Source organism: Macaca thibetana, chromosome 11 (assembly GCF_024542745.1).
Source record: "Macaca thibetana thibetana isolate TM-01 chromosome 11, ASM2454274v1, whole genome shotgun sequence".
Taxonomy (NCBI): domain Eukaryota; kingdom Metazoa; phylum Chordata; class Mammalia; order Primates; family Cercopithecidae; genus Macaca; species Macaca thibetana.
Genome location: NC_065588.1, coordinates 118752121 through 119893001, shown reverse-complemented (window position 1 = coordinate 119893001; position 1140881 = coordinate 118752121). Strand labels below are relative to the sequence as shown.

Genomic DNA, 1140881 nt, shown 5'->3' with positions numbered 1-1140881 from the left:
CTCACTGCAACCTCCACCTCCCGGGTTCAAGCTATTCTCCTGCCTCAGCCTCCCGAGTAGCTGGGATTACAGGCATGTGCCACCACGCCTGGCTAATTTTGTAGTTTTAGTAAGGACGGGGTTTCTCCATGTTGGTCAGGCTGGTCTAGAACTCCCGACCTAGGTGATCTGCCTGCCTGGGCCACCCAAAGTGCTGGGATTACAGTTTTTATTTTGTTTTCTGGGTTGGTTTTCTTTGTTTTGTTTTGTTTTGTTTTGTTTTGTTTTGTTTTTGAGACAGGGTCTTGTTCTGTCACCCAGGCCTGGAGTACAGTGGTGCAGTCAGAGCCCACTGCATCCTCAAACTCCTGGGTTCAAGTGATCCTCATCAGCCTCCTAAGTAGCTGAGACTACAAGTGGACACCACTATGCTTGGCTAGTTAAAAAAAAAAAAAAATCTTTTTATAGAAACAGGGTCTCGTTATGTTGCCCAAGCTGCTCTCAGACTCCTGGCCTCAGTGATCCTCCTGGCCTCAGTGATCCTCCTGCCTCAGCCTCCCAAAGCACTGGGATTACAGGCGTGAGCCAACATGTATGGCCATCTTTTATTTTATTTTATTTTTAAATTTTATTTACTTTTTATTTTTGAGACAGAGTCTTGCTCTTGTCACCCAGGCTGGAGTCCAATGGCACGATCTCGGCTCGCTGCAGCCTCCATCTCCCAGGTTCAAGCAATTTTCCTGCCTCAGCCTCCCGAGTAGCTGGGATTACAGGCATGCACCACCACACCTGGCTAATTTTTTTTGTATTTTTAGTAGAGACAGGGTTTCACCTTGTCAGCCAGGCTGGTCTCAAGCTCCTGATTTCAGGTGATCCACCCGCCTCAGCCTCCCAAAGTGCTGGGATTACAGGCGTGAGCCATGGTGCCTGGCCTATCTCTTATTTTAGAGAACTTTCTCTGTTTATTATTTAGGTTGACATAATCAATCCTCACAACAGAGTTGTGGGGACTGTTATCACTACTTTATAGAGGTGGAAACTGAGGCACAAGACACTAGCTCCAAACCAAACCGCTGATAAATAGGAGAGCCAGTGTCTGAGCTGGAGCTTACCCTGTGAATCACTGTGCTGTGTCATCTTTCGTCAGATAAAAGCATGTAAGAGGCCGGGCGCGGTGGCTCACCCCTGTAATCCCGGCACTTTGGGAGGCCGAGGTGGGTAGATCACTTGAGGTCAGGAGTTTGAGACTAGCCTGGTCAACATAGTGAAACCCCATCTCTACTAAAAACACAAAAATTAGCCAGGCGAGATAGCACATTTCTGTTGCCTCAAGCTACTTGGGAAGCTCAGGTGGGAAGATCACTTGAGCCTAGGAGGCAGAGGTTGCAGAAGGCCAAGACTGCACCACTCCACTCCAGCCTGGGCAACAAAGTGAGAGTCCAAATCAAAAACAAAAAAAGAATGTAAGACACACATAGGAATTGTAAAAAAGTGCCATAAAGGTAATACATGGTGGGTCAGGCATGCAGGGAAATGAACGTATCGGGTGGGTGGGAGGTGGAGGCTGTCACTGGGTGGTCAGAGAAAGGGAGGCCTCTGTGAAGAGGTGACGTTTGGGCTGAGGCCTGAAAAATGAGGTGCACCAGCCATGGGGAGGTGAGAAGGAAGGGACTAATGGGTAAGGAAGAGGCTTCAAGGTGGGAGTGAGCTCAGGGGGAATCAAGGAATATCAAGCAGGCACCGGGGAGGGTGGAGGGAGTGAGTGGAGGGCGTAGAGGATGAGGCTGGGGATGAGGCTGGGGCCCACTGAGATCTCAGTTTCATCCTCAGCAGAAGCGGTGGATGATTTCCACAGAGGAGTAAGGTGGGCTCACCTGCCAGTCTCATTTGCCCACCCAGGCATGTCAGAGCGGGAGCGGCAGGTGATGAAGAAGCTGAAGGAGGTGGTGGACAAACAACGCGATGAGATCCGTGCCAAGGACAGGGAGCTGGGCCTGAAAAATGAGGACGTCGAGGCTGTGAGTGACATACCCCTGACCTGTGTCCACCCTCCCAGCCAGTAGGTGCCAGCCAGAGACCAGACCCTCCACTCAGCAGGTCCCTTCTCTCTCCCTTGCTATCATTCTTAGGGCTCCGTGGGGTGTGGATCCTGCTCATGGCTTGGCGGGCCCAGCCTGGAAACAGCAAGACTTCACTGGCAGAGCAGGAGGGAACGTGGCACTGCCCAGTGAGCAGGCTCCTCCTGCCTCCTGGGAAGGTCCCGAGGCCTTGGCAGCCTTAGCTGTGACCCCAAGGCCTCCTCCAGCCCCCCAACTTCATGCCTCTCTGGGAGCAGACTTAGCAGGGTCCAGCATGCTCCAGGAACCCATACAGTGTTTCTGTGTAAATCAGAGAAAAATGCCCCTTTCTGAAGTCATGTTACTTCCATCTGTTGGGAAATGTTCGTAATGTATTAATTCTAGCAAGACACGCTTCCATTTGCCATAAAATTGTCATAGTAAATACACAAATTGCCCATCTCTAGCATCATCAGTTATAAGAATATGAACAACTTTCAAAGAAAGATGTCTGCAATATAAATGGCACACCTAAGGATGGTTTGCCATTGTGCAGTGCACAACCTGAGCTACTGCAGGTAGCAGCCCTGCACAATGGTCTCCCTTTTTGTACAGTTACAGCAGCAGCAGACACGGCTGATGAAGATCAACCATGACCTTCGGCACCGGGTCACGGTGGTGGAGGCCCAGGGGAAAGCCCTGATCGAACAGAAGGTGGAGCTGGAGGCAGACCTGCAGACCAAGGAGCAAGAGATGGGCAGTCTGCGAGCAGAGCTGGGGAAGTTGCGAGAGAGGCTGCAGGGGGAGCACAGCCAGAATGGGGAGGAGGAGCCTGAGGTGAGCAGGAAGCTGGATGCAGAGGTGGTAGTGGAGGGTAAGTCTGGGGGTTGGCTCAAGGCAGGCAGGGTTGCCTTGTTTTCCCCTTTATACTTAAGAAAATGGCCAGCCTGGGCAACATAGGAAGACCCCAGTTCTCTACAAACATTTTTTTTAAATTAGCCCATGCGTGGTGGTGCACACCTGTAGTACCAGCTGCCTGAGAGGCTTAGGCAGGAGTTCAAGGCTGCAGTGAGCCATGATTGCACCACTGCACTCCAGCCTGGGTAACAGAGCCAGACCTGTCTCAAAAAAAGAAAAAAGAGAGAAAGAGAGAGAGAAAACAAGAGGCTCAGAGAGTCAAGCTACTGGCCTGAAGACACACAGCTGAGGGGCTGGAACCCCAGACTCTGCATTCTCCCACCTCAGTGGTGGTTATTAGGCACCTGCCATTTATTTATTTATTCATACCAATGATTATTGACCATGTAGCCTGCCCAGAGGATAAAATAGCGAGCAAAATACAGACATGATCCCTGTCCACATGGAGCTTACAGTTTAGTGTGGGAGGCAGACATTAGTTAGTCCAGACCTTAGTCAGTACCACACAGTACCATATGACCCAGCAATTCCACTCCTAGGCACATATCCAAAAGAATTGAGAACAGGTGTTCAAACTTTTACATGAAGGCCAGGTGCAGTCGCCTGCACTTGTAATCCCAGCCCTTTGAGCGGCTAAGGCAAAGGGATCAAGAAGATCACTTGAGGCCAGGAGCTGAAGACCGGCCTGGGCAACATAATGAGACCCCATCTCTACAAAAAATTCTTTAAAAATTAAAAACTTGGCTGGACACGGTGGGTCATGCCTGTAATTCCAGCACTTTGGGAGGTCGAGGTGGGTAGATCACAAAGGTCAGCAGTTCGAGACCAGCCTGGCCAATATGGTGAAACCCCATCTCTACTAAAAATACAAAAAAATTAGCCAGGCGTGGTGGCCCATGCCTGTAGTCCCAGCTACTCGGGAGGCTGAGGCGGGAGAATTGCTTGAATCCGGGAGGCGGAGGTTGCAGTGAGCCGAGATCGCGCCACTGCACTCCAGCCTGGGTGACAGAGCAAGACTCTGTCTCAAAAAAAAAAAAAAAAAAAAAACTTGGGCCGGGTGTGGTGGCTTACACCTGTAATCCCAGCACTTTGGGAGGCCAAGACGGGCAGATCACTTGAGGTCAGGAGTTTGAGACCAGCGTGGCCAACGTGGTGAAACCCCATATCTACTAAAAATACAAAAATTAGCTGGGTATGGTGGTGGGCATCTGTAATCCCAGCTACCTGGGAGGCTGAGACAGGAGAATCCCTTGAACCTGGGAGGCGGAGGTTGCAGTGAGCTGAGATTGCACCACTGCACTCCAGCCTGGGCAACAGAGTGAGTCAGACTCCATCTCAAAAAAAAGAAAAACTTAAGTGTGGTGGCACCTGTAGTTCCAGTTACTTGGGAAGATGAGGCAGGAGGATCACTTGATCCCAGGAGTTGGAGGCTGCAGTGAGCCATGATTGAGCCACTGCACTCCAGCCTGGGCAACACAGTAAGACCCTGTAGCAGCACTATTCACAGTCGCCAAAAGGTGGAAAAAACCCACACGTCCATCAGCGGATGAATGGGTGAACAGTCTGTCCATACGGGGGGATACGATTCAGCCCTAAGGAGGAATGCAGCCCGGGCCACGCGGTAGTGTGGATGAGCCATGAAAACATCATGCGGAGTGAAAGAAACCAGGCCCAAAAGGCGAGCGTGCTACTCAATTTGCATGAAATGTCCCAGAACAGGCAAATCCATAGAGCCAGAAAGTAGATGGGTATCCGAATGGGGCTGGGGGAGGGAGGAATGGGGAGCGACACTGATGGGCATGGGGTTCCCTTTGGAGGTGATGGAAATGATCTGGAATTAGAGATTGGTGATGGTTGCACAACACTGCACGTTACTGTCCGCGTGGCCAGAGCTGTCCATCACAGCCACAGCTAACATCCAGGTAGGCCCAGGGCTGCGAGGTGGGCGCTAGGGGTGTCTGATCCTTAAATGTGCCCCCAGACTGTGCCAGGAACACAGAGGGTGAGATCCTTCATCGTAGCAGAGGTGGGGAGGCGGGGTTTCAGGGAAGAGCTGTTCCTGAAGCTGGGCGTCGGTGTTAACAACGCTAAGACTTTGACAGGTAGAAATGTGGAAAATGGAGATGCTGTTTCACAAAAGTAGAGTGAACTTTAGGGACACACTGAGGCTTGTGGTTTCTCCCAGAAGATATTTATGAGCTGTTGAAAGTTTGCAGACGTAGGCCGGGCGCGGTGGCTCACGCCTGTAATCCCAGCACTTTGGGAGGCTGAGGCAGGCGAATCATGAGGCCAGGTGATAGAGACCATCCTGACTAACACAGTGAAACCCCGTCTGTACTAAAAAATACAAAAAACTTAGCCGGGCGTGGTGGCGGGCGCCTGTAGTCCCAGCTACTCGGGAGACTGAGGCAGGAGAATGGCGTGAACCCGGGAGGCGGAGCTTGCAGTGAGCCGAGATCACGCCACAGCACTCCAGCCTGGGCGACAGAGCAAAACTCCATCTCAAAAAAAAGAAAAAAGAAAAAAAAGAAAGTTTGCAGACCCTGCACTAGTAACCTGAGTTATAGGTAGGGGAGGTAGGACAGACAAGCTCACAGTCAGGTGGGTTCAAGTCCCAGTACAGTCATTAAGTATCCTGCCAGGTTTGCTGTAGGACAGGACAGGCATCTGGGATTTACATGAGGAAGGTCAGGGAGAGAAGTCTTAAAAGGGAGTAGTTGCCAGGCATGATGGCTCACACCTGTAATCCCAGCACTTTGAGAGGCTGAGGTGGGTGGATCACTTGAGCCCTGGAGTTCGAGACCAGCCTGGCCAACGTGGTGAAACCCCATCTCTACTAAAAATACAAAAATTAGCCGGGTGTGGTGGTGCGTGTCTGTAGTCCCAACTACTTTGGGGAGCTGGGACAAGAGAATTGCTTGAACCCGGGATGTGGAGGTTGTGGTGAGCTGAGATCAAGCCACTGCACTCCAGCCTGGGCGACGGGTGAGACTCTGTCTCAAAAAAATAAAAATAAAAAAGGAGCGGTTAAGGGCTGCTTTTGTCTAAAAATGACATAAGCCTAAGTTAAAATGGTTTTAAGAGTTGGGAGGCCAAGGCAGGCAGATTTCCTGAGCTCAGGAGTTCAAGACAAGCCTGGCTAACATGCCAAAACCCCATCTCTACTAAAATACAAAAAATTAGCCAGGCGTGGTGGCGCGCACCTGTAGTCCCAGCTACTCGGGAGGCTGAGGCAGAAGAATTGCTTGAACCCAGGAGGCAGACGTTGCTGTTAGCTGAGATCGCGCCACTGCACTCCAGCCTGGGCGACAGAGCGAGATTCTGTCTCAAAAAAAAAAAAAAGGCTGGGCGTGGTGGCTCACGCCTGTAATCCCAGCACTTTGGGAGGCCAAGGCAGGTGGATAACCTGAGGTCAAGAGTTCAAGACCAGCCTGGCCAACATGGCAAAACCCCCATCTCTACTAAAAATACAAAAGTTAGCTGGGCATGGTGGTGCGTGCCTGTAATCCCAGCTACTGCGGGGGGCTGAGGCAGGAGGATCGCTTGAACTCGGGAGGTGGAGGTTGCTGTGAGCTGAGATTGTGCCACTGCTCTCCAGCCTGGGAAAGAGAGCGAGACTCTGTCGCAAAAAAAAAAAAAAAAATGGGGCCAGGTGCAGTGGCTCACACCTGTAATCCCAGCACTTTGGGAGGCAGGCGGATCACGAGGTCAGGAGATTGAGACCATCCTGGCTAACATGGTGAAACCCTGTCTCTACTAAAAATGCAAAAAAATTATCCGGGCGTGGTGGTGGGCACCTGTAGTCCCAGCTTCTCGGTAGGCTGAGGCAGGAGAATGGCGTGAACCCAGGAGGCGGAGTTTGAGTGAGCTGAGATAGCCCCACTGCACTCCAGCCTGGGCAACAGAGTGAGACTCCATTTTTTTTTTTTTTAAAGAAAAGGTTTAAGAGGGAAAAAAGGAATTTATTGACCACGTAACTAAAAGCTCTGAGTTAGAGGTGCCTTCAGGTACGGCTGGCTCCAGGTGCTCACGAGCTGCTCTTGGGAATGTGGCTCTGACCTTCTCAGGTCCTGCTTTCCTCTGTGCTGTTGTCATTCTCAGCCAGGCTCTTTGCCTTACAGTCGCCACTAGTATTTGACCAGCATAGCAACCCCAGTCAAAAGAAATGGCCTCTTGCCCTGGAGTCCCAGCAAAAGCCTCAGGGAATCCTCATTGGCCCATCACTGAAGCAACTGTTGTGGCCAGAGACCTAGAATATGCATGTTTATTCCTGAGTCACATGGCTGCGACCCAAGCCACATGGACTAAATGTGGGAGGGAAGTCTTTCTCCAGAAGAAAACGGCGGTGACTTAGCGCAAAGACCTGAGGGAAGGATAAAGGCCAGGCAGAGACAACAGCTGTGGTCTGCAGTGCTGGGGAGTCAGCACCCAGGGACCACACAGAGCTCTGAGCAGCGGGGGTGCGGGTCCTTCGCAGGGGTTCAGCAGGCTGGCGACACACTCAGCTGTTACACTGGAGGACAGGGAAGGAGCTTGTGGATGGTTGTCAGGAGCCCTTTGCAGTAACCCAGGTGAGAAGGTGAGGGCTGAACTCAATCTGTGGCAGTAGGAAGGAGGCCGGTGCCAAAGACATAACCTCCAGGCCCAGCGTGGGGCGGTCACCACCTCTGCCCTGCCCCCTGCTCCTAGTGTGCCCCTTCCAACCTTCAGGCCCCACAAGAGCTCAGGCCAGTCTCCTGGCCAGGCAGGCCCTGGGCCAAACCCAGGTCTCAAGAACATCAGGACTCCCAGCCCTGTTCCAGGACTCTTTAGCAACAAGGGACGTTTCACACCTTGGCCTGACTGCCTGTCAGTTTCAGCTTCCCTGTCTGGCAGCCAACGGGGCAGGGGAGAAATGAGGGAGTAAAATCAGGCTGCGGTAATGTGAACCCACAGGGCTGCTTTGCAGTGCGCTTTCGCAGGCTCGGGGCAGCTTTGCTGGGTTCACATCCATCCCTTGCAGCTGTGTGAGTTCAGGATGCTTGTCAGTCACACAGGAGGCTACAGGTTGCAGTGAGTGGCTTCTCCACTTGCTGCTATGTGACCTGGGCCTGTCCATCTCTTTGGTGGTCAGTTTCACCATCTGACAAAGGAGGGGAATGAGCTTGACTCATAGGTTCGCTGTTTCGCGCAGCTGGGAGAGAGGACTATGAGATCAGAGGAGGGTTTGGCGAAGTCAAGAGGCAGAGACAGGGCTGGGCGCAGTGGCTCACACCTGTAATCCCAGCACTTGGGAAGGCCGAGGCAGTTGGATCACCTGAGGTCAGGAGTTCAAGACCAGCCTGAGCAACATGATGAAACCCCTGTCTCTACTAAATATACAAAAAAATCCGGGCATGGTGGTGGGTGCCTGTAATCCCAGCTACTCGGGGAGGCAGAGGCAGGAGAATCGCTTGAACCCGGGAGGTGGAGGTTGCATTGAGCCAAGATCAAGCCACTGCACTTCAGCCTGGACGACAGAGAAAGACTTCATCTCAAAAAAAAAAAAAAAGGCCAGGTCAGGACAGATCTCGAAGGCATCAGGCCGGATCCTGTGGCTGGGTAGCGTGTCCCAGGGTGGACTGTGGACAGGCCATTCCGGGCAGGGGGAACAGTGAGCCAGGCTGGAGAACGTGCAGCACGTGGCTGGGGTCGGGGTTTGTCCCAGGGCAGGATTTGGAGGACGTGAGAGCTATAGAGGGTTGCAGAGCTAGAAAGGAATCTCTCTCATCGTTGCCACGCAATTCTTTCTGAGCTGTGGCAGTCATTGCCGTGTGATCACCAGGAGACAAGGCTCTTTCTATTTTTATAACTTCCTTATTGAGATGTAATTCATATGCCACGCACTTTAGCTCTTGTGTGCTCATCACCACTGTCTAGAACATTCCCTTCATCCCCATCAGAAACCCCTGCTCCTGCGGTAGCGGCCTCCTCCCCTCCCCCAGCCCCTGGCCACCATCAGGCTGTTTCCCTCTGTGTATTCACCTGTTCAGGACATGGCATCAGTGGGATCCTACAACATGTGGTCCTGCCTGGCTTCTTTCACTTAGCATGTTTTCTCATTAATCGAGGTCCTCATATCTCAACTCAAGGTTTCCTGCCTTTCACAGACTATATATATATATATATATATATATATATATATTTTTTTTTTTTTTTTTTTTTTTTTGGTGACAGGGGCTCACTCCATCACCCAGGCTGGAGTACAGTGGCACAATCTCGGCTCACTGCAGCCTCCACCTCCCGGGTTCAAGCCATTCTCCTTCCTCAGCCTCCCGAATAGCTGGGATTACAGGTGTGCGCCACCACACCCAGCTCATTTTTGTGTATTTTTAGTAGATACAGGGTTTTACCATGTTGCCCGGGCTGGTCTCGAACTCCTGACCTCTAATGATCCGCCCACTTCAGCTTCTCAATGTGCTGGGATTACAGGCGTGAGCCACCGTGCCTGGCCACATGTTTTGATTTCGTAACAGGTTTTGTGTTTGTTTTGTAAAGTGCGGGCTGCCTGCATTGGGAAAGCAGACAGGCGTATGCTGGCTGAAAGGCAGGCAGAATTTATGTATTGAATTTATGCTAGGCCTGGAGGTGCCAAGTGTGACCAGAGCACAGTCGTTCCCCATTGCTGGGCCAGGGGCTGGGCCAGGGGCTGCTCAGAAGTACCGTGAAGGGGCTGCCGTGGGAGGGCAGGGTGCTTTGAGGCACGCAGGCAGCGAGGAGCATTCCCAAGGCCTCGGGATGGAGGCCCTGGCCCAGGATGCTGCCTCCCTAAGGCCTCTGGGCAGTCCTATGACTTGTTAATTGGTCTCTTGGGCCTTCCTGGGAAGCAGCTGAGGCCTCAGGGTATCTCCCTGAAGGTGTGCCCAAAGTGCCTCCAGGGATCAGCAGACACCCCACAGAACAGGCCCCGGCTTATCTCAGCTAACTCTAGCCGACTCCTGGTCCCTCATGGAGTAAGCCTAGGAGGACCAGGGCCGATGGGGTTCGATTGCCATCTTGGAAAGAGCCTCCTTGGTCTCTCTCGGTCTGAATCGGATAGTCCTGGGCTGCCCGCGGCACTGCGGTCACTGCCTGGTGGCCTCTGGAGAAGCTGGAGCCCAGGGCTGTCCTTCTGCCTGTGCTTTTAGGTGATAGTATTAGAAGTCAGGCCGGGCACGGTGGCTCATGCCTGTAATCCCAGCACTTTGGGAGACCGAAGCGGGTGGATCACCTGAGGTCAGGAGTTTGAGACCAGCCTGGCCAACATGGCGAAACCCCGTCTCTACTAAAAATACAAAATTAGCCAGGCATGGTGGCGCATGCCTGTCATCCCAGCTACTTGGGAGACTGAGGCAGGAGAATCGCTTGAACTGGGAGGCAGAGGTTGCGGTGAGCTGAGATCGCGCCACTGCACTCCAGCCTGGACAACGAGCGAAACTCCATCTCAAAAAAAACCAAAAAACAAAAAAACAGAGTCAGGACTTTGGGGCCAGACACAATGGCTCACACCTATAATCCCAGCACTTCAGGAGGCTGAGCCAGGAGGATTGGTTGAGCCCAGGAGTCCGAAACCAGCCTGGGCAACAAAGTGAGACCCCATCTCTAATGAAATAAAAATAAAATAAATAAGAAAAAAGAGAGCAAGGACTTTGCATACCTTGCTGGGATTTCCCCAAACTCTAAAAGAATCAGGCCATTCCTCCCCAGAAATGAACTGTCCCTTCTCCAGAAAAAAAGAACTCAGGTTCTAAGGAAGCCCTAGTAGGTTTTCTAAGGAAAACCTAATAGGAGTGAGCAGGAAATTCCAGTGGCTTTGAAAGTGTGTGTTCACAGAAATCCCCGGGTACCTGGGTGGGAAGGGCCCTTGGAAATATTTCTGGGCTATCAAGGGCTAGATGGGGAGATGAAAGCCCAGACAGAGGGGCGGGTGGCTTTGCCCAGAGGCCTCTCGAGAGGTGAGGGTTTGGGAGTTCCCTTGAAGGGCTTTGCTCTTTCCCCAGGGTGTGGGGACGGCTGTCAGATGGTCCCTCCCAGAGACACAGGAGAGGCGAGGCCCTGGCCTGCTATGAAAGGCAGGATCCAAGCTGTCTAGGGAGGAAGGGGCTGGAGGAAACTTAGGGTTCAGGTCCACAGCGGGGGCCACTGCTGCCTGTGGGGTCCAGGCAGGAGAAGGAGAAAGGGGATGGAAAAGGGAGCAGCTGCTGCTCAGAAACAGCCTGGCCGTTGCCAGTGGGGCCCGATCTTCCAGTGCACTTGCCACAGGAAGCCCAAAACACAAACTTCAAGATGAAATCTGATCTGAAAGAGTTGGCAGCTAATTCAACAGAGTTTTAGAACACTCTGAGGGCCAAACAAAATGTGGGCCAGCAGCACTGGGATGTTCTAAGGACTTAGTTTGCAACCTCTGGTCTATACCACTAATGCCTAGAGTTCCTGGTGAACTCCTACACATTCTTCAAGACTCCATGCATAGAGACCACATCTGATTAACATCTTCCCTGATCCTCTCCAGTTAGATTTGGTGTCTGTGCACCTTTTTTTTTTTTCTTTTTTTTCTTTTTTCTTTTTTTTTGAGACAGAGTCTAACTCTGTCGCCCAGGCTGGAGTGCAATGGCACCATGTCAGCTCACTGCAACCTCCGTCTCCTGGGTTCAAGCAATTCTCCTGACTCAGCCTCCCGAGTAGCTGGGATTACAGGTGCCCGCCACCACGCCTGACTAATTTTTGTATTTTTTAGTAGAAACGGGGTTTCATCATGTTGGGCAGACTGGTCTCGATCTCCTGACTTTGTGATTCACCCACCTCAGCTTCCCAAAGTGCTGGGATTACAGGCGTGAGCCACCACGCCTGGTGGTGCACCTCTTTTATTAGGCCACTTTGTAAGTTTGTTTGTTTCTTTCTTCTTTTTTTTTTCTTGAGACAGTTTTGCTCTTGTCGCCCAGGCTGGAGTGCAATGGCATGACCTTGGCTCACTGCAACCTCCACCTCCTGGGTTCAAGCGATTCTGCTGCCTCAGCTTCCCAAGTAGCTGGCATTACAGATGCCCACTAGCACACCTGGCTCTTTTTTTTTTTTTTTTGAGACAAAGTCTCACTCTGTCGCCAACGCTGGAGTGCAGTGGCACGATCTTGGCTCACTGCAACTTCAGCCTCCCAGGTTCAAGTGATTCTCCTGCCTCAACCTCCAGAGTAGCTGGGACTACAGGCTTGCACCACCACGCCCGGCTAATTTTTGTATTTATTTAGTAAAGACGGGGTTTCACCATATTGGCCAGGCTGGTCTTGAACTCCTGACCTCGTGATCTGCCTGCCTCGGCCTCCCAAAGTGCTGAGATTGCAGGCATGAGTCACCGCGCCCGGCTGCCCAGCTAATTTTTGTATTTTCAGTTGGGACAGTGTTTCACCATGTTGTCCAGGCTGGTCTCGAACTCCTGACTTCAGGTGATCCGCCCGCCTCAGCCTCCCAAAGTACTGGGATTGCAGGTGTTGAGCCACCGCACCTGGCCATAAGTTCCTATTTATGTGTTTCTTCAGTTCAGCCCCATCTGTCTGACTCTGTTCCCAGGGCTGAGCTTTGTGGCTGGCAAGGCACAAAGTTAGCGCTCAGTAAGTGTTGGCTAACTAGATGTCCAGGGTTGCTCCTTGGTGAAGCTGGGCCAGGGAAAGAGGAGAACTGGTGCGGTTGAATGCCGGCCGCGTATCCGTCGCCTGCTCTATGTGGTCTTGGGTGGAGACATGGAGTGTATGGCTGCCGGGTGGTTCCAGAGCATCCCTGGAGGCGCTGCAGAGGAGATCGGACGTTGAAGATGTCCTCTGAGGACACAGCCCGCCTAAATTGTGGTATCAGCAGATGCCTAGAATACTTTCTTTGGAAATTAAATCCTCCAACATTTCCTCCCCTTGTTCTTGGGTGGGAAGAGGCCCCTCAGCTGCCCACAGCTTGCGACGGCGGCGTGGGCCAGATTTCAGCTTCCCGCTGCGTGGAGGCCCCTCTTCTGCTGCCCCGTGCTGACTCCGACCCCAAGGCTGGGCAGCGTCAGCCTGCTGCCCCAACCTGGGCCTGCTGCGTGGCTCTGCTGTCACCTGAAGTGCCCCAGCAGTGGGTGGTGTCTCCTTTCACGCGTCCTTTCCCAGAACAGCCGGTTCCAGCCTCCCCCAGGGTGTGAAGCTTCTCGGCTCTGCCTTCTGGAATCCCTCAGCCTCCTGTCCAGGGCACATCCAGGCTGGAGTTAGTCCCCTTCTCCCTGTGCTGCTATGGGTTTTTTTTTGTTTGTTTTGTTTTTTTTTTTTGAGACAGGGTCTCACTTCGTTGGAGACACTGCCTTAAGTGCAGTGGCACAATCTCGGCTCACTGCAGCCTCCACTTCCTGGGCTCAGGCGATCCTCATGCCTCAGCCTCCTATGTAACTGGGACTACAGGGGCAAGCCACCATGCCCAGCTAATTTTCTTTCTTTTCTTTTTTGTAGACATGAGGTCTTGCTATGTTGCCCAGGCTGGTCTGAAACTCCTGGGCTCTAGTGATCCTCCTGCCTCAGCCTCCCAAAGTGCTAGAATTAACAAGTGTGAGCCGTGGTGCCAGGCCTGTGGAGTTTTTCTTGAGGTGGGGAGGGACGTCTATTTCCCTCTCCCTTTCCCCGTTCTGGAGCTTTTTCACTGCTGTCCTGACCTCTGTCCACTCCTGGTTGGTCACGGGACATTGGTGGCTCAGGAGTGTTGGGGATGCTCCATTACCTTGAAAGTGTGGGCCACCTGTAGATTGACTGGCTGACTTGCAAAAGCTTCCTTGTGATTAAAAAAAAAAAAAAAAAGGAAAATAACTGTTGGCAAGAAGGTAGAGAAATTGGAACCCTTGTGCATTGCTGTAAAATAGAGCAGCTGCTGTGGGAAACGGTTGAGAGTTCCTCAGCCAGTTACACACAGACTTAGCCTATGACCCAGCAGTCCCACTCCCAGGTAAACACCCAGAAGAACTCAAAAGAGGTGTCCACACTGATACAGTTCTGAGCATTGCTCTTCACATTAGCCAAAGAGTGGAAACCGCCCAGATGTCCATCAGCTGCAGAACGGATAAACACACTGGCACGTCTGTACAGTGGAATGTGGTTCAGCCATCAAAAGGAGTGAAGTGAGCCGGGCGCGGTGGCTCACGCCTGTAATCCCAGACTTTGGGAGGCCGAGGCGGGCGAATCACGAGGTCAGGAGATTGAGACCATCCTGGCTAACACGGTGAAACCCCGTCTCTACTAAAAATACAAAAAATTAGCTGGGCGTGGTGGCAGGTGCCTGTAGTCCCAGCTACTCGGGAGGCTGAGGCAGGAGAATGGCGTGAACCTGGGAGGCGGATCTTGCAGTGAGCTGAGATCCGGCCGCTGCACTCCATCCAGCCTGTGGAACAGAGCGAGACTCCATCTCAAAAAAAAAAAAAAAAAAAAGGCGTGAAGTGAGCCAGCGCGGTGGCTCACCCCTGTAATCCCAGCACTTTGGGAGGCTGAGGCGGGTGGATCCCCTGAGGTTGGGAGTTCAAGACTAGCCTGACCAACATGGTGAAACCCTGTCTCTACAAAAATACAAAAATTAGCCCAGGCGTGGTGGCAGGTGCTTGTAATCCCAGCTACTCAGGAGGCTGAGGCGGAAGAATCGCTTGAACCCGGGAGGCACAGGTTGGAGTGAGCTGAGATCGTGCCATTGCACTCCAGCCTGGGTGACAGAGTGAGATGCCATCTCACAGAAAAAAAAAAAAAGAGTGAAGTGCTGGTGTGTGCTGCAACATGAATGAACCTTGGAAACACCACGCTAAGTGAAAGGAACCAGGCACAAAAGGCCACTTAGTGTATGATTCTGTTTCTGGGAAGTGTCCACGGTAGGCAGTCCATAGAAAGCACACTGGCATCTGCCAGGGGCTCAGGATAGGGACGTAGAGAGTGACTGCTTCATAAGTACAGGCTTTCAGCCGGGCGCGGCGGCTCACGCCTGTAACTCCAGCACTTTGGGAGGCCAAGGCGGGCGGATCACAAGGTCAGGAGTTCAAGACTAGTCTGGCTAACATGGTGAAACCCTGTCTCTACTAAAAATACAAAAATTAGCCAGGCATAATGGCAGGCGCCTGTAAACCCAGCTACTCGGGAGGCTGAGGTAGGAGGATGGCTTGAACCCGGGAGGTGGAGTTTGCCGAGCTGAGATCGTGCCTCTGCACTCCAGCCTGGGTGACAGAGTGAGATTCCACCTCAAAAAAAAAATTTGCCCGGTGTGGCGTTCACACCTGTAATCCCAGCTACTTGGGAGGCTGAGGCACAAGAATCGCTTGAACCCAAGAGGTGGAGGTTGCAGTGAGCTGAGATCATGCCACTGCACTCCAGCCTGGGTGACAGAGTGAAACTCCATTTCAGAAAAAAATAAAATAAAATAATAATAAGTACTGGTTTTCCTTTTGGTGTGAAGAAAATGTCCTAGAACTGGACAGAGGTGGTGGTCGTGTGACATGTGAGTATACTAAATGCCACCTCCAAATTGTTCACTTTAAAAGGTTCAAATGGTAAATTGTAGATTATGTATATTTTACCACATTTTTTAAAAAGGCTCCCTTGCTGTGCAAGGTGGTGAGAGGGTGGGTGTGGGTGTGACCTGGGGCAGGTGACTTGGCATGATGCTGGGATCCGCCTGTCACCCGCGTCACAGAGAAATGGCCGAGTGTGCACCCCCGTCGGGCTTCCACTGAACTCCAGATACCCAAAGCCACTGGGGAGGAAAGGACTTAACCAGAAGGCCCGTAACAACAGGGAAACTGGATATGACTTCACTGTCAAATGAAAAAGGAATGGAGAATTGTGTGTGGGCTGAGATTCCAGCCACTCTGGCCAAATTAGCAATGGTCTTAGTAAGGAAATGAAAGGAGGCCTGGAAGGGGAAGCAGCAGATGTACGAGGGTGGGGGCAGGGGAGGTGTGACAGCTCCTCCCTGGATGCCTTGTCATGTTTGTAATGAAACCCCAAGTCAAGTGGGGAGGTGCGGGGTCCGTGGGTTCGGCTATTGGGAAGGCGAACAATGAACAGGTGGCCGCTGGTTTCCGCCTCCAGAGGGAAACTGTACAGAACGTGAGCGGGGGCCGCCCGCGAGTGCTGAAAATAGCGCCCTCCGCAGGCTGCTGGCGCCCGGGGAGGGGGAGAATTCGGGTTCCTTCAGGATAGAGAGTGGGTGTCGGCAGTGGCTGCCAAGAATTCATTAGCAGCATCTCTGCCTCCTCCAGACAGAGCCGGTTGGAGAGGAGAGCATCTCCGACGCAGAGAAGGTGGCTCTGGAGCTCAAGGACCCCAACCGCCCCCGGTTCACCCTGCAGGAGCTGCGGGATGTGCTGCACGAGAGGAACGAGCTCAAGTCCAAGCTGTTCTTGCTGCAGGAGGAGCTGGCTTACTACAAGAGGCAAGTGTCCCTGGGGCTGGATGGCCCAAGCTGGCTCCTGACTGAGGTTAGCCAGAGTTTCTGTACAGTTACCTTCTTACCCCCTGGAAGATAAGCATTTCATCAGTGTCTTTTTTGGGTACCCTCTCTGGCCTAAAGAACTTACATACAAGCTCACGACCCCTTTCTGAAACTCTTGGGCCCAGGCCAGGCACCGGGGCTCACACCTTTAATTCCAGTATTTCGGGAGGCCGAGGCGGAAAGATTGCTTGAGCCCAGGTATTCGAGACGAGCCTGGGCAACAAAGCGAGACCTCATCTCTTTTTTAGATGAATGAATGAATGAACCTGGCCCCAGTGTGACTGTCTTTGTGACCCTTTTCACCTCCTACATTATCCTGTTCACTCTCATGCTTGCTTTATTGTTGGTTTCCACATGAGACCACAAGCAACATGAGACCAGAAGTCTTACTTATCTTGTCCATGGCTAAGTTCCCAGTACTTAGAATGGAGCTTGGCACATAGTAGGTGCACAACAAATATCTGTTGAATAGAAAGCTGGAAGGAAGGACCCATGCACCAGAGGTGGTCCCTGCTCCAGTGGGGAAGATCAGAGATGCATAAGGAATATAATACCACACATTTTTATTGAAAGGTTTACTGACTGTACACTGGATGTTCAAAGATGGGAGAGGCTGGGCGTGGTGGCTCACGCCTGTCATCCCAGCACTTTGCAAGGCCGAGGCAGGTGGATCACTTGAACCCAGGAGCTCAAAACCAGCCTGGGCAACATAGTGGGACCCCCATCTGTACGCAAAAATTTTGAAAAATTAGCCAGGTGTGGTGGCTCACCCTGTAGTCCCAGCCACTTGGGAGGCTGAAGCAGGAGGATCATTTCAGTCCAGGGTCAAAGCTGCAGTGAGCTATGTTTGTACCACTGCACTCCAGCCTGGGCAACAGAATGAGACTCTGTCTCAAAAAAAAAAAAGATGGGAGAGTGGGAGAGATCTGGTTTGTAGATGGGGTGGAAATCGGAAGGCCTCCTGGAGGAGGCAGCATTTGAACTGGGCCTTCCTGGAGGGATAGGGTAGTATTTAGATACGGGAGATGTTGAGGGGTGACGGGTATATTCTGGGTAGAAGAAACCACAGAGGTGTAGAGACAGGGAAGCCTGTGTAAAGACAGGAAACGGGGAGTGGTTCTATTTGGCTGGACTCTTCAGAATAAACTGGAAATACAGATGCAGGTCCCCTAAAAAACGTGCACCCTCTCAGACCATCAGACAGTTCTCTTTTGGAATGTTCCAGTTCTCAAGGAACTTTTGACTCTTTTATCTCATGCCTCTCATCTCCTTCCAGTGAAGAAATGGAAGAGGAAAATCGAATACCCCAACCCCCACCCATCGCCCACCCGAGGACGTCCCCCCAGCCGGAGTCGGGCATCAAGCGACTGTAAGTGATGCGCTGCTGGCATCTGCGCTCGGCTGACCTGGCGGTTCACGTGTCCTTTGACTTTTCCTCCTTGGCACCTGCTCCCAGGGCCAGCCTTGTCACTAACCACATCCTGCTGAGACGTCTGGCCTGGCCTCCGACTTTGAGTTCATCTCCCTTCCCGAATGCTGAGTTCCTCCTGGGGGTCTCTGGGCAGAGAGGTTTGGGGAGGGCGGGAGGTGAGAGGAGAGAGGCTTGGGCCAGTGGCTGATACTCAGGAGCTTGCTTGAGTGTGTTTCTGGGGGTGGGGTGCATCTCTGGGCCTTTGAGGACAGGAAATAAGGGTAGGGAGGTAGAGGGTGGTTTGTGCATCTTAAGCTTGAGACCTCAGCTCTTGAGATGTCAAGTGGCCCTGGGTCCACCCAGTCTGTGCAGTTCTCTGATGACTCATCTATGTAGCCCTCTGTCCAATAAGCATGGGTTACTGCATAATGCATGCAGAGTCAGGCCTTCAGGAGAACCCCCCCAAAAGAGAGTGACCTCGTCCCTGCCCTCAACTAGACTTTAAGCTACTTCAGTGGTTCTTGGCATCAACTGATTCCTTTGAGGTTCTGATAAAACCTCCTGAAATTTCCCCCAGAGAAATCTGTAAAATTTGTGTCAATTTCAGGAGGTTCATGGACCCCCAAAGCTCTTCAGATACAGGGTTAACACCTCTGGTCTCATTAGACAGTATCTACTAAGAAGCTAACACGCGCTGGGTCCTGTTCCCACAGAGTATCTCCCTGAGCCCTCAGCATGCTGTTGTGGCCATCATCATTCCCATTTTATAGTTAAGGAAATGGAGGCGCCGGCCTAGGGTCATTCAGCTAAGAAGAGGCAGAGCCAGGGCTCAAACCCGGGTAGCCTGGCTCCAGAGCCCACGCTGTGAGCTCTTTGCAAGACAGCCTTGTGCCCGCGGTGTTGGAGCTGCCTTCTCTCCCCTGAGAGGGTCTTCCAGGCTCTGGGCCTGCCTTCCAGTTCTTCTATCCAAGGCTTAGTACAGAAGAGGCTTCAGTTCTTTCCTCCAAAACCCAGAAGAAACTTTGTGAAAACAGGGCGTGTGGGTTGGAAAGCCAGATGGATTGTGTAGGGAGAGGCAGCGGAGTGTTACCCATATGCCCCAAATCCAGTTATGTTTGGAAATTTTTGGTTAGTTCTTGCCCTGTGAGTTGACAATGCAGAACCGTGCAGGTTTGTCACTGCTGGGCCCTCTCCTCTCAGAAATTGGTGCCCTTGGGGCTGGGTGCAGTGGCTCACACCTGTAATCTCAGCACTTTGGGAGGCAGAGGTGGGAGGATCACTTGAGTTCAGGAGTTCAAGACCAACCTGGGCAACACAGTGAAACTACCTCTCTACAAGAAGTACAAAAATTAGCTGGGTATGGTGGCATGCACTTGTGGTCGCAGCTACTCAGGAGACTGAAGTGGCAGGATTGCTTGATCCCAGGAGGTCGAGGCTTCAGTGAGCCAAGATTGTACTACTACACTCCAACTAGGGTGACAGAGTCACAAAAAAAAAAAAAAAAAAAAAAAAAAGGATAAGAAAAGAGAGAGTGATAAAAAAGAAAGAAAGAAAATGATGCCTTGCCCTTGGGCATGGCAGCTCACATCTGTAATCCCAGCACTCTGAGAGGCCAAGGCAGGAGGATCACTTGAGGCCAGGAGTTTGAGACCAACCTGGGCCACATAGTGAGACCCTGTCTCTACAAAAAAATTTTAAATTGGCCCGATATTCCTAGAGAGTACAGGCTGGTGCATGACTCCCTTCCAGCTTCATTCAGGCTGCTTAGGAGTTTGGCCCCAGGTCCCTGATGCGTTGGGGAGGGAGTGTGGCCGCAGTTCTGGTTAGAGATAAACATTTCCTAGGGAAGAAGCATGGCGCCAGAAAAGCTTCCTCTAGATCCCAACACCATTTAGCTCATGGATTCAGTAGTAACCTTCCATTTGCAATTGAAACTCAACTCAAAGTAACCTAAGAAAACGAATTTGGAGGCCAGGCGCGGTGGCTCACGCCTGTAATCCCAGCACTTTGGGAGGCCGAGGTAAGTGGATCACGAAGTCAGGAGTTCAAGACCAACCTGACCAACATGGTGAAACCCCATTTCTACTAAAACTACAAAAATTAGCTGGGCGTGGTTGGGCATGGTGGTCGCACGCCTGTAGTCCCAGCTACTCAGGAGGCTGAGGCAGGAAAATTGCTTGAACCCGGGAGGCGGAGGTTGCAGTGAGCTGAGATTGTGCCATTGCACTCCAGCCTGAGCGACAGAGCGAGACTCCGTCTCAAAAACAGAAAACAAAACAAATTGGGGGCCAGGCTCGGTGGCTCACGCCTGTAATCCCAGCAATTTGGGAGGCTGAGGCGAGTGGATCAACTGAGGTCGGGAGTTCGAGACCAGCCTGACCAATATGAAGAAACCCCATCTCCACTAAAAATACAAAAATTACCCAGGCATGGTGGCATGCGCCTGTAATCCCAGCTACTTGGGAGGCTGAGGCAGGAGAATCACTTGAACCTGGGAGACGGAGGTTGCAGTGAGCCAAGATCGTGCCACTGCACTCCAGCTTGGGCAACAAGAGTGAAACTCCGTCTCAAAAGAAAAAAGAAAAAAAAAAAACAAATTTGACTAAGGAACTAAAAGTTCCAACTTGCCACAGCGTGGGGCTCAGCTGGATCCAGGCCTTGTTTCCTCTACCCCTGACTTGGTTTTCCTCTGTGGGCACCATTCTTGGGTGTCCTTTCCAGCCTGAGGATGACAGCATGGCAGCCCTTGGCTCAAGTTTCAATTTTTTTTTTTTCTTTTTTTTGAGATGGAGTCTCACTCCATTGCTGAGGCTGGAGTGCAGTGGCACAATCTCAGCTCACTGCAGCCTCTGCCTCCCGGGTTCAAGCAGTTCTCTTCTGCCTCAGCCTCCCAAGTAGCTGGGACTACAGGCATCTCCCTCTACGTCCGGCTAATTTTTGTAATTTTAGTAGAGACGGGGTTTCTGCATGTTGGCCAGGCTGGTCTCTCGAACTCCTGACCTCAGGTGATCCACCCGCCTCGGCCTCCCTGAGTGCTGGGATTACAGGAACGAGCCACCATGCCCAGACAGGTTTCATTCTCTTCCGTCTGAAACTCCAGTGCAGATTCTCTGTTTCCAAGAGTTCCATCGGTCACAGAAATGAGTCCCATTGGCTCCAGCTGGGTCACATGACTGTCCCTAACCCAATCACAGGACAGCACGTTGATTGTCCAGGTCTGTGACTCCTTCTCACCCCTGAGGCTCAGAGCACTTTTCCTCCATCCAGTTCATGTGGCCTGAAAGTAGGGGAAGGGACAGGTCCCCAAGTAAGATCAGAGTGCTAGATAGACACTCCTTGGGCGGAGGTAGCCTCACCTTGGGAGGAGGAAGCCCCTTCAGTCTTGATTCTGTGCAGTACTTAGTGCCAGGAAAAGTTTCTCATCTAGTGCTTGTTAGGAAATGGGACTGGCTTTGCTTAAACTCTGACTCACTCGCCAGCCCCACTCCTATGTGAGAAGGAGCAGACTCTATCTTGTAGGCTTTGATAGCTACAACTTTGAGTTTCAGGCCTGGAGAAACTGCAAGAAGCTTCATGAGCCCAGATAGTCTCTGCATGGGCTGAGGGAGGGGGAGACCAAGAGGCTTCTGTTCTGCATCGTTCAGCCATTTGTTCCCAGGTCGTTAAGAATTAGCCTTTCAGGTCAGGCCTGGTGGCTCACACCTGTAATCCCAGCACTGTGGGAGGCTGAGGCAGGTGGATCACAAGGTCAGGAGTTTGAGACCAGTGTGGCCAACATGGTGAAACCCCCATCTCTACTAAAAGTACAAAAAAATTAGCCAGGTGTGGTGGCGGGTGCCTGTAATCCCAGCTACTCAGGAGACTGAGGCAGGAAAATTGCTTGAACTCCAGAGGAGGAGGTTGCAGTGAGCCGAGATCACACCACTGCATTCGAGCCTGGACAACAGAGCGAGACCCCATCTCAAAAAAAAAAAAAAGACTCAGCCTTTCTAGCACCTTCACTTTCACTTCCAATGTGCAGGATTCAGAGCCTCCAGCACCCACGGTCAGATGTAATTCTAAAAATTCCTTCCAGAGCCGAGTTTTTCTAACTGTAATTTTCTACTCTGGGCCTCTTTCTCTAAACAGACAATTCAATTGGCTTTGCAAATTTTGTATTGGGTGAAATCCAGAGGAAAGTCATCAGAATTAGCCAGCGAATCTTTCCACTAGTTCTTCTGCCCACAACTGAATAGGCTGTGGTGTCTGTCCTTCTTTTCCAGATTGTTCCAGAAAGGACCCTGGGGCCCTGTTTTCAGAACTCTTCCCCACTTAGGTTGGCTTCTGGTTGCTCAGGAAAATGTGGGGCTCTGAGCCTGGCATGGACAGCAGCTGGAATCAGGGAGCCCGAGAGAAAGACAAGAGAATGAGACCAGAACCTCCCAGCCACAGGGTGCGGGTGACCAGTCCCGTGGCAGCCCCACTTGCTGGGGGATAACTGGGAGAGCAATCTGGCACAAAGGGCTTTTGACCAGTGCAGGCCGGACACTGGTCGCCTTTGTCCACCTCTACTGCTGGCTGGAAGCTATACCAGTGTGGCCTGTGAGCCCAGAGGCTGGGAGGAGCCTGGGCAGGGACAGATCTTCCCTGGGCTGGGGCGGGGAATGACAGTTTCTGAGGCGGTTCTGAGCATCCTCCCATCCTTCATTCCTCCTGCACCCACCTGGTCTGCCGGGTCTCTTCTGCCCTTCCTCCAGGGAGTATGAGCCACGCGGTCGCTCAGGGCGGCTCTTCAGCTCTGCTCCACACTGTTAACTTACTTATCCCACCCCTCCTCCTGCAGCAATTCATAGCAGCCAAGGAGGGTTCAGGGGCCTCGGCAGCTTACAGCACTTGAACTAAGGTATCTTCCATCCTGTTGGGGACCCAGAGCTGAGATAATTACCCCTATTTCTCAGATGAGGGAACTGAGGCCCAGAGAAGCCCACTGACCTCATTTAGATCAAACTGTTGGGAAGGCTGTCTTCAGATTTGAACCCATGTCTTTTCTGCTCCCACACCACCCCCCACCGTTTTCCCGCTCTCCTCCCCGAGTCCCTGGTGGTGGCCCCTTGTCTGCACAGTGCACCATGAGTCACAGGCGTCAGACTTCACATTTCTAGACTGAACCGGACAAGGGAACCAGAAACTCCTGCTGCCAGTCAAAACAGTGTGCCCCGAAGATGTTCTAAGAATAGTTTGTGATTGAGCAGCTGCTGGCCAGAGAGGCCAGGCTGGCACTGCCCAGGAAGGTCACGAGGGAGTGCTGGAGTGACTTCAGCCTCGTCCCCAGTGAACACCAGGCACCAGTGCCCCCCTTTGTGTGGTCCCTGTCTCTCAGTCATGGTCCCATCGACGCACACACAGCTGCCTTTTGCAGGGCAGGGGCCAGGGGCTGATTGGGAGATAAGACGACAGGTGGGGGTAGAGGGGGCCGGAGAAGCAAGGGATGAGAACTGGCCTCGAGGACCGGAAAGGTTGGCTTTGGAGTGGGTGGCCACCCAGGTGTCCAAGGGTAGCAATGACAGTGCATTCTATCCCTGTCCTCCCACCCACCACCCCCCTCGCTCCAGCCCAGGAATAGCTTCTTCACAGCCGCCCATTACACTGCCTGAAATGCCACTGGTAGAACTTCATTTGGTTTGAGTCTTCCAAAAATATTTGGCGGGGAGTGGGGAGTTAAAACCAGCTACAGGGTATTCAAGACAAACTTCGGGCCAAAACAAGTCAATCTTTTTATGGAAACTGCTGTACCTCTAGAGGAGGTGGCTTCTGCAGGGCAGCCCCTGGAATAGTAAGGGAAGGGGCTGCCCACTCAGTGAGTCCAGCAAGACACAGACAGGGCTGGGCGTGGTGGCTCATGCCTGTAATCCCAACACTTTGGGAGGCCGAGGTCGGGGGATCGCTTGAGGCCAGGAGTTTGAGATGAGCCTGGGCAACATAGCAAGACCCTATCTCTACAAAAAAAAATTTTTTAATTGGCTGGGTGCAGTGACACACACTTGTAGTCCCAGCTACTAAGGAAGCTGAAGCAGGAAGATCACTTGAGCCCAGGAGGTCGACGCTGCAGTGAGCCCAGATTGCGCCACTGCACTCCAGCTGAGCAACAAAGCGAGACCTGTCTCTAAAATAAAAAAAAAAAAAAAAAAAAAGACACACAGATGGAGTAACTCCGTCCGAACACTCCAGGTGTCCCAGGCCCCCAAGCATCGGTCACCCCCTGACAGGGCCCTAAACGAAGTCCATCATTCCTGGTGGTAAACATCTGTCAAGGCAAAATGTCCCCCGTATTTGAGGCCACTTCCCACACAATGACTGTATCTTTGTGGGCACCCTCTTTGGGTGTCGTGGCAAAGGTGGTTACAAAATGGTGTGGTTTGGAGCCCCTGGAAAGCTAACTGTGCCCAGTAGCCTGGCCTCTGGGGCCCATTCACTTAGCAGAAGGCATCTCATCTTCTCCATGTCATCCTGAGAAACCATCCAGGAGGTTCTGCAAAGACACCAACTCCTGGCCAGGCACGGTGGCTCACCCCAGCGCTTTGGGAGGCCAAGGCGGGTGGATGACTTGATGCCAGGAGTTCAAGACCAGCCTGGCCAACAGGGGGAAACCCCGTCTCTACTAAAAATACAAAAATTAGCCCAGCAGGGTGGCACATGCCTGTAGTCCCAGCCACTCGGGAGGCTGAGGCAGGAGAATCACTTGAACCCAGGAGGTGGAGGTTGCAGTGAGCAGAGATTGTGCCACTGCACTCCAGCCTGGATGACAAAGCGAGACTCTGTCTCAAAAAAAAAAAAAGAAAGAAAGAAAAGAAAAGACACCAATTCCCAGCTACCCTGTGAAGCACATCAAAGGTGATCCAAACACCTAGAGCATCTCCAAACCTCATTTGAGATAATTATTTTACCTTTATCCAACCAACCTTTTTTTTTTTTTTTTTTTTTTTTTGAGACGGAGTCTCGCTCCGTCGCCCAGGCTGGAGTGCTGTGGCATGATCTCGGCTCACTGCAAGCTCCGCCTCCCGGGTTCACACCATTCTCCTGCCTCAGCCTCCCGAGTAGCTGGGACTACAGGCGCCCACCACCTCGCCCGGCTGGTTTTTTTGTATTTTTTAGTAGAGACGGGGTTTCACTGTGTTAGCCAGGATGGTCTCGATCTCCTGACCTCGTGATCCGCCCGTCTCGGCCTCCCAAAGTGCTGGGATTACAGGCTTGAGCCCCCGTGCCCGGCCCCAACCAACTTTTTTTTAAAAAGTATAGCTTTTCAAAACAAGCTTTAGTGGCATGGTTGGAGTTTCGTCTTCATTTCCTCTGCCCAGCTGAGGAACAGATGAGCATTTATTTACTGTGGGCTTGGACCAGAATATCTGATGATTCTGCAGGCTCTGCCTGAGCCCTTGTCCTGCCTGGCCCCTCTCTGCCTCACGGTCTCTCCTGGTTCTCGCCTGGCACTTAGGGTCATGGTGCCTGCAGCTCATCGCAGTTCAGGAGGACACTGAAAGGCCCCCTTGCCAGGGCATCACCACCACCTCCCAAAGCGTGTTTTGCCTTCTTCGTTCCCCACACACAGTCCTGCATTTTAGCCCTGGGGAGCCACTCTGTCGTCCCTTGCTGGCTGTCATATACTGCATCAGTTTCTAGAGCTGCTGTAACAAAGTACTGCAGACTCGGGGGCTCAACGACAGTCAGGTATTGCCTCCCACTTCCGGAGGCCAGAAGGCCATGATGAAGGCGTCAGCAGGGCTAGCTCCTTCTGCGGACTATAAGGGAGAATCTGCCCCACACCTCTCTCCATTTCTGGTGGCTGCTGGCCGTCATTGGCGGTCCTCGGCCTGCAGAAGCCTCACCTCAATATCCACTTCCACCTTCCTCACGTGCTATCTCTGTCCAGATGTCCCCCTTTTATAAGAATACCAGTCATATTGGATTAGAACCCACCCTACTCCAGGATAACCTCATCTTAACTAGTTACATTTGTAAGGGCTCTATTTCTTTTTTTTTTTTTTTTTTTTTTAGATGGAGTTTTGCTCTTGTTGCCCAGGCTGGAGTGCAATGGTGTGATCTCAGCTCACCACAACTTCCACCTCCCAGGTTCAAGCAGTTCTTCTGCCTCAGCCTCCTGAGTAGCAGGGATTACAGGCGTGTGCCACCATACCCAGCTAATTTTGTATTTTTAGTAGAGACGGGGTTTCTCCATGTTGATCTGGTTGGTCTTGCACTCCCAACCTCGAAAAAATTTTTTTTAGAAATAGCCAGGTACGATGGCTCACACCTGTAATCCCAGACTTTGGGAGGCTGAGACAGGCAGATCACCTGAGGTCAGGAGTTCAAGACCAGCCTGGCCAACATGGTAACACCCTGTCTCTACTAAAAATACAAAAATTAGCTGGGCCTGGTGGCAAACGCCTGTAATCCCTAGCCACTTGGGAGGCTAAGGCAGGAGAATCGCTTGAACCCGGGAGGAGGAGGTTGCAGTGAGCTGAGATTGCACCACCACACTCCAGCCTGGATGAGGCAGTGAGATTCCATCTCATAAAAAAAAAAAAGAAAGAAAATTTAAGTGAATTTAGAGACAGGGGACACAATTCAACCCCTATCTTAGACCCTAATCAAACCCTTCCACTGGTGTCTGTGGAGTGTTTCTTTTTCATGCCTCCCCTGTTTTTATCTTCTCTGTGTCTATCTGTACTTCTCTAACCAGGATCTTTACAGCCATAATGCCCATGGTAGCAGCTGGACTGATAATAGATGACCCCACACTGCAGCCTGTCCGACGACTTGTTTCCCTTGTAGGCACTGTGTGTGTGTTTGGGTTTTGTTTGAGCTATGCCCTTGGAATGTCTGCTTCGGCTACTGCTGGGGCTGACCTGTCTCCCCTGGCCACTTAAGCTGCATGGCCACCACCTGTGTGCCCCATTTGAAGTGGATGTTGAGTGTGATTTCAGCTGTGCCATGGCTGTGCTCGGTCTACTCGAGCGAAGCCTCAGAATTCTCGGCTCTGTCACCGATAATTCTTTTTGTCTCTTCTGTTTCTGTTCTAAAACCACCTTGCCCATGATCCAGTAAAGAAGGTCCTTTAAGTGACGGGTCAGTAATCAACGCCCACTGCGGTCCCCGAGTGACACTAACCCTGTGTTTTTGATGTTCACCCTGTAGCTTTCTAAACTGCTTTGTTTTCCAAGCCATCTTGAAGTCAGCCATTTGATCTTGTTTTAAAAAGAAATGCAGAGGAGGGGACCAGTGTTTTGATTCTGTCTGTCGGAAGTGCTAAGTGGCCTTCCTGCTTACCTGAGTCAGGGAGAGGTGAAGCATAATCGTGATGTGTTGCTGCTGTATTTTTGGCCAGCTAATTGCCTGGATTACCCTATGGAAAGAGCTCACAAATAACCCGGTGTGAGAATCGTGCCTTCATTCACCAGCACACTCACCTGTCATAGAGAAAAGGCATCTTAGTTGCTAGGGAGAGTTTCATCAGATACACTTGGCTTGCCGTAGCTTTGCAATGAAAGATCCGTTTATTTCTGGTAGAAAGTGATTGTAGGATCCAGTAACCACAGAAGAGTGAAATCATTTTCACCCAGATGTGATTAAAACTAAACTCTACAGGCTGCAACATTAGCAACCAGCAAACAGAGGGAATCAAAAATAGTTTATCCGAAGCTTTGATTTCACAGTGGCTTTGTTCCTATTCTTGCCTCCCAGGAAACATAACATAGCTATTATATGATATCTCTTACCAAGTTCAGAGCCATCATTCACATAGTGGCAAACGCCTGTAATCCCAGGCGTTGGTGACGGCCGGGCTCAACAGCTCATGCCTGTAATCACAGCAGTTTGGGAGGCCGAGGCAGGTGGATCATTTGAGGTCAGAGTTTGACACCAGCCTGACCAACATGGTGAAACTCATCTCTACTAAAAATACAAAAAAATTAGCTGGGGCGGTGGTGTGCACCTGTAATCCCAGCTGCTTGGGAGGCTGTGGCAGGAGAATCGCTTGAACTCGGGAGGCAATGGTTACAGTGAACTGAGATCAAGCCACTGCACCGCAGCCTGGACGACAAAGCGAGACTCTATCTCAAAAAAAAAAAAAAAGAGTAGAACTTGGTGACAACAGAAGGAATCTTAGTAGAGCCTGGTAGTACAAAGGACAGTTTTAGGAAGAGCTTTTGGGAATTCCTCAAGGTAGGCCAATTTCAGGTTCACTGACCAGGGTCCTAGTTCGTTTACATGACCTCAAACCAGACCTTGTTTTAAATGGACTACTTTGGCCACGCACAGTGGCTCACGCCTGTAATCCCAGCACTTTGGGAGGCCGAGGCAGGTGGATCACCTGAGGTCAGGAGTTTGAGACGACCCTGGCCAGCATGGCGAAACCCCATCTCTACTAAAAATATAAAAACTTAGCCAGGTGTGGTGGCAGGTGCTTGTAATCCCAGCTACTCAGGATGCTGAGGCAAGAGAATCGCTTGAACCGGGGAGGCGGAGGTGGCAGTGAGCCGAGATCGCACCATTGCACTCCAGCCTGGGCAAAGAGAGCGAAACCCCATCTCAAAAAAAATAAAATAAAATAAATGGACTACCTTGCAAGGTTTTTGCTTGTGACTTTTTTGTCTTTTGTTTTTCTTTCTTTATTTTTTCTACAGTAACAAACTCAAGTGTGCTTGTGACTTCTGCCTTTATCTTTCAGGCATCTGAAAGTTCCTGATGGCTCTCTCTGATCAAAATGCAACAGTCACAGCTCTTTTAAAAAGACCTATTGGTCTACCTCAGTTAAAGTCTGAGGCCAGACTCACTGTGGCTCTGTAGCTGGTTACAGTGATACAGTCTAAAGGCTTTTACCATTAAATCCATTTTTGAAAGTGCAAATTGATGTTTCCCAAATTTTGTATCAGAGAACCATGCATACCATGTTTTACATATATACACACACACACACACACACACACACACATATATATATATATATTTTTTTTTTTTTAGACAGAGTCTCGTTCTGTTGCCCAGGCTGGAGTGCAGTGGCGTGATCTTGTCTCACTGGAACCTCCGCCTCCCAGATTCAAGTGATTCTCCTGCCTCAGCCTCCCAGGTAGCTAGAATTACAGGCATGAGCCACCACGCCTGAATAATTTTTGTATTTTTAGTAGAGACAGGGTTTTACCATGTTGGCCAGGCTGGTCTCGAACTCCTGACCTCAAGTGATCTGCCTGCCTCAACCTCCCAAAGTGCTGGGATTACAGGCGTGAGCCACTGTGCCCAGCCCATAATATATTTTTTATTGTCTCATTTTTCTTAAATACCTCCTTTAGCCTCATCCTGAGCAGTAATGTCCATGAAATCTGGGCCACAGTTTCCTGACATTAAACAAATACAGAACTATTTAAATTAGAAATACTCATCTGTTTACAACAGAATCATCTTATATTCCACATGGCTTTCAAGTTTTCTCTGCGTCATTACGGTAATTAAAGAAACCCATGATTTGTTTCAGTAGCTTTTGATTTCCACTGGTAACGGGATAAATCCTCCGTAGCGGCTAAGGTGGAAGACACCTCACACATCACATCAACATGCATGCCTTGACCATACCGTGTGACCTCCAAGGTACCGTGTCCAAATGACACGCAGAATACCCCGCTGCTTTCTTAGAATAACTTTGACCTGCACCCCCGACTGTGTCTTTCACACCTTGAATTGATTTGCTCTCTTCTGAGTTTGCTGCTGTTTGTCTCCGGCACTGCAAAAACTGTGACGTGCACAGCAAAGGGTCAGTTCTCATTTCTGTGTTTGCTTTCCCTTCCAAAGGTTTAGCTTCTTCTCCCGAGATAAGAAGCGCCTGGCCAACACGCAGAGAAACGTGCACATCCAGGAGTCCTTTGGACAGTGGGCAAACACCCACCGTGATGACGGTTACACAGAGCAAGGACAGGAAGCCCTGCAGCACCTGTGACCTTGGCCCATCTCCACCCTCCAACCTGGACTGCCCGCCACCAGCGCCTGCAACCGAACTGCAGCCCAGGGTCGCTGCTGCCTCAAGCCTTTCAGTGCAGATGCACCCGGAAAACTGACCCCTCAAACAGACTGTCTGATTTGAGGATGGACATTGAAAAACTGACGCCAAACTCTAAAGAAATGTTTATTTATACCTAGGGCTATCACTGTTTCTAATAGATGACTCTGATTCCATAGGATATATATTTAATAATCCCACAGACAGAGGCCAGACTTCTGCGTTAATTTCAGTAACACAAGCTTCTTTAAGCCAAATACATCACTTGCCACTATCACTGCTGTTTGACTTGCTTTGTATAAAATGCTATGTGTAGAGGTGTTATTATCACAGGTGACATAGTTCAGCAGGAGGCATGGAAGGGCTAGATCTTCATTAGTTACATTCATGAAATTGTGATGGCAACGTCTTAAACAGAATGTATCCATCAGGCAGACAAGGGGTCTGAAGTCACAGGCTCAGTCGCCCAACTCAGACACAAAGCCACAGACAATATGGATGATGGTCCTCCTACGCAGAAACTGGAGACAACTTTGCAGGCGCCCTGGCTGCATTCCTGATAATGCCTAGAGCATGTAGCAATGTTCAAGGCAGGTGCCTTGGAATCTGCTGTGAGTTATGCAGTACTAACCAAACAAAGTTGCTAAGGATGAGATGTTGCAACATTTCTTGTGTGCCTTTTTTTTCCTGACATCTTTTTTTTCCTTTTAGGATTCATTAAGTCATATACTTAGTCCCCTGCAAAGAAGACAAACGTCCCAGAGCAGATTGAAAGTGGAGCGTGGGATCCTAGGCAATGCAGGAGGGCAGGTGGGGGAGCTGTAGCAGAACAAGGGTGCTAGGTGGGAAGCTGACTTGGGGACCACACGTCTGACTGACTCACAGGGCTACAGCAGCAGACGGAGAGCCAGATGCTCTGCTGCAACTGGTGAGTTGGAGGCTTGCCCACATAACACTGTCTTTCTCTCCACCTGCCAAGCATCCAGGGCACAGGGCTGGGTGCTCATAGATTGAGCGAGGTAGCATCTCCTACCAGCACTCAAGTTGATCAGGGCCACATTCTAAATATTCTACTGAAGTTTGCTAAGAAACCATCAGTGAGGCCGGGCACAGTGGCTCACGCCTGTAATCCCAACACTTTGGGAGGCCAAGGTGGGTGGGTCACTTGAGGTCTGGAGTTCAAGACCAGCCTGGCCAACATGGTGAAACCCCATCTCTACAAAAATACAAAAAACTTAGCCAGGTGTGGTGGCGCACGCCTATAATCCCAGCTTACTCAGGAGGCTGAGACAGGAGAATCCCTTGAACCTAGGAGTCAGAGGTTGCAGTGAGCTTAGATCGTGCCATTGCACTCCAGCCTGGGCGACAGCGAGACTTCATCTAAAAAAAAAAAAAAAAAAGAAAGAAACCATCAGGTGAATCTGCAGAATCTAGAATGGACTCTGCTTCCAGATTGCTGAAAAAAACAAAAAAACAGATCAGACAGGGTAATTATTGCTGCGTTAGAGCAGTAGTTTTCAAATCTGAGTGCCCATTAGAATTATTAGAATTTATTCTCAAAGAATATAGAAGTAGGTATACTGATAAATTCCTCTCCCACCCCTGGCCACCTTTGTTGCCTTTCCAACAGGTAACCAAAATTGCCAGTTTCTTGGTTATCTTTCCTAAACACTAAATGTCCCCCTTTTTTTTTTTTTTTTGATATAGAGTCTTGCTCTGTCACCCAAGACAGAGTACAGTGGCACCATCTCCGCTCGCTGCAATCTGCGCCTCTTGAGTTCAAGCAATTCTCATGCCTCAGCCTCCCAAGTAGCTGGGACTACATGTGTGTGCCACCATACCTGACTAATTTTTCTATTTTTAGTAGAGACGGGGTTTCACCATGTTGGCTAGGCTGGTCTCGCGGTCTCAAACTCCTGACCTCAAGTGATCCACCTGCCTTGGCCTCTTGAAGTGCTGGGATTACAGATGTGAGCCACTGTGGCTGGCCTTTTTTTTTTTGGACACAGGGTCTTGCTCTATCACCCAGGCTGGAGTACAGTGGCGCTATCATAGCTCATTGCAGCTAAGCAATCCTCCCACCTCAGCCTCCCAAGTAGCTGGTACTACTGATGTGCACCACCATGCCCAGCTAATTATTTTTTTAGAGACAAAGTCTTAACTTTGTTGCCCAAGCTGGTCTCAAACTCCTGGGCTCAAGTGATCCTCACACCCCAGACTCCCAAAGTGCTGGGAATTCAGGTGTGAGCCACCGTGCCCAGCCAAATGTCACTTTTTTGGTAAGTCAGCAGATCCAGCTCTTGAGCAAATCAGAGGTTAGATAATCGAGACAAAGGAAAAATCAATCCATCAGAAAGTTTATACATGCAATTATGTAAAAAATAAGAACAAAAAGCACATATATATGTATATGTGTGTATACCTTCTTTCCTTTTCTCTTAAGGGACAGGGTCTTATTATGTCACCAAGGCTGGTCCCAAACTCCTGGCCTCAAGCAATCCTCCTGCCTCAGCCTCCCGAGTAGATGGGACCACAGACATGAGCCACCATACCTGGACCTTCTTTTTATTTAAATAGTAGCATAATATATACATGCTGTTCTGTGCTTTTCTTTTTTCCACTTGAAATATCCTAGAGAGGGCCAGGTGAGTGGGTCACACCTATAATCCCCGCATTTTGGGAGGTCAAGTAGGGAGGATCAATTGAGCCCAGGAGTTTAAGACTAACCTAGGTGACATAGCAATAACCCATCTCTACAAAACATTAATTAAAAAAATAGGTGGGTGTGGTGGTACACACCTGTGATCTCAGCTACTTGGGAGGCTAAGACAGGAGGATCCCTTCAGCCCAGGAGTTCAAGGCTGCAGTGAGCTGTAATGACACCACTGCACTCCAGCCTGGTAGACAGAGTGAGACCCTGCCTCAAAAAAGAAAAAATTTCTAGCAATAACTCCATATAAGTACATAAGACAGTGGCTCTCATGGCCAGGAGTGGTGGTTCATACTATAATCCTAGCACTTTGGGAGGCTGAGGCGGGTGGATCATGAGGTCAGGAGTTTGAGACCAGCCTGGCCAACATAGAGAAATCCCATCTCTACTAAAAATACAAAAATTAGCTGGGCATGGGGGCATGTGCCTGTTGTCCCAGCTACTCAGGAAGCTGAGGCAGGAGAATCGCTTGAACCCAGGAGGCGGAGGTTGCAGTGAGCTGAGATCGTGCCATTGCACTCCAGCCTGGGCAACAGAGTGAGAATTCATCTCACAAAAAAAAAAAAAAAAAAAAAAGGCCAGGCGCGGTGGCTCACGCCTGTAATCCCAGCACTTTGGGAGGCTGAGGCTGGCGGATCACAAGGTCAGGAGATAGAGACCATCCTGGCTAACACAGTGAAACCCCGTCTCTACAAAAATTACACACATACACACAAAAAAATTAGCCAGGCGAGGTAGCGGGCACCTGTAGTCCCAGCTACTCGGGAGGCTGAGGCAGAATTGCTTGAACCCGGGAGGCGGAGCTTGCAGTGAGCCGAGATTGCGCCACTGCACTCCAGCCTGGGCGACAGAGCGAGACTCCGTCTCAAAAAAAAAAATAAAAAAGACAGTGGCTCTCAACCACGGATGACTGAGCCCCCCAGGGGACATTTGGCAGTCTGGAGACATTTTTGGTTGTCACAACTGGAGGGGGAGAGGATACTGTCATCTGTGGGTGAACACCAAGGAAGGTGCTAATGAACATCCTGCAATGCCCTGGTCTACCATATGGAGGTGATATTTATTAATGTTTATCTAGGCCCCACTGATGGACAGGTAGCTTCCTTCCAATCTTTACTCTCAAAAAGTGTCGCACACTGTCACACACACAAAGGTCTACAGAATAAACTAGAAGCAGAATTGCTAGGTCAAAGAGTACTTGCTTCTGTCATGTTCATGGAGACTGCCAAAGCCCCTACCATGGAAGCTGTACCATTGTTTTTCTTTCAAAGTCACCACAGCCCATAGAACACTAAGCCCAAATGTACAGTGTTGGAGTCTGAGTGTGCATGTTTTTTGTTTTGAGACAGGGTCTCACTCTGTCACCCGGGTTGGAGTGCAGTGGCACAATCTCAGCTCACTGCAACCTCCACTTCCTGGGCTCAAGCAATTCTCCAGCCTCAGCCTCCTGAGTAGGTGGGACTATGGGCACGCACCACCAACACCCGGCTAATTTTTGTTTTTCTTATTTTTTTTTTTTTTTTTTTTTGAGATGGAGTCTGGCTCTGTTGCCCAGGCTGGAGTGCAGTGGCCGGATCTCAGCTCACTGCAAGCTCCGCCTCCCGGGTTTATGCCATTCTCCTGCGTCAGCCTCCCGAGTAGCTGGGACTACAGGCGCCTGCCACCTCGCCTGGCTAGTTTTTTGTATTTTTAGTAGAGACGGGGTTTCACCGTGTTAGCCAGGATGGTCTCGATCTCCTGACCTCGTGATCTGCCCGTCTCGGCCTCCCAAAGTGCTGGGATTACAGGCTTGAGCCACCGCGCCCGGCCAATTTTTGTTTTTCATAAAGACAGGTTTTCACTACATTGCCCAGACTGGTCTTGAAGTGCTGAGCTCCAAGCGATACACCTGCCATGGCCTCCCAAAGTGCTGGGATTACAGCCATGAGCCATCACGCCCAGCCTGAGTGTGCATGTTTTGTTTTTTTCTTTTTTTTTTTTTTTGAGACAGAGTTTTGCTCTGTCACCAGGCTGGAGTGCAGTGGCATGGCCTTGGCTCACTGCAACCTCCGCCTCCCGGGTTCAAGCCATTCTCCTGCCTCAGCCTCCTGAGTAGCTGGGATTACAGGCTCCCGCCACCACACCCGGCTAAGTTTTGTATTTTTAGTAGATGGGATTTTACCATGTTGGCCAGGATGGTCTCTAACTCCTGGCCTCAGGTGATCCACCTGCCTCAGCCTCCCAAAGTGCTGGGATTACAGCTGTGAGCCATCATGCCCAGCCGAGTGTGCATGTTTTCAATCTCTCCCTGTTCTGATGCTCAGAGTTGACAACTACACAAACACTGCAACTGGCTTTGCTTTTTGTCCTGATAGTATCTCACAAGGCTTCCCTGATGCAGGCAGTCTTACTTTCTAGACAACCTACCAACCCTCGTCCACAACACACTTCTGGGGCCATAATAAGGGAACACTTTGTAAATGAAATGTGAGTGAAATCAGAAAGGTTTCCTGCAAGGTTGTTTTCTGAGACTTGGGAAATAATAAAAGTCTGTACCGGAAATTCACGAAGGGCCTATTTTTCTAAAACTGTTCTAACAGCTGACAACAATTTTAAGCCACAGCAGGTTGGTCCAGTTCCTGCGTAATATCATGAGAGATTCATACTCCTATGTGAAGACCTAGCAATGGTACTAAATCATTTATTTTGCATTAAATATCTTGAATTTTCACAATATGAACTTTCAAAGACAGCCATGTATCAAAATGCTAAATGTTACTTTTTTGAAAATCATCTGAACAGTATGGTACTTGCTCAAAGTCCTCAGAAGTTAAGGTCAGCAGATGCAGCTCTCAAGCATACCAGAGACTAGATAATCAAGAGAGAAAGGAAAAATCAATCCATCAGAACTGGTTGTAATTCTTTCATTGATCCCGACCACTCCTTATTCTTCATTTTCATTTCACCACCACTTCTGTCGAACTTTATCTTTTCCAAGGGCTGGAAGGCTGCCATAGATCACAGCCCAGCAACTTTGGTTTTTAATTTTAAATGTCAGCCAGAAAAAGAAGAAAGGCAGTCGGCATTTTAAGTGAGAGTGGAGGTACATTTGTTCAAGAATACTGACCTGGCTGTGCAGACTGCCTTCTGGTATTAGGGCTCTGGACATTCTCCTTGGATTCACTTTTCTATCCCATTTTTATTTCAATTCAGCAAACCCTTGGGCTATGGATATAAAGATAAAAAGGATCCAATTTATTCTGACCAGTTTAGTGTTCCTCCTCTCAGGAGTCTCAGAGGAGTGTGATTACATCATAACCTCTTTTTGCCACGTACTCAAGATGATCATTTCAAATAGATGGGAGAAAATCAAATTCTCTACTGCCAAATTAAATGTGAATACTAGCGCCTTACAAATGCCCTTCTGGCCAGGTGCAGTGGCTTATGCCTGTAGTCCTAGCACTTTGAGAGGCTGAGGCAGGTAGATCATTTGAGGTCAAGAGTTGGAGACCAGGCCAGGCGCGGTGGCTCACACCTGTAATCCCAGCACTTTGGGAGGCCGAAGCAGGTGGATCACCTGAGGTCAGGAGTTCGAGAACAGTCTAACATGGTGAAACGTCATCTCTACTAAAAATACAAAAATTAGCTAGGCATGGTGGCATGCGCCTGTAATCCCAGCTACTTGGGAGGCTGAGGCAGAAGAATCACTTGAACTGGGAGGCAGAAGTTGCAGTGAGCCAAGATCACGCCATTGCACTCCAGCCTGGGGAACTAGAGTGAAACTGTCTCAAAAAAAAAAAAAAAAGAGTTGGAGATCAGCCTGACCAACATGGTGAAACCCTGTCTCTACTAAAAATACAAAAATCAGCCGGGCATGGCAGCACATGCCTGTAATCCCAACTACTGGGGAGGCTGAGGCAGGAGGATCACTTGAACCCAGGAAGTGGAGGTTGCAGTGAGCCAAGATCACGCCACTGCACTCCAGCTCTGGCAACAGAGTGCGACTCTGTCTCAAAAAAAAAAAAAGAAAAGAAAAAAAAAAGAAGGCTGGGCGCGGTGGCTCACGCCTGTAATCCCAGCACTTTGGGAGGCCGAGGCGGGCGGATCACAAGGTCAGGAGATCGAGACCACAATGAAACCCCGTCTCTACTAAAAATACAAAAAATTAGCCGGGCGCGGTGGCGGACGCCTGTAGTCCCAGCTACTCAGGAGGCTGAGGCAGGAGAATGGCATGAACCCGGGAGGCGGAGCTTGGAGTGAGCCGAGATCACCCCACTGCACTCCAACCTGGGGGACAGAGCGAGACTCCGTCTCAAAAAAAAAAAAAAGAAAAAAAAAGAAAAGAAATTGTACAGATGCCAGTAACGACAAAATTGCTTCTTGATCCTGTTAAATAACATGTCCTTAGAACTATGTGAGGAAGATGACAAATTCATATCAGCTTGAACCAAAGTTCCAGACTGGAAAGAAAACTATTCCAAACCCCATGATCATCAAGAAGTTTTATTCAACCATTAGACTCGAGCTGCATTGAAAGACAATCCCCCTCCACTCATTTCCAGTGTATCTTCACTTTGGGGTCTGCTGTTGGGCCTCTACTTGCCTCTTTCCTTCTTCTCCCTCCCTTTGACCCTGTCCTCTCTGAAGTCCCTCTCTCTCTCCCAGTCACTGTCGGGCCACAACCTTGTGGGCTCTCTTTCTTGCCATCTCTTCTCTCGGCCCCTGTCATGGTCTCGATCCCTTGTCCTTGAGTCCCAGTGTCTTTCTCGGGATCGAGATCGCTCCCGCCTTTCCCGTTTTGCCTCTCTATAGAGGTCGTTTTTAACAACTGGCAAGTTAATAGGTTTTCGAAAAGGCCGGTCCCGTCCCCCAAATCTCAGTTGTCCAGACTCCTTTTTTCCCCCCAGACCGCCTCCAAGTCGCCGAGGGATCCACCCTTTGAGAGTCCTTTCCAGCTCGTAGTCCACAAATATCTCATGCTGGTCAATAACCAGGCCATCGGCATCTCGGTAAGCTTTGATCACAGCACGCTCCTCCTTGTATTCGATGAAGGCGTAGCCCTTTGAAAAGCCTGTGACCAAGTCCCTGACCAGCCGAAGCCGCCGGATGTCACCATAGCGGGAAAAGACTTCCTTTAATTTGTCCTCCTTGGTCTGCAAGTTTAGTCTGGCCACAAACAGGGTGAGGAGGGGATCTCCTATGACACCTTTGTTGGGGACATATCGTGCCAGCATTGCCCTCCAGACCGCGCGGTCATGTGGGTCTTCATCAGTGCCATCGATGCTGCCCGCTTTGAGTGGATCATACTCCTTGGCGATGGGCATCCAATCATTCATGTTCTAAGAATAAGAGCAAGCATGGATGGAGCATCTACTCCAAGCCACTCATTCAACCCTTACAACCCCATGAAATGGATACTATCATTCAACCCTTCTTGAAGACAGGAAAGGAAGGGAACACCCACAGAGGCTAAGTCCTCCCCGCTAGTAAGTGGGGGAGACAGCATCAAAGCCAGGCAGTTGTGCTCCAGAGAAGCCCTTACCCACTCCTGCAAATGCCCTCTTGGGAAGCAGAGGGAGGCGTGCTTGGGTTTCATCCACATATGCATCATCTGGCTCAGCCACGGGAGGGCACTTACCAACTATGAATACATTACAATGTGGCCGCGTGGATCAAAACCAGACTTCCCTTTCAGAACCTTAAAAATGATCATAGGAAAACTAGCCCAGGAACTGCTGGTGGAAAATGGCATTTTAAAAACTCTACTACCAAGAATTTCAAACAAATGCCAACATAGAGAATCATATAATAACCCTCCACAAACTCACCTGGCTCAACTAGAACCACCATGCACATGTGGCCAGAATAAGCTGCCCCCAGATAATTCTGAAACAAATTCTAGATATCGCATCATTCATGTGGAAATTTTTTACTACGCATCATTAAAAGATACAGACCTTTTAAAAACTACAAGAGAAAATGGGGATTTGGATGCACCATTTTGCAGTAAACAGACAACAAAACTAAGGCTACAGTGACCAGCAGCGAGTTATTTGGTTCAAAAGGAACACAGGATTTCTTCTCAGCTCCCTGGCTGATAATCCGTTTCGCCTGGGAGCATGAGAATTTACTGCAATGGTAATTTTTTGCCCAGGAAGCGCACTGCAGTTGTCATGCCTTCTGATACATAATTAATTCATGTGAATCTTTGCTGGAATAATAAAATGCTTACTAACATTTCAGACCCAGCTAATGCTTATGTGACCAACCTGCAAAGCTGTAGAGCCAATGCTGAAATATGTTACTTAAAAACCTTGGCTGGCCGGGCACAGTGGCTCAGGCCTATAATCCCAGCACTTGGGCAGGCTGAGGCGGGTGGATCACCTGAGGTCAGGAGTTCAAGACCAGCCTGACCAACATGGAGAAACCCCATCTCAACTAAAACTACAAAATTAGCTGGGCATGGTTGCAGGCGCCTGTAATCCCAGCTACTCGGGAGGCTGAGGCAGAAGAATTGCTTGAACCGGGTTGGTGGAGGTTGTGGTGAGCCAAGATTGCACCATTGCACTCCAGCCTGGGCAACAAGAGCAAAATTCCATCTCAAAAAATAAAAATAGGCCGGGCGCGGTGGCTCAAGCCTGTAATCCCAGCACTTTGGGAGGCCGAGACGGGTGGATCACGAGGTCAGAAGATGGAGACCATCCTGGCTAACACGGTGAAACCCCGTCTCTACTAAAAAATACAAAAAACTAGCCGGGCGAGGTGGCGGGCGCCTGTAGTCCCAGCTACTCGGGAGGCTGAGGCAGGAGAATGGCGTGAACCCGGGAGGCGGGGCTTGCAGTGAGCTGAGATCCGGCCACTGCACTCCAGCCTGGGCGACAGAGCAAGACTCCGTCTCAAAAAAAAAAAAAATTAAAAAAAATAAAATAAAATAAAATAAAATAAAAATAAAAATAAAAACAAAAACAGCCAGGCGAGGTGGTGGGCGCCTGTAGTCCCAACTACTCAGGAGGTTGAGGCAGGAGAATGGCTTGAACCCAAAAGACGGAGACGGAGGTTGCAGTGAGCGGAGATTGCACCACTGCACTCCATCCTGGGCAACAAAGCAAGGCTCTGTCTCAAAAAACAAAAACAAAAACAAAAACAAAATCAAAAAACAACCACTAAAAACCAGGTCTTTCCGGCCAGGCACAGTGGCTCACGCCTGTAATTCCAGCACTTTGAGAGGCCGAGGAGGGAGGATCACGAACGAGGTCAGGAGACCGAGACCATCCTGGCTAACACGGAAAAACCCCGTCTCTACTAAAAATACAAAAAAATTAGCCGGGCGTGGTGGTGGGCACCTGTAGTCCCAGGTATTTGGGAGGCTGAGGCAGGAGAATGGCGTGAACGCGGGAGGCGGAGCTTGCAGTGAGCCGAGATCGCACCACTGCACTCCAGCCTGGGCGACAGAGTGAGACTCCGTCTCAAAAAAAAAAAAAAAAACAAACCAGCTCGTTCCTGGAAGAAGTTCCAAAAGTTAAGAGAAAAAAAAGGCCGGGCGCGGTGGCTCAAGCCTGTAATCCCAGCACTTTGGGAGGCCGAGACGGGCGGATCACGAGGTCAGGAGATCAAGACCATCCTGGCTAACACGGTGAAACCCCGTCTCTACTAAAAAATACAAAAAAACTAGCCGCGTGAGGTGGCGGGCGCCTGTAGTCCCAGCTACTCAGGAGGCTGAGGCAGGAGAATGGCGTAAACCCAGGAGGCGGAGCTTGCAGTGAGCTGAGATCGCGCCACTGCACTCCAGCCTGGGCGACAGAGCGAGACTCCGTCTCAAAAAAAAAAAAAAAAAAGAGAAAAAAAAATGGCGGGCACAGTAGCTCACACCTGTAATCCCAGCAATTTGGGAGGCCAAGGAGGGCAGATCACGAGGTCAGGAGTTTGAGACCATTCTGGTCAAGGAGTTTGAGACCAGTCTGGACAACATGGTGAAACCCTGTCTCTACTAAAAATACAAAAATTAGCCAGGCACGGTGACATGCGCCTGCAGTCCCAGCTACTTAGGAGGTTGAGGCAGGAGAATGGCGTAAACCCAGGAGGTGGAGGTTGCAGTGAGCCAAGGTCACATAATCGCACTTGAGACTGGACGACAGAGTGAGAGTCTGTCTCAAAAAAAAAAAAAGAAGAAGAAGAAAGAAAAAAAAAAAACTTGGCCTGGCGCAGTGGCTCGCAACTGTAATCCCAATACTTTAGGAGGCCAAGGTGGGAGGATCACTTGAGCTCAGGAGTTGGACACCAGACTGGGCAACATATCAAGACCTCATCTCTACTAAAATTCAAAAATATCAGCCAGGCATGGTGATGCACGCCTGTAGTCCCAGCTACTAGTGGGGCTGAGACAGGAGGATGGCTTGAGCCTTGGAACTTGAGGCGGCAGTGAGCCTTGATCATGCCACTGTACTCCAGTGTGGGTAACAGAGTGAGACCCTGTCTCAAAAAAAAACAAAAACAAAAAACCAGGTTTCTGTGAAATATGTGCAGTAGTTCTCATCCCTAACAGCATTTTTCTGTAATATTTATTAAAATATCTATAACATTTTTCCTCTTACTCAAATTTTCCTCAAGGATCTTTCTGCTTTATTTCTTCCTCAGTTGATGGGTTATATAGGGGAGTGATTACTTACAGGTGCACTGTGAGGTTTTTTTCCTCAGTAAAAAAGCCAAACACCTACAGAATAAAATCCAAAATCAATGGCACTGCACTCAAGACCTCTGACCCTAGACCAGGCAGGGTGGCTCACGCCTGTAATCCCAGCACTTTAGGAGGCCAAGATGGGAGGATCACTTGAGGTCAGGAGTTCAAGACTAGCCTGGCCAACATGGTGAAACCCCTATCTACTAAAAATACAAAAAATTAGCTGGCATGGTGGTGCACACCTGTAGTCCCAGCTACTTGAGAGGCTGAGGTAGGAGAATCACTTGAACCCAGGAGGTGAAGGTTGCAGTGAGCCGAGATCATGCCACTGCACTCCAGCCTGGGCAACAGAGTGAGACTCCCGTCTCAGAAGAAACAAAAAAAAAGATCTCTGACCCTCACTTAGCCTCTCCCATCATAAAACGTATTCTACTTTTTTCCTGATCCCTTCAACAGGAACAAAGCCTGTTTGTAAACTACCCAGGCTTGCTCCTCCTTCCTTGAATGTGCCCTAATTCCCCAGCCCCATGACCTTCCCAGTACATTTTTTCTTTTTTTTTGGCCTAAACCGTTAGTGCAAACATCTCAGGATGATTTCCTCTCCTGGGAATATCCTCTCCCTGCCTATCTCCCCCATACGCACTTGCAGGAATTCTCCTGGGCCTGTCAAGTCCAGCTTCAGCTCCCTCCATCATGAAGCAATTGTGTCTCTCCCACAGCTCACTGAACCTTTTAAAGTCCTGATCATGCTTTGCCCAACACACAGTACTCTTCAGGCTGGTGGCTCCAGATCCTAGGATGCTTTCTGATAAATGCTAGGGAACTGAACCAACTCCAATCAAAAATCATAGAACTGGCCCAGCGCAGTGGCTCACGCCTGTAATCCCAGCACTTTGGGAGGCCAAGGTGGGTGGATCACCAGACATCAGGAGTTCGAGACCAGCCTGGTCAACATGGTGAAACCCTATCTCTACAAAAAATACAAAAATTAGCCGGGCGGTAGTGGCATGCACCTGTTATCCCAGCTACTCTGGAGGCTGAGGCATGAGGATTGCTTGAACCCAGGAGACGGAGGTTGTGGTGAACAGGGATGGCGCCACCGCGCTCCAGCCTGGCAACAAAGCAAGACTCTCTCTAAAAAAAAAAAAAAAAAAAATTCATAGAACTGACCCAGCGCGGTGGCTCTTGCCTATAATCCCAGCACCTTGGGAGGCCAAGGCGGGTGGGATCACGAGGTCAGGAGCTCAAGACCAGCCTCGGCAACATAGCAAAACCCCATCTCTACTAAAACTACAAAAATTAGCTGGGTGTGGTGGCGGGTGCCTGTAATCCCAGCTACTTGGGAGGCTGAGGCAGGAGAATCACCTGAAACCGGGAGTCAGAGGTTGCAGTGAGCTGAGATTATGCCACTACACTCCAGCCTGGGCAACACAGCAATACTCCGTCTCAAAAAAAAAAACAAAAAGAACTTTTTTCAGTCCAAATCAGGCAAACCTGATCGTTGAGAAATGAGAAGCAGGACATGACACTGTTTACCACCACATGGTAAAAGGAGGGCAATATGTCTGTCATCATCAAGAAGCAACTGTGCAGAGGCTGCCTCTCTGCTGTCAGTAAAAGAATGAGAAACAGATGGAGTGACAGAAGGAGCACAGGATGAGAGGGAGACAATTTCAGTCCTGGTCTCGGCTCTGGCTCTAACTCAATTTGTGTCTTCTCTCATGGCTGGAATTTCTCCATGTGAAAAAAAGAAGAGGCTGGGCGTGGTGGCTCATGCCTGTAATCCCATCACTTTGGGAGGCCAAAACAGGAGGATCCCTTGAGCCCAGGAGTTCAAGACTAACCTGGGCAACACGGGAAACATGGTGAGACCCTGTCTCTATTTAAAAAACAAAACAAAAAAAAGGCCGGGTGCAGCAGCTCACACCTGTAATCCCAGCACTTTGGGAAGCAGAGGTGGTCAGACTGTCCGAGGTCGGGAGTTCGAGACCCGCCTGACCAATATGGAGTAACCCCGTCTCTACTAAAAATACAAAATTAGCCAGGCGTGGTGGTGCATGCCTGTAATCCCCGCTACTCGGGAGGCTGAGGCAGGAGAATCGCTTGAATTTTTTTTTGAGACAGGGTCTTGCTGTTGCCCAAACTGGAGTACAGTGGCACAGTCATGGCTCACTGCAGCCTCAACCTCCTGAGCTCAAGCAATCTTCCCACCCCAGCCTCGTGAGTACCTGGAATTACTCACTATGCGCCACCATACCCAGCTAACTTTTTTTTTTTTTTTTTTTAAGAGATGGGGTCTCACTATATTGCATAAGCTGGTCTTGAACTCCTGGGCTCAAGCTATCCTCCTGCCTCAGCCTCCCAAAGTGCTGGGATTACAGGTGTGAGTCGCCGAACCCAGCCTGTACTAACCTCTTACCTCCTCTCACTTCTCAACAATACCAGGACTTAGGTACTATATTATTATTGCCTTTTCAGATGTGAAAGGTCAGACACAAAAAGGCAGCCTTTGCCCGAAATCCTAAAGCTAAGAAGTAGCCCAGTGGAGGAGTTAGAACCATGGGCAGTGTGGACTCCAGAGCTAAAGCTCTTAATCAATTTCCTCTGATGTTTTTCATAAAATATAAGGTTTTGGAGATAAAGATGGGAAAAAGAAAACACACAAACCAGTATTCTGGGTGTCTGAGGCTGAGACCCACCCCTCCTCTCCTGAAGGAAAAGAACCCCTCCCCATTCAACCTTAAAAAGTCACAAGGGGGCCGGGCGAGGTGGCTCACGCCTGTAATCCCAGCACTTTGGGAGGCCGAGACGGGTGAATCACGAGGTCAGGAGATCCAGACCATCCTGGCTAACACGGTGAAACCCCGTCTCTACTAAAAATACAAAAAAACTAGCTGGGCGTGGTGGCGGTTGCCTGTAGTCCCAGCTACTCGGGAGGCTGAGGCAGGAGAATGGCATAAACCCGGGAGGCGGAGTTTGCAGTGAGCCGAGATCCGACCACTGCACTCCAGCCTGGGTGACAGAGCCAGACTCCATCTCAAAAAAAAAAAAAAAGTCACAAGGGGCCTGGTGTGGTGGCTCATGCCAGTAATCTTAGCACTTTGGGAGGCCAAGATGGGCGGATCATTTGAAGTCAGGAGTCACAAAGATCTACCAAATAAAACTGATATTACTGTACACAAAGCTCCTATTCAAAGCTTTAAGACTTCTTCAAATTAAAATGGAAGAGAATTACAAAGGGATAAGCATGGATTTTGTTCTCTCTCTCATCTGCATGCTTCTATAGATATTAATAGCTGGTTTCACTGTTTCTCATTAATCTTTCTAGGTGCACTTCCTCCCGGGCAGCATTAGGTTGAGATTTCCTACAACAGTCTCTTTCGATTTTTACATTCTCTTTTTTACTTTATTTATTTATTTATTTAGAGACAAAGTCTCGCTCTGTCACCCAGGCTGGAGTGCAATGGCCAATCTCGGCTCACTACAACATCTGCCTCCTGGGTTCAAGTGATTCTCCTGCCTCAGCCTTCCCAGTAGCTGGCATTACAGGTGCCCGCCACCACACCCAGCTAATTTTTGTATTTTTAGTAGAGATAGGATTTCACCATGTTGGACACGCTGATCTCAAACTCCTGACCTCAGATGACCAGCCTGCCTCAGCCTCCCAAAGTGCTGGGATTACAGGTGTGAAGTACCAAGCCCGGCCTCATTCTCTCATTTTATTCATACACGGGAGGATATCAGAAATGAATGGTGGGGGCCAGGCGCGGTGGCTCATGCCTGTAATCCCAGCACTTTGGAAGGCTGAGGCGAGTGGATCATTTGAGGTCAGTAAATTTTAAGCTTCAGGTTTCTTATTGTGAAATGTAGCTAAATGTCATTTCACTAGGTTTTTGTGAAGATTAGGTCATATGGTGTCCACAAAAATGCTTTACAATTATAAATTATTATACAAACTTAGAAAAATTTTGACCAGGCACGCGGTGGCTCACGCCTGTAATACCAGCACTTTGAGAGGCCGAGGCTGGAGGATCGCTTGAGCCCAGAAATTCGAGACCAGTCTGGGCAACAAAGTGAAACTCCGTTTCAATCAGTCAATCAATCAATCAATTCTCCAGGCGTGGGGTCGCGCCTGTGGTCCCAGATACTCGGGAGGCTGAGGCGGGAGGACCGCTTGACCCGAGATGTTGACGCTGCAGTGAGCCAAGATCGCGCCACCACGCTCCAGCCTGGACGACTCCCTGTCTCTGGGGAAAAACAAAAAACAAATTAAGCCTCTTCCTGGGTCTTCGGGGTAAGACCCTGCCCCTCCTGGCCAGGTGCAGTGGTTCACGCCTATAATCCCAGCACTTAGGGAGGCCGAGGCGGGCGGATCACGAGGTCAGGAGATCGAGACCATCCTGCCCAACGTGGTAAAACCCCGTCTCCACTAAAATACAAAAAATTAGCCGGGCGTGGTGGTGCACGCCTGTAGTCCCAGCTACTCGGAAGGCTGAGGCAGTGGGATCGCTTGAACCCAGGAAGCGGAGGTTGCAGTGAGCACAGATAGCGGCACTGCACTCCAGCCTGGGCGGCAGAGCACGACTATCTCAAAAAAACGTTGCCCCTCCTGTCCTGTGGAAAGCAAAACTGAAGGCGGGACCCACAGAGCCCTCCAGGACATGCGCAGTGGGCCTCGGAGGCAAACACGTGTTTCTGTGGAAAAGCCTATCCTTCCCATGCAGCCTCCAGCTTGGCCGCCGGCCCTGAGGCCGCTCCCCCGCCCCTCTCCTTCTGTGGGGGTCGCAGGGAGTAAGGGGCCATCCTTCCAACCCAGCTCTCGTGCCCACTCCCCGCAACGCAACCCAGAATGTCGTCCCCTTTGCCAGGTTCCAACATGGCGCCCCACACAAGCGCGAGCACAGCGTCTGGGCTGCACTCTCTCTTCCTTCTCTCCAGCTTGGGGCCCGCTCCCTCCTAGCCGCTTCCACTCACCTCAGCAAAGCTCGGGCTCCCTTCCTGCGGAGACAGACGAGTGGCTGCAGGTGACGGCGGATTCCCCGCGCCGGCCTCGGCCCGACCTTTACATTGGTAGCAGCAGATTCGCCGCCAACGCCCGTTTCCTGTTTGTTTTACTTTTAAAGTTTTATTCACGTGCGTCGAGGGTGTTATCTCCAAAGACAATAAGCTTTATTTTTTAAAAAAAAATTTTAAGAGAAAAATTGCTAATTCAACAACTAAGTTGAAAGAAAGACTATCGAATATGCAGTTACCTGGGACATTTTACTTTATTATTTATTTATTTTTATTTATTATTTTTTCTTGAGACGGAGACTCCCTCTGTCGCCCAGGCTAGAGTGCAGTGGTGCGAACTCGGCTCCCTGCAACTTCCGCCTCCCGGGTTCAAGCGATTTTCCTGCCTTAGCCTCCCGAGTAGCTGGGATTACAGGCGCCCGCCACCACGCCCGGCTATTTTTTGTATTTTTAGTAGAGACGGGGTTTCGCCATGTTGGCCAAACTGGTCTCGAACTCCTGACCTCAAGTGATCCGCCTGCCTCAGCCTCCCAAAGTGCTGGAATTACAGGTGTGAGCCATCGCGCCCGGCCCCAATTTCTTTAAAAAAAAAAAAGGCCGGGCGCCGTGGCTCAAGCCTGTAATCTCAGCACTTTGGGAGGCCGAGACGGGCGGATCACGAGGTCAGGAGATCGAGACCATCCTGGCTAACACAGTGAAACCCCGTCTCTACTAAAAAATACAAAAAACGAGCCGGGCGATGTGGCGGGCGCCTGTAGTCCCAGCTACTCGGGAGGCTGAGGCAGGAGAATGGTGTAAACCCGGGAGGCGGAGCTTGCAGTGAGCTGAGATCCGGCCACTGCATTCCAGCCTGGGCGACTGAGTGAGACTCCGTCTCAAAAAAAAAAAAAAAAAAAAAAGGCCAGGCGCGGTGGCTCACGCCTATAATTCCAGCACTTTGGGAGGCCAAGTCGGGCGGATCATGAGGTCAGGAGACCGAGACCATCCTGGCTAAAACGGTGAAACCCCGGCGTGGTGGCCGGCGCCTGTAGTCCCAGTTACTTGGGCGGCTGAGGCAGGAGAATGGCGTGAATCCGGGAGGCGGAGCTTGCAGTGAGCCCAGATCATGCCACTGCACTGCAGCCTGGGTGGCAGAGCGAGACTCCATCTCAAAAAAAAAAAAAAAAAGCAACATCTATAGTTTAAAATTTCATGTTTGAAAATGTATGCTAGCCATTGTCGGGAGGCCATCTGCAGTTTCAGCTACTAAGGAGGCTGAGCCATGAGGCTTGAGGCCAGGAGTTCAAGTTCAGCCTGTCAGCCTGGGCAGCAGAGCAAGACCCCTATGTTTGTTTGTTTGTGATTTTTTTTTGTTTGTGTTTTGTTTTGTTTTGTTTTAGTTTCACTCTTGTTGCCCAGACTGGAGTGCAATGGTGCAATCTTGGCTGACTGCAACCTCCACCTCCCAAGTTCAAGCGATTCTCCTGACTCAGCCTCACGAGTTGCTGGGATGACACGCATGCGCCACCACGCCCGGCTAATTTTGTATTTTTAGTAGAGACGGGGTTTCTCCATGTTGGTCAGGCTGGTCTTGAACTCCCAACCTCAGGTGATCCACCTGCCTCGGCCTCCCAAAGTGCTGGGATTACCGGCGTGAGCCACCATGCCCTGCCGACCCCTATGTTTTTAAACACACACACACGCACACACGAGTTGTATGTACAGTACATGCAATGGAATACTATTTCTCCTTAAAAAGGAATGAAATTCTTGGCCGGGCGCGGTGGCTCAAGCCTGTAATCCCAGCACTTTGGGAGGCCGAGATGGGCGGATCACGAGGTCAGGAGATCGAGACCATCCTGGCTAACACGGTGAAACCCCGTCTCTACTAAGAAATACAAAAAATAGCCGGGCGAGGTGGCAGCGCCTGTAGTCCCAGCTACTCCGGAGGCTGAGGCCGGAGAATGGCGTGAACCCGGGAGGCGGAGCTTGCAGTGAGCTGAGATCCGGCCACTGCACTCCAGCCTGGGCTACACAGCGAGACTCCGTCTCAAAAAAAAAAAAAAAAAAAAAAAAAAAAAAGGCCGGGCGCAGTGGCTCAAGCCTGTAATCCCAGCACTTTGGGAGGCCGAGATGGGCGGATCACGAGGTCAGGAGTCGAGACCATCCTGGCTAACACGGTGAAACCCCGTCTCTACTAAAAAATACAAAAAACTAGCCGGGCGAGGTGGCGGGCGCCTGTAGTCCCAGCTACTCCGGAGGCTGAGGCAGGAGAATGGCGTGAACCCGGGAGGCGGAGCTTGCAGTGAGCTGAGATCCGGCCACTGCACTCCAGCCTGGGCGGCAGAGTGAGACTCCGTCTCAAAAAAAAAAAAAAAAAAAAAAAGGAATGAAATTCTAATTGCTACAACATCATGGATGAACCTAGTTCATGGATGAACCATGCTAAGTGAAAGAAGCATAAGGACAAATACCATATGGTTCCATTTATATGAGGGACCTAGGGTAGTCAAATTCATGGTTGGAAAGTACAATAGTGGTTATCAGGGGCTGCTGTGGGTGTTAGGAGAATGGCGAGTTATTGTTTAACAGATACAGAGGTTCAATTTGAGATGAACAAGAAGTTCTGGAAATAGATAGTACAGATGGTTTCACAATAATGTGAATCTACTTAATGTTATTTAATAGTTAAAACAAACCGGCCGGGCGAGGTGGCTAAGGCCTATAATTGGGAGACCAAGTTGGGAGGATCACGAGGTCAGGAGATCAAGACCAGCCTGGCCAACATAGTGAAACCCCATCTCTACTAAAAATACAAAAATTAGCTGCGTGTGGTGGCAGGCGCCTGTAGTCCCAGCTACTTGGGAGGCTGAGGCAGGAGAATAGCTTGAACCTGGGAGTCAGAGGTTGCAGTGAGCCAAGATTGTGTCACTGCACTCCAGCCTAGGCAACACAGCAAAAACCTATCTCAAAAAAAAAAAAAAAAAAAAAAAAAAAAAGTACCAGGCGCAGTGTCTTACACCCATAATCTCAGCACTTTGGGAGGCCAAGGAAGGCAGATTGCCTGAGGCCAGGAGTTCAAGACCAGCCATGCCAACATGGTGAAGCCCCGTCTCTACTAAAAATACAAAAATTAGCCAGGGGTTGTGGTGCACACCCTTAATCCTAGCTAATCGGGAGGCTGAGGCACAAGAATCCCTTGAACCTGGGAGGCAGAGGTTGCAGTCAGCCAAGATCAGGCCACTGCACTCCAGCCTGGGCAACAGAGTGAGACTATGACTCAAAAAAAAAAAAAAAAGTGAAAACGAAGCCAAGTGCCATGGCTCATGCCTGTAATCCTAACACTCTGGGAGGCTCAGGTGGGTGGATCACTTGAGCCCGGGAGTTCGAGGCTGCAATGAGCTAAGAGCATACCACTTTACTCCAGCCCGACAGAGGGAGACCCGGTATTGGAAAAAAAAAAAAAAAAAAAAAAAAAAAAGGCTGGGCGTGGTGGTCCAAGCCTGTAATCCCAGCACTTTAGGAGGCTGAGGTGGTTGGATCACGAAGTCAGGAGTTCAAGACTAGCCTCACCAACTTGGTGAAACCCCGTCTCTACTAAAAATACAAAAATTAGCCAGGTGTGGTAGCACGTGCCTGTAATCCCAGCTACTCAGGAGGCTGAGGCAGGAGAATCACTTGAACCCAGGAGGCGTTGCAGTGAGCCAACATCGCGCCACTGCACTCCAGCCTGGGCGACAGAGCAAACTCCGTCTCAAAAAATAAATAAGTAAATGAAAATGAAGTCAAAAAGGTAAATTTCATGTTACATACACATTAAAATGTCTGTGTACCCTGGTAGCAATGAGCACAACCTAGCTCCAAGATCTCGGTTTCTGGTATCATTCTCCAATGAAAGTAACCAGTGCTCCTTGGAGAAATAGCTGACTGTAGAACTGGGATAAAAAATGCACAAGAAGGCCAGGTACAGTGGCTCATGCCTATAATCCCAGCACTTCGGGAGGCTGAGGCGGGTGGATCACTGGAGCTCAGGAGTTCAAGACCAGCCTGGGCAACATGGTGAAACCCCGTCTCTACAAAAAGTACAAAATTAGCCAGGCCTGTTGGTGCACGCCTGTACTCCCAGCATCTCAGGAGGCTAAGGTGGGAGGATCGCTTGAGCCCAGGAGCTTGAGGCTGCAGTGAGCAAAGAGAGTGCCATTGCACTCCAGCTGGAGTGAGACCCTGTCTCAAAAAAATAAAAAATAAAAAATAAAAAATTCGTCCAATCATGGTAGCTCACACCTGTAATCCCAGCTACTCACGAGGCTGAGGCAGGAGAATCGCTTGAACCTGGGAGGCAGAGGTAGCAGTGAGCAGAGATTGCGTCACTGCACTCCAGCCTGGGCAACAGAGTGAGACTCTGTCTCAAAAAATAATAATAATAAAATAAATATCAGACCAGGCACAGTGGCTCACACCTGTAATCCCTGCACTTTGGGAAGCCAAGGCGTGTGGATCACGTGAGGTCAGGAGTTCGAGACCAGCCTGGCCAACATGATGAAACCCCGTCTCTACTAAAAATACAAAAAATTAGCCGGGCATGGTGGAGGGCGCCTGTAATCCCAGCTACTCGGGAGGCTGAGGCAGGAGAATCACTTGAACCCGGAAGGCGGAGGTTGCAGTGAGCTAAGATCACGCCATTGCACTCCAGCCTAGGTAACAAGTGCAAAACTCTGTCTCTAAATAAATAAATAAACGTCCACCAGTCCCTACTGATATAAATAAGTGATTGAATAAATAAAGTGAGGAGAAGAGGCAAATCTCCCACGCAGAATTGCAAATAACTTATGGAGATAACTCCGCTCCCCAGAAAGTAGAGCATGCCTAGGCAACATAGTAAGAACTCATTTCTACAAAAAAAAAAAAAAAAAAATTAGACCAGGCACGGTGGCTCACGCCAAAGCAGGAGGATCACTTGAGTGCAGGCATTCGAGACCAGCCTGGGAAACTTAGCAAGATCCCGTGTCTACAAAAACCTTAAAGTTTTAAATAAATAAATACAAGCTTAGTTTCTCAGTTGTACCAGCCTCATTTCCAGCACTTAATAGCCTCATGTGGCTAGTGGCTACTATATATATATTTTGGAGACAGTCTCACTCTCTCACCCAGGCTAGAGTACAGTGACACGATCTTGGCTCACTACAACCTCTGCCTCCCATGTTCAAGCAATTCTCCTGCCTCAGCCTCTCACACTCAGCTAATTTTTGTATTTTTAGCAAAGACTGGGTTTCACCATGTTGGCCAGACTGGTCTCAAACTCCTGACCTCAGGTGATCCACCCACCTCAGCCTCCCAAAGTGCTGGTATTACAGGCATGAGCCACCGTGCCCAGTTATCCTTTTTTTTTGAGACGAGCTCTTTATCTGTTATCCAGGCTGGGGTTCAGTGGCACAATCATGGCTCACTGCAGCCTCAACCTCCCAGACTCAAGTGACCCTCTTGCCTCAGTCTCCCAAGTAGCTGGGACTATAGGCTCATGCCACCACACCCAATTAATTTTTTTTAGTAGAGGGAAGGTCTCACTATGTTTCCCAGCTGGTCCTCCAACTCCTGAGCTCAAGCCATTGTCCTACCTAGGTTCCCAAAGTGCTGGATTACAGGCATAAGCCACTTTTTTTTTTTGAGACACAGTCTTGCTCAGTCACCCAAGCTGGAGTACAGCAGCATAGTGGCCAGATCTTAGCTCACTGTGACCTCTAACTCAACTATAGGCATGTGCCACCATACCTAGCTAATATTTTTTTTTTTTGACAACAGAAGGAGTCTCCTTCTGTCGCCCAGGCTGGAGTGCAGTGGCGCAATCTGGGCTCACTACAAGCTCCGCCTCCTGGGTTCACGCCATTCTCCTGCCTCAGCCTCCCGAGTAGCTGGGACTACAGACGCCCGCCACCACGCCCAGCTAATTTTTCGCATTTTTAGTAGAGACGGGGTTTCACCATGTTAGCCAGATGGTCTTGATCTGCTGACCTCGTGATCCGCCTGCCTCGGCCTCCCAAAGTGCTGGGATTACAGGCGTGAGCCACCGCGCCCGGCCTAATATTTGTCATTTTTGTAGAGATTGCATCTCACTATGTTTTGTAGAGATTGCATCTCATCTCACTATGAGGCAGGAGAATGACGTGAACCCAGGAGACGGAGCTTGCAGTGAGCCGAGATCATGCTACTGCACTCCAGCCTGGGCAACAGAGTGAGACTCCATCTCAAAAAAAAAAAAAAAAAATATATATATATATATATACACACACATATATATATATATACACATATATATAAAATCCAGGCGTGGTGCCACGTGTCAGTAGTTCCAGCTACTCGGGAGAGTGACGCAAGAGAATTACTTGAGCCCGGAAGGTCGAGATTATAGTGAGCTGAGATTGTATCACTACACCCCAGCCTTGGTGTCTCAAAACAACAACAAAAAAGAAATGCAAGGATTTTTTTTTCTTTTCTTTTTTTTGTTTTTGAGACAGACTGTCATTCTGTCATCCAGGCTAGAGTGCAGTGGCGCAATCTCAGCTCACTACAACCTCCGCCTCCAGGGTTCAAGCGATTCTCCTGTCTCAGCCTCCCAACTAGCTGGGATTACAGGCGCACCTGGCTAATTTTTGTATTTTTAGTAGAGACAGGATTTTGCCATGTTGGCCGGGCTGGTCTTGAACTCCTGACCACAGGTAATCTGCCCACCTTGGCTTCCCAAAGTGCTGGGATTACAAGCATGAGCCACCACACCCAGACGAATGTCAAGTTTGTTTTTTTTTTTTTTTTTTTTTTTTTTGAGACGAAGTCTTATTCTGTCACTCAGGCTAGAGTGTAGTGGCACGATCTCAGCTCACTGCAACCTCTGCCTCCGGGTTCAAGCAATTCCCCTGCCTCAGCCTCCTGAGTAGCTGGGATTACAGGTGCCCGCCACCATGCCTGGCTAATTTTTGTATTTTCAGTAGAGACGGAGTTTCACCATCTTGGCCAGGCTGGTCTCGAACTCCTGACCTTATGATCCACCCGCCTCGGCCTCCAAAATGCTCGGATTGAAGGCATGAGCCACCACACCCAGATGAAATTCAAGATGTATTTTTATACTTACAGCTCATCTCAATTAGGACTCACTACATTTCAAGTGCTTGGCAGTGACATGCTGGTGGCTACTGTAATAGGTCTAGAAGGTTACATCAAACTGTTAACAGTAGTTGCTTGGGGATCATGGTGACATTGTGGAGGAAGACCTCTTGCAGCAGGAAGAGCCGCAGACAAAACTCCTCAGACACCAGATTAAAGAAGGAAGAGGTTTTTTATTCGGCCAGGAGCGTCGGCAGGCTCGCGTCTTAAGAGCCAAGCTCCCCGACAAAGAAATCCTCGGCCTTTTTAAAGTCTTACAATTTTAAGGGGTCCACGTGAAAGGGTCGTCATAAATCGAGCAAGCGTGGGAAATGTGACTGGGCCTACATGCATCAGCTAACAGAACAAAAAGTTTTACAATGCTTTTTTTCATACGGTGTCTGGAATTTACAGGTAACACAAGTAGTTTAGGTCAGGGGTTGATATTATTATTATTACTTTTTTTTAACTCCTAGGGCCAGGTGGTGGTGCCAAGGTTGTCTGGCTATTTATCTTACTTTTGTTTCTTTCTCTCTTTGCTCCTGTCTTGTGAACTAGGCAAGGTGGGGAGAGGAGGGCAACAGTAGTAGAGGTCTCCTTCCTTACTCTCACTTCTAATTATACTACTTAGTAACATTTCACACCTTTTTTTTTTTTTTTTTTTTTTTTGAGACGGAGTCTCGCTCTGTCGCCCAGGCTGGAGTGCAGTGGCCGGATCTCAGCTCACTGCAAGCTCCGCCTCCCGGGTTTACGCCATTCTCCTGCCTCAGCCTTCCCGAGTAGCTGGGACTACAAGCGCCCGCCACCGCGCCCGGCTAGTTTTCTGTATTTTTTAGTAGAGATGGGGTTTCACCGTGTTCGCCAGGATGGTCTCAATCTCCTGACCTCGTGATCCGCCCATCTCAGCCTCCCAAAGTGCTGGGATTACAGGCTTGAGCCACCGCGCCCGGCCATTTCACACTTTTTACAATAAGCATGTATTCATGTTTTTTCTTCTTTTCTTTCTTCTTTTTTTTTTTTCTCTTGAAACCGAGTCTCCCCTCTGTAGCCCAAGCTGGAATGCAGTGGTATAATCATGGCTCACTATAGCCTCAACCTCCTAGGCTCAAGTGACCCTCCCACTTCAGCCTCTCCAGCAGCTGGGACGGTAGGCACCTGCCACCTCATGTGACTAATATTTGCATTTTTTGTAGACACAGTGTCTCACTATATTGCCCAGGCTAGACTCAAACCCCTGGACTCAAGTGATCCTCCCGCCTCCTTTAGGCCTCCTAAAGTGCTGTGATTACAGGTGTGAGGCATAGACCCCAATTTGTCTCTTGTGTTAGTTGGGTCCTCCAGTAAGCAGAGAGTCAGGCCCAGTTAGTAATGCAAGGGTCAGGGCTACATAGGGCTAGGGTTAGTGGAGGCTTATGACCTGTGACTCACAAAGAGTGGTGAAGCAGGGTTGGGCAGGGAAAGCCCTGGACTCTGATGCCATCTGACATCTGAGAATAGAAACGGGAGAAATCAGTCAGGAAACAAGGGCCTCAGACTACAGCACAGGCTTGACTAACCCAAGGGGTTACTCCAAGGTAAAGATCGCCGATAGAGTTGTCCCTTGTTGGGCAGAAATGGCCCGGTCCTGGCATCCCTGCTGGGCTTAGTCATGGACAGAGGGCTGCCTGTGAAAATGGTGTTCCCAGCAGGATGGAAGGTGCTGCAGCTGGAGGAGGCAACTGTACTCCTTGCACTCACTCGCAAGCTCTTTCTAAATATTTTTTAAAAATATTTATGTATTTATTTATTTTTATTTTATTTTATTTTTCTATTTGGAGTCTCGTTCTGTCACCCAGGCTGGAGTGCCGTGGCGCAATCTCAGCTTACTGCAATCTCTGCCTCCCAGGTTCAAGTGATTCTCCTGCTTCATCCTCCCGAGTAGCTGGGACTACAGGTGTCCGCCACCATGCCTGGCTAATTCTTTTTTTTTTTTTTTTTTTTTTTTTTTTTTGAGATGGAGTCTCGCACTGTCACCCAGGCTAGAGTGCAGTGGCGGGATCTCAGCTCACTGCAAGCTCCGCCTCCCGGGTTCACGCCATTCTCCTGCCTCAGCCTCCCGAGTAGCTGAGACTACAGGCACCCGCCACCTCGCCCGGCTAGCTTTTTGTATTTTTTAGTAGAGACGGGGTTTCACTCTGTTAGCCAGGATGGTCTCGATCTCCTGACCTCGTGATCCGCCCATCTCGGCCTCCCAAAGTGCTGGGATTACAGGCTTGAGCCACTGCGCCTGGCCAATTCTTTTGTATTTTTAGTAGAGAGGGGTTTTGCCATGTTTCCCAGGCTGGTCTCGAACTCCTGACCTCAGGTAATCCTCCTGCCTTGGCCTACCAAAATGCTGGGATTACAGGCGTGAGCTACCACGCCCAGCCATATTTTTTTAACTATGGTAAGAAAAACACATAACATAAAATGTATAATCTTAATCATTTCTAAGTGTACAGTTCAGTAGTGTTAAGTATATTTACATTATTGTGCAACCCATCTCCAGAACTCTTTCATCTTGCAAAGCTGAAACTCTCTCCCCGTTAAACACCTCCCTTTTCCCCCACCCTAGCCCCGGCACCCAACAGTCTACCTTCTGTCTCTATGTCTCATATACGACATGATTCCACATGTGACTTCCTATATGCGTATGACTTCCTGTACACAGAATCACGTAGTATTTGTCTTTTTGTGACTGGCTTCTTTCACTCAGAGTAACGTCTTCAAGGTTTATCTATGTTGTAGTGTGTGTCAGCATTTCCTTCCTTTTTTTTTTTTTTTTTTTTTTTTTTTTTTTTTTTTTGAGACGGAGTCTCGCTCTGTCGCCAGGGCTGGAGCGCAGTGGCCGGATCTCAGCTCACTGCAAGCTCCGCCTCCCGGGTTCACGCCATTCTCCTGCCTCAGCCTCCTGTGTAGCTGGGACTACAGGCGCCCGCCACCTCGCCCGGCTAGTTTTTTGTATTTTTTTAGTAGAGACGGGGTTTCACCGTGTTCGCCAGGATGGTCTCGATCTCCTGACCTCGTGATCCGCCCGTCTCGGCCTCCCAAAGTGCTGGGATTACAGGCTTGAGCCACCGCGCCCGGCCATTTCCTTCCTTTTTAAGCTGAATCATATCCACTGTATAGACAGACCACATTCTCCATTGATCCACTGATAAATACTTGGGTTACTTCCACCTCTTGGCTATTGTGAGTAGCGCTGTTATGAACCTGAGTGCCCAAATATCTCTTTAAGATCCTGTTTTCAATTCTTCTGAGTACACACCCAGAAGGGGAATTTCTGGATCACATAGAATTCTACATTTATTTATTTATTTGTTTGTTTATTTAGAGATGGAGTCTTGCTCTGTCATCTAGGCTGGAGTGCAGTGTTGCCATCTCAGCTCACTGCAACCTCTGCCTGCTGGGTTCAAGCAATTCTCCTGCCTCAGTCTCCAACCACGCCTGGCTACTTTTAATTATTTGAGGACCCTCCATAGTGTTTTTCATAGCAGCTTCACCATTTTACATTCCCACCAGCAGCGCTCCAGCAGTTCATTTCTCCACATCCTCACCAAAGCTTTTTTTTTCTTTCTTTCTTTCTTTCTTTAAATAATAGGCATCCTAGGCCAGACGCAGTGGCTCACGCCTGTAATCTCAACACTTTGGGAGGCCGAGGTGGGTGGATCATTTGAGGTCAGGAGTTTGAGACCAGCTTGACTAACATGGAATAACCCTGTCTCTACTGAAAATACAAAAATTAGCCGGGCGTGGTGGTGTGTGCCTGTAATCCCAGCTACTCGGGAGACTGAAGCAGGAAAACTGCTTGAATCCAGGAGGCAGAGGTTTCGGTGAGCCGAGATCATGCCACTGCACTCCAACCTGGGCGATAACAGCAAAACTCTGTCTCAAAAAAAATAGTAATAGCTACCCTAAGGGTTGTGAGGTGATATCTTTTTTTTTTTTTTTTTTTTTTTTTTTTTTTTTTTTTTTTTTTGAGACAGAGTCTCGCTCTGTCGCCCAGGCTGGAGTGCAGTGGCCGGATCTCAGCTCACTGCAAGCTCCGCCTCCCGGGTTCACACGATTCTCCTGCCTCAGCCTCCCGAGTAGCTGGGACTACAGGCGCCCGCCACCTCGCCCGGCTAGTTTTTTGTATTTTTTTAGTAGAGACGGGGTTTCACCGTGTTAGCCAGGATGGTCTCGATCTCCCGACCTTGTGATCCGCCCGTCTCGGCCTCCCAAAGTGCTGGGATTACAGGCTTGAGCCACCGCGCCCGGCCTTTTTTTTTTTTTTTTTTTTTTTTTTTTTTTTTTTTTTTTGACGGAGTGTTGCTCTGTCACCCTGGCTGAAGTACAATGGCTCGATCTCGGCTTACTGCAACCTCCACCTCCTGGGTTCAAGTGATTCTCCTGCCTCAGCCTCCCAGGTAGCTGGGATTACAGGCGTGTGCGACCACACCTGGCTAATTTTTCATGTCTTTAGTAGAGACAAGGTTTCACCATGTTGGCCAGGCTGGTCTTGAACTCCTGGGCTGATCTTGAACTCCTGGGCTCAAGCGATCCTCCTGCCTTGGCCTCCCAAAGTGCTGGGATTCCAGGCGTGAGCCACCGCGCCCGGCCCCTGTTAGTCTCTTGAAAGGCAATCAGATAGGTGCATCTCCAGGACTGCTAACTCTATATAGCTAAACATTTATTATAAAACATTTTACAAACCAAGCAGGAGATGTGGAGGGCACTAGGGAAGGCAGATCTTTCTACAGAAGTTTCACACTAACAGAATCTCAAAGGAACATTTAGTGTTCACTGGCTGGCCCTGGGCCAAGCTCATTTCATTCCCTTAACAGCTCTGTAAGGAGGCGGTTGTTGCATTCCAGTGGTGCAGCAAGGGCTGACTTGGAGGGGAGGGTGGAGAACTTCAGTTATAATGCCCTCCCACCCACCACGCTGAATAAACAAATCACAGGTTTTTTTTTTTACTGTTGCCTTATGCAAACACAGACTCAAAACAGTGCCCTGGGCACCACCCTTCCTGCAGCTAGATTCCTTCCCCTAAACTGCTCCAGATAAAATCATTGACTGAGCATCCCAGGCATTTAAACTAGGCTGGGAAATCTCCAAAATCCTTGTTGTTTCCACGTATGATTTAAGAATAACAAGACCTGGGCCGGGCGCGGTGGCTCAAGCCTGTAATCCCAGCACTTTGGGAGGCCGAGACGGGCGGATCACGAGGTCAGGAGATCGAGACCATCCTGGCTAACACGGTGAAACCCCGTCTCTACTAAAAATACAAGAAAATTAGCCGGGCGAGGTGGCGGCGCCTGTAGTCCCAGCTACTCGGGAGGCTGAGGCAGGAGAATGGCGTAAACCCGGGAGGCGGAGCTTGCAGTGAGCCGAGATCGCGCCACTGCACTCCAGCCTGGGCGACAGAGCGAGACTCCGTCTCAAAAAAAAAAAAAAAAAAAAAAAAAAAAAAAAAAGAATTTCCAGAACACTCTTCCCCTGAGATTTTTTTTTTTTTTTTTTTTTTTTTTTGAGACGGAGTCTCGCTCACTGCAAGCTCCGCCTCCCGGGTTCACGCCATTCTCCTGCCTCAGCCTCCCGAGTAGCTGGGACTACAGGCGCCCGCCACCTCGCCCGGCTAGTTTTTTGTATTTTTTAGTAGAGACGGGGTTTCACCGTGTTAGCCAGGATGGTCTTGATCTCCTGACCTCGTGATCCGCCCGTCTCGGCCTCCCAAAGTGCTAAGATTACAGGCTTGAGCCACCGCGCCCGGCTTCCCCTGAGATTTAAGACAGGTATGCCGCAGTATGCGATGGAACTCCCCTCCTCCCTGCCCTGCCCCACCTTTGAGCGGAAAACTAAAGAGGGACTAAAAAGGCAACATGACAGAAGGTCATGCTGTATTTTTGGTTAAACAAAGGAAAAAGTAAAATGGAAAAAAAAAAAAAAAAGCAGATGGGTGGGTCATGCAATACAAATGGAACAGTAAATGTTTTCGGGGCGAATGTCCACAAATAGGACGTTTCCAATGGCAAATAGCTGGTGGTTGTGTTTGGTACACCAAGCAGAGTAAGTCTTTTCTTTTCTTTTTTTTTTCTTTTTTTTTTTTTTGAGACAGAGTTTTGCTGTTGTTGCCAGGCTGGAGTGCAGTGGTGCGATCTCGGCTCACTGCAACCTCCACCTCCTGAGTTCAAGCGATTCTCCTGCCTCAGCCTCCTGAGTAGCTGGGACTTCAGGCGCCTGCCACCATGACCAGCTAATTTTTTGTATTTTTAGTAGAAACGGGGTTCACCGTGTTAGCCAAGATGGTCTTGATCTCCTGGCCTTGTGATCTGCCCACCTTAACCTCCCAAAGTACTGGGATTATGGACGTGAGCCACCGCACCCGGCCAAATTTTTGTATTTTTAATAGAGATAGGGTTTTGCCATGTTGACCAGGCTGGTCTGGAACTTTTGACCTCAAGTGATCCATCTGCCTCAGCCTCCCAAAGTGCTGGGATTACAGATGTGAGCCACAACGCCCGGCCCCTTCTTTTTTTATATATATAAAAATATATATATTTATTAAAATACAAACAGGGACTCACTATGTTGCCCAGGCTGGTCTTGAACTCCTGGGTTCAAGCAGTCCTCCTGCCTTGGCCTCTGAAAGTTCTGGGATTATAAGATGTGAGTCACTGCACCTGCACCTGGCCCAGACACTGTTCTAAATGCTTACCGGGGGCAGTGGCCCATGCCTGTAATCACAGCACTTTGAGAGGCCGAGGCAAGCGAATCTCCTGAAGTCAGGAGTTCGAGACCAGCCTGGCCAACACTGTGAAACCCTCGTCTCAACTAAAAATACCAAAATTTGCTGGGCGTGGTGGCATGCACCTGTAATCCCAGCTACTCAGGAGGCTGAGGCAGGAGAATCACTTGAATTTGGGAGGTGGAGGTTGCAGTGAGCCGAGATTGTGCCACTGCACTCCAGCCAGGGTGACAGAGGGAGATCCTGTCTCAAAAAAAAAAAAAAAAAAAAAAAAAAAACCACGAAGAAGTACGTTCTATTCTTATCCCAATTTTATAGTTGGGAGACTTGAGCTTGGGAGCAGGGGATTAATTTGCTTACAAGAAGGAGAGTGAAGATTTGTGCTCTGGCTCTAGAAGCCAGACTCTCTTCTTTCTGTTTCTAAAATTTGAGACAGGGATTTTGGCTTGTGTTGTCATTGCTTTTGGTGTTTTAGACATGAAGTCCTTGCCCATGCCTACGTCCTGAATGGTATCGCCTAGAAACAACAGGTGCTGGAGAGGATGTGGAGAAACAGGAACACTTTTACACTGTTGCTGGGACTACAAACCAGTTCAACCATTGTGGAAAACAGTGTAGCGACTCCTCAAGGACCGAGAACTAGAAATATCATTTGACCCAGTCATCCCATTACTGGGTATATATCCAAAGGATTATAAATCATGCTGCTATAAAGACATGCACACGTATGTTTATTGAGGCACTATTCACAATAGCAAAGACTTGGAATCAACCCAATGTCCATCAGTGACAGACTGGATTAAGAAAATGTGGCACATATACGCCATGGAATACTAGGCAGCCATAAAAAAGGATGAGTTCGTGTTCTTTGTAGGGACATGGATGCAGCTGGAAACCATCATTGTCAGCAAACTATCGCAAGAACAGAAAACCAAACACCACATGCTCTCACTCATAGGTGGGAATTGAACAATGAGAACACTTGGACACAGGGTGGGGAACATCACACACCGGGGCCTGTTGTGGGGTGCGGGGAGGGGGAATGGATAGCATTAGGAGATATAACTAATGTAAATGACGAGTTAATGGGTGCAGCACACCAACATGGCACATGTATACATATGTAACAAACCTGCACATTGTGCACATGTACCCTAGAACTTAAAGTATAATTTAAAACATTTAAAAATAATAATAAAAAAAACCATTTGAGACAGGGTCTCGCTCTGTCACCCAGGCTGGAGTGCAGTGGCTTGATCTTGGCTCACTGAAGCCTTGACCTCCTGGGCTCCAGTGATCCAAGTGATCCTCCCACCTCAGCCTCCCGAGTAGCTGGGACCACAGCCACATACCACTATGCCTGGCTAATTTTTTGTATTTTTTGTAGAGACGGTTTTTTGCCATGTTGCCAAGGCTGGTCTCGAACTACTATGCTCAGGCGATCTGCCTGCCTCGGTCTCCCAAAGTGCTTGGACTACAGGCATGAGCCATTGTACCCAGCCAAAGTCAGCCTCCTGAACACTCTGCTATCACTCACTGGTTTTCACACTTGAGCATGCACTAGAATCACCTACGGGGCTTTAAAACACAGATGCTGGAGCCCTCCCTCAATGTTTCTGAATCAGTGGGTCGAGAATTCGCATTTCTAAAAAGTTTCCAAGTGATGCTCATGGGGCTGACCCTGGGACCACACTTTAAAACTTCTGCTATCAGCCAGACACAGCGGCTCACATCTGTAACCCTAGCACATTGGGAGGCTGAGGCAGGAGGATTGCTTGGGGCCAGGAGTGGGAGACCAGCCCGGGCAACATAGGGAGATGTTGCCTCTACAAAAAAAATTTTTTTTTTTTTTTTGAGATGGAGTTTCAAAGGCTCTTGTTGCCCAGGATGGAGTGCAATGGCATGATCTTGGCTCACTGCAACCTCTGCCTCCCCGGTTCAAATGATTCTCCCGCCTCAGCCTCCCGAGTAGCTGGGAATACAGGCATGCACCACCACACCCAGCTGATTTTGTATTTTTAGTAGAGACAGGATTTCACCATGTTGACCAGGCTGGTTTCGAACTCCCGACCTCAGGTGATCCACCCGCCTCGGCCTCCCAAAGTGCTGGGATTAGAGGCGTGAGCCACGGTGCCCAGCTTACAAAAAATTTTTGAAAAATTAGCCAGGCATGGTGACAGGCACTCGTAGTCCTAGCTCCTCGGCAGTCTGAGGCAGGAGAGCTCTTGAACCCTGGAGCTCAAGGCTGCAGTGAGCTATGTTCATGTCACTGCGCTCCAACCAGAGTGACCGAGCAAGATCCTGTCTCTGGGGGAAATAAGAAAAGAACCTCTGCTATAACTTGTAATTGTTTTCATAATTTCCCAGTGGAGAGAGAAGGGCCATCATTACCTATCAACAGATTGTCCAATTCTATGAGGGATCTAAGAGTTAGGTTTCTTAACACTTTGTAATAGTAGCCAACATCCATTGATGCTTATAGTATCCTACACACTTTAATGCATTGTATTATACAATCCTTACATCAGTCTTGCGAAACAGATATTTTTATTTTTCCCAGTGTACAGTGAGGAAACTGGGTTTGGAGAGATTAGGAAATTCGGTTGAGTTTGTGAATCAGCAAGTATGTAGCAATTAGGAGGTTCAAAGCAAAGACTGCTTAACTCTACAGCCTTATAGGACATTTCAGCCTTTGAACATAGTAGACGCTCAATACAATAATCATTAATGAATAAACAGATTCTTTGTTTTTTGTTTGTTTTGTTTTGTTTTGTTTTGTGACAGTCTTAATCTGTTGCCCAGGCTGGAGTGCAGTGGTGCAGTCAAGGCTCACTGCAGACTCGACCTCCTTGTCTCAAGAGATCCTCTGGCTTCAGACTCCCAAGTAGCCAGGACTACAGGTATGTGTCACCACGCCTGGCTAATTTTCGTGGTTTTGTTTTGTTTTGATTTGTTTTGTAGAGATGGGGTTTCCCCATGTTGCCTAAGCTGGTCTCGAACTCCTGTACTCAAGTGATCCTCCTGCCTTGGCTTCCTGCAGCACTGGGATTACAGACAGGAGCTACTTTGCCTGGCCCAGAAGGAACTTTTTTTTTTAAGACAGAGTCCCGCTCTGTCACCCAGGCTGGAGTGCAACGGCGCGATATCGGCTCACTACAACCTCCACCTCCCAGGTTCAAGTGATTCTCCTGCCTCAGCCTCCTGAGTACCTGGGATTATAGGCGCCCGCCACCACGCCCTGCTAATTTTTGTATTTTTAGTAGAGATGAGGGCTTCACCATGTTGGTCAGGCTGGTCTCAAACTCCTGAGCTCATGATCCGCCTGCCTCAGCCTCCCAAAATGCTGGGATTACAGGCATGAGCCACCTCACTGGGCCCAGAAGGAACTTTTGACGTGGACAATTCCAGCAGTGAAGAGTGGGAGCAGTGAAAGTTAAAGGAAACTTTTTTTTTTTGAGACGGAGTCTAGCCCTGTCGCCTAGGCTGGAGTGCAATGGTGCGACCTCAGCTCACTGTAACCTCTGCCTCCCAAGTTCAAACGATTCTCCTGGCCCAACCTCCAGAGTAGCTGGGATTATAAGCACGCACCACCACCCCAGCTATTTTTTTGTGTCTTTAGTAGAGACGGAGTTTCACCATGTTGGCCCAGCTGGTCTCAAACTCCTGACCTCGTGATCTGCCCAGCTTGGCCTCCCAAAGTGCTGCGATTACAGGCATGAGCCACCGTGCCCGACTATTTGTTTAGAGATAGTCTCGCTCTGTCACCCAGGCTGGAGTGCGGTGGTTCCATCACGGCTCACTGCACCCTCGGCCTCCCAGGCTCAAGGAATTCTCCCACCTTGGCCTCCCAAATGGATGGAACCACCGGTGCACACCACCACGCTTGCCTAATTGTTTAATTATTTATACAGACAAGATCTCACTATGTTGCCCAAGCTGGTCTTGAACTCCTGGGTTGAAACGATCCTCCCACCTCAACTTCCCAAAATGCTGGGATAACAGGCGTAGGCCACCCTGCCCAACCTCAACTTTTTACCTTCGTGTGTACTCATGTGACCTCCACCAAGAGTAAGATATAGTACATTTTTTGAGCTTCCGTACAGCTGAACACATGGAGGTTCCTGGAGCGCGGTGCCCGGGGGAGGGTGTGGGAGCTCTGCCCCCTCCCTGCATTCCTCACTTTCATCTGTATCCTCTGAAACCTCCTTTATCATAAACGGGCGAGCATATGATGCCTTGGAAGTCTCATATTTCAAATCTTCTTTGGATTGCAAATTGCTTGAGTGTTCGTAGACTAAATCCTGGGCGAATACGCCGAGTTCCTCGAGCGGGCTTACCAATGCAGACTGTAGCACTGGTTGGGTCTTTGATTTGTCTGAAAAGTTAGGGCAGTGAGAAGCCCAGCTGGGATGAGGGAGTTTCATGTTGAGTTTAGAAGCACATGACTGAAAGTCAGAAAACAAACCCACCAAAGCTGTGAGAGACAGCTATGAAACCATAGAAGCCATCTGTGGACTCATGTCTAGATTATTGAAGATAAACTGTTTAATCAAATTCATACGTCTTTATTTTACGGTTCTTTTTTTTTTTTTTTTCTGAGACTGAGTCTTGCTCTGTCAGCCAGGCTAGAGTGCAGTGGCATGATCTCGGCTCACTGCAACCTCCCCTTCCAGGTTCAAGTGATTCTTGCACCTCAACTTCCCAAGTAACTGGGATTATAGGTGCTTAGCACAAGCCCTGCTAATTTTTGTATTTTTGATAAAGACAGAATTTTACCATGTTGGCCAGGCTGGTCTCAAACTCCTGGCCTCAAGCAATCCACCCACCTCAGCCTCCCAAAGTGCTGGGATTACAGGTATTAGCCACTACACCCAGCTTTATTTTACTTACTTATTTATTTATTTATTTAAATTTTTTTTTCTTGAGACTGAGTCTTGCTGTGTTGCTCAGGCTAGAGTGCAGTGGCATGATCATGGCTCACTGCAGCCTAGAACTGGGTCTCAAGTGATTCTCCCACCCCAGCTTCCCAAGTAGCTGGGACCACAAGTATGCACTATCACACCCAGCTAATTTTTTTTTTTTTTTTTTTTTTTTTTGGTAGAGATGGGATCTCATTTTGTTGACTAGGCTGGTCTGGAACTCCTGGTCTCAAATAATCCTCCCAAAGTGCTGTGGGATTACAGGCATGAGCCACCAGGCCGCTCAAAATTAACATCTCTTGGCCAGGCACAGTGGCTCACATGCAACCAATCTCCAGAACTTTCTGATCTTGCAAAACTGAAACTCTACTCCCATTAAACAACAACTCTCCATTCTCCGTCACCATGTTGGCCAGGCTGGTCTCGAACTCCTGACCTCAAGTGATCTGCCCACTTACATCTCCCAAAGTGTTGGGATTACAGGTGTGAGCCACAGCACCTGGCTCCTTTTTTATTTTTTGTAGAGAGAGTTCTCACTGTGTTGCCCAGACTGGTCTCCAACTCCTGGCCACTGTGATGGCCCTTTAGATGCACTCTGAGTTAATTTTTTGTGTATAGTGAACTACATTGGTTGAAAAGACTGTCCTTGCCCCATTGAATGATCTTAGCTCCCTTATTGAAAATCATCTGCCAATATATGCAAGCATTTATTTATCAGCTCTCTATTTTATTTTCCATTCTTTGTTATGGTTGAATACTATTCTATTGGATGGACATACCCTCTCTTTTTTTTTTTTTTTTTGAGACGGAGTCTTGCTCTGTCGCCCAGGCTGGAGTGCAGTGCAGTGGCGCAATCTCGGCTCACTGCAAGCTCCGCCTCCCGGGTTCACGCCATTCTCCTGCCTCAGCCTCCCGAGTAGCTGGGACTACAGGCGCCCGCCACTGCGCCCGGCTAATTTTTTTTCTATTTTTAGTAGAGACGGGGTTTCACCATGGTCTCGATCTCCTGACCTTGTGATCTGCCCGCCTCAGCCTCCCAAAGTGCTGGGATTACAGGCGTGAGCCACCGCGCCCGGCCGACATACCCTCTCTTACGTATGGCAGGCCTAATGTTTCATCTCAGTATTTAACCACTGGATGTTGTCACTCTGTGATTTGTGGGCTTCTAGGCCCTTGTCCAGGAGCTTTGTTTTGATTATTACAATATTGGTGGTGGGGCACAGTGGCTCATTCCTGTAATCCTAGCACTTTGGGAGGCCAAAGTGGGAGGATTGCTTGAGGCCAGGATTTTGAGACCAGCCGGGGCAACAGAACGAGGCCTTGTCTCTTAAAAAAAAAAAAATTAGCCATGTATGGTGGCAAGCACCTGTAGTCCCAGCTACTCGGGAGGCTGAGGTGGGAGGATCACCTAAGCCCAGGAGTTCGAGGCTGCAGTGAACTGTGATCATGCCACTGCACTCCAGCTGGGGTGACAGAGCAAGTCCTCATCTCTTACGAAAAAATAGGCTGGGCACGGTGGCTCACACCTGTAATCCCAGCACTTTGGGAGGGTGAGGCGGGCAGATCACCTGAGGTCAGGAGTTCAAGACCAGCCTGGCCAACATGGTGAAACCCTGTCTCTACTAAAAATACAAAACTTAGTTGGGTGTGGTGGCTCATGCCTGTAATCCCAGCTACTTGCAAGGCTGAGGCAGGAGAATTGCTTGAATCCAGGAGGCAGAGGTTGCAATGAGCCAAGATCATGCCACTGCACTCCAGCCTGGGCTACAAGAGCGAAACTCTGTCTCAAAAAAAAAAAAAAAGAAGAAGAAGAAGAAAGGCCAAGCACGGTGGCTCATGCCTGTAATCCCAGCACTTTGGGAGGCCGAGGCTGGTGGATCACCCTGAGGTCAGGAGTTCAAGACCAGCCTGGGCAACATGATAAAATTCCATCTCTACTAAAAATACAAAAAATTAGCCATGCATGGTGGCGCACACCTGTAATCCCAGCACTTTGGGAGACCCAGGTGGGAGGATTGCCTGAGCTCAAGAGTTCACAACCAGCCTGGGCAACACGGTGAAACCCCATCTCTACTAAAATACAAAAAATTAGCCAGGCGTGGTGGCATGTGCTGGGACTATAACTGGCGCAGTAGTCCCAGCTACTCGGGAGGCTGAGGTAGGAGAATTGCTTGAACCTGGGAGGTGGAGGTTGCAGTGAGCCGAGATTGTGCCACTGCACTCCAGCCTGGGCAACAGAGCAAGACTCCGTCTCAAAAAAAAAAAATAAATAAAACTAAAAATAAATAAATAAGGAAAATAAAAACGGCCCTCTGAAAATAGTATGTTTTGTTAATTTGCTTTGCTTTAGTTGGTTGGTTTAATCCGTGTACATTCTCCATTGAGATTCTAGTACCTCAGTGTGGAGAAAATGGACACACCCATCACAAGGAAAGCTGCCAATACATTCCTAGGAAAGATAAGCCCTGTTGCTGAGCTTTCTGCCTGAGACTATCACAAACCTCCAATGGAACCTAAAATAACTTGAGATTTGTTGTGCTTTTGTTTTGAAACATGGTCTCACTCTGTCACCATGGTCTTACTCCGTCACAGGCACCACTCTGTGGTGCGATCTTGGCTCGCTGGAGCCTCAACATCCTGGGCTCAAGCGATCCTCCCACCTCAGCCTCCCGAGTACCTGCCACTACAGGCATGAACCACCGTGTCCACCTAATTTTGTTTACTTTTTGTAGAGATAGGGTCTCACTATGATGCCCAGGCTAGTCTCGAATTCCTGGGCTCAAGCAATCCTCCTGCCTCAGCCTCCTAAAGTGTAGAGATTAAGGCATGAGCCACAGCGAATAACTCAAGTTTCTAAGCCACACTGCTAATATTCTCAGTAATATGGATTCTGCATATGTGTCAAATGCTTTGTGATTTTCAGACAGGGGTTTCTCTCTTGTTAATTACGCCTGCTTCTCTCACCCAAGTAGCAAGGTGTCTCCAACACCAGCAATTCCTCCCCAGCTCTGTGGAAGAAAGAATGAAGGATCACAATCACATCTGTAAGTGCTTCCTAAGTGTGTGAGGTGTCACACACATTATCTCATAAGTTCATGTTCCTCGCAGCAACCCTGCCACCTGGGTCCCGCTATTGTCCCCATTTTACAGAAGAGGAGACTGAGGCTTGGAGACGTTAAGTAACTTGCCAAGGTGGCAGCGCCGGTTACGTGGAGGAGCCGAGGACCCAGCGAAGTGAGCAGGGTAGGAATTCCCCATTTTATTGAGAGTCACAGAAGTCAGATGCCCCAGGCCCTAATGATAATTTGCTGGGAGTTTTCCAGATCCTCAAGCCTTGGGGACTCTGTCGCGCTGCCCACAACAGCTGCTTTCTGTTTGGCCGCAGGTTCCAGAAAACTCCCTCAAAGAGAGACCCGAATCTTCCATCACGTACGATGCAAATTCTACGGCTGGAAAGCACGAGAGTAGAAAGGAAAAAGTTGCTTTCTTTTTGCTCTGCTCTCGATTGCGCGGTGGAAACTCGGTCTCCACGGGAACGCGCCTCCCGGCAGCGGTCGCCAGGGGCGGGGCTCAGGGCGGCTCCTCCCCCGGGCTGCAACTGTTCCCAGGCTGGGGGGATTGCCCTCACCCCTGAACTTTCCTCTTCTCGGACGCCCTCCTTTTCTGTTGTCCCTTTGCGCCCCAAACCACAACCTGGAGCGCACTCGCCCGCGCGGCCTGCCAGGGACGGTGCGCCAGGGGCGCAGGCCCTAGAGTCGCGTGCGCGGCCCCTTTTTCCCCTTCCCCCCCGCCCCCCCCGGGCCCACCCCCGGGCCGCGCTGATTGGGCAGGTAGGGACTCTGCCCAGCGGAAAGTTTTGGGTGCCGGGAGGAAGTTCAACCTTTGGGAGACTCCAAGAGAGCAGCTCCGGGGTCGGCGGGGGTCTGGGTGGCCATGGAGGAGCCCCCTGTGCGAGAAGAGGAAGAGGAAGAGGACGATGAGAGGGACGAGACTGAGGACGAGGAGAGGGACGAGGCTGGGCCCGAAGGGGCGCTGGGCAAGAGCCCCTTCCAGCTGACCACCGAGGACGTGTATGACATCTCCTACCTGTTGGGCCGCGAACTTATGGCCCTGGGCAGCGACCCCCGGGTGACGCAGCTGCAGTTCAAAGTCGTCCGCGTCCTGGAGATGCTGGAGGCGCTGGTGAATGAGGGCAGCCTGGCGCTGGAGGAGCTGAAGATGGAGAGGGACAACCTCAGGAAGGAGGTGGAGGGGCTGCGGAGACAGGACCCTCCGACCAGCGGGGAGGTGAGTGTTGGGCCCAGAGCGCCTGCGGGGCGTAGGAGGGCGCCTACTAGCAGGAAGACACCTTCTCTTTTCTTTTCTTTTTTCTTTTCTTTGCCTTTCCTTTCTTTTCTTTTCCTTTTTTTTTTTAAAGAGATGGGATCTCGCTGTGTTGCCCAGGCTGGTCTCAAACTCCTGGCTTCAAGTGATCCTCCATCCTCAGCCTCCTAGAGTACTGGGTTTACAGGTGGGAGCCACCCTGCGGGGCCAGAATCTGTATTTCTAACGAGTTCCCAGTTAATGCTGATGCTGGTGGCCCCGGGTCCAGTTTGAGAACCTTTGACCTAGAGCAACAAACACAATTTTTTTTTTTTTGATACAGGGTCTTGCTCTATTGCCCAGGCTAGAGTACAGTGGTGCAAACATGGCTCACTTACAGCCTTGGCCTCCTAGGCTCAAGCAATTCTCCTGCCTCAGCCTTGTGAGTAGCTGGGAGTACAGGCATGTGCCACCATGCCTGGCTAACTGTTTTGATGTTTTGTAGAGATGGGGGTCTCACCGTTACCCAGGCTGGTCTCAAACTCCTGAGCTCAGGGAATCCTCCCGCCTTGGCCTCCCAAAGTGCTGGGATTGTGGATGTGAACCACCACACTTGGGCAAGAAACACATTTTACCTAAAGAGAAATTAGTGCATATGACCACAAAAAGACATAGACAAGAAGATTCCGAGCAGCTTTAGTCTCAACTGCTGAACTGGAAACAATCTAAATGCAACCCAGTTTGAGTTTTGAAATTGTGATATATGGAATACTGTGCAACAGAAAAAGAACAGGGTGCTGATACACATAGCAGTGTGAATGAATCTCACAGATGTTACATTGAGAGAAAGAAGCCAGGCACAAAAGAGAAACTACTGTAGATTTTTTTTTTTTTTCGAGTCAGAGTCTTGCTCTGTTGCCCAGGTGTAGTAGTGCAGTCACGTGACCTCGACTCACTGCAACCTCCACCTCCTGGGTTCAAGCGATTCTCCTGCCTCAGCCTCCTGAGCAGCTGGGATTACAGGCGCTTGCCACCATGCCTGGCTAATTTTTTTTTTTTTTCTTTTTTAGTAGAGACGGGGTTTCGCCATTTTGGCCAGGCTGACCTCAAACTCCTGGCCTCAAGTGGCCCACCCACCTCAGCCTTCCAAAGTGCTGGGATTACAGGCGTGAGCCACCGTACCCGGCCTAGGTTTTTAAAATTCTTGTCGAAACTCATTAATGTTATGACCTACTAGCAGGTCTCCAGCCACAGTTAAAAAAAAAAAAAAAAAAAAGCTGCTGTAAGTGGACGATGTCTTTTTTAATCCTCACACTATTACTGTTTTACAAAAATGAGGCACAGAACAATTAAGTAATTTGCCTAAGGACTTAACGGCAAGTAAGAGGTGAAGTCAAGATCTTCATTCAGAGATGCTAGTCCTAAATACTCCATCCTAAAATGCAGACATTTGACCTTACTTGTTGTACTAACATTTGATGAGTGACTGCAGTGACTGATGCTAGGCTCTGGGGCTATGGAGATAAAGTAGACAAGGTGCCTGCCCTCAAGAAGCTCACATCTAGTGGGAGAGGCCAGACACACAGTCCTAGAACCAGGACACAAGTATACAAACCGGGCCAGGCGCAGTGGCTCACACCTGTAATCCCAGCACTTTGGGGGGCCGAGGCAGGCAGATCACTTGAGGCCAGGAGTTCGGGACCAGCCTGAGCAACATGGTGAAACCCTGCCTCTACTAAAAATACAAAATTAGCTGGACCTGGTGGCACACGCCTGTAATCCCAGCTGCTCAGAGGCTGAGGCACGAGAATCACTTGAACCCAGGAGGTGGAGGTTGCAGTGAGCCGAGATCGTGCCACTGGACTCCATCCAGGGCGACAGAGCAAGACTGTCTCAAAAACAAACAAACAAACAAACAAAAACCAAGTATACAAACCAAGGCTGGGCGCGGTGGCTCACGCCTGTAATCCCATCACTTTGGGAGGCCGAGGCAGGCAGATCAGGAGGTCAAGAGATCGAGACCATCCTGGCCAACATACTCCGCGTCTACTAAAAATACAAAAATTAGCTGGGCATGGTGGCACGCGCCCATATTCCCAGCTACTCGGGAGGCTGAGGCAAGAGAATTGCTTGAACCTGGGAGGGGGAGGTTGCATTGAGCTGAGATCATGCCACTGCATTCCAGCCTGGCAACAGAGCAAGACGATTTTGTCTTAAAAAAAAAAAAAAAAAATACAAACCAAGAAGTAAGCCTGGAAAGAACAGGAACAAGTCACTGAAATTCACAGGGAAGTGTGAAGTTTCCCAGTAGCTTCCCTGGTAACTTTTTTTTCTTCTTATTATTAATTGTTATTATTATTTGCCTCATACCTTCTCTGACCCCGGTAGTTTATTTCACCTATTCCTAAGTGATGGTGACAATTGTATTTCTAGATAATATTCTACTTTAGTATCTGTCAAGTGACATGGTTAAGTGTGATGACTTGTAGCCTGGCTTTTGAGAGTCAAGGAAAGTTGAGTGACTTGCACAGGATTGCTCAGCCACATTCTGTGTTATTTTTGCCTCCATCTCCGGGCACAAGAATATGGAGGAAGTCCCATTATGAGCTAAGAATAGTGTGGTGTGCACAGGGGCTGGGTACTTTCCCATATGGGGCAAAGTGGACAAGTTTCATCAGGCGGCAGATGAGATGGCATATTTTCTTCCCAAACTGCAGCCTTAAGAACTGGGGTAGGGAAAAATGCATGAATCAAGAAAATGAATGTTTAGTGCCACTAGATAGTTCACAAAAATATGCCTTGTTTTTTCCTTTGTATGTTTTGAGACAGGGTCTCACTTTGTCACCCAGGCTGGCATGCAGTGGTTTGAACACTGCTCACTGCAGCTTCAGCCTCCCTGGGCTCAGGTCTCCCACCTCAGCCTCCCTAGTAGCTGAGACCATAAGCGTACGCCACTATGGCCACCTAATTTTTGTATTTTTTCTAGAGATGAGGTTTTCCCATGTTGTCCAGGCTGGTCTCAAACTCCTGGGCTCAAACGATCCACCCGCCCTAGCCTCCCAAAGTTCTGCGATTACAGGAGTGGGCCACTATTCCTGACCTCTTTTTGGTTTTTTAAATTGTAGCAAAGCTGGGTGCGGTGGCTCATGCCTGTAATCCCAGCACTTTGGGAGGCCGAAGTGGGCATAGGTCACCTGAGGTCAGAGTTCGAGACCAACCTGGCCAACATGGTGAAATCCTATTTCTACTAAAAATACAAAAAATTTGCTGGGCGTAGTGGCAGGCATCTGTAATCCCAGCTACTAGGGAGGCTGAGGCAGAAGAATTGCTTAAATCTGGGAGACAGAGGTTGCAGTGAGCTGAGATCATGCCACTGCACTCCAGCCTGGGCAACAGAGCAAGACTGTCTCAAAAGAAAAAAATAAAATAAAATAAATTGTAGTAAATACAAGTAACATAAAATTTACCATCTTAACTTTTTTTTTTTTTGGAGATGGAGTTTTGCTGTGTCGCCCAGGCTGGAGTGCGGTGGTGGGATCTCAGCTCACTACAAGCTCTGCCTCCCAGGTTCACACCATTCTCCTGCCTCAGCCTCCTGAGTAGCTGGGACTACAGGTGCTCGCCACCACGCCCAGCTAACTTTTTTGTATTTTTTTAGTAGAGACGGGGTTTCACCGTGTTAGCCAGGATGGTCTCGATCTCCTGACCTTGTGATCCGCCCGCCTCGGCCTCCCAAAGTGCTGGGATTACACAGGTGTGAGCCACTGCGCCCGGCCCATCTTAACTATTTTTAAGTGTACAGTTCAGCTGCATGAAGTCCATTCACACTGTTGTGCAGCCATCACCACCATCCGTCTCCAGAACTCTCTTCAGTTTGCAAAAGTGAAACTCTAACGTGTTAAGTAACAACTTCTCCTTCCCCTCCCCCAGCCCCCAGTAACTACTTTTCTACTTTCTGTCCCTCTGAATCTACCTGTTGTAGGTTGTTCATATCAGTGAAATCATGTACTTGTCTTAAGTGCCTGGCTTATTTCACTCAGCATAATGTCCTCAAGATTGATTCATGTTGTGGCACATGTCAGAATTTCCTTGCCTTTGAAGGCCGAATAATACTCTGTTGGAGGCATATACCATACTTTGTTTATTCATTTGTTGATGGACACTTGTTTATCTATTCATTTGTTGATGGACACTTGGGTTGCTACTACTACCCCTTGGCTGCTGTAAATAGTGCTGCTGTGGTGAGAGGCCAAGGCGGGCGGATCACATGAAGCCAGGAGTTTGAGACCAGCCTGGACAACATAGTGAAACCCCATCTCTACTAAAAATACAAAATTAGCCAGGCATGGTGGCACACACTTGTAATCCCAGCTACTCAGGAGACTGAGGCAGGAGAATCGTTTGAACCCAGGAGGCGGAGGTTGCAGTGAGACAAGATCATGCCACTGCACTCCAGCCTGAGTGACAGAGCAAGACTCCGTCTCAAAAAATAAATAAATAAATAAATAGTGCTGCTATGAACATGGGTGTGCAAATATCTCTTCAGGCCCTGCCTTCAGTGCTCCGGAAACATACACAGAATTGGAATTGCTGGATCAAATCGTAATTCTATTTTTAATTTTTAAAAGAATGGCCATGCTGCAGGCACGGTGGCTCACGCCTGTAATCCCAGCACTTTGGGAGGCCGAGGTGGGCGAATCACCTGAGGTCAGGAGTTTGAAACCAACCTCGCCAACAAGGCAAAACCCTGTCTCTAATAAAAATACAAAAATTAGCCAGGCATGATAGCGGGCACCTATAATCCCAACGACTCAGGCAGGAGAATCGCTTGAACCTGGGAGGCAGAAGTTGCAGGGAGCCAAGATTGTGCCATTGCACTCCAGCCTGGGCAACAGAGACTCCATCTAAAACATATATATATAAAAAATAATAATAATAATTTAATTATATAGAGTTGCTTGCAAAGGTTGCATCTTTTCTTCCAGGTGAACCTGAGCCCAAACAAAATGGTGGTTGACTTGACAGATCCCAACCGACCCCGCTTCACTCTGCAGGAGCTAAGGGACGTGCTGCAGGAACGCAACAAACTCAAGTCGCAGCTCCTGGTGGTGCAGGAAGAGCTGCAGTGCTACAAGAGGTGGGCTGTACTGCCTGGAGGGTCCTGCACCCAGAATTCCTTGCTAGGTTACATATTTGTTTTTTGGGTTTTGTTTTTTGTGTTTTTTTGAGATGGAGTCTCACTCTGTCGCCCAGGCTGGAGTGCAGTGGTGCGATCTCGGCTCACTGCAACTTCTGCCTCCCGGGTTCAAGTGATTCTCCTGCCTCAGCCTCCCGAGTAGCTAGACTACAGGTGCCCGCCACCATACCTGGCTAATTTTTTGTATTTTTAGTAGAGACGGGGTTTCACCATGGTCTCGATTTCCTGACCTCATGATCTGGCCGCCTCGGCCTCCCAAAGTGCTGGGATTACAGGAGGAAAGCCACCGTGCCCAGCCCGTATTTGTTGTTATATGTTCATTCAACCAATTCATTGAAGATCTAATATGTGTCAGACACTGTGCCAGGCCCAGGGGCACCGCAGTGAACAAAACGAAGAGAGTGGAAATCCTTGCTAGTCCAGTGCCAGAGACAAGCAATCAACAAGGAAACCCAAAATAAACACGTGGGGATGGTGGCAGGTACTCTGAAGGAGACACAAGACGATGTGGCCAGCAGTGACGTGGGAGGGGCAGGGCCTGTCTTAGAGGGGTGGTCAGGACAGACCTCTCTCGGCAAAGATGAAAAGGAGGAAGCCCTGTAAAGATTTGATGGCACAAAAATGGAGCGGGAAGTGCAAAGACCCTGCGGTGGGAACCAGCTTGGCTAATTTAAACGGGCCTAAGAAGGCAAAACCAGGAAAGCCAGGGGGAAGATGGTTGGAAAGAAACTAGGAGTGTATGCCTAGTTTCTGCCTAGTCTTCCTGTTGGCTGCAGGAAGGAGCTTTCACTTTATTAATTTATTTTTTTATTATTATTATGGTTTTTTTTTTTTTGAGACAGAGTCTTGCTCTGTCGCCCAGGCTGGAGTGCAGTGGTGCAATCTCAGCTCACTGCAACCTCCGTCTCCGGGGTTCAAGCGATTCTCCTGCCTCAGCCTCCGGAGTAGCTGAGACTACAGATGCCCACCACCACGCACGGCTAATTTTTTGTATTTTTAGTAGAGATGGGGTTTCACCATGTTGGCCAGACTGGTTTTGAACTCCTGGCCTCAAGTGATTCACCTGTCTCAGTCTCCCAAAGTGCTGGGATTACAGGCATGAGCCATCCCGCCTGGCCGAGCTTTCACTTTATTGTGAGTGTAATGAGAAGTCATTGGAAGGTTTTGTTTTGTTTTGTTTTGTTGAGACAGAATCTTGCTCTATTGCCCAGGCTGGGATGCAGGGGTGCAGTAACAGCTCACTGCAACCTCGACCTGCTGGGTTCAACCAATCCTCTCACCTTGGCATCCCGAGTAGCTGGGAACACAGGCATGTGCCACAATGCCCAGCTAATTAACCTTTTTTTTTCAGAGACGAGGTCTTGCTATGTTGCTCAGGCTGGTCTCGATCTCTTGAGCTTAAGTGATCCTCCCACCGTGGCCTCCCAAAGTGACGGGATTTCAGGTGTGATCCACTGCACCTGGCCACTGGAAAGTGTTTGTTTGTTTTGAGACAGAGTCTCACTCTGTCACTGAGGGTGGAGCACAGTAGCACAGTGACATGATCACGGCTCACCGTAGCCTTGACCTCCCCAAACTCAGGTGATCCTCCCACCTCAGCCACCCAAGTAGTTGGGACCACAGGTACATGCCACCATGCCCAGCTAATTTTTGTATTTTTTGTAGAGACAGGGTCTCACCATGTTGCCCAGGCTAGTGTCAAACTCTTGGGCTCAAGTGATCCACCTGCCTCAGCCTCCCCAAAGTGCTGGGATTACAGGTGTGAACCACCGCACCTCGCCATTAGAAAGTTTTGATCAAGAGAATGACAAGAGGCCAGTCTCCATTAAAAATACAAAAATCAGCTGGGCATGGTGGCACATGCCTGTAGTCCCAGCTACTCGGTAGGCTGAGGCAGGAGAATCACTGGAACCTGGGAGGCAGAAGTTGCAATGAGCCAAGATTGTGCCTCTGCACTCCAACCTAGGTGACAGAGCGAGACTCTGTCTCAAAAAAAAAAAAAAGCAAAAAAACAGTTGGGCGCGGTGGCTCACCCTTGTAATCCCAGCACTTTGGGTGGCCGAGGCAGGCAGATCACAAGGTCAGGAGTTCGAGACCAGCCTGGCCAACATGGTGAAACCCCGTCTTTACTAAAAAATACAAAACTTAGCCAGGCATGGTGGCAGGTACCTGTAATCCCAGCTACTCGGGAAGCTGAGGCAGGAGAATCACTTGAAACCAGAAGGTGGAGGTTGCAGTGAGCTGAGATTGTGCCACTGCACTGCAGCCTGGGTGAAAGAGCAAAAACTCTGTCTCAAAAACAAAATGAAACAAAAACAAAACCAAAAAAGCCTGGTGCAGTGTTACATCCCAGCACTTAGGGAGCCTGAAGCGGGAGGATCACTTGAGCCCAGGGGTTCGAGGCCAGCCTGGGCAACATAGCAAGACCCTGTCTCTAAAGAAAAATTAAAAAAACAATAATAAGGAAAGTTAAAAAAGACTGCAGTGGTACCACATACAGAATAGATTGTAGGACAAGCAAGAGAGGCTGTAAAAAAGCTGTTGCCATAATCACATTGGGACTCGTAGCTGTTTCCATTTGTGTTATTTCCCAAAATGTTTTCCTTTACATAGGTATTTTTTGAAAAGGGGGCTCTATAGTCAAATAATCCTGAGAAACACCGAGTTAAACAAAGCATGTTTTCTTATAGGTAGAGGAAGGAAAAGCCAGAGAAATACAAATGTCACGTTAGCTAGTATTTATTGATACTCACCATGTGCCAGGCACTCTGCTAAATGTATCCCAAACATCATTTCAATTAGTTCTCACAGCAAGACTGTGAGTAGAGGTGATGTTATCACTATGGTGAGCTGAGGACCAGAGAGGTGGGCACCTGCTTAAACGGTGGTGGCAACAGCGGTGATGTGACCTCAGACAGTGTGACATCAGAGCCTGTGCTTTTAATTAGCACGCCGCATTTAGATCACGACAGCTTGAATTAAGGACGTACCCTGATCAAAAATGAAACAAAGCCCAAGTGATACGATTCTTTACATTCCTTAAATGTAGCATCTTTAAGAGAGCAGAGATACAGCAGAAGCATTGTTAGAAGCCAAATTTATTGTCTCTCTTTTGCTAAGGCTGGAACCGTGTTCATGGAAAGATCTTTGTCTCATTTAATAAGTAGTTCAGGCACAGGTAGTTAAAAAGAGAAACTGCCAAGCTGCTGGTGTCATGAGCAGCTTGTTAGTGGGCAAAACCACACACTTTCTAGTTTTGAATTCTCAGAGAACAAGAGACGTACGCTTTCCATCTGGCACAGGCCAAGAGAGGCGGGATTCGGCTTTGTCTCTAGTGTTAGATATTCTGGGGAAGCCAGCATGCCAACTGAGATGTTCTCATGGCAACTGCATCCATTCGAAGGTACAAACTCATACAGATAATATACTGGTAATAAATTGTGATTACAGCTGGGCAAGGTGGCTCACACCTGTAATCCCAGCACTTTGGGAGGCCGAGGTGGGCAGATTGCCTGAGGTCAGGAGGTCGTAATCAGCCTGGGCAACATGGTGAAACTCCGTCTCTATTAAAAATACAAAAATTATTAGCCAGGCGTGGTGGCGCACGCCTGTAGTCCCAGCTGTTCGGGAGGCTGAGGCAGGAGAACTGCTTGTACCCAGGAGGCATAGGTTGCGTTGAGCCAAGATGTGTCACTGCACTCCAGCCTGGGCGACAGAGCGAGACTCTATCTCAAAAAAAAAAAAAAAAAAAGGCCGGGTGTGGTGGCTCACGCCTGTAATCCCAGCACTTTGGGAGGCCGAGGTGGGCGGATCACAAGGTCAGGAGATCGAGACCATGGTGAAACCCCGTCTCTACTAAAAATAGAAAAAATTAGCCAGGCGCAGGGGCGGGCGCCTGTAGTCCCAGCTACTCGGGAGGCTGAGGCAGGAGAATGGCGTGAACCCGGGAGGCGGAGCTTGCAGTGAGCCGAGATTGCGCCACTGCACTCCAGCCTGGGCAACGGAGCGAGACTCCGTATCAAAAAAAAAAAAAAAAAAAAATTGTAATTCCAGGGAAATATGGTAAGTTGCTTCCAAAGAGAGCCACAGCAGTATTTCCCACCTTGCGTACCTTTTGCCCTTTTGCAGTGAGACTTTGCCACTCCTTTCATCAAGAGGTGGATTCTGTGTTCCCTCTCTTTGCATGTAGGCTGGCTCTGTGACTTGCTTTGACTGCGAGAAGTGGAAGTGACGCTTCTGGGGTTAAGGTGGTAAGAGGCCTTGCTTCTGTTTCTGTGCTCTTAGAATGCTGCCTTGAGACCACCATTCTGTGAGGAAGCTCAAGGTGGAGTCCCATGGAGAGGTCATGTGAAGGAGAACCAGGGCGCACCTGCTGACAGCTCCAGCTGTGCACAGCCCTCTGCCGATGCCCCACTGAACACAGCCAAGTGAGAAGCTCAGGCTAGCAGGAGGACCACAGAGCCAACCATAAGAAGCCAGGCACAGCAGTGTGCACCTATAGTCTCAGTGCCTATAGTCTCAGCTACTTGGGAGGCTGAGGCAGGAGAATCCCACGAGACCAGGAATTTGAGGCTTCAGTGCCTGTGAATAGCAGCTGCACTCCAGCCTTGGAAACACAGTAAGACCTGATCTAAAAAAAAAAAAAAAAAAGCCAATTATAAGAAAGGGTCATCATTGGAGATTATGTTACGGTTGTTTTTAGTCACCAAGTTTAATTTATGTAATAATAGATCATGGAAAAATGGAAATTTTAGATGATGCTTCTTGTTAAACCACTATTATAATAAGTATCTATAATAAAATATCGGCTGGGCGGGCAGCTCACACTTGTAATCCCAACACTTTGGGAGGCCAAAGAGGGTGGATCACTTGAGGTCAGGAGTTCAGTCAACACCAGCCTGGCCAACATGGCAAAACTCTGTCAATACTAAAAATACAAAAATTAGCTGGGTGTGGTGGCGCACACCTGTAACTCCAGCTACTCAAAAGGCTGAGGCACAAGAATCACTTGAACCCAGGCGGTGGGGGTTGTAGTGAGCAGAGATTTTGCCACTGCACTCCAGCTTGGGCGGTAGAGTGAGACTCTGTCTCAAAAATAAAATAAAATTAGAATAGAAATAATATAATATTTTATAATTACAAAAATTTAGGCCGGGTGCGGTGGCTCATGCCTGTAATCCCAACACTTTGGGAGTCTGAGGCAGGAGGAACACTTGAGCCCAGGAGTTTAAGACGAGCCTGGGTGATGGATCAAGACCCTGTCTCAAAAAATTTCTAGGCCGGGTGCGGTGGCTCACGCCTGTAATCCCAGCACTTTGGGAGGCCGAGGCGGGCGGATCACAAGGTCAGGAGATCGAGACCACGGTGAAACCCCGTCTCTACTAAAAATACAAAAAATTAGCCGGGCGCGGTGGCGGGCGCCTGTAGTCCCAGCTACTCGGGAGGCTGAGGCAGGAGAATGGCGTGAACCCGGGAGGCGGAGCTTGCAGTGAGCCGAGATCGCGCCACTGCACTCCAGCCTGGGCGACAGAGCGAGACTCCGTCTCGAAAAAAAAAAAAAAAAAAATGTCTTTAAAATTATTGATATTAAGTAATGAGTGGGCGCAGTGGCTCATACCTGTAATCCCAGCACTTTGGGAGGCCAAGGCAGGCAGATTGCCTGAGGTCAGGAGTTCAAGACCTGTCTGGTCAACATGGTGAAACCTCGTCTCTACTAAATATACAAAAAAATTAGCCAGGCATGGTGGTGTGTGCCTGTAATCCCAGCTACTCAGGAGGCTGAGGCAGGGAAATTGCTTGAACCAGGGAGGTGGAGGTTGCAGTGAGCTAAGATCGCACCACTGCACTCCAGCCTGGATGACAGAGCAAGACGCCATCTCAAAAAAAAAAAAAGTAAATCATAAGAGCCTACTCTTTGCAAAACTCTTTTGTGAAGAAGGAGGGCAAAGTATGAATCCTGCCCTTTCACTCTCACGCTGAAAGAGGTATCTTTGTCAGCTCAAGTTGCCACGAAATACACAGTGAGCCACTGAGCCCCGCCAGGAATTTTTATTAACGACACACAATTCAGCCAGGCACGAGGGCTCACACCTGTAATCCCAGCACTTTGGGAGGCCCAGGCGGGCAGATCACTCGAGGTCAGGAGTTCAAGACCAGCCTGGCCAACATGGTCAAACCCTGTCTCTACTAAAAATACAAAAAATTAGCTGGGCGTGGTGGCAGATGACTGTAGTCCCAGCTACTCGGGAGGCTGAGGCAGGAGAATGGCGTGAACCCGGGAGGCGGAGCTTGCAGTGAGCAGAGATCGCGCCACTGCACTCCAGCCTGGGCAACAGAGCGAGACTCCGTCTCAAATAAATAAATAAATGAAAATTTAAAAATTAAGTAAAAAAATAAAAATACACAATTCGGTCCACAGCAAGGGGACAACACCATGGGGATAAATTTACCAGTGGGCACTGCAACCAAACGCCTAAGTGGATGTGACGAGTTGTACTGTGCCATAATTGAAATGTTTCATTTTGGTCAGGCTTCTTATGGTTGCAAGTGACAGAAGTCCAATTTAAACTAGCTTAAACACAAAAGGAAATTTTTTGGTAACATAATTGGGAAGGATTTGGGTGCAGTGACTGGCTCATGCCTGTAATTCCAGCACTTTGGGAGGCTGAGACAGATGGATCACTTGAGGTCAAGAGTTTGAGACCAGCCTGGGCAACATGGTGAAGCCCATCTCTACTAAAAATACAAAAATTAGCCAGGTGTGGTGGGCGCCTGTAGTCCTAGCTACTCAGGAGGCTGAAGCCAAAAGTTCAAGACCAGCTTAGGCAACACAGCGAGTCTCCGTCTCTACAAAAAATTAAAAAATTAGCTGGGCATGGTGGCGCATGACTGTGATACTGGCTGCTTGGGAGACTGAGGTGGGAGGATTACCGGAACCCAGGAATTCAAGGTTACAGTGGGCTGTGATCATGCCACTGCACTATAGCCTGAGTTACAGAGAGACTCTTAAAAAAAAAAGAAAGAAAAAAAAAAGGAAGGCCGGGCACAGTGCCTCATGCCTGAATCCCAGCACTTCAGGAGGCTGAGTCGAGCAGATCGCTTGAGGTGAGGAGTTCGACACCAGCCCGACCAACATGGTGAAACCCCGTCTCTACTAAAAATATAAAAATTAGCCAGACATGGTGGCATATGCCTGTAATCTCAGCTGCTCAGGAAGCTGAGGCACGAGAATCGCTTGAGCCTGGGAGGCAGAGGTTGCAGTGAGCCAAGATTGTGCCACTGCACTCCAGCATGGGTGATGGAGCAAGACTCCATCTCAAAAAAACAAGAAAAGAAAAGAAAAAAAAAAAGAAACATTGCAATGGTTGGAATCAGGGACTTGGTGCCTCTTTCTCTCCTCTTTGCCTTTCTTTGCTCGTGGCCTCATTATTTTGCATTACAGACAAGCCTCCTCTGAATCTTAGGAAACAGACTTCTGGCAGTCCCAGTGGAGTAAGAGAAAACGTCCTTCTTCTAAATTCTGTACATCAAGTCCAGGGAAATACTCTGGCCCTCCTCAGGCCAGATCTCAATATTCCCTGACTGCAGTATCAATCAGTATAAATCTAGCTCTTGCCAGGCACAGTGGCTCACGCCTGTAATCCCAGCACTTTGGGAGGCCAAGGTGGGTGGATCACCTGAGGTTGGGAGTTTGAGACCAGCCTGACCAACATGAAGAAACCCCATCTCTACTAAAAATAAAAAATTAGCCGGGCATGGTGGTGCACACCTGTAATCCCAGCTACTTGGGAGGCTGAGGCAGGAGAATCGTTTGAATCCAGGAGGAGGAGGTTATGGTGAGTCGAGATCACGCCACTGCACTCCAGCCTGGGCAACAAGAGTGAAACTCTGTCTCAAAAAAAAAAAAAATCTAACTCTTATCACCATCTGACTTACAATTTGTACTTTTATTTTACTTGTTTCTTTATTGACTGTTTCCTTCTCCCACTGGAATATAGATTACTTGAGAGAAGATATTTTGTCTATTTTATTTAGAGACAAAATAGTTCAGAGACAAAATATGTATTAACCACAGTAGGTAGCTTAATAAATATTTGTTGAATGTTAATCACTATGTATTATCTTACATAATCTCTCAATCCTTTGAGGTAGGTACTATTATTAGACTCATTTTATAGATTAGGAAACCAAGGCTTAAGTTAGAGAATTTATACACAATCATGTTCCTAGAAAACCGAGAAGCTTGCAGCAGTAGCCAATGCAATTAGGTAAGAGAAAGAAATAAGAGGCATCACATTGGAAAGGTAGAGGAAAGATTCTAATTTTTTTTTTTTTTTTTTTTTTTTTTTTTGAGACGGAGTCTCGCTCTGTAGCCCAGGCTGGAGTGCAGTGGCCGGATCTCAGCTCACTGCAAGCTCCGCCTCCCGGGTTCACGCCATTCTCCAGCCTCAGCCTCCCGAGTAGCTGGGACTACAGGCGCTGCCACCTCGCCCGGCTATTATTTGTATTTCTTAGTAGTGACGGGGTTTCACCGTGTTAGCCAGGATGGTCTCGATCTCCTGACCTCGTGATCCACCCATCTCGGCCTCCCAAAGTGCTGGGATTACAGGCTTGAGCCACCGCGCCCGGCCAAGATTCTAATTTTAAACAGAATTTCTCTGACTCTAGTTCTTTCAACCATAATATTACTATCATCATCATCATTAAGACCCTTTATTTTCAGAGCTGCACAGATAAGAGATCTGTAATAAAAGCCAGGCTCAGTGGTTCATGCCTGTAATCCCAGCACTTTGGAAGGTTGAGACAGATGGATCACTTGAGGTCAAGAGTTTGAGACCAGCCTGGGCAACATGGTGAAGCCCATCTCTACTAAAAATACAAAAATTAGCCGGGCATGGTGGTGGGCCCCTGTAGTCCTAGCTACTCAGGAGGCTGAAGCAGAAGAATTGCTTGAACCCGGGAGGCGGAGGTTGCAGTGAGCTGAGATGGTGCCACTGCCCTCCAGCCTGTGCAACAGAGCAACACTCCAACTCAAAAAAAAAAAAGGTCTGTAATAAAATAATCCATTTATTTTTTTGCCCCATTTCCCAGTGGCCTGATTCCACCAAGAGAAGGCCCAGGAGGAAGAAGAGAAAAAGATGCTGTGGTTACTAGGGCCAACAATGCTGGCAGGAACAAGGAGGAGAAGACAATCATAAAAAAGCTGTAAGTGTCACCTTGCTGCCCCCCGGTCCTGCTGAATAATAACTCAAGGAAGTAGTTGGGGGCAAGAAGAGGCTGGCCAGCTGCCCAGGGCAGGTGGGGAGCTGCCTCCACTCGCCCGGTTGTGGTGCTGCAGCTCATGGGAAAACTCAGTGCCAGTGTATTATAATGATATCTGCCAGGCAGTAGCCTAGGCACTTGGCATATATTCATCGAATCATCACAGTGACCCTACAAGGTAGATACTATTTTACAGGTGGAGAAATAGCTACTGAGAGGTAAGGTAATTTGCCCAAGGTCGCACAGATGATAAATAGTGAAGTCAGGAACCCAAGGAAATCTGGCTTCTACACGCTACTGCCTCCCTGTGATGTTTGACCAGGCTGGGTGCATGGCTCACACCTGTAATCTCAACAGAGATTACAGGAGGCTGAGGCAAGAGGATCACTTGAAGCCAGGAGTTTGAGACTAGCCTGGACAACAAAGTGAGACCCCATGTCAACCAAAAAGAATTTTTTTTTTTTTTTTTGAGACGGAGTCTCGTCCTGTCGCCTAGGCTGGAGTGCAGTGGCACAATCTCAGCTCACTGCAACCTCCATCTCCCGGGTTCAAGCAATTCTCCTGCCTCAGCCTACTGAGTAGCTGGGATTACAGGCATGCACCACTATGCCTGGCTAATTTTTGTATTTTTAGTAGAGACGGGGTTTCACCATGTTAGTCTGGCTGGTCTCGAACTCCTCGTGACCAATCTGCTTCAGCCTCCCAAAGTGCTGGTATTACAGGCATGAGCCACTGAGCCTGGCCAAATTTATTTATTTATTTATTTATTTATTTATTTTAAATTAGCTGGTATCATTTGTCAGTCTTTTGGCTGAGATCAAGTGAAGTTAGCTGGGTGTGGTGTCCTGCACCTGTGGTCCCAGCTACTCAGGAGGATGAGACTGGAGGATTACTTAAGCCCAGGAGTTCAAGGCTACAGTAAGGTATTATCACTATTATCACATCACTGCACTCCAGCCTGGGTAGCAGAGCGTGACTCTATCTCAAAAAAAAAAAAAAAAAAAAAGGAAAAAAAGAAGGAAGGAAGGAAGGAGAGAGAGAGAGAGAAAGAGAGAAAGAGAAAGAGAGAAAGAGAAGAGAGAGAAAAGAAAGAAAAGAAACAAAAAAGAAAAGAAAGAAAACAAAAATGATAATAACGAGGTGATTATTGTGAAGGTTGCAGTGAGCCAAGATCGTGCCATTGCACTCCAGCCTGGGGGACAGAGTGAGACTTGAAAAAAAAAAAGGAATAACCCAGGCCTTCTTTCTCAGGGACAGGACCTTGAGGATCTTGGGAGGGAGCAGGGGGCAGAGGGCAAAGGGCAGGAGCACAGGGGAGAACACCTCTGGCCCAGCAGCAGCAGCAGCAGCTCCGGAAAGAACCAAAGGAAGAGGCAGCCAGGCATGTAGCTTCCGGAGAGCAAAGTCATGGTTCTTCCTCTGGGGGCAGTGGTTCATGTGAGCTCAGTATGGTGGGCAAGGAAATAGCAGTTTTCTTCCCAATATTACTCAGAGGCTGTTGGTTTGAGGAGATAAAGCAGGACTGGGGAAAGGAAAAGATAATTCCCTATACCTTAAGATTCACCATAGCTAAGCCAGGTGCAGTGGCTTACACCTGTAATCCCACCACTTCAGAAGGCCGAGATGGCTGGATCATTTAAGGTCAGGAGTTTGAGACCAGCCTGGCCACCATGGTGAAACCCTGACACTACTAAAAAATACAAAAATTAGCTGGGTGGTAGTGGCATGCACCTGTAATCCCAGCTACTCAGGAGGCTGAAGCAGGAGAATCACTTGAGCTTGGGAGGGGGAGGTTGAGGTGAGCCAAGATGGTGCCACTGCACTCCAGTCTGAGCGACAGTGAGACCCTGTCTCAAAAAAAAAAAAAAAAAAAAAAGATTCACCATAGCTCCCACTTAGTGAGCATTTCTATGTGCCAGACACTGAGCTGAGTAAACATCTACTCAGGAGGTCCGTTTTACAGATGGGCAAACTGAGAGAGAAGATCAGTGACTTGCAAAGGTTACACAGCGGGTTGGTGGTGGTGAAACTCAGACCTGAAGCCGCATCTATTTACCTCCTAAGTTCATTCGCCCTTAACCTTGGGCTACATGGAATCTTCAGCAGGAAAAACCCCTTTCCAGAATGTTTCCTGCTGCACACAGTGATGCCCAGGAAATGGAATCAAGAGTCAAACTCGGCCGGGCGCGGTGGCTCACGCCTGTAAACCTAGCACTTCGGGAGGCTGAGGTGGGAGGATCCCCTGAGGTCAGGAGTTCGAGACCAGCCTGGCCAACATGGTGAAGCCCTGTCTCTACTAAAAATGCAAAAATTAGCCAGGCCTGGTGGCAGATGCCTGTAATCCCAGCTACTCGGGAGGCTGAGGCGGGAGAATCGCCTCAGCCCAGGAGGCAGAGGTTGCAATTGAACTGAGATTGCACCACTGCACTCCAGCCTAGGCAACAAAACAAGACTCTCTCAAAAAAATAAAAATAGGCTGGGCACGGTGGCTTACACCTGTAATCCCAACACTTTGGGAGGCCAAGGCAGGTGGATCACCAGGTCAAGAGATCGAGACCATCCTGGCCAACATGGTGAAACCCCATCTCTACTAAAAATACAAAAATTAGCTGGGTGTGGTGGCACATGCCTGTAGTCCCAGTTACTTGGTAGGCTGAGGCAGGAGAATCGCTTGAACCTGGGGGGCAGAGGTTGCAGTGGGCCGAGATTGCACCACTGCACTCCAGCCTGGGCAACAGAGTGAGACTCTGTCTCAAAAAAATAAATAAATAGATAAAAATAAATAAATAAATAAATAAAAATACAAAATTAGCCAGGTGTGGTGGTGGCCTCTGTAGTAATTCCAGCTACTCAGAAGGCTGAAGTAGAATAATCACTTGAACCTGGGAGGAGGAGGTTGCAGTGAGTTGAGATCTCACCCCCGCACTCCAGCCTGGGTGATAGAGCAAGACTCCATTTCAAAAAAAAAAAAGAAAAGAAAAAGGGGAGTCAATGTCGTCTTGCTAACCAGAATAGAACAGGAGCAACAGGCAGTTTCAGCCTGGCTGTGGGGAATGCCCGAGGACCTCTCCCTGTCCCACTTGGGACCACTCCTCTTGAATGAGCCCATGTCCCAGCATTGGAACATGCTATGCACTTTCCTCTGAATACTTCCCTCATGTCTGTGCACCGGGGTTGATCCCATAGTTCTTCAGATGCTGCCTCTTATACCAAGAGTGAGGTGCCTGTGTAAAATTCAGATTCTCAGAAATCAAGTAATCCCAGCACTTTGGGAGGCCAAGGTGGGTGGATCACCTGAGGTCAGGAGTTCGAGACCAGCCTGGCCAACATGGAGAAACCCCGTCTCAAATAAAAATACAAAATTAACCAGGCGTGGTGGCGGGCGTCTGTAATCCCAGCTCCTCAGGAGGCTGAGGCAGGAGAATTGCTTGAACCCCGGTAGGCGGAGGTTGCGGTGGGCCGAGATCTTGCCATTACACTTGAGCCTGGGCAACCAGAGTGAAACTCTGTCTTAAAAAAAAAAAAAAAAAAAGTTTTCAGAACAGAAGACCATGGTGACTGGAACAGGGAAGAGAATGAAGGCAAGATTGGAGAGGTGGGAGGGGCTGGGTCACCCAGGGCCACCTGGATTCTGGTGCTGACTGTGGGTTTTATTCTGGGTGCATTGGGAAGAGACATTGGATGGTTTTAAGCTGGAGAGTAACATGACAGTATTTACATATAAAAAGCTCACTCTGATTGCCTTGTGGAGAAGGGTTGGGAGACAGGGTCAAAGCAAGGCCAAGGTGGGTGTTTCTCTTTTCTTTTTTTTTTTTTTTTTTTTTTTGAGATGGGGTCTCACTCTGTCACCCAGGCTGGAGTGTGGCGGCTCGATCTCAGCTCACTGCAACCTCCGCCTCCCAGGTTCAAGTGATCCTCCCACCTCAGCTTCCCGAGTAGCTGGGACCACAGGTGTTCACCACCACACCCAGCTAATTTTTGTATTTTTGGTAAAGATGGGGTTTCTCCATGTTTCTCAGGCTGGTCTGGAACTCCTGAGCTCAAGCGATCCGCCCGCCTCAGCCTCCCAAAGCGCTAGGATTATGGGCATAAGTCACTGCACCCAGCTTAGTGGAAGTGTTTCTTCCACAAGGAAGGGTCTTCTGAGGTAAGATCATGAAAGAGCACCTCCACCCAGGTGTCAGACCTGAAGGTATTCATTTAGGACGTTCATTGGCTATCTCGTTGCAAATCAGGCTTCCAGAAGGCATAAACTGCTGGTTTCTTTCAGCGTCCTTCTACGGGAGCTTAGGACACCTAAGTGGAGTTTGAGCCTGATAGGGCAAAAGTGAAGTGTGTGTTCTGTGCATGAGCTAGCCTGAGGACATGTGGCTAGTGGCCAATGAACGTGAGGCCACCCTTTCAGGTTCAGATAAACTTAATGAGCTACTAGAATGAATGAGTGAATGAATGAATGAATGAGTGGTTTTTTTGTTTTGTTTTGTTTTTTTGAGACAGAGTCTCACTCTGTCGCCCAGGCTGGAGTGCAGTGGCGTGATCTCGGCTCACTGCAAGCTCCGCCTCCCGGGTTCACGCCATTCTCCCGCCTCAGCCTCCTGAGGCAGCTGGAACTACAGGTGCCCACCACCACGCCCGGCTAATTTTTTGTATTTTTAGTAGAGACGGGGTTTCACCGTGTGAGCCAGGATGGTCTCGATCTCCTGACCTTGTGATCTACCCGCCTCCACCTCCCAAAGTGCTGGGATTATAGGTGTGAGCCACCGCACCCGGTTTTTTTTTTTTTTTTTTTTGAGATAGGGTCTTGCTGTGTTGCCCAGGCTGGAGTGCTGTGGCGCAATCTCGGCTCACTGCAACCTCTGCCTCCCGGGTTCATGCGGTTCTCCTGCCTCAGCCTCCTGAGTAGCTGGGATTACAGGTGTGCGCCACTGTGCCCGGCTAGTTATTTTTTTTTTTTAGAGATGGGGGTCTCACTATGCTGCCCAGGCATGTCTCAGACTCCTGGGATCAAGTGATCCTCATCTCTTGCCTCAGGCTCCCAGAGTGATAGGATTACAGGCGTGAGCCACAACGCCTGGCCTAGACATATTTTTGAGTCAACAGTTGCAAGAGCTACTTAGAAACTTTACAGGGGGTTCTGCACCCCTTGCTTTGTACCTTCTGCTCGCCCTGACCCCTCTCTCTCCACACCAGGTTCTTTTTTCGATCGGGGAAACAGACCTAGATGTAAGGCCACAACTAAGGCTATGGCTCTGATTCTGGATGACAACCTTCCAAGATGCCTGGCAAAGCCACCTCTCTGTGCCACACAGACACACTGGGCCTGCGTATTCATTTCCCCTTCAAAGCAGACTGAGGAGGGAGGAGACAAGGTTCTCTTGGCATCACTTTCTCCCTGACTGCGGAACTAGACACCTTTGAAGATTTGGCCTGGGCCAGTGAAGCAGAAATCAAGAAAAACAGAAGGGATGTGTGGGGGTTGGGGCCCACTTCCTGCTCCTACGTCAACCCCCAGGGCCTCCTGCGTGCAGATGCATGTCCTATTCATCTGCTCCCAGGGATGACCCTGGCCTTCAATGTTTAGCAGAAAGGAGAAAAGAAAGCAGGAAAATGTGCTATGGATATTCCAGTGGTGACTTCACTGATATTTAGTGAATATTTGATTTAGCCAACATGCCTTTCTTTATGTGATTTTGTATTAAAGTAAAATGACTTTTATACTTTCTATAGCTTATCCAGAGTGGTCTCTTAGTTATGATGGTATACATGGTGGTGTATATGTGTATATGTCACATATATACATTTCATTGTATAATGAATCAATTGCATTCATTGAATCTAAGCAATAAACCATTATTTGGTGTCGCTATGAAGGGAAAGATTGCTGCAAACTAAAATGCTAAGAAGCTATTGATTTTAGGACTCATCGTGATTTCAGAGGTGTTAAGATGTGAACAAAATGCATTTAGGAATCAATGAAACAGAGAGTGGGTGTCTGCACTTTGCAAAGGAATTAATGAGGCTACCGCACCCATTCTGTGAGCCTGTCCTCTTAGTAAATAACAGTGGCTTACTCAGTGTGTTTCACCTGCTCTGTGGCTTATCTCGTTCGTTCCTTATAACCTGGGTAGATGGGAACCGGTACTGGTGCACCAGTTTATAGATTTTTTTTTTTTTTTTTGAGATGGAGTCTCTCTCTGTTGCCCAGGCTGGAGTGCAGTGGCATGATCTCAGCTCACTGCAAGCTCCACCTCCCGGGTTCACGCCATTCTCCTGCCTCAGCCTCCCAAGTAGCTGGGACTACAGGCTCCTGCCACCACACCCGGCTAATTTTTTGTATTTTTTAGTAGAGACGGGGTTTCACCATGTTAGCCAGGATGGTCTCGATCTCCTGACCTCGTGATCCGCCCACCTCGGCCTCCCAAAGTGCTGGGATTACAGGCTTGAGCCACCGTTCCTGGCTTTTTTTTTGAGGCGGGGCACAGAGTCTTGCTCTATCGCCCAGGCTGGAGTGCAGTGGCACCATCTGGGTTCACTTCAACCTCTGCCTCCCAGATTCAAGCGATTCTCCTGCCTCAGCCTCCCAACTAGCTGGGACTACAGGCATGTGCCACCACACTGGGTTGACTTTTGTATTTTTAGTAGAGACGGGGTTTCACCATATTGATCAGTCTGGTCTCGAACTCCTGACCTCATGATCTGCCCACCTCGGCCTCCCAAAATGCTGGGATTACAGGCGTGAGCCACTACGTCCGGCCAGTTTATAGGTTTAGAAACAAACTCTGGCTGCTGAGCTAGGAAGCAGCTTGCACAGGAGGCAAATGCAGGCCTGTTTCCAAGGCCCGGGCTGGGAGCTGCCAAGCTCTATGGGTCCAGAGTCACTGGCAAGTCTTAATATTAATAATTTAATATTAATAATTTACTGTATACCTTGCTGCATCATTCTAAATACCTTTCTGATGCTGTCTCACATACCTTTGTGGGATGGGGATCACTATTGTCCTTGGGGTCCTCCCAAGGGGGTTAAGGCATAATGGGTGAAAAGACTTGTCCAAGGTCCTCAGCTAGAAAGTGGTAGAAGCGGGACTTCAGCCCAGATACAAAGTCCACACCCAGGCTTCAAGCACTCTGCCTTCCAGGAAGAGTTGGCAGTGTTTAAGAGTCTAGTCCAGAACACTGTTTCGACAGTATCGTTAGATCAGGGCTCCTGATCCCCAGAACCCCGTGTAACACTGCAACCCTGGCCAGGGATAGTGGTTCAAGCCTGTTATTCCAGCACTTTGGGAGGCCAAGGTGAGAGAATTGCTTGAGCCCAGGAGTTCGAGACCAGCCTGGGCAACATAGTAACACCCTGTCTTTACAAAAAAATAAAAAATTAGCCAGGCATGGTGGTGAGCACCTGTAGTCCCAGGTACTGGGGAGGCTGAGGCGGGAAGATGAATTGAGCCCGGGAGTTTAAGGCTGCAGTGAGTTATGATCACACCACTGCACTCCAGCCTGGGTGACAGAGTGAGACCCTGTCTCCAAATATATAAATGCTCCCCTGCCTCCCTGTGGGGATAAATAGGGTGGGAGAACCCACTCTGAAAGAAATGCTGGGTTAAGATGGCACGGGTGACTCTGGTACCCCAGGAGACTAAAAAAAGTTATGGTGAGAAATGCTTGGAGTGCAACTCTTGGTAAAATCTGATGCTGGCAGGTGGGCATTCTGGAAAATAAGTCCTGGAGGGTGATTCTCCCAGAGACGGGCCTAGCTTGACCACAGATAACAGAGTTGTGACGTCAGTTGAGCTCTGGCGGTTCTCACACTGCAGGATTCCAACTACAAACCTAGCCTGGGGAGGAACAGGCTTAGAAGTAGGTTTTCGCTGGGTGCAGTGGCTCACGCGTGTAATCCTAGCACTTTGGGAGGCTGAGGTGGGTGGATCACAAGGTCAGGAATCCAAGACCAGCCTGGCCAAGATGGTGAAACCCCGTCTCTACTAAAAATACAAAAATTAGCTATTCGGGAGGCTAAGGCAGGAGAATTGCTTGAACCTGGACGGCAGAGGTTGCAGTGAACTGAGATCACACCACTGCACTCCAGCCTGGGCAACAGAGTGAGACTCCATCTCAAAAAAAAAAAAAAAAAAAAAAAGAAGTAGATTTTCAAGCCAAGCCTCAGAAGGCACAGGAAGTAGTTGCTGTAGCAATCATCTTTTATTTTATTTACTTATTTGAGACGGAGTCTCGCTCTGTCGCCCAGGCTGGAGTGCAGTGGCACGGTATCAGCTCCTGACCTCATGATCCGCCTGCCTCGCCCTCCCAAAGTGGTGGGATTACAGGCGTGAGCCACTGTGCCCTGCCAGCAGTCATCTATTACAATGAACAAATAAGGCCGGGCGCAGTGGCTCACATCTGTAATCCTAGCACTTTGGGAGGTGGGCAGATCACGAGGTCAGGAGACCAGGCTGGCCAACATGGTGAAACCTCATCTCTACTAAAAGTACAAAAATTAGCTGAGTGTGGTGGTGCACACCTGTAATCCTAGCTACTCAGGAGGCTGAGGCAGGAGAATTGCTTGAACCCGGGAGGTGGAGGTTTCAGTGAGCTGAGATTGTGCCTCTGCACTCCAGCCTGGGCAACAGACAGACCAAGACTCCATCTCAAACAAAAAAAAGAAAAAAAAGAACAAATAGGTCAGGCACAGGGGCTCACGCATGCCTGTAATCACAGCCCTGTGGGAAGGTGAGACGTGAGAATCACTTGAGGCCAGGAGTTTGAGACTAGCTTGGGCAACATAATGAGACCCTATCTCTACAAAAAATAAAATGAACAAAGAAATATAGCAACTACATATCAGAACTTGGAGGCACTTATTAGCTATTAGTCCTGAGCACTTGTAAACACTGAATAGAAGCTAGCCAAATTTTTAATTCTAATAATAGCTAATACTGATTACTGAAGATTGTCTATGTGCAAGGCACTGTTCCAAGTGCTTTTTTGTATTAACTCATTAAATCCTCACAATCACCCCGTACAAGTATTATTAATAGTATTTATTTATTTATTTATTGAGATGCAGTCTCGCTCTGTCACCCAGGCTGGAGTGCAGTGGCGCAATCTCGGCTCACTTCAAGCTCCACCTCCTCGGTTCATGCCATTCTCCTGCCTCAGCCTCCCGAGTAGCTGGGACTACAGGCACCCGCCACTACGCCTGGCTAATTTTTTTTTTTTTGTATTTTTAGTAGAGATGGGGTTTCACTGTGTTAGCCAGGATGGTCTCGATCTCCTGACCTCATGATCCGCCCACCTCAGCCTCCCAAAGTCCTGGGATTACAGGCATGAGCCACCGCGCCTGGCCCCGTACAAGTATTATTACCATCTCCATGTTACAGGGAGGGAAACTGATGCACAAGGAGACTACGTACCTGCCCGAGTTACACAGCAGTGCATTGGAAGCGGACGTTCTGTTCCAGCGGCCACATGCCCCCTCCAAGGTGAGGCTATAATACTGATGCCTGAATCTTTGGGGGAGAAGGCAAGTCAAGTGGGCAGAGATTATCCCTATTTGACAGACAAGTTTCAGAGAGGGGAACTGACTTGACCAATGTCACACAGCTGACAAACACTTAAAACTGATGCTGGAACTGTATCTCTTGTATCTAAACCAAGGGCTCTACTCACCGTTCCAATCTGCCACCAGTGCCCAAGCATGGAGGGGACAGGGATCTGGGCTGGTAATAGGGACTTCTAACACAAGACAGGTGCAGTGATGATTCAGAGCGTCCTGAGAATCATCAAGTCTAGTAAATTATAAGTCACAATGACAATTACATCAGCTAAAATTTATGATGCTTACTATGTGCCAGGCACTGTTCTAAGGCTCAAAAGGCATTAACTTTTAAGCTGGGCGTAGTTGTTCATGCCTGTAATCCCAGCATTTTGGGAGGCCAAGGCAGGTGGATCACTTAAGGTCAGGAGTTTGAGACCAGCCTGGCCAACATGGTGAAACCGACTCTACTGTGGCCGGGTACAGTGGCTCACGCCTGTAATCCTAGCAGTTTGGGAGGCCAAGGCGGGCAGATCACTTGAGGTCAGAAGTTCGAAACCAGCCTGGTCAACATGGTGAAAGACCATCTCTACTAAAAATACAAAAAAATTAGCTGGGTATGGTGGCAGGCACCTATAATCCCAGCTACTTGGGAGGCTGAGGCAGAATCACTTGAACCTGGGAGGTGAAGGTTGCAGTGAGCCCAGATCGTGCCACTGCATTCCAGCCTGGGCGACAGTGAAATTCCATCTCAAAAAAAGAGAAAACGCTGGGTGTGGTGGCGCATGCCTGTAATCCCAGATATTCAGCGAGGCACGAGAATCGCTTGAACCCAGGAGGTTGCAGTGAACTGAGATTGCCCCACTGAACTCCAGCCTAGGTAACAGAGTGAGACTGTCTCCAAAAAAAAAAGCATTACCTTTTAATCTTCACATACCCTATGGTCCCCAGTATACAGATGAGGAAACCAAAGAACTCAAGAGTTCTAGAAAACATGCTCAAAATCACATCAGTACGCTTTTCTGGTTCCCCAGGAGGACACTTACCAAAGCTTAGACTCATGTTGGTGTGACACAGTCAAATTGTAAAAACAGAAAGACACACAGGTGGCCTTGCCTGGCAATAAATATTTTAATTTTTGTTTCATTTTTATGATGACAAATAATTTTCAAGTTTATTTCCTTGTTTAAATACAAAGCTAAACCACAAATAGGTATAATCGACATTGTGTCTCACATTTACACTCCTGTCGGATCCTCTTCCAATTTGCTGACCACTGACCAGGCTGGCGGGGATGGGAGGGAAGACTTTCTTAGGTAGCACCGTCGTGAGGCCCGAGGTGGGGTAGGGGGGAATCAAAGACTAGGACGGGCTCTCATACCTGTCTCCATTCACATTTACCTGGGACCAAGGTGGGCAGGAGACACCAGGTCATGGCTCCTGAGCCCTGGCCCCCTGGACTGAAGGGACAGAGAGTGAGAATCAGTTCTGTGAAGGACGGGAGGAGGCAGCCACCTACTCCTCCTGCCTTCACAGTTAAGGTGAAAACCTTAGCCCTATCTGTGATTCCTGGGGGCCGCCGGGCCCTGCATGCTCCCCTGCACCCCTGGGTGCCTTTCTGAGGCTGGCAGCAGTGGCTGGGATCGGGGTCCTGGGCTCCTAGGCTCACACCTCAGCTCACAGTTGCGTCCTTGCAGGAGGATGCCGGGTGTCTGACAAACACAAGGCCTCGACAGCAGGTCTGCAACCTTCAACCCCAGCAGGATGAGGGGAAATGGGGGTGGATGTTAGATAAGTAATTTCTGGTCCCACTACAAAACTTTATTTTTGATTAGAGTACCATTCTCAATCTCTTCTACAAAAAGCAAAAAAAAGCAAAAGAAAAAGAAAAAAAAAAGCAGCCACTTCACTCACTTCAAGACCTATATACATGTAAGTTGTTTTCTGTGGTTTTTTTTTTTTAATTTTTATTTTTTTTAATTTTTATTATTTTTTTTAAAATAAATTCAGTGTTCACATTTCTATAAAGAATTAACCCAGTTTCAGGAGACCCTGCCCCCGCAGGGCAGGTAAGCAACACTCTCCCTGCCCACATCTAGTTCGATTTCGCGCCCTGATGCTTCAAGGTGCCCAGAAAAGCGGCAGCTTGTGGAAGAGGAAATCTATGCCCGGCCCAGGCTCGGGGCCCAGGGCTCAGTAAGCTTTCGAGAAAGCAGAGGGGAAGACTAGTTTACTGCAAAACCTTTTTAAAAAATATTCATACACTTCAGTGAGCGCCTGTCGAGGCGTTAGGGGAACAAGAGCTTGGAAACATCCCGTCCAGGCCACTGGGAGGCAGCGTCTTCCTCACACCCCGTCCCTGGATGTCAGGGGTGCAGGGGGAAGGTCCCGGCTCTTCCACTGGAGAAAGGAGACTCACCTGGCTTCCTAGTTCATGTTTGACTCTTTCCTCTAAAACCTGTGCTGAGTCTTTGACTGCATGCACGGGAAGCACAAACGTTCGGCTTGTATGCAAAAAAAGTACAAAAACAACTAGAATATAAAAGTTTTGGTAATATAAGGCCATCTGTTCAAGTCCACCTTGGAAACCTGTAACAGATATTTAAATACTACAGTGAAAAGGCATCTTAATATACTTTTTAAAAACATCTGAAGTAATCCGCTAAGATTAAGTAAGTGTGTAAAAAAAAAAAATTCAATTCCCTTTGAGGGCACTTTGTCCTTTGCAGAAGGGAAGGTGGGGCGGGGAGGGTGTGGGGTCAGCCGGTTAATGCTTCAGCCACGGGTGAGCTTCAATGGAAGCCTTGCTGCGGTCCCCATAGTCATACAGGAGCTCCTCCCCAGCCGCGATGTCTCGGGAGGCGATGAGGATGAGGTGAGGTACGCCGTCAATGTCGTGCAGTTTGGTTTGGCAGTTCCCACATTTGCTATGATTGATCAGTCTTCCTAGGCGATTTGTCTCTCTAGTTGCATCCACGCTGGAGGGGAGGGAGGGCCAGAGAGGATTAAATTGATAAGGAGGCTTTTTAACCCGGAGAGAGTCACACTTGTGCTCAGCTCTGGCGGGATGCTGATTTAAAGCCACGTGTTTTGGAAAGATTCAATTCATAAAGCTATTTTCTTTTTCCTTTTTAGAGGGGGTCTTGCTGTGTCACCCAGGCTGGAGAGCAGCGGCGCGATCACGGCTCACTGCAGCCTCCTCCACCTCCCAGGCTCAAGTCATCTTCCTACCTCAGCCTCCCCAGTATCTTTGACCACAGGTACATGCCACAACATCAGGCTAATTTTTAGTTGTTTTTGTAGAGACAAGGTCTCCCTACATTGCCCAGGCTGGTATCCAACTCCTGGGCTCAAGTGATCCTCTGGCCTTGGCCTCCTGAGTTTTTGAGATTACAAGCATGAGCCACCAGGTCTGTTTTTTTTTGAGAGGGAGTCTCGTCACTCTGCCGCCCAGGCTGGAGGGCAGTGGCGTGATCTCGGCTCACTGCAACCTCTGCCTCCCAGGTTCAAGCGTTTCTCCTGCCTCAGCCTCCCAAGTAGCTGGGACTACAGGCATGCACCACCACACCCAGCTAATTTTTGTATTTTTAGTAGAGACGAGGTTTTTTTTTTTTTTGAGACAGAGTCTCTCTCTATCGCCCAGGCTGGAGTGCAGTGGCATGATCTTGGCTCACTGCAACCTCCACCTCCCAGCTTCAAGAGATTCTCCTGTCAAGAGATTCTCCTGTCTCATCCTCCCGAGTAGCTAGGACTATAGGTGCACACCAATATGCCCAGCTAATTTTTGTATTTTTAGCAGAAACAGTTTCACCATGTTGGTCAGGCTGGTCTTGAACTCCTGACCTCAGGTAATCTGCCCGCCTTGGCCTCCCAAAGTGGTGAGACAACAGGTGTGAGGCACCACACACGGCCAGAATTTTTTTTTTTTTTTTTTTTTTTTTTGAGACGGAGTCTTGCTCTGTCGCCCAAGCTGGAGTGCAGTGGCGCGATCCTGGCTCACTGCAAGCTCCGCCTCCTGGGTTCACGCCATTCTCCTGCCCCAGCCTCCCGAGTAGCTGGGACTACAGGCGCCCGCCACTGCGCCCGGCTCATTTTTTTTGTATTTTTAGTAGAGACGGGGTTTCACTGTGGTCTCGATCTCCTGACCTTGTGATCCGCCCGCCTCGGCCTCCCAAAGTGCTGGGATTACAGGCGTGAGCCACCGCGCCCGGCCCAGAATTTTTTTTAAATGTATTTTTTGAGACAGAGTCTCGCTCTGTCACCCAGGCTAGAGTGCAGTGGGGCGATCACGGCTCATTGTAACCTCAACCTCCTAGGCTCAAGTGATCATCGTACCTCAGCCTCCTGAGTTGCTAGGACTACAGGTGTTCACCACCAAAGCTGGCTAATTTTTAAAAATTTCTAAAATTTTTGTAGAGGCAGGATATATCCCTATGTTGCCCAAGTCTCAAACTCCTGGGTTCTATCAATCTTTCCTGCCTCAGCCTCCAAAAGTATTGGGATTACAGGCATCAGCCACTGCACCTGGCCCAATTCACAAGGCTATTTTTTTTTTTCCTGAGACAGAGTCTTGCTCTGTCACCTAAGGTGGAGTGCAGTGGCGTGATCTCAGCTCATCGCAACCTCTGCCTCCCGGGTTAAGGCAATTCTCCTGCCTCAGCCTCCTGAGTCACTGGGATTAGAAGCGTGCGCCACCGCGCCAGGCTAATTTTTTTGTATTTTTAGTAGAGACGGAGTTTCGCCATGTGGGTCTCAAACTCCTGACCTCATGATGCATCCAGCTCAGCCACCCAAAGGGCTGGGATTACAGGCATGAGCACCCACGCCTGGCCCACAAAGCTATTTTTGAGAGCCTGCACAGGACCTGGGTGGGGGGATGGGGTGGGACCCAAAGGGCTCTTTATGGAGGCACAGGAGGAAATGGTAGAGTTTCCCAAAACAAATACATGGATTAAAAAAATCAACCCCGCCAGGTGTGGTGGCTCGCGCCTGTAATCCCAGCACTTTGGGAGGCTGAGGCAGGTGGATTACCTGAGGTCTGGATTTCGAAACCAGCCTGGCCAGCATGGTGAAATCCTGTCTGTGCTAAAAATACAAAATTAGCTGGGCGTGGTGGTGCTTGCCTGTAATCCCAGTTACTCGGGAGGCTGAGGCAGGAGAATCGCTTGAACTTGGGAAGTGGAGGTTGCAGTGAGCGAAGATTGCGCCACTGCACTCCAGCCTGGATAACAAGAGTGAAACTCCATCTCAAAAAAAAAAAAAAAAAAAAAAAAAATCAACTCCGCTGGTCATAGCCAGGAAAAAGCAATTAGTGATTTCCAGAGCTGCTCTGGCCAAATGCCCTGAAGGAGAGCCAGGTGAGCTGCTTAACAGGTTTTCATGTGACTAGTCCACTTCTCCCCTTTGTTGGATGAGATAACATCCAGGACAGCTCCAATTCCAAAGATTAAAAATGGATGGCCGGGCGCGGTGGCTCAAGCCTGTAATCCCAGCACTTTGGGAGGCCGAGACGGGCGGATCACGAGGTCAGGAGATCGAGACCATCCTGGCTGACACGGTGAAACCCCGTCTCTACTAAAAAAATACAAAAAACTAGCCGGGCGAGGTGGCGGGCGCCTGTAATCCCAGCTACTCGGGAGGCTGAGGCAGGAGAATGGCGTGAACCCGGGAGGCGGAGCTTGCAGTGAGCTGAGATCCGGCCACTGCACTCCAGCCTGGGCGGCAGAGCGAGACTCCGTCTCAAAAAAAAAAAAAAAAAAAAAAAAAAAAAAAAAAAAGGGAAGCTGGGGGCCAGGCACGGTGGCTCATGCCTGTGATCCCAGCACTTTGGGAGACTAAGGCGGGTGGATCACAAGGTTGAGAGATTGAGACTATTCTGGCTAACACAGTGAAACTCTATCTCTATTAAAAATACAAAAAATTAGCCGGGCATGGTGGCATGTGTGTGTAGTCCCAGCTACTCAAGAGGCTGAGGCAGGAGAATCACTTGAACTGGGGAGGCAGAGGTTGCAGTGAGCCAAGATTGTGCCACTGCACTCCAGCCTGGGCGACAGAGTGAGACTCCGTCTCGAGGGAAGCAGGGTCCAGGCGCAGTGGCTCACACCTGTAATGCCAGCACTTTGGGAGGCTGAGGCGGGCGGACCATCTGAGGTCAGACCAGCCTGGCCAACATAACGAAACCCCGTCTCTACTAAAAAAAAATACAAAAACTAGCTGGGCGTGGTGACACATACCTGTAATCCCAGCTCTGTGGGAGGCTGAGGCAGAAGAATCCCTTGAACCCGGGAGGAGGAGGTTGCAGTGAGCCAAGATTGTGCCACTGCACTCCAGCCTGGGCGACAGATTGAGACTCAAAAAAAAAAAAAAAAAAAAAAAAAAAGAGAGAAGCAGGGGATAGCTGCATCACAGCTTTGAAAAAAGGCAATAACAGGCCAGGCACAGTGGCTCACGCCTGTAATCCTAGCACTTTGGAAGACCAAGGCAGGTGGATCGTCTGAGGTCGTTCAAGACCAGCTTGGCCAATGTGGCAAAAGTCCATCTCTACTAAAAATGCAAAAAAAAAAAAAAAATTAGCCGGGCTACTCCAGAGGCTGAGGCAGGAGAATTCCTTGAGACCAAGAGGAGGTTGCAGTGAGCTGAGATCACGCCACTGCACTCCAGGCTAGGCAACAGAGCAAGACTCTGTCTCAAAAAAAAAAGTCAACAAGAACAAAACCAGAAGACTGGCCACCAAACAGAATCAGGAGTTCCTGGCCCTTTGGCCTTTCCTCACTGCCCAGAGGATAGAAAAGCCACTCAAAGCAACAGTGGACTCACCAATAGGTTTTGCTCAGATACTGAAAATAGTACATGTAACAGCCCGTGGAAGGGTCCTGTGCGTACAGAGCCTCCCGTTTCTTGGCATCGGTGATCTCGATGAGGTCCCCGTGGTATTCCACCACAAAGTCACCTCGGGAGAACTGCTTGGTGGCAATCACACCCCTGCCTTTGCCATCGATGAGGTCAATCTGTCAGGAAGTGATAAGAGTGTGTGTTGGTTCATAATAGCAATGGATGCCACTGTCCACAGCAGGTCTCCGGGGAGCTGGGGGCTTACCCCAATCTTTAACAGCTGTACTGAGCTATGCTATAAAATTCACTTGCTTTACACGTACAGGTTGATGGGTTTTATGAAGTGTATACACCTGTGCAACCGTCACTACAGGCCAGCTCTAGAACATTTCCCTCACTCCACAAACGTGATTCCTTGGTGCTCATCTGCAAAGCAGTTATATCAGAGCTCGTGAGAGATCTGCTAGGTGGAGACTGCCCCATTTTGTAGATGAGGAAACTGAGGCTTAAAGAGGCACAGCCACGTGTCTGAGGCCACACAGCTAGGCAGTGACACAGCTCAAATCCACACACTTGGTTTCTCTGTCTAGGGGCTGTGCGCTATGCCTTCTTAGGCGAACAGCAGGCCCAGTGGTCTGGGTCTCTGCCTCGTTCCACAATTTCTCTCCTGTGTCTCCTCACTCTATTCTACATGGAGTTGGATGGGGTTGCTCTTAGGGGCCCAGGACTTAAGCTGGAATCTCCCCTAGGTGGTGGGTGGAAGTGGAAGCTTTCTGAGCCCTGAGCCCTAGTCTAGGCCCATCTGAGCCTCCCTGTAGAGAGTTCTCCTCTTGCCCAAACTCAGTATGTTTGAAATACAGTAAGAGAAAAGCACAGTTCTTGGGCATTTTCATTATCTAGGAAAACAGAGTTTAAAAAATGTATTAGTTTCTCCTTTTAAAAGTTTTCCTGGGCATCAGCTACATATTGTATAATCCCATTTATATGAAGTATACAGAAGATCAATTCCACTGAGACAGAAAGCAGCTGAGTGGCTGTCAGGGGCTGGGCAGGGGACAGGCGGGGATGGTGGGCAGTGCTAAGTAATGGGTAAGGGTTTCCGTTTGGGAGGATGAAAAAATTCTGAAATTAGACAGGGATGATGGTTGCATTGCACTGTGAATGTACAAAAAGTCACTGAATTTTTTAACCACAATTTCTAAGAAAAGTTTCCCCTGGATAACATTTATATACAAAGTCCATTTATGTTTCCTTCATAAGACATTTCCTTAACAAGTTTTAGTATTTGGCTCTTTGACAACCTAAGAGAGTCTCTGCCTGGTCACCATGGCCATTAGAGGGTTAAAGCCACACGGTGGCCACTCTCAGCCACGGGACCAGGGAAGGTGAGCTCTTCCAGCTCCAGCTACGATGCAGCAAGCAAGCAGCCCCTTACCTTCATCCCTTCTTCCTTCCCACTCTCAATCAATTCATCTATTCTTTTCCTTTCTTCAGACTGGGTGGAGAGAAAGAAAAGCAGCATCAGTATCCTCTCCCAGGCCCGTCGTGGGTAGCTTCATGGTCTTGAGCCCTGACTGCCCCAGGCCATGCCCACAGGGCCACAGTCGGCCTCATTTGGCGTCACTGGGGATGACGGGTCCCCACTGATGGCAAAGCTCCCAAGTATCCCTCCTTTTCTCATCACCCATCTGTTGTGGAAGATCTGTCACCGAGGTTCAACTGGATCAGAAGGGAAACAGTAAGGACCCAAGAACAGAATGGGGCTTGTAGATATGTTCTGTTGCCCATGCAGCATGTTAAAAAATGTTCAACTTGCCCACACCTGAAAATCAGGCCTCTGACTTCATAGAAAATCAGGTACAGTGAGCCAGGTGTGGTGGCTCACGCCTGTAATCTCAACACTTTGGGAGGCCAAGGCAGGTGGATCGTAAGGTCAGGAGTTCGAGACCAGCCTGGCAAATATGGTAAAACCCTGTCTCTATTAAAGATATAAAAATTAGGCCGGGCGCGGTGGCTCAAGCCTGTAATCCCAGCACTTTGGGAGGCCGAGACGGGCGGATCACGAGGCCAGGAGATCGAGAGACGATCCCGGCTAACACGGTGAAACCCCGTCTCTACTAAAAAATACAAAAAAACTAGCCGGGCGAGGTGGCGAGCGCCTGTAGTCCCAGCTACTCGGGAGGCTGAGGCAGGAGAACGGCGTAAACCCGGGAGGCGGAGCTTGCAGTGAGCTGAGATCCGGCCACTGCACTCCAGCCTGGGTGACAGAGCAAGACTCCGTCTCAAAAAAAAAAAAAAAAAAAAAAAAAATATAAAAATTAGCCAGATGTGGTGGCAGGAGCCTGTAGTCCCAGTTACTAGGGAGGCTGAGGCAAGAGAATCACTTGAACCTGGGAGGCAGAGGTTGCAGTGAGCTGAGATTGTGCCACTGTACTCCAGGCCAGGTGACAGAGCAAGACTCCGTCTCAAAAAAAAAAAAAGAAAAAAAAAAATCGGGTACAGCAGATCAGAGGCTGTGCCCTTTGGATGGGACACACGTGGTCCACATCCCTCTGGTCTGATGGCGCGTACTGCTATCAAAATGTTTAGGATCTCTGAGGTTCACCTGTATGGAGGCCACCACCATGGATGGGAAGAGGGCCTCCAATCCTGAGGGTCAACACAGCCCTGAACAGAGAACAGGAAGGGGCACCCCGGGATCCACCTCTCCTCTAAGGCCACCCCTCCTGCACCTACCTCCATCCCTATCCCTGGGTTCTACTGCTCTGCCATTGCACAGATACTATGGAGCAAAAGCGAACCAAATGAAGACAGACCAGAAGCTCCAAACCAGTGTGGCTCACCCCAAACCAGCATGTCTTGCTGGCACAGACTTTCACCAAACCAGATGGCACATGTCAGGAGCCTGACACCAACTGCTGAGCTCAACCCATTCCCCCTACACAGAGGCCCAAACCAGCTTGCAGCTTTTCCAGGCACTCAGTCCACACCTGCAACGTGCCAGGCCCTGCAGTCTGTGCTGGGAACAATTGTGAATGAGTAACCTCAAGGACAGTCCCAAATCCTGCCACCTCCTCTCCATCTCCATTCCCACTGCGGCCCTGCGGCCCAGCCACGGCCCCGCCCCCTCGCTAGTCACCAGGCTTCCACTCTGACCCCAGAGAACACTCAGTTCTCCACAGGGCAGCCAGAGGGGTCTTTTAAAATGTAAATGAGGCCAGGTGCATGGCTCTCTCCTATAATCCTAACACATCAGGAGGACCAGGAGGAAGGATCGCTTAAGGACAGGAGTTAGAGACCAGCCTAAGCAACAGATCCAGACCCTGTCCCTACAAAAAATAAATAAGCTGGGTGTGGAGGCACACACCTTTGGTCCCAGCTACTCTAGAGGCTGAAGAAGGAGGATTGCTGGAGCCCAGGAGGCTGAGGCTGCAGTGAGCCATGATTGCACCACTGCACTCCAGCCTGGGCAACAGAGTGAGACCCTGTCTTAAAAAAACAGAAAACGTGACCAGGATGGTGGCTCACGTCTGCTATCCCAGCACTTTGGGAGGCTGAGGTGGGCGGATCACTTGAGGTTAGGAGTTTGAGACCAGCCTGGCCAACGTGGAGAAACCCCGTCTCTACCAAAAACACAAAAATTGGTTGGGCATGGTGGTGCGTGCCTGTAATCCCAGCTACTCCGGAGGCTGAGGCAGGAGAATCGTTTGAACCCAGGAGGTGGAGTTTGCAGTAGGCCAAGATCGCACTACTGCACTCCAGCCTGGGAGACAGAGCAAGACTCCGTCTCAAAAAGAAAGAAACAAACAAAAACCAAAAAACCTTCCCATAAACTTACTTAATAGTAACATACCTAACAAAACCTCACATATCAATATTAACCTTTCACATAAATGGACTAAATTTTCCACTTAAAACATATGGAAGATAATGGTCAAGAAGGTCAAAAAAAAAAAAAAAAAGATACACGTCTGTAATCCCAGCACTTTGAGAGGCCGAGCAGGTGGATCACGAAGTCAGGAGATCGAGACCATCCTGACTAACACGGTGAAACCGCGTTTCTACTAAAAATACAAAAAATTGGCCAGGCATGGTGGGGGAAGCCTGGAGTCCCAGCTCTCCTCCTGTGGCCACGCCATTCTCCTGCCTCAGCCTCCCGAGTAGCTGGGACCACAGGCGCCCACCACCATGCCCAGCTAATTTTTTGTATTTTTAGTAGAAATGGGGTTTCACCGTGTTAGCCAGGATGGTCTCCATCTCCTGACCTCATGATCCGCCCACCTCAGCCTCCCAAAGTGCTGGGATTACAGGTGTGAGCCCCCATGCCTGGCCTTTTTAATTATCTTTTAAGATGGGGTCTCACGGCTGGGCTCAGTGGCTCACGCCTATAATCCCAGCACTTTGGGAGGCTGAGGTGGGTGGATCACAAGGTCAGGCGTTTGAGACCAGCCTGGCCAACATAGTGAAACATCATCTCTACTGAAAATACAAAAAATTAGCTGGGCATGGTGGTGCGCGCCTGTAATCCCAGGTACTTGGGAGACTGAGGCAGGAGAATCATTTGAACCTGGGAGGTGGAGGTTGCAGTGAGCCGAGATCGTGCCATTGCACTCCAGGCCAGGTGACAATGTGAAACTCTGTCTCAAAAACCAACCAACCAACCAAAAAAGATGGGGTCTCACGATGTTGCCCAGGTTGGTGCTGAACTCCTGCTTTCAAGTAATCCTCCCACCTCAGCCTCCCAAGTAGCTGGTGTCTTTTTTGTTGTTAATTACTCCCCATTTGAAAATAAGCCCCATGAGTCCCAGGGGCTGGTCTAGTTTACTGTGGAATCTCCTGGTCTAGAACAGTGCACACAGCAGGCCCTCAAAGCAACACCACCGCCATCACACACCCCACCGCCTTGCTGCGTGACCCATTCATTACAACCGTGCAGCGAGGGCTGAGCAGTACCGGGGCCCATGGAAAAGGGAGTGATCAGAGAAAGACCGCAGTAGTGGAATGGGGGTTTTTCTGCTGGGACCGAACACGGCAGGTAGGAGATGCACAGAGGGAAGCTGGGACCAGGCCAGATGCCCCAGCACAAAGCCAGGGAGGCTGAGTCTCCCAAAGGCCTGGAGTTTGGGGCCTGCAAACAACCAGCCCTGGGCTTCCTAAAGGGAATTCTGGCAGGAGCCCACAGATGGGCCTAGAGGCGGATGGAGTGGGAGCAATACGAGGTCGGAACTAGGGCTGGTGAGAAGCACCTGTGACAAGGAAGGAGGGGACCTTTCCGAGTGGAATCAGCAGGCTGCTTGCACATCTGGCCCTGGGGTCAAGCTGGGCATGAGGAAGCCCAGGCACTGCCAAGAGGCATGGTCCCTGCCCTGCTGCTGGCTGCCACCCCACCCGCAGCCAGGCTGGCCAGCCAAGGGGCCCCAGCAGTGAAGCACTCGGCGGGTAGGGCATCTCTCCAAGGCCCACCTTGTGTCCAAACCCAGCAGCCCTGATCCCACCCGGTTGCCCAGGACCCACGCCCTGGCGCTAGGCCCGCCCTGGCTGCTGTCTTCAGCCTCAGTGGAAGTATACAAGAGGCTCTGAACTGCAGTTTCGCCCCAGACCATCTGGCCAACAACAGGCTCTATTATGCCCCACCCTCCTGGACTCACAGCCTGGGCCCAACATGGCAGTCAGGTCAGGACTGACCCCACCCTTCAGATGAGCCCCAGCTATCCCGTTCTTGAGCTTTATCTGTGCAGTCAGAAAATACTCCACCCTAACCAGCTCCAGCCACGTCATCCCGGCCAGCTACGGCCTCCCTGCCCTGGCCAGCAACAGCTTGCATGGCTGCACTCAGCAGAGCCAACACAAACAGTCGGGGGCACAGCACGGCTCCTGGTCCAGGAACAGGGCAAGCTTTCTTGTGTTTGCAGACCGTACTTTAGGGAAGCAAGTGCGTCCTTTCCTTCTGCTCATCTGCTGCAAGATTTAGCAGACCTGCATCCTGTCCCATTGCAGCCTTCACTCTGCCCAGCACAAACTCTTGCTTCTTATTAAAAAGGCCAACTCAGCTCCCCCTACCCTAAAGTCCACAGCAGCCCTTGATGGGCGCTCAGTAGAGGCCCTCTGTGTGGGAACGCCACAGCTCCAACCCTGGCTGGGAGGTGTCTGGGATTCTGTGGCCTGGCACCACCTCACCCTTTGCAGTGTTGTCCTTTTTTTTTTTTTTTAAAAGACGGAACCTCGCTCAGCCACCCAGGCTGGAGTGCAGTGGCGTGATCTCGGCTCACTGCAACCACCATCTTCAGGGTTCAAGTGATTCTCCTGTCTCAGCCTCCCAAGTAGCTGGGATTACAGGCACCTGCCATCACGCCAGGCTAATTTTTGTATTTTAGTAGAGACAGGGTTTCACCATGTTGGCCAGGCTGGTCTCGAACTCCTGACTTCAGGTGATCCTCCCACCTGGGCCTCCCAAAGTGCTAGGACTACAGGCATGAGCCACCACGCCTGGCCCAGTGCTGTCTTTAAGAGAGACTTAGCAGGCCAGGCGTCGTGGCTCACGTTTGTGATCCCAGCACTTTGGGAGGCTCAGGTGGGCAGATCACCCTACGTCGGGAGTTCGAGACCAGCCTGACCAACATGGACAAATCCGGTCTCTACTAAAAGAAAAAAAATACAAAATTAGCCAGGTGTGGCGGCAAACACCTATAGTCCCAGCTACTCAGGAGGCTGAGACAGGAGAATCGCTTGAACCCAATAGGTGGAGCTTGTGGTGAGTCGAGATCATGCCACTGCACTCCAGCCTGGGCAACAAGAGCAAAACACCATCTCAAAAAAAAAAAAGTGACCTAGCACAGTCTCCCACTGCCGCTCATTCTCGGCTGAAAGACATTGCCTTTTTCAGGCAATAAAACCAAAGCTGCTCTCTGTGGGGAAGAAAATTGACTTTTTTTTTTTTTTTTTTTTTTTTTAAATGAAGCTTCATCAATTAAAAGAAAAAGAGAATACTAGACCACTGTGTATCTGAACATTTAACATCAAGAACACTGAAGGAGTCTGCATGAGGGTTGAAATGCTGAAACTGCCAAAGCCGGGGTCCCCACCTCTGTGTAGGATGCAATCTTGAGTGCCTCTCCCAACCTGGTGGTCACTGTGGGGGTGAAGGAGAGCGGAGGGGCAGCCCCAGGTGTCCCTGAGGGGGAAGAGCAGAGGGACCTGCCACGCCCTGGGTTTCCTTCACAGAAAAGCAATAACCACACCTCACTGCAGCAAATATTGACTGCCTGCTGCATAGCTCAGCCCTCTGCAAAAAGGCAGCAGAGGCCCGCACAGGCCAGCCGGCCTGCCAGCCGGTGCTGCTCACTGGTCTGCAGGCTCCTAGCATGGCAGTAGCATGGGAAAGACCAGACAGGAGTGACAACACTGAGGAAGCAGTGGTGGCGATAGTAACAGTTAGCTGGCACTTACTGAGTGTCAAGCATGGTTCTGAAGGTTCCTCTTGCACCCGCACATTTACTGAATGCTCACCACAGTCCTAGCAGGTACTACGTTATTGTACCATTTTACAGACTGGAGAGCCAAGGCATGGACAGGGTAAGTGACTGGCCCGAGGCTACGCAACCAGCAAGTGGCTCCAAGCCACTGCTCTTTACCATCCTGGGCCACAACATGGAAACTTCCAGCAAACAGATAAGAAAAGCCTCTGAAAGAACAGGCAGGCTTTCCCACAGTCCCAGGCTCCCAATGGCTCTGCCAACAAGTCCTGGAAAATCCACCTTCACAGTTGCGCCAGGCTTTCCCTGCCACATGCCACAAGTCACAAGGTTCCTTCACACAAGTATCTTAACCAAGCCCTGCAGTGACCCTATCAGAAAGGCAGGACAAGCTTTGTGAGGATCCCCGATAGATCCAGGAGAAAACCAAGTCCAGAGGGCCAAGAGACTTGCCTCAAGCTGACGAAAACAAAGCTCAGGACACACACACACACATGCCAAGCACTGCCCAGTGGGCCACCCTGCCCCTCCACGAACTGGAATTTAAAGCACGCAACTACCTGCAGCTCGGCTTTGCTCTTCCTGGAGCTCCTTCGGACAGGGTAGAAATCCGTAAGTTTGCGGTTCTGTTGCGTTTTTCCTTGAGCTCTGGGTAAGGGGAACAGGAGAAAATAAATATCAGGACTGAAAACCTAGAGGCACACAGCTCCTTAGGAGAAGGCACACACCAAGGAGGCACACAGCTCCTTGGAGATGATGTCACTTAAACACCTTTGTCCACTGGAGCCTGTGGGTCACTCAGTTCACCTGCCCATGAGGGCCTCAGAGGAGTTTCAAAGACAGGCTGCTGGCTGGGCGCAGTGGCTCATGCCTGTAAGCCCAATGCTCTGGGAGGCTGAGGCGGGAGGATCACTTGAGCCCAGGAGTTCGAGACCAACCCAGGCAACACAGCAAAACCCCGTCTCTGAAAAAAGGAAAGAAATTAGCCAGGCATAGTGGTGCACACCTATGGTCCCAATTGCTCGGGAGGCTGAAGTAGGAGGATCACTTAGTCCCAAGAGATTGAGGCTGCAGTGAGTTACTGCACTCCAGCCTAGGTGATAGAATGAGACCACATCTCAAAAAACACAAGTCAGGTATGGTGGCTCACACCTGTAATCCCAGCACTTTGGGAGGCTGAGGCAGGCAAATCACGAGGTCAGGAGTTTGAGACCAGCCTGACCAACATGGTGAAACCCCGTCTCCAATAAAAATACAAAAATAAGCAGGGCGTGGTGGCACGCACCTGTAATCCCAGCTACTCAGGAGGCTGAGGCAGGAGAATTGCTTGAACACAGGAGGTGGAGTTTGCAGTGAGCCGAGATTGCACTACTGCACTCCAACCTGGGCGACAGAGACTCTGTCTCAAAAAAAACAAAACAAAACAACAACAAAAAAACACCAACCACCAAAAAAACAAACAAAAAAATAAATTTAAAAAAGAAGGGCTGGCCGGGCGCGGTGGCTCAAGCCTGTAATCCCAGCACTCTGGGAAGCCGAGGCGGGCGGATCACGAGGTCAGGAGATCGAGACCATCCTGGCTAACACGGTGAAACCCCGTCTCTACTAAAAAAAAATACAAAAAACTAGCCGGGCGAGGTGGCGGGCGCCTGTAGTCCCAGCTATTCGGGAGGCTGAGGCAGGAGAATGGCGTAAACCCGGGAGGCGGAGCTTGCAGTGAGCTGAGATCCGGCCACTGCACTCCAGCCCGGGCGACAGAGCGAGACTCCGTCTCAAAAAAAATAAATAAATAAAAAATAAAATAAAATAAAATAAAATAAATAAAAAAGAAGGGCTGCTTATGCTGGGGTGGGTGAGGAGGGGAGGAAGGAGAGGCTCTTGAACTCTGGACCCATGCCAGATCCAGAAACTGACAAACAGTGGCATCCCTGCTGATGACTCGGGGCATCTGAGTCTTTGACGTAAGAGAGGCTGAGAGGTGGCCACTGTACCCCCACGGGCACCTGAGCAGGCTTCCCTGGGGTCAGAGGAACCAAACTGCTCCATGTTAGGAAGAGGACTGAAGGGGACACTTACTTTTTTCGGGGGGCCTGTTTGCCCTTGATGGGCTTTTTCAGGGCTTGCTTGGTGATGGCTGCATTGGTGGAATCACAAGATGAGGGTGGAGTTTTTGGAGGTTCTGCTGCTTCAGATTTTTGGTTTGGAAAAGGTGCCAGGGGACCTCTCCTGGCGTCTTTGATCTTCTGTTCCTCGGACTTCATGGCGCTCCGTACTGCATTCCCAGCATTTCTTTTCTCTGCAGGCGGAGGTGGAGGAAAGACAGGGGTTTACTCTGTACTCTGTCTCTCAATTTCTAGACCACCAGCTGCATTCTAAGACAGGCTTTGAGAAGAGAGGATCCTGGGTTTGTCAGGCAGGAGTGCCCTTGGCCTGCTAAGCCCCGTGTCCGCTATGGGCTATGATGGGAGGAGTGCCTAGCTCCAGCTCGATTTTTTGACCAAGACACTGGACAGAGGTTTTAGACTTCTGTGTCTTGACGTGGGAGATAGAGAGCCTGTGAGGCAGAGGCACCAGAGACAGAGATGCTGGCAAGGGCGCTCGATCAATAACTTTCAGGAATCAGGCTGCAGACTCAGATCAAAAGCTCCATTCCTGAAGGCTGGGACAGCATTAAGGGACAGGACTAAGGTGACAAAGCAGAAACTTCCCCAAGAGCTGCCCGGCACCCTTCATTTCAGACTCTAAAGAAAAAGAAGGCCCCCTTCTAGTGGGGTTGAAGCCCCAGGTTCACAGCAGTTCTCAGCATGGTGCCCCAGCAGACTGGCCTGGGTATCAGGAGACACACGGCAATGATCTGTCACTTAAAACACTTGTGGAGTGCCAGTGTTGGAAAACTGCTTACATTTTTAAAACATGTTTTCCTTTTAAAAAACTAAGTAAATAGGCTCGACACGGTGGCTCATGCCTGTAATCCCAGCACTTTGGGAGGCCAAGGTGGGTGGATCACCTGAGGTCGGGAGTTCGAGACCAGCCTGGCCAACATGGTAAAACCCCATCTCCACTAAAAATATAAAAATTAGCCAGGCGTACTGGCAGGGACTTGTAATCCCAGCTACTCAGGAGGCTGAGGCAGGAGAACTTCTTGAACCTGGGAGGCGGATGTTGCAGTGAGCCAAGCGTATTGCACTCCAGCCTGGGCGACAGAGTGAGAGTCTGTCTCAAAAAAAAAAGAAAAAAAAATTAAGTAAATAGTGCACTGCTCACAGATGTAAAATGGTGCAGCCGCTTTAGAAACAGTTTGGCATCTTCCCAAAAAGTTAAACATAGAGTTACCATATGACCCAGCAATTTCACTCCTAGGCATCTATTCCAGAGAATTAAAAACATATGTCCCCCAAAAAATCTATGCAGGAATATAACAGCTTATTTGGAATAGCCAAAAAGTGAAAACAACCCAAATGTCCATCAACAGATGAATAAACAAAATGTGGCCTATCCATACAAAGGAATATTATCCAGCCATAAAAAGGAATGAAGGGCTGGGCAGGGTGGCTCCCCGGAGGTCAGGAGTTCGAGACCAGCCTGGCCAACATGGTAAGACCCCCATCTCTACGAAAAATATAAAAATATGAGCCAGGCGTGGTGGTGCGCACCTATAATCCCAGCTACTTGGGAGGCTGAGGCAGGAGAATCACTTGAATCTGGGAGGCGGAGGTTGCAGTGAGCCAAGACTGCACCACTACCCTCTAGCCTGGGCGACAGAGAGAGACTCCTTCTCAAAAATAAAAAAAAGGATTGAAGCACTGATACTTATTACACCATGGATAGACCTTGAAAATATGATGCTCAGTGAAAGAAGCCAGACACAAAAGCCACGTATTTTGTGATTCCATCCATATGAAATGTCCAGAACAGGCAAATCCACAAAGACAGAAAGTACTTTAATGGTTGCCTTGGACTAGAAGGATAGGGGAATCGAAGGTGACGCCTAATGGGTACCTTTCTGGGGTGATGGAAACGTTCTGGAAGTAGACCGTGGTAATGGTTCCACAACTCTGTGAATATACTAAAAACCACTGACTCATATGCTTTAAAACGAACATTATGATATATTAACTATATCTAGATTAACAAAACAGAAAAATAAATAAATACACTAGGCCGGGTGCAGTGACTCTGGCCTGTAATCCCAGCACTTTGGGAGGCCAACACAGGTAGGCCACCTGAGGTCAGGAGTTCAAGACCAGCCTGGCCAACATGGTGAAACCCCATCTCTACTAAAAATAGAAAAAATTAGCCGAGCCGGGCGCGGTGGCTCAAGCCTGTAATCCCAGCACTTTGGGAGGCCGAGACGGGCGGATCACGAGGTCAGGAGATCAAGACCATCCTGGCTAACCCGGTGAAACCCCGTCTCTACTAAAAAATACAAAAAACTAGCCGGGTGAGGCGGCGGGTGCCTGTAGTCCCAGCTACTTGGGAGGCTGAGGCAGGAGAATGGCGTGAACCCGGGAGGCGGAGCTTGCAGTGAGCTGAGATCCGGCCACTGCACTCCAGCCTGGGCGACAGAGCGAGACTCCGTCTCAAACAAAGAAAAAAAAAAAAAAAAAAGAAAAGAAAAAATTAGCCGAGCGTGGTGGCGGATGCCTGTAATCTCAGCTACTTGGGAGGCTGAGGCAGGATAATTGCTGGAACCCGGGACATGGAGGTTTGCAGTGAGCCAAGATCGCACCACTGCACTCCAGACTGCAACAGAGCGAGACTCTGTCTCAAACAAACAAACAAAAAAACCCATTAAAACCATCCAGATCGGCCGGGCGCGGTGGCTCAAGCCTGTAATCCCAGCACTTTGGGAGGCCGAGACGGGCGGATCACGAGGTCAGGAGATCGAGACCATCCTGGGTAACACAGTGAAACCCCGTCTCTACTAAAAATACAAAAACTTAGCCGGGCGAGGTGGCAGGCGCCTGTAGTCCCAGCTACTCGGGAGGCTGAGGCAGGAGAATGGCGTGAACCCGGGAGGCGGAGCTTGCAGTGAGCTGAGATCCGGCCACTGCACTCCAGCCTGGGTGACAGAGCGAGACTCTGTCTCAAAAATAAAAAAAATAAAAAAATAAAAAAACCCCATCCAGATCTTTCTTCCTCCTCTACATGCCTTCCTGGGTAAAATCAGAGAGAATTAAAGCCAGGACATCAGGCCCAGGAGTGTGTGGTGCCCGTGAACATCATATGTCACTCAGTCTGTATCACAGCAGAATCATGGACAAGAAGAGCCTGGACCTTGGGGTCTCCAGAGTCCAGCTTACCTAAATTCTTTATATTTTTAAATTAGAGATGGGGTTTCTCTCTGTTGCCCAGGCTGGAGTGCAGTGGCATGATCATAGCTCACTGCAGCTTTAAACTCCTGGGCTCTAGGAATTCTTGTGCCTTAGCCTCCCAAGCAGCTGGGACTACAGATGCATGCCACCATGCCAGGCAAATTTTTTTTATTTTCATTTTTGTAGAGACGAGGCCTCACTATGTTGCCCAGGCTGGTCTCAAACTCCTGGGCTCAAGTGATCCTCCTGCCTTGGCCTACCAAAGTGCTGGAATTACAAGCCTGAGCCACCATGCCCAGACTCTGACCCAAGATTCTAATCATGGCCATTTAGTAAAACTATGGAGCCAAATACACTAGCTTGTATACCAGGCCACCATTTGGTACAAGGTATAGACTGCCATATATATATATATATATATATATATATATATTTTTTTTTTTTTTTTTTTTTTTTTTTTTTTTTGAGACGGAGTCTTGCTCCATTGCCCAGGCTGGAGTGCAATGGCACGATCTCGGCTCACTGCAAGCTCTGCCTCCCGGGTTCACGCCATTCTCCTGCCTCAGCCTCCCGAGTAGCTGGGACTACAGGCGCCTGCCCCCACGCCCGGCTAATGTTTTGTATTTTTAGTAGAGACGGGGTTTCACCGTGTTAGCCAAGATGGTCTCGATCTCCTGACCTCGTGATCTGCCCGCCTCGGCCTCCCAAAGTGCTGGGATTACAGGCGTGAGCCACCGCGCCCAGCCAAGACTGCCCTATTTTAAAGGACTAGAGTCTGGGCAAGTACCATTTATAGATAGTGCCTCTCCCCAATCCTATGGGCAAGAATTCTAAGTGCCGCAGGTCCAGGGATGAGCTGGCAGTCCGGGGGTGAAAAGCTGGCACACGGAGCCCATCACAAAGCCCTTTGGCATCCATGCTGCAACCACCCTTCAAAACAGTCCTGTGTGAGGTCAGACTCCTCTCTCCCCATTTACAGATGAGAGAACGGAGGCTCAGAAGAGAGCAGCAACCTATCTAAGTCTCCTTCTTTCGGGTGGCAAACTTAAGATTGGAACCCAAGTCATTTGAAGATCAAATAAAACAATATTGCCCTGTGTACCAGGGAAATCAAGCCCAGGGTGAGCTCCTGTCCCCAGTTCAGGGCTTGCCCAGCCCTGGTTCTCAGATCCGGCCCCAGAGGTCACGCCAAATCATCATTTATGACACTTTCTGTTAGCGAACACAAGGCTTCCTTGTATGGAGCTGCTGGCAGCCAGAGGCTTTGCTTCTTTCAGACAAGTTTTAATTAGAAGAGAGCATGGTGAATTGGGGAAAGCTGACACTCCCCACTGCAGCTTTGAAAGGGAATATTTGGATTAGAGCAAGATGTCTAAGAGGTTTCAGTTTGTTTTGCAAGGCCAGACAGTCTTCATTAACCCTGTATTTTCCTGTTCAACATTTTAACTCCAAATCTCATTGCATAAAATACTGCTTCAGAGACTAACACGGAACGCTTGAGTGGCAAGAAACTTTAGAAATGGGGTCAAGACAGCTAGGCGCGGTGGCTCATGCCTGTAATCCCAGCATTTTGGGAGGCCAAGGCGGGTGGATCAACTGAGGTCAGGAATTCAAGACCAGTCTGGCCAACATGGTGAAATCCCGTCTCTACCAAAAATACAAAAATTAGGTGGGCATGGTGGTGGCCGCTTGTAATCCCAGCTACTCAGGAGGCTGAGGCAGGAGAATCGCTTGAGTCCAGGAGGTGGAGGTTGCAGTGAGCTGAGATCGTGCCACTGCACTCCAGCCTGGGGGACAAGAGCAGAAATCCATCTCAAAAAAAGAAAAAGAAATGGGGTCAAGGCTAACTCATAAAAGGGAAGGAAGTCAGTTCCCTGCATGAACACATCAGTTAGGTCTGCAATCGCCTGGTCTATACAACCTGAATTCATGACTTCTGCACTTTCAGCGCTTGTGAGCCTCTCTAATTGTGGGTCAGGTATGTTATTTTTGCAACTAGGCAAGACAGTCAAGCTTGAAGGACATGCTAACTCTTGTGAAAGCAGGGAGAACCTGTCAGACCAACAGGGCACACACCCTGGGACAAGCCACTCTTTTAGCAGCAAGACAGAACATGGCTCAAACCTCCCAAACCTGAGACTGAAACGGCTGGATAAATATATATGTGCATTCTCGCAGAAGAGAGAGGCTTCCGCAACCCGACCAGCTGGGATCAGAACGAGGCCATTTCAAAAGCTTACCTTCTCGTTTCCTGTAGATTCCAGCTAATGGTTTCCCCTGGCATTTGACTTCGTGATGTGTAACTGAGTTCTCTTCCTGAAGGGGGAAACGCATTCCAGAGCATTTGTTCGGGCTCATGTAGGAATAGATCTTTGACTGCCCGGTAAACACATTCTCCTAAAAAGACAAAAGCATATTCTGAAAGAGGCTTGAAGAAGAAGATCCTAGAGCATTCACGAGGAGGAGGAATACAAAAGATGAAAATCAGACAACACCGTTTTTCAAAAACTGGGCTATCAGGGGATGCCAGCCCCCGTTGTCTCAGGAGAGCACTGGCAGGTTTAGAATCCCAGGTCCAGTGAAACGTTTCCTGAACGCGCTGGTCTCTAATTCGCTAAGGGGACAGCTGGCCAGCAGGAGAGCCGGCTGCAACCAAGGTCTATATAGGAAGAAGACAGCCTACCCGCAACAGGGAGGTCAAAAGGACCCGGGCATGTGAAGAGCTAGGCTATCTTTAGGAGTTCATTCCCCTGGCAGGAGCCGCAGGGACTCAGCACAGAAACAGGCCCCGGGGAACCTGATTAACCACTTGGTGCTGAGGGCGGCTGGAGGGCCTGTCAGTACAGCCAGAGCCCCATGCGTGCCCGAGCCTGACCCCTCTCAAATCACTGCAGCCCCGCAGCCTCCCAGGGCTGCGACGGAAGGACTTCTCTCAGCGTGACTGGGGAAGCTGGGAAGAGCAGGAGCCACAACCAGCGCATTCAGGGCGGCCACTCTGTCGCAGGCCGCACCTGGGCGTGAGAGAGAGGACGGGGCGGTGGGGCGGTTCAGGTCACTGCGGGCGTCTCTGGGCGTGGGGCCGGCCCCTCCTCTGAGTAAGCAGACGGAGGAGGGCGTCCCCAGAAGCAAAGCGGGGCCCTGGCCGCCTCGGGGACCATTCAACACCAAGGCGGCGAGACCCGTGACCTCTCCGAGGGGCCCGGGCAGGCCGCGCACAGCCTGGAACGGCGGCCACCTCCGGGGAAGTAGGCTCTCGGGCTGCGGAGACGCCATGAAGGCGCAGTCAAACTTTTCCGAGGTCAAACACCGCCAGGCTCATGGCGGAGCCGTGTGGGCGCCACTCCCAGCCAGGCGGCAGCAAAGGAAGTGGCCCGGCCGGGCGCTCCGGGGCGGCGCGGGCAGGGACCCGGGATCGCCCATGTGCTCGCGGCCCCGGCCCGGCCGGCGCGCCGCAGGGGTGCGGGGAGGGTGCCTGCTTACCCCGTCGGTGCGGGGCCTCCCCGGGCCCCTCCGCTCCACCATCTCCGGGCCCGGGGCCGTCGCTGCCACCGCCGACGCCGCCGCCGCCGCCTCCACCGCGCGGGGCTTGGACATCTTCCTGCCTGGAGAGGGGGACCCGGGGGAAGCGGGGGAGGGGGCGCTCAGGGCGCGGCGGGGCGGGGAGCGGGGCCGCCCGGGCCGGGCGCCGCGACGGCGCCTCCCGCCGCAGCCATATTTCGAGGCCCCGGCGCTGGTGAGCCGCCGGCGCCGCCGGGAGGGCCGGGCCGGAGCCCGCGTCGCCCTCCCGCCGCCCGGCCCGGCCGGGCCCCGCGCGCCGCCCGCCCCCCGCGCGGCCGGGCCCGACACACCCACCTGCAGCCCGGCCAGGCCCATGGCGGCGCGCCCCGCGCCATCGCCGCCGCCGTCGCGGCCCGGCCACCACCGCTGCCGCTGCCGCTGCTGCTGCTGCTGCCGCCGCCACCAGCGCCGCCGCGGCGCCCCGGGGAAGGGCCGGCGGCGCCCCACGGCGCCCCCTTCCCCCATGGCCGGTGAGGCAGGGCCCGGCACCCGCGCACCGCGGCAGCCCCGAGCGGCCCGGGGCGAGGCACGCAGGGAAGGAGGCGCAGGCGGCGCGTCCTCCGCAGCCCGCCCGCCCGCTCGCAGCCGCCCACCGTCCGGCGCCCGGCCCTGGGAGGGGGCTGGCAGGGGCGGCGCCGCCAGGCCGCTCCGGAGGGCGGGCGGGCGGGCGAGCTCAGCGAATCCCGGCTCGGGCGCGCCCCCTCGCGCGCAGCCTCAGCCACTCGCGGAGGAAGGGGTGGGAAACACTGTCATGACAGCCCAGGCTCCCGCCCGCCCGCCCGCCCGCCAGCCCGCCCGGCTCCTTTTTCCGCTGGCTCCGCGGATATTTTGGGAGCCCGGTCTGTGCCAGGCGAAATCAGCAGCGGTGAACGCGCCAGGCCAGGCCCTCGGGTGTGCCCGGCGCTGTGCCCACCGAGAGTTTTACAGGCATTGAATCCTCCCCGCACGCCCACGGGGGCAGGTCCTGTCGGCATCCCAGCTTACAATGGTGACACCGTGACTCAAGGGAAGTGCTGGGGTTTGTCCCAGGCCACAAAACTAGGAAGTGATGGGGCCAGGTGTCAAACCCAGAAGGGCTGTACTTGACCGGTAGGAAGCCCTGGGGAGACATAGCCAGGGGTTATAATGATCGGTTTCCTGGGCGAGTCTTTTGCCGCTATCTCATTGAAACCTCACAGCAGCCCTGCAAAGGTAGACACCATTATTATCTCATTTCAACAGATGGAGAAAGTGAGGAGCTTGGCCAAGTTCTCAGAACTAGATGGGTTTCCAGCCCCGGCCAGCTGACCCCAAGGCCTGCCCTCCCAGCCACTACCCTTCCTGGTTACAGAGGAGGAAATGGAGGTTGGGAGGAGCAAATGGTCTTACAGAAGGGTTTAACAAGTCACCTTGTTCTCCTATCCCGCCGTGAGAAAATGCCCCATAGGCAGATGAGGTTCCTGTCACTCTGGTGGCTGTTTCAGCATAGCTCACTGCCCTGCACCATTATGCTGTGGCCATTAAGGATTGAGGGCCCATAGCCAGATTCACTGCATTTGTGCAAAGTCATAGATGCAAACAAGACACTTCAAGGCATCCAGCTTCTGCAGCCTGGGCCATGGCCTGGGAGTCAGGGGCTGGACTTATTTCCCTGCATCTGCCCAGAGGTGTTTTGTGACCATTGCCAAGTCACTTCCCCAGTCTGGGCCTCAGTGTCCTCATGGGTAAAAACCAAGAACCTTGAATTCCATAATCCACCGGAGCACCTTCCAACATCCACAGATATACAAATGGCTGTTTGTAGCCATCCCCCCACCTGGCCTCCCTCGCCTCCCATTAGAACAGATAAGACTGAGTAGGATTAGGTGGTGACAGGTCACTGCTCAGACAATTTGGAATTCCTCCCAAATCAGCTCATGCTTTAGCATCCTTCAAGGCAGGGTCCCCCAGCCCAACCACTAACTCCAGTGGGCTAGGTACTCTGCCCATGCCCTCTGCAGAGCCTACTACAGTTGAATATCCAAAAGATTCCCAGAGGGTGAAAGAGAATTCGAAAGTGACACTCTCATAACCAGGTTGAGCCATTTGAAAGTGTTTTCCACTTCTGCAAGGCAGAGAAGTTTTGCAGCTTAATTACCATGAGAATAATGGTTTTGGAGCAGGAAGCACCCACATAGATCATCTTGTCCATTTCATATACTAGTATACCGAGCCGCACCCCACACCCCACTCATGGTCGTAGCTTTCTCTGCATTTGAGCCCCCAATTGCAGGGGACAAATTACAAGCCTAGCACCTATTCCTCTCAATTCTGCAGCTCCAGTACCTAGAAGATGTAAACACAAATCATTCAATGTAAGTTTCAAACAGTCCTTTCTCTGCAAGTTTATACATATATAACAAATATACTGGCTGGGCGTGGTGGCTCACACCTGTAATCCCAGCACTTTGGGAGGCCAAGGTGGGCAAATCACCTGAGGTCAGGAGTTTGAGACCAGCCTGGCCAACATGGCGAAACCCCATTTCTACTAAAAATACAAAAATTAGCTTGGCATGGTTGTGCATGCCTGTAATCCCAGCTACTTGGGAGGCTCAGGCAGGAGAATCACTTGAACCCGGGAGGCAGAGGTTGCAGTGAGCCAAGATCATGCCACTGCACTCTATCCTGGGTGACAGAGTGAGATTCTGTCTCCCAAAAAAAAAAAAGTCTATTTTTGGAGACCCCCCCCAACCAGGTGCTAAGGGATAATGAACTGGAGATGGCAAAATGAGGAGGTCTACCAACTAAGAGACCATTCAACAATGGCAGTAGAAATAGCAAAAGGTAGGTGGACTGACCCCTGAGACTAATATATTGGAATTGTAAATATTTGCATGATTATAAAACTTCAAAATGAGTGAGGCATTGCCTGGCATCTGAACAGTTTGTTTTTGTGGCCCAGCAGGGCTCTCAAAGTGAATTGCAAGTTCAAAGCCCAATTTTCTAGAAGAAAAAGACTGTTCATTTGAAGTGCTATAAATGATTTGGTATTTACAATCTAAATATTGGCCAGGCATGGTGGCTTATGCCTGTAATCCCAGCACTTTGGGAGGCCAAGGCTGGCGTATAACCTGAGGTCGGGAATTCAAGACCAGCCTGGCCAACATGGCGAAACCCCGTCTCTACTAAAAATACAAAAATTAGCTGGGTGTGGTGACAGGTGCCTGTAATCCCAGCTACTTGGGATGCTGAGGCACAAGAATCACTTGAACACAGGAGAGGGAGGGTGCAGTGAGCTGAAATCACTCCACTGCACTCCAGCCTGGGCAACATAGAGTGAGCCTCTGTCTCAAGAAAAAAAATAATAATCTAGATCTAAATATCCAATTTAATAGCTTGCAAGGGCAATAAAGCCTAAGAAACAGGCAACTAATTTTGGGGTCAAGTGAGACAGTGAGAATCAATAACTAATAATTACATAGGTGATTTGTAAGCTGACCACGGGAGGAGCTGACAAACATTATCTTCGCTTTGGGTAAGTAAGGGAGGTTGTGTGGCACAAGCAAAGACCCAGCCAAGCTAGAGTCTAGACAGCAAGTTTGGACTTCAGGCTTCCTCCTCTAAAAAATGAGAATAACAATTTGTAAAGATGAATTGAGTTAATAAAGTGCCTGGCCCTCAGTGATAATTATTATTATTATTATTTGTTGTTGTTGTTGTTTGTTTTTTTGAGATGGAGTCTCGCTCTGTTGCCCAGGCTGGAGTACAGTGACGCGATCTCGGCTCACTGCAAGCTCTGCCTCCCCGGTTCAAGCAATTCTCCCTGCCTCAGCCTCCCAAGTAGCTGGGATTACAGATATGCGCTGCCATGCCCGGCTAATTTTGTATTTTTAGTAGAGACGGGGTTTCTCCATGTTGGTCAGGCTGGTCTCGAACTCCCGACCTCAGGTGATCCAACTGCCTCCGCCTCCCAAAGTGTTTGGATTACAGGTGTGAGCCACCGTGCCCGGCCATAATTATTATTTAGCCATATTTTAAGTATTTCAATGATAGATGGTTAGTTTTCTTCATAGATTCATTAATGCACTACTTTTAAAACAAGTAGTTAAATGATTGTACTGTAATGAGAAAAATGAACCCAGGAAGCATAGTTTTATTAAAATTTGTCAGATAAATTAGTCAGATAATGTTAAGTATACTTTTAGATGCTTAACACTTTTCTAAGGAAAAATATTAGTCTTAATTTTCTCCATGAGTTGGGTGATGAAGCTCTAAAACCTGAAGTTTACTATGCCTCATTTTTTCATCAGGCTCTGGGGAAGTCTTAATCCAAAAGACCCTCTAGGGATGCTGGGAGAATAAATGATGCAACTGATTTCAGGGCCTGAAAACAAAGGGACCCAATATATATTTGTTGAATGAATCATTATTTTATTCATTGTTATTGCTATAGGGAGCATACTGCACTAAAGCAAATTCCTACTAACACTTGATGCCTTGGAATTTTTAGAAAAATATAATACCCCAACTGATTTTTTAAAAAAACTAATTCTACTCAACTTTCACGCTCAAGTTTTTGGCCCTTTAGCGTGAAGGAGACGCAGTGGCTGGAAATGACCAAGCGGTTGGAGAGCTCTTTGCCGCATACCTGGGAGGCACTGGCCTGACAGCCAACTAAGTATGCAAAGGATTTCAGGCAGGACATTGCCTCCCAGGGCTGTACAAGCCCACCCAAGCCATCTACCGAGGGGCGAAGTCCTGACCAGATGCGGGGCGAACGACCGCGCCAGCGAGGTGCCATGAACCCGTTTCACCCCAAAGTGGGCCAGCAGGGCCCGGCCCTCGCTCCGGCGGCGCAGAGCTGACTCAGGACGTGGGGAAGGAGGAAAGGCGCCTGCCGCGGTGTCCACCCTGACGCACACCCCAACATGCAGGTTATCGATCTGCGCCTTCGCCTCGGGATCACCTCCTTTCCCAAAAAGAGAGAGCCCCAAAGTGGGCGAAGCCTCACTCCCACCCCCGCCCCACTTCTATCAATAACACCTATTCCCTGGAGGTGCCCTGCGCTTTAGTTTCCAAAGAGCTGTGACATATGGATCTGCTGCCCTGGAGAGGCAGGCCCGCAGGTGCTCACTTCATAGAGGGGAAACAGAAGCACGGCAGCGGGAGGGGTTTCTGGGGGCATCTGGAGCCTCAGGGGGGGCCGGCGGGTTCCGAAGCAGCACCCCTACACCCCCCACGCGGGTCCCCAAGCTCGCCCCGAACCACCCGAGGAGGACGCCTCCCCGCAAACGCTGCCGCCACCCCGGCCACCCCTCCAGCACGACCCCCGACCCAGCCGCCCCGGCGCTGGCCACTTGGGCAAATACCTCTAGCCATGACCCCACTCTGTCACCGCCTGGGATCTCCCGGGAAACCCAGCTTTCGAAAAAAGTTGCAACAACTGCAGCCAACTGCTCCGCAGGGCTCCAGCTGTTCGCCCCGATTGGCGCCGCCGCCCGCCTCTCCGCAGGTTGCCTGTCGTGATAGGCGAACTCGGAGGGAGGCCACGCCCTTCTCCCGCCTCTTAGGCGGCGGGGCGGGTCCAGCCGTCGCACTAACTACAAACGCTTTCCCGACAGGTCCCGGGGGAGGAGGTGGGGGGGGGGGGGGTTTAAATTTGACCGTCGCCCGACGTTGATTGGCTGCGATGGAAGACACCCGATCTGCCATTGGGACGCCCTAGACTCCTCCCCCTCCCGCTGCTAAAGCTCCGCCTCTGGAGCGTGAGTCGCCAGTCAGGAGCCCCGGGCTCAGAGCCGACCGGATCCGGGACTTCCGGTTCTCCGCGGGCTTGACCGGAACCCGACCTTTGACCCCTGATACCTCCTAATGAGCTGGGAAGCCTGAGTCTCCCTGCAGTTTAGCAACTCCAGCACACCGACCCCTCTGGCAGTTTGATCCTTTCTTTCTCAGGTTTGAAAGGTTTAGGCCGGGCGAGGTGGTTCACGCCTGTAATCTCAGCACTTTTGGAGGCCGAGGTGGGAGGATCACCTGAGGTCCGTAGTTCGAGACCAGCCTGACCAACATGGAGAAACCCAGTCTCTACTAAAAATACAAAATTAGCCTGGCGTGGTGGCGCATGCATGTAATCCCAGCTACTCAGGAGGCTGAGGCAAGAGAATAACTTGAACCCAGGAGGCAGAGGTTACGGTGAGCGGAGAGGTGAGCCGAGATCACAACATTGCACTCTAGCCTGGGCAACAAGAGTGAAACACTGTCTCAAAAAAAAAAAAAAAAAAAAAAAAAAAAAAGGTTTATTGAATATTCCAGTATTCAAAACCCACAGGCACAACTCCTACCAAGTAACTGGGTCAGTAGAGGTCCTTCCAGGACCGCAAAGATCCTAATGCTTCACACCCACCCATTTTACCGATGGGGCAATAGAGGAAGTGGGTCACCTATGCACTGCCCAAGGTCACCCATCAATGTAATTGCAGGGCCTGGATCAGTCTCTCCACTGTTCAAACACTAAATGGCTACCTTAACCCCAGGGAAGCAAATATTCGCTGCTCCCCTCTGGGTGAGGGGGCTCAGTCAGTATGTTCCCAGAGGATCAGGTGTCCTGGAGTGTCTTTGCTTTGGACTCAGGGAAGGTGTCCAGTTACTACTGCTCTTCCCTGGGGCTCCTCCCAGGGGTGTGGGATGAAGTCACTAATCCGTTCTGTCTCTTTGGTAGCTGAAAAGATTTTGGAGACCCAATCATTGCCCAAGGACCCTGCCAAAGCACCAGGAAAATAGGAAAGGAAAATAAAATGATATATGTGAAAGCACTGGGAAAGGTAGAAAAGGACACTTTTGTCACAAAGTCACTGTGTCACTTGGCACATCAGTTCAGCTCTCTGGCCTTCCATTTCCCTAGCTGTCAAATGGAGGAGCTGGTGCTGTAATCTCCAACGTGCCTTACAGCTTCCATAAATATGTAGAGGTGTGGAGGCGGAGGCAGGCGGATCACCAGGTCAGGAGATTGAGACCATCCTGACTAACACGGTGAAACCCCATCTCTACTAAAAATGCCAAAAAAAAATTAGCTGGGGGTGGGTGGCAGGCATCTGTAGTCCCAGCTACTTGGGAGGCTGAGGCAGGAGAATGGCATGAACCTGGGACGCGGAGCTTGCAGTGAGCCGAGATTGCACCACTGCACTCCAGCCTGGGCAACAGAGTGAGACTCCATCTCAAAAAAAAAAAAAAAAAAAAAAAGATCATTTTATTTATTTATTTTTATTTTTCTTGAGACGAAGCCTCTCTCTGTCGTCCTAGGCTGGAGTGCAGTGGTTCGATCTCGGCTCACTACAACATCTACCTCCTGGGCTCAAGCAATTCTGCCTCAGCATCCCGATAGCTGGAATTATAGGCGCCCACCACCATGCCTGGCTAATTTTTGTTGGCCAGGCTGGATTCGAACTCCTGACCTCAATTGATCTGACGGCCTCAGTCTCCCAGAGTGCTGGGATTACAGGCGTGACCCACTGCGCTCAGCTCAATTTTTTTATTATTATTATTATTTTACTTTAAGTTCTAGGGTACATGTGCACAACGTGCAGGTTTGTTACATATGTATACATGTGCCATGTTGGTGTGCTGCACCCATTAACTCGTCATTTACATTAGGTATATCTCCTAATGCTATCCCTCCCCCTCCCCAATTTTTTTATTTTTAATAGAGATAGTGTTTCACCATGTTGGCCAGGCTAGTCTCAAACTCCTGGCATCATGTGATCTGCCCGCCTCAGCCTTCCAAAGTGCTAGGATTATAGGCGTGAGCCCACCACCCCCAGCCTAAAAGATTATTTTATTTTATTTTATTTATTTATTTATTGAGACAGAGTCTCATTCTGTCATCCAGGCTAGAGTGCACGGCACATTCTCGGCTCACTGCAACCTCCACCTCCTGGGCTCAAGCAATTCTCCTGCCTCTGCCTCCCAAGTAGTTGGGATTACAAGAGTATGCCAATCATGCCTACTTTTTTTTTTTTTTGAGACGGAGTCTCGCTCTGTCACCCATGTCACCCAGGCTGGAGTGCAATGGCATGATCTCGGCTCACTGCAACCTCTGCCTCCTAAGTTCAAGCAATTCTCCTGCCTCAGCCTCCCGAGTAGCTGGGATTATAGGCATGTGCCAAAACACCCGGCTATTTTTTTGTATTTTTAGTACAGACGAGGTTTCACCATGTTTCCCAGGCTAGTCTTGAACTCCTGACCTCAAGTGATCTGCCCGCCTCAGCCTCCCAAAGTGCTTGGCTTACAGGCATGAGCCACTGCACCCGGCCATATTTTTATATTTTTAGTAGAAAAGGGGTTTCACCACGTTGGCCAGGCTGGTCTTGAATTCCTGACCTCAAATGATCTACCTGCCTTGGCTTCCCAAAGTGTTGGGATTACAGGTGTGAGCCACCACACCCATCCAAAAGATTATTTTATTTATTTATTTATTTATTGAGACAGAGTTTCGCTCTTGTTGCCCAGGCTGGAGTGCAATGGTATGATCTCGGCTTACCGCGACCTCCACCTCCCAGGTTCAAGCGATTCTCCTGCCTCAACCTCCCGGAGTAGCTAGGATTACAGGCATGTGCACCACGATGCCCGGCTAATTTTATATTTTTAGTAGAGACAAGGTTTATCCATGTTGGTCAGGCTGGTCTCAAACTCCTGACCTCAGCTGATCAGTCTGCCTTGGCCTCCCAAAGTGCTGGGATTACAGGCATGAGCCACTGCACCCGGCCTATTTATTTATTTTTTGAGACAGAGTCTCGCTCTGTCGCCCAGGTTGGAGTAAAGTGGCAGGATCTTGGCTTACCACAACCTGTGCCTCCCGGGTTCAAGAGATTCTCCTGCCTTAGCCTCCCAGATAGCTGGGATTACAGGCGCCCGCCACCACACCCAGCTAATCTTTGTATTTTTAGCAGAGATGGGGTTTTGCCATGTTGGCCAGGCTGGTCTCAAACTCCTGACCTCAAGTGATCTGCCTACCTTGGCCTTCCAAATTGCTAGGATTACAGGCATGAGCCACCACATCCAGCCCAAAAGATCATTTTATTTTTTTTTTTATTTATTTTTATTTTTTATTTTTTTTGAGACGGAGTCTCGCTCTGTCGCCCAGCCCAGGCTGGAGTGCAGTGGCGCGATCTCGGCTCACTGCAAGCTCCGCCTCCCGGGTTCACGCCATTCTCCTGCCTCAGCCTCCCGAGTAGCTGGGACTACAGGCGCCCACAACCGCGCCCGGCTAATTTTTTGTAATTTTTAGTAGAGACGGGGTTTCACCGTGGTCTCGATCTCCTGACCTTGTGATCCGCCCGCCTCGGCCTCCCAAAGTGCTGGGATTACAGGCGTGAGCCACCGCGCCCGGCCAAGATCATTTTAAATAGTGATTAATGCTATAAGGAAAAAAGGCAGGCCAGGCCCAGTGGCTCATGCCTATAATCCCAGCACTTTGGGAGTCCATGGCAGGTGTATCCCTTGATCTCATGAGTTTGAGACCAGCCTGGGTAATATCCACTTTTCTACCCTGTTCGTAATACAGGGCAGCAAACCATAATTCCCAGTTCTCAGTTAATGTTAGATTCTTCCAATGAGAGCGGATACAAGAAGCCTGGGAGGCAGGAGGAAGAGAGGGGACTTATTCTTGCCTGTTTGCTTGCTACTCCTAGCATGTTCCCTCAGTAATAACACTGCATCTGGCAGTAGCATTTGGTTCAGTCTCCAGGTTATTTGCACACTCCCAGAAACAGTCTCCTTGTGCTCCCATGGAGGCACCAACGGCAGACCCCTCCTCAGAGTTTTAAGTCCCAACTAGGCCGGGCGCGGTGGCTCAAGCCTGTAATCCCAGCACTTTGGGAGGCCGAGACGGGCGGATCACGAGGTCAGGAGATCGAGACCATCCTGGCTAACACGGTGAAACCCCGTCTCTACTAAAAAATACAAAAAACTAGCCGGGCGAGGTGGCGGGTGCCTGTAGTCCCAGCTACTCGGGAGGCTGAGGCAGGAGAATGGCGTAAACCCGGGAGGCGGAGCTTGCAGTGAGCTGAGATCCGGCCACTGCACTCCAGCCTGGACCACAAAGCGAGACTCCGTCTCAAAAAAAAAAAAAAAAAAAAAAAAAAAGTCCCAACTAGGCAGGGCTCTGGGAGGCCCAGCACCAATCTGGTCGTGCCTCTTTCTTTTTTTCTTTCCATCTTTATTTATTTTTTGTTTGTTTGTTTGTTTTGAGACAGAGTCTCACTCTGTCACCTGGGCTGGAGTGCAGTGGCACAATCTCAGCTCACTGCAGCCTCTGCCTTCTGGGTTCAAACGATTCTCCTGCCTCAGCCTCCCACATAGCTGGAATTACCAGCATGCACCACCACACCAAGCTAATTTTTTGTATTTTTAGTAGAGACAGGGTTTTGCATGTTGGTCAGGCTGGTCTCAAACTCCTGACCTCAAGTGATACGCCCACCTCGGCCTTTGAAAGTGCTGGGATTACAGGCATGAACCATGGCGCCTGGCTATGTGTGTCTTTCTTAGAGGGGTGAGAACGAGCTCTCTGGGGCTCTTCCTCCGATTTTGCTAGCGCTGCTAACCCCAACTTGTTTTTTTGGGGTTTTTTTTTATCTCCAGCTTTGGAGGTGGTAGCTGTTTCCTCTAGTTGCTATTTACATTACCTCGGTGTTCCCTTTCTGTCTTCTCAGTCCTCTGTCGCCTGTTTAATGAATTTCCTATTTTAACTTCTCTCTGTTTTCCTAACTGGATGCCAACTTACAGAAAGGCCCTAGTAAGACTTAGATTTTTACTCCAGTCCAATGGGAAGCCACTAAATGGTTTTAAGCAAAGGGTAGATTGATAGATTGTAAATCTGAATAGTAATTTATTGCAAAGAGTACATAAATTATAATTATCGACACTGGGCATGGTGGCTCATGCCTCTAACCCCAGCACTTTGGGAGGCCCAGGCAGGAATATGACTTGAGGTTGGGAGTTTGAGACCAGCATGGCCAACATGGTGAAACCCAGTCTCTACAAAAAACACAAAAAAATTAGCAGAGTATGGTGGTGCACACCTGTAATCCCAGCTACTTAGGATGCTGAGGCAGGAGAATCGCTTGAACCTGGGTGGCAGAGGTTGCAGCGAGCTGAGATTACACCACTGCGCCCCAGCCTGAACAAAGTGAGACTCAAAAAATATATATGGCCAGGCATGGTGGCTCACGCCTATAATCCCAGCACTTTGGGAGGCAGAGGCAGGTGGATCACCTCAGGTCAGGAGTTCAAGAACAGCCTGATCAACATGGAGAAAACTTGTCTCTACTGAAAATACAAAATTAGCCAGGCATGGTGGCGCATGCATGTAATCTCAGCTACGCGGGAGGCTGAGGCAGGAGAATTGCTTGAACCCGGGAGGCGGAGGTTGCAGTGAGGTAAGATCGTGCCGTTGCACTCCAGCCTGGGCAACAAGAGCAAAACTCCATCTCAAAAAAAAAAAAAAAAAAAAAAAAAAAAATATATATATATATATATATATATGAGATACAGGATGTGCAAATATATATAAATATATGGAACTATCTTTCTTTTTTCCTTTTTTTTTTTTTTTTTTTTGAGATGGAGTCTCACTCTGTCACCAGGCTGGAGGGCAATGGCACGATCTCAGCTCACATTGCAACCTCCGTCTCCTGGGTTCAAGTGATTCTCCTGCCTCACCCTCCCGAGTAGCTGAGATGATAACTGCACTCCACCATGCCCAGCTAATTTTTGTATTTTTAGTAGAGATGAGGATTCACCATGTTGGCCAGGATGGTCTCTATCTCTTGATCTCGTGATCCGCCCGCCTCAGCCTCCCAAAGTGTTGGGATTACAGGTGTCAGGCACTGCGCCTGCCTCTTTTTTTTTTTTTTTTTTTGAGACAGAGTCTCACTCAGTTGCCCAGGCTGGAGTGCAGTGGCATGATCTCGGCTCACTGCAAGCTCCGCTTCCCGGGTTCATGCCATTCTCCTGCCTCAGCCTCCCGAGTAACTGGGACTACAGGCACCCGCCACTACGCTTGGCTAATTTTTTTGTGTTTTTACTAGAGATGAGGTTTCACTGTGTTAGCCAGGATGGTCTCGATCTCCTGACCTCGTGATCCACCCGTCTCGGCCTCCCAAAGTGCTGGGATTACAGACATGAGCCACCGCGCCCGGCTTTTTTTTTTGTCTTAATAGAGACCAGGTTTCACTACGTTGCCAAGGTTGGTCTTGAACTGGCTTCAAGCACTTCTCCAACCTCCTTTAGGCCCGAGCCACCATGCCTGGCCTAAAATTTCCTTTCTCTATATACACACATATATTAATATGTATAATGTATGTACAATATGCCAGGTACTATGCCTCACGCCTGTCATTGCAGCACTTTGGGGGGCCGAGGCGGGCAGATCACCTGAGGTCAGGAGTTCAAGACCAGCCTGGCCAACGTGGTGAAACCCCCGTCTCTACTAAAAATACACAAATTAGCCAGGCAGTAGAGACAAATTAGCCAGGCCCGTAATCCCAACTACTCGGGAGGCTGAGGCAGGAGAATCACTTGAACCCAGGAGGCAGAGGTTGCAGTGAGCCAAGATCGCGCCATTGTACTCCAGCTTGGGCAACGGAGGGAGATTCTGTCTCAAAAAAAAAAGACACAAAAGACAGGGTCTCAGCCGGGTGCGGTAGCTCACGCCTATTATCCTAGCCCTTTGGGAGGCCGAGGTGGGCAGATCACTTGAGGTCAGGAGTTCAAGACTAGCCTGTCCAACATGGTGAAACCCTGTCTCTACTAAAAATACAAAAATTAGGGCCGGGCATGGTGGCTCACATCTGTAATCTCAGCACTTTGAGAGGGTGAGGCGGGTAGATCACCTCAGATCAGAAGTTCAAGATCACCCTGGTAGCCGGGCGCGGTGGCTCAAGCCTGTAATCCCAGCACTTTGGGAGGCCGAGACGGGCGGATCACAAGGTCAGGAGATCGAGACCATCCTGGCTAACACGGTGAAACCCCGTCTCTACTAAAAAATACAAAAAACTAGCCGGGCGAGGTGGCGGGCGCCTGTGGTCCCAGCTACTCCGGAGGCTGAGGCAGGAGAATGGCGTAAACCCGGGAGGCGGAGCTTGCAGTGAGCTGAGATCCGGCCACTGCACTCCAGCCTGGGAGACAGAGCCAGACTCAGTCTCAAAAAAAAAAAAAAAAAAAAAAAAAAGATCACCCTGGTAAACATGGCGAAACCCTTTCTGTACTAAAAACACAAAAAAATTGGCTGGGCATGGTGGCTCACGCCTGTAATCCCAGCACTGAGGTGGGCGGATCACGAGGTCAGGAGATTGAGACCATCCTGGCTAACATGGTGAAACCCGGTCTCTACTAAAAAATACAAAAAAAATAGCCAGGCGTGGTGGCGGGCACCTGTAGTCCCAGCTACTCGGGAGGCTGAGGCAGGAGAATGGCATGAACCCAGGAGGCGGAGCTTGCAGGGAGCTGAGATTGTGCCACTGCACTCCAACCCGGGCAACAGAGTGAAGACTCCGTCTCAAAAAAAAAAAACAAACAATTAGCCAGACATGGTGGCACTCGCTTGTAATACCAGCTACATGGGAGGCTGAGGCAGGCTGATCACTTGAACCCCAGTGAGCTGCCATCATACCACTGCACTTCAGCCTGGGTGACAAAAGTTTGAGACTCCATCTCAAAAAAAAAAAAAAGACAGGGTCATGTTATGTTGCTTGTCTTGAACTCTTGGATTCAAGCCGACTCCCACATTGGCCTCTCGAAGTGCTACAATTGCAAGTGTGAGCTACTGCATTCAACCCCAAATAACTTTTATGCACAATGAGGCTTTTTGCTTCTCTGTCAAATGGATATAGCTACTTTTCTCCCCACATTTTATCTTTTTTTTTTTTTTTTTTTTTTTTTTTTTTTTTAGACGGAGTCTCGCTCTGTCGCCCAGGCTGGAGTGCAGTGGCGCGATCTCGGCTCACTGCAAGCTCCGCCTCCCGGGTTCATGCCATTCTCCTGCCTCAGCCTCCTGAGTAGCTGGGACTACAGGCGCCCACAACTGCGCCCGGCTAATTTTTTGTATTTTTAGTAGAGACGGGGTTTCACCGTGGTCTCGATCTCCTGACCTTGTGATCCGCCCGCCTCGGCCTCCCAAAGTGCTGGGATTACAGGCGTGAGCCACCGCGCCCGGCCCTCTCCCCACATTTTATCTTAAAGGAAAGGTATTATTAAACTAGTTGTACAACATATTGGGAATTCCTTACAGTTTTAACAATTATCAGGCCGGGGCCAGGCACAGCGGCTCATGCCTGTAATCCCAGCACTTTGGGAGGCCGAGGAGGGTGGATCACCTGAGGTCTGGAGTTCAAGACCAGCCTGACCAACATGGAGAAACCCCGTCTCTACTAAAAAATACAAAAAAAATTAGCTGGGCATGGTGGCAGGCGCCTGTAGTCCCAGCTACTCAGGAGGCTGAGGCAGGAGAATGGCGTGAACCCGGGAGGCGGAGCTTGCAGTGAGCCTAGATCTGCCACTGCACTCCAGCCTGGGCACAGAGGGAGATTCCATCTCAAAACAAACAAACAAACAAAATAAAACAAAGAAAAAAAACAACTATCAGGCCGGGCGCCATAGCTCACACCTGTAATCTCAGCACTTTGGGAGGCCAAAGTGGGCAGATCACCTGAGTTAAGGAGTTCGAAACCAGCCTGACCAACATGGGGAAACCCTGTCTCTACTAAAAATACCAGCTACTCAGGAGGCTGAGGCAGGAGAATCACTTGAACCCGGGAAGAGGAGGTTGTGGTGAGCCAGGATCGCATCATTGCACTCCAGTCTGGGCAACAAGAGCGAAACTCCGTCTCTAAAAAAAAAAATTATTTTATGTCTGTCTGTGGTGGCTCACGCCTATAATCCCACCATTTTGAGAGGCCAAGGCAGGTGGATCATTTGAGGTCAGGAGTTTAAGACCAGCCTGGCTAACATGGTGAAACCCCGTCTCTACTAAAAATACAAAAATTAGCAGAGCATGGTGGTGCACACCTGTAGTCCCAGCTACTTGCGGGTCTGACACAGGAGAATCGCTTGAACCCAGAAGGCAGAGGTTGCAGTGAGCCGAGATCATGCCACTTCACTCTAGCCTGGGCAACAGAGCGAGATGCTGTCTCAAAATAAACACAAATAAATGAAATAAAAATTATCATTTTATTATAAAATCACATGGAAAATGTATTTATTGATGAGCAAGGGCAGGTTGTTTTTGTTTTTTTGTTTTTGAGACAGGGTCTCAAATGTTACCCAGGCTGTGGTGCGGGGGTGCCATCACAGGTCACTGCAGCCTCAACCTCCCAAGCTCAAGCGATCTTCCCACCTCAGCGTACCGAGTGGCTGGGGTGACAGGCGTACACCACCACACCTGGCTATTTTTTGCAGTTTTTGTAGAGACAGGGTCTTGCCATGTTGCCCAAGCTGGTCTCTAAGTCCTGGTCTCAAATGATCTGCCCGCCTCCACCTCCCAGCATTCTGGGATTACAGGTATGAGCCATGGCACCCGGCCCAGAATGTGGTTTTTCTTAATTTTTTCCTGTGTGGGCTTTTTTTTTTCTTTTTTTAGTCTTAAATAGGTGAGTTTGAAGGAATGAATGAATATCATCATTTTGGTTCTGGGAGATGTTCTTAATAGATGTATGATTTGCTGGTTACTGTAACCAAATACTGCAAACTAAGTGGCTTAAGCCACAGAAATGTATTGTCATACAGTTCTGGGGGCCAGAAGTTCGAAATCAAAGTGTTGGCGGGTTGGTTCCTCCTGAATGCTGTGAGCAGTGGTCTCTCTCATGCCTCTCCCGTAGCTTCTGGTGGTGAGCAGACAATCGGACGTTCCCTGGCTTGTAGAAGGTAGAAGTAGCACCCAGATCTGTGCCTGCATCTTCACAGTGTTCTCCCTCTACAAGGACACTGTTATGTTGGATTAAGGCCAATGACCTCATTTTAGCGTGATTAGATCTGTAAAAACATCTCCAAATAAGGTCTCATTCTGAGGTACTGGGGGTTAGAGCAGGACTTCAACATATGAAATTGTGGGGGACATAATGCAACCCACAGCAAGAGTGTTATTAAAAAAATAATTTAGGTGTTTTTTTTTTTTTTTTTTTTTTGGAGACAGAGCGTTGTTCTTGTTGCCCAGGCTGGAGTGCAGTGGCGCAATCTCTGCTCACTGCAACCTCCGCCTCCTGGGTTCAAGTGATTCTCCTGCCTCAGCCTCCTGAGTAGCTGGGATTACAGGCATGTGCCACCACACCCAGGTAATTTTGTATTTTTAGTAGAGACGGGATTTCTCCACGTTGGTCAGGCTGGTCTTGAACTCCGGACCTCAGGTGATCCACTGGCCTCAGCCTCCCAAACTGCTGTGATTACAGGCGTGAGCTACAGCGCGCAGCCTAATTTAGGTATTTTAAGGTCAGGTGTGGTGGTTCATACCTGTAATACCAGTGCTTTGGGAGGCTAAAGTGGGAGGATCACTTGAGGCCAGGAATTCAAGATCAGCCTGGGTAACATAGGGAGGCCTTGTCTCCATAAAAAATTTACAAATTTGAACAGGCACAGTCTCATGCCTGTAATCCCAAAGTTTTGGGAGGCCGAGGTGGGTAGATCACTTGACGTCAGAAGCTCGAGACCAGACTGGCCAACATGGTGAAACCCCATCTCTATTAAAAATACAAAAATTAGCCGGGTGTAGCTGCGCACACCTGTAATTCCAGCTACTTGGGACACTGAGGCAGGAGAATTGCCTGAACCTGGGAGGCAGAGGTTGAAGTGAGCCGAGATCGCGCTACCGCACTCCAGCCTGGGTGACGGAGTGAGACACTGTCAAAAAAAAAAAATTAGCCAGGCATGGTGGCAGGCACCTGTAATCCGATACTCAGGAGGCTGAGGCAGGAGAATCACTTGAGCCCAGGAGACGGAGGTTGCAGTGTGCTGAGATCATGCCACTGCACTCCAGAATGGGTGACAGAGTGAAACTCAGTCTCAGAAAGAAAAAAAACAAGTTTACAAATTAGTCCGATATGGTGGCACATGCCTGTAGTCCCAGTTACTCGGGAGGCTGGGGTTGAAAGGATTGCTTGAGCCCCTGAGTTCAAGGCTGCAGTGAGCCATGATCTCACCACTTATTCCAGCCTGGGTGACAGAGCAAGACCCTGTCACAAAAAACAAAACAAAATGTTTAGATATTTTAAATGTGACTTAAGGGAAAGTTTACAAACATTAACAGCAATGTTTCCATTATAAAAACATAAAAATCGTCCTTGGGTTTTTTTTTTTTTTTTGAGACAGTCTTGCTCTGTTGCCTGGTGGCATGATCTCGGCCTATTGCAACCTCCGCCTCCCAGGTTCAAGCGATTTTGTGATCCCAGCTACTCTTGCCTCAGCCACCCGAGTAGCTGAGATCACATGTGCATGCCACTACACCTGGCTAATATTTGTATTTTTAGTATGTACAGATGGGGTTTCACCATATTGGCCAGGCTGGTCTCCTTTTTTTTTTTTTTTTTTTTGAGGCAGGGTGTCGAGTAGTTGGGACTACAGGTGCTATGATTGTGCCACTGCGCTCCAGCTCAGCCTGGGCAACAGACAACAGACAGTGGGAATGCCTACTTTCTTGGGACAACTTGAGTTCGTATCAGTCCATACTCAAAAAAGGTAGATAATTGGGGCCAGTAAAAACCTTTAAAGCTTAAATTGATAATTGAAGCTTTCAGCATTGTAATTCAGTTAGTATCTGTATTGTTCCGGATTGTTTTGGATTGTAAACAAGGGAAACTCAACTAAATCTGATTCAAGAAAATAAGGGAAGGTATTGATTATTTATTTATTATTTTTTCAAGATTTCAGGATTTCACTCTGTCACCCAGGCTGGAGTTCACGCAGTGGCACAAAGATGGTTCACTGCAGCATCGACCTCCTGGACTCAAGGGATTCTGTGTCTCAGCCTCCCGAGTAGCTGGGACCATACATGTGTGCCACCATGCCCAGCCAATTTTCTTGATTTTATTTTTGTAGAGATGGGGTCTCACTATGTTGCCCAGGCTGGTCTCAAATTCCTGGCCTCAAGGAATCCTCCTGTCTTGGCCTCCCAAAGTGTTGGGATTACCAGCATGAGTCACTGCACTCAGCCCCTGGCCTGTTTTTTGTTTTTTGTTTTTTTTTGAGACTGAGTCTTCCTCTGTCACCTAGGCTGGAGTGCAGTGGTGCGATCTCAGCTCACTGCAACTTCTGCCTCCGGGTTCAAGCAATTCTCCTGCCTCAGCCTCCTGAGCAGCTGGGATTACAGGAGCCTGCCACCATGCCCAGCTAATTTTTTTGTGTGGGTTTTTTTTTTTTTTTTTTTTTTGAGACAGAGTCTCGCTCTGCAGCCCAGGCTGGAGTGCAGTGGCTGGATCTCAGCTCACTGCAAGCTCCGCCTCCCGGGTTCACGCCATTCTCCTGCCTCAGCCTCCCGAGTAGCTGGGACTACAGGCGCCCGCCACCTCGCCCGGCTAGTTTTTTGTATTTTTTTTAGTAGAGATGGGGTTTCTTTTTTTTTTTTTTTTTTTTTTTTTTTGAGACGGAGTCTCACGCTGTCGCCCAGGCTGGAGTGCAGTGGCGCGATCTCGGCTCACTGCAAGCTCCGCCTCCCGGGTTCCCGCCATTCTCCTGCCTCAGCCTCCTGAGTAGCTGGGACTACAGGCGCCCGCCACCGCGCCCGGCTAATTTTTTGTATTTTTAGTAGAGACGGGGTTTCACTGTGGTCTCGATCTCCTGACCTTGTGATCCGCCCGCCTCGGCCTCCCAAAGTGCTGGGATTACAGGCTTGAGCCACCGCGCCCGGCGAGATGGGGTTTCAACGTGTCAGCCAGGATGGTCTCGATCTCCTGACCTCGTGATCCGCCCGTCTCGGCCTCCCAAAGTGCTGGGATTACAGGCTTGAGCCACCGCGCCCGGCCTTGTGTGGGATTTTAGTAGAGACGGGGTTTCGCCATGTTGGCCAGGCTGGTCTTGAACTCCTAACGCCAGGTGATCCACCTGCCTTGTCCTCCCAAAGTGGTGGGATTACAGGAGTGAGCCACCGTGCCTGGGCTGTATTGACTCTCTCTTTTTTTTTTTTAAGACCAAGTCTCCTTCTGTAGCCCAGGCTGGAGTGCAGTGGCACAACCCTGGCTCATGGCAGCTTCCGCCTCCGGGGTTCAAGTGATTCTCCTGCCTCACCCTCCCGAGTAGCTGGGATTACAGGTGCCTGCCGCCACACCCGGCTCTTTTTTTTTTTTTTTTTAAGATGGAGTCTCACTCTGTCACCCAGGCTGGAGTGCAGTGGCATGATCTCAGCTCACTGCAACTTCTGCCTCCAGGGTTCAAGTGATTCTCCCGCCTCAGCCTCCTGAGTAGCTGGGATTACAGGAGCCTGCCACCACCATGTCCAGCTAATTTTTTTGTGTGGGTTTGTTAGTAGAAACGGGGTTTTGCCATGTTGGCCAGGCTGGTCTGGAACTCCTAACCTCAGGTGACCCACCTGCCTTGGCCTCCCAAAGTAGTGGGATTACAGGAGTGAGCCACTGTGCCTGGCCTGTATTGACTCTCTCTCTTTCTTCTTTTCTTTTTTCTTTTTTTTTTTGTTTGAGACTGAGTCTCCCTCTGTAGCCCAGGCTGGAGTGCGGTGGCACGATCTCGGCTCACAGCAGCTTCCGCCTCCTGGGTTCAAGTGATTCTCCTGCCTCACCCTCCCAAGTAGCTGGGATTACAAGTGCCCGCCACCACGCCCGGCTTTTTTTGTTTTGTTTTGTTTTGAAATGGAGTCTCACTATGTCACCCAGGCTGGAGTGCAGTGGCGCAATCTAGGTTCACTGCAACCTCTACCCCGCCGGGTTCAAGGGATTCTCCTGCCTTAGCCTCCCGGGTAGCTGGGATTACAGGTGCCTGCCATCGCGCCTGGCTAATTTTTGTATTTTTAGTAAGGACGGGGTTTCATCATCTTGGCCAAGTTAGTCTTGAACTTCTGACCTCGTGATCCACCCGCCTCAGCCTCCCAAAGCACTGGGATTACAGGCGTGAGCCACTGCGCCCAGCCAATTTTTTGTATTTTTAGTAGAGACGGGGTTTCACCGTGTTGGCTAGGCTGGTCTTGAATTCCCGACCTCAGGTGATCCACCCACCTTGGCCTCCCAAAGTGCTGGGATTACAGGCATGAGCCACTGCGCCCAGCCCAGCCTGTATTGACTCGTTTTCTTTTTTTTTTTTTTTTTTGTATTGACTCGTATATCAAAAAAGTTAAGGCTGAGCATGGTGTTCCTACCCATAATCCCAGCACTTTCGGAGGCCAAAGCGGGAGGATCACTTGAGTTCAGGAGTTCGAGACCAGCCTAGGCAACATGGTGAGACTTTGTCTCTATAAAAAGAAAACCAGGGCCAAGCGCGGTGGCTCCCACCTGTAATCCCAGCACTTTGGGAGGCCGAGGCGGGTGGATCACCTGAGGTTGGGAGTTCGAGACCAGCCTGATCAAAAAGGTGAAACCCCATCTCTACTAAAAACACAAAAATTAGCCAGGCATAATGGCAGGTGCCTGTAGTCCCAGCTACTTGGGAGGCTGAGACAGAGAATTGATTAAACCCAGGAGGCAAAGGTTGCAGTGAGCTGAGATCATGCCACTGCACTTCAATCTGAGCAAAGGAGTAAGACTCCATCTCAAAAAAAAAAAAAAAAAAAGAAAAAAAGAAAACCGAAAAACCAAAAAAGCTCAGGGCTAGAAATCGCTTCAGGTTTGACAGGGTCCCAGGACTCAGCAGATGTCATCAGAATCCAGTGCCTCCCCATCCCACCTAAGTCTTTGCCCTGCTGTTCTTGGGGTTGACCTCATTATCAGCATGGCCTCCTGCCCCACAGGGCCTCTGCCCCAGCTTCCCAACACTGTCTTAGCAACATCAGAGGCAAGTGAGTATCTTTTTCCTGGTATTTTCAATGCAAAGCACTAGAATTGTGACTCACCGGCCTGGCACTAAATCGATCACTATGGCCTGGCTGTGGATCCAGTATTCTAATCAGCTAGACCTGGCTTGCACGCTCAATTCTGGAGTGATGTGTATGAGACATGGTTAGCGCTCTCCAAACCACATGGACTTTGAGAGAGGGAGATAAAACTAAGATGAGGCTCTCTGAAGAAAGAACCATAGACTCTGGGCAGTCAAAAACAGTAACTGTCTACCACGGTGTTTGCCATCTTGAATAATCCAATAGATGGCTTTAGCCACACACTGGTGCTCTCTGCTGCATTAGACATTGCTGGTGCTAGTGTCTCTGAATTAGAGAGTGACCTTATGGGGGCTGTGATTGCTCCTGGTGTCTCAGGGGAGGATTTGGCATGATAAGGCTAGTTCAGCAAGTGTGCAGAAAACTGCAAACTGGGTATAGCTGATGCTATTGGACAGAAGTGCAGCTGCCGGGGTGAAGAAGTGTTGCTGGGATGACTACTCCCTTGCATCCATGATATAATCTCTCCTTGATTCTGCTTTGACCTCTCTGATTGACCTTTCTCAGGCTCACTGGATGCTCACTTTTTTTTTGAGGAGTCTCGCTCTGTCACCAGGCTGGAGTGCAGTGGTGTGATCTTGGCTAACTGCAATCTCCACCTCCTGGGTTGAAGTGATTATCCTACCTCAGCCTCCTGAGTAGATGGGATTACAGGCACATGTCACCACACCCAGCCGATTTTTGTTATTTTTAGTAAAGATGGGATTTCACCAGGTTGGACAGGATGTTTTCTTTTTTTTTTTTTTTTTTTTGAGACGGAGTCTCGCTCTGTCGCCCGGGCTGGAGTGCAGTGGCGTGATCTCAGCTCACTGCAAGCTCCACCTCCCGGGTTCACGCCATTCTCCTGCCTCAGCCTCCCGAGTAGCTGGGACTACAGGCGCCCACAACCGCGCCCGGCTAATTTTTTGTATTTTTAGTAGAGACGGGGTTTCACCGTGGTCTCGATCTCCTGACCTTGTGATCCGCCCGCCTCGGCCTCCCAAAGTGCTGGGATTACAGGCGTGAGCCACCGCGCCCGGCCAGGACAGGATGTTTTCAATCTCTTGATCTCATGATCCTCCTGTCTTGGCCTCCCAAAGTGCTGGGACACAGGCGTGAGCCACCGCACCCGGCCTGGTGCTCACTTTTTTTTTTTTCTTGTTGTTGAGACAGAGCCTTGCTCTGTTGCCCAGGTTGGAGTGCAATGGCGCCATCTCCACTCACCGTAACTTCCGCCATCTGTGTTCAAGCGATTCTCTTGCCTCAGCCTCCCAAGTAGCTGGGATTACAGGCACGTGCCACCACGCCCGGCTAATTTTTTGTATTTTTTAGTAGAGACAGGGTTTCACCATGTTGGCCAGGCTGGTCTCGAACTCCTGACCTTGTGATCCACCCACCTTGGCCTCCAAAAGTGCTGGGATTACAGATATGAGCCACTGCACCTGGCCTGGTTCTCACTTCTTAGACACAGAACCTCAGCTCTGCTTCTGGCTCTCCTCTCTGCATTCTCTCCTAGTTTTGTTTTGTTTTTTTTTTTTGAGACGGAGTCTTGCTCTGTCGCCCAGGCTGGGGTGCAGTGGCCGGATCTCAGCTCACTGCAAGCTCCACCTCCCGGGTTTACGCCATTCTCCTGCCTCAGCCTCCTGAGTAGCTGGGACTACAGGTGCCCGCCACCTTGCCCGGCTAGTTTTTTGTATTTTTTAGTAGAGATGGGGTTTCACCGTGTTAGCCAGGATGGTCTCGATCTCCTGACCTCGTGATCCACCCGTCTCGGCCTCCCAAAGTGCTGGGATTACAGGCTTGAGCCACCGCGCCCGGCCTCTCCTAGTTTTTTTTTTTTTTTTTTTTTTTTTTTCTGGAGACGGAGTCTCGCTCTGTCACCCAGGCTGGAGTGCAGCGGCCGGATCTTGGCTCACTGCAAGCTCCGTCTCCCGGGTTCACGCCATTCTCCTGCCTCAGCCTCCCAAGTAGCTGGGACTACAGGCGCCCGCCACCTCGCCCGGCTAGTTTTTTGTATTTTTTAGTAGAGACGGGGTTTCACTGTGTTAGCCAGGATGGTCTCGATCTCCTGACCTCGTGATCCGCCCGTCTCAGCCTCCCAAAGTGCTGGGATTACAGGCTTGAGCCACCGCGCCCGGCCTCCTAGTTTTTTTTTTTTAGACAAAGTCTCACTCTGTTGCCCAGGCTGGAGTGCAGTGGCATGATCTCAGCTCATTGCAATCTCCACCTCCTGGGTTCAAGTGATTCTCCTACCGTAGCCTCCCAAGTAGTTGGGATTACAGGTGCCCACCACCACACCTGGCTAATTCTTGTATTTTCAGTAGAGACAGGGTTTCACCATGTTGGCAAGGCTGGTCTTGAACTCCTGACCTCAGGTGATCCACGCACCTTTGCCTCCCAAAGTGCCTGGATTACAGGTGTGAACCACCGTGCCTAGCCTCTCCTAGTATAGTTTTATCTCATCTCACATTAATCTCCATCTGGATCCCCAAGCGGTAGAGTTCAGTTGCTTCCTAAGTATCTCCACTTGGATGTCCCAAAAGTCCCTCACCCTCAAAATTCCTTATGATTTACTTTGGTGGCGTCCAGTGAACAACACTTCCCACTAGTCATACCCTTGTGTTGCCTTTCCTGAGTCGAATTTGGCTGCCTTGTTGACCAATGGAACGTGGTGTAACATCACTGTCAGTTGCAAGCCTAAGAATTTTTTTTTTTTTTTTCCAGAGTTTTGCCAGACACAGTGGCTCATGCCTGTACTACCAGCACTTTGGGAGGCTGAGGCAGGTGGATCACCTAAGGTCAGGAGTTTGAGACCAGCCTGGCCAATATGGTGAAACTCCATGTCTACTAAAAATACAAAACTAGCTGGGTGTGGTGGCACACTCCTGTAGTCCCAGCTACTCGGGAGGCTGAGACAGGAGAATTGCTTGAACCTGGGAAGCAGAGGCTGCAGTGAGCCAAGATCGCACCATTGCACTCCAGCCTGGGTGAGATAGAGTGAGACCCCGTCTCAATAAAATAAATAAATAAATAAATAAATAAATAAGGAAGGCCCGGTGCAGTGGCTCACGCCTGTAATCCCAGCACTTTGGGAGGCTGAGGCGGGCAGGTCACCTGAGTTTGAGACCAGTCTGGCTAACGTGGTGAAACCCTGCTTCTACTAAATATACAAAAAATTAGCCGGGCGTCATGGTGGGCACCCGTAATCCCAGCTACTCGGTAGGCTGAGGCAGGAGAATCGCTTGAATCTGGGAGGCGGAGGTTGCAGTGAGCTGAGATCATGCCATTGCAAACTGGCTTGGGCAACAAGAGCAAAACTCTGTCTCAAAAAAAAAAAAATAAAAAAAAATAGAGTTTCACTTTGTTACCCAGCCTGGAGTGCAGTGGCACGATTATTGCTCACTGTAGCCTCAAACTTCTTGGCAATCAAGTGATTCTCCTACCTCAGCCTCCTGAGTAGCTGGGACTAGGTATCACACTTGGCTAATTAAAAGTTTTTTGTCGAGGCTGGGCGTGGTGGCTCATGCCTGTAATCCCAGCACTTTGGGAGGCCAAGACGGGCGGATCACAAGGTAGACGGCAACCATCCTGGCTGACATGGTGAAACCCCGTCTTAACTAAAAATATAAAAAATTAGCCGGGCGTGGTGGTGGGCGTCTGTAGTCCCAGCTACTCGGGAGGCTGAGGCAGGAGAATGGCGTGAACCCAGGAGGCAGAGCTTGCAGTTAGCGGAGATCGTGCCACTCTGTACTCCAGCCTGGGCAACAGAGCGACACTCTGTCTCAAAACAAAAACAAAAATAAAATAAGTTTTTTGTCGAGATGAGGTTGTATTTTGTTACCCAGTCTGGTCTCAAACTCCTGGCTGGCTGAGATCCCCGTTTCAGCCTCCTGAAGTGTTGGGATTAGAGGCGTGAGCCGCCACACCTGGCCTGTGCCTAAAATTTGTTTTTTGTTTGTTTGTTTTTTAGACGGATTCTCGCTCTGTCGCCCAGGCTGGAGTGCAATGGCACGATCTAGGCTCACTGCAACTTCCGCCTCCTGGGTTCAAGCGATTCTCCTGCCTCAGCCTCCCGAGTAGCTGGGATTACAGGTGCCCACCACCACGCCCGGCTACATTTTGTATTTTTAGCAGAGATGGGGTTTCACCATGTTGGCCAGGCTGGTCTGGAACTCCTGACCTCAGGTGGTCCGCCCACCTCGGCCTCCCAAAGTGCTGGGATTACAGGCGTGAGCCACTGCGCCCGGTCTAAAATATTTTTGTCTTTTGGCCGGGCGCGGTGGCTCACGCCTGTAATCCCAGCACTTTGGGAGGCCGAGGCGGGCGGATCACAAGGTCAGGAGATCGAGACCACGGTGAAACCCCGTCTCTACTAAAAATACAAAAAATTAGCCGGGCGCGGTGGCGGGCGCCTGTAGTCCCAGCTACTCAGGAGGCTGAGGCAGGAGAATGGCGTAAACCCAGGAGGCGGAGCTTGCAGTGAGCCGAGATCGCGCCACTGCACTCCAGCCTGGGCGAAGAGCGAGACTCCGTCTCAAAAAAAAAATATATATATATTTTTGTCTTTTATAGGTTTTTTTCCTATGTGTGAGAGGATTAAATGAAATAATGTGATTAGTAAAGCGATTAGTCATCACTTTCAAAATATTTATAAACGTATACATAAATATATAATACATATTTATGTGTACAAACACTAAAGTTTCCTATTCTTTCTGTGCCTACTTTTTCCTTTCATTCCCCGAATACTGTGTCTAGAAGAGTTCACACTGTAACCTCCAACTGTTCCAGCTACTTGGTTTGCTTTCAGCACAAGGCTTGTAGGATGCGCAGCCAGTAGGGGGCAAGAATCACCCAGGCGTGCTTATTACCCAAGCAACGGAGTCAAACAGCACTTTCAGAATGACTTTACAAAAGGGTTACTAACAAGGTAATATGTTTATTGCGTTAGGTAGCTTAATAAAAACGAAAAGATGAAAACAAGGAAGTGAGAAGCGGTGGGGACAGCCCTACACTTCAGTATTCATTAACTGGGAGCCCCGGTGTGTTGGGCTTGCGGGTAAGCGAGAAGACAGGCGTGGGATGCCCGAGCTCACACGCCTTAGGCTCTGATTCTAGCCGTGGACACGCCGAAGGCTCCCGGTTACTTGAGGTTTCACTGCCAAAAAAGTGCTTTGAGCGAGCCTAACAAGCAAGGAATATGTAAACATTTTGTTTCTAGGACTAACTAGGTAACGAAGAGATTTTCCAAGTGACAGAAACGCTGCTAGGTAACTTCCTGGGCCGTAGCTGCCCACCCTAACAGGTTCTGAAAATAGCTCCAGGCCCTTCTTAGCCTGAGTTTGAAAGCAGGCGCGGGGCGCATGCGCGCAGCCCTCCGGCCGACCTCCCGGTAGCCCTGGTACGGGGACCTTCTTCCCGACAGGCCGCGGGGAAAAAAGGGCGGAGAAACAGAATTACCGCGAGCTCTCCGTGAGCGCCGGCGGAAACAGTAGTCATGTGACTCTCCTAGGTGGCCTTCGCCTTCCCCCCTCCCCCTTCTCGGAAACCCCCCTCACCCCTCGCCCACCCCAGAGCCGCGGTAATGGACCGTTTGGGTTCCGGAATTCTCTTGGATCCAACAACTGGTACCGGGCCGAGGAGAGCCGGCGGAGTCCGTGTTTGGCGGCGAAAGCTGGGGGGTGGTCAAGATGGGGGGGAAATCATCTTCTTTCACCTAGGAGGGAGGCGGGGCGGAGAGAGGCGCAGAGAAGCGGGTGGGGGAGGAGGGAGGAAGTCACGTGAAGGCGCTGCGTGCGCGCGGCGCCTCATCCGTTGCCCCTCCCCCGCCCCTCCCGGCGGGGCGGGGGGGCTGGGGGAGGGGCGTCAAGATGGCGGCGGGGAGGTAGGCAGAGCCGGACGCCGCTGCTGCCGCCGCCACCGCCGCCTCCGCTCCAGTCGCCTCCGGTCCTTCAAACTCGCACCTCCCAGGAGGAGCTGTCCTGGCGCCGGGTCCCGCGGGGAAAGTAAGTCCTTCCCTTGGCCCTTTTCTCCTTCCACACTCCCCCTCCCGGACAGCCTCCCACTCCCACCCTCCTCGGGGGGCCGTGCGGGGCCAGTCTGGGGGGACAGACACCTCTCCCCGGCTTGGGGCCTCCCTCGCCGCTCGCCGCCCCCCGCGGCCGCGCGCTCCGGGGCCCTCGGGGCTTGGTCCCGGCGGCGGCGCCGTTGTACCCGCTTCCTCCGCTCGTCAGCGCAGGGCCCTGCTGTCGCCGCTCATGGGGCTTTCGGGCTCCGGGGAGCCCCGCTGTCCCGGGCCGGAGGCACCCCCCCTTGGACCGCGGGGCAGGGTCCGTGCACGCTGACTCCACTGCCTTCGCCCCTTTGGCTTCCGCCTCACAACCCGGGGGCTGCCGGTCCGGGACCCGCGGGGAAAGTAAGGTTCAGATCCTTCCCAAGTCCTCTTTCCTGCCCCAGCATTGCTCCCGGCTCTGGGCGAGGGAGGGAGGCAGGCGACAGGGTCGTCCTTCCTAAATCTGAACCCCACAGTGGCGGTCTCGTGCATGCCCCACTCTTGGGGCGGTAGGGAAGCCGCGGTGGACACGTGCAGGCTCCTTTCACGCCTCTCTCGGCGACTCGCGTAGTTCTGCCTCGGCGGGCGAGCTCACCTCCCAGACCGTCTCTAAGAATACACACGGAGGGAAACGGCAGTTGGGAATTTGCTTACTTTGAGAGCGTTTGGCATAACGATTATCCAGAGTTCCCCCAAAGCTGTGGATACCGGTGGTTTCTCAGAAGTGGCTTGGGTTCGGTTTAACCGCTGAGGAGATTTGGATGTTCCTAAACCCTTCTGATTGTTTCCTTACCCTGGCATCTAGCTCCTCCCCTTCCCACCCTTGCTTTGTGCTTCTGTTTGGTTAATGTTTGCGGACCACTAACTTGATCCTCGCACAGAGAAGCTTTTTTCATGTGAGTGCTCCGTTTACTGTGGGAGGCTTTTGTTTTGGGGAGTCGCTGGTTGAGAAACGTGGGAAAAGAACGGGCCAGAAAATGAGAGACAAATAAAGCAACGTTTTTATCCATTGAATTTCGCAGCCAATTGTAAGTGCACCCGGAAGTTTGTACTGAACACGTGTTGAGAGAAGATTATAAACTGGTCCCCTTTGACCTTTGAAAGTTGGCTATTATCATTTTATGTTGAGTTAAATGTTTCATATATTTCAGACAGCCAGAATTAGGCATGGAATATGGCTTCTAAAGAGTCAGCCAGGAGGGTACAGAGAGCTGTCAAATCCAGAGTGCCCCAGCAGGAATTGACTTAACACTTGCAGACAATTCTGTGAGCTGACAGTACAGAGGGATTCTATTTTCCACCATATTTTCTAGCAATCAGAATTGGTTTTCATAAGCGTGGGGAAAGCTATCATCGTTGCACAGAAAATAGCAGAATTTCCTACTGGTGACTTGAGTGGGACATTAATTTTGCAAGAAAGGGAACATTTTCTCTCATCTTCTAGAGAAGTTGTTTCCAAAATTTTTCCTATGGGAGATGACTTTACTTTTTTCCTCTGGCTTCTACATTTTATATTCTATTCCAACTTTGTTCCATATAATTGGCTTTATAATATTTATGTTATTTTTAAATTTTTGAGACAGGGTCCCCCTCTGTTGCTCAAGCTGGAGTACAGTGACGCGGTCATAGCTCACTGCAGCTTGAACTCTTGGGCTCAAGCGATCGTCCCACTTCAGCCTCCGGAGTAGCTGGGACTACAGATGTGCACCACTACAGCAGCTGATTTGTAAAATTTTTTTGTAGAGAGGCAGGGGTCTCACCATGTTGGGAGGCAGCTACTGGCCTCAAGCAATCCTCAGGCCTCCGCTTCCCGAAGTGGTGGGATTGCAGTCATGAGCCATTGTGCCTGGCCCCTTCAGAATCTTTTTTTTTTTTTTGAGACAGGGTCTCACTTTGTTACCCAGACTGGAAGGCAGTGGTACGAACTCGGCTCACCGCAACCTCTGCCTCCCGGGTTCAAGCGATTTTCCTGCCTCAGTCTCCCTAGTAGCTGGGATTGCAGGCATGCACCACCACACCTGGCTAATTTTTTTTATATATTTGGCAGAAAGGAGTTTCACTCTGTTGGCCAGGCTGGTCTCACACTAGTGACCTCAAGTGATCCTCTCACCTCTGTCTCCCAGAGTGCTAGGATTACAGCCGTGAGCCACCGCCCTTGGCCCCCCATCAGAATCTTTCTTTTTTTTTTGAGGTGGAGTCTCGCTGTGTTGCCCAGGCTGGAGTGCAGTGTCACAACCTTGGCTCACTGCAGCCTCCGCCTCCGGGGTTTAAGCGATTCTCCTGCCTCAGCCTCCCGAGTAGCTGGGACTACAGGCGCGTGCCACCATGCCCGGCTAATTTTCGTATTTTTAGTAGAGACGGGGTTTCACCATATTGGCCAGGCTGGTCTCAAACTCCTGAGCTGGTGATCCACCTGCCTTGGCCTCCCAAAGTGCTGGGATTACAAGTGTGAGCCACCGCACCCGGCCTCACAATCTTAAATAAAACTTAACTTTAGTTGCTAAAGGGGAGAGACTGAGTAAGTGGCCTACTATTCATTCATTCATTGAATGTGGTTATATGTCAGGCAATTTTGTAATTTTTTTTCGGACTGCCTCGCTCTGTCACCAGGGTGGAGTGCAGCAGGGTGATCTCAGCTCCCTGCAACCTCCCACTCCCTGGTTCAAGCGATTCTCCTGCCTCAACCTCCCAAGTAGCTGGGATTACAGGTACATGCCACCACACCCAGTTACTTTTTATATTTTTATTTGTTTATTTATGTATTTTTTGAGATGGAATTTTGCTTTTGTTGCCCAGACTGGAGTGCAATGGCGTGATCTCGACTCACCGCAACCTCCGCCTCCTGGGTTCAAGCGATTCTCCTGCCTCAGCCTCCTGAGTAGCTGGGATTACAGGCATGAGCCACCATGCCTGGCTGATTTTCTGTTTTTAGTAGAGACGGGGTTTCTGCACCTTGGTCAAGCTGTTCTTGAATTCCCGACCTGAGGTGATCCACCCACCTCAGCCTCCCAGAGTGGGATTACAGGCGTGAGCCACCACACCCAGCCTTCTTTTTTTTTTTTTTTTTTTTTTTTTGGAGACGGAGTCTCGCTCTGTCGCCCAGGCTGGAGTGCAGTGGCGCGATCTCGGCTCACTGCAAGCTCCGCCTCCCAGGTTCACGCCATTCTCCTGCCTCAGCCTCCCGAGTAGCTGGGACTACAGGCGCCCACCACCTCGCCCGGCTAATTTTTTTTTGTATTTTTTTAGTAGAGACAGGGTTTCACCGTGTTAGCCAGTATGGTCTCGATCTCCTGACCTCGTGATCCGCCCGTCTTGGCCTCCCAAAGTGCTGGGATTACAGGCTTGAGCCACCGTGCCCGGCCTACACCCAGCCTTCTTAAAAATTTTTTATTTTTTATTTTTTTGAGACAGAGTCTTGTTCTGTCGCCCAGGCTGGAGTGCAGTGGTGTGATCTCTGCTCACTGCAACCTCCGCCACCCAGGTTCAAGCTGTTCTCCTGCCTTAGCCCCCAAAGTAGCTGGGATTACAGGTGTGTGCCACCACTGGCTAAGTTTTGTTTTGTTTTTTTTTGTTTTTTTTTTTGAGACAGTCTCACTCTGTTGTCCAGGCTGGAGTGCAGTGGCACTATCTCAGCTCACTGCAAGCTCCGCCTTCCGGGTTCACACCATTCTCCCGCCTCAGCCTCCTGAGTAGCTGGGACTACAGACGCCTGCCACCACGCCTGGCTAATTTTTTGTATGTTTAGTAGAGACAGGGTTTCACAATGTTAGCCAGGATGGTCTCGATCTCCTGACCTCGTGATCCACCTGACTTGGCCTCCCAAAGTGCTGGGATTACAGGCGTGAGCCACCGCACCCGGCCTAATTTTTGTATTTTTAGTGGAGACGAGGTTTTCACATTTTGGCCAGGATGGTTTCAATCTCTTGACCTTGTGATCTGCCTGCTTCAGCCTCCCAAAGTGCTGGGATTATAGGTGTGAGTCTCTGCGCCCGGCCAATTTTTGTATTTTTAATAGGGACGGAACTTCACCATGATGGCCAGGATGGTCTCGATCTGATCTGGTGGTCTGTCCACCTTGGCCTCCCAAAGTGCTGAGATTATAGGCGTGAGCCACTGTGCTCAGCCTGTGTGTTTTTAAGTGCCTTGCTGAAAGTACTATTTAAAAATGGGCAGCGTGCAGATTCATTTTTTGCTTTAAAAAGTGGTTTGCCTCGACCGAGCTCAGTGGTGCATGCCTGTAATCCCAGTACTTTGGGGGGCTAAGACTGGTGGATCACGAGGGCAGGAGATCCAGACCATCCTGGCTAACAACCCCTGTCTATTAAAAATGCAAAAAGTTAGATGGGTGTGGTGACCCACGCCTGTAATCCCAGCTACTCCGGAGGCTGAGGCAGAAGAATTACTTGAACCCGAGAGGCAGAGGTTGCAGTGAGCCGAGATTGGGCCACTGCACTCCAGCTTTGGTGACACAGCGAGACTCTGTCTCAAAAGAAAAAAAAAAGTGGTTTGTCTCAAAGAGTTTAGCTACAGATATGTTTGGGCATTTCTTAGCATCTAAATTGAGCTTTGATTTGTAACTTACCACCTGTGAAGATGGAGAACACTCAGGACTAGACTTACTGAGTAACCGCACATTCCATGAGGCTCTGTAGGTTCCCATGCTTTGCCTTTTTTTTTTTTTTTGAGACGGTGTTTCTCTCTTGTCACCCAGGCTGGAGTGCAATGGCGCAACCTTGGCTCACCTGCAACCTCCGCATCCCAGGTTCAAGGAATTCTCCTGCCTCAGCCTCCCAAGTAGCTGGGATTAACAGGCGCCCACCACTATGCCTGGCTAATTTTTTTTGTATTTTCAGTAGAGACGGGGTTTCACCATGTTGGCCAGGCTGGTCTCGAACTCCTGACCTCAGGTGACCAACTGGCTTGGCCTCCCAAACTGCTGGGATTACAGGCTTGAGCCACCATGCCTGGCCAAAGATAATTTTTAGAGTAATTACTTTTGCATTAAACACCAATTAATAACTGTCTAAAATGATGTAGTCCTAAAGTTTTTGCAGTTATCTTTGTTTTTATATGCTGATTGACAGATCCAGTTTGTTGTGGCTTGAACTCACCAAGTAATAAGACAGCCTTAGAGATTCCACTGAAATTTCCTTAAATGGAAAGGATGGGCTCTTGAAGATCAGGAATTCTCTTTTACAAATAAGATATGGTATGAAACATATCAAATTAACTTATTTATTGGGAGGCAATATATAGATTAGAGCAATACATAGATTAAATATTTTTATGGCATCCCGCAGTAAGAAATGTGGTTTATTTGTGACCTAGTGTATATATATACACATATAAATATATATATATATATTTCTTGAGACAGAGTCTCGCTCTGTTGCCCAGTCTGGAGTACAGGAGTGCAATCTTGGCTCACCGCAACCTCCGCCTCCTGGGTTCAAGTGATTCTCCCACCTCAGCATTTCAAGTAACTGGGATTACAGGTGTGCCACCACGCCCAGCTAATTTTTTTGTGTATTTAGTAAAGACGTGTATGTATATGTTAACCAGTATATGTGTTGGCCAGGCCGGTCTCGAACTCCTGGCTTCAAGTGATCTCGTCTTGGCCTCCTAAAGTGCTGGGATTACAGGAGTGAGCCACTGCACTCAGCCTATACTGAGATATTTTAAAATGCTGATACAGTAGACTGGGTGCAGTGGCTCATGCCTGTAATCCCGACACTTTGGGAGGCCGAGGCGGGCTGATCACGAGGTCGGGAGATCGAGACTATCCTGGCTAACCCAGTGAAACCCTGTCTCTACTAAAAATACAAAAAAATTAGCTGGGCATGGTGGCGGGCACCTATAGTCTTGGCTACTTAGCAGGCTAAGGCGGGAGACTCACTTGAACCTGGGAAGCAGAGCTTGCAGTGAGCCAAGATCTCGCTACTGCACTCCAGCCTGGGTGACAGAGCGAGACTCTGTCTCAAAAAAAACAAAACAAAACACTAAATTGATTTAACAACCTAATGTGTTGTGATCAGTAGTTTGAAAAGTACTGGAACAGGGTTGGGAGTACAGGATCTTGGAGTGACTGTGGTGTCAGACCTTCTGAATTTGTAGTTCTATTCCAAGCTCACTTTGTTGTTACTTTGTTGTATTTCATTTTTTTAAGCCTTAGTTTCTTAACTGTGACAAAGGGATAATGGGTTAGCATTTGATACTCATGGTTATCTTGAGGGTTAAAAGAAAAAAGTCCAACCATACATGGGTTGAGCATCCCTAATCTGAATATTCAAAATCTGAGATGTTCAAAATCTGAAACTTTCAGCACTGACGTGATGCCACAAGTGGGAGATTCCACTCTTGACCTCACATGAGTGATCACAGTCCAAAATGCAGTCAACACTTTGTTTACGTTTTAAGGTATTGTATAAAATTATCTTCAGGCTATGTGTATCAGGTGTATATGAAACATTAGTGTATTTTGTGTTTAGACTTGGGTTCCATCTCTAAGATACCTCATTATGTATGTGCAGGTATTCCAAAATACAAAAAACCCTGGGTCACTTCTGGTTCCAAGTTTCAGATACGGGAAACTCAGCCTGTAGTGAGAATCAAGACAGTTGATCGTCTGAATTTCACTAGTGATAATCAAGAAAGTTGTTTAATTCCCCCCAACTCAATTATTTGTGTATTGCTTTTGTAAGGGACTTTTGTGGCTTTGTGGATAATTTGCACATTCCTTTGTAAGTATCTTCTTCCTGCAGGTTTTGCAGTGGGGTACTTGACCAAGCAAGGTCCTGTGAAGGGCAGGTGTTGAAAAGTACAGGTTGCATTCTTTGTTGTTTTTGTTTTGTTTGTTTGTTTTTGAGATGGAGTCTCGCTCTTTCACCAGGTTGGAGTGCAGTGGTGCGACCTCAGCTCACTGTAACCTCCACCTTCCGGGTTCAGGCGATTCTCCTGCCTCAGCCTCCTGAGTAGCTGGGACTACAGGCACCCGCGACCATGCCCAGCTAGTTTTTGTATTTTTAGTAGACATGGAGTTTCATCATGTTGGCCAGGATGGTCTCAATCTCTTGACCTCGTGATCTGCCTGCCTCAGCCTCCCAAAGTGCTAGGATTACAGGCGTGAGCCACCATGCCTGGCTGTTTGTTGTTTTGAGATGGAGTCCCGCTCTGTCGCCCGGGCTGGAGTGCAGTGGCGCAATCTCAGCTCACTGCAACCTTCGCCCCCTGGGTTCTGGTGATTCTCCTGCCTCAGCCTCTTATTACAGGCGTGCGCCACTATGCCTGGCTACTTTTTGTATTTTTAGTAGAGATGGGATTTCACCCCATGTTGACAGGCTGGTCAGGTCTTGAACTCCTGACCTCAGGTGATCTGCCCATCTCAGCCTCCCAAAGTGCTGGGATTACAGGCGTGAGCCACCGTGCCCAGACCAGATTACATTCTTTTTTTTTTTTTTTTTGAGACAGAGTCTCGCTCTGTCCCCCTGGCTGGAGTGCAGTGGCGCGATCTCGGCTCACTGCAAGCTCTGTCTCCCAGGATCATGCCATTCTCCTGCCTCAGCCTCCTGAGTAGCTGGGACTACAGATGCTGTGCCTGGCTAATTTTTTGTATTTTTAGTAGAGATGGGGTTTCACCGTGGTCTTGATCTCCTGACTTTGTGATCCGCCCGCCTCGGCCTCCCAAAGTGCTGGGATTACAGGCGTGAGCCACCGTGCCCAGCCTAGATTACATTCTTTTAGGTAAAGGAAATTCTTGTAAACTAACTTATTGGTAACAGCTGTTTCTTTCTCCTGATGATCTTAAGTATCTACTGCACACAGTAGACACTTAATATATGTTGATGAACTGCATCTCTAACTGGATCATTATCCTAAAATTCTTTTTTTTTGTTGTTATTTGGAGACAGAGTATCACTTTTGCTGCCCAGGCTGGAGTGCAGTGTCACGGTCTCAGCTCTCTGCAACCTCCGCCTCCCAGGTTTAAGTGATTCTTCTGCCTCAGCCTCCCAAGTAGCTGCTATTACAGGCATCCGCCACCACACCCGGCTAATTTTGTATTTCTAGTAGAGATGGGGTTTCTCCATTTGGTCAGGCTGGTCTCGAACTCCTGACCTCAGGTGATCTGCCCACCTCGGCCTCCAAAGTGCTGGGATTACAGGCGTGAGCCACTGTGCCCGACCCCATTATCTTAAAATTCTTAAACTAAATGTCAGTCATATCACAGCTGCATAAAAACAGATAAAGCTGAATCTTGAATCAGACATGCTTAGCACTCTAAGGAGAAAAAAATCCTTTTTGTTATTAGCTAAGGTGAAGATATTTGCTAAGTGATACTATCTGTGCACATTTAAAAATGTCCACCAGTTTGTTCTAGATTTAATAACTGATTGGTCAAGTTGGATGTGTAGCAGTAACAGTTCTAGATAAAAAGGGACTAGTATTTTATATAATTAATATGGGCAGGGCACTGTGGCTCATGCTTGTAATCCCAGCACCGTGGGAGGCTGAGGCGGATGGATCACTTGAGGTCAAGAGTTTGAGACCAGCCTGGCCAACATGGTAAAACCCGTCTCTACTAAAAATACAAAAATATTAGCTGGGCGTGGTGGCACATGCCTGTAATACCAGCTACTCTGGAGTCTGAGGCAGGAGAATCGCTTGAACCCAGCCGGGCATATTCAAGGTTGCAGTGAGCCGAGATGGTGCCATTGCACTCCAGCTTGGGTGATAGAACGAGACTCCATCTCAAAAAAACAAACAAAAAAACCCAAAGACTAGTATGAAAGTTAATTATTTAATGGATTGCTAACAAAGTTTGTATTCTGGGGAATAAAGTGCTGAATCAGTGATGTGGGAGTAAACATCTTTTTTGGATGAAATACTAATATATATAAAAATGATAGTAGCTAGCTAGTAGTTAACATTTACTTACTCCTGGTATTATCACATTTACTTGACACAGCAATCCTATGAAGGAAGTTCTATTTGTATTATTTTAAGATGAGGAAACTGAGTCAGAGAGGTTCTCACTTGACCATATCATACTACTAGTGGGCAGTACAGCCAGTATTTGAACCTAGGTATTTTGTCCAACTCCATAATCTCCTCAGCCACTGTGGTGTGCTACCGCTGTTGTGGACATATCCCTCATGTCTGCTCAGAGCTGTAGAGATTCGTTGCAGGTCTGAGCAAGAGGAACCTTGTCCCCCTGGTAACTTTCTGTGTTGGTTTTCTGAATGGGAAATGTATCCTTTCATTCTTCTGGTTGGCTATTGTTTCTCAGTATTCTCTTCCTGCCAAAACTAGCTCTTAGTTTTTCTCTACTGCTGTGGCTTTGTGTCTTATTTATCATAGAAGTTTTCAGAGGTGTACTATTTTGAAATAGGTCATGTTTTCAAATGCATTTGTTTATTTTTCATTTTTGGGGCACAGGGTCTCACTCTGTCACCCAGCCTGGAATGCAGTGCCATGAACATGCCTCACTGCAGCTTCAACCTACTAGGCTCAAGGGATCCTCTTGTCTCAGCCTTCCAAGTAGCTGGGGCCACAGCCACATGTCACTGCGCCCAGCTAATTTTTCGAGGTTTGTTTTTAGTTATTTTTTTGAGACGGAGTCTCGCTCTGTCACCCAGGCTGGAGTGCAGTGGTATGATCTTGGCTCACTGCAACCTCCGCCTCCCCGGTTCAAGCGATTCTCCTGCCTCAGCCTCCTGAAATGCTGGGATTACAGGCGCCCACCACCATGCCTGGCTATTTTTTGTACCTTTAGAGGAGATGGGGTTTTACCACGTTGGCCAGGATGGTCTCAAACTCATGACTTCAGGTGAGCCACCGCGCCCAGCATTTTTAAATTTTTATTATTTTTTATTTATTTTTAAGAAACAGGGTCTCATCTGGGCTTGGTGGCTTATGCCTGTAATCCCAGCACTTTGGGAGGCTGAGGCGGGTGGATCACGAGGTCAGTAGATCGAGACCATCCTGGCCAACATGGTGAAACCCTGTCTCTACTAGAAGTACAAAAATTAGCTGGGCGTGGTAGTGTGGGCCTGTAGTCCCAGCCACTTGGGAGGGTGAGGCAGGAGAATTGTTTGAACCTGGGAGGCAGAGGGTGCAGTGAGCTGAGATCGCGCCACTGCACTCCAGCCTGGGCGACAGAGCAAGACTCTGTCTCAAAAAAAAAGAAAAAGAAACAGGGTCTCCCTTTGTTGCCCAGACTGGTTTCAAACTTCTGGACTGAAGTGATCCTCCTTCCTTAGCCTCCCAAAGTGCTCAGATTATAGGTGTGAGTCACCACACCCAGCTTTCAGATGTATTTATGATAAAAATTGAACTCTTTTTTTGTCCATTGTTTGAGAGAGAGAGACCTTCTGTGGTTAGTAACTTGGGTTTGTTAGACTGCTCCATGGTAAATGTCATCTGAGGTCTGTGAACTCCTTTGTAGACACACTAGCACAGTTCTCTTGTACCTCACAGTATTTAACATTTATATTGTGCTTTGTGGCTTCAGAGTGAAAATGTTTTTCCTCTTGTGAACAGGTCTTATTGGTAGAATGAGGAGGAGATTGGCTAATATGTTTTTTTTTTTTTTGAGGCGGAGTCTTCACTCTGTCGCCCAGGCTGGAGTGCAGTGGCACCATCTCGGCTCACTGCAAGCTCCGCCTCCCAGGTTCGCACCATTCTCCTGCCTCAGCCTCCCGAGTAGGTGGGACTACAGGCGCCCGCCACCGCGCCTGGCTAATTTTTTGTATTTTAGTAGAGACGGGGTTTCACCGTGTTAGCCAGGATGGTCTCGATCTCCTGACCTCGTGATCCGCCCGCCTCGGCCTCCCAAAGTGCAGGGATTACAGGCGTGAGCCACCGCGCCCGGCCGGCTAATATGTTTTTAAGGGCTCTCAGCTTGAGCACCAAAATTCTGTGAGTCTGTAATAGTTTCAGAGTGGAAATATGATTAAATACTAAGAGTTTTTGCCTAATGGAGTTAGAGAATGGGATAGATGTTCTCTCTCTATCCCTTTTTCCTCCTTCACCCTGCAAAAAAAGAACAAATAGAGAATTTGTGCCTGTTTGGCTGAGAAATGATCCCTGGTATTCCATTTATGTATAAGATGTATATTAAGATTAAAATCTCTTTCATTAATAGCTTGTAAAAGACAGTGTCTTTTACAGACATTGTTATTCCCAGGTCATTCATCAGATTAGAGGGTCTTAAAGTGTTGTTTATTTTAATTGACCAGTAAAAATTGTCTATATGGTGTATAACATTTTCATATATATACATATACATTTTGGAATGGCTAAGTCAAATTGTGATTCCTACGAGTGAGTTATAAGCTGGTCACTGATAGTTATTTATAACCATTGCTATCTTTCTTACATGAACATCAAAAAGTTTCTCAGTACAATTTTTTTGTACTTAAATGGTCATTGTTAAGAAAACATATTTCAGAAAGCTCTCATAAACTAATACTTTGCAGTGAATATGCATTTCATTGATTAATGGCATCTCTACACTTTTGAATATTATTAGATAGGGCTTGTTGTGTAGTTCATAGACTGATGGATCCCGTGGCCTGCAGGGGCTCTGTGTCTGTAGTTTTGGAAGTCACTGGATTAAAACAATGTACTTCTGTTTCAAATATAAATAAATTGTTTCCAGTTTTTATTTTAAAGAGATGACATTTTGATAGTCTCCAGAGTTCTATTAATCTGGGTCAAGATTATCTGTAGCCGGTGGGCCAAGACCGTATTTTGGTCTTAATGAAGTATTTTATGATTGAAAATGTTAAAAGCATTGATTTAGAGCTCTAGGTACTTGTTCGTATTATGCAGTAGGATAATTTGTAAAAGTACGGTCAAATGCGTGTATATTAGAAAAATTAGTTAACTTGGTCTTTTTGAATCATAAGTCATCAGGCAAACAACTTTATTTGAAATCTATATTGGGACATTTCTCCTGTTTCTTCTGTCATTTAGTTCATGTTATTTATATCTTGCTGTCTAATACTTTATCCCCCCTCCAATTTTAATTTCAATCTGGCGTTTATTCTGAAATAATGAAATATCGTAGTTTACCAACATCAGCTTCATCTACTCATTGGAAAGAAAACTTCATGGACTTTGGGAGTTTGATCTATCTAGTTTCTCATCTTCTACCACTCCCTGCGTGAGTGAACTTCAGTAGATAATTTAAGTTTTCTGATTCTCAGTTTCAGTTCTTAAATTATATTACCGATCTCACTCAGGGTTGTTTTGGGCTTGAGTATGATAATGTTTATGAAGAATTTAACACCGTGCTAGGCTTGTTTCCTTCCTTCCTCACTCCCTGCCCAAAATGGTTTTCTTCCTTAGGTTACTTTTCCTTTTTCTGGAAAATTCTGGAGAAATCTCCTTTGGGAGGCTGGGCGTGGTGGCGCACACCTGTTATCCTAGCACTTTGGTGGCCGAGGCGGGCGGACTGCTTGAGCCCAGGAGTTTGAGACCAGCCTGGGCAACACAATGAAACCCCATCTCTACTAAAATACAAAAAATTAGCCGGGCGTGGTGGCGGGCGGCTGTAGTCCAGTTACTCAGGAGGCTGAGGCAGGAGAATTGCTTGGACCTGGAAGGCGGAGTTTGCAGTGAGCACCGCTGCACTCCAGCCTGGGAAACAGAGCGAGACTCTGTCTCCAGAAAATCTCCTTTGGGGTATCTGTTCTTCCTCCCACCCTTTTACACAGTGGTCTGCCCTCAGTTTCATTCTGGATATCTGGTTTTCACCTCAAACTCACTCATGTTTCCATTAGAACATGTGTCTAGGCCGGGCGCGGTGGCTCAAGCCTGTAATCCCAGCACTTTGGGAGGCCGAGACGGGTGGATCACGAGGTCAGGAGATGGAGACCATCCTGGCTAACACGGTGAAACCCCGTCTCTACTAAAAAAAATACAAAAAAACTAGCCGGGCGAGGTGGCGGGCGCCTGTAGTCCCAGCTACTTGGGAGGCTGAGGCAGGAGAATGGCGTGAACCTGGGAGGCGGAGCTGGCAGTGAGCTGAGATCCTGCCACTGCACTCCAGCCTGGGCGACAGAGCGAGACTCTGTCTCAAAAAAAAAAAAAAAAAAGAACATGTGTCTAAATGATACACAAACGTAGGTGCCATAGACACAGTACAGGATTTCTTTGTTAAATGCTTTCACCTGAAACAGTTATTACATGCTAGAAGTCATGCTCAGGCCAGGCACAGTGGCTCACGGCATGTAATCCCAGCACTTAGGGAGGCCAAGGTGGGTGGTTCACCTGAGGTCAGGAGTTTGAGACCAGCCTGGCCAACATCGTGAAACCCTGTCTTTACTAAAAAATACAGGCAGGGCGCGGTGGCTCACGCCTGTAATCCCAGCACTTTGGGAGGCCGAGGCAGGTGGATCACGAGGTCAGGAGATCGAGACCGTCCTGGCTAACACGGTGAAACCCCGTCTCTACTAAAAAATACAAAAAAAAAAAACTAGCCGGGCGAGGTGGCGGGCGCCTGTAGTCCCAGCTACTCGGGAGGCTGAGGCAGGAGAATGGCGTGAACCCAGGAGGCGGAGCTTGCAGGGAGCAGAGATCGCGCCACTGCACCCTAGCTTGGGCGACAGAGCAAGACTCCGTCTCAAAAAAAAAAAAAAAAATTAACCAGGCGTGTTGGTGGGCACTACTTGGGAGGGTGAGGCAGGAGCATCAGCCCAGGAGGCAGAGGTTGCAGTGAGCGGAGACCGTGCGGTTGTACTCCCCCTTGGGCAACAAGAGCGAAACTGCGTAGTCATGCTCATCGTGCTCTTGGCTACTGCCATTTTTGTAGGACATCACAAAACACTGACATTTAATTTTATCACAGAGCAAATGGGCTAGCTGAAAATCAGTATATTTATGTAACGTGAAATTAGTTTTCTGAGAAGAGTACAGATTCTTCATAAGTATGTTTGTATATATAAATTGGTTATTTCAGAGAAATTAATGAGAAAAGTTAAAATTTAGAAAGCTCTTTTTCCCCCCTATAAAATGGGGAAAAATCCGTGGCAGCAGAAGACTTTAGTTTGGCCCCTGAGATTATAGTTGGAAAAACCTCCAAACTAAAATGTCTACTTTAAATTGGCTTTAGTCCCCCCCAACCCCCTGCCCCCCTCAAACTCCATAGAATTCATCCTTCAAGTCTTCCAGGCTCAACGTTTATTTTTTTTCTCTTGGCTTAGCTCTAACCATTCATCAGCTCATACTTTTTCTCTGGCGTGCTTCATATTCTCGCTTCCATTTTGAGTATTTAAGCTAAATCTGATGGATTTAGCTCCCTAAGTATCTTGGATTCCATTTCCCCTTCTCTCTGCCCCATACAGTTATAATACATCTCTCTCATGGTCAGCTGTGGCAGTTTCCCAAGATGTCTTTCTACTCCGGGTCTTGTTCTGCCCCCTCTTAGTTTGTTTCCACATTGCTGTTGACAAATCTTTCTCTTTTTTTCTTTCTTTACTGAGTTGGGCGGGGGGGTCTTACTGTAGCCCAGGCTGGAGTGCAGTGGTGCCATCACAGCTCCCTGCAGTCTCCAACTCCTGGGCTCAGGTTCCTTCCAAGTGGCTGGGACTACAGGCCTGCGCCACCACACTTGGCTAATTAAAAAAAATTTTGTGTAGATATGGGGTCTCCAGGCAGGTCTTGAACTCCTGGCCTCAAGCTAACCTCCTGCACCTCCACTTTGGTGCTGGGATTACAGACTTGAGCCACAGTGCCCAGATGAGTAATCTTTCTAAGTCACAAATCTACTGTGTCAAGTAGTCTTCAATCAGAAAACTTGTTAGTAATCCCTGTTTCCCACAGGAGCAAGTGGACTCTCCACCGTGGTGTACAAAGCTGTAGGTGATACTTCATCTCTTGCCATTTCCTGCCTGAGACCCATACTTCTGTTCTGAGCTTCCATATCATAGCCATGTTGAATTATCTCCAGAGGTTTTCTCTTTTCTTTTCTTTTTTCTTTTTTTTTTTTTTTGAGATGCCGTCTCGCTCTGTCACCCAGGCTGGAGTGCAGTGGCACAATCTTGGGTCACTGCAACCTCCACCTCTTGGTTCAAGCGATTTTTCCTGCCTCAGCCTCCAGAGAAGCTGGGATTACAGGCACCCGCCAGTACGTGTGGCTAATTTTTGTATTTTTGGTAGAGGCAAGGTTTCACCATTTTGGCCAGGCTGGTCTCAAACTTCTGAACTCAGGTGATCCACCTGGCTTGGGCTCCCAATGTGCTGGGATTACAGGTGTGAGTTACTGCACCTGGCCTCCAGCCATAGTTTTTGTTTTTGTTTTTGTTTTTTTTGAGACGGAGTCTGGTTCTGTTGCCCAGGCCGGAGTGCAATGGCGCGATCTCGGCTCACTGCAAGCTCCACCTCCTGGGTTCACACCATTCTCCTGCCTCAGCCTCCCGAGTGCCTGGGACTACAGGCGCCTGCCATCACGCCTGGCTAATTTTTGTATTTTTAGTAGAGACAGGGTTTCACCATGTTAGCTAGGATGGTCTCGATCTCCTGACCTTGTGATCCGCCTGCCTCAGCCTCCTGAAGTGCTGGGATTACAGGCGTGAGCCATGTGCCCTGCCGCCTCCAGCCATAGTTTTTAAAGCATGTCAAATTCTTTCATGCCTCCATGTTTTGAATGCATAGTCCAGAGGATCCTGGTCTACCTGATAATTCCCTGAGGCTCTGCTGCTTTGTCATCTTTATCTCTGCTTCCACAAAGTTCATTATTTCCTTCTCTGTTCCCGTAGCCTTTTGTAGACATATACTCGTGCTATGATTTATGTACTTCTCTATCCTTTCTATTTTTGCGTGAGCTTGGGATCCAAGACTATTTCTTTTTATCCTCTTTGCCTGACACATGGCAGGTTCTTCATTAATATTGAATGAATGGGTCTAGTAGAGATTGTTGGATTGTTTAGAGGGGAGTTAATATTTGTCACTTTTGTTTTTTATGTTAATATTTAATATTTCATTTTAAAGATGGTGGAACCAGGGCAAGATTTACTGCTTGCTGCTTTGAGTGAGAGTGGAATTAGTCCAAATGACCTCTTTGATATTGATGGTGGAGATGCAGGGCTTGCAACTCCAATGCCTACCCCGTCAGTTCAGCAGGTAAGAGTTTTCCAAAGCCTCTCTTTCTTGGTGATTTCCGCTTACAGTACTTTTTTTTTTTTTTTTTTTTTTTTTTTGAGATAGTCTCACTCTGTGGCCCAGACTGGAGTGCAGTGGTATAGTCATGGCTCACTGAAGTCTCAACCTCCCAGGCTCAAGCAGTCCTTCTGCCTCAGCCCCTTAAGCGGCTGGGTCTATAGGCACGCGCCACCATGCCCAGCTAATTTTTTGTCTTTTTTGTAGAGACAGCATTTGCCATGTTGCCCCAGGCTGGTCTTGAACTCCTGAGCTCAAGCATTTGCCCACCTCAGCCTCCCAAAGTGTTGGGATTACAGGTGCGAGCCAAGCTCGGCCCAATTTTAAATATACTTGTGAAGCCTTAATTTTAGATACATGTGTTAATTTTTTTTTTTTTTTTTTTGAGACAGAGTCTTGCTCTGTTGCCCTGGCTGGAGTGCAGTGGCGCCATCTCGGCTCACTGCAACCTCTGCCTCCTGGGTTCAAAATTCTCTTGCCTCAGCCTCCTGAGTAGTTGGGATTACAGGCGTGGGCCACCACGCCTGGCTAATTTTTGTATTTTCAGTAGAGATGGGGTTTCACCATGTTGTTCAGGCTGGTCTCGAACTCCTGACCTTGTGATCCGCCTGCCTCAGCCTCCCAAAGTGCTGGGATTACAGGTGTGAGCCACTGTGCCCGGCTGAATGTTATTTTTATGTTGAGTATTCACTTTGATTTATGAGGCAAAAAATAACACTATTTTCTGCTTTGATATTATTATAAATGTACAGACAGTGTAAGAGATGTTTAGTGTTCTTGTGGGAGTATCTTTAATTTCCTTAATAGTAGTTTAATTATTTAGGGATATTCTTCTGTGACTTCACCATATACATTCTCTGAAAGCAAAAATGTAAGATTCTGGCAGGGCACGGTGTCTCATGCCAGTAATCCCAGCACTTAGGGAGGCTGAGACTGAAGGATTGCTTGAGCCCAGGAGTTTGAGACCAGCCTGGGCAACGTAGCGAGACCTTGTCTCTATAAAAAGTTAAATAAGGCCGGGCGCGGTGGCTCAAGCCTGAATCCCAGCACTTTGGGAGGCTGAGACGGGGGCGGATCACGAGGTCAGAAGATCGAGACCATCCTGGCTAACACGGTGAAACTCTGTCTCTACTAAAAAATACAAAAAACTAGCCGGGCGAGGTGGCGGGCGCCTGTAGTCCCAGCTACTCGGGAGGCTGAGGCAGGAGAATGGCGTAAACCCAGGAGGTGGAGCTTGCAGTGAGCTGAGATCGCGCCACTGCACTCCAGCCTGGGCGACAGAGCCAGACTCCATCTCAAAAAAAAAAAAAAGTTAAATAAAATTAGCTGGCTGTAGGTGTGTGTGCTTGATGTCCCAGCTACCCAGGAGGCTGAGGTGGGAGGATCACTTGAGCTCAGGAGTTTGAGGCTATTGTGAGTTGTTACCGTGCCACTGTACTTTAGCCTGGGTGACAGAGCAAGACCTTGTTTCTGAAAAATAAAAAAATAGACTGGTCCGAGTGCAGTGTTGTTTATAGCTAATTGATCACAGCCAATTACAGATTTCTTTGTTTCTCCTCTACTCCCACCTGACTAACCTTAAAAAAAAAAAAAAAAGACTAAAAAATTTTTTTTTGTTGTTTTTGAGACAGAGTCTCACTCTGTCACCCAGATTGGAGTGCAGTGGCACGATCTTGGCTTACTGCAACCTCCAACTCTCAGATTCAAGCAATTCTCCTGCCTCAGCTTCCCGAGTAGCTGGGATTACAGGCGCCTGCCGCCACGCCTGGCTAATGTTTTTATGTTTTTGTTTTATTTATATATTTATTTTTTGAAATTGAGTCTCCCTCTGTTGCCTAGGCCGGAATGCAGTGGCGCGATCTCCACTCACTGCAAGCTCTGCCTCCCAGGTTCATGCCATTCTCCTGCCTCAGCCTCCTGAGTAGCTGGGACTACAGGTGCCCACCACTACACTTGGCTGATTTTTTGTATTTTTAGTAGATACGGGATTTCACTGTGTCAGCCAGGATGGTCTCGATCTCCTGACCTTGTGATCTACCTGCCTTGGCCTCCCAAAGTGCTGGGATTACAGGCGTGAGCCACCATGCCTGGCCAAGCCCAGCTGATTCTTGTATTTTAGTAGAAATGGGGTTTCTCTCTGTTGGCCAGGCTAGTCTCAAACTCCTGACCTCATGATCCGCTTGCCTCAGCCTCCCAAAGTGCTGGGATTACAGGCATGAGCCACCACACCCAGCCTACAAAAATGTTTTTTTTTTTTTTTTGAGACGGAGTCTCGCTCTGTCGCCCAGGCTGGAGTGCTGGTGCGATCTCGGCTCACTGCAAGCTCCGCCTCTCGGGTTTACGCAATTCTCCTAGTAGCTGGGACTACAGGCGCCCACCACCACGCCCAGCTAGTTTTTTGTATTTTGTTTTGTTTTGTTTTGTTTTTTTTGAGACGGAGTCTCACTGTGTCGCCCAGGCTGGAGTGCAGTGGCCAGATCTCGGCTCACTGCAAGCTCCGCCTCCCGGGTTCACGCCATTCTCCTGCCTCAGCCTCCCAAGTAGCTGGGACTACAGGCGCCTGCCACCTCGCCCGGCTAGTTTTTTGTATTTTTAGTAGAGACGGGGTTTCACCGTGTTAGCCAGGATGGTCTTGATCTCCTGACCTCGTGATCCGCCCGTCTTGGCCTCCCAAAGTGCTGGGATTACAGGCTTGAGCCACCGCGCCCGGCCACAAAAATGTTTTTAAAACGGGATTGTTAGTATAGTTTTGTGGAGATCTTGTGCTTGCAGAGATTGTTACATTGTATCTGCTGTTAGTGATTTCACCTCCGTTTGAATGTTAAGCTTGATATTTTTTAATAAATGCAAATCTTGTCCTTGAAACAGAATTTACTGCTGTCCTTTATATTTTGTCTGATGTTGTTTTCTCTCCAGTCAGTGCCACTTAGTGCATTAGAACTAGGTTTGGAGACCGAAGCAGCAGTTCCTGTTAAACAAGAACCAGAGACTGTACCTACTCCAGCACTATTAAATGTGAGGGTAAGAATTATTTAGATTTGTCCTTACTTCTAAAATAGTTTAGAACTGTAGTGAGAAAACATGGCCAGGTGTGGTGGTTCGCACCTGTAATCTCAGCACTTTGAGAGGCTGAGGTAGGAGGATTGCTTGAGCCAAAGAATTCAAGACCAGCTTGAGCAAAATGGCAAGACCCCATCTCTATAAAAGAAGAAACGGGCTGCGCATGGTGGTTCATACCTATAATCCTGGCACTTTGGGAGGCCAAGGTGGATGGATCACTTGAGGTCAGGAGTTCAAGACCAGCCTGGCCAACATGGTGAAACCCCATCTCTATCTCTACTAAAAATACAAAAATTAACTGGGTGTGGTGGTGCACACCTATAGTCATAGCTACTTGGGAGGCTGAGGCAGGAGAATCTCATGAACCCGGGAAGTGGAGGTTGCAGTGAGCCGAGACCAAACCACTGCACTCTAGCCTGGGTGACAGAGCAAGACTTCATAGCAAAAAATAAAAAAAAGAGGTTGGGTGCAGTGGCTCACGCCTGTAATCCCAACACTTTTGGAGGCTGGGGCGGGTGGATCACAAGGTCAGGAGATGGAGACCATCCTGGCTAACATGGTGAAACCCCGTCTCTACTAAAAATACAAAAAATTAGCTGGGCGTGGTGGCGGGCGCCTATAGTCCCAGCTACTCGGGAGGCTGAGGCAGGAGAATGGTGTGAACCTGGGAGGCGGAGCTTACAGTGAGCTGAAATGGAGCCACTGCACTCCAGGCTGGACGACAGAGCGAGACTGTCTCAAAAAAAAAAAAAAAGCATAATTAATAAAAAAAAAAACCTTTTAGTGTGAAATAGTTTTCTCTCTCTCGTTCTACTTTTTGCCACTTTCCCAATATCCTACCCTTACCTCCTATTTTGTGACACATTTCTTTCATTCTTGTTTCAATTTTTTTTTTTTTTTTTTTTTTTTTTGAGATGGAGTCTCGCTTTGTTGCCCAGGCTGGAGTGCAGTACCGCCATCTCGGCTCACTGCAACCTTTGCCTCCCGGGTTCAAGCAATTCTTCTGCTTCAGCTTCCCGAGTCACTGGGACTGTAAGTGCCCACCACCATGCCGTGGCTAATTTTTGTATCTTTAATAGAGACAGGGTTTTACCATGTTGGCCAGGCTGGTCTTGAACTCCAGACCTCAGGTAATGTGCCCGCCTCAGTGTTCCAAAGTTCTGGGATTACAGGTGTGAGCCACCGCTCCCAGCCCCACAAAGATATTTTTTTTTTTTTTTTTTTGAGACGGAGTCTTGCTCTGTCACCCAGGCTGGAGTGCAGTGGCTGGATCTCACCTCACTGCAAGCTCCGCCTCCCGGGTTTATGCCAGTCTCCTGCCTCAGCCTCCCGAGTAGCTGGGACTACAGGCGCCCGCCACCTCGCCCGACTAGTTTTTTTTTGTTTGTTTTTTTTTTTTTTTTTTTTTTTTTTTTTTGAGACGGAGTCTCACTCTGTCCCCCTTGCTGGAGTGCAGTGGCCGGATCTCAGCTCACTGCAAGCACCGCCTCCCGGGTTCAGGCCATTCTCCTGCCTCAGCCTCCCGAGTAGCTGGGACTACAGGCGCCCGCCACCTCGCCCGGCTAGTTTTTTTGTATTTTTTAGTAGAGACGGGGTTTCACTGTGTTAGCCAGGATGGTCTCGATCTCCTGACCTCGTGATCCACCCGTCTCGGCCTCCCAAAGTGCTGGGATTACAGGTCTGAGCCACCGCGCCCGGCCGCCCGACTAGTTTTTTGTATTTTTTTTTTCAGTAGAGACGGGGTTTCACCGTGTTAGCCAGGATGGTCTCGATCTCCCCACCTCATGATTCGCCCATCTCAGCCTCCCAAAGTGCTGGGATTACAGGCTTGAGCCACCGCGCCCGGCCAATATATTTTTAAAAACAGATTTGTATGTGAAGATATATAGCATGTTCGTTGATGACAAGTCAAAATACTGAAAACAAAATTGTAAATAGCAGACTCTTTATTAAAGACTCATTATTAAAGGAGTCATGGAGAAATAGCAAGTAGTGTTGAGGAGGAAAAAGGTGAAAATGTCATCAATCAAGGCATTGGAAACTTTGTTACTAGTCTTTTGGGGAGGTTGGGGTGGGAGGGCGTCTTGCTATTTTGCCAAGGCTGATCTTAAAATCAAGTGAGCCTCCTGTGTCACCCTCCCAAGGAGCTGGAAATGCAGGTGCACACCACTGTGCCTGGCTTAGTTGTATTATTTTCAGTTTGTGTGGGATAGTTCTATTTTATGCTTGCCATCCCTGACAGTTTTAGAAAGGGTTATATTACTACTGTATCTTCTTTTCATCAAAGTTGTGCATTTTAACTTGGTAATTTGTAGCTAATCAAATCAGAAATGAAGTACCAATATTTAGGCAAGACTGGGCACAGTGGCTCACGCCTGTAATCCCAGCACTTTAGGAGGTTGAGGTAGGATAATGGCTTGAGCCCAGGAGTTTGAGACCAACCTGAGCAACATAGTGAGACTCTTACCTCTAAAAAAAATTTGACACGCATGGTGGCTTGCACCTGTAGTCCCAGCTACATGAGAGGTTGAGGTGCAAGAATCACTTGAACCTGCTTGGGCAAGGCTGCAGTGAGCTATGATCACACTTCAGCCTGGGTGACAGAATGAGACTATGTTTCAAAGAAAGAAGCAATGATAAAAGTACATTTTAGATTTTTAGTTGTTCTTCCAGGTTTATGGATATAAGCTTCATTAGAGAATAAAGCATTTTTCAGTGGTGTATTATTTTTCGTTTTCTGTCTAGCAGCAGCCTCCATCTACTACAACATTTGTGCTGAATCAAATAAATCATCTTCCACCCTTGGGATCTACCATTGTAATGACTAAAACACCACCTGTAACAACCAACAGGCAAACCATCACTTTAACTAAGTTTATCCAGACTACTGCAAGCACACGCCCGTCAGTCTCAGCACCAACAGTACGAAATGCCATGACTTGTGCACCTTCAAAAGACCAAGTTCAGCTGAAGGATCTACTGAAAAATAATAGTCTTAATGAACTCATGAAACTAAAGCCACCTGCTAATATTGCTCAGCCAGTAGCAACAGCAGCTAGTAAGTCCGTTTTCAATAGTATCAACTTTCTCCCTTTGGTAAGCTATGTCAGCGTGTTTGTTAAACCATTTGCTTGAGTTTTTAAAGAACTGGGCATTAAAGGGTGTTTATCTGCATTGTTTTGCATACTTACAGTCTTTAACACAATTCAAGGGAAGCAAAAGTTTAGATGTCTTGGGTAGAATGTTTAGCTTTGAAATGAAATTTCTGGGATTATCAGGTAGCTAGCTACATTAGCAACATGAAATCTTACCAATTTTATATATTATAGGTAGTCAGTTAACATCTTTCTTAATCCTTTACAAATCAGTGCATCATACACTTTATTTACCTATGACTCATCTGTGGATCTTGTTTGAAAGCAGAATCTGATTCTCAGTAGAGCCCACAATTCTACATTTCTTTTTTCTTTTTTTGAGGTGGACTTTCAGTCTGTCACTCAGACTGGAGTGCAGTGGTGCAGTCTCCGCTCACTGCAACCTCCATCTCATGGGTTCAGGCCATTCTCCTGCCTCCACCTCCCGAGTAGCTGGGATTACAGGAGCATGCCACCACGCCCAGCTAATTTTTGTATTTTTGCTGGAGACGGGGTTTCACTGTGTTGGCCAGGTTGGTCTCAAACTCCTGAGCTCAGGCAGTCTGCCCACCTTAGCCTCCCAAAGTGGTGTTGGGATTACAAGCGTGAGCTACCACGCCCGGCCTGCTTGTGTTTTTCTGAAATAGAGGGCTAAGAGCATTCTAAAAGAATGGGTGATCCCAGCACTTTGGGAGGCTGAGATGGATGGATCACGAGGTCAGGAGATCGAGACCATCCTGGCGAACACAGTGAAACCCCATCTCTACTAAAACTACAAAAAACTAGCCGGGCGAGGTGGTGGGTGCCTGTAGTCCTAGCTACTCGGGAGGCTGAGGCAGGAGAATGGTGTAAACCTGGGAGACGGAGCTTGCAGTGAACTGAGATCCGGCCACTGCACTCCAGCCTGGGCGACATAGCGAGACTCCGTCTCAAAAAAAAAAAAAAAAAAAAAAAGAATGGGTGATAAGTGTTGATAGGAAGATGTAGAACTTTGTCTTAAGTGACAGATGTAATAAAAATTTTTTTCAGATCATCTGGTTTTTATGTTTGGGTCCATACCATTGTGTCCTTGTGGTTGTAGTTTTTTGTTTTTTGGTTTTTGTTTTTTGGTTTTCCTTTCAAGGTCATTGTCCTGAACTGACTGCAACCTGGCAGTGAGATGCAAGTTGGGAAATCATTTTAGCTGTCTTAGGGCTGATTCCATTTTCTGCTGTGGAGTGCAGCGCTGTGACCTTGACCTGGCTGAGGTGCAGGGCAGCTTCTGGAATCACTTGCAAGGGATTTGGGGATGGTCGACAGTTGGAGGAAGATGCTTCTCGTTAGGGTCTTTGGATTTAATGAGGAAGCCTGCTTCTTGTATGAGTGGCTTCCTCACATCAGCATATGCCATCGTAATAACTTAAAGGAGTGGATGTATGCTATTGTGAGGGAAGAATTTAGAGACCAAAACAGAAAACAGGATGGATTTGGAGCTGGTTGAACAAGATACCTAGTACAGTAAATTCTCCCATATTTAAGGTAGTGATTTTTAAAAGACAAATGCAGGCATTTATAAGGCTGCACAGCAAGACTGTCCTTGTATGGAAGCCTGAGAAACTGTCAAGCTAGATCAGGACTAAGAAACAAAGATGGGCTGGGCACGGTGGCTCATGCCTGTAATCCCAGCATGTTTGGAGCCCGAGGTGGGTGGATCATGAGGTCAGGGGTTCAAGACCAGGCTGGCCAAGATGGTGAAACCCCGTCTCTATTAAAAATACAAAAATTAGCTGGGCATGGTGACAGGCGTCTGTAATCTCAGCTACTTGGGAGGCTGAGGCAGGGAATTGCTTGAACCCAGGAGGCAGAGGTTGCAGTGAGCTGAGATGGCGCCACTGTACTCCCGCCTGGGCAACAGAGCAAGACTCTGTCTCAAAAAAAAAAAAAAAAAAGATGGTAAGTGAATGCTGAAGATAAAGTTTTTTGTTGCAGGAGGTGGTCCTCTTTTTACTGAAGGGGAAAAACATTGAAAAAATGGAACTGCAGAAAGCAAGGGTGTTGCATGTTCTACCTCTTTTCTGGGTGGTTATTACCCCTTTGGATTTCTAACCTGTCACTTTCTCTGGTCTTTAAACTAGGAGCTGATCACTGGCCCTTTCACAATTATAATAAACAAATCATGCCCCCAAATATCATCTCTGTTCTAGTCTCCTTGTTTTGTTAATACTTTATTTTTATTTTTATTTTTTTTTGTGAGACGGAGTCTCATTCCATCGCCCAGGCTGGAGTGCAATGACATGATCGGCTCACTGTAACCTCTGCCTCTTTTTTTTTTTTTTTTTTTTTTTTTTTTGAGACGGAGTCTCGCTATGTCGCCCAGGCTGGAGTGCAGTGGCCGGATCTCAGCTCACTGCAAGCTCCACCTCCCGGGTTTACGCCATTCTCCTGCCTCAGCCTCCCGAGTAGCTGGGACTACAGGCGCCCGCCGCCTCGCCCGGCTAGTTTTTTTTTTATTTTTTAGTAGAGACGGGGTTTCACCGGGTTAGCCAGGATGGTCTCGATCTGCTGACCTCGTGATCCACCCGTCTCGGCCTCCCAAAGTGCTGGGATTACAGGCTTGAGCCACCGTGCCTGGCCAACCTCTGCCTCTTGAGTTAAAGTGATTCTCCTGCATCAGCCTCGCGAATAGCTGGGATTACAGGCGTGAGCCAGCAAGCCTGGCTATTTTTAGTAGAGATGGGGTTTCACCACGTTGGCCATGCTGGTCTTGAACTCCTGACCTCAAGTGATCAGCCCACCTTGGCCTCCCAAAGTTCTGGGATTACAGGCATGAGCCACCGCACCTGTCCCGTGAATACTTGAATTAGTTGTACTCGTTTTAGAGTCCAAGTGATAGTCCTCCCAAATACTCTTCATCTTTTGCTAGAATAGATGAAATGCTGATCAGCCCTCCTGGTGTTAGCACTCTCTTCCCTAAAGGCAGTGATTTCCACACCTCTATCTCAAGAATTCCCGGTACTGTGAGGACTTCAGGGATCCTTGGAGGCTGAAGGGTGGTTCCAGGGGTTCTGGACTGGATATCCCCACCCCTATTCAGTCAAGCAGCTCTGATGATTGATAAGTGGATTTTGAGATTTTATTGCTATATTTAAAAGAGTTTGAAAACCAGTGGTATAGAAGAAGAAAGTTCATTGTTTGGATCTTTACTCTGGGAGCAGGAGGAAGTAAGGAGTTCCAAAATTGATTTTTCTTCTTCTAGAAATAATTATTTTGCCTTGAAAATTAGCAAGAACCACCAGATCACATGAAATTGATTCCTTTTGGGTGATAATCCCAGGTTTTGGGTTTCTTTGGTTTTCTTTTCTTTCTTTTTTTGAGATGGAGTCTTGCTCTGTCATCCAGGCTGGAGTGCTGTGGTGTGATCTCGGCTCAGTGCAGGCTCTGCCTCATAGTTTCACGCCATTCTCCTGCCTCAGCCTCCCGAGTAGCTGGGACTACAGGCACCTGCCACCACGCCCGGCTAATTTTTTTTTGTATTTTGATTTTTTAATATTTATTTGATTATTAATTTTTTGAGACAGAGTTTTGCTCTTGTTGCCCAGACTGGAGTACAGTGGCGCAATCTCCTGCTCACTGCAGCCTCCGCCTCCTGAGTTCAAGCAGTTCTGTGCCTCAGCCTCCCGAGTAGCTGGGATTATGAGCATGTGCCACCATGCCTGGCTAATTTTGTATTTTTAGTAGAGACGGGGTTTCTCCATGTTGGTCAGGCTGGTCTTGAACTCCCAACCTCAGGTGATCCACCACCTCGGCCTCCCAAAGTGCTGGGATTACAGGCGTGAGCCACTTCTCCTAGCCCCCTTTTTTTTTTTTTTTGAGATGGAGTCTCGCTTTGTCGCCCAGGCTAGAGTCCAGTGGCACTGTCTCAGCTCACTGCAAGCTCTGCCTCCTGGGTTCACGCCATTCTCCTGCCTCAGCCTCCTGAGTAGCTAGGACTACAGGCGCCCGCCACCACGCCCAGCTTGTTTCTGTATTTTTAGTAGAGAGTGGGTTTCACTATTTTCGCCAGGCTGGTCTTGAACTCTTGACCTTGTTATCCACCCGCCTCAGTGTCCCAAAGTGCTGGGATTACAGGCGTGAGCCGCTGCACCGGCCTTAAACTTCTGGATTTTTAAATAATGGGAAAATAAGTTCAGAATTTTCTTCTAAATGTAAATTGACTTTTTCCTCCTTAGCTGATGTAAGCAATGGTACAGTAAAGAAAGAATCTTCTAATAAAGAAGGAGCTAGAATGTGGATAAACGACGTGAAAATGAGGAGTTTTTCCCCAACCATGGTGAGTTTCAAATACCTGTGTCTTTATTTTTGTGTAGTATGAGAGTGTACTCAACTAAAAGTGTTCTATATGGAACAACCCTCAGAAAGCTGTTTTTGGGTTGGGGAGAAGCTATACAGGCGTGGAAACTAATGGCTGCACTTAAACCTTGCTGGAATAATATAGATACTAACCAGGGTGGTTAAAACTTGCAGATTTGATGGAGTGTGGCACTGACACGCAGTACTGATATCTTATTGTTAAAAATCTCATCTGAGCAGACAAAAAGACAATGTGGGGTTAACCAAAAGTAATTGATAACTGTTCATTTTAGGATCGAACTTGAATAGATAGCTCATAATGCACTGACAGATCATATAATGATGTGGTATCTGTAATTCTTTTTTTTTGAGACAGAATCTCATTCTTATCGCACAGGCTGGAGTGCAGTGGTGCTGTCCTGGCTCACTGCAACCTCCGCCTCCCAGGTTCAAGCGATTCTCCCACCTCAGCCTTTCGAGTAGCTGGGATTACAGGCGTGTGCCACCACGCCTGGCTAATTTTTGTGTTTTTGGTAGAAATGGGGTCTCACTATGTTGGCCAGGTGGTCTCGAACTCCTGACCTCAGGTTATCCGCCCGCCTCAGCCTCCGAAAGTGCTGAGATTACAGGCGTGAGCCACTGCACTTGACCTGGTTATAATTTTTTTTTTTTTTTTTATGAGACGGAGTCTGGCTCTGTGGCCCAGGCTGGAGTGCAGTGGCCGGATCTCAGCTCATTGCAAGCTCCGCCTCCCGGGTTTACGCCATTCTCCTGCCTCAGCCTCCCGAGTAGCTGGGACTACAGGCGCCCGCCACCTCGCCCGGCTATTTTTTTGTATTTTTTAGTAGAGACGGAGTTTCACCGTGTTAGCCAGGATGGTCTCGATCTCCAGACTTCGTGATCTGCCTGTCACGGCCTCCGAAAGTGCTGGGACTACAGGCTTGAGCCACCACGCCCGGTCTATAATTCTTAACATTTTGAAAATGCTCGGCTGGGCACGGTGGCTCACGCCTGTAATCCCAGCACTTTGGGAGGCCGAGGCAGGCGCATCATGAGGTCAGGAGATCAAGACCATCCTGGCTAACATGGTGAAACCCCATCTCTACTAAAAAAATACAAAAAAAATTAGCTAGGCGTGGTGGCGGGTGCCTGTAGTCCCAGCTACTCGGGAGGCTGAAGCAGGAGAATGGCGTGAACCCGGTAGGCGGAGCATGCAGTGAGCCAAGACCGAGCCACTGCACTCCAGCCCGAGAGACAGAGCAAGACTCCGTCTCAAGAAAAAAAAAGAAAACGCTGTATGCTTTGGCTCAGTTGATTCCATACGTTTATGTAATAAATTATCCATGTATAACATTGTTAATATGTAGTAGGTTTCTACACGAAGTATATTTATTACATGATTCTACTTTCAATAAACAAAATTTGACAACCATCTGGATTAAGTAGTAATAATGAAAAGTACATCAAAAGATACAGTGTACTCACAATAAAGGTTAAGAATTTGGAGGAACAGGTGACCTTCATGAACTCTAGTGGCTTGGTGGACTTTATGGAGGAGTAATGGAACTTGGGTTTTGAGTATGACGAGTCTTTGAGGTGGAATTTTAGGAAGGGAGCTAAAGGATTAATAGGCACAGAGGAGGTAGTGACTATGTGCTTTGGTGAAAATAAGCCAGGAAGCTTAGCTTGTAGAAAGAAATGGGAAAAGTCGGTCTGGGCTCCATGGAGGGTCCTGAATTGAGGTTTTTTTGTTGTTGTTGTTGTTGTTTGTTTTGATTTGTTTTGAGATAGAGTCTTGCTTTCTTGCCCAGGCTGGAGTGTAGTGGTGTGATCTTGGCTCACTGCAACCTCCGCCTCCCAGATTCAAGCGATTCTTCTGCCTCAGCCTCCTGAGTAGCTGGGATTACAGGTGCCCGCCACCAGGCCTGGCTAATTTTTGTATTTTTAGTAGAGACAGGGTTTTACCACATTAGCCAGACTGGTCTCGAATGCCTGACCTCAAGTGGTCCCTCCATCTCAGCCTCTCAAAGTGCTGGGAGGCCAAGGAGCCCTGTGCTGAATTGAGTTTGAAGGACTTTGGACATAGTCTAGCACCACTGAGCCGTAGAGATGTTAGTGATTTGAGAGAAGTTGGGGTGCAGACTCAGTAAGGGGATAGGGAAGACAGATTTGGGATGAGTAGGAGAAGGCAAAAGAGATATGTTGGAAAGTTGGTTATCGTAAAGGGGAAGTAAAAAGGGGTGTACTAGAGACCTCGCAGAGGGGATTGGAAAAGGGAGAGGGGAAAGGGAAAAAAGAGATGACTGTACAATAACGATACCAAAATAATTTTGGAACTTGGTTCTGGAATATGGAATTGGAGACAGTACAGCACACTGTAGCTGAGGTTTTGAATGGGGACCAGGAGAACAATAGTGCCACTGGCAGTACCCAGTTTACTTAGTGATTGTCTACCAACAGCACTTGGAAGGTGATTTTTGGAAACTAAGAATGCATATTTCTTCAAGAAATGTTTTATGTGGTTTTCACCATTTCCATTTCAGTCCATTATATGCTATAAGTTTTTTATTGGCCTAGCAGTTAAGTAACATCTCAGAGAGACTGCAGACTGATAGCCCATGAACCAAACTAGTTGACAAATATGCGTGTGTGTGTGTGTGTGTGTGTGTGTGTGTGGTTTTTGTTTTTGTTTTTTTTTTTGTTTGTTTTTTTTTTTTTTTTTTTTTTTTTTTTTTGAGACGGAGTCTCGCTCTGCCGCCCAGGCTGGAGTGCAGTGGCCAGATCTCAGCTCACTGCAAGCTCCGCCTCCCGGGTTCACGCCATTCTCCTGCCTCAGCCTCCCAAGTAGTTGGGACTACAGGCGCCCGCCACCGCGCCCGGCTAGTTTTCTGTATTTTTTAGTAGAGACGGGGTTTCACCGTGTTAGCCAGGATGGTCTCGATCTCCTGACCTCGTGATCCGCCCGTCTCGGCCTCCCAAAGTGCTAGGATTACAGGCTTGAGCCACCGCGCCCGGCCGTGTGTGTGTTTTAAGATGGTGTCTTGCTGTGTCACCCAGGCTGGAGGGCAATGGCACGATCTCAGCTCACTGCAACCTCTGCCTCCCAGGTTCAAGTGATTGTCCTGCCTCAGCCTCCTGAGCAGCTGGGATTACAGGCAGCCCCCCTACTTCCTCCCTGCCATACCCAGATAATTTTTGTATTTTTTATTTTATTTATGTATTTATTTTTAGATGGAGTCTCACTCTTATCACACAGGCTGGAGTGCATTGGTGCAGTCCTGGCTCGCTGCATCCTCCGCTTCCCGGGTTCAAGCAGTTCTCTGCCTCAGCCTCCCAAGTAGCTGGGATTACAGGCGCCTGCCACTACGCCCTGCTAATTTTTTTTTTTTTGGATTTTTTAGTAGAGACAGGGTTTCACCATGTTGGCCAGGCTGGTCTTAAATTCCTGACCTTGTGATTCACTCGCCACGGCCTCCTAAAGTGCTGAGATTTCAGGCGTGAGGCACCGCCTGGCCCTTATGTTTTAGTAGAGATGGGGTTTTGCCATGTTGGCCAGGCTGGTCTTGAACTCCTGACCTCAGGTGATCCGCCCGCCTCTGCCGCCCAAGTGCTGGGATTATAGGCGTGAGCCACCATGCCCGGGCAAAGATTTCCCAGGTACCATGGTCTCCCTCATCTGAGTTATCTGTTTGACCTGAATTTGATGTCAGTTGCCATCTCACATGCACCTGGCTTCAAGGTGTTTGTTTGTTCCCTGGATATAGTGGTCCTTCAGTATTACCAACTTATCCTTCAGTTATTCAGTTATCATCAATTTTATGATGATTTTAAAAAACTTTAGGTAGAAGAATAAAGGATGGAGGGAGAAAGGAGGCCGTTTATCTTAGCATAGAATACATTTCTATTTTATAAGCGAGGACAGGGTTAGATGGTTGGGGTGGAGAGGACCCAGAATTTAGGTAATTTGCCTAAATTAAAAACAGACTACACAGTTATAACAGCAGAATTGGGATTCAAATCTATTCCTTTGGCCAGTCCTATTTTGCCTCAAATTTCTGAAATTGAGTTTTATTTTAGCATAATTTCTGAGAACATTCCAAGTTCTTAGATTTTATCTAAAGACTCCATAGGTTAATGTTGATTGGATGGTTATGTCTCACCTCTTTTCCATTTCACATTTATTATCTATTTGCAACCATAGTCTGCTCTAGATTCTGAGGTAAATGAAAAAAGAGCCTGTCCTTAACTTTTAATGCTGTCTTGATCTTGCCTTAATTTGTCTTAACCTGTAGGTTTTTGTTCTCCTCTTCCCTTGGCATACTGAGTTTCCCAACAGTTTCTTTATATTCTTCCCTGGACAAGTGCATGCTGATAAACAATTGCCTAAGGATTGTACTGGTAATGAAAAGTGGCTTGTTCCGGATCTTCCTTTATTCCTTTATGATCCTGTAGAGGAAGAATCGGGAAGCATAACAGTGGTGACCATTCACTTGGTTTGCCGAGGACAGTCTGGGTTTCCTTCTGTTTTCTCAGTGTAATCCTCAGTAGCTCCCCAACTCAAATGTGCCAGGGTTTGGAGAATAAATTATATGGCCATCTTATATATGATCATGATTGCACCTGTGGCGACACAGAAGTCTGAAGTAAATTTTTCTGTTCTTCATAAGAGCCTTTAAAATAAACTCCAGTCTTCTGGGGTTTTGGTTTTAGGATATGCGAGAAAGCAGACAAATAGAAGTGAACTGAGAAGAAGGTGGGATGTGAGACTGAGAGGTCCTGCTTGTGGTGATGCAGGGTCCTTTGGAGCCCATCCACCTTTGCTAGGGTTCACTCCAGTTCTGCACTAGGAAGAGCCAGGCACACTGCTTGCTCTTTCTCCTGGAACTAGACTGAAGGTGAAGTCTGAGTGCAGAGAGAGTTCTGGGCATCAAGGAGGGATGGTAGGCAGAATTGAAGGGGAAAGCAGCTTGACATGATGGTGGCCAGAAGGACATGGAGTCTTGTGGTGACCCATTTGTGGGGAAGAGATAGAGTAGGCCCTCATTGTCTGTGCTTATTATTGGAGAAGCAGGAAAGCCACAAAGTGTGGCCCAGATTTTAGGGAGTATTAAGGTGGCGGGTCATGTTTCCATGATGGAAAATCGTAGGTGTTCCTACAAGAGAGTTTTTCTGTGTGTTGGCTGGGCATCTGGTCCCTGGATTTGATTGATTGTACTCTTTCTGTGTTACAGAAGGTTCCTGTTGTAAAAGAAGATGATGAACCAGAGGAAGAAGACGAAGAAGAAATGGGTCATGCAGAAACATATGCAGAATACATGCCAATAAAATGTATGTCTTCGGGATTTGTCAGTTACTTATGTCAAAGTTTTACTGTGGTTTCTTTGCTGCTTTTTGTTTTGTTTGGTTTTTTTTTTTTTTTTTTTTTTTTTTTTTTTTTTTTTGAGACGGAGTCTCGCTCTGTCGCCCAGGCTGGAGTGCAGTGGCGCGATCTCGGCTCACTGCAAGCTCCGCCTCCCGGGTTCACGCCATTCTCCTGCCTCAGCCTCCTGAGTAGCTGGGACTACAGGCGCCCGCCACCGCGCCCGGCTAATTTTTTGTATTTTTAGTAGAGACGGGGTTTCACCGTGGTCTCGATCTCCTGACCTTGTGATCCGCCCGCCTCGGCCTCCCAAAGTGCTGGGATTACAGGCGTGAGCCACCGCGCCCGGCCTGTTTTGTTTTTTTCCATATAAATTTAGAATCTTTTTAGGTCAGAGTCTTAAAACCAAAACTAAAGAAGCTTGGATTTTAATTTAAGTTAATTTTGTTCGTAGGAGTAGTGATTATAAAAATCAAAGGTAATTGTAAAGATATATAAAGCTAAGATACATATTTAATACAACTTGTCTAAAATTGTTAAAACATTGAAATTATAAAAATAATTGTGCTATTTGAATTCCATAGTTTTTAATTAACTTTGTTTCTCCCTTTTGTATAACCATGATTCTTTTTTTTTTAGCAGCCACTATATGAAGTTGAAAATTAGGTTTTTAGTATTTGCATAAAATTTTCACTTTTTCATTATAGGAAACAAATCTGTATCTAGAATTTGTCTTTCGTGTAGTCTTGGTTTCTATAAAAAGCCACTAATAATACCATTTGAATTGATCTACAATTCTCTTTTTATGAACTACTCATAGAATCCAAGATTCCATCCTTTTCTGGTCACCTATAATGAATTTTAGGGGTCCTATCTGAACTTCTTTTTATTCCAATAATCATTTTGCAAAAGGATTGAAAGAGTTTATGGCCCTTTAAGCCAGAGGGCAGCAAACTCAATCTGGACCAATCCCTCTTTTATAGTAAATAAAGTTTTATCATAACAGGCATGATTATTGGTTTACATATTATCTATGGCTGCGTTGACACTACAACAGCAATGTTAAGTAGTTGTACAAGAGAGAGGATGGCCTAAAATGGCAAAATCATTCTCAGACCCTTTACAGAAAAAGTTCCCTGATCATTATTTTAATGTATTCATGTTGTACATTTTGGGGACTTGGTTGTTTAATTTTATAGCCAAGTTTGTCTTTCAAATACGTTTCAAAGTAAAATATATTATTGTTTTTAAGGTGGGGTCTGGCTTTTTACTCAGTCTGGAGTGCAGTGGCATGCTCTTGCCTCACTGCAACCTCTGCCTCCCAGGATCCCTCCTGGATTCAAGCAATTCTCATTCCTCAGTCTCCTGAGTAGCTAGGATTACAGGCATGCACCACCATACCTGGCTGAGTTTTGTATTTTTAGTAGAGATGGGGTTTCACCATGTTGGCCAGGCTGGTCTCGAATGCCTGACCTCAGGAGATCCACCCACCTTGGCTTCCCAAAGTGCTGGGATTACAGACGTGAGCCACCACACCCAGCCAGGCAGTGGCGCAATCTTAGCTCACTGCAGCCTCAGCCTTCAAGGCTCAAGCAATCTTCCCGCCTCAGCCTCCTGAGTAGCTCAGACCACAAGTCCCACCACCATGCCCAGCTAATTTTTGGATTTTAATTGTAGAGATGAAGGTCTCACTATGTTGGGGAGGCTGGTCTTAAACTCTTGGCCTGAAATGATACTCCTGCTTTCGCCTCCCAAAGTGCTGAGATTATAAGCATGAGCCTTCGTGCCTAGCCTCAAAGTATAATTATATTGCAAACTTTTGTTTTACTGAGTGAGGGACTGAAGTAACAGAACTCCTTAATCTGGCATTATGTTCTGTTACTACTAGAGAGCCTGCTGGTATGAACCAAGTTGGTGTTTTTTTAGATCTTTTTAAATCAGCAAATCTCTATTTTATTTTATTTATTATTTAAGTTTATTTATTTATTTTTTGAGACAGAGGCTCACTCCACTCAGGCTGGAGTGCAGTGGCGCAGTCTTGGCTCATTGCAACCTCCGTCTCCTGGGTTCAAGCAATTCTCGTTCCTCAGCCTCCTGAGTAGCTGGAATTACAGGCGTGTGCCAACATGTCCAGCTAATTTTTGTATTTTTAGTAGAGACAGGGTTTTGCTATGTTGGCCAGGCTGGTCTTGAACGCCTGACCTCAAGTGATCCCTCGGCCTCCTAAAGTGCTAGGATTACACGCGTGAGCCACCCACCTGGCCCAAATCTCTATTTTAACCATATGTAGTTGATAAATTATTTTAGTCAAATATAGATACTACTTTATCGTCAGTGACTTTTTATAGAAGCCCAGAGTGAATACTTTTTATTTTCTTTGTCATAAGAAAAACAATAAAATATCTTATAATGAAACTAGAAATGTTATTACTTAGAATAATTAAAATATTTTGTTTTTACATTTTTGTTTAGTAAAAATTGGCTTGCGTCATCCGGATGCTGTAGTGGAAACTAGCTCTTTATCCAGTGTTACTCCTCCTGATGTTTGGTACAAAACATCCATTTCTGAGGAAACCATTGATAATGGCTGGTTATCAGCATTGCAGCTTGAGGCAATTACATATGCAGCCCAGGTAAGCAGTAATATTTCATAATTAATACAATAATTATTTTATCCTATTCCATATAACATAGTTGTTTTAATCTAAAGGTAACTTTTCCTTGTATGAAAACCCTGTAAATTGATTTTTATGAAAGTTTAGTGTGTTGGAAAATTAAATTTAGAAGTATAGAAGAGATACAGGTAGTACATTTCCAGTGGAAATGGCAAATGTTATAACTTTCTTGGAATTTACTGAGAGTATCTATTAAAATTAAAAATATGGGCCGGGCACGGTGGCTTACGCCTGTAATCCCAGCACTTTGTGAGGCTGAGGCGGGCGGATCACGAGGTCAGGAGACGAGACCATCCTGGCTAACACAGTGAAACCCCGTCTCTACTAAAAATACAAAAAAATTAGCAGGACGTGGTGGCGGGCGCCTGTAGTCCCAGCTACTCGGGAGGCTGAGGCAGGAGAATGGCTTGAACCTTGGAGGCGGAGCTTGCAGTGAGCTGAGATGGCGCCACAGCACTCCAGCCTAGGCAACAGAGCGAGACTCTGTCTCAAAAAAAAAAAAAAAAAGAAAGTATATCGACCAGGCACAGTGGCTCATTTCTGCAATCCCAGCACTTTGGGAGGCTGAGCTGGGTGCTTGAGCCCAGGAGTTCAGGACCAGTCTGGGTAACATGGTGAAACATCATGTCTACTAAAAATACAAAAAATTAGCTGAGTGTAGTGGCATGCGCCTATAGTCCCAGTTTCTCGGGAGGCTGAGGTAGGGGAATCACCTCAGCCAGGGAAGTCGAGGCTGCAGTAAGCTGTGATCTTGTCACTCTAGCCTGGGTGATGGGAACAAGACCCTGTCTCAAAAAGAAAAAAAAAAATTACATATATGTATATGTGTGTGTGTGTATATATACCCATTCCTAGGAGTGTGTTCCCTAGAACTGTAGATAAGAACATATGCAGAATGATATTTGTTGTACCTTTGGTCCCCCCAGCTGGAAAAGATTTGAGCATCCACATTGTTGGGGGGTGATTGCATAAACTGTGATATTATTGGACTGTGGGGTGTTGTGTGGGCTTTTAAAATGATGTGAGGTAGAGTTAAACAGTTGTCTTGAAGTGATTTCAGTCATATTCCATATCTGTAAAATAAGTAATGACCAAAATAGCCATTTATCCTCCATATTTTGTGTGATACAAAACTTTTAATTTGGCTGGGCGTGGTGGCTCACGCCTGTAATCCCAGCATTTTTTTTTTTTTTTTTTTTTTTTTTTTGAGACGGAATCTCGCTGTGTCACCCAGGCTGGAGTGCAGTGGTGCAATCTAGGCTCACTGAAGCCTCCGCCTCGCACACCTGGCTAATTTTTTCTACTTTTAGTGGAGATGGGGTTTCACCATGTTAGCCAGGATGGTCTCGATTTCCTGACCTCATGATCCACCCACCTCAGCCTCCCAAAGTGCTGGGATTACAGGCGTGAGCCACGGTGCCCGGCCCAGTCCCAGCAGTTTGGGAGGCCGAGTCAGTTGGGTCATCCTGAGGTCAGGAGTTTGAGACCAGCCTGGCCAGCGTGGTGAAACCCTGTCTCTACCAAAAATACAAAAATTAGCCAGGCATGGTGGTGCACACCTGTAATCCCAGCTACTCGGGAACCTAAGGAGAGTCGCTTAAATCCAGGATGTGGAGGTTGCAGTGAGCTGAGACTGTCTCAAAAACAAACAAACAAACCACTGGCCGGGTGTGGTGGCTCACGCCTATAATCCCAGCACTTTGGAAGGCTGAGGCGGGTGGGTCAGGAGTTTGAGAACAGCCTGGCCAACATGGTGAAACCCCGTCTCTACTTAAAATACAAAACTAGCCATGCGTGGTAGCACACACCTGTAATCCCAGCTACTTGGGAGGCTGAGGCAGGAGAATCGCTTGAACTCAGGAGGCGGAGGTTGCGGTGAGCCGAAATTGTGCCATTGCACTCCAGCCTGGGCAACAAGAGCGAAACTCTGCCTCCAAAAAAAAAACTTTCTATTTGATTCTGCAAGTGTTGATGAGGGGAGTAGGCGGGCTCACCAGTTGGTTAACTTTAGTTACCTGATGCATGGGAGAGTAGCAGGAAATAATATACAGTAAATATGTAGAAAGTATCCACATTAAGCTGAGCGTGGTGGCTCACGCTTGTAATCCCAGCACTTTGGGAGGCCGAGGCGTGCGCATCATGAGGTCAGGAAATCGAGACCATCCTGGTCAACACAGTGAAACCCATCTACTAAAGATACAAAAAATTAACTGGACGTGGTGGCGCCTGCCTGTCATCCCAGATACTCGGGAGGCTGAGGCAGCAAAATAGCTTCAGTAGGGAGTCGGAGGTTGCAGTGAGCCAAGATTATGCCATTGCACTTCAGCCTGGTGACATAGCGAGACTTCATCTCAAAAAAAGAAAAGAAAAAAGAAAGTATCCACATTAAAAGCCAAAACTTTGAAATTTGGCCGGGCGTGGTGGCTCACGCCTGTAATCCCAGCACTTTGGGAGGCTGAGGCGGGCGGATCACGAGGTCAGGAGATCGAGACCATCCTAGCTAACGTGGTGAAACCCCGTCTCTACTAAAAATACAAAAAATTAGCCGGGCGTGGTGGCAGGTGCCTGTAGCCCCAGCTACTCAGGAGGCTGAGGCAGGAGAATGGCGTGAACCCGGGAGGCGGAGCTTGCAGTGAGCCGAGATTGTGCCACTGCACTCCAGCCTGGGCGACAGAGCACGACTCCGTCTCAAAAAAAAAAAGAAATCCAAAACTGTATGAAATTTATGTAAAAACAAAGTCACAAAATATATATACGAAACAAAAAACAGATAACATCAATATACTTCTATTCCTAAAAACAGTGTATGAAAGATTGATCACCAAAATATCTGAAGGATTATATTAATTACCAGCTTTTTGTTTTTCAGCAACATGAAACTTTCCTACCTAATGGAGATCGTGCTGGCTTCTTAATAGGTGATGGTGCTGGTGTAGGAAAAGGAAGGACGATAGCAGGAATCATCTATGAAAATTATTTGTTGAGTAGAAAACGAGCATTGTGGTAAGTGTTTAAAAACTTACCTCTGGGCTGGGCGTGGCCGATCACAAGGTCAGGAGATGGAGACCATCCTGGCTAACAACGATGAAACTCCATCTCTACTAAAAATACAAAAAATTAGCCAAGCGTCGTGGTTGGTGCCTGTAGTCCCAGCTCCTCAGGAGGCTGAGGCAGGAGAATGGCGTGAATCCGGGAGGCAGAGTTTGCAGTGAGCCGAGATCTCGCCACTGCACTCCAGCCTGGGTGACAGTGAGACACCATCTCAAAAAGAAAAAAGAAAAAAAAAAAAACTGGCTGTGGAAGCTTTTGTTAGTGAATAATTACTTTAGCATGTGGGGATGGGATCCCCCTTCCCATCAAGACAGAGTCTTTGTCACCCAGACTGGAGTGCTGTGGCACATTCCTGGCTCACTGCAGCCTCTACCACTGGGGCTCAAGCAATTCTCCTGCCTCAGCCTCCTGAGTAGCTGGGACTACAGGCGTACACTACCATGCTTGGCTAATTTTTTGTAGATATGGGCTCTTGTTGTGTTGCCCAGGCTGGTCTTGAACTCCTGGGCTCAGGCGGTCCTCCTGCCTCAGGCTCCCAAAGTGCTGGGATTATGGTTGTGAGCCACTGCACTCAGTGGGATTGGTTTCAATGAGTAAGTGTATTTTTCTTTCTTTTTTTTTTTTTTTGAAGTGTCACGACCTGGCTTTATTAATTTCTGAATTCTAGAATGGTATAATTTGTATTTAATTTGTGCTTTTTAATATTTTGGCAGGTTTAGTGTTTCAAATGACTTAAAGTATGATGCTGAAAGAGATTTAAGGGATATTGGAGCAAAAAACATTTTGGTTCATTCATTAAATAAGGTATGAAATCTTTTTATTCAGTTGGTCATTCAATAAATATTGACTCATCTGTGAGATGAGAATAATAATAGCTATCTATATAAGGGGAAACTTTTTGGAAAACTTTGATGTTACTCCACAAAAAGCATAGTGAGCGCTAGCCACTATTGTTGGTTTGTGGATTCCTGTGTGCTAAACACTGACGCAGTAGCCACTCATCACATGTGGCTATTGAGCAGTGTAAATGACCAATCCACATTGAGATGTGCTCTAAGTGTACAGTGCACACCAGTCGATTCTCTCAGTGTTCAGTGTTACTTGTGTCTGTCTTCTATAGTTTATATGTCATAAAGGTGCAGTGTAGACAGTTGGGATACCTTGCACTATAGGTCTCCAAATCCTATGTGATGTAGATAGTTATGGCTTGGGCAGACCGGTTTCAGTATTTTTACAGCTAATGGACTTGAGTTACCCATACCTCTGCTCATGTGAAAACAGTTCTGTAAGGTGAAAGACAACATGTACCAGTGTGTTTTAGAATGTTAAGGTTCAGTTAGCAAATCTTTATTGACTTACTCTGCATGCACCAATTGTTGGTGTTATAAGGTTAAAATAGACTTATAGGGTTCCTGGAAGGGCCTCCCTAGTAGCCCTTTGAAAATAAGTAACTGCACCTCTACTTCCCATGCGAGTCCTAAGTTGAATTCAGTGTTGCCCTAAACTGGCTTGTTAGGGTGGGTTTTTACTGGGTGGATTTGTGGCTGTAAAATACTGTGTCTTGAATGACTGTGTATAGTTCAGAACTAAAAGGATGTAACTGGCATCTAGAATTTTTTTTTTTTATTTCAGAGTAGTATTAGAAGGGCGCATTAACAACTACTCATAATTCTTATGTATCAGAAATTAATCACGGTGTTTTGCATATAGTAAGTGCACAATAAATGTAAGTTGTGACTTTTTTTTTCTTATAGGGGAGTTTGTCTGGTTTTTAATGTTTTTTCGTGGTAATAAAGTTTTTAAGACTTTGAAAACTGGATTTTTTTTTTTTTAAAGATCTCAGCTCTGTCTCCCAGACTGAAGTGCAGTGGCGCAATCTCGGCTCACTGCAACCTCTGTCTCCCAGGCTCAAGCAATTCTCCCACCTCAGCCTCTGGCGTAGCTGGGACTACAGACATGCGCCATGATGCCTGGCTAATTTTTGTATTTTTTGCAGAGATGGGGTTTCACTATATTCGCCAGGCTGTTCTTGAACTCCTGAGCTCAAGCGATCCACCCACCTTGACCTCCCAAAGTGTTGGTATTACAGGCGTGAGCCACTGTGCCCTACCAAAAACTGGATTTTTGTACTATAAAGTTGTGTGTTTGTGTTATATACATCTATACAAAGAAATTTGTGTCTCCTTGTACTTTTGTGTTTTCTGAATCCTGTCATGGGCCTAACGAGTTCCAGCTTGTGAATGTTTAGTTGGGATAAGTGTTTCAGAGAGAAAGGTATGCTAATTAACTAAATTATTTTCTTTTCTTTTTTAGTTTAAATATGGAAAAATTTCTTCCAAACATAATGGGAGTGTGAAAAAGGGTGTTATTTTTGCTACTTACTCTTCACTTATTGGTGAAAGCCAGTCTGGCGGCAAGTACAAAACTAGGTTAAAACAACTTCTGCATTGGTGTGGTGATGACTTCGATGGAGTGGTATCCTTTATGGCAAATATTTTTCTATTTTTTAATGATAACAAAATTGTAAAAGGGTAGACTTTTGGGAAACAGGAATCTTGAGATTAAACGAACTGCTGGAGTGTAAACTTCAATGATTACCTAGAGTACAAAGGGATTGGAAAGTTGATTCGGTTTTTTACCTGTCAGATAGGAAACTAACCTCCTGGTTTGGAAAAATGTTAATAGATATGAGGAATACTGAATATTGTATTCCACTTTTGAGGATTAACATTGCATATTTACATAGCAGAATACCCGAGAAGATTCAGAGAAAGAAAACTGTTAGAACTTAGTGGTCCCAAACTTGTTCACAGTATGTCTTTTAACTGTCCTGCATGAGGAACGTCACTTTTTGAAATGCTGATTAAGTTGGTTACCAATCATGCTTCTGCTGATATAAGTTACCAAATAACAACTTCTTGCTGCAGTGGGTTCTTTTCTCTGTTTTAATTTAGAAGCAAATTGCTGGTTTAGATAAATTCCAAATTCAGTGAATGTCTTTGAGGCTAGAGAGGGAGGAGGATGTAACTGGGGAAAGGCCCATAGGACTTCCTGTGTATTTGTAGTCATAAAGTAGACAATCAGAAGGCCTCAGGGAAATAAAAGTTAACTCTTCTTGAAAGACTGGAGATACTTAATACTGACGTGGTACATTCCTTAATTCATTCCATTTAGATAGTGTTTGATGAGTGTCATAAAGCCAAAAACTTATGTCCTGTTGGTTCTTCAAAGCCAACCAAGACAGGCTTAGCAGTTTTAGAGCTTCAGAACAAATTGCCAAAAGCCAGAGTTGTTTATGCTAGTGCAACTGGTGAGTAGTTATTTATTTAAAAATATATATTGTAGGTTATTGTTTCAACTATAATATATTTCATTTGTGGGATTTTCAGGTGCTTCTGAACCACGCAACATGGCCTATATGAACCGTCTTGGCATATGGGGTGAGGGTACTCCATTTAGAGAATTCAGTGATTTTATTCAAGCAGTAGAACGGAGGTAATGCAGTTTACGGTATATACTGTTTTCAGTAGCAATCTAAGAAATGTGTTATTCCTAAAGCCCGTTCTCTGTATGTTAAAATTCTACTTTATTGGTAGTTACTGTATGTTTTAATTTTATTCAGAGGAGTTGGTGCCATGGAAATAGTTGCTATGGATATGAAGCTTAGAGGAATGTACATTGCTCGACAGCTGAGCTTTACTGGAGTGACCTTCAAAATTGAGGAAGTTCTTCTTTCTCAGAGCTATGTTAAAATGTATAACAAAGCCGTCAAGCTGGTGAGGAATTTTTCTTCTTTCCTAGTGTTTATTTAATGTATCTGATAATGTTTCTGTTAGTTTTGGTGATTGTGATGCCTCCTGCCCGTGGGAATGTATTTCTGCTATAAAACAACAGATGAAGCCAGGCGCTGTGGCTCATGCCTGTAATCCCAGCACTTGGGAGGCTGAGGCGAGCGGATCACCTGAGGTCAAGAGTTCGAGACCAGCCTGGCCTACATATTGAAACCTCATCTCTACTAAAAGTACGGAAAAAAATTAGCCAGGCATGGTGGCACGCGCCTGTAGTGCCAACTACTTGGGGAGGCTGAGGCAGGAGAATTGCTTGAACTCAGGAGGCGGAGGTTGCAGTGAACCAAGATTGTGCCACTGCACTCCAGCTTGGGTAACAGAGGGAGACTCCATCGCAAAACAAAAACAAAAACAAAACAAAACAAACCAGATGAGTTACCAGATGATAGGCTGTTTAACCAATGTGGTTTTTTGTTTTTTGTTTTTTGTTTTTGAGGCAGGGTCTTACTCTGTCACCCAGACTGGAGTACAGTGGTGTGATCTTGGCTTACTGCAGCCTCTACCAACCAGGTTCAAGGAGTCCTCCCAACACTGCCTCCTGAGTAGCAGGGACTGCAGGCACGTGCCACCGTGCCTGGCTAATTTTTGTATTTTTTGGCAGAGATGAGGTTTTACAGTGTTGCCCAGCCGGATCTGGGCTCAAGTGATTCACCTGCCTTAGCCTCCCAAAGTGCTGGGATTACAGGCCTCAGCCACTGCGCCTGGTCTAACCAATGTTCTTTTTTTTTTTTTTTTTTTTTTTTTTTGAGACGGAGTCTTGCTCTGTCGCCCAAGCTGGAGTGCAGTGGCGCGATCCTGGCTCACTGCAAGCTCCGCCTCCTGGGTTCACGGCATTCTCCTGCCCCAGCCTCCCGAGTAGCTGGGACTACAGGCGCCCGCCACTGCGCCCGGCTCATTTTTTGTATTTTTAGTAGAGACAGGGTTTCACAGTGGTCTCGATCTCCTGACCTTGTGATCCGCCCGCCTCGGCCTCCCAAAGTGCTGGGATTACAGGCGTGAGCCACCGCGCCCGGCCCCAATGTTCTTATATTTCAGATTTTCTATGTTTTCATTTTGTTAAGGTAATTCATAAGTTAGAGCCATTTATTTCAGTTGCGTAGTTCTTAAAATCACATTATTTTGTAAAATAACTGCATTAGGTAATAAGAAACTTGAGACAACTGTGTGAGTATCCTGAGAAATAGATTCCCAAGTTACTAAAGATGATTTATTAAATTAATATTAAATGGTCTTGCACTTAACATTATTTTGATTTAATTGGTATTTTTAAATAACTAGACTCAAAGATGAAGTGTCTAAAATGTTGATTGTGTATCTTCAGTGGGTCATCGCCAGAGAGCGGTTTCAGCAAGCTGCAGATCTGATTGATGCCGAGCAACGAATGAAGAAGTCCATGTGGGGTCAGTTCTGGTCTGCTCACCAGAGGTTCTTCAAATACTTATGCATAGCATCCAAAGTTAAAAGGGTTGTGCAACTAGCTCGAGAGGAAATCAAGAATGGAAAAGTAAGTAGAAGAACACAGTAAGAGATTTATTGGTTTTGGGTTATGTTGTTTAGTCTTTGTGGGTGCTGAGGTTTTCTGCTTGTAAAATCAGGTTTTCCTAAAGGATAGTCGAACTTTTAAAAAACACATTTCCTAAAATTATAAAAGCAATGCCTGTTTAGAGAATTTAGAGAGTTCAGAAAAGTATAACAAAGTAAACATCACTATAATTGGTCATCCATAGCTGGTAGCACTGGTAGCATATGGATGTGTATTGCATTAAGGTTTTTTCTTTTTGGTGAATGTTTATCTACTTAAAGGATAAGATACTATAAACTCTACAAGGGCAGGTGCTTCACTCTTGCTTACTACTGTCTGTAATCCTGTCTCCTGCCTCAATTTTTGACATATAACCTGTCTCAAATATATAGAAGAAATAAGTAAAACAAATGTGTGTTTTATAATAATGGGGACATTCTTGTTTGAAATCTTTGTTTAGCTAAATATTTAAAATATGTCTTGGTAAGAAACCACAAACATTATTTGTAATTAACATGTTTTCTTTTTTCTCCAGTGTGTTGTAATTGGTCTACAGTCTACAGGAGAAGCTAGAACATTAGAAGCTTTGGAAGAGGGCGGGGGAGAATTGAATGATTTTGTTTCAACTGCCAAGTAATGTTTTTGTTTTTCTTTTTGAGTTCTTAGATTAGTTCCAATGTGGGCATTGCCTGGAGACAAAACTTTTGATTCACCTGCATCATCTTTGAGTTTTCTTGATCTGAGTTTTCTGCTTTTCTGTGACGGTGTATCTGTTGGAAAACAATACCAGAAATCTTATAATCCTAAAATGTTAAGCGTTTTGCCAATATTACATAGAGTATGTGAACTAACAGAAGGGCTTGGTTTTGTCTGTCTTGTACATCTTGGAGATCTGTGACAGCTTGGTTTAGTTTCAGTTTTAGTGTTCTGTATTTGAAATTACCATTATCTACAGGAACAGTAACTGTAGTTCGTCCTAATGTAACGAAGTCTACTTTATAAGTTGACTGAGCGTGGTGCCTCACACCTGTAAGCTCAGCACTTTAGGAGGCCGAGGTGGGCGCATCATTTAAGGTTGGTAGTTCGAGACCAGCCTGGCCAAAATGATGAAACCCCATCTCTAGTAAAAGTACAAAAATTAGCTGGGCATGGTGGCACATGCCCTGTAGTCCCACCTACCTGGGAGGCTGAGACAGGAGAATCCCTTGAACCTGGGAGGTGGAGGTTGCAGTGAGCACCACTCCACTCCACTCTGGGCAGCAGAGTGAGACCCTGTCTCAAAAATAAAAAAAAAAAGAAAGTCTACTATAAAGTTGAAAATAAGCATGAGATCTTCAGAAATAGATTTTAAAATGTTTTAGGCATTGTTTTTAGTTTGCCTAACCTCCAGATTCAAACTCTGGTAGTAAATTGAGCAAAATAAACTTCCTGCTCTATTATTTTGTGCCTCGGGATGCATTCAAATGCTTCTTTTATAAGCAATACATGAGGCTCATCCCCTGTAATCCAAGTACTTTGGGAGGCTGAGTCGGGTGAATCACCAGACGTCAGGAGTTTGAGACCAGCTTGGCCAACACGGTGAAACCCCGTCCTACTAAAAATACAGAAATTAGCCAGGCATGGTGGCGGACACCTGAGAGGCTGAGGCAGGAGAATTGCTTGAACCCAGGATGTGGAGGTTTCAGTAAGCCGAGATTGGACCATTGCACTCCAGCCGGGGGTGACAAAGACGCTGTCTCAAAAAAAAAAAAAAAGAAAAAAGCAAGACATATGCCTGCTAATCTATATTTTTCTGTACATGATTACCTAGAACTGTCGTGTCTGGAACGGCAGCCTCTCATCACATGTGGCTATTGAGCAGTTGAAATGACCGGTCCATATTGAGATGTTTTTGTATGTGTGTACTGAGCCAGGTTTCAAAGACTCCTTAAGAAAAAATAATGTAAAATATATGTGTTGACATGGTACATTGAGTTAAATAACATGTATTATTAAAGTTAGTTCCACCAGTTTTATTTATTTTTACTTTTTTAATGTAAGCGATCAGAAAATGTAATAATTGTGTATGTGGTTTGGTTTGCGTTCTTATTTAGTTGGACAGCCTTGGGCTAGAAAATTAAAATTTATTTGAGCTTGTTTATCAATATTTTGTAAAACTGAGCAAGGTATATTTCAATATATTTAATAAGACTTTACGTATAATTACTTTGTCAACTGAAGCAGTAATTGTTGCTGTTTCTCTCCTACAGAGGTGTGTTGCAGTCACTCATTGAAAAACATTTTCCTGCTCCAGACAGGAAAAAACTTTATAGTTTGCTAGGAATCGATTTGACAGCTCCAAGTAACAACAGTTCACCAAGAGATAGTCCTTGTAAAGAAAATAAAATAAAGAAGCGGAAAGGTGAGTACTTTAAAAAAGGAAAAATAGGTAATCCCAGCACTTTGGGAGGCTGAGGCGGGCAGATCACAAGGTCAGGAGATTGAGACCATTCTGGCTAACACGGTGAAACCCCGTCTCTACTAAAAATACAAAAAATTAGCCGGGCGTCATGGTGGGCGCCTGTAGTCCCAGCTGCTCGGGAGGCTGAGGCAAGAGAATGGCGTGAACCTGGGAGGCAGAGTTTGCAGTGAACCGAGATTGCGCCACTGCACTCCAGCCTGGGTGACAGAGCAAGACTCCGTCTCAAAAAAAAAAAAAAAAAAAAAGAATAGTTGATGTCGAAAATACCACAAACATAAGCATTTGAAAGTGGCTATATTTTGGGAATGAACTGCCTTCCATGAATTCACAAATGATTCCAAATTTTCACTGTCACTTGTACAATTTTGAATGCACAAGTTATCCCCGTTTTAAATTAGGAATTGAGCAATTCACTGGTGGTTGGCTGTGTGTTAAGCACTTGGCTATATACATTCTACCATATAACCTGGCAGAGGTCCATATGAAATTAGATCTTATTTTTCCAGTTTTATAGATAGAGGTCACTAAAGCACAGAAAGATTTAAAGGTTAAAGAGTTTTCCTAGGTTGACAGAGATAGTTAATGATGCATGGGAACTAAAACCTGTGTCTTTGTATATTGTGAAACCTGTTTTTTAATATATAGAGAGCTGGGTGTTTCAGTAGTCTTCTTTAAAAGAGCCCTTTTTTTTTTTTTTTTTTTTTTGGTGACAGGGTCCCCGTCACCTGAGCTGGAGTGCAGTGGCACCATCTTGGCTCACTGCAACTCTGCCTCCTGGGTTCAAGGAGCTGGGATTACAGGGATGCACCACCGTGCCCTGCTAATTTTTGTATTTTTAGTAGAGACAGGGTTTCCCCATGTTAGCCAGGCTGGTCTTGAACTCCTGAGCTTAAGCAGTGTGCCTGCCTGGGCCTCCCAAAGTGCTGGGATTACAGGTGTGAGCCATCCCACCTAGCCCTGTTTGGATTTTAGAAGTTGACTTCTTGCTGGGCACGGTGGCTCACGCCTGTAATTCCAGCTCTTTGGGAGGTTGAGGCAGGTGGCTCACCTGAGGTCAGGAGTTCAAGGCCAGCCTGGCCAATATGGCGAAACCCCATCACTACTTAAAATACAAAACTTAGCCAGGCCTGGTGGCAGGGTGCTTCATAATCCCAGCTACACGGGAGGCTGAGATATTAGAATCACTTGAACTCGGCGGGTGGAGGTTGCAGTGAGCCAAGATTATGCCACTGCACTTTAGCCTGGGAGACAGAGTGAGACACTGGGAAAAAAATTATCTGGTCATGGTGGCATGTGCCTGTAGTCCCGGGTATTTGAGAGGCTGAGGTGGGAGGATCACATGAGCCAGGGAAGTTGAGGCTGCAGTGAGCTATGATTGTGACACTGCACTCCAGGCTGGGCAACAGAGTGAGGCCCTATCTCCAAAAATAAAAAAGTTTTATAAATTGATTTTCTGTTGATTTTCTAAGTATTCTGTGTCTATAAACCTATAATTATTAGGCCTCTTCTCAAATCCGATACACAAATTGTGACTATGCCAGAGTTGCTGCTTTTACTCTGTTGTCCTGAATTTGTTTTGAAACTGGTACACTTGAAGGCAGTCTTGACTTAGTACTTCTGTATCCAGTCTCTTCTTCAGAATAAATGTTTATAACCTTATTTTTTATGGGAGTCCAAAAGGTTGCACTGACTTGTGAATTCTGTTTGTTCTTTGACTTACATAAATACTTTTCCTCTGCACTTTTCATTTGAATTAATTCATGAACTAAATATGATGTACTGGATCTTAAGAAACATTGAATTTGGGCTGACCCTCTTGTTTGTGACTGGGGGTAGGTGAAGAAATAACTCGAGAAGCCAAAAAAGCACGAAAAGTAGGTGGCCTTACTGGTAGCAGTTCTGATGACAGTGGAAGTGAATCTGATGCCTCTGATAATGAAGAAAGTGACTATGAGAGCTCTAAAAACATGAGTTCTGGAGATGATGACGATTTCAACCCATTTAGAGATGAGTCTAGTGAGGATGATGAAAATGGTAAGTTCAGTATATTAAATATGCACTAAGGCATAATTAATATTTCAGTGTATTTGAAAATGGGATATGAAACCTTTTCTTCTATACAGTACAAATGATCACACAGATTCTAATCTTTGCTTGGTGGAGAGCTCCAGGCTTATCTACCTTCTGGAGGTTTCAGCCTCATATATGTGATAAGATAACCTCAATTTTGTGCAGTTATTTTTAACTTGAAAACGTGGATTTGTACCCTATGGTGTATGGATGACTAATGTAGGTAGTGATCAATTATCAGTTAACACTATAAAAAATTTCATCATGCCTGTAATGCCAGCAATTTGGAAGGCTGAGGTGGGCGGATCACCTGAGGCTGGGAGTTCGAGACCAGCCTAATCAACATGGAGAAACCCTGTCTCTACTAAAAATACAAAATTAGCCGGGTGTGGTGGCACATGCCTGTAATCCCAGCTACTCGGAGGCTGAGGCAGGATAATCACTTGAACCTGGGATGTGGAGGTTGCAGTGAGCCGAGATTGCGCTATTGCACTCCAGCCTGGGCAACAAGAGTGAAACTCTGTCTCAAAAAAGAAAAAATTTCAAAGACTGTTTCCTTTGAAGATTCTGTACTTGTTTTAACAAGTGATTTGACATATATCTTTCCTTAACACTCAGATCCCTGGTTAATCAGAAAAGACCACAAGAAAAACAAAGAGAAAAAAAAGAAGAAAAGTATAGATCCAGATTCTATTCAAAGTGCCTTATTAGCATCAGGTCTTGGATCAAAACGACCTAGTTTTTCATCTACACCAGTTATCTCACCTGCTCCTAACAGTACACCAGGTATCCATATAGAAACTTCCTTTTTGAAATACTCTTTTAAACAAAAATATTTAAACTTTGTACTAAGTTTTAACAAATGTTCTTTACCTAGCTAACAGTACCACCAACAGTAACAATAGCCTTATAACAAGTCAGGATGCTGTGGAAAGGGCTCAGCAGATGAAGAAAGACCTGCTTGATAAGTTAGAAAAATTAGCTGAAGACCTCCCCCCTAATACCCTGGATGAACTTATTGATGAACTTGGTGGCCCTGAGAACGTTGCTGAGGTAAATAGGCCTGTATCTCTTGGTGACATTTTTGCCATTTGAACCCCTGTAAAATGAGTTGCATTTATAGTATTATCACATAATAATCTAAATTTCTTAGATCATAGAATTCTTGTTCTACTTTTGTTGCCATCCTGCACCCAATGAACTGCTGCCTCCAGTATCTGAGTGTCTGTCCCAAGCCACTGGTCCTAGTTACTGCACTTGTCACGCATCTTTTGTGATCGTGGCCATGTGTCAAGCTTTTTCCAGGGACTATGTTACAGTGTTCTGTATCCTTCAGTGCCTGGTGCAGCACAGCCCGTGCTCTTATCTCCCAAGTGTCTTTAAGGAGAGAGGCACTGAGTCCATCCATCGCAATCAGATACCTTCATTGTAATGACATTGTTTGGCTTCTCAGATGACCGGCCGCAAGGGACGGGTTGTGAGCAACGATGATGGAAGCATATCTTATGAGTCAAGATCTGAACTTGATGTGCCTGTGGAAATACTAAACATCACAGAAAAACAACGATTTATGGATGGAGATAAGGTATGTTTTACCTAGGATGCTTCTCAGTGAAAAGAACAATTCCCGTATATTTAGATTAAGCTTCAGAAGAGTTTTTTTCCTTTTAATATAAGTTATGTCCATTGAGTATTGTCATTCTGTATTTTTTAGTAATTGTACATACTGAATATTGTATGTGTTTTTATTATTTTGTCATTAAATATAATAAATATTGGCCAGGTGCAGTGGCTCAGGCCTGTAATCCCAGCATTTTGGGAGGCCAGGGCGGGTAGATCATTTGAGCTCTGGAGTTTGAGACCAGTCTGGGTAGCATGGTGAAACCCTGTCTCTACTGAAAATACAAAAAATTAGCTGGGTGTGGTAGTGCATGCCTGTAGTCCCAGCTGCTCAGAAGGCAGAGGTGGGAGGATAGCTTAACCCTTGGTGGCGCAGGTTGCAGTGAGCCGAGATCGCACCATTACACTCCAGCCTGGGCAACAGAGCTATTACGCATAGTTTTTTAGTAATTTCCCTTACTCACTGAATATTTTACATGTTTTTATTATTTTATCATTGAATGTAATAAATATTGTGTATAATGCATAGAATTAGATATGGCTCTTGAGTGCTTTGGAGGCTTTTGAAATATTTAATCATGATGTAAAACACTTCGTTCACGCCGGGCATGGTGGCTTATGCCTGTAATCCCAGCACTTTGGGAGGCCAAGACGAGCGGATCATGAGGTCAGGAGTTCAAGTCCAGCCTGGCAAACATGGTGAAACCCCACCTCTACTAAAAATACAAAAATTGGTCGGGCATGGTGGCAGGTGCCCGTAGTCCCAGCTACTCAGGAGGCTGAGGCAGCAGAATAGCTTGAACCTGGGAAGCGGAGGTTGCAGTGAGCCAAGACTGCACCATTGCACTCCAACCTGGGCAACTGTCTCAAAAAAAAAAAAAAAAAGTTCTCTTAGTTCGTCTTGGTGTTGTGACATCTAATGTCATTGTAGTGTCATTCTGATTTTGAGTCTAAAATATTTATGTGTGTCCATATTACTAGTAACTTTGGTTTCACTGTGTATTTTATTGCTGTATTATTTTATATTAAGATGATTTACTGTAAATGGCTTATAGATTACATTCTCATATCCAACCATTGTAGAGATTTTGGGTGCCTCCAGAGACTCCTTTTTTTTTTTTTTTTTGAGACAGAGTCTCACTCTGTTGCCCAAGCTAGAGTGCAGTGCAGTGGCGTGATCTCAACTCTGTTACCTCTGCCTCCTGGGTCAAAGTGATTCTCGTGCCTCAGCCTCCCGAGTAGCTGGGACTATAGGCACGCGCCTCCATGCCTGGCTAATTTTTGTATTTTTTGACAGAGACAGGTTTCACCATATTGACAAGGCTTCTCTTGAACTCCTGACCTCAAGTGATGTGCCCACCTCTGCCTCCCAAAATGCCGAGATTATAGGCGTGAGCTACTGTGCTGACCCAGAGACTCTTTCTGTAGACTTTTTGTTTGTTTGAGAAGGACCATCACTTTGTCCCCCAGGCTGGAATGCAGTGGTGCAATCTCGGCTCATTGCCACCTCCACCTCCCGGGTTCAAGCAGTTCTCTGCTGCAGCCTCCTAAGTAGCTGGGAATACAGGCACACACCACCACACCTGGCTAATTTTTGTGTATTTAATAGAGACAGGGTTTTGCCATGTTGGCCAGGCTGGTCTTGAACTCCTGACCTCAAACGATCCATTCACTTCAACCTCTCAAAAGTGGTAGGATTACAAGAGTTTGAGACCAGCCTGGGCAACATAGTGGGACCCCTGCTCCCCCCGTACAGGGAAAATAGTCACATGGTGGTACATGCCCACAGTCCCAGCTACTGGGAGGCTGAGGTGAAAGGATCGCTTGAGCTTGAGAGGTGAAAACTGTAGAGAGCTATGATTGCACCACTGCACTCCAGCTTTGTGACAGAGTGAGACCCTGTCTCAAAAAATACATATATACAAAAAGCTAATGATACATATTTTCAAGATCGTAGGTACAGGTATTAGTTATTTTATGTAATTGCTTCATTAATCTACACCCTTATGCATTAGGAATTACATTAGTTGGAATTAGTTTTGGTTGCTAAATAACAGAAAATACAAAGTCTGTTAAGTATTGGTTTCAATAAGAGAGAAGATTATTTCTCTCATGGACACATTTGGGTAGGTGGAGCAGGGCTTGTATGCCCCCTTGAAGCCCAGGCACCTTCCGTGTTGTTCATTAAATTACGTGGGCCTCCATTTCCAAGTTACCTTTGTATTCCAAGATACCTGCTTCAGACTCTGTCACTACCTCTACATTTTACCTAAAAGAGAGGAGACAAGGGGATGAGAAGGGCATGTCGCCTGCTTTTAAGGACATTTCCTGTGCATCATACATTTTACCTACACCTTGCTGACTGGAGAATGTTCACACTTAGCTGTAAGGGAGACTGGGAAATAAAATTGGGAGTCTTATTGTTGAGAAAGAAGGAGAGTGTAAGCAGTCTGCTGAAGGACTTCATTTAAGGCACTGGCCTACTTGTTCTTACGCAAAGGTGACTTTATTTTTCTTATATTTGACACAGAATATTGCTATCATCTCAGAAGCTGCCAGCTCAGGTATTTCATTACAAGCAGATAGGAGAGCTAAAAATCAAAGACGAAGAGTTCATATGACTTTAGAATTACCCTGGAGCGCTGATAGAGCAATTCAACAATTCGGTAAGTTCCTACAACTGGATTTCACTTAATTATCCAGCTAGGAATCATTGGGTAAATTTGTGCATATCAAAACCTAGGTTTAGGCCAGGCACAGTGGCTAATGCCTGTAATCCCAATATTTTGGGAGGCCACGGTGGGAGGATAACTTGAGTCCAGGAGTTTGAGACCAACCTGGGCAACATAGTGAGACCCTGTCTCTACCAAAAGAAAAGAAAAACAGCTGAGAGCAGTGACTTGTGCCTGTAACCCCAGCACTTTAGGAGGCCAAAGTGAGTGCATCACTTGAGGTAATAGTTTGAGACCAGCCTGGTCAACATGATGAAACCGAGCCTCTACTAAAATTACAAACACAAAAATTAACTGGGTGTGTTGGCACGCACCTGTACTCCCAGCTACTCAGAAGGCTGAGGCAGAGAATCGCTTGAACCTGGGAGGCGCAGGCTGCAGTGAGCTGAGATCACGCCATTGCACTCCAGCCTGGGCAACATGGGGAGATTGCATCTCAAAAAAAAAAAAAAAAGAAAAGAGAAGAAAAATTGGCTGGATGTGGTGGCATGTGCCTGTAGTCCCAGCTACTCAGGAGGCTGAGGTGGGAGGATTACTTGAGTTCAAGGTTGCGGTGAGATATGATTTCACCGCTGCACTCCAACCTGAGTGACAAAGTGTGACTTTGTCTCAAAAAACAAAAACAGGCTGGGCGCAGTGACTCACGCCTGTAATCCCAGCACTTTGGCAGGCTGAGGTGGGCGGATTACCTGAGGTCAGGAGTTCGCGACCAGCGTGACCAACATGGAGAAACCCTGTCTCTACTAAAAATACAAAATTAGCCGGGTGTGGTGGCTTATGCCTGTAACCTCAGCTACTCGGGAGGCTGAGGCAGGAGAATCGCTTGAACCCAGGAGGCAGAGGTCGCAGTGAGCTGAGATCGAGCCATTGCACTCCAGCCTCAGCAACAAGAGCGAAACTCTAACAACAACAACAACAACAACAAATCCTGTTTAATGTCTTTTTTTTTTTTTTGAGATGGAGTCTCGCTTTGTCGCCCAGGCTGGAGTGCAGTGGCGCAATCTCGGCTCACTGCAAGCTCCGCCTCCTGGGTTCACGCTATTCTCCTGCCTCAGCCTCCTGAGTAGCTGGGAATACAGGCACCCACCACCACGCCCGGCTAATTGTTTGTATTTTTTTTTTTTTTTTTTTTTTTTTTTTTTGAGACGGAGTCTCGCTCTGTCGCCCAGGCTGGAGTGCAGTGGCCGGATCTCAGCTCACTGCAAGCTCTGCCTCCCGGGTTCACGCCATTCTCCTGCCTCAGCCTCCTGAGTAGCTGGGACTACAGGCGCCCACCACCTCGCCCGGCTAGTTTTTTGTATTTTTTTTAGTAGAGACGGGGTTTCACCGTGTTAGCCAGGATGGTCTCGATCTCCCGACCTCGTGATCCGCCCGTCTCGGCCTCCCAAAGTGCTGGGATTACAGGCTTGAGCCACCGCGCCCGGCCATTGTTTGTATTTTTTAGTAGAGAGAGGGTTTCACCATGCTGGCCAGGATGGTCTCGATCTTCTGACCTTGTGATCTGCTCACCTCCGCCTCCCAAAGTGCTGGGATTACAGGCTTGAGCCACCGTGCCCGGCCAATGTCTTATATCTTATAACTCGAAATCTCAGATCTTGTATTTAAGGAGTGTTATATGTACCTTATAGTATATGATGCATTATGAATTCATTTTTTGCCTGTTTACAAGTTGTAAAAAATATATATATGGTGGGAATTTGTGGGGTTCCAAGAACAGGGCTCCTCAAGGAGTGTCCTTATAAAATTTAAGGATGTATTAGGTCCATATCAGAAGCTGCTACTTCCATATGCTTTTCCAACCTCAGTAGCTTCACCAAAGGCACACAGCTCCTCCCTCCATCTTCATGTTCTTGTGACCAATGATTTGAAAAACAGTTGTGGGAAAATCCAGAGTAACTGTGTATCAGTAACATGTGGTTAAGCAAAATTGGGATAGCAATGCTAATACTTCTATCATTAAGCAGTTTTATGTGTGTTTTGGTAATTTAACATTATCTGTAATTTTTCTTGTTTAGTGGTTTCCCAATACCAGTTTAGTATTAAATGCTAGGAATACATCTCAGAATATTCTATTCAGCGAACAAAATCAATGATCTTTAAAAAAAAATTTCGTTGCAGGACGAACTCATAGATCAAACCAAGTGACTGCTCCTGAATATGTCTTTCTGATTTCTGAACTGGCAGGAGAACAAAGATTTGCATCTATTGTTGCTAAAAGACTTGAGAGTTTGGTGAGTTTTGGAGTTGTGTGGCTGTGTGTAAAAGATGATCTGTTGTACCTGTTTTTTGGTAAAAGGTTACCTGTGCCTTGACTGAAATTTTTGTTTTAATAGGGGGCACTTACACATGGCGATAGAAGAGCAACAGAATCTAGGGATCTGAGCAGGTTCAACTTTGATAATAAGGTACATTTCAACTTTCAGTATCTCTGAAAACTTGTGATAGTGTATGGTAGCTGTAGGGAACGTGAAAGAAAGGTAGTTACTGTCTAAAACAAAACTGCCTCTCATATGCATTTGCTTTAAAATCATGACTTCCTGTAAGACAGAATTTCACGGCCGGGCGCGGTGGCTCAAGCCTGTAATCCCAGCACTTTGGGAGGCCAAGACGGGCGGATCACGAGGTCAGGAGATCGAGACCATCCTGGCTAACACGGTGAAACCCCGTCTCTACTAAGAAATACAAAAAAATATCCGGGCGAGGTGGCGGGCGCCTGTAGTCCCAGCTACTCGGGAGGCTGAGGCCGGAGAATGGCGTGAACCCGGGAGGCGGAGCTTGCAGTGAGCTGAGATCCAGCCACTGCACTCCAGCCTGGGCTACAGAGCGAGACTCCGTCTCAAAAAAAAAAAAAAAAAAAAAAAAAAAAAAAAAAAGACAGAATTTCACATGTAAGTTAGATCACATGTTAAGTATCAGTACAGCAATGTGGTTGTCTTTATTCCTTTTGGAAAACAAGAACAAATGAGAATGAATTAACTGTGAGTTCTCAGAAGTAAAGGAAGTAGGCCGGGCGCGGTGGCTCAAGCCTGTAATCCCAGCACTTTGGGAGGCCGAGACGGGCGGATCACGAGGTCAGGAGATCGAAACCATCCTGGCTAACACGGTGAAACCCCGTCTCTATTAAGAAATACAAAAAACTAGCCGGGCGAGGTGGCGGGCGCCTGTAGTCCCAGCTACTCGGGAGGCTGAGGCCGGAGAATGGCGTGAACCCGGGAGGCGGAGCTTGCAGTGAGCTGAGATCCGGCCACGGCACTCCAGCCTGGGCGACAGAGCGAGACTCCGTCTCAAAAAAAAAAAAAAAAAAGTAAAGGAAGTTAATTTTTCTCACGTTTGCTATGTATAGAGACATGAATTAGGCAGTATAAAATATATATAAAGGCCAGGCGCAATGGCTCATGCCTGTAATCCCAGCGCTTTGGGAGGCCCAGGTGGGTGGATTACCTGAGGTCAGGCGTTCGAGACCAGCCTGGCCAATATGGTGCAACCACATCTGTACTAAAAAAATAAAATAAAATAAAAAATACAAAAATTAGGCCGGAATCGGTTGCTCACACCTGTAATCTGACCACTTTGGGAGGCCAAGGCAGGTGGATCACCTGAGGGTCAGGAGTTCGAGACCAGCCTGACCAACACAGTGAAACCCTATCTCTGTTAAAAATACAGCAAATTAGCTGGGCGTGGTGGCACTCACCTGCAGTCCCAGCTACTTAGGAGGCAGAGGTTGCAGTGAGCCAAGATCATGCCACTGCACTCCAGCCTGGGCAGTAGGGCAAAACTGTGTCTCAAAAAATTATATAAAAATTAGTTGGGTGTGGCTGGGCACAGTGGCTCACGCCTGTAATCCCAGCACTTTGGGAGACCAAGGTGGGCGGATCACGAGGTCAAGAGATCGAGACCATCCTGGCCAACATGGTGAAACCCTGTCTCTACTAAAAATAGAAAAATTAGCTGGGCGTGGTGACTCAAGCCTGTAGTCCTAGCTACTCAGGAGGCTGAGGCAGGAAAATCACTTCAACCCGGGATACAGAGGTTGCAGTGAGCCGAGTTTATACCACTGCACTCTAGCCTGTCGACAGAGCAAGACTCCGTGTCAAAGGAAAAAAAAAATTGGGCATGGTGGCCACGGGCACCTGTAGTCCCAGCTTCTTGGGAGGCTGAGGCAGAGAACCGCTTGAACCCGGGAGGCAGAGGTTGCAGTGAGTGGAGATCGTGACATTACACTCCAGCCTGGGTGATGAGCAAAACTCTTGTCTCCAAAAGAAGAAAAATAAGTATAAAGATAATTGAGAATTGCTTTTTTGAATCTTTGGTACAATAATAGTTTGTGGTTTTTGGGGGGTTTTGTTGAGAGAGAGTTTTTTGCTCTTGTCGCGCAGGCTGGAGCACAATGACGCCATCTTGGCTCACTACAGCCTCCACCTCCCAGGTTCAAGCGATTCTCCTGTCTCAGCCTTCCGAGTAGCTGGGATTACAGGTGTCTGCCACCACACCCAGCTAATTTTTTGTAGTAGAGATGGAGTTTCACCATGTTAGTCAGGTTGATCTTGAACTCCCAACCTCAGGGGATCCACCCGCCTCAACCTCCCAAAGTGCTGGGATTACAGGCATGAGCCACCGTGCCCAGCCAATAGTTTTTATAGTATTTAGGTGGTAATGTGATTGAAGAGTATCCAAATGCTGAAAGTGGTTAAAGGTTTTGATTTTTTTTGCAGTATGGAAGAAATGCTTTAGAAATTGTCATGAAATCCATTGTAAACTTGGATTCTCCTATGGTATCACCACCTCCAGACTATCCTGGAGAATTTTTTAAAGGTAAGTTTTAAAAATATTCATAACAACGACAATGATTATTGACAAAGATGTACTCAAACCTGTTGTAACGTTTGCTGTTATATTAGTTTTTTTCTTTGGATATAAATTGTATAAAACTTTGAAATTAATGGTTACTAGGACACATAAGTATCTTGTATTAAACAGATTTATTAAAGCAAATTTTATTCAAATGAAGGTGCTCTTACTGTTGATATAGTGAAAGCATGTTTGTCTAATAATAGATTTAAAAGAGGAAAGTCGTTTTAGTACATTAAGTAAAATCACTTTGCCAAATAGCCTTTTTTTTTTTTTTAAGACCGAGTCTCGCTCTGTCGCCTGGCTGGAGTGCAGTGGTGTGATCTCGGCTCACTGCAACCTCCAACTCCCTGGTTCAAGCCATTCTCCTGCCTCAACCTCCCGGGTAGCTAAGATTACAGGCACAAGCCACCATGCCCAGCTAATTTTTGTATTTTTAGTAGAGACAGGGTTGCACTATGTTGGCCAGGATGGTCTTGATCTCCTGACCTCGTGATCTGTCCGCCTCAGCCTCCCAAAGTGCTGGGATTACAGGCATGAGCTACCGTGCCCAGCCCCAAATAACTTTTAAAATTCAATTTAAAGTTGAAAAAGTACCTAGGTAAGTAATCTTTGAGGATTGATTGGTAGGGGTGGGAGGTTTGAATGAAACAAAATTGGCCATGAATTCACAGTTGTTTAAACTGGGTGATGGATACATGTGGCATAGCCTTTTTTCGTTCGTGTATTTGGAAGTGTCTTTTTTTTTTCTTCTTTTTTTGAGACAAGGTCTCGCACTGTCACCTGGGCTGGAGTGCAATGGCATGATCTTGGCTCATACAACCTCCGCCATCAGGTTCAAAGGATTCTCCTGCCTGAACCTCCCGAGTAGCTGGGATTACAGGTGCCTGCCACTATACCTGGCTAATTTTTCTATTTTCAATAGAGATGGGGTTTCACCATGTTGACCAGGTTGGTCTTGAAATCCTGGCCTCATGTGATCCTCCCACCTCAGCCTCTCACAGTGCTGGGATTATAGACGTGAGCCAACGCACTCAGATGGAGTTAGCATTTTTCACTAGAAAGTCCTTTTGGTATATTAACACATACTGATATGTGTTGTTAACAGTTCATATTGGCATACCAGTTAGGGGTGTTCATCAGTACTCTCGGCTTTCCACAAAAGCAGTTAAGTCTTAACCCTATACCTTCACTCCTTTTGACATCAGCAGTGTCAGAAACAACTCCCTGGGCTGGGGGCGGTGATTCATGCCTGTAATCCCAGCACTTTGGGAGGCTGAAGTGTGAGGATTGCTTGAGCCTAGGAGGTGGAGGCTGTAGTGAACTGTGATGGCACCACTGCATTCCAGCCTGGGTGACAGAGACCCTGTCTCAGGGAGAAAAAAAAAAAGACTCCTTGATTTATTTCTAACTTCTTAAAATTACAGGTTATGGCTAGGCGCAGTGGCTCACACCTGTAATCTCAGCACTTTGGGAGGCCAAGGCAGGTGGATCATTTAAGCTCAGGAGATCAAGACAAGCCTGGGCAACATGGAGAAACCCCTTCTCTAAAAAAATTACAAAAAAATTAGCCGGGCACAGTGGTGCACGCCTATAGTCCCAGCTCCTCAGGAAGCTGAGGTGAGAGGATCCCTTGAGCCTGGGAGGCAGAGGTTGCAGTAAGGCAAGATGATGCCATTGCACTCCAGCCTGGGCGACATAGTCAGACCCTGTCTCAAAAAATATATAGATAGATGGATAGATAGATAGATAACTTGTTTATTATAAGTAATGACAATAATGTTGCAGCCTGGTACAGTGGCTCACACCTGTAATCTCAGCACTTTGGGAGGCTGAGCTGGGTGGATCTCCAGGTTAGGAGTTTGAGACCAGCCTGGCCAGCATGGCGAAACCCTGTCTCTACTAAAAATACAAAAATTAGCCTGTAGTCCCAGCTACTCGGGAGGCTGAGGCAGGAGAATTGCTTGAACCCGTGAGGCAGAGGTTGCAGTGAGCTGAGATCGCATCCTGCGCTCCAGCCTGCGTGACAGAGTGAGACTCAAAAAAAAAGAAAAGAATCTTAACATGTATAATGAAGAGAGTTAATGTGGTCCCCTTAACCCTCCTTCCATTCTCACCTTCTTAGGTCACAGATGACAGTGTGAACAGGGGCAATTCTCTCCACATTTTCTCCATGTTTATATAAATATCAAGGTTTTTTTTTTTAATGGCATGATGTTACTTGCAACATCCTTTTCTCACTTAGTGGTACATTGTAGATATCCCTTGTAATTTATGAGTCAGAGTTGATCCTGTTCTTACAGATGTTCGACAAGGACTGATAGGAGTTGGTCTGATAAATGTAGAAGATCGCTCGGGAATTCTTACTCTCGATAAAGGTACTACTATTAACTGTGTAGCACATAACTGTTGCTATAGTATTAAAGTCCATTATGACGTATGCTTTTGAGCCAAAGGGGAAGCTTCATGTTCTGAAAACATTCTGGGTGGTTTTGGCTGCTGTGGGGCTTGAACCCGCGAGGCAGAGGTTGCAGTGAGCCAAGATTGCACCACTGCAGTACAGCCTGGGCAACAGTAGAGCGAGACTCCGTCTAAAAAAAAAATTGTTTGGGCATGATGGCTCATGCCTGTAATACCATTACTTTGGGAGGCCAAGGCAGGCAGATCACAAGGTCAGGAGTCCAAGACTATCCTGGCTAAGATGGTGGAAACCCATTTCTACTAAAAATACAAAAATTAGACAGGCGTGGTGGCAGACATCTGTAATCCCAGCTACTCGGGAGGCTGAGGCAGGACAAGTTGAATCTGGGATGGGGAGGTTGCAGTGAGCCAAGATTGCACCACTGCACTCCAGCCTGGGCAACAGCAGAGCAAGACTCCGTCTCAAAAAACAAAACAAAACAAAAAATTACTGAAGTCAGGGGTGGAGCCTAGACATTTGTAATTTCCCAAAGCTCCCAGACATTCTAATTGTGCCGCTACAGTTGAGAATTCAGTGTTGGAGAGCTTTCTTATGTACTGAATTGTGTTTATGCTTTCCATAAGTGAGACTGAAGATGCAAAAATTCAGTTTGACAAACCTCTTTTGAGCATATCCTGCAGTGGTGCTAATTCCTAGAGAGAGAAATGGGCAGATTACAGCCTTGTGAGGACAGTGTAAGAGTTAAGAAGGAAGACTTTTAGAAGAGAAAGTGGGACTCTAACTAAGCCTAGATGAATAAAAAAATTTTATTTTATGAAAACATTCATCTTTTGTCTTTACAGATTATAACAACATAGGGAAATTCTTAAATAGAATTTTAGGCATGGAGGTACATCAGCAGAACGCATTATTTCAGTATTTTGCGGACACACTTACTGCAGTTGTTCAAAATGCCAAAAAAAATGGAAGATACGATATGGGAATCTTAGGTAAGTAGGGAAAATATCCTTCCCAACGCCCCCAGGGAAAATGTGGAGTGGAGAAATTCTTTAAATGTGTGTACCTGATAAAAATGTTCTTTTTACATTTATATGTTTCTTTCTGTTGTTCAAGATCTTGGTTCTGGAGATGAAAAGGTGAGGAAGAGTGATGTTAAAAAGTTTCTGACTCCAGGGTATTCAACCTCTGGCCACGTAGAATTATACACAGTAAGTTTAGAAAATGTTGTGCATGTGGAATTATCGTCTTCCCATGAGATGCATTTACAGAAATGAGTTTAAATTTTGTTGTTTCTCTTACAGATTAGTGTAGAGAGGGGAATGTCATGGGAGGAAGCTACCAAGATTTGGGCTGAGCTGACAGGACCAGACGATGGCTTTTACTTGTCATTGCAAGTACGACTTTTCCTTTAAATGCTATTCAGATATATAATACTTTTTAATGGCCAATATTGTAATTGTCTCTTCACTTTGTACCTGTTTCCCAGTTGTGTTTAGCTTTCTCTGTTTTGGTAATTTATCGTTGTAATTGTGGGTTTGTCCATTTGTATCACGTTTTTACTTAATGCATTTTAAAGGATGTTATTAGATGTGAGTTTAGAATTTTATATTTTCTTTTTTTCTTTTTATTTTGAGACAGAGTTTCGCTCTTTGTTGCCCAGGCTGGAGTGCAATGGTGCGATCTCGGCTCACTGCATCCTCTGCCTCCCGAGTAGCTGAAATTAGAGGCATGTGCCACTAGGCCTGGCTGATTTTGTATTTTTAGTAGAGACAGGGTTTCTTCATGTTGATCAGGCTGATCTCGAACTCCCGACCTCAGGTGATCTGCCTGCCTCAGCCTTCCAAAGTGCTGGGATTACAGGTGTGAGCCACATCACCCTTCCTAATTTTTGTATTTTTAGTAGAGGCGAAGTTTCGCCATGTTGGCTGGGCTGGTCTCGATCTCCTGCCTCAGATGATCTGCCTGCCTTGGCCTCCCAAAGTGCTGGAATTATGGGTGTGAGCCACCACGCCTGGCTAAATTGTTAACATTTTCTTTAGTATTGTTTTTATTTTTTTTATTTTTATTTTTTTAAAAGACGGAGTCTTGCTCTGTCGCCCAGGCTGGAGTCCAGTGGCGCAATCTCAGCTCACTGCAAGCTCCGCCTCCCAGGTTCACGCCATTCTCCTGCCTCAGCCTCCCAAGTAGCTGGGACTATAGGCGCCCACCACCACACCCGGCTAATTATTTTTTACATTTTTAGTAGAGATGGGGTTTCACCATCTTAGCCAAGATGGTCTCAATCTCCTTACCTCGTGATTTGCCCACCTCAGCCTCCCAAAGTGCTGGGATTACAGGCGTGAGCCACCGCACCCGGCCAACATTTTCTTAAATTAAGCATTTTTCATAAGACAGAGACTTGCTTTAGTCTTAATAATGCTTTATATCTTGAAGACTCATTTTTCAGTTAGTAAAACAGCTGCATTATTTCAGTTATGATTTGTCTCTGTGGACAGAACTAAGGGGTGTGTGTGTGCACACATAACTATACATATATGTATAGATACTTAACAGTATCTTGAGTTTCATACTGACTTACTTTAGACAACATAGTTTTTATTTCACCAGTTCTCTAAGATATTTGGGGTTGTTTTGTTTTTGTTTTTTGAGACAGAGTTTCAGTCTGTCACCCAGGCTGGAGTGCAGTGGCGTGATTTTGGCTCACCGCAACCTCCGCCTCCCAAGTTCAAGCGATTCTTCTGCTACAGCCTCCTGAGTAGCTGAGACTACAGGCGTGTGCCACCACGCCCAGCTAAGTTTTTTAGTTTTAGTGGAGACGAGGTTTCACTGTGTTAGCCAGGATGGCCTTGATCTCCTGACCTCATGATCCCCCCGCCTCCACCTCCCAAAGTGCTGGGATTACAGGCGTGAGCCACCGCACCAGGCCCCTTCATTCCTTCTTTTTTTTTTTTTTTTTTTTTTTTAGACGGAGTCTCGCTCTGTCACCCAGCCCAGGCTGGAGTGCAGTGGCGGATCTCGGCTCACTGCAAGCTCCGCCTCCCGGGTTCACGCCATTCTCCTGCCTCAGCCTCCCGAGTAGCTGGGACTACAGGCGCCCACAACCGCACCCGGCTAATTTTTTTGTAATTTTTAGTAGAGACGGGGTTTCACTGTGGTCTCGATCTCCTGACCTTGTGATCCGCCCGCCTCGGCCTCCCAAAGTGCTGGGATTACAGGCGTGAGCCACTGCGCCCGGCCCCTTCATTCCTTCTTAAACTTACTTCAGTTTAGAAGCGCCAGGCTAGATTTATTCCACAGGCCTAAGCTGTTGATCCTTGATCTAGAGAAAAGCTCTCAAAGGATCTGGCTCCTAGTTGAGTTGGGGTTTTCTGGTTTGGTTTTGTTTTTTGTAATGGGATCTCCTCCCACTGTCACCCAGGCTGATATGCAGTGGCGTGCGTGATCACGGCTCACTGCAGCTTCAACCTCCTGGGCTCAGACAGTCCTCTCACTTCATCTTCCTGAGTAGCTGGGACCACAGGTACACTCCACCACACTTGGCTAGTTTTTTTTTTTTTTTTAAATGCAGTTGATATCTCACTGTGTTGTCCAGGCTGGTCTCAAACTCATAGGCTTAAATGATGCTCCCACCTCGGCCTCCCAAAGTACTGGATTACAGTTGTCAGCTACTGTGCCTTGGTGGTTTTGGGGTTTTTGAAATACTGATTGAACTGTAGGTTGATTTGCATGTCATTATAAGAAACGATACAGATAAACATCTTGCATACTTTTACCAGTTCCCCCAGTGGTAATATTTTTCAAAACTGTATTGTGATATCACAACCAAGATGTTGACATTGGTAGAATTCACGTATTTTACTTGGCTTTCCCCCATAGGTGCCATTTTGATTGGTCCACATAGGGTGTTGGTTATTGTTTTCAGGACAGTCTCGAACTCCTCCTGGGCTTGATCCATCCTCTCACCTTGACCACCTGAATGGCTGGGATTACAGGCATGCACCACTGCATCTGGCTCTTGGTTATTAGTTTTAATTTGAAATTATTGCCAGAATATCGCTGTTGGTAGATTGTGATGAAAGTCATGATCCCCAGCTTCCCTTAGGTTGAAGAATGTGGTAATACTGGTCCTTCATTCTCTGCGTGGCAACAGGTGGCTGGGCATGAGGAGTGGTGGCCCTAGAGACCTCATTCCTGGTCTTTGTTTGCCTTTGAACCTTCACTGCATTAGGCCACCATAGTTTTCAGTGTGTGTAACCTGTGCTGCCATTAGGAAGTCAGTGTCAGAATCGCTTTCCACTGTTCTGTGATGATGTATAATTAACCTGACACTGTCAAGACAGAGCCCATTCTTAAGTGTCTAAACACTATCCTGTAAGTATAGGTTTGGATGTTTCCTGTCAGCTGATAAATAATTTTAAATATAATCTTCACCTTAACCATTGTTTTATGACTTTACAGTAATTATATAAACAATGTTTCAATTCGTTGGAAAAAGTAAGAGACCAAGGGTCTTTAATATTCATGAAGAAGAAAGTAAAAGATTATGTTTTTTATTATAAGAATTAATATAGGCCGGGCGCGGTGGCTCAAGCCTGTAATCCCAGCACTTTGGGAGGCCGAGGCGGGTGGATCACGAGGTCAGGAGATCGAGACTATCCTGGCTAACATGGTGAAACCCCGTCTCTACTAAAAATACAAAAAAAAAAACTAGCCGGGCGTGGTGGCGGGCGCCTGTAGTCTCAGCTACTTGGGAGGCTGAGGCGGGAGAATGGCGTGAACCCGGGAGGCGGAGCTTGCAGTGAGCTGAGATCACGCCACTGCACTCCAGCCTGGGAGACACAGCGAGACTCCATCTCAAAAAAAAAAAAAAAAAAAAGAATTAATATAAAAAGTTAATAGCCCCACAAACAATGATTTATTGTGTTAGAGGGCTGGGAAAATGGTTTTACTTTGTAACTTTTCTTTTTCCTTCCGTGTTGCTCCAGAAATGATTGTTTAGAAGCTGTTCAGTCTTCATTATGGAAGAAATGAATTTTCCAGTTTTTCCTTGAGTTAAATGGAGTCTTAAGAGTAACTCCTTCCTCTTAAAGTTTCTCTCATAAATCCAACTTTAAAAAGTTAAAAGTAGGCCAAGCATGGTGGCTCATGCCTATAATCCTAACACTTTGGGAGACCGAGGCGGGCAGATCACCTGAGGTCGGGAGTTCGAGACCAGCCTGGCCAACATGGAAAAACCCTGTCTCTACTGAAAATACAAAATTAGCTGGGCATGGTGGCGGGTACCTGTAGTCCCAGCTACTTGGGAGGCTGAGGCAGGAGAATCGCCTTGAACCCGGGAGGCGGAGCTTGCAGTGAGCCAAGATCGTGCCACTATACTCTAGACTGGTGACAGAGCGAGGCTCTGTCTCAAAAAAAAAAAAAAAAGTTAAAAATACATACCTGGGGCCGGGCGCGGTGGCTCACGCCTGTAATCCCAGCACTTTGGGAGGCCGAGGCGGGCGGATCACAAGGTCAGGAGATCGAGACCACGGTGAAACCCCGTCTCTACTAAAAATACAAAAAATTAGTCGGGCGTGGTGGCGGGCGCCTGTAGTCCCAGCTACTCGGGAGGCTGAGGCAGGAGAATGGCGTGAACCCGGGAGGCGGAGCTTGCAGTGAGCCGAGATCGCGCCACTGCACTCCAGCCTGGGAGACACAGCGAGACTCCGTCTCAAAAAAAAAAAAAAAAAAAAATATACATACCTGGATTCCAACATTTCTCTAATGCTTCCCTTTCTTCCATTTTTACCTCCATATATGTGGACAATTTGTTCAACATTTTTGCTTTCTGCTGCCATAGCTTTGCTGTTTACAGAACACTTTATCAGGTGATCTCTCACTTTGCCCTTCAAAACCCTGTGACATCAGGAAAGGCAGTACTGGCAGAGAGACAAGTGCAGAGCACTGGGGCTATCCAAGGCCTTAGCTTGGAGAGGCTTGAATTCTATTGTTAACCTGAAAGGAGAGTAATATTTATTTCTCCATTTTACTGAGAGATGTTTAAAAACATACAGCAGAGCTAAAAGAACTTTCTCTGAAGACCCCTAATGCCTACTACCTGGATTCTACTGTTAACATTTTATTACACTTGGTTTTTCTTATCTCTCTGAGGCTACTTGACTGGGATTCCAGGTACAGGAAATAAAAGAAGCAAAATGATCTGTATTGGACATTTGTGCATTAAAGCTAATTCCACATAGTTTTCTGAAGATAACTTTGGTCTTTAACTTTTGTTTTAGCCGGAATTAAGGTCCAATAACTGCCCTTTGGGTGTGGCCGTGTTAGTCTTTTAAACAAGCAGTTTTGGTGTTTTTTGAAGTTACCTATCTATGTACTTACTTAGTGTTACAGTCTCAAGTGATTATATATGCTGACGTGATGATACAAAAACATGTCTTAAAGTGTGTGTTGTAAAATCTTTATATTTTGCCATTTTCTTTAAACAGATAAGGAACAACAAGAAAACTGCCATCTTAGTTAAAGAAGTGAATCCTAAAAAGAAACTTTTCTTAGTTTATCGACCAAATACTGGGAAACAGCTCAAATTAGAAATTTATGCTGATCTAAAAAAGAAATATAAGAAGGTATTTTCTCATTTGTACTTTATATTATATAAGAACACTTATTTTGGGCCAGGCGTAGTGGCTCATACCTGTAATCCCAGCACTTTGGGAGGCCGGGGCGGGCAGATCATCTAAGGTTGGGAGTTTGAGACCAGCCTGACCAACATGGAGAAACTCCGTCTCTACTGAAAATGCAACATATTAGCCCGGGATGGTGATGCATACCTGTAATCGCAGCTACTCGGGAGGCCGAAGTAGGAGAATCGCTTGAACCCAGGAGGCGGAGGTTGCAGTGAGCCAAGGTGGAGCCATTGCAGTCCAGCCTGAGCAACAAGAGTGAAACTTCATCTCAAAAAAAAAAAAGAATACTTATTTTGGCTGGGCACGGTGGCTCATGCCTGTGATCCTAGCACTTTGGGAGGCCGAGGCAGTTGGATCACCGGAGGTCAGGATTTCGAGACCAGCCTGGCCAACATGGTAAAACCTCGTCTCTACTAAAGATACAAAAGATAATGAGGTGTGGTGGCGCACGCCTGTACTCCCAGCTACTCAGGAGGCTGAGGCAGGAGAATCGCTTAAACCTGGGACATGGAGGCCATAGTAAGCCGAGATTGTTCCGCTGCACTCCAGCCAGCGTGACAGAGCAAGACTCCGTCTCAAAAAAAAAAAAAAAAACAAAAAACTTATTTTATAATATATTGAAATTGTTTAAGATAGTTTTTCTAGGTATGAAATTATATTTTCCTTTTTTTTTTTTTTTTTTTTTAAATGAGGTCTCACTATGTTGCAAAGGCTGGACTGGTCTGGTCTCATGGGCTCAAGCAATTCTTTCACCTCTGCCCCCCAAAGTTCTAGAATTAACAGGTGTCAGCCACCGCACCCAGCCTGGTTTAAGAAAAATGTCAACTTTTGTAATGCTGATATCACAGTCTTAATGTTAGCAGCCTTAAGAAACTTCTAGGGTGCCTCCTTCTGTTGCCCAGGCTGGAGTGTAGTAGCGCAATCTTGGCTCACTGTAACCTTCGCCTCACGGGTTCAAGTGATTCTTGTGCGTCAGCTTCCCAAGTAGCTGGGATTACAGGCATGTGCTACACACCTGGCTAATTTTTTTTCTGTATGTTTAGTAGAGACGGAGTTTTGCCATGTTAGCCAGTCTGGTCTTGAACTCCTGGCCTTAAGTGATCACCCGCCTTGGTCTCCCAGAGTGCTGGGATTATAGGCATGAACCACCGTGCCCAGCCTAAAATGATTATTTGAAATAGCTTACCTCTTCAGTAAAGGAAGCTTCCCGTGCTAATCACAAAAGTTAGAATGTTTAAAGGCCTTCTCACTACCTCTTAGTTTTATTGTGAGGATGCCTCTATGTTTATATTTTGCAATGATTTATAGAAAACAGTAAGCGACCATTTTTCCTAACATTTACTATTAGGTTTTATTTTATTAATATTACCTTATATTATTATTTGTAGCCATTCTGATTTGAAAACAAAGTTAAGTAGTTATTTGAAAAATGTATTGTATAAGAGGAACCAGCATGACGGAACTTTTGAAATGGCATTCAGATTCAGTTAATGGCAACGGTAAGGCTTTTTGTGTAGAGATTATTTTAAATTGGTTGCCTCTTAGAATTATAGACGAGACTAGGTAACCAGTTTATTTAAAGCAATACTGTTTTCAGTGAAATTTTTCTCGTTTTTACAGGTCGTCTCAGATGATGCCCTGATGCACTGGTTAGATCAGTATAATTCATCTGCAGATACTTGTACTCATGCTTATTGGTTAGTATTTTCATGTTTCCTACCATGTTTTCCAAATTTTAATTGAGATTTAAATACACCTTCACTCTTTACCAGTATGTCCTCATGAATTAACTAACAGATTAAGTATTGTCAGGCGTGGTGTGTTCCATCAGGGATATTTACTGGATGGTTGTAGATTGTGTACTGTTTATGAAACTGTTTAGTTTATGTACCTCCTTACTCTTCACTGATGCTTTCTGATTTCCAGCCAAACTGCTCTCTGGCAGCGTGACTTTAACAGTCATCCTTCATGTTAGAACTTGCTTTTTCATGGCCGGGCGCGGTGGCTCACGCCTGTAATCCCAGCACTTTGGGAGGCTGAGGTGGGCGGATCACCTGAGGTCAGGAGTTCAAGACCATCCTGGCCAACATGGTGAAACCCCATCTTTACTAAAAATACAAAACAATTAGCCAGTGTGGTGGCGGGCGCCTGTAATCCAAGCTACTTGGGAGGCTGAGGCAGGAGAATTGCTTGAACCCAGAAGGTGGAAGTTGCAGTGAGTCAAAATTGCGCTATTGCCTCTAGCCTGGGTGACAGAGCGAGACTCCATTTAAAAAAAAAAAAAAAATCCCAGCATTTTGGGAGGTTGAGGCGGGCGGATCACTAAGGTTGGGTGTTCGGGACCAGCCTGACCAACATGGAGAAACCCCGTCTCTACTTAAAAAAAAAAAAAAAAAAAAAAAATTAGCCGGCTGTGGTGGCACATGCCTGTAATCCCAGCTACTCAGGAGGCCGAGGCAGGAGAATCGCTTGAACCCGGGAGGCAGGGGTTGCGGTGAACTGAGATCGCGCCATTGTACTATAGCCTGGGCAACAAGAGCAAAACTCTGTCTCAAAAAAAAAAAAAAAAACACTTTTTCGCCCTCCTTCTGTCACTCTCCGTGTTTTTTTTGTTTGGTTGGTTATTTCAAAGGACAGTCTCATTATATCACCTAGGCTGGAGAACAATGCAGCCAGTCATAACTCACTGCAGCCTCAAACCCCTCCCATCTCGGCCTCCTGAGTAGCTGGGCTCTTTTCTTTCTTCCTTTCTTTTTTAAAAAAGCTTTACTGGTGTCCCAGATCTAGGGAATGTCTAAGAAACCAGGGAGATGCCCAAAGTTAACAGCACAGCACACGCAAACTTTTGTTGTTGAGTCTTGGAGTGCTTCTTGCTGTGCCCCCTCACCCCTTAGCTTGCAGTGTTCACTTTGTGACCTCGTATACTCTCATATCTGCAAATCATAGTTTTCTCCCTCATTAAGTAGTTAATGCTCTTGCGGTATCTGACCCACTTCATGAAAAGGAATATAAAGTGTAAATGAATTTTAGCTTGAGGGGTTTTTTTGTTTGTTTTTTTGATGGTTTGGGCTCCTTCTGTAGGTGCATAAGTTGGCTTTGATGTGAGTAGTGCTTTTGGTTTTCATTATGAGAGTAAATTAGTGCCACTGAAAATTAGAAAAAGTCTGTAAGATAAAATGTTTTAAAAGGTAGGCCAGCTAGGTGCCATTGGCTTGCCGGTAGTCCTGGCACCTGGAGAGGTCAAGATGGATCACATGAGGCCAGGAGTTTAAGACCAGCCCGGCCAACATGGTGAAACCACATATCTACTAAAAATACAAAAATTAGCAGGGCATGGTGGCAGACGCCTGTAATCCCAGCTGCTTGGGAGGCTGAGGCACGAGAATTGCTTGATCCTGGGAGGCAGAAGTTGCAGTGAACTGAGATCGTGGCACTGCACCCCTGCCTGGGTGACAGCGAGACTCAATCTCAAAATAAAAAAAAAGTTTTGCCAGGCGCGGTGGCTCACGCCTGTAATCCCAGCACTTTGGGAGGCCGAGGCGGGCGGATCACAAGGTCAGAAGATCGAGACCACGGTGAAACCCCGTCTCTACTAAAAATACAAAAAATTAGCCGGGCGCGGTTGTGGGCGCCTGTAGTCCCAGCTACTCGGGAGGCTGAGGCAGGAGAATAGCGTGAACCCGGGAGGCGGAGCTTGCAGTGAGCCGAGATCGCGCCACTGCACTCCAGCCTGGGCTGGGCGACAGAGCGAGACTCCGTCTCAAAAAAAAAAAAAAAAAAAAAAAAAAAAGTTTTAAAAGTTAACCTACAAACTTTTTTTTTTTTTTTTTTTTGGAGGTGGGGTCCTTGCTCTGTCTCCCAGGCTGGAGTACAGTGGCACGATCTTGGCTCACTGCAACCTCTGCCTCCCAGGTTCAAGCAGTTCTCCTGCCTCAGCCTCCTGAGTAGCTGGGACTACAGGCGCCCGCCACCATGCCCAACTAATTTTTGTATTTTTAGTAGAGACAGGGTTTCATTTCACCATGTTGGCCAAGCTGGTCTCGAACTCCTGACTTTGTGATCTGCCCACCACGGCCTCCCAAAGTGCTGGGATTACAGGCATAAGCCACTGCGCCTGCCCCTAACATTTTCTAAAACATTTCCTCTGGGGACAGTGCAGTGGCTCCTAGCACTTTGGGAGATCACGATGAGAGGATTGCTTGAGGCCAGGAGTTTGAGACCAACTTCCTCAACACAGCGAGACTCCATCTCTACAAAAAAATTAACTTAAAAAACAACAAACATTTGCTTTGAGTTACAGTAAGAAAAGTGTCCTATACATGTACGTTTAACACTGTGTGTATTAGATTCATCTTGAATTAGTACTAACCAGAAGGACATCTTTATTGATGAATTCTGAAAATAATTTTAACCATAAAACATTGGTGGTATTTCTCCCTTTTTCTCATTTCTTCTTAAACTTACATGTAGCCTCTCCCTCCCCTCCCACCCCTTTCCGTCCCCCCTCTAGATTGCTGAGTCCTTCCCACTAATGTGATTTAGAACCAGTGTATCAGTAGTTTCATAATACAGAAATAACTGGCAGGATCTTTCCCCCCGGCCCTTCTTTTATTTTCACAGGTGTTGCTTGTTTTTTCATGGCAGGATGTCTCAGGATCTTTTTTTCTTTTTTAAACAGAGGGCTTGAGTGCAATGGCACCATCTTGGCTCACTGCAACCTCCACCTCCCAGGTTCAAGCGATTCTCGTGCCTCCACCACCTGAGTAGCTGGGATTACAGGCATGTGCCACCACACCCGGCTTTTTTTTGTTGTTTTTTTTGTTGTTGTTGTTGAGACAGAGTCTCCTCTGTTGCCCAGCATGGAGAGCAGTGGCACTATCTCCGCTCACTGCAAGCTCTGCCTCCCGGGTTTACGCCATTCTCCTGCCTCAGCCTCCCGAGTAGCTGGGACTACAGGTGCCTGCCACCAAGCCTGGCTAATGTTTTGATATTCTTAGTAGAGACCAGGTTTCACCATGTTAGCCAGGATGGTTTTGATCTCCTGACCTCGTGATCCGCCCACCTTGTCCTCCCAAAGTGCTGGGATTATAGGCATGAGCCACAGTGCCCAGCCCACACCTGGCTAGTTTTTGTATTTTCAGTAGAAATGTGGTTTCTCCATGTTGGCCAGGCTGGTCTCAAACTCCTGGCCTCAAGCTATCTGCAGGCCTCAGCTTCCCAAAAGTGCTGGGGTTACAGGCATGAGCCACCATGCCTAATTATGTTAAACTTTTTGTAGAGATAGAGCCTGGCCATGTTGCACAGGCTGGTCTCAAACCCCTGAAGTCAAACAATACTCCCCCCTCAGCCTCCCAAAGAGCTGTGACTACAGGCATGAGCCATCATGCCCGGCTAGGCTAGCAAGATAATTTTATAAACTAGCAATACTACAGTAAAATAATGGATGTTAAAATAACTAAAATGCTTCAACAGATAGCAAACACAATAAATTCAACCCTTTTTATGGGGAGGCAGGCCCCTGAAAAAATTGTGGTTTTAAAAAACAGCCCTGAGGCTGGGCGCAGTGGCTCAAGCCTGTAATCCCAGCACTTTGGGAGGCCGAGACGGGTGGATCACGAGGTCAGGAGATCGAGACCATCCTGGCTAACCTGGTGAAACCCCGTCTCTGCTAAAAAAATACAAAAAACTAGCCAGGCGAGGTGGCGGGCGCCTGTAGTCCCAGCTACTCAGGAGGCTGAGGCAGGAGAATGGCGTAAACCCGGGAGGCGGAGCTTGCAGTGAGCTGAGATCCAGCCACTGCACTCCAGCCTGGGCGACAGAGTGAAACTCCACCTCAAAACAAACAAACAAACAAAAAAATCAGCACTGATACCTTAAATTGGAAATGATAACCCAGTAGGCCAACAGAATTATAATCTAAGAAATAGTAAAGGCAAATACTGCTAAAACATTGTTTATTTGAAACTTGCGGCCAGGAGCGGTGGCTCACGCCTCTAATCCCAACCCTTTGGGAAGCCAAGGGCGGATCACCAGAGGTCAGGAGTTTGAGACCAGCCGGCCCAACATGGCAAAACCCCGTCTCTACTAAAAATACAAGAAAAAAAGAAATTCCCAACTACTTGGGAGGCTGAGGCAGGAGAATCACTTGAACCTGGGAGGCGGAGGTTGCAATGAGCCAAGATCGTGCCACTGCACTCCAGTGTGGGCAACAAGAGTGAAACTCCGTCTCAAAAAAACAAAAAGAAAAGAAATTTGAGTTGACCTTGTAAACCTTTCAGAAACGTGTGTCTGTGTGCATATATAGACACTCACATATGTGTATTTCTTTCCCACTTTTCTTAGGCGCGGCAATTGCAAAAAAGCAAGCTTGGGGTTAGTTTGTGAAATAGGTCTTCGTTGCCGTACATACTATGTATTATGTGGTTCAGTGCTGAGTGTCTGGACAAAAGTTGAGGGTGTTCTAGCATCTGTCAGTGGCACAAACGTGAAGATGCAGATTGTGCGGCTAAGAACGGAAGATGGGCAACGGATTGTAGGTGAGTCTAATTTTTGTTTTGGTTTGAGTTGCAGGAAAAAATCAGATCTGACTTTTTTCTCATTGCTAATATCTTAGCTGTGTTCTACATGCATTTAACATCTCCTCCAGTAGTGGGTATGGGACCCGTTTTATATTTCTTACAAGGTCGAACAGAAGTTAAGCCTTCAAACAGACATTGTTGGTTCTGGTTAAAGTTATGATATGGTCATCTCTTTGATGCTGCTCTCAGCCGCTCCTGCTCTCCTTCTCTACTCTTGGTGGCTGTGCAGGCTCCCTGGTGTGAAGACTGTTCAGTCTCTTGCCCAGGAGTTCTCCATTGAGCTAGCTTAAGACTCTGGAACTCAAAAGCCACTGTGCACAGAGGATGGCTTGGTGTCCTGCAGGGAGCAAGGGCAGACTAGGCCAGCTGTTCCCACTGTGTGCTCAACTACAGGTATCCAGGAAGCAGGCCAGCAATTGAACTCTGTTTGCTTATCTTGGTTTCACTTACAGCAGCCTTCTTCTACCACGAGTTGCATATCAGCAGTTCATGGGCCAAAATCAGTCCGTGGATTTTTTTTTTTTTTGGACACTTGAGTGTTTTGGGATTTTTGTAGGTTTTCATTTGAATTAATTTTTTTTTTTTTTTTTTTTTTTTTTTTTTTTTTTTTGAGACTGAGTCTTACTGTGTTGCCCAGGCTGGAGAGCAGTGGCGTGCTCCTGGCTCACCGTATCCTCCACCTCCTGAGTAGCTGGGATTATAGGCATGCACCACCACACCCGGCTAATTTTTGTATTTTTTTAGTAGAGGTGGTTTTTCACCATGTTGGCCAAGCTAGTCTCGAACTCCTGACCTCAAGTGATCCGCCCACCTTGGCTTCCCAAAGTGCTGGGGTTATAGGCGCGAGCCACTGCGCCTGGCCTCATTTGAATTAATTGCCAACATTTAAAAAAGAGGTTTGATTTAAAAGTCTAGATTTCCAGTTCCAAAAGCAGCCCATCAGCTGGACATGGTGGTTCACACTTGTAATCCCAGCACTTTGGGAGCCTGAGGCAGGAGGATTGCTTTAGCCCAGGAGTTTGAGACCAGCCTAGGCAACACAGTGAGACCTTGTCTCTATTAAAAAAAAAAATTAGGGCTGGGCATGGTGGTTTATGCCTATAATCCCAGCACTTCAGGGGGCCGAGGCAGGTGGATCACGAAGTCAAAGAGATCAAGACCATCCTGGCCAACATGTTGAAACCTTGTCTCTACTAAAAATACAAAAATTAGCCAGGCATGGTGGCACGCACCTGTAGTCCCAGCTACTTGGGAGACTGAGGCAGGAGAATCACTTGATTGGGGAGGTGGAGGTTGCAATGAGCCAAGATTGTGCCACTGCACTCCAGCCTGGAGACAGAGCGAGACTGTCTCAAAAATACATATATATGCATGCAATTTATCGGGAACATTGAGCCTTCAATCCCACATGCAGGACTTTTAAGTTCCCTTAACCAGCACCCAGAGAGTATCCTTTCCAGTTTGCTAGTATCTACTCTTCAAAGTTTACCTATTTCAGTTAGCATTTGAATTTACAGCTTTTTTTCTGTAGTCTTTTTGGTGCATTAGTACATGACAGAAGTGACATTTGCATGTTTGTGGAGCTTAAAAAGATAATACATAGAATAATAGATATTCTTGACCTCCTATTAAAAAGGGAATAATAGATTTTGTAGATTTTGTGGGGTTTTTTTTTTTTTTTTTTTTTTTGAGACGGAGTCTTGCTGTGTTGCCCAGGCCGGAGTGCAGTGGCACGATCTCGGCTCACTGCAACCTCCGCCTCCCGGGTTCACGCCATTCTCCTGCCTCAGCCTCCTGAGAATAATAGATATTCTTGACCTCCTATTCCTCCAACAAGATGGCATTACACTAAACACATGCATATGCTTGGGTATTTGTGGGAAATGCGGTTGAAGAATCAGACTACATCTCAATGGCCATTTCATTTATTAGGTAGTCGTTTAATTTTTGTGTGAACTTCTTGTTCATTACGCTTAATATTATGCCTCATTTGGAATCTGCTGTGAAGCTATACAGCGTGGTTTCTTCTGGACACAACTTTATAAATTCTTGTTACAAATTACAGGTTTGATCATTCCGGCAAATTGTGTGTCTCCTCTTGTAAATCTCCTATCAACTTCAGACCAGTCTCAACAGCTTGCGGTCCAACAGAAACAGCTATGGCAACAGCATCACCCTCAGAGCATCACCAACTTGAGCAACGCATAAAGAACAGATAGGTTTCAACATGGATGGATCTGAAATGCTGTTGAAGCATATCATTTGCATAAAAATCAGGGACAGTTTCCAAAGAATTATATATTTTTTTCAGTTGTGCTCTCTCTAGTTAGTTTTTTTGGAAGTAAGGACAAACCTGGAATAGATAGCAAAACTGAAAATCAGCAGTGCTGATGGTGGTACATATGTCTTTCCTTTTGCTTCTCCCCTGGTACTTCCCGTCTGCTTTTACTTTGGGTGAGCAGAGCGGGATGTGTGCGTGCGTGTGTGTCAGTCTGTTTGTGAGTGTGTTAAAGGCTACAGACCACAGTTGGTTTAAAATGCTTGGAACTTCCCAAACTGGCTTTACTTTATGTTTATACAGTGCTCAGGGTTAACGCAGTACATCCATGCCATTGCTGTGGGAGGTATCCCCGGATGCATGTGTTTTGAGTCTATAAATATAGAAAATATATATTGGTTTCTTTTTCCAGCTTAATAGGTTTATTAAAGCATGAAATGAAAGGTTGCATATCATGCATTCAGGTTATTTTCTAATTTTTGTTCTGACAGTGCATGTCTTTGAAAGCATGCGTAAACAAGATTAACACAGAAGTTGAGTAACAGAGAGAAACATTTGTTAGATGTACAGCATTGGTTATTGCATTTTTATAGTGTTTATACCTGGGTGTTGCTTCAAATCCTGCAGACCCCTCCTGCCCCTTCTCCCTGCCCTAGGTTTCTGGTCAAGGTAATGAGTACATACATTTTTCTGTGATAAAACTCTTAAAAGTTAATTTTAATGTATTAATAGTATTCCTAATGTGTGCTGCAGAAATGGCTGTAAGCCTCTTAAATTTACATTTTCAACTTAAAGGTAGTTTTAGAAAGAAGTACAAATTGGCTTTCATCTTGCAAACAATCGTTTTTTACTTTATCTTAATTTGCTTTTTCACTCATAAAAAGGAAACCATACTTGAGTTGTAGACAATGAGGAAACACTTGAGGCTTCTGCTGTATGTTTTTTTGTTACTGTTATTGTTGTTACTCAGTAACTTGAATATTGTTTAATGTGTTGTAAGACATTGTAGAGTTTATCTCAAGCTGTTAAAAATGGTAATGTACAAATGTGAATAGACACTTATCTATATAATATGGGTAAGTTTTGTTTCACCTATAATAGATGTTTATAAGAACAAGTGAGGGGACAGTTGGTCTTTTTATTTCCTTTTCTTTCTTTTTCTTTCTTTCTTTTTCTTTTTTTTTCTTTTTTCTTTTTTCTTTTTTTTCTTTTCTTTTTTTTTTTTTTGCTTACACAGGTTGCACTATTGAAAAATCGAGATTGTATAAACCTGGTAAAAAGCTGCAAGATGCCAAAATCTTGTAGATGTCAAATAAAAAGTTATTATACTAACAAGAAGTGGACTCTTGTTTAGGCCCTCACTGGTGACCTTCAGAAGTAGTCTGTGACGGGGACTCAGCAGAACTTGTGTGTTGCCTCAGCATTCCAGGTAGCCTTATAGTTTGGCTTAAAACTTATCCCTAAAATTTGAGATGGCGTTGAGGGAAGGGGTGTAATGATAGTACTTCTGAGTGTTTTTTAAGTTGAATTGTTTGCTGTGTTAACTTTTTAAACTTCTTGCAGAATTGGGTGAGATGTGTGTTAAAACTGACAAACCTGGCTGAAAGCTTAGGGTGTTCATCCTCTTGTGTCTCCTTTAGCCTGAGTTTGGTTATGTCAAGCTTACCGTAAGTTTTCTTAGGATTTATTTATTCTTGGTGCCTAAAAGAATAAATTGAAAGTACTTTCTGTTCTTTGGCACATTTTGCCCAGTGGATGCAACTTCTATCCTCAGTCCAGTTCATATATCTCAGGCAGTGATCCATTTTATATCAGCCAGTTTTCCTTGTTAGGGCCACTAGACCCGGCTTGCAGCCAAGAGCAGCACTGTCCCCACCTTCAGCAGAACTTCTCAGCTCATGTGTGTGTTTTTAAAGCAGTAGTCAGCTTCCATCAGCAATGGAAGTGTCGCCCACTCCAGCAGAGGTACAGTCGCTGGACCTGAGGAAGGGAAGCATTACAAACCCTCCAGTGAGACAGAATGGCAGAGTTGGGAAGGATCTTCTCTCATAGGCTGTTGACCCAGCTCCTCTTTCTGTGTGTGAGGGCATCTTCGTTTTTTATGGCATTTTCAAAGCAGCATATGAGGATTCTTAGCATGCAGCTAATTGACAACCCCCATGGCCCATGATGTAATGTTTGCTCTGAACTAGCCATCTTGATACATAGGAGTGTATGTATATTAGGTTCTTTGTAGAACAGCTTTTTTTTGTTGTTTTTTTCATTTAAAAGGCCTCTGAAAGCCCTCTCAAAACGGACCTCAAAAAGGCAACCAGTGTTGAATGGATGGGAGCTGGGGCGATGCATGCCCAGGCTGGTCATGGTGTGTGCAGCACCCAGAGAGTTGCACCCACTCCTTCTTCAGGTGGATATCCGACCTTTACACTGTGGTCTTACAAAAGTCAGCAAGTTCGGTTTGGCTGCCCTGTGAAACTTCGGCATTCGAGGTCCTCTTCTGTTAAAACCCAACTCTTGGCTGGGCGCGGTGGCTCATGCCTGTAATCCCAGCACTTGGGGAGGCCGAGACTGGCAGATCACTCGAGGCTAGGAGTTCGAGACCAGCCTGGCCAACATCGCGAAACTCCATCTCTATCAATAAATACAAAAAATTAGCCACTAACTTCTGTAAAATAGGTCCATTCATTGCAGGATCTCAGTGTCACACCTGACTTCAGAGGCCTTGTTTAACCCCTGTCCTCTTTGCCTCTGCAATGCCTTTTTCTTCTTTTTAGCAATATGGCTCTGAGCACAAAGGTTTGATTGGAAATCATGTTCGGGTTTTCAGAGTTTACAGTGTCGGTTGTACTGAAAACCACTTTCAGAGTCTAAAGCAGCTCAGATGTTATCTCTGGGGGAATTAATGTTCCCCTAATTTAGCAACCTCCATACCACAAGGTCTCTATCTGTAGTTACTGGGATTATCCAGATACACTATCAATGATACAAATTCATAGATGTATTAATGCATTTCTTTAAACATGACTTGATTAAGAAGCAGATATGTTAAGCAGTTTTCTTTTTCTGCTGCTAAATTGCAGTTAGACACTTCAGTATCTTCTCTACATGTGTATATAAATTAGTAAGAACCTGCATTCAAAGCAATGTAGTAGTGTGTGTATGTATCTATATATATTTATTCTAACTCAGCACTTCAGAAGCCTTTTTGAGTTACAACAATATTTTAGTTTGCTTCATCTGTAGAGGTAAAAGTTCTGTATTACCAAGCTCCAGAGGAATATGATATTTTACAGGCACAATTTTCTGGCTGTAGCCCCTGCGGCATTCATTTGCTGGCCTCCATGGGATGCTGTTAGAACAATTGTTAGCCGGCAAGAGAAGAAAGGGTACCAGGACAGCATTTACAGTTGTAGAATGGGAGCCTTCTTCCCTCTCCCCTCCACTTTCATTTTAGCATGAGAGAAAAAAACAATAGATTGGAAATGATTGTTGCATCTCACTTCATGAAAGTAGGGGCGTAAGTTCCTTCTGGATCCTTTTCTTGACAAGCAGTCAAGAGGAAGGTCCCCATACACATGTCCCTGTGTGATACTTGGTAGTTTCTGAGAATGGTGCTACATAAGCGTTGCTGTTAGGCTGGGATCCTATTAACGAATGTTCGGTTAGTTGAGGCTTCCCAGTGGCAAAGGCAGACACCGTGGAGATGGACATTTACTGACTGCCCTTCTTTGTGGCCTCGGTCTCCCTGGCTGATGCCACACCTGTGCGTACTGCGCTGGGCCCACTTTGCTGCAGAAACACAACGAGCGTTTCATGTCGGCTACAGCTGAGAGCGAAAACTGCAAAAAAAAAAGTCTCATTGGATGCCAGTTGTCTGATACAAATGCAGTGTCTTTTAAGTGACAGAAACACACCTAAATACCTGCAACTCAAGCTCGCTAGCATTTTTTTTCTGAGTACTTGAGATAAAATCCAAAACCCACCCTCTAATTTTATGCTGTATTTATATATATGTACATAAATGTATATATATAGAAATGTCGAGTTCTTCTGGATTCTGAATGTAAATAATTCTTGTAAATTGGGACTCCGCCCACCTGTTTCTCCCTTTTCCCTCTTCCCTTCAGCTCTATTTATTCTTTTCTTGACTTTCCCATATGGGGCATCTTACGACTTTTTTTGTTTTTTGTTTTTTGTTTTTCATTTAGAAAAGTATGGAAAACTTTTCATTTAGAAAAGTATTTGTTCCTGTATTTTAGTATTCAGTTTTGCATCTTTGCTGTAGAATTGCTGTTTTGTGTTACTGTTTTTTACTATGTCTCATTGTGTTTTGCATTTTTATTGTGTGCAATGCATTATACTGGGGGGATGCACTTGAGCGCCTTTTCTGACGCTGACATTGTGTGGCTGCTCGTGCTCCTTTATGTTGTTCTTTGGAAGCTGTAGTGACCTGATGTTTTCACATTGTAAAAAATGCTTCCTGAGACTTCTTTAAAGCTCCTCTAACTTCTTCAGTGCATTTGGGATCAAACTTAGCTCTTAGATCAGCAAACCTGACTTGCTCCTACTTTTGCAGTTTTTCAGGCCTTACCATATTTCTTATCTCTGGCTTCCCACCTGATAGGAAAATCTTGCAGATTTGAAACAGTGGTTTCTGGCCTGCTGCTGCAGCAAATTCCCTATGTTTATTTAAGAAGTTGGGCCTATACTTTTAGCCTACGAATAATGAGTGATACTTGCAATGAACACAGGTAGCCTGCTGCTGTTTATAACCTGTTGAGGATATTTATAGCAGGCAGGAGGCAGACCTAGGGTGTTATTGACAGGTGACTTTAGAGAATGTACATCGGCGGGGCGCGGTGGCTCACGCCTGTAATCCCAGCACTTTGGGAGGCCGACGAGGGTGAAGCACGAGGTCAGGAGATCGAGACCATCCTGGCTAACATGGTGAAACCCTGTCTCTACTAAAAATACAAAAAAAAAATTAGCCAGGCGTAGTGGCGGGCGCCTGTAGTCCCAGCTACTCGGGAGGCTGAGGCAGGAGAAAGGCGTGAACCCGGGAGGCGGAGTTTGCAGTGAGCTGAGATGGCATCACTGCACTCTAGCCTAGGCAACAGAGCTAGACTCTGTCTCAAAAAAAAAAAAGTGTGCATTAAGGAACAATTGTCCTCCAAAAGAGAGCCAAGCAACTGCTGTGGAGCCTCCTAGGCTGACTCTGCTGGAGGGTGAGAGGCAGGTGCCCACTGCAGCGCTGGCCCCTGGGGTCCCCGGAGCGGCTGTGCTCTCCACCCTTGTATCGGCGAGTGGATCTTGACTGCATCAGCCATAAGCCTAGAAGCAGAGCTGGATCGAGGTGTTTTTAATAATTGGAGTTGGGAAGACCCGGATGACTCATGAAAATGGTGGTGTTTGGCACCCGGGAGGCAGACATTGGGTATTTGTTCACAATTTTGCACCTGTAAGAGCATGTTCCTTTATAGCTTTCAGGAAGGATTGCCGTGAGCGTCTTTGGGGCCTTTCATTCATGTACAAGTTTCATTCATTACTATTCAACTTGGTAGACTTGGTGAAAATGTAAAAGCATTCCATATTTGGATCAGTCTTGGGAACTAAATTTGTCGTGAATTGGGGCCTGTCACAGATTGCCTCCAGTGTGCATCCACCACTCAGACCCTCCTTGCTCAGTCTCCCTCTGGAGCCCATGGAGAAGCCGTGCTGTGGTTGGCAGTGCGGCCATCTGCGCTGCAGCAACATGGCAGGGTGCAGTCCAGCAAGACTGCCCTTTAGTGCAAGGCTAAGCTAGGAAAAGAAGCCCAAAAAAGCAGGTTCTTTTTGGTACTTGTAATTCAGGCATCCTCCAGAGTGAAGGCCACTCTACAGGCCCCTGGTGAGAACCTGCCTGGCTTTTCCACTGTGGGCCCCTAACCAGTACCCTGCCCTTGCGGCCCATTTGTGCCTGGGCAGATGTTTCTGGCCAGCAGACACTGAAGACCTTTTTGCTCTGACAGTATTTATGGCACTGAAGAGGATAAAGAAGCTTGAGCCTCTTTCTGACTCCCACTTTATGGGGCAGAGAGAGCTTTTTTTCTACGTAGCACATTGCAGTCTCACCGCTATCAGAAAAATATCCTGTTCATGGTTTATACTGAATTTGCAAACTACTGATAGGAGTTTTCAATAACCACTTGTATCTTCCATCATCCATGAGAGGTGGGAAGAGGTACACTGTATCTCTGCAATAAAACTTTTGCCAGGTTCTACCTCCTCTGAGCAAAGGATACTTTTCTATGTAGGCATAGATCATTCTCCTTTACTAATCTGACATGGTGCATCTGGAGACGTCTGATGGAATCCAAAGACAACTTGAAACAAAGGTGGATGTCAGCTCTTGGTTTGTTTTCATTTCGTTCTCTTTTAAATCTCCCTTTTGTTATTGCTTCTGTTGTAGCGTGTCCATCAGTGTGTGAAGGGTACGCCCTGTTCTAACGATACTGCGTTGCTGCATCCAGCCTTTCGTGGGAGCGCAGTACGAAGTGTCCGGCATTGATTATCCTGACCACTTTTGATATGTAACTGAGAAATTTGTCTCATGCAATAAAAATGTACTGGCTGCATTTTAGCAAGGTTTACTCTTGCAAGTAAAAACGATCAACCGTGAAGCATAAGAAATTCTGTATTTAGTTTCTTTTGTTGTGGTGGTTTTTGTTTTGTTTTTTGTTTTTGTAAGATTCTCAATAAATTAAATACAAGTCACTGGTTGTGCTTCCTTTGGGCGCTGTCTTCACAGATCTCATGAACATCTTCATAGTGTCTTTTAAAAAGTGTAAGTGCTGTCACCGTGCCTTTGCAGATGGCACAGGCACTGAGTCAGGGAGCCAACCAGGGTGGGGCGGTGCCCAGCCCAGGTGCAGTGTGTGGGCCCGGAGTGGGCTGCTGTCTCGGGGTGGGCTGCTGTCTCGGGGTGGGCTGCTGTCTCGGGGTGGGCTGCTGTCTCGGAGTGGGCTGCTGTCTCGGAGTGGGCTGCTGTCTCGGAGTGGGCTGCTGTCTCGGACTGCTGCGGAAGGTGGTGGGAGGGGGAGAAAGGTCTGGGATGCCAGTGGGAATCTTGAGCAGCGTTTAGTGCATGGCTTGTCTGGGAGTTTTTCTGTGATGTTTGAAATACTTGGGAGAAGGATATTCAATTTTTAGCTTGAAATGCATAAGGGTATTCAATCAAATTTGTAAATGGCATTAATGGTTAGGGGGGATTTAACCTCCCGAATATATGAGATAATTGAGCATTACTTGAGGAACAAGTCAAAAGGAGGGAGTGTTTTAACTAAAATTTGACTCAGTATTTTTGAGTTTGAAAACTGAAACAGGCTTTTAAATGTATAACCTTAATAAATTGGTTATGGCCAGGCACAGTGACTCACACCTGTAATCCCAGCACTTTGGGAGGCCGAGGCGGGCGGATCACCTGAGGTCAGGAGTTCGAGACCAGCCTGGCCAATGTGGTGAAACCTCGTCTCTTCTGAAAGTTAGCTGGCGAGGTGGCAGACGCCTGTAATCCCAGCTACTTGGGAGGCTGAGGCAGGAGAAACTTGAACCTGGGAGGCAGAGGTGGCAGTGAGCCGAGATTGCGCCATTGCATTCCAGCCTGGGCAACGATAGCAGAACTCCATCTCAAAAAAAAAAAATAGGCCGGGCGCGGTGGCTCAAGCCTGTAATCCCAGCACCTTGGGAGGCCGAGACGGGTGGATCACAAGGTCAGGAGATCGAGACCATCCTGGCTAAACCGGTGAAACCCCGTCTCTACTAAAAAATACAAAAAACTAGCTGGGCGAGGTGACGGGCGCGTGTAGTCCCAGCTACTTGGGAGGCTGAGGCAGGAGAATGGCGTGAACCTGGGAGGCGGAGCTTGCAGTGAGCTGAGATCCGGCCACTGCACTCCAGCCCGGGCGACAGAGCAAGACTCCGTCTCAAAAAAAAAAAAAAAAAAAATTGGGTATTGAATTTGTTTTGAGGGGAGGGGTTTTTATTGTTTTTGTTTGTGTTCTGTTTTGAGAGAGTTCAAGTGATTCTCTGCCTCAGCCTCCTGAGTAGCTGGGATTATAGGCACGTGCCACCATGCCTGGCTAATTTTTGTATTTTTAGTAGAGGTGGGGATTCATTCACCATGTTGGCCAGGCTGGTCTCAAACTCCTGACCTCAGGTGATCCACCTGCCTCGGCCTCCCAAAGTGCTGGGATTACAGGTGTGAGCCATCACGCTTGGCTGTTTTTTGTTTTTGTTTTTGAGACAAGAGTCTCACTCTGTTGCCCAGGCTGGAGTGCTGTGGTGTGATCTCGGCTCACTGCAACCTCTGTCTCCTAAGTTCAAGGGATTCTCCTGCCTCAGCCTCTCAAGTATCTGGGATTACAGGCGCCTGCCACCATGCCCAGCTAATATTTGTATTTTTAGTGGAGGTGGGGTTTCGCCATGTTGGCCAGGCTGATGTTGAACTGTTGGCCTCAAGTGATCCACCTGCCTTGGCCCCCCAAAGTGCTGGGATTACATGTGTCAGCCAATGCACCCTGCTGGGTATTAATTTGAATAAGAAATAATGGCCGCTTGTGGTGGCTCATGCCTGTAATCCCAGCACTTTGGGAGGCCAAGGTGGGTGGATCACTTGAGGCCAGGAGTTTGAGACCAGCCTGGCCAACACGGCGAAACCCTGCTTCTACAAAAAATAATAAAAAATCACCTGGGCATGGTGCCATGTGCCTGTAGTCCCAGCTACTTGGGAAGCTGAGGGGCAGGATTGCCTGAGTCGGGGAGGTGGAGGCTACGGTGAGCCATGATTGCACCACTGCACTCCAGCCTGGGTGACAGAGTAAGACCCTGTCTTAGAGGGTAAAAGATGAAAGCGAACTTTGGATCATGCCTCCGCCAGCCCCCTTGTGTTTTTCTGTTAAAATTCCAGGCTGCTTTGACCTTCCTTCCCTCAGGGTTTTGTTCTCCCCCAGTCTCGTTTTTGCTTCACCTTGGGTTGGCCTGGCCCTGTTGACATTTGAGCCAAGTCATTCTTTGCAGTGGAGGGATCCTGGGCGCTGCTGGATGTTGAGCAGCATCCCTGGCCTCCAGCCGCAGATGCCAGGAGCACACATCCCCACATTTGTAACAAGCCAAAATCTCTCCAGACTGGCAAATGTCCCCTGGGGGGCAAAATCAATCCTGGTTGAAAATCACTGCTCTAGGCAAATCAGTCATAGAGGAGAAAGCTGGTTGTGTGTGTGTACATGTGCATGTGTGCTTTTTACATAGAACAAGTCTTACGAACAAAGGGCACCACCCCCAAGATACAGAAAATACAAATGTTAACTGGCTGGGGGTTTGGAGTATGTACAATACAATTTCCATAAGTATGAATATTTATCAGCTAGTCATTTGAGAGCATGATGTAAAGAAGCCATCTGTGGAGGCCTTTATGAGAGAGAAGAGGCTAAAAGAAATGTGCAGAATGTTTATTTTTAGAGTCCAATTCTCAGTAAGTTGGCTCTGTCCTCTAAAGCTGCCCACTCTGGGTGGTAAGTGCCTTACTGGGTTGAGGGGCAAGGGACACTATTGGGTCCGAATCATCTTTTTTTTTTTTTTTTTGAGACGGAGTTTCACTCTTGTCACCCAGGCTGGAGTGCGGTGGCGCCATCTCGGCTCACTGCAACCTCTGCCTCCCAGGTTCAAGCGATTCTCCTGCCTCAGCCTCCCGAGTACCTGGGATTACAGGGTCCTGCCACCACGCCTGGCTAATTTTTGTATTTTTAGTAGAGACAGGGTTTCTCCACGTTGGCCAGGCTGGTCTTGAACTCCTGACCTCACAATCCTCCCACCTCAACCTCCCAAAGTGCTGGGATTACAGGTGTGAGCCACCGTGCCCAGCCACAGTGATATTTCCTAATTAAAAGATGATGATGGCGGGGCAAGGTGGCTCATGCCTGTAATCCCAGCACTTCGGGAGGTCGAAGCGGGCGGATCACCTGAGGTCAGGCGTTCAAGACCAGCCTGCCCAACATGGCAAAACCCCATCTCTACTAAAAATACAAAAAATTGGCCAGGCGAGGTGGCTCAAGCCTGTAATCCCAGCACTTTGGGAGGCCGAGACGGGCGGATCACGAGGTCAGGAGATCGAGACCATCCTGGCTAACACAGTGAAACCCCGTCTCTACTAAAAATACAAAAACTTAGCCGGGCGAGGTGGCAGGCGCCTGTAGTCCCAGCTACTCGGGAGGCTGAGGCAAGAGAATGGCGTGAACCCGGGAGGCGGAGCTTGCAGTGAGCTGAGATCCGGCCACTGCACTCTAGCCTGGGTGACAGAGCGAGACTCCGTCTCAAAAAAAAAAAAAAAAAAAAAAAAAAAAAAAAAAAAAAAAAAAAAAAATTAGCTGAGCGTGGTGGCAGGCACCTATAATCCTGGGTACTCAGGAGGCTGAGGCAGGAGAATTGATTGAACCCGGGAGGCAGAGGTTGCAGTGAGCTGAGAACACGCCACTGCACTCCAGCCTGGGTGACAAAGCAAGACTCCATCTCAAAAAAAAAAAAAAAAAATCACAGTGTCATGCAAAGGTAAGATGGGCTAGATGCCTGTTAAATACTTCATGTTACTTTTTTTTTTTTTTTTTTTTTTTTTTTTTTTGAGACAGTCTCACTCTATTTTTAGTAAAGACAGGATTTCACCATCTTGGCCAGGTTGGTCTCGAACTCCTGATGTCGTGATCCGCCCACCTCAGCTTCCCAAAGTGCTGGGATTATAGGCGTGAGCCAGTGCGCCCCACCCAAACCATATTAATTGTAGGTAATTCAACAGCATGAACCTGTAAGTCATGTTTTGTGAAGATACCTACTGGTGGTAGGAACAAGAGGCCCCACAGTCTCTTCCACCTCTACTCCTGGATACAGGTAAATTATGCAAAGCTCTCAATTTCTGCACTGATGCCAGATTTCTGTTTAGCTTTCTGTTCCCACAGTTTGTACTTTCTGTGTGTGTCTTATTTGGAGGTACTGATATGAAGATAGGTTTATTATGTCCTCAAATGTCCCATTTTTTTTTCCCCCTGCCTATGGGGAAATAGACTTAAGAAACAAATTTGTGGACAGGCACAGTGGCTCACGCCTGTAATCCCAACACTGGGAGACCGAGGCGGGCCTCATGTGTGAGGTCAGGAGTTCGGGACCAGCCTGGCCAACATGGTGAAACTCTGTCTCTACTAAAAATACAAAAATTAGTCGGGTGTGGTGGTGGGCGCCTGTAAATTCCAGCTACTTGGGAGGCTGAGGCAGAAGAATCACTTGAACCCGGGAGGTGGAGTTGCGATGAGGGAAGATAGTGCCATTTTCAGCCTGGGCACCAAGAGCAAAACTCCAGCTCAAAAAAAAAAGCCTGGTGTGGTGGCTCACGCCTGTAATCCCAGCACTTTGGGAGGCCAAGGCGGGTGGATCACCTGAGGTCGGGAGTTTGAGACCAGCCTGACCAACATGGAGAAAACTGTCTCTACTAAAAATACAAAATTAGCTGGGCAATGTGGCACACATGCCTGTAATCCCAGCTACACGGGAGGCTGAGGCAGGAGAATCATTTGAGCCTGGGAGGCAGAGGTTGTGGTGAGCTGAGATCGCACCATTGCACTCCAGCCTGGCAATAAGAGCGAAACTCCATCTCAAAAAAAAAAAAAAGAAACTTGTGTGGACTAAAACAGGAGCTGGCCAACTATGGTCGGTCCGTGGGTCAAGTCCAGCCTGCCACCTGTTTTTCATTGGCCTTGTAAGCTGAGAATGGTTTTGAGAACATTTTTAAATGGTTGGAAAAAATAAAAAGAATTATTTTCTAACATGTGAGAAATATGTGAAATTCAAATTTCAGTGTCCATAAATAAAGTTTTATTGGAACACAGCCATGCCCATTCTCTTCTGTATTGTCTCTGGCAGCGTTAGAGCTGCAACAGCACCGTTGCATAGTTACAGAGCCTATATGGCCTACAAAGCCTGAAGTATTAATATTTGCTATCCAACCCTTTATGTAAAAGGCTTGTCAGCTCCTGGTCTAAAAACAAGAATAACGGGCTGGGCACGGTGGCTCACGCCTGTAATCCTAGCATTTTGGGAGGGCAAGGCGGGTGGATTGCCTGAGCTCAGGAGTTCGATACCATCCTGGGCAACACGGTGAAACCCTGTCTCTACTAAAATACAAAAAATTGACTGGGCATGGCGGCATGCGCCCGTAATCCCAGCTACTTGGGAGGCTGAAACAGGAGAATCAGTTGAACCTGATAGGTGGAGATGGCAGTGAGCCGAAATCGTGCCACTGTACTCCAGCCTGGGCGACAGAGCAAGACTCCATCTCAAAACAAACAAACAAAAAAACAATAAATGGCAGAAACAAAACTGAAAATTAGGGCCGGAAGTGCTGGCTCCTGCCTGTTATCCCAGCGCTGTGGGAGGGCAAGGTGGGTGAATTGCTTGAGACCAGGAGTTCGAGATCAGCCTGGGCAACATAGGAAGACCCCCCCCCATCTCTACAAAAAATAAAAATTAACGGGGCATGGTGGCTTACACCTGTGGTCCCAGCTACTCGGGAGGCTGAGGTGGGAGGATCTTGGGAGCTCGGGAAGTCAAAAAATAATAAGTAAATTTTGGAGTAGACCCCTGGTCATAGCCCAGATTGATAGAAGGAATGGTTGTATGTCCCGAATGCACAGACCACGCTGGAATCAGCAACCGCGACGTCTTAGTCGTGACGCTTCACCCACCTGTTTGTTAGGTTGTCAAATGAGGGGTCTGGCCACCTACATGACTAGTTTCTTACATCAGTGGTCTTCAAGCCTTTTTGGTCACATACTCCAGATTAAAAAGATTTCTAGGCCAGGCACAGTGGCTCACACCTATAATCTCAGCACTTTGGGAGGCTGAGCTGGGAAGATCTCAAGCCCAGGAGTTCAAGACCAGCCTAGGCAACATGGCAAGACCCCATCTCTACAAAAAATGCAAAAATTAGTTGGGCGTGGTGGTGCACGCCTGTAGCCCCAGCTACCTGGGAGGCTGGGGTGGGAGGATTTCTTGAGCCTGGGAGGCTGGGGCTGCAGTGAGCCGAGATAGTGCCACTGCACTCCAGCCTGGGTGACAGAGTGAAGGACACTGGAAAAAAGTTTCCAGTGCATACCTCCACCTCTAGTATTGCTTATTAATTTACTTGTAAGCTATAGTGGCTGCTGTCCTGATATGTATGCTGTATATCCCACATAAATAGGAGCTCTAATATTCCCTCCTGTGGGTCACCATTCTCACCACCTGGGGTAGGCACAGTTCTCAATGGAGCGGATTGCTTCAGAAAGTTTTTCAGTGTTGGAATCAGTTCCAGAATAAGGGCTTTCTCTATGGCCATATTTCCCTGAACGTCCTTGGTCTCAGCTGATCTTGGAAACTAAGCAAGGTGAGGCTTCTTTAGTACTTGGATGGCAGACCACCTCGGGATACTAGGTGCCGTAGGCTATACCTAAATCTTACAATACTGGGGGGGGGGGAGATATTTTTTAAAAAATAAAGGTTGACCTGGCACAATAGCTCACAGCTGTAACCCCAGCACTTTGGGAGGCCGAGGCAGGCAGATCACTTGAGGTCAGGAGTTTGAGACCAGCTGGCCAACATGGTGAAACCCCGTCTCTACTAAAACTACAAAAAAAAAAAAAAAAAAAAAAAGCCAGGTGTGGTGGGCGGCTTTAATCCCAGCTACTCAGGAGGCTGAAGCAGGAGAATTACTTGAACCCGGGAGGCAGAGGTTGCAGTGAGCTGAGATCGCACCATTGCACTCCAGCCTGGGTGACAAAGCCAAGACTCCATCTCAAAAAAATAAATAATAAAAATAAAAACCTCCTTTCTAGGCTAGTTGGTTGGTTGTTTGACATGGGGTCTCATGTGTTGCACAGGCTGGAGTGCAGTGGCGTGACCTTGGCTCACTGCAACCTCTACCTCCCGGGTTCAAGCGATCCTCCTGCCTCACTCTCAAGTAGCTGTGATTACAGGCACGCGCCACCACACTCGGCTAATTTTTGTATTTTTGGTAGAGACGGGGTTTTGCTATGTTGCTCAGGCTGGTCTCAAACTCCTGACCTCAAGTGATTTGCGTGCCTTGGCCTCCCAAAGTGCTGAGATTACAGGCATGAGCCACTGTGCCTGGCCAAGTGCTGGTGTTTTGTGTTAGAGAAAATGGCGCACGTGTTACCTGTCTTCTTACTATGTGAAGTGTTGAGAGAATCCTTAGTGATCCATCCTATCAAACCTCCCTGATCTTACAGATGAAACTAAGGCCTAGGGATGTCAAGCAAGTTCTTTAAGGCCTAGAGAAGGTTTTATGGCAGATCTGAAGCTAAAGTTTGTGTCTCCTGATGTTCCTCATGCTACACTCATTCCCTGGGCTTCCCCTCCTCTCTGCATTTACCTGCTTGCTCCCTGGAAAGCCACTCTGTGAAATACCCATTGAACCAGTAAAGAACCATTCTAGGCAAGTCACAATGGCTCATGTCTGTTATCCCAGCACTTTGGGAGGCAGACGCCAAAGGATTGCTTGAGCCCAGAGGTTCAAGACCAGTCTGGGCAACATGGTGAAATTTCACCTCCACTAAAAATACAAAAAGGCAGGCGTGGTGGCTCACGCCAGCAATTCCAGCACTTTGGGAAGCTGAGGTGGGCGGATCACTTGAGGTCAGGAGTTCAAGACCAGCCTGACCAACATGGAGAAATCCTGTCTCTACTAAAAATACAAAAATTATGGCCGGGCGCGGTGGCTCAAGCCTGTAATCCCAGCACTTTGGGAGGCCAAGGCGGGTGGATCACGAGGTCAGGAGATCGAGACTATCCTGGCTAACATGGTGAAACCCCGTCTCTACTAAAAATACAAAAAAAAACTAGCCGGGCATGGTGGCGGGCGCCTGTAGTCCCAGTTACTTGGGAGGCTGAGGCGGGAGAATGGCGTGAACCCGGGAGGCGGAGCTTGCAGGGAGGCGGAGCTTGCAGTGAGCCGAGATCCGGCCACTGCACTCCAGCCTGGGAGACACAGCGAGACTCCGTCTCAAAAAAAAAAAAAAAAAAAATGAGCGTGGTGGTGCGTGCCTGTAGTCCCAGCTACTCGGGAGGCTGAGGCAGGAGAATCACTTGAACCCAGGAGGCAGAGGTTGCAGTGAGCTGAGATCGCACCACTGCTCTCCAGCCTAGCGACAGAGCAAGACTTGTCTCAAAAAATAAATAAAAATAAAGACATTACATTGAAAACTATAGAACATTGTTGACGTTAAAAAAATTAAATAAGACCTAAAATATAGAAGGAGATCCTGTGGGCCGGGCGCGGTGGCTCAAGCCTGTAATCCCAGCACTTTGGGAGGCCGAGGCGGGTGGATCACGAGGTCAGGAGATTGAGACTATCCTGGCTAACATGGTGAAACCCCGTCTCTACTAAAAATACAAAAAAAAACTAGCCGGGCGTGGTGGCGGGCGCCTGTAGTCTCAGCTACTTGGGAAGCTGAGGCAGGAGAATGGCGTGAACCCGGGAGGCAGAGCTTGCAGTGAGCCGAGATCACGCCACTGCACTCCAGCCTGGGAGACACAGCGAGACTCCGTCTCAAAAAAAAAAAAAAAAAAAAAAAAAAAAAAGAAGGAGATCCTGTGTTCATGGATTGGAAGACAATATTGCAATTAAAATAGCAATACTCCTGAATAGATACACAGATTTAATACAAGCTCATCAAAATTCCAATTGTGTGTGTGTGTGTGTGTGTGTGTTTTTTTTTTCCCCCAGGAAGGGACAAGCTGATCCTAAAACTCATACGGAAATAAATGCAAGTAACCCAAAATAGCCAAAAGCAGTCTTGAAAAAGAAGAACAAAGTTGGGAGAGTCATACTTCCCGATTTCAAAACTTACTATAAAACTACAGAAATCAAGGCAGTGTGGTACTAGAATAGGGATAAACAAGTTGAACAGTGGGATATAATCGAGAGGCTGGAAATAAACCTTCACACTCATCATCAATTGATTTCCAACAAGGGTATCAAGACAATTCTGTGAAGGAAAGGAATAGTTTTTTCAACAAAATTGCTGAGAGAAGTTCAAGACTAGCCTGGCCAAGATGGTGAAACCCCGTCTCTACTAAAAAAAATACAAAAAATTGGCCGGGCATGGTGGCAGGCACCATGTAATCCCAGCTACTTGAGAGGCCGAGGCTGAGGCAAAGAATTGCTTGAACCCAGGAGGCAGAGGTTGCAGTGAGCCGAGATCGTGCCACTGCACTGCAGCCTGGGCGACAGAGTGAGACTCCATCTCAAAAAAAAAAAAAAAAAGATGTGCTGATATCCACATGTAAAGAATGAATTTGCATCCATCTCACACCATATACAAAAAATAACTAAAAATGCTTTGGGAGGCTGAGGCAGGCCAATCACCCGAGGTCAGGCATTCAAGACCAGCCTGGCCAACATGGTGAAACCCCATCTCTACAAAAATACAAAAATTAGCCAGGCACAATTACAGTGCCTGTAATCCCAGCTACTTGGGAAGCTGAGGTGGGAGAATCGCTTGAACCCAGAAGGCAGAGGCTGTAGTGAGCCAAGATCATGCCATTGTGCTCCAGCCTGGGCAACAGGGCAAGACTGTCTTAAAAACAAAACTAGGCCGGGCGCGGTGGCTCAAGCCTGTAATCCTAGCACTTTGGGAGGCCGAGACGGGCGGATCACGAGGTCAGGAGATCGAGACCATCCTGGCTAACATGGTGAAACCCCGTCTCTACTAAAAAATACAAAAAACTAGCCGGGCGAGGTGGCGGGCACCTGTAGTCCCAGCTACTCGGGAGGCTGAGGCAGGAGAATGGCATAAACCCAGGAGGCGGAGCTTGCAGTGAGCTGAGATCCGGCCACTGCACTCCAGCCTGGGCCACAAAGCGAGACTCCGTCTCAAAAAAAAAAAAAAAAAAAAAAAAAAAAACAAAACTAGAGGCTGGGCGTGTTGGCTCACGCTTGTAATCCCAGCACTTTGGGAGGCCAGTCAGGTGGATCACAAGGTCAAGAGATGGAGACCATCCTGGCCAACATGGTGAAACGCCATCTCTACTAAAAAAAAATACAAGGGCCGGGTGCGGTGGCTCAAGCCTGTAATCCCAGCACTTTGGGAGGCCGAGACGGGCGGATCACGAGGTCAGGAGTTCGAGACCATCCTGGCTAACACGGTGAAACCCCATCTCTACTAAAAAATACAAAAAAAAAACTAGCCGGGCGAGGTGGCAGGCGCCTGTAGTCCCGGCTACTCGGGAGGCTGAGGCAGGAGAATGGCGTAAAAACCCGGGAGGCAGAGCTTGCAGTGAGCTGAGATCCGGCCACTGCACTCCAGCCTGGGCAACACAGCGAGACTCCGTCTCAAACAAACAAAAAAAAAAAATACAAAAAATTGGCCGGGTGTGGTGGCGGACGCCTGTAGTCCTAGCTACTTGGGAGGCTGAGGCAGGAGAATGGCGTGAACCCGGAAGGCGGAGCTTGCAGTGAGCCAAGATCACGCCACTGCACTCCAGCCTGGGCGATAGAGTGAGACTCTGTCTCAAAAAAAAAAAAAAAAAAAACAAAACAAAACTAGGGGCCGAGCACGGTGGCTTATGCCTGTAATCCCAGCACTTTGGGAGGCCAGGGTGGGTGGATAACCTGAGGTCGGGAGTTCAAAACCAGCCTGACCAACATAGAGAAACCCCGTCTTTACTAAAAATACAAAATTAGCCGGGCATGGTGGTGTATGCCTGTAATCCCAGTTACTAGGGAAGCTGAGGCAGGAGAATCGCTTGAATGAACCTGGGAGGCAGAGGTTGCGGTGAGCTGAGACTGTGCCATTGCACTGCAGCCTAGTCAACAAGAGTGAAAATCTCTCAAAAAAAAAAACTAGGCTGGGCATGGTGGCACACGTCTGTAATACAGCACTTTGGGAGGCTAAGGTGGGCGGATCACAAGGTCAGGTGATTGAGACCATCCTGGCTAACACGGTGAAACCCCATCTCTACTAAAAATTCAAAAAATTCACCGAGTGTGGTGGCGGGCGCCTGTAGTCCCAGCTACTCAGGAGGCTGAGGCAGGAGAATGGCTTGAACCCTGGAGGCGGAGGTTGCAGTGAGCTGAGATTGCACCACTGCACTCCAGCCTGGGCAACAGAGCAAGACTCTGTCTCAAAATAAAAGAACAAAAACTATATAAAACTCTTCAAATAAAATGGGTGAGGCTGGGTGGGTGGCTTGTAATCACAGCACTTTGGGAGCCCGAGGTGGGGGATCACCTGAGGTCAGGAGTTCGAGACCAGCCTGGCCAACATGGTGAAACCCCATCTCTACTAAAAATACAAAAATTAGCCAGGTGTGGTGGTGCATGCCTGTAATCCCAGCTACTCGGGACGCTGAAGCAAGAGAATCACTTGAACCTGGAGGTGGGGGTTGCTGTAAGCCGAGATTGTACCACTGCACTCCAGCCTGGGCGACAGAATGAGAGTTTGTCTCAAAAAAAAGAGTTCAAGACCAGCCTGGGCAACGGAAGGAGCCCCTGTTCCTACAAAAAAAAAAAAAAAAAAAATTCTAGAGTCATGCATTTGTTCATACCATGGAATATTCAGCCCTGAAGAGGAAGGAAATGCTGGAATGCTACCTACTACAACATGGATGAACCCTGAAACACTGTGTATGGCAAGTGGAAGAAGCCAGACACAAAAGGCCATATAACGTACCATGCTGTTTACATGAAATGTCCTGAATAGGAAATCCAAGTAAATTAGTCATTGCCTAAAGCTGGAGAGAATGAGGAATGAGAAGTGACTACTACTGGGTATGAAGTTTCTTTTTATTTTATTTAATTAATTTATTTTTTTTGAGACGGGGTCTTGCTCCATCACCCAGGCTGGAGTGCAGTGGCATGATCTTGGCTCACTGCAACCTCAGGAGGTTGAGGCAGGAGAATGGCGTGAACCCGGGAAGCGGAGCCTGCAGTGAGCTGAGATCCTGCCACTGCACTCCAGCCTGGGTGACAGATCGAGACTTTGCCTTTAAATAAATAAGTAAATATCAAATGAGTGGGCTGGGAGTGGTGGCTCACACCTGTAATCCCAGCATGGTGGGAGGCCAAGGCGGGTGGATCACCTGAGGTCAGCAGTTCGAGACCAGCCTGGCTAACATGGTGAAACCCCATCTCTACCCAAAATACCAAAATTAGCCAGGCATGGTAGTGGGCGCTTGTAATCCCAGCTACTGGAGAGGCTGAGGCAGGAGAATCGCTTGAACCTGGGAGGTGGAGGTTGCAGTGAGCCAGGATTGTGCCATTGCACTTCAGTCTGGGCAACAAGAGCAAGACTCCATCTCAAAAAAATAAAAATAAAAATAAAAAAATAAAACAGGGTGATGATAATGTTCTGCCTTGGCCCCCCAAAGTGCTGGGATTACGTGTGTGAGCCAATGCACCCTGCTGGGTATTAATTTGAATAAGAAATAATGGCCGCTTGTGGTGGCTCACGCCTGTAATCCCAGCACTTTGGGAGGCCGAGGCGAGCGGATCACGAGGTCAGGAGATCAAGACCATCCTGGCTAACATGGTGAAATCCCGTCTCCACAAAAAATCCAAAAACAAAAAAATTAGCTGAGTGTGGTGGCGGGCGGGAGGAGGCTGAGGTGGGAGAATGGCATGAACCCGGGAGGCAGAGCTTGCAGTGAGCCGAGATGGCACCCCTGCACTCCAGCCTGGGCAGCAGAGCAAGACTCCGTCTCAAAAAAAAAAAAAAGTTCTAGAGTTAGATAGTGCATTAGAGTTGCACAACTCTGTGAATACGCTAAAAATCACTGAATTACATACTTTTTCAGGGGATTAGGGGACAGAGTCTCACTGTCACCCAGGCTGGAGTGCAGTGTCCTGATCTTGGCTCACTGCAGCCTCGACCTCCCCAAAGTTAGGTGATCCTCCTACCTCAGTAGCTGGGACTACAGGTTAGCCTCCACTTTTGGCTAATGTTTAGTAGAGATGTGGTCTTGTTATGTTTCCTAGGCTGGTCTCAGACTCCTGGGCTCAAGAGATCTGCCCACCTCAGCCTCACGAAGTGCTGGGATTACAGGCGTGCACCATCGCGCCTGGCTTTTTTTTTTTTTTTTGGTATTTTAGTAGAGACGGGGTTTTTCTTTTTTTTTTTTTTTTTTTTTTTTTTTTTTGAGACTGAGTCTGGCTCTGTCGCCCAGGCTGGAGTGCAGTGGCCGGATCTCAGCTCACTGCAAGCTCCGCCTCCCGGGTTTACGCCATTCTCCTGCCTCAGCCTCCCGAGTAGCTGGGACTACAGGCGCCCGCCACCGCGCCCGGCTAGTTTTTTGTATTTTTTAGTAGAGACGGGGTTTCACCGTGTTAGCCAGGATGGTCTCGATCTCCTGACCTTGTGATCCGCCCGTCTCAGCCTCCCAAAGTGCTGGGATTACAGGCTTGAGCCACCGTGCCCGGCTGTAGAGACGGGGTTTCACCATGTTGGTCAGGATGGTCTTGATCTCCTGACCTTGTGATCCGCCCACCTCGGCCTCCCGAAGTGTTGGGATTACAGGTGTGAGCCACCATGTCTGGCCGAGTTGTATATAGATATATATTTTTTGAGACGGAGTCTCGCTCTGTCACCCAGGCTGGAGTGCAGTGGCGCTCTCTCAGCTCACTGCAAGCTCCGCCTCCCCGGTTCAAGTGATTCTCCTGCCTCAGCCTCCTGAGTAGCTGGGACTACAGGCACCTGCCACCACGCCCGGCTAACTTTTCTGTATTTTTAGTAGAGATGGGGTTTCATCGTGTTAGCCAGGATGGTCTCGATCTCCTGACCTCATGATCCGACCACCTCTGTCTCCCAAAGTGCTGGGATTACAGGCGTGAGCCACGGCACCCGGCCTCTAAGTTGTATACTTTTAAAGGGTGAATTTTATGCTAAGTGAATAATATCTCAATTAGAATAAAAAATGGAAACATGTGGCCGGGCGCGGTGGCTCAAGCCTGTAATCCCAGCACTTTGGGAGGCCGAGACGGGCGGATCACGAGGTCAGGAGATCAAGACCATCCTGGCTAACACGGTGAAACCCTCTCTCTACTAAAAAATACAAAAAACTAGCCGGGCGAAGAGGCGGGCACCTGTAGTCCCAGCTACTCGGGAGGCTGAGGCAGGAGAATGGCGTAAACCCGGGAGGCGGAGCTTGCAGTGAGCTGAGATCCGGCCACTGCACTCCAGCCTGGGCGACAGAGCGAGACTCCGTCTCAAAAAAAAAAAAAAAAAAAAAAATGGAAACATGTTTTTCTTTTCTTTCGGTTTTTTTTTTTTTTTGAGACACAGTTTTGTTCTATCGCCCAGGCTGGAGCAGTGGTGCCATTACAGGTCAGTGAAACCTCTGCTTTCTGGGCTCCAGTGATCCTCCCACCGCAGCACCTCAGCCTCCAGAGTAGCTGGGACCATGGGTGCATGTCACTATGCCCTAGCTAATTTTTGTATTTTTAGTAGAGATGGGTGCTTTCTATGTTGCCCATGCTGGTCTTGAACCCCTGGGCTCAACTGATCTGCCTGCCTTGACCTTCTGTAGTACTGGGATTACAGAAGTGAGCCATCGCGCCCAGCTGAAACATTTTTTTTTTCTTTGAGATGGAGTCTCGCCCTGTCACCCAGGTTTGAGTGCAGTGGCTCGATCTCGGCTCACTGCAACCTCCACCTCCTGGATTCAAGCAATTCTACCTCAGCCTCTTGAATAGCTGGGACTAAGTCACGCGCCACCACACCCACCTAATTTTTGTATTTTTAGTTAAGATGGGGTTTCACCATGTTGGCCTGGCTAGTCTCAATCTCCTGACCTCAGGTGATCCGCCTGCCTTGGTCTCCCAAAGTGCTGGAATTACAGGAGTGAGCTGAAACTTTTTTTTTTTTTTTTTTTCCTGAGGCAGAATCTTGCTCTGTCACCCAGGCTGGAGTGCAAGTGGCAGGATCTCAGCTCACTGCAACCTCCTTAACCCCGGGTTCAAGCGATTCTCTTGTCTCAACCTTCCAAGTAGCTGGGATTACAGGTGCCCACCACCACGCCCGGCTAATTTTTTCTATTTTTATTATTTTTATATTTTTGAAACGGAATCTCGCTCTCTCACCCAGACTGGAGTGCAGTGGTGCGATCTGGGCTCACTGCAAGCTCCGCCTCCCGGGTTCACTCCCTTCTCCTGCCTCAGCCTCCCGAGTAGCTGGGACTACAGGCACCTGCCACCACGCCCGGCTAGTTTTTTTGTATTTTTAGTAGAGATGGAGTTTCATCATGTTAGCCAGGATGGTCTTGATCTCCTGACCTCATGATCCACCCGCCTCAGCCTCTCAAAGTGCTGGGATTACAGACGTGAGCCACCTCGCTCAGCCAACAGTTTTTAAATGATGTCATGGACTTAGAGTCAGGAGTGGGGACAATGGAAAAAACACAACACTATTGGCTGACACCTGTAATCTCAGTGCTTTGAGGTAGAGGTGGAGGCAGGAGGATCACTTGAGCCCAGTAGTTCGAAGCTACAGTAAGCTGTGATCAAGCCACTGCACTCCAGCCTGGGTGACAGAGGGAGACAATGTGGAAATAGATTGGTTCAGAGTACTCATAGAAGGGACTGGGCCTGCCAGTGAGATCTGGATTCTTGCCCCGAGGAAATGGAGGCCTAGTCAAACAGTCAGTGGGTGGGGGAGTCAGAGTCAGTACCCGGTGTGTACGCCTCAGGAGCCCTCTGCTAGTAGCTGCAGCCCTGCACTGTTCAATATGGTGACCCCTAGCTGTGGTGGCTACTGAGCGCTGAAACGTCGCTACTCTGAATTAAAATGTGCTGTAAGTATAAAACACACACTGGATTGCGAAGACTTAGTATAAGAGAATGTAAAGTGTCTTATTAATAATTCCCTTTAATTCATTATATAGTGAAATCACGCTGTTCTGGAGCTATTGTTAAATAAAACATGTTAAAATCAATTTCACCGGTGTTTTTTTACTTTCTCAAATGTGACTACTGAAAAATTGAAAATTACTTATGTGGCTGGCATGCTATTTCCATTGGACAGTGCTGCTCTAGAGGACTAGGCGCCTGGGACCAGCCACATGGGTGGCATTAATTTATTCATGGAATAAGGTTTCACTGAGCATCCTTCGCTAGTGCTGGTCTACAGCTGATCTCAAGGGTGGGGGTTAAGCTGGGGAGGGGGTGTCGTCGCCTGCACCTTTGGTCCTAAAGGAGAAGGCAGGCCTGGGTGGGCATCCCTAGGTGGGTGCTTTTGTTACCAGATCCGGAGCTGATGCTTGCACGGCTGTGTCTAATTAAATCTGCAAACCATGGCGATTAAAAACAACAGAAAGGGGTGGGCATCTTATGTATTTTAACGAGTTTACTACTTCGGCAGAACTCCAAAATTAAAAAAAAAAAAAAAATAGAAAAAGAAAAAAAAGAGAACAAACCCACAACCTTTAGGTTATTCATCTAATCCAAATCCAAAATACACTCGATGATTACATTTCAATCAGATCCGAAGATGGGCTGGGGGTGGGGTCGAAGGAAGATTTAAATTGCCCCGTAAACTCCAGGGGGTAGAAACTTTGCCAAGTTCAGTTCTTGTATCCTCAGCGCTTGGAACAGTGAGTGGCGCATAGTAGGTGCTTCCCTTAAATACTGGAGTGAGTCTACGCACGAAATTGTGCGATTCAGGGGTGAGTTTTCCGGGAAGGGGGATGAGGGGTGGAGAAGGCCTCTAGCTTTTGTCAGTGTCACAGGAGTCTTGGATCCCCAAAGGGTTAAAAACCACTTCATAAAGACAGGGACATGAAATTTATTTGAAATCAATGTCAAGCATCAGTTATTCGAATCCTGGGGCTTGGCCAGACCCGGGCGTCTGGAATGATCTACGTGCTTAAATACACCACTCGCCACCATTTTCTCCAGGTAATTTTCCATCCCTGCCCCCACCGTTAAGGGGAAGAAAGTGCTCCTCGGATCCCGGCCGCCCTGGCCTCCTGCAGCTGCCGCGGGGGCGGCCCCCAGTGCACCCCTGGAGCGCCCGGCGCGGGGCGGCCGCCCGGACGCGCGCGGGCCTCAGGCGCCGCCGGGACCCCAGCCCCCCAAACTTTGGCAAGTTGCGGGCGCCGAGCGCACCCGGAGGCGCGGGGCGCGGCCGCAGGCGGAGCCGCCCCCTGACGCCGGGCCGCCCCCTCCCGGCCCCGGCCGCCCCGCCGGCTCCGCGGAAAGTTTGCGGCCGCCCCTGCGCCGCGCCCGGGGCCTGGGTGAGACTGCGGCGGCGGCAGGGCGCGGACGGCCATATTTGCCGGCGCGGCCCGAGCCGCCGACAACAAAAAGTGCGCGGGCGCTCGGCGGGCGCTCGGACGGGCGCGGGGCTGCCACGCTGCCGCCCGGCCTCGCCGCCGCCGCCGCCGCCCTCGCGGCCTGGCCCCGCCGCGCCCGGCGCGCCCGCCGCCCGGGGGGATGTCTTACAAACCGAACTTGGCCGCGCACATGCCCGCCGCCGCCCTCAACGCCGGTGAGTGAGCCGCGTGCGACGCGCCCCGAGCGCCGCCAAGTTGGGGGTCCGCGCGCCCAGCCCCGGCCGGGGGATGCCGTGAGCGCCCGCCGAGGCCGGGGGCGGGGGGCTCAGGGTCCCGGCCCGGGGCAGCGCTGCCGCCGCCATGATTTCCGAGCCCGCGCCGCCAAAGTTCGCTGGTGCGCCCCGCACGCCGAGGGCCTTGGCTGGGGGTGCGGGGCGGGCGGCCTGGGGTGACCCCCGCGCCGGCGGCTGCGGATCGCAGGGAGCGCGGCGGGCGAGGGCGAGGGCGGGGGAGGCTTGTTCTCGTCTCCTTTTTCCTCCCGCTTCTGGGCGGCTCGGCGAGGGCCCCTGCCGGCGGGAGTCGGGAGCGGCCCGGGCCGCGCCGGGAGCGGGGCGCGGGGCCCCGCCGCCCTGGGGAGCGGGGTCGTGGAGCGGCCCGGGCGGGAGACGCTGCGGGCAGGGCCAGGCCCCGCGCGGGCCGGCGCGGGCGGAGGGCTGCGGGGCTGCCGCGGGCCCTGAGGTCGCGGGGCCGCCGGGACTGGGACCGGGATGGGGTCGCCGGTGGGCAGCGGACTCGGAGGCCGGGGGGCCTCGGCCGGGCGCGTGGGAGCAGGGACTGCCCCATGCGGTCACGCGGGGATCCCCGTAAGGTGTGCGCGGAGTGAACGAAGTTGGCGCAGTCCTGGGGCTGCTAGGGCCCGCGCGCGGGCGTGGGGGCAGGGGGTCACGCGGACGCCCCATCTGGGAGCCCCCAGGGCTGATCCGGGAAGGCCCTCGATGCAGAAGCCGGGAGGGGCTCCCCTCGACCTTCCTGGGGCTGCGGCGGCAGCCGGGCGCTCCCAGGAAACTCCTCCAGAAGTTGTCAGGCAGCTTCGGGCTGAGCCCAGGGGACCGAGGGAGCCATGGGGAGTGGGCGCAACATTGAGGGATTGGTAGGTGCCGGGCTTTGTGACCTCACTGGGGCCCCTCTTCTCTGACACTTGGTCGGAAACAGACTTCCCAAAAGGCGGTTGTGTTGCGGGGCGTGGGGGGTAAGGACTCGGAGGGAAAGGAGTGGCCCCGTTGGTCACCGGTGCCACGCTGGCTCTCCTGCTCGAGTTTTGGGCCTTGTTTGCAAACGTTGACTTCATAAACCTCCCACATCCGAAGTAGGACCCATAAAAACGATATTTAAAAAAACCTTGGACACTGAGGTGTAGGGGCAGGAAAGGGTTAATCGTCAGGGTGCTGAGGGAGAGTTGAATTGCTCACTTGTGGGCTCGGAGTCCCAAAGAGCAAACAGCCACTGTTTTCTTCTCAAACATTCTCACCTCCTCTGGGGTCCGCAGACCTTACAAAGACGGGCTTTGTTGCCAGGTAGGACTGCCAGCAGCGTTCTTCCTCTGGCCTGTGGGGAGGGCAGGGGCTGGTGTTGCCAGCCTGGGCAAGGCTGACAGCTCAGGCTTGACCTGGTGTCATTGGGGCCGGGGCCTTAAACTGGGACCTTCAGGGTTTGGGGTCACAGGGATAGCGGCACTCACGGGGACCCCTGAAGTCCTGTTCTGAGCTGGCTGCACCTGTATTCAGCTTTTCTTCTCTTTCTCCTGTGGAGAATTGCAGGAGTGCCGAGATCCCCAGATCTGGGCTTTTTGGTGCCCCTCCCTCTCCCCCATGGACCCTTTTGCAGAACCCCAGCTCCCCTCCTGCCATTTGCATCCAAGATGGACTCTCCGCTGCTGCCGCTGCTCCTCCGGCTTCCTTGTCATCATCCCTCACGCCCTGCAGCCCTGCCTCCTGCTCACGGGTTGCCAAGCCGCGGCCTGGCCGGTGGTGGCAGTGGCGGAGTTAGACAAAGCCCCTGCCTCCCCCGCCCCAGAGCCCCCCAGGCGCCCCAAGTGGCGGGAAGGCCGCCAGCTCCCCAGGCCCCGGCGCTCTTTGTCTGGCGTGGGGGCGGGGAGCCGCGCCTGGCCCCAGGAGCTTCCTGGCCTCTGCCAACCCCTCGCTCCTGCACACTGCGCTCATTGTCTGAGATGCGCCGAGACGGCCTGCGCTGACGTGGTCCCTGTGTCCCGGTCCCTGTGTCTGCAGGAAGGAGTGACCATGAGTGGAACTCGGGGCATTTCCGCCATCTCTCTCCAGGACTAGACACCCCCCACCCAACCCTGAACAAGGGACTGGCCTGGACAGAGCATTGGAGTCACCGAGCTATTGCTCCTCGTCCCCCCAGCCAAAATGGGACAATTTCTCATTCCTCCTTCCTCTCAGCCCCGCAAAACCTAACCCCAGTATCATCAAATAGTAGGGTCTGGAGCCTGTAGACCTTCTCTTGGGAAGCACTGCCTCTAACAAATGGAGAAACTGAGGACTGGAGGGCGGGGGGCCTGTCTGAGGTCACACAGCCAGGAGTGGCACAGCTGGGGCTGGCGCCAAGTCCAGTGGGGAGGACAGAAAAGGAGAGGTGAGGAGCAGTGGGCAAAGCAGTTGGGGAAGAGGACGGGGGCACACCGAGTTGATTCGAGGGTGCGTGGGAAGTGGCTAGCGCCCCTCCTGCCAGGCTGCTGGGATCTTGCAAACGCCCAGGGTGCTGTGCTCTATGGTCCCTCCCAGAGACTGGCCCTTGAGGCCAGAGAGGTGTAGCTACCAGGATCGAAACCCAGGTCTCTGCCAGCAGAGCCTGTGTTCCCCATGCCATGCTTGCTGCCACATCAGAAGCTCAGGAAACTGGGGTTTGGCTGATGTGGTGAGGGGGCGCTGGGGGACATCGCCCTGCCCAATTCCTGCAGTGGCCGTGGACGTGCCGGATATCGCGGGCGTAGTGCTTCCCCATCCCAAGCCGCCCATCCCTGTAGCACACGTGTCTCGTCATCCCCATGTGGGAGGCATGGAAACTGAGGCTCGGAGTGGCATGGTGCTCTGCCCAGTTCAGGATCCAAGTCCACGTTTCCAGGTCCAGCCCAAGCTGGAGCATAACCCTGGGCTGCAGTGGTGGCATCCAGGGCTGGCCTGAGACTCAGGGAGACAACTCGGGACTGTCCCCGCTCCCGGATGCTCCCGGACAGAGGGGCAGGTGCTGAGGGAGCTGGCTCCCTGCATGGAGGGGCAGGTGCTATGCTGTGTGCCCTGGGGCAACTCCCTCAGGTCCATGTCTCTAAATAGAGGGGCCTGGAGCCAGGGTTCTCCAGGGCTCCTCCCGGCTCCCCCAGCCTGAGGCCCTGAACTTCCTTCCTCCTCTGCCCCTCCCCTCACCCACACCAAGTGAGCAGCTGGTGGGTTTGGCCAGCCTGGCACCAGCTGTCCATCCCTGAGGCCAAGTCTGCAGCGCCCGCTGTGTGTGTGAGAGAGAGACCGTGTGGCTCTGGGGGCGGCAGGCGGGCAGCTGCCGAGGAGGACTAGGTAAATTCTCCATGGTTACCGCTGTTTGTCATTCTGCAGGATATCCTTTACCCGCTAATGGCCACTGGGACGCCATTGCGGGGCCGCGTGCTCCCAGCCTCAGACTCCCCTCCCAGATCCAGGAGGCTGCGTTCTGGGCTGGGCCCTGCTTGGTCACTGACTGCAGCCCTGGACAGGCCCCAATGTTGCATCCCATATGTGGGGCCTCAACCCTCCTCTCTTGGAATGCAGAGCCGTTGGGACATAGACTGCCAAGAGTCTGGTCCCCTCTTTGGGGAGGGGGAGACAGGCACAGAGAGGTTGAGGGGCTTTATCTGGGGCACACAGAGGCCGTGGTGTTCTCTAGATTCCTAATTTGATGTCCAGCATGCCTGTCTCCAGCCAGGGTTGGGTCTCAAATACTCTAAGGCCTTCCCATCTTCCCCGTCATTGAGCACAGCAGAGATTTCGGTGCATAGGACAAAAAGGCTTGGAAGCTCCGCTGGTTTGGACCAGCCTCCATGGCAGTGGGCTCTTGTGGTATGATGTGGCCTCTAGGTTCTCAGCCTCTGGGGCCAGGACACAGGGAGAGGGGATGGGCAGGGATGAGGCCAGGAGTGGCAGTAATTTTATCTTTGGGAGCAGCCCTGCTGCTTGGAAGGTTCTGGTTGGACAGGACGGAGCTCTGTGAGGACCAGCAGCTGCTACAGAGCTGGGGATGGCCGAGTGCCTTGTAGCTACATTTCATTATGCGTCTTCTACACTGGTCAGACTAGAGGTGGAGAGCAGGGTTCTCTATCCTGCTACAGTTGGTGGTGTGGGTCCTGGGCAAGGGCCATTGCAGGACCTGGAGTCCTTGCCTTGGTACAACTGGCTGAGCTGACTCCTGGCCTCTCTCTCCCCACCCCACAGCTGGGAGTGTCCACTCTCCTTCCACCAGCATGGCGTCTTCACAGTACCGCCAGCTGCTCAGTGACTACGGGCCACCATCCCTAGGCTACACCCAGGTATGGCAATGGGGGTGATGGCATGGTGGGAGGGCTGGGGGGAGACATGCTCCCCACCATCAGAGGAGAGAAGCTGGTGGAAGAGACGAAGGAGCAGAAAGTATGGGACAGAGCTTTCTCAGCCCAAGGCCCTGACTGGGCTCCGGCTCAGAACACATCAGAATGGAGGGCACTGGGGACTGTGTTTCGCAGGGACGTGTGAGGTGGAGCGGACAGGAGAGCACCAGGAAGGGGCAGCAGCCCGAGCTGCGCTGCGGCCCCCACCCCACGCGCTCCTCTGGTGGGTCTCCTCACTTCTCTTTCCTGGGCAAGTGAGGCCTGGCCTTGACCCTGGCTCTCCAAGCTGGGACAGAAAACGGCCGGTTCCCACTTGCTCTCCACGGGCGTGGGCCCAGCAGAGAGGAGGTGGCCTTGTCTCGAGAGCCAAGGTGCCTCTTGTCGAGGGCCAGTGTTTGAGAGTGTGGCCCAGGCGAGGCCGCTGCCTGGTTCCACCACTTTCCAGACTGTGACCCCCACTTGGTAACTGCCCAAGACCTGGGCTCCTCATCAGCCCAAGGGTGATCCTAGTACCCCCAGCCCAGGCTGGGGAACAGCAGGAATGGGGTAGCCACCATGTCAGCTGCACCCCACATCTCCAAGGGATGAGCCGCCCTGTCGAAGGTCCCAGCGGGAAGATGCTCTCCCTGGCTGGGCCCCAGTGCCAGTGTTCTGAGGTCGCCACGGAGCCTGTTCCTTGCCGAGTGGGCGGCTCCCCAGCCATGCCCCGCCAAGCCGTCCTGCCCCAGAAGGAGAAGCAGGTGCGGGCCGGTGAGCGGGACCAGCTGAAGAAGCGGTGGCTGTGGGAGGCCAGGCAGAGGCGCAGCCGGGAGTGGCAGTGCCACATTCTGGCCATGCGATGGCGGCGCCGAGACAGGCAGGAGGCCCATGAGGCCTGGAGGCAGTGCCGTGGGGAGGCAGAGCAGCTGGACCAAGATGAGGACAGGAGGACAGAGCGCAAGGCCAGGGGACAGAGGCGGCGGTGGAGGAGGGAGGAGGCGAGGACCTTGCCCAGGGAGCTGGTGCAGCTCTGGGAGGAGGCAGCCAAGGGGAGGTGGTCTGGGCTTGCGGGCTTGCCGGGAGCCCAGCCTCGCTGATCCGGGTGCTTGCTGTGGGGCTCCCAGTGGTGGTGGGAGGAAAGGGTTTCTGGGGGGTGGGCCCTGTGGGTGGGAGGATGAGAGAAGGGAATGCATTCCAGGCTCTGGCGGGGCCATGGCCGATGGCTGTGGTCCTGGTGGCCCAGGTGTGGCCTCTGTCTCCCCACTGGCTTGGAGGCTTGGCACCTGCGATGTGCCCTCCTACTCATCTGCATCCTGGGAAATGCTGTTTGGACTCTTTTGTGCCAAGATGAGCTGGTTCCCCTGTTTTGTTCATTGGAGATGATACACTTGCTTCCTGGAGGCGACTGGGTGGTCTTCCTGAGTGTGTGAGGATAGGAGGGTGAGGACCATCCCCCTAACCTGTAGTTGTCCCCTAGAATGGGACGTGCCTTGGCCCAGCTGAGGTGGCTACCCCAGGAGTCTAAGGCTGGACTGCGTTCCCTCCTCTGACCGGCCCAGGGGCCTCTCCACCCACCTGCCTGTGGCCTTGGGGTCAGGCTGCTGAACCCCTTTTTTTTTTTTTTGGAGATGTTGAGATGGAGTCTTGCTCTGTCGCCCAGGCTGGAGTGCAGTGGAGCGATGTTGGCTCACTGCAACCTCTGCCTCATGGGTCCGGTCCAAGCAGTTCTCCTGCCTCAGCCTCCTGAGTAACTGGGACTACAGGTTCCCACCAACATGCCCAGCTAATTTTGCTGAACCAATTTCTTTCTGATTCTAGGGAACTGGGAACAGCCAAGTGCCCCAAAGCAAATACGCGGAGCTGCTGGCCATCATTGAAGAGCTGGGGAAGGAGATCAGACCCACGTACGCGGGGAGCAAGAGTGCCATGGAGAGACTGAAGCGCGGTGAGCCCGGCCCCGCTGCCCTGCCGTGACCACAGGCTAGGCCTTTAACTCTGGAAAGACTTTTGGGGAAAACGTGGGAGGGCGGGCTGGGGATGGGGCTCCTTCATCGGAGCTCCTGTCTTGTTACAGAGTTGCTGTCTGCTATGGAGGCCTCAGGCAGGCGGTGGGTCTGGTGGCGAGGGGCCTGGGGGGCCGGATGCCTTCAGAGGGGTCTTCCGGGAAGGGCAGCCCAGCCAGGGAGCTCTTCTTACCCTGTGTGCTGCCAGGGGGTCTGCTGGCTTTCAAGGGTGTGTTCAAACCACCCCCCCACCCCCCCCTCCGCCCTGGCCGCCACCACTCTCCCTCCTGCCTCCTGCCTGGTCTGCTTCTGTTGGCCGACACTGGTCCTAGGGAAGCCAGGCTCAGGGTTCTTTGGTGTCTGCACTGCCCTCTGCTGTCACCTCTTTGGAGCGAGACCCAAGGAAGTGTGTGGGTCTGGGGCGGGAGGCTGAGAGCACTTTGTTCTTTAATGACTGGAGAAGGAGGGCAGGCAGGAGATGACAGAGCACAAGGGAACTCATGTTAAGGTGTGACTGCCCGGCTGATTTTGAAAGGAGGTTAAATAGATTGCTATCTCCTGAAATAAAAAGGGAATGGAGGGAGAGCAGGATTTCTATTTTAGAAGGCGATAGTGCAGCGGAGCCATAGCCCATGAACTCATTCAAGATGAGGGGAGACTGGTGCTTTTTTTTTTTTTTTTTTTGGGAGACGGAGTTTTACTCTTGTTGCCCAGGCTGCAATGCAATGGTGCAATCTTGGCTCACCGCAACCTCCACCCGGGTTCAAGCGATTCTCTTGCCTCAGCCTACTAAGTAGCTGGGATTACAGGCATGTGCCACCAGGCCCAGCTAATTTTTTGTATTTTCAGTAGAGATGGGGTTTCTCCATGTTGTCAGGCTGGTCTTGAACTCCCAACCTCAGGTGATCTGCCTGCCTTGGCCACTCAAAGTGCTGGCATTACAGGCGTGAGCCACTGTGCCTGGCCCGGGACTTGGGGTTCTTAAAAAGGCTGGAGAAGCGACCTGGGAGGGGAACATTTTTTTTTTTTTTGAGATGGAGTCTTGCTGTGTCACCCAGGCTGGAGTGCAGTGGCGCAGTCTCGGCTCACTGCAGCCTCCGCCTCCCGGGTTCAAGCGATTCTCCTGCCTCAGCCTCCCAAGTAGCTGGGAGTACAGACGTGCGCCACTATGCCCAGCTAGTTTTTGTATTTTTAGTAGAGACCAGGTTTTACCATGTTGGTTGGCCAGGATGGTCTCAATTTCTTGACCTTATGATCTATCCACCTCGGCCTCCCAAAGTGCTGGAATTACAGGCGTGAGCCACCATGCCTGGCCTGGGAGAGGAACATTCTTTGGTTGTAAATCTGTAGGAAATATGGGGGCTGTAGTTGAAGTCATGACCCCAGTGACATGAGGGCCAGTTGAGGACAGGCTGCTGCCAGGAGCGGGGTTGCTCTGGAGTTCATGCAGCCTTTGTGAAGAGGTTGACGGATCTCAAAGCTAGGTTGGGACCAGCAGGGTTAGAGGATGTGATTGAAGAGGGCCTGGGGAAGGGATGCAGAACCCAACCCTGGTCTCGCCCAGAGAGTTGGGTGGTCCCAGGGCCGCTCTCTGGTAGCAGGGGTGCTGGTTACCCGAATGGAAATTCCTGGGAAGATGCTGGGTCCCAAAGTCCAACAGGTGATTTGCAGTTGCCCATAAAAGGCACTGCTTCAAGTCAGCAAATGCGTACTAGCTGCCAGTCTTGCAGTAACAAGGAAGACCCAGTGCCTCCCCTTGGCCAACAGCCAAGCCCAAGCTGACCAAGCTCATGTCACAGCAGGGTGAAAACGTCATAGAGGGGTCAGGGAGTTAGGAGCGTAGGAGCGTTGTAGGTTGGTTGGCAACTGCAGCCCACGAGCCAAGAGCCAAGAATAGTGTGTTTTTCTTTTTTTTTTTGAGACGGAGTCTTGCTCTGTCACCCAGGCTGGAATGCAGTCGTGCGATCTCGGCTCACTGCAACCCCTGCCTCCTGGGTTCAAGCAATTCTCCTGCCTCAGCCTCCTGAGTAGCTGGGATTATAGGTGCTCACCACCACGCCCAGCTAATTTTTGTATTTTTAGTAGAGATGGGGTTTTACCATGTTGGCCAGGCTGGTCTCAAACTCCTGACCTCAAGTGGCCAACCGCCCTTGCCTCTGAAAGTGCTGGGATTACAGGTGTGAGCCACCGTGACAGGCATCGTTCTTAATGGTTGAAAAAAATAATGATTTTGAGACGTGTGAAAGTTATGTGAAATTCAGACTTAAGTGTTCATAAATAAAGGTTTGTGGGGCTAGGTGTGGTGGTGCACGCCTATAATCCAGCAGTTTGGGAGGCTGAAGCCAGGAGCTCGAGTTCAGCCTGAACAACATAGTGAGACTCTACAAATAATAATAAAACAGCCAGGCATGGTGGTGTGTGCCTATAGTCCCAGCTTCTCCAGAGGCTGAGGTGGGAGGTGATCAGGTGATCTGATCCTGGGAGGTTGAGGCTGCAGTGAACTGTGATTGTGGCCACTGCACTCCATCCTGGGTGACAGCAAGATGCTGTCTCAAAAAACATTTGAGTGTAGTAGTTGTGACACTGTGTAGCCTGCAAAGCCCAAAATATTTGCTGTCTGGTCCTCACACAAAACATTCTCCAAGGCTCTGAGTTAGATTCTAAGATTTGTGGGGCGATGATGTGGGATGTCATTCCCAGTGGCCTCTGGGAGTCATGGATTAGAAGGAACAGAATCCTCAGTGTCTATTAAAAGATCATATTTTATGAAGTTCAGTAGAGGCAGAAAGAAAAAAAGGTAACCACCAAACCATAGAGACAAAAGATTGGGGAAGATTCATTGGGCAGAAGGTAGCTGCAGAGTCTTGTGGGGATGTCCCCGTGGACCCAGGGTCCTGCATGGGCAGCAGTCAGTCCTCTGCGCCCTCATGTGTGTAGCTGGAGCCATTCTCTTGCTTACTTACGCTGGTCAAGCCCTTTCTAGAATTCAGACTGAAGAAGCCAGAGAAAAATCTCAACAGTGGGTCAAGCAAAAGAATTTGGGTGGAGACACGTCTTTTATTCAACAGTGTCATAGAAGGACAGCTTGCTGGTGCCACCTTGAATGCAGGAAAAAATGTTTAGAGAGACATGAAGAGTTGTGGTGAGGAGGTAAGGGCTTTAGGGGGATGGGACTGTTAGCATCCTTCAGGGTTGCTTGGATATAGGTTCCTCCAGTTCCCTTTCTGTCTGAGTTTTTTGTGGACAGGCCGTGGAAGGATGGATCCTCTTCCTGTTCCAGAATGGGCTCTACTGGCTGGTCCTGTGCACCGGCTGATCTCAGGTCTCTGCCTCTCTTTCAGGCATCATTCACGCTAGAGGACTGGTTCGGGAGTGCTTAGCAGAAACTGAACGGAATGCCAGATCCTAGCTGCCTTGTTGGTTTTGAAGGATTTCCATCTTTTTACAAGATGAGAAGTTACAGTTCATCTCCCCTGTTCAGATGAAACCCTTGTTTTCAAAATGGTTACAGTTTGTTTTTTCCTCCCATGGTTCACTTGGCTCTGAACCTACAGTCTCAAAGATTGAGAAAAGATTTTGCTGTTAATTAGGATTTGCATTTTAAGTAGTTAGGAACTGCCCAGGTTTTTTTGTTTTTTTTAGCATTGATTTAAAAGATGCACGTAAAGTTATCTTACAGCAAACTGTAGTTTGCCTCCAAGACACCATTGTCTCCCTTTAATCTTCTCTTTTGAATGCATTTGTTACCCATGGTGTTCTTTGTTCCTTTTCATAAGCTAACACCGCTCTAGGGATTTTGTTTTTAATGCATATTGACAGCACCCTTTACTTAGTAGCTGGCTCCCATTTGCCATACAGTGTAGGTTCTGCTTAATGTAACTTCTTTTTTGCTTAAGCATTTGCATGACTATTAGTGCTTCAAAGTCAATTTTTAAAAATGCACAAGTTATAAATACAGAAGAAAGAGCAACCCACCAAACCTAACAAGGACCCCCGAACATTTTCATACTAAGACTGTAAGTAGATCTCAGTTCCGCGTTTATTGTAAGTTGATAAAAACATCTGGAAGAAAATGACTAAAACTGTTTGCATCTTTGTATGTATTTATTACTTGATGTAATAAAGCTTATTTTCATTAACAATTTGTATTAAAATGTGGGTTCCTTGAATTCTTTTTTTTTTTTTTTTGAGACGGAGTCTCACTGTCACCCAGGCTAGAGTGCAGTGGCCGGATCTCAGCTCACTGCAAGCTCCGCCTCCCGGGTTTACGCCATTCTCCTGCCTCAGTCTCCCGAGTAGCTGGGACTACAGGCGCCCGCCACCTCGCCCGGCTAGTTTTTTGTATTTTTTAATAGAGACGGGGTTTCACCAGGTTAGCCAGGATGGTCTCAATCTCCTGACCTCGTGATCCGCCTGTCTTGGCCTCCCAAAGTGCTGGGATTACAGGCTTGAGCCACCGCGCCCGGCCGGGTTCCTTGAATTCTTACGTGGTTTTATTTTTTTGAGACAGGGTCTTGTTTTGCCACCCAGGCTGGAGTGCAGTAATGTAATCTTGGCTCATCACAGCCTCAACCACCTTCAAGCAATCCTCCCACTTCAGCCTCCCTAGTGGCTGGAACTACAGGTGTGTGCCACTACGCCTGAATAATTTTTAAAATACTTTTTGTATTGAATGAGTGGGTGTGTGGGGGCAAAAAAATTTTTTTTTTGTAGACGTGAGGTCTCACTATGTTGCCTAGGTTGGATCCTGGGCTCAAGTGATCCTTCCACCTTAGCCTCTCAAAGTACTGGGATTATAGGTGTGAACCACCATGCCTCATCTAAAGAAGTGCTGTTTTAAATAATCTCTCATGAAAGTGTTTGAAATGCTTGTTCCCCGGTGCCGTAAAGAAATAGCACTTGAACATTCATTTACTTAGCAAGGCCAGTTTTACTTCTTGCTGAAAGGCTACGCTCGCCAGTTTTGCCATGAGAGTACACCGAACAAAGAGACCGGGTCATTTATAACCTGAGGCGTCCACCCTACGGCTGTGTCTGGTTTCCACTGGCTGGAACGGGACCTCACATTCTCTATTTGTCCTCATTGGCTAGCAACTTAGAACTTTTTAAAAGAGGCAAAGGCAGAGGAGAACAAAGGAAGGAGGAAGTAACTTGTGGAATGGTGAGAAAGGTAAAAACACTTTTAAATAAGGAAGAGGAACAGGCTATGACCTAATGCTTGCTTGGACCAGTATAAGCATGCCAGGCAAATATTTAGGCTACACTGTGGGAGCTAAGAACATAAAGTACATTGATTTGTTTACCACGGCTAGCAGATAATTAAGAATGTTAGCATAGGTCTTTGAATAAATTTTGCTTCTAAGAGAAGTTACTATTTATTCCAAATTAAATGGGGAGGAAAGTCTTTGGAGAGGAACCTCTACTTTACTTTTTACAAGAGGTAGGAGATACCTGTTCAAAGTATATTTTCCCACCTGACCCGGAAACATTTTGGTGATGACATCATTAGCACAGTTGGCTGGGGAAAGAATGTGTTTGCTAAGTCGGAGGTAGGGATAAAGTGAAGTTGCATTATCGGTATATTTTAAATGCAGCAGCAAATGTAAGTGTATGCTAGGAAAAAAAAATACCAGAAGCAGTTTTTTCTTAAAAATTATTTTTTTTTTTAGATGGAGTCTCCCTCTGTTGCCTACGCTAGAGTGCAGTGGCTTGATGTTGGTTCACTGCAATCTCTGCCTCCCAGGTTCAAGCGATTCTCCCAGCTTAGCCTCTGGAGTAGCTGGGATTACAGGAGCGTGCCACCACTCCCAGCTAATTTTTGTATTTTTAGTAGAGAGGGGATCTTACCATGTTGGTCAGGCTGGTCTCGAACTCCTGACCTCAGGTGACCCACCTGCCTTGGCCTCCCAAAGTGCTGGGATTATAGGCATGAGCCACCCTGCCCAGCCAGGAGCAATATTATTGAGTTGGCCTATTGCCCCATGGTTAGGCCATTCTCAGTTCATAGGTGCTTATCCTGTGAGCTTTTGCTGGGTGCTAGAGGAATCTTTTTCATAAAGTGCGGCCCCTAAATTCAAGCTACTTCATAAGGTGCTCACTGGAAGAATCATCTGCTTTGGTGCCAGGGAAAAAATGGGCCACACTGGATGTGTTGAGAATCTACCTGGTGGTCTCTGACAATGCCTCTCAAAGGGATTTTAATTCTTACTCTGTATCTTAGGCCCTAAATGCCTGTAATGAGAATTTGCTTTGCTGAGCAGTAGACAAAGACAAATGAGACTTGTCTTTGATGCAGGCATCAGGCAAATTCTCAGCTGTGACAAGGCAGAAGGCCGGCAGGAACAGGCTCTAGGGAAATGGGTGCTGTGTCCCCTTCCTGCATGTGGCAGAAAGTTGCAAAGGTATGAGAGAGGAGACAAATGGGAAACACTGTCCCTCATCTCCAGCTCCAAATTTCCCTTCCTACTATTACTGATTTCTTAGGTGTCATTCTAGAGACTTTATTTTCTAAAGGCAGTTTGGGCTGGGGAAGGGTCTTGTACACTCGCAACAGGAGGTGTGAAATGAGCCCTGCATTGAATGTGTAAGCGTCCAAAGCAGTCACTGAGGTGAGAAGAGCCTTCATTGGCAGCCTCAAAGTGAAAGGTGTGCTTGAATGTATGCACTGGACATGCGGCCTAGGCTGCTGGACAGACTGCAGAACTGAAGCAGGCCCTGCAACTGGCAATCTCACAATGGCCTTCTCACCTCCCAGTATTTTTCCCTATTTGTTTTCTAGGTGGACTCCAGAAGAGTTCTAACAAGCCAAGTTATTAAGCATGGCTTTAAAAAAAACAAAACCAACAAAACTCTAAGGTCAAATCCAGCTTGAGTAATGTAAATTTATAAGCAATCAGATTCTGGAACCTCACCTTTACAAATCTTGCAAATGAACACGCAGGGAATGTATTTCTACATCAGAGGCACAACTGGGCATCATGCAGCCTAGAAGCTAATGGAGCACATGGACAAGGAACGGAGCCTTTAACTCTTCCAACCATCTTGTTTTCTTTTTTTTTTTTGAGACAAGAATCTTGCTCTGTCACTCACGCTGGAGTGCAGTGGTGCAATCTCAGCTCACTGCAACCTCCGCCTCCTGGATGCAAGCAATTCTCCTGCCTCAGCCTCCCGAGTAGCTGGGATTACAGGCACGTGCCACCATGCCTGGCTAATTTTTGTATTTTTAGTAGAGACAGGGTTTCACCATGTTGGTCAGGCTGGTCTCGAACTCCTGACCTCGTGATCCACCCCGCCTCGGCCTCCCAAAGTGCTGGGATTACAGGCATGAGCCACTGCGCCCGGCCCTTGTTTTCTCTTTTACTGTCTTGAGCTGACATCGGGATAACTGATGTTTAAGTGTCACTGGGCAGCAGCTTCCCAGCAGATGAGAAGTTGCCACCAAATGCTATTAATGTTTGACTCAATTCTCCAGTTCTCCATAAAAACTGACTTTACTAATTAAAAAAAAAATTTATTATTACAAAACAGATACAATCACACAAAGGTACAACTTGAAATAGGGGTACACCCTTCTAACTACCACCCAGGTGAAGAAATAGAACTTTGTCAGGCACCCCAGAGCCCCTCCAAGTGCCTCATCACAGTGACAACTCCTTTCTTCCCTCTAGAAGTAGCCATTATCCTTGTAGAGTACTGACTCTGTGTTTCTTTATGGTTTTATCTTATTTTTTAAGAGACAGGGTCTTGTTGTGTCACACAAGAACAAGTGGACAGGTGGAGTGCAGTGGTGTTCATAGCTCAGTGCAATCTTGAGCTCCTGGGCTCAGGTGATCTTCCTGCCTTAGCCTCCCAAAGTGCTGGGATTACAGGCGTGTGTCATTGTGCTCAACCTAGTTTTATTTATTTACTTTTTTTGAGACGGAGTCTTGCTCTGTCACCCAGGTGTTGCCCAGGCTGGAGTGCAGTGGCGCAATCTCAGCTCACTGCAACCTCCGCCTCCCAGGTTCAAGCAATTCTCCTGCCTCAGTCTCCCAAGTAGCTGGGATTACAGGCACCCACCACCATGCCTGGCTAAGTTTTTGTATTTTTAGTAGAGACGGGGTTTCACCATGTTGGCCAGGCTGTTCTCAAACTGCTGACCTCAGGTGATCTGCCCGCCTCGGCCTCCCAAAGTGCTGGGATTACAGGTGTGAGGCACTGTCCACCGTGCCTGCCGAGTTTTATTCTTGAGTCGTGCATGTCTCTGTTCACTATAGTTTAGTGCACCATTTAAATAACTTTGTTGTCTTTTAAGTTCATCAAAAATATTTCTTTTGAAGCACTGTAATAATGCTGGTGATGGAACTCACCGCCATTATTCCCTGGGAGCTTCTGGCAGATTCTGTCAGTTGTAATCTGTAATTCTTTTCTCAGTGGACCTTTTTACTTGACTCCCACAGTTCTTTCAGTAGCTTCTTTTTTTCCAGGGTCTCCTTTGCTCTTTTTTTCCTTTCTTGTTTTTTCTTCGCTGCTTCTTGTTTTTCTTTGTGAACAGGACTGTTTTCACCATTGTAGAAAACATCTACTTTCTCTTGTAGGATTTTCCGAGCTAGCTTTCTGTTCTGATCAACTGATCTTGTCTGATGGCACTGTAAGAGATAATATTTTATAATGTGAAAACCACAGGATGTTACAAAACAGACAGGACCTCAGAAGTCATTAAATTCAACCTGTTCGCTTATTTATTTATTTATTGAGACAGAGTTTCGTTCTTGTCACCCAGGCTAGAGTGCAATGGAGTGATCTTGGCTCACTGCAACCTCCGCCTCCTGGGTCCAAGCGATTCTCTTGCCTCAGTCTCTCAAGTAGCTGGGATTACAGGCGCATGCCACCATGCCCAGTTAATTTTTGTATTTTTAGTAGAGATGAGGTTTCACCATGTTGGTCAGGCTGGTCACGACAACCTGTTCGCTTTTTTTTTTTTTTTTTTTTTTTTTTTTTTTTTTTGAGACGGAGTCTCGCTGTGTCTCCCAGGCTGGAGTGCAGTGGCGTGATCTCGGCTCACTGCAAGCTCCGCCTCCCGGGTTCACGCCATTCTCCCGCCTCAGCCTCCCAAGTAGCTGAGACTACAGGCGCCCGCCACCACGCCTGGCTAGTTTTTTTTTTTTGTATTTTTAGTAGAGACGGGGTTTCACCATGTTAGCCAGGATAGTCTCGATCTCCTGACCTCGTGATCCACCCGCCTCGGCCTCCCAAAGTGCTGGGATTACAGGCTTGAGCCACCGCGCCCGGCCCTGTTCGCTTTATAGAGAGGGACAAACCTGGAAGGCAAAGCCCCTTATCAGGAGTCCCCATGAGTCAGTAGCAGTGAAGACCAGCCCCTTTCCTGCCTCTGCCCCGTGTCTCACACCCTTGCTGTATTATGTGGCTTTCACTGTGATTGTTTTAATCTTAGGAGTGCTATTTTGTTTAGAAGCAACAGTGGCCTTCAAATAACTTAAAGTCCCAAAATAATGATAAAAATATCAACTATGTATCTAGCTTGTGGCCAGTGAACAACCACTTTGTGTGCACCATTCATAAGCATAAAGTTCTGTCTGAAGGAAGAAAATAGCATCTTTATTATTAGTCAACCATAACTCATTCACTATGTAATGCCTTAGTTTTTTTTTTTTTTTTTTTTTTTTTTTTTTTTTTGAGACGGAGTCTCGCTCTGTCGCCCAGGCTGGAGTGCAGTGGCCGGATCTCAGCTCACTGCAAGCTCCGCCTCCCGGGTTCCCGCCATTCTCCTGCCTCAGCCTCCCGAGTAGCTGGGACTACAGGCGCCTGCCACCTCGCCCGGCTAAGTTTTTTTTTTTTGTATTTTTAGTAGAGACGGGGTTTCACTGTGTTAGCCAGGATGGTCTCGATCTCCTGACCTCGTGATCCGCCCGTCTCGGCCTCCCAAAGTGCTGGGATTACAGGCTTGAGCCACCGCGCCCGGCCTAATGCCTTAGTTATTACAGGTGAGTGCCTTGCAAAGCTGTTTGATAAAAGATACATCCCAAGCCAGGCATAGTGGCTCACACCTATAATCCCAATGCTTTGGGGGCTGAAATGGGAGGATCACTTGAGGGCTGGAGTTTGAGACCAGCATGGGCAACATAGCAAGACCCCCCATCTCCACCAAAAATGTAAAAATTGGGTGACCGGACACGGTGGCTCATGCCTGTAATCCTAGCACTCTGGGAGGCCAAGATGGGCGGATCACTTGAGGTCAGGAGTTCGGAACCAGCCTGGCCAACATGGTGAAACCCCGTCTCTAGTAAAAATACAAAAAAATTAGCTGGGCGTGGTGATGGGCACCTGTAATCCCAGCTACTCGGGAGGCTGAGGCAGGAGAATTGCTTGAACCCAGGAGGCGGAGGTTGCAGTGAGCTGAGATTGCGCCACTGTACTCCAGACTGGGCAATAGAGCAAGACTGTCTCAAAAAAAAACAAAACAAAAAACACTGAGTGTGGTGGTGCATGCCTTCAGTCCCAGCTACTCAGGAGGCTGAGGCGGGAGGATTGCTCGAGCCCAGGTGTCTGAGGCTACACTGAGCCATGATTGTACCACTGTACTCCAGCCTGGCTGACAAAGCAAGACCCTGTCTCTTAAAAAAAAAAAAAAAATTATGAAATTACGGTGAAAGAATAATACTGAAAGCAAGTTTGGAATGAGTTATGTAAAATAGGTTAAACAAAAATTAACTCTCATGTTTCAGAATTTTGTTACTCATGAATGACACTTTTCAAGGAGGAAAAGTGATTGAGGTTTTACATGATATGCTCGTGGCTCAAAAACCTAGCTGTGAAGTGCAGCTGTTAGGTACATGGACTTGGGGTATGGTTTGAACTACTAAGTGGCAGGACCTTGGGCAGGTCACTTAGCCTCTCTGTGTCCCAGATTCCACACCTGTACTGTGATGGAAATAATGAACATGGAGTTATGAGGACTGCAGAGTTAATGCTGCTTAGAACAGTTCCTCCCACACGTTTCCATGGTCTGTAAGTATCTGCTGCCAGTATCAGTATACATGAAACACTTGCCTTGGCTATCTCTTTTCTGTGCTGCTTCCAGTCCATGAGGCAGATGGACTGGGAGCCCCTCTGATCAGGCTTGTCTTTTTTTTTTTTAAGAGGGAATCTTGTCTGTTGCCCAGGCTGGTGTGCAGTAGCGTGATCTCAGCTCACTGCAATGTCTGCCTCCAGGGTTCAAGCGACTCTCCTGCATCAGCCTCCTGAGTAGCTGGGATTACAGGCACGCGCCACCACGCCCGGCTAATATTTGTATTTTTAGTAGAGATGGGGTTTTGCCATGTTGACCAGACTGGTCTTGAACTCCTGACCTCAGGTAATCCACCCACCTCGGCCTCTCAAAGTGCTGGGTTTATAGGTGTGAGCCACCGTGCCTGGCCCGAGACTTGTTTTTTTATGTAAAGAAGGAAGACTCCCATAGGCAGCTGTGCACAGCATTTTTTCTTCTGAGGTTGGAAAATGCCTGGCCTCCATGATCTCACCCTCAGTCCTCTCTGTCCAGAAGGGGAGGTATCACTGACATTTACCAAAGGGGACAGAGAGGCATGGAGGACGTGGCCACGCTAACGTTAACCAGCCAGGACAGCTAAGGGCTGGGACCCCTAGCCGACAACCCAGGCCTGCTTGCTGCCTCCTCAGGGACTTGGAGCCCACAGCAATGCTGGGGATCTCGGCAGCCTTCCTGAAGTGGGAATGGATTTGAAAGAACCATGCTGCCCGGGCGCCTGCCTTTATCAGCCACTGCTTAGCTTTGTCAAGATGTTGCTTCCGGGGCAGCAGCCAAGCACCAGTGCTGCCTGCCAAATTCAAGGATGGCAGCCATACCCTGGCTCCAAAAGATCCTGGAAGCAGGCTTCCCAGGCTGTTGTAGGTGGTTCTGCCTTAGGGAGGAATGGCTCAGGGATGGGACGAGATCTGCAGTGCCCTCTACTGCCTGGCTGGTAGAGGGTGGCCCGAGCCAGAAAGAGAATGCCCTTCAGCTGATCCCATTCAGACTTGGGAGAAATCTCTGGAGGCTGTGAGACCCTTGGGCGGGGCCTCTCCCCTCAGCGGCCTTCTGTTGTCTACCTTTACAACGATGCCCGAGGGGATGTGCTTCAGCACCACACAGTTGCTGGTTTTGTTAGTTGCCTGGCCCCCTGGACCGTGTCCTTTCACAAACTGCTCTTCGAGCTCATTCTCATCCAAGGAAAGCAGTGCAGGGTAGTCCTTCTTGCCTGCCATCTGGACCAGAGTGACAGCTATTCCTGGGGATAACAACGTCAGCTTCTCCCAAAGCCGGAGTCCCCATGGCGCCCGGCATATTCGGGTCAGTGATGTAGGAAAATGAAATAAACCCGTGGTGCTCTTGAGGAACATGGCTCTGCTGGCTGAGGACCTGGGTTAGATGAATAAGGAGGAGAGCTTTCAGAAAGAGGCATCTGCCCTCAAGATTGTGCTTCAGATTTGAAGACAGCTTTTTATAAAGCAATTCAAATGATGACCCATCTGTTACCAAGGGAATTTAGGAAATGGGTGGAGACACATTATTCAGCAAGACACCTCTCTCCTCACCCTTGCACTGTCTGCCATGTTACCAGGACATGCCCTGCCAGCTAATACATATTTTCTTGCAATAGACCAAAAATATCTTCTAAGCACCCAGGGGTGCTGTTTTCTCAGGAAGGAGAGGTTTTGAGTGTGAAATTCAGGCCGGGCGTGGTGGCTCACGCCTGTAATCCAAGCACTTTGGGAGGCTGAGGCAGGTGGATCACAAGGTCAGGAGTTTAAGACCAGCTTGGCCAAGATGGTGACACTCTATCTCTACTAAAAGTACAAAAATTAGCCAGGCTTGGTGGTGGGTACCTGTAATCCCAGCTGCTCGGGAGGCTGAGGCAGAGCCACTGCACTCCAGCCTGGGCAACAGAGCGAGACACTGTCTCAAAAAAAAAAAAAAAAAAAAAAAAAAAGAAATTCAAAGGAACGGGACTATAATTTGATACAGATAAATAGTGCATCAAGCAAGAATTAGCATCTGGGTCAAGTGCCAGTATTTAAATGTTTGAGAATCTCTGAAATCAAAATGTAAAGATGACAGTATGAGAGTCTATTTTATTTTTTGAGATGGAATCTTGCTCTGTTGCCCAGGCTGGAGTGTGATGGCATGATCTTGGCTCAATGCAACCTCCGCCTCCCAGGTTCAAGTGATTCTCCTGCCTCAGCCTCTCGAGTAGCTGGGATTACAGGTGCATGCCACCATGCCCGGCTAATTTTTGTATTTTTAGTAGAGGTAGGGATTCATTCACCATGTTGGCCAGGCTGGTCTTGAATTCCTGACCTCAGGTGATCTGCCCGCCTCGGCCTCCCAAAGTGCTGGGATTACAAGCATGAGCCACCCCCAACCCCGGCTGAGAGTCTATTTTATAGCTGAGCTTAAACAGTCTGACATAGTAAACATCACTATCAATCAATGTCATGATTGTTGTTTTTTGTTTCCAGTTTCATGGATTTGAATGTGAACATCTGTTCCCCTGGACACACTGCCAATAATGTGGTCCAACTGGTACTCATTGTTGGAACTACCAAGTCAATTAATTTTTTTTTTTTTTGAGACAGAGTCCCACTCTGTCGCCCAGGTTGTACTGCAGTGGCGTGATCACAGCTTTCTGCAGCCTTGACCTCCCCAGGGTCAGGTGATTCTCTCATCTCAGGCTCCATAGTACGTGAGACTACAGGCACACCCCACCACAGCTGGGTAATTATTTTTTGTAGAGATGGGGTTTCGCCATGTTGCCCAGGCTGGTCTTGAACTCCCTAAGCTCAAGTAATCCACCTGCCTCAGCCTCCCAAAATGCTGGGATTACAGGCGTGAGCCACTGCATCCAGCCAGTCAACTCACTTTTAATAAGGTCCTTGTTAGGTATAGTGAGGGACATGAGATGAAAAAGAGCTAGACTGTCTTCATGGAGCTTACAGGTTAGTTAGAAAAGATATTAAAAGACAGATGAGATGGGCCTAGACTCCCCACCTACATCTTTCTCCCATGCTGGATGCTCCCTGCCCTCGAACATCGGACTCCACGTTCTTCAGTTTTGGGACTCGGACTGGCTCTCCTTGCTCCTCAGCTTGCAAACAGCCTATGTTGGGACCTTGCGATCATAATTTATTTGCAGGGGAGCTCCTGGGATCATGGCAAACAGGAGGCAGGACTAGATTGCAGCTTCAGACAGAGCAGCATGCAGAGGCTTACATTGTGAATTTTAGCTCCAGATCAACTGCAAGAACAAGCCAGCAATCCTGAGAGGGCTCACAGACCCTGTGAAGGAAGCAGATTGCTCCTGCAGGGCCTGGGAGACCCCCAAATACTGTGAGTGCCCCAACTGTGGAAGTGGGAAAGGGAGACCCTCCTCTCCAAAACACACCCCCGCACTGGAGAGGCTGAAGGTCTGTTTGCAGAAGAAATTTCTGACTTTACCTGGAGCTAAGTCAGACTCAGGCGAGCGAAATACAGGGGAAGAGGAAGCAGCAGAAAGGCAGTGGGAGCTTGCTGGGTCCCCAGGCAGCCCATTCCTGCCTGACACCACAGGGATCCGGAGGGAGGCTGGCCAGAGGAGCAGGGGGTAAAACTCCACAGGGAGAAGGAATTCAAAATTTCTAGTCGAACTCTAATAATTTAAACAGGGCAAGAAGGCTCCTGGCCAGAACTCAGGGAAGGGCACGAATCCGGCATGCAGACTTCACAGGTGGGGCAAGAACTGCAGCCCTTTTCTTTTGCAGCTGGGAGGCGAACAGCCTCGGGCAAATTTTCAGGCCAGTCTCACCCTCTGCCTGGAAACAGACTCAGGGCAGTTGTTGGGGGACACGGTGGGAGTAAGACCGGCCCTTCGGTTTGTGTGGGAACTGGGTAAGGCCTGTGACTGCTGGCTTTCCTCCACTTCCCCCTGACAACCTGCATGACTCAGCAGAGGCAGCCACAACTCTACTAGGTACAGAACTCCAGTGACCTGGGAATCTCACCCCCATTCCCTACAGCAGCCTCAGCAAGACCTGCCCTAGGAGAGTCTGAGCTCAGACACGCCTAGCTCCACCCCCACCTGATAGTCCTTCCCTATCCACCCTGGCAGGAAGACAAAGGGCAAATAATCTTGGGAGTTCTAGGGCTCCGCCCACTGCTGGTTCCTCCCCTAACACAGCTGATACTTTCTTTTTTTTTTTTTTTGAGACGGAGTCTTGCTCTGTCGCCCAGGCTGGAGTGCTGTGGCCGGATCTCAGCTCACTGCAAGCTCCGCCTCCCGGGTTCCCGCCATTCTCCTGCCTCAGCCTCCCGAGTAGCTGGGACTACAGGCGCCCGCCACCTCGCCCGGCTAGTTTTTTGTATTTTTTAGTAGAGACGGGGTTTCACCGTGTTAGCCAGGATGGTCTCGATCTCCTGACCTTGTGATCCGCCCGTCTCGGCCTCCCAAAGTGCTGGGATTACAGGCTTGAGCCACCGCGCCCGGCCGACAGCTGATGCTTTCTGAAAAGCACCACCTCCTGGCAGGAGGCCAACCAGAAAAAAAAATAGACCATTAAACCACCAAAGCTAAGGACCTTCATGGAGTCCATTGTACCCTCGGCCACCTCTACCGAACAGGCACTGGTATCCATGGATGAGAGACCCATAGACGGTTCACATCACCGGACTCTGCAGATAACCTCCAGTACCAGCCCAGAACTGGGAAGACTCGCTGGGTGGCTAGACCCAGAAGAGAGACAACAATCACTGCAAGTAAGTTGGCTCATAGGAAGCCACATCCATAGGAAAAGGGACAGAGTACTACACGAAGAGAACACCCCATGGGACAAAAGAATCGGAACAGCCTTCAGCCCTAGGCCTTCCCTCTGACAGAGCTTACCCAAATGAGAAGGATCCAGAAACAAACACTCGTAATATGACAAAACAAGACTCTTCAACACTCCCCAAAAAATGCACTAGTTCACCAGCAATGGATCCAAACCAAGAAGAAATCCCTGATTTACCTGAAAAAGAATTCAGGAGGTTAGTTATTAATCAGGGAAGGACCAGAGAAAGGTGAAGCCCAATGTAAGGAAATCCAAAAAATGATACAAGAAGTGAAGGGAGAAATCATTCAGGGAAATAGATAAAGAAAAAACAATAAAAAATTCAGGAAACTTTGGACACACCTTTAGAAATGCGAAATGCTCTGGAAAGTCTCAGCAATAGAATTCAACAAGTAGAAGAAAGAAATTCAGAGCTCGAAGACAAGGTCTTCAAATTAACCCAATCCAACAAAGACAAAGAAAAAAGGGTAAGAAAATATGAACAAAGCCTCTAAGAAGTCTGGGATTATGTTAAACGACCAAACCTAAGAATAATTGGTGTTCCTGAGGAAGAAGAGAATTCTAAAAGCTTGGAAAACATATTTGGGGGAATAATCGAGGAAAACTTCCCCGGCCTCACTAGAGACTTAGACAGCCAAATACAAGAAGCACAAAGGACACCTGGGAAATTCATCGCAAAAAGATCTTCACCTAGGCACATTGTCATCAGGTTATCCAAAGTTAAAATGAAGGAAAGATTTTTAAGACCTGTGAGGCAGAAGCACCAGGTAACCTATAAAGGAAAACTTATCAGATTAACAGCAGATTTCTCAGGAGAAACCCTACAAGCTAGAAGGGATTGGGGCCCTATGTTCAGCCTCCTCAAACAAAACAACTATCAGCCAAGAATTTTGTATCCAGTGAAAAAGTAAGTATCACTTATGAAGAAAAGATAGTCATTTTCAGACAAACAAATGCTGAGAGAATTCGCCATTACCAAGCCACCACTACAAGAACTGCTAAAAGGAGCTCTAAATCTTGAAACAAATCCTGGAAACACATCAAAACAGAACCTCTTTAAAGCATAAATCACACAGGACCTATAAAACAAAAATACAAGTTAAAAAGCAAAACCAAAAAACCAAAAAACCCCTAAAGTACACAGGCAACAAAGAGCACGATGAATGCAATGGTACCTCACATTTCAATACTGACATTGAATGTGAATGGCCTAAACACTGCACTTCAAAGATACAGAACCGCAGAATGGATAAGAACTCACCAACCATCTGCTGCCCTCAGAAGACTCACCTAACACATAAGGACTCACATAAACTTAAAGGGGTGGAAAAAGGCATTTCATGCAAATAGACACCAAAAACAAGCAGGGGTAGCTATTCTTATATCAGACAAAACAAACTTTAAAGCAACAGCAGTTAAAAGAGACAAAGAGGGACATTAGATAAATAATGGTAATAAGGCCTTGTCACAGGAAAATATCACAATCCTAAACATATATGAACCTAACACTGGAGCTCCCAAATTTATAAAACAATTACTAACAGACCTAAGAAATGAGATAGACAGCAGCACAATAATAGTGCGGGACTTCAATACTCCACTGACAGCACTAGACAGGTCATCAAAATGAAAAGTCAACAAAGAATGGATTTAAACTATACCCTGGAACAAACGGACTTAATAGATATATATAGAACATTTCATCCAACAACCGCAGAATATGCACTTTATTCAACAGTACATGGAACTTTCTCCAAGACAGATCATATGACAGGCCGTAAAATGAGCCTTAATAAATTTAACAAAATTGAAATTATATCAAGCACTCTCTAAGAGCACAGTGGAATAAAACTGGAAATCAACTTCAAAAGGAACCTTCAAAACCATGCAAATAAATTAGCTGGGTGTAGTGGCAGGCACCTGTAATCCCAGCTACTTGGGAGACTGAGGGAGAATTGCTTGAACCTGGGAGGCGGAGGTTGCAGTGAGCCGAGATTGTGCCATTGCACTCCAGCAAGGGCGACAAGAGCAAAACTCCATTTCAGGCCGGGCGCGGTGGCTCACGCCTGTAATCCCAGCACTTTGGGAGGCCGAGACGGGCGGATCACGAGGTCAGGAGATCGAGACCATCCTGGCTAACACGGTGAAACCCCGTCTCTACTAAAAAAATACAAAAAACTAGCCGGGCGCGGTGGCGGGCGCCTGTAGTCCCAACTACTCGGGAGGCTGAGGCAGGAGAATGGCGTGAACCCGGGAGGCGGAGCTTGCAGTGAGCTGAGATCCGGCCACTGCACTCCAGCCTGGGCGGCAGAGCGAGACTCCGTCTCAAAAAAAAAAAAAAAAAAAAAAAAAAAAAACTCCATTTCAAAACAAACAAAGCACCAAAAAAAACCCCACAAACAAAAAATGCAAATACATGTAAATCAAATAACCTGCTCCTGAATGAGCATTAGGTCAAAAACGAAATCAAGATGGAAATTAAAAAATGTTTCAAATTGAGGCTGGGTGCAGTGGCTCAGCACTTTGGGAGGCTGAGGTGAGTGGATCACCTGAGGTCGGGAGTTCGAGACCAGCCTGACCAACAAGGTGAAACCCCGTCTCTACTGAAAATACAAAATTAGCTGGGTGTGGTGGCGCATGCCTGTAATCCCAGCTACTCGGGAGGCTGAGGCAGGAGAACCCCTTGAACCCGGGAGGCGGAGATTGCAGTGAGCTGAGATCACCCCACTGCACTCCAGCCTGGGTGACAGCGAGACTCCATCTCAAACAAAACAAAATAAAACAAAACAAGCAAAATAACCCATCTATGACAAACCCACAGCCAACATAATACTCAACGGGGAAAAGTTGAAACTGTTCCCCCTGAGAATTGGAACAAGACAAGGATTCCCACTCTCATCACTTCTCTTCAATACAGTATGGAAGTCCTAGCTAGAGCAATCATACAAGAGAAAGAAAGAAAGGGCATCCACATCCACAAAGAGGAAGTCAAACTGTCACTGTTTGCTAATGATATGATCGTTTACCTTGAAAACCCTAAGGACTCCTCCAGAAAGCTCCTAGAACTGATAAAAGAATTCAGCAAAGTTTCTGGATACAAGATTAACGTACACAAATCAGTAGCTTTTCTTTTTTTTTTTTTTTTTTTTTTTTTTTTTGAGACGGAGTCTTGCTCTGCCGCCCAGGCTGGGGTGCAGTGGCCGGATCTCAGCTCACTGCAAGCTCCGCCTCCCAGGTTTACGCCATTCTCCTGCCTCAGCCTCCCGAGTAGCTGGGACTACAGGCGCCCGCCACCTCGCCCGGCTAGTTTTTTTTGTATATTTTAGTAGAGACGGGGTTTCACCGTGTTAGCCAGGATGGTCTCGATCTCCTGACCTCGTGATCCGCCCGTCTCGGCCTCCCAAAGTGCTGGGATTACAGGCTTGAGCCACCGCGCCCGGCCATCAGTAGCTTTTCTATACACCAACAGCGACCAAGTGGAGAATCAAATCAAGAACAAGAACTCAACCCCTTTTACAATAGCTGCAACAAACAAACAAAACAAAACAAAACAAAACAAAACAAAAACTTAGGAATATACCTAACAAAGGAGTCGAAAGACCTCTACAAGGAAAACTACAAAACTGAGGAAAGGAATCATAGACAACACAAACAAATGGAAACACATCCCATGCTCATGGATGGGTGTAATCAGTATTGTGAAAATGACCATACTGCCAAAAGCAATCTACAAATTCAACACAATCCCCATCAAAATACCACCACCATCATTCTTCACAGAATTAGAAAAAAAAAATTCTAAAATTTATATGGAACCAAAAAACAGCCCACATAGCCAAGGCAAGACTAAGCAGAAAGTACAAATCTGGAGGTATCACATTACCTGATTTCAAACTATACTATAAGGCCATAGTCACCAAAACAGCATGGTACTGGTATAAAAATAGGCACGTAGACCAATGGAACAGAATAGAGAATCCAGAAATAAACCCAAATATTTACAGCCAATTGATCTTCAACAAACCAAACAAAAACATAAGGTGCAGAAAGGACACCCTTTTCAACAAATGCTGGGATAACTGGCGAGCCACCTGTAGAGGAATGAAACTGGATCCTGATCTCTCACCTTATATAAAAATCAACTTGGCCAGGCGCAGTGGCTCATGCCTGTAATCCCAGCACTTTGGGAGGCCAAGGTGGGTGGATCACGAAGTCAGGAGATCGAGACCATCCTGGTTAACATGGTGAAACCCCATCTCTACTAAAAATGCAAAAAGTAAAAAGAAAAATAAAAAAATTAGCCGGGCGTGGTGGCAGGCACCTGTAGTCCCAGCTACTCGGGAGGCTGAGGCAGGAGAATGGTGTGACCCCAGGAAGCAGAGCTTGCAGTGAGCTGAGATCGCACCACTGCACTCCAGCCTGGGTGACAGAAAAAGACTCCATCTCAAAAAAACAAAAAACAAACAAACAAAAAAAACACAAAACACCAACTCAAGATGAATTAAGGACTTAAACCTAAGACCTGAAATTATAAAAATTCTAGAACGTTGGAAAAACCCTTCTAGATAATGGCTCAGGAAAAGATTTCATGACCAAGAACCCAAAAGCAAATGCAATAAAAACATAAAAACAAAGATAAATAGCTCAGACCTAATTAAACTAAAGAGCTTTTTGCATGGCAAAATAAAAGGCAGAGTAAACAGATAACCCAAAGAGTGGGATAAAATCTTCACAATCTATACATCTGACAAAGGACTAATACCCAGAATCTATAATGAACTCAGTAAGAAAAAAACAATTCCGGCCGGGTATGGTGGCTCACGTCTGTAATCCCAGCACTTTGGGAGGTCGAGGTGGGCGGATCACGAGGTCAAGAGATCGAGACCATCCTGGCTAACACAGTGAAACCCCGTCTCTACTGAAAATACAAAAAAATTAGCAGGCGTAGTGGCGGGCACCTGTAGTCCCAGCTACTTGGGAGGCTGAGGCAGGAGAATGGTGTGAACCTGGGAGGCAGAGCTTGCAGTGAGCCGAGATCGCGCCACTGCACTCCAGCCTGGGCAACAAAGTGAGACTCTGTCTCAAAAAAAAAAAAAAAAAAAAAAAATCCCATCACAAATTCGGCTAAGGATACGAACAGACAATTCTCAAAAGAAGATATACAAATGGTCAACAAACATATGAAAAAATGCTTAACATCACTAATGATCAGGGAAATGCAAGTCAAAACCACAATGCAATACCACCTTACTCCTGCAAGAACTGCCATAATCAAAAAATCAAAAACCAGTAGATGTTGGCGTGGATGAGGTGAACAGGGAACACTTCTACACTGCTGTTGGGAATGTAAACTAGTACAGTCACTATGGAAAACAGTGTGGAGATTCCTTAAAGAACCAAAAGGAGAACTACCATTTGATCCATCAATCCTGGGTATCTACACAGAGGAAAAGAAATCATTATTTGAAAAATTGCAGCACAATTCACAATTGCAAAATCGTGGAACCAACCCAAATGCCCATCAATCAAAAAGTAGATAAAGAAACTGGTATTATATACAATTGAATACTACACAGTCATAAAAAGGAATGAATTAACAGCATTTGCAGTGACCTGCATGAGACTGGAGACTATTATTCTAAGTAAAGTAATTCAGGAATGGAAAACCAAATACTGTATGTCCCCGCTGATATGTGGGAGCTAAGCTGTGAGGATGCAAAGGCATAAAAATGATACAATGAGGCCAGGCATGGTGGCTCATACCTGTAATCCCAGCACTTTGGGAGGCCGAGATGGGCGGATCACAAGGTCAGGAGTTCGAGACCAGCCTAACATGGTGAAACCCTATCTCTACTAAAAATACAAAAATTAGCTGGGTGTGGTGGCACGCACCTGTAATCCCAGCTACTTGGGAGGCTGAAGCAGGAGAATCGCTTGAATCCGTGAAGCGGAGGTTGCAGTGAGCTGAGATTGCACCATTGCACTCCAGCCTGGGTAACAGAGGGAGACTCCATCTCCAAAAAAAAAAAAAAAAAAAAAAAAAAAAAAAAAAAAAAAAAAAAAAAAAAATCTAGAAAGGGCTTTGTTGATTCTTTTTTTTTTTTTTTTTTTTTTGAGACGGAGTCTCACGCTGTTGCCCAGGCTGGAGTGCAGTGGCGCGATCTCGGCTCACTGCAAGCTCCGCCTCCCGGGTTCCCGCCATTCTCCTGCCTCAGCCTCCTGAGTAGCTGGGACTACAGGCGCCCGCCACCGCGCCCGGCTAATTTTTTGTATTTTTAGTAGAGACGGGGTTTCACTGTGGTCTCGATCTCCTGACCTTGTGATCCGCCCGCCTCGGCTTCCCAAAGTGCTGGGATTACAGGCTTGAGCCACCGCGCCCAGCCTTGTTGATTCTTTTCAAGGCCTGAGACTGATCTGTAGTAAAATCTCTGTCACCCAGGCAGATTATGGGAACTGCAAAAGTACCACTTGGTTAGAGCATCTTTATTGAAGATTACGTAGGCACTAAATACAGATGTGCTTTTTTTTTTTTTTTTTTTGAGATGGAGTTTCGCTCTTGCTGCCCAGCCTGGAGTGCGATGGCGCGATCTTGGCTCACCGCAACCTCCGCCTCCTGGGTTCAAGTGATTCTCCTGCCTCAGCCTCCCGAGTAGCTGAGACTACAGGCATGTGCCACCACACCTGGCTAATTTTGTATTTTTAGTAGAGACAGGGTTTCTCCATGTTGGTCAGACTGGTCTTGAACTCCCGACCTGAGGTGATCCACCCGCCTCGGCCTCCCGAAGTGCTGGGATTACAGGAGTGAGCCACACCCCACCTGGCCTGTGCCGCTCTTATTAAACAACTGCCTCATATAAGGCTCTAAATAGCTTCTTTTACTATTTGAAACTTCATGAACTGTAGTCATTGCAACTGGCGTCTAATCTAGGTGGGAGCCAGCTTCTAAGGTAACGGGACATCCAGCAGATTACTCCACAGGTTTGCTCCTAGCCCGTCCACCTCTTCCTCGGTCAACTTCCCTGAGCCTGCTGCTGTCTCCTGAGCCCACTGTGAGATCCAGATAGATACCCACTGAGGAGGAAGTGGGGTGGAGACACGGGATCAGGCATTGCTTTCTTGTAAATATGTGCATTTCCTGTTACTTTACATGTAAGATTCTGGGTTAGTAACCAGTACAGTGATACTGACATGACACTGGTCACACCTTTAGAATGACAGTATGATATCCTTCATCTCTACTTCTGCTATTTCTTTTTTATTTTTTATTTTGAGATGGAGTCTTGCTCTGTCGCCAGGCTGGAGTACAGTGGCGTGATCTTGGCTCACTGCAACCTCCACCTCCCAGGTTCAAGCGATTCTCCTGCCTCAGCCTCCCGAGTAGCTGGGACTACAGGCACAAGCCACCACACCCAGATCATTTTTGTATTTTTAGTAGAGATGGGGTTTCACCATGTTGGCCAGGGTGGTCTTGATCTCTTGACCTCATGATCTGCCCGCCTTGGCCTCCCAAAGTGCTGCGATTACAGATGGGAGCCACTGCGCCCGGCCTACTTCTGCTATTTCTATGGGAAATAAATATAATGCCAATGCTGGTTTTTAGTTCCATGACTAACATTATGATCTAAGTCAATGTGTTGTCAGTCCCAGCGAGTGATAATTAAGATGGTACTGCCTACATCTGTGTAGTGTAAAAAAAGAAAAGCACAGCCCGGGCAACATAGTGAGACCCCGCCTCTACAAAAAATTAAAAAATTAGCTGGGTGTGGTGGTTTGAGCCTGTAGTCCCAAGTAGTGGGAGGGAGGCTGAGGCTGCAGTGAGCCATGATAATGCCATTGCATTCAGCCTGAATGACAGTGAGACCCTGTCTCAAAAACAAAACAAGCCGGGCATGGTGGCTCACGCCTGTAATCCCAGCACTTTGGGAAGCTGAGGCAGGCAGATTGCCTGAGCTCAGGAGTTTGTGATCAGCCTGGGCAACTCAGTGAAACCCTGTCTCTACTAAAATACAAAAAATTAGCCAGGTGTGGCAGCGCACGCCTTCCAGCTACTCAGGAGGCTGAGGCAGGAGAATTGCTTGAACCTGGGAAGCAGTGGTTGCAGTGAGTCGAGATCACGCCACCGCACTACAGCCTGGGTGACAGAGTGAGACTCCGTCTCAAAACCAACAACAACAAAAAAAACACAAAGAAAAGCAAAAAAAGCTTTTTGAGATGGAGTCTTGCTCTGTCACCGGGCTGGAGTGCAGTGGCACGATCTCAGCTCACTGCAACCTCCGCCTCCCGGGTTCACACCATTCTCCTGTCTCAGCCTCCCGAGTAGCTGGGCCGACAGGTGAACACCACCACGCCAGGCAAATTTTTTGTATTTTTTTTTTTTTTTTAAGTAGAGATGGGGTTTCACCGTGTTAGCTAGGATGGTGTTGATCTCCTGTCCTCGAGATCCGCCCGCCTCGGCCTCCCAAAGTGCTGGGATTACAGGCATGAGCCACCGTGCCTAGCCAAAAAAAAAAATTTGTTTTAAAAGATGATATTGGCAAGGTGCTCCATGACTGTGAAGGGATATACTTTGAAATGGAGTGTGCCAAGAAAAGTGGTGCTTTAAAAACTGGTTTTGTTTAATGTGTATGAAATGTGTATAAAATCAAATACCTTAGAAAAAGATAAATGATAAACCCAGGCACTTTCTCTGAACTCTCTACGACAAAGAATTGCCTTACCTACGAACAACTGAGTAGACTAAGTCAATGTCCAAAACTTATCTTTCCTTATTCCTGTTTTCAATCCACAAAACAAAATTCATTTGTGTATCAGGCAGCCTGTAGTCCCGGATTCAATTCATTATGGAACATGAGCCCCGCATCTCTCTCATCCGCTAGCTGGTAAATCTGACCAGGCAGGACAGTACTGGCACATACCAGTGCAGTGAAAAAGAGAGGAAGTGATTCCAAGGCAAGGCGAGACTCCCAGACAAAGAATGGAAAGGAGAGTGCTTTTTATCAGCTCCTTTGTCATCAGTCCACTGTTTGAATCTCTACCTTTCTGTCCTAGTTCAGAGCTGCCAGACACACTGGAAGGTCTCCCACCCAACTGGAGTTCAAGAAGGTCCCCGGTGTTCAGTTACTGGCTGCTTTGTCTAACAGTTGATTCCAATAGCCAATCAGACAATTCTAGACACTTTTAGTATCTCCTGGAGCTTTGGCCCTACTCCAATGACTGCTAAAAATGACAAACACACCCATGGTTCCACTTCCCCAAAGGTCAAAAAAATACGAATTGGATTTCAGTTTTTGTGATACAGAGTAATCCAAAGTCTTTAGGGAACAATAAAAGCAGCTCAAATTATAGTTCATTGTGACATGAAAAAAGAGAAAAAGGAAAATGGTACAGAGAAGTGCTAGTAAGAGGAAACCAGCAGTCATGACAGCTCTGCCCCAGTTCCTTTCTTCAAATGTGAGCTTCAGTGTAGGGCTGGCGCTCTACCCCGACTCCCTAGGCTCTACTTTTACTTTGATGATGGCTTCTGCACTAAATGGCTGATCACAGTTAAGGTGAAAGCTCCTTTTGTTGCCTGAGTCCCTTCCAACTTGGTTAAGTTCAGAGATAACAGGTCTAAGGAATTTACAAAAGGGAACATTAATTTGTGCAAGAATATTTTAAACATCTATTGAGTGTCAGGCATGGGCTTCAGGGAGCCTGAAGAGTCTGTAGCATAAAAGTGAAATGAAGACGTGCACAAACAGGATACGTGCCACATTTGAGGATGGATAACATACTACAGAGCAGTGGTTCTCAAACTTTCTATGTCCCTCATCCTCCTGGAGAGCTTGCTGTCAGGATTTGAAACCTATGCGCTACTGAGTGGCCTTCTTCATGACTGGATGTGGTCAGCACACCCCTCCTCCAGCTTCCACATTCAACTCAAACCAAGACAGACTATCTGCAGGGATGGCATGTTCAACTCTACAACAAGGCCTGTGGCTGGAGCAAACAATTACAGATGAAAACTAGAAGATAATAGCTTACAGTCCCAGCTACTTGGGAGGCTGAGGTGGGAGGATTGCTTGAGCCCAGAAGCTGTCTCCAGCCTGTGCAACACGGGGAGACCTCATCTCTAAAAAACAAAATAGGCCAGGCATGGTGGTTCGTGCCTTGTAATCCCAGCACTTTGGGAGGCTGAAGCAGGTGGATCACCTGAGGTCAGGAGTTCGAGACCACCCTGGCCAACATGGTGAAACCCCGTCTCTACTAAAAATACAAAAAATTAGCTGGGGGTGGTAGTGGGCACCTGTAGTCCCAGCTACTTGGGAGGACTGAGGCAGGACAACTGCTTGAACCCGGGAGGCAGACGTTGTAGTGAGCCGAGATTGCGCCATTGCACTCCAGCCTGGGCAAAGACTGAAGGAGCAAAACTCCGTCTCAAAAACAAACAAACAAAAACAGTAAAATAAAAAATACACTAAAAATAATAATAATAATAAAAAAATAATGCTGGGTATGGTGGCTTACGCCTGATCCCAGCATATTGGGAGGCTGAGGTGGGATGATCCCATGAAGCTGGGAGTTCATGATCAGCTTGGGCAACATAGTAAGACTCCATATCTTTTATTTAAAAAAAAAGGAGCTTGCAGTGAGCTGAGATCCAGCCACTGCACTCCAGCCTGGGCGACAGAGCGAGACTCTGTCTCAAAAAAAAAAAAAAAAAAAAAAAAAAAAAAAAAAAAAAAAAAGGCCGGGCGCGGTGGCTCAAGCCTGTAATCCCAGCACTTTGGGAGGCCAAGATGGGCGGATCACAAGGTCAGGAGATCGAGACCATCCTGGCTAACATGGTGAAACCCCGTCTCTACTAAAAATACAAAAAACTAGCCGGGCGAGGTGGCGGGCGCCTGTAGTCCCAGCTACTCGGGAGGCTGAGGCAGGAGAATGGCGTAAACCCGGGAAGCGGAGCTTGCAGTGAGCTGAGATCCAGCCACTGCACTCCAGCCTGGGCGACAGAGCGAGACTCTGTCTCAAAAAAAAAATAAATAAATAAATAAAAAATAAAAAAAACCCCACAAAAATAAAAGCCTAGATGTAGGAAGTGATGCTGTGTCATCAACAGCTCTCAGTTTGGAGAGAAGTAAAGAGTATGGTAATGCCTTTCGTTTCGTGTCTCTGAAAAGAATAAAGGATATTTGAGGCTAGGCGTGGTGGCTCATGCCTGTAATCCTAGCACTTTGGGAGGCCAAGGTGGGCAGATTACCTGAGGTCAGGAGTTCAAGACCAGTCTGGCCAACATAGTAAAATCCCATCTCTACTAAAAATACAAAAAATAAACTGGGTGCTGTGGTGTGCTGAGCTGAGGCAGGAGAACTGCTTGAACTCGGGAGGCAGAGGTTGTGGTGAGCCAAGATCACGCCACTGCACTCCAGCCTGGGCTGCAGAGCAAGACTTTGTCTCAAAAAAAAAAAAAAAAAAAAAAAAAAATAAAATAAAGGATATTTAATCTATTTTCAGGAAAGCATGAGATGTCAATCTCTGGACCTGCCTTCTGGACGCCATTTATCTAAAATTCACTGTTTGTTTTTTTTTTTTTTTGGAAGGTAAAGTACTAGTTTACCTTAGCTACTACTTTCATGGTATATCAACCTTGCAGAAACTTCATTAAAACAGAAGGAACAGGTGCGGAGACTAACTGAAACAGGGTGCTTTAGGAAGATTGTTAAAGTGCTCACCAGCCAGTCTCACAATGCAAACTTTAATGTGCATACAAATCACCTGGGAGTCTTGTGACTTGTGATGCTCGTTCATTAGGTCTGGGACGAGACCTGAGGCTCTGGATTTCTTTTTTTTTTTTTAGACGGAGTCTCACTCTGTCGCCCTGACTGGAGTGCACTGACGTGATCTCAGCTCACTGCAACCTCTGCCTCCTGGGTTCAAGCAATTCTCCTGCCTTGGCCTCTCGAGTAGCTGCGCTACCATGCCCGGCTAATTTTTGTATTTTTAGTAGAGACAGGGATTTGCCATGTTGGCCAGGCTGGTCTCAAACTCCTCACCTCAGGGGATCCACCTGCCTCGGCCTCCCAAAGTGCTAGGATTACAGGCGTGAGCCACTGTGCACAGCTGAAGCTCTGCATTTTTTTTTTTTTTTTTTTTTGAGACAGAGTCTTGCTTTGTCTCCAAGGCTAGAGCGCAATGGCACAATCTCGGCTCACTGCAACCTCTGCCTCCTGGGTTCTAGCAATTCTTCTGCCTCAGCATCCCAAGTAGCTGCGCTTCAGTTGCCCACCACCACGTCCAGCTTTTTTTTTTTTTTTTTTTTATTTTTAATAGAGATGGGGTTTCACCATGTTGGTCAGTGTGGTCTCAAACTCCTGACCTCAGGTGATTCACAAGCCTCAGCCTCCCAAAGTGCTAGGATTACAGACGTGAGCCACCGTGCCCAGCGAGGCTCTGCATTTCTAACCAGCTCACAGATGAGGCTGTCCAGGCCCCACACCCCGTGGCAAGGCTAAGTGCTTTACACAAGGGTACTGCCTGTATTCTGGCACATATGGCTTGATGAGAGCCCTGGGATCATGATGGCAATGGTGAAGGCTGAAAAGGTGTAAAGGAGTGTTATGGGAGGGCAAGGAAATCATCCCAAGAAAAGGATTAAACAAATACTGATTTGAGCTAGCAGAGATGGTGACATGGAAACAAGGAGATTGGGAAACTGGGTCATATGGGTGAAAAAAAGCATGAAAAATGTCAACTCTATTGTGTTAATGTTCTAGAACAGTGTTGTCCAATAGAAACTAATGCTACTGGGCTGGGCGCGGTAGCGCATGCCTGTAATCCCAGCACTTTGGGAGGCAGAGGTGGGCGGATCATGAGGTCAGGAGATAGAGACCATCCTGGCTAACACGGTGAAACCCCGTCTCTACCAAAAACACAAAAAATTAGCTGGGTGTGGTGGCACGTAGTTGTAGTCCCAGCTACTCGGGAGGCTGAGACAGGAGAATCTCTTGAACTTCGGAGGCGGAGGTTGCGGTGAGCTGAGATCACGCCTTTGCACTCTAGCCTAGTGACAGAGTAAGACTCTGTCTCCAAAAAACAAAAAACAAAAAACAAAACTAATGCTACCCACATGTGAAATTCTAAATTTTCTAGCAGTTACATTAGAAATAAGAAAGTGATGAAATTTATATTTTATTTAACCCAATATATCAAAAACATTATTTCAACAAGTGATCAATATTTTGAGACAAGGTCTGGCTCCATCATCCAGGCTGGAGTATAGTGGTGCCATCTCAGCTCACTGCAATCTATGCCTTCCAGGCTCTAGCCATCCTCTCACCTCAGCCTCCTGAGTAGCTGGAACTACAGGAATGTACCACCATGCCTGGCTAATTTTTTGATTTTTTGTAGAGACGAGGTTTCACCATGTTGCTGTGGCTGGTCTGGAACTCAAGCTCAAGCGATCTGCCTACCTCAGTCTTCCAAAGTGTTGGGATTACAGGCATGAGCCACTGCACCCAGCCAATATTTTTAAATTGAGATATTCTTTTTTCCCCCTAAATATGAAGGCTTCAAAATCTAGGGTATAGTCATACTTACAGACCATCTCAGTTTGGACCACATGTGCTCACTAGCCACATGTGCTGGTGGCTACTTTATGGGACAATGTAGCTCTAGAATCTTGCTACCCAAAGTGTCGTCCACAGAGTAGGGGCAAAAGCACCACGTGGAGGATGGTCAGGAATGAAGATTTCAGGCCCTGCTCTGACCTACCAAATGAGAACCTGCAGCTTAACAAGATCCTCAGGTGATGCAGAGGCACATAAAATTTGACAAGCATTGTTCCAGAACACAGGAATCAGCAAGTTCTTCTGATTGCTAGGACAGACACTTTTAAAAGCTTTTCTTTTTCTTTTCTAAAAAAGTAGAGATGGGGTTTCATCATGTTGCCCAGGCTGGTCTCAAACTCCTGAGCTCAAGCAATCTGCTTGCCTCGGTCTCACAAAGTGCTGGGATTACAGTCGTGAGCCACCATGCCCAGCCTGTTTCTTATTTATATAACATTTAAGAAACTGAGACAAGAATTCAGGAGGGCTGATTACCTGCTTATTCCATCTTGTTTCTTCCTTAAGAAGGAGATGAAACTGTAGGTCTCATAACAATGACCTAATTAACAGTTAAGGGCCAAACAACATTGAGCTTAAACAGACCAACGTGCAATGTTGCCGCTTTGAAAAGACAAAACAGCCAGCAGGTGGTGCCAGAAGCTAAGTGAGGGGAAAATGATTTTCTGAGAAACGCTTAATGATAATTCATGTTTCAAAAACGTGTTTTGGGGCTGGGTGTGGTGGCTCATGCCTGTAATCCTAACACTTTGGGAGGCTGAGGAGGGTAGACTGCCTGAGCTCAGGAGTTCCAGACTAGCCTGGGCAACACAGTGAAACCCCCTCTATTAAAATACAAAAAATTAGCCAGGCGTGGAGGTGCACACCTGTAGTCCCAGCTACTTGGGAGGCTGTGGCAGAATAATGGATTGAACCCTGGAGGCGGAGGTTGCAGTGGGCTGAGGTCACTGCACTCCACCCTGGGTGACAGAGTGAGACTCCATCTCAAAAAAAAGTGTTTTGGTGCCCTCTGTAAAATGGTAGTTAAAAAGAAAGTAGCCTTTCTCTGTCTTTCACATCCTCCTGTTAGCTCATCCTCCTGCTGTAGGTGCCTGAGATCCTTAAGGGCTGAAACCTCTCAAATAGAACTAGTGAGTACTGCTGGTCAGGTTTGAAACAGACCATGCCATTTCCTAGAGTTGGGGTTTTACACTGAAGGTAAAGCGCCCTTCACTCACAGTAAGTGCAGATAGTTACTTCTCAAACAAGGAAAACATAATAGAGTGAGCAGGAAATGCAGAGCTGTTGTCTTTGATTTTGGGGGACGGGAGGAAAAGGAGACTAGGTCTGGCCTAAATTTAACAGGCTTAATGCTTGAATGCTTAATGCTGCAGAATGCAAGAGCTAGCTAACGAAGAGGAAAACATTCCCTTCACATAATCCCAATATCTTGTTTATTTTTATTTTATTTTTGAGCTGGAGTTTCGCTCGTCACCCAGGCTAGAGTGCAATGGCGTGATCTTGGCTCACTGCAACCTCTGCCTCCCGGGTTCAAGTGATTCTCCTGTCTCAGCCTCCTGAGTATCTGGGATTACAGGCACCTGACATCACACCCAGCTAATTTTGTATTTTTAGTACAGACGGGGTTTCACCAAGTTGGCCAGGCTGGTCTCAAACTCCTGATGTCAGGTGAGGTGCCTGCCTTGGCCTCCGGTAGTGCTGGGATTACAGGCGTGAGCCACAGTGCCTGGCCCTGTTTATTTTTTTTTAAGCAGAAAACTTTGAATCCACATAATTACACCTGTCCTATTTGTGTGTATCGTATTTCTTCTATTTTTTTTTTTAGCCAGAGTCTCACTCTGTTGCCCAGCCTGGAGTGCAGTGGCACAATCTCGGTTCACTGAAACCTCCACCTTCCAGATTCAAGCAATTCTCCTGCCTCAGCCTCCCAAGTAGTTGGGACTACAGGCACACGCTGCCATGCTTGGCTAATTTTTTGTATTTTTAGTAGAGATGGGGATTCACCGTGTTGCCTAGGCTGGTGTTGAACTCCTGAACTCACGTGATCTGCCTGCCTCAGCCTCCCAAAGTGCTGGAAGTGTGAGCAACTGCACCCAGCCTCATATCTGTTCTATTTATGGCATCTGACAGGAACTTTATAATTTATCAACTATACTATTAAAACAGAAACACATTGAAAAAGCAGCAACACCACCACTGTATATTTTCTTCTAAAAGTCTCAAAGCCTGTATTTCTATTAATGATGCCTTGTGTTTGTTTAGGACTTAAAGATACCGAAACCAAAGCACTTTCTTCTTCTATTTTTTATTTTTTTTGAGACAGGGTCTCCCTCTGTCACCTAAGTGGAGTGCAGTGGAGTAAAAATGGCTCAGTGCAGCCTTGTCCTCCTGGGCTCAAGCAAGCTTCTTCACCTCAGCCTCCCCAGTAGCTGAGGCCACAGGTGTGTACCACCATACCTGGCTAGTTTTTAATTTTCTGTAGAGATGGGGTCTTGCCATGTTGCCCAGGCAGGTCTCGAACTCATGGGCTCAAGCAATCCTCCTGCCTTAGCCTCCCAAAGTGATGGGATTACAGGTGTGAGCCACCACGTCCAGCTGCAAAGCACTTTCAGATACATTATTGTATTTAATACAAATAAAGAAAATAAGAGATGCACATTTCCTGATTATCTCAGGAAGACCTATCTTGGAAGACCATTAGGTTTTCAATTTTTGAAACTAAATTATCCTTTCTACACCTTGTTTCGTTACCTTTCATAGTATCTCCAGATCTTTTTCCAGTTCCTTAGGCAATGTTAGCTCCTTTTCCTTAACTTTTTCTGTTTTAAATTTTATTTATTTATTTTTTTGAGGCAGAGTCTCACTCTGTTGCCCAGGTTGGAGTGCAGTGGCACGATCCTGGGTCACTACAACCTTTGCCTCCCGGGTTCCAGCGATTCTCCTGTCTCAGCCTCCCAAGTAGCTGGGATTATAGGCACCAGCCACCACGCCCAGCTAATTTTTGTATTTTTAGTAGAGACAGGATTTCACCATGTTGGCCAGGCTGGTCTCCAACTCCTGACCTCAAGTGATCCGCCTGCCTCGGCCTCCCAAAGTGCTGGGAGTATAAGCATGAGCCACGACGCACGGCCAACTTTCTCTTTTTAAAAAGACTAGTCAAGTACAGTAGAGAAGAGGGAAAGAGTATTCTGTGACTGTGAACAATTAAGATAACTCACTACTAGGCTGGGCGCGGTGGCTCACGCCTGTAATCCCAGCACTTTGGGAGGCCGAGGCGAGCGGCTCACGAGGTCAGGAGATCGAGACCATCCTAGCTAACATGGTGAAACCCTGTCTCTACTAAAAATACAAAATAAATAAATAAATAACCGGGCGTGGTGGTGGGCGCCTGTAGTCTCAGCTACTAGGGAGGCTGAGGCAGGAGAATGACGTGAACCTGGGGGGTGGAGCTTGCAGTGAGCGGAGAGTGCGCCACTGGACTCCAGCCTGGGCGAGAGAACGAGACATCGTCTCACCAAAAAAAAAAAGGTAACTCACATTCTGTATTTGACCACTCCTCTCATTTTTTCTTTTGTCCCAAAAAGGTCTTACTGCCGAGGAGTGTGAGCTCTGTGGCCAATAGACCTGCATTCAATGTCTCAATGCCACAATTTACTTACTGGGCAACTTTGGCTCTATTTCCTCATCTGTAAAATGGAGATACTACTACCTAGAGTGAGAACAAAATCATACATGTTGCCATAAATGTAAAGTACTTAGTGCTCACTAAATGGGAGCATGTCAGATCTCTCAACTACAAGGCTGAGGAACTTCAGAATGACATACCACATACGCTGTGATCTTATGACACAAACCCAGTCTGGGATCTGATTATTTCATGGGCCTTTGTTTTAGAGCTTAGGGTGAAAAGGCATCTAGAACAGTGGCTTGTAAATTATTTTACTTGGTATGGTCCAATTTAAGAAGTACTTGATAAGCCATGACATTACTGAAAACATGTTATTTGGTGGGGTCATAATTCTCGTCTATGAAATCAGGTACTAAGGAGATCACTGTGATGCCAAAAATATAGCCTGACTTCCCAGCAGGCTCGCACTGAAAGATAAAACCATCTTCAATGAAGCAAGTCCTGGTTTAAACATAAAATATATTTTGGAATTATGTAATATAATTTAAAAAATCACGAAAAACAGGATAATATCAAATTTACCCTTTAAAAATTGCCAGGCGTGGTGCCTCATGCCTGTAATCCCAGCACTTTGGGTGGCCGAGGCAGGAGGATGACCTGAGGTCAGGTGTTCGAGACCAGCCTGGCCAATACGGCAAAACCCCGTCTGTACTAAAAATACAAAAAATTAGCTGGATGTGGTGGCGGGCACCGGTATTCCCAGCTACTCCGGAGGCTGAAGCAGAAGAATCGCTTGAACCCGGGAGGCAGAGGTTAAAGTGAGCCAAGATCACGCCATTGCCCTCCAGCCTGGGTGACAGACTGAGACCCTGTCCCTACCCCCCCTAAAAAAATAAAAAAAAGTAAAAAATAAAAATTGGTAGGTATACTTAGGAAGCTCAAATGAGATGGAAGGCCTCCTGGCAAATCTGTCATTCCAAGGGCAAATCCATCTCCTGGGTCGTGGAGGCCTAAGTGATAGTGCCAGGGAAGTTCCTTTACTGTGAGCCAGAACTCCTGGAGGGAAATCGAGGAGCTGGAAGGACCTTAAAGGTTAACTAGGCTGAAGAATGTGGCCTGCACAGTGCGCATGAAATGGGCTGGGGACCCACGGGAAGGAGAGCGGGTTCCCTTAGGTCCTTCAAAAGTAGGGCAGGGTGGCTGGCGCCTGTGATCCCAGCACTTTGGGAGGCCGAGGAAGGAGGATTGCTTGAGGCCAGGAGTTCAAGAACACCCTGGGCAACATGGTGAGACACCCCCCCCCCAACGTCTATTTAAAAAAACAAATATCTCCGCAGAAGCCTAGCGAGGGAAGTGCTGACCCCTACTACGTGCCAGGCCTGAAACAGCACCTGATGCGTGCTCACAGCTCCACTCAGCTAAGTACATGAGGATCCTTCCGTTTTGCCTTGGGCCTCCGTGGAACCGTTTTTTCCAGGACGGTAGTCTCTCCTCTCCCCTGCCCTAAGTGCTTGAACAGCCCCAGGGCCGACCTACAGCACCTAGCGTAAACCAGGTCTCGAGAAAACTGAGCTAGGGTGTCAGCGCCGGCCCCACCCCACCGCCAGCGCGGCCTCAGGTAAACTGGCTGCGCCACTTGGGGTCGCAAGACGGGAAAACCCCAGGCGTCCCGGCTCCCAGTCCTCTCTCCGGAGCCCTTGACAGTCGTCGGCAGCCGTAGGGTTACCTGACTTCTCCGCAGACACTTACCTGGTCTCAGGACCCGACTAGTGCCCTCAACGTTCTACAGGAACCCGAATCGCCGCAGCAGAGGACTCGCAATCGCGATCCCTGATCTGCGCACGCGCCGTACTCTGATCGCGGTTTCCCTCATCTACCAGAGGCTCATGTTTACTCACTGCGCATGCGACAAACTGAAGCTTCTTTCCCTCGCGGCAGCGGCTGGCTTCCAGAGAGCCAATCAGAGAAGAGGGTTTCACAGCAACCCCACTCCCTTGTCACACCCCCGGGGTTGGACATCTCTGGTTGGAGCTGCGCGAGGGGGAAGGGCGAGGTGGACGCGCGCACCACCTTTGGCTGTCTCCGCCTCCTTCCGGGCAGCCAATCACCGGCGAGACGCCGGGCGCGCGCGCGCGCGCTCTCTCGAGTAACGGTCGCGAGAGGCCGCTCTCCTGACCCTGACATCGGCAGCGGGAGCGGCGGCCAGGTAAGCGGCCGCCAGCCTGCAGGGAGCTGTAGGCCGCTGGGGACAGGGGACGAGACTTAGGAGACACCGTCTTAGCGGCCCCCTGAGTGTGGTGATGGGCTGGGGTGTGAGGAGACGGTGGCCGATGAACTTGACCCCACCGCAGCCCTTCGCGGTGTGGGCGCTCTGCCCGGCCGCGGTGCGCCTTTTCTAGACCCGGCGCCCTTGAGTGACACTCGCGCGGCCCAATAGCGGAGCGCCCTTCCCGAGGGGCGGGGGGTTTGTGGTTTTATTTATTTATTTATTTATTTTATTTCCTCCCGTTTTTTGCCAAGGTGTCCCGGCTTCCTTTTGGGATCGCGGTTGTAGTTGAAGGAGCGGTGGCTTTTCTCCGTCCTCCCTGCTTTCCGTAGCTTAGGCGACTGCATGAATTCTCCCTCTCCTTCCCACTTTGACCCCATGGCGGCCACCAGCCATTGCGGGCTGGCTGTGAGCCCCAGAATGTCAGGATCTGGTCTCATCCCTATCTGAAATCTCTTTCTCTCCCCCAAGCCTCCAGGCAAGGCGGAGCGCCCAGTTAACTTTCATGTTTCATAACCGCCAATCGTTCCTTTTGCCCAGCTCCCTTTTTTTGCTAGGGGGTGGGGACACCAAAAGCGTCATATCTTGTTGCTGAGAAATGTAAAAGCTCTGCTCTTATATTCATTCTGTATCAAAATAAAAAAATTTTTTTTGCATTGTATATGTGGGTGTTTAAGGATTTTTCCCTCTTACTTCCCTGCCCTCCCCATAGCACCTCCACTCCAATAGAGAAGCATCCTTGAATTTGTAGTGGTTTTCCATCTGGATCTGCATCCGGATCCGGATTACCTCAGCAGGGGAAATAATAGATGGGGTTGCAGGTCCATCTCCCTGGAGAGCTTGTGTTTTCCTGGCATAACAGCACGGTGATTGGAATCCAGGTATTTCTCTTGCCAGTTGGAAGGGGCAGTCCTTGACTGTTTCAGTGCCCCATTTGTCGTGGGTGATGGGCTGAGCCACTGGGGAAAAGTCAATTTAGTTAGGTCCGGTTACCCTTTGCATTCACTCCTGTCCCTGAAGGAAATGGTCCCTGTTTTTGTGTAATGCTTTATAGAAGCAGGACCTAAAAGTGGGAATCTAGCGGAAGCGGAATACTAGACAGTATTCCTGTTGCACTCTCTAAGCTTTTCAGTTTGTGAGCAGCTGAGTTTTTTTTCCCTTTATTTCTCCTTTTTCTTCTTGCTCCCTTGCTCTTTTATAAATGCATGAATTCCCCAGGAAGGAGGCATCTTGTTTGACCTGTTACAGCCAATTTGCCAATGTATATACCCAGCTTCAGTGAAATTTTAGTTGGCCTGGCAAATAATTTTTTTATTTAGTATTTTTATTTTTATTTTTTAGGAGATGGAGTCTTGCTCTGTTGCCCAAGCTGGAATGCAGTGGCAGGATCATAGCTCACTGCAGACTTGAACTCCTGGGCTCAAGTGATCCACCTCAGCCTCCAGAGTAGCTGGGACATGCTCCCAGTAGCAGCAGGCAGGCTCCAGTGTGTCCAGCTGGTTTATTTTCTAAGAATAGCTGCACAGAGACAAAAGACCATATATATAGTTCAAAATGTACTTCCACACAATGGGGAAGCTATGGTTGTTAACAGTTTAATTGGCTCTTTTTAAAACAAATATTAAGTAGTTCAAGGCCGGGCGCGGTGGCTCAAGCCTGTAATCCCAGCACTTTAGGAGGCCGAGACGGGCGGATCACGAGGTCAGGAGATCGAGACCATCCTGGCCGACACGGTGAAACCCCGTCTCTACTAAAAAATACAGAAAACTAGCCGGGCGAGGTGGCGGGCGCCTGTAGTCCCAGCTACTCGGGAGGCTGAGGCAGGAGAATGGCGTGAACCCGGGAGGCGGAGCTTGCAGTGAGCTGAGATCCGGCCACTACACTCCAGCCTGGGCGGCAGAGCGAGACTCCGTCTCAAAAAAAAAAAAAAAAAAAAAAAAAAAAAATTAAGAAGTTCAGTTCTTCTAGTCTCTGTATAAGTCAACAAACATATATACTTGGTAGAATTTATTAAACAAATGAATAAGGCATGCAAGTATTCCAATTGTTACATAATAGAATTGTATCTAGAACCTTCATTGTAAAGCCTGGCAAAATGGTTTGCACTGTAATCCCCCCTGCTCGGAAGGCTGAGCGCTTGAGGCCAGGACTTGTAGACCAGCCTGGGCAATGTAGCAAGATGCTGTCTCTAAAAAACAGAACGTTGATTATTAAACATATAAAAATCTGAAATATTACCTGAAAAAGGTGATGCTACTTTTGCAAATAATCCTTGATGTAGATTTTTAATTGAGATACATAATACATAATTCATATACTATAAAATTCAGCCTTTTAAAAGTGTACAATTCAGTGGTTTTTAGTTCACAAGGTTGTCCAGCCATCATCACTAATTCCGGAATTTTTTATCACCCCAAAGGAAACTCCATACCAACTGCACTCACTCACATTCTCTCCTTCCTCCAGCTCCTGGCAGCCATTTGTCTATAAATTTGCCAATTCAAGATATTTCATATCAATGAAATCATATAGTCTGTGGTCTTTTGTGATTGGCTTTTTTTACTTAGCATAGTAGCTTTAGTGTTCATCTGTGTTGTAGCATATGTCTTTTTATGGCTGAATCCTAGCCTGTTCTATGGATATGCTTCATTCGTTTATCCGTTTAGCCACTGATGGACATTTGGGTGGTTTCTACATTTTGATTATTATGAATACTGTTGCTATCCTTAATGGAGATCTGCATGAAAGAAGTTAAGGTTTCCAAAGTTATGTAAAAGCAGTTGCTAGGTTTAGTGGCTTTTTATAGTAGTTTCTTTTCCCCCATTCATTTTCAGACTCTCTTGGAAGTTTAGGATATTTCACAGTTCTGAATGTTAGCCACTGAAAATGCCAGTAGACGATGAAGCCTCTGAAGATGACACGGATTCACTTTCCTCAAACAGTCCAAGAACCTTTATTTTCAAATAAGAGAATATAACAATTTCTTTACACTATGGAAGAGTTTGACTTGGTGAAAACCTTACACAAAACTTCATCTTCTGTAGAATCTGATAAAAATTCTCTGCATTCTCTTGGACTGAACTTAAATACTGATAGGTAAGAATGGGATTTTAGAAAATGTAACAAATCAGAATAACCTTATTTGCATACATTTACCAGTTTATCCAAATAGTGTCAGAGTTACTGATTTGAATTATTATTATTATTTTTTAACCTGTCAAGAATGTTCAGGGAGGCTGGGCGCGGTAACTCATGCCTGTAATCCCAGCACCTTGGGAGGCTGAGGCGGGTGGATCACCTGAGACCAGGAGTTGGAGACGAGCCTGGCTAACATGGTGAAACCTGGTCTCTACTAAAAATACAAAAATTAGCCAGGTGTGGTGGCGTGTGCCTGTAGTTCCAGCTACTCGGGAGGCTGAGGCAGGAGAATTGCTGGAACCTGGGAGGCAGAGGTTGCAATGAGCCAAGATTGCACCACTGCACTCCAACCTGGGCAACAGAGCAAGACTCCGTCTTAAAAACAAACAAACAAAAAAGAGGCTAGGCGCAGTGGCTCACGCCTGTAGTCCCAGCACTTTGGGAGGCCAAGGTGGGCGGGTCACAAGGTCAGGAGATCGAGACCATCCTGGCTAACATGGTGAAACCCCATCTCTACTAAAAATACAAAAAAAAAAAAAAATTAGCTGGGCGTGGTGGTGGGAGCCTGTAGTCCCAGCTACTCGGCAGGCTGAGGCAGGAGGATGGCGTGATCCTGGGAGGCGGAGCTTGCAGTGAACTGAGATGGCGCCACTGCACTCCAGCCTGGGCAACAGAGTGAGACTCCGTCTCAAAAAAAAAAAAAAAAAAAAAAAAGAAAGAATGTTCAAGGACAGTTGTTTAAGTCAGGAGTAGGTTTAGTATTTTCATGTTTTTCATTTCTCCCAGAGATACGTACTTTTGCATGGAAAGCATTCTGAAAAAGAACTTGTTTTGCATGTTTTACTTTCCTTTACACTTTTTTGTTTGTTTTTGTAAATTACAAGCATATCTTTAACATTTAGTTGCCTAAATATTATTTCTACATTTTTAAATAATTGAGACAAATGATGTTTTATGTTGCAGAAATACTTCACCAATGTGGGAAGCAGCAATTAAAGTTGAGTATTAGGAAGTTAAGACAAAACCAGACTCTAAGTAGACAAAATAGTGGACTAAATAGATGTTATCAAAGTGTGTTTTATGCATTTTATTTATTTTTTTTAAATGCATTTTATTTTTTTTTTTATTTTTTTTTGAGACAGAGTCTCGCTCTGTTACCCAGGCCTGAGTGCAGTGGCTCTATCTCAGCTCGCTGCAAGCTCCGCCTCCCGGGTTCATGCCATTCTCCTGCCTCAGCCTCTCGAGTAGCTGGGACTACAGGCGCCCGCCACCTTGCCTGGCTAATTTTTTGTATTTTTAGTAGAGACGGGGTTTCACTGTGTTGGCCAGGATGGTCTCGATCTCCTGACCTCGTGATCCGCCCGTCTCGGCCTCCCAAAGTGCTGGGATTACTGGCTTGAGCAACCGCGCCCGGCGCATTTTATTTTTAAGCTATCCTATGATTGGTTTGTTTTTATTTTTTAATGGTCTTAACACAGATCATGGTTTGTTTTTCATCAGCCTGTTTACTTTCAATTTGCACATAGTCTGACAAGCTTGGTTATTGGGTTTCTAAATTTATAGTAGTGTAGAAACAGCAAAGAGGCAAGGACTGTTAAGAGAGGAGAGCATCTATAAACAGCATGTAGAAGAAAGGAAAACAGCGGTTTTGGGGCCTTACTGGTAAAGGGGCAAGGAACTTTTTTTTTTTTTTTTTTTTTTTTTTTTTTTGAGACGGAGTCTCGCTCTGTCGCCCAGGCTGGAGTGCAGTGGCGTGATCTCGGCTCACTGCAAGCTCCGCCTCCCAGGTTCACGCCATTCTCCTGCCTCAGCCTCCCGAGTAGCTGGGACTACAGGCGCCCACAACCGCGCCCGGCTAATTTTTTGTATTTTTAGTAGAGACGGGGTTTCACCGTGGTCTCGATCTCCTGACCTTGTGATCCGCCCGCCTCGGCCTCCCAAAGTGCTGGGATTACAGGCGTGAGCCACCGCGCCCGGCCCGGGGCAAGGAACTTTAAACACAGTAGGTCTTGAAGAAATTGTGTATTATAATTATAAATAAATACATTACTTAAAAAATTGTTAATTCTCTGCCCTTTTCAGGAGGAATTTAAGGCCGCTTACATGGGTATATAAAACAATGGGGATGGGGAGTTGTAAAAAACAGAGGAATATGTGAAGTAAAACGAGAAAGTTTTTTTTTTTTTTTTTTTTTTTGAGACGGAGTCTGGCTCTGTCGCCCAGGCTGGAGTGCAGTGGCTGGATCTCAGCTCACTGCAAGCTCCGCCTCCCGGGTTTGCGCCATTCTCCTGCCTCAGCCTCCCGAGTAGCTGCGACTACAGGCGCCCGCCACCTCGCCCGGCTATTTTTTTGTATTTTTTAGTAGAGACGGGGTTTCACTGTGTTAGCCAGGATGGTCTCGATCTCCTGACCTCGTGTTCCGCCCGTCTCGGCCTCCCAAAGTGCTGGGATTACAGGCTTGAGCCACCGCGCCCGGCCGAGAAAGTACATTTTAAAAGGCACGGGGAATAGTCCTACAGTAATCTATATGCACTTGCTGAAAGTTGGCCTCGCATTTTGGTTCTTGCATTACTTGGTGGTCCCTTTGAAGTACACTTCTAGAAGAAATTCCTGTGAGAACAGTGTTTGATTTGGGTGGAGGAAGCTGTGCCTTGCTAGTGAAAATTAGGCAATTAAACTTGTCTCCCTTTTCATTGTGACTGGCAGGTAAATTGGCCACATTTAAACTCGATTATTACAGCTATGTAAAACCCTTTACTGATAACATATGTTCTTCCCTTTCAATTTTTTTTTTTTTTTTTTTTTGAGACGGGAGTCTTGCTCTGTCGCTAGGCTGGAGTGCAGTGGCACGATCTCAGCTCACTGCAGTCTGCGCCTCCTGGGTTCAAGCGATTCCCCTGCCTCAGCCTCCTGATTACTGGGACTGCAGGCGTGCACCACCACACCCGGCTAATTTTTTGTATTTTAGTAGAGATGGGGTTTCACCATGTTGGCCAGGATGGTCTCGATTTCCTGAGCTTGTGATCCGCCCACCTCGGCCTCCCAAACTGCTGGGATTACAGGCGTGAGCCACTGCGCCTGGCCTCCTTTGAATTTTTAGTAATATTTTCACTGGTCCTAACTATTATTTTACTGTTATTTTTATTTATTTATTTATTTATTTATTTATTTTTTTTTTGAGACGGAGTCTTGTTCTGTAGCCTGGGCTGGAGTGCAGTGGCCGGATCTCAGCTCACTGCAAGCTCCGCCTCCCGGGTTTACGCCATTCTCCTGCCTCAGCCTCCTGAGTAGCTGGGACTACAGGCGCCCGCCACCTCGCCCGGCTCGTTTTTTGTATTTTTAGTAGAGACGGGGTTTCACGGTGTTAGCCAGGATGGTCTCGATCTCCTGACCTCGTGATCCGCCCGTCTCGGCCTCCCAAAGTGCTGGGATTACAGGCTTGAGCCACCGCGCCCGGCCTATTTATTTATTTTTAAAACAAACTCTTTGTGAAAGAAAGGAGGATATCAAGCAGTAAATAAATGAAAATGATCTTTTTGTGACTAGATTTTAAGTACATTTTAATGACCTGAAATATATTGTGTGTTTATAAAACAAATCCAAAATAACTTACTTGAAGTTTGGAAAAGCAGTACTCCTGGAAAGAATCAGTGCTGTTTTACACACTGAGTAGGCTAAGTAAGTCCTGAATACTTGCTGCTAATTTGCTTGGCACAACTTTTATTCAGAGATAGTGCCGAGATAGGCATCAGCTTATCATACCAAATTATGGGTATCCAGTGAACAAGATTTGACTGTCATTTGGGGCAGTGGAGAAAGAATCCCCACTGCACAATGAAGGGCTGTTCTTAAAGTTGGGGGAAATAATCCTCTGGAATAGGGGAGATCAGAGAAGCTGGAAATTAATCTTATTGTTTAGCACAGACTTTTTTTATTTTCTGCTGATCCTTTGGAGTGTTCTCTCACTTCTGGAGAAGGTCTTTCTGTTGTGTTCTTAAAAAGAATACAGTGCGGTCTTTTTACTGCCCTTTTCCTTTTGTGAACCAACTTGTGATCAGATTTTCAACAAATGAGGTGCCATTAGAAGGATTAAATATCAGTGGTTTTGTACTGCTCTGCTAAATCTTGAACTGCTGAATTATTCAACACTTTGATAGAGTGAAGAAAACCATTTGAATTATTTATGTTTCAACAGAAGTAGTCCCCACCTTAGTACAAATGGGGTATCCTCTTTCTCAGGGAAGACCAGACCATCTGTAATTCAAGGTACAGTTGAAGTCCTAACTTCTTTAATGCAAGAGCTACAAAACAGTGGAAAGACTGATTCGGAACTTTGGAAAAGCTGTGAGGTATCTAATTTTGTTTTATTTTTGTAATTTTAAGATAATTATATTAAAACATACCTCTACTAAACTCTAAATTATTAGAAATTTATGTCCTGAAGAGCATGACACTTTTAAGTTAATGCTAAAGTGGTCAAGTATATTAATTTAGGAATGATATTGAATGAATGGGAAAAAGGTGATCAAAAGTATTTTTTAACAATATATTACTGATTAGACATTCTAATTTGTATATTAAATATGAACTAAAACATTGTCTTCATTCAGAGACCTGAGAATCCCAAAATTATTAAAATTGTTACTAATTGTAATGTTGTCAGTAACTTATATGGAATTGTCATCATTTTAAAAAACCTAAATCTACTTTGAAATATTTTCAATGTTCTAATTATAAATTGAAGCTTCTATTTAGTACCTTACCATATTCAGCTGTGATACATTCCATTATATTGTTTTCAGATCAGTGGTTCTTTCTTTGGCTCATAGGTTAAACTGTGATATAAAAATGTGACAGTTAAAAGAATACTTACATGGCCGAGCACAGTGGCTCACGCCTATAATCCTTTCACTTTAGGCGGCCAAGGTGGGAGGTTTGGTTGAGGCCAGGAGTTTGAGACTAGCCTGGGCAAGATAGCAAGACCCTGTCTCTGCAAATATAAATACATACATAAATTAGCTGGGCATGGTGGCATGGGATCTGTAGTCGTAGCTACTTGGGAGGCTGATGTGGGAGGATCACTTGAACCCAGGAGGTCAGGGTTGCAGTGAGCTATGATCACAGCACTACACTGCAGCCTAGGTGACAGACTGAGACCCTGTCTCTCTCTATATATAAAAATAGAGAACCTGTAATCCCAGCACTTAAGGAGGCGGAGGTAGATAGCTTGAGCCCAGGAGTTTGTGACCTGCTTGGGCAACATAACTAGACCCCCTCAGTAAAAAAAAAAACACAAAAAACCTTACATATAAATTTTGTTTCATAGAATAATGCTCAAGATAGACTTTCTTAAGGCTGATTTGATAGTTTTTAATAGAAATGTATAAACCATTATTAATTCTTAGAAAGCACTAGATCTTATTTTAAACATTAATTATACTTTTAAAAGCATAATTTGTGTTATTTTTTAGCAAGTAGAGTAAGCGAAATGAAAGATTACCTGGTTTAAGAATTCAATAGCAGCAACTGCTAAGTATAATTATTTATATCCATTATCCATAATTATTGGAATTATAAGAAAGTATTACTATATGCTTAAAAAAATTGAGTTTTCAGTTTTTATACTTTATGCTTGTTTGCATATAATAATCAGTATGTACTAATGTGAAAGACCTTTAAAAATGCCCATACAAATGCAATTAAAAATGGAATGTTTTATTAAATATATTAAATGTTTCCCCTAATGTATCTACTCATTAGCTTTTTGTTTGTTTGTTTTTGAGACAGAGTCTCGCTCTGTTGCCCAGGCTGGAGTGCCATGGTGCGATCTTGGCTCATAGCAACCACTGTCTCCCAGGTTCAAGTGATTCTCCTGCCTCAGTCTCTCGAGTAGCGGAGATCACAGGCGAGTGCCACCATGCCCACCTAATTTTTATATTTTTAGTAGAGAAGGGGTTTTGCCATGTTGGCCAGGCTGGTCTCGAACTCCTGACCTGAGGTAATCTTCCTACCTTGGCTTCCCAAAGTGCTGGGATTACAGGCATAAGCCACCATGGCTGGCCCTCATTAGCTTTTGATACCTGAATTAACATGCTTTAGGACAAAGGAGGCATTGCCATAATGTAGTTTAACTTCTGGAAAATTTGTGTTTAACTAGAAATTGTTACTTTTAACAATTTGAAATCAACATTTTTTTTTGACATCAGCATCTTAAGTCAGAATCAGAATATATTCCCCTCCATACCTCTCCCCTCCCTTCCCTCCCATCTCCCTCCTCCTTCCTTCCCTCCCTCCCTTCCTCCCTTCTCTTTGTTTCTTTTTCTCCTCTTTCATTCTCTCTCTTTTTTATTTTTTTTAAATAGGGTCTCACTCTGTCACCCAGGCTGGAGTGCAGTGGCACAACCTCTGTTCACTGCATCTTCAACTTCTTGGGCTCAAGCCATCCTCCCACGTCAGCCTCCCAAGTAGATGGGACTACAGGTGCATACCACCATGCCCAGCTAATTTTTGTATTTTTTGTTGAGACAAGGTTTTGCTATGTTGCCCAGGTTAGTCTTGAACTCGTGAACTCAAATGATCCACCCACCTTGGCCTCCCAAAGTGCTGGAATTACAGGCATGAGTCACTGTGCCCAGCCTCTGAGCTCTCTTTTTATAACAGCTTTCAAAATAACATCAATTTATATTATCCTAAAATGAAATTCATAGGTAAAATAACCCACCTGTACCCACTTTAAAAAATCAGTAACATGTATTTGGATATATCCATGTGAGGCACATGTTCATTAGAAGACATAATGAAGTAGTCATGTTTACCTGTATGTAGACTCACTGTGAATTCAGCAGCTGAACACAGATCGATGTAGCTATGGTGTGTTGATGATCCAGGTATTGTATACAGCACCTCCACTGGTAACATGCTTTTCTGAAAGGGTGACGAACTTCTCATGAGATTTTGAAACAAGTTTGTTTTGATGTTATGAATAATGTGCAAAATATTTATTGTTTTGTAATATAAAATGGACACAGGACAATTCTTCGTCGTGGGGGACTGCCCTATGATCTGCATGCCTGGACCCTGCCCACTAAATGCCAGTGATGTCCCCCCAGCTTTGTCATGACTGTGACCTTACAGATTTCCAACATGGAGTTGCTTCCCCATTGAGATCACTGCATCATATTTAAATTTAAAACTTAGGCCTGTAATCGCAGCACTTCAGGAGACTGAGGCAGATGGATCAGTTGAGGTCAGGAGTTCGAGAACAGCCTGGCCAACATGGTAAAACCGTGTCTCTACTGAAAAAAATAAAAATTAGCCAAACATGGTGACACATGCCTGTCATCTCAGCTACTTGGGAGGCTGAGGCACGAGAATTGCTTGAACTCGGGAGGCGGAGGTTGCAGTGAGCCCAGATCATGCCACTGCGCTCCAGCTTGGGCGAGAGAGCGAGAGACCCCGTCTCAAAAAATAAATAAATAAAACTTAATCCTCTTAGCCACCTATGAGATGTTGTTATTCCCATTTTATAAAGTAGGAAACTGAGGTACAAATAAATTTGTCCAGGACCCCACAAGTTTTTAGTGGAGAGCTTGGAGTTAGAGTGGGGCAGGGGTAGGAGACAGAGTTCACAAAGTGAACAATTAAGAGACTTTCTGATGTGGCAAATGCTATGAAGGAAATACATAGGATGATAAGAAAGAAAGGAACTGTTAGGATGGTTTGAGAAGATGACAGTTAGGCTGAAATTGCAGGGTGGGAAGACAGCAGTCAGGGTGGGAAGACAGTAGTCAGGGTGGGAAGACAGCAGTCAGGATGGGAAGACAGCTGCCATGGTGAGAGCTGAGCAAGAGCTTGCCAGGTGGCGGGCACAGCAGGTGCTCAGCTGTGAGGTGGGAGACAATTGTGGCACGCTCAAGAACAGGTGTGCAGCCAGCAAGGGACAGAGGGCTGGGATGAAGTGGGGAGGTGCGCAGGAGCCAGACAGTGCAGAGCCATCTAAGGAGAGCTTAGGAGTGGAAAGATGCTGAAAGGCTTTACACAGGCAGGTAGTTTTCATAGCCACTTCCTGCTGTTGTGTATTGCTGCATATGGTCTGTGGCTGAAAGTCTCCCAGCCTTGAGGCTGAATGTAGCCTTCTGTAGAACTCCCTGCTCCCTTGGTGTGACGTGCTGGCATACTCCAGCTATGAGAGTGCTGATGGCTCTTGGGATTCGGGATGGATCATGACCTAAAAAGTGCTCTTTTACACTGGAGGAATAGTTCTGTGAAATGTTAAGTCAAAAAATTATTTTTAACTAACATATTTTATAATTTAATAGACCAGGTGGTTACAGCTATTCAATTTGGTGGAAAAACAATGCCAAGAACAGATAGTTGCCCAGCAGGAGCAGTTCCACAACCAAATTCAAGTAAGTTGTTATTTACATTGATTCCTTTTTTATATACATATACATATACATACACAACACATATAGAAATGGAGTCTCACTCTTGTCGCCCAGGTTGGAGTGCAGTGGCATGATCTCAGCTTGCTACAACCTCTGCCTCCTGGGTTCAAGCCATTCTCCTGCCTCAGCATCCCGAGTAGGTGAGATTACAGGCACCCCGCCAACACGCCTGGCTAATTTAGCTATTTTTAGTAGAGACAGGGTTTTGCCATGTTTACCAGGCTGCTCTCGAACTCCTGACCTCAGGTAATCCACCCGCCTCGGCCTCCTGCCTGGCACTTTTTAAATTTTATTTTTATTTTTTTTTTTTGAGATGAAGTCTCACTCTGTTGCCCAGGCTGGAGTGCAATGGCACGGTCTTGGCTCACTGCAACCTCCACCTCCCAGGTTCAAGCAATTCTCTTGCCCCAGCCTCCTGAGTAGCTGGGAATACAGGTGTGTGCCACCATAACTTGCTAATTTTTGTATTTTTATTAGAGACAGGGTTTCATCATGTTGGCCAGGCTGATCTTGAACTCCTGACCTCGTGATCTGCCTGCCTCGGCCTCCCAAAGTGCTGGGATTACAGGCATGAGCCACCACGCCCAGCGTCCTTTTTTATATTTGTAAGAAAAAACAATATGTTATATCAATTTTTTTTTTTTGAGACAAGGTCTCACTCTGTCACCCAGGCTGGCGTGCAGTGACACGATTTTAGCTGACTGCAACCTCTACCTCCTGGATTCAAGAAATTCTCCTGCCTCAGTCTCCTGAGTAGCTGGAATTACAGATGTGCACCACCATGTCTGGCTAATTTTTAGTAGAGTCAGAGTTTCACCATGTTGGCCAGGCTGGTCTTGAGCTCCTGACCTTGTGATCTGCCCACCTTGCCCTCCCAAAGTGTTGGGATTGCAGGCGTGAGCCACCGTGCCTGGCCACCAGCCTCAATTTTGTTTATAAACTAAAGATAAAGCATCACATTTTTTTAGAATGATATTTCATCATATTTTGAAACATGATATTCTTGTAACAGTCATAAAAATATGATGTTTAATATACTTTCTTACCCAAATCTAACTTTTTATTTCCAGCATATACAGGAGGAGATAAAAAATTTAGTCAAATTACAGACTAGTAGTGCTTCCTGTGAAGGAAATTCTTCAAACAAACAAGTATCTTCGGAAAGTCAAATGGGTTTTTTTTCTGAAAGCAGTGAGAGAAATGAATCTGTTATCCATTATCCTGAATCCACAGAACCTGAAATACAGCAAGAAATGTCCACGTCACAACCAGATTGCAATGTGGATAGTAGCTCAGTAAGCAGTGGATATGGCACCTTTTGTATCTCAGATTTAAATCCGTACAAATCTAACGACCCTAAGGAGTTCATGGAGCACGTAGATGTTCCCAAAGGACAGTATGTAGCACCTGCGGTGCCAGCCGATTCACTTGTAGATGGTGTGAAAAATGAGAGTTTTTATATACAGACTCCTGAAGAGTGCTGTGCGTCTTTAAAGGAAGATGTATCCATTTTTCCTGGTGAATTTGAACATAATTTTCTTGGTGAAAATAAGGTTTCTGAAGTATACAGTGGGAAAACAAATAGGTAAGTAGAATTTCCATCATTCGAAGGGAGTTTATTACATTTAGAATCTAGTAAATAAAGTTCCTTTTAATGGACTATAATAGAATGGGATGTATTTGAACATTTATCAGTTTGTTGCCTGTAGAAAATTGAAATAAACAAATCACACCACACTATATTCTTTTTTTTTTTTTTTTTTTTTTTTTTTTTTTTTTTTTTGAGACGCAGTCTCGCTCTGTTGCCCAGGCTGGAGTGCAGTGGCCGGATCTCAGCTCACTGCAAGCTCTGCCTCCCGGGTTTACGCCATTCTCCTGCCTCACCCTCCCGAGTAGCTGGGACTACAGGCGCCTGCCACCTCGCCCGGCTCATTTTTGTATTTTTTAGTAGAGACGGGGTTTCACTGTGTTAGCCAGGATGGTCTCGATCTCCTGACCTCGTGATCCACCCGTCTCAGCCTCCCAAAGTGCTGGGATTACAGGCTTGAGCCACCGCGCCTGGCCCACACCACACTAGATTCTAATGACACTGACTTTCTTCCCATCTGTAATGTTGTAAGATTGCTAAACTCTTGAGGTCGGAAACTTTGCCAGAAAATAGAAAAGATATTTTTAGCAGACAGGACTGTATCAATAGTGGAAGTTTGTCACACATGTTCATGTAATTTGAATAATTTTTTTTTTTTAAAGGTGGGGGTCTTACTTTGTTGTCCAAGCTGGTGTGCAGTGGTGCAATTATAGCTCACTGCAGCCTAGAATTCCTGGGCTCAAGTGATCCTCCTGAGTAGCTAGGACTATGAGTGCATGCTATGTTATCATGTCTAGCTGAAACTGAAAATTATATACGGGGTTACCCAATTTTATGTTTTTTTTTTTTTTTTGAGATGGAGTCTTGCTCTGTCTCCCAGGCTGGAGTGTAGTGGCGCAGTCTCAACTCACTGCAACCTCTGCCTCCCTGGTTCAAGTGATACTCCTGCCTTAAGCCTCCTGAGTAGCTGGGACTACAGGTGCGGGCCACCACACCTGCTAGTTTTTGTATTTTTAGTAGAGACATAGTTCCACTATGTTGGGCAGGCTGGTCTGTGTCCTGACCTCAGGTGATCTGCCCACCTCGGCCTCCCAAAGTGCTGGGATTACGGTGTAAGCCACTGCGCCTGGCCCCAGTTTTATGTTTTTTATTTTATTTTTTCTAGTCTGTATCCTGCTGAATGTTTTTGTTTGTTTCTTTTGTTTTGTTTTTATTTATTTATTTTTTAAGACGGAGTCTCACTTTGTCACTCAGGCTGGAGTGCAGTGGTACGATTGTAGCTCACTGCAACCTCTACCTCCTAGGTTCGTGTGATTTTCCTGCCTCAGCCTCCTGAGTAGCTGGGACTACAGGCATGTACCACCACGTCCAGCTAATTTTTGTATTTTTAGTAGAGACCGGGTTTTCCCGTGTTGGCCAGGCTGGTCTCGAACTCCTGACCTCAAGTGATCTGCCCACCTTGGCCTCCCAAAGTGCTGGGATTATAGGTGTGAACCACTGTGCCCGACCTGAATTTTTTTATGTATAAGAAGAATTTTTATAAATTTAATGACATTTCATGACAAAGGAGGCTTTTTGGTAAACTGGCTGAATGTTTGTAAAACAATCCTTAAAACTTTCATAATTTATCCCAAATTTTTAGTTTCATATCCCTGAATTGTGTCATCTAAAGCAACACAAATCTTATGTATGTTCAAGTATAATGATTGGTTTATGCCAACAAATACACTTTCATTGTAGAGATACATTTAGCACTTGGAAAGGCAAATGTGGTGGTTTTTGTTCTAGTCTATGGCTACAGACTTTGTGTATTATTATTTTTTTTTCTTTTTTTTTTTTGAGACGGAGTCTCGCTCTGTCACCCAGGCTGGAGTGCAGTGGCCGGATCTCAGCTGACTGCAAGCTCTGCCTCCTGAGTTTATGCCATTCTCCTGCCTCAGCCTCCCAAGTAGGTGGGACTACAGGCGCCCGCCACCACGCCCGGCTAGTTTTTTGTATTTTTTAGTAGAGATGGGGTTTCACCGTGTTAGCCAGGATGGTCTCGATCTCCTGACCTCGTGATCCGTCCGTCTCGGCCTCCCAAAGTGCTGGGATTACAGGCTTGAGCCACCGCGCCCAGCCGACTTTGTGTATTATTAGTCACTGTTAGTATTTTTTTTTTTTTTGAGACGGAGTCTCACTCTGTTGCCCAGGCTGGAGTACAGTGGTGTGATCTCAGCTCACTGCAAGCTCTGCCTCCCGGGTTCACGCCATTCTCCTGCCTCAGCCTCCTGAGTAGCTTTTAGTAGAGACGGGGTTTCACCGTGTTAGCCAGGATGGTCTCGATCTCCTGACCTCATGATCCACCCGCCTCAGCCTCCCAAAGTGCTAGGATTACAGACGTGAGCCACTGCGTCCGGCCAGTCACTGTTAGTCTTTTTGTTTACTTTGCCTTTGATAATAAGAAATTGAAAAAGTGATGTAGGTGAATTAATAAAAATTCATTATCTTACCACTATTAGAAAAAACAACTGACTGGGCAAGTGGCTCACACTTGTAATCCCAGCACTTTGGGAGACTGAGACGTGTGGATCACTTGAGCCCAGGAGTTCGAGATCAGCCTGGGCAACATGGCAAGACCTTGTCTCTACAAAAAAAAAAATAGAAAAAATTAGCTGGGTATGGTGGTGCCCACCTGTGGTCCCAGCTACTCAGGAGGCTGAGGTGGGAGGATCACCTGAGCTGAGGAAGGTCAGGCTGCAGTGAGCTGTGATTGCACGACTGCCACTGCATTCTAGCCTGGGTGTTAGAGAGGGTCTCTATTTAAAAAAAAAAAAGAAAAACAACTGAAAGCAACTGGTGGTTAGCTTTATATATGAAGTACAGTATCTAAAGAAGTAATTTTGGAACCCAGTGTGGTGGCTCATGCCTGTCATCCCATTACTTTGGGAGACTGAGGCAGGCAGAGGTCAGGAGTTTGAGACCAGTCTGACCAACATGGTGAAACCCCATCTCTAGTAAAAATACAAAAATTAGCTGGGTGTGGTGGTGTGTCTGTATTCCTAGCTATTCAGTCAGGAGACTGAGGCACGAGAATTGCTTGAACCTAGAAGATGGAGGTTGCAGTGAGCTGAGATTGCGCCACTGTACTCCAGCCTGGGTGACATAGCAAGACTCTGTCTCAAAACCAAAAAAATGTAATTTTGGTTTTCTCTTCTTAAATAGTAATGCTGTAACATCATGGGCACAAAAACTGAAGCAGAACCAACCAAAGAGAGCACATGTAGAAGATGGAGGTTTAAGATCTCAACAAGGAAATGCGCAAAGCAAGAAGACACCAATTGAGAAAGTAGGTGACAAATCGCTTTCCCTGCGGGCTCCAGTACTGATGATTGTGTGGGTTTAGTACATGCTCATAAACAAAATTCTCATGCCCTTTCTTTTATATTGTTAATTTGTTCATTTATACATTTTTTTTTTTTTGAGATGGAGTTTCACTCTTGTGGCCCAGGCTGGAGTGCAATGGCGTGATCTCGGCTAACTTCAACTTCCGCCTCCCCGGTTGAAGCGATTCTCCTGTCTCATCTCCCTGAGTACCTGGGATTACAGGCGTGCGCCACCATGCCTGGCCAAGTTTTGTATTTTTAGTAGAGACGGGGTTTCACCATGTTGGCCAGGCTGGTCTTGAACTCCTGACCTCAGGTGATCCACCCACCTTGGCCTCCCAAAGTGCAGGGATTACAGGCATGAGCCACTGTGCCCAGCCCGTTTATACATCTTTCTTTTGGTGTTTCAGAGGATTAGAAATAATGATTTGCTGTAAGTGTTTCTTCTTTAGTAGGCTGGAAATCAAGGCTAATAAAGGATAAAATATTATGAAAATGAATCATTTGCAAAGGTCCTATTTCTCTTTGTACTGCAAATGTTTACATTTAGCCAGAGAGTAACCCATTTAATTGTTTAAAATAAACTTTTTTTTAATTTTAATTTTTTATTTTTTATTATTATTATTTTTTGAGACGGAGTCTTGCTCTGTCCCCCAGGCTGGAGTGCAGTGGTGTGATCTCGGCTCACTGTAAGCTCTGCCTCCCGGGTTCACGCCATTCTCCTGCCTCAGCCTCCTGGGTAGCTGTGATTACAGGCAGGTGCCACCATGCCCAACTAATTTTTTTTTTTTTTTTGAGACGGAGTCTCGCTCTGTCCCCCAGGCTGGAGTGCAGTGGCGCGATCTCGGCTCACTGCAAGCTCCGCCTCCTGGGTTCATGCCATTCTCCTGCCTCAGCCTCCCGAGTAGCTGGGACGACAGGCGCCTGCCACCGCGCCCTGCTAATTTTTTGTATATTTAGTAGAGACAGGGTTTCACCGTGGTCTCGATCTCCTGACCTTGTGATTTTCCCGCCTCGGCCTCCCATAGTGCTGGGATTACAGGCGTGAGCCACCGCGCCGGCCCCCGACTGATTTTTTTTGTATTTTTAGTAAAGACGGGGTTTCACCATGTTGGCCAGGCTGGTCTAGAACTCCTGATCTCAGGTGATCCACCCGCCTCAGCCTCCCAAATGCTGGGATTACAGGCATGAGCTACCAGTTAGTTCTATTTTAGAAAAGCCATTTAGCACTGTGTTCTGTTTTAGAAAAGTAATTTAGTACTGAATTGGTAGGTCTATTTTAGAAAAGCCCTTTAGTTTAGAACTGTGTTGGTAGTTCTATTCTGTTGACTCTCTGTGCCATCAAGGATGGTGTATCCTTGTTCGGTATGATAGCAGAAAAACATTTGGAGATGGGTAAATTTTGCTTTTTCTCATTGGGATAGATTGGTATAAAGGGAGAATGTTTTCATACACAGTAGTTTCTTTTCTTCTGTTTTTGCTAAGATTATAGGTCTTCTTGTGCAGACTTCTGCTTCTGATAAACTTTGGCCTTGTGGTTATGTACTCGGTGGGTTCACCGATGTTCTCGCTGTCCTTTGTGATTGTAGCTCAGTATATGCCATGTAGCCCCATGGTTCTGCCTTTGCTGCACATTAGACTCACCTGAGGAGATTTAAAACTCTACTTCTCCTGGCTTCCAAGCCTAGGTGCTAACCTGTGTTTTGGGACTTTAATCAGGTGATGCTAATGTGCGGTAGAGTCTAGGAGCCGCTGGTTAATTAGGCCACTGCCTAATTTTCCTTCTCTATTCAGTGGAGAATCAGACCAGCTGCCCATGGTCTGGCCCTGCCTTTGAAATACTCTTCTGCTCACATCTTCTACCTCTTGCGATCATAGGGCAGAAAGTGGAAGCAGTGAGGAGGCAGTGATTCCCTCTGAGTCTTTCTTTGATCAGCTCCTGGACAAGTTTTAGTTTTCCTTTTTTTGGGTAATTGAAATATTCAGTATTAAATTACTAGGGGAAATCAAGTTTCTTTGATATTTCTGAACCCTAAATGATTTTGAACTCATGGTAGTTGTTGAATCAGAGATGCCCCCGACCCCCGAAATGCACTTCTTACGTGATTCTGGATTCACAAAAGTTAGAACTGGCCAGGTGCGGTGGCTCATGCCTGTAATCCCAGCACTTTGGGAGGCCGAGGCGGGTGGATCATGAGATCAGGAGATCGAGACCATCCTGGCTAACATGGTGAAACCCTGTCTCTACTAAAAATACAAAAAATTAGCCGGGCGTGTGGTGGGCGCCTGTAATCCCAGCTGCTCGGGAGGCTGAGGCAGGAGAATGGTGTGAACCCAGGAGGCGGAGCTTGCAGTGAGCCGAGATCGCACCACTGCACTCCAGCCTGGGTGACAGAGCGAGACTCGGTCTCAAAAAAAAAAAAAAGTTAGAACTTTCCTCTTCATTTAGTTATTTTTCTTCTCTCATTGGTTTCAGTTTCAGTCTAAAGCAGAGAATGCTTGTTATCCGGATTCTCTTATCCAATTTTCTTTTTATTCAATGGTAGTTTATTTTGGGTAAATAGCACCTTTGAAGTAATTTTGAAATTGCATATTGTTTAGCAGAAGGGTTTTCCAGGGCTTGAGTTGCTCTTTGTTTCCTTGGTCCTTTGTCTTGGACAGACTCGACTTTCCCATTTCACAGGCTGAGGGGCTGCGGTGGTGGTTTTTCAGATGGGCTAATATGGTTACTAAAACTCATTAAGGTCCTTGTGCTAAGCTTAGGCCGGCTTCTTGGGCTAAGAGGGTTTATTTTTAGAAGGGCTTTTCACTGCACCCTACTTTTACTTTTAATTAAAAGCTAGGCCTGTTTTCTTCAATGGATGCCTTGTTTCCCTGGAAGAGTGCAGCAGGCAGCTCTGTAAGGTAAGCCCCTGCCAGCCCACTGTGTGTGTGCAGCAGCCGAGTGCACTGAATTTGCATCTCAGAATCCAGACGAGGACAAAATATCTTGCTTGGGATTGTTTGACTTGGACTTTTACTTTTCCAGTCACCTTCTTGATTTTTTTTTTTTTTTTTTTGACGGAGTCTCGCTCTGTCACCCAGGCTGGAGTGCAGTGGGGTGATCTCGACTCACTGCAAGTTCCACCTCCCGGGTTCACGCCATTCTCCTGTCTCAGCCTCCCAAGTAGCTGGAACTACAGGCACCCACCATCACGACTGGCTAATTTTTTGTATTTTTAGTGGGGATGGGGTTTCACCCTGTTAGCCAGGATGGTCTTGATCTGCTGACCTTGTGATCTGCCCACCTCAGCCTCCCAAAGTGTTGGGATTACAGGCGTGAGCCACCGCACCCGGCCTTCTCTTGGTCTCAAGTAGTGAGACAAATTGAAACAGGTGGAATTTCTTCCTTGATGAGAAAGAAAATAAGTGGTGCCTTATAAGGCTGATGTGTTAATCCCCCTTCTTGGTAGGTAGTGTTATCTCAGTGTGATTTTACTTTGGCGGTGGGTTCATGGATGGTTACATACTCTTTACAGGAATTAAAAGTTTGATGAAGGACCTGATAAGATAAATTCCGATAGGAATATTCTCATCACATGTCTCTGGAAACATTTCTTGTGACGGTATCAGAGATGTTGTGAGGATTGATTTGCTCAGAATTTTTACTAGGATTGATAAGTAAGCAGGGACTAGTAACCAATTGTTTGTATATAGGAAGTCTAGGCCGGGCGCGGTGGCTCCCGCCTGTAATCCCAGCACTTTGGGAGGCCGAGGCGGGCGGATCACGAGGTCAGGAGATTGAGACCATCCTGGCTAACACGGTGAAAACCTGTCTCTACTAAAAATACAAAAAATTAGCCGGGTGTGGTGGTGCGTGCCTGTAGTCCCAGCTACTCGGAGGCTGAGGCAGGAGAATGGCGTGAACCCGGGAGGCGGAGCTTGCAGTGAGCCGAGAGCGCGCCACTGCACTCCAGCCTGGGCGACAAAGCGAGACTCCGTCTCAAAAAAAAAAAAAAAAAATAGAAAGTCTACTACTTAAGGCTCATATTATTGATTTATGATTTTTAGAGTTAATCTGATTTATTGTAATTATAATGATAAAAATGAATTGTTAGAGCTTTTAAATTAATTTTTATACTAAATGACTTTAATTCTAGGCACCTCAAATTTGTTTTGGAAGTAAATGGCAAATTATAAATACATTTTAGGTCTGAACTCACGAAATAATGCCTGCCCCCATTTTTCTCCTTCTAGCTCCACAGAGAACTGAAATAAACTTTTGTAAATTACACAGGCAAAAAAAAAAATATTTGACAGTGAATTCCTATTAGTTAGCATTCTTGTAACCATGGGGAAACCAGGCTTTTTTCTTTTTTTGTGACAGAGTCTTGCTCTGTTGCCCAGGCTAGAGTGCAGTGGCCCAATCTCAGCTCACTGCGACCTCTGCCTCCCGGGTTCAAGTGATTCTCGTGCCTCAGCCTCCGGAGTAGCTGGGCTTATAGGCACCCACTACTGTGCCCAGCTAATTTTTGTATTTTTAGTAGAGATGGGGGTTTCATCATCTTGACCAGACTGGTTTCGAACTTTTGACCTCGTGATCCACCCGCCTCGGCCTCCCAAAGTGCTGGGATTACAGGCGTGAACTACCGCACCTGGCCCAGGCTTTCTTCTTTGTGAACCCTTTGAAGGTTTCTCTACGCTTGGTTTGATGCCTGGCTTTCATTCCTTGGGTCAGCAGATGGTGCCTAATGACTTTTAGCTGTCAACCAGTGGTTTTCTTTCTTGTAGTCTGATTTTGCTGCTGCTACACATCCTCGTGCTTTTTACCTCAGTAAACCAGATGAAACTCCAAATGCTTGGATGTCTGATTCAGGAACAGGTATGATACTTAAATTTTTATTTTTTTAACCTAAGCTACACTCAGAGGAAGGTACTTAGTTTTTTAGAGCATTATTTTTAGAAAACAACTTGCCTACATGTCTCCTTCTAGGATGATACTGTATAGTAGTATGGTTTTGTAAATATGTTATGTGTTGTGGTGTTCTCTGGTAGCAGCCTTACTTTTGTTTGTTTTGTTTTTTGAGACGGGGTCTCACTCTGTTGCCCAGGCTGGGGTGCAGTGGTGTGATCACAGCTCACTGCAGCCTCAACCTCCTGGGCTTAAGTGATCCTCCCACCTCAGCTTCCCAAGAATAGCTGGGACAACAGGCGGCACCACCATCCCAGCTACTTTTTGTATTTTTTTGTAGAGACAGGGTTTCGCCGTGTTGCCTCAGCTGGTTGTGAACTCCTGGGTGCAAGCAATCCACCTGCCTCAGTTTCTCAAAGTGCTGGGATTACAGACTTCAGCCACCACGCCCAACCACCTTTCTTGTCTTAATTTATGTTACAAGATCTGTAAAGAGAATGAAGTACTTTTGCAGTTGTTTTGAACAGCTATAAAAATTATCAATCTTTTTTGGGTAGTTCAAAATGAATTAAATTCAAACCCTCTGAGCCATCCTTTACACTCCATGGTGAGCTTATTCCAATCTAATTGCTTTATATACAGACTTTTTTCCCCGCCCCCCATATCCCACATCCAGTTCATCAGGATGAATTAGCTTTGCCTTACAAAACTTTCTAGAATCCCACCACTTCTCACCACCTCCACGGCTTCCAGCCTAAGAGTGGCCTCTCATCTATCACCTGGGTTGCTGCTGTCTTCTTAACTAGCCTCCCCACTTCCACTCTTGCACGCTTCAGTCTGTTCTCAACATAGTAGAAAAAGTGATCCTCTGAAAAGTTAAGTCACATCGTGTGACTCCTCCGCTCCAAACCCTGTTGTTCAGAGTCCTTACAGGGGCCCACAGGGCCTAACAACCTAGCCCTGTTACCTCTTTGACCTCACTTTATACTGAGTTGTTCCTTGAATTACAGTGGGGTTATGTCCTGATAAACTCACCATAAATTGAAAATATCATAAGTTGAAAATGGGCTGGGTAGGCCGGGCGCGGTGGCTCAAGCCTGTAATCCCAGCACTTTGGGAGGCCGAGACGGGTGGATCACGAGGTCAGGAGATCAAGACCATCCTGACGAACACGGTGAAACCCCGTCTCTACTAAAAAATACAAAAAACTAGCCGGGCGAGATGGCGGGCGCCTGTAATCCCAGTTACTTGGGAGGCTGAGGCAGGAGAATGGCGTAAACCCCGGAGGCGGAGCTTGCAGTGAGCTGAGATCCGGCCACTGCACTCCAGCCCGGGCGACAGAGCGAGACTCCGTCTCAAAAAAAAAAAAAAAAAAAAAAAGAAAATGGGCTGGGCACAGTGGCTCATGCCTGTAATCCCAGCACTTTGAGAGGCCAAGGTGTGAGGATTGCTTGAGGCCGTGAGGTTGAGACCAGCTTGAGCAACAAGTTGAGACCTCATCTCTACAAAAGAGTTAAAACATTAGCCAGGGGTGGTGATGCACCTGTAGTGCTAGCTACTTGGAAAGCTGAGATGGGAAGATTGCTTGAGTCTGGGAGGTCAAGGCTGCAGTGAGCCATGATCACACCACTGCACTCCAGCCTGGGCAACACCAAGACCTTGTCTCAAGGAAAAAAAAAAAGTGAAAATGCGTTTAGTACACCTAGCTTATTAAAGATCATAACTTAGCCTAGTGTACATTAAATGTGCTCAGAACGCTTACATTAGCCTACAGTTGGGCAAAGTTATCTAACACAAAGTATTTTATAATAAAGTATTGACTATTTCATATACTTTATTGAATACTGAGAGTGAAAACAGAATGGTCATACGGGTACTCAAAGTATGGTTTCTACTGACTGCATATTGCTTTTGCACCATGATAAAGTAAAAAAAAAAAAAAATGAGTTGAACCATTGCAGGTTAGCGATTGTACCCTGTCCCTTTCTTTCTTTTTTTTTTTTTTTGAGACAGAGTTTTGCTCTTGTTGCCTGGGCTGGAGTGCGATGGCGTAATCCCGGCTCACTGCAACCTCTGCCTCCCGGGTTCAAACAATTCTCCTGCCTCAGCCTTTAGCCTCCCAAGTAGCTGGGATTACAGGCACGTACCACCACACCCAGTTCATTTTGTATTTTTAGTAGAGACGGAGTTTGTCCATGTGGTCAGGCTGGTCTTGAACTCCTGACCTCAGGCAATCTGCCCGTGTCAGCCTCCCAGAGTGCTGGGATTACAGGCATGAGCCACTGCGCCCGGCTGTGCTCTGTCTGTTTCTTTGATGAGAAGGGAGACTGTCTGCTCAAATGTCCCAGATATGTTTTAGGACTTTTGCATTGGCTGTTTTCCATACTTGAAATGTTCTTCTCCCTGTGTGAGGGAGCTCCCTCATACATGGCTGAAATGGCTGATGCCCTCTTAATTATCCTCTCAGTAGCCAACCCTGTTCACCTGATTCAAAACTAGTGCCTGCCTACCCCACCCCCCACTACATATCCCCTTTATCCTGTTTTAAAATCTCATCAGAGTGCTTACCATCTATATACTGCATGATTTACTTACTTTTCTTGTCTCACTCCTCCTGCCACCCCAGCCTGGCACTATAGGTGGTCAATAAACATTTGAATTACTGAATTATTTACATTGATTCTATATGTCTATACTACTCACAAAGAAATTGTCAGCTGGGTGTGGTGGCTCACACCTGTGATCCCAGCACTTTGGGAAGCCAAGGTGGGCAGATCACTTGACCCCAAGAGGTTGAGACCATCCTGGGCAACATAGCAAAACTTCGTCTGTACACAAAATACAAAAATTAGCTGGGTGTGGTGGTGTGAGCTTATAGTCCCAGCTACTTGGGAGGCTGAAGGGGAATGATGGTTTGAGCTTGGTAGGTTGGGGCTGTAGTGAGCTGTGATTGTACCACTGTACTCCAGCCTGGGAGACAGATCGAGGCCCTGTCTCAAAAAAAAAAAAAAAAAAGAAAGAAATTGTCTATTTTAAAATATATTTTAAGGTTGGACCTGGTAGCTCACAACTGTAATCCTAGCACTTTGGGAGGCCGAGGAGGGTGGATTGCTTGAGCTCTGGAGTTCGAGACCAGCCTGGGTAACATGGCAAAACCCTGTCTCTACTAAAAGTACAAAAAAATTTAGCAGGGCTTGGTGGTGTGTGCCTGTAGTCCCAGCTTCTTGTGGGGCTAAGGCAGGAGGATGTCTTGAACCTGGAAGGTTGAGACTCCAGTGAGCTGGACTGGGAGCAGTGGCCCATGGCTATAATCCCAGCACTTTGGGAGGTCGAGGCAGGAGAATCAGTTGAGATCAGGAGTTCGAGACCAGCCTGGCCAATATGGTGAAGCCCCATCTCTACTAAAAATACAAAAATTAGTCTGGGCATGGTGGCTTACACCTGTTATCCCAGCACTTTGGGAGGCCTAGGTGGGCAGATCACTTGAGTCAGGAGTTTGAGACCAGTCTGGCCAAAATGGCAAAACCTTGTCTCTGCTAAAAATACAAAAATTAGCTGGGTGTGGTGGTGCATGCCTGTAACCTCAGCTACTCAGGAGGTTGAGGCAGGAGAATCACTTGAACCTGGGAGGGCGGAGGTTGTAGTGAGCCGAGCTCGCACCATTGTACTCCAGCCTGGGCAACAGAGGGAGACTGTCTCAAAAAAAAAAAAAAAAAAAAAAAAAAAAAAAGAAAAAGAAAAAACAAACCAAAAATTAGCTGGTTGTGGTGGCGCAGCACACCTGTAATTCCAACTGCTCAGGAGGCTGAGGCAGGAGAATCACTTGAACTCGGGAGGCGGAGGTTGCAATAAGCCGAGATCACTCCATTCCATCTTGGGCAACAGATCGAGACTCTGTCTTGAAAAAAGAGACCACAGTAGACTGAGATGGCACCACTGCACTCCAACCTGGGTGACAGAGTGAGACCCTTTCTCAAATAAAAAATAAAAAAATATATTTTATTATTTTAATTTTTTTTTTTTTTTTTTTGTTGAGACAGAGTCTCGCTTTGTCGCCCAGGCTGGGGTGCAGTGGCCAGATCTCAGCTCACTGCAAGCTCCGCCTCCCGGGTTTACGCCATTCTCCTGCCTCAGCCTCCCGAGTAGCTGGGACTACAGGCGCCCGCCACCTCGCCCGGCTAGTTTTTTGTATTTTTTAGTAGAGACGGGGTTTCACCATGTTAGCCAGGATGGTCTTGATCTCCTGACCTCGTGATCCGCCCATCTCGGCCTCCCAAAGTGCTGGGATTACAGGCTTGAGCCACCGCGCCCGGCCTTTTTTTTTTTTTTGAGACAGAGTTTCGCTCTTGTAGCCCAGGCTGGAGTGCAGTGGCACGATCTTGGCTCATTGCAACCTCTGCCTCCTGGATTCAAGCAATTCTCCTGCCTCAGCCTTGCAAGTAGCTAGGATTACAGGCATGAGCCACCACACCCAACTAAGTTTTGTATTTTTAGTAGAGACAGGGTTTCACCATGTTGGCCAGGCTGGTCTTTTTTTTTTTTTTTTTTTTGAGACGGAGTCTCACGCTGTTGCCCAGGCTGGAGTGCAGTGGCGCAATCTCGGCTCACTGCAAGCTCCGCCTCCCGGGTTTACGCCATTCTCCTGCCTCAGCCTCCCGAGTAGCTGGGACTACAGGCGCCCGCCACCTCGCCCGGCTAGTTTTTTGTATTTTTTAGTAGAGACGGGGTTTCACCATGTTAGCCAGGATGGTCTCGATCTCCTGACCTCGTGATCCGCCCGTCTCGGCCTCCCAAAGTGCTGGGATTACAGGCTTGAGCCACCGCGCCCGGCCAATTTTTTTTTGAGACAGGGTCTCACTCTGTCACTCAGGCTGGAGTACAGTGGCATTTTCTCAGCTCATTACAACCTCTGTCTCCTGGGTTCAAGCGATTGTCATGCCTCAGCCTCCCAAGTAGCTGGGATTACAGTGTGTGCCACCACACCTGGCTGATTTTTGGATTTTTAGTAGAGACGGGGTTTCACCATGTTGGCCAGGCTGGTCTCAAACTCCTGACGTTAGGTAATCCTCCTGCCTCAGCTTCCCAAAGTGCTGGGATTACAGGTGTGAGCTACTGCGCCTGGCCAAAAATATATATTTTAAATTGTACCAGCTCATCTTGACTTTTTTTTTTTTTTTTTTTGAGATGGAGTCTGGCTCTGTCGCCCAGGCTGGAGTGCAGTGGCCGGATCTCAGCTCACTGCAAGCTCCGCCTCCTGGGGTTTACGCCATTCTCCTGCCTCAGCCTCCCGAGTAGCTGGGACTATAAGCGCCCGCCACCTCGCCCGGCTAGTTTTTTGTATATTTTAGTAGAGATGGGGTTTCACTGTGTTAGCCAGGATGGTCTCGATCTCCTGACCTAGTGATTCGCCCATCTCGGCCTCCCAAAGTGCTGGGATTACAGGCTTAAGCCATCGTGCCTGACCTTGACTTTTTATATTTCAGTTTTAAACATTCGCATCCAGTTAGGACTCTTACATAATACAGAATTTAGATAACTTTTTTTCCATCAAGATTCAAATTACTTTAACTCAAAATTAGTTTCTTCCCATATTTAATTTTCTTTAGATAGAAATGTTATTCTAGAAAGCATTTTTGTTTTTTCCTCACTCTTTTCTATTCTGTGTATTTGTGCACATCAGGATTGACTTACTGGAAACTAGAGGAAAAGGATACACACCACTCTTTGCCTGAAACTTTAGAGAAGACGTTCGTATCATTGTCTTCCACAGATGTGTCACCAAACCAGGTAATTTAAAAACCTGTGGGCTGGGCGCTGTGGCTCACGCCTTAATCCCAGCGCTTTGGGAGGCTGAGGTGGGCGGATCATCTGTGGTCAGGAGTTCAAGACCAGCCTGGCTAACATGGTGAAACCTTGTTTGTTCTAAAAATACAAAAAAATTATCCAGATGTGGTGGCGCACGCCTGTTAATCCCAGCTACTTGGGAGGCTGAGGCAGGAGAATCACTTGAACCTGGGAGGCGGAGGTTGTAGTGAACTGAGATTGTGCCATTGCACTCCAGCTTGGACAACGAGAGTAAAACTCCATCTCAAAGAAAGAAAAAATTGTGTGTGTTTGTGTTTTATAATTGTTGCCAAGTACTCAAGTATAAATTTTATTTTTCAACTTCTAAAATACTGGAAAAAGTATGGGCTTTAGAATCATACTCACTTGTTTTCAAATTCAGTCTGTCATTTTTTCCTTATGTAATCTTAGCAATGCTTCTTAAAAGTGGAATTGAAGGCTTGGTGCCATGACTGAAACCTGTAATCCCAGCACTTTGGTAAGCCAAGGCGGGCGGATCACCTGAGGTTGGGAGTTCAAGACCAGCCTGGTCAACATGGTGAAACCTCATCTCTACTAAAAATACAAAAATTAGCTGGACATGGTGGCATGTACTTGTAATCCCAGCTACTCAGGTGGCTGAGGCAGGAGAATCACTTGAACCCAGGAGGTGGAGATTGCAGTGAGCCAAGGTGGTGCCACTGCACTCTAGCCTGGGTGACAGAGCGAGACTCCGTCTCAGCAAAAACAACAACAGAAAAAAGTGGAATTAAAAATTTCATATGTACATATTTCACCTTTGTAGTTTTTCTTTTTTTTTTCTTTGAGATGGAGTCTTGCTCTGTCGCCCAGGCTGGAGTGTAGTGGTGTGATCTCTGCTCACTGCAACCTCCGCCTCCCGGGTTCAAGCGATTCTCCCGCCTCAACCTCCTGAGTAGCTGGGATTACAGGCACCTGTCATTATGCCCAGCTGAGTTTTGTATTTGTATAGAGACGGGGTTTCACCATGTTGGCCAGGCTGCTCTCAAAACTCCTGACCTCAGGTGATCTGCCTGCCTTGGCCTCCCAAACTGCTGGGATTACAGGCGTGAGCTACTGCACCCGGCCTCCTGTATTTTGATCAGGTAATGAAGGAGTAGCTGGGGAAAAGGAGAGATACTATTAAACTAACCAAGAGGCATAAAAATGTATGACATGTACAGAGAGACAGATGGGGCAATGTACTTGTACGCATCAGAGTCTCAGTGACAGAAACTAACTGTCTGAAAGGACAGTTCTATACTGCATAAAAGGAACAAAAAGACACAGGTCAACACAGAGAAATGAAGTATGAGGGAGGTAAGATTGTAGGGGGCAAGGCAGGCTTAGTAGGCTTTGCAGTTGCAGGGTTCATTCACAGTGTTAACTTGATCTTGAACATCAGTAAGTGGATCCTGCATTTTATTGACTGTACAGTATTGTCAGCTTCAACATTTCCCATTTCATGTTCTACCAAGGAACATTTATAAATTAGACTGATACAATGCTTTTTTTTTTTTTTTTTTTTTTTTTACCACTTTAGAATTTATATTTTGTTCTTATGGAAAGAGTCTTTAGACTTAAACATAGATTTTTATTATGTATCAGTAACTTTTTTTTTTTTTTTTTTTAATAGAGATGGGATTTTTGCTGTGTTGCCTAGGCTGGTCTCAAACTCCTAGGCTCAAGTGATTCCCTGGCCTTGGTCTCCCAAAGGGCTGGGATTACAGCTGTGAGTCACTGTGCCCCTGGCCTATTATATACCTTTTTTTTTTTTGAGACGGAGTCTTGCTCTGTCGCCAGGCTGGAGTGCAATGGTGTGATCTTGGGTCACTGCAACCTCCACCTCCTGGGTTCAAGCGATTTTCCTGCCTTAGCCTCCTAAGTAGCTGGGACTACAGGCATGTGCTGCCATGCCCAGCTAATTTTTTTCTGTTTTTAGTAGAGACAAGGTTCCATCATGTTGGCCAAGATGGTCTCGATCTCCTGACCTTGTGACTCACCTGCGTCAGCCTCCCAAAGTGCCGGGATTACAGGTGTGAGCCACTGTGCCTGGCTTATTATATAACTCTTATGCATACTTTAAAAAGGAAGACATAAGTGAAATAAAAGTGGCTAAAATTCTTTCCTTCTCAGAGGGTTATCTCTTCTCTTCTCTTTCTCTCTTTCTTCGTGGTCTCACTCTGTTGCCCGGCTGGAGTATAGCAACTTGATCATAAATCACTGCAGACTCAACCTCCTGGGCTCAGGCGATCCTCTTGCCTCAGTCTCCTGCGTAGCTGATACTACAGTCACGTGTAACCACACCTGGCTCATTTTTTTTTTTTTTTTTTTTTTAGTAGAGGCAAAGTCTCTCTATGTTGCCCAGGCTGGTCTCTTGAACTCCTGGACTCAAGCAATCCTCCTGCCTCAGCCTCCCAAAGTGCTGGGACAAGAGCATCAGTGATTCTACATTTCTTTAAAAAGAATGGAAAGGCCTTTCTGCTTTTTACCTGGCTTAGTAGCATGTAGAACTAGCCTGCTTTGGACTCCCATGTGGAATATGTTGCTAAACGTGTCTGATTCACCCTTCTCTTAAATATTGGTCCTCAGGAGCTTCATTGTAGTGTGTCGGTTTGTCTTCCAAGCTGCTGATACCTATTTGGCCAATTTTGAGCTCATAAGCAGGGAATGACAGTCTATCACAACCACAACTTGGCCCGAAGCAATTATAAGATGCCATTAATTACAAGAGTCATCCCTACTTTAGAGATGTTAATGTGACAAGAACATAAAAGTGGTGAAAAGTAGTACTTTTCTATTCCCATGAGCTTTGAATAGAATAACCCCAACTATTCCCCCAGGCCACCAGGCTGTGGCCATAGCCAGAGTAATGCTACTTTTCACAGGCTTCAGGTCTTGAAAAGGCTTCTTTAGGTTGTTGGCATGTAAGGAATGAATTCTACAGCAGGATTATGGGAATTGTGGTACTTTTTTGAGGCAGAGTCTTGCTCTGTTTCATAGGCTGGAATGCAGTGGTGCGATCTCGGCTCACTGCATCCTCTGCCTCCTGGGTTCAAGCGATTCTCTTGCTTCAGCCTCCCAAGTAGCTGGGATTACAGGCACGCGCCGCCACACCCGGCTAATTTTTGTGTTTTTAGTAGAGATGAGGTTTCACCATATTTGCCAGGCTGGTGTCAAACTTCTGACCTCAAGTGATCCACCCGCCTTGGCCTCCCGAAGTGCTGGGATTACAGGTGTGAGCCACCACAGTATATTTTAAAGGTTTAGATTTAACAAATTAATGCCTTTAATGCACACACTCACAAGGTAGTTATAAGGTTTTAAAAATATATATTCGTGGTGCTCTGCAGCCTATGTAGGGTCTAGAAATGGGACATACATTTAAAGCTACATGATTAATGTATTCTTTCAGTGTTTTCAGTGTATCTATTGTTGAATCTGTAATCTCATTTGCGACAATGTTCACAGTTTAAATTTGAGGCCCAGGGTTAATTGGTTCTCCTCTCACACCCTATAATATGTCCCACCTTGAAATAATTTAAGCCCAAAGTTTTAATGTTTAGAGCCTAGACCTCTCTGCAACATTTTTAGTGTAGTGAAGCCCTGATTTCAGTTTTTCGAAATTAGGGTCCTATCTTCTGTTTTTTGAGATAGCGTCTTGGTCTGTCATTCAGGCTAGAGTGAAGGAGTGCAGTGGCATGATCCTGGCTCACTGCAACCTCTGCCTCCTGGGTTCAAGTGATCGTCCCATTTCAGTCTCCTGTGTCACTGGGATTACAGGCCTGTGCCACCACTCTGAACCATTTTTTGTATTTTTAGTAGAGACAGGGTTTCACCATATCAGCCAGACTGGTCTCGAACTCCCGACCTCAGGCGATCTGCCTGCCTCAGCCTCCCAAAGTGCTGGGATTACAGGCATGAGCCACCGTGTCTAGCCTAGGGTCATATCTTCTTATTTTACTAATGAATAAAGGGACTTATTTTCACTTGATCTTAGCCAAAAGGCTGAGAAGTGATGGGGGGGACTTATTTTCATTGGGTCACTTTGTGACACCTAGTTTTGGTTGGCCAACTCTTTAAACAAACATGCTTGTAACTACATAGATAAGGAACTCCACCTCTTGGTGCATTTTACTTCAGGCATATGAAATTAATTTGGCCAAAAGTTTTCTCATCCTTCTGTTATTCATTATGAAGTATTTTCTTTTCTTTTTTTCTTTTCTTTTTTTTTTTTGAGACGGAGTCTCACTCTGTCGCCCAGGCTGGATGGAGTGCAGTGGCGCGATCTTGGCTCACTGCAAGCTCTGCCTCCCAGGTTCACGCCACTCCCCTGCCTCAGCCTCCCAAGTAGCTGGGACTACAGGCACTCACCACCACGCCCAGCTAATGTTTTGTATTTTTAGTAGAGATGGGGTTTCACCGTGTTAGCCAGGATGGTCTCGATCTCTTGACCTTGTGATCTGCCCACCTTGGCCTCCCAAAGTGCTGGGATTACAGGCATGAGCCACCACACCTGGCCTTCTTTTTTTTGAGACCGAGTTTCGCTCTTGTTGCCCAGGCTGGAGTGCAATGGCGTGATCTTGGCTCGCTGCACCCTCCACCTTCCAGGTTCAAGCAATTCTCCTGTCTCGGCCTCCCTTGTAGCTGGGATTACAGTCATGCACCACCTTGCCTGGCTAATTTTGTATTTTTAGTAGAGACGGGGTTTCTCCATGTTGGCTAGGCTGATCACCTCAAGTGATTGCCCGCCCTGGCCTTCTGAAGTGCTGGGATTTACAGGCATGAGCCACCGTGCCCAGCCTATGAAGTATTTTCTTACCTCAAAACTTGGTTGTTGGCTAGGCGTGGTGGCCCATGCCTGTAATCCCAGCACTTTGGGAAGCTAAGGTGGGAGAATTGCTTGAGCTCAGGAGTTTGAGACTAGCCTGGGCAACATGGCAAGACCCTGTCTCTACAAAAAAAATACAAAAATTAGCTGGGTGTGGTGGCGCACTTGTGTAGTCCCAGCAACTTAGGAGGCTGAGGCAGGAAGATCACCTTAGCCTGGGAGATTGAGGCTGCAGTGAACCGTGATCACACCACTGCACTCCAGCCTGGGCAACAGGGTGAGACGCTGTGTCAAAGAAACTCAAAAAATTGGTTCTTATTTTGAGTGGGAGAACTACTAAGAATTTCATTATTTGGAAGTATTCATAAGCTGCTAAATAATTAACATTCACATTATCCCCTTAGTGTCTTAAATAGTTAGGAGATCCAAACATCTTTCCATTTGGAGGTAGACTCATCATACTAGATAATGACTTGCAAGCTTGTATTACAAATCTGACAGTCTCCATTTTCAATTTGCTTAAAGTCTTTCAAAAATCTTTTTATGGTGCTTATTTTGATATCATTAATTTGTTTCATTATTGATAACACCATTTAATTTTGTTTCATATCTTTAAGTCTAATACTAGTAATGAGATGAAGCTACCGTCACTGAAGGATATTTATTATAAAAAACAAAGGGAAAACAAGCAGTTACCTGAGAGGAATCTCACTTCTGCTTCCAACCCAAATCATCCACCAGAGGTAAAGTTGTCCACATTCTGCCGAGCGAACATGAACAATGCTTCCTGACTCTTAACTTTTACCTCAAGCTTCATTTTCCCTAGGAGATCTAAAGCCTACTCACTTGAAAACAAGCAAAACAAAGCTGAGTTCTGAGGGTAAGACTTCCTTGTTGTCTTGTTTCTAGGTTCTGACTCTAGATCCTACGTTACACATGAAGCCAAAGCAGCAGATTTCAGGGATTCAACCGCATGGCCTTCCGAATGCCCTTGATGACAGAATATCCTTTTCCCCGGACTCTGTTCTAGAGCCTAGTATGTCTAGTCCCTCTGACATAGACTCATTTTCACAAGCAAGTAATGTCACTTCTCAGTTACCTGGATTTCCAAAATATCCCTCACACACAAAAGCTTCTCCGGTGGACTCTTGGAAAAATCAGACATTCCAAAACGAAAGTAGGACCAGTTCCACGTTTCCGTCAGTATATACCATTACTAGTAATGATATCTCGGTCAACACTGTAGATGAAGAAAACACTGTCATGGTCGCTTCGGCCTCAGTCAGTCAGTCCCAGCTTCCAGGTACAGCCAACAGTGTCCCAGAATGCATTTCATTGACTTCCTTGGAAGATCCTGTGATATTGTCTAAGTATGTATTTCAGTGAATGGCTTGTAATGTTAATAGATTTTCTGTGATGTCTGATTGAAAATGATCTTTATTGAACTTCAGTATTGCATAAATTCTTAGAGATTTAGCATTTTTAAGATGGAGCATATAAAAACTCACTCGATTGTCAACTTTTTGTGTATTAATCTATATATTTTGTAGTATGCAAAGGAAATATGCTATATTTTTGCCCATGAGAATCATTGTGTTCTTGGTTTCTTCTTGTGGGATGGAGACTGAGGATAGCTTTCCTAATATATATTTTTTATTCTCAACGAATAAGGATTAGGCAGAACCTGAAGGAAAAGCATGCTCGACACATTGCGGATCTTCGAGCTTATTATGAATCAGAAATAAATAGTTTGAAACAGAAGCTGGAGGCAAAAGAAATCTCTGCAGTTGAAGATTGGAAGATAACCAATCAAATTCTTGTGGACAGGTAAAATTTATAATTTAGCTGTGAAGTTTTCTCCACCTTGGATGTGTTATTTTCACAGAAGTATAATGTGAGAAAACACATTGAAAACATATACTTTGGATTTGAAATTTTAACAGTCATGTTTGCCTAAGTATTTTTGAAGCTATGAACCCCCCTCTTATAATACACTAATAACTGACATGGAGCCATTTGTTTCACGTGGGCAAAATACTGAAACAGTTTAGTGAATTTTGTATATGCAGAGTAATGTCATTGATGGGAGGAATAGTACTATGGACTTCCTAATAAGTCTATGGCTTATGTCCTGTGGCAATTCTCAACCTTTTTAATAGGCCCATTAAAATACTGTAGTTCCCATTCCAAAAAAACCCACAAAGAAATACAGGGGAGAATGACCTTATATTCAGGATAGCTTCACACTTAAACATTAGAATCACTTAGAAAATTTGATGCTTTCACTAGTATTAGTAATAGAGTCCTTGCAACATACTTTACAGTTAAACGGGACTTGGTCAGGCATGGTGGCTCATGTCTGTAACCCAGCACTTTGGGAGGCAGAGGCAGGCAGATGTCTTGAGCTCAGGAGTTCAAGACCAACCGGGGCAACATAATGGAACCCTGTCTCTACAAAAAATTAAAACATTAGCTGGGCATGATGGCGTGTACCTGTGGTCCCACTTACTGGGGAGGCTGAGGTGAGAGGATTGCTTGAGCTCAGGAGGTCGAGGCTGCGGTGAACTGAGGTTGTGCCACTGCACTCCAGCCTGGGTGACAGAGCGACACCCTGTCTCTAAATAAATAAACAGGACTTAAATAGATTGAAAATTGATGCAGGTCTAACTGATAGCAAGGAGTTCTCTAAGGAGAAAAGACAAAGCTCACTTCAAAGAGCTTAGGAGGGAACTAACATCTTCCATCTGGTTAACAGTTTAACTTTCAAAGTTATGGGAAAACTAGCCTTTATACTGTAAGTAGTTTTGGTTGCTGGCAGTTAACATGGCTGTCTTATTCTTGAATGTTTCTATAGCTTTCATTTTGCATTTGGTGGTGTGGGGGTACGATGGTAGGAAAAAGTAATTTGAAAAAGAGCCAAACCAAAAGAAAAGAGACAGGTTTAGGTTTTTTAGGACAAAAACAGTAGATAGCAGGTTATGGAAGTTGGGTTTTTTGTTATTGTTTTTGTTTAGAAGGCAAAGATGAGGCTGAGTGTGGTGGCTCACACCTGTAATCCCAGCACTTTGGGAGGCAGAGGCAGGCAGATCGCTTGAGGTCAGGAGTTCAAGACCAGCCTAGACAACATATTGAAACCCTGTCTCTACTGAATATACAAAAAGTAGCTGGATGTGGTGGTGCTCACCTGTAATCCCAGATACTCAGGAGACTGAGGCAGGAGAATCGCTTGAACCCAGGAGGCGGAGGTTGCAGTGAGCCGAGATTGTGTCACTGCATTCCAGCCTGGGTGACAGAGTGAGACTCAGTTTCAAAAAAAAAAAAAAAAAAAAACAAAGATGACTGCAGTTACTTCCTGTAGGAAAACAAGTATGAAAGAAGCCCACCAGTGAACTTTTGAAGGTTAAACACAGAGTCCTAAAGAAGATACCTAGAGTAACTTATAGCCAGTTAAAATATTTTTATGACTAGAAGATGTTTGAGCTTGGAGAGCAATGAGCAAATATAGGTGGAGCAAATTGGAAGCCAGGGTTTTAAGTAAATGGCTGTGTTATAGCAGTTAACAGTGGCAGGCTTGGTTACTGGAGTAGATGTAATCACTGTGTGAAATGAATAGCAGTACATTATTTTCTCCTCTTCCCAAAAAAGATTTGATCTGGCTTATGGTTTAAAAAAAAAAAAAAGCTGTGTTACAGAGGACAGTAGAAACAAAATAAATGGCAGTCATTTAGAACTGGAGAAATGATTCCCCCAAGATAAAAACTATTGTTGGCCGGGTACGGTGGCTCAAGCCTGTAATCCCAGCACTTTGGGAGGCCGAGATGGGCGGATCACGACGTCAGGAGATCGAGACCATCCTGGCTAACACGTTGAAACCCCATCTCTACTAAAAAGAATACAAAAAACTAGCCAGGAGTCGTGGCGGGTGCCTGTAGTCCCAGCTACTCGGGAGGCTGAGGCAGGAGAATGGCGTGAACCCAGGAGGCGGAGCTTGCAGTGAGCTGAGATCCGGCCACTGCACTCCAGCCTGGGCGACAGAGCCAGACTCCGTCTCAAAAAAAACAAAAAAAAACCCCCAAAACAACAACAACAACAAAAAAACCATTGTTATCAGCATATACACTGATTGTTTTTCAAACTTAAAATTGCAAATTGGAGAATTTCCCTGGTGTTACAAATGCAGCCATTAGCCAGCTGTGATATCAGATTACTATGTCACGGATGTGGAACTTGGGACAGTGATCCCCTGGCACATTAGAATCCATAGTACTGAAAAAAGTCAAATACAATTAACACACTTAACTATTTGAGTGATTTTTTTTTTTTTTTTAAAGAATAGTCTTATCAGTATTTCATGTCTGAGCCGCATTAATGCACAGTGGTTAGGAGCATGAACTCCGAGTGCCCAGCTTACGCTCCCAGTGTGACTGCTTACAACCTGTGTGACTTTCAGTGAGGAACTGAACTGTTTTTGTTTTCTCAACTGTAAAATGGGACCAATGATAATCTGTTTTTTCTTTCTTTTTTTTTTTTTTTTGAGACGGAATCTCTCTTTGTCGCCCAGGCTGGAGTGCAGTGGCTTGATCTCGGCTTACTGCAAGCTCCGCCTCCCAGGTTCACGTCATTCTCCTGCCTCAGCCTCATGAGTAGCTGGGACTACAGGCGCCCACCACCATGCCCAGCTAATTTTTTGTATTTTAGTAGAGACAGGGTGTCACCGTGTTAGCCAGGATGGTCTCGATCTCCTGACCTCGTGATCCACCCGCCCCGGCCTCCCAAAGTGCTGGGATTACAGGCGTGAGCCACCACGCCCAGCTGGGACCAATGATAATCTTAATGGACAGAATTGTGAGGATAAATGGAACGTGCTTAAAGACCTGGTGTATAGTCAGTGCTAAATAAATAAAGCTTTTATTATTCATACTGTGTTAGACACTGAGTCAAAATGGTAACTGAATTCTATGTATTTTGTTATTTTGAGGGTCTGTGATAATTAACTTTACAAAGGAAGTTAATTATAAGAATAGTTATATTCATGCTAAATTTGAAATAGTACAGAAGGACATATGAAAAGTAAATTGGATCGCTTGAGTCCAGGAGTTTGAGACCAGCCTGGGCAACAAAGTGAGATCCCATCTCCACAAAAAATCAAGTTAGCTATATGTGGTGGTGCATATTCAAGAGGCTGAGGCAGGAGACTTGCTTGAGCCCAGAAGGTTGAGGCTGTAGTGAACCGTGATTGCACCACTGTACTTGAGCCTGGGTTACAGAGTGAGATCCTGTCTCCAAAAAAAAAAAAAAAGTAAATCTCCCTACCCCAACCTCTAGTCCCAAATCCCAAATTTAATTTTTTGCATTTTTCCAGAAATCATAATGCATACGTGTAGATACAGATTTTTTTCATAACTAAACCAGGCTATTTTATGTACATCTTTTTTTTTATATTTTAAAAAATAATTTTAGGCTTTTTTTTTTTTTCGAGACAGGTTCTCACTCTGTCACTCAGGCTGGAGTGCAGTGGCGTGATCTCAGCCCATTGCAACCTCAGCCTCCCAGGTTCAAGCCACCCTCCCACCTCAGCCTCCTGAGTAGCTGAGACTGCAGGCATGTGCCACAATGCCCAGCTATGTTTTGTATTTTTAGTAGAGATGGGGTTTCACCATGTTGGTCAGGCTGATCTCGAACTCCTGGCCTCAGGTGATCTGCCTGCCTCAGCCTCCCAAAGTGTTGATATTACAGGTGTGAGCCACGGTGCCTGGCCAATTTTAGTCTTTTCTCTACGTACTATATTATTAGATTCATTGGATATATTCTACTAAAATGGCATCCTGAGTCTTAGCTAACACTGGAGAATTTGTCTTATGTTATATATTAGATAATTGGTTAGATTTATGTAATATTTTAAAGGTAATAATTTTATCTTCTAATTGAAACTAAATTTATGGTTTTTAGATGTGGCCAATTAGATAGTGCTTTGCATGAAGCTACTAGTCGCGTGAGAACACTTGAAAATAAGAATAACTTACTGGAAATTGAAGTGGTAAGTACTCTTTTTTTGGTGGGGAGTTCTGGTAAGACAAATGAATTATTTCATGATAACATCAGTTATGTTTCTTGTCTTTTTAAGGAAGGCTTATGAAGCTTATATTTTTAGTGCTGTTGGCTTCATATAATACTATAAACTTTACCTTTTTTTTTTTTTTTTTTTTTTTTTGAGACGGAGTCTCGCTCTGTCGTCCAGGCTGGAGTGCAGTGGCGCAATCTTGGCTCACTGCAAGCTCCACCTCCCAGGTTCACGCCATTCTCAATTGCCTTAGCGTCCTAAGTAGCTGGGACTGCAGGAGTCTGCCACCACGCCCGGCTAATTTTTTGTATTTTTTAGTAGAGACGGGGTTTCACCGTGTTAGCCAGGATGGTCTCGATCTCCTGACCTTGTGATCCTCCTGCCTCAGCTTCCCAAGTGCTGGGATTACGGGCGTGAGCCACCGTGCCTTTTTTTTTTTTTTTTTTGAGATGGAGTCTCACTCTGTCACCCAGACTGGAGTGCAGTTGTGCGATTTTGGCTCACTGCAACCTTTGCCTCCCAGTTTCAAGTGATTCTCCTGCCTCAGTGTCCCTAGTAGCTGGGACTACAGATGCATGCCACTGCGCCGGGCTAATTTTTGTATTTTTAGTAGAGACGGGGTTTCGCCATGTGAGTCAGGCTGGTCTCTAACACCTGACCTTGTGATCCACCCGCCTCGGCCTCCCAAAGTGCTGGGATTATAGGTGTGAGCCACTGCACCTGGCCTAAACTTTACCCTTTTAAAACTTACCTTTGGCCAGGTGTGGTGGCTCATGTTAGTAATCCTAGCACTTTGGGAGACTGAGGTAAGAGGATTGCTTGAGCCCAGGAGTTCGAGACCAGCCTGGGTAACATACAGAGACCTCTGTCTCTACAAATTAGCCGGGCATGGTGGTGCACAGCTGTCGTCCCAGCTACTTGGGAGACTGAGGCAGGAGGATGACTTAATCCCAGGAAGTTGAGGCTGCAGTGACCATGATTGTGCCACAGCACTGTAGCCTGGGCAAGAGAGCACGACCCTGTCTCAAAAATTGTTTTTTAAATTTTTTGCGATATAATTTGCATACCATAAAACTTACCCTTTTAAAGTATACAATTCCACGAATTTTAGTATATTTAGAGTTGGGCATCCACCATAATCAATTTTAGGACATTTTCCTCAAAAAAAAAAAAAAAAATCCCCACCCCTTAGCCGTCACCCCCCCTCATTCTGTCCTTCCACACCCGGGCAACCACTACTCAGTTTTCTTTCTCTGTGCATTTGCCTTTTCTGAACATTGATATAAATGAAATCCTAGACTGACCTTTCGTGTCTGACTTCTTCACTTAGTATAATATTTTCAAGGTTCATCCATGTTGTAACATATCAGTATTCATTCCTTTTTATGGCTGAATATGTTTCATTCTGTGAATAATACCCCATTTTTGTTTACATTCATCAGGTAATGTTTAGATTATATACTTTCTTGCTATTTAAATTATATTGCTATGAGTGTTTGTCTACAAGATTTTATGTGCCACATAAGTTTTTAGTTTACTTGGGTATATAACTAGAAGTGCATAAACTTTTTATGCTAAAATTACTTTTTACCCCCACGCATTACCAAGTTTTATTTTTTTACACATAACTTTTTTTCTTTCTGAACAAAGACCTTTGTTATTCGCTTTTGTAAGGCAATCTTTGTGTATTACCTTTGTGTAAGGCAGTCTTTTTAAGGGTCAAAAGTTTCTCAAAGTCTGTTTACAAGTTTTATTTTTAATATCTATTAGAAGATGAAATGCATAATAGCTATCACAGAGTAGTGTATATATGTATGAGATACATATAACCTTATGAACAAAATTTTGGTGGAAAACGTCTGTTTTGGTTTTCTGTTGAGACAGAGTCTCGCCCTTGTTGCCCAGGCTGGAGTGCAATGGTGTGATCTTGGCTCACTGCAACCTCCGCCTCCCTGGTTCAAGGGATTCTCCTGCCTCAGCCTCCTGAATAGCTGGGATTACAGATGCCCACCACCAAGCCCAGCTAATTTTTGTATTTTTAGTAGAGACAGGTTTTCGCTATTTTGGCCAGGCTGGTCTCGAACTCCTGACCTCAGGTGATCTGCCCACTTCAGCCTTCCCAAGTGCTGGGGTTACAGGCACCCAGCCTATTTTGTTTCATATGTTGTTTTTATCTTTGCCTGTTTTTTTGGAGACAGGGTCTCACTTCGTCGCCCAGGCTAGAGTGCTGTGGAGCCATCATGGCTCCACTTGAGTCTCAACCTCTCGGGCTCAAGTGATCCTTCCACCTCAGCCTCCTGAGTAGTTGGGACTATAGGCACGCACCACCACACCCAACTGATTTTTAAAATTTTTTGTCAAGACAGGCTATGTGGCCCAGGCTGGTCTTAAACTCCTGGGCTCTAGCAGTCCTCCCAAAGTGCTGGGATTTCCGCTGTGAGCCACAGTGCCTGGCCTGTTTGCTTTTTTAGTTCCTCTCCTCCGAAGCTTCATGATATTAGGGACTATTGTCTTTTTTGTTAATCTTAACATTTCTAGCAACCTAGTGCCTGGCACCTAGTGGGTATTCCGGAAATGATTGTTGAATGAATATTAACATATCAGATGGGTTTTGAATTTCCTGTATTTTCATAGTGAGAGGGTATGAAATGTTTTTCTCCTCCCTAAATGTTGATGTTGGGCAACAAAGTCCAGCTATGCTTTCAAAATAATTTCCCTAATAGCAGTGGTTATTTTTTCCTTATTAAAGTGAACTGTAGGAGCTATTAGGTGAGTCCTAGAATCAAAGTGCCATAGATGGTAGTTTCCTGTATACCGTATGATAATGTCAGGGGCTGGTATTCCAGTAGAACTATTCTTTCTGGACTCTCCATCTCAGAATACAACAAAATAGATTTATTTATTTCCATTTCTATGTTTTGTTCATTTTTTAATGCCCATAATTTATTAGCTCTTATTGAGGCATCTATTTTTTCATAAATTTTGGGCTGGGCATGGTAGCTCATGCCTGTAATCCCAGCACTTTGGGAGGCTGAGACCTGTAGATTACTTGAGGTCAGGCTTTTGAGACCAGCCTGGCCAACATAGTGAAACCCTGTCTCTACCAAAAATACAAAAAATTAGCCAGGAGTGGTGGTGGGCACCTGTAATCCCAGCTCTCGGGAGACTGAGGCAGGAGAATTGTTTGAACCCAGAAGGTGGAGGTTGCAGTAGGCCAAGATTGCGCCATTGTACTCCAGTTTGGGCAACAGAGCGAGACTCCCATCTCAAAAAAAGAAAAAAAAATGTTTGTCTTTGTTTTGTAGAATGATTTGAGAGAACGCTTCAGTGCAGCCAGCAGTGCTTCCAAACTTTTGCAGGAACGAATTGAGGAAATGAGAACAAGCAGTAAAGAAAAAGACAATACCATCATTCGACTAAAATCTAGACTGCAAGATTTAGAAGAAGCATTTGAGAATGCTTACAAACTCTCAGATGATAAAGAAGCTGAACTAAAACAAGAGAACAAAATGTTTCAAGATGTAAGTAATGAATAATAGTAACTTAATGATGTGATTGGCTAAAAGTAATTTAGGTATTATACTCTTACAAGTGATTATGACTTTCTAGGCTTATTTTATTATTTATTGATTTATTTTGAAACAGAGTCTCACTCTGACACCCAGGCTGGAGTGCAGTGGCACAAGCTCAACTCACTGCAGCTTTGACCTTCTGGGCTCAAGTGATCCTCTCACCTCAGCTTCCCAAGTAGCTAGAATTACAGGTGCCTACCACTGCGCCCAGATAATTTTTGTATTGTTAGTAGAGTTGGGGTTTCCCCATGTTGGCCAGGCTGGTCTCGAACTCCTGACCTCAGGTGATTCACCTGCCTCGGCCTCCAAAAGTGCTGGGATTATAGGCATGAGCCACCGCACCTGGCCTTTATTTTAGTTTTACATAACTTTGCAGCAACTGTGAATATGTACCTTCCTAATGGAGCCAATTGGGTCTTGCCTTGCAGCAAGAAGTCAGATACTTAGAACGATGGCATCACTCCCAGATCTTTTCTGTTTCTAGCAGGTCAACTTAAAAAAAAAAAAAAAAGCCTGTGTCTGCATCAGGTCAACTTTCAAGCTATCTTAACATCTGTGTGTCTGGCAGGATAAAATGCTATGAACCAGATTTAGAGCAGGTTTGATTATATTTTTTCACTTTGGTATAATTTCACTTAAAATTTGGATTTGTATAACAGTGAAACTAGATTAGGTTTCAGGTTGCTTATTTTTTTGTAAATTTTTCTTTCTTTTTGTTCTTAGAGACAGGGTCTCGCCATGTTGTCCAGGCTGGCCTCAAGCCCCTGGGCTCAAGCAGTCTCCTCTCAGCCTTCTGAGTAGCTGGGTCTACAGGTGTGTGCCACTGTACCTGGCTTCTAAATTTTTCTTAACGTCCCTTTTCAGGATATTATGATACATAAGTAATCTGGAAGTATTTAGGCTGTTGAAGTTTTCTATCTAATTGCTTTAGATTTGCATCTCATGAAAAACAGCAGTCTTCCCTACTTACCTCTTAGTATCCTACCCTAGAGGCTGTTACTTTCAGCTCTTTTAGCTATTTCTTCTAGCATTTTCCTCCATGTTTACAAATAATATTCTTATATTGCTCTCTCATTTTTTTCCATCAGTTTCAGACACACTGACTTTCTCCTCTGCAGGGTCACAGTGTGGCTTTCTTACACCATTTGCTGCAACACAGACACTTCTGCTCCTTCCCATGTGATTCATGTTTGTGTGTTTGTGTGTGTGTGTGTGTATATATATGTGTGTGTGTGTGTGTGTGTGTGTATATATATATTTTTTGAGATAGAATCCCTCTCTGTCGCCCAGGCTGGAGTGCAGTGGCATGATTTTGGCTCACTGCAACTTCTGCCTCCCAGGTTCAAGCAATTCTCCCTCAACCCCCTGAGTAGCTGGGACTACAGGCGCACGCCACCAGCTAATTTTTGTATTTCAGTAGAGACATGGTTTCACCATGCTGGCCAGGCTGGTCTCGATCTCTTGACCTCTTGATTTGCCCGCCTCGGCCTCCCAAAGTGCTGAGATTATAGGCGTGAAGCAGTATTTTTTTCTTTTAGTAATTTGTAAAATAATGGTGCGATTTATAATCAGTGGTGTCTTAAAATGGAAATTATATATCATTTATTACATCTGTATAAATATTGTTCACAGTTAAGCTGTGGTAGCATACTGTAATTACATATTACGTTTCCCTTCCTTTTCTTTTCTTTCTTTTTTTTTTTTTTTTTTGAGACAGGGTCTCACTCTGTTGCCCAGGCTGGAGTGCAGTGGTGCGATCACAGCTCACTGAAGCCTCAACCTCCCTGGGCTCAGGTGATTCTTCCACCTTGGCTTCCCAAGTTGCTAGGACCACAGGCACATGCCACTATGCCTGGACAATTATTTAACTTTTTTTTTTTTTTTTTTTTGAGATGGAGTCTTGCCTGGTTGCCCAGGCTGGAGTACAATGGCATGATCTCGACTCACTGCAACTTGTGCCTCCCAGGTTCAAGTGATGCCCCTGCCTCAGCCTCCTGAGTACCTGGGATTACAGGTGCACACCACCATACTTGGCTAATTTTTGTATCATTGGTAAAGACAGGGTTTTGCCATGTTGCTCAGGCTGGTCTCAAACTCGTGGGCTCACGCATTCCTCCCGCCTCAGCCTCTCAAAGTGCAGGGATTACAGGCATGTGCCACTGCACCCAGCCTTTTTCTCATCAAGCTTTTACCTCCTAGTTTTAGCTTCCATTGAGGAGTCTCGCCTCAAAGAAGCACATACTGTGGTGTTTTTTTTCTAATTTTGTATTCCTTCCGCATTTGACTGAAAGGAGCTTCCCTCTTTCCTTGACTTATCTATTATTTGCCTTTAGAGACAAGTCCTTGCTTTGTAGTCCAGGCTGGAGTAAACAATCCTTCTGCCTTAGCCTCCTGAGTAGCTAGGATCCTTCTACTAAAGCGCATGTCCTTTACTTTGTTATATCAGTAAATAAGATTGATGGATTCTTATTTTACTCAGTGAATTACAGTTCTTTACCACGATTATTTTGATACTCATGGTGTCCCAAGTTTGGCCAGTGGGACACACATCAGGCTGGTCCCGTATCTTTTTGACATGCTTTTGTCATTCTTTGAGCATGTCCATATTTCCTGGCACAGCACTGTGTTCCAGGCTCATCTTGTACTTTTCAAAGCCCCAGCCTAGAATCAGTCATTTTTTCTGTTGAGTTGTGGTTCTTTTTCATGGAAAATGGTATTCAGACCTTAAGATCTGCTACTAGGCCGAGTGTGATGGCTCACACCTATGATCCCAGCACTTTGGGTGGCTGAGGCGGGCAGATCACCTGAGGTCAGGAGTTTGAGACCAGCCTGGCCAATGTGGTGAAACCCTCACTTCTACTAAAAGTACAAAACATTAGCTAGGCATGGTGGTGCATGCCTGTAGTCCCAGCTACTCGGGGTGCTGAGGCAGGAGAATCACTTGAACTGGTACTAAGTATATTCATTGCTACTGGGATGTCATTGTTTCTTTCTTTTTTTCTTTTTTTTTTTTTGAGACAAAGTTTCTTGTTGCCCAGGCTAGAGTGCAATGGCGCAATCTTGGCTCACCGCAACCTTCGCCTCCCAGGTTCAAGCGATTCTTCTGCCTCAGCCTCCTAAATAGCTGGGATTTCAGGCTTGCACTACTATGCCCAGATAATTTTGTATTTTTAGTAGAGACGGGGTTTCTCCATGTTGGTCAGGCTGGTCTCGAACTCCCGACCTCAAGTAATCTGCCTGCCTCAGCCTCCCAAAGTGCTGAGATTACAGGCGTTAGCCACCGCGCACAGCCTGGGATGTCATTGTTTCTAATTATTCACAAACCCACCACAATTACGTTTGAGTAGCGATGAAGCAGCAAAGGATAGCTAGAATGCGTTGTTTTTAGCTGAAATTGTATTAATGTAGCCAGTGATACACTGACTTTGCATTTATCGTATCTAACACTTCAAGCATACAGAAAAGTATAGAGAATAATATAACGAATACCGTTCTAGTCTTCTCTAGATAGAATGAAACACTGTCTTCTATTCCTCTCTTTTCCACTCTAGAGGTACCCACTTTGTTAAATATGCTGTGTTATCCTCATGCAGTTCTTTTTGCTTCTACTACATGTGCATGTGTTTGTAAACAATGTTTAGTAATGTTTTACGTGTTCTTGAGCTATGTATGAATTGTATTGCATTGCATATATCCTGCCGCAACCTGTTTTTTTCCCTTTCAACATTGTTTCTGAGATTTGCCATGTTGACACATTCAGCTTTTATTGATTCGTTTCAATTTAAACATTTACATTTGAAATATTTTAGGTACATAAAAAGATATAAAGAATAATGTAACATACGTATGAATTCACCACCCATCTTAAGAAATAAAATACTACAAATGCGGTTGACATCCCCTGTGTACCCTTTTCTGATCAATTCTGTCTTCCTGGGAGTAACTGATCTAAATTGTGTAAATATCATTCCCTTGTCTTTGTATGGTCATATGTGTGTGTATGTATCCTTAATTAGTATTACTTCTTTGGCATATCTTGAAACTTTTGTAAATGCTATCAGTACTGGGCCGGGCGCGGTAACTCACACCTGTAATCCCAGCACTTCGGGAGGCCAAGGCAAGTGGATCACGAGGTCAGGAGATTGAGACTCAGGAGGCTGAGGCAGGAGAATGATGTGAACCTGGGAGGCAGAGCTTGCAGTGAGCCGAGATTGCGCCTCTGCACTCCAGCCTGGGTGACAGAATGAGACTCCGTCTCAAAAAAAAAAAAAAAATAATGCTGTTAATACTGTCTTTACTGTTTTTTTTTTTCCCCCCCACCGTGTTAGTCAGGATGATCTCGATCTCCTGACCTCGCGATGCACCCACCTTGGCCTCCCGAAGTGCTGGGATTACAGACCTGAGCCACCGTGCCTGGCCTTAATACCATCTTTACTGTTTTGCAACTTTTTTCACTTGCGAGATTTGCCTAACTGAATACATGTAGTAGTAGCACAACTTCATTTGTGTTCGTTCCTGTGTCGTCCATCATGTGGCTCTTCCACAGTATATTTATCCACTTTCCTTTTGCCAGTTTGTCACTGCTGTTAGGAGCAACACTACTATGAACATTTCTACTATGTGGCTCCCTATGCCAATGTGTGCAAGCACCTCTAGGGTATTGTTCTAGCTGCCATAGCTCTAAAACTCATAACCTCAAATCTTGACATATTCTGCTCATGAACTCTGTTGTTTAGGAGCTTGTACTGGGCCCAGCAGGGACAGCCTGCCTGCTCTGCAGTATCTAGGACCTCAGCTAGAAACTTAAGGACTGGGTGTTGGAATCTTCTGAAGGGCGTGTTCCGTCATGAATGGTGGCTGTCAGCTAAGGCCATAGTTCCTCTCTGTGTGGTTAGGTTGGGTTTCTTTGCAACATGATGGCTTACTACTAAAGACAAGTGTCCTGAAAGAGCATCCCAGCAGCTACATTGCCTTTTATGACCTTGCCTTGGAAACTGTACAGCATCACTTGTACCACATTCTATTTTTTTGAGACAGGGTCTTACTCTGTCATTCAAGCTGGAGTGCAGTGGCTTGATTACAGTTTACTGGAGCCTTGACGTTCTGGGCTCAAGTAATCCTCCTGCCTCACCCCTCTGAGTAGCTAGGACTATAGGCGTATGTCACCACACCTGGCTAATTATTTACTTTTATGTTTACTATTTCTTTTCTTTTCTTTTCTTTTCTTTTATTGAGATGGAGTTTTGCTCTTGTTGTCCATGCAGGAGTGCAGTGGCGCTATCTCGGCTCACTGCAACCTCTGCCTCCCAGGTTCAAGGGATTCCCCTGCCTCAGCCTCCTGCGTGGCTGGGAGTACAGGTGCGCACCACCATGCCTGGCTAATTTTTTGTATTTTAGTAGGAGACGGGTTTTCACAATGTTGACCAGAATGGTCTCGATCTCCTGATCTCAGGTGATCCGCCCACCTCAGCCTCCCAAAGTGCTGGGATTATAGGCATGAGCCACTGTGCCCAGCCTCTATTCTATTTTTTAAACAATCCCAAAATCCTGCATAGGTTCAAGGGGAGGGAAAATGGATATCATCTCTTAATGGAACACAGCAAGGTTCTGCAAGAGCTTATGGGACTGGAAATATTGCTGTGGCTGTTACTGGGAAATATAGCCTGTTATAATAGTCTCTTTCTCTGAATGCAGTGACTGGGACATAGAATATGAGCTTTGTTATCTTTTTTAGATATTGCTAAATTGCTCTCTGAAATGGTTGTACCAGTTTATTTTCCTGCCAGTATTGTATGATAATTCTTATTTTTCTAGATTATGTCCAGTGCTTGGTATTGTCAAGCCTTTTAATTTTTCAAGTGTGATTAAGAGGAAATGGTTATACGCATTGCATCCATCTTCTTTTGGCCTGTGGCTTGCTTTTCACTTTATTTGTGGTATTTTTATGGGATACAAGTTTTGGGTGTTTTTTGTTTGTTTTTGAGATGGAGTCTTGCTCTTGTTGTCCTGGCTGGAGTGCAATAGTGCAATCTTGGTTCACTGCAACCTCTGCCTCCTGGCTTCAAGCAATCTCCTGCCTCAACCTCCCAAATAGCTGGGATTACAGGCACCCATCACCACGCCTGGCTAATTTTTTTTTGTATTTTGAGTAGAAACGGAGTTTCACCATGTTGGCCAGGCTGGTCTTGAACTCCTGACCTCAGGTGATTCTCCCGCCTCAGTCTGCCAAAGTGTTGGGATTACAGGCGCAAGCCACTGCATCCAGCCCAGAATTACCTCTTATATAATATATGGTATGAGTAGGAATGGAACTTGATCCTTCCTGCCCCCGATGATTAACCAGTTGTCCCAGAATCTTTTTTTTTTTTTTTTTTTTTTTGAGACGGAGTCTCGCTGTGTCCCCCAGGCTGGAGAGCAGTGGCGTGATCTCGGCTCACTGCAAGCTCCGCCTCCCGGGTTCACGCCATTCTCCCGCCTCAGCCTCCCAAGTAGCTGAGACTACAGGCGCCCGCCACCACGCCGGGCTAGTTTTTTATATTTTTAGTAGAGACGTGGTTTCACCATGTTAGCCAGGATAGTCTCGATCTCCTGACCTCGTGATCCACCCGCCTCGGCCTCCCAAAGTGCTGGGATTACAGGCTTGAGCCACCGCGCCCGGCCCCAGAATCATTTTTTAATAGATTATCCTTCCCTTATGGGCTTCTGTTGTACGTTATATTTCCTTCTCGTGTAAATCTGTTTTGAGGCTCTGAGCTGTTCCATTGGTCTGTCTCTGAATTGGAACCACATCATGTTAATTATTAGTATTTTATAACAGGTGTTGATTTTTGGTGTCATTTCCTTATCTCGTTTTTTTGCTCTTGTAAAAATTATTTTGCCTATTCTTGACTTTGTTTTGTTTCATACAAGTAATACCGTCAGTATGTCACTCTGCTTTTGGTTGGAATTGCACTGAATTTACAGATTTATTTGGAGACAGCTGAGACTTGAAATACTGATTCTTGGCCGAGCGCGGTGGCTCAAGCCTGTAATCCTAGCACTTTGGGAGGCCGAGATGGGCGGATCACGAGGTCAGGAGATCGAGACCATCCTGGCTAACATAGTGAAACCCCGTCTCTACTAAAAAAAAAAAGATACAAAAAACTAGCCGGGCGAGGTGGCGGGCGCCTGTAGTCCCAGCTACTCGGGAGGCTGAGGCAGGAGAATGGCGTAAACCCAGGAGGCGGAGCTTGCAGTGAGCTGAGATCCGGCCACTGCACTCCAGCCTGGGCGACAGAGCGAGACTCCATCTCAAAAAAAAAAAAAAAAAAAAAAAGAAATACTGATTCTTCCCATATGTGAACGTGGTTTAAATCTCAAGTATTTGCTGGGCGCGGTGGCTCACGCCTGTAATCCCAGCACTTTGGGAGGCCGAGGCGGGCGGATCACAAGGTCAGGAGATCGAGACCATCCTGGCTAACACGGTGAAACCCTGTCTCTACTAAAAATGCAAAAAATTAGCCGGGCGTGGCGGCGGGCGCCTGTAGTCCCAGCTACTTGGGAGGCTGAGGCAGGAGAATGGCGTGAACCCGGGAGGCGGAGCTTGCAGTGAGCCGAGATCGCGCCATTGCACTCCAGCCTGGGCGACTAAGTGAGACTCTGTCTCAAAAAAAAAAAAAATCTCAAGTATTTTTCTTTTTTAAAAATTAAGGCCTTTTACATCCTTTGTTCGTTTTTTTTTCTCGAAGTATATCGTATTCTAGTATTTATGTATTTCTAAATAATGTACTGATGTTGTTCTTTCTTTTTTTTGAGACGGAGTTTTGCTCTTATATTGCACATGCTGGAGTGCAATGGCACAATCTCGGCACACCGCAGCCTCTGCCTCCTGGGTTCAAGCGATTCTCCTGCCTCAGCCTACCAAGTAGCTGGGATTATAGGTGTGCACCACCACGCCTGGCTAGTTTTTTGTATTTTTAGTGGAAACAGGGTTTCACCATGTTAGCCATTGCTGGTCTCGGACTCCTGACCTCAGGTGATCCGCCCACCTCAGCCTCCTAAGGTGCTGGGAATTACAGGAGTAAGCCACCGCGCCTGGCCTCTTTCTTTCTTTTTTGACACGGAGTCTTGTTCTGTTGCCCAGGCTGGAGGGCAGTGACATGATCTTGGCTCACTGCAACCTCCACTTCCTAGGTTCAAACGATTTTCTTGCCTCAGCCTCCTGAGTAGCTGGGGTTATAGGCGCATGCCACCATGCCTAGCTAATTTTTGCATTTTTAGTAGAGACAGGGTTTCACCATATTGGCCAGGCTGGCCTCGAACTCCTGACCTCAGGTGATCCACCTGCCTCGGCCTCCCGAAGGACTGGGATTACAGGTATAAGCCCCTGCGGCCAGCTTGATATTATTATTTCTGGAATTTTACATATTATCTGTAATTGTGGTGGATGAAGATCTAGGTCCTAGCTGAAGATGAAGATCCAGATCCTGATTGTGATTCTGGGTATATGTTTTCTTCAGATTTGAAGGCTTTGTTTTATTGCCTATGACATGATCGATTCTTTTCCTTTCTCTCCCTTCCCATGGCTTTCAAAGTTTCAAGCCTGCAGAAAAATTGTAAGAATGATACAATGAAAACCCTTGTATATTCTTCACCTAGATTTACCAGTTGTATCTTACAGCATTGCTTTGTCTCCATAGAGATACAAACTTTTTTCTTTTGCTGAACTATATTTGAGAGTAAATTAGACACTATGATAATTTACCCTTAAATACCTCAACAGGTATCTCTGAAGAATAGAGACATTCTGTATAATCTCAATGTACTTTTCATCCTCAGGAAACTTAACATTGATATAATACTAGTATCTAAATACATTGTCTATATTCAAATGTTGCCAGTTGTCTAAATAATATCCTTTATAGATGTTTTTGTTTTTTACTTTTTAATCCAGAATCCAATCGAGGATCACACACTGCATTTATTGTTATTATTTTTTTGAGACAGGGTCTCACTCTGTCACCCAGGCTGGAGTACAGTAGGCATATTCATAGCTCACTGCAGCCTCAACCTCCAGGGCTAAAGTGATCATCTTACCTCAGCCTCTCGGATAGCTGAGACTACAGGCACTACAGGCTATCACACCTGGCTGATTTTATTTTTTTGTAGAGATGAGGTCTCACTATGTTGCCCTTGCTGGTCTCCAACTCCTGAGCTCAAGTGATACTCCTGCACTGGCCTCCCAAAGTGCTGGAATTACAGGCATGAGCCAACGTGCCTGGCCCACATTGCATTTAATAATCATGTTTCTCATTCCTTTTGAATGTGGTTCTTTTTTTCTCTTTCTGGAAGTTTTTTAGGATCATCTTTTTATCCTTGGTATGCCGAAATTTTCTAACAATATTTTTTGTTTTGTTTTGTTTTTTTAGTTTCTAGTAACTCTTTTTCTGATTGATCATTTTTAGTAGCTTTTTGTTCCTGTTTTGAGACTAATGTTTTTTTTTTTGAGAATATTATGGCTTCCATTAGACAGTTTCTGTAGTGTTCATTATTCTGAGTTAACCTTTTTTTTTTTTTTTTTTTGAGATGGAGTCTTGCTCTGTTGCCCAGGCTGGAGTGTAGTGGCAGGATCTCGGCTCACTGCAAGCTCTGCCTCCCAGGTTCATGCCATTCTCCTGCCTCAGCCTCCCGAGTAGGTGAGACTACAGGCACCTGCAGCCACCCCTGGCTAATTTTTTTGTATTTTTAGTAGAGACAGGGTTTCACCATGTTGGCCAGGATGGTCTCGATCTCCTGACCTCGTGATCCACCTGCCTTGGCCTCCCAAAGTGCTGGTATTACAGGCGTGAGCCACTGCGCCCGGACTTAACCTTTTGTTTTGATTTGAAGTATGTTTCATATTTAGTGTATTTTTCCAAGTGTTGGTTCTTTTGCAGGCTCACATTTAAGGGGCACTACTAGGCTGGGTGTGGTGGCTCACGCCTATAATCTCAGCGCTTTGGGAGGCTGAGATGGGCGAATCACTTGAGGCCAGGAATTTGAGACCAGCCTGGCCAACATGGCGAAACCCTGTCTCTACTGAAAATAGAAAAATTAGCTGGGTGTGGTGGTCCACATCTGTAATCCCAGCTACTCAGGAGGCCTGAAGCATGAGAATTGCTTGAACCCAAGAAGTGGAGGTTGCAGTGAGTTGAGATCACACCACTGCACTCCAGCCTGGGTGACAGAGTGAGACTCTCTCAAAAGATAAAATATAAATTAAATAAATAAAAGTGAAGCAGTATAAAAAGCTATTGAAAGACTCTGAGTGCATGGATGGGACTTAGTTCTTGGTAGCCTTCATTTTCAGGCAATTGTAGAGTCACGTGCCAGCCATTTTGTTAGGGGACCTCCAGATGTGAATGTTTAGAGGTTTTTTTCTGGGGTTGTTCAGTTTTCCTAAAGACAGATCTTACAGTCTCTTGCCTGGGACCTATCAGTCAGACTCTGGCAGTGAAGGAGCGGGAAGTCAGCCTTTTTAAAAAGAAAAAAATTGTTTATTGATATATTTGTTTTAGAGACAGGTCTCACCTTGTCACCTAGACTGGAGTGCAGTGGTGTGATCATAGTTCACTGCATCTTCAACCCCCTGGGCTCGAGGAATCTTCCTGCCTCAGCCTCCTGAGTAGCTGGGACTATAGGCACATGCCACCAGGACTGGCTAATTTTTAAATTTTTTGTAGAGATGGCGTCTTGCTATATTGCGCAGGCTGGTCTCCAATTCTTGGGCTCAAGTGATATTCCTTGGCCTCTCGAAGTGCTAGGGTTATAGGTGTGACCTGCCCTGGGTGTTTTTGAAGTCTTTTACTTAGTCATTTTCTCTTTATCCTCTGCCTCCCACTCCATTATTATCCTTGGATTTCCAAAGTTCCATTTCTCTCCCTATTCATTTTCTCCTGCTGTCCTGCCACCTGGGTGAACAGTCTACTGGTGTATGGGATGTGTCCTGGGCTCTGACTACATAAGGAATTTCAATCGGTTCTCTGTGGTCAGCCCTGTGCCTAAACCCTGTACATCTCTAAACCTGGGTTTCAAGGTGGGCACCTCTCACAGTGATGCCAACATCAGCCTACTTTTCATCAGCATTCCCGGATTCAGGCACTTGGGGTTGTATCTCCCTCCACCCTGCTAAAGCACTTTATTTCTTTTTCTTTTCTGTTTTTTTTTCTGAGACAGAGTCTTGCTCTGTCACCCAGGCTGGAGTGCAGTGGCACTATCTCGGTTCACTGTAAGCTCTGCCTCCCAAGTTCAAGCAATTTTCCTGCCTCAGCCTCCCGAGTAGCTGGGACTACAGGTGTATGCCACCACAGCTGGCTAATTTTTGTATTTTTAGTAGAGACGGGGTTTCGCCATGTTGGCCAGGCTGGTCTTGAACTCCTGGCCTCAGGTGATCCACCCACCTCAGCCTCCCAAAGTGCTGGAATTACAGGCGTGAGCCACTGTGCGCGGTCAGCACTCTGTTTTCTTTTCAATCTTCTAAGACTTTTATTGAAATCTCTCACCTGTTACTGTCACCTCTTTTGTTTTCTCTTTAATTTCTTCATTGTTAGTTTAGTGGACTCTCAGGGTGAAAAAGAGAAAATTCTATTTTTCATTTGTTGTCTTTAACTAGAAATCTCACATATGTATTCTTATATTTTTATTTATTTATTTATTTATTTATTTATTTATTTATTGAGACAGAGTCTCACTCTGTCACCCAGGCTGGAGTGCAGTGGCGCGATCTCGGCTCACTGCAAGCTCCACCTCCCGGGTTCACGCCATTCTCCTGCCTCGGCCTCCTGAGTAGCTGGGACTACAGGTGCCTGCCACCATGCCCGGCTAATTTTTTGTATTTTTAGTAGAGATGGGGTTTCAGCATGTTAACCAGGATGGTCTCGATCTCCTGACCCTGTGATTCGGCCGCCTTGGCCTCCCAAAGTGCTGGGATTACAGGCATGAGTCGCCACACCTGGTCTATTTTTATTTTTTAAAATATTTTTGGGCCAGGCACGGTGGCTCATGCCTGTAATCCCAGCATTTTGGGAGGCCAAGACGGGCAGATCACCTGAGGTCAGGAGTTCGAGACCAGCCTGACCAACATGGAGAAACCCTGTCTCTACTAAAAATACAAAATTAGTCAGGCGTGGTGGCACATGCCTGTAATTCCAGCTACTTGGGAGGCTGAGGCAGGAGAATCGCTTGAACTCGGAAGGCGAAGGTCATAATGAGCCGAGATCATGCTACTGCATGCCAGCCTGGGTGACAGAGTGGGACTCCATCTCAAAAGAAAAAAGAAAAAAACAACAAAAAATATTTTTGGTAGAGATGGAGTTTCACCATATTGGCCAGGCTGGTCTCGAACTCCTGACCTCAAGTGATCCTCCTGCTTTGGCCTCCCAAAGTGCTGGGATTACAGGTGTCAGCCACCGCACCCAGCCTCTTATTTATTTTTGAGACAGGGTGTTGCTCTGTCACCCAGGCTAGAGTGCAGTAGTGCCCTCTCGGCTCACTACAATCTCCGCCTCCTGGGTTCAAGCAATTCTCCCACCTCCGCCACCCAAGTAGCTGGAATTACAGGCATGTGCCACCACGCCTGACTAATTTTGTATTTTTACAAAATTAGGCAGGATTAGTCTGCCAGGATTACAGGCAGGCGCCACTGCACCCAGCTAATCTTTTTATATTTTTAATAGAGACAAGGTTTCGATATGTTGGCCAGGCTGGTCTTGAACTCCTCAGCTCAAGTGATCCGCCCACCTTGGCCTCCCAAAGAGCTGGGATTGCAGGCGTGAGCCTCTGTGCCCAGCCTCACATATATATATTTTTAAATAAAGACTTTGGCATTGTGCTTTTACTGTGTAGAACTAACTTAGCAAAAAGTAACATACAATAGGCCAGGTGTGGAGGCTCACACCTATAATCCCAGCACTTTGGGAGGCCAAGGCAGGTGGATCTCTTGAGGTCAGGAGTTCGAGACAAGCCTGGCCAACATAATCAGATGCCGTCTCTACTAAAAATACAAAAATTAGCTGAGCATGGTGGCACATGCATGTAATTCCAGCTACTCAGGAGGCTGAGGTGGGAGAATTGCTTGAATCTGGGAGGTGGAGGTTGCAGTGAGCTGAGATCTTGCCACTGCATTTCAGGCTGGGTGACGGAGCAAGACTCCAGCTCAAAAAAAAAAAAAAAAGGCTGAACACAGTGGTTCACACCTGTAATCCCAGCACTTTGGGAGGCTGAGGTGGGCGAATATGAGGTCAAGAGATCAAGACCATCCTGGCCAACATGATGAAAACCCCGTCTCTACTAAAAATACACAAATTAGCTGGGCCTGGTGGCGGGCGCCTATAATCTCAGCTACTCGGGAGGCTGAGGCAGGAGAATTGCTTGAACCAGGGAGGCAGAGGTTGCAGTGAGCCACTGCACATCAGCCTGGCGACAGAGCAAGACTCCATCTAAAAAAATAAATAAATAAAACATAAAAGTAATAGTTCCAAAAAGAGCAATGCAAATTTTAGTCTTTTAAAATACTTAAATGGTATTGATATTTTATTTTGAGACAGGGTCGCAGTGGTGCAATCTCACTGCAAGCCTCACTGCAAGCTCACTGCAGTCTCAACCTCCCAGGCTCAAGTGAGCCTCCTGAATCTATAAGCATGTATCTCCATGTTCAGCTATTTTTATTTTAAGATGGAGTCTCTCTTTGTCCCCCAGGTTAGAATGCAGTGGCACGATCATAGCTCACTGTAGCCTTGAACTCTTGAACTTTCAGGCTCAAGCAATCCTTCCTCCTCAGCCTCCCAAAGTGCTAGGATTACAGGCGTGAGCCACCGAGCCCAGCTCTTTTTTTTTTGAAGAGGCAAGGTCTTGCTCTGTTCCCTAGGCTGATCTCCAGCTCCTGGCCTCAAGTGATCTTCCCTCCTCAGCCTCCCAAAGTGTTGGGATTATGGGTATGAGCCACTGCATCCACCTTTATTTAAATATTATTTGATATTTAAATAATATTTGATAATTAAATAATATCAAATGTATAGAAACCATTCCAGAAATTGAGAATTGTCCCATTCCCTTTACATTGAATCACCAGTTCTCTATTGACCTTTCTCTTTCATGACATTGGCATTTTTGAAGGCTATAGGCAGTTATTTTGTAGACTACCTCAGTTGGTAGAATAACGTTGAATTTTGTGGTATTTTTTTTTCCTTGTAGCTTTTAGGAGAGTATGAGTCCCTTGGAAAAGAACACAGGAGAGTAAAGGTAAGGGGTAATGGTTTATGTTCTAGATTTCATGCAGATTTCATGCAGAGGTAGAAACACTGGATTGGAAATCAAGGGATCTGACTCTTCCTCTTCCTTGCACTCCTTCATGCACCCTCCATAGCTGTTGGAACTAGAACCTTGCTCATCCTGTTTCAGTATCCTTATTTTCAAATACCTGCCCCATTTAACTGACAAGTTTGTTAGATTCATTCATCTAACAAATATTTATTGAATGGCTATTGCATTTGAAATGAAATTGTTCAAAAAAGTATAAGGTACCATACAGATGCAAATTATTATTTAATACTGTTTGTTTTGTGACACCCAGGTTGGAGTGCGGTGGTGTGATCTCAGCTCACCACAACCTCTGCCTCCTGGGTTCAAGCAATTCTTCTGCCTTAGCCTCCCAAGTAGCTGGGATTACAGGTGTGCGCCACCATGCCCAGCTAATTTTTATATTTTTAGTAGAGATGGGATTTCACCACATTGGCCAGGCTGGTCTCCAATTCCTGACCTCAAGTGATCCACCCGTGTCAGCCTCCCTGAGTACTGGGATTACAGGCATGAGCCACTGTACCCAGACATTTAATACTGATTAAATATCAAGCTTTGATTTTCACTGCATTAGCTTTTGGTAGGGTTGAGTTTATCGATTATGTTTGAATTCTTTATGAAAGCTCTCTTTGGAGACTACGTATTTGCATTCAGTAAAACCCTTCGACGATGGTGTAAGTGGGGCCCAGGTATTTCTGTTGCACAGAATGGAGAGTTGTGGTTATTGAAGCTTAGCAAAAAGGCCTGCATAGCTTGGCAGTCAAACCGTTCTGAGGGTTCAGGAGCAGATCCCATGATATCTAATCTCATTGAAAATATTTGTTTTACCATCCTTCTAAGGTTTTAGTCAAGTTATTTTAACACTGGTTTGTTTCTAATTAAGCAAAGTATAATGGGCTGTATCTGTTACCCAGGGCACTTACACAGAGTGACTTGTATAGGCCGGTGCTTTCCTCTCATTTGTTTTCCTTGAACTGTTCGTCCTGGCTGTATGGTTTATGCCCTACTTGCTGAGTATGTTTTGTAGCTAGTCGGTTTAGCCTTAGATTCATTTTCTTTTATGCATTTTAAAATGATACATCTGAATATTTGTCTTCAGTTATCTGAATTTCTCCTTTATTTCCATAGGATGCATTAAATACAACTGAGAACAAATTACTTGATGCATATACTCAGATTTCTGATTTGAAAAGGTAAAATGTATTATCTTACTAATGTACACATACCTCAATTGTTCTTTTATGTGTCTGTATTGAACATGATGAGAAGGAATTTTTTCTTGAGGATTTTTTGTTGTTGTTGTTGTTTGAGATGGAGTCTCGCTCTGTCACCCAGGCTGTAGTGCAGTGGCCGGATCTCAGCTCACTGCAAGCTTCGCCTCCCAGGTTTACGCCATTCTCCTGCCTCAGCCTCCCAAGTAGCTGGGACTACAGGCACCCGCCACCACGCCCGGCTAATTTTTTTGTATTTTAGTAGAGACGGGGTTTCACCGTGTTAGCCAGGATGGTCTCGATCTCCTGACCTCGTGATCCACCCGTCTCAGCCTCCCACAGTGCTGGGATTACAGGCTTGAGCCACCGCGCCCGGCCTCTTGAGGATTTTTAAGCAGTTTGAGAACTAGTTTTATCTTAATTTTCCCTTGACATGGAAATACATTTCATTTTAGCCAAACAAGATTTCCTCTCTCTCTCTCTCTCTCTTTTTTTTTTTTTTTTTTTTTTTTTTTAAAGAGACAGGGTCTCAATATGTTGCCTAGGTTGACTGTGAATTCCTGGGCTCAAGCAATCTTCCTGAATAGTTGGGACTACAAGTGCTCATCATCATGGCTGGCTGATTTTTGTTGTTGTTGTCGTTGACAGTCTTACTCTGTCATTCAGGCTGGAGTGCAGTGGCACAATCTCGGCTCACTGCAACCTCCTTCTCTTGGGTTCAAGCAATTCTCCTGCCTCAGCCTCCTGAGTAGCTGGGACTATAGGAGTGTGCCACCACACCCAGCTAATTTTTTGTATTTTTGATAGAGACAGGGTTTTGCCATATTGGCCAGGCTGGTCTTGAACTCCTGACCTCAAGTGATCCGCCTGCCTCGGCTTGCCAGATTGCTGGGATTATAGGTGTAAGCCATGGAGCCTAGCAAGCCTGGCTGATTTTTAAAAACTTTTTTTAGAAGTAGGGTTTTGCTGTGTTGCCCTGGCTGGTCTCAGTCTCTCGGCCTCAAGTGATCCTCTCGCTTCATCCACACAAAGTGCTGGGATTACAGGCATGCATTACTGCACCTGGTTTCAAACAAGATGTTTTAAGTGATTAAAAGGTATTGGTGGTTGTGCCTCATAGGTGGATATTTTCCTAAACATTATGTATTTTTTTCAGCATAGGTTAAAATCCAAATGATATTTAACCCCTGGAAAGAACTTTTAAGAAGCAGCTTAGTTCACGGAATTATGTTTGTGCTTCAAAAAGAAAACAGCATTAACACCAAAATTATGGTCATCTACTTTCAGAAAGACCTGGTTGGAGACTGTATTAATGATCTGATTTGTTTAATTAGGTAGGGACAGAATCGTAAATGGTATCTATTGCAAATGATTAGAAATATCCGAACTGGGTTGGGTGCAGTGGCTCACGCCTGTAATCTCAGCACTTTGGGAGGCTGAGGTGGGAAAATTACCTGAGGTTGGGAGTTCAAGACCAGCCTGGCCAACATGGCAAAACCCTTTCTCTACTAAAAATACAAAAATTAGCTGGGCATGGTGGTGCACGCCTGTAATCCCTGCTACTCAGGAGGGTGAGGCAGGAGAATCGCTTGAACTCTGGAGACGGAGGTTGCAGTGAGCCAAGATTACGCCACTGTACTCCAGCCTGGGTGACAGAGCAAGACTGTCTCCCCCCTACTGCCCCCGCCCCCCAAAAAAATGAAAGATAGAAAAGAGAAATATTTAAACTGGTTCAAAAGCAAATTTTATGTTTGTATTTGGATATAAGTAATATCCCTTATTTAGAAATTCTACTGCAGTCTTAAGTTCTCATAGAGAAGAACAGAAATGCTGTCTAGGTTTCTCATCTGCCTCTCTTCTGTGATTCATTCAGTTCTACTGATAACTTTCTTATCAGATTGGTATAAAACATCAGCCTTGTTAGAGCTATTATTTCTCAAACCTTCCTTGCATCAGAGTAGGTAAGAATTCGAGTTTGAAAGGTAAAATGAAGTCATACACAGAGCTTAAAAGAACAAGCCAGGCATGGCAGCGTGCACCTGTACTCCCAGCTACTTGGGAGACTGAGGCAAGAGCATCTCTTAAGCACAGGGATTTGAGGCTGCAGCAAGCAATGATCATGCCACTGCACTCCAGCCTGGGTGACAGAGTGAGACCTCATCTCTTAAAGGGGGGAAGAAAGAACAGCATGAATGCCAGGATATCTTTAAAATAGTCAGTTGGCCAGAGTAGTTATTTCCTGTTGGTAAACTTGAAAATAGGCTTTTATTTTGAACATGGCACAAATCAGGTGAAATACCTGTAGGTTGTTTGCAATATTTTAGCCTTGGCTTCTTTTAAAAATTAGAAAGGTTTTTTTTTTTTATTTTTCATTTTTTTTTTTAAAGCTCTGTTTTTGGAAGTTAAGCCTGCTTCCTCGTTTGTGAAAGTGCTACCTATTGTATGCATGGTTATATACATATTAGGATTAAACACATTAGAATGCAGTTTATTTGACAATTTAATTTTATTTTTATTTATAAGTGTTATGTTTTGATCTGTAGTCAAATTTATATAACTTGTGATATTAAGTCCATTTGTTACTTTTTATTCAGTTGTATGGGAAATGTTCCTTTGTAGAGTTTTAATGTATTTGTTTTTCTATTTTTCTATTTATAGTCACTGATTTTTGTTTAGCTTTTGTTTTATTTTTTTTTCTTTTTTGAGACAGAGTCTTGCTCTGTCGCCCAGGCTGGAGTGAAGTGGCGAGATAATGGCTCCCTGCAACCTCCACCTCCCGGGTTCAAGCTGATTCTCCTGCCTTGGTCTCCCGAGTAACTAGGATTACAGGCGAATGCCACCACACCTGGCTGATGTTGTATTTTTAGTAGAGATGGGGGTTTCACCGTGCTGGCCAGGCTGGTCTTGAACTCCTGACTTCAGATGATCCACCCACCTCGGCCTACCAAAGTGTTGGGATTACAGGTGTGAGCCACCGCACCTGGCCTATTTAGCTTTTTAAATAATGGTGATGTTTTACTATGAAAAAGGTTTATGGACTTGCAACTCTTTTTTTTTTTTTGAGACAGAGTCTCACTCTGTTGCCAGGCTGGTGTGATCTTGGCTCACTGCAACCTCCACCTCCCGGGTTCAAGTGATTCTCCTGCTTCAGCCCCCCGAGTAGCTGGGACTACAGGTGCGCACCAACCACCATGCCCAGCTAATTTTTGTATTTTTAGTAGAGACGGGGTTTCACCACCTTGAACAGGATGGTCTCTATCTCTTGACCTTGTGATCCACCTGTGTCGGCCTCCCAAAGTGCTGGGATTACAGGGGTGAGCCACCGTTCCCAGCCATAGACTTGCAACTCTTTTACCACCCATTTTTTAGGAAGACCTGTTATATAAACTGTGGTTGAGCTATATTTTAAATTTGTTGAAATGTACTTAATTTATCTTTATTGCTTTTGAATTAGAATGATTTCAAAACTTGAAGCTCAGGTCAAGCAAGTAGAACATGAAAATATGTTAAGCCTTCGTCACAATTCTAGAATTCATGTGAGACCCTCGCGTGCCAAGTAAGTTATTTCATTTACTCTCTGTAAAGCTAGAAATAGGTGCATGCTTTTATTAAGATGAGAAGCTCATCTGTCTAAATCATAAGAAAGTCAGGGTTAAATGTCATTACAGAACTTAGATGTGTTAAATTAATTACTGAACATTGTAAACCCCCTTATGCAGAGGCATTTGCTAAAATGAGGAAATATAGTAGGATCAAATTGGGATCCTTGGAATGTATTTTGTTCTTTGCCCAGCTGTGTGACCTTAGGCAAGTCACTTACCGTTTTTGGAATTCATTTTTATTATCTGTAAAAATAAGGACAAGAGGCTAGAACATCTCAAAAGGTCTTTTAGCCCTAAAATTTTAGACATTTTATTCCCAAGTTATGGAAGGAACTATGAAGATCGATCTTCATTAGGTTGTATGGGTTTTCTTTCTAGTTTTTTAGTTCTTTCAGAATTAGCTTGGCTGTAATCTCAGCATTGTCTTGGTGATACCCTTAAAGAATACATTATTTTTATATTAGAACTGGCTTTTATTATGATTTTGGTGTAAATGAAGAATATTAATAAGTAAATAATAACTTTATAATAACATTTATCAGAAAAATGATTTTAAATTGTAATTTGTGACCCAAGTTGTAATTGTCAAATGAGGAGCTCTTTCTAGGGCTGGGCACAGTGGTTCATGTCTGTAATTCCAGCATTTTGGAAAGCCAAGGTGAGAGGATCGCTAGAGACCAGGAGTTCCAGACCAGTCTGGACAACATGGCGAGAGACCATCTCTATAAAATAAAATAAATTTTAAGAGAAGCTTTTTCTAAGTCTTTGTTAATTAATTTTAGTAGAACATGGAAAATTCTTCTTTTTTTTTTTTTTTTTAAAGAAAAGATGTAAGTAACAAATTGAACATTTGAGAGAGATAAAAGAGAGAGCTTCGGGTTGGGGGCCAGGGAAGACCTTTCTTTGGAGGAGGCTCATAAGCAGAGGAGTCACCTCTGCATAGAGTTGCTGGAGCAGAAGGTGTGGGGTGAGGGATAGGCGGGGTGGGGTGTCTAGGAGGTGGTTCATGCAGAGAAATTGCCTTGCTAAGTCCTCAGGTAGGAAAGAGCTTAGCATGTTTGAAGAACCTAAGGGAGGTTAGTGTGGCTTGAATATTTCCAGCAAGAGGCAAAATCGCCCTAGATGAAATCAGAGATTGAACATTTATAGCTTTCTAAGCCATGGTTAAGAGTTGGATCTTGCCCTAAGTCCATTGGGAAGCCTTTGAAGGTTTTTATGTGGAGAGAGATGGTGTTAGCTGGGTGGTGGTCACAGAAATAGACAAAAGAGAATCTTCGGGAGAGATTCTAGAGGTAGGATCTATAGGATGTGGTTGTGGATTGGATGGCAAGGTAAGAAAGGGAGGTGTTGGAATAATTCCTTGGTTTCTGTCTCGAACAACTAAAGGTACCTAGTTCATATGTTGAACTTAGGGAAGAGATCAGAATTTCCATCTTGAATATTTTTCATATTGATTCCAAGTAGAAATCAAATAGGCAATTATAAATGAGTTTGGAGCTCAAAAATAAGTTTTAGGATGGAGTGATAAATTTTGGAGTCGTGCTGGGCACGGTGGCTCACGTCTGTAATCCCAGCACTTTGGGAGGCTGAGGCAGGCAGATCACGAGGTCAGGAGATCGAGACCATCCTGGCTAACATGGTGAAACCCCGTCTCTACAAAAAATACAAAAAATTAGCCAGGCGTGGTGGCGGCCGCCTGTAGTCCCAGCCACTTGGGAGGCTGAGGCAGGAGAATGGTGTGAACCCGGGAGACGAAGCTTACAGTGAGTCGAGATCACGCCACTGCACTCCAGCCTGGGCGACAGAGTGAGACTCCGTCTCAAAAAAAAAAAAAAAAAAAAAAAAAAAAAAAATTGGAGTCATCTCTTTCTAGATGGTGCCTAAAGTTGTAGAATGGATGCCAACTGAGTGTGTTTAGTGAGAAGCAGGCCTGGGGCAAGAACTCTGACACTGGTGTTGGATAGGGAGAGCTGGCAAAGGAACCCGAGAAAGCGCTGCCAAAAAGCTAGAGGAAAACAAGCAGCTACCGGTATTGAGTGCAAAACCCAACCTGTGTTTTCCCCGTGCTCTCACACCAGCACAACAATAGACTCAGAAGACTTTTGTGACCCAGAATGTGTGGTATTTCTCCTCACCAGCAAGCGAGCAATCAGTTCTTCATGGCACCCAGCTGGGTGGCCTGCCATTCATCTCTGATACTATCTACCCAGAGATAGGGTCAGATCCCATAAGCTGAGGGCTCAGTCCCCAAGACTACCCCATTTCAGACACCATTTGCAAGTCCAGGCCTCCAGAACGTCTAACCAACTGGCTTCAAGTTGAGGTTCCCATAACCCTCTCTTTGGGTTTGATTAATTTGCCAGAGTGGCTTGTATAACTCAGAGAAACATGTTTACCAATTTATTACAGATGGTATTTTAAAGGATACAAAAAAACAGCCAGTTGAAGAGATACAGAGTAAGGTCTGGAGGATCTCCAGCACAGGAGTTTCTTTCCCTGTAGAGATGGGGTGTGCCACGCCCACCAGCGCGTGGATGAGCTCTTGTTCAGCTCTCCAGAAGCTCTGGAGCCCTGTCCTCTTGGGCGTTTTATGGAGGCTTCGTTGGATAGGCCTGATTGAAGCTTGGACAGCTGTGTTGAAATGTGATTGGACAGAAAGGATGTGATCTAAACCTAGCAAGGCCTGTCTGTTCAGATCCTTCTTGGCCTCTTTGTGCAGCATTCCTTCCTCCAGAGGATGAAGCAGGACCCTCTGATTTGAATGAGAGTCTTATGACGCATAATCAGATTAGAGTCCTACCCTGGTAAGGTAAAAGGAAGACAGGAGAAGGTTAGATATTCTGTTGACTGCAACAAGGGATATGGAAGTTATGAGCCAGGAATTGTGGACGAAAACTGATGTATAATATATGTCATAATCTCACATTGCTGCTTGAGAGATCAAGGTGAAGACTGCAAGGTCTTTGCAAGCTGGAGGCTAATGCTTAGTGAACAGTTTGGATAGAGTGATTATCAGTAGAAGCCCATTCAGAGTGTACTCAAGAGTGAATGCAGGCTGGGCGTGGTGGCTCACACCTGTAATCCCAGAACTTTGGGAGGCTGAGGTGGGTGGATCACCTGAGGTCAGGAGTTCGAGACCAGCCTGGCCAATATGGCAAAACCTCATCTCTACTAAAAATACAAAAATTAACTGGGTGTGGTGGCACGCACCCGTAGTCCCAGCTACTCAGGAGGCTGAGGCAGGAGAATCGCTTGAACCTGGGAGGCAGACATTCCAGTGAGCCAAGATTGCACCACTGCATTCCAGCCTGGGTGAGAAAGTGAGACTCTGTCCCAAAAAAAAAAAAAAAAAAAAAAAAAAAAGAAAACTGTATGACATTCAAATTTTGGTGTCCACAAATAAAATTTTTATGGAACGCAAGCTTATTCACTTACATATCGTCTTTGGCTGCTTTTGTGCAACAGCAAAGTGAAGTAGTTGCAACAGACACTGGCCCATAAAACCTCAAGTGTTTACTATCTGGCCCTTTACAGAGAGAATTTGCTGATCCTCAGCTAGATAGTCAACATGGATTAATCTTAAGGACATAATATAGAACAACAAAAAACGAGTTGCAGAAGAAATAGGATACTATTTATATTGACTTTAGAATGTGAAGCAATTTTTTATTTCTTATGGGTTCATGCAAATGTAGTAAAAGTATGAAAACTTGCATGGGAATGCTGAACACAAATTTAGAATAAATGTTTGCTTTTGGGAGGGAAAGAATGAGATTAGAGAGGTGCACAGGGGCTTTAGTTGTCTTTATAGTGTTCTACTCTTAATTTAAAGAATATATAACCAAGATTTTATAAAGCTGGATGGTTGGTGCATGAGTATTACCTGTATGTCTATGTGTGCTTGAGATATTATATATATATACACACACACACATATATATGTGTATATATATGTGTATATATATACGTGTGTGTGTATGTGTATATATATACATATATATGTGTGTGTGTATATATATATAAATTTTCTTTTTTTTTTTGAGATGGAGTCTTGCTCTGTCACCCAGGCTGCAGTGCAGTGGCACAATCTCGGCTCCCCGTAACCTCTACTTCCCATGTTCAAGCGATTCTCCTGCCTCAGCCTCCTGAGTAACTGGGATTACAGGTGCCCGCTACCATGTCCAGTTAATTTTTATATTTTTAGTAGAGATGGGGTTTTGCCATGTCGGCCAGGCTGGTCTCAAACTCCTGACCTCAAGTGATCTGCCCACCTCAGCCTCCCAAAGTACTGAGATTATAGGCGTGAGCCATAGTTCCTGGCTGATATTTTATTTTATTTTTGAGACAAAGTCTTGCTCTGTCGCCCAGGCTGGAGTGCAATGGCGCAGTCTTGGCTCACTGCAACCTTTGCCTCCTGAGTTCAAACGATTCTCCCACCTCAGCCTCCCGAGTAGCTGGGACTACAGGCATGCGCCACCATGCCCGCTAAATTTTGTATTTTTAGTAGAGATGGGGTTTTACCTTGTTGGCCAGGCTGGTCTCGAACTCCTGACCTCAAGTGATCCGCCTGCCTTGGCTTCCCAAAGTGCTGGGATTACAGGTGTGAGCCACTGTACCTGGCTCTGGCTGATATATTTTTAAAATGAACAGGAACGAATAAAGGAAAAGTATCCAGAAGATGAAAGAACCCTTTTTTTTTTTTTTTTTTTTTTTTGAGACGGAGTCTCGCTCTGTCGCCCAGGCTGGAGTGCAGTGGCGCGATCTCGGCTCACTGCAAGCTCTGCCTCCCGGGTTCTGGCCATTCTCCTGCCTCAGCCTCCCAAGTAGTTGGGACTACAGGCACCCGCCACCTCGCCTGGCTAGTTTTTTTGTATTTTTTAGTAGAGACGGGGTTTCACTGTGTTAGCCAGGATGGTCTCGATCTTCTGACCTCGTGATCCGCCTGTCTCGGCCTCCCAAAGTGCTGGGATTACAGGCTTGAGCCACCACGCCCAGCCCTGAAAGAACTCTTACAAATCAATAAGAAAAGGATAACTTTCTTAACAAAAAATGGTAAAAGAATATAACAAGCAGTTAATAGAACCGTGATGGCTAATAAAAATGAGAACATGTTAATTGTCATGAAAATGCACATTAAAACGATAAGATACAATTCACACCGTCGGACAGGTCAGACTTAAAATTGGATCACTTTAACGTTTGGCAAAAGATATGGAGAAACAGGAACTCTCAAAGTAATGAATGACAGTGGATACATCTTGTCTAGAGAGTGATTTGGCAACATCCAGAGAGGTTGAAGATGTGCACGCCCCAGATCCCACAGTTCCGTGTTAAGATGTTTGCCTTAGGGGCATTTTCACACGTGTTAATTTTAGCATTATCGAAAGGCTGCATATTAAAAGCCACATTTCCACTGCAGGGAGAAAGGACAAATATATTCATACTATTGGTAAATGATTAAAATGAATAGAGCTTATATGTACTAACACAGATAAATTTCAAACATAACATTGAACAGAGAAAGCATTAAAGGCCAGGTGTGGTGGCTCACGCCTATAATTTCAGCATTTTGGGAGGCCAAGGTGGGGAAATCGCTTGAGCCCAGGAGTTTGAGACCAGCCTGGGCAACATGGCAAAACCCCATCTCTACAAAAAATACAAAAAGTTAGTGGTCGGATGTGGTGGCTCACGCCTGTAATCCTAGCACTTTGGTAGGCTGAGGCAGGTGGATCATGAGGTCAGGAGTTTAAGATCAGCCTTACCAACATGGTGAAACCCTGTCTCTACTAAAAATACAAAAAAATTAGCCGGGTGTGGTGGCATGCACCTGTAATCCCAGCTACTCGCGGGGCTGAGGCAGGAGAATTGCTTGAACCTGGGAGGTAGCACTGCACTCTAGCCTGGGTGACAGAGCGAGACTCTGTCTTAAAAAAAAAAGCTGGGTGTGGTGGTTGGTGGTTCCAGCTGCTTGGGAGGCTGAGGTGGGAGAATCGCTTGAGCCTGAGGGTCGAGGCTATACTGAGCCATGATCATGCCACTGCACTTCAGCCTGGGGGACAGGGTAAAACCCTGTCTCAAAAAAACCAAAAGACATTTAAAAATGTTTATTAATACATTATGCCTTCTGTGTAATTAAAAAAAATACAACTATATACATAAAACTTGGTCTTCTAATTAAATACAAATTTGGCAAGATTGGGCTGGGCGCCGTGGCTCACTCCTGTAATCCCAGCACTTTGGGAGGCCGAGGTGGGCAGATCACTTGAGGTCAGGAGTTTGGCCAACATGATGAAACCCCATCACTACTAAAAATACAAAACTTAGCTGGGCACAGTGGTGGGCCCCTATAATCCCAGCTACTCTGGAGGCTGAGGCAGGAGAATTGCTTGAACCCGGTAGGCAGAGGTTGCAGGGAGCCGAGATCACACCACTGCACTCCAGCCTGGGTGAAAGAGCAAGACTCCGTCTCAAGAAAAAAAAAAAAAATTGGCAAGATCTCAGCATTTATTAAAACTGAGAATGGGTGAGTAGATGCTTGTTATTGTATTCTTTGTAATTTTCCAAGAATGTTTGAAATAGTTTTTTTTTTTTTTTTTTTTTAGATGGAGTCTTGCTCTGTTGCCCAGGCTGGAGTGCAGTGGAACGATCTTGGCTCACTGCAAACTCCACCTCCTGGGTTCACGCCATTCTCCTGCCTCATCCTCCCAAGTAGCTGGGACTACACGTGCCCACCACCACGCCCAGCTAATTTTTTTTTGTATTTTTAGTAGAGATGGGGTTTCACTGTGTTAGCCAGGATGGTCTTGATCTCTTGACCTTGTGATCTGCCCACCTTGGCCTCCCAAAGTGCTAGGATTACAGGCATGAGCCAACGCGCCCGGCCCTGAAATAGTTCTTAATTTAAAAACTGGGCCGGGCGGGTAATCCCAGCACTTTGGGAGGCCGAGGTGGGCGGATCATGAGGTCAGGAGATTGAGACCATCCTGGCTAACACGGTGAAACCCTGTCTCTACTAAAAACACAAAAAATTAGCTGGGCATGGTGGCAGGCGCCTGTAGTCCCAGCTACTTGGGAGGCTGAAGCAGGAGAATGGTGTGAACCCAGGAGGCGGAGCTTGCAGTGAGCCGAGATCGCGCCACTGCACTCCAGCCTGGGCAACAGAGCGAGACTCCGTCTCAAAAAAAAAAAAAAAAAAGAGGGAAAGAGTGACTGGAATTGAAGTGAATGTAGATAAAAGAGACAGCTCTAAAATGTTTGGTCGTGAAAGGGGACAGAGAGAAGACAAGCGTTGTTTCATGGTTTCTGGTGTTTCTTTGAAGTTTGACTCAAAAGTTTCACCTGTCAACGAAGGTGGGATGGGAGGTTTGAGGAGGGTGGAAAGGGTGTGAGATAGTCATGTTTGGAGAATTGAAGTTTGTTGGTTACAGAAAGTCACGTTGCCAGGCGGTTTGGGGTGTCCGCCTGAGGTGTTGATGAGTCTGCCCAGCTGGTGGCTTTTTTCCAGCAAAGCTCAGTGATAGGAGTTTAGACCCTGAAGCACAGCCTTTGTAGTCAGCCAGTCCTCAGATTTTGCTGCCAGTCAGGTGTGGCGAAAGGTGAGCAAGAAAGCATGAGTGTGGACTCCAGGGTAGATCAAGAGGACCTAGTCAGGCTAGGAGGGGTTGATAAACGGAAAGTGGAGAGGCCAAGGATTGTAGGTCACGTTGCTGATGCTTGAGGGCTGGAGGCAGAATAGGGGCGGAGTCTTTGGAGTATTGGTTTCTTAAGGGGAGTGTGTTCTCTGGTTATAACAAAAGCCAGCAACTACCCTCTGAGGTTGCTAGCTGAGGAGTAGAGGGTCACCTCACTGAAGAGAGCGGTCAGGAAGTTGCCTAGTATGAAAACAGGAAGAGGTGTGGAGAAAACAAGGCAGGCTGCAAATTCTGGGGAACGACTGGGGGTTAACAGGATGGTGGGAACCTCAGATGAGCTGGGAGAGCGATAGTCTAGAACTGCGCTGTTCAGTACAGTCCTGCCAACAGCCACTATTACTATTTAAATCAATCATGTCAAGCTAAAATGAGCAACAGAGACTGACTCTCCAAAGAAATTTATTTGGAAATGTTGGGGGTTTGCAATCTGAAGGATGCATGCTGTGGTGAACCATAAGCATGTCCAAAGGGGTTGGGACACAGGAAACTTTAAAAGACAAAGGGCAGTCCACAGTCCACTAAGCTATTTGAAAACCAAGACCCCTGGTTACAGGAGCATATTGCAGGCATTAGCATTAGCTCAATGGTGGAGGCATTCCTTGTTAGGGATGTTTCCTTGTACAAACAGCTTATTATCTGGAATACTGTGGTTCTGAGGAATTCAGAATAGTTCCCATAATCAGCATCTGTGTGAGAGGGCTGCTACTGTGGTTCTGAGGAATTCAGAATAGTTCCCATAATCAGCATCTGTGTGAGAGGGCTGCTCCTTTGTGCCTCCCAGCTCCATTTTGTGGGAGTTTGACCTTAGTGACTCCATTTTGATACTGAAAACTTACTTTATTAAAATTAAGATATTATAATTGGTTCTTCAGTCTCACCAGCTACATTTCAGGTGTTCAGTAGTGACACCTGACTTGTGACTGCTGCATTGGACAGTGCAGGTAGCGTTTCTGGTTTTGCAGAAGACTCTGTTGGACAGTGCTGGTCTGAAGGGAACAAGAAGGGCAGCCCTGCTTCATTCAACGCCTTACCCTCAGCTACAGTAGGGGCACAGAGCGTAAAGGGTGTGAAATGCCTGAGAGACAGTGAGGGGAGTATTCAGAGCCACAAGTACCTGAATCTTGACTGAGATTCAGGAGTAACAGAAACCTAGAAGAACAGTTAAGTTGAATCATAAAACTGTAAAATAAATTGTATCTAAAATATAGATTGTTACATGTGGTTTTAAAATTACTGTACAAATGTGTAAATACTGTTTGAGAGAAGATTGTTTATACGCACATGCAGTCTGAATTGAAGTGCAGACCTTTATAATGCCTGTTTTCATTCTAATAGCACACTAGCAACTTCAGACGTCAGCAGGCGGAAGTGGCTGATTCCAGGTGCAGAGTATTCCATCTTTACTGGCCAGCCTCTGGACACCCAGGACAGTAACACGGATAACCAGCTGGAGGAGACCTGTAGCACTGGGTGAGATAACTTTGCTAAAGATTCTATTTAGGGATGTTATGTTTTCTTAGAGATTTCAATTGCTTTTAAATGTTCAGGAAGCCATCTCTTTGGTTGTTTAATATCTTAATTTTGAGAAGATGACTTTTTATTTTACTTTGAAAGGCTACTACTTTTAGAATATTTTACTTCCATGAGCTCTGCTGAGCTTCCCCACCTGTGCTCAGTGGCACAGTATGGGTTTGTGATTAGGATAGGATGTCAATCCTCAGGCCAAACACGGTGGCTCACACCTGTAATCCCAACACTTTGGGAGGGCAATGTGGAGGATCGCTTGAGCCCAGGAGTTCGAGACCAGCCTGGGCAGCATGACAAAATCCCACCTCTACAAAAAATAAATATATTAGCCGGGCGTGGTGACATGTGCCTGTAGTTTTAGCTACTTGGGAGGCTGAGGTGGGAGGATTACCTGAGCCTGGGGAGCTCAAGGCTACAGTGAGCTATGATTGCGCCACTGCACTCCAGCCTGGGTGACAGAGTGAGACCTCGTCTAAAAACAAACAAAAGATGTAGATCCTCTCCTGCTTCAGATGGCTCTGGCCAGCCTGAGCCCGGAGCCTGCCTGAGCAGCCTCAGCCGCTTACTCCAGGGTACTGTGCAGATGCTGTTCGTCTAAGTGTAAGATGTTAGAAGGATGGGAAAGCACTGTATGCAGGTTTAATTTATTTGCATTGCAAAGCATGCTCATTGTGGAGTATAATTGTCAACTCTGTTATTCCCCTAACAACCCCAGTAAAGTGTGTGTTTTAGCTTGGACTGTTGTAACAAGTTACCACAGACTGGGTGGCATAAACAACACACATTTCTTTCTTTACCTCTGAAGGCTGGAAGTACAAGATTAGGGTGCGGAGTGTTTGGTGAGGGCCCTCTTCCTGGTTATGTCCTCACGTGTCCTTTCCTTGGTGTGTGTGCACAGAGAGAGCGCTCCTGCCTCTTTCCCTTTTTCATAAGGGCATTAATCCCATCATGGGAGCTTCATCCTCATGACCTCACCCAATCCTAATTACCTCGTAAAGGCCCCACCTCCAGATACCATCACATTGAAGATTAGGGCTTCAATGTGTATGTTTGGTGTGGGGGTGGAGGGCAAGACACAGACGTTCAGTCCATAGCACTATATGTCTTAAAATTATTGTTTAAGGCACCATTCACCTCTGGAAAAGGATTCTTCACGTGGAAGTTCATCAACAAGCTTGTTGATAAAAAAGCAAAGAGAGACTTCAGACACACCGATCATGAGAGCTTTACAAGAACTTGATGAAGGAAAAATATTTAAAAATTGGGGGACACAGACAGAGAAAGAGGACACTTCCAATAGTGAGTATTTCCTGGTTTGAGTATTTCCTTGTTGAGATAGATAGGATATAGATATCTTTCCCCATTTATATTACCTTCGTTAAAATTAAAATCTTTAGGTAATGAAATTAGAAGTTTTAACTCTGTAAACTTGCTATTTTACTGCTACTTCAGCCCCATTTCATAGAGAATTGAATGTCCTAGTTAATAATTTATCACAGTTCTGGCGTAACATGTACCTTCAAAGCCAATTGCATCTTACATTCTGATTATGAAAAAGGTTTACATGGCATTTTTTTTTTTTTTTGAGACAGAGTCTCACTCTTTTGCCCAGGCTGGAGTGCAGTGTGCAATCTCGGCTCACTGCAAACTCCACCTCCTGCATTCAACTGATCCTCCTGCCTCAGCCTCTCAAGTACCTAGAATTACAGGTGCCCTCCACTACCCTTGGCTAATTGTAATATTTTTAATAGAGATGGAGTTTCACCATGTTGGCCAGGTTGGTCTCAAACTCCTGGGTTCAAGTGGTCCACCCGCCTTGGCCTCCCAAAGTGTTGTGATTACAGGCGTGAACCACTTTTCCCGGCCTTACATGGCATTTCTAAGGATATTTGAAAAATTCCTGTCAGTCTGTCTTACTTGCACACATCAGAAAGCTGTGGTAGGCATTTGGTATTCATGAAGTGAGATACAACATTTCCTCTTCTTTCTTGGTTACTGAGCATCTGTAGATAAGGCAAGCAGTGTCTTTAATACTGTGTTTCTTCACAGGTCCAGGTCACCAATATGTTTCTCTCCTTTTCCTCTATGTTTGCTTGCTCAGACCCCTTAGTCATCCTGCCAGTGTCTTTGGGGTTACATCTCCCAAGCAGTGTCTCTTAGTAAATAAATTAATAACCTGCTTTCTAAAAATAACCCTCTTGAAAATCACCTTGAATGCCGATTGTAAACAGGGAACCAGAATGAATTCATTATAAACTCCCATATTTTTCTTCATCGAACATTTTTTATCATTATAATGCGGTGCATTTGCAAATAGTAATTATAACCTAGCTGATGAGAATAAATGCTTTGAACAGAACCTAAGCTGTGTGGCTTGGTGTGTAACCATGTGTAACCACCTGTTAATAAAGGTGGATAACTGAAGCTGAGGCTTGTTTTGATTTGTTTTTTGTTTTGCTTTTTTTTGGTCTGCTGTAGTAAATCCTCGGCAAACTGAAACTTCAGTTAATGCAAGTCGTTCTCCAGAAAAGTGTGCCCAACAGAGACAAAAGAGACTTAATTCAGCCTCACAGAGATCATCATCTTTACCACCTTCAAGTCGTAAATCAAGTACTCCAAGTAAGAATTAGATGTGTACATACATCTCTTGGGTTCAAAAGCGTGACTTCTGAGCTGTGCTCACTGCTTACCCATTTCCGGTTTCTCTTGTATCCTCAGCACCTAGTAGAGTACTCTGGGCAGAGGACCCCTAAATAAGATCTTGTTCATAAATAAAATTGTCTGATCGCACAGATACTACAAATGTAAATGAAGAAATCTGTTTATTAACGTGAGATTTTTTTGTGCCCAGTAAATTGTTTACAACTAATACTAATAATTTGTGTCCACTAAATTGTTTGCAACTAATACTTAAAAATATTGCAGAGTTTTTAAGATCGTAGATAACTATCCAGATAATTCAATCAAATTAATCCAAGCTAGTCTGCAAATATACTTCTTATGTATTTGATCTCAAGTACTCAGCATTAGTCACCACTTTTCTTTAGCCAATTAATTACAGGTTTGGTTTTAAAGTTGAACCATTGAATTTCTGTCCTGATTTTCCATTTTCACACCAGCTGAGGAGATTCTTATTACTGTGTTATAGGAATGTTCAGTAGTGTACTGCTGTTTCCATCTTATTTCCAGTCGACTTCTAAAATCCTGAAAAACCAGTTTTGAGTCAGAGTGCTGAAAGTACTGTCTGATATACTACAGTGTTACAGTAGTTACCTCTAGGTATTAGGATTATGAGTGGTTTTATTTTTTTGTACACTCTTATTTCTCTTTCAAAGTTTTATGTTGAAATTATATTCCTTTCAAAATTAGAAAAAAAATACTGAAAAAGAAACTTATGCTGATACATATAGAAGGAAAAGAATATTTCCTCTTCATTTTCTTCTATAGCAAAAAGAGAGATTATGCTAACACCAGTGACTGTGGCTTATAGTCCAAAGCGATCCCCTAAAGAAAACTTGTCCCCAGGATTTAGTCATCTGCTTAGCAAAAATGAGAGCAGTCCAATTCGGTAAGTTCTCTAAAATTGTAAAATAAAGTTTACTATATTAGTGATTTTTTCCCAAATGTTGACTTATGTCTCTAGCTATCACTAATTTTTCAGTTGCCAGTGGGAACTCTGTGGATTTCATTTAAATCATAAGGGAATATCATACTACAACTAAAGTACTGCAGTACAATGAACACAGTTTTTAACTGTAAACTTGCTATTACTAGATTTTAAATATCACCTCAGCACCCCTTTCAGCTTTTGTATGTAGAATGATAGATAGTTCTTTGTTTTCCTGAAAAGGTTTATGATACAGGAAAACTTTTGGGCCATTTGTACAGGAAAGTGGGCTTTACTGGTATGGCCCTGGCACCAAATGCATGTTTACCTGTGCTGCTGAGAATTTGTCCCCTCCGAAGTGCAGGCAGCTGTGTGTGCTGTTGATGGGGAGGGATGTTGCTTCTTGGTTCTAGACCCAACTCTGTCAGGCTCTTGCAGAGATGAGTTAAGCACATTGAACCTCAGTTTCTTCTTCTATAAAACGGGGATAATAATAACTACCCTGCTTATTTCATAAGGTTTTTATAAAGATCAAATGACATAATGTACGGGTAAGTGTTTTAAGTCTTTAATATGTAAATACAATTTTGTTAGAAAATAGAAATTAAATTTCAGTTTTAGACAATTATATAACCAGCTTTCTTTTAAGAAAATACATAAATATGTGAGTTAGCTGGATGCCAGCTCATCTTTGTAGTGGAGATAGGGAAAATCAGTTAACATTTTTTTCTCACAAGTAACTTGCTTCATTCAATAGATTTGATATACTTTTGGATGATTTAGATACTGTTCCTGTGTCTACATTACAACGTACCAATCCAAGAAAGCAACTCCAGTTTCTTCCTCTAGATGACTCGGAAGGTATCTTTTCCTAAAAAATATTAGTTATGGTTTTAGTCATTCATTTTTTGAGATTCTGGTATCTCTCAGTGTTCTAAATATTATAATATCCTGCACTTAAATATTTTCCTACTCAAGGGCCTCTGAAACTAAGCACTCATGATGCTACGTGTTGTTATGTCAATGTTGTTATCCTCATTGATAAGTTGGGAAACTGAGGTACAGGGAATGTTGATGTTTAACTACCAGGGCCACACTATTCAGTTATTCTCTTTATTTTTATTCTCTATATGCCGCTTAGGCTTTGGGTAACTTTTTTTTCTCATTTATATTCTAAATTTGGAATAAAGCTATAAGACAATGTATGTGAAGTCACTTGGGTAGGCCCTCAAAACGTTACCTGTTTAGTGTTGGTGTATGTCCACTAAATGTAATGTATTATTTAGTTTTTAAACTTTTTTTTGCTTTAAGTTTACTTAAAATTCATTTATGTTTACATGAAGTTTGCTTAAGTTCATTAAGGGAAGTTGCAAAGATTGTCAAACAGAGGGCAAAGCTTTCAGAATTCTTTGGAGAAAAAAGCACTGAGTAAATATGATTGATTATTGTATCTCTTTTCATTACTTTTTTGGGCCATCTAGCAGCTATATCCAGAAAGTGAAATTGGGCAACATATTTAATATATATGCAACCTACACAAAAAATTGATAAGAAATATAAGCGATTTCTCTCCTCTCTGACAGAAAAAACATATTCTGAGAAAGCCACCGATAACCATGTTAATCATAGCTCTTGCCCTGAACCGGTGCCAAATGGAATGAAGAAAGTATCTGTGAGAACAGCCTGGGAGAAGAATAAATCAGTTAGCTATGAACAGTGTAAGCCGGTTTCAGTCACTCCACAGGGGAATGATTTTGAATATACAGCAAAAATTAGGACCCTAGCTGAAACAGAACGATTTTTTGATGAACTTACAAAAGAAAAGGACCAGGTAAAAACAAACAAATATTTTTAAAAATTGTTTTCTGAACTTAATGCTTATGTCTAAGGAGAAGGGAATTATTGAGTCAAACTGTTCAGGAAATTACACCGGGATAACATACCAGAGCTGTGCTAGCAACGGATTTGAGCCATGTGGTCGCTACTAATTGACAGAGGGAAATTAAGTTGAGATGAAATGGATAAGGAAATACTAAGCCAAAATCTTTTCTTTCCATTCTGTGTGATAAACTTCCCTGCCAGTAATTTAAACATTTTTTTTCGTGTGTTAACAGATTGAGGCAGCACTAAGCAGGATGCCTTCTCCTGGAGGACGAATCACTTTACAGACAAGATTAAATCAGGTGAAATGTCTTAGCTTGAATCTACTTTAGAGGCTTGATGCCAGTCAGTGTTCCATTTATCTAAGAGGGGTTTAAAAAATCATGGCACAGTGAAAATTAGACACACTGAAGCAGCAGTCAAAACTTTTAGCTTTTACAGGAAGTGTTTGATTATAGCAATTTTATAACTGCAAGCTAGCTTTCAGGAATAAAAATTGATTTTACCTTTAGACTTAGAGAAGAAGGTGTTCATGCCCTTGTATTTTCAAGAAACTAACTTGAGAGCAAATGGCAATATGCTTTTCAACAGATTTTACATTAAGTTAGTGCTCACAGATTGCCTCTCTTTTTGTTTGATTTCTCTCCTCAGATCTGTAATTTATTTCTGAACTCCTTTCCGTTAGCAAGCAGATAAAATGGTTACACTTTGGAAACTGAATAGCTGTAGAGGTTTAAAAAGTGAGCTGTGGGCCAGGCGCAGGGGCTCATGCCTGTAATCCCAGCACTTTGGGAGGCTGAGGCGGGTGTATCACCTGAGTTCAGGAATTCCAGCCACTGCGCCCAGCCCCCAACTTCTTTTCTTCTGACTTTGTCTTTTTGTTCTGATAAATTTTAGTCAGTAATTTATAGGCCGGGCATGGTGGCTCATGCCTGTAATCCCAGCACTTTGGGAGGCCAAGGTAGGCTGATCACCTGAGGTCAGGAGTTTGAGACCAGCCTGGCCAACATGGTGAAACCTCATCTCTACTAAAAGTACAAAATTTAGCCGGGTGTGGTGGGGGGCGCCTGTAATTCCAGCTACTCAGGAGGCTGAGGCAGGAGAATTGCTCGAACCTGGAAGGCGGACATTGCTGTGAGCCAAGATCGCGCCACTGCACTCCAGCCTGGGTAACAGAGTAAGACACAGTCTCCAAAAAAAAAAAAAAGTCCTTCAACTGAATTTTTCATGTTATAAAAAGTCCTTCTATAACATCCTTTTAAATTAACCTACAATATTCCATCAGCAGTAACATATTTAACCAATAATCTTTTATTAGAAATTTGGGTTGCTTCTAATTTTGGATAATCGTAAATAAGGCTACAATAAAGTTCTTAAACATATCTCTTTGCACATGTAAGTATTGCCTTAGGAATCATTCCCAGAAGTAAAAATGCCAGGACCAAAGAAATGCAAATTTCTAAGGCTTTGGATATATGTCAAGTTGTAACCCAGGGTATTTGAGACAATTTCTACTCCCACCTGCAGTGTATGAAGATAAGCTCTTCCCCATCCTGAAACCTGTATTTTTCTGGGGGAAAATAAAAACAACAACAAAAACCTGCCATGGCCTGGTGTGATGGCTCATGCCTGTAATCCCAGCATTTTGGGAGGCCGAGGTGGGCAGATCACGAGGTTAGGAGTTTGAGACCACCCTGGCCAACATGGCAAAACCCCATCTCTACTAAAAATACAAAAAATTAGCCAGGCGTGGTAGCACACGCCTGCAGTCCCAGCTACTCGGGAGACTGAGACATGAGAATCGCTTGAACCCGGGTGGTGGAGGTTGCAGTGAGCTGAGATCGTGCCACTGCACTCAGCCTGGGTGACAGAGCAAGACTCCATCTCCGAAAAAGAATAATAATAATAAAAAAATACCCGCCAATGTGATCGTTTTTTAAAAGGTGTGAGGTTGTCTTGGCTAATCTTTATTTATTTATTTATTTTTTTTTGAGGCAGAGTCTCGCTCTGTCGCCCAGGCTGGAGTGCAGTGGCCGGATCTCAGCTCACTGCAAGCTCCGCCTCCCGGGTTTACGCCATTCTCCTGCCTCGGCCTCCGGAGTAGCTGGGACTACAGGCGCCCGCCACCTCGCCCGGCTAGTTTTTTGTATTTTTTAGTAGAGACGGGGTTTCACTGTGTTAGCCAGGATGGTCTCGATCTCCTGACCTCGTGATCCGCCCGTCTCGGCCTCCCAAAGTGCTGGGATTACAGGCTTGAGCCACCGCGCCCGGCTCTTTATTTATTTTGGAGAGGAGTCTCGCTGTGCTGCCAGGCTGGAGCGCAGTTGCCAATCTCAGCTCACTGCAACCGCCAACAACCTGGTTCAACTGTTTCTCCTGCCTCAGCCTCCCGAGTAGCTGGGATTACAGGCACATGGGCCCAGCCTAATTGAAAGATATTTTGAGGCTGAGCACAGTGTCCCATGCCTGTAATCTCAGCACTTTGGGAGGCCAAGGCGGGCAGATCACTTGAGGTCAGGCATGGCCAGCCTGGCCAACGTGGTGAAACCCTGTCTCTATTAAAAATACAAAAAAATTAGCCGGTTGTGGTGGTGTGCTTGTAATCTCAGCTACTTGGAGGCTGAGGCAGGAGGTTCACTTGAACCCAAGAGTTGGAGGCTGCAGTGAGCTGAGATCGCATCACTGCACTCCAGTCTGGGTGACAGAGTGAGACTGTGTCTCGAAAAACAAAATTTTTGAGATAGAGTTTGATTTTCTTCTTAGGTTTCTTTTTTAATTTTTTTGAGACAGGGTCTCATTCTGTCACTCAGGCTAGAGTGCATTGGCACAGTCATAGCTCACTGTAGTCTTGACCTCTGAGGCTCAAGCAATCCTCTCACCTCAGCCCCTTCAGTAGCTAGGACAGCAGGCATGCACCACCACACCTGGCTAATTTTTAAAATTTTTTTGTAGAGGCAGGGGCTTGCAGTGTTGCCCAGGCTGGTCTTGAACTCCTGGCCATAAGTAATTCTACCATGTTGGTCTCCTAAAGTGCTGGGATTACAGGTGTGAGCTACCATGCTTTGCCTTGTTTTTCTTTTAAAAAATGGTACGTGGCTGGGTGTGGTGGCTCATGCCTGTAATCCCAGCACTTTGGGAGGCTGAGGTGGACAGATTAGATCACCTGCAGTCAGGAGTTCAAGACCAACTTGGCCAATATGGCGAAACACTGTCTCTACTAAAAATATAAAAATTAGCCAGGTATGGTGGTGGGCACCTGTAATCCCAGCTACTTGTGAGGCTGAGGCAGGAGAATCGCTTGAACGCAGGAGGCAGAGGTTACAGTGAGTTGAGATTGTGCCACTGCACCCCAGCCTGGGCAACAGAGTGAGACTCTGTCTCCCAAAAAAAAAAAAAAAGTGAAAAAGTGGTATGCATATATATGTATGCAGAAAAAATAGGAAAGAGAACAGTTTTTTTTTTTTTTTGCTTGTTTATCTTCAAAGTTTTCTGTATTCTAGGTGTTCTATAATGAATCCTTTTATAATTAAAGAAAAACATTTTAAGTTTTATTTCAGGACACCATTGGAATTAATACTGAATAAATTAAAATGAGGCTAGTGTGGTGGCTTATGCGTATAATCCCAGCACTTTGGGAGGCCGAGGTGGGTGGATCACTTGAGGCCTAGAGTTCAAGACCAACCTGGGTGACATAATAAGACCTTGTCTCTGCAAAAAAAAAAATGTTTAAAATCAGCCAGGTGTGGTGGTAGTTTCAGATACTCAAGAGGCTAAGGTGGAAGGATTGCTTGAGTCCAGGAGTTTGAGGCTGCAGTAAGCTATGCTTGTGCCACTGCAGTTCAGCTTTGGGTGACAGAGCAAGACCCTGTCTCAACAAAAACACAGTAGTATCTATAATGATATATAGTTCAGGTATTATTTAACAGTAATATTGTTTATTTTAAAATAGCAATTGTTAATTCGTTGTGAAATCTATTTTTTTTTAGAAAAGTATAAAAGCATCCTTCAGTGTTCTTTCTTTTTTTCGGTTTTTTAAGACGGAGTCTCACTCTGTCGCCCAGGCTGGAGTGCAGTGGCCGGATCTCAGCTCACTGCAAGCTCCGCCTGCCGGGTTTACACCATTCTCCTGCCTCAGCCTCCCAAGTAGCTGGGACTACAGGCGCCCGCCACCTCGCCCGGCTAATTTTTTGTATTTTTTAGTAGAGACGGGGTTTCACCGTGTTAGCCAGGATGGTCTTGATTTCCTGACCTTGTGATCCGCCCATCTCGGCCTCCCAAAGTGCTGGGATTACAGGCTTGAGCCACCACGCCCAGCCTTTTTTTCCTTTTTAACTTAGAAATTTTGGTGAGAAGAAAGTTATTTGATCTATGTATGTGTGGGATGCAGCACTGATCAAATGTGTCCATTTCTTCTGGTGAAATGTGTGAAGCACCTCCTAGGTTCCTCTTGTACTGTTCTCACTTCAGAGCCAAAGATTTATCCCCTTCCAGTCGGTTGTATTGCTATTACTAGAATTTCCGTATACCTCAATGTGTCAAACATATTGAGAATATTTTAAAGTGCAGCAGTTATTTGGAATAGTTGAAAAGCTAATTTATATTGTTCAGTTTAAAAGAAATTGTAAGATGATTTGTGTAGAAAGCAAAATAATTGTAATTTTAGTGTTTATACTTGCTCTTTTGCCAAAAGAAAGGTCAGTTTGGTGGTGATTATAGAACTTGATAGAGAATTCTAATTAAACTTTTCCCATTGTTTTTACCTAGGAAGCCTTGGAAGATCGTTTGGAAAGGATTAATCGAGAACTGGGTTCAGTTCGCATGACGCTAAAGAAATTCCATGTTTTGCGTACCTCTGCAAATCTTTGAGATTTGTAGCCATTAAATTTTGAGACATTTTTGTTTGCACTAATGTATAATTATGCAGTCAGAAAAGGCAAACTATTTTGTACTGTTTATAAGCCTTCAAACAGTAGTTTTACAATCATGCTATTCTTACACTTGCTATTTTATACTTCAAATGGCCACATATTTTCAAGATATTTTTGTTATGCTCAGGAATCTCTTGTATATTTTACTATTTAAAAAGCATTATTTTTAAATAGTATGTGTCTCCAATTTATATCAAGAATAAGGAAATATAAGCAGGGGAAGCAGCTTGTTTCTAAACAAATAGTGTTATCCTTTTACAATTAACTTTACACACCAATTTTATAAACTTGTTCTACATTGTAAATACAATTCATTTTTTAAAACAATAAAGCTTAATAGCTTCCATAATGATAGATTAGTACATGCTGAATACATAAACAATTACAGTGTACCTTGGATTTCAGTTGTGTTGAGGGTTTTAAAAAAATGATAATACAATTCCTATTTGAAACATGTCTTAGAGTGAGTATCAGAATAGTACTAATGGACTCTTGGAAAGCTTTGAAAACTACATGAATATAACTCATTTTCTTTAAACTTTATTGTTTATAATAGAAAAATGAGAGGGATTGTAATTCTCTAATTTTATCTTTCTAAAAAAGTTAAACAATTGGAGAGCCCTCTGTGGAGGGCTCTCAGAGTAGCTCTCTGCCCATTGTTCTGAATTAACTTGTGTCCCACCCTGGACGATAAATGGACAGATAAACCCTTTGAAATACAAGCCACCACCCCATGAGGGATTAAGAGGGCAACCTGGTTTTCTTAGTGTGCGTGGCTTCAGCTGTCCTTCATAGTTGTCATCTGGACATGTTCACCCCTTTCCACTCCTTCACCCTGGCCAAAAAGAAAAATATTTCCATTGTAGGTGCTGTAAGAACACTAGACTTTAGATCATCATAATCTACTGTATTTGTTAATGGACAGGGAGTGTGTCTGGATGAAGCCTGGTGCCTTCCCCTTGGCCTTGCAGAGGGCTCCAGCCCACTGCCTCTGTGGTAGCCGCTGGCTCTCAGGATTAGCACGTGGGCAGGAAGCTCTCCTCTGATCCAGGAGCATTGCAGGTTTGTGTTGGGACTACTGGTTAAGTTGGAGCTGTGTAACCACTCACTTCTTTGTAGCCAGTCAGAACGCAGTGCCCCACATATTCTAGCTCGGTACATGTTGATAAACAGTCTCATCCAAACTTTCAAAGTGGATTTGTACTGAACATGCTCAGGTTTTAAATTTTGGTTTGCTTTTGAGCTTTTCCTCCTTACGTGGCTCTTAATAAGTAGTTAGAATGAACCAAGCCATCACAGTTATTCCAAGCAGGCTCTCAAATGACCTTTGAGCACCCTTCACCTGGCTGGTCCCCAGGCCAGGGGTCTACAGCCCTGCTCCCTTCTCAGCAAGGAGGGTGGCCTGTCTGACAGTGCAGTTGAACCTTTGCTCCCTACTCCTGCAACTTTTGAAGACTTCAGGCTAATCAAAATTACTTACAATTAGAATCAAGTGCCTTTATTCTTTTTTTTTTTTTTTTTGAGACAGAGTTTCACCCTTGTTGCCCAGGCTAGGGTGCAATGGCATGATCTCAGCTTACTGCCACCTCTGCCTCCTGGGTTCAAGGGATTCTCCTGCCTCAGCCTCCTGGGTAGCGGGGATCACAGGCATCTATCACCACGCCCGGCTGATTTCGTATGTGAATATGTGTGAGTGTGTGTCTTGTGTGTGTGTATGTGTGTGTATATATATATTTCTTTCTTTTTTTTTTTTTTTTTTTTTTTTTTTTTAGTAGAGATGGTGTTTCACCACGTTGGCCAGGCTGGTCTCAAACTCCTGAACTCATGTGATCCGCCTGCCTCGGCCCCCCAAAGTGCTGGGATTACAGGCGGGAGCCACCACACCCGGCCTATTCTTGGTATTCTTTATTCTTGGTTTTCAGCCTTTAAAAAAAAATTTAGTCTTGGTAAATAAAATGTTCATTTTAATCAAGCTCCAGTACAGCTTGTGTCAAGATCTAGTAAGACCCCCTTTAATGTGTTCCTGGATATGACATTAAAAACTAACTTGAAAATTGTTAGGATATTTCCTTGTTCCCTACTTTTATTGTAAAGTCTACTATATTCTTAAGAATAAAAAAATGCCATTTCAGAAGAGATGATAGTTTTATCTTGCCAAGGAATTATCTTCTTAGTAGCCTATATTGGCTTATTCCAAAAAGCGTTAAGCTCCATCAAAACATCTTCTGTGCCTCTCTCTCAGAAAGCATATGCTTTGATATTTGAAGTGTATAATAGATTGGAACTATCAGTCACTTATTTTTTAAAAAATTATTCTTTTTTTCTTCATAGCTGTGAAGAGGGAAACCAAGGAAAATTCTTTCTGCTATCTTTCTCTTTGGTAATGCTTGTCTTATGAACACTCAACTGAAAAAACAGTCCACCTAAAAGTAGGAAAGATGGCAATTCTAAATAGCAGCTATTATCCCGGGGGTAAACTATTTTTGTTGTTGGCTTCGGGCTGTGCTGCAAGTATTAATAGTTTAAAAAAAAAAAAAACCCTAAGCAAATCTGCCACTTCTGGGAAGTGCCTTTTAAAATCAAATAGAAAGTGAACTCTCTCCTGATGTCTGGATCTGCCCCCTTCCTTTCCCTTTCTAAACCTCTGTTTGCAGGAGCTACTCCTGAGGTATGGAAGTGGCCTTTGTGACCAAAGGACTTTTCCAACTGAAGCAACAGATATAGCTAAAATGGCCGTGCTAGGGCTGTGCAGAGCTGGGCTTGGGACAAGAGAGGAGAGACTTGGAGCCAGAGAGACTTGGGTCACATCCTGGCACAGGCCTGCCTTCCTCAGCTATAAGATGAAATAAGAAAACTCTTTTCATTTTTTTTGAGACGGAGTCTCGCTCTGTCACCAAGGCTGGAATGCAGTGGTGCAATCTCGGCTCACTGCAAGCTCCGCCTCCCGGGTTCATGCCATTCTCCTGCCTCAGCCTCCTGAGTAACTGGGACTACAGGTGGCCACCACCACGCCCAGCTAATTTTTTGTATTTTCAGTAGAGATGGGGTTTCACTGTGTTAGCCAGGATGGTCTCGATCTCCTGACCTCGTGATCTGCCTGCCTCGGCCTCCCAAAGTGTTGGGATTATAGGCGTGAGCCACTGCGACCGGCCGAAAACTCCGTTCATTAAGGGAGATTTTGTAAAGTGCCTGGTGCTTAGTAAGTGCTCAAGAAATACTACATTTCAGATTCATTGAGTTAAGTAGGCTTTTGAGGTAGCATACTTTTTTTTTTTTTTTTTTTTTTTTGAGATGGAGTCTACTAGCTCTGTTGTCCAGGCTGGAGTGCAGTAGCGTGGTACTGGCTCACTGCAACCTCTGTCTCCTGGGTTCAAGCTATTCTCCTGCCTCAGCCTCCCGTGTAGCTGGGATTATAGGTGCGTACCATGCCTGGCTAATTTTTGTATTTTCAGTAGAGACGGGGTTCTCACCATGTTGGCCAGCCTGGTCTTGAACTCCTGACCCCAAATGATCCTCCTGCCTTGGCCTCCCAAAGTGTTGGAATTACAGGCATGAGCCACTGTGCCCAGCCTTGAGGTAGCACACTTGAAATAAAAAAGTAGATTATGTCCCAAGCAGTTGACCTGAAAACTGCCTTGGACTGACATTTGTTAGTTCTCTTCACCCTTTGCAAAAAACATGAGTTTTTTGGAGTTTAAATTGAGCTTCCTTCTGGTGTGTTTGGTTTTTTAACCACCAAAAATTTAACAAATTTGATAACCTGTCAAGTGTAAGTTCAGAAAGCACTTTGGTCTTATTGGTGACTTGGGGGTTATTTGATAATATAAATATAGGCTGTTTTTCTAAAAGTTATTGCCAGTATCCTCCAAATAATTGCCCCTTCAAATGTTTCATCTAAAGGTGATGGCCTGTGGGCAGAACCACGCGCGGGAAGTGCCTGCCAGTGGGCGTTAGGAGATGTATGGGGGGCCTGTGATAGCCAATCAAAAACTGTCCCCTTCTAACCCAGAAAAGCCACATGCTTTGCTGGACGCTGCTTGAAATCTGAACTCTGCACCTAAATATGTGGTAAAATTAGACACTTTTGTCACTTTAATTTTTAGATTATCTCAGAAGTTTTCACTAGATTTCAATGTGCCACTTGTGCTATGAGTATTTAAGAAGCTTTAAAAAATAAATGCATACCCGTAGCCTTTTAGGATTCAGACAGGTAGATTATATTTACCTGTCATGGGGGATCATGTATGGTTGACAGTTGCAGGTTTGATTAAATCCACTATATTGCACAAATTTAGCTGGAAATAATTTCCCGCCCTGCCAAGAGCTCTATGGTAGTTTGATAATAAACTACTACCCCAGTATTAGAAACTGTGTTACTAAGTCTTTTCTGCCTGATTTGTGCTTTATTTCCATAGACCTCTCAGATATGTGAGGAATCAAGCCATAAATGTGCATTTGCTGGACATTATATACCGTGTCATCTCTATGACTACAGATTTCAAGGATAATTTTTACATCTAACAATTTCACTGTAACAGTGACTGATAATGTGAAAAATGTGCTTTATACAGTGCTGCTGGTGGATAGACAAGTGCTTGCTGCAGTTGTTTCTGAATCTAGACAGATGCTGGCGTCGTGAAGCTGTAAGCTCTGCGGGAGCAGGGACCATCTCTTTCTTGCACTACGGGCACTCAATAAATACTCGTGGCTGTGAACTGGCGTGTGGCCTTCGTGTGTTTATTTATGCTAGTTGGCTGCGGGAGCGGGTTGTTGGTGATTTTAAGTCGCAGGCATAGAGAAGTCCTTGAGTTACGGGTTAAGGGGCGTCCATCCAGGAGTACAGTTCCCGCTGGGGCTCTGTGGGCTCCGCAGATCTTTCTGGATGGATCCTAGGGCACCTCTTGATGGAGGGAAGGAGCTGAGGCGTTCTAAGTGATGATGGGACGCCTTGGTCCTCCTCTGCCTAGTCATGGTCAGGGGCACCTGGAGGCGAGTCGGAACGATGGCCTTCCTGGCCCGTTCGGCTGGGTTCTGCCGTGACCACAGGAGGTGAGCAGCCGTCAGGGGCTCGGCCTCCCCGGCTCCATCTGGAGTCATCTAGGCCGCCTTAATTTTAGCTTGTCCTCTCCAGGGGAGCACCGCCGGTTCCTCAGCCTTATAAGGCGATAAGAAGGGATGGGTCGCCCATCACTAAGTTTTAGGTGTGCCCTCTTTAGTTCCATGACTTCAGATTTTGCCAAACAAGTCCACCCTGGCTCAACCTAACAAACACCTCATGTTTTTAAGGAATGTCACCAGACGCCCCCCCACCGGGGGCTCTTCCCATTGGAGAGCCCTGTCGTGCCAGATCATCGGGATTAAGCTGTTCGTGATCCTCTTCCAGCTACTCCCTGAGGTGGGAACCGGGGCGGCTGCGGTCCCGGCTCTGCCGTTCCTTGGGCCGTGGCCCGGGCGTCCTGAGGGGAGAGCGCGGACCCGGCGAGTGGCGAGCACCGCGTGCGGGGCTGGGCTTCGGTGAGCGGCCCGCTGCGCTCTGCCCTCCCTGGTTTGCCATTTCGCTCCTAAGAAACTTCATTTTTTAAAATGAGGCTGTTTTAAGAGTCACAGTGGCCGCAAGTCGGCAGGTTCCCGCCTCCAAGTGCGCTTGGCTGCTGCGGACGGTGGGCGAGGACCCTGAGGCGGGGATCCGCGCCGCCGCCCCCGAGTGCAGTCCCGGGGTGTGAGGACACGGGCGAGCTGGGGAGGAGCGGGGGCGCCGCGGCGGGGCTGAGGAACCAGGCGGGCTGCCTGAGTCGGAGAGGTTTCTTCCGGCGGAGGCGGCGGGGCCGGGCCGGGACTCCGCAGGGACGCGCCCCCGCCGCCGCCGCCGCCGCCGCCGCCGCCGTCGCTCCCCCGCGCGGCCTGAGGAGGCGCCGCTGCCACTGAGGGAATGCGAGCCCGGCCCGGCGCGCGCGGGCAGCAGCGGCTGCTGGGGTGCGCGGGGCACGGCGCCGCCGCGGCGTAGAGCTGTCCAGGCGGCCCCGGCCGCCCGCCCGCCCGGCGTTTCCTCCTCAGCCCGCGGCCGCCGCAGCGAGAGCCGCCCGCCAGCACGTGCGCCGCCGCCGCCCGCCTGCGACGCCCGGGAGCAATGCCCGCCGGGGCCCTGCCGCTCGCCCGGGTCCAGCAGGCGGCGGGGGCGCGCGGGGCGCAGCCGGCCGGGCCGGGGCCGCGGGGCGGGCGCTCCCCGTGAGGCAGCGTGAGGTGGCGGCGGCCCACCCGGGGCCGAAGAGGACGGAGCCCGCGGCCGCGCTGAGCGGGGTGAGTGCGTCCAGGCGGCCGCTCCGCAGGCCCGTGGCTAGTCCCGCAGTGCCGGGCGCGGGCCGGGGACCTGGGGATCTGGGGCGGCGGCTCCCAGAGAGGCCCCGGCCCGCCCGCCCTCGAGCCGCCGGGGCTGGAGGAGGGAGCGGAGACCCCGGCAGGGAGGAGGGTGTGGCGTGCGGGAACCCCGCTCGGGAGATGGCCTCAGTGAGTCGCCGGCCCCGGATTCGTGCCCGAAACGCTGATTTCCGAATTTCCGTCGGTCGCGGCCGCGTGGGGGACCCCCGCCAGGGACAAGTGTCATAGCGGTCGGGGGGCAGGCGTGGGCAGTGCCGGTGCCAGGGCGAGGAAGGGGCTGTCGGCAGGAAACAGAGGTGAGCCCCCTGGCCCGCCGCCTCTGCTTCCCGCCTCCAGCTCAACGTCCCCAGGCCCGGGCCGTGACCTCTGCGTGTCGGGGGCCCAGGGTTGGGGTGTGGCCCGTTTCCATCCTCAGTGCCCCCTTCCTGTTGTTATGGGGGTGCCGCCTCTGTCTTCTTCACACCCCGAATCCTTTCTTATCCGTGGGAAGGCTGATCGGGGGGGCTTGGGGAGAGGGAAAGTTCAGTGTCCCCCGCCCCAGTGTGCACTGACTCCCCGCAAGAAATCCCAAACGACCAGTCCAGGTGAACATAGTGCGTGCGGTGCAAATGTCATTTCAAGGCAAGTCCTCCAGGCTTGTCCCCTTTCCACCGACTTGCTCCTGCAGGCATCCTGCACTCCTCTCCCTCCCTCTGAAGTGTGGGCTGGGCGCCTCTGCAAACACCCTGGCCTACCTGCCTCCCCCACCCAGAATCTGGATTCTTCAAAGGAGACCTCACTGCAACATCTGTCTTTGTTCACGACCAGCTCTCTCCCCGGCCCCCATCTGGGAGTGACCAGAGCTGCTGATAGACCCCCCACTTCTGGAGGGAAGGCAGTAAGTGCTCCCCTTCATCTGAATCTTCTCTGACACCCATCCCCCAGACTCCTCTCTGCTCTGAACTCCCACTGCCTGCTATCTGTATCTCCTGTGTAACTCTTATCGACGTCTGCCTTATTTTATAGTTACTTTTCCATCTGCCTTATCTCCCCTGCTGGACGGTGAGCTCCAGGGCTGGAGTTGATTCATCTCTGGTCCCCTGCTCTGGTCAGTACCCTGCGTGCAGTCAGTGTCTCCGTGGAGCAGAAGGCCCTTCCAAGGCTTGCCTCTGGAACCCTAGCTTTTCTGGTTCCTGGACTGTTGCTGTTAAATTATTTTTCTTCCGTGAAGAGACTGTATTCTGTGGTTGGAATGGACTTCCAGCCCTCTCCCACTGCAGAGACAAACACAGTGAGCTAGGAAGGACTGTTTTTCTTGTAAGGAGTGGCTTGCCAAGTGAACAGGACAGTACATCCTCTGCCCTGAAGATGGCCAGGCACAGACTCTAGATTCTCTGGGTAGTGAGTGTTGAATGGGCCATTCTCTCTCCTGGCCTTCTCCAGCTGCTCAGGCATGGGAGGCAGTAGGGGAGAGAAGGGGACTGCGGGAAAGGGGAGAAGGGGACTGGGGTTCCAGGCCTGGCTTTTCCGCATAACTTGCTGTAGGAGCTTAACTACGTCGCTTGATTTCTCTTGGTTGTGGTTGCACCTTATGGAATCTGAAAGAATTCCTTTGCGTATCTAAGGCCCCTTGGGATCTGGGTCCTGTCTACCTTTTCTGCCTCCTCTGCTAGCATTTCATTCATACTCTAAGCTGCAGTCCTCTCAGGCTACCTAGAGGCTTTCAAAGACTTGGTGCTCCCTTGCCCTCCATCTCCCCAGGTACCTTCAACTCTTCACTGGTTGAGACCCAGTCTTGGCCTTCACAGGTGGAACTGGTCCCCCTTCTGATTTTCGAATCACCCTAGTCTGACTTGCCTGCCACACAGAATGGCCCTTATCTATTTACATGTGCCCCCCACTAGACCGTGAGCTCCTGGGCGGTCAATGCTGCTTCATGTTTCTCTGCGTCCCCAATGCTTCGCTGCACAGTAAGGCACTTAGGAAAATAGTGAGAGGGTTGGCATAGATGAGCACTGATAGCCCTTCTTGTCCAGAGTCGATTGCTTATACATTCTCTGTTATGGGGACCCATTGCCTTCCTCCGTGTCTAGAGGCCTGTTTTAACACCAAGTAGATAGATGCTCTCCTAACCAGCCCATCCAGTTAGTCTTTCCAACTTGGTCTTCAAGAAGACCAGTCACAGAGGATGTGCAGTTATCTGTAGAGATTAGCAGAGGAAACGTCTGGTACTTCGAGATCACTGCCTTGCTGTTTATGGAAAAGATGTTGGGGGCCATGTGCTCTTTAAAGTAAACGTAGTGGTATTGCTCCAGTGTCTTTGGCCATAGGCAGGAGGAGCCACTGCTTATGACCACAAGGTCAATCCAAAACGAGCCATTGGGTTCTTGTATGCCAGTTCTCAACTTTGCTTAGATGAGATCAATCCCTTCGCAGATAGTCACCCTGAAAGCTGCTTAACAGGACTCCCTGCCTCCAAACACAGATGCAGATAAGTGGTCTTTGCCCAGCTTCTCTGTAGGTCATTTGGTTGATGTTTATTAAGCTTTTACTGGGTACCCTGGAATGTTATCAAATAGAGCCATGGCAAATCCTCATCTGGTTTACTCTAAAACCATAATCTGAGGCATTTCCCCCTTTTCTAAAGGCTTCCTACAGTGACCCATATTAAAAATTTCTTTTAGAATTTAGGGCCAGGCAAACTTTTCCTTCCCCCAGGAAACTAGGTTGCTTTCTCCTTTGATAATGAAAAGGAAGGTGGGGAAGGAAAACATGTTTTGTTTGTATACTTTGCACCATGCAGTGTGTGCTTGGGCCTCCCTGACACACCCTGCAGGGTAGGTTGTATTCTGCTGCTTTTTTTCCAGAGAAAGAAGTTAAGACACACAGAGAGGTCAGCTAACTTGCCCAAGTTTCCCTGGATTTGTACTCAGTTCTGCTTCTTTGCCACACTATGTGTGGCTCTTTCTATACCACACTATCTTTCCAACTGATTATGTCTCTCCTCTTCTCCTTGGCTTCCAGGCTGCTCAGCACACAATGTGATATTCTATCTAGCAACTATATTCACTTGCCCTCAACATCAGCATATTTATTTCTGGACTCTTTTTTCTGTGTGTGTGTTTATGTGTAAATCTCTCTCTATATGCTCTTTATAAAGTTATCACAAAAGGTTTCTGGAAAACTGTATGGGTAAGAGAATTGAATATAGTAAGTAACATTGCTCGCTGGGCATGGTGGTGTGCACCTGCAGCTGAGGTGGGAGGATCCCTTTAGCCTAGGAGTGTGAGGCTGCAGTGAGTTATATAAGCTTGTGCCAGTGCACTCCAGCCTGGGCAGCAGAGTGAGACCCTGTCTCTAAAAGAAAAAATAAATACAAATAAAAAGGTGACATTGTACCTAACACACTAACTCACAGTGTGGTTAGGGAGATGAGTCCACAGGTAACAAAAGGTATGTGTGATAAGAGTTGTTGAAGGTAGAGGTCAGAGGGGTAGATGCCCTTTCTGGGTAAGGCAGTCAGGGTTGACTTCCTGAAAGAAGTGGGACTTGAAGGAAGCCTTGAAGAATGGGTAGTTTTGATAGTCCACAGCAACTGTAAAGGTGTGTAGGACTTACATTCTAAAATCTGTGGTTATCATGATGGCCCTGCAAGACAGGTCTTCTGGTGGGAAAGGAGAGAATTGGTCCAGATACTAAAGTGGGGAGACTGGTGATGCCTTCTTCAAATCTTGTGTATCCTTGATGGAGGATCCCAGAACACTGGAGCTGCGAGGGCCTGCACCCTATTGAGGATGAGAGGCAGAGGCTGGAAGAATAGAAGTGATTTGGGCAAGACCTCTCTGCTAGCCTGGAACCCAAGTCCCTGATTACCAGTTTAGTGTTCTTTTTTTAAAGTGACAGCTCTGTACGTGGGTCCTTGATTCCTGTAAAATGAGTATGGAGTACTAACCTCCTCACGCCCAGTCTGGCAACACCAGGGCAAACCTCTGCTAAACATTTATGGTCAAACACATGACAAGTGCTGTTAGGAGGGGCATGCTGGCATTTGCTTAAATTACTCTTTTTTTTTTTTTTAACTTTTATTTTTTAAAAAATTATTATCTTTAGATGGAGTTTCGCTCTTGTTGCCCAGGCTGGAGTGCAATGGTGTGATCTTGGCTCACTGCAACCTCCGTCTCCCAGGTTCAAGTGATTATCCTACCTCAACCTCCCAAGTAGCTGGGATTACAGGCGCCCACCACCATGCCCGGCTAATTTTTGTATTTTTAGTAGAGACAGGTTTTCGCCATGTTGGCCAGGCTGATCTTGAACTCCTGACCTCAGGTGATCTGCCCTGAGCCTCCCAAAGTGCTGGGATTACAGGCATGAGGCACCGCGTCCAGCTGTTAACTTTTAAGTTCAGGGATACAAGTGCAGGTTTGTTGCATCGGTAGACTTGTGTCATGAAGGCTTGTTATACAGATCATTTTGTCACTCAGGTACTAGTACCCATTAGTACCTAAACCTAGTACCCATTAGTTATTTTTCCTGATCCTTTCCCTCCTCCCACCCTTCACCCTCCAATAGGTCCCAGTGTGTGTTGCCCTCCTCTGTGTGTCCATATGTTCTCACCTTTAGCTCCCACTTTAGCTCCCACTTATAAGTGAGAACTTGTGGTGTTTGGTTTTCTGTTCCTTCATTAGTTTGCTAAGAATAATGGCCTCCAATTGCATCCATGTTCCTGCAAAGGACATGATCTCATTCTTTTTTATGACTGTATAGTATTCTATACTATGTGTATATATACCACATTTTCTTTTCCAGTTTACCATTGATGGGGCATTTAGGTTGATTCTATGTCTTTGCTATTGCAAACAGCGCTTCAGTGAACATACGCATGCCTGTATCTTTATGATAGAACGATATTTTTAGTAGAGACGACGTCTTGCTGTGTTGCCCAGACTGGTCTGGAACTCCCAGGTTCAAGCAGTCCTCTTGCCTGGGCCTCTCTAAGTGTTGGGATTACAGGTGTAAGCCATTGCACCTGGTCAAATTATATTAACAACTGCCTTTGCCAGAGGACACAGGAAATAAACTAACAGGCAGGGTTCCAGTAATAGACAAATCAAAAACCCAAGACAGCCTTGGAGAGAGAGCCTGGAAAGATGAGTTTTACACTCTCCTTGTTGAAGTTCCCCATCCTTCACAAAGCTTTTCCTTGAGTGCCCTTGCCCCTGCAGTCCCTTATCTCTATTGTGGAAAGGGGTCTTATTAAGACCCAGCTAGTCAGAAAGATCAGAGGTCATGATCAGGGACGTCAGTGGGAGTCATGGGTCCAGGGAAAAGGCAGAGTGTTATCAGAGCAGCGGGAGGACCCAAGAGACCTTGAGGCTGATTCCAGTCTTGGAGCAGAAGCTGACAGCTCAGACTCCTTGTTGGGTGTGGACATGCCAACCTGCAGCCTTAGGAGCACATGACTGCAGGCTGGAATAGCTCTGTCTGAGGAAAGTATATCCTGACTATGCCTACATGTATGCATAGTCATTTGATTCATATTGTTGGCCATAGTTAGGTTCTTTTTTTTTTCTTATTTTTTGAGACAGGGTCTCTCTCTGTCTCCCAGGCTGGAGTGCAGTGGCGTAATCATTGCTCACTGCAGCCTCAAACTCCTGGGCCGAATGATCCTCCTGCCTCAGCCTCCTGAGTAGCTGGGACTACAGACATGTGCACCACGCTGGTTAACATAGTTATGTTCTATAAAGTCCCGCTTAAAACACTGAGTTAGTGAACACTGAACCACCGCTCTTAGGGAAAACACAGGATTAGGCTTCTTTGAGCCTGTGGGCACAACATTTTCTTTAACCAATCCATATGTAATCTTATGTTGTATGTTTCTGTTGAAAGAGGTCTGGCGCGGTGGCTCATGCCTGTAATCCCAGCACTTTGGGAGGCCAAGGTGAGTGGATAATGAGGTCAAGAGATCGAGACCATCCTGGTCAACATGGTGAAACCCCGTCTCTACTAAAAATACAAAAATTAGCTGGGTGTGATGGCGTGCATCTGTAGTCTCAGCTACTCAGGAGGCTGAGGCAGGAGAATTGCTTGAACCCAGGAGGTGGAGGTTGCAGTGAGCCGAGATCGTGCCACTGCACTCTGGCCTGGCGACAGAGTGAGACTCTGTCTCAAAACAACAACAAAAAAGACACCCTATTTAATATGTATTATTGACTCATTAACATTAAACTCCTGGCCATCAACACTGTGACTCATGCCTGAATGAAGCTTCTCTAACATACAGATTTTCTCTGCATGTCATAACCATCTTGCACCCAAGAACTAGACTGCACCTCAGCACTATGATTGGGGGCCATTCCAAACAGCAAAATCACCAACACAGAGCACACAAGTGCCAAAAATATGGCACTGGACAGACCACAAAAAGGACCCTTGTTTCCATTAGGAGAGCTGAGATGGGAAGATAATGTCCTCTCCTTCAACCTCAGCAGGGAATGTGCCATCAGGCAACTTAAATTTTTTGCCAGTCTGCACAGATTCGAAAATGAATTTGAAAGCACCATGAGCATTGATTTTGGGGCTATAGATACATTTTAGTGAGTAGGTTAATTCACAAATATGGAATCCATGGATAGTGAGGATCTGCCACCTTTGGCCTCATGTCAGCCCCCATGGTGTATCCAGCCTAGCTCAGGGCACCATGCTGACGGTACTTAATGGGTGAAGGCTGGAGCTGCGGGATGAGGCTGTGGGCAGATTCTTGTGTTTGCTTGTCTTAGGTGCGAGAGAAAGACAAGCTGTCCTCCCTCAGCCCTCCTGTAGCTTCTTCTAGAAGGGCTGCTGCCAGCAGAATGGTGCCCATCTCTCTCTGCTCAGGTCTACAGGTAGGAGGGACTCTGTACTTTCATGCCGAGGGTTCTGGCGGCAGCCCTGCAACAGACTTGGCCTTTCTTAAGAGGAGCTGAGACCAATCCTTCGCCCAAAGGAATAATCCTCTTATGGAGGTGTTTCAGGCCAAGGTGGGGGGTTCCTGGGGCCCCCATGCCTCAAACTGTGGCCTTCTTATGCCTGGGCTCTCTCAGAGGAACCTTTCCCAAGTCTTTTGCCTATTATGTGCCCTCTTAAGAATTGGTACCTAAGTCATACAGATTATTACTGTTTCTCCTCTGCAGAGCTGTTTATTTCCGTTTGAGAGGTGATTCCTGGGGAGGGCCTGAATTTTATCTTTTGGCAGCTGGGGGGCTTCCCTCCCAAGTCTGAGGCACAGGCTGTGCCATGGAGCAGGGCTGTGCACTTTGCTGCTTTTTTTTTTTTTGAGAGGGAGTCTTGCACTGTCGCCCAGGCTGGAGTGCAGTGGCATGATCTCGGCTCACTGCAAGCTCCACCTCCCAGGTTCACACCATTCTCCTGCCTCAGCCTCCCGAGTAGCTGGGACTACAGGTGCCCGCCACCTCGCCCAGCTAATTTTTTGTATTTTTAGTAAAGATGGGTTTCACCGTGTTAGCCAGGATGATCTCTATCTCCTGACCTCATGATCCGCCCGCCTCGGCCTCCCAAAGTGCTGGGATTACAGGCGTGAGCCACCGCTCCCGGCCCGCACTTTGCTTCCGTTGTCCTCCTGGGATTAGAATCAGGCCCTTCGGCCTCCCGGCCCCTTAGGGAGGGCTCACTGGGCACCAGTGTCCTGCATAAGGTCGTGAGCCCGTGGGGGGCCTGGTTGTGGTACTGCTGGTACTGCTGGCCTCCACCCTCTGCTGTCTCTCTAGACAGCCCCTTGGAGGAAGGGAGGGAGGGGGGAGGGGGATAGGGATGTGTGTGTCAGGGTAGAAATAGGTGGCCATTCCCAGCTTCCATCAGTGGCGTGAGGTTGTCTGACAGGCAGGGCTTCCCCGCAGGTGTGGATGCGTGGTTAACGCTGGCTTGGCCATGGTGCTCTGGAGAACGGGGAGGACAATCTCTCTCTCACACTGAAGGGCCCATTTAATTGCTTTCCTTTATAACAGTTGACTTTTCACTTGCTTTTTTTTTTTTTTTTTCATAAGAGGGAGAAAAACTCAACATTTTTTGCAATTAGAATTTTTCCCATGTGGGTAATCACACTGGAAAGAAGCATTTAAATCCCTTGAAAACCACACATAAGTGAGGCTCACAGAGCAGGGGGAACATTCAGTCAGCAGGGGTAGCCAGACGTGGAGGCACTTCAGTGGGTTATCATGTAAGGAAACAATTATTCCACGTTTATTTTGGATTTGCTTGTTGCAGCATATTTCAATTAGTTCGTCAATGTTGTGCATCTGACAGGCCAAACGTTTATTGTGGTTGAACCATCTGGGAGGTGGGAGGCCTGCAGCCTTCCCCATGGCAGTCAGGAACTACTAGTTTAAAGGAAATTTGTTTGATGTGTTTAAGAAGCCAACACTGAAACACCATTAATAACAAAATCCTCAATAATTCTGAAAGCACTCTCACCTATTTTGCCATCAATTGGGCATGCATCATCCGAGACTTCATTCTTCCCCTAAGCGGGACATTTTCCAATATGCTGAAGCAAAGTTTTGAAATGGCTTACTTAATTGGTCCAGAGCATGATTTGTATTAACCCAGCAAGGAAAATAGCTCACTAATTTATATTTGAGTGTGAAGTAGCTTATGCATTTGCTGCTGGGAGTAGCAAGGGATGCGTTTAGTGGATTCTTGCCATTAGTATGCAGCTGAGCTCCTGTCCTGTACTGTGATAGAGAGTGTTAGTTTTATTTCAGTTCCCAGCCTTGGGTGACTCACCAAAGCATTGTGAGTTCACGGTAATGACTGCTGACCGGTGCAATTTGTTGTGCACTCTTTTATAGTACCTGATTTCACCCATTTTTCATTTTACTTCAATTATTCCTCCCCACCACACCCCCGCTAAAAGTTCTCTTTCCTGAGGAATGTTCTGTCTGACTTTCCAGCAGAGGGGATAAAGGAATTTAGAATCAAACAAATAGGAGAGCCAGAAGGAACATTGGAAAAAACCGAGCCCAAGGGTTTGACCTTTCCACAAAGAGGAATGACTTTCCATTTCCCTGAAACCCTAAGATCACAGGGCTGAGTGTGGGGTGTTGGCGGTGGAGCGGGATTAAGACTCAAGGACACAGCTAGTGAACTGGAGGCCGGCTCATAAAATCTGGGACGTGCAGCTCACTCAGGTTTGTCTTGGTGGCCTGGGAGCTGTAGGACTGGAGTTTGCAGGGTTCAGGCCAGTGGCTCCCATACCATACCCAGCCTTATCGACTCTGTGTTATGGGGTTTTCTGGTGCTTAAGATTCCTGCTCCAGGAGACGGCTGCTCTTCCCTCTCCTGGGAAGCCTCCAAACCAGAGGCATCCCTGGTCTATCCCAGCTGCTTCTCAGGCTGAGGGGATCTCAGCTATTTGTGTTTGAGTTGCTGGTGCCAGGCGCAGTGGTATGGTGGCGATCCAGTGTCTGTGGATTGTTCTTGCAGAGGCAGTGGCTGGAGGTACAGAGAGGAGGGGCCTTTCCCGCTTACCCACCTTTTATCTAAGACACCACAGTGCATGGCATACTTCTGCCCATTGTGCTTCACAGGACTCTCACAAATGTTGCTGTGCCCATTTTACAGGTGAGGAAGCTGAGGCTCAGAGAAGTCATGGTGTGGCCCCCAGTGCTTTCATTTGTTGTATCTCACAGACGGGGACCCTAAGACTCAGAGACGTCATGACTTAGGCCTCACCGCACAGGGAGTTAACTGCTGACTGGACTCTAGACCTGATCCCTCATGTTCATGCTTGTATTCGGTCATGTTCTGTTACACAGCCTGTGCTGTTGTTTTAAAACATCAGTATTTCCTGATCTGGTTGAGTTTAAGCAGTACAAAGTACCTTTCCATTTGGGTTTGTGTGGGTTTTTTTTTTTTTTTTTTTTTTTTTCCTTTTCCTTTTTCCAAGAGGAAAACAGAATTCCTCTTCTGTTTGTTCCTTTTCAAAGAGGCCAAACGGATGCATGGACTTAGAGCAGATTCACCAAGACAGGATTGCATGCTCTGGGATCACATCTGTTTATGTGACTTTGAGGCCAAATTCGGACCTACTTGTGAAGTTGTCCAGGCATGCACCTGTAGGCTGGAGGTTAGAGAGCAGGAGTGGGGTCTAGCTAGGCCTCTGGGGTGTGGTCCTGGGGGGTTTAGGAGTCTTACTTGAGAGTTGCTGCCTTTTTCTCCCTTTAAGGGAGAACGACGTTCAGACTGGCTGGGTGACAGCTGGTCAAGCAGATCCCTGTTTATGGCCTCCTTTCTGTTAGGGGGTGGGGCAGGGGATTTTTTAAAAAAGAGCAGAGTTCCTAGCAGCTTGTCCTGGAGGAGGGGCCTCGCTCACCTTCAGCCAGGGCCAGCTTAGTCTCCATCTTTCCCTGAGCCTGCTCACTTTTGCTCTTTCCTTGTTCTCTGACTCATTAAAGAAGGAGCAGGGGCCCAGAGCTGACCTCAGGAATAGGGCAACAGGAAGCCAGGTTGGGGAGGAGGAGGCTGGAACTCGTGGCTGCGTCCTCTGGGGGTGCCCGCCTTCCTTGCTGTCTCTGTGCTCTTCTGGGCTGAAGGAGCAGAAGGGCCTGTGGCCAGTGGGCTAAGAGGATTAAGAGGTTATGCAGGTGGGCCCAGTGTGGGAATCTCTGACTCGGGTCCCCTGAGCAGGAGTCATAGGGCCTGCGTTCCCCGGGGGCCTAAGAGGGCATGTCCGGAGCAGCTGAACCTGGGTTCTTCATCTAGATAGAGACACATCCCTTGAACTTCTCAGACCATCTAGAATTAGACCTGCATTGCTGTCCTCTTGATTTAGCTCCCAGGGCCTGGGTGTCCCAGCCAGCTGGTGGGGTGCCTGGGGACACTGAATTATCCCTTTTTACGTTCCCTCAGGTTGCCTAACTTGGTTCTAAATTTGAAAGAGGAATTTAATTAAATCTCTGGATGAAAGAAAACTTGGGGGAGGTGGTCTGTGGGGAAGGGGTGATAGTAAGTCATACCTGGAAAAGTAGAAGTGGACTACTTGGCCTCTGGGATGGCCAGGATTCCCCCAAAAAGCAAACAGTGAGGTCTCTCCAGGTGGTGGATTGCCTTCCTGCTCTCCAGGTGGTGGATTGCCAGTTTATTCCTACTCTCACTATAGTCTTGCCTAGGTGCTTGGAATAATCCAGAAGGATTCCAAGTTTCTGGCCATGTTAAGGCTGGAGATGCAGAGAGAAAATGCAGTAGATTCCAGCAGATGTGGTGTGTGGGAGAGGACAGGAAAGGTCTCTGGAAGCCCAGTGGAAAAAGAGAGGCACCAGATGAGGCTTTGGACAGAACAGGAAAGAAGGCAGAGATGTGCTATTGTCTGGTTTTTTTTTTTTTTTTTTTTTGGAGAGAGAATCTCGCATTGTCGCCCAGGCTGGAGTGCAGTGGTGCGATCTCGGCTCACTGCAAGCTCCGCCTCCCGGGTTCACGCCATTCTCCTGCCTCAGCCTTCCGAGTAGCTGGGACTACAGGTGCCCGCCGCCACGCCCAGCTAATTTTTTTGTATTTTTAGTAGAGATGTGGTTTCACTGTGTTAGCCAGGATCTCGATCTCCTAACCTCGTGATCCACCTGCCTCAGCCTCCCAAAGTGCTGGGATTATAGGTGTGAGCCACCATGCCCAGCCAATGATTGTCTGTTTTTAAAAATTGAGGTGAATTTACACATGATATGAAATTAAACATTTTATTTATTTATTTATTTATTTTTGAGACAGGATCTCACTCTCTCACCCAGGCTGGGGTACAGTAGCACAATCGTAGCTCACTACAACCTCAACCATTTGGGCTCAAGGGATCCTCCTGCCTCAGCCTCCCAAGTAGCTGGGACTACAGGCTTGCATCACAGTGCCTGGCTAATTGCCTAATTTTTTGTAGAGGCAGGGTCTTGCTATATTGCCCAGGCTGGTCTTGAACTCCTGGCTTCAAGTGATCCTCCTGCCAAGTGATCCTCCTGCCTGGGCCTCTCAAAGTGCTGTGATTACAGATGCGAACCACTGTGCCCATCCTATAAAATTAAAAGTATTTTAATTTGAAAATTAAAATTTAATTTTATAAAATTAAAAGTATTTTAATTTGAAAATTAAAATTTAATTTTATAAAATTAAAAGTATTTTTAAAGTATATAATTCAGTATTATATAGTATATTCACAACAGTGTGCACCCATTGGCTCTATCGAATTCCAGAACACTTTCATCACTCCAGAAGGAAACCCTACACCCATGGGCAGTCACTCCCCATTCTTCCCTCTCCCAGCCCCCTGGCAACAACTCATCTACTTTCTGTTTCTATTGATTTACCTATTCTGAACATTTCATATACATGGAATCATATAATGTTTGGCTTTTTTTGTTTTTTTTTTTGTTTTTTTTGAGACAGAGTCTCGCTCTGTGGCCCAGGCTGGAGTGCAGTAGCACAATCTTGGCTCACTGCAAGCTCCGCCTCCCGGGTTCACGCCATTCTCCTGCCTCAGCCTCCTGAGTAGCTGGGACTACAGGTGCCCGCCACCACACCCGGCTAATTTTTTTGTATTTTTAGTAGAGACGGGGTTTCACTGTGTTAGCCAGGATGGTCTCGATCTCTTTTTTTTTTTTTTTTTTTTTTTTTTGAGACGGAGTCTGGCTCTGTAGCCCAGGCTGGAGTGCGGTGGCCAGATCTCAGCTCACTGCAAGCTCCGCCTCCTGGGTTTATGCCATTCTCCTGCCTCAGCCTCCCGAGTAGCTGGGACCACAGGCGCCCGCCACTTCGCCCGGCTAGTTTTTTGTATTTTTTAGTAGAGACGGAGTTTCACCGTGTTAGCCAGGATGGTCTCGATCTCCTGACCTCGTGATCCACCCGTCTCGGCCTCCCAAAGTGCTGGGATTACAGGCTTGAGCCACCGCGCCCGGCCTGTCTCGATCTCTTGACCTTGTGATCCGCTCACCTCGGCCTCCCAAAGTGCTGGGATTATAGGCGTGAGCCACTGCACCCAGCATGTTTGGCCTTTTGTGTTTGGTTCCTTTCACATAACATAATGTTTTCAAGGTTCAACCATGTCATATCATGGATCAGTACTTCATTCCTTTTTTTTGTGGTAAAATATACATAATATAAAATGTACCATTTTAAACATTTTTATTTTTGAAACAGGGTCTCTCTCTGTCACCTGTGCAGTGACACCAACACAGCTTACTGCAGCCTCGAACTCCTAGGCTCAAGTGATCCTCTTGCCTCAGCCTCCCAGGTAGCTGGGACTACAGGCATGCACCACCATGTCTGGATAATTTTTGTATTTTTTTGCAGAGATAGGGTTTTGCCATGTTGTCCAGGCTGGTCTTGAACTCCTGAGCTCAAGCGATCCACCCACCTCAGCCTCCCAAAGTGTTGAGATTACTGGCGTGAACCATTGCACCAGCTAGCTGTGTTTTCTTTTTAAGACTGACTAATGGTTCCTTGTAGGCATACACTACATTTTCTTTCTTCATTTGTCCATTTATAGACATTTAGGTGTTTCTGGGCCAGTAGATTTTGACTTTGGTTTGCCTCTGGATGAGAAACAACAAAAGACAACTGAACTAGAAGGGTTTAGGGCCATCAGTTGTCCCATTTCCAAGGTAAGTGACCATTGATAGTTGCATCTTTCTTTTTTTTCTTTCCTCCTCCTCCTCCTCCTTCTTATTCTTCCTCTTCTTCCCCTTCCCCTTCCCCTTCTTCTTCTTTTTTTTTTTTTGAGACAGAATCTCGCTCTGTCACCCAGGCTGGAGTGCAGTGGCGTGAACTTGGCTCACTGCAGCCTCCACCTCCCAGGTTCAAGCTGTTTTCTTGCCTCAGCCTCCTGAGTAGCTGGGACTACAGGCGCGCACCACCACGTCCCACTAATTTTTGTATTTTTAGTGGAGATGGGGTTTTACTATGTTCTCCAGGCTGGTCTTAAATTCTTGGCCTCAAGTGATCTGCCTGCCTCGGCCTCCCAAAGTGCTGGGACTATAGGTGTGAGCCACTGCGCCCAGCCACAAGAGCACTTTTCTGTGCCTTGGTTCCAATACCCACCTGGTGACAGTAGCAGTGGTCCCTCTCAAGGCTGCTGTGTGGATTCAGAGAGACTGGCTGGGAGGGTGGCTTTATGATCTATCAAGTACAATCATGAGCTGCTGTTGTCCTGGTCAGGCACAGAGCAGGTATTCATCAGTCATGGGTATGAGGGTTGGTAAGGCACAGCCTTCTTCTGCCCACCTGGGCCTTCTGTGGTCTGGAAGGAGCTAGAGGGGCTCACCTGTGACTCTGTCTGCCAGAGGGCCCCCTTTCCTGCAGAGGTTCTGGGGCCAGCTCCAGGAAAAGGTGGCGGGTAAGTGTCCTGGCTCTCGGTGGCCTTTGGAATGTGTGCTGACTCCTAGCAGATAGTAGCAGGGAAGGCACAGGGCACATGGCCTCCTGTAGTTCTGTCCCCTTGGTCGGCCTTTTTGGTGCTCCAGGAAATGAATCCAGGAGGATGACATGGGCAGCTTCCTGGGTGGCTGACTCAGATCAGAAAGTCAGTTTGGCATTCACAAAGTCACACTTGCCCTCATTAGGCTAATTAACTTTCGATGAGAAAGTGCTCCATGAGCAAGTGACTTAGGAAATCCATTTTCAGGCCGGGGTCAATTTTGTGTGCAGTGGTGCCTACGATGCTGTGCTGTACATTTCCGTATTCACCAATTTAAAGGTGCTTAATTATTATTATTATTTTTTTGAGATGGAGTCTCACTCTCTCTGGCCGGAGTGCAGTGGCGTGATCTCGGCTCACTGCAATTCCTGCCTCCTGGGTTCAAGCGATTCTTCTGCCTCAGCCTTCCAAATAGCTGGGACTACAGGCACGAGCCACCATGCCTGGCTAATTTTTTGTGTATTTAGTAGAGATGGGGTTTCACTGTGTTAGCCAGGAAGGTCTCCATCTCCTGACCTCGTGATCCTCCCACCTTGGCCTCCCAGAATGCTGGGATTACAGGCATGAACCACCATGCCTGGCTGAGTGCTTAATTATTAACTTAGGGCTGGGTGACTAAGGAGGAGTTGCATTCAACATGCTTTGAGAATTTTAAGGCCATTTGTGAATTAGCTGTAATATGGTAAATAATCATACTCTTTTTTTTTTTTGAGACGGAGTCTCGCTGTGGAGCCCAGGCTGGAGTGCAGTGGCCGGATCTCAGCTCACTGCAAGCTCCGCCTCCTGGGTTCATGCCATTCTCCTGCCTCAGCCTCCCGAGTAGCTGGGACTACAGGCGCCCGCCACCTCGCCCAGCTAGTTTTTTTTGTATTTTTGGTAGAGACGGAGTTTCACCGTGTTAGCCAGGATGGTCTCGGTCTCCTGACCTTGTGATCCGCCCGTCTCAGCCTCCCAAAGTGCTGGGATTACAGGCTTGAGCCACCGCGCCGGGCCAATAATCATACTCTTAATCTTGTGATCTGTGTTCTAGATTACATGGAAGATAAAGTGAGGCCAAGGGGTTGATTTATTGAAGGCCACGGGGATTGAGATTGAGGGGGAGTCAGAAAGAACAAGCAGGAGGCCCCTTTCTTTTTCTTTTTCTTTTTTTTATCCGAAACGGAGTCTCACACTGTTGCCCAGGCTGGAGTGCTGTGGCGCGATCTCTGCTCACTGCAAGCTCCGCCCCCTGGGTTCACGCCAATCTCCTGCCTCAGCCTCCTGAGTAGCTGGGACTACAGGTGCCCACCACCACACCCGGCTAATTTTTTTGTAGTTTTAGTAGAGGCGGGGTGTCACCGTGTTAGCCAGAATGGTCTCGATCTTCTGACCTCGTGATCCGTCTGCCTGGGCCTCCCAAAGTGCTGGGATTACAGGCGTGAGCAACTGCGCCTGGCCTGCAGGAGGCCCCTTTCTTTAATACCAAGTTAAATTTTTTATTTTTTGTTACTTTTTCTGGTTTTTATAAATGTGCTTAAAATTTTTTTTTTTTTTTTTGAGACAGAGTCTTGCTCTGTTGCCCAGGCTGGAGTGCAGTGGTGCGATCTTGGCTCACTACAAGCTCTGCCTCCCAGGTTCATGCCATTCTCCTTCCTTAACCTCCCGAGTAGCTGGGACTACAGGTGCCCGCCACCACACCCGGCTAATTTTTTGTATTTTTAGTAGAGACGAGGTTTCACCGTGTTAGCCAGGATGGTCTCCATCTGACCTCGTGATCCACCCACCTCGGCCTCCCAAAGTGCTGGGATTATAGGTGTGAGCCACTGTGCCTGGCCAAAAAATTTGTAAGTAGTATGTGTTCATGGGAAATTAACAAAGATAAGTTAAAAAATCAAATAATTAAAAAATATCCATCAGCTGATGAATGGGTAAAGAAAATGTGGCATTCAACAAAATAGTATTCAGCCATAAAAAAGAAGAAAATCCTAAACTGGGTAGGGTAGCACAAGCTTGCAATCCCAGCTACTTGGGAGGATCACTTGAGCTCAGGAGTTTGGGGCTATGGTGTGCTATGATCTCGCCTGTTAATAGCTACTGCACTCCAGCCTGGGCAGCATAGCAGGACCCTGTCTCTAAAACACCAAACAAAAAAGGAAATCTTGCCATGTGGAATAACATGGATGAACCTGTAGGACATGATGTTACATGAAATAGAACAGTCACAGAAAGACAAATGCTGCATGATCTCACTTATACAAGGTACCTAGAGTAGTCAAATTCATAGAGTCAGAGAGTGGAATGGTGGTTGCCAGGGTCTGAGGGGAGGAAGCAATGGGGAGTTAGTAATCTATGGGCATAATGTTTTAGTCAAGTGAGATGAATAAGCTCTAGGGATCTGCTATACAACATTGTACTTATAATCAACAATAACATATTTTACACTTAAGTTTTGGTAAGGGGGAGGTCATATGTTACTATGCTTATCGCAATAAAATTTTTAAAAAGTCAAATGGTTTAAAAATATTTAAAATGAAAGTACATTATTCGTAGCTATAAACATGTTTTATTTTTGCTTTTTTACAAAAATGGAACCTGAACCTGCAGGTTGCAGGTTTGTTCCTGCCACTGGGAAGGGTCCCACCTTCACCCTGGATGTCTTTGCTTGACTTCTGCCTTTGTGGTCTCCTAGGCTGGGTGTGGCCAGATTTAATTCAGCGTGTGTAAAGTGCTGGCTGGTGTGGGGCGTTTCCAGCTGACACACAGTGGGCACTGCGAAAGACTGCTTTCCATGAGAATGTCTGTCCACATGGTTAGGTTCCCGGGCTAGCCCACTAACAAAACATGATCCACCACGCATCTGAATTTCTGAGTTTTGTCCTGCTAGGCCTACCAGCTACAGCACCTGTGCTTGTTGGGGAACTTATTGAATACCAGAGGCTCACTTCATCCCACAACAACCCTCTGTAATGAACTCTATTGTACAGATGAGAAAATAGTCCCACAGAGGCCTTACTTCCTCAAGGTCCCATGGCTAACAGATTCAAATTTAGGTCACCTGGCCCTGAGCTTTATGTTAAAGTGCTGCTTTTGATAGTTCACCACACAACAGGCCTATTTTGGAGTTAAATAGGCTTTTGGAATCTAAGCATTTTGTAAAACCTTTTTTTTTTCCTTGTAAGTGGGAAAATCTGTCCCGGGCACACCCCAGAAGGAACACTTCATGTTTTCAAGGCTTGAGAGGAGCCTCCCTGCAGCCTGGTTTGAAGGAGGCATTTGTGTGTGCAAAAACGGTTGTGCCTGGAGGTCTTCCTGGCACTGACTCATGCGAAGCCCAGTTGTCCAGGACCCTGTGGGTGACACCGCTGCAGACTCTTGCAGGAGGTGTGGAGTGGTGGTTTCCATCACATCACCAGTGTCCTGGGTGTACTCTTACCTGGTCATATGGCTCAGGGGTGGTCACTGGGCTTGGCAGAACCCCAGCACTTTGGGAGGCCAAGGCAGGCAGATCACAAGGTCAGAAGATCGAGACCATCTTGGCTAACATGGTGAAACCTCATCTCTACTAAAAATACAAAAAATTAGCTGGGCGTGGTGGCACGCGTCTGTAATCCCAGCTACTTGGGAGACTGAGGCAGGAGAATCGCTTGAACCCAGAGGCAGAGGTTGCAGTGAGCCAAGATTGCACCACTGCACTCCAGTCTGGGCAACAGAGCGAGACTCCATCTCAAAAAACAAACAAACAAACGGATAAAGTAGCTCCTAATTGGAGATATTCCTTATGTTGAAATCTTTGCCTATCCCTCAGTCTCCATGTTTTTAAGAGTAGTGAGGCTGGGGCTGAATGCGGTGGCTCACACCTGTAATCCCAGCACTTGGGAGGCCAAGGTGGGCATATCACCTGAGGTCAGGAGTTCAAGATTAGTCTGGCTAACATGGATCTGGGGACATAGAGATTTGGGCAAACTTTTTCGTCTACAGTGAGGGATGAGCGTGTGTGTGTGTGTGTGTGTGTGTGTGTGTTCATTAATTATGTGATGCTAAGGTTGCCTTCGGTAGTTCATCTAGATATTTTTTTCCCCATTCCTCATGTTTCTACTTTTTCCTGTATTTTGGATTCTCCATTCGAAGGCAGGGAAAGAGGAGGAGGTTGAAGGGAAAAGTATTCTAGTCCTTTCCAAACATTATCATGAAAGGTTTATCAAGGGAGATCGAAACAGTCTCTTCTTGCTACCACCTACTGTCATCCCACAGAGTTTAAGAAAATACTCAAATTCTCTGTCTTCCGTTGGCATCAGATTCACAGCCCTACCTTTGGTGGGAAGCGACCTTGGTGCATTGGCTCCATTCCCACAGTGGACATAATTGAGGCTCTGAGCAATCGATATATTTATTCAGGGTCACACAGCCAGCAGGCCACAGAGCTGGAACTAAAATTGGATTTTCCTGACCCTACAGCCAGCATTCTTCTTCTTTCTGCTGCTCTGTACACAATGGCAGGAATGAAGTTGGCAGATGGCAGGGATTTGCCATGGAGCCATATCTGGGGCTCTTATGGGACTTGCCTCTTCCCTGCCTCTAAAATTTCAGTTTTGGCAAGTATTGGCAAGGATGTGGAGAAATTGAAACCTTCATGTGTTTCTGGTGGGAATGTCAAATGGTTGCAGCTGCTGTGGAAGACAATTTGGTGGTTCCTCAAGTGGTTAAACATAAAATCCCCATATGACATAGTAGATCCACACCTAGTTCTAGGTCTATACCCAAGAGACTTGAAAGCAGGGACTTGAACAGATACTTGTAGCTTAATATTCATAGTAGTGCTGTTCTCAACGGCCAAACGGTGGAAACAACTCACGTGTCCAGCAGTTGATGAGTGGGTAAACAGAATGTGGTCTGTTCATACGCCATACTGTTTGGTTCCATCAGACAATATGTGTCAGCATTCCATTCCTCTTTATGGCCAAATAATATTGGCCAAGTATTGAATGAACTATGGATGAACCTTGAAAACATTTTAAATGAAAGAAGTCAGACACAAAAGGACAATATTGTATAATTCTACTTATATGAGGTACCTAGAGTAGGCAAATACACAGATAGAGAAAGTAGAATAGTGGTTATCAGGGATTGGGGAAGGGAGATGGGGAATGAGTGTTTAGTGGGTACAAAGCTTCTGGTTGGGATAATGAAAATGTTCTGGAAATGGATAGTGGTGGTGGTTGTACAACATTGTGAATGTCCTTGATGCCACTAAATTTTACACTTATAAATTGTCAAAATGGTTAAAAAAGGAAAGAAAGAAAAGAACAAAAGAATGACAACAAACAAAAATTTCAGGCTTATAGGGCTGTTCATGAATACTGCTTAGAACCTCCAGTGGCTCTCGGGGCTAGACCACACCTTGCCCTGTGTTTATGGAGCACTGGCTGTCCCAGGCGCTGCGAGAGGCAACCCCACACCTGTGGCCCAGCTGAGAGCTCCTTGCTCAACAGTGTACTCGCCATGCTCTTAGGGGAGTGGAGGGGGGTGTTCCTGGCAGTTAACGGCCACGTCTGGTCCCTGCGTATGAATGACATCTGTCTCTGGAACGCTTGTGCACCTGACGTTGGGCATGTCCTTATATGGCTCTCGCTTGCTCTCAGTGAGTGGAAAGATAAATACCTTTTCAAAGAGCAGATGCCAACTGCCTGCGGTCCCTGACATCCACAGCTGCAGAGCGAGTGGGAGACAGTTCTGTCGAGGGGCAGGTGCTTCAGCCCTGGGGGAATCGGGCACTGGGTGTGCCGAGAACCCAACAGCCCTCATGCAGACAGCCTGAATGTGGAGCAGGGTTCTGCCATGGACATGCTGTGGGACCCTGAGCAGGTCACATGCTTTCTCAGAGCTTGTCTTTCCTTCCTGCCTCTGGTTGGTCCTGAGGTTTAAAGGAGAATGTATGTGAAAGGGCCCAGCACAGTTCCTGGCACCTCCCGGAGCTTGACTTGCACTTGGATTCATCCTTGTGCCTGGCCCATGTGATGGTCCCTTCCAGTAAGCAGTCACAGTTGGCCCGGGGCTGCTGCTTCCGTCAGGACCTTGCACAGACACAGGCTAGGAGCTGCTCTGGAAGAGCAGTGGAAGGTGTGGCTGGCTGGCAGAGTGAGGCTCTGTGATTGGGGCAAGAGTAAGGATGATGTCCTTGAGGGATTCCAGATGGAACCAGACCCTCCCTCTGCCTCCTGGAGCCTCTGCTCCTAGGGCAGGCATGCAAGGGCTTGTGTACTACCATATCTTTGTGTTAATTCCCTAGGGCTGCCATAACAACCCACCAGAACTGGATGGCTTAAAACAATGAAAATGTATTATCTCACAGTACTGGAGGCCACACATCCAAATTTTGAGTTTCAGCAGTTTGGTTCCTTCTAGAGACCGCAAAGAGTATCTGTTCCCGGCCTCCCTCCTAGCTTCTGGTGGTTGCAGGCCATTCTTGGCGTTCCTTAACTTGAAGACACATAATTCCAACCCCTGCTTAAGTTGTCACATGGTTGTCTCCCTCTGTGTCTATCTGCCTCTGTGACTTTTATAAGGACACCAGTCATTGGATTTAGGGCTCACCCTACTCCAGTGTGACCTCACCTTAACTAATGACATCCGCAGTGACCCTGTTTCCAAGTAAAGTCACATTCTGAGTTTCTGACAATGATATGAGTTTTGGGAGGACATTCTTCTACCCAGTATAATCTCCATATTTGTTGAATGAATAAATGAATGAATGAATGAATGAATGAATGAATGTGAAAGCCATCCTCACACGTCTGCTCAGGTGTATTGATGTAGACTAGAAGGTGGGGATGTCTCTGGTGACCTAGGCATGTGCGGGTGGGGTGGGGGACAGCACCAGGATCATCTCCTTTTCCTGTCCAAGCCTCTCCTATTTCTGGCCTCTACACCCTAAGCCTAGCACCCTGGTCACCTCCTGACTTAGCCAGTTTTTCAGGTAGAAGCAATTACATCTATTACAGGGAAAGCTGTTCTCATCTTCCTTTCTGCCCAGCATCTCAAAGCTCTTTTATTTCTCTTCCCCTTCCCCTTGGAGCCAAGAAGGACATAGGGATGGCTCAGTGATGTTGGGCAAATGAACCCTGCCCCCAACCTTAGCTTCTGTTTTCAAATGAAGGAGGCAGAGCTGGGTGTTTCCAATGGTCTTTTCCATCTATAATTATTTCTACTGTTTTACTGCTGAGATAAGTGTGGGCCAGGAAAGTGTGCCCTTCCGTCCCACACAAGGTAGGACTGAAATCCATAGGCCCTCATTTCCAGCCTGTCCCCAAATGCTCTGTGCCACCTCCTGGAAGCCCTGTGGGATTAGCATGATTCATGTGTGGTTCCCTGGGGTCCTCACTGTGCCCTGTGTGTGACACATTGATTCACAAGTACTACTAGCCTGGGCGACTTACTGAGACCCCATCTCTGCAAAAAATTTCAAAAATTAGCTGGGTGTGTACCTGTAATCCCAGCACTTTGGGAGGCCAAGGCAGGAGGATCGCTTGAGCCCAAGAATTTGAGGCTGCAGTGAGCTATGATCGTACCACTGCACTCCAGCTTGGGCAACAGAGCAAAACCTCATCTCAAAAAAAACACACGAAAAACAAAATGCACAAGTACTAGCCTGCTGTTCAGATGGTATTGCAGGAGTGTGCGTGTGCATGTGTGTGTTGTCTTCCCCGTCTACCTCTGCCTTCTCTTCCTTCTGTAGGCAAGAGCTCTATGCATTTTTCTGTGTCTCTGTGTTTCCCCAGTACAAGTACCCAGCGCAGGGCTCATTATGCTGAGCTGTGGGCCAGCCTCAAAAACAGAGGTTAAATGTTAGGAGATCTACTAAAAGAAAAAAGGAAAAAAATACAAATAAAACAACTAATATGCTTTCAGTTGATGCCAGAAAAGCATCTGATAAAGTTCACTATCCATTACTTTTTAATTTTTTTAGAGAGAGGACTCCCATGTTGCCCGGGCTGGCCTTTAACTTCTGGGCTTAAGGGATTCTCCTCCCTCAGCCTCCCAAGTAGCTGGGACTACAACTGTGCGCCACCATGCCCAGCCTCATTACTCCATTTTTTTTTTTTTTTTTGATGGAGTTTCGCTTTTGTTCCCCAGGCTGGAGTGCAATGACAGTGATCTTGGCTCACTGCAGTCTCTGCCTCCCGGGTTCAAGCAATTCTCCTGCCTCAGCCTCCTGAGTAGCTGGAATTACAGGTGGTTACCACCACACCTGGCTGATTTTTATATTTTTAGTAAAGACGGGATTTCATCATGTTGGCCAGACTAATCTTGAATTCCTGACCTCAGGTGATATGCCCACCTTGGCCTCCCAACTGCTGGGATTACAGGCGTGAGCCACTGGCCTCAGCCTCATTACTCTTAAAAATGTAGAGACTGAGGGATAGGCAGAGATTTCAACATGATAAGGAATATCTTCCATCAGCAGCTACTTTATCCGTTTTTTGTTTTGTTTTGTTTTATTTTGTTTTTGAGATGGAGTCTTGCTCTGTTGCCCAGGCTGGAGTGCAATGGTGCGATCTTGGCTCACTGCAACCTCTGCCTCTGGGTTCACGCAATTCTCCTGCCTCAGTCTCCCAAGTAGCTGGGACTACAGACGCGCGCCACCACGCCCGACTAATTTTTTGTATTTTTAGTAGAGACGGGGTTGCACCATGTTAGCCAAGATGGTCTCGATCTTCTGACCTTGTGATCCGCCTCAGCCTCCCAAAGTGCTGGGATTACATGAGCCACTGCACCCGCCCCTCCTGCCTTTTTTTTTTTTTTTTTTTTACTTGAGACAGGGTCTTGCTCTGTCACCCAGGCTGGAGTGCAGTGGCATGATTTAGCTCACTGCAACCTCCACCTCCTGTGCTCAAGTGATTCTCCCACCTCAGCCTCCTAAGTAGCTGGGACTATAGGTGCCAGCGAGCTATTTTTTTTTTTTTTTTGTAGAGATGGGGTTTTGCCATGTTTACCAGGCTCGTCTTGAATGCCTGACTTTAAGTGATCCCCCTCGGCCTCCCAAAGTGGTAGGATTATAGGCATGAGCAACCACACTCAGCCATTTTATCCTTAATAGTCAAACGCTTTAGTAGCATTTTCCAAAGTATGTTTGAGGAACACAAAATGCTCCTGGGTATTGCATCAAAAAAGCATTCCAGGGACAAATAACATCTAGAAAGCACTACTGCTCTAAGACACATGCCTTTTAATGTCGGTTGCAAGACAAGCATGCCTTCTCTCTCATTAGTACTGATGGTTATTCTAGATTCAAGCCAATGCAACAGGCTAGGAAAAAGAGGCAGGACCTAACTCTCAGATAAGAGGTTGCAAAATGAATGTTTTGAATGGATACAACTGTTGTCTTAGGGTTTCAAAGTAGACAAACTGAAAATTAATTAGAATAAGACAGTATGGCAGCCTGTTGCAAAATAAGTAGGCAAACACCATTGTTTTTCTATGCGTCAGTGGAAACCATTGGTGAATTTGATGGGAAGGAGCACCTCTGAAACCTGTGTGCTTGGACGTCAACAAGCCAGTGACCTTATTTTCTGGTTAGAAACAAGAGTAACACCCGGACAGTTGAGGTGGCTGCCGGCGCCTCCTGGGCCCCTTGTGACCTGGACTCGCAGGAAATGGAGGGCAGCGGTGTAAGTGGTGTGATGCAGGATGTTCAGCATCTCTCATTGGGGTTATTCTGAGGACTCTTCCAGAATGTTTTGAACATATTTTTGCACCATTAAATCGTTATCACAGAGCCTGGAAGTCCATTATTTCAAACTCATCCTGGATGATGGATGTAACTTGAGGAGGGATGAACCATTGGTACATTCTCCAAGGGCAGGGCTCTCAGAAATTCCCTGTAGCTTTGTGGTCCCTTGCCGTGGCATCCCCCAGACCACCGTGTTGAGTGGGAGTGAGGGCAGTGTTTGGACGAGACCCCAATGAACAGAGCCTGGTTGTTGGAAGTAAATCTTTCGCTCCTGCTGGAAACCAGAGAACAGACACTGCTTCATCACTGCCGTCATTCATGCAAGCTTCATCACATTTCCCCAGTCATTATCCTGATCTTTCTCAAAGGCAATTCTTGCCTCTCTTTCAATCAACAGAGAACCCTAGAGATAATTCAGTCTTTGAGGGATTGCTGAATCATTTAGCTAACTGAGGCTACCACGATGAAGCTTAAGTTCCAATATCATGAACCAGGCTGTTCTCGGAGGCCACGGAAAGGGCGGATGGATGTGTTTCTGCCAGATGTCCTTCAGGCTGAACCCATCATGCTGGCCATACTTCCTAAGTCATCCTCCCTCCTCCCTAGTTCTGTTTTTTTTCTCTCCTCAGTGTGGTTTTGCTACTTTTAATTTTCTGCCTTATTTTAACCATAGTGGTTTGCATGACCACCAGAGGGGTCAGTGCAGTTCTCCTAGGACAGAAGCCCTCTGGCTTTGTGACAGCTTTTTTCCTGAAGCTTCGTGGTCTGATCTGCAAGTTGGCCCTCTTCTAAATGGTGGGGGTTGTAGGCAGCCTGCTTGCCAGACTGGATTGTGGAGAATAGTAGGGCAAGAGTGACAGGTTAGTAAGGCAAGAGTTCCCAAGCTTACCCAAGGATATGCATCAATCCCTGCAGAACCCTTTGCAGTTCTATTCAACTCACTGAAGGGTCTGCTTGGTTTTTAGATCTTCTTTCTGATTCTTTAGGGATGTGAGGGTCACAGGACCCTACTTTTTTTTTTTTTTGAGACGGTGTCTTGCTCTGTCGCCTAGGCTGGAGTACAGTGGTGCAATCTTGGCTCACTGCAACCTCGGCCTCCCAGGTTCAAGCGATTTTCCTGCCTCAGCCTCCTGAGAGCTGGGGTTATAGGTGCGCACCACCACGCCCGGCTAATTTTTTCGTATTTTTAGTAGAGATGAGGTTTCACTATGTTGGTCAGGCTGGTCTTGAACTCCTGACCTGATGAGCCGCCTGCCTCGGCCTCCCAAAGTGTTGGGATTATAGGCGTGAGCCACCGCGCCCGGCCCCTAATGTGGTTTTAAAGAATGGATTTTAAAATTGTTTTGGACCGTACATTTTCTTTCTTTCCTTTTTTTTTTTTTTTTTTTTTTTGAGTTGGAGTCTTACTCTGTCACCCAGGCTGGAGTGCAGTGGCGTGATCTTGGCTCACTGCAACCTCTGCCTCCCAAGTTCGAGCGATTCTCCTGCCTAAGCCTCCTGAGTAGCTGGGATTACAGGCGCACACCACCGCGCCCAGCTAATTTTTGTATTTTTAATAGAGATGGGGTTTCACCATGTTGGTCAGGCTGGTCTCGAACTCCTGACCTCATGATCTGCCTGCCTCGGCCTCCCAAAGTGCTGGGATTACAGGCGTGAGCCACCACACCTGGCCTGGACCATACATTTTCTTTGCATCCTGCTATTCCAAAAGAAATATTAAATATTGGCATTTTAAAACATAAAATAGTTATTAGAATTGAAATTTTTAAAACTCCTGTTAAATCTGTAACATCAACTTAAATGAACCATCATTTAATATGACTTGGATATGACTGAGTCTGCTTTTTTTTTTTTTTTTTTTTGGAGACGGAGTCTCGCTCTGTCGCCCAGGCTGGAGTGCAGTGGCCGGATCTCAGCTCACTGCAAGCTCCGCCTCCCGGGTCTACGCCATTCTCCTGCCTCAGCCTCCCGAGTAGCTGGGACTATAGGCGCCTGCCACCTCGCCCAGCTAGTTTTTTGTATTTTTTAGTAGAGACGGGGTTTCACTGTGTTAGCCAGGATGGTCTCGATCTCCTGACCTCGTGATCCGCCCGTCTCGGCCTCCCAAAGTGCTGGGATTACAGGCTTGAGCCACCGCACCCGGCCCTGAGTCTGCTTTTTGTACCCAGATATCAATTATTGATTTGTTTTTGTTTCTACCTAACTTCTTCCTTCTCTAACAATTCAAGACTCACAATTTTCTAGGATTCAAAGAACATTGTTTTTTGAGTGCTTTAGAATCATTTACTCATTCATTCTTTCACTTATTAAAAAACATTTAACATTTGCGAGGTTGAGGTGGGCAGATTCCTTGAGCCCAGGAGTTTGAGATCAACCTGGGCAACATGGCAAGACCTCATCTCTACAAAAAAATACAAAAATTAACGGGGCGTGGTGACACATGCCTGTAGTCCCAGCTATTCGGGAGGCTGAAGCAGGAGGATCAAGGGAGCCCAAGAGGTCGAGGCTGCAGTGAGCTGTGATCTCACCACTGTGCTCCAGCCTGGACTACAGAGCGAGACTCTGTCTCAAAAAAAAAATTTTTTTTAACAAAACACTGAAAAGGCTATGCATGACATTGTACCAGACATTAGCAAGATTCTGAAGATAAATTAGATTCATTCCTTATGGAACTTACAAACTCATAGATTACAGTTAAGTAATAAAATATAAAGATCATGTATATATTAAATATTATTTGTGTAAGTAAGTAATGCATTATACTTGGTACCAAAATGAAAAGCAGCTACAGGCAAACATAAGACTTCTTGCCGCCCCTGTCTTCAATATCTTAGTTTTCCTTCCCAGAGACAGCAATGGTTGCTAGTTTTGTGTGTGTGTCCTCTTTCAGAGAGATTCTCTCTATATATTAATGTATATTACTTTTTAAATTTTTTTTTTTCTGAGACGGAGTCTTGCTCCGTTGCTCAGGTTGGAGTGCAGTGGTGTGATCTTGGCTCACTGCAGCTTCTGTCTCCTGGGTTCAAGCGATTCTCCTGCCTCAGTCTTCCAAGTAGCTGAAATTACAGGTGCACACCACCATGCCTGGCTAATTTTTTGTATTTTTATTTTTATTTTATTTTATTATTTTATTTTATTATTATTATTATTTTGAGACAGAGTCTCCCTCTGTCGCCCAGGCTGGAGTGCAGTGGCACAATCTTGGACTCACTGCAACCTCCGTCTCCCGGGTCCAAGCGATTCTCCTGCCTCAGCCTCCCGAGTAGCTGGGGTTACAGGCACCCGCCACCACGCCCGGCTAATTTTTTGTATTTTTAGTAGAGTTGGAGTTTCACCGTGTTAGCCAGGATGGTCTCAATCTCCTGACCTCATGATCCGCCTGATTCGGCCTCCCAAAGTGCTGGGATTACAGGTGTGAGCCACCGCACCAGGCCAATTTTTTGTATTTTTAGTAGAGATGGGGTTTTGCCATATTGGCCAGGCTGGTCTTGAACTCCTGACCTCAGGTGATCCACCCACCTTGGCCTCCCAAAGTGATGGGATTACAGTTGTGAGCCACCGTGCCCAGCCACTTTTTAAATTTTAAATTTAATTTTTTTTTTTTTTTTTTTGAGGCAGAATCTTGCTCTGTTGCCCAGGGTAGAGTGCGGTGGTGCGATCTCCACTCACTACAACCTCTGCCTCCTGGGTTCAAGCAATTCTTGTGCCTCAGCCTCCCAAGTAGCTGGGATTACAGGAATGCATCCCCCACACCTGGCTAATTTTTGTATTTTTTAGTAGAGCCAGGGTTTTGCCATGTTGGCTAGACTGGTATCCCACTCCTGGCCTCAAGTGATCTGCCTGTCTCGGCCTCCCAAAGTGCTGGGATTATAGGCAGGAGCCAACGCTCCCGGCCTAAAAATTTAATTTAATTTAATTTTTTCTTTAGAGAGAGGGTTTGCTCTGTTACCCAAGGTAGAGAGCAGTGATGTGATCATAGCTCACTGCAGCCTCGAACTCCTGGGCTCAAGCAGTCCTCCTGCCTCAGCCTCTTGAGTAGCTGGGACTATTGTCATGTGCTGCTGCACCTGGTTAATTTTTTTTACTTTTGTGGACATGGAGTCTTGCTATGTTGCCCAGGCTGGTCTCAAACTCCTGGCTTCAAGCAGTCCTCTCACCTCGGCCTCCTAGAGTGTTGGGATTATAGGCGTGATCAACCTTGCCTGGCCTATATTACTTAAAAATAAAGCTAAACACAAATGACTGCTTATTGTTGTGCATCTTTTTTTTTGACTTTACAATACATAAATCCTGCAAATGGTTCTCTGTTGGCTCATGTAGTGTTGCTCAGTTCTTGTAATGGTGGGCTTAGTATTCTGCTCATGGATGGACCATCATGTGTTAAACCAGGTCCCTGTTGATGGGGTTTTAGATTGTAATAGCAGAAGGTGGGAAGCAAACAGTGCTGTAGCAAGCATCTCGATAAGTAGGTTTTCATGCAAATATACTCTCATGTCTGTAGAATAAATTTCCAGAAGTAGTATTGCTGGGTCAAGGAGTGTTTTTCTTTTATTTTTGTTAGCAATTGCTAAATTGCTCTCCATAAAGGTAGTACCAATTTACACTCCCACTTACAATGTGTGACTGTGAGGCAGTGGTTTTCAACCTCAAAACCCCAGGCAAGGAAGAGCTTTTAAGTAAAATAAAAATCTGGAGAACACTCCTTCTGTGTGAGAGCCTTTTCTACCGCAAAGGGCAGGCTGTAGGGTAGTTCCTGGCATAGCCAGTTAAGACTGTTCATTCCCATTAGCTGCCAACTTGCACATCACTGAAGGGCTCTTGGGTTTTTGGATTCCTGTAGTCAGGTTGTGGTCTGGAAGGTTCGTTCCTGGTAAAGGGTGGGGGCAGCAGCTGCCTTGCCCCTCCTCTGTCAACTTGTTTATCACCAAGTATCTAAGAAACACCAGAAGCTTACCTTCAGGGAGGTTATGTTTTTGGGGGAGCTCAGATGTGACCAGGAGGCCTGTCAACAGGCTTGTGACTTGGATTTCCCAGATCTGTAAGTTGATGTCATTTCTTTCTTTCTTTTTTTTTTTTTTTGGAGACGGAATCTTGCTCCGTCGCCCAGGTTGGAGTGCAATGATATGATCTTGGCTCACTGCAGCCTCTGCCTCCCAGGTTCAAGCGATTCTTCTGCCTCTGCCTCCTGAGTAGTTGAGATTACAGGCATGAGCCATCACGCCTGGCTAATTTTTGTATTTTTAGTAGAGACCGGGTTTCACCATGTTGGCCAGGCTGGTCTCAAACTCCTGACCTCAGATGATCTGCCCGCCTCAGCCTCCTAAAGTGCTGGGATTACAGGCGTGAGCCACCGTGCCAGGCCAATTGACATCATCTCTAAAGAGGTTCCCCAGGGAGCTGGGGGCAGGAGGAATGGAGAGTTAGTATTTGATAGGTACAGAGTTCAGTTTGGGAAGATGAAGAAGTTCTGGAGGTAGATGGCAGTGATGATTGTGCAACATTGTGAATGTCCTTCAAACCATTGAACTGTACACTTAAAAATGGTTGACATGTTAGCTGGGCATGGTGGCATGTGCCTGTAGTCCCAACTATGATACTTGTGCGGCTGAGGTGGGAGAATCACTTGAGCCTGGGAGGCAGAGGTTGCAGTGAGCCAAGATCATGCCACTACACTCCAGCCTGGGTGACAGAGCAAAACCCTGTTTCAAAAACAAACAAATGGAAGGTTGACATGGGCTGGGCATGGTAGTCCAAGCCTGTAATCTCAGTGACTCAGGAGGCAGAGGTGGGAGGATTGCTTGAGGCCAGGAGTTAGAGACCACCCTGGACAACATAGACCTTTTCTCTACAAAAAAAAAAATTTGTTAAAGTCAGATGTAGTGGTGCGTGCTTGTAGTCCCACCTACTCAGGAGGCTGAGGCAGGAGGTTTGTTTGAGCCAGGAATTCAAGGTTGCAATGACCGGCAATCATGCCCCTGCACTCCAGCCTGGGAGACAGAGTGAGACCCTGTCTCAAAAATAAATAAATAAAAATAAAAAAGTTAATATGGTAATTGTTATTTTATGCGTATTTAACTACAAACACAAAAAAGGTATGATTCACTGTAGCTATCATCTCATGAACAAAAGGAACACTAAGAAGTAGGAAAGATCTAAGAATAAAGAAACTAAGTGGAGCTTTTTGAGTTTTGTTCTTTTGTTTTGACACATGGTCTTGTTCTGTTGCCCAGGCTGGAGGGCATGATCATGTCCTACTGCAGCCTCAAACTTCTGGGTTCGAGAGATCCTTCTATCTCAGCCTCGTAAAGTGTTGAGATCGCAGGTGTGAGCCACCATGCCCCGCCTAATTGTAGCTCTTTGAACAGCTTGGCCCGTTAGCCATGTTCTCATTTCTCCTTGAACTGGTGAGAGCTTGGCCAGGCCTGGCGCTGACCTGCTCACTGGGGTTTGGGAGTCAGCAGAGAGGCCTCTGAGGGCTGGAGCCAGAGTCAGCTCCCCAGAGAAGGAGCCTGGGCTGGGCCTGGAGAAGCTGTGTGTTCTGAGAAAAGATTCTGTTCTCTAACTTGGGAGACCTGGGGCTGTCTCATTTCTCTGTTTTTAAACAAGAAGTGTGTCCCTGGCCTGCTGCCGGATGTTTTGGAGGCTGGTTCAAGTGAAGCACCCAGTGATCTGGGTGTGGTCTTCGTTATGATTTTCTAGTTTCCCCAGGGCTCAGATAACTTTTGCAAAAAGAGCAGGTGAGCAGAGCAGATGTTTGTTTAGAATGACATGGTGGCTCAGAGTAGGTGCTCAAAGAGGTTGTCTCTGCTGGGGCTGTGGGGTCTGACCGGCAGGGAGGAGCTTTGCAGAGGTATTGCTTGGCCTCTGCACAGCCATCCTGCCTCACTAAGGTGCTAGGTGTTGTACCAGCAAAGGTCATCATCCCAGACTGTAATTACTTTCAGTAAACACGTGCCACTAAATCTCAGTGCCTTTAGAGGGTGTGGATGTGAGCTCACTCTCACTGGCCAGGGTGTGACTAACAGTGAATTAGCTTTATGCTACATCTGACTGAGGGCTCTGACTCTTCCATAATCCACTCTCCATATGAGAGGTCTGTGGTCATCACTCTACTTGCAGAGAGAGAGGCACTAGTCCTATAGAAGACCAGGGAACCCCTATTGCACTCTTGACCACAAGGAGGCTGCTGCCCTGAGCCAGTGCCTGCCAGCCAACCTGTGACTATTAGACCAGGATGCTGCTTAGACACCTGTTGTCTTACCCCTCCTTTCACAGTCAAAACACAGATTCCAGAAGGTGAGGGGCTGTCCAAGCTCACAGCCAGTTGGAGTCAGAACTGGCTCTTGAACCCAGTCCATGAACTCAGGTCCTGAATGCTGTGGTTGGGACATTTTAAATCTTAGAGGATGTTAGTTATTAGGTGACCTTAAATCTGCGGGTTCATATTTGACAAAACCAAAGCCAGGCCTTTGCTGCAGGTGTGCCCTCAGAAGGCCCTTGTCAGCTGTGCAGCAAAACCCCGGCAGGCCATGTAGACACCTGTGATGAGTTTCCCTTTGACTCACCGGTTGTCAAGTAGGTAACATGACTTCACCATATTCACAGGACAGTATGGTTGCTGAGCTGACACAGCCTCCTCACGTGGGTGGCAAGTGTATGCTTCCCATTAAGAAAATTGCTACTTTTGAACAGGCTCCCAACAGAACTTTTTCTCGCTTACTAAAAGTAAGAAAATAATAATAAAACAAGCCACCCAACACCCCAAACTCAAAAAAAAAAAAAAAATAAATATTTAACATCGACCCAGAAAAAAACCTCTGTATTCAGCTGGGTATTAGTGCTCATGGAGCCACATGGATAGAACAAAGAAATTCTCATTTAGGTGCGATTATGATCACCATCCTCTATCCTTCTAGATAGAGCACAACCTTTAGTTGTGCTACCTAATCCTTGTCCCTACCTCCCGAGTGTGCCAAAGCTTAGGCAGAAGCTGCTTCAAACACAAATGAACTGTGCTGAATTTTCCTCTGAGAATTCTCAGCGGTCCCAGGAGATCACTGGAGAAATCCCCCAGGTGGCCACAGAATCAGAGCTGTCTTGCTGCGTTAAGTCTTGTTGGAGCACTTGAGTCCTGAAGAGGCCCTTGATAAAGGGAATAGTTAGACTATTGTCATCATTGCTGAGCCCAGATAGATCTGGGAGTAGGAGTTGGAGATCTCTGCCCCTGACCTGGAGGTGACTGAAGCTGACAGCATGGGCACAGGCCACAGGGACACAGCTGAGTGACACTGTTTCACATCCCTGCAGCCTGGCCTCCATCAGCACTAAGGCACAGCATTTGCGGAAGGGCCATGTGTTCGACAATACTTACCGCATCCAGTAGCCAGATGGTCTAAACAACCCATCAGTGGTATGGTATGTAAATATTTTCCATCATTATCATGGTGCTGCCATATTGACATTAACGAGGATGAAGAATTACTCTGAGGAGCTCTCCATTAAGAGCCAGTCAGGCCGCAGGCGGGGCTGCAAAGCTGTCCCTACACCCTGGAGGCTGACAGCTTTCCAGGCTAGCTTGGTTTCCTCTTGCTGCCTCCTGCCCAGGCACAAATTGCCTCACACACTGGCCCCGTGGACATTCCCCTCAGAGCTCTTCCCAAGCACAACGTTTGTTTCGCATCATGAACTAATATGTTTTCCACTATTGGGAAGAGCTTTGTGACCCAGCATATTTCCCTCTTTGCTTTGCCTACCAGGAAGCACACAGGTAAGATTTTTACTTATTTGCTTTTAGATTGTTCTCAATTTGGAACCTTGATAGAGATTTTCTCCCTCCTATTTGGTTGCTTTCTTTCTTTGCTCATCTCATGTTTGGTGGGAAAATGTGATGAGTCTATGTTGTAAGGTTTTTGGAAGCAGGCAGTATGAATAGAGCTTTAACAGGTTCCCATCATGATTGCAGAGTACAGAACTGGTCTGTATCCAATCTCCCTGAACAATCACCTAGACTGGTAGTTCTAAGAAGGCTAAGATTAGACCTCAGCCTAATTCTCTTATGTATCTCCTACATATCTGACACTTAGTATCAATTTGGTGAATGTATTAGTTAAGTAATGCTAACTGCTAGACAATCCTCTAGTCTCAGTGGCTTATCACAATAAAGGCTTATCCCCACTCTTGTCTTAGATGAATTTCATGCTCTATGAGTGACCTCCATGTGGTGAATTGGGGACCCAGGATCCTTTCATACTGTGGCTCTCCCATCCCCTGGGGCTCCCCTGGAGTTCTCCAGTGAATCTGTGCAGTCAGCTGACTGGTAAGCAGAGAAAGAGGGAGCATAGGAGATTGCGTGGGGCATTCTGGGGCCAGGCTTTGAAGTGGTGGACCTCCCCTACTCATATAACTAGTCCCATAGCCTCACCTAGAGTCCAGGGGGCTAAACATGTGATTTAGGAAGAGGAAATTGGACCAAGCCAGAGTCTGCCACAGTGATATATTGAACAATGAATGAACAAATCCATGAAGGACACAGAGAGCAGAGCAGGGCTCCAGGAGCACACATGTGAAGAGCCCAGTGAGCACATGTGTCTGCCTTGTAAACCTAGATGCAAGTCACTGGACTTGGTGCAGGGCTTTGGATTATAGGCCAGCATTTCCTTCTGTCCAAATCACAGGATTGTAGAATGTTGGAGCCGAACTGAGAGCGCCCTTTCAGAGATCACCACGCCCAGCCTCCTTACACTACAGATGAGGAAACAGAGGCCCAGTGAGCAGAGCTGACTCACCCAGAGTCAGCAGCCGGAACTCTGGTCTCAATCCCATGCCAATGATCACTTCACTTCTCTCAGGGAATCCCATCCATATCTCTGTCCACAATGTGCAAACCCCTGCTCTGCACAGAGAGATGGAGAGTCATGTAATTAAGTGACAGCTTGAGTTGATCATCTGACGGCCTGCTTACTCCATAGGATCATTGGAGAAATTCCCCAGCCTCACAACAGCTGTTTGAAACTCAGCACCGGCTTCATTTCAGCATTCACTCCATTGGGATATTGGGAGTGGAAGACTACTCTTCCTAAGACTCATTTAAGCACTAGTATCTCTCAGCGACTCTCATATGTGAGGATGCAAAAGGTCTTCATGAGTCTTATGATAGGAATAGAAATTCCTGCAAACCCGCTAGAGAGCTTGGCCACCGTCAGTTACCTATTGCTGCTTAACAGAGTGCGTCTAAACATAGTGATGCAAAACACTAGCCATTTTATTTATTTGCTCACAATGTGGCAATTTGGGCAGGGCCCAGTGGTAAGCTTAGCTCATCCCTGCGCCACTGGTGTCAGCTGGAACAACTTGACTACTTGAGGTGGAGGACCCATTGACAAGGTGGCTGGCTGCACTCCTGTGGCTGGTGAGGTGGTACTGGTGTTGGCTGTATCTGCTAGGGCTGCTGACTGGGACATCTGTACCCCTCCTCATCACCCCTTGGGTGAGGTACAGGTGGTTGGCTTCTTACCTGGCTTCAGCTTCCCTAGAGTTCAAATGCAGAAGCATCCAGGCCACACCACTTCATTCTCCTCACCCCTCCCCCTGCCCTTTTTTTTTTTTTTTTTTTAAAACAAGGTCTTGCCCTGTCACCAGGCTAGAGTGCAGTGGCATCATCATGGCTCACTGCAGCCTCAACCTCTTGGGCTCAATGAATTATCCTGCTTCAGCCTCCTGAGTAGCTGAGACGCGGTAGTGTGCCACTGCACCTGGTTAAATTTTGTATTTTTTGTAGAGATGGGCTTTCTCTATGTTGCCCAGGCTGGTCTTGGACTCCTGCCCTTAAGTGATCCTCTTACCTTGGCCTCCCGAAGCACTGGGACTACACATGTGAACCACCACTCCTGGCCAGAATGTCTGTCCTTTTTAAGGCTAACATTCCATTGTGTGGATAGACTACATTTTTTATCTCTTCATCTGTTTGTGGATGCCTGGATTGTGCCTACCTTTTGGCTATTGTGAACATTGCTGCTGTGAACATTGGTGCACAAATACCTGTTTGCATCCTGCTTTCAATTCTTAGCCAGGCCTCCCTAAGCTTAGAGGTACAAATCTGGCACAGTGTTACTTCCACCGCATACTGTTGGTTAAAACAGGCCACAAGGCCAGGCTAGATTAAAAGGGAGGGGACTCCACGAGGGCATGGCTCATTGAAAGCCATCAAAGTAACAGTCCTTGACAACCACCCTGGGAAAAGATCTTTGCAGACCCACTCATACAAACCCTTCCAAAGCCTGGCTGTGCTGCTGGATGCCCCTGGAATATCCAGGTTCCCATGGCCCAAGCAAGGTCCTACTGGAGCCACTCAAGCCAGATCCCAACTGTTCCCTCCCTTGGAGAAGGCTGCACGCTTGTGCTGTGTTTTGTATTGCTGATGGTGGTGCCTCCTATTACATAATCTGTTATTTTGCACTGCACAAGGCCCTGGTTACTTGTCAAAAGTTTCTAAAAGCCAGCTGTATCAGCTCCAGGCAACTGGGGGTGCTGCCTCTCCCTCATAGTATTAGTCACTCTGTACTTAGCTAAATTTAACTTTTTATCATCCAAATGATATTTTTGTGGGCTTGGGATTTTACATAATGCTACCAACTGCTGCAGGCTAAGAATTTCTCCTCTTTGTTATGCGCGTGTGTGTGTGTGTATGTATGTGTATGTGTGTGCGCGTGTGTTGGGTTTTTTCCCTCCATCAACTTCTGCACAATTAAGCAAGGCTTGTTCCGTTTCTCTTCCCTTGCTCTGCTTTCCCAGGTCTGGGTTTGGTTCTTTGGGCTCTGCTTTTGCCACTTGCCAGCAGAGAGAAAAATCACTCCTAACAGCCTTTTAATGGCCCTGCAAATGCTTCCGCCTTCACTGGAGGTCTCTCCACTTTGAAGGTCTCTGAGGGTTTCCCTGCTGCCTCCAATAATCTGGGCTTCTGAAAGAGAAGCTCAGCTCTGGAGTAGAGTGTTGAAGAAGCTGGAAGGGAGGCGGAGTAGGGTCATGAAATAAGAAATCCAGCCAGCCAGCCTGCCCAAGGCATGGGGTCCATGATGCCAGCTCCTCCTCTCGGCCTGTGGGAGGGTGGGTGATGGTGGAAGCTTCAGAGCTGTTCTTGGGAGAACACAGGGAGGTGGGCCGGTGAGAGGATGGAGACCTAGCCTCAGAAGGGCCTGGAGCAGCACGCAGGGAGCTGGAGACACATCTCAGCCACCTGACTTTCCCTGAGTCCCCGCTGCTCAGAGGCTGTAGCACTCCTGTCCCTCACGCAGGGATCTCGGGTCTACACCATAACTGTGCCTGGGAGGTGCCTCCCTTCATTTTCCTGAGGAGAAAGCTGAAGGTCAGCTCAGTGAGGTGAAGCAGCAGTAGTAATCACAGCAGTAGCAAAACACCGAGCACTTACTGTGTGCCAGGCATGGTGCTAAGCACTTGCTTTTGTTAGCTCATTGACTCTTCAGACATTCTATGAATTAGGTACCAGTATCCACTCTCTTTTTTAAATAGAGAAACCAAGTCCCAGAGAGGTTAAGCAGCTTGCTTGAGTGAGGCCTCATAACTGTGAAATGGAGGGCCACATTTCAGAACCCATCTACCTCCAGGACTCCTCTTGCCACCCACTTCTGTGGACTCTTCTAGGCTACATGGCTTTCCAAGGGGCACACTGGGACAAAGGGGAGAGATGGCACTTGGACTGTGCTCATTTCCTGGCGTTACTGGGCTGATTCCAGCCTGATTCCGGCCTGATCTAGTTGCCAAGTTCCTCCCATGCAAGCTGTCTTTAAAATAAAGCAGGGTGTATATGTATAGGCGGTCTCTGGGAGGATTAGCCAGAAACTGGAATTTGCCTCTGCGCAGGGAACTGAGTGCTGGGGAACAGGGACAAGAGAGAAACTTACTCTCACCCTCTACCCATTTTATCCTTTTGAGTTTTGAAAGGTTTCAAAATACAGATGCATTCCTTGTCTTAAATTAAGTGATGTTATCTTATTAAAAAATAGGAACAACTAGGTATATACCCAAAATAATTGAAAACAAATGTTCACACAAAAATTTGTACAGCAGTGTTCACAGTAGCATTTATTCGCAATAACCAAAAGGTGGAACCAACCCAGATGTCCTTTGATGGATGAATGGATAAACAAGGTGTAGTGTATATAATAGAATGTTACTCCGTCGTAAAAAGAAATGAAGTACCAGCACATGCTATAACATTGGTGAACCTCAAAAACATTATGCTAAATGAAGGATGCTAGACACAAAAGGATACATATTATATGATTCCATTTATGTGAAGTGTCTAGAATAGGCAAACCCATAGAGGCAGAAAGATTAGTGGTTGCCAGGGGCAGGGAGGAGGGGAAGATGGGAAGTGACTACTTATGGGTACAAGCTTTCTTTCTGGGGTGATGAAAATGTTCTGGTATCAGATAGTGGTGATGGTTGTACAACACTGTAAGTAGATTAATAACCATTGACCTATATACTTTGAAAGGGTGGGGTTTTGTTGGGTTTATGGATGGTCTTGCTGCGTCACTCAGGCTGGAGTGCAGTGGTGTGATCACAGTTCACTGTGGCCTTGATCTCCCAGACTCAAGTTATCCTCCCAACTCAGCCTCCTGAGTAACTGGAATTACAGGCATGTGCCACCACACCCAGCTAATTTATGAATTTTTCTAAAGATGGGGGGTCTCACTATGTTGCCCAGGCTTGTCTTGAACTCCTGAGCTCAAATGATCCTCCTGCCTCGGCCTCTCTAAGTGCTGGATTACAAGCATGAGCCATGGCACCTGGCTAAAAGGGCGGGTTTTATGGTGTGTGAATTATATCTAAATTGAAAAAAGTTAGGAACCATGCCTCCAGATGGAGTCAAAGGCCATGGTCTGTTGTCAGCACTCTGGACAGTTTGCCATGGTGTCACCTACCATACGTATGGGTCTCTCTCTACCCATTCTTTAGCCACCTGCCTCACAGTCGCCATGTCAACGGAGGCTGGAGACAGCAGTGTTTAACTTCGGCAGCACTACCCACTCATTTGGAACTTACACTTTCCACAAGGGCCAGCCTGAGACGTGTGGACATCTGGGCAGGCTAGTAGCTGGCACCCCATCAAACTGGTATTCTTTAAGTGTTTGTTTGACATTTATTTAGTGGGGATGAGGAGAGACTGATATTCTATTAATAGGAATCATATAGAGAAACAGATTCACTTGCTAATTCACTTCCATGGACTGAAACAGAGTCAGGGATCTGAAAAATTTTGAGGAAAGCCATTCTGACTTCTGTTGTTCTTGTCTCCTAAGGTATATTTTTGTTTTGTTTTTCTTTCCCCTGCAGTTTTCCAAATCATTCAAGAAGTATATTGAAGATTTAGGCCAGGCACGGTGGCTCACACCTGTAATCCCAGCACTTTGGGAGGCCGAGGTGGGCGGATCACGAGGTCAGGAGATAAAGACCATCCTGGCTAACATGGTGAAACCCCATCTCTGCTAAAAAATACAAAAAGAATTAGCTGAGCATGGTGGTGGGTACCTGTAGTCCCAGCTACTCGGGAGGTTGAGGCAGGAGAATGGTGTGAACCCGGGAGGTGGAGCTTGCAGTGAGCTGAGATCGCGCCACTGCACTCCAGCCTGGGTGACAAGAGTGAGACTCCGTCTCAAAAAAAAAAAAAAAAAAAAAAAAAAAAAAGTGTATTGAAGATTTAGATTTAAAACTTAAAGGAATGAAATGACATTTGTTCCTGGGAAATAGCAACATGATGTATTATTTCATCTTGGATGCACTGCTCCCCTCCAGGACTGTGACTACACATGTATGGAACGTACATTACACACAACAAACCCCAGCAAGGAATTATGTTTTGTTGTGACTTTCCATGTCCCCTTAGGGCAGTGGACAGGTTCACTGTTTACCATTTATGTGAGGGGTCACTGGAGGAAAACTGAGTTAGCCAGCAGCACATTTTAATTTCTTTCCAGGGATGTTTTGAGCCCCCTGCCCCTAGAGGTCTGTTCCCCAAATAGCTGCCTACTGGGTTGGCTCCTTAGCCTGACCCTGCATTCACTTTTTTCACTTTTAATACTTTTAGTCAGAAACATAATTCCCTTCAGTGCCTCTCTTTGCATTCCGAGAGTGCTTTTTTCTCATAGCCCCTGTGGATCTGATTCTGCGAGGTGTGAGTCACCACTGCCCTTCTCACCTGCCGAGAAGCATTGTGGTGGGCTGGAGAAGGGCTGGACTACCAAATCTGGCTCGCCATTGATGGGTGTGTTACCACGGCAAACCCTCAACCCTCTCAACAGCTTTCCTCACCTCAAACATGGGGAGACTTCAGAGCTGCTGGCCTCAGCTGTGGCCTACGGTGGCTTGTAGAGGCGAGGCTGGAAGGCCAGCTTGCTCATGGTCACTGGGAGGGCTGGGACCTGCATCCACCCTGCTGCGGGTGCGTGGGTTGTTTCATTTGTTCTGGGGGTCGAGGGTGTATGTGGGTGTGTACATGTAGCCATGAAGACAAGGGGCTGGGGCAAGACAGCGATGGAGCCTCAGTCCCACAGAGGAGCCCGCACGGGGGTGGGCATGCAGGACGCAGTGGCGGTGGCGGGGTTGGGTGTGTGAAGAGCCGCCCGCTCCCTGCAGCCACACCTCCCACTGCTGTGCATTGCTAGCTATCTTCACACCTCCCCAATTCCACTCTTCCTCCTCTGACTCTTACTGTCTGGCCACTCACTTGGCAGTTGATGACTTTGCCATCCCCAGCCACCATTCCATTTCCCTTTGTTTGGGACATGCTTGCCCCTAGCGGGCATGGACTGGTGTCTGAGGAGACCCCCACCATGCCTGTCCTCAGCTCTTAAAGCAGGGTTACCCTGGAATTGGGCATCAGTTCCTGAAACACTCCCAGCTTCCATAACCAGCAGACAAGTGGCCTCTCTGTCATGGTCATTGGAGAGCCCTGTAGGCTGCTACCTGCTCTCTAGGCCCCGGGTCAGGAGGCTTGTATGTGTGTCAGGCAAACAAGAATGTGTGTTGAGCTGCGAGGTGGGCTACCCGCCTTGTCTGTGGTCCCTGTAGGAGCCCTGGGTTGGGTGGTGGCTTCAGTGGTACCTGTGAAGACTGTTGTCTCTGAGGCTGTTGGACCTGGGACTCTTTGGAAGTCCGTTTCTCCAGTTTTTTTCATTTTGTTTTGAATGCTTGTCTCTGGCCTCTGTGTAATCAGATCACACTCTGCCCAGCTGGAGGGGCTTGCTGGAAGGCTGGAAGCCATTTGCATCACCCCACAATATGACCACACCCCTGCCCCGGCATCAGGATGCCATCCTCTCGGACTATGTCTCCCTCTCTTCTTCCTGCATTATCTCATTTTCCAGCCTCCCCTCTGTGGTCTGAAGTCCTCCAATCCCAGTGGAGTTCACGAGTGAAAATCAAGGTTTGAGACAGAGCTCCAAGGGGCTTCTGAAATAAGATGGCTTATGGTGTGTGCTGGTAGTCTCAGTTCCCGCTCCCTGAGCAGTTTTCCTAAGTAGAAGGGGTGCCGGGCAATATTGGGGTATATCTGTCGCCAATACTGAGTTAGGAACTTGCCTCCTAAATGGTCCTGGACTGGGTCCCTTTGTAAAATGGAGACACCTTTAGTCAGATGTCCCCTGTTCAACCCTCTTGGTCCATCGGCATTGTGAGTCTCCCAGTTGGATTGGTGTGGAGTGATCAGAGTCCAGGTGTCTCACCTCCTCTCCCGTTGTGCTTCTCCCTGCAGAATGCTGGCACGTGTGTCCTGGTCCTTGACACCCTTCTGTGAGCCTAGGGACCCATTTCTCCTCCTGTGACAGGGACATCAGTGGAACCGTCTCAGACCCACAGGTAAAGCCGTCCACCTGTGCAGTAGCACCCAACTTCCCAGAGCGGAGGCCCTGCAGGCCACCCTAGCCTTTGGAGTTTGAGGGTACAGAGACTTTATTGCTGTTTCCTTTTTCCCCTAAAAACCGGACTGTTGTTGGGCGCAGTGGTTCACACCTATAATCCCAGCACTTTGGGAAGCTGAGGGAGGAGGATCACAGGAGACCAGGATTTCAAGACCAGCCTGGGCAACATAGTGAGACTGCATCTCTACAAAAAAAAAAAAAAAAAAAAAAAAAAAAAATTTACTGGGTGAGGTGCCACATGCCTATAGTCCCAGCTACTGGGGAGGCTGATGTGGGACGATCACTTGAGCCCAGGAGTTCGAGGCTGCAGTAAGCCATAGTCGCACTATTTCACTCCAGCCTAAGTAACACACTGAGACCGCGTCTCTTAAAAAAACACTAAAAACCTGACTTTATCTGATTAATGTGGGGTAGATTGTATTTATTGATTATGCTTTTGCAAATATTGACTTCTCTTCACTAAATAGGAAAGACCGATGTTTTGCCTCTGGTAGCTTTCGATTCCAAATACGATAAAAACTCCTTGGGTCAGCCTTTGAGTCCCCAACGGCTGCTAGTCTCCTGTTTATAGAACACCCCAGGGTGGCTCTTTTCTGTTTGCTGTTGAGGCTTAGCCTGACCTGCTCTGCCCTTAGTACATGGAACAGGACAGGCAGGAGTTTTGCTTCTTCTGTGCCTTGGCTGGGAAGCTCAGGTTCTGGCTACTCCCTGGCTTTGGCAGAGAGCAGAGGCTGGGCTGCTGCCTTGCTCAGCTGCCCACAAGTCATGGTCAGTGGCCGAGAAACAAGCATGAGTGTGTTTTTTAATGCACCATCCCTCTGGATGCACAGTGAGAAACCAAGGCTGAGTGGAGGGCAGGCCTGAGCCTCTGTCTTGAGTCTCAGGGAGTGCCAGGTCTAGAGATTGAAAGGCCCAGGGAGATGCAGTCTCTCCCCTCCCACCCCCAGCTGACAGCAGGAGCCCCTGGCCTCCCAAGCTTCTTTCCATTTCGTATTTCTGAGTCTCAGGCACAAACCCTGGCTTTGGCCTCATTTTCTATGCCAAGGCCTTTGTTGGGTGGAACAGGAGGTAAAGTGATTTTTCCTTCTTTTTTTCTAAATTTTGATGAATCCTTCTCCCTGTGCACTCATTGGCTAGTTTCAGCTTTGGAGGCACGGAGGATGGATGTTCCATCAAGGGAAGCTAGCAAAGCCAAGTTGAGGATGCTGGTGGGGATTAATGGTTTAATGTACCCAGCCCCTGCTGCATGGGGCTAAGTCCCACAGTAACCATGAGCTGTGCCTGTTAGGGTCCCTTTTTACACAGGAAGCCGAGGCTCAGAGATGGCAGATATCAGCTCCAGGTTGCACAGCTAGTCAGTAGTGGGATTGGGATTGGACCGAGTCTTGACTTGGAAGCACATGGCATGGTTTTCCAAATTTGGCCCGTGACTCACAGGGCCCTTGGTTCAGCCCAGGCTCAACCGTCACTTGCTGTCTGATCTCAGGTAAGTCCCCTCCTTTCTCCAGGTGCCCTCATCCTCTCTGGGAAGACGGGGCACATTGTGATGGGGCCTCTTAAGTTGCCTCTGGCTCCATAGTTCCAGGCTGGCACTGTGGGCTGTTATCTTCTCTAATTGCTCATTCTTTTCAGTTGCTGTGAAAAGGCCTCCAAGTGCTAAGAAGAGAGAGTGCTATATTGTATTTTTTGTTTTTCTGTTTTGTTTTACTTCACTTTCCAAGGTGTCCCAGCTACTGGGAGTGGGTGTAGGGAAGGGCGCATAGTAACACTCAGCCCTGACTTGCAGCTTCTCCAGGGGTCACTTGGGTTCTGCGGGGTTGGGGCCTCGTGGTTGTCCTGTTGCCAAAGGTCTTGGCTGCCAAGTCGAGGCAGGGCCCAGTGAGAGCTCTTCTGCCCTGCATGGCCTGAGCACTGACATTGCTCTGAGGGACCCTGCTTCAACACGGCCTTGGTCTCCTGTCTCCTTTCTTATAGGAAGGAGGTTCTTTTCCTTCTTAACAGCTGCATTCCAGAGTGCAGTGACTTTGCAGAGACCATGGCCTTGCAGCCCACCTCATCCGAAGGTCTTCACTTAGACCTAAAATATCTTCAGGAATTGTTCTGCTCCACTCATTTGTCCATAAAGTATTTATTGTTACTTAGTATGCACCAGGGACTATTCCAGTTGCCAGAGACGCCACTGTGAAAAGGCGTCCTGCCCAGACAGGCATCCCTGCCCGCATCTAGTTTATATGCTGGTACATTCTCTGCGCGTTGCTTATGCAGCTCCAGCATCCTGAAGTTCCCTCTTCCCACCTCTACCTGTCAGGTTCCTGTTTCCCCTTCCAAGCCCATTTCAAACAGCTCCTTTCCTCTAAATTTCTTTGCAAGACCTGGATCCACATTAGCCTCTTCTTCCTCCCTCTGTGCTGTCACGGCATACTGCTTGAACCTCATAGAATTCTTGGCATCATTTTCCCTGAAATATTTCGGTAAGTGTCTGTGTCTGCTGTCGGCCTGGGAGCCCTGTAACGTGGGAGACTTGCCTTTGGGTGCCATCCTTTCCCCCCAGATCCTGGACTAGAGAGCTGGTACCACCTGCTTTTCTCAAAACCCACCCAGACCCAGAAAATGGCAGGCTCCATGTGAGGATGATTAGGGTTGCCCCCTCCACGCCTCTGCACCCCTGCTTGGGAGTTTGTGGCATAGTGACCACCAGGCCCTGGTAGCAAGAGTCATGGGGTGGAGGGAGGCCACACTTCCTGGGGTCGGCTAAGAACGAGATATTTCCTTCTCCTGTCTCCTCCACAGGGGACTGAGGAAGGAAAGGGCTCAAGGACCAGGGTTTATTTTTAGAAAAGCTCCTTGCTGTGGAGGAACCCAGAGCCCTTCCTTCCAGAAGGTGGGGGTGGCAGGTGGTGGGTGGGGGTAGCTGGGGTTGTGTCTCCTAGTACTGCCTGGCTGTCTTTCACAGAAGGGGTCTGCCTTAAAGATGAGGGTCCTAGCCAAGGAGATTATTTGTCCTCAGCCCCCACAGTTGAAGACGTTTGCCATTTGGCATTGGTGAGCAGAGCTTCTGGCATTGCCAAGAGCCTCAGTGTCCCTCAGGCAGGAGCTCAGCGGGGAGGGTCCTGGGCCCAGGCAGTGGCTTCCTTCCGGACTCGGACTCCCCGTGGCTCAGGCAGGGAGGGGCACTTCCTGCCATTGTCTCTGTGACAGGCCTCAGAAGGTCACTGTCTCCTGAGGAGAAAGAGAGCTCATGACATGGGCAGGGCCTCAGACCACAGCAGCAACGACACAAACTTTCCAGGGCACGTCCCTACCTCCCCATGCTGTACCCCCACCCCCACCTCCAGCCCTTTGGATGAAGTTCCATCCCAGGCGAAGAAGGGGCTTCTCTCCACCCGCAGCAGCACTGGAGCCCTACCCGTAACGAGGGCCTTACTTCTTAGCCCCTCCTCTCAGGCGGCCCCAGGTCCCACATGGGAACAGGGGCCTGTCCGTCCCTGTGAGGTTTAGGTCTGTGATAAGTCTCACATGTTAGAAGGCTGCCCAGAGAGCCCAGAGCATGCGGAGGCTATGGAGAGGAAGTAGAGGGCTGAGCACCCTCATGCCTGTAGCAAAGATGCTGCCCTGAGGTCTGCAGAGAGCTCCTCCTCAGTTCCTTTGCTGTCCCCACAGAGCTTGGTAGGAAGCTGGGCACAATCTGATGACCCATGTCATGCCCTGACCAGCTCTGTCACCTGTGCCCCTCCTGACTGCTCCTGTCTATATTTCATTTATCGACATGGTTCTTTGACACACACCGGACGCTGCTCAGTACGCGGGGCTTCAGCCAGAAATTGCTGGCTCTTCTCAGTCTCCTCTTCTTCCTGTTCCCCGGAGCTCTGGGAACCCACCCCTACATTTGCCTTGTTTGCTCTGATGCAGCATGTCTTCCTGAGACTGTACTTTCTTTTCTTCCTTTTTTTTTTTTTTAAGGAATTATTTATTTACTTATTTTAGAGATGGAGTCTTGCTCTGCCACCCAGGCTGGAGTGCCGTGGTGTGATCATGGCTCACTGCAGCCTTGAATTCCCAGGCTTAAGCAATCCTCCCACCTCAGCCTCCTGTGTAGCTGGGACTACAGGTACATGCCACCACACCTGGCCCAGAATGTATTTTACTTTCAACCAGGTGGCAGAAGCCTGCATTCCTCTGGCTTGTGTTGAATTGTGCTTCAGAAGGATGTCCTCTGGCTGCTGTGTTGAGAGCAGGCTAGCTGGGGTGAAGAGAGGAAGCAGGGGGCCTGTGGTGAGACGGTTGTGTTTCTGGGCGATGCTTTTGGTCACTTGTTGAGGTTTGCGTAGGCATACCATGCTTGCCGGGGAATGGGCATGGGTCTGTTTCACTTGAGCTGTTCAGGATGGGCAGGGCCGGGAAGGAAGCTGGCCTGGCCTACCTGAGGGCGTGTGAGGCCAGGTACCCTGCTGTCTCGGTCAGTGGTGGTCTGGGGCTGGGGGTTTCTCTGGATCTCTGCCTGTAGGTTCTTAGCATGGGAAACTCTTTCTCACCACCTTTCTTCTCTTTCTTCCTCTCGTTTCTGTTTTTCCTTGGCTAGCTCCTGTCTTCGGTTCATTTCCGGTACTTCTCCATGGTGGGTGTCCAGTGCACCCATGTTGATGACCTCATCCCGCCTGCAAGGAGGCAGCTGGAGGCATGAGGGCTCAGCACTCCAGGTGCCTGGAGGCATTCCCGTATGCGCTGAGTCTTCATGCCTCCCGGTAGCCAGGTGTCGTAAGCAGGAACTTTCTGGATCTGTGTCCCTTGTGTCACTTCCTTTCTTTGTTTCTTCATACACTTCCTGAGACACGAACCCTGCCTGGAACAATTGCTTTTGTTCCTGGAGACAGTGTTCAGAGCTTGGAATTCTCAGAGGGATTCCTGAGATGGCACCATTCAAGCCCTGGGGTTGAATAGCTTGAGACTCTTCATTTCAGCAGCATGATTGACCCCTCAGTGGATCAACAGGGATTCATTCCACTCATATTTAGTGAGTACCTACCATTCTAGGAGCTGGGCATAAAGATGTGATAAAATGTTAAAAACTTCTGGCCCTCCTGGGGCTTGTATTCTAATGGGGGGTAGACACTCGATAGACAAATAGGCAGTAAAACCTGTAAGCACATCAGATGGTGATCAGAGTTGCAGAAGCAGGGGAAAGGAAGGCCTCCCAAGTTAGGGACATTTAGGTGAAGACCTGAAGGAGGTGGGGAGTGAGCCAGGACGGTAGCTCAGGGAGAAAGGCCCTGAGGCAGGAGCTTGTCCAGGATGTTAAGGAAACTGGAGTGAGTGAGTGAGGGGAAGAGAAGCAGGGGAGGAGGTTGGAGAATATTGAGGGCCCCCTTGTAGGCTGTATCAGGACTTTGGCCCTGACTCTGAGTGACCTGAAGCTTCAGAAGTGTTTGAGCAGTAGAGGGTCAGGATCTGAATTGTGCTTTAAAAGGATGGTTTCTGGCTATGGTGATGAGAGCAGACTGGATGGGAGGAAGGGAGGAAGCTGGGGGACTGTGGGGAAACAATTGCAATAGGGAGAGGCAGTGGATGGGTGGGGGCTGCAAGCCTGTTGGGCCCCAGGTATGTTCTAAAGGTAGAGCCAGGCCGGGCGTGGTGGCCCTAGCCTGTAATCCCAGCACTTTGGGAGGCTGAGGCAGGCGGATCACCTGAGGTTGTGAGTTCAAGACCAGCCTCCAGCCTGACTAACACGGAGAAACCCTGTCTCTACTAAAAATACAAAAATTAGCCAGATGTGGTGGTGCATGCCTATAGTCCCAGCTACTTGGGAGGCTGAGTCAGGAGAATCACTTGAACCCGGGAGGTGGAGCTTGCAGTGAGCCAAGATCACGCCATTGCACTCCAGCCTGGGCAACAAGAGTGAAACTCTGTTTCAGCATACATACATACATACATACATACATACATACATATATACAAACAAATAAAAAAATAAATGTAGAGCCTAGAGGAATTCTGAGGCATTGGGTGCCCCTTGCTTAAAAGAAGAAGACGCGAGAAGTCATCTAGGCCGACCTTTACACCTAACCCACTGGAAAACTGAGGCCTAAGAAAAGAAGTGACTTGTCCAAAGTTTCATGGCAAACTGGCTAGTTGCAGAGCCAAGATTTGGGCTTCTGGAATGCAGGTCCAGTGTTTTTACAGCTGAAACAATGAATGGTTCCAGTGAAGTTGAGGTCCAAGGGAAGAAGGACTGGCCCCAGGGTCCCAGAGCCAAGCCGCAGGGTCCTGACAGCACCTACAGTGGCCAGGGTGGCAGCCTCCACTGGTTGGCAGGAGCCTGAGGCTTTGTGAGCTGAGGATTCTTGGCACTCTGGGCCTTCAGCAGCTCTCTCTGGACCAGCATTTTGACCTTAGCTCTGCTGAAGTCTTGACGATGTCAGGCTTTGGGCAGATCAAAGTCAGTGCTCCTGTGCATTATTCACTTGGCTCGTGCTGAGCCTCCATGGAGTGTCAGGCCTGAACAAATAAGAGAGTCTTGCTGTCAAGGCGCTAACAGTTCAAGGGAGACAGACGAGCAAACCCAGGGAGCCTGTATGATCAGGGTCATAGGTTCGTGTTAGAGGCATATGCAAGGAAATGGCCAAGGTCAGGGGATCATCACTGTAAGGACAGTCATGAAAACAACTTCTGTTGCTGCCAGATGCCCCAGGGAACACAAACCAGAGGCCTTGTGTCTACCAAGGTGGTTTGTTTAAAACCATGATTCAGTTAGCCTGGTGTGGTGGTGTTCATGTGTAGTCCCAGCTACTCAGGAGGCTGAGGTGGGAGGATTGCTTTAGGCCAGGAGGTCAAGGCTGTAGTGAGCTATGATTACCTCATTGCACTCCAGCCTGGGCGACAGAGTGAGACCTGTCTCTAAATAAACAAATTCATGATTCAGTCTCTTGGAATACAACAGGCAAAGAAGGTCGGTGGGGCCTGAGATCTGACTGCCCTACAGGTAACTGTGTCACCAAGAACAGGTTTCCCTTAAACCGCCAGGACCATACATACACTTAGGTTGATCACTGTGGGGTGTCCTCGCATTACATTGGATGACTTCCCTTTGCTTCTTTGTGAAGAAAGCTGGTACTTTTCTTTTTTAGTGTGCAAGGCTGCTCTAATGACAAATTTTAAGGTCTCCTGTGGCTGGTGGGATTCGGAATGAGACCTGTGAAGTTCCCAGCTCAGCATGGGAAGAATCAGGTGTTGTCTTTACATGTCTCAGCATGAGGGCTGCCTGTGGGGGATGGGAGGGAAAGATTCTGCTTTTGCTCTCCTGGGAGGAGTTGAATCTATAGGCCAAAGAGGAGGGAAATCCAGTTTGCTTTTTCTTTCAGTCTTTTAATTCATCGTCCCCATCACAGTAAATGTATTGTTGAGGAATGACAACTTGGAAATTACTTCCATTGATTGGTGTATGGGCTGCCCCGGTAAACCATTCTCAACTGCCCTTTGCTCTGGTGAATGCCCTGGTGCTCACAGGTGATTACAGGACATGGCTAAGGACACAGTGCCCAGAGGTGGAGCAGGCAGAGCCAGGCTGCTGGAGGCAGGCTGAGGCCTCACTGGGCTTGGTGTTGGGCTAGCCCCATGTCCTTGCAGAAGGTGAGTTCTTAATGTTTTCTTCTGAGGCTGGATGAGGGAGTGGAGACGGTGAGGAAACTGGAGACAAGCTCTCTGCCCTTAAGTAGCTCAGGGCAGCATCTTCCCCCACAGCACAAGTTGTTCAGCCTTTTCCTTCCTCTCCTCAGCCTCCTCCCTCCTGCTCTGGGATGCAGCATTCTAACACACCTTGCTGGGGACTTCCTTGCATTTTCTGTGGCAATTCTCAGGTGTAGACATAGTTCTATGACAACTGAGGTTGAGTGCTATGTTTAGGTTGTGCCTCCAAATTAGTGGTGGGCACTATAATTTTTAAGAATTTGTTTTTTAGAGGCAAGATCACTCTGCCACCCAGGCTGGAGTACAGTGGTGCGATCTTAGCTCACTGCAGTCTCGAACTTGCATGTCACAGATGCATACCACACCCAGCTAATTTTTTAATTTTATGTAGAGATAGGATCTCGCTATGTTGCCCAGGCTGGTCTTGAACTCCCATCCTCAAGTGATCCTCCCACCTTGGCCTCTCAAAGTGCTGGAATTACAGGCATGAGCCACCATGCCAGACTGGTGGTGGGTTTTAGAACTCACTCCACCACCCTCGGAAAAGGGAACTTGATGGCTTGTCCCCATGGAGCTTGCACTAGAGCTTTCTAGGGGACAGGTTCCCAGATGGGAGGAGTGGCCTTAGGTAGGCCACTTAACACATGACAAACATGTACTAAGCACCTTCTGTGTGCCTGAACTGCACTATGTGCCAGAGGTAAAAATAATATGTAAATGTTGTGCTTTGAGGGGCTTGGGAAGGAGAGCCATTTCTCCATTATCCCTCCAGTGCCTGAAATTTCACTATTGGTCCCTTATTCCTTTTAGTCAAGCATTGCCCTCTTTCTAGTTTTCATTCAAATGATAAATACTATTGGGAAATATGTTGCATTCACTGATACTTCACTGTGGATGTGTTTATTGAGTGAACCAAGAAGCAGGGCAAGTTGATGACAGTGAGATAGGAGTGCGGAGGTGGCATCTCGGCAGGAGGGAGCTTGTCCTGCATCACAGGTTGGCCCAGGGTCAGCCCACACTATGTCCCACTGCAAGGGGATATTTGAGGTCGTAAGAGTGTGTTTTTGAAGCATTAAAGCATCTCCCAAAAATGGCCTAGGTTTGAAAATACTTTGACCAAAGGAAAGAAAACAAATAAGAAAACCAGTACAGAGCACCTGTGCACTGTGTCAGGCACTTATTAAGTGCTCAATAAAGAATGTTCTTCCCTAGAACAAATAGGAGTGGCCATGGCTCCTGGCACTTGCAGCTACCTGGGAAAGGTGGCCGTGCACCTGGCTGGCAGAGCCCTCTGATCAGTGTCAGTGCGGGGTATGCCTGGGAAAGGTGGCCGTGCACCTGGCTGGCAGAGCTCTCTGATCATTGTCAGTGTGGGGTATGTGTGGGGAATGGGGCACATGAAATGATCAGTTCCTTCATATGTGAAGTCAGGAAAGGATTCTGGAACCAGGGAGTTCTAGACATTATATGGAGTTACAGAAACACAGTGGAAAGGGTGGCGTTAGATGCTGTTCCTGCCTCAGGTGAGTCTGACTGGGTCTCAGTCTTTTCTGATAGAGAAGAAGAATGGCTAATGCCTTTTCTGGACATTTCGTATGAATGGAGTCATACATGATGTGGTCTTTTGGATCTGTGTCTGGCTTCTTTCACTCAGCATCGTGTTTTCATGGTTCATCCGTGCTGTACACATGCTGTACCATGTGCTGCATTACTTTATTTATTTATTTATTTATTTTGAGACAGAGTCTCTCTCTGTTGCCCAGACTGGAGTGCAGTGGCGCGATCTCGGCTCACTGCAAGCTCCGCCTAGCAGGCTCAAGCAATTCTCCTCCCTCAGCCTCCCAAGTAGTTGGGATTATAGACGTCCGCCACCACGTCCAGCTAATTTTTGTGTTTTTAGTAGGGACGGGGTTTCACCATGTTAGTCAGGCTGGTCTCGATCTCCTGACCTCAGGTGATCCACCCGCCTCAGCCTCCCAAAGTGCTGGGATTACAGGCGTGAGCCACCGTGCCCAGCTTGTGTACAAGTTTTTATTGGACATGTTTCATTTCTCTTGTGCATATGCCTACAAGTGGCATTGCTGGGTCATATGGTAACTTTGTGTTCAGCATATTTGAGGAATTGCCAGACTGTTTTCCAGAGAGGCTGCAGCATTTTATGTTGCACAGTCTTTTATCTGCATGGAGAATTGTATAGTGTGGTAGTTAATGCAGGTTCCAGAACCTAACTGCCTGGGACACCTTGGGCAAGTCTCCTCAACTCACTGCACCTCAGTTTCTTCATCTGTGAAATGCGGACCTTATTAGTCCTTACTGCATGTGGTCATGTGGAGGAAAGGAGCGGGTGTCTGCAGAGTCCTTGGTAAGGCTGTGCGCGTATCACCTGCAATTCTTACTTCCCCCGGGCATAGGTGCCCGCACTCCTGGGTGCTCTGTCAGTGGTGTTTTCTGTGGATGTAGAGTTGTCCTTACAGGGCACTGCCTTTTTCAGTGCTTTCTAGTCTTCTGATTGCCCCTGGGAATAGGCCTCCCAGGCTATCAGTGCCTGGCACATCTGTGCATCTCTCTCCTCAGCTGGAGGGCCTTCCTGAGGGTATTGCGCCAGCTGTGGGATCTGCGAGGCTGTGGGTGGGACTTGGAACAGTGCCAGCATGGAGAGGCATCTAAATCCAGGCACACAGCGGGACCTGGAGCCAGGCATCCAGGAGCTAGGACCTGTTTGGGTCTTTAAAAAAGCAGCGTGGAGAAAGTTAACCCAGCCCTTAGCTACGTGCCTAGTTCTCCTCTGCACTGGTCTCCTCCTCTGTGATCGGCCATGCGGAAGGAGATGGTGTTCAGGCCAGGAGCCTGTGGGAAGTCTGCCAGTGCTGCAGGTGTGGCCAGAGCCCCCAGGGCTTCGCCAGCCCACAGGCACAAAGGTGGGTCTGCTCCCTCTCCATAGAGGAGTATCCCGCTTGTCCCGCCAGCCAAGCCCTGGCCTAACAGTAGCTTCCCAATCTTGCTGCACTGGGTGCTCTCCGAGGAGCATAGGGAGGCAGATTCAGAGAGCCAGACTTGCCTTTGCCCTCATCTCCAAAGGAGTTCTGGTATATATGAGGTTTCATTCTTTAAAAACATATGTATATGGCCGGGCGCGGTGGCTCAAGCCTGTAATCCCAGCACTTTGGGAGGCCGAGACGTGCGGATCACGAGGTCAGGAGATCGAGACCATCCTGGCTAACACGGTGAAACCCCGTCTCTACTAAAAAGTACAAAAAACTAGCCGGGTGAGGTGGCGGGGGCCTGTAGTCCCAGCTACTCGGGAGGCTGAGGCAGGAGAATGGCGTGAACCCGGGAGGCGGAGCTTGCCGTGAGCCGAGATCGCGCCACTGCACTCCAGCCTGGGCCACAGAGCGAGACTCTGTCTCAAAAAAAAAAAAAAAAAAAAAATATGTATATATATATATTTTTTTTCGGCAAAATCGACATTTCTGAGTGAGCGTGAAGGAGGGAATCAGTTGCCTCCCTTATCTGGTGGGTGCTTGCTCTGCCTACTGAATCAGTGAGATCCAGTGAGGAAGGGGAACTCAGCCCCTGGGATGGGGATATAGACACGTGTTAGAATGCATAGCACATGCACAGACGGGAGGCACAGAGTGCAGCTAGAGCAGAGAGAAGGCAGCAGCTGACATCCGATGGAGAAAATTTCATAGAAGAGGGAGCATTTCAAATGGGCTTTGAAGGATGTGGAGGAGTTTATCAGGAGTAAAGGGGGAAAGGCAGAGGGACCAGAATGAGCCTTCAGTACTCAAAGTGCATGGTATCTTTGGGGAGTGCTGAGAAGTTTCAGGTTCTTGAAGTGCAGAGACAAAGGCTGGCAGGATGGAGATCGAGCTGGGAAGGAAGCTGGCCCCTGAGCTCAGCTCTCAGGAGTGGACACTTGGGAGCCCGTGGGATTCGGGAGACTCACTCACCAACCTTGTGGCTGTCTCTATGGCATCTGTGTGTTTGCTTCTAATTAGGAGGGGCTTCCTTTTCTCCATTTGCATATTAGCTCACTGCAGCCTTGAACTCCTGGGCTCAAGCAATCCTCCCGCCTATGCCTCTGGAGTAGCTGGGACTACAGGTGCAGGCCACTGTGCCTGGCTAATTAAAAAAAAAATTCTCTTTTTGTAGAGACAGAGTCTTACTGTGTTGCCCAGGCTGGTCTTGAACTCCTGAGCTCAAGTGATCCTCCCAGTTTCCCAAAGTGCTGGGATTACAGGTGTGAGCCACTGTGCCCGGCCTGCACATGTCTTCTCGCACTGCTGCCCTCCTATGATAGGGCTCCAGCTGGTGGTCCCTGACACCCTCCACCCTGCCTAAATGTCCAGCTCCCCATCCTGGTCCTGACTTACATCTGGCGCCTTCTTCCTCCTCCCATGAGCCCTGACCCATTCCGGGCCTCTTTAGGACCCAGATCCTTGTTCTCCTGAGAGTATCTCCCAGAGCCTGTGGGCCAGTAGTCATCCCAGAGGACAGAAATGGGAAATGGGCCCATGATTGTGTTGTCCAGGTGCAAGAAGCCAGACAGGAGGGCATCTCCCTGCAACCTGGGTGCTTGGGGTGACCTGCTTTCTGTGAGGCTGTGCTGCTGCCTTTGATTCTTCTCTCTTTCTCTGGACTGTCTGCTCTGATTAGCACACTGACGTCAGGAATCTCTGTCACCTTTGGTCTCCCTGTGGCCTGGCAACTGTAATGTATCATTTTCGATGTGTCCCCTGCATCACTACAGAGGGCCAAGGCCAGCAGAGAAAGGAGGATTATGTTGTTTCCATCTGGCTGCAGCCGCTTCCCGAGCTCTGTCCAGCTGTTCCTCATACCCACTGCCAAGTGGCAGATGTAGGGGCGAGGTCAGCCCAGGAGCTGGGGACCTGCCTATCATCTTCACGTGAATGTCTTCAAGGCTATTTCTGTTCTTGCCATTATCCCAATGGCTTTGGGCGATAAATATAGACACAGATTGAAAAGCCCCAGTGGAAGGCAGGCAGGCAGGCAAGTGAGGCAGGCCACACTGGAGAGTGTGTGGACAGGCTGCTTGGCTATAAATAAGTCTGCTGGAACACCTCCCCATCCGTGCCACCACTGCTGAGTGTGTGTGTGCCTTAAGAAAGATACTCTCCCCTCCTGACTCCCAGCCACAGCTCACTTGTGCCTGTGGGGTCAAGGGTAGAGGAGCGAGGGAGGGTCTGCCAAGGAGAGGAGAGGAGGTGCTGGCCTCTTGAGGACTGTGCAGAAAAGTGGGCTCCTGGAAGTCTTTCCCCCTTAGCACTTTGCAATCACTAATAAAAGGGAGATGGCAGACTGGGCACGGTGACTCAAGCCTATAATCCCAGCACTTTGGGAGGCCAAGGCAGATGGATCACCTGAGGTGAAGAGTTCGAGACCAGCCTGGCCAACATGGTGAAACCCCATCTCTACTAAAAGTACAAAAATTAGCTGGGCGTGGTGGTGGGCGCCTGTAATCCCAGCTACTCAGGAGGCTGAGGCAGGAGAATCACTTGAACCCAGGAGGCAGAGGTTGTAGCAAGCCGAGATTGCACCACTGCACTCCAGCGTGGGCGACAAGAGCGAGACTTCGTACCAAAAAATAATAATAATAATAAATAAAATAATAATAATAAAGAGAGATGGCAGGGTGGCCCCACCCTGGGGAGTCTTGGGGACAGCTGTGTTGCGCTAAGCACAGTGGCACCAATCCAACATCCTTTCGTTCCCCTAGCTTCCCTGGGCCTCGTTTTTGCTGCAGAGGGGCCAGGGAGACCTGCTGGGCCTGGAGGATTCTATGGCCAGCCTGCCATCCTGCTGGGTGGCTCCTGGCTTCCACAAGCCACCTTCCTGTGTCTTTTTTCTCCTTCCGCCCTGCCTGGATCCCTCCTCTTGACAAGAGTACAGCTTTGCCTTCTGGTTGCAGGTCATCACTGCTCAGCCCAGGCTGGCTGGTGTTGGGGACCCTCGTTTAGTGGCGCAGGGGGAGGGATTCCAGATGCCCCCCGGCCTGCGGCTGGCTCCTTCCCTATTCCTCTCTGCTCCTTCCTCACACCTTCCTCCCTCTTTCTTCCTTCTTCATGTCCTTTTGCATTCTCTCTCATTCCTCGCCCCCCTCCCCATCTTCCCACTGCCTCTTCCTAGCTAGAAGCAGATTCTGGCATCGGGTGAGGAACAGAACGCATGCCCAAGACACACTTTTCATGGAAAAGGATTGAAGTCGGTAAGCTGGCAAGAATCCCAGGAACTCACCGTGAATAAAATATGGTTGCTGTGCAGTCACCAATCATGGGAAATGGCTTCCCACAAGCCCGTTTCTCTTCTGTGGCCTCATTTAACCAGGGCCGAGAGCTGGGGCATGCAAGCAGGGCATGCGTTAATATTGCATAAATAAATGGTGCCTGGGCGTGCTTGCTGGCTACAGATGGGGAGTGAGCTGCCATCACATGGGAGTGGGGCCAGTCCCTCAAGGAGGGGTCTGTCCTCCTGTCCCAATTCCCAATGTATTCCTGGTGCTTTAGGGCTTCAGGGGACAAGCCACGGGGCCACTTTGGCTCCCTGAGCAGGCAACAAGTGTATGTATTCATCTTTCAGCCCTGAGTATGGGCTCTGAGCTACAGGGCTACAGAGTGAATCAGTTTCAGCCCCCCACTCTCAAGGAGCTCTCACGCCATCGGAGGCATCAGTCATGGGCGGTGGTGATCCTTACAATAGTGCCAAGCCCTGTGGAAGTGGGGTTGGGGAGTCTGCCCCTGGGGTGTGGAGCCCATGGAGCGAGCCTCAGGGTGCTGATGCTTGGTCTAGACCCTGTGGGGTGCCAAGTTCACACAACACAGGAGGCAGGGTTGGGTGTAAACGAGGGTAGAGGGAACCGCCTTTGCAAGGGCCCGAGGCAGGAGCCTCATGGGCTCCTGTCTGTGAGAGCCTGGCTGGGACTCAGCTGCAGGAAGGACTAGGCTGGGGGCCTTGTGCCCTGGTTAAGGAGCTTAGATGTCGCCTTGAAACCCAAGGGGAGCGCTGAGGGGCTTTAATCAGAGAAGTGACACGCTCTGATGTGTGTATTGAAGACACTTCATCTCACTTCATCTGGGTGACAGGTCGGAGGCGGGGGGAGGAGGGGGCAGGCTGGTGGCAACATCACGACATCTTGCTTTGTTGAGTACCTGAAAGATCTTTGCGCTTTTAACAGAGCCTGTAAAATCGAGATGTACACATGTGGGTGCATGCCCAAGAAACGATTGTTTCTAAAGATGGCAGCACAGAGCAATCGTCAGCAGGGGCTGCCAAACGGGATCTGTGCCCAGCACAGGGCCGTCGGTTCCGATTTGCTTGGCTCTCGCCGTCACCACAGGGGTGACTGTCCAGCAAGCTTGGCTACTGCCAGGAGCCAGGGTCTGGAGCAGAGATAGCTGACTCCCCAGGGGACCAGCTCATTCCCCCAGGCCCCCTCACCACGTTTCAAGCCCTGAATCAGCCTGCTGTGCAAGGATGGTGGGGTGGAAGGTCTTGGTTCCCCCACCAACCACCCTAATGTGGACGCACTGCTATGCTGTGAGCCCCAGCGCCTTGAAAAATAAGTGACCGAGCAAAAAGTGTTGTGTGAGGGAAGGATAAACACGCTTGCTTCAGTGCGCCATGAAGCCCAGGAGTTAATCTGGTCATATAAATATTTTCACGTGTCTGTGGTTCTGCGAGGGTGTACTGATAAATAGAGTGAAGAAAGGAGAGGTTGTGTGGCTGCAATCTTGCCTTGGGGGTAGATGCGATGTTTGTTCCCGACTATGAGTCAGACGTGGGGTCAGAGCCAGGAGGTCGCTCAGTCCAAGGCCTTCGATTCTCAGATGCGAACCTGCCCTTCCCTGCCCTTGGCCCCACCTGGGAGCTGCTTCTGGGAGGTGGACCCCACCCCAGGACCCCACCCCACTGCCTGTGCTTGGTTTCAGAGAAGGCTGTCTGGGCCTTTGATGCATCTGTGCAGATGGAGGACGGTGATTTATGGTCCTGTGGGGGAAGGAGAAGAGTTTCTCCAATTACCAGCTTCCCAAGTTCCTGGCTTTATGGCCAGAGTTGGAGGCAGCTGTTTGGGTAACGTCCGCAGAGGACTCAGCCCACTTTCCTGGGGCAGAGCAGATGATGGAGACTTCAGTGGCATTGTGTGTGAGCCCAGTGCGCCAGAGGATAAGCCTGGCAGGAAGCACAGGCTCACAGGCCTTGGCTGGGCTCCGCTTCAGCCTGCTGGGTGAAGACATGAGGCCTTTCCGAGGTCAGACAGGGTCACCACCCTCAGGAACCTCCCTGAGCTCTCTCAGAGCCTTGGACTGGCTTCCCGGTGCCCTGGGACCCCCTGCACCACTTGAGTTCCATTCCTCTGGCTGGCGGACCTGTCACCTTGGTCAGCCCCCTTTAAGTCTACAGCCAGCCCTGGACTGATGAGGCTCAAATAAGACAAGTATTCCTGAAATGTGTCACCTGGCTCGGTTGGCTAAGCCAGCAGTACCACAAGAGAAGCAGCTGCCATGGTCCAGTGATACCTGGAGTGTTTGACGATGCTTTGTGTCCATGTAGCCCCTAACCAGGCCTTTCTCACAACCACATAGCATCCCCAGGCCTGCTGCACTGGGCCAGCCGCGGCCTCGGAGCCCAGCCTGAGGGGCCTCTCGCTGGGTTTGTCCCTGAGATGAGGGGGCTGATCCTGAGTGTGGGTGGGGATGCCTCTACCCAGGGGATTCTGGTGGTGTTGGGCTCTGGCCCAGGCCTCCTGGCTCTGTGTCCTTCCACGGACTCCAGGTTCCTCACAGTCATTCACAAACCAACTGGATGTTGGTGTCTTAGGGCTTCTGGTCTCAGGGTTGGAGGTATTAAAGCCGTGGAAGAGCAGTCTCTCCTGGGCTGCAGCAGCCTGTCTTCTGGGGCATCTGGCTCCATCCTCAGAGTTTGGGAAAGGGGCTGAGTCTTTTGCTTGTTCTCCCTCCCAGGGCTGGCCCCCAGAGTCAGTACTTAAGGTTGGGGGTGTGGGAGGTTGGCTCTGGAGGGGCTGCCAAGTGGCAGGACTAAGGGGCTCAGGAGCAGAGGGTCGCTTCACTGCAGCGGCCAGACTCTGTTGATTACAGATGATTATTTCAAGGTATGTGTGTGTGTGTGCGTGTGTGTGTGTGTGTGTGTATTTTTAAATAACAGCTTTATTGAGATATAGTTCACATGCCATACAATTCACCCATTGAAAGTGTATAATTCAGTGGTTTCTAATATGTTCACAGAGTTGTACAGTGAACACCACAGTTACTTTTAGGACATTTTCTTCTATTATCTTACAATGTGTAAAAATAAATAAAGGTTTTTAAAAAAGAACACTTTCATCACACCAAAAATGAGCTCCTAGATAGATGTTATCCCTCATTTGTCCCCAAACCCCCAGCCCCTGGCAACCACTAATCTACTTTCTATCTCTGGATTTGCCTATCCTGGACATTTCATATGAATGGAGTGATACACCATGTGGCCTTTTGTGTCTGGTTTCTTCCACTGAGCATCATGATTTCAAGTTCATGTAGGAGCATGCATCTGAGCTTCATTCCTTCTCATGGCAGAATCATCTTCTACTATGTGTATAAGACCACATTTTGTCAATCCACACATCCATGGATCACAAGTGCATTTTTAAAGGGTGCTTTTACATCTCAAACACAGTTCTCAGTTGGCAACAGGGTCAGAGGACATACAGCAGTGACTGTAAGTGACATAAACTGTAGCTTCCCAGAGGGGTTCCAGGGACTGCAGGGAGAGGTCAAGGTGGGGAGGTGATGTCCTTCCTTTGAGCAACCACTGAGAGGGAGGAAGAGTTGCAGAGATCAGGAAGGAAAGGATTTCTTTCCAGTTTTCTGGCAGTTTTTCTTCGCTCTTTCGGAGACCTGGGATGGGTTAGGAGAGGGCATGGCAAAGGCAGAAGTGGCTCTGCTGGAGGAGGCCAAAGGTGTCTGCAGGCCAAACCTGGGGAGCCAGCTGTGTCTGGCCTCAGGCCCTGCTTTGAGAAGAAGATCTAAAGCCTTGAGGAGGCTTTTGGGCAGATCTGGGAATCCAGCAAGACTAGATTAGCCTGACTGATCACAGCCCAGGGATGGGGATGAGGGCAGTTAAGTATTTGTTTACTCTTTCCTGAGGATGGAGTCCTTTTTGTTTGTTTTGAAAAAATACAGATGAGGTTTTTAACTATGTTGCCTAGGCTGGTCTCATACTCTTGGCCTCAAGCCATCTTCCTGCCTGGGCCTCCCAAAGTGTTGGGATTACAGGCGTGAGCCACGGTGCCAGACCTGGAGTCCTTTTATTAAAATTAACTGCCCTGCTCAGCTTTCTGCTGGGCCACCCCAGAGCCACTCCTTGGTTCTTGTTCCAAGGCTGGAACCAGGGGTTGCAGGAAACAATCTGCAGCATCCAAGTGGGGTCCGTCGTACCCACTCCAGTGTGTAGGTGCAGAACGCTCTTTAGGGGATTTCTCTGCTGGGCCACCTTACTCCAGGGATCCCTTAGGTTTCAAAACAAAGCAAGAGGGCAAGGAAGAATGGAGAAACAGCTCAGTGCTGACTCTCTTCCCCCTGGTGAGTGCTGTGCTGGGGCCTCTGTGCACATCATACCACTTCCCCCTCGAATCAGCCCCACAAGGCAGGGTGAGAGATGAGGACTCAGGGTGCAAGGAGGTCTCACGGCTTGGAAGTGGATCAGGACAGCTCTAATTCTCCAAGGCCAAGGTCTTCTCTACATGACAAGGCAGCCCAAAGATGTGTTTCTACACATCTTCTGTGTAGAAACTCAGGCCAGGCTCCTGTATGCTCTGGGTGACAGCAGGAAGGTGCCTTCCAGTGTGAATCATTGTGGCTCACCTGGGGGTCATAATGTCATGGCCTCTTCCAAAATATCAGCATAGCTGACCCTAGTCCTTGTAGTGCTCAAATGTACTTCTCTGCATTTGTGCCATAGGGAAATGGATTTGATCCTGGGGGTGGTGATACCAACTTCTGTCTCCATTCCACGACTCACACTCAGCACCCCCACTCCAGGCCTGTGCAGAGGAGGAATAACTGTCCTTGAGAACCATCCAGCCCTGGGTGGAGAAGTTAGATTTATGGACTTAATCAGTTCTTCTTCCCTGTCTGTGGTGGTGAGAATGAAATGGGGGAAGTTGATAAGCCTCAGTCGTGTTTTCCTGCGAGACAAGGCAGCTTTGGCAGCTGGTGGGACTGACGCCTTCTTCACCTGTGTCCTCCGCCTCTGAGTGACTATAAATTGCAAATCCCACGAGGTGGCACCTGCAGCCACAGATCGCTTAGGCGCCTTGCACAGGGGGCCACCTAATGAACTGGCTGCAGGATGGCAATCCTGCTGTGAAGTCAGGCACCTCGGGAGGGGACAAGGTGGCAGAACCGAGAGAGCAGATGCTCCTTGCTGTTTCTGTAATGCCACCAGTGGCCGGGTGGCCTGTTCCTGGTAGCAAAGCGGTGACCGTGTGAGTAGCTGAACCCTGCACTTCTCCTGAGCCTCCTTCCGCCTGGATTCCTGCAACTATATTCTCACTACATGACTCACCACCGATTTGTTCTCTCTGCCCCAAGAAGGCTGGACAAGAGGCTCAGGTCAGTGCGGATATGCAGGAACCTATGTCTATAAAATGAAAATGCCTGCCTTCAGGGGCTGTCTTGAGGATGAAAGAAGATGGTCTAGATCAAGGGTTAGGAAGACCACAATGTGGCTGTGCTGGCCACCTCCAGGCTGGCTTCAGTCTCCCATCCCTGTAGTCATACCCCTGTGCAGTCCCTTCCCATACTGAATCGGGCTACATGTGTATCTTATAGGGTGTTGGGAATGACAGAGTGTGAATTCCAAGGCCATATAAAAGACAGTGTGGGCCAGGTGTGGTAGCTCACGCATGTAATCCCAGTACTTTGGGAGGCTGAGCCAAGCAGATCACTTGAGGTCAGGAGTTCTAGGCCAGCCTGGCCAACATGGTGAAACCCTATCTCTACTAAAAATACCAAAAAAAAAAAAAAAAAAAATTAGCCAGGTGTGTTGGTGCCTGTGCTTGTAGTCCCAGCTACTCAGGAGGCTGAGCCAGGAGAATCACTTGAACCTGAGAGGTGGAGGTTGCAGTGAACCGAGATTGTGCCACTGCACTCCAGCCTGGGCAACAGAGTGAGACTCTGTCTCTAAAAAAAGAAAATGTGATTTCTGCTGTCCTTTCTCTTGGATCACTTTCTCTGGGAAACCAGTCGCCATCTTGTGAGGACACTCAAGCTCTCCGGAAAGGTCCAGAAATGTGAGGAACTGAGACAGACCTCTTGCCAAAAACCATATACTAACTTATCAATCACGTACATGAGTTGACTTAGAAGTGACTCTATCAGCCTCAGCCAAACCTTTAGATGACCCTGGTCAACATCTTGACTGTGACCCCATGGAAGACCCTGAAATGCTCAGCCAAGCCACACTCAGCTTCCTGATCCACAGAAACAGCATGAAATAATAACTTTTTCTTGTTTTAGACTGCTAAGTTTTGGGTTAATGTGTTACACAGCTGTCGATAACTCCGAGAATACTCCATAAATGTTGATTTCCTTTCTGCGGCTCCACTGAGTCATCTTTGTTCATGGGCAAAGCTCATTGTCTCTCCACTGGCTGCAAAAGATGTCCATTTGTTGGCTCTGACTCATGCTTGTGGTCTTGATGGCTCACAGCAAGACCTTTTCACAGAGGATGGTGGTTTGTCACACTCAGAACCCAGGTCTTACCTGCTTTCCTGCTCCATGGAATTTTGATCTGAGTTTGAAGGCTGGTAGGGGATTGATGGGTGAGGGAGAAAGACAGAGTCAGTTCTTAGAGCAGTAGCTAATCTAGGGGTTTCTCTGACTTTGTTGGCATGAGTGGTGATAGTTGGGGATGAAGCAGGGGTATTCGAGATCCTTTTTTGTGTAAGTATGGGAGGAAAAATTCTGTTCTCTACTTCCTCCATCTTTTTTCATCTCTGTCTTCTCTCGGCTCAGCTTTAAAGACCCCTGAGACTCTAGGACTTGGTTTGCTTTTTTCTCACCACTGGGATCCATCTCCCACTAGTAGGAAGAAGGATCTAAGAAGTTGAGCTGCATAAAGGGGAAGTAAACAGCCAGACAAATGTTACATTTTAGAGCCTTGAGTCACCCAGAACTTTCTATCAGCTTCATTGGGTGCAGGGAGGGTAGCGATTTCTGGCTGCTGTCACCTCCTTGCTCATATCAGGAAGCGCTAATTTTGAGGCACAGTTCAGTGCCCTCTGGCTCACCTAGGGCCCCTATTGCCTAATTTCATGGGGCCAAGAGTTTGAGGGTGGGCTCAGGGCTGCGCAGCCTGGATGCCTTGGTTTGCATGCCTACAGCAGCTGTGCCCGAAAGCTTTTTTTAGAGTAAATATGTAGCTTTTGCTAGGCTTTTTGTGTGCCTTGTTCATTTCCTCTATCATTTTTTGTATACCTGCTATGGTGTCAGGCACTGGGGATACAAATTAGCCGGAGACTCAGACTTGTAAGCAAGTAAGCCCAACAGCAGCTAACATTTATGCAGTGCTCACTGTGTGCTTGGATGTCCAGAGTAATAGAGCAGGTTTAGTAAGGAGAACAGAGGGTTCAGACCAGAGGCAAGGTGGAGAAGGGCATTTCTGGAGGTGGCAACATTAGTGCAAAGGAGACATACACATGGTTCCCTGGGGGATTCCAAGTTGTTGCTGTCGTGGCTTCAAATCTTACTTTAGCGCCTACTCAGATGGCATCTTGATCATGAAGATATGCCTGTTTTTTGTTTTATTTGTCCCCCTTCCCCCAACAAAGAGTGACCTTTCCTTCTGAACTTCTTGAAAGTTTGCTAGCATCACCTATAAAACTCTCTGGGCCTGGGGATATTTTGGGGGGAGCAGGGAGGATCTTTGATTACCATTTTAACTTATTTCATATTCATTTATTCAAAGTTTTTCTTCTTTCACCAATTCTCAAAAGCCCCACACCACCCTCCTGCCACCCCCACACCCCTCCACGTCCAGTCACTACCTTCCAAGAATCATTCTCACTTCTAAAGCCATCAGCAGAGGTTTTGAACACCACTCATGTGTCAGGTGTTGTTCTAAGCACAGATTCATCAGTGAACCAAATGAAATTCCTTCCTAAAATACACTCTTTGGTGGTGCTAAATGCGAGGAAGAAAAGTAAGCAAAGGGAGGGAAGAGAGAGGTGTGGGGTGGTGGGGTGGCGAGAGCTTGGATAGTCAGAAAGGACCTCTTTGTAGAAACTTAAATAAATTTAGAAAGCAAGTCATGTAATATCTGGGAAAGAGGAAATAGCAGGTGCAAAGGCCCTGAGGTTGAAGTGTCCTGGCAAGTTTGAGGCAAACAAGGAAGGCAGTGTGGTTGGAACAGAACAAGAGAGGAAAGGTGATTGGAAATGATGGAGAGAGAGTCAGGGGCTCAACCTTGGAGGACTTGCAGGTCATTGTAAAGACGCTGGACTTAATGCAAAGTGTGAACAGAGTTCTTGGAGGATTCTGAGGTAGAGAGTAACACAATCTCATTTGTGTTTTTATTTTAACATGCTTACTTGGGCCACCTTGTAGAGGCTGGAGTGGAAAGGAGGGAGACTAGTTAGAAATTCTGTATTGCTGGCTGGGCGTGGTAGCTCCCAGCACTGTGGGAGGCCAAGGCCAGAGGATCGCTTGAGTCTAGCAGTTTGAGGCCAGCCTGGGCAACATAGCAAGACCCTGTCTCTGCAAAAAATTTTAAAATTGCCCAGGGATGGTGGTGCACACTTGTAATCCCAGCTACTTGGGAGGCTGAGATGGGAGGATTGCCTGAGCTCAAGAGTTTGAGGCTCCAGTGAGCTGTGATTGTGCCATTGTGCTCCAGCCTGGGTGACAGAGCGAGACCCTGTCTCTAAAAAAAAAAAAAGAAAGAAAGAAAAAAAGAAATTCTGTATTGCAGTAGCCTAAGAGAGTCATTAGTTAAGAGGTTTGTAGTAGGCATTTTTTAGAAAGTTGCATTGAGCGCTAGGCGCAGTGGCTCACTCCTGTAATCCCAGCACTTTGGGAGGCCAAAGTTGGTAGATCATTTGAGGTCAGGAGCCTGGCCAACATAGCGAAACCCTGTCTCTACTAAAAAAAGTAGCCGGACGGTAGTGGCATGCGCCTGTAATCCCCGCTACTCGGGAGGCTGAGGCAGGATAATTGCTTGAGCCTGGGAGGTGGAGGTTGCTGGTGAGCCGAGATCGCGCCACTGCACTCCACCAGTCTGGGCAACAGAGTGAGACCCTGTCTCAAAAAAAAAAAAAAAAGAAAGTTGCATTGAGGGAAATTCATTCCCTTTGAGAAGGAGTTGGAAGCAGCTTGCCCTTCAGCAGGACACACAGAGTCTCCCGCGAGTGTACAGGGCCTGCTATTTCTAGTCCCTAGAAGGATTTGGGTCTCTAGTTGTCTCCAGTCTCTCTGACGGTATCTAAGGAAAGCCTCATAAGCGAGAACATGGAGATACAAATTCCCTTTAGTGCCCTAGTCTTGGTTCTGGAGGAGTTAATTGCACCCTTGGGTGCTAATCAACGTGGCTGGGCTGAGCAGAACTGAGTACCAAGGTCTTGGGCCTGAGAAGAACCTTGAGCAGAACCAGGCCAGTCCAACCATTCTGTGGGCTTCCCTGAGGGACCTGCTCTGAAACCTTTCCCTAGGACCTCCAGAGACTCACGTCCAGAAGTCAGAGCTGTGCAAGCCGGCTGTGGGTCTGCCTCTGCATGCCAGAGACTCTTCTCTGAGCCTCCTTCCACACTTCCCTGAGACACCCTATGGAACAGTGGTGGCCAGCTCAGGCCTGTAGCCAGATGACTAGAATTTGAATCTGGGCTCCACCATCTCTTGGCTGTGTGTCCTGGGGCAAGTCACTATCCTCTCTGTGCTTCAGTTTCCTCATATGCAACACGGGGACAAAATGATTCAATCAGTTAATTCACATGCTGAGAAGAGTAGTTGTAGTTGTGATCTGGCCCTACTGGCCCCTTCTCCTGCCTTCAGGATCGCTGACCCACACATCCTGGCCAGCCTTATGGGATTAATGTTGTACTTCCATTATAATCCATGTATCGTTACCATTTACCAACCTTTGACCATGTCCCAGCCATATGCTAAACACTTACTATACATCATCTCATTGTAGTCCTCAGAAAAGCCCAAGAGACAAACACTGTCTTCACCCCCATTTTGTAGATGAGAAAACCGAGGTTGAGGGGGTTGAAGAAACTGGCCAAGGCCCCCTAGCTGGTAAATGATGGAGCCCGGACCTGATGCCCCCTGCAAGCTGCTTTTCTGGAGCCAGGGAGCGTGAAGGTGCTGGCATGTCATAGTGTTGGGGCCCTGGCTTTCCTTTTCTTGCTCACGGCTACCTTGCCTGGCTCCAGCAACCTTCCCTGTATTTTTCCGACTGTAGATGGTCAGAGAGGACCTCCCTGTGAAAACCTAAATAAACGTAGGAAGCAAGTTACGGAATTCTGGGAAGTGCGTTTCAGGAAGAGGGTGCAGTGAATGCAGAGACCAGGAGGTGCCTTCCAGGGAGGTGTTCATGGAGACTTCTCAGCCCCTGCCTGCCCTGTGGCATCTGGCTGGCTGCCAGGGAGACAGGGCATCCTGGCTCAGTCATGCTGGCTCACACAAAGAGCCCTTCTCTGAAGGTCCCTAGTGTTCCTACATGACAAGACAGGCCCTGTGAGCCTCTGAGCTGTGCTTTAAGCATTGAGTCTGGCTGGGTGCAGTTTGCAGAGGGTCCCACCATCGTCCCTATGGAGTTGTTGGCCATCCTGTATCTTCAAGTTGCATTCTGGAGAGTGGGCTTTTTTCTCCTTGTATTTTTTTTTTGTTGTTGTTGTGGTAAGATATACATAACGTAAAATTTACTGTGTTAACCACTTTTATGTGTATAGTTCATTGGCATAAGTACATTTACAATGGGTGCAACCATCACCCCTATCCATTTCCAGAATTTTATTTATCATCTCAAACAGAAACTGCACCCATTAACTAACAACTCCCAACCCTTTTCCTCACCCCCAGTAGCCCCTGCCATACTCTGTCTCTATGGATTTGCGTCTTCTCGATGTTTCATAGGAATGGAGTCTTGCAATATGTGGCCTTTTGTGTCTGGCTTCTTTTGCTCAGCATCATGTTTTTGAGGTTTGTCTATGTTGTAGGGGGTGGACTTTTTGAAGCAAAGGGATGTCAGCACTGTGTGCTGACCCTGTACCAGGTGTTGCCAGGGAGCAAAAGAGGAAGAGAAGCCCAGGTCCTGCCCAGGAGCCTCCATCTGGGTCACGCAGATGGCGCTAGCTCACACCTACTGAGTTACTCCTCAGCTCCTGGATCTACCTGTTTGCATCTCTCCAGACAGGCGCCTCTCAAAATCAAGGACTCAGTTCCACATGTAGGACTCCACGGTGCATGCCACAACTCTAGGTTCATCTCAGGGCCTGATTTCTATGCTTGGGCACCTGACATCTCTCAGCCTCATCTCTCCCATCTGTGGAATGGATCTGGTGCTCTATTAAGAGCCGTACTTGGCCTGATTAAGCTGGCTTCCCAGAATCAGCTCAGAGCTGACCTTTGATGGGGAAGGGGGGTATGTGGGGTGGTGCTTCTTAGACTATGACTTTTTTGTTTATTAAAAATTAATTCAGGGACTTTGATGTATCAGACCTTAAAAGGAGTTGACAGGTCACATGGTCTCTGAAAGCACAGGGCTGGTAATCCATTTAAGAAAACATTTTCTTCTTCTTTTTAATTTAATGGAGGAAATCATTAGCTGGGAAATTGGTAGAACTGATTTATTCTTGTTTTGGGGAAGGGGAGTGGAAGACAAAATCTGCTTTAATTGCTGCTGGCTCTAGAAATATCTCAGCAAACTATTCCCATCCGCTGGGCCTGGCATGAGAGGTGGCAGTAGGCTAAGCGTTCGTCTCTTCACCCATGCTCTGGGGGCAGCGGAGGGGCTCTTTCTGGCCCCAGGTGGGTGGCCATGATGTCAGCAGTGGCAAATCTTCAAAGTTGCAGCCTTGGCTCCCTGGTGCTCCAGTTCCTCCCGCGAGCCTGAATGCACCGCGTGGTTCTGGTCGGGGGCTGGGTCCCAGAGAGCTCATGCTCAAGCCTCATTCCCAGGGAAACAGGACCAGGACCCCCGCCTGGGAAAAAGGACTACGTGCCTCTGGGGCTTCATCCGGTTCCAAGGGGAGGCAACTGGGTTCACCCTAAAAATAACTGAAGATGCAAACAGCTTCAACATGCAAATGTTTTTCGTATCTGTGGGCCAGATAATTTAAAGGTACAGCTGTTTTTCCACTGTCCCAATCTGTTTGTTTTTCCTAAAGCAGGGAGGAGGCCTGGGGTGAGCTGAACCCTTCTGGGGTCACCATCCTCCAGCATCTCTGGCTGAGGTATGCCTGGGTGCCCAGCTGCTGCCTTCTCTTTAGATGCCATCTTCCCGGGGACACCCCAACCCTGTGACTCTCAGCAGGCCCTCAAGGGTCCCTGTCATGGAGCAGGAGCTGTCAGCAAGCCTGGCCTGAGTGCAGTCACCCCAGCAGGCTTGCTGAGGTTGGGGGGGTGGTCCACCTGACTTCAATTCACCAAGCTTGTTAAGCTCAGAAAAATGGGTGAAGGAGTTTTCAGAAAGAGGGAGGCTATAAATATCCCGGGAGGACGAGGAGAAGGTGAGAGGTTAGTGATTGTCAAGGTTGTAGCCCAGCTCCTGGCCAGCTGCCACATCTCCAGGTCTCCCGAATGCCCCCAGGCTGCTTCCCCTCCACAACGTGCTGGCCTTAGGCTCTGTTGGCCGAATTCTGGTGTTCCAGGACCTTCCTGGCCTCCATGTCTCTTCCTGGTGGCTGCTACCCTGTGAGGCTCCAAGGCACCTTGTCACCTCCATGGCTGGGACTCTCATCTGCCCATGTCATAATTCTCCCATAGACATGTTACATCTGGGGGATGTAACTGGGGGAAAGACTTGAAGCAGTTAGCCATCTGGGAGAAGCCTACCGTCAAATGGGGCATCCTGCCACGCTGAGCATAGCTGCCTCTCAGGGATGGTAGGCCTGGGGCTTCAGTTCCAAAGCTGTAGTATGGGACCAGGAGTTAGTCTACAGTGGGGATGAGGGACATAACTCAAGGCCAGGCACAGACATTTGAGGCACTGACCTATACAGGGTCTTCATTCATCCATCCATCCATTGGTTCATCTGTTTGTATATTTAGAAATTCTATTCAGTGCCTGCTGCTTGCCGGTACTCTTCCAGCCCAAGGATACAGCCAACCAACATCACTGCCCTCACAGAGACTCCATTCTAGTAGGAGAGACAGACAGTGAAAAACTTTTTTTGTGTGTTTTTTTTTAGAGATAGGGTCTTGCTATGTTGCCCAGGGGGGCTGGACTCAAACTCCTGGGTCAAACGATCCTCCCACCACAGCCTCCAGTAGCTGTGACTACAAGTATATGCTACTGTGCCTGGGCAGACAATATTTTAAAAAGAACATGCTATAACACATGAATGAACCCATAAGACATGCTTGGTGAAAGACACCAGACACAAAAGGATAAATACTATATGATTCCACTTACCATGATTGTATGATGAGGTCCCTAGAGTTGTCAAATGCACAGTGACAGACAGTAGAACAGGCTGGTGAAGGGGGAATGGGGAGTTAGTGTTGAATGCATAGAGAGTTCAGTTGAGGAAGGTGAGTTGGTTCTGGAGAAGGATGGTGGGGATGTTGCACAACAATGTGAATGTGCTTAATGCCATGGAACGTGCACTTGGGAGTAGCTAAGATGGGTCAGGCATGGTGGCCACGCCTATAATCCCAGCACTTTGGGAGGCCAAGGCAGGCGGATCAGTTGAGGTCAGGAGTTTGAGACCAGCCTGACCAACATGGTGAAACCCCGTCTTACTAAAAATATAAAAATTAGCTGGGCATGGTGGTGGGCGCCCGTAATCCCAGCTACTTGGAGGCTGAGGCAGGAGAATCGCTTGAACTGGGAGGCAGAGGTTGCAGTGAGCTAAGATCGTGCCACTGCACTCTAACCTGGGCAAGACTCTGTCTCAAAAAAACAAAAATAAAGAAGTGGCTAAGATGGTAAATTTTATGTTACATGTATTTTACCACAATTTTTAAAATAAGAAGGAAAGAAGAAAGAAAACTAAGTCGGGTACCAGATAACGATCAACGCTCTGAAGAAAATTAGAAAGGGTCAGAGGAATGCCAGGGTTAGAGTCAGGGCCAAGTTTTACATCAGGGTGTCAAGGAAGGCCTTAGTAAGAAGAGGCCCTTGACCAGAGGGGAGGGAGAGTGGCAAGTCCAGATGCCCCAAGGCGGGAACTTGCCCACGGCCTTGCCAGGGCAGAGAGGTAGCAGGGCGGAGCCTGCAGGCCCTCACTCTGAGAGGGTGGAGAGAGGCCATTCAGGGCTTTGAGCATGTCCTGGTCCTTCTGGCCAGTCTTTTGAGGGAGCCAGGAGAAGGCTTTGCAGGGTGGGGGTACAGGCCCATCCTCAGCTGCAGCTCCCACCTCTGCGTGACTCCTACCTGTATGTGGGCTCAGCACAGCAGGAGTTAACGATGCTTTACTTAGTGGTTGTGTTTAAATTTTTCCTGTTTTTCTGGAGTCTCCACTACCCCTCCTTTCCCAGCTTTGGTGGGTTCAGGTGGGTCTGGGACAAGAGAGGGATGGCTTGCTCAGTCTTCAGTCCCTGATGTCTGGGCTTTGAAGCCACACAGCTGTAGAGAAGCAGACAGACTTTTGCCTACCCAGCAAGGGTGCACAGTGCCCTCTGCCCCTGGGTCTGCTCCCGAGGCTCCTGCAGGGCCAGCTCAGTGGGGTCAGGACTGTGGGCTTCAGACCCTGCCCTGTTGGAGAAGTTACTTCCATTTCTTTCTTTTCTTTTCTTTTCTTTTTTTTTTTGAGACACAGTCGCGCTCTGTTGCCCAGGCTGGAGTGCAATGGTGTGATCTCGGCTCACTGCAAGCTCCGCCTCCAGGGTTCATGCCATTCTCCTGCCTCAGCCTCCCGAGTAGCTGGGACTACAGACGCCCACCACCACGCCTGGCTAATTTTTTTTTGTATTTCTTAGTAGAGACGGGGTTTCACCGTGTTAGCCAGGATGGTCTCGATCTCCTGACCCCGTGATCCACCCACCTCAGTCTCCCAAAGTGCTGGGATTACAGGTGTGAGCCACCACGCCCAGCCGTTACTTCCCTTTCTGAGTCTGAATTTTTGCCTCTGCAAAGTGAGAGGGCTGGGTGGCAGTCAGGTCTGGATTCTTGTCCTGACGCTCCCTTTCAGAGGAGCCTGAGAGAGCAGCTTCTTGGCTATGCGAAGCTTTCCCTGAGTGCCTAGCTCCACAGCCTAGCTGAGAACCAAGGCCCTCTGTACATCTCCTCAGGGGTCTTTGCCACCACATGAGGGATTGAGGGGGGACATGTTCCAATTTTACAGCCCTTGCCCAGACATTCCAGGGATAACCTCAAGAGTTGCTAGGGGAAACAGCAGTTGGGGGGTTCTAGAACAGGGCAGAGGAGAGGCCTGCGGTTCCAGACCCACGTCATTATGGAGTCTATGGTGCCCACTCCCCAGTTGGTGTCTGTGCTGTTCCCTGAGAGCCCCACCATCCACCTTCTGTCCTTTTAGAGGTGCCTTTGGAGCTGGGCTGTGGACAGAGCCTGCTCCCCTGCCCAGACACTGTGGGGTAAGTAGGAGAGGAGGGGTTGAGGGAAGAGACCAGGAGCTAGGCCTGGGCCTGGACCGTGCGTCCTTTCACACTTGTCATCTCTTCAGGCCTTAGAACTGACCACCAGTCTCGTGTGACTATTTAAGTTCAATTGTCAATTAAAGTGAAATAAAATGGAAAAATTCTATTCCCCTCTCCCACTCATCACATTTCAGGTGCTCGGTAGCCACCTGGGGACAGTGGCAGGTCACGGTGGCTGCACTGGACAGCGCAGGTGTGTAACATGTTCGTCATTGGGGAAAGTTCTACTGGGCAGCGCCAGCCTCGTCTCTAGAGCAACCCCATGGGGTAGAGATTGTTGCCCCATTTCACAGCTGAACAAGCTAAAGCTCAGAGAGGGGTGATGACTGGCTAGTCACGTAGTCAGTGAGTGCCAGTGGTCCTGGCACTGGGTTCATTTGGTCTCAAAGCATGAGTGTGGGGTTGGCACATGCACGTTTCTCCCTGCCCAGCTGACTGCTTACCTGGGACGGGATGGAGGAGGCTGGAGGCCCACTTGCGGGCTACACACAGGCTTTTAGGATCTCTGCATTGGGCCCCAGGGCCAGCCGGAGCCTCCCTTACTTGGTCACCCATGGGGAGCATTGCTTTAGTGGAAAGGCAGGGTGAGGTGAGCACTCACTTTGGGGCCTCTGGGCCTGCAACGTTGGGAACAAATCCCTTAGGAGGGGCTCTAGGACATTTCACTGGGCTCTGAAGACTTCATTTTATTTTACTTTATTTTTTATTTATTTTTTTTATTTATTTATTTATTTTTTTTTTTTGAGACGGAGTCTCGCTCTGTCACCCAGGCTGGAGTGCTGTGGCCGGATCTCAGCTCACTGCAAGCTCCGCCTCCCGGGTTCACGCCATTCTCCTGCCTCAGCCTCCTGAGTAGCTGGGACTACAGGCGCCTGCCACCTCACCCGGCTAGTTTTTTTGTATTTTTTAGTAGAGACAGGGTTTCACCGTTGTTAGCCAGGATGGTCTCGATCTCCTGACCTCGTGATCCGCCCATCTCGGCCTCCCAAAGTGCTGGGATTACAGGCTTGAGCCACTGCGCCCGGCCAAGACTTCATTTTAAAAGTGAGAAGCTGAGCACAGTGGCGTGACCCTGGCCTGTAGTCCCAGATACTCAGGAGACTGAGGCGGGAGGATCACTTGAATCCAGGAGGTTGAGGCTGCAGTAACCTACAATCACACCACTGCACTCCAGCCTGGGCAACAGAGCGAGACCCTGTCTCTTAAAAAAAATGTGACAACAATAGCTAAAGGTGAAAACAGGTCACACGTCCATTGGCTGATGGATAATGCATAAGCTGAATGTGGTCCATCCATGTACTGGGGTACAATTCAGTCATAAAACAGAATGAAGAACTGACACACGCCACAACATGGATGGACCTTGAAAACAGGATACTGAGTGAAAGAAGCCAGACACAGAAGGCCATGTAGTTTTTGAGTCCATTTATATGAAATGTCCAGAATAGGCAAATCCATAGAGACAAACAGTAGATTTTTTGTTGACAGAGCCTGAGGGAGAGGGGACTGGAGAGAGACTGCTAATGGGTCTCCTTTTGGGTTGTTGAAACTCTGGAACTAGGTAGAGGTGGTGGTTGTACAACATTGTGAATATACTCAATGCCACTGAAGTGAACACTTTAAAATGGTTAAAATGGTAAATTTTGTGTTATATGTATTTTACTGCAATAAAAAAAGTGAGAAGAAGCGGTAGAATCTAGATGGTGAATATATGGATGTTCATTATAAAATGTTTTCAACTTTGCCATATGCTTGAACACTTTCATCATAAAACACTGAGAGAGAGGCCGGGCACAGTAGCTCATGCCTGTAATCCCAGTACTTTGGGAGGCCGAGATGGGCAGATCCCCGGAGGTCAGGAGTTCAAGACCAGCCTGGCCAACATGGTGAAACCTGTCTCTACTAAAAATACAAAAAATTAGCCGGGCGTGGTGGTGGGCGCTTATAATCCCAGCTACTTGGGCTGAGGCAGGAGAATTGCTTTGAGCCCGGGACGTGGAGGTTGCAGTGAGCTGTGATCACACTACTGCACTCCAGCCTCTGTCTCAAAAAAAAAAAAAAAGGAAAAATAAAAAAGAAAAAGAAATGAAATAAAACACTGAGAGAGAAAGCGACAGGATTGGGCTGCCCCCCAACTCAGATGTCTCTGTGTCAGGGCAGCCAGGTCTGGTAGGCTCTGGTGCCGGCTGCAAGCCTGCTAGAGTCTTAGTCCTGAGGGATCTGCCAATTGATCAGGGAGAGATAGGAGGCTGGGGGATGCTGCTACTGTGCTCCCAGCCCTAAGGAGACCACAGCTCCTGAGATGGACCCAGGACAGCACTAGTGCCTGCCCTGAGCCTTCCCCAAGTCCTGCCTTGTCTAAGTGCCTGGGAGTGCCGGTTGGTAGAACGTGGTAGCATCTCTGTCTGTAATAAGGAGATAGAAGCTCAAAGAAGTGACCAGACTTGCCCCTGGTCCTGTGATCTCCAAGGAGAGAGACTGAGACCCCACCGAGGTCTCGTGGCTCTCTCCCCAGCCCCATTTCACTTCTTCCAGTATGAGTGGGGCCAGGTGGCTGAAGCCAGTATCGAAGCTGGGACGTGGGCAGCTGCAGCAGTGAGGCTGGCACAGGCGTGATGGGAGATGCCACCCAGCATGGGGAGCTTGGGAGTTCCCATCCACCTGCCAGTGTGTCCAGGAGAGCCCCCTCCCCCTGCTGTGCCCAGCAGCCTCCCTTCTCCTCTGCTTCCCACATGGGTGGCACTGGGCCATCGGAGCCCTTCCATAGGTGGGTATCCCCTCATCCCTGAGGGTGGGAAGATATGACTCAGGATTTGGCAACAGAGTTTTAGAAACAGGGAGGCTGGGCAGGTGGAAATCTGCAATGCCTCCCCAAACACCAGGTAACACCTAAGCCTGGGGAGAGGGTCACTTTACTCTCTGGGGTCCCGACTTCAGGCTCTGACTGGGCAGCATGGCGTGAGACGGAGGGCCCAGGCTCTTGGGGCAGCGGAGCACCACGGGCCAGGAGAGAAAGCCCCCATCTCCACCCTTTTCCTTGGCATGGTGGCCACCAGCTGCTGCTTTTGCCCGCTGGTCTGGCCAGTACCCCTCCCCGCCTGGCCACCTGAACCCTGAGGCCTGGTATGGGGGAGGCTGCAGCAGCAGAACTGTTGGATTGGCTCTCTGCTGATGCCTTCCTTCCGACATATGGCTCCTCCGCCTGCCTTGGGCTCTGCCAGCGGCTCCCCTTTCTCCATGGCAACTCAGCTCAGTGGTCCCAGTGGAGGAGAGAAAATCAATTCTCCCTCCTTCCCGCCCTCCCTCTCCACTCCCCACCCCTTCCTCTCCGGCCTGCCTTTCTCCCTTCCTCCAGCATCCCTGACCAGGCTCGCAGCTCCTCCGTCCACCCGTCCCGGGGACACGCGTGCTCCTCAGCGTCCTCTGTCTCTAGGCATGGGCTGCTGGGAGAGCCGTGCGCTGGGGGCGGCCCCCTGAGGCTGGCAGCATGGGGAGCTCAGTGGACCTCTGCAGGGATGGGGGGCTGCTGTGCGACCCCAGCCCGGCTCCTGTGGTGCGCACCTCCTGGCTCTGATACTTTGTCCCCCCACCCCTTCCCTCACATTGGCTTCCTAAAAGGTAATTTTCTGCTCCTTCTGAAACATGTCACAGCCTCAGGAGGGGTTTATTAGCAAAGAAGGCTCCGTCTGGTCATGCGGGCTGCTTGCATTCTCTCCAAAGAGCTGGGATGGAGGGAGAGAGAGAGGGAGAGGCCTCGCCTGGCATGTTCAGAGCTCAGAGGGGGCACAGCAGAGTTTGGGTGCGTGGGGTTCTCTAGGGAGTCTGTGAGTAGCTCGGCTCTTGCCTCCTGGTGCTTGGGTAGGTACAGCACTCCGTTGTACTTCCATTTTCCACTGTGATTGCCATAGAGCATAGAAAATCTGCTTTCCTGGACTGTGGTTGGACCAAGGAGAGGGGAGGAAATTTAGAGGCATGCACGTGCACCCTAGATGGGGCAGGGCTCTGGAGTGGTGATTGTTGGCCACAGATTGGCTATCTCTCCAGACAATCCTTCATTGTCTGAAAATGAGAGTTCAGTGAGGAAATGTTTTGTCCCTCCCCACCCCGATACCAAGGGTTGCCCCTCCCCACCCCAATATCCCCCATAATCAAGATTTCCAAGAAGGTGGTGTAGGGAGGATCGTTTGCCGGCTGGCTTCAGGCACAGTGGCCCTGCAAGTGTGTCTGTCTGGATAGCACCATCTGTTTGGGACAGCCCCTCAGCACAGTTTGGTTCAGGCAGGATTTCAAACCTGCTACCCAGTGGGTCAACATTCTGCATCGTTTCTTCCCCATCCCCAGTAGATGCATTCAGAATGACTCTTAAATGGCTTTCCCAGAGGGAATCTGTGAGGCTAACCCCTCAGCAGCGAAGCCTGGGAGACACACTCCGACCCATGCCCAGCATAGGCAGCTCCCACCGTGACTTCTGCTTCCTGTGCAGCAGGCAATGGAAAAAAGAACCCCTGGTTGTCAACGAGAACAGCTCCCGTGTTGATGGAAAGTGAGGGCCAAAGAAACCGGATTTAGCACCCAGTTCTTAGAAGTCATGGGTTTGAATGGTGGCTGAGAGTAAGCCCTGTCTGATCTTTAAATAGAAAGTGTACACCAAGTAGCCCCGTCTGACTCACCAGGGAGCTTCAAAGTTCAGGTACCAGGGAACCCATAGTCAACTCTGAAAGAGGCACCCAACTTGGAGGGCTGACTGCAGAGAAGTCTAGACGTTCAGGTATGTGTCTGTGCCTCAGGGTGCAGTGGATTCAGGGTGGGACCAGAGTTGGTTCACAGAGTGAATAGTTGAATGTAGGACTTCAGCCTCATGAGCACCTGATTGGATTCTGTTTTTTGTTTCAGCATTCTCTCTGTCAGATTGTTTTAATAACAGCATCGGAGCTTCAAAGGTGGCCTGAGACAGGACTCCCTGTGTGGTTCTATGGTTGGGCATCTTTAAACTATGTTTATCTCCCCAAAGCCCTGTTTCTTTAAAGCTGCCTTTGAGCCCCCCAGAGACCCTGAATTCTTGGTGCTTCTCTTTGAGCAATCAGATGGGTTATGACTGGGCAGGATGAGAGGAACGCTTTTGTGTCTGCACAGGTCTGTGCTGTTTCTTCCTCTGCTTTGGGGCTGGAGACTCACCCAGACCCTCTTGGCATCTGGGCAGTGTGCAGGCTTCTTAACGACATTATGGGCGTCCGGATTCTGGTTGGTTGCTGGGAATTCTGATGGGTTTACGAGTTATGTGATGGGTGGGGAGGCCATGTGCTAGTTTTGTTTGGTTTGGTTTTGGTTTGCTAGCGAGCGGAAAATCTGATGTGACACCTTAAAGGCCAGCCCACTAGTGGCAGCACCCGATCCTCATCTCTGCTCTCAGCCTCTATGGGAGGCACCTGGCCCTGTCATTCCAGCTGGGCTTCCTCTGCCCTGGGGGCTTTCATGTGAGCCCAGGGCAATGCAAGTGTGTGTTCAGTCGGCAAGCCCAAAAGTCAAAGGAACAGCCAGAGCCAAGCTGGCTTTTGAGGAGAGAGCCCGGCTCCTCCAGCCTAGCTGCATTTGCCTGAGGTAGATCCTGAGTGCTCTGCCCCGGCCTCTCCGCCCTCCTGTGTGCTTTCTCAGCGGCTGCTCTGAAGTGTCATTTCACGTAGTGGTGACTTAACTTGAAAGGAGCCGCAGGGGGCGTGAGAGCAGCTTGGAGAGGTGGGAGCCTGGGCTGCCGATGGCTCCAGCCCGTGAAAGTGTGGAAAGCTCATTCCAGGAAAATTGGAATAATCACTGCATTGGCTGGCTTTCAGGCGGTGAGTGGTTCTTTCTTTAATTTGAGAGGAGCTCTGGGATTCAGGGAAGGGCGTGGTGGGAAACCCTGTGGTTCAGACAGACCTCACGAAGCCAGTGAAGCTCCCAGGAGAAAGTCTGATTTATTTTCCCCTGGCCTGGCTCACAGCATGGTGGGGTCCACCACCCAGGCTGTGCTGGGCAGGACAGGCAGCTCTGATGTGGGTCAGAGATTCTGGGACTCAGAACATCTGCCTTGGCCCCCGCCCAGCCTGTGCCTAGCTTTGAAAAAGTCTGTTGGTGATGTTGCATGATAACTTAAACTGCAGGAAGAGAGAAGCTCATGAACATTAAACTCTCCCCCAGTCTCTCTTGTGAGTTTCCTGAACACACACATACTTATACATGCACATATACGCCCTTGCCCAATTGTGCACATACACAAGTACACATATGCTTGCAGATACACAGCCTCCCCACATGCACACTCACACAAATACATGTGCACATGCCATGCAGGCACACACATGCAACTCACAAGCTCACACACACATGCGCACACACACAAATATGTTTTCCCTGCCTGCTAGCAGGGGTGTACCTACCATTTGGCATTGTTCTCATGCTAACGTGATCCCATGTAAACGGTTCCCAGGATTGGTAAGATCAGACAGCTGTCCTTTTTATGCATCGCTTTAAAGCTCAGTGTCTTACCTGAGCGAGACAACAGTCCCTGTCCACTTCTGGAAAGAGCTGCCTCTGTTCCCTTTTTTCCTCCCTGGTGCTCTGCTGCATGGTCTGGGGTGTTATAGAGATTGGCATGTTTGTGTCTGCAGGGGAGCCTCTGGGTGCTGGCTTTCTGTCCAGGGCTTCTGAGGGCCACCAGCCCAAAGGGAAGGGATTCTTCAGAGACTGATAAGCTTAAGGTGTGCTGAGCTGTAAGGCCATGTGTGTGTGTTTGTGTGTGGGGGTGTGTGTGGGTGTATGTGTAGGCATGTGTGTGTCCATGTGAGGTGTGTGATGTGTTTGCATATGCGTGTGTGGTGTGTGCATGTGGGGGGGTGTATATGTGTGTGTTGTGTGTATTTATATGTGCATGTGTGGTATGTTGTGTGTGTGAGGTTGTGTGTGCATGTGTGTGGCATGTATATGTGCCTGTGTGTGCCTGCGGGGTATGTGAGAGTGTGTGCAGTGAGTGTGAATGTGGCATTTGTATTTGGGCATCTTTAGCTTTTCATTCTGTTTCTCCCCATTTTCTGCTTCAATTCCCAGAGCAGGGCTCAGCAAACTCCTTAACCCACATCTGCACTGGGATCTTAAATCCACATCACAGACACTTTCCCAGGTCTCATCTGATTTAACAGTTTGCAACCACCCTAGAAGTCCTTGGTGTTGTTCCCGTTTTACAGAAAAGCAGACCGAGTCTCAGAGGGTTGAGTAGCCTGCCACCTGTGAAGGCAGAACCAGAACTTGGATCTCTGGCTCTTTCACTGCTTCACTCCCTCCCTCCCTCTCCCTCACTCATTTGTTATACATGCAACCTGCTCTGCACCAGGCACGGCTGCTGAGCTCTTGGCCTGAAGACTATATTCAGCCCTTGTCTTTCAGTGGGACCCCCATATGGGAGGAGGCTGAGGAGGTTGGGTGAGGAGAGCTGGGGGATGCTCACTCTCCCTGCACTCCATGGCCACCCACCTTAGTTGTCTGAGAAGAGAAAAGGAAGGAAGTAGTGAGAGGAAGGAGCAGGCAGCCTGGGGCTGAGCCGGAGGAGAGCCCCCTGCATCTGCCCTACCAGTCACTTGCCCCAGGGCTTCCACCCAGAGTGCATGAGGCCACTCTACACTGTGGAAATCCGGGTCACTGTGATCCTGATTCACTGTTATTCTGCTATAGGAGCAGATTGTCTGTCTCCCTTCCTTTTAAAAATTGCTACATCATATATCATCAGAAAGATAGTCTGCATCATGGGGTCTACGTGTTTTAGGCTGAGGATTTCAGCATTGGTGGCTCAGGGTAGTAGGAGCAGTACTGCATATGAGGAGATATGTGCCTCAGTTTCCTCATCTGTAACATGGAGATAACACTGTCTACTTCACGTATCTCAACCCAGAGAACAAGTGTGACGTGCTTGGAGATGAACCACCTGTGTGGGCAGTGGCAAATGGTAGGCTGTTGTTAGAGACCAGGCATTCCCGTAACTTACTCTTCAATGGGTCAGGAGTGTTTATGCCCAGAGATGCACACAGAGAGCAGGAGAGGCACAGATGCAAGGCCGATGAAACAAAAAGGAAGCAATTGCTGCTTTTGAGCAGAGCGTAGAGGGGAGTTCTTGTGTTAGTTTTGCAATTTTTCTGTAGCTTAGAGACTATATGGAAAATGAAATATAGAAAAAAAAAGAAGATTCATTCATTTAAGAGCTCTTCCTAAGAGGTTGACAGAATATTGATGTAACAAACAGCAGAGGGTTTGTACCTTAATGACCCACGAGAAGCCAAGTGAATAAAACGGAAGCTCCATCCTCATGGAAGCTGGAGACAGCTGGCCATCCCTGAAGGGGACAGGGAGCTCTGGGGAGGGGGGCAGGTGATGGAATCACACCAGCCAAACTCTCAAGAGGCAGGGCTCTCCCTAAACACCAGGCCTCAGAAATCAGGCTTCTTCCCTGATCCCTGTTGGGGCTCCGGATTCTGGCTTGGATGACTTCCCCAGGGCCCTTGCCTGGTGGCCAGAGCCTCTTCTTCCAGAGCTCCAGGTGAGGGAAAGTTGTATCTTATGATGGTTTCCTGACTCGGTGCTGGTTTTATTTGGTCCAACGTGCAGTTGCAGGTTCACCCAGTAGGTCAGCTTTGTGTCCCTCTCTGCTGCTGCTGGCATCCTGGAAGCCCCTTTCAGATGAATGTTTAACCTCAAACCCTTGAGAACCTGTCGACAGGGAGCACTAGACCTGGAGTCCGAGAGTCTGGGGTCCCAGCTCTGCCCTAGTGGACCTCTCTGAGCCCTGACTGTCTTCCTGACAAAGCCAAGTTTGGTGGAAATGAATGAACGAGGCACTTGAACATGCTCTGTCACTGTGCAAATGGTAGGTGTGTCTTGGGAGAAGATAGGATGGAGACAATTGCCAGCCTTAACTTGCTGTCTACTTTGTGCCTCAGTTTCCCCACCTTGTTGCCATAGTGACAGGAATTTTCCTCATCAAGTCCCCATCACCTTTCTCTCAGCAAGACTGTGCTCAGGGGCTGGAGGGGAGAATGCAAGTTAGAAGACCTTGTCCCTGTCCTCTGTCTGCCATCAGCCTGGTTATAAGATCTTGGAGAATTCCTTTGGCCTCTTGGAGCCTCAGTTTCCTGGTATGCACAGCAGGGTTAGCAATGGGTGCCCTCAGGAGAATGGGAAGGACAAAGGGATGGTATGTGCCCAGCACTTTGTTTCATGCCAGTGTCCTCACTTTTCCTGTCACCCTGTGCCCTTGTAAAGCACTTCACAGCTTTCTAGGCGTGGGCACACCATTATCACAGCCTGTGGCTGTGAACAGTCTTTGTCAAGCCTGTGCAGACAGGGAATGGGGAATGGGTAAATTTAAAACACTCCTTCCGCCTGACTTCATTTGCCTGCTGGGCCTGTGCTAATTGCATGGCTGAAGTCCCCTTTCCAGGACTTCAGGTTTCTGAGACGGAAAGGATTGGGACTGGGCTGCTCTAGGACTTTCCTCAGCTGGTAGGAAGAGCAAAACTTGGTAGTCATATAGGCTCGGGTTTGAGCCCTGGCTGTGTGATCCACAGAAGCTGCTTAATCCGCATTGCACCTCAGTTTCCTATTGTGTGGAATGGGAGCGATGGTCCCCCCATGGGCATTGTGCGAGAATTCAAGAGTCTGTGCTTCTTGACTGCCTTGTCACAGGAGTGTGTGAAGTGGATGATTGTCTTGTAGGGCTCTCCTCCAGTGTCGGATTGCTCTGTACCAGAGGCTGTCCTAGGATCAGGGCCAGGCCAACCGCTGCTTTTCGTGCTCCCAAATGTTTGGAGAGCCAGTGCGGTGTCTCAGCCAGCAGAGCTTTCTGTCAGGAGGTGTGATCATTGAGCCATTTGTGCCCTGCCAGCCACCTGAACCCAGAGCCACTCCCTGGACTGAGCTTGCCTTCAGGGGAAAGTGGGCAGCAGAGTTCTCCAGCTTGCAGGTCTCTCGCTGGCTGTCCTCCACCCCAGGAAGCACAACACGTGGTCAGCAGTGTGGCTCATGGAGAGCACAGGGAAAAGATGAGCAGCTCCGTATTTGATGGCTGGAGCTTGGGTATGGCCGCAGTGCCAAGGAGGGGCCTCCCCTGGACCCAGAAAGAGCAGGGGCTGGAAGTTAGGCAGCTTCATCTTAGAGGAGAAGAGCCGGCATGCCTGTTCCCCTCTGCTGCCTGCAGCCCTCTGCCCACCCTACTCAAGAGTTCAGCCTGTTGCTCCCTCCCAGGCAATAGTGGACACTCGAGGATCCCAGGTCAGACCTGGCAGATGGGGACACTGACCCAGACAGACCCAGGGCAGCTTTCCTGAGTCACTTGGAATCACACTGAGCTGGGCCAGCTGGACAGGCTCCTGGAGGCAGAACGGAGTTCAACTCCCTGTCTCTGCTGGCCTCCTTCCCTGTATCCCCCCATTTGCAGCTAGGAAGGTCTGAGCTAGTGACTCGGTGACATCCCTTCCATGTGGCCCCAACATGAGTCACATGTCATGGCATTCTCTGGGTTGGGCAGATGCACGAAGGGGCATGTTGATGCGGGGCCCTTAGGGCTGCCCCCACAACTAGCCTGGGCTGAAGAACCGGTTGGTCCTGTGGGGTTATTTAGAAGGCATGGGGGGCAGGCCTAAGCTCCCAAGCTCCTCCTTGGAAGAGGCCTGGCCTGTGGAAGCTGTGACTGCCTGGCTTGAGGAAGTGGCATACCAAGGAGCGTCCTGTCCCATGGGGAGCTCATCCCGTGGGCAGCTCTGCTCCTCAGGGCAGCCAGTGGAACTGGGAGGGGGGCACGACGCCTGCTTCCCAGACTCAGCGCGTGTCACATTCCTCTGGGCTGCCCAGCTGGGACCTGCTCCAGCTCCCAGGAGCTTGTTACCACTACTTGATGTGAGCTTCTGTGTGCAGCCTGATAGCTTTCAGGGCCCAGTCCCTGCTCCCCACAGTGGACATGGGCTTAGGGCATGACTTAAGCCCCAAGAGCAGTGAACAGAGCTGGGCAAGGGGCCAGGGCATGGTGACCTCTCGCCCCAGGCTCAAGGCTAGTGGAACCTCTGGACTCACCTGTCCCTGGGCTCTATCTATCAGCAGACTCTCCTGGCTGGGTCTTGCCACCCTAGGGACTCTTAGCTACTTGCCAGTCACTCAGTGAGCCCCTGCTTCTCATGTGAGCCCCAGATGCAAAGCCCCACTGCTGGGCAGCTTCCCGAGTGCATTGCATCTGGCTTTTCACTGTGGCCTTGGTAAACAGTCAGGGCAGATGACCAGAATCTGTTCCAGGAAGGCGCCTGGAAGTTGGATCACCTGCCCAAGATCAGATAACTGTTCTGGGACAGAGTTTGGAATTAAAATCTTTTATCTCACAAATATTTGCTGGGTACCTACCTTTATTAAGCAACTGCTGTGGCCGAGCCCTGGGGACACAACTTTGAACGAGGCTCGGGCCCTGAGCGCCACGGCAAACATGCGGCTATACTACAGTCTGATAAACACCAAAAGGAAAGTGGGTGCAAGGTGCCCGGGGGGCTAACTCAGCCCACGGGGCTTGGGAAGGCTTCCAGGGGGCCTGGACGGCAAGGAAGCTTCACCTGGGGGAAGGGCTGTTTGAGCACAGAGGACTCTGGCCATCTGATTCCAGGCCTATGGGGACCCCAGCAAGCCCAGAAGAGGTGTGGACTCTGGCCTTGGCTTAGCTACGTGGCCTGTAGCAATCCCTGTCCTGTCTCCAGTCTCTCCATCTGTCTGCAAGGGAGATTGTACCAGGCCACGTGTTTTCATTCTCTGAAGGGTTTCCTGATAACCTCAGGAGATGTGTTTAAAATGCAGGTTCCGGGGCCCATCACACTGAGGTTCTGATTTAGCAGGTCTGGGAGCAGGGCACAGGAATCTGCATCTTTTTTCCTTTTTTTTTTTTTTTTAGAGAGAGGGTCTTACTCTGTTGTCCAGGCTAGAGTGCGGTGGTGCAATCATAGCTCACTGCAGCCTCCTGGGCTCAAGCCATCCTCCTACCTCAGTCCCCTGAGTAGCTGCTTCTACAGGCACGATCCACCACTTCTGGCTAATTTTTAATTTTTTTTTATAGATGGTGGCTCATCATGTTGCCCAGGCTGGTCTCAAACTCCTGGTCTCAAGCGATCCTCCCACCTCAGCCTCCCAAAGTGCTGGGATTATAGGTGTGAGCCACTGTACCTGGCCCTGGAATCTGCATTTTAAACAATCTCACTAGGTGTTTCTAAAGCAGCTCATCCTTGTACTTCAGTTTGAGAAAAGCCGGACTCAACCATCTTGGCTCTGACATTATCAGTCCTACAATGGTCCCGACCATGTCCCTTGATGTGGGCAGAGCCTATGCTGTTGGGATGGTGGAGGTGCCTGGGATTCGCAAATGCTGGAGCTCTCTGAGATCCCAAACTCTGCAGAATCTCAGAGAAACCATTGGTCTTAGTCCTAAAGCTTCCAAAAGTCTTGGCCAACTCCCTCAGCTCCCCATTATGGGAGAGTCTCCAAAAGTGGAGACAGGTAGGAGATGCTGAGCCCATTGGGGATAGGGGGGTGTTAAGTATTTCTCAGGTCTCGCTTCAAGCATTTCTGATCAGAAATACCTGCAATCCCTGGGTTAGTTCTTAAGGCTGTCTGCTTAGGGCTGGTGTGCCCAAGGATTATTATTAGTTAGTTAGTTAGTTAGTTAGTTTCTGAGACGGAGTCTCACTCTGTTGCCTAGGCTGGAGTGCAGTGATGCAATCTTGGCTCACTGTAACCTCCACTTCCCAGGTTCAAGTGATTCTCCTGCCTCAGCTTCCTGAGTAGCTGGGATTACAGGCATGCGCCACTATGCCTGGCTAATTTTTGTAATTTTTAGTAGAGACAGGGTTTTACCATGTTGGCCAGGCTGGTCTCGAGCTCCTGACCTCAAGTGATTCAGCCACCTCAGCCTCCCAAAGTGCTGGGATTACAGGCGTGAGCTACCGTGCCCGGCTGTGCCCGAGGATTTTTAGCAAAGCTGAGCTGGCCTGACCTGACGTGGGGGCCTAGAAAAAGCTGTTTGGGGGAGGTGGAGAAAGCGGGGAGGCTGGGCAGGGGGAGGCCAGTGCATTCTGGGCCACATGACTACTTCCCCTCAAGTGTCTTAAGAGTCTGGATGTAGACAGGCTTCTCACCGTTGATTCCTCACGTGCCCTGAGCTAATTGGGCTGCAGCCCTGCTAACAGCCTGGTGACAGGCTAGCTCAGTCCTGCCCAGACGCTAGTGTCACCCTCCCAGCCAGGAGGCCCATTGGTTCTTCACCTTCTCCAGGGTGCCTGGAGCAGGGGACACTAGCTGACCTATATGTGGTCAACTCAGAGTATGTCCTATTTCCTAATGCCACAAACCCAAAGTACTGGTTTCCTGGGGCTGCCGTCTTAAATGACCACAAACTGCATGGCCTAAACAGTAGAAATTTATTCTCTCACAGTTCTGGAGGCCAGAAGTCTCAAATCAAGGTGTCAGCAGGGCCACACTCCCTCTGAGGGCTCTAAGGAGAATCCTTCCTTGCCTCTTGCAGCTTCTGGTGGCCCCAAGTGTTCTTTGGCTTGTGGCTGTATCACTGCAGTCTCTGCCTCTGCCTTCACATGGCCTTGTGTCCTCTCCTCCTTTTTTTTTTTTTTTTTTTTTTTTTTGAGACAGAGTTTCGCTCTTGTCACCCAGGCTGGAGTGCAGTGGCACAATCTCGGCTCATTGCAACCTCCGCCTCCTGGGTTCAAGTAATTCTCCTGCCTCAGCCTTCCGAGTAGTTGGGATTACAGGCACATGCAACCATGCCCAGCTAATTTTTGTATTTTTGGTAGAAACGGGGTTTCACCATGTTGCCCATGCTTGTCTTGAACTCCTGACCTCAGGTGTTCAGCCACCTTGGCCTCCCAAAGTGCTGGGATTACAGGCATGAGCCATCATGCCTGGCCATGGCTGTAGACTCTCCTCTTCTTACAAGAACACCAGTCATTGGGTTTTGAGCCCATCCTCAATCCAGTATGATTTCATCTAGAAATCCTTCACTAATCATATCCACAAAGACCCTATTTCCAAATAAGGTCATGTTCTGAGGCTCTAGTTAGATGTGAATTTGGGGAGGGGGCTGCACTATTCAACCCCTTGCACCCAGCAGGCAGAATGTCACCAGATAAAGGGCAAACCTACTACACCAGCTGGGGAGTGTGGCCTGACAGCGGGTCCCAGGAAACACACCCAGGGCTTTTAGCAGCCTCAGGCCCTGTCATCAACAAGGGCAACTTTGCCTCCATGAATAGAATCAGAGAGCCCAGAGCAGCAGAGGGGGCCCAGTGGGCAGCCACTGTGGAGAGGGTGTACTAGTCAGACACGTATTTTAAGGTGTCCTGCAGGAGAAAGGCTGCATTTGGCTCCAAAAAGTCAATCAAGACCCCAGGTTGAGTCCCAGGGGGCAAACTCTGTTCAGTATAGGAAATTTCTATAATAGCAATACCTTGTAGCCTATCCCAGGGGGTGGTTAAGCCCCTCTCACAGGGTGGGCTTTGCAGAGAGGAGTCCATCTTCCTCCCAGCTGTCAGTCTGTACTTGTCTCAGAGGTTCATGCCCCCAGCCCCAACAGCTGTGGGGTGAGGTCAGGGACTCACTCCCCAAAGGCAGTGGGGATGATGGTGGCATACATAGCCAGACCCCTGCTCTTGCTCCTGGCTGGCTTATGGGTTTGTGAGTTGTGGGGAGTACCCACAATGCTTAGTCTTAAGGGCATCTACAGTGACGGCTCCTCACCCTCTGCCCCTGCCTGCACCAGCCCACTCCATCTGTTTCCCAGCTGGGTCTTCTCTACTCCTCGTCAGGCCCTTTCCTCACTCGGTCTTGACACTTGTCGTCCTTCCTAGCCAGTTTCTCTGCCTGCGTCCAGCCCTGGCTCCCTGAGCTCCTCTCGAACACATCACTGGGCACGTGGTCCAGTGGCCATCTCAACACTTGGCACCTGCAAGAGTTTTCATCTCCTTCTGCTGGCCCATCACAGATGAGACACACTGACACCTCAGCTGTGAAGGTGACATTGGTCTACACACACACACACACACACACACACACACACACACACACACACACACACACGCATACAGGGCTGGATACAACAAGGGACAAGGCTTAGGTCTGCTGCAGACCTTGGGCGAGTCTCTGCCCCATGTCTCCAGCGGTTATTGAAAGACAATGTTGCTCTGGGAAGCACTTCCTACATCTGACTTCTAGAAGTCTCTGCTGTCCAGGATGACAGAGGGTGCCTCTGAATGCAGAAAGTGCTGAGTGTTGCCAGTACCAGTGCCCCTGTGACTGCCTAACCACCATCCTTTCCTTCCCATCCTCCTGCTCTGAAAACCAACAGGCCACCTTGGGGATGATGTCCCCTAGGGCTCCCAGGCTGGCCCAGGGTGCCTGTTGGGGAGCTGCCTCCTTACCCTCACACCCACAGGCTTTACATACAATTAATCATTTAAAATGAACAGCCCTTCTGAGCTTCCTGACCTCCTGCAAGTCTCATACCAACTTGCCAAAATCCTTTTGATTTTCTGGGCCCCTTGCTTTTACCTGTCAAAAAGACATATCTTCAGGGACAAGGCGTGTCAGCTGCTCCCACAGAGCCTGGTGCCTTGGAAATACCCCATAAATGGTTGTTCCTGTGCTGCGTCCTCCTGCCTCTCCTGCCAGCCCCATTGGTTCCCCATTGACTCCGTCTCCAGTGTCTGCCGTGCACATGCTCTGGGCAGAGCCTTGTGCTCCATTCCTGGCACCATGTGGCTCTCACGCTGCCCCTGCAAAGCAGCAGCTAGGAATGAGCTGAGACCTGCTGCCTGCCCCATGACAGTGACTGGAGGGCTATGGGGAACCCTGGATACCATGGGGGACCTCTTCACCCTTTCCTCTGGTTTTTTGGATGCTCTCGGAGAGCCTTCTGGGTGGCCCCTTGGGCTTGACCTCACAGACGGATGAGGCAGCTGCTCCAGGCTCAGCACTGCAGTTGCACAAGGATGGACAGGGCCTTGTGCAGCCGTCCAGGGGCCTCCAGCGGCTGTGGGTGGCAAGTGCCTGCAGAATGGGGGCTGTAGCTCAGCTGTCCCACTAGGAGGCTCCAAGCAAGGCTCTGAAGGGTGAGCAGGGCATAGCAGGCCCAGGCGGAAGACATCTCAGGTGCCCAGTGCCTCACTGTCACCTCATTTAATCCCACTCAACCCTCCAAGGTGGGTGGTGGTACACAAATGGCTACACTGAGGCCTGGAGCAGGTATAGGACTTGCTCAAAGACAAGGCTTAAATGTGAACGTGGTCTGGTCCCAAAGCTAGTCACTCCCTGTGTCCTGCTGCTTCTGATTCATTGTGGTGTTTGTTTCTCACTAGCTTTTTTTTGCAGGGTGAGGGTGATGTGCTTACCCCCACAACCTTCCCTGATTTTCTCCCATTCCTGCTCTTGGATTTGGGGCTGTTCAGGGCCTCCTCACTTCCCACCCTGTTGACACAGGGCTGTTGCTGGGCTCGTTTTGTTTTTGACCCAGTCAGCCTGGCAGGGAAGTGGCGGGCTGTGTGCAGAGCTTCCCGAAATAGCCCCAGGCTCCCCGCCAAAGATAGAGGAGCCAGACTGTGCTCGATGGGCTTGGGCCAGTTGAAAGATGACTCAGTTCCCTACTCCCCACAACTCCCCTGCCCTGTGCCACCCCCCAGCCCAGGTCTTGACGCTCCTGCACATACCTGTGCTCTATGGTGACTGAGAGGCTCCTGTGGGCTGCAGGTCTCAGGGTGCTGGTTGGGATTGGTTTGGTGTCACCCTGGGCCCAGAATCAGGAGTTCTCATCCCTTCCCTGTTACTGACTTGCCTGATGACCTTGACCAAGTCCCTGTTGCTCTCTTGGCTTCCATTTTCCAATTTGGAATGGGGAGAGTACCTCTGTCTCCCTGCTGGCAGTGTTGCTGGGAGGGTCGAAACAGTGAGCAACGGTCCCAACCCTGGGAAGTCTGGCGATAATGCATAGTGACAAAATGATATCAGTGAGTTATTTCTCCTAGTCCTGACTGTTTTGAGCATGGGGACACAGTTCTTTAGCAGGGCTGATCCTCAGCATCACCATCACAACCACGTCACTATCATCATTATAGTAATAATAGCGGCTGCTGCTGTTGCTTGGGTGTTGTGTGCTGTGTGCTTTACATTCATTGTCTCTTAATTTATTCCCCCTACTACCCTATGAGGTTTATGTGGTATTGGACCTAGTCTTATAAAATGAAGAACTGAGGCTCAGAGAGTTTAAGTAACTTCCTTAAGACCAAGTGACCAAGGGAGGAGTTGTGATCAGAGCACCGTTCTGATGTCAAAGCCTGAGTTTTGCCTGCAGTGCTGTGACCCCTCCTCCAGGGGTTCCTGCTCTAGGCTTTTCTTTCCAGGCCTGGAGCCTGGTCTCTTGGGGGCTGCTCTTGGCAGCCAGAGCATCCAGTAGGTCCCCTCTGCATTGTGACGAGAGAGCCCTGGTATAGGACAGAGATCCACAAGGGGCTCTGCCTCAATAGAGAGCCCTGGGGAAGAGGGAAATGTTTCTGGGACTGAAGGGGCCACTCATTTTAGCCCCTTCTTTTAAATATTATGCATTTAAGCAATGTCACAGAATGGAGTCAGCAAGCACTTCCTAAGCACCAGCTGTGTGCCAAGCCCTGGGGGCTCCTGTGTGCCCCTCACCAAGCCCAAGAGGCCTGTATCACTCAGAATTTGCAGGTGAAGAAATGCAGCCCAGCCAGGGGTGCAGGCCATCTGCCCAAGGCCACCCATCTAAGGCCACCGGCTGGGCAGTGGCAGTGCTGGTACTAGAGCCAGGTCTGCCTGGCATACCTGCCCCTCCTCCACACTGCAGAGATGAGGAAGCTCTCAACCACCAAGCACTGCCCTGTTCCTCATTCCTGCCTACCCTTGCTTTCCCAGGCATAGGCCTGGAAACACAGGCCTTGCCCTGAGCAGGGGTCAGCGGGCCCTAGGGCAACACAGGTTCCATCAGCAGAGCTGGGCTCTGCGTCCTTGTGGACCTCTGTGCCCACAGGCCTGTGTTATAAATATATTTATAGGCATTGCTGTTTGTGTGTGTGTGTGCACATTTGCTTTCGTATGTGACTCGTCTCTTTGTACTGTGTTCCCCAAGGTCACAGGGCCTGGTGAGTTTTAGAGGCAGAGCACATGTAACCCCTCATCTGTCCTTCATTGGTAGTGGGATGAAGCAGAGGTGATGTGCAGTTGGTTCACACTGATATGTGGTGAAAACATTGACGTGCAGATCCACAATTCCTTATCCTCAGTTCCAAAATCCAGCACACTCTGAAAACCAGACACTTTTTTGTAACTCATTTGGCAGCAAAATTTTGCCTGAACTGAGGTGAGGCTATTTATAGTCCAAGTGAGGCTGTTTATAGTCTTTATGTATTCTATATTCACGTCTTTCACTTCAAAGAGTTCAGTGTATTTATTTATTGGATGCTGCTGAGATATGCAGCTTTACCTGTCTAAAGTTCAGGATATTCTGAAATCCTAGATACATCTGGCCCCAAGAGCAAGAGTGCTGTACTTTTTTTTGCTGGTTGTAAATAGCCTTAGCCTCTGCCCCTGCCCCGTCCCCCTTAGTGTCCCTTCCCTGGGATTCCTGGAGCTAAGTGGGCAATGCTGTCCACAGGCACCTCCAGGATTCCCCCAGCCCCACAGCCAGCAGCAGTGCCCAGCCGTTAGATATTTTTAGTATTCCCGTGGGCGATAGAACACATCTTGGTTACCAGGCATAGTGTTCTCCATGCTGTCTAACCGCCTCACTGGATGTATTACCACCTCCCTTTATAGATGAGTAAACCAAGGCTCAGTTGCAAGTATCAGATCTAAGGATGGAGAGATGAGAAGTGCAGGCACTGGACCCCAAACTTTCCCTTCTACCCAGTTGCCTGTCTGGGAGGGAGTCTGGGGACTCAGCAATCTGTCTCCCTGGATTTGTTGAAATGGGAGGCAGCAAGCGACAGGGTCCCAGTTGCACCAGAGGGGAGCAGACAGATGCAAGCCAGGCCGCTCCACTTGGCAGGGAGGAGGAAGAGGAGCAGGGGCCCCTTGGCTGCTGCAGGGCCTCCCTATGAACCTACCGCCTATCTCTACACCATAGTTCCTGCTTCTCAGAGAGTCCCTTTGTTAGAATACTTGTGCCTTCCTCCACACCCAACTCCATCTCTTCCCAGCAGCCAGCAGCCCATGGCACTCATAGCTGGGCTTCAGCTCTTGGGTCTTTCCTTCAGAACTCTCTGAAGCCACTGGCATACAGGGAGATGGCATAACTTTGTCCAAACTCTGTCAGCAGCTGTTCTTGGGGACCCTGCTAGCAGCCACTTTCCCCCACAACCTTCAGAAGCTCCCTTGGACGCAGGAACTTTGTCAGGGTCTGAAAGCCACAGGCTTCCCCCTTCTTCTGACTCTCCAGTGTACAAGTTCTTTCCCATTTCCTGTGAGACGCATCATCTTGTGATGACCAGTGATTCCCACCATCCACCACATTGGCCCTGGCTCAGAAGCCTTTGGTCTGAGAAGCCTTTTACTCACTGGGACGCCTCCTATCCACCCTGCCCAAGCCATGCCTGACATGCTGTAGTGCAATGAGAGGGCCTGCTCTTGGACAGTGGAGAGATCTGGGAAAGGGTTATGGCTGTAGTGGTTAACCATCTTTGGGTGGTAGGCACATCAGCAGACCTCTCCAGAGCTTGTTTCCTGTTTCCTCATCTGCAGAGTGGGCTTAGGGTTGGCTGCCCTCACAGAGCTGTTGATGAGGATTGGCCTTAGGACTGGCACCCTGCATAGACCATACCTTGTCATGAGCCCTGATTCCCATTCCACTAGCAAGACCTTTCTTCCTGTATACCCCTTAAAGGGTCAGAAAGTTTCTCAGAGCTGCCATGAGTGTAAAGAAGTCAACTGTGACCTGTTGTGAAGAACTTTGGGTTTAGAGGCAGAGGCTCTGGGCTCCAGTCCCAGCCCTGCCCTATGTAGATGGTGGATGGATGCATGGGTGGATGGATCCGTGGATGCATGCATGAATGAATGGCTCAGTAGCTACATGGGTAGATGGATAAGTGGATACATGGGTGAAGGGATGCATGGGTAGATGCGAGTAGGGTTGTATAGGTGGAAGGATGAGTAAATCAACTCTCTGCCCTTTTCTGAGCCTTAATTTTTCCATCTACCCAATGATAGGGTTGGATTACAAGTTCTTCAGTTTCTGAGGTTTGTGACCCCATCTGTGTTAACCTGGCACCCTTAAGGACTGCTGCCCCCTTAGGTGGTGACCTATAAGGAGGACCATGCCTATACCCAGGGACCCTGGAACCCTCTCTGAGTTCTACCTTCCACCCTGCCTTGGGCCTTCCCAGCTCTGACCTGGTACCCTCCTTGGAGTCTCTGCGCTCCTCATCCCTTTCCAATAGGGGTGCAGTTTTCTTCTGGCTCTTTTGTTGACAGAATCACTTGTTTATTTGTGTTGGGGGGGTCTGTATGTCCTGTGTGCAGTCACTTCCCTCCAGGCCACTCTGCATTCATGCAGGATGAGCTGCTGAGTGAGCACTGGGTGGAAGTGTCATGCGCTGGGGGCTTGGCAGAAGGACTGTCACAAGGCCAGGGCGACTTTACTGCCAAGGTGGCTCTTGAGTTAGGTCAGGAGCTAGGTCAACTCAGTAGGTCAGGATTTCCCGGTGGAGGGGGAGACCTAGGTGATGGCACCCAGATGGGCTGGGTCCCCACAGGTGAGGGTGTCAGTTCGCCAGCCTGTGCAAAGACTTCCAGTGCCAAGGCAAGGAGCTCAGGGGTGCTTTAGTGAACGAAGGTGAATTCTTGAAGGGTTTTAACCAGGAGGTGACCCAGTCAAGTTCCTTCTCCTGCAGTATACTGGAGCATCTTTGGTTAAAAATACAAAAATAAAGGTCAACATGGAAAACTCACCCTTGATTTGTGCTCTGAGCCCTTGGGGCCTGGGGGTTGATAAAAAGAGCCAGGATGCTAGCTTGCAGAAAAGGGAGTGCTGCCAGTACTTGGAGAAAAAAAGGAAACTGATACTTGGAGTTCTGCCTGACCTTTCGTTCCTCTTTTTTTTTTTTTTTTAGGTGAAATTCAATAAGCTTAAACATGTTAAAAGTGCACAATTCAGTGGCATATAGTATGCTCACAAGGTTGTGCAGCCCCCATCTCTATCTAGTTCTAAAACATTTCCATCACTCTGAAAGGAACCCCTGTCCCTGTTAAGCAGTCACTCCCCATTCCTCCCTCCCCACAGCTCCTGGCCGCCATCTGTCTGTGTCCTAGCTCTATGGATTTGTCTATTGTGGACGTTTCATAGCCACAGAATCAGGCATACACTGGACGCTGGGCCCTTTTTTAGGCTCTGCCTTGTCCCTGCTGTGCTACAAGCTCACCATATATTTGCTGCTCTGTGGCCCTCAGGCCAGTCCTGTGTGTAGCCTGGGTGGAGCTCCCAGCCTCTGACTGTCCAAGAGAGAAGCTCAGATGATATGAAAATGAATCAGTCAAGCTTGTTCTGGGGGAGAAGCGGGTCTCCACCCTTCTGGAGGCATTAGTGGGTGTATGTGGCCAGGTGCTAAAGGGCCAGAAGGTGGTAAAGCTGGGACAGTGCCCCTGACTGCAGAGAGTGCAGACCCAGCCCTGGAAGTGAAGTCACAGAGCCTTGTGGGCATCTGGCTTCCCAGGCAGGTTCCTCCCTGACCTTCTCTGGGCCCTCTGCCCCACATCTGAGACCTTTTACCAGATTCAGGCTAAGTGGTTCAGTGCTGCTATGGAAAGGGGCAGGGGCTGAGCCACACAGGAGGTGGCTGGTTGACTCACTGCTCTCCAGATGACCCTTGGAAGAGCCCCCAGAAAAGGTCCCATGCTTGTGAGCTCCTCCTCTGTGACTGTTTGGAAACACGTGGGCTCTTCAGCCTGTAATATCCTTGGTTGGCCTTCTCCCTGCCTGGTTCTCTCCCTGCCCAGATGCTGACCTCTGCCCCCACAGCTGTGCCTCCCCTAAGTACTTACGGAGATCTGTAGAACACCTAGCTGTGGGCTTGGCCCAGAAGATGCAGAAATGATGCAGATGCGGGCGCTGCCCTGAGCTTCATGATTTGGGGACAGACAGTGGGAATGGGGTGTGGTGGGAGCTGGGGCTGAGGTGCTCTCAGTGCACCTGGGTACTCAGCTTTGCCCAGAGTAGTCTCGGAGAGCTTCTCAGAGTGAGTGCTGTGTAAGCTGATTCTTAATAGACACTTTGGAAATTTTCCAGGTGGACCCCGTGGGAAAGAGCTTTTTCCGCAAAAGAACCAGCAGAGGTGAACTTGAGCACTTGAGCAAATGCCTCAGGCAACAGTTACCAGCTTCTGCAGCGCTTGGGGCCAAGGTGTAAGAGGCAGGTGCTGCTCTTGAGGGCTTTGGAGCTGAGGACTGCAAACAGGGAACAGCAAGAATGACAGTAGGGAACAGCAGGTAGTTGGGAACAGCAAGAATGGTGGAATGAGAGAGGGCCTGGAGAGGCTGTGGGTGGGGCACAATGGCTTCCAGTGACATTCTGGGGAGCTGGCAAACACAGTTGGATCTGCATTGGGAAGATGTCCTCTAATGGTTTCTAGAAGGAGGATTTCAGGGGAACCAAACTGGAAGCATGGAGACCAATTAGAAGGCTGTCTCTGACACCCAGGGAGTGCTGGCGAGGGCCAGAATCAAGAGGGATGGAGGCAGAGGGCAAATTAGAGAGAGACATAGCAGGTGTTCTTCCCATGGCTCAGCCATGGGTGTCTTGGAATTTTCAGGGAGGGGACCCCATGGTGGCACTGGAGACGGAGACCTGGTGTACATCATGACCTCCTCCCTGGCAGCCCTACAACCTTGGCTGAATTGTCTGATCTCTCCTGGCCTTGGTTTATCCTTCCGACAAAATGCCCAAAAAGAAGCAGTAAAGAATGTGGGTTTGTAAGTACTTTGAAGAGTAAAAGGTCAGGGGATGAAGGCATAGTTTGTTTTTTGCTGCCTAGTGGCCCAGAGAGGAGGGAGCACCTGTCAGGTATACAGGAGGTGTCCCCGGGACTTGGAGCCCAACTGGCATGGAGGGTCACATTCCAACTTCTGGATCCCTTGGGTCTGCAAAACGGTCCCAGTTCTCCTCTCCAACTCTGAGAGCAGCTGCACCTGATTCCCCCAGGGCCTTGGCTGTACCTCCTCCTCTGTGGTTAATAATTCAGGACGAGCCAGATGGCTCTGCTTTCCCCTTCCTTCTCTCCCATAGCCTCCTAGGGCGTGTTCCTCAGGTAGGGGTGGGCATGGGGGTGGGCAGCCCAGGAGGCTCAGCCACTTGTAACTCAGATGAGCCGTCACCACCAGAGCCTACAGCCTCTATGGGCCCTGGGGCTCCAGGTTCTGGCCAGGCACCCCAACTTCAGAATCCATAGGCCCATTGCCTGGGGAAGTGGAGAGAGCCCTGAGAAACCACAGGTCCTGCCTCCCGCCCAGCTCTGATTTCAGATTGGGTCTTGTCTAGGGCACTTTGTAAATACTTATAGGGTAAGGAGACCAATGGTACCATTTGCATTCTCAGGAACATTCTTTCCTTAGCTCTTCTGAATGTTCCTGTTAGGAAGAAGTTCTTTTTGTGTTTGAAATAATTAATTAATTAATTAATTTATTTATTTATTTATTGAGACGGAGTTTTGCTCTTATTGCCCAGGCTGGAATGCAATGGTATGATCTCGGCTCACCACAACTTCTGCCTCCCGGGTTCAAGTGATTCTCCTGCCTCAGCCTCCCGAGTAGCTGGGATTATAGGCATGCGCCACCATGCCCAGCTAATTTTGTATTTTTAGTAGAGATGGGGTTTCTTCATGTTGGTCAGGCTGGTCTTGAACTCCCTACCTCAGGTGATCCACCCGCCTCGGCCTCTCAAAATGCTGGGATTATAGGCGTGAGCCACCACGCCTGGCCTGAATTTAGATTTTTAACCCAAAGTTGCCCTGAAGATATGCTCCCTGGTTAGGAAGGAATTCTCACATATGTTCAGATGCGCTTTTCTCTTTCACATTTGGGATCTGAGGCTTCTGAGTACTCTGACTTGTCTGGCGCTGAGCAGCAGATCAGTGGCCTCTACTTCCAGTTCACACCTGCTTGGTTCCCATTCAAGGCCAGGGGCTAGACCTCAGTGAACTGCCACCTCCTGGGTCTGCAAAGTCCTGCAGGGACCTGCAGGGTGTCCCCATTCTCTGTGATTCTTAGCACCCATCTTAATAGGATCTTGGGCACAGGACCCTTGATTGGGCTGGGTATGGAGAGAGCCAGGGCCTGATACTATCCCAGCTCCTGGCCTGGGACCTCCTGGGAGAGGACAGGGACAGTGTCCAGTGTCACTCAGTGCAGGGACAGCCTTTCTTTGTCAACCCAGGAGGGCTTGTTAGAAGAGGAGGGCTGGACAGCTCAGCTCTTTCCTACCTGGGATCTGGCAGCAGGAGGCCACTCCTGGCTCTGGGCCTCCTGGAGTTGGCAAGAGCTGCTGACCGAGAACCCGACCCAGGCCCATGAAGGCAGCGTCCAGGGTGAGCCAGCACAGTGGCCATCCACATACCTGTATGCTCAGGTGAAGCTGCCACAGTGAGAAGCTGGCGCAGAACATTTTGGGGCAGCTCTAAATAGAAATTTGTCTCCCAGGCAACGTGGACATGAGACATCAGCCTACACGCCTCTATGTTGGCTCCCAGACTGCCTAAAAGCTCCGGCTAAGTTCTTCAGAGCGCTCAGGTGATAGCTCTTCTTCTCAGACGAGTACACTGAGGCCACTGTCATGCCAGACATGTAAGTGGCCAAGCTTGGCCTGATGCTACAGCCACTTTCCACTGACCCACAGCTGTGACTCATCACCACTGCCTTGACATCAGGGCCAGAGCCTGGAACGCAAGCTGCAGGGCCCATCAGAGTGAATTCAAGGAAGCCCAGGTGGGCTTGGGACTGGGCAGTGTTCTAAGATCCAGGTGAAGCAGAGGTGAGATTAACACCACAGGAAAGAACCCCAGGGAGAGGCGGAGGCAGGACATTGGCTGGTGGAGTGTGAACACATCATAAAAAGGTGCCACTCTATTTCTTTTCATCGTGCTTTCACTAACATCTTGTAAGTGTGTGTGTGTGTGTGTGTGTGTCTTCAGACTATCATATTAGTATATTGGGGATGCTTTTATGGAGGGGGCTTGTGGGCAATCACCGTTCCCTCTACCCTGTATGCTTCTGCTGGCGAAGGGAGCAAGATGCGGGTGGCTTAAGAGAGCCTGGCAAGAAGAATTCTCACCCAGAATCTGTTGAAAGGATCTAGTTTTGAAGCTGAATGGAAGATCCCATAGCCTGAGCTACCCTCACAGTGGTCCAGAAACATGTGAATCTGAGCCAAGTCTACTGATGTGTGATTAATTTACAAATAGGCGTGCAGAGCAGAACGGTGTGTACACAGGAGCCTGCTGTTCCTACAAAGCTGCATCAAGATGTCACTGAGTTGGGTTTTATTTTAGTTCTAAGTATTGTATCTGTTTAGCACCCAGTCAGCATGGTGCCGTGTGCACGCTGGGCAGGCTGAGCTAGTGGCGTTTACTGCTTCCTACACGGGAGAAGCCTTTGAGGTAGTTCCAAGCCCCATGTGCTGGGCCCAGAGCAACTCCCCAGATTCACAGAAAGCTCATATTTCACGGGTGGTTGTTTTGCAGAAAGAGTCTGCACATGATTAAAGGGTGGCACATTGGGAACACTGGACTTTATGTCGAGCTGCATCTGCCCTTTACCCCAACCAGCTGCAGTGTCTTTCCCCTGACCAGATTCACACCATGTCTTCTATGGACTCAGAGGACAGACTTTGAGACTTCAGAACCATCATACAAAGAAAAAACACCTTAACTTATTTGGCGTTTTCAACCATTTTTTGACCTTGAGGTAAAGTGAAATGTACCTTTTCTTTTCTTTTTTTTTTGAGACGGAGTTTTGCTGTCTCACCCAGGCTGGAGCGCTGTGGTGTGATCTCAGCTCACTTCAACCTCTGCCTCCTGGATTCAAGTGATTCTCCTGCCTCAGCCTCCTGAGTAGCTGGGACGACAAGCATACCCCACTATGCCAGGCTAATTTTTGTATTTTTAGTAGAGATGGGTTTTCACTTTGTTGTCCAGGCTGGTCTTAAACTCCTGACCTCAGGTGATCCTGTTGCCTTGGCATCCCAAAGTGCTAGGATTACAGGCATAAGCCACCATACCTGAGCATAAATGTATCCTTCTGCCCTTCAGGAGGAAAGGGTTTGCTTTGCAAGTGAATAACATGCAGAAGGTCAAAGGAGGACGTATCATCCTACTCTTAGTCAGGACTTTCCTGAATACAACAGAAATCCAGTTCGAACTCAGGCAAAAAGGAGACCTAATTGGAATGCTCGTGTTCATCATCCGTGGAAGGACAGCAACTGCTGGAGCCCAGGATTCTCTTGGACTGCATGGAAGAGGACACAGCTGCTGACAGCTTCCCTGCCTTTGCCACCAGTGAAGGATTGACCCACATTCTCTCTTTGACCCCAAGTTTAAAAAAGAAAATCCCTGGGAAGTGTAAGCAGGGGTGAGATCATGGCTGCAGATTGAGGACGTGCTCCAAATCCCTAAATCTGATAGAACAAATGTTATTAAAAGCCCATATCCATGCAGGCAGAGAAATGCCTTTAGGGGCTAAGAAATCATGCAGAATCCTGAAGAGATGCAGTGAAAATGGGATTCAACTAAAAAAGGAAACAATAGCCAAGATTGTACCCAGGAGGTAGAGAGGTTTCTAGGTGTGGATCGCTTGAGCCCAGGAGTGTGGGGCTGCAGTGAGCTATGATTGTGCCACTACACTCCAGTCTGGGCGACAGAGTGTAAGACCGTGTCTCTAGGATAAAAAATAAAAATAAAAAAATTATAAATAAATAAATTGATGATATAGCAAGTGAAAAAATGACAGATATAGAGTGAATAACGTAGAGTTTTTAAAATCCAGGATAGGTATTTTATTATATATACAAACCTACATAAGTGATAAAATTATATGGAATTTAATACATACACACACTGCACACACAAATAAATACAAGTAAAACTGGCAAATCTGACTGAAGTCTATAGAATGTATCAGTGTCAATATGTTGATAGTAATATTATAGTTTTGTAAGATGTCACCACCTGTAATCCCAGCACTTTGGGAGGCTGAGGCGGGTGGATCACCTGAGGTCAGGAGCTCAAGACCAGCCTGACCAACATGCAGAAACCCCATCTCTACTAAAAATACAAAATTGGCCAGGCGTAGGGCGCATGCCTGTAATCCTAGCTACTCAAGAGGCTGAGGCAGGAGAATCACTTGAACTCAGGAGGTGGAGGTTGTGGTGAGCCGAGATCACGCCATTGCACTCCAGCCTGGGCAACAAGAACGAAACTCCGTCTCAAAAAAAAAAAAAAAAAAAAAAAAAAGATGTCACCACTGGGGGATACTGGACAAAGTATACAAGGGATTGCTTTGTGTTATTGCTTACAGCTGCATGTGAATTTACAATTATCAATAAAAATTTCAATAGAAAAATCTCTTGGGAGTAACAGATTAGTTACAAAAATCTAAATGACTGTTAGTTTAAATGGGGATGTCAAAATGAAAATTTTAAACAGCAGTGTTTGAACTAAATGGCAGTAAGAACACTGGATGTAAAAACCTATGGGATGAAGCCAAATCGGTACTCAAAGGAAAATATATAGCCCTGAATTCATTTATTCAGAGACAAGTGAAGTTAAAAATTATTGAACTCAGCTTTCAATTCAAGAAGCTAGAAAAACAAGTAAATTCAAAGAGGTTAAAAAGGGCCAGGCAAGGTGGCTTACACCTGTAATCCCAGCACTTTGGGAGGCCGAGGTAGGAGGATTCCTTGAGTCCAGGAGTTGGAGACCAGCCCTGGCAACATAGACCCTGTCTCTACAAAAAATAAAAAATTAGCCAGGTGTGTGGTGGTGCACACCTGTAGTCCTAGCTACTACAAAAAATAAAAAATTAGCCAGATGTGGTGTGGTGGTGCACACCTGTAGTCCTAGCTACTACAAAAAATAAAAAATTAGCCAGGTGTGGTGTGGTGGTGTGCACCTGTAGTCCTGGCTACTTGGGAGGCTGAAGGGGGAGGATTGCTTGAACTCAAGAGGTTGAGGCTGCTGTGAGCTGTGATAGTGCCACTGCACCCCAGCTGGGGTGCAGAGTAAAAAATAATATACAAATAAATGTTACAGCTCTTTTACAAGGAACCCTGTTACCAAAATCAAAGAAGGAGAATTCAGTAACTCCACAAAACTACAGGCTGTTTCACTTAAAAAAAAAAAAAAACTCAAATAAAATATTAGCAAATTTCATTCAACTGAATGTATTATTACAGCATGACCAAATAGGATTTATTCCAACAATGGAAGGGAGATTCAAGAGTAGAAAATAATTTTCATCTAATTTATTATATTGGCTATTTTAAAATTTTACTTTATATTATTATTGATTGATTGAGACAAAGTTCTTCCTCTGTCACTCTAGCTGGGGTGCAGTTGTGTGATCATGGCTCATGCAGCTTGATCACCTGGGTTCAAGTGAGCTTCCAACCTCAGCTTCCCAAGTAGCTAGGATTACAGGCGTGCCCCACCATGCCCAGCTAATTTTTAAAATTTTTTGTAGAGATGAGGTATCCCTATTTTGCTCAGGCTGTTCTTAATCTCCTGGCCTCAAGAAATCCACCAGCCTTACTGACACCTTCATTTCAGACTTCTGGCCTCCAGAACTGTAAGATAATAAATTTATTTTGTTTAAAGCCACTCAGTTTGTGGCATTTTGTGATGGTTGCCCTAGGAAACAAACATACCCACTGTCTATTCCAGGGTAAGAATAGAATGGAAAAACTAGACTGGGCACCATGGCTCACACTGTAATTCCAGCACTTTGGGAAGCCAAGGAAGGCAGATCATTTGAGGTCAGGAGTTCAAGACCAGCCTGGCCAACATGGTGAAACCAGGTCTCTACTAAAAATACTAAAAATAAAAAATAAAAAAAATTTAACCGGGCATGATGGTATGCACCTGTAATCTCAGCTACTCAGGAGACTGAGGCAGGAGACTTGCTTGAATCCAGGAGGCAGAGGTTGCAATGAGCTGAGGTGGCACCACTGCACTCTAGCATGGGCAACAGAATGAGATTCTGTCTCAAAAAAAAAAAAAAAAAAAAATAGAATGGAAAAACGAGAAAGGTGAACTTACATGACCTGCTGGTTCACACGAACCTCTACCTGAGAATTTAGAGTGATCGCAGATGGGTATTAACCCAGGCATTTGCTGGAGCAAATATAAGCCCTCTCTGGAAAAACAGACCCTCATCCTAAGCCTCAAAAGAATTTCTACAAATATCTTCCCCAGAAAATGAGCAGTTCTTAGTCAAAAATAACTGAGTACAAGAGGAGATAAAGCACTAAGAGCCAGAGCCAGCATGAACAATTTACAGCAGAAACAGACTCTGGAGACTTCAGATGCTGCAATATTTAAGCATAGCCAATAAAATAACTGTTCAGTGCATTTAAATAAATAAAAGGCAAAGTTGAGAATATGTGCAGGGAATTAAAAGCTCTAAAGAATGATGAAGCAGATTTGAACAACGAAACAGAACTTTAAGTCAAACATGGAGAAATTCAGAATACAACACGGGAAGAAAAGGAAGCTGCAGAGAGGATAAGACACATACATGGAGAAAGTCTAACGTTTATCTAATTAGAGAGCCAGAAAGAGAAGAGAGAAATAGAACAAAGTCTATGTAAGTGAGATTCAGCCCTTAAAAGGTGGCTAATACTTCTCTGTAGTCCTGGGCTTAGGGCTTGATTTCAGCCCAGCCAGTCAAGTGGCTCACGAAATAGATGCCAAACCCTTTGCCTTGACTCCTCCCCAACCTTGGTCATTTCTTCCTGCAAGAGGGGTATCGACGAGCAGTTTCTGAGAACTGAGAGGCCTAGGACAAGGTGTCAGTGAGGGGTGGGCCTTGAGGATATTGAAGACATTGCCCAAAATCATGCAAGGTCCTTTCCCTGCACTTCCTAACTCAAGGGAATGTCATTTGTACTGTAGTACATGAGAATGTCATCGCTTGGAGTTGGACAGTGCATAGCCTGTGCAGCTGAACACAGCAACCCAGCTATCTCTGATGCCTTTTCTGCCCAGGTTATGTGCCCATGGGACTTTCCAAGTTTGACCAGTGGTTTTTTCCTATGTGTTTCGTTTCCTCCCTGTTTCCCTCCCTGGAGAAGGATGAGATCTGTCATCGGCTGAAGGATTTTATGGCATGATAAAGGGAAGCTAATAGCTCTGTAAAGAAGAGCCAGTTACCTGGGAAACTTTCCAGGCATGTTGTGTTTCTGGCAGCCCTGGGAGGCTGGGCTGTAAAGGCCACACCGCTCACAGTGCTATGGAGCAAGGCCTGGGTGAAGTTGTACAGACACGTGAATGTGCCTGTCCCTACCTCCCCTAAGGACACTGGCTGGGCCTTTCGTTGTCCTCTAGGTCCTCTGGCTCTGCCTGCTTGCTCCCTTCTGAGTCGAGCGTTTGGACCTGGTTATTGGTGACCTAAGACGCCTGGGATTTCTGCTCACCTAACAGTGCAGTAGATCAGGCCTGGGTCACAGCCCAGGAGATACAGAGTCTGGGACCGTTCTGCCCTGACTCACTGTGTGGCCTTGTCAAATGACTCAGTCCCTCTGGGCTTTTGTCTTCCCATCTTGCCCTGACTGCTTCTGAGCATTGAGTTTCCAGCGAGATTGTTACAGCAGAGTGTTTATAAACTGAGCTGCACTGAGTGTGTCTGAGAGGGGGTGGTAGTTATACTAAGGGCATTTGGGCTGCCTGGCATTGCCATGTCTCATTCAGGGCCCAGCTTGTGTCTCCCAAACCTGCCCATCAGAAAGTGCTGAGATGACTTCAGATACCCCCACCCCCACCCCACACCGTGGACAGCAACATCCAGTTGTCCTGTTTGACATTTATGCCCTGCACATGCTCTTGAGGAGGGCAAGTCTGGCTCCATGAAAAGTCTGAGTCACAGGCGCTGTCAAGAAACAGGGACATGGCAGGGAGTGTGCACTATTCTTGGAGAATCTTAGCTGTGCTAAGGAACAGCTAACAGAGCAGTTTGTAATTAGCACTTTGGCTGCTTGGCGGCGGCGTTATCTGCCTGTAGAGGGTTTTTTTGTGAACATTTGCCAATTACCCTTCTTAAGTACCTACTAAGTGCCAGGCCCTGGCTGCCTAGCACCTCTTGTGAATGGAGAGACAAATGAAAGATGTTGTCCTTTTCTTTTGTCCAGGCACCGTTCTAGCTACTGGGATTATGGCAACAAATAAGACAGACAAGTTCCCTACCCTCCTGTCACCTGTGCTGGGATGGAGGGAGGCAATCTTCAGGTAGACAAATCAGATCATTGCAAAGCATGGCAATGGGACTGAACTGGGCAGGAGAGGAAAGCTACACTGCAGAAGGGAAGGCATGGCATTTGTGCCCAGACCTGGTTGATGCCAGGGAGTGAGGGAGCAGCTGTTCCCTGGCCTGGGGAATGGGTGCTTCCCAGGCATGGCAGCAGCTGGAATGGAGAGCTAACATAGTGGGTTCCTAGCAAAGCAAGCATCCATGTGACTGGAGAGTGGTGGTGGAGGAGCTGTGGCTCATGAGCAGGCAGGGCACACGGGATCTTACAGACCTAGAACCTGGAAGTAAACGGAACTGAGGGATGCACAAAGTCCTGTGGGTGAGAGACAGGATCGGGAGGAGACAAGGCAAGGTGAAGGGCAGCCTAGGCACGGAACCCTCCTGGACAAGCACACTTGGGAGCTGTTGTCGGATCTCTCTGGTTATGGAACCCTCAGGCAGCACTGGCTTCTCCACTGTGGCTCCTGTCAGAGCTTTTGTAGGAGGGGTGTGTGTGTGTGTGTGTGTGTTTCAGAGACAGGGTCTTGCTCTGTTGCTCAGGCTGGAGTGCAGTGGCACAATCATAGCTCAGTGTAGCCTCAAACTCCTGCGCTCAAGAGATCCTCCAGCCTCAGCCTTCTGAGTAGCTGGGACTACAGGTACATGCCACCATGCTGGGCTAATTTTATTCTTTTTTGGAGAAATGGTGTCTCACTATGTTGCCCAGGTTGGCCTCAAACACCTGGCCTCCAGTGACCCTCCTGTCTCAGTCTCCCAAAACGGTGGGATTATATGCATGAGCCACTGTGCCTGGTCCCATGTTGACCATTTTTAAGCGTACAGTTCTGTGACATTAAGGACATTCACACTGTTATACAACCATAACCACCATCCATCTCCAGGACCCTTTCATCTTCCCAAACTAAAACTCTGTCCTCGTTAAACACCAACTACCCATTCTCTTTTCCCCAAGTCCCTAGCACCCACCATTCTACTTTCTGTCTCTATGAATTTGACACTCTAGGGACTTCCTGTAAGTGAAATCATGCAGTATTTGTCCTTTTGTGTCTGGTTTATTTCACTTTGCTTAATGTCTTCAGAGTTCATCCATGTTGTAGCATGTGTCAGAATGTCCTTCCTTTTTGAGGCTGAATAATATTTCCCATCAGGTCCTTCCCACCCTTTTTTTCTCATTAGGTTTTGATGACTCATGTGATGTTAGTCTGTCTTTTTTTTTTTGAAACAGAGTCTTGCTCTGTCGCCCAGGCTGGAGTACAGTTGTGCAATCTTGGCTCACTGCAACCTCCACCTCCCGGGTTCAAATGATTCTCTTGCCTCAGCCTCCCGGATAGCTGGGACTATAAGCACGTACCACAATACCTGGCTAATTTTTGTATTTTTAGTAGATACAGGGTTTCACCATGTTGGCCAGGATGGTCTCGATCTTCTGACCTCGTGATCTGCCTGCCTTGGCCTCCCAAAGTGCTGGGATTACAGGCATGAGCCATTGCACCCGGCCAATTCTGTCTCTTTTTGAGGCTGAATAGTATTTCCCATCACGTTCCCCCCACCCTTTTTTTCTCATTAGGTTTTGATAACTCATGTGATGTCTATCTCCCCTGGAGCCTGGAGGCTCCCTGAGGCCTCTGTCTTGGTCCCCTGTATCCTTAGCACCCATCATAGAACCTGGCCCCTAAGAGGCACTTAATGAACATTTGTTAGGTCCATAGAGTTCAGAGTGATTAGAATTCTTACTGAAAGAGGGGGTTGGCGTTGAGATGACAATATTAAAGACTATATTTGCCAGACTGTGGAGCTTTGTCTTCTAGGCAAATGTTTCCATTGATCCAAGCCACCTAGGGGACTTGTTAAAAATTCTTATTCCCAGGTCTTTCCCTTTGCAATGCAGCTGTTTTGGGCTGGAACCAAGAGGCCTGTATTTTGAAAGAGATATTAACCTTTATTTCCTAGATCATTTAAGAACATTAGAATAAAAACAAGTAACCACTCTCTGATGAAGTTTAAGTGGGGTTTTCCCTCAGCCAGAAGATTTGTACTTACTACAAAATATTCTGAAAGAAAAAACCAAAAATTGTTTCTCTAAATCATGCATCTTTATTAAAAAGCATTAAAGCAGCTCTGTTAGCTTGTGTTGTATCCAGAGTCAGGTGCAGCCACCGTTCACGCATCAATACATAGCTCTAGCCTGGAATATATCACTTAAATTGTGGGGGCTTTCATTTCTTCCAAAGATGGGAGCATCGTTACCTTTTCCACCTCAGGAGATCATTCTGAAGAAGCAAGAATAAAAAGCCTAAAAGCATTTGTAAGTCATAAAATGCTACTATCAATGCTAGGGATGCATATGTATATAAATTGATTTAAGTAAAGAAGATGATGGTTCAATTCTTAAGCTATTTACTATCCTGGCTGTACAGTAAGATACACCTGACTCCACCACTTACTGAGTAATGGGGGCAAGGTGCCGTAATGACACAAAGCCCTGGGTCTCCTTAGTTATAAAAATGGGGCCTTGCAGCACAGAATTATTCAGTCATAAAAAGCAATGAAGTTCTCGCAATGCTAAAACATGAACCTCAAAAACATGATGCCAAGTGAAAAAGCCCAGACACAGAAAGCACATATTGTATGACTCCACCAATAAGAAATGTCCAGAACAGGCAAATCCATCAAAACAGAAAGCAGCTTAGTTGGTGCCAGGGGCTGGGGTAATGGGAAATGACTACTTAATGAGCTTAATGAGAAACGGGCTTTCTCTTTGGGTGAGGAAAATGTTCTGGAATTTTCCTCTGTAAGTATACTCTGTGAGTATACTAAAAACTACTTTAAAGGGGTGAATTACATGGCATGTGAATTATATTGCAATAAAATACTTAAATAAGTGGCGTCACTACATCTAACTCCGGGGAGTCGTGAGGGTTAAGTCACTTACAATGTATTAATAGGGCCCAAGTGTGTAAAACCGTGGGCCAGATTCATAAACCAAGCACCAAGCAGAAGAGTCTGGTTGCCAGATGTGCCCACCAGAGAGTGGGGGCTGTTGGGGTGTGGGGTCTGATGAGACCCTGGCATCATTTACAAGAGGGGACTGTTCACACTGGGAATGCCTTCAGGAAAGGCAGGACTGGGCAGACTGTGTATTTTCTCCTACACCCTCCTCCTCACAGGATGCATGAAGAATGGGGGACCAGGGTCAGGGTGGGGACTAAGTCTCTGACTGTTCAGCTGCTCTGGCATCTGTGTCTTTAAGGAGTCAACTCCAGTTGACTGTTGTAATGTGGCAAGTTCGGGAAACCCCGTCTTAGGCAGCACAGGGAGCTGTGGGCAATTTCTCTGAGCTAAAGGACTGTGACACCCTCGCTGCGACACCCAGGGAAGGCTGGGTCTGCACCCCGCTCAGCTGTAGCTATTGCAGAAGGAGCCACTGGGGCTCAGAGTGGTGGGCTAGTGCACCTTTGGTACCATGCGTAGGGTGGGCTTAAGGAGGCAGGACTGGGACACTGGCTGCTGAGACTCCAGCATGGCATTTGTGCCTCTCTGGACTTGAGGTTGGCCCCACAGTGCTCCTTGCGGGCTGCACAATACCAGCTGTTGTTTTGGAACAACAAAAATTCATTATTTGCAGCTGATAACTAACAAGCACCCGAATAAGTTGGCTGAGAGCCTCAGTGCTGGAATCTTGCACATGGTGGGCTCCAAGTGGAAGTTTATTGGGAGGTATGTTGGCTGAGTAAAGAGGAGAACCTTATCCAGGGAAAAACTCGATCCCGGGACTGTGCCCACCTGCTCACAAGCCATGGGGAGGCATCTGCAGCCAACATTCAATCCATTTATGTTAAATGCGGGAATTAAGGAAAGACAGAATTTGATGAGAATTGTCTGCCGACTTAGCCACGTGGAGGTCATTTGTGACCTTGACCAATATGGTTTCAGTGGAGTGGGGGTGGTCAAAGTGGGTTGGAAAGAGATCGGGAGGTGAGACAGTGGAAACAGCAAGTATAGCTAAGCTTGAGGAGGATTTGCTATAAAGGGGATCAAGGAAGCGGGATGGTGCCAAGGAGATGGAGTGAGGGGGCTGTGGGGTCTTGTTTTGTTTTTGCAGATATGGGAGCTATAACTTGCATGTTTGAATGCTGATGGTGAATGGGGAGGTCCGTTAGGGAGCATTTTGGGAGAAATGACAAAAGGGCTTGGACCCTAGTGACAGAGAGTTGGCCTTCAATGGGAGCAGAGACGTCCATGCATTGCAACAGCAGCTAGTGGATTGGTGCAGTGGGTCAGTCCATTTGATGATGGGAATTTGAGGAAACAAAGAAGAGTGGAGCCAGACATGGTACACATGCCTGTGGTCCCAGCTACTTAGGAGGCTGAGGCAGGAAAATCACTTGAGCCCGGGAGTTGGAGGCTGCAGTTAGCTAGGATTGCACCACTGTGCTCTATCTAGCCTGGGCAAAGAGTGAGACTCCATGTCCAAAAAAATTAATAATAAAAAAGTAAAGAAGACTCAAGATGGAGAGAAGGTGTAAAATCAGGAGTGAGAAATAGTGAAGGAACTGAATCAGTGAAGGAGGACTGTAGGAGCTGGGCCCTCCTGGGGTGTCCTGTCAGAGTTCTGAAGGCTGGCCCAGAGGAGTAAGCACTCAGGGCTTTGTATTCTCATTATGTATCTTCTCTGTCATCACAAGGGCTTATCACCAGTTCAGGAGTAACCCGGGTGAAAATCTCAGCAGTGCCTCTTACCAACTCTGGTGTCTTGGATGGTTCCGGAAAGCTCTGATTTCCCCGGAGAATTGATCGAGTTGAGTTTTGCTTAGGGACAGGGCCTGCAGCACAGCCAGCTCTCTGCCAATGGGCTCCCAGCCTCTAAGCATCTCAGGGGGCCCTCCCTCCTGCCTGCCCCAGATGCTGGGAGCTTTCACCCCTAAAGGACTGGCTATTTCTAAGGCCAATGGCCTCCTGAAAAACCTCGGCACTTCTTATATAGGAGGATGGTCTGGGTGCTGCTGCTGAAATGGTGGTAGCCTCAGGGAGGTGACCAGAAGTGAGAAAGGAAGGCCTCTGAGCAAACCCCAGCCTACGATTTTGTAGCCACAGCTTAGACCCTAACTGCTGGGGCCAAGGTCCCCTCTGGGCTTGTTTCTGTTGTCACATCTGAGCCTCCCGTGGCATTTTGTTTAAGGGCCCAGCCTTATTTCAGCCATACTCAGTGTTAAATTAGGGGAGCACCAACCCTGGAGGCCAGTGTGGTAGTGGTAGTAGCTCCATGACCAGCAGGGTCCCCAGAGGACCGAGGTGGGAGGTGAGTTCCAGATAATTCTCCTTCATGCCATGCTCATCATCTTGGAGGCTCTGAGTTTCAAGCTTATTTCCTCACATGCACATCTGTGCCCTTTTCCACCCAACTGAGGGTGCTATGCCGACAGCCACAGCCAGGAAGGAGGAGTCATAAAAACAGAGCTCCCTTGCCTTGCCGCAGTCCTTAAGCAGGATGCGCCCTCTCGGAGCCTGCTCTGTGGTCTGCACCACTGCTTCCCTGGGGCTGTTGTTTGGGTTGAGGCATTACATAGAGATGCCTCATAACTCTACCATCCCACTCCTGCTCCTGGAGCTGCAGAGCACTGCAAGCCCCACGGTGCCCTCAGGTGGCTGCTGTGCTGTGGGTTCTGGTGGCCAACTTCTGCAGTGGCTTGGCAGTTGCCCCAGCTTGGCACTCCAGGCGTACAATGGTGAGATTCATGACTTTCTGTGGGATTTGGGTTAACTGCAGCAGTGCCCAGGGCTTTAAGGCTCTCTGGGATCCCCCCTTCACTGCCCAGGCCAGCGTTAGAGGAAGGAGTCACGTCCTACTTAAAGGTGTCAAGGAAACTGTGGGGCAGGGTAGGAGCTGTGTCCTCCTGCTCAAAGTCTCCTTGGTCCTTGCCCCTTCAGCCTGGCCACCCCTGCCTCATGAACCTGAAGCTCTTTCTGTGTCGCTTTTCTCCTCTAATGCCTGGAGGTATGTGGCTGGGTGGAGGAAGAAGCTGGGAGTCAGGATCCTTGTTCCCAACCCAGCTCTCTGCCCGTTTCCTGAGCCTTTGTCCCCTCATTTGTAAAGGGAGGGTTGGCCTGCAGCAGGGTCCTCTGCTTGTTTCTTAGCCCAGAAATCCTTTCTTCAAAAGAAATCTCTGCTGGAAGCCCGGTGTCTAACACATAAAGGTAGAACTACTCTAGGGCAGGGATTGGACGATTCTGTGGGTGTGTGACTTCTCCTGCTTTCAGCTTCAGGACACAGATAGGCAGCTGATCAGTGCTAACCTCATAACACACACCTGCAGAGCAGCCACACACTCCCGCAACCCCAGCCCAGGCGTAGGGGCTGGTTGCTGGACACAAGGAACAGCCTCTTATCCCTCTGTGCCGCCTCCCATTTATCCAGAGCTTTGGGTCCCTGGATACACATAGATGGTTGGGGGAAGCCTGGGGAGCCTTGTCTGGCTGCATCTGGAGAAGAAGTGCTTTTACCATTGCCTGCTTCAGATCCTGATTGGGGCCCAGTAGGTTTGGGAAGCAGAGAGCAGAAGGAAGCTCTCTTAGAGCAAGAGGCAAGGGACTCAAGGGAGGCAGAAGGAGGTTATGGATACCCGCAGTCCTGAGTCCCAAGCCCCCAGACCTGCTGGCGGCTCCCTTGCTTCCCACTGCTGCAAAAGCCGGAGCTCCCGCTGGCCTGGCTTGGAGTAGCTTCCAGATTTAATAGCCAGAATGCAGCTGAACTGCATTTGGATGGATTCCATCCCCGCTTGACTTTGCACAGCCTCACTCCTAAATTCCATCTGTGACGTCAGACCCCTGCTAATCACGGAAAAACAGATTAAGTTCTGTAAATTCAATTCTCGTGCTTTCCCTCCCAGTCAGGGTGTCTCATGGCCTCTGCTCAAAGGAGCTGTCCACCTCCCTGCTCGGTCCACCCCACCTCATCCTGGGCCAAACCCCAATAATCCACTTCATTATTCATCTTCATCACATGCCTCCAACCTGGCCACCCCTGCCTCATGAACCTGAAGCTCCTTCTGTGTCGCTTTTCTCCTCTACTGCCTGGGTGGTTCAGGAAGATCTCTGGGCTCCAGCCTGGGAGGCCCAGCTGGTGCTCTGTGTCTTGGTGGGAAGCCATGCCCTTGAATCTTTGGGTGACATCCCTCATAGCTCTTGTTTGTCTGCCTGTGCCTGGAACCCTGGTCCGGGTGCAGCCTGTACCTCGCGCCTTGCCCACGGCTGGTCTCTTGCTCCATGGCCACCCTGAGTGGCCCCACTCTGACATGGTCTGGCTAGGTGTTTCCTCAAAGACATCAATGAACATGGGGCTGGGGGTTCTTTCTAGGGTCGTGAATGCTGGGGTCTGGAACCTGAAGACTTTTCTAAGAGCCAGGGCCCAGGTGCCACATTTGAAGCCCAGCGAAGAGTCCCATCATCCCTGGAGCAGAGCCATGTGGGCTGTGCGTGTGGGCGGCCACCCAGACCCCTTGCCTGGCCTTCTTCCCCGAAGGGCCTCTGGAGACCTGTATGTGTCTTTTTTCCTCTGGCTGTGCCAGGCCCCAAAAGATGCCCTGTAGACAGCAGTAAAACCTAATTCTGTCTAACCCATCACGACTCCAGCAGAGACGAGATGAAATGTGTGTCTGTCTCGTTTGCACCCAGGCAGCCAGACTGGGTGTAATGAGATTGTCTGAGTGAGGGTTCAGCTTCGGGCCAAGGGGGCTCCAGGGAGAGACAGACACACAAGTCACACTGCTCTGATACGAGGAGGGTCTGCCGTGTCCCTGGCCTCAGCTCAACCAGGGAGAAAGTGAGGAGGACTCTATCTCACCCCAGCAGGCCCGTGTCTTGCTGTAAGGCCAGCCAGCACCACAGCAGGGCTGCTCCTCCTTCAGGTCTGGGTTTATTGTCTGCACCTGGGGGTAAGCAGCCCTACCAGGAAGCCCACAGGCCCTGTGTCTCAGGGACCCGCCTTCCAGACCCTGCTAGGGACAGCAGTGCCACCTTTTTGCTCGCTCCTGGTAGTTGAACGCTGGTTGGAAAAGGGCTGAGCACTTCATGTGCATCATCTCATTTAATCCACAGACACCCCAGGGTGTCTGTGGGCAGGGTGGTTCTTACCCCCAGAAGACAAAACGAAAGATCAAAGGATTAAGCAGTTTGCCCAGTCACAGCTGGGAGGTGGCAGAAGGTCTAGCTGATTATTTTATTTTAATCACAACACTACCAGCCCTTCTCTGTCTGTTTACACACACACCACTCAAATGCTGCAGCTGCTGCCTTTTGAAACATCAGGTAATAAAGTGCAGGTAAAAGTTGCCCACAAATTCCATCCATCTGATGGAACCCTCTCCAGCATTCAGTGAACATTTATTCCATACTCTTCATCCAGACAGACATATACAGAGTAGTAATAATTTTTTTTTTAAGTATCATGTTCTACATGAATTTTTAAAGTAAAAATTAAATTTAATGTTATTTGAATTTAACCAGACAAATGTATCAATTTTCATGTATCTTAAGTGAAATGGGAGTTGCTAACCTGAGGAAAAAGATTTCTTTATTGTAAGTGATAATAGTCCTAAAAGATTAAAGGTAAGAGAAAAACTTTTGAAAATAGCTTGATTGAAGTATAATGACATACCATACATATACTCATTTAAAGCATACAACTCAATGGTTTTGGTATATTATTGATTTTTTTAAATTGTGGTAAGTATATATATATATATCATAAACTTTGCCATTTTAACAGTTTTTCAGTGTACTATTTCATCGCAGTGAGTATATTCACAATGTTAAGCAACCGTCACCACTACCACTTCCAAAGCTTTTTTATCACCCAAATAGAAACTCTGTAACCATTAAACAGCTACTCCCATCTCCTCCAACCCTAGATCCTGGTGACCTCTAATCTATTTTCTGAGAGACCAACTTTTAAAAGGTTAAAGTCATTATTTTTTTAAATAATAAACTTTATTTATTTTTTGAGACAGGGTCTCACTCTGTCACCCAGGCTGGAGTGCAGTGGCACAATCTTGGCTCACTGCAACCTCCACCTCCCAGGCTCAAGGGATCCTCCCACCTCAGCCTCCCAAGTAGCTGGGACTACAGGCACTCCACCACACCTGGCTAACTATTGTATTTTTTGTAGAGATGGGGTTTCATCATGTTGCCCAGGCTGGTCTCAAACTCCTGACCTCAAGTGATCTACCTATCTTGGCCTCCCAAAGTACTGGGATTAAGGCGTGAGCCACCTAAACTTTATTTTTTTAAGAGCTGTTTTAGATTCACAGCAAAATTGAGTGGCAAGTACGGAGTTCCCATATGCCCCTTCCCCCACTCTCAGCATCCCACACCAGTGTGCCCTATTTGTTACAATGAATGAGCCTGCAGTGACATGGCATCACCCAGCGTCCATAGATTACATGAGGGCTCACTCTTGATGTTGTACTTTATATGGGTTTGGACAAACGTGTGAGGACATGCGTCCGCCATTGTAGTATCCCACAGAGTACTTTTATTTCCCTAAAAATCCTCCATTCTCTGCCTGTTCATTTCTCACTAATTTTTCTACTTCATGAACCAACTTCTATGCTATGAAAGTTGAGGAAACTATATTTCCACCTTTGTTCTTCTGCTCCAGATTTGTCTTAGTTATGTTATCATTTGTGTACAGTGTTGAGGTTTTGATATTCAATTCAATCACATAATTGCCATGATTTCAAAAATATCAATGCCATGTTCATCAGGATTTCTCCATTTATGACCTCATTTTGACTTATCTTTTTGGTTAGTTGGATTTCAACATCAGATAATTTTTTCTTTTTTAAAAAATTGTATTTATTTATTTTTGAGACAAGGCCTTGCTCTGTCATTCAGGCTGGAGTGCAGTAGCGCAAACATGGCTCACTGCAGCCCTGACCTCCTGTGCTCAAGCTATCCTCCCACCTCATCTCCCCAGGATGCCGCCCAGCCATGCCAGAGGTGCATGGTGGGAGGCCACTCGATGGAGCCCCACGTTCCTGCCCTGGGGCCTTTGCTCATGCTGTTCCTTCTTACTGGATTGAGTCCTTCTCACACCTACCCTCAGCTCTGCCCTTAGCTTCCCTAAGTGTCTGGATTACAGGCGTCTGCTGCCGATGCCCAGCTAATTTTTTTTAATTGTATGATTTTTTGAAGAGACAGGATCTCACTGTATTGCCCAGGCTGGTCTTTAACTCCTGGGCTCAGGCAATCCTCCTGCCTTGGTTTCCCAAAGTGCTGGGATTATAAGTGTGAGCCACTGTGCCCAGCCAGGTAATTATTTTTTAGAGGACTTTAAGGATGTCTAAGTCCCTAAACTCATGCTTCAGAGAGCCCCACCTTATCTCCCCAGGAAGCAGCCCAGCCATGCCAGCGTACATGGTGGGAAGCCACTCAATGGAGCCCCACGTTCCTGCCCAGGGGCCTTTGCTCACGCTGTTCCTTCTTACTGGACTGAGTCCTTCTCATACCTGCCCTCAGCTCTGCCGAGCAGAATCCCATGGATCTCAGAGAGCCTGGCTCTGCCTTCCATGAAGCCTTTCCTGAGACCCCTCTGGACTGAGTGACTTATCTTGTTTTCATGACACTCATGGTAACTCCAGAAGTCAGATAGTATTATCCCCACTTTATATATGGAGAGACCGAGGCTCAGCAGGTACAAGGGCTTTTCCAGGAGGTCACACAGCTGGTAAAGGCATTGTGAGGCTTTGTAGTCAGATCCCAGAGCGAGCTCCAAACTGTCACCTCCCCTCACATTCTGTGTCACTCTTAGAGTTCTGAGTCCTCTCCTATTAGTCACCCGTGCACTTAACTGTAAGATATAGAACCATTTATTTGTTCTTTCCTTCTTCCTATCCATGTCTCTACCTACTTACTTACCTCTACAGCTCTTTAGTTCCTCGCGGGCAGAAACACGGTTGCTTTTCCCTAAGCCAGCATTGATGGAATTGCATCCTGAGCACTTGCACTTTCTGATGCTCTTCCACCATGTGGCTGCTGCCCCTCCACAGTCCTAAGCTTTGCCCCACTCCACCCAGGTGCCAGGAGCTTCCAAGGGGCCTCTGGGCCCTCCAGGTGCGTGTTCCCTCTCTGTCTCTGTCCCTCTGCCTGCACGCAAAAATATCCCAGCGGAGCTGTGGACAGCACCTGTGCAATTACAGCTCATCTGACAGCTTGTCTGTGGGGGAACATCATTAGGTATCTGTTCCAGACACGTGCTTACAGAGCCTCTGAAATCAGAGACCCAAGCCAGTGTCTGGGTGCTGGCTCAGGCTGTGAGATTTCACCCCTGATTGTTATTTGAGGAGATGGAGACATTTAAGGAACATGGTGAATCTGGCCCAGGGGGTTCTGCCTTGCTAGTGCCTGGTGGGCCTGGAATCTGAGAGGATTGAGAAAGGACTGATTTGCATGGGGATGAGCAGGGCAGGTCATGTACTCTGGAGGGGTTAAGACTCTGAAAGGGCAGAATGCTTAGACTCCTAAGGTTTCTGAAGAACATTTAGAGTCTGTGTCTGACCATGCTGTTATTTAGATGACTAAATGAGACTTGCACACTCTGAGTCGCTGCATTTGCGCCACAGTAAAGGAGCCCACCTGAAGCCCCACAGAGGCGGGGTGGGTGCTGCACGTCACACAGGTGTGCTGCTTGACACCAAGCCCCTGCTGTGCCTTCCTGGTTGGGCGATTCTGGGACTTCAATGAAGAACCATGTAAAGAAGCTTCAGAAACAACCCCCATTGAACTTCAGTTTTCCCTTCCTGTCTCCAACCCTATTTTTCTCCAACTTCCCTCAAACATAAAGTTGTGTCTCCTTTGTGTATGTAAGTTTCCCAGATCAGGTGCCTGTGCTACCCTCCCAGCCAGCTGGAAGTCCATCCAGGTGCCAGGTGTCAGACTTGGGTCCCTTGCTACTTTGGCTGAGCCAGCTCTTGTTTCATACCTCACAGGATAAAGTGCAGCCTGGGGACTGTAGGGCCATTGCTTCTCTCTCCTGTGGCCTCAGCTTCCAGCCAGGTTTGAGGATAGACAAGTGGGCCTAGGCAGGTGGAGCTGAGTCTGGGAGTATGGGGAAGAACTCCACAAGGCCTCAGGCCCTAAACTTGCAGGTCCCATGAGCTATTAACTAGACCCATTGACCTTGAAGAAGGTCAGCAATGGTCTCTTTTCACTTGAGCACAGCCTCTGGGGGGCTTTGGGGTTGATCAGGGATCAGAAAGGTTGGCGGACAGGTTGCAGGAGAGGGGAAGCCCCTCCTAGCAAGAGTCCTTCTGGATATAGCAGGGCCTGGAGCCACCCCAAGGAGGGGAACAGGGCAAGGAAACTTCCCAGGGGGATTTCTATGTCCGGGTGATGTTGCTCAGCAGCACCGTGGGGAGTCTGGGTCAGAGACCTCCAAGGGGAAGTCAGGGTCTGGGATCCAGGGTTATCTTATCTACAGCCAGCAGATGTTGGGTGCAGTTTCTGGAGTATATAAAGTATCTAGGCTCTAATTGGCTAAAAAAGAGCTTCACTTGGACTATATTTAAAGCAATGGATGTGAGAATTGGGTTCTTTTTTAATAGAGAGGAGGGTCTTGCTATGTTTCCCAGGCTGGTCTTGAGCTTGCTGGGCCTCAAGCAGTCCTCCTGCCTTGGCTTCCCATAATGCCAGGATGGATGTGAGAATTTGAATGGACTTCAGGCTGACGTTCCTACCTGCTGTGAACTAAACAACTGGGGGCCACTGTTTTAGGCCAACACAAGGGATGTCTTTATCAGACCTTTCCTCTCTCTGTCTCTCTCCCTAAGTGGCTTATTTAAGAACTTCTTTCAACCCTGTCTACTGGTATTCCTGAGAGTTCTCGTAAATGTTTTTCTCAACCTTGTTAGCTACCCAGTAATGCTTTAGCACCTGGGTGATGCTCCAATGTCCAATAGAGAGCCATACCCCGGGGAAGTCGTCTGACTGGCCAGGCCCTTGCTTTTATCACTTAGCAGGAGTCTTGCCCGTTGTCACTGTGAATCCTCCCTGGCTGCGGTCCTTGGAGTAATCTTGCGAAAATACTATCCTTAGCCAGGTGTGGGTGGCGTACACCTGTAGTCCCAGCTACTCTGCAGGCTGAGGTGGAAGGATAGCTTGAGCCCAGGAGATCAAGGCTGCAGTGAGCTGGGATTGCACCGTTGCACTCTGGCCCGGGTGCAGAATGAGACCTTGTCTTTAAACAATAAATAAATATAAAATTTATTTATCGTCCATCCTGAAAACCTTCCCTTGGCTTCATGTTAACAATATGTGACCTTTGGAGGTGACCAAATGATATTTATGGCAAAACTTCAGCCATCTAGGGCTTGGGTTTTAAGGCGTGATTTCATTTTCCAGATAACTGAGTATGAGCCTCTTCCAAGCACTAAGTTTTCTTTTCTTTTTTTTTTTTTTGAGATGGAGTTTCACTCTTGTCCCCCAGGCTGGAGTGCAATGGTGCGATCTCAGCTCACTGCAGCCTCCACCTCCTGGGTTCAAGTGATTCTTCTCCCTCAGCCTCCCAAGTAGTTGGGACCACAGGCTCCTGCAACCACCCACGGCTAATTTTTGTATTTTTAGTAGAGACGGGGTTTCACCATGTTGGCCAGCTGATCTTGAACTCCAAACCTCAAGTGATCTGCCTGCCTTGGCCTCCCAAAGTGTTGGGATTACAAGTGTGAGCCATTGCGCCCAGCCCGGTTAAAAAAAAAAAAAAAAAGTGATTGCTTAGGGGCAAATCTTCATCAAATATATTCTTTGTCACTTAAATAGAGGTTGCTATGAGTGCACTCTCTGCTTATCTTGTTTCATCTACTTCCCAGACATAGCCCAATGGAAGGAATAAAATAGATGCCAATAAATGTTTCTTATTGGATTGAACTGAAACCAAACTTTAAATCACTCAGAGTCTCCCCTTGGGATGCAGTGATGTCATCTGCCCCTAATGGCATGGCTCAGACCGCTAACTTGTGAATGTCTTATGTCTGTGCTTCTTAGTTTTATTTGATCTGCCTGCTTTTCCGTGACCAGCTATCATTACTTGCTGTGTCAGTACCAGGGAAATAGATGCTGTAGCTTGTTAGGATTGTGAGTAAAACAAGAGCACAGTGTTCTTACCCTGGCCCTTGCTAATGGAGTGACAATTCTTTACTTCCCCGTGGCTGTTTATTGATCAGAGAGCTTACACGCAGCCTCTCACTTGTACTTTTGGTAGCTGTTAGCAAACAAGAAAAATAAAGGTTGGAAAGGAGAGAACCTGCTCAATCGAAGTTGCACTTTTGGATCATGCCTGATCAGAGCCCAGAATTCCAGCCTCAGGTCTAGACCGGGCCTTTCCTCTGTGCTACGGTATTCACCAGCCTTTGCAGAAAGTGACTGTTCTATTCTGTCCTCTCTGTCTCCCAGGGGTCCTCGGTGAATTTTGTAATGGTTATTTAAGGAACCTTGCCTAGAAGTCTCAACTTGCAGTTCCCCATCGACGGGAAGGCTTGGACTCCAAGATGATTATAAAGGAATATCGGATTCCTCTGCCAATGACCGTGGAGGAGTACCGCATTGCCCAGCTGTACATGATACAGGTGGGTCATGGGGCAAGGGTGGGTCATGGGGTGAGGGTGGGTCGCGCCAGCGCACAGACACCACATGTGGGTTAGGTGGAGTTGTGGCCTTCACAGTCCCAGAACTTCCTGGTAAGTGTGAATTGTGCTGGACCCCTGGCCTCTAGGCACGGTGCTAGGCACACAGGGCATACTATGGGCACATGGCATTGGATTGCTTTCTGGCACTGTGTCCTACCACCTACAACGCAAACACTTGCCCTTGCATTCAGCACCATTATCTCCCTGGCCCAGACGTTATCCCTGTGTTTCCCTATGTTTCAGTTTGCCTGGGCTGCCATCACTAAATACCACAAAGTGGGGGCATAGAGGAACATACTTCCTCACAGTTCTGGGGGCCGGAAGTCCCAGATGAAGGCCTGGCAGGTGCAGTTTCTGATGAGGGCCCTCTTCCTTGCTTGCACATGGGCACCTTCTCCCTGTTTCCTAACATGGCAGGAAGTGAGCAGGCTCTGGTGTCTTCTCTTTTTCTTTTTCTTTTCTGTTTTTTATTTGTGTAAATGTATAGGATACAACTGTAACTTTGTTGCATGCACAGATTGGAAAATGGTGCTTGTAGGGTATCTGTCACTCAAATACACCATACTCATTAAGTAATCCCTCATCTTCCACCCTTCCTTTTCTTCTAAGGACACCGGTCCCATTGTGAGGGCCCCACCCATATGATCTCATCTAGCCCTGATTACCACCCAAAGGCCCCTACTCCAAATACCATCACACTGGGGGTCAGGCCTTTTGGAGGGACACAGATATTCAGTCCATAGCACCCCATTCTACAGACAGGAAGGCACATGAGGCCCAGAGATGTTAAATTCTTGCCAAGGAGCACAGGGCCTGTCTCCTAGTTCCCAGCTCCATGCTTTCCTCACCACCCTGACTGCTTGCAAAACAGCAGTGTCAGACATGTGGCTCACTTACAGATGCTCGCAGGAGTTTGAGGATGACAGGCTCCTTTGACGAGCCAGAGACACTTGCTTAGGAGACACCTCCAGTCTCCCTACTCAGTGCCTGACCAACCTGGAACACAAGACCTGGCTGCCTCTGGCTGACCCAAGATGGGACCACTGCTCCCACTTGCTGCGGTCCTGGCTACAGTCCTTTCTATGTAGAGGTTCCATCCCAGCTCTCCTGCTGGCCTCCTGTCCACACTCAGTGCCTGGCATGCCCTAGCCCGGCAGCTTTCCTCCAGATCATTCCCTAGCCAAGGCTTGCAGGCTTGCACCCTGGGTCCCTGGGTGTCTTTGGGCCTCCCACACTTATCATGAACTTGCTGTTGGCCTGGCTCTGGCTCCTCTGGGCATATCAGTGCCTCCAGTCCCTGCGACCCAGTGGGGCTTGCCCTCCTCCAGCTTCTTGCTGTACAGCCCGTTAATTACAGCGTCAGACTGAGTCGTTGGTGTTGGGGAGAGGCTTCGGCAGGCAGGGCCTCTACCTCCCATCCCTGGCTTCGCCTGTTGGGCTCCCACCTTCCACCCAGGTCAGGGGAGGTAGCTATGAGCTCCCAGCAGAGCCTGCAGCCCCAGCTACCTTTTGGGAGGAGCTTGAGGAAGTTGCATGGGTTTGTGGGAGCCTTGGCTGGGAAAAGAACGGAAGGTGAACCCAGCGTCTCTGGGGGGCTGTTTGCTCTGAGCTGCTTCAGAAGGGCCACTCAATTCCCTCTTGAACCACTTACCCCATAATTATTTCTAGAGAGTGGAGAGAGAAGAAGAGGCTTAAATCAGCCCCCCATCTCTGAGCACTCTGGAAATAGCTCAGCCTATTCAAGGACCAGGCTGATCTGCCAATGCTGCTGTTGTCTTACTGCTTCTCAATTCCCACCCAAGCCAGACAGCAGCCCCTCAGCTCCACCTGGCCTCCTGGTGGCTGTCAAGATTGGGAGGACTGGCCTCCAGCCCCTAGGAGATCCCAAAGCTGTTCTGGGCATAGAATCACCTCTGGGCTCCTCAAAACACCTGTCACTCCAGGTTTTTGCTGTTGTTGTTGTTTGTTTGTTTGTTTGTTTTTTGTTTTGTTTTGGTTTGGTTTTTTTGAGACGGAGTCTCGCTGTGTCACCAGGCTGGAGTGCAGTGTTGTGATCTCGGCTCACTGCAACCTCCGCCTCCTGGGTTCAAGCAATTCTCATGCCTCAGCCTCCCAAGTAGCTGGGATTACAGGCACGCGCTACCACACCCGGCTAATTTTCGTATTTTTAGTAGAGACGGGGTTTCACCGTGTTGGCCAGGATGGTCTCGATCTCCCGACCTTGTGATCCACTCACCTTGGCCTCCCAAAGTGCTAGGATTACAGGCGTGAGCCACCACGCCCGGCCACTCCAGGGTTTTTTTGAACACTTATCCTTATGCCTCCAATGAATGTAATTGTTAAGCATCATATAGTTCCCTGTTAGATGCTCAGACCTCCCTGCACCTGTGCAGCCAGGCCCCGTCCATCTAGCCGACACATGCAGTGTCTTTTGAGAAGCTCCATTGATTAGGATTGTGGCAGGATGGAAACATCTCCTACCTCACACATCATGAGCAGCAGCACTCTCATGAGAGCCTGTTGGACAGATTGGTATCCTTCCCAGCTAGGGAGAGCCACCGTGGCCTCTAAGGGCTGGCTGGAGTTATTGCTGCTGCTCTGAGCTTCCAGAGCCTTTCCCTGTGCCCCTTCTGAGTGAGCAAGCATGTGTGCACACATCTGCTTTCCTGTTAAAAAAGAAAGGTGAAAGAAGCCAGGTATTGCCGGGAGAGGTGCTTCTGTGACAGGCGCTAGCATGCTTGGAGGGGAGAAGGGGAGATTGGGAGCGAGGTTATTGCTGTTCCTGCTCAGGCTGGCTGGCTAGGCAACTTTCCTCTGGGCAGGCCTTGAGGCTGGGAGTGTGGGATAGACAGCTTGGTGATGGGGCAGGGGGTCTGCTGCACATCACAGGTGCTAGTGCCCTGCACCTGTGTCCTCTGTGTTCTTGGTGTGTGCTGTCTCTGGCCTGAGGACTAATTGCTGTGTCTGAGGTGCTGCTGCCCTCACGTTGTTACCAGGAAGCCATAGGTTCCTGCGAGAACTACTGACTGGGAAGTTTCCCATGTACTTAAGGCCCCTGCTGGCCAGCCCTGCCCCAGCTGGGTCTTAGACAGGCAGATGCATCGCTGGGTTCTGGCCTCCACAGCCCCCAGTTCGAGCTCCAACAAAATGAGCTCCAAGACATTGCAAGCCTGTGGGTCCTGTGCCTTCTGAGGGGCAAGGCACTGGCCTGCTTACTGTCTGCATGGACGGGGCTCAGGTTGTCAGCTCTCTATAGCATTTGGAAGAAATTCTTTTGGGACTAGAGGGTTTGGGCTTACTTGATTGGGTGTTGTCTTGTTTTGCTTTTATTGAGGTGAAATTCACATAACATAAACAACTATTTTTAAGTGAACAATTTAGTGGCATTCAGTATACTCACAATGTTGTGCAGCCACTAACTTTACTTCCAAAACACTTTCATCACCCCAGAAAGAAACCCCATATCCATTAAACAGTCACTCCTCATTCCCGCTCCCCACCCCCTGGCAATCACTAATGTACTACCTGTCTCCCTGGGTTTGCCTGTTCTGGATGTTTCATACACATGGAATCCTTCACTGTGTTGCTCTTTGTGTCTGTCTTCTTTCACTCAGCATCATGTTGTTGGGGTTCATCCATGTCAGAGCATGTGTCAGTGCCTCATTACGTTTTATGGCTGAATCATATTTCGTTGTATGAACAGATCACATTTTGCTTATCCATTCATCCATTGATGGACATTTGGGTTGACATTAGCATACAAGTATCTGTTTTCAATTCTTCCTGGTCTACACCTAGGAAGGGAATTTCTGGGTCACATGGTGACGCTATGCTTGATGTCTGGAGGAACCACCAGACTGTTTTCCACAGTGGCTGCACCATTTTACATTCCTACTGGGAATGTATAAAGTTTCCAGTTTCTCCACATCCTCACCAGCACTTACTGTCCTCTTTTTAAATAAATGCTACCCTAGTGAGTATGTTTTGAAACAGAAGAGTCCCCAGGTTATCTCAAGGGTCCTTCTGCCCGTCTTTCAGACCAGCCCACATGCTGCGTCCTTCTCGGAGGCTTTTCTGATCTCCATGGGCAGCATGAGTGATTTCTTTCCCTGAATCCTCGCAGTTTCCTGTTGGTCCCACGCCTGGGCACCTAGTGCCTTCCACCTCTTTGTGGGTGTCTGTCTGCTTACTGCTGGACAGTGAGTGTCGCAGGGCAGGGTTTAGGTCTGTGGGTCTGTTTTCCCAGTTTCTGGCTCATATCCTCTTTGGTGTACATGGGCTGCTCCTTCCTTCCTCACCAATGGCTCTAGTGCACACACACACGTGTGTGTCCACACACAACATGTGTACATGCAAGCACAGCCACCTATGCATACAGGTATGTACACAAATACATGCAGACACATGCACACACCTACACAGACACGTGCATGCACACAGCATGTGCACATATGTGCACATGTATACATGCACCTACTCAGACACACACACACACACACACACACACACACACACACACACACACCACTAGACCCAAGGGGCTAGTGCTCCTGTTGGTTGCTTTTTCTTTTTTTTTTTTTTGAGACAAAGTCTCACTCTGTTCCCCAGGCTGAAGTGCAGTGGTATAATCTCAGCTTACTGCAACCTTTGCCTCCTGGGTTCAAGCGATTCTCCTGCCTCAGCCTTCCAAGTAGCTAGGATTACAGGCACCCCCCTCCATGCCTGGCTAATTTTTGTATTTTTAGTAGAGATGGGGTTTCACCATGTTGGCCAGGCTGGTCTCAAACTCCTGACCTCAGGTGATCCGCCCACCTCGGTCTCTCAAAGTGCTGGGATTATAGGCATGAGCCACCACGCCCGGTCAGTTTCTTTATCTGTAACTTAAGCTAGGCTCTCAGAGAGCATAGTTTCCCATTTTACATATGGGGAAATTGAGGCCCACAGAGCCAGGGTTGGAGTTCAGATATCTGGGCTCCTAGGTGGCCTCTTTGGGACCCCTAGTAGGCCAAGGGAGGCTGCTGCCAATCTCAGAGGTGAGGGCACCCTGGCAGGCTGAGAGGACCAGGAGGTGCCAGTATCTAGATTGGGAAGGAGGCAGTATTGGGAGGGATCTCCCCTCTCACCCCCAGCCTGTGCTGTGGCTCTCAGGCCTGAGGGCAGAGCAGGTGGGCAGGAGGGGAGAGGTTCAGGCCACCCCGACTTGGAGACTAGAGGCATGACCTGTGCCCTTCCTGTCACCAAGACCCCTACTCTCAGCCCGATTTCCATCTTGAGAGCTTTTGCCCCTCCCGCAGGGCTGGTGTGAATGCCCCTCCTCCAGGCAGCTTCCTCTGCCCCTCTGGGTCCTGAGGGCACTCATTCTTCTCAGCCCCACCTGCCCGTCTGTCCCCGCTCTGGCCTTTTTCTAACCCACGGTTCCTAGGGCTCTTGTCACCGTAGGGTGATGGAACTCAAAACTGTGAACATACATCAGAATCACCAGCTGCTCCTTTACATGTGTACAGCTTATTGTATGTCAGTCATACCTCAGTAACACTGCTAAAAAGTAAGTGGAAGTCACCAGACTTTCCTGTGCCCTGCCTGTGCCGAGGGCCAAGTTGCAGAGGGGGATGAAAGAAAGTGTTTCCCGTTCTCTGGGAAGATAGATTTCACATACGTTTCAGCACAGGCTCAAGGGCACAGTCTGCACTGGCCTCCTGAGATGGACAGGCCTTCAAGAAGGCTGCTGCATTTTTGTGGAAAGAATAAGAAGAAGACCTTAGTTATCATTTTCCACTTGTGCCGCTTGCCAGCCAGTGGCAGCTAGGAATAGGCCTTCCTCTGTGCGAGCTGCCCCACTGGAAGGTTGTGAAAAAGATGGGCTGGGCTCACGTGTCAAAGTGCCTGGCACCCTGCTGGAGCAGCACTCAATATACACCGTGTTAAAGGTGAGAAAACAAAATCATCTGCCTGGCTGGGAGAGGGCCGTCCATCGGAGGTGTTGAGCGAATGTGTGCTGCCAAGGGAGTGGCCGGAGGTGGCCTGGCCAAGACCCTGGGAACGGCTGCTTTCAGGGGTTTCTAGGTCTTGATTTTTCTTTGCATCCTCCCCCAAACTCCTTCATCAGCCCCTGGGGAGCCAGGCCTGTCTCTGCTGTCCAACTGCCACCGTCTCTGAAAACAGCACTGCAGCACTGTTTAGGGGAATGGTCGGCAGGGACAAGGGGGTGGCTGCTCATGTGGCAGAGATCAGAGTGACTCGAGAAGAGCTTGCTCCTACGTGGCGTGACTGAGTAGCTGTGCCAGGAGAGGCCTGCCCCCTTCGGACACCATCGCTGGTGGGGAGCCAGAGGTCAGCTTGGGGAGGACTGGCTGCCCTTGGTGATGCCAGCTTTGAAGTTCCTGGTGACAGTTGGAACTAGAATCCATTCTTCATTCGAACAGTCTTTCCCTAGCATCTATTTCATGAAATACCAAAGTGCTGTACAGAGGGTCCCGTCTGGGTCCCAGCGGCTCTGCCACTGACTGCAGCCCTCACACCCCTCCACAGCCCACTGAATCAGTGTCCAGCAAGTGATCAGAACCTGCTTTAATCCTCACGATAACCTGCACAGTTGGTGGTACTCATCCCCATCCCCAGATGACAGCTTGAGGCTCAGAGATGTCAAGGAACTTGCCCAAGGGTGCATAGCTGGCCTAATGATACCAGTCTGCCCAGAGATGTGGTGGGCTGCCTTTTTCACATTGCTTTTAGTGGAGCACTTTGAGGTCTCCTAGTCCACCCCTTCTCTGAAGTTCCAGCTGTTGGAGGTTACATGCTCTCCACCCTGTCTGATTCTGAAGCCAGTGCTCTCCCTTTCACAGCTCTGCCTTCCAGTGCTCAAATACTCAGAACTACACATAGCCCAGGGTCACCTGTGGGCAGCAAGGCCCGGGGTGCTGGGGTCAGCATGAAGAGTTGCCATACACTGGGGAAAGTGCTGGTGACTGAAGACGTATGTGGCCAAGGGCTGGGTGGTGGTGAGGACCCCACCTGCCCCACTGAGAGATGAGGGACAGGTGGGAGGCCATCAGGGTAGTGCGCTTGTTTCTCCAGCAGGCAGGCTGAAGCTCACTCACAGGAGGCCATTGTGGGCACATGCCCCACTGGTGACCAGTGTGCCCCCCAGAATCTGCATCCACCTGCAATCTCAGAATGTGACCTTATTTTGAAATAGGGTCTCTGAAGATGTAATTTGTTAAGGATCTTAAAATAAGATCATTCTGGATTTAGAGAGGTCCCTGAATGAATGACTATTTTCCCTATAAGAAAAGGAAAGGACCGAGACACAGGAAAGATGAAGCAGAGATTGAAGAGATATAGCATGGGCCAAGGAGCACCGGGAGCCAACAGCAGCTGGAAGAGACAGGAGGTATCCTCCCCAGAGCCCGCACAGGATGCTGCTGGGTGAGCCTGCTGTCCTGAAAAAGGCATGAAGTCTGCCTGAGTGGGCAGGGGCTTCTGCGCAGCCACCCAGCAAGGCCAAGGTGGAAGGGACCCTCCTGGACCCTGTCCTGGCTCCACCCTCAGCTGCTGGCAGGTGGGTCACCAGGCCTCTGCCCAAAGAGACTCCTGCAGGCAGCTCTGAACCCCCTGTCCTGCACACCTTCTCACTGAGCCTGCCAGCATCCCAAGTATCTTACTTCTTGGTGCTGCCATAACAAAGAACCACAAACTGCATAGTTTGAAAGAATAGACATTTATTCTTTCACAGTTCTGGAGGCCAGAAACTGGAGAGGCAGGTGTCCGCAGGGCTGCACTTCCTCCAAAGGTTCTACGGGTAGACCCTTCCTTGTCTCTTCCAGCTTCTGGTGGCTCTAAGCATTCCTTAGCTTGTGGCCACGTCACTCCAATTACATCGGCAAAGACCCTATTTCCAAATAAGGTCACATTCCAAGGGCCTGGTGGGGACATTCCACCCATTACACCAGGGCATGGGCAGATAGGTAGTCCTGTCTCCACTTATAGTTTGGAAATTGACACCAGAGAGAAGCTGCTTGTCCAGGAGAGGGAGTTGGTCAGAGTTGGGACTAGAGTTCATTTATTTGTTCAATAAGAATTTACGGAGCACCCACCTTATGCTGAGGTCTTTTCATTGAGGCACCTTGGTGCTATGGGCTGAGCAGGCTCTGGAATGACACAGGTCTGAATTCATGGCCTGGCTGTGCCATTTAGTAACTGTGTGACCTTGGATAAGTTTGAGCCTCTCATAGCCTTGATCGTCTTATCTGTGACTTGGGGGTAATAGTACTAATACACCTTTCCTAAGGGGATGTTGCAGTAACCAACATCCCCTTAGGAAAGTTGGAAGGGGACTTAGTTGCTCTGGGCCATGGAGATATAGCACATTTTTGTGCCTTAGAGAGGCCTGTGCCTGTATATGCATGTGCATCCGTGTGCCTACGTGTATGCACACACACACACACACCCCTGCTGTTCAAGAAGCTGACCGAGGATGCCCTTGGCTAGCCCGTCATATCTCCATGGAAACAGATGCTCGGCTTAAAGTCGCCACTGCCTCAAACATGAGGTTTCCTGCATAAGCAGAAAACTGAGCTTTTGGACACTAGGAGGGACATTCGTGGCAGAGAGATGCTTAGAGGTGACCCATCTCTCTCTCACAGTGCTAGCGAGGCCCCTTCCTGCTTGCCACATTTGATTTTTTTGATCTTAGTAAGTGCAAGAGGCAGGATTGGTTTCTGTTTGTTTTGTTTTATAACAGCTTTATTGAGATATAAGTCACACACCACATGACTCATCCATTTAAAGTGCACAGTTCGGTGATTTTTAGCCTATTCAGAGTTGTACAACCGTCACCAGAATCAATTTTAGAACATTTCTATTACCCCAAAAAGGAAATCACTATTTTCACCCCAGCCCCAAGCAACCAATAATGTGCTTTCTGTCTCTATAGATTCCACTATTCTGGGCATTTTATATAAATGGAATCATACAATATGTGTCCTTTTGTGTCTGGCTTCTTTCACTCAGCATAATATTTCCAGGTTTCATCCTTGTCGTATCATGTGCCAGTGCTCCATTACTTTCTATGGCCAAATAATATTCCATTCCATGGTAGGCCACAGTTTGTTTACCCGTTCATCTGTTGGTGGACATTTGGGTTGTTTCCACTTTTTGGCTACAGTGAATAATGCTGCCATAAATATTCGTGTATAAGTTTTTATGTGGACATATGTTTTCCTCTTCTTGGATATTTACTTCGAGTGGAATTGCTGGGTCATATGGTAACTCTATGTTTAACTTTTTGAGGAATCGCCAAACTGTTTGCCACAGCAGCTGCACCATTTTACGTTCCCGCTGTCAATGCACGAGGGTTCCATTGCTCCACACCCTGAACAACACTTGCTGCTGTGTGTCTTTTTAACCGCCCCAGTGAGTGTGAAGTGGTATCTCATTATGGTTTTGATTTGCATTTCCCTAATGACAAATGATGTTGAGCATCTTTTCATTTGCTCATTGACCATTTGTATAATCTTTTTGTAGAAATGTCTGTTCAAGTTCTTTGCCTTTATTTTTCTTATTATTGTTTTAGAGATGGAATCTTGCTATGCCGCTTAGGCTGACCTTGAACTCCTGGGCTCCAGCCATCCTGCCAACTTCACCTCTGGAGTAACTGGGTCTACAGGTGTAGAACACCATGCCCAGCTCCTTTGCCAGTTTTTGAATGGGGTTGTTGTTTCTTTGTTGTTGCATTGGAGGAGTTCTTTATATATTTTGGATACAAGTTACTATAAGATATATTGTTGGCCGGGCGCGGTGGCTCAAGCCTGTAATCCCAGCACTTTGGGAGGCCGAGACGGGCGGATCACGAGGTCAGGAGATCGAGACCATCCTGGCTAATACGGCGAAACCCCATCTCTACTAAAAAATACAAAAAACTAGCCGAGTGAGGTGGCGGGCGCCTGTAGTCCCAGCTACTCCGGAGGCTGAGGCAGGAGAATGGCCTAAACCCGGGAGGCGGAGCTTGCAGTGAGCTGAGATCCGGCCACTGCACTCCAGCCTGGGTGACAGAGCGAGACTCCGTCTCAAAAGAAAAAAAAAAGATATATTGTTAATAAAAATTCTCTCCCATTCTGTAGGTTGTTTTTTCACTTTCTTTTTAGTTTCCTTTGAAGCATAAAAGCTGTTAATTTTGGTGAGGTCCAGTGTATCTGTCTTTTCTTTTGTTGCTTGTGCTTTTGTTGTCATGGCTTCAAAACCGTTGCCGAATTCAAGGTCATAGAACTTATGCCTATGTTTTCTCCTAAGAATTTTATAGTTTGAGCCCTTACATTTAGGAGAACATGTTTTTAATGAGCTGTTGGCAGCAGCCAGTGAGAAGGTGGCATCCTCTGGGGAGTCTGTGGACTTGTGCATTGCCCAGGAGTCCCACCAGAATCCTTCCTGCCTCCAGTCACATCTGGCCCTCCAGCTGTATGGCCCAAACATGTTGCTTACAGTCCCTGGCCCTCAGTTTCCCCATGTATACCACAAGTAGGTCATCTTGAGGATGTCTTTGTAAGTGTCCTCCTGGTTCCTTTCTTTGCCATCTCTAGAGATGGCTCTGGTCACATGCACCTTCTGCTCCACCCAGAAGAGCCCCGAATCCATGGGCCTTGGCTCCTGCACCCCCACACACGCCACATGTGTGTGCACACATGCACGCCTGCGCACTGACATCCTGAGTGGCAGCTTCAGTGAGCCCAGCACAGGGGGCATAGCCCTCAGTCCCCTGAGCCATACACCAAGTCCAGGAGACACATTTCTACCCTGGGGTCAGGCTATTTGGCAGCAAGGGCCACTCCTAGCTGTCCCCTCCCTCCAGTGAGCTGGCCTCAGCCCAGCCTGTGCTTCAAGCTGCCTACCTCATTCAGCTGTGCAGTAAATTCCATGTCAAGGCTAATGAGCAGGAGAAGCTGCTGACCTAGCCAGGAGACAGGGCCATGCCCCTGTGACAGGGAGCTGGGAGAACAAGCAGAGCAGAGCCTGCCTTGCTTGGTCCTGGTGGGCCTCTGGGGAGAGAGGCTTGGGTGAAGGGCCCTAGGGGAAGAGGCAGGGCACATCAGATCCCTGAGTGTAGATGTGGCATCTGGCCAGTGCCCCTCCTTCAGGAACAGACCTCCCCTTCCCCTCAATTCCTGCCAGACCAACCACCCATCATGCCTGGCCCCTGTTAGGTAGGGGTTGGGGGGTCTGATGCACACGCAGGTTTCTGCAGTTTAATGCAATCTGTGGCTTCTTCTCTGTCTCTGCACTACCACAGTCACTCATGGCCTGGGAGACTTGGCTGTCCCCTTGGTGAGTTGGCTCCAGTACTCTGTGCCTCAGTTTCCCCACTTGTGGAGTAGGGAGCATGATCCCACAATATCTCAGGGCTCTGAAGTGCAGAGGAGAATAGGCGGTTGCAAAGGCAAGCTGTAAATTGAGACAGGGTCTGGAAATCTCTGCTTGGGGCCCTCGTTCATGCTCTTTGCCTCTCCTGGTAGCCTCTTTTTCCAGGAAGCCCTCTCTCCCTGCCTGCATTGCTCCTGATAATGACAGTTGAGCAGCTGAGGCCACTATCTGAGTCTCAGCCCCAGCATGCACCAGGAGTGCCGGTGTCTGATGCTCTGCGGGTCTTCCAAGCAGGCCTGGTGCCTATAGCTATGAAAAGGGCCTTCCTCCCCAGCCGCATCCTGCTCAGAGACACAGCTGAAACCCGGCTGCACTCCTCTGCCGTGTCCTTGTAGCCCAAGTGCTGATATCAATGGCTGATCCAGGCCTAGAAAAAGGCTGAGCAGAGAGCCATGCTGCCTGGGCCCTCCTCACCACCCTTCCCCACACCTCTTGGCTGTACCGGGAGCCTCTGAGCACCGGAAATGAAGGGTTTTCCAGGCCTGGCTCTTCACTCCATCCTTCAGGGGAACTTTGAAGCCATGGAGACATCTGCCTTTGGAGCCAGGGCGATTCCCCTGCCAGTCTCCCTGCTGGGATAAAGCCAAGGCGTGGCATCCTAGAATGATGTTCCCTGTTGCTGAGCACACACACATCCTGAACTCATCCTGTGTACGTCAACTACACTGCTCGCATCTAATTTTCTCAACAACCCAGCCAGTACTAGTGCTTCTCCTCCTCTTACAGATGGGGAGATGATGACATATAGAGGTTAACTTATCAGAGACCACACAGAAAGAAAGAAAAAGAGGAAGGTTTGCACCCAGACATTTGAACTGCAGAAACTATGCTCTGAGCCCGCATGTTCTGCCACCTCCCTGAGAGGGAGCCCCTCTTGGACCCTGATAGCTGAAGGTAAACTCCATGCCCCACATCCTCAGGAAAGGGCAGCTTGCTGTTCAAGTGGAATGGTCATGGTCTTCACCTGACACTGCAATGGAGCTTGATTTAGAAACTCTGATTCCCAGGCTGAGCACAGAGGCTTACTCCTGTAATCCCAGCATTTTGAGAGACCAAGGCATTCAACAAAAAAATAAAAAATTAGCCAGGTGTGGTGGGGTGCATGCCTGTAGTCCCAGCTACTCTAGAGTCTGAGTCAGAAGGATTGCTTGAGCCTGGGGGGTCAAGGCTGCAGTGAGCCATGATCATGCTATTGCACTTCAGCCTGGGGGACAGAGTGAGACCCTATCTCATAAATAAATAAATAAATAAACTGAAATTCTCAGCAGGTGGGTCCTCAGTAAACAGGGCTGGGGCCCCTGCAGCCCAGATGGTAAATATGTGGCTCCCTTTTGCCTGGACCCTGTGGCCTCTACACAGTTTGAGCACAGGACAGGTCTGGGCACAGGGTGAGGAGCAGATCTCAGCCCATTGGCAGGGTGGGTGGCTGCTCAGGGGCATGGGGCCTCTGTCCCACCATGGTAGGCAGGAAAAGGCTGAGTCACTAGTCTATAGAGTGTACCTGGGCTCACTAACCACTTTCTTTCTTTCTTTCTTTTTTTTTTTCTGAGATGGAGTCTTGCTCTGTCGCCCAGGCTGGAGTGCAGTGGCGTGATCTCAGTTCACTGTAAGCTCTGCCTCCCGGATTCACGCCATTCTCCTGCCTCAGCCTCCTGAGTAGCTGGGACTACAGGCGCCTGCCACCATGCCTGGCTAATTTTTTTGTATTTTTAATAGAGACGAGGTTTCACTGCATTAGCCAGGATGGTCTCAATCTCCTGACCTCGTGATCCGCCCGTCTCGGCCTCCCAAAGTGCTGGGATTACAGGCCTGAGCCACCATGCCCGGCCTTTTTTTTTTTTTTTTTTTTTTTTTGAGATGGAATTTCACTCGTCACCCAGGCTGGAGTGCAATGGCACAATCTCAGCTCACTGCAACCTCCGCCTCCTGGGTTCAAGTGATTCTCCTGCCTCAGCCTTCCAAGTAGCTGGGATTAGTGGCACCCACCACCACGCCTGACTGTTTTTTTTTTTTAATTTTTAGTAGAGACACGGTTTTGCCATGTTGGCCAGGCTAGTCTCGAACTCCTGACCTCAGGTGATCTGCCTGCCTCAGCCTCCCAAAGTGCTGGGATTACAGGCTTGAGCCACTGTGCCTGGCCCACTGACCACTTTCACCTGCAGCCTGGCCTCTCCCTTTTCCCCTTTGCCCTCAGCTACCAAGATTTCATGTTCATAAAGCCACTAAGTACCTGGCCTACCTGCTGAGCACAGAGGCATCTCCTGCTGCTCCCAGAGCTGGGGGCCTCACCTCCTATCTAAACCCAGGAAAGAACACCCCTGTGGGCAGCTGCCCATGCCAGGGGATCTTCCATTCTCCATACGTGTACCAGGGCGTTCTTCCTGGGACCCAGATTCGATTGTGCTCCTCTCCTGCTTAAACCCTTTTCTTCCTTTAGCATCAAAACTGTGCTCCTTTTATGGCCAGGCACGGTTGCTCACTCCTATAATCCCAGCACTTTGGGAGGCAGAGGCGGGCAGATCACTTGAGGTCAGGAGTGTGAGACCAGCCTGGCCAACATAGTGAAACCCCGTCTCTACTAAAAATACAAAAATTAGCCGGGTGTGGTGGTGCGTGACTGTAATCCCAGCTATTCGAGAGGCTGAAGTGGGAGAATCACTTGAACCTGGGAGGCAGAGGTTGCAGTGAGCCGAGATCGTGCCATTGCACTCCAGCCTGGGTGACAGAGCCAGACTCTGTCTCATCTGTCTCAAAACAAACAAAAACTTTTGTGATCTGGCTTCTGCCTAGCTCCCAGGCCCTTCCCTGCCACTTCTTGCCTCACAGCCTACACCCAGGCAACTGAGTCCACACACTTCCAGGGCTCCCTCCAGACACACACCTTTCACTCTGTCACCTGCCTCCCTACCCAGCATATCTGTCCTATCTACCCCTGCCTAGTGAGTGCCTCCTCACCTCCCAGCTCCCCTGCAGATCACTTTCCCTGACCCCCCTGAGGCTGAGTGAAGGCCTCCCCTCGTGTCTTCTAATCCCTCATCACATGATGGTCGTTCTTACCCCAAGTCTGAAGTCTGGAGCAGGGATGATTCTTCCCAAAGCAGACCAGCCTGGACAATGACATCTCTTTCTTCTACTTTCTGTGAACTCCTCTGGGTGAGGCCTGCACAGGCCCTCCACTGGGTGGGGGATTTTGCTCTCTGGGGTTATTTCCGCTTCAACTGTTTGGCTGATGGGGCTTGTGGCTTTCCTGGAGGGAGAGAGGAGCTCTTGCTCATTCTCAGAGACCCTGCTGCCTGGCAAAAGTCAGCTCATAGTGGTGTGCCGTAGGCTTGTCAGGGAGATGGCTCTGAGTGGCAGGGCCCCCTCATCGGCCTGGTGTTCTGAAGGTGGGGTACTCTGAGCAGCCTGCAGACTTTTCTTTCCCAGTTTCATTCCTAATTCTTTTTCACCTTTTATTCAAGTGTTATATATATACAGAAAAGTTTATGATTCATAAGTGTCTATCCTGATGGTCTTGCAAAAAGTGAATATGCCTGTGTAGCCAGCACCAGGCCAAGCAACAGAACATTCTTCAGCAAACCCCTCAGGCCCCCTTGACCCATGGGATTTTTAAATAACTTGACAGCTACTTGAGCTATAATTCATATACCATATAATTCACTCACTTAAAGTGTACAGTTCAAAGGTTCTTGGTATATTCACAGAGCTGTGCAACCATCACCACTACCTAATTCCAGAGCACTTTCATCACCTCAAAAGAAACCTGTACCAGTCAGGCACGATGGCTCATTCCTGTAATCCCAGCACTTTGGGAGGCCGAGGCAGGTGCATCACTTGGGGTCAAGAGTTTGAGACCAGCCTGGCTGATATGGCAAAACCCTTTCTCTACTAATAATATAAAAATTAGCCAGGCTTGGTAGCGCACACCTGTAATCCCAGCTACTTGGGCAGCTGAGGCAGGAGAATCACTTGAGCCTGGGAGGCGGAGGTTGCAGTGAGCTGAGATCTCGCCACTGCACTCCAGCCTGGGAGACAGAGTGAGACTCTATCTCAAAAAAAAAAAAAAAAAAAAAAGAAAAAGAAAGAAAAGAAAAGAAAAAGAAACCTGTACCAGCTGAGTGTAGTGGCTCACGCCTGTGATGCCAAAGCTTTGGGAGGTTGAGACAGGAGGGTTACTTGAGGCCAAGAGTTTGAGACAAGCCTGGGCAACATAGTGAGACTCCATTCTCTAGAAAAGAGATTTTTTAATTAGCCGAGCATGGCTGGGCATGATGGCTCACGCCTGTAATCCCAGCACTTTAGGAGGCCGAGGCAGGCGGATCTCTTGGAGTCAGGAGTTTGAGTCCAGCCTGGCCAACATGGCAAAACACTGTCTTTACTAATAATACAAAAATTAGTCAGGCATGGTGGTGCACGCCTGTAATCCCAGCTACTTGGGAGGCTGAGGCAGGATAATCAGTTGAGCCTGGGAGGCTGAGGTTGCAGTCAGCCTAGATTGCGCCACTGCCCTCCAGCCTGTGTGACAGAATGAGACTCTGTCTCAAAAAAAAAAAAAAGAAAGAAAAGAAAAGAAAAACGATAAAAGAAATAACCAGGTGTGGTGGAATGGTCCCGTAGTCTCAGCTACTCAGGTGGTTGAGGTGGGAAGATCACTAGAGCCCAAGAGTTAGAGGTTACAACAAGCTGTGATCATGCCAGTGCACTCCAGCCTGGGTGACAGAGCAGGAGGGAAGAAAGAAAGAGAAAGAAAGAGGGAGAGAAGAGAGGGAGGGAGGGAGGGAGGGAGGGAGGAAGGAAGGAAGGAAGGAAGGAAAGAAAGAAAGGAAGGAAGGAAAAGAGAGAGGAAGAGAAGAGAGGCAAGGAGTGAGGGAGGAAAAGAGGAAGAGAGGGAGGAAGGAAGGAAGGAAGGGAGAGAAAGGAAGGAAGGAACGAAAGAAGGAAGGAAGGAAAAGCGAGAGAAAGGGAAGAAAAAAAAGAAAATGAAGGAAAGGAAAGAAGGAGAGAGGGAGGAAGGGATGGAGGGAGGGAGGGAGGGACCTGTGCCCATTAGCAGTCACTCCTCATTTCCCCCGTGTTCCCCAGCAGTAGGCCGCCACTAATTCACTTTCCATCTATATATATTTTCCTTTTCTGTACTTTCCATGTAAATGGAATCACAGGATATGTGGTCCTTTGTGTCTGGCTTGTTTCACTTAATATAATCTTTTCAAGGTTCATCCATGTTGTGGTATGTAGCATTACTTCATTCCTCTTTGTGACTGAATAATATTCTATTATTGTATGGATAGACCACATTTTATTCATTCGTCTGTTGATGGACGCTTGAGTTGTTTACACCTTTTGACTATTGTGAATAATACTGCAACGAACATTGTTGTACAGGTTTTTCTGTGAATACTTGGCAGCAGCTGGTAGGGCTGGAGTCATCTGAAGGCTTGGTGTACAAGTATCTGTTCGAGTCCCTGTTTTCAGTTATTTTGGGTGCATACCCAGAAGTGGAATTGCTGGTCATATGGTAATGCTATGTTTAACTTTTTGAGAAAGTGATAAACTTTTTTTTTTTTTTTTTGAGACGGAGTCTTACTGTCACCCAGGCTAGAGTGCAGTGGCACGATCTCGGCTCACTGTGGCCTCTGCCTCCTGGGTTCAAGCAATTCTCCTGCCTCAACCTCCCAAATAGCTGGGATTGCAGGCGTGCGCCACCACACATGGCAAATTTTTGTATTTTTTTAGTAGAGATGGTGTTTCACCATTTTGGCCAGGCTAGCGTTGAACTCCTGACTTCAAGTGAACCACCCGCCTCAGCCTCCCAAAGTGCTGGGATTACAGGAGTGAGCCACCATGCCTGCCCTGCTAAACTATTATCTTTTCTCTTTTTTTATTATTTTATTTTATTTTATTTTATTTTTGAGATGGAGTCTCACTCTGTTGCCCAGGCTGGAGTGCAGTGGCACAGTCTCGGCTCACTGCAACCTCCGCCTCCCAGGTTCAAGCGATTCTCCTGCCTCATCCTCCTGAGTAGCTGGAACTACAGGTGCATGCCACCATGTCCAGCTAGTTTTTGTATTTTTTTAATAGAGATGGAGTTTCATCATGCTGGCCAGGCTGGTCTTGAACTCCTGACTTCGTGATCCGGCCACCTCGGCCCCCCAAAGTGTTAAGATTACAGGTGTGAGCCACCACACCTGGCCTACTAAACTATTTTCAACAGTTTTACATTCCCACCATTTTATATTCCTACCAGTAGGGTTCCAGTTTCTCCACATGCCGACCAACATTGATTCTTTTTTCCAGGTTTTTTTTTTTTTTTAAATACTAGCCACCTTAATGGGTGTGAGGTGCTATCTCATTGTGTTTTTTGTTTGTTTGCTTTGTTTGTTTGTTTTTGAGACAGAGTCTTAGGCCGAGGCGGGCAGATCACGAGGTCAAGAGATCAAGACCATCCTGGCCAACATGGTGAAACCCCATCACTACTAAAAATACAAAACATTAGCTGGACATGGTGGTGGGCACCTATAGTACCAGACATTTGGGAGGCTGAGGCAGGAGAATCGCTTGAACCCAGGAGGCAGAGATTGCAGTGAGCCAAGATCATGCCACTGCACTCCAGCCTGGTGACAGAGTGAGACTCCATATCAAAAAAAAAAAAAAAAAAAAAAAAAAAAGAGAGATAGAGTCTTGCTCTGTCACCCAGGCTGGACTGCAGTGGCGCGATCTCGGCTCACTGCAACCTCTGCCTCCTGGGTTCAAGCGATTCTCTACCTGAGCCTCCCAAGTAGCTGGGATTACAGGTGCACGCCACCACACCCAGCTACTTTTTATATTTTCAGTAGAGATGGGGTTTTACCATGTTGGCTAGGCTGGTCTCTAATTCCTGGCCTCAAGTGATCTGCCTGCCTCGGCCTCCCAAATTGCTGGGATTATAGGCATAAGCCAACATGCTCGGCCCTCATGGTGGTTTTGATTTGCATGTCCTAATGAATAGTGATGTCGGACATCTTTTCATGTGCTTATTGGCCGTTCGTATATCTTCTTTGGAGAAATGGCTATTCAAGTCCTTTGCTCATTTTTGAATTGTGTTGTTTGTTTTATTATTGGGTTGTAAGAGTTCTTTATATATTCTAGATACAAGTCCCTTGTCAGATACATGGTATGCAAATGTCTTCTCCCATTTGATGGGTTGTCTCTTTCTCTCTTCATAGTGCTCTTTGATACACTAAGGTTTTTAATTTTGATTAAGTCCAGTTCATCTATTTTTTCTTTTGTTGCTTGTGCTTTTGGTGTCATATTTGAGAAAGCATTGCCAAATCTAAGGTCATAAAGATGACCTTGTTTGCCCCAGTTTTCTTCTGTTTTATCATTTTGTGATTTTATTTCTTTTTTTAAACTACCATTTCTCAAGCATCTTATACTTTTATAGTTTTAGTTCTTATTTGTAAGTCTTTGATTCATATCGAGTTTTTGTATCTGCTATGAGATAGGGTCCAGCTTCATTCTTTTACATGTTGTTATCCAATTGTCCCAGCACCATTTTTTAAAGACTATTATTTCCACATTGAATGGTCTTGGCACCCTTCTCAAAAATTAATTGATCATAGATATATGGTTTATTTCTAGACTCTCAATTATATTCTATCTATCTGTCTGTCTGTTGATCTATTCATCTATCCTATGCCAGTGCTACACTTTTTTGGTTACTGTAGTTTTGTAGTAAGGTTTGATATAGGGAAGTGTGAGTCCTCCAACTTGGTTTTGTTTTGTTTTCAAAATTGTTTTGGCTCTTTGGGGTCTCCTGTAATTCCATATGAATTTTAGGATCAGCTGTTCCATTTCTACAAATAAGGCTGCCAGGATTTTGATAAAGATCACATTATATCTGTAGGTTGTTTGGGGCAATGTTGTCATCTTAACAATATTAAATCTTCCAATCTATCAACATGGAATGTCTTTCCATTTATTTAGGACTTTAATTTCTTTCAGCAACATTTTGTAGTTTTAAGTGCACAGGTCTTTCACCTCTTTGGTTAAATATATTCCTAGGTATTTATTCTTTCAGAGGCTACTATAAATGGAATTGTTTCTTAATTTTCTTTGACATTGTTCATTTCTGTGTGTCATTTTGTGTTCTGCAACTTTGTTGAATTTATTTATTAGGTCTAACAGGCTTTGGTGGGGATTGTTTAGCATTTTCCATATATAAGATTATGGCATCAGGAATTCGAAATAGTTTTACTTCTGTCTTTCCAATTTGGATGCCTCTTATTCTTTTTGTTTTGTTTTGTTTTTTGTTTGTTGGTTGGTTGGTTGGTTTTTTTGAGACAGAGTCTTACTTTGTCACCAAGGCTGGAGTGCAGAGGCATGATCTCAGCTCACTGCAACCTCTGCCTCCCGGGTTCAAGCGATTCTCCTGTCTCAGCCTTTGAGTAGCTGGGGCTACAGGCATGTGCCAACATGCCTGGCCAATTATTCTGTTTTTAGTAGAGATGAGGTTTCACCATGTTGCCCAGGCTGGTCTCAAACTCCTGACCTCAAGTGATCTGCTCGCCTCAGCCTCCCAAGGTGCTGGGATTACAGGCGTGAGGCACTGTGCCCGGTCGCCTCTTATTATTTCTTTTTCTTGTCTAATTGCTCTAGCTAGAACTTATAGCACAGTGTTGAGGAGAAGCAAGTAAGTGAGCATCCTTGTCTTGTTCCTGATCTTGGGAATGCTTTTAGTCCTGGGACAGGTGGGAGTCAAAATATAGGACTTGTATGTGCAGCACTAGGTCTGGGAGAGGGAGTCTGTGGCCCCTTCAGCCTCTTGCACAAACCCTGGCATATAGATCTGGGGGTCTGGAAGTGACATAGGAGGAGCCAGCCTTGTTGACCAAAGCCCCTCCTCCCTTTCCACACCCCTGGGCCCAGTCTCCTGTGCCCCTTCCCTCCTGAAAAGTGCTCTGGCCCCACACACATTGCAGGTGCTTTTGTCCCCACAGAAGAAGAGCCGTAACGAGACATACGGTGAAGGCAGCGGCGTGGAGATCCTGGAGAACCGGCCGTACACAGATGGCCCAGGCGGCTCTGGGCAGTACACACACAAGGTGTATCATGTGGGCATGCATATCCCCAGCTGGTTCCGCTCCATCCTGCCCAAGGCAGCCCTGCGGGTGGTGGAGGAGTCCTGGAATGCCTACCCCTACACCCGAACCAGGTGCGCCTGCTTTGGCCTCCATGTGCCTCCCACCTCCACATGCCATCTGGCAGGAAGCAGCCTTGTGGCATAGATCCAGGGGATGGGATCAGCCTTCAAGCAGGCTCAATACCCCATAACCCCAGGGAGCCCAGGCTTTGTTCCATACAGGTGCCCCGAAGGTCACCCAGGGCAGGCACAGGCAAGAGAGGGAAGGATGCACCCCGAAATGCCTCCTGACTCCTCACGTGTGGAGGCCATGAAGGCATGAGTCAAGCGAGGGCTGTCGAGACTCCTTTGCCATCCCAGAAGATGCAGGGAATATAAACCTACTTCAGGCTCCCTAAGAAGGCCGAGACAGCCTGCTGGAAAGAAACTGAGCGTAGACCAGATGACACAGAGGTCCCTTTCAACTCGGAGACCTTCAGCTGCTGTGACAGTGTTGTCCCACATCCCATGCTGAGCAGGGCTGTCCTTGGGATTTCCTGGCAGAGGGTTCTTCATTCTGTGTCCCCCAGTGTGTAGCTCAGCACTGCTGAGTTGGATAGATGGGGGCTGGTTCCACCAGCTGCCTACTGCTGAGCAGGTAGGGTCCCCACAAATCTCCTGGGGCTCCCTTCCCCACACTGGTAGGCACTTGGAACTTACTTAGGGATCCACAGAGCTTGTTCCTCTTCCCAGTAGTACTTTCCCCTCTAAGCTCATCTCCAGCCTAGAGAGAGGCTATTCCCCCATTACCAGAGCTGGCTTCTTGGGAACTAGGGATGGCATGCCCCATGGAGCACCCCAGCTTCCTCCTGCTTGGCAGTATGCTGCCATAGCTGTTCCTGTGTTCCTGCCATGCTGTGGACATTGGACATGGGGCTTCTAGAAGCCACCGAAGATGTACTGTCTTCCTCTCCCCCTAAATCCTTCCCTGCCCCCATCCTGGTTGTTCTTGGGACAAAGTGGCGGTCCAGGAGGTAGACGGGGCAGGCGAGTCTTGGCTACCCTCCACCCTCCTTCTATGCCCGCTCACTGGCTCCGCTCCTACCTAGTGGGTCAACAGGCCCTGGCCAGCTTCACTGGGCCTCTCCAAGGACAGGTCCTGATGGGTACTTTCCTTCCCGCACAGGTTCACCTGCCCTTTCGTGGAGAAATTCTCCATCGACATCGAAACCTTTTATAAAACTGATGCTGGAGAAAACCCCGATGTGTTCAACCTTTCTCCTGTGGAAAAGAACCAGCTGACAATCGGTAACCAGGAAGGGCAGAGCCCCACAGGGCTGTACTCTGGATTTCCTACCCACAGGCCCCTCTTGTCCTGCCCCTTTTCCTTACACCTGGTAGACTCCAGACCTGGCCCTGTCCTGGGCAGGCAGGTCAGAGTTGGAGCAAGCATGGGGCCCATGGGGGAGGCAGGACAGGCCTCCTCAGCCCCATTCTCCTGATGTATATACCAAGTCCAAGTGCCTTTTCTACCCAGAGCCCCCAGAGTCACTTCCCTCCATCCCTTTGAGGGATCCCTACTCCCCAGAAGTACACGTGTGCTTGGGATCCATCTCTAGCTGACAGCCATGCACAAGTGCCCCTGGCACACGATGGGGTCTATGACCTCCTGATGGCGGATGCCCTACCCACTGCCTCCAGATGACAGTGACATTCAGGGAATGGGCACCATTTGTTAGATCTTCGTTTTCTTTTTTTTTTTTTTTTTTTTTTTTTTTTTTTTTTTTTTTTTTTTGAGACGGAGTCTCGCTCTGCCGCCCAGGCTGGAGTGCAGTGGCCGGATCTCAGCTCACTGCAAGCTCCGCCTCCCGGGTTCATGCAATTCTCCTGCCTCAGCCTCCCCAGTAGCTGGGACTACAGGCGCCCGCCACCTCGCCCGGCTAGTTTTTTTTGTATTTTTTAGTAGAGACAGGGTTTCACCGGGTCAGCCAGGATGGTCTCGATCTCCTGACCTCGTGATCCGCCCGCCTCGGCCTCCCAAAGTGCTGGGATTACAGGCTTGAGCCACCGCGCCCGGCCTAGATCTTCGTTTTCAAGAGAAGCCAGTGATAAGGATTTTCATGAGAAATCTCCCAATACTAAATGTTAGCAACCAATTAGAAATCTTTGTAAATAAATTTATGCCAGTCAAACAAAACACATATGTGGGCCAGTGCAGCTCAGCAGCCACCCTCCTGCAACCTCTGGATGCAAGGCCCAAGTCACCGTGGAGGCATCTCAGCAGGGCATGCCAGGTTGGGGGTGGGTGTCCATGCCCCAGGAGCTGCTCCAGGCCCAACCCCCTACCTCTGCTGGGATTTCCTGGGTCTGCGGAACAAAGCATCATAGCACGAGTGGCTTGTACAACATGCAGTTATTCTCTCAGGGCTCTGGAGGCCCGAAGTCTGAGATCATGGCATGTGGGCTCTTCCCCCTGGGGGAGACTCTGTTCAGGCCCCTTCAGTGTCTGTGCTTGCCGGCAGTCCTTGGTGCTCCTTGACTTGTAGAAGCATCCCTCAATCTCTGCCTCGGTCGCCACGTGGTCACTCCCCTCTGTGTCTGTCTGCCTCTGTGTCTCCTTTTCTTATAAGAACACCAGTCATACTGGATTAGGACCCACCTTAATGGCCTTACTTTTAACTTGATTACCTCTTTGAAAACCTTATCTCTAGATAAGATCACATTCTGAGGCACTGGGTTTAATACTTCAGCATAGGAATTGGGGTTGGGGGGTACATAGCTCTTCCCATAGCAGGCAGCCCTGACACTGCCAGAGCTCTGCAGGCTCCCTCTGAGGCCAGCTGCCATGGGTCCTAAGTCTCTGTGACATTTCCTGTGCCGGCCCGCATGGGCAGGGCATGTGGTCTGCTCCGGGAAGAGCTCTCATCCCTCCTGGCATTCTATGGTTCTCAGACTCGCTCCTGACCCTTCTGGTTCTGGTGGAGCTGGTGTCTGTGTCTGCAGTCTGCAGCCTGGATACAGAGGGGCCCATGCATTGGAGAAAATGAGGTAGCCAAGGGCCTGGCTAGAGCAGACCCAACCATAAAAAAGGGCTCTGTGAGCCACAAACCCTTTCCTAGGGCTCTTTCTCACTCAGTGAGTGCTCCAGTCCTGTCCAACACACATGTGCCTCAGGAGTGAGCACACAGGAGGGCTCTGCCTCCACCATGGGAGGTGGCCATGGGAGGGCTCTGAGATGCCCCTGTGGAGGGGAAGCCTGTGATCATAAGTGGCCTGGCCTATGTCCTGCCCAGAGCCATCACCCCTCTTCTTGTCACCCTCACCAGGTCCTGTCAGCCCCTAACCCTGTTTTCTGCACCCCTACCTCTGTGGCATCTGCCCCTGCTCTCAGGCCCAGCCCAAAGCAAGCTTGGCCAGACACCCCCTGTAGGCTTCTGCAGACATCTCTTGTGGTCTCTGTCCAGGAAGGCTTTTCCAACAGGCCGGCCTGCCTGCGTCCCTCTCAACCTCAGACCTATACCTGGGTCCACTTGGCCCTCAGGGCACTACCTGGGCTCCTAGCTTGGAGAGAAATGGCTAGCATGTCCAGGGCATCCCCATTGCTCTGTGACCACTGCCATCCTTCTCCCCACGCAGACACCCTGGTGGTTCCTTCCCCAGAAACCCCCACCTCTTGTTCAAGGGCCAGTGCCACTGAGACATTCTTGACCTCTCGATTCCACCCCTCTGGCTGAAACACCATCTTCGTGGGAAGCTTTTCCCAGCCTTCTCTTCTGTTCCTCACACCCTGTATTCTTCATGGAAATTCATCTCCCCAGTGTTTCCTCATTGCCTTATTTATCTGCTTTGTTTGCCAAGAGGTAGTGCACTCAGAACATGGGTTTTGCTGAAATGACTTGAAAAGGCAACAAGGGACCAGGTGCATTGGCTTATACCTGTAATCTCAGCACTTTGGGACGCTGAGGTGGGAGGAGTGCTTGAGCCTGGGCAACATAGCAAGACCCCTGTCTGAATGAATGAATGCACCAAGGAAACTGCAAGCCCCATTGTCAAGGATATTGAGGTCAGAGCTGCCCAGAACATGATCCTTACTCCCCAGAGTCTCTCTGGCAGGGCAAGGCCCAGAATCCTGGGAGGATTTGGGGGTGGAGGAACATGGAGAGGAGATGTAGGTGGAGGTTGAGGTCAGGGCTGAAGTGGCCACTCTAAGGGTTTTCCCACAGACTTCATCGACATTGTCAAAGACCCTGTGCCCCACAATGAGTATAAGACAGAAGAGGACCCCAAACTGTTCCAGTCAACGAAGACCCAGCGGGGGCCCCTGTCAGACAACTGGATCGAGGAGTACAAGAAGCAGGTCTTCCCCATCATGTGTGCGTACAAGCTCTGCAAGGTGGAGTTCCGCTACTGGGGCATGCAGTCCAAGATCGAGAGGTTCATCCATGACACCGGTGAGCACAGAGCACACCCCATGCTGGGTGGGCAGTGGCCGGGCTACCCAACCCTTTTGTCTCCTGTCACCTGCCTGTCTGCCTCCTCTCTCTGCATGTCTGCCTGGGAGTCTGCATTTCTGTTGTTCTGGGAAGGTGACACCAAAGCCCATATCCAGCTTCCCCACTACCCCGCAACCATGTGTTATCTTGGGCATCCATGAATACCTACGAGCACGTGCAGAGACAAGCAGTATGTTACTGGATGAAGAAGCCCTAGGCACTGCCCCCAGACATTCCTTACCTGGTTCGCATTTGATAAAGTGTAGCCCACACTCCACAGGTCTGAGTAGCCCCTGGGGACAGCTTCCTTGCTGCTCACCTGGGTCTCTGGGCTCCCAGGCCTTTGTTTCCTCTACTCGAGGAGGCCCAGAACCCAGGGTCACAGCTCAGACTCCCTCTTTGGGCTGGAAGCTCCCAGGAGCAGGGTGTCTCAGACTTCATAGTGGCCTTCACACCCACACCAGCCTAGCCAGAGTAGGTGCCCATGGAACAGGTAGACAGCAGATGGCCTGGGTGTCCTGGTGCAGTGAGTGCCATTTCCTCACCTAGAGCCCTCAACCCCACTCTGCTGAGGTTATAACATGACGTCAGTCCAAGGGCTGGTTCCAGTCCCTGAGGCCCGTGATTCAAAAGGCACCCCAGCCAGACACCTTGTGATGCCATGAGCAAAGGTGACTTAATTTAAGAATGAACAGAGCCACACTGTTGACAGTACACATCACGCATGTCACACAGGCTCATGATGACTCATGAGGGTAGGCATTGTCACCCCACTTACGCAGGAGGAAGCAGAGACCCAACACGGGCTGAACGAGATCTGCCTCCCATCCCAGCCACCCTCGTCCTGAATTAACATCCTCCTGTTCTTAGCATCAGCAAGGGGGGTGTCTCACTAGACAGCCATGTTCAGTGTTGAGGCTGCGACCCCAAGGGAAGGTTGAGTGTGTACCCAAAAGGGTTGGGGTCCGAGGACACGGTCTTCCATTTGGAGAAACAGAGACGTGGACGGGGCCTCAATGGGTGTGATGATGTCACCACCTCCATCCCCAGGGAAGAACCCTCAGACACATTGTCCACCATTCTTTTTCCAGAAGGGCTACCTCAGTGTCAGTCAGCAGCTGGGAGAGGTGGCAGGAAGAGAAAGAAGCTGTCCCATCCATTGAGAGGGATGCATTCCTGCAATCCATCTCTCTAATCCCTTGGGAGCTTAGATTGGCCCAAACCTGCCTCTCTCCATTACCCAGGGCTCACAGACTGGGACCTGCAACCCTAGTGCTGAAGTCTCAAAATGGGAATGGTGGTTCTCACTTCCCAGGGAATATGAGGAGTGGAGGAGCATATGGGCAGGACTGGGAGGGGCTCACTGATCCTGGGCAAGGCATCCCCTACTGCCCTTCTCGACCTCAGGAACCTGAATACATCAGCGCTGGTGACTTGAGGGTTCTCTCCTCAAGGCTTCTCTAGGTTCAGCCCTGCACAGGACACCCAGCAGACCTACTAAGGCTGCAGCTCCTGGCACTCCGGCTCTGTGGGTCCCGTTGACCCTCCCCAGCCCTACGCAGCAGCTGAGATCCTGGCCAAGCTGCAGAGACTCCCCTGCTCCCTGAAAGTCAGTTCTCCCCTCAGAAAGCAGGACCTTGTGACTAGTGGGAAGAAAGAAGACAACTTTGGAGTCCAGGCCTGACTCACACGTAGTGGTTCTGTGGTCTCTCAGCCTCACTGAGCTTTGCTTTTATCTTCTGTAAAATAGGTGTAATGACACCAATCCTATCAGACTGTTGTGGGCTGAGACCATGAGTTCAGAACCGAAGATGGGGTGTGGCACATAGGTGGGGCTTGATGACAACTGTGAGCACTAGTCCTATAATATCACGGGGATGATCTCATGAACTCATGTGAGCTGCGCTGAGCTTCTTGGGGACCTTGAGGAGGTGACTCCTGGGAGTTGGGACAGCTCTCAGCTGTCCTCATTACTGCCTGGCCCCAGATGTCGTGCATGTCCCAGCCCTTCCGTTCACCCCAGGAGGAGGCATTTCCCTATATAGGGTAGAGCAAGGGATGCGGCCCTTCCTGGCAGCCCTGTGAGGCCAGCAGACAGGCCCAGAAAAGGAAACCAAGGCTCTTCAGTGTGCCACGCCTGAGGCCCCCCTGGGACTTGGCAGGGGACACAGGACTCCATCCCACAGAGATGCCTTTAAGAATGGATGGGATTTAGAAAGGAAGACTCAGCAAAACCAGAGGTGGGAAGTGAGGAGGCAGGAAAAGAGGGTGCACAGGAGACCAGCCTGGGAGGCTGGCGTGGCCCAACTGCTCGCAAAGCCGCTCAGCATGCTCTAGGGGAGGCAGGGGTACATGCCCTGAGATTGCTTCTCCCGGGTTTGTCCCCTGGAGAAATCCCCATGCCTGTTCTGGAATGTTCAGAGCAGCAGGTTTGTGAAAGCAAAATGGAGAAACAATGCAAATTAGCCAAAGGCCCATTGGCAGGAAAAGGAATCAATGGCATGTGGCATTTCACACACACACGGGTGCCACACGGTCCCAGCTTGATGAGCCAAAGCCCCCACGCGCGCATCCATGGACAAAACTCACCCAGAGAAGCAAGTGGCGGAAAAATACAGCGTGATACATAGCTGCGAAATTCAGCAACAGCCACACCAGCCTGATACAGTGTGCAGGAAAACACATCTGTGTGCTGAGACCAGAAGGCAAAGCACATGACAAGCAAAATTCAGGACCAACTGTCAGGGACCGGGCAAGTGGAGGGCTCCCTGTCGCTGGTGATGGTGTGTTCCTTCGCCGGGGCTGTGGATGTGGATGTCTCATTGCTTTTTAATGTTTTTTAAACAGCTTTATTGAGGCATAATTTTAGATACCATATGATTCACTCATTGTAAGATAACAGTTTGGTAAGTTTTAATATATTCACAGCTGGGCACAACTTCAGAGCATTCATCACCCCAGAAGGTTCTTTGTTCCCATTTCACGTCATCCCCATCCCACCCTGGCCCAAGGCAATCCCCAGTCTGCTTTTAGTCTTTGTAATTCTATTATTATTATTATTATTATTATTATTATTACTATTTTGAGACAGGGTCTTACTCTGTCACCCAGGCTGGAGTGCAGTGGCATGATCATGGCTCACTGCAGCCTTAAACTCCTGGGCTCAAGCCATCCCCCCACCTCTACCTCCCAAGTAGCTGGGACCACAGACGCACAACACCATGCCTGGCTATTTTTTTGTTGTTGTCTTTTTTGGTAGAGATGGGGGATCTCCCTGTGTTGCCCAGGCTGGTCTGAAGCTCCTGGCCTCAAGCCATGCTCTCACCTCAGCCTTCCAAAATGCTGGGATTACAGGTGTGAGCTGCCATGCCTGGCCCTTTAATTGTTTTTTACACTTTAAAAGGTATATATTTTTTATGTTATTCTACATCTTAATTTATATGTATAATATATGCTTATATATCTCATGTGCATAATATATTCTACTAAAAGCATTTTTTAAAAAACAAAAGAAAAGGAGAACCAACCCAGTTTGAACTTGAACTGGATTTTCCATGGGAAATTCAACAGGAAAAATATACCAGACACTGAGACAGGAGACTCTCAGGAAGTCCTATTCTACCTCCCCTGTGGCAGGAAACTCCCAGAAAATTAACTGTGGCTTCTTATTTATTTACCTATTTAGAGACAGGGTCCCACTCTGTTATCCAGGCTGGAATGCAGTGGCACAATCATAGCTTACTGCAGGCTTAAACTCCTGGGCTCAAGTGATCCTCCCACCTCAGCCTCTAGAGTAGCTGGGACTACACACACACCAGCACGCCTGGCTAATTTTTAATTTTTTTTTTTATAGAGACAGGGTCTTGCTTCATTGCCCAGGCTGTTCTTGAACTCTTGGGCTCAAGCTGTCCTCCCACCTCATCCTCTCAAAGTGTTGGGATTACAGGCATGAGCCACTGCACCCTTCCAACTATGGCTTCTGACCGGACACATTGCTTTGGGAGGCCCCTCCACTCTAATTATAGAACCACTGTGAGCTTGTGAGAACCTCTGTGAGCCAGTCCCCTTATTTTACAAATGGGGAAACTGAGGCACAGACAGGCAGTGACTTTAGTCTGACCTGCAACATGGGTGCAGCCTCCTAAAGCCCCTGCCTGGGCCCACACCTCCGTGCAGGCTCCTGTGCTGACCTCCATCCCCTCGTCTCTCTCCTTCTCCAATCCCCGTGGGGGCACAGGACTACGGAGGGTGATGGTGCGGGCTCACCGGCAGGCCTGGTGCTGGCAGGACGAGTGGTATGGGCTGAGCATGGAGAACATCCGGGAGCTGGAGAAGGAGGCGCAGCTCATGCTTTCCCGCAAGATGGCCCAGTTCAATGAGGATGGTGAGGAGGCCACCGAGCTCGTCAAGCACGAAGCCGCCTCGGACCAGGCCTCTGGGGAGCCCCCGGAGCCCAGCAGCAGCAATGGGGAGCCCCTGGTGGGGCGGGGCCTCAAGAAACAGTGGTCCACATCCTCCAAGTCGTCTCGGTCGTCCAAGCGGGGAGGTGAGCCCCTGCGCCACCTGCCATCCACACTCAAGGTCCCTCCCCGCAAGGCAGCCCCACCTACTGCTGGATCACTGCACCTCCTCAGAGTCCTTTCCGATGGACATTGAGGCACCAAGCCCAGAGGAAGTCAGAGCCCTGGGCTAGTCCTCCCACACGGGGAAGCCTGGGCCCTGCCCCAGCAGGCTCCCCAACACTTCCCCTCCATGCCCAGGGAAGACAGTGCTGCCCATAGGAGCCAGTGGAGGTGGCTGGGCTCCTGCAGTGCTGTGGAGGGGCCATCCCTCCTGATGGGGACCCTGGGAGACTTCAGACCCTGAGAGAAAGGATCAACCCAGGCATCCTGGGTGGAGCCAGCTTCTCCAGCAGGCGGGCCTGGCTCACTCATCTCCCGCCTGGGCCCTGCTGTGTCCGAATTTCAGGAGTTTGCTCTTGGTCAGACTGAGGTCAGAGGCCCAGGAGTGGACCCAGGCCTGTCTCACCCCATGTCCTGGGATTATGTCTGTCATGCTCTTCCCCAGACATGCTCCCCAGGACACGACTGCCTTTTGCCAGGCAGACAGGAGATGAGCCTAGGCCGCTCCTCACTCATTTACCCACTTCATTCTCTTTGGAACCTTCCTGGCTCCTGTGGCAGCCTCTGCGATGCTTGTCAGGCCTGTGGGTTGCCCTCCCTGCCTCCTGCCAGCTCCGGGCAGCCTCTGGGCCCTTCCTCTCCAGTTGGCGGTCATTCTGAGGTTTTGCCTTCCAGCGAGTCCTTCCCGCCACAGCATCTCGGAGTGGAGGATGCAGAGTATCGCCAGGGACTCGGACGAGAGCTCAGACGACGAGTTCTTCGATGCGCACGGTAGGCAGGCAGCGCCCTGCAGTCCTTGGGGCCTTCCTGGACGAGGTGTGGAGGGGTCTAAAAGGGCTTAGGGTGTGGGTGTGGACTGATACGGGTGTTGCCTGTTACTGTTCTATATCCGGTCCCTACTCCTGCGCTGTCCCAGGTGGACAGCATGGTGTTTGGGGCGATGCACAGAGGATGAGATGAAGTCATCTTGTTCCCTTGAGTCTGGGGTCTCAGGCTTACCCTAACCTGATATCAAGTTGTGCTGTGGGCCTGGCAGATGGGGACTGTGCTCTTGAAACCCCAAATAAGGATACGCCATCAGACTACAGCTTTATTCCGTATGTGAATTTATTTCCATGGAAGCATAACTTCTTTTAATTTTCTAATTTTTTGTACTTACCTTATTTTTTCTTGATTAAATTAATACCACATCTAATGTAGGCACTTTAGGAAATGCAATAAGCAGAAAACATGTGAAGTGCCCATTTTCCCACTTGTCCCAAAATAAGTGCATGACCACACAGCAGATGCACCACCTGTGCCAGGAAGAGGCATGCATACAGTGCTCGCCTGCTTCGTGCCCCAGCCATTCCGCTCCAGGAAGCCGGAGGGGCCAGCGGGTGTAGGGGTTGGGGGCTTGGGTCCCTCTGCAAGCCAGTGGCTGAGCCAGCCCAAAATTCACACAGCAGGTCAGAGGCTCAGAAAGGGACGGGGGCGAGCCCATAGGCACTCAGCAGACACAGGCAGCACCAGATCTCATATCACCACTGTGGCTTGGGGGGCACAGGAGCCAAATAAGGTGGCATTTTGGTTAACTGGCCAGCTGCCATCAAGGGAAGGAACCTGGGGAGTCAGTGTCCAGGCAGAAGAAAGGTCCTGGTTTGGCCCTGGAACTGGAGGACCTGGAATGGTGGCTGGGGACTCCTGAGCTGGCCTCTGTACCAGGGGCCTTGCCCAGGATGGAGAAGGGGCCTCTTGGCGTCTCACCCCTCCCAGGTGGCTCTCTGACCCTGATGAGAGGAAAATACATATTTAACGTAGAAAATGCTGTAAAAGAGACAGCAAAGCAGGAAGTACCAGGGCAGCAGTGTTCTGGGGAAATGGGCCCAGGAGCCCATCCAGAGCTGGAGGAGGGCCAGCGAGTGCCAGAGTCAGACGGTAGCCATGAGCCTGGTGGTCCTGGGCAGAAGTTCTCAGAGGAGCGGAAGCAGGAGTCTTGGAGGTGGTGTTCATAGCAGCACTTCTGAAGCTGTGCTTTTGTGGAGGGACAGGGAGAGACCTGTTAGAGGATATGAAATTATGTCTAGATGGGAGGAATGAGTTCTAGTCCTGTGACACTGCAGGATGACTAGAGTTAACAGTAATGTATTAGGCCAGGCGCAGTGGCTCACACCATAATCCTAGCACTTTGGGAGGCTGAGGCAGGTGGATCACTTGAGCCCAGGAGTTTGAGACCAGCCTGGGCAACATGGCAAAACCCTGTCAATACCAAACATAAAAAAATTTTTTTTAAACCACAGTAATATGTAATTTCAAATCGCTGGAAGATAGAAATTGAACATTCCCAACACAAAGAAATGATAAATATTTGACATGATGAATGTGCTAATTACCCTAATCTGATCACCATACACTGGTGTATTGAAACATCACTGTGTACCCCATGAATATGTACAATTATGATTATTTGTCAGTTTAGCAAAACAGGAACTGGGTATGGTGGCTCAAGCCTGTTATCCTGACACTTTGGGATCGCTTAAGCCTGAGAGTTCAAGACCAGCTAGGGTAACATAGAGAGACCTTGTCCCTACAAAAATAAAAATTAAAAAATTAGCCAAGTGTAGTGCGCATGCCTGTCGTTCCAACTACTCGGGAGGCTGAGATGGGAGGATCACTTGAGCCCAGGAGGTCGAGGCTGCAGTAAGCTATGACTGTGCCACTACACTCCAGCCTTGGCATCAAAGCAAGACCTCAAAAAATAAAATATATAAGAAATTTAAAAAATGGTAAAGATGGAATAAAGTAAATGTAGCATTTTTTATTTTTATTTATGTATTTATTTTTGAAATGGAGTCTCGCTCTGTTGCCCAGGCTGAAGTGCAGTGGTGTGATCTCGGCTCACTGCAATCTCTGACTCCCAGATTCAAGTGATTCTCGTGCCTCAGCCCCCTGAGAAGCTGGGACTACAGGCACATGCCACTATGCCTGGCCAATTTTTGTATCTTTAGTAGAGACAGGGTTTTGCCATGTTGGCTAGGCTGGTCTTGAACTCCTGACCTCAGGTGATCCACCTGACTCGGCCTTCCAAAGTGTTGGGATTACAGATATGAACCACCACCCCCAGCCTAAATGTAGCTTTTTTTTTTTTTTTGAGACAAGAGTTTTGCTCTGTCACCCAGGCTGGAATGCAACGGCACGATCTCAGCTCACTGCAACCTCCGCCTCCCAGGTTCAAGTGACTCTCCTGCCTCAGCCTCCTGAGTAGCTGGGACTACAGGTGCACACCACCATGCCTGGCTAATTTTTGTATTTTTAGTAGACATGCGATTTCACCATGTTGGTCAGGCTGATCTTGAACTCCTGACCTCGAGCAGTCCACCCGCCTCAGCCTCCTAGAGTCCTGAGATTACAGGGATGAGCCACTGCACCCGGCCAATATAGCATTTAAAAAAAAAAAAAAAACAGGAACATCAACTGATGAGTGGATAAACAAAAGTGGTGTGTCCATGCAATGGACTATGGTTCAGCCATAAAAAGGAATGAAGCAACTGACACACACTACAACATAGAGGAACCCCAGAAACCCTATGCTGAGTGCAAGAAGCCAGACACAAGTGTATGGTTCCATTTATAGGAAATGTCCATAATAGACAAATCTGTAGAGACAGAAAATTGATTGGGGGTGGCCAGGGGCTAAGGAAGGCAAGACTGAGGACTCATTGCTCCCGAATATGGGGCTTCCATTTAGGGAAGTAAGATGTTCTGGAATTAGATAGTGGTGATGGTTGCATGGCATCGTGAATATACTAAATGCCACTTTATAAATGGTGAATTTTGTTATGTGAATGTTACCACTATTTTTTTAATGGTCAGGAAGAAGCCCAAGGTGTGGGGCTGTGCGGCCGTCCTGTTGAGGAGGGGTCAGAGCAGAGCCAAACACAGGGGCACACAGGGGCACACAGGGGCGTCCCCACCTCGGGAAACCGGGCCTCCCCACTGTTCCCAGTCCCACCTGAGTTTCCTTCTCCCCTCTCCAGAGGACCTGTCTGACACAGAGGAAATGTTCCCCAAGGACATCACCAAGTGGAGTTCCAATGACCTCATGGACAAGATCGAGAGCCCAGAGCCAGAAGACACACAAGGTCAGCAGGTCTGGGGGTGCTGCAGAGCCTGGGGAGGGTGGCTGCAGGGCTTCAGCCCCCTCCTTTCTGACCCAGCTCCTGCACAGTGCTGGGCATACATGGGGATTGGGGGGCCCCAAGCTCCCCTTGTCACGGTTGCAGCCTCCGTCCGGTCGGCCAGGCTGGGCTGCCCCTTAGCTCACAGCGCGGCTTCTGTGTTGTTGCAGATGGTCTGTACCGCCAGAGCGCCCCTGAGTTCAGGGTGGCCTCCAGTGTGGAGCAGCTGAACATCATAGAGGTGGGTGCCCGGGTGTCAGAGGGACAGGGGCACGGCCGCCAAGGGAGGGGCAGGGCACAGAGGAATAGTCTGAGGGGCTACAGAGGTGGAACTCTGGGCCTGGCAGCCTCACCTCCACACCTGCCTGGGTACTGTCCGGGGAGAGGCCTGGGCCTCCTTTTTTGCTGCCCTGCTAGGAAGGCGCCTGCCGCCCTCTGTCTCTGAGGTCCCCAAGAACCAGGGACTACAGACAACCCCTGAGAAAACCTTATCCAAGCTCCACCCATGGGAAAGTAAAATGAGAAACTTGTAAATTCCAGATCAAAAATAAGATCTTCACCTTGTGCCCAGCCTGTCTGCTGTCCCTGAAGATAAAAAGACGAAAAGGGAGGAAGCGACAGTCGTCTAGGCAGAAGTGATGTGGCCGTGGCCGACAAGATGGCCCCGCGGGAGGCAGGCGGAGCTCAGTGTGTCCAATAAAGCTGTCTTGGTAGAGCGCCTGTGTCCGCTTCGGGGGTTCTCTGTGGGAGTTCACGCCCCATCCTCCTCCACCTGCGGGCCGTCAGAGCTGTTTGCACTGGGACAGGAGCCAGGGCTGAGCTGGGCTGTCCCACCATCACCTGCGGTCACCGCACTGCTCTGGCCTCAAGCTGCCTAAGGTGGAGGCAGCACCACTTCTGTGGGGAACTCGGGCCCCCGGGGAGTCTGGGGGAGGAGGAGGGACATCCACACAGCCTCCCCCTCCTGTGGTTTTCTGCTTTGCAGTCTGACGCCGAGGTGGGCTTTCTAGAAGGGGTCATGGAATAAGGGGAGTTGATTCCAATTGCTGCTTAATGTCTAGATAAGCAAACGGAGCCCCCTCCCCACCTGCAGCACACACAGCTCTGACGCCCCCCAGGGGAGGGGCAGAAGGGGACTGGGGCTCTGGATCTGCCTTGGGGTGTGTGTTCAGAACCCAGCACTGATTCTGGGGCACCGCCATCCAAAGCCAAATCCATTTGCTTGCAAGAACCCCCAAACCGGAGCCCCTGCTCCTGGCCTTGTGGAGACACTAGTAGGGGGATGCCTTTATAGCTGCAGGGGGCGCAGCCCCCACTAGAGCCCAGGGGAGGGTGAGTCCCTGTCTCGGGCTGAGGCATGATGTCCCCTTGGAGAAAGCAGGCTGAGTGTAGTAGGGAGACTGTGTTCCAGGGGTCTCTGGGGGCCCCTGGGTCGTCTCCAGGACTGAGCCCAGTCAGATAGGCCTATGCAGGATTCTTTCAGCCCCCAGTGCCAAGCCCTGCCCGTCTCCTGGTGACTCAGTACCACTGGACATCACCTTCCTGTCCTGGAGGCTGCATAAGATATTTCTTCCATAAATCCTTTGCCTCACTGGACTGCAAATAAAACCCTTGTCAAAGCCGGATAGGGCTCATGTTGTTCCCTCCTGCCCTGTGTTCTGGGCAGCTGGTGGCCCCCTCTGCCCTGGGCTGAGTGTGTTTGTGTCCAGGCCAACCAGTGGTGGCTAGTCCCCATGTGAGGACAAGTGTCGGTCCTGCGCTGGCCCCTGGGAAGAAGAGGGAAGCCCCGTGGCTCCTCCTGGGGTGAGGGCAGCCCAGCCTTCCTCCTCCAGCTCAGCAGCACCCACCAGGCTTCCTGCTACTCAGTGGCTCCTGGCCCAGCCCATCCATTCCCTTGCCCTTCCTGGTGGCCACTTTCTTTTTCTTTTTTTTTTTTTTTTTTTTGAGACAGGATCTCACTCTGTCACCCAGTTTGCAGTGCAGTGGCACGATCTCGGCTCACTGCAACCTCTGCCTCCTGGGTACAAATGATTTTCCTGCCTCAGCCTCCCGAGTAGCTGGGATTACAGATGTGCACAGCCATGCCTGGCTAATTTTTGTATTTTTGGTAGAGACAGGGTTTTGCTATGTTGGTCAGGCTGGTCCCAAACTCCTGGCCTCAAGTGATCTGCCTGCTTCGGCCTCCCAAAGTGCTGGGATTACAGGCTCAAGCCACTGCTCCCAGCCACCTGGTAGCCTCTTAAGTCCTGGGTCCAGCCCCTACCCTCCCCACCCACCCAACCTCTGTGTTGGCACCTGGGTCCTGGTGCTACCCCTACCCCATGGCCAGCTGTCCCCACCATAGGCCCTCTAGATGGCTTTGGCTCCTTGGTCTGTCTCCTCGGGTTCTTGGAGGCAGGACTCTCCCTTCAGCTCCCTTCCCTGCCCCCACACCCCAGACATCATATGGACACAGCAAGTACTTATCAGTGGCCCCTCTTGGGCCCTGGCCCTGCTGCTATCCTCCGGTCACATACCAGAAGCTTGGGGCAGGGGAGGGTGACCTCTGGGGACAGGGCCACAGCCTGGCCTGGCAGGAGAGTGCTGAGTTGTGGCAGAGGCTTCAGGTTCCGGTCCAGCCTAGCACTGACACACCGTGTGATATTAGCCCAGTCCCCTAGCCTGGAGCAGTTTGTAGCCCTTACACAGGTGTGCAGGTCTAGGGTCTCACCTTGACCTCATAGGCAGGCCTGGCCTGCAGGAAGGTGGTGTCATTACCTCTCGAAATCTGATCGGCCTCCTCTCTAAGGTGCTAGGGCTCCATCCCCACCAGGACACCTCTCCTTTTGGAGACCCTGGTCTTAGAGAGAGGCCAGGAATGGCAGGGCCTTAGGGTGGGGGCCTGGGGAGGAGGCCCTGTGTAGCTTGGGGGAGAGCTCAGAGCTGCAGACAGAGGGGCTGGGGTTGCCACCCACCCAGGCTGTGGATGCCCTGACCCCGGCCATTCTCAGGTGACCTCTGTAACTTTGAGCTGGTGGTGGCCCTGTCTGCTCACGCCAAGACAGACACATACAGGGCAGGCAGCCCCCAAGGCCAAGACCAGGCTGAGCCTCTGCCTCACCTTAAAGCTGGAAGCCCCAGAAGCCACTGCCTGGGCTCCCTGAAGGAAGCAGAGCTCATGCTCTCAAAGGAGTGGACTCCCTCAATGGCCTCTGCACCCCTGGTCAGGGTGGCAGACAGGGGCAGGGCTGCAGGAGGAGGAGTGGACAGGCCCACCTCCCTGACTCCTCCTCCAGGCTCCAGTCCCAGCAAGGGTCCCAGAGGAGGGGTTAAGGCAGCCAAACCCCAGACCCCAGGACTGAATAACCAACTGGGGTTCTCAGAGGGAACAGTTGGGCTGTGTACAACAGGCACACCCCCACCAAGGGTGACAGAGGGGCCTCAGCAAGGAGCTGGGTTCCCTGGGGAGCTGACACTGCCCCCCAACCCATGCAGGACGAGGTTAGCCAGCCGCTGGCTGCACCGCCCTCCAAGATCCACGTGCTGCTACTGGTGCTGCACGGAGGCACCATCCTGGACACGGGCGCCGGGGACCCCAGTTCCAAGAAGGGTGATGCCAACACCATCGCCAACGTGTTCGACACCGTCATGCGCGTGCACTACCCCAGCGCCCTGGGCCGCCTTGCCATCCGCCTGGTGCCCTGCCCGCCTGTCTGCTCTGACGCCTTTGCCCTGGTCTCCAAGTGAGTGGCACCTGCCCTTGACTGCAGCCTCCGGCTGTGCACTGTCGTCCTCCCACCTTTGGGCCTCAGGTGGCTCCCCAGTTTCAGGACTCCTGCCTCAATGTCCAGACCCACCAGCCAGCCCCTTCTACCTGGAGGTGCCCAAACATATACATGCAGGCTAAGCCTCAAGTCCCAGGAGGGCTGGGCCCATGGCTGAGCCTTCGTTTCCAAACGTGTAATGTGGGGATATTGGCCTGCCTCTGAGACATGGGGTCTTACTCACCCTGGTCCCCCAAGCCTACCCAGGGCCTGGCCAGGAAGGGTTATCACTAGCGTGAGCTGAGTCCATGGCTGAGACTCGGGTCAGGGGAGAGGGGCCCTTTGGGCTGAGCTGGAGCCGCCTGCCCTCTCTTGACTGGCCCCTCTCCCCAGCCTCAGCCCCTACAGCCATGACGAAGGCTGTCTGTCCAGCAGTCAGGACCACATTCCCCTGGCTGCCCTCCCCCTGCTGGCCACCTCCTCCCCCCAGTACCAGGAGGCGGTTGCCACAGTGATTCAGCGAGCCAACCTTGCGTATGGGGACTTCATCAAGTCCCAGGAGGGCATGACCTTCAATGGGCAGGTGAGTCCTGGGGAGGTTGGGGAGGGGAGGAGGATGGAAGACCCTGTAGGGCGGGCTGGCCTGAAGGGGAAGGTGATGGCCCCCCCAGCCTGTAGTCCAGCGAGTGGGTGAACGGCTCAGGCCTCTGGCCCCTCTCCCCCAAGGTCTGCCTGATTGGGGACTGCGTCGGGGGCATCCTGGCATTTGATGCCCTATGCTACAGCAACCAGCCGGTGTCTGAGAGTCAGAGCAGCAGCCGCCGGGGCAGTGTGGTCAGCATGCAGGTACCCAAATGGGGGCCCAGACATTCCCCAAGGCCTGAAGCCTCCTGCATGCCCCCAGGGTCGCTGCCCTGCCTGTTCCCGCACCTGGCCCCAGGCTGTGCCCACCAAGCAGAATGCTGGCAGCACTTCCTGAGTCCAGCTGGCTTGGACTCTACCCAGTTAAGCTCCGTTCATTCAACAAACATTTTCCAAGCCCCTGAACCCCAGCCCTGCTGCCAGAGCTCACCTCCAGGGCAGGGGCTATGGAGGAGTTGGGGGTGCAGGTGAGCTGAGGAAGGCCAGCCCATTCTGGCTGAAGAGTCGGGGAAAGTGCCTGGGCCCTGAAAGAGCTGTAGCAGTTTTTCTCACAATCTCTCTCCCCTCACCTCTCCAAAAAAGGATGGGAAGGGCAGAGGTTGGCAGCACAGGTGCCCAGAGGCGGCAGGGCAGGTGCATGGGGGCAGGGGAACAGCTGCCACGTGGCCAAGCCTAGGAATGCGAGTGGTTTCATGAGCCTGAACCAGGGTTGGCACTGTGGGCAGTGGGGTCTGGTTCCTAGGAGGTGGGATGGGCGACCCCTCTCTGCTTCCCTGCCTCTGCTGCACAGTGGCAAATGGCCTGTAGACCAATGAGGTCCAGGGTGGCTTGTGGGTGGGGGGACAGAAGGGAACAGGGACCCTCCCCTCTGGTTTGGTGAGAGGCCGGCTGGACTGTGGCCACTGGGCCTGGGGTTAGGAGGGAGGAGGCAGCTTCCAGGATGCTGGAGAAGGGATCAGACCAGTGGCCACCTGGCAGTGAGCCTCCATGGGGCCATTCCAGGACAACGACCTGCTGTCCCCGGGCATTCTGGTGAATGCAGCACACTGCTCCGGTGGTGGCGGTGGCGGTGGTGGCAACAGTGGTGGTGGTGGCAGTAGTGGTGGCTCCAGCCTGGAGAGCAGTCGGCACCTGAGCCGAAGCAACGTCGACATCCCCCGCAGCAATGGCACCGAGGACCCCAAAAGGCAGCTACCCCGCAAGAGAAGCGACTCGTCCACCTATGAGCTAGACACCATCCAGCAGCACCAGGCCTTCCTGTCCAGGTGGGCGGGGCTGGGGGGCTGGGGCTCGCCTCTGGGTGCAGGAAGAGGCTCCAAGAGGGAGGAGCGTCCCCCGCGATGGCCAACGGGAGGCCTGGGGTCTCTGCCTGAGGTTCCCCCAGCCTGAGACCTGGGATCCCAGTCTGGGCCCAGGAAAAAGTGGCTTATTGGGTGCCTTGTCTCATATACACCAAGGGCCATCTTGGGCCTGAGGGAGCAATTTGTCTTGAGGGTGAGGGTGGGGAATGGCAGAGTTGGGGGCAGAATGGACCAGGGGCAGGTGGTCCAGGTCAGGGCTGTCCCGAAGCCAGTGGGCCCCCGAGAGAGGTTGGGTGCCACCAGCAGTGTCTTGGCAGATGATGGCAGCTACACTCACATACAGCTAAGTCTTATTTAGGTTAGGTCTGATGACTCCTGGGGGCTGTGGGACCCACCCTGTCCCTCGTGAGACTAGGGGAAGGCCAGCTGTGAGAGGGGCCGTGGTGTGACCTCGTGCGTCCCCCACTGCAGCCTCCATGCCAGCATGCTGAGAACTGAGCCCTGCTCACGCCGTTCCAGCAGCTCCACCATGCTGGACGGCACAGGTGCCCTGGGCAGGTTTGACTTTGAGATCACGGACCTCTTCCTCTTCGGGTGCCCGCTGGGGCTGGTCCTGGCCTTGAGGAAGACTGTCATCCCAGCCCTGGATGGTGAGAGCCCAGCAGGGGCGGTACATGCGCTGGGTGGGTGTGGGGGGTCTCAGTGGACCCCTGTGACGAGATCATGGCCACATCCCAGGCCTGTTTCTGCCCTCCTTCCTGTCTTCCCCACCAAGGGCCCCTTGCTATCCTCTGCTCCTGCTTCAGCAGCTCAGTCACTGGCTGTCCGTGACACCTGCTGTTTCATTTCATCTCCAGGATGCCTGTGGGAGCTGAGGGTCATCCCCTAGATGGGAAAGCTGAGGTCCGGGGAGAAAAGGCACCACCCCAGAGTCAGATGGAGACAGACCCAGCCTCCCAGGTCCAAGGTCCTCCCATAGGGAGAGATACAGAGGCAGGGCATCCCCAAAGCCTCCTGGGTATAGTGGGCTCCCGGCCCTGGAGGGGCCACAGCTGTGCGTCTGTCTACCCAAGTCAGGCAGGCCGGCGGCTGGGCATCACTGAAGCAGCAGTCCCTGCCGTGTGCCCTGGGATCAGCCTGCAAAGTCCCAGGAGCCACACAATCCTGAGAGTAGCCACACAGGGCCCATGTTACACCCCCAGATGACAGAGGGGGAAACTGAGGCTCAGAGAGGTTTAGATGCTTGCCAAGTGCTAGGTTAAAAATGCAGACCTGGCCGGGTGCAGTGGCTCATACCTGTAATCCCAGCACTTTGGGAGGCCGAGGCGGGCGGATCACCTGAGGGCGGGAGTTCGAGACCAGCCTGACCAACATGGAGAAACCCCGTCTCTACTAAAATTACAAAATTAGATGGGTGTGGCGGCGCATATCTGTAATCCCAGCTACTCGGGAGGCTGAGGCAGGAGAATCACTTGAACCTGGGAGGTGGAGGTTATGGTGAGCCAAGATCGTGCCATTACACTCCAGCCTGGGCAACAAAAGTGAAACTCGGTCTCAAAAAAAAAAAAAAGCAGATCTCTGGACTCAGTGCCCAGCACCCTTCCCCTTCCACAAACTGGTGACCAGCATTGCCAGGAAGAGAAATGGGTAGCTTTAAAGGGACCCCAACAACCAAGGCAGCTCACACTTGGTGTAAAGGGGTGCAGCCCCATGGAGGGCATCCCTGTGCCCCGTCCACTGCAGGCTCTGAACAGCCCCACAGAGTCCCACACAGGTGCATGGAGACTTAGGGACAGTGCCGTTGTGGTCACATTATGTGTCACTGTGAAAAACCAGAACCAACTTAAATGTCCATCTATTTGGAGGGGACTGGTTAAATCAATTCTGGCACAGTCACACAGTGGAGTACCTGCCTCCTCTGAAAAAGAGCAAGGAGAAACTATGCATGCTCACATGAAAGACGCCAGCATTTGTTGTGTTAAGCGGGAAGAAAAGGCAAAGTTCAGAAGGCATAGCATATGTTCCGGTTTATGTCCCTCTAAAAGTGAGATACAGCACTGATAATTAACACATCCTTACATTCACGTGATCTCCTTAACTCCATGATGTGGTTGGAACTGCCACCCCATTTGACAGATGAAGAAACATTTTCCCATACAGGCAGGGCAGGGCTGCCTTAGCCAGTACTCGGTGGGGCTCCTGCAAGATGAACTGGAGCTGCAGGGGGCCTGGGGTGGAAGGGGTTTCCACCATGTGCCCTTCATCATGTGCTCTTCTGTACTGCAAACCACTTTTTACCACAATCATTATAACTTTTGCAATGAAAAAAAAATTAAGAGGTTGGACGTGGGGGCTCACGCCTGTAATCCCAGCACTTTGGGAGGCCCAGGTGGGAGGATGCCTTGAGTCCAGGAGTTTGAGACCAGCCTGGGTAACATACTGAGACCCCATCTCTACAAAAAATAAAATAGCCAGGTGTGGTGGTGTATACCTGTGGTCCCAGCTACTCAGGAGGCTGAGGGGGGAGGATCACTTGAGCCCAGGAGACTGAGGCTACAGTGAACCAAGATCGCACCACTGCCCTCCAGACTGGGTGCCAGAGCAAGACCCTGTCTGAAAAAAAGTGACAATGACCGAAACAGGTCCTAAATTGACAGAGACACACCCCCGTCTCTCCCAAACTTTCGGCAGACAACCCAGTTCCCAGTTCCCAAATTTCCCACTCCCCACCCCTGCTCCTCAGGGCCGGCCCCAGCTCTGCAGCCAACACCCCCACCCCCAGTTTTCCAGCTGCGGCCGGCCTGCCAGCAAGTCTACAACCTCTTCCACCCCGCGGACCCGTCAGCGTCGCGCCTGGAGCCGCTGCTGGAACGGCGCTTCCACGCTCTGCCGCCTTTCAGTGTCCCCCGCTACCAACGCTACCCGCTGGGGGACGGCTGCTCCACACTGCTGGGTGAGAGGCACATTCCGCCCTGCTCCTCTGGGGGAAGGTGGGGTAGGCGTGGCTCCCTGGCTCCTTAGGCCCTCCGTGCCACGTGGTTCTTCCCCAGGTGAGAGGGACAGCCTGTGCTGAATGCCTCTTGGAGGTGGACAGCTGTTGGGGGTGGGGGGCGGGGGGTGGTGCATCCCTCCGCACTGATCCCTGAGGCAGGAATGATGGTTCCCACCTTTCGGAGGGCACAGGTCAGGGCCTTGTTCCAGGGTCCCCGGAGCAGGGAAGGGGCAGAATGAGACCAGACTCCCCTCTCCACAGCTGAGCCTCCATCCCAGCAGAGACAGAGCTAAGGACCCACCAGGGACCCTCACTGAGTTGGGGGCCTGGTCGGCTGGGTCCCATCATGGCAGGTGGCTGGCCCCGAGACAGGATGCAGGAGACGGGTTGGGGCAGGGGAGGTCCAGGTGGGCTTGGCCCGACCCCTGCCCCGGCGTGTGTCCTAGCGTCTTGTCATGTCCTGGTCCTAAAAGAGCCCTGAGTCTCTGTGTTGGAGCGTGTCTGGATGGCCCATGCAAGTGTCTGTTCTTGTCCTCTGTTCTCTCCCCGTCTGCCTCCAGTCGAGACCGTGCAGAGAAACCCTGAGCTGGTCCTGGAGGGCGGCCCCCTGGCCCCTCTCCCCCACGGGGACAGCTTCCTGGAAACCAGTATGCCTGTTCCCGCGCCCACCTGGCAAGACGGGCCCCGCCCGGGCTCTGCCGAGTGTGTGTACCCTCCCCTGCTCGTGGTGATGTCTGCTTCGCTGGCTGACCCAGTCCTCAGGGACACCCCCCAACCCATGCCCTCCTTGGCCACTCAAGAGCTGGTGGGACCTGGGTGGTGAGGAACAGAGACTTGGGCGGGACGGCCCTGAGGAACTGGTATGGGTGCCTCCTCCCGCATATTGTGGGCCAGAGGCGGGGCAGACCCAAAGCAAAGGGGCGCAGCAGCTCAGAAACAGCAGAGGCTGTCTCAGGGCCACAGAGCACGTCAGTGACAGTTCCAGGGCTCTGCCAGAAGCAGACGGGAGATGGGATGAGGCCTTGAGCCAGCCAGGCCCACCCCTCACTTGGGGAAGCTTCTGGTCCCAGTGAGGGGTTGGATTCCCCAGGGCCCACTCCTTCCCTCTCTGAGGTCACCCAGGCACCTCCTGTACCCCGTCCAGGTGTGGCTTGTCTGACTGATCCCCGTCTTCCCCATTCTGTCCTGTCTTCAGCCTGGGCCTGGGTGAGCCTGGCTTGAGTCCCCAGCACCTGCCTTTGTCCCCAAACGCCCATCAGGGACTGCTGGCTGTGGCCTGTGTGAGGGACGTCCAGGGCTTGCCTCTCTCCGTGCTCTGCATGTGCAGGGCATCCCCAGGAAGCCACCTGTGGCACCTGTTGTCAGCACCCTGCAAACCTGGGTGGAGCCGCTGCTTTTGCTGTGGGCTGTGGGTCAGGTCAGGCCAGGCTGAGCTCTGGAGGCCCTGGAGCCGCTGGGGCTGCTGGACACGAGCTGAGGGGTGTGTGGGGGGCAGGAGGGTGACTGAGGTTGAGCCCAGCTGCCACGCCTCCCTGCCCTGTGTCTGTGTCCATTCTTCAGTCCACCCTGCCCCAGCCCTCCTCCTCACCTGCTGAAGCTCTGGGCCCCTCCCTCTCACGGCCCTGAGCAGGTGGCTCTGGCACAGCTGCTGCCCGGCCCCCAGCCTAGGCACACACTGGACCCTGACACACTGGCTCCCCGACTGCTCCGGGGCTGGGCAGGGCTGGGCAGGGCCTCTCTTACCTGGCCTCTGGTCCCTGTCCACTTGCAGCGGATGTGCTCCAGACCTACAATGCGGCCTTCCAAGAGCATGCCACCCCTTCCTCGCCCAGCACTGCCCCTGCCAGTCGTGGCTTCCGCCGAGCCAGTGAGATCAGCATCGCCAGCCAGGTGTCAGGCATGGCCGAGAGCTACACGGCATCCAGCATTGCCCAGAGTGAGTGTACCAGGCCCCTCACCCTCCTCACTCAGCCAGGGCCGTCGTGCCCATAGGGGACAGCTGATGACCAGGTCTCGGAGCATTTCTAGCTGCTGAAGCTGGGGAGGGATGCTGCTGGCACCCGGTGGGTAGAGGGAGGGAGGCTGCTGGGCACCTGCAGTGCCCGGACCAGCCCCACAGCAGAGACTGGTCAAGTCCAAAGACTCTACAGTGTCCAGGCTGAGAAGCTTTGCCTTCTCTGGAGGATTCTGGAAGAAGGCGCATTAGGAAGGGCCCCACCTTCCTCATGCTTGGCTCCTGCATGAAGCTTCTTGGTGCTTCAAGCAGAGTCTGGGTTTCCTTCTCAGTCCCTGCCAGGTGGCTGCCCCCCCGTGCTGGGCCAGGGATTCTCACAGCTGCGGTCAGCGTGGCTATACAGGGGCTGAGGCTGGGATGGGGGTTTCTAGCAGTTGTGTTCATCCGTGAGGAGGGCCAAGGGGCCCACCCTTGATAGCTGCAGGCCTGGCACTGTCCCAGTGTCCTGCCTGGCCCCTGGTAGACGTGGCAGCGCGGTGGCCCCCCATGTGGCTGAGCCATCCATTGCTCTTGCTTCTCAGAGGCCCCCGATGCGCTCAGCCATACCCCCAGCGTCAGGCGTCTGTCCCTGCTCGCCCTGCCCCCACCCCGCCCTATCACCCCTGGCCCCCACCCTCCAGCCAGGCAGGCGAGCCCCAGCCTGGAGAGGGCCCCTGGCCTCCCTGAGCTGGACATCAGAGAAGGTACCACCCCACACGCTTTCCCCTCACTGGGGGGTCACTCTGCTGCTGAGCACCCCTCACCACCAGGCTCTGCCCACCTGGACCCCTGCTTCGGCCTAACAGGGAGCTGGGGGTTGGGCTGGGAGGACTTGGCCATCCAGGGAGGAGGTGGGAGCTGGTGGCATTGTCTAGTGGGGTGGGGGGACCGGGGACCTGACAAAGCTGGAATGAGGCCAGATGAGGACCAAGGAAGCTCCAAGGAAAGCTGCGGGCAGAACCTAGGGAAGCCCGGACCTGTAAACCAGGCCCTGCTGCTGGGCCCCCCTGCGGACAACCCAAGAGGCACTTTACAAGCTCGTCTTGTTCAGGAAGGTTGCCCTCGCCAAGCCCCTAGTGGCAGAGCCGGATGCACCAGGACCATCCATCTGGAGGCCCAGGCTTCCCCACCCACACTGCTGTGCCTCAGGGCTCGTGGGGTGTCCCAGGTGCGAGGAGGGCAGCACCCTTGCCCTGGGGGTCAGGAATTGTAACCCCACCTCTGTGCAGCCTTTCCCAGTCTTGAGGCCTAGGGGGAAGACGGGAGACCAGGAGTGGCCCAGAGAGGGCAGCGATGGGGTTGCTACAGGGCAGAGGGTCACCAGAGTCAGTAAGGGACCAGGGACAGCTGGTACCATCCCACAGATTCCAACTGGTCCCCCCATGCAACCACGGGAGCCCCTCAGCAGGGCTGGCACTCACCACTGGCCTGGGTCTGTGTGCTTCTGCCTGCGCTCCCTCCCGCTTGCCTCACTCCCCCAGCCTGGGAGAAGATTCACTTTGGCTATAGCTGGTGGGGGGTCTGGGCTGGGCTGAGCAGGCCACAGGGGCCGAATGACCCTTTGGGCTATACAGCCCCAGCCCAATCACGGCCCCTCCTGGCAGTCGCTGCAAAGTGGTGGGGCCAGAAGCGGATCGACTATGCCCTGTACTGCCCTGATGCCCTCACGGCCTTTCCCACGGTGGCTCTGCCTCACCTCTTCCACGCCAGCTACTGGGAGTCAACAGACGTGGTCTCCTTCCTGCTGAGACAGGTACCCGGGGCCCCAGGCCTCCCAGGAGGGCCCTGAGTGACAACACCCATGACAGGGCCCCGTTTCACAGACGAGGAGACAGTGGGGACTCCCCTCCAACCCCATCAGATCACAGAGCAAGCAAGACGAAGGCACCTTTATGCTGGGGTGTGTTCAGGCTTTTAAGGATATTGGGATGGAGGGAACATATCTACACATTCTTCAGGTAAACGAACAGGGATCTGAGGACTACTGGGCAAATGGTAGTGGGTTGAAGAACGCACCCTACAACCCACAGGCTCCTCTTGCTCCCGGGCGCTGGGCCTCCTCCTCCTCCTACGGCAGGAAGCCCCAGGGTGCCATCTGCCCCATGGCCCTGCCCTGTCCCCTCTTTCCAGGTCATGAGGCATGACAACTCCAGCATCTTGGAGCTGGATGGCAAAGAGGTGTCGGTGTTCACCCCCTCCAAGCCAAGGGAGAAGTGGCAGCGCAAGCGGACCCACGTGAAGCTGCGGGTGAGGGTCCCCCGGGCGCCCAGGCCCCCACGCTGTCACCCTGTCACCCGCCTCCGTGTCCAGATGAGGAAACTGAGTTGCAGGGAAGCCTGCAGTCTTATGTACCTTCCAGGGCCATGAGGCTGGAGCTGTCAGCCCACTTCACAGACAGGGAAGGCAGCAAGGCTTCCTAGTTTTTTCCAAGGCCATGCCATCGTGTCTGATCCAGACTTGGATGTGGGCTGTGCAGCTCATAGCTCAAGCCGGCCCCTCAGGCCCACAGAGCTTGAGCAGAACACAGGCACCTGGGGTGCCCTCTGACCCCCTGACCCGGGCTTGCTGCTTCCTCCACAGAACGTGACGGCCAACCACCGGATCAATGATGCCCTCGCCAATGAGGACGGCCCCCAGGTTCTGACGGGCAGGTTCATGTATGGGCCCCTGGACATGGTCACCCTGACTGGGGAGAAGGTAAGGACACGGCGGGTAGGGGTAACATGGAGGGACTTTGGGGAGCTCCCTGCTGCCCTCTGGCCGGGGTGCAGGGGGTGGGGAGGCCAGACACAGCCAGCCCGTGACCAGCCTGCTGGGCCCAGGTGGATGTGCACATCATGACCCAGCCACCCTCGGGCGAGTGGCTCTACCTGGATACGCTGGTGACCAACAACAGTGGGCGTGTCTCCTACACCATCCCTGAGTCGCACCGCCTGGGCGTGGGTGTCTACCCCATCAAGATGGTGGTCAGGTATATGCCTGCACTGGGTGGGCGGGGTGGGCAGGGCGATGCTCTGGGTGGTTCTGATGAGCACCCCACCACCTGCCAGGGGAGACCACACGTTTGCCGACAGCTACATCACTGTGCTGCCCAAGGGCACAGAGTTCGTGGTCTTCAGCATCGACGGCTCCTTTGCCGCTAGCGTGTCCATCATGGGCAGCGACCCCAAGGTGCGGGCCGGGGCCGTGGACGTGGTGCGGTGAGTGGCCCGGAGGGGCAGAAAAGGGCTGTAGCAAGGTGTGTGGGCTCAGGGGCTCCTGCTAGCCAAGTGGAGGAGGACAGGGGAACCTCTGTGGGGGATGCTTGGCTCAGGCACTGGGCCTTGATGACCTCAGTTCAGAGCCCGGCACCCCCAATTATCAGCTATGTCACCTTGGGCAAGCGATGTCATTTCTCAATGTCGGCTTTCAATTCCCGCATCTGGAAAGTGAGGCTGGTAAGCCAGGGACACCACAGCAGGGGCATCTGCCGCCCGGTGCAAGCACCTGAGGGCCTGCTGCGGCACCGTCATTGTCACCATTGTCATCGTCACTGTCTGAGCTCTATCAGATGTGCTTTCCAATGGCCCAAGTGGGCCCTGGCTGGGCAGGAGACAGGGAGGCCCAGGAGCGAGGAAGGGGTGGCCATGAGACACCCAGGCCTGCCCCTCACCCCCAGGCACTGGCAGGACCTGGGCTACCTCATCATCTACGTGACGGGCCGGCCCGACATGCAGAAGCAGCGGGTGGTGGCGTGGTTGGCCCAGCACAACTTCCCCCACGGCGTGGTGTCCTTCTGTGACGGCCTGGTGCATGACCCGCTGCGGCACAAGGCCAACTTCCTGAAGCTGCTTATCTCCGAGGTGGGGCCCGGGAGGATGGGGGCAGGACGGGTGGCGGCAGAGGGACCATGGTGCCCGTGCCCATGCCAGTCTCCCCACAGCTGCACCTGCGTGTGCACGCGGCCTACGGCTCCACCAAGGACGTGGCGGTCTACAGCGCCATCAGCCTGTCCCCCATGCAGATCTACATCGTGGGCCGGCCTACCAAGAAGCTGCAGCAGCAGTGCCAGGTGAGCAGGCGCATTGTAAGGCGGGTGCAGGCGGGCAGCTCAGGGAGCCCCGGCCTGTGACAGCCGTCCTCACTGCCCCCGCAGTTCATCACGGACGGCTATGCAGCCCACCTGGCGCAGCTGAAGTACAGCCACCGGGCGCGGCCTGCTCGCAACACAGCCACCCGCATGGCGCTGCGCAAGGGCAGCTTCGGCCTGCCTGGCCAGGGCGACTTCCTGCGTTCCCGGAACCACCTGCTTCGCACCATCTCGGCCCAGCCCAGCGGGCCCAGCCACCGGCATGAGCGGACACAGAGCCAGGCAGATGGCGAGCAGCGGGGCCAGCGCAGCATGAGCATGGCGGCCGGCTGCTGGGGCCGCGCCATGACTGGCCGCCTGGAGCCGGGGGCGGCCACGGGCTCCAAGTAGGGCACCGTGAGTGCAGTGCGAGGTCTCCATGGTGCTAGGAGGCCTGGCCTGGGTACATGCAGAGACGTGGGCCCGGGAGCTTGTCCCAGGGCCTTGCAGAGGACACGGGCCACACCACACAGTGCTCCCTGCCCTGCCTCACGTCCTCGGGCCTGACGGGTCCAGCTTGTCATGGAAGCTGGCAGGGACCACCAGCCCCACGATGGCAGAGGGACCAGGACTCCCCACTCAGACTGGCCTGGGAGGCTCTCCCAGACATTTTGCCCTGCGTGGATCTCCAAGTGTCCTGGTGCCAGGTGTGGGCCCAAGCCCAGCCTGTCACATCCCCATTCACTGGCCACCCTCACTCCCAGGTCCCCTCCCATTTGGTAGCAGCTCCAACAGGGGTCCAGCCTGCATCTTGTTAACTCGAGTTTCTCAACTGTCCAACCTCACTGGTTTTGCACTGATTTTTGAGAGCGGAGACCCATTACCACCTCCTATGGCTACAGACCCGTTGACATGCATGAAACTCAGTACCTGCTGACCCAGGACCTACAACCACACTGAAGGCTCCAGTGCGGCAGAGCCTCGTGCAAGCAGGAGAGAAAGGCCATATCTTAATTTCTGCGCCCCGGACCCTGCCCACCTGTCCGCCTGCCCTGCCTGGAGCCCAGGCCAGTGTTGTTTCCAGCCTCAGGCCACGGGCTGGACGGGCCTGGCCGCCTCTTCCGCTCCCTGCCATCAGTCAAGGCCGCCCGCCCACGTTTCTACGCCTTTCTACTTCTCAATCTGATTTCTATGAGGTTTTTTTAAATGAGCAATCCTTGGCTGCTTCCTTTTCTTAACTCTTTCAGTACTGAGAGCAGCCCCTCCACACTGAAAACACCCAGCACTGTGACGGAGTCCAGCCTGGTTCTGGGTCCCGTGGGCCCTGCTCCTGCCCACTCAGCGAGGCATGGGCTCCTTGCCTCACCCGCCCCCGGCAATCCCATTGAATTTCTACTCTGGGGTGGGTGGGGCACACACTTCGGTTTTTTTAACGCCAATTCCGTTTTCATGCCGAATCTAAGAAGCCACAACTTGCTTTGTCAGCTTCAGGGCAGGCAGCCATGACTTCATTTCTCGCTTGAACAAGGACCATGCTGTCCTGCACGCTGGGTCTGACCGTCTGCCCTCTCTCCCCAGCACCAAGCGTACCTTGGCTGTGGCGCTCAATGGCCAGCTCCAGTGGCCCCTCTGCTGCTCCTCGGCTTTCCCTGAGGTGGGAGAGCCTGCCTGGCCTCAGCCTTTGTCCAGCGAACAGGCTACGTCCCCAAGAAGCTACGGCCGACCTGGGCCTGGCGTTGGGCCGCGTGGACGGGGCTGGGGAGGTGCACAGAGTGATGTTAACTTTTTCTTGTGTGTAGATATGTACAGCCAAAGGGTCGTGTAAATGTTCTGCAAAAGTGGGTCTATACAGAGTGAAAGCTATTTATTTTGTGCAGAGAAAAATGTCTGGAGGGATGGAACCTTCAGGGTTTATTCATATTTAAGATGTAGCTTTTTGTTGTTGTTTCAGGCATTATGTATAAAGCAACGATTATTTTATGGACCAAGTTTTCATGTAACTGTTGCAGTGAAAGTGCAATATCTGACACCCCTGCTCCCAGCGGGAAGTCGCTTGGCCCGACAATCACAGCCCCGGTCAGGGGCCCTGTGGCCAGTGCCTCCTCCACTCTCGGCCCCACCTCATCCTGTCTTGCCTGCTGCCCCGGTGACCAGCCATCCAGAGAAGCACCTGGAAGAGTCTCGGGCCCTCCTGCAATAAAGGCCGGGAGGCCCTGTGGGCATTGGGCTCAGCCTCTCCCTAGGGGGCAGCTCCCCTACGGCTCCTCGGCTCCTCGCTCCCCACCTGCCTGCCCAGCCGCCAGCCATGCCAAGGACAACAGCAATAGTCCCCTGGGGCTCTCCCAGCGGCCCTCAGCCATAGATGGCGAGGTGGGCAGCCCGCCCCCCATGGGAAGTCTCTTCTGTATCCAGGTCTGCTTTCCTCCTCCCTTCAGATTCCTTTTGGCACATTCTCCTCTTGAGGAAGCACCAGTCTTTCTGAAACTGAGAGAGGGAGGGCAACGTCCTTTAAAAATACCAAAAATGTTTACAGAGTTGGGTGCTGAGCTGCAGGGCTCAGGCCTGACCAGTCATAACCAAAGGGTGAGGCAGGCCTTGCTGACTGCCACCCCCAGGCCTGTTAGAATAGAAGCCTTAGTCCCACTCCCACCACACCCCCAGGCCCCAGGCCCCACCACCTGCCTTCTCTTTGATTTCTAAAGAGGGATTCAGCAGAGACCCCCACCCCTCCCTGGCTCGGTCTGAGTCCTACTGCCCGCCCCATCACAGCCTTCACGTCTCAGCCCCTCCTGTCTGGTCTGTCCATGTGCCATCTGTCTCTCTGGGCCATGTGTGAGCAGCATCCCCACTCTCCCCACCCGTCCCTGCTGTCCCTGCATCATTGGGCCTCAGTGTGCTCTGTATACAACGTCATGTCTGTTACACCAATTAAAGAAGCGGGAAGGCTTCCTTCTGGGTCTCTTTACTGCACTGGCGACCGTGGGGCATGGTGGGATGGGGGCATGGAACAGTAACGCTAGTGACATTCACAGTGACACCAACACATTCATGCAGGGCTGACTCTGGGCCTAGCCTGATTCTAGCTCCTTCCTGGGCTGGAACTCAGTTTGCCCTCACAGACCCCCCGTGAAGCGGGTGCTGTGAGCCTCCCTGCTTCAGAATGGAGGACACAGCTGGGCAGTAGGAGCCAGGCCTCCCACACAGGCCACCCAGCCCCAGCACCTGGCTCTGCACTGTTGTGATCTGTGGAATGAACATGGCAGGGGAAGCTGTTTCTCTCCATGCCTCAGGGCATGGCATTTCAGAGCCAGCTCTCTGGGTTTGGGGTTCAGCTGGCATGGGGTCTGGTCCAGGCAGGCTGACCTGAAGATGAGGAGGGCTCAGGCGCTGGTGTGGCCTGTGCTCACTACCACCAGAGGACACCCCAGCTTTTCCCGAAAGCTCCCGGAGCCCTTGTTTTCCCCTGGCAGTCATGTAGCACCCTTCCCTCCCCCTCAGCACAAAAAGCCACAGAACAGAGAAAGTCTCTAACCAGAGAACCTTTAATAGCTTAGAAGTGTCGCTGTTTCAGATGGGGGTGCCGAGCAGGCTGGTGACCCCATCCTCCACCCCCTGCCCCTGAGAAGAGGCTGGGCTGGGCCAGAGGCCAATCCACGGGGAAAAGGCCACCAGCACTCATCAGGCTTCCCACTGGCACCCTGAAGCCTGCCCAGGCCGGGTCGCCAGCACCGTCCACAGGCCTTGGCCAGCCGGGGCCCTCAGGGAAGCAACCCAGCTCGCATCTGGAAGGCCAGGCCGTCCCCGCGGGTGGCTTGCTGGGGAAGAAAGCACACAGGAGGAGGGGGATATCACAAACAGAGCTGGGGGTGGATGGCAGGCAGAGGGGCCACACCCACCTTGTTGATCTCTCTGTGTCGTTCTTTGGTTACGATTTCCTCTAGGACCTCACCATCTCCCTTAATTAGCCTGGGGGTGGGAGGGTCTCCATTCAGCAAGGAATAGGCAGCTCCCCTAATGCCAAAGGAGCAGAACCAGAAGCAGCCGGCAGAGGGGTCCCAGGCTCCTGCCCCGCAGCCTTGAGTGGGCAGACTCTGGGCCCTCACCCACTCTCCCTGATAAAGGCAGCCAAGCTGGGCTCCACCTTGACAGCCTCAGCCCCGCCAACAACAGCCCTTTGAAAAGCCTCCTCCAGGCCCTTCCAGCCCCTACAACTGCTTACTCGCAGTGATGGTTTTTTGCCCACATCTGGCCTTTTTCAGGCAGCAGCACCCCCACCCAGCCCGGCTCCTCACATCTTCGGCCAACACTCCCAGACCCCGCGGTGTAAGTCAGGCCGAGGGCTCCCCACCTGGTGCGCCCCGTCTCGGGGTCCACCACCTTGCGGATTATGCTCTGCCGGGCATCCCACTCCTCCTTGGTCATGGGCTTCATGGCCTGGATTCGGGACTTCTGCTCATCCGTCAGGACTGGAAGGGAAGATGGAGGTGGTGGCCAGGCCTTGGGAAGGGACCTTCTCCCTCTCAGGTGCTGGGCAGCACAGTACCTGGGCCATCCTCTTCCTCCCCAGCTGATCGGTGCCACTGGTCCAGCGAGGGGCCCGGCAGAGCCTCCACTTGCTGTGCTTCCACCTTCTCCTTGCCCTTCTTCTTCAGCTTCTTCTTCTTCTTCTTCCTCCTCCTCTTCTTGTCCTTGTACTTCCCCCGCTTCTTCCGGCCATCACTGGAGGAAGAGGAGGAGGACGAGGAGGAAGAAGAGGAGCTAGAACTGGAAGAGGAGGAGGAGGAGCTGGATCGTGGTCTCCTCCGGGCCTTGTGCTTGCTTCTCTCTGTGATGCAGGGAGAAGGTGAGGCTAGAAGGCCAGGAGGGGAAGAGGTAAACCTTCGTCCCCTACTCTGGCCTGCGGCAGGCACAGACCATCTACAGGGTGAGCGCCTCCTGCGGGGCTTTCCAGAACAGAGATGGAGCTTCCCGGAGGAGCCCCTTCCCGGCTCCCGTGGCGCCTGGCCCTCACATCTCAGGCCCGGATGCACAGAGGCATGACTGAGCGTCCCCGACCGCTGCTCGCCCCGACTTCCCCGGGAAGTGGCTGTGCCTCCTCTCCCCGATGCCTGTGGTCCTCACCCTCCGCCCCGAGGGCCGTGCTGGCCTTGCGACCTTGGGATGCGGAGGCGTCCTTCCTGCTCTTCTTCTTTCTCTTTTCCGACCCCCGTCCCCGGGACCGGCTGCGACTCCTCGAGCGCTTGCGGGAGCCGACGTGAGCCATGGCGCCGCGGGCTAGCGACGGGGAGGAAGCGCTTGAGCCGAAGCCCCCCAAGCCGGCCACGGGCGGGCTCCAAGGGCGGCTCTAGCGGGGTTGGGGCCTCGCGGCGCCCAGTACCCGTCACCGCCCCGGGAAAATAAGCGACCCTCACCCACCCCCAATGCTGGGGACTCCGGCTTCTCATACCGACTCCAGTTCCCGCAGCGGCGCCTATTAAGGGCGCGCCCCCACCCGGAGGCCCCACGCCCGCGCACCCGGCTTGGAGCCCCTGGGAACCAGCCGCAGTCCGCCGCGAGTGGCGTGTGGGGCGCTTTCCCGCGCTCTCCTACCCTCCAGCCTAGCGCCCTCGCCGCCTCAAGGGGTCCCCTGGGGCTGTTCCGTTCCCACCTTGACCGCCCTGCGGGCCGGACAGCCCGCCCCACGCCTTCTCGAGAGGAAGCGGCGGCGAGAAGGCTTCCGGCCGGGGCGCTGCGCTGGAGGCTGTCCGGCCGGGAAGCGCGGCGCCACTGCCTTTCGTTCTGACGCCCCAGGTTCCGTCTTGGGCGCGCCCACCTCCCGCAGAGGCAAGGAGGGGCGCCGGGGCGAGGCCGTGCGCTGCAGCCTAGCGCCGGCCCTCGAGCTCCGCAGCCCCTCAGGCCTGTGTCTGCCGAAGCTGCGCCCGCTTCCAAGGCTGCCCTTTCGGTGCGCTCCCGCAGCACCCACGCCCCCGGTGCCCTGGGAAGAAGGCGACCCTCGCGCGCGCCGCCCTCCTCCCCGGCTGGTGCTGTCTTCTCCGTACGACTGTGAGCTCCAGAGTGAGACGCCCGGGTCTTTCCGACGAGCCCACCCAGTGACTCAGAGGTCGCAAACTCGTGTCCGTAGGGGCCAGAGAGATCTTGGCAGTGAGCGCGGGCATGGACCCAGGCCCATCCGGAGGGAAGCCGGGATTCTGCTCCAGCTGATCCGTGCAACAGGGGCATGGGGCTGGTGGCCCCACCTTCCCAGGGAGACCGAACTCAAGACTGCAATATGGAAGCCCCCTGATTTTCAAATGTGTAACCCAAATCGTGGCTGTGCGCTTCATCCGATTTCAGGCCCCCAAGTAGCAACTCTTCCACAATAATGACAGCCGCAAACACAAAGGGCTCTTGCAAAGCACTTTATATAGATACATCGGCGTATCTGACTCTCAAAACAGCTCTAGGAAGTAGGTGCTAAATGCGGAAACCAAGGCACCAAAAGGCAAAGGCTCATCCAGAGCCACACAGCTGGAAGTGGCAGCAGCAGAATGGGAACCCAGGCAGCCTGGCTCCTGGCCCTGCCATTCCCCCTCTGCCATCTAGAAGATGCTACTGGTGGCCCACCGAGCCACTGGGGGGGATGCCTGCTGCTGAGGGTTCACATCTGTGCTGTCTCTGGAAGCTTCCCTTGGCTACTGGAAGGTACCCTGCCCTGGAGATAAGTGCATGGGAAGTTACTCACCCCTCTCTGGCCTCCTCATCTGGGAGCCAACCGATGGTGTGGGCACACTGTGGTACTGTGGGCTGTGCCTGGAGCTCTTTGCGGGTCCTGCTGAGGCTGGACTTCCTCTGAAGCCGCCTCCTTGCCCAGCTGCTCCCTCCCCTCCCCTGCTTCCCTCACTCCCTTGCCGAAGCCTCATTCCACACTCTGCTTCCGACAAACCTGAACTAAGGCAGCCTGTTTGCCCAGAGGATGACCCAGAAGCTGGCACAGCCTCGAGCCAAGAAATGCGGTAGGCTGCGGGGAGTTTATTTCTGCCCCCAGCCCAAGGCGACAGAGCCCTCACCTGCCCTGTCACCCCCACACTGGGCCCAAGCAGCCTCAGGTGAGCGCACACACATCCACCGCGGTCGGCTGCTCTCGGGTGAAGCCATCACTGAAGCCCTCATCATCCACCAGGTCGGGCTCACAGCGGCACATGGGACAGAGGCGGTTGCGCACGGCAGAGGCTCGGAGCCAGACGACGAGGTTCCAACGCTCACCAGTGCCCAAGGGCCGGGCCCCATGTAGCTGGCCGCCACGGTGGAGAACACCCTGGCCCACCACGTGCTCCACCTCCAGGGGCTCCGTCAGGGCTGTGGGTGCCTGCAGATGGCACGGCTCAGGCCTGGGCACTCACAGCTACCCCAGGTCCTGCCGCATGGGTCACACACTCACCTGGAAGAGGCCCCCAAAATACAGGGCGCCCCCTGTGAAGACCTTGCCCAAGGCCACATTGAGGGTGAGCTCGGCATTATCATAGTGGCAGCCCAGCTCGAGGTCCTGGCCCAGTGCGTATTTGACCACAAAGGCCCGGTGGCTGTCGAGCCGGCCCCCGCCACAGTCGGGGTACAGCAGGGCCATCAGTGGCTGCAGGAAGCGCTCCCGCAGTGGTGTCATCAGCGGCTCGTCCAGTCCGAGCTCGTGCAGCAGCACCTGGGAGGGGATTCCTGGGGTCAGCAAGGAAACTAGGGGGCTGCAACCCTGGGGTTCCACTCCGCCGTGATCCCACTGTGACCTTTCGCAGCCCAGGAAGGCAGCCCATCTGCAGCACCTCCAACACTGCCTCCTGACCTCAGCCACCCCCTCCTCTGCCACTGGCCAGGCCTCACCCACCCCGTAGTTGTTCATGGTGTTGGGCCTCCCCTTAGGCATGTCCGACTGCTCGAAGTGCTCCAGCTCTTCCAGCAGGGCCTGGCAGAAGGGTGCTGTGAACACAGGCACCCGGTAGATGCGCTTCTCCCCTGTGGAAGGAGGGATGGTCTGTTGGCCTGAATGTGGCTGTGGGCCGGCCAAGCCTGGGCTTCAGTCTTCCCGTGAACCATGTGAGTCTGGGCGTGTCTGTTCACTCCCCCAAGCCTCAGTTTCATCACCTGTGCCATGGGGATAAGGCCCTCGCTTTTCAGGGCTGTTGTGATGACTGAAGTAACATGAGGAGCAGGGGAGGCTGATTCCCATGCCCCCCTACTTATGCCCGGAACCATTCCCCAGACTCCACAAGTGTCCACAGGGCTGGCCCTGGGAGCTCCCATATGGGTCCTGAGGCCCATAGAGGGAAAGGAAGTAGCCCAGCGACACCCGGCAGGCCAGTGACGGCCAAGCTGGGATCACAGAGCCAACTTCAGGCTCTCTGCACCTCCTTTCACCTGATGAGCCACCGAGGTCTGTACCCCAACTCAGAAGTGGCTCTGGGAGCCTCTGTCCCCCAGCAGGAAGGCCAGAAGAGGCTGTTCTTTCTTGCTGGGTCCTGGAGGGGGAAGAAGCCAGGCTGAGAATGGAAACCTAAACATTTCTTGGCAGATGCACCAGTGCCCAGGGGTGCAGGGCTAGTGTGCCCCCGATGGGGCCACCTCGCAGCCTGGGCCCTGCCCCAGCCAACAGCCTCAGCACAATCTCAGCTGCCGGGGAGTGGAAGGCAATGGGGAGAGCACCCCCAGGCTGGGAGGAGGGGAGTTCCTTCCACCCATGCCCCCTAACAAAGCACAGCCTCCATGAGGGGAAACATATCTGTCTCCCACAGGAGCCCCTAGCCCAGGCTATCAGTGCCAGTAAGAGGAAACACTTTCCAAACACTAGGTACGGGCCTGTGTCAGGCACTCTATGTAGATTAACTCACTTGATCATCACGGTGCCTTAAGAGAGGGGGTTACTGTTGCTCCCATTTTACAGATGAGGAAACTGAGTCACAGAGGTTAAACAATACGCAAACCTCCCTTGCCCAGCATTTCCTGCTGGGTTTAGCCAATAAGTGAGCCCAGCAGGAAATCCAAAGGTAAGAGGAGAAATGGGGCATTTTTTGCCCTACTTGGAGTCTGGCATGGCTCCAGGCCTCTGCCCAGAGCCACAACTCCAGGTGGTAACTGCTCCCTCCCGTTGCCAGCCCTGGGGGGCGGGGCTTTGCCATTCCTTACTGGTCCCTTTACCCTGCCCACACCTGTCTCAGTGGTCCCTTTAAGATCTTGGATCGGCCGGGCGCGGTGGCTCAAGCCTGTAATCCCAGCACTTTGGGAGGCCGAGGCGGGCGGATCACGAGGTCAGGAGATCAAGACCATCCTGGCTAACATGGTGAAACCCCGTCTCTACTAAAAAAGACACAAAAACTAGCCGGGCGAGGTGGCAGGCGCCTGTAGTCCCAGCTACTCGGGAGGCTGAGGCGGGAGAATGGCGTAAACCCGGGAGGCGGAGCTTGCAGTGAGCTGACATCCGGCCACTGCACTCCAGCCTGGGCGACAGAGCGAGACTCTGTCTCAAAAAAAAAAAAAAAGATCTTGGATCAGCCTTGTTTCAGTGTGCCAGCTGTCCCACACTTGACACAAATACCTACTATTTGCTGGATGAGGGCACGAAGGAAGGTGTGAAGGAAGGAATGAAGATACCAGGCTCATAGCAGGTATTGAATGAATGCAGATGTCCTGTTCCTGGCAGGCTGGTCCCACTGACCCTTCCAGCTCCTGCTGCTTTGGTTTTTGGAGGCAGAGATGGTGGCTGGAGGGACCCCAGTATCCCACACCCAGGTTTCCCAGGCTGCCATCCCCTGGTCCTGCCAGGTCTCAGGGCTAGGACCTCACCTGATACTGTCTCCAGCCGCTGGAGAAGGCCCTTGAGGTCTGCGCCCGGGGACACACTGTACTCAGCCGCGGCCAGAAACTCGGGGGCCAGAGCTGCATCCTGGGGGCAGAACACACCAGCTATGGGACAGGCAGCCCCTCAGCCCTGGATGCTGCCTCCTCTTTCCAGTACCGGCCTTCAAGCACTCTGGCTGGCTGGTACCTGCAGTGAGTCATAGACCTCTGGCCGCGCTGGGTGGTAGGAACTCGCGATGAGGGCTTTCCTAGCCGCTGACTCCGGCCCGAGCCGCTGCCGCCGCTCCACCTCCTGCTCCAGCTGGGGTGGCACAAGGCTGTTACCAGGTGGGGCCTCCCATCCTCCTGAGGCCACTGTACAGATGAAGAAACTGAAGCCCGGGAACGCCAGACAGGGCCCAGGCTGGAAGCCAAGTCTAGCCTACACTCCTGAATCTATCTGTGTCAATTGCAAGTTCCAGATTGTTAGCTGAAAGGGACTTCTAGAAGGAGACCCATCCTGTTTCAGGCTGCCCAACCTGAGCCTAGCTGGGATGAGAACCCCTAGATGTACCTCAACCATCTGGGCCCACACAGGGGAGGGAGACAGTCATGGCCAAGTCCTGTGTTCCAGAGGTTGCTGAGGACTCTCCTGGGAAGCTTCCCACCACTGACTCCAGGGGAAGGGGGAGGAGGGGTGGGTCAGCAACCCTGGCAGCAGCCTGCTGGGTATGTGGGAAGGTGTGAGGAGCCCAGGGGTCTGGAAGCCACGGCTAGGATCGCATCCGATCCTGCTGTAAAAGCTTGGGCAAGTGGCCGGGCGCGGTGGCTCACGCCTGTAATCCCAGCACTTTGGGAGGCCGAGGAGGGTGGATCACGAGGTCAGGAGATCGAGACCATCCTGGCTAACATGGTGAAACTCTGTCTCTATTAAAAAATACAAAAAATTAGCCGGGCTTGGTGGCGGGCACCTGTAGTCCCCACTACACTGGAGCCTGAGGCAGGAGAATGGCGTGAACCCGGGAGGCGGAGCCTGCAGTGAACCGAGATCGCGCCACTGCACTCCAGCCTGGGCGACAGAGCAAGACTCCATGTCAAAAAAGAAAAAGCTTGGGCAAGTGATCCTTCTTTAAGCCTCAGCTTTTCAATCCAAAATGAGGGTGGTGCTTGTGCTTATCTCGCAGAGGTGTTAAGAACGGCATGACTAGGCAACTCAGCATTTCCCCTTCTCTCTCCTGGTGCCAAGACCCAGGTGTGGAGGGATGAGTGGGGGGCAGGAAGGAGGAAAGTGAGGGCCTAAGTGATCCTTCAGGGATCAGGGACTGAGGCTAGGGGACCCCTCAAGCTGCGGACACAAATCTAACAAGGAGGAGCTGTGCAGGGGCAGGGGACTGGTACCTCTGCTAACAGCTGCTGGAAGTCCTTGGCGCTAACACAGCCTCGGCTGCGCAGGATCTGGAAGCAGAAAGAACACTGAGCATTACTGTACGCCCTTAGGAAGTCCCTTCACTCTCTAAGCCTCAGTTTCCCCTGCTTAAAATGGGGAGAGGAGCCCCAACCTCAAAGGATCATGGAGAGGATGAACTCCGGAACCTTGTCAAGCTGACGGCAGGGCTCCGGGCTGGTGTTGCTATAAGGTGGCAAGCTGAGCCCGGCCCTGTCCTAAGCCCTCTACATGCGTGTTCATTCCTTCCTCACAACCTCACAGAGAGATACTATTACCCCTTTACGGTGAGAAAACTGAGGCACAGAGAGGCCGTCATTCTTGTATTTAAGGATGCGGTGCGCGCCGAAGGGAAGCAAACGACCTTGGGGACGAACTTCCCTCCGCCACTGCCCCTCTCTGAACACTGCTCCGTAGGGACAACAGCGGCCACTCACCGGGCCGTAGTCCCGGAGCAGCTGCTGCTCGCCTCGGAAGCGCACGTGCAGCCCATAGCGCGCCACATACAAGTTATCCGTGTAGAAGCAGGCACAGCGGCAGAAGCGCCGCGGAGCCGCCACCGTCGCCATAGTGAAGCGCCCACGGCCCTGCCCGCTTCCGCAGGGGCACTTCCGGGTACGCCCCAACCGCGGGAGGTGCGGAACCAGCGGCCAAGGGGCCGCTGTAAGTTCCCAAGGGCGGAAAAGGACGAAGATGCACCTCGCCAGGAAACGGTCTGCGGAGAAAGATGCTCCTGGGACGGGTTGGGACCGGCGGCCCCCTCGTTCCGCCTCTCAGTTTTCCCACCACGAGGCAGGGACTAATGGCTCCACTTTACAGACAGCTGAACTGGGTCGCGCGTTCACAGGACGGGGAGAGGGAGGGACTCGGAGCCCCAAGGCCTTTGACTTAAACGTCGGCCCCTCTTCTGCTCGGAGCCTGTGGAGAACCGGCCGAGCCCACGGGGAAGGCTGAGGACAGTTTAAAGAGCTCGGAGGTCCTACTAGTTCCCGCCGCTGCTTCAATCATCCAGACCTGTGCGTTTGAGTTTGGATTTAGCATCTACCCCGGGTCCCTGCCTGGCGCTTCCGGTCCCTCCGCCACAGTCTCTTGGAGTACCTCAGATTGCTCCAGTGAGTGTCTCCGCTAAAACGTTCCGCCTCGCGTTACTTCCGGTGGCGTTCCCAATGGACGCGGGAGGGCGGGGTCAGATGTGGGATGGCGACGGGGCGTGGTCTCACCGCCGCCAACAAATGACAAGTCCTGCAAACCGAGCCTCTTCCGTCCCCGCACCTTTGCTCAGTGATCTGCCAGCATTAAACCTTTGAGCTAGGTACTATTACATCGCCGTGTTACAGATGGGGAAACTGAGACCCAGAGAGGCACAGGGACCCACCGCAGGTCACACATCCAGTAAGGGACAAATATGGCGTTTGAACCCAACAGCCTGCCCTCTGAGTTCCCCAGTTCACCACCACAGGGCTTCTGGGAGTGGTTGGGAGTATGTGGGATTTGGGGTTTTCTCGTGCAGAGCTGCCCGGCCCCAGAAGGTGTTTAAAGTTTTACAGTCGTCTTGATTGCCCAGTGATAGCGAGAGGCCCTGCTATCTAGGAAAGGATCCATTTCTCCTGCTCAGTGGTCATTACCCGCCTAACTGCCCTTTTTCCCCAGGAGGCCCAGAGCAGGTCGGCTCCCCAGCCAGCCACCAGGCAGGCCTGGCACATGCAGTACCCCACCCATCCTCACCCCCTCTCCCTTTGCAGCAGTTTGCAAGATGAGCGTGTACTATGTATCAGTTTATTTATTTACTTATTTATTTTTTGAGATGGAATTTCACCCAGGCTGTAGTGCAGTAGCGCTATCTCGGCTCACTGCAACCTCTGCCTCCCGGATTCAAGCAATTTTCCTGCCTCAGCCTCGCCGAGTAGCTGGGATTATAGGCACGCGCCACCACGCCCAGCTAATTTTTTTGTTTTTTGTTTGTTTGTTTGTTTGTTTTGAGACGGAGTCTTACTCTGTCGCCCTGGCTGGAGTGCAGTGGTGCGATCTCGGCTCACTGCAAGCTCCGCCTCCCGGGTTCACACCATTCTCCTGCCTCAGCCTCCTGAGTAGCTGGGACTACAGGCGCCCCCCACCACGCCCGGCTAATTTTTTTTTTTTTTTTTTTTTTTTTTTTTTTTTTTTTGTATTTTTAGTAGAGACAGGGTTTCACCGTGTTAGCCAGGATGGTCTCAATCTCCTGACCTCGTGATCCAGCCGCCTCGGCCTCGGCCTCCCAAAGTTCTTGTATTTTAGTAGAAACGAGATTTCGCCATGTTGGCCAGGCTGGTCTGGAACTGAGACCACAGCGCCCGGCCTGCTAATCAGTTTAGATTGGCCCTCTCCATGGACCCCCTCCCCCTTCCAGACACTCTGGGCTCAGTCACCACAGGGAGCAGCAGCGAGAAGAATATTTACCAGAAAGTACTGAATCAATGTGTGCTGCCAGCCAGCACTGACATCTTTGCTGACTGCTTAAGGTATTATTATCCCCATTTTACAGATAAGGAAACTGAGGCTCAGTGGTATAGGAACCTATCTAGAGTCATAAACCTAGTGAATAGCAGAACCAGAATTAGAACGCTCTGGAATTAGAGTATTCTGATTCCAGAGTGGCACGTATATGTGTATGTGAATGTATGTACATGAATGTGTAATCAAATGTATATGTTTGTATATGTGTATATATACACATACTTTAAAAATTGACACAGAGGCCGGGTGCGGTGGCTCAAGCCTGTAATCCCAGCACTTCGGGAGGCCGAGACGGGCGGATCACGAGGTCAGGAGATCGAGACCATCCTGGCTAACACGGTGAAACCCCGTCTCTACTAAAAATACAAAAAAAATAAGCCGGGCGAGGTGGCGGGCACCTGTAGTCCCAGCTGCTCGGGAGGCTGAGGCAGGAGAATTGCGCGAACCCGGGAGGCGGAGCTTGCAGTGAGTGGAGATCTGGCCACTGCACTCCAGCCTGGGCGACAGGGCGAGACTCCGTCTCAAAAAAAAAAAAAAAAAAAAAAAAAAAAAAATTGACATAGAGGCCAGGCATGGTGGCTCACGCCTGTAATCCTAGCACTTTGGGAGGCTGAGGCCAGCGGATCATCTGAGGTCAGGAGTTCGAGACCAGCCTGGCCAACATGGTGAAACTTCATCTCTACTAAAAATACAAAAATTAGCCAGGCATGGTGGCGTGCCCCTGTAATCCCTGGTACTCGGGAGGCTGAGGCAGGAGAGTCACTGGAGCCTAGGAGATGGAGGTTGCAGTGAGCCGAGATCACACCACTGCCCTCCAGCCTGGGTGACAGAGTGAGACTCCATCTCAAAAAAATAAATAAATTAGCCGGGCATGGTGGCAGGCTCCTGTAATCCCAGCTGATCAGGAGGCTGAGGCAGGAGAATCGCTTGACCCTGGGAGGTGGAGGTTGCAGTGAGCTGAGTTCATGCCATTGCACTCCAGCCTGGGAGACAGAGTGAGACTCCATCGCAAAAGTAATAATAATAAAGCTTCTATAAACATCTGTGGACAGGTGTTTCTGTAGACGTAAATGTTTAATTCCTCTGGGTAAATATCACGAAGTATGATTGCTTGATCATGTAGTAAGAATATAGTTAGTTTTATTAAAAAAACCTGCCGAACTGCCTTCCTCCCTGACTGTACTGTTTTGCATCCCCCGCAGTGATGAATGAGGGTTCCTGTTGCTCCTCATCGTTGACAGAGTTTGGTGTTGTCAGTGCTCCAGATCTCAGCTATTCTAGGATGTGTGTATTGATACCACATTGCTGTTTTAATTTGCATTTCCTTGATGGCATATGGCATGGAGTGTTTTTTCTTTATTTTTTTCTTTTTTTTTTTTTTGAGACAGGGTGTGTCGCCCAGGCTGGAGTTCAGTGGTATGAACACAGCTCACTGCAGCCTCAACAACCCAGGTTCAAGCAATCCTCCCACCTCAGCCTCCTGAGTAGCTGGGACTACAGGCATGTGCCACCATACCCAGCTAATTTTTTAAATTGTTTGTAGCAACTGGGTCTCCCAAAGTGCTGGAATTACAGGCATAAGCCAGTTGCCTGGCCTTCTTTTTGTAATAATAGCTTTTTTGAGATATACTTGACATACCATACAATTCACCAAATTAAAGTGTACAATTCAAGAGTTTTTAGTATATTCACAGAGTTGTGCAACCATCACCACAATCAACTTTTAGAACATTCCTTACCCAAAAAGACACTGTATCCATTAGCAGTCACTCACACAATGGTTCTTAGTCCAAGTTTACCAGAGCCAGTCTCTATGACTAGGCTGGGGATTCAATGGGACCACTCAAGCCACTTGGCTGCCACACAGCAGGGGGCGGGGGTGGAAAGGATGCTGGGAAGGCAGTGACCGGTGCCCCACTCACCTGTGCCTCACCTGTTTCACCCTCCCCTTGTCACAAGGCCGACAGCCTCCTGCAGTGCACCTGGCATTGCAACTTACCTTCCCCGCCTCACCAAGCTCTCATTCTAAGATTGTTTCAAGTGCAAGGAGAGTGGGCCAGATATGTAAAAGGGATGCAGTGGCCAGGATTTGAGAAGCCCATCCTTGGCAGAGGTGACAAGCTATGCAAAGGTACAGAGAGGCCGGGTGCAGTGGCTGGTGCTTGTAATCCCAGCACCGTGGGAGGCCAAGGCGGGTGGATCACCTGAGGTCAGGAGTTCGAGACCAGCCTGGTCAACATGGTGAAACCCTGTCTCTACTAAAAGTAGAAAAGTCAGCTGGGCGTGTTGGTGCATACCTGTAATCCCAGCTACTCGGGAGGCTGAGGTGAGAAGATTGCTTGAACCTGGGAGGCGGAGGCTGCAGTGAGCCTGGATGTTAGAGCGAGACTCCGTCAAAAAAAAAAAAAAAGAAAAGGTACAAAGGAATGAGAGACTGGAGAGCTTGCAAACTTGATCACTGGAAAGCAACATCCATGTGAAGAAATGGCATGTGATGAGGCCGACTTGTTTCTGTCCGTTTCACATTTCTGACAGCTCCTGTTGATTTTTGCTATACTATGCTAATAGTTACCTAAAGGTTCAGTCATCCCATCTCTCCTAAAAATAATCCTTGTTTTCCTTTACTGAAAGTTTATCACATGCCAGGGGCTGCCCTCACTGGCCTTGTCACATTTTACCTTTAACTGATGCAGTCGATATCTTTATTACCCCATTTCTCTGATGAGAAAACAGGCTCATATAGGCAAAGTCACCTCTTTAAGGTCACACAGCATAAATGACAGAGCCCAGCTCTGAGCGACTCCTGCTTTTTGGACAGTCCATCCAAAATATCGTCTTCAAGTACAATTAGATATTTGCCTTTGTTTTTGCACAAATAGTAACATGGTTCAACTTTATTCTCTCCTTGGTTTTTACTTAATACATTTAGGAGGTCATTCCATACCTTTATATAACTCTATATCTTCTATTTTTTTTTCCTGCTACAGAGTATTCTGTTGAACAGGTGTTCTCTAATTATGTGGCCAGTTCCCTGTGGAAGGGTATTTAGGTTATTTCCAGACTTTTGCTCCTGTAGTAACTACCTTTAAGCTAGTACCTTAGCTCCCCTGCACAGGTGTATCTGTACAGGAAATTCCTTCTGGGTTAAAAAAAACAACAACATAGTGTTGTAAGTTCTGAACAAATTCCCCTCCAAAGAAGCTGTCCCACCAAATAGCAGAGGACATTTCCAATTCAGAGAGGGCTGGGCATGTGTGGCTCACACCTCTAATCCCAGCACTTTGGGAGGACGAGGAGGGCAGATCACTTGAGGTCAGGAGTTTGAGACGAGCCCGGCCAACATGACTAAACCCCATCTCTACTAGAAATACAAAAATTAGCCAGTCGTGGTGGTGGACACCTGTAATCCCAGCTACTCGGGAAGCTGAGGCAGGAGAATCACTCGAAGCTGGGAGGCGGCGGCTGCAGTGAGCTAACTTGCCACTGCACTCCATTCTGGAGTCTCTGTCTCAGGAAAAAAAGCCCCTGATCAGAGGATCCGGGGATGTGGGCAGTTCTCGCCTCACATGCTGTCCCTCTGGGCCGTAAGCCCACTCCCCACTTCCCATGGTTCAGGACCCATGGACCCTTTTCTGGTCCTCAGGTGGCCAAGCTGGTTCCCACCTCAGAGCCTTTGAACTTGCAGGCCTTAGCATAGGATGTTCTTCCCTCCCCATGGCTCACGCCTTCTCACCTTTCACTTACACAGTTTTATTTTTTATTTATTTTTTAATTTATTTTTATTTTATTATTATTATTTTTGAGACGGAGTCTCGCTCTGTAGCCCAGGCTGGAGTGCAGTGGCGCGATCTCTGCTCACTGCAAGCTCCCTCGCCTCCCGGGTCGATGCCATTCTCCTGCCTCAGCCTACCGAGAAGCTGGGACTACAGGCGCCCGCCACCACGCCCGGCTAATTTTTTTGTATTTTTAGTAGAGACGGGGTTTCACCATGTTAGCCAGGATGGTCTCGATCTCCTGACCTCGTGATCTGCCCGCCTCGGCCTCCCAAAGTGCTGGGATTACAGGTGTGAGCCACCGCGCCCGGCCAGTTTTATTTATTTTACTGCACCCAGTACCTGAATGGGCTTATGCACTTACTTGCTGATGTTCTGTCCCCTTCACGCCATGAAGGCTGGGAGTTTTCTGTCTTTTCACACACAGCTGTGTTCCCAGCACCTGGCAGTCGCTGAGGACATATCGCTGCCTCCCCTCTCCAATGCCCCGGATCCCCGATCTTGTACTAATTTTCTCCGTAAAATGTAGTCCCTTCCAATATATCTCATTTGCTTGTATATGTTGTCTGACACCCTCACTAGAATGTCAGCTCCAGAAGGGCCAGGATCTTGTTTTGTTAATTGTTTAATTTCAGATGCTTAAAAGGGCATATGGCATGCCGCAGGCACTGAATAAATATCTGTTGGGTGAATAAATGAAAGAATGAGTGAATGAATGAGGACCATAACCCACCCTCCTGGACTGGCTAGCTGTCCCTCCAGGGAAAAAGACCAGTTAAAAAGCGGACCTCCTTCAGGTGAAACCATTTCCGCCCCCTCAGGATGGGCCTGTGGCTCCAGGTGAGGAGCGCGCAGTGTGGAGGGCCTGGCTGGTCAGATGTGGGAGGAGTTTGCCACAGGTGAGCAGGTGGCCAGCTTTGGCCCCGCCCCCAGGAGGCCCCGCCCCACCCGGAGGCTTCGCCATCCCCCTCCCCGGGAGCCCCGTCCCGTCCAGAAGAGCCCGCCCACTCCTCATGAGGCCCCGCCCCTCCCGGGAGGCCCTGCCGGGCCCTGTCCCAGGATCCCCGCCCCCTCCGTCCCTTAGGCCCCGCCCCGTCCGTCAGCCGGTCTCAGCGCACGCCAGGCTCAGCTCCGACCTTGCAGCGGCGCAGCGCGGGCGGGAGGCGGGGAGGAGCAGCGGGAAGAGCGGAGCGAGCACCGCGTCCGGCGCAGTCTCCAATGAGCAGCGCGGAACCTGCACCACAGACCCGATCCTGCTGCGCGCCCCCTCCCACAGCTCACCTGGTGCCAGGTAACAGGTAAGGGCAAGACACCCTGGACCCCTGGTTTTGGGACCTTTCCAGGCCAGGGTGCCAGGCCAGGCACGGGTTGGGGGGCGTCTGGGCACCCCTGCCTCGGTGGGAGTAGGCATCTCCGTTGAAGGTGGGAGTCTCCCTGGAGCCCTCCCGGCGCCCGCAGCCGCAGCTCCCAGCCCCCATCCCTGCAGCATCCTTTACGCGCCCGCAGGGCGAATGTTGCCATTTTTTTTAACCCCCACAGGCGCCGCTGCCTCTTGGAAAATATGGGAGGTGTAGGAGGATCCTGGGATGGCTGTTTTTCCCCCAGGACGGGGCTGGCGGGTCTTCTGAGGGCTCCTACTGTCCATGTCGGGCTTCCCAGGAATCCTGAGCACCAAGGCTTTGGCAGAAGCCTGGGGATCTGGCCTGTGCCTGCTGACCTGGGCAAAGCCCTTTCCTCAGTCTCCCCAGCAGGCCAATGGGCTGCCGCTGCTCCCCACCATCCACCCTGGCAGTGAGGCCTGCAGGTTCCCAGGGGAGCCTCCTTTATTTCTGGGCCTCTGTAAAAAAAAAAAAGCCTCCTCCCCCGGCCTGACATTAACTGAGACAGCTTTAAGCTGGGCTGACAGGATCCCCGCCTCTGCCCTACCCCCTGGAGATGGAGTGGCTTCCATTCCCCTTTTCCGGATGGGGCAGGGCCAGGTGACAAGAGGAGGCTTGGAGGGAGGGCACCTGGCACCTCTCTTTGCCTCTCCTAGAGCTGAGAGCACCTGAGACAGCTTCTCAAGTCCCAGAGTGAGGCTGGGCCCCACGTGGGCTGCGGGAGGTTCAGCAGGGATGAAATCAGGATGGACCCATGCAGACCCAGCCCGGTCCTGCCCCAGAGCCAGAGACCCCCACAGTCACGCCCTCACACCCAGCGGGCCTCCATCAGCCAGTGCTTTGCTGCGCAGCGAATGGAATGGGCTTGTCCAGGTCTGGGCCCATGCCGGGGTGAAAAGCTCACCATGTCAGGGGTGAACTGAGGCCACTGGGCCACCCAAGTTCTTTGGCCCCTTTTCTTGCAGTGGTGAATAGCCTGGGCAGGCCCTCCCCCGAGTCTCTATCCTGGAGACCCTGGAGAACCTGGATGCGGGTCTCCATCCTGCCTTCGTCCTTTTTCTTCATGTCACTTAACCTCTTCTTTCTCCCTAGCTGTAAAACGAAGCTGATGACCACAGGGTCCTCCCAGGGAAGTGGGGAGGCCTGGCTGCGTTGGGAGGTGCCAGGCACATAGTAGGGCCCGGTGAAGGGTCTCTGTTGCAGCGTCATAATAACTTTTATCTATTGTCTCTTGGCCTTCTCTGCAAAGGGTCTCTGTTGCAGTGTCATAATAACTGCTATCTATCGTCTTCTGGCCTTCTCTGCAGCTGACGCCTAGAGATACCCCAACCAACATCTCCTATCCTGGGAAGAAAAGCCTTTGACAAGACCCCTGGTGGAGACAGGGCCACTTGCTTATCCTGTGCCATTCTTTAGTGCGCGGAGTCAGGGCGAGCCACCCGTGTCTTCCTGGGCCTTGTCCCGTTCTAGGCGGGGCCTGTTCTGGCCACCACCTTGTCCTTGTCCTTGTCCCTCGGGCCAAGCAGGTCACCCATGTGCTCACAATTTGCCCTCTAGCTCCACCTGGCCAAGCCCAGCGCATCCTCTGAGTCAGGCAGATGGAGAGCGGGGACGGGCCTCTAAGCAGCCTTGGCTGGTGGTCACACTTCTGCCCAGTAGCTTCAAAAATAACGGAGTAACTGTCCCCACCGAGGACTGTAACCCGACCGGGGGCTGGATTCCACTCTGCTGGGAGCCTGTGGTAGAAGGACTAGTGCTTGGGGGCAGGGACTCAGGTGCTAGCACTGCTCTGCCCCAGCCTGCTGGATGACCTGAGACAAGCCTCACCCCCTCCCTCTCTGGGCCTCAGTTTCCCCATCTGCAAAATGTGGCTTTGGTGGTCTGTGATATGGGTGTTTGAAATTTTGTTTACTCTGATGAAGATAAATAGGCTCCTGGAGGTGGGGGGCATGACTGGTACCCTGGGCTGTCAGGGGATGGGGAAGGAACTCCCCCAGAGGCTGGGAGTCAAGTTGGGAGAGTCAGCCAAGCCCCTGGGCTGCTGTCCAGCTTTTGAGTCTCTTGTGGATCTGCCTCCTTTTCCACTTCTGAGCCCCAGCCCCTTTCTGGGGACTGAGGGACCCCATGTGCCCACCACGAGGAAAGCAGCAGCTGAGGCGGCTGGCAGCACCTGGTGCAGACGGCAGTGGCTTGGCTGGGAGGCCTGGAATGGCACCGGGCCAGGAGCTTCCCTCCCTGGGCTCCGACTGGAGCTCACCCACTCGCTCGCTCCCCATGGCCTCTGCATTGCAGCAGACAAGAGCCTGCGTGGGCAGCACAGGCAGGGCTGGGGAGGGAGCGAGGACCTGGGCTGGGGGTGTCCAACCATCCTACCACTTCCCCCTGCCCTTGACCCTGCTCGGCCCTGACCATCTTTGGAGGGGCAGCTGCTGACTAAGCAACTGTCATCTCTGTGATGGGCTTCAGTGTGCCTGGACGTGCGGGGGTGAAAGCAGGGCCCAGGCTTGGGGGTCGTTATATCCCCCCACTCCATTCCCCCTCTGCATCTCAGACCCCTTCTCAGAATCAGTAGGGGTTGTGCCTACCTCCTGGAGAGGCTGTTTTGAAGGATTGGAGCTCTGGAGTTGAGAGTACAGATTTTGGAACTCAATGGCCAGGGTTCACATCCCAGCTTGGTCACTTCCTAGCTTGTGTGACCCAGGGCAGGTCACTTAACCTCTCTCTCTGTTCCTCAGTTTTCCTAACTGTAAAATGGGGATAATGATAGGACCTACTTCATAGAGCTGTGGTGAGTGCTGATGCATGTAAGTGCCTAGAGCCAGTGTCAGCTCACACCAGCTGCTGTCATTGCCAGCAATTAGCCTCAGCAGTCTTATCACCTCTGCCACACAGCCCAGCCCTCTGCTGGGAACCCTTTTCCTTAGATGAACACTTCCCAGTAGCATTTTCTTTCACTCTGTCACCCAGGCTGGAGTGCAGTGGCGCGATCTCGGCTCACTGCAACCTCCACCTCCCTGTTTCAAGAGATTCTTCTGCCTCAGCCTCCTGAGTTGCTGGGATTACAGGCATGCGCCACCATGCTCGGCTAATTTTTGTATTTTTAGTAGAAACGGGATTTTGCCACGTTACCCAGGCTGGAGTCGAACTCGTGAACTCAAGCAATCTGCCCATCTCGGCCTCCCAAGAGATGTGAGCCACCGTGCCTGGCCCCTGGTAGCATTTTCTATATTGAATGTTATCTTAGTTTAGGGGTGAAGAACACAGGTTCTAGACTCTGACATCTGTGAGTCCACATCCCAGCTCTGCTATTCAGAAGCTGTGTAATCTTGGGCAATCTTCACTTCTCTGGTCCTCAGTTTCTCCATCTGTTAAGTGGGAGGGATGAGAGTGCACATCTCACAAAGTCGCTGTGAGGATTAAATAGGTGGAGCCACCTGAATTTGAAGCACATGGCGCAGGGCAGGGCTCACAGGAAGTGCAGTGTTACATCCCCGTCTGCTTGTAGTTATTAGACACTTGCTGTGTACCAGGCATGCAGTGGACAGGTGGAGAGGCAGATGCTGGGGTCCTGCACTCACTGCTTCAAGTCCTGGCTTGGGCCCTTGTTGGCTGAATGTCTGGATCAGATGATTTTGTCTCTCTGTGCCTCAGTTTCCCCAACTGTAAGTGGGACTATGGAAACCCTGACCTCGTGGGATTGTGTGAGGTTCCAATCATGCCATAATGTGAGCGGTTTGTGTACCTGGGCGCCAGAGCTTTGGGGAAAGGATCTCTCTCAGGATGGCCCCTTCCCAGCCATGACACAGTCATCCCCGCTTTCTCCCAGCCCCTCACCCCTCCTCTTGGGGGATCTAGAGCTCAGCCCATTTTGCAGATGGGAAAACAAAAGGCCCAGGGGAGGAAGGACTGGACCTGAGACAGGAGGTAGCACCCAGGGACACCCCCCAGCCCGGTCCTAACCCTACCCTGGACAAGCCCCACTCACAAACTCAGGCCTCTAGGCCCACTTCCCAGGTGTCCCTGCAGCTCTGGGAGAGTCCTGAGGGACCCAGTGCCAGGAGATGCCTTGGATAAAGCAGACATCAAGATTCAGAAAACCAAAGGGGCCTAGGGCTGGGCACGAGGGCCAACCTGGGCAGGAGGAAAAGGTTCTGGAAACTTCCAAACAGATGCCAAGGTTTCTGGATTGCTGTGCGGCCTGCAAGCCCCCCACCCCCCCCACAGCTGTGAAGTTCTTTCTTAGACCAAAACAGTTCATTTGGGGTTGCAGAGATAGAAGGCCTGATGTGGAGAGGAGAAAAGTGGACAGATATTTATTAAGCACACACTGTATATGGTTGATTACAATCAGCAGCAATTATGCACCAGGTACTCTGCCCAGAACTGACACCTTGAACCTCACACTCACATTTTGCGAATGAGGAAACAGGTTCAGAGAAATTAGTAGTGGTAGTAAAGACAGAGGCTGTTTATTAAACTCTGCTTATCTCAACTTCGTTCTCATTATCGATGCAAAATGCTCCAGATGCTCCCCACCCTCTCTGACCTCATGGGGCCTTGCTGCCTTCCCAAGGGCTACTCCTGCCTCGGGGCTCTGGCACTGTTTCACCTGTGCCAAGTGCTTTTCCCCAGATAGCCACTTGGCAGACTTCCGTACCTCTTTCAAGTCTTGCTCAACTGTTACCTACCCAACGAGGTCTTCTCTGGCCCCCTATTTAAAACTGATCTTTGGCCCGGCGCAGTGGCTCACGCCTGTGTTCCCAGCACTTTGGGATACCGAGGCAGGCGGATCACTTGAGGTCAGGTGTTTAAGAACAGCCTGGCTAACATGGTGAAACCCCTAAAAAAATACAAAAGTTAGCTGGGCATGGTGGTGGGGTACCTGTAGATCGCACCACTGTACTCCAGCCTGGGCGACAGAGCAAGACTCTGTCTCAAAAAAATAAATAAATAAAATAAAATTGATCTCTCTCTTCCCTCACCCCTATCCTGTTCACCCCCCTTTTTTCTGCCATAACCCTTATCTCTTTTTTTTTTTTTTTTTTTTTTTTTTATATTGAGACGGAGTCTTGCGCTGTCGCCCAGGCTGGAGTGCACTGGCCGGATCTCAGCTCACTGCAAGCTCCGCCTCCCAGGTTTGCGCCATTCTCCTGCCTGAGCCTCCCGAGTAGCTGGGACTACAGGCGCCCGCCACCTTGCCCGGCTATTTTTTTTGTATTTTTTAGTAGAGACGGGGTTTCACTGTGTTAGCCAGGATTGTCTCGATCTCCTGACCTCGTGATCCACCCGTCTCGGCCTCCCAAAGTGCTGGGATTACAGGCTTGAGCCACCGCGCCCGGCCTCTTTTTTTTAACTAAAAAAAATTTTTAGGCCAGGCGCGGTGGCTCATGCCTATAATCCCAGCACTTTGGGAGGCCAAGGCGGGTGGATCACCTGAGGTCAGGAGTTCAAGACCAGCCTGACCAACGTGAAGAAACCCCATCTCTATTAAAAATACAAAATTAGCCAGGCATGGTGGCGCATGCCTGTAATCCCAGCTACTCGGGAGGCTGAGGCAGGAGAATCGCTTGAACCTGGGAGGTGGAAGCTGCAGTGAGCCGAGATCACGCCATTGCACTCCAGCCTGGGCAAAAAGAGCGAAACTCCGTCTCAAAAAAAAAAAAAAATTTTTTTTTTTTTTTTTTTTTTTTTAGAGATAGGATCTTGCTGTCACCAAGGCTGGAGTGCAGTGGCATGATCATAGCTCACTGTAGCTTCCTGCTCTGGTGGCTGCTGTCCACCATGCGGCCAGGTACCCAGGCCCTGGAGCCAGAGCCTCGAACTCCCAGGCTGAAGCGATCCCCCCGTCTTGGCCTCCCAAGTAGCTTGGACTACAGGAGCATGCTACCACACTCATTTGTTTATTTATTTTTAAGACAGGGTCTCACCCTGTTGCCCAGGCTGCTCTCCAACTCCTAGCCTCAAGGGATCCTCCAACCTTGGCCTCACAATACACACATCCCAGTCTGTTCTTAAACTCCTGACCTCAGGTGATCCACCTACCTCAGCCTCCCAAAGTGCTGGGATTACAGGCGTGAGCCACCTCGCCTGACCCATTTCCTTATTATCTGTCTCCTGCATGAGTATGTCATCTCCAGGAGAGCAGGGATCTTTGTTACTTTTGTTCATGACACAAAAAACAAAGAACAGCGCCTGGCCACAGTGGGCACTCAATAAGTATCCCTTGAATGAGTGCAATCTTCGTAGTACCCCAGGAAGTTGATATTGCCATTTTACAGGTGAGAAAACGAAGGCTCAGAGATGTCAAGTGACTTTCTCAAGGTCACACAGCCAGCGAGTGGCAAACCCGAACCCCTTGTGCTGATGTTTGCTGTTGTCCCTATAGGCCTGGCCTCGCCCTGTGGACGATGATGGCCTTGCCCCCGTGAGCTACAACCTGGCCCTCAGCACCCGCCCACCTTCAGCCAGCAGGATGCGGCTGTGGAAGGCGGTGGTGGTGACTTTGGCCTTCATGAGTGTGGACATCTGCGTGACCACGGCCATCTATGTCTTCAGTCACCTGGACCGCAGCCTTCTGGAGGACATCCGCCACTTCAACATCTTTGACTCGGTGCTGGACCTCTGGGCAGCCTGCCTGTACCGCAGCTGCCTGCTGCTGGGGGCCACCATTGGTGTGGCCAAGAACAGTGCGCTGGGGCCCCGGCGGCTGCGGGCCTCGTGGCTGGTCATCACCCTCGTGTGCCTCTTCGTGGGCATCTACGCCATGGTGAAGCTGCTGCTCTTCTCAGAGGTGCGCAGGCCCATCCGGGACCCCTGGTTCTGGGCCCTGTTCGTGTGGACGTACATTTCACTTGGCGCATCCTTCCTGCTCTGGTGGCTGCTGTCCACTGTGCGACCAAGCACCCAGGCCCTGGAGCCAGGGGCAGCTACTGAGGCCGAGGGCTTCCCTGGGAGTGGCCTGCCACCGCCCGAGCAGGCGTCTGGGGCCACGCTGCAGAAGCTGCTCTCCTACACTAAGCCCGACGTGGCCTTCCTCGTGGCCGCCTCTTTCTTCCTCATCGTGGCAGCTCTGGGTAAGTAAGGACCTCGGGGACACGTGGCCACCAGAAAATCAAATTAGGTGAATATGACTGCCTTAGATTTTAAAGATTTTACTTACATGGTTCAGACATCAAACTGATTCGAAAAGGAAAACAGGCCAGGCATGGTGGCTCATATTGATAATCCTAGCACTTTGGGAGGCTGAGGTGGGAAGATCACTTGAGCCCAGGAGTTCAAGACCAGCCTGGGCAACATAGCAAGAACCCATTTCTATTTTATTTTATTTTATTTATTTATTTAATTTATTTATTCGAAACGTAGTCTTGCTCTGTTGCCCAGGCTGGAGTGCAGTGGCACAGTCTCAGGTCACTGCAACCTCTGCCTCCCAGCTTCAAGTGATTCTCCTGCCTCAGCCTCCCGAGTAGCTGGGACTACAGGCACGTGCCACCACGCCCAGCTAATTTTTGTATTTTTAGTAGAGACGGGGTTTTGCCATGTTGGCCATGCTGATCTCGAACTTCTGACCTCAGGTGATCCTCTGGCCTTGGCCTCCCAAAGTGCTGGGATTATAGGCGTGAGCCACTGTGCCTGCCCCATTTCTATTTTATGTAATTTAAAATGAAAAAATAGGCCAGGCACGGTGGCTCACGCCTGTAATCCCAGCACTTTGGGAGGCCAAGGTGGGAAGATTGCCTGAGCCCAGGAGTTCAAGACCAGCCTGGGCAACATGACAAGACCCTATCTCAATTTATAAAAGGAAAAAGTAAAAGACAAGAGAAGAAAAAGGAAACTATGAGTTCCACACCTACCTGTTTTTTTCTTTTTAGACAGGGTCTCACTCTGTTGCCCAGGCTGTAGTGCAGTGGCATGATCACAGCTTATGGCAGCTTCAACCTCCCAGGCTCAAGTAATACCCCCACCTCCGTCTCCGGAATAGCTGGGACTACAGGCGTGTGCACCACACCCAGCTAATTAAAAAAAACTTGTAGAGATAGGATCTCACTATGTTGTCCAGGCTGATCTCAAATTCCTGGGCTCAAGTGATCCTCCTACCTTGGCCTCTCAAAGCACTGGGATTACAGGCACAAGCCACAATGCCTGACTGTGTTTCACTTCTAATTCTCCCCTGATCATCCTGCCTAGGGCTAACTGCAGGAAAAGGATCCAGAAACTCCCAGGTGGCCAGGAAAACACTCTTTCTTAATCAGTTCTTGTGCATGTTCCCAGCTTTTCCTTATGCAGCTACAAGCACATCAAAAGAACATGTGTCACTCCCCCACCTCTCACCCACATTGTTTTATGTTTTGCTCTTTTCACTTAACAATGCGTTCTGGAATTTTCCCAACCAGTACCTCATTGTTTTATTTGGCTGCATAATATTCCATTGTATATACCATGGATTATTTAGTTGGTCTCCCATCATTTGACTCTTGGGTTATTTTGAGGCTTTTCCTCTGAACATGAATAATTTTTTTTTTTTGAGAAGGAGTCTTACTCTGTCACCCAGACTGGAACGCAGTGGTGCCATCTTGGCTCACCACAACCTCCATCTCCCGGGTTCAAGCGATTCTCTTGCCTCAGCCTCCCAAGTAGCTGGGATTACAGGCGCCTGCCACCACAACTGGCTAATTTTTATATTTTTAGTAGAGACATGGTTTCTCCGTGTTGGCCAGACTGGTCTCGAACTCCTGAGTTCAAGCGATCCACCTGCCTTGGCCTCCCAAAATGCTAGGATTACAGGCACGAGCCACTGCGCCCGGCCTGCATGTGAATAATTCTGTTCATACACATTTCATATGAATGTGGATGGATCTGTAGAAGAAATTCCTGGAGCTGGGATCATCAGAGAATAGACTAGAAAACATCGGAGTGGGCAGGTGTGGTGGCTCATGCCTGTAATCCTAGCACTTTGGGAGGTCAAGGCGGGCAGATCACAAAAAAAAAAAACAAACATCAGAGTGTGTTGCTTGTGGAAAGATGCAGCGTTGGTTTGTGACACTGTTATTAATATTTTAGTTGTGTGTGCCTACATGCAAGTGTGGCCTGGTTTGTGATGTGAAATGTATTTGTGCCTGTGAGTCTGGTCCAAACAGTTTGAAGGCACCACTCAGCAACACAGGTGGGAAGGTGGCACTGCAGGGTTGGAGCTCCACAGGTTCTGGGGGCAACGAGGCCTGGGCACAAATCCCTGTCCTGCTCCCTACCCAGCTGCGTGGCCCTGCGCAAGTTCTCCAGCCTTTCTGAGCCTCACTCCCTTCCTCTGTGCGACGAGGATTGTTAGAGTCCTTATTTCCTGATGTTTTAGATGCTGAAAAAAACAGGAGAGCTGGGTGCAGCGGCTCATGTCTAATCCCAGCACTTTGGGAGGCCAAGGCTACAGGATCACTTGAGCCCAGGAGTTTGAGACCACTCTGGGCAACATAGCAGGACCCTGACTCTAAAAAAAATTTTTTTTTAATTAGCTGGGCATGGTGGTACTTGCTTATAGTCCCAGCTACTCAGGAGGCTGAGGTGGGAGGATCCCTTGAGCTCAGGAGTTTGAGGTTGTAGTGAGCCATGATGACGCCACTGCACTCCAGCCTGGGCAACAGAGCAAGACCCTGTCTCTACAAAAAACAACAACAACAACAACAACAAAAAACAAAAAATAGAAGGACTAAGTACAGAGCTTGGCTTGTCATGTTAAGTGCTCAGGGTTGTTAGCTATTATGAGTTTTAAAAATTTTAGGCCGGGCATTGTGGCTCACACCTATAATCCCAACATTTTGGGAGGCCCAGGTGGGTGGATCACTTGAGGTCAGGAGTTCGAGACAAGCCTGGCAACATGGTGAAACCCCATCTCTACTAAAAATATAAAACTTAGCCAGATGTGTTGGCATATGCCTGTTATTCCAGCTACTGGGGAGGCTGAGGCAGGAGAATCGCTTGAACCTGGGAGGCAGAGGTTGCAGTGAGCCGAGATCGCACCACTGCACTCCAGCCTGGGCGACAGGTGAGACTCCGTCTCAAAAAAATAATAATAAAAAAAAATAAAATAAAGATGTTAATTGACAGAGACAGAGCCTGGAGAGGTGACAATGCAGTAACAATGCCAGAATGTTCTGAAAGAGGACAGGCAAACCCAGAGCTGGCCCTGACTCTGCAGCCCTATTCTCCTATGATCCATCTCTGCCCTCTCAGTCCCATCCCCTCAACAGCTGTGTGAGGTTAGGCAAGTTATTTAACCCCTCTAAGTCTTAGCCTCCTCTTCTGTGACATGGGCATAGTAGTACCCTCCTACTGGGATTGGAAGGGTCAGTGAATCCACATGGGTGAGATACCTCAGACAGCTCCTGGCACGTAGACAGCTCCCAGTAAATGCTAGCAGCTGTGGGGACTGGGATGACCCCTTCCTGTTCAACCAGACAGTTTCTCCTGCTCATGCTGGGAAGCCCAAAAATCCCCTCCTTAGGAAGCCACCTTAGATTCTGCCGACTGTGGCAACTTTGTCTGCACCTCAGTTATAGCTTTTATGACATAAAAATCATGCATTCAGGCCGGGCGCGGTGGCTCACGTCTGTAATCCCAGCACTTTGGGGAGCCGAGGCCTGCAGATCACCTGAGGTTAGGAGTTCGAGACCAGCCTGGACAATATGGCAAAACCCTGTCACTACTAAAAATACAAAAATTAGCTGGGTGTGGTGGCAGCCGCCTGTAATCCCAGCTGCTCAGAAGGCTGAGGCAGGAGGATCTCTTGAACCCAGGAGGTGGAGGCTGCAGTGAGCTAAGATTGTGCCACAGCACTCCAGCCTGGGCAACAAAGTGAGACTCCATCTCAAAAAAACAAAACAAAACAAAAACTATGCATTTATGCTGGGCACAGTGGCTCATGCCTAAAATCCCAGTACTTTGGGAGTCTGAGGCAGGAGGATCACTTGAGGCCAGGAGTTCAAGACCAGCCTGGCCAACATAGCAAGACCCTGTTATGCATTCACCCTCCTGCCTCCCCTCCGAGGTCCTGAGCCCCTCAGGGGCAGGGGCCAGGTCTGACTCACCCTGGATCCCAGTAGCTGGCACAGAGACGGGCTCACTGAATGAATAAATGAATGACTGTCATGCCTGTGCAGACAGATAGCGCTCTGTGCCATGACCTTGTTTACCCTGCCTGCTGGGGCCCTGCCGTCAGCTGCTGTGTGGTCGAGGAATGCAGACATCCTCAAATACTGCTGAGCACATTTTCCCTGCTTGCAGGATTGCATCAAGAGTCAGGGCGCAGACTCACAGCTCAGCCTCCCAACTTCTTTGATAACTTTAGGCAAGTTATTAACCTGGCCAGTGCTCACTTGCCCATTCTGAAGTGAGGGCTTTGTTAGGGTATTGTGAGAAAGAAGTGAGAGGAGGCCTTGGTGCCTAGCACAAGTAAGTACTTAATCAGTGTCAGGGCCAGATACAATGGCACACACCTGTGATCCCAACTACTTGGATGGCCAAGGAGGGAGGGTTGCTTTGGCTCAGGAGTTTGAGACCAGCCTGGGCAACACAGCAACACCTCATCTCAAAAAAAAAACAATTAGGTACTATGATAATTAATAATTATTTTTCAATCAACACGCATTCAGCAGTGCCCAGCTTTTCTGTACCCTCAGAATCTTCAAACAAACAAACAAAAATAAAAAAACCACCAATTGGGAAATGTTAGTTTTAAGGTTGAGTATCTCTTATTAAATTAAGGTTCTTTAGAGGCCAAGTGTGGTGGCTCACGCCTGTAATCCTAACACTTTGGAAGGCTGAGGTGGGCGGATCACTTGAGGTCAGGAGTTCAAGATTAGCTTGGCCAACATGGTAAAACCCTGTCTCTACTAAAAATGCAAAATTAGCCAGGTGTGGTGGCGCATGCCTGTAATCCCAGCTACTCGGGAGGCTGAGGCAGGAGATGCGTTTGAACCTGGGAGGCAGAGGTTGCTGTGAGCGGAGATCGCGCCGTTTACTCCCCAGCCTGGGCAACAAAAGCGAACCTCCATCCCAAAAACAAATGGAGTCCTTTTTTTCTTTCTTTTTTTTTTTTTTTTTTTTTTTTTTTTTTGGCAGGGCCTTCCTCTGTCACCCAGGCTGGCTGGAGTACGGTGGAGCAATCACAGCTCACTGCAGCCTTGACCTCTCCAGCTCAAGTGATCCTCCCACCTCGGCCTCCCAAAGTGCTGGGATTGCAGGTGTGAGCTACCTTCTGTAGCCTAGGATTCTTTAATATGGATTTCATGGTAAACCAAATGTATAAACTTGGGCAAGTGACTTAATCTCTCTGAGCCTCAATTTCCTATTCTGTGGAAAGAATACATTTCCACAAATGGAAGAAATAATTGTACCAAACCTATAGGATTACTGGGTAGCCTTTGATACTTGAAGAAGGGGAGCAGATATCTGGGGTAAGCGGCTGGGTACGGTGGCTCACACCTGTAATCTCTTGAACCCAGGATCTGCCGAGGCGGGCAGATCACTTGAGGTCAGGAGTTCGAGACCAGCCTGGGCAACATGATGAAACCCTGTCTCTAATAAAAATATAAAATTTAGGCCGGGCGCAGTGGCTCACACCTATAATCCCAGCACTTTGAGAGGCCAAGGTAGGTAGATCACAAGGTCAGGAGTTCAAGATCAGCCTGGCCAACATGGTGAAACTCCGTCTCTACTAAAAATACAAAAATTAGCCGGGCACAGTGGCAGGCATCTGTAATCCCAGCCACTCAGGAGGCTGAGGCAGGAGAGTCACTTGAACCCGGGTGGCAGAGGTGGCAGCAAGCCAAAATTATGCCAATACACTCCAGCCTGGGCGACAGAGTGAGACTCCGTCTCAAAAAAAGAAAAAAAAAAAAAAAAAAATATATATATATATATACACACACATATATAAAATTTAGCCGGGCGTTGTGGCAGTCACCTGTAATCCCAACTACTTGGGAGGCTGAGGCATGAGAATCACTTGAACCTGGGAGGTGGAGGTTACAGTGAGCTGAGGTCATGCCACTACACTCCAGCCTGGGTAACAGACTGAGACTCCATCTCAGAAAAAAAAAGATGTCTGTAGTAAGAGCACTCCAGGCAGAAGGACCAGCCCATGCAAAGGTCCTGAGGCAGGAAGGTGTCCAGTTGTTCAAGAGCAGACACCAGTTAGCTAGAGCAGAGGGAGTGAGATGGAGCGGGGAGAAGACAAAGGTCTCTGCTAGCGGCTCAGTCATGCAGGTCCTTTGGGGTATTGTAAAGACTTTGGCTTTTACCATCTCACTGGATGAGAAGGGGGCTTTGGACTGTTTTGAGCCGAGGGACAACAAGATCTGAGTTAGTTCCAACAGGATCCTGCCGTCTGCTGTGTGAACAGGCTGATGTGAGCAAAGTTGAGAGCAGGCTACTAAGATAGTCCCAATGAGGTGAATGACTTGGACCAGGGTCGGGGCAGTAGAGGCAGTGAAAGTGGTTGGGTTCTGGAAATGGTCTGTTTGCTGGTACATTGGAGAGTTTCGCGTAATTCTTGCGCAGGTTCGGCAGGACAGTTTGCCGGCATGCACAGCCCCTGGTACCCAGTAGGGCGATTATTAGCATTGGTGCTTGCTGGAACCAAAATGCTGTCACAGCTCACCGTTGCCCTCTTCTTTTCTGTGGGTAAACTGAGGCAGAAATTCAGGCTGGGCAGAACTCTGCAGCCTTGGCTGGAGACCCCGTCTGGCCAAGGACTGTGGGGACACAGGCCCTCTAGGCTGCCACCTCATGGTCCCAGCAGAGGGCACCAGAACTGCACAGAAAGTCTCACTATTCACGTGTCTGAGCCAGGTCAGACAGTGCTAGCCAGACGTGCCCGGGGTTCATTCCCTAACCTTTATTGAGCACCTACTGTATACCCAGCCCCAAACCTGGCTCTGCTCATGGAAAGAACTTCAGTGGCAACAGGTCCTGGGATGAACAAGGGCCTGGCCTGGTGACACCACTATTTCCATAAGAGGAGAGTGGGCATTCCAGATTATTGCCGGGGGAGTCTCGTTTCTGCTGCTATAACAAAATACCACAGACTGGGTCATTTAGAAACAAGAGAAACTGATTTCTCACTGTTCTGAAGGCTGGGAAGTCCCAGATCAAGGTGCCAGCAGGCTTGGTGTTGTGAAGGCCACTCTCTGCTTCCAAGATGGTCCCTCCTTGCTGTGTCCTCCGGAGGGGAAGACTGCTGTGTCCTCACACTGCAGAAGGTGGAAGGGTGAGAGACGGCAAACCAGGCTCACAAGTCCTTTGAAAAAGGCCCTCATCCCATCCTGGAGAGCTCTGTCCTTGTGACTTACTCACCATCACATTGTGATTGTGTTTCAATGTATAAATTCTGGGAGATGCATTCAGACCACAGCAGGAAGGGAAAAGAAAGAGCCCCCAGATTGGAAGCCAGTTTAGGTTTGAGTCCCAGCCTTTCCCCTTGCTGTGTGACCCGGAGTAAATTTCTCAGCCTCTCTGAGTCTCCCATTCCACCCCAGGATTGTTGTGAAAACACAGTAAGGCAAGTGGGTAGGAAAGCACCCAGCAAGGTGTCAAGTGCCCCACCAGGAGGGGTGGGGTGGCAATTTCCGGCATTGCCTGGAACCAGAATAGCAACATCTTGTGAGGTTCTAGAATTTGGATTCTGAACCCAGTGAGAAGAATGAAATCAACTTTGGTGTCAGTCAGCCAATGATTGCCATGTGGCCTGGGCGAGTCTTCTGATTCAACTTCACTTTCAGCCGGGTACTGTGACTCAGGCCTGTAACCCCAGCACTTTGGAAAGCTGAGGTGGGTGGATCGCTTGAGCCCAGGAGTTAGAGACCAGCCTGGGCAGCCTAGCGAAACCTCGTCTCTACAAAAAAGTACAAAAAATTTAGCTAGGCCTGGTGGCGCGTGCCTGTAGTCCCAGCTACTTAGGAGTCTGAGGTGGGAGGATCCACTGAGCCCAGGAGGTTGAGGCTGCACTCCAGCCTGGGCAACAAGAGCGAAACCCTGTCTCAAAAAGTTAAAAAAAAAAAAAAAAAAGAAAATATTTTACAAAAATAAAAATAAAAACAAATTAAATTAACTTTTCTCATTTGTAAAATGCGGGGTGATCCCAGGGCCTGCTCCAAAGGGAATGAAACAAAGGTCAGGAGCGGGGGCCCATACCTACAATCCCAGTACTTTGGGAGGCCGAGGTGGGAGGATTGCTTCGACCCAGGAGGTTGAGACCAGCTTGGGCAACATAGTAAGACCCCCATCTCTACAAAAATAAATAAATTAATTAATTAAATTAGCCTGGCATGGTGGCACATGCCTGTATTCCCCACTCAGGAGGCTGAGACAGGAGGATCATGTGAGCCCAGGAGTTTGATGCTGCAGTGAGCTATGATTGCACCACTGCATTCCAGCCTGGGGGAGAGAGCGAGACCCTGTCTCAAAAAAGAAGAGAATGAAGCATCCCGCGGGAGCCCTGGCTCGATGCCTGGTAGCCACTACAAATAAGAACCAGCAGGCTGTGTGGATGCAAGGCCCAGTGCTCCCCTGTTCTCTGAGGAGGGGGCATTAAGCACCCTGGGGCCCCACGATGGGCAGCAAGAGTTTGCCGAGGGAGGAAAGCCCACTGGTGGAGCGGGCGGATGGGTTGGTGTGTGGACTTCTGGAGCCTCAGGAGGAAGGGTGCGGGTTCCCCTGGCTGCAGATGTCCCTGAGGCTGCCCTGCCTCCCCCAGGAGAGACCTTCCTGCCCTACTACACGGGCCGAGCCATTGACGGCATCGTCATCCAGAAAAGCATGGATCAGTTCAGCACGGCTGTCACCATCGTGTGCCTGCTGGCCATTGGCAGGTAGCCGGCTCAGCCCCCACGCCCCGCCCCGCCCCGCACACCCGCCTGCACTAGGGAGGGAAGGGAGGGCCTGTTCCTAAGGAAGACGGGCCAGGGAGGCCCTGGAAATGCCCCTGGTGGGCCTGTCCCTCAGCTGGTCATCCTGGGAACTGGCTTCCACACTGACTTAGAGTACCCTAGAACCACACTCTGTGGTCCCTGAAAAGGGCTTCAGTCCTCAGGGTTCCCTGCTCACCCTCCCTGGCTGTTTTCCAAGCAGGAATCTAGTCCCAGACAGAACCAGCTTTGTCTGAGCTGTTCTGGAAGCAAGAGGGTCTGGCTGGCACATTTGGGTCTCTTGCCCCACCACTGTCCCCTTTGCCCTCACCTTGGGGGGGCTCCCACTGGGAATGAGGGGGACCCCACAGGGGTGCCAGCCCTGGAGCGGGGCTGCGGTGGGGCTCCCAGACCTGCCGGCAGCGGGAGGGGGCAGCCGGGTGTGGTCATTGGTCTGGAAGGACGTCGTGCTATAACATCTCTTATCTGCAATTAGCTCATTTGCCGCAGGTATTCGGGGCGGCATTTTTACCCTCATATTTGCCAGACTGAACATTCGCCTTCGAAACTGTCTCTTCCGCTCACTGGTGTCCCAGGAGACAAGCTTCTTTGATGAGAATCGCACAGGTTGGTCCTCCCAGTGCCCTAGGTGTCCTGGGGGCTGGGCCCCACCCCAGTGGGCTTGCTTGGCTCTGAGGAATGAAATGGGCGTGTGGGTGGTCTCGGCCCTCTGCCTTCGCCTCCTGCTGTTAGTTCGGGCTGGGAACACCCTGGGCTTGGCCTGTGTCCTGGGAGCTGGCTTGCTCACTGAGGTTTTGGTGTGGGCTGCGGCCTCTGTGGGGCCCTGGCCAGGCCACCCGAGGTCCCTGCAGGGGCCAAGGCCTTGCTTTCCATTGCCCCGTGGAAACCACCAGGGCCAGGACTAGCCACCCCTGTGGCCGGCAGAGACTCCGCTCCTATGGGGGTCAGCGGGTGAGGGCCAGGGACCACAACAGGAAAGACGATAGAATATCCACCAAGATCCAAGCTGAGACACACCAGCCTGGGTCCAAGCCCTGGTGCCTCCACTTGCGAACTTCACCTCTCTGAGCCTCTGTTTTCTTGTCTGTAAAATGGGAACACGGATAGTAGCCACCCATGGGGTCCTTACACAGCTCTTAGCACAGTGTCCAACTTAGGTAAGAAGTGTCTGTGCTTTTTGCCTGCCACCAGCCAAGTTATTTCTCTAGAAGGGAAGGGGAGTTACCCCCTCTGCCAGTGACAGGGAGGAGACATGGCTTTGAAGTCTGGCTCAGTCACAGACGGGCCATGTGACTACGGGGGCCCTCCTGTTCTGAGCCCCAGCCTCCTCCGCTGTGCAGCGGGATGTCATGAAGCTTAAGCAAGATGCTGGTTACTGGGATTGGCTCAGAGTAGCCCTCGAGGAGTATCTGCTCTTCTCTCCCACCTCCCAACCCCGCCCACAGGTAGGGAGGCCCGGCTTCCCAGTGTCTGTCTCAGTGGCCCCTTAGCATCCCCCGCCGCCACCCCCAAAGCCCGGGTTGCTGTGGCAGGAGCTGAGCCGCCTGTGTTCCAGGGGACCTCATCTCCCGCCTGACCTCGGACACCACCATGGTCAGCGACCTGGTCTCCCAGAACATCAATGTCTTTCTGCGGAACACGGTCAAGGTCACGGGCGTGGTGGTCTTCATGTTCAGCCTCTCATGGCAGCTCTCCTTGGTCACCTTCATGGGCTTCCCCATCATCATGATGGTGTCCAACATCTACGGCAAGTACTACAAGGTAGGCCCGCCCCGACCCTGCTGGGGGCTGTGCACCCTGGCAGCCCCCAAACATCCCCAAATAGCCCCTCAGGGGCTCAGGGGGCCACTAAGGGCTAGTGAAGGACTGGTCTCGAGGCTGTGTTTGCATTCATTCATTCATTTGTTTGCTCATTCAGTAAATAATGATTGAGCATCTGCTATGTCCCAGGCACTGGGATACATCAGTGAAACAGCCAAGGCCCTTGCCTTCCTGGAACTTGTATTCTAGTGGCAGAGACAGATACTAGGTACCAACAGCACAAAGAATAAGAATCCACAATACAGTAAAAGATGGTCAGTGCTAAGGAGAAATACGAAGTGAGGAGCAGAGGGATTGGGAGCATTGGGGGTAGTTGCAATTTTAAATTTTACTTGCTGGCTGGGCCCGGTGGGTCATGCCTGTAATCCCAGAACTTTGGGAGACACAGGCATGAGGACCACTTGAACCTAGGAGTTCGAGACAAGATTGGGCAATATAGCAAGACCCCATCTCTACAAAAAAAATTTTTTTTTGTAATTAGCTGGGTTTGGTGGCACATGCCTGTGGTCCCAGCTACCTTGGAGGCTGAGGTGGAGGATTGCCTAAGCCCAGGAGGTCGAGGCTGTAGTGAGCTATGATTGTGCCACTATACTCTAGCCTGGGTGACAGAACAGGACCCTGTCTCTAAAACGAATGAATAAATACAAGTTAAATAAGTCTTGCTGAGAAGGGTCTGAAGGAGGCGGGCGTCTTGGGAGGTATGTGCTGAGCAGAGGGCACAGCCAGTGGAAAGGCCCTGGGTTGGAACGTGCCTGGCGTGTATGTGGGGATGGTGCGGGCCTGCCGTGATGCCGTCATGGGCAGGCTGCTGTCCCCTCTGGCCACCCCACAGCACTGCTTCTGCTTCGGAGCTAGGCCCGTGAGCCAGGTTTGGCCTCACCCTCCTTCAGCTTCCCAAATGGGTGGGTGCCCCCGAGCCCTAAGGGACAGACAGGCTGGGTTCAGACAGGCAGGGCTGTGACCCTGTGACAGGTGCAGGCAACCCCCTCACAGTCACCTAGGCCCACACGGGGTACTTCTGAGCAGGGGCTCGGATGCATGACGGCCTCCAGGTGGTGCCGGGTAAGTAACTGTCGCAGCTCCATTGGAGTCTTTGGTGTTGGTGACCTGAGACCAGGGTAGCAAAGGAAGCCGTCTCCCACCCAGCCCCCGGTGAGGCCACTCCCCACAGCCTTCTCCAGCCACACAGGAGGGACCTCTACCTGAAGTTCCAGGTCACGAACCTCCCTGCTGTCCTCACTGAGATGAGAAAGTAAATCTATTCTTTAGAGTCTGAGCCGTTTCCGGCATGCTGCTCCCCACCCCTTGCTTCCAGTCTTCCCACCAGCCCCTGGTACAGAGCAGGAAACCCTGGAGCTCCCCCTCAGCCCCCACCTCTGTGTGCACTGCAGGCCCCGCCTTTGAGCTCAGCTAAGGGAGGCCTCAGGAAGGCTCTGTGTGGGTTTTCCACCCCATGCCCGAATGTGTTGTGTATAGTCAGTGAGTCATCTCCACAAGCCACACACACTGCCCGTGGCCAGACATGACTCAGGCACCCTGCATGCTTCCTGTGGCCAGGGTGTGACACATGGCCATGGGACATGCCAGTGCATGCTCCTGTCCTGGCCTCTAGGGCAGCCTTCCTGGCTGGCTTGAGAATCAGCATAGTGACTCCTGCAAAGTGTGAACAACTCCACCCAGGGGCCTCTTCCAGGACTCTGGTGAACAGCAGCCTGATGGCCGCACACTTGGGACCACTTTTCAGCTCTGCATGTGGTGACATGCACATGGTGTGGGCAGATTTCACAACCCATGGCCCCTGCCACCATCTAGAACTTGGCTGGGAGTTCTGGAATCTCTTTGTCAACCCTCAGGCTCTAACATAATTTATGTTGATGATGTAAATGGTGCCCCTTTAATAGTTTGTGTTTCTTGTATAGTGTACAACCTGAACAACCGTCCAAGGCATCCCCTGCTCTTCCAGCACAGAGTCAGGTGTTGAGGCCCCTTTTCTGAAAGGATTACCAAAAACTGTCCGGTCATGAATAACCTCTTTTGAATACTGGGGATGACTTAATGATCAGCACCCCCCATCCTTCAGGAACTGAAACCATCGCCCCAAAATCCTCTCTGGAGTTGACTATCTGAGTGTGTCCAATTGAGCCAGAAAGAGATGGGGGAGAAAGGGCTAGATTTTGTCTTTTTGTCCCAGGAACCTCTTGCATATAGCTGGTGCCAGCGAAGGGTGGAAAAAACCAGAGAGGCCTGGGGGCTCCAGTACATAGTGAGGCTATTTTGGGGTCTTCTCCTTCTTGTCCCCCTCCTGTCCATAGAGGCTCTCCAAAGAGGTCCAGAATGCCCTGGCCAGAGCAAGCAACACGGCCGAGGAGACCATCAGCGCCATGAAGACTGTCCGGAGCTTCGCCAACGAGGAGGAGGAGGCAGAGGTGTACCTGCGGAAGCTGCAGCAGGTGTACAAGCTGAACAGGAAGGAGGCGGCCGCCTACATGTACTACGTCTGGGGCAGCGGGGTATGTGCCCCTGGCCAGGCAGCTCTGGCTGTGGAGGGAAGGGATGCAAAGATGGGGGAAGCCCTCGATCTAGGACTTCAGCCCTGCGTGTTGGTGTCAAGCTGGTAGAAATCTTTCTCTTTCTTTCTTTCTTTCTTTCTTTCTTTCTTTCTTTCTTTCTTTCTTTCTTTCTTTCTTTCTTTCTTTTCTTTCTTTCTTTTTCTTTCTTTCTTTCTTTCTTTTCTTTCTTTCTTTCTTTCTTTTCTTTCTTTCTTTTCTCTTTCTTTCCTCTTTCTTTCTTTCTTTTCTCTTTCTTTCTTTTTCTTTCTTTCTTTTTCTTTTTCTTTCTGTCTCTCTCTCTTCTTTCTTTTCTTTCTCTCTCTTTCTTTTCTTTTCTTTTCTTTTCTTTTCTTTCTTGACAGGGCCTCGCTCTGTCACCCAGGCTGGAGTGCAGTGGCGTCATCTCAGCTTGCTGCAACCTCCGCCTCCTGGGTTCAAGCGATTCTCCTGCCTCAGCCTCTTGCATAGCTGGGACCACAGGCACCCGCCACCATGCCTGGCCAATTTTTGTATTTTTGGTACAGACAGGGTTTCACTGTGTTGGCCAGGCTGGTCTCAAACTCCTGAGCTCAGGTTATCCACCCGCGTCAGCCTCCCAAAGTGCTGGGATTACAGGCATGAGCCACTGTGCCTGGCTGAGAATCTTTCCAGGATGCAAGGCCACCCCTGTCTCCCCCTCACCTGGCGTGGGGTGGCAGGGTGGGAGCTTTCTTTTCCCAGCTGGGGAAACATCCTTGCTGAGGTGGGGAGTCAGCAGGTCCCTAGGCCACTTTCGGGCAGGTCTCGTGTCACAGCCACACACACTCCTGACAGTGTCTGGTACACTCCCGGGAGTGAGTCACAGCCCCTCCTTGGAGGATGGGGAGCACTTGGATCATGTCACTGCCCCACTGGCCACACATGGGAGGTGGGCAGGTCAGGGCATAGCTGGGGAGGAATGAGGAGGGTTTGGAGTGAGAGGGAGGAGGGAGTCGGTGGTCTACAGGGGAGCCAGGGGACAGAGGATATCTGGGTCCTCCTGGGCTGCCACCTCCTGAAAGTACCAGCCAAGGAAGAGAGGAGGGGCTGGGGCCAGCTCAGCCGGCCGAGCCTCTTAGCAATCTGTCTGCCGGCAGGGGGTGCCTTTGCAGCTTCCACCAAGGCACGGTGGTCCAGACAGCAGTCTAGTTCTGGCTGGGCATGAGGAGGACAGATGGAGTCCCTGATTGGGTGTGGGCTGCCATGGGTACTCAGACTCCACTCCCTTCCCAGATGCCCCCCAGGCACAGAAGGAAGGCACGGGCGCCCCCAACACAGCCCCTTCTTCACGGAACCCCGCTGGGGGAGGAAACACAGAGTTCGCTGTGTGACCTTAGCCAGGGCACTTGCCCTCTCCGAGTCATGCTCTTCCCCATGAGGAGGATGAATAGCTCCCGTGTGGCCAAGCTGAGGAGCCTGGGGGTGGCATGTGTGTGCCAGGGACTCACAAAGAAAGCCTTGTTCTGTGGCCAAACCCACAGCCTGCTCCAGCTGGAGGCCTCTGTAGGGAAATGCTCGGGGCAGGGGCGGGCCTGAGTGACAAGCCTTGGAAGGCACCCCTGCCAATGGCTGGCATTTCAGTTTGTGGCTGAGTCTGCCCTCACCTCCCCCTGCAGCCTGGGATGGGGCAGGGAATGGGGGATAGTGGGGGATCTAAAGTCCCCCCGACCCATATCCCCTCTCCCTCTGCCCCAGCTCACACTGCTGGTGGTCCAGGTCAGCATCCTCTACTACGGGGGCCACCTTGTCATCTCGGGCCAGATGACCAGCGGCAACCTCATCGCCTTCATCATCTACGAGTTTGTCCTGGGAGATTGTATGGAGGTGAGGGGCCAGTGCTTCCAGGGATCCAGAGAGAAGGGAGGGGTGTGGGGAAGAGGAATCTTAACGGGGTGGTGGGGCTCCGGGGGCTCTGAGCAATGTGGTATTTCTCCCTAAGGTAAGTAGGGGAGACAGCACGATCATGTCAAGAATGATAATACTAGGCAGGGCGTGGTGGCTCACGCTTAGAATCCCAGAACTTTGGGAGGCGGAGGCAGGCGAATCACTTGAGGTCAGGAGTTCGAGACTGGACTCAAGTGATCTTCCCACCTTAGCCACTTGAGTAGCTGGGGTTATAGGCACCTGCTACCACACCCAACATGCCACCACACCCAGCTATTTTTTTTTTTTTTTTTGAGACAGAGTCTTGCTCTGTCCCCCAGGCTGGAGTATAGTGGTACAATCTCAGCTCACTGCAACCTCTGCCTCCGGTTTCAAGCTGTTCTCCTGCCTCACCCTCCCCAGTAGCTGGGGCCCCGTGCCCGACCAGCTCTGGGGTTTTGAGTGTTTACTACCAGCTGTTGTCTTCATAGTAACAGGACACAGGTGCTGATATCACCCCCATATCACCAGTGAGGACATTCAGCACCTAAGAGCCTGAACTCAGGAGACAGACGGGCCTGGATTCAAATCCTGGCTCTGCCACTTCTAGGCTGTGTGACCTGGGCCAAGTTACTTGAGCCCTCTGTGCCTGAGTTTCCTCATCAGTAAAAAAAGAGATAATCACAATAACGGCCCATTTTCTTGAGCATTCTGCTTTTATGTATTTATGTTTTTGAGAGGAGGGTCTCACTCTGTTGCCCAGGCTGGAGTGCAGTGGTGCGATCTTGCTCACTGCAACTTCTGCCTCCTGAGTTCAAGCGATTCTCCAACCTCAGCCTCCCGAATAGCTGGGACCACAGGCATGAGCCACCACCATGCCCAGTTAATTTTTTGTATTTTCAGCAGAAATGGGGTTGCGCCATGTTGCCCAGGCTGCTCTCAAACTTCTGAGCTCAAGGAATCCGCCTGCCTCAGCCTCCCAAGTGCTGGGATTACAGGTGTGGGCCACTGTACCCGGCCAAGCATGCTCTGTATGTTAGAGCCGAGATCGTGCCACTGCACACCAGCCTGGCTGACAGAGCGAGACTCTGTCTCAAAAAAAAAAAAAAAAAAAAAAAAAAGCCTTCTGATTACTTCATTTTCTGAATCCCCCTGGAGTAAGTCATTCTTATTCACGGTGTTGGTGAACTTCCTATGACCCGTCTCAAGTTGGTTGCTGGACTAGGTGCTTTTTTAGCCTTGGTTCTGTCTCTGTTTTACATAGAACATACACAAGTCACTTAACCTTGTTATGTACAAAATATCAATATCATGAATATACTGAGAGAAATAAAGGTGAAAGCATTCACGAAAATAAATACCTGGGAAATACCTTTTCCCAAGTATTTCCAGAGGTAGCTGATTGCTAAACATTTATTTGGATAACCACTGAGGGATATTGCTGACCCCAACCTCAGGGGACAGTAAAGAAGCTTTCCTTCAGGCTGGGCACAGTGGCTCACACCTGTAATCCCAGCATGCTGGGAGGCTGAGGTGGGCGGATCACCTGAGGTCAGGAGTTTGAGACCAGCCTGGCCAACATGGTGAAACCCTGTCTTTACTAAAAATACAAATACTAGCTGGGCGTGGTGGCGAGCACCTGTAATCCCAGCTACTCTGGAGGCTGAGGCAGGAGAATCACTTGACTTGGGAGGTGGAGGGTGCAGTGAGCCAAGATTGCACCAGTGCACTCCAGCCTGGGCGACAGAGTGAGACTCCATCTCAAAAAAAAAAAAAAGCTGTGTTATGGCAATTGAGAGACCAAGGCTGGATTCCCGCTGTGCCATACCCCTGCCGGTTCCTGTGCTTCCATCTGCTCCTGTCGGGATGATAGCACCTACTCGGCTGGATGGCTGGGAGAGTGCTGGTGACGCTGCTGTCCTCACCTCCCCTAACTGTCGTTATCTAATGCAACAGTGAGGGGTCACTGGCCTCCTGCACCTCCCCACCAGAACTCTTTGCTTTCTCTGTACCCGCCTCATCTCTCTACTAGCAGGGGTGGGTCCTAGGAGTCGCGTGTCAGTGGGACAGGAACGCGTGTCTCCTCTCCCCAGTCCGTGGGCTCCGTCTACAGTGGCCTGATGCAGGGAGTGGGGGCTGCTGAGAAGGTGTTCGAGTTCATCGACCGGCAGCCAACCATGGTGCACGATGGCAGCTTGGCCCCCGACCACCTGGAGGGCCGGGTGGACTTTGAGAACGTGACCTTCACCTACCGCACTCGGCCCCACACCCAGGTCCTGCAGGTGAGGGCACGGCTTGAGGCCTGCCAGAATCAGCCTTTCCGTCACCCCATTTCTCACGTACCTCCTATACTCCAGGCTGTGGCAGTGCAGCTGGGAATATGTCAGGCAAGATCCTTGCCCTCCAGGAGTTTTGGGCTCCAGTTGGGGAAGACAGATACTTAACAGAATGATTCCAGATAATAAGTGCTAGAAAGAAAATAGATCAGGGTGCTGTGGTAGGGATGGTCCATGGGAATGGTGATAACAGTCAAGAAGGGGTTCTCGGAGGAGGTGACATTTGAGGTGAGACCTCATCAGGGGGCTCCCTTCAGAGAGAACATTCCAGACAGAGGAAACAGCAAATCTAAAGGTGCTTCCAAGTCCTAGTGTCCTAGAAAGGAGAACGTTTAGGGGCCAGCAGTGTCCAAGCGAGGCAGAGGCACATGGGGTGGTCTGGGAAGGGCACCCACCTGTGTTGAAGGCCAGGGCATCCAGTCCTGGGACCTGAGCCAATGACCCCACACTGTGCCTGTGTGTTCTTTGCAGAATGTCTCCTTCAGCCTGTGCCCCGGCAAGGTGACGGCCCTGGTGGGGCCCTCGGGCAGTGGGAAGAGCTCCTGCGTCAACATCCTAGAGAACTTCTACCCCCTGGAGGGAGGCCGCGTGCTGCTGGACGGCAAGCCCATCAGCGCCTACGACCACAAGTACTTGCACCGTGTGGTATGTGGATGGGCCTGGGCCGCACTCCTCTGCCCTTTCTGCGTCTGTCTTTCTTGTGAGCTGTAACAGGTGCAGAAGAGGGCACTAAAGATAAATGGACAGTTCAAAGAATGATCACCAATTACAGCGCCCTCCTAGAGAAACAGAACATTCTTGGCCGGGTGCAGTGGCTCACACCTGTAATCCCAGCACTTTGGGAAGCTGAGGCTGGAGGATTCCTTGAGGCCAGCCTGGACAACATAGTGAGACTCCGTCTCTATTAAAAAAGAAAGAAAGGGCAGGTGTGATGGCCCACACCTGTAATCCCAGCACTTTGGGAGGCCGAGGCAGGTGGATTGCTTGAGCTCGAGAGTTCAAGACCAGCCTGGCCAACATGGCGAAACCCCATCTCTACTAAAAATAGAAAAATTAGCCGGGTGTGGTGGCACATGCCTATAATCTCAGCTACTCGGGAGGTTGAGGCACGAGAGTCACTTGAACCCAGGAGGTAGAGGTTGCAATGAGCTGAGATTGGGCCACTGCACTGCAGTCTGGGCAACAGAATGAGACTCTGTCTCAAGGAAAAAAAAAAAAAGAAATAGAACATTCTGGCACTCCAGAAGCCTCCTCCTCCCCCTGCCATGTGTCCCTTCTCTTCCCCCAAGAAGTAATGTCTTGACTTTTAGAGTCTTCATGTTCTTGCTTTTCCCTGGTTCTGCCATCTCTGTGTGCACCCTCGAACAGCAGAGCTCTGTGCTGCCTGCTCGGAACTTCATCTGGGTAGAATCCTGATTGGTGTGTGGACTAGCTTGTGTCTTGTGTCTCCCACTCGACATTGTGAGTCATCCAGGTTGAGGCTGGGGACAGAGTTCGTTCATTTTCATTGCTGGGTGGTAGCCCACTGTACAAATGTCTATCACAATTATTTATGCATGCTGGATATTTGGGTTGCTTCCCTTTTTTTTTTTTTTTTTTTTTGAGATGGAGTCTTGCTCTGTTGCCCAAGCTGGAGTGCAGTGGTGCAGTCTCAGCTCACTACAGCCTCTGCGCTCCCGGGTTCAAGCTATTCTCCTATCTCAGCCTCCCTACTAGCTGGGATTATAGGAGTGCGCCACCATGCCTGACTAATTTTTGTATTTTTAATACAGACAGGGTTTCACCGTGTTTCCCAGGCTGGTCTCAAACCCTTGAACTTAGGTGATCAGCCTGCCTTGGCCTCCCAAAGTGCTGGGATTGCAGGCATGAGCCACCACACCTGGCTGGGTTGTTTCCCTTTATATTTTATTTTATTTTATTTTATTTTATTTATTTAGTTATTATTTTTTTTTTTTTTTTTTGAGATGGAGTCTCGCTCTGTCACCCAGGCTGGAGTGCAGTGGCATGATCTCGGCTCACTGCAAGCTCTGCCTCCCGGGTTCAAGCCATTCTCCTGCCTCAGCCTCCTGAGTAGCTGGGACCACAGGTGCCCGCCGTAACGCCTGGCTAATTTTTTGTATTTTTAGTGGAGACGGGGTTTCGCCATGTTAGCCAGGATGGTCTCAATCTCCTGACCTCGTGATCCACACTCCTCGGCCTCCCAAAGTGCTGAGATTACAGGCATGAGCCACCACGCCTGGCCTATTTTTATTTTTTTGAGACAGGGTCTCCCTCTGTTGCCCAGGCTGGAGTGCAGTGGCACAGTCACAACTCACTGCAGCCTCAGAGTCCTGTGCTCAAGCCATCCTCCCACCTCAACCTCCCAAGTAGCTGGGACTGCAGGCACATGCCACCATGCCCAGCTAATTTTATTTTTTTTGTAGACATATGGTCTCACCATGTTGCCCAGGCTGATCTCAAACACCTGGCCTCAAGTGATCCTCCTGCCTTAGCCTCCCAAAGTGCTGAGATGACAGGTGTGAGCCTCTGTACCTGGCCTGTTTTTCAGTTTTGTTTTGTTTTGTTTTGTTTTACCATTACCAAAAATACCAATGTGGGATATGGACAATTTTGTCTATGTTCTCTGGTGTACATGAGTATGTTCTCCCAAGGTATAATCCTAAGAGTAGAAAGCTTGGTGGTAGTGGATGTACATCCCCAGCTGCAGTAGTTTCTGCCACAACAGCTATCCCCAGGTGGTTATACCAATTTATATTTTACAATTTACATTCTACCAGCAGTGAAGGAGAGTGTCAGCTGTTCCACATTTAGGTCATCTCCAGTACTCAAAATAGGCTATTCATGACTGTATAGTTTTTAGTAATCCTTTCAGGAAAGGAACCGTAACACCTGTCCCTGTGCTGGCCTAAGAGCAGGGATGCCCTGGATGGTTGCTCAGGTTGTGCACTGTCCAAGAAATATAAACTATTAAGGGAGCACCATTTACATCATCAATATAAATTATGTGAAAGCCTGGGTGTTGGCACAGAGATTCCAGAACTCCTAGCCAAGTTCTAGATGGTGGTGAGGGCCATGGGTTGTGAAATCTGCCCACACCATGTGCATGTAACCAGAGGTAGATTGTTGTGAAGTGGTGCCAAGTGGGGGGCCACCAGGCTGCTGCTCACCCAACTTTTAGAAGAGGCCCCTGGGTAGAGCTGTTCACACTTTGCAATAGGTACCACGCTTCAATTCTCAGACACCTAGCATTATCAGTCCTGAATTTTTGCTAACTGGTGAGAATGTAGTGGTAGCTTATTGTGGTTTTTTGCGTTTTCCTGATTACCGAAGATATTAAACACCTTTTCATATATTTATTGGCCATTTGGTTTTCCTTCTTCATGAATAGCCTCTCTTAATTATTTATTTATGTACTTTTGCTTTCTTTTTTTTTTTTAAGATGGAGTCTCGTTCTGTGGCCCAGGCTGGAGTGCTGTGGCGTGATCTCGGCTCACTGCAACCTCTTCCTCCTGGGTTCAAGCAATTCTCCTGCCTTAGCCTCCCAAGTAGCTGGGACTACAGGCACATACCACCACACCTGGCTAATTTTTTGTATTTTTAGTAGAGACAAGGTTTTACCATGTTGGCCAGGCTGGTCTCGAACTCCTGACCTCAAGTGATACGCACACCTCAGCCTCCCAAAGTGCTGGGAGTAAGCTATGGTGCCTGGCCTATTTATGTACTTTTTGAGATAGGACCTCGCTCTGTCACCCAGGCTGGAATTTGGTGGTGTGATCATGGTTCACTGTAGCCACGACCTCCTGGGCTCCAGCAGTCCTCCCACATCAGCACATCAGCCTCCTGAGGGACTATAGGTGCACACCACCACATCTGGTCAACTTTTTTTTTTTTTCCAAGATGGAGTTTTGCTCTTGTTGCCTAGGCCAGAGTACAATGGCACGATCTCCACTCACCACAACCTCTGCCTCATGGGTTCAAGCGATTCTCCTGCCGCATCCTCCCGAGTAGCTGGGATTACAGGCATGTGCCACCACACCTGGCTAATTTTGTGTTTTTAGTAGAGACGGGGTTTCTCCATGTTGGTCGGGCTAGTCTGGAACTCTTGACCTCAGATGATCTTCCCACCTTGGCCTCCCAAAGTGCTAGGATTATGGGCATGAACCACTGTGCACACCTGGCCAATTTTTAAATTATTGAGACGGGCTCTCACTATGTTGCCCAGGCTGATCTCAAACTCCTGGGCTCAAGCCATCCTCCCACCTTAGCCTCCCAAAGTGCTGGGGTTACAGATGTGAACCACCATGCCTGGCCTCTAAATTTAAATTTAAAAATGTTAATTTCCGTAAACATAAAACAATAAAATGCTACAAGCAAATCATATTCTCATAGTTATTATGAATCTTGTAACTAAGTCATGAGTGTCCCCCTCTACCTTACCTTTTGAGTTCCAACACATGGAGGTAACCAGTGTTAACAGTTTAGTAAATACCCTTTTCAGTGTGTTTCCTATCTTTATAGAAATATATCAGTATGTGAAGGCACATGCTGATAATTTTTTTAAACAAAAATAGAATCATGCTGTGTATATGTACCTATTGCAATTCAGTTTTTTTTTTTTTTTTGAGACGGAGTCTCGCTCTGCCGCCCAGGCTGGAGTGCAATGGCCGGATCTCAGCTCACTGCAAGCTCCGCCTCCCGGGTTCACGCCATTCTCCTGCCTCAGCCTCCCAAGTAGCTGGGACTACAGGCACCCGCCACCATACCCGGCTAGTTTTTTGTATTTTTTAGTAGAGACGGGGTTTCACCGTGTTAGCCAGGATGGTCTCGATCTCCTGACCTCGTGATCCGCCCATCTCGGCCTCCCAAAGTGCTGGGATTACAGGCTTGAGCCACCGCGCCCGGCCTGCAATTCAGTTTTAAGGATGCGCTGTCACTATTTAACCAATCCCCACTTATGGACACCTAGATTGTTTCTATTTTAATTTAATTAATTAACTAGTTATTTTTTGCTACTTACCATGTTGCAATGATATCTTCCATACTATGTTTTTTTTCATTTTGTAGATATGGGGTCTTGCTGTGTTGCCCAAGCTGGTCTTGAACCCCTAGACTAAAGAAGTTCTCCTGCCTCTGCCTCCCTAAGTGCTGGGATTACAGGCATAAGCCACCAAGCCTGGCCATACTATTATTTTTGCAGGCCCAGGTTCCTGAAATTGGAATCTAGAGATGATAGCTCCTTTAAATTGTTCTCTTAGAGGGGAAGGGACCACCGCCTGGGCAGTCTGTGACCTGGAGCCCTGCTGTGGCCTCTTGCTTCCTGAGATGGGCAAACTCATTCAGAGCAACATTCTATACTCTATTCTTCTTTCTTTTTTTCCAGGACAGGGATGGCCAGTGAGCTTTCTCTTGGAGGTCAGGGAACTTGGCTTATCCCAGAGCAGCAAATGTAGCAGGCCCCGTTTGCTGATTAGGGGAGGGTGAGGGCTTGTGGGTACAGGCAGGAGTCGCTGTTGGGGAAGAAGAGAAGCAGCTCAGTGTAGTCACTGGGCCCTGATCAGGTTTCAGGCCTGAGACTGCTGGCGTCTCCAGGCCCCAGGCAGCAAGGCTGCTGGGGACAGCTGGATGAACACATTCCTGGCCTTTCATGCCCCGTGCTTCCTCCTCCCCAGATCTCCCTGGTGAGCCAGGAGCCCGTGCTGTTCGCCCGCTCCATCACAGACAACATCTCCTATGGCCTGCCCACTGTGCCCTTCGAGATGGTGGTGGAGGCCGCACAGAAGGCCAACGCCCACGGCTTCATCATGGAACTCCAGGACGGCTACAGCACAGGTGTGGAGCTGGGGGTGGCCCCTCTCCTGGGCCCACAGGGTCACCCTCAGGGACATAACCCTCTTGAGGGTTAAGGACTGCCCTCTGCTACCTGCTCTCTTTTTGTGAAGATGGGGTCCCGCTACGTTACCCAGGCTAGACTCGACCTCCTGGGCTCAAGCAATCTTCCTGCAATCCCCAAAGGGCTGGGATTACAGGCATGAGCCACTGTGCTCTGACTCACCAAAGTATGTACTAACTAAATTATTACAGAAGCCCATACACTGGAATATTATGCTGCTGGGAAAAAGAGGAAGTAGAAGGAGGAGGAGGAGGTGGAGGCAGAGGAGGAGGCAGCTCTCCATATATCAGTATAGAAAGGTCACTGAGATATGATGCTAAGTGAAAAGAGCCAGGTGCAGAGTATAACGAGCTGTTGATTTTTCCTATTAAAGGATCAGGGAGATAAAAATAACATGTTCATATTTGCATAAAGAAACTCGATAAGGATGTGTAAGCAACTAATGAAAGAAGTTTTGGTGGGAGCAGGAGGGAACTGAAGAAAGGACTTAAACTTTTCATTATTTATAGTTTTTTGTGTTTTTTTTTTTTGAGATGGAGTCTTGCTCTGTCACCCAGGCTAGAGTGCAGTGGAGCGATCTCGGCTCACTGCAGGCTCCGCCTCCCGGGTTCACACCATTCTCCTGCCTCAGCCTCCCGAGTAGCTGGGACTACAGGTGCCCGCCACCACGCCTGGCTAATTTTTTTGTATTTTTAGTAGGATGGGGTTTCACCATATTAGCCAGGATGGTGTCGATCTCCTGACTGCGTGATCCGCCCACCTCAGTTTCCCAAAGTGCTGGGATTACAGGCATGAGCCACCATGCCCGACTTATTTATAGTTTTATATATTTTTAGAATTTTTTTTTTTTTGAGGCAGGGTCTTGCTCTGTCACTCAGGTGGGAGTGCAGTGGCGTGATCACGGCTCATTGCACCCTCAACCTCTTGGGCTCGAGCTATCCTCCTGCCCCATTTTTTATTTTTGTTGTAGAGATGGGGTCTTGCTATGTTTCCCGGGCTGGTCTCAAACTCCTGGGCTCATGCAATCCTCCTGCCTCCCAAAGTGCTGGGATTACAGGCATGAGCCATTGTGCCCAGCCTATATTTTTAGATTTTTGAACCACACGAATAGCCCCTTTTCAATAATTAAATATATACAATGTATAGGGGGGATTGGGGAGATGTTGATCAAAAGATAAAAATTTTCATTTAGGAATAAGGTCAAGAGACCTGTTGACTATAGTTTTTTGTTTGTTTGTTTGTTTGTTTAATTGAGACAGTCTCACTCTGTCGCCCAGGCTGGAGTGCAGTGAAGCAATCTCACCTCACTGCAACCTCTGCCTCCCAGGTTCAAGCCATTCTCCTGCCTCAGCCTCCCGAGTAGCTGGGATTACAAGTGCCCGCCACCACGCCTGGCTAATTTTTTTTGTATTATTAGTAGAGACGGGGTTTCACCATGTTGGCCAGGCTGGTCTCGAACTCCTGACCTCAGGTGATCCGCCCGCCTCGGCCTCCCAAAGTGGTGGGATTTCAGGTGTGAGCCAACATGCCTGGCCAGCTATAGTTAATAACAGTGTACTGTGTACTTGAAAATAGCTAAGAGAGTAGATTTTAAGTGTTCCCTCTAAAAATAAGTGATAAATATGTGAGACAATGCATATGTTAACTGGCTTGATTTAGCCATTCCACAGTATATATGTATTTCAGAGCATCACATTGTACACCATTAAATATGAACTATTTTTACTTGTCAATTTAAAATAATTTTTAAATAAAAATATACTAAATATACTATTTTTTAAAAAGTTACCTAATTAATATGAACTTAAGTGGTTCTAATTAATTTATATAATAAATATTTTAAAATAATGTTTTAGAATTAAATAGAGGTGGCAGTTATGCAACACTGTGAATGCACTAAATGTCACTGGATTATTCACTTTTTTTTTGAGATGGAGTCCCGCTCTGTCACTCAGGCTGGAGTGCAGTAGCGCGATCTCAGCTCACGGCAACCTCTGCCTCCTGGGTTCAAGTGATTCTCTTGCCTCAGCCTCCCGAGTAGCTGAGATTACAAGCATGTGCCACCACACCCGGCTAATTTTTTGTATTTTTAGTAGAGACAGGGTTCGCCATGTTAGCCAGGATGGTCTCGATCTCCTGACCTTGATTACACGATTACAAACGTGAGCTACTGCGCCCAGCCCGGATTATTCACTTTACAATGGTTATGTTTATGTTATGTCAGTTTTATCTCAATGAAAGCAAAATGAAATAATAAAGAGCTGGTGGCATGTCCAGGTGCAGTGGCTCACGCCTGTAATCCCAGCACTTTGGAGGCCAAGGCAAGAGGATCGCTTGAGGCCAGGGGTTTGAGAACAGCTTGGGCAGTGTAGTGAGAGCCCACCTCTATAGAAAAATATTTTAAGTTAACCAGGTGTGGTGGCATGCACCTGTATTCTCAGTTACTCAGAAGGCTGAGGCTGGAGGATTGCTTGAACCAAGAAGTTTGAGGCTACAGTAAGCAATGATTCACTACTGCACTCTAGCATGGGTGAGAGAGTGAGACCCTGTCTCTAAAATAGTAATAATTTATTGACTCCATTTCCTGTGGATGGACATTTGAGTCTATTTGTTTTATTTTTTGCAATAACAGTGCTGTGAGTCATGCGTGACCTGTGTCTATATTGTTGTGCATGGGAGGAAGTTGGTCCATGGGGAAAACTGGTCCAGGTGGGCTTGCTGGGCCATAGGCCGCACATCTGTGGTGAATACACACAACCTTTGCACTGCACAGACTCAGACCCAGGGTGATGGCTGCAGCTCTTCAAGCCATGGGACTTGCTCCAGCTCCCCTTCTCCAGGAGGATGGGTGAGGGCCTGTCTCCCCGCAGCCTCACCTGCACTGTGTACTGTCAGATGTTTGGGTTTCTGCCAAATGAATGGGTGAAAATTGGTAACTTGGTATCAATTCGCATGTAGGCTTAATCTGCATGCCCCTGATGAGTTGGGTGAGGGGAACATCATTTCATGAGCTTTCAAGCTGTGGGTTCCAGCCGGCCCTTTGCACAGCTGCAGGGCAGGGCCCCTCACTCTTCCCCAGGGCTGCCCGGCCTCACCTGTTGCTAAATTGTCTCTGTGTCTCCACCATACAGAGACAGGGGAGAAGGGCGCCCAGCTGTCAGGTGGCCAGAAGCAGCGGGTGGCCATGGCCCGGGCTCTGGTTCGGAACCCCCCGGTCCTCATCCTGGATGAAGCCACCAGCGCTTTGGATGCCGAGAGCGAGTATCTGGTGAGTCACAGGGCGGTGGGCAATGCCGGGGCAGGAGCGGCTCCAGGCGGCCAGAGCCCCCATCACCCTGCAGATGGGTGCTGAGAAGAGACGGGCCCCAGAAGCTCTCCCAGGCTGTCAGCCTCCTGGGCTGGTGAATTCCTGGTGTTGAGAGTGGGGAACCAGGAGCCATTCTGGGCCCAGCCTTCAGGCTCAGGCAGAGCTGTATGGTGTGGGGCGAGAGAAGGAATCAGAATGGGGAGACCTGGGTCGTGAGCGGTGGCTCACGCCTGTAATCCCAGCACTTTGGGAAGCCAAAGCAGGTGGATCACCTGAGGTCAGGAGTTGGAGACCAGGCTGGCCAACATGGTGAAACCCCGTCTCTACTAGAAATACAAAAACTAGCCAGGCGTGGTAGCACATACCTGTAATCCCAGCTACTTGGGAGGCTGAGGCAGGAGAATTGCTTGAACCTGGGAGGTGGAGGTTGCAGTGAGCCGAGATCGTGCCACTGCACTCCAGCCTGGGCGACAGAGCCAGACTCCATCTGGCTCAAACAAACAAACACAAACAAAACAGGCACGGTATGGTGGCTCACGCCTGTAATCCCAGCACTTTGGGAGGCCAAGGCAGGCGGATCACTTGAGGTCTGAAGTTCGAGACCAGCCTGGTCAACATGGTAAAACCCTGTTTCTACTAAAAATACAAAAATTAGCTGGGCATGGTGGTGTATGCCTGTAACCCCAGCTACTCAGGAGGCTGAGGCAGGAGAATCACTTGAACCCAGGAGATGGAGGTTGCAGTGAGCTGAGATTGTGCCACTACACTCTAGCCTGGGCGACAGAGTGAGACTCCATCTCAAAAAAAAAAAAAAGGCCAGGCGCGGTGGCTCAAGCCTGTAATCCCAGCACTTTGGGAGGCCGAGACGGGTGGATCACGAGGTCAGGCGATCGAGACCATCCTGGCTAACACGGTGAAACCCCGTCTCTACTAAGAAATATAAAAAACTAGCCGGGCGAGGTGGCGGGCGCCTGTAGTCCCAGCTACTCGGGAGGCTGAGGCCGGAGAATGGCGTGAACCCGGAAGGCAGAGCTTGCAGTGAGCTGAGATCTGGCCACTGCACTCCAGCCTGGGCTACAGAGCGAGACTCCGTCTCAAAAAAAAAAAAAAAAAAAAAAAGCCTGGGTGCAGTGGTTCACACCTATAATCCCAGCACTTTGGGAGGCTGAGGCGGGCGGATCACCTGAGGTCAGGAGTTCAAGACCAGCCGGGACAACATGGTGAAACCCCATCTCTACTAAAAATACAAAAGTCAGCCAGGTGTGGTGGTGGGTGCCTGTAATCCTAGCTACTTGGGAGACTGAGACAGGAGAATAGCTGGAACCTGGGAAGCAGAGGTTGCAGTGAGCCAAGATTGTACCATTGCACTGCAGCCTTGGCAACAGAGCGAGACTCCGTCTCAAAAAACAAACAAACTAACAAAAACAAAAAACAGAATGGGGAGACCTGGACTAGCAGCTCCGTCCTGCAGTTTATAACCGTGTGACCTCAAGCTAGTGCTTCCCCTCTGAGTTTCATTCTCACTGGTCAGGTGGGCCCAGTCATGTATTTGTAGATGGCTAGCAATCTCAGTCTATCCGCGGATTGATGCACTTATTACACAGAGAGTTCCTGAGCTCTTTCCAGGCACCAGGCACCAGGCACCGTTCTGGGGTTATCGTGGTAGGCTGACCAGACCAAGACCCTTGTCCCCACGGTGTTTCCATTCCAGTGGGGAAGGCAGATAAGAAACAAGGAATGCCAGGCGTGGTGGCTCACGCCTGTAATCCCAGCACTTCGGGAGGCCGAGGCCAGCAGATCACGAGGTCAGGTGTTCGAGACCAGCCTGGTCAACATGGTGAAACCCCATCTCTACTAAAAATACAAAAATTAGCTGGGTGTGGTGGCGGGCACCTGTAATCCCAGCTACTTGGGAGGCTGAGGAAGGAAAATGGCTTGAACCCAGGAGGTGGAGTTTGCGGTGAGCCAAGATCACACCACTGCACTCCAGCCTGGGCGACAGAGCAAGACTTCGTCTCAAAAAAAAAAAGGAAACAAGCATGCATTCACCCCATGGCCTGTGCTGCGAAGCAAATGAAACAGTCTTGGGGCACCAGGAGACTGGGAGGGGACACCGTTGTCAAAGATGAGCACAGCTGGCCGCCAGCAGAAGTCATAGAAACAGATTTTATGCAGTGACTCCTGACAGTGGGAAAGGAGCCGTGTGCCATCCCAATTTGGTGGTGACGGGCATTTTAAAGGGAGAATGAGGGGGTAGGGAGCGGAGCAGGAAGAGGCCCCCAGGAAAAATAAAAGCAAGCCCAGGGGACAGCCAGGAGGCCACCTGTGTCTAGCTGTCCATTTCAAGGGCATGGCTTTCAGGTCCTTAAGAGAGACACTTCTGAGATACAGGAGATCACATACACATCTCAGAGGGACAGAGGAAGGAGTCACAGTTGTAAGCCCTTTTTAGTAAACACTCCAAGAAAAAGAGGTTGGGGCCAGTCAGCAGGTATTGACTAAAACACAGCAAATTCTCCTTGCCAAGCTGAGCTTTCTCACACAGGCACTTGAATGGGGGCTGTGGTCATCCCAGGGATACAGCTTTCTGCTGCTAGAAGCCATACTAGAGTTTGGTTACTTGGCACAGTGGTTTGGATGGAGTCACCATGTGCCAAGAGCTCTGTGGTTCTCACCGTTAGAACCAAGGCCATCAGGTGCCATCTGAGCTGAGACATGAAAGAAAAGAAGTCAGTGGTGGAGAGTTCTGGAGGTAAGAACGTGCCAGGAGGAAGGATCAGCAGGTGCAAAGACCCAGAGTGGGGAATGAGCTTGGCAAGTTCAAAGCCTTAAGGTCAGTGTGGCTGGTGGGTGGGGATTGAACGGAGAGGGGTGAGGACAAAGTCGCAGGGAGGCAAACTCCTCGGCCTCTAGTACGGAGTTTGGATTGTTTGTAAAAATTAATAGGCTTTATTTTTGTTGTTGGTTTTTTTTGTTTTGAGACAGGGCCTCACTCCGTCACCCAGGCTGGCGTGTAGTGGCACAATCACAGTTCTCCCGGGCTCAAGTGATGCTCCCATCTCCCAGCCTCCTAAGTAGCTGGGACTACAGCAGCACGCCACCACACACAGCTAAATTTTTGTATTTTTTGTAGAGATAGGGTTTCGCCATGTTGCCCAGGCTGGTCTCAAACTCCTGAGCTCAAGGGATCCACCTGTCTTGGCCTCCCAAAGTGCTGGGATTAAAGGTGTGAGCTGGCCGGGCGCGGTGGCTCAAGCCTGTAATCCCAGCACTTTGGGAGGCCGAGACGGGCGGATCACTAGGTCAGGAGATCGAGACCATCCTGGCTAACACGGCGAAACCCCGTCTCTACTAAAAACACAAAAAATTAGCCGGGCGAGGTGGCGGCGCCTGTGGTCCCAGCTACTCGGGAGGCTGAGGCAGGAGAATGGCGTAAACCCGGGAGGCGGAGCTTGCAGTGAGCTGAGATCTGGCCACTGCACTCCAGCCTGGGCGACAGAGCGAGACTCCGTCTCAAAAAAAAAAAAAAAAAAAAAAAAAAGGTGTGAGCCACCGCTTCCAGTGGCTTTAGTTTTTAGAGCGGTTTTAGGTTTAAAAAAAATTAAACAGAGGCTGGGTGTGGTGGCTCACACCTATAATCCTGGCACTTTAGGAGGCCAATGCGGGAGGATGGCTTGGGGCCAGGAGTTCAAGACCAGCCTGGGTAACATAGTGGGACACCTGTCTCTACAAAAGAATACAAAAATTAGCTGGGCATGATGGTGCATGCCTGTGGTCCCAGCTACTTGGAAGGCTGAGGCAGGAGGATTCCTTGAGGCCAGGAGGTTGAGGATGCAGTGAGCCGTGGTCACGCCATTGCACTCCAGCCTGGGCCACAGAGAGAGACCCTGTCTCAAAAAGAAAAGAAAAAGGAGGGAGGCTGGTCACTTGAGGTCAGGAGTTCGAGACCAGCTTGGCCAACATAGCGAAACCCCACCTCTACTAAAAATACAAAACAAAATTAGCTGGGCATGATGGTGTGTACCTGTAATCCCCCAGCTACTTGGGAGGCTGAGGCATGAGAATCAATTGAACCCACGAGGCAGAGGTAGCAGTGAGCTGAGATCGCACCACTGCACTCCAGTCTGGGTGACAGCAAGACTTAGTCAAAAAAAAAAAAAAAAAGGCGGGGGAAGGGAGGGGCCAGAAGACTGCAGGGCCAGGGTAGGGCTGATCCCTCATTCACCAGGTGCCTTCCTGGCCCTGAACTGTCTCCCTTTAAGAAAAACCCAGGAAACTGGCCATCCTTTATGAACTGAGCCTCAAAGAGGTTAAGCTTCAGCCCATAGGCGGTGGCATGGAGCGCGGTTGCGGGTGGGGCGTCTGTGCCATGCAAGCCAGGTCCCCACTGTCCCCGCAGATCCAGCAGGCCATCCACGGCAACCTGCAGAAGCACACGGTACTCATCATCGCGCACCGGCTGAGCACTGTGGAGCACGCGCACCTCATTGTGGTGCTGGACAAGGGCCGCGTAGTGCAGCAGGGCACCCACCAGCAGCTGCTGGCCCAGGGTGGCCTCTATGCCAAGCTGGTGCAGCGGCAGATGCTGGGGCTTGAGCCCGCCGTGGACTTCACAGCTGGCCACAAGGAGCCTGCAGCTAACGGCAGTCACAAGGCCTGATGGGGGGCCCCTGCTTCTCCTGGTGGGGCAGAGGCCCCGGTGCCTGCCTGGCAGATGTGCCCATGGAGGCCCCCGGTGGCCCCCAGCTGCCCTCCAAGCCCAGGCCTCCAGCACTGGAGGGCGACCTGCCATGTCCCATGGATCACCGCTTCCTGCATCTTGCCCCTGGTCCGCGCCCCATTCCCAGGGCACTCCCTACCCCTGCTGCCCTGAGCCAACGCCTTCACGGACCTCCCCAGCCTCCTAAGCAAAGGTAGAGCTGCCTTTTTAAACCTAGATCTTACCAGGGTTTTTACTGCTTGGTTTGAGGCACCCCAGTCAACTCCTAGATTTCAAACACCTTTTTCTAATTGGGAGTAATGGCGGGCACATTCACCAAGATGTTCTAGAAACTTCTGAGCCAGGAGTGAATGGCCCTTACTTAGTAGCCTGGGGGATGTCAAGAGACTAGGCCGCTCCTCTTTACCCCTCCAGAGAAGGGGCTTCCCTGTCCCAGAGGGAGACACAGGGAACGGGATTTGCCGTCTCTCCCTCTTGCCAGCTCTGTGAGTCCGGCCAGGGCGGGTGGGGAGCATGGAGGGCATCTGTCTACCATCGCCCGCTGCCAATCTAAGCCAGTCTCACTGTGAACCACACTAAACCTCGACTGGGGGAGTGAGGGGCTGGCCAGGTCTGGCGGGGCCTCAGGGGTGCCCCCAGCCTGGCACCCGGCGCTTTCGCCCCTCATCCACCCACCCCTGGCTGGCAGCCTCCCTCCCCACACCTGCCCCTGCGCTCTGCTGTCTGGAGGCCATGTGGATGTTCATGAGATGTGTTCTCTTCTCTCTTTGGTGGATGGGATGGTGGCAAAGCCCAGGGTCTGACTTTGCCAGAGGTTGCAACACGTTGGGAGAACCCAGTCAATAAAGTGTACTACCTCTTACCCCTAACCTCTGACTTCTTCTTGGGCCAACTGCCTCATTGCCCAGTTAGGTTTTTCTACCAGACCACAGCTCTCCTCTCAGCCCTCTCTGGTGGAGTTGCAGAGAGACGTTGGGTGGTCCAGGGCCTCCTCCTGTGTCTGGGAGCCCCATCTGCGCTCCTCCCATCCCAGGGTCTCTGGTGCAGGCATTCCTGTCTGCCTGTCTCCACGGGGATTGTGCAGGGGAATAGAGACGTTGCCTCGAAATCCCAGGGGCCGCTGTTCTTCCCGTGACAGCTGAACTGAGGCCCAGCAAATGCCACCTGTTCTTTTCCATCGGGGTCCAGGCACCCAACACCCACCCCAATCCATGCAGCAAAGAAATATTACCCGGCAGGACAGCTCAATCAGCAGGGAGGTTTGGGCCCGGACACGGGAAGACCCCTGCGGTGGTTATTGTTACTTGCTGAATTGTGAAGAAGTCCGGGTCGCAGGAGGAGGGCTCTGTGCCAACTGGTAGAGTAGTATTTCAATTTATTTTTTCTTTTTTTTTTGAGACAGAGCCTTGCTCTGTCACCCAGGCTGGAGTGCAGTGGCACAATCTTGGCTTACTACAACCTCCACCTCCCAAGTTCAAGCGATTCTCCTGCCTCAGCCTCCTGAGTAACTGGGACTACAGGCACCCATCACCACACCTGACTCATTTTTGTATTTTTAGTAAAGACGGGTTTCACTTTGTTGGCCAGGCTTGTCTCGAACTCAGATGACCTGCCCACCTCGGCCTCCCAAAGTGCTGGGATTATAGGCGTGAGTCACCATGCCCGGCCAGCCTTGCCTTTCTCTTATAAAAGCACTTGTCATTGGATTTAGAGGCCACCTAGAGAGTCCGGGCTAATCTCCTCTAGAGGTCCTTGACTCATTTGCATCTGCAAAGACCCTTTTTTCCAAATATGGTCACTTTACAGATTCAGGGGTTTGACAAGGGAAGCTTTTGGGGCCACCACTCAGCCTGCTACAGAGGGGAACTCGCAACCTTGGTTGAAGGCAACCTCAGGACTTCCTTTTCGATTTTAGGAAGCAGAGGGGGTTAAGTTTTCAGAGACTTAGCATATCTTCAGATGTTTCCAGAGAAGTTGGAAATTCCAATTTTCATGTGAGATCAGCTGTTTTTTATGTATTGGCTCAAATTATTTTGACAAAACCAAGGACAACACGGCACAGGTGTAGGGGTGCTCTCCAGCCTGCGGGTCTCTAGTTTACAGCGTCAGTGTTGGATATTCCTGTTCTGCAAAGTCCCTCCCAAGCAGCTGGCCCCAGCCCAGCCCCGTTCCAGTCTGAGCTCCTCTCCCATCTGCCCGTCTCTTCTCATCCCTCCACTTTCAGGCTGAGAATTCCAAATTCTTCTCCCTCTCCAATGGAGTCAGCTCCAGCGCCTTGATTTGTAAACCCACACCCAAAAGTGTGCCATAGGCAGACAAAAGAACCTTCCAGAGACTGAACTAGCTTCTTTTTAGTAGATACATAGGAGTTTTAGAAAAGTAATGTTTAGGCCAGGTGCGGTGGCTCATGCCTGTAATCCCAGCACTTTGGGAGGCCGAGGTGGGTGGATCACGAGGTCAGGAGTTCAAGACCAGCCTGGCCAACATGGTGAAACCCTGTCTCTACTAAAAATACAAAAATTAGCTAGGCGTGGTGGCGCACTCCTGTAGTCCCAGCTACTCGGGAGGCTGAGGCAGGAGAATTGCTTGAATCCAGGAGGCAGAGGTTTCAGTGAGCCGAGATCGCCGTCACTATACTCCATCATGGGTGACAGAGCGATTCTGTCTCAAAAAAAAAAAAGTTTAATTTTGAAATAATTTTAGATTTACAGAAAAGTCACAAGACAATACAGAAAGTTCCCTATGGCCCGCCCCTCACAGTTTCCTCTTGTCTTAAAATCCCACGGTACTGGGGTATATTTGTCACAACTAGGAAACCAACACAGCATGTCACTATCAGTGAAACTGCAAGCTGTATTTGTGTGTCACTAGTTTTCTCACTAATGTCCTCTTTCTGTTCCAGGGTCCCACATTACATTTAAGATAGGAGTGGTTTTTTGTTGTTGTTTGTTTGTTTGTTTTAGAGGCAGGTTCTTGCTCTATTGCCCAGACTGGAATGCAGAGGTGCTGTCATGGCTCACTATAGCCCCAACCTTCTGAGCTCAAGTGATCCTCCCACCTCAGCCTTCAGAGTAGCTGGGGCTACAGGTGAACATCACCATGCCCAGCTAATTCTTTTTTTTTTTTTTTTTTTTTTTTGTAGAGACAGGGCCTTGCTCTGTTGAACAGGCTGGTCTCAAACTCCTGGCCTCAAACAATCCTCCCACCTTGGCCTCACAAAGTGTTGAGCTTATAGGCGTGAGCCACCACACCCGGCCAGAGATCTAATGTTTTCTTTTGTTTGTTTTATTGTGGTGGGGTGTTTTGTTTTGTTTTTGAGACAGGATCTCTCTCTGTCATCCAGGCTGGCGTGCAGTGGCACAATCTTAGCTCACTGCAACCTCTGCCTCCCTGGTTCAAGCAATTATCCTGCCTCAGCCTTTTGAGTAGCTGGTACTACAGGCGCCTGCTACCATACCCAGCTAATTTTTTTGTATTTTTAGTACAGACAGTGTTTCACCATGTCGGCCAGGCTGGTCTTGAACTCCTGGCTTCAAGTAACCCACCTGCCTCAGCCTCCCAAAGTGCTGAGATTTAGGTGTGAGCCACTGCGCCCATCCTAATGTTTTTAAAATTGTTTTTACTGCAGCAACATGCAGATGATATAAAACTTATCATTCGTGACATCTAGTACATTTATGATGTTGTGTAACCATCATCATTATCCAGTTCCAGGACATTTTCGTCACCCTAACACAAAACCCTATACCCATTAACAGCCACTCCCCAATTCTTCCTCCACACAGCCCCTGGCTGCCAGCAATCTAAAATCTGGCTCTGCAGATTGGCCCCTCTGGCCTTTTCATGTACATGGACCCCCATACTATGTGGCCTTTCGTGTCTGGCTTCTCTCATCATGTGTGCAAGGTCCAACCATGCTGTGGCATGAATCAGCACTTTATTCCTTTTTATGGCTGAATAATATCCTATTGCATGGCTAGGCCACATTTTGTTTATCCGTTCATCCGTTGGTAGATATCTGGGCTGTTTCCACGTTTGGACTATTGTGAATAGTGCTGCTGGGAACATTCATGTTTTGTTGTTGTTGACGGGAGTCTCACTCTGTCGCCCAGGCTGGAGTGCAGTGGTGCGATCTCAGCTCATTGCAAGCTCCGCCTCCCAGGTTCACGCTATTCTCCTGCCTCAGCCTCCCGAGTAGCTGGGATTACAGGTGTGAGCCACCGCGCCTGGCCCAACATTCATGTTTTTTTGTGGGAGTTTGCTTTTGCCTCTCTTGGGTAGATGCCTGGGAGTGGAATTGCTGGGTCCCGTGAGAACTCTATGCTCAACGTTTTGAGGAACTGCCAGACTGTCTTCCACAGCAGCTGCACCATTTTGCATTCCCACCAATAATCCACAAGGGTTGCAATTTCCCTCACGTCCTCACCAACACTTGTTATTTTCTGGTTTTGATTTTTTTTTTTTTTTTTTTGAGACGGAGTCTCACTCTGTCGCCCAGGCTGGAGTGCAGTGGCCGGATCTCAGCTCACTGCAAGCTCCGCCTCCCGGGTTCACGCCATTCTCCTGCCTCAGCCTCCCGAGTAGCTGGGACTACAGGCGCCCGCCACCTCGCCCGGCTAGTTTTTTTTTTTTTGTACTTTTTAGTAGAGACGGGGTTTCACTGTGTTAGCCAGGATGGTCTCGATCTCCCGACCTCGTGATCCGCCCGTCTCGGCCTCCCAAAGTGCTGGGATTACAGGCTTGAGCCACCGCGCCCGGCCTGATTTTGTTTTTAATTATCACCATCCAGGGCTGGGAATGGTGGCTCGCACCTGTAATCCCAGCACTTTGGGAGGCTGAGGCAGGCAGATTGCTTGAGCCCAGGAGTTCAAGACCAGCCTGGGCAACGTGGTAAAACCTCATCTCTACTAAAAAATCCAAAAACTAGCCGGGCATGGTAGCACACACCTGTGGTCTCAGCTGTTAATGAGGCTGAAGTGGGAGGATTGCTGGAACCCGGGAGATGGAGGTTGTGGTGAGGTGATATCATGCCACTGCACTGCAGCCTGGGTGACAGAGTGAGACCCTGTTTCAAAAACAAACAATAAAAAATTGTCACCATCCTGGTGGGTGTGGAGGGTTATGACTTTTAAAGCTGACTTTTTTCTGTTACAATTTAGCAAATGTCACTGTCCTCCTTCTGTCCCACACAGTGTGCTAGGTAAACCAGGAGAAAGTCATTGCAGTCGAGGGCTTTGGGGACAGCACAGTTGGCCAGAGAGACAGACGAGGAAACAAGCAGGGATGAGAGAGAATGAAGAGGAGCACGGCGCTCCAGGACTGGCTTAGTCCTGGTGCCCGAACTTAGTTTACTCTGTCATTGTTTCTTTCCCACATTAGATTTTGTCTTGGTCACTGCTGTATTCCCCAGTGCCTAGAACAGTGGCTGATACATAGTATGTACTCAGTAAACAGCCATTAAAGAAATGTTTGAGCTGGCCGGGCGTGGTGGCTCAAGCCTGTAATCCCAGCACTTTGGGAGGCCGAGACGGGCGGATCACGAGGTCAGGAGATCGAGACCATCCTGGCTAACCCGGTGAAACCCCGTCTCTACTAAAAAATACAAAAAACTAGCTGGGCGAGGTGGCGGGCGCCTGTAGTCCCAGCTACTTGGGAGGCTGGGGCAGGAGAATGGTGTGAACCTCGGGAGGCGGAGCTTGCAGTGAGCTGAGATCCGGCCACTGCACTCCAGCCTTGGCGACAGAGCGAGACTCCGTCTCAAAAAAAAAAAAAAAAAAAAAAAAAAGAAATGTTTGAGCTGAGCATAGAGATCCATGCCTGTAATTCCAGCTACTCAGGAGGCTTAAGTGGGAGGATCGCTTGAGTCCACGAGTTTGAGGCTGCCGTGAGCTATGATCGTGCCACTGCACTGCAGCCTGGGCAACAGAGCGTGACTCTGTCTCTACAAAACTTGAAAAAGAAAGGGATGACTGAACTCTTGGACACACCATAACACAGTGTGAAAACAATGAATACAGTCCAATCACCTCAGTTAACAGACAGGGAAACTGAGGCCCAGAGAAAAGAAATGACTGCGGGGTTATAAATGTATTCAGCAGAATGGCTGAGGCTGGAACCCAGGTCCCCAAACTCCCTGCTGTTGCCTTTGTCTGGAGAGTGTATTTCAGTTTCCAACTTGCCAGGGCTAAAGACAACCCCGATCCCAGGAAGACAGCAGCCCAAGTCAATGGCTGAGGCAGCTGCTGGGCCATGAGAGGTCCCTGAGGTGCCTTGGGGTCCTAGGAGCCCACAGGGACCCTGGTTATGACTTCAGGATGAAGATGTGCACGAAGAAGCTTGCGGGGCAGAGCCCCTTCCCCATGCCCCCTGCTGTCTGCTGCAGCTCCCCTGTCAACTGGACTGGTCTGTGTCAACTTTACCCCGTGTCGGCAGGTTCAAAAGCCACGCCTGAGAAAACAGAAACAGCACAGAGGAGGGCTAAGCCCAATGACCCTGGCTCTTCAGGGTTTTGTTCCAGACCTATTGGGGTCATAAATCCCTTTGGAAATTTATGAAAATTCTAGAAACTCTCCCTAGAAAAATACCCATACACATAAAGCATTGTATGCAATTTGTGGGAAACATGGTATTTTACAATTCCTCTGTAAGGGGGCCCTGAGTTAAGGACCATTGCTCCACTGGGATTAACAATTAAGAATTTAAGAATTAACCAATAAGAAGTATTGGTGTGGCCGGGCGCAGTGGCTCACGCCTGTAATCCCAACACTTTGGGAGGCCGAGGCAGGTGGATCACGAGGTCAGGAGATTGAGACCACGGTGAAACCCCGTCTCTACTAAAAATACAAAAAAAACTAGCCTGGCATGGTGGTGGGCACCTGTAGTCCCAGCTACTCGGGAGGCTGAGGCAGGAGAATGGCGTGAACCCGGGAGGTGGAGCTTGCAGTGAGCGGAGATCGCGCCACTGCACTCCAGCCTGGGTGACAGAGCGAGACTCCGTCTCAAAAAAAAAAAGTATTGGCATAAGGCAGGACACAGTGGTGCACGCCTGTAGTTTCAGCTGCTCAGGAGGCTGAAGCGGGAGGATTGCTTGAGCCTGGGAGGTTGAGGCAGCACTGAGCCATGATTGCACCACTGCACTCCAGCCTGGGCACAGAGTGAGACCCTGTCTCAAGAAAAAAAAAAATTGCCAAGCACTGTGGCTCCCAACTGTAGTCCCAGTACTTTGGGAGGCTGAGGCAGGTGGATCACTTGAGTCTAAGAGTTAAAGACCAGCCTGGGCAACATAATAAGACCCCATCTCTACTAAAAACTTAAAAAAAAAAAAAAAAAGAAGAAGAAGAAGAAGAAGAAAAATTAGCCAGCTGTGGTGGCGTGTGCCTATAGTCTCAGCTACTCCGAAGGCTGAGGTGGGAAAATCGCTTAAGTCCAGGAGTTCGAGGCTGCAGTGAGCCCGTAATTGCGCCACTGCACTCCAGCCCGGGTGATAGAGCCAGACCTTCTCTCTAAATAAAATAATAATAGATTGGAAGGCTACACAACCAATTCGTGTTGGAGTCTGGGGATTGGAGACAAAAGCATGAAGATATGCAATACCTTACTTCTTTAAGAATAAAAATAGAGGCCGGGTGCGGTGGCTCAAGCCTGTAATCCCAGCACTTTGGGAGGCCGAGACGGGCGGATCACGAGGTCAGGAGATCAAGACCAGCCTGGCTAACATGGTGAAACCCCGTCTCTACCAAAAAAGACAAAAAACTAGCCGGGCGAGGTGGCGGGCGCCTGTAGTCCCAGCTACCCGGGAGGCTGAGGCAGGAGAATGGCGGGAACCCGGGAGGCGGAGCTTGCAGTGAGCTGAGATCCGGCCACCGCACTCCAGCCTTGGCGACAGAGCGAGACTCTGTCTCAAAAAAAAAAAAAAAAAAAAAAAAAATAAAAATAGACTTGGCCAGGCACGGTGGCTCACACCTGTAATCCCAGCACTTTGGGAGGCTGAGGCGAGTGGAACACTTGAGGCCAGGAGTTCGAGACCATCTTGGCCAGCACAGCATAACCAGTCTCTACTAAAAATACAAAAATTAGCTGGGCATGGTGGCACATGCCTGTAGTCCCAGCTACTCGGTAGGCTGAGGCAGGAGAATCACTTGAACCCGGGAGGCGGAAGTTGCAGTGAGCCAAGATGGTGCCACTGCACTCCAGCCTGGACAACAGAGTGAGACTCCATCTCAAAAAAATAAAGTCCATATTTCTAAAAAAAAAAAAAAAAAGACTCAAAGCAAAGAGCGGAAATCGTTAGCAATGGCTAGTCCTGAGCGATGGGTTCCATGTGTTTGTTTCATGGTTCTATGTACATTTCTGAATACTAGAATTTTCTTCAGGGGTGGGGGAGGGAACACTAAACAAACTAAACAAACCCTGGCATGATAAGTGCTGCTGTGTCCCAGGAAGACTTCCTGGGAGAAATGGAAAGCAGCTGTTCTGACTTCTGTTGACTGAAAATAGTTGTTAAGCCACCCAACGGCAAGCCAGTGCATCCGGCTGAGAACCTGGCCCAGACCTCAGCGGCCGGCCGGGCATCTCCACCTCCTCCCTCCCTGGCTCCCTCTATTCCCTGAGCCCAGCCTGGAACAGGGGCCTGGCGTTCTAGACAGTTCCACAGAGAAGAAACTCTGGACACAGCCTTTGCTGCTGACCATTTGTTTCTGGCTCCAGGTAAGGAGCTGCTATTTCAAATAATAATATGGAAATTTTTAAAATTTTTTGTTATGGCAGAGGGAGGTCAGAAGGAGGTTAATTCTTTAATGTTTGCTTTTTGTTTTGTTTTGAGACGGAGTCTCACTCTGTCTCCCAGGGTAGAGTGCTGTGGTGCGATCTCGGCTCACTGCAAACCCCGCCTCCCACGTTCAAGCGATTCTCCTGCCTCAGCCTCCCGAGTAGCTGGGATTGCAGGCACGTGCCACCGCACCCAGCTGACTTTTGTATTTTTAATAGAGATGGGGTTTCATCATGTTGGCCAGGCTGGTCTCAAACTCCTGACCTCAGGTAATCCACCTGTCTCGCTCTCCCAGAGTTTACAGGCGTGAGCCACTGTCCCTGGCCAATATTTGCTTTTTAAATTGTGGTAAAATACACATAATATAACATTAACCATTGCATTTATTTATTATTGTTATTTTTTAGAGACAGGGTCTTGGGTCTTGCTCTGTTGCCTAGCCCGGAGTGCAGTGGTGCCATCATAGTTTGCTTCAGCCTTGAACTTCTGGGCTCAAGTGATCCTCCTGCCTCAGGCTCCTAAATAGCTGGGACCACAGGCCTGTACCACCATGCCTGGCTAATTTTTAGATTTTCTGTAGAGACAGGGTTGTCGTTATGTTGCCCAGTCTGGTCTTACACTCCTAGTTTCAAGCGATCCTTCTGCTTCAGCCTCCCAAAGTGCTGGGATTACAGATGTGCCCCATCACACCCAACAAACCATTTTAAATCGCATGATCCAAAGGCATTAAGCAGACTCCCAGTGTTTCCTTTGACATTTAGCTAGCGTATTTATTATCTCCTTTGATCTGAACGACCAGCCTGCAGATATCAGAACCGAGATGGATTGATGATGATGATGATGATGATAACTATTCAGGTATAAAACATTTTCAGTGCAGCAAACACGAGTCTATGCACCTATGCACCTTATGTGATTTTTTTGTCTTTTGAAGACAGAGGTCTCACTCTGTTGCCCAGGCTGGAGTGCAGTGGTACGATGTTACCTCACTGCAACATCTGCCTCCCAGATTCCAGTGAGCTTCCCACCTCACCCTCCCAAGTAGCTGGGACTACAGGCATGTGCCATCATGCCTGGCTATTTTTTTTTTTGTATTTTTTGTAGAAACGGGGTTTCACCATGTCACCCAGGCTGGTCTCAAACTCCTGACCTCAAGTGATCCTCCCAGCTTGGCCTCCCAAAGTACTGGGATTACAAACGTGAGCCACTGTGCCTGGCCCACTTTATGTGACTTTAATGCCTTCAATCCTCACAACACATCTCTTTTTTTTTTTTTTTTTTTGAGACAGAGTCTTGTTGTGTCACCCAGGCTGGAGTGCAATGGCCAGATCTCGGCTCACTGCAAGCTCCGCCTCCCGGGTTCACGCCATTCTCCTGCCTCAGCCTCCCGGGTAGCTGGGACTACAGGCGCCCGCCACCTCGCCCGGCTAGTTTCTTTTTTTGTATTTTTTATTAGAGACGGGGTTTCACCGTGTTAGCCAGGATGGTCTCGATCTCCTGACCTCGTGATCCGCCCGTCTCGGCCTCCCAAAGTGCTGGGATTACAGGCTTGAGCCACCGCGCCCGGCCACAACACATCTATGAAGCAGCTACTACGGTTAATGCCGTTTTTGTTTTTTTTTTTCAAGAAAGAAAAATGAGGTTAAGTAACCTGCAAAAATTAAGTGGCACAGCACTGGAAACTGAACACAGGCAGCCTGAACTCTGACTGGAGCCCCTAACCTTTGCCCTAGACTAGATAAGCAGGTTTATATGCTTATCTCATCTCCACCCAAATTATTTTCCACCTTTGCCTTTTTTTTTTTTTTTCTTTTGCAGTTGTCAGTAAGGGCTGCCTGTTGCACCTCAGGAGCTGGGGATAGTAAAGGAGATACCTGTGCCGAGTCACTAACAGGAAAGGACTGAGAAAGAAACATCGCCAATGGTTTCCCTTTCCTGGTTTTTATTCTTTCCTCAGAGGAGGAGGTTGACCATTTAAACAGGTGAGTTGGCCGGGCGTGGTGGCTCATGCCTGTAATCCCAGCACTTTGGGAGGCTGAGGCAGGCAGATTACTCGAGATCAGGAATTTGAGACCAGCCTGGCCAACATGGTGAAAACTTGTCTCTACTAAAAATACAAAAATCAGCTGGGTGTGGAGGCTGAGGCAGGAGAATCACTTGAACCCGGGAGGCAGAGGCTGCAGTGAGCCGAGATTGTGCCTCTGAACTCCAGCCTGGACTACAGAGTGATAAAATAAATAAATAAACAGGTGAGTCACCTGGGGGGAGGTCCTAACAGCGACCTAAGGTGACAGTGACAGTGCCTCACATTGTTACAGCTCTTTACCTTTATTACCTGAGATCAGTCATTCAGCAAGCATTTATTGAGAACCTCCACTTACCAGGCACTGTGCTAGGCTGTGGGTCACGGTGGAGACTAATAGGCCTGAGATCACCTACATCCTACTGGGTAATAAACCCCAGATGGTGAAAAGATGGTGGCAGACAAGAGAGTGATTTGGGAGAGGGACACTGTTTGAGCCGGGGTGGTCTGGGGAGGTGATATGGGAGCTGAGCCCTGAATGACAAGGAGGTACCAGCTTTGGGTATCTAGAGGAAAGAATGATCCTGACCACAGTCTGGCACTTCTTCAAAAAGCTGAACATGGCCTGGGCACAGTGGCCCACAGTTGTAATCCCAGCACATTGGGAGGCTGAGGCGGGAGGATTGGTTGAAGCCAGGAGTTTGAGGACAGCCTGGGCAACATAGTGGGACCCCATCGCTACAAAAATTAAAAAATTAGCCGGGCGTGGAGCACATACTGGTGGTCCCAGCTACTTGCATGGCTGAGGCAGGAGGATCCTTTGAGGTCAAGGAGGTTGAGGCTGCAACAAACCGTGATGGTGCCACTGCACTCCTGGATGACAGTGAGACCTCATCTCTAAAAATAATAAAATAAAGCCAAAAAGTACAAACAATCCAATGTATGAATGGATAAACTGCAAACTGCGGTATGCGCATACCGTGGGGCATGATTCAGCTGTAGAAAGGAATGAAGTACTGGTACGTGCTACAACATAGATGGTCCTTGGAAGCATTATGCAAATGAAAGATGCCAGGCAGGGAAGGTCACATATCATATGATTCTTTTTACATGATATATTCAGAATAAGCAAATCTACAGGGACAGAAAGCAGATTAGAGGTTACCAGGGCATGGGGAGGGAGGAATGGGGAGTGACTGCTTGCTGGCTACAAGGTGTTTTTATGGGGTGCTGAGAAAGTTTGGAAGCTGGAGAGACCTGGTGTTTGCACAATATTGCGAATACATTTGATACCAATGCATTTGTATACTTTAAAATTGGTAAGTGGCCAGGTGCAATGGCTCATGCCTGTAATCCCAGCACTTTAGGAGGCTGAGGTGGGAGGGTCGCTTGAGTCCAGGAGTTCAAGACCAGCCTGGGCAACGTAGGGAGACCCCATCTCTACAAAAAATAAAATATGAGTTGTGCATGGTGGTCCGTGCTTATAGTCCCAGCTACTTCACAGACTGATGGGGAATGACTGCTGGGCCCAGGAGTTTGAGGCTGGAGTGAGCCGTGATTGCACCACTGCACTCCAGCCTGGGCGACAGAGTGAGACTGTCTCAAAAATAAAAAGGAAAAAAAGGTTAAGTGCATGTTATGTGAATTTCACCTCATTAAGGAAAAAAAAGATAAGTAGGGGAGGAGATGGATCCCACAAAGGATTGCGAAGTACAAAGACCTTGAGGCAGCAAGAGGCGGGACATCTGCCAAGCAGGACACAGCCAGGGGACAGAGCGGGGGGCACCCAAGGGAGGAAGGAGGATGGGATAGGAAGGCAAGAGCTCCTGGGGCCATGGTGAGGTGGTTGACTTTTATTTAATGAAAACCGGGGCCATTGAAGGGTTCTGATCAGGGCGTGACCTGATTGATCCTCTGGGCTCAGTGTGGAGAAGGTACTGGATGAGGACCAAGAGAGGTGACTCCCCCCACACCCCAGGCAGCCAGGCCTGGGCTCACCCCACTCTGTAGATAAGGAAATGCTGCCTGCAGAGGCTGCAGCCATGGTCTCATCCCGGAATCTTCTGCAACCCTTATTCAGCATGTCCTGCTGTTATTTATAGCTGAAGGAACCTCGTGAGTGGAGGATGCATTGAGAAATGCTTCAAGGGATTTTCTGCTCTGCATACAGCGAAAAACACTGGTCAGCAAGGGCCCTGGGGCAGCAGCACAGAGCCACAGAGACATACAATAGAGGCCCTTTACCTCCTCTGGACCCAGGTCTGTGCTGGGCATGCCCTGGCTCGGAAGAACTAATTCAGGGCAGCTACACAAGCCCTGCCCGAGGCCCTGTGTTGACAAGGCCTGGTCAGCTGCCAAATACAATTCCCTGACCTCTGGTCCTTAATGATCTGGCTTTTCTGGACAATCAGTGGCCTAAAGAAAGGGAAGATTCTTTTCAAACTGGAGCCTGGCTGGAGGCCATGAGACAGTAGTGGTGACTGATGTGTGCTGGCTCTGGTTGAGGACGGGCTTCTCTGGAACAGGAAGATGGCTGCTTTGGGGACATCTGGATTGGACATCCTTCATGCACCACAGCCTCCAGGCAGTCTCCCCGGATTTCTCACTACCATAGCTGGTCTCCTCCATCTTCATTTATTTGGCCTGTATAGGCTTTTCTATCGTGTTGTTTGCTCTTCAAACATTCTAGGAATTTCTTTTTCTTTTCTTTTTTTTTCCTTGAGATAGAGTCTCGCTCTTCTGCCCAGGCTGGAGTGTAATGGCATGATCTCGGCTCACTGCAAGCTCTGCCTCCCGGGTTCTGGCCATTCTCCTGCCTCAGCCTCCCAAGTAGCTGGGACTACAGGTGCCCACCACCACGCCCCGCTAATTTTTTGTACTTTTTAGTAGAGACAGGGTTTCACTGTTAGCCAGGATGGTCTCAATCTCCTGACCTCGTGATCCGCCCGCCTCGGCCTCCCAAAGTGCTAGGATTACAGGCATGAGCCACCACACCCGGCCCATTCTAGGAATTTCTTAAAGGCTGGTACCTGTGTCATCATGTAGCAGGTGTGCTCCCTGCTCATAGTAGGTGCTTTTCTTTTCTTTTCTTTTCTTTTTTTTTTTTTTTGAGACAGGGTCTTGCTCTGTCGCCCAGGCCGGAATGCAGGGGTGCAATCTTGGCTTACTGCAACTTCTGCCTCCTGGGTTCAAGCAATTCTCGTGCCTTAGCCATGCGGGTAGCTGGGATTACAGGCATGTGCCACCATGCCCAGCTAATTTTTGTATTTTTAGTAGAGATGGGGTTTCACCACGTTGGCAAGGCTGGTCTTGAACTCCTGACCTCAAATGATCCACCTGCCTTGGCTTCCCAAAGTGCTGGCATTACAGGCATGAGCCACCACACTTGGCCTGATGGCTCCTTTCTGACTCATCTCAGACTCATCATGGTGGAAACGAAGCCTCAAGATTTTCTCCCAAACTTGTTTTCTTTTTAGTCTGAGTTAATGGCACCGTATGCTGGTTGCTTAAATTGAAAAATCTCAGTGTCATACCTGACTCCTCCCTTTCTCCATGACCTGTTGGAGCATTGGCTCAACTTCCTGTGTAGGAGTCTATTTCCCGATCCCTTCGCCCCACCCAAATCCAAGCTAACTTAGCACCTGCAGGGCTGCCCGGCTCTCCTAATTCATACTGCACACGGCAGCCGCCTTCTTTTTTTTTTTTTACATCGACTTTATTCGACTTTATTTTTTAGAACAGTTTCACAGAAAAATTGTGAAAATAGTACAGAGAATTCTCACATACCCCTCAGCCATTTTCCCTTGCTATTAGCATCTGATGTTAGTGTGCTGCATTTGTCACAATTAATGAACCAATATTAATACAGTGTTATTAACTAAAGTCTATATTTTATTCAATTTTCTTAGTTTTTCCCCAACGTCCTGTTCTGTTCCAGGATCCTGAAACTGCCTTTACCAAATTATGACAGTTAAAAAAAAAATCTGGCTGGATGCGGTGGCTCAAGCCTGTAATCCCAGCACTTTGGGAGGCCTAGACAGGCGGATCACAAGGTCAGGAGATCGAGACCATCCTGGCTAACACGGTGAAACCCCATCTCTACTAAAAAAAAAAATACAAAAAACTAGCCGGGCGAGGTGGCGGGCGCCTGTAGTCCCAGCTTCTCGGTAGGCTGAGGCAGGAGAATGGCGTAAACCCGGGAGGCGGAGCTTGCAGTGAGCTGAGATCGTGCCACTGCACTCCAGCCTGGGTGACAGAGCAAGACTCCGTCTCAAAAAAAAAAAAACTAACATAGCTGACCCCATCTTGCTTCTAACCTCCAAGCTGTCCTTGTTCATTCCTAAGCATAGGCCAAAGTAACTTTGGGAGGAATTTAGTTTAATCTTAAAACAAGAATGAAAATAGCCCTTCCCAAAACAATCCCCTCCTTGCTTGGGGATCAAAACTGTCCTTGTAAAACTAACAAATTAGCCACAAGGGTAGAAATCATGACTCAGAGCCAGGCACTGTGGCTCATGCGTATAATCCCAGCACTTTGGGAAGCTGAGGCAGGTGGATCACTTGAGGTTGGGAGTTTGAGACCAGCCTGGCCAATATGGTGAAACCTTGTCCCTACTAAAAATACAAAAATTATCCAGGTGTGGTGGTGTGCACTTGTAATCCCAGTTACTCGGGAGGCTGAGACATAAGAATCACTTGAACCCAGAAGGTAGAGGTTGCAGTGAGCGGAGATTGCGTCAGTGCACTCCAGCCTGGGCGACAGAGCGAGACCCTGTCTAAAAAAAAAAAAAAGAAATTATGGTTCAGGAATTGTGTAGCCAGAAGTCACAAGATTCATAACCTCCCCAATTGCTCCTAGAGATAACATCACTATCGTCAAGCCTGAGATTGGTGTTCGTGGTGTTTCTTAGACCCTACATTCTGATGGACCAATTGGCGCCACCCAGACTGGTAAACTGGCTCAAATGGTCTTGTCATCCCACCCAGGAGCTGAGGATGACAAGAAGACAGCTTCAACCTCCTGTGATTTCATTCCTGACCCAACCAGTCAGCATTCCCAGTTCCTTAGCTCTCTACCCACCATATTATACTTAAAAAACCCTAGTCTCCAAACTTTTGGGGAAACTGATTTGAATAGTAAACTCCCATCTTCCGCTTGATTGGCAGTGTGTTTACTAAACATCTTCTCTATGGCAATACCTCTGTCTTGGTAAATCAGCTCTGTCTGAGCAAGGGGCAAGAAAAATCCGTTGCATCATTACAATCCCACATTTACATTACATTATTTATTTTTGAGACAGGATCCCATTCTGTCACCCAGGCTGAAGTGCAGTGGCATGATCTCAGCTCACTGCAACCTCCCCCCCCCCAGGTTCAAGCAATTCTCCTGCCTCAGCCTCCCAAGTAGCCAGGATTACCGGTGTGCGCCACCATGCCCAGCTAATTTTTGTATTTTTGGTAAAGACAGGGTTTCATTGTGTTGGCAATTCTCCTGCCTCAGCCTCCCGAGTAGCTGGGACTACAAGCATGCACCATCAGACCTGGCTATTTTTGTATTTTTAGTAGAGACAGGGTTTCTCCGTGTTGGCCAGGCAGGTCTCAAACTCCTGACCTCAGGTGATCCGCCTGCCTTGGCCTCCCAAAGTGCTGGGATTACAGGCATGAACCACGGCACCCGGCCCAGACTGTGTCCTTTGGAAGAAAGTAGCTATGTACCATCCACATCTGAAGCATGAGGAGTCATGGAGACCTTTACAACGATAGATCAGTTCCTATCACTTCTCTGCTTCAAATCCTCTGACAGCTTTTCTCTTCCCTAAGAGTAAAGCTGACCTCCCACGTCCTGGTGGCCTGGCCCTACTCCCACCCCTAGCCTGGTCTCCTGCCACTTCCTCATCACCTACCACACTCCAACCACAATGGCCTTCTTTCTTTCCTTTTTTTTTTTTTTTTTTCTGAGATGGAGTTTCACTCTTGTCACCCAGGCTGGAGTGCAGTGGCATGATCTCGGCTCACTGCAACCTTCACCTCCTGGGTTCAAGTGATTTTCCTGCCTCAGCTTCCCGAGTAGCTGGGATTACAGGTATGTGCCACCATGCCTGGCTAATTTTTGTATTTTTGGTAGAGATGGGGTTTTGCCATGTTGGCCAGGCTGGTCTCAAACTCCTGACCTCAGGTGATCTGCCCGCCTCAGCCTCCCAAAGCTGGGATTACAGGCGTGAGCCACTGTGCATGGCCGCAATGACCTTCTTTCTTTACATCAAACATGCCAACCTTGTCCCCACCTCTGGGCCTGTGCACAGCTCTTCGCTCTGCCTGGAACCCCCTTCCCTAATATTCTCATGGCCAGCTCCCTCTCATCACCCAGGTCTCTCTCTACTCAAGTGTCTCCACTCGTGGGGGAAATCCTAAGCCCCTTAGGAGTTTTCACCAATGTCAATTTGTTTTTGTTTTTTTTGAGACAGAGTCTTGCTCTGACCCCTAGGCTGGACTGCAGTGGTGCCATCTCGGCTCACTGCAACTTCTGCCTCCCGGGTTCAAGGGATTCTCCTGCCTCAGCCTCTGGAGTAACTGGGACTGCAGACGCCCGCCACCATGCCTGGCTAATTTTTGTATTTTTAGTAGAGATGAGGTTTTACCATGTTGGCCAGGCTGATCTCAAACTCCTGGGCTCACATGATCCTCCTGCCTTGGCCTCCCAAAATGCTGTGATTACAGGCAGGAGCCACCATGCCCAGTCCACTCTGTCTTCTAAACTCCACCTTTGTGACTGCTCCTTGGTAATTTGGCATCAACCATGGTAGGAGTTTTTACACCACAGGAAGTAGTAAGTACTACAAATTAATACTCTTTCCCAGGTAGTCTTTTGTATTTTTTTATTTATTTTAATTTTTTAAATCTTAGAGACAGAGTGTTGCTATGTTGGGCAGGCTGGTCTCAAACTTCTGACCTCAAGTGATCCACCCACCTCAGCATCCCAAAGTGCTGGGATTACAGGCATGAGCCACCACACCCAGCCCAGATTCTTTTTCTTCCCCTAGGAAAAAAAAGGCCTTCTTTGGCCAGGCGCGGTGGCTCATGCCTGTTATCCCAGCACTTTGGGAGGCCAAGGTGGGTGGATTATCTGAGGTCAGGAGTTTGAGACCAGCCTGGTCTCTACTAAAAATACAAAAACTAGCCGTGAGTGATGGCACACACCTGCAATCCCAACTACTTAGGAGGCTGAGGCAGAATTGCTTGAACCTGGGAGGCGCAGGTTGCAATGAGCCGAGATCGTGCCACTGCACACCAGCCTGGCTGACAGAGCGAGACTCTGTCTCAAAAAAAAAAGCCTTCTGATTACTTCATTTTCTGAATCCCCCTGGAGTAAGTCATTCTTATTCACGGTGTTGGTGAACTTCCTATGACCCGTCTCAAGTTGGTTGCTGGACTAGGTGCTTTTTTAGCCTTGGTTCTGTCTCTGTTTTACATAGAACATACACAAGTCACTTAACCTTGTTATGTACAAAATATCAATATCATGAATATACTGAGAGAAATAAAGGTGAAAGCATTCACGAAAATAAATACCTGGGAAATACCTTTTCCCAAGTATTTCCAGAGGTAGCTGATTGCTAAACATTTATTTGGATAACCACTGAGGGATATTGCTGACCCCAACCTCAGGGGACAGTAAAGAAGCTTTCCTTCAGGCCGGGCACAGTGGCTCACACCTGTAATCCCAGCATGCTGGGAGGCTGAGGTGGGCGGATCACCTGAGGTTGGGAGTTTGAGACCAGCCTGACCAACATGGAGAAACCCCTTCTCTACTAAAAATACAAAATTAGCCAGGCGTGGTGCTGCATGCCTGTAATCCCAGCTACTTGGGAGGCTGAGGCAGGAGAATCGCTTGAACCTGGGAGGCAGAGGTTGCAATGAGCCAAGGTCGTGCCACTGCACTCCAGCCTGGGCAACAAGAGCAAAACTCTGTCTCAAAAAAAAAAAAAAAGAAGAAGAAGAAGTTTTCCTTGACGCTGCACAAACCAGAAAAAGGAAAAGGAAGAAGGAGAATAAATAATTCCTGAAAGATTATTGCCACTGGCCTGCCTGCCCATGGATACACATCAGCCGGGGGCACAGGGAAGTAAAGCCGGGAACTCGATCTGAGGCTGCCCTGACTGGCGGTGCCCAAGAGTGTGGCAGAAGCAGGTACCTGCCTTCTCCAGAGGAGAGCTCCTTCCTTCTAGGCCTCAGAGAATTCCCCACAAATAACTGTTCCAGGGCAGTAACTAACACACATGGTCCATAGGGAAACAAGGCCATATGAACAGGAACCAGAAGAAACAGGCAGCAGAAACAGACTCACGCAGACCTCAGACGCTGAAATTATCCAACGCAGATTCTGAAACAGTTATGCTCAACAATTTAAAAAAGTAATCATCAGGGCTGGGTGCATAGGTTCATGCCTGTAATCCCAGTGCTTTAGGAGGCCAAGGCAGAAGGATTGCTTGAGGCCAGGAGTTCAAGAACAGCCAGGGCAACATGGCAAGACCCCCATACTACAAAAGATTTTTTAAAAAATTAACTGGGCATGGTGGCATATACCTGCAGTCCCAGTTACTCGGGAGGCTGTGGCAGGAGGATCCCTTGAGCCCAAGATTTCCAGGGTACAGTGGCTATGATTGTACCACTGCACTCCAGCCTGGTGACAGAGAGACGCCCTGTCTCTAGAATGAACAACAACAAAAGCATCAAGCTTGAAAACATTTACAGGGAATATAAGGCTATAAAAATAACATAACCGATTTCTTTTACTTTTTGAGAGGGAGTCTTGTTCTGCCCCCCAGGCTGGAGTGCAGTGGTTCACTGCAAACTCCGCCTCCTGGATTCAAGTGATTCTCCTGCCTCAGCCTCCTGAGTTGCTGGGATTACAGGCGCGCACCACTGTGCCTCGTTAATTTTTTTTGTATTTTAGTAGAGACAGGGTTTCACCATATTGGCCAGGCTTGTCTTGAACTCCTGGGCTCAAGTGATTGGCCCTCCTCGGCCTCCCAAAGTGCTGGGATTACAGGTGTGAGCCACTGCGCCCGGCCATAACATATTTCAAAAAGAACAAAATAGAACGTTTAGAAACTTAAAAAATAAATAAGGAATAAACTCAATTATTGTATGTGACAGAAGATTGTTCATGGTGGAAGAATTTGTGAGATATCAGAAGTTATGGCTAGGCAGTGGCTCACGCCTCTAATCCCACCACTTTGGGAGGCCGACGAGGGCCAATCACTTGAACCCAGGAGTTCGAGACAAGTCTGGCCAATATGGTGAAACCCTGTCTCTACTAAAATACAACAACAAAAATTAGCCAGGCGTGGTGGTGGGCGCCTGTGGCCCCAGCTACTCAGAGGCTGAGGCAGGAGAATCGCTTGAACCTGGGAGGTAACGGTTGCAGTGAGCCGAGATCGCGCCACTGCACTCCAGCCTGGGGGACAGAGTGAGACACTGTCTCAAAAAAAAAAAAAAAAAAAAAAAAAAAAAACACACACACACAGAAGTTAATCCAGAATGTAACACAGAGAGACAAAAAGATAGAAAATACCAAAGGGAGAAGAGGAGAGTTGGGAGGTTCTTTGGGAAATGTTGTCATATGTTTGTTTGGAGTTGCAGACAGGCAAGAGAGCGTGGTACAGAACTCTCTGAATCGCTAACGGCCGAGAATGGTCCAGAACCGACGAAAGACACCCTGCAGGTTTGAAGAGGCCAACATTTGCTGAATGAATGAATGAATAAGTCGGGGGAGATGCCTTGATCAGCGTGCCTGCCGCCTCTCTTCCCCTCGCATGGGGGCTGCCATGGCCTGAGAGCCCCTTCCTTGCCCTCCCAGGCTCTACACAGTGGGAGCCCATCCATGCCATTGAAAGCCCGTCTGCCGGCTGCCAGCCCTTCCTGCCAGATGTCCTTCACCCACTGCTCGGCCTTTGTTGTCTTGCCCCCACCTCCCTAGTTATCTGCGTGGTTTAAAATAGGCCAGGGGAGGAATGTTGCCCAGCTACTCAGTGGAGACAAGCCTGCGACCTCAGACAGCTTCCAAAATGTGCCCCTTGGGGAAGAGGTATATGTCAACCTGGTTAGCAGTCTTTCTCTCCTGGAACAAAAGGAAACACTTCAAATTCAGAAAAACAATCCAAACACCCTTCCAACTGAGAGGGTAGGAGAGAAGAGGGTTAGAAAGGGCGCCTGGTGTTTTCCTCTCATCTGTTGAACCTCAACCAGGCTTCAGGGCAACCACATACCACTAACCGGCTGCCAAGGCCTGGCTGATCAAGGCGGCATGATCTGCCACATGCATGTTTTTCTGTCAATATAAAGCCTTGTTTTTGTAGTGGAGTGGAGATAGGAATTAGTCCCATTTTTCAGATGGGAAAATTGAGGTCCCAGAAGCAAAGTCCTATCGTTTGCTCCTCCTCTTAATGACTGCAACCCAAGTTATTTGGACTAGGTCGTTGTCTTTTTTTTTTGAGACAGGGTCTTGCTCTGTCACCCAGGCTGGAGTGCAGTGGTGCAATCTTGTCTCACTGCACACTCTGCTTCCCAGGCTCAAGTGATCCTCCCATCTCAGCCTCTTGAGTAGCTGGGATTACAGGCGCAAACCACCATGCCTGGCTAATTTTTTTGTATTTGTAGTAGAGATGGAGTCTCATCACGTTGCCCAGGCTGAAACAACTGGATTTTATTCTCGTAATAAAATCCAACTGTGTCACTATAATGAAAACAGCTGTATATGATCTGGTTTTATTACCTGAAATTATCTTGGTTATATAACTCGTTTACTTGACTGGCATCTATTTGCTCTTCAGAGGAATGAATATAAACTTCATGGGTGCAAAGGTGTTGCCTGTTTGGTTTCACTGCTGTATTCTCAGTGTTTTCAGCTCAAAGCGATCTGCCTACCTTGGCCTCCCAAAGTGCTGGGATTACAGGTGTGAGCCATCACACCCAGCCCTAGGTAGTTTCTTCTTGTTAAAACTGCATATCAGGCCAGGCGCAGTGACTCACACCTATAATCTCAGCATTTTGGGAGACCAAAGCAAGGTAGGAGGATCGCTTGAGGTTATAGTGAGCTATGACGGTGCCGCTGCTCTACAGCCTGGGCAACAGAGCCAGACCCTGTCTCTAAAAAAAGAAAAAGACTGTACATTATCACCTACCACCATGAATCAAGTTCCTTCTGTAAGCCTGGGCAACATAACAAGACCCCATTTCTACAAAAAATTTTTTAAAATATGAGCCAGGTGTTGGTGGCACGTTCCTGTGGTTTCAGCTAATTGGGATGCTGAGGTGGGAGAGTCGCTTCAGCCCAGGAAGTTGAGGCTGCAGTGAGCTGTGATCTCACCACTGCACTCCAGCCCGTGCAACAGCGTGAGACCCTGTCTCAGAAAAAAAAAAAAAAAAGTTCCTATTTACACAAATTGTGCTCTCAGCTTCTGTAGAGAAGACTCTCCGGTTTTCCTGACCCTCGAGTTTACAGCTGATTGGCAGAGACAGGTCAAATGCAGGTGGCAAAGGTTTCAGGCAGCTTATAAAAAAGAATACGAACAAGCAGATGTCGATAGATAGCAAATGATGGGCCGGGCGCGGTGGCTCACGCCTGTAATCCCAGCACTTTGGGAGGCCGAGACGGGCGGATCACGAGGTCAGGAGATCGAGACCATCCTGGCTAACACGGTGAAACCCCGTCTCTACTACAAAATACAAAAAAACTAGCCGGGCGAGGTGGCGGGCGCCTGTAGTCCCAGCTACTCGGGAGGCTGAGGCAGGAGAATGGCGTGAACCCGGGAGGCAGAGCTTGCAGTGAGCTGAGATCCGGCCACTGCACTCCAGCCTGGGCGACAGAGCGAGACTCCGTCTCAAAAAAAAAAAAAAAAAAAAAAAAATAGCAAATGATGGCCCAATGGCGGAGGAGTGGCACCGTTAGCACAAGCAACGCTGGCCTTCCACGACCCCTTCCCCACAAAGAGCCAAAGGGGCCTTTAAAAAAAATGGCTTTATTGAGATATAGAGGGACCAGAAATTGTGAATTGTCATTTCCCTGCTTAAAACTCTTCACTGGGCCCGGCGCAGTGGCTCACGCCTGTAATCCCAGCACTTTGGGAGGCCGAGGCGGGTGGATCGTAAGGTCAAGAGATTGAAACCATCCTGGCCAAAATGGTGAACCCCCCATCTCTACTGAAAAAAAAAAAAATACAGGTCGGGAGCAGGGGCTCACAACCATAATCCCAGCACTTTGGGAGGCGGAGGCAGGCGGATCACGAGGTCAGGAGTTCGAGACCAACCTGGCCAATGTGGTGAAACCCTGTCTCTACTAAAAATACAAAAAATTAGCCGGGCGTGGCTCATGCCTCTAATTCCAGCTACTCGGGAGGCTGAGGCAGGAGAACTGCTTGAATCCGTGAGGTGGAGGTTACAGTGAATGGAGATCGCTTCACTGCACTCCAGCCTCAGCGACAGTGTGAGACTCTGTCCCCCCAAAAAAAAAAAAAAGTATCTGGGCGTGGTGGTGGGCACCTGTAGTCCCAGCTACTTGGGAGGCTGAGGCAGGAGAATGGCGTGAACCTGGGAGGCGGAGCTGGCAGTGAGCCAAGATGGTACCACCACACTCCAGCCTGGGCACAGAGCCAGACTCTGTCTCAAAACAAAAAAACCAAAAACCAAAAAAACTCTCCATTGGCCGGGTGTGGTGACTCAGGCCTGTAATCCCAGCACTTGGGAGGCCGAGGCAGGTGGATCACCTGAGGTCAGCCTGGCCAACATGGCAAAACCCAGTCTGTACTAAAAATACAAAAATTAGCCGGGTGTGGTGGTGGGCACCTGTCATCCCAGCTGCTCAAGAGACTGAGGCAGGAAAATCACTTGAACCCAGGAGGCAGAGGTTGCTGTGAGCCGAGGTTGCGCCACTGCACTCCAGCTTGGGCAACGAGAGTGAAACTGCGTCTCAAAAAACAAAACAAACAAAAAAACCCCAAAAAACCCCTCTCCATTGTTTCCTACTGTTCTCATAATAAAATCCAATTGTGTCACTATAGTAAAAAAGGCTGTATATGATCTGATTGTATTATTACCTGGAGTTATCCTAGTTATATAGCTAGTTTATGTGACTGGCATCTATTTTCTCTTTATTGGAATGTAAACTTCATGGGGGCGAAGGTGTTGCTTGTTTGGTTCACTGCTGTATTCTCAGTGTTTAGAACAGTGACTAGGTTACAGCAGATGCTCAATAAATTTATGAAAAGATGAATAAATGAAAGCATGCAGGTGAGTTTTTTTGAAAGAGGGAGACTTAAACGATGGCATGGAGCTGACACAGTATTTCTTAGAGTATGTATTTTTTTTTTTAGACGGAGTCTCACTCTGTTGCCCAGGCTGGAGTGCAGTGGCACGATCTCGGCTCACTGCAAGCTCCACCTCCCGGGTTCACGCCATTCTCCTGCCTCAGCCTCCCGAGTAGCTGGGATTACAGGCACCCGCCACCACGCCCGGCTAATTTTTAAAATATTTTTAGTAGAGATGGGGGTTTCACCATGTTAGCCAGGATGGTCTCGATCTCATGACCTTGTGATCCGCCTGCCTCGGTCTCCCAAAGTGCTGGGATTACATGCGTGAGCCACCGCGCCTGGCCCCGAGTATGTATTCTTTAATAGTGAAAAATGCTGTATCACTTTATGTGATCCTCAAAACACTGTAGACATACATATTATTAATCCCCATTTTATAGATAAGAAAATTGAGAAGGCACCTTAGAGGATTTGCACAAGTCCTTGTGGGCACTTTATTTATTTATTTATTTTTTTTGAGACAGAGTCTCGCTCTGTCACTCAGGCTGGAGTGCAGTGGCATGAACTTGGCTCACTGCAACCTCTGCCTCCCAGGTTCAAGCAATTCTCCTGCCTCAGCCCCCCGAGTAGCTGGGATTTCAGGTGTCTGCCACCATGCCCAGCTAATTTTCATATATATATATTTATTTTATATTTAAGTTCTGGGGTACTTGTGCAGAACATGCAGGTTTGTTACATAGGTATACACGTGCCATGGTGGTTTGCTGCACCCACCAACCCATCATCTACATGAGGTGTTTCTCCTAATGCTGTCACTCCCTTAACCCCCAACCCCCTGACAGGCCCTGGTGTGTGATGTTCCCCTCTTGGTGTCCTTGTGTTCTCATTGTTCAACTCCCACTTGTGAGTGAGAACATGTGGTGTTTCATTTTCTGTTCTTGTGTTAGTTTGCTAAGAATGATGGTTTCCAGCTTCATCCATGTCCCTGTAAGGAACATGAACTCATCCTTTTTTATGGCTGCATAGTATTCCATGGCTTAATTTTTTGTGTTTTTAGTATAGACGAGGTTTCACTGTGTTGACCAGGCTGGTCTTGAATTCCTGACCTTGTGATCTGCCTGCCTCGGCCTCCCAAACCTGAGCCACCATACCTAGCCCCTCGTGGACACTTTAAAAATACAGCAGAGGCTGGGCGCGGTGGCTCACGCCTAAATTCCAGCACTTTGGGAGGCCAAGGTGGGTGGATCACCTGAGGTCAGGAGTTTGAGACCAGCCTGGCCAACATGGTGAAACCCTGTCTCTACTAAAAATACAAAATTAGGCCTGGTGCAGTGGCTCACACCTGCAATCCTAGCACTTTGGGAGGCTGAGGAGGGCAGACTGCTGGAGCTCAGGAGTTCAAGACCAGCCTGGGCAACACGGTGAAACCCTGTCTTTACTAAAATACAAAATAAATTAGCTGGGTGTGGCAGAGTGCGCCTGGAGTCCCAGTTACTCGGGAGGCTGAGGCAGGAGAATTGCTTGAACCCAGGAGGCGGAGGTTGCAGTGAGCCGAGATTGCGCCACTGCAGCCTGGGCAACAGAGCAGGACTCTGTCTCTAGGGAAAAAAAGAAAAAAAATTAGCCAGGTGTGGTGGCACATGCCTGTAATCCCAGCAACCTGGGAGACAGAGGCCGAAGAATCATTTGAACTTGGGAGGTGGAAGTTGCAGTGAGCTGAGATTGAGTCACACTACACTCTAGCCTGGGCAACAAGAGCGAAACTCCATCTCAAAAAAAAACCACACACACACACACACACACACACACACACACACACACCAGCAGGGGCCGGGTGTGGTGGCTCATGCCTGTAATCCCAGCATTTTGGGAGGCCGAGGCAGGCAGATCACTTGAGGTCAGGAGTTCGAGACCAACTGGGCGAAACTTGTCTCTACTAAAAATACAAAAATTAGCTGGGTGTGGTGGTGCGTACCTGTAATCCCAGCTATTTGGGAGGCTGAGGCAGGAGAATTGCTTGAACCCAGGAGGTAGAGGTTGCAGTGAGCCAAGATCTGCCACTGCACTCCAGCCTTGGTGATAGAGCAAGACTCTGTCTCAAAAATAAATAAATAAATAATAATGGTTAGAATGGTAAACTTTATGTATATTGTACCACAATAAGAAGTAATTTTTTAAAAGTGGTAGCTGAACTAGTTTTATGTGTATTAATAGAGATGGATTTCAAAACAGAGACAGAAGCATGTTGCAGAATAGGATGCCATATTTTTTAACAAAAATACTACCCCAAACAACACTAAATAAAGCTGTTGTGCATTCATATGTGTATATGTTAAAGAATAAAAATGGTCTGGAAAAATTCACACCAAGGAGTGTGAACAATGGTCGCCCCTGGGGAGAAAGGATGAATAGTTAGGTGGCCAAGGAGAACTTAGTTTCTTTGTCCTAATTTATTTATTTGTAAAGGATGACGTGGAAGACTAAATAATAATTCCCCCATTACACCCACATCCTCATGCCCTGCCAGCGCTGTTTTGTGTGGTACAAGGTCTTTGCAGGTCTGATTAAGCGAAGGGCCCTGTGGTGGGGAGCAGCTCCTGGGCTGGCCAGGTGAGTCCAATGTCATCACAAAGGGCTTCCTAAGAGGGAGGCAGGAGCATTAGGGTCAGAGGAGGTGATCTGAAAACAGGTAGAGATTACCCAGGCCTCTAGAAGCTGGGAGAAAAGCAAGGAAGCCGAGATTCTCCCCCTCTGAGTTTGCAGAAAGAACCAGGGCTGCCAACACCTTGACTTTAGGACTTTGTGATTTTGGACATCTGACCTGCAGAACTGTAAGAGAAGAAATGTGTGTTGCTTAAGCCACTAAGTTAGTGTTTGTCACAGCACAGGAAGTGAATACAGAAGGATTCATAGCTTCCCTGTACAATTAAACATTATGCAGTTATAGAAATAGAAAGGCTTGGGAGGAGGGAGTAGATTTTGAGCGCATCAGATAAGGCACCCCTCTTGAACGTAAACTAGGTGGGTTTTGGTAGCACTGACTTTGGGGGCAACAAGTCCAGGACGTGAAGAGGTGGGGGTGACTGAGGTGTGAGCTGATGTAAGATCGTTAGCATATGCAGAATCACCTCGAGAAGGACCGCAAGGTAAGAGCAGAATAAACTGGTATCTTCACACATTTTCTGCCTAGGAGGAGACATGCAAAATTTCACAGTGATTAGAATGTTCCAGATTTAGTGCCTGGATTAACACCTTCTGCCAAGAAGAATCTTCACTTGCAAAAAAAAAAAAAAAAAAGAAGAAGAAGAAGAAGAAGAAGAAAACACCCTGCACGGAATTCAAAGGAAAAAAACCCACCAACATTATTTTCAGCACTGCTAGGGGAAAGGTAAATTCAGGCAATACCTGTTGAATAGGTTTCAAGAGTTTTTGGAACCAGCTGTGGGTCAGCTAATGTCGCTAAACAGTCATATTGGTTTGTCCTTAGCTATATGATTGCAAAGTGACATGTTCCATATAAGTAGAGTGTGATCTCTCTTGCTTTAAAAAAAAAAAGTAAGTGGGTAGGAGGTTGGATATGAATATAGTTGCTTGAACAAGCATTGAAAAAACTTCTGGAAGGAAACACAAGTTGTTAATGGTTTTTGTTTGACCCCCTTATCTACTGTTTGAATTTTATTTTATGACATTTTATTATTATTTTGAGACAGGGTCTCGCTCTGTCACCCAGGCTGGAAAGCAGCAGCACAATCATAGCTCACTGCAGCCTCCAAATCCTGGGCTCAAGCAATCCTCCTGACTCAGCCTCCTAAGCAGCTGAGACTACAGGCATGTGCCACCATACTCAGGTAATTTTTTTTTGAGACAGGGTCTCATTTTGTTGCCCAGGCTGGAGTACAGTGGCATGATCACTGGAGCCTCGACTTCCTGGGCTCAGGTGATCCTCCCATCTAGTCTCCCAAGTACTGGGATTACAGGCATGCATCACCACGTCCAGCTAATTTTTATATTTTTAGTAGAGATAGGGTTTTTCCATGTTGCCCAAGCTGTTCTTAAACCCTGGGCTTAAGAGATCCTCCCATCTTGGCCTCCCAAAGTGCTGAGATCACACCACTGCAGCCGAGATCCACCTCCCGGGTTCAAGAGATTCTTGTGCCTCAGCCTCCCGAGTAGCTGGGATCACAGGTGCACACCACCATGCCTAGCTAATTTTTATATTTTTAGTAGAGATGGGGTTTCACTATGTTGGCCTGACTGCTATTTTTTTTTTCTTTTTGAAAGACAGGGTCTCGCTATGTTGCCCAGGCTGGTCTGGAACTCCTGACCTCAAGAGATCCACTCACCTCGGCCTCCCAAAGTGTTGGGATTACAGGCGTGAGCCACCGTGCCCAGCCAAGGATCTTTTTAATTTTTTAAAATTAAAAAGAAGTCCAGGGTATAGTGGTGTGTGCCTGTGGTCCCAGCTACTCAAGAGGCTGAGGTGGGAGGATCACTTGAGCCCGGGAGCTTGAGGTCATAGTGAGCCAAGATTGTGCCACTGCACTCCAGGTTGGGCAACAGAGAAAGACCCTGTCTCAAACAAAGAAAAAAAAAAGTGATTCAATTTCTAGGAAATTATCCTACATATAGTCTTAAAATACAAATATTATGTACACAAGAATGTTTTTCACAGCATATTGTACAGACAAAGAGAAATCTCAGTGTCACAGTAAGTCAGGTGTGGTGGCACATACCTGTAGTCTCAACTACTCAGGAGGCTGAGTAGGGCGGATTGCTTCAGGCCAGGAGTTTGAGGCTGCACTGAGCTATGATCTCATCACAGCACTGTAGCCTGGGCTATAACATGAGACCCTGTCTCATAACTAAATGCATCCATGCATGCCACAGTATGCACTCTGGAATACTATACAGCAGTTAAAAAGAATGTGGTATAGCCGAAACTACAGTACTGAAATGCCATTTGTAGAGTAGTAAGATCCCACTTCTATTAAATGAAAAGTTAACTTATGTACATGTTTTTCTTTTTTGAGGTGGAGTTTTGCTCTTGTCACCCAGGCTGGAGTGCAATGGCGCAGTCTCAATTCACTGCAACCTCCGTTCACTGCAACCTCCGCCTCTCTGGTTCAAGTGATTCTCCTGCCTCAGCCTCCCGAGTAGCTAGGATTACAGGTGCCCGCCACCACACCCAGCTAATTTTTTGTATTTTTAGTAGAGATGGGGTTTCGCCATGTTAGCCAGGCTGGTCTCAAACTCCTGACCTCAGGCGATCCACCTGCCTCGGCCTCCCAAAGTGCTGGGATTACAGGCGTGAGGCACTGCGCCTGGCCCCTACATGTTTATCTTTAAAAAAATTCTAGAACCAGAAGCAGAACTGATCACTGTGGCAACCTACCTCTGGGATATGGGTTCAGTAGGGTTTGTTGTTAACTTTTCAGTTTACACACTTCTCACTGTTTAGACAGTTTTTACAGTAAACAAATGTTATTTTTAAGTGTTTGGATGTTAATTTGTATATTTTATTATAAATACTTCAAATTTATCAAAAGGAATAGAGAATAATATAATAAGCCCATGACTCAGTTAAGAAATTCAAGATGCAAAGTACTTTTATAACTAAAGAAAGAAGCAAACAAAAACCTATAAAGGTTTCCTAAAAAAAAAAAAAAAAAAAAAAAAAAAAAAAAAAAAAAACCACCTTGAGAGGGTTTCAGTTTCTAGTTTCTCTCTAGAGAATGTGCAAACCCAATGCCTGGAAATCCTGTAGTTTTACCCATGTGTAAACCAACTCAAGTGTTATAACCACTTAGATGTAAGGGTTTTCAACGTTGTCAGGGTTCAAACTGAATGTTAGAGCTGAGTTAATTTCTTGGTGGATGAACCTAATCTTCTTGAAACTGTTAGGCTTTTCACAATGCATATAAGCAGAGAACAGGCTGTTGTCTCTGTGGTTTATCTGCAGTGTCAAGGCAAATCAGGCAAAAAATGCTGCAGGGCCACTTTCTGAAGGCCATTTTAGTGAGGAAAGCAAGGTTCTGGGACTTGAAAACAGTTGGGGTTCTCTCTAGGGATGACCAGAGAAATCATTCATAAGGGAAGCAAAAGTTAAGTGGTCTTGCAATTGTTCTCCCTGGCTGGGGTGATCAACACAAGAGGTAAAAATAGCTTTAACACCTTTTTTTTTTTTTTTTTTTTTTTTGAGACAGAGTCTCGCTCTGTCACCCAGGATGGAGTGCAGTGGCCGGATCTCAGCTCACTGCAAGCTCCGCCTCCCGGGTTCACGCCATTCTCCTGCCTCAGCCTCCCGAGTAGCTGGGACTACAGGCGCCCGCCACCTCGCCCGGCTAGTTTTTGTATTTTTTAGTAGAGACGGGGTTTCACCGTGTTAGCCAGGATGGTCTTGATCTCCTGACCTCGTGATCCACCCGTCTCGGCCTCCCAAAGTGCTGGGATTACAGGCTTGAGCCACCGCGCCCGGCCTATCACCTTTTTTTAGGTATGAAATAAGGATGCAAAACAGAAGCATTTTTGTTAAGAGATTTAAAAAAGAGCAAGATTAAGACCCCCATCTTCCTTTAAGTAAATAGTAAGAAAAGTGAATTTTCAGTAACACTCCATCAGGGAGTTTAGTGGAAATCGGGCTGTGAAAATCTGCCCTGCTCTGTTTCACGGCATATTACCCAATACATTTTTATTTATTGTGGGTTGGTGCAGCACATAAGTTTGGGTTTGCGGGATTTTATTATTTTTGTTGGTAACCATTTTGGTTTTGCCAGTGATATTTAATAAAATATTTTTTTTTCTTGAGGTTGTGAGCAGCTACATTTACTTAGTTATATTGGTTTTCTTCCTTTTAGTTAAAAAAAAAAAAAAAAAAAAAAAAACCTTGGCCGGGTGTGGTGGCTCACTCCTGTAATCTCAGCACTTTGGGAGGCTGAGGCACGTGGATCACCTGAGGTCAGGAGTTCGAGACCAGCCTGGCCAACATGTTGAAACCCCGTCTCTACTAAAAATATAAAAATTAGCTGGGCATGGTAGCGTGTGCCTGTAATTCCAGCTACTTGGGAGGTTGAGGCACGAGAATCACTTGATCCTGGGAGGCGGAGCTTGCAGTGAGCTGAGATCATGCCACTACACTCCAGCCTGGGCGGCAGAGTAAACTCTGTCTCAAAAGAAAACAAAACAAAACAAAACACTTCAATCCACAAGCATTGTTGTAACCTTAAAAGAAAAAAGTTACTAACTGCTCCACTAACAACTTAAACACTTTGTTACCCTTGAGTCTTGGTCCTATAGAAATATAGCTTGTTCATGATAATCACATTTTGTATACACATTATATATGTGATACACACACACACACACACACACAGACACACACACACACACACACACACACACACACACGCAGACACACACACACACAGACACACACACACACACACACAGACACACACACACACACACACACACACACACACACACAGACACACACACACAGACACACACACACAGACACACACACACACACACACAGACACACACACACACACAGACACACACACACACACAGAGAGACACACACACACAGACACACACACACAGACACACACAGACACAGACACACACACACACAGACACACACACACACACAGACACACACACACACACACACACACACACACACACACACACACAGACACACACACACACACAGACACACACACACACACACACACACACACACACACAGAGAGAGAGAGACAGGTCTTAATCTCTTGCCCAGGCTGGAGCGCAGTGGTGCGACCACAGCTCACTGCCACCTCCACCTCCTGGGCCTAAGCAATCCTCCTACCTCAGCCTCCCAAGTAGCTGCGACCACAAGCATGCATCACCAGGCCTGGCTATTTTTTTTTTTAATTTTATTTTTATAGAGACAGAGTCTCCCTCTATTGCCCAGGATGGCCTTGAACTCCTGGACTCAAGGGACCCTCCCACCCCAGGCTTCCAAAGTGCTGGAATTATAGGTGTGAGCCACCATGCCCAGCCCGCATTTAAATTTTGCCTTTGTACCTTAACTCACGTTGGTTTTTCCACATAGCTTCATAGTCTTTGTGTATCTTATTTTAATGGCTGAAAATATACCACTGATCCGATTTACTACAATTTACTTAACCATTCCCATACTGTTGGACATTTAAGTTCTCATAATAATGGTCATTTATTTGCCCTCCCTTCCGATGACCATTCTATAGACCTCCGTCTTCCAGGTCAAAGTGACTCTCCTGCCTCAGCCTCCCAAGTAGCTGGGACTACAGGCGTACGCCACCACACCCGGCTAATTCTTGTATTTTTGGTAGAGATGGGGTTTCATTATGTTGGCCAGGCTGGTCTCGAACTCCTGATCTCAAGCAATCTGCCCACCTTGGCATCCCAAAGTGCTGGGATTACAGGTCTGAGACACCGGGCCTGGACCCCTACCTTTGTAACACACCAAAATAACATCAACCCTAAATATAATTTTAAAAATACTATTCTATATTTGTGTATCTTCTCTTCCTCTCCAAAGCAGAGACTGTATCTAATACTTCTTTTTTCTGGATGACTAGTATGTAGGTCATTTTGGACATGTAGGTATTAGTACATGACAGTGACATGGCGTTGACATCAGGCTGTGAGTCCCCACAGAGGCATGGCCGTTCCACCTGACACCTGGGGGAATAATTCCTCTAATGCACATACATAGTTTTGTAGCTATGTGTGCTATGCTATGGACACCTTCTTATTAATGTTTTCTCCCAGCCTCTCAAACTGGAAATTATTTCTGGATAAATCTACCAATGCCCATGGGAGAGAAAGAATTCTAATCCCAAGGCTAGAAGATTTTCAGGTTCAACTATGCGAAGGTTGTGTGTGTGTGTGTTTTAAGCATGCTTGCCAAACAATTCCCAATATTGTGCAACAGGAGAGTCATTGCTCAGATGGCAACAATGCTCCCATTGAGAGTGGAGTTCTGGCACATGCATACATTGCCCTTGATTCATCCGAGCAAAATCTTAGTTAACCCACAAGCATTACAGGCAGATGTAGGTGCATAAAGAAACCCAAATATCGGCCAAGCAAAAAGAGGAAAAAGACATGCAAATCCACCCATGCACTAAATTGACAGGTTTAACACTGACGTGAGGAAGCTTTGACATTTTCTTTTCTTCTCTCAACCCCTTTTAAGAGTGACAAGAAGTTTTTAGAGCAGCAGAAAACAAGACGATTTTGTGGTTTGCTCTGTTTAACAAAGGAAGTGGTATATGACTCCAATAGGTTGGTGGCAGACAGCAGGTATGAGAAGAGTTATAAAAGGACTGGGCAAGGGTGGCAAGTGAGCCTTGTTTAAACTTAGTGCCTTTAGAGGTCACTGTATATGGGTATGCCATTCTGAAGCCAGTTTTGTTCCTGGGGTATGTTCTTGGTTAAATGACATCATCCCTCTAGATTCTGGAGAGCTCTGACCCCTAACCTTATTCTTACCTTCTGTGGGGACTATGAGAAATTCCTGGACATCTTAAGCCTTGTAGAGAGGATTTCCTAGAAATAGAGCTACTATTCTCAATTTGACAGGTCTATGCTTCTGCTAGAGGAAAAGGAAAAAAGAAACACCAGCTTCCTACATCTCCTTCCCACTTCCGTCCTTTCCTCCTCAGAGCCATCTTTCTTCACCAAGTATAACAAGTTAGAAGGAAGAAAACTACTGAGTGTCCTTTTGAGCTCAATAAAACCTTTAGCTTGGCTGGCCGCGGTGGCTCAAGCCTGTAATCCCAGCACTTTTGGGAGGGCGGATCACAAGGTCAGAAGATTGGGACTATCCTGGCTAACATGGTGAAACCCCATCTCTACTAAAAATACAAAAAATTAGCCGGGTGGGGTGGCGGGTGCCTGTAGTCCCAGCTACTCGGGAGGCTGAGGCAAGAGAACGGTGTGAACCCAGAAGGCAGAGCTTGCAGTGAGCTGAGATCACGCCACTGCACTCCAGCCTGGGCGACAGAGCGAGACTCCGTCTCAAAAAAACCAAACCAAAACCAAAACCAAAACCAAACAAACAAAAACCTTTAGCTTACAGATCATATGAAACAGTTCTTTTGGCCAGGTCCAGTGGCTCAGGTCTGTAATCCCAGCACTCTGGGAGGCCGAGGTGGGCGGATCACTTGAGGTCAGGAGTTCAAGACCAACCTGGCCAACATGGTGAAACCCCATTTTGACTAAAAACACAAAAATTAGCTGGGCGTGGTGGCACAAGCCTGTAGTCCCAGCTACTCAGAAGGCTGAGGCAGGAGAATCACTTGAACCCACGAGGCAGAGATTGAGGTGAGCCGAGAGCACACCACTGTACTCCAGCCTGGATGACGGAGCAAGACTCTGTCTCAAAAAATAAAAAAAATTAAAAACAATAGTTCCGTTAACTGTCATCATTTTTCTGCAAACATGAGCCCTTAGTACAAAAGGCTGGAAGGAGAGAAGAGGTCGGCAGAGCCCAGCCTAACGTATGGATGGAGAACACTAGACCTTATGTTTTACCCATGGAGTTGCAGAAGCATCAGCTTCATACACAAAGCCCCTAAGTCTGCCGATAAGCATTTGCTGAATGCCTCGACTGTGTTCAGGGCTGAGTTATGCGACGAGGTCAGTGTGTTATGATGCCAGCGTTGTGGATGCCAGACTGGGAGCCAGGAGACCTGCCAATTACTTGATTTTCAGAAACAAAGCAAAAGCCCAAAAAACTTCTCCCTCCCAGGGCTTCAGTTTCTTATGTGTAAAATTAGGGGCTGTCATGGTTAACTTCAGCCTTAGGTTTCTTCCAGTTAGAACTGTGACAGATTCCAAAGTAGGATAATGAGTTCCCGGGCTCCTGGATCTTAAGAGGCTTCCTGATAACTAGGAGACTGAGAGCGACTGCACCCTAAATCGTGTTGTTTCTGAAAGAGCACAGGTTGGCCCACCTGGATGTCTGGGCACCTTCCTCTGAGGTGATGCAAAGGGCCACTCAATGGGTCCTTGCTCACATGCTCCAGCCTTACTGGCCTTCTGTCCATTCCTGAATGCACCAAGCTAGTCCTGTCTCAGGGCCTTTGCACGTGCTGGTTTTGCTGCCTTGAGCTTCCTACAGGAATGGTGACTGGTTCCTCCCTTCTCATCCTTCACATTTCCTTAGACGCCACCTTCACTGCAAGTGCCATCTCTTACTACCCTAAAGGTCTTCTTATTCTCTTATTTCAGTGCACATTCCCTTATTTGTGATCTCCTAATTATTTTACTTATTTGTTTTGTTTGCGTCCTCTTTCATTCTGTTAGCTCCATTTAAGCAGGGGTCCGTTTTGCTTTATTCAGAACTGTATACTCAATGCTCAGTACAGAGTAGGTCTCGAAACATATTTGTTAAATGAATGACGTGGCAGCTCCACAATTCCAAGGAACCAATGACAACTAAAGTTGTTTCCCCATTAAGTATCCGTCTTTTGGGTTCCCTGCATCCGGCTGGGCTCACAGGCTGCAGTAACTTCCTTCCCACTGCAGGTTTTCCCTGGATCACAGTATCTCTCTTCCTGGAGGAAAAAGGCTCTTATGACCTCATGGCGCACTCTCCTGAGTCGCAGTGACGTCATTAATGCGGTCACGCGTCACAGCCCAATCATAGGGCCCTTCCTCCCCCTTTAGAAGTCCCGACTGTCCCTGATAATTCCACTTCACGCGAGCCGCGACACTTACGTCACGTCCGCCCGCCCGCACAATGATGACGTCACGACCCAGGGCTGGCGTCACGTGCCCCCCCGCGGGGGGCGGCCCTTGAGGGCGGCGCTTCCGGTCGGTGGAGCCTGGTGACCGGAGCGGTGGTGGCTACGGCCGAGACGCGGGGATGGCGGGCGCTGGGAGCGAAGCCCGGTTCGCCGGGCTGTCGCTGGTGCAGCTCAACGAGCTGCTGGAGGACGAGGACCAGCTGACGGAGATGGTGCAGAAGATGGAGGAGGTGAGCCGTGCTGAGCTTAAGGCGGCGTCTGTGGGGCCTCGAGCGGGGTTCGCTCCTCGAGCTGTGGCCGGAGGCGGAGGCGACCGCGGCGCCTCCGGTCGTGTTGAGGGACTGGGTTAGAAATGGGGGCGCTTGGGGAGGGGTTCGGGAGCCAGGGAACCGCGACTGGTGCTTAGGCAGGAATAGGGGGCCTGAGAGGGTGTTTGAGGGACTGAGGGGACCGAGACTAGGGCGGAGGCGGAAAAAAGGGTCCTGAGAAGGGGCTTGGGGAGCCGATTGGGGGTCCTGAGACAAGGTTTTGCGGGGCTGAGGACCTAAGGCTGGGTCTGAAATGGAGATTAGGGAGCCTGGAATGGGAATTTGGGGACTAGAGTGCTATTGTTGGGTCTAGGCGGGAGAGGACGGAATTGGGGGGATCTGAGATTGGTTTGGCAGGAGGAGAGGGGAGAGTAATAGGGGCTGAGTCGGAGGCGAGGATTGGGGGTGATTGAGGGGAACCAATAGCTAGATCTGGTAGAGGTTGAGGGGTTTCCTTTGAGAGGAAAGGTTGGGGGCATCCAGGGGGACTGAGGGAGCTATAGGGGATCAGAGTAGGTTTTGGGGGACTGAGTGGACTAGCCAAATAGGACTCTTAGGAGAGGATTGAGGGTTCCAAGATGGGTTCGGGTGGCCGAGGGTCTGTAGCTGAGTCTGGGAGGTGGTTCTGAGGGGCTTTAAGGGCTGGGCGAGGGTCCCCAGGGTTTGGAGGCGGGAGTCCATGGTCATACCATAGCCAGGGTAAGGTTTGAAGGTTCCCTGTATCTAAGGGGTCCCAAGAGTGCCCCTGGAGTCTGACTTCTTTTGAAGTGGCCCCAGCAGAGTTATGGGGGTTCGTGGATGGGCCTAAGGGTGGCGACAGGATACATTTTTCTTTAAGGGTTGCCCCCTCCACCGAGGAAGGGAAGGTGGGAAATTTCTTGTGGCTGGCTTTGTACCACTGTGTCCCACGTGTCTGAGACTAAGGAAGGTTCCTGGAGCTGTTTCAGGAAGAAGATAAAATGGGGGTTTGGGGCTGGCTGCCAGCCCTCACCTCTGAGAGTCAGACCCTGCCCAGCCCCTGGAAGGCATGTGCCAGCTCCTGTTTCTGGTTATCTTCCTTCATACCTTGAGGTGTGGCTTGCTCTGGGGTAGCTGACTTCATCCTTGCGGATTTGCAGTGTGTGCTCCCTTTCTCTCAACCAATTTGGACTCATTCTCGGAAAGTCTGATCTTATGGGTCTGGTTCTCCTCCAGGCAGGTGGGCCCAGGCTAATCCCAGCTCTTCCTGGCCTACCTACCACTCCTTTTTGTCTCCGAAGTCTGAGCCTTCCCACACCTACCGTGCTGAGCCTCTCACCCAGGAGCCCGTGTGGGGGCTTTTGGCTTTCTTTCCGAAGAGGGATTGTTCAGCACCAAGCCAGCCCCCTTAAAAGAGAGCTTGTATGGAGGTTGCACATTCAAAATCCCTGGAAAACCCTCAACAGATCATTGTCCGGAGCTACAGAGAGGCCACTGTAGTAAGATGGTATCAGTCTTTCCATTAATACACCCCTTGTATTCATGGGCTTTGTAACTTGGCACATAATAACGTTGCTCCAAGATGCAATTTACCGCGTTTATGGTCTCCATGTGGCACCTTCCATTTTGGAGAAGAATAAGTGACAAAATCCATCTTTCTTAGCTGAATGAGTTTCATGTCTCCAAAGAAAAAATCTTTGCTTAGTTTCTCTGCTTTTCAGTTGCTGGGAGACCTTTTGTTGATTGTCAGCAGGGTTTTTCTGGTTTAATAATAAAATGATAGGTATATTTTTCTAATGTGTAACACTGCCTACAAGTTATTTTGGTATATGTGACTATTCCGTTGCAGTAAGAACTGAGTACTGTAGCTTTGTTGGTGGAATGTTAATAGAAATAAACTGCATTTAGTGGAGGGAAGATTGTGGAAAGAATCAAGTTCATTCTGTTCACTTGGAGGCTGTTAGGGACAACCTCACCTGTTTCCTCTACCTCAGAACCTGAAGCTCATTTTTTAAAGAGAAAGGTAAATTCATCTGGCAGGATTTTTTTTTTTTTTTTTTTTTGAGTAAAAGTGACCTTCATACCCGAATACCCAAGAGAAGTATTGAGGCCTGAGTGACTCCACTTGATAAGCCTGCATAATTCACGTTAAATTACTCAGCAGTAGTTTGCTTTTCTGGGTGTAGTGCTTTTAAAACACGGAAACAACTTGAAAACCAAAATATCTTAGCTCACCTAGGGAGGATCACTGTCAATCCTGTTGTCCTGGTCATGTGTGGTGCCTTTCTCAGGGAATGGGTGTAATGTGAACAACCAAAATTTTTGTTCATGGTAGCTTTACTCACCTGGTAATGCTATGCATTGGCTTATGTTGGGAGTGATTGTGAGACACAATAGAAGAAAATATTTTATGAACTGTCCACTGTTGACCAAATGGAACATTTGCGATGGCGTGTTAAAGAACATTCTGGCTTTGGAATCACACACTCCAGACTGGACTTGGCCGCTACCCAGCTGTGTGATTGCAGGCAAGTCACTTCACCTGCCTGAGTATCTGTTGGAAAAGGACGACAGTAATACCTATTTTATAGAGTTAATGTGAGGATCAGGTGAGATAGTGCCTGTTAATACTTAACACAGCCCATCAGTAGGGCTCAATAAAAAGTAATTGCAATAATTAATCACTTGTATTAATAGTTCTCTCTTTCTGAAAGAAGACTGACAATCATTAATACCAGATCATCCTGAAAGTTACTAGGATCCCATTTCAAGAATGTTGAGTAAATTATGATTTGCAATTAGCCTAAACAACATTTACCTTTTCCTTGTTTTTTTGAGAAAGGATCTTGCTCTTTTGCCCAGCTGGAGTGCAGTAGTGCAATCTCGGCTCACTGTAACTTCCACCTTCTGGGTTCAAGTGATTCTCGTGCCTCAGCCTCCTGCATAGCTGGGCTCACAGGTGTGTGCCATCACACCCAGCTATTTTTTTTTTTTTTTTTTGAGACGGAGTCTTGCTCTGTCGCCCAGGCTGGGGTGCAGTGGCCGGATCTCAGCTCACTGCAAGCTCCACCTCCCGGGTTTACGCCATTCTCCTGCCTCAGCCTCCTGAGTAGCTGGGACTACAGGCGCCCGCCACCTCGCCCAGCTAGTTTTTTGTATTTTTTAGTAGAGATGGGGTTTCACCGTGTTAGCCAGGATGGTCTCGATCTCCTGACCTCGTGATCCACCCGTCTCGGCCTCCCAAAGTGCTGGGACTACAGGCTTGAGCCACCGCGCCCGGCCTAATTTTTGTATTTTTAGTAGAGACAGGGTTGAACTATGTTGGCCAGGCTGGTCTTGAACTTCTGGCCTCAAGTGACCCATTTGCCTATCTGCCTAGGCCTCCCAAAGTCTGGGATTACACGTGTGAACCACCATGCCTGGCCCTTTTTCCTTTTTTTTTTTTTTTAATTCTTTTTTTTGAGACGGAGTCTTGCTCTGTCACCCAGGCTGGAGTGCAGTGGCCAGATCTCAGCTCACAGCAAGCTCCGCCTCCCGGGTTCACGCCATTCTCCTGCCTTAGCCTCCCGAGTAGCTGGGACTACAGACGCCCGCCACCTCGCCCGGCTAGTTTTTTGTATTTTTTAGTAGAGACGGGGTTTCACCGTGTTAGCCAGGATGGTCTCGATCTCCTGACCTCGTGATCCGCCCGTCTCGGCCTCCCAAAGTGCTGGGATTACAGGCTTGAGCCACCGCGCCTGGCCCCTTTTCCTTTTTTTAAAATTAATTATTTTTTTTTAAGAGACAGTTTTGGCCGGGCGCGGTGGCTCAAGCCTGTAATCCCAGCACTTTGGGAGGCCGAGGCGGGTGGATCACGAGGTCAGGAGATCGAGACCATCCTGGCTAACACGGTGAAACCCCGTCTCTACTAAAAATACAAAAAACTAGCCGGGCGTGGTGGCGGGCGCCTGTAGTCCCAGCTACTCGGAGGCTGAGGCAGGAGAATGGCGTGAACCTGGGAGGCGGAGCTTGCAGTGAGCCGAGATCGCGCCACTGCACTCCAGCCTGGGTGACACAGCGCGAGACTCCGTCTCAAAAAAAAAAAAAAAGAGACAGTTTTACTCTGTTCCTCAGGCTGGAGTGCAGTGGCAAGATCATAACTTACTGTAGCTAGAAACTGTTAGGCTGAAGTGATCCCCCTGCCTCGGCCTCCCAAGTAGCTAGAACTACTGATACACGCTGACACCAGGTGTATTTATTTATTTATTTATTTTGGAGACAGAGTCTCACTCTGTCACCCAGGCTGGAGTGCAGTGGCGTGATCGCAGCTCACTGCAACCTCTGCCTCCCGGGTTCAAGCGATTCTCCTGCCTCAGCCTCCCGAATAGCTGGGATTACAGGCTCCCGCCAGCACTCCCTGCTAATTTTTTGTATTTTTAGTAGAGACAGGGTTTCAGCATGTTGGCCAGGCTGGTTTTGAACTCCTGACCTCAGGTTATCCGCCCACCTCGGCCTCCTGGAGTGCTAGAATTACAGGCATGAGCCACTGCACCCCACCGCCACCAGCTAATTTTTTATTTTTGTTTTTTTGTAGAGATGGGGTCTTGTTATGTTGCCTCTTGAATTCCTGGCCCTAAACCATCCTACTGCCTTGGTTTCCCAAAGTGCTGGGATTACAGGCATGAGCCACCATGCCCATCCAAACATTTACCTTTCTGTGGTCAAAATGAGTATGTATTTGAGTAGGTATAGGATGAAATGGTAAATAAAACAGGCCTTTCACAGCGTAGAATCTCTTAACCTGAACTGAAGGATTTCTTTCTTTTTTTTTTTCTAATTGGCAGAAGGAAGTGTTTTAAATTGTAGAGTAAGGCTTCTTTAAGCCTGAGGGGATATTTTGTGGAGGCTGGAAAATGTGGCTAGGTTTTGAAAGCATTCGCTGTTAGGTTTAAGTGCAGCTGTTCATTAGGCTTCACTTACATTGTTTTAATTGTGGCGTGTGAGTTTCAGTGCAGTTTAAGTAGTGAACATGATTTCGGAGCTACAGTCTCATTTTCTGGGCCTGTGTGTCGGTTTCTCTCTTCCTGTTCCTCCTGTTCATTATGCAATTCCCTAAATGTAGTATATCCTTCATGATCTTATGCTCTTGCCTGTGCTGCAGGCTGATGTTTCATATGCATGTATTTTATTTTTATTTAAAGTTATTTTTACATGGCAGTGGAATGCGCCTTCATCTGCCCACATTAACCCCATTGGACTTGCAGGGCACACCCTTAAAAGGAACTGTCGCTTACGGGATTAGGCAACTAAACCGGACCTCTTGAGTCACTTCTTCACTCTGCTTTCTGAGGAAGTGCTGATTGGTTGCTGCTAACTAAAGATTCCACTAAAGATTCAAATTGGGGATCTTTGTTCCCATGGCTTGAAAATGCCCATGCCTGTGTGAAAAAATGCTGAGGGTCTGAAAGACAGATTGTTTTGTAGAAAGTAAAGAGCTCTGGTCTGGAAGAAGCTGTTTCCCTAAGGCGTGTTCGGGTGTGATTTGTGTGTGGGGCTGAAAGCTACTGCATGAATCATAATGGCTCATTGAAACGTATTGACCTTGCTTTAAATCCGGAGACCGGCTCCTGAACACACTCTGAATCCTGGTGAGACTGTGTTTTAGAAGCTAAGATTTGCACTCTGAGTATAATACTACTGGAGTTTTTAATCCATGTTGTATAATCATTATGTACCTATAAAGGCTTCAACTTTTACGTTTAAATCTTTTCCATGGACCTTTTACGTGAGTAAAAAATTTACTGTGCCTAGGAATATCTACTGAAATTCAGTTGTATGCCAGTTTATCGGTAAGTGAAGCATCAAGATTTCATGGAAAGCACGGAGCTGAGTTGTGTGACCTTCTTTAAGTGACTTAAACCCTGTGCTTCAGTTTCCTCAACTGTAAAGGAAGGATAATATGCCTGCCTTTTAGGGTACTTGTAAGGCTAAATGTCACAACAGAAGTGGTACAGAAGAAGCTTTCAGTAGAGGCCAGCTCCCTTTTTTTTAAGATGCAATTTTCAGAATATGTAGACTAGCTTAGATGAAATTTGATCAATTTATTTAGTTGCTCTTGTGCATTTGCTAAAAGTGCAGTGGGGGTGGCATTCCACAGTGGTCGGAGTCAGAACTGGCTTTTGATACCAGCAGTGTGACATTTTGACAAGTATTTAGTCTTTTTAATTGTAGTTACCTCACTGGAAATTAAGGAGAAAATAACAATAACTTTTTCATAGCATTGTTGGGTAGATTAAATGAAATCAGTATGTAAGCTGCCTAATACCGTACTTAGCACAGAGTGAACACTTGGTAGATAATTATTGTTAGCTGAAAGGTGTGGTCTCCTTGATGCCCAAATGGAAGATTCCATTTCAGTTCCACAGCTATTGTACACTTCCATGTGCAGGGCATTGTAAAGGATAGATACACAAGTGGGACATAATCCCTAGGTTATAATTTGGGAATAAACTAAATACAGAGATGTCTACAATACAAGAGGGAATAGGGAGTTTCAGTTAGATGAAGGGCTCTAGAGGAGGATGGTGGTGATGGTGGCATAATAATGTGAATGTACTCCGTGCCGCTGAACTGTCAATTGTTCTCTTAAAAATGGTTACGATGGAAAATTTTATGTATATTTTACCACAGTTTTTTTAAAAAAGAGAATAAGAAAAAGGCCAGGCTGGGTGCAGTGGATGTAATCTTAGCACTTTGGAAAGCCAAGGTGGGAAGATTACTTAAGCCCAGTAGTTTGAGACCAATCTGGGCAATATGGCGAAACTCCATATCTACCAAAAAAAAAAAAATTAGCCAGGCGTAGTGACACACACCTGTAGTCCCAGATATTCCAGAGGCTAAGGTGGGAGAATTGCCTGAGCCTGGGAGGTTGAGGCTGTGGTGAGCCATGATCATGCCACTGCACTTCAGCCTGGGTGATAGAGTGAGACTGTCAAAAAAAAAAAAAAAAAAACAAAACCAGATGTGAATTCTAAATGACATTGAAGTTCAGATGAAAAAGCTCTCTGGCTGCATTATGTTTCTGATGCAAGAGGCAGACTTTGTTTTCTAACTTACGTCCCCACAAAACAAGAGACAGACTTTGATAGGTAGGTAAGCGTTAAGAAAATAAATTATTAAATAGGATAATATCTACCAGAGGACACAGAGAATAAGGAACATTGTGTACCTGCCACCCAGCTGAGGAAGTAAACACTGCCAACCAGTGGAACCTCCCGCCTCGTGCTCTGCCCTCAGTGTGCTCTTCCCCATGCCCACTGTCGTGAATTAGTTATTTCTCTGAGTAGGTCTTTGGTGGACAAAAATGGGGGGGCTTGGGAGGAAGTAACACAGGCACAGAGGCAGGAAAGCAGGGACGGGTTGTCCAGTGAGCGAGTTCTCATCTACTTTGGCCAGGTGGCATGTACTTGTGTGTAGAGAAATGACAAGAAATAGGGCTGGTGAGGGAGAGTGTCAGGGTGTGCGTCCCGTGGTGGTTAATTTAGGAGGAAACGGGGAGCTTCATGACCATTTTGGAGCAGAGAAGCAGTCAGGTGAAACTGCTTTTTTTGTTTTTTTCTTTTTTTTTGTGAGACGGAGTTTCACTCTTGTTGTCCAGGCTGGAGTGCAATGGCGCGATCTCGGCTCACCGCAACCTCTGCTTCCCGGGTTCAAGCGATTCTCCTGCCTCAGCCTCCCGAGTAGCTGGGATTACAGGCACGCGCCACCACGCCCGGCTAATTTTGTATTTTTAATAGAGACGGGATTTCTCCACGTTTGTCAGGCTGGTCTAGAACTCCTGACCTCAGGTGATCCGCCCACCTTGGCCTCCCAAAGTGCTGGGGTTACAGGCATGAGCCACTACTCCCGGCCTGAAACTGATCTTTAGGAAGGTTAATCTGGCAGCAGAGCGTGAGTTGGCTTGACGTTGCAGGACCAGGTTGGCTTCGGAAGTGGAGGTTAGGAAGAAATTAGGATTTGAGCTAGGGCTCTGGGAGAGGTATTCGGACCAGCTGGCCAGACTCCCTTTCTCATGTCCCTTCTCTTTTTTTTTTTTTTTTTTTTTTTGAGATGGAGTCTGGCTCTGTCACCCAGGCTGGAGTGCAGTGGCGCGATCTCGGCTCACTGCAAGCTCCGCCTCCCGGGTTTACGCCATTCTCCTGCCTCAGCCTCCCGAGTAGCTGGGACTACAGGCGCCCGCCACCTCGCCCGGCTAGTTTTTTGTATTTTTTAGTAGAGACGGGGTTTCACCGTGTTAGCCAGGATGGTCTCGATCTCCTGACCTCGTGATCCGCCCGTCTCGGCCTCCCAAAGTGCTGGGATTACAGGCTTGAGCCACCGCGCCCGGCCACTCATGTCCCTTCTCTTGCTGACCTTCTGAAGTGCTTTTCCCACCTCAGTCACAAGCACGTGGTCCCTTAGCTTCTTTGTATACCTCTCCTGTGGCATTTGACACACATTTTGTAAGTCACTTCCCTGTGTCTCCCACTGGCTTGGGTGCTGCATTTTGTCATGTTTGTCTTTTTGTCCTTGGCACTCAGCACAGTGCCTGGCACCCAGGATGTGCCCGGTGAGTGCTGCTGAGTGAGTGGTGATAGCCGGGCTTCAAGTGGAAGTGAGTAGGAGATGGGGCTCTGGTGAGTGGGGAGGGGAGGGGCAGTAGGGGTGCAGGAAGGATGGAGTCATTGAGGCCGGGTTAGGCTGAGCATGAGGGATGGGCAGGGCTCTGTCCCGCAAGCAGTTGGAGTGTGGTTCTGGAGCTCAGGGAGAATGCTCTGCTTGGAGATAGAAATTCGAGCCACTCTCCTCCAAGTGCTTGTGGAAATCAAGAAGAATATAAAAGTTTGAAAGGCCACTAGGAGCTATTAGTGGGTTGGGAGAAGGAAAGAGGTGCCATGGAAGGGATTGGAGAAACGAGAGAAACAAGTTGGATGACCTAACATCCTGTTAGAGACTGGCCGGAAGAGGAACCCAGAAGTAGACTGCACTGTTTGACCCTCACCGGTCGGTTGTATGCAGAGTGGTTGTGCTCTTGAGCTGAGGAATGCCAGCCTTGTTGCCTGTTTGGCTTCGATTACAGTATTTGTAGCAGAATGTTGCTATTCATGCCAAGTACGCAGTGGGAGGTGATCTAGAAGACCGTGTGTCAGCCACTCGTAGGTAATCACTGGCGCTCAGAACATGCTGAGACAAGAGTTCTCGTTGGTTTATTTCCTTCCCCAGCCATGTGAGTTTTCAAATTTCATCATTGGAAATGATGTCTTACCCAGTGATACAAAAGCAGAGGAAGGGTCTTTGTAGAATTTCTTCCAAGCAAAGAATGAAAGTAGAGAGGTGACTTAGCTTAGCTTTGTTGTCTCTAGAATATACTTTGTCAAAGGGTTTATGTGAAAAGTGGATATTTGAATAATTTGTTATATTTCAAGCAGTGTTATAACTAATGCTTCTTTTAAATCAAACCTTTTATTATCTCCAAGGTTAACTGATGGCACCTCGAGGTTATATTTATATCTGCAGCCCAGTGTCTAGGATAGTAGAGGAACATAGTGCTAATTAATGATTGTCATCAGCGCTGAGTGTGGTGGCTCACACCTTATATCCAGCTTCTCTGAAGGCTGAGATGGGAGGATCTCTTGAGCCTCACGAGTTTGAGACCAGCCTGGATGACATAGTGAGACCCTGTCTCTAAAAAAAAAAAAAAAAGTGGGCTAAAATGTTTGCCATCAGACAGCAGTTTTCATTAATGTGAACATGACTGAGGTCAGGAAGTTTATTCATGTACCCAGCCTTTGCGGAGCACCAGTGGTGTGCCACTTGGGGGATGTGAAACCAGTAAACCACATAGTTTTCATCATTTAGGATCATGCAGGTGTACAGGGTACCCGTGAAACCCAGTAGTGAGGCCAACATGCTGGTGGGGGGAGATCCAGTAGTGAGGCCAACATGCTGGTGGGGGGAGATCCAGTAGTGAGGCCAACATGCTGGTGGGGGGGGTCCAGTAGTGAGGCCAACATGCTGGTGGGGGGAGATCCAGTAGCCTTTGGAAGTGGGGGGTCAGCAGGGAGTGTTTCCTGGAGAAGATGAATGACTCGTAAGTTGTGATTCAGAGAATGAGTTGAGAGTTAGCCAGGTAATGAGGGAGAAGGGCTCCCAGGCATATGGGAGGAACAAAGGCACTTAGGGAAGAAGCTGGGACAGAGGGAGAGTGTGTGTGTGCACAGGAATATTACAAGCATTGCTGGAGGGACCAGGGCAGGGCGTAGTAGGGGCTGAGGCCCAAGAGGCAGCCAGGGACCAGATGGCCTCATATGCCCTGTTAAGGAGCTTGGGCTTGATCCTCTAGGCAGGGAGCCGCTGGAGGATTTAAGCCAGGGAGTGCTGTGGTTGGTCACACTCACCATTTATGTAGATGCATCTGGCAGACAGGGGAAGGATGGATTTGAGGGGATGAGATTAGAAAGCTGGGATATAAGTTAGGAGGCTGAAAGATGGTTGAGAAAAATGATCTTTGGGCAGCTCAGATAACTGACTTCAAGGACACATACTGGACTCATAGCAGAGCCTGCTGAGTCTTGCTTTGCTCACAGTTCAAATAATAATTCACTTAGTCATATGGTTTATCTACCAGTGGCAAATGTTAACACTAGGGAAAAACTAGAAGAGCCAATAACATCATCAAGAAATAAGTGACAGAAAGAGGAGGCAAAAGTCATAAAAGCTGCACAAAAATTGGAAAGTTAACTGTTGAAGCATCACGGTTAAGACAGGATTTGGGTTGCTAGGAAACTTTGGGGCAAGTATTTAACCTTCCTAAATGTCAATTTCCTCCTCTTTAAAATGGGAGTTAGTAATACCATCCTTATTGAGTTATTCTGGGGATTAAATCAGATAATGTGTATAAACTGCTTTACACCATGCCTGGCAAGAAAAAGAACCCAGTAAGTGGAAGCTGTTGCTGTGAATACATTTTGTGGCTGTTTGACTAGGGTAGTGTTTCCCTTAGATCTCTAATTTTGTGGATGTTAATTGTATTATAATGACATTAAAAAGAGTTCCATGGTAAATAAATTTGGGAATTAAAGAGGGGTTTGTGTTTTGTTTTTTTGAGACAGGGTCTCACTCTGTTGCCCAGGCTAGAGTGTGTTGGCATGACCATAGTTCACTACAGCTTCCATCAAACGAGCCTCCTGAGTAACTGGGATTACAGGCGCTTGCCAGTATGCCTGGCTAACTTTTTTGATTTCTAATGTAGATGAGGTCTTACTATGGTTGCCTAGGCTGGTCTCAAACTCCTGAGCTCAAGCAGTCCTTCTGCCTTCGCCTCTCAAGTGTTGGGATTGTAGGTGTGAGCCAACACACCGGCCAAGAGGGGTTTTGTTTTGTTTCTTCTGCTGGAGTGTGCGGTGAAGTTCCAGAGGGGCAGCTTACACAGTATTTCTCATTCACACTTGATTGCAGAGCTCTTAGAAAAGCTCGCAGGACTGGGTCCTTGGGGGCACACTTTGGCAAGTGCTTATTTAGGGGAGAAGCATACCTGTCTGCCTCCATAGCCCGAGGGCATTGCTCTATCAGAGACAGCATCACAGTGACTTGATATTCATCCCGACAATTCTAGATCCTCAAGGAAAGCTACCTTAGTTTCATGTACTCTGTTTAAGAAGGCAGGGAAGTATAATAGTATGTTTTATTTCTGATCCCAACTAATCAAACTTTTAAAAATAATAGTTTTTACATGTTTATTGTAGAAAATTTGGAAAACACAGAAAGCCATAGAGAAGAAAAGTGGAATCACATCGTATCACTACCCGGAGATAAACACTGTTAAAGCATTTCAGTTTTTTCCGTTTGTTGTTTCCTTTTGGGATGATTTTTTAGAGTTTTTGTAGAGGTTTTTGATTTTAACCTAAAGTTATACTCTGGGTATTTTCTTATTTTTTAAATCAGAGTATTCTTACATGACATGATTTTTAACAACTACGTGATATTTCATGTGGATACATCATTTATATAACCATTCCTTTATTGGATATTTAGGCACTTTTTTGCTGTCATAAATTATAATGCAGTTAACATCTTTGAAATCTGTTTAAAACAAATCTGTTAAAGAAATCAACATTTAACTTTTTTTTGTCTTGTCTAGGCAGTTTTTAGGTAAAATATCTGATCCCTTACATGAGATATGATTATATAGGTTTTTCATTATGAAATTTCAGTGGAGTAATCTCAACAGATTCTCTTTTGACTAATCCCTTTCCCTACCCACAGACTGAAAACAAAATTCCATTATTAGAATAGCATTTTCTCATTTAAACAGAATAGAAGATGAGTAATTGGAGTCATGTGAGAGTTAAATTTTATCTGTTGAACCAAATTCCAGGTCAGGTGTTGGAAAGTTCATGTCATGATGTATTTTAAATGTAAAAACAAAATTGTCAAAAGATACAGTCTTTTTTTTTTTTTGAGACGGAGTCTCGCTTTGTCGCCCAGGCTGGAGTGCAGTGGCCGGATCTCAGCTCACTGCAAGCTCCGCCTCCTGGGTTTACGCCATTCTCCTGCCTCAGCCTCCCGAGTAGCTGGGACTACAGGCGCCCGCCACCTCGCCCGGCTAGTTTTTTTTTTGTATTTTTAGTAGAGACGGGGTTTTACCATATTAGCCAGGATGGTCTCGATCTCCTGACCTCGTGATCCGCCCGTCTCGGCCTCCCAAAGTGCTGGGATTACAGGCTTGAGCCACCGCGCCCGGCCAAGATACAGTCTTAATAAACGTAAATCCAGGGTCCACCTGGATAGGCACTTTCTTATTTGCGCCTGTGTAAAGACTAGTCCGGAGAATTCTTAGACATGAATTTCCAGAAATTGTGGTAAAAAGGAAATAGAGATGAGGGGGAAAAAAACAAACCAAACAAACCAACCCTAAGCTCTTTCTAAACAAATGAATGCTTTGGTCGTTGGTCCTGGCCAGAAACTATTAATAAGAAAATCAGAATTTAGGAATTCTGTCTTCCATAAACTTTTTTTTTTTGGAATGGGAGGGGAGTAGAAGCTATTAACTGACACCCCTCATGGTCATGTGGTCATGACTAGGTGTCTGGATGTTTCTGCTCTGACACTGGAATCTCATACTTACACAGGGTCAAATGTGTTCACTCCCAGATCTGTTCATTCTGGTTTTCTTATAGTAATTCTGTGATTTCATTAAATCCGGGGGCAACTGATGAACCACGAGTGCAAGGAGAAAGTTATTTCTACAAAAACTGTCAACTGAGTGCTTTGGAAAGCATTGATATAAATTGATTCTCTCAAAAGAAAACTTGGTGGTGAATTAGTTGTGGGCTAGATAGGGGGAAAGTGGAAGAATTCCCAAAGGATTCTGCCGTCTGATTGCTTATCCAGTGTCCAGTTCTCACCCCACATGAAAAGACCTGGTCTATTTGAAAACGAACTTTTGGAACTTGAACTAGTGGACCCATTCTCTTAAGAAAAGACCTTTACCTTAAATAAAACGTTGACAATAGATCTTTACAATGTTTAGTGTGTGCTTTAACCAAACTGCTCAGTTACAGGCCCTAACTGGTTCTGATGATGTGGAGTGGAGGGCTCCGCTGTGCATTTCCTGGCCATTACTGCTGAGATTCTAGTTCAGAAGGTCTAGGATAGAGCCAAGGGACAAAGGCAGTTAACTTTGTGATCCGTGTGGGTGTCCCATCTTGTCTTCTGATCCTCACTCCTGCCCTCCTCCATCTGAGGTCTCCAGTTATTCTAAAGCCAGTTAGGACATTTTATAACATGTGCCAGTTACCAGAACCATTCACACCTGTTACTATATTTATTTATTACTGAAACCATTATCCACATAAGAAATCCAAGAAGAAGGGAGAGCTTGTTTTTCCTCTGAGTCTTAGAAAATAAGTCTTCTGGCCGGGCGCTGTGGCTCACGTCTGTAATCCCAGCAATTTGGGAGGCCAAGGCGGGCGGATCACGAGGTCAAGAGATTGAGACCATCCTGGCCAACATGGTGAAACCCCATCTCTACTAAAAATACAAAAATTAGCTGGGTATTGTGGCACACGCCTGTAGTTGCAGTTACTCGGGAGGCTGAGGCTGGTTGAACCTGGGAGGCAGAGGTTGTGGTGAGCTGAGATCATGCCACTGCAGTCCAGCCTGGTGACAAGAGTGAGACTCTGTCTCAAAAAAAAAAAAAAAAAAAAGTCTTCTAGGAAAAACCAAACCCATCCCTGGTAAGTTGTGCCTGCCAGCCCTAGAAACTGTCAAGTGTGTCACTTTCCATCTTCCCTAGGAATAGTCCATTTATTTTTGAGCCTAGCTTTTTGTGTTTCTGTGGTTAGCTGCACTTAGACATACCAATTTTTAGATTCACGTTGGCTACATATGGAGGGGATCGTCTGAGTCTAGATGCCACTGTCTGCTCATTTTCGAGGGAAGCAAGTTTTCTCTCAAGAAGGATTTTGATGTCTCTGATAAAAATAGCTGTCTTTATTAATCTAATAGTTGGAAGTTAGAGGTTCTGTGTGTTGAGTGGGTTGTTTGGTGGAACATTCGATAAGCAGCTGGTAAGTTTCCTTCCTGAGTGGGCTGTAGCCTTGGAGATGGTTTCACACAGCCCCCAGGATTGTCATATTTTAGGACTGTTTCATAATGTTCTCCGATTCTTTAACTTTATTTCTGTATTTTCAGATCTTTAAATTTTGTCAACATGTTAAATAGTCCAACTCCGCAACTGTTTTTTTCAGTAAAACTGAAGATTTGAATTGAATTAAGCCACATTAATGTGTTTACAGCACATCTGTGGGACATCGTAGGCTTGGATTACAGGCTTCACCCGAAGGCCTGAATTCAGGTGGAGACTGGTGAAATTAGTTTGTCATTGGGAATATCTTTCTACTGAATGAAGGTGAATTTGGGCTTTTAAGTAACCTAGTCGTTAATGTAAAGCCCAAACTCAAATTGCATGTTACTTTGGTGAAATTTACCTTGAAATTAGTTGGTGCGATAAATCAAATACAGTAAAATGAAAAGAGATGCAGTTAACCTAGCTGAATATATGGCAGCCTTTCTTTTTCAAACCTAACCCATAAGCCTGCTGCATTTAAGGTCTTAATGCAATTTGAGAATATTTCTAGCAGTAGAATAGTACAAAAGCTAAGATTTGTTTTATTCCTTTTCTTTGTATTATAGATAACTTTGAATTTAATTTTATCTGGAGAAGAAAAGATCAAAATCAAATTTCACACCAAAAGGAACTAGTATTCCTTTGAGAGGGGCCAGCTCAGCTTGGGGGCAGCAAATGTACCGGATGGGTCTTAGACATATTTTACTGGAGAGCAGGACAGCAGTGGTGTCCCAGAACAGCCTTTTAGCAGAGACAAAAAATTCATTACTTCATAATGATACTCCCAAAAAGCTTATTGGTCATTTTTGGAGGTTGCTCAGGTATGAACTCAGTCTTCCAAAAGTTAGTTTAAAAGGAAAAAAAAAAAAGCATTTATGCTGCTTTTCCTGTATAAACTGTATTTCACATAGTCAAATAGATGAGGCAAAAAGCCTTTTATAGAAGAAATTGAGCCAACACATGCAGAGGATATTAAAAGATTATTGTTAATTTTGCTAAATGTGATTATGGCATTGTAGCTAGGGTTAAAAAGTTCTTACCTGTTAGAAATATAAAATTTTTAAGTGTGAAGGATGATGTTGCTTGAAGTCTGCTTTAAACTACTTTAAAAAAAGCGGGAGTGTAGATGAAGTAAGATTGGCAAATGTTGCTAATTGTTGAACCTAGGAGATGGTTATACATAGTTTCATCATACTTATCTCTCTACCTTTACTTTTTTGAAAGTATCTTTAATAAAAGGGTTTTTAAAAAAGACATAAATAGGAATAAACCTTAGATGATTGTTGTTATAACTTGAAAATAGAGAAATAGTAAATTAGTAAATTTCCATTTGATCCTCTGCTGGAGTGCAGTGGTGCGATTATAGCTCACTGCAGTCTTGCCCTCCCTGGCTTAAGCAATCCTCCTTCCTCAGCCTCCCCAGTAGTTGGGACCACAGGTGGGTGCTGCCATGCCTGGCTCATTTTCTATTTTTTGTAGAGATAGGGTCTCACTCTATTGCCCAGGCTGTTCTTCAACCAACTCCTGGGCTGAAACAATCCACCTGCCTGGGCCTCCCCAGAGTGCTGGGATTATAGGCATGAGCCACCATACCCGGCATAATTTATTTTTAGAGATAGGGTCTCACTATGTTGCCTAGACTGGCCTCGAACTCCTAGGCTCAAGTGATCCTCCTGCTTCAGCCTCCCAAGTAACTGGGGCTACAGGCGTGAGCCACTGCACAGTGTAAGATCCCAGTTCTGGAGGGAATTGCTAGCAGTTGTAACTTTGACAGCTCATTTAACCTTTCTAAGATTATATTTCCTGTCTCTTGAGTAAAATGAGGACAAATTTGTCTCACTGTCACAGAGGATAGAATGGAGAGAGTGGAACTAAGAGAAGGTGGCACATGCTAGCCATGCTTAACAAATATCAGCAAATTTTGTTGAAATGTGGAAGATGCTGACAAGAGCAAAGTTTTCAGATCAGCACCAGTAACGTGTCTTACTTAAATCGTTAAAATCACATCTGTTTTGATTTTTCCCCTTTTTCTCTTTTGAGCCTTTTATTGGAGGAGCAGATGCAGTCTGTGCGGGTATGCATTGCCGCAGTACAAAGTGAATGGCACCCTCTGGAGTTGGGCAGTGCGCAACGCTCAGTGCCTTATGTGGGAGGATGGGCTTGACTGGGACTCTGAGCCAGACTCCCCGTGATGGTGTCTCCCCCGAGCCTGGCACACAGAGGTGCTTCCCAAGTATTTCTTGTATGAATGAACGAATGGACGAATGGGCCAACCACTGTGCTGGAGCATGTTGCTGTGGCCCTGATGAGCTGTAGATATGGAAGCTTGGGATTAGAGTTTGTGTGTGTGTGTGTGTGTGTGTGTGTGTGTGTGTGTGTCTTTTTTTTTTTTTTTTTTTTTTCTGTGGAGAATGGTGCCTCACTCTGTTGCCTAGGCTGGTCTTGATCTCCTGGGCTCAGGCAATCCTCCTGCCTCTCCCTTCCTTAGTGCTAGGATAACAGGCGTGAGCTACTGCACCCGTGTGTAAATTACACATGTGTAAATATAGTGGCTTCGAGGCTCTCATGACAGTAATGTTACTGTAACGTTCTGATATGCTTGCTAAGTGGGAGAGGGCTGAATTTCAGCTGAAGAGGAGCGTCACACACAGCCGCTTGTGTCTGTGTCTCCGTGTGTGTTGTGTGTCTCACGTTTCACCACAGTTAATGGGTAGCTTCGCTTTCCAGCCATCAGTGCCATCTTCATTTTTCCCCTTTCCATTTCACTGCCATACTGTTATCACTGCTGGAGTAAGCTAGGAGTGCAAGTAGTTTCCCAGTTTATAGCTGGTTGTATCAACCCATGATGTTACTGTTTACAAATTTAAACATTCAAAAAGGCTAATCTTCAAAAAAGCTTTAGCAGGGTTTTCACAATGACTGACAGATAGTGGCCTGAGGCCCCAATATGAAGATTCTTTTTTTTTTTTTTTTTGGGGACGGAGTCTCTCGCTCTGTCGCCTAGGCTGGAGAGCAGTGGCACAATCTCGGCTCACTGCAAGCTCCGCTCCGCCTCCCGGGTTCACGCCATTCTCCTGCCTCAGCTTCCCAAGTAGCTGGGACTACAGGCGCACGCCACCACGCCCGGCTAATTTTTTGTAATTTTAGTAGAGACGGGGTTTCGCCATGTTAGCCAGGATGGTCTCGAACTCCTGACCTCATGATCCACCCGCCTCGGCCTCCCAAAGTGCTGGGATTACAGACGTGAGCCACCGCGCCCGGCCCCAATATGAAGATTCTTATGGTTGAAATTGAGCAAGTTTTTATTTTGGAGTGCATTGGCACGATTTCGGCTCATTGTAGCCTCTGCCTCCTGGGTTCAAGTGATTTTCCTGCCTGCCTCAGCCTCCCAAGTAGCTAGGACTACAGGCGCACACCACCATGCTTGGCTAATTTTTGTAGTTTTAGTAGAAATGGGGTTTCACCATGTTGGCCAGGCTGGTCTCCAATGCCTGACCTCAAGTGATCTGCCCGCCCTAGGCTCTCAAAGTGGTGGGATTATAGGTGTGAGTCACCGCGCCCAGCCAAGCAAGTATTTAGCTATGTGCCTGTGTTAGCCTGGGTACTGTGCTAGGTTCTGGGCACAGGGGAATGATTAAGACGTGGTTCTGCTCTTAAGGGGCTTTATAGTCACCATTTAAAGAGTGGATGTGAGCTCAAGTGTCATTTTGTGTCATAGGGTAAACTGTTCTGGCTATTTCAATCAGGCTTCTGGCAAGATATGGCACAGTCAGCATTAGGGATTGGCGAGGAGTTGAATAAAGGGATTCTTTACAAGGAGAGGGCAGCGTAGAGACCCCCAATGCCTGATGCAGGATTAGCAACGCCACGCACTTCTCACTTCCAGGCCTGAGGGAGGGGCGGGGGAGAGGGCTGCCTTGGAGGAAGGGAGGGCTGGAGGACCTGGCCCAGCCGCAGCCCCTCCTCAGCGAGGCAACCCGAGGAGCACTCCCCATCCCCGCTGTCCCTTTTCATCTTTCTCCTACCCTTGATCCTCATTGCTGAATCCAACCAGAACCTGAGGGTGAGTGTCCCGGTGAAGGGTTGGTATAGTTCAGCCAGGTGGCTGCTGGGGCACAAAGCAGGATAGACAGTGGTTTTCAAGAACAGGTGGAAGATTCCAGCACTGTACTAGTTTCCTGTGGCTGCTGTAACATGACCACAAACTGGGCAGCTTACAGCAACAGAAGCTTAATTCTGTCACAGCTCTGGAGGCCAGAAGTCTGAAATCAGGGTGCCCTCCCTGTTCCCCCTGGAAGCTCTAGGGGAGGACTCTTTTTTGCCGCTTCCAGCTTCTCATGTGTGCTGGCGTCCTGGGCTTGTGACCACATCATGCTGCCCCCATCTTCACATGGCTTTCTCGTCTGCCTCTGTCTTCTCCATGTGTCTCTTTATTTTTTTAATTTTTTTAATTTTTTTTGAGACAGAGTCTCACTCTGTCGCCCAGGCTGGAGTGCAGTGGCCGGATCTCAGCTCACTGCAAGCTCCGCCTCCCAGGTTTAGGCCATTCTCCTGCCTCAGCCTCCCGAGTAGCTGGGACTACAGGCGCCCGCCACCTCGCCCGGCTAGTTTTTTGTATTTTTTAGTAGAGACGGGGTTTCACCATGTTAGCCAAGATGGTCTCGATCTCCTGACCTCGTGATCCGCCCGTCTCGGCCTCCCAAAGTGCTGGGATTACAGGCTTGAACCACCACGCCCGGCCTCCATGTGTCTCTTAAAAGGACTCTTGTAGGCCAGGCGCGGTGGCTCACGCCTGTAATTCCAACACTTTGGGAGGCCAAGGCTGGCAGATCACTTGAGGCCAGGAGTTCGACACCAGCCTGGCCAACATCGTGACACCCCATCGCTACTAAAAATACAAAAATTAGCCAGGCGTGGTGGCGCACACCTGTAATCCCAGCTACTCAGGAGGCTGAAGCAGGAGAATCGCTGGAACCCGGGAGGCAGAGGTTGGAGGTTGCAGTGAGCCGAGATCGCACCACTGCACTCCAGCCTAGGCGACAGAGCAAGACTGCCTCAAAAAAAAAAAAAAAAAAAAAAAAAAAAGGACTCTTGTCATTGGATTAGGGCCACCTAATTGATTAAAGATGATTGCCTCATTTCCAGATCCTTAATTAAATTTGCAAAGACCTTTTTTCCAATAAATGTAGGTTCCAGAGATTAGGATGTAGACACATCTTTTTGGGGGAGGGGGGCGCACCATTCAGCACACCACAAGCATCCTGTCACTCCCAGGAGAGTTACAACACCTTCGTGACACAGCAGCAGACAGATTTTTTGTTTTGTTTGTTTGTTTTTTTGAGACGAAGTCTCCCTCTGTCACTAGGCTGGAGTGCAGTGGCACAATCTTGGCTCACTGTAATCTCCGCCTCCTGGGTTCAAGCGATTCTCCTGCCTCAGCCTCCTGAGCAGCTGAGACTACAGGCGTGTGTTACCCTGCCCGGCTAATTTTTGTATTTTTAGTAGGGATGGGGTTTCACCACATTGGCCAGGATGGTCTCGATCTCTTGACCTCGTGATCCACCCTCCTCGGCTTCCCAAAGTGCTGGGATTACAGGCGTGAGCCACTGCGCCTGGTCCAGCAGTGGACAGATTTTATGATTGTGTTTGTCATGTTTAGTAGCTCCACTGTCCTAAGGACAGGAGCTTTACCTTCCTGTTCACTTTTCTGTCTCCGTTGCCTGCCCAGAGCCAGCCCATGATGATGCCTGAAAAGAAATTTTTTGATGCATGAATAAATAGATGAACAGACGAGCACAGAAGAATACAGTGTGAATACAGTGAAGCCAGAAGTATCCTCTGTGAATGGGACACCCTTGAGTGGAATGGTTTCAGTAGATGGATTGTATGAGGTGTGAATTGCATCTCAATCAAGTGGGGCCTCAGGGAATGCCCACCACTAAGGGTCTAGCTCTGTGTGGCGTTGATGGGGCTGGGAGAAGTTTAGAAAACGCTCTGCCATTGCTAAGGCCTTGGTTAGGGTAGAGTTTGCAGCAGAGATTTGGATAGGAGGGCATTCCAGGCTGCATAGCCAGTGTGAACAGCCTTGGTGGGAAGAGCATTTTATATTCCTGGAACTAATGCTTGTTTAACAACATGCTTGCTTGTTGCTGGGCACAGTGGCTCAAGCCTATAATCCCAGCACTTTGGGAGGCTGAGGTGAGAGGATTGCTTGAGCTCAGGAGGTCAAGGTTGCAGTGAGCCATGATTACACCACTGCATTTCAGCCTGGGCGACAGAACAAGACCCTGTCTCAAAAAATAAAAAATTACGATGAAGTTTGCTTGTTAAATAAAGTGTGATTTATTTACTTTGCATAAATACTATGCCTTCTGAGAATGCTGTAGGGCATACTTTGTTTTTATCCTAACGCAGCCCAGATTCCAAGTACACACTGGATTTTGGGCATTTAAAGGACTTGAGGTGCTATTAAGGATTCCCATTTGCTCATTTAAGTTTGCTAACCTGATTCAGTCATGTCACTTACTTAGTTGTTACAAGTATTATATTACGGTGTGAAGGGGGAAAAAAGAACTGCTATGAGTATGTTTCCATGAAGAAGATTTAGCTTGGAAATGTGGGCAGATTTGGAAGGCACAATTATAATTACAGATGGAGGAGCTAGACTCTGGCCAGCTGGAATCAGAATTTCACATTGTACAAGTGTCTGGTCTGGAACGCATCCACGGGAAACCTACACCCTTGACCCAGCATTGGCCACAAAGCTGCAGGCAGTCTCCTGCCCCTGCCTCTACCCCTGCGTGCCTCTCCTTTGTAGCGGCCATGGCATATGCAGAGGGGACTGTAGCTCTCTCTCCTTTCTTGCTGACTTTATTTTCTGCCACACTCCCCCCACCCAAATAAAGAAATAATGACATGCATATTTGAGAAAGTGTGTGTGTGTGTGTGTGTGTGTTCTCTTTCTGTCTGAGACGGAGTCTTACTCTTTTGCCCAGGCTGAAGTGCAGTGGCACGATCTCAGCTCACTGCAACCTCCTCCTCCCAGGTTCAAGCAATTCTTGTGTCTCAGCCTCCCCAGTAGCTGGGATTATAGGCGCCCACCACCACAGCTGGCTAATTTTTTTTGTATTTTTAGTAGAGGTGGGGGTTTCATCATTTTGGCTAGGCTGGTCTCGAACTCCTGACCTCAAGTGATCCACCCGCCTTGACGTCCCAGAGTGCTAGGATTACAGGTGTGAGCCATGCCCAGCCAGACTGTGTGTTCTGAGAGAGTTACATATATTAATGTAAGCATCCCAAGAGATAAAAGAGACCTCCACATTTCTGCCTGGATAAGTATATATAAGATACTTTTTTTTTTTTTTTTTTTTTTTTTTTTTTTTTGAGGTGGAGTCTTGCTCTGTTGCCCAGGCTGGCGTGCGGTGGCGCGACTTCCACTCACTGCAAGCTCCGCCTCCCGGGTTCATGCCATTCTCCTGCCTCAGCCTCCCGAGTAGCTGGGACTACAGGCGCCCGCCACCACGCCCAGCTAATTTTTTGTATTTTTAGTAGAGACAGGGTTTCACCGTGTTAGCCAGGATGGTCTCGATCTCCTGACCTTGTGATCCGCCCACCTTGGCCTCCCAAAGTGCTGGAATTATAGGCGTGAGCCACCACACCTGGCCATAAGATACTTTTTTAACTTAAAAAAAACCCTTTTTCTACAAAGTTATGTGTGGTTGCTCTAATGAATCAAATACTGTGATAGTTAAAAGTAGAAAGCAGAAAGTAAAAGAATCACACCCACTCAGGCTGCTGCTGTTACCCTGGGGTGAGCATGCTTCCAGAGAGTTCACTGTGCTCATGCACGGATAGGTGGGCAGAAATAAGTTTAGACAAGCCAGGTCCTACTACAAATGCTGTTATCAGGCATCTCATTTTTCTTCACTTATGAGAAATGGAAACTGAAGTGAAACTGAGTAAATGTATAAAAATGTTCCTTTACCACAGAGAGATTATTTCCTGAAAAGACTTTTCTATGGTTAACAAAAAGGATCATGAGAATGATCAAGAGGTTGGCATCACTGTTTTCAATTTCAGGTATTTGTTGGTGCCTACCATGAAACAAAGACAGTGGCAACTTAAGATTTTTCTTTTTTTTTAAAATCGGATGGTTCCTAAAATACCTCTCTAAGTATTCTCAGATTTACTATACAGATTTGGTCACAGACATTGAGGCTGGAATCAGTCCCAGAGGGGTGGAGAGTTGGGTGTATGTGGCCGGAGTGACTGCCATCTGGGCCTTGCTGAGTGGTTTGTGCTGCGCCCATGGAGGCCTCCCGGGCCTGTCCTGGCCAGTTTGACTTTGCTTTGCAAATGAACAAAGCTGTTGTTTCTCCTCCCCCCACCTTTTTATTTTCCAACTGTAACAACGAAAAGATTGAGGAAAGAGTTTCTTCGTTGATTGTAGCATCCAAGGTATGTTCTGGGGCAGGTTTTGGTGTTGAAAAATTTTATCCAATGCGTAAGACATCCACCTTCAGCACATGCATCCTGACCATTGTCCCCACTGCCATTATCCTGCAGGGTGCTGTGGGTATACTCTGGGTGGCCACTTAGAATTTACTGTATTTGTCTGGGTGTGGTGGCTCATGCTTATAATCCTAGCACTTTGAGAGGCCGAGGCAGGGAGATTACTTGAGGTCAGGAGTTCAAGACCATCCTGGCCAATGTGGCAAAACCTTATCTCTACTAAAAATACAAAAAAAATTAGCCAGGGGTGGTGCACACCTGTAATCCCAGCTACTCAAGAGACTGAGGCACAGGAATCGCTTGAACCCTGCAGACAGGCTGCAGTGAGCTGAGATCACGCCACTGCATTCCAGCATGGGTGACAGCGAGACTGTCTCAATTGTAAAAAAAAAATTATATTATTTAAAAACATCTGAATACCCAAAGGATATTAAAAAAAAATCACTGCCAGTTTAACAGTCCTCAGTTGGAGGGTTTTTTTTGTTTGTTTGTTTTTGAGACAGTTTCACTCTTGTTGCCCAGGCTGGAGTGCAATGGTGCTATCTCGGCTCACCGCAACCTCTGCCTCCCAAGTTCAAGTGATTCTCCTGCCTCAGCCTCCGAGTAGCTGGGATTACAGGCATGTGCTACCTTGCCCGGCTAATTTTGTATTTTTCGTAGAGAAGGGTTTTCTCCATGTTGGTCAGGCTGGTCTGAAACTCCTAACCTCAGGTGATCCACCCGCCGCGGCCCCCAAAAGTGCTGAGATTACAGGTGTGAGCCACCACAGCTGGCCTCAGTTGGAGTTTTATTTGGCCTCTTTTGATGCCTGGTGGCTTATGTGTGTCCTATACAAAACAAATTGCCTTTTTTCCCCAGACCCCAGAAATGTGGACAAATGAGTTGTCTTTTTATTATAGTCCACGCTTTCCTTGTGTTCTTCTCCTCTAGGACTTTCTAATATGTAGGACACGTGATTTTGACTTGACTTAAACTCTGCAGAAATAAGATTTTCTTTGTAGATGCATTTTTATGGTGAAACTGAAGCAAGTTTTCAGCTTAGCGATCTGTATCAACAGGGAGCTTTGAAGACAGTATCCATGCCTGGGCCCCCTCCTGAAGAGCTTGACAGGTAGGGGTTGGTTGGGATGGTGAGATTTTTAACAGCAGCCTCCCTACTCCCCAGTAAATGGGGATCGGGGATCGTAAGGCACAGCTGAGGCTGAGACTGCTGTGGAGTAGTCCAGGCCGCCTGCGGGAATGTCGGTCGGTGCTGCGTCGAGTGCTGTCTTTCAGGTGGTTGTGTGGGAGACCTGCACTTGCTGTGTGCTACTTTAACTGAGGACTTTTGAGGAAATTCTGTTTGACAATTACTTTAAGGTCCAGTGTGACACCCTCCCTCAGACTCAGTCTCAAGTGACTTTCTGCTGGGAGCGCCTCTACTTCATCAAGGATTGGGGGCACTTAGCACTCAACAAACATAACTCACTTTTTCTTCCTCCACACTTTTTTACGTCCCTTATTTGCCGGGCTTGGCTTTGAGTGAATTTTGGCTTTTTGGGGGGTTGTGGGGGGCTCTCTGATTCATTCAACAGATCTTCACTGAGTGGCAGACGTGTGCAAAGTGCTTGGGATGCCAAAGGCAAGTATGTCGTCTGTATTTAGTGTTGGGACCGACAGTGATTGAGACAACAGATTTTATCTTCACTGATGACAGTGACGATGCCACGAAAGACGTGGGTGCTCGCAGAGGGTGGCTGCTGGTGTAGGCAGGATGGTTAGGGACCTGCTTTCTCAGAACTGACTGGGAAGGGTTGGTGGGGACCAGGCCATTTGGGGCCTCACAGATCAGGGCTGATGAGTTTGGCTCCATTTATGCTGACTCAGTTTATTTGAGGGTGGGAGCATTCCTGTTTCTCAGAATTCCCTGTGCCTAACTCCAGGCGTGGCAGATGGTACTTGCTCAGTAAATGTTTATTGAACAAAGAATTGACTGAGAGTGATGGAACACACACAACTGTGGGGCTGGGAGCAGGAGCGCGAGGCCTGTCTCTCAGTGCAGCCTGGACCACTTGCCCCTCTCCTCATCCGCCAGGTGAGACCAGCAGGAGAAAGCCATCTCAGCAGTGGTTGGTGGTTATATTTATGGTTAAATTTTATTTTGAGATGCTCGTAGTTTCACATGCAGTTGTAAGAATACAGAGAGATCCTGTGTCCCCTTCTCCCAGCCGCCCCCTGGGGTAACATCTGGTGAAATTCAGTGCACTCTCAGCACCAGGATGGGGCACTGATACTGCCAGGACACAGAACATCAGGACGGCTCCATCCCCATGCAAATCCCTCATGTCGGCCTTTTGTAGTCCCCCACACACCGCTAATCTGTTCTCCATTTTTGTGATTTTGTATTTCAGGGGTGTTGTGCTCATGGGGTCGTGGAGTGAGTGGTCCTTTGGGGTTGGCTGTTTTCACTCAGTGTGATTCCCTAGAGCGTTATCAGTCCCGCCAGTCAAGTTTCTTCCTTTTGCTGCTGAGTGGTATTTTGCAGCCTGGCTGGCCTGCAGCTTGTTTACCCATTCACCTGTTAAAAGACACCTGGGCTGCTTCTAGATTTTAGTTGTTACAAATAAATGTTGCTGTCGACAGTCCTGGGCAGGTTTTTGTTGAATGTAAGTTCTCATTTCTCTGATATAAATGCCCAAGAGTACAATTTCTGGGTCATACGGTAGTTACATATTCAGCTTTATTAAAAAGCGCCTGTTTTCCAGAGTGGTCATACAGTAGTTTGTTTTTTTTTTTTTTTTTTTTTTTTTTTTTTTTTTGAGACGGAGCCTCGCTCTGTTGCCCGGGCTGGAGTACAGTGGCTGGATCTCAGCTCACTGCAAGCTCCGCCTCCTGGGTTCACGCCATTCTCCTGCCTCAGCCTCCCGAGTAGCTGGGACTACAGGCGCCCACCATCACGCCCGGCTAGTTTTTTGTTATTTTTTAGTAGAGACGGGAGTTTCACCATGTTAGCCAGGATGGTCTCTATCTCCTGACCTTGTGATCCGCCTGCCTCGGCCTCCCAAAGTGCTGGGATTACAGGCTTGAGCCCCCGCGCCTGGCCAATACTGTAGTTTTTGTTTGCTCTTTTAAATGGCTTGACAATGGAAGAAAGACGCTTCTGCTGGGCCGGGCATAGAAAGCCCATGGAGAGCCGCCCTGTGGGTGGGGAAGGGGGTGTCGGGAGCCCCACTGCTTACCAGGAACCTCAGTGAAACTGGGTCTTTCCAGTCCCAAGATTCTCCTTTTTTGCTAAAGGCATCAGAAGAGATGAAAGCATTTCTACCACCCACATTTCCGGGACACTCCTAGCTTTTACTTCAGAGTTGGGAGAGAGGTTTGCTTTTCATTGTCATTTAAATCCTGTCGGGTTTTCAGTGGAGCCTGATCTTCAGGGCTCTGGGCGCAGCTGTTGGTCTGGAGATGCAGATCACTGTCTGCTGAACAGAGCCCTCCTCCTGGGGTTAGGGATCTCCTGATTGAGGCATGGATCCAAAGGGCTTGTTTCTTTGTTCTCTGATTCCCTGAGCCTCTTCCTTGTGTGTGTGGTGTGTGTGCACTTGTGTGAGCACACCAGGAACTATGACAGCAATCAACGGGTATGACTGGGGGTGGGGAGCAGAGGCAGCATGGCCAGGAATCTATACTCCAGCTACCAAAAGGAAGGAAGTAGCAGCAAAAATAGCCTGGGTGGGGTGGTAGAAAATATTAAGGGGAAAATGAGATGGGTGGGGTTGAAGAAGGAGCTGCTTCAAGAGAAACAGACATACACTGGGTAAGGAATCGCGTGCTGTTGAAACTGACGGTGTGGAAGGAAAGAGGTGGCAGTGGCTGGGCTGTGGTAGAGGAAGCCGATCACCGGTGAGTGAAAAGGGAACTAGGGTACCCATGCGTTTGTGTTTTTTATTTAAACTTTGGCTAAGCTTTGCCAGGAGCATTTTGCCTTTTTTTTTTTTTTTCTCAGACCTTCTACCCCTGTCTTTCTCCCCTAAGTTCTGGGCATGTGGCTTCTCTACCTACCAGGGTAGCCTGTCATTGCTCTAAAGGACAAAATGAAACCCCTGATGGGCAAAATATGTCTCCCCTCTTCCCCCAACTTTTGGTCAGCTTTGCTCATCCACCAACAGCTGGGAGCTGGAAGGCTCAGAAGAGCTGGGGTGGGCATGGGAGAGACGAGGAACCCCGGTGGCTGGAAACACAGTTCCTTCCCAGGGTTTCTTCAGCTTGCTGGTAGAACCTCTTAGGCTGCTTATGAAGCCTGAATTGACATCATGCCAACTGCTGCTAAGTGGTTCTTTAACTTCCTCTGGAGCAGCAGAAACTTGTTTTGAAAACAATCAAATTCTAAATCTTTACAGCTGTTTACTTCTGCAAGCACAATGGCCGTAGTAAGGAATTCAAGTCACAGCGCAGCCGTGGCAGGGAAGGCTCTGTCTGCATGGAGTCACAGGACAAAGCCTGTCCTGGAAACGTGCTGGAAGGAAGTCGGCCTCATTCTTTGCGACGGGCAGCAGCTCCAAATGAGAAACCAGGGGTTTGGCTCTGGGCCGGTAGCATCTGCCTGGCATGCGGTGCCAGCTGTGGAGACCAGTGAGGCGGCAGCAGCCGCAGTGGGCTCCTGGGGTGTGCGTGGGGACCTCCAGGGGTCTAGGAGCTGATATACTTTTGGTTCTCATCATCTCGTGTGTTCCTTGCAGACGCAGAATGTTCAGCTTAACAAAGAAATGACACTTGCCAGCAACCGGAGCCTGGCAGAAGGAAACCTTCTGTACCAGCCCCAGCTGGACACATTGAAAGCACGCTTGACCCAGAAATACCAGGAACTCCAGGTTCTCTTTGAAGCCTATCAGATAAAGAAGACCAAATTAGGTAACTTTTTAAGGGTGATCACTTGAGAATAAAGAGTTGAGAGAAGGACACATTTCAAGCCATTGCCCTACCGGGAAGGAAATATTATTGAAAAATTTCAGATTAAGGTAGTGACTCTACTGCAGTGAAGAAATGGCTTATGTATATTATTTATATATTTTTAGAAACAGGGTCTTGCTGTCTCAGGCTGGAGTGCAGTGGTGCAACCATGGCTCAGCGCAGCCACTCGACCTCCTGGGCTCAGGTGATCCTCCTGCCTCAGCCTCCTGAGTAGCTGGGACCACAGGTGTGCACTACCCAAGCAGGCTAGTTTCTCATATTTTGTAGAGAGGTCGTCTTGCTATGTTGCCCAAACTGGTCTTGAACTCAAGCCATCCTCCGGCCTTTGTCTCACAAAGCGCTGCTATTACAGACATGAACCACTGTATTGGACTAGTTTATGTATGGAATATGGAGGGCCCCCGGGCCTGCAGCCTCTCTTTACTTGTGGTTCGAGAGGGCAGGGTGTATAGCAGGACTGCCCCCTCCTCCCAGTGGCCCTGCCTGGTGGCGATGACTGCTGAGGTCAGCCCAGGTCCACACACACCTCCAGGGTTTGTAGCGTGGAGCAGGTGGCAGAAATGTGGGTACTTGGGGCATTTACCAGAAAAGGGGATGGGGATTAGGAGGAAGCCAGCCAGTTTAGCAGTCACCAGTTTAGAAGAGGAGACTTGCCACTTTTTAAATTCAAGACCCCACCTTCTCTAAACAGCATAGAAAAAGCAGTTTTCTGAATTATGATATTCAACAGATGTCTTATGCTGTTTGCCTGTTTGTCTTGTGCTGTTTGTTAATGGTAAAAAAAAAATACACATCACTGGAACATTTTATTTTAATGGCATACTTTAATTTGCAGCCATTAGGAGGAGACATCAGAATTAAAGATTGTTGAGCATCCTGAGTGCTTTTGATAGTTATCAAAGGGACATTTAGATAAAGTTGGAGCTGGGTGTGGTGGCACACGCCTGTGGTCCTAGCTACTTGGGAGGCTGAGGAAGGAGGATTGCTTGAGCCTTGGAGGTTGAAGCTGCAGTGAGCCATGATTGCACCCCTGTACTCCAGCCTGGGCGACAGAGTGAGACTGTGTCTCCACAGAAGAAATGAAATAAGCCGGGAGTGGTGGTGCTCGCCTATAGTCCCACCTACTCTGAAGGCTGAGGCCACAGTGAACCGTGATTGCATTACTATACTCCAGTCTGGGTGACGGAGACCCCATCCCTTAAAAGAATTTGGGTTAAAAATCACCTTCTTCAGTGAGGTTTACAGTGATGTCTGTCACTACTTGCTATCATCTTGTCATTTTCTCCATTAACTTCAGTAAAAATTTACAATAACACACCCAAACCAGAGTGATGAAAAGTAAAAAGACTGGCAGTACCAAGTGCTAGTGAAGTGCCATGCATCTGTTGCTGGTAGGAGTGTCCGTGGGTCATTTGGGACTTACAGGTGTGGCCACCACAGCCAGCTCCTTTTTTCATTTCACCTCGGGAAAGTTGTTGGGTAGTACCTACTAACATTAAGAGTGTGTGTGCGCTGCAGTTCAGCGGCTCTGCTCCTGGGTGTATACCCAACAGAAATGGACATTAATGTCTCTCAGAAGGGAGGTACAAGAATGTTGTATCCTTATTACCTTCCTTATGATAAAATTTGGAAACAATCAAAATGTCCGTCTACGGGGTAATGGGCACGTAAAGTCTATTTACACAATGGAACACTACACAGCATTGAAACGAACTGATTCACAGACCTGAGCAGGGTCTCAGAGACGCGGTGCTGAGTGGAAGAAGCCAGCAGAGTATGGTCTGTACTCTGATTCCAGGATGTGGAGTCAAGACCAGGCGGAGCTTCTCTGTGGTGGTGGAGGCCAGTGTAGGGGTTACCTGGCGGGTGCAGTGGGCCTGTGGGCGCCCGGTGGAAACGTTCTGTGTCTGGATCTGGGGGGTGGTGGTTGGGGGTTAAACATGTGGAAATTGGCCAGGCGCGGTGGCTCACGCCTGTAATCCCAGCACTTTGGGAGGCCGAGGCGGGCGGATCACAAGGTCAGGAGATCGAGACCACGGTGAAACCCCGTCTCTACTAAAAATACAAAAAATTAGCCGGGCGCGGTGGGGGGCGCCTGTAGTCCCAGCTACTCAGGAGGCTGAGGCAGGAGAATGGCGTAAACCCAGGAGGCGGAGCTTGCAGTGAGCCGAGATCGCGCCACTGCACTCCAGCCTGGGCGACAGAGCGAGACTCCGTCTCAAAAAAAAAAAAAAAAAAAAAAAAAAATGTGGAAATTTGAGTGACACACTTAAGATGTGTATACTTGATGTAAGTTACCACTCAAAACATAAAGCAAGGCCGGGCGCGGTGGCTCAAGCCTGTAATCCCAGCACTTTGGGAGGCCGAGGCGGGCGGATCACAAGGTCAGGAGATCGAGACCACAGTGAAACCCCGTCTCTACTAAAAATACAAAAAAATTAGCCGGGCGCGGTGGCGGGCGCCTGTAGTCCCAGCTACTCAGGAGGCTGAGGCAGGAGAATGGCGGGAACCCGGGAGGCGGAGCTTGCAGTGAGCCGAGATCGCGCCACTGCACTCCAGCCTGGGCAACAGCGTGAGACTCCGTCTCAAAAAAAAAAAAAAAAAAAAAAAAAACATAAAGGAAATACAAAATGGCATGATGACAATGTCACTGCCCCATATTTGAAAACAGCTGGCTCTAGAAGCAGCTCATGACACAGGTTGCTCCGACATGGGATGTTGGCCCCTGGGCACTGGCTTGGTGCACTTGTTCCTTGTAGGTTTTCAAGCCTTTCACATTCAGCTTCTTGGAAAGGAAGGTGCGATCCTGCCATGGTCTGTGTGGACGGCATCATGAAGGGCTTTACCTGTACGCCTGTCACTCTTGTCACGCCTCTTGCTTCTTTTCCAGACAGACAGTCTAGCAGTGCTTCCTTGGAGACCCTGTTAGCACTTCTTCAAGCAGAAGGGGCCAAGATTGAGGAAGACACTGAGGTAAAGCCAACCAGCCTTGGTGGAATCCTTGGGGCACTTTGGGCAGTCAGCGGGCCCGCTGCCTCCAGGGAGCGTGAGCACCCCACTGCCACGGTCAGGAGGTGGTGCCTCCCAGGTGTGCAGGCTGTATGCCAGCAGGCAGCCTGGCCTGTGTGCTGGGGAAAGTGCCAGGCAGGGGTCCAGGGAACAGCAGGGTGAGTGAGGGCAGGTCCGAGGGAGGGCCAAGAGAGGGCATGTGGGCCACTCTGAGAACACCAGCCCCTGGGGCCAGTGGTGAATTACCACGTGCCGTGGTTCAAGGGCCAGCTGGGGGCTACAGAGCTCCTGGGACACGTCCAGCTGCGCATTAGAGCCTTGAGCCTCGCCAGGCGATTAGGAAATGAGTCAAGGTCGAATGTTGCAGTTGTCGCAGGCAGGGGCTGGCAGGGTCCTGCCAAGACAGGGCTGGGTTCGATGAACTCTGAAGCCTTGGGGGGCCCCAGTGGGCACAGGCGTTTCTGTCCTGCTGATCCACCCAGGGCGAGTCTGTCAGTCAGGGGGTGCGGCCGGGTGGAAGCAAGGAGGTGTTGGACTCCAGTGGGCTCGAGAGAGTCCTGGGACCCAGGAGTCAGAGCCCTCACCCAAAGGCCAGCTCCTCTGCCTGTCACGCTGGTGGTGGGGTGCGCAGCAGGACTGCCCCCCTCTCTGCCCGGTGGCTCTGCCTGGTAGCAGCTCATGCTGAAGCCTGAGTCCACAACCTCGGATCTGGAGCCGGAGCAGGGCCCTCTCCACAGGCAGGAGCAGTGTTGGAAGCAGCTGGGCGTTGCCCTCTCCACAGGCAGGAGCAGTGTTGGAAGCAGCTGGGCGTTGCCCTCTCCACAGGCAGGAGCAGTGTTGGAAGCAGCTGGGCGTTGCCTCTCCTTGTGCCTAGATCACGAAGGGAGCATCCTCCCCATCTGGCTGTCCCTGTAACCAGGTTTCTGCCTCTTTCAGAACATGGCAGAGAAGTTTCTGGATGGAGAACTTCCTCTGGATTCCTTCATTGACGTCTATCAGAGCAAACGGAAACTGGCCCACATGCGACGGGTGAAAATCGAGAAGCTCCAGGAGATGGTGCTGAAGGGGCAGAGACTCCCGCAGGCCCTGGCCCCGCTGCCCCCCAGGCTGCCCGAACTGGCACCTACCGCCCCCATTCCCTACCCTGCCCCAGAGGCCAGTGGGCCCCCCACCGTTGCACCTCGGCGCATCCCCCCACCACCACCCCCAGTGCCTGCAGGACGCTTAGCCACCCCGTTTACTGCGGCCATGAGCTCGGGACAGGCCGTGCAGTACCCAGGATTACAGTGCCCGCCCCTGCCCCCCCGCGTGGGCCTCGCCACTCAGCAAGGATTCTCTTCGCAGTTCATGTCCCCGTATCCGCCGGCTCTCCCCCAGAGACCCCCGCCCCGGCTCCCTCCGCACCAGCCGGGTTTCATCCTCCAGTGAGCGCCGGCGCGGCCCTTCCCCGGAGACTCCTTCCGCCTGCTGTGTTGTGCTCCGCACGTGGGAGGGAGGCTGGAGGTCCACTCTGTGCCAAGGGCTCTGGGGCCCTAGGCCAGCGTGTCTGTCTGATTTTAGAACTGTAGGTCAGTGGTGAGTAGTAGAAGCCCAGGCTTTGGGCAACGAGGCAGTTGTGTGTGCCGGGTTGCAGCCTGACACCTGTGCGTCGCATTGGTTTGCATTCTCCGTGTGATTTCTAAGTATCTTAGCGTTGATGAACTCGTATTTGGGAAGAAACAAGGCCTCTCCCCCCTTCCCATTTAGAATTTTGGTCCTTCCATTGCGGTTTTATTTAATGAGCATGGTTCATAATACTTACTTTATTTTCGAACGTCCTATGTGTCTCACCCACCGGCCACTACAGCCCTGGTGAGGGCAGGTGGGCGCCAGCCGGCCTGGAAGAGCGCCGTGGCCGGCCACCACCTGCGGCTGCGTTGTTGCTCACTGACCCTGCTGGGGAGAGGTCGTCATAGTCCTCGCCTGACCTGGGGAGAGGTCATCGTAGTCCCCGCCTGACCTGGCTGCTGCTCTTGCTTCAGAGCCACAAGCAAAGTTTGCACTGGGCCCACTGCCGAGTCCAGAGGCCGGAGAACGGCCGCCGGTGTGGGAGGGGACCGCACGAGCGGGACTTGCACAGCAAATTGTGTCCCCAGCTGCTCCTCTCCCTCCTGCCTCGAGCCGGCCCTGAAGGTTTCTATGAAGAAATAATCCCCCAATATTTTTACTATGTGTGTGATTTTCCTGTTTTATATTGAAAACACCTTTTTGACACTCCCAAGACCATTCAGGGAAATTTTTTTAAAAATGCAGATACTGTCTTGAGCAGATTGAAATGCTGATGAAGTGGATGTGATTTCCTTCCGTGCAAGCAGTGCACGGTCCCACCCTCGGGTGTCCGTGCTGTGCCTTAGCTTCCCCAGGTGCCAGGACTTACACCTGCTAGGGGCTGGGCAGGGCCCCGGCTGTGCTCTCTCTGAAGGGCTTGTCCAAGTTCATTGCCCTGTTACAGGTGGTCAAGACGTGCGGCCACCTTGACCTAGGCTACCCTTAGCCAATATCCTCTGCCCCTGGCTGGCTGGTGGCTCAGGGTCGGCAGCGTTAGGGGTCTGGTGAAAGCCCACCCCATGGGATTGAGGGACAGGGCTGCACTCCGACCGCCTGCACCTGCTCTTCTCTCCACCCCCGTGGGACCTCATCTTCACGTGCCATGTGTGCTGAAGGCCCAGGGCCCAGCAGGGGGCAGTGGCACCTGTTGACAGAAAAGGCCCAGGTGCTCACCGGTGGACCTTCTGGCCCGCCTCTCCCCTGTCACTTGTCAGGCATCCAGGGCCCTTACCTGTGCCTAGCCGCCAGGGTGACAGAAGGCAGAACTGAAGCGGGATCTGTCCCAGTGGGCCACGGACCAGGCCACTGCCTTTTGTCCTCAGTGACTGTACATTCCTGTTCTCGGACTTGAACTCTACTGTAACTGTTTTCTTAAAAGAAATGAAGCTGTACAGGATGATTCACTGCCATGCCAGTCAGGCGGGCTTGCCATGTTCTGTGAATCTCGATTGAGCGGTGCCACCCGCCCCCATACCTCCACCAGCGGCCGCTGTCGGGGATGCCACAGCCTGGCCACGGTCGTAGCCAAACGAGCTCGGCATTGGAGTTGTAAAGGGGCCCCTGACCGGGCTCGCCTTCGCTGTTCAGGGCCGTGTACGGTGCTGTGGCTGTAAAGCTGTAGGACCCTTTTTAATAAATAGAGAATTATTAATTACAGGCCTGTCACTTATTTACTTGGGGATGTGGATGTTCATGATGTCTGGTTCTGAAACATCAGTGATCAAAGTTCCAGCAGGGAAGCTGGCTGGGATGTCTGTTTTTGAAGCTGAAGACAAAAATCTCTGCCTGTCCAGGGTCCTGGCGCAGGCGGGGCCTCTTACCCTCTTGGTCACCAGAGTCTCATAAACAGCAGTCATGGACAGAGCATGTTCTGTGCGTAAGAGAGCGTGGCTTCAGGATCACAGCCACTGTGTCCAAGTAGGGGACTGAGGGTGACCTCAGGGCTCAGGCTGTGCCTGCTCTCTGTCCATGAGGTTGCCACCGTGTGCTATGTGAAGGGTGAAACTTTGTGGTGGTTTTTAGTGGGAAAACTAGTGGCTCTGATGTTTTGCTTTGGGGACTTGCCAGCAGGTGTTTGAAGAAGGCAGTTGCCTCTGCCCACTTCAAAGCCCAGTGGGTGTTGCTTCCTTCTCTAGGCTGAGAGGAGGGGACCCCGCAAGCCCTGCCTCCTTGCAGAGCTACAGAATTTGTACCCTGTGCCTGCCGCCCCGGCTGAGCTGTGCGCCTGTGTCCCCACCATCCCAGCTGAGCTGTGTATCTGAGTCACAGTGCCCCTGCGAGGGACTTGAGGAACTGAGATGAGAGCAAGCTCACCTGTTGCTGTCTCCTCTAACAGCGGCCATTCCTGGCACATCATTGTCCTATGAGGATGTGAAGGAGAAATTTCTGTGGTTCTTCTGTGAGGAAGAGGGAAGCATTTCCTGAGGAGCCAGTTTGCCTTAAAGAAAAGGTGTCTGATAGTTTGTCTTCCCAGTGACTGCCAGGAAGCTTACAGCCAAATCTGCTGTCCACTTCAGTGAGGCTGCTGGACTTCACAGTCTTGCCTCTCCTCCCGCTGTGTGCGCCGTGCACAAGGAGGACCAGGGAGAGGCAGTGACAGGTCCAAGAGGGTGGAGAAGCAGGAGCAGACCCCAAGCTCCTGCTTTCTAGCTCCACACGAGGCAGCCTTTCCAATGAAAGGTTTTGGCCGGGCGCAGGGGCCTGTAATCCCAGCAGTTTGGGAGACTGAGGGGGGCAGATCACTTGAGATCAGGAGTTCGAGACCAGCCTGGCCAACCTGGCAAAGCCTCATCTCTACTAAAAATACAAAAATTAGGCATGGTGGTGCACACCTGTAATCCCAGCTACTCGGGAGGCTGAGGCAGAGTTTCTTGAACCCGGGAGGAGGTTATAGTGAGCCGGGGCACACCACTGTATTGCCGCCTGGGTGACAGCAAGATTCCATCTCAAAAAGTTTGGTCATTGGGAACTCAAGAATGATCAGTCAAGTGGTGTCAGTGCCTGTGGCTTTTCACTCGTCTGTATCTGGTGGAGAATCAGTTCCATTAGTGTTTTCTGAAGCCATCTTGCCGTGTAAACAAGAGCCAGGCACGGGGGCCTGAGCCTTGTGGTCCGCTTGCAAGGCCTTTCACATCCATGGTCCTAGCCACCTGGCACAAGCACCCTGGCTACGCAGCCCCAGCTGAGGCCCCACTTCACCCTCCAGGAGACCTGGGCACAGGTGGGAGGCTTGTCTGAGGCCATACAGGAGCCAGCCAAGGGGCCTTTTCTCTCCCCTGACCCACCCTGTCCTGTTTCTCTATAAATGCCAGTAATCTTGGAAGGGGGTGGGACAGGGTGAGCTCACCCACCTCAGCCTTCCCTCTGGCATGTGCTCCTGGGTAAAGTGGGTGCTTGTGAGGCTGCCACACACCCAGGGACTGAATGCCCTTCCAGGTTTCCGGTAAGTGCAAAGGCTGTGTGTGGTCATGGCTCAAGTCCAAGCCAGCTGGGAGTCAGGGTCTCCACCTTAGGAACTGTCAGCCATGGTCTCACACACACTGAGGGGGTCAGCAACTGCTGGGAACCCCAGGGAAGCTGTGGGCATCAAGGCTGGGAGTGGAGGTGGCCTCTGTGGAGGCAGCTGGCTCTTGGCCTCCTGTATAAAAGAAGGGCCCCAAGGCCCATAAATCTCCCAGAATGCAAGGCAGACACGCACAGCCTGTGACAGCCCTGCTGAGCTTTTCTGCAGTCCTGAGTATTCTAGCACTAAATGCAGACACGATGGGGTCCCCGTCCCAGCGCCTGGCCAGGGCCTAGACAAGGGAACATGCGTCCCTGAAGGAATGAAGAGCCAGGCACAGCCCCTCTGGGGCATCAGTGACAAGAGTCAAAGTGCATTTTATTGCCAGCACAACACTTCAACAGGAGGAAATGCTCACACAAAGCCAAGGGGCTGGTTCTGGCTCATTCTTACTGCTCCTGACCTTGGCCAGTATGTGGTAGCCTTTCCAGAGCACAGGGTGAAGGGCTAAAGGGCTGGGGCCTGGGGTGGGGGTGAGGACAGGAGGACATGGCAGCTGCTGGCTCTGCCCTCCCAGTCTGGTCCCACCCCTCCTGCCACTCCCCTCAGGCTCAAGAGACACATATTCGTTCAAATATGATGGGCAAAGCCAGGGCCTAGCTCGCTCTAGCCGCAGGGTCCCCTCCCTGAGGGCCCTGGTCCAGCAGCTGGATTTCTGGGCTTTTTCTGGCTGAGCTGGAGGGCCTAGGACCAAGCCCACTCTCCGGAGGGCTGGAAACCACCCCTTCAGGTGGGCAGTGGGGCGCGGCCAGAACGGGGGAATGGAAAACAGGAAATGGGGGTGGTTGCCTATTCCAGCTGGAAATGGAAACTCCAGGCGTGAAGGCAGCGCCTGGGCCGCTGTGTCTCACCTCGCTCCCCAGAAAGCGGCCCCTTCCAGCATCTGACCCCTCCTGGGGGCTCCCATCACGGAGGCCCGAGGGCCAGGCCTGAGGAGTAACGGGCAACATTCCTCCAGCCCACCCAGAGCCTGGTCTTCAGAGGCCACGCAGCTGGAGGGCCTGGTAGAATCGGTGCCCCAGAAGGCCACAGACAGGATGCCTGACCCTCGTCCCATTAGCCAGCACGGACTGTGTGCCTTCCGTCCATCCACAACCTTCAGGAGTCCGGAAGGCAGGGAGCCCCACACTGGCCCCGTTTCCCAGTGTGCTGAATACAAACGTAGGAAGAAGAGCTCGAGCTCGGAATATTAAAAACACGCATTTCCTGAAGAGTTGACGCTCAAGCCTACTGCGTCCTGGCTGCACCCAAAAGTTCCTTCTGAGATAAATAAGAGACTCACATCCAGAAGCACCACCCACATGGCCCAGGCCCCTGCAGGTTCAGTAAGGGCCAGGGGCCTTGAGGACACTGATCAGAACGGTGGGGCGGAAGGCTTGGGCACCAGGTGGAGGGGCAAGGCCCCTCGGTCCTGTCAGGGCAGTCGCAGAGGCCCAGGCCTGTCTACCAGCCGCCCTGCTGGACCCCTGGGGGGCCTAGTAGTTCACAAGTTGAGCTGGGTAGATGCCATCCTTTTTGTCAAGCTGCAGGGGTTAAAGGAGGAGGGGTCAGTGGTCACAGCCAGGCTCCTGGGGCCCCACCTCTCCCTTGAGCGAGCTCCTCCTCCCTGCATGCCGTGTCATGCCATGCCAGGGGTTTTCAGTGGTCCCTGACTTCCCCAGGGACGTGCACCACATGCCCCTCCGGGGCCGGGCATGGCACCCCCCTCCAGAAACTCCCCCATCCCAGTGCAGATGGCACCTGGTGGTCCTGTCTGGGGGCCATGCTGGGCTTCTGGGCCAGCGGTGGTTTCTTGGTGGTTACACTTCGGGGGGCAGCGCTGGGCTGGCTGGCCGCCTCCTCTCCAGGGCTGCCTGATGCCCCAGCCAGCACGTAGTGCTGCTTCCGCAACTCCCCCAGCCGCATGCGTTCAGCCTCCAGCGTCTTCTCCAGCTCCAGGACACGCACCTGTAGCCACACAGCCTGCTCAACCCAGCTCAGACTCCCCAGGGAGCCCTCTCCTGGGTCCAGGTTTCGCCTGAGGGATGAGCTCAGAGGTCACGGAGCAGCCATGGGCACCTACCTGGGTCTCCATCTCCTGCTTCTTCAGCTTGATGAGGGACAAGCCAGAGAAATCCATGGTGTCTGTGGTCGGAGGGCAAGGTGGTGAGCATCTGGGCGCCCACCCCCATTCAGTCTCGGGAGCCAGCAGCCCCCACTTGCCACCTGGCACTCACCTCTGTCCTCAATCTGCTCCTGGCCTGACTTGGTGGAGGCCACGACATTGGCAGCCCTCTCATTGACTGTGCGGGAGCATTCCTGCAGGCGGCTCAGGTGGGGGCTGTGCTTATCAGCCTTCACCTAAGGGGCGAGGGGTCAGGGTGGGCCCAGGTCTCCCAGCTCAGGACAGCAGCAGGCCTGGGCTTGGCAGCCACAGCCCAGGCCAAGTTGGGCCCAGAGCCTGGTGTGCCACTGTCAGCGTGCAAGCTCACCTTGGAGGCCGCCACCAGCTGGGCCGTGCTGGCCGCGATCTCGTGGGAGCAGACGATGAGCTCCTCATACTTGCCCATGTGAAGCACCACCTTGTCAGCCGCCTCCCTGAGGGGCAAGGGCCGGTCAGGGCCAGAGTCTCTGACCCCATGGACAGCTGGTGCCACTCCACACCCCCTCTACTCTCCGCACCCTGTTGACCCCCAAACTGTTCCAACTGGCAGGAAGCAGCCCCCCGCCCATCCCTACCCAGGGCAACCTACACCAGCTGCGTGGCTCCCCAGCCCACAGCCTTGGAGGCCGAGATGAGGCCTTCGGTCCAGCGCGAGTTCTTGGCGTAAAATTCCTGCTGCGTGGCTGCCCCCTAGTGGCGACGGGAGAACAGGGCAGGACGTGCCAGTCAAGGACACCGAAGTGGAAAGGGGTCCTCAGGGGCCCTTCTCACCTCATTCTGGCAATAGGGTGCATCCCTCAGGCCTCCCTGTGGTAGGGGGTGGGGGGGCCTCATGCCCAGGGTGGCCTGGGCTGGGGGTCAGGTTCCTTGCGGACTGTGCCCTGCTGCCAGCTGGCCCCTCACCCTGCCGCTCTCCACGATCTCCTTCTGTAGGCTAGTGGATGTCATCACCAAGAGCCGGATGGCCTGCCAAGACCAAGACAGCAATGACTGGTGGTCCTCCAGGTGCAGAACCCCCCACCCAGGGTCACAGCCCCCTCACCTTCATCAGGTCTGTGCAGGAGTTGAGGATCCTGGGGGAGAGAAGGGGAGACTTGGCTGCTGCTCTGCAGGGCGGCCCACATGACACCATGGTGGGCCTGGCCACAGCAGGGCTCAGCAGGTAGGGAGGGAGTGTCTGCTCTGAGCCAGGCCTTCCTTTCCCATGAGCAAAACAGTTAGGGGCAGAACCTCAGGGGCCATGGGGAGCCCCCCTCAGGTTGGGCCTGGGGGACAGAAGGGGGGCTCACCTCTCGTTCACCTCCAGCTTCACCCCCGAGCTGGCGTTTCGTGCCTGGTTCATCATGTCCTGCACCCAAGAACAGAGCGGTGAGCTGGCTGGGAGGAGGGGACTGTGGTCCTGGGAAAGCCAGGGCTGCCTCCTGCCCTCTCAGCTCTGACCTCACAGGCCCCTGGAAAACACCATCTGTGCCCTGCCTGGAGGCTGAGAGCAGGAGTGGGTGCAGCCTGTACGCAGCCAAGTTGGGGCCTTCGGCCCCCAAAGCTCCACAGGAATGAGGGGAGTCCCCAGATCCCGTGCTCACTTCGATCCTCCGCACAGCATCTTCAATGGCTGCAGACGTGGTCGCCATCTCCTTGTCAACCATGGCCCCCAGCTCCTCCTGCCGTACATCTAGGCTCTTGGGTTTCAGTTCCTGGTGAGGATGGGAGTCAGACAGGGGTAGCCTCCATCCCCGCAAGCCCACGGGCAGCCTGGGAAAGAGGTGGGGGCCACAGGGACCAAGGAGGGTGCATGGTTCCCACCCTGTGTCCTGAGGCTGCAGGCTCCACACACAAACACCTGTTCAGCCAACCCAGAGGCGGGTGCAGAGGTCAGAGGCAGGCCCAAGTCCCCCAAACCCACACTCAGCGGCGCCTCACCTGGCCCAACTGAAGGATGCCCTGCAGGGGTGTCCGCAGCAGGCTGGCCTGCACGTGCCGCAGAGCCTGCCGGTCCTGCAGCTGCCCCATGAGCTCCAGAGCGCGGGCCCCACACTCCCTGCAGGTGTCTATCAGGCCTGGGGTGAGAAAGGACCGTAAGTGGAACAGCCCCCACAGGCCCCATAAAGACTCCCAGGGCAGACAAGCTAGTGAGACAGACAGAACCTGCTATCCCGGGACCCACTTACGGTCGGCAGGGTCGGTGGGGGCCAGGTGGGAGGTGGCACCTCCATTGACGATGGTGTCCGCAGCCAGGTGGGAGAAGCGGGTCAGGGCTGCCACCAGGGTGGAGGCGTCTGTGCGGGGTGGGTGGGGCCAAGGTTGGGGGAGGATGACACTGAGACACGAGCACTGGGACCACTGTCGGCGGTCCCAGGAGGAGGAGGAGGAAGAGGAAAGGAGGGCTCGGCAAGACCGACATCCAGTAGGCAGTGGGAACCACACCGCAGTGTGTGTGGCTCCGGGCCCTTCAGTGCCCTGCCACCTGCATGCAGACGCACGGTGGCCCAGGCCCCAGAGACAAAAGCCTATTTGTCCACAGGGCAGGGCTGGGTTCCTGGGAAGGAGCAGGCAGGGGGCATCTGCTTAGCTTCCCAGAAAAGTCCCTGCTGTCTGTAAACCTCCCAAAAGGCAAGAGGTGGCCATGGGCGCTGGAACTGGGACACAGCCCCCACCTCCGCCCTGCTCGGGCCACACTCACCTGCCAAGGAGGTCAGGTACTGGGCGTGGCCCTCCTCCAGGGCGCTCACGGCATCCAAAGCCTCCTGGGCCCTGCTCACCAGGTAGTCTGCAAGCACAAGGAGAACTGAGGCCCCTGCCACCCGCTGCTCGGGGCTGGGGGATGGGAAGGAGCGGCTGAGTGTGGCCCCACCATCTACCTGGGGAGCTGGTACAGCGCAGGTGCAGGGGGTCGTCCAGCTTGCTCACAGCATCCTGCAGGATGCCTGCGGCCTCGGCAGCAGCGCCCTGCAGCACTGCAAACTGCTCATCCAGCAGCCGCTGCCGCAGACCCTGCTCCTGAGACTCCTGGCAATGGGGGCGAAGAGGGCAGCTTAGAGACCCTCCCTAAGGCCAAGGATGTGCCCCAGCCCTGGACTGACCCATGAGCTGCCAGTTGGAGCCCAGCTGAGACCCTCACTGGTCAGGGAGGTGGATATTTCTAGAAAGAGGCTTCCCAGGGTGCACAACTCAATAATAAAAAGATAACCCAGTTAAAACATGGGCTCAAGGTCCTAAAAGACATTTCTCCAAAGACACACAAATGGCCAGTGAGCTCGTGAAAAGATATGTAGCACCCTTTGCCATCAGGGAAACACAAATCAGGACCACGAGAAACCACTCCACACCCACTAGGATGGCTAAAATAAAAAGACAATAATAAGTGTTGACAAGGATGTGGAGAAACTGGAACATTCATGCATTGCTAGTGGAGTGTAAAATGGTGCAGCCACTTTGGAAAACACTCTGGTAGTTTCTCAACAGGGTAACAGAGGTGAGACCCAGCGGTTCTACTGAGTTCCACGCACATCAGTTATCTACCCAAGATAAGTGATGGCAAATGTTTACACAGAAACTTGTGCTCAAAGGCCCACAGCAGCACTATTCACAACAGGCAGAAAGTGGCAACAACCCCAATGTCCACCAAGTGATGAAGATAAACACAATGTGGTCTGTCCACACAGCGGAGTACGATTCAGCCACAAAAGGAATGAGGTGCTGACACAGGCTACGATGTGGTGACCCTTGACAACATGATGCTGAGTGGAAGAAGCCGGACACAAAAGGATGCATCGTGTATGATCCCCTTTATGTGAAATCTCTAGAACAGGCAGATCACGGAGACAGATCGATGGCTGCCAGGCGGCAGTGAACTCAGAGGTGCTGCTGCGTCTGGGGAGGCCATACCTTCTCTGCCAGCTGGCCCTGCAACTCGCCCTGCTCCCGGGAGCTACGCTGCTGCTCCCGGTTCAGCGCCGCCTCTGTCTCGCGCACCAGGGTCTGCGCTGCCAGCAGGTCTGCCTCCCGCTGCCGCACAGCTCCACTCAGCGCATCCTTCTCCGCACTCAGCGTGTCCAGCCGTGAGCTCAGCTCCGACTTGCTCTATGGACAGACGTGACACCTGGCGTGTGAACAGAGCTCCCAGACCCCACCCACCCTGCCCCCACGCTTACAAATTGGGCCCTGGGGGTTAGTGATCACTCCCATCAGACTCAGGGCTCCCTGAGGACCAGCGGTAGTTCCTGTATCCCATGTAGGCCCTGGGTCTAGGTCAGGGCTGCATCCCAGGACCACCAAGTGGCACCCAGGTATGGCCTGTTCACGGGAAAGAGGACCTGACTTCCACCCAGGACTGGCCCCAGAACCCCACTCCCAGTCATCGAAGCCAGATGCACCTGCTGTGTGTGGCTCAGGGCCTCCTGCACGTGGGCCAGCTCTCCGGCCTTGGCCTCCAGCTCCCTCTTGAGCTTCTCTAGCTGGTCGCTCTGCTCCTCCAGCTGGGACAGGACAGCGTGTCACTGGGGCAGTGGGCTGGAGATGCTGGGGCAGGGCCCTGTGCCACAGGGGACATACCTTCAACTCTGACTCCCGTTTCACCTGCTCCACCTGGAAGGCCAGCTGCTCCTTCACCCGTGCCACCTCCTCCTGGCTTTGCTGCGTCACCGTCAGCTGCTTGGCTGTGTCTGCGTTCTGCACGGGCAGGGGAAGGGCTCACGCTCTGCTGCCGTCCCCAAGAGGCCCTGCCACCAGCTGGGATGGAGGAGGGGCTGGGCCTACCTTCCTGAGCAGCTCCGCGTGCACATGGACGAGCTCACTGTGCTTTTCCTTCAGCTTGTTGTAGCGCACCTCCGTGGCACTGGCCTTCCCTGGGGGTGAGAGGAGAGGCAGTGACGCCCCATGTGGGGTGGCAGGGGCTGGGGACACGCCCTTGGACCCCTGTGGCCAAGGCCCCACGCACTCTCAGCCTCCTCACGCAGGCCCTGGCTCCGCTCGCCCTCCAGCTGGGCAGCCCTCAGCTGGGCCAGCTCGTGGCGGAGCTGCTCATTGTCCACCAGGGCCTTCTGCTTCTGCTTCCGCTGCTCCTCCAGCTCGCCCTCCAGTGCGTTCACCTGGCTCTTCAGCTGCGAGATGTACCGCTGGGCCTGCGGGAGGATGGCTGATGTGGGGCCCCTGCCTGGGCTTTTGAGGGGCCCGGCCCCCGCCCATCCCCACCCCCGGCACCTCCAGCTTGATCTTCTCCAGCTCAGAGCGGAGCATTTCCACCTCTCTCTTCAAGCTCTCAATCCGGAGGTCCCTGGGGACAGAGGTCCTGGGGTTCAAGTCAAGTCAACCAGAACACTCAACAGACAGGCACAGGAACCTGTCTTCTCCTCAGTGGCCACTCAGGATTTGGGCACCTCACGGGTTCATGTTCCCCACCCGTGGCCTTTCCAGACAGAAATGTCCAGAGCACAGCTCAGCTGAGGCCGTTTCCAACCACCCCCAACCCAGTCGGCTCCTCCAGCCCTCACCTGTCGTCCTTCACGGAGCCATTGGGGGGTCCGAACGTCTGATCGAAGAGGTCAGCCACCACCTGCCACAGGAAAGCATGGTGACCCCCGCCCCACTCACCTGTGCCTCCAGGCCGGGCAGTGGGCAAAAGGAGGGCTGGCCACCCAACACTCCCCTTGGCCTCATGCTACAACTGGGGGACATGGGCTGGGTGGGGGCTCACCACTGGCTCCCCCACGGGGGGCCCCATGCTGATCTCAATGAGATTCTCCGGCTCCTCGTCCTCCGGGGCCTCCTCGGGGATCACCACCACCGGCTTGATGTGCTCAGCCAGGGCTGAGGCCCGCAGGAAGTTAGGCGGTCCCTGCAGGGGCGGCAGGTGGGACCTGCTTAGCTGTCCCCCAAGGAAGCCCTCCTTCCACCATCTCCATAGCCTGTGTGGGGCCCCAGCCAGGTGCCTGCGGTCCTCAAAGGGCCTCAGGGCCATCTTCAGGGAGGTACCTCGGGCAGCCGAGGGATCTGGATGAGCCGTTTGAAGTACAGCATGTCAGAGGCTCTGCGGAAGAAGTTTCTGAGGCTGCAGAGATGGTGGGAAATTCAGGAAGGGGCCACAGAGCCTCTCCCCCACCAGCCTCGATCCTGTCCCTGTCCCAGGCAGTACCTGTGAAACTGCTCATGGAACCGGTCCCTGTGGCCTTGCAGGGTGTCTGCAGGGAGACCTGGAAGGTAGCACAAGTGTAACAGGACTTCTCTGCACACTGCTCAGGGGCTCACCTGCCCTGCCTTGTTCTTCCGTATGCTACAAACTCATAGATTAGAGACCACCCGAGACTGGTCCAGGCCTGCTCTCCTATCAGGAGGGGGAGACCTGTGGGAGATGCTGTGGGAGGACTCAGTTCAGACTGAGCTAGAGAAGGAAACAGCGAATGGAAAGGATGGCACTGTGGCCACATCTCTCCTAACCCCCACCAGGTTCGGGAGGCACTAGAAAGCCGCTTTCACCAAACACATTTGTCCCGGGCTGACACTAACGCGGTGATTCTCAAAGTGTGGTCAAGGGACGAGACCCTTTCAAAGGGTTGGTGAGATCAAAACTCTCCAAACACCCCAGACACCTTTTGCCTTTTTGTGCTCGCAACCCCAGCGTGCCTGGCGGGAGAGTCCCGAGAGCAGGTGGGGCCTCTGTCTTGGCCAAGCCAGGCATTCAGCCGTAAAAATGAAAACTACGCCACTCACTAAATTTTTTGCTTGGTGAAATGGTGTTTTTTTCATAAAATGTATGTTATTTCTATTAATGGGTAGTGGGTTTATTACTGCCATTTTTAAATGAATAAACCACTAATTTTTTGATTTTCCTTTTTCACAGTGAATGCCTAAGCCACATAAACACAGCTTCCGGGACAGCGGCCGCCCCGGGCCACTCACAAGAGTGTAGCTTGAACAGGAGCTTGACCGTGTAGTGGTAGAGGTGGCTGCAGTCCTGGATAACCTGGATGAGCGGGGCCAGGCGGCACTGGCCTGTGGACATCTGGGATACGGCAATGGCTGTGTTGAGCTGTCGGAAAACTGTGCAAAAGATGGGCAAGAGGAAGAGTGTGAGCCCTCGGGAGCTGGGCAACTTGCCCAAGGTGGTCTGGCTGTAAAGCACGGCCCTAAGCCAGCTCCCACAAACCCGTGTGCCCCCCGCCTCCAAGATGGGCGCCTCCTGTGCTGGTGGCTGCCCCAGGTCAAGACCAGATGCTCCCATGAAGGAGGTCAAGGGCAACAGCAAGGTCAGGGCAAAGCAGCTCCAGCTCAGCTCAGCAAGGGCTTCCAGAGAACTCCACCTGGGAGCCCAGGACGAGGTGCCCAACTGACAAGGGTGACGGACAGCTCCATGCCCACTGGCCTCAAACCCGCACCGAATGTTAGAGCAGGAAGGAGGCTCACGATGCAGCACCCCAAATGCCTAACTTTTTTTTTTTTTTTTTTTTGAGACGGAGTCTCGCTCTGCCGCCCAGGCTGGAGTGCAGTGGCCGGATCTCAGCTCACTGCAAGCTCCGCCTCCCGAGTTCACGCCATTCTCCTGCCTCAGCCTCCTGAGTAGCTGGGACTACAGGCGCCTGCCACCGCGCCCGGCTAGTTTTTTGTAATTTTTAGTAGAGACGGGGTTTCACCGTGTTAGCCAGGATGGTCTCGATCTCCTGACCTCGTGATCCGCCCATCTCGGCCTCCCAAAGTGCTGGGATTACAGGCTTGAGCCACCGCGCCCGGCCCCAAATGCCTAACTTTACAGATGTGGGAACAGGCAGGCCTACTTCCAAGTCATACGGCAGTAGGGTCACAACTTGGCTCTGCACACCCCAAGTGACACTGAGACCTCACTTGCCCCCGAGGCCCATCTCCCCTGCCCCTGACAATCGGACCTTGTATCAGAACTACCAAGTGGGAGGGACAAAGGACAAACACGAGGCTGCCTCCTTCTTGGCTGGCAGCTTCTCTGGGGCAGAGAGAATGACAAAGAGCAGGCAGCTGGCCAGCACGGGAGAGCGGCCAGGCAGTCCCTGCTGCACAGACCTGTGCCCTGGCCCCTCAGGTCCTGCTCTCGCCTTGCCTGTGATGGGACCACTTGCAAATCTCTGCAGTGACAGGAGACAGCCTGGGCGGGGAGTGCTGCCCCTTTGCCTTTAAAAAATTAATTTCTAATTACATGTCATGCTAAGTGTTTTCCTTGCAAAAAACTGCAGCACGCATCAAGTACTGCTTGGATCTTAAACACATATATCCACGCTGTTCGGCAGTCTGCTTGATTTCACACAGTGGAATGTTTTCTGGATCTTCCCGGCCATCCCAGATTCGACACGTCTCTCTTCCCGCCACCCTCCGTTCTCTGCTCTGCACAGACGGCGAGACGCAGCCTCCGCTGAGGCGTGTTTAGGACGTTTCTGTTTCTTTGCTGTTACAGGCCCTGAGACAGGGAAGCCCCTGTACCTGTCACCTCTGCAGATCTGGGAATTTCTCCAGCAGATGCTGGTACACCCCTCCTTTGTGCTTCATCAAGACACCAGTGTCACCAGGTAGGGAGCAGGCCTGTGAGTGTTCTCCACTTCCCTCGTGAGGCCACTGCCTGCCCACACTGGCCTTCTCCTATGCCAGGGGCACCTGGCTCCCACCTGGTGGCCTCTGTGCTGAGAGGCTCAGGCTCAGCACATCTCTGCCAGGACACAGAGCCTGGGAGCCCTGTCCTGCTGCACAGCTGGGGCCGCACCTTTGGACATCTGCCCTCTGCTCTCCATGTCAGATCCTGAGCAGGCTCTTCCCAGGCACAAGGGTCCAACTCTGAGCCCACCTCTCACCCACTGGAACTGAATGCCCATCAGGCTCGCCCAGCTGCAGAGGCCAGACCTGGGAACTCAGGGAGGCTGCCCAAACTGCCTCTGACTCCCAGTTTTGCCTTAAGGAGGCATTTGCTTCTTGCCCTCTGATGGAGAGCACTGAGTCACCCATGAGCTGTTCTGAAGCTGCCACCCAGAACAAGCACTTCTCCAGCCTGGAAGCTGAGCACGCTGAGATTTCCTGTCTAACAGCTGCCGGGTTCCCCGCTAGGAAGTCGGACGTGACTCAGAGGCTTTCTAGAGCGGAAAATGGGCAGGACGACGCAAACCACCTCTCTTCCAACTGGGTTCTGCAGATGGCCCATGACTGGGGCAGGAACCTGGCAAGGTGGCTCCTGTGCACACCTCCTCACCCTCCCCGTCTTGCAGCTGATGGAGTGATACTGGATGGAAAGGATGGCTGAACCTGTATCCTGGATGTACCCACTGGGGCCTGCCATGCTTTGGAGGTACCAGGAGGCCCCATTACCTATCCCTGGAGGTGCAGGACCCCGGGAGGGGCAGGGGCATTTCTTTTGGGTTTTTTTTTTTTTTTTTTTTGAAACAGAGTCTCACTCTGTCGCCCAGGCTGGAGTGTAGCGGCACGATCTCCACTGCCTGGGTTCAAGTGATTCTCCTGCCTCAGCCTCCCAAGTAGCTGGGAATACAGGCATGCACCACCACTCCTGGCTAATTTTTATATATTTTTTAGTAGAGACAGGGTTTCACCATGTTGGCCAGGCAGGTCTTGAACCCCTGACCTCAAGCAATCTGCCTGCCTCGGCCTCCCAAAATGCTGGGATTACAGATGTGAGCCACTGCGGCCGGTCAGGGGAATTTCCTAGTGATCACTAATGTCTTCTTTCTTGTTTCTTCTTGTCCCACCTCTGGGGACTTAGCAATACACTCAGACCCCCGCATCCCCTCTTTACAACTCACCTGATTCAGAAAGCTTCAGCTCACAATCCATGTAATCAAACATCTCCACGGTGAGCTGGAAGCTATGCAAGAGAAGTGGGGAGAGGTGAAAAAGGTGGGTGGGCCGCCGACTCGTCCTGAGACTCCCCGCCCGGATGGGGATGGGGGCACCGCCGACACCATGGCTCTGGTGAGTCAGTGTGCCTCTGCCAGGACGACAGTCCTCAAGTACATCCCACCCTTTTAACTTCACCCTCTGGCCCTGGGAGAGTGAGCGTCAACCAACAAGGCCATTCAACCCCACTGCCCCACGCAGACGCCTGGGCGTGAGACACGGTAGGAAGGAGTGGGGAAGCTGAGGGGAAGTGGCCATATAGCCATGCAGAGTGACTCACATGTTGTTGACATCGGTCCCAGCTGCCTTCTCCAATACCTCGTCTGTCACTTCCAGGCCTGCGGGAAACTGGGGATGCTGTGGAAAGAACCCCCACCCAGCTGCCACTGAACCAGGGGCCCCACGCTGGGCCCTGGGCCCTGCTCTTGGCAGACCCAGGCTGTGGTCCACATAGGTGGCAGAGGGCAGTGGAGGGGGTTGGGAGGAGGGGAGCACCCAGCCAGGACAGTGGAGACTGAGGAAGCCCAGTGCTCATGTCCACGGAAATGCCTGGGGAAGCCCGTGCACATGTCCATGGAAATGCCTGAGGTGTTCTAGGAGCTTCGTGACGCCCTGGCTTCCCTGTCTCCCCTTTAGTCACAGTCGGGACAAGAAGGTGAATGGAGACTCATGGAGAGGACAGATCCCATCTTCGATGTCCCAACATGTGCCATAACGTCACAGTGGGAAAAGCCCACGAGTCCCTCAGCCCCATGACTCCCCGGGGAAACCACCTTGAGGTGGAAGGAGATCTTGGTCAGCAGCAGCTTGGTGTAGACATTCACCAGCTGTCCGTACCGGTCATGCAAATGTCCCTGTGGGAAGACAGACAGGGTGAGGGGCCACAGCTCATGAACACGTCCAAGAGTCCTAAAGGACCTGGGCATGAGAGTCACCCACCACCGGGCACTTTTTCATTCAACAAACGTCTTCTCCTGGCCTCAACCAACCTCCCTCTGTCTCTAGCTTTTTCCCTTAATCTTTCTCCTTGTCATTCCTGCCAAAGAAACCCTTGTGAGAAGAGAGCCCTTTGTCCAGGGCAGCAGGCCAATTCGGAGTGGGGACGCTTTATTAAAGTGCTGGTGCTGGCAGGGAGGCACATCCCGACGGGCGCCTGGACACATCCTCCCTGCTCCCTCCTCCAGCCCCATGGCCCCTGCGGCCAGGCCAGCTGGGCCTGCATCTGCAGATGGCACCATGGGCAATGTTTTCCTCGCTTCAAGGGACGTGAGTCAGTGCAGTGGTTCTGGGTTGGATAACGCCCCGGTCAGGCCTCCCTGTGGGTCCCCGTTCCAGGGCCTGCCCTGCTCCTATGTCCCTGCCCAGGCAGACGAGCACCCCACAGTGCTCCAGAGAAAATCAGAGAGAATCAGGCCAAGGCCCTCTGCCCACCAGGGACATCTCTAAATCCTGAGGTCTTACAGCACATCCAGATTGCAGGCTCCCAGGGCTCTCAGGCCTTGCTGTGTCTCAGGGTCATCCAGCAAATGTGCTCAAAATGCAGACCCCCAGTCCTGATTCTTTAGCAGCAGGTCTAGGGGAGCCCAGAAACCTGCGCCCTGCCACGGGCTCTCTAACCACCACCGAGGTGTCCGGGCAATGGTGTTGCCACATTTCCCAACTCGTGAGGACTAAAGGGCCCGGGTGACTTCGGAGCTGGAGGGCTGACTGGGGGGCCCACTTATGCATGTGGAGCGCCCTGGGGCAGGCCTTCAAAGGCAGGCAGCATCTCCCCGTGCTGCCCATCCCAGCCACCCGCAGGGAACTGCCCACAGGGAGCCACCCTTTGCTCAGCCCCACACACTCAGGAAAGCCCTGAGTGCCAGGCAGGACCTAGACTGGCTGGACCTACCCACAGGTCTCCGATCTCCCGGATGTTGCTGCGGTACCGCTGGCAGTCATGCAGCACCTGAAGCGCGGGGAACACAGGAGAGGGGGAGTGTCCAGGACCCTGTGGTAGGGCCCTGAGACACGCGCTCCCCACCCGAGGCGGGAGGAACAGCCCAGAGCTACGGGGACAGGAATAGGGCTGGAGCCCGCATGTCAGCGGGATAGTGTCCCACCTCCAGGGAGCAGAGGGAGCAGCTGCTACTCACATTGGGGTGCCCGTCTCGAAGGACCTTGTGGAGAACATGGCAGAACTTCCAGCTGAGAATGGAGCTGCTGGGTAGCGGCAGCCCGATGGCATAGGACCAGAAGGTGAAAGCCCCCTTCTCGTGGTGTGTGCCCAGGATAATGCCTGCAATGTCAAGGCCAAGTGTGGAAGCAGAGACTGGAGCGCCGGGGCTCGACAAACCCGGTTGAGAGGCCAGAGCCGCCAGAAGAGGGCCGGCCCCCAATCACATGCCCTCAACCCCGGGTCACCAGAGCTCCAGTGTCCAGTCAAGGGGACAGGAGGTAGGACAAGACAAGGAAACCTTCATTGGGCCCAATGGGGGGCGTTTCTGTGATGAGACCGAGATGGGAAGGAGCCAAGCTGCACAGGAGCCTCCTCCCCGGGCTCAGTGAGGGACCTTGTGACCCCCGGCACAGCTGACTGCAGCACTATGCTGCTCCCACACCCACACCCGACTCCTGAGCCCAGGAGCCGGCCAAGGATACGCCGGGCATGCTTCTCCTTCACGGGGGCCTCCTGGGTGTTGATGGCTTTGCTGATGCTGATGGCCTGTGAGGGACAAAGGAGCAGTATTTAGAGCCCCAGGCACCCACCCCAGGAGACACCACCCCAAGTGGGAGAAGCACAATACCGAACAGGATTCTGCCTGGGTTCAGGCCAGTGGAGCAATGGGGGAAATAGGAATCCCCTCAACCTAAGCCGCCGAAGGACTTCCTGTGCCTGATTGGTGCAGCTGGAACTACAGTGAACACCAAGAGCTCCAGGAGCCAGGGGACAATGACCAAAGCTGGGCTGTGGCTCCAGGAGGCCATCCTGCCCAAAACCTGCACGACCTGACTCTCCTGGCAGATGCCCTGAGCCCAGGTCATGGCCCAGTGTGGTGTCCTCTAGCCCCATCTCCCCTTGCGGAAAAGCAGCTGAGACTGGAGCTCCCGGCTGGGGCCCACCTGGCCTTTGCGGCGCCCCATGAAGGGTGCACATCACATTGTCCCCACTCTCTCAGGAGGCATTCTCAGGAAACTCAGGCTAAGCCCAGGGCCTGTGGCCCACTGCCCCATAGGCTGCCTCTCTCCTGGGTGGGGCCTCGCCCTGTCAAACTTTGTCAAGCTCCTGCTGCCACCTGCAGCCCAGCCGGGGCAGAGGAAGGCAGGAGTGGGGTCTGCAGCCGTCACCTGGAGCTGTGCAAGTGGCACCCTCACACTTGACCAAGGCCAGAATCTCAACATCCCTCCCGCTCCACCTACGGCAGTGTCTCATCCCCTCCCCCATCCCCGGCTACTGCCGCCTTTTCCGAGAAGGCTTCCTGGACGTGACTGTGCTCTCGAGGAAGGCTCGTAGCGGTACCGTCACTACCACCTGTTCCTGGCTCTGTGGGGCATGCGGTGTTTCTCATGCGGGAACAGGTCTGCTAAGCCTCTGTCCCCGCCCCCCCCCCCACCATTTGTAGACTGAGAAGAGCTGCCCAGGCCACAGGCAGGAGGGACAGGCAGACACCGAGATGGGATACGCAGCTCCAGGCCAGTCATTCTCCCCAGCCCCCAGCCTCAGCCAGGGCAGCTGGGCCCGAGCCACAGGCTGGCCTGAGCCAGGCAGGCCTTGCAGGGCAGGGAGCCAGCTTGCAGGACCACGCAGCACTCCTGCGCCTTCTCCGGGATGCCGCCGAGCTCTCCCACCCAGCACTGAAGCAGTGGACATCCAATTAGGGTCTACCATGGAATTTCCTCTGTGAGAAAAGCCAGCCCACGAAGCTGAGGGGCCCTTCCTGGTGGGACCTCAGATGGGTGCCAGCAGACTGTGGGGCTGGGCCAGGCAGCCTCTGGGCCACCCCCGGCCCCTAGCGCAATGCTGGCCCCTTTCACACACAGGGCCCATTGTACTGGACCCCTCCCAGGCAGGTGTTCTGGGGCTGCCCTGAAATCTGCTCCCCGTAGTCGGGGAGGAGCTGCGGTCCCATCTCAAAGAACCAGGACCTGAGGAAACACACAGAGGCTCTGGTGGGCCTGACCCTGAGGGCTGCCCAGCCACTGGCCCCCAGGCCTCAACTCCTTCCTTGAACAAACTCGTATCCACCAACTGTGAGAACCCATGGCCGTGAGTGGCACGCCCCCACCGAAGCGGAACACTGCCCATGACAGCAGCCGTGACGATGATAAGGATCCTGAGTGCCCAGCCCCAGTCAGGCGTGGGCAACTCGCCTCCCAGCAACAGCCCAGGGAAGTGGTGATGATCCCATTTTCCTGGTGAGGAAACTGAGGCACAGAAGGCTTATATACTTTTGTCTGTACAGCTAATAAGGAAAAAGGCAGGGTTCAAAGCCAGGTCTGTCTGACTCCATGACCTGTGTCCTTAGTGACTCTGAACAGTCCCCAGGCAGCTCCTTCCGTGGGGAGGGCCTCCCAGGACAGGAGGCAGGGGCTGTGACTTTCTCCAGCTCATCCCCAAGCAGCCAGGCAAGCAGCTGTCCTGTCACAAGCCAGGCGTGTCCGTCTCCGGACTGTGTAACCCCATCCCCAGCTGCCGACACCTGAGCTGCCACCTGGTTCGGAAGATTCCTGGCAAGAAGGGTGGAGCCGAAGTGACTGGTGCAGACCTGGCTGGAGAGGCTGTGGACACAGAGATGCGGGCGTTTCTCCTGATACTGAGGAAACCCCAGGACGGGGCTGAGCTAGGGACCCCAGAAGCAGATAACACATTCTGGGGGAATGGGCCGCCCTCTCCTCTTTGCGAGTAAAGTCATGGTGAGGCCAAGGTGCAGCCACCCCTGTGCCCCCAGGCCCTAGGCTCCAGATGCCCACGCAGCAGAGCTCCAGCTCCCCGCACCCAGCACCCTCACACCCTCCTGCAGCCGCCCTGTTGAAATCTGCACCTCCTGGATCGATGGTCTCTGAGGACCGGGCGCCCTTGGATAGTGGACTATTCCCTTATTTATCACCTTTTCCCCTCACCCAGCAGTCAGCAACATGAGGGGAAGCAGATCGGCCTATAGGTGCTGCTGAGCCCCCAGCTCCTCAACGGTACCTGGCACACGAATGACTTTCATGGCAGGAGGGAGACCCCAGGAATGCAGTGTGACGGGGCATGTCTTGGGCACATGGCATGGCCTGTTGTGCGCCTGGGCCTCAGTGCTGCCTGCTCCCCACGCTGGCGGCAGGGGACAGGATCCATGGCAGCAGGGCCCTCCCGGGCAGGGTGCCGGCTGGCTCTGGGAACACAGCCCCGTTGTGTCTAGGACGGGCAGATGTGTGCACCAGGCTCGGAGCGCCACACAAGGAGGCACAGTGCTTGCACAGTGGGAGTCTGTGGCTGCTCCGTGGGCCTCGCCTCTGACCAGGCAGTAGCAGCTAAGCCCTGTCCCACGAGAAGCCTGGGCAGGTCCCAGTGATGTCCCACCTACTCCCCTGTCTGCTGCTGACCCTCCCTTGCAGAAGTGGCTCCAGGAGGCTGAGGGGCTGGAGCAGCACAGGCACTCAGAGGCTCACTCTGTGGTGAAATCCACACAGGGTGTCCTTGACACAGCTCTGCTCTGAGGCTTACAGTCCCGAGGCAGGTCCAACTGCCAGCAATACCTGGTTCTGGGTGCTGAGGTTCTCAACATGCTATCCTCATGGCTGCTGAGTGGGGTGAACGCAGTTCTCCCCATTTTGAAGGTGGGGAAACTGCAGCATGTCATGGGAGGTAGAGAGCTGCCCAGGCTCATCCCTGGGTTCTCTCCAGCCTGCATTTGTGCCCCGTGTGGCCCCTCAGGCCAGAACAACCCCAGAAGCTCTGACACAAGCCAGAGGCTGCCACAGAGACACCCCTTCGGGGTAGCGCGGCCTTTGAGGAGTGGAAGGGATTATGGACCTCAGCTCAGGGTGGAAAAACCCAGTGCTAGAGAAAGGAAGATCATAAGGATACATGTGACCGCCCCGGGGTCTGTCCGCTACTCAGCACCCAAAGCTCCCATCCAGCTCCCAAGAAGAAGGGGCCTCACACAGAGCCTGGCAGGGCAGTTTCCAAACAGCTGTGAGCGGCCGTGGGGCCAGGGCTCTGCAGGGGATGCAGTGATAATGGGCAGCACAAGAGCATGAGGAGGGGGATGCCGTTCTTCCCACTGCTGGGCACAACAGGGAGGGGTGTCTGGCTGGCTCAGGGGAGGTCTCTGGAGGAAGCAGGACAGAAGCGATAATGGAGCGGGACCAGGCACAGTGGTGCACGTCTATAATCCCAGCACTTTGGGAGGCTGAGGTGGGAGAATCACTGGAGCCCAGGAGTTCAAGGCCAGCCTAGCAAGACCCCATCTCTACCAAATATAATTTAAAACTTAGCCGGGTGTAGTGGCGCACAGCTGTAGTCCTCTGCTACTCAGAAGGCTGAGAACTGCTTGGGTCCAGGAGTGCCTGGCTGCAGTGAGCTATGATAGCACCACTGCACTCCAGCCTGGGTGACAGAGTGAGACCCTATCTCCAAAGTAAAAATAATAGGCCAGGTGTAGTGGCTCATGCCTGTAATCCCAGCACTTTGGGAGACAGAGGCAGACAGATCACTTGAGGCCAGGAGTTTGAGACCAGCCTGGCCAACATGGCGAAACCCCTGTCTACTAAAAATACAAAAATTAGCCAGGCGTGGTGGTGCGTGCCTGTAATCCCAGCTACTTAGGAAGCTGAGGCAGAGAATCACTTGAACCTGGGAGGCTGCAGTGAGCCAAGATCATGCCACTGCACTCCAGCCTGGGCAAAAGAGCTAAACTCCATCTCAAACAAGACAAAACAAAACAATAATAATAGAGAGTTCCACAGCAGCCACGAGACACCCTGCGGAAGGGAGCTGGAGGGTCCGCAGAGACGGCAGAGAGGGGCAGAGTGAGGTCAGCTCCTGCCCGGCTCCACAGACCCTGCAGCTTTTTGGGTCTCGAAAAATCCTTGGAGTCCACACCCACGCCCCAGGGGCCACCTGCTCACAACTCTCCAAGTATGCTCTTATCCTGCCCAGTGCCGGCAGCAGGAAGGGCCTGACCTTTAAGGGCAGAGAGTGGGAGCAAAGCTCAGGGGTACCCAGGGGCCCAGGGGGCAGGTGAGGCTCTGCAGATACACTCAGGATTGCTGGCATTGCCAAGCGTGTGAGAACATACTCTGTGCCATAAGGACAGCAGACAGGTCTCAATAACCTATTAATAAAATCAATTTTATTGAGCTCAGCCTTGTACTGGGCCCTGAGCAGAGAGCATTGTTCCGATGTTACTTCATTAATGCTCCTAAGGAACCTCGGAGCAGGCAGGTGAGGGAGGACATTGAGGCTGCAGGTTAACCACCTGTCCAAGGTCATAAATAACAAAAAAATGTGGGCCAGGCTCAGTGGCTCATGCCTATAATCCCAGGACTCTGGGAGGCCAAGACGGGCAGATCACAAGGTCAAGAGATCAAGACCATCCTGGCCAACATGGTGAAACCCTGTCTCTACTAAAAATACAAAAATTAGCTGGGTATGGTGGTGCACGCCTGTAGTCCCAGCTACTTGGGAGGCTAAGGCAGGAGAATTGCTGAACTTGGGAGGCGGAGGTTGCAGTGAGCCAAGATCTCCAGCCTGGTGACAGAGCGAGATGCCGTCTCAAAAAAAATAATAAAGTGGCTGAGCACGTGCTCCATACTTGGTGCTGTTCTAAGCACCTTACGTGTTGACTCAGTGTCCTCGAGCAACCCTCCAGTGTTAAAGCTGCAGCAGGCGGGCCGAGCAGCTGCCCAAGGGCCCCCAGCTACTAAGAGCTGGGCAGGCTGCCGTTGGAGATGAACCCCCTCAGGTCCCTCCCAGGAGGCCCTGGGCTGCACGGCCTTCACAGTTCTGGGTGCGGGGGTAGGGCTGGGTGCGGAAGTGTATCAAGGTAGACATCCTTATTGTCCCACCACAGGAACCCTGTGTTCCCCAAGGGCCTGCTAACATGCCTCCAAATTGGGAGTGGGCTCTGGATCAGGATTTGTTCCAATCCCGATAACAAAGGCCTTGGGGCTGGTAGAGCCAAGGGGACTCCCCACTTCCCCCATCCCTTGGGGCGAGGGCATCTGCCTCTGGGCTGTGGCCTTTGGATCAGTCCAGTGGCCAGGGGGAGCCCAAGCCCTCAGGATACAACTGCCCTGCTTCCAGGGACAATCAGGCCAGACGGGGCGCTGACTCGTGAACAGCCCAGAGCTGCACTGGTCCCTGGACTGAGACTCACGGGGCACACCCTGGCCAGCATCTCAGTGAGTGCTGTTTCAGAAGAGGGGAAATTGGGGTGAGGCAGGTGACACTCCCGAGAGGCTCCTGGCCCAGGCTTGACGTGGGCTCCAGATGGAAACAGACCGCAGGAACGGGCACTGGCAGCAAAGCCAGGCGACCGAGCGGGGAGGCTCCAGGCAGCGGCCGCCCCACACGCCAACCCCGCAGCACCCTGTGGCCCAGGAGGCTCCGGAGTCGTCTGTCCACCAATTATACTCTGTCCCCACCTCCAAGCCCGAACACTGGAACATCTTCCTTCCTGCTGTATCTCTAGGCCCAAACCAACATCTGGCTGTCAGCAGATCCCCACTGGGCAAATGGAAGAGTGAACACTCGAAGGAACAAGAGCTCTTTCAAAGACAAGTCCTGGACAACTTCAGGGCACTGAGTCTCTCCTTCTCCAGCTAATAATGTACCACTAAAGCTGCGTAGTAAAATTAACTATAAAACCATTTCTATTTTTAAAATCAACCCTGAAATGAATCAGACCTAAGCATCCTTGTGCTGTTATCATGGCGCCTAACAGTAGCACTCGGCAGGAACAAGAACGTTCTTCAAAGAGCTGGGGCACACGGACGCTGGCAGAGTGGTGGGTTATTTTGCTTCAGCATTTCCAAAGAGTTGAAGGACAGAGAGATCTCATTCAAATGCATTTGCCCCCTCAAAGGCCATTGACGAGAGCAAACACAGGGTTTCTGTCACTGAGGAGGCCGGGATACGGCCACATGCAAAGCAGCGAGGTGGACAGCTGGGTCAGCTCCGGCAGAGAGGAAGTCAGGGGCAACTGCTCTGCTCCATTTAACCTGTATCTCCCCTCATTTGCACTCAGGCCTGCTTGGTCCTGGCCGCTCTGTCATTTCAGCGTTTAGGAAAGCTTCGAAGGGGAGCATGAGAGCCCAGGTTCCCCAGGACGCTGGTTACAATGTTGCCGCCTGACCCACTGCCACCTCTGCCCCAGGCTTTGTGGGTGACACCCAGTAGTAGGAGGACTATTCCTGCATCACCCCTCTGCCAGACTGGCTCTGGAAGTGACAGGCAGCCAGCTTGTGCAGTTTCTTTCCCTGGGCCCTGGTGACATCACTCCACAAACCCGTCTGTCCCAAAAGCCAGGGGGCTGAGTCAGCTCCAGGCAGATGAACCTACTGCAGTTTGAGGATCATGTTTATTTTAGCCAGAGAAAAAACAATCTCACCCCAACTAAACTTTTCTCCAGGGCTCAGTCATTCCCTAGAATGGATGGCCATGGGCCTTTCACACCCCACCAAGAGGACAGCATCAAAGAAGGGAGACCACCGACCCCTGGGCATCCACTCATCCAGCCACTTATGACGCGACCCTGCCTGAGGACCCCAGGGTAGGTGGCCAGTGCAGGTCTGAGCAGTTGCTCAGTGAGCTCGGCAAGGAGGTGACACACTCCCACTTCTCAGGCAAGCCTGGTCTACACATGCGCCCAGCCCATGTCTGTCTGCTTCCTCCCACTCTGCTGGGCCAGCCGCAGCGTGTCCGGGCAGATGTGGAAGCAGCGCAAATAATGTCATGAGGACTGGGCAGCACAGTGAGGTTTGGGCAGGAGGATGGCAGCGGGTGGCTGCACAGAGGAGGTGATATTCAAGTCAGCATCGCAGATTACCAAGTTGGGTGGGGAGCGGGGCAGGTAAGGGCATCACCAACAGAGCAGCCAAGGCGTCTCAGGTTAGCCAACTGGGCATCCCTGTCCCTTGGCCAAGCAGGCCTGGACTCCACTCAGAGGCTTTCCACTTTAAGCTGCTGGGATCCAGTGGCCAGCTGGGTGTCATTCACAAATGACCGGTGCAGTGCTGGCTGGAAGGCTGGCGTCTGGGTCAGGTCAGAGACGGGGCCTCGGCTGCCCCTGTCCTATTCAGAAGGGCCAGCAGTTCTACCAGGCAAGGCTCCTGCTGGCCTTGCCCGCACTTCCTGAGGCCGTCGTTCCCCCAGAATATCCTCCCAAGCCTGGAGAGCCTTCATAATGTGGTACCTCTGGGCTCACTCTTAAAGGGAAGGGCTGTCCCCACTTGCCTGAGTCCCCAACCTCTGTGCACATCTGCTTTTCTCCCAGCTGCCCCAGCACACGAGGCCTCCGCTTACAGCTAATCTAAGGCCGCCGGGCAGAGTCCAACAGGGAGCTTGCTTCTCTCAGCCCAGCCTACTCTTCCAAACACAACATAACAGCCCACACTTACACGGCATTCACTACACACCAGGCACTGTGAACACTTGTACGTCTCCACAACCACTCTAGGAAGTGTGTAGTGTTATGGCCCCCATTTTGTAGATGAGGAAACTGAGGCAGAGCGGTGAAGGGACAGAGCCAGGGGCTGAACCTGGAGCTTGCTCTTGACTGCCCTGCCATTCCACACATGGCCACAGTTCGCATCTCTCCACCTCTTAGAGGGGACAAAGATGACTTGGACCTTCCTGGGGCATACCCCAAAGCTACAGGAACTGGCCAAATGGTAAGAGAGCAAGTGGCGCTCAGGAATGTGTCATGGGCACCAAAGCACATCAGAGACAGGGAGGGGGAGGTCAGGGATGGGTGGCCCCTTCCCACCCCAAGCTGGACCAAGAACAGCTTCTGGAATACCTCTGCCAGGGAGGCAATGTGCAGCCCAGGGGTCGGGAAGTCAGTGGCCTGCCAGGCATCATCACGAGGGCATTGCCGTGTGGGCTGATGGGGTGGAACCCAGCAGAGGATGTCACAGGGCGAGACAACTGCGCATGCCCAAGAAGAACCAGCTCAACGTCCGTGCCATGCTGCGGGCAAATCACTCCTAGACACCTAGACGTTGCCCTTTTCTAAAAGCCGCCGGGTGATTCTAACACTTGCATTGTCCGGCACAGTAGCCACTGGCTGGTGGGGGCTGTAAGTATTGCAAAGGTGGTGCGTCCAGACTGAGATCAGCTGTGAGTGTCCACTACACACCTATTTCAAAGATTTAGTAGGAGAAAAAGAATGTAAATTCTCCCATTCATAATTTTTGTGGTAATTACATGTTGAAAGGGCTGTATTTTGGATATAATGGGTTAAATAAAATATGCAATTACAGTTAATTTCACCTGTTTCTGTTGACTTTTCTAGTAGTTACTAGACAATCTAAAAGTACACATGTGGCTTGCCTCTGGTTCCTACCAGGCAGCACTGCTCTGCCATGTGCCCAGCTGAGAAGCCCTCAGTTGTTAATAAATGTTAATCTTGACAGGATTTTGGTTTCACAGGGGATGCTAAGCATGTATGTCACTAACCTGGAAAACTGGACCTATGAACTGTTTCCACATATTGCTCCCCTAGACAGTCCCTGCCCCGCAGGAACCCCTCATACCTGGGTAGTTTTACGTCTACAGTTAATGCTCACCTGCCAGACTTGGCTCACTCAGCAGTGGCCAGAGGCCTTGCAATGTAGTAAAGGGTTTCTCTCATCCTAACCTGAGAGGAATCTTCTGGGCTTGATCCCATCCTCTGGGCCTGCAGGGGAAACTGAGGCCCGGTGAAGCAGAAAGGTTCACAGATCAGGAAAAGGCAGGACTCACCATTAGCATTTCCAGTACTCCTGAGTCCTTCTCCATGATATGCTTCAAAGATGCTTTCTTCTCTAGATTTTAAACTTTTCAGCCCGGGGAGGGAAGGGAGAAAGACGGTTGGGCCAAGTATCTGCTGAGGCCCTGCTATGCCCTGGGTGCTGTTTCATGTTTACATACTGGATGTATTAGTTCCTTATGGCTGCCATAACAAATCACACAAACTCGCAGTTCTGGAGGTCAGAAGTCTAAAACAGGTCTCACAGGACTAAAAGCAAAGTAACAGAAAGGTTGTGTTTCCTCCTGGAGGCTTTAAGGAAGAATCCATTTCCTCTCCTTTTCCAGGTTGTGGAGGACGCCCATACTCCTTGGCTAGTGGCTCCTTCCTAGAAGCAGGCAGTAGAGTCTTTCTCACATTGCCTCACTCCGACCTTCTCTCCTGCCTCCCTTGTCCACATTTAAAGACCTTTGTGATTACACTGAGCCCACCTGGTAACCCAGGAGAATCGCCCCATCTCAAGGACCATCTCAGCTGCTGAGAAACTCTAATTCCAGCTGCAATGCCCTACTAACTCATTAACATAGTCACAGGTTCTAGCTACCACACGGTCTCCCTCTTACACCTTACAACAGCCCTATACAATAGATGAAATGATCCGTATTTTTTTTTTCAGACAAGGACACAGATTTACGAGTTAAGCAACTTGCCCAGGGATACAGGCTAGAGCCTAGGTCTACCTACCTACTAGTGCCTTTATGATACCACACCCTCTTTTTAAATGGTACAGGCAGTGTTCAGGTTCCAAATACAGGCATGCTGTATTTTGTAGAATTCTGTATTCAGAAAACAACAGCAACAAGACAATAAAAGTTTGCACCTCCATTTTGAAAAGGGTTTTTTTTTTTTTTTTTTTTTTTTTTTTTCCACCAAAGGGACTAAAGTCATAAGGAAGAAAAGCATACACTGGTTTTCTGGACACTCCCCTGGGATTATATACACACACCATGCAACAATCACAGCAGGCACATGATCATCTCCCTTGCCACTCCTGAGTGCTAACCCCAGAGATATTTGCGAACAGGGTGTGTCCTGTCAAAAAACCTCACAGGAAAGCAATTATCTTCCTCCTGACCCAGGAGCCCAGGGGAGGAAAGCGAGGCTGGCAGGCTAGTGAAGATTTAAATTCTATGCCAGGCTAGTGCTCCCGCACAGCACACAGTGCTGTGGTCAATGCAAGACAAGCAGCATATTACAAAGGAAGCCAGGTCCCTGGAATGCATGTGCTATTTTCTGTCCTGAAAGAGACATGGAAGTAGCAACCTCAGCTCTCCAGGTCCTTTTCCACCACGGGGCCTGGCTGGCGGCTCACTTGATTATTTCTGGGAACGATCTAATTAAATATTAACCACGTACAAAACCTCATTCTTACATTCCTCAATAAGTCACTGTGAAGACGAGCAAACCCAGACAATGAACTCAAACTCCATCTTTCCAGAAAATGGGGCCCTGGAATAGGTGAGTCCTGTGACATTCACCCATTACAAAGTTATTCATTGTAAGTGGCCCTCTTAGCCTCTGAGAAAAACCCGGAGCAAAACAAAACAAAACAATCCACCTTCAGCAAGGCGCCTGTAATCCCAACACTTTGGGAGGCCGAGGTGAGGCGGGTGCATCGCCTGAGGTCAGGAGCTCGAGACCAGCCTGGCCAACATGGTGAAACACAGTCTTTACTAAAAACACAAAAAAATGTGGTGGTGCATGCTTGTAGTCCCAGCCACTTGGGAGGCTGAGGCAGGGGAATCGCTTGAACCTGGGAGGCGGAGGTTGCAGTGAGCTGAGATCCTGCCACTGCACTCCAGCATGGGCAACAGAGACTGTCTCCAAAAAAAAAAAAAAAAAATCCACCTTCTTGTGTATCAAACCAACCACTAAAATGTGTGGTTGTATCAGAGATTATCTCTTTGACACTCAGGAAGGTTGCTCTTGATTTCTTATCATTTAAGAGTAAGATCAATGAAGTTGGTCCTTCACATCCCATCTCCCCCATGTAGCAATCAGACCTCTTTATACCTCCTCAAGGGCACGAGAAAAAACTCAGTGAATAAACAAAGTTTCTGACAACATCCAGATCTGTCTGCCAATTAGGGTTTTCTCCCTGTGATCTACAAGTTCCTGGCACAATTAATTATGTATTGGTGACTTTAAATTAAAAGCCATACCTTTTATTTTTTTTAATGACGGGCTATCCGGGCTGAACCAGATGATGGTGATGATGATCACAAGGATAAATTGATAATTTGCAGCCAGGTGGGTTCCAGCACCTGGCATTTCTAAAGCCTTGATATCCTCAGGATTTATTATCGCTTTCTGGGTCAATCCCAAGCACAAAGGTTAGAAGGTGTCCCTGAGTTCTCTCTCATTTCAAAACGAAAGCTGTTGCAGAGTGCATGTGCTAACTAGATGTGAAGGCAACCGCAGAAGTCATCGCTCTCTGCAAGGACAAGTGGGACGGAACTTGCAAATAGCCGCCACAAACGCAAATGTCACCAACCTGCTTTAGACAGAGGTGGGAGGGATCCTCTGGCTTCCTTTATCTCTAGAGTAAAATTTTTCAGCCATTTCAGTCTTGGTTGACTTATTTTGGCAAATAAACAATTTGCCCCCCTCTACCGCCCATCCCCCAAGCCTGAGAGCACTTCAAGAGTTTGTAAAATAAAAAGCAACAGGAAACCAGAAACGCAGCAATGTCTCCATCGTGGGTCTCCGGCACAAACACAAGTACAAAACGCACACCCGCGCCCTTATTTAATTTTAAAGCCTTCCCAGGATAGGCATCATCTGGAAGAGATACAGGCGTGGGAGGCGCAGGAAGGGAGCCCCAGGAAGTTTCTGTCTGTCGGGCGCCGGTATTTAATGAGGGGGTGTGCACCTATTTATACGTGGGCAGCGCTCGGGCAAACAAGTCTGGCGACAACGAGCAGCTTTTCACCCAGCAAATAATTGGAGACTGGGCAGCTCTGGGAAGCCGCTCACGAGAGAAGAAAGCTGGGAGTTTAAGGAATTTCCTTTAAGGAAACTGCCCGTGGGGACATCGGTTTCAGGGGGTCGGAGACGGGGGCGGGAGCCGGCAAGGAGCGGTACTGAGGGCGGGGGCCCCAGTCGGGCCGCGCCGGCCCCGGGAGCACCTGGATCCCCAGACCCCTAGACCCCCGGCGCGCTGGGCTCGCGCACACCCAACCCCGGCCCCATCTCCGTCCCCCGCCGCCTCAGCTCCAGCGCTCCCGGCCCGCGCACACCCTGACCCCGGCCCCCTCAGCCCCGGCGCCTCTGGGCCCGAGCGCCCGGCGGGAGTGGGGAGCGCGGCTTCCGGTTCACCTGCGCGCCGGTCGGCTCGGGCCGCGGAGGCCGGCGAGGGGCAGCCGCGGAGCTCTCGGAGCGCCCGGGCGGACACAGGCCCTGCCCCCACGCTGTCCCCCGCCCCTGGCCGGCGCCTCCCGGGCCCCAGCGGTTCGCGCGTGAGGGGACAGGGACGCCGCTTGCCCGCCCGCCGCCCGCTCGCCTGAGTCTTGTCGAACTGCTCGCGCTCGGCCTCCAGGCTGTGGCCCGGCCTGCGGCTCAGCACCCGCGCCGGCACGTTCTTGATGCTGTTCATCCTGCCGCCGCCGGCCGCTCTTGCCCGGCTCAGTCCGCGCGACTCAGCGCCTCACGGTCCAACAGCCCCAGCCTAGGCACCGCGAGGCCGCCGCGCTGCGCCAGGGCCCGCCCGCCGGGGAGGAGCCCACCTCGCCCCGCCCCCGCGCCCGCAAACTCCTCGCCCGCCCCCAACTCCAGGGCACGCCCCTCCCCCCGCACACCTCCAACCCCGCCCCCCGCGCCCGCATTCGCCCCGCCCGCCCCCAACTCCAGGGCACGCCCCTCCCCCCGCACACCTCCAACCCCGTCCCCCGCGCCCGCATTCGCCCCACCCGCCCCCAACTCCAGGGCACGCCCCTCCCCCCGCACACGTCCAACCCCACCCCCAGCGATCCCCGGACACGCGCCTCCCGCCGCACACCCCCAACCCCCCAACCCGCGGCGACCCCGGCACACGCTCCGCCCCCCGCACACCTCCAACCCCCATCTCACAAGGTTGGGGCACAGGCCAAACGCCCCCCCCAGCTCCTCCCCACCTCTAATCCCCTCCCTAAACCCGGAGAGGAGGGGAGAGGGAGGGGAAACCCCTCCCTCCTCCTTCCACACAGGATAGGGACCCCGGCCAATTCCCTCTCCCAACCCCTTCCCCGAACTCACTAAGTCTTGTCTGCACCAAGGCAAGATCTGGTTAATCGGAGAAAATCTGGCCTCCATGAGTCTGGTCGGTGGCAGCACAGATAGACTTTTTTTTTCCTTTTTGGTCTTAACGTATGTGTCAAAAGGCACACAGTGACACTCTCCCCTCTTTGTGCATCTCTGACATAGCTGCAGCTGTTATCCATGCGGGGTTGCAGGATGCATTTCCAGAGACGCAGCCGGCTCCGCAACCGGACACCTCGCCAGCGCCAGGGACAATGGGGGCTGAGGCCGGGCAGTATTAGGCTGGGACAGAAGGCAGGCGGATCTGAAAGCAAAGTACACCAAGGAGATGCCGCCGGGGGTGGCGTGAGGCTTTTAAAAAACATTATTATTGGCTTCCCCTTAAAATTACTGGTCACAAGACTGAAGTAAAAAAATAAATAAAAGCCCAGAGTCCTCTCTAAGCGCAGCTCAGATGGGTGTTTTGTTTCTGCTGTTTCCCTTTCCTATCGGAATGCAGATGTGGAATCGTGCATAAAGGTCCCTTGCTTTTGAAGGGAGAGAGGCACCGCCTGCCTGTAAGGAGGAAAATGACGCCCACGTAATCCTAACCCTTGTCTCCTTAGTGAGACTGTAACCTCAGAACCCTTTTGTTTCCTTTCTTTCCTTTCCTTTCCTCCCTCCCTCCCTCCCCTCCTTCCTTCCTTCCTTCCTTCCTTCCTTCCTTCCTTCCTTCCTTCCTTCCTTCCTTCCTTCTCCTTCTTTCTTTTATTTTCTTTCTTTCTTTCTCTTTCTTTCTTTCTCTCTCTCTTTCTTTCTTTTTTCTTTTTCTTCTTTTTCTTTTTTTTAACTGAGCTTCACTCTTGTTGCCCAGGTTGGAGTGCAATGGCACAATCTCACCTCACTGCAACCTCCGCCTGCTGGGTTCAAGCAATTCTTCTGCCTCAGCCTCCCAAATAGCTGGGATTACAGGCATGTGCCACCATGCCCGGCTAATTTTGTATTTTTAGTAGAGACAGGGTTTCTCCATGTTGGTCAGGCTGGTCTCAAACTCCCGACCTCAGGTGATCTGCCCGCCTGGGCCTCCCAAAGTGCTGAGATTACAGGCGTGAGCCACCGCGCCGGGCCAGGGACCCTTTTCTTTAACCGATTCCTCACCTTCTAGCCCAAGAGCTAGAGCTGACCCCAAAAGATACATTTGCCAAGACTCTCCTCTCACTCCACCAAAAGGAGAAATTAATCCTGTTTTCTCTCATTCCAATCACTAAAAAGCTTCTTTATCAGAACAACAGTAGAATCACAATAGCTGATATGTATTGAATGCTTATTATTTGACAGGCTTTACCCTTCATATATAAAGGGTTTTTAATCCTCGGCAACTTAGTCAATAGCTGTGCTCAAATAAAGACCACAGTAAAGGGGCCTTTTGCTATACTCCAACTGTTTCTCACACTCCTTTTTCCACACACAACAAAAGTGGTTCTCCTGTGACCTTTCACGCACATACAGCATACCTTTTCAACCAGGCAACAGACCTCTAGGTCTAGCACATCTGCCACAGTGACTTCCCCTCAGCAACCGGCTTTTTAAATAACCATAGAGCCTATTACTATGCCAGGCACCAGGCTCAGCATTTGTTAAACAGTATCTCACTTACTCTTCTTTAAAGTTGTTGATGAGGTCGGACACAGTGGCTCACGCCTGTAATTTGAGCACTTTGGGAGGCTGAGGCAGGTGGATCACTTGAGCTCAGGAGTTTGAGACCATCCTGGGCAACATGATGAAACCCCATCTCTACCAAAAAATACAAAAATCTTAGCCAGCCGTGGTGGCGTGCCTGTAGTCCCAGCTACTCAGGAGGTTGAGGTGGGAGGATCACTTAAGCCTGCAAGGCAGAGGTTGCAGTAAGCTGAGATCACACCGCTGCACTGCAGCCTGGACAACAGAGTGAGACCCTGTCTCAAATTAAATAAGTAAATAATAAAGCATCAACAACTTTATTTTTATTTATTTATTTATTTATTTATTTTATTTTTTATTTTTTTTGAGACGGAGTCTCCCTCTGTCGCCCAGGCTGGAGTGCAGTGGCCGGATCTCAGCTCACTGCAAGCTCTGCCTCCCGGGTTTACACCATTCTCCTGCCTCAGCCTCCCGAGTAGCTGGGACTATAGGCGCCCGCCACCTCGCCCGGCTAGTTTTTTGTATTTTTTAGTAGAGACGGAGTTTCACCGGGTTAGCCAGGATGGTCTCAATCTCCTGACCTCGTGATCCGCCCGTCTTGGCCTCCCAAAGTGCTGGGATTACAGGCTTGAGTCACTGCGCCCGGCCTATTTATTTTTTTTTTTTTGAGACAGGGTCTGGCTTCGTTACCCAGGCCGGAATGCAGTGGCATAATCATAGCTCACTGCAGTCTCTGCCTCGGGGGCTCAAGTGATCCTCACACCTCAACCTAATAAGTAACTGGAACTAGAGGGATGCACTACCATGCCCAGCTAATTTTTTTTTTTTTTTTTCCTGAGATGGAGTCTCGCTCTGTCGCCAGGCTGGAGTGCAGTGGCACAATCTCGGCTCACTGCAACCTCTGCCTCCCGGGTTCAAGCAATTCTCCTGCCTCAGCCTCCCAAGTAACTGGGACTACAGGCGCCTGCTGCCACGCCTGGCTAATTTTTGTATTTTTAGTAGAGATGGGGTTTTACCATGTTGGCAAGGATGGTCTTGATCTCTTGACCTCATGATCCACCTGATCCACCTGCCTCAGCCTCCCAAAGTACTGGGATTACAGGCGTGAGCCACCGCGCCCGGCCATGCACAGCTACTTTTTATTTGTTTATTTTTATTTTTTATTTTTATTATTTTTTTTGAGACGGAGTCTCACTCTGTTGCCCAGGCTGGAGTGCAGTGGCCGGATCTCAGCTCACTGCAAGCTCTGCCTCCCGGGTTTACACCATTCTCCTGCCTCAGCCTCCCGAGTAGCTGGGACTACAGGCATCCGCCACCTCACCCGGCTAGTTTTTGTATTTTTTAGTAGAGACGGGGTGTCACCGTGTTAGCCAGGATGGTCTCGATCTCCTGACCTCGTGATCCGCCCGTCTCGGCCTCCCAAAGTGCTGGGATTACAGGCTTGAGCCACCGCGCCCGGCCGCACAGCTAATTTTTAAATTTGTTTTGTAGAGACAGAATCTCGCTATGTTGCCTAGGCTGGTCTCAGATTCCTGGGCTCAAGTGAATTCCCCCACCTGAAAGTGCTGGGATTACAGGCCGAAGCCACTGCACCTGGCCTCTTGATGGTATTTTTACAGACCAACAAACAAGCTCAGGCTCAGAGTTTAGCCCAGGTTCATACAACTGATAAACTGTGCATTTGGGATCCAGACCCAGATGTGCCTGATTTCAAAGCCAGTGCTCTCAACACCCATGCCATTTGGACTACATTTTGTGGTCGATGACTTTCAGTACTATACTACCTTGGGCTTGCTGTTTGGGGCCCAAGAGCACTCTCCTAATATATCTCCAAGGGACTGTACTTTATGTGTAGATAAGATTTTGAGCTATTAGACGGCCACCCTGTCTTACTCAGTTTTATGTACTCAGTGCCTAGCGGGGCACCTGGCACATAGCAATGTTCAGTAAGTGTATGTGAAGTGAAGGGCTGAAAAAGTGAGTAAACAAACACCCCATTTGGTATACTTCAACATACAGCTGATCTCACAAGAGAGCATCACTGGGGACATAAGGATACAAACTTCCTCACTCATTTGTTTGTTTGTTTGTTGATGTTTTTGAGACAGGGTCACCCTCTGTCCCCCAGGCTGGAGTGCAGTGGCATGATCTCAGCTCACAGCAACCTTCACCTCCTGGGTTCAAGCAATTCTCCTGCCTCAGCCTCCTGAGTAGCTGAGATTACAGGCGTGCACCATCACAACCTGGCTAATTTTTGTATTTTTAGTAGAGACAGGGTTTCACCATATTGGTCAAGCTGGTCTCGAACTCCCAACCTCCGGTGATCCACCCACCTCGACCTCCCAAAGTGCTGGGATTACAGGCGTGAGCCACCGTGCCTGGCCCAAACTTCCCCACTCTTAATTTTTCTGGTTCATCTCTCTAACATCTTCAGACAGGAGGCCTGGTCTACTATTGGCCCTGTCACTGATTGGCTTTTTATTTTTTTTATTTTTTTGGATACAGGGTCTTGCTTGCTCTGTTACCCATGCTGGAGTGCAGTGGCTGGATTATGGCTTACTGTAGCCTCAATGTCCTGGGCTCAAGTGGTCCTCCCACCTCAGCCTCCAGAACAGCTGGGACGACAGGTATGCACTACCATGCCTGGCTAATTTTTAAATTTTTTGTTGAGATGGGCGTCTCACCACATTTCCCAGACTGGTCTTGAACTACTGGACTCAAGCAATCCTCCCACCTCAGCCTCCCAAAGTGCTGGCATTACAGGCAGGAGCCACTGCTCCCAGCCTGAGATTCTTCATGCCATCAGAATCAGGGTCCTGTTTTGGTGTATCTCCAGGGCTGTTGAATTCCCGCTCACCCCTATTACAAAAGCAAAGCAATTGGAATACAAATAAGACCTTGTTTGAAGGAAAACCCAAGACACACAGGAGAGTTTACATCATCTGGCCCACTAAAACATGGTATGCTGCCACACCCACGGTGACTCATTGACTTGTATGCATGATCTGGCCCCAGCCTCTGTCTCTGGCTTCATCTTGCACCATCCTGGCCCATCAGGTCCCAGATGCGTCATGTTCCCTCCCACCTCAGAGCCTTTGCACATGCTGTTCCTACTGCCTGGAATTCTCTTCTGCTTCCTGTTCGCCCTACTTAGCATCCACCTGTCTTTAACTCTTGGCTCAGATGTCACTTCTTCAGGGAAGCGTTCTCTGAACACTCCACCCTTTGCCTGAGTCCCTATTATAAGCTGTCATCATATCTCAAAGCTTTCTTTTGTAACACTAACCAGTCTCTCGTGAACTATTTATGGGATTCTTAGATTACTGTGTCTCTACGACTAGATTGTCTGCTTTGCTCATTGCTGTGTCTCCAGTGGCCAGCAAAGCACCTACTGTGTGCTCAAAATTCTTTGATTCTTTTTTTGTTGGGTTTCTTTTTGTCATTGTTGTTGGGTTTCTTAAGCATGCATCTAGCTGAGAACCCAGACATCATCCTTTAGAGGACTGATTCATGTACACTTTTCATTCAATCAGCTTCTCTCAAAGACCATTCTGGGTGTTGTTTGTTGGTTTGTTTGTGACAGAGTCTCACTCTGTCGCCCAGGCTGGAGTGCATGGCTCAGTCTCAGCTCACTGCAACCTCCGCCTCCCAGGTTGAAGTGATTCTCGTGCCTCAGCCTCCTGAGTAGCTGGGATTACAGGCACCCACCATGCCCTGCTAATTTTTGTATTTTTAGTAGAGAGGTGGTTTCGCCATGTTGGCCAGGCTGGTCTCAAACTCCTGACCTCAAATGATCCACGAGCTTTGGCCTCTCAAAGTGGTGGGATTACAGGCATGGGCCACTGCACCTGGCCGCATTCTGGGTTTTAAACCTCCTTGTCAGCTGCAGTCTTGATGAATGTGTCTGGTTTCTTATTTTGATCCTATTCACTCTGTTCTCTATCACACCGGAGGTTGCTAAGATTATTCTGTTGAAGGTCTAGAATAATGAACTTTCCTGCAATGTGTCCTAACAAAATCATCATCAAATGGCTCAAGAAAAACAAAAGTACAACACTGCAAACCCACCACCCCAGCTACAGGTGTCAAACCACACAAAGCCACAGAATAAAACTCCAGGATCAGTTTGCCAGAACATAACAAGGTTTCAGTCTTCAGTCTCCTTCCTGAAGTGTATGGAGACAACCTTATTCCATGCAGCCAAGAAGTTCTATGCATTCTATTGACACTTTCGGGGTAAAACTGCTTTTAGTGTTTATGTATTATCTTAATTCAGAACTTTTTTTCTTTGAGGATATTTCTATTTCTGTTTTTAAAAAATCTGGTGGCCAGGCACGGTGGCTCACACCTGTAACCCCAGCACTTTGGGAGACCGAGGCGGGTGGATCACGAGGTCAGGAGATCGAGACCATCCTGGACAACATGGTGAAACCCCGTCTCTACTAAAAATACAAAAATTAGCAGGGTGTGGTGGCGCACACCTGTAGTCCCAGCTACTCGGAAGGCTGAGGCAGGAGAATCGCTTGAACTTGGGAGGCAGAGGTTGCAGTGAGCCGAGATCGCGCCACTGCACTCCAGCCTGGTGACAGAGTGAGACTCCATCTCAACAACAACAACAATCTGTTTACTGGCCAGGCACAGTGGCTCACACCTATAATCTCAGCACTTTGGGAAGCTGAGATGGGTGGATCACTTGAGCTCAGGAGTTCAAGACCATCCTGGGTAACATGGTGAAACCTCATCTCTAGAAAATAAATAAATAAATAAACTCTTCACAGGCCAGGTGCATGCAGTGGCTCATGCCTATAATCCCAAGAGCTTTGGAAGGCCAAGGTGAGAGGACTGCTTGAGGCCAGGAGTTCGAGACCAGCTTGGTCAACATGGTGAGACTCTGTCTCCATGAAAAATAAAAAATTTGGCCAGGCATGGTGGCTCATGCCTGTAATCCCAGCACTTTGGGAGGCTGAGGTGGGCAGATCACCTGAGGTCAGGAATTCAAGACCAGCCTGGCCAACATGGTGAAACCCCACCTCTACTAAAAATACAAAAATTAGCCGGGCATGATGGCAGTTGCCTGTAATCCCAGCTACTTGGGAGGCTGAGGCAGAAGAATCTCTTGAACCTGGGAGGCGGAGGTTGCAGTGAGCTGAGATCGTGCCACCGCACTCCAGCCTGGGTGACAGAGCGTGACTCCGTCTCAAAAAAAAAAAAAAAAAATAGGCATGGCGGCGCATGCCTGGAGTCCTTGCTAATTGGGAGGCTGAGGCAGGAGAATCACATGAGCCCAAGAGTTTGAGGCTACAGTGAGCTATGATGATACCACTGCCCTCCAGCCTGGGTGACAGAGTGAGACCTTGTCACTAAAAATAAAATTAAAAAAAAAATCCGTTCACGGATTCTAAAAATACCCTTATATCAATCTTTTCCAATGCTGAGATTATTTCTGGCAGGCAGATTGTAGTAGAATTCATTTGCCTCCTCTTCGGATGTGTTGATCTTAAGAATGTTGGTGATAAAACATAAATGCTAAAATCTAGTTTTATCTTGTAACTATTTCAAATACGCTATGGGACTGCCTCTCTGCATCCATTAAAGTACAGAAAAAAAAAAAAAAAGGAGACCACCTCTCTAACAGAAATTTCTCCAACCTTAGGGGAGGAGGTATCTGCACTCCATGTTCACTGCAGCACTGTTCACAACAGCCAAGATGTGGAAGCAATAAAATGCCCATCAACAGATGAGTGGATAAAGAAATGCGGTGGCTCAAGCCTGTGATCCCAGCACTTTGGGAGGCTGAGATGGGTGGATCACGAGGTCAGAAGTTCAAGACCAGCCTGGCCAATATGGTGAAACCCGTCTCTACTAAAAATACAAAATTTAGCTGGGCACGGTGGCTCATGTCTGTCATCCCAGCACTTTGGGAGGCCAGGTTGGGAGGATCACATGAGGCCAGGAGTTCAACACCAGCCTGGCCAACATGACGAAACCCCATCTCTACTGGAAAAAAAGCAACACAAAATTAGCCAGGAGTGGTGGTGGGCACCTGTAATCCCAGCTTCTCAGGAGGCTGAAGCAGGAGAATTGCTTGAACTCAGGAGGTGGAGGTTGCACTGAGCTGAAATTGAGCCACTGCACTCCAGCCTGGGCAACAGAGCGAGACTCTGTCTCAAAAAAAAAAAAAAAAAAAGTAGTATATGTATATATATATATATATATATATATATATATATATATATACAATGGAATACTATTTAGCCACAAAAACAAACAAAATCTGTCATTTAAATAACTTAGGTTGGGCCAGGTGCGGTGGTTCATGTGTGTAATCCTAGCACTTTGGGAGGCTGAGACGGGTGGATCATGAGGTCAGAAGTTCAAGACCAGCCCGGCCAATATGGTGAAACCCCGTCTCTACTAAAAATACAATATTTAGCTGGGCATGGTGGCACACGCCTGTAGTCCCAGCTACTTGGGAGGCTGAGGCAGGAGAATCACTTGAACCTGGAAGGCGGAGGTTACAGTGAGCCGAGATCGCGCCACTGCACTCCAGCCTAGGTGACAGAGTGAGACTCCATCTCAAAAATAAATAAATAAACAAAAAATAAGCAAAATAAAATAAATAACTTAGGTTGAGCTAGATACAATCCCAAGTAGCTGAGATTACAGGCGCGTGACACCACGCCCAGCTAATTTTTTGTATTTTTAGTAGAGAGGGGGTTTTGTCATGTAGGCCAGGTTGGTCTCGAACTCCTGACCTCAAGCGATCCACCTGCCTCGGCTCCCAAAGTGCTGGGATTACAGGCATGAACCACTGTACCCGGCCAAAATTTCTCATTGTTGAATTGCGTATGGAACAATAAGGTGGTGGGATACAATAGGTGTCAGGTGTCGCAGATACTATAATCCTATGAGCTAAAATACATATAGCCATAAAATAATGTTTAATTGTTATCAAATCCTTTAGTTCCCTGACATTGTCCTATTCAGTGTTGCCTTTTCACTAGGCAAGTTGATGTGCAGCCATAAACAAGAAGAAGAGGAGAAAATTTAATATTTTGATTCTCAGATTGGAAGTCAGTCTCCCAAGGGTCATTTTAGGTTTCTACTTGGCAGGAAGTGGCTCAGAAGCAACTCTACCTTTCTCAGTTTTGCTCTGGACAGCCCAGCCTGAGGGAGAAAGCACGCATTGATAAAGAACATAACCAAACCTCACCCAACTTCTCTTTTCAGCACCCTAATTAAAAAGGCTAAATGAGGTGGCTCTTCCCCGCTCATGAAAATCATCTCTGAAGTAACCCTGAAACCTGTTAACAAAGGCGCATTTATTCAGCACAATAGAACTTTGATATCTGCAATGCTTAAAAAAATACATTCCCATTCCTGAGGAAATTAACTTGCCAGGTTCAGTTTAAACGCGATGAACCTTACTTACTTTACTCCAGTAAAATAAAAAGAAACCAAGGAAACATATTTTTTTCTTTAGTATTAAAAATATCTTTTATTGACTGAAGCTGATCAATTATTTTAGAGAAGACACAGAGGCATATAGTATAATCTTTAAAAAATTAAATTACTTTACAAGTTAAAATGGAAGTGTTTTAGTCTTTAAGATTTTTAAAAACGCATATAAAATTTGATCTTCCAACAAGCTTTGGTTTGTGTCAGTAGGTGGGACTACTATAGACCCAGAAAGATGGGGCTCTGCTCAGCTTGGGACAGAAGGACCTCAAGTAACCAGGGAGCTATTTTCCAGTTACATTTTATATCAAAGCATCTTACATCTTTTTACATAGCAAAGTCAAGAGCTAAAACCATGAGAGAATACTATTTCTCATATATTTTGAACTGACTCTGATAAGCTATTGTTTAGAATTTAAATGTATGCACAGATTTTTTAAAAATCAGATAGTTAAAACAGCACTTTCTATGCAGGGGTTCCTTCTCTATTTGACGTTCACATTTTTAAAGAGCTTCTCTAGCACTTAGCTGTAGTCTGTATCTTTACAGAGAAGTCTTTTTCATTCTTAGCATAATTCCAAGTTTCTGTATGTACAATAAGGTCTACTTTCTTACACACGAAAATATTTCTTCAGCACAAAAATGATTAACTTGAAAATAAAGTGTAGATGTTTAAAAATTAACTTTCCAGTTCTGCTCCCCACTTGAATTAAGTGTCGTTTATGAAGAACTACAATCCTCTTTCAGTTTTACGGTTAAGTATTCATTCAGCATTGGTGTCTGCTTTCTGCCTTCCACATAGATGAGAAATCTGCTTTTGGATGAAGAAAAAACACATTAATAAAATACAATCAATTAACATTGGAGTGCATGCTATAAGCTCCTGGCGTCTAAAATATTAACTGTACATCCTGATTTTTATCAACATCAAGACGTGCAAAATACTGTAAATATGAAAACTCAGCAGAGAGAGGGAGGGGAGAGAAGAGGAGGGATGGGGGCGGGGATGGTGCTGCTTGGGCTCCCTGCTTCCCCAGAGTCTTTGAAACGCTGATATGCTTACCTTCAAAAGATCTGAAATGCCTGTACCCTTTAGCTTATCAAACTGGGTTCTGAAGAAACTGCATATGAAATGCAGGTTTGACAGAAGTAAACACAAATCCAGAAAGTGCTTACTGGGTCAATAAACGTTTTTTATGAAGATTTTACCCCACGTAAAACTTTTTTTTTTTTTTTTTTGAGACGGAGTCTCGCTCTGTCGCCCAGGCTGGAGTGCAGTGGCCAGATCTCAGCTCACGGCAAGCTCCGCCTCCCGGGTTCACGCCATTCTCCTGCCTCAGCCTCCCGAGTAGCTGGGACTACAGGCGCCCGCCACCTTGCCCGGCTAGTTTTTTGTATTTTTTAGTAGAGAAGGGGTTTCACCGTGTTAGCCAGGATGGTCTCGATCTCCTGACCTCGTGATCCACCCGTCTCGGCCTCCCAAAGTGCTGGGATTACAGGCTTGAGCCACCGCGCCTGGCAACTTTTTTTTTTTTTTTTTTTTTTTGAGACGGAGCTTTGTTCTTGTTGCCCAGGCTGGAGTGCACTGGCCCAATCTCCACTCACTGCACCCTCCGCCTCCCGGGTTCAAGCCATTCTCCTGCATCAGCCTCCCCAGTAGCTGGGATTATAGGCATGTGCCACCACACCTGGCTATTTGTGTGTGTGTGTGTATTTTTAGTAGACACAGGGTTTCGCCATGTTGGCCAAGATGGTCTCAAACTCCTGACCTCAGGTGATCTACCCCACTGGGCCTCCCAAAGTGCTGGGATTACAGGTGTGAGCCACCGTGACCAGCTACACCATGTAAAACTTTTATAAAGCTTTACTCCATGGAAAGACTTCTTGGCCAGGCGTGGTGGTTCAAGCCTTTAATCCTAGAACTTTAGGAGGCCAAGGCAGGCGGATCACCTGAGGCCAGGAGTTCGAGGCCAGCCTGCCCAACTTGGCGAAACCCCATCTCTACTAAAAATACAAAACAAAACAAAAAAAATTAGCCAGGTGTGGTGGCACATGCCTGTATTCCTAGCTACTTGGGAGGCTGAAGCAGGAGAACTGCTTGAACCCAGGGGGTGGAGGTTGCAGTGAGCTGAGATTGCACCATTGCACTCCAGCCTGGGCAACAGAGCAAGACTCCATCTCAAAAAAAAAAAAAAAAAAACTTCTTTCTGGACAGACGCTCAGATGAAATGCTGAAACATTGATCTGATTTTTTTTCACCTATAATTTTTTTTTTTTGAGATGGACTCTCGTTCTGTCTCGGCTCACTGCAAGCTCCGCCTCCTGGGTTCACGCCATTCTCCTGCCTCAGCCTCCCCAAGTAGCTGGGACCACAGGCACCTGCCACCATGCCCGGCTAGTTTTTTTGTATTTTTAGTAGAGACGGGGTTTCACCATGTTAGCCAGGATGGTCTCCATCTCCTGACCTCATGATCCACCTGCCTCGGCCTCCCAAAGTGCCACTGTGCCCGGCCAATTTTTTTTTTCTTTTTTCTTTTTTTTTTTTTTTTGAGACTGAATTTCACTCTTGTTGCCCAGGCTGGAGTGCAGTGACACCATCTCAGCTCACTGCAACCTTTGCTTCCCGGATTCAAGCAATTCTCCTGCCTCAGCCTCCCAAGTAGCTGGGATTATAGGCGTGCACCACCATGCCCGGCTAATTTTGTATTTTTAGTAGAGACGGGGTTTCTCCATGTTGGTCAGGCTGGTCTTTAACTCCTGACCTCAGGTGATCCGCCCACCTCAGCCTCCCAAACTGCTGGGATTACAGGCTTGAGCCACCGCGCCAGGCAGGTTTTTTTTTCTAATAAATTCTTTGGTTATTATTGTTTTAGTAGTTTTTGGGAACAGGTGGTGTTTGGTTACATGGTTAAGCACTTTGGTGGCGATTTCTGAGATGCTGGTGTGCTCATCACCCAAACAGTGTACACCGCACCCAATGTGTAGTCTTTTATCCCTCACCACCCCCTTCCCCCCAGTCCCCGGTGTCCGTGATATCATTCTCATGCCTTTGCATCCTCATAGCTTAGCTCCCACTTAGGAGTGTGAACATACTACGTTTGGTTTTCCATTCCTGAGTTACTTCATTTAGAATGATGGTCTTCAACTCCATCCAGGTTGCTGTAAATGCCATTATTTTATTTCTTTTCAAGGCTGAGTAGTATTCCATGGTACACATATACCACATTTTCTTTTTCCTTTTTTTTTTTTTTTTTGAGATAGAGTCTCACTCTGTTGCCCAAGCTGGAGTGCAGTGGCGCAATCTCAGTCCACTGCAACCTCCACCACCCAGGTTCAAGTGATTCTCCTGCCTCAGTCTCCCAAGTAGCTGGGATTACAGGCCTGCACCACCACACCCAGCTAATTTTTGTATTTTTAGTAGAGACAGGGTTTCACCATGTTGGCCAGGCTGGTCTCAAACTCCCAACCTCAGGTGATCCGCCTGCCTCGGCCTCTCAAAGTGCTGGGATTATAGGCATGAGCCACCATGCCCGGCCCATATGCCACATTTTCTTTATCCATTAGTTGATGGGCATCTACAATGGTTCCGTATTTTTGCAGTTGCAAATTGTGTTGCTATAAATATGTGTGTACAAGTGTCTTTTTCATATAATGACTACTTTTCCTCCACGTAGATACCCAGTAGTGGGATTGTTGGATCATATTGGAGTTCTACTTTTAGTTCTTTTTTTTTTTTTTTTTTTTTTTGAGACGGAGTCTTGCTCTGTCGCCCAGGCTGGAGTGCAGTGGCGCGATCTCGGCTCACTGCAAGCTCCGCCTCCTGGGTTTACGCCATTCTCCTGCCTCAGCCTCCTGAGTAGCTGGGACTACAGGCGCCCGCCACCGCGCCCGGCTAATTTTTTGTATTTTTAGTAGAGACGGGGTTTCACCGTGGTCTCGATCTCCTGACCTTGTGATCCGCCCGCCTCGGCCTCCCAAAGTGCTGGGATTACAGGCGTGAGCCACCGCGCCCGGCTACTTTTAGTTCTTTAAGGATAATCTCCACACTGTTTTCCATAGTGGTTGTACTAGTTTACATTCCCACCATCACTGTAAAAGTGCTCCCTTTTTACCACATCCACGTCAATATCTATTATTTCTTGATTTTTAAATTATGGCCATTCTTGCTTGAGTAAGGTGGTACTGCATTGTGTTTTCTTTTTCTTTTTTTTTTTTTTTTTTGAGACAGAGTCACCCTATTGTCACCCGGATGGAGTGCAATGGTGCGATCTCGGCTCACTGTAACCTCTGCCTCAGCCTCCCAAGTAGCTGGGATTACAGGTGCCCGCCACCATGCGTGGCTAATTTTTGTATTTTTAGTAGAAATGGGGTTTCACTATGTTGACCAGGCTTGTCTCAAACTCCTGGCCTCAAGCGATCACCCGCCTTGGCCTCCCAAAGTGCTGGGATTACAGGTGTGAGCCACCGCGCCTGGCCTACATTGTGGTTTTGATTTGCCTTCCCCTGATAATTAGTGAGGTTGAGCATCTTTTCATATTAGATTCTTATTTTTAAAGCTGTGTCTATGTATTCACTTCCCAAGATTTAAAATTCTAGGTATTGAGAATAATAACTTTTTTTTTTTGAAACGGAGTCTTGCTCTGTTGCCCAGGCTAGAGTGCAGTGGTGCGATCTTGGCTCACTGCAACCTCCACCTCCTGGGTTCATGCGATTCTCCTGCCTCAGCCTTCCAAGTAGCTGGGATTACAAGCACCCACTACCGTGCCTGGCTAATTTTTGTATTTTCAGTAGAGACAGACCAGGCTGGTCTCGAACTCCTGACCTCATGATCTACCCACCTCAGCCTCCCAAAGTGATGGGAATACAGGTGTGAGCCACCACACCTGGCCTTTTTTTTTTTTTTTTTTTTTTAAGAGACAAGGTCTCACTCTGTTCCCAGGCTGGAGTGCAGGAGAACAAGAACTTTTTGATCGGCATTTCTCTTGCAAGTAATGACATTTTACTCTGATTAAATTTAGAAGGTATGTATAAATCAGTTGAGCAAAAGAGAAAGTATCACAAGTCAAACAAATGCATGGCCTTGACTCAACGTTATCAATGTTCTCAAGTTACTTATTAAATATTAATTGAGATATAAGGTGAGATAAGCAAAGGTGACTTACCCATGATCATGATGAATACTGAAGTTGCCTTTTGTTTCCTTCAATAACTGACAAAGGTATTTTTTTGAGCTGACTCTTCTGGGACCTCCGAGTTCTAGAAAACAACTCCCAGATTAGTATCCAGGATAGAAAAACTAGAAAATTATTAAGAAGACTAAACACAAATATAGCAGAAATGCCTTTAAAAGACATTAGATGAGGCTGGGCGCCATGGCTCATGCCTATAATCCCAGCACTTTGGGAGGCCAGGGTGGGCAGATCACTTGAGGTCAAGAATTCAAGACCAGCCTGATCAGTATGGTGAAACCCCATCTCTACCAAAAATACACAAATTAGCTGGGCATGGTGGTGCCCGCCTGTAATTCCAGCTATGTGGGAAGCTGAGGTGGGAGAATTGTTTGAACCCAGGAGGTGGAGGTTGCAGTAAGCCAAGATCACGCCACTGTACTCCAGCCTGGGCGACAGAGTGAGACACTGTCTCAAAAAAAAATAAAGATAAAAATAAAAATAAGATGTTAGATGAAGAAATATCTGCACTCTACTCCATGTTCACCGCAGCCAAGATGCAGAAGCCATCTAAGTGCCCGTCAACAGATGAGTGGATCAGGAAAATGTAGCATATACACACAATGGAATACTATTCAGCCATAAAAACAAAATTCTGTCATTTGCAACAGTGTGGATGAACCTGGAGGACATTAGGCTACGTGAAAGAAGCCAGGCACAGAAAGACAAATGCTGCCTGATCTCACTTAAACATGAAATCTAAAAAACGTGGAGCTCAATGGCGTGAAGCTGGGAGGCGGAGCTTGCAGTGAGCCAAGATCGCACCACTGCACTCCAGTCTGGGCGACAGAGCGAGACTCCGTCTCAAAAAAAAAAAAAATGTGGCACCCATAGAAGCATAGAGTAGAATAGTGGTTACCAGGGGCTGGGGGAGGGAGTGGTTGGGGAAAGGGGAGCTATTGATCAAAGGTACAAAGTTTCGATTAGACAGGAGGAAAAAGTTTCAGTGATCTATTGCACAGCACCATGACTATGGTTAATAAAAATGTACTGGCCAGGCACAGTGGCTCATGCCTGCAATCCCAGCACTTTGGGAGGCCGAGGTGGGCAAATAACAAGGTCAAGAGCTCGAGACCATCCTGGCCAACATGGTGAAACCCCGTCTCTACTAAAAATACAAAAATTAGCTGGGCGTGGTGGCGGGCGCCTGTAGTCCCAGCTACTTGGAAGGCTGAAAGGCAGGGGAATCACTTGAACCTGGGAGGTGGAGGTTGCAGTGAGCCAAGATCATACCACTGCACTCCAGCCTGGTGACAGAGCGAGACTCTGTATCAAAAAAAAAAAAAAAAAAAAAAAAAAAAAAGAAAAGAAAAGAAAAAAAAAAGATAAATAAATAAATAATGTATTGTGTTTAAAAAAAAAATTATAGAGACAGGGTCTCCCATTGTTGCCTATTCCTGGCTTCACGTGATTCTCCTGCCTCAGCCTACCAAAGGGCTAGGATTACAGGTGTAAGCCATTGTGCCCAGCCAATAATAATGTATTATATGTTTCAAAATTGTTAAATGAATAGATTCTAAATATTTCCACTACAAAGACATGATAAATCTGAGAGGTGATAGATACAGCTGGTTTAGTCATTCCACTACATTATATACATATTATAACATTGCACTATACACTATAAATATATACAATTATTGTCAATTTAAAAAAGATCTTAGGGGCTGTGTGTGGTGGCTCACACCTGCAATCCCAGCACTTTGGGAGGCTGAGGTGGGAGGATCTCTTGAGTCCAGGAGTTTGAGACCAGCCTGGGCAACACAGGGAGACAAAAAATATACTTAAAAAAAAATTAGCCAGGCGTGGGGACACACACCCATAGTCCCAGATATTCAGGAGGCTGAAGTGGGAGGACCGCTGGAGCCTGGGAGTTTGAGGTGCAAGTGAGCCATGATCGTGCCACTGCACTCTAGCCTGAGCAACAGAGTGAGACCCGGTCTCAAAAATAATAAATAAATAAGACCTTAGGAAATGAACAAAATATAATGAAGTGACTGCATACAATTGCCATCCACCCATCCAACAAAGGCTTCTTGACTTCCCATTCATGTGTGGGGGTCCCCTTTGTCTCTAATCTAGAAGGACTTCTCTGTCTGCTTTATCATGTGTGTCACAGCTACACGCTGGCCATCAGCTAATACCCAGATATAACTGGCTCGTTGTCAGCCCTAACACAGGCACTGATCCAGTGAGCCCTAAGTGACCCTTGTTGAAAACAGTGGTCAGTAGTTAAGCATCAGCAACTCTAAGTGCTGCGCTGCCTCGTTAGCCTGCTTAGGTGTCTGGGTGGGGAAAAGGGGAAGGAGGGGAGTGGAGAGGTGAGGGGGAGGAATGAAGGGGAGATGATGCCCGGAAAGACCCCGGTGCATTCCGTGGTGACCCCTGGCTTGCAGGTGAGCCCACTTTCTCACCTCCTCCTGCCTGTGTGGCCTGCATTCCACCCACGCCGGGATCCCTCACAGTTCCTCAGGGGCACCCAAGGGTGCTTTCAGGCCTCTGTGCTTTTACTTATGCTGCTTCCTCTTTATGCAAATTGCCCACGTATTTTACCATCTGATTTTCTTTTTTTTTTTTTTGAGACAGAGTCTCGCTCTGTTGCCCAGGCTGGAGTGCAGTGGCGCGATCTCGGCTCACTGCAACCTCTGCCTCCTGGGTTCAAGCAATTCTACTGCCTCAGCCTCTTGAGAAGCTGGGATCACAGGCACGCCACCATGCCCGGGTAATTTTTGTATTTTTAGTAGAGAGGGGGTTTCGCCATGTTGGCCAGGCTGGTCTGGAACTCCTGCCTTCAGGTGATCCACCTGCCTGGGCCTCCCAAAGTGCTGGGATTACAGGCGTGAACCACCGCGCCTTGCTACCATGCTGTGTTTTCTCTTATTCATTGAAAAACTTCATTCTAAAAGGGATTCGCAGGCTTTATCAGCCTGCCACAAGAAAGGCCAAGAGCCCCGACAGGTAACACCAACCATCTCAAGCCAGCAATCAGAACGGCCAGGCCCATGCAGCAGGCACAACTCCAAGCTCAGTTTATGGTAGGGTCTGCTCACCACTCCTACCCTCGAGGCAAGGAGGAAGCCTGCCATGAGGCAATGTGCTCAGCTGTGCTTCCTCTTACTCTCACTCCTTTTTTCTTCTTTGTCTATTTTTAAATTATTGGAGTTTTTCTTGAATAGTTTAAAAATCAAAATAATAAAAACAGGTATAAACTGAGGAGTCCCGCCTCTACCTCATCCCTCATACCTCCTACTGGTAAAATTTATGTCATCTTTCCACTGTGTCCTTGTACAAATATATATTCTTATTTCCATCCTCTTTCTTTTCTTCTTTTCTTTTCTTTCTTTCTTTTTTTTTTTTTTTTTTGACAGGCTCTTGCTGTATCGCTCAGGTTGGAGTACAGTCGCTCAATCACAGTTCACTGAAGATCCTCCTGTCCCAGCCTCCCGAGGGCCTGGGACTACAAGTGTGCTCCACCATGCCCCACTCATGTTTTTAAAAACCTTTTTTTTGTAGAGACAGGGTCTAGCTATGTTGCCCAGGCTGGTCTTGAACTCCTGGGCTCAAGCAATCCTCCCACCTTGGCCTCCCAAAGTGGTGGGATTACAGGTGTGAGCCACTGCTTGTGGGCATCTCCTTACGTATGTGGAATGCCATATGAATCTTCAGTATCTTGCACGTTTCTCACTTAGCAATATACCTGGAAATATTTCCACATCCTAGAGCACCTCATTCTGTTCTGCAGCTGCTCAGAACTCCACCATGTGGGTGGACCACAGCTTATTCCCTCAGTTCCCTTTTGCTGGACACTGGGTGGCCTGCTACCGTTTGCTATCGTAAAGCAATGCTGCAAAGAAACACATGTGCCTATGCCATTTCATACACATGAAGAAGTATCCGTGGGAGAGATTCCCAAGGTGACACTGCATTGTCAAAGTGTCAGTTCTTCGGTGATTTTTAGAAAACATTGCCAATTTCCCCGCCAGGAGGACTGAATCATTTCATGCTCCCTGGCAACGTGGGAGAGTGCCTGTCTCACAGCAAGGCTCTGAATTACAACCCTTGTCTGTAGCAACAGATGGCAAAGCCCTGGAGAAGCACACAGGCTGCTCAGAACTTTACCCTGCTTCCTTATTGCAGAAATTAAGAATTTTTAAACAAAATTATTTGCTTTTTCTGTACCTAGCTGTACTTAGTACAAAGGCATAGGGGGAGGGGTTTGTAAAGCATGTTGCCAAGTAAATCCCTGTTATTTAAATTCTGTCTTCCCAATATCTCTAGAATCAGTTAATGTACCAGAAAATGTATGCTATCTGGAGCCAACAGTCTTTCCAATTAAATGATTTTCTGATTCTAGCTGTAGGATGTTGAGTAAAGAGATTTGGTCATTTTTCCCTTCTTGTAAAATGTAACGTTGGAATTAGATATCTCTTCTAGTTCTTTCTAGCTCAAACACTCTCACAAAAATACATTTTTTGACACAGGATCTTGCTCTGTTGCCCACGCTGGAGTGCAATGGTGTGATCATGGCTCACTGTAGCCTTGAACTCCTGGGCTCAAAGTCATGATCCTCCTACCTTAGCGTCCTTAGTAGCTGGAACTGTAGGCGTGAGCCACTACACTTGGCTAATTTTTATTTTTTATTTTTTAGCAATGGGGTGTTGCTTTCTTGCCCAGGCTGGTCTCAAACTCCCAGGCTCAAGCAATCCTCCTGTGTAGTCCTCCCAAAGAGCTAGGATTACAGGTGTGAGTTACTGCGTCCAGCTAATTTTATTTTATTTTTCTTAGACAGTGTCCCAGTCTATGGCCCAACCTGCAGTGCAGTGGTGTGATCATAGCTCACTGTAGCCTTGACCTCATGTTCAAGCGATCCTCCTGCCTCAACCTCCCAAGTACCCAGGACTACAGTCACAGGTCACCAACGCCTGGCTAACTTTTTTGTATTTTTAGTGGAGACAGGGTTTCACTGTGTTAGACAGGATGGTCTTGATCTCCTGACCTCGTGATCCGCCCGCCTCAGCCTCCCAAAGTGCTGGGATTACAGGTGTGAGCCACCGTGCCTGGCCATGTCCAGCTAATTTTTAGTAGAGACAAGGTCTTGGTATGTTGCCCTGGCAGAACTTGAACTCCCGCCCTCAAGGGATCCGCCCACCTCAGCCTCCCAAAGTGCTGGGATTACAGGTGTGAGCCACCGTGCCTGGCCATGTCCAGCTAATTTTTAGTAGAGACAAGGTCTTGGTATGTTGCCCTGGCAGAACTTGAACTCCCGCCCTCAAGGGATCCTCCCACCTCAGCCTCCCAAAGTGCTGGGATTATAGGTGTGAGCCACTGCACCTGGCCAGCTTTGTCTTTTTTCTGCACGTTCCTATCAGTTCCATTCAAGTTAGGCCCTGAGACCCCCTGTGGCAGATGCTGGGTGCTGCAGCCAGGGTGCCAAGGTGGAGAAGGGTCCTGAGGCGCTCACAGTGAGCAGGAGGCATGGACGCAGTCACCTGTCGGGTATCTGATGTGCACTCTGATGGAGACAGATAAACACGCACACATGCATGCACACACACACGTGTAGGCACACACACACACAGCACCACACTAGCAGGATAAAAGTGAGGGAGTGCTTGATTATATCTCAGGAATTTGACATAAAACCCTAAAGAAGAGGTTGAAAGGACAACCTGAAGCCACGAGGACAAGGAGGAGACATCTGTTGCTATAACTCTTGTTTGGAAAATGTGAATTTGGGCAGGGCGCAGTGACTCATGCCTATAATCCCAGCACACTGGGAGGCCGAGTTGGGAGGATCATTTGAGGTCAGGAGTTTGAGACTAGCCTGGCCAACATGGTGAAACCCTGTCTCTACTAAAAATACAAAAAATTAACCAGGCATGGTGGTTCACACCTATAATATCAGCTACTCAGGAGGCTGAGGCAGGAGAATCGCTTGAACCAAGAAGTGGAGGAAAGAGTGAAACTCCTTCTCAAAAATAAAATGAAAATTAAAAAATAGGCCGGGCGTGGTGGCTCAAGCCTGTAATCCCAGCACTTTGGGAGGCCGAGGTGGGTGGATCACAAGGTCAGGAGATTGATACCATCCTGGCTAGTACGGTGAAACCCCATCTCTACTACAAATACGAAAAAAAAAAAAAATTAGCCAGGCGTGGTGGTGGGTGCCTGTAGTACCAGCTACTCGGGAGGCTGAGGCAGGAGAATGGTGTGAACCTGGGAGGCAGAGCTTGCAGTGAGCCAAGATCGTACCACTGCACTCCAGCCTGGGTGACAGAGCAAGACTCTGTCTCAAAACAATATATATATCTATCTATATATATATATAAAAACAAAAAAACTAGCATGTAATCTTTATTCCATCAAAGTTCATGGATCCCCTGAATTCTATTCAACAAATTCTGATTAAAATTATCTGTCCAACAAATCCATAGAGACAGAAAGTAGATTGTGGTAGCCAGTGGCTGTGGCTGTGGGTGTGGGGTCTCCTTTTGGGGTGATTAAAATATTCTAGAATTAGATAGGGGTAGTGGCTGCACGATTTTATGAATATGATTTAAAAAACCACTGAATCGTACACTTTAGAACGGTGAATTGTATGTAAATAATAAAATGTGAATCCTCTCTCTCTCTCTTTTTGATATAGGGTCTCACTCTGTCATCCAGGCTGGAGTGCAGTGGCAAGATCATGGCTCACTACAGTCGTGACCTCCCAGGATCAAGTGATCCTCCCATCTCAGCCTCCTGAGTAGCTGGGACTACAGGTGCATGGCAGGGTGTCCAGCTAATTAAAAAAAAATTTTTTTTTGTAGAGGTGGGATTTCCCAATGTTGCCCAGGGTGGTCTCAAACTCCTTGGCTCAAGTGATCCATCTGCCTTGGCCTCCCAAAGTGCTAGGATTACAGGCATTAGGCACTATGGCTGGCCTATATCTCAATTTTTAAAAATAAATTTTAAAGAAATAGCTGCCAAAGAATGACCAGAAAAGTCATAAAGGTTCTCCCCAAACACAGGGGAAGCAGCAGCCTCACTGCATACATTTAAAGGGATAGTTAAGCACCAAAACACTTTTGGCATAAAAACGTTCCTCTGCCCCAGTATAAATGCAATGCTTCACTAATGCCTCAGAGACAGCTCGTGAAGAAGAAATCTTCCTAGGAAACACTAGAGTCCAGCACGGTTTCCACTTTGAAAAGCTTATAGGGCACACATGGTATACTTTGAAAAACTTCTGTTTTTAGATCCTGTTCTTCTTTAAGGTAATCTCTGCAACTACCTGTTTAGGCTCATGGCAAGGAGCATCTTGATTCTAAAATGATTAATGTTCTAGTTTTGGATCTATTCGCGTCACATAGAAAATGCTCCAGGGAACTCTGAATCTAACAAAATACCAATCTGAAGAAGGACTAAGCAAGAAATGCCATCAGAGTATTTCATGAAATAAGACAAAGATGTCTGCTCTCCTCCTTCTATTCAACGCTCATCTGGAGGTCCGAGCCAGAGCAGTAAGGGAAGAAAATGAAATAAGGCATAAATATTGGAAAAAGGAATAAAACTGTCTCTATTCATAAATGACATGATTGTGTAGAAAATCCTAAGGAATCTACAAAAAAACTACTAGAATAGGCCGGGTGTGGTCGCCTGTAATCCCAGCACTTTGGGAGGATGAGGTGGATGGATCAAAAGGTCAGGAGTGGGAGGCCGAGACGGGCGGATCACGAGGTCAGGAGATCGAGACTATCCTGGCTAACACGGTGAAACCCCGTCTCTACTAAAAAAATACAAAAAAACAAAAAACTAGCCGGGTGAGGTGGCGGGCGCCTGTAGTCCCAGCTACTCAGGAGGCTGAGGCAGGAGAATGGCGTGAACCCGGGAGGCAGAGCTTGCAGTGAGCTGAGATCCGGCCACTGCACTCCAGCCTGGGCGACAGAGCGAGACTCCATCTCAAAAAAAAAAAAAAAAAAAGTCAGGAGATGGAGACCATCCTAGCTAACACGGTGAAACCCCGTCTCTACTAAAAAACGCAAAAAATTAGCTGGGCGTGGTGGCACGCACCTGCAGTCCCAGCCACTCTGGAGGCTGAGGCAGGAGAATGGCACGAACCCGGGAGGCGGAGCTTGTAGTGAGCCGAGATTGCGCCACTGCACTCCAGCCTGGGTGACACAGTGAGACTATCTCACAAAAAATGTTTTTAAAAAGATAAAAAATAAAAAACCTGTTTAAGTTGGAAGTAATCAAAATTTTAAATTTCGCTTTTTAAAAGACACTGTTAAGAAAAGCCAGGCCAGGTGCAGTAGCTCACGCCTGTAATCCCAGCACTTTGGGAGGCTGAGGCAGGAGGATCACTTGAGCCCAGGAGTTTGAGACCAGCCTGGGCAACATTGTGGGACCCTGTCTCTACAAAAAATAAAAACATCAGCTGGGTGTGGTTTTGTGTACCTGTAATCCCAGCTACTCAGGAGGCTGAGGTGGGAAGATCACTTGAGCCTGGGAGTTGGAGGTTCAAGTTGGCCCTGCATTCCAGCCTGGGTGACAGAGCAAGACTGTCTCTGAAAAATAAATAAATAAGCTGAGCACGGTGGCCCATGCCGATAGTCCCAACACTTTGGGAGGCTGAGGCAGGAGGATTACTTGAGGCCAGGAGTTCAATGTCAGCCTGGGAAACATAGTGGGCATGGTAGTGCATGCCTGTGGTCCCAGCTACTTGGGAGACTGAGGTGGGAGGATCACTTGAGCCCAGGAATTTGAGGCAGCAGTGAGCTGTGATCACGCCTGCGAATAGCTACTGCACTCCAGCCTGAGCAACAGAGGAAGACGCTGTCTCAAAAATAAATTAATTAAAAAAATTAAAATGAGGCAGGCAGGGTGGCTCATGCCTATAATCCCAGCATTTTGGGAAGCCGAGGCGGGTGGATCACTTGAGGTCAGGAGTTCAAGACCAGCCTGGTCAACATGGTAAAACCCCATCTCTACTAAAAATATAAAAATTAGCGAGGCACAGTGGCGTGCACCTGTAATCTCAGCTACTTCGGAGGCTGAGACAGAAGAATCGCTTGAACCCAGGAGGCAGAGATTGCAGTGAACTGAGATTGTGCCATTGCACTCCAGCCTGGGCAACAAGAGTGAAACTCAGTCTCAAAAAAAAAAAAAAAAAAAAAAATTAAAATTAAAAGTCCATATCTGTTAGACATCATGATCATGAAATATTTATGAGTGACATGATATGATGCTGAGATTCGCTCTAAAATGCTTCCAAAGAAAACGTGTATGGATGGGGTAAGATAAAATTGATGGTGGTCAAAGGTGAGTGACTGTGCCATTCTTTCTATTTCGGTGCATATTTGAAATTTTCTATTTTTTTTTTTTTTTTTTTTTTTTTTGAGGCAGAATTTTGCTTATTGCCCAGGCTGGAGTTCAATGGCACGATCTCGACTCACCACAACCTCCACCTCCCGGGTTCAAGCGATTCTCCTGCCTCAGCATCCCGAGTTGCTGGGATTATAGGCATGCGCCACCATGTCCGGCTAATTTTGTATTTTTAGTAGAGACGGGGTTTCTCCATGTTAGTCAGGCTGGTCTCGAACTCCTGACCTCAGGTGATCCACCCACCTTGGCCTCCCAAAGTGCTGGGATTACAGGCATGAGCCACCGGGCCTGGACTTGAAACTTTGTATAATAAAATTTGTTTTTCAAAATATTTCCGACTGGGTGCTGTGGCTCACGCCTGTAATCCTAGCACTTTGGGAGGCCAAGGTGGGTGGATCACTGGAGGTCAGGAGTTTGAGACCAGCCTGGCCAACATGGTGAAACCCCGTCTCTACTAAAAGTACAAAAATTAGCTGGGCAGGGTGGAGTATGCCTTTAGTTCCAGTTACTTGGGAGGCTGAGGCAGGAGAATCACTTGAACCCGGGAGGTGGAGGTTGCAGTGAGCTGAGATCGTGCCACTGCACTTCAGCCTGGGCGACAAGAGCAAAACTCTGTACCCTGACCCCCCAAAAAAAAATCCCCAAGAATTTATCTTCATATGCCCCAGATCATTAGAAAGAGGAAGTTTGGGTCCAGTGACATCTGAGTGTAACTTTTTCCTCCTTAAAACAAGCATGTTCCCTTTCCTCCCTAGAGACACAGAAACTCTTCCTCTAACAGAAAGGCCACCCTGCCGGTGATATTTGCACACTGGTGTTCAGTGGTGCGTTTGGATGTGACAAATATAGTCAAGAGAAAATGAAACGCATACATTTGTGGCACTGCCAGTGAGATTCTCATGGCTGATGGGCAGCAGCGTGCTCAGCTCCAGGTCCGTCACCATCTGACGAGATTCCGCCAGCAAACGCTGGAGCTTGCTCGTGGGCGAGAAATCATCCTGGGAGGGTAACACAGTTGAAGCCTACAGGAAATTAAGAGGCACCTTTAAATGCTTAGGTTTACAAACACAAATGCTAACTACCTAGGAATATTTTTTTCTTTTGTTCTTTTCCTCTGTCACCCAGGCTGAAATGCAGTGGCATGATCACAACTGACTGCCTCAAGCTCCTGGGCTCAAGTGATCCTCCTGCCTCAGCCTCCTGAAAAGCTGCGACCATACGTGTGTGCAACCACACCCAGCTAATTTTTTTTTTTTTTTTTGGTAGAGGTGGGATCTCGTTATGTTGCTCAGGCTGATCTTGAACTCCTGGCCTCAAGTCATCCTCCTGCCTTGGCCTCCCAAAGTGCTAGGGTTATAGGTGTTAGCCACTACACCTGATCACCTGTGAATATTTCTTTGGTTTAGGTGTTACAAAGCAAAGCAGAACATCAAATAGTAAAATAAGAATAATTAAATTAATTCCTTTTCTTTCTTTCTTTTTTTTTTTTTTTTGAGACGGAGTCTTGCTCTGTCGCCCAGGCTGGAGTGCAGTGGCGCGATTTCAGCTCACTGCAAGCTCTGCCTCCCGGGTTCACGCCATTCTCCTGCCTCAGCATCCCGAGTAGCTGGGACTACAGGCGCCCATCACCATGCCCAGCTAATTTTGTTTTGTATTTTTTAGTAGAGACGGGGTTTCACCGTGTTAGCCAGAATGGTCTCGATCTCCTGACCTCATGATCCACCTGCCTCGGCCTCCCAAAGTGCAGGGATTATAGGCGTGAGCCACCGCACCCGGCCTCTTTTGTTTTTTTTTTGAGATGGAGTTTTGCTCTTGTTGCCTAGGCTGGAGTGCAATAGTGTGACCTCAGCTCATTGCAACCTCCACCTCTTGGGTTCAAGTGATTCTCCTGCCTCAGCCTCCCACGTAGATGGGGCTACAGGTGCCCGCCACCACGCCCAGCTAATTTTGTATGTTTAGTAGAGATGGGGTTTCACCATGTTGGCCAGGCTGGTCTTGAACTTCCGACCTCCGGTGATGCACCTGCCTTGAACTCCCAAAGTGCTAGGATTACAGGCATGAGCCACTGCACCCAACCCCTTTTATTTCTTAGAACCTACTCAGTTAAATAATTTGACTTAAACAGAACTTGCTACAGCTAATGAAGTAACACCCATGTGATAAAAGAATCCTAGACATTAGTTAACTCTCCTCAACCAACTTGTCAAGGCTGTATTTAGCATGTCAAAATACTTGCAAAATAAGACAACATTAAAGGCTTATAAGCCTTGAAAAATATGTGGGTATGTGCCTTCATTTATTCCTATTAAATTTCAACTTTGGGATCTGAAGTTTAGCACAAAAATGAGTCATTGCCAACTGCTCTCGAAGGGGCCTAGACTGATTTTTTTTTTTTTTCTTTTGAGATGGAGTCTCACTCTGTCGCCAGGTTGGATTGCAGTGGCGCGATCTCGGCTCGCTGCAACCTCCACCTCCTGGGTTCAAGCGATTCTCCTGCCTTTCAGCCTCCCGAGTAGCCGGGACTACAGGTGCGCGCCACACGCCAAGCTGATTTTCGTATTTTTAGTAGAGATGGGATTTCACCATGTTGGCCAGGATTGTCTCAATCTCCTGACCTCATGATCTGCCCGCCTCGGCCTCCCAAAGTACTGGGATTATAGGCGTGAGCCACCGCACCTGGCCTGAATTTTTTTTTTTTTTTTTTTTTAATTTCTTGAGATGGAGCCTTGTTCTGTCGCCAGGCTGGAGTGCAGTGGTGTGATCTTGGCTCGCTGCAAACTCCTCCCAGGTTCAAGCGATTCCCCTGCCTCAGCCTCCCGAGTAGCTGGGATACAGGCATGCGCCACCATGCCCAGCTAATTTTTTGTGTTTTAGTAGAGACGGGGTTTCACCATGCTGGCCAGGATGGTCTCAATCTCCCAACCTTAGGTGATCCCCCTGCCTTGACCTCCAAAAGTGCTGGGAGTACAGGCTTGAGCCACCACCTGATTTTTTTTTTTTTTTTAAAGAAAACTTAATTTCTAATTTCTATCATCAATGATCACTACTGACCTGACATGTAGATGTTTAACGAACATCTGCTGAATTTATCTGTGTGTACATATGGAATGTAGGCATGCAATGTTAAGTACTGCCTCAGAAAAACTGATGCAAACATTGGAAAAGAGTCTCCAAGAGCTAAAAAAGGTAATAGCTAATATTTTCCCTCATAGTTATAACTTAAAAAATTCAACAGCTTTGGCTGGGCACGGTGGCTCACGCCTGTTATCCCAGCACTTTGGAAGGCTGAGGCAGGCAGATCATGAGGTCAGGAGATGGAGACCATTGTGGCTAACGCGGTGAAATCCCGTCTCTACTAAAAATACAAAAAAAATTAGCTGGGCGTGGGGGCGGGCGTCTGTAGTAGTTCCAGCCACTAGGGGAGGCTGAGGCAGGAGAATGGCGTGAACCCGGGAGGCGGAGCTTGCAGTGAGCCGAGACTGCACCACTGCACTCCAACCCAGACGACAGAGCCAGACTCTGTCTCAAAAAAAAAAGGCCGGGCGCGGTGGCTCAAGCCTGTAATCCCAGCACTTTGGGAGGCCGAGACGGGCGGATCACAAGGTCAGGAGATCGAGACCATCCTGGCTAACACGGTGAAACCCTGTCTCTACTAAAAAAAATACAAAAAACTAGCCGGGCGAGGTGGCGGGTGCCTGTAGTGCCAGCTACTCGGGAGGCTGAGGCAGGAGAATGGCGGGAACCCGGGAGGCAGAGCTTGCAGTGAGCTGAGATCCGGCCACAGCACTCCAGCCTGGGCGACAGAGCCAGACTCCGTCTCAAAAAAAAAAAAAAAAAAAAAAAAAAAAACTGAACCGTTTTACTGAGGTATAACTGACATACAACTAACTATACAACTAAAATGTACACTCTGATGAGTTTTGACACATGTATACATCCCTGAAACCATGACCACAAAGAATAGTGACACATTCATTACACCCAAACCCCTTTGGAATTCCTCTGCCCTGTGCCTCCCTCCCTATTCCCAGACAACCACTGTCTCTTTTCTGTAACACAGATTAATTTGCATATTCTAGAATTTTATATTAATGCGTTCAAACTTTTGTGTCCCTCTTGTTTCTTTCACTCAGTGTAATTATCTTGAGATTAACCTATGTGACTATGTGTATAAATAATTCCTTTTTGTTGCTGAGAGGTATCCTATTGTGTGGATATATTAGGTTGGTGCAAAAGTAAGTATCGTCTTTGTCATTAAAAGCAATGGCAGGCCATTAAAAGTAATCCCAACACTTTGGGAGACTGAGGCAGGCGGATCACTTGAGGTCAGGCATTCCAGACCAGCCTGGCCAGCACGGTGCAATCCCCGTCTACTAAAAATACAAAAATTAGCCTGGTGTGGTGGCGTGTGCCTGTAATCCCAGCTACGCGGGAGGCTGAGGCAGAAGAATTGCTTAAACCTGGGAGGCGGGGGTTGTAGAGAGCCAAGATCATGCTACTGGACTCCAGCCTGGGCGAGAGAGCAAGGTTCAATCTCAAAAAAAAAAAAAAAAAAAAAAAAAGTAATGGCAAAAACCGCAATTACTTTTGCACTAACCTATTACCACAGTGATTTAGCCATTCACTTGTGAATGGACATTTGGGTTGTTTCTGGTGTGCTGGGTAATACAAATAAAGCTGCTTGCATATTCATGTATAGTAAGTCTTTGTATAGACACATTTTATTTTATTTTATTTTTTCTGAGATGGAGTTTTGCTCTTATTGACCAGGCTAGAGTGCAGTGGCACAATCTCAGTTCACTACAACCTCCGCCTTCCGGTTTCAGGCGATTCTCCTGCCTCAGCCTCCCAAGTCACTGGGATTATAGGTAACCGCCACCATGCCCAGCTAATTTTTTTTTTTTTTGTATTTTTAGTAGAGATGGGGGTTTCACCATGTTGGTCAGGCTGGTCTTGAACTGCTGACATCATGATCCACCCGCCTTGGCTTCCCAAAGTGTTGGGATTACAGGCGTGAGTCACTGCGCCCAGCTGTATAGACACATTTTTTTTCCGTTTGTCTAGGAATGGAATGCTAGCTAGGTCATATGGTAGGTGTATATTTAACCTTTTTTTTTTCTTTTTTTAGAGACAGGGTCTCGCTCTGTCACCCAAGCTGGAATGCAGTGGCGCAATCATGGCTTCCTGCAGTCTCAAACTCCTGGACTCAAGTAATCCTCCCACCGCAGCCTCCCAAGTAGCTGGGACCGTAGGCATGAACCATTACACCCAGCTCATTTTTAAATTTTTTGTGGAGACGGGGTCTTGTTATGTTGCCCAGGGTGGTCTCAAACTCCTGACCTCAAGCAATCCTCCTGCCTCAGCCTCCCAAAGTGCTGGGGTATATTTAACATTTTAAGAAACTGCCAGATGTTTTCCAAAGTACCAGTGACATTCCCACCATCAGTGTATGACGGTCCCAGCTGCTCCAGATTCCAGTCAATACTTGCTATGATCCATTTTTAAATTCCAGACATTCTAATAGGTATGAAGTGGTATCTCAATGTGGTTTTAAGTCGCATTCCCCTAATGACTAACAATGTTGTGCATCTTTTCACACACTAAACCACCATATATTTATAGCTTTGTTTTCAACTGATAGAGAAGTTCTAACCAGTTATTCAATCCCAAAGAGACACTATTCTTTATGTCTGTGTAGAATATCCCTTCTTTAATTACTTCTCGAGATTTACCTCCTCTCTGCACTATGCTAATAAAACACTTATCAGGCCAGGCGTGGTGGCTCATGCCTGTAATCCCATCACCTTGGGAGGCTGAGGCGGGTGGATCACCTGAGGTCAGAAGTTCAAGACCAGCCTGGTCAACATGGTGAAATCCCCTCTGGCTATGGCCAGGTGCGGTGGCTAACACCTCTAATCCTAATGCTTTGGGAGGCTGAGGCAGGTGGATCATGTGAGGTTAGGAGTTCAAGACTAGCCTGGCCAACATGGTGAAACTCTGTCTCTACTAAAAATACAGAAAAATTAGCTGGGTGTGATGGCACACACCTGTAATCCCAGCTATTTGGGAGTCTGAGGTGGAGAATTGCTTGAATCCAGGAGGCGGAGGTTGCAGTGAGCCAAGATCACGCCACTGCACTCCAGTCTTGGTGACAAGAGTGAGAATCTGCCTCAAAAAGAAAAAAAATTTTTTTTTGAGACAGAGTCTCGCTCTGTCACCCAGGCTGGAGTGCAGTGGCTGGATCTCAGCTCACTGCAAGCTCCACCTCCCGGGTTTACGCCATTCTCCTGCCTCAGCCTCCCGAGTAGCTGGGACTACAGGCGCCCGCCACCACGCCCGGCTAGTTTTTTTGTATTTTTTAGTAGAGATGGAGTTTCACCATGTTAGCCAGGTTGGTCTCGATCTCCTGACCTCGTGATCCGCCCGTCTCGGCCTCCCAAAGTGCTGGGATTACAGGCTTGAGCCACCACGCCCGGCCTTTTCTCTCCTTTTTAAAAAGAGAATTCAAAATGTGTTTACCATGTGATTCCAAATGATGAACAGGAGAAATAAACATTAACTCAACAAATTTATGATGATGATTATTATTATTGGAACGATGTTTTGCTCTTGTTGCCTAGGCTGAAGTGCAATGGTGTGATCTCGGCTCACTGCAACCTCTGCCTCCCGGGTTCAAGCGATTCTCCTGCCTCAGTCTCCTGAGTAGCTGAGTTTACAGGCACCTGCCACCATGCCTGGCTAATTTTTGTATATTTAGTAAAGACGGGGTTTCACCGTGTTGACCAGGCTGGTCTTGAACTTCTGACCTCAGGTGATCCACCCACCTCGGCCTCCCAAAGTGCTGGGATTACAGGCATGAGCCACCACGCCCGGCCTATTATTATTTTTTAAAACAGGGTCTGGCTCTGTCGCCCAGGCTGAAGTGCAATGGCACAATCTCAGCTTGCTGCAGCCTCCGCCTCCCGGGCTCAAGCAATTCTTCCACATCAACCTCTTGAGTGGCTGGGACCACAGGCATGAGCTATAACACCTGGCTATTTTTGTATTTTTAGTAGAGACGGGGTTTCACCATGTTGGCCAGGCTGGTCTTCAACTCCCGACCTCAGGTGATCCACCCGCCTCAGCCTCCCAAGGTGCTGGGATTACAGGCATGAGCCACCACGCCTGGCCTGATAAGTGTTTTATTAGCATGGTGCAGAGAGGAAATAAATCTCGAGAAGTAATTAAAGAAGGGATATTCTACACAGACATAAAGAATAGTGTCTCTTTGGGATTGAATAACTGGTTAGAACTTCTCTATCAGTTGAAAACAAAGCTATAAATATATGGTGGTTTAGTGTGTGAAAAGATGCACAACATTGTTAGTCATTAGGGGAATGCGACTTAAAACTACATTGAGATACCACTTCATACCTATTAGAATGTCTGGAATTTAAAAATGGATCATAGCAAGTATTGACTGGAATCTGGAGCAGCTGGGACCGTCATACACTGATGGGAATGTAACTGGTACTTTGGAAAACATCTGGCAGTTTCTTAAAATGTTAAATATACCCCAGCACTTTGGGAGGCTGAGGCAGGAGGATTGCTTGAGGTCAGGAGATTGAGACCACCCTGGGCAACATAACAGGACCCCGTCTCCACAAAAAATTTAAAAATGAGCTGGGCGTAATGGTTCATGCCTATAATCCCAGCTACTTGGGAGGCTGCGGTGGGAGGATTACTTGAGTCCAGGAGTTTGAGACCGCAGGAAGCCATGATTGCGCCACTGCATTCCAGCTTGGGTGACAGAGCGAGACCCTGTCTCTAAAAAAAAGAAAGAAAAGGTTAAATATACACCTACCGTATGACCTAGCTAGCATTCCATTCCTAGATAAATGAAAAAAAAAGTATCTATACCAAGACTTATTTACACATAAATATGCAAGCAGCTTTATTTGTATTACCCAGCACACCAGAAACAACCCAAATGTCCATTCACAAGTGAATGGCTAAATCACTGTGGTAATAGGTTGGTGCAGAAGTAATTGCGGGCCGGGCGCGGTGGCTCACGCCTGTAATCCCAGCACTTTGGGAGGCCAAGGTGGATCACGAGGTCAGGAGATCGAGACCATCCTGGCGAACACGGTAAAACCCCATCTCTACTAAAAATACAAAAAAACTAGCTGGGCGTGGCAGCAGGCACCTGTAGTCCCAGCTTCTTGGGAGGCTGAGGCAGGAGAATGGCGTGAACCCGGGAGGCGGCAGAGCTTGCAGTGAGCCAAGATCGCGTCACTGCACTCCAGCCTGGGTGACAGAGCAAGACTCCGTCTCAAAAAAAAAAAAAAAAAAAAGTATTTGTGGTTTTTACCATTACTCTTTTTTTTCTTTTTTTTTTTGAGATTGAGTCTCGCTCTGTCACCCAGGCTGGAGTCCAGTAGCATGATCTTGACTCACTGCAACCCTCGCCTCCTGAGTTTAAGTAATTCTCCTGCCTCAGCCTCCCAAGTAGCTGGGATTACAGGCACACGCCACCACACCAAGCTAATTTTTGTGGTTTTAGTAGACAGGGGGTTTCACTGTGCTGGCCAGGCTGGTCTGGAACGTCTGACCTCAAGTGATCCGCCTGCCTCAGTCTCCCAAAGTGTTGGGATTACTTTTAATGGCCTGCCATTGCTTTTAATGACAAAGACCATATTTACTTTTGCACCAACCTAATATATCCACACAATAGGATACTTCTCAGCAACAAAAAGGAATTATTTATACACACAGTCACATAGGTTAATCTCAAGATAATTACACTGAGTGAAAGAAACAAGAGGGACACAAAAGTTTGAACGCATTAATATAAAATTCTAGAAAATGCAAACTAATCTGTGTTACAGAAAAGAGACCAGTGGTTGTCTGGGAATAGGGAGGGATGCACAGGGCAGAGGAAGAATTCCAAAGGGGTTTGGGTGTAATGAATGTGTCACTATTAGTCTGTCACATACAGACTAATGTGTGGTAAATGGGATTTCATTATATAAGACAATGTCCGGCCAGTGCAGCACCTCATGCCTGTGATCCCATTAGTGGGATGAAGATTTCAATTTGCCACCCTGGTATCCTGGTAAATCATAGATGTTAGATGTTTTCCTTTTTTTTGTTTTTGTTTTTTTGTTTTTTGTTTTGAGACAGAATCTCGCTCTGTTGCCAGGCTGGAATGCAATGGCGCAACCTCGGCTCACTGCAACCTCCACCTCCTGGTTTCAAGCCATTCTCCCACCTCAGCCTCCCAAGTAACTGAGATTACAGGTGCCCTCCACTATGCCCGGCTAATTTTTGTATTTTAGTAGAGATGGAGTTTCACCATGTTGGTCAGGCTGGTCTCAAACTCCTGACCTCAGGTGATCTGCGCACCTCGGCCTCCCAAAGTGTTGGGATTACAGGCATGAGCCACTGCACCTGGCGATGTTTTCCTTTTTTATGTTTTTAAAATTTTATTGAAATAAAAAATAGAGGCAGGGTCTTGCTATGTTGCCCATGCTGATCCTGGGCTTAAGTGATCCTCCCACCTTGGTCCCCCAGAGTGTTGGGATTACAGGCATGAGACATGGTACCTGGCCAGACATTTTCTTATGTAATGAAATCCCATTTACCACACATTAGTCTGTATGCATGTCTCTGCAGACAGAGAAATCTGTAAGCAAGCCCACCAACGTGTCACCTGGGGTCTCTCTAGACACTGCCAGGGGTTGTGTATTTGGCGGAAGGGGCAGCTGAGACCAGGTAGTTGGGTGATATCTTCTGGGTGTACATTTCTGTATTGTTCTTGTGGTTTGTTTTTCTTTTCTTCCTTTTTTTTTTTTTTTTTTTACAACCCACATGTATCAAGTTGCCAATAAGTAAACAAACAAACAAACAATCTTTCTTGGAAGAAAAAAAAGTAGTCCCGGCACGGCGGTTCACATGTATAATCCCAGCACTTTGGGAGGCCAAGGCAAGAAGATCACTGAGCCCAAGTGTTCAAGACCAGACTGGGCAACAAATTGAGACCCTGTCTCTACAAAAAATAAGAAAATTAGCTGGGAGTGGTGGCATATGCCTGTAGTTGCAGCTACTGGGGAGGCTGAGGCAGGAGGATTGCTTGAGCCCAGGAGGTTGAGGCTGCAGGGAGCCATGATTGTACCACTGCACTACAGCCTGGGTGACTGAGTACCCCGTCTCAAAGAAACAGAACAAAACAAACACAAAATAATAAAATAAATAACAGGATTGCCTTAAAAGCATCTTAAAATCCTAGAATAAAAAAAACAAAACAAAACGGAGGAATAGCCAAAATAAGCACGCTAACAGTGGTTGCCGGAGGAGCATTAAAAGCCTTTGGTGAGAGGTCTGACTTGAGTAAGCTGCGAAATTCTAAGCAAAATACAAACCTTTTCATTGAATGCTGGTGCATCTTTGCAGATTAACAAACTCTTAGGCGAGTTCTTTTTATCGGAAGAGGACTCTGTCTCATCCTCTCTCAAGGCAGATTTTGAAGAACCCAAAGAGTGGGAATCTTGGATGGCAATTAGCTCACTATGAATAAGAAAACCCAACAAAAACAGATATCTTAAAACAATATCATACATAGATCACTCTTATACTTTTAAAAGTATCTTAAAAGGACAAACAAGTGTTTTTGTTATTGAAGCAGCGCAAGTTTGAGTAGAACATTATAGATTGGAATAGAATATTATAAGTTAATGCACACCTTTTGCAAATAAGAATGAAAACAAGGCCGGGCACAGTAGCTCACGCCTATAATCCCAGCACTTTGGGAGGCTGAGCCGGGTGGATCATAGGTCAGGAGATCAGGACCATCCTGGCCAACATGGTGAAACCCCATCTCTACTAAAAATATAAACATTAGCTGGGTGTGGCCGGGCGCAGTGGCTCATGCCTGTAATCCCAGCACTTTGGGAGGCCGAGGTGGGCGGATCACGAGGTCAGGAGATCGAGACCATCCTAACACAGTGAAACCCCGTCTCTACTAAAAATACAAAAAATTAGGCGGGCATGGTGGCAGGCACCTTAGTCCCAGCTATTCAGAAGGCTGAAGCTACTTGGAAGGAGAATGGCGTGAACCCGGGAAGCAGAGCGTGCAGTGAGCCAAGATCATGCCACTGCACTCCAGCCTAGGCGACAGAGCGAGACTGCCTCAAAAATAAAAAATTAACTGGGTGTGGTGGCACGTGCCTGTAATGCCAGTTACTCAGGAGGCTGAGGCATGAGAATTGCTTGAACCCAGGAGGCGGAGGTTGCAGAGAGCCGAGATTGCACCACTGCACTCCAGCCTGGCAATGAAGCGAGACTCTGTCTCAAAAAAAAAAAAAAAAAAAAAAAAGAATTAAAACAAAATTGTTAGATAAAGGTAACTATAGAATAAAGAATGTCCCCCTGAAAATACAATGAACTGAACGTTCTAGAGATAGGATCATCTAAAAGGGGGGAAAAAATTAAAATAGACTAATTCTTTTTTTTTTTTTTTTTTTGAGACAGAGTCTGGCTCTGTCACCCAGGTTGGAGTGCAGTGGCGGGATCTTGGCTCACTGCAAGCTCCGCCTCCCAGGTTCATGCCATTCTCCAGCCTCAGCTTCCCATGCAGCTGGCACTACAGGCGCCCGCCACTACGCCCGGCTAATTTTTTTGGTATTTTTAGTAGAGACGGGGTTTCACCGTGTTAGCCAGGATGGTCTCAATCTCCTGACCTCGTGATCCACCCGCCTTGGCCTCCCAAAGTGCTGGGATTACAGCCGTGAGCCACCGCACCTGGCCAAATAGACTGATTCTTTTTTTTTTTTTTTTTTTTGAGTCGGAGTCTCGCTCTGTCGCCCAGGCTGGAGTGCCGTGGCCGGATCTCAGCTCACTGCAAGCTCCGCCTCCCAGGTTCACGCCATTCTCCCGCCTCAGCCTCCCGAGTAGCTGGGACTACAGGCGCCCGCCACCTCGCCCGGCTAGTTTTTTGTATTTTTTAGTGGAGACGGGGTTTCACTGTGTTAGCCAGGATGGTCTCGATCTCCTGACCTCGTGATCCACCCGTCTCGGCCTCCCAAAGTGCTGGGATTACAGGCTTGAGCCACCGCGCCCGGCCAATAGACTGATTCTTAAAAAAAAAAAAAAAAAAAGCCGGCTGGGTGCAGTGACTCATACCTGTAATCCCCATACTTTGGGAGGCTGAGAAGGGCGGATCACCTGAGGTCAGGAGTTTGAGACCAGCCTGGCCAACATGGTAAAACTGCGCCTCTACTAAAAAAATACAAAAATCAGCCGGGCATGGTGGCGCATGCCTGTAATCTCAGCTACTCGAGAGGCTGAGGCAGGAGAATCGCTTGAACCCAGGAGGCAGAGGTTGCAGTGAGCCAAGATCGTGCCATTGCACTCCAGCCTAGGGGACAAGAGCAAAACTTCATCTCAAAAAAAAAAAGAGCCAAGTGCAGTAATTCCTGCCTGTAGTCCCAGCTACTTGGGAGGCTGAGGTGGGATCACTTGAGCCCAGGAGTTAGAGGCTGCAGTGAGCTATCACTATAACACTGCACTCCAGCCTGGGTGACAGCGAGACCCTATCTCTAAAAAGAAAAAAAAAAAAAAAAAAAAAAAAAAACACGGAATAAGGTTATACTTGTGAAAATTTTAGGTTTTCAGTTTTTGAGATTGATTTTTGTTAATGGCTTTGTTTATTTATTTATTTTTGTTATCATTAGAGATGGGGTTTCACTATGTTGCCCACTATGGCCTTGAACTTCTGAACTCAAGAGATCCTCCTTGCTTTGGCCTCCCGAAGTGTTGGGATTGCAGGCATGAGCCACCTCACCTGGCCAATAACTTTTTTTTTTTTGAGACTGAGTCCCATTCTATTGCCCAGGCTGGAGTGCAGTGGCATAATCTTGAGTCATTGCAACCTCCGTCTCCTGGGTTCAAGCGATTCTTGTGCCTCAGCCTCCCGAGTAGCTGGGACTACAGGCGTGTGCCACCATGTCCGGCTCATTTTTGCATTTTTAGTAGAGATAGGGTTTCACCATGTTGGCCAGACTGGTCTCGAACTCCTGACCTCAGGTGATCCGCCTGATTTTGACAGAAAAGCTGTTCTGGAACAGACCAGAGGCACTAGAACTGCTTCCTCCCCTGTAACCTAAAACAAAGTGAGAACAGGCTGCCCCCGGTTTCTCCCTGCATGGGTAAACCTGTTTGTCAAATGGAATGCTGGCACAAATGTGAACATTTTAGTTAGATAATCAAGTAGGTAAGCAAGTTCTTATAATCTATGGAAAAATAGAAAAACATAATTATCTTTCTACTTAATCACATATTTGTCATGTGATATCTTGGCATCCGTCTCTGCTGGCAGAACAGGCCAATCACTTCAATCATTTTAAGTCGGTGAGGTCAAAAGGGCCTTGAAAGAAACTCTGAATGTAAATTTGCACTTATTTCGTACATTAAATTTAATCCTCTATGCTCTTAAAACTATCTGACATAAGCTTGTCCCTTAATATATGGGTGTCCTTGTTCAGTAGTGAAAAATAGGCAGTTGTGCCATGATACTTGCAATTATCCAAAGATCTTTAAAGACCAAATATGAATAGATGACATTTAGCGTGACGACCAACTTTTTAAAATAATTCGCAACTGGCAGAATGACTATCTGTATGACCTTTAAACAATTCAAGTTTCTAAAAGGGCCAGAGGAAATAAATAAACAAAATAAAATTAAAGAGCCAAAGGACACTCCAAATAATTAAGCACTAGAAATAAATTTTAATCATAAAATCCTATAAAAGCCGATGTAATGATTAAAATACGCCTCTTGGCCGGGCGCGGTGGCTCACGCCTGTAATCCCAGCACTTTGGGAGGCCGAGGCAGGCGGATCACGAGGTCAGAAGATCGAGACCATCCTGGTTAACATGGTGAAACCTCGTCTCTACTAAAAATACAAAAAAATTAGCCAGGCGTGGTGGCGGGCGCCTGTAGTCCCAGCTACACGGGAGGCTGAGGCAGGAGAATGGCGTGAACCCGGGAGGCGGAGCTTGCAGCGAGCCGAGATTGCGCCACTGCACTCCAGCCTGGGCGACAGAGCGAGACTCCATCTCAAAAAAAAAAAAAAAAAAAAAAAGGCCGGGCGCGGTGGCTCAAGCCTGTAATCCCAGCACTTTGGGAGGCCGAGATGGGCGGATCACGAGGTCAGGAGATCGAGACCATCCTGGCTGACACGGTGAAACCCCGTCTCTACTAAAAAATACAAAAACTTAGCCGGGCGAGGTGGCGGGCGCCTGTAGTCCCAGCTACTCGGGAGGCTGAGGCAGGAGAATGGCGTAAACCCGGGAGGCGGAGCTTGCAGTGAGCTGAGATCCGGCCACTGCACTCTAGCCTGGGCGACACAGCGAGACTCCGTCTCAAAAAAAAAAAAAAAAAAAAAAAAATACGCCTCTCAATATGGAAACTTCATCCTTTCTGTAATTTAAGATTAAAGAGCTATGCTTTATTTAAAAATAGCAGACATTATTATGACGCCACTCACACACAAGATTTAGCTATTTTAACAATAAGACAAGCCTGAATAAGGCAGCATATGCTAACAACTAATCCATTTTCTTCTCTTAAAAAAGCCAATAACTTACCAGCTTGTTCAATACAAGTATCCTCCTTCCTGAACGATTTTGAAAAATTGAGAAAGTTTGGGCGATGTAAAGTCTCAAACAGATACGAACTGAATGAACGCAAAGGCAGGCATGGCTGGATATGTAAATACACTAAGTGACCCTGGATAAGAGCTGAGAGATGCCGGGTGTGGTGGCTCACACCTGTCATCCCCACAGGTGAAAAGATTGCTTAAGCCCAGAAGTTCGAGACCAGCCTGGGCAAGATAGTATCACCTCATCTCAATTTTTAAAAAAAGAGCGATGATACATTTTTTTTTTTTTTTGAATAGTCTCACTTTGTTGCCCAAGCTGGAGTGCAGTGGCACAACCATAGCTCACTGCCGTGTCAAACTCCTGAGTTCAAGTGATCCTCCCACAGGTGTTTGCCATCCATGCCCAGCAAATTAAAATTTTTTTTCTTGTAGAGATGGAGCCTCACTATGTCACCCAGGCTAGTCTCAAATTCCTGGACTCAAGTGATCCTCCTGCCTCAGCCTCCCAATCCTGGGACTACAGGTGTACACCACCATGCCCAGCTAACTTAAAAACAATTCTTTAAAAATGTGTAGAGGCCAAGCGTGGTGGCTCACGCCTGTAATTACAGCAATTTGGGAGGCCAAGGTGGGTGGATCACTTGAAGTCAGGAGTTTGAGACCAGCCTGGCCAATATGGTGAGACCCCATCTTTACTAAAAATACAAAAATTAGCTGGGCATGGTGGTGTGTGCCTTTAATCCCAGCTACTTGGGAGGCTGGGGCAGGAGAATGGCTTGAACTCAGGAGGCAGAGGTCTCAGTGAGCCAAGATTGCGCCACTGCATTCCAGCCTGGGCGACAAAGCTGGACTCCATCTCCAAAAAAAAAAGCGTAGAGATAGCGTCTCGCTATATTGCCCATGCTGGTCTCAAACTCCTGGCTTCATGTGACCCTCCTGCCTTGGCCTCCCAATGTGCTAGAATTACAGGCATAAGCCACCACAATGCATCAAGAGAAATTTTTATGGCCGGGCGCGGTGGCTCAAGCCTGTAATCCCAGCACTTTGGGAGGCCGAGACGGGCGGATCACGAGGTCAGGAGATCGAGACCATCCTGGCTAACACAGTGAAACCCCGTCTCTACTAAAAATACAAAAACTTAGCCGGGCGAGGTGGCGGGCGCCTGTAGTCCCAGCTACTCGGGAGGCTGAGGCAGGAGAATGGCGTGAACCCGGGAGGCGGAGCTTGCAGTGAGCTGAGATCCGGCCACTGCACTCCAGCCTGGGTGACAGAGCGAGACTCCGTCTCAAAAAAAAAAAAAAAAAAAAAAAAACAAAAAAAAAAAAAAAAGAGAAATTTTTATGTGGTGTCTAGGTTATATGCCATCTGGACCAGAAATGGTCAGCGTGTCAATTCAGAATGGCTTCTGGGGCAAGGAATGCTCTAGGGCGGCATTCCACTCTGTGCAGCGATCCACCCGTTTGCTTTTTAATAAAACATACTTGCCCAAGTCATAACAACTGCTTTTGTTTTTAAACAAAACCTTTGCCTCAGAAGCCGTCCTTGGTATAAACGCGTCCCTGGAATCTAACAGAGCCTCTATAATTAAAGACTCAACAGTCCATGCTGTGACGAAAAGAGGGAACCATTGGTCCTAAGGAAGATCTCTGTTAGCAAACACGGCTTCTGGATTAACAGTAGGTATGGCGTGGCTTCTCTCACCCGTTGTATTTCTAAATATTGGCATGTGTGCTCCACGGGTGTTTACAGACGTGAATGTTACTCACCTTGCCGGGAAGTCACGTTGTGTCCCACGGAAGCTTTCTGAACACGTGCACCCAGATTTGAGGCGGACAATTCTCTGCATTTTGGAAGGCTTGAAAATACTCATCCACTCCACATCAGACATGTGGCCTGGGGCTTCAATTATGAAGTTACTCGGGTGGCAGCACTTGGAGTCACACATGCCACTTTCGCCCAGACAGGCTTCATTTTTCTGGCAGCATGAGATTTCGGACCTTTCCATCTGATCTTGACACTCTACATCCAGCTTTTCTGGCTGTTTTGAACTTGGGCAGTTGGTCAGGCCCAGGTAAACACTGACATCGTGCCACTGCTTCTCATCAGATAAAGCGGGCGTTTCTGAGGGTTGTTTTTCTTCGTTCTGAACCCCAGTGCCATGACATTTTAGTGATTTTGCATGGATCTTGCACAATGTAATTTTGTTTTCAGGTTCAATCTGGGTTTTTCCTCCCAGCGACCAAGACTTGTGTTTCTCTACTAAGTCTTTGGTAAATATGGATGACAGCGTAATTACACTTTTCTCCCCAAACGCAGTATTGATCTGTCGTTTCTTCTCTTTGCATTCATCACAAGAGCTCTTGTCTGACCTATTTTGCTGAACCAACATGGCTTCAAATTTCTGGTCCTTAAACAGTGACTTCTGATTTTTTTCCCTCTTAATATCGACTTTTGGGTGGTTATTTTCAAGGTCTGATAAACACATGTCTCTGCTATGGTGGCATTATAAGAAAAATTGAGGTTATAAGATATACTTGATACTATCATTCTAAACATTTCACCCAAAACTCAGTAGAGCTAAGTCCCAATGAGACTCATTTGTCTGAACCTCAGAGCCCAATTCTAGCCCAACCTTCTCCAGGAAGCCTTTCTGACCACCAAGCCCACATTCCCTTTTCCATCCTCACCTCTTATTGCGCTGTCTACATGAGCAAAAAGAATCCTACAGAAATGTGACAAAACCTTTTAATAAATCTTCCTTTAAAATTTTTCATGTCACTTGTATTCAGGTATTCTAATCTGTATCATTCTGATACCTAGGAAATACAATTCTCTCTTTCCATAATGCCATAAACTATTTTATGCTTAAAAAAATTTTTTTTGAGGCTGGGCGTAGTGGCTCATGCCTGTAATCCCAGCACTTTGGGAGGTTGAGGTGGGTGGATCACCTGAGGTCAGGAGTTTGAGACCAGCCTGACCCACATGGAGAAACCCTGTCTCTACTAAATATACAAAAATTAGCCGGGCGTGGTGGAACATGCCTGTATTCCCAGCTACTTGGGAGGCTGAGGCAAGAGAATTGCTTGAACCTGGGAGGCGGAGGTTGTGGTGAGCCAAGATAGTGCTATTGCACTCCAGCCTGGGTGACAAGAGTGAAACTAAAAAAAAAAATTTTTTTTTTGGTAGAGACAGGGTCTTGCTATGTTGCAAGGGTCAAGCAATCCTTGCTATGTTGCAGGGTCAAGCAATCCTTCAGCCTGGGTGACAAAAGCGAATCTCAAAAAAAAAAAAAAAAATTTTTTTTTTGGTAGAGACAGGGTCTTGCTATGTTGCCTAGGCTACTCTTGAACTCCTGGCCTCAAGCAATCCTTCTGCCTTAGCTTCCAAAGGCACTGCGATTATAGGTGTAAGCCATGGTGCCCAGCCCATTTTAAGCTTTTAAGGAATAACCTCAACTCATCTAGTACCTCCCAGAGGCAATGAAGGTCAAAAAGGAGAAAGATAGCCTTGGCAACACAACGAAACCCCATATCTACAAAAAATACGAAAAAAAATAAGTAGCCGGGCATGGTGGCGCACCCCTGTGGGCCCAGCTACTCACTTGGAAGGCTGCGGTGAGAGGATCGCTTGAACCCAGGAGGTGGAAGTTGCAGTGAGCTAAGGTTGTACCACTGCATGCCAGCTTGGGCAACAGAGCAAGACCCCATCTCAAAAAAAGGAAAAAGGAGAAAGAGCCAGTATGTTAGAGGCTTCTGCCTGCAAGAGAACTCTGAGGTAGTCTGGTGGCAGTGGCAGCAGCTAGGACTCAGAGCCACAGGCCACAACCCCCCGCAGAGAGCCCCAAAGGAAAGTGCAGCAAGTACAGCAGAAAGCAGGGCGGCCCCAGACACACGGCACACAGCACACGCCACACGCCTAGGGCGATCGCGGCAGTGCTGCAACTACTAAGCCCTGCTGCTCTCAACTCCATTCTCCCAGGAAAAGTCGCTGCTGCAACCCAGTCCGGCCTCCATGGTTCCAAACAGTCATGGGGAGCTTCCCTAATCCCTCTCCCTTTCAAAGACTCCTTGTAACATTTCGGCTTAGAAAAGTAGACTAAGTTGAGCTGTGGTACACTTATATGCCTGTTAAATTAAACCACACTTTATATGTTTATATTTTAATTTTACAGAAACCAATTTAATTCCCACACTGCTTGTTGTAGGGAAGGGAAGATATTTCCTATTAATGACGCAAGCAGGAAAATCCAGTTAAGGGCACAGATCACCCTCGGTGGAGTGGGGCTCTTACTCAGCGATCAATGCATTCCTTGGCATTACTTCTTTTGGGCGAGTGCCATGTCCTATATACCTACATGTGCCCAAGTCCTAGCCTAGTGTCTAAACACTGAATGCTGGATGGATGGATGGATGGGTGGATGGATGGATGGATGAACGAATGATTCATCTCTGTAGTGTCTACTCTAGCTCAAAGCCTTCTGCACAACAGAAGGGCAAATCAGGTTAAACATATTCACTTCTATCCAGTGGCTAAATCAGGATCATGCCTAAAATTCTTAGATCAGGTCTTCCTACAACTGAGGATTATGAAAGTCATTATTAGCTCACACACATTTTATTTATTTATTTATTTATTTATTTATTTATTTATTTATTTATTTTCAGATGGAGCCTCACTCTGTCTCCGAGGCTGGAGTGCAGTGGCGTGATCTCAGCTCGCTGCAACCTCTGCCTCCCAGGTTCCAGCAATTCTCCTGCCTCAGCCTGCCAAATAGCTAGGACTACAGGTGCGTGCCACCACGCCTGGCTAATTTTTTTCTATTTTTAGTACAGACGGGGTTTCATCGTGTTAGCCAAGATGGTCTTGATCTCCTGACCTCGTGATCCACCCGCCTCAGCCTCCCAAAGTGCTGGGATTACAGGCATGAGCCACCGCGCCAGGCCTATTTATTTATTTTTTGAGACGGAGTTTGGCTCTCGTCACCCAGGCTGGAGTATGATGGCGCGATCTTGGCTCACTGCAACCTCCACCTCTGGGGTTTAAGTGATTCTCGTGCCTCAGTCTCCTGAGTAGCTGGGACTACAGGCATGAGCCACTATGCCTGGTTAATGTTTGTATTTTTAGTAGAGATGGGATTTCACCATGTTGGTCAGGCTGGTCTCAAACTCCTGACCTCAGGTGACCCACCTGCCTTGGCCTCCCAAAGTGCTGGGATTACAGGTGTGAGGCACTGCACCCAGCCACATTTATTTCCTACCATATGGGGAATAGTAGTCAGTACTGGCCAATAGTAAGTGCACAGTCAATACTGACTGATGGAATATAATACAAGATCATATTAATTGCATCTTGCTGAGATTACCTGGAGTCCAGGGCCTTTGAGTCCTCCATCTTTGAGTCATACATCTGTATTAATTCCTGAGAATTTTCCACATTGAAATTAAGAAACTGCAGATCACTCTGTTGTTTTACATAAATCTGTCATGGATATTGATAAATCAATATGAAATGTAATAACAAAACTAAACTGAACCAACAATTTGGCAGTTTCCCTGAAACAGTTCATAAACCCTAAAACAGATCAGATAGTTACTAGGGAAATATGCTAAATATGTCTGCTTTTAATTTTCCTTTGTTAGCACTAAGATTTGCTAGGATAGCTGGGCTCCCTGCCTTTGATCACCACAAGCAAGACCCTATCTGCTGTACTAAACATGATACACAGGCTGGGCTCAGTGGCTCACACCTGTAATCCCAGCACTTTGGGAGGCTGAGGTGGGTGGATCATGAGGTCAGGAGTTCAAGACCAGCCTGGTCAATATAGTAAAACCCTGTCTCTACTAAAAATACAAAAAATTAGTTGGTCTGGTGGTGGGCACATGTAATCCCAGCTACTTGGGAGGCTGAGGCATGAGGATCACTTGTACCTGGGGTGCGGAGGTTGCAGTGAGCCAAGATCAGGCCGTTGCACCCCAGGCCGGGCGACAGTGTGAGACTCTGTCTCAAAAAAATAAAATAAAATAAAAATAAATAAACATGATATACAACTAATGTAGTTAGGGTTCCAAACCACCAATTAAACAAAATCGACAGGCATACTTTTTTCTAATTTGCTATTTGTTTACAAACATTTCTTATGTGATAGAGAAGGATGACTGGGGACATACCTGTCTCAGATTGTGCAGTTCTGAATTTGTGCGTTCTTGCTTTGACTTCGCAATATTAAGCAATTCATCTTTCCTCTTTTCTCTCTCTACTATATAAGAACAAGTATTATTAAACATTTTTCATCAGCTGTATCAACACAAATCTCTCCATTTCCAACAATTCAATGCTCAGCTGACATTTTTGTTGTTGTTCCTGAACTTAAAAACAGCAGAATGGGCTGAACGAAGTGGCTCGCACCTGTAATTGCAGCACTTTGGGAGGCAGAGGTGGGTGGATCACTTGAGGTCAGGAGTTCGAGACTAGCCTGGCCAACATGGCAAAACCCCATCTCTACTAAAAATATAAATTTAGCCAGGTGTGGTGGTGCATGCCTGTGGTCCCGGTCACTTGGGAGGCTGAGGCAGGAAAATCATTTGAACCTGGGAGGTGGAGGTTGCAGTGAGCAGAGACTGCACCACTGCACTCCAGCCTGGATGATGGAGTAAGCACTTTGTCTCAAAAAAAAAAAAAAAGAAGAAGTGATTTGTAGATTCAGGGATTATTTGTCTTTCCTTTTGTGGGTGATAGAATGAGGGTGATTTCCAAATTTCTATACTTAATACATATTACTTTAATTATTCATTTTTAAATTTTAGAAGATAAATATTTTTAAAAACAGAGATGGGGTCTCGCTATGTTGCCCAGGCTGATCTTGAACTCCTGGGTTTCACCACGTTAGCCAGGTTGGTCTCCAACTCCTGGCCTCATGGGATCTGCCCGCCTCGGCCTCCCAAAATGCTGGGCATGAGCCACTGTGCCTGGCCAAAACCGAGACATTTTAACAGTGGAAGGGATATCCATAGTGCATCTGACTCAGCGGGTCTCAATTCCACACGCCTCTCATGTTAACAGCATCCAAGCAGGGTGTACTCCTAATGTTTAAATAAACCTGTTTTGTTATAATCGCAGCTACTTTGGAGGCTGAGGTGGGAAGACTGCTTGAGCCCAGGAGTTTAAGACCAGCCTGAGCCAACACAGCAAGACACTGTCTCTTAAAAAAAAAATAAAAAAGATACTTGTTTTGCATACAGCATGGTCCCTAAACAAAAGCCAACTACTTTATCTGGCCCTCAGAGTAATTTTAAATATATCTGAATGTTGGCTGGTGGGGTTGTTGGGGGGTGGTGGGGGAGGGCAGGTGGTCAAAGAAAAAAAAATATATATATATATATTTGAATGTTGCCTTAATCTCTGATTTTAGAATAATCTACTTTTGCATAAGAGGCAATGCCACTGTAAATATAAATGTTTCCCTAGTTCAGATAGTTTTCTCCACTGCTGGGTTTAGCTGAGAGATCAGAGTGGATTGGGTCTATTTTCACAAGTTGGCCACAGAAAACAAAGAGGTAAGGAACTCTCTGCTGCTATCTGCCTGAACAAGCAGCCTAAGATAAAACAACGGGGCCCACGCCTGTAATCCCAGCACTTTGGGAGGCTGAGACGGGTGGATCACGAGGTCAGGAGATCGAGACCACCCTGGCTAACACGGTGAAACCCTGTCTCTACTAAAAACACAAAAATTAGCCAGGCGCGGTGGCGGGTGCCTGTAGTCCCAGCTACATGGGAGGCTGAGGCAGGAGAATGGCGTGAACCCAGGAGGCGGAGCTTGCAGTGACTGGAGATTGCGCCACTGCACTCCAGCCTGGGCGACAGAGCGAGACTTCGTCTTAAAAAAAAAAAAAAAACAACAACAATGGGAAGGGCCTTAGATGCCTGGAACCTGCTGAATTCTGATCAAGACTCTGCCTGGAAGACCTGAGGCAGACACTCAGTCTACAAGAGCTCACCTACAGGACTGTCAGGACCCACAGAAATGTAAACTAGTATCATTGTTCCCTTTGCAAACTCCTTACTCCTACTTATGTACAAACAAGACATGTTTTGTTCTCTCAGCCTATGTAAAGAACACACCTGTAATTCCAGCACTTTGGGAGGCCAAGGCAGGCAGATCACGAGGTCAGGAGATCGAGACCATCCTGGCTAACACAGTGAAACCCTGTCTCTATTAAAAAATACAAAAAATTAGCTGGGCATGGTGGCAGGTGCCTGTAGTCCCAGCTACTCGGGAAGCTGAGGCAGGAGAATGGCGTGAACCCAGGAGGCTGAGCTTTCAGTGAGGCGAGAACGCGCCACTGCACTCCAGCCTGGGCGACAGAGAGCTAGACTCTGTCTCAAAACAAACAAACAAATAAACAAACTGCATTGTCAGCAAGAGGAAAAAAAAAGTTTTAAACTTAAAAGTAAAACTTTAAGACATATTCCAACTTCAAATAAAATGTGGTAACATCTGAGTGGGTGCGGTGGTTCACACCTGTAATCCTAACACTCTGGGAGGCCGAGGTGGGTGGATTGTCTGAGCTCAGGAGTTCGAGACCAGACTGGGCAACACAATTAAACTGCGTCTCTACTAAAGTACAAAAAGTTAGCCAGGTGTGATGGCGTGCACCTCCAGTCCCAGCTACTCTGGAGGCTGAGGCATAAGAATTCCTTGAACCCAGGAGGCGGAAGTTGAAGTAAGACAAGATTGTGCCACTACACTCCAGCCTAGGTGACAGAGCAAGACTCCATCTCCAAAAAAACAAAAACGAAAACAAAAAAACATGGTAATATTTAGCCATGGCACTTGACAGTATATTATCATGTTATACCTTTAAAAATTCTTTTTTGGGCTTAGGCCAAGCAAGATGGCTCATGCCTATAACCTTAGTACTTTGGGAGGCCAAGGCAGGAGGATTATCTGAGGCTAGGAGTTCAAGACTAGCAGCCTGGGCAACATAGTGAGACCCTGCCTCTACTAAAAATAAAAAAGTAAATAAAATAAAATTAGCTAGGTGTGATGACACATGCCTGTAGTCCCAGCTACTCGGGAGGCTGAGGTGGCAGGATCACTTGAACCCAGACAGTCGAGGCTGCAGTGAGCTATGATTGCCCCACTGCACTCCAGCCTGGGCAACAGAGCAAGATCCTGTGTCTACAAAATAAATAAATAAATTCTTTTTAGGCTTTGTTCACTTTTATAATTAAAACATGCAAATCCACCAATTGTCTATATTTTGAAAAAGAAGAACAAAATATACAAAAATTGTTTTCAGACAATGGTGTGAGATTGTCTTCAGTAGAGAAGATGTTTAAAGAATCAATTTAGGATGCCAGGCATGGTGGCTCATGCCTGTAATCCCAACACTTTGGGAAGCAGAGGTAGGAGGATCGCTTGAGCCCAGCAGTTCCAGTCCAGACTGGGCAACTTAGTGGAACCTCATCCGTACAAAAAATTTAAAAATTAGGCATGTGTGATGGCATGTGCCTGTGGTCCTGCCTACTTGGGAGGCTGAGGTGGGAGGATCACTTGAGCCTCAGAGTTTGAGGTTGCAGTGAGCTGTGATTGTACCACTGCACTCCAGCCTGGGTAAAGAAATCTGCTTAGGATATGATAAAAATATTTCACAAAATCAAGTTATTATAATATTAGCTAACAAATTCCATGTATTTTATTTAGTAGTACATAGTAGAGTGCATGGGTAAAAAGTGATTAATCAAAAAGAAAAGAGGCTAACGTATCCTTTAAGCTTTGTTCCTTCCTTTGACCTCCCATAGCATTTTATGCATAGCATTTGTATAGTACTAAATTCTGTGGGCCTGTGAGCGTCTGAGCATACTGCAGGGCACCTGGCATACAAATGCTGGTCCAAGGACTGTTTCAATGCAACTGTAAAGCTACAAATATGTGATATCTTTAGTAGCATAACGGGTTATCATTACTTGTAGATGCAGCAATCCTAGAAATGGTGAAAATAGTGACCTCTAGTGGCAGAATACCACACTTCCCCCCATCTTTAATCACAAGAGATTAATATTAAGAATTCCATTTTACTTAAAACTCCTTAGGCCAGGCATGGTGGCTCACACCTGTAATCCCAGCACTTTGGGAGGCCGAGGCAAGAGGATCACTTGATCCCAGGAGCTAGAGGCCAGCCTGGGCAACATAGTGAGACCCTTCTCTGCAAAAAAATTAAAAATTCAGCCAGGCTACTCAGAAGGCCAAGGCGGGAGGATTCCTTGAGTACAGGAGTTGAAAGCTGCAGTGAGCTGTGATTACACCACTGCACTCCAACCCAGGAGACAGAGTGAGACCTTGTCTTTAATTTTTTTCCCATTAATTTATAGACAAACTGCATTCCATTCCCTGCCATATTCCTTACCTACTCCCAGTATCTCAGAGTTTCCACTGGTGAAGGCCTCCTTCTCCACTCCCAACTGAGAATGGCTGACACAGAGAGCTTGTTTACATCCCTACCAGCCAAGATGATTCTTTTGGGCTCTCTTTTCAGTGGTTTGTGTTAGGAAAGTCATTGATTTAGAGGTAAAGTTCCAAAGAGAAAATCATATGAACACTTTCTGGTCTACTGATACCTACCCTCAGTCCCCCTTTTTCTAGGGGTACACATTCATAAAAAACCCCTACTTAGCACCCATACAACCATTCTGTTTTTCATGTTCAGTAAATTACATGATATATTCAATGCTTTATTATAAAACAGCCTTTGTGTGAGATGATTTTGTCCAACCGCAGGCTAATGCGAGTGTTCTGTGCATGTTTACGGCAGGCTAGGCTGAGCTATGCCAGTGGGTAGGTTAGCTTCATTAAATGCATTTTTGACTTACGAGGGGTTTATCAGAATGTAACCCTGTAAGTCAAAGAGCATCTATGTTATATTTTTAGTGAGAAGCAGAGTCACACGCTTAAGCTGGAAGGGAGAGTAGCTCATTTTGCAGAAGAGGAAACAGTGACTGGGAACGGGATGGCAGCATTAACATTTGCTGCTTGGTCCTCACTGATCCCGCAAAGGGTGTTAAAAACAAACAAAAAGGCCGGGCGCGATGGCTCCCGCCTGTAATCCCAGCACTTTGGGAGGCCGAGGCGGGCGGATTACCTGAGGCCAGAGTTCAAGACCAGCCTGCCCAATATGGTGAAACCCTGTCCCTACTAAAAATATGAAAATTAGCTGGGCATGGTGGCGCACGCCTGTAATTCCAGCTACTCGGGAAGCTGAGGCAGGAGAATTGCTTGAACCTGGGATGTGGAGGTTGCAGTGAGCTGAGATCGTGCCACTGTATTCCAGCCTGGGCAACAGAGTGAGACTCTGTCTCAGAAAAAAAAAAAAAAAAAAAAAAAAAAAAGCCAGACTCACGCCTGTAATCTCAGCACTTTGGGAGGCCAAGGCTGGTGGATCACCTGAGGTCAGGAGTTCAAGACCAGCCTGACCAATGTGGCGAATCCCTGTCTCTACTAAAAATACAAAATTTAGCCAGGCATGGTGGCTCACACTGGTAATCCCAGCTACTAAGGAAGCTGAGGCAGGAGAATTGCTTGGGCCCGGGAGGCGGAAGTTGCAGTCAGTCAAGACTACCGCACTCCAGCCTGGGTGACAGAGCAAGACCCTGTCTCAAAAAAAAAAAAAAAAAAAAAAATTGGGCGAGGTATAATTCCTTTAGCCTGTCATCATAGCAAGTCTAGGTTACAAATACATTCAATCATCTGTTTTACCAGTAAAAAGCAATTCATCGTGCAGGCAACTTTTCTCTTGTTTGAGGCGAATGATCTCTTCTCGTTGCTCGTTATTTTCTGTCGTCTTTTCGTTGAGGTCCTCTTCACAACAGAAGAAAAAGAAAGTCCTCAAATAAATACTAGTTTCCAGTCCTCAAAGACACACTATGTCTAACACTCATGTCCTCAGCAGCCCCTTCCAGTCCTGTTGGATGTATAGACAAAATCTGTTTCACAGCCAACATCTCCACCCCTGGCAAGGACCCTGGTTGGAGGCTTCACTTGCTCTCATCTCACTGACCTCCCTGCGCCAGCCTTGCCTCTCCTGTGACAGCCCAGTGTACACAGAGCAACCTTTTAAAAATCAAAATCTGCCCGGCACAGTGGCTCATGCCTATAATCCCAGCACTTTGGGAGGCCGAGGCAGACAAACCACTTGAGGCCAGGAGTTCCAGACCAGCCTGGCCAACATGGTGAAACCCCGTCTCTACTAAAAATACAAAAATCAGCTGGGTGTGGTGGTGCACACCTGCAATTCTAGCTACTCGGAAGCCTGAGGCAGGAAAATTACTTGAATCCAGGTGGTGGAGGTTGCAGTGAGCTGAGATCATGCCACTGCACTCAACCTGGACAACAGAGTGAGATTCCATCTCAAATAAAAAAAAAGTAAAGTAAAATAAAAATAAAGGCCAAGTGCAGTGGCTCACGCCTGTAATCCCAACACTTTGGGAGGCTGAGGCGAGTGGATCACCTGAGGTCAGGAGTTCGAGACCAGCCTGGCCAACCTGGTAAAACCCCATCTCTACTAAAAATACAAAAATTAGCTGGGCATGGCGGCAGGTGCCCGTAATCCCAGCTACTCAGGAGGCTGAGGCAGGAGAATCGCTTGAGAGGGAGGTGGAGGTTGCAGTGAGCCGAGATCACGTCACTGCACTCCAGCCTGGGCGACAAGAGTGAAATTCCATCTCAAAAATAAATACATAAAAAATAAATAAATAAAAATCTGCTTGTGTCATTTCTCAGTGAAAAGCCTTGCTACTGCACTGAGGATGAAATCCAAATTCATTTCCACAAACTGCAGAGCCCAGCGTGACCTGACCCGCCCATCTCCCCACTGCCCTTCCCTCCTTTCCTTCTGTTCCTTGAATATGTCTGTGGTATGAGAAGAAACAGAGTTGGTTTTTGTCCTCTGTTCCTGGAACAGAGCTCCTAAAACCTGTCGAATTTCCTAAGTGACAGAAGCATCTTTTGTCATTCATGAAGAGCCCCAGTTGATTACGCCAGAGCACATGCTAATGAGGTGACTCAGGGTGGAGCCCCTACGTGGCCTCAGGATGCAGCCGGTCACCAGAAACACCAAGTGAGGAGAGGGCTGGAACCTGCAGTCCCACTTGTGGACCTCCAGGAAGGGGAGGGAGGGCTGGAGACTGAGCTCTATAAAAATTTTTCTTCTTCTTCTTTTTTTTTTTGAGACAGGATCTTGCTCTGTTGCCCAGGCTGAAGTGTAGTGGCACGATCTTGGCTCACTGCAACCTCCACCTCCTGGGCTCAAGAAATCCTTCTACTTTGCCTCCCAGGCAGCTGGGACTACAGGATCACACCACCTATGCCTGGCTAATTTTTTGTAGAGACAGGGCTCTGCCATGTTATCCAGGCTAGTCTTGAACTCCTGGCCTCGGGTGATCTGCCTGCTTTGCCCTCCCAAAGTGCTAGGATTACATGTGAGTCATCATGCCCAGCCATTATTTCTCTTTTCTTAAATAAAAAAGTTTTAAGCTGGATGCAGTGGCTCATGCCTGTAATCCCAGCACTTTGGGAGGCCAAGGTGGGTGGATCATGAGGTCAGGAGTTTGAGACCAGCCTGACCAACATGATGAAACCCCATCTCTACTAAAAATACAAAAATTAGCCAGGCATGGTGGCGGGGGCCTGTAATCCCAGCTACTCGGGAGGCTGAGGCAGGAGAATTGCTTGAACCTGGGAGGTGGAGGTTGCAGTGAGCTGAGATCACGCCATTGCACTCCAGCCTGGGCAACAGAGTGAGACTCCACCTCAAAAAAAAAAAGTTTTAATATTGAATTTATAAAATGTTTATAATATATAAATATTGACAGAACAGACTTCTTTCTACTTGTATATTTTACCTCGGTATATATAAACATTCAATAAATACCAAATACCTAGAGTGTAGCCCTGGTGCTGCGCTATTAACAGTACACTGAAAAAGAGAAGCAGAGTCTGTTCCTGCTGCCAAGGGGATGATAATATGATTATGGTTTTAGCTGAAGCTACAAATGGAGATGAGACCTATGGCTAACCATAGGTCAGGGCATCATAAGGACAACATTTTCAAATGCTGAATCTTTTAAGTTAAATCAACAAAGATTGGCTGGGTGCGTTGGTTCACGCTTGTAAATCCCAGCACTTTGGGAGGCCAAGGCAGAGGGATCGCCTGAAGTCAGGAGTTCCAGACTAGCCTGGCCAACACGGCAAAACTCTGTCTCTACTAAACATCCAAAAATTAGCCAGGCATGGTGGTGGGCGCCTGTAATCCCAGCTACTTGGGAAGCTGAGACAGGGGAATAGCTTGAACTTGGGAGGTGGAGGCTTTGGTGAACCAAGATCGTGCTACTGCACTCCAGCCTGGGTGACAGAGTGAGACTCTATCGAAAATAAATAAATAAATTGGCAAAAATAAAAATTCCTAATATCCGAATCAGAAGTTTCTGCCCTCATCATGGGAAGAAATGCCCAGGCTAGCCTGCTAGCAAGGAGAAGATGAAACGTGTGAGGCAGAACTGCCCAGATGGGAAGCTCAGTGAGGCCCAATCGTAATCCGTCACCTCCCATTTACCTCTAGACACGTGGGTTTAATACATGCTGGGACTGCCTGCCACTGAGATACTGATGTTGTCTGCCACAAAGCAGGTATCAGCAATAGCTAATGGTACAGCCACCTCAACTAAGGCAGGATTACTTTAAAATACGATACATTCTGCAGTTTTCCCCAACTCTGTTATTTATCTTATAAGACACAAATTGCAGCATAATCCTATATAAATGAAATTCACATTAGGGCCTAAGGCCGGGAATTGATCTACTCGCAAGCATAAGATTAAGTGAACCCAAATGAAGAAATACATTACCAAGATAATACACTCATATCTTAAATGTAGGTCTCTTCCTTACCTTTTAGTTTACTGACTTCAATCTTAAGTGCCTTCAATTTCTGCTTATAATCTTGCTTTTCTTTCACAATACAAGTCTCCGCCATCTTGGCGTCACGTAGGGCATGCTCTAGCAATTTAAATTTACCCGAACAGTCTGCAATGTGATTGACTGCCTCAATAATATCTTTGTCCTAAAAACCAAATTTGAAAACGGTTATTCTACATTCTTAAATTCCAATTAACCAAAAAGAAAAGATAATACTAAGATCCGACTGTGTGCCAGGTTCCATTCTAAGCACTTTTCGCATATTAACTCATTTAATCTTTACAGTAACTCTATGAGGAGGTACTGTTGCTCTTGCCAAGTGACAGACGAGTCAACAGAAAGGCCATGTTCCTTGCCCCTGGTTACACAGCTAGTTAGTGGTGGAGCCACCATTTGAACCTAGCTGGCTGCCTCAGACACTATATACTGAACCACTACCCCTTACTCTCTCTCAGAAAGTTACAGTCAGACCATTCCATTACCTAAGAAACTATAATAGTAACAAGAGGGTAGGTGGCCCCTGGATGGGAAACTCATCCTCTGGATTATATAGGTCGGTCTAACGGCTCACCATTCCCTCCCATTTTCCAGCTTGTTAAAATGACAGACTCCACAACAACATCATTCCAAACCTACCAAATTAGAATTTAATTGTTGAGGCAGTTTTAGTTACCAAAAAAGGTATCTGCTCCTTGAAAAGCAACTCAAACAACACCTAAAAGTATAAAAATAAGTAAAAGTTCTATCCCTCCCCCACTCACCTGGAATAACTGTTATTAAGAGGTTTTACCCGACTGAAGTCTAAGTGTTTCTGCTACAGCATCGTAAATGCACGCCTGAAAAATCACATTGTCTGCACATCTCGCACTAGGACTTACAGAATAAAAGGGTTGGGGCAGGTCATGCAAAAACCCATGGAACTTTGCGACCAGGCCAGTAGCAAAAAATAACAGTTCTAATAAGTACAAGAACACAGTTCAGTTAACACTAGGAGAGACCCACAACAGTCAATCCCTTTCAGCCTGAAACCTGGACTCCTACTTACTCCTTTGATAAGGATGTCCTGGAGGGCATCTGCTTCTAAGGAAACCATTTTCATCAGATAAAATCTCTCAGTCTAGGAACACAGCCTTTTTTTTCGGATGAAGTCTCGCTCTGTCATCAGGCTGGAGTGCAGTGGTGTGATCTCAGCTTACTGCAACCTCCGCCTCCTGGGTTCAGGCAATTCTCCTGCCTCAGCCTCCCAAGTAGCTGGGACTACAGGGGTGTGGCACTACGCCCAGCTAATTTTTGTATTTTTTTAAATAGAGACAGGGTTTCACCATGTTAGCCAGGATGGTCTCGATCTCTTGGTTTTATGATCCGCCTGGCTCAGCCTCCCAAAGTGCTGGGATTACAGATGTGAGCCACCGTCCCTGGCCTTCTTTTTTTTTTTTTCTTTTTTTGAGACAGAGTCTCACTGTGTCACCCAAGCTGGAGTGCAGTGGTGCAATCTCGGCTCACTGCAACGTCTACCTCCCAGCTTCCAGGGATCCTCATACTCCAGCCTCCAGAGTAGCTGAGATTACAGGCATGCCACCATGCCCGGCTAACTTTTTTGTATTTTTAGTAAAGACAGGGGTTTCACCATGTTGGCCAGGCTGGTCTCAAACTCCTAACCTCAAGGAATCCACCCGCCTCGGCCTCCCAAAGTGCTGGGATTATAGGCATGAGCCACTGCACCCGGCCTCCAGGAGCACACCCTTCCTAATGCACCCACTGTTTTAATGGTGGGGAAATGCCTTGCCAGCACCTCCACACATCCTACAGCTTTGCCAGAGTTTGCTATGATGGAAACCAGAGAGGTTGTTGAAGCCACTAAACTGGCTACTACTTAACTAAAGATATGACTGTAGATTTTAATATTTTCTATTTAATTTTCAGAGCACTTGCCCCAATCACTTCAAAACAATGTGCTGAGAAAAATCACATCTTTATTAGCGTGAGCATTTCATTATACCAACATCGTTCCCTTAAATACCAATTGTCAAAGACGCGCATAACAGCAGGAGACTGTGTATCGTTGTATATTGCATGTTAGTGACTATATCAACTGCTCGATTGCAAATGGTTTTTCTCTCCATTAAAAAAAATTATCAAGCAATCTAATTGCCAATAACTCTATGAGACCTAATAATGGATACCCGGGGAGAAAATAAGTTAATTCAGACCTGCCAGCCCATGGAATGGGCCTTGGAGACAGAAGACCAGAAGCAGAGTCCTGCCTCCTTTCTTCATGCCTTGGGAACATCATTTTAAATTTGTTTCCCTCATTTCTAACTGGGCGTTTTAAAAAACAAGAGCAACATTGGTAGCTTTACATTTCTGAGATGCTAGGGACTTAGGTAAGATAATGAATGTGAATAGAAACCACCAAGCACTCTGGCAAATGGAAGAATTCTTATTTTTGATTACCTTTAGCTTTATCATTGTCGTGAGAGCTTGTTCTCGAGCTTGTAACTGTCCTACCTGAGCAGAAAGTTCCACTAACGTGTTGCTGAGAGTTTCGTTTCTAGCCTACAAGAAAACAACACAGATGATACTGCTTGAGTCCTTTTAAAGCTTTCACTACGCTCGCTAGCCATAGTCTGTGCTTATTTCTCCATTTTGTTTTTTCCTTGTTTGACTTGTTAGTAACAAAAAAAGAGTTGGTAATGAAGTGGGCTAATAAAACCCACATTGTTTTAGTAACAAAGTGGGCTAAGAAAGCAGTCATCAAAAAAGAATACAAATATGTATTTCTCTATTAATTCTACCATCCTCTCAGTACTTGTATTTGCCCTACTGAATTATGTTGATGATGCTTGTAAACATGTCTATTTCCTAATATCTTTTATGTGTAATTTTGGGTTGGGAAGAGGGAAGAAAATGAATGAATGAGAACTGTATTAGTAAGAGATTTCCTTTGTTGAAACGAAGTAGCATTAGTGAACTCTGTGAATTTAAAAAATATTCTTTGTCGAAAGAACTTCATACTGGGGTATTCCTACTCATCAGTTATTTAAAAAAAACACACATAGTGCTAGATCTGATATAATTATTGTGTATACAATCTATTTACTAGTTGAGAAAAATAACCATCAGGCTTTTTTTTTTTTTTTTTTTGAGATGGAGTCTCACTCTGTCGCCCAGGCTAGAGTGCACTGGTGGTATGATCTCGGCTCACTGCAACCTCCGCCTCCTGGGTTCAAGTGATTCTCCTGCCTCAGCCTCCGGAGTAGCTGGGATGAAGGATGTAACACATAAACAAGCTGGCTTTCTGCGTCTCTTATGAGCATGAACTAAAAAAATACCTGATGACTGACGAATTAGAAGAGAAAACCAAAAAAATCTGTCTTTTTTTTTTTTTTGACACAGAGTCCCGCTCTTTCCCCCAGGATGGAGTGGAGTGGTGTGATCTCGGCTCACTGCAACCTCTGCCTCTCAGGTTCAAGTGACTCTCCTACCTCAGCCTCCTGAGTAGCTGGGACTACAGGCGCCTGCCAAAACACCTGGTTGATTTTTGAATTTTTAGTAGAGAGGGGGTTTCACCATGTTGGCCAGGCTGATCTCAGACTTTGGACCTCAAGTGATCCGCCCACCTCGGCCTCCCAAAGTGCTGGGATTATAGGTGTCAGCCACCGTGTCGGGCTCAAAAAACAAGTCTTAGAGGTTTTATTCCCAATATGCCACTAACGTTATAAGATACAATAATTGGCTGGGCACAGTGGCTCACATCTGTAATCCCAACACTCTGGGAGGCCGAGGCAGGCGGATCACCTGATATCGGGAGTTTGAGACCAGCCTGACCAACATGGAGAAACTCCGTCTCTACTAAAAATACAAAATTAGCTGGGCGTGCTGGTGCATGCCTGTAATCCCAGCTACTGGGGAGAGTGAGGCAAGAGAATTGCTTGAACCCAGGAGGCAGAGGTTGCAGTGAGCCGAGATTGTGCCATTGCACTCCAGCCTGGGCAACAAGAGCGAAACTCCGTCTCAAAAATAAAAAGACGCAATAATTTAGAAAACATCATTGAAGCTACCAAAACTTGATGATACCCTCTCATCTTTGAGGAAAGCTTTCTAAAATAACCCATTGTTGATTAAATGGTAGATGCTACTAAACCAAATGGCATAACAGTTACAAAGGGTTGTACTGAAGCTCACTCAATCTCTAAGACAGGATAGTGCTGTGCAACTAACCAAAACTGTAGGATAAACACAGAACTACAAGGGGTGGATGAGTGTAGATACCTTCATACACACACGTATGCATTTTTGCATTGGTTGTTTGTTGTGATTGTTGTTTTTTATCGAGATGAAGTCTCACTGTGTTGCCCAGGCTGGACTTGAACTCCTGGGCCCAAGCGATGTTTCTGCCTCAGCCTCCCCAGAAGCTGGGACTACAGGCGCACACCACTGTGCTTGGCTTACATGTGCTTTTTGTTGTTGTTGTTTTGTCACCCAGGCTGGGGTGTAGTGGCACAATCACAGCTCACTGCAGCCTTGACCTCCTGGGCTCAAGTGATCCTCCTGCCTCAGCCTCCCAAGTAGCTGGGACCACAGCAGTACACCACCACACCCAGCTCATTTTTGTATTTCCATTTTTTCATAGAGACAGGCATTTGCCATGTTGCCAAGCATGGTCTCGAGTTCCTGGGCTGAAGCAATCCTCCCACCTCAGCCTCCCAAACAAAGGGCTGGGATAACAGGCATAAGCCACCGAGCCACTGTGCCCAGCCTCACATGTATTTTTAATGAAACATTTAAATATAATTTTTTTTTCTTCTCTCTCTTTTTTTTTTTTTTTTGAGACAGAGTTTCCCTCTTGTTGCCCGGTCTGGAGTGCAATGGTGAGATCTCGGATCACCGCAACCTCCACCTCCCGGGTTCAAACGATTCGCCTGCCTCAGCCTCCCGAGTAGCTGGGACTACAGGCGCGCGCCACCATGCCCAGCTAATTTTGTATTTTTAGTAGAGAGAGGGTTTTTCCACGTTGGCCAGGCTGGTCTCAAACTCCCGACCTCAGGTGATCCGCCCACCTCGGCCTCCCAAAGTGTCGGCATTACAGGAGTGAGTCACCGCACGTGGCCAAATCTAATTTTTCAATAACTGAAACACAAAGGGAATTTGGACTAGTGAAGTTTGTCAGAAAATAATCCCAACCTCAAGGTCTTCAGAGAGAAGAGAAGAATGCGTTGCCTTTTGAGCCATTTCCTGAAGCTGTAGTTGGGTCTTTTGGAGAGCAGTTTGGCATTCCATTTGGTTGGATTCAAGAGATTTTACCTTCTTCGTGAGTGACCTGATTATTTCAGTTCTTTTATGTAGTTCACCTGAGGGAAAGTTCATCAATAATTTGCAGTCAGACCTTCAGCTTAAAATGCATTATTTTCAAAATGGGTGGTTAAAAAGTAAAAGTGTGCTAGAGAATTTTTACAAAGACAATCTTCTTTTAAAACCTTTTTTACGAAATGCACACTATCACCCCTAATCAAGAAACAGAACTGTGAGCAACTGGAAGCCTCTGGAGGTCACTTCCTGAACATCATCTCTCCAGTTTCTACTTTCCCAACCATGAGACTGATCTTCGAGTAATCACTTCCTAGCTTTTCGCTACAGCTTTACCAATGACCACATGCCGCAAAATGATAGTTTAATTTGAACCATATAAAAATGGAATCATATTCTGAGAATTCTTCTGTTTGCTTTTTTTGCTTAAGATGATGATTCTGAGATTCGCTCAGTTGTGTATAACTTGTGATTGTGCACTAACATTGCCCGGTAATATTCCACTGAACGATTACACCAAAGCTTATTTCTGTTTTCTGTTTTCTTTTTTTTTTTTTTTTTTTTTGGTGAGACAGAGTCTCCCTCTATTGCCCAGGCTGGAGTGCAATGGCATGATCTCGGCTCACTGCAACCTCCACCTCCTGGGTTCAAATGATTCTTCTGCCTCAACCTCCCAAGTAGCTGGGACTACAGGCGAGCGCCACCAGGTCCAGCTAATTTTTTTGTATTTTTAGTAGAGACGGGGTTTCACCATATTAGCCAGGATGGTCTCCATCTCCTGACCTCGTGATCCATCCACCTCAGCCTCCCAAAGTGCTGGGATTACAGGTATGAGCCACCGCGCCCGGCCTACCAAAGGTTATTTCTAATATTGATGATCATTTGGGTTATTTCTACTTTGCAGCTATGATAAACAATGCTGCTCTGAATATTCTTTGACACGCATCTTTTTTTTTTTTTTTTGAGATGGAGTCTCGCTCTGTAGCCCCGGCTGGAGTGCAGTGGTGTGATCTCAGTTCACTGCAACCTCCGCCTCCCAGGTTCAAGCAATTCTCCTGCCGTAGCCTCCGGAGTAGCCCGGACTACAGGCATGAGCCACCATGCCTGGCTAATTTTTGTATTTTTAGTAGAGACGGAGTTTCGCCATGTTGGCCGGGTTGGTCTCGAACCCCTGACCTCAGGTGATTCGCCTGCCTTGGCCTCCCAAAGTGCTGGGATTATAGACGTGAGCCACAGCGCCAGGCCTTTTTACATGCATCTGGGTGCATATTTTCAAGAGTTTCTCGAGAGCCTTGCTTCTCAAAATGTGATCCCTGGACCAGCAGCGGCAGTGGCATCGCCTGGGATGCCTGTTAGAAATGCAGATCCTTGGGCCCCAGACCTACTGTATCAGAATCTAAATTTTAACAAGCCCCTTAAGTGATTCATGTGTCTATTATAGGGTGAGAATATTCTAGAAGTGGCTTTGCTGGGCTGTAGGATATGCACATCTTCAGCTTCACCAGATACTGCCAAACGATTTTGCACACGAGCAGTAACAACTGACTCCCGCTAGCAGCGTCTCAGCTTTCCCTTGGCGTCATACTTTACCAAAACCCGATAATTTCTGCCAGGCTAGTAAAGGTAAAATAGTATCTCAATTTGGTTTTTATTTGCATTTCCCTAATTACTAATGAGAATAGGAAACTTTTTATATATTTATTGGACATTCAATTTTCCTCTTTCCATGAGGTGCCTATTCAAATCTTGCTCATTTTAAAATAAAATACTGATAGCTACGTATAATGTGGGTTATATATGTTATATGTGTTATCTTTGTTGTTTTAACATGTTTATATAAGAGCCATAAGATGTTATACTGCATTTAATCAGCAACCATGTTAAATGCTGTGTGTGTATACGCGTGTGGGTGTGGTCAGAGTAAAATCAGATGGTCATCAAAGAAACAAAAAAAAATAATACATTTGGGTTTTTTGTTTGTTTCTTTCTTTGTTTTGACACAGAGTCTTACTCCGTCGCCCAGGATGGAGTGCAGTGGCACGATCTCAGCTCACTGCAACCTCCACCTCCCAGATTCAAGCAATTCTCCTGCCTCAGCCTCCTGAGTAGCTGGGACTATAGGCGTGCACCACCATGCCCTGCTAATTTTGTATTTCTAGTAGAGATAAGGTACACCATGTTGGCTGGGCTGGTATCGAACTCCTGACCTCAAGTGATCGGCCTGCCTCAGCCTCCCAAAGTGCCGGGATTAAAGGCATGAGCCACCGCGCCCCACCAAAAATGACAGATTTGGATTGCCACATTTACAGAATCCTTTGAGTAATGTTAAGTAAAAAAAGGTTATCTTTCTATTACACAGATCTAGTGTTTTCTCCTCTAATGCATTCTACTAACAATCTAGAGTCAATGGAACATTCAGATTTAGGGCAGCACTGAAGGAATGACAGAATTAAAATATGGTATCAAATAAACTTTTGCAACCATTTTTGAGACAGCTATATATATATATATATACATAGAGAGAGAGAGAGAGAGAGAGAGAGAGAGAGAGACAGGGTCTGGTTCTGTCCCCCAGGCTGGAGTGCAGTGGCGCAATCTTGGCTCACTGCAACCTCCACCTCCCGGGTTCAAGTGATTCTCGTGCCTCTGCCTCCCGAGTAGTTGAGATTACAGGTGTGCACCACCACGCCCAGCTAATTTTTTGTATTTTTAGTAGAAGTGGGGTTTCACCATGTTGGCTGGGCTAGTCTCCAGCTCCAGAGCTCAAATGATCTACCAAAGTGCTGGGATTACAGGTGTGAGCTACTGTGCCTGGACAGACAGCTATGATTTTAAAAGATGACCATTTTAGGAACTTAAGATCAAGTTCAATACAAAAAGCTTAAAATCTTTCAGCTTAGTTTAAGAGAATGGCTAGTCATATGGCATCTTCATTCATAGTCTCGTTCAAAACTTCAGCCTCACCAATGGCGCTCACCCCATGTTAACTGGAGCTCTATCCAGCCCCCTTTTTATGCTGAAATACTTTGCTTATCCTACTTTATTTGAATGTGTCTGTCCCATTATCACTGTTCATAAAGTCCTCCTGTCTCCAATGAGCCTAAACTTGAGGACAGCAGGGGTTGCAGTCTTTACTTCCTCTCTGTCTTCCCCATGAGCCCATCAATGTGATAGCACAAAGGAGTGCATAACTGTTGTCACTGAATGTATTTCTGACCTTCTAATTTGCTGCAACGTTCTTCCAATGTCAACACTTTCTGCCGATCCTCTTCCCATGAAAGAAGCTGTTGCTGGTGCACTGCAACCATGTCATTGAGCTCTTTATCTCGATCTTTTAATTCTCCAATGAGCAACTGCAGCTCCTTCCGTTGTTTCTCAATAGTGGAAATCTCAACTTCTGACCCGATGTTCTAAACATAGAAAGCGGTTTCACATCAAAATAGAATGAAATCAGTAATAAATCAGCCAAAGTCAATTTTCCAAATAAGTATATCTTCTTTTGCTGCCAGCTCCAAGTAGTTCAATTAAGTTTCAAGTTAATAACATGGCAGCAAAGATTATGTATACTTAAAACATATTCAAGTTAAAACCTACCATGCACTCTGCCTCTCTACAATTTTCTGTCATGCCATACGTGCCATGCCTAAAAAGTGGGACTGTTTCTAAAACCCGCTGGGTAAACAAATAAACCTATTTCTGCACATTTCTTCCCCTTTGCCAACAACCCTTTTCTCTGCCAGTCAATAACATTATCTCCCACCTTGCTCCAGCAATTTGAGTAACCAAGTACAGGTTAAACATGAAATAGTGGCCAGGTGTGGTGGCTCACACCTATAATCCCAGCACTTTGGGAGGTCAAGGTGGGTTGATCACCTGAGGTCAGGAGTTTGAGACGAGCCTGACTAACATGGCAAAACCCCATCTTTACTAAAAATACAAAAATTAGCTCAGTGTGGTGGCACATGCCTGTAACCTCAGCTACTCAAGAGGCTGAGGCACGAGAATTGCTTGAACCCTGGAGGCGGAGGGTGCAGTGAGCCGAGATCGTGCCATTGCACTCCAGCCTGGGCGACAAGAGCGAAACTCTAGCTCAAAAACAAAACAAAACAAAACCATGAAATAGTTACTGTTTAAATGTAAATGATTCTTACTAAAGAATGGGAATTTTAGTCTATAAAAAGAAAATTAAGTCTTCCAGTATTCAATATTCATGAAAACTATAACATCTAAGGCATCTATACATATTCAATCTATTAAGGACAATTTAATATTGTAACTGGTCCAAATACAACATACATAATTAAAAACCAAATTCTGTAAGGAAATTTTTCACATATACCCAAAGACAATAGTATGATAAACTCCCATATACTCAGTACCTAGGTTCTACCATTATTGAGATTTCACTACAGCTGCTTCACTTTCCTTTTATTGATTAAAAAATACCACTTCACCCTTACATCCTTCAGAATGCATCTCTAAAAATGAACATTTCCTATATAACCATGATGCCATTTTTATACCTAATAATATTATCTATTAATACAATAATTCCTTTTAAGTATACAGCATTTGAAAGTCTAACAAGTTGGTCTGACCAAATTGTGATCCCAGAATTAGCCACTTAGTGGCTACATAACCTTGGGCAAGTTACTTAACTTCTCTAAGCATTAGTCTCCTCACCTGTAAAATGATAGCAACGGCATTTTAACATCTTGGAGTGACGAAGATTAAACAAGACAAACTCTGTAAAGTACTGAGCACAAAGCCTGGCCCGTAGTAATCACTTAACAAACATCAGCTCTCATTAACACTGTAAACCACATTTCAAATCATGGTGCGGTCCCTACCTATGAAATAAAGAACTAAAAGTGTTACTTTAATAGAGTTCCACCTTAAAGACAGTAATTAAAGGTTCACCAGTGGCCCTTTGTACTCCCTTACTGCTTTTTGAAAAATAAGATTTGTAAATAAACAAAAATAATGAGGGGGGCTCAGTGGCTCACACCTGTAATCTCAGCACTTTGGGAAGCCGAGGTGGGCAGATCACCTGAGGTCAGGAGTTCGAGACCAGCCTGGCCAACATGGCGAAACCCTCTCTCTACTAAAAATACAAAAATTAGCTCGGCATGGTGGTGGGCGCCTGTAGTCCCAGCTATTTGTAAGGCTGAGGCGGGAGGATCGCTTGAACCTGGGAAGCAGAGGCTGCAGTGAGCCGACATTGCGTCGCTGCGCTCCAGCCCTGGGGACAGAGCCAGATCCTGTCTCAAAAATAAATAAGAATGATGAATAAATTACAGTTACTAGTCTTAACAAGGAAAATGGAATTTGGAGTCAAGGGATTTCAAGTCCCAAGGCTTGAATTCCAGTGTTGGCCCAGCCCTTTTTTCATGCATTCAACATAATTTATTGAGCGCCAGTGGCTGGGCCACAGCCCGCCAGGCAAGGAGCACATATTCCACTCCAGGAAAACAGGCAGTAAGCCGAGTATACAAAGGCAGGTCGTCTTACACTGATGGACGCGAACCTTGGGCAAGCCCACTTCCAGACTTTTTGGTACAGTGGAGCTGTGAGAGAGCTCCTTTCTTTACTCGCCAGGTTGTGTAAATTAAGGACACCCAGCGAGGTAAATGGGAGAGCAGGTCCCCAGACGCCAGTCGTCCTCCTTAAACAGTAAGCACCGGGTACGCGCTACTCTGTGACCTGAGCTGAATAATAAGGTGTTATTGGGTTAAGGAAACGGTGGTGACACCGTTTTCCTCTATGTCCAATGTATTGTTTCACTTTTTTTTTTTTTTTTTTTTTTTTGAGATGGAGTCTCGCTCTGTCACCCAGGCTGGAGTGCAGTGGCGCGGTCTCGGCTCACTGCAAGCTCCGCCTCCCAGGTTCACGCCATTCTCCTGCCTCAGCCTCCCGAGTAGCTGGGACTACAGGCCACCACGCCCGGCTAATTTTTTTTGTATTTTTAGTAGAGACGGGGTTTCACCGTGTTAGTCAGGATGGTCTCGATCTCCTGACCTCGTGATCCGCCCGCCTCCGCCTCCCAAAGTGCTGGGATTACAGGCGTGAGCCACCGCGCCCGGCCTGTTTCACATTTTAAGTAGACACGGTTCTTGAGAAGCAGTAGATTTCGACCAATGTGCACCATTGCAGCGGCGCCCAGCCGCGCTCGGAACCGCCGCTCACCTGGCGTCCGGCAAGGAAGGCCGCCGGAGGGTTCATAGGTGTTTCCTCCGCCCCCGGAGAAGGCCGGTGTGGACGGCGTCACCTTAGAAACGCCATCGGCGCGCCTGCCCCGAGCGGCGGGGGCGAGCCCGGAGCCCCGCGCCCTCGGCCGTCCCCCGCCCCGCACCCCAACCGCCTGCCTGGCGCCCACGCGGCGTGCGCTCGCCGGGGCTCGGGGCTCCCATCCAGGGTTTCCCGGCTGCAGCCCCACCGCGCTGATGGGCACTGTTCTTCCACCTCAGAGACTGGGGTCTCCCAAGTGGCTCAGGCTGAGTATGGACGCTTTTTGCCCACGCCCGAGGCTCCAGCGCTGGAAGGCCTCGAAGAACCGGCTCTTCACCATTACCCAGGGAATGAAGAAGTTAATAAAGGCTGCTGCGCCGCCCCCAGCACCCTGGTTTATGACATTTGAATTGCTCACTCCCCTATCTTCCATCTTCACCCTAATAACCGTGAGCTCGGCAGTGCTCGCTCCTGTGTAGCTGGCTCCAAGAACAGGACCTGACACTCGAATGCCTGGAGGCAGAGCCCAGCCCTTGGAGATAACAGTTGCGAGCCACCCTAGCACCTTTGATACTTTAAACCAAGAATCACAGATGAAGAGGGGGAAATTGATTTTGGGGGGCTCCTGAAAAGCAATGAGAAGAACCACGGTACTTTGTCCTGACAAAATCTACGATATTCTGGGTTGAATCTAAGCTTTTTCACCTGTCCTTCCATAGTCACCTCTTCATCCCCGTGGGAACGGGACTAGGAAAAAATAAGGCTTATCACACTTCAGCCCTGGCTGCGCATCCCTGAATGCTTAACTCATCAGACAGCAAGACAATTACTAAGTACCGTCTTACAGGGTTTCAACTTTACTTTTTGGTTGAATATGAAATAGCAAAACATGCCCTTGTGTTCAAAAAAGACAATCTGAAAATGGAAAAACAAAATTAAGATTTCTTACTTTGAAGCTTTACTGACAGGCTCATGTTTGGGAGACCAAGACAATGTCTTAGAATTTAAAATCAAGAAAGCTGGGCGCAGTGGCCTGTAATCTCAGCACTTTGGGAGGCCAATGTGGGAGGATCTCTTCAGCTCAGGAGTTCACCCGTCTCTAAAAAACAATTTTTTTTTTCCTTCGCCCTTGTCGCCCGGGCTGGAGTGCAATGGCACAATCTGGGCTCACTGCAACCTCTGCCTCCAGCCTCAAGCAAATCTCCTGCCTCAGCCTCCCAAGTAGCTGGGATTATAGGTGCCCACCACCATGCCAGTTTTTTTGTATTTTTAGTAGAGATAGGTTTCACCACATTAGCCAGGCTGGTTGTGAAATCCTGACCTCAGTTGATCCACCCACTTCGGCCTCCCAAAGTGCTGGGATTACAGGCATGAGCTACTGCACCTGGCCAAAAAATAATTTTTTTTTTTTCCCCAGAGTTTCACTCTTGTTGCCCATGCTGGAGTCCAATGGCTTGATCTCAGCTCACTGCAACTTCCATCTCCCAGGTTCAGGCGATTCTCCTGCCTCAGTCTCCCGAGTGGCTGGGATTACAGGCATGCACCACCACGGCTGGCTAATTTTGTATTTTTAGTAGAGACGGGGTTTCTCCATGTTGGTCAGGCTGGTCTCGAACTCCTGACCTCAGGTGATCCACCTGCCTTGGCCTCCCAAAGTGCTGGGATTACAGGCATGAGGCACCTTGCCTGGCATAAATTTTTTTTTAAAGTTAACTGGGCATGGTGGTGCACTCTTCTGGTCTCAGCTACTCAGGAGGCTGAGACAGGAGGATCACTTGAGCTAGGAGATGGAGGCTCCAATGAGCTGTGATCATGCCACTGCATTCCAGCCTGACCGACAGTGAGACCCTGACTCAAAAAACAAAAACAAAGCCAGGCGTAGTGGCTCATGCCTGTAATCCCAGCACGGAGAGGCTGAGGAGGGCGGACCATGAGATCGGGAGTTCAAGACCAGCCTGGTTAATATGGCAAAACCGTCACTATTAAAAATACAAAAAAAAAAAAAAAAAAAAAAAAAAAAAAAACTAGCCAGGTGTGGTGGTGCGTGCCTGTAGTCCCAGCTACCCGGGAGGCTGAGGCAGGAGAATCGCTTGAACCCAGGAGGCGGAGGTTGCAGTGAGCCAATATTGCGCCACACCACTCCAGTCTGGGCAATAGAGGGAGACTCCGTCTCAAAAAAAACCCCAAAACACAAAAAACAAACAAAAAAACCTCACCACCACCACCAGAACCCAAAACCAAATAGCCAATAAACACAAAAAGGTGGTCTACTTCCCTGATCATCACAGAAATGCCAATAAATAAACAAAGCAAATTCTGAGTAGTTGCTAAAAACAGCCTAGCAGTAGATGACTGCAGTAAGTTGGTGGTGATGAGATGTAAAGGAATGTGGGTTGAATGTCAATTTTTGAAGTCAGGAGCGTTTTAATTCATGTTTCTTAGGTTTCACCATTGTAAGACTTGGTATTTTTGGCTAAGCGTGGTGGCTCACGCCTGTAATCCCAGCACTTTGGGAGGCCAAGGCAGGCGGATCATGAGATCAGGAGATAGAGACTACCCTGGCGAAAACGGTGAAACCCCGTCTCTACTAAAAATACAAAAAAATTAGCCAGGTGTGGTGGCGGGCACCTGTAGTCCCAGCTTCTAGGGAGGCTGAGGCAGGAGAATGGCATGAACCCGGGAGGTGGCGGGGCTTGCAGTGAGCGGCGATCGCGCCACTGCACTCCAGCCTGGGCGACAGAGCGAGACTCCGTCTCAAAAAAAAAAAAAAAAAAAAAAATTAACATTAGCCGGGCATGGTGGTATGTGCCTTCAGTCTCAGCTACTCCAAAAGCTGAAGTGGGAGGATCACTTGAGCCTGGGAGGTCAAGGCTGCAGTGAGCTGTGATCACACCACTGCATTCCAGCCGGGGCAACAGAGCGAGACCTAATCTCAAAAATGAATACAATTGTGTATCTAGACTAGTAAGAAATTAGGCTCATTTTGATTATGGTTCATAAATAGTAACTGAGTATGGTAAAAGGATTATGATGACTAGGTACAAATTAAAAATCTCAATCATTTTACCTTCGCTCCCCAAAGGTTTTCTTTAAAACAAACAAAAAAATTTAAAAATAATACATAACTTTAAAAAAATGACAGAGGTGAAAGCTACATGAATGACACTGCATCTGATTTTATACTCACAGTCTAATCCAAACTGAAGTTCCCAATGAACTTTTCCCAGTCTCCCTATTTGATTTCCTAAATAAAGGAATTTAGTAAATAATGAGAACAGGGAACTAAAAGGTAAAATTCACCTTTAAAACAGTAATTTATCAACTTTTAAACTAAGAGTGAGAAAGCTACCACAGACTGACTTTTATGTAATAATAAAAAGTTTAACATCATTGTCATGTTTTTAAAAATGAATATTACTTATCAAAACTATATACAAAAAGTATCTGCACTAAGAGTTGCCAGCTTAATCATGGGAAATCTCTTATAAGGCTGCTTAAAGCTTCATGTTTTTTACTAAAAATGGTAGACTGTGAGAATGTGTAAAGTCAATTTTTGAACTATTAGTACTTTTTTTTTTTTTGAGACCAGGTTTCACTGTTGCCCAGGCTGGAGTGCAGTGTCATGATCTTGGTTCACTGCAGCCTCAACCTCCCAGGCTCAAGTGATCCTCTCCCCTCAGCCTCCCAAGTAGCTGGGACTGCAGGCACCCACCACCACACCTGGCTAATTTTCATATTTTTTGTAGGGACAGGGTCTTGCCACATTGCCCAGGCTAGTCTTGAACTCCTGGGCTCAAGTGATCCTCTCACCTCGGCTGGGATTACAGCCGTGCAACAAAGCAGCTTGGCCCTATTAGTACATTTTAATCAGAGATTAGACTATGTTACATTTTAAATTTCAGTTTAAAAAAATGATTCACACATGTTATACACAAGGACAATTTTAATCCTGCATTTTCCTGTAGTAACATCCACTGCTGGCTATCTATGGATTGAAACTGCATTTGCTAAGAACTGTGAACATGAAGAAACTTTACATGAAGTCACATGTTGATACAGGCACACAGACATCTTTCAGCACCAACAGACTACATACGTAATACATACCAGATAGTCTCGATGGATAGATTAGTTTCACCGGTAATTCTATTTAGTAAAATCCACAGTTAATGCAGAATTCCATTTTTTAATTTTACATCTTTATTACACATTTTTCTAATACTTTATTTTTTAAAAAACACTCATTCAAGATTGTAATTTGCATGGCAATAAACAAGGGTTCCATGGGTTCTAAGTTTAAGTGTCCACAGCAATTTAAAACACCCCAAGTCCTCTTTCCAATTTGCAGCACCTGACTTAAAGTTTAAATTCATCTAATGCATCATTAAAACTGTCATTTTCTCTTGTGAGAAGACATGTTTCAATTGCTATTTCCAGGACTATATATTGAGGATGGGTGTACAGTATTTTTAATGGTTAGCAGAATTTTACTCACATAATTTATAGCCAGAATAAGAGCCTCTAGCCTCTCCGAACGGCCTTCCACTCAGAACAATGATGATGATAAATGTCTAAAATGTTTCTGGGGTACTCCACTTGACATTACCAAACATGTTTCCAAATAATCTTAGAAAATATGATTCTTTAAACATATGCATAATATTCTACCACACAATGCACCATCACTTCTTTAACCATTTTCCAATTGTTCATTTATAACATTTGCAATTTTTCATTATAAATAATATTGTGATGAATACTTTCATCTGTAAGTTTTATGCAAGGCTGATTATTTCTTCTGTCTTCTAATGTCAAAGAAGTGGCTTACTGGTTCAAACAGTGCACATACATGGTTTAAGGCTTTTAGTATACTTTACCAAATAATCTCCAGAATAGCTCGAACAACTCCTACCAACAGTATGTTATTGTGTCCATAGGGTGGACTTCCCAACAACAAAGCAAATTCAACTTCAACCACAAATCTATTAGATTCTCACCCATCTCAAAACTATCACATCAAAGAAGCAAGGAGACATATTACTGGTGAGGAAGCCAAATCCAAATTCTTTTAAAAAAATCACTCAGCTTTAGATCAGTAAAACAACAAAAATGCTCCCCACAAAAAGTCTACTGGGTTTTTCAAAAAATAAAGTTAAAAAGAGAGAAAGAGAAACTCAGGCTAGGCATGGTGGCTCACGTCTGTAATACCAGCACTTTGGGAGGCCGAGGTGGGCCAATCACGAGGGCAGGAGTTCGAGACCAGCCTGGCCAACATGGTGAAACCCTGTCTCTACTAAAACTACAAAAATTAGTTGGGCGTGATGGCGGGCACCTGTAATCCCACCTACTCGGGAGGCTGAGGCAGGAGAATCACTTGAACCCGGGAGGCGGAGGTTGCAGTGACCCGAGATCACACCACTGCATTCCAGCCCAGGCAACAGTGCGAGACTCTGTCTTTAAAAAAAAAAAAAAAGAGACAGAGAAAGAGAAAGTCAGTACCAAATGACCAAAATTTTTTATTTGACTAAATTCTATTCATGCATGAGCATGACAGTCTCCCGTTTATTTGACTTTGGCAATAAAAAAACAAGCAGCCTTGTACAGAACAGTGAAAATGCCAAGGACGAGGGCAGTCTACAGTTTTACTGTAGAATAAATATATATATATATATTTTTTAAAAGGCCTCTCTCCCTTTGGCCATATCAACTTCTCAGTTCAGGCCATTAAATATAGACGAATTTTCAAATTCACTTCTTTACTTCTCCAAGATCTTCGATGCTGTCATCATCTACCTATAAAACACAAATAATTATATCTCGTGAGTTGTGCTTGCAATTAAGAAAAAATGGAAGCAACTTGCTTTAAAAACTTACTTCTAGCGATGTATGTGTTCCATGTACTCACCTCTGGCCATTTTTCCTGAATGACGTCAATTATGTCATCTGTAAAGTCTCCCTGAATGATAATTTCATCCTCCCCTGTTACTGAGGCACCACAGGAGAATTTTTGAGCAAAAAATCTTTGTGCTTCTTTAAGATCAATTTCTATTTTTTTAAAAAAAGAGCAAGAACTGTAATTGGAATTGTGCAAAGATGTTTTCCATTTTGAAATTTAATCTACATTTTAAATTCATAAAACAGATCGTTAATGGGTTTTATATTCCTTTCAGAACAATACAAACTATCACAGAGATCTTAACAATGCAGTTTACACTTTCAAGGTCAAATAAAGGCTCAATATATAAAAACAGAATCATCTATACTACCCCTAACTCATGTAAGACCAAAATAAATCCAGGGACACTTTATTTTATTTTATTTTTGAGATGGAGTCCTTGCTGTCACCCAGGCTAGAGTGCAGTGGCGCAAAATCTCGGCTCACTGCATGCTCCGCCTCCCAGGTTCACGCCATTCTCCTGCCTCAGCCTCCCCAGCAGCTGGGACAAGAGGCGCACGCTGCCACGCACAGCTAACTTTTTTGTATTTTTAGTAGAGACGGGGTTTCACTGTGTTAGCCAGGATGGTCTCAATCTCCTGACCTCGTGATCCGCCAGCCTCCGCCTCCCAAAGTGCTGGGATTACACGCATGAGCCACTGCGCCCGGCGCTTTTTTTTTTTTTTGAGATGGAGTCTTGCTCTGTTGCCCAGACTGGAGTGCAGTGGCTCGATCTTGGCTCACTGCAACATCCGTCTCCCGGATTCAAGCGATTCTCCTGACTCAGCCTCCTGAACAGCTGGGATTACAGGCATGTGCCACCATGCCTGGCTAATTTTTGTATTTTTAGTAGAGACAGGGTTTCACCAAGTTGGCCAGGCTGGTCTCAAACTCCTGACCTCAGGTGATCCACCCATGTCAGCCTCCCAAACTGTTGGGATTATAACAAGCATGAGCCATCACGCCCAGCCTCTTTTTTCTTTTTAAGGCTGGTCAAGTGAAGCAGTGGGAGTAAAGAAGGAAGAAAGAAATCTGTAAGTGGTTGTGATCATTTAGTTGTAAACACCATCGTACTCAGACCGGACTATTGATTGTTTTTCAATCTGTGTTGTCTTACAGAGGGATCATGGTTTAGATTTTCACCCAGTTTCACTACTCATTCAAGGCTTCCAGGAACTGAGGGGTTCTAAAGTAGGATGTTCTGCCACCTTTCTCACCCTCTGCTGTCATTCCCAGAGGGGATGAGCCATTTTGCAACCTTCTGCCACCATGCCTGCAGAGGACAGAGGAGCAGCACTGGCTGGTTTCAAACAAAATCTTCCCCAGCCCTCCTCATCCACATAAAATGTGCCCAAGCAGGAATTCCAGAAAGTAAAAAGTACCCTCTATAGAAGATTTTTGACATTTCTCTAAAATTTGATTTTGAAGGTGTAATTAGAAATGCAAAATTTATCTTCTTAGCAAAAAACAGACCTGTGAAGTTTTCATGGTATGTGAGAGAGAGATAGAGGGAGACAGAGAGAGAAAATAGTTCACACATTTTAAATATACTTAACCCTGAACTCACCAAAAGTTGCAAGGCCACACACTCTTGTCACATATTTCTTCTTTGCTCTGGGAATTTTGGCTATAGTAACCTTTTGTGGTACGGTCTTCTTTTTCTGTTTTATTTGACCCCTTCCACCTTTATTTATTAAGAAAGAGCTTAGCATTAGTTGTTTTGTTTTTGACATAATAAGAGAATACTGTCTTTAAATTTATTAATTTTCAAAAGGTTTAACTTTCTTTTTCTCTAATACAAAATTACTAAACACATCCAGGTATTCATTCAATAAACACGTATTAAGTACCTACTATGTGCCCAGCACTGGGCTAAGGGCTGAGGATACAAAGATGAACAGACCATAGCCCCTGCCCTCCAGGGACTCACAGTCTAATGAAGAGAGTAAAAAAAAAATTACAGCAACCTGATATATACAATAATAGGATCCATGAATAAGACTTTATGATAGCTTTGCAGAGCAACAAGTTAGTCTGCTTCCAGAGGACACAGAAAGTTTCCGAGAGGAAGTAACATCTAGGTGGAGTTTTGAAGAATAAGGAAAGGTCCAGGTAAAAGCAAAAAGGTTGGAGAGGCATAAGAAAGGACATTCCAGGGAAAGGGAACAAGTACAGAGATAAGAAAAGGCATTATAGGCCAGGCGCGGTGGCTCAAGCCTGTAATCCCAGCACTTTGGGAGGCCGAGACGGGCGGATCACGAGGTCAGGAGATCGAGACCATCCTGGCTAACACAATGAAACCCCGTCTCTACTAAAAATACAAAAAAATTAGCCGGGCGTGGTGGCGGGCGCCTGTAGTCCCAGCTACTCGGGAGGCTGAGGCAGGAGAATGGCGTAAACCCGGGAGGCGGAGCTTGCAGTGAGCCGAGATAGCGCCACTGCACTCCAGCCTGGGCGACAGAGTGAGACTCCGTCTCAAAAAAAAAAAAAAAAAAAAAAAAAAGAAAAGGCATTATATTTGGGAACTTCACTTCTTCACTTGATTGAAGGATGCTTATGAATATGTAGCACATGAAGTCAGAAAAGCAAAAGATTACATACATAGCAGCCACTGGATCTGTGTTTCGGTGGATCTGTGAAGAGTAAGACTGATAGAAAGGCCCCTACAGAGGTTCCTGCATTAGCTCAGGCAAAAAATGGAAAGTAAAGCAGTGCCAACAGTAATAGCCACTAGGCCACAGGCAGGAGAGGAGGGAGGAGAAAGAACAGAAGCTCGAACTGAGTGAAGGGAGAGAGAGAAAGTAAGATGGTTCTCAGGGCTCTGGTTTAGATGACTGAATAAATTGTATGGTCACTAACCAAAACGGAGAAGAAGAAAAGAATCAATTTGGGACTTGAGACTCAGCAAGCTTAATTTCCAAAGTGCAGTGTTTGAGGTGCTTCTGGGATCAAGCACACTTCTAGGCTAGAGACACAGGCCAGATTCAGAGATACAGATTTGGGAATTTTAAGTGTATAGTGGGCAGCGGAAGTTAGGAATGTGATAGAATCATCCAACAAGAACATGCAGAATGAGAAGTGGGCCTAGGACAGAATCCTGAAAAACACTGACTTTTAAAGGACAGAAGGAACAGAAGTCCACACAGAAGACTAAGGAGGAGTGATAGGAGAGCTAGGAAGGAACAGAAACTAAGGAGTGACAATGTTTCAGCAAAGAGGGAGTGCGTATGTGCTTATTATTTAGCAATGACTAAGCCACTGCTGACCCTTACCGGAGGAGCTGCAGTGGTCAGGAAGTCAGGTTAGGATGGACTGAGGAGTGAAGAGTGAACCACAGAACAGAACGGGGGATAGTGAGTCTGGCCTTAGTAAAGAAATCTGGCTAAGGAAAGGAGAGGGATAAGGCAAAGAAAGGCATGAGCTTTGGGGAGAGTTTTTTTTTTTAAGACACAAAGTCCTGAAAATATTTGTAAGTGAGTTTCAGTCATAGGGAGAATAATGAATGAAAACCAAACAGGTAGGTACAGGATCCACAGCATCAGGAGTTGGTCTGAGAAGAAGGAGTGAGTCAAGCATATGCAACAGCTGTAAAACAAAGTTTTCGCCGGGCGCGGTGGCTCAAGCCTGTAATCCCAGCACTTTGGGAGGCCGAGACGGGCGGATCACGAGGTCAGGAGATCGAGACCATCCTGGCTAACACGGTGAAACCCCGTCTCTACTAAAAAATACAAAAAACTAGCCAGGCGAGGTGGCGGGCGCCTGTAGTCCCAGCTACTCGGGAGGCTGAGGCAGGAGAATGGCGTGAACCCGGGAGGCAGAGCTTGCAGTGAGCTGAGATCCGGCCACTGCACTCCAGCCTGGGCGGCAGAGCGAGACTCCGACTCAAAAAAAAACAAAGTTTTCAACTGAGCTATCAGAAGTAATAAGAAGATAACATCTTTTATATAAATGTCCTCACTCTACTTAAATAGAATACACAGGAATTTTAGCTGTCTGTTTTTTACATACAAACAGGGCAAATAAGCATGTTTTCCTAGGTCCAATTTACTGACAAAGTCCAAATCATACCACATCCAACCATGATCTTGAGACTATTAGTATGTGCCCCTCTGTATGATATACATGGGGAACTATAGTAACAGGTACATGGTATTAACACCGGGAACCTCCTCCTTTTTGTAAGAGATGAGGTCTCACTATGTTGCCCAGGATAGAGTGCATGGCTATTTGGAGGAACGATCATTACACACTACAGCCTTGAACTCTTGGGCTTAAGTGATCCTCCTGCCTCAGCTCCCTAAGAAGCTGGGACTATAGGCACCCACCATTGCGCCTAGCTTTGGGAACCCTTTTAATTACTTACGTCTTCTATCGTAGTGACGGTATGACTGTACAAATCAAGATATGAATTTAGGTCTTACCTCTCTTCTGTTTTTTCTTTTCCTCTTCTTCCCCTGCTGTTCCTTGACCCTCACTAATTCCAGCTTCTTGTTTGGGTGAATTTTCTAGATATAAAAATGAAATACAAAAGCATGAACATCATCTCACACTGTTAAAAAAAAGAAATCACCTTTGAGCAACCTCATATACAAATAAGGCATCTTACCAACAGCTGAGCATGACATTTGTAAAGCAATGGATTACACTGCTAGATTCCTATTCAAGTCTAGTTCTAAAGTCATTATGGTAAGTGTATGGTAACAGAAGAGAAAACCCAGTCTTGTGATATGTGAGGGCTAAAATTTTTAGCCACAAGAAGGGAGCACAAAACACTTGGGCTCTGCAGGAGTGCTCTAGCATCTAAACTTACTAATTTTGTTACCATCTGGAGAACAGCTCCTCACCCGCTCAGACATGATCCTATCCCAGTAAGGCCCTGTTCAGGGCCAACCATGTAGACTGAATATAAAACCAGACTTGAGGGTTTTTATTCAACCACTGACAGTGATTAAGTAGCTACCAGCCAAAAGAGACTTATCAAGTTAGGGATTTGTGTGTCAGAGAAATCACCTGAAAGTCAAGGAGCAATGAGTGGGGCAGCACTGGGTGTCTCTGGGCAGGCCTGTTCCCAGACCAGGCTTTCTCTTCTTCCTGCTACTGCCTTCATTTTTACCAATCTTGCAAGAGAAGCCATCAATATGAGCAAACTGAGGAATTCTGTTCCTCCACAGTCTTCCCACCTCCGGCAATGGCAACTCTATTTTTTTTTTTTTTTTTTTTTTTTTTTTTTTTGAGACGGAGTCTCGCTCTGTCGCCCAGGCTGGAGTGCCGTGGCCGGATCTCAGCTCACTGCAAGCTCCGCCTCCCAGGTTCATGCCATTCTCCCGCCTCAGCCTCCCAAAGTAGCTGGGACTACAGACGCCCACCACCATGGCCAGCTAATTTTTTGTATTTTTAGTAGCGACAGGGTTTCACCATGTTAGCCAGGATGGTCTTGATCTCCTGACCTTGTGATCCACCCACCTCGGCCTCCCAAAATGCTGGGATTACACGCGTGAACCACCATGCCCGGCCAGCAACTCCATTTTTCTAGTTGCTTAAACCAAAACCCTAGATGTCCCTTTTATTCACACTACGCCCAACAAATCAGAAAATCCTGTCAGTTCTACCTTCAAAATATACTCCTATCTGACCACTTTTCACCACCTCACCACTACCATTCTGACCTCAGTCATCACAACAGCCTCCTGTCTGGTCTCCCCCTGCTTTTCTGCCTATGACCCTCTTTTGACATTTTTGTTTGTTTTTTTGAGACAGGGTCTCGCTCTGTTGCTCAGGCTGGGGTGCCTCAATCTGCTGGGATCAAGTAATCCTCCTGCCTCAGCCTCTCGAGTAGCTGAGGCTATAGGCTCATGTGCCACCATGCCCAGATAATTTTGCGTTTTTTGTAGAGACAGGGCTTTACCATGTTGCTCAGGCTGGTCTCGAACTCCTGGACTCAAACGATTCACCTGCCTCAGCCTCCCAAAGTGCTGCAATTACAGGTGTGAGCCACCACTCCCGGCCTCTTTGGTTTATTCTTAGCAGAGCAGCCTAAGTGATACTGCTGAAACAAGTCAGACCTTATCACTCTTCTGTTTAAACTCCTCCAAGAGCTCCTCATCTAACTAAGAGCAAAAGCCAAAATGGCCCACACTGCCCAACCTGGTGTGGTCTACTCTGACTTCGTATCAAACTCTTCTCCGGTCCTTCAATAAGCTCCAGACACAAAGGCTTACTTGTTGTTTCCTGAATATACTAGCAGAGCTTCTGCTCAGGGCCTCTCCTCAGGCTGTGTCCTCCGCCTAGGAATGTTCTGCCAGATACCCAAATGACTCATTCCCTCAGTTCCCAAAAAATCAACTGCCACCTTTTCAGCAAAATCTTCCCTGGGTACTACCTAATATTTCAAATTCCTTCCCACCAATTCTCATCTCCCCGTTTCCTGCTTATTACTGTCTATATACTATATGTTTTGCTTATTTAATCTGTCTCCCTTTCTAGAATGTAATTGCCACAAGAGTAGGAAATCTTTTTATTTACTGGCTTATCCTCAGAATCTGAAACAGTGTGTAGCACATAGTATGCTTACAATAAAATCAATATATATTTGCCCCTAAATCATTTACTTTTTTTAATTTTGTTTTTTTGAGACAGAGTTTTGCTCTTGTTGCCCAGGCTGGAGTGCAATGGTGCCATCTTGGCTCACTGCAACCTCTGCCTCCTGAGTTCCAGCAATTCTTCTGCCTCAGCCTCCCGAGTAGCTGGGATTACAGGCATGCACCACTATGCTGGGCTAATTTTGCACTTTTAGTGGAAATAGGGTTTCTCCATGTTGATCAGGCTGGTCTTGAACTCCCGACCTCAGGTGATCCGCCCACCTCAGCCTCCCAAAGTGCTGGGATTACAGGCGTGAGGCACTGTGCCCACCCAATCACTTACTTTTTGTTTGTTTGCTTGAGAAGGAGTCTCACTCTGTCGCCCAGGCTGGGCTGGAGTGCAGTGGCACGATCTTGGCTCACTGCAAGCTCCACCTCCTGGATTCACACCATTCTCCTGCCTCAGCCTCCCGAGTAGCTGGGACTACAGGCGCCCACCACCACGCCTGGCTAATTTTTTTTTTTTTTTTGGTATTTTTAGTAGAGGCGGCGTTTCACCGTGTTAGCCAAGATGATCTCCATCTCCTGACCTTGTTATCCGCCTGCTTCAGCCTCCCAAAGTGCTGGGATTATAGATGTGAGCCACTGCACTCGGCCCATTTACTTTTTTTATATAAGAAAGTTGATATTCAGACCTATCCTATCTCAGAGAGAACTTAAACAGCTAACAGAGATAAATGTTAATTCTGTAATATCCTACTAAAGGAGGACTTTCGTATCTTTAGAATAATGCCATACATGCATTTGTCTCAGGTACAGAAATTTAATGCAAGAAAAAAATTTTTCATACCTACAGTAAGTTTTGCAAATTCATTTGGAAAATTCTTCTCTAACCATTGTCTACATTTAGCAACATCAGGCATATATTCACAGTACTAGGAGAAAAAAAAAGAACTGAGTCACAACAAAACATTTTCAGTCAAACAATATGTTGTAATTAAAAATCACTCCCTATGCTTGTTAATACAAAGAATAAAACAAACCACTCCCATCTGACTTCTTATCCACAGGAAATCTGTATTCAACCAGAATATGTCCCGTAAGAAATTAGATATTAAGAAGGATTAGGTACCTCTCCACGGAATCAGTTTATTTCTTCTCCCTCTATTTCTTGCTTTGAGCACATAAGTGCCTCATTTTCATGACTTGCTCACAGAGCCTGACTTAGAAAGTCTTACACACAATTTATTTGCTCTTTCTTTCCTCTGCTCATTCGTGTAGATTTTGGCATTAAGGTTACTCTTATTTTATGAGCTGACTATTCATAAATCCTATGCAAAAATCCAAAATGCACAGCCATGTGCAAAAGATGCACATGTATGATTTAAGGTCTAAATTTAGAAAATAATTTATAAGACCATAAAATTATTCTAAACCAAAGTTCTCTAGAAAAGGTTAAAGCTTTACTATCAAATAATCAAAAATGAAAAATAAAAAAAAGTTCTCAAGGTAGCTTTAAAACCAAGAATAACTTCAAATACATAAGGTAAAAAATAAATAAATAAATAAAGGACTTACCTCTGTTGGTAATGAACAGACTGAGGAAATAAAAAGAAAAAAGATTTGAAATGTTAAACCTATATGTACACACACACGCAGGGCTTATCCTTAACTTTTATACTTGAGAAAATGCTTCATTTTTACATTTTTCCTGTAAGTTTTCTATACCACTTTTCAAATGCCACTCTTCAGTGAGGTAAAAGGCACATGGTTATGAGACTTTGGAGGTAAAAGGCACATGATTATGAGATTATACTATCTTGATTTTTTCATCTAAAGAGTGTCTCCGTCAGCTGATGGAGCATCAAAGTATGCTATTTTGTATATAATGAGGTCTTACCATAATCATTTCAGTGAGTCAAAAATTAAGCTAAGACAAGAACAATTCCCCCATACAACAGGGTTTGAAGGAAACTGGTTATTTCTTTTCTTTTGAGACATGGTCTCGCTCTGCTGCCCAGCCTGGGGTGCAGTGGTGCAATCATGGCTCACTGCAGCCTCCACCCCTCTGGGGGCTCAAACGATCCTCCCACCTCAGCCTCCCGACTAAATGGGTCTATAGACACACACTACCATGCCCAGCTAAGTTTTTGTAAAGACAAGGTTTTACCATGTTGCCCAGGCTGGTCTCAAACTTCTGGGCCTAAGCGATCCACCTACCTTAGCTTCCCAAAGTGCTGGGATCACAGGCGTGAAGCACTGTTCCCAGCCTGGTTATTTCTTCTGATAGTTTACCAAAACAGCCACCATTTTTTATTTATACTGACAAATTTATAAACTTTAGCTGCATTTTTACTACCATCTTTTTGCAATACATTTTTCTTTTTTTTTTTTTTTTGAGACAGAGTCTTGTTCTTTCTGCCAGGCTGGAGTGCAGTGGCACGATCTTGGCTCGCCGCAACTTCTGTCTCCCAGGCTCAAGAAATTCTCCTGCCTCAGCCTCCCGAGTAGCTGGGATTACAAGCATGTGCCACCACGCCCAGCTAATTTTTGTATTTTTAGTAGAGATGGGGTTTCACCATGTTGGCCAGACTGGTCTCAAACTCCTGACCTCAGGTGATCCACCTGCCTCAGCCTCCCAAAGTGCTGGGATTACAGGTGTGAGGCACCATGCTCGGCCTATTTTTTTAGAGTCAGGGTCTTACTCTCACTCTGTCATCCAGGCTGGAGTGTAGTGGTGTGCCCATGGCTCACTACAGCCTCGAACTCCTCAGCTCAAGTAATCCTCCCGCTTCAGCTTCCCAAGTAGCTGGGACTACAGGTGTGAGCCACTATGTACAGCTAAGTTTTTTATTTTTGTAGAGACAGGATCTTGCTATGTTGCCAAAGCTTTTTCATATTATGCTACACAAGATCACGAAAGTGTAAAGCTAGAAGGAATCTTGGTTCAATCCTATCATTCAGTGTTACAGCCTGTACAGGCTAATAAGGGACTAGAAGAACTGAAAAAGCTTCCCAATTTTAACTGTAATTCTAATACTGCGTCAACTGTTTATTTTATTTTTAAGGTTTAGAATGGAATAGTTCAGTGTGTCCAATATCCTGAGATTTTTGAGGGAGAGAAAGGTGGTACAAGGGAGAGAAAGGTGGTACACCATGTAATCACAGCAATTACCACACACTGGGCACCTAGTATGTGCCAAATGCTTTACTATGTCTTGCATCCATTATTATGTTTACTTGTCGCAACTTTGTAAGACAAGAAGTACCATATCTATATTCTGATGATGAAAATGAGGCTTAGTGTACGTAACCACTTGCATCTGGATAATAGGATTTGAATCTGCCTGTTTCTGATGCTCATGCAATTAAGCACTAACTTAGATTACACAAAGTAAACAAGCAACTTAGTGGCACCAGACAGCTGAAAATGATCTCCCTTCACCTTACCCTACTAACATTCTACCATGCTACCACACAATCACTATTTTATAGATGGGGCACTAAAAGAGTTAAATAGCTCATTCAATGGCAAAGGTGGTATGTGGCAGAAGAAAACTGGAATCCAGCGGTTTTGTCCAGTCGAGTCTATTATAGTTTAGGGTTCTTTCTACCAAAGATCTCCCTGGTTAGCCACAGCCCCATATTCCTCACAGTTCAAGTTCAAATACTAGGCATAGTTGTTCAGCCACACTTTCAGGATATAACTATATAATTATTGGCTAAATACCATTACAGTAAATACTAAAGCTACAAATTTTGTATACAATTTCAAATAATATTTAGTTCAGAAAAAAATAAATAAATTGGGTTCTTGCTCTGTTGCCCAGGCTGGAGTGCAGTGGTACCATCTCAGCTGGCTGCAACCTCTACCTCCTAGGTTCAAGTGATTCTCATAGCTCAGCCTCCCGAGTAGCTGGGATTACAGGTGTGTGTCACTACACCCAGCTAATTTTTGTATTTTTAGTAGAGACAGGGTTTTACCATGTTGGCCAGGCTGGTCTTGAACTCCTGGCCTCAAGTGATCTGCCCACCTTGGCCTCAGCCTCCCAAGTGCTGTGATTACAGGTGTGAGCCAACACACCTGGCCCGGTTCAGCAAAATTCTAATGCAATAAAAATTGGGGCAGCTCCTTTAAGTTCTTTAAAAAAGTCAATTTCTCTCTACAGATCACTTACTTATTTGGAAAGGGAAAACTTTTTCAATGCAAACATCTAGCCATCACCTTCAAACTTAGCATCACTAATAGTGAAACATCAAACATTATGAGCTTTTGATGCAATGCAACATGACGAACAAAACATCATCCACGGAACCTTCTTGCCAAAATGTTTAACTTTAATCTAATTAAGCCTCTAGGCCGGGTGTGGTGGCTCACATCCATAATCCCAGCACTTTGGGAGGCCGAGGTGGGTGGATTACTTGAGGTCAGGAGTTAAAGACCAGCCTGGCCAACATGGTGAAATCCCATCTCTACTAAAAATACAAATATTAGCCGGGTGTGGTGGTCCACACCTGTAGTCCCAGGTACTGGGAAGGCTGAGGCAGGAGAATTGCTTGATCCTGGGAGGTAGAGGCTGCAGTGAGCTGAGATTGTGCCACTGCACTCCAGCCTGGGCAACAGCGAGAGACTTCGTCTCAAAAAAAAAAAAAAAAAAAAAAAAAAAAAATTAAGCCTCTAGACTCCACTTCGTCTCCAAAAAAAAAAAAAATTAAGCCTCTAGACTCCAGCCTTTTTTTTTTTTTTTTTGTTAAAGAGACAAGAGTCTCGCTTTGTCACCCAGGCAGTAGTGCAGTGATGTGATCATTAACTCATGAAGCCTTGAACTCCTGGGCTTAAGTGTTCACCCCACTACAGCCTCCGAGTAGCTGGAACTGCTGGAACTACAGGCGTTTGCAACACCTGGCTAATTTATTTAAGTTTTTGTGGAGGCAGGGTCTCACTATGTTGCCCAAGCTGGTCTCGAACTCCTGAGCTCAAATGATCTGCCAGCCTTGGCCTCCCAAAGTGTTGGAATAAGAGGTGTGAGTCACTGTGCCTGGCCAAATGAGCAAAGTTACCACCACATGGAATGGGACTAATCCACAGCCAGGTACCTCTTGATAAAATGCACTGAAGTTAACAGCAGTTCTGTGATGGTCTTGGCAGAAGATCATAAACTAAATCTAGTCTTAAGAATACATCAGAGCGGCCGGGTGTGGTGGCTCACGCCTGTAATCCCAACGCTTTGGGAGGCTGAGGAGGGTGGATCACGAGGTCAGGAGTTTGAGACCAGCCTGGCCAAGATGGTGAAATCCTATCTCTACAAAAAATACAAAAATCAGCCAGGCACGGTGGCAGGCGCCTGTAATCCCAGCTGAGTCGGGAGGCTGAGGCAGGAAAATCGCTTGAACCGGGGACACGGAGGTTGCAGTGAGCCGAGATCATGCCATTGCATTCTAGTCTGGGCAACAGAGCAAGACTCTGTCTCAAAAACAAACAAACAAAAAAATGCCTTTCTATAACAAAGAATGAATAGCCACAATCAAATAATTTCCTGAAAGTCAGTATTTTCAATTACAAATTTCACTGTCAACAGTCACCAAAATCACTAACTTTGCACACAGTGTCACTAAGCCTCAATCATCTCATACTTTAAAGTCTTCTAAATTTGGGGAGGAGGGTGGAAAAAATAAAAATAAAAATAAAGTCTCTTAAACTTGATTTCTGTGGCCAGTTTCAACCCATTTCAGGTACTTCCTCCTTCCTTCCAAACAGTTATTATCCAAAAAGATATAACCAATCACATCACTTCTCAGATTAAGAACTTTTCAAACATCTTATCGTACTTCTCCAGACTCAACTCCTACCACCCCATGGTCCAACAATGAACTTCTATCCATGCCATTCTTTTCAGCAAACACCTACTCATCCTTCAAGATTCTGCAAAATTTCCTTGAAGCTGATGTTATAATGGCTTGTCTTAGATTTTAATCCCGGCCCCACCACTTATACAATTGAGAAACTTATCATCAATAAAACCATAATATTTCAGTTTTGAAGATTAAATATACAAACATAAAATCCACTCAATACTTTAAGTTTCCCTTTTTTCAGTTCTCCCAAGTAGAACTACTGGTTGGTTCTTTATTCTCACTGAAGTCTGATCAGCCCTCTAGTATACAATTAGTACATTATAACTCACCTGTTAAAATGTTTGTCTTCCCAGTTAAGCTAAGTTTCCAGGAGATAATTATGTCTTACTTCTGTACATGGAGCACAAAGCTTGCCACAGAGCAGATGCTTAAAACGTATTTCCTAAATGAATTCAAGCTGCTCTCTGAAACCCCAGACTTTAGCTGAGAGCAAATTCTCTAATTTGCATCCTTCTTCTTGCAAAAGGGTAAAGGGAGGGAAGGGGAAGGAATGATAAGAAAAATGCCTATGTCACTATCGCTTCTACTTTTCTCTTTAATCAGTTAGGTATTCTATTGGAAGGTTTTCCCTCTTCTCTAAGCACTCCAACAATACGAAATGTCTGCCAAAACCACATCCAGTTTATTTCTCCCCTCTCCCTTGTCCTCAAATGTGATTAACTGCTTTATACTGTTGATCCTACCACCATAATTTATTTTTCAACCTCTCTTCCTCACTTATGCCACTCGTTTAAATGCTCATTAATTTTGTCTAAAGTTTTATTATAGCCTGGCTAATAAGCCTGCCTCCTTCAACTGTTATCTTGCTGCCAGATTCATCTTCATGTAACTTCACTGCTCCAAAATTTTCAATGGCTTAAAATTATCTACAAATCAAGTGCCCCAGAACTTGACCCCAAACCACATTGCCGTAATTTCTGGCTGTCCCTCTTCATGAATTCCATATTACAACCAAACTGTAACACTCGAAACTCCCTCTACACTACTCACTATTAAATACTTTCCTACCTCCACACGTCTGCCCGGCAAGTCCAACCTTCAGCCCTTCTGTCTTGCCTGAATGCAACCTTTCCTTCAAATCCCCATTTGGCTGTGGTTGCCTCTATGAAGTCTCCCCCTAATTTCCTACAAATCTCTCCCCTCCTTAAGGATTAGTCCTTAATCTTTACTTCTTCTCTCTTTTTTTTTTTTTTTTTCTGAGACGGAGTTTTGCTCTCAAAGGCTGAGTGCAGTGGCACGATCTTAGCTCATTGCAACCTCCGCCTCCCAGGTTTAAGCGATTCTCCTGACTCAGCCTCCCGAGTAGCTGGGATTACAGGTGCCTGCCACCATGCCCAGCTAATTTTTGTATTTTTAGTAGAGACAGGGTTTCACCATATTGGCCAGGCTGGTCTTGAACTCCTGACCTCAGGTGATCCACCCACCTCGGCCTCCCAAAGTCCTGGGATTACCGGTGTGAGCCACCGTGCCCGGCCTATTTCTTGTCTCTTTCTTTCAGCATTCATCATCTTCCCTGTGTAAGTTATGTGTAGACAGATAGAGCCTCTGCCAATTTACATGCCTCCACAGAACTTAGCCGAGGACCTTATACATCAGAGATACTAAGTAAAAATTGTTCATAGTCTTTGTAAATTGTTGGTTATGATGTGGACTCTATTAACAATGTCATCATACTTTCTTACCAAGCTGGCTAACAAAATCCACTCCTTTTACAAAAAGGTAATGTTCGGCCGGGCGCGGTGGCTCAAGCCTGTAATCCCAGCACTTTGGGAGGCCGAGACGGGCGGATCACGAGGTCAGGAGATCGAGACCATCCTGGGTAACACAGTGAAACCCCGTCTCTACTAAAAATACAAAAACTTAGCCAGGCGAGGTGGCAGGCGCCTGTAGTCCCAGCTACTCGGGAGGCTGAGGCAGGAGAATGGCGTGAACCCGGGAGGCAGAGCTTGCAGTGAGCTGAGATCCGGCCACTGCACTCCAGCCTGGGTGACAGAGCGAGACTCCGTCTCAAAAAAAAACAAAAAAAAAAAAACAAAAAGGTAATGTTAGAAAGAAACTAAAAGGTACAGTCTATTCCTATCTCTACTACTGGTTTCTTCAATTAAGCATAAGAAGTTTTTACATTAAGTGGAAGTCTGTATTGTTCTGGAGAGAGTCGACAAGGTAGAAAGGCACCTTTCGGTAGCTTCCACTTTAGTCCTAGTTCACTGACCCTTTGAGGTCACAGGGAATAGATATTATTCTTTACTCACATACGTTTCCAAATTTAAAGTGGTGTTTCACAGGTAATCATCATATAAAAATGTAACAGAAACCTATATTCTGAGCATCTTGCTAAAATAAATGTGATCAGTTTTTCTCACATCTTCAGTTTTTGTGTTTTTTTTTTTTGAGACAGGGTCTAGCACTGTTGCCCGGGCTGGAGTACAATGGCGTGATCTCGGCTCGCTGCAACCTTTGCCTCCCTGGTTCAAGTGATTCTCCTGCCTCAGCCTCCCAAGAAGCAGGGATTACAGGTGCCTGCCACCATGCCTGGCTAATTTTTTTATTTTTAGTAGAGACAGGGTTTCACTATGTTGGCCAGGCTGGTCTTGAACTCCTGACCTCATGATCTGCCTGCCTCAGCCTCCCAAAGTGCTGGGATTACAAGTATGAGCCACCGCACCCAGCCCCTTGGTTTTAATTCATAATTACAGAAAACTAAAACAAGATTTCTAGAGACTGACATTTTCACCGAGCTTTCAAACTTCTCACCAACTAAGCAATTCTCTATGTGGTAAAATCCACCCAGCTCACCTCGCTCCAGGTACACCCCAAGAATCTTTCTGACTTTTCCCTCTTTTTCCCTTAGAAAAGCTCATATACTGTCTGTCTCTGCTGCCAAATGCAGCATACTTGGATTCTTCCGTTTGGAGAAACTCAAATACACTGTATTGGAAGTCAGCCTATTATCTATCTCCAAATCTAATCTTTCTCAAAGTCATCATTTTTAGTGGTGTTCTGGTTTTTCAACTTTCTCAGTTGCGAAACATGGAATTCACCTAAATTTTTTTCTTTTTTCACCATTAAACTGTTTATCTTTTCTTTAATTAACCCTCTTTATTTACTTTTATACCGCTTACACTCTCAACAAGGCACTTATTTACCTCAAACCTACATTTCTGAAAGTGGCCTTCAAATTTGTGGGTTCTATTTCCTCCAAATAATGCAGCATATTAATCTCTTGTCACTTTATTTTCCTGCTCAAAAAACTATTAGGGGCTGGGCACAGTGGCTCACACCTGTAATCCCAGCACTTTGGGAGGCCGAGGTGGGCGGATTACAAGGTCAGAAGATTGAGACCATCCTGGCTAACATGGTGTAACCCGTCTCTACTAAAAATACAAACAAATTAGCCAGGAGTGGTGGTGGGCGCCTGTAGTCCCAGCTACTCGGGAGGCTGAGGCAGGAGAATGGCATGAACCCGGTAGGCAGAGCTTGCAGTGAGCCAAGATCGCGCCACTGCACTCGAGCCTGGGCGACAGAGTGAGACTCCATCTCAAAAAACAAACAAACAAACAAACAAACAAACAAAAAACCCGATTAGGTTGGTGCAATTACTTTTGCATCAACCTAAGTCCCTCATATATGATGGAGACTATAGCAATAATCTGAACTTCTCTAAGCTAGTATTCTCTAGAATACTCTGAACTTCTCATCTGACTTCCAGGGATAATAACATAAAACATTAGCCGAGAACTTACCATGTGCCAAACATTGTTACACATTTTCCTTGTGTTACTTCACTTACTCAAGAACCCTCTGACGTAGTCTCTACTATGATGCCCCATTTCATGGATGAGTGAATTGGCCAAGGTCACAATGTCAGTAAAAGGCAGAGCCAGGATTTAAACTGAGGTAGACTTCAGCGTCTGAGGTCTCAACCCTGAAGACAAAATGACTTCATCCTACCTATCCTGGTTTCTCACTATACTCCAATCCAGCATTCTGCTACCATCTGCCCTTTCTTCTGTCTCTCCTGAAGATACTATAATAAAATTTGCTACTATATTGTTTTTATTAATCCCTTCCTTGCAAGTTCTACCCATCACCTAAGGCTTAACTCAAACCCTACTTCCTTGAAAACTTTTCTACTTCCCTCTGAACAAAGACCTCCCCCTTTCCTGAATGTCTAATTCATTGTTATAGTCAATACCATTTAATATTCCCTCGATGTTTCTCATTAACTAGACCTTAAACTCCTTAATGAAAAAGTATCCTTTTCCCCATCCTACTGCCTATATACCAATACAAAGTAGAGAAGGAAATGAAAAGAATAAACCTTTTGCCAGGCGCGGTGGCTCACACCTGTAATCCCAGCACTTTGGGAGGCTGAGGTGGACAGATCACCAGAGGTCAGGAGTTCGAGACCAGCCTGACCAACATGGAGAAACCCCGTCTCTACTAAAAATACAAAATTAGCCGGGCGTGGTGGCGCATGCCTGTAATTCCAGCTACTCCAGAGGCTGAGACAGGAGAATCGCTTGAACCTGGGAGGCAAGAGATTGCAGTGAGCCGAGATCACGCCATTGCACTCCAACCTGGGCAACAAGAGTGAAACTTCATCTCAAAAAAAAAAAAAAACCAAAAAACAAAACAAAACAAAACAAAAAAACCCTTCTCCAAAAGATTAGGGGCCTCCTGTCAACATAAATTATCGGTGGGTTGGTCTGAATAGTGTAATACTATAAAAGCTACTTTAGGAATGACATAAGCAATTTAACAGCATGGTCTTCATATACTGTATTTCATCAATTCTAACGTATTTTTAAAATTTTTATAGGGCTACATCTTCTAATTATGTCATGTCCATCTAACTGGTATCACTTTTTCTTAGTGGAACCTAAAACAATAGTGTACCTTATAAAATATGGACTCCTAAATTTGATGAAAGAGTACAATAGCTCTCTACTACATCTGCCACACAAAGGTGAAGAAACCAAACTAGTATACTTTTCTAATATAGTAATAGCATTTCATGAACTAAATTCTCATGTTAGTTGCTGTACCTGGAACTTTATACGAATCATCTGACTTAAGACGTAATCATTATCTTCATTTTACAGACCTTAGAAAAGGACCCTGGGAAAGTTACTTGAATAGAGAAATCAAGTAACCTGCCTGGGGTCACAAACCCGGTAAGTGCTGGAGTCAAAATGCAAGCCCTGGTCTGTAACTCCAAACGCAAATAATATAACCAAGTAAGACCAATATTGTAACCTAACTCAACAAGCCCTACAAAAAGTTTCACCGCCTACTCTCTTGCTGAGGTACTGTGTGCTAAGTTTATTTCACTATCGAAGATACTCAATAAATAATGAATTGTTAGAATTTTTTAACTCAATGACATCATTTCTCCTTCTACGGTACTTAAATGTCAGATGAGGTCTCTACTGTAGTCACAGAATGTAAGGTCCATGTGAACAAGGATCTTTTGACTTATTCACTATTCAAGCCGCAGCACCTAAAACATCACTAGGCACACAGTAAGTTCTGAGAAATATTTACTGAAAAAATATTTACTTGCCCTTTTACTGTCCTGTATCTTCAAATTTTTCTGAAAGTTTCCAAGATGCGAATACATACAGCATTTACAATTCACAAATATTTCTATATTGAAAATGAAGAAAAACACTTGAAAGTGAAAAAGATCTTGATTAAACCTAATGCATATATCATGATTCAAACCAAGAAGACTTTCCTAACTGTCCTACCACCCAACACTCCAACCTCACCTTCTCTCACTCCTTAATGGGCACCCTCCCTATACGATACACCATACAAACTCAAAGCTGCTCGCTTCTTCACAGCCATCAGCCATCAAGTTTTTTCTTTTTTTTTTTTTTTGAGATGGAGTCTCGCTCCGTCATTCAGGCTGGAGTGCAGTGGTGCAATCTCCACTCACTGCAAGCTCCGCCTCCCGGGTTCACGCTATTCTCCTGCCTCAGCCTCCCGAGTAGCTGGGACTACAGGCGCCCGCCACCGCGCCCGGCTAATTTTTGTATTTTTAGTAGAGACCGGGTTTCACCGTGTTAGCCAGGATGGTCTCGATCTCCTGACCTCGTGATCCACCCGTCTCGGCCTCCCAAAGTGCTGGGATTACAGGCGTGAGCCACCACGCCCGGCCACCATCAAGCTTTTTCTACATAGTCGTTCGCTTTGTCTGGGACGCCCTTCCCCACCTTCTCATCCAGTTCTTGCCATCCTTAACTCAGGATCTTCCAAGAAGCCCTCCTTTGATAGCTAGACTAGCGTACACCTTGAGGACCTGCAGGCTGAAATAACCTAGCTGCACATCTCTATTCCAAACGGACTGTAAGCTTCTTCAGTCAGAGTAGCCAGACACAAATCACTCAGATTGGGAAGCTGTTAATTCATGCCTCCTCCTCCCCAGCACTCCTCTCCCCCAGCACAAATTCACCAAATGAAAAAGATGGGGGAAAAAACTTAGTACCACCAAATGTCAAACTATTATTATAATGCATAAAAATATAGTGAGTAAAAGTCATTCTGTGGCTACCAACACTTGCCTCCACAATAAAGGACTCGAAGTGGGTAATCGGCATCTAACTTGGCACTGTTCCTTGAGTCTCCTTTGCAATCAGCCCCGCTGGATTCCGAAATGTCAGCAGCCATTTCACAAACCTGTAAGCAAGGAAAATAACACACCCTCACTATTTTAGAATGAAGACTCCAGAAGAACAGCATTCCTCTCAACAGAAATCCCCCCAACCCGAAGCTGTTTCAATTTTGTTGTTGAGTGGGGGACACAAGCTGCATTCGATTCATAAAATATAAGCAATCCCAGGCACAAGATCTCCTTGGTCCACAGACCTACAAGGAAGGAAGCAGCAAATGGACCATGAAGGATGGGGCAGAGGGACTCACTAGTAAAAAAGAGGAAGCAATGGGGAAGGAAAGATGGGGTGAGTACCCTAGGCAGACACGGAGCAAAAAGGTCTAAGGGTGGTCTGGGAGGGATGCAAACTGCACTAAGAGAGAAGGGCTACAAAGGTGCCGAATGCAGAGGCTGGAAATGCCAAGGAACGAGGGGTGGGTCATCAGAGGAGCCCGGGGTGCACGGTGTGGGGGCAGCTAAACGCCACGGGAAGGGCCTGGGGACTCTAAAAAGGGCATGGGAGGGGGCGGGGTGACCAGAGCCTAAGGAGGATGTGAACAGAAAACGAGGACAGAATATAAGAGCACTGAGGGGACAAGGGCGACCAGGTCTGAGGCGAAGGAGCAACCCCGGGGACGCCAGAAGGGGCCCTTGTGGGCGGGGGTATGGAGACGCCCGGCCCGGCCCCCTTCCGCCAGGCAGCATCTCAGCTTCCCCCACACTCTATACGAGCTTCTGGGGAGCGGGAGAAGCACTTGGTGTCGTTACCCAGGCGGTCGCACAGGCCCCGCCGGCTCCGCTCCCGCCGCTATCGCCAGCTGAACCGACACATGCAACTCGTCTCCCCGGCCACGGCCGCCCGAAAGCCAGTCCGCCAGCAGCGCTCCCGCGAGACAATGAGCCTTTATCGCGAGACTCCGACCGCCGCTGGGCGGATGTCGCGAGAAGCCGGAAGACGGGGGCGGAGAAAAATTGGGGATCATGCGCCTTGCGCTCCAGGGCGGGGGCGTGGCCAAGCGGCCAAGAGGCGGGCCGCCGGTAGGCGGTGCTAGTCACCCGTTGGAGAGGATGAATCCTCGAGACGGGTGCGCCGAGGGGAGCGCGACTTGGAACGGCAGAGAGTGCACGTGAGTCAGAAATGACTCCCTATTAATGGGCCGGAGGATCATCGCCCCGGTGTCTGCGGTGTATCCTGGAGTTCTGACTAACCTCCAACTACTGCATAAATCACTCCTGTGCGGGAAGATTGCAGCCGGATAGAGCTTTTGGTTGCATTTTAACACCATACACTAAATTAAAGGAATGTTTTCTCCCTCCCTCACTTCCTTCCTCCCTTCCACCCTCCCTTCCTTCTTTCCTTCCTCTCTTCCTTTCTCTCTGCGGGATAGAGCGTGTGGTTGCATTTTAACACCATACACTAAATTAAAGGAATTCTTTCTTTCCTCCTTTTCTCTCTCTCTTTCTTTTCTTTCTCTTTCTTCTTTTTCTTTCTTTCTGTCTTTGTCTCTCTCTCTCTCTTCCCCTTCCCTCCCTCCTTTTCTTCCTTCTTTCCTTACTTCCTCCCTCCCTCCCTTCCTTTCTTCATCCTTTATGTGTTGACAGCGTCTCACTGTCACCTAGGCTGGATGGAGTGCAGTTGCACAAACACGGCTCACTGCAGCCTCGACCTTCCAAGTAGTTGGAACCACAAGCTATTCTCCTGCCTCAGCCTCCTGAGTAGTTGGGATTACAGGCATGCGCCACCATGCCCGGCTAATTTTGTATTTTTAGTAGAGACGGGGTTTCTGCATGTTGATCAGGCTGGTCTCAATCTCCCGACTTCAGGTGATCCGCCAGCCTCGACCTCCCAAGTGATCGGATTACAGGCATGAGCCACCGCACCCAGCCCAGGGGAAACTCTTGAAAAGATAATATCAATGCTATCTATGTGTCTTTCATTGCCCACAGTCTCACTTCCTAACAATAATTTTTTATCACCTTTGTGTTTACCTATCTTATAGGTGTTCTAAATTGGAGTTAATCTACCCTATCTCAGACTTTCTCAGGAGGCTGAAGCCTGGTAGACTTAACCACGTACCTTGTGTCTCGTTTCATCTTGAGAAAATCCCTTCCTATTCAGCCTGAGTCCCGTTTGTGAAATGGGAATAACACTGCAATATCGGGAGAACCCACTCCCGATGTTTAACGTGGGTTCTTTTCTATTTCCTAAGTGTCTCGGCTGGGTAGGGAAAGAGCACGAGAGAGAGAAATTTAAAGGTGGGTGTCCGGGGGAGACATCACATGTCTCGCAGGATCTGTGATGTTCCCCGAGCCATAAAACCAGCAAGTTTTTATTAGCGATTTTTAAAAGGGGAGGGAGTGCACGAATAGGGTGTGGGTCACAGAGATCACATACTTCACAAGGTAATAAAATATCACAAAGCAAATGGAGGCAGGGCGAGATCACAGGACCACCAGATGAGGTGAAATTAAAATTGCTAATGAAGTTTCGGCAGGCATTGTCATTGATAACATCTTATCAGGAGGGCCGGGCGCGGTGGCTCAAGCCTGTAATCCCAGCACTTTGGGAGGCCGAGACGGGCGGATCACAAGGTCAGGAGATCGAGACCATCCTGGCTAACATGGTGAAACCCCGTCTCTACTAAAAAAATACAAAAAACTAGCCGGGCGAGGTGGTGGACGCCTGTAGTCCCAGCTACTCGGGAGGCTGAGGCAGGAGAATGGCGTGAACCCGGGAGGTGGAGCTTGCAGTGAGAGCTGAGATCCGGCCACTGCACTCCAGCTTGGGTGACAGAGTGAGACTCCGTCTCAAAAAACAAAAACAAACAAAAAAAAAAACATCTTATCAGGAAACAGGGTTTGAGAGCAGATAACCTGTCTGACCAAAATTTATTAGGCAGGAATTTTCTCATCCTAATAAGCCTGGGAGCGCTACAGGAGACGGGGCTTATGTCATCCCTTCAGCTTCGACCATAAAAGACCATAAAAGCCCGCTTTGAGAGGGCCATTCATAGGCCTACCCTCAGGGCGCATTCTCTTTCTCAGGGATGTTCCTTGCTGAGAAAAAGAATTCAGTGATATTTCTCCTATTTGCTTATGAAAGAGGAGGAATGTAGCTCTGTTCTGTCCAGCTCACCGGCGGCCATTTCAAAGTTACCTCTCTTGTTCCCTGAACATTGCTGTTATCTTGTTCTTTTTTTAAGATGCCCAGATTTCATATTCAAACTCACATGCTCTACAAACAATTTGTGCAGTTGACACAATTACAGGGTCCTGAGGTGACATTCATCCTCCTCAGCTTACGAAGAAGATGACGGGATTAAGAGATTAAAGTAAAGACAGGCATAGGAAATCACAAGGATATTCACTGGGGAAGTAATAAGTGTCCATGAAATCTTCACAATTTATGTTCAGAGATTACAGTAAAGACAGGTATAAGAAATTATAAAAGTATTAATTTGGGGAACTAATAAATGTCCATGAAATCTTCACAATTTATGTTCTTCTGCCACGGCTTCAGCCGGTCCCTCCGTTCAGGGTCCCTGACTTCCCACAACACTACAACGCTTGCAGGGATGTGAGAGTTAAGGGAATGATGACCCCAGAAATGCTCTGTAGATCGTGAATGTTGTTCTTTTCTGTTTTGCTTCATCCTTCACTCACATTCATTTTATTTATTCCCCTCCTTCCCTGCCAACATCATTCACCACTGCTAGTACCACCACTTTTTCTGTTTACAACTTATTTATGTGTGCACTAAGCCATGTGGTACAATCTTTTCCACCAGAGATTCACGCATGTGGCCTCCCCACTGAGACCTTTCTTAAATAAAAGAGGAGATCCCCCCCTTGCAAGAGAGTCAACACCACACTAGTGAAAGAAGAAAAGATCTTGTCCCCACCAAAGCATGTTTGATTCCAATAATAATACCTTCCATGTATTGATACCCACTCCCCACTATATGCCAGAAACCATGCTCATTTAGGGGAACAGAGTCCAGCTGAATTCATCCCCCCAAATTTTCTTAGGTTCCTACTATGTACCAGGCACTGTGCTAGGCACCAGGAATACTGCAGTGAACAAAAGAGATGAAGTTCCTATTCTAAGTTTAACAGTCTTAGACATGCTAGCTGATTTAATCCTTACAAAGGGCCAGGTGCAGTGTCTCATGTTTGTAATCCCAGCACTTTGGGAGGTGAGGTGGGATGATTTGAGCCCAGAAGTCTGAGACCAGCCCAGGCAACATAGAGAGAACGCATCCCTACAAATAATAATAATAATAATAAAATAGCTGAGTGTGGTGGTGCACACCTGTGGACATGGCTACTCAGGAGGCTGAGGTGGGAGGATCACTTGAGCCCAGGAGGTCGAGGCTGCAGTGAGGTGTGATGGTGCCACTGCACTCCAGCCTGGACAACAGAATGAGACTGTGTCTCACAAAGCAACAAACACAAGGCCAGGCGTGGTGGCTCACGCCTGTAATCCCAGCACTTTGGGAGGCCAAGGTGGGCAGATCACGAGGTCAGGAGATCGAGACCATCCTGGCTAACATGGTGAAACCCCGTCTCTAGTAAAAATACAAAAAATTAGCCGGGCATGGTGGCGGGCACCTGTAGTCCCAGCTACTCAGGAGGCTGAGGCAGGAGAATGGCGTAAACCCAGGAGGCAGAGCTTGCAGTGAGCTGAGATCGCGCCACTGCACTCCAGCCTGGGCGACAGAGCAAGACTCCATCTCAAAAAAAAAGAAAAAGGAAACAAAAACAAAACAAAAACCCTGTGAAGTAGGTATAACTCTCCCTAATTTCCAGATGTCTAAATCAAGGCTCAACAGGGGAAATGAATTAGGTTCACATGTGCTTAAGATCACAAAGCAAATAGTGTATTTTATAATCTTAAGGTGCATATTTTCCACATTTCAACATTTCTTTGTTGTTGCATTGCAATGGATGGAATCTTAGCATGGTGTCATCATTTAGCTGGTGGCAATTTTCTTTCTTAATAATGCACAAATTATGGTGCATTATTACCAACAATGGCATCTTGGATGTGATGAAATATGGACAGGTAGCCAGTCCTGCGTAACAGACCAATGTCTTCAGTTTCACTCATTATGCTTTTCCCGCTGTACGTTGTATGGAAAGGGTTGCTGACCTCTGTAGACTGCTGTCTCAAGCTTCCTTGTTCCTAGCTTCCAGCTATGATCAGCCAATGGGAGGCAGGCATGGCAGTAGCCCCCTTACCATCCACCCCTCCTCACCACTTGAGCTGCATTTCTGGTGGTAACTTGGTCTCCCTCTGAAATGTTAGAGGATCACAGTCCCTGGACTCCTAAAACAGAGCACATTCCCTGGATCTAGTCTCTAGCCTAAGGGTGGTGATGGCTTCCTGCTGTTGCTAATCTCTGCATTGTCTCACCACCTCTTGTTTAGCTTTTCAACAGTTCCATTCTTGTGTAACCAATTCCCTGCCTTAAATTATTTGCTTTCCATACTGAGATGGGGTTCTGTTTTCTGGGTGGACTCTACCTGCACAGCTGGCACTGAAGCCCAGATTTGCATTTCCTATCACACTCCACAGTCTTTCAGCTCTCAGGTACTAAAAGGAGGAATGATGTATGAAAAAAAGAAACATCCCAGTGGTCACAGACTCTTGGAGAGGCAGTGGACTTATTGCAAAGGATACAGGAATCCACTTGTGCACCAAGTAGATCGATTAAATATCTTTCAGACGTAAGTATTACTATTTTCTAGTGCAAGTTGCAGTTTTGGTGCAATGAAAATCCAAGTTGAATCTGATTAACCTGGCTCGAGTTATATCCATTCCTAAATTAACCATCCTGACTAATCAAGCCCTGAGTCAAGTGTCCATGCTTGGACCTGAGTTTGGAGACTGGTGAGAGGATACATCCCAGAGAAAAATTGAGATACTGTTACCAGAAAAGAGAGTGATACTAAGATATCAAAAACAACAGATGTGCACTACTGGAAGACTCATAATCACATATGCTAAAAATTATTAAACAATCTAACACCCTTAACACACCAAGTGGGTGTATAGATGAGGCCAATTTCCTTACTAACAGAATTCCATTTTACTTTATATAGTGTGTCCAGCAGAAGATGTTCAATTTCCCAGCTTCCCTTGCAACAAAAGAGCACAGTCTGGTCAAGGAGCCATAGGTAGAAGTTCCTGAGAAGGGCATCCCTTTCATCAGGAAGCATTGCAAAAGATTTTGAAATGGGCAAAAAAGGGTATTGGGTCTCCTTCTAGCACACCCCTTAGTGCCATCTCCATCTTTCACTGTCTTTGAGCTATTTTACAATTTTTTTTTTTCTGAGATGGAATCTCGCTCTGTTACCCAGGCTGGAGTGTGCTGGTGCCATCTCGGTTCACTGCAACCTCCACCTCCTAGGTTCAAGCAATTCTCCTGCCTCAGCTACCCGAGTATCTGGGATTACAGGCATGTGCCACCACACCTGTGTAATTTTTGTATTTTTAGTAGAGATGGGGTTTCATCATGTTGGCCCGACTGGTTTTGAACTCCTGACCTCAGGTGATCCGCCCACCTTGGCCTCCCAAAATGCTGGGATTATAGGCGAGAGGCACCACACCCGGCCCTATTTTACAATTTTGAAAGTTGTAAGAAACTGATAGTAATGCAAACAGTTCTTGTCCATAGAAATGCAAATGAATTGCATCCAGAGGAGCTGCAATCGATCTCTGTTGATATTTACTAGTTTTCCAGCTATTTGGAAATTCGTCTCTACATTCCTGATTGCTTATGTATGCATGTATATCAATATGATTACCTACATGTACAGACTTTTTTCTTTTTCAGACGGAGTTTCGCTCCTGTTGCCCAGGCTGGAGTGCAGTGGCGCTATCTTGGCTCACCACAGTCTCGGCCTCCTGGGTTCAAGTGATTCTCCTGCCTCAGCCTCCCGAGTAGCTGGGATTACAGGCGCCCACCACCACGTCCAACTAATTTTTTGTATTTTTAGTAGAGACAGGGTTTCACCGTATTGGCCAGGCTGGTCTTGAACTCCTGACCTCAGGTGATCCACCCACCTCGGTCTCCCAAAGTGCTGGGATTACAGGCATAAGCCACCGTGCCCGGCCCATGTATGGACTTTTTAAAGTTGTTTTTTTAGCTGGTTTTGACATCTTACTGATTCCCTTACCAATTAATGAGTGAAATAAAATATTTAACATGTTTATTTTACTTTTTATCACTTAACACTTCCCAGGTGCGGTGGCTTATGCTTGTAATCCCAGCACTTTGGGAAGCTGAGGCAGGCCTATTGCTTGAGCCCAGGAGTTCCAGGCTAACTTGGCCAACATGGTAAAACCCTGTCTCTACAAAAAATACAAAAATTAGCCAGGTGTGATGGATGGCACATGCCTGTAGCCTGAGCTACTCGGGAGGCTTAAGGTGGGAGGATTTCCTGAGTCTGGGAGGTTGAGGCTGCAGTGAGCCATGATCATGCCACTGCACTCCAGCCTGGACAACAGCATGAGAACTTGTCTCAAAAAAGCAAAATCAAAAACAAAAAAACCACTTACCAGGTAAAAAGTCAAGTCCTCACATTAAGAAAAAAAAAAAAAAAAAAAAAATCCTTTGCTTTTCTCCCTTCTCTCTGAATGGACCATGAAAATAGGGCTAACAGTATTGCAGTCATCTTGTAGCCATGAGGCACATGCCTGAGAATGAAGATCTGAATGGTGAGAACTATGGACTGGATACACATAAACAGCCTGGGTTCCTGATAGCATTGTTGAGTCACCATATCGGCTCTTGACTTTCTCTGTTCGGAGGTTCCTACTGTGAAAGACGAGTGCTCCCCTAGCTATTTAAACCAATGCAGTGGGGCTTTCTATTGTACCACAGAATGCGTTCCGAATTGATACTAGCAGAAAGCCAGATATTTCCTTTAACACAATGGAGAAACTTGTGGTCAAGCAAAGCAGGCCTGATGGTAAGGAGATGAAGGTGAGATCAGGCTAAAGAATGATGGGGAAGTGATGTTGCAAGACTGGCCATTTAGGCGAAGCATGGAGGAAGGGCAATTTGGAGACTCACTTCCTGAGAAGGCTTCTGTTGAAGAGAATGAATGGGTTTGCTCTCGGCTGCTTGAATTGGAAGTGACTTCGTAAACATCTGATGCCCTATCAGAACGTAGTCCAGATTTTCAAGAAATCATGGGTTTCATTTTTCTACTTCTGGGGCTGGATGGGTCCTGAGCCAGACGTTTTCTTTCACTTGGTTCTTTCTGGACATTTTCAAGATGATCACTTGGGGTGACGTGGATATTCATTGATTGCCTTTCTAGCATCCACTTTCAATAACAGACGCATTTTGGTTGGAAGAGTTCATCTCTCCCCTACACCCTACCCATGTGGTCTTGTTGGGCCTTCACAACTCCCCATCCAGAGGTGGAATGTGTGTGACCCCATCTAAGCCAATCAGCACATTGTGTTCTGCTCTTAACAGTGACGAACTGATTCAAGGGTAGATTAGTCAGAGTGAATCTCAGCAGATTTTGAGGGAGCTCTAGAAAAGAAGCTCTCAAGCCTGGGAAACATGGTGAAAGCTTGTCTCTACTAAAAATACAAATATTAGCCAGTTGTGGCAGCATACACCTGTAGTCTCAGCTACTCAGGGGACTAAGGTAGGAGAATCACTTGAACCCAGAAGGCAGAGGCTGCAGTGAGCCAAGACTGCACCACTGCACCCCAGCCTGAGAGAAAGAGAGAGACTCTCTCTAAAAATAATAATAGATCAATAAATTTAAAAAATAAAAATAAGCTCTCAGCTGAGCATGGTGGTTCACACCTGTAATCCCAGCACTTTGAGAGACCAAGGCAGGTGGATTGCTTTAGCCCAGGAGTTCAAGACCAGCATGGGTAACATATTGAGACCCCACCTCTACAAAAAATGAAAAATTAGCCAGGCATGGTAGCGCATGCCTGTGGTCCCAGCTACTTGGGAGGCTGAGCTGGGAGGATCGGTTGAGCCAGGGAGGTCGAGGCTGCAGTGAGCCATGATCACACCATTGCACTCCAGCCTGGAAAAAAAAAAAAAAAAAGCTCTCTCTTTACCACTGGAATTGTGTCTCAGAGAATGCATATTAGAGTTGCTGACAACCATCTTGCCACCATGTGGCCTGAAAATAAAGTCAATATGGGAGAGAGCAGAGAGCTGAGAGATGAAGAACGTTTGACCCCTGATTGTAGCCATATCTGAAGTCAGCTCTAACCCTGGACCTTTGAATTATGAAAGTTAACAATTTTCTACTTATGCGTAAGCCAGTTTGAAAAGGAATTTATTTCTCAAATTAGCCCTGAGGGACACATAGGGTTAGGGCTAGGACAGTCCTTACTAGGGTTTATTAAGACCTGTTTTAACCCAGTGTTTCTGAACAGTTTTCCTCTGGTATGACACACAGTAGATGCTACGCTCTTGCATTGCACAATCTCATAAACAAATCTACATTCTGATGAAACCTCAAAATAATTATGGGGATATAAAGCACTAAAATAATTTGTAATTTTCAAATTTTACAGTTCTGTAATTTTCACAATTACTTACAATACATCTGTAAGGTTGCTCACTATGGACTATAGCTGTCACTTGATTCCTTTCTTTCCCACACAATAAAGCACTTTGGGGGATTTAAAACAAGGTCCAACCCAGAGATAATTATCATAAGGCTAATGTCCAATCTGTCTAATTTGTTTAAGTAATTAAAATGTCAAAGCCTTGTAATTTCATATTATCAATAAATAGCCAGGTGCAGTGGTATGTGCCTGTAGTCCCAGCAACTCGGGAGGCTGAGCTAGAAGGATGGCTTGGGCCCAGGAGTTCAAGGCTGCATTGAGCTAGCTAGGATCGTGCCACTGCACTCCAGCCTGGGTGAAGACCCTGTCTCTAAAAAGAAAAACAATAATAATAATATTAGCAATAAATTCCCAGATGGATGCCACACATACAACCAAATCCAATATGCCAATGAACTGGGGCCCCCACAGATAAGAACTGAGAAGCGAATGGGGCTCCATGTATTCCCAGGCTATATGAAATACTATCAGAACTAATCAGCTTTTCACCTGTTAGCTCTAGTCTAAATTGAAAACATATTATTCTTTTTCTGAAAATAGAAATTTTATTTGTCACCTTTCTGTCTTGTGGATATCCTTTGAGAATATAGCACCTTCTTCTTGGGTCTCTGATGTTTGAAGTGGTTTAAACAATTTTTTTTTTTCTTTTCTGAGACAGAGTCTCATTCTGTCACCCAGGCTGGAGTGCAGTGACGCCATCTCAGTTCACTGCAACCTCCGCCTCCCGGATTCAAGCAATTCTCCTGCCTCAGCCTCCTGAGTAGCTAGAAGTACAGGTGTGTGCCCACACCTGGCTAAATTTTTTGTATTTTTAGTAGAGACGGGGTTTCACCATGTTGGCCGGGCTGGTCTCGAACTCTTGACCTCGTGATCTTCCTGCCTTGGCCTCCCAAAGTGCTGGGATTACAGGCATGAGCCACCACGCCCAGCCTATTACAATTTTTTTTTTAATGAAAAAAAAGTAAGAGTATGGAAATAGATCTTAGTTTCAAGAATAGTTGGATCCTGCAGATAAAACAACGTATTCTAGAACCTCTCTCTCACTCTTGCTCTCAGAGAATTATAAAGCAAATGTGAAAAGTGTGTATGTTTGGTGATTCTAGGTAAATACATGGGAGTTTCTTCATACTATTGAAGATTTTCTATAAATTTGAAATTATGTCAAATTTACAAGTATTTTTTTTTAAGGTTACTATCTCTTTTCAGCTTTTGGCTCCATCACTATGCTTTCTTCCTACTCCTTAGATACTTACGTTATTTTCTATTAGTTTAGCAATCCCAAAAAAGAGAGATTACCTTTTCCAATAGTTCTAGCAAACAACTCAGGTCAATGTCTCATTAGCATTTTGAGTCACGTGCCCATCCCTGGGCCAATCACAGTGGCCACACGGATGGAATGATCTGATTGGCCAGACCTGGTCACATGCCTATTTTTAGAGCCAAGGGATGGAACCAAATCCCCAATCCTCCAAATCTCAGAGGTGGATGGTGAGGGAGGAATGTGTTGCCCAAGGAAAATCAGGATGCCAATGCCAAAGTAGAGTGACTGGATGTTGGGAAGACAAAAACAACACATAAATAGGCCATCATCTGCACTCTTGATCCCGGAAGCCCTTCTCAAAGGGGGAAGGATTAGGAGACTGAGATGAAGAGGGAGGAGCAGGCACCGCAGCAGTTAATGAAAACCAACCTGTTCTGCTTCTCCAAAAATTAGACGTTTAATAAGGTCATTTGCTCTTGCAGCACAGGACTGACAAGGGACACAACCAGTTCTGTCACAAGAGGCCCATAAACATTCAACGTAGAGGAGGACTAATTTTAAAAGACGATACAATTTTATCGGGATGAGATGAGCACTTTGTTAAGTCAGGCAGCAAAACCTGTCTTTGCTTAGTCAAACCAAGGACCCCCTCATATAAGGGATGCAGAGTATCAGAAGTATCAGCATAAACGCATCTCACTGGTTGAAGCTGGGGTGACCAGCCACAGGTCGATTTTCAGTGGACTAAAAGCACTGGCAGAGGATCAGCTTGACTCTAATTCTGTGCTCCCAGACACTCTGAGAGTCTTATTACAATGCATGTTAGTCTTTTATTGTAAAAATATTACATGCTTCTTGCAAAATATTCAAACAATGGAGAAGCATACACAGTAAAACATGAAGGTTTCTCTCTCCTGAGTGCTGTGAAGTTTGGTCATATAATGATAATAGTAATAGTAATAGTAGCTACAACTTACATAGCACCTCCTCTGTGTGGTACACTGTTATAAGCACTTTACATAGATTAACTCATTTTTCCTTCATATTAGAATGATGTAATATTGTTCCTGTTTTACACATGAGGAAACAAAGGTGAAATAGCTTGCCTAAGATCTCACAGCTACTCAGCAAGAGAATTAACTTTAAACCAGGCAGCTTAAATCCAGAGTACACATTCTTATATTCCAGATTTTAAAATGTAGTACATATGTACGATTTTAAAAATTGAGTTGCAATTCACATAACACAACAGCACAATAATACAAAATTAATCATTTAAAGTGAACAATTCAATGACATTTAGTATCTCCATATGGTGTGCAAACACCACCTCTACCTACTTCCAAAACATTTCCATCACCCCAAAAGCAAACCTCGAACTCATTAAGCAGTCATTCCTCATTCTCCCCTGGCAAACGCTAGCCTGAGTCCTGTCTTTATGATCTATCTATTCTGAGTATTTTATATAAATGAAATCACGCCGTATGTGACCTTTTGTGTCTGGCTTCTTTCATTTAGAATAATAACTTTTTTTTTTTGAGACAAAGTTTCCCTCTTGTTGCCCAGGCTAGATTACAATGGCATGATCTCAGCTCACTGCAACCTCGGCCTCCCAGGTTCAAGTGATTCTCGTGCCTCAGTCTCCCGAGTAGTTAGGATTACAGGTGCCCGCCACCGCGACCAGCTAATTTTTTGTATTTTTAGTAGAGACAGGGTTTCACCATGTTGGCCAGGCTGGTCTTGAACTCCTAGCCTCAGGTGATCCACCTGCCTCGGCCTCCCAAAGTGCTGGGATTACAGGCGTGGGCCAACGTGCCCAGCCAGAATAATGATTTTGAGGCTGATACACTTTGTAGCATGAAGCATCCTTTTTATAAAAGGATTCATTAAACCATAAAAAGCACTTCATCCCTTCAGCATTTTAATGGCTGAATAATATTTTCCATTGTATTTATATACCACAAATGTGTTCATCCATTCATTCACATGTGACCATTTGTGTTGTTTCTACTTGTCCTAGTAAAGATCCTCCAGAGAATCAGGACCATAGAATTTTCTGTTTCTATAGAGACATTTATTTTGAGGAATTGATTCACACAATCATGGAGGCTGGCAAGTCCCAAATCTGAAGGATAGATCAGCAGGCTGGATGCCCTGGGAAGAACTGATGTTGCTGGCAGAATTCTTTCTTGCTCAATCTTTGTTCTACTAAGGCCTTCAACTGATCAGGTGAGGCACACCCACACTGCGGAGTGCAACCTACTTTACTCAAAGTCCGCACATTTAAATGTTAATCTCATCTACAACACACCCTCATCCAGAATAGTATTTAATCAAATATCTGGGCACCGGGGCCCAGCCAAGTTATCACATAAAATAAACCAACACATCCCCTTTTGGCTATAGGAAGAGTGTGTTATGAATATCCATGTACAAGTATTTGAATCTCTGTTTTCAGTTCTCTTGGGTATATACCTAGGAGTGGAATTGCTGAGTCATGTGGCAATTCTATGTTGAACTTTTTGAGGAACTGCCAGACTGTTTCCCACAGCAAATGAACTTTTTACTCTCCCACCAGCAATGTACAAGGAAATAAAAAACATCATATTTTAATTTATAAAAGTCGAATTATACTACACAAGCTGCAAGGTGGTAGTTCGTTTTTTCCCCACTTAATGACATATCTTGGACATTCTGGGTTAGTACATTTAATTCTGCATCTCATAGCAGAAATGCTTAGAATAGGGCCTGTCCAAAGGCAAATGTTATAAAAGTGAATGCTATTATTCTTTTTAATAAGTTTTTTGTTTGTTTGTTTTTAGTTTTTTTTTTTGAGACAGAGTTTCACTCTCATTGTCCAGGCTGGAGTGCAGTGGCATGATCTCGGCTCACTGCAACCTCTGCCTCCTGGGTTCAAGTGATTCTGCAGCCTCAGCCTCCAAAGTAGCTGGGATTACAGGCACTCGCCACTAGGCCTGACTATTTTTTGTATTTTTAGTACAGATGGGGTTTTGCCATGTTGGCCAGGCTAGTTTCGAACTCCTGACCTCAGGTGATCCACCCGCCTCAGCCTCCCAAAGTGCTGGGATTGCAGGCATGAGCCACCGCGCCCAGCTAACAAGTATGTATTTTATTTAACAAGTATAAATATTTTATTGAATGAAGTCACCATAATTTATTTATCTCATTCCCCACTGTTAAACCAAAGTAAACCTTTCAGTTACTCTCAATTTTATTTCACTTAAAAAATACTGTTATAGGCCGGGCGCGGTGGCTCACGCCTGTAATCCCAGCACTTTGGGAGGCCGAGGTGGGTGGATCACGAGGTCAGGAGATCGAGACCATCCTGGCTAACACGGTGAAACCCCGTCTCTACTAAAAATACAAAAAATTAGCCGGGCGTGGTGGTGCACGCCTGTAGTCCCAGCTACTTGGAGGCTGAGGCAGGAGAATGGCGTGAACCCGGGAGTCGGAGCTTGCAGTGAGCCGAGATTGCGCCACTGCACTCCAGCCTGGGCGACAAAGCGAGACTCCATCTCAAAAAAAAAAAAAAAAAAAAAAAAAAAAAAAAAAGGCCGGGCGCGGTGGCTCAAGCCTGTAATCCCAGCACTTTGGGAGGCCGAGACGGGCGGATCACGAGGTCAGGAGATCGAGACCATCCTGGCGAACACGGTGAAACTCCGTCTCTACTAAAAAAAAATACAAAAAAACTAGCCGGGCGAGGTGGCGGGCGCCTGTAGTCCCAGCTACTCGGGAGGCTGAGGCAGGAGAATGGCGTAAACTCGGGAGGTGGAGCTTGCAGTGAGCTGAGATCCGGCCACTGCACTCCAGCCTGGGCGACAGAGCCAGACTCCATCTCCAAAAAAAAAAAAAAAAATACTGTTATACTAGCTGGGTCCGCGGTGGTTCAGGCCTATAATCCCAGCACTTTGGGAGGTCGAGGTGGGTGGATCACCTGAGGTCAGGAGTTCAAGACCAGCCTGGCTAACATAATGAAATCCCGTCTCTACTAAAAATACAAAAAATTGACCTGGCGTGGTGGTGGACACCTGTACTTCCAGATATTTGGGAGGCTGAGGCCCAATAATCACTTGAACCCAGGAGGAGGTTGCAGTGAGCCGAAATCGCACTACTGCACTTCAGCCTGGTCAACAAGAGTGAAACTCTGTCTCATAAAAACAAAAAATACTATTACAGGCATTCTTTTTAAATTTTTATTTTTATTTTTATTAAAATTAATAATTTTTTGTAATCCCAGCACTTTGGGAGGCCGCGGCGGGTGGATCACGAGGTCAGGAGATCGAGACCATCCTGGCTAACATGGTGAAACCCCGTCTCTACTAAAAATACAAAAAAAAACTAGCCGGGCGTGGTGGCGGGCGCCTGTAGTCCCAGCTACTCGGAGGCTGAGGCAGGAGAATGGCGTGAACCTGGGAGGCGGAGCTTGCAGTGAGCCGAGATCGCGCCACTGCACTCCAGCCTGGGTGACACAGCGCGAGACTCCGTCTCAAAAAAAAAAAAAAATTAATAATTTTTTTTTTCTTTTAGAGGCAAGGTCTTACTCTAATGCCCAGGCCGGTCTCAAATTTTTGGGCTTTAGCAATCCTCCCGCCTCAGCCTGCTGGGATTACAGGTGCGAGCCACCAGGCCCAACCAAAAAAAACGTTAATTTTAGAGATAGAGTCTCAATTTGTTGCCCAGATTGGACCTGAATTGCTGGGCTCGAAAGATCCTCCTACTCCAGCCTCCTGAGTAGCTGGGACTACAGGCATGTGCCACACACCGAGACTTTATTGAACTTTTTTTGAGATGGGGTCTTGCTCTGTCTCCCAGGCTAGAGAGCAGGGGCACAGTCTTGTCTCACTGGAATCTCCACCTCCCAGGTTCAAGCCATTCTCCTGCCTCAGTCTCCTAAGTAGCTGGGATTAAAGTAACCCGCCACCACGTCTGACTAATTTTTGTATTTTTATAGAGATGGGGTTTCACCATGTTGGCCAGGCTGGTCTTGAACTCCTGACTTCAGGTGATCCACCCGCCTTGGCCTCCCAAAGTGCTGAGATTACAGGTGTGAGCCACTGCGCCCGGCCTACTCACCTTTTTTATTTTCTTTTGAGACGGAGTCTTGCTCTGTGGCCCAGGCTGGAGTGCAGTGGCACGATCTTGGCTCACTGCAACCTCCGCCTCCTGGATTCAAGCAATTCTCCTTCCTTAGCCTCCCAAGTAGCTGGGATTACAGGCATGCGCCACCATGCCTGGCTAATTTTTTGTAATTTTAATAGAGATGGGGTTTCACCATGTTGGTCAGGCTGGTGTTGAACTCCTGACCTCAGTTGATCCACCCGCCTCAGCCTCTTGAAGTGCTGGGATAACAGGTGTGAGCCATCACGCCCAGCCTTAACTTTTTGTTATGAGAAATATATACAAGCGGAGAGAACAGGACGACGAATGTCCATGTTCCCTCCATCCAACTACAACAGTCAAAAACTTGTAACCTCTCTTTTTCTATTTCTACCAGACTACTTTGAAGTAAGTTTGAAATGTTATATAATTTCATCTATATGTATTCAGTATTTATTTATAAAAGATAAGGACTCTTTTTTTAAACATAACCAAAATATCAGTATCTCACCTAAGTAACAATAATTCCTTAATATATACAATTAGCCAATTAGTGTTCACATTTCCATGAATGTCTCCAACTTTTTTTTTTTTTTTTTTTGAGACAGAGTCTCACTCTGTCACCCAGGCTGGAGTGCAGTGGCACAATTTCAGCTCACTGCAGCCTCCACCTCCCAGTTTCAAGTGATTCTCCTGCCTCAGCCTCCTGAGTAGGTGGGACTTACAGGCGTGTACCACCACATCCAGCTAATTTTTGTATTTTTGGTAGAGACGGGATTTTACCATGTTGGCCAGATGGTCTGATCTCTTGACCTCATGATCCACCTGCCTCGGCCTCCCAAAGTGCTGGGACTACAGGCATGAGCCACCACGCCCAGCCCATGTCTCCAACTTTTTAACATTTGGAGTTAACTGAGTCACAGTATAGACAATTGGTTGATCGATCTCTTAAATATCTTTGAATCTATAGCTCCCCCTTTTAATTTTTCTTGCATTTTATATAAAGAAGAAACCATTATTTGCTATTTTCTTCTCTTTTTTTTTTTTTTTGAGACAAGGTCTTGCTCTGTTACCCAGGCTGGAGTGCAATGGCGTGATCTTGGCTCACTGCAACCTCTGCCTCCCCAATTCAAGCAGTCCTCCCACCTCAGCCTCCCAAGTAGCTGCGACTATAGGCATGTACCACCATATCCAGCTGATTTTTGTGTTTTTAGGAGAGAAAGGGTTTCACCATGTTGGTCAGGCTGGTCTCAAACTCCTGACCTAACGTGATTCACCCACCTTGGCCTCCCAGAGTGCAGGGGTTATAGGCATGAGCCACTATGCCCAGCCTGCAATTTTTAAGTCATTTTGAAATGGCAAAAACTTCCCCATCAGAGCTCGTGTCTGGTCCGTGTGACACCTGGGTCACTGTGTGAGGCAATCCTCATCACTCCCCTTAACCTTTTGGTCCCAGCCTTCTCCTGAGCTGTAGCCCCTTCAGGCAGAATCAAACAAACACATACAATGACTCACTTGAACATTAAATTTGGTCATAATTCCTCCTCACTTCCAGAGAAGCCATGTTGAAATTGCAGGGTAGAGAGGAACTCTAGAACTCAAGCTGACGTTGAAAAGTCATCGTAGGCTGGACACGGTGGATCACACCTATAATCCCAGCACTTTAGGAGGCCAAGGTAGGTGGATCACCTGAGGTCAGGGGTTCGAGACCCACTGGCTAACACAGTGAAACCCTGTCTCTACTAAAAAATAAAAATAAAAATTAGCCAGGCATGCTGGGACATGCCTGTAATCCTAGCTACTGAGGAGGCTGAGGCAGGAGAATCGCTTGAACCCGGGAGGTGCCGGTTGCAGTGAGCCGAGATTGCACCACTACACTCCAGCCTGGGCAGCAGAACGAGACTGTCTCAAAAATAAGTAAATAAATAAATAAAAAATAAATAAAAGAAAAGTAATTGTAGGCCGGGCACATTGGCTCATGCCTGTAATCTCAGCATTTGGTGACACTGAGATGGGAGGATCACTTAAGCCCGGGAGTTCAAGACCAGCTCCCATATCTACAAAACCTAGCCAGGTGTGGTGTCATGCACCTGTAGTCCCAGCTATTCAGGAGGCTGAGGCAGGAGGATTGCTTGAGCCCAGGAGTTAGAGGCTGCAGTGAGCAGTGATCATACCACTGCACTCCAGCACCTTGGAGACAGACTGAGACTCTTTCTAAAAAAAAAAAAAAAAAAAGTCATTGTAGTGGGTTAAATAGTGGCCTCCCTTGAAAATCTGTGTTCATGTCCTGTCCCCCAGAAACTATGAATATGACTGTATTTGGAGAAAGGGTCTTTGCAGAACTAATTAAGTTAAGGATCTTAATCCTTAACTTAATGGTTGATGAGATCATTCATGATTACTGTGCCCTAAATCCAATGACAAATGTTCTTAGGAGAGACACATGGGAGAGAAGTCCATGTGAACACAGAGGCAGAGACTGGAGGGATGTGGTCGGAAGCCAAGGAATGCTGACAGCCAATCAGAGGCTGGAAGGGAAAGGACAAAGTCTTCACTAGCCACCGCTAGAGAATGCACAGTCCTGCTGACACTGTGATTTCAGACTCTGGACTCCAGAACCCTGAGAGACAGGAAGCTAACACAATGAGAAAATCAGTATCCTGGCTGGGGAAGGAGTTTTGGGGAAACACAGCCCTTGAATTTATACCACATAGACAGTTTCTTCCCCAACCACCTGTTGGGTGAACCCAGGCAGGAATATTCACTTCCTGCCCTGGTCACATATAAAGCAAACCACTTTCTTTATAAAGCATCAGAGTAGGAGGTACAACAGGGCCCAAGGGCCCCAAGCTCATGCCAGATCAGCCCAGCAGGTGTGTCCCCAAGTTCTTTCAATTCATCCTTTCTGTGCAGTAGTGTCACCTCACAGCCAGGTGAAGAAGGAAGCGACCAGAAGTCTGGAATCATGGCTGGGCACTGTGGCTCACGCCTATAATCCCAGCACTTTGGGGGTCCAACGCAGGTGGATCATGAGGTCAGGAGTTCGAGACCAGCCTGGCCAATATGGTGAAACCCCATCTCTACTAAAAATACAACAATTAGCCAGGTGTGGTGGCGGGCACCTGTAGTCCCAGCTACTCAGGAGGCTGAGCCAGGAGAATTACTTGAACCTGGGAGGCGGAGGTTGCAGTTAGCAGAGACTAAAACACTGCACTCCAGCCTGGGTGACAGAGTGAGACTGTGTCTCAAAAAAAAAAAAAAAAAAAAAAAAAAAAAAAGAAGTCTGGAATCATTTGTTGGCTGGTTCATTTATTTATCTGAGACATACTTATTGAGTAGCCCTTTGGTGCCAGGTATTGGGCTACGTACTGGAGAAACACATGTAAATCATTACAATGCTGCATGGTAAGTGTGAGGATGGCCGAAATGGCCCAGAGAAGCAGGCTTGACCCAGACTAGAGAAAGAGAATCACAGAAGGCTTCGGAGCTGTGGGGAAGTGAGGTCTACTGAACTTCTGATGTGGTAGCCACAAATCACCTGTGGCTTTTACATTTTATTTATTTATTTATTTTATTTAAAGAAGTTTTTTGAGACAAGGTCTTTCTGTGTCACTCAGGTTGGATGTAGTGGTGCAATTACGGCTCACTGCAGCCTCGGCCTCTCAGGCTCAAGTGATCCTCCCAGCTCAGCCTTCCAAGTAGCTGAGACTACAGGTGCGTGCCACCACACCCAGCTAAATTTTCCTAGTTGTTGTAGAAATGGGGTCTCACTTTGTTGCCCAGGCTGATACATTTTAAGTTAACCAAAATTAAATAATAATAATGTGTGCGTGTGTGTGTTTGTGTGTGTATTTTTTGTTTGTTTGTTTGTTTTGAGACGGAGTTTCACTCTTGTTGCCCAGGCTGGAGTGCAATGGCGCCATCTCAGCTCACTGCAACCTCTGCCTCCTAGCTTCAAGTGATTCTCCTGCCTCAGCCTCCCAAGTAGCTGGGATTATGGGTGCCTGACACCACACCCAGCTAATTTTTCTATTTTTAGTAGAGATGGGGTTTCACTATGTTGGCCAGGCTGGTCTGGAACTCCCAACCTCAGGTGATCTGCCTGCCTTGGCCTCCCAGAGTGCTGGGATTACAGGCGTGAGCCACTGCATCAGGCTGGAACTGAGTTTTTAATATTACTTAATTTTAGACCAGGTGTGGTGGCTCACACCTGTAATCCCAGCACTTTGGGAAGGCAAGGTGGGCAGATCACCTGAGGTTGGGAGTTGGAGACCAGCCTGGCCAACATGAAGAAACCCTGTCTCTACTAAAAATACAAAATTAGCCGGGCATGGTGGTGCCTGCCTGTAATCCCAGCTACTCGGGAGGCTGAGGCAGGAGAGTAACTTGAACCCGGGAGGCGGAGCTTGCGGTGAGCCAAGATTGTGCCATTGCACTCCAGCCCAGGCAACGAGAGCGAAACTCCGTCTCAAAAAAAAAAAAAAAAAAAAAAAGAAAAGAAAAAAGGCCGGGCGTGGTGACTCACAACTATAATCCCAGCACTTCGGGAGGCCGAGGTGAGCGGATCATGAGGTCAGGAGATCGAGACCATCCTGGCTAACATGATGAAACCCCATCTCTACTAAAAATACAAAAAGTTAGGCCTGTGTGGTGGCGGGTGCCTGTAGTCCCAGCTACTCGGGAGGCTGAGGCAGGAGAATGGCGTGAACCCAGGAGGCGGAGCTTGCAGTGAGCCGAGATCACACCACTGCACTCCAGCCTGGGCGATAGAGCAAGACTCTGTCTCTAAATAAATAAATAAAGAAGAAGAAACAAGAAATAGAAACTCAGTTCCTATTACCCAATTTCCAGAGGTCAGTGGCTGCATGCATATTACAGAACATTTCCATCACTGTAGAAAGCTCTGTTGGAAGAGGCTGGTCTAAGCTGAGGCCTACGAAAGAGCAGTTAGCCCTAGGAGGAAGGAAGAGTGTCTCCAGGGCTCCCTGTAAGGTGACCTTTGCATACCATCGCAGTTATGACTCATGCTGGAGCTGTTGAGGCCGGTTCCTGTAGTGTCTTGCCTGCCATCTTGAATTCTCTGCTAAGAACAATGAGAAGGCACTGTAGTGTTGCACAACGTGAGTGACATCATCATATTTGAGTTTTGGAGAATGGGCTGACGGAGCAGCAAGACTGGAGGCAGGGGACCAATCAGGAGGCAGTTACTTTCCTCCAAGACCTTGGGCCAGCCAAAATGGTAGAAATGTGCATGGAGACGTGCATGATGTGCGATCTGCAGACTGCAGATTCCAGTTGGGCCTGGAAGAAGCGGGAATAACGGTAATGGCTTGAACTATTTGGTGGATGATGCTAACAGTTCCCTTTGAGGCAGAATCTGAGGACTCGAATGAGGAACTGTTTTTTTTTTTTGTTTGTTTGTTTTGTTTTTTTTAATGTGTTGCTGCTTAAGGGAGTGATCTGAAGTGATCTAAAGGGCCTCATTCCCTGATAACATCACCATGACAGTTCACCACGGAAAACTCGAGAAAGAGAAAACAGCATACAAAGGCCCTGAACCTGCAGAATTCCTACATGACTACAATGGGTTTTCCTTTGCCCTCTTTGCTCTCTTTCAGCCTTTCCCCCAGTCCTTTACAATGCCACTTGCTTCTGTCTCCTTCTGCCACTGAATTCAAGGCCCCCTGCAGAACAGCGCCACTCTTCGTGGTTGGTTGATATGGACTCCAAATTCCAAACTCCTCAAATGTTCCTTAGATGCCCTCCAGTCTTACTTGTCCCACGCTCTTCACTTTGGAAATGTCTGTTCCTTCTTTTCTTCCCCTAGGACTTTTTCTTTTTTTTTTTTCTTTCTTTTTTTTTTTTGAGATGGGGTTCAAGCAATTCTCATGCCTCAGCCTCCCGAGTAGCTGGGATTACAGGCATGAGCCACCACACCTGGCCTAAAATAAAGTTATACCTATAAAATTAAAATATGTGGCTGGGTGTGGTAGCTCACACCTGTAATCCCAGCTCTTTGTGAGGCCAAGGTGGGAGTATCGCCTGAGTCCAGGAGTTTGAGACCAGCCTGGGCAAAGGGCAAGACCTGTCTCTACAAAAAATAATTTAAAAAACCAAATAGTCAAGTGTAGTGGTACATGCCTGTAGTCCCAACTACTTGAGAGGCAGAAGTGGGAGAACTACTTGAACCCAGGAGGTCGAGGCTGCAGTGAGCCAAGATCACGCCACTGACCCCAGCCTGGGCAACAGAGTGGGACCCTGTCTCATAAAATAAAATAAAAATATGTGTATACATCACTCTGTATCACCTAATACCATTTCACATATCATCTGTGGTGTGTTTAATTCATTGTGGAAAATATTACTTTAAACCACATATTCTATTTGTTTTACTTTATTGTTATGTATCCTAGGTCCCCCTTATCTGTGGTTTTGCTTTCCGGGGCTTTCAGTTACCTGTGGTCAGCTATGGCACAAAAATATTCAGTGGAAAATTCCAGAAACAAACATCAGTTTTAAACGGCATAGCATTCTGAGTAGCATGATGAAGTCTCTCGCCATCCCTGCTCTCTTTCCCAGGATGTGAATCCTCTCTTTCCCAGCATGTCTACACTGTAGACGCTACCAACCTGGTGGTCACTCAGTAGCTGTCTTGGTTCCCAGATCCAAAACCCACAGGGCACATAGAACTCGGTGCTGTCTGCAGTTTCAGTCATCCACTGGGGTCTTGGAACATCTTCCCCACAGATAAGGGGGGACTATTGTGTTTGTCTTATTTCCCCGGCTCAACACTCAGCTCCAGGTGACAGATAAACTCTTCCTCATTTTGGGAGTCCTGAAGCATCTAGAAAACACTTTAGAGGTCGCTTCTCTCTCTCTCTATATATATATGTGTGTGTGTGTGTATATATATATATATGATTATACTTTAAGTTCTAGGGTACATATGCACACCGTGCAGGTTTGTTACATATGTATCCATGTGCCATGTTGGTGTACTGCACCCAGTAACTCATCATTTATATTAGGTATATCTCATAATGCTATCCCTCCCCGCTCCCCTCACCCCACAACAGGCCCCAGTGTGTGATGTTCCCCTTCCTGTATCCAAGTGTTCTCATTGTTCAATTCCCACCTAAGAATGAGAACATGCGGTGTTTGGTTTTCTGTCCTTGCGATAGTTTGCTGAGAATGATGGTTTCCAGCTTCATCCATGTCCCCACAAAGGACATGAACTCATTCTTTTTTATGGCTCCATAGTATTCCATGGTGTATATGTGCCACATTTTCTTTTTTTTTTTTTTTTTTTTTTTTTTTTGAGACGGAGTCTCGCTCTGCCGCCCAGGCTGGAGTGCAGTGGCCGGATCTCAGCTCACTGCAAGCTCCGCCTCCCGGGTTCACGCCATTCTCCTGCCTCAGCCTCCCGAGTAGTTGGGACTACAGGCGCCTGCCACCGCGCCCGGCTAGTTTTTTGTATTTTTTAGTAGAGACGGGGTTTCACCGTGTTAGCCAGGATGGTCTCGATCTCCTGACCTCGTGATCCGCCCGTCTCAGCCTCCCAAAGTGCTGGGATTACAGGCTTGAGCCACCGCGCCCAGCCGCCACATTTTCTTAATCCAGTCTATCATTGATGGACATTTGGGTAGGTTCCAAGTATTTGCTATTTTGAATAGTGCTGCAATAAACATACATGTGCACGTGTCTTTATAGTAGCATAATTTATAATCCTTTGGGTATATACCCAGTAATGGGATGGCTGGGTCAAATGGTATTTCTAGTTCTATATCCTTGAGGAATCGCCACACTGTCTTCCACAATGGCTGAACTAGTTTACAGTCCCACCAACAGTGTAAAAGTGTTCCTATTTCTCCACATCCTCTCCAGCACCTGTTGTTTCCTGACTTTTAAATGATGGCCTTTCTAACTGGTGTGAGATGGTATCTCATTGTGGTTTCGATTTGCATTTATCTGATGGCCAGTGATGATGAGCATTTTTTCATGTGTCTGTTGACTACATAAATGTCTTCTTTTGAGAAGTGTCTGTTCATATCCTTTGCCCACTTTTTGATGGGGTTGTTTGATTTTTTTCTTGTAAATTTGTTTAAGTTCTTTGTAGATTCTGGATATTAGCCCTTTGTTAGATAGGTAGATTGTAAAAATTTTCTCCCGTTCTGTAGGTTGCCTGTTCACTCAGATGGTAGTTTCTTTTGCTGTGCAGAAGCTCTTTAATTAGATCCCATTTGTCAATTTTGGCTTTTGTTGCCGTTGCTTTTGGTGTTTTAGACATGAAGTCCTTGCCCATGCCTATGTCCTGAATGGTATTGCCTAGATTTTCTTCTAGGGTTTTTATGGTTTTAGGTCTGACATTTAAGTCTTTAATCCATTTTGAATTAATTTTTATATAAGGTGTAAGGAAGGGATCCAGTTTCAGCTTTCTACATATGGCTAACCAGTTTTCCCAGCAACATTTATTAAATAGGGACTCCTTTCCCCATTTCTTGTTTCTCTCAGGTTTGTCAAAGATCAGATGGCTGTAGATGTGTGGTATTATATCTGAGGACTCTGTTCTGTTCCATTGGTCTATATCTCTGTTTTGGTACCAGTACCATGCTGTCTTGGTTACTGTATCCTTATAGTATAGTTTGAAGTCAGGTAGCATGATGCCTCCAGCTTTGTTCTTTTGGTTTAGGATTGCCTTGGCAATGCGGGCTCTTTTTTGGTTCCATATGAACTTTAATTTTTCCAATTCTGTGAAGAAAGTCATTGGTAGCTTGATGGGGATGGCATTGAATCTATAAATTACCTTGGGCAGTATGGCCATTTTCATGATATTGATTATTCCTATCCATGAGCATGGAATGTTCTTCTGTTTGTTTGTGTCCTCTTTTATTTCGTTGAGCAGTGGTTTGTAGTTCTCCTTGAAGAGGTCCTTCACATCCCTTGTAAGTTGGATTCCTAGGTATTTTATTCTCTTTGAAGCAATTGTGAAGGGAGTTCACTCATGATTTGGCTGTCTCTTTGTCTATTATTGGTGTATAGGAATGCTTGTGATTTTTGCACATTGATTTTGTATCCTGAGACTTTGCTGAAGTTGCTTATCAGCTTAAGGAGATTTTGGGTTGAGATGATAGTGTTTTCTAAATATAAAATCATGTCATCTGCAAACAGGGACAATTTGACTTCCTCTTTTCCTAATTGAATACCCTTTATTTCTTTGTCCTGCCTGATTGCCCTGGCCAGAACTTCCAACACTATGTTGAATTGGAGTGGTGAAAGAGGGCATTCCTGTCTTGTGCCAGTTTTCAAAGGGAATGCTTCCAGTTTTTGCCCATTCAGTATAATGTTGGCTGTGGGTTTGTCATAAATAGCTCTTATTATTTTATTTTGAGATACGTCCCATCAATACCTAATTTACTGAGAGTTTTTAGTATGAAGGGCTGTCGAATTTTGTTGAAGGCCTTTTCTGCATCTATTAAGATAATCATGTGGTTTTTGTCTTTGGTTCTGTTTATATGCTGGATTACATTTATTGATTTGCGTATGTTGAACCGGTCTTGCATCCCAGGGATGAAGCCCACATGATCATGGTGGATAAGCTTTTTGATGTGCTGCCGGATTCAGTTTGCCAGTATTTTATTGAGGATTTTTGCATCGATGTTCATCAGGGATATTGGTCTAAACTTATCCTTTTTTGTTGTGTCTCTGCCAGGCTTTGGTACCAGGATGACGTTGGCCTCATAAAATGAGTTAGGGAAGATTCCCTCTTTTTCTATTGATTGGAATAGTTTCAGAAAGAATGGTAACAGCTCCTTGTACCTCTGGTAGAATTCGGCTGTGAATCCGTCCGGTCCTGGACTTTTTTTGGTTGGTAGGCTATTAATTATTGCCTCAATTTCAAAGACTGTTATTGGTCTATTCAGGGTATATATATTTTTTGAGACAGGATCTCATTCCGTTGCCCAGGTTGATGTGTGGTGGCACAATCTTGGCTCACTGCAACCTCCACCTCCTGGGTTCAAGTGATTCTCCTGCCTCAGCCTCCAAAGTAGCTGGGATTGCAGATGCCTGCAACCACGCCTGGCTAAATTTTGGATTTTCTTAGAGACAGGGTTTCACCATTTTGGCCAGGCTGGTCACAAACTCCTGATTTCAAATGATCTGCCCACCTCAGCCTCCCAAAGTGCTGGGATGGCAGCCATGTATCACCACACCTGGCTCATTTTTCTTTTTTTTCTTTTTCTTTTTTTTTGTGGAGATGGGGTTTCGCCATGTTGTCCAGGCTGGTCTCTAACTCCTGGGCTCAAGAGATACACCCGCCTCAGCCTCCCAAAATGTTGGGATTACAGGCGTGAGCCACTGCACCAGGCCCTTTCCTTTCTTTTCAAGACAGAATGGTGTTCTGTTGTGTGTATAGGCTACATTCTGTTTGTCTGTTTATCAGTTGATGGACTCTTGGGCTGCTTCTGCCTTTTGGCTATTGTGACGATACTGCTATGAACATGAGTGTACAAATACCTGTTCAAGTCCCTGCTTTCAATTCTTTCAGGTACATATCCAGAAGTAGAATTGCTGGATCTCAATATTTTTAGTAACTGCCGCATTGTTTTGCATATTTTGCATTCCCACCAACAATGCACAAGGGTTTCAATTTCTCCACAATTTTGTCAATGTTATTTTCTGTTTTTCTGGTTTTTGTTTTTTGTTTTTTTTTGAGATGGAGTCTCGCTCTGTCGCCCAGGCTGGAGTGCAGTGGTGTGATCTTGGCTCACTGCAAACTCCGCCTCCCGGGTTCACGCCATTCTCTTGCCTCAGCCTCCTGAATAGCTGGGACTACAGGTGCCCACCACAACCCCCGGCTCATTTTTTTCGTATTTTTAGTGGACACAGGGTTTCACCACGTTAGCCAGGATGGTCTCAATCTCCTGACCTCGTGATCCACCTGCCTTGGCCTCCCAAAGTGCTGGGATTACAAGCGTGAGCCACCACACCTGGCCTTATTTTTTTTTTCTTTTAAATAATAACAATCCTAATGTGTGTGAAGTGGTATCTTATAGTTTTGATTTGGATTTCCCTAGTGATTAGTAATATTGAGTATCTTAATGGCACATGTGTTTATTGGCCATTTGTGTATCTTCTTTGGAGATATGCCTATTCAAGTCCTTTGCCTCCCCTCCTTTTTTTTTTTGAGATGAAGTCTCGCTGCACTGCCCATGCTGGAGTGCAGTGGCACATTCTCAGCTCTCTGCAGCCTCCGCCTCAAGCAATTTTCCTGCCTCAGCCTCCTGAGTAGCTGAGACTACAGGTGTGTGCCACCACACTCGGCTAATTTTTCTATTTTTATTTTAATTTAGTTAATTAATTAATTAGTTTTTTTGAGATGGAGTCTCGCTCTGTCACCCAGGCTAGAGTGCAGTGCCGTGATCTCGGCTCACTGCCAGCTCTGCCTCCTGGGTTCATGCTATTCTCCTGCCTCAGCCTCCTGAGTAGCTGGGACTACAGGCGCCCACCACCATGCCTGGCTCATTTTTTGTATTTTTAGTAGAGACGAGGTTTCACCATGTTAGCGAGGATGGTCTCAGTCTCCTGACCTCGTGATCCACTGGCCTCAGCCTCCCAAAGTGCTGGGATTACAGGCGTGAGCCATTGTGCCGAGCCTAGCCTATTTTTTAATTGAGTTGTTTTTTGTTGTTGTTGTACTTGATTTGTAAGAGCTCTTTATATATTTTGGATAGTAATCCCTTATCACATATATGTGGTTTGCAAATACTTTCTCCCATCCCATGGATTGCCCTGTGTATTAGTCCACTTTCATGCTGCTGATAAAGACATATACGAGACTGGGCAATTTACAAAAGAAAGAGGTTTAATGGACTCACAGTTCCACGTGGCTGGGGAGGCCTCACAATCATGGGGGAAGCTGAAAGGCACATCTCACATGGCAGCAGACAAGAAAAAGGAGCTTGTGCAGGGAAACTCCCCTTTACAAAGCCATCAGATCTTGTGAGACTTATTCAGTATCACAAGAATAGCACAAAAAAGTCCCACCCCTTGGTTCAATTACCTCCCACTGGGTCCCTCCCACATCACGTGGGAATTATGGGAGCTATAATTCAAGATGAGATTTGGGTGGGGACACAGCCAAACCATATCACTTTGTCTTTTTTTTTATTTGTTTGTTTTGTTTTTATTTTATTTATTTATTTATTTATTTATTTTGAGACGGAGTCTCGCTCTGTCACCCAGGCTGGAGTGCAGTGGCCGGATCTCAGCTCACTGCAAGCTCCGCCTCCCGGGTTCACGCCATTCTCCTGCCTCAGCCTCCCGAGTAGCTGGGACTACAGGCGCCCACCACCTCGCCCGGCTCGTTTTTTGTATTTTTTAGTAGAGACGGGGTTTCACCGGGTTAGCCAGGATAGTCTTGATCTCCTGACCTCGTGATCCGCCCGTCTCAGCCTCCCAAAGTGCTGGGATTACAGGCTTGAGCCACCGCGCCTGGCCTGTTTTGTTTTTATTTTTAATGTGGAGTCTTAGTCACCCAGGCTGGAGTGCAGTGGCGCAATCTCGGCTTACTGCAACCTCTGCCTCCCAAGTTCAAGGGATTCTCCTGCCTCAGCCTCCCAAGAAGCTGAGACTACAGGTGCGTGCCACCAGACCCAGCTAATTTTTGTATTTTTAGTAGAGATGAGGTTTCACCATGTTGGCCAGGCTAACCTCAAACTCCTGACCTCAAGTGATCCACCTGCCTTGGCCTCCCAAAGTGCTGGGATTACAGGCCTGAGCCACTGCACTTGACCTCACTTTGTCTGTTAATAGTGAGTGTCCTTTGAGGCACAAAGGTTTTAATTTAGGTGGAGTCCAATTTATCTATTTTTTCTTTTGTTCCTTGTGTATTTGGCATCATATCCAAAAATCATTACCTTAGTCAATGTCCTTAAGTTTTTCCCCTATGTTTTCTAAGAGTTTTGTGGTTTTAGCTTTTACATCTAGATCTTGGATCTATTTTGAATTAATTTTTAGATTTATTTATTTATTTATTTTTCAGACGGAGTCTTATTCTGTCACCCAGGCTGAAGTGCAGTGGCTGTGATCTCGGCTCACTGCAACCTCTGCCTCCCCAGTTCAAGCAATTCTCCTGCCTCAACCTCCCGAGTAGTGGGATTACAGGTGCTCTCCACCACGCCCAGCTAATTTTTGTATTTTTAGTAGAGACGTGGTTTCATCGTGTTGGTCAGGCTGGTCTTGAACTCCTGACCTTGTGATCCACCCGCCTCAGCCTCTCAAAGTGCTGGGATTACAGGTGTGAGCCACCACACCCGGTCTATTTGTTTATTTTTTTTAGTTGAAGTCTTGCTCTTGTCCTCCAGACTGGAGTGCAGTGGTGCGATCTCGGCTCACTGCAACCTCCACCTCCCAGCTTCAAGCAATTCTCCTGCCTCACTCTCCCGAGTAGCTGGGACTACAGGTGCCTGCCACCACACCTGGCTAATTTTTATATTTCTACTAGAGATGGGGTCTTACCATGTTGGCCAAACTGGTCTTGAATTCCTGATCCCAGGTGATCTGCCCTCCTCAGCCTCCCATAGTGCTGGGATTACAGGTATGAGCCACTGCCTGGCCAATTTTTTTTTTTTTTTTTTTTTTTTTTTTTTAAGACAGATTCTCCCTCTGTGGCCCAGGATGGAGTGCAGTGGTGCAATCTTGGCTCACTTCAACCTCCACCTCCTGGGTTCAAGGGATTCTTGTGACTCAGCCTCTGGAACGGCTGGGACTACAGGCACGCGCCACCACGACCAGTTAATTTTTTTTCTTTTTTTTTTTTCTTTTTTGAGACAAAGTCTTACTCTTTTTCCCTAGGCTGGAGTGCAATGGTGCTATCTCGGCTCACTGCAACCTCCACCTCCCGAGTTCAAGCGATTTTCCTGCCTCAGCCCCACCGAATAGCTGGGATTACAGGCATGCGACACCACGTCTGGCTAGTTTTGGTGTTTTTAGTAGAGGCAGGGTTTCACCATGTTGGCCAGGCTGGTCTCGAACTCTTGACCTCAGGTGATCCACCTGCCTTGGCCTCCCAAAGTGCTGGGATTGCAGGAGTGAGCCACCACGCCCAGCCTCGACCGGCTGATTTTTGTAATTTTAGTAGAGTTGGGGTTTCATCATGTCGGCCAGGCTGGTCTCGAATTCCTGACCTCAAGTGATCTGCCTTCCAAAGTGCTGGGATTACAGGCATGAGCCTATATAGATTTAAATTTGGTGCACAAAGGAATAGGCCACCAGAGCATGATCTTGAGCAGGAAGTCCAAGAAGAGAGACACAGCATTTTCTTGAAGGCCTGGGGTAGAATAAGATCAGAGTGTATGTGAAAAACCAGTAGACTTTTGGTGCAGGTGCAGTGGCTCACGCCTGTAATCCCAGCACTTTCAGAGGCCGAGGCAGGCAGATCGCTTGAACCCAGGAGTTTAGGACCAGCCTGGCCAGTATGGTGAAACCTCATCTCTACAAAATATACAAAAATTAGCCAGGCATGGTGGCACATGCCGGTGGTCCCAGCAACTTGTGAGGCTGAGGTGGGAGGATCACTTGAGCCTAGGAGGCACAGGTTGAAGTGAGCTACATTTGTGCCACTGCACTCCAGCCTTAGCGACAGAGCCAGACTCTGTCTCAAAACATACAAACCAAAAAAAAACCAAACCAAAAAAACCAGTAGACTTTGAGAGGAATAGATATCATTTTTTTCTTCCTTAATCCTCTGCCTTCTAGTTAATTCTACAGTCCAAAAACAAAAAAAAAATAGAGAGGAAGGTGATTTGACAAGACAAAGGATTTAGAAAAGAAAGGCAGGTGTTAGTCATGTGGAAAAAAAAGGAAGTATTTGTGTTTACAAGAATCCTGACAGTATCTGAGAATGTAGAATGAAGAATATTTTCCATTTGTTAAAAAATCCAGGCTAAGCATATGAAATACTCAGGGTTACCCCTCTGACCTCGTCTTGGGGTGTTTCAGCCTGCCATGGTTACCCCTGTTAGTTAAGCCTTATCACAGAATCACAAAGGCCCACAGAGTGAAGGTGGCTACGAAGAGCTCTCATGAAAAGTAGGCTTGGCATGGTGGCTTACACCTGTAATCCCAGCACTTTGAGAGGTCAAGATGGGTGGATCACTTGAGCCCAGGAGTTTGAGATCTGGACAACATGGCAAAACCACATCTCTACAAAGATACAAAAATTAGATGGGCATGGTAGCATGTGCCTGTAGTCCCAGCCACTCAGGAGGCTAAGGTGAGAGGACGGCTTGAGCCTAGGAGGTCGAGGCTACAGTGAGCCAAGATAGAGCCACTGCACTCCAGCCTGGACAACAGAGCCAGACCCTGTCTCAAAAAAAAAAAAAAGAAAGAGAGAGAGAGAAAGAGAAAGAAAGAGGGAAAGAAGGAAAGAAAGAGAGAGAAAAAAGAAAAGAAAAAAACAGAGAGAGAGAGAGAAAGAAAGAAAAGAAAAAAGTAAAGAAAAAAGAAAAGTAGAAGTTAGTCATCCAGGCCAAGAGTATGAAGTTTGTCTTCAAAGAACTGCTGAATTTGTCAGGGAATGAGATGTAGACATCTGACGAACACGTTTATTTATTAGAGGTTACGAGACTAGTGAGTAGGGTGGAAGGAGGAAAGCAGCAGGAAAATCATACTGGAAAGGTAGGTTGGGAACCAACTGTGAAGGACCTTGTACATCAATCCAAGGAATGTGACCTTCAACCTAGAGCAGAGGTGACAAACTCAAAATCCCACAGAGACGAGGCTTGCCAATGAGGAAAGCCAACCAGATGTAAGGCAATAGGGAGTGGTGGGGACTGTGGCAAACAGTAGAGCTCATTCTCTGTCTCTACTTTGTCTACTCTCAGCTCCAGCTGATTGTTTCCATGTGGGAGTGTCGCTCCAGTGTGGCCAGATCTTCCAGTGTTCTAAGAGACAACAGAAATCCAGGTTTTTATAGGACGCCACCAGGTTTTAAAAACATATGGGCCAAGCCAGGCTGGTTTTTAAACCAGATATGGTCCACAGGCCATCTTTCTGGCGCCTTGGCAGATTGAAGGGAGCTAGTGAAGATTTTTTTTTTTTTTTTTTTTTTTTTTTTTTGAGACGGAGTCTCGCTCTGTCGCCAGGTTGGAGTGCAGTGGCAAGATCTCCGCTCACTGCAAGCTCCACCTCCCGGGTTCACGCCATTCTCCTGCTTCAGCCTCCCAAGCAGCTGGGACTACAGGCGCCTGCTACCACGCCCGGCTAATTTTTTGTATTTTCAGTAGAGACGGGGTTTCACCGTGTTAGCCAGGGTGGTCTTGATCTCCTGACCTCGTGATTCCCCCGCCTCGGCCTCCCAAAGTGCTGGCATTACCGGTGTGAGCCACCGCACCCAGCCTAGTGAAGATTTTTAAGTGAAAAAAGGTATATGATCACATCTGTGCTTTAGAAAAATCAGATTGTTGTGTAGAAGATGACTTACAGGAAATAGACAAGAGGAAGGTAAACCAGTTAGGAAACTGTTTCATCAGTTCAGGTGGGAGGTGACCGCAGTCTGTGCTAGGGCGAGGCAGGGGAGAATGTGGGTGGACAGATTCGGAGTCCGGCATCCAGTGGGAAGAATTTAGCTTCAGTGTGCGTCTAGAAGACAGACACATTCTTTGAATGCACCCCCTCTTTTCCACCCCATTTTTTTTTTTTTTTTTTTTTTTTGAGACAGAGTCTCACTCTTGTCACCCAGGCTGGAGTGCAGTGGCACGATCTTGGCTCACTGCAACCTCCACCTCCCGGGTTCAAGTGATTCTCCTGCCTCAGCCTCCTGAGTAGCTGGGATTACAGACATGTGCCACAACACCCAACTGATTTTTGTATATTTTTAGTAGAGATGGGGTTTCACCATGTTGGCAAGGCTGGTCTCGGACTCCTGACCTCAAGTCATCCACCTGCCTCGGCCTCCCAAAGTGCTTGAATTATAGATGTGAGCCACTCCATTTTCTTTCTTTCTTTCTTTCTTTCTTTCTTTCTTTCTTTTTTTTTGAGATGGAGTCTCACTCTGTTGCCCAGACTGGAGTGCAGTGGCAAGATCTCGGCTCACTGCAAGCTCTGCCTCCCGGGTTCACACCGTTCTCCTGCCTCAGCCTCCTGAGTAGCTGGGACTACAGGCGCCCGCCACCACGCCTGGCTAATTTTTTGTATTTTTAGTAGAAATGGGATTTCACCGTGTTAGCCAGGATGGTCTCGATCACCTGACCTCGTGATCCACCCGCCTCGGCCTCCCAAAGTGCTTGGATTACAGGCGTGAGCCACTGGACCCGGCCTCCACCCCATTTTCTAAACTGGAAGCTGAAAGACACAGGGCAGATTAATAATCCTTAAAGCCAAAGGACAGGAAATTTTAGCAAAGACTCCAATTTTTTGTGCAGTCTAATTTTACTCATGATTGCTTTAGAGATGGACTCCTTAATCAACTCCTCCAATCCTCATCCGCCCCCAGGGGGCAGTTGTAATTGATAGGCTTAGCACATGATTGAAATTAAAAACTTACATCTCATGGTGCTTGGCTCATTTAAGCAGCCAATGGAAACTCAGGGCCAAATCTTTGTAAAAGTTCTAGGCTCTGCTTCCCAGCAGAGGGGGGACCGGCTCCCAAGGAGGCCGTTTTGTGGAGACAGACATGTGAGAAGTGGGCTTCTGATCTATGTCATGGCCTTGGTCCTTGTGCAACTGGCCAGTTCGGTTCACGGAAGGATGCAAAGGGCAGGGAGGTGGGAATAGAGCGGGGGAAAGGTGACTCTCATCAAAGACTTTTTCTAACACCCATCAAGTATCGTGATTAGAACATTTTTCTCCGCAGACTCTTCCAATTTTCGAGCGCGGTATTTTTGGGCACAGGAAATGGCCCCGAGGAGCTGCAGAGCAAAGCCTCCCCTCTCTGGCACCGAATGGGAGTGCCCCGTGGGATGAGGGAGAGGACAAGGCAGTCAGGCAAAGGTTAGGGGAGGAAAGCAAAGGCAGGGGCCCAGAATGACTCCAGGAAATGTTTGGATTTCTCCACCAGGAGGGAGGACAAACAAGCTTTTTTCTTGCCTTCTGGGCAGCTTTGTGTGCTCTCCAGCACGGAGTCCGAGGAGGAAAAGCGAAGCTGAAAATAAAAATTATCCTGGGGCTGGACCCAATCCCTCCTCTACGGGCACGAATCTCTTCGGATACCCCCAACCCTACCGCCTCTCAGAAATGACCACTTTTGCAAAATTGCATGCATTTCCAAGCTTCATCCGGCTCCAGGCTTGGCCTCTCGGAGAGGCAGGCGGCTTATGAGACAGGCTCCAGAGAAAAGACCTCCCTGGGTCTGTCATTTCCTGGCTGAAGTTTCTCTTCTCGCTGCTGTGGCAGCATCCAACCCACACACACAGGACCCGCATCCTGGGTGATGAAGTCAGACATGCAGCAGCTGGGTGAGTGCTGACGCTCCGATAAGCATCTGTGTCATTGTAGGGACTCCCTGGGCTGCTCCGCACCCGGACACTTGCTCTGTCCCCACCATGTACAACGGGTCGTGCTGCCGCATCCAGGGGGACACCATCTCCCAGGTGATGCCGCCGCTGCTCATTGTGGCCTTTGTGCTGGGCGCACTAGGCAATGGGGTCGCCCTGTGTGGTTTCTGCTTCCACATGAAGACCTGGAAGCCGAGCACTGTTTACCTTTTCAGCTTGGCCGTGGCTGATTTCCTCCTTATGATCTGCCTGCCTTTTCGGACAGACTATTACCTCAGACGTAGACACTGGGCTTTTGGGGACATTCCCTGCCGGGTGGGGCTCTTCACCTTGGCCATGAACAGGGCCGGGAGCATCGTGTTCCTTACGGTGGTGGCTGTGGACAGGTATTTCAAAGTGGTCCACCCCCACCACGCGGTGAACACCATCTCCAACCGGACGGCAGCTGGCATCGTCTGCACCCTGTGGACCCTGGTCATCCTGGGAACACTGTATCTTTTGCTGGAGAACCATCTCTGTGTGCAAGAGACGGCTGTCTCCTGTGAGAGCTTCATCATGGAGTCGGCCAATGGCTGGCATGACATCATGTTCCAGCTGGAGTTCTTTCTGCCCCTCGGCATCATCTTATTTTGCTCCTTCAAGATTGTTTGGAGCCTGAGGCGGAGGCAGCAGTTGGCCAGACAGGCTCGGATGAAGAAGGCGACCCGGTTCGTCATGGTGGTGGCAGTTGTGTTCATCACGTGCTACCTGCCCAGCGTGTCCGCCAGACTCTATTTCCTCTGGACGGTGCCCTCGAGTGCCTGCAATCCCTCTGTCCATGTGGCCCTGCACATCACCCTCAGCTTCACCTACATGAACAGCATGCTGGATCCCCTGGTGTATTATTTTTCAAGCCCCTCGTTTCCCAAATTCTACAACAAGCTCAAAATCTGCAGTCTGAAACCCAAGCAGCCAGGACACTCAAAAACACAAAGGCCGCAAGAGATGCCAATTTCGAACCTCAGTCGCAAGTGTTGCCTCAGTGTGACAAATAGTTCCCAAAGCCAGTCTGATGGGCAGTGGGATCCCCACACTGTTGAGTGGCACTGAACAAGCATACCAGCAACACTGAGGAAGATAGAGTGGTGACTTAGAATTAACTCGGTAAGGGGTCAGGGGCTTTGAAAATGCCACCCCCCTTTCTTATTGCAAGACGGCTTCACGCACATGAACTGCATCCTCATTCTGTCGGAAATGAAATTCACACAACTATACCTTTTGGGGAGGTTCCAGTTGATTGAAGTGAGTTGGTTGCATTTTATCTGATTACGATGGCAGGGGACAGAATGTGCATGGAGTGGAGCATGTGTGTGTTGGGAGGGGGGTTAGGAACCGCACAGCTCCTGTGTAATTTTCGTTGTTTGTTTTTGTTTTGAGACAGAGTCTCGCTCTGTCTCCCACGCTGGAGTGCGGTGGCACAATCTTGGCTCGCTGCAACCTCCGCCTCCCGGGTTCAAGCAGTTCTCCTGCCTCAGCCTCCCGAGTAGATGGGATTACAGGCTCCTGCCACCACACCTGGCTAATTTTTGTATTTTTAGTAGAGACAGGATTTTGCCATGTTGTCTAGGCTGGTCTTGAGCTCCTGACCTCAGGTGACCCGCCCGCCTCGGCCTCCCAAAGCGGTGGGACCACAGGCATGAGCCACCGCGCCCGGCTTCCCCTGTGTCATTTTAAATGGCTAAGTAAATGGGCATATGTGTTTAAATGGGGCATATTCTCTCTCTTAGGAGGTGGGGGGCATTAGCATCATTTCCTATCCTCTGACCTTAAATCATTCCTTATCTCAGAAAATAGAAACCGGGCTAAGTCAATCAATACTTTTTTATTTCAGGCCAAAGGAGGCTCTTTAGATTGGGATGTATTGATCTATTAATTTTCATCTTTACATTTTTTTGTACATCTGTACATTTCTTTGTCATCGTTGTGACTTCCCGGTAGCCCAAGAAGAACAACAACAAAACAATCTGCTCTGACCTTCTTCAAATCTTTGTATTTCAAATAATGTGCTGAGGGATCTGTTTCCCTGCCCTGGCTTCTCCAGTGGGATGTGCTGAGTCCAATACAATTGCTTTTACAATTGCTTTTGATGACTTATTATGTGACTGTGAATTGAAATTATTCATTTACTTATTCTCCAAGTATTTACTGAATTCGTATTTGGTGGCAGGCACTATACTGTGTAATTTTTAGTGGAGGGTCATTAGTCAACTCTTGTGTGACAGTAAAGTTTTTTGGGGGGTGGGGGCAGACAAGTTGAGCTTTCATCCTTTCACGGAATAATTTCTAGACCTGTTCTGTGTGAACATCAGTGTTGTACTCTTATTGCAAAACTCCCTCATATACATGAGCTTCCCAAATGTGTACCTGGACCCCTCAAAACAGAGGACTCTATGAAATGACAAGCTGCCCCTGCCCTGAATTAGGGGGAAACATTCCAGGCCAACTCTAGCTCCTTTCTCAAGCCACAAAGTGGTGAACATGGTTCTCAACTCCTTAATTTATACTCTCTCAAATGCCCAGGATACTCTCCCCACTGAAGAACTTTGCCAACTTCTGGGGGCCGGGCGTAATGGCTCAAGCCTGTACTCCCAGCACTTTGGGAGACTGAGGTGGGCGGATCACCTGAGGTCAGGAGTTCTAGACCAGCCTGACCAACATGGAGAAACTTTGTCTCTACTAAAAATACAAAATTAGCCCTGTGTGTTGGTGCATGCCTGTAATCCCAGCTACTTGGGAGGCTGAGGCAGGAGAATCGCTTGAACCCAGGAGGTGGAGGTTGAGGTGAGCTGAGATTGTGCCATTGCACTCTGGACTGGGCAACAAGAATGAAACATCATCTAAAAAAAAAAAAAAAAGCTTTGCCAACTTCTAGTTCTTTGGCCCCAAAACACCCCTCTAGGCTGTCCCTATTGTTCCTTTTTCCAGAGGCACTGCACAGCCTAGTGATGAAAACTACGAGCTATGAGCATTAGATGCATCTAAGTTGGAATCTCATCTCAAGTATTTACTAGGCCTGTGATCTTAGGGCAGATTGTATTTTTAGACACTGAGTCTCGCTCTGTTGCCCAGGCTGGAGTGCAATGGCATGATCATAGCTCACTGCAGCCTCAAACTCCTGGGCTCAAGTGATCCTCCCATCTCAGCCTCTTGAGTGGCTGGGAGTACAGGCACGAGCCACCACACTCAACTAATTTTTAAATTTTTTTGTAGAGATGAGGTCTCACTCACTGTGTTGCCCAGGCTGGTCTCAAACTCCTGGCCTCAAGCAATCCTCCAGCCTTGGCCTGCCAAAGTATTGGGATTACCTGCATGAGCCACTGCTCCCAGCCTGGCAGATTTTTTTTTTTTTTTTTTTTTTTGAGACGGAGTCTCACTCTGTCGCCCAGGCTGGAGTGCAGTGGCCAAATCTCGGCTCGCTGCAAGCTCTGCCTCCCGGGTTCATGCCATTCTCCTGCCTCAGCCTTCGGAGTAGCTGGGACTACAGGCGCCTGCCACCGTGCCCGGCTACTTTTTTGTATTTTTAGTAGAGACGGAGTTTCACCGTGTTAACCAGGATGGTCTCGATCTCCTGACCTAGTGATCCGCCTGTCTCGGCCTCCCAAAGTGCTGTGATTACAGGCATGAGCCACTGCGCCCAACCCAGCCTGGCAGATTTTATTTAACCATTTGTAGCTTCACTTTCCTCGTCTGTCAAACAGGGATACTATAACACAACCTCGGTGTGTCATCGGGCAGTTTAAATGAATGTACATTCCTGAGGTGTCAGAACTCTGATCACTGTTATATACCCAATGCCTAGAAGAGGACCTGCACATAGCAGGTGCCCAGGAAATGTTGAATGAATGCATGATTCAGTGCATGTAAAGCATTAAGCATAGCGCCTGGCAGTAAGTGCTCAATATTATGACTTCTTATATTAACACGTTTTACACATAAAGAAGTGGAGGCACAGAAGCAATTTCCTTTGGGGTTTAGAGCCCTTAAGTTGTTGCTCTGTTACACGCCTGAATTCCCCCGCACCTCAGTTACCTGGGAAAGAGTGAAGGCAAGAATTCTTACCAGCATTGAAGAGTCATACATCCTCCTGATAGGAATCTGTGAAAATACACACTTCTGCATTTAGTTCTGTTTTTAGAATTCTCTCCTGGGCTGTTGCTCCTTTGTTCCTTCATCGGAATAAAAATGGATTCTGAAAGCAAATCTGTGTCCTGTGTGTGACTCTAGGTCAAAGGACCCCTAGGATTTTGCCCTCCAAGGGAAAAAAGCTAAGATATTCAGAACTGCATGGCAGGCAGGCAGAGGTTCTCACCGAAAAAACAGCAAGCACAAACAAAAAGAAAAATCAAATCCAAACTGAAATACAGTCTTGATTCTAAATTTGCTTCCCTTTTTACATTCGCAGAATGTGATGAAAAATACATCTTAGCAAGAAGTGTCTTTGGACATCGTAAAGAAGTAGAGTATAGCTTTTGTTGACAACACTTTGTTTAAACTATCTGAAACAGGAAAATGATTGATTTAGAGGAAAATGTGTTCTCTCTCTCTCTCTCTCTTTTTTTTTTTTTGGTGAGACAGGATCTCACTGTATTGCCCAGGCTGGAGTGCAGTGGTGTGATCATGGCTCACTGCAGCCTCGACTTCCTGGCTCAAGTGATCCTCCCACCTCAGCCTCCCTAGTAGCTGGGGCCACAGGTACACTCCACCGAGTCCAGCTAATTTTTCTGTAATTTTTCTAGAGATGGGATCTCATTATGTTGCCCAGGCTCGTCTCAAACTCCTGGGTTCAAGTGATCTTTCCTCCTTGTTACTCCTTTTAGAGTCTTTCCAGAAAAGTCACATGAAACCTGGAAGAGCTATTAGTCTATAGGGATGATGTGGAAAAAACAAGAGGTATCTTTTATTCGTGCTAACCATGGTAAAACTTTCAGTTTTGGTCTGTTCTCAGAATGGATTTCCTTACCTTTTATTAAAACAAAAATGTTTAAGATGGCATCTGAAGGTTCCTGGAGTGCAGGGCTCCTTGGAGGGGATTAGAACTCTGGGGCACAAGGGCTTGAGCCAGTTGTTAAGGTTCTACAAGGTGGGGACTTAGCTGCACTGTGAGGCATGGTCTCTACTTGTTGGCTTTCCAGGCCTTCTGATTCACAGAGGTTTCTAATACGATTCAAGAAAGACTCCATCATCACAATGAGTGCATAAATGGCTTCAAGATCAGTGACCCTACTTTGTAGGCCCCAGTGAAAAATGAAAATGTGGGGTCCCTTGTTCAAAAGGTGTTAATGGCTGAGCGAGGTGGCTCATGCCTGTAATTCCAGAGCTTTGGGAGGTTGAGGCAGGAGGATCACTTGAGGCCAAGAGTTTGACACCACTCTGGGCAACACGGTGAGACTCCATCTCTATAAAAATTTTAAAAATTAGCCAGGTGTGGTGGTGCATGACTGTAGTCCTAGTTACTTGAGAGGCTGAGGTGAGAGGATCCCTTGAGACCAAGAAGTAGAGGCTTCAGTGAGCTATGATCATGCCACTGCACTCCAGCCTGGGTGACAGAGTGAGACCCTATCTCTAAATTTAAAAAAAAAATTTTTTTTGAGACGGAGTCTTGCTCTGTAGCCGAGACTGGAGTACAGTGGCACATCTTGACTCACTGCAACCTCTGCCTCCCTGGTTCCAGCGATTCTTCTGCCTCAACCTCTTGAGTAACTGGGACAACAGGCACATGCCTGTTAGCAGCAGGCTAATTTTTTGTATTTTTAGTAGACACAAGGTTTCACCATATTGGCCAGGTTGGTCTTGAACTCCTGACCTCGTCATCCACCCACCTCAGCCTCCCAAAGTGCTGGGATTAAGGTGTGAGCCACTGTGCTCGGCCAAAATTTTTTTTAAGTAATAAAAAGTATTAAGAATTTTGAAGATGGTAGCACAGGGCCCTTCTGAGCTCATCCGTGAATCTGAGGCTCTACGTTTATATACATATTATTTATTTATTATATATATTTTTGCCATATAATTTTTACATATGACATATAAGTGTTTATCATATTTACTATATTATATATCATATTTATACATATATAAATTATATAATATAAATATATAATCATTTATATATTAAGAGAGAGAGATGGAATAAACAGATGAAAGAGATGGGCTCACATATGAGCCAAATCTGTATTCGGGTTTCTTTGTATTGGACTATAAAATGATATAGTGGGAGGGGGGTAAATATTTTATTCCTTATAAGGATTCATTCATTCATTTCCTCTTTCAAAGAACATTAATGAAGCACCAGCTCTATACCAGACACGGTAGAAACATAAATGAAAATCATAGCCACGGGGCCCACTGTAGAAACCAAGGGAAAACATAAAATTATAAAATATAAAATTACAAAATATGGCCAGGGGTTGTGGCTCACTTCTGTAATCCCAGCAGTTTGGGAGGCCAAGGTGGGCAGATCACTTGAGGTCAGGAGTTCAAGACCAGCCTGGCCAACATGGTGAAACCCGTCTCTACTAAAAATACAAAAATTAGCTGGACGTGGTGGTGCGTGCCTATAATCCCAGCTACTCCGGGGGCTGAGGCAGGAGACTCGCTTGAGCCTGGGAGGCGGAGGTTGTAGCAAGCTGAAATCACACCACTGCACTCCAGCCTGGGCAAGCAAGAAAGACTCTGTCTCAAAAATAAAATAAAATAATACAATAAAATAATAAAATTATCCCGTGGGACCCTGTGTTTGTCACTTTCACACAGGGTCCTGCAGGAGAATCCAGGGCCCTTACTCCTGTCTTAGTCATCTCAGAGGAAGTAGCTTGCGAACTTGGCTCTGAAGGATGGACAGGAAGCCACCAGGGACACAGTGGGGAACGGTATTCCAGGCAGATATAGAGAGGTGAAAAAGAGAAAACTGGGAAATGCAGGAAGACCATCAGGGCAGGAATGAAAGGTCCAGGCTGGGGCTGCGACCACCCGGTAAGAGGTGAAGTCATGAGGCCAGCCGAAGAGGGAAGGGTCTGTTCCAACCCTTAGCGTGACAGAAGATTCACGAATAGACCTTCAGATTCCTCTCTATCTTGTTTTTGTTTTTGAGACAGAGTGTTGCTCTGTTACCCAGGCTGGGGTGCAGTGGCATGATCTCAGCTCACTGTAACCTTGAACCCCCGGGCTCCAGCAATCCGCCTGCCTCAGCCTCCCAAGTAGCCGGGACCACAGGCATGTGCCAGCATGCCCAGCTAATTTTGGTATTTTTTGTAGAGACCAGGTCTTGCTGTGTTGCCCAGGCTGGTCTTGAACTCCTGAGTTCAAGGGATCCACCCGCCTTGGCCTCCCAAAGTGCTGGGATTTTGTGTGAGCCACCAGGCGTGGCCTCTTAGGTTTTCTTTTAAGAGTTTTTGAGATTTAGCTCTTACATTGAGGTCGTAATCCAAGTCAAGTTAATTTCTGCGTACTGTGTAGCAAAGGGGTCCAGTTCTTTTGCTTGTGGTGACCTAGTTATCCCAACATCATGTATGACAAAGACTCTTCTTTCCCCCATTGTCTTGGCGCCCTTGTTGAAAATCAGCTGATCATGAATGTAAGGGTTTATTTCTGGAGTCTCAATCCTGCTCTCTTGAGCTGTAATATCTATCCTTATGCCAGAAGCACACTGAACTACTGTAGCTTTGCAGTAAAGTTTTAAATCAAGAAGGGAGAGTTCTCCAACTTTGTTCGTCTTTTTCGAGATTATTTGGTTATTCTGGTTTGCCCTTAGGTTTTTTACAATAAACCTAAACGTTTCGAAACCATGAAGTGTTCTTCTCCTTTTTCAAAAGAAATGTGTGTGTGTGTGTCTGTGTGTCTCTGCCAGTCAGTATGATCAGCTTCTTCTCTACCCCTTTACTTCCCAGCTTCTACTACTACATCTCCTTTGTTAGGGGACCAGGGGACCCTTATTTCCTGCTACGCCAAGGGTCCCAACTCAGTGTCATCTATATTCTGCAGTGGTGAGTCCAAATGGCCCCAATGAGCTGTACCTCCTGGCACTCCCACCCTTAGGTGGCATCTCCTGGTGGAACACAGACCGGCTCTGTGATTTGTTTTGCCTGATTGAATGTGGTGGAGGTGATGTTCTGCGGTTGATTTGTTTTGCCTGATTGAATGTGGTGGAGGTGATGTTCTGCGGTTTCCAAGCCCAGGGATGAAGAAGGCCTGCCTGTGTGCTTTCAGAAGCCCTAAGTATGTCCATGTACGAAGTCCAGACTACACCGTGGACAGAACATGTGAAGAGGCTGTGTGTAGATGCCACATAGAGGGGCCACACAGAGAGGCCACAGGGACACCACGTAGAGAGGCATCGAGGTTCTGTGGAGACAGAGAGAAGCCTGAGTGTCCCAGTGTCCTGCTTCAGCATCCGTACGACTCTAGCCCAGTTGCCATCTGAGAATCCCCAAATGAGAAGCACCCAGCTGAGGCCAGCCAACCCAGAGAACCATGAGAGATGACACAGTGGAGGTTGTGTTAAGTCACTACGTTTTGTAGCAATTTGTTATGCAGCAATAGATAATTAAAACAGAAATCCAATGGCCTGGCGTGGTGGCTCACACCTGTAATCCCAGCACTTTGGGAGGCTGAGGCAGGAAGACCACCTGGGCCTAGGAGTTCAAGACCAGCCTGGGCAACACAGTGAGACCCTATCTCTATTTAAATAAAATAATAAATAAAACCAAAAATCCCAGCTTCGTTCAAAGACACGAAATAGTTACTTAACCTCCCGATGCCTCGTTTCTCAATCTGTAAAATGGAGATGATGATGACAGTAATAACACATCTGTCACAGGGTTTTTGTGAAGATTAAAGGAGATCACATACGCAAATCACTCAGTACAATGCAATAGTGTTACTATTAATTTTTACAATAATTCAGTCCAGTTTAGTGGCACACATTCAAGTTGTCATAAGATAACCAGGCATGGAGATTCAACTGGGTGAGTCATAAATTTTAAGTGGAGTTTCTACAAAATGCGGTGGGATCGCTGCCTTCACTCTTGAAATGATTCATTAAACAAGTTTCTGTACAACTCATACGCTCGTAAGAAAAAAATAATAAATACATAAAAGAAGGAAACAAACAAGACAAAACATGCCCACCGTGCAGTGGGAAGACCGGAAATTCCATCGGAGGCACCAGAATCCAACGAGGCTGCCCTTTAGATTCTGCCCAAGTAGTCACGAACTTTGGTTTAGAATCATGCAGTGTGAGAGCTGGGAGGAAGTTCGAAGATCATCTAATTCCTCATGAGCACATGAGGAGGGTGAGGGGTTAAGGGGTTTCACAGCTAGTTAATGAGAGAGCCAGAACACACATGCAGGCTCCAGGTTCTTTTGCAAACTTAACATTTGTGGTGGTTCTTTTATTTATTTATTTATTTTTATTTTATTTTATATTTTTGAGATGGAGTTTTGCTGTGTCACCCAGCCTGGAGTGCAGTGGTGTAATCTCGGCTCACTGCAATCTCCGCCTCTCGGGTTCAAGCAATTCTCCTGCCTCAGCCTCCTGAGTAGCTGGGAGTACAGGCGCCTGCCACCACGCCTGGCTAATTTTTGTATTTTTAGTAGAGATGAGGTTTCACCATATTGGCCAGGCTGATCTTGAACTCCTGACCTCATGATCTGCCTGTCTCGGCCTCCCAAAGTGCTGGGATTACAAGGGTGAGCCACTGCGCCCGGCCTGTGGTTGTTTTTTTCTAATTTTATCCATGACTCTTGTTTTTAAAAACACACACACACACACACAAAATATTAGGAAATTGGGAAACTTAAAAAGGGAGAGTCCCTTGCAAATTTCAGCTTCTAGAAATAACTACTACTGACTTTTCTGACTCTTAGTTAATAAAGGTCCTTAGGATTACTTTATAATTGTTATTGACAAGTGTCATCATACATCCAGAAGGAAGCATGGTATTCACAGGCAGCAAGAACAGGAAACAAATACCAATTATTTTACTGAAGCCTGAATAGCATGACCTCCATCTCCACCATGCCCTGAGAAAGATCTTCAACCTTACAGACAAGACAATAACATAGTAAGAGCAGTGTAGCATGATGGTTAGGGACACAGGCTTTGAAGTCACTGCCAGATTCAAATCCAAGCTCAGCTCTTTTTTTTTTTTTCTTTTATTTTTGAGACAGTGTCTCACTGTCACCCAGGCTGGAGTGCAGTGGCACGATCTCGGCTCACTGCAAGCTCCGCCTCTAAGGTTCACGCTATTCTCCTGCCTCAGCCTCCAGAGTAGCTGGAACTACAGGCGCTGGCCACCAAACCTGGCTAATTTTTTGTTTTTGTATTTTTAGTAGAGACAGGGTTTCACCATGTTAGCCAGGATGGTATCAATCTCCCGACCACGTGATCTGCCCGCCTCAGCCTCCCAAAGTGCTGGAATTACAGGCATGAACCACTGCACCCGGCCTCTTTTTTTTTTTTTTAAGACAGTTTCACTCTTATTGCCCACACTGGAGTGCAATGGCGTGATCTCAGCTCACTGCAACCTCCGCCTCCTGGGTTCCAGTTCAAGCAGTTCTCCTGCCTCAGCCTCCTGAGTAGCTGGGATTACAGACATGTGCCACCACACCCAGCTAATTTTTGTATTTTTAGTAGAGATGGGGGTTTTACCATGTTGGCCAGGCTGGTCTCGAACTCCCGACCTCGTGATCCGCCCACTTTGGCCTCCCAAAGTGCTGGGATTACAGTCCTGAGCCACTGCATCTGGCTTTTTTTTTTTTTTTTTTTTTTTTTTTGGTGGAGTCTCACTCTGTCACCCAGGCTGCAGTGCAGTGGCACGATCTCGGCTCACTGCAACCTCCGACTCCCTGGTTCAAGCGATTCTCCTGCCTCAGCCTCTGAGTAGCTGAGATTACAGGCGCCCGCCACCACGCCCAGCTAATTTTTGTAAATTTTAGAAGAGCTGGGGTTTCACCATATCGGCCAAGATGGTCTGGATCTCCTGACCTTGTGATCCGCCCGCCTTCGCCTCCCAAAGTGTTGGGATTACAGGCTTGAGCTGCTGTGCCCGGCCATGCTCTGCTCTTATGAGCTGGGTGTCCCTGAATATTTTATCATCCTTTCTGAGCTTCACTTTCCTCATTTTGAAATCAGAATCAATAATAATAACACCTTCCACACGGGCTATAGCCAGGGTGAAACAAGTGACTATAAAAGCACTGAGCTCCTGGCTAACACAGTGAAACCCCGTCTCTACTAAAAATATAAAAAATTAGCTGGATGTGGTGGTGGGTGCCTGTAGTCCCAGCTACTCAGGAGGCTGAGGCAGGAGAATGGTGAGAACCCGGGAGGCAGAGCTTGCAGTGAGCCAAGAGCGAGACTCCGTCTCAAAATAAATAAATAAATAAATAAATAGCACTGAGCATGGGCTCCAGCACATGGGAAGCTCTCTATAATGTGGGTACCACCATCACCTTCTTCATCATTGTCTTCATCTCACCTGGATCATCATCAGGTACTCTAGTTCTATGGGAATCTAATATTAGGTCATCCTGACTCTAGTTTACTGTGAAAAGTCTATAAGCTCCTATCATTGAATCTGCGTTTGCAGCTAAAGAAATAAATTTACATCTTATGGCCGGGCGTGATGGTTCACACCTGTAATCCCAACACTTTGGGACGCCAAGGGGGGTGGATCACTTGAAGTCAGGAGTTCAAGACCAGCCTGGCCAAAATGGTGAAATCCCATCTCTACTAAAAATACAAAAATTAGCCCAGCGTGGTGGTGCACACCTGTAGTCCCAGCTACTTGGGAGGCTGAGGCAGGAGAATCGCTTGAACCTGGGAGGCAGAGGTTGCAGTGAGCCAAGATCATGCCATTGCACTCCAGCCTGGGCGATAGATCGAAACTCCGTCTCAAAAAAGAAAAAAGAAAGAAATTTACATTTTATAACTCAAAGTAGAAGCAACACAGTTTAGAAACCTCCTGCATGGCAAGAATTCGTAAGACCAAAATATTAAAGGGTGAAAACATTCTATAGGATGACACCCAATCACACTGAAAAGCAGAGAAACAATGTGTGCAATGGTGTCCTGATACAAGGCAGAGTTCCATGTCCTCTAAGGTCCTGTCCCTCTAAGTTTAATTTTACAAAAATGGGGGCTTTAAAAATATCACATACTTAGTGGGAGAGTTTTCGCATGTGTGGAGACAGAGTATACAGGACTGTCCATACTTTCTGCTCAGTTTTGCTGTGAACCTAAAACTGCCCTAAAAAATAAAGTTCGTTAAAGAAAAAAAAATCACAGCCAGGCGCAGTGGCTCACACCTGTAATGCCAGCACTTTGGGAGGCCGAAGCAGGTGGATCACGAGGTCAGGAGATTGAGACCATCCTGGCTAACACGGTGAAACCCTGTCTCTACTAAAAAAATACAAAAAAACTAGCCGGGCGAGGTGGCGGGCGCCTGTAGTCCCAGCTACTCGGGAGGCTGAGGCAGGAGAATGGCGTGAACCCGGGAGGCGGAGCTTGCAGTGAGCCGAGATCGCGCCACTGCACTCCAGCCTGGGCAACAGAGCAAGACTCCGTCTCAAAAAAAAAAAAAAAAAAAGACCAGCCTGGCCAACATGGTGAAACCCCTCTTTACTAAAAATACAAAAAATTAGCCTGGCGTGGTGGTGCATGCCTGTAATTCCAGCCACTCAGGAGGCTGAGGCAGAAGAATTGCTTGAACCTGGGAGGTGGAGGTTGCAGTGAGCTGAGATCGTGCCACTATACTCCGGCCTGAGTGACAGATTGACTCTGTCAAAAAAAAAAAAAAAAAAATCACAATCACATACTAAGCTCCCAAGGACATAAACAAGATAGCGACCTCATCCAGTTTTTTGTTTGTTTCAGGGACCTGCAACCGTTTGTTACCAACCAGTTTCCTGGGCTGTCCAGAACCGAGAGTTTATGGGGTACTAAGCCCGTGCTCTATCCTCAGGTACCCCTCTTCATGCAGAGCAACACAGAAAAACAAATTTGTAGCACAAAGTACACCCGATTTGCTACAGCTTACGACTAGCCTCATGAATCCTTTTTCTCATTAATTCAAACTTTGCAAAAAAAAAAAAATCACATACTTAAAAATAAATCACTTGAGCACAGAAGCATATCAAAATCTAATATAAACAAACAAAAAACCCAACTTATTTTAACATGCCACTGAAACTGGGCTCAAGTTTTCAAACTTCTTATGAAATATTATACTCTCGAGCAGGCTTTTTTTTTTTCTAACTGGAGGTGAACGGCAGAGTTCTGATGTGGAAAAGCAATCCATGTTTGTACAGAGAGATGGCATAGGAAAAGTGGTCAAATTCAACTAGTCTGTCCTCATCGAACAGGTGACTACTGTCTTCTCAACATTTCCAAAAGAATTCATATGTCTGCTACTGTTTATGTCATATGCCTGTTAATTTCTCATGCTAATTTTTAGTGTTCCTGGAAAACCTCACTGTTTGGCACCGAAAATTATTATTGCTATTGTTGTTGTTTTGTTAATTATGTAAGCCAAGCAAATGACGGTGAATTAATTCTGCAATGTTGAGTACTCAATTGGCATGCAAGTACCCAGCCTTCCAAAGGGATATCCTTCATGTTTCACTAATTTTCGAATGACAGTCGGCTTGCCTAAACTTATCCTTTACATTTAAGAAATTTTGTGGGTTCCTGTCTGCCCAGGGGATTTTTATTACTTGTTTATGCAAACAGCAGGTTGCATAAGAGCCTTGCTGGCCTTTTTTTTTTTTTTTTTTTTTTTTTTTTTAGAGAGAGATTTCGTAGTTTCCTGGTAACCATTCAGTCATCTATTTCAACACCCTGACATGACATAAAGGCAGGCGCAGAACCACACGTTCACCACACAGACACACGCCTCCTTGCTGGAGCATTCGCCGGGCAAGGCGCTCCATCGGACCAACTAGCCGCACTCATGAATTGGCACCATCCGCAGGATCACTTTCTGGTAATAGACAAGAAGAACTGCTGTGTGTTCCGAGATGACTTCATTGTCAAGGTGTTGCCGCCGGTGTTGGGGCTGGAGTTTATCTTCGGGCTTCTGGGCAATGGCCTTGCCCTGTGGATTTTCTGTTTCCACCTCAAGTCCTGGAAATCCAGCCGGATTTTCCTGTTCAACCTGGCAGTGGCTGACTTTCTCCTGATCATCTGCCTGCCATTCCTGATGGACAACTATGTGAGACGTTGGGACTGGAAGTTTGGGGACATCCCTTGCCGGCTGATGCTCTTCATGCTGGCCATGAACCGCCAGGGCAGCATCATCTTCCTCACGGTGGTGGCCGTGGACAGGTATTTCCGGGTTGTCCATCCCCACCACGCCCTGAACAAGATCTCCAATCGAACAGCAGCCATCGTCTCTTGCCTTCTGTGGGGTGTCACTATTGGCCTGACAGTCCACCTCCTGAAGAGGAAGATGCCGATCCAGAATGGCACTGCGAATCTGTGCAGCAGCTTCAGCATCTGCGATACCTTCCGGTGGCACGAAGCCATGTTCCTCCTGGAGTTCTTCCTGCCCCTGGGCATCATCCTGTTCTGCTCAGCCAGAATTATCTGGAGCCTGCGGCAGAGACAAATGGACCGGCATGCCAAGATCAAAAGAGCCATCACCTTCATCATGGTCGTGGCCATCGTCTTTGTCATCTGCTTCCTTCCCAGCGTGGCTGTGCGGATACGCATCTTCTGGCTCCTGCACACTTTTGGCACGCAGAACTGTGAAGTGTACCGCTCGGTGGACCTGGCGTTCTTTATCACTCTCAGTTTCACCTACATGAACAGCATGCTGGACCCCGTGGTGTACTACTTCTCCAGCCCATCCTTTCCCAACTTCTTCTCCACTTTGATCAACCGCTGCCTCCGGAGGAAGATGACAGGTGAGCCAGATAATAACCGCAGCACGAGTGTCGAGCTCACGGGGGACCCGAACACAACCAGAGGCGCTCCAGAGGCGTTAATGGCCAACCCCGGTGAGCCATGGAGCCCCTCTTATCTGGGTCCAACCTCTCGTTAAATAACCATGCCGAGAAGGGACATTGTCACCAAGAACGAGGGTCTCTGGAGAAACAGCTGGGCTGTTGCATCAAGTAATGTCATTGGACTCGGCCTAAGGTTTCCTGGAACTTCCAGATTCGGAGAATCCGATTTAGGGAAACTGTGGCAGACGAGTGGGAGACTGGTTGCAAGGTGTGACGGCAGGAATCCTGGAGGAACAGAGAGTAAAGCTTCTAGGCATCTGAAACTTTTGCTTCATCTCTGATGCTCGCAGGACTGAAGATGGGCAAATTGTCAGCGTTTGCGCTGAGCAGAGTTGGAGCCAGAGATCTACTTGTGACTTGTTGGCCTTCTTCCTACATCTGCCTGAGACTGGGGGGCTCAGCTCCTGGGGTGATATCTAGCCTGTTTGAAACAGCGGGGATAAGGAGAGCTGAGATTGGAGGGAATTAAGTTGCTCCTGGAGGGAGCCCAGGCATCATTAAACAAGCCAGTAGGTCACCTGGCTTCCGTGGACCAATTCATCTTTCGGACAAGCATTTGCAGAAATGGACTCAGGAAAGAGACTCACATGCTTTGGTTAATATCTGTGTTTCCGGTGGGTGTAATAGGGGATTAGCCCCAGAAGGGACTGAGCTAAACAGTGTTATTATGGGAAAGGAAATGGCATTGCTGCTTTCAACCAGCGACTAATGCAATCCATTCCTCTCTTGTTTATACTAATCTAAGGGTTGAGCACTTGAAACGGCTTCAGGATGGAAAGCTGTTTCCCACCTCTGTTTGCTTTTACCATTAAAAGGAAAACGTGCCGCTGGCCCACGGTTAGAGGGGGGCACATTCCTCCTGGTTCCTTTGCTTGTGTTTCTGTACTTACCAAAAATCTACCATTTCAATAAATTTTGATAGGAGACACAGTCTGGCGTTGCTATGTCTGGGTTATGGTTCACAGAAATGGGCTTCTTACTTAAGCAGAGACCTTTATGGGTTGTTAACTATGTCCTGGTAGAAAACTACTCCACCCTGCAAAGTAAGAGACACAGACACTGAGCTACATCATGAGACAACTAAGCAGAAATTACACCTGTGTCTAAACAAAGATAGAAAGAGCTGGGATTAAAAATAATTTAGAAGGATAGTACAGATACGATTGCAAGGGCACTCACATTTTATTAGAGTTTGGTGAATATTGCTGTTAGTATTTGTGCATTAAAAAGGGAATCAAGGCGAGGCATGGTGGCTCACGCCTGTAATCCCAGCACTTTGGAGGGGCCGAGGCGGGCAGATTACCTGAGGTCTGGAGTTTGAGACCAGCCTGGCCAACATGGCGAAACCCCGCTTCTACTAAAAATACAAGAAAAATAAGCCAGGCGTAGTGGTGGCCGCCTGTAGTCCCAGCTACTGGGGAGGCTGGGGGAAGAATTGCTTGAACCCGGGAGGCGGAGGTTGCAGTGAGCCGAGATGGTGCCCCTGCACTCCAGCCTGGGTGACAGAGCAAGACTTCATCTCAAATAATAATAATAAACAATATAAAAAGGGAATCAAGTCAGGCAGATATTTTTCCGTAGGAGGGAGAAGAGCGAGCTTCCTATGGAATGGTTTCAGTTCCCGATTTGGAGAAGGAAAGGAGATGTACTGGTTTGAGTCTGTGATCGGTCCAAGTTTCTGTTACGCTTTCATTTCCAACTCTGTCACTCCTTGATTATTTGGCAAGACGAGGCTTGCTTCAACCTCCTGACATGAACACAGATAAGGAATTTAGAGACGGGCTCCCAGCTCTGAGACAATGACAGTAAATGAAGAAAGGTGGACGCTCTGGAATTACCTCTGTGCTTTCAGAGCAGTTGGCTTGTCTGTATCACCAAGCAACGTACAAGTAAAAAGCCAAAAGCAAGGATCACCTTGAAGAGGAAGAGATGTCAGGGATGAGCTCAGAGGAAACTAGGGATTCCCCCAGCCTCGGAGGCATGAGTCAGTGCGGAGCCTTGTTGTGAAACCCGGATTCTTTCAAGGGATGAGGTGGTTTGGGGTGTTCGGACCTCCACAACTCACATTCACTCACTGATTCAGGCATTCCATCCGTTTTTTCTTTTTTGATACCGAGTCTCGCTCTGTCACCCAGGCTGGAGTGCAGTGGTGTGATCTCGGTTCATTGCAGCCTCTGCCTCCTGGGTTCGAGTGATTCTCCTGCCTCAGCCTCCCCAGTAGCTGGGATTACAGGTGTGCACCACTACACCTGGCTAATTTTTGAATTTTTAGTAGACATGGGGGTTTCGCCATGTTGCCCAGGCTGGTCTCGAACTCCTGACCTCAGGTGATCCACCCGCTTCAGCCTCCCAAAGTGCTGGGATTACAGGTGTGAGCCACTGTGCCCAGCCTCATTCCATCAGTTTTATCTATTAAGCACCAACTGTGTGCCAGGGGCTGTTCTGGGTGGTGGAGATAGAACAAGGAACAAGGCAGCCACAGTCCTCTTCTCATCGAGCTGACTTTTGAGGTGGGGAGGCAGGCAGAAATAAAAAGGGGCCTTGGGGTGGCTGTGGGTGTCATGACCATGGTGGAGTGGGACAATGGGGATAAAAAGTAATTGGGGCTGGGGTGACTGGGATGGCTTCTATGAGGCATTGACCTTGAGCTGAGCCATGAATGACTAAACAGAGCAAGCAATGCAAAAGTCTGGGAGAAAGACACGCCAAGCAGAGGGAATGGCAGGTGCAAAGGCCCTGAGGTGAGAATTAGGTTGGTGACTGCGTGTTCATTTCCTGTGGCTGGGTGGCTTGGAACAATGGGAATGTATTCTCCCACAGCTCTGGAAGCTAGAAGTGCAGAATCAAGGTGTTGGCTGGGTTGGTTCCATCTGGAGGCTCAGGGGAAAATCTGTTTCATGCCTCGCCTCACTCCGAGCTTGAGGAGACTGCTGGCACTCTTGGACTTGCCTTGACTTGTAGACGCTTCACTCCAATCTCTGCCCCTGTCACCACATGGCGGTCCCCTCTGTGTCCTCTCCTCTTCTTACAAACACCTGTCTTTTTTTTTTTTTTTTTTTGTCTGTTTTTGAAACAGAGTCTCACTGTCACCCAGGCTGGAGTGCAGTGGCTTGATCTCGGCTCACTGCAACTCTGCCTCCCAGCCTCAAGTGATTCTCCTGCCTCAGCCTCTCATGTAGCTGGGATTACAGGCATGCGCCCCCACACCTGTATAATTTTTGTATTTGTAGTAGAGACAGGGTTTTACCATGTTGGCCAGGCTGGTCTTGAACTCCTGACCTCAGGTGATCCGCCCGCCTCGGCCTGCCATAGTGCTGGGATTACAGGTGTGATCCAGCACTCCCGGTCGTAAAAGATGCCTGTCTTTATAACCCACCCTAATCCAGGATGCTCTCATCTGGAGATCTTTACCTTAGTTATACCTACAAAGACCCTTAATCCAAATAAGGTTGTATTCTAAGGTTTGGGGTGAACATAGCTTTTGGGAACCAGAACTTAACCGACTATAGTGAGGAACAACGTGGCCAGCACAATGAGTGTGGGGCCTGCCATATAGTGAGGTCGAGATCCCCTTTCAGACAAAAGTAATGAAAGACTTGAGATGAAGATCATACTATATTTAAATGAAAAAGTTTCTAAACAGAATATGATATCCATTTTCTCTTAAAATACGTATATCTGTGTACTTGTGCAAGGAACAACAGACTACAAGAACACACACCAGGCTGGGCGCAGTGGCTCACCCCTGTAACCCCAGCACTTTTGGAGGCTGAAGCGGGTGGATCATGTGAGCCCAGGAGTTCAAGACCAGCCTGGGCAACATAGCAAGACTCCATCTGTACAAAACATTTAAATATTTAGCCAGGTATGGTGGCACACACATGCAGTCCTAGCTACTTGGGAGGCTGTGGTGGGAGGATCACTTGAGCCCAAGAGTTTGAGGCTGCTGTGAGCTATGGTCAGGCCACTGTACTCCAGCCAGGGCGACAGAGTGAGACCTTGTCTCAAAAAAAAAAAAAAAAGAAAGAAAGAAAGTGACACTCTGATACTCAGGCTGAGCCATTGGAAAGTATCTTCTACATTTGCTGTGTGTGTGTTTTTGTGTGTGTGAAAGGAGAGAGAGGAAGAGGAAGAGAAAATTTATGTATGTAGATCTATGTGTCTATATATTGGAAAAGGTGGTTATAATCATATACGCATCTATTTTGCATTACTGCCTTTAAACCTGTCTTACAGCTGTTTATTTTGGGGGCTACCAGTTCTTAAGGTCACAAAAACCATGAGTTCACTCTCTGCTATGTAGACCAGAACTTCCTCTCAGCTCTTCCCAACAATCTCTCATCAAGAGATTATCCCTAAGTCTAGATCCATAAAATCAGGGGTGCAAGATCATGTTCATTTCTGATTCTTTGAGCTTCCTTCCCTTTCCAGGTTCATTCTCTTATTTGCCCCACAATGCCTTACTTGAAGTGAGGGTGAAATCGCGTTTGCAAAAATTATAAGTGAGAAAAGTATGGTGGTGAAATAGATCTAACCTCACTCCACCTGTCTGCTAACCTCCAAGCTGTCCTTGCTCATTATAGGCCAAACTAACTTCGGGAGGAAATTGTTTATAGTTTAACTTTGAAACAAAGACAATAACAGCCCTTTCCCAAAAGGAACCCCCTTCCTGCCTGAGGGCTAGACTGCCTTTGCAGGACTAACAAATTGGCTGTAAGATTAGAAATTATGGTTTACCAGCCATGCAGCCTCTGGCTGCAAGATTCTGAACCTTCCCAAATTGCTCCTGGGAGTAACATCACTGTTGCAAAACCTAAAATCAGTGCTTGAGGTATTTTGCAGACCCTGCACTCTGAGGCACCACCTGATAATCTGGCTCAACCAGTTCTGCCATCCCACCCAGGAACAGAACACAGTAAGAAAATCTCACTTTGACCCCTATGATTTCATCTCCAACCCAACCACTCAGCATTCCCCACTTCCCAAGCCCCTACCCACCAAATTAGCCTTAAAAACTCTGATCCCGAATTCTCTGATTTGAATAATGATAAAACTCTGGTCTCTTGTACAGACGGCCCTGCAGGAATTAAACTATATTGCAATTCCCTTGTCTTTTTTTTTTTTTTTTCTCTTTTGAGACAGAGTTTCATAGGCTGGAGTGCAATGTCGCGATCTCAGCTCACTGCAACCTCTACCTCCTGGGTTCAAGCTATTCTCCTGCCTCAGCCTCCCAAGTAGTAGGGATTACAGGCATGCACCACCATGTCCGGCTAATTTTGTATTTTAAGTAGAGATGGGTTTTCATCATGTTGGCCAGGCTGATCTCAAACTTCTGACCTCAGGTGATCCGCCTGCCTTGGCTTCCTAAAATGCTATGATTACAGGCATGAACCACCGGGCCCGGCCCCCTGTCTTGATAGATTGGCTTTGTCTAGGCAGTGGACAAGGAGAACTCCACTGGGTGGTTGCAAATTTGGGGTGTCATCCAGGACCACCCTTGTGGGTACTTGCCTGAGGTTCGGTAGCCCTCCACTAGTGACAGATCTGGAGGCCCGCCCAAGTGGCAATTCAGTTCTTGGACTGGGGGCTGTGGCACCGTCTCTACCAGCAGGATGTTGCCAACTCATGGTGCATGGACTCAGATGCAATAAACAGTCCTGGGGAGATGTCCCACACCTGTAGCCCCATCATGGGTGTCTGATTTGGTGAGTATTCTAGGTGCTGCCAACAACCTCATCCTTCTGACTTGCTGGCCTCTCTGAAGGGGGTGTCTGCTCTAATTGGATCAAGAATAGGGGACTTGTTTGGAGGAACATTCTTGGTTTGTGATTTGGTCTGGAATCTCTGTCTGCAAGTCCTTCTGCTTGTTTTTTCACTTGCATGTTTGTGTATGTATAGAAATTGCTGATGGAAGTCCAACAGGCTCTCCTAGTTTGTCTGGTCTGTCACATTTGCTGATTGAAGGAACTGTTAGTGGAAGCGCAACAGGCCTGACTCATGGTGACTTTCCATTCTTCTGGAAGCTGCAGGGAAAGGGAACCCAGAAATCTGGTATGCCAGCAAAGAGAGTAAGAATTTCTGGCAAGCCAGGCTTCTGGTCTCTCTCTCTTTCTCTCTGTGAATGGTAAACATCATTGTTTGTCTCCTCTGCAAGGGTTTGATTAATTGCAAAAAGGATTTATAACAGGGCACAGTGGCTCACGCCTGTAATTCCAGCACTTTGGGAGGTCGAGGTGGGCAGATCACCTGAGGTCGGGAAGTTCAAGACCAGTCTGGCCGACATGGTGAAGCCCCATCTCTACTAAAAATACAAAAATTAGCTGGGCATGGTGGCAGGTGCCTGTAATCCCAGCTAAAATCCCAGCTACTCAGGAGGCTGAGGCAGGAGAATCGCTTGAACCCAGGAGGCAGAGGTTGCAGTGATCTGAGATCATGCCATTGCACTCCAGCCTGGGCGACAAGAGTAAGACTCCGTCTCAAAAAAAAAAAAAGCTCTTCAAGAAAACTGGCCTTATAACTTGCATATGCAGTCTCTGTACAGGGTTCCTGACTTGTCGTAAATAAAGAATGTCACTTTCTGACAGGCCCAGAAGCCCAAATTATCTTGGGACCTTGAGAGGAGCAAAATTCTCCCAACTCATACAAGTATACGCAGGCATAGAGAAATCCATGGCTGGGCTAAAGGCTTTAAAAAGTATAAGGTGAGATTCCTTAAGGAATGAAATTTCAGCAAAGCTGATTTTATTTTTATTTATTTATTTATTTATTTTTTATTTTTTTATTTTTCAGCCTGGGCCTTCTCCCACCTCAGCCTCCCAAGTAGCTGGGACTACAGGCATGCACCACCACACCTGGCTAATTTTTGTAGAGACGGAGATCTTGCTATGTTGCCCAGGCTGGTCTTTAACTCCTGGGCCCAGGTGATTCTCTCACCTTGGCCTCCCAAACCGCTGGGATTACAGGTGTGAGCCACCGTGCCTGACCAGCAAAGCCAATTTTAAAGAGCCTGTATGGCTCTTTAAAATAATTATTCTTGCCGTACTTTATACAAATAATCAGGCCAAGTATAATAAGACTAAGACTTATTTTGCAATTAAATTTGTCCTACTATTATTTGTTTTTAATAAAAATGGGGACTAAAGAGAGAAAAATTATGTTTCAAAAAGCTATAGTACCCCCATTGTTAGATTCTAGTCTTATCCACTGTTCTTGAGTTTTTTGTTATTTTCTGCAATTTGGACTAAATCCTGAATTCTTTGTGGCTGCAGTGAGCTGTGATCACACCACTGCACTCCAGCCTGCATGACAGAGTGAGATCCTGTTTCGAAAAAATTAAACTAAATTTTAAAAATTGTTGTGTGTCACAGAGATAACCAGTTTTTCTTGTTGACTGCATCTTTAACTATGGCTGTCCTGAGGCTAACCTAACCAATGCTCCAAACTAATGTTTTCCACACTAATGCTTTCAAATTTTTCTTCCACTTTTCTGACTTGGACCCAATAAAATTGCTACTACCTTTTTCCTGAGGCCCTGTGAGCTGAAGCTTATTCTTTTAATACAGGTGGCAAAAACATGTCCAATTGCCACTGCCTTCCTGCTCTGTAACTAAAGGTATTCTGAGTTGCACATCTGGATAAATTGTGCCCAACATTAACTTTTGTTTTTCTTATATTTCCATAGAAATGCCTCGTATTAAAAATCTGCTTGTCTTCATCACATATAGCGGCCTAGCCCACGTGCAATGCCACCTCCTGCTATGGGAAACGGCTGTTTAACAACTGATTTAGTCCCAGCACTAGGAAACTGATTAAAAATATATGGGACAGTGTGTTTAAATGTACTCTTTCCTGACTGACTATAGAGGCATTGCCTATGAGTTAGCCCTGATCCACAAGGGGCAGTACCAAATAAAATAAAGTAAAATAAAATAAAATTCACTCATTCTTGTCTATCCCAATATGTTTGTCCAACAACCTCTGACCCAAATCTCTCTGCCAGTCACCCCATGTCTGACTGGTTCTTGGAGCTATTCACCTGGATCCCTTAGAGCTTAAGATCAATTCTACAAAGGCTTCTTCTTTTTTTTTTTTTTTTTTTTTTTTGAGACAGAGTCTCGCTCTGTCGCCCAGGCTGGAGTGCAGTGGCGCGATCTCGGCTCACTGCAAGCTTCGCCCCCCGGGTTCACGCCATTCTCCTGCCTCAGCCTCTTGAGTAGCTGGGACTACAGGTGCCCGCCACCGCGCCCGGCTAATTTTTTGTATTTTTAGTAGAGACGGGGTTTCACTGTGTTAGCCAGGATGGTCTCGATCTCCTGACCTTGTGATCCGCCCGCCTCGGCCTCCCAAAGTGCTGGGATTACAGGCGTGAGCCACCGCGCCCGGCAGGCTTCTTCTTTTTTTTATCTCTCTCTTTTTTTTCATAGACAAAGTCTCACTTTATTGCCTAGGCTAGTCTTGAACTTCTGGGCTCAAGCAATCCTCCTGCCTTGGCCTCCCAAAGTGCTGGGATTACAGGCATGAACCACCACGCCCGGCCTCTACAAAGGCTTCTGAAACTAGGACTTTCACTCCTTACCCTAGGACTCATTATATATCTTACAGTTCCCTGCTCATTTAAACACTACATTAAAACTCTAGGCAAGAATACTAACACCTTACTCCTGCAAGCCTCAAAACCCCAACCAGGCACCATGAGTCCAGGCAGACAGCTGCAAAGCAATTCCACTCTTCTTACCTTGGGGTCAACACCTGCCCTAACTACACCCCTGCCAGCAGAAAGAAGCTAAAGCAGTCTTCGCCCTTTTTCCATCTCACAGCTTGGTTTCAAGAATAAGGTTGTTACAGGCCGGGCGCAGTGGCTTATGCCTGTAATCCCAGCACTTCAGGAGGTCAAGGCAGGCGGATCACAAGGTCAGGAGATCAAGACCATCCTGGCCAACATGGTGAAAACCTGTCTCTACTAAAAATACAAAAATTAGTTGGGCGTGGTGGCGCATGCCTGTAATCCCAGCTACTCAGGAGGCTGAGGCAGGAGAAACGCTTGAACCAGGGAGTCGGAGGTTGTGGTGAGCCGAGATCGTACCACTGCACTCCAGCCTGGCAGCAGAGCGAGACTCCGTCTCAAAAAAAAAAATTTAAAAAATAAAATAAAATAAGGAATAAGGTTGTTACAAAACCCAAAGTGAGGGATTGAAACCACCTTTGCAAAAATTATAACAGAAAATTTTGATGGTGAAAGAGATCTGACCTAACTGATTCCATCTTGCTTCTAAACTCCAAGCTGTCCTTGTTCATTACAGGGCATAGGCCGAAGTCACTTTGGGAGGAACTTGTTTACCTTTGAAACAAAAGACGATAACAGCCCTTTCCCAAAACAAACTCCCTTCCTGCCATGGAGCTAGACTGCCTTAGCAGGACTAACACATTGGACAGAAGATTAGAAATTATGGTTTAAGAGTCAATGCAGCCTCTGGCTGCAAGATTCTGAACCTCCTCAAACTGCTCCTGAGGATAACGTCACTATTGTCAGATGTAAGATCAGTGACTGAGATATTTTGCAGACCCTGTGCTCGATGGCTCAGCTGGCACCACCCAGATCGATAAACTGGCTCATCTGGTCTTGTGGCCCTCACCCAGGAACTGACTCAGGACAAGAGGACATCTTTGACTCCCTGTGATTTCATCTCCAACCTGACCAATCAGCACTCCCCACTTTCTGAACCCCTATCGGCCAAGTTATCCTTAAAAACCCAGATCCAGGCCGGGCGCAGTGGTCCATGCCTGTAATCCCAGCACTTTGGGAGGCCAAGGCGGGTGGATCACCTGAGGTCAGAAGTTCGAGACCAGCCTGGCCAACATGGCGAAACTCCATCTCTACATAAACACAAAAATTAGCCAGGTGTGGTGGCATAAGCCTGTAGTCCAAACTACTTGGGAGGCTAAGGTAGGAGAATCACTTGAACCCGGGAGGCAGAGGTTGCAATGAGCTGAGATCATGCCACTGCTCTCCAGCTTGGGCGACACAGCAAGGCTCTATCTCAAAAAAAAAAAAAACCCAAAAAACAAAAAAACAAAAAACAGATCCAGCTGGGCACAGTGGCTCATGTCTATAATTCCAGCACTGTGGGAGGCCAAGACAGGCAGATTGCTTGAGTCCAGGAGTTTCAGACCAGCCTGGAAACTGGCAAAATGCTGTCTCTACAAAAATGCAAAAATTAACTAGGCACAGTGGTGTGTACCTGTAGTCCCAGCTACTCAGGAGGCTGAAGTGGGAGGATCACTTGAGCCCAGGAAGTCAAGGTTGCAGTGAGCTGTGAACACGCCACTGCAGTCTAGCCGGGGAGACAGAAACCTTGTCTCAAATCCTCCCTTCCAGTCCTTGAGTTTTTGAGGAGACTGATTTGAGTCATAATAAAATGTCAGTCTCCCATACAGCTAGCTCTGCGTGAATTAAATTTTCTCTATTGCAATTCCCTTGTCTTCATAAATCAGCTCTAGGTAGTGGGCAAGGAGAAACTACTGGGTTGTTATAGGAGGATCTAAATGGTACCCCATATTCAGGCACAGACACATCGCAAATCCTTCAGATGACATTTGGTTTCATTTTCAAAACACTTTCTTATTACAATCTATTGATCCACTGGCCTTGCTGCTAACTATAGCAGTTGTCTTTGCAGATGGTCTGTCAACCACCTAACCCCTTTCTTTCCCCACTTTGCTTCTGTAATCAGAGATTGAGGTGAGGAATTGGTCATCTGAGAAGTCCTGGACAGGGGTGGTGTTTGGTGGAGCCACCATTGACTAGAAATTGACCATTTACCAACCAAGGGCTACGGGTTGCCATCTGCACACCCATCTTTTGGTTCAAATTGGCAATTTCTTCAAACTGGAACTGAAATTCTGATGAAATTCTTTGATGATTGAGGCTGGGACTATTCATGTTACTGGCAAACTTCCTGAGAAGGAAATTCCACTTTTTTCCCTCATTATAGTGACATGATGTCTTACTACGGTTGCTTAACTCAAGGTCCTGAGGGATGCGAGTACCTGAAACATACTTCAGATGAGCTTGAGCAAAAAATTACAAGTAGAAAGAGGAAGGAACTGGAGAGAGGGCAGCAGTTCTTATGGAAAGAGAGGATTAAGCCAGGCTTGGGCTTAAGGACTAGCGTCCAGCCCCTCCCCCAGCTCCTAACCATGAATGAGACTCAAGCTCTGAACGCCTGTGCCTCCCAGATTCTCACCTGAGAGAACCCGTTGATCCATATCACTCTTCATTAAAAGGGTCATAAAGGCAATAGTTGCACTGCAGCTGCCTAAAGGATTTTTTTGTTTTGTTTTTTGTGTTTTTTTGAGATGGAGTCTTGGTCTGTCACCCAGGTGGGAGGCCGGTGGCATGATCTTGGCTCACTGCAACCTCTGCCTCCCGGGTTCAAGTAATTCTCCTGCTTCAGCCTCCTGAGTAGCTGGGATTACAGGCGCCCACCACCACACCTGGCTAATTTTTGTATTTTTAGTAGAGACGGGGTTTTGCCATGTTGGCCAGGCTGGTCTCGAACTCCTGACCTCAGGCGATCTGCCCACCTCGGCCTCCCAAAGTGATTACAGGCATGAGCCACTGTGCCCGGCCATAAAAGGAATTATAGGCATGAGCCACTGTGCCTGGCCATAAAGGGATTACAGGCATGAGCCACTGTGCCCGGTCATAAAGGAAATTTTATTTGTCGTTTGTTTTCACACTATTACTGGGAGCCACAGGTAAAGGGACCTCCTCCCTAACAATGGAGGGGTTCACAGTTTCTGCAGCCACTCCAAGCTTGGGCCCAGGGGGTCCTGGGGTGGCTGGGCAGGTGTGAATGTCCCTATCTTCTTGCAGGGGCACTGGGTGGCTGTGGGGTGGGGCCTGGTGAACCATGATGGCAGGGGGGTGCAGGAGTGGGTCCACAGAACCATAGGAGGCCCCAGAAGGTGCAGGGCACGGCCAGCTCAGCTCCTTGGCCTGGGCATTGCTAAGAAGGCAGAGTCTCAAGGCCATCTTAGTCTCGGTGGCCACGCCAAGGGCATTTTTTCAGCTGCTGTTGGTGTGAAGGCATGCTGTCTATCAGGTGCTCCTTGAATAATGTTTTAGATCACCCTCAATTTCATGAGCACGTCTGGGCTTTCGGTGGAGCCTATCTCAATTCTCTTGCTTCCAAAATTACTGGTGGCTCACATGTGTAATCCCAGCACTTTGGGAGGCTGAGGCAGGAGGATCACTCGAGGCCAGGAGTTCGGCACCTTTTTTTTCCTTCTTGAGATGCAGTTTTACTCTGACACCCAGGCTGGAGTGCCGTGGCATGATCTCAGCTCACTGCAACCTCCGCCTCCCAGGCTCAAGCGATCCTCTCACTGCAGCGTCCCAAGTAGCCAGGACTACGGGTGCACACCACTGCACCAGGCTAATTTTTGTATTTTTTGTAGAAACAGGATTCTGCTTTGCTGCCCAGGCTGGTCTTGAACTCCTGGGCTCAACAGATCTGACTGCCTTGGCCACCCAAAGTTCTGAGATTACAGGTATGAGTCACTGAGTCTGGCCTGGAGTTTGAGAGTAACCTGGGCAACAGAACAAGACCCCTCCTCTACCAAAAAAAAAAAAAAAAAAAAAAAATTAGCCAAGTGTGGTGGCAGGCACCTGTGGTTCCAGCTGTTTGGGAGGCTGAGGTGGGAGGACGGCTTGAGCCTGGGAGGTTGAGGTTTCAATGAGCTGTGATCAAGCCTCTGCACTTTAGCCTGAGTGACAGAGTCAGACCCTGTCTCAAAAATTAAAAATAAATAAATAAATAAATAAATAAATAAATAAATAAATAACCTGCCATGCTACAAAACTGTGGTCTCCAAAGAACAGAGAGGTAATCAATCAACTTTCAGGAAATTTTGGGGTTCTCTCTGTGCCAGGCCCATCCATCTGTGGACCTCCAAATGTGTGTTCTGGAACCCTTTGGAAGGCCTTCCTGGAGAATTAAAGTCTCTGTTACTTTTTTTTTTTTTGAGATGGAGTCTTTCTCTGCCACCAGACTGGAGTGCAGTGGCACGATCTCTGCTCACTGCACCTTCCACCTCCCGGGTTCAAACGATTCTCCTGCCTCAGTCTACTGAGTAGCTGGGACTACAGGCGTGTACCACCATACCCAGCTAATTTTTGTATTTTTAGTATAGATGGGGTTTCACCATGTTGGCCAGGATGGTCTCGATCTCTTGACCTCGTGATCTGATCACCTTGGCCTCCCAAAATGCTGGGATTTACAGGCGTGAGCCACCATGCCCAGCCTTCTGTTACTTATATATTGCTTAATAAGCTCAGGGCAAAGAAATACTCCTTGGGAGGCTTGGTTGAAGCTCGTACCTGGCCGTGAGGTTCTGTTCACTGTTTCTTGTCTTCTGTGACAAAAGAGACAGGGGTATTTTGCAACCAGTGCTGGATTCTCTTTGGGCTCAAATTTAACATTTGGCCACCCTCTGTGTCTTCAGTGAGAAGGAGTTTGTGTGTGGCATTTCAAACATCAGGCCTGACCTATAGCCCACAATCCCACGGCCCTGTCCCACGAAAGCCAAGCGCTTCTGAGCTCTTAACAAATATTGATACACCCGGAGCTCTGGCCGCACCCAGACCAGGATTTCCATCTATCAGCAGGTGCTAGGAACAGTACAGGATGTTCTCAATGCAACTCCAGAAAGAAGAGAAAGTGAACTGACCAACTGACGTCCTCAGGTTGAAAAACAGTTGATTTCTTTTCGGCATGCTAACAAAATACGTCATAGGCTGTGCACAGTGGCTCACGCCTGTAATCCCAGCACTTTGGGAGGCCGAGGCGAGTGGATCACTTAAGGTCAGGAGTGCAAGACCAGCCTGACCAACATGGTGAAACCCCGTCTCTACTAAAAAAATACAAAATAGCCAGGTGTGGTGGCACATGCCTGTAATCCCAGCTACTCAGGAGGCTGAAGAGGTAGAATTGCTTGAGCCCAGGAGGCGGAGGTTGTGGTGAGCCGAGATCGTGCCACTGCACTCCAGCCTGGGCAACAAGAGCCATCTCAAAGAAAAATAATAATAATTAAAGTTAAGCAAAAAGATATATGATGCTGGAGTAGGAAAATGATATTGCCTGGTTTAGATTTTGGTAAAGCAACATGAATGCAAAGATGTAAACACAGTTGGAGAGAGGCTGTATTCAACATGATCATCATTTGATCACCATCAATTATTATTGTATATATTTTTAATGTTTAATTTCATTTCATTGATTTTTTTGTTGTTGTTATTGTATTTTTTTTTCCAAGATGGGATCTCACTGTGTTGCCCAGGCTGGTCTTGAACTCCTGGGCTCAAGCAATCCTCCTGCCTCGGCCACTCAAAGTGCTGGGATTACAGGTGTGAGCCACTGCACCCAGCCATCATCGATTAGTATAGCTAAGATTTGCACTGGGACTACAGGCGTGTTAGACGCAGCTAAGTGTTTTACATAGATGATCTCATTTAATCATTTCAATAACATTATGGGCTAGGTGCTATTTCTGACTTCACAGATAAGGGAATTGAAGCCCAGAAAGTTTGAGTAACTTGTCCAAATTCATACAACCGGTACGTGATGAACCCGGTGAACAAATACAGGCAGTCTGACTCCAGAGTCTTTGCTTTTAAAGTTCTGAGAACATACAAAGTGAGAGATACACAACTGGAACTGGAAAAAGTAGGGCAAATACCTTGACCTGCTTGGAGTCAGTATTTCCAGAACTTCCCAGGATGTTCTAGGCTGTAACAGGCTGTTCATTAGGCCCTAAGGCCCCTCCCAAGCCGAGGCTGTGATCATATACTTAAGCTGCCTGGCACGATGCCTAGAACTTAGTGGATGCCCCTGCAAATGCTGTTTCCCTTCTCAGATCTCACGGCAGGTTGACCCTTTTCTTCCTTGTTCAAGGTTCTTACCTTTCTAAAGAAGGTACCACTTCGTAAGGAGGCAGGTCAAAGATGGTCATTGTGGCTGGGTGCAGTGGCTCATGCCTGTAATCCCAGCACTCCGGGAGGCCGAGGTGGGTAGATCACTGAGGTCAGGAGTTCAAGACCAGACAGCCTGGCCAACATGGTGAAACCCCATCTCTACTAAAAATACAAAAATTAGCCAGGCAGGTGGCGCGGGCCTGTAATCCCAGCTGCTCGGGAGGCTGAGGCAGGAGACTCACTTGAACCCAGGAGGTGGAGGTTGCAGTGAGCCAAGATGTGTCACTGCACTCCAGCCTGGGCGACAAGAGCAAAACTCTGAAGAAAAAGAGAGAGAGAGAGAGAGAGAGAGAGAGCGAGAGCGAGAGAGAGAGAACATTTTTACAGTAAAAAAAAAAACAAACCAAGAAACAACCTAAATGTCCACTAGTAGGGGAATAGATACAGTCGCTCAATGGAATACACTACAGCAGTGAAGAAAAATGAACCACGGTTACTTGTATCAACAGGACTAAAACTTGAGCATAACATCTAGAGCAAAAAGCAAGTTGCCAGAAGACATATACAATCTGGTAACATATCTATAAATACTTAAAACATGTGAAACAAAGCCACACATTGTTTTTGGAAACATGGATATGTAATAACACACACAAATCATGGGTGAGAAGAATGTTCACTAACTTCAAAATAGAAATTACCTCTGCAGAGGAATACCAGGGAGCAAAGTGGAATGGAGGGAGGCTTCAGATGTATCTGTAACACTTTCACTTTGTTTTTTGTTTGTTTGTTTGTTTGTTTTGAGACAGAGTCTCGCTCTGTCACCGAGGCTGGAGTGCAGTGGCAAGATCACAGCTCACTGCAGCCTGAACTTCCCAGGCTCAGGCCACCCTCCCACCTCAGCCTCCTGAGTAGCTGGGACTACAGGTGCACACCACCAAGCCTGGCTAATTTTATATATCTTTAGTAGAGAAGGAGTTTTGCCATGTTGCCCACGCTGGTCTGGAACTCCTGGGCTCAAGCGATCCACAAAGGCGGGAAGGTCACTTGTAAGTGAGCCACTGTACACAGCGTTGCTTAGTTTTAAAAGAAGGTTCTGCAAATGTCCTTCAATGGGTGAATAGTTAAACAAACTAGTAGGTCCATACCATGGGATCCTACTTAGCAATAAAAAAGAAATAAATTATTGATACAGGCAGCAACTTGGATGGATTTTTTTTTTTTTTTGAGACGGAGTCTCGCTCTTGTCGTCCAGGCTACAGTGCAATGGTGCAATCTTGGCTCACTACAAACTCTGCCTCCTGGGCTCAAGTGATTCTCCTGCCTCAGGCTCCTGAGTAGCTGGGATTACAGGCATCCATCACTATGCCTGGCTATTTTTTTGTATTTTTAGTAGAGATGGGGTTTTACCACGTTGGCCACGCTGGTTGCGAACTCCTGACCTTGGGTGATCTGTCCGCCTAAGCCTCCCAAAGTGCTGGGATTACAGCACCGTGCCCGGCCATACTTGGATGGATCTTAAAGCATTAAATTATGCTGAGTGGATGCCAGGTGTGGTGGCTCACACCTGTAATCCCAGCACTTTGGGAGGCCGAGGCAGGCAGATCACCAGAGGTCAGGAGTTTGAGACCAGCTTGTCCAACATAGTGAAACCCCGTCTCTACTAAAAATACCAAAAAAATTAGCTGGGTGGGGTGGCAGGTGCCTGCAATCCCAGCCACTTGGGAGGCTGAGGTAGGAGAATCACTTGAACCTGGGAGGCAGAGGTTGCAGTGAGCTGAGATTGCACCATTGCACTCTAGCCTGGGCAACAGAGTGAGATCTCGTCTCAAAAATAAATAAATAAATAAATATTATGCTGAGTGGGGAAAAAAACAGGCTTTTGTTTTTTGGGGGTTTTTTTTGAGACAAGGTCTCACTCTGTTGCCCAGGCTGGAGTGCAGTGGCACCATCATGGCATTTTTGTAGAAACGGGATTTCACCATATTGCCCAGGCTGGAAAAAGGGCCAGTTTCAAGAAGTTACATACTATATAATTTTACTTACATAATATTCTTAAAAAGATAAAATTACAGAGATGAAGAAGAACCCCAGCATCTCAGAATGTGACTATATTTGGAGGTAGGGACTTTAAAGGGGAACTGAGTTAAATTGAGGTCATTAGGGTGGGCCCTCATCCAGAATGGCTGATGTCCTTATGAGAAGAGAGGGTCAGGACACACACACACCCAGAGGGATGACCAAGTGAGGACTCAGGGAGAAGACGGCCATCTACAAGCCAAGGAGAGAGGCCTCAGAAGAAACCACGCTGCCAACAACTTATTGCAGACTTGGAGGCTTCAGAACTGTGGGAAAGTCCATTCCTGTGGATTAAGCCCCTAGGTCTGTAGAACTGTGCTATGGCCTGGGCAGGCTCTTACAGCGTCTGACCATCTTTTTTTTTTTTTGAGACGGAGTCTCGCTCTGTCACCCAGGCTGGAGTGCAGTGGCCGGATCTCAGCTCACTGCAAGCTCTGCCTCCCGGGTTTACGCCATTCTCCTGCCTCAGCCTCCCGAGTAGCTGGGACTACAGGCGCCCGCCACCTCACCCGGCTCGTTTTTTTTTTTTTTTTTTTTTTTTTGTATTTTTTAGTAGAGACGGGGTTTCACCGTGTTAGCCAGGATGGTCTCGATCTCCTGACCTCGTGATCCGCCTGTCTCCGCCTCCCAAAGTGCTGGGATTACAGGCTTGAGCCAGCGCGCCCGGCCCTGACCATCTTTCTTAAATGTCTCAGCCAGAGGTTTCAGAGCTCAGTTGGAACACCCTATGTGTTTATTTAAAAACCACTTCTCACTTGTAAATTTGAATAGAATTTTACAGAAAGCCTGCTGTGCTGCACAGCAGAGAAATTCAACTTCAGAAAAAGCAGAATAATGTCCTTAATGGACAGATTGACTTTTTTCATAGGCAAACATTGCCCAACTGCTGCTTCTCTTTCCATCGACCTTTTGTTTAATGATGAAAACAAATCACAAAATCCATTAAAAAAACCACATCTTTTTGGCCAGGCGAGATGGTTCATGCTCGTAATCCCAGCACTTTGGGAGGCCAAGGCAGGAGGATCCCTTGAGCTTAGGAATTTGAGACCAGCCTGAGCAATACAGTGAGATCTTGTCTCTTCTGAAAATAAAACAACATTAGGTGGGCATGGTGGTGCACATCTGTGGTCTCAACTACATGAGGGGTTGAGATGGGAGGATCGCTTGAGCTGATGGTGGGGAGGGAGGCCAAGGCTGCAGTTAGCTATGATTGCACTCTGGCCTGGGTGACAGAGTGAGACCCCGTCTCAATGAAATGAAATGAAATGAAATAATTTAAAAATTTAACAAGTGAAGGAGATTAAAAAAAAAAAATCACACTGGTCTCTAGGGTTCCCATAGAGGCTGAACACTGATATTTCAGTCGAGATTTCAGCCAGGCTCATGCCTATAATCTCAGCACTTTGAGAGACAGAGGTGGGAGGATTGCTTGAGCTCAGGAGGTTGAGGACACAGTGAGCTATGATTGCACCACTGCACTCCGGCCTGGGAGACAGAGTGAGACCCTGTCTCCCTGCAAAAAAAAGATTAATCTTTTAGAAAATTATTTTTTATTTTCCCCTGCCGTTCGTGAGCTGTATATGTGTGTGTGTGTGTGTGTGTATATATATATATATATATTTTTTTTTTTTTTTTTTTTTTGAGACAGAGTCTCAATCTCTCAGCTCACTGCAACCTCCGCCTCCCAGGTTCAAGCGATTCTCCTGCCTCAGCCTCTCGAGTAGCTGGGATTACAGGTATGCGCCACCATACCCAGCTAATTTTGTATTTTTAGTAGAAATGGGGTTTCTCCATTTTGGTCAGGCTGGTCTCGAACTCCTGACCTCAGGTAATCCACCTGCCTCGGCCTCCCAAAGTGCTGGGATTACAGGCGTGAGCCACCACACCCGGCCATAATTTTTGTATTTTTAGTAGAGATACCCGGGGTTTCATCATGTTGGCCAGGATGGTCTCGATCTCTTGACCTCATGATCTGCTCACCTTGGCCTCCCGAAGTGCTGGGATTACAGGCGTGAGCCACCGCGCCCGGCCAAAAAAAATTCTTTTTAGACGGAGTCTCCCTTTGTCACCCAGGCTGGAGTGCAGCAGCATGATCCCGGCTCACTGTAACCTCTGCCTGCTGGGTTCAAGTGATTCTCCTGCTTCAGCCTCCCGAGTAGCTGGGATTACAGGCGCGCACCACCACACCTGGCTAATTTTTTTGTTTGTTTTTGTTTTTGTTTTATTCTGTTTTTAGTAGATCCAGGTTTTCATTATGTTGGCCAGGCTGGTTTCAAACTCCTGACCTCAAATGACCCCCCCGCCTTGGCCTCCCAAAGTGCTGGGATTACAGGTGTGAGCCACTGTGCCCAGCCTGTAGCAAAAATTTTTTAAACAAAACTGCAAAAATTATTACAGCCAACCGAGAAAAAACTCTCCTCAATATTATATTATGTCTAACAAAGAATATTCACATAAAGCTCCTAAGAATTATCTTTCTTTGCTTTTTTTATTTTTTTCTAAGAGATGGGGTCTCCTGGTATTGCCAGGCTGGTCTCATGCTCCTGGCTTCAAGTGATCCTCCCTGCCCTGGGCTCCCAAAGTTCTGGGATTACGGGCATGAGCTACCATGCCCAGCTCCATCTTTCTAAAACAAAAACTGAATTATGTTTCGTTTCTGTCTCAAAACCCTTCAATTATCAACAACAACAAAAAGTTCAAACCCCTCAGCCTGGCCTTCACTCCCAGGCTACATGACCTTCACTCTGTGGCTGGCAGAGGTGAAGAAAAGTGGCCTTTGGAATCAGATGTCTCTGGGTTGAAATTCTGGCTTGACCACTCTTTGGGTGGGTTCTGAGAACCCAGAGAGAGTGAGAGAGGCCTACCACTGTTTCAGCTCTTGGAGCTTCTGATATTTTTTCCATTGAGATATTAATTCATCTACTATAAAATTCCTCCTTAAGCAAAATTGGGGCTGGGCGTGGTGGCTCATGCCTGTAATCCCAGCACTTCAGGAGGCTGAGGCAGGTGGATCACTTGAGGTCAGGATTTCAAGACCAGCCTGGCCAACATGGTGAAACCCTGTCTCTACTAAAAATACAACAATTAGCCAGGAGTGGTGGTGCGTGCCTGTAATCCCAGCTACGCAGGAAGCTGAGTACAAGAATTGTTTGAGGCCGGACATGGTGGCTCATGCCTGTAATCCCAGCACTTTGGGAGGCTAAGGTGAGGTCAGGAGATCCAGACCATCCTGGCTAACACGGTGAAACCCCGTCTCTACTAAAAATACAAAAAATTAGCCAGGCTTAGTGGCAGGTGCCTATAGTCCCAGCTACTTGGGAGACTGAGGCAGGAGAATGGCGTGAACCTGGGAGGCGGAGCTTGCAGTGAGCCGAGATCGCACCACTGCACTCCAGCCTGGGTGACAGAGCAAGACTCTGTCTCAGAAAAAAAAAAAGGATTGCTTGAACCCAGGGGGCAGAGGTTGCAGTGAGCCAAGATTGCACCACTGCACTCCAGCCTGGGTGACAGAGTGAGACTGTCTCAAAATGATTAAAAAAAAAAAAAGAAAAAGTCATGTTTGCCTGTAGAACACTTTCTTACATGCAGGAGACTTTCTCTTAGACACATGCCTGGAGGGTCTGAGAGGGACAGGGCTGGGCTCACCAATTCGAACTTCTGCCAATACCCTGCATGCTTCTCTCGCTAAGAGCTAAGTCAAGACTTCCCCTGTCATCACCACTGCCTGTGGTCAGTCCTCTATTACCAGCGGAGTGAAACAGAATGCAATTGAGGAGAACCAACTAATTGCAAAAGCAAAGCCTGAGAAATCCCACGAGTGATGGATCCGCCAATTCTGGTGGCCACAGGGAGGTCCCTGGTTTCTGGCTGCACGCTGGCCGTGGTGACCAGGCGTCCTTGGGCGGGAGACGGCTTCAAATGTGGACCTGAGTCCTAGCGACCCGAGGGGTTCTTTGAGAAACCAAGACACCACACGGCTCCCCCAGGACCATACCATTGAGCTCTCAATCACAATTCAGCCGAGGACACTGTCTTAGTCTGCCAGGACTGCCATGACACAGTACCATGGACTGTGTGGCTTATAAACAATAGTTCAATTCCCACAGTTGTGGAAGCTGGAAGTTCAAGATCAAGGCGGCAGCAGATTCAGCGTCTGAGGAGGATGGTGAGGACCTGCCACCTGGTGCATAGATTTCCTCTCTATGTTCTCACACAGCACAAGGGAGAAGGGAGCTCTCTGGAGGCCTCTTGGATTAGGGCATGAATCCCATTCATAAGGGCTGCACCCTGATGACCCGATCACCTCTCAAATGCCCTGCCTCCTAATCCTATCATTTAAAGGGTTAGGATTTCAAAAGGTAAATTTGGGAGGAAGAGGGGACAGATTCAGACCACAGCAGACAACTACTAAAAGCAAATACTACACTTGATCTTAGCCAAGAGGCCCAGAAGCAATAAATTCACTTTTCTCTTTTTTTGAAACAGGGTCTTGCTCTGTCACCCAGGCTGGAGTGCAGTGGTGCAATCACGGCTCATTGCAGCCTCTGCCTCCCGGGCTCCAGTGATTCTCCTGCCTCAGCCTCCTGAGTAACTGGGATTACAGACACACGCCACCATGCCTGACTAATTTTTGTAATTTTGTTGAGACAGCCTCCTGAGTAGCTGGGATGACAGGCACACGCCACCACGCCTGACTAATTTTTGTAATTTTGTTGAGGCACAGTCTTGCTATGTTGCCCACTGGTCTCAAACTCCTAGGCTTAAGCAATCCTCCCACCTCAGCCTCCCAAAGTGCTGGGATTACCAGTGTGAGCCACTGTGCCCGGCCAAATTCACTCTTTTAAAGTATACTATTCACTCATTTTTAGTATATCCACAAGCTTGTACAATCACCATGACTATCTAATTTCAGAACTTTTTCATCACCCCAAAAAGAAACTCTGTGCCCACTGGCAATCATTCATTCCCCATTCATCCCTTTCCTCACCCCCAGCAAACACCAGTAGATCTATCTCTAGAGTCATGATTTATTTTTTTAAATGAAGAAATGCCACAAAAGGACTAGAAAAATTACAGAAGTGGGGTTGGGCGCGGTGCCTCAAACCTGTAATCCCAGCACTTTGGGAGGCTGAGGCAGGCGGATCACGAGGTCAAGAGATCAAGACCATCCTGGCCAACATGGTGAAACCCCGTCTCTACTAAAAATACAAAAATTAGCCAGATGTGGTGGTGGGCGCCTATAGTTCCAGCTACTCAGGAGGCTGAGGCGAGAGAATGGTATGAACCCGGGAGGCAGAGCTTGCAGTGAGCCGAGATTGTGCCACTGCACTCCAGCCTGGGTGACAGAGCGAGACTCCGTCTCAAAAAAAAAAAAAAAAAAATTACAAAAGGGGAATTTAGATGGGAGGGAAAAAACGCCTGAAACAAGACTTCCTTCCCCATCTGGTTTTAGCCTGCTTGTTCTTCCGGAGTTGGGTGCCACAGTGTAAATGCAGCTTTGGTTTCTGTTGGGGCCTGGCAAGAAAATTCACATGGGACTTTGTCTCCTATGTGCTGGGCAGGAGACCACGAAACATCACTTAGCCTAGATATGAGGACCAATGTGGTAGTTTCAAATATATCAATAATTTCTTTGAAACTCCTCTCTTCAAAAGACAGAGTCTAATTTCCTTCCCCCTTGAATGCAGGCCAGACTTAGTGACTTTCTTTTAATGAGTAAAATGTGGTAGAAATGATATTATGTGACTTTAAAAGCTGGGCATAAAAGGGGTAGGGGACTGGACACTGGGGCTCATGCCTGGAATCCCAGCACTTTGGGAGGTCAAGGTGGGAGGATCACTTGAGCCCCGAAGTTCAACACCAGCCTGGCCCACACAAGGAGACCCTGCCTCTATGAAAAGTAAAAATTAAAAAATTAGCCGGGCGTGGTGGTGAGTGCCTGTGGACCCAGCTGCTCAGCAGGCTGAGGTGGGAGGATCGCTTGAGCCCAGGAGTTCAAGGCTACAGTGAGTCATAATTACACCATTGTACTCCAGCGTGGGTGACAGAGTGAGATCCTGTTTCAAAAAAAGGATACTGTGATGCCTCCAGCTTTGTTCTTTTGACTTAGGATTGTCTTGGCAATGTGGGCTCTTTTTTGGTTCCATATGAACTTTAAAACAGTTTTTTCCAATTCTGTGAAGAAACTCATTGGTAGCTTGATGGGGATGGCATTGAATCTATAAATTACCTTGGGCAGTATGGCCATTTTCACAATATTGATTCTTCCTATCCATGAGCATGGTATGTTCTATACTATACTACAAGGCTACAGTAACCAAAACAGCATGGTACTGGTACCAAAACAGAGATATAGACCAATGGAACAGAACAGAGTCCTCAGAAATAATACCACACATCTACAGCCATCTGATCTTTGACAAACCTCAGAAAAACAAGAAATGGGGAAAGGATTCCCTATTTAATAAATGGTGCTGGGAAAATTGGCTAGCCATAAGTAGAAAGCTGAAACTGGATCCTTTCCTTACTCCTTATACGAAAATTAATTCAAGATGGATTAGAGACTTAAATGTTAGACCTAATACCATAAAAACCCTAGAAGAAAACCTAGGTAATACCATTCAGGACATAGGCATGGGCAAGGACTTCATGTCTAAAACACCAAAAGCAACGGCAACAAAAGCCAAAATGGACAAATGGGATCTAATTAAACTAAAGAGCTTCTGCACAGCAAAAGAAACTACCATCAGAGTGAACAGGCAACCTACAGAATGGGAGAAAATTTTCGCAATCTACTCATCTGACAAAGGGCTAATATCCAGAACCTACAAAGAACTCAAACAAATTTACAAGAAAAAAACAAACAACCCCATCAAAAAGTGGGCAAAGGATGTGAACAGACAGTTCTCGAAAGAAGACATGCATACAGCCAACAGACACATGAAAAAATGCTCATCATCACTGGCTATCAGAGAAATGCAAATCAAAACCACAATGAGATACCATCTCACACCAGTTAGAATGGCCATCATTAAAAAGTCAGGAAACAACAGGTGCTGGAGAGGATGTGGAGAAATAGGAACACTTTTACACTGTTGGTGGGATTGTAAACTAGTTCAACCATTATGGAAAACAGTATGGCGATTCCTCAAAGATCTAGAACTAGAAGTACCGTATGACCCAGCCATCCCATTACTGGGTATATACCCAAAGGATTATAAATCATGCTGCTATAAAGACACATGCACACGTATGTTTATTGCGGCACTATTCACAATAGCAAAGACTTGGAATCAACCCAAATGTCCATCAGTGACAGACTGGATTAAGAAAATGTGGCACATATACACCATGGAATACTATGCAGCCATAAAAAAGGATGAGTTTGTGTCCTTTGTAGGGACATGGATGCAGCTGGAAACCATCATTCTCAGCAAACTATCGCAAGAACAGAAAACCAAACACCGCATGTTCTCACTCATAGGTGGGAACTGAACAATGAGATTACTTGGACTCGGGAAGGGGAACATCACACACCGGGGCCTATCACGGGGAGGGGGGAGGGGGGAGGGATTGCATTGGGAGTTATACCTGATATAAATGACGAGTTGATGGGTGCTGACGAGTTGATGGGTGCAGCACGCCAACATGGCACAAGTATACATATGTAACAAACCTGCACGTTATGCACATGTACCCTAGAACTTAAAGTATAATAATAAAAAAAAATAAAAAAATAAAAAAAAAAGGTACTGGCTTCTCTGTCTCTGTCTCTCTCTCTCTGTTTTGGCCGACATGCTGGGAGGAAGCCCAGAGCTCCTGGGGAGACTGTGGGGCTGCTCTGGTTGATACTCTGAACTAGACCCTCAGCTGACAGCAGTGGGCAGTCTTCACAGACGTGTGGCCTGGTATCAGGCACAGAGCCGTGTGCTAAGAAGGTCCCCGGCCCATTTAAATTCTCTGCTATCACCATTTCGAAATTCTTTGTAATCTGTAAACAGCTTTATTGAGATATAATGCATATATTATAAAATTCACCCATTGAAAGTGAACCATTCAATGGTTTGTTCACAGAATTGTGCAAACATCACTACATTCCATTTCCATTACAAATCACTCTCCATCTCTACCCCCAGTACATTCTTCATCGTTTCTTAACCAGGGCCCTGTGTTTCACTGTTCACTGAAAACCATAAATTATGAAACCATCCTGACAGCTGGACCTGTACATGACTGTGCCTTCAGATGACCCCAGCCCCAGCCTTTGGGTCTTCCAGCTGAGGTCCCAGACATGTATAGCAGAGACCTGAATTCCTGACTCCTGGAAACCATCAGAGATGGTTTAGGCTATTATAGCTTGAGCTAATTTGTTATGCACCAATAGATAGGTAAAGCAAGCAAAAAACCATGGGACCAGGTGCAGTGCCTCACACCTATAATCCCAGCTCTTTGGGAGGCCAAGTCAAGAGGATCCCTTGAGCCCATGAGTTCCAATCTAGACTAGCCTGGGCAACATAGGGAGATCTCATCTCTACAAAGAAACAAAAATAAAATTAGCCAGGCATGGTGGCACACGCCTGTAGTCCCAGCTCCTTAGGAGGCTGAGGCAGGAGGATTGCTTGAGCTCAGGATTTTGAGGCTGCAGTGGGCTGTGATCACACCAATTCAGCCTGGTGACAGAGTGAGACCTCGACTCTAAAAAAAAGAAGAAAAGGCACACCAGGCTGGGCATGGTGGCTCACACCTGTAATCCCAACACTTTGGGGGGCCAAGGTGGGCAGCTCACTGGAGGCCAGGAGTTTGAGACCAGCCTGGACCACATAGCGAAACCCTACTTCTACTAAAAATACAAAAAAAAAAAATTTGCTGTGTGTGGCGGCACAAGCCTGTAATCCCAGCTACCCTGGAGGCTGAGGCATGAGAATTGCTTGAGCCTGGGAGGGGAGGTTGCAGAGAGCCGAGAATGTGCCACTGCACTCCAGCCTGGGCAACACAGCAAGACTCTGAAAAAAAAAAAAGAAAAGGAAGGAAGGAAGGAAAGGAGGGAGGGAGGGAAAGGCACACCAGATATCAAGACTAGCCACCCACAAATATTTTACTCCCATTAATGAAAACCTTGCAGAAGTGATAAACAGTGATTTTTACCATTCACTCAATGATACTGCACAGAGAGAGAGGCTGGGACCCTAACTGGTAAGAAATTCTTGCCCTTTTGCCAGCTGATCTCATTCCTGGGTTCCCTTTTCTGTGGCTTCCAGGAGAGCAGAGCAGCTTTGGTGACCCCGCTCGCCACACCAAAATGTGGGTCCTCTGAAAAGTCAACTCACAAAAGGCGAATTAATAGGAGAAAAGGCATATAAATTTATTTAACTTATAGATACAGAGGCCTTTTGAATGAAGACCAAAAGATATAGGGGAAATTGTCTATTTTTATGCTTATGTTTAACAAACTATGGACAGCTGTGTAGAAATATAACTGGACAAAAAGAGTATGACCTAGGTCGGGCGTGGTGGCTCACACCTGTAGTCCCAGCACTTTGGGAGGCTGAGGCGGGCAGATCACCTGAGGTCAGGAGTTTGAGACCAGCCTGGCCAACGTGGTGAAACTCTGTGTCTAATAAAAAATACAAAAATTAGCTGGTCGTGGTGGCGCACACCTGTAATCCCAGCTACTCAGGAGGCTGAGGCAGGAGAATCTCTTGAACCTGGGAGGCAGAGGTTGCAGTGAGCAGAGATTGCGCCACTGCACTCCAGACTGGGCAACAGAGCGAGACTCCATCTAAAAAAAAATCACCTAATGTGGCTGGACTGAGTGGGAATCCGTGTGAAGAGATGGCAAGGCCTGTCCACCTGGATTCTGCTTGGATTCTCTGAGCAGAATTCCCTCCTTCAGCGTGTGGGGCAGGACCCGCCCTGGAACGGGGTCTTACGAGCCGCAGTGAAACAAGGTGGGCCATTTTTCAACGGCCAGTTTTGACACAGAAAGATGGATGGGAAATTAGAGTCATATGTTTAGGTTTTATGGCTGGCTTTGGGAAAAGGGGTTCTGGTTTCTATGACCTGCCTTGGAGAAGAGGAATTCTAGCTTCTATGGCTGGCCTCGGGGGAAGAGCGGGACTTCAAGGCAGGAGGACAGGGGAGGGTCAGGGAAAAGCTTTTGCTTCTGAGGCTGCAGATCAGGGCTTCATTTTGGGGTACTGCTTTCTGAGACCCAACAGAATTCTACCAGCTCCTATGTCCCAAGCCCATGGCAGCAGAGGCTGTTCCGCCTGCTTCTACCTGAGGACTTACCCAGGTAGGAAAGCATCACCAAGCGGATTTGACTGACCAAGTGACTGACCAAGAGGATTAACCACCCCACTGAAGGGGCCCCAGCACCCAGACACAGGAGGAGCCGATAGAGAAATCAGAACCCACAGTGCTGAAGCAGACAGCGGCATCTCTGAACTAAAAACAGTAATAAGCAGGAGACCTTAAGGAAATCCAAATACAGCATAGAAATGGCCTTTCGTGCTGGGCGCGGTGGCTCACGCCTGTGATCCCAACACTTCGGGAGGCCGAGGCGGGTGGATCACCTGAGGTCAAGACCAGCCTGGCCAACATGGTGAAACCTGGTCTCTACTAAACATACAAAAATTAAGCGGGCGTGGTGGCATGAACCTGTAATCCCAGCTACCTCGGAGGCTGAGCAAGAGAATAGCTTGACCTGGGAGGTGGAGGTTGCAGTGAGCCGAGATCGCACCATTGCACTCCAGCCTGGGCTACAAGAGTGAAACTCCGTCTCAAAAAACAAACAAACAAATAAACAAACAAACAAAGAAAATTAAAAAAGAAAGAAATGACCTTTCAGAGCTAAAGTACCTGATTATCTTAGCTCTAAGAAATTCCGTTAAGAATTAAAAGCCAATAGGGCCTCGACTGAGACTCAAATTAGTCTGGGAGATAAAGCACAAGAAATATCTCAAAACAGAGCAACATTACAAAGAGATGGAGATCGTGTGAGAAAATATAAGAGGGGGGGATAGCTCCTCCTGAAGAACTAATATGCACATAATAGCGGTTCTCAAATGAGAAGATGCAACAGATAAATCATAGAAGTAAAGTTCCTCAAAACTAATGAAGACCTGAGACTGCAGATTAAAAGAGCTCATTGAGCTCCTGGATGCACTGAGAAGATTCTTCTGGAGGCCTGTTCTGGTAAAAACTCAGAAAAATTAAAAAAAAAAAAAAAAAGAGTTTACAAGTGTCAAGCAGAGAAAGAAGATACGAAGGAAAAAATCTCAGACTGGAACCAGATTTCATCTGCATTACTGAAAAATGACAGTAATCTCCACTTCTTATCTACAGAGAAGAGAGAGAAAGGACAGCAGTCCAAGAATCCTATTCTGTTCTCAAAACATTTTTTTTGGCCAGGCGCTATGGCTCATGCCTGTAACCCCAGCACTTTGGGAGGCCGAGGCGGATGGATCACTTGAAACCAGGAGTTCGAGAACAGCCTGGCCAACATTGTGAAATCCCATCTCTACTAAAAATACAAAAATTAGCTGGGAATGGTGGCAGGTGCCTGTAATCTCAGCTATTCAGGAGGCTGAGGCAGGAGAATCACCTGAACCTGGGAGGCAGAGGTTGCAGTGAGCTGAGATTGCACCACTGCACTCTAGCCTGGGCAATAGAACCAGACTCCATCTCAAAAAAAAAAAAAAAAAAAAAAAAAAATTTTTTTTTTCATTGATTGAAGCAACAGTTAGATTTTCAAAGATACTCAAGAAATCAGGCCAGGTGTAGTGGCTGTCGCTTGTAATCCCAACACCCTGGGAGGCTGAGGTGGGAGGATCACTTGAGTGCAGGAGTTTGAGGCCAGCCTGGACAACATGGTGAGACCCTGTTTCTATAAAAAATACCAAAAAATTTGCCAGGCATGGTAGGGTGTGGCTGTAGTCCCAGCTACTTGGGGGGCTGAGGTGAGAGAATTGCTTGAGTCCAGAAGGTCGAGGCTGCAGTGAGCCATGATTGTGACACTACACTCCTGCCTGGGCAACAGAGCAAGACCCTGGTCTCAAAAATAAAAAAAGAAAATTCAGAGAGATTAACCCCGGAGAACCCTCCATCTGATGGCACTACTTGGAAAAGACCTGCCAAGCTGCAAACAACCCTGAAAAGAAGACTTAATAAAGGGAAAAAGAAAGAGAGCAAAAACCATGTTCAAAACATAGGCAGGGCCGGGTGCGGTGGCTCACACCTGTAATCCCAGCACTTTGGGAGGCCGAGGCAGGCGAATCACTTGAGGTCAGGAGTTCGAGACCAGCTTGGCCAACATGGCAAAACCCATCTCTACTAAAAATACAAAAATTAGTCAGGCGTGGTGGTGCACACGTGTAATCCCAGCTACTTGGGAGGCTGAGGCAGGAGAATCGCTTGAACCCAGGAGGTGGAGATTGCAGTGAGCCAAGACTGCGCCACTACACTCCAACCTGGGTGACAGAGTGAGACTCCCTCTCAAAAAAAAAAAAAAAAAGAACACAGGCAGCTGACATTTTAACTCAAAATGGAACAGGATAGACTGGGATTTGTGTAATAGAGAAGGACCCTTAGAAAAGAGGATTATTGAAACCAAACGGATATCCCGTGAGGGAAATTATAAGAAATACTAGATTATTCCAGCCAAAACCTCAGAAAGTGGAGTGGGGAATAGATGTGTTTCATGAGTCTCTCAGGGAACATGGGGCAGGGGAAATAGAAGAGAGGGGAAGCGAAAGTGCTCTGAAGGTCTCATCTCACTGGGGCGAGGGAGAAGGGGAGTGCGACAGGAGAAATATATATTTGATCTCTGCCCTTGGTTTCTAACACAGAGCCCCTAAAACCCTCGCAATTTCCTGAGGATAGGGGAACATCCTTTGCGATTATTTTTATTCTTAGTCTCTGGTTCCTGACACAACAGCTTTGAAGACCCTTGAAATCCCCAGAGTGTGGTGATTGTCTTTTAATACGCCGATGAGATGACTGGTAGCTGGAATCCCCTGACAGCTTTAGCATAGGGGCTGATCCCTGCAAAGACCGAGGCCTGGCCACAGGATTGGAGCTATCAGCTCCACCCCTTGACCTCTGGGAGGGGAGAAGGGCTGGAGATTGACTTAATCATCAATGGCCAATGGTTCTGTTTTATTCTGAGACAAGGTGTTGCTCTGTCACCCAGGCTGGAGTGCAATGTCATGATCACGGGTCACTGCAGCCTTGAATTCTCCAGGCTCAAGTGATCCTCCCACCTCAGCCTCCCATGTAGCTAGGACTATAGCTGCACACCACCAGCTAATTTTTGTACTTTTTGTATAGACGGGGTTTCACCATGTTGCCCAGGCTGGTCTTGAACTCCTGGGCTCAAGTGATCCACCTGTCTCGGCCTCCTAAAGTGCTGGGATTACAGGCATGAGCCACTGGGCTCAGTGGCCAGTGATTTAATCAGTCACGCCTCCATAATGAATTCTCCACAAAATCCCTAGAGGACAGAGTTCGGAGAGCTTCTGAGTTGGTGAACTCATTGAAGTGGTAGAGGGACACACCGGAGGGTGCACGGAAGCTCTGACACTCCCGCCCCATGCTGTATCCTCCATGCATCTCTTTCCACATGGCTGTTTCTTAGTTGCATTCTTTATGACAAACCAATAAATATAAGTAAAGTGTTTTCCCAAGTTTTGTGAGCCATTCTAGCAAATTACTGAACCTGAGGATTGGGCTGTGGGAACTCTTGATTTATATCTGGTCAGTTGGAAGTACAGGTATATTGGATAAAGAAAATCTGTACATATATACCATGGAATACTACACAGCCATAAAAAAGAACACAATCGGCCAGACATGGTGGTCATGCCTGTAATCCTAGCACTTTGGAAAGCTAAGGTGGAAGGATTACTGGAGCCCAGGAGTTCTAGACCAGCTTGGGCAAAAATAGTGAGACCCCCGTCTCTACAAAAAAAAAAAAAAAAAAAAACGAAAAAAAAATAGTCAAGCATGGTGGTGCATGCAGTAGTCCCAGCTACTCGGAAGGCTAAGGTGGGAGGATCGCTTCAGTTCAGGGAGGTTGAGGCTGAAGTGAGCTGTGATTGTACCACTGCACTCCAGCCTGGGTGACAAGAGACTCCACCTCAAAAAAAAAAAAAAAAAAAAAAAGACTGAATAAAACATGTCCTTTGCAGCAACGTGGATGGAGCTGGAGGCCATTATCCTAAGTGAGCTAACACAGGAACAGAAACCTGTTCTCACTTATAAGTGGGAGCTAAACCTTGAGTTCGTGTGGACACAAAGAAAAAAACTACAGACACCAGGGCCTATTGGAGGGTGGAGTGGGGGAGGGGGGCGAGGATCGGAAAACTGCCTATGAGATACTAGGCTCACTACCCCTGTGACGAAACAAGCTGTACTCCAGACATCGGCAGCACGCGACTCACCCATGCAACAACCTGCACATGCACCCTCTGAACCTAAAACAAAAGCTGGAAAGAAAAAAAAAAAGAAGTACAAGCGAGAACCTGGGACTCGCGACTGGGGTCTGGAGTGGATGGAAGCCGTCTTCGAACTAGACCCTTTAACTTGTGGGATCTCACGCTAACTCCAGGCTGACAGTGTCAGATTTGAATTGAATTGTCGGACACCCAGTCAGTGTCCAAAGAGAACTGGAGAGTTGCTTGGTGTGGAAACGCCATACATTTGGTGTCAGGAGTGTTGTGAGTATATAGAAAAATAGTTTATTTTGGCCGGGCGTGGTGGCTCACACCTGTAATCCCAGCACTTTGGGAGGCTAAGGAGGGTGGATCACCTGAGGTCAGGAGTTTGAGACCAGCCTGGCCAACATGGCAAAACTCCACCTCTACTAAAATACAAAAATTAGCCGGGCATGATGGTGTGCACCTGTAATCCCAGCTACTCGGGAGGCTGAGGCAGGAGAATAGCTTGAACCCAGGAGACGGAGGTTGCAGTGAGCTGACATTGTGCCACTGCACTCCAGTCTGGGAGACAGAGTGAGAGTCTGTCTCAAAAAAAAAAAAAAAAGAAAGAAAGAAAGAAAAAAGTAAGAGAAAAAGAAAAGAAAAATAGTTTTCTTTTTCTTTTAGGGATGAAATAGATCAAGGAGGGTTGGGCACGGTGGCTCACACCTGTAATCCCAACACTTTCAGAGGCTGAGGCAGGTGGATTACTTGAGCCCAGGAATTTGAGACCAACCTGGACAACATGGCAAAACCCCGTCTCTACAAAAAAAAAATACAAAAATTAGCCAGGCGTGGTAGTGCACACCTGTAGTGTCAGCTACTTGGGAGGCTGAGGCAGGGAAATTGCTTGAGCATGGGAGGTTGAGGATGCAGTGAGCTGAGATCGTGCCTCTGCACTCCAGCCTGGACAACAGAGAGAAACCCTTCTAAGGAAAGGAGGGGAGGGGAGAGAAGGGGAGATCAAGGAGCCGAGAGGACAGTGTATTTCAGTGAGGAAAATAGTAGATCCTATGTTTCTCATTTTAAGAGTGATGAAATGGTTGGGCGCGGTGGCTCATGCCTGTAATCTCAGCACTTTGGGAGGCCGAGGCGGGTGGATCACGAGGTCAGGAGATCGAGACCATCCTGGCCAACACGGTGAAACCCCGTCTCTACTAAAAATACAAAAAATTAGCCGGACACGGTGGCAGGCGCCTGTAGTCCCAGCTACTCAGGAGGCTGAGGCAGGAGAATGGCGTGAACCCAGGAGGCAGAGCTTGCAGTGAGCCGAGATCGCGCCACTGCACTCCAGTCTGGGCGACAGAGTGAGACTCTGCCTCAAAAAAAAAAAAAAAAAGAGTGAGGAAATTAGTCATGAAGGAAACAGGGAGACCTTCTTACCAAGCCTGGGAACTCAGAAGCTAGGGGAAAAAAAGACGGATATATTTGACCATATAAACACTGAAACATTTTGTGTGACAAGGGATACCAGAAATAAAACCGATTCAAATGATGGAGCTGAAAAAATATTTGTAATACAAATAATAGTCACCAACTTCTATTGACGAACTGACGGGGTGCCAGGCTGAATTCTATGTACTTGACACGCATTAACTCATTTATCTCTAACAGCACTATGAAGGAGGAATTACCGTGATGATGGTGATGATGATCACTATTTTATAGCTGAGTACACTGAGGTTAAATAAGGAAGGTGAATAATTTGCTGAGGTCATGTGGCCAGCCAGGGCTCAGTCAAGATGTGACCTTTGGCAGCCTGCCCCGGCACCAAACCTCTTAATCACTTTGCAGACGAAAGCCAAAAGTCAAATGGACACTATATAAAGAGCTTTTAAACAAATTGTCCTGAAAAAGAGAAACAACCAATACAGAAATGGACTTTGACTATAAATAGACCATTTGTAGAGGCACAAAACCGAATGGGTAACCAACAGTATGAAGAGACCCTCAAACTCACGGGAGTCAGACACTTGCGAGTGAAAGCAGCAATGAAACATCTCTTTACATTCCTCAGATCAAACTGATCCATTCATCAAGCTAAAATGAGAAAAAAAAATCTCAAATGCTGGCAGGAATATGGAGAAAAGGGCATGCTCAGATGTGAAGTTTTACAGTCATTTGGGAAAGCAATTTGGCAACATCTGTTAAAATGGAAACTAAACATACCCTTTGACCTGCTAATCCCACTCTTGAGAATCTAGCCAAAGAAATAAAAACACCAATACTTAAGGACAAGAATGTGCATTGGAGCACTGTTTGTGTGTGTGTGCATGGGGCAGAAAACTGGCCACAAAGTGAATGCCTATCAAAAAGAAAAGGACAATGAATAATGCTACTTCTACCCTATGGAATATCATGTAGCCATTAAAAGGAATCAGTGCTGGCTGGGCGAGGTGGCTCACGCCTGTCATCCCAGCACTTTGGGAGGCCCAGACAGGCAGATCACAAGGTCAAGATATCGAGACCATCCTGGCCAACATGGTGAAACCCTGTCTCTATTAAAAATACAAAAAATTAGGTGGGTGTGGTGGTGGGTGCCTTTAGTCCCAGCTACTCGGGAGGCTGAGGCAGAAGAATTGCTGGACCCAGGAGGCGGAGCCGATATCTGCCTGGCAACTGAGTGAGAGGCTGCCTCCAAAAAAACAAACAAAAAAACAAACAAAAGGAATCAATGCCTCTGACTGGCAAAGTTTCCGTAATTAGTGTGAAGTGTGAAAAGCATGTTACGAAAAAAGTGTACATTGTCTCCCATTTTATGAAACAAAAAATATCTTTATGTGGAGGACTTTATGCAGATGCAGGAAAGCATAGAGAACGCCTGTGGGTTGATATCTGTTACTTGTAGGGAGGGATTGGGAGACTGATGTGGGTTGAGCTGGAAAAACAGGAGTCAGATGAAAAAAAGCTTTACCAGGGGTGGCCAATCACAGCCCACAGGCGAAACCAGCCTGCCACCTTTTATAAATAAAGTTTTAAAAATAATAATAAAGTTTTAAAAATAAATAAAGTATTTATAAATAAAGTTTTATTGGAACATAGCTATTCACAGGGCCAGGACTAGGGAGAGGCTGAACCACTCGCTCACTCTCAGCATCACCCCTGCACTTTCAGGACCTGAGATGAATGTCTCCTTAGAGTGTGCACCCCAGGAGCCTCCGTCCTCTCATCCTAGAGTATTTGCATTCATTTACATATGACCTGTGGCTTCTTTGTCACTACAAGGCAGAGTTCAGTATTTGGACAGAGACTGCATAGGGACTTCAAGCCTGAAATATTTACAGCACAGGTAAAGTTTGCAGGACTAAGTTTGCCTGGAGTCTAAAATAAAATTAGGTATATGAGCCAGGTGCAGTGGCTCAAGCCTGTAATCCTAGTACTTTAGGAGTTCGAGGTGGGCAAATAGCTTGAATCCAGGAGTTCAAGATCAGCCTGGAAAACATGGTAAAACCCATCTCTACAAAAAAAAAATTACCCCAGGTGTGGTGGTGTGTGCTTGTGGTACCAGCTACTCAGGAGGCTGAGGTGGGAGGATCGCTTGAGCCTGGGAGGTGGAAGTTGTAGGGAGCTGAGATTGAGAGCCATTGCACTCTAGCCTGGGTAACAAAGTGAAACCCTATCTCTCTCTCTCTCTCTCTCTCTCACACACACACACACACACACACACACACACACAAAAAGTGGCCAGGCGTGGTGGCTCACACCTGTAATCCCAGCACTTTAGGAGGCTGAGGTGGACAGATCACAAGGTCAGGAGTTTGAGACCAACCTGGCCAATATAGTGAAACCCTGTCTCTACTAAAAATATAAAAATTAGCTGGGCATGGTGGCGTGTGCCTGTGGTCCCAGCTACTCGGGAGGCTGAGGCAGGAGAATCACTTGAACTCGGAGGTGGAGGTTGCAATGAGCCAAGATCGCGCCACTGCGCTCCAGCCTGGGCGACAGAGTAAGACTCCTTCTCAAAAAAAAAAAAAAAAAAAAAAAAAAAAGATACATGAACACATTAACATATCCAATAAAATGTTCTGTATTTGTCTGTCTATATATAAATTTTAACAAAATAAGATGAATCAGAGTCTTCAATCTGGTAGCCTACTGGCCCAAAGGGCTGGCTGTTGTGTTTTTGGTGAGCCAGCAGGGATTTTGTAAATTCCTATAGGCTTCTGAGTCTGTGTCCCCTGCACGTGTTTCCATTAGACACAAGGTCTGCCCTCCCAAGGACCACAGTACATAAACAAATACACAGTCTATATGTGGAATTTTTTTTTTTTTTTGAGCTGGAGTCTCACTCTGTCACCCAGGCTGGAGTGCAGTGGCATGATCTTGGCTCACTGCAACCTCTGCCTCCCGTGTTTAAGCAATTCTCTTGCCTCAGCCCCCCTAGTAGCTGGAATTACAGGTGCGTACCAACACGTCTGGCTAAGTTTTGTATTTTTAGTAGAGTCGGGGTTTCACCATGTTGGCCAGGCTGGTCTCAAACTCCTGACCTTAGGTGATCTGCCTGCCTTGACCTCCCAAAGTGTTGGGATTACATGTGTGAGCCACCGAACCTAGCCTTTGGAATTAAAATTTGGGTGCGGTGGCTCATGCCTATAATCCTAGCACTTTGGGAGGCCAGGGTAGGCAGATCACTCGTGGTCAGGCATTCCAGACCAGCTGGCCAACATTACAAAACTCTGTCTCTACTACAAATACAAAAATTAGCTGGGCGTGGTGGCACATGCCTGTAATCCCAGCTACTTTGGGAGGCTGAGGCACGAGAATCCCTTGAACCCGGGAGGTTGCAGCGAGCCAAAATCATGCCACTGCACTCCAGCCTGGGCGACAGAGTAAGACTCTGTCACAAAAAAAAAAAAAAAAAAAAAAAAAAAAATTCCATGGGACCAAGTGCAGTGGGGAGGCCAAAGTGGGAGGACTGCTTGAACCTAGGAGTTTGAAACCAACCTGGGCAACATAGCAAGACCCTATCTCTACAAAAATAAAAATAAAAAGTAACTTGGAGGGCTGAGGTGGCAGGATTGCTTGAACTTGGGAGTTTGAGGCTGCAGTGAGCTTTGATCATACCACTGCACTCCAGCCTGAGCAACAGAGTGAGACCCTGTCTCAAATAAATAAATAAATAAAAATTAAAAATCAGCTGGGTGTGGTAGTACATACCTGCTGTTCCAGCCACTCAGGAGGCTGACATGGGAGGATGGCTTGAGCCCAGGAGTTTGAGGCTACAGTGAGCCATGATTACACCAATGCACTCCAGACTGGGCAACAGAGAGAGACCCTGTCTCAGAATAAAACCAAATAAATAAAATAAAATAAAATAAAACTTCATGGAAGGAAGGGTGATGGCGAGGACATGGGGAAACCGGAACCTCGTGCATTGCTGGCGGGAATGTACAATGATGCAGTCACTGTGGAAAATAGTTTGGCAGGTTCTCAGTAAGCTAAACATAGAATTGCCATGTTACCCAGCAATTCTACCCCTAGGAAAATATTCAAAAGATTGAAAACAGATGTTCAAACAAAAATTTGGATACATATATTCACAGAAGTACTATTCTCAATAGCCAGAAGGTAACCCAACCCAAATGTCCATCAACCGATGAATGGATAAACAAAAGGCAGTCTATCCACACAAAGGAATACTATTCAGACAGGAAAAGGGATGCAGTGCTGAAGACAAGGAACGCTGCATCATGGATGATTCTTGAAACATTATGCTGACTGAAAGACACAAGCCAGGTGCGGTGGCTCATGCCTGCAATCCCAATACTTTGAGAGGCCGAAGAAGGTGGATCACTTGAGCCCACGAGTTTGAGACCGGCCTGGGCTACATAGCGAGACCGCATCTCTACAAAATAAAGTACAAAACTTAGCCGGGCATGGTGACGCATGCCTGTAGTCCCAGCTTCTCGGGAGGCTAAAGTGGGAGGATCACTTGAGCCTGGGGAGGTCGAGGTTTCACTGAGCTATGTTGACGCCACTGCACTGAAAAAAAAGAGAGACAGACAGAGAGAGACAAAGAAAGAAAAGAAAAGAGAAAAGAAAAGAAAAAGAGAAAAGAGGAAGGAAGGAAGGAAGGAAGGAACAAAAGGTCACGTGACCTTTTATATGACTCTATTTACATTGAAAGTCCAGAATAGGCAAAATCTCGACAGTAACCTTAGTGGTTACTAGGCACTGGCAGGGCGGGGAGAATGGGAAGTGACAGCTTAATGGTTTCTATTTAGGGTGAATAAAAAGGTCTAGAACGGGAAAGTGGTGTGAGAATTGCACCAAATTATAAACATACTTAACACCACTTTAAAATGGTGACTTTTATGAAATCTAAGGAAAAAAATCTATAAAGGCAAATTGGGGAGGGGAATAATGAGAAAGAAAGGTCGAGAAACACTGAGCTAAAGACCAGTCTGTATCTCTCTCTCTTTTTTTTTTTTTTTTTTTTTTTTTTTTTTTGAGTCAAGGTCTTGTTCTGTCACCCAGGCTGCAGTGTGGTGGCGTGATCACAGCTCACTGTAGCCTCGATGGCCTGAGCTCAAGTGATCCTCCCACCTCAGCCTCCTGAGAAGCTGGGACCACAGGCACGCACACCATGCCCAGCTAATTTGTAATTATTTATAGTGTTGAAGTCTCACGTTGCCCACCCAGGGTGGTCTTGAACTTCTGGGCTCAAGCAAATCTTCCCACTTTGACCTCCCAAAGTGCTGGGATTACAGGTGTGAGCCATCGCACCCGGCCTTAGTCTGTATCTCCACACTGTTAAGATTGTAACCATTAAAGCAGATACCTCAATAATTCAAGGCTTTATTTATTTTTTTTTTTTTTTTAATTTTATTTTTTTTGTCGAGACAGAGTCTCGCTTTGTTGCCCAGACTGGAGTGCAGTGGCCAGATCTCAGCTCACTGCAAGCTCCGCCTCCCGGGTTCACGCCATTCTCCTGCCTCAGCCTCCCGAGTAGCTGGGACTACAGGCGCCCGCCACCTCGCCCGGCTAGGTTTTTGTATTTTTTAGTAGAGACGGGGTTTCACCATGTTAGCCAGGATGGTCTCGATTTCCTGACCTTGTGATCCGCCCGTCTCGGCCTCCCAAAGTGCTGGGATTACAGGCTTGAGCCACCGCGCCCGGCCATAATTGAAGGCTTTAAAACAGTCAGGGGTCCAGCCACAGTGGCTCACACCTGTAATCCCAGCACTTTGGGAGGCCGAGGCGGGCGGATCACTTGAGGTCAGGGGTTCGAGACCAATCTGACGTCAGGAGTCTGAGACCAACCTGGACAACATTGTGAAACCCCGTCACTACTAAAAATACAAAAAATTAGCTGGTCACAGTGGCGTGTGCCTGTAATCCTAGCTACTTGTGGGCCTGAGGCATGAGAATTGCTTGAATCCAGGAGGTGGAGGTTGCAGTGAGTCAAGATTACGCCACTCCCCTCCAGCTTGGGTGACAGAGCAAGACTCTATCTCAAAAAAACAGAAAATAAAAATGAAAAAAGGAATTCGAGACCAGCCTGGCCAACATGATGAAACCCCATCTCTGCTAAAAATACAACAATTAGCTGGGTACAGTGGCACGTGCCTGTAGTCCCAGCTACTTGGGAGGCTGAGGCGGGAGAATCGCTTGAACCCAGGAGGTGGAGGTTGCAATGAGTCAAGATCACGCCATTGTACTCCAGCCTGGGCAACAGAGCGAGATTCCATCTCAAAAATAAATAAATGAATAAATAAATATAAATGAGTAAATAAATATAAATGAATAAATAAATATAAATGAATAAATAAAAATGGTAAGGGAGGGATCTCGGCCCTTGAGGTAAATTGCACCTTTGTCTCTCTCTAATCCAGGCTTTGGGAGAACACTGTTCACTCACAGTCTGCAAAGCTTTGGGTTTAATTACTGTTTCTTGTCCAACATTTGTCTGATTTTGTGGGTTACTTGGGACCCTCAGGGATGCAAGAAACCAAGCGCACACTCAGGTGACCGAGGTGAGGGAAGTTATAGAAGCAATCGTGGGCGAGCAAGAATGCTCTGGAAACTGTGGAGCCTCATGAAGAACTGGAACCCATCTTTAATCAAGTCTCAGATATCATCCATTAGAAGCTGTGTATCATTATGATATAAACTATGAAGAAAGAAAAACAGGCCGGGTGCGGTGGCTCACGCCTGTAATCCCAGCACTTTGGGAGGCCGAGGGGGGTGGGTCACCTGAGGTCAGAAGTTTGAGACCAGCCTGGCCAACATGGTGAAACCCCATCTCTACTAAAAATACAAAAATTAGGCGGGCATGGTGGTGCACACCTGTAATCCCAGCTACTCAGGAAGCTGAGACAAGATAATTGCTTGAACCCAGGAGGCAGAGGTTGCAGTGAGCCAGGACTGTGCCACTGCACTCCAGCCTGGGTAACAGAGGGATACAAAGGAAGGAAGGAAGGGAGGGAGGGAGGGAGGGAGGGGAGGGGAGGGGAGGGGAGGGAGTCCATCAGAAAGAAAGAGAGAAAGAATGAGAAAGGAAGAAAAGAAAGGAAGAAAAAGAAGAAAGAAAGAAAATGCACACAAGTAAACTATAACATACGTCTTTCTTATTGCTTCAAAATTTCACTTGACTCTTTTAGTCTCCAGTGTTATTTCCTATATCAGTCTTGTGTATACGTGAAAAGAAAGATATTATGGAAAACAGCATGGAGGTTCCTCAAAAAATTATAAATAGTACTACCATATGATCTAGAAAGCTCACTACTGAATATATATCTGAAGGAAATTAAATCAGTATGTTGAAGAGACACCTGCACGCCCATGTCTATTGCAGCATTATTCATGATATTATCCACAGTCAAGATATAGGAGCTGGCCGGGTGTGGTGGCTCACATCTGGGAGGCTGAGGTGAGTGGATCACTTGAGGTCAGGAGTTCAAGACCAGCCTGGTCAACAGAGCAAAAACCTTGTCTCTACTAAAAATACAAAAATTAGTCGGGCATGGTGGCAGGCACCTGTAATCCCAGCTACTTGGGAGGCTGAGGCAGGAGAATTACTTGAACCTGGGAGGTGGAGGTTGCAGTGGGCCAAAATTGCGACACGGCACTCCAGCCTGGGTGACAGAGCAAGATGCTGTCCAAAAAAAAAAAAAAGATGTGGAATCAGCCTAGGTGTCGATCAGTGGATGAATGAAGAAAATATGGTGTATACACAATGGAGTACTACTCAGTCTTTTAAAAGAAGGAAATCCTGTCATTTGCCACAACTTGAATAAACCTGGGTGACTTTATGTTAAGTGAAGTAAGCCAGGCACAGAAAGACAAATACTGCACGATCTCCCTTATATATGAATCTAAAAGAGTTGAACTCAGAAGCAGAGGGTGGAGTGGTGGTTACCGGGGGCAGGAGGTGGGTGGGTGGGCTCGGGAGATGTTCATCAAAGGGTACAAATGTTCTGTTAGACAGGAGAAATAAGTTCAAGAGATCCATTGTACAACATAGTGACTATAGTCAACAATGGCTGGGCACAGAGGATTTGGAAAGCCAATGCAAGAGAATCGTCTGAGGTCAGAAGTTCAAGATCAGCGTGGGCAACATAGTAAGACCCCATTTTTTTTTTTTTTTTTTTTTTTTTTTTTTTTTGAGACGGAGTCTTGCTCTGTCACCCAGGCTGGAGTGCAGTGGCCGGATCTCAGCTCACTGCAAGCTCCGCCTCCCGGGTTCACGCCATTCTCCTGCCTCAGCCTCCCGAGTATCTGCGACTACAGGCGCCCGCCACCTCGCCCGGCTATTTTTTTTGTATTTTTTAGTAGAGACGGGGTTTCACCGTGTTAGCCGGGATCGTCTCTCGATCTCCTGACCTCGTGATCCGCCCGTCTCGGCCTCCCAAAGTGCTGGGATTACAGGCTTGAGCCACCGCACCCGGCCAAGACCCCATTTTTATAATAAATAAATAAATAGAGTCAATAACAATGGATTGTGTCCTTGAAAATTGTTAAGAGTAGATTTTAGGTATTCTCGCTACAAAAAAAGTGATGAGATAATGCATACGTTAATTAGCTCATTTTAGCCATTCCATAATATATACATATTTCAAAACACCATGCTGTACACTATAAATATATACAATTTCTATCTCTCAATTTAAAAAATTGTTTGTAAGTAAAAAAGCACCTGCAATCTCAGCTACTCAGGAGACCAAGGCAGGAGGATCAATGAACCCAGGAGTTTGAGACCCGCCTGTAAATAAGTAAAGTAAAAAGGATGATGTAAGGGAAACTGGTTGATGAGGATACTCCCGCAACACCTCCACATTTTCAATCTGGCTTTCTGATCTCTTTCCAGTGCACGCACTTTGAGTTTGTGTTTTTCGCCTGCTGTTGTCCTCAGCTCCTGACCTCTAGGCAGGGGGTTCAGAGTCTCTACAAAATCTAATGGCCCTTGGCACAGTTCCTATGCTGGCTCACCCATCATGCCGGACAGCCTCCTCTGACTCCTCCTGTGAGAATGTTGCCAAACGCATCTGACCCTCGGATTCTTAGGAGTGAAGAGGGCCCCGCAGTGTTCCAAGCCACCAGCGCCTGCTCTGCCCCTGGAGATCACGACGCTCTTGGAGTTCACCTGCCTGCGGCCAGTCCTGGCAACCTCGGTGCTGCCGCCCTCCCCTACCAAAAGCAGCAAGTAAGACATCGTCTGTTGTCAGACACACTCCAAAATGTCAAAATGTGTGTGGGGGGCGGGGAAAGGTGCATCTTCAGATTGATGAAATGTGGTTGCTGGGCAGCCACAGGCACTGGCACCATCCTCGTGGCACTGCTCCCTTGACTGTGCCTCTGACTTCTGACTTGGTTTCCTCCTCACCTCCTGGCTTTTCCTTACCCACAGTCTCTACCACCTGTCCTCTTTCCAGCCTCTGCACAACTCCAGTGGCGGTGTCAATCTCTGACATGTTTCGGGTTCAGACTTCCATGAAGAGAAGACCCCATTGGATTGTTGCCACCGTCCAGCAATGACCGTCCTCAGTGGGCAGGGGATAGGAATGCAGTAGTCACTAGCCAATTGAAGTGAGTTGAAGGGTGGCTTCCCCAAAAGACACGTCCATATCCTAACCCCAGGAAACTTATCTGTGAATGCGACCTCATTTGGAAAAAAAGGTCTTTGCACATGATTACATTTCAGATCTCAAATGAGGTCATCCTGAATTATCTGAATGGGCCCCGAATCCAATGACGAGTGTCTTTATAAGATACACAGAGGTGGCCGGGCGCGGTGACTCATGCCTCTAATCCCAGCACTTTGAGAGGCCAAGGCAGGAGGATCACCTAAGGTTAGGAGTCCAAGACCAGCTCAGCCAACATGATGATACCCCATCTCTACTAAAAATACAAAAGTTAGCCGGGTGTGGTGGCAGGAGCCTGTAATCCCAGTTACTCAGGAGGCTGAGGCAAGAGAATCGCTTGAACCCAGGAGGTGGAGGTTGCGGCACTCCAGCCTGGGCGAAGGAGCAAGACTCTGTCTCAAAAAAGAAAAGAAATAAAACACACAGAGGAGACACACAGAGAAGGTAATGTGATGATAAAGGCAGAGATGGGAGTGATGCAGTTACCATCCAAAAGCATGGCCCAACCGACCCCTTGTGTTTGGACTTCTGGCCTCCAGAACTGTGAGAGAATAAAGTTCTGCAGTTTTTTGTTTGTTTGTTTGTTTGTTTGTTTGTTTTGAGACGGAGTTTTGCTCTGTTGCCCAGATTGGAGTGCAGTGGCTCAACCTCAGCTCACTGCAATTTCTGCCTCTTGGGTTCAAGTGATTCTCCTGCCTCAGTCTCCCGAATAGCTGGGATTATAGGTACCCGCCACCACACACGGCTAATTTTTTGTATTTTTAGTAGAGACGAGGTTTCACCATGTTGGTCAGGCTGGTCTCAAACTCCTGACCTCAGGTGGTCCGCCCACCTCGGCCTCCAAGAGTACTGGGATTACAGGTGTGAGCCACCGAGCCCGGTCAGCTCTGCTGTTTTAAGCCACTAAGTGTGTGGTGATCTGTTTCAGTAGCTATAGGAAACTACATTCAAGTAGAGCATGCCATTTTGAGCAAAGCTTTTGTACCAGGTCACTTCCTGGGCTTCTGGCCAGCCTGTGGATGCCTTTCCGGGCGTAGATGACAATAGCTGGTTCAGTCAACTGAAGCCAAATGGTCACGTGACACCATATTCGCTCCACGGATTTCTCTTCCGGCAATGCTCAGAAAGACTGACAGGAGGAACTGCAGTTAGATTTGTACAGCCTGCCCCTTCTTTGCCCTTTGTGGGCCGATAACAATCATTTGCCGTCAAACATTATTTTTCCTATAAACATTAAGTTAAAAACAAATGAGTTCTCACTGTGCTTTAGAGGTGCCCCGAAACTGCACCTGGCCTCGCTTGCTCCTTGAAGGACCTCAGTGATGCTTCCCAGTCTGACTGCTTTCCCCTAAATACTTTCTTATCATAAACAGCTGTCAGTTTTCCTTTTATTTTTTTGAACTCAGTCAGTACATATTTATCAAAAGAATAAATGGGCCGGGCGCGGTGGCTCAGGCCTGTAATCCCAGCACTTTGGGAGGCCCAGGTGGGCAAATCACCTGAGGGTGGGAGTTCAAGACCAGCCTGACCAACATGGAGAAACCCCATCTCTACTAAAAATACAAAATTTCCATCCTGGCTAACACAGTGAAACCCCATCTCTACTAAAAATACAAAAAAATTAGCTGGGCATGGTGGTGGGCGCCTGTAGTCCCAGCTACTCAGGAGGCTTAGGCAGGAGAATCACCTGAACCCGGGAGGCAGAGGTTGCAGTGAACCGAGATCACGCCACTGCACTCCAGCCTGGGTGACAGAGTGAGACTCCATCTCAAAAAATAATAATAATAAAAACAAAACCAAAATTAGCCAGGCGTGGTGACACATACCTGTAATCCCAGCTACTCGGAAGACTGAGGCAGGAGAATCACTTGAACCCAGGAGGCAGAGGTTGAGGTGAACCGAGATTGCGCCATTGCACTCCAGCCAGGGCAACAAGAGCAAAACTCCATCTCAAAAAAAAAAAAAAAAAAAGAAGAATAAATGAAATGTCTCATAACAAAAGAAAATAGACATTATTTGAAGGCTTGAGCTTTTTATAGAATATAAATGCGTGAACTCTACAGTTGAAAGACTTGGTAGTGGGAGGCTGTTCTGTATCCTTGTGTACTTATTCCCATAAGCTATGTCCTAAAGATAGGCGGCTGCTGTGTCATTAAACTGCTGCAATTTTTTTTCTTTGAGATAGAATCTCACTCTGTCACCCAAGCTGGAGTAGAGTGGCGTTATCTTGGCTCACTGAAACCTCTGCCTCCTGGGTTCAAGTGATTCTCCTGCCTCAGCCTCCCAAGTAGCTGGGATTACAGGTGTCTGCCACCATGCCTGGCTAATTTTTTGTATTTTAGTAGTGACGGGGCTTCACCATGTTAGCCAGGCTGGTCTCCAACTCCTGACCTCAGGTGATCCACCCACCTCGGCCTCCCAAAGTGCTGGGATTACAGGCGTGAGCTACCGTGCCCAGCTTTGTTTTATTTTTTTGAGATAGAGTCTTGCTCTGCTGTCCAGGGTGGAGTGCAGTGGCCTGATCTCGGCTCACTGCAACCTCCGCCTCCCAAGTTCAAGTGATTCTCCTGCCTCAGCCACCAAAGTAGCAGGAGTGCACCACCAGGCCCGGCTAATTTTGTATTTTTTTTATTAGAGACGGGATTTCACTATTTCGCCATGTTAACCAGGTTGGTCTCCAACTCCTGACCTCAGGTGATCCTCCTGCCTCAGCCTCCCAAAGTGCTGGGATTACAGGCATGCGCCATTGCACCAGACACCTCCTCTGATATTTCTTGAGCTTCCACTTCACACAGCCTTGATCCTCTTTCTGTTGATCATGACTCTTGTTCCCACACTTCTTTATTAAGATAGATGTTTGCAGAATAAACACACCCATGAACAAAGACAACCACACAACCCCTAAAGGGAAGGCTGCCTGGCTGCTAGAACAGACTAGATTACGCCCTTGAATGAAATACAAATTGCTTTAATAATGTTGGGGGAGGGGGTGGTCAACAGAGAACTCACATAGCTGTGTCACCACCTTCTAGAAATGACCCTCCTCCGAGTGACAGTGTCCTTCAGAGGTGACTGGGTGCCGGTCCAGTACGGAAACTGAGTCTTGATCAGTTTAAGCCAGTTGTGGTAATATCACTCTCCTTGCCAAGACCACGCTGTAGGCATGGAGAAGTGACGTCATTCCGGCCAGTAAGGTGTTGAGGAAGTCTTCCGGGGATGCTTTGCAGAATATTTTCTTCATTTTAAAAAGGACCTTTAGGTTTGGCAGTTCCTCAAAAAATTAAACATAGAATTATCATATGACCCAGCAATCCCATTTTTAGTCACATGCCCAAAAGAGTTGGAAACAGGTTACTCAAATACTTGTACAGGCAGGTACATAGCAGCACTATTCATCAGAGCAAACAGGTGGAAGCAGCCCAACAGCCCATCAGCTGATGCATGAACAAAACGTGGTGTCTGCGTACGACAGAATGTGTTATTATTTGGTCAGAAAATGGAATAAAGCACTGACACAAGCTGTCCCATGGAGGAACTTTGAAAACATGATGTTAAGTGAAAAAAGCCAGGCGCAAAAGGCCCTGTCTGGCGTGACTCCATTTATATGAGATGTCAGGAATAAGCAAATACTTAGAAATCAGGCGAGCTGAGAGTCGGGGAATGGGGAGGACTGTTTTTGACGGGCATGGGGTTTCCTCTGGGTGTGATGAAAATGTTTTGGAACTAGATACAGGTGGTGGCTGCACAGCACAGTGAATGTACTAAATGCCACAGAACTGTTCACTTTATTTTATTTTTATTTTTATTTTTTGAGACAGAGTATCGCTCTTTTGCCCAGGCTGGAGTGAAGTGGCACAATCTCGGCTCACTGCAACCTCTGCCTCCTGGGTTCAAGTGATTCTCCTGCCTCAACCTCCCGAGTAGCTGGGATTACAGGTGCCCGACATCACGTCCAGCTAATTTTGTTTGTTTGTTTGTTTTAGTAGAAACAGAGTGTTACCATGTTGGCCAGGCTGGTCTCAAACTTCTGGCTTCAAATGACTTGTCCACCTCGGCCTCCCAAAGTGCTGGGATTGGCCGGGTGCGGTGGCTCACGCCTGTAATCCCAGCACTTTGGGAGGCTGAGGTGGGCAGATCACCTGAGGAAGGGAGTTCGAGACCAGCCTGACCAACATGGAGAAACTCCATCTCTACTAAAAATACAAAATTAGCCGGGCGTGGTGGCGCATGCCTGTAATCCCAACTACTCTGGAGGCTGAGGCAAGAGAATCACTTAAACCCGGGAGGCAGAGGTTGTGGTGAGCTGAGATCGTACCACTGCACTCCAACCTGGGCAATAAGAGTGAAACTCTGTCTCAAAAAAAAAAAATAAATAAAAAGTGCTGAGATTACAGGCACGTGCCACCACACCCAGCTAATTATTTTGTATTTTTAGTAGAGATGGGGTTTCACCATGTTGGCCAGGCTTGTCTCGAACTCCTGGCCTCAAGTAATTCGCCTGCCTTGGCCTCCGCAAGTGCTGGGATTACAGACGTGAGCCATGGCGCCCGGTCAGAACTGTTCACTTTAAAATGATTAGTTTTTCAGAGGGACGTGGCTGGAGATGAATTTTTTTAAAAAAAATAAAATGGTTAGTTTTATGTTATGTGAATTTCACCCCCTTTTTTTTTTTTTAAGGATATTTGAAAATTCTTGCAAGGCTAGAAGGTTTGGAGTGGCTCAGCCTTTTTGCACTGTAAGGAGAAAAACAAAGAGCAAACCAGCATGTAGAGGATGGGGGGTGAGACGGTAGAGGTTGCTCGGCCATGTCATTGGCCCATTCAGGGAACTCTGGATCTCTGATTATGCAAGATGATAAGTGATATCTTTGCTTAAAGCCATTTCTAGCTGGATTTTCCATTACTTGTAGCCAAAGCACCCTAATTGATACAGACTTCAAGGGTCTGAAAAAGCAAGCCCAAGGCGTTCGTTTTATCCTGAGAAGAAGAATCCCTAGACTGACAGTGGCCCCTTCACATCCCCGTGTGTCCCTCGCTGGACAGAAATGACGACACAATGTGTTGCTACAGCAAAAGTGAAAGAAATGAGCTTTTTCATCTTTTTTTGGTTGGAGGGGGTCAGGGTCTTCGTAGCCCAGGCTGGAGTGCAGTGGTGCAATCACGGCTCACTGCAGCCTCCAACTCCCCGCCTCAGCCTCCTGAGTAGCATGTACTCCTGGCTAATTTTTGTATTTTTTTTTTTTAGAGACAGGGTCTCGCTATGTTGCCCAGGCTGGTCTTGAACTCCTAGGCTCAAGCCATCTGCCCGCCTCAGCCTCCCAAAGTGCTGGGATTACAGGCGTGAGCCACTGTGCCCAGCTGAGCTTTTTCATCTTGTAGGTAAATAACTAATGATGAAGAATTCTCAACAGTATTTCCTTCTCAGCGTTAGGCAAGGAGTGCGTGCGTGTGTGTGTGTGTGTGTGTGTGTATGAGTGTGTATGAGATTCCCAAGATAAACCCAGGTCTCATATTTCCAGTTATCTGTAACCAGCCTTAGTGTTCCAAAAAACAGGACAGACTGGCTTTAGGTACAATATTAAAATAATTACAGGCTGGAAGCAATGGCTCATGCCTGTAATCCCAGCACTTTGGGAAGCCAAGGCGGGGGGATCACCTGAGGTCAGGAGTTTGAGACCAGTCTGGCCAACATGGTGAAACCCCGTCTCTACTAAAAACACAAAAATTAGCTGAGCATGGCGGCGGGCATGGGGACGGGCGCCTGTAATCCCAGGTACTCCAGAGGCTGAGGCAGGAGAATCGCTTGAACCTGGGAGGCGGAGGTTGCAGTGAGCTGAGATTGCACCATTGTACTCCAGCCTGGGCAACAAGACTGAAACCCCATCTCAAAAACAAAAACAAAAAAACAAAAATTAGCTGGGTGTGGTGGTGTGTGCCTGTAATCCCAGCTACTCAGGAGGCTGAGGCAGGAGAATCACTTGAACCTGAGAGGCGGAGGTTGCGGTGAGCTGAGATTGTGCCACTGCACTCCAGCCTGCGAGACAGAGCAACACTCAGTCTCAAAAATAAAATTAATAAATTAAAAAAAAAATAAAATATATAAAACAAAAAATAAAAATAAAATAATAAAATAAATAGAATAAAGCAATTAGACTTGTCAGCCCTGAGCACTAGAGGTGAGATGGAATCACTGGCATTGCCACTGAAGTCTGTGTCACTTCTCTCAGGGGATTTGAGAGCTTCTGACCCTGCAACATGACCAAGCGCAGTGGACAGCCCATGCTTCCTCGGAGTGGGGTGCAATGCTCTGTGCTGCAGGCAAGCCACAAACTGTCTTTTCTGCATCTCTAGGCTGTGTGCGGGGGAGGGAAAAGAAGCTCCCCTCCACAGCCTTTCCCTCACATTTCCATGGCTCTGGAAAGGCCTGGTGTGGCCGCCCTCTAAGTTTCCTGCTCTACTCCACATGGAGAAAGGTTTCAGGCTGGCCACGGTGGCTCACATCTGTTAATCCCAGTGCTTTGGGAGGCCGAGGTGGAAGGATCGCTTGAAGCCAGGAATTTCAGACCAGCCTAGGCAACATAGTGAGACCTTGTCTCTACAACAGATAACATTAGCTGGGCATGGTGGTGCATGCCTGTAGTCCTAGCTACTCGGGAGGCTGATGCGAGAGGATCCCTTGAGCCCGGGAAGTGGAGGCTGCAGTGAGCTGTGACCTGCCTTTGCACTCCAGTCTGGGAGACAGAGTAAGACTTTTGTCTCCTTAAAAAAGAAAAAAAAAAAAAAGTTTCCGAGAAAAGATCATGTAGCTGGGGTGGGCTTTTTTTGGATGAGGGTGTTTAAAGCCTTATATAAAGGGCCAGGCATGGTGGCTCATGCTTGTAATCCCAAAACTTCGGGAGGACAAGGCGGGCAGAACTCCTGGGAACACCTGAGGTCAGGAGTTCGAGACTAGCCTGGCCAACACAGTGAAACCCTGTCTCTACCGAAAATACAAAAATTAGCCGGACGTGGTAGTGTGCGCCTATAATCCCAGCTATTTGGGAGGCTGAGGCAAGAGAATTGCTTGAATCTGGGAGGTGGAGGTTGCAGTGAGCCAAGATCGCGCCACTGCACTCCAGCCTGGGCAACAGGGTGAGACTCTGTCCCAAAAAAAAAAAAAAGGCTAATATAAGGGATTCATACTTTGCTAATGTTGATGGAATTGATCTTGCTCTCACTATATTTCTTGGCTCTCAAATCGAAGTCATTGTGTAATGTGTAAACTGTGAAAATAAATGACTTAAGTCGCCTACAGTAAAAACCTGTTTCGCAGCTGATGGATTAAGGGAATGGGTCCTGTGCCTATGCTGATTAAGGTGCTATACTTGTTTATAAAGGTTGAAAGAAATTAGCCAGGATGAAGATAAATTCAGATTTATGTCTCTGAGAATTTCTAATAGGGCTATGAAATTACATTCCTCTCTATCTTCACATCTTGGGTGTTTTTTTTTTTTGTTTCGTTTTTGTTTTTTTTTTTCCTACTCAGCTGGAAGTTCACATATTCACTGGGTCTTATCTAGAAAGAGATGAGCTGTTTAGTCAAGACGTCTTAAATCAGCTGGGCGTGGTGGATCACGCCTGCAATCCTAGCACTTTGGGAGGCTGGGGCGTGTGGATTGCTTGAGCCCAGGAGTTCAGACCAGTCTCAGCAACATGATGAAACCCTGTCTCTACAAAAAATACAAAAATAGTCGGGCATGGTTGCAGGCATCTGTAGTCCCAGTGACTTGGAAGGCTGAGGTGGGAGGACCACTTGAGCCAGGAAGATGAAGGTTATAGTGAGCCAAGATTGCGACACTATAATCCAGCCTGGGTGACAGAGTGAGGCCTTGTTTGAAAAAACAAAAGGCCGGGCGTGGTGGCTCACGCCTGTATTCCCAACACTTTGGGAGGCCAAGGCAGGCAAATCACTTGAGGTCAAGAGTTTGAGACCAGCCTGGCCAACAAGGCAAAAACCCATCTCTACTAAAAATACAAAAATTAGCCAGGTATTGGCTCACACCTGTAATCCCAGCACTTTGGGAGGCCCAGGTGGGTAGATCACCTGAGGTCAGGAGTTCAAGAGCAGCCTGGCCAACATGGAGAAACCCCGTCTCTACTAAAAATACAAAAATTAGCCGACCATGGTGGCGCATGCCTGTAGTTCCAGCTACTCAAGAGGCTGAGGCAGGAGAATCGCTTGAACCTGGGAGGCGGAGGTTGCAGTGAGCCAAGATCACACCACTGCACTTCCAGCCTGAGCTACAGATCTAGACTCCTTCTCAAAAAAAAAAAAAATAGCTGGGTGTGGTGGTACATGCCTGTAGTCCTAGCTACTCAGGAAGCTGAGGTGGGAGGATCGCTTGAACCTGGGAGGTAGAGGCTGCAGTGAGCCAAGATAGTGCCACTGTACTCCAGCCTGGCAACAGAGTGAGATGCTTTCTCAAAAAAAAAAAAAAAAAAAAAAGTATTAAATAGCCTGGAATGTCAGATATTTCCAAAACAATGAGTAAGTGTGCTAAAATAAAAGGAAACAAAACACAAAATCCTGCTGACTTTCTGAGGGACTGCCAGGATGAGGACATTGAGTTAAATCTACACAACTGTCAAGGGCCCCTAGGGTCTGCCTGTGACTCAGCTGCAAAGAAAGGAAGAGGAAAGAGGAAGAAATGGGCCTGGCGTAGAGGCTCACGCCTGTAATCCCAGCACTTTGGGAGGCTGAGACAGGTGGATCACAAGGTCAGGAGATAGAAGTCATCCTAGCTAACACGGTGAAACCACGTCTCTACTAAAAATACAAAAAATTAGTTGGGCGTGGTGGCGGGTGCCTGTAGTCCCAGCTACTCAGGAGGCTGAGGCAGGAGAATGGCGTGAACCCGGGAGGCAGAGCTTACAGTGAGCCATGATCATGCCACTGCACTCCAACCTGGGCAACAGAGCAAGATTCCGTCTCAAAATAATAATAATAATAAATAAATAAAAAATAGAAGAGTAAGAAATGACCGTTGAGAATCTCTCTTCCAGCTGCTTGCATCCACTTTGGAAACCTGTTGATTCTGTAGTTTTTCTATAGATTCAGTGGGATAATTAAAATGTACATGAGACCAGCCAGGCACGGTGGCTCAAACCTGTAATCCCAGCACTTTGGGAGGCTGAGGTGGGCGGATCACTTGAAGCCCAGAGTTTGAGACCAGCCTGGCCAACATGGTGAAAGCTTATCTCTACCAAAAATACAAAAATTAGCCAGGGCCAGGCACAGTGGCTCATGCCTATAATCCTTGCACTTTGAGAGGCCAAGGTGGGCAGATCACTTGAGGTCAGGAGTTCGAAACCAGCCTGGCCAACATGGTGAAACCCTGTCTCTACTAAAAATATAAAAAAATTAACTGTGCATGGTGGCACGTGCCTGTAATCCCAGCTACTCAGGAAGCTGAGGCAGGAGAATTGCTTGAACCCAGGAGGTGGAGGTTGTAGTGAGCTGAGATCGCACCTGAGATCACACCACTGCACTCCAGCCTGGGCGACAGAGGGAGACTGTCTCAAAAAAAAAAAAAAAAGTACACGAGATTGAGTAACATTGCTAAAACCTCAACGCCCCAGGTAGAGGGCTAGGTTCTGGTTTAAAAACCTAAAAAACTAACATCTACGAGTATCAAGGAAGAAAACACTAAAGGAACACAGATTGTTGGCCAGGCATGGTGGCTCATGCCTGTAATCCCAGCACTTTAGGGTTGAGCCCAGGAGTTTGAGACCAACCTGGGCAACATAGGAAGACCCTGTCTTTATTAAATAAATAAAAAGAAAGTTTTAATTATTGTTCTGTGAGTTACCAGGAAGGAAATAAAAGCACATGTTGTTTATTCACTATACTCAGGGATGAAAATTAGTAAAGACTTACCCATAAAAATCCAAAGGAGGTTTCGATCACCTTTCAAAAAACTATGGTTTCTGTATTATTCAACCTTGAAAAGGAAGGACGTCCAGGTGCAGTGGCTCACACTAGTAATCCCAGCACTTTGGGAGGCCAAGGTGGGTGGATCACCTGAGGTCAGGAGTTTGAGAACAGTCTGACCAACTTGGAGAAGCCCCGTCTCTACTAAAAATACAAAATTAGCTGGGTGTGGCGGCGCATGCCTATAATCCCAGCTACTCGGGAGGCTGAGGCAGGAGACTCACGTGATCCTGGGAGGCTGAGGTTGCGGTGAGCCAAGATTGTTCCAGTGTACTCCAGCCTGGGCAATAAGAGTGAAACTCCATCTCCAGAAAAAAAAAAAAGAAAGAAAAGAAAAGGAAGGACATTCTGGCCAGGTGCAATGGCTGTAATCCTAGCACTTTGGGAGACTAAGGTAAGGCGGGCAGATCGCTTGAGTCCAGGAGTTCAAGACCGGCTTGGGCAACATGGCAAAAACCTGTCTCCACAAAAAAATACAAAAATTAGCCAGACAAAGCCGGGCGCAATGGCTCATGCCTGTAATCCCAGCACTTGGGGAGCCCGAGGCAGGCGGATCATGAGGTCAGGAGATAGAGACCATCCTGGCTAACATGGTGAAACCCTGTCTCTACTAAAAATACAAAAAATTAGCCAAGTGTGGTGGCAGGTGCCTATAGTCCCAGCTACTCGGGAGGCTGAGGCAGGAGAATGGCGTGACCCCGGGAGGCGGAGCTTGCAGTGAGCCGAGATCGCGCCACTGCACTCCAGCCTGAGCGACAGAGCAAGACTCCATCTCAAAAAAAAAAAAAAAAAAAAGCCAGGTGTGGTGGTGTGCACCTGTGGTCCCAGTTACTCAGGAGGCTCAGGTGGGAGGATCTCTTGAGCTTGAGAGGTCAAGGCTACAGCGAGCTGAGAGCACATCACTGCGCTCCAGCCTGGGCAACAGAGAGAGACTCTATCTCATAAAAAACAAATAAAATAAAACAAAATTGAAAGGGAAGGACATTTTGGCTCACACTGCAAACATGAATGATCATTGAAGACATTACGCCAGGTGAAATAAGCCAGTCACAAAAGGACGAATCTTGCATGATTCCCCTTATACGAGGTCCTTAGATTAGTCAAATCCAGAGACAGAAAGTAGGATGGTGGTTGCCAGGAGCTGGGGCGAGGAGGAATGGGGAGTTAGTGTTTAATGGGTCCAGAGTTTCAGTTTCACAAGATCGAACTGCAGATGGATAGTGGTGATGATTGTATAAGAAAATGAATGTATTTAATGCCACTGAACTGAACACTCAGAAGTTATTAAGATGGCAAATTTTATGTATATTTTACTATAAGTTTTGGGTTTTTTTTGAGACGGAGTCTCACTTGTCACCCAGGCTGGAGTGCAGTGGCACAATCTCAGCTCACTGCAACCTTTGCCTCCCAGGTTCAAGCGATTCTCCTGCCTCAGCCTCCCTCGTAGCTGGGATTACAGGCACGTGCTACCACGCCCGGCTAATTTTTGTATTTTTAGTAGAGACGGGGTTTCGCCATGTTGGCCAGGCTAATCTTAAACTCCTGACTTCAAGTGATCCACCTGCCTTGGCCTCCCAAAGTGCTGGGATTAATTACAGGTGTGAGCCACCACACCAGGCCTATTTTACTATAATATTAGAAAACTAAAACATGGAAATAATATGATTCCTAATCTATACTGGGAATGTTCTGTTTCCTGTTCTGAGTGTTGTTATATGGGCATGATGACTTCGTGAAAGTCTATTAGAATTTCTGTAGTTTTCTGTATGTTAGAAATTATTTTTATTATTTGTTTTTCTGACTTCAGTGAAATGTATAAGATTATTACCTCTATTTATTATCATCATTGTTATTAGAGATGGGGTATCATTATATTGCCCAGGCTGGTCTTAAACTCCTGGGCTCACCTGATCCTCCCACCTTGGCTTCCCAAAGTGCTGGGATTACAGGCGTGAACTACTGTGTCTGGCCAGGTTATTATTTCTAGTCAATAGCTACACAGAAAGCACACTGTTATTTAAAGGATTCTGTACTTCACCCAAAGGCAGAAGCAGTGGAAACTGAGAAAGGAGGTCGTAGTAGGTTGAAGGTTGAAGAGTGCCCTCTGCTAAATTCATGTCTTCCGGGAACCTCAGAAGGTGACCTGATTTGGAAACGGGGTCTTTGCAGGTGGAATTAAGATAAGGATCAAGATGAGATCATATAGGATTAGGGTGGGCAATGACAGTGTCCTTAGAAGAGATAGAAAAGGCCACACAGAGAAGAAGGCCACGTGAAGACAGAAGCAGTGATTGCAGCGACGTGGCCATGAGCCGGGGGATGCCTGGAGCCACCAGAAGCTGGAAGAGACAGAGAAGGATCCTCCCGTAGAACTTTTGGAGGCAGCGTGGCCCTGCTGGCACCTTGATTGCTGACATCTGGCCTCCAGAACTGTGAGAAAATAAAATTCTGTTGTTTTGGCCAGGCATGGTGGCTTATGCCTGTAATCCCAGCACTTTGGGAGGCCAAGGCAGGTGGATCGCTTGAGGTCAGGAGTTCAAGAACAGCCTGGCCAACATGGCAAAACCCTGTCTCTACTAAAAATTAGCCGGGTGTGGTGGCACGTGCCTGTAATTTCAGCTACTTGGGAGGCTGAGGCAGGAGAATCACTTGAGCTCAGGAGGTGGAGATTGCAGTGAGCTGAGATCATGCCGCTGTACTCCAGCCTGGGCAATGAAGCGAAACTCCGTCTCGAAAAAAAAAAAAAGCCAACAGAAAACATATTTTTCCATTCTTTCTTACAACCCTTATCATTTACATTTTCATTTCACCCTCACTATCAGCTTCCCTTTTTCCTTCCGAAAGCACAGAAGTAAAAATAAAACATAGAAAAATCCCACCGGTAATCTAGACCGAGCCAGAAGAATGTACCTTTCTGACAAAAGGCCACCCGTCAGTAGATCTGCATTGGGGGATCTTGTGTTTACGTGCCAAACTCGTGAATGGCAGAGCTGTCACCCTAAATGTGGTGCCCTGTGGCCGGTTATGAGTCATTAAAAAAAGGGACAGAGAGATTCACTGGCACGTGTGTTCATACTGTTCGATGATGAAACTTTTCTTAGATCTGACCAAAACATCAACTGCAAGGCACATGGTACCATGCGGGGAGGGGGAGGGAAGAAGTTTTGTAAATTACCACTTCTTCTTTTGAGGTGTGAAATATAGTATCGGTTATGAGTAATATACCCTTTTAAGATATAACCAAATTACCAAGCTACTATATAAATAACATCAGAACACGAGTTGACAATCATTTGGTTTTGAGGTAATAACATTTCCTCTTGATTCATTACATTAGAATGTCTTTTTTTTTTTTTTTTTTTTTTTTGAGACGGAGTCTCGCTCTGTCGCCCAGGCTGGAGTGCAGTGGCCGGATCTCAGCTCACTGCAAGCTCCGCCTCCCGGGTTCACGCCATTCTCCTGCCTCAGCCTCCCGAGTAGCTGGGACTACAGGCGCCCACCACCTCGCCCGGCTAGTTTTTTGTATTTTTTTAGTAGAGACGGGGTTTCACCGTGTTAGCCAGGATGGTCTCGATCTCCCGACCTCGTGATCCGCCCGTCTCGGCCTCCCAAAGTGCTGGGATTACAGGCTTGAGCCACCGCGCCCGGCCATAAGGAATGTCTTAATGCTTCCTACATATATGTATATTCATATTAAATGAGATAGTCTCAAGCAATTCCAGGAACTTGGATATTAAGCAACTATCATGTCATCAAGAGGGAGTGGGAGTTAGTTAGGCAAAGAGGGAAGGGGAGCAAAGACTTGAAACAGCATGAAACATGCAAACAATTGTATCCCAGATACAAGGCAGGGAGTGAAAAAGTCTGACCAGAGAGTCTTTTATTGTTGTTAATTTTTAATTTATTTATTTCGTTCTGAGACAGAATCTCGCTCTGTTGCCCAGGTTGGAGTGCAATGGTGCAATCTCGGCTCACTGCAATCTCCGCCTCCTAAGTTCAAGCAATTCTCCTGCCTCAGCCTCCCCAGCAGCTGGGATTACAGGCATGCACCACCATGCCCAACTAATTGTTTTGTATTTTTTGTAGAGACAGGGTTTCCATGTTGGCCAGGCTGGTCTCGAACTCCTGACCTCAGGTGATCCGCCCACCTCAGCCTCCCAAAGTGCTGGGATTATAGGCGTGAGCCACTGTGCCAGCCTTTTGTTGTTAAGTTTTAATGTTTAACTTTTGGGTACATAGTCGGTGTATATATTTATGGGATACATGAGATATTTTGACACAGGCATGCATCATCTCATCAGGGTGAATGGGGTGTCCATCACCTTAAACATTTATCCTTTGTGTTATAATCCAATTATACTCTTTCAGTTATTTTAAAATGTACAATTATTATTGACTATAGTCACTGTTGTGTTATCAAATACCTGGTCTTATTCGTTGTTTCTATTTTCTTTATTATTATTATTATTATTATTTTTGAGACAGAGTTTCACTCTTGTTGCCCAGGCTGGAGTGCAGTGGCGCGCAATCTCGGCTCACTGCAACCTCTGCCTCCTGGGTTCAAGCGATTCTCCTGCCTCAGTCTCCCGAGTAGCTGGGATTACAGGCGCGTGCCACCATGCTCAGCTAATTTTTTGTATTTTTAGTAGAAACGGGGTTTCACCATGTTAACCAGGCTGGTCTCGAACCCCTGACCTCAGGTGATCCACACGCCTCGGCCTCCCAAAGTGCTGGGATTACAGGCGTGAGCCACCGCACCCGGCCCTTTCTATTTTCTGTACCAATTAGCCATCCCCACTTCCCCACTCTCCCCCAACCCCATTACCCTTCCCTGTCTCTAGTAACCATCCTATTCTCCATCTCCATGAGTTCGATTGTTTTAATTTTTAGCTCTCACAAATAAGTGAGAGCTTGTGAAGTTTGTCTTTCTGTACCTGACTTATTTCATTTAACAGAATGACCTCCAGTTTCATCCATGCTGTTGCAAATGACAGGATCTTATTCTTTTTTATGGCTGAATAGTACTCCATTGTGTATATGTAGCACATTTTCTTTATCTGTTAATGGACACTTAGTTCGCTTCAAATCTTAGCTATTGTGAATAGGGCTGCAATAAAAAACATGGAGGGCAGATATCTCTTCCACACACTGGTTTCCGTTCTTTTGGGTATATGCCCAGTAGTGGGATTGCTGAATCATATGGTAGCTCTATTTTAAGTTTGTTAAAGAACTTCCAAACTTCTCCATAGTGGTTGCACTGATATAGGAGTGCTGGGAGGGAAAGAGCGTGGTCCCTTTAAATGATATGGAAGGGGGGAAGGGAAATGCTGGGTAATGGAGGGTGTGGTCCCTGGCTAGGGCTCCACCCCCACGGACCTAGGTGAGGACAGGCACGCCTTCCTTTGTGCCCAAATGTTGCATTTCCCAAGACTACTCCGGCTCCCCCCACACCCCCATCCTGCGCCTATAAAAACCCGAGACCGGCCGGGCGCTCTGGCTCACGCCTGTAATCCCAGCACTTTGGGAGGCCGAGGCGGGCAGATCACGAGGTCAGGAGGTCGAGACCATCCTGGCCAACATGGTGAAACACCGTCTCTACTAAAAATACAAAAAATTAGCCGGGTGTGGTGGCGGGCGCCTGTAGTCCCAGCTACTCAGGAGGTTGAAGCAGGAGAATGGCGTGAACCCGGGAGGCGGAGCTTGCAGTGAGCTGAGATCTGGCCACTGCACTCCAGCCTGGGCGACAGAGTGAGACTCCGTCTCCAAAAAAAAAAAAAAAAAGAAGAAGAAAAGTCCGAGACCCTAGCAGGCAGACACAGGTGTGGCTGGACATCTACAGGACATCGAGGGTAGCACGCTGGCGGGGCGGAAGAGCACATCGACAGACACTGGCCTGCCTGCAGGCCATCAGGCTATTGACTGGTGGAATGAGACGGAGTTTGGCCTGGGCAGTCGGAGGAGAGCCCGGGCTGCGAAGAAGCTGCCCGACTCCCGGAGAAAACCATCTCCCTTCTGGCTCCCCCATCTGCTGAGAGCTACTTCTCAATAAATCCTTGCACTCTCATTCACCAAGGCAAGAAACCCTGGGACACAGAAATCCATTTGTCCTTGTGATAAGTCAGGGGTCTAATTGAGCTGGTTAACACAAGTCGCCTATAGATGACTGAACTAAAAGAGCATCCGTTACACACGCCCACTGGGGCTTCAGCTATCGACACTCACCCCTAGACGCTGCCTGGGGTCGCAGCCCCACAGCCTGCCCGTCTGAATTCTCTCCTACCGGTTTGAGCAGCAGGGCACGGAAGAACCAGCCACTCCCCATCACACTTCCTGCGACAAGGAAATCTTTCACATTTCAGTACTAATTCAGAGTCTTAACTGACATTTTAAGGATGAGCTGAACCTGTGTATCTATTTCGAAAGCAAGTTAATTAAAGATCACCTTAAAATTGTCAAGGTGGTTAAAAAGCTATAGGAAATATCAACATTTTTCAAAACAGCCAAAGGTGGAAGCAATTGTATGATACTAGGACAGAATAATATGTATTTGGTCTTAGTCCCCAGTTCCTGGGATGCTAAAACCCTTGTAATTTCCTGGGCAACAAGCATGTTAGCATGGTGCCTCTTTCGTCCTAATATCTGGTCTTTGACCTCAGCTCCTGGCACAGAGCTCCTAATCCCTTGGGATTTCCTGGATAATAGGAGGATCTTTTGTTCCAATGAGGCAACTCTTGGTGGGTTCCTGGGTGGCGGCTGGTCACCAGAAAGACCAAACTGTGGTCAGAAGCTTGAAGCTTCCAGCCTCATCCCCCATCTGCTGGGAAAGGGAGAGGGGCTGGAGATTGAGTTATTATAATAATCAATCATGCCCACGTGATGAAGCTTCCATAAAAAGCCCTGAACTACAGGGTGCGGAGAGCTTCAGGGCTAGTGAACGACAGTAGATCCATGTGCCAAGAGGATGGTGCAGCCCAGCCCCATGGGGACAGACGCTCCTGCACATGGGCCCTTCCAAACCTCGCCCTATGTATCTCTTCATTTGACTGTTCATTTGAATCCTTTAGTATATCCTCTGTTTTTTGTTTTTTTGTTTTTGAGAGAGAGTCTCTCTCTGTTGCCCAGGCTAGAGCACAGTGGCACAACATGGCTCACTGTGGCCTCGACCTCCCGGGCTCAAGTGATCTTCCCGCCTCAGCCTCCCATGAAGCTGGAACTGCAGGTGCATGCCACCATGCCTGGCTAACTTTTTTGTTTTGTAGAGATGGGGTTTCACTATGTTGCCTGAGCTGGTCTTGAACTCTGGACTCAAGTGATCCTTCCACCTAGGCCTCCCAAAGTGCTGGGATTACAGGCATGAGCCACCACTGCTGGCCATTAATATGTCCTTTGTAATAATCTAGTAAGTAACCTGTTTTCCCGGGTTCTGTGAGCTGCTCTAGCAAATTATAGAACCAAAAAGGGGGTCATGAGACCTCTGATTTGTAGCCAAGTTGAGCAAAAGTTGTGAAAAACCTGGGAACTCCCCACTTGTGATTGGCGTCTCCAATGGGGGAAGTCTTGTGGGACTGAGTTGGTTACCTGTGGGATCTCATGCTATCTCCAGGCGGATAGTGCAAATCGGTGTCTGCAGAGAAGTGGAGAGTTGCTTGGTGTGGGGAAAAACCCCTAACATGTGGTGACAAGCTTTCGGTGTTGAGTGTGTAGTAGTAGCAAACAGTTTCTTTTTCCCCTGTGCAAACCCAAATGTTATTCAATGGATGAATGGAGAAACAAAATGCGGTCTATCCACACGATGGAACATTATTCTGCCATAAAAAGGAATGAAGTTCTGATCCCTGCTACAATGTGGATGAACCTTGAAAATATTAAGTGAAATAAGCCTGACACAAAGGCCACATATTGTACGGTTCTATTTATAGGAAATGCCTAGAAGAGGCAAATCCAAAGAGACAGAAAGCAGAAAAGGGGTTGCTTACGGAGAACTGGGGTGGGGAATTGGGGGACACTAGCTGAAGGGTTTCTTTTAGAGGTGATGAAAATGTCCTAAAATTGTGATAATGGTTACATATATCTGTGAATATACTAAAAACTACTGAATTGCTAACTTTATTCACTTGGAGACAGTCTCATTCTATAACCCAGGCTGGAGTACAGTGGCAAGATCATGGCTCATTGCAGCCTTGACTTCCTGGGTTTAAGCAATCCTCTGGCCTCAGCCTCACAAGTAGCTGAGACAATAAGTGCATCCCACAGGCTGAGGGCAGTGGCTTACCCCTGTAATCCCAGCACTTTGGGAGGCCAAGGCGGGAGAATCACCTGAGGTCAGGAGTTGGAGACCAGCCTGGTCCAACATGGTGAAACCCCGTCTCTACTAAAAATACAAAAATTAGCTGGGTGTGGCAGTGGGTGCCTGTAATCCCAGCTACTCAGGAGAATCACTTGAACCTGGGAGGTGGAAGTTGCAGTGAACCCAGATAGTGCCACTGCACTCCAGCCTGGGCGACAGAGTGAGACTCCATCTCAAAAAACAAAACAAAACAAAACAAAAAAAGGGCTTGCCACCACACCCAGCTTATTTTTGTAGTTTTGTTTTGTTTTGTTTTTTGATATGGAGTCTCACTCTGTTACCTAAGCTGGAGTGCAGTGGCATGATCTCAGCTCACTGCAACTCCCACGTCCCAGGTTCAAGCAATTCTCTTGCCTCGGCCTCTGGATTAGCTGGGATTACAGACATGCACTGACCACGCCCAGATAATTTTTGTATTTTTAGTAGAGACAGGGTTTCACCATGTTGGCCAGGCTGGTCTCGAACTCCTGATCTCAGGTAATCCACCTGCCTTGTCCTCCCAATGTGCTGGAATTACAGGCGTAAGCCACTGTGCCTGGCCAATTTTTGTATTTTTTGTAGAGACAGGGTCTCACGATGTTGCCCAGGCTGGTCTCAAACTCCTGGGGTCAAGCAATCCTCCCAGCTTGGTCTCCTAAAGTGCTGGGATTACAGGTGTAAGCCACCTTGCCTGGCTTGAATTGCAGACTTTGAGTGAATTGTATGGTATATTATCTATATCTCAAAAAAACTGTTTGTTGTTGTTGTTCTTGTTGTTGTTTTTAAGACTTAGAAAGAAAAATCAGTTCAATCCGGGTGCAGAGTCTCACACCTGTAATCCCAGCACTTTGGGAGGTCGAGGCAGGAGGATCACCTGAGGTCAGGAGTTCAAGACCAGCCTGGCCAACACAGCGAAACCCTGTCTCTACTAAAAATACAAAAATTAGCCAGGTGTGGTGGCGGGCACCTGTAGCCCCAGCTACTAGGGAGGCTGAGGCTGGAGAATCGCTTGAACCCAGGAGGCAGAGGTTGCAGTGAGCTGAAATCATGCCATTGCACTCCAGCCTGGGTGACAGAGTGAGACTCTGTCTAAAAAAAAAAAAAAAAAATTAGCTGGGCAGGGTGGTGGGAGCCTGTAGTCTCAGCTAATTGGGAGGCTAAGGTGGGAAAATCAGTTGAATCCAGGAGGCGGAGGTTGCAGTGAGCTGAGATCACACCAATTGCACTCTGCCTGAGCGACAGAGCAAAAATCCGCCTCAAAAAAAAAAAAAAAAAAAGAACTCCATGCCATGAGGAGGGACCTTATCATGGTGTTCATCTTGTATCCCCCAACCCCAGAACAGTTCCTGACATGTAGCAGACTCTTAAGTTGTCAGGAAATTAATGAATTTCACCTACGCATTTTCAGGGTAAAATCCCTTCCTTGGATGCTTCATGATCACATGAACAAATGGCAGTGCCTCGTTATACATAAGAAAAATGGGGAAAGCTAGCAACCACTAATGATATGAAGACACTCTATTTAATTCTCAAGACTCAAGGGCCTCCTTCTTCCATCTCGTGCTTGGAATGAAGCAGCCAAATTCTTTCTCTCTCTTTGGAGCAGAGAATGAATTAGTGGGGTGTTCTCATTCCACTTTGTGGTGATGGAAAATCTGGCTCAGTGAGACAGAAGATATTCAAGCTTCTTTCTGCTGTTTCTCCTCGGGCCCAGAGATTTGGAATACATTATCCGGCTTATATAAACACATTGGATCCTTCCCTTGGGTAGTTTTTAAGTTATTTTTGAGTAAGAGAATAAGACTGAATAATTTTGTTGATTGTTTCTATCCAGATGGGTGTAGCCACATAAGTATAAAGATGTGCTTAGGGTAACTAATAGCTTCTTTTTTATGCAATGCTTGTGTCCCAGGAAGAACAGACCAGTGACCCCAACTTTTTTTTTGCATGTTCCTCAGTGGAAACTTTTAAGTACATACTCCCAATATATTTCAATATATATTACTTTAGTAGAAATATATGTGTGTGTGTGTGTGTGTGTGTGTATATATATATATATATTTTATTTTTGAGACAGAGTTTCGCTCTTTCACCCAGACTGGAGTGAAGTGGCGTGATCTCAGCTCACTGCAACCTCCGCCCCCGGGTTCAAACAATTCTCCTGCCTCAGCTTCCCTGGTAGCTGGGATTATAGGTGCACGCCACCACACCCGGCTAATTTCTTGTATATTTAGTAGAGATGGGGTTTCACCATGTTGGCCAGGCTGGTCTCAAATTCCTGACCTCAGGTGATCCACTTGCCTCAGCCTTCCAAACTGCTGGGATTACAGGTGCGAGCCACCATGCCCCACCCAGAAATATTAAAAAGAAGAAATAGGCCAGGTGCGGTGGCTCACGCCTGTAATCCCAGCACTTTGGGAGGCCGAGGTGGGTGGATCACGAGGTCAGAAGATCGAGACCATCCTTGCTAACATGGTGAAACCCCGTCTCTACTAAAAATACAAAAAAATTAGCCAGGCGTGGTGGCGGGCGCCTGTAGTCCCAGCTACTTGGGAGGCTGAGGCAGAAGAATGGCGTGAACCCGGGAGGCGGAGCTTGCAGTGAGTCGAGATCACGCCACTGCACCCCAGCCTGGGCAACAAAGCGAGACTCCATCTCAAAAAAAAAAAAAAAAAATAAATAAAAGTAGAAATTCTAATGTTTCCTTCCTGAACCCAATGGATTGATTTGTGCACACCACTTGAAAAGCTGCTGGGCTGGCCGGGCGCGGTGGCTCAAGCCTGTAATCCCAGCACTTTGGGAGGCCAAGACGGGCAGATCACAAGGTCAGGAGATCGAGACCATCCTGGCGAACACAGTGAAACCCTGTCTCTACTAAAAAAATACAAAAAACTAGCCGGGCGAGGTGGCGGGCGCCTGTAGTCCCAGCTACTTGGGAGGCTGAGGCAGGAGAATGGCAGAAACCCGGGAGGCGGAGCTTGCAGTGAGCTGAGATCCAGCCATAGCACTCCAGCCTGGGTGACAGAGCTAGACTCCGTCTCAAGAAAGAAAGGAAAGAAAGAAAGAAAGAAAGAAAGAAAGAAAGAAAGAAAGAAAGAAAGAAAGAAAGAAAGAAAGAAAGAAAGATAGACAGACTGCTGGGAGAGACAACTTTATCTTACAATACTCTCAATATTGAAGTATAATTTACATATGATAAAGCACACATATGTACATATCCTTTTTTTTGTTTTTTTTTTTTTGAGACTGTCTCGCTCTGTCACCCAGACTGGAGTGCAGTGGCATGATGTTGGCTCACTGCAACCTCTGCCTCCTGGTTCAAGCGATTCTGCAGCTTTAGCCTCCCGACTAGCTGGTACTGCAGGCGTGTGACACCACACCTGGCTAATTTTTGTATTTTTGGTAGAGACAGGGTTTCGCAATGTTGGCCAGGCTGGTCTCCAACTCCTGACCTCAGGTGATCCACCTGCCTGAGCCTCCCAAAGTGCTGGGATTGCAGACGTGAGCCTCCGTACTGGGCCTGAACTGACTGTTCTTGATAAGTCTTACAACAACAACAACAACAAACAACAACAACAACAGCTTTCTTGAGCCAGGTTGGCCAACTTGGTCTCAAGCTCCTGACCTCAGGTGATCTGTCCACCTCACCTTGCCTGTGCTGGGATTACAGGTGTGAGCCACGGCACCAGCCTCACATTTAAAATTTTCATGTCAAACCATTTGTAGTCTCCTCTCACTCACTTGCCAGATTTACGGAAATTTATGGCAAAGGAACCACAAAGCAATTGGTGTTTTTGTTGTTTCTTTTTACAGTCCACTAGGGAAGCTCACTTTAAAAACATATTTATTTTGATGAAACAAACATTCCAATCAGTATGGCTTTTTTTGAGACAGGGTCTTGCTCTGTCACCCAGGCTGGAGTGCAGTGGTGCGATCTTGGCTCACTGCAACCTCTGCCTCTGGGTTCAAACGATTCTCCTGCCTCAGCCTCCCGAGTAGCTACTACCATACTCTGCTGATTTTTTGAATTTTAGTAGAGATGGGGTTTCACCAGGTTGGCCAGGCTGGACTCAAACTACTGACCTCAGGTGATCCACTCGCCTCGGCCTCCCAAAGTGCTGGAATTACAGTCGTGAGCCACTGCGCCTGGCCAATATTCTAGTGAGCTAGTCAAAACCAAGTAAATAGCCGGGCGCGGTGGCTCACGCCTGTAATCCCAGCACTTTGGGAGGCCGAGGCGGGCGGATCACAAGGTCAGGAGATCGAGACCACGGTGAAACCCCGTCTCTACTAAAAATACAAAAAATTAGCCGGGCGCGGTTGTGGGCGCCTGTAGTCCCAGCTACTCGGGAGGCTGAGGCAGGAGAATGGCGTGAACCCGGGAGGCGGAGCTTGCAGTGAGCCGAGATCGCGCCACTGCACTCCAGCCTGGGCGACAGAGCGAGACTCCGTCTCAAAAAAAAAAAAAAAAAAAAAAAAAAAAACCAAGTAAATAAAGATAACCCTGGATGGCAGCAGGAAGACGGTGAATAGAGTGATGTCACAGCGAGGGACTGGGGATGTGGGGTGGTGATTAGCTGGGCTGGTCGGGTAAGGCTAGAGAGAAAGCTGGTCTGAGAGATGGCAGGAGTGGCAGGGTTTGAGGCTGGAAAGGCAGACAGGGCCTAGATCTTACCGACCTTATAAGCCACGGTATGGACGGGCAGGCGGCACCGAGCCATAAACAAAATCCAGCTTTTAAATCCAGTGCTTTTTAAAAACTTTGACCTTCCCCAAGGGGGTGTCTTTTTATATTAGATCGGCTCAAAGGAGGGCCTTTTTGTAATCCATTTTCCTGGAGAGGACCCCTGTTTCTAATTTGAACAGAAGGGAAGTGTTTTCTGCAACTTGGGTTTTATACTAAGTGAAATGAGAAGCCAGTGAAAAGTTTGAGGCCAGCCAGTGACAAGATCTGGCTTACGTTTTAAGAATATACTTAGGCAAGAGTATGGAAAATAACTGTACGGAGACAAGGGTAGAATAATAAAAATAATGATCACAATCACAGCTAGTAGAAATGTAATAAATATAACAATGACAAGAAGGATCCTTGCTGTTTTTTTGTTTGTTTTGTTTTTTTCTTTTTTTGAGGCAGGGTCTCACGCTGCCACCCAGGCTGGAGTGCAGTGGTGCGATCATAGCTCACTATAGCCTCGACCTCCCGGGCTCAAACAACCCTCCCACCTCAGCCTCCCAAAGCTCTGGGATTATAGACATGAGCCACCGCTCCTGGCCCCCATCCTGGCTAACTGTATATTTAATCTTATTTTAGAACAAATTCAGGCTGGGCACCAGTGGCTCATGCCTGTAATCCCAGCACTTTGGGAGGGCGAGGCAGGTGGATCACTTGAGGTCAGGAGTTCAAGACCAGCCTGGCCAACATGGTGAAACCCTGTCTCTACTAAAAAAATTAAAAAATTAGCCGGGCATGGTGGCCAGCTCCTGTAATCCCAGCTACTCGGGAGGCTGAGGCAGGAGAATCATTTGAACCCAGGATGCAGAGGTTGCAGTGAGCTGATATCGCGCCACTGTACTACAGCCTAGGCGACAAAGTGAGACTCTGTCTCTAAATAAATAAGTATAACAAATTCAAATACAGTTATGATCCAAAAAAGTGACTTCTCCAATGTGTTGAAAGCTATCAGAACTTTATTCTGAACAAGAAACCAACGTGGGCACTGGGAAACACTCCTTAGCCTAGCTCCAGAGTCAATGAAGCATGACAGTCCGTCACATCTGTTACGTTCTAGTGCCACCACCTGACCTCTTCGGGGCCTTGCACACTTAGCCCAAGAGGACAATCCCAGAATCCATTTGCAACTGCAGCCTTCTAACTGGTTCTCTTAAGGTTCAATCACACAAACAAAGAAACACCAATGTGGGTAGTGAGATGCCATTTTAACCTATCAGATGAGCAACACGGTTTCAGCAGTAAGATTGCCCCGTGCTGGGAAGACATAGTAAAGTGGACGTGCATCCGCTGCTGGTGGGAATGGGGATTTGTGAGGAAGACCTTTTGAAATGCATGCAGTGTGGCAATTTGCAACGGGAGGCTTTAACATGTTCCCTTCATTCCCTTGGATCCGGCAAATCTGTTCCTGGGAATGTATCTTAAGGGAATAACTCCAAATATGGAAAAAGCTTAATGAAAAAATATTAGCACAGTCTAAGTGTGCAGAATAGCTCCAGGGGGTGACCTAAGAGTTTTGAGGATTTTCTTTGGGCTAAGGATTGCCTACATCTATCATCTCATCTGATCCTCACAGAAACCACTGATGTGGGTATATTATCCCCATTTTGTGGATAAGGAAAGGGACTCAGGGAGATTACAAAATTCAGTCCAACTCATAAACCTATACACAGAAGCAGAATTAGAACCTGAGCTTGCATGGCTTTTCATTAAAAATAAAAAATCATTAAAAATAAAAACACGATCATTAAAAATAATATTTTTTTAAAGTTTATAGTGGCAGAGAAAAGAATATAAAGTACAAAATTGTACATGCAGTAGGCTCATGATTTTATAAAACCATGTAATGCATAGAAATAAGAAACAAAATGCAATCTGCCAGAGGAACTGATCACACCCTAAGTGTTTCTATTTTCCACACATACCTTTTTTTCTTTGGGACAGGGTCTCTGTTGCTCTGGATGGAGTGTGGTGGCATGATCACAGCTCACTAAAGCCTTGACCTCTTGGGCTTAAGCGATCCTCCCACCTCAGCCTCCCAAGTAGCTGGGACTACAGGTGCACAACACCATGCCCGGCTTATTTATTTATTTATTTATTTTGAGACGGAGTCTCGCTCTGTCGCTTCTGTCACCCAGGCTGGAGTGCAGTGGTGCGATCTCGGCTCACTGCAACCTCTGCTTCCCGGGCTCAAGCTATTCTCCTTCTCAGCCTCCTGAGTAGCTGGGACTACAGGCGCATGCCACCATGCGCGCGAATTTTTTGTATTTTTAGTAGAGATGGGGTTTTACTGTTAGCCAGGATGGTCTCAATCTCCTGACCTCGTGATCTGCATGCCTTGGCCTCCCAAAGTGTTGGGATTACGGGCGTGAGCCACCACACCTGGCCCATTTTAAAACTTCTGTTTAAAAGTATGTCATGAACGTAAGTTTTGTTCCTACCACATAAAGTATTTTTACAAATAGGTTTTTTGGTTTTTTTTTTTTTCTGAGACGGAGTCTTGCTCTGTCGCCCAGGCTGGAGTGCAGTGGTGTGATCTTGGCTCACTGCAAGCTCTGCCTCTCAGGTTCACACCATTCTCCTGCCTCAGCCTCCCGAGTAGCTGAGACTACAGGTGCCCACCACCACGCCCGGCTAATTTTTGTATTTTTAGTAGAGATGGGGTTTCACCATATTGGCCAGGATGGTCTCAATCTCCTGACCTTGTGATCCGCCCCGCTCAGCCACCCAAAGTGTTGGGATTACAGGTGTGAGCCACCGCGCCCGGCCAGTTTGAGGAGTTTTATGCTGGGTGGAGGTGGGAGCTCTGGCTTCCCTGTGCCTCCACTAATTCCACTGCAGCTGGGAGGGGAGACTGAGGCACTTGGTGACAACCTGACAAGGGTGAGTCCAGGCTTCCCCTCCACCTTTACTGGCATAGAGGTGCTATGATGGTCAATACTGAGTGTCAACTTGATTGGACTGAAGGGTGCAAAGTATCGTTCCTGGGTGTCTCTGCGAGGGAGATGCCAAAGGGAATTAACATTTGAGTCAGTGGGCTGAGGAAGGCAGACCCACCCTCAAACTGGGTGGGCACAATCTTCTCAGCTGCCAGTGCGGCCAGGAAAAAAGCAGGCAGAAGAATGTGGAAAGAGTAGACTGGTTGAGTCTTCTGGCCTCCATCTTTCTCCTGTGCTGGATGCTTCCTGCCCTTGAACATCAGCCTCCAAGTTCCTCAGCTTTGAGACTCTTGGACCTTCAACCAGACTGAAGGCTGCACTGTAGGCTTCCGTATTTTGAGGTTTTGGGACTCGAACTGGCTTCCTTGCTCCTTGGCTTGCAGACGGCCGCCTATTGTGGGACCTCACCTTGTGATAGTGAGTCAATACTCCGCAATAAACTCCCCTTTGTATATACATCCATCCTATTAGTTCTGTCCCTCTAGAGAACCCTGACTCATACAGGTGCCCACTGTGTTTTCTATGGTGCTTGGCTGGAGCAGAGCAGTTACTGTCTGCTAGGCTGACTCTCTCCTGGTCCTTTGGTTAGAGAGAGAAGTTTTTGTTGGGGAGATTTTTGCATCTGTGTCCATTGGTGTTTCTGGGTTGCTGGCGTCTTGAGCTCCATGTCTGGGATGTGTGAGGCAAAAAGAAACTCCAGGGAATGCACCACTGTGTCGTCTCCCGGGTCCTGAGGTCCCTGGCTGGTCTTCCTTGTTTCTCCCCCTTTCAGTTTTCTTAGGTCCAGGGTTTACAGTTGTACTTATCGAAAGGAATAGAAAAAAAAAACAAAAAAAATGTCTATTCCATCCCCAAAGCAGAAGTCCTGTATTACTTTTGTTTTTAATTAAGGTGAAATTCACATAACATAAATTAACCGTTTTAAAGTGAACAATTCAGTGGCATTTAGTACATCTGCAATGTTGTGTAGCCAACCACCACTTCTATGTAGTTCCAGAACATTTTCATCATCCTAAACACTGGGTTTTTAAATTTTTTTAGACAGGGTCTTGTACTGTTGCCCAGGCTGGAGTGCAGTGGCACAATCATAGCTCACTGCAGCCTTCACTCCTGGGCTCAAGTGATCCTCCCACCTCAGTCTCTTCAGTAGCAAGGACTACAGGCACATGCCACCACGCTTGGCTAATTTCTAAATTTTTTTGTAGAGATGAGGTCTCTCGATATTGCCTAGGCTGGTCTTGAACTCCTGGGCTCAAGTGATCCTCCTGACTCGGCTCCCCAAAGTGCTGGGATTACAGGCATGAGCCACTGCATTTGGGAGGCTAAGGTGGGAGGATCATTTGAGCCTGGGAAGTGGAGCCTGTAGTGGACAATGATGGTGCCACTGCATTCCAGCCTGGGTGAAAGAGCAAGACCCTAGCTCTTAAAAACAAAACAGGCCGGGTGTGGTGGCTCACGCCTATAATCCTAGCACTTTGGGAGGCCAAGGCGAGTGGATCACCTGAGGTCAGGAGTTCAAGACCAGCCTGGCCAATATGGTGAAACCCTGTCTCTACTAAAAATACAAAAATTAGCCAGGCGTGGTGGTGGGCACCTGCAATCCCAGCTACTAGGGAGAGTGAGGCAGGAGAATCACTTGAACTGGGAAGGCAGAGGTTGCAGTGAGCCGAGATTGCACCATTGCACTCCAGCCTAGGCAACATGAGCGAGGCTCCATCTCAAAACAAAACAAAACAACAACAACAAAACAACAAAACCTTTATTGATACATAACTCACATATACATTTTACTGCATTACTTTTTAAAAGGGAAAAATATTTCATCAATATTTGTATTTAAACAAATAGTTCTTTTCTTATTTATTTTTTGAAATGAAGTCTCATTCTGTCACCCAGGCTGGAGTGCATGGTACGATCTCGGCTCAGTGCAACCTCTGCCTCCTAGGTTCCAGTGATTCTCCTGCCTCAGCCTCCCAAGTAGCTGAGACTACAGGCATGCACCACCACACCCAGCTAATTTTTGTATTTTTAGAAGAGACGGGGTTTCGCCATGTTGGCCAGGCTGGTCTCGAACTCCTGACCTCAGATGATCTGCCTGCCCCAGCCTCCCAAAGTGCTGGGGTTACAGGCATGAGCCATCAGCTAGTCAGTTATTTTATTTTAGTTGGTCTCAAAGTTGTTATCACAAAGCTGCTTTCTCATTTTCTCTTAATTTGATAAAGGTGCAATTCATAACACAAAGTTATTATCCCCTAAAGGAAATGGAACAACTAGTATCATGGACAAATCTCTTGTGATTAATGAGTAGATTAATGAATAACCAACAAACCAGAGCTCACAACATCCCTTTACACTTAAATCTCAAAAAGAAGGAATGATGGACGATAAGCACCAAAAAAAGTAGAAATAAATGCATGTAATTTTTCTTGGGCAATTTAAATAGTTCTTCATCTGGGAGTGCCTCCAATCCTTCTAGCCAATTCATCCTACTTGCAGCTGTCAAGTTCATCTTCCTAAAACATCAAGTTCACTCTGTAATTTCCCTGCCTAAAAATATCACCTGTTTATGGTGTCAGGGTGCCAACGTGCTTTTCTCCCTCCTCACCCTGCCCCACAGTTCCAGCTTTGTGCCTTTTCTTGCTCTTCTCCCTTTTAGAATGTTCCAGCCACATCCTCCAGAGAAAATCCCTCGACCAATAGAGTCCAATCTGATTCTGCACTTCCCTGACTTCTTGTTAAGCCATCTATACGAGGAGGGTCAGCCAGTTTCTTCTGACACACAATTCCAATTGATTGGTAGAGATTTGTGGTTGCCCGGGGGCACTGTGTGTTTAAAGGACACTGGGATTAACAACGACCCAGGAAGGGAAGCGATGGGCTCAAGAAGGGAAAGTGGATGTACAACTATGGGTCATCCTGGTCTCCACTGCACTGGCCAATACGGTGGCCACTAGCCACATATGGCCATTAGGTACTTGAAATGTTGCTAGCCCAAAGTGAGTTACGCTGTTTGTTTATTGAGACAGGGTCTCACTCTATCACCCAGGCTGGAGTACAGTGGCATGATCACAGCTCACTGCAGCCTCGACCTCCTAGGGTCAAGTGATCCTCCTGCCTCAGCCTCCCAAGTTGCAGGGACCATGGGCGTGCACGACCACACCCAGCTAATTTTTATATTTTTTGTTGAGACGGGGTCTCACCACGTTGCCCAAGCTGGTTTTGAACTCTTGGGCTCAAACGATTCTTCCACTTTGGCCTCCCAAAGTGCTGGGATTACAGGCATGAGTCACCACACCTGGACTGATATGCTGTAAATTTCAATCACTCACTGGAGTTTGAAGAGTAAGAGTGAAAAAAAAAAGTGTAAAATATCTAATAATTTTTTCATATTGATTACATGTCAGCATATTTTGGATATGCTACTGGGGCAAGTAAAATATATTATTAAAATTATCCTGGATAAAGGACCAGAGAAAGACTATATATATATATATATATATATATATATATTCATCTTTTTTTGCTTTTTATAATATGTGCATTAACAGTGGCAGTTTCAACAGAGTTCTATGCCTAAAGGAAAGTCACAGTACCCAAAATGACAATGCTTACAAACCTTGTTTATTACAAGAAAACGATTCAATACAGTAATGGTATTAAATTAAGAATATGTTGTGGTGGCTCACGCCTGTAATCCCAGCACTTTGGGAGGCCGAGGCGGGCGGATCACGAGGTCAGGAGATCGAGACCATCCTGGCTAACATGGTGAAACCCCGTCTCTACTAAAAATACAACAACAAAAAAAAATTAGCCGGGCGTGGTGGCGGGCGCCTGTAGTCCCAGCTACTGGGAGGCTGAGGCAGGAGAATGGCGTGAACCCGGGAGGTGGAGCTTGCAGTGAGCCGAGATCACGCCACTGCACTCCAGCCTGGGCCACAAAGCGAGACTCCGTCTCAAAAAAAAAAAAAAGAATATGTGTCCCAGCCAACGGGTATTTCAGAGCAAAGGCTCTGGAGAACTAGGTGCAGGCTCCCACAATCCTCCCTTTTGTAAGGGCTGTGGCTGGACACACTATCCCCGCCCAGAGCAAGAACCAGTCATGTGTTTATAGAGTATCTTGGAATCACGGTCCAACATGGCATCTCAAGTTTTTTTCATACTTTGTCACGTAGGCATATTCCTGTCACAAATAGCCTCAATAGCAGGACCCTCTTGGTGGAGTTGGTCTCACCAAGACCAGGAGCAAACAATCAATTTAATTGTTACAAATAACCGTGAAAGGCTGGTACAAACCACCCCCAAGCTCTTCAAACCCCTGGCTACAAGGCAGCACTATAATCCCTGTTTCCTTAATCACTGTGTTTCATGCCTTGACCAGGGCAGTGCCTTGCAAAATCTTTAGCAAAACAGATCAGGTTAATTCCAGGAGGCCTAGAATTAACCCTTAAAGCATAACGTGTCTACTAGAAAATTTAAAGCATCATATGTGCTTGCATGATATTTCTATTGGACAGTGCTTCTCTAGACCAAGGGGAAGCAACTTTTCCTGTCAAAAGCCAGATAAGGAAATACTTTAGCTTTGCCAGCCGTATGGTCTCTGTTAGTCCATTCTCACACTGCTATAAAGACCTATCTGAGACTGGAAAATTTATTTATTTATTTATTTATTTATTTATTTATTTATTTATTTATTTTTTTGAGACGGAGTCTCGCTCTGTAGCCCAGGCTGGAGTGCAGTGGCCGGATCTCAGCTCACTGCAAGCTCCGCCTCCCGGGTTCACGCCATTCTCCAGCCTCAGCCTCCCCAGTAGCTGGGACTACAGGCACCCGCCACCTCGCCCGGCTAGTTTTTTGTATTTCTTAGTAGAGACGGGGTTTCACCGTGTTAGCCAGGATGGTCTCGATCTCCTGACCTCGTGATCCGCCCGTCTCGGCCTCCCAAAGTGCTGGGATTACAGGCTTGAGCCACCGCGCCCGGCGAGACTGGAAAATTTATGAAGAAAAGAGGTTTAATGGACTCACAGTTCTGCAGGCTTAACAGGAAGCATAACTGGGAGACCTCAGGAAACTTACAATCATGGCAGAAGCAAAGGGGAAGCAAACACCTTTGTCACATGGGGGAGCAGGAGAGGGAGAGCAGCGAAGTATATACTTTTCAGCAACAAGACCTTGTGAAACTCACTATTGTGAGATCAGCAAGGGGGAAACTGCCCCCATGATCCAATCACTTCCCACCAGGTCCCTCTCCCAACACTGGGGATTACAATTCAACATGAGATTTGGGTGGGGACATATAGCCAAACCATATCAGTCTCTACCGAAACTACTCAACACTGACATTGATGTGTGAAGCAGCCCCAGATAATATGTAAATAAACAAGCCTGGCTTCGTCCTAACAAAACTTTATTCATGAACGCTGACATCTGAATTTTAACTAATGCTGTAATTCTTTTACTATTGTTTGGATTTTTTTAAAAGCCCTTTAAGAAGGTAAAAATTACAATTTGGTCACCATGCACCATTATTTGCTGACCCCTAGTCTAGACCCTTGTTACTTTAAGTGTGATCAGTGAACAAGTAGGGTTGGTATCATCTGATGCTTGTTAGAAACGCAGAATCGGGCTGGGCACTGGCCTCTAGGCCCAGCTACCTGGGAGGCCTGTGAATGGCCACTGCACTCCAGCCTGGGCAACATAGCCAGATCCTGTTATAAAAAATTGAAAGAATTGCAGAATTGGGACCCCAACCCAGATCTGTGAATCCAAATCTGAAATTTAAGGACGTTCCCTGGGTGATTTGCATAAAATACCTGGGAAGTTTGAAAAAATTACTAAAACCTAACTCCAAGACCCCAGAGTCTTATATAACTGGTATGGGTGTGACCTGGGCATTGGGATTTAAAAAATATCCCCAGGTGGGCTGGGCACGGTGGCTCACACCTGTACTCCCAGCACTTTGGGAGGCTGAGGTGGGTGGATCACCTGAGGTCAAGAGTTTGAGACCAGCCTGACCGACATGGTGGTGAAACTCCGTCTTTACTAAAAACACAAAAATTATCTGGCATGGTGGCGAGTGCCTGTAATCCCAACTACGTAGGAAGCTGAGACAGGAGAATCACTTTAACCTGGGAGGCAGAGGTTGCAGCGAGCCGAGATCATGCCACTGCACTCCAGCCTGGGCAACAAGAGTGAAACTCTGTCTTAAAAAAAAAAAATCCCCAAGTCATCTGAATGTGTAGCGTAGATTCTAATAGACAGCAAAGTTTGAGGATCACTGACCTACCAGACCAGGGACTTGGCATTTACTCCTATATGCATTTTTATTCTTCTTATTGCAAATGCATAGACTGCATGTTCTACTAGTATTCTCCAAAGAACCTAGAATAGTGCTATGTGCCTAGTGGGTACTCAGGTTCTTTCGGATTGACTTAACAATCAACTGTTTTGTTTTGGTTTTTTTTTTTTTTATATAGTCTTGCTCTGTTGCCCAGGCTACCTGGGTTCAAGCAATTCTCCTGCCTCAGCCTCCTGAGTAGTTGGGATTACAGGCAGATGCCACCATGCCCAGCTAATTTTTGTATTTTTAGTACAGACAGGGTTTCACCATATTGGCCAGGCTGGTCTTAAACTCCTGATCTCAAGTGATCCACCCGCCTCGGCCTCCCAAAGTGCTGGGATTACAGGTGTGAGCCACGGCGCCTGGCCTTCAATTGATTTCTAATAAATTCACTACTTAACAAAACTAGGCACCTAAACTGTATTCTTGTAGAGTGGTAATTTTGCTGGGGACTTGCAGCCATTGTTTCAAAACAAACTCCAAAATATGCAAATTATACATAGAAAATCTTTTATGGGCCAGGCACAGTGGCTCATGCCTGTAATCCCAGCACTTCGGGAGGCCAAGGTGGGTGGATCACGAGGTCAGGAGATCAAGTCCATCCCGGCTAACACAGTGAAACCCCATCTCTACTAACAATACAAAAACAAAAAATTAGCTGGGCATGGTGGCGGGCGCCTGTAGTCCCAGCTACTTGGGAGGCTGAGGTGGGAGAATGGCATGAACCCAGGAGTTGGAGCTTACAGTGAGCCGAGATCACACCACTGTACTCCAGCCTGGGCGACAGAGCAAGACTCCGTCAAAAAAAAAAAAAAAAAAAAAAGAAAATCTTTTTATGTCTCTTCTGAGGCTAATACTTCACTGTGAAATCAGTGAGAAAAACACTTTACGTTTTGATAAGACATAACTGAGGAACTCGGGAGTAGGTGGCTGTTATAAGTGTTTCACATTTGAAGATCGAAAGATCTACAAATAGATTGTATGTATTTATACACTATTTCGCACAACTTGCTTTTTAAAAACTTCATGTGATTTTTAAAAATGGCCACATAGCACTGAACTGTACAACTAAAAATGGTGAAGATGGTAAATATTATATTTTGCCACAACAAAACCAATTTTTTTTTTTTAATGGCCACAAATTCTTATGCTTCTTCCACTATGAGGTGGGGGGCTATGCCTCCTCCCCTTGATTCTGGGTGGGCTTTGACTATTTCAACTGAGTATGGCAGAAGTTCTGCTATGTGATTTAGAGTTTTGCATCATTTTAGCCAGATGCACTGGCTCACGACTGTAATCCCAGGGCTTTGGGAGGCCAAGGTGGGGTGGATCACCTCAGGTCCGGAGTTCGAAATCAGCCTGGCCAACATGGTGAAACCCTGTCTCTACTGAAGATACAAAACTTAGCTGGGTGTGGTGGTGCATGCCTGTAATGCCAGCTACTCAGGAGGCTGAGGCAGGAGAATTACGTGAACCTGGAGGTTGCAGTGAGCCAAGATCACGCCACTGCATTCTAGCCTGGGTGACAGAAGGAGACTCCATCTAAAAATAAATAAATAAAGTTGTGCCTCATTTTATATATAAGTGCTCTTTGCAACCATCATACATCTTTTTGTTTTCTTTTTTATTTTTCTTTTGGGGCTTAGCATCATGCCTCTTGACTTTTTTTTTTTTTTTTTTGAGATGGAGTCTCCCTTTGTTGCCCAGGCTGGAGTGCGATGGTACAATCTTGGCTCACTGCAACCTCCGCCTCCCAGGTTCAAGTCATTCTCCTGCCTCAGCCTCCGAGTAGCTGGGATTATAGGTGTGCCACCACATCCGGCTAATTTTACATTTTTAGTAGAGACGGAGTTTCACCATGTTGGCCAGGCTGGTCTCAAACTCCTGACCTCCAGTTATCCGTCCACCTCGGCCTCCCAAAGTGCTGAGATCACAGGTGTGAGCTACCACGACCGGCCAACATTATTATTTCACTGTTCAATTACAATATACATTTATTGGGGTGAAAGAAAATTGAATGTGGATATGTGGATAGGCAGTCTAATTTTTTTTCTTTTTTTTTTTTTTTTTGAGACGGAGTCTCGCTCTGTCGTCCAGGCTGGAGCGCAGCGGCCGGATCTCAGCTCACTGCAAGCTCCACCTCCTGGGTTTACGCCATTCTCCTGCCTCAGCCTCCAGAGTAACTGGGACTACAGGCGCCCGCCACCTCGCCCGGCTAGTTTTTTTTTTTGTATTTTTTTTAGTAGAGACGGGGTTTCACTGTGTTAGCCAGGATGGTCTCGATCTCCTGACCTCGTGATCCACCCGTCTCGGCCTCCCAAAGTGCTGGGCTTACAGGCTTGAGCCACCGCGCCCGGCCTTGTTTTTTTTTATGATACATGAACATATCCAATATTGAATTTACAGGCATTAAAAAAATGAGGTTGTATTCTGCAAACTGTTGGTGGCATGTTAAATGTTTTGTTTTAGTGGTATTTGGAAGACTGGTTGGGGTTTCTGGATGGGCTAAGAACATGTTTTCCTCATTTAAACATAGGCTAGGCACAGTGGCTCATGTCTGTAATCCCAGCACTTTGCGAGGCTGAGGCAGGCAGATCGCTTGAACTCAGGAGTTCAAGATGAGTCTGGGCAACGTAGTGAAATGCCATTTCTACCAAAATATAAAAATTAGCCAGGCATGGTGGTGTGTATTTGTAATCCCAGCTACTTGGGATGCTGAGGAACGAGAATCACTTGAATCCAGAAGGCGGAAGTTGCAGTGAGCTGAGATTTTGCCACTGTACTCCAGCTTAGGTGAAGAAGATTCTGTCTCAAAAATAAATAAATAATATGTAAATAAATAAAAATAAAATCATAGACAGCTACTCAGGAGGCTGAGCTGGGAGGACTGCTTGAGCTCAGGAGTTCAAGGCCAGCTTGGGCAACATAGTTAGACCCTGTCTCCATTAAGTCAATCAATCAAGGAAGGTACTTCCATTATTTAAATTTTGTCTTCCAACACATTTTAGGGGGGCTAATAAAGGATCCCTGTCTGTCCAGAAACTGTTGTACAGGACTGAGTACTTCCTCATTCTGTATATGGCCACATGCAGTTAGCCCATTTCCTTCTTTAAAAACATTTTTTTCTTTGTAGAGATGAGGTCTTATGATGTTGTCCAGACTGGTTTCAAACTCCTGGCCTCAAGCGATCCTTTCACCTTGGCCTACCAAAGTCCTAGGGTATCAGGTGTGAGCCATCATGCCAGGCCTGCATTCCCCTCCTGATGAGTACTTTGGTTGTTTCCAATCTTTTCCTCTAGGAATAATGGCATGGTGAATCATTTACAAGTGTGTGTTCCTAGAAGTGGAATAGTTGGGTCAAAAGGTAAGCATATTTGTAATTTTGAAAAGATTGTCAAATTGTCCTCCAAAGAACTTATATAAATTTAAATTCCCAACAAGATATGAGAATAAATGTTCTGGTAATTTTGTCCACAGTTATCAAACTTTAAAATTTTGCCATTCTGACAAGTAAAAAATTGAATCTAAGTAGTTTTAATTTGCATTTTTATTAGCATTAAGGAGGTTTAATTTCTTTTCACATGTTCCAAAGTCCTTTGGGTCATGCACAGTGGTTCACATCTCTAATCCCAGCAACTCAGGAAGATCGCCTGAGGCCAGGAGTTTGAGACCAGCCTGGGCAGCATACCAAAATCCTACCCATATAAAAAATAAAAATAAAAAAAATTGACTGAGTGTGGTGACATGCACCTGTATGGTCCCAGCTACTCAAGAGGCTGAGGCAACAGGATTGCTTGAGCTTAGGAGTTTGAGGCTGCAGTGAGCTATGATTGCTTCACTGCACTCCAGCCTGGGTGACAGAGCAAGACTCTTATCTCTAGTGGGGAGAAAAAAAGTCCTTTGTATTTTTTTCTATGGTGTATTTATTTGCATTATTATTATTTTTCTTTCGAGACAGGGTTTCACTGTCACCCAGGCTGGAGTGCAGTGGAACAATCTTGGCTCACTGCAATCTCTGCCTCCTGGCCTCAAGCAATCCTCCCACTTCAGCCTCCCAAGTAGCTGTGACTTCAGGTGCACACCACCATGCCTGGTCAATTTCTTTTTTTTTTTTTAGTTTTTAGTAGAGACAAGGTTTCACTATATTGCCCAGTCTGGTCTCAAACTCCTGGGCTTAAGCAGTCCACTAGCTTAGTCCTCCCTAAGTGCTGGGATTATAGGTATGAGCCACCATGCCCAGCCAGCTATTTTTTTTTTTTTTTTTCGAGATAGAGTCTCACTCTGTTGCCTAGGATAGAGTGCAATGGCTTGATCTCGGCTCACTGAAGCATCCACCTCCTGGGTTCAAGCGATTCTCCTGCCTCAGCCTCCCAAGTAGCTGGGATTACAGGTGCCCACCACCACACCCAGCTATTTTTTGTATTTTTAGTAGAGACGGGGTTTCACCATGTTGGCCAGACTGGTCTCGAACTCCTGACCTCAGGTAATCCCAAAGTGTTGGGATTACAGGAGTGAGCCACCATGCCTGGCCAGCCCAACCATTCTTATTTGTTATGATATGATCTTTAGGAGAAGTCTAAGACTTATGTAAATAGTTATTGGACTATGTTTTAAATATAGGTCAAATGTCATTAAAATATTGCAAATTATTTGCATTTTTAAACATTTTGTTGTTGAGAAACATTTGTTATAATACCTTCAAAGTACAAAATAATTTTATTATTGAAATTGCAATTTTAAAACTTGCAATTAGCTAAATAGAAGCCTATATAATCACAATAACTAGCATTTGTGGCACTCAGGGGTATTGTGCTAGATTGCTAGATGCACTTTCTTTTTTTAAGATAGAATCTTGCCCTGTCATCTAGGCTGGAGTGCAGTGGCATGATCTCTGCTCACTGCAACCTCTGCCTCCTGGGTTCAAGTGATTCTCCCACCTCAGCCCCCTGAGAAGCTGGGATTACAGGCATGAGCCACCACGCCTGGCTAATTTTTTGCATTTTTAGGAGAGACGGGGTTTCACCATGTTAGCCAGGATGGTCTCGATCTCCAGACCTCATGATCTGCCCACCATGGCCTCCCAAAGTGCTGGGATTATAGGCGTGAGCCACAATACCTGGCCTAGATGCTTTATACGAACTGATTCAAATCTCCTGCCACTAGAAGGTACTTTTACTGCCCTCAGTTTTACGAAATTAAGATGGTGAGAAATTGGGCCAGGCAAGGTGGCTCATGCCTGTTATACCAGCACTTAGGGAGGCCAAGGTGGGAGGATTACTTGAGGCCTAGAGTTCAAGACCAGCCTGGGCAAGAAAGCAAGACCTTGTCTCTACAAAAAAATTCAAAAATCAGGAAGGCATGGTGGTGTGTGCCTGTAGCCCCAGATACTCAGGAGGCTGAAATGGGAGGATCCCTTAAGCACAGGGATTCAGGGTTGCAGTGAGCTATGGTCATAACACTACACTCCAGCCTGGGTGACACAGCAAGACCATCCCGTTTCTCTCTGTGGGAAATTAAATAACTTGTTCATGCCCACACAGCTTGTAAGTAATAGAACCAGAACTGAAATCCAGACTTATTTTACTTCGAAACCTGTGTTTAATCATGTTTGAGTTTTTTAGAAATCTTTTTTTTCAACTGGCAAAATAAAGGCAAACTAATTCCAGTAATATCAAATTCACTTAATTTATTCACAAGTATGGCAAACGACTACAAAGGCAGAATAACAGGTGTAATTAACACTTCTATGCGCTGGCTTTTTGCTCCACATGCCTCTCTAGGCCACCGGCTGCAGTGCTGGGCGTTTACAGCTGCAGACCACTCCTCCCAGACTTCTAGCCAGGTGGCTTCCAGTTTGGTTCTGCTATTTCTTGGCACTGGTATAAGAATTAGAAGCTTGAAGAAAGTGCAGCAATGTTTCTTCTTTTGGTAGTGGGCTTGACAGCTTGGGCAGCGGCAGTGCAAGTTGTCAGCAGCACTGGTGAAGAGACTCCTGGGCTTCTGAGCACTGCAGTAGCTGCAGCAGCTCCGACAGCTCAGTGGCAAATGTGGGCTCGGGACTCCAAGCCAGGGGCAGGAGCAGCTCCTGATCTGTGGCTACGAAGCCCTCCTTCCCCTTTGTCTGGCTCCCCCTTCTACCTTCCTTCTGTTCTTTCAGTCTTTTGAAGAACTTTATAGCCAATCCCAGGCATGAAATTCTTCTCTGCTTGGCCTATCTAGAGTGGCTTTTATTTTTCTGACTGGCTACTGACTGATACACTCTGCCACTAAAATTATACCAATATTTTCTTAGAATAACACTAAAAAGACTGATATTACTTTTTTATATGGAAGATATAGGCTATAAGCACTCAATTTTCTTGAGGGAGAGAGCTATTTTTGCACTTTGTTTCCCTCATATACGGTGCAAAAAGTTGATAGTCTCTATAAATTGCACAAGTAACTGGCAATGAAAACACTTATTAGGCCGGGCGCGGTGGCTCAAGCCTGTAATCCCAGCACTTTGGGAGGCCGAGGCGGGCGGATCACGAGGTCAGGAGATCGAGACCATCCTGGCTAACTCGGTGAAACCCCGTCTCCACTAAAAATACAAAAAAATTAGCCGGGCGCGGTGGCGGGCGCCTGTAGTCCCAGCTACTCGGGAGGCTGAGGCAGGAGAATGGCGGGAACCCGGGAGGCGGAGCTTGCAGTGAGCCGAGATCACGCCACTGCACTCCAGCCTGGGCGACAGAGCGAGACTCCGCCTCAAAAAAAAAAAAAAAAAAAAAAAAAAGAAAACACTTATTAATTCAGGACATGAGTTCTTTATGGAGCAATTATGCTCATATTAAGTGTTTTATTTATTACATGTGGGGTAATGTTAAGACAAATAGCTATAATACAGAGATTCTACAATTTAAAAACTAATAAATACGGTCCATTAATAGCAGATTCCAAAATTCTTGTCCTTCTTGAAGAAAAGGTTCAATGATTTACTATAACCCACTAAGAAACATCTAAATGGGAAGAAACACAGAAGTGATTTTTATAAGTCACTTAGTTTTTCAAATTGAAAATGGTCAAATAAACTACAGAACTTAAGACTTAAGTGCAGTGATACATATCTATACATAAAACTATTTGGCATTTTAGATGAGAGAAACAGATTTTAAAGACCACAAATTCGTCTCTTGAATCAATACTCTCCCTTTCTGGAAAAAAAAGTAATCTCATGCCATTGAGCACAACCACCTGGAGGTAAACCCTGTAAGTTATTAATCGGAGGTAACAAAATGCGGGCTTATTCTAATACGCCTGATCTGGACCACAGGAAGAAAAAAGCCTCTACACCTAGGTTTACTAAAGCTACCAATATTCCAATCTGAAAAATAGCAAATAAAAAATAAAGCTACCAAAATATGATCAAAGTAAAAATTTTACCTGGTACTTAAGTTCAAAATAGGAGTAAAAATAAATTACGTGCACATTTTACATACAAAAAATTTGGAAGAATGTACAGCAAAATGTTAACAGTGATCCTGTCTGGGTAGTGAGATTTTGGAGATCAGTTTAGGTTTTTGTTTTTTGTTTTTTGGCTCCTTCATATTTCTCCTCTTTCTTTTCTTTTTTTTTTTTTTTTTTTTTTTTTTTGAGATGAGTTTTGCTCGTCGGCTAGGCTGGGGTGCAGTGGCACAACCTTGGCTCACTGCAACCACCGTCTCCCGGACTCAAGCAATTCTCCTGCCTCAGTCTCCCGAGTAGCTGGGATTACTGGCATGTGCTACCACCACGCCTCGCTAATTTTTGTATTTTTAGTAGAGACGGGGTTTCACCATGTTGGCCAGGCTGGTCTTGAACTCCTGGCCTCAGGTAATCTGCCCGCCTTGGCCTCCCAAAGTGCTGGGATTACATGTGTGAGCCACCGTGCCTGGTCATACTTCTTTTTTTTCTGCAGTGAACATACGTTTTAGGTAATTAAAGAATAATAATTAATTTAAAAAGCAATTAATACCCAAGCATGACAGTAATCAACACCTTTAGAATTCAGTTTTTCATCTGCTTCAATATTAAAAATACCACCTTATGAAGAATGGTAATGCTGGAAAGCACCTGAGAGACCATGGGGTCCAGATCTGAAGACTAAGCCCACACTAGGCTTTGCTGCCCAGTGGCAGGGCTGAGATTAGAACTGTGGCCTCTTGATTTCTAGTTTAGAGCACACCAAGTAAAATATAAAAATTACAGTTACACATAAAAATACATTTATCTCCACAACACTAGAAAAGGTTGGTCAATTTTAAGGCCCTAGGAATATAAACAATGTCAAGTTAGAACCTAAGAACTCTCCATCAGCTTTACCTTCAGAATTTCACAGGGAGCGGCTTCTGAAGGCACAGGTTTCCCGCAGTGCTTTGAATATTCAGTTATCAAGACTGAAGCTTCATCTAAACTACAAAATCAAAAAGAAAAAGAAGTGTTAGGCTAGGCAGAGTGCCTCGTACCTATAATCCCGGCACTCAGGGAGGCCAAGATGTGCAGATGGCTTGGGTCCAGGAGTTGGAGACCAGCCTGGGCAACATGGCAAAGCCCTATCTCTACAAAAAAATATAAAATTAGCCAGGTATGGCGTCGCACACTTGTAGTCTCAGCTACTCTGGAGGCTGAGGTGGGAGGATCGCTTGAACCCAGGATGTTGAGGCAGCAGTGAGCCATGTTTGTGCACTCCAGTCTGACTGACAAAGCAAGACCCTATCTCAAAAAGAAAGAAAAAGAGGCGTTGAAGTCAAAATTAAAAGTAAAGACCAATCTCTAAATTTAATGTTTTATTTGGGAGCCGGGCACGGTGGCTCAAGCCTGTAATCCCAGCACTTTGGGAGGCTGAGACGGGCGGATCACAAGGTCAGGAGATCGAGACCATCCTGGCTAACACGGTGAAACCCCGTCTCTACTAAAAAATAAAAAAACTAGCCGGGCGAGGTGGCGGGCGCCTGTGGTCCCAGCTACTCCGGAGGCTGAGGCAGGAGAATGGCGTAAACCCGGGAGGCGGAGCTTGCAGTGAGCTGAGATCCGGCCACTGCACTCCAGCCTGGGCGACAGAGCCAGACTCAGTCTCAAAAAAAAAAAAAAAAAAAAAAAAAAAATGTTTTATTTGGGAAAAAAGAATTCCAATTTGGGGCATATACATAGACTGGGTAGTCTCTGGATTGTCCAAAGAACAAAGAGAAGGTTAGAGATTTTATGAAAAAGAGACAGGTTACACATTATTCTTTTCTTGTGTGTGTGTGAGATGGAGTTTCACTTTGTTGCACAGGCTGGAGTGCAATGGTGCCATCTCTGCTCACTGCAACCTCCACCTCCTGGGTTCAAGCGATTCTCCTGCCTCAGCCTCCTGAGCAGCTGGGATTACAGGCATGCGCCACCACACTCGGCTAACTTTTTGTATTTTTAGTAGAGACAAGTTTCATCATGTTGGCCAGGCTAGTCTTGAACTTCTAACCTCAGGTGATCCACCCACCTTGGCCTCCCAAAGTCCTGGGATTACAGGCTTAAGCCACTGCGCCCAGCCAGAATTACGTTTTTGGAGCCATGTTTTGGACTCTGAGTGCTTTTCCCCAGGCCGCTCTGATGTATTTGGGTATCACAAGAATGACCTAACTCATGTAATCAACTTCACAGAGGGCATGAGGAAACTTTCGGAGATAGTATGTTCACTCTCTTGATTGTGGTGATGGCTTCATAGGTATACACATGTCAAAATTTATTAAACTGCAGACTTCAAATATGTCCAGCTTATTCTATGTATCAATTATAACTCAAAAAATACTTGCTCAAAAATGACAATATCTAATTATGGCTGGATCACAAGAGATAAACAAGCAGATGGAAATCCATGGAATGGAAACGAGAAAGAAAGACCTCTCAAGCGCCAGCACGGCTAGACCACATGCAGGGATGGATATGGTGTGTACTGCAGTCTTGAACTTCCCTTTCTTTAGAGTCAGCCCATTTCTTCCTTCTCCCATTCAGTTTCCGTATCCATCCCCAGCTCTATCCCAAGAAGATTATTGTTTCTAAACTTGTGGGTGCTAGAAAATTAGATAACCAGGTTTAACAAAAATGATGTTACATAAAGTCATTAATGTTCTGAGCAAGTATCTAAGACATAAAATTGTAATGCAGGATTTAGAGCAGGGCTATGAGACATTCGATTTGGGGATTCAGATGACCTGTTTAATTGTCAGATTTTAAGGTCAGGTTCTAAGAAATTGGGTTATTAAATGATTAACTTTTGGATATGTGCAGTAATGAGAGATGTAATATTTTGAGCTTTTAATTACAACAAAATAGCTCTACAGTTGACATTTTCCTCCAACATAAAGATAGATTTTTTTTTTTTTGAAGCAGAGTTTCGCTCTTGTTGCCCAGGCTAGAGTGCAATGGCACGATCTCAGCTCACTGCAACCTCTGCCTCCAGGGTTCAAGTGATTCTCCTGCTTCATCCTCCCGAGTGGCTGGGATTACAGGAAGGTGCCACCATGCCCAGCTAATTTTGTATTTTTAGTAGAGACACGGTTTCTCTATGTCCATGCCCAGCTTACAAAGATAGATTTTAAGGAAATTCCACAGTAAGTTGCTTTTTGAAAATAAACTTACCTTAAGTCATTTGCCAAATAGTTTACTAGTTCAGTGATATTGTTGGTATTCATCACATGCATCTTCAACATTTGAAAGTATTTGGTCTTTGCCAAAATCCCAAACTCCTTCTTACTGATGATACTATTCAGAATCAGACTTCTAATCTATAGAATGACACGTATCATTAAGATCAGACTTCTCATCTATTAGAATCAGACTTCTAATCTATAGAATGACAGGTATCAAGGCTTTATTCAATATCAAAACACTGTTACAATCAGAAGTCCAATTAGCACTGCATTATGACTGCGCCTCTTTTTTGAGGGGGTAAAAAGGGAAAGGAGGCCTGTCAGCATCAGTCAATAAATAAAGTAATTGTTGTTTTGCGCTTTGAGACTTTTTATGAGGAAGAAGATCTGTTTTCAATTAAAAGCACTTAAGGCTACAAATTTTCCATGGAGCACAGTAGTCAACAAGACCCTCAGGGTCCCTGCCTTTTAAAAAATTTACTGAGGTTTTAATAGAAGCAAAATAATTCTATACATAAACAAACAGCTAGACATAGCAGTTTTCAGCTTAATCTTGGTTTGGGAAAATGAAATGAAATCGCCTCTTACTTGATGTGAAAATCCTGCTAGCTGGCCTGTGTTCATATGCTCTTCCAATTGCTTTAAAATAACCTGAGGGTCACACGAACCCAGAAAATTCTAGAGAAAAATCAAAGCAGAATTAATAGAAAAGTGTTATTACTTATTCCAACAGCAAGAGCTGTTGATCAGGTATTTTGTTATTCTAAGTGCCAAAATAAATATATTTAAATACTGAAACACAGAATGGCATCAAGGAATGAGTGTACGAATGATGAAAAGAGGGGAAAAAGTCAAAGACAAGAACAGGTGGCTTTAAAAAATATAATTAATAGACCAAATGACAAAAAAAAAATATGCATGTTCAGTTGGACGCAGTGGCTCATGCCTATAATCCCAACACTTTGGGAGGCCAAGGCCACTGGATTGCCTCAGGTCAAGAGTTCGAGACCTGCCTGGCCAAAATGGCAAAACCCTGTCTCTACTAAAAATACAAAAGTTAGCTGGGTGTGGTGGCGGGAGCCTGTAATGTCAGCTACTTGGGAGTCACTTGAATCCGGGAGGCAGGTTGTAGTGAGCTGAGATTGCGCCACTGCACTCCAGCCTGGGTGACAGAGAGAGACTCTCTTAAAAAAAAAAAAAAAAAGCATGAATGCATGCATGTTCATTTATGTAGATCTCTATCTACTGGTATGTCTACCTACAGGGAAGATAACAGATAACTGTAAAACATTCCAAAATGCTTTGTTCTACTTGTTCTCTATTATAAAGGAAATGAGAGTTATTTTTAAAAGTTCTGTCCCCAAAATGCTCGTGGCTCCCTCTGATGGGCACCCACACATAAAATCTGACTCTCCCCTTCTTTTATCTCCCACATTCAATTGCTAAGTCAGCTGCTTTCCTTGTAGCCTTCTCATCTTGTTCAAGTTCATTACCAGACTCTACTGTGGGTACTGAACCCCCAAGCCTTCCCTGCCTATGCACAAGGCTGATATGAAGAGATCAAGTGGGGTAAAATTCTACTCAAATGCAACAGCTTCCCAAGAGTTTCCCTTCTTGTCTTCTCCTCTGACCAAGTCTACATGGGTTAATGGGTTATTCTTTCTAAAATACTTCCTTCATCATTTCAGTTTGCTGTTCTAAAATAATCACTTGTTTCCCCACTGATAGACAATAAGGCCCAAACCCCTTGTAGGACATCCCTCAGCTGGACTTTATCTTTCAGTCTTACCTCCCACTAAGTCCCCATACAAGCTTCACACATATCTGATGTATGCATGCTTTACAGGTTTGCTGAAATGAAAATGCGACCTTTTGCAAGGGACATGCAAGATGAGACCTTCTATTTCCTTGGCAGCCCAGAGGAATCATGTGCACCATACCTGAATTTGCTGGTGTCTTTTCTCTGAGTGGGGCATGAGCATCAGACAAGCTAATGCAAAAGCTGGAAGTTCTAATTGGATATATTGCCTGGCGACTCCAATCAGGTCAAGATCACCTGAGACTGGACATCTTCAAGAGAGCACATTAATTAGTTAATAATCTGTCAGATTCACTAGATTATATTGGCCTTTCTAGCTTTCCATAGTCATTTACCTGTCCAGGCTTTCAATAATTTTAAACACTAAAGTGCTGGTTCATGACATATGCTTAGGAATGAGTAACATGAGTCTTTGACGGCATTCTACACGGAATAAAAGAATCTACCCACGGGAACACGGACTACTGTTTGCTATACCATGATTATGTCTGAAAGCCAACAGATGCCTAAAGATAGGCTTCTAAATCCTCAGAAGACTCAAAAACTTTTTTTTTTCTTTTTTTGAGAAACAGTCTAGCTCTATCACCCAGGCTGGACGTGATCTTAGTTCACTGCGACCAACACCTCCCGGGTTCAAGCGATTCCTCCTCAGCTTCCTGAGTAGCTGGGATTACAGGCATGCGCCACCACGCCCAGCTCATTTTTGTATTTTTAGTAGAGATGGGGTTTCACCACGTTAGTCAGGCTGATCTCAAACTCCTGACCTCAAGTGATCCACTCGCCTCAGACTCCCAAAGTGCTGGGGTTACAGGTGTGAGCCGCCGCACCCAGCCAGAAGACTCAAAATCTATGTGACAATGCTGTATGATTTAGGGTAGTCACCAAAAGTACTCTATGCTCATATAGACAGTAGGTACTCAATTTAGAGAATGTTCAGTTTACTAGTCGCACAACACATGGGAAGTAGACATTGTAAAAATAATTGAGATATTTTGGTATAAAAACAAGTGTTGCCGGGTGCAGTGGCTTACACCTGTAATCCCAGCAATTTCGGAGGCCGTCTCTACTAAAACTACAAAAATTAGCCGGGTGTGGTGGTGTGTGCCTGTAATCCCAGCTACTCACGGGACAGCTCATGCCTGTAATCCCAACACTCTGGAAATCCCGTCTCTAGTAAAAATACAAAAATTAGCCAGGAGTGGTGGCACGTGCCGGTAATCCCAGCTACTCAAGAGGCTGAGGCAGGAGAATTGCTTGAATCTGGGAGGCGGAGGTTGCAGCGAGCCGAGATTGCACCATTGCACTCCAGCCTGGGCGACAGAGCGAGACTCCGTCTCAAAAAAACAAAACAAAACAAAAACAAGTGTTATGCTTAACTTCCTAACAAAAAGGAATTACTCATAAGAGATATCTATTAGAAAGGAATCTTATAAGCAACAAACTCTTTTTTTTTGGTAGAACAAACATTTTACTTACTCGAGGACAGCGATGAGACTCTCAGAACAATCTGACAGCTGATCAGGACTTAAGGGACAAGAAGCTGAAGATAAAAAAAAAACCAACCATGATATACACACACTCAACTATAAAATGCTGTAGCGAATGTTTCAGAGGAGAGTGAAATACCTGAAAGCAGTGGTATCTGTATCACACGCTGCCATGCTTTGCTGAAGTAGGGAACCTGTGAAAACAAGTCCACGTTTGGGATATTCATGTTAAGGATATTACAGACTCTCTTTAATTTGCAGTCTAGCCCGGGTGCAGTGGCTCACACCTATAATCCCAGCACTTTGAAAGGCTGAAGCAGGTGAATCACTTGAGGTCAGGAGTTCGAAACCAGCCTGGCCGACATGGCAAAACCCCGTCTCTACTAAAAACACAAAAATTAGCTAGGCATGGTTGTGCATGCTTGTAATCCCAGCTACTCGGGAGGCTGAGACACAAGAATCGCTTGAACCTGGGAGGTGGAGGTTGCAGTGAGCTGAGATCACACCATTGCACTCCAGTCTGGGCAACAGAGCAAAACTCCATCTCCAAAAAGATATTATGAACTCTTTCTAAACTGCAGCCTAAATGTTCTGAAATTAGATAATGGTGATGGTTGTACAATTTTATGAATATACCAGAATCTACTTGATTGTATACTTTCAAAAGGACGAATTTTACAAGTGAATTGTATCTCAACAAAAAAATTAGATAGATCACTATGTGCTGATATGAAACACTCTCCAGAGGCCACTGATAAATGGTCACAAAACTGTACATTTATAGTTTATATTCCAGATGACTAAAATCATAATCTCCCTGTTTGAGATGATTAAGGTTCTAGCATAATGTTCTTCACAACTGTATCTTTCAGGATCTCACTATACAATCCTGGCTGATTCATTATTGTTCCATTTGGCAAAAAGTCAGAACCCAACTCAGAAAAGAAAATTAATCCTTAGCCGGTTATGTGCCAGGGCCACAGGAAAGGAGGAAGGGGACAAGAGAAAGAATTTCAAGAAGGTGAATAAGGAAAGAACACTGGCCAGGCGTGGTGGCTCACACCTGTAATCCCAGTACTTTGGGAGGCCAAGGCAGGAGGATTGTTTGGGCTCAGGAGTTCCAAGACCAGCCTAGGCAACACAGCAAGACCCCCATCTCTATATATTCAAAGAAAAAAAGAGGAAAGAAAATGTAAACTTCTATCAATAGAGGAGTGGTTAAATAACTTCGGGTATATTTTACTACATATTATGGAGAATAATCAAGCATTAAAAATAAAATGCCTCAAAAGGCTAAACACAGAGTTACTGTAAGACCCAACAAGTCCACTCCTAGGTATACACTCAAGAGAAATGAAAATATGTTCAGTTAACAATGGAACATTATTTGGCAAAAAAGAGGAATGAAGTGGCCGGGTGTAATGGCTCATGCTTGTAATCCCAGCATTTTGGGAGGCCAAGGCGGGCGGATCACGAGGTCAGAAGATCGAGTCCACGGTGAAACCCCAGTCTCTACTAAAAATACAAAAAATGAGCTGGGTGTGGTGGCGGGTGCCTGTAGTCCTAGTTACTTGGGACTGAGGCAGGAGAATGGTGTGAACCCGGGAGGCGGAGCTTGTAGTGAGCCGAGATCATGCCACTGTACTCCAGCCTGGGCGACAGAGCCAGACCCTGTCTCAAAAAAAAAAAAGAAAGAGGAATGAAGTTCTGATCCATGCTACAATGTGGATGAACCTTAAAACATGATGCTGAGTGAAAGAAGCTAGACAGGAAATCCCACATAGTGTGGGACTCCATTGATACAAAATGTCCAGAATAGGCAAATTCATGGACAGAAAGTAGATTAGTGGTCACTGGGGGCTGGAGGGAGTGGGGAATGGGGAATGATTGCTAATGGATATGAATTTTTTTGGCGTGAGGAAAATGTTCTGGAATTAGATAATGGTGAGACCATACAACTTTGTGCATATACCAAAAACTACTTCATTGTGTACTTCAAAAGGATAAATTTTACATGTGAACTGTATCTCAATAAAACAATTAGATCTACAAGTGCTGATATGGAACAATCTCCAGAGACCATTGTTATGTGAAAACAACACTTTGTTCAGAATGTGATTGCATTTATGTGTGCAAAAATGTATATATACACTGTAGATATGCACACACATACACACGTGCCTGTAAAACAGGAAATCTCGGCCAGGTACGTTGGCTTACGCCTGTAATCCCAGCACTTTGGGAGGCCAAAGCGGGTGGATCACGAGGTCAGGAGATCGCAACCATACTGGCTAACACGGTGAAATACCGTCTCTACTAAAAATACAAACAATTAGCTGGGCGTGGTGGCAGGCACCTGTAGTCCCAGCTTCTCAGGAGGCTGAGGCAGGAGAATGGCGTGAACCCGGGAGGTGGAGCTTGCAGTGAGCCAAGATGGCGCCACTGCACTCCAGCCTGGGTGACAGAGCGAGACTCTGGCTCAAACAAAACAAAACAAAACAAAACAAAACAAAACAGGAAATCTCTAGAATCCATAGGAAATTGTAAGCAGTCATTCCCTTAGGAAGATAATTATGAAGGAAAATAGTAAGAGGGAATTTTCATGTTTTACTCGGCATATTTCTATATTGTCCTAATTTATTAAACAAAGAATAAATTATATATTTCTACATAATATATATTTTGCTTATATGGGTACACAACTTATGTGAAATGTAGAAAAGATGAACAAGCCAGGGTATCTGATGTGAAAGATCTTCAAAGTCTGTGAGGGGCAGCCCAACATGTAATGAAAATTAATTATATGGTGACAAAAGTCAGAGTGGAGCCAAAATGTCTTGAGAGCATAAATAAAGGTGTGACTTGTGAGGCCTGGAAAACTCAGGAAAGTGGTATCTTCAGGAGGTGATGTGAGCTGAGTATTAACGGGTCCAGGCACAACTTTAATCATCCTACAGCTGATCAGTTCTGTTTCTTCTTCCTTTATTCTAGGGAAAGGATCTAGCTCTGTTGCCCAGGCTGGAGCTGGAGTGCGATGGTGCAATCATGGCTCACTGCAGCCTCAAACTCCTGGGCTCAAGTGATCCTTCTGCCTTGGCCTCCCAAAGCTTTGGGGTTACAGGAGTGAGCCACTGTACTTGGCTCAGTTCTGTTCTTTACGAAGGAGCTGACTGCTTAATCCGGTGTCCCCAGCAGTCACAAGGCCAGAAAGTATAAAGACTAAATTCAATAAAATTTATTTTAAAAAGCTACATACCTGCCATAAAGAATGGATACTGGAAATGGCTTTTAAAACTTTCCTTAGATAAGGAATCTGTAAAAAATTAAAAATAAGAAAGTTCTAAAGACCACCAAAATGGAAAATTTCAATGTGAAATACCGCATCTTAAAGTTCCAGAAAAAGTACTGGTAAAACTTTATCTTCCATGATAACTGCCAGAGAAGTTCACTTACAAGTTCATAAATATCAAAAAAGGCTAGGAAACCTTCCATTTGTTTCCAGTGAAATTTATGTCATTTTGGATTTTGCATTCTCTGGCCTAACACCAAGTTCTTTAAGTTTGGCATGAACTCAGTGAGAGTGACTGTGTTTTCAGCATAAATCTGTTCCATAACAAGTATCAATCCAAAATGTTTAGGGGATGCTGTGCAAAAGCTTTCAGATATATTCAGTCCAGGGTATTGAGTCTTACTTACCATATTGAAGCCCAGAAGCTTTTGCAAGAGTCCATTCCAAAGCTGCAGGTCATAGATTTTGTATTCTAAACACAGCTCAGTCACCAATCTTACTGCCTGAAGCCAAAAAAAGAAAAAAATCATGCTGCTCCAACAAACCAGTAAATCAAGCCATCTTTGGAAAAGCAGGGCAGCTTAATACAAAATATGCTGCTTTTTTTTTTTTTTTTTTTGAGATGGAGTCTCACTCCGTTGCCCAGGCTGGAGTGCAGTGGCATGATCTTAGCTCGCCGCAACCTCCCCCTCCCGGGTTCAAGCAATTCTCCTGCCTTAGCTTCCTGAGCAGCTGGGATTACAGGTGGCCGCCATCACGCCTGGCTAATTTTGTATTTTTAGTAGAGACGGGGTTTCACCATGTTGGCCAGGCTGGTCTTGAACTCCTGACCTGAGGTGATCCACCCGCCTTGGCCTCCCAAAGTACTGGGATTACAGGCATGAGCCACCGTACCCGGCCACAAAATGTGCTTCTAATCTGCGAATGTCTATTGAAGGCCCCCATCTTCCTAATGAAAGAAACAACAAAAAAGATTCTTTTTTTTTTTTTTTGAGACGGAGTCTGTCTCTGTCACCCAGGCTGGAGTGCAGTGGCGCGATCTCGGCTCACTGCAAGCTCCGCCTCCCGGGTTTACGCCATTCTCCTGCCTCAGCCTCCCGAGTAGCTGGGACTACAGGCGCCCGCCACCTCGCCCGGCTAGTTTTTTGTATTTTTTAGTAGAGACGGGGTTTCACCGTGTTAGCCAGGATGGTCTCGATCTCCTGACCTCGTGATCCGCCCGTCTCGGCCTCCCAAAGTGCTGGGATTACAGGCTTGAGCCACCGCGCCCGGCCAAAAAAGAGATTCTTTTTCTTGCTATCACGGACCCAAGACACCACCTCAGACATCTCCCCCTTTCTTTCTTCTATTGAAAAAGTTTGCCTGTTGGACCAAAAAACCTTCCTGCCCCAGCCTCCACTGCCTCAGAGACTAAATTCCCATAGGCAACTAAGAAGAAGATAAACGATATCCTCTCTCTACCGGACAGTCTCCTCTGCCTGTACAGATAAGGATAAGCTGTGGAAGGGATTATAGAAGTGCTCTCTCTGGTTGGCAGGGATGACTTTAACTGGTGGACCTTAAGGCAAAAGAGGTAAAAGGACCTTCCACATTGCCTTATCCATCCACACACTGGGACAGGAGAGTAGAAAGGTCTCAGAGCAGTAGAGTTGTTCAGGGATAAATACTGTTCCGGTCGGGCGCAGTGGCTCACGCCTGTAATCCCAGCACTTTGGGAGGCCCAGGTGGGTGGATCACCTTAGATCAGGAATTTGAGACCAGCCTGGCCAATATGGTGAAACCTCAGCTCTACTAAAAATACAAAAATTAGCCAGGTGTGGTGGGCAGGTGCCTATAATCCCATCTACTTGGGAGGCTGAGGCTTGAACCCAGGAGACAGAGGCTGCAGTGAGCTGAGATCACGCCACTATACTGTGGCCTTGGCAACAGCGCAAAACTCTGTCTAAAAAAAAACAAAAACAAAAAAAAGACTGTTCCTGGTTTTCTCTTTCAGGATTCTGAGTAGGGGCAGGGAATTGGGAATGCGGCAGTGAGGTGTACCTACCATGGACTCGTGGCTGTGGTTCTTCCACAGGCCCTTAATCATTCCTTCCTTAGGACTGTTGCAAAATAATTCGTATGTGATGGGGATATTCAAAGTCTCAAATGATGCCAGAAAAGTTATACATTTCAGATAAGATCTGGAAAACAGAAATGTTTCTAAGAATCATTCTCATAGGTCACATTTACATTTAAAATAAAAACTACCATATGGAAATATTAGGCCAGTTTGTTTTAAATGTCCATTTTGGACTTCTAAATATATTCCCTGAATATATAATAACATTAGATAGAAATCAATTTGAACAAGATAAACAAAACATTGAGTTTCTAAATGCCTCCAAGAAACGATGGAAACAAGATGTTCTCAAAGCCCTATTTTCCCTTTGCCAAAATGTCAAGGATATTCAAGGCAACAGAACTGTATTCACACAGCTACTCTACTACGCTCTTCTGAATTCAGGGCTTAAAAGGTACAGCTCCAAAAAATGATGTGTTTCCTATTTATTACAATTTAAACATTTCTACTTACTTCACTTCTTCAATGGGTTTTTTAAAGAGTGATTCTATAGTTTCCTTGTCAGCCAAATAGAAGAGACACTGAAGAGCTCGAGTTCTATGGGCAAAAGTTAACTGATGCATACCTAATGTCTGCAAAACCAAAAGAGGTTTGGAGAGTTGAACACCTGCACATTGTAGTTGGGTAAATGAGTTTCAACATAGGCAACATAAACAACGTCATTATTTTAAAATGAAAAGTCAATCTCTGCAGTTATGGAATGCACTGTAACAGTGGTTCTTAACATGTGGCCCATGGACCCCTGGAGGAGCATTCCGGAGACTCCTTCAGGAGGGAAAGGGTCAAAGCTGTTTTCATGACACTAAGATGTTATTTGCCTTTACACTGTGTTGATATTTGCACTAACTGTGCAAAAGCAATGGTGGGTGAAATTGCAGGCAGAATGGAGGCAGGGCCCCCAACTGTTGTTGTAACCCTTGTGTTTACAGGCATGCTCTGGCAGTATTGAAAACTAAAGACATGGCCGGGCACAGTGGCTCACGCCTGTAATCCCAGCACTATGGGAGGCCAAGACAGGTGTATCACGAGGTCAGGAGTTCAAGACCAGCCTGATCAACATGGTGAAACCCCTATCTCTACTAAAAATACAAAACTTAGCCAGGTGTGGTGGCACGTGCCTGTAATCCCAGCTACTCAGGAGGCTGAGGCAGGAGAATCACTTGAACCTGGAGGTGGAGATTGCAGTGAGCCGAGATCACACTGTTGCACTACTCCAGCCTGGGCGACAGAGTGAGACTCTGTCTCAAAAAACAAAACAAAACAAACAAAAAAACAAAGACAAATTTCACTTAAGAATATTCTTGGCCGGGCGCGATGGCTCAAGCCTGTAATCCCAGCACTTTGGGAGGCCGAGACAGGCGGATCACGAGGTCAGGAGATCGAGACCATCCTGGCTAACATGGTGAAACCCCATCTCTACTAAAAAAATACAAAAAAACTAGCCGGGTGAGGTGGCGGGCGCCTGTAGTCCCAGCTACTCGGGAGGCTGAAGCAGGAGAATGGCGTAAACCCAGGAGGTGGAGCTTGCAGTGAGCCGAGATCCGGCCACTGCACTCCAGCTTGGGCAACAGAGCCAGACTCCGTCTCAAAAAAAAAAAAAAAAAAAAAAAAAAAAAAAAAAAAGAATATTCTTGATGGGCTGGGTGTAGTGGCTCACGCCTGTAATCCCAGCACTTTGGGAGTCCGAGGCGGGTGGATCACCTGAGGTCAGGAGTTCAAGACCAGCCAGGTCAACATGGTGAAACCCCGTCTCTACTAAAAATACAAAAATTAGCCAGGCATGGTGACATGTGCCTGTAATCCCAGCTACTCAGGAGGCTGAGGCAGGAAAATCACTTGAACCTAGGAGGCGGAGGTTGTGGTGAGCCAAGATTGTGCCACTGCTCTCTGACCTGGGCAACAGAGCAAGACTCCATCTCAAAAAAAAAAAAAATGTTCTTGATGAAGCAGTAAAAATTAATTTTACTAAACCTCAACTTTTGGATCCACAGTTGGCCCCCAGTTTCTGTGGGTTCTGTATTCATGGAATCAACCAACAGTGTATCAAAAATATTCAAGAAAAAAAAAAAATTCCACAAAGTTCTAAAAACCAAACATGAATTTGCTGTATGCCAAGTACTACACTGAATCCATGGGGATGAAGTGATTTGCAGGCATTGCGTTATAAGTAATCTAGAGATGATTTAAGGTACATAGGAGGATGTGTGTAGGTGACATGCAAATACGACACCATTTTATATAAAAGACTTGAGCGTCCTCAGATTTTGGTATCCTTGGGGGTCCTGGAACCAGTCCTCCCACAGATATGGAGGGATTACTGTATATCATACTAATGTGAATTCCCATTTGAACACATGCTAATACTAATTAATGGGAAGTACACATAAGGCAGACTGCAAGGAAAAGCATGGACACAGCTGAGCTGTGAGCTGCACTAGCCACCTTTCATGGAATACCATTTTTAGGTCATAAGTCTTTACATGCAGAGAAAATAAGGGGTGGCTTTTTCCTTTTTGTCATGGGACTTTAAAATCAGCACCTCAGACTTCCTTTTCTTCCTTTTCTCTGAGAATCATTTGCCTACTACTGGCTCCACCCCCTTCTCCTCTCTCTGCTCCAGTTGCCTCAGAGGACATTTCTACAGGCAAGAACCTGAAGCTACAGGTCATGTTGCCGTTAGGGGAAATTGCAAGTTCAATCTAGCTAGAATTTAGAGGGCAGAAGGGGTGGTCTGACCAGAGCACGCAGTCGGATTAGGCCATGGTGGAGACTTGTTCGTGGCCAGTTTGTTTGGCTCCTGGCTTCAGGAATGTGGACTGACCAGGGAGTTAACCACTGTGAATGCAGACAGCCAGTGGAAACTGTCAATAGGTGCATCATTCAGCATGCTAAGCAGATGTTGCAGAGGCCAGCACTAAATGGAGCATGGTGCAAAATACAATGCTTGCTTAGGAGATTAGACAGACTTAGAATACATATGTATGTGAGCATTATCTGAATCATCTGTTAATGCAATCAAGCATGGTAAATAAACAGGAAAAAATGTTAAGCTGAGATGCACAGAAGAGTTTGGATTAAGTTTCTAGAGCTTACGGTTGTAGTTGATGTTGCAAATACAAACAGCATTCTTGAACTATAATCAATTGGACGAGACTGGAGGAGATACTGCACTCTGGAAAAAAATTTTTAATTACAGTTATTTTAAAATTTAGTGATGGATTACCAAAACAACAGACTTATCATCCATGGAACGGTCATTAAACAATTCAAAGGCAGATCAGAAGGATAATGGGTCAATGACATTGGTGCTTCCCCCTTTAAAGAATGCTCAATCTTTTCTTGAGTTCTTTCATTGCTAAAGATGATAATACATGCAACAGATGCCAGGCTTCAGCTTCCTCATCTATAGAATAGCCAGTCAATCTCTGGTCCCTTAAATTCTATTTAAGAAATTAATACAAACCGTAGCTGTAAAGTCTCTTGAATGCTACACATGGGAAATTCTGTGTTTGGTATGCAGGACCTTGTTAGCGGCCCATTTCAACCTCCAGACCCAGGGCAGGCTGGCCCCTCTCTGGGAAGGGAGGATGAATCAGGCCGGCTGGAGGAGGGGTGAGGCAGAGCTTTTAGTGGAAAAAGGAGCACATTATGAATTTTGCATTAAGTAGCCTTTTGGGATTTCCTTTTTCTCTCCTCTCTTTAAATCGTTTCCCTCCAAGACTTTCCATGTGGCTAGTTCAGGTAGACATACCAGCAGCTACCTCTTGTTTGAACAAAGGTGGCCCTTCCCTTAAAAGACTAAATGAGGCCAAGGTGGGGGTTCAGAGGGAAAGAGGGCATGGTATGGGTGGTTAAGACAGCTCTGCTTGCTCCAAACCAGAAGGAATCCATTTCTTGGGGTTGTCTTTCCATGTCTTTTCTATCAGTTCTCCAAGGCTGAGGTTGGACACAGGGCCTCCCAGGCCACTTGGCCTACTTTTGGTTTAGGTTAGAAAGACAAAAAGCTGGCTGGCATGTGAGCCACCATGCTTCCTTATCCAAGCCTGTGCCAGGCATCATTAATGGATTGCTACATTCATTCTGACTTGGGCCCAGATAAGAGTCTTCTCAAGAATACAAGCCATGACCAATCAGACCTAGCACATTAGATAAAATCAATGCGCCTTACTAGGTCTCAGTCACAGGTTAGAAGAGCAAAAAGCCTATATCTGAACCAACCCAGTTTAGCATGGTAAGAGAACATAAAGAGGTCTGGGGCCAAAGTCCTAGCTAAGAAAGAAGTTTCTTTTGCTTGAGAGGCACCTTCCAGTTAAAGGTGTGCTAGGAACCCTCGCCCTCGTAGGAGTTCAGAAATTCTAGATCTTGGCTGGCTCTGATGTTTTCCACTGGAGAGACTCCTAGCCATGTATTAATGAACTGATTCATCTCATAGACTCTAACCCGAGTTTTATCAAGAAAGCCCTTTAAAAAAATCAACTGCTGAAAAACGTACTGGTAAAATTTCTATTTTGCATCATGATATAGGTGAATACAAGTAAAGGAAAAGAGTACCTTCGTAGGGCTTCATCTTCTTGAAGTTCAAATAATTCTGATGGTTTCTTTGAAAAGGTAGGAAAAAAAGGTCAAAAACCGAAAAGTTTATGACTAAATAAACATCTCTCTGAAAATCTATTAGATAAAAAAACCTAATATACAAGATTATGTTTACATAGAAAAATTATAACATAAATGATTACTTTTCTATGAAAAGATTTCTGCTTGAATGATGGGTCTACTCACATCTGTTCACTCAACAAATATTCACTGAGCACTTACTATATGATAGGCACAATTCTAAGTATATGGATTGCCTGAGTAAATAAAGCAAATGTTCCTGTCCTCCTGGAGCTTGCATGCCTTGGATTTTTATTTTGATTTATTTTTATTTTTGGAGACAGGGTCTAACTCTGTCACTCAGGCCAGAGTACAGTGGCACAACCACAGCTCACTGCAGCCTCAACCTCCTATACTCAAGCAATCCTCTTGCCTCAGCCTCCCAAGTAGCTGGGACCACAGGTGCACACCATGGCACCTGGCTAGTTTTTAAAATTTTTGTAGAGATGGAGGTCTCGCTATGTTGCTCAGGCTGGTCTCAAACCCCTGGCCTCAAACAATCCTCCTACCTCGGCCTCCCAAAGTGCTGAGGTTACAGGTACGAGCTACCTTGCCCAGCCCCATATTATATAATTTTTAAAAGGAAAAGACTCCATGAATTTTAAATGAACCATATGTTAATTCAGTATATATCTATTGGGATTTACAAAGTACTGTGCTAGGTGCTATGTATACATGCAGTTTCTGGCCTCAAGGAACTTTCAGTGTGTACCTTGAACTTACATATAAGTTAAAACATCTGTAAAGGCTGGTTTCTAAAACTCAACCACATATTCTACGTGGCCAAGATAGGTTTCTAACTCCTGTTTCCACTGAAGCACAGTCCATGCTCTTGGTAAATACTTTAAAAATCGTTGTTGAATCAAATGCCAAATGATATAAAAATTGCTAATTAAAAACCTAATGGTGGCTGGGTGCAGTGGCTCACACCTGTAATCCCAGGACTTTGGGAGGCCGAGGTGGGTGAATCACCTAAGCTCAGGAGTTTGAGACCAGTTTGGGCAACATGGCGAAAACCCATCTCCACTAAAAGTACTAAAAAAATTAGCCAGGCACAGGTAATTTTTTTTTTTTTTTTTGAGACGCAGTCTTGCTCTGTCGCCCAGGCTGGAGTGCAGTGGCGCGATCTCCGCTCACTGCAAGCTCTGCCACCTCCCGGGTTAACGCCATTCTCCTGCCTCAGCCTCCCTAGAAGCTGGGACTACAGGCACCCACCACCACACCCGGCTAATTTTTTTTGTATTTTCAGTAGAGACGGGGTTTCCCCGTGTTCACCAGGATGGTCTTGATCTCCTGACCTCGTGATCCGCCCACCTCGGCCTCCCAAAGTGCTGGGATTACAGGCATGAGCCACCGTGCCTGGCCAGGTAATTTTTTGAAAGTAGCTGGGACTACAGGTGTCCCAGCTACTCTGGAGACTGAGGCACGAGAATCACTTAAGCCGGGGAGGTGGAGGCTGTAGTGAACTGAGATCATGCCATTGCTCTAACAAACAAACAAACAAAACTCTAATATCATGTTAATTACACTATTTGTTTACAAATAGATTTTGTTCCCCCAAGAATATCTGCCTAGGTGGATATAGGAATTATAGACTCTACCTTAAGTTCTGCCTGAAAATTCAGAAGAAATGATACAGAAGATCTGGATTTGCTGAATCCTATCTTAAATTTTAGATGTTAATGATGCTATTTCTGAAAAACTGACATTATGCGCTTCCTGGTGTGATCCTTTGAAAGTAACACATCACCTATACAGTATTCTTGCCAAAAGCACATAACCTGAATCAAATAACAGGAAACATTAGCAGACCCAAAATGAAACATTTTATAAACCGGCTGGCCTGTGCTCTTCAAAAACATCAATAAATCAGGGTATGGAGGGGTAGAGGAAAGGAGTTGGGAGAGGCATCGAATATTGTATCATCCCAAAATATTTCCTCTAATAATTGCAAAAGGAAAAATAGCAATTATGGAGTAGACAAACAGACAACACCTTAACCAAGTTATCTAAATTAACATCAACTATGAGGGCAAAGGGACCTCATGTGCCTCCAAATGTCATACCCTGAGGAGGGCACAATACAACTTATGCAGTATGATGTTAAAAATAAGTAATTTGAATCTTATCATGAGGCAGTATTAGACAAGCCCAAATTGGAGGGCAGCTTATGAAACAGCTGGATTATACTCTTCAAAAATGTCAATATCATAAAAGACAAGAAAAAGTCACAGAACTGTTGTAGATTAAAACAGACTAGAGGCCAAGCGTGGTGGCTCACGCCTGTAATCCCAGCACTTTGGGAGGTTGAGGTAGAAGGAACATATGAGGCCAGGTGTTCGAGACCAGCCCAGCCAACATGGTGAAAACCTATCTCTACTAAAAATACAAAAATTAGCTAGGCATGGTGGTGGGCACCTGTAATCCCAGCTACTCGGGAGGCTGAGACATGAGACTCGCTTGAACCCAGGAGGTGGGGGTTGCAGTGAGCTGAGATTGCACCACTGCACTCCAGCCTGGGCAATGGAGCCAGACTGTGTCAGAAAAAAAAAAGCAGACTAGAGACATGACCAACAAATGCAAAGCATAGTCCTAGACAAGATCCTAGACCTGGGGGAGAAAACTGCTATAAAAAACATTATTAGGACAATTGGTATAACTGTAAAATGGACCATAAATTCAATTATATCACCATTAAATTTCTGATTTTTATAATTATATTATGGTTGGATAAGAGAAAATCCTGTTCTTGGGAAATATACCCTTAAAATATTTAGGGGGCAAAGGGGGATGCCACATGTGATTTACTCTTCAATGGTTTAGAAAAATATTATGTATATCAATTATAGAGGAGAGATGAAGCAAATATGACAAAATGTTAAAAATTCATGGATATGGGTGAAAGGTATATATAGGAATTTTTTTTACTATTTTTGCACTTTTCTGTACACTTTAAATTATTTCAAAACAAAAACTTAACCACATGATTTTGAATAAAAGAAGAGGCCATTTCTTTCATATAAGACAGCATCTGAAATCATCAATTGAAAGGTAAAACAGCTACAAAATATGTAAACAAAAAGCAAGCAACCTCAGGCCAGGCGTGGTGGAACACCTGAGGTCGGGAGTTTGAGACCAGCTTGGCCAACATGGTGAAACCCCATCTCTACTAAAAATACAAAAATTAGCTGGGCATAGTGGCGCACGCCTGTAATCCCAGCTACTCGGGAGCTGAGGAGGGAGAATCTCTTGAACCTCAGCAGAGGCTGCCATGAGCTGAGATCGCGCCACTGCACTCCAGACTGGGTGACAGAGTAAAACTCTGTATCCAAAAAAAAAGAAAAGTAAACAATCTCTTTAAAACTTATCAGATAACAGAGGGTAATAAAATGAACAAAAGTTCCAGACAGGCACAGTGGTTTATGCCTGTAATCCCAGCACTTTGGGAAATCGAGGTGGGAAGATCATTTGAGGCCTGGAGTTGGAGACCAGCCCAGCCAACATAGTGAGAGACCCTGTCTCTACAAAACAAACAAACAAACAAACAAACAAACAAAACATTAGCCACACATGGTGATGCACATGTGTAGTCCCGGCTACTCAGGAGGCTGAGGTGGGGAGGATTGCTTGAACCTAGGAGTTCAAGACTGCAGTAAGCCATGATTGCGCCATTGCACTTGCCAGGGTGACAGAGTGAGACTCTGTCTGTAAAAAACAAACAAAAGAGGCCAGGCGCAGTGGCTCACGCCTGTAATCCCAGCACGTTGGGAGGCTGAGGCAGGAGGATCATGAGGTCAGGAGTTCGAGGCTAGCCTGACCAACATGGTGAAACCCCGTCTCTACCAAAAATACAAAAATCAGCCAGGCGGGGTAGCGGGCACCTGTAATCCCAGCTACTCAGGAGGCTGACAGGAGAATCGCTTGTACCCAGGAGGCGGAGGTTGTAGTGAGCAGAGATTGCGCCATTGCACTCCAGCCAGGGCAACAGAGCAAGATTCTGTCTCAAAAACAAAACAAAACAAAGTTCCTTCTTTGAAGAGTCTGTGCTCCTAATTAGAAGGCCGTTATCATGTGGGATAAATATTTAGCCTTTGAGAAGAAGTCATCGGTGCATACTCAACTCTTGGGCAGCAAGTACTTACTTCACCAGGTTTTGTTGAAGGGCATAGCCATTTTTCCAACAACATGTCCCAGACTTTTTCCAAATTAATTTCATTGACTTCAGCTATTTCTTTAGCTGCTGCATGAATATCTAAGATATTCAAAATAAAGAATTAAAAGAAAAACGCAAGTTTTAAATACTTATATTGAATACTTATATGTGTATGTGTATATATGCACATGCATACACATAAGTATGTTTAAGCATATACATATATAAGCATATATATGTAATATATATGTACACGTACATATATACATAAAACTGGGAATCAAAATAATAGCTTTTCTTGGACAACAAAAAAATAGTTTTGTCCTCACCAGGATAATCTGTGCCAGACGAATTCTGAATTCTTTGATTGATGCTAGGATGTTCGTAGAGACTGACAATGAGATGTGCTGGCTTTCCGATCACTCTTAAATATTCCTCAGTGTTCAGCTTGTGGGCTATGAGCACAGCTTCTGTGCCTGATCGCCGGTACTGGATATGAAGCTTCTTCAACAAAGCCTCGGCTTTTTCACGTTTTTCATCCTTTTAAACAATTCCAAGCAAAAAGAAACTCTTACTTTATAAGTCTCAGTTGAAGCCAAGCATCCATCTTTATCAATCACAATCCCTCCCTTCCTCAGTTATGTTCCTAAGCACCTACATAAAGCCTTGGTCTTCCTTCTCCATTTTAGGCATCAGGGCAGCATGAGAAGGTAAAATAAGCTAGTACAATTTAATTAGGAAGAAGAGAAGCCACCAATCTGATAGTTCAGACACACCTGTGATGGGATATTCTGCAGCCATCTCTCAGCTAAATAAAGGCAGAACTTCAAAGCAGACATCTTGAAGGAACCTAAAAAAATAAATAAATAAAGATTTACAGGCAAATCTTAATCTTTTCAAGAAAATGTATTTTGGTCAAATTAGCAACCTTTTAAAAATTACAAAAATGCATACTCATGGCTGGGTGCAGTGGCTCACATTTGTAATCCCAGCACTTTGGGAGGCCAAGGCAAGTGGATCGCCTGAGGTCAGGAGTTGGAGACCAGCCTGGCCAACATGGAGAAACCCTGTCTCTACTAAAAATACAAAAATTAGCTGGGCATGGTCGCACACGCCTGTAGTCCCAGCTACTCGGGAGGCTGAGGCAGGAGAAGCACTTGAACACAGGAGGCAGAGGTTGCAGTGAGCCGAGATCACGCCACTGCACTCCAGCCTGGGCGACAGAGCAAGACTCTGTCTCAAAAAAAAAAAAAAAAAGCCAACAGAGGCTTCCATTCCTATTCTCTAGATTTTTATATGCCTTCTAGGAGTTTTCTATGTGTGTGTGTCAGTCTGTGTTCACACATGCTTGCATGTGCATCTTAACCCTAATGGGTAATACCATACATATTCTAGTACAATTTGCTATTCTCACTTCATATCTTGGATATCTTTCCAAATCAGCCTCATAATATTTCGTTCTATGAACACACCCTATTTTCTAACCAGTTCCTGACTTGAGCATTCTTTTAAAAGTCATTTTCAACTTTTGTTACAACCAAAAATGTAGCAGTAAGTGCCTGTGCTTGTGCACCTGTCTGGTTATGTGAGACTATCTAAAGATTCCTCATTGAAAGTGTGATTGGGCCAGGTGTGGTGGCTCACACCTGTAATCCCAGCACTTTGGGAGGCCGAGGTGGGTGGATCACGAGGTCAAGAGATTGAGATCATCTTGGCCAACATGGCGAAACCCCATCTCTATTAAAAACACAAAAATCAGCTGGGCATGGTGGCGCGCACCTGTAGTCCCAGCTACTCGGGAGACTGAGGCAGAAGAATCACTTGAACCCGGGAGGTGGAGGTTGCAGTGAGCTGAGATCACGCCACTACACTCCAGCCTGGTGACAGAGCAAGACTCCGTCTCAAAAAAAAAAAAAAAAAAAAGAAAGTGTGACTGGATATTAGGAAGTACCCATCACTGCTTATTCCTAGCAAAGGTCACACCCCAAAGAAGGCACAAGGACAAGTTGGAAAGTGCCTGCCTCCTTGCCCGTGAGCGTTTCAGCATTCACCACAGTGAAGAGAGCAGGCACATACATTTCAAAACTACCATCCTGCTTCTTCTTGAAGATGCAAAAGGAGTACTTTTTTTTTTCTTTTTACTACAATTTTAAAAGAAGACCTCTTACCTTCGGGGATATCCTGGGCAAGGCTGATGGCAATAGCTACAGCCCACTCTGGGTTGACTATAGAGAGTAAGTAGGATTCAATGGTCTGCGTGATCTTAGTTATTTCCTTGTTAATCAATGTTGAGGATTTAGTTTGTGTTAACTTCAGGAGCTTTGGCTTCAGTTTTTTTTCAAAAACATGTTTTGCTGTAGACACGTAGAGAGTGTCCAGAGAGAACTTCAAAGAAAAGGAAGGTTATGGCTGAAGCACATATTCACATATAAGGTTTTACATGAAAGCAGCAGAAAAATCTACACAGGGTCAGAATTAATTACAGGATACAGAAATGTCTTACAATGTTTTAAGCCATTACCTTCATTAATTTAGAAATTAAGAGCAATGTTGGGAAAGATTCTTCACTGAGTTCTGTAGCTAGAAAGGAAACAAGGAGAGTATGATTTGCTTAAGAAAAAAAATTTGGCTATCCAGTAAAATTCATAAAAAGTTAATGAACACATACAGAGAATTTTCCAGAAGTTCTGTGCTGTGCCAAAGAATATCAGGTGAAAAGGCAGTCTAGTTTGGGCAGCTGATGGCAAAGTTATGACATGTTCCAACATATACTGATATTCCAGATCCACGGGAGGAGAAATTCTTCTGTATGACTTCAAATGTTTCAGAACACTCAACGCCTATATTAAAATAAAACACTTTTGTCCAGTAAGAGTAACCCAATCCTAAACTGTCATAAAATCATCTAACACTATACCATCAAAAGTTTCCATTCCTGAGACCATCTTGTTTTCAGAAAGAAGATCAAAACCTTTTCTAGTATTCCCTTTAACGTTATTCATCTAAACTATAACGTATTACAATCATTAAAGGAATCCTATGAGCAGAAACCACTGGTGCCCTGTTGCTGGTAGGATGTTTTGTAAATGAGAGCTTGACAGTTGATTATCTGCTCTTCAAATAATTTGAGATATAATTCAAAATACTTGATTTCATTTTAAATATAGAGGCTACAGATCTAAATTAATTCTCTACACTCTTCTTTTTCTTATGTTTATATTTTCTATTAGGAAACTTTGTATAATCTTTTGAATTGATATATTTTCTTATATAATAAGTCTTATTAAAATATTAAAATATTTCTAAAATACTAATTTCTAAAATCAAATTAAAAAGTATAAAAGCCACTATGACCAAAATTCAGAAACAATGAAGAAGTTAATGAAAGTAATGAGACACAATTGAGTAGGTCTTGGACCTACTCATTAATACACAAATCTGACCTAACTCTCAGCTCCATGGCCTTTTTCACTTCCTACATGGCAAATGTTGCCTTAACTCTTCACAATTAGTTCTGTAGTGACTTCATACTCTTCAACAGCAGGAGAGGTTATTTAAATCACCTCAAAACAGCAAAAACAGGATGAAGATAAGTGATAAAATAGGAATGTCATGAAAATCTTTTCCCTTTTTTAAAGATTTGTAAAGATTTTTAAAAACCTAAAATAAACCACAGAGTTTAAAAGGAATTCAGTGGATAATCTGGAAAGGCCCTGAATAATGATATGATTTATGATCCAATTAAAAGCAGAAAGATGATTTTTACATCTTTGATATATTTGTTATACCTGATTAATATTAATATTGGTTATCTTTTCATCAGCTCGTTCTATAACTTTCAGGACAACTTCAATCATTTCATAGTCATAAGGATCCAACTGTATAAAAACAAAAATGTATCAAAACTTGATAAGACTTTGCCATGTTGAAGTTTCATTCAATTACAATCATCAGCACGGATTATAAATATAAAAACATCATTGCACTACAATGTTAAATTAATTACTCCCTTAAAAATGAGCTACAACCGGCCAGATGTGATGGCTCACGCCTGTAATCCTAGCACTTTGGGAAGCCGAGGCCGGCAGATCACGAGGTCAGGAGATTGAGACCATTCTGGCTAACACGGTGAAACCCCGTCTCTACTAAAAAATACAAAAAAAAATTAGCCAGGTATGGTGGCAGGCACCTGTTGACCCAGCTACTCAGGAGGCTGAGGCAGGAGAAGGGCGTGAACCCAGGAGCGTGAACCCAGGAGGCGCAGCTTGCAGTTAAACGAGATCGTGCCACTGCACTCCAGCCTGGGCAACAGAGTGAGACTCCGTCTCAAAAAATAAAAATAATAATAATAAAAATAAAAAAATAAAGAGCTACAATTTTCTCACCTCTAAAATTACCTGTGAGGATAAACATACATGCTAAAAAAGGTCTCAAAGGCTGTTTTTAAAAGCTGCACAAGGCAGTATTAATAAAGAAGGATGCTCTTGCCTGTAATTCCAGCACTTTGGGAGGCCAAGGCGGGTGGTCAAGAGTTCAAGACCAGCCTGGCCAATGCAGTGAAACCCCATCTCTACCAAAAATACAAAAATTAGCTGGGTGTGGTGGCATGCACCTGTAGTCCCAGCTACCTGGGAGGCTGAGGCAGGAGAATCGCTTGAACCTGGGAAGTGGAGGTTACAGTGAGCTGAGATCATGCCACTGGCTCTCCAGCCTGAACAAAAGAACCAGACTCTGTCTCAAAAATAAGAAGGAAGTTCTTAAGATACTAAAAACATAGAAAGGGTAGGGATATGGTCAAAATTTTATAAGATTTTGAAATTAAAGTTCCATTTCTTCCATTTACAATGGGATAAATTAGAACAGAAAGAAACTGATGCTTTTCTTAGAAATGACACGAGTAAAACTGTGGGCCTCCAAGCAAGTTTCTCAAAGGATTCTGTTTTAGCTCTAACTATATACTATAGTGCAAGAATTAATTGTGTGGCATATGTACATATACTAACATAAAAAGAAAGGATGTCAGGCTGGGTACAGTGGCTCATGCCTGTAATCCCAACACTTTGGGAGGCTAAGGCACACGGATCACCTGAGGTCAGGCATTTGAGACCAGCCTGGCCAACATGGTGAAATCCTATCTCTACTAAAAATACAAAAAGTAGCCAGCGTGGTGGTGCATGCCTGTAGTACCAACTACTCAGGAGGCAGAGGCAGGAGAATCGCTTGAACTCAGGAGGCAGAGGATGCAGTGAGCCAAGATCATGCCATTGCACTCCAGCCTGGACAACGGAGTGAGATTTCATCTCAAAAAAACAAAACAAAACAACAACAACAAAAAACAGTCTTCTCTTTGTTCTTTGTTTCTTTCTACCCACACACAATTACTTTTTCTCTTTTTATTTTATTTTTGAGACAGTCTCGCTCTGTCACCCAGGCTGGAGTGCAGTGGTGTAATAACAACTCACTGCAGCCTTGACTTCCTGGGCTCAAGTAATCCTTCCCGCTTCAGCTTCCCAAATAGCTGGGATTACAGGCACATACCATTAGGCCCACCTAATTTAAAAAAATTTTTTGTAGTGACAAGTTCTTACTATGTTCCTCAAGCTGGCCTATTTTTAAAATGCCAACAAAAGTCATGTGAAAAACAACACTGAACAAAGTGGGAAGATGAAATATTATACCTAGAAAATTTGAGCGATCTATGTAATTTTGGGCTGAATTACAAGCAAAATATAAAACTGAAATATTTATTTCAGGCTTAAAATCTTATTTCCAAGCTGGGCACAGTGGCTCATGCCTGTAATTCCAGCACTTTGGGAGGCCAAGGCAGGTGGATCACCTGAGGTCAGGAGTTCATGACAAGCCTGACCAACATGGTGAAACCGTATCACTCCTAAATACAAAAAATTAGCTGGATGTGGTGGCGCACGCCTGTAATCCCAGCTACTTGGGAGGCTGAGGCAGGAGAAGTCGGGAGGCAGAGTTTGCAGGGAGCCGAGACTGCGCCATTAGACTCCAGCCTGGACAACAAGAGCAAAACTCCATCTCAAAAAAAAAAAAATTTATTTCCCTGCCATTCACCTTCATTGCTCCATTAAACTACCCCCTGACCAAACATTCCAATTCTCAGATCAGAAGATCTCCTAAACAAATACTCAGCTATATACTATACCAGGTATAGTCCCTGTAGTTCCAGCTACTCAGGAAGCTGAAGCAAGAGGATCACCTGAGCCCAGGAGTTAGAGGCCAACCTGCGCAAAATAGCGAGACCCCCTTCTCTTAAAAAAAATAAAAAAATCAGACAAAAGTATAAAAACATGTATGAAGATATTAATTACAACCATTTATAATAATAAAATCTACCCAGCCAGGACAACATAGTGAGATTCATCTTCGCAAAAAATTTTTTAAAAATTAAAAAATTTTAAAAACAATTAAAAAAAAAATACTGCCATAAAATTATGGCGGCATGCACCTATAGTCCCAGCTACCTGGGAGGCTGAGGTACCAGTTGAGCCCAGGAAGTCAAGGCTGCCATGAGCCATGTTCACAACACTGCACTCCAGCCTAGGTGACAGTGAGACCCTATCTCAAAACAAAAACAAAAACAAAAAACAATTTAAATGTCTATCCACAAAAGGCTGGTTAAATACAGCATGTTTTATCCATATAATGGAATAATAGTTATGCATCTGTCAAAAATGATGTTTCACTAGGCCTGGTGGCTCACCTCTGTATTCCTAGTACTTCAGGAGGCCAAGGTGGGAGGATTGCTTGAGGCCAGTAGTTTGAAAACAGCCTGGACAACATGGTGAAATCCCGTCTCTACTAAAAATATAAAAATGAACCAGGCATGATGGTGCACACCTGTAATCCCAGCTACTTGGGAGGCTGAGGCTGGACTATCACTTGAGCCCAGGACATAGAGGCTGTAGTGAGGCACATTCATACCACTGCACTCCAGCCTGGGCAACAGAGCAAGACCTTGTCTCAAAAAAAAAAAGAAAAAAGACATTTCCGGCAGGATAGTGAAAAAGAAATTGTTTCTTTTGAGATAGATGTATATGTATTGACATATAATGACAATATGTTAAGTGAAAAAAGAGGGTCACAGAATAGTATATTTAGTGTAAGATAGTTACTACACCACATTATTAACATTTTTATCTCTAGGGATTGGGGTTATAGGAAAATTGCCTGTTCTGATTTATACATTTCTTTCTAGCTCATACAAATTCAAAGAATGTGTAAGGTTTTCAAAAATCTGGGGAAGAAAAGCTACTTCTATTTTGAAAAATGGGAAAATTATATTTAACTGTGTTAAAAATATAGAAATCAAGAGAATATTTCAAATTAAAAGTTGATAAAAATATAGACTTATACATCCAATTTGTTATTAACGTATCTAATTATTGAGGGTGGGAGGGATAACTGAGATGACCCAACTCATTTCACTGTGTGTCTACCTTATGTAGTATCCCACTAAGACTGATGACCAAATCTTTTGTGCTCGTCAGTAAAGGAACCATCTCAAGGGCTTTGGCCAGGAGTTTGGGATGCCGCTGCTTTGCAGAGTCCGTGCTTGCATCTCCCTGGCCTTGGCTGGCATTCGTGTTGTGGAGCAGTGTTTCAATGAAGAGCTGAAGAGCTGCATCGCAGTCCAACTGAAATGTGCTAAAAGAAGCATTCAATACATACCAATCTCCCTAACTGCAGGCATTTCCATGCAACGTATCTGACAAAACACCTGGGTACATGCTTCCATTGTCGAAATTTAACCTTGTCATTGTCCAGTCTCAAAATCAGATAAACTACCTGTCATCAAAGCTAATTATTGCCTTTTAAAAATCAGATATTAGGCCGCGCGCGGTGACTCACATCTGTAATCCCAGCACTTTGGGAGGCCGAGGTGAGCAGATCATGAGGTCAAGAGTTTGAGACCAGCCTGGCCAACATAGTGAAACCTCATCTCTACTAAAAATACAAATATTAGCCAGGCATGGTGGTGCACACCTGTAGTCCTAGCTACTTGGGAGGCTGAGGCAGGAGAATCGCTTGAACCTGGAAGGCAGAAGTGGTGAGAAAAGGTCGTGCCACTGTACTCCAGCCTGGGCAACAGAGCGAGACTCCATCTCAAAAAAAATAAAAAATAAAAAATAAATCCGATATTATTCCTGGTGGGTATGTAAACTGTTATAATATTGGAGAGATATCTGTAATAAAATTGAAAATATTTATGCTCTTTAGGATAACAATGCAACATTTACAAATTTCACCTAAGTAGAAAAGGATACGTTAGTAAGGACGTCCCCTGGAACAACTCTTTGTAATAATTAAAAGCTGAAAACAATTTATACCTATAAGTGCCTACACATCAAAACAGTAGAAAAAATTCGGCCGGGCGCGGTGGCTCAAGCCTGTAATCCCAGCACTTTGGGAGGCCGAGACGAGCGGATCACGAGGTCAGGAGATCAAGACCATCCTGGCTAACACGGTGAAACCCCGTTTCTACTAAAAAATACAAAAAACTAGCCGGGCGAGGTGGCAGGCGCCTGTAGTCCCAGCTACTCGGGAGGCTGAGGCAGGAGAATGGCGTAAACCCGGGAGGCGGAGCTTGCAGTGAGCTGAGATCCGGCCACTGCACTCCAGCCTGGGCGACAGAGCGAGACTCCGTCTCAAAAAAAAAAAAAAAAAAAAAAAAAAAATTCACAAACAACCTAACAATACATCTTAAAGAACTAGAAAAGGAAGAGCCAAACACAAAATTAGTAAAAGAAGCAATAAAGATCAGAGCAGAAATAAATGAAATTGAAACAAAAACAATACCAAGGATCAACAAAACAAAAAGTTGGATTTTTTTTGTTTTTTTGAGACAGGGTCTCATTCTGTTCTCCAGGCTGAAGTGCAGTGGCATGATCAAGGCTCACTGCAGTCTCAACCTCCTGGGCTCAAGCAATCCTCCCACCTCAACCTCTCAAGTAGCTGGAACTACAAGCATGCGCCACAATACTCAACGAATTTTTTTTAGTTTTGTAGAGATGGGGCTCTCACTCTGTCACTAAGGCTGGTCTCTATCTCCTGGCCTCAAGCAATCCTCCTGCCTTGGCCCCTCAAAGTGTTGCGATTATAGGCGTTAGCCACCATCCCCAGCCAAAAAGCTGTTTTTTAAAAAAAAGATTAAAAAAAAAAAAGCAGGCTGGCACGGTCTTCATGCCTGTAATCCCAGCACTTTGGGAGGCCAAGGCAGACAGATCATTTAAGGTCAGGAGTTGGGAGCCCAGCCTGACCAATATGGTGAAACCCCATCTCTACTAAAAATACAAAAATTGCCGGGCGCGGTGGCTCACGCCTGTAATCCCAGCACTTTGGGAGGCCAAGGCGGGCGGATCACAAGGTCAGGAGATCGAGACCACGGTGAAACCTCGTCTCTACTAAAAATACAAAAAATTAGCCGGGCGCGGTGGCGGGCGCCTGTAGTCCCAGCTACTCAGGAGGCTGAGGCAGGAGAATGGCGTGAACCCGGGAGGCGGAGCTTGCAGTGAGCCGAGATCGCGCCACTGCACTCCAGCCTGGGCGACAGAGCGAGACTCCGTCTCAAAAAAAAAATACAAAAATACAAAAATTAGGCCAGGCATCGTGGTTGACGCCTGTAATCCTAGCACTTTGGGAGGTCCAGACGGGTGGATTGCCTGAACTCAGAAGTTCAAGACCAGCCTGGACAACACGGTGAAACCCCATCTCTACTAAAATACAAAAAATTAACCCGGTGTGGTGGCGTGTGCCTGTAATCCCAGCTACTCAAGAGGCTGAGGCAGGAGAATCGCTTGAACCCAGGAGGTGGAAGTTGCAGTGAGACGACATTGCGCCACTGCACTCCAGCCTGGGTGACAGAGCAAGACTCCATCTCAAAAAAAAAACAAAAAAAGAATCTGGTTACTATAGACAAAATAACAATTGAAATGCCTTTTTAGACCCTATTAATAAGACAATGATAGTTTAATTTGCTATACAGAGTAACCAAAATAGCAATAAAAGGCTTAAGTACCACCATTTTCAAGTCACTCTCTGATATTCTAAAGGTTATCTAAATTTATTCAGGTAGACTGCCTGAGGCAGAGGTGTCACTATCATATGAATACAAATCATCAATGCCACATAAGTAGAATAATTATGAAATGAACTTGACATTGTAGCTATTTAAATTTCAAAAAAGTATCCTGCACCATAAAACATCACAGAAGAATCTAGCAGAAGTCCAAATTAATAAAAAAAGGTAAGATGTGCGTATCCTATTCTGGATTTATAGCACTCTAAACTGAAGAATGACATAGTTTTGTTACTTCAAACTACTCTTTAAGTCAGTGCTCCTTCAAGCTATGGGCAGTCTATAGTCCTTGACTTGCAGGTACAGGATGGTGACAGCCACGGTCTTTCCCCACTGTCCACAGAGACAAAGAACTAGATGCCTGCCTGGTGCAGGATATGTACCAAGCAGTTTCATTCTCAATAACTCAGATTTAATAACTCAGATTCCATTCATCTGTTACAAATCAGATGGGGGTTATAGCACCCATAAGATTTTAGAAGCAGTCATTAATAATTTGACCTTGAGCAGGTCATGTACTATGGGTTTGTTTTCTCATATATCGACTGGCAACATATGCAATAAGAACTGTAAAAATTAAATGAGGTGACATATCTGAAAGCATTCTGAAACCAGAAAACAAGTCCTTCTATTTACTAGATAGAAACATCTGAGTTATAAATTACATATCATTTATCCCTACTCATCAAAGTAAGCTGAATCTATAAATAACACATTTTATCTTAGTTCTAAAAATTCTTGTTCAGGCGCAGTGGCTCACCCCTATAATCCCAGTACTTTGGGAGGCTGAGGTGGGTGGATCACTTGAGGTCAGGAGTTCGACAACAGCCTGGCCAACATGGTGAAACCCCGTCTCTACTAAAAATATAAAAATTAGCCAGGCGCAGTGGTGTACACCTGTAATCCCAGCTACTTGGGAGGCTGAGGCCAGAGAATCACTTAAAGGTGGAGGTTGCAGTGAGCTGAGATTGCGCCACTGCATTCCAGCCTGGGTGACAGAGCGAGACTCCGTATCAAATAAATAAGTTAATTAAATAAAAATAAGAATTTTTATAAATATTTCAATAGGAAATTAGAAATTCTCCCTAAATCAAACTTTTCATTAATTTTTAAGATTACTTTGCTCCCTAGCTAATCTGATTTAGAAGTTTATTACTCAGAAGAATATTCTCCAACTTTTCTGATCATAGGAATCATCTGAGCTCCTATTAGAGACCAGCAATTCCGAGGCCCCGGTCCAGACCCACTGAGTCAGAACTGCAGAGAGACCCAGAAACCTGCATGTGAAAGTTAGTGCCCTAGACGATGCTTAACAGGAGACAAGTTTGGGAAACACTAAATGGTGAATTTAAATGGTGATATCATAAGAGACTCTAATCTGACTTCATATTTACTCAGTTTTGGAATGAGCAAAAGAAAATATCAGAGGTCTATGGACCTTGTAAAATAATCATCGTTATTACTGTGTTCTTGCAATAAGGATTACCATTTTGTTAACAGCAAAAATACCATTAATGTTTAAAGAATTACCTGCAATATTCCAGAATGAGGCTTGTGTCCATATCTATATTCTCCACAAGAGCTTTAATGAGGTCTTTCTTGGTGAGAAAATGTTGCCTGAAAACTGGTTGAAAAGAAATCTAGAAATAAAAAGAACAAAACAAACCAAAAAAATCCTCTACACTGAAATGTATCAGAGTAAGGGCAACATGATGACTTGCCTTCTTACTATCCTTTTTAAAAAGAAACATTTGTCTATAGCTCCTCCAACTTCACACTACCCAACCCAGCCATCATTCTGAGATTTCAGGTGTACTTGGGTCTGAAACTCCTTAGTCATCCTAACCATTGCCTCTTCATCTGAAAAGTTTGATTGTTAATGTCAACAGAACACCAGTTCCATTACTGCAGAAGAATTAAGCTTCAAAACATAGCATTTCTGTACTGGTTACCTTCCTGATAAGTCAACTGTTTGCAAGTAAAATGTCTTATATTTTTGGTAAAGAAAACAGGGTTTTGGCTAATGCCTATAATCCCAGCACTGGAGGTGGAGGCGGGTGGATCACTTGAGGTCAGGAGTTCGAGACCAGCCTGGCCAACATGGAAACTCTGTCTCTACAAAAAATACAAAACAATTAGCTGGGTATGGTGGTGCATGCCTGTAGTCCCAGCTACTCAGGAGGCTAAGTTGGGAGGATCACTTGGGCCCTAGAGGTCAAGGCTGCAGTGAGCCATGATAATGCCACTGCACTCCAGCCTGGGTGACAGAGTGAGATTCTGTCTCAAAAAAAAAAAAAAAAAGAAAGAAAAGAAAAAGAAAACTGGGTTTTGCTTGTCTGTTCTTTTTTTTTTTTTTTGGAGACAGAGTCTCACTGTTGCCCAGGCTGGAGTGCAGTGGCACGATCTCGGCTCACTGCAACAACCGCCTCCTGGGTTCATGCCATTCTCCTGTCAGCCTCCCGAGTAGCTGGGATTACAGGCACCCGCCACCACGCCCAGCTAATTTTTTTTTTTTGTATTTTTAGTAGAGACAGGGTTTCACCATGTTGGCCAGGATGGTCTCAATCTCCTGACCTCGTGATCTGCCTGCCTTGGCCTCCCAAAATGCTGGGATTACAGGCATGAGCCACCGCACCCGCCCTGCCTGTCCTTTCACAGTGTCAAAAATAAAGGCCAAGGCTGGGCGCGGTGGCTCACACTTGTAATCCTAGCACTTTGGGAGGCCGAGGTGGGCGGATCACGAGGTCAAGAGATGGAGACCATCCTGGCCAACATGGTGAAACCCTGTCTCTACTAAAATACAAAAAATTAGATGGGCGTGGTGGTGCGTGCCCGTAGTCCCAGCTACTCAGGAGGCTAAGGCAGGGGAATTACTTGAACCCGGGAGGTGGATGTTGCAGTGAGCTGAGATCACACCACTGCACTCCAGCCTGGCAAAAGAGCAAGACTCCGTCTCAAAAAAATAAATAAAAAAAGAAAAAAAGAAAGGCCATTTACTTTCCCCCTTCTGGGAGTTCTTAAAGCATGGTATAGCTGCTTTACCATGTATATAATATTAAAATATACATTTTAATATTATCTTTAAATAACAGCAGCAGAAAACAAAAGTATGAGGCTAAAGGCTAGGCCCGAAATAGCATAAATGTCAATTGATACTAGATATATACCTATAAATGAGAAAGTTAAGCAGCTGAAAATGTCAGGCCCCTTTTAATTTTCTTAAAAATACAGAAAAAAGGAAATGAGGCAAAAAGTTGCTTATTTCTTTGAAAGCACCTATGTGTGTACTTAATAAAATGTATGAGGCAGTACACATACACTGTCTTCCCAAAAGTAAAGGACAAGATCTTTGTTTTAAATTTTCCAAGTGGGTAATTATCAGAATTGATGACAGCAGTACAAAGAATACTCACACCAAGTTTACCAAGACGAATGCCCCACTGGGCATCAGTACTGAGTTCATGGAACTTAAGCCCCATTTCTATGTCCTGATAGAGACTTGCCAGCTCAGAGCCCACCAGAGATATTGCCTAAAAAATTAAAATAGAATTAAAGTTCAATCATAAGTAGAATATATTCTTAAAACACCTTTTAGATGAAACCCAACAACAAAAATCATAACTTTCTTTGTGATAACCATGTAGAATATTACATATTATTTTGTACACAGTCGTTACTTCTTATGTAATATTTAGGTAATTCAGCTTTTCGTATAATGCTATACATTTAGCCTGGCTTTCCTTTATAATAAAAGGCCAAATTTTAGTTATCTTGCAAGAAAATCCCCATAAAAGGCAAATTTTAATACAATATCTAAGAGAAGTTTTCTATCTATTAAACTTATCCTACAAAAATAAACTGATTCATGGGTCTAGGGTTTCAACTAAACCAAAATAAGATTTGAGGTTCTAAGGGTGTACACAGATTTTAAGAAATTAAAAAACCATAATTCTTGGGGTTGAACAATGCTTATAACTTGCATATACAGGCAACAGTATGTCACCAGTCAAGCAGAAGTTGGTAGGAATCACAAGTTAGCTCAACATTTATTCTACTAAATCTTTACAACCAGGTGGCAAAGCCAACTTCATTTCTCCCCTCAAATCCTGAATACTTCAAGAATTGAAGATGTGCTTCGTTAGGGCATACCAAGATTTTGTCGTAATTCTGCCATGCTTTATCTATGAGCTTCCAGAGATTTTCAAACACATCTTTTTGAGGTAAGAGAGTGCAGTAACCCAACGCCAGGTCAAGATCTACCAAGCGACAATTAAATACCTATGGGAAGAAAGCAGCAAAAGAAGCAAATTCTTCACAATCAAAACAGAATTAACTTTGTTTACAAAGGGCAGAAATACAAATAGGAAGAACTTTAATTTATAATTAAAAAAACTTTTTAAAGAAAAAAACAGAATTAAGTGTCTTGAGGTTTATCACTAAATTGAATTATATACACTATGAAAGAACAAGTATTTCATGAAAAGTTATAGTAAAATAGTTCTAATATGTTTGCTTGTGTTTAATGTCCTTTATCACTATCCAAAGAGTAAGGAAAGCAACTACAAGTTCTATAGGGCACTGAAATATTTAGGGGTAAAGAGCCATAAGGTATGTAACTTATTCCTAAATAGAAAAAATACATACAAAATATCAAATGATTTTATATATAAACAGAAAAAGAGAGAAAGAGAGAGCATGCCAGAAAATGATAAAGCAATAAAGGGTATACCAGAGATCTTTGTACTATTCTTAAAATTTTTCTGAAACTTTGAAATTATCTCCAAACAAAAAATTTTGGGCCAGGTGTGGTGGTTCATGCCTGTAATCCCAGCACTTTGGGAGGCTGAGGCGGGTGGATCACGAGGTCAGGAGATCGAGACCATCTTGGTCAACACGGTGAAACCCCGTCTCTACTAAAAATACAAAAAATTAGCCAGGCATGGTGGCAGGCGCCTGTACTAGGGAGGCTGAGGCAGGAGAACGGCATGAACCCAGGAGGCGTAGCTTGCAGTGAGCCAAGATCGTGCCACTTCATTCCAGCCTGGACAAGAGTGCGAGATTCTATTTCAAAAAAAAAAAAAAAATTTTGGGGACCTGGGCACAATATCATGCCTGTACTTCCAGCATTTCAGGAGACCAAGGTGGAAGGATTGTTTGAGGCCAAGAGTCCAAGACCAGTCTGGGCAACACAGTGAGACCTCTCTCTACAAAAACTTCAAAAATTAGCCAGGCATGGGGCGCACCAGCAGCCCCAGATACACAGGAGGCTGAGCAGCAGGAGGGCTGCTTGAGCTCATGGGTTCAAGGCTGCAGTAAGCTATGATGGTGCCTCTGCACTGCAGCCTAGACAGAGTGAGACCCTGTCTCCAAAAAAATACCAAAATTTTTTTAAAGAAGTAATCTGACAAATGAAAATTAAATGCCTGATGCAACTATATTTTCATCAAAAGTCTATTCGAATCTTTTAAAAAATAAAGGGTAATGGAAAATTAGGATTTCTGGAATAGAAGTAAGTAAAAGGATCATTGGAATGCTTTAATCTGTAAAATAAATAACTACAGAGTGGGGCACAGTTGCTCATGCCTGTAATCTCAGTAACTCGGGAGCCTGAGGCAGGAGGATCGCTTGGGCCCAGAAGTTCAAGGCTGCAGCAAGCTATGATCATACTACTGCACTCCAGCCTGGGTGACAGAGAAAAACCTCATCTCTAAAAAATAAATAAATATAAATATAAGTAACTAAAATCAGGAGATGACAGTGGACAAGACGGACTACTATTTCATAAAAGCTCCATAGCATGTCAATTACCATAATAAAAATACAACTGATTAGCTATAATATAGTTTCTTGAAGTTTTTGAATAGTAAAACACTACTGTACTGAATCATAAACTATTGAGTCATATGCAGTTAACCAAGGTAAAAGGCAAAAAAACCCAAAATTTTTACCAAGAACAAATACTTACTTTGTGCAGTAGTGTTGTAGCATTTTCCCTGATAAATATAACAGCTTTTTCTTTCAATTCCATAACAACATGCCTTGATTTAACTAATGCAGTCTCTCCAAATAACTTTCAGAAAAGAACAAAAAAATATTTAGGTCTAGTTCTAGGTATCATTCTGAAAATTTTTTCAAATATTAAGGAACTTTGAAAATTCATCATTATATCCAAAAAGTATCAGAATTTAACCTACAGTGATAGAAAGTTGTGTCTGGGGGTGGGGGATTGACTGGGAGGGAGCAAAGAGGAAGCATTAAAAATACCCTAAGTCTTCACTGTGGTGTTGGTGACAAGGTGAATACATTGGTTGATACACTTAAAACATGCATTTTAATTTTGAAAACTATACCTCAATACAGTTCATTAAAAAAGAACCAGCATGTAATACGTATCAACATAGTAGAAATGAAGACAACTCCCTCTGAGGCCCAGCTTCATAAACAAGTTATCAACAGTTAGTCTTCTAGAATCTCTTCAATGATGCTCAGTGATACTCTCAGAAGTAATTACAATAATTTGGCCATTTAGGTGATAACAAAATTAACAGCAGATATTTTGAGCAAATGTGGTATAGTGGAAACTGCACTGAACTTAGTGTGAAGACTTACTACTACAGTATAAAACCTTGTGTAACTTATTCCACCTCCCTGAATCTGAGTTTACACATTTGTAAACCGGAAACTCCAGGGCTATTGTAAAGAATGAGTATGAAAATGTGTGCAGGCACCTTATTTCCACACCAGAATCTTAAGAGATGCTCAACAAATATTCTTAAATCTGATGAATTATCAATTTCCTTGCTACAAAGACAGTAGAAAAACGTGGACTCCAAATTCCTTTGTTAGTGCTTTTACATCTATATTCACCCCAAGTCAAAGTATTTGTTCTTGAAGCTCTACCTTTTCACTCAAACTGGCATTCATGAAGTTTGACACAGAGTGCTGAAGACAGGTACCAAATGAACCAACCACAAATCTTAGGGCCAGCTCCCACTGGCTAGATTCCTGAAGATTCTGAAGCAGGGCAGAGATGGAATTTATAACAGGTAAAACAAGGCCATCTCCTGCAGAGTGATAAAGTATTTTAATATTTAGATTTTTTAAACAAAGAAAGATCCTACTATTGAAAACTGTTTTCAGGGACAGCCTACTTCTTCAATACAGGTAACAGTCACAGAGTTTGTTCTCAAAGTTAGTTAACATGAGGCTTGACTTAAACCAGAAAATAACTAAGTTCACTAGTTAATGAGATACTTTGATTGTAACTTGCCTATTTTAATTGAGATGTTTAAATTTTTAGCTGAAGAAAAATCATTTCTCTATTTGAAAGATAAAAATTTATAAACAAATTCATAGAAGTTAACACTATGAGCCAAATCACATAATCTACTGAACTTTTAGACAAATAACAATGTAAAAAAAACTAAACAATTACATTAAGGATATTAAATCACATTCATATTTAGAATTTCAAGAAATTTCTAGAACTACGATTTTTTGTTTTTTAGAGATAGGGTCTTCTGCTGCCCAGGCTGGAGTACAGTAGTGCCATCATAGCTCACTGCAGCCTTGACATCCTGGGCTCAAGAGATCCTCCCACCTCAGCCTCCCAAGTAACCAGGACCACAGGAGCACACCACCATATCTTTCTATTAAGAAATCTTGAAGCCGGACATGGTGGCTCCCGCCTGTAATCCCAGCACTTTGGGAGGCTGAGGTGGATCACCTGAGGTCAGGAATTTACCTGAGGTCAGGCAGGGTGGATCACCTGAGGTCAGGAGTTCAAGACCAGGCTGGCCAACATGGTGAAACCCTGTCTCTACTAAAAATACAAAATAATTAGCACACGACTGTAATCCCAGCAACTTGAGAGGCCGAGGCAGGACAACTGTTGAACCCGGGAGGTAGAGAGGTTGCAGCAGTGAGCCGCAATCGTCGTGCCATTGCACTCCTGGGCAACAGATCAAGACTCTGTCTCAAAAAAAAAAAAAAAAAAAAAAAAAAAAGGGAAGAAATCTTAATAGAATGCTATATATTTTGATGCCAAATACCTTCATTAAGGGAGCAGTATGGCAAACTAGTAGACTCCAAGGGATATCTCTTGCTTTCTACAAAAGATAATAAAACGTTAAATAATACTAAATAGATGGCCACACCAAAAGCCCAGACTTCATCACTATGCAATATATCCAGGTAACAAAATAACACTTGGACCCCTTAAATTTATACAACTAATAAATACATAAATAACACTAAAGAAAATAACCCTCACACAGCACATACACTCACAGATGTGTAAATATTTCACGATTATAAAAAAGTTCTAAAGCAAACTGCTGCTTTAAAAATAAATAAATACACACAGGAAAATGCACAGGTAAGTGTATAACCTGATAAATGTCCACAGCCTGAAGGAGCAGCATCCAGATCAAGAAACAGAATATCAGCCGGGCACAGTGGCTCACGCCTGTAATCACAGCACTTTTGAAGGCTGAGGTGGGCAGATCACTCGAGGTCAGGAGTTTGAGACCAGCCTGGCCAACATGGTGAAACCCCATCTCTACTAAAAATACAAAATTAGCCGGGTGTGGTGGCATGAGCCTATAATTCCAGCTACTCAGGAGGCTGAGGCATGAGAATTGCTTAAACTGAGGAGGCAGAGGTGCAGTGAGCCAACATCATGCCACTGCACTCCAGCCTGAGTGACAGAGCAGGACTCCGTCTCCAAAAAAAACCAAAACGAAAAAACAAAACAAGAAACAAAACACGGCCAGCTCCCCAGTCCCCTCCTTCCCCTTTCCCACCCCCAAGGGTAACCACTGCCCTGACTTCAAACAGCACCAGCTTAGTCCTAGCCTGTGTTTGAACTTTACATAAATGAAACCACACAGTATTTATTCTTTTGTATCTGCTTCTTTAGCTCTACATTATGCCTATAAGGTTCACCCACATTACTGTGTGTAGTTCTAGCTTCAAACCTCTAGTTTAAATTTACATAAGGCAGAAATATACAGAAAATAATGACACAAATAAGATTTACCAGTTAGAGGCACAAGAGATGAAATCAGTTCATAAATCACCGGAAGCACCATCTGTGACTCAAGAACAATTCCATCTTCACTGAAGAAGTCACTGTAAGACCACTCTTCATATGGATCTTTATGTGTCCCAAAAGCAGCCTAGGTACCAAATCATACAAAAAAGAGAGGAGTCAGTACGCTGCACAACACAGGTAACCATCTTCAGCAAGCAGAATCAGATCTATTAGAGCCAAACAATTTATTTTATTTTATTTATTTATTTTTTTGAGTCAGAGTCTCACTGTGTGGCCCTGGCTGGAGTGCAAAGGTATGATCTCGGCTCACTGCAACCTCTGCCTCCCAGGTTCAAACGATTCTTGTGCTTCAGCCTTCCGAGAAGCTGGAATTACAGGCTTGCACCACCACGCCTGGCTAGTTTTTGTATTTTCAGTAGGGATGGGGTTTCACCATGTTGGCTAGGCTGGTCTTGAACTCCTGACCTCAAGTGATCCACCCACCTTGGCCTCACAAAGTGTTGTGATTACAGGCATAAGCCACCACACCGGTCCTTTATTTTAATTTTTAAACTTATAAGAGATGAGGTCTCACTGTGTTGCCCAGGTTGGTCTTGAACTCCTGGGCTCAAATAATCCCTCCACCTTGGCCTCCCAAAGTACTGGGATTATAAGGCGTCAGCCATCACATCTGGCCTAGAGTCAAACAGCATGGGTGGCCAAATACTACCACACATATTGTGTTTCTTCTGGTCTATGGCTTATAGAAATTTCAATGTAAGTTAAACTCTAACAGACGGACAATGTCGAGGGAGGCCTTGCTGGAGGCCCAATGTTTTGAAAGCTGGTGCAAATTAAAGCCAATTAAGTGACTGGAACAGAGAAGTAGCCTCACGCCCTTATGTTGTTTTCCAGTCTAGGGTAAGAAAATATAAGAGATGGATTCAGTATTTTCATAAACTTTGCAAATGATTAAAAAACGGGCCAGGTGCAGTGTGGCTCATGCCTGTAATCCCAGCACTTTGAGAGGCTGAGGTGGGGGAATCAGTTGAGCCCAGGAATTGAAGACCAGCCTAGGCAACATGGTAAGACCCTGTCTCTACAAAAAAAAACCTTTTTTAAAATTAGTCAGATGTGGTGGCACACACTTGTAGTCCCAGCTACTCAGGAGGCTGAGGTGGGAGGACTGCTTAAACCCAGTTCGAGGCTTCAGTAAGCCTTGATCATGCCACTGCACTCCAGCCTGGGTGACAGAGTAAAACCCTGTCTCAAAAAAAACAAAAAACAAACAAACAAACAAAAAAAAACAGTGCATCATGGGTTGCCCGGGATTTAAGGAAAAAACTCAAAAGTAACTTACTTTCATGAGGATTCCACAGTCATCCATTTGGCACTGTCTAGAAAGTTCTACAGCCATTAAAGTATGTTTACACAGTTCTAAAGCATCTAGTAAAAAATCTGAAACAAAATGGAGAAAAATCATTAAATTCATATTTCATGTATTTAGGACAATGAAAACAACCTTTTTATAATTACCATTTAAAATTCTAAGGAAAGCCGCAATGCAGATAGAAAGGTTCCATATAGTTTTGACTACCTTAAAAAGTTAAACCTTTTTCTCAAGGTTGGCTTGAAAATAAGATCAGATATGGGAGGCAAGGAATTTCATAATCCTACGAAAGTGAGTAATGTCAACAGTCAGAAATATTTTGACTGAAACAGTTAATATTTTGAATGCTTCCAAACAATAATCCTCAAAGAGAATCAATTATAAGCATCCCTTTGTAAAACGCAGATACTATCTCTAGTCTGATAACCATGATGCCCAATTGTAAAGAGACAGCATTTGGGAGACAAGTGTGAAATGAACCAGAGAATATAAAACTACGTATTTTATAAATCTTGTCACCTGGACTGCAAATGGTGGCAGCTTGGCATGCTAGATCATGTATCACGGAAGGAAGACTCAGTCCCACAGGCACTGTCATTGGGACATTATCAGCCAACATCTGACAAAGCTTCTGACACGTCAGAAACAGCAATTTCCCAGTATCAGCATTGCAGTGATACTTAAACAAGTCTCTTTGGAAGAAAGAAAGTATTGGTAGTTACAACTCACACTGAAAGTAAACGCATGTGCCTTTCTTGGATTAATATATCACCACCACCATCAACACATTAAATGTCTTTTAAATGTTCTCATGGTATATAGTGTAGTTTTTCTTTTCTTTCCTTTGTTATTTTGAGACAGGGTCTAGCCCTACCGCCTAGGCAGGAGTGCAGTGGCACAATCATGGCTCACTGTAGCCTCAACCTCCAGGGTCAAGCAATCTTCCCACTTCAGCCTCCCAAGTAGCTGAGACTACAGGTGTGTGCCACCACACTTGGCTAATTTTTAAATTTTTTTTTGTAGAAAGGAGTTCTCACTATGTCGCCCAGGCTGGTCTCTAAACTCCTGGGCTGAAGTAATCCTCCTGCCTTGGCCTCCCAAATTGCTGGGATTACAGGTGTGAATCACTGCGCCCAGCCTGTTTTTCTTTTTCTAAGACTGAGTCTCACTCTGTCGCCCAGGCTGGAGTGCAATGGCACGATCTCGGCTCACTGCAACCTCCACCTCCCAGGTTCAAGCGATTCTCCTGCCTCATCCTCCCAAGTAGCTGGGATTACAGGTGCCCACCACCACACCCAGCTAATAGTTGTATTTTTAGTAGAGACAGGGTTTCACCATGTTGCCCAGGCTGGTCTTGAACTCCTGACCTCAAGTGATCCACCCGCCTCGGACTCCCAAAGTGCTGGGATTACAGGCGTGAGTCGCCACACCTGGCCCCAGCCTGTTTTTCAAATGACTAAGGATACCGTTCGCTGCTGAAGTGCACAGTAACCTAAACTTAATGGTTATGTTACCTAACTCTGCAGTATTGCTTACTTGCCTTTTATGCTACTACTTTCTGACACTGAGGCCCAAAATACGCTCTGAGGGTGAGAAATCAAGAATCGCTTCTGTGAAAAAAGAGTGTTACTGGCCCTCCCCTTATGACTGAAGAAAGAAATCAGGCAATTGTTACTTTCTTTCTTTTTTTTTTTTTTGAGACGGAGTCTCGCTCTGTCGCTCAGGCTGGAGTGTGGTGGTGCGATCTTGGCTCACTGCAACCTGCCACAATCCTGACTCAGCCTCCCTAGTAGCTGGGGCTGTAGGCACGTTCCACCACGCCTGGCTAATTTTTTGTATTTTTAGTAGAGACAGGGTTTCACTATGTTAGCCAGGATGGTCTCGATCTCCTGACCTTGTGATCCACCCGCCTCAGCCTCCTAAAGTGCTGGGATTACAGGCGTGAGCCACTGCGCCTAGCAGCAATTTACTTTCAGAGAAGCTATGCAATTCAGGGACCTGGAATGTCACCTGCATTTTTTCAGTGCTGTTTTGATGTTCCCGTCTTTTAAGGCTCTCAAGGTCAGCTCTGCCTCCAGCTCTTGCTTGGACACCTGCAGGGCCAGTGCCTGTCTGTGCAGCTTTGATTCCATGCTTGGGTTCCGCATCTCAGCAGCTATGGGCTCTGGGGTGCTCCTGGGTTTGTGTTTCACCTGTGCAACTTCGTGAGCTTTAATGTGCTGCTCACGGAGATCTGCTACCAGGGAACGATTGCTATAATCTTCAAATGAAAGAAAGACCTCAAAGTTCTCCTGTAGCAAAGGTAAGCAAGACAAAGTCCCAAGTCTATTTAATCTATAGTTTTTTGGTTTTTTTAAAAATAATTTTAACTTTTACTTTAGATTCAGGGGTACACCTGGGTATATTGTGTGATGCTGAGGCTTGAAGCACAACTGATCCCATCACCCAGCATAGTACCTGATGGGTAGTTTTTTGACCTGTGCCCTCCTCCCCTCCCTACCTCGGCCAAGTAGTTCCCAGTTGTTTTCATCCATCCATTCATTCACTTATTTTTAGGCAGGGTTTCACTCTGTTGCCCAGGCTGGAGTGCAGTGGTATAAACACAGCTCCTGTAGCCTCCGCCTCCTAGTCTCACACCATCCTCTCGCTTCAGCCTCCAAAGTAGCTGGGTCTACAGGCACACATCACCACGCCCAGCTAATTTTTGTTATTTTTAGTAGAGACAAGGTCTCACTATGTTGCCCAGGCTAGTCTCAAACTCCTGAGCTCAAGTGATCCTCCAGCCTCATTCTCCCAAAGCGTTGGGATTATAGGCATAAGCCACTGTGCCCAGCCTCCAGATGCTTTTCACAGAAAAAGCTATTTACAGCAGGTCTCAAATTTTTGGGTCATAGGACTCCTTTACATGCTTAATTGTATGATTCCACTTATATGAAATAGCTAGAATAAGCAAATTCACAGTGACAGAAAGTAGAGATAACCAGGGGCTGGCGAAGAGAGGAAAGGAGAATCATTGTTTCACGGCTAGAGTTTCTGCTCAGGGTGATGAAAAAGTAGATAGAGGTGATGGCCGCACAACACTGTGAATGTAATTAACACCACTGAATTACAAACAAAATAACTGTTAACATGGAAAATTTTGTTATAAGTATTTTAACAAAATTAAAAATTAATAATGCATCCAGGCATGGGGGCTCACGCCTATAATCCCAATACTTTGGGAGGCTGAGGCAGGCAAATCGCTTGAGGCCAGGAGTTTGAAACCAGCCTGGCAAACATGGCAAAACCCCGTTTCTACTAAAAATATAAAAACTAGCTAGGTGTGGTGGCGCACACCTGGAGTCTCAGCTACTCGAGAGGCTGAGGCAGGAGAATCTCTTGAACCCAGGAGGCAGAATCTGCAGTGAGCTGAGATTGTGCCACAGCACTCCAGCATGGGCAACAGAGTGAGACTTTGTCTCAAAAATAAATAAAAATAAAAATAAATTAATAATACAACATACCAAAGAAATCATTGAATTGCATAAAATGGATGAATTATGTGGTATGTAAATGACATCTCAATACAGTTGTTGAGAGAGAGAGAAGGAAAACCAGTATCTCCAGTCCCCAAAGGCTAGTGCAAAAAACTTTTTTTTTTTTGAGATGGAGTCTTGCTCTGTCACCCAGGCTGGAGTCCAGCGGCACAATCTCGGCTCACTGCAATCTCCGCCTCCTGGTTTCAAGCGATTCTCCTGCCTCGGCCTCCTGAGCAGCTGGGACTACAGGTGCGTGCCACCACACCTGGCTAAATTTTTGTATTTTTAGTAGAGACGGGGTTTCACCATGTTAGCCAGGATGATCTCGATCTCCTGACCTTGTGATCTGCCCACCTCAGCCTCCCAAAGTGCTGGGATTACAGGGGTGAGCCACTGCGCCCAGCCATGCAGAAAACTTTAAGGAGAGACAAATGCACTGACTGGTCAAGTAATAATGTTTAACATGGCTCGATATGTTTACCTGTAAGCTAGCAACCTCTTTAAACAGTTTCAACATTTCTTCACATTCGTCCTTCTTCTGCAGATTGTCTGTAATTAAATTTTTAAAAGTTATAGCAGACATGCAAATTCTCACATTATCAGAATTTTAAAGAGAAGAAATTTTAATTAGCTTTGGTTCTCTCATCTCAAGTCTTCAGTAGTTCTTCTCAGATGATAATATATAGTAACTAAGTACAAAAAGAGATCTAATTTGAAAAAAATCTAATTATTCTTTCAGGAGGTAGAAAACAGAAGTTTATGAGTTACAAAAAAGTTATTTTTCTGAAGTAAATTGTAGCTTCTTTTTTTTCCCTGGAAAGTTACTTTCTTAACTGTTTTATTTAACTTTCAGTTCAAATGGCTTCTCCCCACCATCATAAGCAACCAATAAATGAGAAAAATGAGCAATGAGTGCGAGACACTAAGGAAATCTAGTCTAGCACTAAACAGTAAGTGAACATATAAAGAAATGATAGGTTGATTTTGCATCCGTCTATTCTTACATTGCTGATAAAGGAATAAAGGAAGAAAGACTTTTCATGAAGCAAAATGGGTAAGATCAATAAAGACAATCAGAACCAGAAAAACTGTGGGTGTGGTGAGAGTTATCATTGATGCCTCTTTCTGAAGAGGATGAGCTTTGGAACAAAACTGAGATGAGAAAACAGAAATAAAAGCTACCTTTCTGAATGTCACATAGTATCTTAAGAATGTCCACGGATGTCTTCGCTACAGACGTTCTCCAGGCTTTGCCCTAAAAATAAATAAATAAAGCGAAACAAAATCTAGTTCCTTTTCTGACCAATTCAGTAGTACATATACAAATACACAAAAACCACAGAAGCAGAAAAAACAATCATGGAGGAGTTGGGCAGCTGAGAAATAGATCGTTAATGAGCGTTACACAGGGTAGACCTGAAAAACTCCAGTATGAACTCCTGGATATATGATTTAGAAATACCAAAGAATATGCAACTCTCCCAAATAACCTTTTAACTACATTATGATTAACAGATCCTTATTCTCTTTTAGAGTTATTTATTATTTGAAAAAACATTTGGAAAAGTTAAAAAGAACAGAAGTCTAAAAAATGGCCTAGAGAACAGAAGTCTAATATAATAACCACTACCTTCCAGTGATTATTTAAAAAAAAAAAAATTAAGAGAAGGAAAAGGCCGGGCGCGGTGGCTCAAGCCTGTAATCCCAGCACTTTGGGAGGCCGAGATGGGCGGATCATGAGGTCCGGAGATCAAGACCATCCTTGCTAACACGGTGAAACTCCGTCTCTACTAAAAAATACAAAAAACTAGCCGGGCGAGGTGGCGAGCACCTGTAGTCCCAGCTACTCGGGAGGCTGAGGCAGGAGAATGGCGTGAACCCGGGAGGCGGAGTTTGCAGTGAGACGAGATCCAGCCACTGCACTCCAGCCTGGGCGACAGAGTGAGACTCCGTCTCAAAAAAAAAAAAAAAAAAAAGAGAAGGAAAAAAAGGAGATGCTTTAATTAAAAGACATGATGTATGTAAAATGTTTAGTAAGTGCCTCGCCAATAAAAAAATTCAAACAGTTTCATAACGGGAGTAATTCAAACTGGTAGTTAAGAATACAGACTATGGTATTAAACAGTTTGAGCTGAGGTTCTGCCCCTTTCTAACAACCTTGGAAAAAAGTCATTTACCTTAATATTTTAGTTTTCGAACTTAATATATAAGGAGACAACAATAGGAACTACTTCACACCTTTGTTATGAACAAGAAATAGCTATTTAACTTAACCTATTGCATAGTAAATATTAGGTGTTTAAAAAAACAACAACTTCATTTTTCAACAGGAAAAAACATTACTGAAATGGACTGAGAGAAGAGAGAAGTTGGGAGGTAGCTATCCTTAGGGGTTTAAAAACCCAACTGTTGGCCAGGTGTGGTGGCTCACACATGTAATCCTAGCACTTTGGAAGGCCGAGATGGGCAGATCACTTGGTGTCAGGGGTTTGAGACCAGCCTGGCCAACATGGTAAAACCTGTCTCTAGTAAAAATACATAAATTACCCAGGTGTGGTGGTGGGCACCTGTAATCCCAGCTACTACCAGCTGAGGCAGGAGAATCGCTTAAACCTGGGAGGCAGAGGTTGCAGTGAGCCGAGATCGTGTCACTGCACTCCAGCCTGAGCAACAGAGCAAAACTCTGTCTCAAAATAGAAAAGAAAAGAAAAAAAACCCAACTGTTGGGCATGGTGGCACATGCCTGTAAACCCAGCTACTTGAAAGGCTAAGGCTAGAAGAGAACTTAAACTCAGGAGTTCAAGACCAACCTGGGCAACACACCAAGACCTCATCTCCTAAATATAATATTAAAAAAAAGAAAAAATTAAAAATCAGTAAGAATCCAACTATCCTGGAAAAATCAAGTATTCCTCATCTGCACAAAAGTAAACTCTCTTAAAACCATTTCTAAGTTTCAATGTTATAAGATTATATAGATGTATATTGGTTCTGTAGCTGATATTACTATTTGACAATAATTATGTCCTATATAACAGGAAACATTGTTTATATTGCAAGGCATTACAGAAACCTTTCCTGTACAACAGGTACTCAGAAACACCCGCTAACCCGCAGCTCCCAGGTCATTCTCTGTGGACTCAAGCAGCCACCCCACGGCGGCCATAATTGTTTTTTGTTTTTTTTTTTAAACCAGCAGTAAATTTACCCACGAATTGTGTTCACTAGGCCACCCAAGCAGTGAGAAGGGCAGATCTTCATATGTGTAAGTCCATCTTTTCTATCCTATTGATTAATAGCCATAAAAATTGGATTTACTTATATTTTACTTAGTGAAAATGTCACCTCTTTAGAATGATCTGGCCCTTCTTGTAAGGCCAATCGTGCCCATATGATGACTCTTTCCGCAGTTTTCTCAGCTTCAGCAGGAGGCAAAGACTTCAACAGAAGGAGACAGTCTTCACCCTATAAACAGGGTTTGAAAGGAAGAAAAAACAGCTGGTATTTGCAAAGGACCGTGTGGCCTTACCTCTTTCTTTTCTATTTAAAGATGAAAAGACATCATTTGGAAAAATAGATTATGGTTCAATGTTTTAATAATCTGAAAATCCATTTTTATTTTATGTGACTTTAAGTTTCAGGATACAAATGCAGAAAGTGCAGGCTTGTTACACGTGCCATGGTGGTTTGCTGTGCCCATCAACCTGTCAACCACGTTTTAAGCCCCGCATGCATCAGCTATCCATCCTGATGCTGAAAATCCATTTTTGATGACGGAAAACAATAAAATAAATGTAAAATACGATCCTACATGCTGAAGATTTAATTCCTAGGCATTGCTATGATTATAGAATCATATAAAAATAATGACATTTAAAAACACAATAGGCAGAGTACGGTAGCTCACACCAGTAATCTCAGCACTTTGGGAGGCTGAGGTGGGTGGATTACTTGAGGTTGGGAGTTTCAGACCAGCCTGGCCAACATGGTGAAACACAGCCACTGCATTCCAGCCTGGGCAATGGAGCGAGACTCTGTCTCAAAAAAAAAAAAAACAACAACACAGAAACAAAGAAGCCATACGAAATGACAACATAAAACTTACAAACCTGTTCTCTATCAATCAGGTCAATAATTCTTAGACTGTAGATCTCATCATCAGATAACATAAACGCTTGGGCCACCTTTAAAGCATCTTCTAAAGAAGATGGGACATCTTGTTTGAGAATGTATCTAACCACCCTCTGCAACAGATAATATGAACATTTCTTTGTTACAAAACTCACAGAAAACCAAGAAATCATTTGCTCATAAGAGCAAAGTGGCCAAAAAATTAAAATAATGCAGCAAAAAACTAAATTGTATGAAAAATTAAAACATGATTTATATTCTGATCATTCCACAGTCCTGTCTTCTTTCTTCTATAACTTCTTAATTTACTATTTGGTGTCTTTTTTTTTTTTTTTTTAAGACAGTCTCCTCTCCCTCTGTTGCCAGGCTAGAGTGCAGTGGCGCAATCTCAGCTCACCTCCGCCTCCCGGGTTCAAGTGATTCTCCTCCCTCAGCCTCCCAAGTAGCTGGGACTACAGGCATGTGCCACCACAAGTTACTAATTTTTTTGCATTTTTAGTAGAGACGGGGTTTCACCATGTTGGCCAGGATGGTCTTGATCTCTTTTTTTTTTTTTTTTTTTTTTTTTTTTTGAGACGGAGTCTCACTCTGTCCCCCTTGCTGGAGTGCAGTGGCCGGATCTCAGCTCACTGCAAGCTCCGCCTCCCGGGTTCAGGCCATTCTCCTGCCTCAGCCTCCCGAGTAGCTGGGACTAGAGGCGCCCGCCACCTCGCCCGGCTAGTTTTTTTTGTATTTTTTAGTAGAGACGGGGTTTCACTGTGTTAGCCAGGATGGTCTCGATCTCCTGACCTCGTGATCCACCCGTCTCGGCCTCCCAAAGTGCTGGGATTACAGGCTTGAGCCACCGCGCCCGGCCAAGTCTTGATCTCTTGACCTCATGATCCACCCACCTTGGGCTCCCAGAGTGCTGGGATTATGGGTGTGAGCCACTGCTCCTGGCCTATTTGGTGTCTTTAATACTCTCATAAAAAGGCCAGGTGCAGTAGCTCGCACCTGTAATCCCAACACTATGGGAGGCCGAGGCGGGCAGATCATCTGAGGTCAGGAGCTCAAGACCAGCCTGACCAACACGGAGAAACCCCATCTCTACTAAAAACACAAAAAAAATTTAGCCAGGCGTGGTGGTGCATGCCTATAATCCCAACTAGTCGGGAGGCTGAGGCAGGAAAGTCACTTGAACCCAGGAGGCGGAGGTTGCAGTGAGCTGAGATCGCACCATTGCACTCCAGCCTGGGCAACAACAGCGAAACTCCATGTCAAAAAAAAAAAAATACTCTCATAAATAACTGAACACCTTATTAACATCATATCTAACAAAAGAAACGTAGTGGAAAAACCTAGCTCTATCAGCCTCCTAGAACATAAAATCCTCATTGAGTTTCCCATGTTGCCCTAGAAATGAAAGAAAAGAGAAAAAAGACTCTTCAAAGAGTGTACTCACCATTATTTCCTTGTTTAAGAGATTTACCTCTCTTATTCCATAGCCTCGTAAAAGTTTTTTCATCTCCATTAGTTTGTAACTTTCCTGTAATAACTTGACTCTGAAAGCAAATTTATCCATATTAACATGGTTTATCTTTTTTATGAAGTACTACAGAACACAGTAAACAATATAGAAACATAAATGAACGTCAACTCGAAACACAACGTTTCTCCAGAGCGCAAAACATTGTTTGGTAGACTGTAATCTTACTTGGGATGGTCCATTTCCAGGTGCTGTTTCACCAGTTGCTCCACAGCTGCACTCCAAGGAACCACTGCCGCATACATGATCTTGAGCACAGCATCAAATATGAGCTACAAAAAGATGCATGTAAACAGGTTTACATGCAAGTGAACAGCACAGTCTAATCAGCAGAGGTCTTACATCAACCACATGGTAGTTTGAGAATATTTCATCTACTCACTGGAAAACCATTTATTTCTTCAGTTTTCACATACAGAGAACAATTTGACTATTCAGAAAAATTCAGAAGAGTATTTTGTCTGCTGTAAGCTAAGACATACAGCTTTATTGCTTTCTACGGTCTTTACAATCTCTGGGTTTTTTTGTTTTTTTGAGACAGGGTCATGTTCCCACAGGCTGGAGTGCAGTGGTGCAATCTCAGCTCACTGCAAACTCCACCTCCTGGGTTCAAGCAATTCTCCTGCCTCAGCCTCCCAAATAGCTTGGACTACCGGTGAACACCACCACACCTGGCTAATTTCTGTATTTTTTGTAGAGACAGGGTTTCACCATGTTGCCCAGGCAGGTCTCAAATTCCTGAGGTCAGGCGATCTGTCTGCCTTGGCTTCCAAAAGTGCTGGGATTACAGGCATGAGCCACTGTGTCCAGCCTTAGTCTCTGGTTTAAAAACAGTTTTCATTATTTTACTTCTCTTTTATCGTGGTAATAACAGTGCGAAGTTAAAATAAAGGCATATTACAACATATTAAAAAATGTCTCACATTGCAGGCGATAACTGAAAAAGAAAAGTCTCCATGTTTGCATAACCACAGAAAAGCCTGCAAAGATATGCATACAACTGTCCATGGAGGTTACCCTGGGGGTGGAAATGAGTAAACATTCACTTTTTATTTTCTGTAATTAAATAAAACAGACACTTTAGGAGAACAAAGTGGGCAGATCACTTGAGCCCAGGAGTTCAAGACCAGCCTGGGAAACCCTGTCTCTACAAAAAATACAAAAATTAGCGGGATGTAGTGGCACGCGCCTATGGCCCTAACTACTCAGAAGGCCGAGGTGGGAGGATTGCTTGAGCCAGGGAGGTTGAGGCTGTAGTGAACCATGATCATGTCACTGCATTCCAGCCTGGGCGACACAGCCAGACTCATCTCAAACAAAAACATATATATGTTGCTTTTATGAACAGAAAAAAGTTTTCAGAAAAGACTTAATGCTCAAAAGGGAAACACGAATGGTCACTATTTACTTACGTCCGTGTCAGATAAACATCCTATTACTGCCATGGCCTTTGCTTCCCATGCTGTTTCAAAGAGTGATGTGGACTTTGAACTGCATCTATTCAGTAAATCCTAAAAAGGGATAAACATGTATGTTTTTTAAAAATTGAAAATTCCCATTAAAAAATGCCACATAGGCCAGGTGTGGTGGCTCAAGCCTGTAATCCCAGCACTTTGGGAGGCCGAGACGGGCGGATCACGAGGTCAGGAGATCGAGACCATCCTGGCTAACACGGTGAAACCCCGTCTCTACTAAAAAGTACAAAAAACTAGCCGGGCGAGGTGGCGGGCGCCTGTAGTCCTAGCTATTCGGGAGGCTGAGGCAGGAGAATGATGTAAACCCGGGAGGCGGAGCTTGCAGTGAGGCGAGATTGTGCCACTGCACTCCAGCCTGGGTGACAGAGCGAGACTCCGTCTCAAAAAAAAAAAAAAAAAAGTCACATAAAGCTAGATACAGGTATTACATGGCCTTGATAGATGTGTTAAAAGAAAAAAACCCTAAAAATTCTAATTAGTCATAAATGTTGAATAACGGTCTAAAAATACAAAACTGCAAAAAAAAAAAAAAATGGGCCTTTAGTTTTATATGGTATAGAAAATTTAAGAATGAAATATTCTTGAAGAATCTACAAATAAGATTACTGTAGCACATTAATAATGTCCACAAGAAATAATTGCTAATATTTATTGAGCTCATGCTCCTGTGATCTCACAATAGCCCTTTGAAGAAAGTACTGTGAAAGGGAAATATCTTGGGCCCCCAAAATCACTAAGGAAAACTCAGGCTGGAAACTGCTTAGGGCAAACCTGCCTCCCATTCTATCAAAGTTACCCCTCTGCTCACTAAGATAGCTGCATTATCTGACTGCCTCCTTTGGAAAGGCTAATCAGAAATTCAAAAGAATTTTAACATTTTGTATCACCTGTGACCTGGAAGCTCCCTCCCGCTTGGAGCCTTCCTGCCTTTGCTTCAAGTTGTCCCACCTTTCCAGATCGAACCAATGTACTTCTTACATATGCTGACGGATGTCTCATGTCTCTCCCTAAAATATATAAAACCAAACTGTGCCCGGACCACCTTGGGCACATGTCTTCAGGACTTCCTGAGGCTGTGTCATGGGCGCGTCCTCAACTTTGGCAAAATAAACTCCCTAAATTAACTGAGCCCTGTCTCAGATTTTCTGGGTTCACAGTCCTAATGTATCCCCACTCTGCTCAAGATGATTAGTAGCAGAATTAACACACATTTTTAACCAATTCAATCTGCTGCATGAGTCCTACTGATAAAGCATATGACATTCCTTAAAGAATTAAATATTTACTGCAGTGCTGCACTGCACAGATCCAAGAAATAAGACTAGGTCTAAAGGAAAAGTTACCTCTATATACAGCAACAGAAGTTCCTCCTCTTGCAAGTCATGTTCTCTCATGTAAACTCTTACAAACCTCTCTAGGACGGAGGGAATCAGCTCTGGGGCCAGCACTTTATCAAACATTCGGAACACTATGGTGGTTGTATTTTCCTGGATGCCAAAGGAAAGAAAGATGGCATAAATACAGACTCCACCCATAACTTGACATACAAAATAAATCCTATGACCCTGGACTTTACCTTCTCAAAATCACAGAGGGCTAATTTGCAGTTGTACTTCCTATGCAATGTGATCAACTCTTGCAAGTTATTTACCAAAGTTCTCAGCTGACATACTTCCTCTGTGTTCTGATAATCCTTCTAAAACAAAAGTGTTAAAGTTGTTAACTATAAAAGTGTGAGAGAAAAATAGAATCAGAATTATTTCAGATAAAATAAGAAATAACCCTGGTTATGCACATAAGAGGAAACCTGCAAGTTTAAACCAACTTATGCTCTAAATTTTGTAGTATTTTAACTAAATTAGTATAGATCAGAATTTGAAAGAAATTTTCTTTCTCTTAAAAATAGAAAAATTAAGAATATTAGTATAATACTTTTTCAGAACCCAAGTATACTTAGTACACGGCATCATTTAGATAGTGCTCAGTGTCCCATCTATCTATAGAGATTATATATCATAACTAGATATAAAGGCATAACATTTCCTAAAATTATATACAAAGAACAGAACCTTCAATATTGATAAAAGTTAACAGGGAAAAGATAAAAATCATGTTTTACAGCAAGAGGAAAAAGCTCTTATACAGAAAAGGTGACTTGATACAACCTTTAAAAACTAATACTAATGTACTATCAAGACTTAATTTTTCTTTTTTGGGGGGTGGGGGGGACAGACAGAGTCATGCTCTGTCACCCAGGCAGGAGTGCAGTGGCACAGTCTCGGCTTACTGCAACCTCCACCTCCCAGGTTTAAGCGATTCTCCTGCCGCAGGTTCCCAAATAGCTGGGACTACAGGGACCCACCACCAGGCCTGGCTAATTGTTTTTGTATTTTTACTAGAGACGGGGTTTCACCATGTTAATCAGGCTGGTCTTGATCTCCTGACCTCAAATGATCCGCCCGCCTCGGATTCCTCCCAAAGTGCTGGGATTATAGGCGTGAGCCACCATGCCCAGCTAAGATCTAATTTTTCAAAGGATTGTGAAATGCTGCTAATGCAGAAAATCCCAATTATACCGCTTAGCAGAATGTTTATATAGTTCTCCTTTTGGTTGGTTCAATAGAGAAAAACTGTTCATTAAAACAGGTTGAAGGGGGCCAGGAGCAGTGGTTCATGCCTGCAATTCCAGCACTTTGGGAAGACGAGGAGGGCAGATCATCTGAGGTCAGGAATTCAAGACTAGTCTGACTAACATGGTGGAACCCCATCTCTACTAAAAATACAAAAAAAAATTAGCCAGGCATGGTGGTGGTGCCTGCAGTCTCAGCTACATGGGAGGCTGAGGCAGGAGAATTGCCTGAACCTGGGAGGTGGTGGCTGTAGCCAGCTGAGACTGCACCACTGCATTCCAGCCTGGGCAACAGGGCAAGATTCCATCTCAAAAAAAAAAGAAAAAAAGGCCGGGCACGGTGGCTCAAGCCTGTAATCCCAGTACTTTGGGAGGCCGAGGCGGGTGGATCACGAAGTCAGGAGATCGAGACCATCCTGGCTAACATGGTGAAACCCCGTCTCTACTAAAAATACAAAAAACTAGCCGGGCGTGGTGGCGGGCGCCTGTAGTCCCAGCTACTCGGAGGCTGAGGCAGGAGAATGGTGTAAACCCGGGAGGCGGAGCTTGCAGTGAGCCGAGATCGCGCCACTGCACTCCAGCCTGGGTGACACAGCGAGACTCCGTCTCAAAAAAAAAAAAAAAAAAAAAAAAAACCGGTTGAGAGGGCTGGGCACAGTAGCTCACACCTATAATCTCAGCACTTTGGGACGCCCAGGTGGGTGGATTGCCTGGGCCCAGGAGTTCAAGACCAGCCCGGGTAACATGGCAAAACCCCTTCTTTACAAAAACTACAAAAATCAGTTGGGCATGGTGATGCGCACCTGTAGTCCCAGCTACTCAGGAGGCTGAGGTGGGAGGATCACTTGAGCCCAAAAGTTGAGGGTGCAGTGAACTATGGTTGCACCACTGCATTCCAGCTGGGACAACAGAGTGAGACCTTGTCTCAAAAATAAATAATAAACAAATAAATAAATAAATAAAATTGGTTGAAGTTGTAACAGAAATATTAGAAACAAAAAAAAAGCAACTTTTCCTACAAATGTATTTTAAAGGCACAAAACAAAAAAAAGGAACACAAAAACTGAAAATTTAAGAAGTAGATATATGTCCAGATACTTTACATACATGTGGACAAACCCTTTCAGGTAAACTGACTGTTTCATTACTAAAAATCTGTTCTCCACATCATACCAAGGAAATCCAATGCCAGGAAGATGCCAATCCCAACTCGTCTGTTTTTTCTGCTGTAAAAAATATCTCTGCCAATTGGAGTCCATTTTCTGGCCAATTTGCCTTTAAAAAAAGATTACAGACAGTTCCAAACAACGTATTATACTGTTGGGAGTGTGCAAAATGTCTTTTTACTGTTAATTAAATCAGTATTACCTTATCAGTTAATTCAAGGTTCCTGGCTGCTTGTTCCAACCATTTTGCAAGAATTATCTGAAATAGATCATTTAAAAATAAAAGTCTTAATGGATAATCACTGATATAACTAAAAACCTCCACCATTTCTTTTTTTCCTTTAGAAATTTAATTTGTCCATAAACGTCTTATCCACGACTGTCTTTTGTGTGTGTGTGGGTGGGTACATAGTAGGTGTACATACTTGTGGAGTACATGAGATGTGCTGATACAGGTATGCAATGTGGAACAATCACATCATGGAGAATGGGGTGTCCATCCCCTTTGTGTTACAAACAATCCAATGACACTGTTTTAGTTATTTTTAAATATAGAATTAAGCTATTATTGACTCTCTTGTGTAATCAAATAGTATGTCTTATTCATTCTTTTTTTTTTTGAGACAGGGTTTTGCTCGTCGCCCATGCTGGATCTCACGCAATGGCAGGATCTCGGTTCACTGCAACCTTCTGGGTCAAGCAATTCTACTGCCTCAGCCTCCCAAGTAGCTGAGATTACAGGTGCATGCCACCATGCCCGGCTAACTTTTGTATTTTTAGTAGAGACAGGGTTTCCCCATGTTGGTCAGACTGGTCTCAAACGCCTGACCTCAGGTGATCCACCCACCTCAGCCTCCCAAAGTGATGAGATTACAGGCATGAGTCACTGCACCCAGCCTCATTCTTTCTAAATATATATTTTTTTACCCATTAACCATCCCCACCTCTCACCCATCAACCCACAACACTTCCAAGCCTCTGGTAACCATCCTCCTACTCTCTATGGCCATGAGTTAAATTATTTTGATTTTTAGATCCCATAAATAAGTGAGAACATGTGATGTTTGTCTTTCCGTGCCTGGCTTATTTCACTCAACATAATAATCTCCAGTTCCATCTACGTTGTTGCAAATGAAAACAGCTCATTCTGAATCATGGTTGTCTTTTTTTTTTTTAGTAGAGACAGGGTTTCACCATGTTAGCCAGGATAGTCTCGATCCCGCGACCTTGTGATCCGCCCTTCTCGGCATCCCAAAGTGCTGGGATTACAGGCTTGAGCCACGGCACCCGGCCTCATGGTTGTCTTTTAAGAGACACTTTAGGCCGGGCACGGTGGCTCAAGCCTGTAATCCCAGCACTTTGGGGGGCCGAGGTGGGCGGATCACGAGGTCAGGAGATCGAGACCATCCTGGCTAACACGGTGAAACCCCGTCTCTACTAAAAAATACAAAAAACTAGCCGGGCAAGGTGGCGGGCGCCTGTAGTCCCAGCTACTCGGGAGGCTGAGGCAGGAGAATGGCGTGAACCTGGGAGGCGGAGCTTGCAGTGAGCTGAGATCTGGCCACTGCACTCCAGCCTGGGTGACACAGCGAGACTCCGTCTCAAAACAAACAAACAAACAAACAAGAGACACTTTTTTTTTTTTTTTTTGAGACGGAGTCTGGCTCTGTCACCCAGGCTGGAGTGCAGTGGTGCGATCTCGGCTCACTGCAAGCTCCGCCTCCCGGGTTTATGCCATTCTCCTGCCTCAGCCTCCCGAGTAGCTGGGACCACAGGCACCGCCACCTCGCCCGGCTAGTTTTTTGTATTTTTTAGTAGAGACGGGGTTTCACCGTGTTAGCCAGGATGGTCTCGATCTCCTGACCTCGTGATCCGCCCGTCTCGGCCTCCCAAAGTGCTGGGATTACAGGCTTGAGCCACCGTGCCCGGCCCAAGAGACACTTTAACACAGGTGTTAGTTAACTGTTTAACTAACTGGTGTTAACATGACTTAATCTTCAATGATCTAATGTAAAAAACGAAATACAGTCATCAAGAGTAGAAATACTGAAGACAACTCACCTGTCCTTCCGGTACAGTCCTTCTTACAAATGGAATCACATCATTTTTAAACCATGGACATAGCCTTTGCAAAGAGACTGATGCAGAAATTGAGTTGAGCAAGCTCTCCAGCATTTTCACATCAAATCTGCTTTCAAAGTTTGCCTAAATTATAAGGAGCAAGAAATTAAGATCTGACAAATTTAAACCAAAAGCCTCCCAAATGTTTGACAAAGATATTTTAGGAAGTCATTTTAAGGAATACCCTATTGATTTAATAATGAGTGCTAAAGGAGATTTACATTATGCAAATGTTTCTAGTTGGGAGCTGCATACTGTAGGCAATGTCACGGCGCTGAGTGCCAAATAGTTTAGCATGTAGCAGAGGAACCAGCAGAGAATGAGTATTCTAAGGAAAACTTCACTGCAGGTGATAGTAGGAATTCTAACAAGCAATGCAGCCATTAATGGCATCACGACAAGTTATGACTTCATGGATCTAATACTCTCTACCAACTTCGGCCAACCTTAAGGGGATAGAGACAAGCAATTTTAAGGGGCAATCTTTTACCACAATCTGAGCTACAGTAGCAACATCTTCTCCACCAATGCTACATTAGAAAGCCCACTAATAAACCAGATGTTGCCTTTTGAGCTAAGATTAGGAGTTAGACTCTTTTTTTTGGTTAACTTTTCAGTTCAGTGGTATAAGTATAGGTTTGTTATGTAGGTAAACTTTTGTCAAGGGGGTTTGTTGTACAGATTATTTCATCACCCAGTTATTAAGCCTATAACCACTAGTTATTTTTCCTGATACTTTCTCTGCTCCCACCCTCCACCTTCTGAAAGGCCCCGGTATGTGTTTCCCTCTATGCATCCACGTGTTCTCATCATTTAGCTCCCAAGAAGCTAGACTCTTAATGATTGGATAAAATAAGGTTCTACTGTACCTTCACTGTACTTTTTCTGATTTAATATCATCAGAGGACAATTTTCTCTGGGGAAAGTCTTTTTTTTGGGACAGAGTCTCACTCCATCACTCAAGCTGGTGTGCAGTGCCATGATCTCGGCTCACTGCGACCTACACCTTCCGGGTTAAAGAAATTCTCCTGCCTCAGTCTCCCAAGTAGCTGGGTCTAGAGGAATGTGCCACCATGCCCAGCAAATTTTTTAATTTTGGTAAAGACAGGGTTTCACCATGTTGATTGACCAGGCTGGTCTCGAACTCCCAACCTCAAGTGATCAGCCCGTCTCGGCCTCCCAAAGTGCTGGGATTACAGGCGTAAGACATCGCGCCCAGCCCATGGGGAAAGTCTTTTTCATCCCCTTGCCCTTTGTGAACAAAAGCAAGTCATATTTTAAGAACCAATCAAAAAACACCCCATCACCCAGTCAGACTTGCACCCTGTTAGTTTCCAACATTGATTCAATCACCTAACTCAGGTGCTATAAAGCTGTTAAGGAAAAAATGTAAAACACGTTACCCGATGTCGAAGCCAAAGGTACTGTGCACATACAAGGTTTCCTTCTTTTAGCTGTAAAAAAATATCTTTGAGATCATCTTCATTATTTAGAAATTCAATCCAAGAACTGCCACTGAATAGACAAAGAAGGGGAAAAGGTCAGTTTTAAAGAAAATTAAGGTTATACCTTTTAAGTGGATATCTTTAAATGCATTTTAATTAGTTTTGTTCTTCATAAACAAAAAACTAAAAAAAGAACCCAGTTCCAAAGATCACACGGTGCAAAGCATATTTCCTTCCTATCTCGGACCCTAGAACTCCCGCCACCTTCCTCAGCACATTTCCTTCCTATCTCGGACCCTAGAACTCCCGCCACCTTCCTCAGAGACATGTAGCTTCCTGTAGGGCCCTCCTCAGATAATCACTGCACATAGAAATAATTATTTTTCACTCTTATTTGTTTTGTTTTTGTTTTTTTGAGATGGGATGTCACTATGTTGCTCAGGCTGGACTTGAATTTCTGGGTTCAAGCAATCCTGCCACCTCAGCATCCTGAATAGATGGGATTATAGGCATTTTTGTTTTATTTTACTTTATTTTATCTTTTTGAGCTGGAGTCTCACTCTGTCACCCAGGCTGCAGTGAAGTGGCACAATCTCGGCTCACTGCAACCTTTGTCTCCTGGGTTCAAGAGATTCTCATGCCTCAGCCTCCCAAGCAGCTGGGATTACAGGCGTGCGCCACCATGCCTGGCTATTTTTGTATTTTTAGTACAGATGGGGTTTCACCATGTTGGCTAGACTGGTCTCGAACTCCTGACCTTAAGTGTTCCACCCATCTCAGCCTCCCAAAGTGTTGGGATTACAGGCATGAGCCACCATGCCCGGTCTATTTTTTAAATAAATAAGTGTTCTATAATGAATTTGACAAGGAAAAAAGATAATCAGAACTGATAAGATAAAATTTCATTATTTGAATATAAAATTATATACCTGGAAAAAACAAGATCAAATGAAATATTACTATGCATAATAAAGAAATTCAGTAAGGTAGCTGGTTAAAAATTTTTAAAAATCAACCGGTCGTGATAGCTCATGCCTGTAATCCCAGCACTTTGGGAGGCCAAGGCGGGTGGACCACTTGAGGTCAGAAGTTCAAGACCAACCTGGTCAACATGGTAAAACCCTGTCTCTACTAAAAATACAAAAAATAGCCGGGCATGGTGGTGGTCACCTGTAATTCCAGCTACTTAGGAGGCTGAGGCAGAAGAATTGATTGAACCCGGGAGGCAGAGGTTGCAGTGAGTCAAGACTGCACCACTGCACTCCACACTCCAGTCTGAGTAACAGAGCTAGACTCTGTCTCAAAAAAAAAAAAAAAAAAAAAAAAAAGATTTAAATGTAAAAAGAAACTCTAAAAATGAAAAATTACAAGAGATTTTGTTTATTTATTTATTGAGGCAGGTTTCACTGTCACCCAGGCTGGAGTGCAGTGGCACAATCACAGCTTACTGCAGCCTCAACCTCCCAGGCTCAGGTGATCCTCCCACCTCAGCCTCCTTAGTAGCCAGGACTACAAGCACCTGGACACGTTGCCTGGCAAATTTTAGTATTTTATGTAGAGACAGGGTTTCACTATGTTGCCCAAGCTGGTCTTGAACTCCTGGGAAGCAATCCGCCTACCTCAGCCTCCCAAAGTGCTAGGACTACAGGTTTAAGCCACTGTACCTGGCCAAGAATTTATTTTGAATCTTGGGGTGGGTAATATCTTTCCCAACAGACACAAAAATACAAACTTCTGAATTTTTTGTAAAAAAATATCAATAACAAAGTCAAGAAAAAATGCCAAATTAGAGGACAATTTGAAATACCCACAAAGAACTTTAAAATCAATTTTGAAAAGAACAACTCGGTCCAGGCGTGGTGGCTCATGGCAGTAATGCCAGCGCTTTGGGAGGCTGAGGCAGGAGGATCACTTGAGCCCAGGAATTTGAGACTAGGCTGGGCAACATGGGAGACTCTGTCTCTAAAAAAATAATAAAACCATAGAAATAAGTCTCAGTTTAAAAAAAAAAAAAAAAAAAAACACACAACTCAAGAGAAAGAGGGACCAAGGATGTAAGGAGAAAAAAAAAAGGCTTTTCACCTTGAGAAAGTAAGTATTTCAACCAAAATTAAGAATGGAAATCAAAGCAATGTGGTAATATTTTTTAAATTTTTGTGCATATATCAGATTGGCAAAAAAAAAAGTTCTATAACATACTGTTGGTGAATGAGTGAGAAAATGGGCCCTCCCCTTCTCATTCTATTGGAATAGGTGCTTTGGAAGCCAAGTTTGGATGAATAACCTTTTGCCTTAGCAACTGCACCTCCGGAAATTGAATCCATAGATGTACTTCCATGTGCACCAAAATATCACTACTTAAAATTAGAGATATACTTACTTTAAATCTATTTATCAGAATAAATTAACAATGAAGGGAAATGAGCAATTAGAAGATATGGTAAGAATCTATGATCAAAGGTTAAAATATTTGTGTTAAAGAAATGACCACTGGGCGTGGTACCTCACACCTGTAATCCCAGCACTTTGGCAGGCTGAGGCAGGCAGATCGTTTGAGCCTAGGAGTTCAAGACCAGAGTGGACAACACAGAGAGACTGCATTTCTAAAAAAATAATTAAAAATATTAGCCAGATGTGGTGGTGCACATCTGTAGTCCCAAGCTACTTGGGAGGCTGAGGTAGGAGGATCATCAGAGAGGATCCCAGCCAGGTATCCTTGGCATCCCAAAGTGTTGGGATTACAGGCCACTGCACCTGGGGCAGACTCTGTTTTATACCTTCTAGGACCCTTTAATTCTAGAATGGGGTGTGGGTTCTCTTTTATTGTGTTTTTAAATGTCATTATTTTTATACGATTCTATAATCATAGCAACAACTGAGAATTAAACAAATCTTCATTACTTATATTTTAAATTTATTTTATTGTTTGCTATCATCAGAAATGGATTTTCAGATTATTAAAACATTGAACCATAAGGCCAGGTGCAGTGGTTCACACCTGCAATCCCAGCACTTCGGGAGGCTGAGGTGGATAGATCACCTGAGGTCAGAGTTTGAGGCCAGCCTGGCTAACATGGTGAAACACCGTCTCTACTAAAAACACAAAAATTAGCCGGGCGTGGTGGCAGGCGCCTATAATCCCAGTTACTTGGGAGGCTGAGGACAAGAAATGCTTGAAATCGAGAGGTGAAGGTTGCAGTGACCCAAGATAGCATTGCTGAACTCCAGCCTTGGCGATAGAGCGAGACTGTATTTCAAAAAAAATACAAAGGCCGGGCGCAGTGGCTTATGCCTGTAATCCCAGCACTTTGGGAGGCCAAGACGGGCAGATCACGAGGTCAGGAGATCGAGACCATCCTGGCTAACACGGTGAAACCCTATCTCTACTAAAAATACAAAAAATTAGCCGGGCATGGTGGCAGATGCCTGTAGTCCCAGTTACTCAGGAGGCTGAGGCAGGAGAATGACGTGAACCCAGGAGGCGGAGCTTGCAGTGAGCTGAGATCCGGCCACTGCACTTCAGCCTGGGCAACAGAGCGAGACTCCGTCTCAAAAAAAAAAAAAAAAAATACAAAAAACATTGAACCATAATGTTTTTCCAAATGATGTATTTTCGCCTTTAAATAGAAAAGAAAGAGGTAAGGCCACACTGTCCTTTGCAAATACCAGCTGTTTTTTCTTCCTTTCAAACCCTGTTTATAGGGTGAAGCCTGTCTCCTGTTGAAGTCTTTGCCTCCTGCTGAAGCTGAGAAAACTGCGGAAAGAGTCATCATATGGGCAGGATTGGCCTCACAAGAAGAGACAGATCATTCTAAAGAGGTGACATTTTCAGTAAGTAAAACACAAGTAAATCCAATTTTTATGGCTATTAATCAATAGGATAGAAAAGATGGACTTACATATATGAAGATCTGCCATTCTCACTGCTAGGGTGGCCTAATGAACACAATTCATGGGTGAATTTACTATTAGGAAAAAAAAAATTGTGGCTGCCTTGGAGTGGCTGCTTGAGCCCACAGAGAATGACCTGGGAGCTGCGGGTTAGCGGGTACCTTGGAGTACCTGTTGTACAGGAAAGGTTTCTGTAATGCCTTGCGATATAAACAATGTTTTGTGTCATACAGGACATAATTATTACTGCTAAATAGTAATGTCAGCTACAGAACCAATATAAATCTATATAACCTTAGAACATTGAAACTTAGAAATGGTTTTAAGAGAGTTTACTTCTTTGCAGACAAGGAACCAAATTTATCCAGGATAGTTAGATTTTTACTGAGCCTAAGAAGTTGAGGCTTCGGCCGGGCGCGGTGGCTCAAGCCTGTAATCCCAGCACTTTGGGAGGCCGAGACGGGCGGATCACGAGGTCAGGAGATCGAGTCGAGACCATCCTGGCTAACACAGTGAAACCCCGTCTCTACTAAAATACAAAAAAAAAAAATTAGCCGGGCGAGGTGGCGGGCGCCTGTACTCCCAGCTACTCGGGAGGCTGAGGCAGGAGAATGGCATGAACCCGGGGGGCGGGGCTTGCAGTGAGCTGAGATCCGGCCACTGCACTCCAGCCTGGGCGACAGAGCCAGACTCCGTCTTAAAAAAAAAAAAAAAAAAAAAAAAAAAAAAAAAAAGAAGTTGAGGCTGCAGTGAGCTATGATCGCACCACCACACTTGAACCTGGGTGACAGAGTGAGACCCTGTCTCAAAAAAGAAGAAATGACAACAAGGATGTTCAGCCAGTTTTTGTTGCTAAAAAGATAACATTTTCTATCACTCAACAGCCCCCATAGAAACACAAATTCAGCAAGAAGAATGCTATACCTGTTATGACATTCCAAATTTCTATGTAACTTATAATCTTTAAAAAAAAAAAAGTTGTTTTTTTTTTTTGAGACCGAGTCTTGCTCTGTGTCGTGGGTGTGTGGGGAATGAGAGTGGGGGTGATGTGGTGAGGGAAGGTTGGTGGGGGTGGGGGGAGGGTGCCCAGGCTGGAGTGCAGTGGCACCATCTTGGCTCACTGCAACCTCCACCTTCCGGGTTCAAGCGACTCTCCTGTCTCAGCCTCTCTAGTAGCTGAGATTACAGATGAACGCCACCATGCCCGGCTAACTTTTGTATTTTTAGTAGAGATGAGGTTTTGCCGTGTTGGCCAGGCTGGTCTCGAACTCCTGACCTTGGATGATCCGCCTGCCTCGGCCTCCCAAAGTGCTGGGATTACAGGCATGAGACACCATGCCTGGCCAAAAAAATTTTAACAGAAAATGTACACACCTGAATTTTTCTGGTCCAAATGCTCCATAAAAAGTAGTCAATTTTGCATGAGCTCTTAGAACCTGAAGAAGAAATAATTTAATAATCTGAATTTATATGCAACAATATTGAAATTAAAAAACATTAACAATTAATCATTACATTTCACATGTCTATACACATTCACATTTATCTCATATCACAAGTCAATTCCCATAGGACTGCCTTTATTTCTCTCACACACACACACACACACACACACACACACACACACAAAAAAAAAAAAACATGGGATAAGAAAAACATTTCCAATTACATCCAATTATAAAGGCACATATACAATAATTGTAGGAACACTTTAAAATCCATTTTCTCGGCCGGGTGCGGTGGCTCATGCCTGTAATCCCAGCACTTTGGGAGGCCGAGGCGGGTGGATCACGAGGTCAGGAGATCGAGACCATCCTGGCTAACACGGTGAAATCCCGTCTCTACTAAAAATACAAAAAAAAAAGAAATTAGCCGGGCGTGGTGGCGGGCGCCTGTAGTCCCAGCTACTCCGGAGGCTGAGGCAGGAGAATGGCGTGAACCCGGGAGGCGGAGCTTGCAGTGAGCCGAGATCGCGCCACTGCACTCCAGTCTGGGCGACAGAGCGAGACTCCGTCTCAAAAAAAAAAAAAAAAAAAAAAAAAAAATCCATTTTCTCACTGATTTCTAAGTTCTTATGGTAAAATCCAGCTAGATTACAATACTTACTTTGAACTAAGAATTTAAATATTTATATGCTCACATGCACACACACATGTATTTTGGCACCATCATAATCATCATCACAGCTTATCTTCATTTGAATATTTAGCAGGTACCAGGTACTATGCACAACAGTTTACAGGAATTTTGATCTCAAAATGACTTTATAAAGTAAGTACCTATTAATATTACCATTTTGCAGTTAAGAAAACTAAGGTATTGAAATAACTTGCTCTTGATAAAATATGGGTTTATTTTGAATGGAGAACATAAAGGTATATTCACCCACATATTAACCTGGAAATCTAATGTAATTACCTCTTGCAAGCCATAGGAATAAATGAGAGCAGTTTTATCCTCTTTCTTCAAAAGCTAAGTAAGAATAATAAGAAATACCGTTAGAAGAATATCTACTATTTGGCTAGTTCCTAAATGATGGATTTTCTGTGAAATAACAAAATATTTAAAAAAATAAATTGCATTTAAGTGTGAAATGAATAGTAAACTATAAAGAACTGACATGTTTTAAAAAATAATGCATTTGGCCGGAGGCAGTGGCTCACACCTGTAATCCCAGCACTTTGGAACGCTGAGGTGGGCAGACTGCTTGAGCTCAGGAGTTTGGGACGACCCTGGGCAACATGGTGAAACCCCGTTTCTACTAAAATACAAAAAATTAGCGAGGCATCGTTGAGCACACCTGTAGTCCCAGCTACTAAGGAGGCTGAGGCACAAGAATCCCTTGAGCCCAGGAGGCTGAGGTTGCTGTGAGTCGAGATCGTACCACTGCACTCCAGTTTGGGGTACAGAATGAGACTCTGTTTCAAAAAAATAATAATAAAAATAAATAAATAAATAAATAGCAACAATACTTGTAGGTCATTGCAAAAATGGCATTATTTGCAACTGCAAAAATTGCATGTTAAAAAAGGTCTATAACAGAAAAAGAATCCCTTTTTATTATTATTATTTTTTTTTTTTTGAGACAGGGTCTTGCTCTGTCACCCAGGTTGGAGTGCAGTGGCACAATCTCTGCTCACTGCAACCTCCACCTCCTGGGTTCAAGCAATTCTCCTGTAGCTGGGATTACAACCACGCACTACCAGGTCCGGCTAATTTTTCTTTTGTATTTTTAGTAGAGATGGGGTTTCATCATACTGGCCAGGCTGCTCTTGAACTCCTGACCTCAAGTGATCCACTCGCGTGGGCCTCCCAAAGTGCTGGGATTATAGGCATGAGCCACTGCACCCAGCCAAGAATCCATTTTTTAAAAAATTATTTCTTTGGCATAGACTAATATATACAAACAGTATCAAAGCATACCCTCCCACCTTACATACATTAGTACAGGGATTACAGCCACTGCGCTGGCCCTAATCCCAACACTTTGAGAGTCTGAGGCAGGAGGATTGCTTGAACCAAGGAGTTTGAGTCTGCAATGCATTACAATTGCACTCCAGCCTGGGTGAAAGCAAGACCTTGTCTCAAAAACAAAGTGTTAGCAAAGATGTGGAGAAATTGGAACACTTATGCACTGTTGCTGGAAATGTGAAACGGCACAGTCACCATGGAAAATACAGTAGTTCCTTTAAAAATTAAAGAGAATTAGGGCCCAGTGTGGTGGCTCACGCCTGTAATCCCAGCATTTTGGGAGGCTGAGGCAGGCGGATCACTTGAGGTCAGGAGTTCAAGACTAGCCTGGCCAACATGGTAAAACCCCATCTCTACTAAAAATACAAAAATTAGCTGGGTATGGAGGCACATGTCTGTAATCTCAGCTACCTGGGAGGCTGAAGTGAGATAATCACTTGAGCTCGGGGGGCAGGCAGAGGTTGCACTGAGCCAAGATCACGCCATTGCACTCTAGCCTGGGAGACAGAGTGAGACTCTGTCTCAAAAAAAGAGAATTAGCATATGACCCAACATTTACACTTCTGGGTATATGCTCAAAAGAACTGAAAGAGGGACTCAAATAGACATCTGTACAACCATATTCATAGCAGCATTATTCACAGCAGCAAAAATGTGGAAATAACTAAAGAAGTCAGGGTTAGGGTCAGAGTCAGGGACCATGGATAAACAAACAAGAAAGAAAGTCTGTCATTTGCAACAACATGAATGAACCTGGAAGAGATTACGCTAAGTGAAATAAGCCAGTCACAAAAGACAAGTACTGTATGATTCCATTTAATATAAGGTACTTAGCAGTCAAAATTATATACATAGACAGCAGATGGTTTGCCAGGGGCTGGGGAGACAGAGAAATGGGAAGTCAGTGTTTAATGGGCAGAGTTTCAGTTTCATAACGTTGAAATGAGTTGGGGAGATGGATGATGGCTGCATGTGATTATGAATGTATTTAATACCACTAAATTTAAAAATGCTCAAGATAGGCCGGGTGCAGTGGCTCATGCCTATAATTGCGGCACTTTGGGAGGCCAAAACAGGCAGATCATTTGAGGTCAGGAGCTCAAGACCAGACTGACCAACATGGTGAAACTCCGTCTCTACTAAAATACAAAAATTAGCCAGGTGTGGTGGCGGACACCTGTAATCTCAGCTACTTGGAAGGCTGAGGCAGCAGAATCACTTGAACCCAGGAGATGGAGGTTGCAGTGAGCCGAGATCGTACCACTGCACCCCAGCCTGGGCGACAGTGCTAGACTCCCTCTCAAAAATAAAACAAAATACATTTTTTTAAAAAAAGGTTAAGATGGTAAATTTCATGTTATGTATTTTTTTAACAAAATAAAAACAAAATTGGGGGAAAAAAGTATAAACAACCCAAATGTCCATCAACTGGTAAACAGAGAAACAAAACGTGGTATATCCATAAAATAGAATATTATTTGGCAATAAAAAAAAATATAGCACTGACGTGGTACAGCATGGATGAACCCTGAAAATATTTATTTTTATTTTTATTTTTTGGGGGGACACAGCCTTGCTCTGTCACCAGGCTGGAAGCACGATCTCGGCTCAAAGCAACCTCTACCTCCTGGGTTGAAGCGATTCCCTTCCCTCAGTCTCCTGGGACTACAGGCATGCGCCACCACGCCCAGATAATTTTTTGTATTTTTTGTATTTTAGTAGAGACTGGGTTTCACCATGTTGGTCATGATGGTCTCGATCTCCTGACCTCGTGATCTGTCCACCTCGGCCTCCCAAAGTGCTGGAATTACAGGCATGAAACAACGCGTCCAGCCCAAACCCTGAAAATATTATGCTAAGTGAAAGCAGACAGACATGAAGGAGACATATATGACTCCATTTATTTGAACCGTTCGGAATAGGCAAATCTAGAGAGACAGGAGGTAAATTAGTGGTTTCCTGAAGCTGGGGGACTGGGGGAAATGGGGAATGACTATTAATGGCATAGAGGTTTGATTTTGTTTTGTTTTTTGATAGAGTCTCACTCTGTCGCCCAGGCTGCAGTGGCACAGTTTTGGCTCACCGCAACCTCTGCCTCTCAGGTTCAAGCGATTCTCCTGCCTCAGCCTGCCAAGCAGCTGGAGCTACAGGACTGTACCACCAGACCCAACTCATTTTTATATTTTTAGTAGAGATGGGGTTTCCCCATGTTGGCCAGGCTGGTCTTGAACTCCTGACCTCAAGTGACCCACTCACCTCTGCCTCCCTAAGTACTGGGATTACAGGCATAAGCCACCTCACCCAGACATTTACAAATTTTATCTTTTAATTTTTTTTCTTTTTCTGTTGAGACGGAGTCTCTGTCGCCAGGCTGAAGTGCAGTAGCTGATCTCAGCTCACTGCAACCTCTGCCCCCAGGTTCAAGCAATTCTCCTGCCTCAGCATCCCAAGCCCAAGCGGCTGGGACTACAGGCGTGCACCACCACACCCAGCTAATTTTTGTATTTTTAGTAGAGACAACATGAGGTCTCACCATGTTGGCCAGGCTGGTCTTGAACTCCTGACCTCAGGTGATCCACCCAACTTGGCCTCCCAAAGTGCTGGGATTACACGATTGAGCCACCACGCACAGCCTTAATTTTATTTTTTGAGACAAAGTCTCGCTCTGTCACCCAGGCTGGAGAGCAGTGGCGCAAATTCAGCTCACCGCAGCCTCCACCTCCCGGATTCCAGCAATTCTCGTGCCTCAGCCTCCCTAGTAGCTGGAACTACAGGCATGTGCCACCATGCCCAACTAATTTTTATATTTTTAGTAGAGATGGAGTTTCACCATGTTGGCCAGGCTGGTTTTGAGCTCCTGACCTCAGGTGATCCACCCACCTCAGCCTCACAAATTGCTGGGATTAAGGTGTGAGCCACCACATCCGACCCTAAAGATTCTTTTAGGGGAGATTTTAAAGTTCTAAAATTGACATTAATGATGCTTGCACAACTCAAGGAATATATTAAAAACCACTGAACTGTATACTTTAAATGGGTGAATTGTATAGGATGTGAATTATCTCCATTAAGCTGTTATAAAAACTTTTTTATTAATAATACACACAGAGGATAGGAGAAAAAAATATATTTGAGGCAGGATTATGAGAGATTAAAACAAATTCTCCCCCACCCACAAAAACCAAAATACAAAAAAACGAACCTACCCTGGTTTTGGCATAATTCAGCATCTCTTGAGTCGTTTCATAGGTTATCCACTGAGCCTTCAGGCAGTAATTCACCACAAATTCATCATCCTGTTTCACAAATGCCAGACACAGTAAGGCAACCTAACGTTGATCAACACATCAGTCTAAATACTCTAGTATGTGACAAGAAAAACATACCTGGATTTTATGTAGATTTTCCTTAGCATCATCTACAAGTTGTTGCCATTCAGTCTGTTCACTGGCATCCACAGAACTCAATGCCAGTTTCTCCAATATATGATTTGACTTGACCTTGTAAACAAGCTGTAATATAAATATGCCACATCAAGCAATGTGAACTACAATAATACCTGCGGATGGCTTATTCTCAGAGAAAGCTGAGTGAAATAAACTACTATGAAAAAGGGGAATCCTCATGCGCTCCAGGAATAAGATTTAAAGAAAGTAACATTCAGATATCTGAGAGGTGAACCAGATTATTAGCAAGTATAGGAACCATTTCTGTTGAGTCCTTACAAAACGTGTCAAGCAGTACACTTACTAAGAGCTTTATATGAGCTAAGATATGGAATCTAAATATCCATCAACAGATAAGTGAATAAATAAAATGTGGTATATTTGCACAATAAAATATTGTTCAGTCTAGAAGCTGGGTGTAGTGCCAGCCTGCTCAAGAGGCCAAGGCAGGACAACCATTTGAGCCCAGGAGTTCGAGTCCAGCCTGGGCAACATGGTAAGACCTTATTTAAAAAAAAAAAAAGAGGGAAAATCTGTCATTTGCAACAACAACATAGATAAACCTGAAGGACATTACGCTAAGTGAGATAAGTCAGACACAATAAAAAAAATACTATATGATCTCACATGTGAAATCTTAAAATAGTAAAACTCATAAAAGTAGAGAGTATAGGCTGGGCATGGCGGCTCAAGCCTGCAATCCCAGCACTTTGGGAGGTTGAGGCAAGAGGATTATTTGAGGTCAGGAGTTTGAGACCAGCCTGGCCAATATGGTGAAACCCCGTCTCTACTAAAAATACAAAACTTAGCCGGGCATGGTAGTGGGTGCCTGTAATCCCAGCTACTTGGGAGGCTGAGGTAGAATTACTTGAACCTGAAAGGCGGAGGTTGCAGTGAGCAGAGATCGTGCTACTGCACAACAGAGCAAGACTCCATCTCAAAAAAAAAAAAAAAAAAGTAGAGTAGAATGTTGATAACTAGAGCCCAGGGGAAGGGGCTAGGGGATACAGAGATGTTGTTCCAAGGCTGCAAAGCTTCAGTTAGAAGGAAGAATGAGTTTCAGAGGTCTGTGACGACTGTAGTTAGTAATAATGTATATTTTAAAATTGCTAAAAGAGCCAGGCGTGGTGGCTGACACCTGTAATGCTTGCATTTTGGGAGGCCGAGGCAGGTGGATTTCCTGAGCTCAGGAGTTCAAGACCAGCTTGAGCAACATGGCGAAACCCCGTCTCTACTAAAAATACAAAATATTAGCCAGGCATGGTGGTGCGCGTCTGTAATCCCAGCTACTCAGGAGGCCGAGGCACAAGAATCACACGAACCTGGGAGGTGGATGTTGTAGTGAGCCAAAATCGCACCACTGCACTCCAGTTTGGAAGACAGAGCAAGACTCTGTCTCAAAAAAATAAAAAAATTGCTAAAAGAGTAGGTTTTAAATGTTCTCACCAGAAAAAAAGATAAGTGAGGTGATAGTTATGTTAATTAGCTTGATTTAGTCACTGCACAATGTAAATGTATAAAATCACCATATTGCACATCGAAAGTATATACAATTATTCTTGTTTTTCTTTTTCTTTTTATTTATTTTTTTGCGATGGAGTCTCGCTCTGTTGCCCAGGCTGGAGTGCAGCGGCAGGATCTCGGCTCACTGCAACCTCTGCCTCCCCGGTTCAAGCGATTCTCCTGCCTCAGCCTCCTGAGTAGCTGCGACTACAGGTGCCTGCCACCACGCCCAGCTAATTTTTTGTATTTTTAGTAGAGACGGAGTTTCATCGTTTTAGCCAGGATGGTCTCGATCTCCCGACCTCGTGATCTGCCTGCCTGGGCCTCCCAAAGTGCTGGGATTATAGGCGTGAGCCACCGTGCCCAGCCCTTATTTTTCTTTTTGAGACAGTCTTGCTGTGTCACCCAGGCTGGAGTGCACTAGTGCATTCTTGGCTCACTGCAACCTCCGCCTTCTGATTCAAGCGATTCACCTGCCTCAGCCTCCAAAGCAACTGGGACAACAGGCATCCACCACCATGCTCAGCTAATATTTGTATTTTTAGTAGAAACAGGGTTTTGCCATGTGGGCCAGGATGGTCTTAAACTCCTGGCCTCAAGTAATCCACCCACCCTGACCTCCCAAAGTGTGGGATTACAAAGGTAAGCCACTGTACCCGGCCAAGTATATACGATTATTTATCAACCGAAGAAAGAGATTTATATGAATTGTCTTTTTAAATTATCATAACCTAAGAACTAAGCATTTACATGTCATCATGACACTACAGGGTAAGTACTAATATTCCCATTTTACAAACAAGAAAACTGAGACCCAAGAAAGGTTAAGTAATGTGTCTGAAATTATGCAGTCCAAAAATGACAGAGCCGATTTCATTTGTCTGTTTAGAGACAAGGTCTCGCTCTGTCACTCAGGCTAAAACGCAGTGGTGTAATCACAGCTCACTGCAGCCTGGAACTCCCGGGCTCAAGCAATTCTCTTGCCTCAGCATCTCAAGTAGCTGGGACTACAGGCGCACACCACCACGCCCACCCAGCTCATGAAGCTGGTTTTTAAAGACAACCAATTTTCTAAGCCTACTAAAAGTTCTTTAAAGGTTAGAGTCAGAAATACTCAGATTTCAGGTTCTGTTTCCAATGGACACAATACGAATTTTGACAGGGACTCTCTGGTTCTGAAAACTATAAATGATAACAAAGAGTAGTTTCATTCATGAATATTCCCCTCATTTCTTTCATGGATTTTCTGTTTTGGTTTGGTTTTTTTGCTCCGTTCTCTCTTTTTAAACATTACTTCTAAAATCTTTCAGATGTTCAAAAAGGTAATAATGTAAATTATAAATACTATAATAATAATGTACTCATCACCTTTAGCTTAAAAATAAAGCAGATGTTACCAATAGTTTCAGATCCCACTGTTGTCTTTCCAAATACATCATCCTCCTTCCCCCAAGCAGAAGTATGTTATTCTTGTATTTAGTACTTATTCCATTAATTACTTTGTCTCTTAACTTGTATGCATTTCTAAACAACACACAGAATTATTCTTGCTAGGTATGGTGTCTCGCGCCTGTAATCCCAGCACTTTGGGAGGCCGAGGAGGGAGGATCACTTGAGGTCAGGAGTTCAAGACCAGCCTGGGCAACATAGCAAGACTGTCTCTACAAAATATACATATAAATAAATATAAATTTTTTGGCCAGGCGCAGTGGCTCATGCCTATAATCCCAGCACCTTGGGAGGCTAAGGCAGGTAGATCACTTGCAGTCACGAATTCAAGACCAGCCTGGCCAACATGGTAAAACCCTGTCTCTACAAAAAACACAAATATATATATATAATATATATTTTTAAGGAAGTATTCTGTATGTTTTAAACCATTATATTTTTAAAACAAGCACATGAGTACCAAGCACCCACTTAGTAAATATTAATTCTTTAACCAACTACAATAAGGCTTTCTCTTTTATTACTTCCCCCAAAACTGACTTTTCAAGGATTATCAATGACCTAATTGCTGTGTTCTCACAGCAATTTTTTTTTTACACTTGATCTTCTCTGTAGTATTTGAAACTGCTGATCACTCCCCAGTATGTTTAAAACTTACTGCTTCCTTGGCTTCCATAATCATACATTCTTACAGTTTTCCTCCCTTGTTTCTTCCCAAATATGTGTACAGCCCTTCCTCCTCTATCCCTCATATGCTACTGCCCCACATCACATCCTCAGATGTATTTTCACTCTGCATTTGCTGGAGTCATCTGAGCCATTACACTGGTGTCTCCTACCTTTAGAGGTAGCGTAGGTCACTCCTCAACTTCCCACCAGACATCCTTATTTCACCAGACCCTTCACATCCACTTTTTTTTTTTTTTTTAATTTAGAGATAGGAGGCTCACTATGATGCCTAGGCTGGGGTGCAGTGGCTATTAACAGGCCAATCTTACTGCATTATAGCCTGAAACACCTGGGCTCAAGCAATCCTCCTGCCTCAGCCTCCTGAGTAGCTAGAACTACAAGCATGCACCACTGTGCTCAGCTCACACCCAATTTGCATAAAGCAGAACTTTTCATCTTTTATCCCTAACCTGCTCTTCCACACATACTCCTCATTTCAGGTCATGCCATCGTCACTCAATGTGTATGCTGAGCCAGAGTCCAGCAAGTCAACCTCAAGTCCCCTGCCCTTCCTTCCATTTGATTACTAAGTCCTGCTGATTCTACCCACCATATTCCTCTCTCTCTCTTTTTTTTTTTTTTCTGAGACAGAGTCTTGCTGTGTTGCCCAGGATAGAGTGCAGTGGTGTGATCTCGGCTCACTGTAACCTCCACCTCCCCGTTTCAAGCGATTCTCCTGCCTCAGCCTCCCGAGTAGCTGGGACTACAGGCATGTGCCATTACACTTGGCTAATTTTTGTATTGCCAGTGTAGTATTTTTAGGTTTCGCCATATTGCCCAGGCTGGTCTTAAATGCCTGATCCCAGGTTATCTGCCCGCCTCAGCCTCCCAAAGTGCTGGAATTAAAGGAGTGAGCCGCCACACCAGGCCTATATTCTTCTCTTATCAGCCTTCTCTCTCAACTATATCTGTACTTCGTTGCCCTGCTTCAGGGCAATGAACCTTGTCTCGACAAAAAATTTAAAAATTAGTTGGTCATGGTGGTATGTACCTATAGTCCCAGCCGCTTGGGAGGCTGAGGCAGGAGAATCACTTGAGCCCGGAAGGTCAAGGCTGCGGTAAGCTATGATCGCCCCACTGTACTCCAGCCTGGGTGACAGAGGTCCCTACTTCTGCATCATCATCTTCTTTTTCTCTGCTGCCCATATAACCTATATTCTAGTCCCACCTAATCAGTAGGAGTTCCTGAAGCATCACAAGTCCCCCTCATTCTATCCACGCTGACCTTGTACCCAGAATCCCTTCCCCTCCCTGGTCTGTCTGGAACACCTTTAAGACCTGACCTGAGGCCAGGCCCAGTGGCTCACGCCTGTAATCCCAGCACTCTGGGAGACCAAGGCAGGCAGATCACGAGGTTAGGAGTTCAAGGCCAGCCTGGCCAACATGGTGAAACCCCATCTTTACTAAAAATACAAAAATTAACCGGGCATGGTGGTACATGCCTGTAATCCCAGCTACTCGGGAGGCTGAGGCCGGAGAATCGCTTGAACCCAGGAGGCAGAGGTTGCAGTGGGCTGAGACTGCACCACTGCACTCCAGTCTAGGCAGTAGAGCAAGACTCCGTCTCAAAAAAAAAAAAAAAAAAAAAAAAAAGACCTGGCCTGAAAACGATCTCCTCAGTAACATCTTTCTGGCCCACTATGGGTCACTCTTTCCTCTGAATTTCTAATCAACTTCAGTCATATCTTTATTACAGCCTTAATCACACTAAATTCCAATTATGTATTACATGTCTGTCCCCTCAGCCTCTAGCACATGACGAAATGCTTGTTTGGTGAACAAATGAATACATGAATGATTACCTCAACATCCAGTCCAAACTGAATGGCAAAACTCTCAGCTTCAGCAAATCTGTGTTTGTGAAGTAACCGACTCAATCTGATAAGATGGAAAAGAAATTTTGTTAAATGCTTATTAGTCAGGTAATTTAAGTTATTCACTAAAGGGTAAAGCTTAAAAAAAATGAGAAGTTACCTGTTTTCTGGTAAAGCTTCTGTAAGACATCTGAGTACCAACACAGAGACTGAGTCTTCAGACAATCTGGAAAAAAATTTCACTATAAATGCGCTTGTCTTTTAACATTAATATATAAAATTTAATGTAACTATGACTTAACATGCTAAAACATGACCTACTTTGGATCATTTTTGCAAACTCCTTCTAAAAGGTATATGGTATCCTACAATAACAATAAAAACATGATTAAAATTCCAATATAAGAGCAATGCATTTTATAATTACTAGAGTAACTACCGATAATTCAGGCACGAATTATCCATCAAGGGATTTTAAAACAACTGGGTATCCCATAAATATATATACCTACTATGTAGCCACAAAAATTTAAGGAAAAAACAAACACTGGGAAAAAAATGGCTAGGAAAGATAAATCCCATAGACTCAAAATAATATCACACAGGTTACTTACTATTAAGGGAAAAACACTTTACAAATGGAGAAATCTGACAGAACTGCCTTAACCACATGATCACATTTAAAATCACCCATAACAGGACAAATGGATACCCTGAGCCCCTTAATGTGATGTGGTTAGAAAATAGTGTTACCTGCGCAGTATTCGTGCCAACAAAGCTTAACATGAATCTAATCATGATGAAACAATCAAATCCAAATAGAGAAACATTCTGCAAAACCACAGGGTTGGGACTCTTCAAAAATGTCAATGTCTTAAAAGACAAAAAATGGACTGGATGCAATGGCTCACACGTGTAATCCCAGCACTTTGGGGAGCTGAGTCAAGAAGCTCACTTGAGCTCAGGAGCTTGAGTCTAACCTAGGAAACATAGTGAGACCCCCTCTCTACAAAAAATATACAAATTAGCCAGGTGGTGGTGCACACCTGTAGTCCCAGCTACTCAGGAGGCTGAGGCAGGAAGATCACTTGAGCGCAGGAGTTGGCAGCTGTAGTGAGCTATGATCGAGCAACTGTACTACAACTTGGGCAACAGAGCAAGACCCTGTCTCAACAACAACAAAAACACATAGAGAACTAAATTTGATGAGTGATCCTTGATTAGATCATGAATAAGGAAAAACAAAATAGCTTTAAAGTAATTGGCCGAACTGGTAAAATTTGAACCTAGAAGAGTTTATAATAAATAGTAATGTATTTATGTTACATTTTCTGAGTGTGATAATTGCATTGTAGAAGAAGTCCCTTATTTTTAGAAGATACCTGCTGAAGATTTAGGCATGACAGGTCATGATGTCTACAAGTAACTTCCAAAGTTTGGAAAACTATAGTGTGTATGTAAAAAGAAATTAAACAAACGTGGTAAAATATTTTTTAAAATATGTAAATTAGTTACATAAATATGAAAATTAGTTACATAAATATGTAACAGCAAGTCTCCATCTCCCGTTATCATCTATACCTCCTATAGCGACACAAGAAAGAAGAATAAGCAGATGACTGATTTTTTTTTCTCTCTTTTTTAATATGATGACTAACCTTAGACTATCAAGTAAGTATATTCAAGGATCTCTATTAATAAATATAGTTATAAACTTGAAATTTATCCAGGTTTCCACTAGGTTCCACTAATGCTTAGCTTAATTATTAAGGCTTTTAATGATCCCTGATTAGATACTAGATAAAGAAAAAAGTAGTTAAAAGAATAGTTTAAAATGCAAATAAACTTACTGTGCTAATTCCTGTTTGGACCAGAGAAGAAACACTAGATACTTCCAAAGAATATAATATTTCCATTGTAGGTAATGAATAAACCATGAGGTTTTTCATCTAAGAAAAACAGCAGAGCAATTAATTTAGCAGATCAATTTAAACCTGCAAGCACAAAACAGCACTTCACAACTAAGAGCAGATTAAAACACATGGGAGCGGCTGGGCGCGGTGGCTCATGCCTACAATCCCAGCACTTTGGGAGGCTGAGGCAGGCGGATTGCCGGAGCTCTGGAGTTTGAGACCAGCCTGGGCAACACGGTGAAACCCCATCTCTACTAAAATACAAAACATTAGCCGGGTGTGGCAGCGTGCCTCTGTAATCACAGCTACCGGGGAGGCTGAGGCAGGAGAATCTCTGGAACCCAGGAGGCGGAGGTTGTAATAAGCCAAGATTACACCACTGCACTCCAGCCTGGGCGACAGAGTGAGACTCCATCTCAAAAAAAAAAAAAAAAAAAAAAAAAAAAAAACACATGGGAGCACTTTGGGAGGCTGAGGCAGGCAGATCACTTGAGGTCAGGAGTTGGAGACCAGCCTAGCCAACATGGTGAAACCCCATCTCTACCAAAAACTACCAAAAAATTTAGCTGGAATGTAGTGGTGCACGTCTGTAATCCCAGCTACTTGGGAGGCTGAGGCAGGAGAATTGCTTGAACCCGGGAGGAAGACATTGCGGTAAGCCGAGATTGCACCACTGCACTCCAGCCTGGGTGAAAGAGTGAGACTGTCTCTAAATAAATAAATAAAACACACAGTACAAAGCTAAATGCAAAAAATAAGCATTTATAAGTAAGCCTGTTACTGTATGACTTATTTTATTTTACTTTTTTTTGAGATGGAGTTTCGCTCTTGTTGCCCAGGCTGGAGTACAATGGCTCGCTCTCGGCTTACTGCAACCTCTGCCTCCAGGGTTCCAGTGATTCTCCTGTCCCAGCCTCTTGAGTAACTGGAATTATAGGTGCACGCCACCATACCCGGCTAATTTTTTATATTTTTAGTAGAGACTGGGTTTCACCATGTTGTCCAGGCTGGTCTCAAACTCCTGACCTCAAGTGATCCACCCACCTTGGCCTCCCAAAGTGCCGGGATTACAGGTGTGAGCCACCGCACCCAGCTTGTTACTGTATGATTTAAATGTCACATATGAAATAATGTTCTACCCCATACTCCAAATATGTTGAATGAAAATCCATACATATACCTGAAGTCCATTCTACAGTTTGTATTTAAGGTGAATATAATTCCTCAGTGCCAGAACTATGTAAGAGTCACTCTAATAAACACTTTCTTGGGCCAGGCACAGTGGCTCACACCTGTAATCCCAGCACTTTGGGAGGCTGAGGTGGGCAAATCACGAGGTTAGGAGACTGAGACAAGCCTGGTCAAAATGGCGAAACCCTGCCTCTACTAAAAATACAAAAATTAGCTGGGCGTGGTGGCAGGTGCCTGTAATCCCAGCTACTTGGGAGGCTGAAGCAGGAGAATTGTTTGAACCCAGGGGGCGAGGGGTTGCAGCGAGCCGAGATTGTGCCATAGCACTGCAGCCAGGGGGACAGTGTGAGACCCCATCTCAAAAAAAATAATAATAATAAAATAAAATAAACACTTTGCTATGGGCATTTTTGGTTCCTGAAGTGCTCCATTTAAAATATGGAGACAAGATTTATAGCTTTTTGCTTTAAATGGGGAAAAAAAAGAGTTCTGCAGGATTATTTCTGATTGTTAGGTTTCGTGTGAACTAAGAGCTAATATGCTGTATTATTTAACATCTACTTTTGTATTCGCTAATGCTTTTTCTGACACATAATATAGACAAGCACGAAATAAAATTTTCCAATACCTTATTAGCTGTAGCTGTCAGAGCTATTAATTTGAGATTTGTAATTCCTTGCCTAAAAGAGAAAAGAAGCTTTAAATAATTCAAGTAAGCTTTTACACAATAAAAACATACATTATCTATCAATTTAAAAAAGTACGCTTTGCCAATTACAAGATATAAACTAAGTTAAAGTAACACTCTTCCGTAAAAAATAAAATGTAATAGACACTGTATTCCATTTCTGCACGTTTATGCCCAGACTGACACAGTTTCTAACACAATCACTTGAAGGTTCCTATTGCCTGTTCCCAGTGAATTTTGCAAACAACAAATTGGTCTTTACTCTGTCAGACTGTTTCACAATGTTGCTTAGAACATAAAACATAATAAATGATCTGAACAAAACCAGACAAGAAACCTGGTGCTAATAATGACTACTAGCCATAGCCATAACATACCATGTAACTGATGAAGGAGAATCTGCTTCTGTAGTAAGAAGAAACTCTTCTACGTTAAGAGAGGGCCAGTTCCATACAGGAGTTAAAGTGTAAATATCCCATAAACTCAGCACGTTCTGCAATAGAGACATTTCATTTACATGTATTTTGTTTTGAGACAGAGTTTCGCTCTTGTCGCCCAGGCTGGAGCAGAATGGTGTGATCTCGGCTCACTGCAACCTCCGCCTCCTGGGTTCAAGTGATTCTCCTGCCTCAGCCTTCCGAGTAGCTGGGATTACTGGCACCCACCACCAAGCCCGGCTAATTTTTTGTATTTTTAGTAGAGACGGGGTTTCACCATGCTGGCCAGGCTGGTCTCGAACTCCGGACCTCAGGTGATCTACCCACCTCGGCCTCCCAAAGTGCTGGGATTACAGGCGTGAGCCACCGTGCCTAACCTACATGTCTTAATGATTACAAATTTACATCTCAGGCCAGGCGCAATGGCTCACGTCTGCAATCCCAGCACTTTGGGAGGCCGAGGTGGGTGCATCACCTGAGGTCAGGAATTCAAGACCAGCCTGGCCAGCATGGTGAAACCCCGTCTCTACTAAAAATACAAAAAATTAGCCGGGCGTGGTGGTGGGAGCCTGTAATCCCAGATACTCGGGAGGCTGAGGCAGGAGAATTGTTTGAACCCAGAAGGTGGAGGTGGCAGTGAGCCAAGATCGCACCATTGTGCTCCAGCCTGGGCGACAAGAGCGAAACTCTGTTTCAAAACAAAAAAATTTACATTTCAGGATCAACTTTTTTTGGTACATATACTGAAATAAACCACAGTACACAAGATAGTAATCCACCCTAGCTAAAACCCTTGTCTTTGTAAATCTGACAACATTTTTGTTGTAAAACATGATATCAAGTAAAAACATTGAAGGAGAAACAAGAAACATACATCAGTATCAAGAACAAAAAGTAGATTGTCTATTAGCTGGAACTTCTTTGCACCTACAAAAGAGAAAATAAGATGTCTAAGGATTTTATTTCAATATTTCATATATCTAAATAGTAAATTAACATATTCACAGAAAGGCAGAACTATATAACTACTAGGTCCTATTTTCTTTTATTTCTGCCTCTATTTCTGTTAGGTGATTACTAAAATGTAAAACCTCCCAAAATGAAGACTAACAGCTGTAACATGTCAAGAACTGTCCTGTATGTGAACAACCATCAAACTATTCTGGCTTGTTTCAAAGAGTGGTAGGGTAAAATGACCCATATGTCAGCCTAAGTACACTGACATAAAAATTAAAACTCACCAATAATTGTCTAAAATAGTGTCATTAACTTATTTTACCTTTAATAATCTCTGCATCAATAAGGTTCTTAACTGTCATTCCATTCTTGGAAAAATCTGGTTCCCATTTTGAGAATGCACAATTGCCAGTTCCCTGGAAAAACGAACACAGCACATCAACTGCAAATTTCATTCTTAGACCTGAGCCTTCCTCAAAGTAGAAACATGTAAGTTTTATAGGTTATTAACTTTAAAATATATTTATATATTCTAACTAGGTTTCATCTTCCAGTTCCTCTCTTGATTTCAGAAGAGAATGAAAAAAACAGTGTACTATTGGAATTCATGGTTATTACAACTTTTTTTTTTTTTTTTTTACTAATTTGAGACAGGGTCTCACTCCATTGCCCAGGCTGGAGGGCAGTGATCACAGCTCACTGCAGCCTCAAACTCCTGGACTCAAGCGATCCTCCCACCTCAGCCTCCCCAGTAGTTGGGACTACAGGTGAGCATCACCACACCTGGCTAATTTACTATTTGTTGTAGAGACAGGGTCTCCCTATGTTGCTGAGACTGGTCTCAACCTCCTGGGCTCAAGCAATCCTCCCACCTCAGCCTCTCAAAGTGCTGGGATTATAGGCATGAGCCACTATGCCAGCCTTCACACAAATATTTAATGAGCATATTTAGGCAACTAGCACTAAAGACACGCAGTGAACTTTTAAGACCTCTTCCAGGATTATGATTAAAATATAGTCTTTGATAAGTATTTTCATTAAAATACCACAAATAATTGGAAAAAATTTTATAAATATTAATTTTAAATTATTTGAAACCCTGGTGAAATGTTAAATTAGATATGCACGATATGGAAATATGACTGCTTCTTTTCTCTCTGTTTTGTTTCTTCTTTTTTTAGAGACGGGATCTCACTGTGTTACCAGGCTACAGTGAAGTGGCGTGATCATAAGTGCGATCAGAGCTACTGCAGCCTCATACTCCTGGGCTCAAGCAATTCTTCTGCCTCAGCTTCCCAAGTAGCTGGGACCATAGGTGCATGCCATGGCACGCAGCTGACTACTACTTAATATATAAATTTGGCAAGTAAAAATGTTGTAAATGTTGTAATTATACTGAGTTTTTGCCTAATCTTTGAATATAACATTAGGTGTTTTCCTCCAAAATTCAAAGAAATTATGATCACAGTTATTGGAAGTGGCATACCAATAATGAAACGTTACTTTTTACGTGTAACATGAGATATAAGACATTATACACAAGGTATACATGCCAATGGTTGTGAATGAATTGTGCTTTTCTATGTGCATGCTTGTCCACGTTCCCATTTCACTAATAACAAAACTTGCAAGTAGCCTAGCTAACCAAGACTAAGAATAACGTAGAATCACTTAGGAGGCAGAGATTACATCAAAGACACTTTACTCTTTTAGGACCATTCTCTAACACTAAGGTTCTTAACCTGACTTGAATTTCAAGATTCAAGGGATCTGTGAAGCTGGATGGGTAAAAAATTTACATCTTTATTTTCTCTAATCTCCATCTGAAACAGAATTTCTTTCACTTACGAATGTAGGCCACGAAAACCCCAAAAAACAAAAAGCAGTAGAATCAGCAGTCCCTGTGAGTATGTCACCAGTAGTAATTACACTTCCTATTAGAAAAAGTATGATAACCATAATTTTGAAGTAGTGGTGTGTAAATATTTATTTCAAGATAGCTGCAATAATGTGCTGTTTTTCCATCAGTGACAAAGTCACAGGTACTATAACAATGGAATTTTTGGTTTTGTTTTCTGTCGTTTTTGTCTGCTCTCATAATTGAAAAAAAAATGCTATACTTCAGGTAAAGATTAGGTAAAGATGCAATATTTTTTCCAAGACAGAAATTTATTTATTGAGTTATTTTTAATTACCTTAATATTATAATTTCCTTGTTTCGGTTATATGTTACACATTATTTTGCAATTTAACCAAAACAATAACATTTTCGTGAGAAAACGCTTCAGGCAACAAAAAAACAAAACTTTAGAAAAACAATTACCCCAATTATCACAGGAACTTCACTTGCTAAATCTCCAGCCACAAGACCGAGACAACCAAGAGTATGATAATTTTCAGTAGAAATAAAACTGGACTTGATTTGTCCTTGTAACTGCAAAATTAAAAACAACAAGAATGTCATATATATAATACATATTTATGCTCCACAAAATCACTAAAATCAGTTTATATCAATCAGTTATAAATCTTTTTTTTTTTTTTGTGACAGAGTTTTGCTGTTATTGCCCAGGCTGGAGTGCAATGGCACAATCTCGGCTTACCGCAACCTCTGCCTCCCAGGTTCAAGCAATTCCCTGCCTCAGCCTCCCGAGTAGCTGGGAGTACAGGCATGCGTCACCACCCCATGGCTAATTTTATGTTTTTTAGTAGAGATGGGGTTTCTCCATGTTGGTCAGACTGGTCTCAAACTCCCGACCTCAGGTGATCCGCCCCCTCAGCCTCCCAAAGTGCTGGGATTACAGGCATGAGCCACTGCGCCCAGCCTAAATGTATTTTTAAGTAGAAATGTTATTAAAATGTTGTATCATAATAATTTCTAAAATATCAAGAAGTAGACTAATTATATACAGAAACACTACTACAGGCCGGGCGCGGTGGCTCAAGCCTGTAATCCCAGCACTTTGGGAGGCCGAGACGGGCGGATCACGAGGTCAGGAGATCGAGACCATCCTGGCTAACACGGTGAAACCCCGTCTCTATTAAAAAAATACAAAAAAAATAGCCGGGCGAGGTGGCGGCGCCTGTAGTCCCAGCTACTCGGGAGGCTGAGGCAGGAGAATGGCGGGAACCCGGGAGGCGGAGCTTGCAGTGAGCTGAGATCCGGCCACTGCACTCCAGCACGGGCGGCAGAGCGAGACTCCGTCTCAAAAAAAAAAAAAAAAAAAAAAAAAGAAACACTACTACATTTACATTAAATGTAATTTTTTTAAGAGGACACTATGGATTTATTTTCTTACCTTTTTTGCTGTACTGAAGTCTACATTCTCAATCGCTGCATTAAAAAAGAAAGCAGGCTAAATGTATAATATTAATCTATAAAACAATACAAGTCACCTCTTTTGTGTCAAGGTGAAATTAAATACAATCTAGTTCAAAGAACACTGGTGAGAATCAAGTTTTGCCCCTGACCAAAATACGCAAACTGTGACATGTTAGATTTAGGGGACCAGCCAGTACCTCTCCATACTTACCCTTACCACCTCTCTTCCTACTAAGGGGATCTTCTCCCTACTCCAATGCTCCTGCACTTCTCACTGTTTGGAATAGCTCTTACTTTTCTAGCTCTATCATTAAGCTATGGAAAACAAATCTTCAATCTTGTCATATACCCAAGACCTAGCACAGGCCTGGCAAGTCAATATTTTTAAAATGTCACTTAGGCTGGGCGCAGTGACTCATGCCTATAATCCTAGCACTTTGGGAGGCCGAGACTGGTAGATCACTTGACAAGGAGGAGTTGGAGACCAGCCTGGCCAACATGGTGAAACCTCGCCTCTAGTAAAAATATAAAACTTAGCCAGGTGTGGTTGTGCACACCTGTAATCCCAGTTACTTGGGAGACTGAGGCACAAGAATCACTTGATCCTGGGAAGTGGAGGTTGCAGTGAGCCGATATTGCACCACTGCACTCGAGCCTAGGCAACAGAGCGAGACTCCATCTCAAAAATAAATAAATAAATAAAATAAAATAAAATAAAATATTATATACCTGTTCCAAATCCATTCCTCAAACACTTTCACTTGGCTCAGAGGGATAAATGGTCCAGACTACTAGCTTAAAACATATTTTACATTATTGTTCTGCACTATATATATTTTTCTTTTGAGACAGAGTTTCTCTCTTGCTGCCCAGACTGGAGTGCTATGGCGTGATCTCAGCTCACCATACCTCTGCCTCCTGGGTTCAAGCAATTCTCCTGCCTCAGCCTCCCGAGTAGCTGGGATTACAGGCGCCTGCCACCCTGCCTGGCTAATTTTGTATTTTTAGTAGAGACAGGGTTTCTCCATGTTGGTCAGGCTGGTCTTGCACTCCCAACCTCAGGTGATCTGCCCGCCTTGGCCTCCCAAAATGCTGGGATTATAGGCATGAGCCACTGCGCCCGCCCTGTTCTGCACTACTAACACTACATAGTCATTTCCATTTCCAGGTTCATTCACCACATTAAAAAGCATTTATTATTGTTCTAGCAAATGTCTTGTCTTTCCCAACTAAACTGTTGAAGCTTTTCTCCCCAACTAAGCTCCTTGAAGGCCATACCAAAATTACATTTCTTCAAATACTGTTCCAGCTCTAATAGAGGAGAATAAGTGTACTCTGAATACTTAAAAGTATGCTCAATTATAACTAAATACAATTAAGATAAAATAAGCTTAAAGAGAGTACTTAAAATTTTACTAATTACTAAATTAATAAAACTAGTAAATATTGCTGCAAATCAATAATAAAAATATAATGTATTACTTACCTTGTTGAATTTTTAAAAGCTGAAGGTTTGTAATACAAAAAAATCCACTGTATGTAAGAAGTAGCATGTAATAGGTACCTATTGAAATAAAATCAGAATCAGTTTCTTTTTTTTGAGATGGAGTCTCATTCTGCCGCCAGGCTGGAGTGCAGTGGTGCAATCTCGGCTCACTGCAACCTCTGCCTCTAGGGTGCAAGCGATTCTCCTGCCTCAGCCTCCCGAGTAGCTGGGAGTACAGGCGTGCACCACCACGCCCAGCTAATTTTTGTATTTTTAGTAGAGACAGAGTTTCACCATGTTGGCCAGGATGGTCTCGATCTCTTGACCTTGAGATCCACTTGCCTCAGCCTCCCAAAGTGCTGGGATTACAGGTGAAAGCCACTGCACATGGCCGGGAATCAGTTACTTTAAAAGGCACATGGATATAAAATTTAAACCAGTTGGCCGGGCGCGGTGGCTCAAGCCTGTAATCCCAGCACTTTGGGAGGCCGAGGCGGGCGGATCACAAGGTCAGGAGATCGAGACCACAGTGAAACCCCGTCTCTACTAAAAATACAAAAAAAAAATTAGCCGGGCGCAGTGGCGGGCGCCTGTAGTCCCAGCTACTCGGGAGGCTGAGGCAGGAGAATGGCGGGAACCCGGGAGGCGGAGCTTGCAGTGAGCCGAGATCGCGCCACTGCACTCCAGCCTGGGCAACAGCGTGTGACTCCGTCTCAAAAAAAAAAAAAAAAAAAATTTAAACCAGCGTCTGTTTGAATGTGGCTTTTGAACAAAGAGAGAAATAAAGAGAGAAAGAGGCGGGGCGCAGTGGCTCACGCCTGTAATGCCAACACTTTGGGAGGCCAAGGCAGGTGGATCATAAGGTCAGGAACTCGAGACCAGCCTGACCAACATGGTGAAACCCTGTCTCTACTAGAAATACAAAAATTAGCTGGGTGTGGGGGTGTGCACCTGTAGTCCCAGCTACTCAGGAGGCTGAGGCAGGAGAACTGCTTGAACCTGGATGGCAGAGGTTGCAGTGAGTCGAAATTGCACCGCTACATTCCAGCCTGGGCAATAGAGTGGAACTCCATCTCAGAAAAAAAAAAAAAAATAGAGAAAGAGGAAGGAAGGAAGGAAGGAAGGAAGGCAGGCAGGCAGGCAGGCAGGCACGCATGCACGCACGCACGCACGCACAAACAGTATCTGGAACTACCTTAAAAATATGTCAATGTGAAGTTTTTTTTTTTTTTTGAGACAGGGTCTCAATCTATCTCCCAGGCTGGAGTGCAATGGCATGACCACAGCTCACTGCAGCCGCAACCTCCAGGCCCAAGAGATCCTCCCAACTCAGCCTCCTGAGAAGGTGGGACTACACGCACCAACACATCTGGCTAATTTTTTATTTTTTGTAGAGGTGGAGGTCTCTCTATGTTATCCAGGCTGGTTTCGAGCTCCTAGACTCAAGCGATGCTCCCACCTCAGTCTCCTAAAATGCTAGGATTACAGATGTGAGCCACCACACACAGCCTGCTCATTTAAATTCTAATAATTAAATATAGTAATGTTACAGATAAAACTTATTTACAAAGAACTAGTAACTTATTCGCAAAAAACATTGTTAACTTCTTTTGAAACTTTTATTAAAATAACAAACTTCATGTGCCAGAAAAAAAAAATCTCAGATATATCAAAATAAATTAAGGCCCAGTTAACATTTGTTGAAGTAAAAATATAATAAATATACTGAAGCCCAGAAACACATTTTAAAAGAATATAATGTCTCCTTGGTAACCTATAGAAATCTCAAAACTGTAGAAACAAGTTTAGAATATTATATTTAGGAAAAGTATATGTTTAAACCTCTAAAAAGAGCTAAAATATAAAAATTGTTTCTTACAATATTAATTGCATTGATAGGAAAAAATGTATAAAAAAATACAGAAAAGGCCGGGCACAGTGGCTCACAGGCGGATCACCTGAGGCGGGCGGATCACCTGAGGTCAGGAGTTCGAGACCAGCCTGGCCAACACGGTGAAACCCCGTCTCTATTAAAAACAAAAAATTAGCCAGGCGTGGTTTCAGTGAGCTGAGGTCGTGCCATTGTACTCCAGCCTGGGGGACAAGAGGGAGCGACTTCATCTCAAAAAAAAAAAAAAAAAAAAAAACAGAAAAAATGTAGATAACATAACAATGAATTTATATAATTTATTAACCAAAAATTGGAATTTTTGATTAGATATTAGTCAGAAGTCATTCAGGCTGGGTACAGTGTCTCACGCCTGTAATCTCAACACTTTGGGAGGCCCAGGCAGGTGGAACACTCACTTGGGGTCAGGAGCTTGAGACCAGCCTCGCCAACATGGTGAAACTCCATCTCTACTAAAAACACAAAAATTAGCCGGGCGTGGTGGCACACGCCTGTAATCCCAGCTACTCAGGAGACTGAGGCAGGAGACACTTGAACCCGGGAGCTGGAGGTTGCAGTGAGCTGAGATTGCGCCACTGCACTCCAGCCTGGGAGACAAAGCGAGACTCCATTTAAAAAATAAAAAATAAAAAAAAAAAGTCATTCAAAAATTCAAGAAAACTTACCTTCATTTGAACCATCCTTCTCAATGACAAGATTCTGGTAAGTCCGCCGATTTTCATCATTAGCTTTCCGAACAAATGCCTAAATGCAAATTAATTTCAAATAATAAAATTAAACACAGAAAATTACAATCAAGGACTTTATTCTTTAAAGTTATCAATTATCATTAGCAATAATTCTGCCTATATTCCAAACATCTTACTTTTAAAATGGAAAACTATTTTGGACAAGCGTACTAAATACCTTTGAGACTGCTCTCTTGTGATTCCTTGAGCCACAAGCTTACTAAACCTGGCCTAAGAAAATTTTTGTTTGACCTGGTGTTAATTTCTATTACGTGAGAGCCAAGAATTTGGGATCCAAGCTATAGTAACACCTTCAAAGCTTAATTTTTCAAAAAAACATTATTTTAATTTAAAATACCGTTCAGTACAGGGAAGAAACTCAATTCTGGCAGGCAAGAGACATTGTAAGCAAGACCCCAAAGGCTTCATATGTCTGGGCATTCCCTCCTCTACCTTCCTGCTTCCCTTAACAAGCTGCCTGCTCCTGACTTAGCTGACCAAGCTGAATTCCCAACCACACAAGAACCTAACCGTTCGTCTCCTGGAGTTACTTCTCCCAAAGTTGTTAAAGTGGGACTCTCGCATTCCTAATAAAAACCTGACCATCTTCCAAGGTTAGTAAAGCAGGACTCTAGCACCTGACCAGATCCAGCCAGCTGAGCACAAGACAGACTTCAGCCCTGGCCTTTAACCGAGTATTTCCTCATTTTAACCTAATTATGATACTAAAAATCATACCCAGGGATGGAGATTTAACATGCTAATGAGACATACAACACATGAAAAAGGATGCGATCAATTCACAGGTGCTGCAAGTTCCCTGCCTCTACATGCCTACAAATCACTTTTCTCACCTCAGCTTCCTCAAAACGACAAGAGCTATAAACCCTTCAGGAAGCTAGCACTTGGCATCCCTTTCCCATACGGTGTTCCCTTGAGATTCCTTGAGCCACAAGCCTACTAAACCTTCCCTGGGAAAATTTCTGTTTGACCTGGTGTTAATTTCTATTTACACGAGAGCCAAAAACTCAGGATTCAAGCTGTGGTAACACCTTCAAAGCTTAATTGTTCAAAAAAACATTGTTTTAATTTAAAACACATATTAAGTAATAGTTTGCTGAAGTTTTAGTTGTCTAAGAGATTATTTAGAATTTAAATAATGAAAATTAAAATATAACAAGATCTTACATTAGTGAGTAGTGTTTGTTTTGATGTTACATGAATAAGATGTAGGTTGCCACTTCTCTCGCCAACCAAAAGAAACTTTCCTTCTTGACAAAGGCCAACTACATCCACTTCAGTATCTGAAAATTTCAAATCAAAGTTACAAGCTTCCTTTGAAAATCCTTATTTCCAATACAAAAAAAATACAAATTTTTCTCATTAAAAAGCCAACGATTACTTAAGTTACTTCTAAATAATGCGAAACAGATGTGATGAAAGTAAAAAAGAATGTTGTTGACTTTTATTCAGTCAACAAATATTTTTTGTTTTGTTTTGTTTTTGAGACAGCATCTCGCTCTACTACCCAGGCTGGAGTGGAGTGGTACCACCTCAGTTCACTGCACCCTAGACTTCCTGGGCTCAGTCAGGCAATTCTCCCGCCTCAGCCTCCCAGGTAGCTGGGACTACAGGTACACACTACTATGGCCAGCTAATTTTTTGTACTTTCTGTAGAGATGGGGTTTTGCCATGTTACCTAGACCGGTCTCGAACTCCTAGGCTCAAGCGATTGTCCATCTCTGCCTCCCAAAGTGCTGAGGTTACAGATGTGAGCTACTGCACGCAGCTGGTCAACAAATATTTATTGAGCACTTACTTTATGCTAAGCATTGTTCTAGGCCTTTTGCATATATCTGAGAACAGTAACAAAAGATTACCACCATCACAAAGTTCATATTCTAAGGCAGAAATAGCGGATAAATGACCAGGCGTGGTGGCTCACACCTGTAATCCCAGCACTTTGGGAGGCCGAGGCAGGCAGATCACTTGAGGTCAGGAGTTCGAGACCGGTCTGGCCAACATGGTGAAACCCCGACTCTACTAAAAATATAAAATTAGCTGGGCATGGTGGCATGTGCCTGTAATCCAGGCTACTCAGGAGGCTGAGACAGGAGAATTGCTTGAACCCAGGAGGTGGAGGTTGCAGTGAGCTGAAATCACGCCACTGCACTCCAGCCTAGGCGACAGAGTCACACTGTCCCAAAAAAAAAAAAAAAGGAAATAGCTGATAAACAATTAGCATAATAAACAAACTGTAAGACATGTAAGAAGGTGATAGATGTTCTGGAAAAAAAATGTAGAGCAGGTAAGAGACCTCAGAAGAACGGTGCGTTTTGCAGTGTTAATTAGAAAGCTCACAGGATACATGAAAGAGGTGAGGAAATTAGCCAAATGGCTAAGATGGAAGAGCATTCAGAGCATTCAGACGGTGGGCACAGCTCGAGGAAAGATCATCGGGTGGGAAGTGCCTGTTGTATTCATGCAAAAGCAAGAAGGCTAAGGTAACAGAAAACAAAGCAGAAAGGCAAGGGACAAGAAAAACAGTAAGATGTAACTGGCGTATAAACACAAGTTATTCTGCCACAGTATCTTTCCACAAATGGTTCATCATTACCGCATCCCACCATTTCATAGAAGAAACTGTGAATCTTGTGGACTAATCAGGGTCAATACGTCAAGATTTCATAAAACACAAGTTTATTGCCTCCATGTTGCAATCAAGATATGTTCCAAAATGCATGCGTTGTTTCCTTTTCAGTTGTCTAAGTTCTTATGTAAAAGTTTCAACAACTATCTGTCTCTTAAAATTTCTACTCAATGGCCGGGTACAGTGGCTCACGTCTGTAATCCCAGCACTTCGGGAGGCCAAGGTAGGTGGATCATTTGCAGTCAGGAATTTGAGACCAGCCTGGCCAACATGGTGAAACCCGACCCTACTAAAAATACAAAAATTACCAGGCACGGTGGCGGGCACCTGTAATCCCAGCTACTCAGGAGGCTGAGGCAGAAGAATCTCTTGAACCTGGGAGGTGGAAGTTGCAGTGAGCTGAGAGAACACCACTGCACTCCAGCCTGGGCCACAGAGCGAGACTCTGTCTCAGCAAAAAAAAAAAAAAAAAAAAAAAAAAAAGGCCAGGCACAGTGGCTCATGTCTGTAATCCCAACACTTCAGGAGGTCGAGGCGGGTGGATCACGAGGTCAGGAGTTCAAGACCAGCCTGGCCAACATAGTGAAACCCTGTTTCTACTAAAAATACAAAAAAAAAAAAAAAAATTAGCAGGGCGTGGTGATGGGTGCCTATAGTCCCAGATACCTGGGAGGCTGAGGCAGGAGAATTGCTTAAACACTGGAAGAGGAGGTTGCAGTGAGCCAACATCACACCACTGCATTCTGGCCTAGGTGACAGTACGAGACTATATCTCAAAAAAAAAAAAATTTCTACTCAAGAAAGAAAAAACTTTCGGGGCCGGGTGTGGTGGCTCACGCCTATAATCCTAGCACTTTGGGAGGCCGAGGCAGGCAGATCACAAGGTCAGGGATCGAGACTATCCTGGCTAACACGGTGAAACGCTATCTCTACTAAAAAAAAAAAAATATATACACATACACACAAAAAATTAGCCAGGCATGATGGCGGGTGCCTGTAGTCCCAGGTATTCGGGAGGCTGAGGCAGGGGAATGGCGTGAACCCGGGAGGCAGAGTTTGCAGTGAGCTGAGATTGTGCCACTGCACTCCAGCCTGGGCGACAGAGCGAGATTCCATCTCAAAAAAAAAAAAAAAAAGCTTTCATAATATTCTTGCCTAAGCTGAGTACCATCATTGATATACCCCTTAACTCACTCTTTTTTGTTTTTGAGACAAGACTCTTACTCTTGTCACTCAGGCTAGAGTACAGTGGCATAATCTTGGCTCACTGCAACCTCTGCCTCCTGGGTTCAAGCAATTCTCCTGCCTCAGACTCCTGAGTAGCTGGGATAACAGGTGTATGCCACCATGCCCAGCTAATTTTTGTTTTTGTTTTTGTTTTGGAGACAGTCTTGCTCTGTCACCCAGACTGGAGTGCAGTGGCATGATCTTGGCTCATTGCAACCTCCACCTCCCAGGTTCAAGCAATTCTCCTACCTCAGCCTCTCAAGTAGCTGAAACTACAGATGCACACCAGCACGGCCAGCTAATTTTTGTATATTCTTAGAGAAAACGGGGTCTCACCGTGTTGCCCAGGCTAGTCTCAAACCCCTGAGCTCAGGCAATCTACCCAACCGGGCCTTCCAAAGTACAAAGATTACAGGAGTGATTTTTGTATTTTTAGTAGAAATGGGGTTTCACCATGTTGGCCAGGTTGGTCTTGAACTCCTGACCGCAAGTGATCCAGCGGCCTCAGCCTTCCAAAGTGCTGGGATTACAGGCATAAAGCCACCATGTCCGGCTTTAATTCACTCTCAAGTCCACATCTGCATGTACTTGAAGTCTTGTAGCTTGATGAAGAATTAATTCATAAGTATGTTAAAAGATTTTTAGAGAGCTATTCATTCTAAAAATATGCAAATATCCATTAATGATACCGAAATTCTGTACAAGATTCAGGAATTTGAACACAAATGAGCTCGTGTTTTCCATAGTATTCTAACACAAGCAAGCAAACTAAATTGTTGCTTTACATGTGTATTTCCCCTTAAAGAGAGAAGGGATCTCAGTGTCCTTTGACTCTAGTGCCCAGCACAAACAAGGCACTAAGCACTCAAGCTTAATTACTTGAAATTGGTCGAATTTGAAACCTTAGAAATAATAAAGAGGAGGCAATCCAGCAGAAATTGGCAGCAGATATTTGACTTCCAATTTATCTTACTTCATTACATTATACTTACCAAAGACAAGATGCAATTGAAGTGATCTACAAATACTGTCAAGCAATATCACTGATTGGTCGGCTACAATAATAAACCCATCACTTAAACTGCATGCCTGTATCTTTGGATTTAATGAGGCCTGTGGGAGAGAAAAGCATGACGAAAATTCAAACATTTTTATACGAGTTTAACAATACTTATCAATAGTATCATCAAATTCCCCAATACCCCACTTTAAAACTTGACAGGCTTTTTTTCTTTGCCCCTCGATCTACTTAATCATCGAGTTTTTCTTTGTATGGTATATCTTGAATCCATCCAGGATGCTAAGTAGAAAAACAGTTTAGGATGGGCAGGAAGGGCAAGGGATTCTCACGTTCAAGTCCTTGTTTCCTCAGGATTGACTTTATGATGCAGGAGCCAGGCATTAACATAATGAATTAATCAAGATTGGCATGAAGTCTTGGTGTCGTGGATATGCTAGGCAGGGGAATGGTGGTGAACTGTAAACTGGAGGGTCCACACCCCCACAGACATGAAAGAATAGAATCTGCTTCACACCAGCCAGTGGGAAGCCCGGTGGGGATGCAGCACTGGCATGGCCATACCTGCCCATTCATCAACAGAAGCTGGATCTTTATGTGACATGTTCTGATTTTTAAATATTGGCAGCTAAGTCAACATTTTTAAAAACACTAGACAAGCCAAATCAGAGTCTCCAGTATTCAGTTCTGTTGCCGAGAGCTTCCCACACATAGCTGTCTTGAAGCACTTGGACAGATTAGTGGTTGAGGAAGCTCAGTCCCTTACTAGCTGAGTGATCTTAGGCAAATGTGTCAACTAACTCTCTGTAAAAGGGTAATAATAATAATAATACCAACAAGGTTCACCTGAATAAAGATGAAACGAATTCATGTAAAGGGCTTATAAGAGAGCCTTGCACATAGTATATGCTCAATAAATGTTAACTAGTCCTATTCTTCTCTGACAAAATGCAGCTATTCACCTCATTTTATGACTATTCCAAAAGTCATCTTCTCCAGGTGTAATCCTTGAAAATTCCCCAACATTCTGATCCCTCTTCTACCTTATTTTTTCCTTTACTTTGAGACAGGGTCTCCCTCTGTCGCTCGGCCTGGAATGCAGTGATGCCATCATAACTCACTGCAGCCTTAAACGCCTGGGCTCATGGGATCTTCGTGCCTCCTCCACCCAAGCAGCTGGGACTACACATGCACATCACCACACCTGGCCAATTTATTTATTTATTTATTGTTTTAGAGATGGGGTTTTCACCATGTAGGCAAGGCTGGTCTAGAATTCCTGGACTCAAAAGATCCTTCCACTTCAACCACCCAAAATTTCGGGAATACAAGTGTGAGGCACTGCGCCCGGCCTCCTTCTTATCTTTTTACTTGCTTCTTCAACTAGTAAAAGGTTACACGAAGGCACTGCCAACAAGGAATGGCACTAAAATTAGCCAGGCGTGGTGGAGGTCACATGTAATCCCAGCTACTGGGAGGGTAAGGCACGAGAATCACTTGAACCTGAGAGACAGAGGTTGCAGTGAGCCGAGATAACACCACTGCACTCCAGCCTGGGAAACAGAGCAAGACTCCACCTCAAAAAGAAAAAAAAAAAGAACGGCACTATATCTTCTAGGGATCTGTCCACACACAGTTCTCCCTGCCTAAACTGTTCTCCTTGTTAAGGCCCAAAGCAAGTGTAGTTTATTTTTAATTTTAATTTTTTTTTAGAGACGTTGTCTCCCTACGTTGCCCAGGCTGGCCTTGAACTCCTGGGCTCAAGCCATTCTCTTACCTCAGGCTCTGAGTAGCTGGGACTACAGGACATGCCACCACACCGGGCTCACACATGGTTTCTTAAGGAAATGCTCCTTAAACTGCTCAACCCAAAATGAGCTCTCCATCGATTGAATTCCTACTCATTTACTGTCTGTATTGTTCATTTGGCATTTAGCATATAATGACTTGCACAGCTAAATATCTTTTATTGTTTGGGTCCTGTGTGCCTAACTTTAAGGTAAGATCCTAAAAGGAATGAATAAAATGCCATCTTATGTCCAAGTGCCTAATACTGGGCTCAGAACATAGCAGATGTTCAAAACATGTTGATAAGTATATGCCCTGTGCTAATAATAGAATTTTAGTTCCTGACAGAATCCAAGATTCTATACACACACACTATTATTTTTCAACAGCAACCTTGAGGTCAAGAAAGGCCTGAGCCACTTCCATGTTTTAAGGCTCCTGATAATATTAAAAAATAAAGCCCGGGCACGGCAATTCATGCCTGTAATCCCAGAATTTTGGGAGGCTGAGGTGGGTGGATCACAAGGTCAAGAGATGAAGACCATCCTGCCCCACATGGTGAAGCCTCATCTCTACCAAAAATACAAAAATTAGCTGGGCGTGGTGGCTCATGCCTGTATTCCCAGCTACTCAGGAGGCTGAGGCAGAAGAATCACTTGAACCCGGGAGGCGGAGGCTGCAATGAGCTGAGATCACGCCACTTGCACTCCAGCCTGGCGACAGAGCAAGACTCTGTCTCAAAAAGAAAAACCAAAAAAATTAGGTAGGCGTGGTGGCAGGCACCTATAATCCCAGCTACTCCAGAAGCTGAGGCAGGAGAATCGCTTGAACTCAGGAGTGGGAGGTTGTAATGAGTCAACATCACATCACTGTACTCCAGCCTGGGCTACAGAGTGAGAAACTCTCTTAAAAAAAAACAAACATACAAATGGCCGGGCGCAGTGGCTCACGCCTGTAATCCCAGCACTTTGGGAGGCTGAGGCGGGCGGATCACAAGGTCAGGAGATCGAGACCATCCTGGCTAACATGGTGAAACCCCGTCTCTACTAAAAATACAAAGATTAGCCAGGCATGGTGGCAGGCACCTGTAGTCCCAGCTACTCGGGCAGCTGAGGCAGGAGAATGGCGTGAACTCAGGAGGCAGAGCTTGCAGTGAGCCGAGATTGCGCCACCACACTCCAACCTGGGCGACAGAGCAAGACTCCATCTCAAACAAACAAACAAACAAACAAAAATACTAAAAAATAGACGTCATTTCCTCATAGAAACTGTGCTTTCAGATGTCTTGAAGGATTCAAAAAATTTTTAAAAATTATGCTGTACTTTAAATTTTTGCCTCTAATAATGCCAAAAAATACAATGAGATTTATTTGTACTACTTATAATTAATGTTTATCCTATATTAGTTATCTTATTGTTGGACTATGCTGCCTTTAATATGATTCATGGTACATTAAAAGCAGTACAACCCAGGAGCAATGGCTCATGCCTTTATCCCAGCGCTTTCAGAGGCCAAGGCAGGTGGATCACTTGAGGCCAGGAGTTCAAGACCAGCCTGGGCAACCCCATCTCTACTAAAAATACAAAAATTTTTTGTAGCATGGTGGCATGTGTAATCCCTGCTACTTGGGAAATTGAGACAGGAGAATTTTTTGAACCCAGGAGGCAGAGGTTGCAGTGAGCCGAGCCCAGATCACACCACTGTACTCCAGCCTAGGCAACAGTGTGAGACTCTGTCTCAAAAAAAAAAAAAAAAAAAAAAGGCCGGGCGCGGTGGCTCAAGCCTGTAATCCGAGCACTTTGGGAGGCCGAGACGGGCGGATCATGAGGTCAGGAGATCGAGACCATCCTGGCTAATATGGTGAAACCCCGTCTCTACTAAAAAATACAAAAAACTAGCCGGGCGAAGTGGCGGGTGCCTGTAGTCCCAGCTACTTGGGAGGCTGAGGCAGGAGAATGGCGTGAACCCGAGAGGAGGAGCTTGCAGTGAGCTGAGATCCGGCCACTGCACTCCAGCCTGGGTGACAGAGCAAGACTCCGTCTCAAAAAAAAAAAAAAAAAAGGCAGCACAGTTCAACAGACACAAGCTTAAAGCAGCACAAAGAATGATTTCTTTTTTAAATCCCATCAGCCAGTTTAAAAAAAAAAGTCAAAAGCATAAATTTCATTCTGTTTAGGAATAACATCCCCAGTGGATGCCCTGTCTTTTGCTCTAGGTTTTTTTCTTATTAAGAGAATTATCTGTCAGAATCCATTTGAGTAAAAATAAAAAATTTTTTAATTAAAAAAAGAATTAAATACCAGCCTCCCAAGTAGTTGGGACTATATGTGCATGCCGCCACACCCACCTAATAGTACCTTCTATGCAAGGCAAAGAATAAGGTTTCAGGTATGGAGCAAGAATGGTGCAATTACTAACAGAAGAAAGTTAAAATGTAGAAAGAAATGCATGGATAAACCTCATACTCAGCAGGGTGCTTGAGTCTGGTAGGGAACAGGAGGAACACAGATTCAGGGATGGACCCTCAGAGCCTTTAACTCTATTGGTAACATTTTATTTCCTACGTTAGTGGTAGATATTCTTTGTATGCCGGGCACGGTGGCTCACACCTGTAATCCCAGCACTTTGGGAGGCTGAGGTGGGTGGATTGCTTGAGGCCAGGAGTTCAAGACCAGCCTGGACAATATGGTGAAATCCCATCTCTACAAAAATACAAAAAATTAGCTGAGCATGGTGGCGCACATCTGTAATCTCAGCTACTCGGGAGGCTGAGGCACGAGAATTACTTGAATCTTGGGAGGCAGAGATCGCAGTGAGCCGTGATCATACCACTGCACTCCAGCCTAGGTGACAGAGCAAGACTCTGTCTCAAAAAAAAAAAAAAAAAATGCTCTTCGCGTCAACTTACACATATTTAGTATGCATGAAATATCAAGAGGAACTAAGAAACCTTCAGTCGTGAAAATACTGATCCTAACATGATGCAGAGGGTATTCAGATGTGAATTTCTAGCAATCTGAGATTGAATCTTGATTCCTTGAGGAAGTGCTATATTCATTCACAAAATATTTACTGTGGGCCAGTAGCCCTACTAAGCACCCAGTAAAAATTCTGTTAATGAAACAGTCAGTGTAATAATCACTACCTTTTCAGAAGAGATCTTCACTAGCATATCTACTTGATATAAAGCAGTTCCATGTTCTTTTCTTGAACCGACACTCAGGTACCCACTTCCAGTATCATCATTTGTTAGCAGCTCAATATCATTCCACATGTTTCTGAGACTGTCTTCCTGAGTCAGGAACCACTGTCTTTCCTGTAACAACATAAAATTAGACACCATATTATCTTGTTGCATAGAACCCGGTTCCTTGGGAAATGAGAAAGCTTACTCACAAAACAAAAACAAAAGTCTAACATTAACATATACAGACATCCTTGCCTTCTTGTTTATTGCTGTGGCCACTAAACACTTTGGGCCAATAACATAAATGGAACTAGAGCTATCATGGTTACCAGAGAACATATTGGTTTATGCACACAGACCAACAATTCTGATCTTACCAATGTATCCTAGAGCTTCCATTACTTTTGTGTGTCTAGTTTGGAATTATACCAAGTTTTCATTAGAAATAAACCTTTAATCAGTATAGCAGCAAACAGTGTAGGTTTAATTGCCAGATTGTCTGGGATATCATAGGATAAGTTTCCAGATGAAGTTCAGAAAAAGTCCATTAATGCTATCATAGTATTATTATACAACAAATAAAAATGATTAGGGAAGGAGAAAAAAATGAATTAGGTTTCTGGACCAAAGACTAAGCTTGAAACCTTATGAGGTTTAACCATCTGAAAAAGTAAAGGTTTACATAAACCATATTACCTGGAGTCTGGGTGGGAAAAGAACACTAAGGAGAAAAACAATCCTTGGATCAAGACTGGTAGGGAATGATAATCAAATAATTACAATTGGTTTCATAAGTGCTACTAGAAATATGTTTTAATATCTATAAAAGGTATAGCACAAGGAAGAAACAATTTCTGACTTGGTGCTCTTTCACAATGACTAGGCAGTTGTCCTTGGGTGATCACTTAATCTTTCTGTTCCTCAATTCTCTAATTTATAAAATAAGAATATACAGGCCAGGCATGGTGGCTCATGCCTGTAATCCCAGAACTTTGGGAGGTTTAGGTGGGTGGATCACCTGAGGTCAGGAGTTTGAGACCAGCCTGGCCAACATGACGAAACCCTCTCTCTACTAAAAATGCAAAAAATTAGCTGGGCGTAGTGGTGTGCGCCTGTAATCCCAGCTACTCAGGAGGCTGAGGCTGGAGAATTGCTTGAACCCGGGAGGCGGAGGTTGCAGTAGGTTGAGATGTGCCACTGCACTCCAGCTTGGGCAACAAGAGTGAAACTCCATCTTGGAAAAATACATATATATACATATAGTTGGCCCTCCATATCCATGTGTTCCACATCCCTAGATTCCACCTACAGGCATAGCGCATTTACATTGTTAGGCAAGATAAGTAGTCTAGAGATGATTTAAAGGATACAGGCAGATGTTCCCAGGCTACATGCAAATACTATGTCATTTTATGACAGGGACTTAAGCATCCCAGGGTTTTGGTATCTGTGGGAGGTCCCGGAACCAATATCCTGTGGATACCAATACCAAGGGACTAACGTAGTTGTACCCACCCGAAGGAGTTTTCTATTTTTTACTTCTGGTTTTTTGAGAGACAAGGGTCTCACTATTTTGCCCTGGCTGGCCTTGATCTCCTGGGCTCAAGCAATCTTTCTGCTTCAGACTCCCAATGTTTTGAGTTTTAAATGTTCACAGAACAATGCTTGGTTGATGGCAAACATTCAATTTTAGGTGTTAGCTAATTTGTTGTTAGTGGAAGCAGGTAACACTTGGGCTGAGAATTGAAGATCATAGTTTTATAAATGTTGAAAGAGTTCTTCCTAAGAGCATAAGCAAGGGAACAGAAACAAAACATGTTTGGAGAATAGAGAACAGTTTTAGTGACTGGTGTTTGGGTGGGAGTGAGGAGATGAAGAAGGAGGGACAGGCTGGAATGAATACCTTTATAGGTCTCAATTTCCCACATCTGTGAAATAGAGAAACCGCCCATAACTGCCACATTTACTTGTTCAACAGATGTTTACTGAATACCTATTTACTATGTGCCAGGCACCTTTGTAGGAGCTGGCAGTATAGCCTGAACAAAGCACAAAATGTCTTTGCCATTACGAAGTTTATGTTTTTGCGGGAAAAACGGACAAAAATAAAATAGTTAATACACATCTTGTTACGCTACCTCTACAAAAAAAGCAAATGCACAAATAATTGCAAAAAGTGCTAAATGATTTGAAGGAAACAGTGATTAAATGGATGAGGTGAGGCGTCGCTGAAGGAGGATTTGTTTGGGAAGGGAAGGAGGTGACATCTGAGCTGAGACCTGAATAACAAGAAGTCAAGCACGCAAAACTCAGGCGGAACGTGACGTAGACAGAGGGAACAGAGTGCAAAGGCTCAGAGGCTGGGTAGGAAGCGTTTGATGCTGCTGCCGGGTGAAAGCAAAAGTAGAAGACAGTGAGGGAGAGAGCAGTGGAGCCCAAAAAACCTCGACTTCAAGATTGAATTTTATTCTCAGTACAAGGGGTAGAGGGGAACTCAGCAAACGAGTGGCCTGATTTGATAATTTTGAGATCACTCTGGCGGCGGAATGCAGAACAGATTCGCGAACAGGAGAGAATGAGCAAGATGAAACACTTGTCAGTTAGGCCTCCGTACTTAAACGCTCTCCGCTGGACACCGCCGCCCGCAAAAACCGACTCCAACCTCTCTCCTGACGGCGTTAAAGGGAAAAACAGGAACTGAGGAGAGGCTGCAGTTACTTCGTCCTGAACCCACCCCCAGTTCCCTACACAGCGCAACTCCCCGTCCTCACCTGCAATCGAAGAAACTAAAGAGAAACAATCAAGTATGCGGCCCCTCTTCCTGACTCACACAACCGCCTCTAATCTTTAGGTTCCATCCCACAGGTTTAAATTGGCGGGAGAACACTAAACCCAACCCCTTTACGGCGGCCGGACGAGACCAAGATTACTTTAAACTCGAAATAGGACGTTGCCCCACCCTGAGTTCCGCCAGTTTTGTTCTCCCGACTGCGCATTCCTAGGCTGTATTCTTGGCCCCGCCCTCTTCATGGTCCTTACACGCCCCTTTGAAAGAACACCCAATCACCGCCTCGAATTGCGTTGTTATAGAAACTCTTGTTACCGCCCTTTTTACTCCCAGCAAGCTGTGCGACGCGCCGGGCCTCCTCGCCTTTGTGCCATCCGGGTCTCTCGCGCGAGCGATTTAGTCTGGGGCGAAGCTTCGGAGCGGCCGGTACTGTTGAAAGCGACAAGTGGAGGCGCCGCTCTAGCGGCCGGGACTCTGAACTATGGCGGTAGGTACCGAATCTGAGTTTAACGCCAGGGATATTTTTCTACGACATTCCAAGGAGTGGGTGAACGGCTCCCAGAGCCTTGTTCGTGTGTATGTGTGTGGACAAAATGGCGCCGCGGCCTTCTTCTGCGCCCGCCATCATGGCTGCCTGCTGTAGGGAGGGGGAAGTAAGGCGGTGTTGATGGGGGTGGGGAGCTGCAGGGAGTGCCTTTTTTTTCCAGAACTTTCCTCCTCTCTTCTCCAATCCTACGTTCCTTTTGCCCCGCTGAACTTCCTCCATTTTCGCTTATTCACCCTGGCTAGTGATTTATGCTAAGTTTTTTTAGGGCCTGAGAATTTGCAGTGGAGAAAGGGGCTGGGAAAGAGAAAGACGATCAGGAGTGGTCTCTGAAAAGTACTGGATCAAAAAGGTGGTGTCTGTTAAGGGATAGTGTGGCAGAAGAGAGCGACTTGTAGCGATTTTTTTTTTTGTACCGTCAGTGAGATGTTTCTAGTTGTAAAATTTCAATTAGTGTTCGTCAGTGTAAGCCTTATTATTGTGTATTAACGAGCTAGGAAAGTATTGCTGAAAGGGAGTGAAAATTCAGCTTAAAAGGTTGTAGAACTACCAATTCTGACTGATGCGCGGTTTCCGAAGTGGCCCGTGATGTCATCAATTTGAAGTCCGAGAAGAATTATAGTTAAGTCTTGTCACTGACCTTGCTGCTTTAAATTTAAACCCTTCGTTGACCCAAGAGAAGCTGCCGTTCGTAAATTACCTATTCTGAACAATAAGCCTGTGTGTGTGTAAGATGCCCAATTCTGACGGATCCACATTATTTTATGCTTACTTTTTTTATTCCGTTAAAAGGAAAATATAAATATTTTACATTCCTTTTTACTGACTAAAAAATTATATCATTTTCGGTAATAATTATGACTCTTAAACGTAGTGATAATTTTAAAGTTTGCTCTTCCCGATAATTGGAATGCCTGGTATTAGGCAGATGATTTTCTTCCTCTCCCTACCCCTCCAATATCTAGTTGATTGAGTTTGGACTCGTTGTTTTTACTTACTGTTTTCATTTGTTTAGTGTTTTGGGCCTCAGTATACTTAAAGAGTAATACTATTTTTCTTGGGTTGCAGGGTTTTTTTGTGTTTTTTTGAGACGGAGTTTTGCTCTTGTCCAGGCTGGAGTGCAATGGCGCGATCTTGGCTCACTGCAACATCCGCCTCCCGGGTTCAAGTGATTCCCCTGCCTCAGCCTCCCAAGTAGCTGGGGTTACAGGTGCCCACCACCACACCCGGCTGATTTTTTTGTATTTTTAGTAGAGACGGGGTTTCACCATGTCGGACAGGCTGGTCTCGAACTCTTGACCTCAGATGATCCACCCGCCTCGGCCTCCCAAAGTGTTGGGATTACAGGCGTGAGCCACCGCGCCCGACCGGGTTCCAGTATTTTAAAAAGTGAATTCAAACATGTACTTCTGCTGTGCCTTGTTCAATAAAAAGACAGTCCCCTAGAGAAGTGGCCTAGTATTCAATCCAGTGCTTACATCCTTCGCAGTGGAAAAAGATTTGTCTACTATGTTTCGAGCTGTTATTAGAGTTTGCAACAAAATGTAAATGGTAAGAAACCAAAGTGGCTGCCTCGTAGAGCCAGTGCTGGAATAGAAGGCTGTTTTGCAGTTAACGTTTATGTGTACACATAGATTCGTACTAAATTAAAGCTTAGATAATTTCAGAGCAATTTTAATGTTCAGTTGGTGGGTTTTTTCCTGGATACCTGCATTATGCTACTATAAAATATCCTCAGGGAAATAAAAGTTTTCTGTGGCCTCAGTGACCACCTGTCATTCCTATCTGTTTAGTGTTAAGACGGTTTTTGTTGTTGCTCCGTAGTCTGTTTTACAGATGAAAATGGTTGATGTAAGTTTAGGTTAGCCTGTGTCACAGGGAGTTTTCTCTGTTGCCTAGCTTTGTGATGTTAAGCATAAAGTTAGATAAACCGTTGCCTGAAAATTGCCTAACTTTTCCATGCAAAGGTTGCTTTTGATTCTAGTCTTGTTCTCTGCAGAAGTAAATGGGATTGCCAGTAGTTAAGGAATTCTGTCTCTGACAGAAAGTGTCATGCACTGAGAGAAGTGATAGCGGTGCTTGAAATTTTTGAGATCCCTTCTGTTTACCAAGTGTAAGCTGTACAAACACTTAGCAAGTAGTAGATGAGTCTGAAATAGTCCTTAAGGAGAATGATGAAAAAAATCCAAATGTCCACTATTCACTTGAAAAATCAGAATCGTCCTTAATAATACAGCATCATTTATTAGTAATAAAGACAGTAAAGAGATGGAGATGCAGTACCATTTTAAGCAAGTCAGCTGATGTTGCTGGATCTCATCTGTGAAACGACAAAGTTGAACTCTATTATAAGGGATGAAAACCTTTCGGCATAAAAATTTTGTGGTTCCAGAAGTCACCCAGACTGGAGAAATAAGTACGTATACAATATGCTGGCATGAGAGCCTCCCTGGGAGTTACTTTCTTTTATTTCTTACTGTTCTTTTTATACCATTGTTAGAGGAATAACATGTAATTTATGTCTTTCACCTCATAATTGAACTGTAAAACCTTTCTTTTTTTAATTTATTGTTTTATTCCCTAAGTCTAGCATTGATTTTGGCACATTTTTGACCCTCAGTAAATACTTGTTGAAGTAACCCGACTTCTCACATCTTCATTTGTTAAAATGCAATACACCCATTCATTGTACTTGATATTTGGTATTCATTTTCTGGACTAATTTTCCTAAAGGAAGAAGTTCTCTAATGTGATTCCTTCTGCTGAAGACTATATCGATTCCCTCTTTATTCAATCCAGATTCCTTCTGATGTTGTGAAAAGTCCATAAACTGTTTCTGTAAAGGGCTGGATAGTAAATATTTTTGGCTTTGTGGGCCATGTGCAGTCTCTGTCACATTCTTTCCCAGACTGGAGGGGCAGTAGTGCAATCTTAGCTCACTTCAACCTCTGCTTCCTGGGTTCAAGCCATTTTCCTGTCTCAACCTCTTGAGTAGCTGGTATTACAGGCACACCCCACCAAACTCAGCTAATTTTTGTGTTTTTAGTAGAAGCGGGGTTTTACCATGTTGGCTAGGCTGGTCTTAAACTCATGACCTAGGTTGTCCGCCCACCTCAACCTCCCAAAATGCTAGGATTACAGGCATGAGCCACAGCACTGGCCTTGTAAGTGCCTTTAGTTTTAACAGTTCACTCTTTACAGTGCTATTTACTGAAGTTATTTATTAAATATGCCTAAACTACTTTAAAAAAAAATGTTAAAACCATTCCTAGCTCAAGGCCATACAGAAACAGGATGAGGACCATAGCTTGCCAACCCTTCCTAAGTAATCAATTCCCCAGGTGTATCAATTATTTTATTTTCATATTATCTTCTCTGGTCAGTTAGCCAACCATTGTCTACCTTCCGCATTAGTTGAAACTTGTAAAATTTATATTGTAATAATTACTTACAAAATGCTTTAAAGCAGAAACAACTTAATGTTTTCATAGCCCAGAGCACATGTGAGGAGAGGCAGACCATATTTTCCAGCAGCACTGTGCCAAGGGGCTGTTTTCATTAGAGGGTTATGACATTAAGATGAGGTTCTCACTTTGGTAAGTTAATTTTCTGTTTATTATTTTATAATATTTTTAAGGCATTCTGTTTTAAGATTTTAAGATTCTTGAGTATCTTTAGGCTTTAACAACTCATTTTTGATTGATGTGTATGCTAATTTAAAAGTATTGGTAAAGTCAGTTAAATGCATTCACACATCTGAAAAGGACTGTATTTTCTCTGCCTGAATGCTTATTGGAAATACTTAGAGCCCTTATTCCTCCCTCACTCCACCCCATGTTTTAAAAGTTATAAAAATAATCGTTAGAAAACTAAAGCTACAGGCCGGGCGCGGTGGCTCAAGCCTGTAATCCCAGCACTTTGGGAGGCCGAGATGGGCGGATCACGAGGTCAGGAGATCGAGACCATCCTGGCTAACACGGTGAAACCCCGTCTCTACTAAGAAATACAAAAAATAGCCGGGCGAGGTGGCAGCGCCTGTAGTCCCAGCTACACGGGAGGCTGAGGCCGGAGAATGGCGTGAACCCGGGAGGCGGAGCTTGCAGTGAGCTGAGATCCGGCCACTGCACTCCAGCCTGGGCTACAGAGCGAGACTCCGTCTCAAAAAAAAAAAAAAAGGAAACTAAAGCTACATCACTCTAAATATGTAGGTCTCGCTTAATTATCAGGTTCGTCATTTCAAGTCATTCAGGCTTGCTAGTGTACAAAGCATATTTAGCTATTTGGAAAGCAGGCATTCTGATTTATTGATGAGGGGGACTGGGACTATCTTCCCTTCCTTTGTCCCTCTTTTAAGAAATTGAAAACATTTAAAATGTAATTAAGAACTTTAATCATTTGTTTTTAAACTTTTAGGCTAGTGATACAGAACGAGATGGACTAGCCCCAGAAAAGACATCACCAGATAGAGATAAGAAAAAAGAGCAGTCAGATATATCTGTTTCTCCTAGAGCTTCAAAACATCATTATTCAAGATCACGATCAAGGTCAAGAGAAAGAAAACGAAAGTCAGGTATGAATTCTTAGAGGTGGTATATGAGCATTTGTATAAGATATGTAGACCTGTTGTATAAGAAGACATACGTTTAGTTTGTTGGCCGGGCGTAGTGACTCAAGCCTGTAATCCCAGCACTTTGGGAGGCCAAGGCAGGCAGATCACCTGAGGCTGGAAGCAAAAATACAAAAATTGACACAATCTCAGCCCAGTGCAACCTCCATCTCCTGGCTTCAAGCAATTCTTCAGCCTCAGCCTCCTGAGTAGCTGGGATTACAGGCATGCGCCACCAAGCCCAGCTAATTTTTGTATTTTTAGTAGAGACAGGGTTTTGCCATGTTGGAACATATCAAATATAATTCAACCTGTTTATTTTCTTTCGTTTTTCTTTTTCTTTTTTTTTTTTTTTTTTTTTTTTGAGATGGAGTCTTGCTCAGTCGCCTAGGCTGGAGTGCAGTGGCGGGATCTCAGCTCACTGCAAGCTCCACCTCCCCGGTTCATGCCATTCTCCTGCCTCAGCCTCCTGTGTAGCTGGGACTACAGGCGCCTGCCACCTCGCCCAGCTAGTTTTTTGTATTTTTTAGTAGAGACGGGGTTTCACTGTGTTACCCAGGATGGTCTCGATCTCCTGACCTCGTGATCCGCCCATCTCGGCCTCCCAAAGTGCTGGGATTGCAGGCGTGAGCCACCGCGCCCGGCCGTTTTTATTTTTCTTAATGGCTTACCTCTCTCTACTAAACCCCCTTATGAATTTGCTGTAGACTCGGAAACTAGATGGGGGGTCAGAATGTATGTAAAATACTAAAAGTCTATGACTGTTTAAAAGATGTATCTAAGCTGCTTTATATCCTGGTTTGCTCAGATTTCTTGATTTGTTTCACATTTGTATTGTATTAATGTAGAATAATCCCACTTGTGCCATAAAAAAATTAGTCATTGGAAGAAGACTAATGGGAGTGATTTCTCTCCAGTGTTGAGTTTTTTGAGATGAGATGTTTCTCCAACTTTGTTTATGGTGAATATTTTTGTGTATATTCACAGATAATGAAGGAAGAAAACACAGGAGCCGGAGCAGAAGCAAAGAGGTAATTAACACTTTGTAGTGAATAGGTACTTTAAAATACTTATAAAGTGTCTGGTAGAAAGATTTGTATGAATATAAGACATTTGTCAAGGTAAGTACCAAACTTGAAATTTAAAAGGTTTATTGGGTTATAAAATAAGCATGACTTTTATTCATCATTTTTGAAGAAGATGTTTATGTGAAAAGTACCTTCAAAACCTTAATTTTATTATATTGTGAAAATACTCACAATAAAAATTTCATATGAAGAATATGATTGGTTTTTTTAGGCCTGTCACACAGAGCTTCCATTAATTCGAGGTCCCGAGTCTCCTGGTGCCTGAGAGTTGCTCAGGATTTTTAAACAGCAATCATCTTTACATAGCAATACCCTATATATCTGTGGACTGCTTTTTCTTTATGAATGATAAGAGGAGTTTTTTCTTTTGCAAACTAGTTCAGTTTCCCTAATAGTATTGAATTTTGAAATAAAGGTTTGAGTGAGGGACAGCTGAAAAGGTGGCGGTGACACCAAAACTTGAGGAAAATGAAAGACAACAGCTCTATTGCAGAGGAGTTACTTGTTCACCCACCTGAGAAGACAGGAATGAGCCAATAAGGAAGAGTAGAAGTATTAGCCAGAAAGGAAGAAGAGTTGTGGGGGCTGGGCAAGGGACTCCTAAAACAAGTGTGGGCAGGGACTTCACCTCTTCCCCTAATGGAAGCTCTGTTAAATTTTTAATTTAGGAGAGTTTTTGTGAAAATGACTATTTTGTTTAGCTCACATGATAACATTTCTATAATAAATCATACTCAGCGTGCTAATGCGCGAAGAGACTGAACTGAAGACGCTGCAGACTCAGATAGCAAAATAATAAGCCTACTTCATGATAAGGTAACTATTAGTCATTCAAACTCCTATTTCCCTTAAATATATCTTAAATCAGTTAAGGGTTTTAATGTTTTTTTTTTTTTAAATTAATAGTAATGTTATGTTTGAAAAACTGGTTTGAAATAAACTTTAAAACCTTTAGAAGTTTAACCACTTAAGACTTTTCCAGTCTGCCTCTTTATAGCAAAACCAAGAAAAATTTCTTTTCTAAGCTCATATAGAGAACTGGCAATGAAACTAAAATTTAGTTGTGTCTCCAGGTCTCTTATTTTTCTACAAATAATAAATTACATACTATGATGATTTTCAGCTGTATCATCATGCATGTTCCAAAATGATTGGCCAAGTTTTATTTTTAAGAAACATTAATCGTGAGTGGAAAGAAACATGCTATGGCCTTTTGGGAAACAGTAATGTCTTATTACGGTGGAAAAGTAGTAGCCTGGGCATCAGAAAAACATGGGATATAGGTTCAGCTCACCCATGTAGCTTTGTAACTTTAGATCTTAGTTGTTCATAAAATAAAGGGATTAAGTTAGAGGATATGAGTTTCCTTCCAGATTTAAAATTTAGTGATTCAGAGATGTCTAGGATTTTAAGTTTTAGCTACAAGATGAATTTGACAGATCTTCCTGTAGGGAACTGTAGTATGTAGCACTTCTACTTTGGTATTTGGTAGGATGAGACTTGATTATGCAGTTAATTTTAGCTGAGTCTCTGAATGCACATGTGAAGGCCTTGGTCTTTTTAAAGTATGGGGGCAGTATGTATTGTGTAGTGGCACGTGGATTAATTGTTATACCTAGTTTGGTTTCTTTAAAATTAAAACATACAGTTGCCATTTCTACCCTAGGTACATGAAATGTAATACTCCTCCAAGCCTGTTGGGATACTGCAAGATGAAAAGTGATTCCTTCACAGTTTAGACATTGGGAGGAAAATCAAGAGCTATCTTTTAGAGGATGTAGCAGGCAGTATAACTATAAAAGGGACACTGCATCTCTGTGTAAAATAATTTGAAATTATAGAAAATAATTAGTACTTAGTAATAATTATACTAATTGAAATGCGTTTCTGGTGCACTTTTTGTGTCATTATCTCCTTTACTTAATATTATGTACTCTGGATTTAGTAGTTGATGTATATACATGGTCTGTATTCTTTTAGATAAACATAAGGGATTCCTCTTTTGTCTGGCATAATGGCTTTTCAATATTTCAACTTTAAAAATCATTGTTTCTATTGTAGTATTGAAAATATTTTGGGGAGGAACTACATTTTGGGTGTTTATAGTAAAAAAAAAAAATTAGTAATTACATCTGCAACATTTGGGTGATGTGAAACTAGATCATTTTTTTTTATTTGCCACACACTCCTAAGGTTACTAATGTTGCATCACAACATTTTTTGTCTACTGATACCCATACTAACTCTCTTTGTTGCACTATTTTCCTGAAAGAACCAACTTCTTCTTAAAACAGGCAAGAAGACATGAATCCAAAGATAAATCCTCTAAGAAACACAAGTCTGAGGAACATAATGACAAAGAACATTCTTCTGATAAAGGAAGAGAGCGACTAAATTCATCTGAAAATGGTGAGGACAGGCACAAACGCAAAGAAAGAAAGTCATCAAGAGGCAGAAGTCACTCAAGATCTAGGTCTCGTGAAAGGTAAATCATTTTGTATTATAATTTAGTATCTTCTAACAAGATTTGAGTTACGTAAAGTTTCTCATCAACCCAGCAACACCCAAAAAAAAAATCGTAATTAGGGAGTTTTTCTTGTTCGTTTGTTTGGGTTTGTGTTGTTGTCGTTGTTGTTTTCCTTTGGGCTTTGGCCTTTGCTTTCTCGTCATGCAAAAATGGTTTCCAAAAATGGGGGATAAGGGATGACTAAATCTCAACTAAGTGCCTAGATTTCTTTCTTTTTTTTTTTAGACGGAGTCTCGCTGTATTGCCCAGGCTGGAGTGCAGTGGCATGATCTCAGCTCACTGCAACCTCTGCCTCCTGGGTTCAAGCAATTCTCCTGTCTCAGCCTCCCAAGTAGCTGGGATTACAGGCATGTGCTACCATGCCTGGCTAGTTTTTGTATTTTTAGTAGAGATGAGGTTTCACCCTGCTGGCCAGGCTGGTCTCAAATTCCTGACCTCAGGTGATCCACCCACCTCAGCCTCCCAAAGGGCTGGGATTACAGGTGTGAGCCACCACACCCGGCCTAGATTTTCTTTTTTGAGATGGTCTCTGTGTTGCCCTAACTAGAGTGCAGTGGTATGCTTTCAGCACACTGCAGTCTCTTGGCCTCCAGGGCTCAAGTGATCCGACCTCAGCCTCCTGAGCAGCTGAGACCACAGACATGCGCCACCACAGCCAGCTAATCTCTTCGTATTTTTTGTAGAGCCGGGTTTTGGCCATGTTGTGGAGGCTGTTCTCGAATTCTTGGGCTCAAGCAATGTGCCGGCCAGCCTTGGCCTCCTGAAGTGCTGGAATTTCAGGAGTGAGTCACTCTGTCCAGCTGAGATTTTTAACCACTTAATCTGTCTGGCACTGAAAAAATCATATTGTTAAACTGTGTGGGTTAAGCCACTAAACAGTCCTTTTGCGTCATTGATGTGATGTAGAAGGTGTTTGCTGCTAGACTGCAATCTAGATTTTTTTGATGTTGGAGTATAGATAAAAAGATTTTTGAGAAACTGGATCACAGCTCAAATTTGTGAATGGTTTTTGGTGGGGTATTTTTTGGAGAATGCTGTGGGGTGTGTGTGGAATCAGACTAAAATTTTCAGTAGATAAGTATTAAGCTTTGTAACTACTGCGGGAAGAGTATTAAATGGAAGCTTAAATTTGGTAAGATGCATTGAACACTTTTGACATGTTAATAGCTTTAATATGTTCTAGGACAAATTATCAAACAAAATGAAGGGTTCATTTTTAGTTTATTTCCTTTGAAAATGTCACATTTCTGTAAATAATATAGTGCAGTTACTTGCTTGTCTTAATTGTGTTACTACAGATAACTAATTCATGATGGATATAAGTGAAACAGCACAACTCTTAATTACAAATTTGTGTACTTTAATTTCAGACGCCATCGTAGTAGAAGCAGAGAACGGAAGAAGTCTCGATCTAGGAGTAGGGAGCGGAAGAAATCTCGATCCAGAAGCAGAGAGAGGAAGAAATCAAGATCCAGAAGCAGGGAAAGGAAACGGCGGATCAGGTCTCGTTCCCGCTCAAGATCAAGACACAGGCATAGGACTAGAAGCAGGAGTAGGACAAGGAGTAGGAGTCGGTAGGTGACTATCATCCTGAATAAAATTTAATAGGACCCTCAGAGAGTCCATTTATCTTCTCAGTAAGAGAATATTAAAATAGTGGGTCAATTTTATTTATAGATTATAGTAAAATTATTTTAGTCATTACCTAACATATGAAGAACAGACCTAGCCACTTGAATAGCATTCACAAGTATTCTCGTGTGGTTGATAAATCTCTTGCGAAATGCAGGTATGAATAGGCCTATTAAAATCCAGTTGTTGGCTAGATGTAGCGGTTTACACCTGTAATCCCAACGAGGCGAGCAGATTTTTTGAGCCCAGGAGTTGAAGACCAGCCTGGGCAATATGGTGAAACCCCATCTCTACAAAAGATATGAAAATTAGCCTGGCGTGATGACACACACCTATTATCCCAGCTACTTGGGAGGCTGGGGTGGGATAATCGCTTGAGCCCAGAAGGCAGAGATTGCAATGAGCCAAGATCATGCTATTGCACTCCAGCCTGGGTGACAGGAGTGAATCCTGTCTTAACAAAAGAAATTCAGTTGTGTTCAACACTGGATTCGTTGTATTTATTTTATTTTCACAAACAACTGAAATCTATTTTGCATACTTACACTTTGCTATATGCTAGAACTCTTTGTCTGCGTTAGCTCATCTAGTTCTCAGAAGAACCATGTTGAAAGGTAAGTCTATCATGCTTAAAGACGTTTAAGAAATTTGCCCCGGCCGGGCGCGGTGGCTCAAGCCTGTAATCCCAGCACTTTGGGAGGCCGAGGCGGGCGGATCACAAGGTCAGGAGATCGAGACCACAGTGAAACCCTGTCTCTACTAAAAATACAAAAAATTAGCCGGGCGCGGTGGCGGGCGCCTGTAGTCCTAGCTACTCAGGAGGCTGAGGCAGGAGAATGGCGTGAACCCAGGAGGCGGAGCTTGCAGTGAGCCGAGATCGCGCCACTGCACTCCAGCCTGGGCAACAGCGTGAGACTCCGTCTCAAAAAAAAAAAAAAAAAAAAAAAGAAAATTTGCCCCTTGCACTTTGGGAGGCCGAGGCGGGCGGATCACAAGGTCAGGAGATCGAGACCACGGTGAAACCCCGTCTCTACTAAAAATACAAAAAATGAGCCGGGCGCAGTGGCGGGCGCCTGTAGTCCCAGCTACTCGGGAGGCTGGGGCAGGAGAATGGCGTGAACCCAGGAGGCGGAGCTTGCAGTGAGCCAGGATCGCGCCACTGCACTCCAGCTTGGGCGACAGAGCAAGACTCCGTCTCAAAAAAAAAAAAAAAAAAAAAAGAAATTTGCCCCAGAATTCCAAAACAATATCATTAAGTGCTAGAGCCAGGACCAGGTTTCAGATATATCTAAATGCAAATTTCATTCATGTGCTTAACCCACTGTATTGTGCAAACTACCTCAGATTTTGTTTGTAAATGAACACAATTTAGATTATCTTGATTGGTGGGAGGAGGCTTTGCTGAGATAGGAAGTGTACAATAAAGAGCACAGGAGGAAAACTAATTATAAATGTTCTTCAACGAATGCATTATTCTCTGCTTGTTTCATAAGACAGTAGTATACTATTTTGTTAATTGCAACTTAGGTCAATGTATGAAAGATTGAAATACACATTTAAAAAGGGACCTGTGCTTAATACAGTAACTTGGTTTTTATGATTTATCACTTGTTTGATCTTTATTAAATCAGTATGAATTTTTACTCAGTGGTTCTAGTTTGTAGTAGTTTACTAATTTGAACCTTACCAATTAAGAAATTTTTTTTTAAGTGCTTTTTTGGTCACTGACGTCTAGTTTTTTTGTTTGTTTTGAGACAGAGTCTCACTCTGTCACCCAGGCTGGAGTGCAGTGGCACAATCTTGGCTCACTACAACCTCTGCCTCCTGGGTTCAAGCGATTCTCCTGCCTCAGCCTCCCGGGTAACTGGGATTATAGGCACCCACCATCATGCATGGCTAATTTTTGTGTTTTTGTGGAGACGGGGTTTCACCATATTGGCCCGGCTGGTCTTGAACGCCTGACCTCAGGTGATCCGCCCGCCTCAGCCTCCCAAAGTTCTAGGATTATAGGCATGAGCCACCGCACCCAGCCAGACATCTAGTTTTTAGTGGTTAATAACTTTTTATTTTTGAAAAATATCTACAAATTCACTATAGATGAAAATACGTAGGAATGATTCCTGTGGTGTACGTATTGACCTACACGAGCACAAAATGACTAATGTATAAGGCTAGCTTTTGCAACATTGGATACTTTGCAAAAGATTGGAAACAGCCAGATGCGGTGGGGCATGCTTGTAGACCTGTGTACTCTGGAGGCTAAGGCAGGAGGATCACCGGAGGCCAGGCTGGGCAGCATGGTGAGACCCTGTCTCTTAAAAAGGGTTGAGGGAGGCCGGGTGCGGTGGCTCAAGCCTGTAATCCCAGCACTTTGGGAGGCCGAGACGGGCGGATCACGAGGTCAGGAGATCGAGACCATCCTGGCTAACACGGTGAAACCCTGTCTCTACTTAAAAAAAATACAAAAAACTAGCCGGGCGAGGTGGCGGGCGCCTGTAGTCCCAGCTACTCGGGAGGCTGAGGCAGGAGAATGGCGTGAACCCGGGAGGCGGAGTTTGCAGTGAGCTGAGATCCGGCCATTGCACTCCAGCCTGGGCGGCAGAGCGAGACTCCGTCTCAAAAAAAAAAAAAGGGGGTTGAGGGAGTTGGAAACAATTGTTTCCAGTGAGTTCAGCTGTAACAGAGAAGTTTAAATTTTTTGCATCTCAAAATGTAAATATTTTTGTATCGTTGCGATTTTTGTTGAACTATGTAAATATAATTGATTTCTTATTAACAAAATAGTTATGACTCGGCCATAATTTGACATATGAAATATGGTTTACTACAGAGATAGAAAGAAGAGAATTGAAAAGCCGAGAAGATTTAGCAGAAGTTTAAGCCGGACTCCAAGTCCACCTCCCTTCAGAGGCAGAAACACAGCAATGGATGCACAAGAAGCTTTAGCTAGAAGGTGTGTATATTTCTTAATTCATTTGTTCCTGTTCACCTTTAAATAAATGCTCAATTGTGTAGATAAGATGAATGCTTTCAGTAAGAGAATGATTTGCATACTTAAATCTAATAATACGGGGGCATATTTGTGATTTAGAACTATGTAAATAGTTTAATTCTCATCTTAAACATTTGCACAACTAAAAGATTGAGATGTCTACAACAATTTCTGTGTTTTTCTTCGTGATTTGACTGATTTCATTTTTCTCAAAGTTAGACTCCCAAATATTTTCAGTTTGCATTTGAAACTTTTTTCTTGAGTCTTAAATCTGGTTCAAGAACTATTATTTTCTCATCTAAGATGACTTTTCCTTTACTTTTTGTTTTTCTCCCTCAAATAGACAAAATACCTGAAACAGTAAGTAAAATTTTGTCAATATTATTATTTTGAAGATGGCAAATAACAGATAATACATTATAAGCCAGTTTCTTTGATCTTGTAAGTTTTATTCCTGATAACTATGGGAGATCATTGTGTTTTTGGTGGTTTTTTTTTTTTTTTTTTTTTTTTTTTTTTAATTTTCTGCTGTTTCGGCTGGGTGCAGTGGGTCACGCCTGTAATCCCAGCATTTTGGTAGGCCAAAGTGGGCGGATCACTTGAGGTCAGGAGTTGGGAGACCAGCCTGGCCAACATGGTGAAACCCTGTCTCTATTAAAAATACAAAAATTAGCTGGGCATGGTGGCGGGTACCTGTAATCCCAGCTACTCTGGAGGCTGAGGCACAAGAATTGCTTGATCCCACGAAGCAGAGGTTGCAGTGAGCCGAGATCGCACCACTGCACTCCAGCCTGGGCAATAGAGCAAGACTCAGTCTCAAAAAAGACACACACACACACACAAATTTTCTGCTGTTTCAAAGATGAGTAATGGTGCAACCACACACAGCGCTGCTATGTATTGAAATCTGCAAAACTATTCAAAGAACTGCCTCATAGAGAGGCAAAAACTAAGATGAAATCCAAGCACTTGTTTGCAGCATTTCCCATATTTTGAAAAATAGACTTTGTAGATTTTGATTTTTTTTCTCTCTTTACATAATTAAGGTGTTTTGTTTTTTGAGACAGGGTCCTGCCCAGGCTGGAGTGCAGTGGCACATGATGATGGCTTACTGCATCCTTGAATTCCTGGGCCCGAGCAATCCTCCCACCTCAGCCTCTCAAGTAGCTGGGATCACAGGCATGCCTGGCTAATTTTTGTATTTTTTGTAGAGAAGACGGGGTCTCCCTATGTTGCCCAGGCTGGTAACACAGTGTAACCTGATGTGCTGCCCTGGGAACCCAGCCTGACAGAAACTGCAGCTGAACAGCAGCAAAAGTGTGAGCTCACCCCTTCTTTCCATTCACCTTAGTGAATGGTATTAATTCCAAATTTTCAGTGGACATTTTAATGCAACCAGTTGTAGTCACTCATATCGTCTTTCTGAAACTAGTATCAGTAGATTAGGATTTAATTTATACTGGATTGTAATTTCATTAACTCTGACAAATATTTTTTAAGCCCTTAAGTTATTTACTTGAATGCCGTAAGTCTAACCTGTTTGCGTTTTTGGATTTTTTTAAAGTGAAGCTGTTAATAGCATCTAACATTTCATTGACATAGACTATTTGGTGATCTTTCAGATAAAGTTTTAAATGTCCTTTAATTTCAGAATATCAGATTATTTACTACCTTGAAATGTGGAGAATTTTTTTTGTTAATAAGAAACTACCACGTATAGACCTTTTATATTGGTTTCTTTTTTGGTCTTAAATGTCGGGATTTAAAACTGTTTAGGAAATAGATTTCAGATCTGTGACCTACTTTTTTAATTTTATTTTTTATTTTATTATTATTATTATTTTTTTTTGAGACGAAGTCTCTCGTTATGTTGCCCAGACTGGAGTACAGTTGTGCGATCTCGTCTCACTGCAACTTCTGCCTTCTGGGTTCAGGCAATTCTGGTGCCTCAGCCTCCCAAGAACCTGGGATTAGTGATGCGCATCACCACACCCAGCTAATTTTTGTTTTCTTTTTAATAAAGAAGGGTTTTGCCATGTTGGCCAGGCTGGTCTCAAACTGCTGGCCTCAAGCAATCCTCCCACCTTGGCCTCCCAAAGTGGTAGAATTACAGGCATGAGCCACCTTGCCTACATTTTATTGTTACTCCTATAGACTTCTATTCTCAAGGACAAAATCAAGCCTATGCATACTTCCATGCATATGTGCTTACAGCTTGTTAAATTTCTTTTATGTAAATTTGAACAATTTTTTTTTCCTTTTTTTTTGAGATGGAGTCTTGTTGCCCAGGCTGGAGTGTAGTGGTGTGATCTCGGCTCACTGCAACCTCTGCCTCAGCCCCCCGAGTAGCTGAGATTACAGGCGCCCACCACCACGCCCTGCTAATTTTTTGTATTTTTAGTAGATGCAGAATTTCAGCATGTTAACCAGGCCAGACTCGAACTCCTTACCTCAGGTGATCCACCCACCTCAGCCTCCCACAGTGTTAGAATTACAGGCGAGAGGCACAGTGCCCGGCCAACTTAACAATTCTTAAAGCAAATCCAATTTACTACCCCTGCCTTATATTACCCATAGTGCCCCAGAACAAAAACAAGTTTCCTCAATCCCGTCCCCTTTATACCACATTACAGAGAGCATTAGTGGCATTTGGCTTGATTGATAAATCAGGGAATCCTTATGAAGTAAAGAATTTTCTCTTTCAGGAATTCGTTGTGAAGATAATGTTACTTGTTATTTGCTATATTTGAGTAAACTTAACATATAGCTTGTTTAGTGTGCGAATTCTCGTTAGCGAATTTAATGAATATGCACACTACTCATTTAATAGAGTGAATAGAATGAACAAGAATTCAGTTTTGGGCCGTGCACGGTGGCTCACGCCTGTAATCCCAGCACTTTGGGAGGCCGAGGCAGGCGGATCACAAGGTCAGGAGTTTGAGACCAGGCTGACCAATGTTGGTGAAACCCCGTCTCTACTAAAAATAAAAAAATTAGCTGGGCATGGTGGTGCGCGCCTGTAATCCCAGCTACACAAGAGGCTGAGGCAGGAGAATCGCTTGAAACCGGGAGGCAGAGGTTGCAGTGAGCCAAGATCGTGCCTTTGCACTCCAGCCTGGGCGACAGAGCGAGACTCTGTCTCAAAAAAAAAAAATTCATTTTGTTTTGGGATGAATTTGTGTTTCACGTTACCACTTCCTTTGCAAATGATAAATTTCTTCAACTGCTAGAAGTAATTTCCTAATTTAGAGAAGTTTTCCTCCCATTTTATTAGATTACACAGAATGGCAAGATTTGCTTGACCTTTTAGTTTTGACTTTTTGATTTTTATTAAATTGAAGACTTCACTAAGGGCTGTTTAATATAAAAAATTATCTGAATGTCTTGATTGGCTGGCTTGTTCTCCCTCAAGAAACATTTAGATAATTCTGTAAATTTATTTACTACTTACCATGCTCTAAAATTTACTCAGCTTTCAATGTTACTTGCAAGATGTAATTTCTTTTCACTTGTTAATTGGAACTGCATATAAAAACTATGCCCATTTCTGGCTAGTCAATTCAAAAATGTTTAAAACCACTGTTGTTGTGTTCTTCAAACGTAACTTATACTGTCTTAAGAATGATTGCTTTTTCTTCACATACGGGTTATCAGTAGCCGAGGGATGCTAAAAATTTAAAATTTTATGGAAATTGGCTTGTCTCTGTACATGCACATATAGGGAGATATATACATAATGGTTTTATATTGTGTTATTTTAAATTTATTGAAATTATTTTTGCAGGTTGGAAAGGGCAAAGAAATTACAAGAGCAGCGAGAAAAGGAAATGGTTGAAAAACAAAAACAACAAGAAATAGCTGCAGGTAATTTTGTTTTTTGTTTTTTTTTTTTTAATTCTTTTTTAGTCATCTCGATTTGAGCTCTTTCAGGTTTTTTTGTTTTTCAGACAGGGATTTGCTCTGTTATTCTGTGATCCTCCCACCTCAGCCTACCAAGTAGCTGGGACTACAGGCCCACATCACCATGCATGGCTAGTTGTTTTCTTAGTTACTTTTTGTAGAGAGGACCTTTCACTGTGTTGCCCAGACTATTGTTGATCTCGGGCTTAAGCAATCCTCCTGCCTCAGCCTCCCAAAGTGCTAGGATTGCAGGCATGAGCCACTGCGCCCAGCCTAAGTTTGACATGCTTTCTGTAGAAAAATTGAAAAATATAGAAAATAATAGGAAGAAAATCACCTATGATTCCTACTTCCCATCAGTACACTGTAAAAGTTTTAGTGTTTTCTCACTTAAGTGTTTTGTAGCTTGTTTCTGATGTGGTCCATGTGGATAATTTTTGTTGATAAGTTGGTAATGAGTATTTTTGTTCATGTAACACTGTAGTCATCGCAACAGATTTTTTTGTTGTTGAGACGGAGTCTCGCTCCATCGCCTGAGGTGGAGTGCAGTGGCGTGGTCTCGGCTTACTGCAACCTCTGCCTTTTGGATTCAAGTGATTCTCCTGCCTCAGCCTCCCGTGTAGCTGGGACTACAGGTGCGCACCACCATGTCTGGCTAATTTTTGTATTTTTAGTAGAGACGGGTTTTAGTAGAGACCATGTTGGACCAGGATGGCGTCGATCTCTTGACCATGGTGATCGCCCGTCTCGGCCTCCCAAAGTGCTGGGATTACAGGCGTGAGCCACCACACCCGGCCCCAGATATCTTTTACCATTTTGGAAATGCAGTTTGTGCAAGAAAGTGAACTGATGTGAAATACGTATTTCTCTTTCAAGAAATCAAGTTTTTAGACATAACAAACATGGCAGATTTTGAAAAGTATCAGGCCTGGCTCAGTGACTCACTCCTGTAATCCCAGCACTTCAGGAGGCCAAGGCAGGTGGTCAGGAGTTCAAGACCAGCCTGGCCAACATGGCGAAACCCCCATCCCTGCTAAAAATACAAAAATTAGCCAGGCGTGGTTGCATGCGCCTATAGTCCCAGCTACTCAGGAGGCTTGAACTCAGGAGGTAGAGGTTGCAGTGAGCCAAGATCATACCACTGCACTCCAGCCTGGGTGACAAGAGCGAGACCCTGTCTCGCAAAAAACAAAGGAAAGAAAATTATGACGAAGAGCTTACTGTTGATTTGGCATGAAATGTAATCTGGAAGATGGTTTTTTGTTGTTGTTTACATTCCTGGTAAACAGTAGCGCTTATTTGAAACTCCAAAGGTTTACAAATAGCCATTTTGTTTTTAATACATCATTACAATCTTTCATAACTCTGGTTCCCATAATGTTGGTAAATTAGAACTTTTTAAGGTTATATTCTGGACTGACAAAAATAGGTAATCAGAGGTGTCTTTGTTTACAGAGGACTGCCTCAATCACAGTGGAAATACCGGGGCTTTATTGAAAAACTTGGCCTTAGCATAATACCTGCATACTGTTCTTTTTTTTTTTTTTTTTTTTTTTTTTTTTTTTTTTTTTTTTTGTAGACGGAGGCTCACATTGTCGCCCGTATTGGAGTGCAGTGGCACGATCTTAGCTCACTACAACCTCCACCTCTGGGGTTCAAGTGATTCTCCTGCCTCAGCCTCCTGAGTACCTGGGAGTGTAGGCGCCTGCCACCACGCCCAGCTAATTTTTTTGTAGTTTTTAGTAGAGATGGGGTTTCACTATGTTGGCCAGGCTGGTCTCAAACTCCTGACCTTGTGATCCGCCTGTCTTGGCCTCCTAAAGTGCTGGGATTACAGGTGTGAGCCACTGTGCCCAGCCTTACCTGCATACAGTTTTTCAGATATTTGATGTGAGCATCAAACAAAATGTCCATGAGAAGATTTCATAAATTTAAAAAAATGTAAGGTTTTATTTTTTTGTGATCATACCTTAAAGACACTAGTTCATTTCCACCGAAATCATACCTCCTTACTATTTGCAGAATTCTCTGTCCTCAAAGTAAATAAATGGGTTTTTGTTTTGTTTTGATAACGGAGTTTCACTCTTGTTGCCCAGGCTGGAGTGCAATGGTGCCATCTTGACTCACCACAGCCTCCGCCTTTTGGGTTCAAGTGATTCTCCTGCCTCAGCCTCCCGAGTAGCTGGGATTATGGGCATGTACCACCACGCCCAGCTAATTTTGTATTTTTGGTAGAAACGGGGTTTCTCCATGTTGGTCAGGCTGGTTTCGAACTCTCAACTTCAGGTGATCCGCCCACGTTGGCCTCCCAAAGTGCTGGGATTACAGGCGTGAGCCACCGCGCCTGGCAATAAATGGTTTTTAATGTATATCAAGGGTTTATGCAGAAATATGTCCATTGATAAACACAGTAAGTGTTTGCTAAAAACTTACTTGTGAGCTAATACACAGTCATTTCCTTGTATTTTGTGAAAATCCTGCCTTTTTGCACATTCATAGCGTTTTATAAATCATTTGTTAATGTAATTTGGAGATTTGTTTATGTTTTAAAAACCATTTTTATATCTTCTTCAAGCAGCTGCAGCTACTGGAGGTTCTGTTCTCAATGTTGCTGCCCTGTTGGCATCAGGAACACAAGTAACACCTCAGATAGCCATGGCAGCTCAGATGGCAGCCCTGCAAGCTAAAGCTTTGGCAGAGACAGGAATAGCTGTTCCTAGCTACTATAACCCAGCAGCTGTGAATCCAATGAAATTTGCTGAACAAGAGAAAAAAAGGAAAATGCTTTGGCAGGGCAAGAAAGAAGGGGTAAGTTCTCTTATTCTGCTCTTCTATCATTTATTCCTAATTAGTAATTGCTTAGAAAAACAAATTTGGATTGAAAAAGATTACTTTGGGCTTACCTTTCTAAGAACCTTGGATGGCCAGACGCAGGTGGCTTATGCCTGTAATCCGAGTACTTTGGGACACTGAGGCAAGCGAATCTCTTGAGATAAGGAGTCCAAGACCAGCCTAGTCAACATGGCAAAACCCTGTCAGTACTGAAAAGAAAATTTAAAAATTAGCTGGGTGTGGTGGTAGGCTGAGGCAAGAGAATCGCTTGAGCCTGTTATGCACCGGCTACAGTGAGCCAAGATCATGCCACTTAGCCAGGCGTAGTGGTGTGCAACTGTAATCCCAGCTACTTGGGAGGCTGAGACAGGAGAATTGCTTGATCCTGGGTGGTGGAGGTTGTAGTGAGTGAGTTTCCAGTGAAACTCCATCTCAAAAAAATGAAAATAAAAAAATAATGCCACTGCAACGTCAGCCTCGGGCACAGAGTTGAGACCCTGTCTCAAAAAACAAAAAGCAGGCCGGGCGCGGTGGCTCACGCCTGTAATCCCAGCACTTTGGGAGGCCGAGGCGGGCGGATCACAAGGTCAGGAGATCGAGACCACGGTGAAACCCCGTCTCTACTAAAAATACAAAAAATTAGCCGGGCGCGGTGGCGGGCGCCTGTAGTCCCAGCTACTCAGGAGGCTGAGGCAGGAGAATGGCGTAAACCCAGGAGGCGGAGCTTGCAGTGAGCCGAGATCGCGCCACTGCACTCCAGCCTGGGCGACAGAGCGAGACTCCGTCTCAAAAAACACAACAAAACAAAACAAACAAACAAAAAAAAGCTAGGATAGTGTTAATACTAAAATAAAACATAATTGATGGAAGTCAAGCTTTCGAAGAAAACTAATATTACGTAGTATTAAGGAAAAGAGACTACTTGGTTGAGGATTTTTCATAGATTATGAGGTACTGGTTTTTGTTTTTTGTTTTATGTTTTTTAAACATTATTTGCAATGACAAATGACATTAATTGCAGATGGCATATGCAGTTGCAAAAATTGCATGTGAAAAAAGACCTATGACAGGAAAAGAATCCTTTTTTTTTATTTTTGAGACAGGGTCTTGATCTTGTCGCCCAGGCTGGAGTGCAGTGGCGTGATCTTGACTCACTGCAACCTCTGCCTCCCGGGTTCAAGCAATTCTCCTGCCTCAGACTCCTGAGACCCTCCTGGGTCTACCGGTGCCCACCACCACGCCAGGCTACCTTTTTGTGTTTTTAGTAGAGACGGAGTTTCACCATGTTAGCCAGGCTGGTCTCAACCCCCTGACCTCAGGTGATTTGCCCGCCTCGGCCTCCCAAACTGCTGGGATTACAGGAGTAATAACCAACCTCTTGGAACCTCTTGCTTATATTTCTTTGCTTTGTGGTTTCCTTTTTTTTTTTTTTTGGAGACGGAGTCTTGCTCTGTAGCCCGGGCTGGGGTGCAGTGGCCGGATCTCAGCTCACTGCAAGCTCCGCCTCCCAGGTTTACGCCATTCTCCTGCCTCAGCCTCCGGAGTAGCTGGGACTACAGGCGCCCGCCACCTCGCCCAGCTAGTTTTTTTTTGTATTTTTAGTAGAGACGGGGTTTCACCGTGTTAGCCAGGATGGTCTCGATCTCCTGACCTCGTGATCCGCCCGTCTCGGCCTCCCAAAGTGCTGGGATTACAGGCTTGAGCCACCGCGCCCAGCCCGCTTTGTGGTTTCTTAAGTCTTGAAGTAATTAAACTTACATTGATTGAATGCCATCCATGCTGTTTGTTTTTTTCATTGAGACATTGTTGAGATATTTCATGTCTTAAAAAATATATTTAAATTTTACATGTTTTAAAGTTTAATGTTTCTTAACAGGACAAATCCCAATCTGCTGAAATATGGGAAAAATTGAATTTTGGAAACAAGGACCAAAATGTCAAATTTAGGAAGTTGATGGGTATTAAGGTGAGTTTCAAATGTGCCAGGGAATCTTTGCAGTAGCTGTTAGCCGTCCTGCACTAATCTTCCCTCATTTTCTTAGTTCTGATCTTTGCTCAGGTGTCAGTGTTTGAGTTCTTTCCCACCACCTTTTGTAAAACAACAAGCAGTCCCATTCTGAAACATTCCTATCTCCCTTACACACACACTTAGTGAGAGAGACGCAGTCTTGCTCTGCTTGCTCTGTCACTCAGGCTGGAGTACAGTGGTGCAGTCATACCTCGCTGCAGCCTCAAACTTCGGGGCTCAAGCAGTCCTTCCACCTTGGCCTCTCAAAGCCCTGGATCACAGTTCCAAGCCATTGCGCCCAGCCTCCATCCCCGTTTTCTATTTTGCTTTCCTCTGTGGCATTTATACCCTGACTACTTCTACATACTATGTTTTTTCCAACCTACTAAACCGAAGTTAACTTTGGTACACCCTGCTATATTCCAGACCTAGAAAGAATATTGCTTTGTACTATGGAGGTGTTTAATAATGAATGGAAATTAAGTCATCGAGATCAAATACACATCCCAAAAGTATATATTTTTTGGTTTTGGTTTTGTTTTGTTTTGTTAGTAGAGACGGGGTTTCACCACGTTGGCCAGGCTAGTCTCGAACTCCTGACCTTAGGTGATCCACCCATCTCAGCCTCCCGAAGTCCTGGGATTACAGGCATGAGCCACACTGTGCCCAGCCAAAAGTATGATTTAATAATAGTGTCAGCCTAGCTCACACCTGTAATCCCAACACTGGGAGGCCGAGGGGGGCGGACCCCTGAGGTCAGGAGTTCGAGACCAGCCTGACCAATATTGTGAAACCCCATCTCTACTAACAATACAAAAATTGGGACTGGGCGTGGTGGCTCATGCCTGTAATCCCAGCACACTGGGAAGCCAAGGTGGGCGGATCATGAGGTCATGAATTCGAGACCAGCCTGACTAACGTGGTGAAACCCCGTCTCTACTGAAAATACAAAAATTAGCTGGGCGTGGTGGCGTGCGCCTGTAATCCCAGCTATTTGGGAGGCTGAGGCATAAGAATTGCTTAATCCCGGGAGGCAGAGGTTGCAGTGAGCCAAGAATGGCACCACTGCACTCCAGACTGTGCAAAAAAATAAATAAAAAAGTGTCAAGTGAGAGAATATTTATCTCCATCTGAATTCACTGTAATGTTTTATGTCTGATCTTTAGAGTGAAGATGAAGCTGGGTGTAGCTCAGTTGATGAAGAAAGTTACAAGACTCTGAAGCAACAGGAAGAAGTATTTCGAAATTTAGATGCTCAGTATGAAATGGCAAGATCACAGACCCACACACAAAGAGGAATGGGTTTGGGTTTCACATCTTCAATGCGAGGAATGGATGCAGTTTGAAAATGATGACACTTGTAAAGTTTGGGACTTATAGACTTCTTGTTCTGATGTCAGGTCCTTGTTCACCAAACAGCTAGCATTCTAGCTTGCATGGGTGTTGCATTGACTTTAATTTATTGAAAAATACAAATTTTTGTAAATATCAGATCAGTGATACTGGTGTTAGTGTTGTAATCAGGTTAAACCCACTTCCATTAAACTTGACAGGACTATAGAAGGACAATATTTTTTAGTTCATGAATTCTACCTTTCAAATATATAAAAGCTGCAGGTGGGGATAAAATCTCATACATGGATTTTTTCGTGTCCGCTGTCTTGTGTACTTTTGTACTTAACCTTGTACAGTTATTTTCATCTCTTGAAACATGAAAGAAATGTTATGTAGATGTTCTTTAGAAGATCTGGCCATTTGGTACATAATCCAGCACAGATAAGCTGGGTGGTGATGACAATAAAAATGGTTTTCTCAAAACTGGTGTTAATTTAAGTTACCTGGGATGTTTCTTTGAATTTGTTTTATGGTTTCTGTAGCATTTGGCAATTGCTGTTAGAAAACACTAGCTAGAAATCACCCCCACCCCGGCCCTTTTTAAGGCCAGTTAACTATACTACAGGCAATACCATGGTGAGCAAAAATGTAAAAGGTGGGAGGAGAAAACTTATTAAAATAGTATGTTTTCCTATTATAAGGGACAGACTTGGTATTCAGTGTTTGTCAAATATTACATGTGTTATTCAGGAAATAGATTAATGCATTAAAGGGATGTAAGCACTTTTATTTTAATAAAGTGCCTTATGACAAGTTCTTTGTATGCTTTTTGCTCATTATCCCTTTGGAGTCTTCTCCAACATAGACTATAAAATACTAAAATATTAGAAAAATTTTTTTCATTTTTGTTTTTGAGACAGGGTCTCGCTCTTTTGCCTAGGCTGGGTGCAGTGGCACAATCTCGGCTCACTGCAGCCTCTGCCTCCCAGGTTCAAGCAATTCTTCCACCTCCGCCTCCCAGGTTCAAGCAATTCTTCCACCTCCGCCTCCCAAGTAACGGATTACAGGCCCACCACCACGCCCAGCTAATTTTTGTATTTTTAGTAGAGATGGTATTTTACCATGTTGGCCAGGCTGGTCCCGAACTCCTGACCTCAGGTGATCCACCCTCAGCCTCCCAAAGTGCTGGGATTACAGGCGTGAGCCTCTGCACCTGGCCTAGAAAAGGTTTTGTTACTAGATTGAGCATAAATCTGAAACTAAGGGGTAGAGGAGCCCTGCAAAACTTTTACTTCGTTACAACAAAGTAATAAGGTTTGGCTTTCCTTTGGAAAACATCACAGTATGACACCACATTACAATCAGGGAAGACTATAGGAATAAGATTGACAGCCTTATTTTAAAAGTTGGAATTAAGTCCTGCCAACTTGCTCATTAGGTATATTTTTCTTATACATGAAAATCAAGTGATGGGGTGTTTTCTTTATGCTTTCTGTCCTAGGCTGGAGTGCAGTGCAGTAGGCTCCCCGGGGCTCAAGCAGTCCTCCCACCTCAGCCTCTTCAGTAGCTGGGACCACAGGTGCTCACCAACACACCTAGCTTGTTTTTAATTTTTTGTAAAGACAAGGTCTTGTTATGTTGCCCAGGTTGGTCTTGAATTCCTGGCCTCAAGCAGTCCTCCCACTTCAGGGCTCCCAAAGTGATGGGGTTACAGGTGTGATCCACTTCACCCAGCCAGATTATAAAATTTTTAATATATTTTAATAAACCTTTCGTTTTCCCAGAGCACAGTAATTCTATGGGAAAATGGCTTTTCACCGTGTTTCAGCGACAAATCTAAGCCTTCTAAGGAAACAACACTATGGATCCTTCATTTTGTGATCATCACATTTTTCAATTAAGGTCTGTCTTTTCAAATCAGTAGTATTAAAAATGTTCATGACCTTGTAAGGCAGTGTGGACACAAAAGCTTCCTGTGTGTCTACAGTTATTTTAGGAGCTGACCATACATAATGAGTGTTACAGCCTGTCCTTTGCTCATCTAGAACAGCACTGTCCAATAAAATACATATGTGCATCTATGTATATTGGTCCAAGTGATCTTCCCACCTCATTCCCCTGAGTAACTGGCACCAAAGGCCCATGACAACATACCTGGATAATTTTTGTAGAGATGGGGTTCTCAAGCTGTTGGCCAGGCTGGTCTCCCACTCTTGACCTCAAATGATCTGCATCGTCTCAGCCTCCCAAAGTGCTACCTGGGATTCAGGCGTGAAGCCACAGTATCTGGCCTAACAGTAATCTTTTATTTCAGTTTCTTTTTTGAGTAGCCAAATGCAAATAATTAAAAGATGAAATTACAGTTGTCCCTTGAACAACATGGGTTTGAACTTTCAGGGTCCACTTACATGCAGAATTTTTTTTTTTTTTTTTTTTTTTTTTTTTTTTGTGAGAGTCTGTGTTGGCCAGGCTGGAGTGCAGTTGCATGATCCCAGCTCACTGCAACCTTTGTCTCCTGGATTCAAGTGATTCTCCTGCCTCAGCCTCGTGAGTAATTGGGATTACAGGCACCCACCACCATGCCAGGCTAATTGTTGTATTTTTGGTAGAGACGGGGTTTCACCATGTCAGCCAGGCTGGTCTCGAACTCCAAGGTTACACCATGTTGGCCAGGCTGGTGTTGAACTCCTGACCTCATGATCCGCCCGCCTGGGCCTCCTAGAGTGCTGGGATTACAGGCGTGAGCCATTGCGCCTTGCCTCGTGGATTTTTCAGTGAAAGTAAACCTGGGAGGTGGAGGTTGCAGTGAGCCAGGATCGTGCCACTGCACACCAGCCTGGGTGACAGAGTCAGACTGTGTCTCAGTAAAATTTCAAAAAATTTAAATGGCCAGGCATAGTGGCTTATTCCTGTAATCCCAGTATTTAGGGAGGCAGAGGCAGGAGGATAGCTTTAGCTCAGAAGTTCAAGACCTGCCTGGACAATACAGGGAGATCCCGTTGTCCACAACAAAAAAATGTAAAATGTGTAAATGACTTCCCGATGTTGTGAATGGAGAGAGGCTTCCTTAAGGGCCTTTGAGTACTGCCCTAGTAGTGTTCCAGCCTCATCTTTCTCCACTCTCCCTTTTCACTCAACATGGTGGTTCTTATACCTAAGACTCTTCCTTCCATCCTCCCATGTGCCCACCCCTAACTTTGCCCATTCACTGCCTTCCTCACTTCACTGACTCCCACAGACCAGAGTGTTTGTTAAATATTCATAACTTTCTGTGTTTTTCACCTTTTTTTCTTATTTTATTTATTTTTTGAGACAGAGTCTCGCTCTGTCTCCCAGGCTGGAGTGCAGTGGCACGATTTCGGCTCAATGCAACCTCTGCCTCCTGGGCTCAAGCAATTCTCCTGCCTCAGCTTTCTGAATAGCTGGGATTACAGGCGTGCGCCACTACACCTGGCTAATTTTTGTATTTTTAGTAGAGACAGGGTTTCTTTATGTCGTCTCGAGACGTCGTGCTCGTCTTGAGCTTCTGACCTCGTGATCCGCCTGCCTCGGCCTCCCAAAGTGCTGGGATTACAGATATGAGCCAACACGCCCGGCCCACATTTCTTTATGTGATGAATATCCATCAACATCCATCTCGACCCAAGAACATTTATAATTATGGGGTTTTTGTTGCTTTTTGTGGACTACAGCCTTTGTGAGAGGAGGAATTACTCTATTGTGGTTACTCTTGCATACTCAAGTCCTAGACAAGTGCCTGGCCCATTGATGGTGTAAATAAATAATGTGATTGAATGAACAAGTGATTGAACAAGAGAAACCACAGAAAGCCTCAACAGACTAAAATAGTCGAATCTAGCTAATCTTACATTAAAAACGAAGCAAGCTCAATAAACTAACTTGTATCTACAACAGTCATCTCTGTAGCAAAGCTGGAGTTTCTTATTCTCTTGTATATTTATTTTTATTCAGTTCCCTTTCAGGCTATGGAGTTCCTTATTCTCTGGTGTGGCATGCACACCAGAATCTGTGAGGAAGCTATGCGTCGTGCTCTGATTTTTCAGCCTTAGTTACCTAATAGGAACATCTCATACTGGTTTTTGTTTTTCTTTTTCTTTTTGAGACAGGGTCTTGCTTTGTCGCCCAAGCTGGTGTGCAATGGCGCCATCTGGGCTCAATGCATCCTCGACCCCTTGGGTTCAAGGGACCCTCCCGCCTCAGCCTGCCGAGCACCTGAGACTACAATCGCCCAGCTAATTTTTATATTTTTTGTAGTGTCTGGGTCTCGCTCTGTTGCCCAGGGTGGTCTCCAACTCCTGGGCTCACGTGATCCTCCCGCCTCGGCCTCCCGAATGGTTGGGATTACAGGCGTGAACCACCGCCCCCTGGCCCCATATTGCTTTAGCGCATTCTGACCTACTCCGGCTTTCTTCGCGTTTCAAAAAGCACCAATCCCAGGATGCAATGCAGACAATGAGTGCCAGTCGCTTAGAAACCACACGTCCCAGCATGCCATATTCCGGGCAATCGCTAGCCCCGATAGGCCCCGCTGCATTCTGGGAGTTGTAGTCTCTAGCGACTGGCCCCGCCCCGTGTGCAGCTTTCGCGGCCTGCGTCTGGACAAAACCCTAGCGGGTGGCTCCGCGCGACCAGAGCTCTGGAGAGTGGTGGCGCCTTCCAACCTTCGTCCCCCAGCCCTGGTGGCCGGCTCCGCCTCTTCTCGAATCTTTTCCACAGCCCAAAATGGCGGCGGAGGTGTATTTTGGCGATCTAGAGCTGTTCGAGCCGTTCGACCACCCAGAAGAGTCGATTCTGAAGCCCGTTCACACTCGCTTCAAGGACGAGGACGGCGACGAGGAGGACGAAAATGGGGTCGGCGACGCGGAGCTACGGGAGCGGCTTCGGCAGTGCGAGGAGACCATCGAGCAGCTCCGCGCCGAGAATATCCTTCCCGCTCGCTGGGCCCTGTCACCCGGGCGTGGGGCCGGGGCAGCGCCGGGAGAGGGTGAGGGCGCGGGCGGAAATTCCAGGAGGGCCAGAATTCCAAGTGATTTCTGTCACCCGCCGGCGGGCCGAGAGTCTAGGGTTTGGGGCGCGCAGGCTGCCCCGGCGCCTCGGCGCAGACCTCTTCCCCTCAGGGAGGCCGTCTCCTGACCAGACCCACTCTTGCCTCCCACGCGGGTTTAGGGTTATTTTAGGCTGCTCACCTGACAGATTGTACACAGGCCCCTGCTTGCCCGCCTCTTTTTGAGGTCGTGATAAGGTTTCATATTTTGCAGCCACGCTCAAGTTGTGCCGTCATGTTATAGTTGTAGGTGATGAAATACCGGCTGCTTAGACGCGGGATCAGTTTTAATACCGGGGCAAACGCTAGTGGTCCCAGAATGCAGAGTTGGGGACCTCAAGGAATCCGGGTGTGCTGAGATAATTGGTTAATTGCTTGATTTAAATTGGGGATTAATTTTAGAGTTCTTCCAGTCGGAGCTCGCTTCTGTGCTGAAGATGCTTTGCAGCACCTTGGGGAAAAGCGCCAAAGAAGTTTCTGTTAGACTTGAGTTACAAGATTGCAGATTTTTCTTGATTTGCTAGTATGTTTTTTTACGTTCTTAGGAGTTTTATAGGTAGATAGATAACTTTGGTTCGGGTAGTTTTCCTTTTAAAATTTGTAAGGAGAACTGAAGGTGACTGGTATGTTAGCTTTTTTGGAGGGACGGGATGGGGGAATGGGGTCTCACTATGTCGCCCAGGCTGGAGTGCAGTGGCACGATCTCGGCTCACTGCAACCTCCGCCTCCCGGGTTCAAGCGATTCTCCTGCCTCAGCCTCCCGAATAGCTGGGATTACAGGCGCCCGCCACCACGCCCAGCCAGGATATCAGCTTTTGAGGTTTTTGAAGCCCGATTTATTTTTTCAGAATGTCATCTTCCTCCACATTGTGAGGAAAATTTTCGAAATACAAAAATTGAAGCCGGGCACGGTGGCTCACGCCTGTAATCCCAGCACTTTGGGAGGCCGAGGCGGGCTGATCACAAGGTCAGAAGTTCGAGACCAGCCTGGCTAACATGGTGAAACCTTGCCTCTACTAAAGATACAAAAAATTAGCCGGGCGTGGTGGTGCGTGCCTGTAATCCCAGCTACTCGAGAGGCTGAGGCAGGAGAATCGCTTAAACCTGGGAGCGAAGGTTGCAGTGAGCCGAGATCACACCATTGCACTGGAGCCTGGGCGACAGGGCGACACTCTGTCTCAAAAAAAATGAAAAGTTGAAAGGATTCTACAGTGGATATCCATAGATTTATTCCACATTCTAAAGTTGTTAACAGCTCGTTATACTGCATTCTTTTTATCACATAGTGGTTGTTGAAAGGTTGTTCACAGGAACACTGATGATTTAATAATGTTTTGGGTTCGGTTTGTTAGTCTGTAGAACTTCAGGATCGTGTCTTAGAATGTATGTTCGAAAGGATAAAAACTGTATTTTAATTTTGGGTTTCAAAACCCTACCCCTGCAACAAAATAGAAGCTCAATAAGTGTGTCATCCTCAAAATATCCGTGGGTCTTTTATCTTTATAATATTCTGATACCAAAAGTTACAGTAGTAGTAGTTGAATTTTATGATCTGCCTTATTAAATGAGGGCTTATCAGGCCGGGCGCGGTGGCTCAAGCCTGTAATCCCAGCACTTTGGGAGGCCGAGACGGGCGGATCACGAGGTCAGGAGATCGAGACCATCCTGGCTAATATGGTGAAACCCCGTCTCTACTAAAAAATACAAAAAACTAGCCGGGCGAGGTGGTGGGCGCCTGTAGTCCCAGCTACTCGGGAGGCTGAGGCAGGAGAATGGCATAAACCCGGGAGGTGGAGCTTGCAGTGAGCTGAGATCCGGCCACTGCACTCCAGCCTGGGCGACAAAGCGAGACTCCGTCTCAAAAAAAAAAAATAAATAAATAAATAAATAAATAAATGAGGGCTTATCTTCCTTAACAAATAATAACATCAAGAACTTAAACGAAAATTGAACATTCTAACTCGACCAAGGTATGAGATTTTTGAAATTAATCCATAGTTGTCCCTTATTATTTATCCTGATACTAATATTTAATCACAATTTCTTTGTAAAAAGTGTATGCGATTTTTGTATCATTTTTATTTGTTTAGCATACTCTGAAGAAGTCAAAGTAATAGTTCTTTATTTGTGGGGATAAGGTCTGAATTCTCATAAGTGGATTAAAATTGTAAGCTCAATAATGGGTGAAAGTATTTATGAAACAAAATCCAGAAAATGTTTACTTAATGTTCAGAATAGGCAAGTTGTTAACCTAGCTATTCCTATTTAACAAACATTTCTACAAAGTTAGAATTAAAATTACAATATTGGCTGGGTCTGGTGGCTCATGCCTATAATTCCAGCACCTAAAAAAAAATTATAGTATTGTGGGCCAGGTGCAGTGGCTCACGCCTGTAATCCCAGCACTTTGGGAGGCCAAGGTGGGCGGATCACTTGAGGTCAGTTCGAGACCAACCTGGGTAACGTGGTGAAACCCTGTCTCTACTAAAAATACAAAAATAAGCTGGGCATGGTGGTGGGCGCCTGTAATCCCAGCTACTTGGGAGGCTGAGGCAGGAGAATCACTTGAACCCGGGAGGTAGAGGTTGCAGTGAGCTGAGAGTGACAAGAGCGAAACTCCGTCTGAAAAAAAAAAAAAAAGATTATAGTATTACTCTAGCTGAAGATTTATTTACATAGTTAAAATGTGTTCATAAATAGAAACAATGCAAGAATCAGCATTTTAGAAGAAAAAGTAACGTGCCTTTGAAAAAGATACAGTGTGTAGATTTGCATTTAGGCATCTGATTTTATGTTTTTTTGTTTGTTTGTTTTTGTTTTCGTTTTGTTTTTGAGACGGAGTCTCGCTCTGTCGCCCAGGCTGGAGTGCAGTGACACAATCTCGGCTCACTGCAAGCTCTGCCTCCTGGGTTCACGCCATTCTCCTGCCTCAGCCTCCCAAGTAGCTAGGACTACAGGCACCCCCACCACCCCCGGCTAATTTTTTTGTATTTTCAGTAGAGACGGAGTTTCACCGTGTTAGCCAGGATGATCTTGATCTCCTGACCTCGTGATCCGCCCGCCTTGGCCTCCCAAAGTACTGGGATTACAGGTGTGAGCCACTGCGCGCGCCTGGTCATGTTTTTGTTTTTGTTTGAGACAACATCTAGCTGTATCACTCAGGCTGGTGTACAGTGTTGCAATTATAGCTCACTGAAGCCTTGATCCTCCTGCCTCAGCCTCCCGAATAGCTAGGACTACAGGCAGACACCACCACGCCCAGCTATTTTTTTTTTTTTCTAATAGAGTCAGGATCTTGCTTTGTTGCTCAAGCTCAAATTCCTGGCCTAAAGTGATCCTTCTGCCTAGGCCTCCCAAAGTGCTATAATTACAGGCATGAGCCACCATGCCCAGCCTAGGCACCTAACTTTAACAAAAATATTAAATGCTGGTATCTCAAAATATAAATTTATTTAACAGTCACTAAATCTAAAGTATTTGTTAAAGTACAGATTATGAGAAATGGTATTTTCAAGCTTTCAGAATTTGGAGGTGCCATGATATAAGTTCACATGCGCTTTGTTATTTATTTTTATTTATTTTTAATTTTTTTGAGACAGAGTCTCACTCTATTCCCCAGGCTGGAGTGCGGTGGTACTATCTCAGCTCACAGCAACCTCCACCTCCTGGGTTCAAGCAATTCTCCTGCCTCAGCCTCCCAAGTAGCTGGGATTACAGGTGCCCACCACCACACTCAGCTAATTTTTATATTTTTAGTAGAGATGGGGTTTCACTATGTTGGCCAGGCTGGTCTCGAATTCCTGGCCTCAAGTGATCTGCCCACCTCAACCTCCCAAAGTGCTGGGATTACAGGCGTGAGCCACTGTGCCCAGCTTCACATGTACTTTTTAGTCCCTGGCACCAGTGGGAATAACTGGCTGCAGTGGTGACTACAAGTTTAAATTTTAGAATTTAGAAATATTTCAGATTTTTTTTTTTTTTTTTTTTTTTTGAGACAGAGTCTCGCTCTGTCACGTAGGCTGGAGTGCAGTGGCGTGATCTCGGCTCATTGCAACCTCTGCCTCCTGGGTTCAAGCAATTCTCCTTTCTCCTGCCTCAGCCTCCTGAGTAACTGGGACTACAGGTGCCTGCCACCACGCCTGGCTAATTTTTTTGTATTTTTAGTAGAGATGGGGTTTCATCGTGTTGGCCAGGATGGTCTTGATCTCCTGACCTCATGATCTGCCTGCCTTGGCCTCCTGAAATGCTGGGATTACAGGTGTGAGCCACCCACCCGGCCAATATTTCAAATTATCTTCCTTATATCTCATCGTCCTTTCTCTATGTGAGCTCACTTTGTGTATCTAAACTCAGTTTTGGCTGGGCACAATAGTTCACACCTGTAATCTCAGCACGTTGGGAGCATTGCTTGAGACCAGAAGTGGGAGACCAGTCTGGACAACATGGTGAGACCCTATCTCTACAAAAAATTTTTTAAAAATTAACTGGATGTGGTGGCATGTGCCTGTAGTCTCAGCTACTTGGGAGGCTTAATAAAATAAACTGATTTTTGATTAGGTTTTAAGTATATTAAATATAACTAGGATTCCTCATAAAAGTCGTAATTTTTATATAAGATATTTTATTTAGATAAGTATACATTTTCTAATGGAGTCAATCATTTAAACATTTAATATTTATCTTAAATTGGGTGATTTTTATCTGAGTTCAAATGATTACCGCGTCATATATAGGCTTTGCCAGTTTATAAGCACAAAGGATTAGCATCATGAAAAAGAAATAAATTAGTATTTTCTTAGAATTAGTGCCCTCCATATTGTCAGGCTGATAAAGTGTTGTACAGAAAACCAAGGAAAAAAGACAAATGAAATTATTTAGATAAAATTTGTACTCTCATGTCTCTTGATTTAGTCCTTATTTTTGAAACTTATAATCAGAAGTGTCTCCTGGTTTTTTGTTTTTTTTTGTTTGTTTGTTTTGTTTTTGTTTTTTTCGAGACAATTTCTCACTCTGTCATCTAGGCTGGAGTGTAGTCACGCAGTTACTGCTCACTGCAGCCTCATCCTCCCAGGCTCAAGTGATCCTCTCATCTCAGCCTCCTGAGTAGCTGGGACCATAGGAACATGCCATCACACCTGGCTAACTTTTGTATTTAGCTTAGAGATGGGGTTTTGCCAAATTGCCAGACTGGTTTCAAACTCCTAGGCTCAAGTGATCCTCCTGCCTCGGCCTCCCAAAGTCCTGGGGTTACACTGGGCTTAGTCTGTTTCTCCTCTTTTTTTTTTTTTTGAGATGGAGTCTCACTCTGTCGCCCAGGCTGTAGTGCAGTTGTGTGATCTCGCCTCACTGCAACCTCTGCCTCCCAGGTTCAAGTGATTTTCCTGCCTCAACCTCCTGAGTAGCTGGGATTACAGGTGCACACCACCTAAAAATAAAAATTTTTGTATTTTTAGTAGAGACAGTTTTTCACCATGTTGGTCAGGCTGGTCTCAAACTCCTGACCTCATGATCCACCCGCCTCGGCCTCCCAAAGTGCTGGGATTACAGGCATGAGCCATCGTGCCCAGCCCTCTCCTCTTTATTTAATTAATAAACATTTTGTTGGGGTTTGTTTGTTTGTTTTACTTTCTGTTTGTTTTTGAGACAGAGCCAGAGTGTCACTCTGTTGCCCAGGCGTGAGTGCTACGGCATGATTTTGACTCACTGCAGCCTTTGACTTCTGGGTTCAAGCCATTCTTTCACCTACACCTCCCGAGTAGCTGGGGCTACAGGTGTGTGCCACCACACCCGGATAATTTTTCTGTTTTTTGGTAGAGATGGGGTTTCACCATGTTGGCCAGGCTGGTCTCCAACTTCTGATTTCAGGTGATCTGCCATCCTCAGCCTCCCAAGGTGCTAGGATTACAGGCATGAGCCACTTTGCCCGGCCTTCTTTTACTTTTATTGTGAAAATATACAAGAAATGAAAAGAACAGTATGGTTAACACCCATATTTTCCTCACTTAATTTAACATTTAATATTTTTACCATATTGCCTTCTTCTAATCGCATACACATTTCAGCCCAAATATTTCAACGTGTATTTTTAAAAATAGAGACTTTTTCATGCATAACCACCACTCAGTTATCACACCTAATAACTGGCATGACTTCCTTAATCATGTCCCTACCATATTCAAATTTCTCCAACTGTGAGTATATTTATAGCTGGTTTATCAAACTGGACTCAATTTAGGAACCATACAGCTGCATGTGACTTTTAAAAACATCCCTGGTTGGCCAGGCGTCTTGCTCTGTCACCCAGGCTGGAGTGCAGCCTCAGCCTCCTGAGTTACTGAGTTTACAGGCATGTGCCACCATGCATGGCTTATTTTTGTATTTTTTTTTTTCTTAGTGGAGACAGGGTTTCACCATGTTGGCCAGGCCAGTCTCGAACTCCTGACCTCGTGATCTATCCTCCTCTGCCTCCCAAAGTGCTGGGATTGCAGGTGTGAGCCACTGCACCCAGCCTCTTATTTTCTTTTTTTTTTTTTTTTTTTTTTTTTGAGATGGAGTCTGGCTCTGTTGCCCAGGCTGGAGTGCAGTGGCCGGATCTCAGCTCACTGCAAGCCCCGCCTCCCGGGTTCACGCCATTCTCCTGCCTCAGCCTCCCGAGTAGCTGGGAGTACAGGCGCCCGCCACCTCGCCCGGCTAGTTTTTTGTATTTTAGTAGAGACGGGGTTTCACCGTGTTAGCCAGGATGGTCTCGATCTCCTGAACTCATGATTCGCCCGTCTCGGCCTCCCAAAGTGCTGGGATTACAGGCTTGAGCCACCGCGCCCGGCCATATTTCTGACCTTGATATGGACAATTCCAAATAGAGACATTTATTTCACATGCTATACAGGTAAAGGAATATGAGGCAGGTGAGAAGAGGAAGAATCAGACATTTATCTGGCCCCAGGTTACCCATGGGATATATTACAGGTTTTTAGGCTACATTCTAGTTCTGTTTTTTGTAGTATTTGAAAGTCAAATCCAGGAATAGTATACTTTTTTTATATCTCTTCTTTAGAATCTTGGATTTGAGATATTTAGTACAATATGCTTTGCCCTCCAAGAGTCTATCTATTTATAAAGTGTTCTTTCGTATATACTTCCAAGCCACATTCATTTAGATTCCTTTAGAAATACACCAGGCACAGGCCGGGCACGGTGGCTCACGCCTGTAATCCTAGCACTTTGGGAGGCCAAGGCGGGCAGATCACGAGGTCAGATCGAGACCATCCTAGCTAACATCGTGAAATCCCGCCTGTACTAAAAATACAAAAAAATTAGCCAAGCATGGTCACGGGCGCCTGTAGTCCCAGCTACTCGGGAAGCTGAGGCAGGAGAATAGCATGAACCCAGGAGGCAGAGCTTGCAGTGAGCCGAGATCGAGCCACTGCACTCCAGCCTGGGCGAGAGAGCGAGACTCTGTCTCAAAAAAAAAAGAAAGAAAGAAATATACCAGGCACGGTGGCTCACTTCTGTAGCCCAAGGTCTTTGGGAGGCCAAGGCCGGCAGATCACCTGAAGTCAGGAGTTTGAGACCAGCATGGCCAACATGATGAAACCCCATCTGTACTAAAAATACAAAAATTAGTCAGATGTGTGGCACATGCCTATAATCCCAGCTACTAAGGAGGCTGAGACAGGAGAATTGCTTGAACCTGGGATGTGGAGGTTGCAGTGAGCTGAGATCTCGCCACTGCACTCCAGCCTGGGCAACAAAGCGGGATTCTGTCTCAAACAAAAAAAGAAAGAAAAAAGAAGTATATTCTTGGCCAGGCATGATGACTCACACCTGTAATCACAGCACTTTGGGAGGCTGAGGCAGGCGGATCAGTAGGTCAGGAGTTCGAGACCAGCCTGGCCAACATGGTGAAACCCCGTCTCTACTAAAAATACAAAAATTGGGCCAGGCGTGGTGGCTCACGCCTGTAATCCCAGCACTTTGGGAGGCCGAGACGGGCAGATCATGAGGTCAGGAGATAGAAACCATCCTGGCTAACACAGTGAAACCTCATCTCTACTAAAAATACAAAAAAATTAGCTGGGTGTGGTGGCAGGCGCCTGTAGTCCCAGCTACTCAGGAGGCTGAGGGAGGAGAATGGTGTGAACCCGGGAGGCGGAGCTTGCAGTGAGCTGAGATCGCACCACTGCACTCCAGCCTGGGCGACAGAGTGAGACTCCATCTCAAAAATAAATAAATAAATAAAATAAAAATAAAAATACAAAATTAAGCTGGGTGTGGTGGCACTCGCCTAAAATCCCAGCTACTCAGGAGGCTGAGGCAGGAGAATTGCTTGAACCTGGGAGGCAGAGGCTGCAGTAAGCTGAGATCGCCCCACTGCAATCCAGCCTGGGCAACAGAGCGAGACTCTATCCCCCCACCCCAAAAAAAAAGGAAGTATATTCTTGTAACCTGCTCGTTTACTTGTTTACCTAGTCCTTCCTTCCCTCCCCCTAATTTGTAAGGAAGCTAACCATTAGGCAAACTGTTTGGTTGAAAACTGAAAGATTAACTGCAGTTCTTAATTTGTTGTTAAACATTTAAAAAAAAGTTAAGTGATGCCTCTGTATAAAATTATTAAAGTAGATAGAATTGGTGGAAATGTATAATTTTCTTGCGAAAACTGCAGTATGTGTAAAATACTATATGATCTTTGGTACTTAAGAATTTTAAGGCTGGTGAGATGGTTCACAGCTGTAATCCCAGCACTTGGGGAGGGCGAGGCAGGTGGATCCCTTGAGCTCAGGAGTTCAAGACCAGCCTGGCCAACATGGCAAAACCCTGTCTCCATAAAACATACAAAAATTTGCTAGACATGGTGTTCTGCACCTGTGGTCCCAGCTACTTGGGAAGGTGAGGTGGGATTGCTTGATCCCGGGAGGCAGAGATTGCAGTGTTCCAAGATCTCGCCACTGCACTGCAGCATGAGCGACAGAGTGAGAACCTGTCTCAAAAAAGAAAAAAAAAATGTGGGGAGCGGGGAGGGATTGCATTGGGAGTTATACCTGATGTAAATGACGAGTTGATGGGTGCTGACGAGTTGATGGGTGCAGCACACCAACATGGCACAAGTATACATATGTAGCCGGGTGCAGTGGCTCAAGCCTGTAATCCCTGCACTTTGGGAGGCCAAGACGGGCGGATCACGAGGTCAGGAGATCGAGACCATCCTGGCTAACACGGTGAAACCCCCTCTCTACTAAAAAAAAAAATACAAAAAACTAGCCGGGCGAGGTGGCGGGTGCCTGTAGTCCCAACTACTCAGGAGGCTGAGGCAGGAGAATGGCGTGAACCCGGGAGGCGGAGCTTGCAGTGAGCCCAGATTGCACCACTGCACTCCAGCCTGGGCGACAGGCGAGACTCCGTCTCAAAAAAAAAAAAGTGTACATATGTAACAAACCTGCACGTTATGCACATGTACCCTAGAACTTAAAGTATGATAATAATAAATAAATAAATAATGTATAAAAGTTATGCGTTTGTATATATGTATGCAAGTTTTACTTAAATGTCTTCTAAGAATATGTTCTAACTTCTGTTTTAGTGGAATATTGGTGAACGATACTAAGTTAGATGGACCTATATTACAGATTCTATTCATGAACAATGCTATTTCAAAGTAAGTAATTTTTTCCCTCTCCTAAAAATAATAATGTGTTTATGGAACAACTTTATAAATATGCCGTTTTCATTTGTACTTATATCATTTTTATTATTTTACTTAAAATGACCCTGGAGTTAAAGCGTAAGGAATCATGATTAAGAGCAAGGACACTGGGGTCACAGTGACCTGAATATCTGGACTCTTACTTTCTATGTCTGTGAACCTGGTAAGGTCACAAATCTTTGCTACATCATCCGTTACTTCACTGGAAAACAGGATAGTCATAGTAACTGCCTGTGAGGTAGCTACATGAGCACCTCTAAGAGCTCAATAAATGGCTTCTAATAAAAATCATCACTATCATTGTAACAATAACAATGACGTTCACTATTTCTCTTTCCGAATCAGGTAACTGAGTTTTCCATGTTGGCCATCTTCAAAGCCTACTCACTTGATTATTTCTTTTAACAGCAAAATAAGACTTTGCAAACCATTAGCATCAGGGTTTCGGGTGACCCTGTGCATTCCTGCAGTGCTTGCTGAGAGTTTCTAAAATGGTTTGCTCTGTCCCTTCTGCAGAGCATGGTCATAGACATTTCACATAGTTGCTTGCTCCCTTGAAAGTCACTTAGTCATATTGTTGTCTTCTTAATGCTGACCAAGGTCAAGAAGATGGAAGGAACAATGCCAGGTCCATAACCTACTCTATCTCAGCAGAAGTGGAACCCAAGGCTCTGAGGTGGGGAAGCTGGATGCTAAATACAGCAGCAAGGTGCTGGGCACGACTGGGCTGTAGCACTATTGTCCCTCCCATGCCCAGGTTAGAATCAGTAACCCTCTAGCTCATGACGGTCTCATTTCTGCACCATTCACCTAGTGTTTAACCTGCAGAAATCTTTTTTTTCTTTTTTTTTTTTTTTGAGATGGAGTTCTGGTCTTATTGCTCAGGCTTGAGTGCAGTGGTGCAATCTCAGCTCACCACAACCTCCACCTCCCAGGTTGAAGTGATTATCCTGTCGCAGTCTCCCAAGTAGCTGGGATTATAGGCATGTGCCACTACACCTGGCTAATTTTGTATTTTTAGTAGAGATGAGGTTTCTCCATGTTGGTCAGGCTGGTCTCGAACTCCCAACCCCAGGTGGTCCACCCATCTTGGCCTCCCAAAGTGCTGGGATTACAGATGTGAGCCACCGCACCCGGCTTTTCTTTTTTCTTTTCTTTTCTTTTTTTTTTTTTTTTTTTTTTTTGTGATGGAGTTTCCCTCTTTTTGCTCAGGCTAGCATGATCTTGGCTCACTGCAACCTCCACCCACTGGGTTCAAGCAATTCTCCTGCCTCAGCCTCCCAAGTAGCTGGGATTACAGGCGCCCGCCACCAGGCCCAGCTAATTTTTGTATTTTTAATAGAGACAGGGTTTCACCATGTTGGCCAGGCTGGTCTTGAACTCCTGACCTCAAGTGATCCACCTGCAGAAATCTTAAAATGTCAGAGCTACAAGATACCTAAAAGATCATCAAGTCTGTGAAAAGGAAACTGAGTCTGAGACATTATGGCTCCCCGATTACATCGTAAAAGACTTGGGCTCCTTCGACACCTCCTGAACTGAGCACTACAGAATATATGATGAGCTTGGTTCTTGACCTGGAGGGCTGGGGAAAGTAGACCTCAGTATTTTTTCTTGCTTTGCATTTTGATTTTATCTTTTCCAGTTTCATATTTATATTGGTGTTTCCTTATGTATGTATAAAGAATCTCTAGCCGGGCGCGGTGGCTCAAGCCTGTAATCCCAGCACTTTGGGAGGCTGAGACGGGCGGATCACAAGGTCAGGAGATCGAGACCATCCTGGCTAACACGGTGAAACCCCATCTCTACTAAAAAATACAAAAAACTAGCCGGGCGAGGTGGCGGGCGCCTGTGGTCCCAGCTACTCCGGAGGCTGAGGCAGGAGAATGGCGTAAACCCGGGAGGCGGAGCTTGCAGTGAGCTGAGATCCGGCCACTGCACTCCAGCCTGGGCGACAGAGCCAGACTCAGTCTCAAAAAAAAAAAAAAAAAAAAAGAATCTCTGGGAGGAGGATGTGGAAGACCTGAATATATATTGACTATCTTTGTGTTGCAGAAATAGATGGCCAGGAGACAGGGTAGGAAGGGAGCTTTTCATTATGTAACCATTTAACTTCTCTTGGATTTTGAACCATTTACTTGTAGTATCTATTTAAAAAATTAAGTACACAGAATTTATAAATCAAATCCGTGTATTCTTTGCACAGCTGATTGGCAGTTATGCCAATCACTGTGTTACTTTATCATAATTATTTTATTAACTTGGTAACAATATGTAATTTATCTTAAGGAATATGTTCCTGAGTATTACAGAGAGTTGGTGATTTGTTAAACTTCTGAAAAACAACAACATTCACATTTGACATCTTATAGTAATGTGTAAGACTTCAGTCTATTGAATGTTTTACTCTGTCTGGGTTCTGACCATTTTGTCCTCTTACACAGGCAATATCATCAAGAAATAGAGGAATTTGTATCAAATTTAGTAAAAAGATTTGAGGAACAGCAGAAAAATGATGTGGAAAAGACTGCCTTTAATCTTTTGCCCCAGGTATTTCAAATTTAAGAGACTTTAAGATTAGTAGGTTATGCGTTTCACTGCGAATTATTGGGCCACAAGGATCCTCTTGAATCAAAACCAAAATGATTAACACCATTCACCACGTCTCTTTCCACTGGCTTGCTTTTCTGAAGCCTGACTGGTTTAGCCACACGGCGTTCTATTAGATTGTGGCTCAGACTTTTTACATTGCCTAACTTGGACGTGTGGTTTTGGGCAGAAAATTAATTTTAGGCCGAAAAAAATCTAAGTTTCTGGGGTTTACAAAAGATGGATTCCTTTTGTCTAAAACCAACCAGCTTGTGGGCTGTCCTTTTTTCCCACTACTTGTTTTTAGAAAATCAATTGTGTGCCCAAAGAAATCTAAGAAGTTTTACAGTGTGAATATTGGATCATGCATTTATGTTTAAAAAAAAAGGAGAGTGATGATATCTGAGTCTTTTTTTTTTAATTAAAAATTAAGGTAAATAGAATTTCTCAAATAAGGAATTTTAGCTGTTTATCCTCAGGCTTTGGAGAACAGAGTGTTCTGATTGATTGTGTTTTTTATCCCTTTGGTTTTTATGTATTCTATACAATTTTTAAAGATTCAGCAAACAAAATACATTTAACAATAAAAACCATACTGAATATTATTTTTGATTCGAGGAAACTTTTGTAGTGGCTTGAGGTCTGTGAGGGTTATATTATCAGTATTGACCAGTAATGTAAAACTATGTATTTTTTTGGCCAGGCACGGTGGCTCAAGCCTGTAATCCCAGCACTTTGGGAGGCCGAGACGGGCGGATCACGAGGTCAGGAGATCGAGACCATCCTGGCTAACCCGGTTAAACCCCGTCTCTACTAAAAAATATAAAAAACTAGCCAGGCGAGGTGGCGGGCGCCTGTAGTCCCAGCTACTTGGGAGGCTGAGGCAGGAGAATGTCGTGAACCCAGGAGGCGGAGCTGGCAGTGAGCCGAGATCCGGCCACTGCACTCCAGCCTGGGCGACAGAGCAAGACTCCGTCTCAAAAAAATAAAAATAAAAAAACTTATGTATTTTTAATCTTTCTGGTTATCTGCCTTGCCAGTTTAAGTGTTGAAAGTGGCATAATTAATATTGGTAAAAAAAAGTCATAGTGCATGCTAATGCTTCAGAAGAAGCTCTCCTTTTACATCTTCCATTCTCCCACATGAAATGTCGTTCATAAACATTCTTAGCTTAATTTCTAAACTTACTAACTTCCATTTAAACTTGTTAAAAATTGGTTACCCATTGTAATGTGTGTTTTTCTTTGTATTAGCCATCCAGTATTGTGCTAGAGGAGGACCACAAAGTGGACGAGTCCTGTGCCATTAAGAACAGCAAGGAAGCTTTCAGTGTAAGTTTGGACATTTCAGTTTTGAATTCTGCCAGTAGGTGTTTCCTATCCTATGTCAATTGGGTGGTGTTTAAAAGATAAAATAGTATAGTCATGTCTTCACTTGATAACAGCATCTTTTTGTGGTAAATAGCAGTTTGGACTTTAGCCTCTAAATATTACAGTTTGCTTTTTAATAATAATTGCGTTGTGACCTGGGGCACAGTAAACATACTTTGGAGAACTTTGTTTTTGTATTGACCAACCACTTTGTTTATTCAAGAACTTGGATGAAGATATAGAAAGCATGCTTGTTGAACTTATAATGGCTAAAGCTGAGAGGGATAGATAGCTAATATAACAGATGGCAAATTTGGAATTTAAAGTATTGACAGTCTCAAATGGTAGGTGAAAAATAGAAGTTAACAGGGATGACCTACATTTAGGCTACAGCTAGCCTTTCAATACCTATGCAAAATTCATTAGTGTTAATACAATGTAGTAGTATGATTTTGCAGCTTATAATTTTTTTTTTTTTTTTTTTTTTTTTTTTTTGAGACGGAGTCTTACCCTGTCACCCAGGCTGGAGTGCAATGGCACAATCTCAGCTCACTGCAACCTCTGCCCCCCGGGTTCAAGCAATTCTCCTGCCTCAGCCTCTCGAGTAGCTGGGATTACAGGCGCCCAGCTAATTTTTGTATTTTTAGTAGGGACTGGGTTTCACCATGTTGGTCAGGCTAGTCTCAAACTCCTGACCTTGTGATCCGCCCACCTTGGCCTACCAAAGTGTTGGGATTACAGACGTGAGCCACCGTGCCCAGCACAGCATATAGTATTTCAAAAGGTAATGTAACAGTGGATTATATAATATTGAAGGAAAACTGTTTTTCATGTTTATGTAGTATGATCCCATATTAGTATACCACAATTTTAGGCTGGGTGCAGTGGCTCACACCGGTAATCCCCAGTGTTCTGGGAGGCCAAGGTGGGAGGATTACTTGAGTCTAGGAGTTCCAGACAAGCCTGGGCAACATAGCCAGAACTCATCTCTACGAAAAATTCTTAAGAAATTAGCTAAGTGTGGGCCGGGCGCAGTGGCTCAAGCCTGTAATCCCTGCACTTTGGGAGGCCGAGATGGGCCGATCACGAGGTCAGGAGATCGAGACCATCCTGGCTAACACAGTGAAACCCCATCTCTACTAAAAAAATACAAAAAACTAGCCGGGCGAGGTGGCGGGCGCCTGTAGTCCCAGCTAGTCAGGAGGCTGAGGCAGGAGAATGGCGTAAACCCAGGAGGCGGAGCTTGCAGTGAGCTGAGATCCGGCCACTGCACTCCAGCCTGGGAGAGAGAGCGAGACTCCGTCTCAAAAAAAAAAAAAAAAAAAGAAATTAGCTAAGTGTGGCTGGGCGAAGTGGCTCACACCTGTAATCCCAGGACTTTGGGAGGCTGAGGCTGATGGATCACTTGAGGTCAGGAGTTCGAGACCAGCCTGGCTGTCATAGAGAAACCTTGACTCTACTGAAAATACAAAAATTAGCCAGATGTGGTGGCACACACCTGTAGTCCCAGCTATTCGGGAGGCTGAGTCATGAAAATTGCTTTGAACCCAAGAGACTGAAGCTGCAGTGAGCCAAGATTCGCCGCTGCACTCCAGCCTGGGTGACAGAGTGAGACTCAGTCTCAAAAAAAAAAAATTACCCAAGTGTGGTGGCATGGACCTGTAGTCCCAGCCACTCAGGAGGCTCAAGTGGGAGGATTGCTTGAGGTCAAGGCTGCAGTAACCCATGATTGTGCCACTGCACTCCAGTCTAGGTGACAGAGCAAGACCCTGTCCCAGAAAACAAACAAAATATATATATATATGTATCTATAGATATATATCTATATATAAAAGAAAGAGATACAGGCCTACTGGGATGACAAAGAGCCCACAAACTTTATTGAAAGGAAAATTTACAAAGGATGTCCCGTCTCTACAAATAGGATAAAGGCTGTTGTTTGTAAAAGAGTAAAAGTTACTTTAAATCACCCTTTAAAGTGCCAAGTGGCAGAATTAAGACCAGTGATTGAATTGACTACAAGAAGGTACATTTCAACTCAGCGCTTAGAAAGTTCAAATTTCTATCAGAGATGTGAAAAATGATATGACCTGGCATTCAAAAGAAAACAAAAAAAACAAGTGAAATGGCACTTCTCATTTATAAAAGTGAATTCAGTATTACTGGAGTCAAATAGGGACTGAGATGTTATCAGGGCACTTTAAAGAAAAATTTCTGAATTTGAATGAGGTAGTGTTTCATTTTCCTTCTGACCCCGAGGTTCTGGGATTGAAAGTGGCACTTGCGGCCAGGCGCGGTGGCTCACGCCTGTAATCCCAGCGCTTTGGGAGGCTGAGGCGGGCGGATCACGAGGTCAGGAGATCGAGAACATCCTGGCTAACACAGTGAAACCCCATCTCTACTAAAAATACAAAAAATCAGCTGGGCATCCTGGCAGGCGCCTGTAGTCCCAGCTACTTGGGAGGCTGAGGCAGGAGAATGGTGTGAACCAGGGAGGAGGAGCTTGCAGTGAGCCAAGATCGTGCCACTGCACTCCAGCCTGGGCGACAGAGCAAGACTCCGTCTCAAAAAAAAAAAAAAAAAAAAAAAAGGTGGCACTTGCCTAGAAACTGGGAATTTTCTTTATTTATTAATTTAAACCTTTAACAAATACGAAAATATTTAGTGAATGCCGCTTTGTCCCAGGGATCCTTCTGGGTTCCAGGGAGACAGCAGTGAAAAGAATGGCAAAGTCCTGGCTCTCATCAAATTACATTCTAGTTGGGGAAGGTAGCGTCCTGAAGAAAAATGAAGCAGGGAAAGCAGAGAGTAGCTGTGGAGTAGGTGGTTTGCATAGTGACTGACAGCCTCTCAGAGCTGAACCTTGGATGAATTGAGGAAGTGAGTGGAGGCTGTGGTTTGCATGGGGCACTCCAGGCTGTAGGAAGCATAATAGAAAGCCCAAGGCAGGAGCACTACCTGGCATGTAAGTTCTAAGCTTACTGCAGGTATTACTCGTGAAGGTGCTCTTAGGCTTCAGTTGTACAGATGAGGAAACAGAGATGGAAAGCTAAGTAACTCGCCAGTGGGTTAGTGAGTGGCAAAGCCAGGGCAGGGCTTAAAATCAGGCCCTTGGCCTGGCACAGTGGCTCACATCTGTAATCCCAGCACTTTGGGAGGCCAAGGCAGGCGGATCACCTGAGGTCAGGAGTTCGAGACCAGCCTGGCCAACATGGCAAAACCTCATCTCTTCTAAAAATACATAAATTAGCTGGGTATGGTGACTGAAGCCTATAATCCCAGCTACTCAGGGGACTGAGGCCGGAAAATCGCTTGAACCCGGGAGACGGAGGTTGCAGTGAGCCGAGATCATGCCACTGCACTCCAGCCTGGGCAACAAAGTGAGACTCTCTCAAAAAAAAAAAAAAAAAACCAGGCCCTTAGAGTCTGGAGCACATGGTCTGAATCTGTAGGTTGTCCAATAGGCTGTAATGAGGACTTTAGATTTTACTGTAAGATGAGAAGCGATGGAGGGTTTTAAGTAGAAATGTGACATGATATGAATGGACTTTTTTTTTTTTTTTATTTTGAGACAGAGTCTCGCTCTGTCACCCAGGCTGGAGTGCCGTGGCACAATCTCTGCTCACTGCAACCTCCGCCTCGCGGATTCAAGCGATTCTCCTGCCTCAGCCTCCTGAGTAGCTGGGATTACAGGCTCGCACCATCACACCTGGCTGATTTTTGTATTTTTAATAGAGACGGGGTTTCACCATGTTGGTCAGGCTGGTCTCAAACTCCTGACTTCGTGATCCACCCGCCTCAGCCTCCCATAGTGCTGGGATTACAGGCGTGAGCCACCACGCCCGGCCATGAATTGAGTTTTTAAAAGAGCTGGGTTCTGTGTGGAAAATAGTCTGTAGCTGGTTACCTGTGGAAGCTGAAAACCAGTTAGGAAGTTATTGTATTCAACTCAGGTGAGAGAAATTGGTACTGAGACTGGGGTGAGAATGGTGCTACTGAGAAGTGGTTAGAATGTGGATGTACTGGGGAAGTAGAGCTGATCAAATGTGTTGATGAATTGGATGCAGAATATGAGAGCAAGAGAGTCATCATAGTGACTCAGGTTTTTGTCCTGAGAACCTGGAAGAATGTCGTCGTATTTTCTCTGATGGGGAAGACTAGAGGAGGAACAGTTTTGGAGGGGGCTAGGAATCCAGTGCAGTTTTAAGCAGGTGAGTTTGAGATGCCACTCACACACCCCTTGAGAGCTGTCAAGTTGACACTTCCATATATAAAATCGATGGTTAGGATGGATCAGAACTTGAGCTTAAAGGAGAACATATATTCAGGGCAACTTGAATCTATGCTCCCAGTGAAAAAAATAATAATTAAAAAATAATATCTCAGGCCAGGCACAGTGGCTTCTGCCTGTAATCCCAGCACTTTGGGAGGCCAAGGCGGGTGGATCACGAAGTCAGGAGTTTGAGACCAGCCTGACCAACATGAAGAAACCCCATCTCTACTAAAAATACAAAATTAGCCGGGTCTGATGGTGCATGCCTGTAATCCCAGCTACTTGGGAGGCTGAGGCAGGATAATCGCTTGAACCGAGGAGGTTCAGCCAGAGGTTGCGGTGAGCTGAGATTGCGCCGTGGCACTCCAGCCTGGGCAACAAGAGCGAAATTCTGTCTCAAAAAATAATAATAATAATAACTTGACTTTTAGAGGTAGTAAGCATATATATTATACTTCATACCATGGGTTATGATGAACCACCTGGGTAGTGAAAGTGGAGAGGAGGACTGAGACCTAGGGCACTCTAATACATGGGAGATAGAGGGATGAGAAGAGTCTAGCACAGAAGACTGAGGCTCAGTCAGCAAGGAAAGAAGAGAACGGAGAAGCATGTCCTAGAAGACAAGGGAGGAAGATGTTTTTAGGAGGAAGGAAAAATCGTGTCAATTGTTGCAGATAGGTTAAGAAAGATGAAGAGTGAGAACTAGCTATTGAATTTGGCTGCATGGAGGTCATTGGGAAGCTCCAATGTTAGGAACTCAGCCCAGTGATAGGTATAGAAGCATTACTGGAAATGTTCAAGAGAGAGGGCAGTGTCATTAAAAAAATGGAGGCCAGGCACAGTGGCTCAGCACCTGTAATCCCAGCACTTTGGGAGGCTGAGGCAGAAGGATTGCTAGAGGCCAGGAGTTTAAGACCAGCCTAGGCAACATAGCAAGACCCCATCTCTAAAACAAAAAGAAAATTAGCTGTGTGTAGTGGCGCAACTACTCGGGAGACTGAGGCAGGAGGATCATTTTAGCCCAGGACTTTGAGGTTACAATGAGCCAAGATCATGCCACTGCATTCCAGCCTGGACAACAGAGCAAGACCCTGCCTCAAAAAAAAAAAAAGAAAAATTATAAAGTATATGTGAGGCCAGGTGCAGTGGCTCACGGCTATAATCCTAACACTTGGGGAGGCTGAGTCGAGTGGATCACTTAAGCTCAGGAGTTCGAGAGCAGCCTGGGCAACATGGCAAGACTCTGCCTCTACTAAAAATACAAAAAAATAGCTGGGCAAAAAAATAGCTGACTGTGCTTGTGGTCCCAGCTTCTCGGGAGGCTGAGGTGGGAGGATCGTTTGAGCCTGGCAGGCAGAAGTTGCAGTAAGCCAAGATTGCACCACTGTACTCCAGCCTGGGCGACAGAGACCCTATCTCAAAACAAACAAAAAAGTGTATGTGTGTGTGTTCAGTGTATGTGTAAAGAGAGAGGCAGACAAAAATGTTAAACTACTAACAATTGTTCAGTCTAGGTGAAGGATACATTGGGTGTTCATTGTACCACTTTTCCCACTTGTCTGTATGGAATTTTCAAAAAGAATTGGAGGGACAAGAAAAGAGTGAATGGGAAGAAAGGAAATGGAAACAATAACTAAAGGGTCTGCATGTCTTGCAAAGAGAAGCAATGAAATGGGGCACTGGAGGGAAACGTGAGAGTCAAGGTTTTCATTTTTTGTTTGAATTCTGGAGATAGATAGTCATGATCCAATACAGAGGAAAAACAGTGATCTAGGAGAGAGAGGGAACTGACGATGTAGTTTCTACTTACACATCAAAGTCTGGCTCCTTAATAACTAGGAAGTTACTATTTCTAATAATTCCATCCAAAATAAATTGTTAAAACAGTTAATCATAGTCTTACATTATTTAATGTCTTTTTTCCTGCTTAAATAGCAATATTTTTTGACTTGTTTTCTGCAGGTTGTAGGAAGTGTCCTGTATTTTACTAATTTTTGCCTTGATAAATTGGGGCAACCGCTTCTAAATGAAAACCCTCAGCTTTCCGAAGGATGGGAAATACCCAAGTATCCTACATAGTGAATGAAGATCTTTTATGCATCTTACCACTAAGTTCACCTTTAAAACAATTTCCAAATTTTGCAGACCATGATAACTATTCCTTAATAAAATTCACTAAAGGTACCATCAAGTCTTCAGCCACATTGTTTCTCTAGAAGGGCAAGAAATACAAGTAAAGGCAAAAAGGTTTGTGTGGGGAGTTGTTTTGTTTTACTTACTTTTTTAACGGAAATCATAAACTTTTGGCTTGAAAAGTTAATGTTCTTTACTGCTGGTTTACTCTAAGGTTAATTACAGATTGAGCTAGAATTTTATTCCATACATATATATTAAACGTTTAAATGGATCATCTGCTTCTTGGAATTCATTGGTTCTCACCTAATGTGCCTGGGCGGGTGGAAAAGTGTAATTGTTGCTGTCAATTTGATTGCAGTCTTATAACCATCTGCCTTCTTTCCATGTTACCTAATGGAAATATGATCATCTGTTCACCTCGATTCTTCTGTTGTTAACCACTGAAAAAACTCAAAAGAGGTAACAGATCAGTCAGGAACAGAAGGGTTCTTGGTTAAAAGACTCTGCATAGTACTATTTAAATCACTAAATACAAGAGATTAAAGTGTACTTCTTGTTGCAGATATTAGTGATCTGTGATGAACTTGCTTTCTTATCTCTCTGATACACTTTGCTGTCATATAGAATTTTATTGATTTGCTTTTCTATTTTTATTTACATTATAAAAATCTTTGTCTTTTGACCAAATAGGCCAAAGCCTCACTGTTTCAATTGTGGTTCTGAAGAACACCAAATGAAAGATTGCCCAATGGTAAATTTTTCTCATGTTAAGAAAAGTCTTTGAACAAGAGCTTTCTAATGTTTTCAACACATTTATGGTATTGTGTGACATGAAGGAACTTTCTTTGTTACTTTCCTGTAGTCCTTTAATTTGAAATCTTTTCAAATTTGTGTTTATATTTTAAGACATTAAATTTTTTTAGTAAATAATTTAAAATAGTACTCTCTGTATTTGATATGAATAAACAGAGTTAAATTGTAGAGTTTATCCTAAAAACTTTATTTAATTTATAATACTGAGGTAATAAATAGACTGCTCCTTTCCTTACTTATTTTTCTAAAATATTCACTCTCTTTTACGCTTGTTCGTCATACATTAAAACTAAAATAATCTGTTTACTTGATCTAAAAAAAAGTATTTAATTTCTGAAATATTTCTGAGTTGCATGAAACCATTCTTTTCAAATGTGTCATGATGTAGCCTCGGAATGCTGCTCGAATAAGTGAAAAGAGAAAAGAGTATATGGATGCCTGTGGGGAAGCAAACAATCAGAATTTCCAGCAGCGATACCACGCAGAAGAAGTAGAAGAAAGATTTGGAAGATTCAAGCCAGGAGTTATTAGGTATTAATGGCATTTTACCATAGAAGGTCATTTTTATTTCCCTAGCATTTCGAATGTTCTCTGTCTCTTCGGGCTAATTATCAGGATATAAGTGTACTCTGCCAAAGCCCTAGGTAATATACATTAATTCATTTAGAAACACTTCTTGAAATTTTAATTATATTTGTTAGCCATCATGGTATGTAATATAAGCAAGAAATGTTTTAAAATACCAGAATATTGGCCAGGCGCAGTGGCTCAAGCCTGTAATCCCAGCACTTTGGGAGGCCAAGATGGGCAGATCACGAGGTCAGAAGATCGAGACCATCCTGGCTAACACAGTGAAACCCCATCTCTACTAAAAAATACAAAAAACTCACCGGGCAAGGTGGCGGGCTCCTGTAGTGCCAACTACTTGGGAGGCTGAGGCAGGAGAATGGCGTAAACCCGGGAGGCGGAGCTTGCAGTGAGCTGAGATCCGGCCACTGCACTCCAGCCTGGGCGACAGAGCGAGACTCCGTCTCAAAAAAAAAAACAAAACAGAATATTATGTATGTGTTTTCATGCAAACAAGAATTCATTATTTTTCTTCCTCCTTTATTTTTACTTAGTGAGGAACTTCAAGATGCACTAGGTGTGACAGACAAGAGTCTTCCACCTTTTATCTATCGGATGCGCCAGCTAGGTTACCCACCAGGGTGGCTCAAAGAGGCTGAATTGGAGAATTCGGGGCTTGCACTGTATGATGGAAAAGGTATAGTATCTTAAGTTAGAGAAGTCACCTTAAGTGTTTCCTTTTTTGTTGTTGTTGTTAAAGAATCAACAAAATGTGATAGGAACGGCTGACTTCTTTAATGTGTGCTAACTAAAAAATATCATGATGATGTTTCCTTGGTAAATTTTACAAGGAAGGAACTAAAATTTCAGTGAGTTCATAGATTATCTGATGGTTTTCTGGGCTTGCTCAGGTACTGTCTAGGCCAGAGTATCACTCTCCAGCCAGTCCTCATAAGCTCTTACCTTTCTCAGTAATAATAACAGACATAGATCCTCAATGCCAGGAGACCTGTAAAATGTGAAACACAGAAAACCTCTAATAGTCTAGAACTTCTCTCCTAGATACCTACTCTAGAAAGATACACATATGCAAAATAAACTGTATGTATACAAGAATCTTTTTGTATCATTGAATATGATAGTGAAAAATCTAAGACAACATTAAGGCCCTAAAGAAAAATGGTTAAATAAATTGGTAGTTCTGAGCTGTGGACTCTCTGCAACATATGAAGAGTGGGAATAAATCTGTATGAGCTGACATGGCAAAATCTTTGTGCAATATTGAGTTTTTAAAAAGCAGGTTTCGGCTGGGCACAGTGACTCATGGCCGTAGTCCCAGGATTTTAGAAGGCCGAGGTGGATGGATCACTTGAGGTCAGGAGTTCAAGACCAGCCTAGCCAAGATGGTGAAACCCGGTCTCTAATAAAAATACAAAAATTAGCCAAGCGTGGTGGCAGGCGCCTGTAATCCCAGCTACTTGGGAAGCTGAGGCAGTAGGTAGATCGCCTGAGCTCAGGAGTTTGAGACCAGCCTGGGCAACATGGTGAAACCCTGTCTGTACTAAAAATACACAGCCTACCCTGGTGTGGTTGTGCGTGCGTGTAGAACCAGCTATTCAGGAGGCTGAGGTGGGAGGATCACTTGAGCCTGAGAGGCAGAAGCTATAGTGAGCCAACATAGTGCCACTACACTCCAGTCTGGGTGACAAAGCAAGACCCTTTCTCAAAAAAAAAAAAAAAAAAAAAAAAAAAAAAATTCTTTCCTAATGGTTAAGAAAAATTATAATTAAAATTGAAAGCCATTTCAAAACTAATTCTGTTGCCATGAGTATAAGCACTTTCCAGGTGTACTTTTGGTCTGGGGAGGGATATATATTGACATTTAGCAATATTAACACTTTTTATGGTCTGTAATAGATAGCACTGATGGGGAAACAGAAATTGGAGAAATACAGCAGAATAAAAGTGTCACTTATGATCTCTCAAAATTGGTCAACTATCCTGGTTTTAATATATCTACTCCCAGAGGAATTCCAGATGTAAGTATATTTATTTTTTTTTAAATTATCGTGTGATGTGATATTATTATGTTAAAGATTGGTCAGAATATTAACTTGTTGGCTAGGCATGGTGGCTCACACCTGTAATCCCAACACTTTGCAAGTCCGAGGCAAGATGATTGCTTGAGCTCCAGAGTTCGAGACCAGCCTGGGCAACATAGCAAGACTTTGTCCCTACAAAAAATTTTAAAACTAGCCAAGGGTGGCGGCACATGCCTGTAGTCCTGGCTATTAGAGAGGCTGGGGTGGGAGGATTGCAGAGGTTAGAGTGAGGTGAGATCCCACGAGACCCTGACTCAAAAAATAATTACTTAATTCATATATACATACAAACTTATATAGTAGTTACTATTTAAAGGGATAAATGTGTTACTTGTTTACTTTTTTTTTTTTTTGAGATTGCGTCTCGCTCTATTGCCCAGGCTGGGGGGCAGTGGCGCGATCTCAGCTCACTGCAGCCTCCGTCTCCCGGGTTCACGCCATTCTCCTGCCTCAGCCTCCCGAGTAGCTGGGATTACAGGTGCCCGCCACCACGTCCGGCTAATTTTTTGTATTTTTAGTAGAGATGGGGTTTCACCATGTTAACCAGGATGGTCTCGATCTCTTGACTTCATGATCCACCCACCTCGGCCTCCCAAAGTGCTGGGATTACAGGCGTGAGCTACTGCACCCGGCCACTTGTTTTCATTTTTAATTTCCTATATAGAATCTTGCTAGAATCTTAATTGAAGTCTTATATTCATCAACAGCAGTTTTCTCTGATTTTGTGCCCTCAGAAAGGGAGCCAAAATAGATTGGTTAGAGTCTCTAAATCTAAAACTACTCTAACATTTTAAAAGTTTTTAACAATATGGATTGTTCTGAGACAGTATTATATATTTTACAGAATTAACCTAGGAAATAAGTTTCTATCTATAATAAATCTAAATATACTATAACTCTCCTGTTTATTCTTGCCTTTTTTCCCCTCAAAGTAAAATTTCTCATTTTGTATATGAATGGTTTTTCCACACTTAACTCTTTTCCAGCTTCCATCTTAGGTCTCAAGATTCAACAATGAACTATTGTACTGTTTTATTTTAAAAGTGTATTATTGGCCGGGCGCAGTGGCCCATGCCTGTAATCCCAGCACTTTGGGAGGCCAAGGCGGGTGGATCACTTGAGCTCAGGAGTTTGAGACCAGCCTGGCCAATATGGCAAAATCCCATCTCTACTAAAAATATGAAAATTAGCCGGGCGTGGTGGCAGGCGCCTGTAATCCCAGCTACTCAGGAGGCTGAGGCAGAAGAATCGCTTGAACCCAGGAGGTGGAGGTTGCAGTGAGCTGAGATCACGCCATTGCACTTTAGTCTGGGTGATGAAAGCGAAACTCCATCTCAAAAAAACATAAAAATAAAAAGTGTGTTCTTAGGAACTGGACAGTAGGGAAACAGCCAAAGACTTGAAGTTAAGAGTGTAGTGAGCAGATAGAAAGTTGTCAATCACACAAGACTGTGTAATTCATTACGGGCAGAAGTGCATGATACAAACCATCAGTGCTTCTGGAAGCCAGTGCAGCTTCCAGTCTACTTCACAGTCCCCTGGGAATACTCGTTAGAAATGTACATTCTTGAGTCCCATCTTTAGACTTAACTGATTCAAACCCTGGAACCTCTATGTTTCACAAGAGTTCCATGGGATTCTTACTGAGAACCACTGTTGAATGTGCGATTGGAGAGGAGAGAGAAGTAAGCGGTATGGAATCTTTAAAGATGAGTGCTGTATTTGGAAAGAGAAAGAGCAGAAGATGGAAAACTCATGAGTAAGTGTGTTAGGAGAAGTGGGCTATGAACGGCCCTGTTAGCAGTGCCAGTGCTTGATGGGAGAGAGACTGGAGCCTGGGAGGCCCCATAGCAGTCACTCCTGCCTACATCTTCTGCTTGCGGTATGTAGAACCTTTTTTGGCCAAGTGATTGTGTCAGGTAGTCTTTTAGTATTCATAGTCTTGATTATGTTGCAGGCAGGTTTAGTTTTCCTTCAACACATCATTATTTTCCTTAATTCCCAATAAAGGAAAAGTAACATAAGAAGGAAAAACGTAATTTGAGATCTCTGCTGTACTTCCTTTGAGCAAAATCTCAAAACATGACATTTTCCAAATACATGATTTTTTTTTTTTCTTCTCTTTTCATTATTAGGAATGGAGGATCTTTGGTTCCATACCAATGCAGGCATGTCAGCAGAAGGATGTGTTTGCCAATTACCTTACTTCTAACTTCCAAACGGTAAATAGATTTTAAGGGTGTACTCTATAAAATGTTGTGTCTGTGAGATTTTGTAAATTATTAGCATATTACAGCCTTTTCTTGCTTTGTTATCTTGACAAACCAAAAGGAAAACAGTGGCGAAATTCACCAGTTACCTAGACTTATCTCCAGATCGCTTTTCTACATCATTTTAAGTGAAGGGATGGAGTTTAATTCATTGTCTACCCCACCTAACTTGTGTTTGGTTTGGTTGCTCCTTTAGCCAGGTGTGAAGTCTGGCAGCAAGAGGTCTTCATCTCACTCTAGCCCAGGGAGTCCAAAGAAGCAGAAGAAGGAAAGCAACTCAGCAGGATCCCCGGCCGACATGGAGCTCGATTCGGGTAGGTTTCATCTTACGGCTCTGATTTCTCTTTTTTTCTCTTTTCTTTTTTTTTTTTGTTTTTTTGTTTTTTTGAGACAGAGTCTCGCTCCTTCACGAAGGCTGGAGTGCAGTGGCGCGATCTTGGCTCACTGCAACCTCCGCCTCCCGTGTTCATGCCATTCTCCTGCCTCAGCCTCCCTAGTAGCTGGGACTACAGGTGCCCGCCACCACGCCAGGCTAATTTTTAGTAGAGACGGGGTTTCACATGTTAGCTAGGATGGTCTTGATCTCTTGATCTCCTGACCTCGTGATCCACCCGCCTTGGCCTCCCAAAGTGCTGGGATTACAGGTGTGAGCCACCGCGCCCGGCCTGTAGCTTTGATTTCATCAAGAAGCTATGACACATTTGTATGCTCCTGAATTCCGTAAGAAAGGGGAAGCTCCTTTGTGAGCACTGTCTAAAGAGTAAATCTTTATTTTATTCTTGGAGATCAGAGCATCACTGCTGTCCATGATAAAAGCTGAATTGGAAGCCAGAGCTTGGTGTGAGAGCTAGATGGGCCAGCTGGCTGCATTCCTGAATTAGGGGAGTTCCTTTTTTTTTTTTTTTTTTTTTTTTTTTCCCTTTTTGTATAGAATGGGGTCTCACTGTATTGTCCAGGCAGGTCTCAAACTCCCATGCTCAAGCAGTGGTCCTGCCTTTGCTTCCCTATGTGCTGGGATTATAGGTGTGAGCCACAGTGCCTGGGCCCATTCCTGGATTAGCAGACCCACCCAGTCTCAACAGTGCTGCATCCAGACTGGCCCCTTTGATCCGGCCAGTGTTCTGAGACAGGCAGTGGAAAGTGTGTACCCTTCTGGCAGCTTGCTCCCAAGAGGAAGAAAAGCAAAGCTGGGCCAAGCTTTCCCAGTTACTCTTTCCAATAGTATTAATCCAGTAGATCACTCCTCCACCCAAGAAAGACAGGCCATCAGGAAAATGTGCCTTCCCAGAACATAAAGCAGGACAAAGGGCTTGCTCTCTGAGACCTCCCTAGCTTTTTTTTTTTTTTTTTTTTTTTTGAGGCAGTCTTGCCTGGTTACCCTGGCTGGAGTTCAGTGGCACAATCTCGGCCAACTGCAAGCTATGCCTCCCGGGTTCAAGTGATTCTCCTGTCTCAGCCTCCCAAGTAGCTAGACATACAGACATGCACCACCACACCCGGCTAATTTTTATATTTTTAGTAGAAATAGGGTTTTGCTGGCTGGGCGCAGTGGCTCACTGAGGTTGCAGTGAGCCAAGATCGCACCACTGCACTCCAGCCTGGGGAAGAGAGCAAGACTCCATTTCAAAAAAAAAGATGTGATGTGAACATGTAAGTTGTCCCAAATTTGATTGTGAAGCCCTGTCTTCCTTCCTTTAAAAAAAAAAAAAGATCATGAATTAAATTCCCTTAAAGTTCAAAGAGATTAAATCCTCACATCAAATTCTTTTGCACAAAGTAACTTCAAAGTTCAGAATCAAAGCGCTCAAATTATTTCCCCTAAGTTTTTTTTGTTTGTTTGTTTGTTTCGGTTTTTTTTTTTTCGAGACAGAGTTTTGCTGTCGCCCAGGCTGGAGTACAGTGGCGCGATCTTGGCTCACTGCAACCTCTGCCTCCTGGGTTCAAGCGATTCTCCTGCCTCAGCCTCCCAAGTACCTGGGATTACAGGTGCCCACCACCACGCCTGGCTAATTTTATATTTTTAGTAGAGATGGGGTTTCTCCATGTTGGCCAGGCTGGTCTCGAACTCCTGACCTCAGGTGAACCGCCTGCCTCCACCTCCCAAAGTGCTGGGATTATAGGTGTGAGCCACAGCACTGGCCCATGGTTGTCATTTTTTGAAGTTTGGGGATTTGTGGTGGTGGCACCCCTGTCACCAGGGCCATACACTTCTGTGTAGGCATTTTCAGCTTTGTGCTAGGGACTCTTTCCTCTTTTTTTTGGGTGGGGGACAGGGTCTGGCTTGGTTGCCCAGGCTGGAGTACAGTGGTACAATCATGGCTCACTGCAGCCTCAGACTCCTGGGATCAAGCTGTCCTCCCACCTCAGCCTCCCGTGTAGCTGGAACCATAGGCCTGCGCCACCAAGCCCAGCTAATTTTTGTATGTTTTGTAGAGACAGAGGTCTTACTTTGTTGCCCAGGCTGGTCTTGAACTCCTGAGTTTAAGCAATCTGCCTGCCTCAGCCTCCCAATGTTACTGGCATGAGCCACCATGCTGGGCCGTGAGTTGACTTCTAAGTGAGAGTATGTTATTCTCCTCACAAATCTTATTGTCTATAGAATAAAGTTCAGACCCCCTACTAGACTCTGAGGACAGAAAGCTTAATAAGACAGTATTGCTGCCCTAGTTACCACTCTGTGTCACCTCGGGATTGCAGATGTGTAAACATCATTCTCATATAAATGTAGTGGCCCACAGTGATACCTACAGAACAATAGTTTAACCTATTGCTGCCACAGAGCAGGTTCCAGACTGTAATGGTGACACAGAGGAAAAACAGCATCTGTGCTGAATGAAGTCATAGGGTAACTCTGAACTGCTTGTTGAGGGAAGAATGCAGAGATTTACCAAGGAAATGAGGAGGAGGGCATTTGAGACAGTGGGAAGTGCAGATGCAGGACAGTGAAACTTCACAGCACATCAGGCCAGCAGCAGGGTGACAGCTGGAGTTTGAGCCAGGCAGTAGGAGATAACATGATGGAAGCAGGGAAACTGTATCCTAGAGGGCCATGGAGGAAGATTGGACTTCGGCCGGGCGCGGTGGCTCAAGCCTGTAATCCCAGCACTTTGGGAGGCCGAGACGGGCAGATCACTAGGTCAGGAAATCGAGACCATCCTGGCTAACAGGGTGAAACCCCGTCTCTACTAAAAAATACAAAAAGCTAGCCGGGTGACGTGGCGGGCGCCTGTAGTCCCAGCTACTCGGGAGGCTGAGGCAGGAGAATGGCGTAAACCCGGGAGGCGGAGCTTGCAGTGAGCTGAGATCCGGCCACTGCACTCCAACCCGGGGACAGAGCGAGACTCCGTCTCAAAAAAAAAAAAAAAAAAAAAAAAAAAAAAGGAAGATTGGACTTCATCCTGTGGGGTCTGGGCAGGCACTAAAGGGTTTCCAGTGGAGATGGGAAGGGTTATAGGGCCAGACTTGTGATGAGTCTGGCAGCGGTTTGGAGGACAGACACAAGGAAGATGAATCCAGAGGTCGGGGTGATTCTGATGTTCTTGGCAAATGGTAATGGGCCTGAAGCAAGATAGCGGCTATGACAGCCAGCAGGAGAGCATGCACCCCAAAGAGCCAAAGACCTGGGGGATGGATGGAAGGAAAGAGAGTACTCTCAAATGACAAGCAGATCCACTGGTGGTGCCATTAGTGAGAATAGCAGATGGGAGAATAGTCCTCATTTTAGGAAGAGATCATTTGTTTTGAACAGGTTGTGTGTGTAGAACGTATAGGTGATGATAGTCAGTGGGCAGTTAGATAGGTGAACCTGCAGTTCAGGTGAGCAATCTAGATTAGAGATAAGAATTGGGGGCCAGGCACAGTGGCTCTCACCTGTAATCTCAGCACTTTGGGAGGCCGACGTGGGCGGATCACTTGAGGTGAGGAGTTCGAAATCAGCCTGGCCCACATGGTGAAACCTCATCTCTACTAAAAATACAAAAAATTAGCCGAACATGTTGGCGTACGGTGTAATCCCAGCTACTTGAAAGGATGAGGCAGGAGAACTGCTTGAACCCAGGAGGCAGAGGTTGCAGCCAGCTGACATCACGCCACTGCACTCCAGCCTGGGCAACAGAGCAAGACTCCGCCTCAAAAAAAAAAGAAGAATTGGGGAATTAGGCTGGGCGCAGTGGCTCACGCCTATAATCCCAGCACTTTGGGAGGCCAAGGCAGGTGGATCACCTGAGGTCAGGAGTTCGAGACCAGCCTGGCCAACATGTTGAAACCTCATCTCTACTAAAAATACAAAAATTTGCCAGGCGTAGTGGCACACAACTGTAATCCCAGCTACTCCGGAGGCTGAGGCAGGAGAATCACTTGACTGGGAGGCGGGGGGTGCACTGAGCTGAGATTGTGCCACTGCACTCCAGCCTGGGAGACAGAGCAAGACTCTGTCTCAAAAAAAAAAAAAAAGAAAAAGCTAGGAAATAACCCAAGGTGTACACTTGGCTTGCCCCTCACTTCCTCCCCATTAGCTTTCCACCCACTCAGTAGCCAGCCTGCACCTCCGGTCAAATTTCCTACTGCATTCTGCCATGAATTTTTGGGTAGAGTGCACTACCTTGAAATTCTGAAGTCTCCATGCAATTGCTCATATTTCCTCAATCTAAAATGATGCACACAGCTCAGAAATGGATCTCCCAAGGGATATCCTCTAGCACCAGAAGAACCTGACAGGTCTCCCTGCAGATCTTTTCAGGTGGACTGAGGACACCAGGTAATGGTCATGGCACCTGAGAATCCAGAATGTCCCGCCTCTTAAGCCAGTTATTTTTGGCCATTGAATACCTGGATACACCTGAGTGCAAATAACAAATTTTAGTAAAACCAAATGCTATTACAAGTTCTAAAGTATCTCTTAACTTTCTTACTTCAGATGTGGAGGTACCACATGGTTCTCTGAGCAGCGAAACTTTTCAGTTTCAACCACCATTACCTCCTGACACTCCTCCACTCCCCCGGGGAACTCCTCCGCCCATCTTCACCCCTCCACTCCCCAAGGGCACCCCGCCGCTGACTCCCAGTGACTCACCCCAGACCAGAACACCATCTGGAGCTGTGGATGAGGACGCACTGACTCTAGAAGAACTTGAAGAACAGCAGAGGCGGATCTGGGCAGCTCTCGAGCAGGCCGAGAGTGTAAACAGCGACTCTGACATTCCTGTGGACACACCTTTAACTGGGAATTCCGTTGCCTCATCACCTTGTCCAAATGAGCTGGACCTCCCTGTCCCAGAGGGAAAAACATCTGAAAAGCAGACGCTGGATGAGCCTGAGGTACCAGAAATTTTTACAAAGAAGTCAGAAGCTGGACATGCCTCCAGTCCAGATGCTGAAGTGACATCACTTTGTCAGAAGGAAAAGGCAGAGTTGGCTCCAGTAAACCCTGAAGGTGCCCCCCTTGATAATGGCAGTGTCGTACCAGACTGTGACGTCAGCAATGGGGACAGCCGGAAGCTCTTTCCTGCAGACACCAGTCCTTCAACGGCCACTAAGATTCATAGCCCTATACCTGACATGAGCAAATTTGCAACTGGAATCACGCCATTTGAATTTGAGAATATGGCAGAATCTACTGGAATGTACCTCAGGATAAGAAGCTTGTTAAAGAACTCACCCCGAAACCAGCAGAAAAACAAAAAGGCCTCTGAATAACGGCTTGACTTAGCACTGAGAGCTATTTAATAACTTTGTTCCGTTAATTAGTACTAATTAAGTGGAGAGATAGAATGGTTTTCCTGTTTGTACCTCCCATTTTTAAAAATCTATCCAAGGTTCGTGTTCCAAAGTCAAGCCTATTTTAAAGAAAGACTGAGCTCACTAGTTCACTATATTTTATTCTCACTGACAAAACTTGGGGGGAGATGTGAATATGACCTGGTTTAGAGAGAGTTTGTTAAGGTTTATACTATTTTTGGATTGTGACTGTCCGTCGAGAGTGATGGTTTTTATCTGTCTTTTGTACATTGTTTTCCCTTTCTACATTTTGCTAATTATCCTGTATATAAGTTTAATATATCACTTTTTAAAAGAAAAAATTCTACCATTTTAAATTCATGTTTCAACTCCTACAACCAAATGAGAAAAATCAGGGATGAGCAGCTTTATCCCATTTGGGGTATTTTTATAAGTGATTTACATGCGTCAGTTTTAGTAGTACTTTTACTTTTTTGTAACTTCATTCTTCATATATGGTTGCTGTACAGGTATGTTCATCTTTGTGTACAGAGGTTTAATAAATTAGTTTTCATATACATAATCTAAGACTTTGAATACAAAAAAGTGATTCACAGGTAAAACAGTGTATATAACTTTTGTTTTGTTTTGTTTTTTGATTTTTTGAGATGGAGTTTCACTCTTGTTGCCCAGGCTGGAGTGCAATGGAATGATCTCGGCTCACCACAACCTCTGCCTCCCGGGTTTAAGCAATTCTCCTGCCTCAGTCTACCGAGTAGCTGGGATTACAGGCATGTGCCACCATACCCAACTAACTTTGTATTTTTAGTAGAGACGGGGTTTCTCCACATCGTGTCAGGCTAGTCTTGAACTCCTGACCTCAGGTGATCTGCCCGCCTCAGCCTCCCAAAGTGCTGGGATTACAGGCGTAAGCCACCTCACCTGGCCAGTGTATATAACTTTTAAGTGTAAAAGTAAATTGTTGGCCAGGCATGGTGGCTCATGCCTGTAATCCTAGCACTTTGGGAGGCCAAGGTGGAAGGATCACCTGAGGTCTGGAGTTCAAGACCAGCCTCGCCAACATGGCAAAACCCCATCTCTACTAAAAATACAAAAATTAGCCAGGTGTGGTGGTACATACCTGTAATCCCAGCTACTTGGGAGGCTGAGGCAGGAGAATCGCTTGAACCTGGGAGGCAGAGGTTGCGGTGAGCCGAGATCATGCCACTGCACTCCAGCCTGGGCAACAAGAACAAAACTCCATCTCAAAAAGAAAAAAAAAAAAATTGTAAAAATTAGGGGTAGCAAAACAAAAATAATGATAGGAGTTGCAAGTTTGGGTGCTTTCAGTGGATTTCAGCCGTAATTTTGGAACAGCAGAATTTTTGAAAAGTAATTATTTTGAAAAATGAATGGCATGCAGCTAGCCTTTGTATAATTTTCTAGATTTGAACCCTAATAGTTAAAAATTAAAAATTAGACATAAATATTGCTTTTAATTGTCAGATATATATATATAAGATAGAGCTGAAACTGTGGTTTAGGTCTTTCTGTGGAATGCCATTACGTCTTTATGTTAGTCAAGTCCATGAAAATAAATGTTTAGATTGTCTTGAATTGTTAGTCTCAGGCAGTGTTATCCTGCTCTCAGGCCAACAGGGGGAGCAAAATTGAAACATTCCAGATATAGTTTTCATTTTTGAGAACTTGAGTAATCAGATTTACTGTTCTGTAAAGAATAAAGGAAAGGAAAATTATAAAGAGAGAAATTTCTTTTTAAAGCCCTCACAGAATGTGCTAGAAATAGAATAAAATTTAAAATACTTTTGGTTTCTTTTCCTCTGAGCTTAAGTTCAAAATAAAAGCAATCCTTTACAGTTGTTTACATAGTGTTTTTAACCTGATTTCGCTCAGCATTTCTGTCAGGCAAATCATTATCACCACTTGGAAGTAAGGAAAGGGAGGCAGAGAGAGGTTAGAGGAACTTGTCGACATTCCAGAAGTGGTTCTTGAGAGGCGAGTGTTCAACTAAATATTTGACTATTCCCTACATCACAGCAGTAGTTGTTTAAATGTCCCTTTAAGAAGTATTGCATTAGTAGAGTCACCTGTGAATACCAGAGGTATCTTAATAGTTACCTCTTTGCCATCTACCAGACATCATGTTAAGGTATATTTGTGCATTATCCCATTTTCACAATCACCACATTGGATAGGCATTGTTAACCTCATTGTTTAGAGGAAATACGCACAGCTAAATACACACATAACTAAAACACACAGCTGATACACAACCTAGTAAATCTAAATCCAGATCTCTCTGACCCCCATATCTGTGCTCTTAACTGCTGTACTGCCTCCTTGTCAAAAGCTCTATAAAAGCACTGATTCTTTTTTTTTTTTTTTTTTTTTTTTTTTGAGAGGGAGTTTTGCTCTTGTTGCCCAGGCTGGAGTACAATGGCCCGATCTTGGCTCACCACAACCTCCGCCTCCCGGGTTCAAGCGATTCTCCTGCCTCAGCCTCCTGAGTAGCTGGGATTACAGGCATGTGCCACCACGCCCTGCTAATTTTGTATTTTTAGTAGAGACGGGATTGCTCCATGTTGGTCAGGCTGGTCTTGAACCCTTGACCTCGTGATCCGCCCACCTTGGCCTCCCAAAGTGCTGGGATTACAGGCTTGAGCCACCGCGCCCGGCCTGCAGGTGCCCCATTTTAAAAAGATATCGTTGGCCAGGCGCGGTGGCTCAACGCCTGTAATCCCAGCACTTTGGGAAGCTGAGGCGGGCAGATCACCTGAGGTCGGGAGTTCAAGACCAGCCTGACCAACAGGGAGAAACCCCGTCTCTACTTAAAAAAAAAATACAAAATTAGCCAGGCATGATAGCGCATGCCTGTAATCCCAGCTACTCAGAAGGCTAAGGGAGGAGACTCATTTGAACCCAGGATGCAGAGGTTGCAGTGAGCCAAGATTGTGCCATTGCACTCCAGCCTGGGCAGCTAGAGCAAAACTCCATCTCAAAAAATAAATTAATTAATTAAAATAATAAAAAAGTATTGTTTGCTCTTTTGGAGTATTGCGAGACTGTTGGGTGGAGGAACAAGTTACTGTTTCAACTTGTCCATACCATGACAGGTTCCAGGTGTGGGTAGATGAGGTAAGAACCAGACACTTGCCCTTCAAGATTGACTTGGAGCAGGGGTGGGGATCTCTTTAATCTTTGCCTTGGATTAAAGGGAATGTAAACTGCAATGCAGGTTGCTAAAACAAGGCCAGCTCTTTGCTGTTGTCTCCTAGAAGCAGGTAAGTGGAAAGAAGGAACCGCCTTTATTAAAATACAAAATGACCTCGTTCTTTTTTCAAAAGATCTCATTTCCTTACATGGTGAAAATACTGTCCACTTTCTACTCACATGAAGCATCCTCCTGGTTGATTTTATTCTTCAAGTTTCTCAGCTGGAATCATTTTGCTCTTCTGTCTTGAATTGTGGTTTTTTTACTTTTTTTCTCTCTAGGTAAATCTTTAGAATTCTGTAGATTATCATTAGCAGGCAAAACCAGTAAGGGTGTTGTAACAGCTTTTAGTACCCAAGTTGCTTGTGTCAGAGGCGTTTAAACCAGAGCGACTCCATCTTGTATAGAGGCTGGGTAAAATGAGGCTGAGACCTACTGGGCTGCATTCCTAGATGGTTAGGCATTCTAAGTCACAGGATGAGATAGGAGGTCAGCACAAGATACACGTCATAAAGACCTTGCTGATAAAACAGTTTAAAGTAGCCGGCTAAAACCCACCAAACACCAGGATGGCCACGAGAGTGACCTCTGGTTGTCCTCACTGCTACACTCCCATCAGTACCATGACAGTTTACAAATGCCGTGGCGACATTAGGAAGTTACCCTATATGGTCTAAAACGGGGAGGCAAGAATAATCCACCCCTTGTTTGGTATATCATCAAGAAATACCCATAAAAATGGTCAACCAGCAGCCTTGGGGCTGCTCTGCCTAAGGAATAGCCATTCTTTCCTAATAAACTGGCTTTCACTTCATGGACTTGCCCTGAATTCTTTTTTTTTTTTCCTTTTGAGACGGAGTCTCACTTTGTCACCCAGGCTAGAGTGCAATGGCGCAACGAGGTTTCACCACGTTGGCCAGGCTGGTTTAGAACTGACCTCGGCCGGGCGCGGTGGCTCAAGCCTGTAATCCCAGCACTTTGGGAGGCTGAGACAGGCGGATCACCAGGTCAGGAGATCAAGACCATCCTGGCTAACATGGTGAAACCCCGTCTCTACTAAAAAATACAAAAAACTAGCCGGGCGTGGTGGCGGGCGCCTGTAGTCCCAGCTACTCGGGAGGCTGAGGCAGGAGAATGGCGTAAACCCGGGAGGCGGAGCTTGCAGTGAGCTGAGATCTGGCCACTGCACTCCAGCCTGGGTGACAGAGCGAGACTCCGTCTCAAAAAAAAAAAGAACTGACCTCAAGTGATCTGCCTGCCTCACCCTCCCAGTGTTGGGATTACAGGCGTGAGCCACCATGCCCAGCGTCAAGCTGATTTATAATCTGGGACTGCATCCTATGCACACATTTCCTCAATACTCAAAGGTTTACTTTTAAAAATGTTCAGCGTCAGCCAGGCGCAGTGGTTCACAGGAGCAGGAGGATTGCTTGAGCTCAGGAGTACAGGACAGCCTGGACAACATGGTGAAGCCCCGCCTCTACAAAAGTAAAAATAATTATTATTTTAATAATATTTTCTTCCCAAAGTGCTGGGATTACAACCATGAACATCTGTGCCCGACCTGTCATTTCTTTACAAGACCAAAACCAAAATAAAATATATTTACTCTCGCTTTTTTTTTTCCCCAATATGGAGTCTCACTCTGTCACCCAAGCTGGAGTGCAGTGATGCAATCCACCTCCCAGGTTCAAGCGATTCTCCTGCCTCAGCCTCCTGAGTAGCCAGGATTACAAGCACCCACCACCACACCCAGCTAATTTTTGTATTTTTAGTAGAGAGGGTTTCGCCATGTTGGCCAGGCTGGTCTTGAACTCCTGACCTCAGGTGATCCAACCACCTTGGCCTCCCAAAGTGCTGGGATTACAGGTGTGAGCCACCATGCCTGGCTTTATTTCCCCCTTAATTTTTTTTTTTTAATTTGAAAAGGAGTAATCCCAGCTACTCCAGAGGCTGAGGCAGGAGAATTGCTTGAACCTGAGAGGCACAATTTGCAGTGAGCTGAGATCACGCCACTGGACTCCAGCCTGAGCAACAGAAAAAAAAGGAAGGAAGGAAGGAAGGAAGGAAGGGAGGAAGGGAGGGAGGGAGGGAGGGGAGGGGAGGGGAGGGAGGGAGGGAGGAAGGAAGGAAGGAAGGAAGGAAGGAAGGAAGGAAGGAAGGAAGGAAGGAAGGAAGGAAGGAAGGAAGGAAGGAAGGAGAAAAGAAAAGAAATGTGGGATTTGTGTGTGTGTGTATTTTCTTGAAATAGGGTTTCACTCTGTTGTTCAGACTAGGGTACTCAACCTCCTGGGTTCAAGCAATCCTCCTACCTCAGCCTCTTAAATAGCAGGGACTACAGCCGTGTGTCACCACACCTGGCTTATGTTAATATTTTTCATAGTGATGGCGTCTCCCTACATTACCCAGGCTGGTCTTTAACTCCTGGGCTCAGGAGATCCACCCGCCTTAGCCTCCCACAGTGCCGGAATTATAACCATGAGCCACCAGGCCCCACAAAATATTTATTTATTTATTTATTTATTTATTTGATGGAGTCTCGCTCTGTCACCCAGACTGGAGTGCAGTGGCGTCATCTCGGCTCACTGCAACCTCTGCCTCCCAGGTTCAAGCGATTCTCCTGCCTCAGCCTCCCTAGTAGCTGGGACTACAAGTGCATGCCACCACGCCTGGATAATTTTTAGTAGAGATGGGGGTTTCACCATGTTGGCCAGGCTGGTCTTGAACTCCTGACCTCGTGATCCACCCGCCTCGGCCTCCCAAAGTGCTGGGATTACAGGTGTGAGCTACCGCCCCCGGCCTAAGAAATGTATTTTTTAAACAAAATTTCCTATCAACAATGTGGATGCATCTGGAATTTTGTAATAGGAGGAATTACTGAAAAGGCAAGGGGTGTGGCCCTTACTGAACACTAACATTCCGGGCAGCTGAGATTGCTCCTTTGTAGGGTGACCTCAGGCCAGAGTGAGTTCTTAACGTTTTCCATCATGGAAGCAAATTCATTAGTCGTAAGTGAGGATGACAAATGAAACTGTATTGGAACAGGTTGTGGGATTGGACCCAGGGCAAATTTCTCACAGGCTTGGAACAAGTTTCCTTCTGCTCCTACCACAGTCCTGATCTTGCATTCTTCAAACCAATTACAACCCTGTTCATTGTACTAGCCCAGTCTACTAAGTTTTTATTTAGAACATTTGGAGGAATATTGAACACCTACTATTTGAGGGTAGCTGAAATCTAACAGGGTTCATGACTTTAGAGAGTCAAGGATTAGGACAGGCATAGCAGGCAAGTGGTAGGAATAGAATGTTTGCCTACAGCCGTAATTGAAGGAAATGTTAAATTTCCCTGGATTCTATCCAGAAGGTCCATGGACCCTGAGTTAAGAACCTTGCAGCAGGGCTGGATGAGGTGGCTCATGCCTGTAATCCCAATGCTTTGGGAGGCCAAGGCAAGAGGATAGGTTGAGGCCAGTAGTTTGAGACCAGTCTTGGCAACATAGCAAGATTCGAGACCTGTCTCTACAAAAAATAAACAAAATTAGCTTGGTGTGGTGGCACACACCCGTGGTCCCAGCTGCTCGGAAGGCTGAGATAGGAGGATGGTCGAGGCCACAGTGAGCTGTGATCGTGCCATTGCACTTCAGCCTGGGTCAGAGACAGACCCTCTCTCCCAAGAAAAAAAAAAGTTTTGTTGAGTGACTGGATTCAAAGGTTAAAATAGCTTACTTGTTTATTACCTTTTAGAGGCTGGTTGAGATCTAAGTAGATTCATGCTCCGGGTAAGAGTTTGAACTCAGTGATCACTAAGGTTCCTAGGTTCCTTCCAACTCTTTTTTTTTAGAGAAAGGGTCTTACTCCGTTGCCCAGGCTTCAGTGCAGTGATGTGATCATAGCTCACTATAGCCTCGAACTCCTGGGCTCTTGCTATCCTCCTGCTCTGCCTCCCAAGGAGCTGAGGCTAAAGGCACATGCTGCCATGCATGGCTAATTTTCATTTTTATTTTTGTAGACATGGGGTCTCAGTTTGTTGCCCAGGCTGGTCTTGAACTCCTGGGCTCCAGCAATCCTTCTGCCTCAGCCTCACAAAGTACTGGCATTACAGGCCAAAGCCACTGCACCCAGCCATCCTTCCAACTCCTTAGTCTGTGTTTTGCCCTCACTTGAGCTTCCTTCATCAAAACTTACATTTCATTTTTGATGCACTGAAGCAATTTTCTTTCTTTGTTTTTTTGAGACAGAGTCTCGCTCTGTCACCCAGGCCGGAGTGCAGTGGCGCAATCTTGGCTCACTGCAAGCTCCCCCTCCCGGGTTCACGCCATTCTCCTGCCTCAGCCTCCCGAGTAGCTGGGACTACAGGCCGCCACCACACCCGGCTAATTTTTTGTATTTTTAGTAGAGACGGGATTTTACCGTGTTAGCCAGGACGGTCTCGATCTCCTGACCTCGTGATCTGCCCACCTCGGCCTCCCAAAGTGCTGGGATTACAGGCGTGAGCCACTGCGCCTGGCCTAAACTGAAGCAATTTTCTAAGCTCCTTCTTTATTCTGATGCTCAGAGTAAAATTGCTTTTTTTTTTTTTTTTTTTGAGACGGAGTCTCGCTCTGTCACCCAGGCTGGAGTGCAGTGGCCAGATCTCAGCTCACTGCAGGCTCCGCCTCCTGGGTTCACACCATTCTCCTGCCTCAGCCTCCCGAGTAGCTGGGACTACAGGCTCCCGCCACCTCGCCCGGCTAGTTTTTTGTATTTTTTAGTAGAAACGGGGTTTCACCATGTTAGCCAGGATGGTCTCGATCTCCTGACCTCGTGATCCACCCGTCTCGGCCTCCCAAAGTGCTGGGATTACAGGCTTGAGCCACCGCGCCTGGCTTTTTTTTTTTTTTTTTTTTTTTTTTTTTTTTTTAAAGACACGATCTCCCTTTGCTACCCAGGCTGGAGCACAGTGACACAAACATTGCTCACTGCAGCCTCTACCTCCTGGCCTCAAGTGATCCTCCCGTCTCAGCCTCCCAAGTAGCTGGGAACACAGGTACGCACTACCATGCCCAGTTAATTTTAATTTTTTGTGGAGACAGGGTCTTGCCTTGCTGCCTGGGTGAGTCTCAAACTCCTGGGCTCAAGAGATCCTCCCACTTCAGTCTCCCAGTGCTAGGACTGCAGGCATGAGCCACTGTGCCTTTATAAGACTGACATCTTTATAAGAGGGAAATTTGTCACAGTGATGGAGGCAGAAGGCCATGTGGAGATGGAGGCAGAGACTGGAGTGATGCATCTACGAGCCAAGGAATGCCAGAATCTGTGAGAGAGGCACTGAACAGCCCGTCCCTCAGAGTGCTCAGAAGGAGCCAACCTGGGAATTCTAGCCTTGAGAGCTGAGAGAATATGGCCGGGCTCAGTGACTCACACCTGTCATCCCAGCACTTTAGGAGGCCAAGGTTGGCGGGATCACTTGCGGTCAGGAGTTTGAGACCAGCCTGGCCAACGTGGTGAAATCAGTCTCTACTAAAAATACACAAATTAGCCAGGCATGGTGGCGGGCACCTGTAATCCCCGTTTCTCCAGTGGCCGAGGCAGGAGAATCGCTTGAACCCTGGAGGCGGAGGTTGTGGTGAGCCGAGATCACGCCATTGCATTCCAGCCTAGGCGACAAGAGCAAGACTCCATCTCAAAAACAAACAAACAAAAAAACCTGAGAGAATATGTTTCTACACTCTGCTGAGCAAGCCACCCAGTTTGAGGGACTTTGTGATAGGCCCCAGTCAGCTGATTCTCATCTTTACAGACAGGCAGAATCTGTTCCAAAAAATTGCATCCATGTTCATCTTCTCCTGTTTTCCGCGATCTTTGAGGAGTCAGAGACTTCCAGAATGAGATGAGCATTTCATAGCCAACATTGGCCTTATCTTGCCAAATACTGATACAGCCAACCCTACAGCAAATTATGCTATACTATAGGTCTATACTATAGCAATAGGTCTCAATACAGAGTTTGTTTTTTTTGTTTGTTTTTGTGTGTGTGTGTGTGGTTTTTTTTTTTTTTTTTTTTTTGAGACGGAGTCTTGCTCTGTCACCCAGGCTGGAGTGCAGTGGCTGGATCTCAGCTCACTGCAAGCTCCGCCTCCCGGGTTTACGCCGTTCTCCTGCCTCAGCCTCCCGAGTAGCTGGGACTACAGGCGCCCGCCACCTCGCCCGGCTAGTTTTTTTGTATTTTTTAGTAGAGACGGGGTTTCACCGTGTTAGCCGGGATCGTCTCTAGATCTCCTGGCCTCGTGATCCGCCCGTCTCGGCCTCCCAAAGTGCTGGGATTACAGGCTTGAGCCACCGCGCCCGGCCTGTGTGTGTGTTTTTTTTTGAGATGGAGTCTCACTCTGTCCCCCAGGCTGGAGCGCAGTGGTGCAATCTCAGTTCACTGCAAACTCCACCTCCTGGGTTCACGCCATTCTCCTGCCTCAGCCTCCCAAGTAGCTGGGACTATGGATGCCCGCCACCACGCCCGGCTAATTTTATGTATTTTTAATGGAGACGGGTTTTCACTGTTCAACACAGAGTTTACAGACAAATTGTCTCTCAGAAATCCACAAGTTCTCCACATAATTTTTTTTCTTTTTTTTAGACAGGGGGTCTCTCTGTTGTCCAGGGTCGAGAGCAGTGGTGAAATCTTGGCTCATTTCAGCCTTGACTTCCCAGCCCAAGCGATCCTCCCAATTCAGCCTCCGAGTAGCTGGAATCACAGGTGCACGCCACCACACCCAGCTAATTTTTTTTTTTTTTTTTTTTTTGTATTTGTAGTAGAGACAGGATTTTGTCATGTTGCCCAGGCTGGTCTCAAATTCCTGGCCTCAAGGAATTGCCTGCCTTGGTCTCCCAAACTGGTGGGATTGCAGGCGTGAGCCGCTACACCTGGCCCTGAGAAATTTTTTTATTTTCTGCTTTCATTTCAACGATAATGCAAAATCAGACATTATGATCTTTTTTTAATTTATTTTTTTGAGACGGAGTCTCGCTTTGTTGCCCAGGCTGGAGTGTGGTGGCACAATTTCAGCTCACTACAACCTTCACCTCCCAGGTTCAAGCAATTCTGCTGCCTCAGCCTCCCAAGTTGCTGGGATTACAGGCATGCACCACCACACCCGGCTAATTTTTGTATTTTTAGTAGAGACGAGGTTTCACCATGTGGGCCAGGCTGGTCTCAAACTCCTGACCTCAGGTGATCCGCCCACCTCAGCCTCCCAAAGTACTGGGATCACAGGCGTGAGCCACCACGCCTGGCCTCAGACATCATGATCTTATTCCTGGTCATGTTGCACTACCACACAACCACGTGCTGCTGTATAATTTCAGTGCCTATATAATATTTATTATCATGCTACTGCAAAGTTAAATCCTAAAGTCACTGCTATTTTTGAATTTTTATCTTTTTGAGATGGGTCTTGCTATAGGCTGGCCTCAAATTCCAGGGCTCAAGGGATACCCCCCCGCCAACATCAGTGTCCTGGGTAGCTGGGACTACTGACTGGCATGTGCCACCATGCCTGGCTCTATTTCTGTTTCTATTTATTTGTTTATTTGTTATTTGTTTAAGAGACAGGGTCATGCTCTGTTGCCCAGGCTAGAGCAGTGACGCAATCACGGCTCACTACACCCTCAAACTCCTGGGCTCAAGCCATCTTCTCTCCTGAGTAGCTGGACCACAGGTGCATGGCACCATGCCTGGCTAATTTAAAGAAAATTTTTTGTAGAAACAAGGTCTTGCTATGTGGCCCAGGCTGGCCTCAAACTCCTGGGCTCTAGCAATCTGTCTGCTTTGGCTTCCCAAAGTACTGGGATTACAGCAGTAAGCCACTGCACCTGGCCCTTAAAATAACTTTTTTTTTTAGAGTCTTGCTCTGTTGCCCAGGCTGGAGTGCAATGGCACAATCTCAGCTCACTGCAGCCTTTGCCTCCCAAGGCTCGACTGATTCTCCTGCCCCAGCCTCTGGAGTAGCTGGAATTACAGGTGCCCTCCACCACACCCGGCTAATTTTTTTATTTTTAGTAGAGTTGGGGTTTCACCAAGTTGGCCAGGCTGGTCTCAAACTCCTGACCTCAGGTGATCCACCTGCCTGGGCCTTCCAGCCACTGTGCTAGGCCTAAAGCAACTTTTAAATAAAGTGCTTCTCAAGCAGAAACCAAGGACAAATTCTCAGCAGGCAGTGAGTTGCCATGTGTGAGAAACACTAGTGTGATGAATCAGAACAAGCAACATATGAAAGAGCTTCGGGCCAGGCATGGTGGTTCATGCCTGTGATCCTAGCACTTTGGGAGGCCATGGCAGGAGGACAGCTTGAACCCAGGTGTTCAAGACCAGCCTGGGCAACATAGCGAAACAGCACAAAAAAAAATCACAGATTAGCCAGGCGTGGTGGCACGCACGTGAGCCCGGGAGGTCAAGGCTGCAATGAGCCAAGATCACACTACTGTATTCCAGCCTGGGCAACAGAGCGAGACCCTGTCTCAAAAAAAATTAAATAAATAAATAAATAAATAAATAAATAAATAAATAAATAAAAAAAAAAATTAGCCACGTGTGGTGTTGCATGCCTGTAGTCCCTGATATGCAGGAGACTGAAGTTGGAGGATTGCTTGAGCCCGAGAAGTTCAGGCTGCAGTGAGCCCTGATTGTGCCATCTCATTCCAGCCTAGGTGACAGAGGGAGAACCTGTCACACACACACACACACACACGCACACACGGCCGGCACAATGACGCACACCTGTGATCCCAGCACACTGGGAGGCTAAGGCGGGTGGATCACTTGAGGTCAGGAGTTTGAGACCAGGCTGGCCAACATGGTGAAACCCTGTTTCTACTTTAAAAAAAAAAAAAAAAAAAAAAAATTAGCTGAGCATGGTGGTGCATGCCTGTAGTCCCAGCTACTCAGGAGGCTGAGGCAGAAGGATCGCTTGAGCCCAGGAGGTAGAGGTTGTAGTGAGCCGAGATCTCGCTGCTGCCCTCCACCATGGTTGATGAGAGTGAAACCCTGTCTCAAAAAACAAACGAACAAAAAACAAACAAAAGTAGGGGTTTTGTATTAGTTTCCTAGGTCTGCTAGAACAAACCACCAAAACCTGGGTGGATTTGAAGAAGAGAAATGTATTGTCTCACAGTTCTGGGGCTGACGTCTGAGGTGAAGGTGTCAGCAGGGCCCTGGTCCCTCTGAAGGCTCCAGGGAAGAAACTGTTCCTTGCTCCCCTCCCAGCTTCTGGTGTCCCCAGGTGTTCACTAGATTGCATATGCATCAGCCCATCCCCCCTCTTCTCATGAGTTCTCCCTTTAGGGCGTCTGTCCTCTGCGTCCACAGCTCTCTGTGCCCAGGCTTCCTTTTCGGAAGGTTCCGGTCATGCTGGAGTCAGGCCCACCCCATTGACCTCCTCAATGACTTCTGTAAAGACCCTGTTTCCTAAGATCCCATTCCAAGGCGCTGGGAGGCAGGATTTTATTTTTTATTTTATTTTATTTTTTGAGATGAAATCTTGCTCTGTCACTGGAGGGCAGAGACGCGATCTCGGCTCACTGCAGCCTCTGCCGCCCAGGTTCAAGGGATTTTCCTGCCTCAGCCTCCGGAGTAGTTGGAACTACAGGCGCTGGGTACCATGGCCGGCTAATTTTTTGTTATTTTTAGTAGACACGGGGTTTCACCATGTTGGCCAGGCTTGTCTTGAACTCCTGACCTCAAATGATCCGCCCGCCTTGGCCTCCCAAAGTACTGGGATTACAGGCATGAGCCACCGCACCTGGCCGGGAGCAGGACTTTAACATATCTCTTTGGAGGGCACACAAATCAACCCATAACAGGGGTCCAAAAGTGGTACAGGGTCCCTTGCTGGGGTCAGCATGATGGTTCTAGGCCCAGTCATTACACCTGTATTTCAGTGTATAGGGGGAAAAAACTGTATTTTTAAATTTATTTTATTTTTTGAGTCAGGAGCTCCCTCTGTCACCCAGTCACGAGTGCAGCGGCCTGATAACAGCTCACTGCAGCGTCAATCTCCCCAGGCTCAGGTGATCCTCCCACCTCAGCCTCCCAAGTAGCTGGGGCTACAGGTGTGTGCCACCACGCCTGGCTAATTTTTGTATTTTTAGTAGAGATAGGGTTTTACCATGTTGCACAGGCTGGTCTCAAACTCCTGACCTCAAGTGATCCGCCCACCTTGGCCTCCCAAAGAGCTGGGATCACAAGTGTGAACCACCATTCCTGGCCGTATTTTTTGAGACATGGTCTTGCTGTGTCACCCAGACTGGAATTCAGTGGCATGATCGTAGCTCACTGCAGCCTTGACCTCCTGGGCTCAGGTGATCTTCCCACCTCAGTCTCCTGAGTAGCCGGGACCACAGGCACACACCATCACACCTGGCTTTTTTTTTATTTTTATTTTTGTGGAGACAGGGTGTCACTATGTTACCCAGGCTGATCTTGAACTCCTGGGCTCAAGCGATCTTCCCAAAGGATCCTCCCTCAGCCTCCCAAAGTGCTGGAATTACAGGCGTGGGCCTCTGCTCCCAGCCTAACAAACGGTTTTCTCTATACCACTCAACACTTCCAGCACCAGATGTGGGGGGGTTTCCCACACCAACCTACTCTTCAACTCTGCAGGCATCAACCGGGGGTTCCACAATTCAACTATGACACGAACGATGTGAGCTTAGAGCAGACCCCACAGGCTTAGTCCCACAAGACTGCTCCCCATTCGGCTGCCAATCTCAAGGAGTGGGTCCCCAGTTTACCCAGACTTCTGTCCGATTTGGCTACAAATCGAGGCTCCCATGACCCCTTTTCTAGGTCCCATAATTTGCTATGACGGCTTACGGAACTCAAGAAAACATTTTCAGTTACTAGTTTATTATAAAGAATGTGATAGAGGATACACCTGGCCAGCCAGAACAGGTACATAGGGCAAGGTGCAGAAGTGTCTGAATACAGGAGCTTCTGTCCCCAGGAAGCAGGGGTGCGTCACACCCCCAGCGTGTGGATGTGGGTGTTTACCAGCCTGTAAGTTCAGAGATTCTTATGGAGACTTTCTTTTCTTTTTTTTTTAAGATGGGGTCTCGCTCTGTCGCCCAGGCTGGAGTGCAGCGGCGCGATCTCAGCTCACTGCAAGCTCTGCCTTCCGGGTTCATGCCATTCTCCTGCTTTAGCTTCCCAGGAGTAGCTGGGACTAAAGGCGCCCGCCACCACGCACAGCTAATTTCTTTGTATTTTTAGTAGAGATGGGGTTTCACCGTGTTAGCCAGGATGGTCTCGATCTCCTGACCCGGTGATCTGCCCGCCTAGGCCACCCAAAGTGCTGGGATTACAGGTGTGAGCCACTGCGCCTGGCTTCTTCTTCTTTTTTTTTTTTTAAAGACGGGTCTTGCTCTGTCACCCAGGCTGGAGTGTGGAGGCACAATCACGACTCACTGCAGCCTCAACTTCCAGAGGCTCAAGTGATCCTCCTGCCTCAGCCTCCCAAAATGCTAAGTTTACAGGCCTGAGCCCCCGTGCTCTGCCTTTATGGAGACTTCTTCATGTAGGCATGGTCGATTGTTAACTTTATCTCCAGCCCTTTCCCCTTACCCAGAGGATGGAGGGTGAGGCTGAAAGTTTCAGGATGCTAATCATGGTTTGGTCATTCTGGTGACCAGCCCCCATCCTGAAGCTATCCAAGAGCCCACCATGTTTGGCTTCATTAGAACAATAAGTTCCTGTCACCCAGAAAATTCCAAGGGATTCGGCCCTCTGTATGGAGAGACAGGGTCAAAGACCAAATGGTAGAATGAAAGATGCTCCTAACATTTTTTACTTTAGAAACTGCAGAGGTTTTAGAAACTCTGGCCAGAAGCCAGGGGCAACAAAGACCAAAATGTATATTTCTTTTTTTTTTCTTTTTGACAGAGTCTCCGTCTGTTGCCCAGGCTGGAGGGCAGTGGTACGATCTTGGCTCACTGCAGCCTCCGCCTCCCGGGTTCAAGTGATTCTCCTGCTCAGCCTCCCGAGTAGCTGGGATTACAGGCATGTGCCACCACGCCCAGCTAATTTTTGTATTTTTAGTAGAGACGGGGTTTCACCATGTTGGCCAGGCTGGTCTTGAACTCCTGGCCTAAAGTGATCTGCTCACCTTGGCCTCCTAAAGTGCTGGGATTACAGGTGTGAGCCACTATGCCTGGCCTATTTCTTGTTATGTCACAATATCACATCCTATCAGCAGGAGGTAGAAAAGAAAGATAAACGTTTGCCCTCTCCCTTTAAGAAAACTGCCCGGACTGGGCACCGTAGCTCACCCCTGTAATCCTAGCTACTTGAAGGCTGAGGCCAGAGGATCGCTTGAGCCCAGGAGTTCAAGTCTGCAGTGAGCTGTAATCATGCCACTATACTCTAGCCTGGGCAACAGAGCAAGTCTCCATCTCTTAAACACACACACACGCACACACACACACACTTCCAAGAGGTTGCATGGGCTACTTCAGCTTGGCCAGAACTTATTTTCATGGCCATCCCTAGTAATACAGGAAGTTAGGAAATGTCTTCGTTCTGGATGTCCATGTGGCAGGAAGAATCAGATACAAGAAGAGGGTAGAATGGCTTTGAGGGGGGGCGGGACTTCTGGTAGTCTCTGCTTCAGTCTTTGAAAACTGAAGCACAGCAGTGACTGTTCTTTTTTTTTTTTTTTTTTAAGACGGAGTCTCGCTCTGTCGCCCAGGCTGGAGTGCAGTGGTGTGATCTCGGCTCACTGCAAGCTCTGCCTCCTGGGTTCACGCCATTCTCCCACCTCAGCCTCCCAAGTAGCTGGGATTACAGGCACCCGCCACCACACCCAGCTAATTTTTGTATTTTTAGTAGAGACGGGGTTTCACTGTGTTAACCAGGATGGTCTCCATCTCCTGACATTGTGATCTGCCCACCTCGGCTCCCAAAATGCTGGGATTACAGGCGTGAGCCGCTGTGCCTGGCCACAGTAGTGAATGTTATAGTTGACTGTGCAATATTCACTGTACCCTGATCATGGTATATTCAGGGTGGACAGACTTGGGCCCATCTGGGCCAAGGAGATGCATGCCAGAGGGTGTGTGTGTGTGTGTGTGTGTGTGTGTGCATGCGCATGCACACTTAGAAAACCATAGGAAAGGCCAGGAACAGTGGCTCACACCTGTAATCCCAACACTTTGGGAGGCCGAGGCAGGCAGATCACCTGAGGTCAGGAGTTCGAGACCAGCCTGGCCTGCAGGGTGAGACCCCTGTCTCTACTAAAAATACAAAAATTAGCCAGGTGTGGTGGCGCATGCCTGTAATCCCAGCTACTCAGGAGGCTAAGGTATGAGAATCACCTGAACCTGGGAGGCAGAGGTGGCAGTGAGCCGAGATTGCACCACTGCACTCCAGCCTGGGGAGACAGAGTGAGACTCTGTCTCAAAAAAATAAGTAAATAAATAAAAAGCAAAAGCAAAAGCAAAGCAAAGGAAAACCACAGGAAAGCATGAACAAGGACATTGTCAGGCCTCTGAGCCCAAGCTAAGCCATCATATCCCCTGTGACCTGCATGTATACATCCAGATGGCCTGAAGCCAACTGAAGATCCACAAAAGAAGTGAAAATGGCCTTAACTGATGACATTCCACCATTGTGATTTGTTTCTGCCCCACCCTAACTGACAAATGTACTTTGTCATCTCCCCCACCCTTAAGAAGGTTCTTGGTAATTCTCCCCACTCTTGAGAATGTGCTTTGTGAGATCCACTCCCTGCCCCCAAAACAAGGCTCCTAACTCCACCACCTATCCCAAAACCTATAAGAACTAATGATAATCCCACCACCCTTTGCTGACTTTCTTTTCGGACTCAGCCCGCCTGCACCCAGCTGAAATAAACAGCCTTGTTGCTCACACAAAGCCTGTTTAGTGGTCTCTTCACACAACGCATGAGACAGAAATGTATCATATACAATATCCATTGCTCTGGCAACCATCTTACCTTAGGATGGTTGAATGAAGGATGAAGCCACCTCTGCAAATGGCAGAGAAAGAGATTTTGGGTGCCTGAGAAATTTAGTGGCTTGAGCCACTAAATCAACCAACCCTGAAGCTGAACCATGTTGCAAACATCCTGTTTTGTGAGCTAAAGAGTTTCCTTATTGTCTCAGCTAGTCTGAGTTAGCCTAGCTGCTGAGATCGTGCTAACCGACGTAAACTCTATCAAAATGTAAGATAATTTTTGACCAGCAGAGCATGAACCTCAACATCTGACTGGTCCCAGCAGATTTAGGCACCCTTATCTCCTTTGAGCTTTAGGAATTTCATTAGGGATTCAAATGGCTTTATCTGACAGGAACATATGCATAGCTATTTCCTGGTAGTCTCTGATGGCCTATATTTGATGGAGTAAGATTGGTTTTACATTTAAGAAAGGTTAAAGTAGAGGGGAACAGGCATTCTCATACATTATTGGTGGGGATATAAATTGGCTCACTCTTTTTTCCGGAGGGTAAATTTTTAAAAAATTTAAATGTGCATATTTTAGATTCAGTGGTTCTAATCTAAGAATTAATCCTACAACTATGTTTGTAAAAGCACACTATGTGTGCTTCAGATTCAAGCTTCTTGGTAAGGCAAAAAAAGTTTTTAAGAAGAAAAGAAATACAAGTATACTATATATGCACCCAAGGCTGTTTGCTGTGGCAATGTGTGTAATAGCAAGTACTGAACTTAAATGTCTATCAGTAGGAAGCTGTTGAAATCACAGCACGCTATGATCTCACAATGCAATGGTTTAAAAAAATGAGGAGGCGGGGTACAGTGGCTCGCGCCTGTAATCCCAGCTCTTTGGGAGTCTGAGGTAGCCGGATCGCTTGAGCCTAGGAGTTCAAGACCAGCCTGAGCGACATGGCGAGACCTTATCTCTAGGGAAAAAAAAAATTGAATAATTTAAAATATGGGGCCAGGCACGGTGGCTCATGCCTGTAATCTCAGCACTTTGGGAGGCTGAGGCAGGTGGATCACCTGAGGTTGGGAGTTCGAGACCAGCCTGGCCAACATGGAGAAACCCATCTCTGCTAAAAATACAAAATTAGCCGGGTGTGGTGGTGCATGCCTGTAATTCCAGCTACTCGGGAGGCTGAAACAGGAGAATCTCTCGAACCCAGGAGGCGGAGTTTGCAGTGAGTAGAGATTGCGCCATTGCACTCCAGCCTGGGCAACTAGAGCAAAACTCTGTCTCAAAAAAAAAAAAAATTGTAAATGTGAGATAATCTACATCTTCTGATATGGAAAGGGGTCTATCTATCTATTCCGCTAATATATGTATTAAAGACAGTGTGTATGTGTGTATATATAAAAGATAAGTTGTACTAGATAATATATAACATGTATTATTTAATATATTAACTTTTCTATGTAATACATGTTAACTAAACTATATTACATGTATATGTATGTTACATTTTATATTGTTACTGGAATACACACACACACACACATATATGTATATATACTCTTTTTTTTTTTTTTTTTTTTTGTTCTGTCGCCCAAGCTGGAGTGCAGTGGTGCGATCTCTTCTCACTGCAACCTCTGCCTCCCGGGTTCAAGCAATTCTCCTGCCTCAACCTCCCAAGTAGCTGGGACTACAGGTGGGTGCTGCCACACCCGGCTAATTTTTGTATTTTTTGTAGAGACGAGGTTTCACCAGGTGGGCCAGGCTGGTCTTGAACTCCTGGCCTCAAGTGATCCACCCGCCTCGGCTTCCCAAAGTGCTGGGATTTCAGGCGTGAGCCACCATGCCTGGCTGAATGTATATATATTGTTAGGTGCAATACCCACATATTTTTGAAGACAGGGGTTGTCACTATGTTGCCCTGGTTTGACTCAAACTCCTGGGTCCAAGGGATTGTCTCGCTTTAGCCTCCCAAGTAGCTGGAATTACAGGTGTGTGCCATCATGCTAGGCTTTGCAGTGGGAATTCTTAAATTCTACTGCTGGAAACATAGTAGAACTGGACCTGCCATTTAGAGAGTAATTGGGCAATATACAGCGAAGTTAAACATGTGCATACCTTATGACTCACCAATTGCACTCTAAGGCATGTACCGTGAAGAATTTCTTCTTTTTCCTCTGTGGTCGAGGCTGGAGTGGGCTCAGGCAATCTTCCCACCTCAGCCTCCTGAGTAGCTGGAACTACAGGTGCACAACATCACACCCAGCTAATCTTTTACTATTTTTTGTAAAGATGGGGTCTTGCTATGTGGCTCAGGCTGGTCTCAAACTCCTGGGCTCAAATGATGCTCCCACAGTGCTGGGATTTCAGGCATGAGCCACCTCACCCAGCTGAAGTTCTTGAATATAAAATGAAAAAGGCAAAACAAAACCAAGAATAGAGGAAGACATGGGACCCCAAAAATAATGCAAATAATTGAAAAGTCTAAGATTAAAAATGGTCTCTTCTGCCAACTTGGGGGGAAAAAAGGCAATTGTAAGTCATTGCTAGAAAATTCTAGGGAATATAGAGAGCAGTATGAGAAATTCATGGTCCAAAGGAAAGAGTTTTATTTTTATTACTCTTCTGTATTTGAATTACCATATTCATGTCCCAGTTCTATAATTTATATAACTAGTTCAAATCTAAAAATAAAATAAAAATAAATTCCTTCATGATAAATTGCAAACTTTGTTATGTATACAAAAAACAAAACAAAACATAAAAAGTTATTTAGAGCCAGGCGCGGTGGCTCACGCCTGTAACCCCAGCACTTTGGGAGGTCGAGGCAGGTAGATCATTTGAGGCCAGGAGTTTGAGACCAGCCTGGCCAACATGGTGACACCTCATCTCTACTAAAAATACAAAAATTAGCTGGGTGTGGTGGCACGTGCCTGTAACCCCAGCTACTCAGGAGGCTGAGGCAGAAGAATCGCTTGAACCAGGGAGACAGAAGTTGCAGTGAACGGAGATTGCGCCACCGCACTCTAGCCTGGCGACCAAGTGAGACTCAGTCTCAAAAACCAAAAAACAAACAAACAAAAAAATTAGCCTAGCCTAAAAAAAAAAAAAGACACATTGTTTCTTGTTTTTAAAGAAAAGAAAAATTAGCCTGGCATGGTGGTGCACACATATAGTCTTAGGTACTTGAGACGTTGAGGCAGGAGGATCCCTCGAGCCCAGGACTTCAAGGCTGCAGTGAGCTATGATCATGCCATTGCACTCTAGCCTGGGTGGAAAAGTGAGACCCTGTCTCTAAAAAATAAAAATAGGGCCGAGCACGGTGGCTCAAGCCTGTAATCCCAGCACTTTGGGAGGCCGAGACGGGTGGATCACGAGGTCAAGGGATCGAGACCATCCTGGCTAACACGGTGAAACCCCGTCTCTACTAAAAAATACAAAAAACTAGCCGGGCGAGGTGGCGGGCGCCTGTAGTCCCAGCTACTCGGGAGGCTGAGGCAGGAGAATGGCGTGAACCTGGGAGGCGGAGCTTGCAGTGAGCCGAGATCCGGCCACTGCACTCCAGCCTGGGCGACAGAGCGAGACTCCGTTTCAAAAAAAATAATAATAATAAAATTAAATTAAAAAAAAAAAAAAATAGGCCCGGCGCGGTGGCTCATGCCTGTAATCCTAGCACTTTGGGAGGCCAAGGCGGGTGGATCACCTGAGGTCAGGAGTTTGAGAACAGCCTGGCCAATAAGGTGAAACCCCGTCTCTACTAAAAGTACAAAAATTAGCCGGGCGTGGTGGCACGCATCCCACCTACTTGGGAGGCTGAGGCAGGAGAATTGCTTGAACCCAGAAGGTAGAGGTTGCAGTGAATAGAGATCACACCACTGCACTCCAGCCTGGGTGATTGAGCAAGACTCTGTTGAAGGAAGGAAGGAAGGAAGAAAGGAAGGAAGGAAGGAAGGAAGGAAGGAAGGAAGGAAGGAAGGGAGGGAGGGAGGGAGGGAGGGAGGGGGGAGGGAGGAAGGGAGGGAAGAAAGGAGGGAGGGAGGGAGGGAGGAAAGGAGGAAGGGAGGGAGGAAGGAAGGAAGGGAGGAAGGGAGGGAGGGAGGGAGGGAAAGATTCTCTGAGGCTGCTGCAGGGCTGACATCTAAAAAGGAGGTCCCAAGTGTCCCGTGGCATACCGCCAGCCCACGATTCATCCTCACCTCTTGTGGCACCTCTGTCTCTAGTTCCTGAGCCTCCCCAGGTTGTGTGGGGTGAAACTGCTTGCTCCTCATCAGCATCCCCTCTAAAGGCACTTCCAGCTTCCTTTCTTCTACTAAAACTGGGTATTATTCTGCCTTTCATTCTCCAAAAATACTTTTAGAAAGGAAAAAAAAAAAAAGCTATTGGTACTTCTGTTCTCTTTATCCTTGTGGGATTTTCATGCGTTCAGTGCCATTTTGGTAAGATTTAGGAAGGGAATAGAGATAAATGCATGGTACATTTTTCTTTTTTTTTTTTTTTTTTTTTTTTTTTTTTTTTTTTTTTTTTTTTTTTTTTTTTTTGAGACGGAGTCTCGCTCTGTCGCCCAGGCTGGAGTGCAGTGGCCTGATCTCAGCTCACTGCAAGCTCCGCTTCCCGGGTTTACGCCATTCTCCTGCCTCAGCCTCCCGAGTAGCTGGGACTACAGGCGCCCGCCACCTCGCCCGGCTAGTTTTTTGTATTTTTAGTAGAGACGGGGTTTCACCATGTTAGCCAGGATGGTCTCGATCTCCTGACCTTGTGATCCGCCCGTCTCGGCCTCCCAAAGTGCTGGGATTACAGGCTTGAGCCACCGCGCCCGGCCGCATGGTACATTTTTCAACACACTTGAAACTGAAAGAACACTAGGCCAGGTATGGTGGTTCATGCCTGTAATCCCAGCACTTTGGGAGGCCAAGGCGGGAGGATCACCTGAGGTCAGGAATTCAAGACCAGCCTGGCCAACATGGCCAAACCCGGTCTCTACTAAAAATATATAAAAAGAGACCATCACAGTCGCTCACGCCTGCAATCCCAGCATTCTGGGAGGCCAAGACGGATGGATCACAAGGTCAGGGTTCGAGACCAGCCTGGCCAATATAGTGAAACCCCATCTCTACTAAAAATACAAAAATTAGCCAGGCACGGTGGGGCATGCCTGTAGTCCCAACTACTTGGGAGGCTGAGGCAGGAGAATCACTCAAACCCAGGAAGTGGAGGTTGTGGTGAGCTGAGATTGTGCCACTGCACTCCAGCCTGGGCAACAGAGCGAGACTCCATCTCAAAAAAAAAATACAAAAAAGTGGCCAGGCGCAATGGCTCATGCCTGTAATCCCAACACTTTGGGAGGCTGAGGCGGGCAGATCACGAGGTCAGGAGATCGAGACCATCCTGGCCAACATGGTAAAACCCCATCTCTACTAAAAATACAAAAATTAGCCGAGTGTGGTGGCAGGCACCTGTAGTCCCAGCTACTTAGGAGGCTGAGGCAGGAGAATCGCTTGAACCTGGGACGCAGAGGTTGCAGTGAGCTGAGATTGTGCCACTGCACTCCAGCCTGGTGACAGAGGGAGACTCCGTCTCAAAAAAAAAAAAATTAGTCAGGTGTGGTGGTGCACACCTGTAATCACAGCTACTCAGGAGGCTGAGGCAGGAGAATCGCTTGAACCTGGGAGACAGAGGTTGCAATGAGCCAAGATCGTGCCACTGCACTCCAGCCTGGGCAACAAGAGTGAAACTCTGTCTCAAAATAAATAAATAAAACAACCTAACCATTTTGCCTCATGATGTATTTTTTTTTTTTTTGAACTTACTATTTTGAAACAATCATAGATTTACTGACAGTTGCAAAACAACATACTGGAAAGTCCCAGGCATCCTCTCCTAGGTCTCGCCAATGTTAACACACAACCGTATACTACAATATCCCAAAAAGAAATAGACATTGGTGCGCTCTATAGCGTTCAGAAGATCTCACCCGTTGTACATGTACTCATATATGGGTAGCTCTATATAAAACTGTATAACAGTTTTATTGAAATATAATTCACATATTTAAAAACTTGCCATTTTAAAGTGTACAATTCAGTGATTTTTAGTCTATTCCCAGAGTTGTAAAGCCATCACCACAAACAATTTGAGAATATTTCATCATCCCCCAAAGAAAGCCCGTATCCATTATCAGTCACTCCCCATTTCCTCTTTCCCCTGCCCCTGGCAACCACTCATATACTTTCTGTCCCTATGATTTTCCTATCTGGACATTTTATAGCAATGGAGTTATACAGTTTGTGGTCTTTTGTGACTGGCTTCTTTCATTTAGCATCATGTTTTCAAAGTTCCTCCATGTCATAGCATAGATCAGTATTTCATTCCTTTTTATGGCTGTCTTAGTCCATTCAGGCTGCTATAAAAAATGCCAGGCGGTGACTCATGTCTGTAATCCCAGCACTTTGGAAGGCCGAGTCGGGCAGATCACCTGAGGTCAGAAGATCGAGACCAGCCTGGCCAACATGGCAAAACCCTGTTTCTACTAAAAATACAAAAATTAGCTGGGCATGGTGGTGCATGCCTGTAATCCCAGCTACTCAGGAGGCTGAGGTGGGAGAATTGCTTGAACCTGGGAGGCGGAGGCTGCAGTGAGCCGAGATCGCGCCACTGCACTCTACCCTGGGTGACAGAGCAAGACTCCGTCTCAACAAAAAAAAAAAAAAAAAAGAAAAATACCATAAATTGGATAGCTTAGAAACAAAATGTATTTCTCAGAGTTCTAGAGGCTGGGAAGTCCAAGATTAAGGTGCCAGCAAATTCAGTGTCTGCTATAGACCATTTCCTGGTTCATAGATGGCATCTGTTCACTGTGTACTGACGTAGTGGAAAAGTCTCGTTAACTCTCTGAGGTGCCTTTCTTTCTTTTTTTTTTTTTTTTTTTTTTGAGACGGAGTCTTGCTCTGTCACCCAGAGCGGAGCACAGTGGCATGATCTTAGCTCACTGCAACCTCCACCTCCCAGGTTTAAAGGATTCTCCTGTCTCAGGCTCCCAAGTAGCTGGAACTACATACGAGTACCACCACACACAGCTAACTTTTTGTATTTTTAGTAGAGACAGGGTTTCACTGTGTTAGCCAGGATGGTCTCGATCTCCTGATCTCATGATCTGCCTACCTTGGACTCCCAAAGTGCTGGGATTACAGACGTGAGCCATGGCGCCCAGCCCTGAGGTGTCTCTGCCCTCATGACTTAATCACCTCCCAAAAGCCCCACCTCTTAATATCATCAACTTGGGGGTTAGGATTTCCCCATATTAATTCTGGGGAGATATATTCAGACCATAGCAATGGATGAATGATAATAATAATGCTCTATTGCTATTTTTATTTTGATTTTTTTGAGATGGAGTCTCACTCTATCACCCAAGCTGGAGTGCAGTGGCATGATCTCAGCCTCCCAAAGTGTTAGGATTACAGGTGTGAGCCACCATTCCCAGCCAGAATGTCTTTTCATTTATTTAGGTCTTCTTCAATTTCTCTTAACACTATTTTTAGTTTTTCAGTGTATCACAGTCCCCTCCTTTTTTTATTTTTTTTATTTTTTCTATAATGCTTTTGAAAAAACTGGACTGGTTGTGGCGGCTCATGCCTGTAATCCCAGCACTTTGAGAGACCAAGGTGGTGGATTGCTTGAGCCTAGGAGTTTGAGACCAGCCTGGGCAACATGGTGAAACTCTGTCTCTATTTAAAAAAAAAAAAAAATTAGCTGGGCTTCGTGGTGCGTGCCTGTAACCCCAGCTACTCAGGAGGCTGAGGCAAGAGAATCATTTGAACCCGGGAGGCAGAGGTTGTAGTGAGCCACGATCGTGCCACTGCACTCCAGCCTGGGTGACAAAGTGAGACTCCATCTCAAAAAAAAAAAAAAAAGAAGCCACGTGCAGTGGCTCACGCCTGTAATCCCAGCACTTTGGGAGGCCGAGACGGGCGGATCACGAGATCGGGAGATCAAGACCATCCTGGCTAACACGGTGACACTCCGTCTCTATTAAAAATACAAAAAAATTAGCCGGGCTTGGTGGCGGGCGCCTGTAGTCCCAGCTACACGAGAGGCTGAGGCAGGAGAATGGCGTGAACCTGCGAGGCGGAGCTTGCAGTGAGCCAAGATCGTGCCACTGCACTCCAGCCTGGGCAAGACTCCGTCTCAAAAAAAAAAAAAAAGAAATAAAAAACTGGGCCAGTTGTCCTATAGAATGTTCTAGCTTCTGGATTTGTTATTTAGCTTTTTTTTTTTTTTTTTTTTTTTGAGACGGAGACTCGCTCTGTCGCCCGGACTGGAGTGCAGTGGCCGGATCTCAGCTCACTGCAAGCTCCGCCTCCCGGGTTTATGCTGCCTCAGCCTCCAGAGTAGCTGGGACTACAGGCGCCCGCCTAATTTTTTGTATTTTTTTAGTAGAGATGGGGTTTCACCGTGTTAGCCAGGATGGTCTCGATCTCCTGACCTCGTGATCCGCCCGTCTCGGCCTCCCAAAGTGCTGGGATTACAGGCTTGAGCCACTGCGCCCGGCCGCTTTTTTTTTTTTTTTTTTTTTTTTTTTTTTTGTGGGGAGACAGAGTCTTCCTCTGTCGCCCAGGCTGGAGTGCAGTGGCGCAATCTCAGCTCACTGCAAGCTCTGCCTCCCGGGTTCATGCCATTCTCCTGCCTCAGCCTCCTGAGTAGCTGGGACTACAGGTGCCCACCACCACGCCCGGCTAATTTTTTATATTTTTAGTGGAGACGGGGGTCTCACTGTGTTAGCCAGGATGGTCTCGATATCCTGACCTCGCGATCCGCCCGCCTTGGCCTCCCAAAGTGTTGGGATTACATGCGTGAGCCACCGTGCCCAGCCTATTTAACTTTTTTTAATAGAGACGAGGTGGCACACATCACCACACTCGGCTAATTTCTGTATTTTTTTTTTTTAAGTAGAGATGGGGTTTCACAAGGCTGGTCTTGAACTCCTGACCTTGTGATCTGCCCGCCTCAGCTTCCCAAAGTGCTGGAATTACTTTGGGAGGCGTGAGCCACTGCGCCTGGCTTAACTTTTCTTCCTCCCTCCCTCCCTCCCTCCCTCCCTTTCTCCCTCCCTCCCTCCCTTCCTTCCTTCCTTTTTTTCTTCTTTCCTTCCTTCTTTCTCTTTCTTTCTCTCTCTCTCTCAATCTCTCTCTCTTTCTCTCTTTCTTTCTTCTTCTTCTTTTTTTTTTTTTTTTCTCACTCTGTTGCCCTGGCTAGAGTACAATGGCTCGATCTCAGCTCACTGCAACCTCCGCCTCCTGGGTTCGAGCGATTCTCCCGCCTCAACCACTGCAGTAGCTGGGAGTACAGCACGCAATACCATGCTCGGCTAATTTTTGTATTTTTAGTAGAGACAGGGTGTTACTATGTTGGCCAGGTTGGTCTTGAGCTCCCGGCCTCAAGTGATCTGCCTGCCTTGGCCTCCCAAAGTGCTGGGGTTAGAGGCATGAGCCACCGCACCCAGACTTTTCTTCTATTTCTTTTATTGTCTGCAAACTGGAAGTTAGCCTTAAAGTCTTGATTAGATTCAATATCTTTTTTTTTTTTTTTTTGGCAAGAATGCATCATAGATGGTGCTGTTTATTTTATATCGCATCACATTCAGGCACACATAAAGGCTGGTTGTCTCACAAAAGTTTTCAATAGGGGCGTTATATTAATTGTGCCTTATAAAAAGACCATTCTGAAAACAAGGCAGAGAAAGGATTGAAGAACAGTAACAAATGAGACAGGAAGACTAACAAGCACATATTGCTCTTATTCAGAGGAAAGAACTTTGTTTTTTTGTTTTTGAGACAAGGTCTGCCTCTGTCGCCCAGGCTGAAGTACAGTGGTGCCATCTGAATTCACTGTCCCCTTGAATTCCGGGGCTTAAGCAATCCTGCCTCAGCCTCCTGAGTAGCTAGGAGTACAGTTGTGTGCCACCATGCTCGGCTAATTTTTATCTTATTTTATTTTATTTTTATTTTTCTGTAGTGGTGGGCTATGTTACCCAGGCTGGTTTTGAACTCCTGGCTTCAAGTGATCCTCCCACCTCGGCCTCCCAAAGTGCTAGGGTTACATTTTTTGCCTACATTGTTGGAAGAGTCCTATAATTGATGGCATTCTGAACTAGAGTGGTAGTAGGGCTGGAAAAGAGTAGATGGATTCAGCACAAAGTTGAGACAGAATTGACAGAAGTTGGTGACTGATCTGATGTGGACAGAAGCTAAGGAAATGAGTCCCAGACGAGGACTTAAGAGTTCAGCATGGAATATATACAATTGGTGCATATGATAAAACCAATACATATTTTTTGGGCCAGGCATGGTGGCTCACACCTGTAATTCCACCACTTTGGGAGACCCAGGCAGGAGGATCACTTGAGGCCAGAAGTTTGGGACCAGCCTGGGGAACATGGCAAAATCTCGAATCTACAAAAGATACGAAGAAGTAGCAGGGTATGGTGGTGTGCGCCTGTGGTCCCAGATACTTGAGTGGGTGAAGTGGGAGAATCACTTGAACCCAGAAGGCAGAGGTTGCAGTGAGTGAGCAGAGATCATCTCTCTGCACTCCAGCCTGGGTGACGGAGTGAGACCCTGTCTTAAATAAATAAATAAAAATATTTATTGGCTGGTTGCAGTACCATACACCTGTAGTCCCAGCTACTCAGGAGGCTGAGGCAGGAGGATCACTTGAGGCCAGGAGTTCAAGACCAGCCTGGCCAACATGGTGAGAATCTCCTCAACCCCATCTCTACAAAAAATATGTCCCTACTTCGGAGGCTAAGGTGGGAGTATTATCTGAGCCTGGGGAGGTCAAGGCTGCAGTGAGCTGGAATCATGCCACTGCACTCCAGCTTGGGCAATAGTGTGAGACTTTGTATCTGAATTTACAAAAAAAAAGACTGGATATAAAGGTTTAGCAGGCTGGGCACAGCAGCTCATGCCTGTTACCCCAGCACTTTGGGAGGCCAAGGCGGGTGGATCACTTGAGGCCAGGAGTTTAAGACCAGCCTGGCCAACATGGTGAAACCCCATCTCTACTAATAATAGAAAACTTGGCCGGGTGCATTGGCTCATGCCTGTAATCCCAACACTTTGGGAGGCCAAGGCGGGTGGATCACGAGGTCAGGAGATTGAAACCATCCTGGCCAACACGGTGAAAACCCATCTCTACTAAAAAAATACAAAAATTAGCTGGGCGTGGTGGCACATGCCTGTAATCCCAGCTACTCAGGAGGCTGAGGCAGGAGAATTGCTTGAACCGGGGAGGCGGAGGTTGCAGTGAGCCAAGATGGCGCCACTGCACTCTAGCCTGGGTGACAAAGCGACTCTGTCTCAAAAAAAAAAAAAAAAAAGGCCTGGCGCGGTGGCTCAAGCCTGTAATCCCAGCACTTTGGGAGGCCGAGACGGGCGGATCACAAGGTCAGGAGATCGAGACCAGCCTGGCTAATACGGTGAAACCCCGTCTCTACTAAAAAAATACAAAAAACTAGCCGGGTGAGGTGGCGGGCGCCTGTAGTCCCAGCTACTCGGGAGGCTGAGGCAGGAGAATGGTGTAGACCCGGGAGGCGGAGCTTGCAGTGAGCTGAGATGCGGCCACTGCACTCCAGCCTGGGCGACAGAGCGAGACTCTGTCTCAAAAAAAAAAAAAAAAAAGAAGACTCTGTCTCAAAAAAAAGAAAACTTAGCGGGGCGTGCACGCCTATAATCCCAGCTACTCAGGAGGCTGAGGCAGGAGAATTGCTTGAACTTGAAAGGTAGAGGTTGCAGTGAGCTGAGATCGCACCACTGTACTCCAGCCTGGGTTACAAAGCAAGACTCAGTTTCAAAAAAAAAAAAAAAAAAGATCAGGAATTGTTTCTATATATTATGGATAGTAATTGAGGGTAAACTGATGAGATTATCCAAAGTGCTGTAATCCCAGCACTTTGGAAGGCCAAGGCAGGAGGATCACTTGAACCCAGTAGGAAGAGAAGAGAAACTAGAAGAGATCCCTGAGGAACATCAGTCTTAAGGGGTAGGTAGAGATTTGCAAAGAGATTGAAAAGGAACAGCCAGAGAGGATGGAGGAAAATAGCAGAGTATGGTGTTATGGAAAACATAGCTGAGAAGGGGATGTGGAAAGAGGACATATCATTTAGCTATGGCTGAGTAACAACCCATCCCAAAACTTAGTAGTTTAAAGCTGGAACCATTTATTTCACTCATAATTCTGTGGGTTGGAAATTTAGGCTGTGCTTAGTTGAGCAGTTCTTCTGGTCTCAGCTGGGTTCCCTGATGCATCTACAGTCAGTTGCGGTTATCTAGGTAGCTCTGCTTGTAGAGTTTGACATGAATAATTGTATTCACTTGCTTTTGAGACAGAGTTTTGCTCTTGTTGCCCAGGCTAGAGTGCAGTGGCGCAATCTTGGCTCACTGAAACCTCCACCTCCCAGGTTCAAGCGATTGTCCTGCCTCAGTCTCCCAAGTAGCTGGGATTATAGACATGTGCCACCACGCTCAGCTAATTTTGTATTTTTAGTAGAGATGGGTTTCTCCATCTTGGTCTGGCTGGTCTCAAACTTCTGACCTCAGGTGATTCGCCCACCTCGGCCCCCCAAAGTGCTGGGATTACAGGCGTGAGCCACTGTGCCCGGCTTTGTTCACTTTTTACAATATACCATAGACAGACTAGGCAACAGTGAAAATGCTGCTAAGAGCTCAGGTGGGTTAAATTCTTGTCTCCACTGCTCAGATGAAACTACTACTACCAAAGCCATCAATGACAGCCATACCACTAAGGTCACTAAATGAAATGCCTGTTAATAATGTTGGCTATAGCAATTTCAGCTAAGCCATGGGGGCAAAAGTAAGATTGCTAAGGGTAAACAGAGATATCAGGCATAAAGCTCAAGAAGCTTGTCTAGGAAATGTACTGAGGGACAGTTTTGTTTGGTTTTGTTTTTAAGATAGAAGAGCTCAAATATATTTACTTGCTAATGAGGAATCAGTTAAGAGACAAAGTAGAGATTGGGTACAGTGGCCCATGCCTGTAATCCCAGCAGTTTGGAAGGCGGACCACTTGAGGTCAAGAGTTTGAGACCAGCCTGGCCAACATGGCAAAACCGGTCTCTACTAAAAATACAAAAATTAGCCGGACATGTTGGCAGGCACTTAGAATCCCAGCTCCTACCTGGGAGGCGGAGGTTGCAGTGAGCTGAGATTGCGCCACTGCACTCCAGCCTAGACAACAGAGCAAGACTCCATCTCAAAAAAAAAAAAAGAGAGAGAGACAAGGTAGAGGGCTGATGCAGTGGCTCATACCTGTAATGCCAGCACTTTGGAAGGCCCAGGCAGAAGGATCACTTGAACCAAGGAGTTTGAAACCAACCTAGGCAACAAAGCAAAATCCTGTCTCTACCAAACAAAAACAAAAACAGATAGGGTAGAGGATAGACACTGGAGAAAAAGTGGATTACTCATGCATTCGACATCAATGTTCAGCCTGAGGTTAACATAGGAATGCAGGAAATAACGGTAAGATAAACTACCCTTGGCTGGGCATGGTGGCTCACCATACCTGTAATCCTGGCACTTTGGGAGGCTGAGGAGGGAGAATTGTTTGATCCCTAGGAGTTCAAGACCAGCCTGGACAACATGGTCAAACCCTGTCTTTACAAAAAATTCAAAAATTAGCTGGGTGTGGTGGTGTGTACCTATAGTCCCTGCTACTCAGGAGGCTGAGGTGGGAGGATAGCTTGAGCCAGGGAGGTGGAGGTTGCAGTGAGCTGAGAATCTGCCACTACACTCCAGCCTGGGCAACAGAGTGATACTCTGTGTCAAAGCAAAAGGAAACAAAACAAAAGATAAACTCCCCTATCTGGGACGAAGTCCAGAATTATGAGATGATTTCTATGTGAAAATACTAGTTGTGTTTGTATTTAAATATGGATTATATACTTTATAGAGTATCCAAGTGTCATTTAAGAACTCACTACTGAGGTTAAGCTATAAACAACCTTTTTTTCTCCCCTGAAGCCATGTCTACCTTGGAGCAGGACTCAAGACTATGTGACGTGCCTGAAAGCCAAATTCAAAAGCATTAAGCAATAGACCTTTTTTTTTTTTTGAGATGGAGTCTCACTCTTTCGCCCAGGCTGGAGTGCAGTGGCGCGATCTCGGCTCACTGCAAGCTCCGCCTCCTGGGTTCACACCATTCTCCTGCCTCAGCCTCCCGAGTAGCTGGGACTACAGGAACCCGCCACCACGCCCGGCTAATTTTTTGTATTTTTAGTAGAGATGGGGTTTCACCGTGTTAGCCAGGATGGTCTCGACCTCCTGACCTTGTGATCTGCCCGCCTCGGCCTCCCAAAGTGCTGGGATTACAAACTTGAGCCACCAGGCCCGGCTGCGATAGACATTTTATGAAAAAAATTGGAACCAGGCACGGTGGCTCACGCCTGTAATCCCAGCACTTTGGGAGGCTGAGGCAGGTAGATCACAAGGCCAGGAGATCGAGACCATACTGGCTAACACGGTGAAACCCCGTCTCTACTAAAAATACAAAAAAATTAGTGGGGCGTGGTGGCGGGCGCCTGTAGTCCCAGCTACTACTCGGGAGGCTGAGGCAGGAGAATAGCGTGAACCTGGGAGGCGGAGCTTACAGTGAGCCGAGATAATGCCACTGCACTCCAGCCTGTGTGACAGAGCGAGACTATGTCTCAAAAAAAAAAAAAAAAAAGAAAGAAAAAATTGGAGTACAACACCACTACCCACAACACACCATAAAACAATAAAAATCTTCAAGTGGGGCTGCCAGCACTTTGGGAGGCCGAGGTGGGTGGATCAGCTAAGGTCAGGAGTTCAAGACCAGCCTGGCCAACATGGTGAAACCCCATCTCTACTAAAAATACAAAAATTACCCAGACGTGGTGGCGCGCAACTGTAGTCTCAGCTACTTGGGAGGCTGAGGCTGAGAACTGCTTGAATCCGGGAGGCGGAGGTCACAGTAAGTGGAGATCGTGCCACTGAATTCCAACCTGGGCAACAGAGTGAGACTCCGTCTGAAAAAAAAAAAAAAATCTTCAAGCGGCCATTTCTACTTTCTTCACAAAGTCCTTTGTCTATCAGTCTGCTAGCCATTAATTTCTTTTCTTTTTTTTTTTTTTTTGAGATGGATTGCCCACCTTGGCCTCCCAAAGTAGTACGATTACAGGCATGAGCCACTGCGCCCAGCCTAATTTGGTTCTTATTAAAGTATTTGCTCCAGATAAATCGTGCTCTTCCCAAGAGAGTAGTTCTGTTCCTTCAGTCTTTCTACTCTGCCACCTTGGCCTGATGGCTTTTGTCGTCATCCTCATCACCTCAGGGTAACAACATGGCTGCTTCGGCCCCAGAGAGCACACCTATGTCTGTGCCCATTTATCAGGAAAGGAAAAGCTTTTTCCCAGAAGCACCTCTAGCCGACTTTCCCAGGGGAAGATTGAGCAAGTGAGTGTAAGTTGTTGGGCACATTGCCACGCCACATAAAATAGAGGTTTGTTTAGTACAAAAGGGGAATGAATCTCCGGGAGGCAATTAGCAATGTTAGCCACAGCTGGGTCCTGTAACGTGGTGTCCCAGTTCTGTGTCTAAGTGGTTGGAGTCCGCTCCTAACATATGCTCTTTCTTGGCTCAGTCAGGACTCAGTGCCTCCTCCCTGCTGAGTCAACCTCCCCTCCAATCGCTGGCACAGCTGACTCCTCTGAATCTCTGCCATGATACTGCCAGCGTGGGTCCCAGAGTAGGCACCCAAAACTCTCAACCAAGCATTCATGCTGCTGAGTGTCTAAGGAAAGTCCCGGAGCACAAACTGGATCTTCCTTACTTCTGACCTTGTCACGTGCATCTTAAAAATGTTGGCTTGGGGCCCCCACCCTGCCCAAGGGTTTTCTTCCAGACGCTCAAATATGGAGTGGGGACAAAGGCTCCCCTCCCTGTCCCAGATCTCAGTCGGTAGATCTGCATCCCTCACCTCTGTTCCTCTTCCTTTCTCCCCATTGACTCCTCTGTCTGGAAGGACACTGCTCTCTTTCATGTCTTCTATGTCATGTCTTCCTTCTTACCATTTTCGGCCTGGCTAAGTGTGTGTGTGTGTGTGTGTGTGTGTGTGTGTGTGTGTATATGCAGGGTCTCGCTTGTCGCCCAGGCTGGAGTGGCTAAGTCTTAATGTCAGAGAGGAGTTTCTTCTGTATATGGTAGCAAAAAATCTGGCCTTCAGGGTCCTTGATATGACAAATGAAAAATAAAGAAATTTAAAAAAATCCTTCGTTGCTTTTGCTGGGATATCAAGCCACTTTTTTTTTTCTCTGCAAAATCCTATTTGGGGTGGCACCAATATTGTAAATTAATGCCTCTGAGTTGTATACTTAATGGTTAAAATGGGCCAGATGCAGTGGCTTACCCCATAATCCCAGCACTTTGGAAGACCAAAGGAGGAGGATCGCTTGAGGTGGGAGTTTCAGAACAGCCTGGGCAACAAAGCAAGACCCTCGTCTCCCAGAGGGAAAAAAAAAAGTTAAAATGGAAAAGTTTATGTTATATATAGTTTACCACAATCTAAAAAATTCATAATGTATTATATTAAAAACCATTGAGTAACACACTTTTTTTTTTTTTTTTGAGTCAGAGTTTCACTGTTGTTGCCCAGGCTGGAGTGTAATGGTGCCATCTCAGCTCACCGCAACCTCTGCCTCCCAGGTTCAAGCGATTCTCCTGCCTCAGCCTCCTGAGTAGCTAGGATTACAGGCATGTGCCACCATGCCCAGCTAATTCTATATTTTTAGTAGAGACAGGGTTTCTCCATGTTGGTCAGGCTGGTCTCGAACTCCTGACTTCAGGTGATCCGCCCACCTTGGCCTCCCAAAGTGCTGGGATTACAGGCGTGAGCCACCGCGCCTGGCCTGAGTTACACACTTTCAATGGGTAAATCGTAGGGTATGTAAATTATATCTCAAGCTGTTTTTAAAATACCATTTTGAATGTCAAAATCTGAATATCAATTCCTTTTTTTTTTTTTTTTTTTTTTTACTCTTCTTGGGTAGCAGCCCTACCTTCCCTCTCTCCTTCCTTCCAGTCATAGCAAATCCCTTGGGCGGTCTGAGATCAAGGTCTGGTCTGAAGAAAGAAAAGAAAAATATCCAGGTGGATAGTTCACACCTGTAATCCCAGCACTTTGGGAGGCCCAGGTAGGCAGATTGCTTGAGCCTAGGAGTTCAAGACCAGCCTGGGCAACATAACAAGATCCTGTCTCCACAAAAAATACAAAAACTAGCTGAGTGTGGTGGCATGTACCTGTAGTCCCAGCTACTCGGGAGGCTGAGGTGGGAGGATCATGTAGGCCTGGGAAGTTGAGGCTGCAGTGAGCTAAGATTGCACACTGCACTCCAGCCCAGGCAACAGGGTGAGACCCTGTCTCAAAATAAATAAACAAATAAAAATTTAGGGCCAGGCGCAGTGCCTCATGCCTGTAATCCCAGCACCTTTGGCAGCTAAGGCAGGTTGATCAATTGAGGTCAGGAGTTCGAGACACGCATGGCTAACATGGTGAAACTCTATCTCTACTAAAAGTACAAAAATTAGCTGGGCATGGTGGCGCACACCTGTAATCCCAGCTATTTGGGAGGCTGAAGTAGGAGAATTGCTTGAACTTGTGAGGTGGAGGCTGAAGTGAGCCGAGATCACACCACTGCACTCCAGCCTGGGCAACACAGTGAGATTCTATCTCAAAAAAAAAAAAAAAAAAAGCCTGGCAGAGCTGATTATTCTTTGTACTTGTTTATTATTATTATTATTATTTTTTAGATTTCTAGCAAAAATTTAATTTTGGTCTCTTTTGTACAGTTAGGTGATAGATCTAAGAAGGCTGCGATTCATCCAGTTGTCAGAATTGAACACTAAGAGCTGAATCTGTACAATAATAAAATATTAGACTTGAGAAGAACTTTAGTCCAAACTGACACCTGTTTGTTTGTTTGTTTGTTTGTTTGTTTTCAGAGACAGGGCCTTGCTCTATTACCCAGACCAGAGCGCAGTAGCACAATCATAGCTTACTGTAGCTGTGAACTCTTAGGCTAAGGTGATTCTCATGCCTCAGCCTCCTGAGCAGCTGGGAATGCAGGTGTGAGCCACACCCAACTAATTTTGTAAGAAGCTTTTTTGTATCGATGAAGTCTGGCTGTGTTGACCAGGCTGGTTTCAAACTCCTGGACTCAAGCGATCCTCCTGCCTCAGCCTCCCAAAGTGTGGGGATTACAGGTGTGACCCACTTCACCTGGCTGAAACTGCCTCTGGATTTAAAAATCTCTTCTCTAAAATCTTTCGTCTACCTGGTTACCATGCATTCTCTACTTGACTTTTTTTTTTGAATAGTTTATTCCTTTTATTTATTTTTTATTGATATGAGATTCACATAACATAAAGTCAACCATTTAAAAATGAACAATTCGGCCGGGCATTGTGGCTCATGCCTGTAACCCCAGCACTTTGAGAGGCTGGGGTGGGTGGATAACCTGAGGTCAGGAGTTTGAGACCAGCCTGACTGACATGGTGAAACCCTGTCTCTACTAAATATACAGAAATTAGCCTGGTATAGTGGTGTGCACCTGTAGTCCCAGCTACTTGGGGGGCTGAGACAGGAGAATTGCTTGAACCCGGGAGGCAGAGGTTGCAGTGAGCCGAGATGGAGCCACTGTACTCCAGCCTGGGTGACAGAGTGAGGCTGTTTCAGAAAAAAAAAAAAAAAAAAAAAAAAAAAAAAAAAAAAAAGAACAATTTAGGCTGGGCATGGTGGCTTACGCCTATAATCCCACCACTTTGAGAGGCTGAGGCAGGAGGACTGTTTGAGCCCAGGAGTTTGAGACCAGCCTGGGCAATGTAGGAAGACCCTGTCTCTACAAAAATAAAAATAAAAACAAAAACAAATAAAGTGAACAATTCAGTGTAATTTAGTACATTCACAATGTTGTGTGACTACCACCTTTCCTCTAGTTCCAAATTATTTCCATCATCCCAAAAGGAGATCCCCCCCTTCTCTTTTTTGAGGCAGACTCTTGCTCTGTTGCCAGGCTGGAGTGCAATGGTGATCTCAGCTTACTGTAACCTCCGCCTCCCCAGTTCATGCGATTCTCCTGCCTCAGCCTCCATAGTAGCTGGGACTACAGGCGTGTGCCACCGCGCCCAGCTAATGTTTGCATTTTTTGTAGAGATGGAGTTTCTCCATGTTGGCTAGTATGGTCTCGATCTCTTGATCTCATGATCCGCCCACCTTGGCCTCCCAAAGTGCTGGGATTACAGGCGTGAGGCACAGCACCTGGCACTTTTTTTTTTTTTTTAATGGAGTCTTGTTCTGTTGCCCAGGCTGGAGTGCAATGGCAAGATCTCAGCTCACTGCAACCTCCCCCTCCTGGGTTCAAGTGATTCTCCCACCTCAGCCTCCTGAGTAGCTGGGACTACAGGTGCCCGCCACCACACCCAGCTAATTTTTGTATTTTTAGTAGAGAAGGGGTTTTGCCATGTTGGCCAGGCTGGTCTCAAACTCCTGACCTCAGGTGATCTGCCTGCCTTGGCCTCCCAAAGTGCTGGGATTACAGGCATGAGCCACCGCATCTGGCCCCAAAAGGAGACCGTGTACCTCTTAAGCAGTTGCTCCTAACTCTCCCCTCCCACAGCCCCTGACAACCATTAATCAGCTCGCCATCTCTATGGATTTACCTCTTCTGGACATTTCAAGTAAAGAATCATACAATATGTGGCTGGGCGTGGTGGCTCACACGTATAATCCTGACACTTTGAGAGGCCAAGGCAGGAGGATCACTTGATGTCAGGAGTTCGAGACCAGCCTGGCTAACATGATGAAACTCCATATCTACTAAAAATACAAAAATTAGCTAGGCATGGTGGCGTGCGCCTGTAGTCCCAGCTATTTGGGAGGCTGAGACAGGAGAATCGCTTGAACCCGGAAGGCAGAGGTGCAGTGAGCCGAGATCGCACCATTGCACTCCAGCCTGGGTGTCAGAGTGAGACTCCGTCTCAAAAAAAAAAAAAAAAATACCATATTGTATGATTATTTTTTTTTGATACAGAGTCTTGCTCTGTTGTCATCCAGGCATGTATCATGCGTCAGTACTCTTCTCTTTTTTTGACAGCTGAGTAATGTTCCACTGCACGGAGGGACCACAATTTGTTTATTCATTTCATCAATCGGTGGACATTTGGGTTGTTTCCACTTTTTCCTACTGTGAACATGTGTACATATATTTGAGTCTGCTTGATTTTTTTTTTTTTTTTTTTTTTTTTTGAGATGGAGTCTTACTTAGCCACCCAGGCTGAGTGCAGTGGCATGATCTCAGCTCACTGCAACCACCATCTCCCAGGTTCAAGTGATTCTCTTGTCCCAGCCTCCTGAGTAGCTGGGATTACAAACACCCACCATCATGCCCTGCTAATTTTTGTATTTTAGTAGAGGCAGGGTTTCACCATGTTGGCCAAGCTAGTCTTTTTTGTTTTGAGATGGAGTCTCACTCTGTTGCCCAGGCTGGAGTGCAAGGGCACGATCTTGGCTCAAGGCAACCTCCACCTCCCAGGTTCAAGTGATTCTCCTGCCTCAGCCTCCCGAGTAGCTGGGACTACAGGCGCACACCACTATACCTGGCTAATTTTTTTGTATTTTTAGTAGAGACAGAGTTTCACTATATTGGCCAGGGTAGTCTTGAACTCCTGACCTCGTGATCTGCCCACTTCGGCCTTCCAAAGTGCTGGGATTACAGGCGTGAGCCACCACACCCAGCCTGGCCAGGCTGGTCTTGAACTCCTGACCTCAGGTGATCCACCTGCCTTGGCCTCCCAAAAAGGATTGCAGGGACGAGCCACTGTGCCCAGCCTTTTTTTTTTTTTTTCTTTTCTTTTTTTTTTTTTGAGATGGAGTCTTGCTTCTTTGCCCAGGCCGGAATGCAATGGTGCAGCCTTGGCTCACTGCAACCTCTGCCTCCCAGGTTCAAGCAATTCTCCTGCCTCAGCCTCCCCATTAGCTGGGATTATAGGCATGTGCCACTACGCCCAGCTAATTTTTGTATTTTTAGTAGAGATGGGGTTTTACCCTGTTGGCCAGGCTGGTCTCAAGCTCCTGACCTCAAGTGATCCACCCGCCTCGGTCTCCCAAAGTGCTGGAATTACAGGCATAAGCTACCGCGCCTGGTCAAGTCTGCTTAATTTTTGCTGAAGATAGAATCAACTTTCCATGTACTCAACAAATATTTGTTGAATTAGATAAGAACTGCTGCATCAAATGCAAATTTCACAAATGTTTTGCTTTAGTCGATAAAAGTCACAGAATCTTAAAAATGTTTGTGGTTGGAAGTTTAAAAGTGATCTTGTTCAACCCCCTCATCTTGAAACTGCACGCACTCAAAGTACTAGTCTATTTAGATGGCCCTAAATACAGTTGACATCATGGTGTGTGGTGCCCTATTGATACTGTTCTTTGTTAACTGAATATGTACAATGCAGTCTTTGTTGTCACAAGATGGTTCTCTTTGAGAAGTGGTTTTATGAATTTAAATTTAATAGGCACTGGGTGTGGGGTGTGCCTGTAATTTCAGCAGTTTAGGAGGCTGAGAGGTAGGGAGTGTGTGGCTGAAGTGAGTTATGATTGCACCACCAGCCTGGGGAACAGAGCAAGACCCTGTGTCCAAAAAAAAAAAAAAGAATATATATATATGTGTGTGTGTGTGTGTATATATATGCATGTATATATATATACACGTATATATATATATGTGTGTATGTGTATATATATATGCAGTAGCTTGTCATTTTTTCACAGTTTTGCTTTTTTTTTTAGATGGAGTCTCACTCTGTCGCCAGGCTAGAGTGCAGTGGCACAATCTCAGCTCACTGCAACCTCCACCTACCAGGTTCAAGCAATTCTCCTGCCTCAGCCTCCTGAGTAGCTGGGATTACAGGCACACACCACCACGCCCAGCTAATTTTTTTGGATTTTTAGTACAGATGGGGTTTCACCATAGTGGTCAGGCTGGTCTCGAACTCCTGACCTTGTGATCCACTTCAGCCTCCCAAAGTGCTGGGATTACAGGCATGAGCCACCGTGCCCTGCCCACAGTTTTGCTTTTTAAAACATTCCATGAAACCACTACCATCAGCATTTTGTCTGTATAAACTGGATACAGCAGTCTTAATTGGATTCAGGGATAAGATTAATTTTTGGTCCAAAATAGTCAATGAATGCATCATCATTGTTGGGGTTTTTTTGTTTGTTTGTTTGTGTCCTTTTCTCTGCAGTTTAAGACTCTGTTTCCTTCTGGCTGAGTCTTTTTTTTTTTTTTTTTTTTTTTTGAGACGGAGTCTCGCCCTGTTGCCCAGGCTGGAGTGCAATGGCATGATCTTGGCTCACTATAACCTCTGCCTCCCGGGTTCAAACGATTCTTCTGCCTCAGCCTCCTGAGTAGCTGGGATTATAGGCGCTTGCTACCACACCCAGCTAATTTTTGTATTTTTAGTAGAGACGGGGTTAAACCATGTTGGTCAGGCTGGTCTTGAACCCCTGACTCATGATCCTCCCGCTTTGATCTCCCGAAGTGCTGGGATTACAGGCATGAGCCACTGCACTCGGTTGCTAAGTCACTTTTTTATGAAATGAACTAGCACTAGCTCCCTACCTTTGGAAATGTTAACATTTCCAAATGTTGACAAGGGTTGTGGTCTGGTATAGTATACCCACCTTGGACATAAAACCAGGGGAGATCAGGGAACAGTGATTACTCCACCCTGATTTAGTAAACCAGTGAGCAGTAATAGTCAGCAGTTTGAGGACAGGGACTTGATCTTCACTGCTGTAGCCCCAGTACCTAGAATAGTGCTTGGGACTCAGCAGGATTTCAGTCAATCTTTGTTGAACGGGCTAATCAATTGGATTCTCATTTCTGAAGCAATATTAATAAAAGTAGAAGTAATTTAAAAAATAAGCCAAGCACAGTGGCTCATGACTGTAATCTTAGCACTTTTGAGAGGCCAAGGCAGGCAGATTTAGGCCAGGAGTTAGAGACCAGCCTGGGCAACATGGCAAAACCCCATCTCTACTAAAAATAGAAAAATTAGCCTGGTGTGGTGGTAGGTGCCTGTAATCCCAGCTACTGGGGAGGCTGAGGTGGGAGGATCGCTTGAAACCAGGAGGTGGAGATTGCAGTGAGCCGAGACTGGGCCACTGCACTCCAGCCTGGGTGACACAGTAAGAGACTGTCTCAAAAAAAAAAAAAAAAAAAAAAGCAAGCTATATGTATTACCTTAAATACTTTTTTTTTGAGATGGAGTTTCGTTCTTACTGCCAAGGCTGGAGTGCAATGGCGCCATCTGGGCTCATTGCAACCTCTACCTCCCGGGTTCAAGCGATTCTCCTAACTCAGCCTCCTGAGTAGCTGGGATTACAGGTGCCCACCACCAAGCCCAGCTAATTTTTGTATTTTTAGTAGAGACAGGGGTTTCATCATGTTGGTCAGTCTGGTCTCGAACTCTTGACCTCAGGTGATCCACCCGCCACAGCCTCCCAAAGTGCTGGGATTACAGGCGTGAGCCACTGCGCCCGGCGAGAGCAGGGATTGTTCACTCTTATTTCTTGCTGTGTCTGCATCCCTTGAATAATACAGGGTCCATAGTAGATTAGTTTTTAAAAGGATGTGGTGTAAGACTCCTATATTCTAAACAACTGGAGACTTTTTTCCCTGTATTTTGTCTTCTTTTTTTTTTTTAAAGAACAATAGGTGTTTATTACATAAAATTAAGGCAAGCAAAATGAAGGCAACAAAATAGCTACAATCCCAAAGATCCTGAAAAAATTACTATAAAGATGTCTAAATTGATTCATTACAGTTTAGAAAGATTTTAAATCTCTCATGGACTAATAGTTCTTATCACCATTCAAGGACAATACAGTAAAAAACAGTGGTTTGAAATTTTTTTTTTTGAGATGCAGTTCTCGCTCTGTCGCCCAGGCTGGAGTGCAGTGGCGCAAGTTCACTGCAACCTCTGCCTCCTAGGTTCAAGTGATTATCCTGCCTCAGCCTCCCGAGTAGCTGGGACCACAGGTGCACGCCACCACAGCTGGCTAATTTTTGTATTTTTAGTAGAGACTGGGTTTCACCCTGTTGGCCAGGCTGGTCTCAAACTCCTGAGTTCAGGCAATCCACCCGCCTCAGCCTCCCAAAGTGCTGGGATTACAGGCATGAGCCACTGTGCCTGCCCAATTTTTAATATATTTTTTGGTAGAGATGGAGTCTTCCTATATTGCCCAGGTGGGTCTCCAACTCCTCAACTCAAGCAATCCTCCTGCCTTGGCCTCTCAAATTGCTGGGATTACAGGCGTGAGCCACTGCTCTTGGCCTTGCACATGGTTTTAAAAAATAAAATATGGCCGGGCGCGGTGGCTCACGCCTGTAATCCCAGCACTTTGGGAGGCCGAGGCGGGCGGATCACAAGGTCAGGAGATCGAGACCATGGTGAAACCCCATCTCTACTAAAAAAATACAAAAAAAATGAGCCGGGCGCGGTGGCGGGCGCCTGTAGTTCCAGCTACTCGGGAGGCTGAGGCAGGAGAATGGCGTGAACCCAGGAGGCGGAGCTTGCAGTGAGCCAGGATCGCGCCACTGCACTCCAGCTTGGGCGACAGAGCGAGACTCCGTCTCAAAAAAAAAAAAAAAAAAAAAAAAATAAAAAAAAAAAATAAAATAAAATACATTCAGGTTTATAATTAAAAGCAGTCTGGGCATAGTGGCTCATGCCAGTAATCCCAGCACTTTGGGAGGCCGAGACGGGAGGATTGATTGAGCCCAGGAGTTTGAGACCTGGGCAGCATAGACAGACTCTGGCTCTACTAAAAATTAAAAAAAAAAATAGCTGGGCATGGTGGCACGTGCCTGTAGTCCAAGCCAGTCTGAGGCTGAGGTAGGAGGATCGCTCCAGCCCAGGAGTTCCAGGTTGTAATGAGCTATGATTGCACCACTGCACTCTAGCCTGGGCAACAGAGCAAGACCCCGTCTCAAAACAACAACAATTACAACAAAAACAAAAGAACAAAAGAAAAGAAAAGCGGCCGGGCGCGGTGGCTCAAGCCTGTAATCCCAGCACTTTGGGAGGCCGAGACGGGCGGATCACGAGGTCAGGAGATCGAGACCATCCTGGCTAACACGGTGAAACCCCGTCTCTACTGAAAAATACGAAAAACTAGCCGGGCGAGGTGGCGGGCGCCTGTAGTCCCAGCTACTCGGGAGGCTGAGGCAGGAGAATGGCGTGAACCCGGGAGGCGGAGCTTGCAGTAAGCTGAGATCCAGTCACTGCACTCCAGCCTGGGCGGCAGAGCGAGACTCCGTCTCAAAAAAAAAAAAAAAAAAAAAAAAAAAAAAAAAAAAAAGAAAAGAAAAGCAACAGTTCTCAGTTCTTCTTCCTCACTCCTCCTTAGGCTTAACCCTGTTCCCCAGAGACTATTAATTTTTTGCTTTTAGTTCTTCTGGTGTTAACTTCCATCCCTCTAAAAATATTCTTGTGGGCCAGGTGCGGTGGCTCACGCCTGTAATCTCAGCACTTTGGGAGGCTGAGGGAGACAGGTTGGCTGAGCCCAGGAGTTTGAGACCATCCTGGGCAACATGGTAAAACTCCATCTCTACTAAAAATACAAACAATTAGCTGGGCATGGCTGTAAATGCCTGTAGTCCCAGCTACTTAGGAGGCGGAGGTGGGAGGATCACCTGATCCCGGGAAGTTGAGGCTGCAGGGAGTCATAATTGCACCACTGTGCTCCAGCCTGGGCGACAGGAATGAGACCTTATCTCAAGAAAACAAAAACAAAAACACATAAAAATATACTTGTGTTATTTATCAACTGTAGGTGTTATCTATTGACTTTCTGTTATGACTAAGACACGACTACCTCTCCTTTCCACACAATCCTGCCACTATTTTTTTTTTTTTGAGACGGAGTCTCGCTCTGTCGCCCAGGCTGGAGTGCAGTGGCCGGATCTCGGCTCACTGCAAGCTCCGCCTCCCGGGTTTACGCCATTCTCCTGCCTCAGCCTCCCGAGTAGCTGGGACTACAGGTGCCCGCCACCTCGCCCGGCTAGTTTTTTGTATTTTTTAGTAGAGACGGGGTTTCACCGTGTTAGCCAGGATGGTCTCGATCTCCTGACCTTGTGATCCGCCCGTCTCGGCCTCCCAAAGTGCTGGGATTACAGGCTTGAGCCACCGCGCCCGGCCCCTGCCACTATTTTTAATTATCCCTATTGGTTACATTAATGATATCGTTAAACCTTTATTTTTGGGAAAAAACAAAAAACAAAACCCTAGGCATTTACCCACCTCCCCACTTTGTAAAATGAAGACTTGAGAGCTCTTGTTTTGCATTCTACTTCTGCAACATCCCTTCCACCTTCCAATGTCTCATCAATTGAGCTGTTCTCATATTTACAGAAGACATGCATTTAAGAAAGCACAGTGGTGGCCGGCGCGGTGACTCATCACGCCTGTAATCCCAGCACTTTCGGAGGCCAAGGCAGGCGGATCACGAGGTCAGGAGATTGAGACCATCTTGGCTAACACAGAGAAACCCCCTCTCTACTCAAAATACAAAAAATTAGCTGGGTGTGGTGGTATGTGCCTGTAGTCCCAGCTATTTGGAAAGCTGAGGCGGGAGAATAGCTTGAACCCACGAGGTGGAGGTTGCAGCGAGCCGAGATGGTTCCACTGCACTCTAGACTGGGCGACAGAGCAAGACTCTGTCTCAAAAAAAAAAAAAAAAAAAAAAAGCACAGTGGCTAGATCTAAAAACAGAATGTGAATATTGAAGGAGGACCTTTGAGTCCTCTAACAGTGGCCACCTGGGGTCTGAGCCTTGTCAATACCCTGGTAGTAGGGCTGAGACCAGGCCTTGCTCATACAATTGAAGGAGGCAGTGAAGATAAATAATTTTGTGATACGCCATTTATTTATTTATTTATTTTTTGAGATGGAGTCTCCCTCTGTCACCCAGGCTGGAGTGCCGTGGTGCGATCTCCGTTCATTGCAACCTCTGCCTCCTGGCTTCAAGCAATTCTTCTGCCTCAGCCTCTCGAGTAGCTGGGATTACAGGCATGCACCACCACGCCTGGCTCATTTTTGTATTTTTAGTAGAGACAAGGTTTCACCATATTGGCCAGGCTGGTCTCGAGTTCCTGACCTCGTGATCTGCCCACCTCAGCCTCCCAAAGTGCTGAGATTACAGGCGGGAACCACCGTGCCCAGCAGATACGATTTTTTTAAAAAAATAAAAATTAATGCCAAGACTCCATGATGAACAAAATGAGATATATATATGTGTGTGTGTGTGTATATATATATATATATTTTTTTTTTTTTTTTTTGAGACAGAGTCTCCCTCCGGCGCCCAGGCTGGAATGCAGTGGCTTGAACTCTGGTCACTGCAACCTCCACCTCCCGGGTTCAAGCAATTCTTGTGCCTCAGCCTTCCCAGTAGCTGGGGCTATAGGCATGCACCATCACGCCCAGCTAATTTTTGTATTTTTTGTTAGAGACAAGGTTTCATCATGTTGGCCAGGCTGGTCTTGAACTCCTGACTGCAGGTGATCCACCCACCTGGGCCTCTCAAAATGCTGGGATTACAGGTGTGAGCCACCACACCCAGCCGCAAAACAATATTTTTAATAAAGACAGGCTCAGCCTAATGAGTAGAGGAGAAAAGATAAGCCCATAAGTGCTCCTAGCTGAGCTCCCCCATTAGGAGTGGTCTGTGCCTCATTCTATGACATCTATGATTCCACAACTTGCTGATTACAGCTGAAGACTGTTTAGATTAGGGGGTGAGGCGCACCTTTCAGATTAGGAATATGGATATGGGATTTCAGGAGTATCACCACCACCTGACCTTGCAGCCTGTAAATTAGGGCAATGTTGAATTAGGTAACAGCATTTGGAAGGATTTCAGACGTGAATAGAGAGGAGGGGCCAGGAGACAAATTTACTTTGTTCAGAACTTCGTGCATTTCCAGAGCAGTTCCCTCTCCCTGCTCGTCCAGGAAGCACGGTGCTTTGAATAAAGGTCAGCTAGAGGGTCACCCTCCGATTATTCTCTTCCACTGGCAAGGAGGAGGAAGCCCCTGCCCCCTTACCCACCGCAAAATCCTGGGCTTCCCTGACAGCTGCAAATTCCTCCCTGGAGATGTAAGGCTTCTGGGGTTGCCATGGTCCATGGGAGTGAAATGCTGGCCGCCCTCTGCTACCCCAGCCCCGAGCAGGCTGTTGCAGCCGTCCCTCCGGTCCCCTTCAAAAGCTTTTAAAGGAAATCCCAGGGGGGAGGGAGGATGGGACACTAACCAGGGCTTCCGTCCAAGCAGCCAGGGCGAATAAAAGGGGCTTTTCTCAAACGAACAGAGCAAACCCTGGGCTTGTTTCAAAGGATTTTTAACCCGCGGTCTTTCCCGGAGGGAAATGGGGAGCAGAGATGGTTCTTCCCAAGCTTAATCTGCTCTACAGCTCCTTTCAGCATTTTTCCCAGGGACGCCTCATCCAGGGTCTTTCCCTGAGGGAGGCGAGGGCAGAGATGATCCTTCCCAATCCCCAACTTAACCTGCTGTCGGAAGCGCCTTGCAGCCTGTTTCAAAGGATTTCTCACCCATGTCTGGCGGGAAGGGGAGGGCAAACAAATGAATCAGCCCCAAAGAGCAGACTGAGGTTGGGGCTGAACCGGGCTCTCGGGTGTGACTTGCAAATTCTGGGAACACTTTGCAGAAATGACGAGAAGCCCCTCCGAGCAGGCCTCTGGGTTTTCCCTCGCACCTTGCTCCCCAGGTCGGAGCTCGGGAGGTTACGGGGGCGGACCGGCGGGCGCGCCGGGGCCAGGGTCCTCCCGGGGCCGCGGTGGGCGCAGACAAAGAGGCGGAGGGGCGGCGCGGGGCCGGGCGCGGGCTGCAGGGCCGGTGCGGACTCGGGGGGCCGGGCCGGGCCGGCCGGGCGGGCGCGGTGGCGGAGCGCGGGGAGGAGCCGCGCGGCGTCTTCTCCTGGCGGCGCGCGCCCGCCCGGCCCCGCGGCGGCGGCGGCGCGTCACGCTCTCCCCCGCCCCGAGCCGACGAGCCGGGAGGCGGGAGGCGGCGGCCGCGGCGGCTGCTGCTGCTGCAGTGAGGCAGGTGGCGGCGACCCGCGGCGTCCGAGGAGGTGAGCAGGCAGCGGCGCGGGCCCTCTCCCCTTCCCGGCACCCCACCTCCCCTGCCCGCTTCCCGGCCTGCGGGGCCCGCCCAGGGTCGGGTCGGGGGTCGAAGCCCGGCGTCCGGGAGCGGGGCCGAGCCTCGCGCGCCGGAGCCGTCCGGGAGGGGACCGCGGGAGTCTCGGGTGGCCGGCGCCGGAGGCCGGGGGTCCCTGGGGGGCCCCTCCGGAGCTGGAAAAGTGGCGGCCCTGGCAGCGCCAAGCCGGGCCTTCGCTTCCTCCGCCCGCCTCAAGATGGAGCTTGGACTCCTTGCCCCTGCGCCGCCCCAGGCGCCGCTCTCTCCCAGGCGCCCTGCTCTCTCCCCTGGGCCCCGGGGCGGATGTGGGGTCGGCTGGAACCCCGGGAGGCCAAAGCCGGGCGGGACCTGTTGCCCCGGGCGCCGCGCCCGTCACCTGAGCATTCCTCAGGCCCTGGGTGCCCGGCGCCCGCGAGCCGGCATGGAGGGCACCCTGGACTGGCTTCCCCTGCTGCCCCGGCTTTTGTTTCCCTCCCAAGTGGGGCTGTGATTCTCGGAGACCGGGGAAGGCTGGAGGTGGCCAGATCGCTCTCGGGTTTCCGAAATCACACCGCTGCCCGGTAACCCGAACCTTCTACCGCGGCAGGGGATTGGCGCGGAAGGCAGATGACACTTGTTCAGAGGTTATTTTACAAGCAGAACCTAGCGACTGCCCGAATTGGAAGGTCCTGCCTTTCAAAAATCGGATTTTGATTCGGGGGTGAATCCTGAATCTTGCTGTTTGTCCACTTCATGTGGCTTTTCCATCTGGCAGGAGCCGAGCGCCACCCCCTCCTCCCTACACAGCCCCACCTCTTTGGTATGAAGAAATTACACGTTGTCCGTCACCGGTTTAGATACCTGCTTTTAGCAAAACTTGGGCGCCAGTGAACTGTTTTTTAAAAAAGAGGGTGGAGAAGATTCTGTAATTGTGTGTGTGTGTGATTCAGCAGCCTGGCCTTCTTCCTCTTTTAGGACAGTGGCCCCTAGCAGCTCTGTAAGTATTAAGTACTGTGGCCACCGCTGTCATTAGGGTTATGATTCTGGCTGTTCTTATTATTTGATTTTTATCACTACTGTTACCAATGGTATCCACGAATCAGGAGAGTATCCCAGAGTCAGGAATGTGTTTGTTTGACTTTTAGATTTAATGATAACCTTTAGCAAGTATCCCCAGGCATGTCGCTTCTCAGACTTGGGGCCTTTTTTTCTCTGTAAATTATAACAATGAATATTTATTGAAGGCATCTTGTGGCCAGGCCCTGGGAAAGTCTTTTATGTGTTTTATTTCATTTAATCAACCCCAACCCAGTGAGCGTGCTGTCGTCATGTGCATTTGGCAGGAGGGTCATAGAAAGAAAGGTCAAGTAATTTGACCAGGGTCATATAGCTAAGTGGTGGTGTAGGACCCTATAGTAATGAAATAACTAAGCACCTGAAGTCAGAATACCTTTAACCAGCGTGTGAACTCAGGTATTCTGACTTCAGGTGCTTAGTTATTCGAATAGTATAGAGAACCTATGACAAAATGCAAGGCTAGTCTGTCTGTCCATCAACCAATCAATCAATCAATCAACAAGAGGGAACCTCAATCTGTCACCCCAGGCTGAGTGCAGTGGCCTGATCTCAGCTTACTGCAATCCCCGCCTCCCATGTTCAAGTGATTCTCGTGCCTCAGACTCCTGAGTAACTGGGATTACAGACACGCGCCACCTCACCCGGCTAATTTTTGTATCTGTAGTAGAGATGGGGTTTCACCACGTTACCCAGGCTGGTCTTGAACTCCTGGGCTCACGTGATCCACCGGCTTCGGGCTTCCAAAGTGCTGGGATTACAGGTGTGAACTACCGCACCTGGCCTCAAGGCTGGTCTTCATTAAAGCAAAGTTGAAGTGGGTAATTGGCCAAAGGCTTGTGCCTAATTTTTCAGGTTCAGAGAAAGCAGTTAAGTACATCTTCCCACTAGACCTAGTTCGAAGGGGAAAACCGAAACTGGGTGGGACCCTGGGTAGATATTTTGCCTGAAGATCAAGATTTTGCCCTTTCCTACTTTTTCAATCATTGTTTGAGCTTCACAGCTTGCGCTTGAGCATGACATAAGCTAATCTGGTTTCTGTCCTATTGAGGAGTTTAGAATCTGATATCCTTATCTTTTTTTTTTTTGACATGGAGTTTCACTCTTGTTGCCTAGGCTGGAGTGCAATGGCGTGATCTCGGCTCACTGCAACCTCTGTCTTCTGGGTTCAAGTGATTCTCCTGCCTCAGCCTCCTGAGTAGCTGAGTAGCTGCCACTATGCCTGGCTAATTTTTTGTATTTTTGTAGTGGAGATGGAGTTTCACCATGTTGGCCAGGCTGATGTCACCTGACCTCAGGTGATCCACCTGCCTCAGCCTCCCAAAGTGCTGGGATTATAGGTGTGAGCCACTGCGCCTGGCCTGATGTCCTTATCTTAAAACTTTTTTTTTTACCTAGTGGCTAAAATTCAGTCTGTCACATCCCATGTGACTCATAAGGGGCGTGAACTAACTCAGTCATGTTTGATTCTTTTTTTTTTTTGAGACAGAGTCTTGCTCTGTCGCCCGGGCTGGAGTGCAGTGGTGCAATGTCGGCTCACTGCAAGCTCTGCCTCCCAGGTTCACACCATTCTCCTGCCTCAGCCTCTCTAGTAGCTGGGACTACAGGCACCTGCTACCACGCCTGGCTAATTTTTTGTATTTTTAGTAGAGACAGGGTTTCATCCTGTTAGCCAGGATGGTCTTGATCTCCTGACCTCATGATCTGCCCGCTTCGGCCTCCCAAAGTGCTGGGATTACAGTCGTGAGCCACCGCGCCCAGCCTATTCTTTTTTTTTTTTTTTTTTTTTGAGACAGAATCTTGCTCTGTCGCCCAGGCTGGAGTGCAGTGGTGAGACCTTGGCTCCCTGCAACCTCTGCTTCCCAGGCTCAAGCAGTTCTCCTGCCTCAGCCTCCCGAGTAGCTGGGGTTACAGGTGCACACCATGGCACTGGGCTAATTTTTGTATTTTTAGTAGAGTCAGGGTTTCACCATTTTGGCCAGGCTGGTCTCAAACTCCTGACCTCAAGTGATCCACCAGCCTCAGCCTCCCAAAGTTCTGGGATTACAGGCATGAGCCACCGTGCCCGGCTGATTCTTGCTTTTTTAGTGCTGTCTGCTGGGATTCGAAAGCCAGTGGATGGTGTGTAAGAGATGAGTTGATTCTCTTATGGCCCATACAAAGGTAGGCACCTTTGAATCCATCACATACTGGGCACCTGATGTTCTTCATTCTTACTTACAGGTGGATTTCTGGTCTTCCTTGAATAGATATATCAAGGTCAGGGTTTTCATGTTATGGGACCCTTGCAGAATTCTGCGGAGTTCCATGTACTCAGTAAATGTTTATTTATTTATTTATTTATTTATTTATTTTTTTTTGAGACGGAGTCTCGCTCTGCCGCCCAGGCTGGAGTGCAGTGGCCGGATCTCAGCTCACTGCAAGCTCCGCCTCCCGGGTTCATGCCATTCTCCTGCCTCAGCCTCCCGAGTAGCTGGGACTACAGGCGTCGCCACCTCGCCCGGCTAGTTTTTTGTATTTTTAAAGTAGAGACGGGGTTTCACCATGTCAGCCAGGCTGGTCTCGATCTCCTGACCTCGTGATCCGCCCGTCTCGGCCTCCCAAAGTGCTGGGATTACAGGCTTGAGCCACCGCGCCCGGCCTATTTATTTTTTTAATTAAGTTTTTTTTTTTTTTTTTTTTTGAGACAGAGTCTCATTCTGTTGCCCACGCTGGAGTGCAGTGGTGCAATTTTGGCTCACTGCAACCTCTGTCTCCTGGGTTCAAGTGATTCTCCCACCTCAGCCTCCCAAGTAACTGGGACAACAGGAATCTGCCACCATGCCTTGCTAATGTTTGTATTTTTAGTAGAGCTGGGGTTTCACCATGTTGACCAGGCTGGTCTCGAACTCTTGACTTCAAGTGATCCACCTGCTTTGGCCTCCCAAAGTGTTGGCATTACAGGTGTGAGCCACCACGCCCATCTGTTTCTCAGTTAATTGAGAATGTAAGGTTCATAAAGGTCAGGATTGATTTTATAGCAGTCAAACCAAAGGAAAAAAACAGAAGGTAGTATAGTAAAGTCACAGGAAGAGGGTTTAATATTTGTTAGCATTACAAGAGAATTTTGTCTACATATTGTTAACTAAATTGAGACTTTCACTTTGTATGACTTTCCACTATCCAAATAATCAACTTCTTCTCTAAGTGAGAGGTCAAATGTGTTTTTCTCTGATATGAAGAGTAGTCAATGTTTATTAGTCATAGCAAGCCTGTAGTTCTCCTTTGCAGTATTTTTTTTTTTTTAGACACAGGGTCTCGCTCTGTCACCCAGGCTGGAGTGCAGTGGCATAATCATAGTTCACTACAGGCTTGAACTCCTGGGCTCAAGCAGTCCTCCCGCTTCAGCCTCCTGACTAACTAGGACTACAGGTACGTGCTATCATGCCTGGCTAATTAAAAAATTTTTTTTTCCTGTGGAGATGAGGTCTGCTATATTTCCCAGGCTGGTTTTGAACTCCTAGGCTCAAACAGTCCTCCTAACTTGGCCTCCCAAAGTGCTGGGATTACAGGCATGAGCCACCATGCCCAGCCCCACTATCCAAATAATCAACTTCTTTCCTCTTCTTGTACAAATGAGATGGAAGGTCAAGTGTGCTTTTCTTTGATAGGAAGAGTAGACAGTGTTGTTTATTATGGCAAATCTGTAGTTCTCTTTTGCAGTATTTTTGAACTGTGACATCATCACTAAAGGCAGCTTGTCAGGCTATGATGTACCTATCTGTGGGCTGTAATTAGATCTCATTTGGTATTCATGCAACAAATATTTATTGAGCATGTACTGTGTGCTAGGTGCTGTTCTAGATGCTGGTGATAAAACAGTGAATAAAAGACAAATTCCTATTCTCTTGGAACTTCCCTTCAAGTAGGGAAGGCAGACGAGAAACAAAAACTAAATTTATTGTATGTTAGGTGACACGTGGCAAAGAAAAAACAATCAGAGAAGGGAAAGTATAAAGTACTGGGGATAAGAGTTAGAAGAATGGAAATTTTTCACAGGGCAGCAAGAGAAGACCTAGCTGAGAATGTGACTTTCGAGTAGAGACTGAAAGGAAGTGAGGGAATGTAAAGCCCAGAGAGGAAGACATCCTAGGGAGAAGGAAGGAGGAGGCAGGACATCGAAGACTTTCTAGGCTGTAGTCCTTAAAATATGTCTTTGTTGAAATATTTAAAAATACACAGAATAATTTGGCCGGGTGCAGTGGTTCACACCTGTAATCCCAGCACTTTGGGAGGCCTAGGTGGGTGGATCACGGGGTCAGGAGATCGAGACCATCCTGGCTAACACGATGAAACCCCGTCTCTACTAAAAGTACAAAAAATTAGCCAGGTGTGGTGGCGGGTGCCTATAGTCCCAGCTACTCGGGAGGCTGAGGCAGGAGAATGGTGTGAACCCGGGAGGTGGAGCTTGCAGCGAGCCAAGATCACGCCACTGCACTCCAGCCTGGGCGACAGAGTGAGACTCCATCTCAAAACAAAAACAAAAACTGAATAATTTTATGCCTTTTTAAAAAATTGCTTTTATTTTTTAGAGATAAGGTCTTACTCTGTCACCAAGCTGGAGTGCAGTGGCACAGTTATCACTCAGTGTAGCCTTGGACTCTGGGCTCAAGCCATCTTCCTGCCTCAGCCTCCCAAGTAGCTAGGACTACAGGCGTGCACCACCACACACAGCATATTCCTTTTTTTTTTTTTTTTTTTTTTTTTTAGATGAAGTCTTGCTCTTGTCCCCCAGTCTGGAGTGCGATGGAGCAATCTCAGCTCACTGCAACCTCCTCCTCCCAGGTTCAAGCGATTATCCTGCCTCAGCATCCCGAGTAGCTGGGATCACAGGTGTGTGCCACCGCACCTGGCTAATTTTTGTATTTTTTTTTTTTTTTTTTTGAGACGGAGTCTCGTCTGTCACCCAGGCTGGAGTGCAGTGGCCGGATCTCAGCTCACTGCAAGCTCCGCCTCCCGGGTTCATGCCATTCTCCTGCCTCAGCCTCCCAAGTAGCTGGGACTACAGGCGTCCGCCACATCACCCGGCTAGTTTTTTGTATTTTTTAGTAGAGACGGGGTTTCACCATGTTAGCCAGGATGGTCTCGATCTCCTGACCTCGTGATCCACCCGTCTCGGCCTCCCAAAGTGCTGGGATTACAGGCTTGAGCCACCGCGCCCGGCCAATTTTTGTATTTTTAGTAGAGACGGGGTTTCACCGTGTTGGCCAGACTGGTCTCGAACTCCTGAGCTCAGGTGATCCACCCACCTCGGCCTCCCAAACTGCTGGGATTACAGGCGTGAGCCACCGCCCGGCCCAGCAAGTTTTTTTTTCTGAACTCTTGGCCTCAAGAGATTCTCCCACCCAGAGTGTTGGGATTACCAGTGTGATCCACTGCACTCGGGCACCATGTTATTGTTATAATTATTTTTTGAGATGGAGTTTCACTCTTGTCACCCAGGCTGAAGTGCAATGGCGTGATCTCTGCTAACTGCAACCTCCGCTTCCTGGGTTCAAGCAGTTCTCCTGCCTCAGCCTCCCAAGTAGCTGGGATTACAGGCATATACCACCACATCTGGCTAGTTTTATATTTTTAGTAGAGATGGGGTTTCACCGTGTTTGTCAGGCTGGTTTTGAACTCCTGACCTAAGGTGATCTACCCACTGCAGCCTCCCAGAGTGCTGGAATTACAGGTGTGAGCCACTGCTCCCAGCAACCATGTTATTTTTAATTAATTAATTTTTTGAGAAGAGGTCTTGTTATATTGCCCAGGATAGACTCAAATTCCTGAGCTTAAGTGATCCTCCCATCTCAGCCTCCCCAGTAGCTGGGACTGTAGGACTGTAGGCTTTTACTACTGTGATGACTATGTCATCTTTTTTTTTTTTTTTTTTTTTTTTTTTGAGACGGAGTCTCGCTCTGTCACCCAGGCTGGAGTGCAGTGGCCGGATCTCAGCTCACTGCAAGCTCCGCCTCCCGGGTTCACGCCATTCTCCTGCCTCAGCCTCCCAAGTAGCTGGGACTATAGGCGCCCGCCACCTCGCCCGGCTAGTTTTTTGCATTTTTTTAGTAGAGACGGGGTTTCACCGTGTTAGCCAGGATGATCTCGATCTCCTGACCTCGTGATCCGCCCGTCTCGGCCTCCCAAAGTGCTGGGATTATAGGCATGAGCCACCGCGCCCGGCCTGACTATGTCATCTTATTAATGATTTTTTTTTTTTTTTTTTGAGACGGAGTCTTGCTCTGTCTCCCAGGCTGGAGTGCAGTGGCACGATCTCGACTCACTGCAGACTCCACCTCCCGTATTCACGCCATTCTCCTGCCTCAGCCTCCTGAGTAGCTGGGATTACAGGTGCCCGCCACCACGCCTGGCTAATTTTTTTGTATTTTTAGTAGAGATGGGGTTTCATCGTGTTAGCCAGGATGGTCTCGATCTCCTAACCTTGTGATCCGCCCGCCTCAGCCTCCCAAAGTGCTGGGATTACAGGCGTGAGCCACCGTGCCCGGCCTATTAATGATTTTGATGAAGATAAAGATATGGGGGAAAATGAGGCTCAAAAGAATTTCCCTAATTTGCCTAAAAGTCCACACAGCTAGTGAATAGAAATTGAGCCCAGTTTAGGTTATTTTTTTTTTTTTTTTTTTTTTTTTTTTTTTTTTTTGAGACGGAGTCTCGCTCTGTCGCCCAGGCTGGAGTGCAGTGGCCGGATCTCAGCTCACTGCAAGCTCCGCCTCCCGGGTTTACGCCATTCTCCTGCCTCAGCCTCCCGAGTAGCTGGGACTACAGGCGCCCGCCACCTCGCCCGGCTAGTTTTTTTGTATTTTTAGTAGAGACGGGGTTTCACCATGTTAGCCAGGATGGTCTCGATCTCCTGACCTTGTGATCCGCCCGTCTCGGCCTCCCAAAGTGCTGGGATTACAGGCTTGAGCCACCGCACCCGGCCTCAGTTTAGGTTATTTTAAGTAATGTACAGAATACCTTGGCAATGGCACAAAGGCCAGCCCAGTACTTGATGTTCAGATGCACTATTGAGTGTATACTTTCCTATTTGTATCCATCTATTCAGGACTATTCAGGACTTTTTTTTTTTTTTTTTTTAATGAGGTGGAGTCTTGCTCTGTCACCCAGGCTGGAGTGCAGTGGCATGATCTCAGCTCACTGCTAGCTCCACCTCCTGGGTTCATGCCATTTTCCTGCCTCAGCCTCCCACGTAGCTGGGAATGCAGGTGCCCGCCACCACACCTGGCTAATTTTTTGTATTTGTAGTAGAGACAGGGTTTCACCGTGTTAGCCAGGATGCTGTCAATCTCCTGACCTCGTGATCTGCCCACCTTGGCCTCCCAAAGTGCTGGGTTTACAGGCGTGAGCCACCGACTTTTTTTTTTTTTTGAAACGGCGTAAGCCACCGCGCCTGGCCTTTTTTTTTTTTGAAACGGCGTCTGGCTCCATCGCCCAAGCTGAAGAGCAGTAGCACTATCTTGGCTCACTGCAACCTCTGCCTCCCAGGTTCAGGTGATTCTCTGCCTCAGCCTCCTGAGTAGCTGGGATTACAGGCGCCTGCCACCACGCCCAGATAATTTTTGTATTTTTTAATAGAGACAGGGTTTCACCATCTTTGCCAGGCTGGTCTTGAACTCCTGACCTCATGATTCAGCTGCCTTGGCCTCCCGAAGTGCTGGGATTATAGGCATGAGCCACCACGCCTGGCCCAGGATCTTTGCTTAACTTTGAGAGGCCTGATAACTTGATATTGGCATATGTAGCTTTTTCCTGGAATTGCGCACCTTGTAGCAAAGCCATCCTTTTTAGTTAAATAAAGTTTTATGGTTCAAAATCTATGTTTTTTTGTTTGTTTGTTTTTTGTTTTTTTAGTAGAAACACAGTTTCATGCCGGGTGCGGTGGCTCATGCCTGTAATCCCAGCACTCTGGGAGGCCAAGGCACCCTCACCTGAGGTCGGGAGTTTGAGACCAGCCTGACCAATATGGAAAAACCCCATCTCTACTAAAAATACAAAAAAATTAGCCAGGCGTGGTGGCACATGCCTGTAATCCCAGCTACTAGGGAGGCTGAGGCAGGAGAATCGCTTGAACCCGGGAGGCGGAGGTTGCGGTGAGCCGGGATCACGCCATTGCACTCCAGCCTGGGCAACAAGAATGAAACTCCATCTCAAAAAAAAAAAAAAAAAAAAAAAAAAAGAGACACGGTTTCACCATTTTGGCCAGGCTGGTTTCAAGCTCCTCACCTCAGGTGATCCACCCATCTTGGCCTTCCAAAGTGCTGGGATTACAGGTGTGAGCCACCGTGCCCAACCAAAATCTATGTTTAATAGAAAACTTTAGTCAAGTCTTTTCAATTTTAATTGGAAAGCAGTGTCAATTGTTAGTATTTGCCTACATACAAGTTTTTAGATAGCTGTTTAGGGAGGCTTTAAACTATTAACAGCGTCATATTTTTAAAAAAATTATTTATTATTATTTTTTGAGACAGAGTCTCGCTCTGTCGCCCAGGCTGGAGTGTACTGGTGTGATCTTGGCTCACGGCAACCTCCGCCTCCTGGATTCAAATGATTCTCATGCCCCAGAGTCCTGAGTAGCTGGGATTATAGGCATATGCCACCTCGCCTAGCTAATTTTTTAGTATTTTTAATATACATAGTGTGTTTCCCATATAGGGAGAACTCAAAGAATCTGTATGCTTTAAGTTGGCATTTGAGTTACAATGCACTCTTAAGGGAAACCGTAATGACCGATGGTACTGTACAAGAATTTTGGGCCAGGCGTGGTGGCTCATGCCTGTAATCCCAGCACTTTGGGAGGCCGAGGCGGGCGGATCACGAGGTCAAGAGATCAAGACCATCCTGGCCAACACGGTGAAGCCCTGTCTCTATTAAAAATACGAAAAATTAGCCAGGCATGGTGGCAGGCGCCTGTAATCCCACCTACTTGGGAGGCTGAGGCAGGAGAATTGCTTGAACAAGGGAGGTGGAGGTTGCAGTGAACTGAGATCACGCCATTGTACTCCAGCCTTGGCAAAAAGATCGAAACTCCATCTCAAAAAAAAAAAACCCAAAACCAAAACAAAACAGATTTTTTGTCAGGCGTGGTGGCTCATGTCTGTACTCCCAGCCCTTTGGGAGACTAAGGCAGGAGGATCACTTGAGTCCAAGAGTTTGAGACTAGCCTGGGCAACACATTGAGACCCCTGTCTCTACAAAACTTTTAAAAAATTGGCTGAGTGTGATGGGGGTACATGCCTGTATTCCCTCCTACTTGGGAGGCTGAGGCAGGAGGATCTCTGGAACCCAGAAGATCTGATCCCAGGAGGCTGCAGTGAGCTGTATTCACACCACTGCACTCCAAGCTGGGCAATAGAGTGAGACCCTGTCTCAAAAAAAAAAAAAAAAAAAAAAATCCCAAAAACCAAAGTGCACATATTAAAGTGCACTATTCAGTCTAAATTAAAAAATAAAAATAATTTCAAAGAAGAGTGACCTCTTCAGGTTTCAATCAAGGGAACAGAGGGAGGCCTTTTTTTGTTATTTGTAGGTTGTCAGACTGTAATTAGCCAACCTTGAATTTGGCTAGGACATCTGGGGTAATATCCTGGCCCTGGCACCAAGTACCAAGGAATCTTGGCCACGATTAGTAAAGAGCTTTTTTTTTTTTTTTTTTTGTAAATCTCCATCTGGCACTTCCAGAAGGACAGATTCCACTAGCACTAACTCAATGGGTGGGTCTACTTTTTAATTGTTTATTGTGGTTCAGCAACAAAATCTTAAAAGTATGGTTTTCAAAAATCTTTGAAAAGAGGAAGTAGTCATGTTACAGAATCCCTGTTGGGAACCCTCCCTGGTGTCTCTTACCCCGGGGAAGTGTATTCTCACCTACCTCTTTGCAGGAATGCTAATGAGACTACAGGCAGGCATTTTGCTGCCCTAATGTTTTCTATAGGCATAAGCTCCAGAATACTTCCGACTTGAATTAAGTAGTTTGGTGTTTGTTTGCTCCTTTGCTTGCTTCTGTCTAAGTATGGCTTGGATAGATCCCAGTTTAACTCTGCCCCTTTTTAACACTTAAAATTGCTGAGTCCTTGATTTATAATATCTTCTCCGAAGTTAAGGGCCAGAAGAAGAGCCAGATGTTCACGATGTGCAAATCATCCAGAATTTGGGTTTGATGTATAAAGGGAAGGCAATATAATGAGTCTTTTATTTTTCTTCCGTGATTCTGAAAATCTCTTCCTTTACTCAAGTATTGCAGTGAAATATTTGGCATATTTCCCCCCTCTTCTCAGGAAAGATAAGAGTCACTAGGGATGTTTTCCTGAAAATCTTTTTTTTTTTTTTTTTTTTTTTTTTTGAGACGGAGTCTCGCTCTGTGGCCCAGGCTGGAGTGCAGTGGCCAGATCCCAGCTCACTGCAAGCTCCGCCTCCTGGGTTTACGCCATTCTCCTGCGTCAGCCTCCCGAGTAGCTGGGACTACAAGCCCCCGCCACCTCGCCCGGCTAGTTTTTTTGTATTTTTTAAGTAGAGACGGGGTTTTACCGTGTTAGCCAGGATGGTCTCGATCTCCTGACCTCGTGATCCGCCAGTCTCAGCCTCCCAAAGTGCTGGGATTACAGGCTTGAGCCACTGCACCCAGCTCTGAAAATCTTTTAATCAAGGCCTCTGACCTCTTGCATCCTCTCTCTAGCTGATTTACCCCATATAATGACTTATTAAGACATTATGTTCTAATACCTTAAAGCAGGAAGGAACCTATTTAGACTTTTCCTTTCTAGATTGTAGAATAAATAAACTTTATAAGCAGGGTGATTTTGCTTATAGCCTAAGTGAAAGAAAACTTATTTCCTGGGTTTCTGAAAAGTGGGTGTCTTTATTACATGAAACCATATTACTAGTTTCTGTTGAAAGGGATACATAGCTTGCTTAGGTTGTCATCTTGAGAATCTAGTATTAGAGTCAAGTTTAGATTTTAGAAAATATTTTCCAGTGAAGTTTTTTTACGGTCTTAGGTTTATTTTTTCTTTATACATTAGTTTTAAGATGGGCTTTACATTTTAGTAACATAATGTTCTCTTAAAATATGTGTGTTAATTGTATAAATTATAAAATTTGCATAGATACAAAAACACAGGAAAAAAGAAATTATCCATGATGCTACTGCCCAGAGGAATCTTTTTAATATTTTAGAGTATGTCCTTTCAGTCTTTTTTTTTTTTTTTTTTTTTTTAAGAGACGGAGTCTCGCTCTGTCACCTAGGCTGGAGTGGAGTGGCATGATCTCAACTCACTGCAACCTCCACCTCTCGGGTTCAAATGATTCTCCTGCCTCAGCCTCTTGAGTAGCAGGGATTACAAGCGTGTGCCACCACACCTAATTTTGGTATTTTCAGTAGAGATGAGGTTTTGCCATGTTGGCCAGACTGGTCTCAAACTCATTACTTCATGAGATCCGCCCACCTCAGCCTTCCAAGGTGCTGGGATTACAGGGGTGAGCCACCATGCCTGGCCTCAGTCTTATAAAAAAATTTTTGACCAGGTGCCGTGGCTCACTCCTGTAATCCCAGCACTTTGGGAGGCTGAAGAGGGTGGATCCCATGAGCTCAGGAGTTTGAGCTCAGGACAACATGGCAAAACTCTGTCTCTACAAAAATAAAAGTTAGCCAGGGATGGTGGTGTGTACCTGTGGTCTCAGCTACTCAGGAGGCTGAGGTGGGAGGATTCCTTGAGCCCAGCAGGTTGAGGCTGCGGTAAGCCATGATTGTGCCATTGCACTCCAGCTGGGGTGTCAGAGTGAGACTCTATCTCTTAAAAAAAAAAAAAAAGAAAATAACTGGTTGTAGATAGTAAGTAGGAAAACTGCTAAGTATGCCAGTTTTTAAAGAAATAACAGCTTTAGGCCGGGCACGGTGGCTCACGCCTGTAATCCCAGCACTTTGGGAGGCCGAGGCAGGCGGATCACAAGGTCAGGAGATCGAGACCACAGTGAAACCCCGTCTCTACTAAAAATACAAAAAAAATTAGCCGGGCATGGTGGCGGCGCCTGTAATCCCAGCTACTCGGGAGGCTGAGGCAGGAGAATGGCAGGAACCCGGGAGGCGGAGCTTGCAGTGAGCTAAGATCGCGCCACTGCACTCCAGCCTGGGCGACAGAGCGAGGCTCCATCTCAAAAAAAAAAAAAAAAAAAAAAAAAAGGTGTGTGTGTGTGTGTACATAAATAAAAATAAATATAACGTTACAAAAGCAAAGCATAGAACAATGGTATGTTACCATTTGGAATGAAAATGGTATACAAAAGAATGCTTTGTCTTTTAGTTTCTATATTTAGCAGATATTTATTAAGCATCTTCTATAGGGAGGTGCTAGCCCAGACATTGGGGAACTTGCCTAAAACAGGTGTGTGTCCTGCTTCTTGAGGAAACTAGCTGTTAATGGAATGCAGATTAAGAGCAAGAAATCAGGCTGGGTGCAGTGACTCACACCTGTAATCCCAGCACTTTGGGAGGCCAAGGCGGGTGGATCACTTGAGGCCAGGAGTTCGAGACTAGCCTAGCCAACATAGCAAAACCCCGTCTCTACTAAAAATACAAAAGATTAGCCAGGCATGGTGGTGCACATCTGTAATCTCAGCTACTTGGAAGGCTGAGGCAGGAGAATCACTTGAACCTGGGAGGTGGAGGTTGCAGTGAGCCAAGATCACACCAAGATCACACTCCAGCCTGGGTGACTGAGATTCTTTCTCAAAAACAAAAAAATTTGGTTCTGTTTCTTTTGGAAGATAGTACAGATTTCTTAACTTTCTGGAGTTCAGTTTTCTTACCTATAAATTGGAGAGAATAGCTGCTTCATATAGTTGTTGTGAAGATTAAGTGAATTAATGTGTGTAAAACTCAGTAAATGTAACAATTCTTCCCTGTAATCCCGGTGTCTTTCTGATCTCTTACTTCAACCCCTCAATTTTGTCCTTTTATTTCAATCAGAATGGGGGAAACACTTTTATTGGCATGGGAAAAAAAATGTGATTGTTTGTCCATTGTGTCCCAAGACCTATAGCAACTGTTAATTTTGCTCATTTGCAAAATAAAAACGAACTTTTTTTTTTTTTGAGACGGAGTATCATTCTTGTCGCCTAGGCCAGAGTGCGATGGTGTGATCTCTGCTCACTGCAACCTCTGCCTCCTGGGTTCAAGTGATTCTCCTGCCTCAGCCTCCCGTGTAGCTGGGATTATAGGTGCCCACCACCACGCCTGGCTAATTTTTTTTTTTTTTTTTTTTTTGAGACGGAGTCTCGCTTTGTCGCCCAGGCTGGAGTGCAGTGGCCGGATCTCAGCTCACTGCAAGCTCTGCCTCCCGGGTTCACGCCATTCTCCTGCCTCAGCCTCCCGAGTAGCTGGGACTACAGGCGCCCACCACCTCGCCCGGCTAGTTTTTTTTTTTGTATTTTTAGTAGAGACGGGGTTTCACCATATTAGCCAGGATGGTCTCGATCTCCTGACCTCGTGATCCGCCCGTCTCGGCCTCCCAAAGTGCTGGGATTACAGGCTTGAGCCACCGCGCCCGGCCTACGCCTGGCTAATTTTTTGTATTTTTAGTAGAGATGGGATTTCGCCATGTTGATCAGGCTGGTCTTGAACTCCTGACCTCAGATGATTTGCCTCGGCCTCCCAAAGTGCTGGCATTACAGGCAAGAAAGCTTTTATAAAGAGAAAAAAACGCAACCCAATATGAAAGACGTTGATTCTTGTAAGAGTTGTTTTTGTGTGCTTTTCTTGTTCAGAGCAAACAGTTTTGGTATGCTTTTGCTTTTAGCGTGGGCCGTTTCTGACTCTTTAAGCGGTGGGCAACAATATGCTTACTTTTTTCCTTTGTGAGGAATGGAAAAGGAAATCAATTACTATTATTGTTTTTTGAGACAGAGTCACACCAAAAACCCTCCTTGTAGCACGTGGTCTCACTCTGTCTCAAAAGTTAAAAAAAAAAAAAAAAACTCATCCAGGCTGGAGTGCAGTGACACAATCACAGCTCACTGCAGCCTCTGTGTCACAGGCTCAGGTGATCCTCCTTCTTCAGCCTCCCAGATAGCTTGGACTACAGGCACGCGACACCATACCTGGCTAATTTTTTGTAGAGATGGGGTTTTGCCATGTTGCCCAGGCTGGTCTCGAACTCCTGGGCTCAAGTGATCTTCCTGCCTCAGCTTCCCAAAGTGCTGAGATTGCAGGTGTGAGCCACCTTGGCTGGGGAGGTCAATTTTAACTTGCTTTGAGATGGACTCTTTGATCTCACTGCTGTATATAATAATTCAGAAACATTTATATATCAGTTTACATTAGGGTCAGGAGCCTGGAGATTGGGGTTTTAGTTCTAGACTGTTAAGTAAGTATGACCTTGACAAGTGATTTCACTGTTTAGAATCATTTTCTTGTTGGTAAAATGAGGAAGTTGAACTAGATTGCTACCGTCTCTTCTGATTCTACAATTTTATGATGCTATATTAAGCACATTGCTTCTTTTTGCACATTAGTATAATTGACTGCTGCCGACCCATTAAGTAAGTTCTTCTGGGAGATACTAGAGAGGCCTAGTAATTTCAGCCCCTTTTAAGATCTGTGTCTAAGCTAGTGGTATGTGTTAGAGTTATAAAGTCGCAGGAATTTTGTAGAATTTTGTGTAAATGAACAAAATAACTCAAATTATTCAGCTTTCCATGTTCCCTTAAAACTTTTTTTTTTTGCAGATGGAGGAACATTGGGAGGCTCTTTATTTTCTGCGTGCTAAGTAGTAGGAATATAAATCTTCACTCAGACTGAGCTCTGCAAAGGCATTCATAATTGCAGGCAGTTGCATCAGTACAGAATTCTATCTCTAAAAAAAAAAAAATTGTCTTATGTCCCAACCTTCTCCCTGGGTTGGTTTTAAATTCTGTCCTTCCTTTTTAAAACTGCTCTAGGTACAACTTGTGTTCTGTACTGTGTCATACACATCTTAAGTTTTAAAAACATACTTTTCCTAAGCACAGAATAATTTTTCTTTTTTTTTTTTTTTTTTTTTTTGAGATGGAGTCTGGCTCTGTCACCTGAGCTGGAGTGCAGTGGCCGGATCTCAGCTCACTGCAAGCTCCGCCTCCCGGGTTTACGCCATTCTCCTGCCTCAGCTTCCCGAGTAGCTGGGACTACAGGCGCCCGCCACCTCGCCTGGCTAGTTTTTTGTATTTTTTAGTAGAGACGGGGTTTCACCGTGTTAGCCAGGATGGTCTCGATCTCCTGACCTCGTGATCCGCCCGTCTCGGCCTCCCAAAGTGCTGGGATTACAGGCTTGAGCCACCGCGCCCGGCCCAGAATAATTTTTCCAAGGGGTATGTCTACTCTTGACTTTGGAAAGATACCATAAACTTTGTATTTACTGGCAGTGTCTTACTGTATAATATTCTCAAATCAACACTTAAGGTTAGCCGGCTAATTTTATAAATTGCTCTGTAAGGGCTGTCTCAGTTAGAATTTGGAAATAAAACTTCCTTGTAGCTCCTTTTGAATTAAGGAGCTAGTTAATTTTCTGATACTTACTGACTTGTGTCAGTCCTTTAGTGTCTGAATGGGCTTTTCACATTGATCCATTTATTTATTTACTTGTTTGTTTGAGACAAGGTCTCACTCTGTGGGACCACAGGCACGTACCACCACGCCTGGCTAATTTTTGTATTCTTTGCAGAGACAGGGTTTTGCCTTGTTTCCTAGGATGATCTCAAACTCCTGAGCTCAAAACTATCTGCCCACCTTGGCCTCCCAAAGTGT

General features: G+C 47.3%; 23 protein-coding genes and 1 pseudogene across 72 annotated transcripts in view; 12 read left to right on the top strand and 12 right to left on the bottom strand.

The window, feature by feature from the left end:
- The window catches only part of RILPL1 (Rab interacting lysosomal protein like 1), a 56861-nt gene extending 26727 nt beyond the window's left edge, over positions 1–30134 (top strand). Inside the window, exons 3-8 of one of the 4 annotated variants that reach the window (XM_050748071.1) lie at positions 1879–1997; positions 2652–2873; positions 16195–16367; positions 17704–17796; positions 26555–26642; positions 29656–30134. In XM_050748071.1, the coding sequence (XP_050604028.1) occupies positions 1879–1997; positions 2652–2873; positions 16195–16367; positions 17704–17796; positions 26555–26642; positions 29656–29661 (701 nt within the window). In that variant the 3' untranslated portion in view covers positions 29662–30134. Of the gene's footprint in view, positions 1–1878; positions 1998–2651; positions 2874–16194; positions 16368–17703; positions 17797–26554; positions 26643–26916; positions 26941–29655 lie in introns of those variants that run through there. The other 3 variants (XM_050748069.1, XM_050748072.1, XM_050748070.1) reach the window with 3 other exon arrangements.
- Positions 1–116428, bottom strand: part of TMED2 (transmembrane p24 trafficking protein 2) — a 209137-nt gene extending 92709 nt beyond the window's left edge. The window contains exon 1 of the mRNA XM_050748176.1: positions 116425–116428. The gene's annotated coding sequence lies outside the window, so the exon portion shown is untranslated. The remainder of the gene's footprint in view (positions 1–116424) is intronic.
- Positions 1–192211, bottom strand: part of DDX55 (DEAD-box helicase 55) — a 312124-nt gene extending 119913 nt beyond the window's left edge. Inside the window, exon 1 of the mRNA XM_050747989.1 lies at positions 192207–192211. The gene's annotated coding sequence lies outside the window, so the exon portion shown is untranslated. The remainder of the gene's footprint in view (positions 1–192206) is intronic.
- Positions 37037–46776, bottom strand: SNRNP35 (small nuclear ribonucleoprotein U11/U12 subunit 35). Its single transcript, XM_050748159.1, has 2 exons — positions 46201–46776; positions 37037–37888 (listed from the first exon to the last, which is right to left on the bottom strand). Exon 2 carries the CDS (start codon positions 37883–37885, stop codon positions 37145–37147), a length of 741 nt encoding a protein of 246 aa, XP_050604116.1. The 5' UTR covers positions 37886–37888; positions 46201–46776; the 3' UTR covers positions 37037–37144.
- RILPL2 (Rab interacting lysosomal protein like 2) lies at positions 68606–89501 on the top strand. Its single transcript, XM_050748171.1, has 4 exons — positions 68606–69306; positions 74307–74458; positions 83609–83722; positions 88970–89501. The coding sequence occupies exons 1-4, from the start codon at positions 68953–68955 to the stop codon at positions 88998–89000; spliced, it is 651 nt and encodes a 216-aa protein (XP_050604128.1). The 5' UTR covers positions 68606–68952; the 3' UTR covers positions 89001–89501.
- On the bottom strand, positions 94421–121888 carry KMT5A (lysine methyltransferase 5A). Of its 3 annotated transcripts, XM_050748091.1 has the most exons (8): positions 116779–116900; positions 116407–116528; positions 115167–115323; positions 109688–109907; positions 108172–108259; positions 101575–101634; positions 100125–100315; positions 94421–96286 (listed from the first exon to the last, which is right to left on the bottom strand). In XM_050748091.1, the coding sequence occupies exons 2-8, from the start codon at positions 116518–116520 to the stop codon at positions 96076–96078; spliced, it is 1041 nt and encodes a 346-aa protein (XP_050604048.1). In that variant the 5' UTR covers positions 116521–116528; positions 116779–116900; the 3' UTR covers positions 94421–96075. The 3 variants fall into 3 exon arrangements, with proteins under 3 accessions (XP_050604048.1, XP_050604049.1, XP_050604047.1); XM_050748092.1 differs by lacking the exons at positions 116407–116528; positions 116779–116900 and adding an exon at positions 121812–121888; XM_050748090.1 differs by lacking the exon at positions 116407–116528 and having other exon boundaries at positions 116779–116996.
- On the top strand, positions 142101–225127 carry SBNO1 (strawberry notch homolog 1). Of its 8 annotated transcripts, none has more exons than XM_050747860.1 (32): positions 142101–143502; positions 159540–159671; positions 162624–162722; positions 165513–165825; positions 170110–170210; positions 175462–175558; positions 178062–178222; positions 181134–181267; positions 182029–182119; positions 183629–183790; positions 184490–184625; positions 184705–184810; positions 184938–185091; positions 186485–186667; positions 187221–187318; positions 188935–189086; positions 190983–191180; positions 191835–192002; positions 192094–192269; positions 192670–192801; positions 195367–195502; positions 197687–197799; positions 197902–197973; positions 200281–200380; positions 202720–202794; positions 203681–203827; positions 203952–204046; positions 204140–204232; positions 209324–209461; positions 211142–211218; positions 215864–216057; positions 218165–225127. In XM_050747860.1, exons 2-32 carry the CDS (start codon positions 159540–159542, stop codon positions 218305–218307), a joined length of 4176 nt encoding a protein of 1391 aa, XP_050603817.1. In that variant the 5' UTR covers positions 142101–143502; the 3' UTR covers positions 218308–225127. The 8 variants fall into 8 exon arrangements, with proteins under 8 accessions (XP_050603817.1, XP_050603815.1, XP_050603813.1 ...); XM_050747858.1 differs by having other exon boundaries at positions 162624–162728; positions 165516–165825; XM_050747856.1 differs by having other exon boundaries at positions 162624–162728.
- Positions 225128–242110: 16983 nt separating this feature from the next.
- On the top strand, positions 242111–253470 carry CDK2AP1 (cyclin dependent kinase 2 associated protein 1). 5 transcript variants are annotated; one of them, XM_050748205.1, is made up of 4 exons: positions 242111–242336; positions 247195–247289; positions 249144–249270; positions 252670–253470. In XM_050748205.1, the coding sequence occupies exons 2-4, from the start codon at positions 247224–247226 to the stop codon at positions 252735–252737; spliced, it is 261 nt and encodes an 86-aa protein (XP_050604162.1). In that variant the 5' UTR covers positions 242111–242336; positions 247195–247223; the 3' UTR covers positions 252738–253470. The 5 variants fall into 5 exon arrangements, with proteins under 5 accessions (XP_050604162.1, XP_050604158.1, XP_050604161.1 ...); XM_050748201.1 differs by lacking the exon at positions 242111–242336 and adding an exon at positions 242353–242928; XM_050748204.1 differs by lacking the exon at positions 242111–242336 and adding an exon at positions 243472–243581.
- A 3352-nt stretch (positions 253471–256822) lies between these two features.
- On the bottom strand, positions 256823–284301 carry MTRFR (mitochondrial translation release factor in rescue). Of its 2 annotated transcripts, XM_050748190.1 has the most exons (3): positions 284165–284293; positions 261434–261743; positions 256823–257955 (listed from the first exon to the last, which is right to left on the bottom strand). In XM_050748190.1, the coding sequence occupies exons 2-3, from the start codon at positions 261722–261724 to the stop codon at positions 257737–257739; spliced, it is 510 nt and encodes a 169-aa protein (XP_050604147.1). In that variant the 5' UTR covers positions 261725–261743; positions 284165–284293; the 3' UTR covers positions 256823–257736. The 2 variants fall into 2 exon arrangements, 1 of the variants encoding a protein (XP_050604147.1); XR_007717652.1 differs by lacking the exon at positions 261434–261743 and having other exon boundaries at positions 257821–257955; positions 284165–284301.
- Positions 284302–284309: 8 nt separating this feature from the next.
- On the top strand, positions 284310–369890 carry MPHOSPH9 (M-phase phosphoprotein 9). Of its 3 annotated transcripts, XR_007717640.1 has the most exons (26): positions 284576–284621; positions 285394–285562; positions 287516–287777; positions 292015–292168; positions 296138–296227; positions 297337–297851; positions 301059–301182; positions 305990–306080; positions 311791–311897; positions 317400–317525; positions 317692–318152; positions 318454–318609; positions 322732–322819; positions 326149–326364; positions 340624–340671; positions 341857–341921; positions 345394–345495; positions 354568–354702; positions 355883–356058; positions 357238–357378; positions 358207–358327; positions 359124–359227; positions 359950–360197; positions 360481–360549; positions 365012–366237; positions 366948–369890. XR_007717640.1 is itself a non-coding variant. In XM_050747872.1 (22 exons), the coding sequence occupies exons 1-22, from the start codon at positions 284319–284321 to the stop codon at positions 369681–369683; spliced, it is 3579 nt and encodes a 1192-aa protein (XP_050603829.1). In that variant the 5' UTR covers positions 284310–284318; the 3' UTR covers positions 369684–369890. The 3 variants fall into 3 exon arrangements, 2 of the variants coding, with proteins under 2 accessions (XP_050603829.1, XP_050603830.1); XM_050747872.1 differs by lacking the exons at positions 285394–285562; positions 287516–287777; positions 292015–292168; positions 365012–366237 and having other exon boundaries at positions 284310–284621; positions 369591–369890; XM_050747873.1 differs by lacking the exons at positions 285394–285562; positions 287516–287777; positions 292015–292168; ... (2 more) ...; positions 365012–366237; positions 366948–369890 and having other exon boundaries at positions 284310–284621; positions 359150–359227.
- Positions 369891–370382: 492 nt separating this feature from the next.
- Positions 370383–539815, top strand: PITPNM2 (phosphatidylinositol transfer protein membrane associated 2). 10 transcript variants are annotated; one of them, XM_050747842.1, is made up of 27 exons: positions 371794–372427; positions 412450–412553; positions 488134–488306; positions 508754–508968; positions 510062–510183; positions 513099–513326; positions 517606–517914; positions 518666–518761; positions 522007–522111; positions 522318–522388; positions 525622–525869; positions 526284–526473; positions 526617–526736; positions 527535–527797; positions 528305–528483; positions 530616–530786; positions 531386–531529; positions 532597–532761; positions 533361–533522; positions 534423–534571; positions 534949–535065; positions 535399–535515; positions 535641–535789; positions 535869–536018; positions 536477–536660; positions 536741–536869; positions 536954–539815. In XM_050747842.1, exons 3-27 carry the CDS (start codon positions 488229–488231, stop codon positions 537275–537277), a joined length of 4185 nt encoding a protein of 1394 aa, XP_050603799.1. In that variant the 5' UTR covers positions 371794–372427; positions 412450–412553; positions 488134–488228; the 3' UTR covers positions 537278–539815. The 10 variants fall into 10 exon arrangements, with proteins under 10 accessions (XP_050603806.1, XP_050603804.1, XP_050603807.1 ...); XM_050747843.1 differs by lacking the exons at positions 371794–372427; positions 531386–531529 and adding an exon at positions 371133–371472; XM_050747845.1 differs by lacking the exons at positions 371794–372427; positions 533361–533522 and adding an exon at positions 371133–371472.
- A 577-nt stretch (positions 539816–540392) lies between these two features.
- ARL6IP4 (ADP ribosylation factor like GTPase 6 interacting protein 4) lies at positions 540393–665261 on the bottom strand. 13 transcript variants are annotated; one of them, XM_050748132.1, is made up of 6 exons: positions 665252–665261; positions 542456–542556; positions 541988–542140; positions 541410–541715; positions 541215–541332; positions 540393–540877 (listed from the first exon to the last, which is right to left on the bottom strand). In XM_050748132.1, the coding sequence occupies exons 3-6, from the start codon at positions 542127–542129 to the stop codon at positions 540715–540717; spliced, it is 729 nt and encodes a 242-aa protein (XP_050604089.1). In that variant the 5' UTR covers positions 542130–542140; positions 542456–542556; positions 665252–665261; the 3' UTR covers positions 540393–540714. The 13 variants fall into 13 exon arrangements, with proteins under 13 accessions (XP_050604089.1, XP_050604086.1, XP_050604088.1 ...); XM_050748129.1 differs by lacking the exon at positions 665252–665261 and adding an exon at positions 657586–657628 and having other exon boundaries at positions 541410–541630; positions 542514–542556; XM_050748131.1 differs by lacking the exon at positions 665252–665261 and adding an exon at positions 560464–560473.
- OGFOD2 (2-oxoglutarate and iron dependent oxygenase domain containing 2) lies at positions 543252–548710 on the bottom strand. The gene is made up of 7 exons (XM_050748096.1): positions 548549–548710; positions 548066–548122; positions 546876–546989; positions 546674–546773; positions 544722–544849; positions 544284–544541; positions 543252–544211 (listed from the first exon to the last, which is right to left on the bottom strand). The coding sequence occupies exons 1-7, from the start codon at positions 548678–548680 to the stop codon at positions 543948–543950; spliced, it is 1053 nt and encodes a 350-aa protein (XP_050604053.1). The 5' UTR covers positions 548681–548710; the 3' UTR covers positions 543252–543947.
- ABCB9 (ATP binding cassette subfamily B member 9) lies at positions 555467–595043 on the top strand. 2 transcript variants are annotated; one of them, XM_050747911.1, is made up of 12 exons: positions 555467–555675; positions 562142–562829; positions 571499–571613; positions 572146–572276; positions 573226–573431; positions 575804–576001; positions 577754–577882; positions 580015–580203; positions 580729–580902; positions 585927–586086; positions 589279–589415; positions 593854–595043. In XM_050747911.1, exons 2-12 carry the CDS (start codon positions 562229–562231, stop codon positions 594112–594114), a joined length of 2301 nt encoding a protein of 766 aa, XP_050603868.1. In that variant the 5' UTR covers positions 555467–555675; positions 562142–562228; the 3' UTR covers positions 594115–595043. The 2 variants fall into 2 exon arrangements, with proteins under 2 accessions (XP_050603868.1, XP_050603869.1); XM_050747912.1 differs by lacking the exon at positions 571499–571613 and having other exon boundaries at positions 572160–572276.
- VPS37B (VPS37B subunit of ESCRT-I) lies at positions 630088–664673 on the top strand. The gene is made up of 4 exons (XM_050748140.1): positions 630088–630284; positions 658194–658365; positions 661316–661398; positions 662371–664673. The coding sequence occupies exons 1-4, from the start codon at positions 630174–630176 to the stop codon at positions 662860–662862; spliced, it is 858 nt and encodes a 285-aa protein (XP_050604097.1). The 5' UTR covers positions 630088–630173; the 3' UTR covers positions 662863–664673.
- Positions 665262–667984: 2723 nt separating the features above from the next.
- HIP1R (huntingtin interacting protein 1 related) lies at positions 667985–695340 on the bottom strand. Of its 3 annotated transcripts, XM_050747890.1 has the most exons (32): positions 694062–694248; positions 681222–681285; positions 680717–680859; positions 680473–680529; positions 679355–679435; positions 678862–678938; positions 678488–678549; positions 675621–675761; positions 674857–674914; positions 674697–674772; positions 674419–674559; positions 674216–674277; positions 673926–673998; positions 673663–673846; positions 673482–673570; positions 673278–673394; positions 673100–673201; positions 672612–672806; positions 671585–671732; positions 671407–671493; positions 670895–671002; positions 670647–670783; positions 670310–670420; positions 670016–670074; positions 669769–669799; positions 669630–669692; positions 669316–669416; positions 669055–669160; positions 668800–668923; positions 668646–668707; positions 668324–668530; positions 667985–668106 (listed from the first exon to the last, which is right to left on the bottom strand). In XM_050747890.1, exons 1-32 carry the CDS (start codon positions 694152–694154, stop codon positions 668059–668061), a joined length of 3207 nt encoding a protein of 1068 aa, XP_050603847.1. In that variant the 5' UTR covers positions 694155–694248; the 3' UTR covers positions 667985–668058. The 3 variants fall into 3 exon arrangements, with proteins under 3 accessions (XP_050603847.1, XP_050603848.1, XP_050603849.1); XM_050747891.1 differs by lacking the exons at positions 667985–668106; positions 668324–668530; positions 668646–668707; positions 668800–668923 and having other exon boundaries at positions 669119–669160; positions 669312–669416; XM_050747892.1 differs by lacking the exons at positions 667985–668106; positions 668324–668530; positions 668646–668707; ... (10 more) ...; positions 671585–671732; positions 694062–694248 and adding an exon at positions 694793–695340 and having other exon boundaries at positions 671978–672806.
- Positions 695341–703917: 8577 nt separating this feature from the next.
- CCDC62 (coiled-coil domain containing 62) lies at positions 703918–760565 on the bottom strand. Its single transcript, XM_050747971.1, is given in 14 exon segments — positions 703918–704723; positions 709075–709141; positions 709144–709168; positions 719376–719525; positions 728904–729048; positions 734909–735634; positions 738505–738620; positions 739310–739398; positions 744895–744996; positions 748084–748255; positions 750565–750666; positions 753295–753461; positions 756635–756827; positions 759604–760565. Coding segments are annotated over 14 exon segments (2181 nt in total). The 5' UTR covers positions 759640–760565; the 3' UTR covers positions 703918–704632.
- A 3008-nt stretch (positions 760566–763573) lies between these two features.
- On the bottom strand, positions 763574–785671 carry DENR (density regulated re-initiation and release factor). Its single transcript, XM_050748185.1, has 8 exons — positions 785501–785671; positions 784644–784758; positions 773737–773756; positions 773009–773093; positions 770002–770085; positions 767148–767264; positions 765551–765690; positions 763574–765438 (listed from the first exon to the last, which is right to left on the bottom strand). Exons 2-8 carry the CDS (start codon positions 784747–784749, stop codon positions 765394–765396), a joined length of 597 nt encoding a protein of 198 aa, XP_050604142.1. The 5' UTR covers positions 784750–784758; positions 785501–785671; the 3' UTR covers positions 763574–765393.
- A 33082-nt stretch (positions 785672–818753) lies between these two features.
- HCAR1 (hydroxycarboxylic acid receptor 1) lies at positions 818754–823462 on the top strand. Its single transcript, XM_050748097.1, has one exon. The coding sequence runs from the start codon at positions 819272–819274 to the stop codon at positions 820310–820312; it is 1041 nt and encodes a 346-aa protein (XP_050604054.1). The 5' UTR covers positions 818754–819271; the 3' UTR covers positions 820313–823462.
- Positions 823463–833052: 9590 nt separating this feature from the next.
- Positions 833053–835193, top strand: LOC126930653 (hydroxycarboxylic acid receptor 2). The gene has a single exon (XM_050748093.1). It carries the CDS (start codon positions 833209–833211, stop codon positions 834298–834300), a length of 1092 nt encoding a protein of 363 aa, XP_050604050.1. The 5' UTR covers positions 833053–833208; the 3' UTR covers positions 834301–835193.
- Positions 835194–855655: 20462 nt separating this feature from the next.
- Positions 855656–855774, bottom strand: LOC126931945 (uncharacterized; annotated as a pseudogene).
- A 60208-nt stretch (positions 855775–915982) lies between these two features.
- On the bottom strand, positions 915983–1017711 carry KNTC1 (kinetochore associated 1). Its single transcript, XM_050748220.1, has 65 exons — positions 1017455–1017711; positions 1014642–1014812; positions 1009682–1009802; positions 1006001–1006116; positions 1004750–1004828; positions 1002176–1002253; positions 1000667–1000701; positions 999691–999801; positions 997690–997783; positions 997285–997337; positions 996351–996466; positions 995914–995965; positions 995358–995360; positions 994032–994130; positions 992503–992546; positions 992342–992407; positions 992170–992245; positions 986627–986752; positions 986447–986536; positions 982188–982241; positions 981144–981205; positions 975837–975948; positions 974374–974517; positions 972515–972571; positions 972320–972421; positions 970094–970213; positions 969861–970004; positions 968455–968553; positions 967211–967314; positions 966959–967058; positions 965496–965630; positions 964732–964851; positions 962569–962641; positions 961868–961935; positions 959879–960159; positions 958388–958560; positions 957839–957936; positions 956485–956623; positions 955496–955552; positions 954345–954508; positions 953410–953514; positions 951594–951722; positions 950858–950974; positions 948975–949084; positions 944806–945013; positions 941131–941220; positions 940011–940182; positions 939864–939922; positions 939511–939727; positions 938119–938192; positions 937672–937882; positions 937332–937441; positions 933088–933134; positions 931630–931708; positions 928990–929108; positions 928462–928597; positions 926825–926920; positions 926385–926441; positions 923268–923322; positions 923118–923181; positions 921763–921892; positions 920411–920500; positions 919812–919957; positions 917517–917607; positions 915983–916174 (listed from the first exon to the last, which is right to left on the bottom strand). Exons 2-65 carry the CDS (start codon positions 1014768–1014770, stop codon positions 916154–916156), a joined length of 6627 nt encoding a protein of 2208 aa, XP_050604177.1. The 5' UTR covers positions 1014771–1014812; positions 1017455–1017711; the 3' UTR covers positions 915983–916153.
- On the top strand, positions 1017697–1041418 carry RSRC2 (arginine and serine rich coiled-coil 2). Of its 6 annotated transcripts, none has more exons than XM_050748060.1 (10): positions 1017818–1017958; positions 1022429–1022585; positions 1023609–1023652; positions 1026004–1026194; positions 1027607–1027810; positions 1030699–1030821; positions 1034645–1034724; positions 1037336–1037568; positions 1039469–1039558; positions 1040767–1041418. In XM_050748060.1, the coding sequence occupies exons 1-10, from the start codon at positions 1017953–1017955 to the stop codon at positions 1040944–1040946; spliced, it is 1308 nt and encodes a 435-aa protein (XP_050604017.1). In that variant the 5' UTR covers positions 1017818–1017952; the 3' UTR covers positions 1040947–1041418. The 6 variants fall into 6 exon arrangements, with proteins under 6 accessions (XP_050604016.1, XP_050604015.1, XP_050604017.1 ...); XM_050748061.1 differs by having other exon boundaries at positions 1017829–1017958; positions 1037339–1037568; XM_050748062.1 differs by lacking the exon at positions 1022429–1022585 and adding an exon at positions 1024448–1024525 and having other exon boundaries at positions 1017860–1017958; positions 1025982–1026194.
- Positions 1041419–1045523: 4105 nt separating this feature from the next.
- ZCCHC8 (zinc finger CCHC-type containing 8) lies at positions 1045524–1078116 on the top strand. 2 transcript variants are annotated; one of them, XM_050747972.1, is made up of 14 exons: positions 1045524–1045879; positions 1047930–1047970; positions 1055578–1055652; positions 1058145–1058250; positions 1059543–1059620; positions 1065898–1066001; positions 1066117–1066182; positions 1066762–1066822; positions 1067273–1067415; positions 1068006–1068148; positions 1069369–1069490; positions 1071689–1071775; positions 1072020–1072137; positions 1076739–1078116. In XM_050747972.1, exons 1-14 carry the CDS (start codon positions 1045679–1045681, stop codon positions 1077515–1077517), a joined length of 2124 nt encoding a protein of 707 aa, XP_050603929.1. In that variant the 5' UTR covers positions 1045524–1045678; the 3' UTR covers positions 1077518–1078116. The 2 variants fall into 2 exon arrangements, with proteins under 2 accessions (XP_050603929.1, XP_050603930.1); XM_050747973.1 differs by lacking the exons at positions 1045524–1045879; positions 1047930–1047970; positions 1055578–1055652; ... (1 more) ...; positions 1065898–1066001; positions 1066117–1066182 and having other exon boundaries at positions 1059545–1059620.
- The last annotated feature ends 62765 nt before the right edge of the window (positions 1078117–1140881 follow it).

Bases quoted from the DNA above. Each gene is read 5' to 3' on its own strand.
- ARL6IP4 (XM_050748127.1), bottom strand. The intron at 542,141-542,513 runs GTGGGAACGGAA...CCCCGTCGCTAG, and splicing joins CGGCCCGCAGGGCGGTCAAG to CCCGCGGCGCCATGGCTCAC. The intron at 540,878-541,214 runs GTGGGGAGCCCT...CTTTGGCATTAG, and splicing joins CCCGAGACGGGGCGCACCAG to GGGAGCTGCCTATTCCTTGC.
- HCAR1 (XM_050748097.1), top strand. From the start codon at position 819,272: ATGTACAACGGGTCGTGCTGCCGCATCCAGGGGGACACCATCTCCCAG.
- SBNO1 (XM_050747853.1), top strand. The intron at 192,270-192,669 runs GTAAATAGGCCT...TTGGCTTCTCAG, and splicing joins GCCCTGAGAACGTTGCTGAG to ATGACCGGCCGCAAGGGACG. The intron at 200,381-202,719 runs GTAAGTTTTAAA...CTGTTCTTACAG, and splicing joins TCCTGGAGAATTTTTTAAAG to ATGTTCGACAAGGACTGATA.
- VPS37B (XM_050748140.1), top strand. From the start codon at position 630,174: ATGGCGGGCGCTGGGAGCGAAGCCCGGTTCGCCGGGCTGTCGCTGGTG. The intron at 630,285-658,193 runs GTGAGCCGTGCT...TGTTCCTTGCAG, and splicing joins TGGTGCAGAAGATGGAGGAG to ACGCAGAATGTTCAGCTTAA. The intron at 658,366-661,315 runs GTAACTTTTTAA...CTTCTTTTCCAG, and splicing joins GATAAAGAAGACCAAATTAG to ACAGACAGTCTAGCAGTGCT.
- MTRFR (XM_050748190.1), bottom strand. From the start codon at position 261,724: ATGTTCCTCAAGAGCACCACGGGTTTATTTCATTTTCCTACATCACTG. The intron at 257,956-261,433 runs GTAGACAACAGA...TATCTCTTACAG, and splicing joins CCTCGGGCATCGTTGTAAAG to TGCCATCAGACAAGATCAGT.
- SNRNP35 (XM_050748159.1), bottom strand. From the start codon at position 37,885: ATGAATGATTGGATGCCCATCGCCAAGGAGTATGATCCACTCAAAGCG.
- MPHOSPH9 (XM_050747872.1), top strand. From the start codon at position 284,319: ATGCGACAAACTGAAGCTTCTTTCCCTCGCGGCAGCGGCTGGCTTCCA. The intron at 318,153-318,453 runs GTATGTATTTCA...TCAACGAATAAG, and splicing joins GATCCTGTGATATTGTCTAA to GATTAGGCAGAACCTGAAGG. The intron at 322,820-326,148 runs GTAAGTACTCTT...TTTGTTTTGTAG, and splicing joins ACTTACTGGAAATTGAAGTG to AATGATTTGAGAGAACGCTT.
- LOC126930653 (XM_050748093.1), top strand. From the start codon at position 833,209: ATGAATTGGCACCATCCGCAGGATCACTTTCTGGTAATAGACAAGAAG.
- KNTC1 (XM_050748220.1), bottom strand. From the start codon at position 1,014,770: ATGTGGAATGATATTGAGCTGCTAACAAATGATGATACTGGAAGTGGG. The intron at 972,572-974,373 runs GTGAGTTGTCTT...GATCTATTTCAG, and splicing joins GGACTGTACCGGAAGGACAG to ATAATTCTTGCAAAATGGTT. The intron at 956,624-957,838 runs GTAAGTTACTTT...TTTGGTACCTAG, and splicing joins ACTGTGGAATCCTCATGAAA to GCTGCTTTTGGGACACATAA.
- OGFOD2 (XM_050748096.1), bottom strand. From the start codon at position 548,680: ATGGCGACGGTGGCGGCTCCGCGGCGCTTCTGCCGCTGTGCCTGCTTC. The intron at 544,542-544,721 runs GTGGGTGAGGCC...ATCCCCTCCCAG, and splicing joins ACACCATGAACAACTACGGG to GTGCTGCTGCACGAGCTCGG. The intron at 544,212-544,283 runs GTGAGTGTGTGA...TGCCATCTGCAG, and splicing joins ATTTTGGGGGCCTCTTCCAG to GCACCCACAGCCCTGACGGA.
- DENR (XM_050748185.1), bottom strand. From the start codon at position 784,749: ATGGCTGCTGACATTTCGGAATCCAGCGGGGCTGATTGCAAAGGAGAC. The intron at 773,757-784,643 runs GCAAGTGTTGGT...TTATTTCCTCAG, and splicing joins TCGAGTCCTTTATTGTGGAG to TCTGTTCATTACCAACAGAG. The intron at 765,691-767,147 runs GTGAGTTCAGGG...TTAAAAAAATAG, and splicing joins GTGTGGCCTTGCAACTTTTG to AAATTGATCTTAAAGAAGCA.
- PITPNM2 (XM_050747842.1), top strand. From the start codon at position 488,229: ATGATTATAAAGGAATATCGGATTCCTCTGCCAATGACCGTGGAGGAG. The intron at 530,787-531,385 runs GTGAGAGGCACA...GTCTGCCTCCAG, and splicing joins CGGCTGCTCCACACTGCTGG to TCGAGACCGTGCAGAGAAAC. The intron at 535,066-535,398 runs GTGAGGGTCCCC...CTTCCTCCACAG, and splicing joins GGACCCACGTGAAGCTGCGG to AACGTGACGGCCAACCACCG.
- CDK2AP1 (XM_050748201.1), top strand. From the start codon at position 242,874: ATGTCTTACAAACCGAACTTGGCCGCGCACATGCCCGCCGCCGCCCTC. The intron at 247,290-249,143 runs GTATGGCAATGG...TTCTGATTCTAG, and splicing joins CATCCCTAGGCTACACCCAG to GGAACTGGGAACAGCCAAGT. The intron at 249,271-252,669 runs GTGAGCCCGGCC...CCTCTCTTTCAG, and splicing joins CATGGAGAGACTGAAGCGCG to GCATCATTCACGCTAGAGGA.
- ABCB9 (XM_050747911.1), top strand. From the start codon at position 562,229: ATGCGGCTGTGGAAGGCGGTGGTGGTGACTTTGGCCTTCATGAGTGTG. The intron at 580,903-585,926 runs GTATGTGGATGG...CCTCCTCCCCAG, and splicing joins ACAAGTACTTGCACCGTGTG to ATCTCCCTGGTGAGCCAGGA. The intron at 586,087-589,278 runs GTGTGGAGCTGG...TCCACCATACAG, and splicing joins CCAGGACGGCTACAGCACAG to AGACAGGGGAGAAGGGCGCC.
- HIP1R (XM_050747890.1), bottom strand. From the start codon at position 694,154: ATGAACAGCATCAAGAACGTGCCGGCGCGGGTGCTGAGCCGCAGGCCG. The intron at 671,494-671,584 runs GTAGATGGTGGG...TTGTGCTTGCAG, and splicing joins GCGCTGTACCAGCTCCCCAG to ACTACCTGGTGAGCAGGGCC. The intron at 669,800-670,015 runs GTGAGCCCCCCT...TCTCTCCCCCAG, and splicing joins AAGCTGGAGGTGAACGAGAG to GATCCTCAACTCCTGCACAG.
- KMT5A (XM_050748090.1), bottom strand. From the start codon at position 116,949: ATGGGGGAAGGGGGCGCCGTGGGGCGCCGCCGGCCCTTCCCCGGGGCG. The intron at 115,324-116,778 runs GTGGGTGTGTCG...TTGTCTTTTTAG, and splicing joins TGGGCCTGGCCGGGCTGCAG to GAGAATGTGTTTACCGGGCA. The intron at 96,287-100,124 runs GTGAGTCCACTG...CCTCCCCTCCAG, and splicing joins TATCTGAGCAAAACCTATTG to CGTGGATGCAACTAGAGAGA.
- RSRC2 (XM_050748058.1), top strand. From the start codon at position 1,017,712: ATGGTCCTTACACGCCCCTTTGAAAGAACACCCAATCACCGCCTCGAA. The intron at 1,027,811-1,030,698 runs GTAGGTGACTAT...GGTTTACTACAG, and splicing joins AGGACAAGGAGTAGGAGTCG to AGATAGAAAGAAGAGAATTG. The intron at 1,034,725-1,037,335 runs GTAATTTTGTTT...ATCTTCTTCAAG, and splicing joins ACAACAAGAAATAGCTGCAG to CAGCTGCAGCTACTGGAGGT.
- ZCCHC8 (XM_050747972.1), top strand. From the start codon at position 1,045,679: ATGGCGGCGGAGGTGTATTTTGGCGATCTAGAGCTGTTCGAGCCGTTC. The intron at 1,045,880-1,047,929 runs ATCCTTCCCGCT...AAATAATAACAT, and splicing joins AGCAGCTCCGCGCCGAGAAT to CAAGAACTTAAACGAAAATT. The intron at 1,047,971-1,055,577 runs GTATGAGATTTT...CTTCTGTTTTAG, and splicing joins AACATTCTAACTCGACCAAG to TGGAATATTGGTGAACGATA.
- RILPL2 (XM_050748171.1), top strand. From the start codon at position 68,953: ATGGAGGAGCCCCCTGTGCGAGAAGAGGAAGAGGAAGAGGACGATGAG. The intron at 69,307-74,306 runs GTGAGTGTTGGG...CTTTTCTTCCAG, and splicing joins ACCCTCCGACCAGCGGGGAG to GTGAACCTGAGCCCAAACAA. The intron at 83,723-88,969 runs GTAAGTGTCACC...TCTCCACACCAG, and splicing joins AAGACAATCATAAAAAAGCT to GTTCTTTTTTCGATCGGGGA.